Raw genomic sequence first — 1,138,180 nt, forward strand, 5'->3', positions numbered from 1 at the left:
TTTTTTCCCAGGAGGTAAGAGGTTCAGGGTAAACTGAGCAAACCAAGTTTGCGAGTGTGGCGCTCGACCCTGTCAATGCTCAGAGTCCCTACAGCTAAAACCAGAAAGATCTTTTAATGCAAAATCTGTTCAGGGTACATTTTTACGGGACTTTGAGTGTTTTTATTTGTGCCTAAGAGAAAAACCACTGTGAAACAATCAGAGAACAACATTTTATTTCTCTAAATCCCATATTTGCTGGTTCTGTTGTTTGCTGTGGAGGTGGCTGTGCCCCGTGGATCAGAGCCCCCTACAAACAAGGAAGTCCACTTTAGCTGTAAAAATGTGTCCATGTTACACATTTCTATGAGGTTTGGTATGTCTTTGTGTCAGAGCATGACCACTATGAAAAAGTGGAGATTACCATGTCACTGCTTTCTTGTCACAGTCAGAGCAACCTCTCATTCTGCAGCTGTTCATCCACTGCAGCTTGTGGGTGCGCCGTGTCTTTTCAGCAGACTCTCAGTTGTAGACAAACAAAGAAAGTCCTCAGCTCCATTGCCTTAAAATCTGCTAATCAACCACTTTTCTACAGGGTTTTGGGTGTTTTTATTTATACCTTAGAGACATAATCGCTTTCAAACTCAGACAAATGTTTTATTGCTCTGATTTAACTTTTTGTCACAATCTGTAACAACTATTCCTGCAATACAACTTATACAACTTATAGCTTTTATAAGCTATTTTGGATATTAAACATGAGATGAGTGACAGAGGGGTAGAAATAAACTGCTGGGAATATTTGAGCAATCGGAAATGTCCAGTTCTGAAAGCCCTGCCCCAAAGTTTAGTACCACTTCCCTACTAAAATATCTCAAGCAAAATAGTTTTTGTTTCCTGTGTTCAAAATAGAAGGGAAAAGATCGCCCAAAGCCATAGGATAATTAACATTACCTGCACAAATTGCATATTTACGTTCTGCTAATCTATCCTGTAGACTTATTTTAGTCCTACCAATGTAAAAAACTTCTTGCATCATTGACGTTATAGACTATAGACGACAAAAGAAGTTTTGCAAATTATGAAATGATTGAAAGTTAATGTGATTGAAATGCAGATTTACTGACTTCTTGCTGTAGGCTCATGACACATCTTTGAGGAATTAAGATTGGATTTACATTTCAGTGAATAATAAACACCAAAGTGGCTCTCAGAGTTTTGATACTTTTGAACTGATGACATTTTGAGTTTGCTTTTGTCAGATGCAGTTAATTTACAGAACCTTTTAAGTTTAATTTCTTCACTCACAGACTGAACCAAAGAGGTTTTACAAGCTGCAGACTGTTACCAGCTATAGTCTTCATGACAAACTAAGTGAAAGCCCAGTCCCATGAACATTTTGTTTTTTTATCAAAAAAGAGTGTTATCACATACCGATACATCATAAGTTTTCAAATAGAAGGGGCATAGCTGTCTTTAGTTATGCATATGTGTGTTTTTCCCTCTGTTCAGACCGTTTTGACTATTCCTATAAAATCAATGTGGATTCATGGACCTCCCTCCCCCTTTCTTGCGGTGCTATTAATCTCACATCATGACGCCACCAAACGTCTTCCTTGACGTTTTGCCCTCAGAGAGTTTAGCCTCTGTGAGTGGATATATTCAGAAGATGCCTCCTCTCTACAAATTGGAAAACATTTTTGAGAAGTTATGCTTTCTTTTCCAGACGGTGACAGTAGATGTTTAGGTTTCTTATTAAAACAGATTATCTTTAATTCATTCGAGTGTTAACAGACCTAGTCATTACATCACACACAGACATAGTCTGGTCAGCATCCACTGTATGATCGGCAGAGAAGCAGCAGAGGCTGTAAGAGGTATGGCTCCTCCAGAGAGGGATTAGGCGCATCTTTGCTTCATTTACGTGTGAACAGTTTGATTCACAAGTGTTTTATTAGATTATGTTGAGACAATAATTAGGTGGTCTGAGAAGTGTTTAGTCCCTGTGTCTAGATCCATGTGTGTGCATGTGTGCTGTTCATTGACTGAGCTCTAATCCCAGAAGTAGACGACAAGGTAATGGATGATGCTGCTAGGTGCTATCTGAACCTCCCTGACTGTTGGATTTACTGACAGAGCAGGGAGAGGATCAGAGCACAGATAGAGATTTAGCTACATACCATACATCCCAAAGACAGAAAAGGGCATCTTAGAGCTTAGAGACCAGAGCCACCAATTTAATTCGATTGGTCTCCAAAGGGTCCTAAAGACAGCAACTTGTCTGGGAGGGGTTTAGAGTAGGATGAAGGGATGAGAAGCAGAAAGATTGAGGATGGCTGATTGAAATTAAAGCATAAGGAAGATAAAAAAAAGAAATAAGAAAAGGGTCTGTTGAGAGGAAGCTGGGATTTGCTCTTGTAGGTCAAAATGTTTCCTCAGTTGACTGATCTTTCATATATGGATTTCAATCATATTACCCCCACAGAACCAGAGCTATGCAATGAAATATGTTTTTTCATAATACAGAGTGCCAGTTATGTTGAAATCCTGTGTGAGTGCTGTTTGGAACAGAGTCTGGCGGCAGAGCCGTCACCCTGTAAGATGTGGCAGACCACAGAGACAGCCCCATGGTGGCCTTTGTCCAACACTCCACCATCATGCATTCCACAGTAGAGCAAAATGGGGACATTGAGGAGTCACAATCTCTGAGCATCAGTGCTCTTATCCCACTCTCCTGTGAGAAAAACGTCCCATGCAACCCTGTGTAAATCTCTCTTGGCATTCTGTTTTGTCATTGCTCCACCGCCACGTGGAGCCCTGTGCAATCTCAATGCTCAGGTTTCCAGGATTTATAGTCACGCACTATGGCTATGTGTTATGCATCTCCACATCTCACAGGGATGACTTCCCACAATGCCATTCGATTGTCCTTGTTAGCAGACATGCATACCACAGAAGGATTAAAGTATGTCAAGAGTGTTGGAAATAAATCTACAGCCAAAAAAAAACATGCAATGTTGACTAGTTATAAATAAGTTGTAAATCAAAGCTATTCTTTTGGATGTTTTTTTTTTTTAAAGCATGCACTTAATGTCTGAACACCAGCACTGTTGTAATTTTTTTTTTTACCATCAAGGCCAGCTCTTGCAGTCCAGTTCCAGTAGTACAGCCAATGTTGAAGGAAATGAGAGCACCACATTTAGTTTTTGCTGAGCTCAAGATTTTCCTACATTTCTAAAGAAAGAAACAGCATCCCAAGACAAGGGGGAAGTGATGACGGTGAACTTGCTCCAGGGTAAACTTTTTTTTGCTTCAGTTAGCCCTGTAGTATCATTTGAGTGGATTTCTACTTGCGTCAACCATTTAGACTGTCCGCAGTTGACCTGCTTCGCTGTGGTAAATAGGGTTGCAGTAAGGGAGTGGAGAACAACACATTTATCCTCTATCGATCTACCGATTGCTATCATGTAGAGTTAGTCTGTCAACTCTAGCAGAGATGGGCTTCACATGTGGCTGTGAAACTGCTATTTTCTTTTCTCGAGTGAGTTTGTATTGCCAAGGAATTTATAATTCCCACATTTTATGTAAGAGCAACTAGGTACAGTGACACTACAGTGTCCTGTAACTGGCTATTTCAAGAAATCATTTGAAAGTGTGTTGTGATGGAAAATGAGCAAGAGGCTTGTGTTTCTTTCTGTGTTTTTCTGCTGAATGTTTTTGAACCATCATTGCATTTTTTCATGATCTCAAGTCAAGAACAGAGCACCATGAGGCAGCAATTTCCTGGATACATAGTCATGAAAAAATCTGTACACCATACTTTTAGTGTAAAGTTTAATGTACCAAGGCATAATTAAAATCATCTGGTCTTAACATTACATCAAACAATCTCAGATGAACAACAACACATGATACACCATGTGATTATTTAACATTAACTAGGCCCGAATGAAGAAGCAGAGTGTGGAAAAACTAAGTCCACCCCATGATTCAACAGCTTGTAGAACCACCTTTAGCCGCATTATCTTGAAGTAAACGTTTTCTGTGTGATGTTATCAGTCTCTCACATGGTTGTGGAGGAATTCTAGTCCACTCTTTTTTACAATGATGCTTCAGTTCATTGAGGTTTGCAGCATTTATTTATGCACAGCTGTCTTAAGGTCCCACCACAGCATTTCAATAAGATTGAGGTCTGAATTTTAACTGGACCACTGATTCTTCACCTTGATTCTTTTCTTTCTCAGACAGACATTCTGTTGTAGATTTGCTGATGTGTTTGGGATCTTTGTCCTGTTGATGACCCAGTTTCAGTCAAGCTTTAGCCGTCGGACAGATGGCCTCACATTTGACTCTTGAATACTTTGGTATACAGAGGAATTCATGGTGGACTCAGAGACTCAAGTCCAAATCATCAGCCCCCTCCACCACAGTTGTTATTTGGTTTTAGCCCTGTTCATCACAGCCAAATATCTCTGCTTTTGTTTTGTCTGTTCAAAGGACATGGTTCAGAACTCCTGTGGTCTGTTGCTGGGATGTCCACTCCTGGGAAGATTGACAGCTGTCTTAACTGTTTTCCACTTGTAAATATTATTTTTCATTGTAGTATAATGGAGTCCAAATAGTTTGGAAACAGTATTAAAACCCTCCCCAGATTACTGAGCAGCAACAGTTGCTTCTCTAAGATCACTGCTGATATCTCCCCCCTTAGCATTGTGCCAACGCACATCTAGATGCTCCAGACCAGCAAACTGACAAAACTGCTTGTATAGAGGTGCTCACACAAGCTGACGATCATTTATGTACATTTGATTAGCAGCACCTGGCTTTTACTTATTTAATTCCTATGGAAGCAGTACAGATGTACTTAGTTCTTCACACATATATATATATATTTTTTTGTTGAATTAGTAATGACCTGGTGTGTCCAAGAATAGATCCCTGGCTGGTTGTCAAGATGGAAACCACATTTTCAACTATTTTTACTGCCTGCGTAGGCTCTATCTAACAATGACAAAGTTTCATCTCCTAAAGCACCATAAAATAGGCCAATATCAAGGTTCAAACATACTCGTCTCTTCTTTTAACTCTTAACCAAAACAAACGCTGGGATCTTCACAGCAGAAATTAATTTTCCTCTGTCAGTTTGCCATGCTCTCCCAAATGTAATATAACAAAGAAAACTGGAAGCAAAGCTTTATCAATAACCACTATTTTGTTTATTTTTTATACTGTGGCCATTAAAACTTTATATCCATGGGAAACAGAGGGATAGACATTGGTATGTCAACACTTGCCAGGAATATCGTTTCAACTATTTCCTGCAGCTTATTTACACTCAGTCTGGTGTTGAACTAGAACAAAAGTTGGAAGTTTTCAACAGCTGTAATAAAGACCTCCTGAAATTATTTGGAGAGGCTCATGTGTGGTATTATCAATCACCATTCAGCGCAGTGAATTACAAAGAATATGGTCAAATGACAACATGCAACAAGTGTCATTTTCTGCTCAAAAAACTGTTTGTGTAAGAGCGCTTCTTGGATCCATCCTGATATTCATCCTGATATTCATTTGAGGTAGCATAAACTTGAATGTAAGAAAACCCCTCCAAGATTGCTCTCTTTTTAAAGTTGATTTAAAATGCCTTTATTTTCATGACATGAACACCATAACACACCAACGTGTGATTAAACGCGATTGAACATCTGATTACAAGAAATGTATAAATGTATAAATTTGTAAACAAAAAAACAATACCAACAAGTATCAAGAATTTTGTGACCAGGATAAGAGATTTGAGGGAAGATCTGAAGAAATAGCATCAAGTTTTGAGAAACGAGGATACAGAAACAATATTGTTTGGGCAGCCAAACATCTGAACAGACAAACTTCACTAAAAGAAAGAAATACTTCTAAACAGACAAAAGACAGAGTTGTATTTGTGACAATATACAGTATAGAGGCAAAAAAAGATTATGACAGATAATAGCAAGAACTGGCATATTCTTCAGCGTGACACAACATGGAAGCAGATTTTTTTTCAGATCAAACGTTAAAGATGCTCTACTCAAAGAGATAAATTAGTCCATAGACACCAACCGCCAAATAACCAACATACATGGCTTGAAACCAGAACAATCCTACAAAAGTAATCGTTGCACTCACTACATAAATGTAGTGTAAAGCTAAACATTTTTGGTTTTCATACTTTCAATCGTTTCATAAATTGCAAAACTTCTTGGTAAGACTAAAAGAAGATTGGCAGAACATAAATATGCAAGTCATGCAGGTATTCTTCATTATTCTATGGCCAGACACTTCTTGGATCACCATAATAGTGATCCATCTTCATTACAAGTCTTTGGAATTAATCATATTCCCCTTATTAGAAAAGGTGATAGGCAAAGGAAACTCAACCAAAGAGAGACTTTATGGATATTCAAGTTACAGTTCATAAAATATCCAGGCCTGAATGAGGAGTTTGATTTTACTGTCTTTTCGTAAACAGTTATCACATTAGTTTAGTATCATATTGCTATTTTGTTGACAAATTTCTACATTTCTTGTAATCAGATGTTCAGTCTTTTTTTGACATATTTTATGGACCAAATGACGCCATCTTCTGTTGCATTAAAGCATTCGTTTTTTTTAAGTTACCCCTGGGAGGAGTCCTACTGATGGAAAATTCCATCACTGGTGGAGAATTCCTACTGGTTGAATTCCACTAGAAAAGGGGCTTGGATTCCAATCAATCTGTTTGACTCCCTGAAGAAAGCTAGCAAGCTAAAATGTATTGGTGTTTTAGAAGTTGCCATAACTATGTCGTGAAAAAAAGGCATTTAAGTGCCTTTGACACTTTTTTACATCCATGTGTCATTTTACGTCTGCAGTCAGCTATGATCATAGTTTTGAGTTGGTTTTAAAAGTAGCGTGGGGCAAGCTAATGGTCCTTTGTGCAGCACGGTGGTGGCTTTTGCCTGCATGTCTCCTTCCCTTTTTTGTGTGACAGTGAGAGGTGTCCTCTGTGTTTACAGCAACAGAGCGGATAAGAGGCAGCAGAGGTGTCACTACCTGCATTGAGATCAAACACATGCACAAATAAAGTCACAACCCTCTTACAGCTGCAGAAATGTTGCACATAGTTTTAACACAACTCGGCACAGAGTTTATTGGATATTTACAGAATTTAACTCTGGTGGAAACAAAACTTTGGACATTTCTGGTTAACTGACAGGATAAAGTACACAAGTATACACAGGACATATACTCACAAACATTCAGTTTTTGTGGCACATGGGATGAGGCCCTATAAACAAATGCTCAGGTCATGTGAGGATATATAACTACAACACAATGTCAAATTCATATTGATTACAGTCTGTGCAAACACAATCTGGTACCCCATCGGCCAGTCTAATAATACACATCCAGACATCCAGGCCAAGACTTGCTCTCCTGCACACCAGTCATTGTTTGAATTCAGAAAATGACATTAAAACGATTCATTGTTGTCAGGCAAGAACAAATTAAATCAAGGTTCTGTTTGCCAGTGTGTCCACTGCCTTTTCACTTCACACAATATTTACACACAGTCAAGCCAAACTTGCTTGTAACTAAATTAAACCTGAGTTGTACTTTCAGTTTGATGTTAGCTTGCAAATGTTCTCATACTAACATATTAACATTAATAATCGATATATAGGGAACATTGCACCTGCTTAATACTAACATGTCAGCATGTTCACTGTGAGCATATTAGCGTTTAGTTCAAAGCAGCAATATCTAGCTAGCTGCCACTGGGTTTCACACTCTTGAACAGACTAACATGTCAGCACACTAAACTAAGCTGCACATTCACTCTCGCTAATGGTTGTATTTTTAGAGAAATTATGTTTAAAGGAGTCATGGAGTGCCAGTAACTGTTGGTTCATAACACATTTCCTCTTTGGTTTTATTTACACCTAAATTAGTTAAAAAAGATTAAGAGTGCTGACTTTAATTAGCATGCTCATGTATAACTGTCTGTAATAGTCATGGGTAAGATCCTCTGAATAGGTCATTGATGTGCAACCAGGGCGCTTTTTATGTAATCATGTGTTCCATACAAAGCTCCTTTCATCGACAGCTTACATGTCTATTGAGAACACCACAGCATGTATAATAGATTTATCACTTGTGTTAGATGTTTCTGAAATAGACATTTGAAACAAGGGAACAGATAGTGTGTCATTCAGCTCTTAACCCAGCTGACACGTTGATGCGCCTAGCGATGGAAAAGATGATCATAAAGCATTTTACGTAAGAAGGAGATTGAACGGGATTATGACTGCGGCAAATGTACACAGACTTGCACATAAACACAGTGTTAGTGGTTCAGGGCAACAATGCCACAAGGTCACACAAACACTGATGTGATTTGGGTCAACCAGTAGTGGACCATGGTTTTAATTCTGCTAATGACTAAAACCTGTCTGTCTCCGCTGAGGCCTTTTTGAAGGGTGGGTTCTGCCAGAGGTTACAATCTGAGGACACACTGATCAGTTGGCTGCTAGTTTTTGCTTTAGCTTTGGCTCTGATGGAAAAAAAAGAGATGAAAGTGGAGAGGGAAGCAGAGACTGAGTGTCTTGTTCCCTCTCCCCAAGTAGAGGAAATACTGATTGAGCTAGGGTGTGGGAACACCAAAGCCAGCAGCTAAGGGCTCAGCAGGGCACCGACAGGCTCCTTGGCAGGATGCAAGCAAAAGGGATTGTGGGAAATTACACGGGATTAGAGCGGGCGTCTAATGCCCTCATCCAGCGGGACATTTCCATCAAGAAACAGGGGCTATTGGACAGGGACAAAGCGAGAAGGAGAGAAAAACTTCAGATGACCCTTTTCTCCTGCTCCCCAGGACTAGACCTTATAGAAACCTACTTTCTTCTCCTTTGTGGTGCTTCTTTGAGAAACTGTCCCTGCAAAGACTGTGGAGACAATAACAAGGAGATAGACAGCAATAAGCATGCTAGCGGTGAAAGTCCTGCAGTTTGAATTGTGACTGGGTTTGTGAGCCTCAACTACAATACTTTATTTATGTCTCTACACTCCATGGGGTTTATACCATGATAGCTTCTGGTCTCTGCACAGAACCCAGTGCCTAACAAAATCTAATTTATCTTCGGACCAGAACCTGCGGGACATCTGAATGTATGATGAGACCAAGCACACTACTTATATATCAGAACAAAAGCAGCATTATTTGTCAAAGCTTTTCCAGGGTGTTGGCAGCACTTGTTTCAAAATATATCAGAAATACTAGACCTTCAAATAAAATCCTTTGCTCATACACATTGGTACAATTTCTCTGGTGCAGTTAGATTTCATCCTGCTAAAAATTACATTGTTGGGATGGAAAATACCAGAAGAAAATATAGGCTTTTAAATGCCTGAAACTAGGTCCACTGACCTGTATTCACATGAAGTTTGATCTAAATTGTTTGTAGAAAAAAGTCATTCTGAGGTGCTTTAGGTCACTGTGTTCAGATTTTAACTACGTAACCAAAGACTATCTTTAGAGAAAGAAATACCCCAGTAACATTTTTGTCAAAAAACTGTATCTTACCAGGAAAAAGGCTATCCTTTCTGAAAATACATCTGTGTTTCTTCTTCTTTGTGGTTTACTGTGCTTACAGTGGTGAGTGGGTATAGCCTAATGGAAACATTTTTTATTTAAATCTTATAATGCAATAACAGTGCTTGGAGCTAAGATTTTGTGCTTTGTGTGGCCAAAAATGTAAACATACAATTGCTTTAACAATTTAAAAAACAAAACATTCCCATAATTACAATATATGTATACTTTAGAACTTTTTGAATCATCATGACAGCAGCAAATATTCTTCCTCACACATTGTGTGTGTCTCTATAAAGAGGGCAAAATATTCATATGTCCTCATCAGAGAGGAAAACTGTTCTTTGCTTTATATTTTCTTTGAATTGTTTGAAGGTCACTGCAAACAAAAACCTAAAAAAAGTCCCATGGGATACGTGGTAAATGGGGAGAACATTTTTTTTTCTCAGCCATATCTTTGTCAATAGGCTGCAATGGTGCTGGAAACTGAGAGCAGTGGTATGAAATTACTGTGTTTACCCCACAACCCTCTGGATCTCAACTGGTCATTAGCATGCTGTGTCAGATAACATTAGCACACCGAGGATGGCACCCCGCTGGACAAAACAGCCACCTCTCAATTTGAAGAGTTCACGCATTCTTTTAACGACAAATGCATCAAATTTGACGTAATAATGTATAGAGTTAGCAAGTAAATTTTGTCATTTCCACTACTCTACATTGACATTTGCTGTGGTATGAAAGAAGATATTTTTGTCTTTCTTCAGACTAAAAGCTTAATTTAGCCAAAGTAAACCATGTAATTGTGTCTGACATGGCCAACCGTCTGATTATTCACACACGACTTTTAGCATTTTTTGAAAAAATATAGTGATATTCACATTAATATTCACAAAATTCTACACTCTCCATAATAAAGAGCAGGTACATTTCACTATAGAGTTGCAAACTGCAGGTAACTTAATTCATACTGAGGGGTCATTGTTTAGTCGCCAGTTATCAGTCAGCTTAATGGACAGATCAGTAGCTGGCTTCAGTGAGGATATATTACCAACAGGGTAAAGAACTCAGAACTGTGTTTATAAGCTGCCTGTAAAGAGACAGAAGTGGATACAGATGTGAGGCATCAGCAGGATGAAAATGAGAAAGCTGTGATCCTCACACTCAGTGTACCACATGTGGAGCACGAGTTCTTCCATAGTAAGTCAAATATTCCAATCACTTGGAGACTACTTGCAACATTTTTCAAGTTTGTGTGTGCTTTTTAAAGTATGCAACATGTGGTATAGAGGAAGAAGGATAAATCAGAAAACAGCAGTAAGATGAATATATTGTACATGTGCTGTAGCCAACAACAATAGTTTGCTAACCATAAGTATGCAACATATTCTTGTGAAGTTATTAGTTTTAACTGGCGCGCATTCTGTGACACATTTTGTTTTCCCTCTCTGTTATCATGGTTTTAAAGTCTGACATTTTGGTCTGTATCTGACTACCAAATCTAACAATAGAACCTGGTCAGCTGTATCGAGGTTAAACTGTATGCAGGACTGGAACTTTCTCCTAAAACTCTCTTTATAGTTGTTAAAGGTTCTCCATCTTTATTTATATTTGAGGTAATGTTTTAACTCAGTTAATTTTTCACAAGCCCCATCATTTTATGGCAGTTACTTTTAGCTTAAATTTTGCTTGTCTGTAGAGAATTTTTGTGTTAGGGGAACAACCTCGATTCCAGAAAAGTTGGGATGCTGTGTGGCATGGTGAAATGTGTTCATAGACTGTGTTCACCTGAGGGCCCAAAGATCTCAGGCATCCAGAACAGATTTTCACCAGTGTCCCTTGTGGACAAAGTTGTCTCCGTACTCCTTGAAACTTTTGATGATATTATGCACTTACTTTACTTTTAAGACTATTGTTGAAACTCCCAATATTACTGACCTGTTACCAATTATTCTAATTCATTGCAACATTTCCATCCAGTTGTTAATTTTTAGTATCACTTACTTTTTCCAGTCTTTTATTTTCCCTGTTCTAACTTTTTTGAGACTTGTCGCTGCAATCAAGCTCAACCTGAGCTGATATTCATCATTAAAAATGTACTACGTTCTGTTGTGAATAAATTATTGGTTTATAAGATTTGAGAAACATTGCATTCAGTTTTATTTACATTTTACATAGCGCCCCAGCTCTTTTTAGAATTAGGGTTGTAGACAGAGTCGTAATTGCTTGTTGTGTTTAGGATATTTGTCATCTCGTAAGTATTCATTATGAAATCCCCATGAACTGCTGTCAAAATGTGCCACTAGTCAGTGCTTTGCCCTCAGCTGAACTGCTTGGTGCTTGAAGTCCATAAAAGTGACAAAAAGAGCTTGATCCCTGCTGCTTTTAATGACAGGCTGTAAAAGAAGATGCCTTTATGGTCACTTTGCTCATCCTAATGATTCAAGACATTTCAACTTACTGAGGGAAGTAGAAAAACTTTCTCAGCATACACTTTCTATGATTAACAAGATTGGATAAACAGGAAAGTCTTTGTCTTTATAAGGCTAAATAAAACCTTAATAAGCTTTAATATTTGGGTTGCCAGGCGCTGCCTACTCTGGCATGCATTTCCCCTTTGACTTCACTTGGTCTGTTCTCCATGGGCCCCTGTTGAATTCTGTGGGAGAAGCCACTGAGAAGCCATTCTCTAACCTTGTAGTGCTTTACATGCCCATTAAATGAGGCTTAAACAGTGCCTATATAGACATGGATGCTTTATGTAATTAGTCATGGAGGGATAACTGCAAGGTCACCGACTGTTATTGTGTGCAATCTGATTAAAAACCCTTCATTTCTGTCCAGCCACTAACTAATAAGATGTCGGAGATAACGGATCAATAAAGCTTTGCTGATATGTTCAAGAAAACATCAGATTTTAACCCTTAACACAAACCTTAAATACATCCATTTTAATATCATTCATATCCTCTATAATAGAACCAGATTTTTAAAATTCAATTCAAATAAAAAAGTCAGATTTTGTCCTTCATTTCCTATGAATTGCATTTTTGATTAGGACACAGAGACATTGTCTGTGTTCAACTGCAGAGCAAATCTAACTCTGGATGACTTCTAAGGCCTGTTTGTGTTATTACAGTAATGGGGATTTCCTTTTGATGCCTTCATATTTTGCTCCTCTTTTTTCATTCTCTCTTTAGATACAATTTTGAAATTAGAATTTGAGTTATGGAATTGCAATTTTTGCCCATATTCACCCTGTAGGCCCCCAAGTTTCGCTAAGTGGTACAGGAAGCTTCTGTGGGACAACAAACTAACGTCAAACTTGAATGTGAATGCACCTCACTTTTTATGAGCAAATTATTTGGAAGCCATTTACTTTCTCAAGATGAAAATAGCTTTGGATCTGTTGTGAATAGATCTACAACTTAACATGTGCTGAATCACTGGTAGCTGCTAGTGCTTGTGTGTATTCTTATAGAAGATCCTTCAGCTAAATTAAGCCCATCAGCCCCATTAAATGGATACTATAGCTTGTTCTTGCTTTAAGTCTTGAAATACATGGTGAAAACATTTTCAGTTTTTAAACAATTCTTAAGATAAGATTTTGTGACAACTTTACGTTAAAAACATAGATAGATAGATAGATAGATAGATAGATCAGCATTCGTTTCTCTTTGTCTAGATAGACATGCAGCTTGATGTACACGTTCAGCATCCACCTACATTTGTGCTACATGATGACGTTCAACTTCTGTGTCGCTGCACAGTGACATGTTGTTACATGATAGCACACACACATTACATACTGATTTGCTCAGATATAAGGAGGAGGACAAATGGAGGATGTTGTTGGACTGTTGACTTTCATACAAGAGCCCACAAGACAACTTTTCTAATAAATATAAAGAATAATAAATGTAATGAATAGTCTCAGGTCACAGAGTGCTTGGGGGCTGTGATACAGCAGTTCACAACTTTGGTTTCCTTCCCCGCACCACACTGTTTTGCTTTACGGTTGCTTGACATTTTTGTAGGCTGTTGATGATGTCTTTATGGCCTCTTTAATATGACAGTATGGCTGTACATAAGCAGGGCTCAAATGAAGATTTGTTTTTATGACGGCAGTGTTACATCCCACAACTGTCGGGGAAGCCAAAGAGCAAAAATTTGAGGCGTTCTCTAGTGTTACTAGTTTCTCTTTGAATCTGCAATAATAGGATTAAATCTTTGAGAAATATTTAATTTGAAGCTTAAGTATCTCACACCACCAAGCACATGATTTCCATAGTTTTACTATAAAAATCAATATAAGAACAGCTACAAAACAAATCTTGTGCATTACTGGGTGAAATTCTGTTAGACATTCAGTATATGATATTGCAGTACCCTAACATTATTAAATGTTGCCCTCACTGATGTTTGTAATGTTTAGACTGGCCAGTTTAAGACAGAGATCTTATGTTATATAGCAGAGATCACAAGTTCACTGTGATTTCGTAGCACCAGAAATCCACAAAATAATCCTACAGTCACAATACATACTGAACATCATAACTTCCAGATCCTTCACAGAGGTTTTGGCAATCGTTGGTGTTTCTAATAAACTGGCAGGAGATTGTGTATTAAATAGGAATGCAGTTTAATTAATGTTTATTATGATCCACGTCATTTACAAGCACTTTGAGTACAGCACAGCCTGTAAAGTCGTACTTATAACACCACAGATAGTATGCTGCAACTGCCAACCAACACAAACTTGAGGTTGCATGATTCTGGTTTACTAATCCTTCCAAGAATAAAATCTGCAGGCAGTAGGACTTTCCAAAGCTGAGCTCCACTGACACGGAACAACCACAATGAGGGACTTGCAGACAGTCAGTGTTCAAAGACTGGTTCTCCTGTGTATCCTCAGGCTCTCAAAAGTCCAATATGCAGCAGAGTCCCTCTGTTCAAACCCAACTTCCTAGTTCTATAAGTGGCTGCACATCCTCATTGTAGCAATGAATCTCTTGTATTTTACGATGCATAACAAGAGTGATTAGTCAGAGAGGTAATTATTCATTTTGGGAGGAGAGGGCAGAAACCACCTTTGTCGGGAAACTTTTAGATTCATTGTTTCAACTTCCCTTCCAGCAACCCAGAGTAGGCAGAATAAGCAAAATACGTGGTTTCTGTGTGTAGAGTTTAGTATTTACCACAAATAATACATGGTGCTTTTATTTTACACGGGTATTTCCCCTTAGTCTTCCTCTGTCATTGTATCAGTGAGTTGATTTCCCACCTCAAGCCAAACTGGGTGCGAAGCATAAAGCAGTCAGATATAAAGTTTAACTTGAGAGGCACTTTGCCGTGATGGGTTCACGAGCTCAGCAACGAAATATAAACAGTTTTAATCTAAAACATATCTCAGCTCTGACACCTTTACATTGTGCCGCCCTCATAAGGTGAGTTTCACACATTCAGATCAAAACTATGTCATTACACGTTGCTTTGCATCGCTGCTCAGCAAGTGGCTCATGTTTGTGCAACAGCGTCAGGACAGGAAATAGCACACTCAGCTGTGACTTAAAAAAGAATAAGGTTCATTCGTATTTACAGCACTGCTGCTGCAGAAACCAACATAGGGGGATAATACTTCTCCTGGAAATGTTGAATCATGATCTAAAGAAGTAATTGTTATCTAAACTGATAAGAAATAAATATGAATTTCAGCAGAGAAGTGTTTAAAATGTAGCAGTGGTAAGTAACCATAACAAACATTGGCAGGGTTATTTCACACACTGCCACCGGTGAGTAAACTGAATATACAGCTTGTCCAGTGAAGATCAACAGTGTCACAGCTGGCAGCCAGTTTGTGCTGCCCAGACAACAGTTGAGCTCTTTAAACAATGGTGTAGTACAGTTGCTGTCCCACAGCTCACATACAGACACACACATGCACCCCAGCTCTTCACTTGTTTGCATTCCCTGCTGCATGACATCACTAAACAGGGTCAAAACCCTGTGAGCCGATTGGTTGGTTGTGGCAGAATTGCTGATCGGGTCCAAAGATCACAAAGTCGTGCCAAGAGGTGACATCAGCATGTGGAGCTTAACCAATGGCCGAGAGATGCCTGGATGACTCTAAAGCAACATCCTATTTACACATACGCACACACACACACACACACACACGCACACACACACACACACACAGCAAACGCAACCTGCGATGTGGCTCTTTCTTCCATCCAACCAATGTGGTGAAAGGGATGTGAGGCAGCTGAGAGTATGTTGTGTCGTGAAATAAAAAATGTGCTGCTTTCGAGCTTCAGGTCTCTGTTTTTCATAGACTTCACTTCCACTATTATTGATGACTTGACAATTAACGTAATGGTTTGCTTTCACCCCCTACAACATGTGTTTGGCTTGTGTGCATGTACCTTATCCGAGTGTTATCGTGCATTAGTGTTACACCAATGAAAAGCTTAGGATTGTTAGTATTAAAGCAGGAAACTGTACTGTAGAGAAGATGATGAGCTCTTTTTTGTTGTGATAACTCCAAATTTCACAAAAGTTTAGCAAATCTAGTTCTCAGTTTGAGTCAGATCTGGATTAGTATCTGCTGCATGTGTAACTTCGGAGTTAATTTGTTGGAATATTTTGTTAGTATTTATCTGTGTAATCTCTAACATTTACAGAATAAGATACACCAAGGATATATATTTTGTTTACTAATTAACTATAATAGGGTACAATTTCAGAGACATCGCATAATGCTGTAAAAAAATGTACTACCCCTCTGTATTAAAGCTACAGTGATGTAGATGTGTGTTTGTGCATGGATGAGTGTCTTTACAGAATGTGTCTTAGCTGAGGGAATGAAGCCAAAACCACCAAAAAGAACCATTATAAGTGAGTAACCACTTGATGGGCAGCCCTCATTAAAAATAGGCTGTTCACAAATCAGTTCCTGGAAGAAAATCTTTTATCAGCTCAAAGTGTGTCTGTTTTCTATTCACAGCTGTTTGAGTTTTCATTAAAAACAAGGAGGCCTTAGTTTCCCTTTACGATGACACTGATGAATCATTTTACTTTGAAACTGTGGTTAACAAACTTTGACGAACCGGTCTCCTGGAGAACTTCCCACAAAAAAATCCCCGGGAGCACAACAGGAGGCCACGTTTACTGCTTTAGTGATGTGGATAAAAGTTGGTCCCTGTGGGCCCTGTAAGACAAAAAGAGACTTTCTCTAAACTTGACTATTTGGTACAAAGACTCTAAATGCTGTTCAGCCATACACTTTTACTGACTGTTTATGATAGATGATGGCTTCTTTTTCTTCTGTCCACCATGTGAAATTAGACTTAGAATAAAGAGAAAGATGGATCTTTTTCCATGCTGACTTCCAGTTTAAAATCTTGACATTGCTGCCCTAAAAATGATGAAAACCATAAGTCCTTCTGACACAAATGATTTTGCGGTTGACACATGTATTTACAAAGAAGCATTTGGGATTTGGAGATTTCGGTTAAGCCAGTGTGAGCTTTCTGACCCTGTCTGTCCGCTGCTCGGATACAACAAGGAAAGATTAAATTTTTGTTAAACCTCTGAGTTTAGGGACTTTTTACTCATAGTTGTTGCTGAATATTCACCCAAATCCATGTCACAGTGAAGGCTTGGAAAATAGGGAATCCTTTTTTTAGCATCTATTTCAGAAATTCAAAACATCTCCAGAAACATTCATCAGAAATATGCTATATACTTTCCCATTTTCACTTCTCAAATCTTTTTGAATTGTGAGTCAGAGCAAAAGAAACCTTAAAAGAGAAAGAGTGCACATTAGGTGGTGACAGACGTTTTGCCCCACATTTCACAAGACAGCCATTGTTTAGGGAAGCACAATGTGTGGTAAGTCGGTGAAGGTTGAATGACATGCCTTAAGAGCAGACTGTTAGTCATTGTTCCTAACAGTAAACACATCAAACTGTATGAGAAAGAGCATTAAATCTCATCGGAAAGAACAATGATGTCTTAGACACACTCATACATTCAGTAAATGCAAGGGTAACACAGAGCCCTTCACATCCTCATGCTGGTTTTACCTGGTGATAGATAATTTAGTTAGAAGGTACCAGTTGACGAACTTGTGTAGCCAATAGTTTAACTCAGCTCTGTCATTGAACATGGCTGGTGGTGGAAGCATTGGGAATTTTATCTGACAGCTTGAAGGCTGCAGGCCTCAATTAATAAGATGGGGACAGCCCTAAAACAAAGGCAGTGGTTATGTGACGCTTTACTTGAAGTTTGCATTACTTACACTTGCACACAGTTCCTATACTATAAGCACAGCTGAAGCCACAAATTTAGGTTCAGAGGGGATTAGCAGCATTCTCTACATTTTATCTGAGTTTCTTTTGTAAAACTACACTTTTTCTTCACTCACATGGAATTCTGATGCTAAACAATGTTCACAACCTTCTCTTGTGTTGGTTTAACCTAAATCCTAATGCCAGCATGCTAACAATGATAATGCTAACATGCTGATATTTACAGTGCTAGCCATACAAGTGTGGAGTTTAGTTTTCCACAATTGTCCGATAAACTATTAAGACAACTTGGGCTAATGGGAACGCATTTTTGAAGGTATTAAGTAACAATGTAAGAAATATTTTCTTTCACCAGACTTATTTGAAGTCATGTTACATGTAACCATTTTAATGATGACGGAATGATGAATAATGTTTTTCCATCACCAGATAATCATGACAAGGCTGGTTGCCATTAGCCATAAATGGATAAAAGAAGAAGAATACACTATGTAGTGGCAAAGATCCAATAGTGTAGGCATTTCATAAAGCAGTTAATTTTGTTGGCCAGCTTATGAGGTAATGAAACAGAACAAGCCATCAGCAACCATTTTCTCCTCTAATTGTTGAGACTTGTACTGTCAGCAGAGTCTAGTACCCTTCGTACAAACTTCAATTAATTTTAAAGTCACAGAAATTGCTACCAGTAAAGAGTATATGTTGGTTTAGCACTGTAAACAATGAGTTATAAGCCTGGCTGATTATCAGAGCAACAATGATTCAAATGAAATGTCAATCAAATCAATTGACAATACAATTCTCATACATTTTATCACTTCCATTATTAGTTTGGAAACATTTTCATTACTTCTACCGTTGTGGAAACTTTTTTTAATGCTCCATTTTTTTTAAAAACTGCATTCATTTTTACTTTTTCTACTTTGAAAAGAAAGAGTTTGACATGCATCAGTTCAAAGTTTGTTATAAAAATTGTTAAAAGTGAAAGTTAAGTGATTTCGATATGTTACTGACCCAGTTCAATTTCTATAGCAAAATGTTTCATAACGGCACCAGGCTGCTCATTCAAACATAAAACCTATACTTTCACTTTCTGTCCTGTCAGTGGAACCGAGTGCATGACTGAAGGTAGGTGGAGTTAAAGATTTATTACACCAATCCATCAAAGTGTTAGCAAGTTGAGTTAAGAAACACATCTTAACATTTCCTTTTTAAAATTCTGTTAATTTTATATGAATATCTAAATTATCTAAAATGTTTACTTTATTTCTTCATAATCATTTCTGTAGAGGATAGTTACATACTGCTGGATAGATACATACTGCTGGACTGATTAACTAAGTCCACTATAAGTGAGAAAAATCCAGTTTGTCACATTCTTTGGTGACTTAATGCTACAACATTGATTGTGGTTATGATTTTGTCCAGAAATGAACATGTTTCTGCATGTCTTCAGTCTTATGCTTCTTATCGTGTAGCCTTTTCACTGCCAGTAAACCAATACATCTAACAGAGCAGCCATAACTGAAAATGAAAAAGTAGTGTCATTAAGTGTGGTAATTAGCAGCATAGTGAAATCCCGCTGGAATATGATGGATGGCTTCTGTTAATACCGCACTGTGTCTCTGTCTTCTATTTTAATGGATTCTTTGAAACAACATGCCAATCTGCCAAACAAGCCACAGTAAATTTCTGGAACGCTACCTACTTATCTTGATGATTCTTGGTATATCTGTATATTGCTTTTTTTTCTTCCTCTTTTATCAGAACAACAAATTTTTGTCTTTTTTCTGCAGTTATGTTAGAATTACCACAAGCAACTATCTGTTAAAATTGAGATATTATTCTCTTTTGAAACAAGTTTGCACAATGTCCTGAAGTTATATTAAAAACATGAGATGTGCTTTTGTCAAGGGTTTGTCATCATTTGGCTCAAGCACAACAGCTGTCGACTCAGCCCTACTGAAACAACAATAGGGATGGAAGTGGGGAAGTGAACAGCCTCTCACTCCACCTCTTACTCTGCAGCCCTTTTCTTGCTAACCCATTATAAGTGACTCAAGTTCTTATCATATATAGGTTTTACATATATTACATATATAGGTTTTAATATGCTACCTATTTTTAAAACCTGAGGCTGGATGTGCAATTTGTTTCAATAAATGCAAACATAATGATGTTATTCCTTCAGTCACATCAAACATTTTCAAGCCTTCTCTCACTAAATAGATATCCCTATGTTTCTAATCTCATGAGAGAAACCGCTGAGCACACTAAGGTGTCAGTTATCAGTACTAGCAAGCAGTGTTTTATTTTTAACAATGATGGATCAAGCAGATGTACCCAACATAATTCATAATAATGCATGTGCAGAATATATTACTGTGTTTAAACATTATGTACATATATATATATATATATATATATGTGTATTATGGCATGCCGTTCAGGAAATTAATCTTTGAATATATGGAATGAAACTCTGAATATATTGAATGAAACTTTGAATATATTGAATGAAACTCTGAATATATTGAATGAACCTTGAATATATTGAATGAACCTTGAATATATGGAATGAAACTCTGAATATATTGAATGAAACTCTGAATATATTGAATGAACCTTGAATATATTGAATGAAACTCTGAATATATTGAATGAAACTCTGAATATATTGAATGAACCTTGAATATATGGAATGAACCTTGAATATATGGAATGAAACTCTGAATATATTGAATGAAACTTGACTGACGTCAGACTTTACGGAAGTGCCAGCGGCCATCTTGTCTAAAGTGTGGATACTGCAGCGAAAAGCGAATGACAATGAGTCAGTCCGCTCGGAATTTCGTAGGAGGAATATTAAAGTATGAGGACATCATTAACACACTGGCGAATGCATGTACGGGCCAAAATCCTCCCGATAACCCTGCGCGTTCTTCTAACGAAGAAGTCGTGGCAGACTTACGACAACAGGCCAGGCAGCTGTTTATCAGACCAACCTCAGTATGCCTTCAACCTCTCAGGAGTGCCCCAAAACAGTCCCTGTGTGCAATCTCCACCCGTAAACAAGAAAGGACCCAACATACAAGATGTTGGAATAGATAGGCTTTATTTAAAACAACACGAGGGCCCTGATGTAATATAGACAATAACTCACTGCAGCCATAATGAGCCCTGGTAACACGGCTTCTCCTTAAAAAAAAACAAAAGCAGAACTACTAACAGAACAATCTGTTGTGTGTATAGGTCTATATGTAGGTCTGTATAGTTAGCTTGATAAAGTTTTCAGTTGATTTAATAAAGGTGAAACACAGTGAATGGCCGTGCGTAATGACACTGCGCTCTGACGCGGCACTTCTCCGGCACTGGAAATGCTGCTGCGGCTACAGGGATTTCGTGAACTGAAAGAGAAGCTCTTAATATATTGTTTAGATATAATAAGAATCACCCACATTCATAGACCAATGTAGGCTGAATATTTAGTTTAGTATTGAACGTATTTGATGATTCGCGACACAGCTTTGTTCACGTTACTCACAGCAGATTACGGACAGACAAATGCATCGTTCCCAAAGTAGACATTGTGTCACGGATCATCATATACGTTCATTACTTAACTAAATATTCAGCCTGCATTGCCGTTTTGGGGCACTCCTGAGAGGTTGAAGGCATGCTGAGGTTGGCCTGATAAACAGCTGCCTGGCCTGTTGCCGTAAGTCTGCCACGACTTCTTCGTTAGAAGAACGCGCAGGGTTATCGGGAGGATTTTGGCCCGTACATGCATTCGCCAGTGTGTTAATGATGTCCTCATACTTTAATATTCCTCCTACGAAATTCCGAGCGGACTGACTCATTGTCATTCGCTTTTCGCCACAGTATCCACACCTTAGACAAGATGGCCGCAGGCACTTCCGTGAAGTCTGACGTCAGTCAAGTTTCATTCAATATATTCAGAGTTTCATTCAATATATTCAGAGTTTCATTCCATATATTCAAGGTTCATTCCATATATTCAGAGTTTCATTCAATATATTCAGAGTTTCATTCCATATATTCAAGGTTCATTCCATATATTCAGAGTTTCATTCAATATATTCAGAGTTTCATTCAATATATTCAGAGTTTCATTCCATATATTCAAGGTTCATTCCATATATTCAGAGTTTCATTCAATATATTCAGAGTTTCATTCAATATATTCAAGGTTCATTCAATATATTCAGAGTTGCATTCAATATATTCAAGGTTCATTCAATATATTCAGAGTTTCATTCAATATATTCAAGGTTCATTCAATATATTCAGAGTTTCATTCAATATATTCAAGGTTCATTCAATATATTCAGAGTTTCATTCCATATATTCAAGGTTTATTCAATATATTCAGAGTTTCATTCAATATATTCAAAGTTTCATTCCATATATTCAAAGATTAATTTCCTGAACGGCATGCCATAGTGTATATATATATATATATATATATATATATATATATATATACTCATGTTATTACGTAATAGTACTTGGAGACATTTCATGGTGGTCAATGTAGCGAATGAAACTGACCAGAAGACCAGGCTCAGGTAACATCCCACAGCGTTGTTGCAATGATGAGGGCCAGGTAAGCATTTAATTAACAAATTGACTGGGTAACAATTATTTTAATATTTCATAAAGTAACAGTACAAAGTCCCTGGAAGTTTGTACATAAACTTCATTACCCAAGCTGTAAGCATTAGATGGTGCTGAACGGCACAATTTCTTTACAAGTCCAGCATTAAACTGGCCCCAGTTGGTGAAACGGACTGAAGAACGGTGGTTGTTACACACACACACACACACTACTTTTGCTTACTCTTGTAGGAACATTACCCACAAATATGAAGTTTGACCACAGGGGTCATATAGGCTGAGGCTGCAGTTGATGTCGAATGCATGCCGTTCAGTGCAGCTGACAACAGAATATTTCCATGCAAAGCTGGCTTCATCATTCTAGTGGGATGAATGCGAGCAGGCGGGGGTGAGAGGTCAAGGCCAAGCAGGGGAGGCTGAGTGGCCTCAGATGTCAATGAAAACTTGAACAGGTCCCTGAGAGAGATATTTTCAAAGCTTTGGGAAAGCAAAAAACATTTTTTCAGCTCAAATATGTGCTCCTAAGAACAGAAAAAGTGATTTTTCTTTTTCAGAATCTCCCCTTTGAATTATAAACTGGCTGGTGCACCTGATGTTTTTGGCACCATGCACAATAAACTTTTTATCTGTTGATAAAAATCTCTGCCTTAATATGATTTTGCTTGCCAAGATTAACTGCACAGTGGAGCTGCATTGTAAAACATTTACTAGAATACACTGAAATCATTGCTCATCTTAAATGGTCTTTATGTCGACATAGTCAGCGCAAGCTGATTTTTACTGAATAGTGGAGCTCTCTGATAGAAGTGGTTTGGAATTTCTAACCTCTACAATAAGTCAGATCAGTAAATATCCTGCTGACTGACAAGGGAGCTGCCATTACTTTCAGGGATTTCACATAACAAGACAGTAGGTGTGTAACTCTCTAATAGAATACATAGGGTAAGAAACAATTCAAGGATGATATATTTTTATAAAGAACAATTTGGTTTATATATTTAACAAAGGACCTGGGAGCATTTCAATAATTAATAGCATAGGAAGAAATATATTTGATTGTTCTTACTTTACTATACAACTCTGGCATGACAGCTGTGACTGAAATAATGTCTATTTTGTCTCCTTTACCACAGCTCTAATGTTTGTACGGTATCATATCACCAAAGCCATCACTTTTGACCACACTATAAGATCATAAATCTTTAACTGTAACCACCTTTGACCTCAGCGAGTTGTGAAGTTGAAGGTGGAAAAAGTCTTGAATATCCATGTCTTTATGTTGTGTTGTTCTTGCTCAGGATAGCCATTTGTAACATCCGGAAATTGGTGAGTTTTAAGATCTATCACTGCGCTTAATTGATGTTCTACAGACTTTTGTCCGATGCTACTTCCATTCAACAAAATCCCATTTTCAGACTTTATATTTGACGGTGCATTATAAACACCACTTGCCACTTCTTAACTATTTATGTCTCCCTTCGGTCCAAGGCAATAGTTTGGTTTCAGCAGAATTTGGGTATTTTTGTGGTCCTGCACCTGAGAGAGAAAGGAGTGAAAAATCAATGGGTTTTCCATCAGCTCTTATGTGACCCAGCCAGGTTTCCTGTCTGTGTCTGTGGTCTCAAAACCATCTCAGAATCTCAAAGGATTCAGCACATCTCTTTTTTTCCAATGTGAAAGTCTTACGTAGTTGATGTCATAAAGAAGCCTGAGGAAAGTGTTACATAGGTGAGTGACAGGTCCTTGTCTGTGGTGATATTGTGAATATTTTATTCTAACACTAGCTGGCAGAGTCAAAACATAACTGAGTTTCTGGAATTTAGTCTGAGCTGCAATAGCATAAGGCCTGTGCTTTTCAGCTAGCTTTGATACTGAGAAGATAGCACAGTGTTTTGACAGCTTTTGACTGTGATGAAGAAAAAAGAAGGTAAAAGGGGGAGGTAAAAGGAGAGTGATGGGAGAGGAAAGAGGGGCGGGTAAAGGCTGGTGGGTGTGGCAGAGAAGGAATCCTGGGCTGCTCAATGTCACACCAGGGGAGGATTGCGGGGGGAATAAAAAAGAGGATGGGGGAGGTTAGAAAGACAAGCTTATCAGTTTGTTTGTGAAGACAGAGGGGAGCAGGCGACTGCCTGAACCACAACGGGATGGAGAAGTAATCCAAAGGGCAGGAGCTCATGGGGACCCACACATTTAATGTGTGCCGCACCTCCAGCTTGGCTGTCTCTTACACACATTATGTCGAGTAACACTGCAGAAAGGCTCAGGGTGTATGGATATTTAATGAAAAACCCCCATCTTATCCTCCACCAAATCTGCTCACTAGCAAAGGAGAAGGAAGAAGAAAGTAGGGCACGTCTGCAGATTTAATGAGGCAAAAAAGCACTGTATGACAAGCTTATGTTTTCTTTTACACCAGAACTACTTCCCTCAGAAGACAGACTCCATTCTCTTTTGACATACAGCCTCAGAAATGCAACACTATTAAGGCCATCCCATATGATTTTATTGTGTAACATGGTGGATTTTGTGGATACTTAACATTGGGATGAAAGCCAGAGAAATGAGTCCCATACACAGCATGTCAATGCAATCACGTTTGATCGTTTTTAGAATGTAATCCCATTGAGGAGGCTTACACTGCATTAAATCTCAAACCCCCTTCTCATTTCCGATGTGTATTAGGTCAAGTCAGAATGCGGTTTTCAACAACAATTATTCACGCATCATTAATGCAAGAATTTGCTTTATATTTTGAATCCACAGCTCACAAAAAAGCTAAAAGACTGCATTGGGATAGAAGGGGAAGAATCTGAGTGCTGTAATTAAGATGAAGTACAAAAGTGACAACAAAAAATAACTTTTAAAAAAGCGTTGGCCTGAGGGCAAACCAGCCTAAGGAAATATGTTATTCCTTACATGGCTTTTTCCTGATGCATCTACAGAGCTCTGGTATTTCAATAAAGATATGTTCAAGCTGATTTCACCTGAGGGGATTTTAGTTGCATAAACAGGCGCATGTGGTATGGCTTAAAAAAAAAAAATCCATCACATGCAAATGGGCACAAATGTAAATAGTTAACAGCACGTGTGCATACTCAGAAGAAATAGTCTGTCCAGAGTCAAGAAACAAGACAATACCAGCAGCCATGTTTCCAGAAACAGCTGAAACAGCTAATTACATCTCGAGGTAAGCTTGTGTTTGTCCCTCATAAGACCTTGTTTACCATTTGGAGCTGATTTCTGCCTCATTCTTTATGCTGGTTTTTAAACGATCTCCTTGTGTGTCTAATTGAGGACATGATATGTGTTCCACAAGGATACTGTATGAACTGACCCAGTGTGCAGTGAGGGGTAACGTGACTTCCAAAGGTTGGCAATTTGTTTGTCAACATTCTAACAGCTGGGATGGTATGACATTGTGGTTTGTGATCAGGATGACATTGGTTTAAAAAAAAAAAAAGAAGATCTTTAGAAACTGCTTTTAATTATGATTTTTAGAACAGCATTTTCACCATCTGTTTCAGTCCTGCTTTTGGTCAGCATGTCCTGAATTTCATTTCACATCTTGAATTGCCAGCAATTGCTGTTACATGAAATACTAGTGTTTCTTTTTCCATGTGTGTAAAAAAAAAAGAAGACTTTAGTCTAAGTCTGAAAGAATCCAGCTCATCACGCTGACTTTGGAAGTGTCTGTCATTTTCACCCTGGGTGAAATGGAAGAAGAGTGGGGGGTACAGGTAGTGAGAGTGAAAGACGGATGCTGTTCAGAGTGCATTTGATTGCTGTCTGATTACAGCTGTTCCAGGAGGAATGGGCTGAGACCTCAGTGAGTTCATTAGAGGCCTGCTGAAATTAAATAGTTTGCTGTACATCACCATCTGAGTTGGGACGTATTCTCACTCAGAATGAACTCAAACACCCAAAGAGGCACTTTCAAAAAGCAGCTGGAGACAGGCTGACATGGTGGATGAAATGAAAATGGATGAAATGAAATGTATTCAGTTTGTCATGGGACTATACACTCAGAAATGCATTTGACTTTTTCATGCTTAAAGAGTATGAATACTCTACATCATAAAACTTGCTCTTACTTTACAGTGGTTTTATGAAGGGTCTCTGCTTTGCCTCGGGTGAATGAATCAAGCATCTCTCATCAGAAAGAGATGGAGGAAAGATGTGCATCAGACGGAGGCCTGTGCCAAGCAGGCCTTATGGTGTGTGGGTGTGTATTTGGTGGTGGTGGGAGGGGGGGGGGGGGGCAGTAAGTGGAATTTAGGCCCCTTCTATACCACTGTATCCCCCAGGGGTCCCTCTAAAGTTACCCTCTGTCTGTGGCTGCAGCCAACAGGTCTCACATCACTACATGTATTAAAGGCCTGCTGTAACCAGATAGCTTAACATAGACCCACATCACCATCATATTTTGCTCGGCTTGTATGCGGTCACTCAGTCATGCCTATTCACATATACGGTATACAGTATACATTCCTCATTCTTATGTATCCTTTTCAACTCCTCTTTGTTAGCTCTTCTTACATTCCCTAATTGTCTTCCCTATAACACTGTGCAGACCAGTTTATTATGGGTCCAGTGGAATTAATGAGAGATGTGAGAAGCCAGCATAGTGAATCACTTATCACTAGACTGATGTGGTTCTGTGACAAACCTGCAAATGCCAATGTGTGTGCAAGAACAGAAGAAAGATAAAAGGTTAAAGGAAAAAATGGTGAGTTTATTTTCTCTTTGTTGTTAATCAGGCTCGGATGCCTTTTTGCTTCGTGTGGTGTAGAAATACATCAACATTCTGATTAATCATCATTTCAGATTGAAATGGGTGAATATTGTTTCATATGTATGCCCTTGCTTTTATGTCCGTGATTAAAAAGGGCCACACGGCAAGGAAATGAGTACACTTGGTAACACTGTGGATGTATTGATTTTCTGTCTCTGCTTCCCCCTCTTTGTCTTATCCTCTACCTTCACTTCCAAATGAAGGCAGCTTCGACAGATCCTGTGCAAGCCCCTGTAAGTGAGGGGTTATTGGAGGCTGGAGCGTCTCGTCTACTCCAACATACATTAGGGAAACGAGAGCTATTGGTAGAGTCTCCAGATGTACCCGGACGTTTAGTCTACAATGACAGACACACAACAACTCAACGTGGTCTTCCCTGGAAGCAAGCTATAAGATCTAAATGTTAGCTACCACTACCTCCACCTCTGGTTTTAGTGTACCACAGAAGAGGGGCAGCATATGAGTGTGTGCTCTTGTGACGCCTGCATCTGAAGAGCCTCTTCTTATGTAGAAGTTAGTTGTCAGCACTCTGAGCAAACCAGATGACAGACCAGTAAGTACTCAATCAGCATTCCACTGGCTTATCAGAGGCCAGGCGTGGAGCCACAGTCAGGAGCTCTCTTCATGCTGTCACCCTAATTGTATGTCACCATGGCCACAGCTTTACATAGGGCTGTAAGGCCTGTCAGAAAGCATGTATGCATACAAGGTTACCCCCTCATCTGAAAGCATGCTTCTCTCTCCTGACATTGTTGTAGTTATCACTGACCAATGATACTGTCAAGAGTCCATTAATACAGGAAGGAAGTATAGCAACTGAACACTTTAGTGCTTTGTGTTATACAGTTAGCAAACCTTAATGTCACTGGTAGGCCTATAAAGAAACCAAAACATTTACCCAAGTCTTGTGATAGCTAGTTCACTTATACTTGTGTATTACCTTTATATTTTTATATTCTATATATACATCATGCTACTATAGTAACTGTGTAAGTCAGTAGATTACAATGTCCAGTCATGTTATCCACTTTTCTGGGGCTGTAGCTAGTCTTAGTTAAAATCAAAATGCAGTGAAAACATAGCAAGTCTATGTTTTAAATACTGAAGCTGGTTTGTTTTTAAATAATAATGCCAATGTACCACAGTAGGGCTATCAAGCCTACTAAGGAAACCATGCTTGCAATAGTGTTAGCATGCATACCTTTTTTTTTCTGTTTAGCCATGCTCACATGCTAACATGTAACTTGTTTGGAGATTAAGTTTTGTTCGAATGTCTTTTTATTTTTACAGGTATTTACCCATAAACTACAGCATTGGATAAATTAAAAGTTTGACCAAATGATAGCATTAGTTTAAAACTGATTTCATTCACCAAAATTAGCATGTAGCTACTGCTGGTAACACTGGTACGGACGCTAAGAATAGCAGCTTAATCTTTTTAATTTTATTTATTTTCTAGTCATAAAATTCGCACAAATGTTTTTTTACTTACAAACTGATTTACTGACAGAATAAGTGGCTATGAAAATTAGCATGTCTAGCCGTGTGTGTTGTTTTCATAATGACTACATTGGACCTTGAGCCAATAAACACTTAGTGTTACTTTTACGTGCTATAAATTACGAACAAACCCTTTATTACTGGGAACAAAAACCAGATGTTAGTTGTTATTCTTGTGTATTTTGGGTTTTGTTTTTTCTGTCCGAGTGTGAACCTGGGTTAGTTGCTGAAGTATATCTTTTAAAAACACAAATGTCAACCTCAATAAGTCAACCAGGCAATAATTCCTTGAGCTGAAAGCTTAGGCAATAGTGGATACTGCTAAAAACACAGTTTATGGAAAAACGCTTGCCTCTAAAAGTATCCCCTTCATATATCGAAGCTTAAAGGAGATAAGTAAGAAATAAGTATGTTTACAGCCTGGTGCAAAAACAGTTCTGGTATCTATAGCTGATTATCCTGAGAATTTATGTAAAACACCTATTTGAATTGTTTTAAAGGATAAATGTATGCATTTGGAGTTTACTGTTTTGAGTGACAGTTAAGTGCAATAACCATGGATGTGCACAGTTACCTCAAGTTCACAGTCCGATCCATCCCTAAGGTTATCTCTGGCGCCAAAAATCACAAATTGTGATGATAAGATGATACATTTCTGAATAAATTGGTAGTCCACAAACCAATGGGTGATGTCATGCTATATCCATCTTTTATGTACTGTCAATAGCCAACAGTCTGTTCGGAAACCTGGAATACATACATTTGTCCAAAACAAACAGAATTTCCCCAATTCGTGGTTGTAAAATGTAAGATAGCAGCGCATCTCGAGGCTGTTGTTTTCTGTTGGGCATCGTTCATATGATATGACAGGAATATCAAAATGTGTAATCCATCAACCATGCATGTTGTAACATGTAGACCAAACCATGCACTTTTATTCTAACCCTATATACACAGGTGAGAGCATAGAAGAATAGTAAGGCAGTTGTGAGTGGAGGGGAAGTAGAAAAACTTTGAAAAAATTGTGTAAGGTAAGTCTCAAACCAGCAATTTATTGAATGAAAATTTTAAATTAGCCCCCTCTCTGTTTGCTTACACATTTAATTACTTTATTACAGTACTTGCATACCATATTATACGATGACACTGGAAGAGAATCTCTTGGTGCACAGTAAGATAATTTTTTACTTCTAATACTTACAGTACATAGTGCAATTTTGAAGCTGAAAGCAGACACACAAACTGCCAACAAAAAGTCCGCAAACACCAACTAACCAAGCCCTTACACAGCAAATATGAAAATATTCTCTGCCCTTCCAGCTACTCACATCCCGCCCTATATCCCCCCAGAACACAAAGGGCACTGGGGTACATGGATGCAGTGTTAGTCTTCATGCCCATCTCACTGTCAGGATAGCCAGAATTATCGTGATTTTCAACTGTCCTCCTCCCCAAAATGTGTCCATGTGGGGTTTGCTCGTCCAGGCAGATATGGCCAAACTGGCATTTACAAGTGTATTTCAAACCCAACACTGAGGGTTCTCTAAATTTAATCAAGTAATGTTATTGCCTAAACCCAACAAGAAAATAACAGAAGAATTATCGTAAATTGTTGTCATGTTGATGATGGAACGTATTAAGGCACATGATTGAAAGTGTTTAGCCGCTCCATACACTCCCTACCATCTCCCACATTCCTCTTTATGGAGACTTGTGGCTTCTTCAACAGAAGACTTGAGAATGATGTCTGCTCTGATGTGGAAATGCTCATGTGAGTTGCAGGGGTGGTACATTACAGGATGCTGGTATGAGCAATAGAGGGGCATGAACAAACAACTTAAAATGTTTAACTGAAGGCGATAGATATAAAAACAGAAGAGATGAGGTGGTAGCAGATCCACAAATAGAAATTAAACAAGCAAAGTGAACACTTCAGTATTAAGAGGCATTTTAGACTAAGATATAAAAATAATAAAAGCATCAAACATTGGAACCTTTCTAAAGAAGAACGATAAAGAAAGATTTGAAATGGTAAGACATGGTTTTAAACAAAAAGGAGAAAGACTGATTATCGGGGGGGGGGGGGGGGGGGGGTGAAAAAGGAAAGAAGTGGAAAGAGAGAAAAAGCCAAGGGGCTAATGGGCTCGTGGCTAATCAATCCTGACTGATGGCCACTTTAGAGTGGGCCAGGCTGACAGATGGAGACCATCCCTCTCCCCTGACTCCTAACTCACCACACCAGAGCACATCAACGCCCACCCCACCAACCCTCACTCTGAACCCCCAGAGAGACTCGGACATCAGGCATACTCAGAGACACACATGGTCTAGCCAGCGTCTGTCAGACAATCTATTTATTGTGTAAGATGCAGCCATACTGTCATTCCTGACATGCAAGAGTTTGAGTGAGTGCAGCATCAGTCGTAGATTGATTCTCCATGGAATTGATTGGACTAAATGAGTGCTAAGATTGATTGCTGAAGATAAGTGGGCTGTACTGTGAATGAGCTACAACTCGGTCAGCCACATGTACTTTTGTACACTTGTTCTCACTTAGGAGAAAGAGTTGAGTTTGTTCCATTTACACACTGTTACCATTTAAGTCAGTCATGTGCCACCAAAGAGTGACACATTTTCCACATTGCCATGCACAACATGTGAAATGAGGTGGACCAGAGGAAAATTAACGGGGGGAAGTATAATAGATGTTATTCAATGACAACAGAGTTCTGTTTAAATACATAGGGATTGCAGAAATGTAAAAAATACCTCAGATGACTATTTCATAATGTCATGTTACTCGGAATGAAGACCACTGTATTGCCACGTCACCCTGCAAAACCACAGCAGTTCACAACGCAGCTCATAAAGTCATATTTCTATTTTACCCACAGCATCACAAGGATAGTTTCAGCATTAGAGGTTGTTTACAATGTTGTATTGAAACTAAGCCAAATACCAAAACAGAGCCAAACAAGAAAACAGTGTCATAAATTGCTCTCTGCTGGCCCTGTTAAAAAAGATTAAAGGGAAGAAAGTGCAATCCAGTGACAGGCTGCTTGGACAAGGAGTGGATGGAGGAGTGCTATAAGCTCCTGAGAGACAGCAGGAGGGAGGGGAAGAGAAGGAAGACAGCACAGAGGTATTTGCTGAGAGATATTCAGCAGACAGTTGCTTTCTACCCTCACTATCAGCAGGGACACTGCCACTGGGTCATGCTTGCAGGCACACAACCTTCTTATATGCTGCATTGTCAACAGCTGCAAGACTCCAGCTGCTACTGTGTGCACACATACATTTGTCACTCTCATTTATTTCTGCACACTAAATCAACAAGTCTTACAATCCAGTGCATTGTCTGTCCTGTTCTCTACCAACCCTTTTGCAGGGGAATGGCAGATTTCTTCACCCAGCTGTCGCGTCAACAGTCAGTAAGTCAGCCAGTAAGACAGCAATACAATTCTTACCCTAGACCCCACTAGAGCTTAGATCCTTCACTTCCTGAGCCACGGAAAAGGGTCAAAGCACAAAGCACAGATGGCAGAACCCAGGCTGAGCTTTGGAGAAATCCAACTCTGCTGAGAGGTGGAGAGCTATGAGGTTGAAAAGGCAGAGAGAGGGGAAAAAGAAATAGATCTGACTGGAAATGAGGGAGGAAACTGAGCAGAGACAGGCCGTTTGTTTCCACAACCCAGCATGCACACACTGGAATATGTCCATTAGGATTAAGCCAAAGTCTGCATTGCTTTTACAGGTCATGAGCTGTTCTTTCAAAGCATATTCCTTTTCATACCTGTTCACAATTTACAGGCTTATGTTTCAACAGTGTTCACTTTACAATGATATGTGCGAGTAAGATCAGAATTACTCCAATGCTTTGTCTTTCTTAGCTGTGAATAGCACCTAGAGAAGAAGAAAAAAACTCCTATCAGCTGACAAATAAAGCAGTAAAGCCTGGCCTCTTGGTACTGAGAGAAAATCACTTGCTGAGCTTGGTAGCTGTTCTGTTATTATCACCTCAGAGAGGCTGACACACTCATTAAAGAAGTCTTTGGTAATTATGTTAGGTGATTAGAGACCTGATGTATAATTAAATTCACAGAAAATGGTTGTGAGGATAGTCTTGGTTTCACTGTAGACCTTTTTGGTCTTTGAAAAGGTTCACAAACGATTGAAAAGGTCTATCAAGATTAATTTTATGTTAGCAAAATTATTCCTTGCAATGTAAGAATAGATGAAACACAGTTGTAACACCTACTTTATCTTTGACTTACAAAATATTATTGACTGAATAAGGTATTTCTACTATTTGCAACATTGGGCTTTTATGTATTTCTTCAAGGTGCACTTTTTGCTGACGCAGAAACACTGAAGAATTTAATGCCAACTGTTCGGCATGATGATGATGATCTGGGATTTTTTGCTGCAAGTGAAACTGATCAATTGTACAAAGTTGATGGAATTATGGAGCTGGAGAACTACTTTAGGATTAATCCTATACTAAAAACAAAGTCAAGTTATGATTAAATAGAACTTGCTGTTGCAAAAGATCAACAACCGAAGCTTGTTCATGGCTACCAAAAGCATCAAGGTGCTACTAGCCAAGGGACAGTTTACCAGACAATAGGAGGTTTGCTGTGCTGTGCAGGCAGCAATAATGCTATGATATTCTTGAGCATTAAATTTTCAGCAATAACTGAACAGTAACAGTTAAACTCTCAATCTGTGTTGTTTCGTTGTTGATGGATTTATCTGGAAAATTAATTAAAAAGGTTGTAATGTGCTGGTCCAACTAAAACTTGACTTTTGAAATGCATGAAGACCTAACAGTTCAACCAAAATCATACAAAATCAAGTTTCTCCAAACCGGGCTTACATACTCCTATATTGTGGATATGGTTTGGATTACTCCTGCATGTATACACCATGCATAGACCCATTTGAGTCTAGGTGCTCAACACGTGCTCCTAAGTACAATTATTTAGCATCTTTTTGTAAAAATGTTATATTAACAGAGCAGAACAGTCCCTCTGCTCTAATAAAATCCTGATTTTATAACCGCGACAAAATCAAAATTCGAATAACTTGAATATAATGTCCACTCAGTGAATTCAGCCCTACTTTCATGAAAGATGATCTCCCACAGAGACAACCAAAAGCACCAGAATGTGTTTTTTCACAAAGTCCAAAGTGTTGCGGACATACTTCAGTCAATAACTCGATTCCATCCCCTGAATGTAAAAGGTTACAAAGTTATAGTTATATGGCCTGGTCAAGCTGTAAGTGTAGCTCTACTCATCTGTGTTTGTAATCATGCTGACTGAGAGCAACTTTTTGGGGAATTTGGCTGTATTAGGATACAGGTTTTGGAAACACAAAAAGCAGGGATAAACACAAAGATTAAAAGGGCTGACACGAAGCACTATGCAAATGCACTTACTGAAGTAATGAATATGTTAATTAGGATATGACATGTGACGCGATTTTTTTTTAGCATACTTTGCTTATATTCCATTGAAAATTGTTTAGCTACCATGACACTAAACTCCCAAACTGTTAAGATAAAAAAGATGTATAAGAGTTAGTAACTATTTAATTAATTACTTGATCTCAAGTGAGTACAATAAATAAAACAACTATATATTACAACTTATTTCTAAGTAACTGGCTGATGGCGTTAACAGGGAGAGTGAATGATTAATTTCACACTCAGCAGTAGTAGACTTTTTATTTAGGCTAAAACTGTGCCTTTGAGCATTCTAGACCAGAAGTTGCAAAACCAATGAATGATTTTTCAATAGTGTGACATAAAGAAATCATTAAAGACTGAAAAATGAGATTAGTGTAGGACTAATGCTTGACAAACAATTTTTTCATCACAGCCTCCCTGTAGATGCATGGAGCATCCGGTGAAAAATGATTCCACTGGGCAGAAGGCAGCACGCTGAACAGGTGACAACACTACCCCGGCCCTCCCTGAGACGGCCAGCCAGGCTCAGTTTACTGTAGAAAGTCTCACAGCAGATGGTGTCCAAGGAAGTGAATTAGCTCAGGGTGGCCGTGTCCACATGCACCAGATGGGGGTGGAAGAAAGACAAAGAAACAGGGAGAAAAACAATGACATAAAGGCAGAACAGCCATGGTGCAGAGGAGGAGGTTAGGGTTATTGAGGCTTTGTTATGGGCTCATTAGTTTGTTTGCTTGTGTACATTTGTGTCTTTGTTGGGCCCCTGGCTAAGTTCACAAGCTTGTCAGCTGTGATTTAATCCATTCTGTGACTCACTTAAAGTCAAAGTCTCACAAGCTTCTCATTTGTATGACACTGTTACATGTCTTGTGGAAAGCAAAGCCGATCCAACTCAATTGTGCTTTGTTTTCTAGTTGCACAGGTGGAGATATTGCTGGCAAAAACTAAAAAAGGGTGTCTCAACCACTTAAACGAAAGAGAGCAAGAAAATAAAGCCTGTTTTGCCCAAAAAGTAAAAATCCACATGATATATTGCCCTAACCTTTTCTTGTGTTTTTTCTTTTCTTTTCCAGAAATGTTCTTGTCCTGTGAGACTTCTTGGTGACTTAGAGTGAATGTGGAGCCCTGACACACGATACGCACATGTTATATGGGTGACAAATCGCTGTCTCAAAAACAGAAATTACTAATGTAATTTGTGTAGGAGCTGGAAGGAGCCAACCATTTTTTTCTCCAGGTAATCTCAGTAGTGTCAGTAGTGCAGGAATGTTAATAAGAAGGTGAAAAGGGCAACATGACTTAAATGCCACACAGATGTGGCCTATCAGTGATGCAATCTTACAAGGAAATGAGTTGTAGCACTCAACCGCAGTACTTTGTTGGAGGCTGTTGCGCATAGACTGTACACAAAGATGTGAATGAAAATGTCAGAATAAAGTGTTGCTACCCAACTCTGAAAATGCCCAAACTCTATGGTGTTTTTCTCCTCTGTCCACGCCCCTCCACAGCCCATCTGGCTGTGATTATTGGCTAAGGCCTAATCCAGCACCCTGTCCCTTTTTCACACAATGGGAAGGGCCAAGTCTCTGTACACGTACATCCCTCTTCTTCTACCCTTTTTGCCCCCCTCCCCCCCTCCACCTCCCTGTTTGGTATTTTATCCTCATTCTCTGTCTATCTGTCTTTAACTCCCGTTCCTCTTCTCCTTTTCGCCTGACTGCTACTGCATCTGTCACCAGCCGAGCGGCAAGCGTCTGTGTGGCACTCTGCCAAAGCCGACAGCTGGCAGAGAGAAATAGGGAGAAAAATATACGGCAGAGGAGAAAGGGCGAAAAGAAAAGGGAGGGCGAGGAGGGGGAGTCGATAAATATCAGTACAAGTCAAAAATTCCAATATCACCTTTCTGACTGTGCACAAAATTGAAGAAGTTGCAAAGGAAATCAATAATGGTGCGGCAGGTAAAGTATGGCAACAAAAACAACAGACAAAAAAGCTTGCATGAGGAAGCAGGTGGCAGAGCACCTTTTGTCCCTTAACTTTAGCCAGATCACTTCTCTTATTGTTTTTTTTTTTTTTCAGAATATTCACTTCCTTTGCATTTTGGCCACAATGAAAGTAGTTTGAAGAAGTTCTAGGGCCTTCTGACCGTTTCTTCGCTTTCTGTTGGCCGGCAACCATGTTACTTCTAAAGTATTTTATTGACATATTGTTAATTTACAGGAAGAAAGCAATCAGCAGATGGATTCACTGTCCAAATTATCATTTGATTGAACTGGAGGTCTCAACATTGTTTTTACCTGCCCCTCGGAGCAACACATACAAGATCCCTCCTGTGAGCTGCTGCTTTCATGAATTAAATCACAAACGACACAACGATGGACAAACTTCTTTAAAAAAATTCCCTCTTACAATGAAAATGAGCCTACTAAAGGACAACCTTCCTAAGTTAACTTCACTCAGGACTCATAATCTTACTTGTATGGACAGTAGCGATGGCAGCTGGTGTTAACTAATGCTGGAAAACAGATATAGCTGTGTAATGAGGACTGGAATCTGACAGCTGGTTCCAGTTTAGGTCCGGTTCTGGGGATTTCTTATTGAACCTTTCAACTCTTGTTATTTATTATAAGAGCATATCAGATTCTCAATTATAGCTGGCATTAACCATTGGCTGTAGTCTTTATTTGTCTCAAGTAATGAAAATTCTGGCATAAAAATCAGTGCGTTACAGCTGTTATTTCCATGCCGTGGAACAACTGATATTAATCAACATTCCATATCTTTCTCTGCACAGCTCATTTTCCAGTAACAGCAAAGAGATGTGACAAATAATTAGTTTAGCTTCATTAATGTTAATTCATTTAAATGGCTCATCAAAGATCTCAACTGAACTTTTGGGTTGTAATTATTTATACGTTAAGTCACTTGCATATTATAAAGCTAAGCAAATGAGAATTGATAAGGTATTCAAAACAAGAGGATAAAAGGACATCAAACTCCCATATCTATATTGACATTGTTTCATCAGTTCATTTACTTCATCAGATCATTGTTACAGTAATCTGTAGCATGTCACAGTTTTTCTAAAGCAAATAATAAAGCAGGGATTAAAAACATGTCTTTCTGTAATGTAATCACCACCAGCTGCAACTTATAAATGTGACACTGATTTGCTTCTAGGTTTATACAGGAATAAATGCAGTTCTTCTATTGCAGGGCTAAAATCAGCTTGACCCCACACATTTAAAAGGCCAAGTACTTTTCTCTACTTCCTTTTCCACTGCAGACAGTGGGTGCTTTTCAAAGTCAAGGACGCTTCCTTGGTAGAATGAGTTGCATCCTTTTTAGGTTAGGACAGATTCCTTGTATTCAGAAAACAGTCCTAACTAGTTGGCTTGTGGCGCATCCCATTAAACCCTTTTAACTCTGAAGCTGGAGGTGGGAAAGGCATCATTCCCGAGTTGCCAGTTAACGGAGAAGAGAGGGTACTATCTGCATTACTGATTGAAAGAGTCACAAACTGACATAAGTAATAATAAACATTTTTGCTTCTGTCACCACTTTTTATGTTGAATTTTGAACTTGAGGTATTTGAGATTCCTCAAACTTTCCAATTCAGAAATCCGACATTCAGAAGATGTTCCAGTTGATTTTTCCAACTGGAAACTCAGAAATTCCAACTTCCAAGTTTAAATGGAGTGCACCATTAGGTAACTGTGATATTCATACTGTCAGTTACATCCTACACACACAACAGCTGAAAACCTGAGATGACTGTTAAATATCTGGTAGCTGGCTAACTAACAGGCACTTTTATTCCCAATGACTACTTTGCTGTCCTTTGATGGAACATGTTGTGATGCTAACAACTGTAGCATGTCAACAGATATGACAAAACAAACCAAATATTTAGATGCATCTTGCATCATCTTCCATCTGCACCATAACAGTAGGTGCTTTTAAAAGTCAACTGTGCGTAAATGATTGCAGCTGCTTTGAGAACATCAATGACACACAAAAGCATTCTTGAAATTTTGCAGAACGAAGTCCTTCAAAAGATCCCTGACAATAAAACATCCTCTCTGCAAGATTTGTTGACAAGCGATTTTATATATGTAGCCATTAAGGTTATTTCCTTTCAATTTGAGAAACACCTAGTACCTCCTAAACATGGGTATGATCAACTGATTACCATGGCAGCACCATATTAAATCATTGTGACAAAAAGATGGGGCATAGAAAGTTTCTTCGTGTGTGTAGAGCAGTTACTGCATTGTTGTTTCACCTCAAAATATGAAATAAGTGATTATGTACTGTAAAGCTCATCCTAATTTGGCTGAGAAAAAGCGTGCCATGTTTAAAACAAGCTTTATAGATTCTCTGTTGTGGGGAATAGAAAAGAGGTTTGTAGGGTGCCGGAGGGGATTATGTCAGTATATGTTACATGTCACCAAGTTAAGTCCCAGGATGCATTACTTTACTCAACATCCTGTTGAAAGACAGACTGCAGCTGACCATGCTGGGCTCCTAACACTTTAGGGTGGTCTGAACCAAAGTATCAAGTTACAATTTTAAAGGATCAAGGCTTTGAAGATGCAGAGCTGTAACGTGTTTATGTTGGCTAATACTGCAAAGAGAGAGTTGGTATTAAAATTTAACAACCGTGAGATATTAAACTCCACTTCATACAAACTTGTGATGCTGCAAAGCACCGGCCCAGCATGCCAGCGCTTCAAAGGTGTCAGATTAGAGAATCGCCTGCACTCCTGCTGCAGCATCTTTCTTGTGTTAGTATTTAATCTTGCGTGCAACGTCAAAGGAGCCCACTGGATGACCCATCTTACATTTTCTGCATGTTTATTTGGCAATACAACACTCTCTTTTCACTGCAGACGTAAAACAACAGAGGCATGTTTATAATATTTGCATACTGATATATGAGAGCCCCAGTGGAAAAATATTTCTGTATTTTGCACGCTGGAATCTCAGGAATCACAAGGGTCCTTCCTGTGACAACAGAGAAGAGGGGTGAAGAGGGGATTTTGGGGGGAGGGACACAACCCAAATGCCGCATTCCATTGATGAAGACGGCTTGTTGTTGTACTTTTTCAGACTGTGATACAGTGAAAATAAATTTATTGCTGGGAGAGACTAGAAGCAATTTACTGGAAAGATATGCAGCAGGTCGAATGAGGAGAGGAGAACAGGAAAAGTCCACGTTTGATTCTACTGTGGTTCTTCAGTTTACACACCAAGAATGCAAACGGTTGAGAGAAATTAAGCTTTCCCTGTGCCGAAAACAAAATGGTTCACTCACATTTAGGCATGAGCTGGCTGTAGTAAGTCTGATTAAACACTGGGGGAGGTGGGCAGGGAGAGAGAAAGGGAGAAAAGGAGTAAATCTCCATTTTTCCATCTGGTGAATGTATGTCAGTGGGCTGCGCTATCTGCCTGCCCCACATCTCCTTTTCACTTTCTCAGTCTGTTACAGTGCATTGAAGTACAGTATGTCTGTTGCCAGAGCAGCCAATTTATATTCAAAGTGCGTTCCCTGCACTGTTGCACAGCTCACACTGCACACTCCCATTGACTGGCTAATGGATGAATTGAAGAGGTCTATCTGGGCAGCACATACTCACATCATTAAAGTCACAGTTTTTCTTCTAGTGCAGCTTTTTTGCAGACTCAAAAAAGGTAGGGGAGTTTGCATAATGTGTAGCATATGCAAAGTGAATCAAGAATAAAATGTAAAATGTATACAGATTTTACTTCATTTGTGTGTAAGAATGTGCACTGGAATACAAAGGAAAATGTAAATATATGCATATATTCATGCATATAAAAGTATGCACATTTTTATATATACAAATATCTCCAGATTCCAGAAAGTGCAAGTGAAAGGGCAAGAAATTAACTGCAAAAGTCTAAAAGTGTAAAATGTCAGAATCGCTTTCGGTCTGAACCTCCTTTTCAGTAATTTGGTTTTCGCCATGTGACTGAGGCCTCCACCTGACCTCAGGACTTTACACAAACCATTCTTGGAGCATAAAAATTCTCAAATGAGGGAGCACAAAATGGATAAAAAATCAGTCAGGGGGATGCATGTGGGAAAATAGAAAAGATTTTATGAAGTAAATACAGCAACTGGCTTAGAAACGACTTTCACCCTCTTGTGCCCTACCTCATGTAACACAGTGGAAAAGTAGTGCTGCACAAAAGCAGAGAATATAAACTGAGAAACTGTTTTGTGTTGGTAGTTGAAAGCAGATTTGGGGGGCAACAAAACTCCATGACAATCATCAAATTTAGTGCTGACATGAGCCGAAGTCTGGACATTGCAGGACCAATTAAGAAGACGAGGTAAGCATCCAGCAGATCCTTAGATTTCCAAAAGCTTTAATTTGGAGCTCTTATCAAAAACACCAATATAGTTCCACCTGCACATGTCTTCAATATCCTTCAAGAACAAGGACACTGATCACTGACAGTCTAATTTATCCCAAATGCTTTTTAAAAGATGATCAACTGCATTTATTGCATATGTAAGGCATTTTCTATTATAGGTGTTGTCATAATAACCTGCAGGAGAGCTTGTTCGAGAATCCTCATTTGAACAGATTACTGTTAAAGACCTGACTCACCAATATTTTCTTTAATGGCGTGATGTGCATCCCTAGAAAAACCCTACAGTATCACACTTGAGCAAGAGACTCCAAAACAAACTGACCTTTTTAAACTTAAAAAGAAAGGCTTGTGTGCTTGTGACACTGACCACAGACATTGAAAATAAATCTCAAACAAGACTTCCCTGCATAAACAAGTGGTGAAAGGTGAATAAATGCACTCTTAATTGTCATTTTCTATTTTGTCTCTGATGTAAACAGTCACACACAGTAATGTCCACCCTCCATCTGTGAATATATTGAGTGTTTATATAACTGCTACTTCTAAAAATATCTATCCACACTTTTTTCAACCTGTTAACTGAAACACCATCAGTATGGAGCTGTCATGATTAATACAAATTATTAACACTTTAGGCCAACATCAAAGAATGCTAAGCAACTGCCACAACTATATCGCTCACTTTGCCACCTAGACTGTAACTGTCAAGCAGTGAGGGCTCAACTTACTTGGTGTTGGAATGCACATGTAAGTCAGGTGTACGGTGCCCATCAAGTGACTCCCATTCCCAACCATGGCTGCCCATCACATCCCTCCAGGTCGCCAATTCTCCTCCTTTATTCCTCCCTCCTCCACGAGAAGCACAGGGGGTTTAGAGTTGGAGGCCCCCAGTGTTGTGTTTAAAGGTTCAATACTTATTTGACTTGTATTATGAAGACAGCGTTCCAATCACACTCTATCGTAGATATCAGTGAAGCAAATTTCATCTTATAAATTTATTTATAACATTTTTCCCAGACAGGACATCCCAAACTACCTTTTTGTTACAGAAAAGTAGTAGAGTGCTCGTTCAGGCTTAAAATTTACTCAGTTGCCATCGGTTTAATGGAAAGGACTACATTTGTGAAAGTACCTTCAGGTCAAAAGATTTATTCCACTATTATGCGTCCAAAATTTTTTTTATTATAAAATTGTGATGGTGGTTCATGTTTTTGATTATCTCAGCAAGACTCCAGAAAGTAACAAACGTGAGACAATATAACAGTGAGATATGAGAGTTGTATACATTTTTTAAACGAGAAACAAATGAGCAGGTTTCTCAGTTCAACACGTGAGCTATTTGAGAGATTTCAAAAAGGATGTTAATAAAGAAATGTCCTCAACAAGGAGTCACAGTCTATCTGCCTCCATCTAACAGTAGCATGGATTCAGAGATGTGACGCCACTCCTCATTAGCTCAAATGATCCTGCCGTCTGACTGATCAATAAGACCTTGGAAAGCATTTCCTAAACAGCAAATGAAATCCAAAACTTTTTAGATGATCAGCAGCATTTGGAGAAGTATCCCGTGGTCACAAACACAATTATATGCAAAAACTGATTGCCCCAGAACCCCTCCTCCATTCCTCAAACTGAACTGAAACTTTAATGAAGAAGTTGCTCACTTCACTCAGTTGAACCCTGAGCAAGAGCAAAGACACTGCTGGTCCAAACAGTCGCCACAGCCTGTTGCCTCATAACCTGTATATACCAGTTGATTTCTAGTCTCTGCTTGTGCATAAGTTAAACAGACAGAGAGACGTGTTCACACTCTGTTTCCTGTGTTGTGGTTCCAGTGCCAACAGCTGTAGGGGAAGTCAGAGGGTGTTTGTGGGTTCAACACTTGTTTGTGTGTATCTATACGAAATGTGTGTGAGGGTGAACAACATGTTCCTCCGCCTCCCTGCTGGGGTTGTTCTATTTCCTGGTTGCAGGTGCTACAGTGAGATCACTTCCTGCCGGCTCCCCCACTGTGCTTGTGTCCGTGGGCTCCAACCTTTTCCTGTCCACGGGGAAGAGGAAACTATAGGAAACAGGATGAGCATCCCGGGCGGGAGGGGTCACAAAGGGCTGGGAATGGTGGAAGGAGAGGGTGATGACCCTGGAAATGGAGGAGAGGACCATAGATACATGGACCTATTAGCACATGTTTGCCTTGTTGAGAGCTGATTGTGAAGGCTTTTTAAACATTCCGAGACAGTTGTATTGTTTTCTCAGATGGTTGAAGGGAAATCCCAGAATGTTTTGTCTGAAGTTCCACTTTATTTTTCAGCCATAATTTCTAAAGTGATAAAGTGATAAACAGGATGAGCAGAGTAAGGTGCAGTTTGACATGTTGCTAGTCACGCATTTCCTTTCTTTCTTGAGAAAATATTGATTTCACTGTCAAGTCTACACTACAGAAAGTATGAGCCCAACAAACACCATTAAGAGATTTCAAATATAGAACAGGAGAATTGTGCATTTTTTTAAAAAAGTTAACACTAATTGTAATATCACGTACAGGTTACAGCTTCGTATACTAACGGTAGAATCTTTAACGAGATTGGGAGGCAGGCCCCAAATCTTGAATTAGTTATCAAAGGAATAACTTAGATGTCTATGATTTGGTTTTAGAGATTGCTTCAGACTTTGAAAAAGTATTTGCCTTTATCTTATGCCGTGCCTGGAAGACCATGCCCCCTGACCATCTGATGTCAGAAATATAACCATGTGATGTGGGTGTCACAAGTTAGCTGAATAAGTAAAGACACAAGTTATTACCAACAAGATGGGGAGGGAGAGAGTGATGGCTTTGGGGTGGGGCTATCTTGTAACTGACAAACACAGTTTTTAACTGGGTCTCCATTGATGTTTGTGATTCATTTTTCTAGAATGAATAAAAGAAGATGACTAAAAACTGTAAACATTTAAGAATACAACTTCCTCATATGCATGAATACATGTGCTCAATTTAGTTGATTTTTGCCTGTTTCAGAAAAGACATGATACTCATTAGAGGCCATAGAAACTACTTTTTCAATCACATCTGATCTGAAAAGACTAAAAGGACTTGATTTACCAACTGTTTCCACTCTGAGCCAACAAACAATAAACTAACATTACTGGCTGGAGTCTTCCCATGGAAGATAATATCCCAGATTTTCACAGAAATTAAAATATTTCCTCTATATGAGGTCTATCCATTTTCCTCTTGGGATGTGCACTACAGTTGTTGATTTCTTTTCATATGAACTATTATAGGCTACAGTGCTCTCGACCCATACCGCCAACCTCTGCAGACCATATACAGCATGGTTTACTTGCTTCAAACCTGTTGCTGAAACGTGTCTGATTCAAATTTATTTTTTTAATCAGACATGTTTTTGCTGCTTCTCAAGGAATCCTGTTCAGATACATGACTTTTGCCTTTCTCAATCAGATCCAGTCTTTCTAGCAACATCAGCAGTTAAATGTCTTAAGATTTACATAATGGAAGTCATTACATTTGTTTCATGGCTGGAAGTCACTACTTTATTTGTCTAACAGTTCACCTACCATATAACTGCAATCCGTGTAGATCAAACAATGTACAAGCTAGCTCTTCACCCCCATTCCATTGTGCTTTTAAAAGTGAAGAAAGGATTTGATCCTGTAATATAAAATCTCAAAGGACTGTTTCAATGTCAAAAATCCATTGAAATTATTTCTTTGCTCTGTTAATTTTCAGAGATGTTTTTGTGATCTGTTCTCAAACACACACATTCTGTACAAAATGGTGACAGTAGATGGATCAATGCTGGCATGACATGCATTTGAATATAAGTAAGTTTGTTTTCATCTAAAACAGCAATTTGAAAATCTTTGTTACTGTAATATAGTTGGCATCCTAATATGTATGAGGTATAACTGAGACTGTTGCCATGGTTTAAACACGCTTGTTAGGATAGTTTCATTATGTGCTTTGTGACTTAGAAGGAGCCATGCTACCACAGAAGCAAACATCTGTTTTGGCTACTAATTTCTGATTGAAGTTATAGTGGTTGCAGGCCCAACCAGCCAAATTTCCTAACAATCGAGGAATGGTCTTGCTGAATAATGCATAGACTGGGCACCTGGTTTTAACACAGATGAAAAATGCCTGGAAAATAAGCTGACTATGCAATGATAAGGAAATGCATCACTATTGGAATTCACATAAATGAATGGCACACTGCAGCGACCGAGCACAGAGATAACCCAGCCAGGATGGGTTCAGGTCAAAAGTCAGGATGACGACGACACAAACCCTCCTGTTTTTTTCCTGTCTTTAGCTCTGTCATAATTTCTGTAACTGACACGAAATTTCCCATCCTACCTTGCTGTCACAAAGAGAAACCGACAGCACAAGACAGATGTTAGTCATGCATGCTGACATGTAGTCATACATAGTTGGCACTCTGACACATAAGCCCATTCATTACCAAACTGCATAGCCTGTGCGAAGGGCAAGCTCAGGCACATAAGTTTTACCTCTGAAATTTCCGCACCACCTCACGGTGTGGGTATTACTGTTCTCATATTCAGGGGAAAAATCCGGTCCTGTGGTAAACATTTTGTGTTGTTACCTTTCAAAGATGACACAGCAGGGAGGTTATTTCGATCTTTACGGCCCCTTTCAATAAACTGCTGAAGCGTTTCTGAATGTGCAATGACTTTAGAAAGGCTCTTGTGATAGAAATCTTTTTATCAATACGATCACCTGCTTTGTGTTCGCAGTAAATTTAGTTTAATCTTCAGGGTCACCTTGAACATTTACTCCCTCTGTCTGTCTTATGGGGAAAAGAAGAGGAGAATTGACCCTGAAAAGTTGAGCTTTAAAGACATGTGATCTGAATCTTTCCTGGAAATTCCTCTCTATTTTACAGCCTATCTCAACTCAATCTGAAGATGCGGGGCCAAGGAATGATCCAGTTCCTTCTTTTGTTAACCCCAAAAACCACCCACACAAATCCCAAATTAAACCCATCTCTCAACTGACCTCTGACCTTTGTATATCCTGTCAGAATTAGTTTCATCTCAGCAACTGACACTCTGAGCTTTATCTGCTTTCATGTGCTCACAGATTGAGATTTATGAATGAACCAGCGAGCCAAAGCCTGGCAGAGCTTCCTGGCTTGATGGCGTGTGTTTCGATGGAACTTCCTGTGAAAAGATGTGTGATTTCCCGTGCTCGCACAGCTGTGCTGTTAAGTACTGTGGGAAAACACCCTACAGGGATACTTGGAGAAAATGGTTTGAGCTAAACATGCCACTCCAACTGTAACTGAGTTTGCCTACGTGTTTCTATAGAATGGAAAGGAATAAGACCCCACCTTTAACTGTCAGATCCCGGCTTGTTTTTTTTACTTTGAGCTAGTTGACAGCCTAGAGGGCTAGAGCATTCTTACAGCCACGTGTCATCAGTCTACTCAAATATGCCAGGAATGTAAAGAAAGACAGATGGAGAGACGCAAGATAAAGGATGGAGATGGTTTAAACATGTCAGTCTTTGAGCTAGCTAAATCTATAGCCACAAAACATTTTGCTATGCCACTCTTAAACCAAAATCAATTCATCACATATTCAGCTGGATTGCTGCTGCATGGAAAGGTATGTTGTTAGTCAAAACTGTCCACTGACCTTTCACCTTTTACATCAAGGTTTTGTCTTCAGGAAACTTGAGGTTCTCACTGAGAGAACTTCCATAGAATCTTGTGAAATGTATCTAAGCATTTATCTCAGTGGAGCGGTTTGTAGCTCTTGGTGGTAAGATGACTGAAATGATAGTCATCATGAAAGAATGCAGACCAGTCATTTAAAGATCAAAGATAGCTGGGACACTCAGACAAAAAAAATGTGATGAATATCTTTTTGCTTAACAATGGTGGAGTGGTGGTGATGAACAGCCTTCCGTTTGGCACTAAGAATTGATCATTTTGATCTATCGTAAGACACTTCCTTGAAATACTCAGTGGGTTTACATGATGAGATTAACTCGATTATAGCTATAGTTGGGTTATGCTCCTTATCTAAGCAAGGGTAATTATCCTTGGATACATGGCGGTGAATTAATCGAATCACTGGCACAAAGCATGCAATACCACAGTAGATAAGTGGCGCTGTACCCATTTCAACTATCACTAATAGAGCCACTTCCGGTTGACGTCTTCACCACCACCACCAACAACAACATAAGGCATTCAGAAAGATGGCGAACGAAGAGCAAGATGAAACTACGTCCCTCTACGTTTGTGATGAGCTGGTTATGGCACAAACGCGATGCACAACAGCTCATTCTCCATCGCGCTGTTTATTTATTTCTGACGGCGGCGACAACAACAGTAATATCGTCTCCTTCAACTTCGTGGGAAAAAATCTTGAGCATGCGCAGAACGCTCGATCCGATCCACTGTCGTCTCCAGGCACGTTAAGTGGGCAATCGGATCGAGTTATCCCGGGGTCTTAATTCGATCGCAAGTAACCCGATCCGATTCGATTTCTTGTCAGATTAAGCTGTCTACATGAGCTGAATAACTCAATCTCATTGTAATTTAGCCATTAATCCGATCCGATGGCCCACATTTAACCACACTGACTGGCAACCTAAACCTAAATCATCGAATTTATGATGTCCTAATTGGCAGAGGACTGCCTTCAAGAATCAGACAGTGTGGGCCACAGTCATGCGCTCGAGTCCTCTGATCTCTCCTGGGGGGCATGTTAATGGGGCAGGATCAAGCAAACAACTACTTGGTCAGCCAGTTAGCCCCCAGGAGGAGTGTGTCACAGGGCCATTAACGCTTTGGCAAAAATGGGACTTTTATATGAGGTGTCAAACCTGGAGAGACAACATATCTCTGTGCTGTAAAAAAAATAAAAGACAGCTAAACTGAGAAGTTATGTAAGCTCAGTGAAACGGCAAACTCGGGAAATCATGATGACAGGTGATTAATCAGCCATTCAGGTATCAGTGCACATTGTTAGTCTGAGATGTAGCCTCTCTGGTCATGAAAGGATTTCCTGTTTTCTTTGAAAAGCCGCAGCCGGACACACTACATCCAACCTTAACTGCATATCCTCACCTTTCATATGTGCTACTTTATTGACGCCACTTATCTCAGCAGTTTATCTCTTTAGTCACTAATAATAAATGGCAAGTTATCAGTGTTTGCGCTTCACAGTCACAGTCTCATTACTTTGTGACTCAGCTTCAGCGCAGACACTCTTACCCAACATCCTCTGGTCCAGGCTTCTGAAGATGTTGTAAATTCTTTTAAGGTTTATCAGCCTGATACTCTGACCCTTCAAATCTCTCTCTGTCTCCCTCTGACAATCCTTCACACATGTCATCCCCTCACATCTCTGGGGAAAACATGTAAGGGCACTTCCTCTTCCTGTTGGATGCTAGCCAGGCATCCTGCTTACGCTCTGCTGCCCAGCAGGGTACAGTCAGCGGTGGTGGAGGAGGAACCGAAAGTGCTTGAGGATAAAAGTCATGAATGTTTTTCAAACATATTTGAATGGCATTCCAGGTGTTGTGTTCACCTGAATATAAAACTTCTTTATGACTTGATGGTGTGATCATTTTAAAAGCCTCAGAGGCTGAGACTAAAAGGAGTGAGTGCACTCACGTAAATGCAAGTCACTACTATGTTAGTTTTTATTCAGTAATGATTCCAAAGCTTTTGTCCTACTTTTTTTAAGCTATTTTAAAATGGAAAGAGAAGCTTCCAGCTGAAGAAAATTTGCAGGGTGTACCGCAGCAATTGTTGTTAAAAGTTGTCACAATGAAGATGTTAAAATCTAATACAAATCCATTTCAATAACCTCACACAAATGTTTTTAAATACAGGTTTGTGACATTTTCTTACAAATACCCAGTATGCTTTTAGACATGTTAGTGCTTAATAGGATGTTAAGTTCTCTAAAATCACTTCATATTTTTGCTTTTACTATGTTAAATGGCCGGCTTTTATATATCATTAACTTATTTTTTTCTTTGTACACTGACCAGGTTGAGTGACTTGTCCAAGGACGCTTCAAGATGTGGACTGGGAAAGCTTGGGATTGAACCACAAACTCTTGGCTTGGTTGGTAGATGACTTGCTCTTCTTCCTGAGCCAGAGCTAAAAGGTGGCATTGACAGAGTTGCACCACCCTGAAACATCTTGAATGAAGTCTCACCTGTACAGTTCCTTCACCTTGTCCTTCAGCATCAGACTCCAGTTCATGGAACATGGAACACTTTACTCACTTTTTCAGCTCCTAACAATACTTTCCATAAAAATGCAGTAACAGCAAAACCTTTTGAAGTTAATATCATTGATCATCTCATTACAATGACATACTAAAATACCTTTGAGTCCTAGCCTTCTTGGACAGGAATTTTTCTCTGACATTTATCACACATGAAAAACTAAAACCTATTTCACCCCATGGTCATGGTCAGGCTCATGAAGCTGCTGTTGTTCTCCTTTGGTAATTTACACAGAACAAATAAAGGCAGCTCAGGGAAGAACCAAACCCAAACTACCCTGATAACATTTCTTTGAACATCTGGTCAGGCTCACAATCCACGCAATCCAACTAATCCGACCCCAAAATCCTGATACATAATATAAGTAGTACTACAATTCTATTGATACAATGTTTCAGAATCAACTCCCACTGAAGACAGTCTGATTCAGGTTCAGCAAAAGGCAAATAAAAATAACACTGCGTTGTGATTGAGAGATTTTTAACTCATCAGACGACTTCACGTCTTTTACCAGCTCTCTGTTTTCTGTGTAGTTTCATTCACTCACGTGCTATCTACTGCAAATTCCAAACAGAGAAAGAATGCACTTACATTAGCGCAGTATAATTACAACACGGAGTCAACAAGCATCCTCTGCTCTTCAATGTCAAAGAGGAACATTCTGAAGCGAGGAAGTGCCACAAACATCATACTTATTCCAACACAAACATGAAAAGGAATGCAGCCAGGCATGCACATGCCCGCCGTGAAAAGTGGCACCGCAACAAGTGTTGGATTGTTTGCACTATATTGTTATCAGTGTCTGTGTATGTATTTGCATTTTGCAAGCAAGTGTAAACACTGCCTAACTCATGTGTTCATAGCTCAGATGCCTCTGCTTGTCCATGTTTACCAACAACAGAGTCTCTACAGTTTGTACGGCGATGGATTTATACGCTGACCTGAGGTGTCCTGAGTAAAACCAAACATGCAAGATTATGAAAAATAATACAAAACAAAACAATAAAACCAAAGGCTCCCCGCTTACATACACGTGTTAGTTTTCTTTCAGCAGTGGTTCCAAAGCTTGCTGCTCAAAAATTGTTCTAAAAGTATCACAACAAATGTAATAAATGTAATGTTATAAAACATTTCACAAAACACGACGAGCAAGATCAAAAACACAACAAAACCCAACAGCAAACAAGTGAAAAACATGACCAAAAAACAGGGTAGTACACATGACACAATAACTGAACCAACAATAGCACAGTTCACAAACTTTTTACAAAAATGACCAGATTTCACAAAAACTGGAAACACAGTTTGAAACATGCAACTCTAAAAACACCTAAAAAGTTTCCTTGAGGTTGCATTTTCTGTATTATTACTGCGCTTTTTTTCAGAGATGTTTGTTGTGTTTGTGGTTTTGTTGCTGAGTTTTGCAGCTCAGAGCCACTGTGGAACATGCATTTGAAGCCAGTGAGTTACTTTTAAACAAAGACTAAAACTTTTCAGGTCTGGTTGAAGCTTAAATCCCTCCTGAACTGGATTTCTTACTCTTCATCTTCCTTTGAAACAAAGGTCTCTATTCTGCCTTTGTTTGTCCTTCACTTTGTTTTAGCTTTTAAACTGCCTCTTTCTCCATGCACCAGGGATGACTCCAGACTTTGTGCTGGAGCTCATGGGACACTGAAACCGACGCCAAGCACGTTTATCTATACAGTCCAAGATAGACAGGAACCTCAAATGTCGAGAAAAGCACATCCCCTCAGCATCTGATATGCTGACAACAATATTTGAGCTGAATGTGTCACAACACTGATTGACAAAAATCTAGCAATGAGATTTATCAAATCAAGCTTTTTGTTGATTATTTCCCTCTATACATTCAGTCTCTTGCTGGTGTGATCTCCACTACAGGTTTATTACAGTGATAAAAGATACATTGAGAATGCATTCAGGTCTAATTGCTCAGACCACATCCGAAGGCGGTCTGGGACAGTCTAAACGTAAAGTACTGGGCTCCATTGAAGGATCTCCTACTCACCTGACCTGTATCCACACAAGCACTGGAGTTTTTGTTACATTTTCCTAGCTCTTTCAGTGTCTGGAAAAGCTTGCTTTGTGTCGGGTTCAAATAAGCAGAAAACCTTCCACTCGCCCTTTAACGATATTTTCTGCAGTGACGATTAACAAAACCCCTGTAAGTGCAGCGCAAAAGCTCCTCGACCACAAAGTTTAGAGCCAAAACGGACATATTTCTGCACATTTTGTAATGTAGCTGAACATGATGTGTGCAACCAAGAAGTTTCTTTTACTTCAATCTCTTATTGTATCTGCTAAATAACGAAGCCTCCTGAAATGTTTTGGTGCTTTCTGACCACTTTTTTAGATCTTATAAGAATGCAGAAACATTAGTAGACTTATTGGTGATGCCCTGTTTGAAATTGGATGTGTTTGTTTGCATATAGAACAAGGAAGTAGTAAATAGTCACTTGTGACACATGTGGAGATGCATTTTAATATCAACTGCAGGTGGATCTGTTAATTGCACTCTTCTGGCAGTGGATGGACATCTTCAGAACTGAAGAGGCTTTCAGATGAGAGGTGAAACATCTTCAAAGTCCAAGAAGAAGTCCATTTTTGATTGCCCTTATTCAAGCTCTTATGATTACTATGACCTGGATGAGTGAGAATTTTCATTAGCAAATGGACATATATGGTAACTGATTCATAAATAAGTTAGAAGTTTGGTGTTGTTCTATCTGTAACTGGTATGTTGATTATCTAACCATAACCATGCTGTTGTTGCTGTGAAAAAAAGATAGTTCACTAATGGTTGGTGCAGACAACCATCCTTCCTGGTTCTGCTAGATGATTGTTCCTGTTAAAAGAATTATGGCATGCTTTTCTTGTCCACCTTCTGCTTGTGCATGCCCAGAGTGTGGAAATGAATGAAAGGGAAGTTCCAAAGCAATCTGCTGGTTTGATTAGCTAGAAAAAAAAATGTATTTATCGCATTGGCATTACATGAATTGGAGCTATTTGGATTTAAATGAATTTGCTTTAAAGTGATTATAAATGGATTACAAGGAATTGGATTATAATTTGCTTTAATTGGACTGTATCTTTAAAGTGCCTTGAGATGATATTTATTGTGGTTTACTTATATGAATAAAACAGTTCAATCTAATGTAGCTGAATTAATGAGTATCTTTTGCTAATGTCTAAGGCTGTTTGTTCCAGACGTAACTATCTCAGCAACTGCTGGATACATTTTCTGTAATCTTACACCATCTGGACTTCAGAGTTTTAATCTGTGACATACCTCAATATTTGAAGGAAGGATTAATTAAGATTTTGTACAGAATTTCCTAAAACTTGCATGCTGTATTGTACACGTAGCACCTCCTACACATATATGAGGGGTTTTAAGGGGCATTCTTGGAATTTGGTTTATAGACAGATATACCAAATAGATATAGATATAGATAGATATACAGATTTTTGAGCCTTTTAGGTTCCATCTGAGTCATCAAAAATTCTAATCCTGTCGTCAATCATAAAATGTGTTTTAAAGTGCATAATGCAGAAATGTTGGCTTTGTTTACAAGGCTGGATTTGGCCTCCATGTCAAACCCTATGTGTGCTGAGAATCAAGTCTTTTCAAAGACCAAAGGAAGACTAATAGTGATGCCTGAGGGTTGTGGTGTTGGGGCTTATTAACAGGATCATGTTCCCTTCTGAAGACCAGGGGGGCCAGACCACTTCCTGGGGCCATGCAGTAAGCACCAAATCCCATAAAGACAAGACCAAACAGATGGACAGGGCAGTGCTGGGGAATTGAGTATTTCCTCTAAAAGTGAAGCTCTCATCCATTTCAAATCAAGGTTTTACCTCCTGATTCTTATATACATTTCTGTTAAGCTTCATCTCCTTGTTTCATCAGGCTCATTTATTTTATGCACCACTCTCTGTCTTTTCATTCTCCTCTGCCTCAGCAATATTTTCCTTTAAAGCTCACACCTCATTTCCTTTAAGCTTACTCCAAGTTCATCTCATACGTCTGCTTGAACTCAGCATTCCATCACAGCTCTGACAACATATAAGCCTTGCATCGTCTTTGCTGTCTAAGATGAGACAGTTGTGGGACAGAAGTGTCAGATTTCTGACTATGAACATCTGGAGAATGTTAATGTAATCAACACAAATCAAATTCCTCTAACAGTCACTGGCAGGAGTTCAGGGCTTGGGAGGGAGAGATGGGCTCGGGAGAAATGGAGCAAAAAAAAAAAGGTGGAGAGAGCCAGCGAGGCAGTGAAAGAGGAAAAGGTTGCTGGTTTGTGTTGCAGAGATCTTAGCAGGCGTGCTGTTATAGAAGTGATAAATTCTATTTTCTATCATCGACAGCTTTCATGCACAGAGATTAAAGGGGAAACACTTAGAACAGAGTGTAAATGGGGCCCACTTTGTAGCCATAATTGTAATTCCACCCCACAAACTGTATGGTGATTCACTATGGAAGCAGAGAGGGGTTCAGAGTTGCGTATTTGTGTGTGTGTGAGTGTGATTAGTTTGGTTTTTAAATAGTTGAACGTGAGAGTCAGCCATTTGTATTGGTAACCTTTGACCTCTCAGTTCAGGGCTGTCGAAACTACGTTTCCTCTCCCTTGAGTAAATGTGTGTGTTTGTGTGTGTCCACATGTAATGTCGCAGTGGGGGGAATCGGATGTACTTCCTGGTGTAGAGTCTGCCTGAATCCCAGCTTAGTGACTGACTGGGAAAATAATGATAGTGCAGGAGCAATGAGGTTATCCAGTTGAAGGACTGTCTCGTTCTCTCCCAGCCTCTAACTGACCCAGATTGCTGCAACAGCCAAATCAGATTTTGGTCCAACCCCCAACCCCTCCACTCCCATGGACAGAGAACCGGCCCCCGGGCCTGAACACACTTCTCTCCATAGACACACCGACTGGCTTTATCACTGTGAGGCTGTCACACTGAGCCATGAGTAACCATAACCACTAATGACTTCTACACATGCTGCTGCGCAATGCTACATTCACAAAGCCTGTTTTTGCCTTGTACTCCTTCTCGTTTTTGCGTATTTAATTTGTATAATCACGGATATTGACACAAAAACATGCTACGTAATATAAATAAAGCATGTTTGTTATCTTTAGTGCAACCTCTCACATAAAAACAGATCTGAAAGGAAGGAAGGCAGACGAAAGCAGACTCAAGTTGAAGGAAGGATGTGAAGGACAGGATGAGGTAGAAGAAGAAAAGATACACTGAGGGAAGCCTGTAAAAGGTATTTATCCTCTCCTGTTGAGCTGACTAAAAGAGAGCTAAGGAGATGGACTAACAGGCGTACAACCAATATAGAGGCAGATGAACAAAGCCAGGCTGAACCACAATATGCAATCAAAAGTGGAGGATGGAAAATTTAAAGGTCGCATTTTTAGATAGCTTGTGATTTCAAGAAAAGCCAAACATGGTACACTAGATGTTAACAGCACAGGGCAGTGAGGGTTGATACAGTCTGGAGGACAACGTTTATAGTTACACAGAACACTGTTATATTGTGTGGTTGGCATTAATACGTTTCCTGACAGGAATAAGTAGCAACCATGGGTCCACACAGACCAAGAACCTAATGAGACACCTCCCTACTTTCAAACCCTCATCACACATTTCACTAGCTAAGGCAATGGCAGCTACATTTCTTGTGTATTGTTTACTGCTGTTAATCTGCTGTGTCAGATCTTTACAGAAGGACAAGCCCTTCACCATTAAGTGATGCTTTATAGGCCAACTACTGTCTGGAACCCATGATTACTGATTGGAGTTTTGCCTTAGGTTGGTAGTACAACTTAACAAATATATTTTCCTCTAAATGCAGCAAAAGTAGCAAAAATCTTTTCTTCTTGCATTACTTCTTGCATTTACTCATTAGATATTTCCCAATCCTGATGTCTGCAGTTCACATTATGCCCTATTTTTTGTAAAATAAAGTTGTAAAAAGTGGAGCAATTGTTGCTGTAACTGTCAACAATCAAATCACTCTTTTATCATTGGAGGCCTGATGAAACTACATGTAGCTTTCCTTTGGCATCTTTATCATTCATTGTTATCTCAGTTAAATTGATTATAGAAAAGCACGATACATTCTACAGACATTATGTGACATGATACCCAGCCAACTGTAGTTATCTGTATTGGATCTTGTTCATGGATAACTTATTCAGTTTGGCTGCTGCTTGATCAGATAGGGGTATACTCTACATCACTGTGATTGATTGTTGTGCTGTGAGGCAACTGATGATGCTCTAAATGAGGTTCTAGGGATGAAAATAATTGTGAAACAGTGACTAATGTCATATCTCTCTGCTTATGGCAAAGCAATAGTTAGAATTGTCAACTGCAGGTTTGCTGGCTTGAAACTGTGCTGCACTATCAATTTCCTCTCTTATTTAGTTAGAACTGAAGCACTGAATGTCTTTCACAAAAGCCACATCAGAGATGTTGGAAAGACTCAGAGGACCTTACCCACAACCACTGACAACAAAAGCATTAAAATAACCAATCCTTGCTGTGCATCCCTGTGGCTGATCCAGGTAGTATCAATTAAGCAGATTGTAAGACGCAACTCTACCACTCACAACTCTGGCCAGTTAAAAACAGCTTGTATATTATGCTGCTTTTAGATGTTTCACACAGAGTCATGCCTAAATTGAGCTGCAGGGAGTTGCTCAAATGTGACAGGTTATCTTACATTAATCAACTTTTCTGATTGCTTGTTTTACGGAAATCAAACCTATTCATATTTTCATGTGATTATGCACTAATGAAAACACAGTCATGAATGTTGGATTGCATTTCTGCAATTAACCTTAATGTTATGTTATGTACCTATATGAATGCTGTGTTGATGCTGCTGAACAGCTATGGCTTACTCAGAGGTCTTATATGTTACTCTGAGTGGGAGTTATGTTGCATGTCACATATTAAAATAGTGGATTATCATATCCCAGAAAGTAATAGATAACAGATAACAAATATTGGCCAGGCATAAAGATAACCATTGTTGCAAATACTATGGGGGTACGGTATATTATGGCATGAGGGGTCATGTGAGGACAGGATATGTGCCGCTCAGCTTTATTGCTATGCAGACACAACAAAGCTTTACACAACCATTTAAATAATCTTTTCAGAAAATAAACTCAGCAGTAAAAGCCTGTGAAAACACATGTACAGAGGTTTTATAAGCATTTTATGAAGAGTGTTTTTCTGAGAAACTTTTTATTTGATTATGGCAAAGGGCAGTTATACTATGAATGAAGGCCAAATTGAAGAGAATAAGATGCTGTTTCAAATTCATCTCAATTATTGTAGAAGCAGCTTCAGCTATGTGAGAGTGAGGGGGGTCAAACTATCACCTTTCTGCCCTGCGGTTATCCCACAGCTGCCACCTCCATCCCAAACAATTACTGTCAAAAGGCCCTGCTACATATTGCACACCCTCTCTGCCTCTCTCTCTGTCATACACACATAAAACACACACAGAGACAGACAGCCAACCCACAGAGGATTGAAAGATGTTGGCCTTTCTTAGAAATGATTGTGCATTTTTTTACTACTGAGTTTTACGAACTTCTTTCTCCGTAGACTGGGAGAATTTTTCAGAACTTCCACATTCCACCAAGGAGCACTTGTCCAATTAATACAGGCATGTCGAGTTGCACTCCTCGTTGGCATGGGGCACTTAACCTATTTTCATGAAAGCATTAAAACCCAGTCATGACAATAGTGTGAGCCAGAGGCCAAGACAACTTTGGGAGTTTGATTTAATAACTATTCTTGATTAAATTTAGCTCTTACATCTGTATTATATATGGTCAATACTGTTTTTGGAGATATAGATGACAAGGTGTGGTAAGACTTGACGGATGAGCAGAAGGCAGTGGTCACGACCCGTAAACTCCACACAGAAATCAGTAATCAACATAAAAGTTTGCCACAGCTTCTAAGGGTTATATGGTGGTAAAACCACAATGCATTATGAAATAAAGAGCTCAAGGCAGTCCTTAACACAGTAATGTTATTGAGTTATCCCATAACTGGCTCAGCCAAATCCGTCTGCTGCACTTTGCTTAATGTACAACAGCTGGTGGCAGCTGGGGCCTGTGGCAGCCATGATGGGTATGATGTCACGTCACAGTGCCCGCCCATTCTGACCTCCTGTGATTGCTCATCTGCTGCAAGCTCCAGGAGATCAGCGAGTGTGTTGGAATGGATGGTGAATGCTTGTGGTATGTGGATTGTCCACTGTTTTCTTTTCCTGCAAGACCTGTTTCTTTTTCCTCACAGATGATGCACTGCACCCATCGTATGAAGAATCTTCTTGCCGCAATAAATCCTCTCTGCTCCTTTTTACAATTCCCACAGAAGGTTTTCCACATTTTGTTTTGTTTGAAACTCAACAATTTATCTTTTTTTTTCCATCCAACTGAGTTCTGGTCCACAATGCTTCTACTAATTGTCCTTGAGATGCTTCCACAACTTGACTTGAGTCTATGGAAATAATTGGACATGGAAAGTACACACCTGTCAGTATGGGGTTTAGGTCAGAGGAAAACTATTCTATGCGATCGAGATAATAAGTTTGGGACCAACAACAGCTTTTCGAGGATATGGAAGAACCTTATAGAAAGACACCCATTGATGCAGCACTCCACCAACCTGGACTTGTAGCCTGGCCAGACAGAAGCTTTTCTTTACTAAGAGCCACATGAAAGATTGTTACAAGTTTCAAATGGATGATGGCAGCATCCCTATGTGGAGATGTTTTCTGTTGCAGGGGCTGATCAGAGACTGAGGAAAGATGAATGCAGAACAATATAGAGAAGTCCTGAATGAAAATGGAATGCTTGGACACACAAGCTGGGGTGATTGTTCACATTTCAAAAAGACAACAACTTGAGAAAACCAGTTTTTTCCACCAGTGCTGGTTTGGAGCCAGAGCCTTACACATAACCAGTTCTTTCTCTTTTGACCGCCAAAGACCTGGCTCCAGCCCCAAAATACCTTTGGTACAGCAGCACTAATTCTTTGTTGGGCCAAGGCAAAGAACCACTAATGTCAGGGGCTGAGAGCAGGCTTAAGGAGACCAACCAGACCAACTAAAATGTTGTGACCACCATGTTTAAAAATCCAGAGCCAGCATAGCATTTAATCAGCTTAATTCAAGTAAGTAACAAAAAAACCGAGCCTCAAGCACTGGTGATATTAAGACATCAGTCTGCAGTGACAAAAGAGCAGTACTGTTATCTGTGAAAATAAATCGTCTCCGTCTGTGGTCGTTATAAGACAACAACGTGGCTCTGTGGTGGCCATATCTGGCTGTGGAAAATCAAACCAATTCTTATCTGGTTCTTATCTGATCAACTTAGATTTGGCTCTGTCACCAGGACTAGAACCAATTTGGTCAATAAAGGCCACATGAATCCTTTTAACCTGAACCCGGCAGAATATCTCTGTGAGATACTGAGAGAAAATAGCTTTGCAGTGGTGCTCCCTATCCAATGTGGTTGAATTGACAAAAAAAGAAAAAACAGCCAAAAAGAATGGGAGAAACTTCCAAATACAAGATGTGCCAAGCTTGTAGAGTCATTCCCCAGAAGACTCGAGGCTGCCATTGTTGCCAAAAAGCACTTTAACAAAGTGCTCAGTGAAGAGTATTAATGCTTTTAACAGCATATTTCAGTTTGGTCATGCTGGATACCAGAATTTGCCTGTTTATCCACAGCATTAACCAAGTAGTTGCTTCACTCTAACATTAAAGAGGAACTTCACAAATTTCACACATTAAAGTTGAAGTGTACTAGTACATATGTAGAAAAAAGCTGTGTAAAGCTTTGCAGTTTTAGAGTGACACAAATTCCATACTAGATATGCACAGATAATGGAAAAAGCATTGACATGAGAATATATATATACAGACATCTATCCATATACAGAATCCATCCTCGCAAAGCTGCCAGACAAGAGATTCTATGAGAAACTCAGTTCAAACTCCTCCATTCATATGATCCACAAACCAGATGCATTCCATCACTGCTGTCATGGCATTGTCATGGTAACCACTCAGCTGCGTGTCACTGATGCCGCTGCTCAGTCAACAGGGAGAGCAAGTCGGATGGTGAAAATGGGGCCGCAGGAGGTTGAAAGAAGATAATGTAGAGTCACAAATGACTGGGGGAAATTTACCGAAAATGAAAAGATGGGAGTAAATCTTTAATTTGATCTGACCATTAAAACATTTTTTATGATGTTGGGAAGTTCCTACTGACAAAAGCGTTACAGGTTTCACGTGAATCTTTGACTATGACTGTTCCCTCCACTCTCCGTCCTGCAGGGATACTGGAAAAAAAGCTCGGATGCACAGCAGGTACATGGTTAATTAATGGTTATGACTCTATTTTGGGACTCTGTATGAGCAATGTTTGCCTGAGAGGGAAAAAATGCTCAGATCACAGATATGATTTTTAGCTAAGGGCACAAAGGCTCATTTCTCCTTTTCATCTATGTCATGACATAGAAATATACAGTAAATGGGCCAAAAACAATTCAAATTTCACTATCATTTAACCATGTTGAATTTAAACTGTAACTTTTTTAAATATATATCCTCTTTCTCATAGCGTCTGAGAATCAAACACTTTCCTGTTTTTGTTTTTCGTCCCAGCTTTAACTACATACTCACAAATGGCTATGCACACATGTATGCATATTTCACCCTGCCCTGTCACAAACACACCACTCTACCTTCCCTTCAGACAAGAAGCTACAAGAATATTGCATTTGCACAGCACTGGAGGGGAGAAAGGATCGACCAGAAGGACCAAAATAAATAAAGGAAAGGGAAAGTGTGCTGAGAAAGAGTCAGGAATGTTTCACTGTAGGGAGTTTACGATCAAAGACAAACAAATGCACGACAAATGTGCTTCATACAAAATTATTAACCTTAATTTAACAAGATTTTTAAGATATTGACATTTATTTGTGTGTGCAAAGGCATGCAAGTTGACTGTGGATGATATGTGACATGTAATGATGTAAGCTGATGCAAAGTGAAAGGAGACTCAGCAGGGAAACGAGTTTCATGCCTACAGGGAGCACGCCACAGAAGATGAGAGATGTCTTACTCTATATGAGAGTGCTTCTGTGCCTGCAAGAGGAAAGAAGAAAATTGAGGCAAGGTTTACGCTGCCTGATTTCATTTTAAGGACCATAACAGAGATGCTGCCTCACACTCATTGTTTCAAAGAGGACGTAAAGCCACTTTGTCTGGTTTCAAACCTCGGCTCACTATAGACTCCAATGGTTTAGGCATGTAGCCTGTTTGAAACCCGACAACTTCTGGACTGGCTATCATCACTGCTGCCACATTAGAGTCTGTGTAATTGCAGGACAGACCTGGGCTAAATCAAAGGCAGGTATGTTTCCATTATGGTGCTCTCCTCTCATTCGTTATCCTCATCTGAAAGGTGCATCTTGCTATCGATTTTCTCCACCTGCAAAAAGCTTAGTGAACACCTGCTTGGTTAGATGGACACATTACTTATCCTGGACACTTGGCAAATATCAATAATCAACCATTTCCTTCTTCTCTATTTGGAATAACAAGGCCATACATCAGGCCCAACAGTCACTACCTTGCTGCTAAATTGCATCAGGCCCCAAACCCTCTCAGTCCTTATAAGGCGATTTAGTGTCTGTCTGGACAAGGACGGAAGCAGTTGGGTATGTAGGATGGGACATAGAAATTCCTGTTTGCGTCCACCTCTAAATGCCAAGACATTCAGCTCATTAAGCTTTATTTCTGCACATAGCCAAGCCATTATTGCCTGAAACAACCTCTTGTTAGTCTGTGACACAGCAACTTTGGGAACACACGCACATGTGACATGCTCATTGATCAAGCTGAGGACAACCTTGAGTGTGGGATGTGTGAGCAGTGTGCATGCACACAGGTGTGTTGCAAGATTTTGTGTTGACTCAGAGCCATGCCGGACCCTCTGAAGGTTTTAGGGGGTTTAATGATAGCACAGGGGGCCAAGATAAAGTCGGTCAAAGCGCTTTGCTGCTGCTGGTCATTAATTACGCAGATCACACTGACCTTGAGGAGGCCGGGTCACTCAGCCCATTAGGAGGAACAACCTGCCTCCACCCAGACAACTTTCCCATGACACCTCCATAAATCTCCCTGAAAGAATCCTCTGAAAGCTCTGTAGAGAGCCTAAAACAGACGGCAGAGTTTTAATAAGATGCCTTTTTAAGCAGTTTATTGGCTGCTAGTCTACCAAATACAGCTGATGTTTGCATATTCACTAGAGTTAAAAACATACTGTTGTGTTAATCCAAAACAAGACTTTGAAAATGCATGTTGGTCTGACTAAAAGCATATGAAACTTAGAAGTTCCTTGTGCATGTATACTGAAAAAAATGAAAAAAAAATTAGTTAAGCTGTGACTGTAGCTCGATTCAGCTGTGCATGTAACCCTGCTGAGTGTAAACCTGGAATCAAGGGTTCTACGAATTGACAGCACTTTTCTGTTTTCTGACATGTTTCTGAAGTAAAAGTTCTCCCTACTGACCAATCTGTGATCAGTCATCTAAAAATGGCATTGGTGCATGGACTGTGAGATATTTTTTCCTCTGACTCTGAGTAAAAGACAGACTAAGCTGTTTTTTTGTTTTGTTTTTTAACTGACAAGCATTTTTATGAGAGAGATCTCAGCAGAAAGGAATGCTTAAATGAGCTCATATAAAGACTCATTCATCTGATCTGAATTAACTAACATGAATTATTTTTATCTATGAGAATCATCACAAATACATATGAGATTCCCTGACTGTTGTCCTTGCTGTTTTCTGATGTCTCTGCATTTTCTATCCTCATCTATCTTATAAAATGTTTCAGAGACTGATTCTGATTATCGGGCAACCAAAACCCTCTCTACTGAACATTTGTGACTCTGGATGAGAGAAAATTAATTGATTTTCTGTTTGTTCTTTACGTAGTGCAAACAGCATTTAAATCAACTTGATACACCTGTAGAACGTTTATTTGATCAGATACAGATGGTTAATCATTAGATTTACTCATGCTTTAATGATGTGGCAGTGATATTGATCAACTTATTAATTTATGCATTCACACAGTTGGCATTCTTACTCTTTTTTGTCATTTTCCTCCTTAATTTCACTGCAGCAGCTGTGTTGCCTGCTTGATTGTGGTTGGTCATTTGATGTTGGCTCCACCTGTTTGACATGAAAATATCCAGATACAAAGTCATAAAACCTGGGTTAACTTATTGAGTTGATGACATTGTGGCTCCACTTAGCAAGATATCCATAGTTAGGGTTACTTAACCCTAAGAAGTTGTAATTCAGAAATGGTTTCTAAAATATTGTTTGACTGGAATTTTTTTGTTTTTCATTTTTCTTCTGGTCTTTGGCAGCTCAGGGCCACCCTAGGTTACCTTTTCTATTTGAGGACAAAATTGGACACATTAGAATGTTCCAGGAATATGTGCCTTTTGGGCAAATTCTTACACCTTTAAAAGTAGCTACCTGATAACAAGCTGCAGAGACATTCATCAAAGGCTGCAGGGACTAATTCATGACACCAGATCGCCTTGGCTGCTCCAACATTCAAAACTGCTGTCCCCAAAGGCATTCCAGCAGCAGAAACCAGGCCACAATGGACAGTGATCAAATTGCCTCTGTTGTGCGTCAATCTGTTCATCTCCCTGTCACTCTTGTTATGTGCTCATACTGCATATCTATACGCTTAAATCCAACAAGGACATCAATAAAGAGCTGACAATCTCATCAAATGAAGGGCTTCTATCTATATATCTAAACCATTGTTACTAGGTCCAAGCAGATTATGTCCCATACAGACCTGAATGGTGCCTGATCGGCTTACACCCCGGGCATTTGAGGATGTCAAACAGGAGCACCTGATCATATGGTGCAAAACCTTCTAAGAACTGCACCAACCAATGCCCTTGACCCCAATACCTTACCTGCTGTCACATCCGAATGGTAAAAGCATGGTAATGGTAAAAGGAAAAGATCAGGGGTCCCTTAAATACCTGATCTCTAGTTCTAGCTCATCACTGACCCACAATAACCTTGTTAGTAACCCCAAAGGGGAAGACACACAAAGAGCCAGTCTCCCTTTGGGCCTGATAAATGGCTTTTTATTCCCTCTGCTGCTGCTGGAGCAGGTGTCTTTCATATTGTGCCTGTCATTCGGAGATATATTTGTCCCGTTTTGTTTTTAATGTCGCTTTCTGTCACAAGGATATCTCAGGCTTTGACAAGGGGTGAATGTATGAGAGAATAATACGGGCAGTAACAGTAAATCTTTGCCCAACCTGACTGTGCTCGTTTCCCAATGAGACACAAACGTAAATAACTGCCTTTAGTACCTACACTCTTACCTCACTCCACCTCCCTCCCTATCCCCCGTTTCAACCAATCAATGCCTAATCACTCACTTGAGTGTTATGGGCTAACCAGATCCAGGCTTAGCATACTCAACTGATCAGGTCGGTCGAGCTGGTTAGATCGATGGTAGCTATCTCAGCAGGCCAGTGGAGAAGAGGTCAGAGTCAGGCAGTTCTGGATTAATTAAAGCACTGATAAGAGGGAGGGAAGCGTGCTGGCACAATGGAAGGTAATACAAGTTGGTTTGCCAGTGTGATGATAAAGTTGTGAAGGCTGGCTGGAGATCAAAGCCAGCAGGCTGGGTGAGAGTTTGAGGAGTGGTAGCCATTTACAGTAGTCATTAATATGAGCCCTACTGTGGCCCTTAAGGCTGGAGATAAACCTTATTTGCATAACAGACCCAAACCCAAATGAATCTCACGTAGAGCTTTAGCGTCTGTGTAACTTTTACATACATTGAAATGTATCTTGATGGACAGACGGATGGAACTGCGGGTAGGCAAGAATACAAGGGTAATATTTGAAAGTGTCAAATTTTTTAGAAGAGTAAGAAAGATTCAGGAAAGCCAAAAGTACAAAATTAAGCACAAACGCTTCTTGATAGATGCATTCTCTTGTGGTGAGGGCAACTGTATGGGACGTATCAAAATGGTGTCCATTAACATGATTGCATGTGATGGTATTACCTGAACTTAAGAAGGAAGATATGAATTATGGTTGTAATGTGTTACTAGGTGCTTCCAAAGCCAAGGATGTTGCCTTCCCTGGCTAGGGAAAGAGTCCTTCCTTGCATTTGGGAAACATATAATGGAACAGTCTTAACATGTGGGCAAATGTCACAGCAATGGTCCCACTGTCAATGACACCTGACACAAAACAAAACAAATAAAAAATGGCACGACAATTAATAACTTGTAGCCATAAACTGGCTACTTAACAGGTATTTACACCGGCAGTTATACTTTGATTTCCTTTGAAGGACCTGCTTGCACACTCTTCCCTGAAGCTCCTTCTGTTTCTCAAATGTGCCCCTTGTGTAGCGCATGCCAGGTTACAAAAATTGAGTGGTGCACGACCAACCCAAAATGACACTAAAAATGCCAGGAGCGCCAGCCAGACTGACATCAGTTTTGGTGCACAATGTCGTGTTCAAAGGCAACAATGACAAGTATAAAGGAAGAATAAGTCCTTCAAAGGAACCTTGACTTTGGAGCCGCCCTACAGCAAGATTTTAAGATGAGGAATTGAAATACAGCAATAGAGGATCCATCCCTGACTTTCAACACCTACTGTATTGACATGTCACCAAGGTAACCATGAAAGTGCCAGTAGTATTCCAAATAGTTAATTTTGTCCTTAATCATGATCATTATCTAACTCTAACCAAGTAATGTTTTTGCATAAAGCCAACCAGGAAGTGACAAATGGGTTTGGTAAAGTGTTGTTGTGTTCTACACTGAATATAACTGGTTGTCATGACTGGATGTTGAACTCGCGTCTTATGGCTGAATGTGTGGCATATGATTGCACCACACACCCCTTCCTTCCTACTTCAGAGGACTTTGTGGCTTGTTCCAGGAAACATTTAAAAATTGTGTTAACTCTAATGTGGAAACTGATGAGTCATATTTCACTCCTGCTGACTGTGTGGGGGGGTATGAACGTTTGATCATTTTTATTGGCGGACTTGTTGGTATTTTTAGATAAATTTGAGACTTAAAAACCTTAATATCAATCTAATAATTAAAGTATGGCTGTATATTTGTTCTTGATATGACTAATGACATTATGAATTTAATTATATGAGAGCAACATTTTGTTATGCCTAAATTTTACCATATGAGGGCGAACCCTGTTCATCCTATTAATGGACTGACTGATTTAAATTAGAAATTTAGAAAATAGTCTCAGAGCTCAAAGTAAACTCATACATTGTTTCTTGAGTTTAAACCACAATTAACTGGAAAAAAAACAGGAAAAAAATTACTTCATGATTTTAAAATATGGAACTGCGAAGATTATTACATTAATTCTGACTTCAGTAATTGGCAAAAAAAAACAACTTTTTTAGTGTAGGAAAAAAGGCAAACATTAACGTGAGGGTGGAGTCAACAAAAGAGCCACCTTGGCTTTTTTTTTATCTTTTTTTGTATGTCGATTAAGCTCCTTTGTGTACTTCTGAGCTAAAAATATCTTCTCAGACTGAAATTTAGATACCCCACTCGCAACACATAACTTCATCTCCTGAATCATTCAGGGGTTTTTATGCAATATACCATGTTTTGATAAACTGGAGACGACGAGAGAGGGAATTGGGGGCAAGAGATAGAGGGGGTGGGTTATAAATAGGTCACACTGCAATGATGCTCCATGACAACCCAGCTGCAATGGCAGATGGATAAAATGGAAAAGTGGAGCAAAATGACAACCAAATAATAACCCACGCTAAAGCGGTGCAAGCTACACACAAGTCCAGACTGAGGGGAATGAGTAGGTTTTAGAATCGCTTCCACAGGAACACAATGCTGCACATTCTCAGTTATTTTTGTCTGTCTCTATAAGTTAATGGTTTAGAGTCCTATTCATGAAATATCGTGTTTGTGCATTAGAAGCAAAATTCATTGTAATCAGACAATAAAATGGAGTCAACAACAGCTTGATGTCTTTTTTTTTTGGCAAAAAAAGGAAGAACAAAGTCAAGGAATTAAACCCACGCAAGGCTCACTAAAGCACAACGATCGAGTATCAGCTCTAGACAGTAACTTATTTTCACTGCAGGCCTACCTCTGCTCTCCAGAATCACATCTCTGCATTCTGGATTGTTTGTTTGAAGGTGTGAGGTGCAGTATTGAAAGGGAGGGATACCTAGGGTTTAACTTGTTGATGCTTTATTCTGAGAAAATGGAATACACTCTAACAGCTGAGATGAGTGTAGTTTAAAGCTGCAGGCATGACTGTTACACATGCACAATTCACACATCTGCATATGTGTTGATACACATACAGTACTTCTATGTTTGAGTGCAAATGAATGAGATTCCAGTAATTGTGTTCCTGTTACTTGTCAGATTAACATGGACGCATCCTTATGCATTTGTGATCATTTTCCAGTTAGTTTGACATGGTATTACTCTATGACAGAGGGAAAAACTATCTGACCCCAATGACATTAAGCTCATTATGTCTAGACAGAACAAAATGCCATCGAGCATCCTATTTTTGTCTATTCCAGCCCAGGACGAGTTTAATGCTGCATGAGGATTCGAGGGGTGTGTCTGCCATCTTTTATGTCAATATGAGACTGGGATGATGATGATATCTGATGTCTGAGTCATGTAAGCAGAATGGGGGATAATTCTCAAAGCTCTCTCTTTCACTTGAGCACCCCTCCCCCTCCAATCCCTTGTCCACGCCGGACCGCCTGCTGAGGCACAGCGGGGCAGTCAGGTCATACTTAACACCAGCCACAGTCCCTCCACGAACCAACACACTCCCCATCCCCCTGCTCCCATCCCCCACCTCCTGATTCCTAAATATGCATTACAATGAAGATGAAGGAGGAGGTACGAGAGGGTGGAGGATTCAAGGAGCCGGTGAAGAGGGAAAAACTGAGGGAGGCCTAGAGAGAGTGATCTCAAAGATTGACGAAAAACCCATCTAACAGATAACCTGTGCATTTGTTTTGTGCTGTGTTTGTGTCTGTCTGTGTGGAGCTGCTGAAGGGGAGCAAGTGCATTTGCAAGTGGCTGCACGTAAGCGGTTGTTGTCATATATGTGTCTTTGTGCATAGCAAAGGAACAATGGCTTTGCTGCCAGCTATTTCTGCCCAGCGGGATGATGCCTGTGTGGCATCACACACGCCTTTTTGTAATATGCAGGAATGCAAAGCTGTCACTTCCTAAAGCCTATCATGTGTTTTTGTTTAGCCTTTCACTGTGGGGAGTATGCCAGCTTATGATATCATATATCTGATGAACATTAAACTGAACTCACAACATATGAACGGCGAGCCCTTTTTGTTGAAGCTGTTTACACAAACAGTCTTCAGTTACTCAATAATTGTCCAAAAAAAATGAGAAAACTTTTTAGATATTTCTGCAAAGAAAACTTAGGCATTCCCGTTGCATGGCTTAGTAAAATAAATGATAATAAAATAGGCCCGATAGTGTTGTTGTACTGATGTGGCCAATGATAAGCCAGCACCCATAACAGATGACTTTAAGCACTGCTGTAGTGTCTTACCTAGATAGAATGAAGTCACCAAGCCTGCATGTCAGATCACTCCGTAGTCACCTTAAGGGCTTTAATATGTGCGCACTCCAGATCTAGGGGGGGCTGGTTTGACCACAGAGAAATGAACATTGGTTGACTTTTCCGTTCCAATCCAGTGGCCTGCTGGCCTTAGTGTGTTTAGAAAGGCACAGGAGTACCCCTATAAGTCACCAGTACCATCTTCTCACTGGGCAGATCAGTAGCTGGATCCAGTCTCTGTCAGCTTGTCAGTTTCCCTTATTTTGTGCATTTTGATGTGCCAAATTTAGCTACATCAGAAATTATGCTGTAAATGTATTGTCATTTCCTCTTCCTTTTTAAAAAGTTTTTTGCAGGTTCAGCCTTTTCTAATGCACTATTTCAGCATAAGAGATATTCTAAAAAATATTCATAGTTTAGTCAAGGAATGGTTACAGCTGGGCTGGGCCATTCAATTGGGCTGTTCTTGTTCCAGAATACAAGCAGGGGAGGGGAATCGATGATTGGTGGTGCAGCACGACATATTGATAGCGTTAGTCCTTATCTCTTTGGTGTGCCCTGCGCTGTCGGACCCTGTCAATGTATTCTTCAGCTGATTCAACATGCTGAGTCAGCATCATAGATCAGTGTAGTTAATGAGCTACATTAGGTACGTACCTAATTGAGATATTTTGAATACAGAATTCTTTTGAATACAGTGTATGCTTTTCATTACTTACTTCCTGTACTGCTGATGCCACAACATGGTATTTGGTCGTCTAATTTAGAATATTATTTTGTTTATTACCCAGACGTATCTGATGTGTGAAAAAGACAAAGCAGGAAGGCATTCTTGTATATGTCTCTTTAAGAAGCTAAATACGATCTGGCCAGAAAAAGCAGTGCAACAAAGTCAACCAAATGTGGTTCCTCAAGATGTAATAGTCATCTGAAAAGCTTTCCCTTTATTATCCATTAACAAATCATAAACTACAGTTTACAGTGTAAAACCATTACAAAGGATGAATTGTTTGAAGGTTGTCCCCCAGGTTTGAAATGGCTGGATAACATTGACTATTTTGTTGCATCTGTTTAGATTTACCTGCTTTTCTATTTCTAAAGCTTGCTGTGACTGTAACAGTTGTGTGCTTGTAAGGATGAAGACAATATCTACACTAAAATGTGTCAGGGATGAAGAGGGAGAACAGAGGAGGAAGAGCAGGCTGCAATAATGAGTGAGATGATGGCACACTGACCTAGTAACGCTGCAGCGCCATTGCCAGTGGGGATGAGCTGCCCTACTACGACTGTACACCCCTATCTGACACACACATACACATCCATATACACACACATCAACACTAACTCATCCCTCAGCTTGACTCATCAACACTTTCTGTACTCCTTAACCCCTTACCCTCTCCTCTAACGTGTGTCACCATCTGTTTTATCTCTCGCTGCCATCATACCTGGCCTGCATGTTATGACAACAGGCAGGAACGAGGCACCACTATCTGGCTCAAGCTTTCATTTCAGAGCTAAATACAGGGAGATGATGAATACAAAATGCAACTGAGGGAGAAATAATTCATGATGGGGAGGAAAAATTAGAGTCTGATGGGGAGAGTAAAGGTTAAAAGGAAACCGCGCTTCATTTCCCTGTGGTCACAGAGCGGTTGAGGGCTTTGTCGACTCTGTGGGAGTCAGTAATTTCAAATAAACAAACCAGAGATGATAAGACAAACAAAAATGATGCGAAAGTCACATCCTCTTCCATTCTCCTCCTGACTGGGTTCCCACCAACATGCGTCCCCGTGTAACACCAGCGCAAGATGTCAAGAGAAACAGCAGTTGCTATGGTAGCAGGATCTGTGGCATGTCTACATGCTCACAAAAGTGTATGAGTGAGTGTGTGAGTGTGTGTGTGTGTGTGTGTGGGGGGGGGGGGGGGGGTGGAGACATGCCTGCCTCTTTAGCATAGACTAAGATAGAAAAGAGCATGAGTGAAGGAAATCTGCACATATACATATACACCGTTGTTTCCATCCTTTCCCAGAAGGCTCTGTTTCCAAGCTCCCCTGTGATGCGAACGACTGTTTTATCAATGAGGCGAGTCAAACATGCATGCCTGCCTGAGCAGTGGATACTCCTGTTAGCATCCCCTCCTCCTCCTCTTCAGAGAGCTGCTGCCAGAGCCAGACAGAGAGATACATCTACACAAGCTCCCTGGCCAAGATGGCTGCCATGTGCAGCTTTGTGGTTGCCTGCTGGTGAGGGCCTTTTTGCAGTCAATAAGCCAGTTGATCGAATTAATTAGCATTACAAAGGGCTTTCTTTTTAGTCCATGCACCCCTATTCATGGCAGTGAAGAGGGCTCTGCACCTGATTCTGTTTGTAATTGGGTGCTTGGCAATGCAAATGTTGTGTTTAGGCTGAACTAGATCAGACATATAAATCAAATTTACATGTCAGCATACAGACAAAGCTGTTTTTAAGCTGTGTTCCATTTCCATCTGAGATACATTAGTATCTCCCAGTTTTTCACTTATTTATTTATTTTTTTTCATTTTGAAATTGCTCTTTTATAATTGTGCCTCCTGGACAGTGAGCTATCAACAATGCATCAAACTTGAAACCATCAGTCTTTCATAGTACCAGAGGAAGCACACAGGAAACAGACACTATCTCGTTTTAGTGACTTTTTTATGCATGCATGAACTGCTTACAAACTGAATAACCTTGGGATATTACATATTCATTAAGCTGTTGTGCTCAAGTAATCTGTTCAAGGTGACTGTCCTAAAACTAACCTTTCTCTCACATGAAGTAAAATGAACCCAGGAGACCTGTGTCTGATTCCCTTGCTCCAGTCCTCTCTTTTTTTTTCCTTTTCCACTCTCTCTTTCTACTTGTGATGCTCATCAGTTGGCTCCAGAGACTGAGAGACAATGGAGGCTTTTTAGTGAGGATTTGAGAGCTCATCCTGTGCCGGGGCATGAAAAATGGGCAACAGCACAAACAGGGGCATTGAGTGGCTCAGAGGGGGGAAAAAAAGAGTGCGAAGAGGGGAAGAAGCGGCATGTTTAACGTGACAGAAATAAGCAGGCAGTTCGAGACCAGAGGAAGTTCCCCAGCCACTATTTAATTTGTTTCTCATGGAAATCTGGACCTGTCATCTTCACAATGTGTGTATTACAACTGTGTGTGTACTGAATGATAAATAAACAGTATCTCATTGCCAGTGTTCCGTTTATGATCTGCTTTTTCTGCTCTGTTGAAAACACTTACCTGGTGTTGACAAAAATCTCTTTGGGCTGTGTCAGTACCTATGCTGATAATTTCAAATGTTGGGACAGTTTACCTTCCTCTCAGCCAGTGAATACTGAAATAAGCCATAGTGACATTTGTGAGCTCACGGTAATGTGCAAAAGTCTTACATAACTAATTTCTTTTTATAATTCTTGTCTGACATTCAAGCACAGAACTTCTAGAATGATCCATAGGTCAGTGAGCACTTTTACATGACACTATAAAAAAATCAATCATTGTGTTAAAATGTGTGTTAACACTGTAAACACACATGCAAATAATGTGTTCGGGGTTTGAATCACTGCTGCATGTACACATTTAGCTAGACGGAAATGAGCCGAGGTGTTCCACACATGCTCCAAAGTTCTTATTGTAAAAACGATATAGTGTACATTTATATTAATCTAGCCAAATTTTCAACAAAGCTGCTCTCATTCACATATTTTTCTGTCTCTTTCGTCAGACTACTAAAAGCTTTAGAAATTGTTGCAAATCAGCTCAGTAAGATTACATGTCAACGCTCGGACTTTTAAAGTACTCCCAGACAGTCGCTCTGCACTAATAAAACCTTGATTTTATAACCACAGCATCATCTTACAAAACCACTATTCAAGTAGCTTAAAGATGATGTGCATGGATGGCTTGACACTTACATGTACGATGGTCTCTAAACTCCACCGATCAACAACAACAGTGGCATAAAGGAACAGAAAAAAACTATTAAATCAATTTTATAGATTTATGAGCTTCATGATTGAAACAGCCCTTCCTGGGCTAAGATCTCTGAACACCAGGGGCTTAGATGTCTTACTTTGATCAAACCAAGAGCGCCCCTTTGAAATTGGACAACCTTAATGTATAGACCTCATCAGAGCAAGGAGCTGTCTCAAGCATCCCACATCAGAGAGCTACGAAGAATTCCAAACCACGGTTGAGCTATGCATGCAGTAAATAGTGAGACTGGGGCTTTAAAACACATCATGTGCCTCTCTGTCTTGACTCAGTTTGGGAGAATGTATGGAGTGTTGGAGGTTGGTTGGGTGGGGGTGCAGCTTTTAAACCCCTCAGGGTGTATTCCACTCTGGGAGGTTCAGCCTTCTGAATGGCTGGAGATCCTTCTCTGGGTGGCGTATGCATGCCTCACATACCACGGCTGTGACATGCTTTTGTGAGCGTGTGTTTGTGTGGTGGAAGATGTGTGTGAAACCAGATTGGTGGAAACAATGGCATTAATGATTAAAAAGAGGATGTAAAAAGAGACATCTTAGAAGATCGATGAAACTGTGAATTCAATGTATTGAAGTTTTGTGAGGATGGTAAGCAAACAGAGCACCGTTTTGATAACTGAGGTCCATCTGTGGGGTAACAGTTTGGTTAAAGTTAGCAGAATTTTGAGAAATTATTTTAAAGGAAGAACACTCAATACATAAATGTACATATGCAGGTTTTGTTTTCATACAGGTTTCATAAGACCCCTGACCTCATTGTATCACAAGAGGGACCCATCAGATTCGGGCTCCCTACCAAAAAAAATACAGATCTGTCACTGCTGCGATTACGGGCCCCACTGTTCGGGCCAAAGAGAACTCATCACTGTCTGATGGTCTGATTCACTATGTCCCAGTCTGTGTTGGTGACAAAGCAGCCCCAGTTCTATAGCAAAGTCTCAGAGTTTTTGTTATGTAACTTCACTCTTGGAAAACCCACCCCATCACACAAAATCCAGAGAAGGCTATTAAAATTCCTCTGCCGGAAAACAGTGAATCGTCAAGTTTTGAAGAGTGCCGACTGTCTCCCAATTTCACTTAGAGGTCTGAGGAGTTCTTGGTTTTTATCCTCATTTTGAGCTTTTGATCATTTGGGTTTCAGGGATGAAAAGTATTTGAAAGCTTTTTAGTAGTTCCACTGAATTCATAGCAACATTTATGTGTTTTATGAATCTATTTACCATAGTCAGAATATATTGACAAGCATCTGTGAAAAGTGGTAATGCACAAAGTTAAATAATTATGTTGGAGTATGGAAAAAAGTCTTCCAGATATGAGTGGCAGACAATTGCAGTGACAAGGAGGCCCTCCCCTCCCGCTGCAGATTGGACATAGAGCTGCTGCCCCGCCCAGGGGAGGAGACTTTGGTCGATTTTGAGGCGCGGTTGAAATACTCAGTCGCTCCCTGACATCCTTTAATTTGAGCTCAGCCGCGGTGGGGTTCATACTCACAGAGAGGGGGGTCTTCTCGTTTCCAAACCTAGTAAGGGAGAAGGAGATCCGTTCGGATTTTTCACATCTTTTGGGAAAGACCATACCCATCCCAGAGCTGGATTTTTAAATCTCCAAAACTTATCCAAGTTTTTCTTTTTCGATTTTCTTTTTTTGTTCAGAACCCCTGAAGGAAACAAAAAAAAACACACAATGGGAGCCCAGTTGTCCAAGGGTGGAGTAGCTGTTGAGGGGAAAGCCGCTGCCGACCCTGCTGCTGCCAAAGCCAACGGCCAGGTGAGTCCGGGAGGCCTGATGTGCGGAGCATCAGCGGGGAGCCACATGGCACCCAACGCCCACTGGCAGCATGGGTGCCACAGCGGGCTCAGGGCTACTGCTCCGTCTCAGTCAGCAGACTCAAACCTATCTCAGTAGCACACTTATTTTGAAAATAAGTTAAAGTGATTTTAAAGAGGATGAGGAGAATTCAGGGGACCTCTAGAAGAGCAGCCGTGAGCGTCGTCGGTCAGCGCGCACCAGACGCGCCTTTGTTAATTCCGTCTGCTGGTCCCACAGGGGCAATTTACCCACATTTTGTATGTAAAGGTGTAATAGTCAGGTCGAAACGTGCGTTTGGTGCGCGTTCTCTCTCATGAGTTTGCAGTATCGGTGCAGATTGTGGCTTTTGCGTCGAACAAAGGATGCGAGGCGGACGGTGCAAAGGATGCAAATGCGCTCTGCTGAAGGCGCATTTTGCGGAGTTGCAAACAAAGCGCGAGGAGGCGCCACCTCAGACCCCATTTCCTCAAACTTGTAAATATTAAGCGGGGTTTCCACCTGTGGGTGTAAGTTAGATTATAGGAGTTAATAGAAATTTACAGTGTGCTTTGAAATTGTTTCTAATTTGAATTGTAATTTGAGTCAACCAGCAGATCAGATGAGACGTAATTTGTTGCTTTTTCGGACATGTTGATGAACTTATGCCACCCACTTGCGGACCTCTCTTTTCCTGATCATCAAGAGAGCTTTAACTCTAACTCGGCATTAAACAGTATTTTTTGTGTGACTGAAGAAGGCTGACTGCTCTCTGGTCAGACACAGCAGTAGATGTGAGCCGCAGCTCTTGGATGAAACCAGTAACCAGGTTTCACGGGGATTCCTTTGTTCCCCTAGCTTGCTGACCGTGTTGATGTTTTTATAAAGCACTACTGCCCCCTAGTGTCTGTTCAGAGCCATGCAGACAGCTGTTGAATACTGTTGAAACGCTGTCAGAGTAGTCAGACTCTCTTAAGTGGTCTCAGGCCACGTTGCTAATTTGTTTGACATGATTTCATCTGTAGATTTAAAGTGTTTTAATTTACCAGAAACCAGTTCGATTATCTTCATATAGTAATTATGAGTCCTCTTTCCAACAGGAGAATGGCCACGTCAAAACCAATGGCGACGTTTCAGCCAAGCCTGAGGGGGAAGTGGCTGCAGATGGAAATGGAACTGCTGAACCAGCCAAGGAGGGTGAGACCAGTGCTGGAGATGCCATCGAACCTGCTCCAGCAGCCGAGGGCGAGGCCTCCAAAGCGGAGGGTGAGGCTGCCAAGGATGGCAAGAAAAAGAAGAAGTTTTCCCTGAAGAACTCCTTCAAGTTCAAGGGTATCTCATTGAAGAAAAGCAAGAAGGGGAGTGAGGAGGGCAAGGAGGAGGCCACCTCTCCCACGACCGAGGACAAGCCTGAGGAGAATGGCCACGCGGCCAAGGAATCCAAAGAGGAGACGCCGGCCACAGAGGCCAAAGAGGGCGAGGCCGCTGATGCTGCTGCTGCTGCCACCCCAGCACCTGAGGGAGAGACCAAGCCAGCAGAAGAGGCCCCACCGACAGAGGCTGCTCCTGCCGAGCCCGCCGCTGATGCCCCTGCGGAGGACACAACACCTGCAGCCTCCGAGGGCGAGGCCAAGGCAGAGTGACTGCACCCCGCCACGGCACCTGAACTGATTTTCCAAGATTAAGATATATAAATATATATATGAGAGACTCGTGCCACGTTCTCAAAGTTATAAACAAAACTACAAAAGAAGACGACAAAGGATATATCACGTTTGCTGATTCAACCACCAGTTCACTGCCTTTTATTAGTTCTTCGACAGACGGAATCTCACCGGGCCCTCTCATGATGAAAGCATCGGCTTGCGTCGCCCCTCCCCCTCATGGTACACACAGGGACTGGCGTGTGGCGAAGGTAATGGATTGGATGTGGAGCGAATCAGGAATACTGACTTATTTTCCCAATTCATGGAGAAGCATCCTTTTTAACAGTGTGGCAGCCCTATAACATCTTCTATTTCTTTCTCATCTTTTTTGGGATCTAAAGATAGTCACCGTTGCAGAATGGGGCAGACCATCTCCTTCACTCAAAATGACTGTTATATGGACACATAAATCTTTCAAATGATCTTATTAATTTTTAGATTCTACATTCCTTTGTTTTACCCCCAAATTTCAAGTATTTTGTCATGTATAGAAGTGAAAATCGAGGAGGGGAGGTGGGATAAGAGCTATGTCTTTGTTCGTGCATTTTGATTCTTTTTCTGGCTAAAACCACATTCAAGCTTCTTGAGTCTTGCAGCGTTCACATTTCAGAATTTATGACGCAGGGGTTGGGGTTGTGTACAAAATGTGAGCTTTTTATCTGCAAACTGTCTCTGTAAATATGTTTTGGCCAATATTTTTGGTTCTCTTTATTTTGCTATCGTTTGAAGATGTTAATGGTTTTATTGTAACTTTTAATAAGGGTAAATAAATGTTCGATCCCCTCTGTCTGTGTTCTGCCTCGTGATTCATACACTCAACACACACTTATGCTAGCCCCGGGGATTAGGTTTACATGGTTTACAATAGCAAAAAGAAAATTGATAATGGCATATTTCCCTGGATAAAATATTCCTTAAAGTTTTGACATAACTGATCAGTAAAGAAGAACTTGAATAAATCATCTATAATAAACTGGCACTACAAGCTAATGACTTTATACCAACATTACTCATTATCACTGTATAGTATTCGCTGTAATACAATATATTAAATGACTTTTGTTCGTGACAAACTCAGTATGACACATAGCCAAAAACCCTGTGTAGCAGGGTTTAATATTAGCTGAGGGCAACTTCACATAATCTCTTAGACTAATTCCTTGAGATACATGACCGGATTTTTAAATAAAGAAGCCGATACAGTGATATTTTAGACTTTCCCAGACGTTCCCTCTACCAGTAATTTGTTGGTATTTGTCGCCATCTTCTGGACAAAATGTATACTACGTATATCTAGCGTTTGGTTGCCGTCGTTTGTAAAAACCTCATTTAAACGTTGTCACGACTATTAATTAGGTATTACTTGTCATTACCAGGTTTAAAATCACAAAGAACATAAAAAAGTTTGCATGTCGTGTTTATCACTGTAAAAACCAGGACTACGGAGCTTGTGTCGTCATCAGACGAGGTGGCCGTACCCGCCGGTTTTTGGACTGCCTCAGAGGTCCTAACACTTCCGAACACATTCTGTCAGGTCCGAACAAGGTCCGAACACTTTCCTAACGACATCAAAGAGTTCCTAACGAGGTCCGAACAAGGTCCGAACAAGGTCCGAACAAGGTCCGAACACAGGTCCGAACACAGCCAAAAATGGGGCAAAAGGGACACGTGACGTGACGTCGGAGGGGGCGCGGTTAACGCTTTTGAGTGTCGGCCATATTTTTCTTCGCATACACTTGTGACAAGCACGGGAACAAGGTTTGTAAACTTGATTAATACTCATAAAAGTAACGCCATGTATAAGCCGAATGTTAAACCGTGGGACAAACAATATGCAATTTAATCTTCCGTCCTCTCGGCACTTTATCCAAGTTGTATTTCAACTTCCTTGTAACGTAGCCATTTTGCCAATGGAAGTTCTGCCTGTAATAGCGTCGCTGTTCATACCAGCATTGTGTGGCGACGGTGGGGATGTTAGTGACATGACAGAATCAGAAGACAAATAGTAACTTATTTTTTTGTTTATTTGCCTTATAAACTCTGCCGATTCCTCGGGGAAAGCCTTAAGATTTGAACTATCTTTTTTTACATTTATTGTCCGTCAGTGCAATAGTAATTAATCGGCTATCTGTGGCGTTTTCTCCACTCTGGTAACGGAGCCTGGTTATGTGTTTGAGCAGAGCAGACAGATGTGTCCAGATGTATTAACCCTTGTTTTCTGGTCATATTTTTGTTACTCAAGCAATGTTTGTTGGTCTGGTGGACCCGCTGCATTTTTGGGGTTTTTAATTCAACACAATCAAACAATTTTATGTTAAAATACTCATACAGATGTTTACTTCATCCCAATTTCAAGCAATATAAACAACAAGGTTTTTTGGTATAACTATCATGTATTATTCATTTACAACTTTTTTAGAACTTTGAACATTTACAAAACATAAGTAAGATCTCAATCTCAGCTCGGCTGCTGACCACTTGGTCCTGGGGCCTGCTGCTGTCTAGCTGTGGTTCATTCTCATTTAGGAGATAGCTGATGATTAATGTCATCCTCTTCTAAAAGTCACTGTCAGACTCTGAATTTGATCTTCATATTCTGAAACCTCCTCCCCCACATTGTCATCAAATGTGTCTGTCTTGACCAAAATCAATTTCAAGGCCTTGTGTGCGATGAATCTTTTGGTTGTTGCGGAGAATCGGTTGTATTAGTAGTTATCACTGGGAAAGCTATATTTATTGCGCCCCCCCCCAAAAAAAAAGAGGAATATGATAACAGGTGCAAGTGCGTGAATGTCGGTTTGACACACGCACATGTGTATAATTACAACAAACAGTTTGAAAGTAGTGTTTGTTTTACAGATTACCAAGAAGCTGGCTGGCGCTATTGGGGACAGTGCTGCATGGATGACAAACATCGGCAACGAGTTTGGCCAGGTTCTGAACTCTGTTCTGACAACGGGTGAAGGTGCAGGGTTGGAAGAGTTGTGCCATGGCATCGTCACTCGATACAAGAATGCGGGCCAAGCTGAACCTGAGGTCATCTATGTTGACCGGGACTGCTGCAGCCAGTCAGGTGGGTAAAAATGATCTTTATCAAATATACGTTTGAAAAACTGTGTGCCACACACACACACACACACACACACACTGTTACCACTCCACTTGTGGGAGGAGGGGTACTGGCAATTGGGCAGCGGCTGACTTTGTTTTTCACAGGTGTGTCTTCAGTGGTCAAACTCTTCCACCCATGGAGGTCTGCAGTGCGCTTGGACAGCTTCCATTTCATGCGGCGTTTTAACTGCGGCGTTAAGTTTACGTTAAGTGTCTGTCTGTCTGTCTCTCTGTTCGCAGATGATTGCTCGTCTGTTACTGTGTGATTATTGTTACAATGTTAATAAAGTTTGATAATTTTACTTGAACCAAGAACAGCCTTCACATTTTTATTTAATTTCCATTTGCAAAACAGGACGACAGTGAGTGTGAGTGACATCCATTTAATGCAATTGTCAAAAGTGAAGCCAGAATTACTTGGAGAATTATTTTACATTTATTAATAAAACCCAACAATCTTTGTCTCAACCAAAGATTTTTTTAAAATACTTTCTTTGCTCAATTTGGAATTTGTTTCATTCACTTGTGTTGCACAAATAGTGATACAGATAGATAGCTAGTGTTAGCCCGATTTTTTCATTGGAAGCCCAAGAACAAGCTGGAGAAATCGTTTATTAAAAAAGTATTTATCAGTGGTCACATAGTAAAGTATATTGCAGCGCTGGACTCGGAGTGCCAGAGCTCCCGCAGGAAATCCGTCAGGCCAAGCCCCGATATCCGGAAACATGTCATATTTATATTCAGCTTTATCTCACAGAAGTTGTTTTCACACTTGTCAGAGTATAATCGGCCAGTTTTTAGTGGCATGATCAGGCCAGTTGCTGTCCTTGTTGTGTTCTTTGGATGTGATAAACAATGTGTGTGTATGTGTGAGTGCTGTTTTAGACGTGGATCTAATGTACCAGACCTATCTACTCTACTAGAGATGTTTTGTCTGACCCAGTTGTTTATGTCATTCTAAAGTCTTGGACCCTTTTAAGGTCATCGATTGTGCAGTATGAACAGAGTGGAAAAGTACCAGCTAGGAACATTTAGGAAAATACAGAATATGAATTTATAATGTCTAAGATCAAAGCCAATCATAACACTAGTCTCTCAAATAATTGAGTGTACCAAAAAAAGAGGGGAAAAATGATGGGAGACTTATTTACATTTACAGTTATACACATTTTGTGTGCTGCCCCCTACAGTAGGCTTTAGTAACGTCCAAAGCACTGTGGTATGTTGGGGTGTTGCCACAATACAGGTTCGAATCCCACAAGAAACATGAAAATTAAATGGATGATAAACCTTGCAATAAGTGCAGAGGTGTGTGTAAACAATGTTGAGAAGATAAGAGAATAGAGAAAAGTGGATATAGTGTACGTTTTCCTCCTTTTTTCTCCTTTTCTTTTTCTCTCTTTTCCCCCCCTCCTTCCTCTTTTTTTCCTTTTCCCCCCTTTCGGGCAGTCCCTTTTGCCCCATTTTTGGCCGAGTGGTTAAGGCGATGGACTGCTAATCCATTGTGCTCTGCACGCGTGGGTTCGAATCCCATCCTCGTCGATAATTTACGCTTTTGAAAACTGATTTACTCGTAGAATAGAAAAATAAGCAACTGGGTACTTTTTCCTGTCATAAAAAATGTTACGTTTCATTTTAGGGATTATGAAAGTAAACCAATTTTGATTCTGCGTGATTAATTTATTTATTTTTAATGTTTTTTTTTTTTGGTTCGTAAAACTAATTCTGAAACAACATGTCAATTCAACATGTAAGTGCACAAAAGCTATTAAAACATACACGACTTCTTTTAACTCTAAATAACTTTAAATTTGCGAAGCCAATTCATTATTGCGCTTTGGAGGCAGTCGAGTTGTAGTTTCTCAATCTCACCATTTGAGGTCAGTATTATCTCTTCTTCTCACACGAGTTTCTGCACATCATTTACCTTCAAACTCAACTTCAGTACTCAAGATAACATCAACAATGTATGTAGTAAAATGGTGAACTTGGTATACCTCGGAAGTGAGAGGTTTTCGGATATTTTTTTTACTTCAAGATTCAAGAGGCTTTATTTATCCCGAGGGAAATTGCTGTGCAACAGTTATGGAACAAGGGGGAAAGTACTAAATAAAATAAAATAAAATAAAATAGACAAATAAGATAAAATAAATCTAACATAAAATAACATAAGTATTTGAGTACAATATGTGACACAATTAGGTGAAAACCTTTAATCAGTGGGGTCATATTCCAAATAAAAAGATGCATCTTTGAGACATTGGAGATCACATAAATACCAGGGATTTAACATATTACTGGATTTTATAACAGCAGCACATGAAGACAGACTTTTTTAGAATATGAATTTAGGTTAATGTGAAGAATTTGGCGAAAATGTTGACCAGCACCAAAAATAAGATGATCAGAAATTCGTATTTTAGCTTGTACTCGAGGTCAAAACCTAATCTGAAAAATTCACAGGAGTATAAATCATCTGTGCTGTTGTAGCATTGTGTTTCTTTTTGCTCTGGTTGAAGGAAAAATTTAAATAGCAATAATCACATTAATCAAAAAAGAGGACATAACAACACAGGTCATTGTCACTCGTTTCTATCGTTGATTTTATCGTTTCTATATAAAATTTTGCATGTAAAGTAAAGTAAACATATCAGAAATGTGAACTAGTGGAGAATATTGAAACATAACATTGCTCTTGTGTTATAACATGTTAACATTATGTTTTTACAATTTGCCATTAACTAAAAAGAAAAGGGTCAAATAAAGGACACATTTTAAGATGTCTCTTAAATAGAAATACAGACAAATTGCATAGAGATACGAAAGGACTGAGTGGGCGGGGCGCTGTGCTGTGATTGGTTAATGGTGTTGAAGTGAATTTTAGTGATTGGTTGCTAGTGAGTGTCAAGCAGGAAGTGCTGCTGCAGTCAAATTGCATGCAATCCAAACACTTTTCTCCGATCGCACGGACTCACACGCACGAATTGTTTACAAAGGTTTTTAGCCCCATCAAAGGTTGCAGCGTCCATCAGCCTCAATATGGGTATAGAGGCCTGGTACATGGACAGCTCTGACGAGGACCAGAGGAAGCCGCACAGGTTGAACCTAAACCAGCCTGTCTCCCTGGACCAGTTAAAGAAGCTCGGAGTTTTTTACTGGAAGGTAAAGTTTCAGTGTTATATGACTAAGTGTAGGCATTATGTAACCACTTCGGCTGTAAATAACGTAATGACAATCTGCAGGATTACTGTCAGCACACAAACCACCAGTGCAGTACAGAAACAGTAGAAAATCTCTGCTGATAATCAATAGTCCTGTTGCTGAGTGTTTTCCTGTCTATGTAGCTGAACGCAGATATCTATGAAACGGACCCAGAGCTGGAGCAGATTCGAAAAACCCAAGGTTACACCTACATGGACATCATTACAATTCAGAAGGACACACTTCCCAACTATGAGGAGAAGGTAACCTGTGTGCACACAGCTAAAAGATAAGATAAGTGACTTTATTATCATTGCACAGTTGTACAGTGTACACAAGCACAACGAAATTGGAGCACAGTTCTCCCCCCAGTGCAAACATGTCAGATAAATAATAAAATAACTAAAGCATGCACTTTCCAAAAAAAAGAAACACTATGAAGAAGCTATATAAAATTAAGCTTCATACGATAATTTTTCAAAGTGCTAAAGTCTTGAACCAGCCCTCATTTCTTTATATTTTGCATCCAAACAGCCAGACTTTGAGTCATTCAAGCATTAAAGGCAGATAACTCAAGGGATGAACCATTGTTGTGTGTGCACGTAACAGACAACTTTGGCAAAGAACTCATTTTAAATTGTATCTTTATTCCCATTTCCTAATTAGGGTTGGATAAAGACTTTTGAACAATACTGTTTATCCACCTTTGACTTGAACTGGGTGTAAAAACCTTTAACAATACCACTTGTTTGTCTTCTTCAGCTGAAGATGTTCTATGAGGAGCATTTACACCTGGACGACGAGATCCGCTACATTCTGGATGGCCAGGCCTACTTTGACATCAGGGATAAGGAGGACCGATGGATCCGGATAGCCATGAGCAAGGGAGACTTGATCACCCTGCCGGCCGGCATCTACCACCGCTTCACCCTGGATGAGACGGTACAAATGAGGGGTGAACTTTGTGTTAGCTGGATTTAATCTTTTTATAACTGACTGAGGCCCACCTCTCTGTTGTGGTGAGATACGGTGGCCCTTAGGAACCATGGTGTAGTGGTCACATATCCCTTCATCTGTGACATTGGGGCCCATTTAAATCGTTAGATGACCTCTACTCACTGATGCCCAAAAGAGATCACATACTTCGCCCTCAGGAATTGGCAAAAAATATGGAACGATTGGACTGCTAAATCAGTTTTTTACATTTCAGTCCTGCAACACATTCCAAAAAAAAGGTTGGGACAGTAAAGCTTTTACCACTTTGTAATGTTTCCATTCCCTCTCACAATACTTGAGGATCCCAAGTAATGAAGAGTTTCAGGTGTTATTTTGTCCCATTCTCCCGGCAACAGTATGTGGTTGTTGTTTCAAAGTTCTCCAACATTCTCCAATAGGAACAGGCCAGAACAGCAGGCATGCCAGTCCAGTACCCTCTTCTTTCTTGCGAGTCTCTTTTTAATATGTGCAGAATGTGGTTTTACATGGTCTTGTTTAAAAATGCATGCACGTCCCTGGAAAAGATGTTGCTCTTAAATCTCTTTTCTACTTTAATGCTGCCGTCACAGAAGTGGAAATGAGCTTTGCAGAGGGCACTGATTCACCCCCATACCATCACAGAGCCTGGCTGGAGGGACTAGTTTCTGAGAACAGTCTGGATGCTGTTTTTGATTTTTGGTCCATTTCTTCCAACAAAGATCTGGAATACTGTTTGGACTGTACAGTGTGTGATGGTCCATCCCAGAGGCCTCATAGCCCAGAGAAGTTGACAACATTCTTTTTGCACTGTAAAGTGACATTTGTGAATGTAACTGTGCTGCAGTGCTTGACAAAGGTTTGACAGGGATCACGGGTGTCCATCTTAGTCTCGCTGCCACAGATTTTGGAATGGTTCCAGATTTTCTGCATTGTGGAGGGAGAAATATGTAAATCCCTTCTAATCTTTCTTTGAGGAACATTGTTTGTAAATAGTTTTTCACACACACGTCTTGACAATCTGGATGCTTCTTTGAGAGCAAACCATGGATTACAATCACCTGTTTCAACTACGCTGTTTTTGTACCTTAAATGTAGCCCTGGAATGTGATGCGGGTCCAAAACATGAAAGTGGAAGTATAATCACAAAAAAATTAGACAAAACATGAAAAACTCTTGGGATATTATGCATTATTATCATTTTCAGTACCCTCTAAAGATGTGTTCCTTTGGATAATTAGCTGTTCAGTACTGACTGTTCAACATCTGTAGGCTGTAGTGGATCGTGTGGCGCTCCAGCTATTTCAACTGCAGTGATGACTTATGGTCATCGTTTCTTTCCACAGAATTACGCTAAAGCCATGCGGCTGTTTGTGGGTGAACCGGTGTGGAAGGCGTACAACAGGCCGGCTGACGATTTCGAAATGCGTCAGAAGTACGTTGCTTCTCTGCAGGGATCCTGAGAAAATGTCTGACCGCTGCTAATACTAAAGTCCATCGCTCTGATGTTACTCTGCTGAGGAGAATACAGCAGGCTCACAAGTAGATTTATAAAGAAAGTTGTAATTTTATGCACAAAGATGTTTTTAGTGGTGCATGAAATGATGAAGCCTCTGCTTGGACAACCTAAGAGGTGAAATAACACGAAATATTCAAATTTCTGAGCTTCTTACAGGTTAGTGCAACACAATTAATAATGTATTAATATCAAAGAGGCAATGCTACATGAGTATTCTCTTTTCATAAAATCTCACCATACATCTCATTTATGTACAAAAGACATTTTGTAGTTGGTTTGTATGAATGAGGAGGAACATGGAAATAAAGCTGCTGCTAAGTTCAGTCTGTTTTTGTGTTTTTTAATCATCATTCCATTCATTCAGAGTCTGATTTAAAAGAACAGATTTATTTAGGATAAAACATTTCTTTTAATATACATAAATACGATCAACACAACGTGGAAACTGCAGATAGAGGAAAAAGGAAATCTGTAAAAGACAAAAATCAAACATAATGTGCCTGTGTTCTGTACAACTTTGGATTGCAAATATTTTACATTTTCATTTAGTGGACAGAAACTGCTGCAATCTGATGGGCTCGTTTATGTTCACTGCATAAGTGATGAAATCAAGTGGTTTGTAAATCCAGAATTCCAGTAGAGGAAGCTGTTTTTAAAGTTTATTAGTCTAACCACACTGAAGCTCAGGATAATGCCCATGCCAGGTCTCACAATGAGCCAGCAACTCCTGTAGTGTAATGTCTGTTTTTTAACTAAAAATGGAGGGTTTGAGGACTGCTCTGTAGTGGTGTTGGCTAGAATATTTCTGCTAAAATGGAATGAGTTTGATTGTTGACAATTTGGTGAGCTCGCTTATGCTCCTTGTGTCTGCAACCTTAATATGAAGCTAAACTGCAGAAATACTGAAAACAAGCGTTATGGTTCTTGGTGGGACACTTGGAAGACCTCCACATGACTCAATCTGCAGGGAGAAGATCATGTGACAGACAGATTTTAAGTAGACAAGAGCAGCATAAGACTGCACACTGCAGCTAAGGAAAAAAAAACAGATCATGATTAACATCAAAACTTAAATCACAATCAAACTGGTACATTTTTTCCAGGAAATATGTCCTTAACCCTTGGAGGAATCCTACAAACAGACAACATAACCTCCCTGCTGGAGCACTTGACACATCTGACTTTGCAAAAACAAACAAATCTCCCGCCACACACCCACATTCTGCCCCTTACATTAACTTATTAAAGAAACAGCACCTCATTACTGTGACTCACGTGTGATTAATGCAACTTTTTCCAACATTATGAAAGGGCCTGCGAGAGACGCAAGCTAATGTATCAGTGTATATTCCAGACAAGACTTGACGAAATAATCATAGAAACACCTACAGCTGATCAGAACTTTACTTTCAGAGAATTCCCCTCAAATTCTTTGATCCATTGGCAGACGTCTATCAGCTCTCACAATGTCTGGCTATGGAAATGCTAAACATGGAGGAGAAAATGGTGCGATGTGTAAGAAAAACACAGAAAGACCTCCCGAAAAGTGCATCAAACACAAACATGCAGCCAATGTGAGCTCAAACATTCAACAGCAGATTAACACACCAGTGGTGATTAGCTCACAGGCAGCAGCCTCAGCTGATCATGGGACCGTCTTTCATCTCGGCTCAGCGACTTCATTGAGTTTCTGCTTGTTGCTTAGCAACACTCAGTGGTCAGGAGTTCATAACCCCTGTTAAACTGCTTTCTTTTGTTTTTGCACAAATCAAACTACAAGGGGAGATCAGCTGGTGGTTTGTTTTAGTTTTGGACGGAGCAAAGCTAGTAATTTGCCCTGTTTTTTCAGTATTCACGCTGAGCTGGTGTAGCTTTATACTAAGCATAGGCAGAGAGCAAATAAGCACATTTTTCTAATCTATCTTTTCAATCTGTAAAATAGAATAAACACCAAGTCTTGCACATACAAGATGCTTATGTGAGCGGTTTTGCTCTGATAAGTGAATCATTTCTGGGTTGCTCTTCAGATAATAGGAGTACGGTGCATCCTGCAGGTTTAAGAAGGAGAAATCTCAAATCCATCCAGTACTATAAAAACAGTTCTCAAAACACCCCGTTAGAACTTACTTCTGGGAAACTAAGCAGAGGAGGAAACATTCACTGTTCCATCTCACAGATGTAGCTCTTGCTTCCTTCTCTACAGACAGGGTTTTAGTCCCCGTCCCACAGAAGGCGAGTGCTGTAGCGCGTTTGTCCTCTTCCAGTTGTCCCCTTGCCTCTTAGACCAGTTTGAGGCACTGTGTGTTGAAGCTGTCGCCCTCCCTGCAGGCCACGGCCTCCAGCAGCGCCTGTTTCTTCTGCGTGCTGCGTGATGACTCCAGCTCGTACATCGTGGTCAGGTTGAAGAGGACACTCTCATGGAGGTACAGGGTGGGGTCCTGCTGTACCAGGCCCTCCAGCTGGCCCAAGGACTCCTTCAGCCGGCCCAGGTAGAGCAGGCAGACCGCTGCGTTGTTGCTGGCCTGGGAACATAAAGACGAAGAGGAGGAGCCCAACAAATCAAAGCAGTAGAAGTCAAAACCCTGCCACATACATTTTCATTCTGACTTTAGATTAGCTCCTCTCACATGAAGGCATTTCATGACATTTTCAAATCTACATAGATTGCTTTAATTTTACTGTCAAAATTCAAAGACCTGTTCAGAAATTAAAATAACACCCTCTGATACCGCTTACGTTCACAAATTAACGCGTAGTATCTTGTGTGTTTACCACATTCACGAACAGAGATGTAGAAATAAGTCGTTATTTTCTGGTGAACTGCTGTCACCTGATATCCTGCAGAAAGTCTGAACCCTCTGAGACAAGCTTTCTGTCATTTCTTTAAGTAGTCTTCAGGAATAGTCCTCCAGGCTTCTTGAAGGACATCCTTCTTTGGATGTTGGCTGCCTTCTCTGTCAGATGATCCCACACTGCTTCAATGATGTTGAGGTCTGGGCTCTGGGGAGGATTCATCCCTCCATAACACCTGTTGCCACTGATTTTCAGTCCACTTCTTGTGTCATTTGGCATAGCTCAGCCTTTTCTCCCTGATTCCCTTCCTTAAGAATGGCTCCTTGACAGCCACCCTTTCATGGAGGCTATTTCTGATGAGGCTTGGGCCAACAGTAGATGGATCAACTGAAGGTCCGAATGCATCTCTCAGGTTCTGAGTCAGATCTTTGCTGTACATCTTTTTCAGACACTGTTCATCTGCTGTAGACCCACTGCTTCTTCTTTTGTCTTCCACATGTCGAGTTTCCTCAGTTTTTTAAGGACACACTACATGTCATGCTGAGATATGCCAAGTTTTCAACTAATAACTTTGGGAATCACTTTGTTGGTGTAAAAAATCCTATTTTCTGTCTGTCAAACTGTGTTATCTTTGGCATTTTTCATAGATGCAACTAAAGAAATGGGAACAAATGAAGTGTCTTTGTCACAGGCTGCCCAAAGATACAATTTATAATAGGATCTTTGCTAAGTTGTCTGATATGTGTAGACACAACACTTGTTCATCCCTTGAGTAAGATGTCTTTTTTATGATTAAATTATTCATAGGTCAGTGTTAAGTGGCTTAACAAACAAAAAAACACATTCCTCTAAAAATGATCCGGACTGACCGGACTGAAATGACACTCCTGGAGAAAACCTGGAGAACTATTGCTCACGACCACTATAAACGATTATAAGAAAGTCTGGATGCTTGGTAGAAAAAATAAAGAAATCAGGGCTGGATAAACACATTGGTACATTACTCTAAATAACATGGTACTTAGTCCTGTAGATTTTATGGACAAACAGTTGCACCTCAAACTGATGCAATATCTCACAAAAAGTTCCCCAATGCTAAACATTTAAACTCCTTTCCTCTTGCAGATTAAACGACACACGTCTTACTGTGTAACACATGAGATCGTACTTACAACAGGGTTTTTCGGGTCAATTTTCAACACTTCAAGGAAAGATGCATGTGCTTCAGCGTAGTTGTTCTGACTGAGGTAGACAAAGGCCCTGAAAACAACAGACAGACAGATTTATTTTCATTGTGATGATTTAAACCACAAGCAACCTGAACCTCTGAGCATCTCCTGCGAGTGCGTCATACATGTAACAGAATTGAATTTCTGAAATCCTGGTGGGGTCACGTTATACGGCTGATCTGCACTCTTCCAAAATATTTAATATACTAGATATTTGGTTGGAGTCTGTGCCAACAAGCCTCATAGATCAAATCTCTGAAGTGTTCACACATAGTGGGTTAACAGAACTGGGCATTTTGTCAGTAACTTCCAAAATTAGTCTTTGACATGAAAAATGGACTTAAAATCTTAGTAGTGAAAACCTGGTTAATGTGTCTATAACAGCTGTGTGTCATATAGCCTGATGTAGCCTTGAGAAGCCAAGCAGACAGCTAATTCTAAAGCAAATGAGATTAACCAAAGTGTTTCACTGAATAAAATTACAACAATAAACAGGTAGATATACACCAACGTACTTTACCTACTCTGGAAAAACTCAAGGAACATAACTAAAGATGGTAACCTGTCTTCCAAACGTCTCACATCCCTGTCAATCAAGTATTCTCTGAACGTCCCAGAAAGAAACAAATCCTCAACTCTCAACGCACAGAACTCAAAGATCCTCTGCTTACATCCTGGCTGCTTACACCACAGGAAACCCCAAAAGGGCTTGAGTCCACCACCAAAGGTTAGACACAAAGTACGATAGCTAGACATGACATGTCATTTGAATGTTTTGGTTGCCAAACTGCGATAGCACAAGCGGCATGATTTAACTCATAATGATTCAAGCCGATCTGTTGCGTGTCATCCTGTTGTTTCCCATCTGCTATCATTCTCAACTGTTCACTGAAGGAAAACAAACTGCTTGTCTACTGTAGCAGCATCCACTCATTTCTCTCCTCCAGATTTTAGAACCTGCAAGGATTTGCTCCCACTCACGCATAATGGTGTTAATGAGTTCGGACTCTGACTTCACATCATTCCAGAGGGGATGGCTGACAAGAGAGAGCTCCGGGTGAGCAGTTAAGTTCTTCCACAACAAACAGGGATCATCATGAGCTGCTGCGTATGAAGCCATTGTCACACTGAAACAGGAACAGTTTAACTAAACACTTGTCTCAAGCATTGTTAGCTCAAACACTTGAAAGAATGATCAAAACCAAGTATGGCCACATGAAAAGAGTTGATAGGGTATGTGCATATAGTTTTGACAGTATTTTTGATTCAACTGTACGATATCAAGCCCCTGTATATTTATAAAAGACATTAACACACACATTAGCGTTGTCTCATTCTCCTTACAGCCTCATACCAGAGCTGCAGAGACCCAAATTCCTGCTCTGAGGATGAAGCAGAAACCAAAAGCCTCAAAGAAGGCAGTCTGTTTACAGGGCCAAAATTACCCCGAAGCTTAAACGCACAACATGCACGCACCTGTTCATTAGCACACATGTGGTGTGACTGAGGTGGCTCTCTTTCATCTCGCAGGCTTTCTCCACATCCTGGAAGTACCTCTCTGCCGTTTTCACGTCTCCGACCTAGCAGGGAACAGAGCAGGAGCAACATATTAACCCCTGATCTGTATGTGTGTGTTTTGGAAAAACATGCAAACAAAAATAAACTCAGTTATACTTCATACAGAGCAAAAATGCACCCTGCATCGGCCAAAAATCAACACTGACATGATGGATACAGTCAAATCTGGCCTAATTTCAGGGCTAATTTCAGGATTGTCGCTAATAAAGAATCCAAGCCTGTTAGCGTGAGATTAGGTCTAAAGTTTTAATTCAAAATGTAATCTAAAGATTCATACTGAATGTTTGGAATTCTTATTCTTTTTTTTCCCTCTGAAACTGAAAATTTGATCAATCACAATAAGACTAGAGATGGTCCATTCCTAATTCAACAAAAAAGGTTTGTCCAATCCATCTTTTTGCATTTACACTGGAAGGGGACAGTTTGAGTTCTACATTTAAATCAACTCTCATTAAAGGCGTCTAAGTGGGGCGGAGAATACCTGCAGTAAATAAACCTGTTAAGTAACTATTAGATCATGTAAATTCATGACCAAGCAGCTTACATATTCTTTACCTAGCAACAACAATCACTGAGTTATGAAGCCAGCAGGAATAAATCAGTCTTTGTTGCTTCTCTTTTGTAAAAATAAACTCTTCACTAAGTGTCAAACAGTTTTTTACTGAGACATTTTACTCCTGTTTTACACCTACACCTTGCAGGTCAGGTGTGCTGTGAGGTCATCTCTGGGGAATGACCTGGTGAGACACTCCCAGAAACTGAGCTTGGGAGGTCTTTCACAAAAACAAAGGAGGGTTTCTGTGTATGTAATGAGAGATGTTAACTCTTACTGCATTTCAGTAAATAATAAAACTTTCAGTCAGTTTGATTCCAGCAGCAGGAACAAATTCTTCTCAAATCGTCCTCTCAGCTCATGGCTGGTATTTAAAGTCATCCACTATAACATAGCTAATAAAAATACATTTTCTCAGAGAGCGGAAGAGACTCAAACTGATGACCTCATAAACCTTTAGTAATGTGATATTATCTGTGAGTGCTTCTTTATTAGGACAAATGAGGATGTTATTCAAAGAAACTTTGAAATGAGAGCTCAAACTGGAGAAAATGCATCCAGAACACGCACCGAGTGCCTGAGGTCTCTGCAATAGATACAGAAGTATTCAATTAAAGTACGTACTTTACTCCTCATTTCAGCCTGACCAAGGATTTCCTGGATTTATCCATTTTACTTTGATGATTTTTACTATCATACAACTATTATGTGTGTTTTTTAGCAGTTAAAGGAGAAGATCTGTATCAGTCTCAGACCTGTGTGTTCAGTCAGGAGTTGGATGAATTAACATTTGATGTAGAAGGAAACATCTAAGCTTTGAGGCGCTTCAGCATGCGTGTGGGTTCGCAGCGCTATTACGCAACACACGTCTACCTGTTTAGTTTGTTCCTTAGTTTAGCTTTATCCACAAAAAAGATCTGGAAAACATCTGCTTAGTGTGAGACTGAGTTGAAAATAATGAAGACTGTCCGGTGCATCTGTTGTATGTGCTTTTCACCCCGCTCCTTTATTCTTCACTGTTTTTAATCAGCTTTGTCTGTCTGTGCTGAAATCTGTTATCTGTTTTCTCTGCCCAGTTCAAATGAACTTTTGACCAATCAACATCTGACTAAAGTGTAACGCCACCTTTGCATTCTATAAGCTTTTTGGAGGACCACATACAAACTAACCTGGTTTGGTAGAATACCCGTTATGATAAAGACTCTGTGTGGAATGAGAGCAATGCAGTTGGACATGTTCTAGCTCCCGTAAATCCTGCCTTAGAGGCCTTCTTGACACAGGGTGTTGGAGCTGTTTGTTTACGTATTGATTAACATGTCCCACCTAAGTTCTCAGTTAAAAACAATCTTCTGGTTAAACATAAACCTCAGACACTATGTATTTCTTTGACTTTGAAGAAACATGAATTAAGTAGCATTTAGGAGGTCGAACCTGTAACTTTTATTGTAAGTTTGTAACTTTGCTCTCAAGCTTTTCAATATTTTTTCTGAAATTACAATAGCGTGTCTAAATCACTCGATGCTTGAAAGGTGAAAATAAATAAGTAAGACAGAGTTAGTTAATTCATTAACTTTGATGAACTCTCTCCTCATCCTGATGTGAGCAACTTGCTTTTTAGCTTAGTTTGGGTAACTTTTGTGAATCATCTGAGCAGTTTTTATCTGTAGGTAGGGAGAGAGTCTGGAAGACCAATAAAGCTGGTTATTGATCAATTGTTCACTATTAGGACATTAAATTTCATCATGTGGTTGCTTCTGTCATATTGCTAGACTGTCTGACACAGTAGCAAACAGTAGGAACGCTGAACAAAAAGGGTACGAGTATGTAAAGGACATTTTCTTTCCTCCAAACCTTGTATTACACAAAGCTAAGATAGTTAGTTCTATCTGTGGCCAGGGACTGAGTGTCTTTTAGTCAAACCATGCATCCGTTAATGTGCAGACCTGCAGGAAGATGCGTCCTATACCACTGAGCAGCTGCACTCTCTGCTGGGGTTCATACTGGATGATGGAGTGATAGGTCTCCACAGCCAGAATGTAGTCCTGAGGACAAACAGAGAGGGACATACAGGTTTCAGAGAGGAGGTGGTATATATAAAACAGCAAATGAGGAATGGGAGGCAGTGAAAGAGAAGACAAGTTAGAGTCGAGTGAAGCAGAGACAGGTGGAGGGCGACTGGGGTAAAACTGAGCAGAATTTAGGCAGAGAGAGAAAGAGCATTAATCAAACATATGGAGCATTAGCAGGGCGATGTGACCCTCCTCCCACCTCTACATTGAGCTGCTACACATTGCTCACATGGTGACTGAATGCTGAGTGGCGCGACAGAGAGGTCAGAGAGGTGTGTGTCTGTGTGAGTGGAGTCGATGTGGAGGAGGGCACAGGAGGTGTGTACCGAATATGTCGATGCATACCAATGTTGCAGAGTTTCTAAAACTTTTAACAAAACTGACAAACAAACCAGGCAAAAGTTTGGACACACTTATGAGTGGGAAGGCGTGTTCGAAGTGCTGACTGGTACCAGACACGATGCAGTCGAGTCACACAATCATACATACAAAATCACATTTATTGTTGACTCTACAGTACTGACATGGTTCATGTGGTCTGGAGTCTGGCTTTAAACTACTCTAAAGCTTTCATTCAAACAAAAGAACAGAGCTGTGTTTATGGAGGTTCTTCAGTTTACTCATGTGCAGAGCCTCATTGTTTTTATCAATAGCTGATCTCATCGACCAGTATTGGCCTTGGACAGATACATTTGGAAACAATCCAGTCTGTCAATTGGCAACTTTAACATTGATGTTAACATACCCACAGCAGTGACACGGGGCTTGTGCTATATTGGACATTTGTGTCAGATTGGGCACCATTAAGTGAGGTGTAATGATTGAATCCTTGATTTTTTTTAAACAAGTGTTTCATGCTACCATGACAGCTGATGATGGCCTAAAAAACACACCGTATAAGACATACAAGCAATGGATGAGAGCAATTGATAATATCAATTATGACGTGTTTAATGAACACGTAACATGACAGAGGACTCTTATTGGCCTCTCACATGCGATGTTTTTATTTCACCTAAAGCAACAAGTGTAGTTGTTCAAATCTTTTCCTTTTATGGTATTGTGAACTGGATTTTCATTCACTAGTGAAGCACATTTGAAGCGAACTTGAGGAAAGTCATAAAAAGGGAGTGTTGATCAGACTCAGTTCCATTGATGGTTTGAAGTGAATAAACTTGGCTGTGTAGGTGTCACCAGAAGGTGGCGGTAGAGGCTTTGTGGCTCATGGTTGTAATTCAGTGGAAAGCATTTGTCCAAACAGGGAACAAGAGACGGAAAACAACGAGTGGGGTGGAGATCCATATAAGAAAAATAGAGCGCTCTTCTTCAGGAATTACTTTAATTTCTGGGAATATCTGGGATAGTATATAGTATCTGGGAAAACTGTTGGGTTTATTGTTCATCGGCAGCTGAGATTGTTGTTTAAATTTCCCCTGAATGCAGATCAAGTTTTCTTTCAAACTAGCAAAAAACACCTAATTTATGTGTATTATATATTTATCTGTATATCAACCCAGCTAATGTCTCTACCATCACCTCTTTGCTGTCAGATATAGGAAAGGCTGTAGGAAGGCAATAACTATCTGAATGCTAAACATTAAGCGGTGTGTTAAAGGGTGGTCTTGCCTCATGTCATTTCCTTGTATCCTAGCTCCTCACAGCAAGGATGTGAGAAGTGCAAGGATAAACATTCTTTAGGATGGCAGAGGGGAAGGATTTCATGGCCACATGAGGAGAGGATCCAAGGAAGCAACGAAAAGAACCCCACATCGGTTTATATTGGATGAGAACTGGCCAATATGTTGACATTTAGAAAATTCTGACTTGATTAAAACTGTGTCAGTGTTGACCCCAAAAATCCAGAACTGGTTTGGCTCTTGGATAAAACTAATTTTTTGTGTAACCTGATTATATGAGATAACTTAGTCTTTATATCTATGTTTCAGCTTGTTTAGAAATGACTGTGGTAATATTGTCAAATCTTTTTCAAGCAAATAAATCTTAAAACGTACCAACCCAAAAATTAATATTACCCCATCCCCATTATCGACTTAAAAATGTTAAGCCAAAATAGATTTATTTTTGGGTGGCACCTTGTGATTGTGCAAAGAAAGACTTCTACTTAGTGAGAGCCAAAATCCCAAAACTGAGCTTAACAAACTGGAAAATTGTATTTTACCAATTCTCACCAGTAGATGGCACTGTGGCTCTCTGTACAATCTAAGCCCACATCCCCCTCCCCCTTCTTCACTCTCACTGACCAAGAATCCAATTAGTGGTCAGTCTGTGGGGATTTCACTGTGAATCCTCCACCAACCTGGCATCAGAGATCTCTGAGACACACACACACAGGGACATACTCACTCCAATGCACAGCGAAACACAGGCGTGGGCTGACAAACACACACACCTACCTTCATCAGCAGCAGGCAGTTGGCCATGGAGTACATGACCCGACTGAGACGAGACCTCCACAGCTTTAGAGACGCTATAAACAGAAAGAGAAGTAGAAGGAAAAATGAGCTCAGTGACTTCATATTTTCCATTCTACCTGCTTATTTGGATTTCCCTGTATATCCTCCTATTCTACACACCACATCTATACACCTAGTTTATTTTAAGGTGAGATGATGTAGAAGACACTGCAGCACCCTCCACTTTCCCCTTCTTCTCCTTTGGAAGACCCTGTTACTATTCATTGCTGCATTGGTATATGTTTGTGTGTGAGCCAAGGAGAAGAGCTAATCACTCAGTAGGGTCCTGATGTGTGAAGGCAAGGCCCCGCGTTATTGACTCGGCTGTGTGGGTAAAAGGAGGAGAAACAGAGGACATAGCTTTAATGCTGCTTTGTAAGCTCTGAGAAATTGGCTGAACTGAAGCAGCGTCATACATGTGTCACTGCCATTTTTGTAAAGCAAATGCATATTTAGCTCACCATAAATTACATGCCCTTTTAATTTCTAAAACTGAATAAAAGATATTGGAAAAGTTATCGGAAGCAGTAAGACCAACAGATACAAGACTGAACAGAAGAGGAGAGAAACGAGGAACGTATGAAGTCAGGTTGTGCGGAGGCGTGTCCACCTAAACTTCAGACAAAGGTGCCTGCCCATTTCCCTAGCCCAGCAGTGCAGATGTGAGTGGATTGGTAGGATTGATCTGTATTGATCTGCTTGGCGTGAAGAACTGGAGAGAGCATTTAATATTCAGCGAGAGTACCAGAGCGGCGAGGTGCTAAACACTTTTAGAGCACCGCATTGGTGTGTGGTTGAGGCTGAGTGCGTATGTGTGGCTGACGTATGCTGCAGTCCTGCACCAGGTGTGTGTGTTAACCATCGAGGCCCCTGACCTCACTCTCCTCCCACAGTGTGATGCAGTCTGGGACTGCAGCCAGATCTGTAGCCAAATGTCTATGTGCCTGCTTACCTTCCCTGTTCTCCTGTGTTAGGGTGATCATGCTGCCGTCCTCAGCCAAGCCTTTCTCCAAGTTCTCCAGAATCTGCCCAGGCAGGGAGGGGATTTAAATTTCAGTGGACAAGGTTGGCAGCACTGTGTGAGAATCTGCATATTCAACAACTCTAATCCAACATTATTTAGCTGTTTGGAAAGATTGGATTTAAAAAGCAACTTGCAGGTTGACAATATCAGGGACTTAAAGTGTATAAACCTATAGGAAGAACTTGGATTTTAAAAAGTGTCCCTATGTGACTGTGAACATTTGAAGTTAAAAACAGCACAGCTCTGCAGTTACATAGCATAAGGGAGAACAAGTTCAACAATAAGAAAAAAAGACAGCAGTTTCAATACTTAAGAGATCAAATTTAAATGTACATGCACATAAGAGACAACAGCCAAACAATTATAAACCTGATAGGTGACAAAGGGCCAGGAAAAAGCAACAATCAGGAGAAATATTGTCCATCAGGTGTGGTCTGATGATAGTCAGTGGAGGATGAGCTCCACTGGGCAACTGAGCAATGAATTTAGCTGACGACTGCTAACATTTTTTCCAGAGCTATGAAGTTTTTTGACTGGATGCACTTTGTGCAGGTGAATTGACAAGAAGTTGCTGACATTTCTGCAGCATAAAATACAACTGTGTGTGGCACTCATGTTAGACAAGAGGCCTGGAGATTTCCAGACTGGATGCAGAAGTCAGCAGAATCCTTTGAGAGTGATGACATGTAGTAGTTCACGCCATACAGCTGGTTCTACTGCATATCTCCATCAGCATCAGGCTGATTGCACATCAGTGTTTAGGACTGACAGATTACCAGAGATGGAAATTGTGTTGTAGGTCTTCTTTTTCTGACTAAATAGCTAAACTTTTCTTTCTTTCTTGATTTGCTATCCCACTCTTGCTCCAATGTTTCTAGTAGTTCAGTAGCACATTGCGTAATGTAATTACCAGTCTGTCAGCTGATACTTGCATATTAGGTTCTGTTTTGTGTCCTGTTCAAAGCTCCAGCCGTAAACGACCACCTTTATTTTTGTGATGTCAAACTTTACAACACTGTAAAAGCAGCATAATGTCACCAACACCGATGTGCTTCATATACGTCTCTTGATCCTGATCTTTTCCTGCTACTTTGATGCCCCTATGGCTTAAAATAATAAACCTATGGTCTGTTAGGTGCCTGTGTATTTGCATTCTCAATCTCTTAAAGCAGCAAAAGTCCTGTGTGGTTCCATATTTCTTATTGTTAAACTCATTCTAGATCTCCCTTGTGTTACAAAACTACAGAGCTGTATTTATCTAAAGTTTATCTAAAGTTTAAAGTTTATTTACCCAAACTGATACTAAAACATTATCAATTACTGCTTTGCACATATAAAAGAATCTTTTAAAAACGTTGTTCTTTCCAAATGTTTCGACATGTTTTAAGTCACCGTGGTTGCTATTATGCAAGTTGCACTATAAGGATTTCAAAGAGCTAATGTGTGTCATTTACTGTGTGAACACCAGTCATGTGGTGGTTGTGGTTTGGTATTTGTGTGTGTACTAACAGCAAGGCAGACGGTTTTGAGATTGTGCAGGCGGTCCAGAGCCTCCTGAGGCTTGGCCAGGTACTGTGGAAGCTCAGCATGCAGCATCCGCATGGAGAAGGGCACCATTGAGCCTGGAAAAAAACAAAAAACGGAAGGATGGATAGAGGAAAATGTAGAGGAGGGAGCAAAGGAAGAAAACGGGAGATGGAGGGAAAGGCAACAACGGGGTGGGATGAGAACATAGCAGGAAAGTGTGAAAAAAGAGAAGGAAGGCAAAGAGACAGAAAGACACAGAGAGCAGAGATGAGAATTTAAACCCATCCACCCACACACAGACTGTACACAGCCCTGGAGGCAGGAACCTACAGATGGCATTGAGCTACGTATGGCTGCTTATTAAACCCTCTCATCTCGCTCTCTCTGTGTGCTGCACAGCTCCATCACTCATCTCTGCCTCATCCCTCTGTCTCTGCCTGCCATCATTCACTCTTCCTCTCTCACACACACACACACACACACACACACACGCATACACAGACACACACCTATAAGCAAAAGCCAATGTTCAGGTGAGTCCCAAGGCTTTGATCAGGGTCTCTTTGATATTATCATCAGATCTCAAACTCAGCTTGCCAGTCCATCTTTGGTGGCTGCTTCTGTGTATCTATATTCTCTATTTGCTGGTGTTTTCCACCTAAGCCATTCACTGGACATTTTGACTCCCATACTGTCCTGTGCTACATGTTTTCATTACCACAAATATGATAATAGTTATTTGTTGGAATTAAGTGTTTCAGCAGAAGAATAAGAATCAAAACACTGGACAGCCTTCCTTAAACTACATTCAAATGTTCCTTGTGGAGGGTTTTTTTCATTAAAAAAGGATTAAATGGATTTTATAATGGTTTTCTCTTTCCACCAAAAATATGGTACTGTTTGCAGTCAGTAGGGCCAACGTGAAAAATCTTGCCTCAGTTACATTTACATTTGACATAACCCAAATGCTAAACATACCTGCACAGCACAAGTTAAATTGCATTTTTTTTCAAACAAGGTCCATCACTGCCAAAAATCTGATAAAACGCACTGCCTATGACATAAACGACTGAAGAAAAGGGGTGTTGGATTCTGCAGGGGATCTAGATCTCTTTATGAGTTTTAGGAAATTTTTAATGTCAAAACTAAGGCAAAATGTGTTTATTCACAACAAAAATAGTTTAAATGTGCCGTAATGAGAGCAGAGGCAGGGCAGCAGGATCAGTAAACCAGTCCAGCATATGGTTCAATGGTGTTCATCTTGTTTCTTAACAGCATGACTAAGTTTCTCCCAGTAATGTCCAATTTTCTTTTTTTTTTGGCTCATTACTAACGTTTACATACAGGTCATTCCAGGAAGACCTCACAAGATGGTGTTCCCAACACGCAAAGTCGAGTGATGTACCATCAAATTCTCTGCATGACCACAAATAGACAACTGAAGTGTTATTTCAGTGTTAGCTTACATATATGTTTACAGTGAAGAGTCCGTTTAAATGAGATTATACATCTTAATGAATACAAACGAGAACCTAATTCTAACCATAGGGTGCAAGCACATCAGGATGCCGACCCCTTGACTGAAAAAAATGCGGCGTAAGCCGGTCAGTTCCAGTTTAAGAAGATTTAACTGAAGTTTATGATTTCAAAATCAAAATTATAGCTATGGAAGGCTTTTTCCAACCACAGCTTAAATGCAACCCGGAGAGATCAAAGACTGCTGACATGCTACTATCTTAGAGTTGTAGTAACAGACACCTACTGGACTGTATTTCACTGACAAATGAGTGACTGACTTGGTTAAAGTAAAGCAAAAATGTCAAATGTCTTTTTGTGCTATGAAGTATGAAAAATACTGCAACTGTCTGGTCTTTTATGAAATATATCTAGCTGAAGGTATCTAACCAATGTCACAGAATAGAAATACAACAGAAAATAAACATCTATGTTACATGAATGCAAACTGCACTGAGTCAACTTGTTCGGTTTAAAGAGGAATTATCTCTGAATCCAACCTTAATCCATGTATCTAGTTACTTACTGTGTGATAAGGTGAAGATAAAATAAAGATGAAAATAAGATGAATGGTTGCTATACATAAAACACACACACAGTGTAGTTGGGTAAGAAACAAATGTAAATGATCATGTGATTGTTGACAAGAATAGTGTATCTTTATTATTCTATGCATTTTTTTCCCCCTTGGAAGACTGATACATAGGGCAGCTGCCTCTTAAGGTGTTCACAGAGGGTGATAGATAGTCGATGCAAGCGTTAGGCTACAGAAATATTCGACTTCTCATGCCAGGCTACACAACTTCTGCCAGTTTGTCTCTGAGTATCTAGTAGGGCATAAAGCGTTTAATATTGAGCAATGGAAAGTCAATCGGTGCTTTCTTCAGAAGCCTGTGCAGAGTAGCTTCAATGTTGTTGTTTTTTTAAATGTATGAGTGTGTGTGTGCAGCTGTGTCTCTGCTACTGCCTTCACAGTGGTAGCCCGAGGGGCGAGGCAGATCCAAAGTAATGGGAATACATTAGAGAGCAATTCATGCAGTGTAAAAAGAGGAAAAACAAAACCAAAGAACTGCTGGAGACAAGTAGAGTTGTTGGAGCTTCTCGACGATACAGTCTGATACCAAGCTTCTGGCAGAAACTTTCCTTTGAATATTAAATAGGACAGTGATGGTACGCTTGTGCATCCAAAAAGTTGTGGGTGAAATGCTAAATCTTTTCAGAAACATGGTTAATAACATATTGAACACTCAGGAGTTTTAAAGCAGATTTTTTTTACACCGCTATTATTCAGACTTCCAATGAGGGAGTTTACAGAGCAGTTTTAGGACAAATTAAATATGAAAAATGTTGAACATGCTTGTGTGTTTATGAACATATACCTCTCCTCCCAGGGTAAACAGTGGGGTAGTATTCATAGTAGAGATCTGGTTGATCCAGGTTGCCAAAGGGTTCAGACTCCAGCTCAGCATTTTGGAAGAGGCTTAACTTGGTGAGAAGAGCCAGCCTCACAAACCAGAGCTGGAACACACAAACACAAACACACCTCCGTCTGCTTGCAAAATGTCCAAACAATAATCAAAAGAGATACAACATCTGCTCACAGCTGTATTGACTACAAGTGTTGTATGTGTGCGCACCTGTGTGTCTCCCGACTCTCATGTAGGAATGAACAAAATATCCTTTTCCAAATGATAGCATCAGGCTCAGATCCTAGCTGTTGTCTGTTAGTACCTACTTTATAACATCATAAAATGCCCGTGCAATATTTATACCGGTGCATATAATAAAAGAAAAACACAAAACACAAATGGACAGAGGTAAATTACACAATGTACCCCCATCTTCAGTGGGACTGGACAAAAGGCAGGCCAGTTTAGACAGAAACATGTCTAAAGCTGAGGTAAAATGTGCAGAATTTAGTTTGATATTGTGTTGCTGAACAAAGCAAAGCCTTCTCTGAAAATGACGTTGCCTGTGCAGCTAGACAAGTTTGCATATTCGATGTTTCCCTCAGCTGGGAGTCTGCCGTTTCTACTCAGAAACATCCTCAAGAAAGGTGGAAACTGATGCTTTCAAATAAAGATTTTAAAAAACTGAACATTTTCTGTTCATGTCCAGTCCCTCATGAGGACTGTTATGGCAGCAGCGATTACAAAGCTCGAGAGAGTTAATGATACGACAGTTTTATAATATTATATATATAATATAATAATAATATACTATAATATTATTATTATTGCACACTGTTTCAGGAATATCATGTGTGGGAATAAAACGTCATTGTACTTTTGTTTAAACACAAAAAACACTCCTCTTTTGTTGACTGCTCATTTAAATCTACACAAATAGAAAACAATTAACTGATTGTTAGACCGAAACAATCGGTTGAATGCTCTGCCATGCACTGTACTTTGTGTGTACTGAGAGCCCAACCTATCTGCTGAGGTCATTTATCTCAAAGCTTTACAATTAATTGCTTCAAGTGAAAAACAACTGGACAGAACATGTTCAAATACAAGAAGTGTTATGAGCTTTGAAATGTGTTTAACAATGTAAAAGACAATTACTGTAAAGTGAGACGATGCACAGAGAAAACTACAAGAGGGAGTGACCCTCTAAATGACATCGTACTGACATCCATTTTGGGTAAACCCTCAAAAATCTGGCGTGAAATGCTCTCAAAAATACTAAACATGCAAGACGGGACAATATTGCACCAAATCCCAAATCTACGCTGAATGATATCCGAGACAGCATTACAAACACATTAACTATAAGAAAGCACAGTGACCTTTTGCTTGAAACTTAACATGTTAAAAATAGAATGGATAAATAATCTGCATGAGAAAAAAATCTAAGAAAAAAGAACGAACCTCAGATAACTACAATCAAATGATGTGTGAGAGGATTTAACTTTCTTGGGTCTATCTTAAACTGAAGTTCAAGGTATTTCATTTTCTACAGGGGACAAATTCCATTACTGTGTAATACCAGATGAGTCTTGGCTTCAACCATATTCACTCCCACAGAAACACAAAGATCGACGGGTAGAAAGACAAGGGAATAGATGGATAGAGAGAAATGACTGGCGTCCTACCTGCAGTGAGTCGGTGGTGTGGGAGGTTGGCTGACCGGCCTTACCGTATCCCTGACCATGAGCTGTCAACAGCCGGCCTGTCAGATCCACTGCAGCCCGCCAGTTCTTACTGCTCTGCAAAGGAGACGAGACAAAACAAGTCTGAGTCCTGCATCACTGATTGATTGAATTACCACAAACACTTTGTCATGAGCAGGAAAATGCATCTTGACCTACTTGCCATTTTCCATTAGAAGCATTTATGAAGTGTTTTCATACGTCAGACATACAATTGTGGTTTATAACTGGCTCTAGTTTTTATGACTTTAGCCATCATTTCCATCAGTTAGAACAGAGCATAAACCAAAGTCCTTAAGTTCAGAAAATGTTGCAACATCCAGCTGTAACCTGAGCTTCAAGGTTCACTCTTGACTTTGACTCGTCTTAACTCATGATCCTCTTTTGCTTGGTCTGAAACTTTTGGACAAAAAAGACAGACCTAACATATACATACAAATGTAAATGTGTGAACTTTGCATAAAGCTAATCAGCTCTGAGGCTGCCCACAAAAACGCAAAATGTGCAAAAAAATGTGCAAAATATCTTTAAATTCATTCAGTTTTTAAAAACATTTCAACAGTAAAACTGGAAAAACAAAACAAGGTAAATGTAATTATATCAGTAGCATGAGTCAGAAGTAAAGACAGGGTGGGATAAGTGTTGCTCGACTTAAAATCACAAATAATTTGAGGATTTTATCATCGAAGGTACATAATCCAGAATCCAGCAAAAATCTATGCTGAATGAAAGAGACGAGGTTGAAAACCAATACTGAATGGCCATGATCTACAAGGCCTTTTATTCTGTAGTAGAAATCACAGATTGGGTTCAGGGACCCTTTTACAAATCACAGACAGTTAATCTCTGTATTCACATATGAAGCTAAAACTCTTCCAGCCGAAGAAAAAACAGATAGTCAAGATCCAGAATACCACAACCTTCTGTGGGCCTGGGCTCATTTCAGATGGACGGAGATGAAATGAAGATTTTTTTTAAAAATTTATTTTTGGAAACCGTGGATGTTGTGTACTGCAAGTTAAAGAGGAGAGGAACCATTCCGCTTAAGAGCAGCACCGTTTAAAAGCCAGTATCTGTCAGAGGAAGGAGGCGTATTCATGCACCTGTGAAGGCTTCGTCATCACTGATGAGATGACGTAAGCATGCTGATATGATTTATTTTCTTAATGCTGAATATACCCACGCTGCCACTGTATACCTGAGAGTGATGACGCACAGTCACAATGATTCATCAGTGTCTGAAATCTAAATTTACACAGAGACAGATATCATATCCTGGAAGATCTCAGAATACCGAGATGCTTCGTGACATTTGAGAAAAACACCAAAAATTCAAGCAAGGGGACCAGACTACAACCTGAACTGTCAGTGGGGATCTGTAATACTCTTTTGGCACAGCTTCCCACAGTGAAGCAGAATTAAGGTAAGACTGTAGCAACTGCTTGTGCCTTTAGAAATTTCAGGATACAATAAAACTTTTCTTGTTCACCAAAAACACAAGTGTTTTGGAAGAAGGAATGACAACATGATAAAAATTATGAATTATTTAATTTTTACTCTTTTCCACATCATCTCAACTTTCTCTGATTAAGTGTCTGCTTCAATAGGCAGTACCAGTATCGATATCTGTAAAGTCCTAACACTGTCCACCTCTACATCTAAAGCCGCAAAAGAGAAGTCACTGCACATGAAATGAAGCAGGTGCGTAAATGCACACTGATAAGGACAAAGTAGTCGCACTTACAAACATGCAGATATTAGCAGCATCTGCTTCCACAGGAGGTGGTACGATAGGTAAGAGGGGGGAAAGGGGGGGGCCGTAGAGTAACCCCACCCCATCAACACACATGACAAGGTCGGCTCGCCGATTGGATCCTAAGTGCTGGGCCATTCATCACAGCCAGGAAGCTAATTAGATGAGAGAGGGAGCGAGGGGGTAACTTTTTGCAGCTCATTTTTATTGCTCAACTCATCACTGTTTTCTCTGCTGTTCTCTTTTGTAGTTGCCCTCTCCTCCTTCTTCATCTTTTTCCAGCATGCTACCTTTCTCTCCACCTTGTCATCTTTTCTTTACTTTCCCTCTTTCCTCCCCTTCATCTGACTATCAATTTCGCACTCCCTTCTCTTCCTGCCATCATTGTTTCCTCATATTTTGCTCCTTACTCATCACACCCTCCTCTCCTCTCCATCTCTGTGCCAGTAGCTGCGCTGCCTCTGAATCTTCATTAGGAGGGGAAATGAAGCTGAAAACGAGGAGGCAGCCTGGATGGCCGAAAGCAGCTGCAGTCACTCACACACACACATATCCTGCAGTAGTCCACCGCTGCCCTGCCACAGGGCGTAAAAAGAAGACAGGCGTGTGAATAAGTGTCTACGTGTGACTGGGATATGGGATGAGTTGAGTGTTATACAATAGCTGCATTCCTCTACACACAAAGTTAACACAGGGCGCAAAGGTTTTAGCGGAGGATAAGCAGGATACGCATGGACGAAATCAAGTCCACATCAAAGAGTGCAACCGTCAAAGTTGGCCAACGTGGAAGGGGAAAAAAAACGCAGGAACTCTGAGGCAAAAGTCTGGAAGAAGAAATAAAAAGGAGCAGTGGGCTGCAGAGCGGAAAGCAAAAGATGAAAAGAGGGGAGCCGAGGGCCAAGGGAGCCACAGAAAAACCCAGCAAGGAGCCGAAAGTGAACTCCTGCTCAGCCCTGACGTAACATCACTGCTGCACGTAACTTAGTGCCCTGGTATTATCTTCCAGCAGCCCATGATTTAAGGTCTTGAACCAAACCAAACATTAGCGATGCAGAGGGGCTGTGATTTGAGTAGTCAGCAGAGGGCTGTGTTGTTCAAGTGGCAAGGTGACAGGTCAGTATTCAGTTAAAGATGTGATGTGAGCGTCCTCGAGTGAGATAATAACAGACATCTGAGCCTCACTGTGATTTAAAACCGTGACGACTGAGGTCTGACCCCACTGATGAAAAAAGTATAAGAACAATCACAGACAGGCTGACCTAACATGCTAATCTAACATTTACAACATACAGGGTCTTGACTCCAACTGCCAGCATTCATTACTACAGTGGAAATACTATATCTTATTCCATCTTTTCAATATTACACTTATCCACTGTTAACTGTTTCAGGTCAAATTTACCAAGCTGACCTTCTCTATTGTGGTCCTGCATGTTAACAGGAAATCATCCAAGTGTTAACAACTCATCATCTAAGTTCCCATAGCTTGAATTCAACCAAAAGTCCTTTTATTCCGTGGGACAATTTCTAAGGAACTAAAAGGACAGCCAACTGTGGAGTTAAGTGTCCCTCCTGCAAATCAATTACTCTGTAAATTTGGTAAAATATCTTACAGACTCACTGCTGCAGGTTGCCAAAGCACAAAAACAGAAGTGAAGCAACCGCTGCAGTCACAAATCAGCAAAGTGGCACTTACTACGCTGTGCTGAGGTGTGGTCGTTTTCATTTGTGCTTTAGAACGTAACGGTTGTCAAACAATCACCTTTCATTCTTCTGATTCACTGCTTCCTCTCATTACCTAACCTTTGCCTCTCATCCAATCACGAATCGCAGTAATAACTATTTCTGAGGTAGAACTTTAAGTAAACCGCAGCTAAAGTCTAGACCGACCATGAGGTGACCAAATAAGACCACACAAACAGATATTTTGCAAAACAAACTATTTATTCACTGAATTTTTTATTTTTTTTTAAGAACTTAATGCATCCTGCTTTGAATGATGAACACAGGCGTTTAGCCGTCTCAGCCTACTTTCGCCAAAGGAGAATCCGCACACTGGGCATGCTCAGAATGCTCTGTTCTTGTGTTTTGATGTGTTGTCACTGTAGACTTAATTGCCACCTACTAGACAGGCATGATTATTATTTGTGGTAATATCTGCATTCTTGTCAGAAAAGAGAGGGGGAAAATACGCATTTCAAATAAAATATCCAGAGCAGTATAGTTGAAGTCATTTCAGGGACATTTTTTGGGTTAAATATGTCCTCCGTGCTTTAAATCTCTTATCCCTGTGGTGGAGATGGAAGGGTTCAGAGACAAGGAACCACCCAGAAATCCCCAGCTACTAGATCTGGGTGGTATACTGACTTTTAATTCAATTTTCTGTGCACTCGCTTCCACCTACTCCTTAATATCATGTTGCTTTAACAAGAAGAAGAACCAGAAGTTGCAATTTAAAGAAAATAGTTCAGTAACTAAAATAAAATCTTACCTTCCTACAGCACAAAATTTTATATCTTACTGCTGAAATAGTAAAATCTGCCAATACAGAGCTCAATGAAATGCTTCACTTTAGTCCTCCCCTCTTAATACAGACACACAACATTAATTCAAATAAATCAGGAGAAAAATGCTCATTGATTTTTAGTAACCAGCCAGATTTAGTGACTTTTATACTACTTTAGAGCCTTTTAGTATTTTTTTTCAAACCTTTTCAGCCAACATTAATTGTGTAAGAGGAGCAGCACGACAATTGATGTGAATGTGAGTGCAAGAGAGGGAAATTAAGGAATTCTGCTGCTTGTAATGTAAAAATAATGAGTGAATATTTGAGTACAGGCAAAAAGTTAATGGCAAAGTACTGAGTGGGGAGGTTTTAATTTGATTAGTCTTTAAATATTTTAACATAATACTTTCCTTCAAATGAGTTAAAACTCAAAATGTATTCCAATTTGTATGAAATACTGATATATATATATATATATATATATATATACATATATTGCATTTTGCCATTCATTCATATTGCCAAGAAACAAGGAGATATGAATTTTGGTTCATATCGCTCAGCACTGATATCTTGGCAACACAGCCAATGGATAAGAGTTCCCCAAACACTAAAATGTTTACATCACAGTGATGATGAGAGAGGAAATTCTGTTCCACTTATTTCTGCCTGCCAACAAATTCCATCATGTGTACAAGCCATAATGTCAATGCCCAAGTTTGAATGGTTTCAGTTAACACAGAATGGGTGGTGGGGTGAAAAGAATAAAGACAATAGGCTGCTGGTGATTAATAATTCAGCTCAGCTCAAATGACTATGCAATAATGCATAATCAGATTCACCCAAAATTAAATGAGGAGGCATTACCATGGTGATTTATCGCCAGAGATATTAAACAAGGAGTTCAATATAAAGACTTGGTGACAGACGTGTGTGTTGGGATGTCTCTGGTGTGACAGTGCTGAAAGACCATTTTCTTTTGTTAACGGTTTTGTGCTTGTTTTAGAGAATGCTGCACACCTGCAGAACAAAGACGCCACACAAAAGTGGAAGAAAATGAGAGATTAAATATGGGAGATTACAGATGTGAGCTAATAGAGCAATATGGTGGTATTCAAGATGGCTTTTAGAGTAGGCAACGAAATCCAAAGTTTAACAGAATAGGTTAAACTAAACTGCCCACAACAAGCAAAACAGTTGAGGCAGAACTATTTGGGAATTGCTTCCTATAAATGTCTTGCATGTAACCAGAGCACATGCTTTGAATATGTTCAGCTCTACAGAAAAAAAGTTAGTCCTAATTAACAAGTTTGACTGACTACAATGCCTCATTCAAACTCTGACATACTCACCCCCACCCAGATTAATGTGTAATAAAAATGTGCACACACCAGATCCTCTGTCTCTCCCTCAGACGCACAAACACATACACATAATTAGTCTCACCGTGCGTTTAAAAGGGGCGATGCTTCTTAATTGTGTTGAAGAGCGGAAGTTCAGTGTGTCTATCCTTTGGTGAGTTGAAAAAAAAAAAAAAGTCCTGCATCACAAAGCCTGACGAACAAACGAACGCCCACTTGTTCTCTCGCAAGACCCAAAGCCTCCAGGCGAATAAAACTTAAAAGGGCTTCATCGCATCAGCTCTGGTTAACACAGGGAGCTCCAGTGTTACTTCAATTAAGCCCCTGCATTTTGTATTACACAGAGGGTATGGGGAAAACACCGTAATAAGCTAAAAGAGTATGCCAGTCATTGCAGTGGTGGCTAAATTTACTTTGATGTGTCTGTTGTTGGTCTGCAGAAACTTGAACCAGGGGACAGATATTGCCCCCCAGCTGAGGGATGCTATCCATGGCCACTGTGCTGATATGAACTTCACACAGCAGCCATTTTGTCTCCCATTGGCAATTTCTTGGACTCTTTAAACAGTATCACAGACTAGTACACACCAAGTAACATAATATATCATGCGAATGCACTGTTTGCTCATAGCTTGTAAGAGAACTCCCAATAATAGTCCCAAAGATGGCTCAACACAGCTTTGAGTTCTAAGTGACGCTCCTCTGGGTAATATCCACCACTGATTGACTAGTGGGCTACAGGACAGCATTTGATGGTTTGCTTGTCAACAATAACAGCATGTCCTCTTTCCCTATGAGAGTGCTTCTGAGGAAAGCAGTCAAGAGTTCTGTCAGGCCTGATCCACAACCAAAAGCTCCCAAAGTACACAATCCACAGCAAGTTTCCCCCAGTGCTGCAAGAGCAACAACTGATGTGGAATCTAAGCTATCATTTCTGTTGGTTTTATCTAATTTAATGAACACGCCTCTATAGCTCTGCCCATCATCTAAGTAAGTAAAATGTTCATTCTGTTAGATTTTAGTTTCCATCTCACCTCACATGCATCAACTCTTTTGAAAACAGCAAAAAAAAAAATCTAATTGATGAACAAAAAAGACAAATTGAAATCACATAAGTTTGTGGAAATCTGGCTGCTTCCATGTGTATTTTGAAAATGCACCAAAGACAGTTTGGATGGAAACTAACCCTAATAGTTCAAAATGTGAATATGTCCAGCACTCAATTTGAAACATACCTGCAAAGTGATCTCTGCTATAAAGGGAAACATTGTGTTTTGCTCATAAGCCTTACTCCTGCTCTTACTCTGATGGCATTTGTCCATTACATGATAAGGTACAGCACAGCTCTTCAATGCTTTGATTTCCACTGCAGACAGTAGCCCCTCAACATGGGCAGAAGTGTGCGTGAAGCTGAGCGACATCTTTGTTGAAAGTGTTCATTACATTCCACTGATTTGGCAGATCATTTTACTTTAAGCACCTTACAAGTGAGAAGTATAACATGGTTATTAGACTGAATGTGTTTGCAACAGCCTTTTGGTTCAAAAGGGTTTGAATATCTTTTGGGAGTGATCCTAACACCTGGGCACTACAAGTTCAACTCTGAAGAAAGATCAGTCCGTAAATCCATACTTAAACATGTTCTTGTATTTATACACACAACACGCATAACATACATACATGAAATATGCAAACTGTGCGCACAAATGGGATAAACATGCTTTATTTTTTAATTGTGTGCCAGACTTTCACGCACATTCATATAAGACTATATGAGTCTATATGAGTTAAACCGCACACGGGTCAGAGACCACATGAGTGAAGCAGCAAAGCTGCCTCTGTCAGTCAGTACAGGCATAAGAGTTACCACACACAGTACTGTTGTGCCAGAGGAGCATAATGTGAAGCTCTGGTTGTAAGTGCCATAAACCAGCAGAGTGGCAGTGACATACCACTAAGGATGCTCCTAAAACAAGAAAAACATCTCCCCAGTCATTTCTATCAGTGTCGCTCCTGAGATGTAATAAACTGGAATTATCCTCGACTGTATGTTGGCAGACCAGCAGGAGGAACTCCATCTGCACTTTTTCAAGAAGAAGCATTTGGCTGCAGCCAGAATACACAGTGCAAGGTGAGAACAACTTCCACTAAGGTTTAAACATGCCCTTCAGAGCAACAAAAGCTGACGTTGCATTTCGCAGACCTCGGCTTGTGAGTGTAACTGGTGGCGGAAATGACAGCTATGTAGAAAGGTTATGATAATGACAAGTAAAGGTTACAGCACTGATATCAAAGTGCGATGCAGCAGCTGGGTCGTTGGAGTGATTATAGGGGTGTGTCTGTCTGACCCAACCAAGGTGGGTCTCTCACAGCGACACACGTACGTGCACGCTGGCCCTCGGCCCAGACGGCATCACACTGTGGGAGGAAAGGGAGGTTAGATTCTCCGGTGCGTAGCACACAAGGAAGAAAGTGAGAGACAGAGATGAAGGGGAAGGAGGGAAAAAAGGAGAAGAGGAAGAGAGAAGGGGGTGATTGCTAATGAGAGAGACAGATGAGGCCAGCCCAGGGTGGTGCTGAGCTGGAGACGAGCTCACTGCTGAACACACAACAGCCGGGACAAGAGAGGAGATGGAGGTCACTGAGAAGACAAAGGGAGAAGTTGCAGACCAAACTGCACAAATTATCCAACGTTATGAAAAACAACAGTTTGCAAAATGTATACTTCTTCCCATTTCCAAAGAACAAAACAGACAAACTTAAACATAATTTATTTTTAATCAATTATGTTAGTAACTGGTGATAACAACAAAAAAGAGAGTCAGCTGGGACAGTTTTTTGGCTCGAGGACAGGGAAGTGGGCAGAGAGGAGGATCCGTCAGGGGCCACTAGGCCCTCAGTGAGCGCTTAATGTACTGTAAAAAATATCTAGTTGTAATGTTATCTTGCAAATTCCTGAATTAAACTAAGTTCACTCATTTTGTGCAGATATGTGAAGGGGTAATTGAAAGGAGGCAGTTTATAATCATTTTGCTCTTTATTGCTAAGAAGACAGCTGAATGTGTTCAGGTATTGATAGGTGGGCAGAATTAAAGAAGGTACACCATAGTAATGCAATAAGGGATCTTTTTAAAATTACACTTAAATTGATCAATCGTATCTTTTCCTTAAAAAGGTCAACTGTGTAACCACAAAACTTATGACGAGTTCCGCCTGCTGTGGGAAGATGAATAAGAAGCTGCCTGGAGAATTTAAGTTTTAACTGGAGAATGGCTCAAAGACACAGTAACCAGCTCGTCTGCTGCTCATGCCAGCAGCCAACAGTAAGCGTGTTTACATGACATCGCAAAAAAACCCAAACTAATTAGCATAGTTCAACCAAAACTCAACTTCTACATTGCATGTAAACATGTTAGCCTGACCGAAATAGTACGAAATCAAACTTCTCCAATCTGGACAAACGAACCCAGATAATATAGTTGGGGCTTGAATCACTCCTGCATGTATATGCTCACCTAGACTCAAACGGGTTTTGTACAAGCTTCAAAGTTCCATCTTTTTGCATCTTTTGTGAAAACCTAAAGTGTAAGTGTATGTCGATACAGCTGAATTCCCAATAAAGCTGCACTCATTTGTATTTCTTTTGTCGGACTACGTGGCAACTTGTCATCTATTGGAGCATTTCTAGACTGTCTGCTCTAATAAAATCCTGATTTCTTAACCACAGCATCATCAGAAAAAAAAGAATAAATCACCATTCAAGTAACTTAAAGACAATGTTTGTGCAGTGAATTCAGCTACCTGTATGATGATATCCCGCAGAGACAGCTAAAGGCAGCAGAATCCCTTAAATGTTCTCTCACACAGTTCACTGTGCTGGACATACTTTAGTCAATAACTTGATTCCCCTCCATAAATTTATACTGGAACAAAGGCAGTGGTTCAGTTGGCCCGGCCCAGTCGAGCTGTAACAGTAGCTTGTGCATATAACCATGCTGATTGAGGATGTGGCCAATTTATTAGCTGTGCAGCTCTCAAGATTAACATCTGAAGAAAACCCTGACAGAGCTGAATTTGGTGCGGAAAATCAAAGAGACATTCCGACTCCACCAGCTCTGCACGAAACGCCAGGATGACGGGCTCACCTGAAGCACAAGAATGTTGCCACTGCGATTGTTTGCTATTGGGAAATATAGATTTTCCACTAAAACAGTTAATCCAAGTCAGCCCATTGCCACCAGCTTTCAAGTAATGCCATCATAAAACTGTATGTCATTGAAATTTCCACGTGCTGCCATGCCAGATGCTTTTATTCTGATTGCATCCACTACAGTGTAGCTGGTGTTAGAAACAGTCGTTATGCTAAATCAGTGACTGAAATACTGAAGCTCATCTTACACTTTTACCCAAATAAAACATTTTCCAAAACAAAACATGACTCACATTTAATAAGCTGCAGTTCCAATCTATTAGAATTCATCAGACAAATTCTACTGATTTATATGTGATCACTGGTCTCTGATGCTAGGCTTAGCTCTCATAATGTGTACTATTTTAATTTTTCCTTATGATGCACACTCGAAGATTGCTCCAAAACACAAGGTCTTTTGAAAGATCTGCAGTGGAAAACTACAGCAAGGTTTTTTATAGTAAGCAGTGGATTCTTCCTTGTTGAACATCCTTTTAGATTAAGTTGATATTGGACTTGTTTTATCATGTATATATATATATATATTCCCCTCTTCTGTTAGGCATCTTCTCAAGGTCCTTGGGAATCCTTTGCACTTTTCGCACCAAATAAGTCAGTTTTTTCTAAAGGCACATTTATATCTCAAGAGATTAATCTCTGAATTGTACAGCAATGATAAAGTCTGCCTGGTGAAAGCATGTGAATTAATATCAGAGAGCAGCACTAAATGTGCTTCTTTGATCTTAGTGGCAGCTACTACCACTATGAGAAAGACTGATGTCCTAATCCACCAAATGATGGCAAAGAGACAAAAAGAGGGGAAATGCAGACTCCTCTCAAGGTTTTGCGTGTTTTGAGTGTCCGTGTGTGTACGTATGCATGCATGTATGACCAGAGGGTGCATGCGTGGTGGCAGTGGGTGCAGTCACACTCTGGCTCTGCAGTGTGACTCATCTGCCAGCTCATAGCAGGGCTCAGCAACACACATCCACAGAAAGGTGCCACAGCGGAATGCCGCTCTGTGAACTCAGGACTAGAGCCACCCAAGGAAAAGGACATGAACAAAGGGTGTTCAATGCTGAAAACATCTAAACAATAGCATAGTGTGTTTAAAGTATGTAAAGAGATACCAGTACATGTGGTCGATACTCCTGGCATGCATGTAAGCACACAGGAAATACAACCCTCACACAGATATCTGCATGTGCAAGGTAAAGAATCCTCCCATGTCTCCACAGAATGTAACTGATCAGCTCTTGATGGCCACTAACTTTCTGACATCTTCACTTCCCTGTGTGTATGAGTAAGTGTATGTGTGGGTGTCTGTTCTGCTTGCTTGTGCCCATCCTCCCATTTTCTCAATGTTAAACTCTCCATCCAGCTCAGCGAGCTCCATCACCTATGACAGCTTTGATCAATGGGTTTGTTTGATCTTAGAAGTTTAGAAATTTCAGTTTATTGGTAAGTAAATCAGATGAATTCAAGAAAGTATTTGACAGGGAGGTCCGATGGTGTCTGATCCATTCGTCAATGAGAGTGACTCAGTCCTCCATTATTGTATCTGTAAATTAAAAAAAAGCGTCTGGTTGGGGGCAGGGATTTCTGCTTTTAGAGTGTTTGTTCTTTAGCTCAATGCTCTGCCTTGAAGTGCTGGCAATCATCTGCCTTGTTGAGCTGCTTTTGAACAAGATGCTAACACCAAAACACTGCCAAGAGAACTGGTCTGCTGCTTGCTCTGACCTTTGGGTTTCCCAAACAAAGCAGAATTACACAAGTATCGCATGCTAAGTGTAAGTATCTATGTCTCCGTGTTAAGATGCTGTAATTTGCCAGAGGAGGTTTACAGCACACTGCTCTCACTGTGTCCAAGCATTCATGAAAGAAAATCCGAAGTTTTTCTAGAGATTAGTAATTCAGCTTGGGATCAAATGTAAGACCAGTGAAACAAAAGAAAAAAATCTTTGTCTTACGTATCCACATGTCTTGGCTTTGAAGTTTTGCATTTGGCGGTCCAGAGTTCAGCTGTTGCTTTAGTTCCTATCTCTGATATTTGTGGGTACGGATGTTCTTGATGGAATTTAAAATTCTACGGTTGTTGTTTTTTTTTAGTAACCAGTAACAAGTTTATTTCTCTGCCAAGGTAGGAGCTGAAGCATGCAATTGTTGCTGTTTGTTCAGAGCTTTTTTGTATCTCAGCAGTAAGAGACAGAGAGGAAATAGACCTATATGTGATGAAATCTATGCCAAACCAATATATCTGAAATGCAAATGTGATGGAGCAAAAGCAAGTGAAGTGGCATTAGACTGAGATGAATGTCAACTAACACAATACCCTCTGGAGGCGGTTACCTTCTATCACTGACTAATAACTTTTAATAAATTCCTGGACAACTTACTAAAATCATCCATCAGTCCTTTTTCTATACCCGCCTAATCCAACTCAGGGTGACGGGAGGACTGGAGACTATCCCAGCTTGGGCTAAGGCAGGGTACACCCTTGATGGATCACCAGCTCCCCAATTACCTTCAGATGTGTAATTTTGGATGATGGGAGGAAGCCAGAGTATCTTGAGAGAATGGGGAGAACATGCAAACACAGAAGGGCCCCCGCTGAGATTGGAACCAGGAACCTTTTTTGCTGTGAAGCAACAGTGCTAACCACCACACAACTGTAAAGCCTTAACCAAAAACCAACCATTGTTTTTTTTGCCATCCTTAGATTCAAAGGGTACCGACTTTCACATTAGGTTCCTTGAATTAAAATAATACCAACGCACCCATAGGGTCCCACACTCAGCAGACTTCCACATTCTCAGGTGTAGCCTGCTTCTGTTTATGCTCAGGGCCAGGTGAGGCCCTCCTCTGCCTCTGTATCTCACACTTACAACACTGCTGTGTCTCTTTTTCTGTGCTCATCACTCTTTGACATCTCTGCTGTAGGCTTGAGTTACTTTTCTTACTCCCCATCTCTCCCTTTCATTTGCAGAATGCTTCAGGGAGCCACCCACACCAATCAGCGACAGCATATGATCCTCTTACACACACACATACATACACTCACTCACCTACACCATATATTGCAGTTGACTGAAAGCTGAAAGTACCAGCTTGTGTGTGTTTATATATACACCAAGTCCAGAAGGCCCTTGAAATATGCACAGCAGTCCCATGCATAATACATGGGCACAGCAGGAGAAAAGAACTTGTGAGCCGAGTGGATCTCCGCCTCTCCATCTCCTCACTCCACCCCTCCCTTCCTCCTCTCTCCTTTCTACTCACGCTTTCTGTTGCTGTGCATGTGTCTTAAATAACAACTGTCTTTCAGGGTCATTTGTGGGTCAAAAATTGTGATGGAGGGAACGCATGAAGGCCAGGCAGAAAGATAGATTGATGGCAACAGGAAATAGAATAAGGTGAGACCACACAGTCACACAGAAAGACACATTTTTATGCTTGGCGGGAAGATATATAATCCAAAGAGAAAGGAGACAAATGATTCAGTGTTTTCACTCAGCTGAGACCAAAGCAGCTGGCAGTTTCAACAGGATCACTAACTTTACAGGCTGACTGTCAAAAGGTCAGACAATCTGCAGACACCACAGAATGCTGAGGCAACATACCTGTAGGCTTGTCTTTTACCTTCAGAAAGTGAGATGCAGCTCTTAGAAAGCAACTGCACTTGCGTGGTGCTTTTTAGCTGTTATATTTAGATCTGTTGAGTAGCCTTATGCAAGACTTACAAATGCGTGAAACCTCTTTAATAGATAGGTTTAAAATCGATCCCTCGCCGACCATTTCGCATATAGCAACTAAATCTGCAGTTTTCAAAGTCAAATCTGAGTCATGGGTTTGTGTCTTTGACTAATAATTTAAATCACTGATGTGTGGAAGCCTTATTTTTAGTCCATTAACACATTAAGATTTAAGGTGTCCTTTAAAAAAGTACTTTTAAATCTCGGCAACCTCCTAAAAGCTTTGAATTTTCTGGTAAACTTGACAAAATTGCCAGTCAGCACTGTTATAGGAACAGTTGAGTCCAGCTCTCATCTGTACTGTCCCATATAACTGGATCACAGTCCTTGTCCCAGTACACGTGCATGAGAGTGGAATTGAATTATTAATAAAGTATGTTCGCCACCACAACACAACACAGTGGACTGTGTGAAAGAAGATTCAAGATGTTCTTCTGCCTTTAGGTTTCTCTGTGGGAGACCATTGTACATGTAAGCACAGCTGAATTGTCTTTAAGTTACTTCATGCCTAAGCTGTCAAAAAAAGTTTAGATTTAGAGAACAAAGAACAAACTCACCATGACTCCAAACAAAAAAACTCATCTGCAGATGGTTTTCTGGTCAAGAACGACATGAACTGTCAAGCTAACAACTGTTTTAACTAAATGCAAAACTTTCAAAGCTAAAACAAATGAGCAAAAATGTGCAACAAAGCTGAAAGGACAATGCTTCACTTGCAAGATGATACTTGTGTCATGTTTTCATGGCGCTCAGGAGAGAACATTTATAGAGGACTCATGGACAAAAGTGCAGGGAGCGACTTACAATGAGCTGTTTGAGGCCAGTGAAGGACTGCTCCACAGAGTTGGCAGTGAGAACCTGACGCTTCATGGCTGCCTGCTCTCCAAGGAGACGAATCATTAGGTCTTTTACAGCGTCGCCCTGGATCAAAGAACATCCATTAAGAATCATTTAAAAGGCCACAATGGGACCACACCAATAAAAGGCATGAGAGTTGATGCTGGTATTTCTAACAATCAATTTGAGCTTTAACTGCAATTTTCTTAGGTCAACAGATCAGGGTGAAAATAGACATTTGTAGCAACTCTGAATGAGATACACTGGACCAAAAGCAACAAAAATAAAAAGGGAATTAATCAAAAACAATATCCATCTCTACAAGGGAGAACAAAAAACTGCAGAATACAGAAAGTGTTTTCTTAAAGAAACTTTAAAGTAAAACTAATTTGCTTACTTAAAACTGGTTCTTTGGGGAAGATAATGGAAAAATCCTTGATTTTCATTCATTTATTCAAGCAGGCAATCAAACACATTCTGAGGCGATAATGAACACAATTTGAGCCATAAGATTCCCCTGAATAATAAGTAAACTTATGTTTCATCTGTTATAACAGATAAATGAAGCTGGTGAAGGAACACTGAGGATGTTTCTAAAAATATACCTTGATCTGTTGACTGTGGAGTGAGGAAGAGAACAGGTGTGTGGATTTAAAGATGTTTCGAAATTATGGAGAAAAGTGAGAAAAATGTCTTATTGCGAGGAAACAAAAGAAAAAAATTCAAATCTGAGTTATTAAGATGGGGCTCCAAAACGCTACTTATAAAAAAAACAAAAAAAAAAAACATGTTTTAGCACAATAATAAGATACAGAAAATCCACAAAGATGTGTAAAGCATCAAGGCAGCCACCGAGATTAGCAGAACTTTTTCACTGAGCATTTTCGCCAGACCTGCGACCTAAATCACTAATTCACTTAACTAATTTTAGAAAATTGCTCATTAGCATTTTCTGTAATCAATTTAGTGGTTTAATTAAGCAAAATCTGAAAACTTTCTTAGGTTTTAAGCCTCCTATATAGCAGTAGTAACATAATTTTGGTTACCCAAAGCATCAATCTCTTATATGATTTGCAGTTTATTTGATTATACATATGATATGACATATGATGAGTGTTCCTTTTTAAATAGTTCTCTCTTTGACCAAACATGAAAATATAAAGTATAGAACTAAATCACAGGCTAAGCTTCATTAGCCATGATGTGTAAAACAGCTGGAGTGAACCTTTAAATAAAGACACACAGTGATGTACCGCTGACTGTAAACAAATATTGTATACTTCTTCAGGGCTTGTCCTACCTGCAAGTTGTCAAACTTTAGTCCAGGCATGGTGAGTTTGTTTGTCTCCACATAGGCTGGGCTGTACTGCTGAGTGGCAACGGAGATCAACACCTTCCTTGTCTCCTCACATGGCAACCAAGCATCATGACGCCTGTCCACCTCACTCAAGCTCAGTGCTGTTGCAAACGGGTCGTCGCTGCCTGAAAACACAGCCTGGAGCTGAGTGAAGGGCTGTGCTTGGGAGGCTGAGGTTGAGACTGGGGGTTGAGTTGGCGCTGGGACGGTCTGGGCTGGAGGAGGTAGGGGCTTGGTTGATTCAGTAGGAGCAGGGCCAAACACTGAGCTAGGAGTGGGAGCACCAGAGTCCAAAGGCCCTCCTGGGGTGGAGATGGAGGAGGAGGTGGAGGACAGCTGGTGCTCAGGTGTATGAGCGATCGGTGCAGGGCCCGCTCCAGGAGGAACCTCTGCATTAGGGTTGGAAACGGAGATGAAGGAAGATGGGACAGTAAACGAATCAAAGAAGTCAGAGGCTGGATTGGTCTGTCCGTTGTCAGCGAAGAACTTACTGAGGCTTGGGCTAGGCTGACACACTAGCGGGGCAGTCAGCTTGCTGGGTGTCACTGCCTCATCAGGTACCCCACCACTCCCCATGCTAAAGCTGGGGGACTTGATAAGGGTGGGCTGAAAGCCATCGGGCAACAGTGACTTCGGTTGGGTGCCCTGACTGAATATGGTGCACACTGGCACAGGCTCATCTTTTGGGGTAGTCCCTTTGGTTGTCTGAGATTCTGGTTCCTCACTCCCAATAACCGATTCACTCTGAGTGTCACATTGGGGTGAAACACAGACTGTGACTTGCTCTTGTGTGTCCATCTGCTCCTTTGTGTCCTCTTCTGAACATTCTTTTTCCTCTGAAACCTTAATCTCAGTCGTGTTCTGTCCAATTTCCTCTTCGTCCTCTTTGTTTCCTGAGACTGCATCCTCCTCTTCGCCTCCATCCAGAAAAGAGTCAATAGGTGCCACATCATCCTCCTCACTGTTATTAGGCGAGTCAGAAATCATGACGCTCTCCATCATCTGGTCATTGAGTCTGTCCATCAGGCTCTCTGAAGGTGTGGCACTGCTGTTCTCCTGAGGGGTGACAAACTCCCCGCCTAGGTCAATGCTGTCCTGTTGGGGTAAGACGTTGTCTATGGAAGGGGTCTTGCTGGTTGTTGCCTCAGAGGGGTCTGGAGCTGAAGCTTCCTTATTGACATCTTCCACTGTGATGTCTAAAGTGACAGGCCGCTGGGCATGAGCCTCCCCTGTGTCCATCATACTGTTCTTGGCGGTTTAAACACAGCAAAACAATCACTTTAATGTCAATACTAGATTACATTAGTTGTAACACACCTGACTGTAGCTGCCCGAGTCACTTCCTGTCATTACATTCCAGTTATTACTAATGACACACTATCATCATCAGGACTGAATTCCAGCTAAGGTTATCAATCCAGTCTATAGACTTCTCTTCGCGTTTTTAATTCATGATATAGCGAGAGACTGTTTCTGTTTGGTAGCAGTTATTTCGGTAACGTTGCATTAGCCGTTTAGCTATCGTAAGCTAGCCTAACTGAGTAGGTAGCTGCAACTGTCATGCTCTGCTAAATACTGTCCACCTTTTAAAATTAACGGAATATACTGCACATGTTTTACACAGTAAAACGGTTAATATTAAAAGCCGAAACACAAACAGTTACGACGCTGTTTTCTTACCTTACCGCAGACTGACAGATGGAAACGTAGTGCGCATGCTCCAAGAACGAAAGCGCCACGTACAGTACTCCAGATGGGACAAACTTAATTTAAGGGACGTATCAGCTATTCTCGATGATCATATACGTAAAATTAAAAGCCGGCGCAACGTTACACGACAGTCGTTACGTATCTTAGTCGTACGCATTTTCCTTTCTCATCTTTTTAAATCGCGGAAGTCCTGCTACTGTTTTGTTTTAGAGCAATACGTAGCAGAAATACTGTGTTTTTTCAGGATTTTTAGTTTGACAGCAATTTTTGAATAATAAGGAAGCACTGGAAACGAACTTAAGAATGGAAGACGACGCTCCCGTCATTTATGGTCTTGAATTTCAGGTGCACATCGCTTATTCACTGTCACACCATTCATTACTATCCGTACCAATATTCTGTTCGGTTCTATTTCTTTCTGTACTGTTCTGCTCTGTTCTCTGTTCTTTTCTGCCATGTTCTGTTCTTTTTTAATGCAGTTTTGCTTTGTTCTATTCAGCGATGTCCTGTTCAGCTCTTTGTTTAATGTTTTGTTCTGTTTTTGCTCTTATTTGTAAAATTCGGTGCTTTTTGTTGTGTTCTGCTCTATTCTCGTCTGTTTTATTTTGTGCTCTTTAGTTCTGTTCTCCTTTTTTATTTTTAAATTGGTCCCGCTCTCTTTTGTTCTGCTCTATTCCATTCTATGTTATTCTATTAACTTGCCTGTTCTGTTGTACTCTGCAGGCACGTGCACTCACTGCCCAGACAGCTGAGACTGATGCTATTCGTTTCCTCGTGGGCACACAGTCACTTAAATTTGACAACCAGGTGAGAAAAACAGTTCAAAGTCTGACACCACATTGAATGTAGATCATATTTATTCGGACATGGTAGTAACCTGAAATTCTAGGGGTTTAGAAACGGCTTAAAACACCAGAGCAACGTTTAAGTTAAAGAAGAAATATGTAGGATTTCTCACTATTCTTTGTATATTGAGTAATTAATTTCAACAACATTTGTATCACTGAGATTGTTTACTGTACAAAAGATGAGATGTGCAGTAGCTGATTGTAGAAGTCCTTTTTATAAAAAGAATAGGAAGAATTCTTTATCTGCCAGCATGCTTTGAATTTGACAGCTGCATTCAGTTAATTTCTACGTGGTAAACGTGATAGAGCATTGAGAGATGTACGCGCAGAGATTGCACACATGCCCAACTCAAGGGGCAGCGCTGAGGGTTGGATGCCCTCCTCAGAACCGCTTCAGGCATGAATGTTATAGCGGGACAGCACAACCATTCAGTGACTACGACCTGGATTTTTTTCCCCAGCCAGTCAGGAAGCAAACCACAGGATCTGTTTGCCTGGCATTCAAAACATATTTCCAATTATTCCAAAGAATCAATTTGAAGGGGATAAATTCACTTACTGCAAAAAGTCAAAGCACCTTGTGTGAGCAATTTCCTCAGTATGACAGTTTCTTACCTGCAACCAGTAATCCTACCTAGATGTGTTTATGCTAAACCTGCTTTGCAGTTTCTGTGTCTGTGCTCCTGTATGGTGAATCCTAATCAGTTTGCACAAAAAGAGCTCTACATGCGACCCTTTGAATCGGCTGCATCCAAGCTTCCCATGCATGTCCATATAATCAGTCATTGATACTTTGTAGATGAGTGGATAACAGTATATAGATTGTTTTTCCTATCATACTGCTAATTATTTTGATTTAATTTCCCTCTTTAAAGCATGGTGGAACTTTTCATTGAGGTGGCATATAAATATAATAATATATTTTATCATTGTTGTTATTATTAATATTATCATTTGGGGGCTTTGTTGATGTTACAATTTGGTGGCCAATGACCAATTCAGCAAGCTTAACTGGGGCATAAAATATAACCTGTCGTGTTTTTAGCAGCGGTTTCAACATGAGGTGGTTGCTGTAAATGAAAGATCTTAACAGTCAAACAGTCTCTCAAAGTCCATTTTGGACAATTAAAGGAAGCTTTTATGTTTCTTTTTAGCTTATAATTGAACCACAGGATGTAGGCCTGTAGCAGTTTTTTTCATATTTTAGGACTGCTTATGTTAAAAAGAATAAGCAAACCTAAAAAATGGCTTCCATTTAATCTCAGTATATTTTATATCTCACCTCTTCATCACACTGAGTTGTGACATTCATTTTTTTTTTTTTCAAGCATTCATGTGTGTTTGCCTTCCAGCTGTTGTAACACTTGGTCGGTTGTATTCAAATCAGCAAGACAAAAAAATGAGCACCCCATCAGACGATCAATACATTAAGCTTTAATCACTAACAGGTAGAAGAAACAGAAGAAAGCTGTTTGGAATAGCTTCTTTAAACTTCTTCACTTTTCAGGTAGGGACAGAATATCAAACACTTTTTGCTGGTTGAGACATAGCAGCAGTTCAAAGTGGGCATCTTTTTAAAATTGTATTAATTCTTCAACAACCCAAGTAACAAACCAAATCAACAAATATCCACAATAAAGGAGAAATATAAATATGTATATATACAATAATCAGTGACAAAAGAGTTCATTATGTCCTATCATAGCCATCATTTCATGTACACTTCTCCATACATATTCAAAGCATCAACAGATTATTTACTTTGATGTTTTTCATAGAAACCGCTCCACTTGTGCTCACCACGGATTCAGTCATATTGTTTTCTAAAAAACAGCTCAACCTGTAGCAAAACATGAGTTCAGATCTTGCAAAATATGATAAGAATAACTTGACAGTCCATAAAAGTTCAAAAGAGAAGAAAAGTAAAGAATTCTCACGTGGTTGTTTTGTTACAGTTAACTCTTATTTTCATTGCAGATTCATTTACATTCCTTTTTTTCCTTTTTTCTGTTTACTAAAAAATGTTAATCATTATAAAAGGAATAAAATTTTTATTATTCTTGAGCCAGAAGGGACATCTTCAACCGCGCTGGATTTTTTTCTCTGTCTGTGAAAATGATGGACAAAATCGTGAAAATTACACCGCCAAAAATTCTGACATTGTTTTCATGTGAAGGGAGAATTAAACGACATCTTTATGTAACAAACTTGCATATTGGGTGTTTAAAATGTCATTAGTGTCCCAGACCCTGTTCTTACTTTTTACGTTATCGCAGGGCTTCAGATTTTCCCGTCACTGTGTTTAAAAAAAAAAAAAAAAAAAGAAAGAAAGAAAATCTTTCAATGATGTAAAATATTCTGTTAATACAAATTCTTATCTGCCTTTTTCTGTTCGACTGACTTTCAACAACACGTTCTTCACAGTGGTAGATGATAGAGGATGCAAATCTGCACTCTTTAGAGCGAAAACCAGTGGATGTTATGCATGAACGTATGACATTTATCATCCAGAATGACTAGTTGGTGAAACATTTGTGACCATTGACCAACTGACTCAATGTCGAAGTCCTTATTTTGGCTTGAGACAGATCACGATAAACCTATAGCAGTTACTGTTTATGTTGCCAGTAAACAAACTGATTAGTCAATGAAATCATCCACGTCTAAATAGTTCATCTATAAGTGAAGTTGTTCTGATGACCATCATTGATTTCAACCATTCGTTTCAGCATATCTTCATGTGTACAGCTGCATTTAGGCCGGTGCCATCCTAACTGACTGGCAGATATGTAGCATGCACATCCATCGTGTGTATCAAGCTCTGAAAAGCTTTGTGTGTCAGATTGTTGGTGAAGGTTTTCTACTGAGCCTGTTTGTGTGTGTGTGTGTAAAGGAGACGGAACAAGAGTGTGTGCATGCGTACATGCACATCTTGCAGAGGTCATTACAGAGACAGATGACAGAAACAGTTGGCTCTAAACGGGAGGAGAAATAATTAGCTCTCAGAGAAAGAGGGAGAGAGATCTCTGCCTGAAAAAAGGAGCCTATTTTCTGGCCGACTTCAGTGTGAAAACAGTCTGGCACTGAATGCAGACGCGGTTCAGTCCAAGTCTTGTGTAGCGAGGCTGATACAGAGCTTGTTGGGAGTGGTGAGAATGCATCCCAGTCGATCTGTGTGATTTAGTTTTTCTTCATTTTTAGTAGATTTATATATTCCCCCCCAACTCTGTCCTGCACTCTGCCCAGAAACCCAAGAAAATGAAAGAGAAGGCTTCATAACAGTGAAAGATTGTTAGGCTCGGGATAAATGTTGGCGACAGTTGCTCTGAGGGGTAAAGTGGTCATCGTTCAGGTGGAAGATTACTGGTTTAATCCCTGCTTCACCCAGTCTACATGCTGAAGTGTGCTATGATAAAACACTGATCCCCACCCAGGAAAAGGCAGAGGCAGAGTAGTCAGGACTCGTCTTTACAGCCTCTTTTAGGAATTTTATAGACAAACTCCAAGGAAATGCATACAAGGATTCCAGAAAACAATAGGTTCTTGAATTCTTTTAGACCTTTTGAAACCATTTCTGTGTGTGTCCCCAAAAACTCTGCTGTCTTGGCAACTCTGTGTCAGTGAAAAAGGATGTGTGTGCAGTTATTCCATAATTTATTGATCATTTTGTAAACATTTCCTGTCTTTGCCTCACCTGAGATCACCCTGACCAAGGATTCTTGTCACCATAAACCAAAAACTAAACAGAGTATGGTGGTAAGTAAGTCGATTAATGATTGATATAAACCACTTCCGTACATTCTGAATACAGGAGACATTCGCCCACAGTTTGGAGTATATGAGCGAAAGCCCTTCACTTTGTAATGTGCGATCATATTGGCAGCGAAAGCTTCTCTTATGCTCCTGAGCAACCTCTTAACTCCCCAAGGTCACACTTGAAACTGTCAACTTGTGAAAAACGTGAATACTGGAAGATAACCTTACAACAGACTGATGAATTGAGGAAACATGAAAGAATCCTAAGCCACAGATGATACTGACCTCTCCACATAGAGACTCTCAAACTGACAGCAGCAACTGGCGGCCAAAAAAACGACAAGATTGATCCATTTTTACCATCTGTAAGGCATCCTGCAGCTCACTCAGTCCTGCTGTGTGGGGCTGACTTCTGCCATTCAGTTAAAAATAAAAACGAAATATTTCAGAAAGTCATGATCATCAGAAACTGTGGTCCAACACAGGCTGCAGGATATGGTGTAATACCATCTGTTCACGAGTTTGTCCGTTGGGAGGTACTGGTAGTAGCTGGATGTAACTTCTTTAGATCCCTCGGCGCACTAATACTTCTCCTGGCAATGCGAAAGGCTTCAATCAGTTTGTTTTAGCCACTGTATCAGCATTTCAAAACCCAGTTTAAACATCCTAGTTTTGGTCTAAATGGATTTAACTTAGCCATTACCTAATAAAGAACCTCTGGTGTCTTAGCTGGCTGTGTTTGCATTTAGGAGCTTGCATGTTTTCTTTCTACATTGTTGTGCCAGGCATAGCGATGTAAGACACCTTTAAAACTGGTGCAGTTATTGTTGCTCTTAATTTTTTACTTTTTTATGAAATTTTACTCAAATGTTTTGTTTTCTGCCACTAATATCAAAGAGCAATCGGAGCTTTAAAACCTAACTGTAACGATTATTTATCCTTTAGGATCCTTTAGTTCTTTCAGGGGGCTCAGTTGAATGATGGGTTCGGTCTGTGCAGTTTGCTTTATTCTAGAATCTTATTTTCTTTCCCCACTGTGCATACGTTTGCTGGCTAACATTTGGGAGCTCACTTAGCTGAGTTTGAACTCACATGAAAAATGTTTTTTCGATTGGCATTTCAGCCCTGATGGCTTCTGCTGTATCCATAAGCCTGCTGGCCTCTCCACCTCCCATTAAGCATAATGCAGGGTGGAAATGTCTCTCTTAACTCGCTGAGCACCTCTCAAATCCCTCAGAGACCAATAGTCAGAATGACAGATCGGAGGCTGCTTCGGCATGGCATTTAAGGCTGCTAACGAGATAAAGCGCCCAAGCTTGGCACCTCTCACCCTCTTGCTACTCCTCCGTCCCGCTTGCTGTCATCTGTGCGGCTAAAGAGCTTTAGCTGTGAAGCCCATGAAGTGGGGGGCCGTGAGCCAGCTTGGCTTTATCCCACCCTCACCCCCTCCTCTTCCCAGTCTCCCTTCTCTTCTTCTCTCTGCCTTAATTCCTCCCACCACTGGCACATAATTAAAAGCGCTGGGCTCAGTGCCCAAGTGGCTGAAGGCTATGAGTCACTCCCCAGGCTTGGAAGGATGAGGGATAAATCACCTGGGGGAGGAGGGCTGGAACTTCTCTCCTCTTACACCTGGGTTCATTTGGGGGCACCCTATTACCAAGCCCTCCAATTACCCTGTCCCACCAGCCTGAATTTATTTGTGATGCACCCCCACCACCATAAAATTATAACTTTGCGTAATAATTTTTTGCTCGATGCAGTCCAACTCAAGGTTAATGGCTGCCACGCTAACTTTGAGGAAGCTGAAGGATGCTGCTGCTCCAATGCTCTTCTCCTCCCCCTTTACTCCACCTCCTCTCATCCTCTTGTTCAGCTTGTAAAAGTTCCACTGGAGAGGGGAGTGGAAGTGCCTGGCAGGAGTTATTGTCCAGTTCAATCCTATTAACAGCCCCCAAGGTGCTGCAAGTGTCTTTCTTATAGGACAAACCACCATTAATTGTCTGATCAAACCTTGAGACCTCCACTGTTTTACTGCATTGTAGACCCTGAACTGCACTCATTTGAGGCCCTCGCAGAATAGATTTTCATCTAATGAAAAGAGCTCTGTAAGGAGGTGCTTCTGTTAACTGCTTATGAATAAAAGTTAAGTTTGTTTGTTGAACTTGTGCGCTGTAAAATCTTCACCGCTGTACAGCCAAAGCCGGAGGTCAAGAAAACTCTGGGTTGGAGGCAAGATGACTACTAGACCAGGTGTGAGCAGTTTTTAGTGTTTGATTCTTTCACCCCTGATTTTCTTATATAGGGAACTGTTTTTCATGGGCAGTCGCCAGAAGCCTTCAGAAGTGAGTTCAAGAGAAGGTTGATTTAGAAAAGTTGGGCAGCAACAGTTTTACAGGTTCGGGACCTTACTGTGAACAATAAGACTGAGAAGGCAATACAGCATACATATGTGAACATTCATCAACTACAGATTAAACAATAAGACAAACATTCACATGCACTAAAAGATGGAAACAGACTTAAATGAACACAACTGTAAGGAATGAGAGTTATAAAAAAGAAGGATCAAATAGGAAAACAACACAGTAAAATTATGAGTGGGGAAGAGAAAATCTGGATCCTCTGGTGCAGGCAGAGTGGAGCCTTGTTGAGGTCAAGAAGATAAATCAGTTGGATGGAAAAGAGAGTTTTGTGCAGTGTTTTAGGAATCTGTTGCATGATAATTATCCAATAAGAAACTGGGCCTCTCCTCTCAAAGAGGGGTCTGGGGTCAGATGCCCTCAGTGAGTTAGACTTGTCAACACCCCCAATAAACATCTTAAAGTCTTCATCTGAAAGTATGGCTGTAATACTCTGGAATTGTGGGTTCCCAGGCTCCCCAATCAAGAAGACCAAGCTCACGCTCCTCTGTCGACTGGTATGCTATCAGGTCTATATAACAGTGGTCTGTGGTGTTTTTTGATGTCTCAGGGTGTGTTCAAACTTTGGTTTCCCAGTCAAAGCGGAAATCTCGGTTCGCTTTGCTACCCTGGTTTGCCTTGCCATTCACACTGGCATTTTTTACATGAACCCAACAGATACCTCATAAAAAAACCTGTGGATTAAAGTCCAACCCTGATTGGACGGCTCTCACGCACATTATGCTGACAGATCTTAAAAACTTCCAAAGCAATGTGTCACATTTGAGGAGGCTCAATGTTTTTACAAGCAGAGATTTAACAAAGAACTTTTGAAAAGTCAAGCATCGGGAGTTTCAGTGCTGCACACACAAATGAAGATATGCTGCAAGGAAAGTGTGGTTCTGATGCTTGTACTGAACTATAATGAGTCTGGAAGAAGGAGGTAAGATTGAAATCAGTTCTGTACGTTTCTTTCTTTGGCCCGCGCTTTATTCTTATTTAAATCGAACTGCACTAGAGTTAATTTTTGAAGTGGATGAAGATAAAATCCTATAAAGGGGTCTTGGTTTGCACAAAGGTTGGGATGACAGCGTTCACGTTTATTCAAATAATCCCCAGCAACTGAACAAACTCAAACTAAATGCATGAAGTGTGAGCACACGTTTAACCCAGCGTGAGGTTTGTGAGCAAAAGAGGCAACATTTGGGAGCTGGTGTCAATACAGTGGGGAAGTCCAGAGGAAGGACACATTGTCCAGGCTTTGCATGTCTCGTGCTTTAATATCTGGTTTTCACAAAAGTTCAACAACAAAATGTCATCGACAGCCATACAAACAACCAACGCACATGTAACACTGTGTTCCTAAATGCAAACTTACTCTCGAGGCAGACTAAAGTAGACGTATGAGGTGAGGGTGCCATTAAAGCTGAATTACGATTTGCTCGGTAGGTTTGCTTACAAGAAATGTCATAAGAAAGTATACAATTAAACGTCTGTTTCAAAAAAGCTTTCTTGGATAATGGACCTCATCCTCCGCCCCTTTAAAACGTCCATTTGCCTGGAGAAAAAGAAAAAACCCAACTACTAATGAGCTTTTATCAAATTCCTTTTTGTTACACCTTTTCTCCTCACGTCTCCAACATACACATTACTCGCATGAATCCAGTATGACTTCTAAAAGTGTCTTAATAGCTGCCTTTAGGGCCAATCAAGCTGAAAATCTTTAGTCTTGCAAAGTAGACGGGAGAGAAAAAAGGAACAAAGTGACTCCTGCTTTGAAATTACTGTCATATTAAAAGAGGGGACTCTCTTCTTCTCTGGGGAATCAGAGGAGCGAATGGAGCTTTGAACTGCAGTCGGGGGGAGTGGAAGAAGGTGCATTTTGTGTTTCTCAGCTTCATCCTCAACACATCTTTCCTCTCTGTGCTTTTCTTTCAGATCCACATCATTGACTTTGATGATGAGAATAACATCATTAATAAGAATGTCCTTCTGCACCAAGCTGGAGAGATATGGCACATTGGCGCCAGTCCTGCGGATAAGGCTGTGCTTACCACCTGCTACAACAGGAGTGAGCCCTACAGTTTCCCTCTGTTTTTGGCTCCATTCATTGCCTGATCTCTTTTTGTTTCTTTTTAGCACACACTTAATCCTCCTTTTCTTTTTTGCTTGTCTTATATCTAATGACCCTGTGCAATGAACTTAAATGGCTGGTCAGTAAGATGCCATGCAGCCTTTAAATGTTTAATAATGCCAGCTGTGTTAGAAGCCATATTAAGGCACTGATGGAATCAATACTAATGTGTGAACATGATGAGCCATAAGAGGGATAATGGCATTGGCTACAAAGTCATTGTGCAACAGGAAAATCTAAATGGTCACATGCACATGATCGGCATTTTTATCACACCCCAAAGCCAGAATAGCTGTTGAGCTTTAAAGACACCTTTTCCAAAAAAAGTTGAGATCCTGCTTTATTCACATTAGAACATAGAAAACACAGCAAATGTTAAAAGGGAGACATTTCACTGCAACACATCTCAAAAAAGTTGGGACAGGTCCATGTAGCGTCCCCTCTCCTTTTAACAACAGTCAGTAAACGCCTGGAAACTGAGGAGACAAGCTGCTGGACCTTTGGGAAAGGAATGTTGTCCCTTTCTTGTCTGATGTAGGATTCTAGCTGCTCAACAGTTCTGGGTGTTTATTTTGTGTTTCATGATGCTCCAACAGTTTTCAGTTGGTGAAAAGACTGGATAGATAGTTTTATTTTTAATTGTGGCTGCAGGGATGAAGTGTTCCTGAGCCCATCCGCCCATTTCCTATACCCACTTCATCCTGTTAAAGTTGCATGGTGGCGGGGGCCCTGAAGCCACAATATGTCTCCAGTCCATGACAGAGTCCAAAACAGAGAGACTATAAAACACGCTTGCATTGATACATACAGCCAATTTATAATCGTCAGTTCACCTTGCCTTGTCTTTGGACTGTGGGAGGAAGCTGGTGAATCCAGAGACAGGCCAAGCTGGCTCAGGGACAACATTCACATAGCTGAGGCCCCAACCACAAACCTTCGTGCATGCTGTGAGGTCAAACCACTGAGCTGTCCTGTGCCTGAACACAGGCAGAGTTAATTTCCTCTACAGACTCATAGCAGGGTTGGTTTTCAGGCTCATCACTAAAGCATGGAGGTTTCCCCACAGTGGTTACCACTGTCGCCTCATAGCAAGAAAGTTTCTGGTTTGAATCCCTGTTGGGGCCTTTCTGTGTAGAGTTTGCATGTTCTCTGCGTGCATGTGTGGGTTCTCTCCCTGTACACCGGCTTCCTCCCACCATTAACAAACTAACTGGTGTTTCTGAATTAACTCTAGGAGTGAATGTGCATGATTGTCCGTCTCGTTTGTCTCTGTGTTGATGCTGTAATGATCCATCCAGTGTGAACCTGTGATAGTGACTTTGATTAAGCTGGTACAGAAATTGGATGGATGATTCTCTGGGATGTTCTTTTTATACCCAGTCAAGTTGTTGTGAGGCCTGTTGAGAATTAACTTGAATTGTGATGAGATGTTCACCAGAAGTTTTTTTCTTTAAGCATTCCACTTTTCTAGTCTCTTGTTGTCCCTGTCCCATCTCATTTGAAAAACGATGTCTCGTTCACATTTGGATTATTATTAAACCTTTATTTAACCAGATAAGTCAATTGAGAACAAATTCTCATTTAAAAAATGTGGAAACACTGGTGCTAAGTGTTCCCATCTCTGAACAAAAATTCCAGACCAGTATTTTGGAGGTACAATGACTGCCAGGTACAGTCCTTGTGTGTCTGAGACTGCATTACACAAGAGAAGACGGCCACGTCAGGTGGGACACAGGGTAAAAAAAGGTGGGATGGGAAGTAGTTACCTGTGGGACAGGCTACTGTCTCCATGCCGACTCTCTGTCTCCCCCCCCCCGTCCTTCCTTCTCTGTCAACTGAGTTCTGCTTGCATGAGCTCACAGGATGACAGCTACTGTGGACAGCCGACCACGCACCGCTGCACTCACGACCCACGCACACACAAGATGTGTGTAATTATGAACACACATACTTGAGCTTTAATGCATTGTTCCATAATGACTTGTGGCAGTGGCACTGCGACATGTGAGTGAGAAAAGCTTTTTGTTCAATCTGATTGCTTGGCCCTTACTCCAAATGCAGCATTGTGTAGAAGCACTCAAGAGCCTGTCGACTCACTGCACGTTTGTTTTTAACTTCACAAAAACGCCTAATGCCAGGGTTTTGCAGCCCAATGGCTTCGTAAAAGCTGTCAATACTTACACCAAGAGGAAACTTTAGTCAAACTTTAGTCCAGTTACTGTATCAGGTCCACATTTACTTCACTGCTTCCAATTAGCATCTCCAGCTCTGGGGTGGATTTGTCAAAATAACTCATTTATGATGTGGATTAGGAGGAAAGTGTTTCCACATCACCACATTAGCACCAGTCAATCTTTCTGTCACACATTTACATGTTACACTCTTTTCCTGGAAGCTTCCTCTCAACATAAATCATGGGTATCCTAATTTTAACTCTAAATTTGCGCGTGTGTGTTATCCCCCTTTAGCCAGTGACAGCAGGGTGGTGTCCTGTGCCGCAGTATGGCGGATGCCCTCCGACTGGGAGACTGGAAGCCATGAGTCACCTGATGACTCCGCCCACAACCCCCAAACCCTGGAGCTGCTCTGTCACCTCGACGACAGCGCCCACGGAAACGCTGCCTGGTAGGTGTTGCTGGGGAATTAGTGCAGTCACAGTGCAAGTGTTTCAGATGGAGTTTTTCTTTTGATCAACAATAATGTGCAGTGATTCATTTGGCTTCTGTGCTTATTTGTAAGGTGGAGTGTTGACGATAACTTAGCAGACTGCTGGATACTTAAGAACATACCAGTGATCATAGCATTACTATTACCATCAAATCAGTTTAATCTAATCAATTTATTTTTATAGAATGTTGTCAAAGCTTTACCAAGACAGAGATGACATTTTCTCTAACAGAACTTGACATTTAACCAGTAAAATATGAAGTTTGGGATTTTAATAACTATGAAGGCCTGTTGCATTATTGAGTCAAGATATAGTACATGTATTTTTTGGTCTATATTAATATTTAAAGATTATTTACAAAAGTCAAACTTTGAATCTCAGTTCATCATTGAAAAATGAATGAATAAAACATTTAAAGTTTTCATGTGTAATTCTATAGTTATAGTGCATAACCCCTTTATGATCATTTGTACTTGACAGATATCACTGCTTGTTAACACTTGCATGGCAGCTAAAAGTCCTTCAATTCTAATGGGAAATTTTTGCTCTAGTCCTTTGACACTCTTGGACAGTATTGCTGCATATTTATGATGATGTTCAGGTCAGGGGACTTTGTGGGGCCGTCAAAAACATCAGCTTGAACCTCCCGGGGCAGTTAATTATCGTATGCCAGAAGCCATCCTGTTCTCATCTAATGCTGTTTCCGGCTCCCAGAATTTGCTGCCATTTATTTGCATTCTCTACGTTGACTGTAACACAAGCCCAAAATGTGATCAATACACCCATGTGATTAACAATTGTGAAGGTGTACTTTTCATGAAATTGTACATCCTTTCTTCTCCAAATATGCCTTTTCTCACTGTGCCCAAAAAGCTCCATTTTAATGGCATCAGCCCTGTTTCTAAGGTGCATCTGATTTGTTGTTTTTGTTAACAAACTTGTGACGCTGAATTTTGTCGTGAAGATCCAGGAAAGATTTACTTTTGATGAATCTTCCATGCTTTTAGCTAACCTATGAACAGGTCTTGTCGAAGGGTTTTCATGACTATTCAGCCCTCAACCCAGGGCCAGATGCATAAAGGATGCATACTCACAGAAAGCATGAATCCACCTTTTCCCGCATACAACTAACATCTGTATTAGAATGTGTGGTGAAAATGTTCACACATTATGCATTTGTCAGACTGTGTGCACAGGTTTTTAGAGCAATTTAACACTGATTAAGATTAAGAAAGATAAAGGCAACAGCATTAAACATGAAACAGAGCCCATCAAAAAGCATCTGTACATCTGTGACTCCTCTCTGGCCTGTATGTGAGACTGAATCACATTCTGTAAAACTGCTTCTTTTATACTGTTGCTTTTATATCATGTTTACTTAGTTGTGGTGCACACAATGTTTTAATGATAAATTCTGGAAGCATCCACATCCTTTTGGAGCTAGAAATGGGTGAAATCATGTTTTGCGTATAGTTTTGTGATGATTGAGATTTAGAAGAGATTCAAACATGTTGAAAATAATTTGTATGCTTATTTCTTCCTTTGTGCCTACTCAGAGTTATGCATTTGACCACTGTTTGATGTGCTCCTGGTCATTATTTGCATTACATACTGAGCAAACCACATCTTATATCTTTTTTTTTTATGGGCATCAGTTCTTTTCCTTTTAAGCTTTGGTAACCTGCATAGAGGAGACTGTGGCTGCAAATCTTTGGGGCAAGACTTTCTTCTCCGGCTGAGTGTTGAAATAAATATTTTATGTAGAACAATGTCTGTGAGCATCACTCATATCACTCATATCAAAACTGTTTCAGTACAATTGTGAGTGTAAGCAGAGCTTTGAGACGGGTTTGAAAAAGATGTGAACCGTCCCGTTCAGCTTGTTACAGGTTGAAGTTGGTTTATGTGTGATGCTCCCATTCGCACGTCACAGGCCCAGCTGTGTTGTTTAGAGAAGCTTAATTTATTCTGTAGTGCTTTTACAAGCCCCCAGTGAAGATTGTGCATGATATGTCCTATGTCTGGGTGCCATATAAGAGGGAGTATTGAAATAACTGAGCAGACAGATGGACATATTGTAGGCCCTCAGAAACTCAACCAGCCCACGCTCCACATGTTTATATTCTGGAATAAGTCTCCTCTACGGCTTCCCTCTGTTTGTGCTATTATTTTTTTCTAGATTGTGCTATTGACTGGCCTAAATCTCAGATTTTAGTCATGCCTCGATTCTTTTGTCTTACAGTCAGAGCTCCTCGCCATAACTCACTGCCTATGAGAATGAAAATCAATGGTCATTCCCCCTTTTATTCTGCTGTTCATCGTCTGCTCGCTGATTGCTATCATTTTTAGACACGCTAGTCAGTTAGCGTGATGCATACTGTAGCAGGAGCTGCAAGGGAGAGATAAAAATTAGGAGAGAGTGATGGAAAATGGAGAGGAGGATGAACAGAAACCCACAAAGAAGAGGGACAGGGAACAGAATATGTGCAACTTAGTGTGTTTTACAGCACCGTGCAGTAGTCTTCATTCAGACCTTATTTCTTTATACGTTTCCAGGAAAACAGGAAATAGATGCAGTGATTTACTGCCATGTGCTAACATAATTGAAGCATAGTAAATAAACAGTGTTTGTACAATTCAAGCTTGAAAATCGACTTTGGTTCAGAGCTCCTTTATTCTTCACCACAGACTGAACCCTCTTAGACAAAGTTTCTGTCATTTCTTTAAGTAGTCTTCAGGAATAGTTCTCCAGGCTTCTTGAAGGACATCCCAAAGCTCTTCTTTGGATGTTGGCTGCCTTTTATTCCGTTCTCTGTCAGATGATCCCACACTGCTTCAATAATGTTGAGGTCCGGGCTCTGGGGAGGATTCATCCCTCCATAAGACCTGTTGCCACTGATTTTCAGTCCACTTCTTGTGTCATTTGGCATAGCTCAGCCTTTTCTCCCCGTTTCCCTTCCTTAAGAATGGCTTCTTGACAGCCACCCTTCCATGGAGAGCATTTCTGATGAGGCTTGGGCCAACAGTAGATGGATCAACTGAAGGTCCAAATGCATCTCTCCGGTCCTGTGACCTCTTTCTTAAGGACATCACTTTCAGATACTGTAGATAGATTTTTAGACCTGCCACTTCCACTTTTGTCATCCATTTGTTCAGTTTCCTCAGATTTTACACACTGTACACACAGGAGACTCTGCGCACCATGCTGAGATATGCCAGGTTTTCAGCTAATATATCTTTGAGAATCACCTTGTTGCTGCAAAAATACTTTCTATGCAACTAAAAAAATGGGAACAAACCATGTGTCAAACTACCATTTAAAACTGGTTCTTCACTAAGTAGTCTGTTATGTGTAGACACAACACCGATTAAGTGAGGTGTCTTTTTTTTATGTTTGAATGATTCATAGGTGAGTGTTAAGTAGTTCACCAAACAAAAAACACATTTGTCTGATGATCGTCAGGTACAAAGACTGGACTGAAAATGAGTGAAAAAGCAGTCAATGCCCAGTAAGGTGAGGGGTGGATCGGGACTTTTTCACAATACTATTCTTTATATATCTTTTGTCCTTTCATGTTTTCTACAGCATTAAAGCCCTGTATTTGGGTTTTGACCTCTTTTTTTTTTTTTTGTTTGGACAAAAATTGTGTTTTTTGAAGGTTTTGGTGAAGGTAAAAGGTAATGGAGTGTATTATGTCAACGATTGTCCTCACAAAGATAGCCATAAAGACATAGTGTGTGTGCATATGTGTGTGTGAGAGTGTGTCAGAGGACAGGTCACGCAAGGCTGCTGGGTAAAGATTGATGGCTCTAGGCGGCACCATCTTAGCATCCTCAGAGCTGTAACCCTCACAAGGGCACCACACTGTGCACATACTGTACATGTGTGTGTTTGTGTGTGGTAGGACTCTGAATTTGATGCTGTGAAGCCTGTAGCCTATGGTCTGCACTGCTGGCTTCCCTAGATGGATGGCTTTGGTCTGCTGCCCACCTCCTCCATCTCTCCCGACACACACACTTATCCTCACTCGCTCTGATAAAACTTGCAGCTCACACCAATATGTGCATGTTTGTGTTAGTAGAGAAAGAGTTGGTGTTCTTTTGAGGTTGTTTTTTTGTGAATATTTGTTCTCCTGCTCATGTGCGTTTGCATCCACCGTAACGTGTCTGCCCGTGTGCAGCTTGCGTTGTTCACGTGTGTGTTTTCTGATCATTGGTGTCCCTCCACTTCCACTAACAATAGCGCTTTCTCCTTCCTCATTGTTTGGGTGGGCAAACATTTGAGCCTCTGCCCTGTTGTGAAGCGTGCGGTAAATGAAAATATCTGCAAAATACACCCAAAAAAAAGATGACTAAACAAAGCTCAAGAAAAAATCTTTTTCTTTTTTTGGGGGGGGGAGGGGGGGTTGCTTTTTCTGTACTCTGTGGCAGCTCCCCCCCCATCTTATCCCTCCTCTTGCACTTGGTTTCGATTTGGAGACTTGCCAGTTGAGTGAATCGATTCCCGTGGAGCCATTTGAGCCAATCACGACTCTAGGAGGGAATGGTAAAGCGCAAAAGGCAACAAGGTTGATTTTCTAAAGTGGGGTGTGACAGGAGGGGGCAGAATGTGTTTATGGGGGTGATTGTGTGGGTTTGTGAATGCACGCTTGGGTGCAGTCATGTGTATTATTGTTGGATCGTTTTAAGTGAGGGGCTTTGAGCCTGTCTGCACATATGTCGAGCCTCTTTCATCGTGTAGCGGCAAAGCCTCCCTGCTTTTTGTCCCTGTTTGTGGCCGGGCATGCGAACGTGTGTATGACATAGCCAAGATTGATTAATTGTGATCACTAAGCGTTAATTTCAGTGTGAATGTCCCAATACACCCCCCACCATGCAGCCTGTGAGCCCAATGTGTGTACATTAAACACCATGATAGATGCACTGGACTGTAGTTTGCAGGTCTGGTGGTTTTTCTTGCAGGTGCAGGTCAGAAAATAATCTTAGTGCTGCTCAGATAAGTGGCAGGTTCATTACAGGAGAATTCAAGGTTATCCATCATGTTTGTCTGTAATATCATAGTAAGAGCTGAAGTTTTATTGCTTTCCATTGAATGTCAACTCAGTATTGAAGCTTAATAAGTAAAATCTTTAAGAATATGTTACATAATTCGGTTGGGACTTAAGCATTGTAAATGACGAATTAAGACACTCTCAGTCAAATGGACTTTTTTATTTTTGAAAGAGGTTTTTTTTTTACTCGAGATGTTGCTATTTTATTTCTTGAACCCAACGTTTCATGCAGTGCATGTGTTTTTACCGTTCCATACGTAGCTACTTTTCATTGTTTTAAACTCAATTCTACAGTGTGTGTGCGTGTGTGTGTGTGTGTGTGTACCTTCTCTCTTTTACTGCTGAGCTGATATTTAATGCCAAGCCATGAATTATTCCCAAACACTAACCAGGGGCCCTCATGTTTAAAAGACTGTGCTGCTTTCATACTGAAACAGGGCGTAGTCACAAGTATCTGCTCCACTTTCCTTTATAAATCCCAGTGAAGGTGAAACTGATACACATGCACGGGACAGTGTCACCACCTTGGCTCCCCCCAAAAATGACTATGCAAAGCACATTAATACACCCCCTCCTGTGACAGATTGTCCAATTAACAAAGCCTGCAGCAAAGAACAAGAGAAAGTTCATAGTGTGAGATCAAACTGCTGATCAAAGAGGCGGAAGATGATGTGAAGAAAACTGTATTATTTGGTTGTTTATTCTTTGGATCAGTAAGAAAGCTAAAACACTGAAGTCAACTGGCTTCGTTAATAGAATAAAGATGAATATGACAGTAAAAATAGTTTTCTGCTGAATTTGAACTGAAGGTCTCACAGGTGAAAGTGCTTGTTAAAGTTCTACAATACCTCATTTTTATTTGGTAAATATAGCTGCACACGAACCCAAAATCATTCATGCATGTGACCCAAAATGGAGGAGAAGGAAAAGCACAAAATGAGTTCTAAAGTACAGTCATTGCAATTTATTTCCCGGTAATTTCCAATTCCTGATTTAAATTTTCTCTCTTATAAATATAATCAAACAATGTAAAATCATTTTTGTGATTTTTGTTTTAGTTGAATATTCATCTATAAAAAAAGAAGCATTTACCAAACCTGCCCCAGGCTACACGGGGCCTTTACCCTCTGTCACTAGAAATCACCCAGGAAAAAACTGCTCCAAGTTCCTGGATGGAATTCTATTTGTTAAAAAAAATCCAACAAGTGTCTTTTAGGTTTTTGTCAACAAATGTTGGTCCTAGGCTTCCTTGACACCAGCCAAGGTAAAAGCTCTGTTTCCCCCTTGCGGGTGGTACCAATGGCTTACTCACTCAGAAATGCAACATTTTGCTGCAAATGTTGAAGGAACGTGATGTAAATGTCGTCATCACAGGTTGTGCTGAAGTCTCTGTTTGCATATGCAGAATACCTCTTTCTGTAGAGGCCTTTAAACTCTTTTGTCCTTCAAGTGGACTTCAACTGTCGTAAGAATCACTTCAAGTTTGTGGTGCCTGCAGGGTTCTGAATGAGCAACTGCAACCAATTATAATCAGCCTGTACGAGTGCCTCAGCAGTTAAGAGTAAGGCCGGGACTCCTTTGCGAACATTTTTACTCACGTTATGAGCTTAAATGTGGTTAAATTTGGCCTTACACTGCCCCTATCAGTCACCTTCATATCACAGGTTGCAAACCTGTAGCATCAATTTCTGAGGATGTGCACAAATGACACTCCAAACAAATGCAGGATACACAAAGCAGTCATGATAAACACTCATATCCATAAGTAAAGTCAATTATATTCCTGACCTAAGAATTCTGGTCAGTCATGGGATTTTTAAAATATTTTCAGTTCGGCATTAGTTTTGTTTCATCCGCTGTAATAGAAAGTTGCAAAACGATAACTCCAAAATTCCGAACTGTCAACCTTGTGTACTGTTGCACCCCCACTAGATAAAAATAAAGGGACTGTAACCTCACCACAATCAACTGTGGCTCATGGTGTATATGTGGACTTCCTTGGTTTGACCTTCTAATAAAGAGAAGAAGAAAAACATAAATCATCAAACTATCTTGAGAAAGTACTCTCAGCTCTCAGAAGCTGCTTAACTTACTGCAATGTAATAATTGAAAATGATAGCTTAAACAATCGAAAATAAAAGCCACATTGTAATACCACGAACAGGTTGCCACTTTGCAAAAATAACCTCCCTCTAAAGATCGAGGAGGAAGAAAAAACACACGTTTGTGTAATCTGCTGGCTTTGTACAGGATGGGCTAACATGAAACCCATATAGATGCAAAGCACAATCTGAGGAGCGAGAGACATGGAGACACATAGGAGAGAGAAGTGCATCCCTGTCCCTGACTGAGATATATGGGGCTGTAAAACCTCCAGCTCTACCCGACAGTATTTACATACCGCTCCAGAAGCCGGCTTGTTGCAGAGCTCAAGGTCAAATGCACATAACTTATAGTGTTTAATAAGACAGAAAGACGATATGAGATGCAGCGCACCAACTGGCTGCCTGTATCTATACTGCATGGATTAATTGATACTATAGGGAAGCATACGGGATGTAAATCCCAATGTGCGAAGAGTATTTTAATTAGTCCTATGGTGTGCTGATGAATGTGTGAGAGTGAAAGGAGAAGAGCTTGTATCTGACATGCTCCGGTATCCATCTATAGGGTTTATGCACTGGGGTATCCGACCAAGGTTGATTTACATATGGACATATATTATTCACATGCTGAGGACATGTTTTATTACAGCAATGGTTTTTGTTTAATTCAATTCAATTTTATTTATATAGCGCCAGATTGCAACAATTGTCATCTCAAGGCACTTAAATAATATAGTCCAATTCAAGCCAATTGGAATTCAATTCATTGTAATCATAATCCAATTAATTCGTTTAGGAATGAGGTTCATATTTGTCCATTTTTCCTGATTTGCTTTCACAAAGGGCTTGAAGCAATTCCACAGTCCTCTCCCTCGTAAGATTTAGGGAGATTTACTGTACAATCCTCGTCCTGTGCCAAAAAAAATCTACAAAATCGCTTTTTAAAAAAAAAAAAATTTTTTAAGACTTTTTTACCAAGCAGTTTCAGAGGTTTTATTTTCTTCTCTTATTTACGGGTTATTGGGGCAGTTTTCTCATGAAAAAATAGATGGGTGAATTTAGATTTATTTCATAGTGTTAAGCTAATAATTAGCTCAACAAGCTAAAATATCTATTATCAATTTTCCTTTTTCTAGAACTACAATATTTGAATAAATCGTATCAGAATTGTCTCGTTGCTCTCTGTTTAATGCTTGAGTCTGACATTGCCTTCACTCTAATGGCTTTCTGCTGTCAAGGTTGTCCGATTTGTCCAAACCAATAACTAGAAATCACCATACAGATGTAAATTTAATGTAATTTCGAGTCGGCACAGAAGTGTAGCTGCGCCAACATACCAGTTTAGACTGAGTTTTAGGTGAGGAGGAGAGCAGTTAGAAAAAGTTTGTCATTGGTTGTTCAGCTGCAGTGCCTTAAGGTTGCAGAAGAAAAGCAATTTTAAGCCAACAACTTCATTGAGGTTTTAGTCCATTGATTGGCTTCTCCTGTGGCTGCCTTTTGATCTTTCTATGTCATTTGACAAAATCACATTTCAAGTAACTAAAAGACAACGTCTGCAGTGAAATCAGCTGTACGTACATGTGTAATGATCTCCCATTGAGAAAGTTAGAAGCAGCAGAATGTCTTCAAGGTTTGCTCACACAGTCCACGGTGTTAGGTTGGTGGCCATAATTTGATCAAAATCTTGTTTTAGCACCATGTGCATGTAAAGAACGGTAGTCCAGTTAAATGAACCATTCAAGCTATAAGCATAGTTGTCCTGTAAGCTGTCCCTGAAATGAAGTTGTACCACTTACGCTCAGTTGGGAAAAATAACATCCACAAGAGGAAAGATGCTGGTCAGTCACATTTCCATCCCCCCTAAAGCAAATCTTCTTTTAAAAAGGCAAAAACCACATCAAGCAAGCTTAAACTGTCAGTTCACCTTCATTCACATCTTCTGAATATGGATCAAAAACAGCAAAAGAATTTCAGTCAAGATGCGTTTGTCACATTGTCAGAAGTAGACAGCCACAGTTTAAGAAAATGAAAAATGTCGCTTCTTTTTGTCATTTCTATGTTAGACAATAAATGTAACATTAAATTAATGTGTAATGTCACCATTTTTATTTTTGTATTGACGCCTTTTTGTTTTAGTATTTTTTAAGTATTTAGGAAAAATATAGATTCATATTTTCAGGGTCTCCAGGTTAATGAATTTAAGTCGTGTATTGTTTTCCGAATGACAAGATGTTTGCTTACTGTTAGTATTTAGACGTGTGTCTGAGCATGCCGGGTCCATGAGTGTTAGCTCCTCAAGAGGGCAGTAAAAGCTGTCCCTCAGCAGCCATGAATTCACAGCCCTGATAAGCACAGCTCCTCTGCTTCCCTTGATCACTCCCACTCACTGCCCCACGTATTCTAATGACACTATGCATATTAGAAACCTGTATTTAATCCAAAAGCAAACTTAAACTTTGTCTTCCCTCCATTCCTCTGTCATTTTCTTTATCTCTCTCAAACACACTCACCTTCTCTAACACGTCTGCTCTCTTTCTCTCAAACTCCGGCTTTGTTGCTGCTGCTTCAGGTTGACAAATGAGTCCAAGAAAATGGAGTTGTCTCATTTTTTAACTCCTTAAATAAATGGCATTGTTTGGTAAACGTTTAATGACAGCAGCTTTAGCCAGACCACATCTGCACTTCTGTGACATTTCACATCCCTTAACCCAGATTAAACATAGCCTTTTTCTTGAGCTGCAAAGTCTCACTAAATCAAAACCTTAACAAGCATATAACAGCCTTTTGAGGCCAAAGTTATTTTAAGCTTATTGCCAGGTCTATGACTTCACTGACATGTGGCAGGGTTTGGAGTTAAAAGCACTGCTTGGATTGTGCTTCTTCTCTGTCGTTGCTTCTGTCTTTATTTAGCAGCTGAAGCTATTCAAACTAAGATAAACTAACAAAAGCACACAAGTTATCCAGGCAGCATCGAGGGAATAATGAAAAACAATGAGCGCAGCCCTGTGTGCAGAATACCTACTTTAAGCAGAGCACAGTGGAGAATCACAACTCCAAGAGGCGTGCAGTAAAGAATCAATACTCTGCAGACAGTTGTATGCAGGGAGCGATCAAAGTAAAGTATGCAGTAAAAGCTAAATTGTAATAGCAGTGAGGCAACTGTGTGTTCCAGTCTTGTGGAGCGAGATTGACAGAATTGGGCTGCAGCATTTGCCAATAAGCACTCTGTGCTAACCACATAGAGTGCAGTTATGTGTCATCGGCACTCTCATGGACAGTTTATAATTCTGGAGCTTAATTAGTAAAGATTGTAGCAATCAACTAAGATGACTATCTGCGCACACAATTAATCAACAACACAAACCCCCTCAGGAGGATCATGCCTCTGATACGAGCATCTGGATTTAAAAAAAAAAAATCCATAAAATGAATTTGTGATCTTTGGAATTTGATTTGACTTAAAGGAACAGTGTGGACTGGTTACTGACATCTAGTGGTCACGTTGGAGATAACAACCACCTCAACTATTGCCGACCCACCATCTCGCAACTCTATTAGAAGGCTAAACTACCTGTCAGGGAGACACAGACAACTTCAGCATCTCTATGATTACTTCTTTATCAGTGATTTCAGTCTGGGAAAGGCCACACCACTGTTTATTCTTCTTTTCTGCTTTCACCTATCCCGACCTTTTTTTTTTTTTTGCCTCTTTATGTTTTCACTTCCTTGACAAGGTTGATTCATGCGCCGTTGCCGGTTCTTGACCTTTAATTTTTCAAATGTGCACCCTCAAGCTTCACATAAAACTTGATTCACTGCCACTGATTCCTCAACGTTCTTCTTCTTCTTCATCACCCTCGGAACAATACTCTTCTTCTATGTGCGTTTTATGACAATTATATGGCTTTTCTTTGACTTTGAAGGACCCGCACAAATCCATATAACTGGTTCAACTAATAAAAACAGAATTTATGTAGAAAATAAATTGCAGGCTAATTTTATATTTTTATTTAATATATTTGTCTCATAGGTATTTCTTGTTGTTGCACACTTTAACCTTTTATATAACTAAAAATCATAAATATTATTAGGAATACTTAATTCTGAGTAAAGCAGGAAAAAAAATCAGTTCTGAGTATCATTAAACATTTAGCTAAACATCAATCATTTAAAAATCCCAAAGTAAATTAAATTCTGTTTTCAAATTAGCAGTGTCCTCAGCTCTAAGACACCTAATTCACCTAATAAGATCAGTTTAGACAATCCAGACTGAAGGGCAAACAGAGCTGAGCTTGATTTAACCAAAGAAGTCTGCCCAGATGTGAGGTCACTAATGCACACTGCAGATGTCAGATACTTCAGTGGCCTTCGAGCTATGAACTATGTTACCAGCATTGTTGAACTTTATGGCAGCCATGTCGTGCCATGGATTCAGCTGGAATATCGACACAGCGTCAGCATGCTAGCTGGGACAGGGTCTAAATCCTGCCGGCACACGGGTGTGTCCGTTATAATCCCAACCGTCTCTGGTGAAGGTTTGTGAAACTGCCAGAAAAAAACATGTCCACGCCACACAAATATATAGCGAGGAAGAATGCTGTGAGAATGTGCACATCTTACGCATCCTTTAAACCCTTCATGCCAAAAGTTGGGGTCGCCAAATGAAAGTTTGTTTTTATAGAGAGAAAAGCAAATTATTAACTGCCTTATTTTGCACTTACTTTGTTTCATTAAATATAAATTGTGTCAAAGATGGTGCTTAACTGGCAATAAAAATGGTGCTAAATGGTTGTTAATGCACAAATTCTCTTTTTGAGAAACTAAGTCCAGTGTAATTTGAGTCGGGAGGATTTATCAACTTCAAAAAGTGGGTCCCCAGAAAAAAAGTTTGGGAAACACTGCTTTAGACTGTACGCACACACGATTTAATGGATGAATGCAATGTAACCTTGATATGAGGAAATGTTTACCATAAAACCAAATGGACAGTTTCACAGATATTGCTCATTATGATATTGATTTATTCTGATTTTGTTTCTCCTTTTTTAATCTTTTTTCACAGTATATTCATACTTGCAGTAATTATGGGAGCTGTAATAACTGCAGCTGTGTGTTGTGGAAGACACCTCTAATCAGTCTTTAAAAAGAAAAATACTATTTCGAGCTAGCTCTGGCTTTCTGGCACCAGATTGCCTCACAGGCTTCTACACGGCTATTTAGGAAAACATCAAACATTCCATAATCTGTACATGAGTGTCTCCTCCTGGTCATCTGCACAAAGACCGTAAAAAAAACAGAAGTTGCCGTTCCTCTGCTGTTGTGGTGATGTGATGTTTTTGATTGTTTCACCTCTGCTGGCTCGTTTGCGCTAAACTTACAAGCTAATCGCTTGTTACTTTTTAAATTTGTTTGTGATTACATAGACTGAATAAAACTGATTTGAATTTTCTCTGCTTCAGCGTTGAATCTCAGTTCTATATTTAGTAAAACTGTACTTGTTCTGTTAGTCATGGTGCAAATTTAGGGGGGGCGTATCTGCTTCCATTCGTGGCAAAAATGGTTGTAGAAATCAGGTTTATGCATGTGTGTAGAGTTTTTTTGATGATTAAATCTGCCAAAAAGAATATGTATACACATGTCTGTCTTTGGAAGTGCACACAGTTTTCGTCATGAATCTACAGTTTTATGCATTTGGCTCCAGGTAGAAATATGAGGCAGGTGGTATAACCATGGATCTGCACAAAATCAATCCACCGAGTGTCCTCAGAGAGTGGTTGCTCCTGAAACCTCAGTTCTTACATTAAATGCACTGCTGGCTCTTTACGAAATCAATCCACATTCTGTAAGTCCAGTAGGTGCACATACAGCCCTGTAACATCTGTGATACAAGATGGTTATTATAAATAATTCTGATTCTCTGACCTTGTGTGTTGCCAGGGCTGCGGTAATACCATATTTCAGCTTTGCTATTCAGGAAATTAATCCAGTTCTTTCTAATATCATCTCTGCACTTTTAATAAACATCACCAGTTTGGCACATTACTCTGAATTAAAACATTTTACAAACATTGAGGACCATGGTGCCCTAAAGGTTAGATGAGCTTATGACTGGACTGGAAGTCACCGAAGACCAACAGGATGAAATCTGAAATGGAAAGGCAGCAGTTGCTGCTCCTTCTTCAACATCAACCTGTTGTGCTCTTCACCAAGATTGTTAACCTCAACTTTTCCAGTGAGTCTAACTGCTGTACAGTGCTGGGCTTCTCGCAGGTGTCACTGTGTAGAACTGTGTACATGTGATCAAAGTATTTCCAAAAGTGTGGTTATCTCTCAGTGAAACTGCCCTGAATAAACAGGCTGCCAAGAAATCTTGAACAAACCATTAGGCTTTGTTTTGTTGTCCAAAAAGCCTGAATCACATTACTTTAAACGCAGTAATACAACCAGGCCTCACAGCACCTTAAACACCACACGTCCAACTCCGTAGTCCTGGATGTTGTTGCACAGCAGGGCTGATTTTCGTTGCAGACCTTCAAACTTAGTTGTCCACCAACTGGAACGTTGGTGTTTCCTCAGCTTGTCTCATATCTTGGGAAAGATACTGAGCACCACATTGCCTCCTCAGTGTAAAATGCTGAATGTTTATGAATCAGTGAAAATTACCTTGCACTGTAAAGCACTTTGAGATGTCAACAAGACTTGAAAAGCACTGTAATACTGCAGTCCATTTATTATTAATTTCAAAAGGATTTGTTGTTTGTGCACTTTGTAAACTTCCTAAATACTCTAATCTTCATGTGGATACTGTGCATGCAGGAGACATCTGCAGGCAGCCCTACACTGTACCATCAGATGTTTGAAATGGGTCACATTGTGGTTCTGCATATAGTTATCATGTAAGGTCCTACATCAACTGATGTATGTTTTATTTGCAGATTAGCCTGAAATGTCTGCACATTTGATCAACATGTGTGTTCGGACTGTGACTCTGATATTCTGTGTTTGTGTGTGTGCTGCATGTGTGTCTTTGTGCATTTACAGCGTGCTGTGGGAGCCCATGGGGGATGGCAAGCGTGTGATTTCATTGGCTGATAACCATGCGCTGCTCTGGGACCTCCAGGAGAGCTCTACACAGGCCAAAGTAAGACACAAACTGTAAAGCACAGTGCACACTCAGACACACACACACCGCATCGCACAGAAGCTAGCTCATTATTTGATAACCACCATATCGTCTTGGTGTTATCTGTTCCATACACACACATTCACACAGAGTATCTGGATAGATCTAAGTTGAAGCTCCTTTCATGTTATTCTGGTCAAGTCTGTCCCAAAGTGATAGTAATAGTCTTGTGTAATAAGAGAGGTAATTCCATCTCTGTTCACTGATGTGATGCTGCTCGAGTTTGGGTTTCTCTTAAAACATACAGAAACTGAAGACATGAAATGTTACAATCAAATTTAAGAGGTAAAGATCTCAGTCAAAGTTGTGAATCATAGCCGTGTAATTTGTACTTTCCGACTGTGCTGCTATTAGTATGTCTCCAAGAACATTTTTCGTACTCAAGACATAAAGAAGTAATTACAAGGGGACAGTAATTGATATCTGTGTATAAATGGTTAAAACTAGGGCTATTATCAGGGCCAAAAGAATATAGGTATATCAACATAATAATAAAATGAAATGAGTATACTCAAAATACGAGTATAGAGAGCCTGCTTTTAACATGGGAGGTGACACTTGCTTTCAATTCATTTTCAATGAGAAGAGGGTGTACAAGAGGTGCTGGGGGCAGTCACTTCCCATCTGAAAGCTTATCTAATGCACAACAACTGCACAAAAAAATACCTGCTGTTAATTACATGATGATTCTGTCAACTGAGAGAATCATTCTTATGTATTACATCCTTACATCAGAATAAACCTTCATTCTGAATTACCACGAAACCACTTTGAAAATCACATGCCACATTTTGACCAAATACATTCAGTACTTTTTATAACTTCATGGAGTTAATAGATCAGTTTGGCCCTGAGTCTTCTGTCCTTCCATTAGGGAATAAGTTACAGGACAGATCAGGCTAAAGCTAAGTCTGAAGCATAAAAACAACATAGTGCCGCGGCCGCTGTGCTAATGAAGCACAGATACACACATTATTATTAATGTAACACATTTCTATGAAACGTGTTGTTTTGACTTGTTTTTGTTTGTGCCTTAAAACATAACTTCTGTGAAACAATCGGAGATTAACAGTTTATTTCTATGATTTAGTGCTCTGTTGTAGCAATCTGTTCCCCCTCAACATTCCCTCTCAAGCTTCTGGTGCATGCTGTCTCTTCTCAGCTGATTGAGGTCTGACTATTGTGTTTTCACAAACAGCAACAACTATTCCTGTAGTACAGCTTAATGTTAAGATACTCAGAAATGTTCAGCGCTGGAAGCCTAATCCCAAAAGTTCCAATTAGAATTATTATCCCCCTCCAGGGCCCTTTTTGGGAGATTGAATATCTTCATTTGGCACCTGGTTCGTGGGGTGAAATGCATGGGGCAGAAGAAACGAACCTCCAAAAAATCCCTTGTTCCTGGAAAAGGATCTTGTGGTTTCAAAGCAAGTTTTGTTGTTGGCTTCTGTGATAATAATTATGTTTCAATTATTTTTTTTAAGACCTTTTGGGGGCCTTTGTCTCTTCTATGGTGAGCTCTAGTTATTAATTGTTTCAATTACAGTCTGGTACGTACTAACAATGTCACACTTGGACAAGTTTTGGATGTCAAATTTACTGTTTACTGTAAATTTCCCTCCAAAATTGTCCATTGAGGGACTGTAGGAATGTCTTTGTGTGGTGAAACAGTGAAGAAAATATATTTGCCTCAGCTCTTTGCCTAGACCTTAATGAGTTTAGGGAAAGATGAAGAGGAGAATCCATAAGGATATTTAATGTCTTCTAAGACCCATTTACTCTGTCCGTAGATACTTGAATTCTATATTAGTTTTGACCAATTTGATCAAATTGTTAGCCAAACCAAACCAAACAAAAAGGTAATCATGGTAGCAGTCATGATGATTGAAGATCCATACCACATTACATTTATTGAGTAGACCTCACAGGATGGTCCTCCATCCCAGCATGCAACATTACGTGACATAACCACCAAGAAATCAAGATCCAGGAAAGCTCTCAGAAAGGTGCATATGTTTTCTCAGCTGTACTTAAAAGGGTGCAAACACTGAACCTTGAAAATCAGTACATTTTGTACATTTCTGTCTGTATCCTTATGATTCTGCACCCTTAATGACAAAAATCTCCTTACCTGTTTTAGCACAAAATGTACCTTTTTATGAGGCAAAAACCATACCCTCAAAAACACAGACCAAACAATTGTACTTTTATTCATCAAAGTTTATTAAAGTAATGAGCCACATTAGGCAAGGTGCACCCTGGACAGATCATCAGCCCATCACAGGGCTAACACACAGACAAACTACCACGCATGCTCACACCTGCAATCAGATCGGAAGCCAGAGTACCAGAAGAAAATCCATTCAGGCACAAGGACCTGCAAACTTCACAGGCCTCAGCCAAAAAATCTAATGGGAAGTAGCTATGCTGTAAAGTGGAAGCATCTAACTATGTTACGCTGATTGAATTAACAAACTCTACATTGAGTTTGATTTGTAGATTATCTAGAACATCTATGAATAATCTAATAAGAGCCAAGCCTGTGGATATGCCTGAGCCACGTGGGTATTAAAGGTACATTTATGGACCTTCAGTCATCATTGATAAGTTTGTACCAATAGAATAAAATAAATGTCCACCTTGAGAACCATTGTTGTACCTTGCAGGGTACTTTTTGACTTACAACTGTAGCTTTGGGTACAGAAATGATACACTTGTTTCTCTGTGTGCCTTCACATTCTTCATTACAAGTACATGTACATTAGACCTTCTCTATTAAGTGTTGTTAGCGTTCCTTTTGTACTGTTGTGGCCATATATGGCTGAATATATATATATATATATATGTGTGTGTGTGTGGGAATAATTTTGACAATAACTGTTGTGAAAAGTGCTGCTATCTATCATCCAGACACAATCCCTTCTGGCTCCTTATATAGAAAGTCATGAATGAAAACATCGTTAGGTTGAAAAAGGGGAGATAGAAAGCCAAACTTAGGTTGTCAAAATTGTCCCTGGCTGGCAGAAACACTCATTGATGATTTTAATACACCAGAAGTACCATGGAACTAAATTGAGTGTAAATACTTGTGGTCAATTTGCCTGTGGTTGTGTCCTTCATAATGCAAGGTGAAGAGGCTCTTCACTTTAGATTCACTGTCTCCAACCTGCCAGTTTTGCACTTAAAAGCCCCATTATGTATTCACAGCCTGCAAACAGTGGTGTGTGTCAGGTGTGCACGCATGTGGCTCAAGAAGTTATACAGTTGTTTTGTCAGCCAAGGCTTCCGTGGCCGTGAGTGTTCTGTTCCATTAGAACCCAGGCCTGATAAAGAATATACAGTAGATGACTCATTAGTAATTCATACACCCGTAGACACATTCACATTAAGGGCATTAAGGTCCCACATCTAATGGTTTCAGGTATGTGTGTGTGTGTGTGTGTGTATTTAGTGTTCATCTCAGTGAGTTCACAAGGTGAAGTTTGGATAAACACATGCACACGACCACCCTCTTGTTGGCCTCTCACTCTGCCAGTGTGTGCCAGGCTGATTATGTTGAGTTTTGGGTCATTTCTATTCAACTGAAAATGCTGTGATTTTATTTATCCACTATATCCACTTTTTAAAATGTGTTCAGTTCCATTTTTTTGGATTATTAACACATACATTTGTGATTTCTGACGTAATTGGCTAAATAAATCCTAGCTCCAGGCAAAAAAGTAGAAGTGGGGGACAGTGACGTTAAGAAATGGGTGTCGAATTTAAGGTAAACATCACAAACACCGTATGATGCAAATGGCATTTTCCACAAAGTAGGAGCTTTTTAAAAAATTTTATCCCACACTACATTTGTTTGTGATGAGTACTGGGTGTTTACCTTCATCCAGTAAGTTATTTATAATATGCTGTATGTGCAGTTTACATGGAGGAGTATTTTGACAACTGGCCTTATTCTAAATGAGACAATATTCTAATTATGATGTTTATATGGGCTGCTTTAAGAATAATTCTTTCTTATTTTCATTTACGTCACAGAGCATAGTCTGATGAATGATTTAAGCAAAGATTGCCTTCCCCAAAGATGTATTATGCTGAAAGGCAGTTCACGGTTTCAGCGCCTGCTGAGTCATAAGGCCTGTGTGATGTAAATCACGTCATCCCCACCAGTCCAAAATGTTCCACTAGGTCCCTCTGCAGCCAGTCACATGCATCCAAAATAATTGTAGTGTGGACTGAGCGTGCTGACTGTTCATGGGCCTGGATCAGTCTACATTCAGAACTTCCAGACAAAGAGCATGTGGTGCAGACGATCAACATGGACATTGGGGAGATATTCTGCAGGAGATTCAGCTTTATCTGCACCTCTACATTGTACTGTAGTCGGATTAAATGTCCATGCAGGTGAAGCTTCAGCACAGCTGACCCCAAAGGTAGCATATATGCACTCTGTTCCCAATCAAATGTCGACATGGAAGCCATGTACCCACCCTCACAAAGCCAAAGATATACCAAAAGAAAGACAGAGCAATACGGCGTTTTCTCCCGCGTGGCAAAGCTATGTCTTCTTTCTTTTTGTAGTTACCTGTTCTTAACTCAACAGAACCTAGAGCATTCCTCATCAAGCAATTGGCTGCTTCTGTGAGCAAAAAGGACATAAAATTGAGATTAAAGTGTATACATGTCAATATAATGTGGCCAAGGTCAGAAATATACATGCTTTTTATTCACACGCTCACGCAAGCATCTCGCGCCGTCATGGGTGTAATTGTTCACATACTTACCAGTGTACCACGCTTGTTGTTGGAGGATTCCACTAAGGGACACACCAGATTAATCAGGCCGGAAAAAACATGCCATCGGCACTGCCCCCATTGTGTTTTTCCAACATTTTTCTCTGTGCAGGGACATTTCCAAACTGGTACTGATCTCTTGCCAACCATTTTCACAGGCATGTTTGTCACTGTGCAGTGGCAAAGACGCATCTTAACAACACAGGTAATTGCAGACTTTCTCGGCAAGCTTGTCTTCAAAACTACCTACCGTTTTCACCACTGCCAACCCTATAACCTCTTTATCTGGTCAAATTCACCACACACTGTACCTACCAGTCACATATATATAGCAGCTTAGAGTTCATTTTTGAGGACATGCACAAACGATGCTCCAAACAAATGCAGGATATGTTAGGCTGCCATGATAAACATGTGTATCCATAATTAAAAACGAGAAAATTTGTTGCCTAATATTGAACTCTACATACCTAAACCTCATTGTTGCTTACTCCACATATGACCTCAATAAGGTTAAAGTGATCTTGAAATGCAGTTTAAATGGCCATTGGGAGGGTGTCTGTGGTAAGATAAGCCATTATGCTTTCTTAACAGTAAATGAAAGTTCTGGGTTGGAGCAGAGATAAATTAGAGTCACTTGGGTGACTGTCATATACATAACCCCACATCCAAATCTTCATCTCTCACCTTATATGGACTTTTTTCAACTTTTAAAAGGCTTTGTAACTGCTTTCATGACAGTTTCACAAAATATCTTCAGCCTGTATGTAAATGTTCAGTTATCTTCTAACCTGTATACACAGATACTTAGAAAATCATGTCCTGGAACATGAAGCAAAAGATTACATGTGTCACAGTTTCAGTGACTTCTGCCACTAAATTGGACCAAAATACTAAAACGAGTTTAGGATTAACCAACTATAATTAACTAACTCGGTGACACACTCGAGTTAAACACACTTAACTGTTTTAATATGAGTTGTATGTGTTATTTAGCATAAAAAGTGTATGAATGAAAACAAAAACATTTAATCGCTGTCAAAAAGCTTTCAAAGCACAGCAACAGCAAGTTATCCAATGCCACATTCTGGTGGTCCATGCAGATCAGATTCACCTCACTTTGTTTGCAAAAACTTAAATGCCATTTTTTTTATTTATTTTTTTTGCCAGTCATGTTTATTTCTTAGAGCCAGTGTATGCAGGACCTGTTGTCGTCTAACACAACTCGCACTCATGCGTCAGAGCACCAACCCCATCGGATAACTTGTGCGTATCTCTGAGACGCCAGCAGCTTTGCAACAACGCCAGTAATTGATGCCCTGGGAATAAGTAGTGTTAATCTTCAGAGGTGTGCTGTTACTTTGGCTCGCAAAGTGTAATCTTAGTAAATGAACCAAAATCAGCCAAATCTTAATTATTTTATCCATCAGCCCTTGTGTCTCAACTCAGCACATACAACATTTAAGATGTATTTGCTGTTTGTAATGATAATTCTGTGTTTGTTTGTGAGCGTCCGACGTGAGGATGAGTGGACAGCAGAGGTGTGTGTGTGGGGGACAATGCAGTTATTATTCCTGCATTGATGGAAAGAAGGAGCTTGGTTGACGGTAATATCCAGGGAAGGAATATAATGAGAAAGGGATGAAGGAGGGAGGATGGAGAAAGAGTGAATGCTGAAGGGTCCTGCTGATTTGAAAGATGAAGATTAGGAGGGAGGAAGAGCGTGTCTGGATAAGGAAAGAAAGCAGGCTTGATGAGGAGAAGGGGAATGTAAAGGAGGAGAAGGAACTCGACAGGCAAGACAAATTCCTCCAGTGCTGATGAGAATGCTAATCTCCTTACTTCTCTCCCTCCTCCCTTCTTCATCCCACTTTCCTCTCCTGTTCCCTCAGTCTGTCAGAGAATGATGTGTTCATCTCAAGCCATGTCCAGCTGCAGCTTGAACGTCTTTCTCTCAAGGGTCTGGCCTAGATTAGAGCGCGTGAGTTTGATGTGTGTGTGTGTGTGTGTGTGTGTGTGTGTGTGTGTGTGTGTGTGTGTGTGTGTGTGTGTGTGTGTGTGTGTGTGTGTGTGTGTGTGTGTGTGTGTGTGTGTGTGTGTGTGTGTGTGTGTGTGTGTGTGTGTGTGTGTGTGTGTGTGTGTGTGTGTGTGTGTGTGTGTGTGTGTGTGTGTGTTTGGGACTCATCAATTAGACTAGCTGGTGGAATTGAGTGAGAACATCTCTGATGCCTCACAGCACACCCACTCACCTTGTCCTACACATCTACTCACACACACAAACAAATGCAGACGCACTAACACACCAGAGTCTTGAGAAGGCATGAATGCATGCCGATTTGACAGATAGCTCTGCATTACTGATGCTGGTCTCCTAAATGAATGTGTCCCCTTGTGTTGTGTGCACTGCCTTGTTAGGCCGCCTAATTTGGTTAGTGCACTAATAAAGCTGGGAACTTGGGATGCACGAAGCTCAAGCTTTGCTGTTGCCCCATCAGTGCAGCGCGAGTCCTGCTGTACTGATCGTGGAGTTAAAAAAGGACCCAGGAATTACAAATGTGAGTCACTTTGTGGGACGAGAGCAGAGGTTATATTAGGCTGGTTGTTTCATATTTATCTAAAGATTATTTGCAATTTATGGTGCTTATGCAAGGATTTCCCTCATATGAACAACCTAAAAATGCTTCCAAACCCTCTAAATATGAAAGCGATACAGCAGAGATGTTTGTTTTTAACTTTAGAATTGTTTCGAAGGCACAAAAAAAACTTGGTGGGTATAAGAAAAGGCTGGGGTTGGAATGAAAGAACAAGAGCTTTCTTCTTATTGGGACAATTATATATATGTAGCTACAAATATAAAAAGGTGGGGTTTTTTTTCCCCGGTATGGTGTAACTGCTGTGTGAAAACAGAGTGAAGGCTGAAAGTGAAATCTAATTTCAAGTAGCTCAAAGATCTCATTATGAAAAACCAGAGCACTGTGGACTGGTTTTCTGCTGCATTCCACTCGCCTCAGAAGTCGGAACTTGGAGCTGGGAATGATGACACACCCATGTTGACTGTCTTCCAGTTTCAAGCCGAAAAAACAGTATGATTTGCTCTCTGACCAACTGTTATTGTATTGCTGTTGTACGTACATAAACTGAGTGGATTACCCACTTCAGATAGGGAGTGAGTCGCTGCCTGTGGAGGAGTTTAAGTGTCTCGCGGTCTTGTTCCTGAGTGGGTGCAGAATGGAGCGGGAGATTGACAGGTGGATTGGGGCAGGTTATACCGGTCTGTTATGATGAAGACAGAGCTAAGCCCAAAGGCGAAGCTGTCAGTTTAACAGTCGGTCTACGTTCCAGCTCTCACCTACTGTGTAAAGTGACCAAAAGAATGAGACTGCACATACAAGCAGCTGAAATTAGGGTGTCTGGACTCTCTTTTGGGATTGGGTGGGGAGCTTAGGGTGGATTTATTTCTCTTCAGCATCAAAAGAGCCAGTTGAGGTGCTTTGAGCTTCTGGTTAGGATGCCTTGACTTCTCCCAAGGGGGGTGTTTCAGAAATGTCCAACTATGAGGAGGCCTCAGGGCAGACCAAGGACTTGCTGGAGAGATGATATCTCTCGGCTGTCTTGGCAACACCTCGCTGTCCCTCCAGACGGGCTGCAGGAGGAGGCTGGGGCGAGGGAGATTTGGGAATCTCTACTGAGGCTGACTGTTACCCCTGCAACCCCATCCTGGGTAAGAAGAAAATGGATGGATGAATGGAAGATGATAACAGCGCATTACACTGCATTTTGTTCTTATTAACATTGTGGCAATGTGTTCACTGATTTTGGACTGTACTTTGTGTACATCTGATTTAATTGGACACAATTTAACATGCAGTTTGTTACTGCAGATGTCACCATTGTTTATATATAAGACAGCCATGTTGGAAATGCCAGTATCTGAGTTCAGATGAGGTTTTATAACCAAAAACTCTGTTTTTTTTCATTTGAGAAAATGTCAATGTTGCTTTCTCATTATTTTATGGCGGAGATGTACTAACAGCAATATAGAGCAGAAAAACTCAATTTGCAACACTCTCACTGGGAAATAAAATGTGCTATCAGTAAGAACATAATTATATCAGTACATCTTTACATGGCAAATAGATTTGGCTGCTGTTGTAAGCTTTAAAATATCAGATGGGGAACCTTTAAGCACGTAACTATGGCAAATTTTCCGCCGCTTCTGTTCAGTGCTAGTACACAACGACAGTACACTGTTTAGTTTTTATGGTAATGTGACCTGTTAATGTAGCGCATAAAGTCTGGTGTTATACGTCACTTAATGGACTGTCCAATTTCACATAAATGAAAAATTATGGGTGTTGTTGGTATGTCTGAAGAAGTCTTCAGGAACATAAAAGTGAACTATGTCTAAGATTAGTCTGATGATAAAACATAGTAATGAACACTAATGAAATTGTCCTGGAATTTTACTTCAAGGCCAAAGATGAAACTATTCTTCTCCCCCCTTTTACCCCATCTTTATTTTCCACCCCTCTTTTGCCACTTTTCTTTAGCTTCTTTCCTTTCATTCATTCTTTTGCTACTCTTCCTTCCTTTAATCCTCTGTGTTTTTCCCTCTCAGTCCTCCTCCCTCCTGCTCTGTCGGCTTCTCTCTGTCTCCCACCCTCTGTCCTCCCTAGCTGAAATAATGAGAATGTACCAGGGAGCTGCGTGGTGACGGACCGATCGATGATCCTTGCTCCAGCAAGCAGAGACAGGAGAGAAAGAGGGAGGGGAAGAGAAATGGGAGAAGGAGAGAGATGAGGATAAAAACCTGCAGATAGTCGAGAGCAGAGAAAAATGGAGCAGCATGATTCTGCTTTTTAGAATTGCGAGATGCATCACAGTTTGAGGGAGAGATCATTTCCAAAGCCAGCCTGCTGCATTAATTGGATTCCATTTTTAAAGCAGTCTGGTGAAGTGATATGCTTTATAATTCAAAGTCCTTGAAGCATTTAACTTTGATTAATTTCACCTTCATTGTTTACCTGTGGAAAATAAGGTTTGAACAGGTTTGATAAATATCTGATAACAAGCATGTTGTCATGTTTAAAAAGCCTTAAATGCTGCAACTTAACCTGCCTGCCTTCAAACCAAACTTCTCACATCCAGTGTTATTAGACATTTCTTTTGAAACGCCAAAAACATCACACCAAGTTGAAAAGAGTCTCATCCAGTCCGAACAGCTTTGATTCCACTTTCAAAACTAATCAATCTTAAATGCTCTCAGGGCCCATGCTCGACGTGACAGCTGATCCATTAAAACTGAGCGATCTCATGTGTAGATCATCGCCGTTAGACAAAGCTGCAATAATTGATCTTTTTGTGAGCTGGAGGCATCATAACAAGCTGAAAACACATCATCTGACATACAGTAACTTAAGAAGAAAATTCTTCCTGAGGACATTCACTTTTCCACATATTGCTTGTGTTTCCTTGACCACAAAACAAGGCAGATGAAGGTCCTAGACCACAGGCATTAGTGCATTAGTGGTCCTTTCATGTTAGGAGATCGGTGGTTTGAGTTATTGTGCTACTTTCCTCTCACTCATGACTTCTTAGTTTTCCACTGCACATTCACCATCACCAACTTATATGCATGCATTGCAATTCCTGTGACTGCAGGTGAATGCTGCCCAACAGAAAACAACGGACAAAGGATACATTTAATCTCAAAATTAAAAACAATCAGTTGTAACATTACTACTGTGTATGTACTGCATTATCTAATTTTTTGTTAGGCTGAGCTTCACTGTGTTGATTTTATGTATTCATTCATATTTTGTGCAAATAAAAAAAGGAATAAGTGAAACCAGCAAACGAAAGGTATTTTGTGCAGTCACTGGTCTCAAATTTGTTGTTTTTTTTCTCTAGTGCAACTAAAGGGTTTGTGTGAGTGCAACTTTTAAACAAAATAAAGAAGTCTTTCAAGGCAACGATGCCAACATAAAGTTTATTTTGTTTTGGTATAGAGATTATCTTGAGATTTAAAATCTCTATGAATGTTCGGGCCAACATAGGCAGCAGCTCAGGTCAGCAGCAATAAAACGAAGCGCACACTGTTGACAAAATTAGATACAGTATACATGTCGATATGAGGACTGCACAACATATGGAAAATTGATAAGTGTCAGTGGGTGTAAATCTTCAGGTCAAGGTTGCCCAAGTACTCTTACAAAGTCATATTGTAGTCGTGAGTAAGGCTTGCAGAGAAAGCTTCTTTTTAAAAATGCCTCATTATGCTGATTCAATGCACTTGTCACAGGTATTTAGATGAATATGCTCAGACATGTTAATGAAGGTGTTACGGTCCTCTGCAGGTCTCCAGCACTGCCACCCTGGAGGGTAAAGGCCAGCTGAAGTTCACATCTGGCAAATGGAGCCCCCACCACAACTGCAGCCAGCTCGCCACAGCAAATGATACGGCCATTCGAGGCTGGGACCTTCGCACTATGAGGTGAGATCAGTTACATGAGGCTCAATACTCCAATAAATTCTAATACATGCAGGTTTATTATATATTTCAAGGTCCTTTCTGTAAAACCTGATATGGATACTTTAATTGTCTCTTATTTAAGGGACAGACAGATTTTTCTATATTTTTTTTTTAAAATACCTCTCCTTCTGTTTCTGTATTGACCATTTCCCTGGAAACTTGAGGAAGTGCGCTCTGTTTAAGAAACCCACATCTTCACATTAACACTGTGCTACCAGGAAAAAGAACTTAAAAGCAGTGCTTTTTTCGTTTTTTTTTTTTTTTTGCACGCTTTGCCGCTTTATATTATGTGTTTTTTTTACATGGCAAATTTCCACATGCACCTGACTTAAAGCCAGTTGGATGTTTGAACAGACTGCATCATAATCTGACAGAAGTGAGTCATGTGAGAGTCGTGTAAGTCAAACTGTCAGAGATTAACGGTTTCAGTGGGTGTTTACACGTCATTACAAGACATTTCAGTGCAGTGCACAGAAGTATGTGTTTAATTGGACTCATGCTGAGTGAGTTTTGCAACAACATTCCTTCTAATCCTTCTAATTTTTTTCTAGTTTATGAGTTTGCTTATTTAAAAATAAAATATGTTCGATTCTTTCACTGTAAAGCCTTGGAAGAATTAGATTTGTCTTCACCATAATGCAGAAGGGCTTTGTGGTATTTGCTCTTATCACATCTACCTGCTAAACAAATTTTCTGTATTCACATATGATTAGTCACCGTTTGACTGAACAGGCACAAATCCGGAGCCAGACATCCCTATGTTCTCATTACTGGTGTCTTGATAAACTTTCTGCTTGTTCCCAGTGGAAACACGCATGTAAATCTTAGCTGTAATGTATCGGCAGCATATTGAATGATGAGTTTACCACAAGAAATAATAAATCTTGAAAATAAATGGGGAAGAAAAAGGAAATACACACAGAAATAAATTACAAAACATGCTGTAAAAGAATAATGAAAGGCTTTCTCAATTATTTTCAAATTTTTACATGTTTTGTTTAAATTTCACTATTTTTTTGGAGACATTCATTTATTTCAGTCCCTTTATTTTTCCTTATCCTTTCCCTTTTCCCTTCTTTCTATACATCCTTGTTTTTGTTTGTTCCATTTAGTGTTTCCTTTTCCTCCGTGTGAGTTTTCTGCTTTCCTGTATGAGATGTCTAATTAATTTACTCACATCACCTTATCTCATCGTCGTTCCACCATCATGGAACCATAAACGAGAACAGCTTAGACTGAGAGTGCCTTGTGTGTGGGGATGGAAGTACCAGGCGACCTTCCTGAGAGGAACGCAGTGGTCCAGAAGGAGCATAAGCCTGTATGACAGAGTTGACTGTAAATAGCTGGCTGCAGACCCAGAAGTCACTCCGTAGGCAGCATTAGTAAGTTGAATTAGATTCAGACAGCCATGGGTAGCCAGTAGAGGTCAATGAGTAGTGGAGTGACATGTGTCCTTTTTGGTTGATCAGACACCAGACCCACCGCCGTGTTCAGGACCGTCTGCAGGGCTTTCACTGTGCGTGCTGGGAAACCTGCGAGAAAAGCATTGCAGTCGTCAAGATGAAAGACAACTGTGGCCTGTACCTGCCGTTAGTTTGCATACTGATTCGGATATGAACTCACATTTCTTATGTTGTAAGGTGCAAAGTGACACCAACACCTTATTTTGGGATTCATATAGGATTTGGGGTTGTGGCCCATATCCTCAAGATTATACCCATTCCTAATTACCAGCTTCTTCACTGGAAGCAAAATGTACCTTAGGCTCATGATATCTAAGTATTAATTCTAAGAACGAAAGATTTGAACAAACACAACTTGAAGGCTCCCCCTACCTCTCTGCTGTGCTTCAGCTCCGCCTCCAAAGGCCTTCTCACCAGAAGAGGCTGTGCATGTGCACACAAACTATCAAACAAAACTAAGAATGGCTGTGACTAACACCAGAGACTTCTCCTGGCTCTGATTGGTTTTCTCTCAGACAGGATGGAATCTAACAAATCACACCTGAGGGAACCAGAGGAGGCTGCAGTTTTTACGGCAGGTCTCATGTGTTAGTGATACTTTTCTTTTTTTCTTTTTTACAATCAAGTTCTTCTGTCTGGCATAATATTATCTGTGAAAACACCAGGACAGCAGGAGTGTCATTGAAATACTTGAGGCATTTTGCTTCAGTCTGACATTTGTTCGTGACTTGAAGGGAGTGTGTTTTTTCCTATTCAGCACATGATGAAGTAGGAGCAGCAGAACACTAATGTTCCTGCTTGACATGGAGCATGTGTACTACCACACATTAACCTTGTGACTACAGGTTATCAGCAGTCCACCTTACAACCTCTAGCTGTGTGTGTGTGTGTGTGTGCATAGATTACATTTTATGTGTATGTGTTTTGTTTGTGTTTCTGAGCTTCTTGATGAGGGAGGTCAGGATGTGTGTACGTGTGGGCTGTGCTAGAGGAATAATAATCACCCCGCTATTGATCGCCATGATAACTGCAAAGTGCTGAAGAGATTGAGAAGGGTGCTGTGTGAGGCAGAGAGAGGGACAGGGAAAGTGAGAACATATTCACAAGATGTGTATCACAGGGCCAGATAAGATAGTTGAATTATTGATATCACTCTCCGTCAGCTCCATAACAAATTAAAGAGTTCCTGCACGCCCCGTTTTGGCCTTTCTCCTCCCGTTGGGCTATTTTGAAAGATGCAACAGAGGTGATTTAGCCATCGGCACAAAGGAAGGAGAGGGCGGCAGTACAAGGTTTGTACACATATATTTAGTGTACTAAAAACACACAATTATTTTTATTTTAATGAAGGACATCTGTAACCAATAGAATGACGAATGTGTTGAGATTTTTCATCGGTATCTAAATAGTCTCACACACACAGTAAAAATCTGCTTTCTCCACATTTAAATGATTTAAATTTGAAAAAATAATTTTGTTCTTTAAAACCTGTGATGTATTATTATTTTTTTAGCTGGATTATCCAAACTAAAAACTCAATTTTTAAATGGTTTCTCCATCTCATCAAATTTAAGTACTCTTGGCACTTTTCTTATGGTTTATTCTTGTGTTGCCTCCAATCTTTTATACTGTAAAAAAACTATCTGAGGACAAAATAAGTCTAACAGATTGTACTCGATTCCTTTTGTAGATGCAATGAGTAACCCGCTGTTTTGATTCAGTTCTAACTAAATTTAACTGAATAAAAGACACAAAAAGGACAGATGTGGAGTGTAGGCAGGCCAGTCAAGCACACACAAACTCTGTGTCTATGTGTCTACGAAGCCACGCTGATGACAGTCGTGCAGAACGAGGTCTGACATTATCCTGTTAAAATAACCAAAAAAGATGTCACCTTGATGGCAGCTTACGTCTCTCCGTCATGGACACTGATGCAGCCCCATACCATCACAGACGCTGGCTTTTGCACCTTTCTCTGATAACGGGATGGATGGTCTTTCTCATATTTGGCACATAGAATCAGACTTCAGTTTTTCTCAAAAGCAGCTGAAACGTGAACTCATCTGACCACAGTACACGTGTCTGCTGTCTTTCTGAGATGAGGTTGTGTCCTGAGAACTCGGCCGTGTTTCTGCACAGAGTTGATATATAGCTTCCTACAGTTTCAGGTTACATGTCTGGAGGCAGAAGTGGACTGTGTTGAGTGAAAATGGTTTTCTAAGGTACTCCTGAGCCCCTGTGGCTATATTGATTGCGGTGGCATGATGATTACTCATGCAGTGCTGCCTGAGGGCTTGAAGGTCATCCAACAGTGGTTTCCTTGCATGGCCTTTACACACTGAGATTCTGACAATATTCTGCTCTGTCTGTGTTGAACGATCAAAGTTCTTTGTATTCTTGAAGAGAGAAATATTCTATTGGAACTTACTGATAATTGTCTGACTGTATTAGGCAAAAATCAGTTAGTGACAACCCATTCCTACTCGAAAAGACTAAGCCTTTGGTGAATGCTCCTTTTATACCTAATCCTGACACCCACACCTGTCACCAATCTTCCAGAATGCTGTTACTGTAGACTTTATAAACCGTTCTTTTTGAGTTTCTTGCTGCATTATATTCTAGATTTGTTTCTATTTTCTAATTGAAAACAATGACAATTCGGACTTGTCTGTTGAATAAAGATTCAAACAAATTTCCACATTAAATTCTTTATTGCGCCTTTGAAAATTTCCCAACATTTCTGAAAATGGGGTTTGTATGTGGAAGTTGTTGTCTTTAGATTTATTGCATGTTAATACTGAGCACATCGGAATGTCAGTGCGGAAACAATATATGATGCAACCTTTATATTAATTAGTTATTCTTGTTGCCATCCAGCTACAATGCTGTTGAATGAAGTGTTGATAATAAATGGAAACAGAAGTCTCCTAACCTGCATGTTCACAAGTATGATGACAAAGAAAGACAGGAGCAACGGCAACAATCTGCGTTCACACTAATGCTCCAAAAGCTGGTTTAAGGATTTAATTGTCTCTTTTTTTTTTTTTTGCCTGTTTCATTTCAATTTGTGAAATGACAATAACTGATGACTCCTTTTCTAATCTTAAATGTCTGGTCAAATGTAGTTCTAGCCTCTGAAATGCAGTGGTGTGCTACTTTTCCTTTCGTCTCCTCATTTTCATGCTAATACGTTTAAAAGTTAATCAGTTTAAGAATCAATATCATAATCCAAAGTTTACCTTAAAATGGTTTAATCTAGAATGTTGAGAGTAAGTAAATCTTCAAACACTCAAGTAGCTTCAGGTTATATTTGGGTTCTGAATAATACGTCTGTGGTTTCTTGCCATTTGTCCATTGGAGAGATTAACTGATTAAATCTGTGGAGCCCTCTTGACTCCCTCAGTCCAACATTTAAGACGGACAGACAGCAACCTAAAGCAGTGCTCTTTGTATGTTCGGTGAGCGAATGTGTACTTGCATGCACGTTCGTGCGCAAGTGTGAAGTGGTCGCAAGTGGAAAGCTTGCAAGTGTGAATGATCGGTGTTTGTCTGTTTGAGTGAGTGGCTTGTTAGTGACAGCTGTGCATGCCAGTATTTGCTCTTTGTTGTGTGTACCCTTCTGCTTGTGTGTGTCTGGTGTTGTGTGGCCATACATAAATAGTGCCTGCTTGTCCGTTTGTAAGTCTGTATGATTTTTGTGTGTGCCCAGTTGGTGAGGCACCTGTGTGATGGCAGGCTCTCAGCACGCTCCACTGCCTCCTCAGATGACCTTTGAGGTGTCCCCTCACACCTGCAAACAATAAAAAGCATACAGAACACACTCACAAACACACTCCTCTCTCTCCTTGTCACTCCAGCACACAGAGTCGTGTGGCTTGTCAACTCCTCTGCCAGCTAAAACCCTGCTGGCATGCTCTGAAATCAGCACAGACAGCGCAACCCAGCAGCAGTAGACGCCTTTAGTTAGTTATCTAACACCCTGGAGAGAAGGACGGGATTCACAGCAACCCCGTCTTGCAGACACACACACAAGAACAAAGATAACACTCCTTATAAAACATATATGGATCCTGTTCTACTTTGTCCTGATGTAATATGCAGCATTATGTAAATTATAGAATATATCGCTGTAATACCGGGGACAGAGAGTGGTGTTTAATGGAAAATCCTGACACATTTTCACTTTTTCTCAGCCCGTTGGCTTAGTGTACTTTTTCTTTTACGATATTCAGAGACTGATCCCTGTTGTGTAGAGCAGCTGTTGTTGTTTTTTTTTTTGTTAAGGTCTATTTCATTTATGTATTTTTCAAGTCCTTTTTAAATGATCCCACAAGCCATTAGAATGTAGTTGTCATCATTTTAAAAAGTTACCATAGAGCATATGGATATGAGTAAAAATATTTCAAAGAAATGTGTATATTTTCATGTTTTAAAAAAACAAAACGTGGTTATTGTGACAAATCTCTTCTAGTCTTGACTACCATGAGGGGTACCACAAGGCTCTATTCGAGGACAAGTTTTGTTCACACATCATATTAACAATTTAAAGTGGTGAACACTGGAAATTTCTCCTCAGACTCCCAAATATATCCCAAATATATAGCGATATCTTTACATTTTATGTTGCCTTTAACAATCATTGTGAACACGCTATAGTACTCAAAAGCTCATTTAGACCTTGTTTGTGAAGACAGCTCCAATTTCTCAGGGCACTCAAACTTTTTATGATGCTCGTGTTAAAAATAGTGTTTCAGCTCTAATTTAATCTTTTGGAGATTAGCTTCGATCCATTAGCAGTGACAGAAACGTAGGCTTAACTTTTCCATGCCGCTACAATAACAATTCTGAAAGTTATTTCATGATGCCTTTATAGAAAAAAGATGAGTAAATGTGTTTTCTGTTAGTTGGTAAGGAACCAACTGTGTGCCATTCCTGACACACCAGGGTTCTTTGAGTCATTGAATAATGTTAGGCTAGCTAACTGGTAGCATTAGCCATTAGGCACATGGTTCTCTATTTGTGTATGTGTGCCATAGAGATGTATGTCACCGGTGTGTACTTTCTCCATATCTCCCTGAATTCCCTCTTGGACCCACAGTCCACAGTGAGGGGTGAGGCACACACACACACAGACACACACTGAGCCGTGTAATAGCTGTCAGGCCTGCAGCCATACTATGCACTGCAGGATGCATACTGAAAAGCAGCGCAGTGTTGCAGTAAAGCATGGATTCTCTACACCGTTCCTCTCTGTGTGTGAGACACAGAGACAATAAGCTCAATGAGCAGAAAACAGGGCGAGATGATTGATGGTTGTGCTGTTTGTTCCTTTACAGTCCGGGTTAAAAGCCAACTGTCTGTTGGTGGAAAGACGACAACTTGACACCATTAAAAGTCCTCATCCAGTCAGAAAACGCAGAGTACTGATCAGACATTGAGCTGCCTGGGTAAAAACAACCTTTTCATGCTGCAGCCTGCTGTAATGACAGGGTACCCAAGATAAACCATTATACAAAAGCGGTCTCTATCGTATTTTTTTCAGATATTCAAATATAACTCTTTCATTCAAAATGTGTTCCCTGTTAAGAGTATCATATTTTGCATTTAAATGAGGCCATTATGCTAAAGACATCAGGGTTTTGTTGAAATTGTAGACTTCCATATGCTATTGTTGATTTGAAGGAGACCTTTTGAACTCTGCTACTGTCAAATCGATCATCTGTAACCTTTTCATGTGCTATAAGTCCCCTCTCCCCCTCAGGAGGCACAAACCTGACGTTATACTGTAACTCTCACGATCGTGTTGTCAAGACCTTATGCAGAACTTCAAAGAAAGAATGAAAATAAGCAAGAATACTTTCAGATCTGATTCACCTGCTGATGTTTTCATACTTTTGTAGAAGGTATAGAGTGCAAAGTTGCCACTTTTGATGCATGATTAGGATAAAATTGCCTCTAAACGCCAGCTGGTTGTTTTGATTTGTTTTTATCTAGTTTGAAATGATCAATGCTGATAAACATTTTTTATCAGCAGCCCCTTGCTGACTTTGCTCCACATACAGTTGCCTGCTGACTTTTCAGAATTTTTTTTTTCTTCTAAAGGGTCTTAAACATGCACTGGGCAGCTGCATGTATAACATGAATACAAGCTGAATTTGTTACTAAGGCTCAAGTCTTTACTCTCCGGTTGTTGCTCCATGACAGTCCTGCGTGTTTTTTACAGGAGGAGCAACAGTACAGCAGGTGCACCTGCTGTCATTCACAGCATTGAATGCTGCCGTTCTCTGAAATAACATGATACTTTTTCATGCTATGATTGACATCCAGTTTTCATCCTGGTTGTCAATCAGCATTTGTTGTGTCACATTGAAAAAAAAAAATCCCACAAATCAACAACTGCTGTGAAAAGAATAAGTAGTGTAGTAAAGTAAAATGTGTCATTCTTTGTGTGGTTGTATTTTACAATCCTACGATGTACCATTGTCATAAAAACCCACGGCTCACCTGGGATTTTCTCAGGCCATAAACCAGGTGATTTTTCCCTGTTCAGTGACACAAATACTGAGGAAAAAACAAACAAACTGGTAATTGACAGCTCCATATTAAGACGCATGTCGTTAGAAACGCTATCGACCATTGTCAAATGCATTATTACGGCCAGTGGGGTCAACGTGGAATTCTGTTTAAAATGGCTGGCGAAGAGCAAACATAGATACAACAATATTATTATTCATCTCAGCAATAATGATACCATTCATGATCACTATGTAACATTTCTAAAACAATGTCTTCGTCCATCCCAAATCTGACATGTTTAGCTACATTTCATCCTTCAGCCTAAGGTTTGTGCTCTCATGTCGAAATGTATGGACAAATTCAAAGCGAACTTTCAGCAGAACCAGGGTCTTCCTGTGAACCACCACTTCTTCAACTTGTTTGCTTTCTCTTTAAAGTGCACTGATGTCACTTAAACTGACGCTATACAAGTAAACTGAATTCAAAACTGAATTGATTTAACCAATTACTGATCTTATGCTGTCCTTGGAAGTTAAGCAAACAACTGCATGATGGTAAGCTAATTAGCCAAACAAGATTTGCAGATAAGCACAGATAAGCTTGTTGTTTTATCACTTTTTTCAGATATTTGCTTTTTGTTTTTTAAGTTTAACCTTAAGTTAGGCTTAAGTTAACCAACAGTTAAAGGGTTTGTGTGCTTCTCTCATCACAACAATTACAGACATCACTATATGGAAAAATCAAAAGCTTGACAAACCTGCTGTGCTTTGTTAGTGTTGCTAAGCCATGATTTGATATTCTTGTTGTGCCTACAAGTGCTTAAATCAGAAAATGAAGCATAGGGTATGTAGCTTCTTTCTGGAAGTTTACACTTAGTTGAGACGATTTCTTTTCTCTTGTCAAATCTTCTTCATATTAACCATCATGATCTCCCCAGTCATTTATATATGCTGCTTGATGTAATGATCCCTTACTTTCATGCATGGGCAGACTCATCCCCCCTCTTCCTCCTACCCTCTACCTGCCTGCCCACCCTCCTCCCATCTGTCTTTCTCTCCTAGCTCCGTCTCAAAGCCGGGCTTTAATTTTGATCAGCGATGAAATGATTGCTCTCCTCTTTCAATTTTTCTTTTCTCCCCCTCCCCTCCCTGAGCAGTTGTCATAGAAACAGAGGAGTGTGTGCGCAGGACAGGATGTGTGTGTTACTGCGAGCGTTGTGTTCCAGTCGATCCCCTCAGCAGAGAGATTTATCATCCAGACTAAGTTCGGAGGGTGTGAGAGAAATGTGTGCATCCCAGCCAACCTTTGTTGCTTCTTCTTACACTCTTTTATCTTCTTCTGTATTTACACACAGAAATAGTATTTGAGGATGTGCGTTTCCCCAGTTTTATGTTTTTATCTGCGTGCGACCAACAGTGTAATAGGTCCCCTGTCCCCTCATCAGCCCCCCATCACACACACTCTAGCTGGCTGGATGACTTTAGATTGAGTGCGTTTGGTGGCTTAGGCCGACCACAACTCTAATCCTCTGCACTCAAACAAACATAAACACACACTTGCACACATACATGGAGTCCCAGGTCCCTCTACTATTAGCTGAGGCTGAGGGAGTTTATGCATGTCTCTGTGTGTGTGTGCGTGCTTGGAGGGGATTGCTCTGAGACACAAGAGGGGGAAAGAGCGAAACTAACCCAATTTCCTGCTCCATTTCCTTTTCACGCGGAGGTTGCGTCCCATTCCACAGCGGGCCGGGTTGAACGCCAGCCACCCTACAGCCCGGGGTCACGCCTTTTACCTCTGAGTCACACTCAGGAAAGGGAGGGAACACTGTAAATAAATCATGAGGCCAAGCTCAAAATTACACATGAAATTGCTATTTTGAGTGAAATTGAAGTTCACTAAAAGTTTCAGGTCGACTCAGATTAGAAGGTTGGTGTTTGATAAGAGCTTCTTTCAAATATTTACATCCTCTGTATGTATTCTTATCACTGACCCTCTATTTGAAGATTGTGTAAATGCAATGAATGAATACATTTTCCATTAAGAAATTGTGACTTCATAGGAGGAAGCAGCTGAACCAGCCTTATTTTACTCTTTGAGTGGGATGAGGCACTTAAATAACTTGGTTAGGTTCAATAAACGATGGCTGTGTGGGCACCAGAAAATAACATTAATACTTTTAGTTTTAAACTAAAGTAGACGTCAAGTCTCCGAGCTTTCCGCAGAAGTGGTAAATTTATAACCATGGTCATGTGGAGAAGCTTGTTGGTTTCCAGCTCCAAAAACGAGTCAATCCCCAAAGGTCTCCAATGGTAAACTCCCCAACATTACAGCTGAAATAAACATGTTAACAGTCTGGAACAGAAATGGTTTCGGTATCTTTAGGTAATCCGTCCCTTTGAGACGACTGTAGCAGTTAACTGGTATGTAATTCACTAAATTCATGAATATTCAAATTCAAAATGTTGCTTTGAGTGACAGGTTTGTTACCCCATGGATGAGCAGTGTCCTCGGTTTCTCAATTAGATTCTTCAGTGACATTTTGATGTAAACATCCATCATTTGAACACACTCAATGGTTACAGCATGTAATTTTAAAACATTACTCTTCTTTCAACTAGTGAAGATGTCTTGTAGTTTTCCTTAAGACCAGCCGGGAATATTTTAGCCCTTTAGAAAGTATTTAGACCTTTTTAACCAGTGTGTAGTTTTGTAGATATTACATGAATTGTTTTACATTTTTCTAATTCTTCAAAAATCAAAAGTTTAAATGTAATTTATAAAAGTATTCTAAGCTTTAATGCAATATAGGAACCCCCTTGGTAAGGAAATAGATTTAAACTCGGGGAAGGTGGAACTAGCCTTAGCCCTGTCCTTATCAGTGAAAGGCTTGGATGTCCTATTTCTTTTGTTGATTGAGGGTTAGGTTATCTGTCACTACCAGTAGAGTCCGTCGGAAATCTACAGTTTAGAATCTGTTTGCAGCCTGTGATACAGTACATACTATGACCTAATCCACCAGCATTCCCAGGTGTCGCAGATGTTTTATTACATTTCTCCAATTTTCTGCAGACAACTACTAAAGGAGGCCTGTAGCCCACACAACAGAGATCACAACAGTACCTGTTTACATCGTATCTGTTTACTTGAAAGGAATTGTTGACAACTGATGACAATAAGTCCTCTTGGAGGGATGTCCCATTTTTTTGAGTATATTTCACCAATAGTTCCTCGTAATTCAGTTGAAAAGGACAAGAGGAGATTCAAAATGATAGGTTTCAGGTAATATTAAGAAAATGGGATTGGGCCATAATCTGATTTAAGGTTTAACTCAGGGCTTTGGTACTCAAGAACAGTCTGACCTTTCTCTTGAAGCTACTCCAGCCTTGTAATGGCTGTTTCCTTAGGTTCCTTCTCGCTCCCTTAGATAACTATTGCCCCATTCGGAAGTTTCTGCACTCTAGATCGCATCGCATCAAGGAGTGTATAATTAGTTGCATTAATCCATTTCTCAGTTCTGACCAGCCTCTTTGTGCATGCTGCAGAGAAGCATCACACAGCATGATATTTAAACCACCATGTTTCACTGCTGGAATGCTATGAAAAATGTAACAGGCATAGTCAAGTATTCTAGTATACCAAATCTAGACGTTCTGACTTCGACTCATCACGGAATCGTCTTTCCTTGCGCTCTCAGTCCTTTGTATGTCGTTTGGAAGGCTCCAAGCAACCTGTCATATATCTTTTGCTCTGAGTGGCATCTGTCAAGCTGCTCCACCATAAAGGCCTGATTGATGGAGTGCTGCTGACATGGTCATCCTTCCGGCAAACCTCTAGAGGGAGCATTTAAAGCTGTGTCACAGAGACAGTTAGGTTTTTGGCCACCTCCCTTTCCGATGATCTGCTTGCTCAGTTACTGATATTGGACAGAGACCTAACTCAGGGGGCTCTTGGTCATAGTCTTCATTCATTTCACACTTAGTGAGACCACTGTGTTCCTAGGGGAGCACTCAAAGCTTTAAAATAAACTTTATAAAAGGGGTGGGTGGTTGCTTTTGAAGCAAACAAGTGGTCAAGTCGTCACCGTTACAACTAGATGTAATTTTGTACTGCGTTGTCAGAATACGAGAGTATTGTACACTGGTAAACTATTTTGATATTCAGTGAAGAAGCTCTTAATTACATGACCAAACAGTGATAGTATCCTTTATTCACCTAAACTTGATAAGTCAGGGTACTTAATATTATTAATCCTGACATAAAGCCTTACTTATCAGTGATTTCAGCATTCCAAATGGCCTTAGGTAAATAAAGAAAATCAGTGCTAGCAGATGATTTTTTTTGGGCATGATGATGTACTACAGAATCTGAATTCACTACATACATTAATCATTTTTACTTTCTGCTCAGATCCATTTTGGTTTCACTACAACATAAAAGCTATGAATATTGGCTTTAGCTCTAAACTTTATTTTTTTCTGTTGTTCAAACATTTGTTTTAGTTTAAAATGTCAAAACAAAAAAAAAAAAGCTAATTTCTCGATTTATTAATATTCTGAATTAACTGAATACTAATATCTATATGTATACATATGTGTTTATAAATCTATATTAAATGTATAAAGTTTCAGTGCTGCAGACCAAGTCACAGCTTTAGTGAAAGTCAGATTGGATTGTCTTTGCAGCATTGTTGTGTTTTCCTTAGTCCTTAAGAATTTGTCCTACCATCATTCCTTTACTTCCATCAAGGTCACAGAAAAGAGCTCAGGAAAAGACGATAGGAGATCATTTTTGTACTCTTTCATCAGACCCTAACTCCCTAATCGGGCCTGAATGTTTTAGCAGTTTAACCATTTTGAACAATAGACTGTACAACCTTTGAAGCACTCAGTTTGCTGCTTGATTATATAATCATATCTTTTAAAAATAGAGGGAGATGTTTTGATTAGCTGCGTCGCTAATGCATACTTTTATGGCTAGTATCATTTCTATAATGTCTTCTGAGTGAATTTTCTCCCACGTATCTAATTTTTGTAACACTGGGTTGAATAGTTCATGCTGTATTTGTTTGTTTTTTGTGCATCTAAAAGTTTTAGTTACCAAGGTCAGAATTCACACCAGAAGGAGGTTTCCTCTCCCACAGAAGACACTGCTCATGAATGCTTTGTTGTAATCTAGTTTTTTTTCACCTTAACCTAATGACATCACTATTAAATACATTTGCATTATGCTTTTCCAGTGCCTAGTTTGTTGGAGCTTAAACAAAGAATAAGGCAGCTGCCTTACACAATGTATTTTTGGATAAATAAGCTAACCCAGCAGAAGAGACTCTGCAGAGAAGGACCTTAAGGAGACATCAGACAAAATTAAATATTTCAGACAAGAAGTGAAAAGATCTGCTATTGCAATGTACAGGAGAAGAAAAACGACCAATTTTTTTAAGCTTAATGCATTTGACAAGACCACAAAAAGAAGAGATTTTATACCTGACTGAACAGTGTTTGTCAAGTGTGGTTACAATGTCAGCAGGTCAGTCACCACAGCTAAAATATCGTTTATGAAACAGTAGAATGTTTTCCCATCCACCACTAGTACTGATTAATTATTAATGTCATGTGCATTAACATTTAACACAGATATTCTGACTCCTGGAAGCAAGCTTTTTGCAGCTAGAGTCGTTTTAGTAACTCACTTGGTCTTGTGACGTTAGAGATTGATGTTCATAAATGATGGCGCTCATAAATAATCTTCAGAAAAACACCAGTATGATTAATTATGACATTAACATTAATGATCAGCAGCTGATACAGTACACCCCAGTGATGTCGGTCATGTTAGCTGGAAAAAGTAACAAATAGTAAGAGCTAGAAATGTGACATTAGCGTATTTTATTGTAAATGATTAAAAAAAGTATGCAAATACAAAACACGTCTGTATAGAATTTAATCCACAACTGAGAAGAATTTGCAATCAAAAGCCGATATGTTTGTTTGCATGTATGATTGTAGACAGTTATATCATCACAGTCATATCACCCAGGCCCTTACATAGTGAACATGGAAACAAGATGGAAAATAGTTAATATCAATCCTGCTGTAACTGTGGGAGACTTTTTAAAAGATGATCACCTGAACTATTGTACAGAACCCTGAAAAAGTGATTGAAGTCATTAATCTTATTTATTTCCCATCAGGATTCACTACAGCTACACACCAAAGTATACACAGCACTGTGATAGAATCTTAATCCAGCCCTCATTTCTTTATATTTTCTACCAAGCAGCCAGACTTTCTTGTAATCTTTTAAAGTGGTACTGAGTTATAGTTCTCCAGGCTTTCTGAAGGTCTTACAAGGTTTTTCTTTGGACATTGGCTGCTTTTTCACTCAGTTTTAGTCCAGTCTGTGTACCTGACCATTATCTGAGAATTGGGATTTTTGTTTGTTAACCCACTTAACACTGACCTATGAATCATTCAAGTTTAAAAAAGATACGTAACTCAAGGGATGAACGAGTGTTGTGTCTACACACAACTAAGCAAAGATGCCATTTTAAATTGGATCTTTAGGCACTTTGTTATTAGCAGCCTGTCACAAAGATGCAGAAATTGGAACAATTTCTTCAGTTGAATCTATAAAAAGAATGCAAAAAAACTGAGCAAGTGGATGTGTCAGGCCTAAAGAACTATCTAAAGCAGATGAACAGTATCTGAAAGCGATGTCTTTAAGAAAGAGGAAAAATCCAGCAAAGACCTGACACAGGACCTGAGAGATGCATCTGGACCTTCAGTTGATCCATCTACTGTTGGCCCAAGCCTCATCAGAAATGGTATCAAATAGAAGGGTGGCTGTCAAGAAGGAAGGGAAACGGGGAGAAAAGGCTGAGCTATGCCAAATGACACAAGAAGTGGACTGAAAATCAGTGGCAACAGGTCTTATGGAGGGATGAATCCTCCCCAGAGCCCGGACCTCAACATTATTGAAGCAGTGTGGGATCATCTGACAGAGAACGGAACAAAAGCCAGCCAACATCCAAAAAAGAGCTTTAGGATGTCCTTCAAGAAGACTGGAGAACTATTCCTGAAGACTTCTTAAAGAAATGACAGAAAGCTTGTCAAAGAGGGTTCAGGCTGTGTTTGAGAATAAAGGAACTCATATTGTACAAACTCTTTTTTTTATCTTATATACTGTGTTTAGATTTATGTTTGCACATCTTTCACTGCACCTGCTTCCTGGAAACATATAAAGAAATGAGGTGTGGCTCAAGGTGTTTGTACAGTACTTGCAGCGGGGACACATTTCATGTTTGGAAACACATCCAGCTAGTAATTGAGTAAAAGCCTCATAAACCGGATGAGAAGACTTTTTGACAAGGATCAATATTTGTGCAAATCCAAGTTAATCAGTGAAAACCTGACGCCCCTGAGTTTGCATAGAATTAGTGATGCATGTGTTCTCCCTCTACGCTCCACAAATAGTGTGTGCTCTCAGTGGAAGTTCTTACTTGTTATCTGACATTTTCTGTCAAACATATGCAAACAGTAAAACAGCGGTCCAGTGGCAGTGCTAACACACACACACACACAGACAAAGACACACACAGTTGCACAAAGTCCCTGAGTTGTCTTGACCTAATTGAAGCCCAGCGGTCTGCCCCAGGTCATTCTCTTATACCTCCCTTATTTTAATGAGATTTTTAATTAGCATGTTAATTGCCTAACACAATCAGCAGGGTGACTAGCATGCTGGCTAGCTGCTTTTGGCATCCAACTGGGCCATAACACTGAGGCTTTCCACTCTACTGAACAGAACCATGCAGAGCTGAGTTGTGCGAGTCTAGCCTGAAGAGGAAATGGTGTTAAAGAAAACAAGTAGTGATTTTTCTGCAGACTTGTGTTGCATTCATGGTGATGGCAGAGCTCTAGATCTAATTAATTACCAGTTTATTCAAAAAAGGTTTCCATCCTCTGACCACAAGTTATTAGTTGCACTCTTCTGTCGTTTCAGGAATTTAATAACACTACAGTATTTTCATACACGCATGCAAAGACGATTCGTGTAGACACAACCCTTAATCAGAAAAAGTAGGAATGTTTTTTCAAATGCTGGTAAGAGAAAAAAGAATCCTACTGATGCTTACATCTATTACAAGTTTGATTTCATAGACAACATGAACACATGAAAGATAGTTCATGTTTTGTGTCATCGGCGTCATTTGTTGATGTCCAGCAACACATTCCGAAAAAAGTCACTTTGTCATGTTTCTGGATGCTCTGACATTGAGGATCCCAAGTGACGAAGAGTTTCAGGTGTTATTTTGTCCCATTCTTCCTGCAAACTTGTCTTAAGGTGTGCAGGCGTACAGACACGTCGTTGTTTCAAAGTTCTCCAACATCCTCTGTTGGGGACAGGTCAGGACCGCAGGCGGGTCAGTCCAGTACCCTCTTCTTCCTCAGCCATGCCTATGTGCAGAATGTGGTTTTAAATGGTCTTGTTGAAAAATGCATGGAGCTCCCTGGTTAAGATGTGTTCTTGAAGGCAGCAGATGTTGCTATAAAATCTCAGTGAACTTTTCTGTATTAATTCTGCCATCACAGAAGTGCAAAGGAGCTTTGTCAAGGGCACTGATATAACCCGATACCATCACAGAGCCTGGCTTTTGGACTGGTTGCTCATAACGGTCTGGATGCTTTTTTTAAATTTTTGGTCCGGAGCACACGGAGATCTTCCAACGAAGATCTGAAATACTGATTGGTCCGGCTCAATACACTTTTCCACTTCGGGATGGTCCAAAAGGCCTCCGAGCCCAGAGAAGTTGACGCCACCTCTGAAGAAGGTTAACATAGAGCTTCTTTTTTGCATAGTGAAGTTTGAAGTGGCATTTGTGAATGTAACAGTATTGTAGTGCTTGACAAAGGTCTCCCACAGTTATCCCTTGTCCATGTGGCTATATCAGCTTTTTATGAAAGTTTGTTCGTGGTACAGCACCGTCTGAGGGGTCAGGCATCATGGGTGTCCAGCTTTGTCCTCCTTTGATCTTCACACAGAGGAAGAAATGTGACTTTGGAATGTGATTTGATCTAAAGCACAAAACTGTATTTATATCAACAAATTTGATTAAGTTGTGGAGACAAAAATATTTTTGGTTCAAACTGCAATGAAATAAAAGTCAAACTAAATCTAAAAATAACTTATTTAAAAAAAAAAAAAAAAAAACTGCAAAACAACATTTGCCTCCGTTGGAGTTTCTCATAGTTTGTAACATTATTGTCATCAAAAAAATTATTTTTTAAACAATTTTAATGACTTTTTTCCCAGTCTGTACTTCACTTTGTGCATGAAAGTGTCTTTGAGACGCTCCCTGTAACTTGAATATGGTTGTTTTTCTCATTGTAGGTAGTAAATGTATCCGTTTCACTTCAAAACACATCAGTCAGCAGTTCACACAGTCGCACATTTTCCTTGTTCATAAATATTTGTCTTTCAATTCCGTAAAAAGCACAAGCGCTCATCCACAAGACAACCACCTTTCCTGTGTGTAACAACAGTGTTTGAGGCCTTCATCCCCAGACAGGCTTTTCAGTAAATGCATAATCCAGTAAATGTGAATCTATTCAACATGTGCAAATATAAATTTGACTATGAATTCTTAAAAGGATGCACTATACCAATATAATTGTTTGTGATGCCAAATGAAAATCGGAGGATTCCAATGTTTGAATTCCAAAGCTAGATGGATAGCACACACACACACACACACACATACACACACACACACACTCAGTTTTTGACGAGGTTGACTAATCTCAGTTTCACCAATGAATTTACTTTAAATGTTTTCTTTGACTTAATGTCTTCTAAAACAGAGAAACGTGGAATGATGCAATGATTCTTGCAGCTTCAGTTGTAGACACAGTATTATTCATGTTTCACTTCTTGTCATCATTATTGTAAAAGGATATGTATGACCTCAGGCAGTTGAATATTATGTGATTTTCTTTTTTTAAAGCCGATCTCCTGCTAATTACTGTGTAAAAACGACCTCCATCTTCTTTAAATGTTCTGATGAATGTCACCAGACTGAATCATCAACCGGTTTGACGTCACTGGAATAAACTAGTGAAAGTTAGGTTAGTCAACCTTTTATTAAAGTTCGTGATGTTTATATGTGTGCCATTTCTACTTTTGGTCGTATGTATTTTTTTTTACACATTTAAATACTTTAGTGGACAGTACCTTACCTGCAGTAGTCAGCAGTCAGAATGCTCTGTTTGGAGAATCAGGGAGGAATTATCACAGGAAGTTTAGGCAACAGTTACTCAGAACTCAGAGTCCTCAGTAGACCAAATTTTGTCCATCTAGAATAACTCAATCCTGAAATATTTCTCAGCTCTTCGAGCAAAATCTAAAAAAAACTGAATTTATACCACTTTACTTTTGCATCAGACGCTTTGTTTACTGCAAACAAGAAGGAAAAATAATTTGTTAATTGTAGATGCAATGATGCAAAGCAACACGGATATTCTTTGGTTGAGAAAGCAGTAACAAAGTAAACAACCCTGATGCAAAAGTCAAGCGGTGTGAATAAAAAACAAAAGAACATGATCAAATATTTTAAGATTTAAGTTGTTTTTGATTGGGGAAATTGGCTATTGTGTGTGGTTGACTCCCACAGACTCAGTTCTTCATATAACCCCAATTTATATAAAAAAAAAAAAAAAGGAGTTGAAATATTTGTTGTGATGTAGAATTCATTCTGATTTCTTCTTGAATTTTCCACATTCCAACAGTTTTGAACTATACTGCCCACTGAATGTCATTTATATTGAGATATTTCAGCGTCCACATTTATTAAAAATGATTTCAGTCCAATGTCTTGGTCATAACGATGAGAAAAACAAAATGAGACGCACAACACACAAAACAGCCAGCATATTGCAGAGTAACATTTTTAATGTGACTTATTGATATTTTTAAGCCTCTAAGTAAAGTGTAACAACCTGAAAATGTCTGACACATGAAGACTTTATGAGGTGAGAATACATCTTGATGCAACAGCTGCACTAAACAACTTCTCCTCCCCTAAATGACCTGTCTTCTTTAATTGTGTGAACATAAGTGTTTATCATCTCATCCAAAGGATTTTCTCTGTTTTTCTTGTTTTGTTTGTATATCAGAGACGTTAAAGATTTTCATGTCTTTAACTTGTTAGGTGTTTGATTTCTTGACCTGTTGTTGCAGTACAAGAAAGAAAATGAAATGAAAGTAAAAGTTTTTTGTGGTGAAAACAGTTGCCTGATGTGTGTGGAAATGAGCTTCGTGAGAGGAGAGCTTGTGCACAATGAGCTTAAAGATGTGAAATCAAAGAGGGGAGGTGAGCCTCTGTAAAATGTATTTATTTGTGCAGATTTTCATGTTTTTAATGAAGAAGCGAGAGCAAGTTCCCAAAGAAACTGTTATTAGTAGGTCATAAGCATCAAAAATGGCCATTATGGTGACTTTGGATTCTGAAACAAGGCCAATACATGAAAGAATAGCATGGCTGTAAAGTAAAGAAGGGCAATAAATATATTTCTTTAGGGTGGGAAGATGTAAGAAAGAGGAATGTATTGGAGATAAAAGGAGGTGGAGGTGGCCAGACAGATGGAAAGAAACTCATTACAGAGTCTATTCCTCTGTCACGTCACTCTGTTAGCTTCACTGTAGCAGGAACTCAAGGCTGTCAGTTATGAGACTTGCCTTTTTAATTTACCTCTGCCGGCATCGGCTTCTTTATTGAGCCTGGCCTTCGCTGACAGAGACGCAGAAAGGCCTTTGATTTAGCTCAGGAATGTTTAAATCATTGAATCATTTTCTTTCCGTTGTTGTTCTGTCATATTCCCTTCTCTTTTTTAAATTCCTCTTTCCTTGATTTTCTCTTTCCTTCGTGCTTTTCATCTCTTCCCTTCGTTCTAATTGCATTTCTCTTTTATCTATCCCTCTCCAGTCAGATCTACTGTATAGAAAATGCCCATGGCCAGCTGGTGCGTGACCTGGACTTCAATCCCAACCGCCAATACTACCTGGCCAGCTGTGGAGACGACTGCAAGGTCAAGTTCTGGGACGTTCGTAATGTCCAGGAGCCTGTAAAAACCTTGGAGGAGCACTCGCACTGGTGGGTGGATCCGCAGAAGTTAAGGCAGGGGTGGGATGGATGGGGGCATAGTCCTTGAATAGAGATGATTAGTTCCCATGTCGGCAGGCATTTGTCCTGTTGAAGTGGCCCTGAGTGTCAGACTGAATCAGAACCTTCTCATCTTTACATGTTGGGGTGGCACACGGGCACTTTTAATTCATGCTTAATGAAGCCTGATAAAAGTGCTGCTTTCGGGGCAGTTAGTGTTTGATCAGTATGGGCTTTGAAAACTGAGCTATCTGGTAGGAAATAATGCTGATGATTTTAATTAACCCTTTTTTCTTATAGTTTTTCATTCATTTTCTGTCTCACTCTTCTTTACAAAGTTGCTTCAGTTCACTGAGGTTTGCAGCTTTGGTTCATGCACAGCTCTCTTAAGGTTCCACCACAGCATTTCAGTCAGGTTGAGGTCTGGACTATGACTGGACCATTGCAACACCTTGATTCTTTTCTTTTTCAGACATTCTGTTGTAGATTTCCTGCTGTGTTTGGGATCTTAGTCCTTTTGATGAGTCTGTTTCAGCTTTAGCTGTGGGACAGATGGCCTCACATTTGACTCTAGAATACTTTGATATTCAGAGGAGTTCATGGTGGACTCAATGACTGCAAGGTGCCCAGGTCCTGTGGCTGCAGAACAAGCCCAGATCATCAGCCCTCCACCACCGTGCTTGACAGCTGGTATGAGGTGTTTGTGCTGATATGCTGTGTTTGGTTTCCTCCAAACGTGCTGCTGTGCCTTATGACCAAACATCTCCACTTTGGTCTGGTCTGTCCAAAGGACATTGTTCCAGAAGTCTTGTGGTTTGTTCAGATGGATGGACTCCAAATAGATAATAAAGGGTCTTATAACTCTTCCCAAATTGATAAGCAGCAACAACTACTTTTCTTAAATCATTGCCGACCAGCAAAGTGGCAAAACTTATTTTCTAGAGGTGCTCACACTTGTGATCTGATGATCTGTTAATCAAGTGCATTTGATTAGCAGCACCTGGCTGCTACTTACCCTCCTAATTATTATGGAAGCTGTAAGAGTGGAGATTGGCACTCACTGTTTCTGCATTTTGGCTTCATTTTTATTAAATAAATAATAAAACAATCAACAATCATTTTTCACAGGACTATACCCTTTCTCATTGAGGTTAACAAATGGCACTTTCTTCTTACCTTCTAATTCTGATTATTTTAATTTCTATAAAGAATCGCCACAATTTTATTTCACAAGCTCATTTTAATGTTGTGAACGTTGATTCTAAACTTTTCTTGGGGTAAGTATGGTGTTCTGTAATATTTTGAATTAAACTTTTAAATCTCCCTGGACTAGTTGTAAATTTTATTCAAATTGGCTATTTCAGTGTTTGAAAAGTCAATTTTTATATATATCGTAAAATCTGCATAAAGGACAAAAGGCACCTCACGCCTCAGTAGAGGATAATTCAAAACATATTCAGGAAAGCACACTTAGAATGACAATAAACATGATGATAACTCCTTCGCTGCACTGTTGATTGGTTTCTTGTTTCATTAATTGCTTTATCTTCTAACTAATGAAATGCCCCAACTACTCCTGATGTAATAAAATGTAGTAATACGCTCATTATTGATTAAATAGACAGCCACTCGTTTTTGTCATTAAGGGTTGAATCACCGTGGATTGAATGCAGCTCCAGGTTGTCTTCTGTGAGGCTTCAGGCATCGCTAAGAGCGGAACAATCTACTGCAGATGTGTGTGTATTGGTGTGGAGGAAACACACTCTCTGCTGTGTGAGCTGAATGGATGATCAGTGTGTGTCTGTGAGACAAACACCAGATCCTGCTGCAGCACACCAAACCTTACCTGATAACGGCAGACACAGATGCACACACACAATAGAGCATCCGCCAGCGCACGCACACACGTACTTCACACAGGAGCAGACGTTATCTCCAAAAGAGAGACAGGCTTGGCAAACATATCCATAACTGTAGATTACTGCCGATGGGATGTCTTCTGATGGGAGATAGGTGATGTGTGTGTGTGTTCACCATCATCCAATCTGTGTTTTTGCTCGGGCTCTCTTTTTATCTGTGTGGCCACATGCATTTGTGTGCGCTCAAGCATTTCTATAATGCATATTCTCATTTGTATTTGCCTGTTTAAGCGCCTATCTTCAGTGTGATGCATATTTGCGTGGGTGTTTCCCTTCATGTGTGTGTATTTGTTGTGCATGCTCATTTTTCGGAGCGTAGCCAGGATATGGCCTCGGGGCTGTTGGGGGTATTAGGGACTATTTTTTAGCAGGGAAGCGGATTAGCGGAGCGCGGGGAACGGCGTGGCCGTGGCTGATTTTCTGTCAACAGCCTTGGTTATCCCTCAATCCCTCCCTGTGAGGGAACTGGGACCACACTCTGAGCTCTGCCCCAGGCTCACAAAGAGAGACACACAAAGAGCAGGAGGGAAAAGGCGCAAGTCAGGCAGGCAGCATTGATGGCAAGAGAAGTAGAAAGAAGGGAAAATGGAGAGACTAAGGGTGGAGAAGTTTTAATTAAACTGAAAAGGAAGTAAAACTGAGGAAGAAGTTAAACCAGGTATATGGAATTTCTGACAATGATCATCAGCACATGTGAACAAAGCTCAAATCTAGACTCAAACTACCAAATCCCCATTTCTGGAATCTGAATACAAGCCTAAATTGAATTTTTTGAATGCCTGCATTTTCTGCATGACTTGAGTGGGTGGCTGAGCATGTGAAATAGAGACATCTATGTGTTTCAGCATGTGTGGTCTGCCCATACATACACTATAGTCAAATCACAGCTGCAGGGCTGTATACCCACATACAGTACTGTACAAAAGAGTTGATCAACCCCTCATTTCTTTATATTTTCTTCTAAGCAGCCAGACGTCATTGTAATCTTTTAAAGTGGTCTTGAACAATAGTTCTCCAAGCTTTCTGATGGTTTTTCTTTGGACATTGGCTGCTTTTTCACTCTTTTTCAGTCTAGTAGCTGACCATTGGAGGACAAAAAGTGTCAGGCCTAAAAATTCTGTCTACAGCACATGAACAGTGTCTGAAAGTGATGTCCTTAAGAAAGAGGAGAAAATCCAGCAAAGACCTGACACAGGACCTGAAAGATGCATCTGGACCTTCAGTTGTTGGCCCAAGCCTCATCATAAATGGTCTCCATGGAAGGGTGGCTGTCAAGAAGCCATTCTTATGGAAGGGAAACAGGGAGAAAAGGCTGAGCTGAAGAAGTGGACAGAAAATCAGTGACTTATGGAGGGTTGAATCCTCCCCAGAGCCCGGACCTCCACATTATTGAAGCAGTGTGGGATCATCTTGGCAGAGAATGGAACAAAAGGCAGCCAACATCCAAAGAAGAGCTTTGGGATGTCCTTCAAGAAGCCTGGAGAACTATTCCTGAAGACTACTTAAAGAAATGACAGAAAGCTTGTCTCAGAGGGTTCAGACTGTGTTGGAGAATAAAGATGCTCAGACCAAATATTGACTGTCAAGGTGGTTATAATTGTACAAACTGTACAACACTAACTGTAATGATATCACAGTGTGCAGTTATTGCTGCAGGATTATTCAGCCACACAGATCTTTGTTCAGAACAGTGAATTTATATACATCTAATTCATCCATGCATGACTATAAACGGTACTACGCTGCCCCACGTTGCTGTGTTGTCTAATTCTGAATGAATGCCTCATACTGTGTGTCCTCTAGGGTGTGGAGTGTCCGCTACAACCACAGTCATGACCAACTGGTGTTGACAGCCAGCAGCGACAGCCGCCTCATCCTCTCCAACATGGTGTCCATCTCCTCAGAGCCTTTTGGACACTTAGTGGATGACGACGAGCTTAGCGAAGGGGAGGACAACCACCAGGAAGACAAGTAAGAGCAGTTCAGACTAGCTGAAGACAAAAATATTTCCAGTCTAAAGAGCTGGTTAATGGTGGATTTTATTTAAATAAGGTTATCCAGGACTATCAATGTAAATACAGGTTACAGTTTTTGATTCCGTATGGCTGTTAAGAATTTGACTGACATCTACAAATTAATAACATCTGAATCTGTGTACTCCATGACTCATACCAGTTAACCTTTTTAAATGATTCACATTTATTGTCTAACTCCTTGAGACAGCAACATAATACAGAGAAGTCTTTAAACAAGAATAGCCAGCCGTGACATTGTGTGTTAGGATAAACAGTTTCAGCAGTGCTTTGTATGATAAACAGTAAAATATTGAAATGCATGAGCTGTTTTCTGGGAAAGAGGGATAGATGTGTTAAGTTATAGCCCGTAAAACTGAATAACAAGCACTTTGGAGGCAGCATCACGTCAGAAGGAGACATTTACTACTGTGAACAGGGTTCCCCGGAAACAGCCTGTGCTCTGCTGGATTGGGTTCTGCAGTTTTCTCTCTGACACGGTTGCTCACAAGATGGTTAACGTTGGCCGCATGAAACAAAATGATTGAAACCAGCTCTTGCGCAGCCATGCTGTGTTCCAAATAGACAAACCGAATGAGGCTGGAGAGGCTGGTTAACCAAAAAAGGAGAAGCAGTTACTAATACCTGAAACACTGTGATGATGTAGATGATGAAACGTAACACGGACGAAAGAGTCGAGACAAAAGAAAACGGAGAGAAATGGTCAAGATGGCAGCTGCTGGGTCAAGCTAAAGAAAAATCTAGCGACAGCTGATTTTACTGACTGAAAGCTTAGAAAGCTTAGTTGGGGAGGAGAGATGATTCAAATGCAAATTCAAAATAAAGTAATGACTGATTTGGAAATATAATTCAACAATACCAGGCTGAAAAATACTTTTACAAAACCGACATTAATTATTAAACCTGATAAATTTATTTTTGTTAATGTTTGTATATGTATATATTCAACAAAAGAATGATATTACATAATGTTCATGACTGTGCATTAATTAAGACAAATGCTAAATGGACTGTACTTATACAGCACTTTCCTTTTCTAGTTGACCACTCAAAGTCCTCTTACACCACAAGCCCCCTTTATCCATTTACACACACTCTCATAGAGCACGTCTTGATTTATACATTATTACAGAATACAAAGTGCTTTCTTCCTCATTCACACACCGACGGACACATCCGTAGACAACATGGGGTTCCACGGATTAGTCCTTTGTCCAACAGTTATTAAAGAGCAGTTCTTTATTTAACAATTTGATACTTCTTATCTGGCCTTTACGACCACTTATCCTCTGCTTTGATATTTCTGAAGTGGGGAGATGACCTTTGTTCTTGGAACGTCACCACTATCCTCCCAAGAGTAAACAAGGCCCAGAAGCTTATAGGAAGGCAGCGTGATGCGGACAATTAAGAATATGTCGACACAGCTTTTCATTTATCCACGTGGCACTCTGCTACACATGAGAATAAAACAGGTCTTAATATTAAGTATTCATTTAGATACGTCTGTGAGACATTTTGCTGCACAGCAACAGATGTAGCTTTAAGCTGTCTTAAAGAAACTTATTAACATCTATCATTAGGAATGTTGGAGAAACATCAACATAACATGTTGTAAATATTGCAAAGTTATGTTTGAAGATATTTTGCTGAATCTGTTTACTTATAGAAGAAAAATGTCAGTAGTATGTACAGATCCTCACATACCACCCTGCCAAAACCTCTGGCCACCCCATGTAAAATTTCTTCATGTGCTCCTGGATAACACACACACAACTGGGAAAAAAAGACAAAAGCAGCAATATCAGAAGTTTGAACTAAATGAAATAACGAATTCTCATTGTTGGTACTTAGTCTTGATCTCTTATTTTTTTATTTTCTAGACATGAAAGTGTCCTTGCTTTCATTCCCATGTAATTAAGGTATTTTCATTCATTCAAATCCTGAAAATCCGTTCAAAATGTTAATTCAGTTCATGTTGAGAAAGTCAGCTGTCTCCATGACAGTTGGATGCAGGATCAAGTCATCGTTAGAGTTGTCTTCTCATGGGTTTAGATGACAGTAAACAATATTCCAGTATTTAACCCATTACAATCAAAGAGTTTCATGTAATAAGTTTGCTAAGCAACATCTTGTGGCATTTTGGTCGTCGAGCTTCACCAAACATACAAAGATTCATGCTCCGGGGATGATGTGCACTAATTTGAAAAAGTGTCTTCAGACTTTTAATTAGATTTTTCTCTTTACTACACTTCGTATAATGTTAACTGACAGATTAAGGACACATTGTTTTGAATTCTCTTGTCATTGAAGATAATAAGTCTTCATTTTACTGTAAGGTCTCTACATGTTTACAGGGTTATATATCCAGATTTAGTTGTCTTGCAGTCATCAGGTTACAAGGTTCATATTTTGGTGCTGCAACATTGAAAAGTTCATGAACCTATTGGGAAAATTGAGTTGCACAATCGATAAAGATAACTGCCGTGGTTTCAGGTGTTTTCCTTCAAGAAAATCATCAACATTCACAAATTCTGAATACACAGGAGGAAAATAAATTGAGGTTGAATGGTACGTGATCAATTTCACAGCAAGTTATTGATGTTTGTAATATCATCGGTCACTGCCCCTCCTGTGAGACACTAACAAGGATTTCCTTTTTCACTTAACATCCCCTGATCAGGGGTCTTGACAGTCTTTAAAGCTGTCAGACAGCAATGCTCGTTGTTGTATTATAATTCAGATGTGAAATTACAGCACTGTGTAAAGACAAGCAGTCGGTTCTGATTAGATTTCTTCTATTTGCATTTCTTGTGCTTGTACTTCTTCAGTGCTCTGAGTGGCCTAATGACACAAATTGCCAGAGTGTAACGAAATGTGCAGTATGTGTTTTAACCTGTTCATTTGATAATAATCCTCGAAGATTAAATCTGACTGCCTGAACCTTCACTCTCACATTCTTCGACACTGAGAATGATAAAAGTAGAGGTAAAACATGAGAAATGTGTTACTGTCTAAACACTTTGAAGGTTTTTTCTCTGTACCATTTACAGTTGATTTTAAAATTGCAGGAAAATCCTCTTTGTAATGGTTTCTGCTGTCCAAATCTGCCCCTGTCCTCCAGTCATTATGGTCCCATTCCCCCTCTCAGCCTTAACTATCAGCTCTTACGCTCAGCTTCTGACTCTCACCCACAATTATCAACTCCTCTTCCTAATTACCACCACTCGGTTTTACTTTCAACTCTTCCACTGCAGTTTTTGACCCCTCTTGTACATAACCTACATGTCCACTCAACAGCACCTGGACACTATGTGCACAACTCCTCCAGTGGCCAGACCAAACCCAACCCAAGCAGGCTTTAGTTTTTGTAGGAATTACAGGAGAAACTAAAATAATGTGTCATAGCAAGATGTTATTGCAGCACAAGCTTATCCAGTTCTTTGTTGTGGGGGGCCGCAGCTTCAGCTAAGATGCGCGGGGGCAGTGGTGACATTAAGGTATTCTTCATCTGCAGCTCAGAGATATAAAAAGAAAAGACCTCCTGTTTTTTTTCCCTGTGCTCCTTTCCTTAACCTTGTTGGAAAACATCATAAGGTTAAGGGAAGATTGAAGGAAAAATGGACGCTGCAACAAGAATCTGACCTCATGAAGAGCTGTGGTTCATTTTGGGCTGCAGTAGCGGGGGAAAAAAACTGATTTTTAGTTACGTCTGTTGTAATCTATGGACATGAATCACAGTTAGTACAACTGGATAATTTTCTTTGCTTTCATAAACGATGTTTCCTATACTAAATGAGATGATATAGGAAACACTGAAGCTCCTTTCCACAGCATGTAATATAGATAATGAATCACTTCTATCGAACCTAATCCTCTAAGTTTTGCTGAAAACTATCAATCTATCAATTAATCCACACATCCAAAACTGAACATTCTGTGATATATTACAGTTGTATTTAATAAGTTTATCTCACTGTCTTGTCCTTGGATAAACACGGATGTTCACAGACCATAAACATCCTTTATTAGATTCTAATATTTTCTCCAACTTATATGCATTATTTTCTTTTTAAAATCTTGGGTTTACAATTTCAGGAAGATTCTTTTTACTTTAACTGCATAGAAAATAATTTCCTATAAATTGTTGAAATAAATCTTGATTAGAGATTCTTTTTCCCCCTTTGGATGAGCCCAGCCACTAATTTCAGTTCCATCCTTTAAATCAGCGAGTGCTTTTTAGGCCCTGTTCAGGTCTGGTTCTAACAGACGTACTTGGGTGATCCAATAACAAGTAGACTTCACAGAGAACAGGTGTGAAAACACTGATCCAGTCACCAAGACCACATTTAGAGGTCCAGGACACTTTTATCCACATTATTATGATAATCTGAATCCTAAGAGCTTATATAAGGGCAACTGAAGTCCAGTTGCTCTTATTCAAGCTCTCAGGACTACTATGACCTGAATGACTGAGAATCTACACCGACATGATAATCTGAACATAATTCGTCCTGGGGGCTCACTCTGGGAGCACCGACTGACCTGATGAAACTCCACACGAGCAGCTGAGTGTTCACTGGGATGATTTCTTACCCTCCCAGTTTCTAGTAAATTCCATTTTACTGAAAGCAGCAAAAACTCCAAACTCATAGAATGGATCATTCACAGAAAACTTTCTGCTCGTCTTTATTGTTAATTTCTGCTGTGATGGTGTATGAAGCAGCTGTGAATGCTCCAGACCTGTCCCACTTGATGTAGAAACGTTTTTACAGATGTGAAATAACTTTTTTTCATCTGATTTACACATCCAGGATTGTCTGCGTCTGATTACATTGTGAATGACCAACTTTCACTTTAAACTGCTAAACATGTGGCTCCTGCTGTATGATAAATAACAGTCTGTTGGCAGTTAAACTGTTCGGTGACATTATCCCTGAAAACCTTTCAATCCTCAATGTAACTCAGTCTAAGCCCAGTATTAGTCCGGATCAGTCGAGTGCCCCCATATGAGCTCTTTTGTTCTTTTCTTTCCCGCTGAATGTATACAAGTGACACACTTAAGAATGATTTTATTTTAGGCTGCAGTCCAGAGGGAGCAGCTACTGTCAGTGCGAAAAAGTTAATGTGTAAGATAAATCCAAATGTTTATGTCAGTGTTTCCCCTCTGGACTACTTACAGGAGGGAGTTTGGAAGGAATTTGGGATGGCAATGATGCTGGATCATAATTCTAAAATTGTATTTATTGTCAAGTTGTTGCAGCAGTGGGAGAAATATGTCAGAGCCAGGCAGAATGTTTTCTGAGTTTTTAAACAGGGTGTTCACTTTTTGACAAATACTCTTATTTTAACTACCCTGCACCCACCTCTCTAACGTTGTGTGATAGAAATAGTGAACTCCTATTGTGTTAAGCTTCACTTTAAGTTCTTAAAATGATATTTTATGACACATTTATGCAGAAATTTTGAGAATTAGAAAGTGTGCACCTCTGCAGCTCTTCTGCCCACCAACGGTGCTGATGTTGCCTGGTGATCTGATGATGCTTGTTCCTATGGATACCATCGAATACTGTTGATAAGATACCGATTTTTTTCACAATTAAATCTGCATAGTTAAGACATAATGAATTCCTCTCTCCATGTCCCGTAACTCAGTGTTTCTCAGACCTGCTCCTCACGGCCCACCATATTTTAGATGTTTTCCACTCCAACACATCACTCACATTAATGGATCATAAACAGGCCTCTGCAGAACTGATGCGTTGGAGCAGGGGAACACCTAAAACATGCAAGGCACCGTGTCTTGAAGACCAGAACTGGGAAACACTGACATAGCCGACTTCTTGGCATCATGTGTGTGTCTGTGTGTTTATTTAATACAGGAGTAAGGAGCCCCTGAAAGACAGCGTGGTGTCCACCTATGAGGAGCATGAGGACAGCGTGTATGCAGCAGAGTGGTCATCAGCTGACCCCTGGCTGTTTGCCTCACTCAGTTACGACGGACGCTTGGTCATCAACAGGGTCCCCCGAGCCCTCAAATACCGCATCCTGCTGTGAGAGGGGCCAGTGACCAAAATGACTGCGAGAGTGTGTGCGTGTGTTAGTATATATGTTCAACTTATCACTGTAAAAGATCAGATTAAAGTAAAACAATGATCTCTGGATAAGTGCGTGACTTTGTGCTTCACTTGCTTATTTACCATCATGTGTTCTCCTGTGGCTAATGGTGATTACTTTGCTTTTGTTCAACCAGTATTTCTTTCCTCTAATCTAAATTACATTACTGGAGTCTGAAGACACAAAATCAAAAACATGAAAATCACGTAAATAAGGAAGTGTTGTGTTTTTGTTACCTTAGAAAAAGTTATTCAGGTTAATCAGCAGCACAGATCCTCCTGCATGTAGTGGCTTCAAAGAAGGCCTTTTGCATTTTAACAAAAAACCTTCAACGCAGCTGGATTTGAATAAACTTCATGACATCTTGTCATCATTTAAGCTTTGCTTTCGTGTAACTGCAAAAACATTAATAACATGTCACATTGTCATGGTAAGGGTTCAGTTGGAGAATCAGAATGGGCTCGATATGTTTTTATATTTGGTCCCAAATTGCTGACTAGGCTTTTCTACATGGATGAAATTGGATCTACAGTAACAGATTAGAAAATGAGTCTATATAATTGAATTGAAGTAAAATGAATTTCCTTTCCTTTGATTTGTTCTGAGATTAAGTTGATTTCCATACTATTATGGGGAAGTGATAGACCTAAATGCACCTCTTAAGTATCAAGTTAAGTTAGTAGTGAGAGCGATTATTTACTGGTTACAGTAAATAACCTGAGAGTCACGCTGGTCACCGGCGCTCAGGTTCTGCAGGTGGACCATCGACCAATCCTACATTTAGACACAATCTCATTGTCAGTCACATCTTGAGGGGTTAAGTTATCTCAGAACATTATGGTTGATGGCCGGGTATTGACACCACACAGAGCTCCCACCACAATCCTTCAGTCACAAATTGCCTCAATAATTTCTGGACTTCACTTTCACTCCATTCCTCTGTGTTTTGTTTCAGTTTTTAGCGGCTAACATTAAGAACTGTCTTATGTGAGCAAAATTCAACAGATGTTTGTTTTTATTTACAGCTGCTGCTGCTCTAAAGAACGCCATTTAGGACTTGTCAGGATATGAAATAATAGTAGTACTGGTAGAGCATCATTAGCTCATTTATTTCTCCAGTTATGTGAATGTTATAACTAATGAGGAGGACTGATGTTAATAGCAACGCGAGAGCAAAAGACTTTAAACTTCCGAGGCACAGCAAATAAAGGATTTGAGGTTGAAAATATATTGGCATACAGAGGGAGGAGGCTGGATAACCTTGTAAAGAGACGTTAAGTTTGAGGTCTCTGAATGTCACATTTTATGGGCCCAAAACAAAATGTCACAGTTGAGTTTTGAGCTGGTAGTGACTTCAGCATCCAAATATGCTCTGAAACACACCCACAAAGCTATTTCCCATATGTCCCCTTTAATTTACTAATTTGTACAGCTATATCGAGAATTTCTTGATGGCAGTTCTGTTTAGTCTTCATTACAGCAACATTGTTGCCCCCCCCTTTAATGTTTTTTCTTCACACCTCTCCAGTCATGCAACCTGCTTTAGAAATAAGGTGTCTATTGTTAGAACAAGCATCAAATGACGCATGAAACATCCGTCTTTATATAAGCATGCACAGAGCCTGTAGAAAAGAGCCTGGTTAACAAAGAAAGATCAGAACCACCGTCGTTGTACACATTATCTCTGAGTGGAGGATTACGTTTGTCGAGCAGCTAACACAAAGAAAGCCTGGCTGCGATGAAAAAACTTGCATCCGAGCAAGCCAGAGTCAGACTTGACATTCTCACTTCTGCCTAATCAAAACTGCAAATTGGAGAGTAAATAACAGCATTATGACAATGAGTCAGTGACACTGATTTCTGAAAAATTTTCAGAAAATATGTTAATTTTAGTCATCACAACACCAGACGCTGTTTTTAGTGGATGTGTCATGCTTTGGATCCTTTGATGAATTACATTTTGTTGTGTTTCTGTAACCAGTGGAGGAGGCTTCAAGGCACAATAGCTTAAACTTTTACTCTGATATCAAAATTGTGTTGATTTTAGGTCTATTAATTATGAATTAACTGTCCGACGGTTTTATTGATTGGATTGGAACCGCTTCCATCCAATATTGACTTAAAAGCATAAGCAAAGTGAAAAAAAGACACTATGTGTCTGTGATAAACATCACTGAACAGCTGACACAAAAGTCCCTCTTTTTTCGTTAATTCTTTTATGATTTACAGTTCTTCACATTTATCCAAACACTCAATGATAGTTGACCAAATGCAATAACAGATGAACTATCTAGTGTTTATTTTCATCATCTCACTGCTCCTGCATCCCTCACTCTTCACCCGTCTCTCCTCCTGTCATCCACATGCCCTCCTCCTCTGAATATGTACACCGTGTGCGCTGAGGCTGGTCGATAGTGACAGTCCGAGTCTCTGTTATGGCAGACACCATTGACAGGTCTTTTAATTGCAGCTTGACTTCATGGATCACACGTTCACATGCTCTCACACACGCACAATAGGAGGGAGGGGCATGGACACTTCATTAGCTATGCCAGTCGGAGCAGGCAGCGCTGTGGCTGAATACAGAATGAATTTGTCTAATAACAGAACCTGCTCACACACACACACACACACACACATAGAGAACCTCTGTTACCCTGCAGTCAATTACTGCAAGGAGGCATCTGTGAGGAGATACAGGTAATCTCTGAATCTTTCCCATCTGGAAACGTGTAATGCAGACAAACACGCGTGCCACTTATAGTCATATTTGTTCTCTCCTCTACCAGTGTGTAAAGACATCTGCGGGTAAGCAGCATGTGTTCGCACACGTATGAATATTTAAGTCAAAAAAAGCAGAGGTGGATATTTTCCCTTCTCCATACAGAACATCCAGCAGCTGATATGAACACAGCTTTATGACCAATCATCAAACTGTCTGTTGATAAAAGCCAGTATTTGCATAAATCTATGAAGGCGCCTTTTTAGTGTGACAATTTATAGTAACTACTATGCACTGATTGTCATAACAGAGATTTGATAGAAAGAATATCCAGTATGGGGCTCCATGGTGGAGTGGTGGTCAGCGCTGCCACCTCACAGGAAGAAGGTTCCTGGTTCAAATCCTGCCCAAGACCTTTCTATGTGAAGTTTTTCATGTTCTCCCTTTGTATATACTGAGTTGGATAAAGCAAATATTGAAAATAGATGAATGGAATATTCCATATATTCTGCTGCAGTATTTTCCAAAAACATCATGTCGTCAACTGAAAACTAAAACCTGTCATCTGCAGTTGAGCTGTGGAGTCATTTTTACAGTTATCTGTTATTAAATTTATAGTATGCATTTGTGACAAAAGTAGGATTTAAATACACATTTACAAAATACAAAGTAAATAGATACTCCATAAACATATGTAAACACGGCCTAAATATATATACAGCAATTAGCTGTAACACTTAATCTAATATAATAAAGAAATATAATAACACACTATGAAAAATAACACATGGTTTATACAGTGCATCGTTTGTACCAGTGATATCATTTGTATTGGACTAGATGAAATTTTTTTTTTCTTGAGGGATATTGTTATTGATTTTGATGCTTATTGTGGAGGATGGTGACTAAAAAAAGTTTGAGAACCACTTTTTAAGCAACTATTAGCCAGGTTTCCATCAACCAGAAAAAGTGAAACTTGGAAAAACTTCCACTAACGTATAAAAAAGTGGTTTGTTCCTATTTCATTGAAAACTTGAAGCTTACGGGGGGATGGAAACACCTTTGTGAATCTCATCTGTCGTGCAAACAAAATTACTCACCTGTTTCTGGTATCAACCAACAAATGATAAACTAATGTGACTGGCCGGCATCTTTCCAGTTATGACATAGTATCCCACCTATTACCAGAGATTAAAGTAATTCCTGAAAAAGATATCTCTCAGATTCCTTCTTGTGGATGTCCACCACAGGTTTGTTTCCTATTAAGATGACTATTTCTTTTACTGAATTACATCCAGAAGCAGTGGAGCTAGTATTGCCCCCTCTGGTGAAACTAAGCAGCCTAGATTATTCACATTTGACTTACATTTTTTGCAGCTTTTTAAATTATTTTTAAAGATTTCAGATTTGCTTCAAGTCGTGAATGGAAACCTGACCACTGTAGACTATTGTACTCATGTACTTTAATATATTTATTTTAAAAAATACAGGACAGAGTGTGAATTGAGCTGAATAAAGCAAGTGTCCTCCTGGAGTACTTACTCTTGAAAAAAAAGGTGACTGGGCCCAGGTTTCCTCAGGTTCTGATCTTCTTTGCACGTAACAAAAGATGAAGATGTTATAATAGCTGCAGGCAGCTTCAGGTGCATTTGTGCACTCACCTTGGAGAGAACTTTGTTGAGACAGGAAACATGACTGAAATATTTATGTTGCTGGGACCTTTTCTTATATTTCTGGACTGAAGTTATAGGGAGCATTTACATCTCATGTTCAGGCCTAGTATGAGGAAACTGATGGTTCCAGAGGTCTGCTGTATTTTGAATTTACTTCTGCTCATTTTATCTCTGTAAATAGTTCCAATCCACTCTGGGACATACCTTACACACGAAATATGTCGCAATACTAAAACATGAGTGTTTGTGTAACATCTTGAATGGGGATAATTGTACCTGTGGGTCACCTGAGTGTCGTCTTCAAAGGGTGGAGGCGGAATTGGACTCGACTGCTGTGGAAATGAAATCAGAAAAAATTAGATTTCATTTAATTATTTATTCATGTCAGAAAACCAATATGGAGCCACCTGGGGTGTCTACGAGTTTGTGTGCGCGAGCGCGGGTATTCAGGTGATTATTACCTTTGAGAGTTTTACTCATTTACATGGAGCAGAATTTATATGACCCCTTGAAATGAAAATTACTCACAAAGACATTGCTCTCTGCAGGAAGAGAAGACAAAGAGGAGAAAGATTGACTGATAGTAGGAGAAGGCACCCATGGGAGGAGAGGAGCAAGACATGTATGTTAGGATTGTGTGAGCTGAAGAGGTGGGATGAGTGTGTATGGTCCTCACTGGGGTTAATGGTGAGTTTAATGACTTTCAGACTCACGCAGATACAGAATTTATGTGTTCAATCTTTGGTGTGTGGGTTTTGGATTCACAGTGATTCAAATGAATAGAAATATCAAGAGATGAGATTTCAAGGGTAAAAAAAAGCCTGTAGAGAACCAAAAATAAACAAACCATTAGAAACAGGCATACTGTACAAGCAAATAGACCTGGCAGAAAATCTGTTAAATGTTAACCTATATGCACCCGAGCTCTAGCACACTCTTTGTTAGTGCGTTCTCAGGCTCTTAGCTTTGTACCAGCAGAAGCCCCGATGAAACGTGGTCCCATCACTTTTGATGTTAGCTCAGAGTGTGCAAGGATAACTACTTAACACTGATAAGCAGACTGTAGTCGGGGAAAAGCTCCGTTGTGCCGTAAGCTACTTATTTACCATCCTATCGCTTCTGGAGAAGATAAACTGCATGGGAAGGGGTGAGCAGAGACTTTGCAGCGATCACTGAAATTTGAGGAGCAGGAGCCTTTGTCTGTATTTGGATTGTGTTTTCCAGGAAACCTTCACAGTCCAGTATGGTCCCTTTCAAAGCTCTAATTGAGCCACAAGCTGAGCTCTCCAGGCTCGGCTTTGAAGCTCGTTCTTTCAGCCCCCCCCCCCGCTCTTGTTTTCTCCTTGTAACCTTGATATAATTCACCTTTGTCCAGCTTACCAGCCTTCCTTTCTTCCAGGGTGAAAGGAGACAGTGGACGAGGTACCATCACAATGTCCCCAGCTCCTTTTCTCCCTCCTCATTGTTCTTTAATTACCAAACAAGCACACAGAGTAGATCAGCATTATTTATGAATCCTTGATACCACAACACACATATAATTACCTCTCAAAAGCTGTAATTGTACTCATTTCTCATGTCCAGTGCAGACACCCACCCCCATGCCCTCACAGTCTCTCAGTGGAGAGCGAACTGCCTCAGAAAGACATCAGGTTACTGTGGACTGTGTGAAAGTCTTGAGCCATCCCTCATTTCTTTGTATAATTTCATGAAAAGAGGAAATAAGTGCAGTGATTTTTTTCTAAAACATGCAAACATAAATGTAAATACAGTTGATAAGGCAATTGCAGAATTCTAAAGTCAATATCTAATCTCAGCTCCTTTACTCTCCAGCATAGTCTGAACCCTCTTAGACAAGCTTTCTGTCATTTCTTTATGTAGTCTTCAGGAATAGTTATCCAGGCTTCTTGAAGGACATCCCAAAGCTCTTCTTTGGATGTTGGCTGCCTTTTGTTCCATTCTCTGTCAAGATGATCCCACACTGCTTCAATAATGTGGAGGTCCGGGCTCTGGGAGTATTCATCCCTCCATAAGACCTGTTGCCACTGATTTTCAGTCCACTTCTTTTGTCATTTGTCATAGCTCAGCCTTTTCCCTTCCTTAAGAATGGCTTCTTGACAGCCACCCCATCCATGGAGGCTATTTCTGATGAGGCTTGGGCCAACAACTGAAGGTCCAGATGCATCACTTTCAGACACTGTTCATCTTTGACCTTTTGGTATATATATATATATATATATCAATATATCAATATTGTCATGCTGTTCGTGGGATTTCTTTCCTTCTTTTTTTTTATTTGAAGTTAAATGAAAAGCTTGCACATCATCATCGTCCCGCTTCACTTCGTGACTCCTGCTTCTGGATGTGAGTCTGATCGCCCAATGATTGAAGTGACTGCTGAGCCCATCACCAGCATCCTGGCAATACAGACTGACAGTTTGTATGTGTTTGGTCAGTGGTGCGTAGCTCGGGGACAGAGGACAAGCAGGGACTGTGGCAACTCTCAAACCTCTTTGTCAATCAACAGCCCACGAACGGCACTCCATGAAATCCATTAAAACCAATTTAGTCAGAGCTGCACAGCTCAGAGCTCCATGAACGCTCCAACCCATGGTGAATTAACGATGGATTTTCAAAACTTTGGTAGTTTGAGTTGATTGCTGAGTATTATTTCCAGGACCTGGAGTGTCAGTCATTATTATGTAGTGAGAGCAGCTCTCAGTGAGAGATTATACCACATAGATTCTGATATTAAAACTGCATTCTATAAATTTTCTTTCACATCCTTTCTTTCTGTTACTGAAAGTAAGAGGTTTATTTGATATGCTGACTTTTCTGTGATTTTCTTTCTTTCTTTTTTTTTATATTTTACCTAATAACTAAGTTTAAGTTAGAATTATAGAGAAGTGTATATCTGCCCAACAAAAAACAAGAAACATTTGCATAACTTGGAAGTTTAAAAAAAAAAAAAAGCAAGATCAAGTCCTTTTTAATATAAGGATAAATTATGGGTTCGATTTGGTTTAGTAGAATCCTTACAGATAGACAGCAGTATCCCTACAGTTTTCTTAATTTTTCAGGTTATAAATTAAGCATTTAGACAAACAAAACCTGTTCTGAAATCTTCTCCGACAATTAGATGCAAAGACCATCTCACACTGAACTACTGACAGGGGCATCATCTTTAATTTTTTGTGTTTGTTTAAAGTGGGATGACCACGGAATTTTGTAAAAATAAGGACATCTAATGTTTGTCGTTAAAGGTATAATTGGGAGAATAATATCACTGGGGACTTACAAATATCACATTAAAAATAACAAAATGAATGTAAGTGTAGTCACAAAGAGTTGTATTTTTCCCGTCTAAAATTTTTCCATTTATACATTTCTAAATTTTGAACTTGGACAGACAGACTGCTTCATGCAAAATTCTGAAATACTTCCAAATCAATATGTGTTTTAATTGCATCAGTTGAGGTGATTGCTTATTTGTTGCATGACAACATAATTTAACGTAATGTATGTAAAATATTTTTTTATTTCGGCACAAATTTGTGTCATTTGTGGATGTGCAGGACTCAGGGTTGCAGGGTTGGGGCCTAGGACAATGATGAAACTAACCAAGACATTTTGAATAAGCAGCAGGGGAAGATAATGTAAGAATATTTTAAAAATAAAACAGATTCATCAAGAATTGGTGATTGGAGACCAGAGAATGTCAGAATTAAGAAGCTAACATAAAGAACTGGTGCATATATAGGTGACGTTTGGCAGAGGTTTAAAGCTTGTTTTTAGTATGTTAGTTAGGATTTTCCAACATCCAACGAGGAAAAAACTCAGAATTTGGATTACCAAGTGTGTATATGAAACATTAGACGAAGTGCTGAGAGAGCAGAAATTGTTAGATTGGAACGCCTTTAAATACACCCATGTAGCAGTTTCACAATCCAGGCTTGAACTTTGTGAGATGACAACCAGTGAGCATTAAACTGTAACAATGTACAGTTTTCTAACCCTTACGAAGTACTTTTTTAACATATTTGAGAATTTAACTGAAAAACTGCTAACAGCCAATGCTGAAAAGAACATGATCATTAAAAAAAAAACAATTCCTCACGAGGAACACTAGGGGGAATAATCCATATGCTGTCACACTGTTGCTGTCCTCAGAGTAGCTGAACCAAACATGCTGAAAAATGATCAATTTACAAAGTGGGAAGAGAGTCCCGATAAGAGTTAAGCTGGGTCAGCTTATGGCTATTTCTTTACTCTTCTCATTTGTCTGCTTGCAGGAGAACAAAGTAGACGTGATGTGGACTCATTAACGGGGAATCTGAGACTGTTTGCACCCATGTCTAGAGGCTTGAAACGTTGTTATACAGCTTTGTGATGTGTCCTGGTAAAAAACTGTAATCTTCAATGCAACTGTGAACGCAATTTTGCTTTGACCAGAAGCAGCTCACAAACAACATGCCTGAGTGTGTATCCATGGAATGGCTGTGTCTACCCCTGATCCCCCTGTTCCTCTGTCATGCTGCACCCCCTCATTCCTTACCCCTCTCCTCCGTGCTCATTCGCTCACATCAGACATGTCATCCACTGCAGAGCGCTTGGACAAACTCGTGGGAACTGCCTGACCCAGATCAGTCTTCTCCTCTGCCCAGTTGACCACACACACACACACACTCAGGCACAGATGCACTTGACATTTGGGTCACTGACAAGACATCAGGTGAGGACAGAGGAACCCAGGTGACAAGGAGAAGCAGTGAACCTTTGCTGTGATATTGGGCCTGTGAGCCCAAGAGCACAGCGCACACACACACTCGTCTCCACACTGTGTTAGCCTGTCAAGCGAGCAAGCATAGAGGTGCCCGTTTCTCAGCGCTGATGCCAGTCAGGGACTTGGTATTCAGGCGATGGCCTTCCAGGGTTTCATCATAGCAGCTCACTCAAAGGTTTGTGTTTTCCTGCTCAGTATCACATGAAATTGGCAAACCTGCTGGTAAAAATACTGTTTTATATATACAAAAATCCAATCAGCTTAAAAAAAAGCAAAAAAAACATTCTTCTGACTCAGACAATTTCTATGTGCCTTATGTACCCGTTTTACACATTCAAGGTCAGTATTTTCAACCAACAAAGCCTTATTTGGATGAAGGTCATAGATGTACATACAAACGGGCTTTCAGCTGTCAGACCCATCTTTCACTCCAGGAGGAAACTGTTTGAACTTACGTGAATGAAGGAGCACTACCTTTAACTCAAACTCTGAAAGACTGAGCTTTTGGTCATCCCAGCCAATCCTACAGATTATCAAAGTAAACGTCATCTCTTCTGCTGGTCACTTCTTTACCTTGTTATGAAAAATAAACATTAAACATTACTTCTGAATGTGATGCACATCAGAGATTTAGCAGTGTGTATGCCCTATGATGACTGAAAAATAAGTGCCACATAAACACAAGGCAGTCTCAGTCCAGACTACAGAAGCACGCATACATACAGAACCCATTAAAATAATAAAACAGCTAAGTCCTCTGTACTTATCCTGCTTGACTTATCGGCTGCATTTGACACAGTCAAACATGGCATCCTTTTGTCCATACTGTCTAGCATGGGCATCACAGGGAGAGCACACTCCTTGTTTGAATCATATCTTACTGGATGGCCATTCAAAGTATCCCCCCAGGTTCAGTACTGGGACCTCTTGTCTTTGCCATATACACCACCACACTGGGCCAGATCATCCGATCAAATGGCTTTTCATACCACTGCTATGCCGACAATACCCAGCTCTATCTGTCTTTCCCACCTGGCGACCACACGGTCTCAACACAAATCTCAGACTGTCTCTCTGACATATCAACATGGATGAAAGCCCATCACCTCCAACTAAATCTCTCAAAAACTGAACTGCTTGTCTTCCCAGCCAAACCAATCATAAATCACAGCATCTGAATCCAAACTGAATCCTATCTCTTGCTCCGTCAAAGGTAGCTAGAAACTTGGGTGTCATGATTTATGACCAACTGACCTTTGAAGATCATGTTGCCTCCTACACTTGATTGTGCCGCTTCGTATTGTTAAACATAAGAAAGATCAGGTCGTATCTAACCCAACACGCCACTCAGCTCCTGGTGCAGTCTATGGTCTTCTCTCGCCCTGACTACTGCAACGCCCTCCTGACTAGTTTCCCAGCCTGTGCTGTGAAACCTCTGCAGATGGTCCAGAAACTCTTGAAGACCCAGAGTTTCAAGAAACTCTTGAAGACCCAGCTCTTCAGAGAGCATCTCCTACCCTAGCACTAACCCTGTACTTCCCTATTCCCTCTCCTGCACTTTCTCTTTCTGTACTTCCCAAATGCATAAACATGAACATGCATAAACATAAGTAAATACGTCAGTCTTTGTCAATCAGCAGCCCACAAATGTAACCCCATGTAACCCATTAAAACCAATTTAGCTGCACAACTCAGAACTCTATGAATACTCAACTCGTGGGGAATTAAAACTTTGCTGGTTTGAGTTGATTGCAGGGTGTAATTTCCAGGACCTGGTTTGTCATTCATTATTACATGTTCAAAAGCGTTACCGCTGAGTGATTATTCTGCCTAAACTCTATCCAGTCTGATCTTTTTTTCCTAGCCTGTTTAAAATCATTCTGTTGTTGATAGAAGTCAGTCAGGGGATGATTGGACTAATTGATGGAGTGATTTATTTCCAGTGATTTCCCTACTAACATTCTCCTTCTACTTTGGGGTTCCAAGTTACATAACTGTCCAACAAAAGCAAGCGTTTGTTGATCTGATAATACAAATGCACATTCGCTGTCCAGTAGGGCAAACTTTGCATCTTCAAAGGCTTCTCGTGAGCTTGCAGCTGTTTACTCTGTTTAGGAGTAAAGACAGTCATCACTGGCTGGCCATTATTATTGCCATTCGCAACTAGAAAATGTGAATATGATAAAGTTTAATTGAAACTATAAAATTGAAAAAATATGCTAACTTGAGGTTGCTTTTCCCTGTTATGAAGAACACTTGATGCTCATTAGGGTGACTGAAAAGAACTCTGAATCCCATCTGACCAGCAAAGATTTAAAAAAATGTGACTTACCAGCTGTTTCCATTGTGAGTCATCAAACAATTACCGTAAATTCCGGACTATAGAGCGCACCTGAATATAATCGCATTTCTTCGTTTGTTTTCCATGTTGAGGGTGAATATAAATGACCAATTTACAGTAATTTAGTAGTGTAAGTGTGCTCCATTTATCATACAATTTCTCTGTGAACTGTTTGTCAATTTTATTGGTCTAATGTTACAAGGCAAAATGTTTTTGGCGGCATGAAAAAAACATATATTAGCCGCACCGTATCATAAGCTGCGGTGCTCAAAGCCTAGGAAAAAAGTAGCGGCTTGTAGTTCGGAATTTATGGTATGTGACCATCTGACGTCTTCCCAGATCTGAAATAATAGCCCAGATATTCCCAGAAAATGTAAGAGCTCTCACCGTTTTCCCTTTGTAGATGTCTACCACAGTTGTTCTTCTTTCCTTGAGGTTTGCTTTCTGCTAGGAAATCTACTCATTCTGCTTTATTATAACCTGTAGCAGCACAGCCTTTACCACCTTCATTCATAGCCTTCACCGCCCCCTACCCAAAGAAGTTTATTTACTTCAAACCAAGTCTATAGAAATGTATCTAACTCACATTGCTCTTTTGCGGCTTGTTAGAAGACTGGTGATGGACGCTCCATTCAGTCACCTACTAAGTTTTTTCATTTTCCAACAGGATCCAAACAGACTGACTAAATGGTTTAGTGTAACAAACTTACTGGCATGTCAGGTAAATTTAAAAGAAAAGAGATGCCTTCAGCTGAGATGCCTTTGGTAACACTGACATATCCATTGCAATTAGTATCCTCGAGAGACATTTCCATATTAGTTTTTGCGTCTTGCATCACTTTGTTTATTTGCGGCAAATATTTAATCATGCAACACCTAGTGCCTGTCATTTTTGTATACATGTTGAATTTGTGTGTTTCATCTCAAGTTTACAGTAAGCCTACAGGCCCAGCGTATAAACTTGACAGACTGTAACATTACTGTGCAGCCTCACTACCAAACAGCCTCAGCTTTTTACTCTCTTTTTTTAAGGCACTTAAACAATAGATCCTTTTTACACATCAGTATATACTCTACACCCATTTACTCACTCCACTTCACTTACGCTCATTGTCCCGGGAAACTGTGAGTAGAAAACGATGCATGAACAGCAGGTTAAAGGTGAGCCAAGAAGTCAGTCCGTAAATGGTGACGGATGTTTACAACAGCCTTTGTGGAACATTTAACTAGTTGTTTTGGTTCTTGCGTGTGAAACTTTGGAGGTCTGTTTTTTAACCATAGCTGCGGGGACATGCCTGGTTAGAAGTTTGCACACCTCTAATGCTATCTTCTCTATCAATCTAAAGAGCAAATTTCATCATAACTGACGAAATAATGTCTGGAAGAACAAAAAAGAAGACTCCAACTGTCATTAACCTTAATCAACATAACAGTTTAATTATTTTAGCCTCCAGTGTGCTTTTACCCACAACACTTAGCTCCCGTTTCTTTTCTCTTTTGCAGCCACATGATTGTGCATATTTAACCCTGACTGTGTGTTATGAATATTTAATAGAATATATGATCAAACTAAATGTAAATGTGTATCCAATTCATGCATACTCTGTAGGTTTCGCACAGAGGGGGGCTCATGTGATGAAATGGCAGGCATCTGATCAATTCCTTTAGATCTGTGGGTACTGGCCTTCGTGCCCACACACACAAAACGACAAGTCCATCCATCAGCCCCCTCAACAACGAATTAGTATTACATTCAAGCTGCTCAGAGCTTCATTCATAGCTGTGACAATCTATTCTCAGAGGTGTATGCTCTGTTATCCGCTGTGGTCTTTGTGTGTATCTGTATGTTTGTGTGTGTGTGCCTGCTATAATAAGCCTCACTCTCTGTCTCTTTCCCTCCCTCCAGCCTTCTAGTTCCACTTCTCTGAGTGATGCGGGTGGAGGAGGAAGTGACCTATATAGGCTGCATCTCCCTCTCTAGTCTGCTCCAGCTTCCTGCATCTCAGCCATGTGTGTGTCTATATGTGTGTGAGAGAAAGTGTGCGTGTTCAAGACAGAGGAAGGAGCGCATGAATAATTCAGCGGATGCCTCGACACGACCGCCTTCAATAAAACCATCCCCCTTAATGAGTCTTAATGACAGCCACGGCGTTGAGACAATCAAAGGGTGTGTGTGTGTGTATGTGTGTGTGAAGGCAGCGCGTGGGTGGGTGAGAAGAGGGAACATGGATGCTTGAATAACTGTGCGCATGTGTTGCAGAGAGGGTTTGTGCCGCTACAGAGCGGCGCGTTGCCTTTGCCCCAGGCTCTGTCAAGGTTGCCCTGGGTAATACTACCTGAGACTTTGAAAAGAACATGAAAGCAGACTTCTCAGCAGGGGAGGTGAGAGGAGAAGCTCGCTGCCTGGGTGGAGCAGCTGAGGAGAGGAGCATCAGCAGCTTCCTCGCCTCCCATCAGCTTTTCAGGCGTGTTTGTGGGTTTGAACTCCAAAATGACTTCATCCTTCCTCCTCCTCATTGTGTTTATGACATCACATTTCCTTTTTCCTCCCCACACTTTGACCACCTGGTCTTGCTGATCCTCTTTTATTTGTTGTTGACTTTGAGTTTAAAGATGACATCAGCCAAGGTTACCGCTGGTTGTATTCTTTAAAGGAGAGTAAAGTCTTATTTTTTAACTGAAATGAATATATAGTTTGTTTAAGGGTAATATTTCCATTTATGTGAAATTGGTTATGAGATTGTAATGTCTGAATATGGGTTCGCTCTTTTAAAAGATCACTTTAACTTGATGGCAGGATGAAAACATATCTATTGTCTAATATTTTACACTCTTACCTTACTCAAGGTCTGTTCTTATAAAACATACTTATTTTAAAGCATGCACAAGTCTACCGTATTTTCATTAACGGCTTGTACCCATTTGGTTCCTATAGTGACCTCAGTCGACAATCATTTTACTTTTTTTTCAGTAACATTCGGTAGTACATTTCCAGGAACCGCATTAATATCCCCCCTATACAGTCTTATCTATTGATGTAAATTTCTCCTGGCTCCTTTTGTTTTGGACTGCATGTAGTGCAGGATGTATTCATGCATAGGAAAGTCAAGCTACAGTTGTAACTCAGCTGGGCCATTTAATTAGACTACTATCCAGGTCCAATGATGCAAGCATATGAGGGAAATCAATGTACTGTTTTAAGTATGTACAACTCCACTGCTATAGGTGGCACAGTGACAGCCCCTTCATTCAGTACTTTAAGAGCACATTTGGGCATAATAAAAACATAAAACTTTCTTTGCAGACATCCTACAAGCATAGGACACTCATCCCTTTGGAATTCTCTCTTATTCTTCGAGGAAAAAATGTTTACCAGGCTGGATATGCTGCATCAGTGTATAACATTTTTCAGGTCCCTACTGTGTTTAGGTGAAGACCCAGGCTGGGTCCAGACGACGTCCATCCATTATCTTTCTCTTATCCAAGGTCAGGTCACAGAGGATGTGCGAGTTCTCACCGTCTCTCTGAGGCTAAGCCCAGACACTCATTGAAGGAAACAAATGTCAAACGCAATCTCATTCTTTCAGCAACTACCCAAATCTTGTGACTATAGTGGAGGGTTGTAATGTAGATAGACCAGTGAATCAAAAGCTTCCCCTTTCGGCTCAGTTCCCTCTTCACAACAACAGACTGATGCAGTGGTCTCATTGCTGCTGACAAAACCTTAATCCATCTTTCTTTCTTTCGCTCCAACTAGCCATCACTTATGAGCAAGATCCCAAGATATTTAAATTCCACCGCTTGAGGCACTGAGACTCATTCACACTCAGCTGTGCACTGTTCCCATTCCCATTCGCATAGTCATGGCTTGAAGAAACCAACAGAGTGGCATCATCCACAAAAGGCTGAGATGCAACCCTGAGGTTCCCAACCCAGACACCTACCCTTCGCTTACTTCACCCTGAGAGCTTGTCCATGAACCCTACAAACAGGATTTCTGGCTGAGTCCAATATGCACTGTAAACAAGCTTTATTCTGTACCAAGGACGCAGACACTCTTATTTTGTAATTCTTGTTATATAGGGACTTAATACCCATGCCACCGGCTCGAGACTCAGTGTGTCCAAACCTTTGACTTTTGACTCTACAAATTAATTTGTAAGACTTTATAAAATCATGTCTGTGTCTTGTTTCTGTCTGATAAATTCAATTCAGATTACAAAGAAAATGTAAGAAAAACTTGAGGACAGTTCATAGAAGTAGGACACACTAAAGCTAAGGTGACCTAACTAGATGTGTGTAAATGGGATAGTTTTAGTCTCTTGAATAAATTCATAAAACTCTCAAAACACCTGTATGTGTTTTGTCACTGTGGAGAATTGATTTTTCTACTTCATTTGTGGGTATGTGTCCATCATACGTCTCACCGAAGAGTTCAAAGAAAAATACATAAGAAGGAGTCCATTCATAGAGATATCAGAGGACCTGAAAAATGAGAAAGGGACATCACTACTGTGTTGTTGAAAATCTGCACAATGGCAGAAGGGAAAAGGGGACACTGTGAAATTATGTTAGATCTAAAACCTTTCTGCTGTAAAAAGTAATCTCAGATTATAAACCCAGGGGATGCTTTTTTAAAAAAGGTGATTCATTCACTTTTTCTCTATTTAATTGCATATTGTGTGGAAGATATTTAATATTTGGTAATATACATCCAAAAACAAGTTGGGACAGTTAGGCTTTTACCACTTATTAATGTTTCCATTCCTTCTTACAACACATAAAAAATGTTCTGGCATTGAGGATACCAAGGGATGAAGGGTTTCAGGTTTTATTTCGTCCCATTCTTCCCGCAAACATGTCTTAAAGTTTGCTACAGTACAGGGTTGTCATTGTTTCAAAACTCTCCAACATTCTCTGTTGGGGACAGTCTGCAGGCAGGCCAGGCCAGTCCAGTGCCCGTACCCACTTCTCACGCAGTCATGTCTTTGTAATGTGTGCAGAATGTGCTTTTATGTTGTCTTGTTGAAAAATGCATGGATGTGAAGGAATGGATGTTGCTCTACAGTCTCTGTGAACTTTTCTGCATTAATGCTTCCATCACAGAAGTGAAAATGGACTTTGCCAAAAGCACTGATACACCCCCAAACCATCACAGAGCCTGGCTTTTGGACTTGTTGCTGATAACAGCAAGATAACAACAACAACTTCTTTTGATTTTTGAGCACACAGCGTCCATATCTTCCAACAAAGATCTTGAATACTGATTGGTCTGACTACAATACACGTTTCTACAGTATAACTTGTTTTTTTTTTGTTTTTTTTTGTAGGCTCTGTTGTAGGCTTAAAATGCAGGGCTGGATCGATGAAAAAAACATATTTTTACTTTCTATGACTTCAACTTTTTTTCTGCTGTAAGTAGAAGAAGCATAGACAAGGTGGGCACACATTTGAAGAATCTAAAAAAAATTAAATAAATCAAGCACAAGGACCAGTTTACATGTCGTTTTTGGTCAGCCAGCTACTCCATTTTCCTCCAGAGAAGTAGAGCAGGAAGCTGGATATAAAATCAACTTAGATCCTAAACTAATTTCCATCTAAAATATTGCCTCGAACCCCCTGACCCTCTGTTTTGTGCCTCTCAGTCCGTCTGCTGCAGACAGCGCTTGACTGCCTGTTATGTTCCACAAAACCACGGATGACCCTGTCAACATCAACCCTGCAGCAGATGTAGGGGCCACGACTGGTACGCTGGTGTCACTGCCCAAACAGCTGTCCCACCAGAGGTTGGAAGTTTCCCCAGCGATGATGGATGACTCGGACAAGCTTTGCCATCCCCACCGGCCAGTGCAACTGAAAGACCTTTCAGTTTTACAGCGGAACTGCTACAGAGACAGTAAAAACAAAGAATTTAATCATAATTCTTATTCTAGAACATAACTTTCTCTTTTTATATGTATGTGGACTCAAAAATAAGTAAGTCAAACTGTCACAAAGGACTAACTGCCAGTCTTCCCATTTTAAAAGGCCATAAGTCTATATGAGGGGAGATTTTTGTTTGTTCCAAACCATCTATCTGCACATAAGTTAGTTTTTTCAGTTGCTGATTTTGTAGTTTAGCTGGAGCAGACTCCTGCTTTCATGGTGCTTATGGTCTGGTGGTTATGGTCTGTTCTTCTGCTGCCAAAATCAGAATCTTTTGTAGTCCTTTTCTAGCCACTGATTTTCACTTAACTCACTTTTACAGTGTGAACAGCCACAGTTAGCTTATTATTCATGCTTTAACTCTAATAAATCTTAATTTGACCAAGTTCAATTACTGATTTCAGTGTTTTCAACAAGCGGTGAAAGAAACATTTTGAAAACTGGCAAAACACCGTTGTGTCTTTTCTCGTTATCCAAGATCCATAACATTATCTGTACTCTTTGCTCGAGTAGCTTCGTAAACTTGCTTATCCTCCAAGCCTGCACTACCTTCCTTCGTTGATCTTTTCAGTTCCTAAACCTCAGTTCTTTGATGTCACTCTCATCTTTTAAAAATGTGGTAATGGAAACAGTCTGTGATTGTTGTACTTGTTTTTAGCTCTAGCTACTCATGTTACAATCTGACTTGAATTGGCGTGATAATGTATTGTTTGATGTGTACGTACAGTATGTTTTTTGTTGTTTGCTGGTTTTTGTGCTGCCTCTTGCCGAGTCGTCATTGTAAATTAAAATTTGTTCTCTATTGACTTATCTGGTTAGATAAAGATTTAATTACTGTAGATAATTAAAAACATACAGAGATTCAATACTCGATTTTCCTGATATGTAACCGTAATATCTACTCCTGTGCTACACTGAAACTGCATCAACGTGAAATTTATTTCTCTTCTGATGGTATTACTTGGCTGTGAGGGAAGGTTTTTATTTTTGCATCCATATTGTTGCTCATAACTTTCCATCATCAGCCCTGTCAGAAAGATGGGGCCTGATTCTGAATGTGAAATTATTTAGTGCAGAACTTGTATATAGAAAAGGTATTGATCTACGACTCACTCCAAAGCCCTCCTTAAAAATTCTCAGGGCCAACAAATGCTCATAAACCTCACCTGGAAAAGCTTTTGTTAACAACACACAAAAAGTGGCTCATTGGTAATGATTTAGGGAGCCTTAGTTATTTATTACTGCTAGCTTCGCTTATTAAAAGCAAGACTTGAAAGTGTAAGATGGTCATAAATTAGCTATCATACCATGGGCCCTCGTACAGCGGCTCTTGACAAACTATAAACAGCAGTGAAATTTATTGTCATGTCAATTAGTTTGTTCTATAGCCAAGTGAAAAAGAAAGTGCACCTTCTATCAGTTCTAAGGTTTTATGTTTCACAACACAATAAAAAGAATCATCTGGTCCTTACCAGGTCTTAAAATGAGGCGAATACAACCTCAGATGTACAACAATATACCATTTTACACTGTGGCATTATTTGCTAAACAAAAACCATGAGAAAATGCAAATGTGTTGTGTGAAATGTAAGTCCACACATTATTCAGCAGCTTGTAAAACCATCAGCAGCAATAATTTAAATCATCAGCCCTCCACCACCGTACTTGACAGCTGGTATGAGGTGTTTGTGCTGATATGCTGTGTTTGGTTTCCTCCAAACGTGCTGCTGTGCATTATGACCAAACATCTCCACTTTGGTCTGGTCTGTCCAAAGGACATTGTTCCAGAAGTCTGGTTTGTTAAAATGCAGCTTTGCAAACCTAAGCTGTGCTTCCATGTTCTTTTTAGAGAGAAGAGGCTTTCTCTTGGAACCCTTCCAAACAAACCATACATGTTCAGTCTTTTTCTAATTGTGCTGTCATGAACTTCAACATTTAACATGCTAAGTGAGGCCTTGTGGAGTGTGACATGTAGCTCTTGGGTTTTTTGCACTTTCTCTGAGCACGGAGTATATTTGTTTAGCAACACCTGGTCACTACTTACTTGCGCTACTGATTCCAGTGAAAGCAGTCAGGGTGAATTTATGGTATTTTACCATTGAACAGTACTGTATAGTACGGTGCAGTATGACTCAGCATGGCACTTCCATGGCACTTCCATGCTAAATTTCTCACTATATATAGTATACCCTCACTGTGAGCGTAATCAGCTGTTTATCATTGTAGCGTGTGTCGACCTGCAGCTACACAGAGATACTCTTCTCTGAACTGCTGCAGAGAGTTGTCTTTGCCCACAGGTGATGATTCTCTCTGACCAATCAACACTCTGCAGTGTCTGCATGTCACAATATAGTATCAATTCGGCTTGCTTGAAACCCAAGTTGAGGGAAAGCAAAAAAAGGTATCTGATAGTATCAATTACATGGTACTACTGGTGAGCCGTACTAATCTCTACCGTACCATGTAAATTGAAAAATGCCATTAGTTTTTCACACACTATTTCTGCCTTTGGTTATAGTATTTGTTCAATAAATAATGCCACAGTATGATATCTAATGGGCTGTTAATGGGCTGAGGTTGTATCTACCCCATTTTATTTATTTTTTAAAATCTCGTCCCAATATGTAAAACCTTAGAAATGAAAGCGGTTGTACATTCTTTTTCACATGATGGTTAATGGTAAGAAGAAAAAAAAATTCTTCAGATTTGCAATAGTCATTCAACATTTTACACCCTGAGGCATTGTTATCCAACTACAGCTTCAGTTCAGTCAAAGCAAATTTAAATAAAAAAGTGTTTTCTGTTTTGTTTCAAACAGAAGTTTTTAACTTCGCCATCATCGATTCACACAAATATTTGATGAATACAGCAGTGTACACATTCTATTTTATCTCAAGCAAAAATAGTGAGTGTGGACTGCCAGCAGCCTGCAACCCCTGAGCCTCGTCCCAGTAGTAATAACACACACTTAATTCCATATCTGAGTCTCACCTTGCTCACTCCCACACTCCTCTCATTGTTCGTCTCTCCACTTACACATAGTGGGCAGGGGGAGAGTGAGGTGCAGACACAGTTGGAGAGAAAGAAGTGCACATGAATCTGCACTGCAGCAGACAGCAGTACTGCACAACATACAGTCATTGATTAACACAGGATTAACACCTCTGAGAGCACACACGCTCTGAGAATCAACACCGCATCATCACACATGTGCAGTTGCCAGCAGCTTGTACAGCCCTCCTCTGCCACCACTATGTGTTATCTTCTTCCCATATGTGTACCTTAGGGCCCTCCCCAGTTTCTGTAATAGACTGTCTCACTCAGTACCACACTGGAGGGGTTGTTGGAGCAGGGGGCGGTGTGTGTATGTGTGTGCATGTGTGTGCATGTGCATGTGGTGTAGAGAACGCTTTTTCATGCCGTGTCATTCTCCCATAAAACAATTAAATCCAAAATACTACCCCGCCCTGCTGTACTGCAGTGGCCCGCAGTGACTGCGACAGACAAATTCATGTGCTTTTGTGAATATACAGGACCTTGTAGCCAACCTACACCAGCTGTAAGTGTGTGTTTACTTGCACCTGTCGTTAGCTCTCTCCTCGATCAGCCTCATTAGGACTCACAGACATGATCTGAAACTCACTGCATGAGCTTCATTCATATTCTGATAAAAGCTCTGCATAGTCGAGAAGAGTCCAACACCCAGGACCACGCTAACTTGCTGGTGCCTTGTACTGTGCACAAATCTTGATCAATCCCTCATTTCTTAATAATTTTCTTCCAAGCAGCCAGACTTTGCTGTATTCTTTTAAAGAGGTCTTGAGCATGGGTTCTCCAGACTTTCTGAAAGTCTTTTAAAGTTTTTCTTTGGACACTGGCTACTTTTTCGCTCATCTTTAGTCCAGTCCTTCTATGTTTTATTGTTTGTTAAGCCACTTAACACTGATCTATGAATCATTCAAGCATAAAAAAGGCACCTAAATCAAGGGATGAACTAGAGTTGTGTATAGACATTGTAGACAACTTTGCAAATAAAAAATTTGTTGTATCTTTAGGCACTTAATTATTCATTAGCAGCCTGTTTGCGAGGACACATAATTCCCATTTCTTTAATTGCATCTTTGAAAAATGCCAATGATAGCACACTTTGAGTATTTTTTTAAACACTTAGCATATCTCAGCATGGTGTGCCGCCGAATGTCCTTTAAACCTTTGAGGAAACTGGACAAGTGGAAGATGTGGCAGACCTAAAAAACTATCTGCAGCAGATGTATCTGATAATTATGTCTTTAAGAAGTAAGAAAAAATGAGGCAAAGACCATCTGAGCCTGCACTTGGGTCCTCTCCTACACAGAACCATGACACCAAAGCCCACACCCCAAACATTTTCGAAGCAGTGTGGGATCATCTTGACAGAGAACAGGGCAAAAGGCATCCAACATCCAAAGAAGAGCTTTGGGATGTCCTTCAAGAAGACTGGATAACTATTCCTGAAGACTTTAAAGAAATGACAGAAAGCTTGCTTTATATACTGTATTTAATTCTATATTTTCTCTCATTTTAATAAATCACTGCACCTATATCATGTTTCATGGCAATAAGGTGTGGCTTGAGACTTGTGCACTGGACTGTAGACGACAGACTGGGATATCAAAACCAGATAGGTGAAACCATGTATATCACTTAACTGTCACCTGGAAAATTCAGCCCAAAGGTTCAGGATTTCAGAGTCGAAGGTAGATACGAGCTGGAAAAGGAAAGAGAGATTAGAGGTACAGAGTACGAGAAGAGAAGGTTGTGAAAGGAGAGTGGTGGAAGCCAAAATGGGAGACACAGTGATATGTCGTCACAGAGGGGAAAAAAAGGTTAATCCATTCAACGTGCTGCATATGATCTCATAAGCTGCATGGGGATGATAGTATCTCCACAATGTTGCGTATACCCTGTAGGCAACATTGTTCATACTGCACACAATTACCCTCTCTTATACACTGTCAAAGTCGTGGGGGGCCGGAACTGTTTGCTCATAATGAGTCACATTTTGACAGCATGAAAGTCTTTGCTGAGGTCAGCAGGAACAAGACATCAAGAGATTGGAACATCAAGATAATTAGATTAAAAACTCTGTAATGGTTATTGTTTAGGTTAAAATTAGTCTAATGGTTGTTCACAGCGGCACAAATAGCGGCAGCACTGATTAAAAGTAGGTATGTCTGATTTCCCAAGACAAGCCACAGTGATGAGTGTTAATGGTGACCTGCAGTGTGTCCTGATGTGTGTGAGAGAGAGAACAGTTCATGAGTATGAATGTGTGCGCTTGCTAGCCAGGACTCCAATTACAGACAGCAAGAGGAGTAGCAGCGGTATCTATAAGTCGTTACTGTGATACAGACCGTGGCTGGTTCCTATGTGTTTAATGGACATGAGGTGTTTGGACCATTAGGCTGCTTCTTTACAGCCATCTGGTCCTCTGAGGAAACTCCTGTAACATCCGAACATTGCACATCATTATGGCCTTGGCCGGACGGAGCACGACTGTGTGCAGGTATGTGTGAAAGTGTCTGAGGTTAGGACCTGTTCGATGATAGAATCTGCAAATGGACGCCACCTCTTGCAGCAGGACTAGTCATTTTAACAGCCTAATGGAATTTTACAGCACAGAAATACAGTGTCGAAAGAGATATCATCCTGGGCAATGGGAAGAGCTGTGTGCTGTGGTGGATTCTGATATTTCTATTTATTCGCTCATAGTAGAAGATGAAACTTATTTCCAGTTGAAGTTAACATAGATGAGATTGCCAATATCTCAGAAAGAGCTCACTGGAAGACTTTACATCACCTTTCCAGAAGGAAGGAACCCAGCAGATTTCCATGTACAGCCATGTGAAAAAGAAAGTACTCTCTCTTTCAATTCTAAGGTTTTACTATTGAAGACATAACAAATAATCATTGGGTCCTAACCAGGTCTTAAAATCAGGTAAATACAATCTCAAATGAACAAGAACACATTACATATTGCACTTTTTTCTTTATTAATTGGAGAAAAATAAACCAAACCAAACTGCAAAAGGAGTGTTAAAAAACTCCATCCTTACTGCTTCCATAGCAGCATAGGATCCATAGCATCTAGGAGGATAAGTAGCAGACAGGTGCTGCTAATTAAATGTTCTTGATTATTTGATCATCAGCAATCGTGAGCATCTCTTCAAAATCATCAGTTTTGGCAGATTGCTGATCTCTGTTTTAACACAAAGACAAGGAGAAAAGGCATCAGCAATGATCTTAGAGAAACAACTTTTGCTGCCCGTCAACCTGGGAAGGGTTATAAGGCCATTTCCAAACTTTTTGGAGTCCATCATTCTACAGAGTGAAATTTTTTTTCCACAATTGGACAACATTCAAGATAGTTGTCAATCTTTCCAGGAAGGGATGTTCCAGGAAGTTCACTCCGAGGTCAAAAACCCAAGAACTACATCTCAGACTCTACAGGCCTCACTTAGCATGTTTAACGTTAAATATCCTGACAGCACAATTAGAAAAAGACTGAACAAGTATGGCTTGTTTGAAAGGGTTGCAGGAGAAAGCCTCTTCTCTCTAAAAAGAACATGGCAGCACAGCTTCGGTTTGCAAAGTTACATCTGAACAAACCACAAGACTTCTGGAACAATGTCCTTTGGACAGACCAGACCAAAGTGGAGATGTTTGGTCTTAATGCACAGCAGCACGTTTAGAGGGAACCAAACACAGCATATCAGCACAAACACCTCATACCAACTGTCAAGCACGGTGATGGAGGGCTGATGATCTGGGCTTGTTCTGCAGCCACAGGACCTGGGCACCTTGCAGTCATTGAGTCCACTGTGAACTCCTCTGGATACCAAAGTATTCTACAGTCAAATGTGAGGCCATCTGTCTGACAGCTACAGCTGGGCTGAAACTGGGTCATCAACAGGCCAAAGATCCCAAACACAGCAGCAGATCCACCGCTAAATGATTAAAAACCTGACTGAATTCTTTGTTGGGAGAACTCCGTAGGGGAGCTGTGCATAAACAACTGCTGTAAACCTCAGTGAACTGAAGCAACATTGTAAAGAAGAGTGGACCAAAATTCCTCCATTATGTGATCACTGAAAACATCATACAGAAAAGGATTTCTTAAGTTACTGCTACATACGGTGGGTGCACTTAATTTTTCACCCACTGCTTCTATGTGTTGTTATTTATCCGAGGTTCTATTTACCTCATTTTAAGAGCTGGTAAGGACCAGATGATTTATTTTTTGTCCTGATGCTTTAAACCTGGGAACTGAAAAAAGGTGTACCTTCTTTTTCTATTTTCAGCTTCCATGGTACAAAAAAGCTGTTCTCTGATCATTTCGACGCCCTCCTCCACAGCATCTTTTATTACAACCTGTAAAAAGTGCTGAAAGATCAGTAATTCAGCAGACATCAAATAAAAGGTTTGAGCCATAAAGGACACATAAAGTCATGCAACACGTGCACCTCAGTTGATTCTCACATTATATGGCCATAATAAGTCTTAATCAACATTCTCTTAACATCCCCCAGCTCTAATGTATCCAGCCCCACCCAGCATTGCTTGAGGTTGATCAATTACAAAGCCATTACAGTGAATGTCTTCCACAGCTCCCAGCATCATGCAGTGTAGTCCACTTGCTGGTCCCACATCAAATGAACTTAGAGAACAATGTGAGAATCAATCCCATCACTTACCCAATTAGACAATAGGGAGACAGACGCCCATTACCGTAAGAACCAGTCAATAGTCGGAGCCAGGGGTAGAGGCGGGATGTCTGGTCCATCACCAGGGGTTTGTGTGCAACTAATGGAGGGGAAAAAGGGCGGGGCCAAGCAGGCGTTTTGAGGGACAGCTTGGACAGAATTATAGTGATGCTGAAAACTGGGATATTGTAAACATGACAGAGAAGGCGCTGTGGAGTAGGACAGACAGACATTGGGATCAGTTTCAGAGAGTGCAGAAAGTCACCAGTTGATTTTCTTTGGGATACTTTGACAGGTTCCCTTTCACACTTCAGACACTTTAAGTGGTTGATTCAGAAAGGATAGAAAAGTTAGCCAAAAGCCATAGTGTATCAATTATTCTTTTCGTTTCTTTTTCATCATCTTTAATCATTTGGGGGCTTTTGTTTTCTCAGTTTCTGTCATAACACACAATATGACTGTGTATCAGTGCTCCCATTAATAGATAACACTGACTGATGCTGAAACAAGAGGCCCAAAATGTTAGTTAATAAACAGACAGACATTAATTGTTCCATAAAACTGTCGAGTTGTGAGTGAAATGCTTGTAATTACATACATTAATATGACTTCTAATAAAAGTTGTCATATTTTTTTCACCAGTGTTGATGCACATCGTATTTGAATAGCCTCTTATTTTCTTAAAGGTGAAAACAATGTTTGAACACATATCACCTGTTTGGAAATAAAAGGATAGGATGATACTTAATATAATTATAATAATTATATTGATAATAATTCATCCACAATGCTGTATACAAAGTTAAACTCCAAGCAGACAGATGACAGCAGACTCTAATTTTTTGTCTAATTATGTCTTAGATCAATTATGTGTTACAACAAATTCCACCAAATTAGGAGATAAAATCAATCAAAAGAATGCTGCTTAATGAGTTTTATTGCTTATCTTCTTAAGTCATTGCATATTGTTTTTATTACCATTAACCCTAATTATCATAACTGGATTCACGGCCAAAAGTAATTTTGTCATGGCTGGAAAAGAACATTTTCTTACAAAACAATACCTGAAATCCAAATTTGACATATGGACTAATGGAAAAATGTTTTACTTATAATTTGCTAATTATTTAAAATATTATAAATATGAACATATAGTGTACAGACTGTGTGCTGCCAACTAAAGTCATTTATTCAGTTTAGACTAAATGCAAACATTTCTACTTGTTCTTGTCGAGATACGTATAATTAACATGAATTCTGGACACCCTATTATGTGGTGGATGGATTTTCCATGTTCATATTACATGCTGATTTCACATAAACTGACAAACTCCTTCTACACTGACTGAAGCATGTAAAGAAATCAAGATCACATCCATTTGTCTTTCCGACCAACCCTCTCAGTAACCACAGTGACGAGTCCAGGCCCATCGCCGCTGCAATCAGGCCGATGAGATCAGATATGGATTTTTAGTTTATATCAGGCCTCCCAAATAACTGTATTCTCAAAACCTTCACCAAGAATCTATTCAGAAAACTAAGTAAATTTTTCAAACTAAAGCTAACTGTGAAAGTAAAAGACTCTAACTAGTCGAATTAAGTTTAGTCTTACAATGGTGTGTGTCATGTGTATTATGGTAGTCTGTGTAGCTGCATTTTATACTCCTTTGTCTTACACATTACAGTTGGGCAGAGCTGTAATGAGTTTGTTATAAAGAAGTGAATTTTTCACCACCACATTAAGCAGTGATAATGGTGATTTCACACATTTCTGTGAGACCTGGATGGAAAATTTAATCAGCGTCTTTAAAAATCTGCAAAAAGTTTAAAACGTTAATTGTAGCTGGTTCTTAGAATCTTTTTTTAAGTTTACTGTACATGTTCACTAGTGACAGTGAACATTTATATCTTTATCTTTATCTTTATCCTTTATGTGTGTGCGGTCATCATTGTGAATGAATGGTAATTAATAGGTGCTTCTGAATGACACATTATCACATGATCACATTATTTTTTGAATGCGCACTACAGGAATTGTGACTAATTGTATTTCATGAAATTGCTTTTACTTTTTAGTGCCTTCACCAGATCAGGAAGTGATCCAATCAGGAGGGTAACCATCTGCAGTGCAGTTTTTTTGTGGTCCAGACAATGCAAGTAGCCAATGTGATGATTGATTAATTGGAGTAAGACACCGGAACTGCAAAAAAAACAACAACAACAACAACTTGTAAATATTAGGGAAAAAAAATGGGTTGTTTAAAACTGCAGTTCTTAACCTTCACCTCTAAAAACCTAAACAAATAACAGAAGAATGGGACAACAGTGACAGCTAAAGATTTATTGAGATGATACATGATGTGGGAGTTACAATGAGATTTACCCTCCAGCTGACCACTACATCTTTCAGTGTTCTTTTCTGCAGGGCAAATGCTACCTGAGAAAAAGCCCTTGAAGGTAAGTTGTCCTTCAAAGAACACTTCAGTCCCCATAACCTTCAAGGAGCCCCAGATCTGTTTGATCCATATTTAAGCTGCCAGTTTTGTTACTTGGTTCAAGGCACTTGACAATAAATTTGTTGGTTTGGAACCCAGATGCCAGTCGAGTCTGACCAGGGGCCTGTACTATGTGTTAAAAATGTCCAGGACGTCTTCTGGTTATCTGGCTGAACTAACTGAAGCATCTCTTGAAGCGATACTATGCTGGTTATCAACTTGGTAAGTCAGCCCAGGTTTTTTGACTCTTCATGTAGAATAAGTGAAGTTGGCAGCAGATGAACAGTAACAGTCATATATTTCAAGCAGACTGAAAAGCAACACAGCCGAAGCAGCCAAAGCAGGAAGAAAGAATGACAAACATAGAAAAAGAATGCAAACTCTGTGAATATCTAAATCAATGAGATTATCAGTGTCGCTGCCACATCATCAACATGAGTAGATCTAAATATTTATGATTGTTAAACATAAAGGATTTTATTTGCCCTGTTACATTTTCTAATTTGGTTCAGAAACACTTTAAAAGATGTTTGTGGATATAATTACAAAAGACTTCAGACATAATGTGAAGTTTTTCTGTAAGCTCATATACTTCTTGAGAAAAAGGGAAGGAGAGCATTCATAATTCAGCTTAATTTTAATAAATGAAAATGTTAGTTCCAAATCATTAAAAGTCAGCAGGCACAAACTTTAAGGTAATTAGTCTATGTTTAAGTCTGCATAAGCATTTTTTTTGTACTTGAAGATTCTTCTGACTGAAAATCAAACTGAAATCAGTCTTTGAAACTGGTCAGACACTGTTCATACGTCAATATCTTTTTCCAAAGAAGTTATGTTTTCAGTCTAAGTTTCCATGGTGATACGCATTGGTAAAAAATTAACTAGCTTCATAACACTGGAAATCCAGAGCTGAACCTGAGGTTACCTTACTAAGCCACTAATTCTGATTTGCAGGAATCGTGTGGACGTCACAATCAAGTGTGGGCAGGGAGGGTAACAAAACTAACAAGCAGCTCTGAAACAATGCTGTTGCAGTAAGAAGATCTAAACCAAGAACTAAACATTTCAGTTCCTCTGTGTCTGCACAGGAGACGCAGGGATTAAATTACCTCCAAAAGAGACTAACAGTTGTTTCATTATCAGTGATACTGATCAGTTGATCACCAACTGTTGGACATTTGAAAATTCTCTTGAGTACAAATCACATGATGCTAACCAGGAGAAACTCAATCGCTCCACTGAATATTAAAATCATTAAGCCAGAATTATACTAAAATCTGATCCTCTCCTAAACCTGACCCCCTTTTTGGGCTAAAGTACACAAATTATGATATTTCCGAATACATTCAGCTTCAAGCTCATTTTATGGAGTCGTATATTGATAATAAAGATGTGAGTTTAGTTTGAAACTTATTTAGATAACTGGCAGTGGACATATACATTGAACATTTGGTTAAATGGAGTAGAAATGGACTAAGATGATTTTAGAGGCTGATCCCAAAGCAAAAAAAAACATTTTTTCTGAGGTTAGAATTGTAATACACAATAATTGCGTAATACACACAAAATCCAGCCTTACAGCAAGTGGAAATACTTCATGGTGTCTAGATAAACAGTTGCATAATATCAAATTCACATTCACTGTACAAACTTCTATGTCTTAAAAGTCCTACAACAGAAATCTTTCCTGCATATCTGTTCCAGGAATCTGGAAGTGTCAATGTTAAACTTCAGTTTATATCATATCTATCATATGAGTATAGTATTCTATTTATATATATATGTATATAGTATACTATTTTCTTCTATTCTATTCTATATCTGCTGAAAGCTTTTCAGCGTTAATGAATGTGAATTCAGTTGCTCATAAAAAAAGGAAAGTGGCCCAATTTAGAATGTTAGACCTTAAGTTCCAGTTAATTAAATTCATGTTAAAACCAAATTAAAATATATGTCTCTACATTGGCGTATCTTTACTGCCACAGGTCTCACTTGTGCCGTTTTCATGTCAGTTGAAGCAATATTTGAACATGTTTATTTTCACGTCTACTGTAGAACTTTTGGGGTTGCCTAGCAATGTTTCAGTAATTGCACTCTTCTTGTCATTCAGTTTATTGACTTACTCTGGATTTAAAAAAAAAAGCTGTGTCTGTTATGTGTGGGATGTAGTGTTTGTTGGTGTCAGTAGATTTCATCTCTGTTTTATTCCAAGCTTGAAGCAGCAGATATTGTGTTGAATTGCTGAGCTGCTTGTTGATTGTGTGCTTCCACTGGTTCAGCAGTGTTAAGGTCTCACTGTGGCTGTCTCTCTAGCCGCAGGGGAAGATGCCCTCGGGGTGAGATATCCACTTGGGATTACTGTTGACATATTCTCTTTCTCTTTGTTTCCTTCCCTGCCATCACATGACATACATCCCTCCCACTTTAATCCTTTATGCTTGCAGCTTGCAGTCGTCTTGGAGAGATTGGCAGAATACTTTGTGAGTGTGTGAATGTCTCAACTAAATACAAGGTGTCTCTCTATTTAGTCTAAACCATAAAAATTGTGTTGCTGCATGACATGCAATTTTGTACGGGGAGTCATGTGATCTGTAATCAATAGTGACTGTGCTAAGCCCTTCATGCTGATTTTTACCTTCAATTCAGACATCAGAATAGTGGTTGAGGGTGTGATTTTATATGTAGAGCCAATGTGTTTTGAGTATTTAATTAAAGCTTGGAAATAAATATGTTGGTGTTGTCTTGCCAAACACAAATTTAAAGCTATCAGAATGGAATGTGAAGCATCTCTAAGAATTCTCATGGGGCCACAAGCACTAACGGCCATCAAAAGCACACTCTGAAATTATTATTCAAAGTGTGTGTGTTGTAAACATTCTACTGTGACCACTTGTTATTATTTGATGACTCGCCCTGTGCAAAGAAAGAAGGCTGAGAGGCAGAGCTGAACTGAATAATGGCCCAGAGCACTGTGAATCTGGTGCTAAGAGGTATCTGAAATACTGTGTATTGTGACAAAACATCAGACACTGAATCCAAGTATCTAAACAAGAACAAGTGCTGTAGTGTTTTATGTTGGTTTGTTATTCATTTATTCACTTACACATTTTTTATCTACATTGACTGCTAAAGCTCTTAGACGGGCAGTTTATTTACTGATTGCATGAATTTGACCTTATTTGATCTGTCCCATTTTGAATTACAGTTCTGTGCAAATGTCTGATCCACGGCAAATTTTTCTTATTTGATACAGCCGAGGATGCCACGCATCTTACAAACAACTGTTGGCTTCAGCTTGGAGCTGATGTGATCAGACGGTGCCCAACCTTCTCTGGATGTTTCGACCCTTAACCATGACACCCTCCAGTTGACGGGTCAGCAGTGGTGGCCAAATCACCGCCCATCAGCTCCAGGCCTCTAGCCCTCCTCCGCCTTTTTGTGCTGTAGTCTGCAGGGAACTCTATCTGCTGCCTCTCCAATCCTGTATATAGCTGCGTTATGTTTGTTGCATTATATACCAAGTGTAGTGAGCATCGTCCACACAGACTGCACTGGAAACCCTTTACACCCAACCTCAACTGGAAAAAGCCATGATTGTCACCCATGACGAGATCTTGGTATTTTAGGCTGTTGTTAGAGTTGTTAGAGTTGTTTGGGCCTTTGTTAGAGCATTATTTTCATGAGACAGTCAGTTCCACAAGGATGACCTTCGTTATCTGCTCTGACCAGATGACTGTGTCAGGCCTCAAGGTTGTCTGGACAACAGTGGGAAAATTTTGCTTCCTTCCCAGGTCAGCTTTCATCACCCATCCTTGCACTTCCTGAAGGATGTTGGCACTGGTTCTCCTTGCAGAAGATGGCTGTACCCCTGTCCTGAACTGCAATGGTGGTGTTTGTGTGGTTGTAGTCTTTCCTGATCTGCTCCAAGATGTCAAAGATCATAGTGAGCACCTGGTCGTGCTGTCACCTGCACCTCCTCTGGGTCAGTGCTGTGTGACACCCAATCCCTTCCCACAAAGTTTGCAGAGTGAGTCTTCCCTCAGGCCCCACCTCACCAGATTGACTGGAGATGGGAGTGTGTCATAGACAGATCTCAAGAGGAAGCCTCTGGATTTCGGTCCATGAGATCCTCCTTTTTGGAAGGCTTCATTTGGTTCATGTTCCCTGAGCTGCTAGCTCAACGGCCTTCGCCTTTGCATATCTTCCGCTTGCTGTCGCACCTCTGCCTGAACCATATCTCTCCTCTGCTCCATACTTGTTGAAACCGGAGGTTCTTTGTCCCTGCTGCCCAGTCCAGACATTGCCAATGATTTCCCATGATTGGCCTGCCTGACTACAGTGTCTGCTGCCCACCTGCAGCCTATCCTCGTTGTCACCTCAGCATTGTTGAATCGCTGACTCTGGAGTCCCTGCACATCATTGCCGCTCTGCACTTGGTCAACTTAAATTCCTCTATCACAGATATGAGTGGAATCTGTCAGTTCCGATCTGTCAATCCTTCCCAGCCCCTCATCTGCCTGTTTTTCAGTGCAGGAGATGTTGTTCCAGTCATTGAGAAAGTCAAGGACTGCAATGACTTCATTTGTCCTCCACTTGTCCAGCTTTCTAAAAAAATTCAAGTACAATGAGCAAAACGCTGAGATATGATATGAGTTTTCAGCCAATAGCTCTTTGGAAATCACTTTGTTGGTGCAAAATTACTATTTTATGTCTGTCAAATTGATTTATATTTGGCATTTTAAAACTTTTAGCAACTAAAGAAATGGGAACAAATGATGCGTCTTTGTGACAGGCTGCTAGTAACAAAGCGCCTAAAGATACGATTTGCTAAGCTGTCTGTTATGACTAGACACAACACTGGTAGATCCCTTGAGTTAGATGCTTTTTTTATGCATGAAGGATTCATTGGTCAGTGTTAAGTGGCTTTGAAAAAAACAAACAAAAGAACACATTCCTCTGTAATGGTCAGGTACAAGGACAAGGACTGGACTGAAAATGAGTGAAAAAGCAGTCAGTGTCCAAATAAAAACTTTGGAGAACTGTTGCTCAAGAACACTTTAAAAGATTACAAGAAAGTCAGGCTGATTTTACAATCAGTCTGGCTGTCTGTCTGGCTGATTGTAAAATCAGCAAGATATAAAGAAATGAGTAGAGAATCAACACCTTGTCTGTGCCTCAGCCTAAATCGAGAAGTGAAGTCAAATCAAAGATAGAGGGGCACTCAGTGCTGCAGTTGATTACCTTGCCAAAACACTCACTATCAACCATTTTTCCCTGTAAACCAAGATGATGCTCCTCCTTTTACTCACATCAGCTGCAGAGGGGAGGTACAACTGGATGGAGGAAGGTAGGGAAACCGTCTATCAGAGGTGGGCTGAACCAGGGACACGGCCCATAAGGAGCAGCATGAAGCCCCACAAGTTATTACCCCTGCTACCCAGGCCTATTCTGTCTTCATCAATTCTTAAACTCATAAGAGTCCCTGCCTCTATCCTTTTCTAAATTGTACCATCTATCAAGCCTGGTGGTGCCTCTCGCTTCTTCCTCTCAGTTCTTCTTCTCTGTGGTTTTCTCTCTCACACTTCTCACTGCAGAGCGAGGCAGTGTGACTGCAGATTGTCAAATTATCCTCAGGCATGAGCTTTTTATACAGGTGGTAATGACTACAGCACCACTCCACATTCCCCCACATGTTTTCTTTCTTTCTTTGCTCTTCCCATCTCAAACCCTCCAACCCTTCTTATCCCAAGAATCTCTTCTTGCCTTAATCCTCCCCTCCATCTTACTTTATCTTCCTCCCTCCACTCCATCATCATCCCTCCATCTCTCTCTTGCCTGTCTTTCTTTTATCTCTTTCGTCTCGCTGCTGGTTTCTCATTGTGGTGGACCGACTGGTCCTCTTTCTTTCTCCCTCTTCCCATCTCTTTCTCTCTAATTATGTGTGGAGACAAAGGCGTCTGATTCTCCCTCCTCCCACTCAGAGCTGTCAGGCCTGGTGTAGGAGAGAGTTAATTTCACACTTACTGCATGCTTTAATTAAAAAGGGGTGAGGTGGAGAGATGGGAGACTGAAAAAAACAAGAGGGGGATGCATCAGCTCGGTATCACAAAGGGTGGATTCTCTATGAGATGTGAACATGCATCAAGTTTGCAGCGAATGCTTACAGGTATGTGCACTCAGTCCTGAGCCAGGTGTGCATTTTTAATATTTTTAGAGTTTGCATCTTCCTTATTCAGGTGGATGACACCATCTCTCCTCCTTCTACAGCAGCATTAGATAGTATTTTTAGCCAAGAGCTTTAATGAGGAATCAGTTGTAATCTGTATCTCTGCTCTTATTTAGCAGCTGGACTGTTGTTACTCAGACACATAATATATATAACAAAAACAAACATGCTCTACACTCATGCATGCACGGGATAACCCTTGTTAAGCTACTGTGATATGGACAATAGTGGCTACACCCACTATTGTCACATCAGGTACTTTACCATCCTCATCTGCTGCATGTAGCAGCGCGACAGTGATATAAGAATGTGTGCACTTTCTAACGTATCCCTCTCCACTGGCCAGTTGTTGAAATGTTTAGAGACACTAAATTACAAACAGCAATGCCACTCAATTTCTTAGTTTTTCATTTGAGCTTTGCATTGTTTTTCTACACCGAAGAAGTTGATTTATGCTCAACTATACCAGTGCAGTCCCTACTCAAAATTTGGAATTATGTGTAGCCTCTTTTCTTGACTCTGGACATTGGCCCACAAGTGGGCGGCAGCTATGATTATCAATTTATTTATTTTTCATCAAATCACTTTAAAGATGTCTTTGTGCTAAGAATAAATCTAGACAATATGTGAGGATGTTGTCAGCCACATCTCTGCTGTGTTTTGATGCCTGAAAGTTGCAGTGGCTGTTACAAGGCAACCTTCTTCTGACCTAGTCAATAAGCCTTTTTTCTTAAGTAACATGACATAACTAAACATGAAATTGCCAAACTTTTTCCTCGTTTTGTATAACAAAACAAAATTAATTTTTTGCATCAGAGAGGGAGAGGACAATAACTGAAGCAATGCCCAAGAAGTTGAAAGATCAATTTGTTTAGCCAATTAATCTGCACCAAAGGAACACTTATGAATTATTGAAACTGGTGTCACTGGCCTGTGGCTTCAAATATTTGTCATCTTCATCACTCCCACAAGAATACATGTAATGTGTTTGTGTTACTGTTACAAAACTTGTCATAGTTAAGGCTGAAATACACTCTTTCCACAACATGACTGTCACTCTAATAGATTGCCATTTCAATAAGATCTCATTACAGATCATGAAATATGTAAATTAGTCCACTGAAAAATACGTAGCATTTGCACAAGTCTCAAAAAAGGCAAAATAACTCATTTATTCCTTCCTCGTTTCCACTTATGTCACAATATAACAATGTTGATGTCCACAATGTTGTGACGTCAGCAGATGCCCCTCTTGAGTAAGACAAAAATTCCACATAAGGGGGTGTTGATGGTTGGCGTTGATGACAGAATGTGTAATGCCTGCAATGGTTCAGCACAAAAGGGCTGCAGTTGGACAGTAAAAAGTCAGAAACTGATCTCAATATGTGATGGCATTTGTTTGGAACCAGTTGGTTTGATAATTAATTTTCCCTTTTTTACTTCTGAAATTACATAAAATTGACATTGTTAGAAATTAACTTGACAGTTTTAAACTGTTTTCGTACATCATCACACTATCTGTGTTTGAGGACAAATTAATTGATACACGATCGTTAATCATAATCGTTCACTTAAAAAGATCATTTGTAACGTGATTTCAAAATACTGAAGAAAATTTCCTGTTTCATAATTTCTGGTCAAACTCGCCTTACAATCGTTCTCATGATCAGTAGAATTAGCTCATTCTTCTGGTGTGTGCCATGTGAAAGTTAGAGGTATGAATAGTAACACAGTGTGTGGTGAGATGGATAAACAGGTGTCACATAAAGTAGTGTGTTAATTCAACCATAGACACAGGGTTGTTCAAGATGGCCACCCAATCACTTATTAGTATTATTAGCAATCAGTGACTTAGGTGATTTTGGCTTTCATGAATTCCGTAAGAATATGTAGAATAATGAGGCACATTGAGGTCAGATTTACTGCACTGAAGCATGTGGTTAGATTCTCATTGTTATCTTGAATGTGGGCTGTTCCAGCACAGCACATTAATAAATATACAACTGAGAGATGTGCGTCAGACACGGACAACAGCTGCAGCAGCACACCCCCATACCTTACCTATAACCCAAACCCGGCAGCCGGCAGATATTAGAATAAACTCAGGGTGAGGCGTGCTGATTCCAATTAGCAGTCTGTTGTTTCACACTGTGGGCGATGGAGCTTGTTATTCCAAGCATGGAGAGAGTCTGAGGAGCCACTGCTCTATGGCTCCCACCGTGCAATCAGCCTCTATGACTCTTTCATACCCACCAAGCACTGATTGCTACATTCATCTGGTGCTATTCTCACTCTGTGAGGTGCTGCAGAGGTATATTTGTTAAGAACTGCCGTGGACACCCGTGGAACAAGGTACGAAATGGGCTGACATGAAGGTAGATGTCCTGCTGTCGCTGGGAGCTACATGGCCGTAATGATCCTGGCAAAGAAAGGGTTAGAGCCACAGAAATAATCACAGTTTCTCTATGCAATCATAATTCAGGGTATGAGTACTAATGCTATATTATAAGCACTAATTATATGCCTTGATTAAAAACTGGGGAATTACAATAGAGGATTCAATTGCAGGCTGACGATGCCGACTCTTTGTTTTCCACTCCTTCATGCATCGCAGTGATTTGGAGAAGAATCCAGGTGCTGCATCTAAAACAGCTTGATTGTGTGCTTGTCAAATGATTGTGTTTGGCTAGGACTGATATTTCTGACAAAGAATTATCAACACTGAATTTGGCTCCAGGATTACACAGCATTGTTATGGCTGGATTGGTATGTATGTAGACTTTGTCAATTTTTGAGTCACAGTTTAATCTACAACTGAGTATTGTCCAAATGTACAAAATGCAATCAACATCTTCCTCATAAGAAAATATAAAAAGTGTATCAGCACTAATGTATTAATGGAACAAATAATTTATTTAAATCTTTTCTCGAGTCAAACTGATAATAAGGGCTCACTGTAAATCACTCCTATTGAAGGCAAAATGAAGCCAAAATGTTGAACAAGAGCAGTGTGTGGGCTCTTTCCTTTCTTTGAGACATTTTTGATACCCTCCATTTCACCTGCTCCAGATACAACTGGACGTGTGAGAACCACCTAAAAAAACAACTTGTTGTTCTCAAGTTATTTCCTGAAATTATTTCTTTGTGATAAAAAATTTATTCATACATCTGGCTGCGGGTGCTGCATGTCTTCAGTTACCAGGTTTTGACCATCAGCACTCCACATATATTTGAAGATAAACAATGATACGTTCCGTTGATAAATAATAATCTGATATGTTTTTCCATTCATAAAAACATGAAATACCTAATAGAATATTACAGAAATCACTATGTATGCCTCAGTCCTAATTAAAATGGTCTGCCATGAATCAGTAATAAAATTTCCTTTTCATTTAGTTTAATGCTGGCTTGAGATTTTGCTGCACATTCAAAGTGAAGTTTCAACTCAGAGGAAATCTAGTAAGTAAGCAGCTTTCGGGTTGCCAGCAAGAGTAAATTTTATGTGAATTTTATGCAACTGACAAACATTGTGTGTGTTTGTTTGTTTGTGGTTTGTTAAATTAGAGTTAAATCAAAGAAATCAATAAAAAGTTTTTATGTTGAGCTGTTTCTCTAAGCATCTAACCTCTGCATCAAGGTAACACATCCAAGATCAGTCAGAGAAACCAAACTTAACTTCCCATAAGACAGCAAACCTCTTGACTATCTGCAGGTTTAAAATGATCACATACTAGCATTGCCAATTACTAAATTGAAGTTGTTTTCACGGGTATTTTTTTCTGCTGCACAGAGGCTGGTTGTCTGCTTCCCCATGCACCTTCTCTTTATGCAAAGGTAGATTTTCCATGTCTTAAATCCAGGTGATAAACATTCGCATCCCATTTGAGGAAGAAAGAACTTGCATTTAAAATATTGAACTACTCCTTTAATCAATGGACAAATTCCTTCTCAGATGTTTGGGGTGCTTCACACTATTTTAAAAAGTTCTCTGCACCATTGATAAAAAAAAATCTGTACACATATAGATCTCGAGACTCACGTCTGTCTCCTCCATGACAGTAGATATTTTTAAATAGTCAAGGGTGTGTTTTATCATTTTCCACACTAGATAGATATGAGGAAAACAGATAGATTACTTTGGTATTGGTTGGCTATATCTACTGAATAACTAAAAGTCCTGATGTCTACCTAGACAGGAGATGTAAAAAGATAATGTTAACTTTAGAAACTACATCATTGGGATCTGTTAGTGTTAGTGTGTTTACCATGGTGCCATTTTGGAGATGAAATAAGCATACTCTTATAGTAATGTGAACCCTTTCCAGCTGTTTGAGCACAGTAAAGATAAATCATGTCTCATTTGAAACTCAGATTATATTTGCAGTCTTTCTGCCAACTGTTGGAGGGGTCTGAGTGGCATATGGCTGCTGGACAAAAAGAAAGTCGGGGAAAAAGTGACAGGAGGAAAGGATGGGCAGGTAGAATGATGAATAGAAGGAAGGTGGCTTAGATGGATGGTGAGGTTGAACGGTCTGAGGGACACAGGAAAGAAGGGATGAAGTAATGGACAGGGGAGTGTGGAAGTGCTCAAGGCACGGAAGGAGGAATAAATGCACTGACGGATGGAGGAAGACACAGCAATGGATGTGTGACAGGAAAAATGGTAAAATAGGTGGACTTGTTGATGAGATGGACAGGTGGTAGACAGGTTGAGTGAAGTGTTTAAGGCAGAGATGCGCAAATGATTCATAGATAATGGAACAATGGGCTGAAGGATTGAGTTTTACAGTCCATTGACAGTGGGAGGGAGTCATCATTGCTAACAAGAAGATTGGCCAACAGAAATTTAAGGAAAACTTAAGAATAGGGACCTACAATCTAATAATTGTATGTTTGTACAATATTGAACAATAAAAAAGTTTGAATTAACATAAACATTTGTGTCAAAAACTATCTGAAGTGAAATTGAATACAGACATCCATAATCACAGGATTAAGCCTCATGACTTTTTGGGTGGTGATGTGGTAAAAAGCTGGTTGGTCCAAGACATCTATTTAAACTTGAAAGTATTTATTCTGCTTTGAAAGCTATAGTCACTGATTCATCAAAATGTATCAGTGTTTTCCAGTTTGAGCCAAGTGATTTAACCAGATTCTACTCAGTCGGTTATTTCAGTTGTTGCAATCTGGGATTAGATAGCTAATAACAGTCTAAATCTGCAGAGATAATTAACAGCCCATAAAATCAAGCAACCTATAAGTTGCTTATTTTCTCAGCTAAAATTAGGCAACTGCATCAGGAAAAAGTCACCAATACGGGTCCATGAGGGCAGGATCTACGTGTCCCCTGTGAATGTGCCATGTGGCCAAATGATAAGAAGCAGCAGTCGCCCGAGGCAGCGGACAGAGAAATTCCTCCACTTACAGCTTCCCTCTGGGTGATCACTGTACATGTAATAATTTCCAAAATCACTGCAGACATCTTTAACTTAAGAAAATGGTGTTTGTTTCAGATGATGCTATACTTATAAAAGGAAGATTCTAGGGCAGCAGAGCAGCCGTCCTGCAATACTGAACTACTTTGGACACAATTTTAGATTTGTTTCTCCTTCTGACAACAAAAACAGAAACATTTCTGAGTTTATTGGGCATTTAATAAGCAGTGTGTGTGAGCATAAAGAGCACAAAGACGCAAACAGATGTAAAGTGCTGGTTGGTAGAACTGTCTTTTAGGTCTGAAAGCAACTGCGTCAAAGGTTAAATTTAGTTTTGCATGATTTGCATTCAGAACAAATAAAATCTAATTCATCCTTTTGTTGCAGTACATTTTAAACTTTATTTGACCTACCAGATCAAAAGTTCACCAAGTTTATTGTTAAACTGACCGCATTATCATCGGCCTAAAACACAGAGTAAAGAAAAATCACTGGGCACCATATATTTTGATTAAGTAAAATCAGTACTAGCACTTCTTACTTGGTCTTGGAAACAGATATGAGGTTTGGTTGGCATCATATTTATCTAACAAGCCAAACGTTACAAGCAGTAGAGTAAGAGGATGCAGACAGAGAGGTGGAGTACACGGTGGTTTTTATTATTTTTTTTCCAGAAGCTTAATGCACCCTGAATGCTGTAAGGCATTACCGATGTGAGCGGGTTCATCCAAATTGCACCCCTAAGGACCACAGGAGTGTTGCGCCCCCGAAAGACCCCATGGCTCATTGAAAGGGGTCAGAAAGCGAGGTGCTTTGCTCCATTTAGCAGCCTGCTCATGATTCATGATGGATGAATGAAGGGAGGGAGTGTTAGAGAGGAGAAGCGTTGCCCCCTTAGCGCACCGGGAACAGGCAGCCACCAGGGACCCCTTCTTGAAACCGTGAATGGTGGTAATGGGTGGGTAATGGGTGATAATGGGAGCAGACACAGGTGGAGTCAGAGGTGATCGCACTTTTTTTTAGGTCAGCATTCCCTTATGCTTTTTGTCTTAGTGTTGATGTAATACTTGCAGAATGTTGTGCAGGAGGGCACCCCGGATGTTGTTTTGAATCATGGAAAATTTGGTCAGTCATTATTTTACAAGGTGTTTGAGAATAATTCACAAGTAATATTTTGGACAGGATTCAACCCCTTAGCATTCTGTGTGAAATTGTCTGTATAATGCATAATTAAACTAAGAGCGGATTTTGAAGGAAATGCTGCATTTTGTTTTCTTTACATGTTTCTTCCAAAGGTGTAGCTGTGTCTGAGTAGCGGATGTTTAAACACACACACACAAAATATTTCCAAAGTGCTAAAAAACTTTGATTTACTTATTTAAACTCACAAAACTTTGACACACAAACAGCTATTAGCACTGAATTTGTTTTAAGCATTTTACTTTACAAGATTATAGGTGATTAATTTTCAAACAAATTTACGACCTACACTTAAATGCAACAACAAGAATTTACAATTTCATTGGTTCATTATCTGTCAATCATTACGAACATTGTTAGCAAGTGGCTCAGGAAGGGAGGGGCAAGAACTTTATTTTGTCGTACAGACTGGTTTTCTATTGTAACCCGAGGACAAAGCATGGAAGCTGCTATAGGCTCGAATAAGTCGTAGTTTATGTTTTAACGTAATTTCGACACTATCGACCCCTCCGCCGTAGCCTGACGTGAACCTCCAAAAAATTCTAACTACACGTCGCGTAGACGCGGGCCGTAAGGACTGTGATTGGTCCGCTCAGAACGTAATTTCCGGCAGTTGCCTTTTCCGGTCTTAATGTCTGTGTACGGCGAATAAGGTTGACATACGAAATTATCTAAAGTGCATTTGATTATACAGGTTGTAAATTCACACCAGTGTTGTAACACAACCAGTGTTGTAAATTCTCGGCCGGTCATACAGACCACCCCCTGCGAACGTCTTCTCTGTCGCCTGCCTTCAGCATTTGCAATATAAGCATTTGTTCTTCAATATTGATGAGCTCCAACTGCAAATACAGCTGCTCCACCTCGGTTGCCATTGTTTACTGTTGTTAACTGTGACCGGAAGAAAAAGCAAGGATTCGGCTATAATCCCGAAACCACACAAACACACAGCCACACACCCCTACTACATGGATAATTGCAGAGCAACGCCTTCCCTAGACGCAGAACTTCGAATGCTCAATGAAGACGTCACTTCGACGTCGTCGACGTTCTGGAAGAGTATAAATCTAGTTTAAGTGGGATATAAAGAGGTTTATTTGGTGAGTTACCTGAATTTAGCAGATTTCTGTATCTTAAAGGTTGGCATTGATTGCACCTGCTCTGGTAAACACATTGTTTGCAAAGTGGAGCCATCACAAGAATATGTGCTTTTCACCTTTTGCACAGTGTTGGGTACATTGGAAGGGGATTTTAAAAAGACAAACATTTTAGCCCGGTATAACCATCAACAGATCTGCACCTGATTCTCTTAAATTAGTATCATGAAGCTCAACATTACTATATTTCTGTAAATTATGTAACATGAAGAGAACACATATGTGCTCTCAACTTTATACTGACCACAGGAAAGGCAAATGTATAAACTTGGCACTGTCAATGAGACTGTGATGCCACAGATTGCACGAACGTGTGTTTAAAAGATAGAAATATGATCATAAGCCTTCCAACCCCAATTCCAAGAAAGTTTGGACACACACTTACACAAAACCGTTATATTATTGTTATATTTTCTATGTTCTTTTGTGAATAATTGCATTCTTATTTGTGTTTTACACAGAGTCCCAACTTTTAGGATTTAGGGATGTATTTCAGTGTTGCTCACAGCACCCACGCAGTGAAAATGAACATGTTTAGAAAGTGTACTTCTGAATGTATGCTCAAAAACGGTTCTCTTTCCATTACATGTCTTCCCCCCTCCTATTTTTTTTATTTTTTGCTTCAGAAGCATACAAGATGAGACTAACTGTAAGTTATATCTCTTCCATGCTTACTCATTACGTTAATGGTTACATCTTTCTCTCTGTTTCTGTGTATTCACAAATGGTTCTTCTTGTAGCATCTCCATCAACTTGGACACAAGAACATACCACCTAAGACGAGAGTGGAAGGTAATCATAATGAGTGGGACCCCCTGCTGCCTCCTCATCATATACAGAAGGTAGACCTACTCCAAGCCCCCTTTTTTTTAACAATACAGAGCCTCCCAAATTTTCCAACTAAGACAAATGAACACTGTTACTTGTCATGTTTATATATATATAAAAAGTCAAAGAGAAGCTTTACTGTAATGAACTTTAAGGAATAGTTTGCACTTTCTTAAATGCATACAATACAATAATTCAGAGTTGTAGTAAGTCTTACTGTGAGAGTGAACATCTAATAGTATGTATGGAAGATGAGGGTCATATTGGTCTTCTATGCCCTGGGCCCCCCTAGAGTCTAGGACTGCCTCTGCTTGGTGGCAGCAGTCAGTGGCTGCAGTATTTGGTTCAACTGATGGCTTTCCAGGGGAATATTTTGGACCCCTGGCTAAAATAGCATTGCAATAATCCAGCTGAGATGTGACAAATACACAGATCAGTTGTTCAGTGTTACTTCAGGACAGAATGTTCCATTTTTTAATTTGTCTTCACAACACATTTCTCATCGGAGTCTGGATCTGGGCCCGGCTTTAAACAAGTTTTCTACTTAGCTGAATACATGGTGTGGTGGCCTCAGCAATCAAAGCCTCAGATTGAATCAGTAATAGTGGGGTACTTATCTTAACACAGAACAAATGTGGAGCAAAATTAGGAAGTAAAAGTAACTGAAAAATATGCAGGGACCAAATAGTCTTCAGAGTAAATCAGGAAGTGAATAGAAAGCTGACTAAATTGAGAAGCACATCATTTCGAGACAAAGTACATCCAAACTGTGACAAATGGACTAAGATCTTGCCACTTGTGGTCGGGCCAATCTTTTCAGATCAACAGGTAGAGCAGCCTCTGTCACCTTGGTGCACACTCATGGAGGCATCCTGTTAATTATTAAGACACAAGCTCTCCTGTAAACATGATGCAAGAATTTATGGGAGATTTCCAAAATATTGACTCAATGCTGGTGTCAAAGTAAAATGTGGGGACTAAATAACTAAAACATGACATTAAAATAATTAAATGGTGCTAACTTAATAACTAAAATGATCAAACTAATCGCATCATGTACGTTGTAAAACATGACTTCTAGATTTTCTTTTCTTTATCAGTATTTAATATGTAAACTCACTGAGGAATGTTTTTACATACTTTTCAAGATGAATGTTAAAGGTCAGTCAAGTTCAGAGGAAACGCATAGATTAAAGAAATTAAGAAAAATCTTGATTAATCTGGACATGCAGAAAATGAAATGTGCATATTTTCTTGTGAAAGCACCCAGAACTTTCAAAGAAATGTTTTTTTTTGTGTGTGTGTGAGTGTGTCTGCATCACTTTTGTGTGTTTTGCAGATGGTACAGAACTCATAGGCAGGTTAGCCGGCAGGTTAGGCAGCAGATGTTAACCTGATCAGGTGATTTGAGTGCTGAAATGTAACCAACCAAACAGAGTGCAAAGGGAAAAAATTAACAGCGTCTGAAAATAAGAAACATGGATGGCGCCCCTCCCCACCCCCGAGTTTGAGTTCTCCTGGGGCCTGTACTGTGAAACAGGATTACTGGCTTAGCTAGGTAACTTTAGGTTCAGCTGGGGTTTCAGTATCACAAAGCTGGTTCACTTCGTACTGGGATGTGTCATCATAGCAGCTTTTTCTGGAAACCTAACCTGCTCCAGAGCAGATTAAGTTTTTTGATAAGTAATAACCACATATAAAAGCACCAACTACAGACCAATCGGTACTCGTCAAAAACACGAAGGCTGTGGTGTGGACGGTGAGCCTTTTGACTCAGACCGCAGTCAGAGACCGACAACGCTGTTGGATTTTCATTGAGAAGCATCTTCATTTGAGATTAGTCAGCAGGAAGAAAGGTTTAAGCCTACAACAGAGACTGATTATGTTTTAGCTTTAAGAAAACCAGGAAAACACCAGCAGAATATTGATTTAAGAAAATACACAATCGTACATCCTTGATCTCCTTGTACTTTAATGATGTTGCGGTGATGTGGATCAGCTAATGAATGTAGACTTTCACTTATTCAACCTTTCTTTGCTGCTTTGGATGCAGCAGCTGTGTGGACTTACTGAGTAGAGAACGAGCATCGTAATACCACTTAGCAAGCCCGCCATTGTTAGGGTTCATTAAACCAGATCAGCAGTAGAGACCCTGAATATGTTGTTTTTGTCCTCTCATTTGGCCCTCATCATGTGAAGAGCCTGCATTTGGCAAAGTTGTTTTGTTTAATATATATGTATTCTGCTGATAAATGCTAAAATATGTGAATGAAAAACATTCACAGGGAGAGTTTTGCCAGTTTTTTATTTCTTTATAGTTTCTATAAACATTCATCCTTATCTAAGCTAATTAAAAGTTGTTTTTTATCTTGAGCTTTGTGAGAAAGGAGGATAAACAGTTCTAGTCCAGTAAACTCCTAACCACTAAATTAAGCAAAAAAATGCCACAAACACAAAATAAGTCACTGCTGTGAAGGAATAGCTTGGCTCTCAGCCCAGAGTTAGACTATATCCAATTTGTTGCTTCTCAACCAGGTCTTGAGTCTTCTCCAATGTTCCCTAAATATGTAATTTCTTGTTTTTTTTCCTAGTCCAGGGTTTGTGATACAGCAGTATGAGTAATCGGATAAATGGGTACCATCTCGGAGGAGAGCAGACAGTGTGGCTGACTGTGCACCATGACGTTTATCTCTGCTATCCTCGCCACCAGATAGCACACTGCTAATTTGTTGAGCCACTGGCAAAGTCACAAGGTGACTCTTTACTTCTGTCGTATGAGGAAAAACCACTTTGAGATCTCACAGCGGAGAAAATACTGCAAAAATTAGCATGAGATATGTGACTGCGGCATGCAGTTAGTGTGACAATTCAGCATTGTGGGATAATGTTGCTGCTACAGAGCTGACTTTAAGGCCGAGAGGACACAGAGGAGGTGTGTGCTTGGGCCTCTGAGAGCATTTGAGAGGATGTGTGTGTGCTGAATATTGGAATGATGGAGGGATTGAGAGAAGGAAAGAGAAAAAGAGCAGTGTGGGAGGAGGCAGCTCTGCTAGCTCCTATGAGAGACTGGGAGGGCGAAGGGTCATTATTGACTGAATGAATTTTTAAAGAGGGCCCTCGTCAGGGGGTGGGAAGGGCAGCGTGCCTCTGTGTGTGTGACTGTGCGTCCAGTCGTTCTGAATCCTATTCTACAACAGTCCTTCTATTCTCTCCTTCCATCGTGTCAGTGTACACAGCACCCCCTGACAAATTTAAACGTGCTTGTTTCTCCATATAGGCTATAGTTTCCATGCTCGCCAGTAAAGCCTCATTGATTGCTCTTTCACACCTTTAACAATCAATGGTGGACCTGGTTTCAGGAGGAGAGTCTTTGGGAGGAAGGAGGGAGGCGCAAACAGAAGGGAAGGAGTGTAGTTGGTGAGGAAACCATCAGAAGTGAGTCCTTAGTTCTTTCAAGTGTTGAAAAGAACCGCGAGGTGGGTTACTTAAGGCCACAACCTCCAACTCCTCGGATGTTGGGAGTGAGACCAGCCTCCAGCTTTCTTTGCGGCGAGGAAAGATAGTGAGAGATGGGAGGGGGTGGATCTTGGGCTGGGTTTGGAGATACTCTGCATGTTCACTGACCCTGGCAGATAGCAGGCAAAAGGGGGAGGGAGGCATTCAGTCATACTAATGAGTGAGCGATGGAGAGAGATGAATGAAAGAAGAGGCAGTAAGACAGAAAAAAGGGTGGTGGTGGTGGGGAAGTTTGGAAATGCCAGCCAAACACCCTGCTTTTCTCACCCTCCATCACCTCCCCATCCACACAGCATCAATACACACTATCTGTGTTTCTGTACACACACTCCCAAGAGCAGCCACACTCATTAGTGCCAGGCAGACCCACTGTTGGATGGAGCTGAAACACCAGCTCAAAGCCCACCCCCTCCTGCCTGTCTTTACACTCTCTCCATCTTCACTCCATCCCTCTCAGCCAATTTGGTCCTCTGTTGTTTTCCCCTTCCTCTCTTTATTCTTTCCATGTTTGCTTCCCCAGCTTCTGCTCCATCATTTGTCCATTTGACTCCATACTCAGTGCTCAGCTCTCTTCTTTCCCCCACATCTTTCTATTCTGTGTTATTTGTCTGTCCATCCCTGCCTTCTTCCCTCTCTTTTTTTGTTTCCTCTTCTTCGCCACTCATCCGTTTGATTCCCTCCAATCCTTGCTTGTCTCTGCTCCCGTGGTGGAGGGGTGATTTGGAGGATTAGGCCCGTGGCAGGGTTGTTGCTGTGTCAGTCTAACAGGCAGGGATCTGGACCAGAGCTCAGTCCAAATCCCTTCTTCCACGCCTGCCTGCCTGGCCGCCGAATTAGTGGTTTCTTCGCCTTTCCATCTTTCATCCCGGTCATCCTCTTCTTCCATGCATGTCGTCTTCTCCTCCTCCTGTGTGTTCTTCGTCTGTGTATTTCTCTTACACCTCCTGATGTCCCACGCCTTTTTCAATGCTGTCTTTTTCTCATTTATGTATGGCTCTCTTCAATCCTGTACATCTAAAAATGGTGCAGTTTGTGTTTCAATGAACAAATATGACCACATCAGTTTTTTTTTCTGAAATCACTCTCGTCCAATACTGACTGTTTTAAACCTCAAAAAGCCTGAAATGTTTGGAGGTTATGTTTTAGATGTATTTAGAAGTTGTGGTTAAAAAAAAAGGCAGGAACAAAAGCTTCCAGCTTGACTGTAATAAACTTTTTGCATTGAGAGAAAACAAATCTCTGACTGCAGTTCACATCCTGCTCCTCCAAACATTTCAGTTAGAATACTACATTTGATTGCTTTAATCTTTGAAAGCTAAGAAAAACACCTTATTTAAAACAAAAAACCTTAGCTACCTTTTAAAATGTCACTCTTCCTCATAACCCAATCCTTCTTAAAAAATCAGGGGGCCAAATGCTCTTTTTTTTTTTTAAATTGCAGCTCAAGGCAAGTATGCAGTCAATCCTGTTGGATAAGTGAGCTCTTCCTTCAGCAGCCTTGGGGGAGCTAATAGAAGCAGGTTAGCTCTGCTTTAGTGAGGTTTTTTCAGCATCTAAGAGGTCACAGAATGGAAATATATATCAGACACTGTTTGGGCATTTTCTTTTTAAAATGGTTTCTTTAGAATCCAGTTGTCACTGAAAACATGAGCTGTATAAAATAAGCTGTTTTTATGCCGATAATGCGAGCTGATCTACAGAATTTATTTGACTTGTATTACTTTGCCACACGTATTGGATTGAGTTGCTTCAGTTATTATGTAGAAAAGCACAAAGGTGTTCAGTTGCCAGGTTTCCAAATAACTACTATGAGGAAATGTTCAAAGCAGATTGCCACTCTTCCTGGTTCTGGTTCTGCATGCTCAGGATGAGGGATTGAATCAAAAAGAAGATTTGACTGGATCTGTTGGTTTGTTTAGCTTGGCAAATTGCTAGAAGCTGGCTTTGTATGAATTGGACTAATTTGTTTTTTAATTAATTTGATTTATTTGGATTACAGCGAATTGGATTATAATTGTCTTGAATTGGACTATAGCTTTAAAGTGCCTTGAGATGAGCTGGGATTCGGCGATATATAAATGAATTTAAATGAATTGAAGTGCTTCTTCATCCAGATTCTTTAGTTTAGATATTAGATGCTTTCTAAAGAAGAGTTGTTTTTTCTTTCAACCAGATCACATCAGTGACTTTAGGATTAAAAGCTTCTGAGGACTTGCTGATAGGCTCTACACTTTTAAGGATCGTCTTCCTGATTATACTTGCATCAACCCACCTCAACGGATAAAGTAAAATATTTCCATTTGGACTAGTGTAGAACTTTCAAAAAACACATTTAGATTTAAGGTTTCTCTTGCATCCTCACGTCATCTGGTATTCTAACTATGGGGCAAGACTTGTCATCCTAGTAGGAAAAGGAACTGTGTAGCATGCCATTGATGTTGTTGGAGGATCTATTGAGGCAAGCTATCACTAACCAACAAGTTTTTCATTCTTAAATCTAGTCGGGTTAAAAATACAAACCCCACTAGACAGTTAATTTCATCAGTGATTGGAAAGCTGAAGAGAAAAAATAGCCGACCGGCAAATTTGAGCTGTATTTCTTCCATGGCAAAAGTGATAAATAAGTCCTTAATTCCCCAAAGATTTCCCATTATTTTTTCTATTTTTTAAAAAAGTTTTAAAGGCTAACAAAGTCAAGGTCAATCACCCTAGTATAATACACTTCAAATAATTTTGTATAGCGCCAATTCACAACACATCATTTCAAAGCACTTTAAACACATACTAAACAAATTTGATTTAAGTTCAATAATAATCCAACTGATTGTAATCCTATTAAACCCAACTGGCCGTCCGGCGCTTATTGCATCATTAGAGGTCTCCCAGCACTTTAGGCCTATAGCAGCATAATGAAATGATGTTTCAGGGTCAACTGAACCACTTCCAACTATGAGATCTTTAAGATATGATGGAGTTTGGCACTTATTTTATGGGATGTCAATGAAGACAAGAAAAACTGGAAATATGATGTCTCTTTGCTAACTCTCACTGCAACATGTTGAACTGCTGGAGGCTTTTCAGAGAATATTTGGGAACGGTTGATAATAAGGAAGTCTGCTTGTCCAGTCTTCATGGGCCAGTTTTTCAGCATCACTCTGAGACAGGGTGCTCCTAATTTTGGCAATGTTGCATATGTGAAAGAAGACAGTCCTAGTTTTATATGTGAAGCAAAGAACACATACTGGTCAAAAATAACTCCAGTGCACCTTAGTGTTGTACTGGAAGCCAAGGTAATGCCATCCATAGTAGTAAATACCGAGGCAGGGTCTTCCTGATGCACTCAGATCCAAACACTATGACTTTGTTTAGTCTGAACACTGTTAAAGAAGTTCAAAATGGTATTCAAGTTTCTATGCTTTTAGAATCTTTTTTAAAGAATACATGTTTGAATAGTTCTTTCAGTTTGTAAAGGGCATTGAATTTAATTTTGATGGTTCCCATATGTGCCTGTTGTGAGCCTCTCATAGAATTCAGCTATTACAAGTTGAGATAGTTTTGATCTTAACAGTGTGTAATCAATAGTAGATCAATGTGTATGTAAGCCTAATGCTCTCAGCATTCTTTTAAACTTCCTGAGATGCTTTTAGGCCACTTGTCTGTATTAGCAAATGAACTTTAAAAGGTAGGATGTACCACTGTTTATTCACAGCACTGAGTCTTGAATCTCAGTTACCGCTCTGATTGAATCCAAACTGTTGGAGGCGGTGGTGGAGAGGTAAAAGGGAATATTTACTCAAACACTGGAACTATAAGTGCAGTTATGAAGCAGCTGTTTTGCAGCTTTATGTTATAAACTCATGTGCCCCAGTTTTAGCTGCAATTAATTAGTGTTGGTTTATCGTTTGATTAGTTTGTAAACTGCGCTGGAGAATAAGAAACTAATTTCAGAGGTTGTAAACAGTATGTAACACTGTTTAGGTCAGTTTTAGCCACCGTCAGTAAATTTGCTGTGTGTGAGTGTGGCTTACCAGTGGTGATAGTTACTGTCATTTACTGGCGCTCTGCCTTTGTCTCACAGCCTCTGCAGGCTGGGCCCAGGGGAGGGGAGCAGGTTACACTGGTGCTGTCTGAAGGACACCGGGACACTGGAAAACTGTCTGTTTCAGACGACGAGTGAGGCTGAGACGAGCACAGAGCGAGAATAAGGCATGCATCCACATACGTCTGAGCACATGCATGAATTTCTACTAATATAAGTGGGGTGAAATACTGTTAATCGGTGCATGTTAGTATTCTAATACTCAGTCAGAGCTTAGCACACACCACAGAGGGGAAGTGAAGATGAGTGGTGGGATAGAGGACAGGCGGAGTCAAATCAAAAGAAAGCCGATCAAGGTTAGAACCAAAGAAAAACAATTCTAGACAAGGAATATGACAGGTCACATCAAGATATCTGTGTGGAGGGAATTTACATCATTTATGGTTTGTGTGGCAGCACACAACTGAAGAGTGTAGAAAAATGTGATGGAATCCAGCAAACTGGGACAGGCTTCATTCTGATGTTCACAAAGATGAATTCTATAATTGTTTTTTTGCATTTATTGTTTGTTTTTTGGTGATTCCTGAAAAGAGTACTTGCATTCCAAATGTAGGATTAGTTTATACTGAATTCAGATCAGATTTTCATCTTTTTAAATAGAACCTTATTGTTAAAAATCTTGAAGTGTAAAATCCCATAAAACCAGACGAGCAGGAAGACTTTTATGGATAAACTGTTCCTCATCACAGGGATAATGTTGATGTTTTGCTGTGAATTACATGTAGTTTTGCTGTGGTTTAGCATCTGTTCTTAACGCACAAAGCCGTGCCATCATTATGTACACGTCTTTTTGCTGCTTTGTGAATGTGACTGAATGTGAGTCGTCGGCTGATAGCCACATGGCTCTGAATGAGCTGATTAAGTTGATGAGTTAATGAAGCATGACTTGAACAGCTGATGCCAGTCAGCTATGGATTCCTCAGAGCTCAGCCTTTCAAAACAGGACAGTTTGTTACATACAGAAAGGAAAACTTTCACATTGGAACTCAGTGATTGTGTATTTTTGGTAACTTTATTATTAAGTAAAATTTAGATAAAGAAAATAAAATCACTGCCTCATTACAATTGTTTTTTTGAAAATAGAAACAAATGCAAAATGCACTCAGTCAAAGTAGTTACAGTTTCATGTTCCCTCAGCTTCCTTTTAATGACACATTTGATGGTTTGAGAACCGAGGACACTAATTGTTGCAGTTTTTCAGAGGTGAATGTGTCCCTTCTTGCTGAGCATAAGATTTCAGCTGGTCGACGGTCGGTGGTTTTTACCTGAGTCTCCTCTTCATGAGGCTGCATACATTTTCAGTTGGAGACAGATGTGGAGTGTAGTATGAAGCCACGCTGCTGGAAGTCGTGCAGGGTGAGGTCTGGCATTGTCCTGCTGAAATAACCACGGACCTCTCGGGGAAAGGGGTTACCTTGATAGTAGCCTATGTCTCTCCAAAATTCTAATCTCCACCTCTGCATCAAAGGTACCTTTGCACATATTAAGTCCTCCATGCTATGGACACTGATGCAGCACCATACCATCACAGATGCTGGCTTTCACACCTTTCTCTGATAACAGCCTGGATGGTCTTTGTCATGTTTGGCACGTAGGAGCAGACGTCAGTTTTTTCAAAAAAGCAGCTGAAACATGGACTCATCTGACCACAGAACACGTGTCCACTGTCCATCTGTCCATCTGATGTTCACAGAACTTGGCTGAGTTTCTGCACAGAGTTGATACATGTGGAATACATTTTCAGGTTACATTTCAGGATGCAGAGGTGGACTGAAATGATTGTTCTGGTCCTTCTGAGCTCAGATTCCCCCAGACTTCCTGAATCTTTTCACAGTATTCTGCTCTTTGCAGTCTTGCACTGAGAAAATCTTTTTATATTTGTATTTTTCATTGATGATTCTCTGCTGATGTAGTTTGGCACAAAGTGGTGAGCCACAACCTATCCCTTCTTGAAAAGACTTTGGAAAATGCTACTTTAAAACCCAATCCTGACACCTTCACCTGTCACCAGTTGGTCTGCTGATTGTAGAATCTTCAGGAAAGATGTTGAAAGAGTGTTGCATAACAGCAGTATCTTACAATCTTACTTCCTGCTTATTAATATTTTCATTCATCTTTACCCATGCTGTAACAGAATACCTGTTAACTGTTGTGTGAGTGTTCCTACTGTGACTATGTCTTGATCAGGTAAAGCAGTGAGGAAGTGATGCGTGAAAGAGGAGTTTAAGGGCTGTAGCTGCAGCTTTACAGTAGTAAATTTCACTACTCACTATTCCCATCTCACATAGCCACATCTATATAATCAAAAGAATGGACAGACAGATGTATGCGCATATGTTCTTGTGTTGTCTGCTCAAAGGCATGAAAATGATATTTGATATCTTCACAGGTTTCAGGTACACAAAGGTGATATGTGTTGAAAAATCCCTCGTATGTGTCACGGCCCTCAACACTACAGTCCCAACAGGCAGTTAAAGGGCACATGGAGTGAACCTGGCATTTATTCACACGGCCAGCAGTCTTTCTGCTTGAGTTTGTAGATCAGAGGCAGAGAGGGCGCAGGGCAGTGTCAAATAGACTTGAAAGATGATGTTGACTTTTCGCACACAACGCAAACAGAGGCGTGCACGCTGTCATAGCCATGCAAACATATACAGACATGGCATGCATACATTATGAGCAGGGGGAGCAGGCTCACACACATGAGCTTACATGTGTAGATGCCCAAAGGCACAGACTCACTTGCAAACAGGAAACGCACGCAGTCAACAGCATGCATGCAAATGTTCGTTATAGAAGAGTAAGCTGTTAAAAAGGGACAGTCATACACACAAATACACGTGCACACAATATTTTCACCCTGCGTGCCAACAGTTGTTTGATCAGAGCTGTTTCAGTGCTTACCAGAGATGGAATTTGTGCTCTGTGCCTTTGCACTCTTCTAGAAAGCCAAAAAATGAACAGAGGAACACCTCAAAGCCCAAAGGCGGGATGAAAGCGAGTGCTGACAGTGACAGAAAAACCCCAGATGGTAGCCTCGCACTACTATGGGATCAGATGTACAGAATTAGATCTGGAACTTGCTGAAAAAGCACTGGGTATACATATGGTGCATGTGCAATACGAACGGTGCATGTGCACTACATGCACAGCATGTCTCTAAAGCACAGTACCGATTAAGAGTTCTCGAAGGTTTGACAGCTGAGTGCTACTTTTGTTTCATTGATTTATTCAGTTTTAAGCAGTTTTAAAGTGGATGATTGAAATGTGTATTGATCAGTGCAATTCATTTTAGATTCAGTAGATATTGTAAAAGTTTTCCATTGGCCTCTGCACTGCACTTAAAGTCCCAGTCCAGTAGTTACTCAGCCGATAATAAATGATCTATATTCCTCAAAATTGTACATTTCAAACATTTTGTTCCAGAACAAAATTAAAAAAAGCCTTAAAATGGCTGCGTGTGCCCTTTTTTGTTTGTTTGTTTGTTTGTTTTCTCCTTCAGTGAATGGAACTCTATATATTTGTCCCAGAGAGCCATTCTCAAGACGATAAATTATACAAGGTCATATGCAAGCATAATTTATTCATTTTATTATTAGAAATGCAGCAAGCTCCTGGTTTGCTCAGCTAGCTCCTTTGGCTCTTTTATTTATTTTATTTTTTTTAACTGAGCAATGATTTTCTGACAGTTGCCAGAATATTAAGAAAATTTCCCCATTTAATTTACTGATTGTAGAATCTTCCAGAACGCTGTTACTTGTTTATTCTATAATCTTTTCCGTCTGTCTTTGCCTAAAATGTTTGTGGTTTGTTGCATTAATTCTGGCTTTGCTAGTATTTTCTAAACACAGTTATCCTTTTTATTTCTTTAATTTCCCCTGCACTTGTTTCTCTGCCAAATAAATGTTGAAAGGAGTTTCACAATTACACATTTAGATTTTTGTTTTAGAAAAACTTTGACTTTTCTAGAAATGAGATTTGTTGATCATTTTTATTGGAAGTGCAAAGCACAGCTTTGGCAGAGCATGTGCTAACTGAGTGCGCTTGTTTGTCTGTTTGTTAGCAGAATTTCTTCAGGTTATTGATGGATTTGGGCGAAAAGTTGGACTTTTGATGTCGATCCATGGTTGTAGTAACCGTGTATTTTTTATTAAGCCTTGGCAGAGGTCTGATATCTCGACCATCTTAATTTTCATGGGATACGCTTGGATACCTGTTGGAACCCACCAGTAACACAAACTAGAACAACTAAGCCCTGAAAACCAGCAACCGAAAGCAGGACTCAAGTCATATTGTTTGGCTTACTTTTTTAAAATGTCTTTTTCTCTTATCCCTGAACATGATGAGAGCAGTTTTTACATGACAGCATTTCTCTCACCGCTGCTGATTTCAGGAAACTACAAGAAGCTTTGTGAGGCATCGGTGCAGAAATTGTACTTTCTCTCATTCTGCAGTCTATTTTACAAAAAATGAAATTTTTAAAGACTAACATTTAGTTTTACAAACAAGTACAGTTGATACTTTGATGCCGTTTGTTTGACAATACGCTGATGCCTTTTTGATCATGGGTTGTTTCACACTTCTGGCCTGGATTTTTTTTTATCTTTGGGTTGAAGCTAACAGTTATTGCTATCCCTAGTTTACACACTTTTAAGGAATTCATTTCTACAGGACTTGTTCAAATTCTGGCAAGCACACACTCCTTCACATGCACACACCCTCGCTCTGACAGAATATACATGTAAATAGTGATAGCTTTCAGACAGTTGCACATGGAGGAACAGATGTTCACATGGATTTCAGGCACATTCGGAACAGATGTGTCAGCTCCTTAGTCGCTCAGAACAAGCAAAAACAGTTTCTGACCCACGCACATACAGTAAATATATGCATGGACACACGTTTCTAGATGGATGAACATCCACCAACGTGCTTATACAATACAAGGGCCCTGTTTACATGTTGGCGCAAACTGATTCTGTTCATTATACAGGAGGCTTTGGTTGATAACGGAGCTATCGTTCCTGTCCATTGATCTTTAAAAAGCCTGTGCAGTCGGCATACAAATCATCCTGTGCTGGTGGTAAAGGTTGTTAAAGGTTGTTCATGAAAATTGGTGAGGCCTTTTCCAAGTTCCCATCCTTGGTCCTGATTCTTCATTTTTCTGTGGGACTAGTTATTCAACCCAGGAGTCCCGATTTTTTTTTTTCACTGATATCGCCAATCATGTTCACATGACATCAGGAAAAAACAAATGATTGCGTTTAGTTCAGCAAAAATTTCACTTCTAAAATGCATGCGTTGTGCATGTAACCATGCAAACCAAATGATTTGGTCCTGTTGAGGAATGATGGCAGAATGTGTCACCTGCAGCATTATCTAAAGAATCAGTCTGGATAAGAATGGTTATTCGCCAGTCTCTGAAAAATGCCAGCTAATGTTTTTAAAATGTCAGATATGGCCCTGACCACTTGCTGTACCCACACTTCTGTCTCGCCTGCCCGCATGTGCAGTGGGTGTGACTCCAAATAAAATATAGAACACTATTTAGAGTGTTTACACAGTGAGATGGCAATGTAAAGGGTTAACTTAGGTTAATTCTCTATTCAGAAGATGAAGTCATCCAATTTTTCAGTTTTTGTGGTGTAGGGGTAGGTGATTTCAATTGTAATAGTGATGACCTTGCTGTTTTCTGGGGTTTTATTAAAATTTATTTGATAAGTTTTCAATTAAAATTGGCAGTAGGAAGTGCCACCTTCTCCCTGATTCCTCTCCTGATTATGTTTTCTGTCACTGATGAAGTTTCTCAGCTGAGGGGATATGAAATCCATGCAAACCTCTTAACTTAAATGTGTTAAGCTTGTTATGTAGAAAAAACATTAATATAGTTTACTTCTTACACAGCTGATACTGATAGCGAAGCTAATGGAACATAGATTAGAAAATAAATACTTAAATAGAGTTTATAAGAAAGAATGTTTAAGAAATTTGATTTGGCCAAAAAGTGAAGGGATTTCAACATCAAGTTTAAAAGCTGTTTGCTCTGATGTGTAGTACTCACAACAGCAGCCACTGAGTATGCATGTAAAATATTAACTTCTTAACGTCTTAGACTTTTCACAACTATCTTCAATCATTTCTCTCTTGCCTTATTTGCAGCAACATTGTCTTTCATATTATTTTCAACTCTTCAGAAAACCACCCGTTAGTCTTGAGTGATGTTTTCCACGGGTAATCTGGGTCTTGTGTGAGGAAAAAGTATCAAATGATACATCAACCACCTATTTTTATGGAGGTGTTCACAGAGCCTGAAGTTAAAAGTTTAACGGTGAGAGCTGATAACCACTGCTGTGATGCCCCTTATCTCTGACTGGTGCTTTAGGATTTGTCAAGCCAGCCAACACAAAAAAAGCATGACTGTGATAAGCTTGCTCTGGTCTCCTGAAAAACACTGATTTATATATTATTGTGAGCATTAAACAATAAAAAATATTTTCACCTTGGGCTGTATAAGACGCAACAGGTTCAGCATTCTTGATCCAGAATGATTTGAAATCATCCTGTAAGTCTTAGAATTGAGTTCTCTATCAACATCTTCTGTTGCAGCAAACTGCTTCTTCTGTTTTTTGATGCTTAAAAAAACAAGAGGTTTCAATTTAGCATAAATTTAGCATTATGCACATATCGCACAGCAGCAAGTCTCATCCAAGCAGCTTGCTTGATTCTTTTGGAGGAACCGATACCATCTGAAGCATTCTGTTTGATGCTCCGCCCTGCAAGCCTTGCAGCCTGCATGGCTGATCAAAACAGTGGACCCCACAAGACACACAAGACTGGTGCACTTTCTCCTGCTCTGTGTCTGTGGAGCTCTGCTTGTGGTGTTGGAGAGAACAAAAATCAATGTGCTAACATAACACTTCAAACTAACGCAAGAAGAAATGTGGATAAAGACGGAAAGATGAAAGAATCCTCCGTTACTGTTGCTTTGTTTTATTTTCTCTTCTGACAGTTTTGTAATGCTATAGCAAGTAGTCATTCTTATAATTATGTGATGGCACGAGTTGTTTTTTAACTCTCCAACATCAGTACAAGATCTTGGTAAAACTTGTTGTTCTGATCATAAATGTTATGATCTTGTTTAGCTCATCCAAACAATCCCACAAAGAAGTGTAGTCAAAGCTCAAGGTGGTTCAAAACGATTTTAGTCCAACTGTTTTCTTTTTTTTGTCAGGCAGCATCTTTGGTCTGAAACAGTTAGTGACAGTGATGTCTCTGTGGGACAGATGACCATAAGATGCACAGACATGAACACAAAAGATGCACAATATCATACGTTTAGCACACATTATTTACTCATAAATACACATTACTTGTTTACTAACATGAACTCAGACGCTTATGGAAACGCAGAAACTGAACGACACACACTGCAGGCACACATACAGAGCTCTGCAGACCGCAGGCTGCAGAGCTCTGCCAAATGATGGGGGTCCTAAGAGGCAGTGGCTATGACCTTGGCTGCTCGTGTGTGCGCCTAACTCCAGCTGGGCGTCCATTAGAGGGCTCCACAACAGACGCTGGCATCTGCTGAGAGCCAAGGGTTGGTTGCTGTACACACAAAAATTTGCACATACACCACGTGAGCACACACACAGAAAACCAGACACACAAAGTGATACAGAAATAACACCATTTGGGGAAAAAGTATGTATGCATGTGTATGTGAATGCAGACATTCAGTGTTACCATATACATGTGCATATATGATGAGGAGTGACAGCAAGGAAGGATTGAGGGATGGTTTGCCTAACTGATTGTTTGGCTGCTGAGCTGGATTCTTTATTCTTAGCAAATGTATTTTTATTAGTGGATCGACTTCAGTTCATCTGTTGCAGCAAACTGCTTCTTCTGTTTTTGAAGGTACATGTGTTTTGGTGCAGCGATTCTTTTCTCAAAATAGCAAAGTTAGCATGAACCCTTGAGCTACATTGTCACATGAATGGGGAAAAATACGCTAAAACTAACACCTCAGTATTCTGAAACCTGCAGAGACAATCAGTTAACTTCTAAATTCTGTCTTATTGCTAAAATTCAGCAGCTGTGATTCTACATTTTAGGGCCAGGTGTTTGCCAAATGTTTCTTATTCTCTTAATAATGGTGCATCTGTCACATTGGTAGTGTTGGTAACATTAAAAAAAATGGTTAAGCTTGGTATCTGGGAAAATAGAACCTGTCTATGAAGTTTTCCGGTTGGGCAAGTGCAAACAAATCTGATGCCTTTATGTATTTCCTTCTTGAAAACTTGGATATTGTTGTTCGCTGTCTATGAAGCTTTGTGCAAAGTCTGTCTCCCAGTCACAATGACTGTCCTCCAGTGACTATAACCAATGATTGTTTTCATCACTTGTGGATCAGTTGTAGGCTGTTCTTCTCATGCTTTGGCATTTAGGCTCTCAAACACAGCACAATGGAATAATTGGTAGGATTTAACATTTTCCTTCAACCATCTAAGCTAAGTTTCTATGGGGAAAAGGCAAAAGCTGAAAAATTAGCACTGTCACTATGAAGTGAAAAGACAAAGGACATTCCTCCAGAGTTGGTTGGAAAAGTTTCCTTGGGCGTGCTTTGTTCAGGAGAAAGTAATGAGGGGAGCCAGAGGCCTCTCCCACATCATGCTTCTGGGGCTTTCAATTTATATTTATTTGGCGTCTCAGAAATTTTGCGAGCCACAAAAAAGATGGTGATCTTTGCCTGAAGGCTTTTTACAGCACAAGTGGCATCCAGCTGCAATAGTTCTTAACATCTTTTTAAGATTTTCTACTTTGAAAAGTTGTTTTTTTTTCTATAGAAACACAGATTTAAAAAAGAAAAAAAAACAAGCATTTTTATATTCTGGTTGGGTGCTGTGCTGCTGGAATAATTAAGCTGGTAACTGGCACTTTTTCACATCTGTTATGATAAATAACCATGGTAACAGGAAAGTTATTTGCATGTGGGAGTAGCTAATTGAGCTCTCCAAAGCCCAAGTAATGCCTGGAATTGGACCCTAAATCCAGATTCGCGGGAGAGGAGATGTCGACAATGCAGAGCAGGAACAAAAGAGAAAAAGGAGGCAGAGGTTTCAACCATTTCTTCTTTTGATCATCATGAGAAGTGTGAGATCACCAAAATGAGCAAGCTTGGAGCCCTGATGAGGATGCAGCAGGAATATCAGAATATAAAGCACTATTTTTTTCTCAGACTGGTTGCATGAACAAGTCTAAGACCTTTCTTCTCACCTTTAAGACTATAAGTGCTAATAGAGACTGCGGACAGAAAGATAACGGTGAAGAAGGAGGGATTACAGCAAACAACAGATAATGTAATCTTGGACAGGCCACTGAGAAGGAACGTCTCTGCTGCTCAGTTGTAGAACTGATGGCTGTGATTTTCTGTCCATGTTGTCTACTGAGAGTTTTCACCTGTTTTACCCGCTGATGCTGTGGCTGTACTCATCAGCCAAGTTTTTGCCAAGCTACAAAAACAACATCCCAATCCATTCATGGGGATCACTGAGGATTTCAACCACACCCCGTGTTTCTCTTTGTTAGCTGATCTTTGTGAATTTTCTTTCATTATCTACCTAAAATGATAATTTATATGGGATAATAACGTATAATTGAATTTAATGGATTGTTTTCTACTTGTGAATAATCTTTCTCTCTGTAAAATGGTGGACTTCAAATAGTTGGAAATGATCTTATAACCCTTCCCAGATGGATTGGCAGCAACAGTTGCTTCTCTAAGATCATTGCTGATGCTTTTCCTCCTTGGCATTGTATCAACACACACCGGAATGCTGCAGACCAGCGAACTGCTAGAACTTCTGCTTCTCTGGAGGTGCTCACACTTCCCAATGATCAGTTAATCAAGTTCTTTTGCTTAGCAGTATCTGGCTGATACTTATACTCTTACAGTGTTCCATAATTTCCCTGTAATGTCTATGGATAAGGCATGGGTGCACTGTTTCATTGTTAATTAAATAATTAAATGATGCATTATCAAGTATTGTTGTTCTTCCGAGGTTGCATACCAAGATTTAAGTCATTGTAAAGACCAGATGATTTTTTAAAATGACTGTATATCCTGATGCATACATCCTTAAAAATGAAAAAGATGTGCTTTCTTTTTCCCATGAGTGCAGATAGATTTGTTTTTAATTGAACAATGAGTCTCACCCATAGAAAAATATAAAGAGATAATCTAGAAGCTGAGAGCTTCTAGCTATAACAATAGGTTTCAGGCATCTCTTACAGCTGGCTGGGCTTTTCTCTTCTTCCTGACAAAAGGCTAATTTTACCCTGCCTAGTGTCTGTAGTGCAGCACTGAGCCACAACACTGCTATGCTGCAGACGCCACCTCACAGCAAGCTGTCCGTCTCACCTCTCTGTGTCTCTGTAAACCGGTCAACACCAGCACCACAACCATCATTAAAGCGTTCTGGCTGATCACACGCTTTAATTGGACCATATCAGCAGCCTGTGCAAAATGGCGCCTTGTTAGCTCAGCTGCAGAGCACAGTGAATGCACAAACAAACAAGCAAACAAATGAGGGAAAAAAGCAAACCTTATGAAAGAATGCAAAGACAACGCTGAGCTGCAAGCACAGCACCTGATATGCAGATATGTAGGAAAATAGTGTAGAAGGATCATGGGATTTCCAATCTGCTTCAGCTGTTTTGACCATTTTCTAATGGCTAACTGGAGAAACGCTTCTTTCCTACAGCAGTTTACTGTATATTACATCAGCTAATTTGGAAGAGAACACTCTTCTAAATGACACACCAGCCATTTACCTGACAGTTAGAGGAAAATTGGTCAACCGAGTACCAAGTCTTTATTAGTACTATTGGTGGTCCTTTTGGGACTCATAATGTAGCCAATAAATCTGTGTATTTGTCACAAAAGGGACATTTTCTTATTTAGGCTTCAACATGGAGGTAGCTGATATATTTTTGTTGTTGTTGTGTTAGGCTAGTCAGCGTTTCACACACCTTTCCTCAGCTTTCTCAAAATATTCTCCAATTGTTGGCATCCTCTTCCATTCCTCGGTGGTGCGATTGTGTGCATCGTGATATTTTCCATTCAGCACCGAGGGACAATTCAGTAGGTCATTTCACTTTCACGCTTTGCTGAATAAAAAGCAAGGACCATCTTACAATAGTTGCCACAAGTCACCTTGGCAGTGCCTCTCTTAAAGAGGTGGCAGATAATTCAAGGTTGTAAATGCCAAAGTCACTACGAATCACGAGCTTCATGTGCAATGCGACTCTTCTAATCGCTACCGGAAGTATGCCAGCTGTTTCTTGCCTTTTGATGTATTATTATTATTATTATTATTATTATTATTATTATTATTATTATACAAGTGTTTTTTCCTCTTACCACTGACAGCCTATCTTAGAACCATGAAAGGCCAGAGGCCATTAATGATATATTTGATTAATACTTCAGCTAGTTTTCCATCATGTCTTATGATAAGCCGTTATGGCACTCTATGACAATTACATGAACCAAATCAGGGAAGGAAAAAGCAAAACCTCCCTGTGGGATCATGCTTAACAGTGTCAGACAGTTCTTCACTGTGATCTCTGGACATAAGTGACCGGAGCTTCATGTCATACACAGCACTGTACTTTAGAATAGAAACAAAAATCCAACCAGGTCAGTGTTTGGTGTGTTAGTACCAGTTCTCTGGGTTACAGAGTGCACGTTTTTTTTAAGTCCACTTGGCCAGATGGTTGTTCAAAACGTAGTATAAACCTTGCAACAGTTCCTCTATATGGAGGACCGTAGTTGCCAAAATCAAAAATAGATTTAAAGATATATAAATGCCTTAATAAACTAATATGTCAATAAATGCTGCAGTGCAAGTGGCATAAAGATGGATTTCTGCAACAAATAATGTATAAAATGACAAATAACCCTAATACCTCATTTATTTACTTCTATCTGATAATCTTTTAAAATGACCTTACATACGTTTATATTCATGTATTTACTTCTTTGTGTTTTTTTTGTATTCTCCCTTTATTTGCCAAACATTTTTAATTGTTTTTTTTTTATTATTATATTTAGGTATATTTATTACTGTATTTTAATTATAATGTGGTATTGCCTTTTCTCCCCCTTTTTATTTTCCCTAAGCTTATCTATTTCTGAGTCTCCTGTTTACATTTCTGTTTGCATTTTTGCTTCATTATGCAAATGACGGGAGATGTCATGTGTCTCGCCTGATGCTTGATCATTAGGTCATAGAAATGCTGAACATCAAAATTGTGCCAGAAACCTAAAGTAGGGTAGATGTTACTTCTTGTCGTGCAGCTATAATTCAACTTTCTTCATCTTTCTTATTCAACATATTGATATACACTTACACTTTGGAACATGTACACAGAGCACCTGGGTACATATGTGTCTCATGGAGCATATACAGTACATGCAGGAGTCATTTGAGCCCCAAAAGCATTATCTGGGTGTGGGCATGATTCCAGTCGGACTAACTTGTTTACATGCTTGTTAAGCCTGGTTTTGGTCAGGTTTTTTTCAAACACAACACTTTTTTTAAAATTTTAGTTTCATGTTAAAAGGACAACATGCTTAGTGTGTCCCTGCAGAGTAAACCTGCAGACATCCAGATACAATGAGTGAACATAGAAACTGCTAAAAGGCTTTAAGAACTGACTTATTGATTTGAACACTGGTTATGAAGCTCTGACCTGCAGCTCAAATGTATGTAAATTGTGTAAATTGTTTGGAAGTGATGTGTTGAGAGGCCACATTTGATCCTTTCTTGATTTTCAATCGTTTGCTGGATTTAGCGGTTCTTGGCTGTATTTCCCCTCAGGATATCCTCACCCACAGCATTGCTGGTGATCCAAAGCTAAGAAAGCTCTTCTGTGAAGAATATGCTGACATTTTGAAGCTCATCTGTTGTTATGTCTGATATCAGTGTTGAACAAAACACTGTTATTATCTTTTAAGCACACTTTTTCATTGGGGTGTTTGCTTTGGAAATGTTACATACAGAGCCCTATGTGTAGTGCTTTAAGCAGGACAAATTATTTAGGACAAACTCAGTGAAGAGAGGAGCGCTCCCTCCCTCCCTCTGACTCTCTAACCTTCTCAAAATGGGCAGAGCAAGATGGAGCAAGCGCAGGGAGGAGTGGAGCAAGGTAGAGGCCATTTATCTAATCCCTCCCTCCCTCTGCCCACCAACACCATCCAAGTGGGACAGTGAAGCTGAAGGTGAGACGGGCTCAACCCTGCTGTCTATAATTTTCAGGATCAAATCTGCCATTTACACCAGGATCTACACGTTCAAGCATGCAACAGCACTGACATAAAATCAGAATAAGCTTCATATTTAAGTAAATTGAACACAAACACAGCATAGAATTTGCTCATCCATCACAGCCACCTTGGGCTCTGCTGATCTTCCTGCCCTAGCTGGGAGGGGGTGTGTGGAGCAGACATGCACACTGAGCCAGGGCCTCCCAGACGAACTGTCATCACCAATTAGCACAAATACTAACAGCTGACATGCCATAATGTAGATTGTGTGTGCAGTATTGTGGAAAAGCAGACTTTATCTGACCATGTGGAAACATTTTGAGAAAAATATAAGATCAGCTGTTTTAAAAAAATATTCAAGTTACAGCCAAGAAATTTAGCTTCATGATTAACTGATCTGCAGCAGTTTTCACTTTTTCATAGTCATTGTATAATCTATTGGATATTGTTTTCTATTAGTTAATAGGGATGGCTAATGATTTTCTACTTTTTGAATAATTTAAACTATATGGAATTGACTCGTTTATGTGACTACAGTCTTGATCATACTGTTCTGTTTTAAACAGCTAATGCCATTACACTATCACAACGTAGTGGGAATTAATAGCCTAAAAAGGACCTAAAAAGTTAGTGATCAGCCATAACACTGACCAAGTGGACAAAAAACATCTGAGGTTGTTCTGGAGTGTCTGGTAGCAGGATATTAGGAATAGATCAAATGTTTGAGGTTGTTCTGTGAGGTTTTCATGGACTGAACTTCTTTCCACAGATACCATAAGACTGAGAAGAGAAATTTCACATTAAAACAAATGATTCAACTAAAACAAGAACAACATCTTAGGAAACACCCTTTTTCCACAAAAAAACATCTCCATAATCAGAAGTTTCTCAGTAGAAAATCAGTAACGGAAGCCTCCTCATTGCCCTAACACAGGAAGCTTTTACTTTTCATCGACAGCTATTGTGCAAAATGGTTTTAGTTCTCAAGGAAGATATGGCAATTTTGAGCCAAGGATTAAGATGAATATCCCTTCTTCTGCTACCCATTGGATACTTTTTAATCCTTCTGTTATGTGCCAGATTTTCAGATAATTGTATGAAACAATGATCCAGAAGTTGGAGCTGCTGTTCGTGTTGTTGAAATAGAATATGGCCATCATAAGAATAACAAAACCATGAAAGTGGTCACCCTTCTTTAACTATCTCAAGTGATTTCACCAAGCTACAAATACACCTTTACAATGATCACAGTGAGAGGATCAGTTAAATTCTTCTTCTTCAATAAAAAGGGTAACCCCACCTGCCACTGGCTGCAGCCTTATCTGTACCACAGCTTTCAAACTTAATTAGCAAACAGTAAACTGTTATAATCCGCCTCAAGTGTCCCTCACCAGTATCTCATATCTTTCTCATTTTTATGCTTGGTTATGGCCCAAACCTGCTGACATAGAAAATGCTAACAATAACTGGGCCCTGGATGTGAAACCTTCACATGGTGTTGAGCAGGGGGGCTGTGCAAGATGTGTGTGTAGGGTATTGGATGTGTGTGCGAGGGGGGCTTTAGGCCATCGATGCTAGATAAAGCTCCATCAGCATCAGCCAAGTATAAATAGCTTTGCCCTGGTTTGGTTGCTGGCACACGCAAGTCCACGTGCATTCACACACACACACACACACATACACTCGGAGTGTAACCCTGATCTAGTTGCCACCATGATGCCTTTCTGTTTGGTTTGGCTGTCCTTCAACAGCAGTGTGTATGTGAGTTCTAGTGTTTTCCATATTTTCTCATATTTCAGACCTCCTTAGAAATGATTACTTAAATATTTTTTTTGGTCTACTCACAGTTCCCCAAGAAGTCAAAGAAAGAGGTTTTTGAAGTTTTTAAGTTCTTAATAAGTGCTTTTAGTGCTTGGTGAAAGGACTGTTTTTCAATTTCACTTTACTAGAACCCTATTTTCCATTGTATTTTTTGTGAAATATGAAATATTTCCATGGCACTAGAAAAAACGAATTATTGTGTTAGTCTAACCATAACCAAACTTTTAAAATGCCTTTAACCACATTAACCATGCCAACCGAACAAAAAAAAAAGCTTCTCTACACTGGACTAATGGGGCTCGGGGTTGAGTCACTCCTGTATTCATACACTAAGTTAGACTCAAATGGGTCTAGCTGCTCTCTACATGCTCCAAAGTTTTATTTATTTATTTTTTTTTAAACCTTTTTGTAAAATCAGTAAAGTACGAGTGTATACTATCACAGCTGAATTCCCACTAAAGTTGCTATCATTTACATATTCTCCTTTTTCTTTTGTCAGGCAGCTAAACATGTCAGAAACTTGGATTACGGGTCAACTCACACTCACTTCAAGTATTTCCAGATCATCAATATGCTCTAATAAATTCCTAATTCTATAATTGCTACATCATCTGACAAACTCACCATTCAAGTAAGTTAAAGACATTGTCCTGCATTGAATTCAGCTCCACTTACAAGTAAGATGATCACCCACAGAGGCAGTTAGAAGCAGAATGTCTTGAACGTTTTCACTCACAGTCAACAGCTTGGCTGCACTGGACATACTTGAATCACCAGCTTGGTTTAGGTCCTGTGCATGTAGTCTGTTATGAGGATGATGGTACAGTTAAATGGCCTAGTTGATCTGTAACCTTAGTTTGACTCATCTGTGACCAATTATAACCTGTGACGATGCCAAATGATCAGCTCTCTTTGCAACTGGAACCATGCACTTGTAAGCCTGTCAGTTGTACATGAAGGCATTTTTACTTTGGCTTACAAGAAAAATATTTTACATTTTGTGATATTTAAGGCAGAACAGAATCTGATAAAAATGAGGTTAAGTTCACAAGAGAAGATGGAAGAACACGCATTTTAAAAGCCGCCAGATAGAAGTGTTGAACCAGACTCTCTACTTTCTACATGTAAAGGGTGTGAGTACTTATGGAAACAGGGTGTTTTGGGTTTTTGTTTTAGATAAACTAACAAAACACACTAAACACGTATTTAAGCTTTGTCATTGTTGATAATTATATGCTGACTGAGACAAGACATGACCTAGCTCTATTGTGAAATGAGCCTGAAACAAAATCTGGACTTCTTGAAAGGTTTTGAAAACTTTGTCATTGTATGTGTGTGTTTGTGTAGGTCCATGTGAAATAACGTTTTGTATGTTTACACTTGTATTTCTGAAAACATGAGCATTCAGAAACCCTGCAGATGACGCATGCAGGCACTAATGCCCTTCCATAAAACACAAAAATATACCCACAAGTGCCACTTTAAATTTTCCAGATACTTCAAACTTTTCCTCTCGAGGAAAGGAAGGAAAGTGAAATTCTTCAAAATGTCCTCTAATCCCTCACAGGTTTTGTGTTACTCCCTGCGTCACTGCCATATTGTGCTAATCTTAAAGCCCCTAAACGAACTGCTGGAGTCTGCGTTCCCCATGCTGAAAGGCCAGTAAACCGCTGAGCCCTTGATAGGATGTAGTTTGGGAGAGTTGGAGGGGAAATAAAATGAAATGACACATAACTACAGAGTGTTCTGAGACGTGGTCACAGTAACCGTACTGCTGTGAACGGTGCAGACCAGGCCGAGTCATAATCCTGACCTCATAGTGTCTGTCTGACTTCTTGTGATTGTGAGGAGGAGGCAGAATACTGGGGCATATTAATTTGGTTACTTCTAAACAAGTTATTCAGTTACCAGTAAAATAATTGACGCCTTTTTTAAATCTAAAATCTTATATAACATTATTTAAATTCTACTTATTAGATATATATATATTTTTTGTGAGTCAAGTAGCAGTAGGTGTCCATGCAAGTGTTTCCTTTTATGTTTTTTGGTGTTGTCACCTCTTCACCATTTGTTGCGTAGCTTTTCATCTGAAAGGTCTGTAGAATGATAAAACCCAAAGACCACAAAGAAGAGATTTATTCTCTTAGAAAGAAGTTCTGAGCTGCCTGAAATACCTTGTTTGTAGCTTTTCTTCCTTCACTTAATGACATCACCTTGAAAGTTATTTTCATAGTATCTGCTTGGGTGGCAGATTTGGCATACCATGGGTATGGTTGAATTGCCTCCTGTTTTCTTTTTGTAAGTGTTTTTGCCACTAGTGGCCTTTATTTGACAGTGGGTGGGCAGGAAAGGGGGCAGAGATAGTGGGGGAAGACATTCAGCAAAGGCTGGGACTCAAACCTGAGCCAGCTACATCAGTGAACTACAGGCTCTATACATGGGACACCTGCTCAACCAGTTGAGCTATATGGCTCCCCCTGTTTTGTTTTCCTTGTTGGAATAATGATCCTCCTGTCCTCGTATTTATTTACATGAATTCCACTAAGAGTAACTGGATTGAAAAAATCAATTGTGGCTTGTGTGAAAGTTGCGAGTGCTCAGAATTGTCGGTTGGAAATATTACCTTTTGTAAATAAAGTTTATTAAACAGATTTTAGATAGTGGAACGATCACTTATCTTGACTGTCCTGCAGATGCATATGGGTCTTTTTCCTCAGTCTGGAACCTTCCATAGCCAAAAAAACTTTGACTGGATCCTCAAATAAATAATTAGCTATCTTCTGCATCACCACTTGTTACCAGCTGACCTGTCAGAGCAGACCAAGCCTTTTGGAAGAGGGAGAAACGTGCTGAAAAAATTAACATTTTTGACAAAAGATGAGAAGAACTGAGGCAGCAATGTACAGTATTAGAAAACTATATTTCTTTAAACTTTAAACCATCTTAACCTATTTTTAGTGAACACCCAAAATGAAATTATGAACCCATTAACGAGGATAATATACAGTCTTTAAATATCTCGACTTCTGCACGGATTAGCATGAAATTTTGTAATGGCATTCATGGTTCCCAGATGAGGATTCTAAAAGACTTTAGATTCTAAAAGTGCCACCAAGTGGTTTTTAATTTTCAGCTCTTGTCACAGATATTGTGAAGCTTAGAGAATTATTTCAGTTACTTTTATATTCATGGGACCATTACCAGGTCGAAATGTTCTATTCTCAAATTTTACCACTGCTTTGACCATTTGCTCTATTTATATCTCCATCCTCTTGCAACCTTCCTCACCCTCCCTCCTCTAATTCATATTTTCTGTAAATGCAGACAGTATACTCCTGAACCCAGTAAAGTCAGCCAAGTCTGTGTATGTGTGCGCGCATCTACCAGCATGTGTGAGTTTCTGACTCGTCTGTCCCTGCAGCCGTCTGGCACCCCTGCCAATGACCTGACCACTGCTGTTGCCAAGATACTGGCACTCAAGCATGTGTGTGTGGGTGTGTGCATGGATACATACGTCTTTCCCCACAGTGACAGTACAACCTACCTCTGCTGATGCCTGAATGATGAGCCTCCACACACTCACTGTCAATCAAAAATACACACCCACATAGACAATTGATATTCTTAAACGTTGCTGATATGTGTGTGTATATATACATAAGTGTGTGTTTATTGCCATGAATATCTGTATGTGGAATAGTGAGTCATAGTTTGTGGAGGAGGGACACTTCGATGGGGGAGTCCACTTATAGTTTGCCATTCAGACTGATCAGCTGACACAAAATGCAAAAGACCACCTAACCTGTGGGGGAGCAGTTCACTGTGCAGAGAAACTCACTGCATGCACAATATCAGATACATAAAATAGGAATTAAATGCTTTATATAATAACCTTATTATCGAAATTTAATTAAATTAGATAAAATTTCAGATTCTGAAACTAATTTTACATGAGTTAGACCAGGAGAAGGTCGCTCATGTCGGAAATGAGCTCTGTTGTTGGCATAATCGTTCACATACTTATCTGTGTTGTAGTAGTACCAGCAAACTCAGATCATACAGAACTTTGAGATTTACAGGATGAAAAGGATGAACATGAAGACAATGAAGAAAGGAATTTGGTTGATGTTAAAAAATGTGACATCTACAGAAACCTAGATGGTATTTTTGGACGTCGACGTTGGTATGAAACATTAGACAGCCGGAAAATGAGAGGAACACTGAGCTCATGTGCCTCCACTGCTGCTTCAGCTTCACAGCCACGTTTATTCTGTTTTTTTGTTGTTTTTGCCCTTTTGAATTAAGCAGTCTAAACTCAACACTGGCTCTAGATATGAATGCCCTAACCCCTGACATAAGCAGGTCTTTGCTTTGGACAAGCAAAGAATGGGTGCAAAACTGCAATGGCTTGTCACCACCATCACCACAGGCGGATAACTGGCAATAAGCTGCTGTTCCCTGTGCATCAGAAAGTGATGGTAAAGGGGAACCCAGAGTCGAAAATGGATGCAAAAGGCTCCTGACCAAACATCAGAGTTTTATGAGTTGGGAATGTAAATGTGTTGCAATGAGGACTAAAATATCTAAGAATTACTACTGCTGGAAGTAAACATTTCAATCTTGTGACACTATCAGAAAAATGAACTATGACAGAAAGCCGAGAAAGTGTCCTCTTTTTATATAATATATATATATTATATATTTATAATATATAATCAGTTACAGAATATAATCAAATTAGTCCTTGTAACTTTTGCAAAATCTCCCTACTCCTAAGGAGACAATTAAAGTTTCTTTCTTGCAGTCTAAAAGTTAAAAATGAACTTAAACTCCACAAACTGTAAAGAACACTGCTACCACCCACGTGGATGCACACATACACAACTAAGCAATAACTACCAAACACAACTTTTCCAATAAACTGTAATGCCAGAGGTGCCTTCACAAGCACACTTGACATTTAGATACTCTCAAACCCACTACATCTCGCACCACGCATTACAGTTTGCAGCCCCACCCCAAACCTTCATAAATCTAAAAATATTATTCCTGAGGAGAAAAGAGTGTATTTATGCAGATATATTGAACCTCAAACTCAGACTGTTTAAATGGAAAATTCAATAAAGCATGTTACCGAGCGCTTTTGATAAAAGAAGAAAGTCCCTGCATCCTCGTCAGTTAAAATTAGAAAAAAAAAAGATGTATTGTCTTTGTTTCTTTTCTCCTTACTAAGCACCCTTTCATTTAATCCCTTTTCTCTTCTTGGAACTTAGTTAAAAACTTTGAGGACTTCTGGAAGCAGAGTCAATATAAGTGGACTGTAGTTTCTTTGTCCAAATAGCTTGATCAGAAAATAGAGCTGTTTGATGGCCAAGAAACCTTTGACTTCTTGCTGCTGAATGTGAGCCGAATACACAGACTTGTTGCAAATAAAGAACCCAAAAACCTTTCAGACTGCATTCTGTCACCATTTCAGAAAGCACTAGTTTCCTGTACTATGCTGCAGGTCCATCATTAGGTTTCTCTTTTCCCATTGACTCCGTCCATGTAACAGAACCAGAAAAAAGGTTGTTTGGTCATGTTGTTAGACAATCTATCACTGACGCTAAAGCACCGGAGGTGTGCTATTTCTCCTAATCCTTCACTGCTGGATTTTCTTACTGTTGCAGATTTTGTAATTCTTAACTTTGACACTTACTCATGTTACATCACCTAAATATCTGTATCTGGTTTCATGCAGCTCCTTTTATAATCACATTAGACTTGTATAAATATGTTTTTTTCAGATATGGAGTGCTCCTCCCCAAAATCAACTTTGTACTCACAAATGTGATGATTGAAAAGTATGATGTTGTGGCATTTTTTGTCCAGTCTTCTTATAGAGATTACCTGACCAGCTGCTTGGTATTAAGTTCAGAAACTGCAGTCTTCTTCCTAAACACAAGGTGTCGCTACCAAGAAATTGATACCACTAACCACTAGAATCAAACATGGTGCGCTTCTAATCTAGCAAACAATTCAGTAAATGAATAACTTCGCCAATAACTATAGTTTAAATAAATAGATTTTCGTAAAAAAAAAAAAAATACTGGAGTACAGCGAAGAAAGTCTTGACAGCGTAAAAGATTACATTGACGAGTGTTTTGACAGGATCGTCATGCGGAAAACCAACCAAACCCCATCTGACAGTAAAACAACTTCAAGCTCCAAAAGAAGAAGAAAAGCGTTTTTTTGATGATTTTGTAACATTTACAATTATTGTCCCCTTTTGTGCCTTCTCAAAAAGTTAGAGATGTCTTAAGCCCCACACTTAAAGTATCCGGTAACCTCAGATGTCCTACCTTTCTACCAGAGGTTTGAGGAGCGTTAAATGTTTCTCGCTGAACTCTTTATAGCCCCGGGTTTCTGCCTCTGTTTCCTGTATGTAAGATGAGGGGAGAACCTTAAAAATCCTTGTTCCTGGAACAGCTTCCTGCTGTCAAAAAGCAGCTTTAGTTCTTTTTAAAAAAAATCCCAGGACCTTTGGTCAAAATATGACTTTAGAGAAGAAAGCAGGGGCTGCACGGTGGTGTGGTTTTTCACTCTCACCTCATAACAAGAAGATTCCTGGTGTGAATCTGAGCTGAGTTCTCCTTGTGTGGAGTTTGCATGTTTTCCCTCTGCATATGTGTGGGTTCTCCCCAGATACTTCAGCTTCCTCCTATCGTCCAAAGAAATGCATGTTAGGTTGATTGGTGATTCCAAAAGTGACCCGAGGAGTGAGTGTGTGCATGGTTGTTCGTCCCATTTGTCTCTGGGTTGGCCCTATGATGGACTGGTGACCCGTCCAGGGTGTATCCCACCTTTTGCCCAATGCAAGTACAGAAGATAGATGGATGGAAAGCAAAACAAATACTGTTTCAGCAACACTTGTCAAACTTTGGTTGAACTTTGACCTGCCATATAAAGTACACAGCCAGCTTTCAGTAAACTGTAACAGTTCTCAGGGGAATAGAGTACTTCTTAACATCTTTCCTCTTTCTCCTTTTGCTGACTAAAGGTTTGTAACCTTTAAATGTCTTAGAAAAACAGATATAACCGTAGTTTACATTGCATGATAGACTAAACTTGGGTAGTGCTTAGAAAAAAAGAATAAAGCTAAGTCAGTTGTAAGTCAGCAGTGTCTGAGCAAATCAATGATAAAGGTAAACAAGCAGTGAAATATAAATAAAAACGAGCTTCAGTTTGCTGTACAATTCACTAAGGAGCAACCCGCTGCTGAATAATGCTAACTCTGACAGTGATTAATGTTTCCACCATGTGTGTATGAACATGCTTTTTTTGACCAGTTGTCCATATTTGTAGATGTGTTCTTATTCTTGTGCGTGTATTTTGTCAGCCTGTCTATGCGTGTGTCGGAGGAAATGAGGTGACCCTAAGCCCGTGAGCGTGCTCTGACAGCATGCCTCGTCAGATGTCTGGGGACAGTCGGCCCATCAGCTCTCCTGTCTGTCTGCTGGCACAGATACACACAAATGACACACATGTGAACACACACAAAGCAGGAAACACAAGACATAAGGAGGGATACACATTTGAGCTGTGGGCACATGAAACACACAGTGTGATTAATATGCACACACATAGCAATGACTCAGACTCACTAAGCCCACGCACTCTCGCTCTCAATTTGCTGTGTGTGTGTGCCTGTGTGTGCGCGCCTGTGTGTGTGATCATCACATGGCTTCCACTGACAAGGACGGATGTCGGTACAGGTTTTATTAGGTCCTCTTGTATTTGTGTGTCTGAGTGTGTATACTTAAAGTCAAGGCACACTGATTGGAAACACTCTTCACTGTAGTGTCCATATGTTTTTACTGGGTGAGCAACAGCCAATAGGATGGCACCCAAAGATCTCGACAACAAATGGACCTTTAGAATGTTATATTTTCTAAATAGTCTTATTTACAGGATGAGATGCAAACATGTACAAAATTATCTCTAATATGTGCAAAGAAGAATATTTGTTGAATGTCAGCAGATGAGTGAAAACCAAATAAAAAGAAACAAGTGAATGAAGTCAAGGAAGCAAGAATTTGGTGTTTCTAACACTTTGACTTCACTGGATGCAGCTGCTTTGCTTTCTAGCAGCAGTGCGGTCATCTTAGTTGATCATGTCCACTCTGGACATTTCTGGTGTTGATCCCTTGTGCTCTGTTAAAAAAATATGCATCTCACTTCAGTCTGCTCAGAGCTGATGGGTTAAACAGGAAGTCAGACATTGGAACAGTGTCAAGAAAGCAGTGGATTATCAAAATAAAGGCTGTTTTATTCCAAATCAATTTCTTAAACCAAAAAAAAAAACTTTCCTCTGTCTTCTCATGTTGCCAGGATCTAGAGGAAAAAAACAACAACACTTGAACATACTACAAAAACCACGTCTAACGCCGAGCTGAGGCGTATGGTCTACACCTGTAAAAGAGAGCATAACTTTGTGGTGCTAATGGGAACAATAGTTATATTGTATAATATTTATTCTTCAGTAGGGAAATAGGAGGAGCGCATACCGAAAAAAGATGCCAACAAAGCAATGTTTGCAAAAATTCAGGTAATTATTGTTTTAGTTCTTTGATTCCAGAAAAAGGGCGTAAGGAACTGAAAATAACTGAAATAAAGATATGAGACACAGGAGAAAGACATAATGAAACAAATTAAGAGGAGTGGATGTGCAAAAAAAAAAGAGCCAAGAGGTTTGGAAGCAAGGACACAATGAGGTTTGCGGATAAGAAAGCATGAAATTAACAATTTATATGCAAACATCAGAAACACTACAACTAACGAGGAGCCAATGTGGGGAATGAGGTGGTTCTTGTTAAAATGTTCTTGTTAAGACTTTGCAGCATTTCGAGCTAATTGGAGGTTGGATAAAGATGACACCAAAATAGTAAAAATGTATCAAGGCTTTCTAAGTGTCAGAGGCACCGAGTACTGATTTGAGTTTGCAGACACTGTAGAGAAGTGTAAGTTGTTTAACAAGTGATTAACAAGGTAGTCAAAAAAGATTACCCAGTTTTAAGCAAGTGCTTTTATTTCCATATTTCTTCTAGTCTTAGTAACCCCACTGTTGATGGGTTTATGCTTTTTGTGGCCATTTGGACATCTTCCATCCATTATCTACCGCTTTTCCGGAGGTCGGGTCGCGGGGCAGCAGCTTGAGCAGATAAGCCCAGACGTCCCTGTCCCCGGCCACTTCCTCCAGCCCTTCCGGGGGGACCCCGAGGTGTTCCCAGGCCAGCCGAGAGACATAGTCTCTCCAGCGTGTCCTGGGTCTTCCCCGGGGTCTCCTCCCAGTGGGACGTGCCCGGAACACCTCACCAGGGAGGCGTCCAGGAGGCATCCTAACCAGATGCCCGAGCCACCTCATCTTCTGGCTTCTGGCTCCTCTAAATGCGGAGGAGCAGCGGTTCTACTCAGAGCCCCTCCCGGATGACTGAGCTTCTCACCATATCTCTAAGGAAGAGCCCAGACACCCTGCGGAGGAAGCCCATTTCGGCTGCTTGTATTCGCAATCTCGTTCTTTTGGTCACTACCCACAACTCGTGACCATAGGTGAGGATGGGAACGTAGATTTACCAGTAAATCGAGAGCTTCGCCTTCTGGCTCAGCTCCTTCTTCACAACGACGGGTCGGTGCAGAGCCCGCAACACTGCGGACGCCACATCGATCCCCCCGTCAATCTTCTGTTCCATTTGTCCCTCACTCGTGAACAAGACCCTGAGATACTTGAACTTTTTCGGACATTTGGACATCTTCCAGTTCTTATTTGGGGGATTGTCAGTCATTGCTCTTGCAAAAGACTTTCAAAGACTATTGTGATCCACGGTTGTTGTTTACATAAGGACTATTAAGGCCAAGGTTACATCTTCAGCTTACACCTTCTGTGGATTTTGAGGTTTGAAGGTTTTTATGTGTCACAAGGCCGTTTTCCAGTTCTCCGGCTTTTTAAAAAATATTTTTTGTTTGCTGCAAAATAATTAAGTCAATTCTTCCTCCTACTAGTGAAATATTACAAAAAAAGAAGGAAAAGGTATTTTAATTTCCTGAAGACATAAGATATATTTCCCTTGGTTTTCTGATGAGGATTCATCACAGCCAACTTCAAACTAAGCCGAACTAAAAGTCATCAATCTAAAAGTGATGAGAATATCAGAGGTCATCAGAGGTCATCATCAGTCATCGTGGGTCAGACACCAGATTCTTTTAAGCCAAATTGTTAACTTCTTTTGATGAATCCAGCTCCTTCAGATTCGTCTGTTTCTGCGGCTGATTCAAAGCAGAGTGAATGACATACTTAGAACACCCCTTTTCCCAATTCAGTAACTGCTCCTAAGCCTCCTGTGAGACACTGCAGATAGCAGCATAGCAAGAAAAGAAGTTGACTGTAGAAAAAAGTTTGAATGAAGTCTGAGTGTGACTCCTCCTGCTTCAGTGAACTTCAGTCCTGAGAGGCTCAACAGTTGTAAATTGTTGAACCTTTGAACACTTCAAAAGGCTACTTCCTTTTATTCAGCATTAGCAAGAAATTTGTCTTGGAAATGTATCACCAAACACTTATTTTGATTGGTATCATGGTGGAGACTGGAGAGATTCACAACCCTATAAACATACAGTTGGATCTCTAGCCTTTCCCAGAGCACAGACAACATAGCCTGACCCACATGGTAACGTGATAATCTCACGAACAGTCTCAGGTGAATCAAAGTTTGTTTTGAGAGCCCGTACAGTACTGTAGATCTACTGATCTGTCCTGTGAGAAATTCCTGCTGCTAATTCTGTCCGACACCACACAGAGACCTGATGTTTCTAACCTCCACTGCAGCTGCAGAGAGTAACTTGCCCTTCGCTTTCCCCAAACTCTGCAGCAGAAAACACAGCAGCATTCCTCCCTCCTCCTGCCAGCCGTCTGTCTCAGCTCAAAGCACACTGAGAGTGAACAGGAGGCTCCTCCACTCATAAATAGTTGAATACCTCCAGTACAGCTGCAGGCTGTGGATCTCGGATCAAACCTCAGTTATACGGTAGGCTCCTTTCTGCTTACTCCTGCATATGTGGAGTGGCCTTGTGTTTGTAATGTCTGCCTCACCTGGTGCCATCAGCAAAGGACACCTTGCATGGGGTTCCTAAGAAAGTGGCAGCAGCATTTGACGCCCTGAAACAAATTATTTCTCTATCATCGATCAAATTGTATTCATATGCAAGTTTCACATATCTTCAGACTGAAATTCAATTACTCACTCTATCCCTGGCCTCTTCAAAATCATTAACAAAGATTTGGATACAACTATTTAAAAGAACATGCATCTCTCAGTTTCTTAAGGTTTTACATCAGAAAATAAAATGAAAACAAATATATCCTCAGATGAACAACACATAACGAGTTACAGTGTGTAACAGAGACAAAATGCAGAAACAGTGTGTGACCAAGTCCACCCTTACTGTTTCCAAAGGAATGAAGGGATACAGTAGAGACAATCAATTAAAGTTGATTAATTGATTGTCAGCAAGTGTGAGCGATTCCGTAATGCTCGTAAAGATAACAGCAATGATCTTAGAGAAGCAATTGTTGCTACTCGTCAATCTGGGAGGGGATACAAGGCCAACTATTTGGAGTCCATCATTCTACTGTGAGAAAGAATATTTATAAGTGGAAAACATTCAAGACAGCTATCAATCTTCTGTGGAGTGAACGTCCAAGCAAGTTCCCACCAAGGTCAGACCGTGCAATGCTCAAAAAAACCCCACGAGTTACATCTCAGACTCTTCAGACCTCAGTAACCATGTTAAATGTTAAAGTTAATGACAGTACAATAAGAAAAAGATTCAACGGGCTTGTTTGTAAGGGTTGCAGGAGAAAGCCTCTTCTCTCTAAAAAGAACATGGCAGCACAGCTTAGGTTTGCAAAGTTACATCTGAACAAACCACAAGACTTCTGGAACAATGTCCTGTGGACAGACCAGACCAAGTGGAGATATTTGGTCATAATGCACAGCAGCACGTTTAGAGGAAACCAAACACAGCATATCAGCACAAACACCTCATACCAACTGTCAAGCACGGTGGTGGAGGGCTGATGATCTGGGCTTGTTCTGCAGCCACAAGACCTGGACCTGGGCACCTTGCAGTCATTGAGTCCACCATGAACTCCTCTGGATACCAAAGTATTCTAGAGTCAAATGTGAGGCCATCTGTCTGACAGCTAAAGCTTGGCTGAAACAGACTCATCAAAAGGACAAAGATCCCAAACACAGCAGGAAATCTACAACAGAATGTGTGAAAAAGAAAAGAATCAAGGTGTTGCAATGGTCCAGTAAAAGTCCAGACCTCATCCTGACTTAAATGCTGTGGTGGTACCATAAGAGAGCTGTGCATAAACAGATGCCGCAAACCTCAATAAACTGAAGAATGAATGAATGAACATTGTAGCGAGGAGTGGACCAGAATTCTTCCACAGTGATAGACACTGGTAACGTCATACAGAAATGACTACATGTTACATTACATTACAAGTTCTTGCTGCTAAAGGTGGTTCTCCAAGCTGTTGAATCATGAGCTGGACTTATTATTTTTTTGTTTTGGGTTAGTTTTTGTTGAAATAATGACAATATGTAATATCATGTGTTGCTGCTAATCTAGGGTTATATTTACCTAATTTTAAGACCTAGTAAGCACCAGGGGATTTTTTAAATTATGTCCTGATGTGTAAAACCTGGAATTGAGAGAGAGTGTTCTTTTGCACCACCGTATATGCTTTTAATCTTGAGTAGCTATCTAAACTGCACTATACCTATGGTATACCTTATTTAGTGAAGGCGATTGTATTGTAAGTTCTCAAATAATGTCTTATTCAGGTCAGTTAATAAAGCACAAATTAGAAAATGTAACTGTAAAATCGTGAAATTAGGGTACAAGCAGTGGTTTATGTTAAAATATATCTTATAAAAGTATAAAAGTATAACCTTTAAAGCTGTTGTGACAGATGTCACAATGCCTTAACTGGCCCATTACCACTAGCAGAGCAATAACTATATATACCTGCACAACACAAAGGCTGCAGCAGGGCTAAGTCAGGGCTAGTGATGGCTGTAATTATTCCAAGCTGCCATCCTCAGTCTTTGCAAATTTCTGTGCGAAACAGAAAGTAGATGTCTGATAACGAAAGTGTATATCTACATCGATAGCTGCCCGGCAGGTGCCCGTGCAAAAAAGGCTCCCTGCCTGCAGAGGCCTGCTCAGACCCCCTGTGAGTGCGACAGAGACAGAGAGGAAGAACGGAAGAGATGTTGGAGGTCTGCAGGAGATGGAGGGAGGAGCAAGGGAAGAAAGACAAGTGAAGAGCAGATAGGCTATGATTGCCAACCAGCATGTAGCCGGTAATTACAATGTTGTGTTCCTTCTCTCATACTCCATCTTTTCTCTCCCTCTGCCAGCCATTCACACCTTTCTGTCTTACAAGCTAGTGTGCTCAAGGTTAATGGGAAGTTGGAGGCGATTGGCTAAATAAAGACACATATTCACATGACACATACAATCACCAGACTTAGTGAGTACCCTGAAAACAGTCACAAGGATACACAGTTGTGCTTGAAAGCTGAAACGATCTTTAAAGAGTTTGGACTCCACCAGTTCACAGTGAGACAGATGGTGTGAAAATGAAGGAAAGTAAAGATTCTAAGCAACTGCAGGCTTCTCTCATTGGCTGATGTTAATGTTCATGAGGCAAGAATCTGAAGGACACTGACCAACAATCGTGTGCATGCCAGGGCTGCAAAGATAAATCCCTGCTGTCCAAAAACAAACAAATAAATAGATCGTTGCCCTTCTTAAATTTGATTGAGATCACATGGATGAGCCAGAAGGCTGCTGGATGGACGTTTGTTAATAGATAAAGTTTTGGTTTACATTAGTGTTTTTGATTGGAGGCTTTACATTTGTTAAAAAGGAAAACACTGAATTTCAGTATAAAAATCTTATCATGTCTGTGAAACACAGTGGTGGTAGTATCATTGTTTGGGCCTGTTTCTCTTCATCTGGGTCAAAATGATGTTCCATCACTGATGAAACAATGAAGTCTTAGATGTAGACGTGAACACTGAAGAAAAATATCAGTATATCTGCCTGACCTGAATCTAAGCCGTGACTACTTTAAGCACACAAGTGGTTCTACCAACCTATGTGATGCTAGCAGTTTGTAGAAAACTCCACAGACCGGAGGTGGTTATGAACAGAGACATGGGCCAAAATTCCTCCAAGTTGATTGGAGTCATTTACAGTTTGTAGAAATGTTTGTTCCTGCTGCAATAGGAGGTTATAGCCATATTTCTGTTGAAATGCAGATGTAGAAAATCTAAAACCTTTACAACTTTCAAGCTCTGCTGCATGACAGAGAAAATCCCAGATATCTTCTGTCTCTATTACTTTCTCAGCCTTTTCCTCCCTCCTCATTTTCACTGCTTCTCCCCCAGCCTGTTTTTTCTTTCTGTCTCTCATTTTCTCAGCTTCCTCTCTCCTGCTGTCTTGCGTCATTTCTTGCATTTTTTTCCACCTCCATCATCTTTCTTTTCTCTCTCCCACTGTCTTGCTCATTGACTTATCATTCTGCTTTGCTTGATTCATCCAGTGTCCCTCCTTGCCTTCTCTCACATATTCACACACACATTGTAGGATTCACTACATTAGTGTGTCCTCTCCTACTTCCTGCTCTCCTCCCACTCATTCATCCCATTCTCCATCTCTCGCCTGCTCCTCTTTTTTTTTTATTACTGTCACAGGAGGCTTTCTCTTTCCCTGCCTGGCTCTGTCTCTTTGTCTCTGTGTTTATGAGCAGAGCTATATTGAGAGCGTCTGGCTGGTAGACACAGTAGAAAAGAGGGGGCGAGAGTGTATGATGAGGCTAAAGGAGCGAAAGTGAGACAGAGATGGAGAAGCAGATCACATCAGTGACAAAGATGGACATGGGGTTAAATAAAGCAGGAAACCTTAAATAATGCAACCTCAAATCAGAAAACATTGAAACAGTATGAAAGAAATAGTAATTCTTACTATAACTTTTCTTTCATTGCACTCAGAATTAACCTAAGATATTTCTTGTTTTGTCTGGTCGATTAAATTTTTTGTTAATACACGTTAATGTTTCCATTTTAGATCTGCAACACATTCCAAAAAAGTTGTGATGGTTCAATTTAGGTCTATTGAGGTTAAAGATGAAGATAATATAAGATAAGATATCAAAATAAAGATTTTATCCAACATGTGATGACAACAGGTGATTCTACTTGGGCAGCACCCATGAAAGACTGGTAAAGATGAACAAGAAAAATGTGAGAGGAAAAAATATTAAACTGTTTTAAAACAATGTTTCCATAAGAAAGATTAGAAGGGATTTGCATTTTTCTCCATCTACAGGGAAAAAAAAATCATTGAAACTGTTTAAGGATTCTGGAGAAATGTCATTGCCATTCATCAATAGCTGATATAATCACATTGACAAGGGATTACTGTGGGAGACCTTTGTCAAGCACTGTAATACGGTGTTACAGTCACAAATGCCATTTCAAACTTTGCTGTGCAAAAGAAGCTTATGTTAACCTTGTACAGAGTTGGTGTTGACTTCTTAGGGCTCAGAGGCATCTGGGATGGACCATCACACAGTGGAGACCAAAACTCAAAAGAAGCATCCAGACTGTTATGAGCAACAAGTCCCTGCAGCCAGGCTCTTTGATGGTGTGGGGTTGTATCAGTGCCCTTGGCTCATTTCCACTTCTGTGATGGCAGCATTAATGCAGAAAAGTTCACTGAGATTTTAGAGCAACATCTGCTGCCTTCACGACCACATGTTTTCCAGGGACACCCACGCATTTTTCAACAAGACATTGTTAAACCCCATTCTGCGCACAATACAAAGGCATGACTGAGGAAGAAGAGGGTACGGGTTCTGGCCTGCCTTCAGTCCTGACCAGTCCCGATAAGAGGATATTGAAGAATTTTTAAACTTCACTGCACACCTTAAGGCATGTTTGCTGGAAGAATGGGACAAAATAACACCGGAAACTCTTGAACTCATCACTTGATATCCTCAATGTCAAAACTTCTTTCAAGGGTCATGAGAAGGAATGGAAACATCACAAAGTGGTAAAAGATTTACTGTCCCAACCTTTATTGGAATGTGCTGCAGGACTGAAATGCAAAAATGAATGTATATTAACAAACTGAATTAAGCTTATGAGACAAAACATTAAATATCTTGTGTTCATGATGTCTGCAATAAAATCAGTCAGCGTAAATGTAGAAATACTACTACGTTTTTCTTTTTTGTTTGTTTTATCATTTGGGATTGTATGACAGCCGTTGCAGTTATAAACATACATGACTATAAATGAAAATTTGGGTGTGTAGCAATATGGCAGAATTTGAAGAAAAATCCATCACCCTTTTTTTTTTTTTTTAGATGCATCCCCTCATCTGATCTGCACCTAGAACACAAACAGCAGTGACAGAAGGATATACTGAGATATATATAATCATATATAATCTCATAGACTGAGTCTTGTTTATATTTGAAGTCATTGCACCAAGATCTTTAACCGGCTGAGGGGGCACATAACCTTAAGCCCCGATGACTCATTCAGTCTGTTCCCTCCTTCCAAGGGTTTATATTTGGAAGAAGACAACAAAGAAGCCTCTAGCTCTTAGTATCTAAAAGTTGGAGGTGGATGTGTAATGGCAGCAGCTACAGTGAATCATTAGCTGAGAAGTTTGTTGTCTGTGATTACCAAATTTACTGATCCCTGTAGGCAGAATAGACGCCATCACTGTAGGCTACATTACAGAACCTCCTTCATAGTGCAATCACAGCTCTCTTTTGTAAGTTTCTGTTGAGGTCTGTTAAAGGTCTCCTGAACTGAGACTAAAAATTGATGAGAAGCAGCCCAGGTGGATATGCATTAGATTCAGTATTGTTATTACTGGCTCCACAAACTGACGTCTATTGTATATTAGAGTTTCATGGTTTGCCAATATTTTATAGCAGCTCTATATTTTTAAACACAGTATCAAATTACAGTGTAAAAAATAAAAAGTTTAAAAAAAGGGTTAAAGATGGGGTTTATCATGACTTTCCGTGCTGAAAAAATATTCCCTGAATCTGCAGTGTAGCATATAGCTTTAGCTATATGTCGAATTAAAGCAAAAAGAGTGATTTCATCCTTCTGTCTGGTATATTATCATTTATGACATAATTATTTACAGCATCAGTGTCTGAGGCAGATGTTACTGTTGCAGCTGATGTTGGTGGAGGTCATGAGAAAAGGGCAACAAGTGCAATCATTACCAACAACAATGCTGTATTTAGCAATTTTAACAAAATTCTGATCCACCAGATTTCATTCAATTGGACTTTGCAGTAAATGGACATACAGATAAAAAGCATTCATCATACTGTTTCTACTACTCAAGTTCTTCTTGAAGCAGGAAAAAAAATGCACGGTACCTTGAGTGAGTGAGTGTATGAACTTTTCTTTTAACTCATCTGCAGCTTTAAGACAATACAAGCAGACAGAGACTGCAGACAGAGATGTATCTGTGAAGGAGGAGGAATTTCAGTTATCCTGGACATGTCGCTGAGAAGGAGCATCTCTGCACCCCAGATGTTGAACTGTTGGATGTTAATTCTTGTCCATTTTGTCTACAGAGAGATTTCACCTGTGCTACCTGCCAAGTCTGTGTGTGACATCTTGTGGAAAGTTATTGCCAAGCTACAAAAACAACCAAACCCATTGATGGGGACCTCTGAAGATTTCTACCACCCCTTCCTCTCTGCCATCTGTCAACTTTCTACATGTTTGTCAGGCAATTTATATTTTGATTTGTTATCTATCTATAACAAAAGCGTATCTATAAATAATAATTGATGCTGCAGCAGTATAATTTCCCATCTAGGATTGATAAAGGGTTGTTTAATTGAACTGAATTGAACTGACTTTACTATGACCACCCACTGCTACTGGTTGAAATATATATATATTTTTTTAAGTATAGTACTGTTGGTTTACTGAGTTTAATTACATGCCAACTGGCTGTAAATGTACAGCAAATATGGTGGGGTTTTATTGTGTGAAATACCAGGGAGCCAAATAAACATGATCCATGTGTTTAAAGGCTCGTGGGACTCATGAACAGGATCATGCCCATAGTTTTTCTTTTGTCACTATAATCGCATTATGAAGAGCTGAAATTCAGTTTTTATGCAGCACAACCCCTGATCAGATGACATTACAGGAATTGCAGTACACTAAGTAATGTTGCGGCAGAAGATGAGAATCGCAGTGACCATTGCATTACCACCTCCGCCTGGTTCCATTCAAATATATTTTCATGCTGGGCTAAAGATGGACTGAAAGTGGCCTTAGACATCTTATTTTACGTTTCCCAGTGCAGTGACTGAGAAGACTCAGACGCTTTAACACTGTTACAGATGGTGGGAAAATGATGGAACTGACTTTCTGTGGCTTTCTACATGTACAAAAGGATTTGTGAAACTCTGCAGTCTGAATCATTTAATCACTCATCCAGACACCACAAAACTGTATTTTTGAGGTGACATAAGTGCCAAAGTATATGCTGTCTTCTTATACCTGCTGGTTTAATGATCAGAAAAGTGCACACACTCTGTCAGTGGACTCTACTATCAGGAGATCTAAACATATTTATATACAGTCAACAGATTTTCACTTATTTTATCAGTCAATCCCTCTTACAGAGGCTATTCTACAATGTGACAGCCTTAAAAGAAAATAAGCCACCACAACTCCACTGAGATGTAATATATTGTGTGAATGTTTTATGTAAATGCATAAAGAATCAGCTCAGAGAGATCCAGCTACAGCAATCCTAAAGCAAAGGAGTAGGAACGGGTCATTGGTGATGGTGTTAATCATTGTTCTGCTTTTAAACAGTATCGAGAGCACAAAGGCCCAATCAAGTGCAGACGAGGCAACGGAGCAACTGAATGCTGTTTGTCCTTTGAGCAAGTGCTTCCTGAAGCAAGGGGACTGCTTGGATTCACAAACATATATGATAGAGCAACTGGTCAATAAAGAGAGGGTTTTGAAAATGGCTCCCAAAATGAGTTAATGAAGAAGAGAAATTCTGCAAATCTGACTCCCTGAAAAATTTCCTCTCTTTCCTTTATTCAAGCAATGTTAATTCAAATTCCCATTCAGGCTCATACTTGAGCAATAATCACTGTTTTCATCAGGACCAGTGATGCTGGGCCTTGAGATTAAATAATGGGGCAAATAAATCAGCGTTGTAATTAGGCAAACTGTAGTGCAAAAAAGACTGGAGCTCCACTGCTCTCTGCAATGGCTTCAGTGGTTTCTGTGAGTAGATCTTAAAAATTCAAATGTTATTCTTGTAGTACACACTGTCAAGCTTGATGCCAAACCTTTGGTGTGCAGAGACAATAGCAGCACATTAGACTGAATGTAGAAGCCGCAGCTTTGTAAATTACAGTGAAATAGGTGTTGTATTGGTCCTGTCTGTCCTGCTTTTAAGAGTGGTTCTGTGAAACACTCAACTACAATCTGATCTGATCTGATTAAAGGGTAAGAGTTGACCTGACTGACTTATTTCTAGGATTTTTCAATTTTCTTCAAAGTGTAGCCACTAAGTGCCATAATCAGAGCTTGGATCAATTCATAAAGTATTTCACTCATTTACCGCAATAGTAGAATACCAAAAAATCTATATCTTCAAGTTAATTATAAGATCCCAGAATTGAGCAGGAGCTTCAACCCTGGCAACATCCTCTATCTACATTCTGAATAATATGTTTAAACTTTCTGCTAGAGGACAAATTGTGCAACTTTGTAAAGAAACATTCTTTGTAAATAATTAATCATTTATATTGTATTATTGCAACTAATAAACCCCACAAACTTGAAAATGTGTTACCAGATTAAATATTTATGACTAAATGCAAAACAGTGAAAGTCAAAGTTTGGGAAAAGCACGTGACCTGAAGAGATTTGAAGCTAATGTATTTGATTAGTTTGATTGACAGCTGTGCATGAATGACAGCCTCTTCTGCAGTGAAGGGCAGAGCTGAAGCACAGCAGAGAAGGAGGAGAGAGAACCTGCAAGTTTATTCGTCTAGTCTAGTCTTGTTATATTTTGACAAATTTAGTGTAATTGTTCTCAGCAATATAAATAGTTAGTGCCTTACTGGCAGATTGGCAGATTCTGTGAGCTACAGATGAAAGACAGGTGACCCCTTGCTTTGATTTTAGAGTCTAGATGAAGGAATTTAAATTAACAGAAATTTATCATGTTAATACGATTAATTTATCTGCTTAATCTTTTTTTTTTTTTTTAAAAGCATTTTTTCAATAAAGTGAGCGGTGGAACAGTTTATAGAAGTAACACTGATCAGTAAAGGAGATTTTTTTCACATTTTGTGAACTTTAAATAGTCATAATTTTTTAATAAAACATTAGTTACTTAAAAACTCTGAATGAATACTGATTTAATGTGGTATTGGTATGGAGGAAGTGAAAGTTGGCTTGAGACAACTTCAGCAGACCTCCTGCTGAAGTGGCAGCCAAACTTTCCAAGAAACCCCCCCCCCAGTTCTGGTCCCCTGTTCCCGTCGTTTTGGTCTGTCCCGTCATGGGAGGTTTTGACTCACGGTACTGACAACCTTATTATGCGGCACACTTATTATTGATATTACGCCGCAGAGGCGCGGTTGCCATGGTCACCGAGCGAGAGACATTTAATTTTCTCTCCTCCATCATCATTATCTATGAGGCCATCTGTTGTGGAAAATGAATTCAGCCTCATTTGCATGACTGATAAGCACATTCTTTATCTGTCCCACAGAAGGTCATATGCCATGGATTTGGGGACTTGAGAGAGAGAAAGAGAGTGAGAGGGTGAAATGATGCGTGGTTTTACCTCTCTGAATGAGGTAAATGGGGTGTAGGTGTGTGTTTGAGTGTTTATCGGAGCTTGGATGTGTGCATGTGTCTGCATAATGCCTGAACATGTAATGTTTATGTATGCCCTTATGCCATGCCTTTGTTCTAGTGTGGGTTATTTGGAATTTACATAAGAATGTGGCTGTGCGTATTTGTGTAAGTATGCACCATCGTGACTGCGTGTAGTATTTTTGTGTATGTCTGTTGGTGTATTATACTTTCAGAATTTCTTAGAGCTGTAAATCTTTGCTTGCCTTCTGATTTGATTAAGATTACAATCTAAAGATGCATCTCATCTTTAGTTTTTTAATGGGAAGTCTTTGAGATGAAATATATAATCTGCCTTTTTATTTGTTCGCCTTATGTTTATCTTATCTTTCTGTTTATTTATTTTTTTCTTTTCTTAAGTACTAAATTTTCAAATGATATTGCAACATTCTAAGTTTTCTTTGGGAATAATAAACTATTCATTGCAATGTTGCATCTTTCAGTTACTATAAGACTGCACATAGCTACATTCTCATCAGCAAATATAAGCAGTATATGATTAGTCTTAAATTTATTTTTATTTAGGTCTTTCAGAAATTAGGCAGCTGTCTTTAATCAACAGAACTGAGAAATAAAATAAGACGCTGTTTGGCCTTTTAATTCCACTGTCCTGCATTTGGTTCAGCCTGTTCAGAATCAACCAAGTGGCGACCAAACATATACGTTTAGGTTTGAAAAGTAGGTTTTCGTCCTCTGACCGTAGCTGGGAACTAGATGAGAATTCAAACTATGTTTTACACATTTAACTTTGTAAGTGCTAAACATTACAATAGTATAACCGCTTAAATGAAGTAGGATTAAGTCTGGCAAGTATAGAGATGAGTGTAGGCATGATTTTCAGATTTAGAGTTGAAACTCCTTACAAATATAGCTCTGCAAACTCAGTATGTGTGTGTTAGTGTGTTTATCCCCTGAAGCCATGGTTGTGTGCTGCTGCTGTGTGTATATGTGTGTTCAGGTAAGCAGGCTCCCTGTGGGTTTGTGTGTGTTCTGGTCTTTCATGTCTGGCACATTTGTCATCCCATTCCAAAGACCCAAGTGCCTGTCTCTAACACACACACACACACACACATGCGCGCACTGTACATAAGTAGGCTGAGGCTTGTTATTCCTCCTTTTTCTTACTCCCAGTACACCAGCAATACAACCTCTCCTCCCTTATACACCTTTCTCTTTCTCATCCTCCTCTTCCCCATCACCTCACGTGCTCTCCTCCCTCAGTCCCACTGAACAACAAGCCCTCACCTTCTCCAGCGCTATCATCTCAAGTCCCAAAACACACAGATCGCCTTCCTCCTCCTCCTCTGGCTCCCTGGCACTCGCTTGCTTCCACTCTGCAGCACCAACACCTTTAACCTCAACAACATCCTTCTTCAGTGCTGTACTGCAGCTTTCCCTTCATTTCTTCCACTCATTCTTCAGTTGAGACGGGATGTTGCATCTTTTTTTTTAATTTTGGAAAAGCATTTGTATGCCTATGTTAAGTGTATGTGGGTTTTATAAAAAGCAGTTCATACCCCTTAATAATGAGACGCATTGGTTAATTGATGGTTTAAAATTGGTCTGCAAATATTCCAAGCACTTTGAATTTCCAGTGAACAGTTTGACTCAAGAACATTGACATTATTGACATTCAAATCTGAAAATGCTATCTAATCTTAATGTTTTACTCGATTAACAAATTTTCAAGTATAGTTATACTTTTAAGAGCATCAGACAGTTTTACTTTCAGAGCAAAAACTGTGTTACCATATAACATTGTTCAGGATGCTTTGACCAAAACACACATCAGCAGATGAAGTTTGTTGTCAGTGCAGTGGAAGATTTTAAAAGTTTACACATTTCAAAAATAGTTTCCAAGGTCATGAATTAATTGTTGAGTCCATACTGTTAGTTTGCTGAATCAATACTGCACCTGAACTCCAGCAACTTCTACAGTTGGTATGAAAACATCAGCAAGGCTCTAAGTTTTCTCTGAAAAACAAAAAAACTTTATAATTTCCAGAAAATGTATTTTCTGCAATTTCCTAATCACTTAAAATGAACATAAATCATAATATCACTATTTTTTTTTACTGAAAAATGTTTTAAATGAGTTTTTCTGAACAGACAATACTGTCCTTTAAAAATCAGTAATTTTTTTGGGGGGGGGGGGGGGGGGGAGGGTATACTACAATACATTTCCCTTCCTCAGTTCTGCACCATGATACAGTTTCCGTTGTGCTCCAGATGATGTTTCCACTCACACACTTTTGCGACGTGACAATCTAATGATATCGAATGATGCCGCTCTTATCGAGGGAAACAATGCCACATCAGGGGCAAGGAGAGGTTTGTGTTAAATCCCCAACTTCGCTCTCACCTGCTAATGTTACTGTTCGGAGTTTAAAGTACAGATCAGGTTAAAATGTTTAATTGTACATGGTTGGGGTTTGAAAACTATACATTAACACCGACTCATTGGCTATAGGTCCTGTCATGTCATGCTGTTCTGATGTCTTCAGTACCAAGAAGCAGAGTAAAACAGGAGGCTAAAATCAGTTAGGCTTTTGGCAATCGTCTTTAGTGGAGAGAATTCTTTTAATACTGCTCACAGGGTCATACAGCTTGCAACCCAAAGATGTGAGACAAAGAACAGAGGAGCCAGTTCCTTTTTATACCAAGATGTACATGCAGAGCAACACATCCGTCCCCAGGTTCTGCTTTTCAACATATGGTTTCTTTAAAGGTCTCTTAGACTTTCTCTTGCTTGACTGACCATATATCGCAGCGTTATACCATCTCAGTGTGGTATAAAACTGATATTAAACTTTTAGTATTAATCAGGTCTGGTTTCACCAAACATACTCTCACAAAACCCCTGCCGACTAAAACATTGACATCTTTCTAGTTAAAGCAAGAAAACGCGTTGCATGCCGTGTGTAGGCATTTTGTTGAGCATGAGTAAACGATGAATTGCTTGTCCTTACTGAAAGTAAACTCTGATGCATAAGTGAAGCATTGAGGATTAAGGATTAAAGGAGAGCTGCACTTGTGTTTGTGAATGCATGCACATGTCACCTAACATAGTCTTAGAGAAGTTTGCGAGACCTGGGACATGAATTTTTCCTTTCAATTCTGTGGACACAAGAATAATTCTATATAGAAATATAGTCTTGTGGCATTCTATGATACTATTACAAAAGGAGAGTTCACCAGTTTAGAAAAACAGAAAAGAAATATGTTTTTGCATAGAACATACTTTTCATTTTTGGCAAGAGCTTATTACAATGTAAGAAGATGCACAACAGTTCTATCGATGTCCGCTGAGAACGATGCTTGTAAAAGTAAGCTTATTTTTCAACGACTATTTTGACCTCTTTCTAATCTATACTTCAGGCGCTCCCCTTGCCGGATCAGCCACTTTTCACAGCAGCCATTTTGACTTCTCACAGCAGGTAATGTGCAGGCTGAATTCTTCATTATTTCGTTCCTTAAAGTGTCCCAGTAAGTCATGAAAGGGAACCTGCATGCTCAAAAACAAAAAGGCTCTCCCTGATATGCTTACGGACTGTGATAAGTCAAATTTTTGTATTTGATGGAAAAAAGACATAAAGCTTTATCAAATTTAAAAACTCAAGCAAAACACAAGTATATTGAAATTGTACTTGGTTTGTGTTTGTGTTGATAATATTTAAATTTCTGACTTCAGCCAAAATGAGCTTATATTCTTGGAAACTGCAAATTCTCAAAAAATTATCAATAAAAACGCACATCAAACCTGTGAATTGTGCTATCTCCACTGATTAAAAGTGACAATTGTATTTTATCTGGAGATACGTAGAGTATATTGGCCGAACATCAGCATAAGCCTCTCAGGAAATATAATGACATCAACTGCTGGTAGTTGTTGATATTCTTCTGGTGCATCCTGTTCTCTTTGTTTTGCCCTGAACATTTCATTGTTTCCCGACAAAAAACACTGGTACCGCTGTACCAGTGCCATATTTTCAAAATCTACAATGGCTCAGAGTTTCACAATTGGTGCATCCATTCAACTGAGAGATCTCAGTATTGTAACAGTTAGCACTTCACTGCTATACTGTTCTTACTTTTCTGATACCGGAGTTTCATTTTGTAACTGCTTGGACACTTAGCTCCGTCTAGTATTCTCGGTGCATTGCGATTCTTTAAATTATCCACTCTTTCTTCCACTCGTTGTGCACATTTCTCCTGCTTGTTTATTTAAGGACGTGGAGTAAATTAATTGTGTTTGATTGGCATTAACATAGTCAAATAAGAATTTGAATTTGGTAATATTGAACGCCCTAAGGGCATCTGTGTCCCAACCCACAAGAGTACTTATCATGCCTTCCTCAGCCGCCTGGCAGCATTGTTGGAGACAGCAGTGCTTGTTGGTTGAGTAAAATACAGCTGCATGGCATTTGATTTATTTACTGTTTCAAGAGATGTCTTCACAATGTGCCTCATATGCATGTATTCTCGATTTAAGGGGTGCAGCATATGCCCGTGTTTTTGAAGGCACGTCTGAATATGATATATAAAAACTGATTTATTTGAAAATGTTATTGCTTATCTCTGCTTTATGAGGAGTCCTCAGTATGTTCTTGTGCCCGGCGGGGCTGCTGCATTTTCAGCTGATTCCATCCCACACGGGGAAAATGAATGAATTAGCACCTCTTGTCCGGTAAGAAATGGACCTAATTTATAATCTAATTATGATGATGTCTCAGGGATCAAATTAGCATCCTCTGTGTTTGCATATCTGAGTAAATATGGAAATCATCACGTCGTTATTCCCATTTTCATTCACACAAGAATGCACATGAATGTCACCCTCTTTATGGTTTGAGCATGATTATATTGTAAGCGCTGTTCTCCTGTTTGCGAGCTGTGCTCAGCATTGAACACATGGCTACAACTAGCCTGTTTCAATACTCATTCATCTTCTCCACTCTCAGTCCTGGTGCTCAGCCAGCCTCGAAGCCTGGAATGTAGGGAAAAGTGTTAATTAACAAGAAGCCAGCGATCAGCCTGAGACTTCTTTTAAGTTTGCTTCCTGTATCCCTCTCAGCTCTCTGAATGATCCCAGGCCAAATAATGTGCACCGAACCACGAGTGGAGCTCATTTAGCCCTTTTAAAGGCACAAATTTGTACCTTTCCCATTTGAAATGAATGCACTGCACATGTTCCACATGGCTCACTATCCTCTCCATCCCTCCTCTGTTCTCCTTGTCTTTCCTCTCCCTCCCTCCCCTCATCTCAGCCCAGGGCCCGTGGGAAGATCTGACTCTGGGAGCAGACAGTCTGCAGCCTTGAATAAATGTATAAGAGGGAGATGGGGAAGGGAGGGCACATTAGCAGGCAGAGGGAGAGCAGGGGCGGGAGGGAGAACATACTGAGTGTTGGAGGACATACATGCAGAGCCAGATAGAGGAGGGAAGCAGATCAGCTTGTAGGACTAAGAACAGCTTCATTCAACTGTCTCTCCTCCCAGCACAAACACATGCTCATACACACTCCCATCCTTCCTCCCTGACACACACACACACACACACACAGCTGCTTTAGGGTATACCAGTCGACTTTGGCAGTCCTCTCCTCTTTGTTGTTTTTGCTACTGGTTAGTCTCAGCAGCAGCACGGCGTGCTCCTCTATCGCTGTGTGCGTGCGTGTGTGTGTGGAGTCTGCGAGGCGGTGTGTGAAGGATGCCACTGGCAGTACCCGGGTAAGTCAGCTTCCTCTCTCTTTCTGCAAGCCTTTCTTTCTTTCTTTTTGTTCTCTCTGATCTGCAGTCTCTCCATCTCGCCTGGGATTCTCGCCTCTCTCCTCCTCCCGTGCTCATCCCTCTCTCGGTCTGCGTTACGCCGTCTCCTCCTGACTGCGCTCTCGCCATCCCTGCTCCTCTCTCTCTCTCTCTCCAGGCTGCGCCTCATTGGTGTGTCCTGATTCTCTTTTTTTTCCATTAGGCTCCCGGCCCATTGGTCGTCTGCCTTCTAACCATTATCTCTGCTCCTCCACCCCTCTGTCATCCTCTCTGCCTTCGCTCTGCTTCCTTCTCTCAGTCATCTCTCAAGTCGTAAAGATGATTTGTATGCAGGAGGAGAGCAGAACTTTGCAGTGAGCTCAGTAAGGGAATTGGGGAAAAAATTAGACTGAAATACTGAAAATAGGAGAGGAAGTGCATTGTGGACATCAGGAGGGAAAGTTTGAAAAGACGACTGCAGTTGGTAGGTAACTTGTGCCTGTTTATTGCATCCTGTGTCCTTGCTGTTTTGCTGATTGAGACTGATTTACAAAACTTGCTTTTGAATTCTCCACAGTGTTTGTTCTTCTATTGTTAGACATTGGAAAGAATTAGCTGGCTTTGTTTATTTCTCTTTTAATCATGTTGCTCTGGGCGGGCTAATGTCACATTTATGCTGAACTGCTTTTGAAAATAGTTGTTTTCTCTTCTTAGGAATTAGAACTACACTTGTTCTTCTTTAATGAATTTGTACTTTTCTAATAGTACTCATTTAAAAGTTTGTTCTAGAAGTTATGTCCTTCTACATTGTGTAATGCTGCGCTGCAAACTTGAGCTTAAATTTCATCACCCTACTTTTGTAAAGCTACAAAATAATCTACATTGAAGTTCTCAAATGGCTGGGTTTGATTTTAAAATTTTGCCCTTTTTTAAGTACTTTCATTGTTATAATTATACTTTCATTATTGGTCAAATATATTGTTTTTTTGTCCTTCTGTCACTCTTACATTTCGGAGGTAATGTGCCAGAGAAAAACAAGATGCAGTGGAAATAAAAACAGAAGAGACTGTAGGAGAGGAAAGAGAGAATTTAAAGTTGGAGTAGAGTTTCAACTTCAAATACGCTAACTCTCTGGTTGAGTTGCATTCTTACAGTCACTCATGCCCAGCAGTCCCTTCGCTCTTTCCTTCATTCTACAAAAAGCATTTTTCTAGTTTGCATGTAAGAAAAAACAAAGTAGATGTTGTTGTGTGTGTGCCTTTGTGTGCTCCCGTGGGTGGCATTTACTGTGGTATACACACAACAGAAGGCAGATGCACCACAACATGCTTCATTCTGTCAAGAAAAACAAAGCTCAGAGACAAAGTGTACTACTCTCCGTCGCCAAAAATGCGTCAGAATGAATGTTTCTCATGTCAACAAATGATGGAGACATTGTTTGATCACATCTGGGGATACTGTGAGGAACCATAACTGTATTTTCTTAGATCTTAGATTTTTCTTATCAGTTTAAATTAACCTTCTTCAAGTAGGTGCAGTTGAAGTTTTTATTACACAGAGTTGTTGCTTACAGATTTAAACTGTGGTGAAAACAGCCATTCCGTCCCTTTGCATTTCCCATTTTATTGCTTAAGCACAGCTCGTGTCACTCAGTAAGAATGGTTACTCTGTTTTTAAGTTTCCTTGAGTCCCCTGCATCTGTATGTGGAGGTTGTGTCAAAGCGATTGAGACGAGCTGCTTGGCATGAGGTGAAGCCGTGTTCTCCGGGATGTTCCTTAAGCTGCAAGAGGAAGGAGATGTCTTGCTTGTTAGAGGAGACTTGTGTTGATGTTCTGTGTGTGTGGGTGTGTGTGTGTGTGTGCTTGCGTGCATGCGCCACCGCGGTGCTTGATGTGCTTTGCTGAGCGAGCCGAGGACAGGGAGACGGCTGAATGTGATTAAATTATAGAGGGAAAGCACACTACCTGGGTCTTACTGAGACCAATGTTGTGGGAACCCCCGCCTCTTTCTCTTCCTCCTCCCTCACATCGTTCCTCTCATCTCTCTCACCGGGGAACGAGAGCAGAAGGACCCAGCCCCTCTTAATCACAACAGTCTAGTCAGAGCTGGAGGCGAGAGGAAATTGGGTGTTGATGGGATTGCTGAATATGGACTGTTGGGTCATAAGATGCACTGTACATGTGTACTGTAATGTGCGGTAGCTTCCCTCTGCATCCAAGCTCAGATATCTTCTTTGTGTTAAATTGCTATTGTAAATTGTTAAGATTCATCTTCTTTAAATTGAAATACAGTATCATAATGTGACAAAACATATCAAACTGCAGCTATTTCCAAATCATGTTCATTTAGAAATGCAGAGTTTAGAGGATGAATGGGTTTGGATCTTTTCTCCAGCTTCGCCTGGGAGATACTGTATGTCCCTTATTCTTTGGCAGTCTAATGAATGAGGCGCAAAAAGCCTCCTGGGGATCCCCTTCATGATGGGTGGGTCAGGAGGTGAGGGGCAGCCATGTGCTAATATTAGTCTCCGTGTTTAGTGACTGAATCCCACATTGTCACGCTATGTTATTAGCATGATTGGGTACCATTTAGTGGGATTTTGTAATCATGCTACAGAGTCTGTGTTGGTCACCAATCATGAAAATATTCAAACGTGCATTCATTGAGATATTTTTTTTCTTTTACTTAATGTTTAAAAACATGTTTACTGCAAATATGTGTTTCTTTAAATTTGTATTGCTCTTGACATTGTCAAGGCAAAAATAGATGGTGATGTTGTTCTTTACTGAAAAAAAAGGGAGAATTGTAGTTGAATTTCCAGATGAATTCAAGCAAAATAGAGAATCAAGTGGAAAGCCAGTGGGAGATCACAACATCATCCATTTCTCTGGGGTTTAGTGCATCGGCTGAGATGAGCATGATCCTCAAATACCCTCTTTGTCAGGATATTTGTGCTTGCATTTAAAAAGGTAGCAGCAACTGATATCAGAGAGGATACAAGACAAAGAAATGTGGACATTAAGCACTTCATTGCCTTTGTTTAATTTTTGTAATACAAAAACTGTAGACCATTCAGCAGGTGAAGATGATTTAGTCTGGAATAACATCCCTAAACACACTAAGAAACTATGACCAATCTCTCAGAATAAGTGTTGAACTGGATGCGGTTCCCAGTTGTGCTACTTTCTGCTCAACCTCCCCCTGAGTACAAAGCAGATGACCATGAATCCCTGCAGTGAGGGCCAAGAAATGCTTACAGGATAGCCAGTTAACATAGCCTGTACTGGATTTGAGATCATAGATTTAGTTTAAACTGCCACCACAAATATATCTATATATTTTTATTTCCTTTATTAACTTATACAAAGACAAGAAGCACGAGCCTGCAGCTGCATCGTGAATTTGTGTCTTTGTGAATGTTTGCGAAGACACTGAAGGGAATCAATGTGATCTTCCAATCAGTCTCAGTGACATGGTCAGGCCGGGGTGCAGAGGGGAATGATCTATTTGAGCAGACACATTGTCAATACTGACATCTACTCAGTGTAAGATGTAGCTGCTCCCGTGTCCTTCACACAAGCGTTCCTACTGCTCCTACAGCTTCACACTATTAATTATTATTATATCCATCAGTCCAAATTCCTGATTTGTTGCAGCTCCTGAAAAATTTCGATAGTTTTTCACAACTAAGTTTCTTTAGTTCTGACAGAGATGAAAGGAAAATAGTTTTAAAAAAATCATGCATTTTATAACTGCAAATCAAATAATTATAAAAATCTCAGCCACAGAAATTACAGCCACAAATAATATCTCCATCAATTTATGAATAATTTAACTCCTCTCATGCACAACCAAGTAACTGGAGATAAAATAGTTGTTTTGTTTTTTTTAAATCTCAACTCAGCTCTTTTTAGTTTTTATAAACTAAGTCAAAGGGCTTTTTTGGAGCAAAACAAAGGCACAGGTGTTGAATGCAACTATGTCAAGAAAAAAAAGTATAGAAAATAGTACATATTTATAAGATAATAATTAAATCAAAAAGTAAAACAATTAGAAATGGTAGTCTATAAAGTCTATAAAACACAGAATGGGCATTTAAAAACAGCAACACTCAAAATGGTCAGTCGATTAGATACAAGCGCTTTCCAACAAGGTCTTTAACTTTGTTGTCAGCAATTTGCACTCAGAGTGAAAGCTGGTTCCACAAAAAGGAGCCTGAAAGCTTAAAACTCCACCACCCAGTCAACCTGGAAACTGTGGGAACAGCAAGCTGCCTGGATTCTGAGAACAAGATGCTCTTGTGGGTTGATGGGGAAGAATTAGATCTTTGACATAACATGGACTCTCAGGGTCTTTAAATACATACAACATCAATAAGATGGGAATGTGTATGTCAATTTGCATCAATCACTGCTGAGGGTGGGGTTTACATGTTTTCAGGTTTTAAACTCTAATGTGTGGAATTATGTGGTTGTACTATTTCATCATAATAGGCAGCTGTGATGGCATAGTTGAAATTCAATTTAAAAAAAAAAGAAATATGATATTTTTTGTGTAGAAAAGTAAAAATATAGGTGACAGGTTTATTTCCCCCACAGTAAAATAAAAAAAAAATACAGAGTAGATAGACTTTCATTGCAGGTATTCCTTCAGAGACATCACAGGTGCCCCCCACTACGCACACACACACATTCGTGCTTTTCCTCAGGGAAAACGTGATCTATCTCCTGGCGGGCAGGCCAATTAAAAACCAATCAGGCTGCTTGGAGTGCGCTGGTAATGGGAAAGCCAAGGCAGCGGAGGAAGTGAGGCTGATTAATGGACATTTTCACCTTGTGGCATAACAGCCTCCCACAGGCATCCATCACCGCAGGGGACTTCACTGGCTACACACCTATCTTGAACTGTCTGACATATTGTATAAGTTGCAAATGTCTGAGTGTACGATGATGAGCATAAAGTGCCTGACTAGGCTATAGTAGCTTTATATTAACCTGTCTGATCTGTAGGCCACTGAGATTATTTGATGTATGGCAGCTTCCTGATTATTACAAGTCTGCAGCTCTGGATCTTTTCATGGTTTGACATTAGATGGCATCCCAGACAGAGGCTGTGTTGTTCGGTTAAAAACGGGTGTTTCCCCACAGGATGCGGACGCATTTTCAGCAGCACAGTCAGGATGCTTCTATTGAGGAGGACTGAAAACAGAGAGCCATTGTGAGGTAGCACGCATTCAAAAGAAATGTATTAAACGGTGTGAGTGAGGTTCGTTCCATTTCAGTAGCTGCTGTGACCTACTTCACACAGCCTGGCAGCTAGCTGTAAATAAAGATTTTCATAACCTGGTTTGGCCTTTTCCCATTAGCGGCACAACTGTGCCTTGAAGAAAATTACAAAGAGCTCAGGAGGAGCTGCTCAGAGTACTGCTGTGATATCATCAGAGCAGTGAACTTGAGTCTGCTTGTGTTGTTGTCATATGATCACAATTAGTTTTAGTAGTATATTTAATTTGGTTAAAGCTAATGGTATACATTGGGAGGAAATAATTGATAAAATTCAAACTCCAGCTAGCTCAGTGAGACAGCATTCATCATGCTGTATGGCCATTTATACTCGGCCTGTCACAGATGTTGCATATCATATAATCGCTGTTCTCATTTGTGTGTAATAATTCACCCTCATATAATCTGTTTGAATAAATAGAGTTAATGCCATTTCCACATGTCCTCTGATATAAAGATTCCGTGATATGACACCAGAGTGCCACTGTGGATACATTTTGGTCTTTCACCAGTCATTAGACTTGCAGCAAAAGGTGGTGTTTAAATGTGCTTATACCAAATCTAAACAATATAGATATATCCAACTTTCTTCCTCACAGCTCCTTTTAGGCTAATGCAGTCGTAATAATGGCAAAATATAAGGAAAAATAGACAATTGAATTGACAATTTCATGATTAACATGACAATCGTCTGCATTTTTGATATTTTTTTTTTACTCGAGCAGGGAAGTTTCATTACATTTTCAAGTCATGCAGACTTTTTTTTAAACACGTGTCATGAATATTCATGTATAATTCATGAAAATGCTGTGATGGGAACCAGGATATTAACATTAAATGATCACAGTTTGGACTAACGAAAGCATAACTGCAAGTCATCTTTACTTTATGAGGTCGAATACATTTTTTTACTTTTAACTTGGTAAGTTAGCAAAAGTTTCACAATTTCATCGACACCTTCTGACCTTTTGTTTCTCTGAACAATGATAACATGAGTCAGAAAAGTTGCAGTGATAACAACACCCGCCTCCTCCCTAATGATGCTATCATTGCAGCGTCATCACTGAAAGTAAAACGGGAACCTCAATTCTTGGGGTCAAAGATGCAGAGATCAGCCATAGTGTATGATATAATAAAGCAAAGAATGAAAGAGAGATAATTGGAATTAAAAAAGAGGACCAGGCCAGTCTATATGAAAGTGGTGTGATATTGGAAAATGATTACCAAACAGGCATCCATTATTCAACAGGGCAATCAGGGAGGGCACAGTCTCTTTATTTATGCGAGTGCTGTAAATCAGATTTGTCGGTTTTGATCACTCTAAAATCTCCTAGTCGCACGCGGGCAATATTGGCTGAATATTACTCTGTCTAATGGGTAATTGATGACGACATGTGACACCGGTCGAAACGAATGGACAGCCTGAGGAGTTGGGGAGGGGGGGTGGCTAAAGGTGTTCAGACAGGAGTTGATTATTGAATGTAGTGTTGCACAGAGCAGGAATATCACAGGCTCCTCATATGCAGCCGTCAGCTTGGTTCCCCTGTGGGGGCTTTGATTTTAAAAACAGAATGGATATAAATCTATTCCTGAAGAGGGCATCGTGTTACCCTGTATTTGTTTTAATCTGGACCCACTGCTGAAGACAGTGAATGAGCCAGTTTGATGCGATCATACTATTTTCAGTTTTGAGTTTTTTAAATTCGTATTTATGGTTCGTCTGAAAGTAGTGCAGTTAATTGAAAATTTAAATCAATGCGGCTGATTTGTGGAGCTTGAGCAAGCATGCACTTGTGTGTATGCAAATTAATGAATTTGTGATTGTTTTATGCATGGCTGTGTGTGCGAGTGCTGCCACGTCGGGAGGCAGGAAGACATGATGTGCTCTGAGTCGTTGCGTCTCTGTGAGGGTGGCCTGACCTCTGCCTTCAGCTTCGCTTCACAGGAAAGCAGCAAATGAGAGGTGTCATTGCATGACAGCAGCACAGCCCCTCTTTAGGACTGATGGCCCCTCGAATGCACACAGACGCACACATGCAACACCAAGTGTGCAGATGGGGGCAGGCGTATTTGCACACATTCATGCAAATATGCAAGTTGAGGCTTGCAGCAGTTTGAACATGAACAGACATAGATGCATAAATATTGACACATGCAGACTTCCACAGCCCAGATCAATAGCTTTGTTTCGTGAACATACAGCTTTTGTTTGGGCAACAATGATTTAGATTCAATTTTCCCCACTTAGTGCTTATGTCTAGCTTTGACTAGCTTAGAAAATCAAACTCTGAGGCAAACAGGATTGTGTCAAACACGCACTTTTGATTTGGCTCCATTGTGCCGGATGGTAGAACGTTCTTCTTTGAATTGAAAGAGCCATTTTAGTTTTGATAATAAAGTTTGTGTGTATGAATTTCAGTCGAATCAATCACTTTGTTTTGAAGTGCAGCTTTTGGGAGCTTTGTTGTGGGGTCACACAGGCAGTTGTCTGTAAATCCATCACATAAAGCCGAGAAAATGCAATCAGTGTTTGTCATCAGAATAATTTGTTTTCTCTTCCCTCAAGACACAGAGTTCGAGTTGAAGTATTTTAGATATAACAGAAGGTATTCTTTTATGGTACATATTTAACGTAACAATAATGATCTCTTTAACACAGTAAATCTGCTGATTGGTATTAATGACACTTCTTTTATATCATCTTTTACATTAACAGGAAGTAACATTTAACAAAAGATTACTATTGAATAAATGAGTACACTGTAAATCCATTTCCAGTTAGAGCACATGCACATATACAGAGTTTATAAATGCAGACAACATGGAGTTCATGTCCATCTTTTCGTTAATGCTGGTAATTACACTTGAAACTCGACAGACATGTGTTCCATCGTGTAAATGAGCTCAGCGTTTTGTTCATATTGGACAGTGGTGTTACAAGTGCGTTATACTTCGGTGGTTTCTGTGCTGGTTCAGGGCTGGTGCCAGAGCCAGTTCTAAGTTAGATTTAAATCTTCACAGATCGAAGCAAATCGTTGTCTTAATATCACAGCTCTCAGTTATTAAAGTCATTTTAAACAACAGTTGGTGCTTGTTAGTGCTCATTCTCACTGTATTTATGAACAGCTCTGCAATTGGGATTTTAATATGCTGTTTCGATCAGATCTGTAAGCAACCGACACTGTTTGTGAGCAAAGTTTCAAACGCTGTTTACAAATTCACTTAAAAACGGTGACTCTGTGGCGTTTTGAGCAGCGTTCACAAATTAAACAACAGGAAAATAAGAGGAACACCGAGCTCATGTTTCGTTGCTAATGGGTAGTTTGACGTTTGGACTAGGGAAGCTGGGGATTGAATGCTGACTTTCAGACTGATGGATGAACGCTCTTTCCTTAGCCATGGCCACCCCTAGGCCTCTCTACTTCTCGCGGTAGATGCTGATCTACTACTGATCTGTTGTCCTCTATGTAGAAACAATAAAAGCAGCAAGTACACATCCACCTGCTTCATCCAGTTAATGGTCTTTTTAAACTTTTTAGTGGTGGTATATGGAGGACAGGAGTGGGGGTAAAACTTCAAATGAAAACAGCAGTAATGCTGCATTCCATTAGCCTCTGAAGTCAGAGCTGGGAATGATGTCACACCTGAGTTGTTCCAGCTTCGACTTGGAGGAAGAGTAGGATTTTGTTATTGTTGTGCTCACTGACCAGACTCGCTCTTACTAGCCAGCTCCATCTCATGGCAAAATGTGAAATATTCACAAAAACACAAAACACTACTGTGTAACAGTAGGATGAGACTTACTCAGCAATCCAGGCAAAAAACATTTCCATACGTTATTAGAGCCTGCTTTACTGCAAGCCATGATGTTTTCCTAACCATAAACAAGTAGTGAAACTTCAGGGGATCAGCATGGAACTTTAACTCTGCTCTTCAGTTTATACAGCCATGTGTAGGTCCAATATGTGATCCGTACAATGTCTAAATGGAGACTTTATTGCCTGTTAAATGTGATCTAATAGTTGTTTCATGACTATTTCAAGAAATCAGTGACACTGTGTTTCTTTATAGTTATTTTTATTTGTTAAGTTGCACTTAAAAAAAAACTAACAGAGACAATCGTGAATTAATAGATTTAGTTACCATGACTATTTTGCATTTTGCCATGAGACTAAATTGTTTTAGAAATACAAGCTGATAACAAAGTATCACACTTTATTTTGAACATATAAACTCTGTGGATTTGTGTTTTCTAGTACAGGTTTGATACTACATTATGTAACTAATTTGATTTGATACAGGTTGATGGAAAAACAAAGAACTTGTCTATTACTACAGCTATCACAACTTCTCCTGTGCAGGACTGCATGACTAGATCCCCTGTGAACATGTATAACAGTGTTCTAAACAACTACAAAATGTTCATACTTTATCTCTGGTAGGTGTGATTGAACTAAATTGAATAACTTTTTTATTCCCAAAAATGGAAGTCATTTTTTGTTTTGAAAAGATCATTAAAGATAAAAGCCAGCATATACCTCTGTGTGTACATGACTCCTCTACATCAAAATTTGAGGTGTGCCAGATCTCAAACTAGGGCACATCCACCTGGCCCCTGCAGGCCTGCTCGGACGGGGTCCACTGAAAGTGCTGACAACGCACCTCTGGGTCTTCTGACTAACTTCCCCCAACACGCACAGTAACAGTTGATCCGTCTCTCCTCGTGTGCACGCCACGTCCTCTGCTACCTTTGTCATTTCCTTATATCATCATAGGTTGTCTTTCTCTTTTCTGTCCCTGTACACTCACTCCCTCGCCTTTCTGTCTCCCTCTCTGCTCTCCCTGTCTATCCTTTCGCTCTGGCTATAACTGCGGCGCATCTCTGTTTCATTGTTATCCTGCTCTCTGTAACAGGATTTTCTCTGTCCTTGTGGATGATTAGTTCAAATATAACTGTGAAGGACAGTAGGGGGATGTCGATGCAAGTTTTGTCTTCTCTTCTTCATCGCAGTCCAGTGGTTAACGAGGGGGATGGATCGCATATTTAGTGTTAACAAGGAGGATGCCATCGTTTCTCATTCTCTCTCTCCCTCTACAATTGTGCCACACAGTCCCATGCATAATAAATCAGACTCTCCGTGTCGGCATCGCTCTCTGTATACAGACAAGAAAGTCTTAGTCTAGTGTGATCTGCTGCAAAATGCAGGAGAAATTTGTAGCGGTGCACTCAGAGTCGGATCCTCTCCTCCCTTCTATTCCCTCAATGTATTCAGGTCATTGCCAGGTCTCTGTTAAAACGCTTCTTTGCTTTGCTTCTGTGAGCTCCAGCATCTTGTTCGTTTTACTCAAATCTGTGTACCCTCTGCCCTGAATAAATAGTGCTACACGTTTTACTTCTTTAGTCTTAACCCTCACTGGCGCTCGTGCCCCCGAAAGAAGGCACTGCCCTGCCCCATGTATGTGACCTAATTTTCCTGCTCGGCCCAGCGTTTTCCAATGCGAGTTGTTCCAAAATAGCTTGGCTACAGCAGAGCGTGGCAAACTCATTTCCATCTTGCATAACAGAAACCAAACATTCCCCCCCGACTAAGCTCAAAGGCGAGACGGCACATACTCTCACAGGCTGAATCTCGGCTTCCCACCTCATTGTATGCAGAAGATGGTGAAAACATCATTTTCACCTACTCATTTTTGTCCCACAGTTTTAGCGTTTTATCTGTTAAGTCATTCCTCATTTCTGAACATGTCGAATGAATAGAATATGCAGTTTTTGCGTAGTCAAGAGTAAACACCTTGCCACCTTCCAGGAAACATATTTGAGACAGAGCTTGTACCATGACCTGAAGTATATTTCACAAATCAAAATAACTGCTCAAATGCTGTTTGAAGCCTGTTTCAGGGTGAGCCCTTCATGATATCACAGCAAGATGACATTACAGAACACTATAAGAACCAAACATGCAGTTGGCCCATACCTACTCCCCGTCATTGAATTAGCTTTGGCTGGAGATAATGAGGAGTAGGGGGTTGAGAGAGGAATCATTATTTTACCCAGGGCTGCGGTGCTTCTTAACGGGGTCTGTATGTCGCCTTTGCCAAGCTAATGTAGAGAAATGGAAACAGATGGAAGGCATGATTATTTGATCTGCAAAGAGCTCTTGGTGGGCTTTGTAGTAACCGGACTAGACTGCTTAGAGGCAAGAGAGTAGGTTGTATATGTCTGTGGGTGTGTGTGTGTGTGTGCATGTTAGTATTCTGACTGACGTGCATTTAAAGCGCCTGGGTGTGGGTAGCTTTTGTTTGTGTTTGGAAGCGTGCATGTGTGCGTTTTGTCCATCTGTTCATGCGTTTGAATGCATTGCATAAACCTTTGTGTGTTTATGCACTATTGTTGCTCACTCCAAACATATGGACTTCTAATTCAGATGAGCAATAAGTAGTGATACAGGTAGCAACCTCATTCAGACTTTCACAATGTGTGGATAGCGCAGGTCTCCTGGTTGTGTGCCTGGATTTGTATGCACTGCTTTGCTGCAAGCTACCATATCACAGTCCAGACACACCTGCTTTATACGTGCAACAAAGATATATCTATACATGCACAGACTTCAATGTCAGTGCCTCCTCTCAGAGCAAAAATACCATTTCTAATAAGAAAAATACATAAACTGACACCTATGGCTCTGTACTTTACAACCCACACACTGTCGAAAGAGAATTAGTCAGGGTCTGAATTATTCTATTGATCTTACTGGAATGCTTGAGCTGTCTCAATGCCTCTGTGCACTGTATTCACAGCTGCAGTAGCATGTCCATATACTCTGCAAAGATTGGCCTTGACATGCCGTATACATACGGACTATTACACGCATGTACAAAAACACAGACACAAGCATGTATATAGACAGCACAGACACATGCATGCACTTTGACAGAATATACAGCCTCTCACTTTGTCAAACACGCACACACGGTCTCAGAATGGGGTGCATTATCACATGTGGCTTCCTGTCAGGCGAGGGGTTGGAGGACGTGGCTGGCTGGTGTGTGCGTGCGTGACTGGCGGGCCACACCTGTCAACAGTGCTCCATAGGCGCGGTGGTGATGCTATCTGACAGCCTGGCTGCCACGGAGGATGTGTGTGTGTTTGTGTGTTTCGTGACCGTTTGGATGAGTCACTGTTGTGCCTCCGCTGCCATGTTCCCCAGAGGACCCACTAGTGTCTGACTGGTGGTTTCGTTGTGTGTCTGCATATGTGTGTGTGTTTTTCTTTGGCTGTGTGTTCAGAACATATTAACAGCTGGCCTCTTACTCACACAGTAAACAATCACATTGAACCATCAAATTTTTTTTAGCGATCTAGTCTCTAGTAGTGTGTGCACCGTGCCTCTGCAACACTTTCAAATATGCACTGTGCTGAAACACTCACACTCTCCATCTGCTGTGTGCTTGTATCTGTAACACAGCAATCTGCTTTAATTCATGGCATGTATTTACATTAACGAATAACACCTTTGCCTCTCTGATACAACTCTCATTGTATTGAAAATCAAGTTTCTTTGAACTTAATGTATCAGCCCACTTCACAACATTTCCAGCACAGGACTACTTTCTGGATGCGGCTCCAGAAAGACACCATTCTTCAATCATGGCCGCTGCAGACCCAGCATTATGAAGCAGCTGTACCCTCCAGCGCTCTCAGCAGCACATGCATTTGGCTGAAATATTCAGCCCAGCTCCCAGTGTTACCTTGCATGTATAATTACCGGATATGCTGCCTGCTGCTGATAACTCTCCCAAACAATGTTTGAAGGGGGAAGGCGGCGATGAATTCCCAATGAAGTGTGAAAAAGACTGATTAAAATTTCCGTGGTCAAAAGCCAGCGCTCCAGTGTGTTCTGCTCTCATGGACCAGGGGAGATGGGGAGACAGGCTCTGCAGTTGAGATAGTAAGGTTTTTTTTTTTAAAACATAGCGCTTGGAACAGAATTTTTGGTTTCTATTTTCATCTACAGTGGAAAATATATTGGCAAATCTTTTTATGTTGTGGCTGTTCTGTATGAATGCTCCACCCAGTAAACCGTATTGTAGTACATCGTACCATCATATCAAGTTACAAGGTTTACCTGAGGCCGATCATTAATTTGTAAGGATATCAGAAAGATGACATATGAATGTCTATTCTTATTCTTTCCTTCTTTGTTGGATGATATATCCTGCTAGTCTTCCATTCCTGTTACACAGCCCCCTCATCGTGACTATAAATGTGGGCTTCTGACAGCCCGTTCTCAGAGAAATGTATGAAATGACTGCTCTTCATGTGTCTGTCATACCAACCTACTTGGTTATCAAGGTGTACATATATTCATTCATTTAGAGGAGAGTAGAAACTGGCTTTGATTGTTGTTTTTTAGGTAACATCGGTTCATCCAAACCATATATTTTACTAAATTTGACCTAGTAGTTTTTAGCTTAAACCTAATCAAATCTAGATAGAAAAAAAGTTGCTATGTCCTAAAAAACGGTGAAAAATGGTGAAATAAATAAAAAAGTTTTGAATTTAGGATTCTTACATGCAGTCTGCACTCTTTACCCAAACTTGGAATTTATTGGATTTTTAAAACTCAACTGAGGAAAGCACTAGCAACGAAATGTCATGTTCACACCACAACAACTCATTGACTTTCTGCTGGCAGTAAGCTGCAAGAACTGCAGTTCTTACAAAGTGTAATCATCTTCTACTCAGAAATGTTGTTGATCTAGCTTTGAGTAGAAATGTATTATCTTGTGCCTTTTTTAGAATGACCCTTTGACTTCATTTATCAAATATAACTTGCTCTGTCTTTACCATTACTTGAGTTACTGTTAACTTATTTGAACCATTTAAAGTCATCCCTTACTGTTTGACATAGCCCATTTTTCTGACTCTTTAAAATGATTTTTTTTGGTATACCTGCCTGAGCTATGTTTACCTCTCGCTGTTGGTACTGAATGTTAAGCCAACAGTATGTATGTGTTATACCATTACTTAATTCTTATTATTCTTGCCTCAAGGAAATTAATAAATGCAAAGACATTTTTTTAATCGTTTTCATTTTATCTAGGACATAAAAGGGTACAGACAACTTATCAAGTAAATTTCAGTGCACTGGCAGCCAAATTGGCTTGTTATTAATCCACAAACGTGGTTCTATCTAAAAAATGTTGTCTTACATTTATTTGGACAGTGTTATAGAGTGTTTTTGTGGTGCCAACATACTATGCATCAGCACCGCATAAAGCATAGTTAAAGATATTATGCTAATTTCATATATTACCGTGACATCAGAGTGATATCTCAGTGACATGGACAGTTATGAACTTTTTTTATTCCTATTGTGTTTGATCATATATACAGTGATAATGTATTGAATCTATGTGTGTGTGCATTTGTGTGTACCTATGTGTGAATGTGTAGGCGCCTGGGAGCTTATTTGCAGAGGGGAGGGAGGGATGGATGGATGGATGGCGTCTCATTCGAGGCGTGTGGGCGTCAAGCTCAGGGCCCCTAATTACAGCCGTGGCTCCCACAGCCTGCCTGCCTCTCCCTCAGCCCCCATGTTTGGGTGCATCTTCCCTTGCAGAGTCAGATGATACGCTCCCCTCGTCTCCCAAGCTTTGCTCTCAGGAGGGCTCCACCTTAGCACAAAGCACGGCGGTGTCTGATTAGTCGGCTCAAATGAGATCCCTAGCTAGCTGCCTATATTGTCATTCTCTCTGCTGACGGTTATGAGATGAGCTGCCAGACAGCCACTCGACATGTTTAGCTTGTTAGGTTGATCAGGAGGTTTCTATATCACGTCTTGCAAACAGCAGAATTACAAATCTTTAGGGATCTAATTTAGACTATTCTAGATGAGAAACTAGTTTGCAAGCTAGCTAGCTATTTACCTCTAGGCAAACGAGCCTTGACTAACACAGGGAGGTTTTTTTTTTCCACTCTTGTACACTGATGTACAGTTCGATAATTGGTGGTTATTAGTGAGCTTGCTGGAAAAGGAGCTCTGTAGCCAGTTAACCCTTTCCTCCCTTAATGGATAGCAGTTGTCTTTCATCTCATTTCAGAGGGTTTAAAGGCAGAGAGGGATGTCTGTAGTGGGGGTTGGTTATTATTTTTTGTGCCAACAGCAGATGCCAGGCACAGCGGTTTCAACCGGGCACACTTTACAGCACAACACAGCTGCCTTCTCTGCATCTGGGCACCGGATTGAAAGAGGAGGGAGGAGAGGAGCAAAGAAAGATGGGGAATAAGCAAGAGGCAAACCGTGCAAGGAGAAACAGAGGGAACATAAAGAAGAAGAAGAAGAAGGAGGAGAGAGGAAGAAACAAAGGCTGACACAGATAACATCTATCAGCACAGCAGAAACATGGGCTGAGTTTACTATTATAAATAAAGAGGTACCCACATCCCCCTCCCCATCTTGTCCCCAGTTCTCCCTTCCAAAAGCTGGGAACCACTAACTGGGCCAATCCACAACAGGGATTAGCTATCTAGCTGCAGAGGCATTTAAATGTGTTCACAGTGAGCACAGTGCTTTCTGTGGGAGTGACTGTCAACACAAACACCGAGGTGTCACTGAGAAGAAAGGAAAAAAACGTACGGTTTACTTCATTGTTTTTACTTCTCTTATGGGATGTCACATAGAATTTTAATACTTTAGACGAAACGAGTTTCAAAGAGAATTCAATATTGTAGCATTACTTTAAATATACCTATTTAAATTTTAATACAGGGAATTTTCTCCTGAAACACATGGTAACAACATGATACCATGCCAAGGGAATATTAATTGCAGGGAAATGTGAAAAGAATGTAAAAATACACGGCTGGATTTAAAAGTTATTAATACAAAAGATGGATGCAGTGCGTTATGCTTGGAAAGAAAGAGTGCATTGAGTCTAATGAATATACTGCTCTGTACGTGCTCAAAGCCCAGCAGGAAATATCGCGTTTCACTCACTGAAAGCAGCACATTGAGCTGTGTGATACATAAAATAGATTCGGATTGAAAATCCTCTCTGTCCGCACCTGTGGATGATGGTGCAGGGCAAAAGTCAGGGCCACTGAAAGGAGAATTACACACTATTATCATCATCTTACAATGTGTGCAGTTTCAAAGATCCTTGCACCACAGCATGCTTGTTTCTATTCATCTGTCTCTTTCTGTCCTTCTCCCCCTCCCCTTTTCTTTTGTTCTGCCTCTGTTAGAGTCGTCCTTGACTGCCGAGCGAGCGCGCAGTCTTTGCTTGAGAGGAGCCAGTCAAACGTTCTCTGGCTCTCCTATTGACACAAGAATAGGAGAAAACATGGGGGAGTTAGTGGGATATGGACAGAGAATAGTCTTTTACAAAAAGGGAGGAGAGTCTGTGTTTTAATTCAACAAACCTAAAGTCACAAGGAACTGTGAAATAGACAGGAAGAGCATAAGCAGGAAGTTGGCATGATGACTAAGCATCTGAAGACTGGGGAGAGCTTGGGGCTTCTCGTTTGGAAAGATGTTGAATGAAAAGTCATTGTCTGCCAAGAAAGAAACCCTCACAAATTGTGGTACAGCATTCTCTGAGATGGGATGAACAGTGTTGAGCATTGAATTCCAGAAAGCTTGCCCCTCATTACGGAAATGACAAGGTGGGATTCACTGTAACTGTGTCCGTCAGACGTTTGAACGTACCAAGCTATTAAAAATTAATGTTTTGGTGTGTCCAAATTCGGATTGGTAATGTGTATGTATGTACTCGTAGTTACTCACCTTTGAGTAGCCAGATTGTTTTGTTGCATTAAAGAAAAGCTTTGATTCCTCATACTTGATCTTTGAATCCTGCCTTTGACCCAACCTCTACCTTTGAACAGGTACAGGATGGGGCAGAGTGGGTTGTAAGCTTGATTTTTTTTTGCACATACTTGGCACTCATTCAAAAAAAGTGGTATGTATCAATGATTTATTCATATAAAATGGACTGTCAACTATCATTTTTTATCTTTGTCCTTTGAAATTTTAACTTATAACAAATAAAAGAAAAACTGGCAGCAGAAATGCTAATCAGAAGTCCATAGATATGGTCCACAAAAGAAAACTGAAATACAAAATACAAACACATTAAACTTAATAAGTTGGTCAAATAAGTGTCCATCTGTCTGTAGATGGATGTGGACTCAACAGTCTTGGAATCTCCCTGAAGGAAAACATATCTTTAATTTTGCACCACAGACGAGTTAGTAGTTGGTAGACAAGTAAATTCTCTTGAGACTGTTCTCTTTTTTAACTTTCATCTTCACACACATTTTAGTTAAAGGCATTCAAAGCGGTAATGATATTTCAAACAAGGCCCTTCCTCCCCTTGACTGTCGAGTAATGCTGCATTTGATGTACCTGCAAGGTAGGAAGTGAGAACTCAAAATAAAGTCAACCTGAGTTTGAGAGGAACAAAAAAGCTTTTGTTTACTACAAATCCACCTTTTTTGGAAAACCTTACCAACATTACCCATTTGATTTTTTTTAATCACAGATTAGTTCCCAGTTGTCATCAAATTCAGTGTGAGGGAGTAAATCAGTAAATCAGAGAAATAAACAGAATTTACAGATTTATTCCACAGCAATTGTGTTGTAAAACATAAATAAAGTCAGAACTCTACACAGCCCTAATGCAGGATGTTGTGTTGATAACTTGGCAAGGAAAGGATGACTTAAAAAACAGCTTTGGTCCTCTCAATGTTTGATGTGATGAGGCAGAGGTGACACAGGCTCTTTCAGCTGAGAGAGACTGAAATGTTACAAATATAACATGTTTGACCTTAAGTCTGCTCAGTAAACTTTAGACTCAGTGTTTTTTTAAAACTGAAATTAAAGTAAGTCCTGTGTATTATAGAATAGGGTCGGGGGTTTGTGTTTACCTTTCTACATGGCGTCTCAATAGTAAGACAAGCTAATAAACAGAAAAGATACAGATGGACAGGCAGACAGGTGAGCAGGCAGATAGACAGGCAGACAAACAAATAGAGACACAAGCAAATGACGAATAGACAGACAGGCAGTCGGGCAGATTGGCAGAGCGGCTGACAGCCTGGCGGCTTTCCGGTGAAGAGATATTGGCTGGAGTGAGCGGCTGGCAGGGAGACGGGCAGATGGACAGACAGTCAGACACCCATGCACACAGACAGTCGGAAAGGAGGAGAGACAGGCAGCCAGAGAGGACGCCAGACAGACATGCACTGTTGGTAGCGAGCAGGCAGTTGGTGTAGGACAGAGACATGGGGACAGTCACTGCCTCTGGCAGGAAAGGAGAGAGAGATAGAAAGAGACAGAAATGGAGGGAGAGAGAAGAAGAGGGATGAGGTCAGTGCACGGCTGGCTGGCTGACTGTTGATCTGTGGCACTGGGTTGGCAGAAGAGACTCCTCAGGGACAGAACAACTCCACACAGCCTCCATCTACATTCCCCCAGCCCTTCTTCCCTCCATCCCCCACCTGCGGTGGAAAGACAAGCCTTGAAAGGGAGACTCTCAGCACACAGTGGCACAAAGAGGTGAAAGAAGGCAAATTAGGAGTCAAAGTGGCAAAAAGCTGTCCAGGTGTGGCTGGAAAACAGGAGTGAGAGTATCTAACTCTGAATTTTGTGAAGGAATTCAGAAAAATGCTCCTTCCTATTCTCTGAAGGACGAACTTACAAGACAGCAGCATATATGTACCTCAGGCTTTTGGAGAGGAGGGGCACATAGTATAATCCAGATTTTATTGTCCGCTATTATACACAGTATTTTCATATATCTAATAGGGCAAGTTTCTTTTTTTATTTCAGAGATTTGCAGATTGAAATAAACCTAAAAGACAGTGTTGAAAAGGTTTGATTTATTTCTTTAAACAATAGTCAGCAGTTGCTGGTATGTACATAATATTTAACAGTCACATTTCCAGACTCGCCAGTTGAGAATATTTTAATGCTAAAACGAAAAGGTATGTTGCTCAGAAGTCCGTGGAGGTATTTTCAGGACATGGTGGAAATGTTAGACTAATACAAGGATTTTGACTTACCTGTGTTAGGATAGCAGAAGTCCCAGATCAGTGTGTCGATGGGTGATTTGAGGTGCTGACAATTTTTTTATTTTATCTATGGCTTTCACTTGGCTAGAGTTACGCAAGGTTAATGTTACAGCCATGCGTGGGAGTGTGAATGTGTTTGTGCTCGTGTGTGTGCGTGTGTGTGTTGCTTCAGGCTGCAAAGCTGCTCCAAATGTCCATCTGCCGAGTTCACAACCCACCTGAGCCCACTCACATATGCACATGTGTGACCCCCACACTTACACAAACACACTCCACTGCACCCGTACTTGCATCCACGCAGGCACATGCAGAAACAACCACAGATTTCAAACATTCAGCGCATACCTGTATAGGCGGTGTTTTCCTTGTTTCAGCTCTGCTTGAGCTTATCTTCATTCTTACAGGCATTTGCATAAAAACATCCCACCTTTTCTCAAGCTGTCACCTTGATGTAGCTGCAATACAGAGTGTGATATCAACATAACAAGTTTTCCAACAAGAATCCAAAAATGCACATATACATATTTCAGAACAGGCGTTAAGAGAAGTACGAGGGGAAACAAAAGACTGCAGCAGATGAGCACACACACATACACAGAGCCATTCCAACACTGCTCTCTCCATGTACTTTTACATGTACACACAATTTGTGTTTGCAGATGATTGTTTTTTCAGCTTGTATTTCAGCGTGGGCATGTGTGCTTGGCACAAGTGCCAAGCTGATAATTATTGAAATGAGTCCTGGCAGGATCTGAGAATCAAATTCGTTGCCACTTTAAGCATCTATGTCTTTTCTAGGATTTGGTTTTTAGGGACACTAGTCGAAGGTTAATCAGTATATTCTCCAGGGATAAAGAGAAACAAGTGAGCTGGCTGGAACGTCCAGATAAGTGCTGCTTTATAGATGCTGCACTCTCTTTTTCATCGACCGACCACAGACAGCCATCATCAGCTCTGCAGCTACCAAACAGGTCCCAGGCAGATGACACTTAATAGGAAAAGGTTCCGAGATTTTACACCTTTTTTCATCTTGATGTATAACATTTTGTCGTAGAGGAAGGCATCTCCACTGTTGCTGATCTACATATTTATCATAGGACACAGATAATATATTGACTTGTAATTAAGGAAATGGTTTAGAGTAATTTAGAGGCTAGAAGCTATAAACAGGATGCCACATGTGAGATGTAATAGTAGGTTCATTATGTCACTCTTTAGTTGAGACATGCTCACGGCAGTTCATGGAATTGTTTCAAAATGTAATCTTTTGATTATTGTCCTGGGACATGGCAAGTTCTTTTTTTAACATGTTAATGTGAAATAACAGCATATATGACTACACCCTCATCCTGTGTCATGAAACTGTCACATAGGGAGTTTTTAGTTAACTAAACCACTTCTCAAATGTGAGATTTACAACATTAATGGCTTGATCTGTCTGTTTAAGTGATGGCATTTAGTCATGGACTTCACCACACATCATCACATGTTAATGTTCCCCGTAGTTTCAGTTCAATTTAATTTAATGTGCTATTTTTTAATCAAGATGCTTCCATTGATATAAACAAAATACAAGGGGGTCTTGGTTAAGATGAAATGCAGCAGACATGCCTTTAAAAGTGATAGAACGAAGGTTCATGCACAATATTTGCAAATATCAATATATAAGTGAGTGGACAGTAAATGAAGTAAGCGCCATCACTAGTCCTCATATAGTCGTAGTTTTCGAGCAACAGCAAGTCATATTGCCATAAAAATTCATACAAGAGTGCCCTGTGTGTTGTGGCTGCGTAAAACAGCAGTGGGGATGGGAATCAGCTAAATATATCACTTTTTTTTACATGTTTAAGTTTGTTGAACAGTCTGTGTTATACTGTGAGGGTCTGCTACACTACAGTAACAGCATAGTTGTTATCATCTTAATCTGCAAAGACGTCTCCATTCTCATTCTGCTTGGAAAAGAAGCTGCCACATCATGCAAAACTCTCAATAACGTGCTGTTTTGTCATAAAAACTCATATGAAGCTAATAAGCATGCTGCATTTTGTTAAACTGAGAACAGTTGAAAATATTGATATCAGAGAGCAGAAACTGCAGCTCAAACACTATACTTTTGTTCACTTGGCTCAGACATTGAGGAAAATAGAGGTTATGAAACCATGGGGGAGAGTTTGATGCAGTCTTTAAGATTCCTTTGAACACCTGAGCAGAAACTAAATTAACCCATTGCTTCTGTGCATATCTGTTTGCTAAAGTGACGATAGCAGCTCACTTGTTATGTGCTGAAAGTGATGTGTATGTTACAACCTTGTCAGATTACTGCTGCAAAATGTTAAGGAAAAACAACAGGGAGTCAAACAAAGATGAGACCTATACATTCAGTTGTCATCTGATGAAAGCAGTGCAGGTCTGAAAGTAGCTTTAGATACACGACTCTCAGCCAGGAGACACAGATTTATTTCCTATTTTCTTTTTTTTTGTTTTCAGTCACAGTTTACTTTCACTTTTACTGCTCTTTGTTCAGATTGGTTAGGTTTAGGCATTAAAGATTAGTGTCTTTAATGAAAACCTCCAACTGACATTACTCTAAAGTTTTGTTTTATGTCCATCCACAAGAACACGATGATATTTGTTTAGTACCTTTTTAATCTTTTACCATGAGACAGGGTTGCATCATCGTTATCGTCCAAATAAACTCTGTGTTATTAAGCCGTCAATTTAAAAAAATGCAATAACAGAAATGACTAAGATGATACTGAATGATAATTAAAATAACAAAATCAGGGAAGTACTGTAGATCTAATTTAATGGACAGTTGTTGGATAGTCTCAATAACTTTTGAGTTTCCAGCTTAATTCTTGCAGGTAGTGTACCTTTGTGTGTGTGCACATCTGAGAATCATCCCTGGTTCTCCCTGGACTTTTCTGAATGACCACATGATTCATTGAAATCAAAACAAATTCCATTTCATGTTGTCCGGCGTCTTTGACTCCCTCACTTGAAATCCAGACCTTATTTAAGTGAAGAATGAAGGGAGGCTTTCTTTTCTGTTCTATTAGGCTGCTATTTTTGGTGCCACAGGATACTCAGTGACTGTGTGGAGCCTTGTCAGTGACGAATGTGTTTGTGTGAGAAACATTGGTGGGGTGCCTTCCCACAGGAAGATATGTATGTGCGTGTGTGAAATGGATGGAATTGGGGGGATATTCAGTGTTTTTCTATCTTGCCTGCAGGAAAGAGAGAGGTAGATCGAGCATGTGTGTACTGGCTTGCTCCCCTGCGGTGGTTCAGTGTGTGTATGCCCATTAGCTTGCCTGAGAGTGTGTGTGTATTTGCCTTACTGCCATGCTTCGGTGCCCATGCCTGAGATACAGCATGCCATGCTGGGGGTATCTTTGTGCGTATGTGTGTGCGCGCGCCTGCTGTCATCCTGGGGTAGAGCCCCGGGACATATAGGGTCATGTGACAGACAGCCCTATCTATCTATCTGCAGCCTGCATCATTGGTATTCTGGGTAGACACTGGCAGTCAAGCAGGGGGTGGGGGTGGGTTGGCAGGGGAAGGATGGAGACAGGGTAGAGTAGTGTGTGTTGGGGGTAGAAAGAATGAGGGAGGAAAAAAGACAGAGACAGGAGGAGAGAAAATAGAAAAAAGAACAATAGAGCTCATCAGTACATCGAGAACAGGGTGCAATCAGGCGTGCACACACAACTACACACACACTTGGCCATAAAAATCAGGGTGTGTTTGTATACTGTACACACACCTGGGCACCAATAAGCATGCTTGCACATGCACACAGTCCGACATACACACACACACACGCACACACACACACACACACACACATACTGGTGTGCCCTTATCAATTCACGACAAAGATCTGACATGAACAAGAAAGACCACAAGGACTAAAATTCCATCAATAGCAAAAGAAAAAGAGAGGTTCAACTGGCAGATCACACCGCATCACTTCAGCATTGCTTAGGGTTAAACTCCTGTCTTGTGATAAAAGACGGGTAACCTTCAAAGATGCCTCGCCATTCATTTCACTGCATAGATCCTGCATACTGCCTCGTTGGATTGATCCCTCTGTCTGTCTCATGAGGAAGGATCATATAATTCTCTGTAAATAAGCATTCAGTCTTAACAAACAGCCACATGCGGGGGTATCAGTCGCAGGATCTGATATCATTTCTCAGCAAAACACTCAGCTCTCCTTATGTTGAGATGTCTGAGGACAAGTGGAGCAATAAGTGTTGTCTGAGTTCAGTCTGGGTCATTTTATTGTCAATACACTTTTTTTTTCAAAGGGTATGCGTCACCTTTTTAACAATAAACATACAGTACACAAATTGTATTAAGAAATTGCTTATTAAGTTAAAACATAACAATTCAGCTGTTTTGTCATGTCTCTATAACACGCACACTAAAGTGTCATTTGGTATTAATGCCCTGATGCACCGACTGTGGCAATATCAGAGACTGACAGCAAACTCACCATGTCCCTCTGGATTTTCACCTTATGAACACACCAAAAGGTCCTTATAGCAATTTGGAGAGGAAGAGGAGTATGAATGTTACAGGATTTGTGAGGACTGTGAGACCTGAGTTTGGAACTGCTCTGTCTTTTTTCACTCGCGTTTCACACTCTTTCTGTAGGACAGAACAATCTCCTATTTGGTATGAGCACCTTTATTCTTCAAAACAGTCTGATGTCCAAGCTCTGGGGAGGCTTCATCCCTCCATAAGACCTGCTGCCAATGATTTTCAGTCCACTTCTTGTGTCATTTAGCACAGCTCAGCCTTTTCTCCCTGATTCCCTTCCTTAAGAATGGCTTCTTGATATTTCTGATAGATGTATTTTAGTAGATGGATCAACTGAAGGTCCAGATGCATCTCTCTGGTCCTGTGTCAGGTCATTGCTGGATTTTCTCCTCTCTCTTAAGGACATCACTTTCAGATACTGTTCATGTGCTGTAGATAGATTTTAAATCCTGACACTTCTTTTGTCTACCATCTTTCCAGTTTCCTCAATCTTCGTACACCATGCTGAGATATGCCAAATTTTCAGCTAATAGCTCTGTGAATCACATTATTCGTGCAGAAATTCTGTCAAACTATGTTATCTTTGGCATTTTGCATAGATGCAACTATAAAATGGGAACAAATGATCTGTCTTTATGACAGGCTGCTGGTAACAAAGTGCCTGAAGGTACAATTTAAAATCGGTTCTTTGCTAAGTTGACTGTTATGTATCGACACACAATGAACATTCATTTATCCCTTGAGTTAGGTGTTTCTTTATGCTTAAATGGTGGAGAATTGTTTTTCAAGACCACTTTAAAAGATGACAAGAATGTCTGGCTGCTTGTAAGAAAATAGAAAGAAATGAGGGATGGTTAAAGACTTTTGCATTTTGCTGTATTGCTACTTTTACATTATCCACCAATGTTTTGTATCTTACTTTTAAACAGGAAACGTTAATGCTGTAAAATCTTAGCAGCAATAAGCTGCTGATGTTTTCAGAAGAATATAAATCTTAGTTGGTTGTGTTTTCCTCTCTGCTCTCTAATTGTCTTTCACATGCTCAAGAAAAAAAAAAATTCTAACTGTAGATGCCTGACCATCCCTGACGCATATAAGGGGGATCTTGAAGACTATTTCATGACATCACGTGTAGCAATGTGTGTGTGTGAGGTTTTCTATACGCAGAGGTGGCGCTTAGCTTTGTGTCTTCCTGTCTTGGCTGTGTCACTCCTCGACCTTGGTGTTCTATAGCTGCTGGGGATGAGAGATGGTGTTAACACTTCTAAAGGCGTAAATCACCCTTCCCTCCTGCTCTGCCTCCCTCACTGCAATGTTGTTCTCTTCACTTGCTATCAGTGCTGAGAGGTGATTGGAGTCTTCCCAGTCTGATAATGGGCTTCATATACACACTCTTTCTCTCTCTCTCTCTCTCTCTCTCTCTCTCTCTCTCTCACACACACACACACACACACACACACCTACCTTTTTACAGCCACAGAGCAGAGAAAGAAGGCGAGAGAAGGAGACTCATCAAGTAATTAAGGCCCTGGCTCTCCCTTGGAAATTAAAGGAATGGCCCTTTGCTCTCCTCTGTCTCTGTCTCTCTCCTTCTCTTCCTGCTGGGTTGATTGCTGTCTGGCTTCTTTCCACACCTGAGTATTTCACTCTCCCAGGCAGCCAACCCATAGTGCATTGTGCTAGTGATTACCCCACTGTGGGTAATTGCGGCGGCTGTTCGCCCAATGTTATTTCTCCCACTCTGCACTCGCAGAGCAGCCTCCTCCCTCGAGAAAGGGGGGGATGCACTTTTTAGCTTTGTGTGTGTGCCTTATACAGGGGGCAAGCTTATAATGAGAGCGCTGCATGTGCTTTTTCATAAATTTCTTTATAGGCTTCTCCAGACTACTTGTGTGGATGCAGTGTAGCTGTTTGTGTTTGTGAGCACAGTGAAGCTCTGCAGGTCATGTGCGCGGTCAGTTCCATCTCTCATGTCCTTGAAGGGAAAAGTGGGTCAGAAAACTGCTTTTACCTTGGCTCACTTCTCCTCTTTGATAAGAGCGGAAAAGTCACAAAGAGCTGGTCCACTTCACTACCTGACAGTTTCTTTCACCCTTGAACCACAGTCTCTCTGGCATCACGGCTCTGTCTGAAGATATTTTCTGAGAGGGAGTTGAACCGACCAGCAGATTAATTTTTTTCCTACCAGAGATCACTCACCAGTTAGAATGTGATATGCACTGAGTTAATACAGGCGATTGTGGTTAGCTCTGTGTTTGCGTTCCTTCAGTATGTGCCCATCGTAAATTGGCTGCAGCCCAGTGGCCTCAATAAGATTAGTGGATATAGAAGAACAAAGGATGGATGACAGTAGACAGTGTTCACAAATGGAAGGAGGTGTGCCTGCTCCAGTTGTTTCACAACCCCGTGCTGTGATGACTGATGAACTGCAAGAATCAATATTTGGCAATGTGAGTAGTTTTGAATAATTTTGAGAAATTAGAGTATCTAAAGTTTATCATTTGATTTGGTAGTTGGTGTAAATCTCTTTGTGACATCGTAGTCTGATTCAAGACACAATAATCTTTGATCAAGATGAAAGTTCAGTGCTTTAAGTTACACATCTTCCCACCACCAGACAGTGTGCCCTTCGTCGTCACTCAGTATCACCTCTTGCCAGGTTGTGTCCCGGCTGCAGGAAGAGGAGTGTGTTAAGTTTGTGTTTATATATGCACAAGTCTGTCTTTAAGCTGTTTTAAAGCCACACTCGAACAAAATAAAGTATAAATTATAAATGACTGTGTATCACTGAATCACTTTGCAGTTATATGGACAGATAGAAGCGCCATGAGAAAGATTAAATCTGTAAAAGAATATGAATGAAAATAAGGAAATATGCACAGAAAGAAAGAAATGTTGAAACATGAAGACATTATTATTATATTACATTATTATTATTATATAAACTGCACAGATGTTAACGTTCTCAGGACAAACAGAAAGCCAAGAGAAGACATGGTTAATTGAAAGTGATTTAAGGTGTCGCAACTTGCTGCCAAACACTGGAGCTGTGCTAAGTGAGGTTGGAGGTCAAAATGGTACTATGAAAGAAATTACTACTGAAAGAATTTTAACCAAAAGTTAAAAACATGTTTTACTGTCTCTCTACCTGCCAGCAGATTTTTCTTGGAAGTGGAAAGAAAAACCTCCTGTAATATTAAAGTTGTCTTGAAGCAGTGTCATGGGATTTCCTTCGTTGGTTTCTGCTGTATCCCAGTTTTGACAGTGTGGTCAGTGTAATGCCCTGCTGGGATTTGGAGGCTTTTTGTGGTTTAGCTTTGGGATATAGTGGATCAAGTCTTTTTTTTATAGTGAGAACCATCTGAATCACTAACCTCTATGCTGTCTGAGCATGGAGAGTTCCCTCTAAACAGCATTCTTCCTAAAATAACAACAATGAAACTGTTTAATGTGGATATGTGTTGAGGCAGTGGGTCTGCTGCCCTCTTTGCAGCTGGGAAAAGAAAGAGAACTCCCACTATATTATGTGGCAGAAGGATTGGGGATCAAACAGTCCCTTTAAGTTTGAAATGAGGCATTGATTTCTTTGCAGCAGCTTGAAGAGAAAAGGTGCCATCTGGCTTTATAATCAAACTGATGCCATCTCCATCAAGCACATGTTTGCACACAGGCATGCATTAATTTCTGGTCTCATCACCAAGTTAACACCATCACTCCATTTTTCCCACCTTTCCATTTCTTTTCTTCAGAAGTTTTTGCACATATGTATCCGTTTGCTTAACTGTAATCTTCCAGGACATCGTAATGGGAGCAGACGTATACATTCATGTAAAATTAGACGCTGCTCTTACTGCTGTAGCCATTAATATCAGTCCCTTTTTTCTCTTTAGCTGTAGCAGTGTAAGTATGTGGGGTTTCATACATAGCATTCAAAGCTCAGTGAGTTAAGTAGGTGGTTAATATTGCAAGATTCTGGGATAAAGATCTGTATGGGTTCTTCTTTTAGTATTTGAGAGTTTCTTAATTTGTCACCATTAGGTGAAATTAAGTCTACATGAGGATGAAGTGTTATCATATTTTTTAGACTAAGTCTTCTAAATTCACTTGTAAACTGTGGAAAATATGAATCGGAGTGTCATCATTGAAGCGGTCATATACGTTGGATAAATTACAGTTGTAGGTCAACACCAGAGCAAGTCTGAACCCCTTCTACAAATATGTGGAGTTTCTCATAAAATGGCCATGATGTTTGTTGACCATGACGTGTTAAATTTAAACTATTCGAGAATGATTTTAAATTCTGTTCCAAAGTTGACAGAGAATTAATGCTGAGATGCAAGAGATTATTTGAGATTTTATTTACATACACAAAGAGCAAAGGATGGATAAAGGGATCTCTCATATGCAGCTGAGGAAACACAGAATATCGACCCTACTCTCACCTCACTCTGAAATCCATCAAACACATATTTTACTGTACTCTGACTGTTCTGATCAGACTGATCTGCAGCATGAGGACATTCAGGCCAAGAAATCACAGCTGCTTCTTCATATCCACCATGTGTATGTGCCTATATGAATGTGTGTCCAAGAGGCGATGAACACAGAAAAGAACACAGGATATGGAACAGAGAGAAGGAGAGCAGCAGAAAGAGAGATTTCATCTCCTCTCTGCCTGTATACATATCTGCTAGAATGTAGGTCAGGCAGCCCCAGTCACTCTGAAAGCCTGGGAGAATGTGATTGCTGTATGTGTGCACACACACCACATGAATAAAGCATGTGCTTTGCTTATAATATGTGCTTATATGTGTGTGCCCCCTTGTCCTCATATACCAAATATTTAGTTCTGTATACAATCTGTGTGATTTTTTTTGTTGTTTGTTTTTGTTTGTCTATAACAGCACTAATGTGTGTCATGTATTGTTATGGAAAGTGTTACCTTACATACTGCAATGTTGAACAACCGTACAATAGGGTTTAATTGCAATGTGTCTGTTGGAGCTGCTTGGTTATTTAGAGTGAACTCCCTGGCTTTGATAGATAGAGAAGCCCAGGAAAGGCCAGGTCCCTTCTTTTTCTCTGTGGAATACTCAAACACACATACACTTGTAGGATTCTGGGTTGAGAAGAAGTCTCACTGTCCTTTATAACAAAGGTGAAGAATACGCTTGCAAACATGTGTCTATAACTGTTTGTGTAAGTGACTTTGTAAGGCTTATGTATGTGTTTGCCGAGTGTGTGTTCCCATTACAGTTGAAGGCCAATTCCTCCTTTACTGTGTGCTGTCTGTCACTGTCCTTGGTGCTGAAACTTGCAGACTAGAAAGAACCTGAACAGCATGACTAGAATGCCATGAACACACAGGGTACACACTGTGCTGTGAGCTGTTATATCTTTTGTCTAGTTTAATCTCTTGCCATTTGTCCTTTTTTGTTTGCTTTTCTTGTTTTTCTCACCTCCTCCCTTTTTTTGAATGTGGGCTGTGTCCTGATGAAGAGTCAGAGAGCTGTGATTTGTCATCAGCCTCTTCATGAAGACCTTCATCAGAGGACAGACCCATCACTTAATCTCTGATTATAAAGACCAAGGGGCCAGGGGTGTGCATGTATGTGTGTGCGTGTGTGCTTGTATTTTATGGGGTAGAAGGGGATTTAATTATGCCACAAAGTTTCCAGAAATCATTCACAAAGCATTTATTCAGGGTTTGAAAACTAAGGAAAAGTATCAGATTCGCTTTTTAAAAAAATTAATTTTTCAGGTCTGGATTAGTATGAAAGAAATTATGTTTTTTTTTCTGAGAGTTAAAGATCTGAATTAGTAAGGACTGAATTGAAATGTAGCATTATGCTTTTGAGTTAATGTCTAAAGCCATAAACCCACTGACGGTGCACTGCGACAGTATGCCAGCTGTCACCAATGGAACCTACAGTTCCCAATCGTAGTCTATTTTTTTATCTATGAATTGAAAAATGTACTTTACATCAGCAGCTGGCATAGCTGTAACATTTAGTGGGATTTAACACGAACTTTATCTATAAAACACATAATTATCATTACATTACAAAAATTATTTTGATCATTTAAATCATTAATTGTTTTAGCCAAATTCAGACACTTTAAACTTCTATGTGGATACAAATCAATTAAACCTGATTTTCTACCTGAACAGCAGTTATGGGAGGAGCTATAAATGTTCTGTAATGATGGGATTGTGGGTCCCGTAACTACGGATTTTTCTCAACCTCCACTAATCTCTCTTCATCCATTTCACAAATATGTTTGATGTGAGACGGTGGGTTGTAAAAGCAAGGTAGAAAAACCATTTAGAAAAGTGCTATAGCACCAAAGAAGAACTGCTCTTATGGGACAGGAGCTGGGATGTACCTGCGCAGAGCGAATATGATGTCTTTTTTTCGATGCCATTAGTCAAGAGTGGTGATGCTTGAAAATAAGACACTACTGCAAAGTAATGACAGTCATAGTCGTGAGCCACCACTGGTGTGGGGCGATATAATAGAAAATGAAAAGGGCAGCTGTTTTATTGTGTTGTTACGTGCTGGTGGTTCTGGCCTTAATTTGCCCACCCCCATATGACTTTTGGGCACCATGGGTGGCTGTGCCCTAAGTGGAAGAATAAGATCCCCACCAACTGTTTCAGTCCATGGCCTCTCCACATGTTGCAGTGTTTTTGGAAAAAAACGCTGACCCCAAATTGTTCCCGATGACAAAGACTGGCATAGCAGCTGTATGAATGAGAGAATGAGAAACACGTTATGAAACACTTAATAACCCCAGTTAAGGCTGAAAGATTTTATCTAAGTGCAGAGATTTGTCTGTCACAAGTTAACCCAAGCTAAAGCATACCCTGCATTAATATACTTTACTTTAAATTGTGGATTAGTTCAAGAAATGTATATATATTAAATGAGGTGGTTTTGAACCTAGTGATTAGAACCATAGACCTACTACAAAACAAGTGAAAACAGACTGAAATCTCTCTCTCTTTCGTTTGCAACCAGAGGCACCACCCTCTACTGGCTATTGAATAGACTGCAGGTTAAAGACACTTGAGAATTGGCTTTACTTTTCAGATCTGGAGGGTGCATCATCTGTTGTATACAGGCTATGGTTTTTTATAGACCAAAATGGGATACTATGTACACATTCAGCTGAAAGGAGGTAACAAAATAGAGCACTGCTTAGTTTAGTTCCTCACAGAGCAGAGATCACTCGATAATTTGCAGCTTAAATAAAATGAGGTGGACTGGTTTGGTCCAATTTGATTTGTTTGAGGTAGGAGGTAAATATTTGGTAGCATTAAAGCATACTTAGTCAGAATAAAACAAACATGTTTGCCTTTATATTTCAGAACAATTTATTACGCATCTAGACATTTGTATTGGGATGTAAAATAGGACAGAACAAACAACTTAGAAGTCTGGAAATTTGAGTCTGGAAAAGTCTGTAATTTTGAAATGGAAAATTTCCCTGTTCAGAGGATTTTGCTAAATACAGTTTACCTTTTAAGTCACTTCTTCTATCTGTAATCATACATTTTTACATATATAGTGTAGCACCGATCAGTTACAAAATTCACTTTGACTTTGTTTTATGGCTTTTTTTCTTCTTTGTAAAAATGCTTTTGGGGTGCTCCAACAGCTGTAATCAAATACAAACCAGCCTTTGATGCATTTTTCATGAAACAAAAGACAGCAGGGCTGCAGTCGTAAAATGAAAATATAGCTTGAGTGTCCCATTGTTTCACATTAGGGTTTTCTGTTAATAGCTATTTCTAAAGTTGTTTGTGCTATCCCCTTTCAACCCTCTCACACCGTTCCCATGATTATACACACTACAAAGGAAGTTTACAAAAAAGTGGAAAGCAGAGGTGTGTGTGTGATGAAGGGTAGGAAAAGACCCCCTGATGGTTGAAAATGAAGTCCGTGTGTGCATGTAAGCACGACTACTCCTTTTACATAACACACAAGTTGAGCTCAGGCTGTGGTTGTTTGTCCTGAGGGACCAGCTTTTGTTTTGATTTAAGCTGCTATGAGATAGGATGGGAATGACTGGTGTGTGTGCGCCTGTTAAGGGCCGTCTGTTGGGCTCCCGATGGGCGCGCTGCTTCTTTGTGATTCTCCCTATACACCATCAACACCTCATCTGTTCCCTGCCATACATTCTCTCAATTAGCAGCAAAGGATGGAAAGAAACGGGCAGTGTTTGGTCCACATGATTGTTCACACCTCCATCTTTTCTGTTTATCTCTTTTTGAATCTGAGGTTATTTTCATTTTCATATTGACAAAGAGGAACCTCAACCCCCTTCCTCAGTCCTCTCCCACCTCTCTGCACTCTCCCTCCTCTTTGCTCTGCTCCTTAAGCTCAGCGAAGGATGGAGAGCTGAGGAGAGAAATCATGGAGGCAGGCACGGATCATTAGCTATATTTGTCCCCACTTCCTGCAGCAGATGATAGATCTAGCTAATTACCCCATGTTGCCAAGCCTATCGCACACGACACACGGCCATCGTTATGGTGGAAATCAGCATTTGATTTGGTGTGTGCCGCATAGCTGATGCTATATGACTATTCATGAGCCTGAAGTCTTAGAAGAGGAGGGATTCTCAGATCCTGTCATGACTGTCTATAAATGTGATTGTTCTGGAAATGATTTTAATGATGCATGTTCTCCATCTTCTTCCTCCCTCTGTGTAGAAAATGAGTTTGGAGGAGAAGTGGTGAGCCGTTCCTCTCCAGCTGAACATCAGTACGTCACGGTGGAAGAAGAGGTCCAGGCCAAAGAGCTTTCTGAAGGCCAAAACATTTCAGGTAGAGGTTCCTTTTTCTGCAGGAAATCCAGTTTTTGTGATCAGTCAGTCCAAATTAGATGTCCATTAGATGTTCAATTCATACTGTTTCCTCTAAACTAATCATAAAAACATAAACAGAATCACTGCAAACTTTGGCATCAGTGTCACAATTATACTGCACATTGCTTCAACAAATTCAAATTGCAGTTTACAAATCCATGTACAATCAAACAAATGATTGGCAAGAATTGACTAATTCTCTAAAATAAGAATTCTCTTGCACAACATCTACACATTTGTCAGAAAGGAATTTTCAGGTTGAAAACGCCTTAAAAGAGTTTGATTAAGACATTTAAAGCTGAGGCAAAATTTGTGCTGTTAATGGACATGAATACATTGCGAGTTTCACAGGCCATAGATCATTCCAGCTGTCGGCGGTAATGCACCACTGTGTTGTTATTCAATTATAATACATATCAGAAAGAAGAAATCACTCTTTGAACTGATGAGTTTAGCTCTCAGCAGAAAACACTGAGCAGACGATATCAGATACGTGTCAACCACGACACTAACACCAGCAGTGTTAGTCCTGGTGTTATGCGACAGACTACACTCAGCACTGCTCCTGTAAATTAATGGTCGTGTTTAAGATATTTCAGAGGTCTTGACCCCTAACCTGTTACAAGATGTCAAAATTTAAATGCAACTTTTATCAGATAGCTTGTTTTAAAGTATAACCTGCAAAAATGAGAATAGAGACAGAGGGGCAATGTCAAACATTCCATTACAGAGTTTTGATCTCCACCTGTGAGACAACAAACATCATACATGATTTTCAGCTTTTCAGGAAATTATTATCTAAACACGGAATCATATTTGACATTTTGACAAGTGTTTTAATTTACTCTTTATGTATTCTGTCTTGCAGAATATGACACCTACACACCAGTATCTGATCCAACAAAGACAAAAAAAGTAGCTTTGTAAGTTTTAAACATCTTTCAGAGCTTGTACATTCTTGGAAAATGTTTCAAAGTGTTGATGACTCATCCTGCACTCGGGCTCATGAACGCATTTTGCATCCAATTAAACATTTTCTCAAATTGGGAATTTCTGCATTGCTGATACAGAATGGGGATGCCTGATCATACACTGTAGCTGACCAATCAGAGCAGACTGGGCTTTTCTGAGCTGAGAAATCTTACAAGCAGAAAATTTAACCTGATCTTGTGACAGAATATGAAACAGCTATGTTGGTTCACACGCACCACAACAAAGGCTCACAAATTGTACAGTTACCATGTTTTCATGACTTTGTTCCACATACAGATTTACTTTAAGTCTCCATTTGTTTCCATACATGTTCCTACTCTACGTTATGCCATCCACCTTCCACGCCCCATTTGTCTTCATGCGGTCACTTGTACAGAGGAAGGAGGCACTGGTGGAGGACATTCATCCAAAGACCTTCGTGCAACTGATTGACTGACACCCGTCCTGCTCAATGTTTTCCTTTCCCACTCACATTTCCTTCTTTTTCCACTACACTACACTCTCACCTGTGAATGGTTAAGAGTCAAAAGTACACATTTGGGGTTAGAATTAATGTAATTAATGGTTAGGTTTACATGATTAGACAGTTACAAAAATCTACACACCTATGGTTTAAACAGTTTGACGATTCATAGGTTACAAATACCATTGTGATACATCAGCACTGTGTGACAGAAAAAAAAGCGAAAGCCTCGGAAAAACATTATTATCTAACTATTTACAACCACGGATCGTGTTATTATTTCACATTTTCTGGTAAGACAAGGCTGGGAAATTTATCTAAATATAGAAGCAATATAGCCCCTCACTAGCCATTGCATGAGACATTTGATAGTTGTTTATGAGTAATCTCCTTGCCTTTGTCAGCATGAATTTTCCAGCTGCAGCCAGGTTCTACTCTGCTGAGTCCCATTTCCCTAAACAACTACTGTACGTCACAACAAGGTTGCCCACAAGGCCACCTTCTTAAAGGGAAAGGCTGTGCTGGTAACAGTTTATTTAAATGGAGCATATTCGCATCTAAAGTCTTTCATTTGAGTAGAATTTCAATAGATTACACACTGAAATAAATCAGATTTCAAATAAACATTTTAGATTATTTTTAGTAGAGGCCCAAATGAGGAGCTGACAGGTGGAGCCATCTTCTCTCATGAGCCAGTGTGAGGAAGCAACAGACTCTTCCTAACTTTTGTTCAAATTTGTTCTGCTGAATATTCAATTAATGCCTTTTCAAAAATGAAAATGTTATAAAACAAGGCTGAAAATAATCAAGATATTATAAAAGAGAAAACATCAGCTCCACTTTGGCTGTGTCGAAATCACTGAGGTCACACTTCTCTCTTCAAGTCCTTTGCTGTAACAGCTCCTTGTCATCACCTGACCAGCTGATAAATTGACTTATTGTGTTCAAATCCCAGCTTTTTCTCACTCAAACTGTTTTTGAGCTCTGCACAGCTGCTGTCACACACCAGAGCCATTTTCCATACTAGTTAGGAATCACTCCCAGATTTGTGCCTGTCTGCCTCCATCACTCTCACTCTGACTGTGTCTCTCCTCCCGCTCAGCGCCCATTCAGATGCTATCGCCACAGCCCTTCACACTAATTCAGATGCACTTAGCATCAGTTTGGCACACATGTTTGCTGTCACTACATGATGCATGGCGTAAATACCTATTTGCAGTGAAATTTGATAATGCCAGTGCAGTTTTGGTGGCTCCCCACCGCTGCATTGTGCAGAATATCAATGTGAGCGTGGGAGCATGTGTGTGATGTGCGTGTTGCTGAGGGTGGAGTTGGGTGCCATATGCCTGAAATGCATTCTCCCCAAACTTCAAGGTGAAAACAAAGAGAAACCGATAACGATGTGAATTGTTGTGACAGATGTCTGAGCACCCCCACCCAATCACCACCACTGAAATGATAATCACACACACACTTTCACGCAGAATGCTTCTACTGTGTCTCAGTGCATATTGCAATAATCACTGCATTCTTCCTCATGTTTCATTGCCAGTGAAATCCAGATTCTCCTCCATGAAAAAGCAAAAAAACGGTTTCCTTTATGCAGTTTCCATGATTGCATTCCTGCTTCCAGAAGACGGAGAGACACTCATAACAGTCAAAGCCACTTTCATTTCCAAGGCAGGGAATTTACATTTTATTTTGTATTGATGCAGACTCTTTGATCAATACAAACAGAAACACACATGGCATTTGAACAGCTGCTGTTTCTTATATGTGAGCTGAATCAAAAGTTTGGTCTGCTTCTCATTTACAGGACACGTTTCTGAGAGTTTTCTTGTAATGTATGTCAAATCATACAGTTTGGTTTTATATGTTTTATAGGATGCATCCTTCGTTTCCTGCAGCCATTTTATCTAAGACCTGTATTTTTCTGAAAGTAAGTAATCCTCGCAAAGTATAGACTGCATAGTATGGCTGTGTGGATTAGTTTTTCTGGAAGCAAATTACAAAACATTTAAAGCTCTTCTATCATAGAGATTTAGAAGTAATTCAGAATGTGAGCTTCAACGGGGCTTTTATGCCAACAACAATTGGCTTGGGTTGCGGTTTTGAATAACCAAAGAGGAGGTCATGTGTGAAATGAAACAGAGAATAATTCCAATGCAAGTTAAGTATTTCCAGCTTCGGTGAGTGTTATATTGAGACTGTGCAGTCTAAAATCAAGTCAGTTTTTTTGGATGGTCCTTGTTTTTTTATCATTCTTCCTCTTCCTCCTTTTCTCCTAATTATAATTATTTTACGAACCATTTATTTTCTGCCATTGTTTATGTTAACTCTGATTTAATGATGAACTAAAGCAGAAACAAATTAGGCAAACTGTGATTATTTTACATGAGTAGTAGAAAACATATTGGCATTAGGAATCTTTGCATTGTCCAAGTTTTGTGAAAACTAAATGACAAGATATAAAATGTTGAAATTTAATAAATAAACAAACAAAACAAAATAAAAAAGCAGAAAAAGATAAGCTCCAGCATTTTTAGCAAGCATAGTTAGATAATAATATGGGATTTTCTAAATGAGTGATTACTCAACAGATTTGTGGATACAAGTTTTTTTAAATTCACTAGTTTTGTAGAAACATAGAGTTTTCTCTCAGATTTGTACTATTATATAGTTTTTCTTCACTATCCTATTCATGGAGCTGCGATCAACATGACTCTGGTTATTAGTCTGAGCATAATAATGCCATTGATCCGGGGTCTAATTGAGACACAGACGATCGGGTCTACTCCTAATCCTCAATAAGCATGCTAACCTTCATTACAGCCATGACATTTTCCCATGGGGTGCTAAGAGACAGGATAAGCCAGACAGAATACAAGGGCTCTCCAACATATGGCAAGCCGCAGAGACGTGCTCGCTTCCTGGGTCCGACTCGCACAAGGATGCTTGAGGGAGGGAAGCGGAGGCTATAAGACTTTGCTGCTGTTGTTCCCTCCTGCTGCTGGATTCACTCGTTGTTGATATCGTGTTCAGCACTGATGCGGGCCTCGCTTAAAATCACTTTCTTTCAGCTTCAGATAGGTACCATTAGTATGCGTGCGTCCGTGTGTGCACGTCAACAAGCAGCAGATATTTTTTTGTAACAAGGGAAATATTACAGCAAGCTGGCTCAGACTTTTTCTTTTGTTTTCCACATCTCTTTCATTCTTTTTTTTTAATCTGTTCAGACCTGAGGCACCATCTGAACATGGGAACTGGGAAAACCCATCTGTTGCATCAGGTCTTCATGGGTTTAAAAACAACAGCCAACAACTTCAAATCTGGCAACTTACTGAAAACGTTCTTTCCATACATTTGCTATAATGTTGTTATCAAAACAAAAGACAAATACGTCTTATTGAGACACAGACAATTGAAAGTAGATGGGTGTGGTGACCTTGATGTCATCCATTGGTATGTGGACTCTCTTTTAAGGCCTCAACATTTTAACCATTGCTGAGCAGTGAATGTGGACAAGAACTTAAGAAGCTGCACTCTCATTCTCGTTGTTTGGTGACTTGTCAATCACAATGTAACCCCACCCTTATGTACATCCTGCTTTATTGTCTATTTCACTTTGAATTGGAATAAAATGCACTAATGAATGTTGTACTCTATTGAATAATGAATTAAACTAGCTGTCAAAACCTTAATCTCATTAAGTAACTATTTACTGAGGTCATAAATCGAGTGAGAAGTAAAGTAATTTTCACATATAAACCACAGAAGTTGACCATTGTTGGCTCTTAGAGAAAATGCAGGTTTGAAATTTGATTATTAAAATACGATACAATGTCTATGTTGTTTATACAGTATATGGTGTGCAAAAGGAACAGTGATTTCCGTTACCTGTCTAAAAATTCCACGAAAACGGCACCAAATACAAATACAGATGAGTGATTTGTGTATTTTTTTTGTGGGAAAACAACAGGTTGAGATTTTTTTGATAAAAATGTTTTATTTTTTAAAGTTTAAATTCGCAGGTGACTTGAAAATTAATTTTCTGAATGTCTGATATGAGTGATCGTTTGTCTCAGCAGCATCTGCATGAAGGAACAAAGACATGATACACCACTACAGCGCCCTGGCTCTTAGATATGAATAAGCTAAGGCGTTGTAAGAAGATCCACATAAGCAACATGAATTCTCTTCTACTTTGAAGTGGATTACATATGTTTAAGGGATGCTTTCATTTACTGTACAAATTGTTCCAAAGAGGCTTTGATGAAACAGAAGTGTTAAGTCTCCTCAGGTGGAGGGGAGAGCTCCTCTTTTCTCCCATGACTTCAGGAACATTCAGTGTTGCACACATAGTCTCCACAAATGTCTGAAAGAGGAATGAACATTACAAGGCCGATAAGTCATGTATTTCCTTTTATTTTGTTTCCATTCTAAGACATGTCTTTTACATTTCCTTGGAAACCAAAGTTGCCAAACATTTAATGCATTGATGGATATTTTAGTCTTTGCTCCACTTCCCCACACACAAACACACAAGCAGAGAACCTTTCCCATTATTAAAATACTGTAGGGCGCTCCTTCCTTACTACACCAATAAGATTTACAAGGTATCCATGCTTTTCATCATTTTATTTTTCTCCTGTTGAAACATTTATGGGCATTCATAAAGAAACACGCCATTAGGGCTGAGGGGCTCTACAGTAAAGTGAGTATGGTGTTAATAAATCATGTTTAATAAAACGAGACATCCAAACACGGCCCCCGTCATAGTCCAAACGTAGCAATATGAATATTTAGAGGCGTCTGGAAATAATGTTCAGGAGTTTCCAGGCTCCTCAACAATTAATGATGTGTTGTTAAGGAGATACAACTGCTCCCAGAGGGATACATAGGTCTGACATACATGAAAGGCACGTGCAAGGTAGAATAATGCTTACTTTGACATAAAAAGAGCTTGAAAAGGTTGAATAGTGACAAGAAAGCAAGACAGTTTTTTCTTTGGTGGCAAAATCTGCAAAATTACTGGATGGATTATACACATGCATAGATGAGAGTTTAAATTCCTGAATTGATGTACAAGATGAACAGATAAATTAAAAAAACAGACATTTCTGAATGGCAGTCTTTCAAAATGAGTAAACATTTAAGACACTCTTATTCTATCAAAATGGTTCTAACAGTGGAGGTGTTTTTGTCAATTCCCAAATATCTATCAGTATTGATCAGTTTTTCCATCCCAATCAAAATATCAGTCTCTGTGGAATTTTTGTTGGTTTTGAGTAATTTCTTGGAAATCTGATTTCACCTCTGACATTTTAACGATAATCACAGGCTGTATACAAACGATGGGCACCTCTTGTGATGTCACTCATTGGTTTGTGGATCACCATTTTCAAAACCTTGAGTTTTGCATTTCTTTTCCCTGCCATCTTGGAGTTTCTGAAACGAGAAGTTACCATATTTGGAATAGTTATTTTACTGTCAGAAAATCTCAGAAAAACATACTGACATTGGCACACTCTTTAAAAAAATATATGTATATATCAGAATCCTTTCAGGGTCTATTAGTCCAATAAACTTAACTTGGAATGTGATTCTTTCATATCTAGTGAAACTGCGGTGGGATTGTTAAGTCTGCCTATGTCTTGTTACTTTAACAAGTTTTACAGAATATATAATAATGTGTCTGTATAGAAAATAGATGAAAGAGCTGCTGATTATCAAGTGTGAGTTTGAAGTTGCAGTGATATGCAACATTCTGTTAGACTCAACGTGAAATTTCTTTATGATTTTATCACCAACCCCTGGTAGAAAAAAACCTCTAATCAAACAGTTTTGCCATCCTGAGCACCACAAGGCTTTCCTGTGATGTAGAAATGACAGCAGACTCTTAAGAGGAAATGAATAAAGTAGGACTGGAAACCCAACACTTGTCTTTTAGTGTGTTTTTTCAAGGGCAGACCTTTTTAAGGGAACATCTCCAACCTCATTGAGTCTTGACAAGCAGTAAAGGCTAGAGAAATGATAAGGGCAATAGGTTTTATACTGTCCTGAGACATAGCATTGGTTACCATGGTTTCAGACGGTACTTAGAAAAGACGAGACAGCTGGAGCCATAGCTGCTGATATAGTGACTATGAGAGGAGGATGTCAAAGTAAGCAAACAGTCATCTTGACCTAACACACATGACCGAACTGTCCCTAAATGCTCATTTTCCTCAATGTTGCACACACATTGGTTTGGCATTTGTTTGTGGTATCTACAGGGCAGCTGGGCATATTCTTGTCATTTAGATGTTTCTAGCACAAAAGGTGCAAGTGTCTTCGCTTTAAGACTTACGTTGAGAGAAAGAGAATAAATTTTCCCACATTATGATGGGAAAACTGTGGCTCTAAAAGTTCTCTGTGATCATTTCAGTGGGAATTTTTTGCAGATTAATTAATGAAACAAAAGATGTCGTTAGAGGAGTTGAAACGGTTGAAAATGCCCTTCTTCATACTGCCATGGGTCATTAGTTCATGCATGCAATAATGACCTGTGATCACTTTCAAAGAAAATGTGACCAGTGTTGGTTTTAATGTGAGACACTGTGAGTGACAAAAAGTGTTCTTGTAAAGTCTTGTTTTGTAAAGTTAGTTTAGAACATGTTAGAATAGTTAGCAGACAAAATAGGTTTAAGAATGATACATTTTTTTCTCCGAATACAACATGTTAGTGTTTGCAGAAATCGCCCTAACTACTGTAAACCGATATCTTATTTCAGAAACATGAAAGGGTTTCTTACGTGGGGTGTAGTGACATCTAGTGGCACAAGCAGAAAACTGCAACTAACCCGAGATACCCTACAGAAGAAACAGCAGCCATCAAAAACCATTTGATCAACTTTACACAAATGAAATTACAGTAATGTAAATTATGTAACAGTACTGTCTGTATATTGACCTGAATGTTGCACATTGGTGCATTAATGCATCAAATGGGTCGGTCTCTACTCCTACAAACGACGACAGGAAAACTGTTGTGAATCCAAAAATACAAACGCGTTGCTTTTGTTCGCAGATGAAAGAAACTCCTTATTCTTTATGGCTTTATGGTCAGTGAAGCCAGTCACTCCCCAGAACACAGATCTTAGAGATCTACTAAATGATAGATGATGGCCAGCACACTTATCAGAAGGGTTTTAATCTTCCAAATGACATCAGAATCAATTTGGGGACTAATTTATTGATTTTAATTTGAGGAATTGATGCTTTTTGAATCCAGATGTTGGAGCCAGTGGACTTACTGGTAAAGAGATTTTATAGGTCACATTTATTGAGCAACAACCAAAGATTACAGGAGTCAATATTTTCTTTAGTCTCCGAATTACAAATGCTGCCCATCAGTCATCAACAGGATACCCTCTGTCACATCATGTGTGAACTGAAATGTCTGACAACGAGGATAAAGTACTGAGAACCTGAAAGAACATGTTTCCAAATTATAGATAATTTTGCAAGGCTGTCTGTTGGGTGTTTAACAGCTTGTTTGTGCCTTCTCTGCAGATGGAGGTGGATGCAGACGATAAGCGCCATCGCACACGCTCCAAAGGTATCTACACTGATACACACACAAACACACTCCGCCATTCAGGGTGACCTTCACTCCCCCAACACAAACACACACATATTGCTAGCACACACCGCTGTTCAAATCCAGTGCAGTCACACTCGAGTTGCCTTCTCCCTCTGCTATCTGTTTTTATGTGCCTAGCAGGACCGGAACTCCACATTTTAAGACCTTTGTTCAAAATGAAACATCTGCCACACCGACAAGTGACATACACCGCAAATAAAAAAACAAATTGCATAAAAAAATCTAAGAGGAGGTGCCCATCAGAGGATCCTCTTGATTCATATTTTATCACCTCTGTCTAACATCTTTGCCCAAACAAGGACAAAGGTGTAACCGTTGTTTCTGCATCTTGTGGATCGTGCACTTTGTCAGCAATGTGATGAAGATTGCAGTGACTCTGTTTGATGTGGCTACAAGTGTCCTCCGCAGCTGCTTGTCTGCTAAAGAGGAAATCGGAGATTTGTTAGTGGATAACTGTTTACTGAACAATCCCATTCTTTTCCCTTCATATGAGAGACACCGAAGTTAATGTTGCAAAGAGACAACAAATCAACTGATCTAGTTACCATTGTGAGTGTTGTCACAGTGCTGTCTTCTTGTAAATATGAACCAGTTAGTGCCTGCATGCTGATTGAATATTTAGGCCACAGCGTACCTGTTATACCTGCTTTTTCAGTAAGCAAATTTACATGGCACTTGAAAAAGTTTTAGTTTGATCAAAAATCTGATTTCTAAAGATGAATGTAGGTATGTTTGTCCAAGCAGAATTGTACAGAATCAAGGCTCTGATTACTGGACTGGCACACCCAGATAATACAGTTGAGGGTTTTTCACTCCTGCATGTATTTGCTAAACTAGACTCAAACAAGATGTTCGTGCGCCAAAGTTACTTTTTTTTGCATACGTTTGTAAAAACAGTGAAGTATAAGTGTGCAATGATCTAGTGGAATACCCAACAAAGCTGCTCTCATTCACATATTTTTCTGTTTGCTTGTCTTTTTATCCATTAAATCCAAATTCAAACAGATATTTCAGGACCTGTACTGTAGCTCTTTTAAAAAAATTAATAGAAAACCTTTTTCTCTTTATCTATACATTAAACAGAATCATACACAGCAGACTGTTCTGTCTGTTTTGATTTGTTTCCATATAATCTATCTTGTATAGTTAATAAATTAACACAAAAAAAGTTGAAATTCAAATAGGAATACGGTTAAAGTAAAAAACACTTCAAATTTAACATGAACATCCATATGTATCGTTCTTCTGTAGAGATGTTCACAAACTAATTTCCACATTTTGCCAACTTTAAGTGCTTCCCTGGTAATTTATTTCATGGCAAACCTACGCAGATCAGGAGTCACACTGATCAACTATTCAGCAGGTTCCTTTATGTGTTATACAAAGAGCTTGTGGATTCAGCTCAAGTCAGTGGTGTTTCATAATGATTCTCTGTTTGTCTGCTTCTCTCTCAGTGCCTGTGGATCCTGCATTAACAGAGCTTTTCAGGTCAGTGAGATTGAAAAAGTGCACAGCACTCGCAAACACGCACGCACACACACACATCAACGCAATCTCAAAGACAGACTGCCGAAAAATTACCAGAGAGTTACAAATACTATACACACACACCCACACACACAATTTGCCTGTTGCTGTTTCTGTGTAAAGGTAGAGTCACACGGTACCAGTCACCTTATAAATAACTTCAGATATTTCCACTTTTTCTCCTTGGTTTGCCTTCAAATAAACATCCTCTTTCGTTTTTGTTTTTCCAGCCATTATGTCACTCTCTCTCTATTCCTGCTTCATAGTGCGATCTTACCCGTGGTGGCAACAGAGCAAGCACCAAATTCCATTTTCCCCCTTCTTTATACGATTCTTCAATATGAAATATTACACTGGATTTCTCATCCTTTAATGATGCAAATGAATTAAAAATACGTACATTACACAAAAACTGAATTATTTAAATTCAGTTTTTGTGTAATGTACGTATTTTTTACCACAATGGTCAATTATCAGTTTATTACCAAGCAGCACAACTCTGTCTCGCTTTCTTACACCCACGGCCCCAAAGTTCTGGTTGAGTGGGTGGAAGGTATAACACGACTTTATTTCAAATTTGAAGCTTTTCCGTGTCAGTGGAAAAGTTTCTTCACCATATATATTCTTAAGAGCTATTGTCACTTTTTCGAGAAATGAAATGTGAAGAAAAATGCATCTTTAAAGATGGCACTTTAATTACCTTTGTATGAATAAGACAATGTTTGGCACAAGGTTTATTTATGACATATGAGACTTTTGATTTCTCTTGGTTTTCAAGGCAAAGAAAGTCAACTCTGAGAGAAGAAACTTTAGACTGTGGCTATGCTTTTAGCTCACTTATGAAAGATTTTTTTTTTCAGGTTTGTTACATTATGTATGCTCTCAGTTACGGCAGATGTATATTATTCATGGCTGCACACCTGCAAGAAAGCCACCTCACCCTAACAGCCTGCATGTCACGTCTCAGAAAGTTGCAGGTCTCAGCTTTACGAATAAACTAACAGGATGTGTCAGTATTGAGTGAAAGATATATATATTTAATTATGCTGAGACATTTGAAGCCAATCTACCAACTCCTATGCATTTTCCCTCATGAGAAGTAGCAAAAATCGGATTTAACTCTTGAAGATGTCAGTTCTTTTATCATTTGTACACTTAGAATACTTAAACAAAATGAGTGATCCAGTAGCAGCAAGAGTTTTCACAGGCTCGTAAGAGGGCTCTGAATGTGGTACTTGAATGAGTCTGACAAGCTCCCGTGTGGTATGTTATGTATTCTTTGGCTGCAGTTGGGAATGCACAGGAAATGTCAAGTGCACTGAAACGAGTGTATGAAGCCTCGTTTCAACAGCAGCCGAGTCAAGTCAGGTTGAGTTTGTAACAGTGAGCAGTCTCAGCAGCATCCCCTTCTTGCATCCACACTTTGTCACACAACACCTGAGTACATTTGTAACTGTTTAAGGCTCTGCTGCCTCCAAAATATATAAGCTCTGTTGGAGCCCATATCTGTGTTTTTCTTCACTCTTCATCTGTTTATTGTTACTGTCAACTGTTCTTTGCTAGAGGGACTGTGTTGTGCTACCTTTCGTGTTTGAAATACTCTAAATGGGTTCCATTGGATAAAACTTTGTGGACATGATTGGCCACTGTCAAGCTTATACAGAATGGAAGTCAACTTGACACGCAGCATTTTGGCAACACAGGCTCACACCACGCTGTGAGATGGCTACAGTGGCCCACAATGCAACCCATTGCAGTTTAACAATAAAGGCTGAAAATGTCTACATTTCACATGATGTGAAACGGTTGCCAATATCAAATACTGTAAAACTGCAAAAAAAATTTAAGGCTCAAGAATTGGGACATGCTTATGTTTTCCTTTTCAAATTGAAACATACTTTCATTTAGCACTACATGAAACTATTACAATTCTGATATGCAGAACTAATGTTGTACTAAATGTTCAAGGTAAGAGGAAGTGGACAATGTACTACACCGCAGAATATCATGCAAGGGGACCAAGTTAATTCCCCATCTGACCCAAAATGTCCAACAACTTTTCACTTTTCCACTTCACTGTCTGTCATGTTGACTTTGGTTAGACATGAATGGATATGTTTGGGTTTAGATTTGAATAAATAGGCTTGAATATTAAGTCCCAGGCTACAGATTTACATTATGTAGCCTGAAAAATTCCCCACACCAAACAACAGAGAAAGAAAATCGTCACAATCTCACTGCCTCAGAATCTTTGTGGACAACCATACGCGTTAAGTTGTGAAACTAGGCTGATTTTGACATATTGTGGGCAATGACTTTCTGCACTCATGCATCCCCATATCTTCACACTCCCACCTTCCTGCTTCATGGTCAGGATGATGCCTTCTCTGTGCAACCCTAGCATTGTTCACCCCAAAGGATTTACTTTCAATATGCATCACTTTTCTTTTTAAGTTTAATCTGCAGTTCTGTACCAAAGAAAAAGTAAGGGAGTTTTTTTTTTTTTTTCAAATTATCCACAGAGTCTGAGTCTGAGCTTCGACAGAAAGTCAGATTTTTGTGTGATAACCCCTTTGCCAAGTCTGAAGTGCTTGCCCATCTGTTTTTCAGAGCTAGACTATGTAAGTACTGCCCTGTCTGTAGTGTCATTTTAGGAAGATGGTCGTCGCGGCTCTAATTAGTGACTCTTTGTTCCCCTCCTGATTACTGCTGCAAGTCATCACAGACAATCCTGTATTCCTTTTCCTCTTTATGAAGACTTACTAGCACAGTGTGTAGTTTTGTTGCAGTGATTTTCTATTTAGGCTATGCGTTTTGAGTATAGTCTTATTTATTTTTGATTGTTCATATTGTTCTGGAATGATGCACTTATCAAGCGGTGATACAGTTTTGAATGGTTTGATATTTAAGTGATATTGTACAGGGGAATACTCACTTCTATTCTGTTTATAGTGCACAACAATTTTCCTGGCAACAGAGGTGGTGCTTCCAACGTCTAATCTGGTTCAGAAGTAGTTCAGCTTCCTTCATTTGCATTTGAAATTATTTGACTGAAAATAAATAATGCCTGACTCTGAAGACGCCTCATGGTTTCAACCAAAATATCCTTACTTGTCATTCAAATATACCACCCAGTCTTGAGCATGTGTCTGAATGACGTGCTCATGCAGGTGTTGTAACAGCTTATTGACTTGTGTTACACAAGGTGCAACACGGTCTCTTGGGAGGATGAGGAGTGTAGCCTAAAGGATCTAACTGGAGTTCATTAATGCTATCCACTCCTGCTTGTCCACAACTCTGATAGTTAAGTTAGGCATGCTCACGGAGACTGGAATTAATCTCCCAAATATGTTTTACATGCAATGTTTATACTCACATTTTCACTCTTATTTACAAAGTGGTAACCTGTTTGAGAATTCAAGGGTAGGGTTTTCATTGTCCTCTACTCGTCTTTGCAAGTTGTTCCCACCCCAGTAATGTGTGAATTTCATTTTGTCCTTGGCTGTGTGTTAGGGGGGCTTGGTTGTAGCTCAGATAAGCATTCCAGCCTACCTATATATCAATAAATAATATTCCACCTGGAAGATTACTGTGTAGCCTTTAGCTGATATTTTGTAGATAGTACAAAGTGGACTCTCCCTCCTCAGTCTCTCCAAACCTTCATCATGCTATATTTTCACTCTTTTGCCCCCGTCCTCAGTTCTTATCACTCTCTCCTCCCTCTCCCAGTTTTCCTCCCCCCTGTCTTGCTCTTCCCTCCTTACTGTGCTGCTGCCTGCAGATAGTAATTAATCAGGGGATCGATGTGAAGCCTATCTCCAGGCTGGGGCGTCTATAATGTCGATAATGCCGCTCGATGGCTTCTCTCCCCGGAGAGCTGATAGTCTTCAGGGCAAACATGCCTGACTTTGCATGGAGCATCCTAGGCTGGATCTCATTCGCTACTTAATGTGTTTGAATGTGAATTCCTTGCTTTCAAGCATCCATATAAGCATTCATTAACATGCAGCCCAGGAATTCATGTAGAAATATGTTAGTGTGGTGAAAAAGAGTAATTTATAGTGAGCTGCAGGAAAAGAAAGAATGCAAACCATGTAACTTCACTGTTTTTTTATGCTCATACTGTGACTTATGTATCGTAAAATTTATGCCACCTGTTCAGTTAAGCATGAAATGGTTCATGTTAACCCAAATCAATGAACTTTTCCAAAAGCTTAAACCTCCAAAAATATTTAGAAGTAAGGATGATGGGGCCTCATTCTTTCCACTCTTAAACCTAGCTTCAAAAATAAGATTATTATTTGATTTTTTTTTCTAAATCTTTAGCAATCTGACTTTTGATGTATTGGAAGCTGCAGGTAAAGCTTACTGCTTTTGCACTGGCACTGAAATCAGTTCCAGTTTGTTGGATCCTGTCTAATGTAATCCCGCTCATACAAGTCATATTTCCCTCCTGCTTCCTAAAGCAGTGGTGGCTTAGAAGATTTAAGGATATGAACCCTGCTTTGTCATTTTGATTGGAGGACTTGTTGGTCTGTGTCCTGTTGTCCTGTAATTTGGACCTCAGTATAGAAAAACCCTGCTTTGAAGAAATCTTGTACGTCCTTGAAAGAAGTCAAGAAATTATTAAAATTGAAGAAACATTATAATTTAGTCTGATTTAAGAGGGAAAGATTGAAAGAAATTTCTTTAGTGCAATGCTTTTGAGTGTCATTGGAAAGCGTTTACATTTAATGTACTGGATGTCATAAGTATGTCACTTGGGCCCTTGTGCACATTTAATAGACTGATTAAGTTTTTTTTTTCTTTTATTGCAATTTCATATATTTTATGTAAAACATTTGTGTCGGTAATGCATCACTGAGGACTCTTTTGCCTTCATGTCTAGATTCTCAAACACCAAATCACTATTTTTATCACAGGATTGCACACTCTATACTGTATGCAGTTAATTCCTATCGTACAGTGGAATAAGGGAACATGGTCACACAGAACACAGCTCAGATTTAGGAAAATGTTTATTGTCTTGAGTAGAGAAGCAGTTTGTTCTCAGCATGTGGTTGTTGCAGCTGTTTTCATTGCACACAGATGAAGAAAGCAAAGACAGTGAAGGTAAAAGCCCCTTGTTTTCAAAGCCACAATTATGTGGATGAATATATTTTGTGAATTAAACAAAAAAAAGAAACCTTTGACAGAGACCCCACATCAGTAACCCTTATTGTATGGTCCATGGGGTGGAGACTTTGTGCTATACTGAAAGCTCACAGTATAAACATTCCCTCTACATCTCCTCTCTCATTTGCATATTTACAGTCAGCCATGCTAATATGTTTATTGGGGTGTATAAGTACTGTGCATGAGCTGAATAAGGAAAGCTTTGTGCTAAAGATTGTATAGAGGCACTGGGATAAAAAATTGCCCTTGCCCCTTATTTCTGGAAAATAAATGGTTTCTCCTGTGGTAATCCAATTTCAAAAGACAAAAAGAACCATCTTGCATAACTAGGACAGCACAAGCTTTTGCTAATTATGGTGTTAATGCTCAGTGAAGAATTCCCCTGATTTTAAACAAAGGCCAAGATTTGTGCAGATATTTTTGCATTGTTGTTTCCAGTGAGGAGTTCTGCAGCATGACATCCAAAATAGAGCTGAACCTCTCATTAAGCAGGAAAGAAATGTTAGTTAATTTTTGCCTAAGGTTGGTTGACAGAGGTTAACCATTCACTTATGATTTGCGAAGATTTCACCTTGAAGATGTAGATGTCATTGAGCGTTAGTTTTTGTTCAGAACAGTTCAGTATGGTGGATAACGGATAAAACCCCTCATTTTTTCCCTGACAGATTTCTGCTTCCATACATGAGGTTGAAGACTGTTATTGAGAGGTGTCCTTACTTTAATCGTCAATGTCAGAGCTGCACGAACACAAAATAAGCAAAATTATTTAGCACAGTTGCTTAACGTGACAAGTGTGCCTGCTCTGCCTGTTCACACAACATCCCTCCAATAATCTCTTTGTCTCATCCTCATGTGAACTTGCTTAGCCGTTGTACTCGTCCCCAAGAAAAGGACTGAACATGCCATCAGTGTGTTATAATTAGTTGGCCTTTTCTGCTCTTGGTCATTACTCGACGTTTCCCGCCCCACAGGCCTGAGTCCCTGCAGCCGTTTCCGCATGTTGCTGTAGGGTTGACGCACGCTGTCGTATCGATCTGTGAGCTGCAGAGAGCAGGAATGAAAATCCTCTTTTCGTATTCTACATCACCGTCACTCTGTCGAATACTTCACACCTCCTCTCACGAACACACAGGTGCACCGTGCACGTCAGATAATTAAAGACAGCTAAAACAAACATGAAGATATCAGTCTGTTACGCCTGAGATTTCCTCATATCTCACTCTCTGCCTTTGGTCTCCTCTTTCTTCCTTCCTCCTCTTTCTTCTTATTGACATTCCTCTTCGCTTCTCCTTCCTGCCCCCTTTTAGGTTCCCCTTTCTCTCCTAACACTCTGTTCCTTCCTTGTTCCTTTCTCCCTTGTTTCCTCTTCTCTCTTTACCCCTCCCTCCACTTTCAGCTGTCTCTTGCAGAGCTAATTCCCTCTTCAGATGGTGCAGCTCTCATTTGCATACTTATCAAAGTATTTGGACTATCCGACAGAAGCTGTAGGAAGGTGGGGTCATTAATATGTTAATTAGCCCCCCTCCTCTTTATTTTTTAACCATCCATATCCTCAACCTCTCTCTGTGCTTCACACTCAGCCTTGAAAATGCTATTAGACTGTAGACATCCATACATAGGGGTTTGACTACATTCCCAATGCATGTGAGCGTTGAGTCCATACACCACAATCACTTTCATGGTCTTGAATTGGCTACATTTTCATTTACTTTGAAGGTAACTTTATCACCATGATATCTAGTTTCAAAACACTGTATTTTTTCTATACATTTCTTAGTAGTGAATCATGATGAGCCCCTCAAGCTTTGTATTTGTCTATATGCTGAAGCATTGGGAGAGATTGTGCATTTCAATAGTTTTTGCAATGAAAAAAGTATAAGAAAAGGCATTTGTGTTTACATGCTTTAGCTTAATTTATTTGCATTCCAGGCTTACAGCTACATAAGTTCTCAGTTAATAGAAATAAAAAAAAAAACTCCCTCATGACTAGCACACCTGCTGTGTATTATTTCCTCAGCAGCAGATCGTGCTTTCTGTTGTATTTACGAAGGCCTGGTCTAACAAGCATGACCTCTGGTCATGACATTATGTAATTGAGATACATAATCTCAGTACCACAAAAAGCAAACCCTGTAGTACATAAAAAAGTTAGGAAACAAGTAGTTAAGGCACCTAAACTTAACCAAAAAACAACTGAACTAGACTCTCGGATAAAAGCCTGAAACTGATTCTCCTCCATTGTTGTCCACTTCTTCCTAAGTTGGATTGTTTTTTTTATTGTCTTTATTGGTCCTCAACTGAGCAGGGACTTGTGTTTGTCCATCAAGACCTGAAATGATTAATGTATCCTAATCAACATATCCACTAATTGACCTAATGTCGGAATTGTTTCCATGGTAAAGCAGAAAATGCCAATTCATTACATGTTGCCACCATGTTTTGCTTTGTTAGAGATTTCAAACTTATTTCACACCTCTCTGTGAGATCAGGTTGGGAAATTTGCACATCAGCAACCAGAACTTATTTGATATATGCATTGCTTCTGTCTTATAATATTGAGGGTGAATAAATAAGAAGGCATCCAAACAGGCTTGTGCTAGAAGGAAGTCCTCTGAGGAAACATAAAGTAATGCTTTCTAACAAATTTCAGTTCCTGAAACATTTTAGGAACATAATAAACAGGAACAAGTTTTGTTTATGTCATGTGGTTGTTTTGTCAAATGCTTCAGCAGTTTGCGAGTTTTTCTACCATAAAAAGTTTTCCGTTTCATGTCTTGGTTCCCTTAACCTCTCCTATTGTCTATAATCTTAGTTACATTAATGTGCCTTAATCTTTACATTGTGGTCAAACTTTGGAAAACTTTATGACAACATTACAGTTGTGTTCTTTAAATGTTAGGACATTTCACGTTGCCTTCAGTCTGCACATTCAGAGTCCATTTAGCAGTAGCTGTATCTTTACTCCTGAACAGTGAAACTGTTTTAGATAAATTAGCGCTGGTTCAACACTTTAACCTGTCAACCTCTGTACAAAGTTCTCTTATCATTGAATTCAGAAATACCAAATGACATTTTTTCTCTGGTATCATTTGCTTTAGTCAGTAACTTGTGTCAGTCTGGAGTATGTAGCCATCTAAGTCTCTTTTAAAAGATCCCCCAAAAACACACCAAATGAATTGTTTTTCCTTTGTACAACTCCTAATCTACACATCGAATTTTGGTTTATCATTCCATGTCAGTGAAAGTAACACAATTACAATATCTGTCGTGCACGTGAAGGTTTCAGGGTCAGAAGTTAAGTCACTCAGCTGCAGGAGAGACATCTTGTTAATTCTGACGCCTCTGTTCATGAACAAAGGTTAATGGGTCACCCATGCGGTAGCTGTTCTAACAAGGCTCGGTTGGCAGTGTGCTTCAGACAAGTCAACACTGATACAGGTGATTGACTAAGATGCTTACGACAAGCAGCTGTGGCTGACGCTAATTAAAGATGGCATGGGAAGTCATAAGCAAATGTTGGCACAAGGATCTTTGGGAATTCATGTCCTCAGCTCTATTTAAACTTTGTGGTTTGGGTTTACTTTACGGGATTAGCAAAGTCCACACGATTCTTACTCTTGTTTTCTGATATAAACTGGCAAACGGAAGTTGGTGTTTCCTGGCATGAAAGATGATCTTGAAGATGAAGGTGATCATTTACTCAAGTGTTGTTTTTTTTTTTAAATGGGTTTCTCTAATTAGATTTAACCAGGAAAGTGAAGAGGAGTTGTTGCAATGTTCCATGACTGATTTTGGCTGCTCAAGTACTCTAAAGGAGACATGTTATGACCTTTTTTTCACAAGTTGGCACAATCTCCTGAGGCTTTAATTAAATGTTTGGGGCATGCTTTGGTCAAAATACCACCAAGATCAAGTACTACAGCTTCCTTTTCAGCCCTGTCTCTATGTCTCTGTTATTAGCAGCCGGTTTTATGGTGGAGTGAGCTATTTGACTCCTCCCTTCTCTTCAGGGGGATCATTCATGCTACTTTGTGCTTCTGCGCAAACATAAATTTGAACACAAATTATTCTCAATAACCCTTGAAGCTCATTATTACTGCGCAAGAGAAGATAAAGTAGCCTAAGAGCTCACATTTCCACAAACAGCAAAACAGAAAAATTCTCCAACTGGCAGTTTTATTCTCAAAAATGTACATTTCCCTCATTAGTAGTTCAGTCATGGACAGCTGATGCTGATCCCTCTTTTAGACACTATCTGGTCATTAGTCTGGTGTTGAACAGGTTGTTAAAGCAGTGTGAAACAAAACAGCCACAATGTAATTCTTTTGTCACATATCTGCTCTATAAACGCTGTTCCAGTGCTACTGATGCTGCATTAAGTCACAAAAGGAAAATTGGCATTTCCATTTTCTAAATGGGAAAAAAAAATAAAGAAAAGTAAAGAAATTTGGGATTTTCTTGGTGGGATATAAACAATTTGAGTAAGTACTGATAGAGCATTATTACCTCATTTCATTCTTAAGTAACTATTTATAGTTCCCTTTCAAACTTTAGTACAGGCTTATGATCAGAGTAAATTTCGTAAAATAAATCAAATGCAAACCTAAAAAAAATCTTTAGAATATGTATAAATCTGTCTTTCACAAGATCACATAATAGCAGTGCCCCCACAGCTGACATAAAGTCTTATTGAGGGTATGCACCTACATCATTGTTCTATCTATACACTAAAACATTCAGCATGGCAGCCATGGTTGTCTCAGTGGATTACAGCAGTCTACTTGGCTCCCTTCTCTTTATTTTTTAGAAGTTTGCAAAACGACAAATTTGTCTTCTTTCTGAATCTGTTGGGACAGTCGATTGTGCAATAGCTTTAGCATTTTAGCTGTATTTTCTGTGTTTTCCACTGCTGTCACTTAGGGGACATAACCTTAGTGTGGTCACATGTCTGATGATGTCACATGCATTCCCTCTATAATACTAAAGTGTACACCAGCTAATAATGTGCAAATAAACTAGAAGACTACTGCTGAGAACTTGCTTTAACAGCAAAGTAAAGACGTTTTGAAGTAAATGCAGCGTGATGTGAAGCAGTGGGTAGAGACGAAGATGAGAAAGGTGGACAATTCTTCTCTGTGCTGGGACTGTAATGTAACATTACCCTGCAAACCTGAACCGCTCACTGAATGAAAAATATTCAGGCTAGCTGGGTGAAATAAAGTGATAGGTTCGTTTTTGAGTCAGTGGTGACTTTGGACATCCAAATGTATACTCCTAAGCACAGAAAAAGAAATTTGCTATCATAATAAATCTTATTTAAAGTTAGAGTTGGTCAAATCTGGAAAAGACAAAAAATGAAAGCATCCCTGCACCCTTCATCTTTCCACTCTCTGTCCTCATCGCTTTGTTTGAACATATTTACTGTCTGACTCTCTTTATGATTTATCCATCTTCTTTTTTTCTGGAATTGCATTATTTCCTGCAGGAATTTCCACCTTGAACCAGGCTGTGTCACTGCTCAGTCTAACGTTTGCCATAGCACACTAACCCTCCTCCTAGAGTTCCTTTTCCTGACTAAACTCCTTTCCCTCTGGACAGTGAGTCACGTCAAGAAGTGATAACTTCTTCGCTTTTCTATTAAATGACCTGTTATTGACCAAAGTTTCCTGTCCCTGGTAAATTTACTAAAGCCTGAAAACAGCCGAGAGGAGGTGAAGAGACCTTTTTTTAAACAACTTTAAGTACAATACGCTAAAAAGGTTGTTATGGAGTTTTTTGCTCAATGTTGCTGAAAAATCAAAACCTATCCAGGCTTCACAAGTACAAACTTGAAAAGCATCTGCACTTGAACATGCTTTTGTTAAGGTAACTTTCTGTAATTTCCATGCTTTCATGCTTTTTCTTCTGCAAGTCATAGCACTCTGCTGTTACATTGTATTATCAGAGATGTCTACAGTAAATTTGAGACAGGCCATTTTTAAATGCTTCTCCTTTGTCTGTTCTTCCCTGACTTGTAAGTAAGCCAAAGCACAAGAAGGGTAGGGCCAGGTGATTGTGCTTTAACAGAAGAAAGGAGAAATTGATAATGATGAATGAAGAACGACGACAAAGAAATTGAGGATGAGATGAGAAGAGCCCTCACCTTGTTCCTAGCAACAATATGAGCCTAACAAATCCACCTGGCCTTGCCTCTGAAGACATATTTCACTCTGTTTCAAACTAAGAAGGTGTTCGATTCAGCCCACATATGGCAGACTTAATAATTACTCTCACTTTGAACGTAATTTCCTGGCTGTGGGAAATGATTGACAGATTGCATCCCTGGTGTCAGGTGGCCAGCCACGCCCCTCCTGATGAAGGCAGAAATTAGAGAACAGCAGGAGTTAAATTACACCTTAGCAAAGACCTCTGGCAAGAGGACAGGAAGAGAAGCGTGATGAATGAGAAAAAGATCAGAACAGAAAGGTAGAGGGGTGAGTCGCGTGGGAGCATGGAGATGATTGGAGGAATAGCTCGGTAACACATTTCTAGCCCAACACGAGCACATGCACGAAGGCTGGTAGACACACAAAGGCACACGCTGAAGTAATGGGTCTGCAGTACTGTTGGAGTGCAAAGGGAGAGACACTTAAATGCCATTTCTGCAGTTGGGATGCTGTTTACTCCCTCACACACACATCTCTACCCTCTCTTCACTGTGTCATGCTCTGAAAGCACTCAGGCTGATATGAGAGTAGCAAGCAACCAGTAGAGATGCACAATGAGTCTTTTAGGGTATCTAAGAGTTCGGCAGCAGGAAGTGGACAGGAGGAATGACACATCTCCGTAAAGCTAAAGATGTATATCATCCTCTGTGGTCACTCAACAGAAGCTGCTCTCTTATCGATCCTATTTTACTAAAAGTTGAACTGGAAATATGTTGGATTTTCATTACTGTCCACAAATGCAATGAAAGAAAAATAATAATTCTGTTACAAAAGTTGTCAAAACACATTTTTGTTTCCAAAGTCAATCACACAAACATTAACAGTTACTGATAAAAACTGTGGATAAACAAATAACCTATTTAGCTTATCTCTTTTTTGATGCAGTGTCATTTAAAAAAAAAAAAGTACAGTCTGCCATGTTTATGTCAAGTGTCCAATGTTCTGCCATAGTTGGATCTCTAAAACTGACACTTCTTAAAAGCTACAGATGTTGTTTCAGTTTGAAAAACTGTGTCTTAGTCTGATCAGGCAAGAGATGATGCCTTCCTTATTTTAGGTTAACTTTTGCAAAGCAACTACTGCTTACCAATGTTCAGCTTATGTTAGGAATGTCAGGGTTTGGGACAAAGTTAACTTGATTTCTTCCCAGAACTTTTAATTGCATTTCAGTTTCACAATGAAGGCTCAAATTACTGTGTCTTTTTCTCTTTCTAGATAGAGATGCAGCTTTTACGTCGCTGTGTGATGATATTGGCCTTTAACATCATGCCACTTCATGACATAGTCGTTCAGCAGCTTGCTGTGTCCATCACAACAAATATTAGTCCACCAACTCCATGTTCAAGACCCATTCTGCATGTTTTCCCCAGTTCTTTCAGTTTTCTACTTCCCTCTCACTCATGAATGCTTTGTGTTTGAATTGATATTCACGCTGAGGTTTAGATGCTACATTCAGAAAATAAACAATGAATCCTGCAGTGACAACAGCTCTGCTGTAGCTAGCTTAAACCATAGTGTCAAAATGAACAAATTAAGCTGATAGCAAGAATTAAAGCCGTACAAATCCAAAGCTAGGTGAGTCTATCAAAGCATAAGGGTGGAGCACAAGTTAGAGGCTTGTGTGCATCCGTTGATGCGTAACACGTCTTCTTTATTTTCAGTGGCAGTCTGCAAAACGGTTTATAGCTGTATTATCGTTTCACGCTTTCTGGACTTTACTATAATTTTCCTCATGAACATAAGTTCCTGAAAGTAAAAATAATGTTAGGTTTGTTTAACTGTCTGTCTGTGTTTGTGTTTTGTTTTTTTATTGCTGATACTTGCATGTGATTTTGAAAGCCAGCTAAACTTATGTTGCTAATTCTAGCTTTCTGCTAGTACTAGCCAAGAGTGACAGTAGATTTAATTATGGAAATACCAATAATTCTGTTTATAATTCTTGTCACTGCTGCATTTTCTTTTTATAACTAGCAGTTAGATTAATTTGAATTAAATTCAGTTTTTTGATATAGTGCCAAATCACAGCAAATGTCTCAAGACACTTCAAAGATACTGTCCAATTCAAGTAAATTATGATCCAATCCAATCAAAAGGAATTTAATTCCAAATTGGTCTAGTTCATACAATATTTTTCTTAGAAAACAACAGTTGCCTAGCAAAGAAAACAACAGATTGCGTCAAAACATCTCTTAGATTCAGTCCCCCATCCTGAGCATGTACAAAGCGACAGAGGAAAGAAAAGACTCCATTTATCAGGAAGAAATCTCTGGCAGAATCAGATTCAGGAAGGGCAGCCATCTGCCTCGACCTGTTGGGAATTTAGAGGACAGGAAAGAGGGCACAACAAGCACCATACCACCAGGCCAGTGATACCGGCTTAGAAAGAGAGGCACAAGTTAATGATAATATATATATGGTGAGTAAAGAGAGCAGAGTGAAGAAAGATGTTGAGGTCCCCCAGCAGTGTAGGCTTATAGCAGCATAACTAGGGGATGTGTCAGAGTCACCTGAGCCATCCCTAACTATAAGCTTTATCAAAAAGGAAGGTTTTAAGCCTAATCTGAAAGGTAGAGAGGCTGTCTGCTTTCTGAACCCAAACATACAGCTGGTTCCACAAGAAAGGGGCCTGATAACTGAAGGCTCCGCCTCCCATTCTACTTTTGGAAACTCTATTAACCACAAATAAGTCTGCTGTCTGAGAGCAAAGTGCTCCGTTTGGGAAAATACAGAACTAGGAGGTCTTTAAGATATGATGGAGCTTGGTCATTAATAGCTGTGAGGAGAGTAATTTGCAGTACCTTTGAAAGATGATTTTCATTAGAGGGCTGGATTTGGATCGGGTACCACAGTTAAGAAAACAGTCCCATGCAAGGATCTTGAACCAAACAAATGAAAAATTTCAAAATTTTGTATTATTCCTTAATGTATTTTTCCACAACTAAGTAACAAACCCTCTGCTTCCTGTTTACAATTGGATGCGTATGCCCAGTGTAGGTGAATGTTCATCTGATATTCATTTTCAGGTTTGTTACTGTGGAGAAAACCTGTGCTCAAAAATACGTCTGGATTGAAATTCGTTTAGTTTCAACACTCCACTTGGAGGTAAAATTGTTAGTGGTGATATATAATTAGCTAAAGATTATCTGTTTTTGGAGCTTTTATAAATTTCTGCTTTTAAATGAACCAATAAGCGCCACATACAGGATGCAGAAGCCAGACTATGCTGAGACGTGCCCACAGATTCATGGTTTTCATCCTGTTATGGGTATAATTTCCACATAAATATAAAGAACAATGCTACACTTACTATTTAAATGTCAATCCTTAGAAAATACTATCACATGAGACTGTGATAAGAATTCCCTTTCCTTTTCTGATTTTCAGGAATATTACATGTGTTCTTATTGTTAACAGTGAGAGTCTTGTGAATTAAATGGCTTTTCTTGAATTGGACTCTTTTGGCTCGTGGACATTTTCTCCCTTGACCTTGCAGACTTATTGAAAGAAAACTTATTTTTTAGGAGTGAACAGATTTTTAGAGTTTATTTTAATGTGGACATATTTTGTGGCTTAGGTTGCATTACTGCCTGCATGTTTCAAGCCACTTGTGGCTGCATACTGATGGTCCACTGACTCATAGCAGCTATGACATATGGTGAACTGTCAGCTCACCTCTACCTGGTTAAAGTGTCGCCATCCCCACATCAAGGGCCCTCAACTGAAGCAGGTCCCTCAGAACAGTCTCTTCACCTGGAGAAAAGAGAGGCGACAAACACACACACACACAGATACACATGCAGCACATCCACACTTACAAAGGCCCTCATAATGCACGCTGACACAAATGTAGACATGCAAGTAGCACACACACACACACGCACACACATCTACTAAGCTCTCACACACACACAACCTACTTCACATGTAGAGCAGCATTCCCAGCTGAGTGCCTCTCTCCAACCTGGCAATTTCAGCGGAAAAAGAATCCAGCTAAAGTACACATGGCGTCATGCTGATTTCACAACAGGGGGGTTGAATGGCAGAATGGCCTCACTGCAGCCCTCGTTACTGATCTGGCAAGATCCGACTCATCTGTTTCAAAAGCACTCTATCGTCTGCACTCGTGTGCATACAAGTGAAGCTAGATCACAGAACACCCACTTTTTCCACAGTCTTGTTACAGCTGTCTTGGATTGTTGCTTTAAATGCCATTTTTAATGTGGACAGTCCATACAGAGAAACATAATGTACATGCTCATACACAGCAACACCTGGCAGGGTTGTTTTGGGTGACATTTAGTTTCTAGGTTGCACAAGATGCTTCTATAAATGAATCATGAGTAAATCTGTGAGGTGTGAATAATAGATGGGAGGAGAAGTAAAAAACAAAGGAGTGCTGTGATTATTTGTTAATAAGACACTCTGGAGCATCACTAACTAGATCTCATTACCTCAGTACTTGCAGGCATGCATACACATACACCACACACATTCTCCCACCCACATGCACACACACCTTGTGCACACATCCCACATGCCAAACACATACAGAGGTCTCTCATCCTTCATGACTATTTTTACCTGTGAAGCCTGACGTTGCCTAGCACTCTGTAATTACATCCCACACTCCTCCGACGAATGATTAGAAGCATTGATGGATGGGTTAACACTGTCACCTAAAGATGCCTCGGTGCAAAGCTAATTATGCAAGCATGCATGTGTCATATACCTGATACACGCGATAGCCCTCTCAGCCTCCTGCCATAACTGTGGAGTAAGTGCGGTAAAGGTGGACAATGTATCTTCTGTTAATTAACAGATAAGGCATGATGAAGTAACTCCACCACTGATTAATAGATCTTTGTATCTCGGTGGCTCCCACACAGAACGCCAGTATGACAGAGAGAGTTTGCTTCATCAAACATTGAATTTAAATGACTGATTATTGTCTGACTTCTTTAGCAGGGTGTTATACTGTGTAGATGGACTTGAGTATCATGTCAGTCAGTGCACTGATTTCATTGTTATTCTCCATGAAAACACTGGCAAAAAAAGAGTTCCATTTATCACTCTTCACTTTGTGGAATTTTTTTTAATGTACACTGTTTTCTCTCCACCCCCAGAACAGATATGGATTTTCTGTCTTGTATGGCAAGCAAGCTATATTTTATTTCTCTTTGCATACATGATTTTAGGTGCTATTTGAATCTGGAGATAAAGTTTGTGTGCCTGCTTATACATGCAAAGTGTGTGTGTGTGTGTCTCTGTAACGTGTGTGTGCAGACGGGGATGTGAGGGGTTGCGTTTATGATTGCCACGACTGCAGCTGGGGCTGTGGGCTGAGTAATTGCCTGTCTTGGTAGGAAGAGCGTGGTAGCAAGCTAAAAGTCAAGTGCTCTCTTCCTGCTGTAGACCTCATTTGGATTCCACATAGCTAGCTAGCAAGCTAACGCCAGCCTTGAGCCTGTATTATTCATAACTTGACAGATAGCTCTCACTAAAAGCATTGGAAGGGGGCCAGGTTGGTGATGGAGCGACAGGGGGAAGCAGAACCACTGAACCCAACTCTCTGGCTGGAAGGAGAGAAGAGGATACATAAGTAAAGGGTATAGAAATTGAGGATAGAAAGCAGCAGCAGGGAGATGAGCTGCTGTAATAGAAACATGGAAATGCCAAGTGGGATACAGTTAGGTGAAAATGAAAGTACACATCTATCAGTTCTATGGTTTTATATATCAGATCATAATGATAATATAATGGGTACTTACCATGTGATGTATTACACTGTATCATCATTCACTGAACAAAAACTAAGACAAAACACAAATTTAATGACTGAAAAAGTCCACCCTTACTGCTTCCATAGGTATTAAGGGGGTAAATACAAGCTAGGTGCTGCTAATGAAACCAATAAGTAATTGATGAGCATTGATGAGGTGGTCATCAATGTGATAATTAATTGTTGCTTCTCATCAATCTGGGAAGGGTTATAAGGTAATTTCCAAACTATTTGGAGTCCATCATTCTACAGAGAGAAAGATTATTCACAACTGGACAACTTTTAAGACAGCTGTCAATCTTCCCAGTAGTGGACGCCCCAGCAAGTTCACCCCAATATCAGACCGTGCAATGCTCAGAGAAACTGTGAAAAACCCAAGAGCTACATCTCAGACTCTACAGGCCTCAGTTATCATGTTAAATGTTAAAGTTCATGACAGTACAATTATAAAAAGTTAACCCGAGCACATTGCAGTCATTTTTCATCTGACGTTGTATTTACCTCATGTAAAGACCTGGTAAGGTCAAGGTGATTTCTTTTTTTCTATGTCCTGATATGTAAAACCTTTAGTGTGAATGAGGGTATGTGGTTCTTTTTATCATGACTGTAGCTAAAGAGAGTAATATGTAGTAAATATAAAAAAGGGAAAGAGGGTGTACAAAGAAGGGCTGTGTGAAGGTAAAGAACAATGTGAATACAAAACATTGAAGCAAATATTCTGTAGATGCCACAAAATGGAGAAAATGTAAAGAAGACAGAAGCAGGGTGATTTCAAATCGAGGAGGGAAAGGGCTTGAAAAAGAAGAAGAGGCATCCATCCACCCCCACCAAGCTCAGGAAGCCCTCTGCCTCCATGTGCAGCACCAGATAAGGTCGTATTAATCAAAATCTGCCACTTCCCCTTCCAAAAAAACACAGTGTATGCCATCAACCCCCCTCTGTGAAGTATCTGTCACAGAAACAGAAATTTCCATATTTAATGGGAAAGCTTTATATCACCAAAAGAGACAGTGTGGGCTGAGGGTGAAAAGAACAGAGTTGGTTGGATCTGTCTGCTCTGTCATTAGCTTATACACTTCAGAGTGCGTGTGGAGCCTTGGGGTTCATTTCAGTTTGGCTCTGATTCAGCTGTTATCATTACAACAGTATTATAGAGCTGGACAGTGATTGGTCCGTGTCTTGTTCAACTACTATCACTGCTGTAATAATAGTGCATTATAACATTAACGTGTTGTCTACTCTGCATAACTGCATCTCGTTCTTTGTACACTAAGGAGTAATTCTCTCCTGCTGCATATTCTGTGTCTTCTGATGCAGCTTGAAACACACTTTGAAAGCCTTTTAAAACGAGGGCTGCCAAATTTCCGGTGGCATGCACACATTTGTTTATTTTTCCCTTGTCTTGTAATGTCTCCCCCTTATTTATCCTGTTCATTATGACAAGCCTGCAAACTACCTTCCTGACATTATTTGGCGTCAGATAAACAGGTGGTGTTTATGCATTTTATTCATCCTCTTTTTTCTTCTTTTTTATTTTTATAACTGCCTCCCCGAGGAGAGACATCAAAGGGAATAACAGATCATGTGCGGTGAGTGCGGAGCGTGCCAGGGGGACCTTGGCCATGAAAAGAGGAGGTTGGGGGTGTGTGAGAGGGGGCGGGCAGCTGCTCAGGGCCAGCTCCAGGCTCAGGCACATCCTGACCCCTAACCTTTGAACCCCAATGCAACCCCTCCCCAGATTCTCCTTCCCCCTCGCACCCCCGGCCAACCCTCCACTCACACCAGCTGCCAACTAAATTACATCAATGTCAAAGAGTCCTCCTCCTCTGGTTGGAAGACAGGGCTTAGTAAACATGAAACAGAGCGGGAAACACAATCCACAAAGGGCAGACGCTTTATTCTGTGCAAGAATTACAGTAAAATATAAATCTGGTGGCTTTTATCATCGATAAATCCCATGAAAAGAGGAAACCAGCCATGTTTTAGTGTGTTGTCTGATCCCCAGCTGCTCTGCTGCACTCAGCCACAAGTCTGCTGGTTTCTTTTTAAATATTTACTCATGGATACATATTGTTTTATTGCCAAATTAATAATCAGATGAATAAATAAAGGTTTCTTCTGTCATCTTTAGCAGAGCTATGGTCCCATGGCAAGACTTTATTTGTGAAGTTTTATAGCCAAAATAACAAATATTTGGATCAATCTGCATCCTGAAATGACATCTTTTGGTGGGTATTTTTGTCTTTGGGTTTAACAGAAGGTGAAATTAAATGCCACAGGGCTATTTTCCAAGGAGCTAAAATGACTATTTTTGGCCTGATCTTGTTTTACTGAGGTCTAAGGTATAACATTTATTAGGCAAATTAAGTCAGTTGAAGTGTGAAATAAATCTCCTTGCTGTGTGCTCCAGCACTGGTCAGCAGTCTACACAGACAGTTAAACCAGGAAGTGTGCATCAGCTGCATTATTAGTTGTGGGTAGTTTTATTTGTGCTTTAAAAATTAACTGATGTAAAACAGATGATGGTTTTACTGCTCAGGGTAACTGCTTTGTCGTCATGAAGCTTTCCTTCTCATTCAGTCTGGGGGTCCCTCGACCACAGTAGCTAACAGTGGGCACTGTGTTGTGACAGCTGATTTAAGTGGGCATGTATGGAGTGACCTGGTTCTGGCAGTAGAATTGGAGGGTCATCAATAAAAGAAGCATAGAAAAGATGGTGATTTTAGCAAATAGTTAATCACTGACTGGCCCATTTTTATGGACATATGCTTTATTATGCTGGTTTGTTGAAGTTAACTCATCCCAGTGATAGACACATGCTTCATATGCTAACCTTTGGCTACATTATTGACAGTTGATTGTCAAAGCTACGTATTCATTCAGACATAGAATATTAATTATTTTCTTCTATGCAATAAGCAAAAATATCACTGATTTTTGCTTGAAGTCATCATTCCTAGATTTTTATACATTATTCGGGAGCATTTTTTTTTACCTTTTTACTGCCATTCATCAGGCAAAGGTTGATCATTCACTGACAAAATAAGATATAAATGAATGATCTGTTGCTGAAAAAAACACATCTGAATTTCAGCCATAATTGACTTTAAGTAGTCAACCAGCTCATTAGAAAAAGTTTTTATGGGAAAATTTGAAAGCATTTTCTTCTATCTTTAGTTTTTTTTTCCTTTTTTCTATAGACTTGATTTATGTTACCACATTTTGTGAATCAGTTCTGATATAGTTACCATGCGTAATGAATGGTTTCTGCCTTAAAGGGGAACTCTGGTATTTTTAAACCTAGACCTTATTTCTGGCATGAAATATGTTTATCTACTCACCGAGAACAGTTTGGCAAAAGTTAGCGTCCTTCGAAAGCTATTTAGATAACTCGCGATCCATATAACAGAGTGAATGGGGCAAAGACGATGCAGTGGTCCCAGTAGAGGTGTGTGTAGAATTCTCTCCGTTAGCTCTCCTATAGCTGCAAGTAGCCACATAACAGTAGCTATGTGCTAACAGAGCTATAGTACACATTCGTTTATTCATTCGTCTTAGAGTATTGGTGAAACAAAAACAGATAATGCCTTATTTAGAGGCTGCATCGTCTTTTCCTCGTTCACTCTGTTATATGGATGTTATATAGCGGTTCATATAACTTAAGATATGAAGGTCATTCATGGCCAAGACCACTGGTACTGTTGTTAACTTCTTCATACAAATTGTGCTTCCAGTTATCTACCTCTACCCTGTTTATTACTGCCATGTCTAATGTGGCCCATACTGTCATCTGCTGACCTCACTGTTCAGACCAGTTCATTCTGCTCCTAATTAGGTGGTAATATCCCTAACATGTTAAGTGATACTTTAAGAATGTTTTATTTATTTAGTATTTGAGACAATTCCGTCCTCCATTAGCTGATCCAAACAACCAGCTGCTGTGACCACCTCCACTGCGTTTCACAAAGACGAATTAAAAATCCAGGAAAAAAGGATTTCCTCTCCCAAAATGGCTGATGGGCTAGCAGCTAACTTTCTCGCCTCTCTGTGTGCTTCTGTGAGTTGAGGTGATTGATTAAAGTCATTACGCTGGTGGAGAGACTCCTTACCTGGCTAATCCAGGAGTGATTTTAGCTACAGGATGACAGATAGCCACATTACACTTCCAGAATCAGTTGTCCAATGAGCTCTTTGTGTTCAGGACTTCCGACTGCAAATGATGTAAAATAGCTGATATGATATACATAAATATTCTACCAGATCAAAACAACTGCTTGGTTGTGTGGCTCTGTAGAATATATTACATTCATATATGTCTTCTTAATATACAACACATGCTTATTCAGGCACATTTTACGGAATAGGACTTTTTATTTTTCATGACAAACTCATCCGACAGTTTCCTAATCAGCTGTATCCAAAATGTCAGAAAATAGTGATAAATGATCGTGATTACATAAGACAGCGTAAAACCTAATTGGCAGATTTCTGTGACTAACGCAGAAATATTTGATTTATTATGTAATAAAATAAGTAGACAAAAGAGTCTACTTATAGTCTATCTGACTAATCAATCCCTCTCTGCTCCAGGTTTCAAAGTAACTTTGAGCTCTAAATATTCTACCTCCTTTATATCACATATAAGAGACTCTATAGAAGGGTTTGACATCTCATCTGGTGCAACCACAAAAACTGTGTAAGCAGCCCTGACCCATCTCATCCTGTCTTTAATGTTCTCAGTGTGTTCTCCCACCAGATGCAGTCCAGCCCCTTGATAGGGACACTATCAGTAAGCTGCACAAACACCTTGTTTTGCTCACAAGCCTGATGCTTGACATTTGGCAGACAAGACTACAGAAGGAAAATATGAGCAGCCTTCATTTTGGATGGACTCAGGTGGAGGACAAATATTGCAAGATGTTGCTCGACACAAAGAAGAGCATTTTCCACCACTGTGCTGCACAGAAGAATCTTGGCATGGACAGACAAATTAAGACTGAGTGAATCAACAGTATGTGATATGGCAGTAGCAGCTGGGATGGCATCCATTTGCTTATATACTGCCATTTTAAGGCATGAGTTTGGCATTCAGCCATCGCATTGTGGGTCTTTTTGGAGTGTTGACCATATTCAAACAAGAGGATGGGGCTGATGGTGATCTCTGAAACATGATCCAAACCAAGCATTTTTTTTTACCTCTAACCCTAAATAAGTAGTGTTTATGCCTAAACCAGACCAGTAAAAACATGACAACACTTTAATAAAACACATTTGACACGTGTTTTATTAAAGTGTTGTCATGTTTTTCTACTCTATGTTATCATAGCTGGGTGTCAAACTCACATACCATAGTTAAAAGAGATAAGTGTCTGCTTTATATACAGTCTGCGGTAGGAACCAGGTTTATAAACTGCAAGCTACACATTTTGAGCTGAACTAAGGAAACAGTCTTATTGAACCAGTGGATGCATGTTGTGGGCTTAGCTGATTTATAACAGCATTTACCATCAAAAGCGAGTAAAATACATAATTGTACTGTTGAAAAATCTGGTTATGGCAAGTTAATGCTTTGTTTTAAAGCTTTTTTAAAGATTAAATTTAAATGTTCAATCCAAGTAGGCATGTAATTGCAGCACATACATTTTATCTTTCACACAAACATCTTATAAGTTTCACCAAAAGTGCGGATTATTTTAAGATTCTAGCTATTAAGTATTTTTTTATGAGTGTGAATGTGTGAATTGGCCAAAGCAGCTGATATGGAAGCTGGAGCCTGAACCACCAGAGAACACCCCAAATTGCAGCGTCTGCCATGAGCTGAGCCTCCTGCACCAAGACACTGCCTTTTGTTCTCCTCCGCTCACAGGAGAAGCCTGACAGCTCTGAAATGATCCTCTCTCCTCTTTCACACACACAAATAAAAGTGTCCTTTTCTTTTCAACTGCTCTACCTCATATTTCCCACTTTTGTGCACATAAAAAAAGGCCTGTACAAATACAGAAATGTAGAAAAACATACATTCTCCCATCTCATTCCTATAGCCTCTAATTTCCTTCCCCACCTCTCATTTTCTCTCCCTGCCTGCCGTTCTCTCAATTTTTTTTCCTCGCTGGCTGGCTGCGAGGATGGCGAATCCCTCATGGATTTCTGGAGGGTATCACCATGGAGACGGGGCTCTGCCACACGTGTCTATAGATATTCCTGCTGGATGGGGAGCACAGTCAGAGGTGGTGCATTCCCTCCATCTCCAATCTGCTGTGAGGAGACATAAGTATGTGTAGTGTAGGGTATGTGGAGATAAATAAAAAATAAGGGTAATGTGCTCTAAATTGAAGGTGGAGAAGGTGAATTTATGGAGGGAAAAGAAGCCGGTGAGGTTTTGATAGCTACCAAAAAAAAAGGGAAAAATATGGAATGAGCATATTGGATGGCAGGAAGAGGAGGAAAAGGAAGCAGCATCAACAGCCTCATCCCTGTGTCAGGGAGACAAATAGTGTGTGATGCTAATGACCGGCTAAAGCCTTTGCCCCTGCTGCGAACAACCGCTAATATGACTGCTTATAAAGGCACCGTGGAACGCTGTCGCGTTCCTGCAGTCGCTCAGCTGTCAACCAAAATTAGCCAAACAGGAGCTCTCCTTCTTCTGCCACTCCTCTCCCCTGCTTCACTTTAATGCTCCGGGAATGGATCCCTCTCAGCATAGTGCTTCCAGAAGGGTTTATTCTGCATTAAGGGGCCTCTTGTTCACACTGTAATAGAATTTGTTCCATCTTGTAATGCTGAGGATGCCCACTTCATGTAAAATGAAGTGGTCTTTTTGTGATCTGAAGCTCTTTTCTTCTTTGATTGCTACCCCTCATACTGCACACTCCTCTTGGAGAATTTTTGTCATTCTGCTAGGGGATAATGCAAAAGGAACATTTAGAATGGTTCTGTACTTTCTCATCACCTTCCTTTCTCTTCACAATGTCTGCAGAATGTTTCCTCTTTTCAATTTTAATGCCTCTCAATTATTTTAATTTTAATTGCAGAGTACAGTGAGTGGGATGCAGCGCCTGTTATGATGAATGTTGTAGCCAAGGTCACTTAGCAGAAGAGCCAGGGATCGTGGGATTGCCAAATTATGGAGACTTCCTGTGGCTTAGTCATCGTGGGGCAAACACACCTTTCACAGTCACAACTACATGACAGCTTAGAGACGAGAGGATGCCTGAGACCCAAGTTGTTCTACATACAACTCGTTTCTAAATTGAAACTAATTTACAGTACCGTGCAAAAGTCATGTCACCCATCCTTTTTTTGTTTGCCAGAAAAATTAGAAATAGGTGTAATATTTTAATAAGACATGTCTAAACATAAATTTAATTACAGCATGTAAGGCAAAAACAGAGTGTGTTCAATTCTAACAGCTTGAAAGTCAGTATTTGGTCTGAGCACCTTTATTCTTCAACACAACCTGAGCCTTCTTTGACAAGCTTTCTGTTATTTCTTTAAGTAGTCTTCAGGAATAGTTCTCCAGGCTTCTTGAAGGACATCCCAAAGCTCTTCTTTGGATGTTGGCTGCCTTTTGTTCCGTTCTCTGTCAGATGATCCCACACTGCTTCAATAATGTTGAGGTCCGGGCTGTGGGGAGGATTCATCCCTCCATAAGACCTGTTGCCACTGATTTTCAGTCCACTTCTTGTGTCATTTGGCATAGCTCAGCCTTTTCTCCCTGTTTCCCTTCCTTAAGAATGGCTTCTTGACAGCCAGCCTTCCATGGAGACCCTTTCTGATGAGGCTTGGGCCAACAGTAGATGGATCAACTGAAGGTCCAAATGCAACGCAGAACTGTATATACAGTAAGGTGACCATCTCTCAGTGAGCAGCTGCTTTGATTCAAATACCTGCTTGACTGTAGCTGGAACTTTCAGCAGCATCAGGTTATAATGGATGAGCACTGCTCAAAAGTCATCTTTATTTGTACAATCCAGACCAAAATTTATGAAGTGTTCTTGTCTCCTTTTGACAATACAATAAAAAAAAAAAATCACAACCAACATTATTTGCTATCCATTAGCTGATGCTGCAGCAATTGTTCTTTTTTTATTTTTTTGAAGGTGTGATTCAGGTGTAGTTGTATTAATACCTGTCTGGCACAGCTACGCTGCAGCTCAAAGCTTTTCAAAGGAAACGCCACCTTAAGACCACTTTATAGTTTAAATAAAGGAAGAAATTAAAGTCCAGAATACAAAGCAAGAAAGTCCCCCCCCCCCCCGACTCACCTCTCCTTCTTTCCTGCCAGCTCGCCTGCCTTGGCAGCCGGTAACCCACTGGGACCAGCCCCTGATTTATTTGGAGAGGGCCCTGGAACAGAGGGTCTAGGATGAGTGGCATTTTAATGTGCTTTTGAGATGTTTGGTCACAAGCACTATTGATCACCATGCTGCAGCGCAACACCCCCTCCCTCACTGTCCCGCACACCCTCTCACTGCCCTGGGGGAAAGGTTGTCAGGCAGGGAATGAGTTTCCGTGTAGGCTTAGATTAATGAAATGAGGCCCCTGGTTGCGGGTGGTGCAGGGGGTCAGACCATTAAGGAATCCCTGGCTGGGTGAGATTTAACCTGCCAGCTGACTGATGGAAGTGTGTGTGTGTGTGTATGTGTGTGTGTGTGTGAGGATGAATAAGATATTGGACGGTGATGCACAGTGACATGGAAAAACTGTGAAAAAGAAGAAACAAAAATAGGTACCTTAGACCATCAGGAGTTTCTTCCTATAGCTGTTCCACCACAAAAACAGCTCTCAATGACTAACAACTACCATTTTCTTACTCTCACAGACAGCATTACGCCATTCATTCACATCAGGTCCTACTCTAACTAGTGCACAACCAGAAAAGAAATATAGCCTGGGATATTTCATAGCAGAGTGAATGAGCTCAATGCGTGTGTAGTTTACACTCTAGCCTGGATGGTGGGGTTTAGTTGATGGTCAAAATGCGCACAATACTGACCGTGTGGGTGCATTTTTCAATCACACATGCCAGTTAGAAGTGTGGGACTCTCAGTGGTTTGATGAATCAAATGGATTAAGCTCCTGTGATCAATAGCTCGAGCAAATACACAGATTATCAGATTATCAGATTAGGATCCATCCCCCTGGTGCAGAGGGGAGCCAGAGAATACATTAAAACCTGAGGTGCCTTGGTAAGATTCAATTTTCAGGCTGCGAGTCGTCCCTCCTTACAGTCGATTCCAGACGAGCCGTTGTGTTTTGCTCCACTCGGTTCACTTCAGAGCAGGCGCATACCAGTCTGGAAGTGATTTTATTCTGCCAGAAGCACAAATTGATGTAAAATCTTGTGCTTTGTTTCATTCTGAAACAGAGATTTGATCCCTTTGTAACTTCTTTCTGGAAGAAATGGAGCACTTTATCATAACTGCTCAGTAGTTAATGAGTACATCTAATTAAGGTTGGGTCAGGAAAGTCTTTTTTTTCAGCTGAAGAACATCAGAAGTATTACTTTCCTTGCTGAATGTACCTGTGTGAATAGAATTTATTTCAGAATCAGTTTATTAACTGGACAACATTAACACAGATTCCTTTGTAGAGATGAGTGTTAGTATTAATGGGCAGATGCTGCTAGTGGCTAGTAGCTAACGGCTGCCTTCTTATCTCTCCTCTGCAGTGTGTACGGCTGCCCTTTGGCCAAGAAGAGAAAGAGTCTAGACAGACAGACCCTGGAAACCTCCCCTAAGAGAAGCAGCTACCTTGATGACATGGACAACTCCACAATGGAGGAGTGCTACGAGACAGATGGAACCGAGGAGATGGACGACAGAGAGGAAGAAGAGGAGGAGGGAACCGTAGAAGAGGAGGGAGAAGTGGAGGAGGAAGAGGAAGATATGGAAGGCTACATGGACTATAATGTAGAACAAATGGAGCACGGAGACAGGGAGGAGGACGACAGAGGGGATGGAGCAGGGGAAGAAGAGGTAGAGGGGGAAGAGGATGTAGAGGTGGAGCAAGAAGAAGAGGAGGAGGATGGAGAGGAAGTGAGGGTGGAGGAAGCAGAGGAGGAGGAAGAGGAAGCAGTAGAGGAGGTGGACTATGAAGAAGGAGAGGAGGAGGAAGGAGAGCAGAATCAAGGGCAAGGTGAGAGTTGGGTCTCCTCATTGAACTTCAAATCCACCAGAACAACTTTATAATATTTTAAAAGAACAAGTTTACAGTTTATGATGTTCACTTATTTTCTATCTGACATAAAGTTAAAATAAGAAGACCGATACGATTATCATGTTCATCTGTACATCCAACCATCCATTTTCTATACCTGTTTAATCCAATTTAGGTTCGCAGAGGGGCTGGAGTCTATTACAGCAGTCATTGGGCGAGAGGCAGGGTACACCCTGGACAACTCGCCAGTCCATTACAGACATTATCATGTCTTTATTATAAATTTACAACTTTGCAGAGTGCAACACCAACCTGATGATAATCAGAGGGCATGTGCAAAGGAAACAAAACCACCCATCAGCACCTCTATACCTCACAACATACACATTGGATCTTGTTTGCCTAAACCACACATAAGGAAAATATGGCCAGTTAATTTTTTTTACCGCCAGAAAAGTGCCGCCAGTGATTCAACAGAGAGTTAATTGAACAACTTATAACAAGCGCTTGGTGAAATCCCCATTCACTGTTGAAAATTAATATTGCACATGTTCAAGTGTATCTGGGAAGGAAAATTTTGGATCCCCCCTCAAAACTGCCTTAGGCGCCCAGGGGGTTGACATACAGAAATTCATGTTTTCGGTTTCCAGCTCCACACAACACTGATTGCTTGACATTTTTGTGGGCTTTTGGTGGTGTCTTTGTGGCCTCTTCAACATGACAACAAATTCATGTGTATAGTTGCACATGTACATGGCTCAAACAGAGATTTGTTTTCACGACAGTGGTGATACATCCAAAAACTGTTTGAGAAGCAAAAGAGTAAATATTTCCCAATTTCGCTTGTTACGTTTTCATTCATATTTTTTAATTTAGAAGTGCTCAAAGTGGTTGAAAAAAAAGGCAGGGAACCCATTCACTTCTTCTTCATTGAGCAGATAAAAGAATGCCTGTCCTCTCATGGACACTCAGCTAATTTAAAAGAAATTAAAAATATGAAGGACTTTTTGTGATTAATCTCAAATCATCTAAATTATTGGGATGTTTTGCCTTCTCCTTAAAACCTTCATCAAAGCCTAAAATTTTTTTTAAAAATTGGCTGAATTACTTAAAACAACATACCTAAAAGTTTTAAAAGTGAAAAGTAATGCTGCTGACAATCTTTTCTTATCCAACATCAAAAGAATCAAAATAACAGATTTCTTGACAATTTCCAAATCTCAGAAATGTCAGTGCTGCAGGCCGTCAGAATATTAGTTAAAATATGCTTTGCCTGAAGAGATGATTCAAAATACTACCTAGTTTTGGTACTCTGATTTGAGAAACTCCTGCCCCATATGTTCTCTCGTCATCCCCTTGTGATGTGCCCAACACCAGATCTGGCAGGTTTTCTCTCCAGCAGATTCTGCGTTGCACCCCCGCTTCGCGATTGGACCTGACAGTGCCTTCAAGTCCAATTAAGAGTGAAGCTCTGAGAGAAGAGTGTGTTAACCCTGTTTGGCGCACAGCTCTCTATCCACCCAAAGTGTTGATGTGGCATCTCAGCAGCCATGCACTTATTTTCTAGCAGACATGTGAAAACATCTCAGCAGACTGGTGTTCATTAGAGCCCACAGCAAGGTTTTACCCTCAGCGCTGAGACTGTGGACTGTTGCCACTATCTCTTCAACATGTCATAGTCTCTGTTTCTGTGGGTGGCTGCTGATTACGATGTACTTTTTATAAGTGCTATAAATACATCCACATTTTTGGAGCTCTAGAGTCATTATGATGGATACTTATAGTTTTCTACGAAAATTAAATCTTTCCATATGCATCATCGCTACAGTCCCCATTCAACTCTATAGCTGGCAGACAGAATCCAGTCTCCAGGTGAAAATCTGGAGCTTTTCTGTGTTTCTAACTAGCATGCACATCTTTTGTTGCTAATCCGGCACCAGTTCAGGGCAGGATGTACCCTCTGTTCCCTCCTTAATCTGTTTCCTCTTTTGTGTACCTTGATTGCTCTTCAAATTGCTTCCCTGTGCCATGTTTCATACCATCAAAAATTAAACCCCTGGTGCAGGAGGTTGCTGTAAGAAGCCTTCCGCTGTCAAAATATGTGCCTGGTCATTCGTGACTGTTCCCTCGTCCCGCTCCAAAGCCCTCACCCGCCAGGCAGCAGTAGTGTGTTGCTCTCATTAGAAAGGAGTGTGTGTAAATATGTGTGTGCGTGATATGCAAACAAGGAGAAGTCTATGTATACAATCAATAGCACAGAATTATTTACATAAGTCAAATTTATGTTCCTGTCTTTGCTGTAATTACAAATAGGTCTTTTAATGTGGCAGATATAATATCTAATCAACAATCAATATTTTTTTGTCGTGGCATTTTCTTGTTCCAACCATGCGAGGGGGCCTTTGGGCACATTTTCTCCATAGGAATTTAAGTGGCATGTGACGCCAATGTGAGCGTTGTGCTCCTGGCGGGTCAGGGCGGAAATGTGAAAGGAGAGATTGGAGGCTTTCCAGGAGTGCATGCTTGAAATTACTGACAGAAGAGGTTCAGTAACCTTTTGAAGACTGTCAGAGTCAATTAGGTACTGAAAGGAATTCTAAAGATACTGATGATACAAGAAGAACTTTACAAGCAAATGATGAATAGCTGCTGACTGGGGTTCATCGTGTTACAGACAGAATGTTGAATTATTGCTCAGATTTTAGATTCTACAAAACGTTTTCCAAACATCTTGATCTTGCAGTGTTAAGCAGAAAATAAAATCATTTTAAACTATTTATGGAATTATTTAGACCTCTGAATTCTGAAGAAATTAAGAAAATTACTGTAAAAGACTTTTTAATTGTACTGTAGTCCGTTATTTCCTAGATTCTCATTTGAAAGAGCATCTCTCTCACTTTCACAAACCCCTATATTTAACTTCCTGTGGTGATCCACAATTCAGGACACAAGCTACTGTTAAGACTCTCAAAGTAAATTATTCGGGGAAGCAAAGAGTTCCTTATCCAATTTAGATGGACCAACCCCAGAAATCAGATTTACCAATAAAATAGAATGACAGAAATGAAATTACAAGACGTTTGTGCTTTCTTTCCAACAGAGGACGATCAGATGAGCACTGGCGAGGGGGGCGAGGGGAACAGTGGAGGTGGCGGCAGTTGCAGTGCCAAATCTGGTCCAACGTCGGAAAAGGATGACAATAACAACGATGAGTATGAAAACTATGATGAACTGGTTGCCAAGTCCCTCCTCAACCTGGGAAAGATTGCAGAGGATGCCGCCAACCGTGCCATGACGGAATCTGAGATGAACAGCAACTCCTCCAACAGTGCTGAAGAGGAGGGAGAGGAGGAGGAGGAGGAGGAGGAGGAGGAAGAAGAAGAGGAGGAGGATGAAGAAGAGGACGAAGAGGAGGAGGAAGAAGAAGAGGAGGAGGAAGAAGAAGATGAAGAGGGTGAAGGGGATGAAACACAGAGGGGAGATCTGAGTTTGGACGTTGACAGTGATGTAGTACGGGAAACGGTGGATTCCCTTAAACTGCTGGCACAGGGTCATGGTGCAGTTCTGTCTGATAGCTTAGATGGACAGGAGTTTGAGGACAGTATGGCTGGGAACGATGCTGACTGTTCCCACAATGGTGGAAATGCACACAATGGTGGTAATGGACAAATTAAAGTCAACAGTAATGGACAAATAGAAAACAGTGACGAGGAAGTGTGTTTAAGCAGTCTGGAGTGCCTAAGGAACCAGTGCTTCGATTTGGCTCGAAAACTGAGTGAAACAAAGTCCAGTGACAGAAACGGACCATCCCAGCAAAATCATTTCTTATGCGGGGATCCCAATCAGCAACCCCAACATCACAGCTATGGGGACTATCACAATAGCCAAGACGACAGACGGTCACTTGATAGGAACTATTCCGATATGGACAATCTCATGAAGCTCGAGGAGCAGTTGAGCCCACGCTCCAAGACTTTCTCCAGTTGTGCACAGGATGAACGATATCACACCAACCACCGGGACTTTGATGAGGACACGGCTTCCGTGACATCGGACCGATCAGAGGAAGTGTTTGACATGACAAAGGGTAATCTGTCCCTGCTCGAGAAGGCAATTGCACTAGAGTCGGAACGCGCCAAGGCAATGCGGGATAAGATGGCAGCCGAGGCAGCCAGAAGAGACGGGGTGAGGTACACTCATGAGGACCATGGCTCACGTCACAGCTACGGTGTCGAGCGTAAAGCCCGACTTCCTGATGGAATGAAGAAGCCTTTCTTCCATAAAGGTGAGTGGTTCTTTCAAACATGGACACGCTCAGCTGCACCCCAAGATTCCATTGGAAACCATATCCACACACGAGTGTAGACATGTTTACCTTATTTGACAAGCTCAGGTAAAATGTTTGTCTGTCAGTGTTTGGTTCTGCAATTCATCTGCCCTGCGCCGGAGACTAGACAGCCCACATTCTGGAAACTCACTATAACCCCAGGACAAGCTTTTTCAGCCAATTTGGAAATTCGCATCTGGGTAGCAGCGTGAGCGGCAGCAGCAGCTTATGTTGTTAAAATAGGCCAGCATGGAAACATCAGAGGGTAGGCTTGTCAGGCATAAGTAATGGCAATCTGCACGGCCTGTTAGGACCGCAAATCTCATCCCTGTGATGCAGCTTGGGGTAAAGCTGCCTATTTTTAAACCTGCGCAAGCACTTGGGAAAAGAAACTACAGAACAGAGGCCTTCTGCCTTTAGAAAGGACCAATTCTGCTCAGAAGCTTTTCACTGTCCAGATTGATGTTGATATTCCTGAAAGATAAATACACGTCTGCAACTGAGATTGTCATACAGACTCCTGTGTCTGTGTTAATCACAAAAAAATACAATTAGTTTTTACTGCAGTCTGATTGCAACCTCTTTTGTTTAACTTTTAATTGTTCCTCTCATCATTTACTCCAAAAATATACAAGCTTAACTAGGTTGAATAGTTTCCAACCATAAGGAAGATATCAGATGAAAACAACAAATAAGAGCATGCTAATTCACAGCAGGGTGATATGACACCTCAAATGCCACACAACTCGCAGCAGGTTTATATTGCTACTTAAATGCCACACAAATGCTAATTTCAAGAGCCTTCCATGGCCTTTGTGTCTGGATAATGTTAGAATAATGAGAGGATGCAAGACAGTTGCATGGCGATAGCATCTTTCCTCAGGCGAGATAGCAGCAGACACTCGTTGACCAGGGTTCTTGTGTGATTTATAAAATAGAGCATGGCGGGGGGGTTCGCAGAGGAGCCCTGCTTCCAAAGAGAAGCATGAGGTTGAGATGAAAATTGAACAGTATCAGAATGACCGATAACGAACGACAGGCCCACTGACTGCACATTAATTATCCAGAGATGGTATGGTAATGGGGGCCATTTGCTATGCAAAGCGCAGACCGTCCCCAGCCACAATCAATATCCCCTGCTTTCTAATATGCCTTCCACTTGGCTGCCTCCGCTGTCTACAATAGAAGCGTTGCACGCAGAATGCATGGACATCATGTCTGTGTGCATGTGCACTCACGGAAATGGAGAATTATTTCAACATACTTTTGAAACATTAACAGCGAATGTAATGATGTGCCTCAAAAGAAGCCATTATGAAAGAGCCACATTTTACATGCAGACCAAGCTCCCTATCAACATGAAATTTCCCTGCCTTGATTGCACTGGTGCCAGACAGAAGAGCCAGACATGACATAGCAATATTGTACCAAACCCACAAGGCCCTAATGTGACATAGATGGATGACAGCCACAGAGGATAATGAGGTGCTTTTTTCTGATGAATGAGACATGGAATTTCGTTTGGTGACTCATTTGTAAATGTATGATTAGGTGTGCCCTGTGCCACCTCTCCATTTAGTATTTTCTGAACCTTCCCACCCACTTCACTTGATTATTTGCACCTACAACACAACTGAGGGGTTTATTTTGGTTCGCCTTCGTTGGAGCTACTGAGTTTCACAGGCCTTTGAAACTTTAATCAGTGGTCTGTCTTTCTGTGGTGTGAGATAAAAGCCCATTCACTCACAAGGCTCCAGATTAATTCTACTGCCTGAAACACTCTGCACCCCACCTCATTATCAGCTATAACTGATAATAATAGTAATTTCATATTTACAGCAGTAAGAATACTTGACATTGTTTGAAGGTCAAAGTATTTCAAAGGTGTGTGGTTGCATTTCCAGAAACAATGCCTGTTGGCAGAGTTTGGCATCAGTACTTTTTGGTGGTAACCATATCTGATCTGGGTTTGGAAGAAATAGGAGACCTATGTTTTTAGGAAGGAAAGACAATCTCTGTGAGCACACACACACACTTGATGAGTGCATTCCAAGGTGTGTGTGGTTTCGGTAGAAAGCACTGTCAGTGTGAAGCTTGAAGTGGTAAAAATGCAAAAAAGAATGATACAATTTTAACTGAACCTAAATTGGAAGATCAGTTGAAGGCCACTAACGCAAAAATACATTAAAAAAATTGAGTGTCGCATCAGCTTGTTGAAATTACCTCCAAAAAGTTCAAATCAGTTAACAAAAGGCCTGTCACTAAAGCAAATACTGCATGTTTGTCCCTGTCAGTTTTTAAACTTGTTTGTTCAAATAAATACAGGCCTGTACTTATAAAAAAAGCACACTTATCTCCCCATGTGTTTCGTTTTAAAAGTCATGGAAGTTTCTTTGGTTTTAAGTGTGCTGATTCAGAAAGACCCCAAGCGATTATTACTACAATGCTGTAATTTCATACTTTGGACCTAACACGAGAACAAATTATAAGTTAGAGTTAATTTTGGCAATTGGAGCTGATTTTTAGTTTTAGTTGTTTTTTTTATGTAATTTTATTTTCTTTAAAAAGTTTTCTCTTTTGGCGGCTATATTTCAAAAGCTAAAATGGTAGTCTTTCAACTACCAGCTTGCCAATATCCGTGGACTGGATACTAAAACCCATATTGCCCCCCATTGGGGTCCTCACTTCTAAGTGGTTTTGGATGAATGCGTGTCCGAGATTAAACAACATTTTGTTTTTTTATTAATATCTAAGCACTTTATTGCTGTGAGGGCCAGCCTTGTGAATGGTTTCCATGGTCACAAGTTGTTCTCAGCCTCGGCAAAGTAAGTAGAAAAGGCTCAGAGCCCATGTCTGTCTCATTCAAAACTATGTCTAAGGTAGCATTTCCAAACTGGGCTGCCCTGTTGGTGCTCTTCACCTAGCATTCGCATAACGGCAATTAACTTTTCTCTTAAATACAGAGTAGCAACATCTTTCAGAACATGATTCAATAAACATTAGTTTATTTTCTGAAAGTCTGGCTTAGTTTAAGATGACATTCTAAATGTTTGGATAACACTGTAGTATTTATTCAGGGGTATTTATGGTAAGATCAGACAGTAGTATTACATCAATTAATGTTCCTCTCCACTAAAGAGCAGCGACATCATTCAGAATATGATTCACTTAATGTTACTTGTTCGTTGAAATCTTGTTTAAATTCTGCCATAGCTTGAAAAGAGAAACTAAATGTTTGGAAAACATTATTATATTTATCTAAGAATATTTATGTGGTGGGAAAAAAACAGCATCACGGTAATTAGCTTTACGAAAGAGCAACGAGATCTTTTAGAATATCTCCACATCGCTTTTTATTCTTTCATGCATCTAGTTTTAGAGTTTTCTATGGCAGGAGAACTACCAATGGAAAAATTGTCATGAAGTGTGTGCACCTTCATATATCCGTATGTATCTGCTCACAGATGCTTCACGTGCAGACAAGAAGGAAAGCAGGTGTCCGACACCGGGCTGTGATGGCACGGGTCATGTGACGGGCCTGTACCCCCACCATCGCAGCCTGTCCGGCTGTCCACACAAAGACAGGGTGCCACCAGAAAGTGAGTACATCAGTCACGCACCGGCTGAACACTGGTGTTTACCCAAACTGTGTCCTTGATGTTCTTTGGTGTTCAGGACTTGGCATGTTATCTGTGATGTGTGTGCTGTGCACTCGCTGGTGTGAAGCTGCAACAAAGGGTCAGATGGGTTGCAGCTGCACTGCTCTTGTGACCTTTTGCATGAAGCCATGGTTTTGCTTTTTGATTGCCTGCTTATTGTGCCGTGGTGATGAGGTGGGAAATGAGGCCTGGGTAATATATGGGTGGATAGTCCAGCGCTGTTAATTATAGATTTACTTGACTGCATGAAACTGCTTCACCGACTGCAAGTGACTGAGAGAATATGATAATCCCATTTGTGGTTTTGTCATTGTTGGGGTCATACTGTATGGGTTGCATGCCTCTGCCCAATATGTCAATGCATGTATGACTGAATGAAAAGATTAAATATGTTCTCATACGTTCCTAATATTTAATTTTTCAAGAAACTTGTGGAAATGCTCACAGACTTTGATAACACTGAGTGTGCTTCAGTCATCCACGCCATAAACCCTGTTCATTTATTTGTATTTCTTGCTCAATTAAATTCTATTGAATAAAAAGGCAGTCTCACAGATCAAGTGAGGTGGCAATGAACATTAGCCTTGAATGAAAAGGGAATTTTCCCTTCAGAGTATTTAGCCCAGCTATTTAGTCTCATTCACCTCTGCCAACTTCTCACTAAAAGCTCGTTTACATTTTTTATTAACTGCAGCGTGAAAATCAAGTTATGATCTGCCATGACCCAAACTGCAGTCAAAATAAAATCTGTACTTAACAATGGCAAGGAAATTAGTAACCATTAAAGGTGGGCTTGTAAAGACCATCAGTGACACAGATTGCTCTTCTTCTGTGGAGTGCCGCCCACAAAAAAAGGTCCATAACCTGAGATGTACTCGTCTCCCAGGAATGTGAAAATGACTCGGAGCAGTTGACCTTGTCGGGGATCAGGAGCCCTAAAATGGAACTTGGGATGGTGTTGAATTGATTGTCACTGGAGATTTTGGAATATGATGTCTGTGTTCCCCTTGCTGTTCCTCACTTGTGTCAGGCTGACTTTTAGGGGAAGTGATGCTACTAATTCTGGACAAGATACTTGAATCACAAAAAGTGACATAATTTTATCTTCTTTCTCCACAACTACAAAAGGATACTTGTGCGTGAAACACACTTTCTCAACATGATAACTGTCTTTTCTGCGAAGGTAAATAAGAATATTTACCACATATGACTCTAACCTCCCCCTTACCCTTTATTAGCGCATTTGCTCTACTGAATGGACAATGTATTATTAATGTAATGACTTCATGTAATTAGGAAATCAAACACTGTAGCCCGACTCATCCATGTGAAAAATTAAGATTAAATTAGATTTCAAATTAATTTGTTCCACTTCCTGTTTGACCACTGAGGCCCTTTTCTGTAGAAAATAGTTCATGTTTTGTCTTTACACAGAAGTTAAAGACCCAAGCAATGTCATAAAACAATACTATAAACCAGGGATGTGAAACTCCGGTCCTTTAGATCCATTTAATCTGAATCAGGTGTGTTGAAGCAGGGAAGCATCTAAAACCTGTAGGACAGCGGCCCTCGAGGACTGGAGTTTGACATCCCTGCTATAAACTATGTGAGTCTGAATCTGAACATTTATGATAGTTAGTTGCACTCAAGATGTGAAATTTAGATTTTTTTAAACCATAATTGTTCTAAGTTGTACAAAAATACCCTTATTTTGTCAGCTGTGGCAAAATCACAGTAATATCATGTTTGTATAGTTCAATCATCAATAGTTCACTTGATTAGGTTCAAATAATTAATTATTTCGGAGGGACTCGGGTGAATTTGACGCAAAGTACACCTTTGAATAAAATAAACAGAATACAAAAACTTATTTTACTCCAACTCTACGATGTAACTTAAAATGTGAAGGTATGTCCTGCTGGGTTGCATCCTGCAATGGTAGCTCACATTCAAAGTCACTTAAGTCCCCTTTCTTCCCCATGCTGATGCTTGGTTTGAACTTCAGCAAGTTGTCTTGACCACCTCTACATGCCTAAATACATTGCATTTGAGTTAACACGCAGTTGAACAGGTGTACCTAAAAAAGTGGCCGTTGAGTGTATGTTTCCTGCAAAATCCAACCCTCTTTTTTTTTACCCATTTAATGAAATCAACCAGCGATTGCACCTTTAAATATATTCAGCTGCGTGTTCATTTTATGGGTTGTAGTCAGGAGGTTTGTTTGATTCAATTGACTCATGTCTGAAGTCCGCTGTGTTACTTTTTGCAACCAGTCATGCCTTCACAGCATTCCATGCTCATTAAGATGTGCATGTAGATGCTGCATGTCACTCACCACGTATTTTGTAAATGTACTTTGAATAAATGCCCATGTATCGAAGAACGCTAAACTGAGTAAATAATGCTTTGTAAGACATATTTCTCTTGTAACTCAATTGTGGGGAAACGAGAACAGGTTGAGTTAAAGTCTGTATCAAAGAGTAAAAATCATAAAATATGACTTGACTTGTCCTACATAATATTGCATTCTTTGAAATGTGACTATGTGCATGCTCACATTGGGATATCGATCCCCAGCGATATATTGCACAGATGTCTCAGATGCAGATGCCCTGCTGAGATGTCAAATGTGGTTTTGAAAATCTCCTGAGAAGTCTGGAATTTTGTGAGGAAAGGCGTGTAGGACCTCTGCTCATCCATTCGGCTTTTCTTCGTGTCTGTTCTTGTCTGTGCCCCCTGAGCAGAGCTGGTCTTTCTGTCCCTTAGCAGAGGGCAGAACAAAACTGGGATACGCATAATGTATTGGCTTGTGGCATGTTGAGGTTGAGGGCTTTGTCCAATTACCTGCACCAAACACCAATTAGTATGTAGGGGAAGGAGGATGATGAGGGGTTAAAGTTTAAGGGGGTGATAATGATGAAGCTGATGCCGATGGGGTTTGGCCCCGCACGCCACCAGTATCGAGACAACCCTCCCCCTACGCCCTCGCCATAGACATAGATAGGACATCCATAGATCATTAATTTAATTGGCTGGTTGCCGAGGGGATCTGAGACGGTTATGGACTGTTTTAATGGTAAACGGTATTGAGGACTGTACACTCTGCCCTAACAAAGTGCGGATGATAACAAAGCACACTCTATCAAGGAGCTGCTTCCCATCTCTCTGCCTTCACCATTGATTTTAAGGCTTGGTTTTTGCATGATTGTGAGTTGTTTGCATGCCTAAAATTTCCTTCAATCCCTGTCAAACTTAAATGACATCTTTTTATTCATGAATGTTCCTGTTCCATGAATACTAATTTGAAAGAGCTGGATAAGTGGAAGCAATATGGTGGTAAACCCTGCCTGCCCTTTCAAACTAGTGTTCATTAAAATGAAGAAGAGGTCATTTGGGTTCTTTTCTTAATGATGTTTATAATGCCAGGCTCCTCACACACTAATAGTGTTCATGCGTGATTGTAAGGGGTTCCTAACCTTCCCTGTCTTTCACTCCTATCTCCTGTCTGTATGAAGTTGTGGCAATGTATGAGAATGTTCTTAAGTGTCCTACGCCTGGCTGCACAGGACGTGGCCATGTCAATAGCAACAGAAACTCCCACAGAAGGTAAGCGCTCAGCCCTCGTGAAACTTTTTGACCCCTTGTGTTTTCTTTATTTTTTGAATGTGGGATTATTATGGATCATCCTTTTTTGGAACGATTATTTTTCCATCTTCAATTATTTTTGTTTCTTGTTATTTTTCCTTTTCCAACACATTATTTTTTGTGTGGATTTTGGCTTGCAGGAAATAATCAAAGCACTTCAGCTGGTTCACAATGATGATTTAACTGAGGCTGATTAGAATGCTGCAATTCACACCTTCCACAGCATAAATCATTCATCAGCTCATGGCAAAAAAAATGGCATCTATCAGGTGCAGGTTTGGAGGTAGGGACTGAAATAGCTGCTTGTCGCTGCTGTCAGACGGGGCGAGGTGACAGTGAAAAAGGAGTGTCACCCACAGCAGATGCTCAGGGAGTCGGGCATAGCAGCATCCATTAGCACCTTGCTGCCACTCAGCCAGGGTGACGGGAGAGGTGCGGACCTGGAGGACCATAACGGCTCCATGCTGTGCTCAGTGACACGGCTGCAGCGCCAAACAGGCACGCACAGTAAACTTTCACTTCTACGAGAAAGAGCTGATATAAACCTCCTCGTTCGACTTCACACTTTTCCACATTCTTAACCATGCACATACTCGCAATGGCAAGTGTTCAGGGGCACCACTGCCTCCTAAACATTGTCAAAGATTTTTTTTTTACCATTGCCTCACATGCTACAGTTGGGAGACTGGATTGAGAATAATAAGAATTAAGGACAGCAACATGAACCTCTGATGCATTTGGTCAGTTATTTGTCATTAGGAACCTCAATTCTATTGAAACATACAGTACATTGTAACATTCTTGAGCCACCCCACATTTCTTTATGTATTACAAGAAAAAACGGAAACGTGCAAACATAAATGGAAATATACTGTAATATATAAGACAAAAACAGAATTTGTACAATTCCAATGAGCTTGAAAGTTAATATTTGGTCTGAGCACCTTTATTCAACACAATCTGAACCCTCTTTGACAAGCTTTCTGTCATTTCTTTAAGTAGTCTTCAGGAATAGTTCTCCAGGCTTCTTGAAGGACATCCCAAAGCTCTTCTTTGGATGTCGGCTGCCTTTTGTTCCATTCTCTGTCAAGATGCTTCCACACTGCTTCAATAATGTTGAGGTCCGGGCTCTGGGGAGGATTCATCCCTCCATAACACCTGTTGCCACTGATTTTCAGTCCACTTCTTGTGTCATTTGGCATAGCTCGGCCTTTTCTCCCTGTTTCCCTTCCTTAAGAATGGCTTCTTGACAGCCACCCTTCCATGGAGACCATTTCTGATGAGGCTTGGGCCAACAGTAGATGGATCAACTGAAGATCCAGATGCATCTCTCAGGTCCTGTCAGGTCTTTGCTGGATTTTTTCCTCTTGACTTAAGGACATCACTTTCAGATACTGTTCATTTGCTGTAGATAGTTTTTTAGGCCTGACATTTCTTCTTTTGTCCTCCACTTGTCCAGTTTCCTCATGTTTTAAGGACACACTGCACACCATGCTGAGATATGCCAAGTTTTCAATTAATTTCATTTTAGGAATCACCTTGTTAGTACAAAAATACTATTTTATGTCTGTCAAACTGTGTTATCTTTGGCATTTTTAATAAATGCAACTCAAGGCATGGAAATGATGTGACCTTGTGACAGGATGCCAGTACAAAGTTCCTAAAGATACAATTTAAAATTGGTTCTTTGCTAAGTTGTCTATTATGCATAGACACAAGACTGGTTCAACCCTTGAGTTATATCTTTTTTTTATGCTTGAATGATCCATGGGTCAGTGTTAAGTGACTTTACAAACAAAATACACATTCCTCTGAAAATAATCAGGAACAAGGACTGGACTGAAAATGAGAGAAAAAGCAGCCAATGTCCATAGACAAACTTCAAAAGAGCTTCAGAGAGCCTAAAGAACTATTGCTCAAGACCACTTTCAAACATTATGAAAAAGTGAGGGCTGCTTGGATGTAAGATATTAAGAAATAGAGGGAAGCTCAAGACTGGACATTAGATGTAGCTTCCAAATACATGTGAATATGTTTCAGCTCGTGTTTGAAAGAAACAAGCTGCAGAATGCACATAAAAAAATGCACATTTGTCCATATGGGAATACCTATTCTGAGAATTATTTTAAAGCTGTTCAACCAGAAACATGAAAGCTGTTGCAAACTGTGTGTTATCCAAAGTGTTGAAAGTGATGAAAATGAATGAATTTGCATTTTAAGCAGACTTTCTGAACTGTAGAGAGGTGCTTTCAGACTGGTTCCACTGGCTGACAGGCAGATGTGCAGCTGTTGTTTTCAGCCTGGCACATCAACTGACAGGCACTCTAACAAGCCAAACATTTTACAGCACTCAGTGTAACACTTTCACCTATCAAAATGTGTGTTCCACAGCACTATTTAAGTCGCTTTTCTCATTTCAGTCTGTCAGGATGTCCCATTGCTGCAGCCGAGAAGCTGGCCAAAGCCCAGGAGAAGCACCAGAGCTGTGACGGCTCAAAGTCCAACCAGGCCTCTGATCGAGTTTTAAGGTACTCTACACGCTTATTCAGATAAAGAAATTCATGAATGTTGTAAATGTGGAATGTGTTACGACAAGAAACACTGATTTAAATGCAGTGAGATACTCATGTCATATTGGAATTTTTGTTCTTTTTTCCTCGTACATGCTCTAATCGAGACTTGGCATCTCCCCGTTTTGTGTTACGTTTATGTTTCATCGTCCCCATAGAATTTATCCAAGAGGCTGCATGTTCATCTCTCTGCAAACCATTGAAGGAAAATCGCTTTATAAGAATTAAACAACACAAACCCCATTTATCATTGCAAAGCCAGCGTCGTCTGAATGAGTTTCTTTGATAATCGTGGAAAGGCTGTGATGAGAAGTCATCAGTAATTGTGAATTTCATATTCATATCAAACAGAGCATCAGCAGCACTTTCTTGCTGGTCTTAAATTGAGGCAGTAAATGCGTATCAAATAATAACAACATTTCAGAAGTATGCAGGAGTAATAAAAGAAATGCATAAATTCAATTTGGCCTGTTTTTTATTGCATACGCCTGAAAAACAGTTGAAGCTGGGTGAAAAGAGGAGCCGGAGAACGTCCATGCTGTGGCATGAAAAAGGGAAGCCTTGCACCTTCAGTCATCTCTCCATCTTCCAGCATCATGTCTGCTCCTTAACTTTTTCCTCCAACCATTTTTTTTAACCAAACCCCAAGTTTGTTCTCCTCCCCCTGGGCAATGTTCAGTGCCTCGGTCCAACTTCCACCCCCTCGTCATTTATTTTCCAGGCCTATGTGCTTTGTCAAACAACTGGACTATCCACAGTATGGTTACAAGAACAATGTTTCCACCAGCACGCCCCGCTCAAACCTGGCCAAGGAACTGGAGAAGTACTCCAAGACCAGTTTCGACTACAGCGCGTTTGACGGCAGCAACAACCACCAGGTGTATGGGAAGCGGGCCATTGCACCCAAAGTTCACGGGCAAAGGGACAACTCCCCCAAAGGATATGATGGTACTGTTTTAAAGATCTTTATTTCTAGAGATTGAAGCTTGGATGGACTTTGTTTTTTTCAGGAGTGGTGAAACGAGAACAGTGTCAGGAAGTAATGCAGGGCAGTACTGCCAGCTGTCGCCGATATGGGGGTTGTAATAGAAATGAACACGAGTGGGTGCAGCTGTATTCTAGCCTTAAGTCCCTTTGCAAAGAAATTTTTGCTGAATTATTAAATGTAATCATAAATGCATAACACAAACTTGCAGGCAGTGCTTGTGATACTTTTCTAATGACTTTGTTTGCCTCTTGCAGCCAAACGGTATTGCAAGAACTCCAGTTCAGCCAGTAGCACCACCAGCACCTACGCTCCCAGCAGCAGCAACAGCAGCCTGAGCTGTGGGGGTGGCGGAAGGGGTGCCGGGGGAGGGGGCAGCAGCGCCAGCAGCACCTGCAGTAAGAGCAGCTTCGACTACAGTCACGACATGGAGGCTGCCCACATGGCGGCAACCGCCATCCTCAACCTGTCCACGCGCTGCAGGGAGATGCCCCATGGCATGGCGGGGAAGCCCCAAGACCTGTGCTCACAGGTAGGAGGACAGAAACGACAATATTGTCAGATTTCTGTTGTCATTTTAGTAGCCAAAATATAAATTGGATCAGCAGGTATAACAGATGTTTATTTTTTGTGCAGGCAGAAGCATCCCCTGATTTTACATTGTAGCCTCACATGACTCAAAGTCTTACAGTCTCAGAGCCATATGTCATCTTTGAAAGACATTGGCCTTCTTCTGTAGTCACTGAAAAATCCACTTTCACATTATCTCTGCGTTTCTGTCATTATACTAATGCTGGCAGTGAAACCTTACAAAAGATAAGGAGATTTCAGCTGCGGATACCACACATACATATACATTCCGTGAAAGATCTTGGCTGTGTCATACACTCAGGGCTCAGCGGGGCAGTTTCTTTATTTTCCATCTGGGAATCAGATAGGAACAGGACGAAGCGCTGTTTGACACGCCATGAGTCCAGTGTGTCATTTCTAAGGAGATAAGGCGATGGTGCTCCTGTATTATCTGCACCCAGGTGCTAAGCTGGAAAATGGAGGCCAGGGAACGAGTGCACAGCAGAGGGGCAATGTTGGTTTAATACTACTGTTGACAGCAGAGGCTGCAAGCAAATCAGAACGAAGGTGATGGAGTTGAGAATGAAGAAAGAAAAGAGATGGGTTTTGGTTGGCACTTTTCAAATGCCACAATGCAGGAAAGAAGAATAGAAATGTACTAATAAAAATAAAAAAGGAGGAGCAGTTGCAAGAAAAACAGCCAAAAGCAACTTATTTCCAAAGGAAAAATGGGACAGAATAAACTCTGCAGGACACCCTCCTGAAGCAGTGAGGACTTCCTCTGGTTCCATCTCATTTGATTGTCTGTCCTCCTCCTGCTCTGGGACCATACGCGCAGGAAGCTCTCAGGACAGAACAGGAAGATGAGAGACTTCAGAGGATTTTTTTTTCTTCCTCTTCTTTCATCTCAACACCTTGCCTCGTGTCTCACGCTGTTCCTTTTTCTGTGTCTGACTGAAACTTCACTTACACATTTATTCTGACCTTGATTTTTCACCTGTCTCTTAATCAGCTTGTTGAGTTTATTGTTTTTGCTGCTTGATTAAAAACTGAAATGCATCGCATCATGTCCTGCAACCTTTGTGCAGGTCATGGGGGTCAGGCCAACTAAAAACTGCATTTCTTTAAAACCTGAAAATCTTAGTCGGGCCTTTCAGGTTAACATTGTTATCGTATGAAATGCTCAACAATTGAAAAAGGTGTGCTTGAGAAGATTTTTTTTTTTTTGCATCTGTAAGCACAGTTTTGTTCTTACATATGTTTTAATTTTGTAATATGTTCTATAGTTATGACCCTTCAGCTTGAGAACTGCTGAACTATGGACTCACAGTGTACCTCAATTGTGCAAAAAACAAACCTTAAAGGACTATGCTGCGTTTTGCACTTGTCATATTTGTGATAACTTGTAATTAGACTCAACTTTATCTTCACTTTAAGTACCCATAACCCAAAGAGACACTTCACACTATATATGTGAGAAAACAAAACATCAGACAAATCAGAATAAATCTAGCTCAATTTACAGTTTTATTTAAATAAAATAAAATAAGAAATACTTAGATAAACTACAAATATAAGCAGTGAACATTTTTCTTGCAATAACAGTGTGGCACATGACATATTCACTACTACTAAAGCCTGAATTACCTGCAGTATACAAAACCTATACAAATATCCCCTCGTATCTTTGTGTGATCAGAGCAAAATGCAGAAAGAACTCAATCTATTTCATTTACTCGTGTTTTGTATAAATGTGAAAAACATAGGAAAACTTCATGACTATCTTGTGAAGGTTTACGTTGAACTATAAGGTGGCCTGCCATTAACTAATTAGAAGAGCCCATGGGCCAATCAGAGAACAGACTGTTGTTGCAGTCAATTTTTCTACACGTTCTGTACCATAATGCAAATTTGAATGTGTCTGTTCTACCTTCCAGTTAGAACCAATCTGGATTTCACATCATGAAAGTTAAATAGATTTAAATAGTTTAAGAGTGCGCTTGTACGTGTATTGATCTCAAACTGCTGCTGCACATAACGTTCAGTTCCATATTTTTTTCCTTATTTTAGTACATGTATGCCCTGCGAGTCAAACATCTCTTCAGAAGTTGAAAACTTATCACCACTTAGCTTCAGAAAACTTTAATTTGCCAAAGGAATGATATGACACTCTTAGTTACAGAGTATTGTCAAACTGCTTCAAGAGGCAGTTATTCATGATTAAGTCGAAGAACAAAAGGCTGGGAAACAAAGAGAGGGCCACAGAGGAAAAAATTACATGGTGTTGATTTGCGGTTAAGTATTGTGGTGAGAATTAGCAAATGACATCTAACAGGCTGCCCTCTTTACAGTAGGCGTTACCATGGCAACAGAGGTCAAGGGTTACTGGAGGGCTAGATCAGGAAGGAGTGATCTGTAATGACATTTCTTAATTCGATGTGAAGGGGTGGGCCACGTTAATTGGACAGTGACACACAGTAAAACAGCTGACAAGGAGAGGGCGGTCTGCGGAGCATATTTACAAGAACGCCACGAGTCATGACCACGCACGATGAAGCAGGAGCCGCTGGATCTGTTCTGCAGCAGCCTGACCTTTATTCAACAGAGACTGTTGCTTTTTTACTCATTTTCTGCTTGTCCTCTGCATCCTTCGCCCTCTTTTCCAAGCTGAAAACATCATGAAGTGACACCAGCTGTCTGGCTTTGTATGTAGAAGCTTAATTTGTTTTTAGTTGTATCTGTTTGTTTTGTATGACTTTGAACTTTCTAAATCCTTTTTTATTATTCATAAGGTGGATCTAATAGTGGTGTTTTTCTTTATATATATTTTTTTTGCTATTATTATTGAGGCTTGGGTTCAGCAACAGTCACGTGCATTCTCAAATCTATCTCTCTGTGTGTTGGAGCCTCACAGAGGTTTTGGCTTTAGACACCAGGAGAATCCACCCCTAGGGACACTGTCGGCTGGAATCAGCATTAAAATGGGCTTTCCTACTCAAAAAAGGGAGATGAAAACATGTTCATGCCAACCAAAACACAAACCTTAATGCTGTGGCACTCTGTAACAAAAGATAGATCAGAGAAAGCAAAACCCTCTATAAATGTAAGGTAGAAAGATGTACTCGGAGGGTGAAGTGAATACTTTCTTGAAGAGGCTGTTCTGTCGAAGTGTCCCACTTTGTTCCAGAACACTCTACAGTTCTGCCTCTATTTTTGGGTTTGCAGCAGTCTAGTTCGAGCCACTGCTGCTCATCACTGCTCCCAACCCCACCCCTAACCTTCAGCCCCTGCCCCCCCTGTGATGTCTGTTCACATTAGGTTCACACACAGCCAACACTTCGTCTCACACACACACACACACACACGCACTTGGCTGCACTATACAAACCACAGAGGCATGGAAAGAAAGAGAAAGACAGAGAGAGAGAGACAGAAAGGAGGGCTTCGCAGAGGAATGCACTCGTCCTTGAGGACTGATGACCTCTTCTTCTTTTGACCCTCTTATGAGTGTACATTGTTACTTTACACTGCACGTATCTGATGTTTCTTCTGTGACGGACTTGGGCAAAAAATAATAATGGAATGGAATATTGTTTCAGATATTTGAACTGCAGGTGTTCTTGATCCGTCTTTCAAAATACCTAAAAAGTTAAGAATTAGATATTTCAAGCACGTTTCCTGTACTTCTTTAATATGCACCATCTACTCAGTTACTGTTTTCCCCGGTGCTGATCCAACAAGATGAATATTTTTGACTGCTATGTAATCAGAAACTGTCTCTGTCTTTTATCCCCTTCTCTCCATCCCTGCAACCTTATGTTCTGCATATCCCCCTATCCTTCGTCCAATCATCTGACTTAAAACACACAACTTACCCACTCATGCACCTATCTCCTCCACTTTACCCTCATTCACACACACAAACAAAAAAAAATCATATCCACATACACCTTCCAGAGCCCCGGTCTAGATGTTGATGAGAACGGTACGTTGGACCTGAGTATGAGCAAGCGTCTGTGCAGCGGTGCAGGGGACTCGGTGCTCACACCTCTAGAACCCATGTCCCCCCAGAGGCAAGCCGCCCTGCTGGGCTCCCGCTGCTATGGCATGGGGGACGCCACAGACTGCTGGGACCTGCCTGTAGACTACACCAAGATCAAACACATAGACGAGGACGAGAAAGAGGTAAAGAGGGAATAACAAGGACAGTTTTCAAAATTCACTCAACCACTTTTTGTGGCCATATTAAGGAGAAATTATTTTATTGTTGAATTATTTTCTTAGGAGGGAATGTAGTTGGCTACCTTCATTAGTTTAGCAGAATCTCCATGAATCACTTCAAAAAGTTGGATAAATTTGGTCTGTATGAGGCCAAATTTTGGTTCATAAACCAATAAAGCCTCCTCTTTGCCCCCCCCCCCCCCCCCCCCCTTCGAATGTTTGTGAAAGTGCAAGAGTGGTAACAAGTGATGAATAGAAGAATCAAATAAGTTACAAATGACAATCAATCATGGTGTTGATGATAATTATACAGCAGTATAAGTAGCTTTGGTGGCTGATAGACCATACAGTTATACTGTCTGTGTTTCTGCCCAGATTATCCCCCTCCAGCCATTAATTCAACACAGTGTCTCCAAGTCAAACATTTGCATTGTCGTCCATGTTTCCTACCTCTCTGTCTGACTTGCTGTTGCATTAGGAATCATTAGAAAGTCATAGTAGGGATTTTTGAGGGAAACTTAATGAATCTGCATGTTAATTGATGTCGGCACTGCCATGCACAGAGCTATCTGCTCTGTTTGTACTGTGCTCTCTGCATGCTGGCTTTCTGTTTTTACATTTTGCTTTTCTCCAAAATGAATTATGCAAAGTAGCACCTTGGGAGGGAATCGGAATAGCTCATCTCATCAAAGAACTGCTGGAAATCAATGCAGCACTGCTGGGTGCGCCTGTCGACGTGCACAGGCGCGTGCGTGTGCAGTACATGTGCCTCTTTTGCTGTGTGAATATTCATAAGAGTGTGTGTGTGTCTATACCTAAATCTCTTTGGAAGGGTGTCTGCATGTATATGCAAGTACAATCCCTAGCCTACTTTTTGCTCAGCATCCCTGTATGTAGATCGCCTTACTGTCTGCTGCTTAATTGGAGAGGCTCTCTAGCAGCATCACACACTCTGAGACAGCTTTGAGGGCTGGATAATTTGGGCTGTTTCTGGACCTCTCTATTTATGGGCATTACTGTACATACACTGTAAAGCGTGGAAGAAAGAAAAGAGGATTTGCATCAACTGCTGTCGTGCCCTGGCTGCATGCACTGCAGACAAAGCACAGCCCCACGCAGCACAGCCAGCAGCGCTCTGACACCACACCACATTGCCATCTAGTGGTTCACTACCTCATTACAAGTGGCAACTCCCTGAAGAAATCATATTTGCATGCGCAAGCACTGTGAACGCGTTTGTAACCATGAGTGAGCCCGTACAAATAATTCGTTCAGCATTGACTAATTATTTGCTCTTGGGTATTCCATTTTGTGGCTCTGCTAGATGGAAAGACTGACTGGCTCAACAGTCACACTGGTTTGCCATTTTGCATTAATTTTGACAAGAATGTGCTTGTCATGTACAACACTGTGCGAAAGTGTGGAGCTGTCCCTCATTTCTTTAAATATTGCAGAAAGGAATTAAGTGCAGAAATTTCATTGCAGAAATTTTCTGAAATGTGCAAACATAAATAACATATGAAGGCAAAAACAGAGTTTTTTAATTCTATCAAACTTGAAAGTCAATATCTGATCTGAGCACCTTTATTCTTCAACACAACTCTCTTAGACAAGATTTCTTGTCATTTCTTTAAGAAATATTCAGGAATATTTCTCCAGGCTTTTTTAAGGATATCCCAAAGCTCTTCCTTGAATGTTGGCTGCCTTTTGTTCCGCTTCAATAATGGGCTCTGGGTAGGATTTGTCCCTCCATAAGACCCGTTGCCACTGATGACCCCCTGGGTTAGGTGCCATTTTATGTTTGAAAGATTCATAGGTCAGTGTTAAGTGGACTAACAAAGAAATTAAAGCACATTCCTCTGAAAATTGTCAAGTATAAGGACTAGACTGAAAATTAGTAAAAAAGCAGCCAATGTCCAATGAAAAACTTCATGATCATGGAGTGCATGCAAACACAAAGCAGGATTTCTGGATAAACGTAATTAAAAACCTTTTTGTTTCTCCCTTTCCTCCTTCACTTCTTCTTCCTCTCTTCCTGTCTGACTTAAGCCGGATGATTTGGATCCCTTCCACGACCTGCTGGACGACCGCTCCTACACCACAGATGTTAACATGCCAAGCCCCAAGCCCAAGTATGTCCATTGCAAGGAGAGTAAAAAGGACCTGATAACGTAAGAACTCCCACCTGCCTCGGCCCACTCATGCTCTGCTTTTTCCCCTTGGTCACATTTCTTTCTTCATCCATCTCCTCAGTAAACCTCAGTGAACCACATTTCTTTACCTCTCTCGCTCAACCCTGTGCTGCTGGCAGTGGCTTGCTATATGACTTTTATTTAACAGCTTTATCTATGTGCCCACTCTGATCTTAGACCTGTGAGCCTCAAGCTGCCTTCATTAGAGTTTCCCCTCTTTTGATGTTTCATATTTAAACAAAGACATTTCAAGCTGTTAGCACCATTCCACGCCAAGCATAGCTGATCGCAGGAACCAAAATATTATTCACAGACAGTGAAGCTAAACTGGAAACAATGAAAACCAACAATGACAGAAAAAAACCTGAAACAACCCCTTTTATTTCTGCAATTTCACATTTTTCTTTTCCTTCCCTTTGGCCTTATAAATCTGTCTATTTTTCCGGTGGCAGATGTCCCACACCGGGGTGTGATGGAAGTGGTCACTTGACGAGCAATTTCGCCTCACATCGAAGGTGTGACTTCCTTTTCTCCTGGTGGATTCTAAGTCTGTTTCTCTTTATTGTTTTCAGCTTACCTCAACTATGCTGTCAAACATCTGTAGGCAGGATGTCTCTTTTATCTGTTAGCCCTTTGACTATTGGCATGCAGAAGCAGAGGTATCATGGAATGAGAATAAATTAATTGAATATTGGATACAAGCTCATTTCTAAGCTAAACCCTGGGATAAAGTTATTTCTCAATGGGCCGTGTGTAAAGCCTTTTAAGCTGATGTTATTCAGTCCTCCAGGCCCTTCCCTTAGTGCAGTGCAGACTGTGCATTTGCCATTCAGAGCAAACAGATTTGCTGAGTGTTGCAGTGTGAGATGAGTCTGCAAGGATCAAATGATGTGAGACGCGGCTACTTCAGATTTTCCGTGAACAATTTTACAATTCCAACAAAGTTTTTGGAGAAAACATTTTAATTCTTGATTCAGTCCAGTTTGAATCCGGAGCAGATGCAGTAAAAACTCCATTTTCGTACTTTGGGATACTCAGAGGGTTAACATTTTTTAATCAACTCCCTGCACTTGCATCATGGCTTTCTTACATTTCCTGGTTGATATTTTATTTGTGCATGTGTGTGGAGTGCAGGCTGACTGTTTTGTGTTAGAGTGGTTAAAGTGTCTTTGTTAATTATTATTTTGGCGTAACTAATGTTCCGCTGATGTATTTTTCAGTCTCTCAGGTTGTCCTTTAGCTGATAAAAGCATTCGAAGTATGCTGGCCAACAACGCACAAGAGCTCAAGTAAGGCGTGAGATGAGTCACTGATACGTGTGATTTGTGTGTCTTGCTCATTCTTCTAATGTTAACCTTATTTGTGTTAGTGTACATGAAAATGACTCATGTCAAGCTTTGTGTGGCCACAGAGACTTGTACATATATTCTCTCATCAGAAAATCAACCAACAGTGGCCGCGTTTCCCAGATTCTCTAAGAAGCTCTCTAAGAGCTTCTTAGAGAATCTGGGAAACGCGGCCAATGACTGTATCATGTCAACATTTATTGTTATCTCACTGCTTATTTACTTGTAGTCTAAAAACTGATTAAAAAAACCACTGGATTACTTGGTTCTTCAATTCTATGAGTGCATGCACTGTAGTTTATTTTGTCCCTCTTTCACTGACCTGCTGCTCCAAATACTCTCTGTAGCACAAAATGTTTCAAATCCTCAGCTGAAGATAGTTTCCAATATATGCTTTCTTTCCTTTCTTTTGAGATGAATTGATTAAAAGCCCAATAATAATCTAAAGGCCATCTGCTGTAGATTATTTGACCTTTTTACGACCCTTTCTGTTTTACTCTGAGAACTTGTAGTGAGACCGAATTGTGCATCTTTTGTTTTGGTCTTTTGAAGGAGTTTTATGACCTTATCTTGAAGCATTCTATCAACAGCACTAATGTTTGAATGACTCAGAATTAAATGTCTTTAGTCGGGGGCAAGTCTTGATCGTAATTAGAGAGGTCATATTGTTATTTTGCACGTCATTTTCACTCTGTGTGTTGTTCAGCTTTTTGTGCTTTTAAAAGGTATCACAGGATCCCAGGAACAAATGGGAGTTATTTTTACCCCAATGGGAAATACTATGTCTGTACAACTTAGGACGCTTATAAACCAAGCCAACATCAAGAATCAGCAGCAATGGAAAGTCTCCATGCTGCGGTTCCTGACGTCATCAAAATCTAAACAAACAAAATAGTAGTCAAACACACTGCAAAGACCATGTCAATCTGCTAGCTACATCAAGCCATTTAGGTCTGCACAAAAGGACATAATTCTTAACCCCAGAAGGGCCAATAGGAAGCCGGAAGAATGCGAAGATAAAAACTTAAACAAAGCAGCGTTTGAGACATTATCCCACTGTCATTCTCTTATTATTGACATCTCTGTGTAGTTGACAGATATGGTTAGTGAGAACTTTATTGCTTGAGTGGCGTTATTTATGGTTTCTATGGCAGCAGACAACAAGGGGGATCTCTCACTGACTGATTGAAATTACCGAATCAGTTGAATAAAGAATGTTAACAGAGTCCAACAGTGTGTTACAGCCTGAAAAAGAGAAAAAAAAGAGGGGTGTTCACCAATGCTCGATTGATGTATAAAAGCCCTTAAATGCCTTATTTGTAGTTCTGACTTTTCTTCTTTTACTTAATGACATCATCATGAATCATACTTGCCTGAAGGTTAGTTTGACAGCTGAGAATGAGCAGATTTCTGACACTGATGTTTCTGATAAATCACCTGGACCTTAAAAAGACAGGTACACCAACGAAGCATTTCAGACAGAAGGTGACAAGAGGTGCTTCAGAAATGAACTGTATAACAAAAAACTATGCATTCTTTACAACCATAAAGCACCTTGATCGTTTCGAGTACACCTCCAAAATGAAATTCTGAACTTGTAACTGTTAATACAGTGGACTCTTTAAATAGTATTTGTTAATGCTGAAATGACTATTTTCATTAGACAAAAAAAAGACAGTTAGCAGGAGTCTGATGTTTTACTTGCTTGCCCTACTTATTTGAACTGCCATTATATCACTAAAGCAAAAAAAAGCAACAATAGCTCTCAGACTGTGCCATACTGTATGTGAGTCACAGCCTGAAGAAGTTACTGTTTAGGAAGGGCAGACAGTAGACAAACATTACCATAAATATCAGTTTCTGTGGTATATTCTCCATAAGACACTGCACTTTTCTTTAGACCCTGAGCCCTTTTTGTGTTTTCTGCCCCAGGTGCCCGACACCAGGGTGCGATGGTTCGGGACATATCACCGGCAACTACGCCTCACACAGAAGGTTTGACTTAAATCACCTGATACATATTAAACCATCCTTCTATTATCCTCTGTAGTAAAGATCTGTATAAAGATAATGTTACTCTGTCATTTATCTGCAGTCTTTCAGGTTGTCCGCGAGCCAGGAAAAGTGGGATCAAAATCATCCACAGTAAAGAGAATAAGGAGGACCAGGAGCCTATCAGGTACAGTACAGACACTGATCATCAGTCTTCTGTCCTGCTTTAAAACCCTGAGGCTGAAACTGCCTCCCTGCCACCAACACAGCTCACTGTTCACTGCTTACCAGATGACAAATGACATGTGATTTTGCATTTCCTGTTTAAAAATGATTCTGTATGAAACTGATTTCTAATCAGTCCCGCTATATCTTGTGCAGTCGCTGTATGTCCTAATGTTTTATATGTATTCCTGTAAGCAGGAATAATGAACTATTAACTCTGACAAGACAGATGTGCCATGAGTGTAAAGTTTCTAAAGGTGTAGGAGGAACTTCAGAAGTACAAGGTTGTAGCAGTTTAGAGAGGGGAGTTTCTGCAGTCTCTGGCGAACTCCTGCAGACACACAAGTAGGAAAAGACAGATAGGGAGAGATAGAGGCAGAGAGAGATTGATTGACTACCTAAATCCCACAATGGGCTTCTGTGGCCTCAGCCCTGCAGCTGCATTGATTTCTCTGGTGGTGCAGAGCACAAACAACACACTTTGTCCATTCTTAAGATTGTCATTCTGTTGGATTCTGAGGACAGTTTGTCACAGCAAACCCTGTCAGGATCCTCTCTTCATATTAAGATAACACTCTGTAAATCTAATAAGATCAAAAGGGATGCAGCACATGAAAACAAAGGTTTTTTTCTAGAAGAGTGTTTCAGTTCTGCAGGACTAAATGTAAAGGGACGACAATCAGCTCCATCTTTCACTGCACCCTCCTTCAGTAGTAGGTCCTCTTCAGGACCTGATGAGCCTGAAACTCTTTTATTTCTGTCACTGGAAATGTCTGCTCAGAGCCTCAACAGTGAGGGGCTGCAGTAAAGAAGGGAGGCGTAAAGTAATAAAGTAATGAAACTGTTGTGGGTGAGTGTTTAAAGATGCTGTTCCCATATTAACCCTCTTAAATTTCCTTTTCTGTCGTTGAGAAAAGAGTAGTCGGACTCATCTTTGCAGCCTCTTATGGGGAATTTATTGATCAGAACAACACAGAGACTTGTACACCTTGTGACCTTGTGAGATCTTCTTATACCTCTTGATATCATTCTGTGTGTGCGGCCCAAACCCAATCTCTATCCAGCACCTGCTGTCTGAGAACGCTACCACACCTTCGTCATTAGACAGAGTTCACTCTGGTCCTAAACAATGTGTGATTCAAGCAGTGTCAAGGCCCTGCTCTCCCCACATTTCTTGCAAGACTTTGTGAATAATACAGTTGCAGCTGTAAAAAGAGAACCCAACCACATAAGATAATGTGAAATAGCCATGTACAGTAGGTGTACTTACATCATGATGTCCTCTTTCCACATTTCCAAACTCACTGAATGGCGAGACAACTTGTTTAAACTGCTTATTCTCAAATTATTGATTCATTGTTTTGTATTGTCTATAAAACACAAGAAAAACATCTCCCTTGATCATTTCCAGAAATACCATAATAAGTCTTGTTTTGTCTAAATAACAGTTTTGAGAAGATCCACTAATCGATCAATAATGTCAGTGATGTCAAACCGTGCGAAGGCACAAGTGCCTGTATTCATGAGTCAATGCTCTTTGTGTTGAAATGACAAAAGTTCCCTTAATTTTCGTATCAAAAAGAAAAAAAAAGTAAACACAATATTGTTAAAAGCAGTGATCATGAAAGTCTGTGAGCACAGTGTTTTCCTTCAATATGTTTTTTATCAGTCTGATGGATGATGGCACGTTGAACAAAGCACTGCAAAGCATTACATGGAGCTTGACAGACACTGTTCAGTAAAAGTCAGGCAGAAAATGAAGATCAAACACAATGTATGCTGTACGATAGAGGTATTTTAATACTGACTGAAATGTGAGGTCATGATGTTACCAGTCACACAGTGATGCAACATCTCGGAAAGGTATGATGAAAGGTTTAAGCAAACAAAACGAAGAACTTAAGAAAAACTTAAAGATTAAAACTGTGAGCTTGGAGATTTTTATGGTAAATATGGTAAATCGAATAATGAATTTATCAAATTCCTTGACTTTAGACAGATCTAAAACATGAAGAGAGAAAGAATGATACTCGTCAAGGTGAATGAAAAAACCCTTTTTTGCAAACAAAACTGGAGTTTTCAGCACTGATGCTAGCTTTTACCATAATCCATTTTGTGAGCTGTGACATTCGGAATAATTTTCTGCCTCATTGCATCTAACACTGGTATTGATGCACTGCCAGCGTTCTAAAACTGTGATAAGGCAGCCACTGGGACAGCTTTGAAATGGCATTGATCATATCTTCTTTATATCAAACCAAAATAAATTGAGGGAAACAGAAAAAGAAAATTTACTCATGTAGTATTTGGTGTTTTATTCAGAGGCAAGCAAAAAAAGCAAATAAAGCAAAAAAAAAAAAAAAAAATGCTGAAAAGATGAAAAAAGAGCTGAGTTTGTTTCACTCTGTTCTCCCACAGGTGTCCAGTCCCAGGTTGTGATGGTCAGGGACATGTGACAGGGAAGTATGCATCCCACAGAAGTGCATCAGGATGCCCCATAGCAGCCAAGAGACAAAAGGACGGCTACCTAAACGGCATTCAGTTCACATGGAAGTCTGGAAAGACAGAGGGCATGTCCTGCCCGACACCGGGCTGCGACGGCTCGGGGCACGTCAGCGGCAGCTTCCTGACACATCGAAGGTGGGAACGTGGCTGGAATATTAAATATAAAGATGGAGAGAAAGACTGTTAATGAGAATGTCTGCTGCCACTAGCTTGACTTAAACATCCTTCCACTGTCGGTCGCTGTAATGATCAGTACATGCTTTAAAATATTTCTTCGGTAAATTCTAAACTCTGAAAAACTGCGTGTTGGTATTTCATATTTAGACTTTTTCCAATAAAGTTATCTCTTTTTGCCGCTAAACAGCGTACATATAACTCAACATTTTTTCCTTATTTAATATTCTGGGATGTGTAAGTAAATGAACTGTATTACAAGAGTTAGACAAATGTCACAGAAATAACTCCGCAGATTAAACGGTTTCATGACACTTGAAGTTAATCTTTATGCAGAATTTATTTGGCATCTGAAAATGCTTCAAGCAGAAGTTAAGTGTTGTTTTACTGATGATGTTGGTGTATTTATCAAGGGAAATATAAAAGTTGGACCTCAATATTTCCAGCCTCGAGGATGTCAAATGCCTCGGCTGTAATGATGTGCATGTTTATCTTCAAGCTGGCTCAGGGTCAAAGAAATCATTTCAGGAGAACACACTCAAAATGTCTGGGTCGTCTAAGGACACAGTGTTACAAACTGAACTGAACAAACACACAGTCTCCTATTATTCTCCCATTCAGCTCCACATACTTGTCTGAAACAGCCTTCAGAACCTTGTAACAATAGAAACAAAAGCCAATAATCTGACATCTTGGCCAAAGGTATGCAAGCTCAAGGTGGTCAACAGTTTTATTATTTTTTTTTAAAGAATGGCAGATTGTTTTTGGAAAACATCAGTTTTCTTTTCATATAAGTGGGGAGGATTCAAGGAAAAAAATGTGGGAACCACAGCTTTAACTTGAAAAAAACATGTAAACAAGGTTAAACTCTTTAGGTTTTACATGAACAGGTACACATGTTGGGGAATCTACTTACTTTGAGTTGGACTGAGGAATAGATGCAAAGATTTAGCACCTTAATATATATTTGAATATACCGCTGGAGCTGACTGCATAAGAGCTGGAAGACAGCTAGTCTGTCTCTGTCCAGTGGTAATAAAATCTGTAGCATTGTGAAAACTTACAGGTAACATCTGCTTTGACAAACTTCCTGGTATGAAACCTTGTAAAACTCGATGATGGTTGAATGATGTTGTTACCTTAGGACAAAACTTTGCCAGCTGTTCATCCTGTTTCCAGTCTTTATTCAAGCTAACAAGCTGTTTTTCCCCTTGTTCAACACTGAGGGATTATCTCTATTAAATGTCCCTACAAATAAAATGCATTATTCTATAATTGCACTGGCTCATTGTATATTACCGTGGAAAACCACAATATACTGAAACAATGCTTTCTGTTCCTGCCTGCAGCCTATCAGGTTGTCCACGTGCCACCTCCGCCATGAGGAAAGCCAGGCTCTCAGGAGTGGAAATGCTAACAATAAAGCAGCAACGTGCCAGCAACGGTAACTACAACCACCACTCACCCACACAATGTAGCCAATCAGGGACATGGATGTGGGATAATTCATCAAGGAGCGTTCCAGTTTCAGATGATAAACCAATCAGGACAGTATGTGTGTACATGTGTGTGTATGGGGCAGGCAGCATCACAAATACTCTGCCATTCAGGGACGATAATGAGACGAGTGGCTCCAATCTGGATGAACAGGCTGGGTTTAGCTGGCACTAAGCACACATGAAAAATTTGACATTTAACCACAAATTTCAAAACTTTCATAAAGATCTAATAACCTGCTTCTGTTTTGTTGCACTGAAGACCATCACACCCAATGTCCTGCAGGCTTTTGCTCAGATTTATTTATTATTTTTTTCAATAACTGAAGTCATCGCAATAAGGCTGCTAATCTGATTCATGACTGAGGCGTTGCATTGAAGCGTCGGTTTTAATGCTGCTCGTCGTCTGCAGGGCTGGACCACGAGGAGGAGATCAAGCAGCTGGATGAAGAAATCAAAGATTTAAGTGAATCTAATTCACAAGTGGAGGCAGACATGATCAAACTTCGAACACAGGTGAGTCACCTCGTGTCTTCTTCACTGCATTTCGTGTCACACAACTCCACTGAAACACGCTTCCTCTCTGCAGATCACAACCATGGAGTCCAACTTGAAGTCAATTGAGGAGGAAAACAAGGTGATTGAACAGCAAAATGAATCTCTCCTGCATGAGCTGGCCAACCTCAGCCAGTCACTGATTAACAGTTTAGCTAATGTCCAGCTCCCTCATATGGTAAGGGCTACCAGGAACGGAAAGCCAGCAAGTCGCAGAATATAGTTAAATAAAAGTAGCATTTGTGTATTTAACCACAGCTCTTTGTGCATGAGGGGGAGTTGTGAAATGAGGGCACACTTGTAGCTGAAATTCAGCTTAAAGAAAACCAAAAACAACAATATGTCGAGGTTTTGTCAGTGCTGTAGAGAGGAACTAGAAGTTTTGTGTGTATTTGATTTTTATCATTATTTTAATTCAGACTGTGGACATTTCTAAGCAAGGAATTACTGACTTTTTTGTATGCTTCAGATATTTAATTCTCCTCCTTCAGTCTGTCTTTCTTTTGGCTCATTTTGTTGCTAAAGATGTCATCATAGTCACATACAATTCTGTCGGTTTTCATCCTTTGCACTACCATTCTTTAATAATATCCTCTTCCATGATGGACTTTTCACTGACAAAGGGATGAATCAAGCTGCATTGAAGCATCCTTTCCTGTGTGAAAGCCATTTTTAATAAATACAATAATAACCTGCTTTTAAATTTCTGCAGTTGCTCAAATTAGGAAAAAAATGTGACACTGGAACAAGATGAATTCTTACTGGTGATACCTCCTTACATCACCACCGGGCCTCGTCCTGATTTCCTGCCTATACTCATCGATGTCTAGCTTCTATATTTCACTTTTCTTTAGGGTCTACAGTTTGTGGCTGAATGTGAAATACTGCCATCTAGTCTTTGATTGTAAGAATAACAGCTCACGCTCTCAGATGGAGTTTACAGAAATCTGTCCCTTCTTTCCCTCTCCAGAAACCACTGGCACACAAAGAGCCTCCTCTGAGGAGTAACAGCTGCTTACAGCTGCACCAGCAAGTAAGCCACTCGCTCATATCACTTAAACTGCTTTGTTCATCCTCTGCATTGCAGCATTTTATTTCATTTGTTACAAAAAGTTCTACAAAGGAAGCTAAATCTGAATTTGAATCTTAAAAGCAGCATGTTTATGAGTATTAATGAGTAATGATTACACAATATTAGGGTGCGAACAGCAGGCAGAAAGGCCCCACAGTGCTCACCACTACATTTTTCGTACTTTACTTACAGTTTCTTGATTTTCATTTCATGTTTCAGTTAATTTGACTGTATTTAACTCTTTCATTGCTGGACTATCATTTCTCGAGGAGTATTATGAACATTTAATACTCTTATTCTTTGTTTCAACATACATCTGTGTCCATATGTGAGTCATCCACCACCCTGTTCATTTCTGTGTGAATGTCTGTAATCTTCAACAGATGTTCAAAACTCCCCGTTTTTTTTATGCTCCTGAATTGGCCTCATGCATCTAAAAACATTTGCAGTGAATTTGGTAGTCTATGCTGTGTATTGGGAAGAATTGGGGAAAATTTGAAGAAGTCTGACAAAAAACAGTCAGAGTCATCACTACCTGACTATATTTTCAAGTAAATCTCTTATTATCTCTTATCTCCAATCTCTTATTTCTCTTGTGCGTTTGCCACACCTTTTTGTGACAGTAGTTCTCCATGAGCTCACTCAATCAAACTGGGTGGCGGAAAAAGCTGATAAAATCATCATCTATCACATTTCTGCAGTGATGTTTCCATCTAGGAATTCTTTACACTGAACACTGAGGGGGTGTTGTCTGTATATCCAAAGCAAATTCCAAGAACAATCTTAATAAAACAAATTCTAAACTCTGTGAAATCTCTTTTAAACCACATTATTCTCCTTTGACCACAGACACACTGAGACTTTAAATGAAATGATGAACAACTCCTGTGTTCTGAGAGGTTAAAAAACAGGTTTTGTTTAGGGAGAGAGTTAGTGAATGACGTCAAATAATAACTTCAGTCATAGTTTTATGTCATCGATCTATCAGTATCAGTTTAAGTGTTCACAATGTTTAGATTAGTTTCCCCTGAGATTATAGTTCTGGCAACTGACTTCTGAAAGAAAACACAAAACATCCTGAAAACATGCTTGAGTGAGGTCTGAGAATATTTGTCACAGCGTGCGTCACTGTGGCTTAATGCGTGTGCTCAGACTGCACAGCAAGCAGCCAGCCATTGGAAATAATGGATTTCTAAGTACAGCAGGGCTGTTGTTGCATTGTCTGATGGGGCCATCACACAGTACTGAAGCAAACTCAGAGGCTTTAGAAATACGAGCTCCATGGGGAGTTTGCATTCAAGCGATCATGCACCATTCTGCAGCAACAAACACGAACCTTTTTGAGAACCAAAGCAGAAAAACTGCTATGAAGGATGAAATACAAACCTCATTTTCAGAGAAGTTGGGGCGCTTTCTAAAATGCAACAAAAACCAAAATCTGTCATTTGCTAACTCATACGAACCTTTAAACAGACACAAATACAAAGAAACGATTCTTTAGAAAATATGAACATTTTGATACGGCAACCTTTGTGTTCTGTCAGCTTTTAATGGTTTGAAAAGTGAGCGCACTGATTGTTGCAGTGTTTCTGACGACTCTGTGTCCATTCTTGCTGATTATGATATTTCAGCTGCTCAACAGTCTGTAGCTGTTCTCTGAGTCTCCTCTTCATGAGGCTGCATATAGAAAGGTTTTCTATAGCAGACAGGTGTGGACTGCAGGCAGGCCAGTCAAGCGCACACTCTCGTGTCTATCAAGCCACACAGCTGGAAGTCACGCAGTGAGGTCAGGCATTGTCCTGCCACCTAGCATATGTCTCACCAAAATTCTTCTGTCAAAAGTCTTTCTGTCCATCTGAGATTGGGTTGTGTCTGTAGAATTCAGCTGTGTGTCTGCACAGAGTTGACTTGTGGCTTCCTCCTTCTATAACAGTTTTAGGTTGCATTTCTGGATGCAGTAAATTGTGTTGAGTGGAAATGGTTTTCCAAGGTACTCCTGAGCCCATGTGGCTGTATTGCTCATGGTGACATAATGGTGTTTCATACAGTGGTGCCTGAGGGCTCCACGGTCATCCAGCAGTGGTTTCTGGTCTTTACACACTGAATCTATTCACAATATTCTGAGCTGTAGATGTTGAGAGACCAAAGTTCGTTGCAATCTTGCATTGAGAAATATTTTTTTTTAACTTAATAATGTATCTCTGATGTACTTTGGCACAAAGTGGTGAGCCATGACCCATCCTTGCTTGGAAAGACTAACCCTTTGGTGAATGCTCCTTTTATAACCAATCCTGACACCCTCATCTGTCACCAATTAATCTGCTGATTGTAGAATCCTCAATAACTTGTGTAGCCTACAAACATTTCTGTTTTTCTGATCTTTGGGATCTTTGGAAATCAGACATGATTCTGTCATGGAAATCCCTGCATGGGCTCAGGAACACTTCCAGAAATCACTGCCTCTGAACACAGTTCACTGTGCCATCCACAAATGCAGGATCATGCAATATGTGAACATGCTCCAAACATTTTTTTTATATGGGGTTGTACTTGTGCCTGTTGAGTAAAGGTTCAAATGACTTTACAAATCACATTTGTAAGTTTTTGTTGCATTTTAAGAAAACTTCTCAGTTCATCTGGAAATGGAGTTTGTATTCCAATGCAAATGCTAAGCTTTAAGTGTTTGGTTCAACTTAGATACGATGTTGCTTTTAAGATTTGATCTCTTTTGCCTGTATCTGCTTCCATACATTCTCATTTACCTTGCCCCTTTGTCACAAACATCTAACAGCATTCATGAGCCCGGATTGTGCTGGAATACTTACCGTCTGTGTGTCATTTACAGTGTTATTGTGACAGAAAATCACATCTGGAGGTAGATCTCTTTCCAGTACTAACCTACATGTTGTTTGGTCCTCCAGGAGTCTTTAAGCGAGCAGAACTTTGACGCCTACGTCACTACTCTAACGGATATGTACTCAAACCAAGACCAGTACCAGACTGCAGAAAACAAGGCCCTGCTGGAAAACATCAAGCAAGCAGTTCAAGGGATCCAAGTGTAACCATCCAGCAAAGGGAGGCTTTTGTCCTCCCCCTCTCCCCCCTGCAGTAACGGACGCAGGCAGTGACGGTTTGATCTCCGCAGTAACTTATATAGTGTTATATATTTGAAATTCTGTTCTTTAACAAACAAAAAAAAAAAGGAGGTATTATGCTTAGGAAGACCTCGAGGTCATTTCGTTCTCTTTCTGTTTGGGTCTTGCTTTGAGGAAGAACATAAAGGAGTAAACTGCAAAATAGTTTTTGAGGACATTCACATTTTGTACGTTTTCATATGAGCTGACATGGTGTCATGTAATGTTTCTAGCTGCTCATATATGCACATTTTTAGTGTATATTTCTGAACAGTAAGCTTATGAACATGGAGGTTCTTTTTATTGATCGACAACAAAGCATTTTAGATGAAAAAAAGTGGACAGTAAAATGAAAATGAAAAACACTACAAGCAAGGAGGAAGCTACTTATTTTTCTCCTCTGTGGATGATTTTGGACTTGATGATTTTAGATGTTTTTTTTTTCTTTCCCGTTTTCTTCTTCTTCTTCTTCTTCTTCTTATTGCGTGTAGATTGTTCAAGAGCAAGGACTGGTTTGCAAATGGTTTTATTTTCTGAAAATGCTTGAGAAACGTTTGTGCTTTGTTTTGATGAGGAGTAAAGATGTGTTGCTGTAGGTGGGGGCATTTTTAATTGGTGCTGTAAATGAATCCGAGGAGAAAAACTGACCTGATATATGTATGAATGTATGAATGAACAGTTATATTGTAAACATCACTACACGGAAACCCGATGGTGGAAATCCCATTCCTGTATCTAGAAGAGTCAACTCATTCCTAGAGGAACACATCATGCATGTTCACATGCTCATTCCTAATTAGTCTGAGGTAGAGATGTGTAAAGACAATGACCTACAGAGGCCACATTCTAGCCTTTCTAGTATCAAATCAGCTCAATTTTGTGTTGCTAGGATCTCGAAATGTCTCAGCAATATAGTAACAAAATCATTTGTCTATAGGAGGTATGTGCGATGCAATCTGCAAAGGGAAAAAAAGGTTGGGTATATGCAATTTCTTGTTTATAAGCATAGCGGGGTAACATGAGTCTTTTTAATATAGCCTATGTAAAATATTGATTTTTATACAAATCTTTTAATACAAAAAGTCTTTTTAAAAAAGGAGGAGGAAACCTGGAAATTGAGTTTTCGAAGCAAAAGTATATTAGTTCCACTTTTTTTCTGTACGATTTTGCACAGGAACACCTTCGTTTCCATGTTTTGATGTTCTTACAGAAACTAAAAGCAGTACCCGAGAGCCTGACGAGAGGGTTTCCGAGGGTTTTGTAAAGAGTATTTATAGAGTATGACGGCGGGACTTACAGGGTCACTGTCCCCACTTATGTGCCAGTAGACTATTTGCACTTGTCCTTGAAGATATTATCCTTACGTATGGCGGCGTGCAATTTCCCAGGTGACCTCTTTGGCACACGATTGAAGCAACCAACTGCTTGCAGCCTCTGCAAGTGCGGATTTACGACCACTGAGAGGAAGAAAGAAAGAACAGGGACTTTGAAATCAGACAAAAGGATGATTATAACCATAGCAGTTATACTGTAGGCTGTTATCAAGTGTAAAAACATTAACAAAGTTCTTTCATTTTTGCTATGTTTTAGGAAGATGAAGTTATCCCCCAGCAGCACTTTATATCTAATCACTGTACAAAGGATTAAATAGTCAATCAATTCAAGGTTTTAAAAGATAAAAAGAAAAAAAAGCAGAGGAGGCGAAGGCTTGGAGATCTTTGCGGGGTGATACAATCCAGCGTCACATCTGTATGCCTGAGAGTACGCACCCCTCCATCCTGTTACTCTAGTTGTTAGCGATCATGTTCAGAATTTGCCTTTTTGAGAGCTAATGCAAAAGGTGCTTGTGGTTCACCTGACTGAATCTCATCTATTGTACTTTACTGTCCTCTTTCAGGACTCTACTACCCATCATCCATGACTGCATTTGCCTTTTTCCACAGCATCGTGTCTGCAGCTTTTTGCCAATATAGTAATGCTTCAGTAGAGTAATAGCTAGTACCAGTTTTTGAATTAATTCTCATTATCGGTGAAAAACGGAAAAAGGGATTTTAAAGCACAAACCGGCTGCTCATCTGATGTTGGTGCATAAATAACAAATCTGAAAAGAGTTATCTGTGACTATCTATAGGGAACACAAAAGGGTTGTCACATATTTAGAATGCTGAATTTTCATAGAAATTATTGTGAATTCATCAGAGTTTATTATTTTGTTTGAGCCAGTTCATTTTGAGGTTGATTTCAGTGACCATTAACAAAGACAGGATTTTGTATAAACTATTGTGCTCTCTGTGGAACTGAAGTTTGATTTATTTTTGTACTACACAGCATGGATTTGTTGACATTTTAATTTTGCTATAAATGTGTGAGATCACAAGTTGCTGTGATATTTCATTTATAAATTGTGAACTTTGTACAATTTTTGTCATGCTGGATGTTGACACATCTTACTCAGAATAAAGAAAAATGTGTTGCCAGAGGCCTGTAAAATGATCTTGTTCATGTTTTTATTATATACGGTAAATAATTCTAAAGAACCAGTCTCAATGTTGTTGTTTTTTCCCAATGAACCAGCAGATGTCAGTAGACTGACCCTGCAGTTGGAACAAAACATTGCAGGTATGCTGTTCTGGGAAAAAGAATAAAAAATGATTATCAAAGTTTATTTTTGATTCTTTCAGAATGCAGCAGCCAGGGTTCTTACACAAACATGAACATTTGAACACATCACTTCAGTAATAAAGTCCCTCCTCTGGCTTCCAGTTTAATACAGAATCACCTTTAAAAGCCTCTTTCTATAGTCCACTATAGAAACTATAGAATATAACTCATAACTGTACCGTTAGGTCCTCGCTTAATGGCAATAGCTTTCATTTGAAAGACTGAAACAAGTAAACATTTTAAGTGCATTCCACAGGTTTTACATTTCAAGTATTTTACTCCTGTATTGCATGTGATTTCATCACAGCCTGCTCTTAAATAACACTCTTAGCGTAGTTTAACTCTGAGCCGTTGTAACACTACTACTCATTCAGTCATTTCACTGTATTCTCCGGAGACTTCTGACTCTTACTGTATCTCTTAAAAACATTCCATTTACATCATTTCAATGCCATTACTAAGTTTCTGAACCTTTAGCTCATGACTGGAACTTATTTTCAGTCATATAACACATTTTGGAAAATATTTTCCACTTCTTAACCATATGAATTTCCTTTGCCTAAACCAGGTAAGTATAAACAACCAGTTACTACAGCAGATAACTGTCACCACCTCTGCTTTGAGTCATGTCTTGTGTCTGATTGTCTTCCCTGATTCCTAAGTGTTTCCACCTGTTACCCATGTATTCAAATAGTCTGTGTCTCCCTTGTCTTGTGCCAGTGTGTCTTAGAGATGCTAGGGTGAGGTCTGTTTTCCCCTCCAAATAGCTCCTTAGTTTCAATCCTGGGTTCACAGCACAAATAACTTCCACTTCAGGATAGCCTTTCCTTAAACCGCTGTCAATCTGGTGTCCAAACTGCTAAAGCTCAAGGTGTCCTTTGAGGTTGACTCACCGACATGTCCGCTGATTCTGAAATCCTTTTAGAAACCGCTGGAAAACGCACAGCAGCTGTTGCCAATGGAGTCTCTGCCTCGGTGTGGAGTCCCCTTGTCCCGTGCTGTCTCGCGCACTTGTTGCTCCAGAGATGACAGGAGCGGCCCGCCGTCTCCCAACGTCTCGCCATCGTTGTCGACAGCGGCTGAAGAGGAAAATGGTCCTGCGTCGTCGGTTTCCAGTCCGTTCTCTCGCAGACCACCAAGCGTGTCGTTCAGCTCCAAAAGCACCAACATGCCTTCATATTCTCCCTCCAAAAACTCGTCATGTTCACAAAAAGTCACGATGTGCTTAACCAGTGCACGACGGCTTTTATTCTTTATGTCCTCAGAGTCTTTGCCAGTAATTTTACGGGACTCACAAACTCTGTGTGGTTCCTTTACGGTCAGTCCGGACAACTTTACTTCTATTTCCAGAAGAAACTCTTCTCGGTGTTTTGACATCTTGTTACTAACGTTTTACTTTCCAACCCTTGAAAAACAACCAAACGGGACGGCGTCGTACGAGCTAAACTGTTAGCTCTGTAAGCTTACGCGGGTCAGAGCTGCCTTCGTCTTTTCTCCGTCCTCCGCCGTGAAGTTATAAATCTCGGTGGAACCTCCAAATTGTTACACCACTTGTACACATTAACGACATCGGTGGTGTAGAAAACGTAGAGTTTATTACTTCCCGATGGGGCGGGTAAAACATCTTATTCCAGGTGCCGCACATCTCTTACTTGCACAGTCAGTTGTTCCCAGGATTAGTTTACCAATGATGCTCTCAGTTACTCTGGTCCAGATCTCTGGAACAAACCTGCTGATCTGAGGTCCATTACAACTTTAACTACATTCAAAACTAAACTCAAAATAAAGCCCACAGTTTATATCTGAGCGGGATTGTGTGTAGGAGAACCTGGACTGTATTTTCCTGTTATTTTCTGTGTGGTTTTCTCATGACTGTGGTTCTCTCATACTGTGTCTCAAACGTGCTATAAAGATTCCTATTTGTTTAAACTTTCAGTTTAGACTGGATTCAAGACAGTCTGACAAACCGAACAGCATATTGTCTGCATATAACTGTGAAGACTTTTGTTTTTTGTCTTTTATTTTCCTTCAGATTTTCAGTTCTGTCACGTCTCTGGCCTCAGCTCTCATATTTAGTTTTATTTCTCATATTCAGAAAGTGCATTTTCCAGCAGTGTTTTGGATGGCAGCGACATTAATGTGAAAATGTTTTGTTCCCCTTCTTATTTCTTTATATTTGTTTCCAGACTTTCTTGTTACAATTTAAAGTGGTCTTGAGCAATAGTTCTCCAGGCTTTCTGAAGGTCTTTCAAAGTCTCTCATTTCCAGTCCTGTCCTTGCACCTGAACGAAGCACCAACATGGAGGATATACAACATGGTGTTATTTGCTGAAGACATTTAAGTAAACTGGACAATTGGAGGACAAAAGAAGGGACTAAAAATATTATCCTCCGCAGTTTAACAGTATCTGAAAAAGATGTCCTTATAACAAAGGAAAAATCCAACAGCGACTTTACACAGGACCTTCGGTGGATCCATCTACTGTTGGCCAAAGTCTCATCTGAAATGGTCTCCATGGAAGAGGCCATTCTTACGGAAGGGAAACAGGGAGAAAAGGCTGAGCTATGCCAAATGACACAAGAAGTGGACTGAAAATCAGTGGCAACAGGTCTTATGGAGGGATGAATCCTCCCTCAACATTATTAAAGCAGTGTGTTGTGTTTACATTTTCATTGTACCTATTTCCAGGGAAATGTATAAAGAACTGAGGGGTGGATAAAGACTTGCACAGTGCTGAACATTTCACTTAATCTAGTGTCTCTAGTTCCTGCTCTACATTCAGAGCAGCTTTGATACAGCTAGAATAGAGCAGAATGCCCTTTATTGTCCAATTGACTAGCTCTAGGTTAAATGTTGTGTCCAACTCTTCGGAGAGGAGAACAGAAGATTTGTAGCACACAACTTAACTCACTTTATGTGTTCTTTAGCAGAGACTCATGTGTGTGATGTCAGTGGAACATACCACAGAATATCTTGGTTTATTTTGAAGCCATAACCTGCGAACACCAAGCCCTCGTTGATCGGCGCCTGCAGTATGTCAGATTAGGGAAGTGCTAACAATAGCAAATGGGATAGCATTGTTTGTGATGGAAAAACTAACAATGACAGAGCGGCTTGCCAACAACAGCACACACAACTACCCCTGACCCACATAATACAGCAATCAGGAAATGGAATGACACTGAGTTCCAGTTTGAGACAGATCAGTCAAAAGGCTGCGTGGCCACAGTGAGCTGGGAAGAGATCCAGAATGGGTTCCAAAGCTGTTTTAATTACTGCTACAGTTACACTAATGCAAAATATAAACTCCAAACTGTATCACACCTGTAGGTTTACTCTGTTTTGGGGATTTTTTTAATGTCCTGTTATTCACAGGTTTCCCAGCAGATGTCAGCAAACTCAAATGTATTACAGGAATTCTGTGTTTAACAGGAATGTTGGAGATGAACAGCAGCCTTCTCTCCAGAAAGATGCAGAGGATTGACACCACACCACTTACTGTTGCAGGGAAGTAGGTGAATTACATTTTCTTTTTCTTGTCATAAAAACTAAACCTTGAATAGCTGGGATGTATTTTAGATGAACATGACCTGATTTAAAACAGATTACCCACAGATATGAGTGAATTGGTTAATATTAGCATGCTGTTTACTGTATTTTGCATGCTATAGATTCCTTATTTTTCTGCTCTCAGAGAAGGTAAAGTTACTTCATCCTGGGTTACATGTTGGGATGGAAGCTCCATCTTGTGAGGACGGCTCCCCTTTTATATGCTCCTGACACAGTAGTTGTGTGGTTAGCTTTAGTATATAAAAGGTGGTTCAAATGGTTAAATGTGTGGCAGGAGGGCAGATATGGACACAGGAGAGGAGAGAGGAGGTGGACCTTACAGAGAGAAATAAAAATATTGCTGCCAGGGAACTTAGTTCAGAATCTTGATAAAACTAGGTTTTACTCCCCCCCCCCCCCCCCTCATTTTTATTTTTTATTTGGCACTCCTATTTGCCCACAATTACTTTGGTCACTCCTGTTATTTCATTATTTAAGAGCAAAAAAATGTGAAAGTAGCCTACAATGAAGCATTTTCAGTGGCTGGAAAATTCAGTCAGCATCTGATCAGCCACACAAAGTGGTTTTTAACATTTGGTTTCAAATTTTTTTTCTCTTTTCCAGTCTTCTTTTCGCTCCTATCACTCCACATGGAAGCAGGTAAGCGCAGAAGTAGTCGATCATCAAATATTTAAATAGTGGCTGAATTACAGTATCTATTCATTCATCAATTTAAGATGGGGGCGCTATAGAAAGTCCATAATGGACTCAATCTCAAGTCCAAAGTAAACCTTTCTAAGGTCAGGACAGTGTTAAATTGATGAATGGTGTGCATTAAACACGTATCCTGAGGTTTTTACATTCAGCTTAAAGTTGGACTTTGTCAGAAGCGTAACACTGCCCCACTGCTGTGTGTGTGTGTGTGCGCGCGCGCGTGAGTGAGAGCGAGAGAGAGAGAGTTTGCCTCACCCACTGTGTGTGAGTCTGATGTGTGGGGCAGCTGGCGGTCTGTGCTGTGCTCGGCTCACTGCTAGCAATGGCGATGCGGGCTGGCCAGCTCTTTTCTCGGTGTCTCCTCGCGGCGGCTTTGTTACTCTTTGCTAACGGACCGCAGTTTGCACTTTGTTGTCCGAGTCGCTGTTTGTGTTTCCGAACCACCGTGAGATGTATGCATCTAAACCTGGAAACGGTGCCGGCTGTGTCTCCTCAGACCACCATTCTGTAAGTAGCTTTTTCCTCCAGTCTAACGGGAACCAGCAGGCTCACAGCACCGGAATGCAGCGAATCCGTGCGTTTGTTTGAGTCGTGCAAAGCGGTTTCTACTCCGAGCATCAATCAGCTGATCACCCGCAATGCTAAAACAAACTTTCTTTTCTTTTCTTGAGATTTCCAGTTGAAACAAAGGCCCGTGGGAATATCACTGGTGATTGAGAATAGTTTTTTTTAAAATATATATATTAGTAAGTTTCCACAAAGTTCTGCCACCTGCCAGTGGGTTCAGCTGTGGACTGTCGAGGTCAATGAAGAGGATTTTAGGGTCACACAGCTGGTGAAGTCAGCCACGAGCAACGTGGAGGCTCCCCAAAAGAGTTCCTGCAGGAGAGAGACACAACAGCAGTCAGTGTTAACTTAACCTCTTTGCAGATGATGAAACTAGAGATTTGAGCCAAACCACAGACTCACTCTGCTCATTTTTTAAAGTGTTTTTTTTTTATGGCTAATCAACAAGGAAGCTGTAACTTCAAGACTAGACCATAAAATAATAAGAATATCATAAGTAATAATGACTGGAGCATAACTTTCTGAAAAGTTTCAATAAGCTTGGATGAGTTTTAATCGGGTTAAACTCCCATGTTTTTCTCCCTTCTGAGATTAAAAGAAGGAAATTCTTCTCTCTTGACAAGCACTTGTAAATATGTCCGGCTTGTTTCCTTTTTGACGCTGTTGACCACAGGCTATCAGAGCACAAAGCTCCATATAAGTCCAGTGTTCCCAGATATGTGGCACTCTTTGTCTTTAATCAGACACTGAAATCTTGTTCATTTCACTCCATACTGCATGCACCTATAAATAACTTAATTTAGGGGGACAGAGGGGCAACTCAGCCAGCCAATGCAACAGCAGCAGGCTCAGAATAAGTCCTCTACCAGCTGTGGTCAGTCCACAGCAGCCTGCTTGGATACCCTAAATGAAAGATGAAAGTTCACCATTTAGCACAGCTATGAAAGGACTGTTTTTAAGTCATCTGTGTTAGAGCTGATCAGAGCAGGACAGCATGCTGTGGTTTCCCAGGAGCTTTCATGCCGATGAGCTTTGAAGCTGCAGCCACTTCTCTTGGCTGTCATGTCAGGACGTGACTTCCTATCCCGGCTTCCTTCAGTCTGCTGTTTGAAATGTTCAACACAGGACTAGCCATCTGCAGCAGGAGACTGTCTCCCCCCAAACTCTTCAGGTTTTTTGTCGGCAGTCTTTTTGAAAGCCTCAAAATTTATGTTCTGAGAAATGTTCTAATTTTGATAGTTTTGACTTCTTTAAGTGTTTGGCCAGCTATGAAGCGATAATGTAGCAACAGGGATCCTGAGGCTTAAAGGTATTTGCCAAGATAGTGAGAGCTTTCCAGAGTGAGTAGGAGTTTCGTGTTATATTGGGACATTCAAACATTTTAAGGTCCTTAACTTAAAATGAACAACAACACATGATATATTGCACTGTTTGATGCTTATTTAACCAAAACTAAGACACAATGCAGAAGCAGTGTGTAAACAAGTCCATCCTCACTGTTTCCACAGCCAGGCGCTGATGATCAGGTGCACTTGATTAATTGATCATCAGTTCATGTGAGCGCCTCTATAAAAGCAGAAGCTTGGGCACGTAGTCTGGAGCATTCAGGTGTGTTAAGCAATGACCTTAGAGAAATAACTGTTGCTGCCCATCAATCTGGGAAGGTAAATTCTGAACTATTTGGTGTCAATCATTTTGCAGTGAGGAAGATATTTCACAAGAGGAAAACAGTCAAGGCGGTTGTCAATTTTTTCCAGGAGTGGATGTCCCTGCAAGTTCACTCCAAGGTCAGACCGTGCAATGCTCAGAGAAACTGCCAAAAAACCCCAAGAGCTACATCTCAGTCTCTACAGGCCTCAGTTAGCATGTTGAATGTTAAATATCATGACAGCACAATTAGAAAAAGACAGAACAAGTATGGCTTGTTTGTAAGGGTTCCAGGAGAAAGCCTCTTCTCTCTAAAAAGAACATGGCAGCACAGCTTAGGTTTGCAAAGCTGCATCTGAACAAAGCACAAGACTTCTGGAACAATGTCCTTTGGACAGACCAGACCAAAGTGGAGATGTTTGGTCATAATGCACAGCAGCACGTTTGGAGGAAACCAAACACAGCATATCAGCACAAACACCTCATACCAGCTGTCAAGCACGGTGGTGGAGGGTTGATGATCTGGGCTTGTTCTGCAGCCACAGGACCTGGACCTGGGCACCTTGCAGTCATTCAGTCCACCATGAACTCCTCTGGATAACAAAGTATTTTAGAGTCAAATGTGAGGCCATCTGTCCCACAGCTAAAGCTGGGCTGAAACTGGCTCATCAACAGGACAAAGATCCCAAACACAGCAGGAAATCTACAACAGAATGTCTGAAAAAGAAAAGAATCAAGATGTTGCAATGGTCCAGTAAAAGTCCAGACCTCTGCCTGACTGAAATGCTGTGGTGGGACCTTAAGAGAGCTGTGCATGAACCAAAGCTGTGAACCTCAGTGAATTGAAGCAATGTTGTAAAGAAGAGTGAGCCAAAATTTCTCCACAGATATGTGAGAGACTGATAAGATCACATTGAAAACTTTTACTCTTAAGTTATCGCTGCTGTAGGTGGTTCTATAAGCTGTTGAATCATTGGGCTGACTTACATTTTGTCTTAGTTTTACCGCTGAATAAATGATGACATGGCTCACATGAATCAGGACGAATTAGACGGTTTCCTTATTCCACCACAAACAAACATAATTTGTTTGTAAGGGTTTATTGTCAAGTTAGTCCTCAGTTCAGATGTATATCCCTCTTAGATGCATTGAAACTCCTGCAGCATTATGCACAGGGTTTTTTCCTCATCCATCTAACAATTGGTGATTATACAGCATGTGAATTCAGACTTGTTTAGTTAGCTTAACACCAATAAGATCATTTATAAGGGCATTAATGAGTTAAGTAGCCTATATTGTCATAAAAACCTATAATATAACCATAAAAATTTAGTGTTTCATTGGCTGAGGCTCATTGTTGAAGCCTTTTAAGACAAAGGACCTTTAAGGGCTGAGGACTTTGGAAATTCTAACCTCAGCCTTCATAGAATGGCGTCACTCTTACTCTTTCTGGTCTCATATGCTGTATTTTCTAAAGACTCCAACTGCTTTCTTACTCGTAAGGATTTTATTGCACTTGCCGTAACAAGTATATTTAATGTTTTCTCTTTGCTTTTTCTTATTAATTTGGCTCAGGCACTGTGAAATATCACACTGGTGCTTCACCTTATGGTGTTTTGGTAAAAAGTTTTGGGATACTTATTTCTGATATGCGATCCGTCAGGTTCTTCTTCTTCAAAGCAGATGCTGACTTAACCCACTCCTACTGTGTGTGGTTATTTCGTAGTGTGCCTGCATGCTGTTTGGACTTGTTGAATGTAAATGTTGCAAATACCAACCCGATAACAGACTGGATTATACTTAGTTATGGGCACTATAACGAACAACAAGAAGCATCCTTGTTCCCGTTAAACAACTCAAGTTCACAAAAAGTCGGGATGCTGCATAAAATTTCAGATTGGATTGACGGCAGCAACATTTCTGCAAACAAAGTTTAGGTTGGGGACAACAAAAGGCTGGAAAAGTAAGTGGTTCTAATATAGAAACAGCTGAAGAAACATCTTGCAACTAAATAGGTTAATTGGCAGTGGGTCAGTGACCAAATCTTTTCATTCTGTTTTTATTCACATTTTACTGTGATGGTAGACGGTCATCTACTTGTGGAAACCATAACAGCCCTGTAAGTGTTGCCGTCACAACTCTGATTACAATATGACGCTGCTCAGTCATACAAAGCCAACATATTCGATTGTTCTCTGATTAATGGAAAGGGAAGTTTGTCTGAAAGAGTAGGCCGGCTGATTTCTACACGTTGATCGTGTTCTTTCAAATTCAAGATTCAATCAAATCGGACACAAAATTCAGATGTGCATTTCTTTATTGCTTTATTTTTTTATGCGGGGACACAAAAAACATGGAATTTCCCCCGTTATCTTCTATTCTTTCTGACCTACATTTATGTTTCAGCTGTTGTCTCTGAGGACTGTCTGTTTGAGGCCAGCCAGTAAATTATATTCTGTCTCTGTCATGTTGTAGTAACACTGCTGCGTGTTTTCTTGCAGATTGGCTGTAGTTGTAGAAATGGTTGTTCTTCTATAAACTCTAATTAGCAACAATACATATAACTTGGTTGTTTTACTTGTATTAGCTTAGCTTAGTTCAAGTCTTAATCGAATTGTGTTCAGTGCAGTGAGTGGTAGTCCAGATCATGAGTGGAATCAAGTGTTTGTTGAGTCATTTCAGTGGGGATTCGTGTCACAGTTTAATGTGACTCTGAAGGTTCCATCATCACCCTCTCATCAGCCTTCATTCTGTCTCTGAGCCCCAAACAGCCGCCTGTTCTGCCTGAGTGACAGTGGGAGTGAGTCAGGGAGAGTAAGTGGAGTCTGTCCTGTTGGAATTTGCTGCAGTCAGTTTTTTGTGAGGCTCTCAGTCTCTGCAGCTTCATGGAATGCAAAGCCAGAAATCCCCAAAGCTTTGCTCATTTGCAGAGGGAGATAGTTGTTGAAGGGATCTGTACAGCCCCCCTCGGTGCCCTCCGATACTGAACAGCTGGTAAGTTTGGAGGAGCACTTACATGCTAACACAAGTATTTTGATAACCACAGATTTTTCTGTTTGTGCCCATTGTCCACATGGGGTTATGGTCACTGAAACCAAACTTTTTGTATCTTCCAGGGTGAAGATTTTGATTTGCACCATTAGATTGTATGCTGCTACAGTATCTCCTCAATTAAATGTTAGATTATGTGCTAGTCTTTCCTTTGCTTTGCTTATGGCAGTGAGACTAACTCAAGATAGTGATGGTGCTAACGTTGCTAACAGGACTTTTTCACATAAATGTACAGTAACTACATGGAAGACCAGAGGTGTTATGAAGTGCATTGTTACAGAAAACAACACCCCAACAAAAGTCAATAAATGCCTGTTGTTAGAACCAGCTTAAACCTGTCTGGACATTTGCCCCCAGTTTCTGCCCAATAAACTGTTTCTCAGCAGATCTAGATGACAGTCAGTGTTTGAAGGGATTGTTTTGTCTCTTCTGGCTCCTCTCTAACTTACTTTTTTCCCCTCTCGGGCTGACATGCAGCTGATCTCTGAGTTACATTATTACACACATTTTCATATTTCTGTATCAGTTCTATTACCTGTTGAAATCCTTCATTCTGTGCCGAATGTTTTTCAGAGAACCACACGGCCATTTTTAAACGTCCCGATTCATTGCAATTTTCTTGTTTAACTAAGAGTGACTCATGCAGGTCTGAGAAAAGTTGGAAAGCTGATTTGGGCATGATTCACAAAGCTAAATGTGTCCCCTGACCAGAAAAAAGAGAACAAGATATGATGTACACACATGGCACTCGGGTAGCGGAGGAATTGAGCAGCAGCCACACTTGCTCATCCAGACTTGGAAACAAGATTACAGGAACCCCTTTTGAAATGTTCCCCACAGTTATAGAACCACACAGTAAAGCCTCGATTCCAACTTTTGGAAATATGCACACTGGTGGCTGTGTCTGGATTTTTTTCTTTTTTTATGTGGTTGGTGCTATGAGTCTGACTAAGTATACAAATTTTAGAGCAGTTACAAAAATTGCCTTGCAATCAGACACTGCTGTTTGACCCAGAGCTACACTCGGCACAGATTTCTGTATTTATCTGTGACTCAGAAATCTGTTCGCACATTGAATCTGGCACCTTTATTCCCCCTTTTTGATGTAGAGGTTGGCCATGTTGGACTCAATCACACCATTATGTGCTGGATTTGATGGACTCTTTGTTGTTGAAAGTAGGTCTTCCACTTCACCAGTTCACTTTGCTGCAGCACAGTTATCTGATTACGGTGGTGCTGCTGGCTACAGGTTCACTGAGTTCTGCAGGTTTATTCTTTGTCTTTGACTGAACTGTTGCTAGAATGTTAGAAAACAGGGAGTCCAACTCCCCGAATTCTACTGGCCATCGTTGTACTCCTGGTCTACTTTTTTACGAAAGCCATTCTGGACATCTGGATGTTTGGTTCTGGATATCTGCAGGTCCAATCTCTGAGATAGACATAAACACAATGATAGAAGACCTCACTGTGTCATTTATTATCATTCTGTGGAGAAAAAAAAAAAATTTTTTAAAAAAGCCCCTCTACTCAAAGAGATCACACAATATTTAGGGTTATTTCTAGTGTCATGAAGATATGCTTAAAGGTTTCCTCGCATATTGAGTAATTCTGGTCAAATAAATTATTTAATTAATTATTATTTAACTTTTTGCCTGCATTTCAGATGCTTATACTGACCAATAACAAATGTAGGTTTCTTGCAGGGATTCAGAATTTTCTATACCCTCTGTACCCAAAAGACTGTCAGCATGGCCTAGCCTAAATAGTTTGTTCTTGTGTTTATTGTGTCAAAATGCTGCAGTGCAAACAATGTAACTTTATTAGATTATCCTACATGGAATTTCTTAGAAAGTTGAGTACAAAAGGGTCTACAGGAGTGCATCTCTGGGCTGTGCTCTTATCAGCTTGGCATGTTGAATTATGGGCCTACCTTCCTGTGTGGGTAATTGAGGCAGAGAGGCTGTTCATTTTCAGGCCTTTTGTTTAGGCAAAACTAAGAGGAGTCTGTTAGCCCCTCTGCAGGGCTGTTAGCATTGCTGTTTTATAGCTTACTCTGGCTCAGTGCCATCAAAACACATTAATAGCAGTTAACAGAGTTAATAAGTCCCCGAAAAACATGTTACGAAATACTCTGAAACCTTTTGTTACAACATTGCAGCTCTCTCCGGCCACTTGATTAACTATTTGCTGAATGGTTTTAAAGTGTTTCGTTTACTGAATGCCCTCCATAGTTTATCCTGGGTTTCACCCTCTGTGGGTTGACTTTTTCCTCCCCCACCTAGTTTTCTCTGTGCTCCTAAACAACCACAAAGGTTGGGTAGGATTAGAGGCCGCAGTGCTCTTTTTTGACAAAGTGTAGTCATTACTTGCTGTTTAATTGTGTTTGTGTTAGAAAACAGGATTTTTGCTTCTGTCCTTAAAACAATGGAATCTACATCAGCACATATCTTATGAATTAGCATCATAAAACAATGGCATTACTCTTAGTAGAGGGTTAAGTTTTTTTTGCCTTAATGATGGATGGGCGGTTTCAGTTTTTGGCGCACACACAAGGTTTTTATTTGCAGATCCCAATACAAAACAAGCCCTCAAGCAGGAGTCAAAAGTACCAGTGCTGCCATTCCATGATCTAAGGCCAGTTTTCAATCTCACTCTGAGCTGTTGTGGGAAGCAGAGGCGCTGATGTCATTAACTCTGATACTTCCAGGACATTCTAGTCAGCTGAGCCTTTCCTTCCCTTCAGTCGACAGCTGAGCTGATGCTTCAAACGCACCAGACGACTCTCTGCCTGACCTTATTTAGCCTTCTCAACAAAGAGTCAGTCTTGTCAGCCATGAAAATAAGCCAAAATACCAACCTTGAGAAGTGAAGACCAGTCCAGTTAACAACTGTATATGTGTGACAATGTGTTTTCTGTAACTTCCTGGCACTATTTTCCATTGTAAGCACTGTGCAGGGGATTTTTATCAGTAGAAACCTTTGCTCTCATACATGCATTTCATACGGCCCCAGATGGGTGCTGCCTGAACCAGCATGTAGCTCTACTCGCATACACCCCTCCTCCTCCTCATCCCTCAGAGCCAGCAACAGTTTAGAAGTCAGTCCCTCCCTCAGCATGTCTGGACAGTGTGCTCTGCATCCAGAGCCTGCAGGGAGAGGTTTTCCGAAGGGTTTTGTGCTTCCAGGGACGACCCCCTTGCCTACGATCATTCTAAATGTTGTCATTTATTATCTCTGAATACCTAAGCAGTCCTATTTTAACTTTCTGATGGTGAGGTATCATGATTTGTACAAATCTAGTCACCGGTTGTGTTATTGTGATCAGCAACGCTCCAGTTATTTTAAGTAGGCCAACAAGTTAAAGACAGTACTGCATGTGTGATGGCACTTTCTTTTATATGTTAACTTAGGTACCAAAGAGCTGTTGATGAGATTTTGAACAAGTTGTTTTTAACCCACATCAGCTGTTAATCTGTGTCAGAGAGCTTTTAGAACAATTGGAGGAAGCACCTCGAATTGATTTAAGTAGCTTAAATCTGGATCTGCAGAGACTTTCAGATGTTATCTCTTTTATCATGACACCAATGAGCCTCAAGTCTTTAACCTTCTCAACACCTCTGCCTGGTATACGCTAGAATACATACCATGAGCAAAGTGAGCTGACAACTTCATGACTCAACTTTTCCACCTTGGAACTGCAATGTACCAACAACAGTCTTATAGGGATTAATCCAGACATCCAGTGTTTTATGTACATGCAACCCATGGAGCCAGTTCCTTCAGCTGGGTTGAGACTCCTCGCTGGCAGTCTTCAAACAGGTTTTATCTAGTAGAACATACATTCTTTGATAACAAGCCACAGGCTTTTGGATTTGCTTCTGAAAAAGTTTATTTCTGTTCTTTTCTTATAATAATGCAATACTTTTATGTTTTCCCTGATATTCATGAAACATTGTATGAATGTGTATGCTAAGGTAGTGGAAAAATACAGAATTTAGATTCATCTGTAAACTGGGGATGGATTAGATACTAGGAAAAGATGTGTTAGACCTTATTTAGGAAAAAAGAGCTTTCTCTAAAGAAAAAAAAAAAAGACTTGTCAAGACCGCCATCCCCCTGATGTCTTGACAGTTTTGCATAATAAGTGAAGTATGTTATGTCTGTGTGACCCAGCCTGAGATTATTTACTTTTTAAGGTCATTGGCGAGCAAGAATGCAAGGAGGCAGCCTGAGTTCCTGCTGAGCCACTTTTTGGAGGAGTGGTGGATGTAATTCTCCTCAGATGATTTGTACAAACCTACTGTTTGAACCAGCAACACACACACAGAGGTTTAACTGGACAGGCTTGTATGTTACCACATACAAGTTTACCGTTTACCATCTTCTTTTTAATGACTTGTTACTGGTTTTGGAACTGAGGATACAAGTTGTTGCAGTTTTTCAGGGGAATCTGTGTCCATTCTTTTTGAATATAAGATTTCAGCAGCCTCTGGCTTTTGTTTGATTCTCCTCTTCATGATGCTCTGTGCATTTTCGGTAGGAGACAAATGTGGACTGCAGGCAGGCCAGTCAAGTGCACACACTCTGTGTATAAAGCCACACTGTTGGAAGTCATGAAGAATGAAGTCTGGCATTGTATTGCTGTAGTAACAACGGACCTCCCAGGTTGATGATAGCATAAGCATCAATGGTACCTTTACACATATGAAGTCATCCTTGCTATGGACCCCCATACCATCACAGACACTGACTTTTACACCTTTCTCTGATAACAGCCTGGATGCTCTTTCTCATCTTTGGCACGTAGAACCAGACCAAAAAGCAGCTGAAACATGTAACTCATGTGACCACAGAACACGTGTCCGCTGTCTTTCTGTCCACCTGAGACGAGCTTGTGTCCAGAAACTTGGCTGTTTCTGCACAGAGTTGATATGTGGCTTCCTCCTTGTGTGATACAGTTTCAGGTTACATTTCTGGATGCAGCGGTGGACTGTGTTGAGTGAAAATGGTTTTCCAAGCTCCTCCTGAGCCCATGTGGCTGTATTGATCACGGTGACTTAATGGTTTCTCATGCAGTGCTGCCTGAGGGCTCCACGGAGGTCATCCTACAGTGGTTCCTGTCTTTAGCTTTACATACTCCTGACTCCCTGAATATTTTTACATTATTCTGCACTGTATAATAAAAAAAAACTAAATACTTTACAGTCTTCCATTGTGAGATAGTTTTTTGGAATTTATGATGATTCTCTGATAGTATTTGGCACAGAGTGGTGAGCCGCGACCCATCCTTGTTGGGAAAGACTAAATCCTTGATGAATGCTCCTTTTTACCCAATCCTGACACCCTCACCTGTCACTAATTAATCTGCTGATGGTAGAATCTTCCAGGCTGTTCCTTGTATATTCTATACGTTTTTCTGTCTTCCTTTGCCTCTCTTCAACTTTTTTTCTAGATTATTTCTATTTTTTAAATGCAGTGAAGCTCGTCAGGGAAGACGCTGAAAATCGCTTCTTTGTATTTGCTACTTAAATGAAAATGAAAACAAATGAATAAGGGATTTAAGTTTTTGTTGCATTTTAGAAAACTTTTTTTAATTTTCTTTCTTTCTGCATCTTCATCTCTGGTAGGACACGAGGCTTCATCAAAGAACCAGCAAAGATAAAAGATAAAAAATGATCAAGTCTAATGACGATGTTAGGAACAGTCAACTTCTGTTATGTATATATGAACAGCAGGTTTCACTTGTGGAATGTATCTTGTAAAAACACAGATGGCTTAGTTGAAGATCAGATTACTGAAAGCCTACTTTCCTAAAACATAACATCACTGTTCAAACAGGATGTTCGTGTAACATGTTATAATGCAGGCTGTGATGTCACATGGGGTCAAGGATGATTTCACTCTCATAAGGCTGTTTGCATTGTCAGAGTCTGAGCTTGTCAGTTTAATGCCATCTTAAATAATTTGTTGTAAAGCCAACCGTAATCAGTATCACGTTGAGCTCTGTTGTTATTATGAAGCCTCATTAAATTCGAAAGAAATGGGAGACAGATTCTGAAACCAGCTGACTGCTTCAGGCAGCCCTGTGCTTGTTATCTTTGGGGAAAATGTTATTTAAATCTGCCCTCGTGGTTAAACCTCAACAAAGGCATTCTTGTGAGATGAGTACCCAGTCCAATTATCCTCCAGGATTATTATGTGACGGCTCATGCAAGCGTGCGTCACCTGCTTTGCACACGTTAAAAATTCTAATGATTGAGTTTAATATTATTTTCTTAGTGTGAACACAGTCTCTTCTGTTTTCCAGAGACCTGAGATTCAACAAAATCAAGGATTTGCCGCCGGGGTCCTTCAGGCGATTAAACAACCTCAACACACTGTAAGTCTCGCTGCTCAGGCACAGTAATGATGGTCACACCTGATTATTCTCACTCTGTTCTCCTTTGGTTTCACACATGTGGGTCAGCTCATAATCTCAGAGGTACTTATTTTCTCACTTCCATCCTCAGGGCCGTTTCTGATATGCTAAAGTAGCGCAGCATGAGCCAGTTGAGCATCTTTAACTGTGAACTTTTATTTTTCTGATTTATTTGCCTCAGTGAATCAGTCAGACTTTATTTTGTATAGCACCTTTCAAATAAAAATGAAAGTAGTATAAATCACTTGACAGAGTGCAAATTCAGAAATAAAAGCAAGTATTAAAAACAACACTTCTCAGCTGATATGTATACTATTTTTCACCCCAGCTCTAAAGCACGAAAGGACTGTATTCTGGACAACGCTCAGTAAAATTTGAAAGAACCTTTCTGTCTGCATTGAGCGACAAAGTAAAACAGATGTCTTGAGTATTTTGTTGAAACTGAATTCTCCATTTAGATTTGGTCACTCTGCCAGAAAGGTCTGATTGGTGGCATTTCTTTTGTGTTTGATGAATTAACTATAACCCTCCAAACTCCTGTTCCTTTTTCTTTTTGGGGAATTGTGTGTGGCATGAAGTGAAGAAAAAAAATGCCTGACTGCATTTTATGACCAATCTGTTGCATAGAAAATGCTAAATACCTGAAAAGGTCAGAAAACTTCCTGTTAGACCAAGAATATGAGCAAGGCAAGGGGCTTTAGATTTAGTTTTAAAGTGCAGAAAAGTCATTTAATGCAATCGTCCAGCCATCCACATGTCTGTTATTGGATTTTCTGTGGTTCCTGAACAGCTCCTGTTGGTTTCAGGCTGCAGCTGAACAATAACATCCTAAAATCTCAGCTGGTGTCCAGTATCACTTTTGTGCACAGGATTATGTCTTGATTGTGACAGCAACAAACTTTCTGTGTTTCTTTTGTCCTTCTTTTTATTTTACAGCCTCCTTAACAACAATCATGTACGAAGAATCCCCAGAGGAGCGTTTGAAGACCTGGAGAACCTCAAATATCTGTAAGTTGCCTCATGTTGGATTGTTTCCTCTCCAGTTTAAGGCATGTATTTTATCAGGCAGACAGACCACTGGAACATGAGTGTTTTTGTTCAATCAGTCAAGGAGGAGACTTGCTCAAACATGCCTTTCTGAATGCTTATCAGCTGTTGTTGTTGTAATCTGTCTGTGAAATTGTAATCAGTGCAGTTTATGGAAATGGTGTCGATGAAATTCCTCCTTTGTCTGATCCTCCGCTCTTATTCGTCTGGAACTCAAATCCTGAAGGCAGAATTGAGAACATGGGTGGTTTTAAGGCATGTGTAGCCTCAGGGATTTGTGAGAAGGCTCATTGTATTAGTCACTTACCTTATCGTTCTGCTGACCTCAGTTCTGGTGAAAATAGAGTCTGTGCCAACTTATTCCCTGTGTTCCTCAAACATTGGTACAAAACTTCAGATACATTTACATTTAATTCTCAGTGGTTTGTTTTGTTTTTGTTTTGAGAGAAGTTTAGAGAATTTAAAGGACCAAAGATATCGAGTTTAATTGGAGGTACAAAAAAAGATCAACAGGTTATCAGCATAGTCTGATTGCTGATAAAGGAAGATGTACAACACATATCTGTACATTTGTTACCATTTAAAGGTCTTTGTGTCTGGGAGACAGCTAGCATGTTGTAACGTAATTGTCCAGCTAACATCTTGGACAAACAAGATTATGTGTTTTAACATCTTTGAACGAGCAAACATTTGATCCATTTTGAAGAACTATGGACACATAGAGGTTACATACTTCACATGGAAAAGGTAACAACATCTTTACATTTTTCAGAACTTCAAATCAGTTCAATTTGTTGTAGACATTCCAGATGAGGTAACTAGTTGAGGAAAAACAGGTTGAATCTGTCTTAAGCTTTTCAGTAAAAAGTCACAAATGATGCATATAAGGAATGAAATTAGATTGCTCTCCCATCTTTCTTACTCCTCAGGAGCTCCCTGCCGTTATAAGGAGAGATGCGTCGACTCTGACTTTCTTTCTAAGAACTGTCATTTCTAAAGTGAACATTTAGCTGTAAATAATGCTGACCATGAATAACTTTTACATTTTCAAAGCTGCACCTGACGACAGTCTTTCTCTCTGTCACTGGAAATTCAAAGTGTTCCAATATCCTGGATTGAGGTATTTGGTCAAAATCCACAAAAAATAATTACACTGTATCCCATCTTATGCATAAGATTACAGGTTCTAAGACCTTTCTTTTTTACTCCTCTCAAAATATAAAAATGCATAAGAGTCGTGCTGTTTGTATAATTTTAATGTAGTGGTTAATAAAAGCAGAGGAATCCAACAAGATTAGTCTGCATCTTACCGGCAGTAGAAAGCAGTTAGAATTCCCTGAGTTTGAAGAAGGAAACATTTTCCTAAGGGGAAAGCTAAAGCTTAAAGTTGCTCCAAACTTGGACATCTAAAGTTCAGAGCTCAGAAGTGATTCATTGTGATTCGAGACATTGGATGGCTTTGTTTCACATCCACATCCACAATGCCTTCCGAAACACTGAAAATGAGTCCTAAAAGAACTTAATTTAAACCTCTCACATCTCAGATCTGCATTTCTCTTTGCTATTGAGGTGTGTAGCCTCATCATACAAGGACTGGAAACCTTAGAAGAATCAGATTAAGAGCAGATAGTTTGATGAATTACTGATCTCTGTCATTACTATGATTTGATAAGACATTAAGTTAGTAAATCGTTCATGGTCAAATGAATGTGTTTGCAGTCAGAATTAGTTTCAGGTTTGGGGTTATTTCACTACTGCAGGACAGATGGCAGTTAACAGATTTACCTGTGAATTCTGAATAAAGTCAAAGAGTGCATGAAGATGATTTGAATTACCAGTCTGAAACTTGAGGTTAAACCAGATGTTGACCTTCTGACCGGTTGATGGTCCTCGGTACACTATCAAACCCACATTGGAAGAGCTCAAAAGGGGAAGAAAAATGGGGGTGTGGAATGCTCAAGTCGAGGCCTAAATCTAAATTTTGATTAAGTTTTGTGATTATCTGTATTCTTCAGATACAATCAAATGTAATCAAGATAATGTAAAAGACTGGTAGATAATCATGCAAAACAGTCCAAGTGAGTCATTTCTGCTAAAAGGCAGAATGATATCTTCTGGGTAAGAGGATATACTTGCTATTTCCACAGAGGAATGTTATGTCTATGGATATATTTAAACTTAAATTATTAAAAACACTCATTTTCATTATGTTTTTTTTTCAAGGAAAAGTGTCTCACTGTAGTGACCAGCTCACAAGAGAGGGAAGAAAAAGGTGGAGATTGGTGATATACAGGCTTTTTTCTCCTCCGTGAACTCGCATACAAACACAAACATGGACATTCCTGGCATACCCCCCATTTGTAATTAAATCCTGTAGCTGTTTAGTAACTATTTTAATTACAGAGCCCTTCTCACTTAAAAGCACAGCTGATCTTAAGACTGTACCATTTCCCCAGCCTTTGTGATTATGCGAAGGTGTTCCTCCACCCTCCCCCCTTCCTGCTGACTCAGTGTGTTACAGGTGGGGGTTAGATTGTATCCCCCATCTCACCTCCTCACTTCCTTTGGACCTCTCTAAAGTCCATTTCTTGCTCTCTTTAATGTACTTAAAACCTAATGGCTGGGTGGCTGGTGTTGTATAAGAGCCTCCATCCCTCCTACAACTAGCTCCATAAACGAGTTGAACAGAGATCAGCACGCCTCACTGTGGGAATCCTTCACTGTTCATTTATCTTTTTTTGTACTTATGAGAACATAAATGCATATTACCCTGAGTGCATACTGCATTTTGTCGTGAGTATTGATACAGATTCGTCAGCTTCTGCAGTCCAAAATCTGATGAGGGAAGTTATCTTAATTTTTAGATAAACAACTTTATTTTCCTAAAAAAAACAACCACAGATTGAATAGCCCTGAACATACCTCCTTGTAGGACGGCTGGGTTTGAAAAAGCAAACTTGGCTGCCATCCTATCAAAGTGTCCACCTTGTTCGCAATCTCTGGAAGTCTATTTGCAAATCACTCTCCTCCTCTGTTTCAGAAGACATGCCTTCCATTTAACTTTTAGTTGGAGGAAGAAGTCAGAGGGTGCCAAATTTGGCACTTTGGTAACGAACAGCGTTTTCAAAGCGCTTTCAGTCGGCAGATGTTTGGCACGGTTCACATAGACGTGATGCGTTAACGCTGAATCGTAGACATTTGGAACTGTCTTTGCAATCTTTCATGCAATTTAATTGGCTAGCGTCTGCACTTTCCCAACACTCTCCAGTGGGACATGACACATAATTCAGATCTGCAAAGCAGCATTACCTCATTTAAAGTGGACCGACCGGCGAAGCCTGAAAGGTTACAGTAACACTCTTAAATTGACAGTCTGAGCCTGTGGGACATATTTCTGGTTAAAACTTTGGAAACAACGAGCGAGGGTACACCCTTTAGAGTTAGCCAATTAAATCCCTTCCCCTTGCCAGTAGTACGGTGTTTCCCCTCAGTGTCACTGCGTTCCACAGTGTTGGACCACAGTTTCTGGTAATCATGACTAGTTTATTCATTTTGACTGGACCGCTTCAAGCCCAACAAAACAGGACTTAGTCAGCTGCCAGCTGTCTCGCAGTCAGGTAATATCCATGAATCTCTTTCTGTCCACGAGTTGTTCCCATTAGTTTGAGAGCCTCCATTAGACCCATCCCGGCTAATAAACGTGTGTTTCTGTAAAGACAAAGGTGAGCTGTGCTCTTTCTTGTTGGCACGCACACCCAGGTGTTGTGAACCCATCAACATCTCTGTGTGCACGTCAGAGGTCTGTGGTGAATCTCAAACGTACACCTCTGTGAGGGAAGAACAGGACTTCCAGAAAACAACTGTAATTGTGAAAGAAGCAGTCGCAGATATTTATTGTAAACAGTGACTTTAATTGGGCTTTTGCTTTTTATGCTTCCAGTCATCGGTCACAACTCTTTGATCACACCTTGTACACAGTCCATAAACTTTTTCATGACTTTGTTGTTAAGTATACTTTCTAAAGGTACTGTGTGTAGTTTATTACACCATCTTTTCTCCCCGTTAACTTGCATGTATAATCAACAAAAAACATTTGGATGAACTCATAAACTTTCAGATTAGTTAATGATTAATGCGTTCCTTGGATTTTTGGTGAGTTCCATTTACCTCAAATGGTGAATGTCAGAAGTGGGACTGACATTCCACCCGAGCTGCCTGCATTCCAGACAGTAAGTCGGTAAATAGTGGGGATTGATCCCTGACCTGATTAGCTATTGTTAGTGATACCAGTTGATATCAGGGCATATTAAAGCTCTTGGGACTTATTATTGAATGGAATTCCACTACTGGGGCATCAACAGTGAACTGAGTTATCTCACTCTTATCTAGATAGTGATATACTTTTATTTTCATTATTTACTGGCAGAAAGTCATCTGGAACATGTGTGAAAGCCATTTAGTCTCCTCATAAATGACAATTGTCTGAGAATGACAACTCTTTTTTTTTCTTTTCTTTTTTTCCTTTGATAAAATGTCTGATAGCTTGACAGAGACAAGTTACACAATTGAGAAGGAAACACACTGAGAAAAGATGTTCCATACATTTAGCTACTTGTGTTGTGTGGAGATCTGAATCTCTCATCACGGTTCTTTGTGTGCCGTGGTTGAGGGTGAAACATGAGGTGGGAGATGAAAGAGCAGACAGCTGGAAGCCATTGCTTTTTTAGTATCACATCTCTTTGACACGTGTTATGGAAAGAAAACATGCCAACAACAAGGCTGTCTGTCTGTGATGTGTGATCCTGTACGAGCCTCTGATTACTTTAGTCTCTTTGACGTTACAGTGAGAAGTTGAATGAAAAGTGAAGACACATGGAGAAATATTTGGCACACAAGATTTGTGACATCATATTTTTCTGTTTATGATGACTGATCTTTATTTGACGATCCCACCATCCTGATTATCTTTGATTATTCAATGTGACTGTAGTCCATATGTTAAAAGGACTTTCTCTTAACTGCCTGTAATGTACAGGACTCTGTAAAAGTCTCGATCTCGCTCTCATTTGTTTATGTATTTCCAGTGAAACAGGTAATAGGTGCAACGCTTTGTTGAAACGTGTGAAAACATAAATATAAATACAGAATTTAAGACAAAAAAACAAGAGTTTGTACAATTCTAATTACAACAAAACTTTAAAAAATCAGTGTTTGGTCTGAGCACCTTCAACACAGTCTGAACCCTCTTAGACAAGCTTTCTGTCATTTCTTCAAGTAGTCTTCAGGAATAGTTCTCCAGGCTTCTTGAAGGACATCCCAAAGCTCTTCTTTGGATGTTGGCTGCCTTTTGTTCCATTCTCTGTCAGGATGACAGAGAATGTTATCTTCTGGGTAACCAAAGCGACTTACAGTGGTAGGCGGGTAGAGGAAGGGGGTCTTGCCTAAGGACTCCTACTGGAGGTAGTACCTTTCATGCAGGGGATTGAAAGGTACTACCCTTCCATGGAGACCATTTCTGATGAGGCTTGGGCCAACAGTAGATGGATCAACTGAAGGTCCAGATGCATCTCTCAGGGCTTTGCTGGATTTTATCTTGATTTTATTTTATTTTTTTTCATTTTTATTTTTCATATACTTTTCATCTGCTGAAGATAATGCCACTTAGATAATGTCACTTCCACTGATGCCACTGAAGATTATGTCACTTCTTCTTTTGTCTTCCACATGTTCCACTTTGGGATTTTTCATGGATGCAAGTAAAGAAATGACAACAAATGATGCGTCTTTGTGACAGACTGCCAGTAACAAACAGTAACATTTGTTTTGTTGTTGTTGTTGTTGTCTATTATATATAGACACAACACTGGTTCATTCCTTGAGTTTGGTACCTTTTTTTGCTGGAATGATTTATAAGCGGCTTAAGAAGCAAACAAAAAATACATTCCTCTGAAAACGGTCAGGTACAAGAACTGGACTGAAAATCAGTGAAAAAGCAGTCGATGTCCAAAAAAAAAAAAAAACATTGAAAGACCTTCAGAAAGCCTGGGGAACTATTGCTCAAGACCACTTTAAAGGATTACAAGAAAGTCTGGCTGCTTGGAGTGAAATGTAAAGAAATGAGGGCTGGATCGGGACTTTTACATCAAATTGTATTGCATTTTTGTTCAACATTGATCAGCCGCAACATTAAACCACTCTTTCTTTTAATATAACCAGGGAGAATTCAGATGATCCACTGTGAGTGTGTTACTAATTTTTTTACTGATTATCTCTCCTTTCAGCTATTTGTACAAGAATGAAATCCAATCAATTGACAGACAAGCATTTAAGGGGCTTGTCTCTCTTGAACAACTGTAAGTGACCTACTTCCTCATACACCTTTGTCCTTGTTCTTGCAATATTCTTCCTCCTCCTCCCACTTACTTCTCCACATTTGTAAACCGACCCCTCCCACCCCCCACCCCCCTACAAATCATGAAGCCTTGCTAGGTCTTCATGCTTGCAAGTCGTACAGTAAGATGCACCAGTGCAAAGCATGTTCTTGTGACATGACTTCATTGACCTTACATAGATAACTGCCCCCAATCAGCACACGACATTCATTCTTCTCTCCCCTTCTCTCCCGCTGTCATGCATGCCATGTGTGCACCCACCCTTGTGTGCTGTGCTGCGCTGTCCCCCTTTGACCCTTCTGCATGAGTCGCATGGTCAGGACGACAGATGTGCGCCTCCCCTTTGTGAAGCTTGTTGTGCAGGAGTCAGTGCTGCTGCCATAGAGCAGAGCTTGACCTGCATCTGTCCTGCTGCTGCAGAAATCACACATTTGCTCCGATCTGCAGTAATTTGTTGTTTATTTGTGACAGTCCTGCATAATGTGTGTTTAGTCTGTGCAGTACAACTGCTTCCTGTAAGTCATGACACTAAGAAGCACTCTGTCTGTGGTGTCTAATACACATGCATGCTTTACAAGAAAAAGATGTCTGTAAGTGTTAATTGAACTGATAGATGATGACTGCAGAAAAACACCTTTAGTGAATGTCGATATGCCATTGAATTATTCAGACCAACCAATGCAGCTATATAGGCAATATGTAGCATGACGTCAGATTCTAGGCTGAACATCTGCTGAGGATATTTCTACAGTAATGAATCATTTTATGTTTGAGTAACACGTTTTCAGTCACAGTCAATACACTTTAACAGATACCAAAGCCTAAAGTCCTCATGCTTCTGTTGGGGGAATAAAGAGAACATCCCAACACTTCTTATCTGCGTAACTATTACTATGCCGGTGATTCATCAGAAAGCAAGCTTCATGGGAAGATGACTTTCAGAAACGTGAATACAAAGTAGAGTTTCCTTTCGACCTTTCAGTGCAGTGGAGTTAGGGAGACAGCTGTAATCTACAGTTATAACAGCCATACTTGATGAATGGTTTTGAAGCATAACCAATGTGGGATCCTCATCCATCAAAGTGGTGATTAAGTGGCTCTAAAATGAATTTACTGTTGCTTTCCAACCAGTTGGACTGATACAGCAACGAAAGTTAAGATGTTGGAAGTCCATGATTTTCAGTTGTGCCTTTTAATATTTGTGTTTGTGGTACCCATCTGAATCCTTTGTTATGCTACCCACGCAGACATCTTTTAATACTTCTTCCCGAACCATTTATTTGTCAGCATTCGGTGGAAATTATGATTTCTTATGTTTAGAGGGATTTGTGAGGGAATTGTTACAAAGGGCAAGTTTCTCTTTATGATTTTCTTTATTTTGTCATTTCATGCTGATCTTAAATTGATTCAGTTATGTTTTTTTCTGTCACAAGCCTGCACAAGTCTCCACAAAGCCAAATCAGACGCATGTTTTCTGTGTTTTCAATGGTCTAAAATGTGCCATTTACACAAGTAATCAGACCCTTTGTTATGAAATGTTTAACTAAGTTCTTGTGTACACTGTCTTAGTGAGTAGACATGCTTCAACAGCTTGACTGCACTCTGCCTGTTGTTGAGAGAATTGTTCCACCTGCGAAGCAGAATTGTGTTATTGAACAGATGTTGGCAAGAATACAGGAAGGTTTCTGCAGCATTTAAATGCCCAAAAGCACATAAGCCTCCATCATTCTGAAATTAAAGAAATCTGAAACTGCCAAACTGGGTTATCAGTCATAAAGGGCCAAGGTTAGACTGATAACCAGAAAGCCAATGGTCACTTTGAATGAGATCTGGCATTCCATTGGTAGATGGTGGGGCTTTTGAGGAGGATAACCATTAGGGCAGCACTCCAGCAGTCAGGCCTTTATGGCAGAGTGGACAGACAGGTCAGATGATAGTCTGCTGGAGGTTTGCCAAAAGGCACCTGAATAACTTCAAGGCCATCGAATGAAAAGTCTTCTTATCTAATTAGCAAAGTTTTTGTGTATTTGAGCACATTTTAACATTTGACATAAGTAGAGAAAACCAGACACTGAGCGTAACCTGATTAACATCCCTGTAGTCAGACATGGTGGTGGCAGCATCATTCTGTGGGAATGTTGTTCTGCAGCAGGGGCAGAGAGGCAAGTCAGAGTAAACAAAGTAATGATGAAGGAAAGTCACAAGACAATTTTTTGTTTCCCTAATAAAGAACCAAGTGAAGAGTCTGAACACAAGTCTAAAATACATGTTTCAGCCTTTTTAATACATCTGCAAACATTCTAAATACCTGTTTTTGCTTTGTCATTGTGGAGAATGAAATATAAACGATTGCGAAAGAAAATTGATCTGATTTTAAAATGAATGTGAAACATTCCAGGTATGAAAACTTTCTTTTTGGGCACTGCACCATATGTTTGCACTTCAAGAGATTATCGTTAAACTTAATCGTCACCTGTGCCCAATTACCTTTTAAAAAGAGCCCTCAGTCATAAATTTTCAAACCATATATATAATGAATTCCTGGTGTGACAGTTCCTCGAGCCTCTCTGCATTCACACGGAGTAAGATGTTGTCTGCATTAGTTATTTTTGTCATGGCACCAGTTGTGAACAAGGATGACAGAGCATGGCTGAGGGGTTTTACAGACTCTCCTCTTAGGTTTCACAAGGACTATAAAAGTTTTGTAAACAGTTTTTACTCTGCTTTGTCTACTTTTTGCTCTTCTCCAGGTACCTGCACTTCAACAACATCGAGTCTTTGGAACCAGAATCATTCACCCATCTGCCAAAGCTGGAGCGATTGTAAGTGCACTCTGTCTGATCTTTTACCCCAAAATTATGAGGCTCACTGTGTTGTCACAAGATTTGTGTGCCTTTAAAAAGTGACAGCACCCATATGTTGCATCTGACCTGAATAGCTTAATAACGGACAAATTATATAAAATGATAATTTCTTTTAGTTTTTTTGATAATAAGATGAAGATCTGTTGCATGAAAAAGTGCTGCGATTTCTAGATTTATCTTGACTTTAATTCATAAAGTTTGAATCAGCAATTCCAGATGTGGTGCCAGTGGTTATGTTGCGATTACAACATTATGAAGTAGATTGTGAATAAATGATGGATGGCAGCCATTGTTTTGTTAACAGCTGTTTCAGAGCCTGAAGTTTGGCTTTTGTGACCATATTTAGACAAAGAGGGGGTGGAGCTGGAAAGTAACACTTAAAGACTGACTGGAGAAAAATATCTTTAAGGACTAATATCTGAGAAAACGTGACTTTTTTTTTAATAAGACTTGATATTTCTTGAGAGTAGTTGATATTTTTTGAGTTGCAGTTTATTGGAGCCAGCGGCCAGTGATAATTAGGGATGGGAATCGAGAACAGTTCAATCCGTGGAATCGTTAATCTGCCTGCCTAACAATCCCGTTTATAGGTTCTGCTAAGGTCTACACATTTGCGCGATGATGTCATGTGCACGCTTCGTATTTTGGCTCAGAATGTTTCCAACATGGCGTCAAGACAGAAGCACTCCAAAGTTTGGTTATATTTCACTAAAAAGGACAATACTTGGGTCCACTATGTGCAGAGCTTTGATAGCGACATACTGCATGAATAATTTCCATCTGATATTAGCATTTAGTTGACGAGGACTGCAAGAGTGAGGTAGAGTTAGATATATAGACTTATATTGTACTATATTTGTACTATATAACTGAATGAGAATCAATAAGAGAACCGATAAGGAACTGAATCGATAAGCGACATTGTTAATGGAACCGGAATTGCTCAATTCTGAACAATTCCCATCCCTAGTTATAATCAGTGGTATTACACCTGTTGACTTAACAAAGGTGGATGACCTCATCCATCATTTTTTGTACAGTTGATGAAAGTGACCGTTGGAGTCCATCTGATTCAAACCCCTGACATGAAAGACCATCTGTTCTCTATGCTATTGAGGGGTGTGGCCTCATTGTATGAAGATCTAAAGTTCTTTCTCTTAAAAGAAGACCTCCAAATTGTTTTAAAGAAATAATTTCACTTCTACAATTTTAGATACAAATACTGCAGTTTTGATTTCAAATGAGTGACAGTTTTTCCAGCACGAGATGCTCCTGTATATGAAGCATTCAAAAGTAGAACCATTGATACGAGAAGACATCTGCAACCCCAGAAATTTCACCACAGGATCTGCGGTTAATCCTGCAGTTTGTGGTGTTAAAGTGCTGCTGCCACAATCACAGAAACAGTTCAAATTTAACCTTCATGGCAGACCTATCAGAAAAAGCCTTTGCCGTTGAAAAATAAGAGAACAAGAGTTTTTTTAGCTGATGTGTTTGTTTCAGAACAAAGACATCATTTTAGGAGATTATATTCTTACTAATTGTGAAGCACGGTAGTGGAACTGTCATAGTTTGGGGTTGCTTCACTGTCTCAGGGACTGGACTGCTTCTAATCATAGATTCAACTGTAAATTGAGTGTTTGAAGAAAATGCGAGAAACTGGATGATGAATGAACTGGGGGGGAGGAAAGGAATTCCCAGGTGCACAGTATGTTGTTGTTGTTGGGGAATATCTCCATGGACACAGTCAAAGCATGGAAAGAGCGTATCTGTATATCCCCTTCTGGAAAGAGGGATAGAGGATGACTCATATCAGATATTTAACTAATTTAGAGTTAGGGAGAAATCATTTGCACAGTCTCTACAGTCTTCTGAATGATCCATGACAGTATGTCTGGGACGATGATCATAACACTTGTCCCATTTGGGACATTTGCAAAAAAGGATGTCCACATTATCTGTCTAAAAATGCCTACTAAATTAAGCAAACTGAATAAAGAAAGTCACTTTTAAGATTTGTTATGTTATTTGTAAGATATAAAAATTAATCTTTTCTTCTTTCACTCAGGTTTTTGCACAACAATAGAATTTCCCAGCTGGTTCCTGGAACCTTCTCTCATCTTCAGGCCATGAAGCGACTGTAAGTAGAAAAGAAGCACTAAACAACAATCTCTGAATATGTGTGAGAGAATGTATGTGTTTGAATATCTGCAGCTAACTCACAAGTCTCTACTGGGGCCTGCTTATCAGTCAAATGGGCCGCACTGTTCTCACGCTTTGGCTGCAAGCCTCACCGCCCTGTTCTCCCCATAGTTTTGCCTCTGTTTTAAAATCAGATGCAGTGGAGGTTGGAACGGACTGTGCAGGGAGGAATGTGATGGGAAGAGTTTCTGTTGTCCATCTTCCACAAGAGATTCTTAATTTTCCCTGAAATATGAGAATGTGTTCATACATCACACAACCAGCTATTTTAATACAGCATTGAACTCCATTCTCCTCCAGCCAACAGACATTGAAGGACTATCAGCCATTTGGCCTCATCCCATCCCATTTTTCCCCCGCTTTTCTCAGTCATAAATTAACCTCTATTATTTGTTAAATCCCAAACCAGAGTGCTTAAGAAAAGATTCTAAAAGCAGCTCCAGTTAATGAACACTGGCTTCACTCTGCATATTGCTTTTAAAAGCAGAGTCTAACTTAAAATCTGTTGTGTTTTAAACTAGTTTATCAAAGAGAGCTTTTCAAAGTGTGTAACCCATCCTCTGAAAAGTTTTGCATAATGGACACATTGTAGTAGAACTGAAAGCTGGAGCAGTTACCAGAAGACAAGGCCAAGCAGAAAGATGGTTTCCCACAGCAGGAACAGTCTGTGTTCCAGATTGGTCTTGATGGGCCCCAGTGTTTGGACTGAGCTGAACTGGGTTTGGCATTGCCAGACACATTGTATTTCATAAACTGCCAGTGAGGGATTGCACAACACAGTGAGTCAGATCACAGGTGGAAAGCTTCAGGTGGATGTTCAGGCTACATTAGGAGGGGGGGTCTGGGCAAATTGTAACCTCATTATGTCAGAAAACCAGAAGCAAATGTGTTCTGGACCACCCAAACTGATTCTTAATCAGAGTGATTTTTTTCTTAGTTAAACTGACTCCATATTCACTGTGCCAACATTTTGGGTTTTTCATGTTGGTCCAGTGAGAAGTCACCAATTGCTGTTCTTGAATGTTAAAATGTACATCTGATCTTCAAAACTAGTATTTTACTACAACAGAGGGGAACTTAATGTGGAGAGATGTGTTGTTCTTTATTACCTGAAGCATACAGCTGATTTTTCTGAGTTTAAAACACAAGTCTGAACAGAAACTGGTGTATAGTAAAAACTGGACATATCTTTAGCCCCATTTCATGATTTAATGATCCACACGTTCTTTTAGTCTTTTACAGTGGTCTTGAGCAATAGTTCTCCACAGTAAAATGACATTTCAGATATTTTCCTTGGCTGTCCAAATGTAAGCTACTTAACACTGACCTATGATTAATTCAAGCAGAAAAAAGGCACCTAACTCGAGGAATGAACCAGTGCTGTGTCTACACATAACAGACAACTTAGCAAAGAGCCAATTTTAACTTCAGAAAGACACATCATTTGTTCACATTTCTTTAGTTGCATCTATGGAAAATGCCAAAGATAACACAGTTTGACATACTTTAAACACTATTCTGAACCAACAAGGTGATTCCCAAAGAGCTATTAGCTGAAAAGTTGGCATATTGAGATATGGCCAACATCCAAAGAAGAGCTTTGGGTTGTCTTTCAAGAAGGCTGGAGAACTGAAGACTACTTAAAGAAATGACAGAAAGCCTGTCTAAGAGGATTCAGACTGTTGATGAAGGTGCTCAGACCAAATATTGTCAGTTTTCTGGTTTTAGAAGGGCTCAGGTTTTGCATATTACTGTCTCTTTAAAAACATGTCAACATACAGCTGATAATGTGACTCTGAAACTGGCACTTAGAGCTGTCCCCTGCAAAGCCAGCGCTTACTCTTTTTTTTTTATGTGTCTGTGTGTGCAGGAGACTGGATTCCAATGCATTAAACTGTGACTGTGAGCTGCTGTGGCTGGCTGACCTCCTGAAGCAGTACGCAGAGTCAGGCAATGCCCAGGCTGCTGCCACATGCGACTATCCCAGCCGCCTGCAGGGCCGATCTGTGGCCACACTCACTGCTGAGGAGCTCAACTGTGGTACTGACAGCAAAACAATGAGCATTACATTTCTGGATTATAATGGAATGTTGATTTTTACATATATAGAAGGTTCAGGCATATAAAAGATCAGCTTTTTTCTTGAAATAATGTTTTACTTTGAACTATCATGTGGGTCTGTAAAGGTGTTTCCAGTTTTTGTTGTCTTCACACATCTTTTCAACACCAAGCCCAACTGTTGTGAAAATTGTTCCATCACATTATCTATGGAGCTTGCTGCAACATTAACAGTTTAATCTCAAAGGGACAAAGGAGGCATTATTAAGAAAAGACTTGATTTTGGTATCGGACAGAATCTCACTAAAACCCTAACTGGTTTAACATTCAGTCGACTTCTGAAACTGAAGTCATCCATAGCCCAGCTGTATGCGTTTTCCATGTGACAACTTTTCCACTGAACTACTTTAATCCATCAAAGTTAAACTGATGCTCAGCATTGATCTACACAGACAAAACATCCAGCCTCCCCTTCCTGCACACATGTTTAATCATCTTGTCTCATGAATACACCCCCTCACACAGATGTACACACCTGCTTTTCCTTTCTTTGTCAGCTCCTTTTGTTGGTTTGGTGTATAAGAGCGCTGACAATGTACAGTTAGTGGATAAACTTTAGGAATGCCATTGATATTACAAACTGAAAAGCACAGGTCCCAACATAAATCCATGAGGTATGCCAACATAATTATCAACCATGTGAAGTTTTGTGATTTATGCAAACACATCCGTCAAATACGGTCTTATCCATCGTTGTTACATCATTTAAAAAGTGAAACTTCGATGACTTGGAAATTAAGATTTCATGGTTGACTGTATTCTCTTCAAGTCGAGGAAGATACCCCCCACTATATACGCTTTTAAAATGGGGAGAACAAATGGGTTTTACCGGGGGGACTCGGTTAAGGTTGTTGCATAGAAGGTGTCCTCAGTTGAGGAAAACTGTTTTGTCATTTTTTATGTATATTACAAGATTTTAATCCACTAAAATTGATCAATTTCCTTGGAAACTTGTTTATATTTTTGTACTCAAGCGTGGCTTGACCGTTAGTGCTTTTACTGAAATCATCTCACACTTCTGTTTCATCTTCAACAAACATCTTCCTGTGGAGTCTGAGCCGGTCAGTTGCATAAACAAGCACTTTTACTTTGGATAACAGCTGTTTTTTTTTTTAGTTTCCTGTTCATAGTGTTCTTATTCAGCATCTGACTGATTGCAAACATGTTCATCCTTTTAGTCTTTTAGACCAAAAAAAAAGAGAAATAGAAATGTTAGGAAAGTAGTAGTTAGTGAGTCGCTAGGGAAATGAATGTGCACCACTGTGTGTTTTGCAAGCATTAATGAGTGTGATGGAGAGGACCGCAGCCTTTGTCATTAGTGTAGATAATCTGTTTGGATTGGTGTTGAAACTGTCTTTGTCTCTGAACATTCTGGTGAATCGTTTTCTTCTTTCAGAAAACTTTTCAATGGGGTGTCATTTGTCAGCTCTGCAAGCCAGACACAAGCATACCTTAGTACAGAATTAAGAGTGCTCATACTTTTAACAGTGCTGGTGGAAAAGAAAGTCCAAAATTCAGTGTAAATGTGTGTCTGATTTCAGTTAGGTTCCCTAACAGCCAGTTAGTTTTCATAGCAGTAAATCCAGCTGTCTTAATTCTGTTTCCTCCAGCTCTCACTGAATCCTGCAGTATGAGCCAGGCAGCTGACTGTAACTCAACCCCAGTTTAATCTCAGCAGCTAATTTGATGGCCCAACATGCCTGTTCCTGCCTAATGTAACCCCCTCCCGCCACCCCCCACTCCATCTCTGCACAGCAGCTACACCAGGGAGGAATGTCTGCTCGAAAACATGTTGAAAACCTTTCTGCACCTTTATTCCTCCCTCCCTTCTTGTTCAACCTCAGTCCATGTTGGCGGATCAATGCATGGCTCTTTGAGCTGCTGTCAAAACAGTCACCCTCCTGGAGTTGAAGTGTCATCTCTCTGCAACTACACGTCTGATGAAAGCTGGTATTCTCATTGAGCCAGGATTTTCAACCCACAGTGTAAATGCAGAGTAGTTCATTGGTATGAGAAGAGATGGTGGGCCTTGCTTTACCTGTTGGCAGACCCACATTAATCATCCTGTGTGTTGACAGTGTGTGTGCAGCTTGGAGGGAGTTGCTTTTGAAATGTGTCTTTGGCAGCAGCTACAGAAAATGCCGCATGTTGGTCAGCGAGTGTGGGAGCTTGTCTTATAACCCTGTGGGAGATGGTTGCTTGGTGACAGGAATAAATAGTTACCATTAGTCTAGCAGTTTTAGGAAATACTTTTAGAGAAAATTGTCCCTTTGCCTCAGCTGTCTCTGAATACATGTGCAGCTTCTTTATCTTGCCAGCATGCTTGAAGATCCTAGACAGGTTCACTAGAGACTTGAATTAACAGACAGATTTGTGCAGCATATATGCAAGTTGATATTCGCATAATTATCTTTCATTACCGCTATCCAATCTTCTCCTTCCAGAGGTACCGAGGATCACCTCAGAGCCCCAGGATGTTGATGTAACTTCAGGAAACACCGTCTACTTCACATGTAGGGCCGAAGGCAACCCCAAACCGCAGATTATCTGGCTCAGGAACAAGTAAGACACCAACAGCCAGGTTCCCAGACGTGGGTTAGCTGTAGGGCTTATATAAAATGGAGAGTGTTCACTGAATTTTTCTTTAAGTTTTCAGTCGAGGACAAAGCTTAATTCATGAATGGGAAATCGAGACTCATGCTATGTTGAATAACTTAAGGCCCCGCACTCCATGAGCTGTGTTTCAGTGTTTTTTTATGTGCGTTTTGAATAGTTAGCAACAAAAAAAAAAATGGAAGAAAGATTTTACACCCACTGGATGTGGTGATGAACTATACTTTTTATTACAATTCTGCTGTTTATTTTTAAAGAGGACAAATGATTGTTTAAAAACGTTCCCCTCTTCAGTCCACGTAAAAAAGACTTGTTCCTTCCAACCAAAGATACTATTCCTAATCTGTCTTAAAAAGTACATTTGCAGGTCAGCTACATCACCATGCAATGTATTCACATGATGGCTTAATGACCAGAGCTTAAATGGCCTGTTTCAGGCAGAGGATAATGAGGTGCTGCAGCATTGTACAGCATTGGGAAAAAATAGGTGCAATTGTCACATAGAACATGGATTCACCTCATGAATCACTACAAGTTCACTTACCTTCTTGAAAGAGTTTCCAATCTTTGCATTCAGTTGCCTTTTCTTTCCATTGTTTGCACTGACAACTCTGTTGTTTACACCATGTCTCTTATCAGTAAGCCCAGTGCAAGAGCTCGTTCCTATATTTAGTATGTAAAGATTCTGATTTTAATTATGCTGCCATCACTGATGAGATAATATTTATTTGTTTTAAAGAACAGACTGTAACTTCTTCTCTTCTTGCAGCAATGCCTTAAATATGCGTGATGACAGTCGTCTGAACCTGCTGGAAGACGGGACACTGATGATCCAAGACACGAGGGAGACAGACCAGGGAGTGTACCAGTGCATGGCCAAAAACGTGGCCGGAGAGGTCAAGACTTCACAGGTCACTCTGCGATACTTTGGAGCCCCTTGTAAGTGGCTGCTTATAATCCTCGTCTTTGTTCATTACAGTCAAACCACAATCTGCTGAAGCTGAATTTTCCATACAGAAGTCACACAGAGATGAGACCTTATCGGGTCCCTTATAAGACTTATTTTGTGTCATTGTGTTATATATTCTACAGTTTGAATAGCAGTGGTTTGAGGTGATGAGGAAAGATGTAAGCAAGGTGTCAGCACTGTGGGTCTAGCTCTGGAGTTCAGCAGGGCAAATAACTAGGATATCCCACTGAGCTGTGAGCAAAGCCTGCTGGCTTTCATGTAAAAACACATACAAGTGTGTCCGCTGTGTCTTCTTCATCTGTCCACCACAGTAGAAACGTCTGAAGCTGTGGGAGATGCACATAGTTGATTCTGGGTGACACCAGGGTCATCAACGGAACAGATGTTGTGCATTTCCTGTCTCTATGTGACTGTAAACCACAGTTCCCTCACTGTGTACATATTTCCTGATTCCACAGTAATCACTGACCAAATAAGGACAGGATTCGGCAGCATTTTTGATAAACAGATGGGAAACAACTAGGGATTAACCAAAGATGTATTATTGATACAAATATGATCTTTAAGCCTAAACTGAAGTTTCTAATGCCATCATATTTTTAAAAGCTTTTCTTCCTAAAAGGTGCCAGCATTCACTCAGGTCATACAGTAAAGTTTCTCAAACCAGAAAACCTGATGGGAAAACACTGTCATCTAATTAATCTCACGTCATTCCCACATGTTTCCCTTTTTGTCCCCCTGCTCTTCCAGCACGGCCAAGTTTTGTGATCCAACCCCAGAACACTGAGGTCCTGGTGGGAGAGAGTGTGACCCTGGAGTGCAGCGCCACAGGCCAGCCACAGCCAAGAGTGTCCTGGACGAAAGGCGACCGCACACCGCTGCCCAGCGATGCCCGTATCAACATCACTCCCTCTGGAGGCCTGTATATCCAGAACGTGGTGCAGGAAGATGGAGGACAGTATACGTGTTTTGCCTCCAATAATGTGGATACCATACATGCTACAGCTTACATCATTGTACAAGGTAACCAGAGCAACCTTTTGACCACTAGACTTACTGGATTTATTTTTAACAAATACCATTTTAATGTTCTTTGGCATTCCCTGAGTGCACTGTGTTATTGTAAGTTGTCAAGGCATTTTGCTCGTTTAATGTTGCATCTTTTGTTCCTGCAGCATGGTCATGGTTTTACATGAAGACTCAACAAGTTTTGAAGTTTTCTGTCGCTCCCTGTACCGATGGTGTCAGATTTATCTGATTTATCACCTAAGTCTTCATCCTGACACAGTGAAGGCTCCTTTGTAGCAAATTTACCTACATGTGTATGCATTTTCTGTTGTCCCTTCCCTTCCACATGCAGCGATCCCCCAGTTCACTGTCACACCACATGACCAGTCAGTCCTAGAGGGTCACACGGTGGATTTCCCCTGCGAGGCAAGTGGCTATCCTCAGCCGGTGATCGCCTGGACTAGAGGGGGAAGTCCTCTGCCTTTGGACCGTCGACACGTGATTCTGTCGTCCGGTACGCTTCGCATCACTCGGGTGGCAGCGCACGATGAGGGCCAGTATGAGTGCCAGGCTATCAGCCCTGTGGGGACAGTGCGCACTGCTCTGCAGCTCAGCATCGAGCAGAGAGGTGAGGCTGTAGATGAAATATATAATGTTCTATTCCAGATTTACAAGTTTAAACTGTATTGGTGATTTATGATATGACAGAACGCCCTCAATATGCTCCATCTTATTTGGTGGCTCTATGACTGACTGTATCGACACAGATTGAAGAGTAGCTGCTTAAGCACCACTGTCATAGTTACCGAGTCTGCTGTGTGTTTGTGTGGGAGGAGAGCTGGAGTATGTGGTAAATGTTAGGAGGGTGGGAGTGGTGCAAGGGGTCCCTTCATTTGCAGCTAATTTGTTGTTCACCAGCATGCTATTAAACTGTGCATGTACAGTATGCACTGAAAGACATACAGTGCAGATCTGTGTGCAAGTGTGTGTGTGGTCCAGGTATTCCACATGTTACTGGGTCATGAATCTGTTCACACCTTCACATTATGAGGACTTTTCTTCCTCATAAAGACGAAACGCAAACAACCGTAAAACAATTCATGACATTTTCAGCTGAAGGCAGGTTTTAAGGTGATGGAAAGGTGATCGTTGGTTAAAATTAGGGCTAATTTTAGGTTGGTTCTGGTTAAAGTTAGGGTTAATCTCTGTGAAATTAATTTGAAGTCCTCTAAAATCATCGATTGTGTCCCAGATAATATTGTGTGTAATGCATCTTGCGTTTCAATGTATTTTCTTTAGGAGAAAGCATAAAAGTTAAAGTGTAACAGTACGTTTTTGTTCTGCGTGCACATAATTTTATTGTGTGTGTGCAGCTAAAATTACAGGCTTGGTGTCCTACAGGAAAGCTTGGCAGCCTGTAATCCTAAAATGACACCATGTTTTTCCATGTTGTAATGGCTGTTAACATGCCTTAAAGTACGTGTTGTAGAATGGCTCCTCACAGTTAAAATACTGTGCAAGCCCACAACCACGGTGGCAGCGTATAACAGCTGTCCTGGTGTAGGAGCACAGAGCTAAGAGAAAGTGAGACGAAGATTTATGGGACACGACATTGAGGTTTTCCTGTGAGGATGTTTAGCATGCCTCTGTTCCACAGAAATGTTAGTATCCCAGTAATATTAACAGTTTATGTGCAGCTGTGCCCTTTGAATCAACACGTTTTCTGCTGAATAGATGCTGTGTACTATCCATTGCAGTGAATTGTGTTTTTTTATAAAGTTCACTTTTAATTTAAGGACAGTTAAATGGAGTTCAGTCATTACAAATCTATCTGCTGTGTTAAAAAGATATTCCTTCCTGCTTGCTTATAAATCAGAAGAGGTGGAAGGAGGGTTTACATATTATGCTGTGTCATTATTTATTCAACAAAAACAAAAAGCCCCCACTTACTACAACCATTGGAATTAAGAGGTTAAAAAGCAGCCAGATGCTGCTAATAAAATGCATTTTTTTAAATGATCATAAGCAAGTGTGAGCACCTCCAAAACAACTGAGGTTTGCTGGTCTGAAGCATTCATGCCAAGGAGAAAAGACATGAGCAAGGATTCCTATTAATCTGGGAAGGGTTATAAGGACATTTCCAAAATATTTGGAGTCCATCATTCTACAGAGAGAAAGATTATTCACAAGTGGAAAACATTCAGCTGTCAATCTTCCCAGGAGTGGACGTCCAAGCAAATTCACCCCAAGGTCAAAAACCCAAGAGCTACATCTCAGACTCTCCAGGGCTCAATTAACAAGTAAAATGTCAAAGTTCATGACAGTACATGTAGAAAAAGAACAAGTACAGCCTTTTAGGAAGGATTTTAGGAGAAAGCCTCTTCTCTCTAAAAAGAACATGGCAGCACAGCTTAGGTTTGCAAAGCTGCATCTGAACAAACCACAAGACTTCTGGAACAATGTCCTTTGGACAGACCAGACCAAAGTGGAGATGTTTGGTCATAATGCACAGCAGCATGTTTGGAGGAAACCAAACACAGCATATCAGCACAAACACCTCATACCAGCTGTCAAGCACGGTGGTGGAGGGCTGATGATCTGGGCTTGTTCTGCAGCCACAGGACCTGGACACCTTGCAGTCATTCAGTCCACCATGAACTCCTCTGGATACCAAAGTATTCTAAAGTCAAATATGAGCCCATCTGTCTGACAGCTACAGCTGGGCTGAAACTGGGTCATCAACAGGACAAAGATCCCAAACACAGCAGGAGATCTACAACAGAACGTCTGAAAAAGAAAAGAATCAAGATGTTGCAATGATCCAGTCAAAGTTCAGATATCAACCTGATTTAAATGCTATGGTGGGACCTTAAGAGAGCTGTGCATGAACCAAAGCTGCAAACCTCAATGAACTAAAGAAACATTGTGACGAAGAATGACCGAAAAATCCTCCACAAATATGTGAGAGAGCGTTTTTTTATTTTACACCCTTTCTGCATTTTGTCTTTGAAAATAATGACACAATTTAATATGTTGTTGTTCATCTTAGCCAGTAAGAACCAGATGATTTTTAATACATGTCTTGAGACCTAAACCCTTCTTTTTCCTGACTGTATAAATGTATGAATCTCAAAAGCCTTCCTCTCCTTTTAGAGCTTCACACTAACATCTGGGTGATCAATGCTTTGCACCCTGCAACAGAGGAGGAAAAATATCTGCTAAATGTGTGTGTGCGCGTGTGTGTGTCAGTGCGCTTATACTCACAGTTAAATACTAAGCCTGAGTTTCATATATGCTGTGATTGACTGCATAATGCACTGTTCATGTGTAGTACACTGAGCTCTGGTGCATAATCATTAACGTGTGTGTATGTTTTAACTCATTCAGTAACGCCTGTTTTCACAAATGCTCCAAGGGACCTGACTGTGGAGTCTGGCCAGGATGTGCGGATCCTCTGCAGCGCTCAGGGCCAGCCGCCGCCCGTCATCACCTGGAACAAGGTTAGAGCCAAAAGCTCCGGTCCATTCAGCAGGTGTCTGTTACTTTATCCCCTCAGAAGTCACGGGGTTAGACGAGTGCTCGAGTGATGAATAAACTAATGCACTTAATGAAAATGAAGTCGCTGAATGATTAAAATGTTAAGTTGATTTAAGTTGGTCGCCTTCTAGTTGTTGCTCCAGGTCCAAGATCTTTTCTTTCTGTTTCTCTCAGGATGGTGTACAGGTGACAGAAAGTGGCAAGTTCCACATCAGCCAAGAGGGCTTCCTGGAGGTGAAGGATGCAGGCACTGTTGACGCTGGACGCTATGAGTGCATCGCCCGCAACCCCATCGGCTACCAGGTCGCTAGCATGGTGCTCACAGTCACTGGTAAGAAACAGCCACCAGATCGCAACCTTTTGTCCTCAAAAGGAGACAGTTGTTGTAACGGAGGGATAGATTCTCCTAAGTCTATTTGTAAAAATCCATTTTGGGGCTTGGGTACAGCTTGAGTGTGCAACATGTGCTCGTCATCCCCGTTTTAGAAACGTTAACGCTCAGCAGTGTGTCACATCGTCGACAACTCGAGTCTGAGCCAGCCGCCTTACAGTGGAAACTCGTTACAGACAACCCTATTTGTAATTTCCTTGATTTGGAACTTAAAAGTTTTCATTTCCTTAAAAAGGAGTCAACCACATTGTTTTAGTGGGAGTGAAGAAAATAAGACTTTATACTCATACATAGGGGACATTAAATAGCTGACATTTAATCAGCTTTATACAGCTCAGGCAGAAAAGAAGGTGAAAAAGAAACCTTAAAAGCTTGAGAAAGTTAAATTAGCGTTATTTCCTCAGAATCACGACTGGGATGTGATATCTTGTAGACTGAGTGTGAGAAGGCTTCTGTTGATGTTCTTTTTTTGAGTTTGTCAGTAATTCAGTCACACTCTGCTGCAGAGCTCTCAGATTCCTGTCAGCTCTTCTCTGTGTGTGTTGGTGTTTCCTGCTGAGACTTCTGAAGTCAGACTGCAGCACTCTGCTGGCGGACTATAAACTGGATCAATGTGCTCCGTTTTTGTTGGACTCTCTGACTGTTTTCAGTGGCACACTAACCTGGAGTAGCATGCCAGAAATGTGTTCACTCCAGCGTCAGAAGGGAAGCTGAAATGCTAAAGTTCTAAAGTCAAGAAAACTAATTAAACTCTGCTTTATTTACAAACCCTACGTTTTAACGGTCAATTGATACTCTTAAGGGGAAAAATCACCTGAAAGTGGGAAAGAAATGCTCTGTTGTGATGTTTTGAGCTCTTTAGTTTGCCTTTTTTAACCCTGGCTTCTCTCTTTCTGTCTCTGTCAGTGCCGGCAGTCAGCAGAGAGGGGGACACTTTCGTCAGCACATCCATAGAGCAGGCCATCCGTAACGTGGACAGTGCTATCGAGTCCACGAGGAGACGTCTCTTTGATGGGTAGGATATGAAAAAGTCGCACAACAAACACACAAAGAAGCTGTTTTCACACATAACAGTTCAGTCCAGACGTCCTCCCCAGTTTTCAGTATTTCACAGCAAAGAACTCACTGTACAATAGATATTCACACAGACTGACTGACTGATCTTCCAGGCCTTGTGGCTTGGCAGCTAGGAGCAAATGTCGCAGACAGTTTTGTTCTCACATGCAGCGCCTCTAGAATATCTGTGGAAAAGCTGATGGCTGCAGCAGATCTGTGAAAACGTCAATGCATGCACACATGGTGACTCTCAGGTGTTCTCTTTCAGGCTCATCATATGATTGAATCAGAAGGTAAAAACAGTCCATTTACAGATGCAGCCACTTAGAATTGTCGCTGTCAGCCAACAGACGGTCAGCTGTCAGTCAGTGGGAGTGGGTCTGGCAGAGAATCGGCTGGGAAGTGAATGACCCGAGCATGAAGCAGACCTTCATTCTAAAGCCGTGTTCGCATTTGGCATTAACACCCCTCCTACGTGATCCGATCACAGGTGGACAGCTTTAAATTAGGGCTGGGCAATATGACAAAATCATTATTGCAATATTATTTTCTTTATTGATTGATCTTGATTATTATTTATATATATATATATATATATATTTGATTGTCCTGTCATGTGTATGTTTAATGACATTCTATTTTAGCTGTATGTATTTGCAGTTATATTAATATTACACATCATTACATAAGAAATAGAATGCTTCATCCCTGTCCTACATTAATGTTCTTATCAGCTGCCAGGCTGCTGTACTCACTCTACAGACCACAGTTAAGTCTGTTTTACTTGGTAAAATTGGATCCCCAGTTCTTCATATCCATGTCAGAGCGCACCTACCACAGCGCAAACCCCTCCTTCTCTCAGCCTGTGTGTCTGCGATATGAGGGGAAGGACCGATGTAGAGCAAGTGTGTGTGGGCCGCTCATCAAAGGCGGAAAGAAGGACTGAGAAGATGTGGGTTACTGTTTTGGATAGTAAAGAATGACAAAATAATTTCCTCAGCAGTTTGGGAGGATAACAGGAGTTCACTCCCTGCTGTTCAAACAGCTCACTTATGTTACGGATATGGTTGAGAGAAGTGAAGGAGCATAAAACTAATGATTTGAAGAGTTCAGTGTCAGCACCTCTGCTTGTAAAGACACTGAAGTTTTTAACCTCTTAAATATCAACGACTCACTGGCCGGCTGTCAGCTGTTTTTTGCACAGCTTTGCTGTTGAAGTGGATACACATGCAACATATTGCTGGAAAGTTCTTGTTATTTTATTGTTGCAAAGCATTTTAAAACTCATCTGTGAATACTCCACTGATCATTATTTCCTTTTTTTTCATTGACAGGCTCTGGTGAGTCTGCTCAGTTTAACCTTTTGCCACTCAAACAAGTGCTCATTATATTCCTACAGATTGTTGTAACATTTCAAATGAGCCAGCACCTGCCAGCCAAAGTTTGATGTAATTTTTGCATTTAAACTTTACAAAATAATTTTTTTCTGGAAATCAGGAGATCAAGAAAACAGAACAGACCCAGCACCTCTGAATGCATCCTCCATCCGTCCTCAGAGTGTTTACACCTGTATTCATTGCTGTCAGGACACCCATGATGCTTGTTCATACGAGTAGTGAACAGTTCCTTTGTTTACAACAGACTGATTTATTTCAGTGTTACTGCAGTACAAACATGCAAAGATTCCGTTCGTTGTTGATAGATTATTATTATTAGGTGAGAAAAGAAACATTTAGTTTCTTGTACTGCTGAAATTATGCAGCCGTGCACAGACTCTGTGCGGCCAACATGGTCATGTGGCACAAGACAGACGATGGTTTGTCCCATTATTTGGTGCATAATGTGTGCCCACTCAGTGAGAGGGGCAGCAAATGTTGCTGCATGCTTCAGTGATCATGAGCAATATCTTTGGGTTTTAGCCCACAAGTGTGAATACTTTGACTTCTCAGTGGAAACTTTTAATTAGTCTTTTGTGCCATTTGTTTAAACTGGGATTCTTATTTCATCTCTTGTGTACTTTTATCACATTTATGTCTGCCTTATTATACCTGTTGCTTTGTTTCTCAGTTGCTTGGATTTATATATTTAATTGTGAGATAAATGTTGATATAAAAGACACCTAAAGGCTATGTCTGTCACTGTGACAGATGGAGGTGATTTCAGTAAAGTTCTTAGAAGTTTCCATCCTCCTGAATGATGTGGTTAGCAGTTGTGCTTTTCTTGGCATGCACTCACACGCACTCTGCCCACCCACGCATACACGAACACACTCGCACACGGAGTAGTGGTCTCAGTTAAGACAAGGGGATTTCCAGTTCTATTTAATGACAATCACGGAACAAGAAGCAGCCGGATCACTCAGAAACCATGAAGGATTCCTGCAGAAAACAGCAATTTATCAGAAGAAGAGCTGGTATTACTTGTTAGTGTGATTCCCATTGACTGTGTTGTTGCTGCTAATTGTCAGACTGTGGAGTTTGGTGGCTGATGACAGCAGCTGGGTATGACTGGAACAGACTGCATCTGTGCAGCCAGGTTTTTTACATTACCAAAGCTAAATGTAATGTTCTCCCTCAAAAAAAAAAAAGTTCTGTGAATGCACCTTTAATTAAGTCTCGGCAGCAGCTTCTTTAGCTTAAAACCAATGTTGAAGTTGTCAGTTGGAGGAGGAAAGTGTGGTTCATTGGGAGTTCATGTAAAACACTGTTGGTTTGTACCAAACTTAAGCATGTTTAACTGTCCATTTTAAGCCCATTGAGATATAAAAGTGTGGCATGTTTCAGTGGTGGCTTCAATGGCTTCTTTATTTGTGCCTTGCATGGAAAAGTTTGCTAAGGTTTACCACACCCACGAGTTCAGCTGCAGTTGAGTTTTGAAGGCTTTAGCTGGATGTAAGTCTGTAAAAGCAAGCTGAGGTGAAGACAAAGCTCTCCATTGGTCTTTGAGAGGGAGCTGAAGCAGGAACAGCAGAGAGTCATGCACAGGAACAGATTCAGCTCATGAGTGAAATGACTCGCATGTTTTGGCAGGTTTTGGCATCTACTTGTTAAACTGCAGTGGAAAAATATTCTGGAAAGTGTCGGAGGAAGATCTGTCTGCTTTTCCTGCCCAAGAAAAATAATCAGACAAATGTCTTTTTTTTTTTTTGCACTCTTTTACTCTCATTCATTGTCCTGACTCTCCATTGCATAACACTATATTTATTTTCTTCTCTCTTTTATCACTCCTCTTCTCCCCCACCTCTCTGTCCATCATCTCTCCAGTCAGCCTCGTACCCCAGGAGAGTTGCTGGCTCTTTTCCGATATCCTCGCGATCCCTACACCGTGGGGCAGGCGCGTGCTGGCGAGATCTTCGAGCAGACTCTTCTGCTAATCCAGAACCACGTCAACCAGGGTCTCATGGTCGACACCAACGGTACAGGTGAGGCTCATTTTATTGTGTTTAAAAGCTCAGACCAAATTGTTGTAGCTTTGCTTCTTTCTGCCTGACTGTGTCCCAGCGAAGACGGGTGGATGTTCCTGTTTCTGTATGATCTGTCATGCACGATACGTGCTTTTTGCACAGGAAAATGTTTAATCGACTTTCAGTTCTGCTTCAGATGTTTTTATTGGTTTCTGCTCCTCACCTACTGTTTGATCAATTTCACACTCTGAAAGGCAGCCCCGCTCATTTGCATAATAAAGTAGAAATGCATGTAGAAATATAAGTGCATATGGAAATAAGCAGGTGTGAGGAAATGAATCGCAGGGGACGACAGAAAAAAGGTAAATTGTAGATATTTACATCAGTGGATTAAAAGAAGTGCAGCGATTTAATATAGAAAATATATTGTGAAATGACAATAATATACATCGATAAGTTTAGGGAAATAAATTGAGGGAAGATGCAAAAAAAGACACGCAGTTTATGAATAATCAAATTTTTAAAAAGTACATTTATAGGGTTGTTAACATTAAGTCGACTTTCATTCAGTTGGAAATAAATTTTTTTTTTTTACTTTATTTTAGCAACATCTGTTGATGTAGTCATTTATTTTCAGGGTATTTTATAGATTTATGTATTTATTTTAGATTATAGAAGTTTCAGTGCTCCGTGCTAACTGTGGAAAATGTGTCTCTGCCTCTCTGTGGTTTTCAGTTCATGACACTCGTGGTCTTTGAACCTCTTTCACGGCCGGTGCCGTTTTTAACCACAATCAAAGATATCCCCACGATTCTTTGACGTTGGTCATCTCCTACATGGGACAGCTGAAAATCGCAGTGTGTAGTGAGCTTTACGTCTCAGTGAAATATCCATGTGGAACATGTGTGTCAGCAACCTTGATCAAGATGTCATGATTATGGATTCATGCTGAAGTTTTTCAATGTCCATCAAAGGAACAGCATCCTGTGATTGTTCTTAATGGAGACAAGTGCGGCTGCTTGGAGCGCTTCCAGATGAGATTTTCATAATTTCTCCAAAACATCCAAAGACACAAAGTTGTCCCACTAATGTCCCAGAAGCTTCCATTTAGTTTCTTAAGCAAAGTCATGTGAAGCCTATAATCCAATTCTCAGTATGAATTACTGTTACTGTGAGGAACAGATGGCTGTGTCCCTCCATCTGTCTGCCATTTTCTCTCCAGCATGACCTTAGGGACAGAGACGTAATCATAAAGCAGTTGACGAGGGACTTGTAAACAGTTTTATTAGTCCTGTGTCACACTGCTCAACACTTGACCTCCAATCACTACAGAGCACTGGACAAATTTTAGGATGTTGTACAGATTTTATCAATTATGTGTGTGGGGAGCGTGGATTGAACTGGATGTTCGCATGCACAGCGCTGTGTGCTTTCACATGTCCTGGAGGGAAACTGTCTATTTGGACTTTATTGAGTATGAAAGTACTTCACTTATGGAGGGTTAACTTTAAGAGTGCAAAGGTCAAAGGCTACCTATATACAGCATCAGTAAATCTACACGATCTGTCTCATTTGTCGCTTTGTGACAGAGAAAAATCAAGTTCAAGTTAGAGGTAGTGGTGTTGGTTAGAGAGGCAGAGACAGTGTTTTCATTACTTATACCAACAACTAAGTGTTCATTGTTGCATTGGCCTCAAACCAAACCAACAGAGACATTTCTGCCTGTCAGCAGAAACAAATGTGCTGGGTTTTTTTGCATCAGCACCACAGTTTCTCCATTCTTCATGAAGCTCACAACACTGGCATTTATACACAAACAGAAGTGCACACAACACCAGTGAGGTGGGTGGGGGCTGGTCAAAGCGTTTCCACAGGAAGTCTCACCTCATTTTCACTGAGGTTGGCCGCTCACACTTAACACTCATTCAGGAGCATAACCACAACACCACAGAGCTATCGCACCTAGACAAACGCACTGATCTGCTGCACAGCTTTTACAGAGGGGGACTCACATGTCAGTGCACATTTGTTACACATTATGTGGGATGTGCACCCTCAAAACAGGAGGTTCTTTCAACTCTTTCCAGAAGCGGTGAACAATTGCATCAACTGTTAAAAAAATATTTAAAAAAAAAAGGTAGTGATGGCACATTATTCTCTGTGGGCTTTTTCTCATTGTGTTACAACGTTTTGTGCAAATTAAAGTGCAAAACTACAAAACCCACTCCACAAGGAGTTGTTCTCTTTTGTAAAGCACTGCTGCTCATCTGCCTGAAACGCCCTGTGTATAGTTCCTCCTGGAATTTCTGACATCACAGTGAAACACATTGCATAATGTCTGCCCTGTGGCTCGCTTCCTATTCCCTCTAACAGAGAATGTCCAGCTGCCTCAAACATTTTGACCATCAAACTGACTAGTAAGACAGACTGGGTCTATGGTATTGTGGGAGATTAGAAAAACAGCCCCAAGCCAAAAGGGCTTGTGGCACACAAAACTATTTTAGTAGACACAAAAATTAAAATATGAACCTGTACTTTATCAAAGTATTGGCACTTTCAACATGTGTTAATCATACCAACAGACAATAGATTATTTTATAGTCTGCTGCTGTGGTTCTTAACCGCGAGTCCTCAGTAGTACGTTTGCTGAAATATTTCTAAAATAGGTTCATATAAGATAAAATCATGCAAAGCATCCTGCAGATTTAAAACTGAACATAGTCAGTGAATATTATAGTGTATATTAATACAGATGAATTCCCAATGAAGCTGCTCTCATTCACATATTATTCTGTTTCTTTTGTCAGACGGCTAAACAAGTCAGGAATTCTGACTGGAAATCAGCCACTATGTGTCAACTGGATATCACTTAGTTTTCAAACTGTCTTTCTGCTCTAATAAAATCCTAATTTTATAACCACTGCATCGTCCGACAAAATCACCATTAAAGTAGCTTTAAGACGATGACTATGCAGTGAATTCAGCTGTACTTACATGTACAATGTCTCCCACACAGAAAGCTGGAGCAGCAGAATCTCTTAAATGTTTGCTCACAGTCTGCAGCATTGCCCTATTGGATATACTTAGGTCTATAGCTAGACTAATGTATTCTAGCTATGTATTCCTTGCATCTATACTGGGACGAGAACAGTGGTCCTAATTCAATTTTTTTCCCATTTTTATATTTATGAAACCTGCAGCTGTTTGATCTACATTGACATTCCTAAGATCGTACATTTATTTTGTCTTTCCCACAGCATTTCGCTACAATGACCTGGTGTCCCCCCACTTTTTGGATGTTATTGCCAATCTATCCGGCTGCACGGCCCACCGGCGCATCAACAACTGCTCTGACATTTGCTTCCACCAAAAGTACCGTAGCCACGATGGTACCTGCAACAACCTGCAGCACCCTATGTGGGGCGCCTCACTCACTGCTTTTGAACGCCTCCTGAAATCAGTCTACGATAATGGCTTCAACCTCCCGAGAGGCGCCACAGACCGGACACATAACAGATACAAGTTACCACTGCCAAGACTGGTGTCAACTACAATGATTGGAACAGAGACCATCACTCCCGATGACCGCTACACTCACATGTTGATGCAGTGGGGTCAGTTCCTGGACCATGACTTGGATTCAACGGTGGCTGCCCTAAGCCAGTCCCGGTTTTCGGATGGCCAGCTGTGTGCGCAGGTCTGCACAAATGACCCACCATGCTTTCCAATCCAGTTCCCACCCAACGACCAACGGCAGCTGCGAAGTGGCGCCCGCTGCATGTTCTTTGTGCGATCCAGCCCCGTGTGCGGCAGTGGCATGACGTCTCTGCTCATGAATAGCGTGTATCCTAGAGAGCAAATCAATCAACTCACCTCTTACATTGATGCCTCGAATGTCTACGGCAGCTCACGACATGAATCGGAGGAAATCCGGGATTTGGCCAGCCAAAGGGGGTTGCTGCGTCAAGGCATTATACAACGAACAGGAAAGCCACTCCTGCCATTCGCCACCGGACCTCCCACTGAGTGTATGAGGGATGAGAATGAGAGCCCAATCCCATGTTTCTTAGCCGGAGACCACCGAGCCAATGAACAACTTGGCTTGACTGCCATGCACACCGTCTGGTTCAGGGAGCACAACCGCATAGCTACTGAGCTACTGAGACTTAACCCCCACTGGGACGGGGACACCATCTACCACGAAGCCAGGAAGATAGTGGGGGCCCAGATGCAACATATCACCTACAGTCACTGGCTGCCAAAGGTAACACCTCTGAGCTTAAGTCTGTGCACTCCATTCTAATTTCTGATGTGATTTTTATTAGACAGCTTTCTTTTCTTCCAGATTCTAGGTGAGGCAGGTATGAAGATGATGGGGCCATACACCGGTTATGACCCCAACATTAACTCTGCTATCTTCAATGCGTTTGCCACAGCTGCTTTCCGCTTTGGACACACCCTCATCAACCCAATACTCTACAGGTTGAATGAGAACTTCCAGCCTATCCCCCAGGGACACATCTCTCTGCACCGGGCCTTCTTCTCTCCGTTCCGCATTGTAAATGAGGGAGGCATTGATCCACTCCTTCGTGGGCTCTTTGGTGTCGCCGGTAAAATGCGTGTTCCCACACAGCTTCTGAACACGGAGCTGACGGAGAGGTTGTTCTCCATGGCCCATGCTGTGGCTCTGGACCTGGCTGCCATGAATATTCAGAGAGGAAGGGATCACGGCATACCGCCATACAACGACTTCAGGACCTTCTGTAACCTGACCTCGGCTCAGACTTTTGATGACTTGAAGAACGAGATTAAGAACCCAGTAGTTAGAGAGAAACTACAGAGGTAATTTTTATTTCAAGATGACATTTTCAGAATGTAAATTTGAAAATTCTGACCGATCTAATATTTGTTAGATTAGACATCCACACGTGATATAAAAACATACTTGACCCATTTTGCATCATCAAGTGATAGCATGGTTCTCCTCATAATGCAACAAACAACCTACATTTTACTGTGACTGCAACGATATTTAACTGCTGTGAATCTGCATCACGAGTTCTTAATTCAACACCAAGTTCTGGGCCAAAGGGATCATTTTTAGTCCATGTAGCACCGGATAGCTCAACTGCCCGAAGTACTGAGGCTAAGGTTCCTCGATGCAGCGAGTCCAAGTTCAAGTCCTTGTTAGGCCTTTTGCTGCATGTTATCCCATCTCTCTGCCCCGTTTCCTGCCAAGCAACAAGTAAAGGCCAGTGACACCAAATAATGCTTTGAAAATGTTTAAGAAATAACAAAATCAAATATGAATCAAAGATTTAATGGTTCAAATGTTGACAAATCTACGTTGCATGGTGGTGAAGATATGTGGTTAAAATTTTAATATTTGAGCTGAATGTGTTGTGCTTGACTTAAGATGATGATGGAAGTGTTAGTCTCTGTCAGTTATTTGAAAATCCAAAATGTTGTATTGGATATCATGGCAAGAAGAATCAGTGGAAGGATGTAGACCCATCTGTGTGGATGCAACACAATGCTCTCCGCACTTCGTCAACAATACTAAAATGGTCCAGCGGCCGTTTAGTTTGATTAAATGTTTTTCTGTATGACAGGCTCTACGGCTCCCCTCTCAACATTGACCTGTTCCCGGCCTTGATGGCTGAAGACCTGGTCCCTGGCAGTAGATTGGGGCCCACCCTCATGTGTGTGCTCGCCATGCAATTCAAACGCTTGCGGGATGGTGACAGGTACAGGAGGATCACACGCGTCTCATCTCACGGTTCAAACACATTGTCTGCTGACATGAAGAAAGGCCTCCACTTCACCCAAACAGGAACATCCCACATCTAAAGCTGGCGCTTTTTTTCAGTGTTTTTTTTTTTTTTATTGTTCCCGAGCAGAAATGAAAATGATCTTACTTTTAGGAACCATATTGAATTACACCCATCGTGTGAAAACGTGAGCTGCAGAGGAATTCAATTTAATTTTCTCTTCAGGTTCTGGTATGAAAACCCAGGCGTGTTCACTCCTGCCCAGCTGACCCAGCTGAAGCAGGCGTCTCTGACTCGAGTGCTGTGCAACAACGGGGACAACCTCACACGCATCCAGCAGGATGTGTTCATGGTGGCTGAGTTGCCCCACGGCTACGGCAGCTGCGACGAGATCCCTCAGATTGATCTGCGCATGTGGCAGGACTGCTGTGAGGGTAAGGCGAGCGACCATCACCATATACAACCCCCTGATATACAACCCCAATCCAGTAGAAATACAATAGAAAACATATAAAATGTTGATCGTGACACATTTTACTATTTCATGAAAATTATTAGCTCATCTTGACTTGATTTGACAGATCTTTTCAGTTGCCATTTGAACCAAATGCAGCATTCAATCTTTGCCCTCCTCCTCTAGGCTGTGATCAAGCAGCTGTGTTCAGGGAAATGAAAGCAGACTTTGGTCAGTCACAGAACACTGCTCTATGTCAGAGAAATATAATGTTATATACAGAGTGTGTCATGGCACTTTCTCTCTAAAGCACAAATGGAGCATGCCCACACCCACAAAACACCCCGATGGTCGGGTTGCATTACTGGATTTTATTTCACAGATGGAGCCTTTAAATGTGAAGTAGAGGTGAGTGGATGGCAGAGGGAGCAATTTCTTCTGACAGCTACGGTTTTACAGTCCTCACACCAACTGTGCAAATGTTATAGCCCAAATTGGAAAAAAAAGCTAACAGAGAAGCGAGTCTCTGCAGAGAAATACATCAAACGCTGCTAATAAAATAAGACAGGAGTTAGAGGAATTACTTTTCTATGAGCACTTTCTTTAGTTATATTCTGCCAAGTATGCCTTTAAACTCGAGTTGTATCTTTTTTGTTTTCAAACCAGCTCCAGTGTATATCATCATCATCATCAACTTGGTTTTCCAATAAAACATGCAGCCAGAGTCTCTCCACCATTTTCCATGAATTCTTTGGTGAAGTAACACAAGAAGCTTTGAAGGCAAAGTAGCGAACAGATGGCAACTCCACATTCTTTCCATAAATATTACTGATTTCATACACAGTTTATACAGGCAGCCGTGCCAGCAGTGTCAGTAAAAACCCACACATACACGTAACGTTTGGCGTGACTTGCAAATGTAGCAGCACATTATTCTGCATGTTGATCTATGTGAGTGTTTTTATTGTCTGATAAACAAACCTATGTTACATGTACAGACAAACTGCTGCAATTACTGGAAAAGTGTGTTCCTTCACTTTTAATGCAAATTATTTTCTTTCATAACTTTCAGACAGATTTACTGTGTGTGTGTGTGTGTGTGTGTGTGTGTTAGCAGGCATTGCAGCAGTGTATGTGTCCTCATGATCTCCTGCATATCTGCATGTACTTCATTATTAAACTATGTGTACACGTAAAGATTTACCAAATGTGAAACTGAGACACTCATTGAAGTGGAGAAAAGGATATGTTTTATTTGGCCGTCTCAGTTCTTGAATTATGAACCAAACAAAAATTGCTTAATGGAAAAATAAAGGCACAAAAAACAGAAGTGATCTACTCGCTTGTTACGGGAAAAGGACACTACAGAGAACTGTTTTGGTGACACACCAGAGAAAACGCACAACAACTCAGCCTTAGAACTACCAGCAGACACCCAGCAACTCCTGCCTAATCTCCAGAGTTTGAACCTACAACCTGTACAGTGTACAGCCTTATATGGATGTAGATTTTGCCTTTTTTGACAAGATAATGCATCCTGCCACAATCCGTAACTGTTAAGGAAAGATTTCAAGAGTTTAGTGCGTTGACTTCATTAATCATCTGGAGGATGTGCTGTAATTCAGATTCATAGAGGCTTTACCTTGCACCTTTGCATTGGTGTTTTATGCAATATAAGGCAGGAGGGATTAATGTTGCAGCCGATTGTCAGATAATTTCAACCTCAAACACTTCTTGCACTTGTTTTTCCTGTGTTGGTGAACAGCAGTGTGTTGTGTTGTGTTTGGCCCATCAGACTGCAGAACCAAGGGTCAGTTCAACGCCCTGTCATACCACTTCAGGGGACGCAGATCAGCTGAGCACAGCCACCAAGACGAGAAACCTGCCAACAGCCTCCAGGAGAAAAGGTAACACAGCAAAGCAAACAATACGTTTGAAAAAAGTCAGTCAAAAGCTTAATGAATCCTTCCTCTGATCAAGTGGTGAGGAATTAACAGCTTACCCTGTACTGAGCAAAAACTTCAGCTGTTGTTTATAGGACTCCAATTCAGCTATTTAAGTGTTTACGGTAAGTATTTAGGAAATTCATAGAGGTATATGATGCATATAAAACATAATCATGCGTACACTATTTAGATGATAGATCCATTTGTATTTGCAGCTCAGAGGAAGAAGCCAGAGAAAGTCTTGCCAATGTTACTGTAACCTCCAAAAAAAGCACTGAACCCTCGATCAACGACTTCCAGGATTTTGTCTCCGACATGCAGAAGACCATCACAAGCTTACGGAAGCAGGTGTGTTTGTGCACACACAGATGGCGTTTTGCATCTGTGCGTTTAGTAATGTCTTAAAAACGAGCTTCAATCTGTCCGGCTGTTGGCACCAAGAGATGGTTTGATGCCAAGTATCACAACTGACTCCTGCACAACACATGCCGCTGTTGCCTTCCAGCACAGTTGTAGAATCAATGCTAATATGCACTGAAGTTATTATGGTTGCATTCGATGGCCCAACACTTGACTGCCTCATGTTTTAATGTTTTTTCCGTTAATTTATTACCGGTCTAATAGTTCCTATATAGTAATCTTTGAGATGCATTCCTGAAAAATATAAATGATAATACTGATTAAGGTCATTGAATTGAAAACAGGTCTAAAACCATCAATTCTGAGGTGGTAACTGTTTGCCTTCCTACCAGTTTAAAGAAAGCGAGAAAAATGTTGTCAAAATCTAACAACCGCAGCTCTATACTGGGGGGCTGCTGTGGGATTGGAATCCCAATAGATCTGCCCAACTCAAATCTTGCAGGACTGGGTGGTTTTAATGTTGCTGTGGGCAGTAAAAGATCCAGTTCAGTTTCCTGTGTGATACCAATGCCAGTGCTGAACTAGCTTCAACCACAATGATGGAGTCAACAAATGAAGTTGTAAAGAAGATTAAAGCTGTAGGAAAAAGCACAAAGATCAGTTAAACTAACGTGTGAATGTAAGCTGTATCAATTAGCACACATGCTTGACGTCACCAATTCAGCCGTCTTTGCTGGAACGACAATTGAACAAGAAACTGAAAAACATAGAAAACGGTGACGTTTGTTGAGACTTTTTGGATGTTTGTAGCAGATAACTGCACTCCAACCCCATAATGCTAAACTTTTTCCACATTCAAACAGCTTAGAGCTCATTATTGAAAGAACAACAGTTTCAACCTGTAGGAGTGAGACATTTGCATTTGTGGCATGACTGTTTTTATCCTGCAGATTAAAAGACTTGAAGCCCGTCTAAGCAAGACTGACTGCACTGACAATGAGGGCCGCGAGCGAATAGATGGAGAGCGGTGGAAAAAGGACTCCTGCTCCACGTGTGAATGCACAGTATGTTCAAACCAGAATACAGTTAATAAGCCACACCACAGAAACGCGTGCACTGATAATGTTCTGGTGGTCCATCCACATTGTCAAAAAGATCTGATCTTTTGTTCCCTCTGTTCCCCCCTCAGGACGCCCAGGTGACCTGCTTTGTGGAGTCCTGTCCCAAAACTGAGTGCACACAGCCCATCAAGCTAAAAGGCGCCTGCTGTCCGGTGTGCCTCCAGCAGGCAGATGTTAACAAGAGGCAAAAAGCAGCCACCCACCACGAGTAACCCTCAGGATCGCCCGACAATCCCCCTGACCAGCTAGTGTCTGAAAGTCACTCATAATCAGTCCTATCGAGAGGAGACAGGACTCACGAAGCTGTGCCGATCCACAGTTAACCTCGAGATTTCCTCAATAGACATCTTTTGTTTTGATTGTTTATTTCCATTCCAGGGAGGGGTTGCTTTTGTTTGTTGCAAATTTCAGTTTGTTGCAGCCTCCCTGAGCCGGCAGCCCAAGGTTGGTTTGAAACCTTTCAGCTACAAGTCAACAAGAACTCCACAGATTTCCTTCTGTAGCAATGAATGGATTCTAAACAAGATGGACAAACCTCTCCTCCTCGGTCACTGAGGCTTCTGAAGTGTAAAAAAAAAAAACAGCCGTCATTTGCTTTCCTGCATTTGATGAGAAAACGCAGGACTAGTCGCTGTCGACAAGCAGGAAAGGGAAGTTGATGGAAAGGCGGCAGCCGCTTTGTTGTCTCGCAAAATGATCTCAGGTTAGAGATGCCGAAAACTGGTGCTATTTCCCCATTTTATTATGATTTATTCACTAAATACAAACCTTCAAAGTATTATTCTTTGTATGCAAAGCAACCTATATACACTCAGTATGCCTTTAATGATGCATCACAACTGAGAGGATCGTTCTATTCGAACTGAAAGACTTGTCATGTGTAGAGTTACTGCATCTTTTAATCCTGGTGCTTTATATCTTGTTATAATGTACTTTTTACCCTTTTTGTATGAAAATGCTTACATATGAAGATAATGTGAAGCCCTAGAAAATGTAATGCAAAACAAACATGTCTACTGATTACTGCTCCTCTATCCATGGATAACTGGCTTACTGTCTGTTGGCCTGTTCTGGGCTTGAGTGAGGCGGAGACATTTGGTTCTCCGTTGCAGGACACTCAACTTGCACCATCGTTCTCCATTTAAAGTTTCATTTTTCTTGCAGAAAGCAATGACAGAGTATTCATTTGCACCACTGTAATGTTGTGAACTCAGCTTTTAAAGCCAAAAATATGATTTAGCAACTTCTAAAATGGCAAAAATAGCACGTTTATCTATTAAACTATATATGAATGTTGTAATGGTCTGAATTCAGCCTTTGGTACTGCTAACTTTACCACAGCAGTATTCTCTCTCTTTCTTTTTTACTCGCAACTGAAGGGCTGCCTCTGCTTCTCTGCTCTCAGGCATGCATTCCCTCGTTTTCCCACTTTTTCACAGTTTTTGTTCCGATATCCCCCTATGAGGACGGTCTTTAGTGTCGATGTATGTCAGGAATGCTTGCCCTGCTCTTGTTTCTTTGCCATATTGAAGATCTTTGAGTCTGGACTGACGTCATTGAGCAGAGCAGCCCTCTGACCCTCATTCCTCTGTAATGGAAGCCATATGAGAGGGGGAGCGAGGGTGACGTTAGGGGAGGGTGCAGTTGATTGGGATAAAAGTAGAACAAGTCTCACTGTATTGCAGTTGCAAGATCTTCTATATGTACTGTACATAAACAAATACCACTCATTGTACTTCATGCACTGGCTCATGTGTAACATTTGTTTTCCTGTTTTGCCTCGCCCTGATTGTGTAGATGCAGCTTGTTCCTGTCCATTGTTTCCTTTTTGTAGCAACATCCTGATCAAGCATCTGTCTGTAAGTAACATTCTGCAACATTTTCAGTTGAGGATTACAGACGGATTAGTGAGCTGCAGTCACACTGGTATCATATATGTTCAAACATTCTAAACAGTTTTGTGTGTTTACAGTTGGGTATTTTTCTGCAAATGCATTTTCCTAGACTTTTGCCTGCCAAAACAGTCTGAGCTGTCTTCGTCACTAGTATTATATATCTGTTGTACTAACTCATTTTTTTATTTCCATCATGGCTCTGTCTCTTTTCATTTCCCCTTGAAAAAGCGCCAAGTGCCAGTGGAATGCACTGCTCTACAAGACTGAACATGCTTTATCGACACTGTCCCAGTGGTCAGTGTGGATATACTAGTGCCTATCATGACAGTTGTATTGTACTTTTGCCAAAGACTGGTTTGCACTGTAATGTATGCCTCTCAACAGTGATAATAAATAAGCCACATCCGAATTACAGTCATTCATGTTGGTGCCTGTTCTTTTTCAAACGCTGTGCTTTGTGGTGGCTCAAAACTAAACAGATGAGATCATGTCTTTAAAGATAAGACCTGTCATCAGCTCATCAATCCTGTCCCACATCAGGTGTTTTTATCACAAGACACAGTTCTTGCACTGCAGGTCAAATCTGTCTGAAATCTGTGCAGTTTTGTCTGTTATATGCTGGCCATCAAACATTTATTTCATTCTTACTGTGAATAGCCAAGCATGTAATAGATGAGTAAGTATTTCAAACAAATGTACTTTTTATTAAAAAATTTTTTAAAAAGAGGTCCACTACAGAAATTTGGTCTGCTGGATGGCAACCTGCTTTTAGTTTGTATCACAAGTGAAGGACACATTTCCAGGACAAAAGCACAGGGTCTCAGTCATAAATGGCGCACACAGGATGCCAAGTTCTGCAAGAACAGTTTTATTCTAAAATGCATGCACTTATTTCAATAATGATTAAATCAGTCTTCTGGTAGCTGCACAAATTTAACAGAATGACAAACAAGTAGACACGGAGGCTGTGATCTACTCACGACTCACTATACATACATTAAAAAAAAAAAACATGCTCCTTCAATTCAATTAAGTTTAACTCAGTTTTCACTGTATAGCGCTAAATCACATCAAATATAATCTCAAGGGGCTTCAAAGATAAATGCCTTTAAACTGTGGCTTTATTGCAGCACTTTCAGTTTGCACGAGACATTTGCGGCTTGCATACACACACACACTCCACTCGCTCCACCAACCCCCAGAGTAAGCGCTCTCTCATTCTTATAACAGCTGTTTTGCATACACTCGTCTTTCGAGATATAACCAGAGATTTTTCATTTTCGAATTGGTGGTCTGAGAGGCCTAAAACCCTTACCTTAGTTCTTTAAACCAGTGAGTGTTTAATACCCTGCCAACAGCAACACAAGCCCAAAGCACGATGAGACACCTCTGTACCTAACAACAAGAGAGGTGTTTTTTTTGGTTTGCAGATTTTAATGGGGGAAAAACAATCTGCTAAGCTGTGGCAACTTCATCACTCCAAATAGCTTGTATTCATCGTACTTATTAAGAGTTTTCTATCAGAGGGTCCTTTAGTTTCTCACAGCTGACATTCCATGCATTTGAACAAAATTTAAATTTTGTTTGCAACCAAAATTCCTCCCATAAAGAGTCTTCTGGAATGCCTGTCAGATCCCAAAGGTGTGTATGACAATATCAAGGAGTGCTCATGCCAAAGCCACAGGCAGAAAACAAACCATATGGAGAAAACATTACAACTTGCGTGCATGTGTATTACTGCCACAGAGAGGACTGTAATGGGAAACTGTTGTTTCATTCAAAATGGGCCTATTAGTTCTGTGGTTCCCAAACAGAACTGGTGCCAATAGAGAACCAGACTCGAGAATTTACTACTGTCCCATTGTACTGCAATTTTTTTCGCTATAAAGAGAGAATACTTGTACCTTTTTCTGAGCATCAATTTTCATCAGTTTACTTTTCTAGAGTGGATTAAAATTAAAAAAAGTGTCTTCTTTCACTTTTGACTTATGGACATCAGTTAAACTTGACTTACAATAACTCTTCATGGCAACAAATGCTTTGATTCATACTTGTTCACGTCACTGTGAGGAGCCAGTTTAGTACATTGTATTGAATTATTTACTTTTCACAGTTTTTGAAAATGTTTGATTCATAGACCTGATCATATCTCCAGCCCCTGATTTCCCTTCTTTTAGCTATGTTAGTGGGCTTGCCACATGTTCATTCCAACACTTTGGTCCAGATTACAACATTTCAATAACTTTTGGGTACATGCCATGAAAGTTCATTTTCAGTCCCCAGAGGATAACTGCATCTCACTTTGAATTTCTCTTGTTTTTCCATTGAGCCTTAATCAGGTCAAGATGTTCTCTTATGCATGTAAGGGTATGTCTAACTATTGGATGGATCTGATTATCAAATATAATTCTAATCTAAGGTGCAGAATTTAGCTAAAAAACCTCAGTACAGCCTCACAGTCAGTGCTTCCTCTTAGTCATGTCCTATGGTTTACCACCAGGTTTAAATCAAACATAGACAAACATAAAAAACAGCTGTGGGAATGGATGTTTTCAAGGTGGGAATTAGTCAACAGGGAAGCCTAGGGACATAAACAGTGATGTCACACTGGTTTCAGAGCAAATCATCTCCCTCCTCTTGTTGTTCAGATTCAGGACTTCTAGTATTGATCATTACTTGAAACCTTGACACCAGACAAACTCCCTCACCTTTATGTCTGCTTCCACTCGTCCCCATCTACACCCTCCTACTCTCTGTCATCTATCCATGTCTTTCCTTTGGTCTAAGCTTCTCTCCATAGTTGGCTGCGGGGCATGACTGGACACAGCCATTGGAAGGAAAACTAGACCAGGAAATGAGGTTTCCAGCGGCAGCACAGATAAAAGGGCCTCATCTCCTAGGTTAGCAGGAAAAGACATTATCACCCTGACAACAAGGGACCTACCTTAGAGTAAAAGAGATCAAAACATGAACACATGCATTTCCTCAGCTGCAGATAAGGGAGCAGAGTTCCTCTTTCCTCTATCAACAACAGCCAGAGATCTAGGCTGATGTTTGAATAACGTGTGTTTGATTCAGACAGAGACAGAAAAGGGATGTTGGAGAGGAAGTGCTGTAGACGTGAAAACAAATACAAGAACATCAATAACGTGGCAAAATCTGAAAACAGTCTCTCTAAGTGTTTCAGCTCATTGGGCAGATGGGAAAAAGAGCCGAGGATTGTGTTTTTCACGACCCTGGTTACATACAAGCCTCTCTTTTCCCACTCATCACATACTGGAATTTCATTTAGGCAATTGGCTCTTGGTATTGCACCTCTCACTTCCCGAGGTGGGGATTCTTTCCCCCTCACTAATGGAACGTCATTCTCATTTCCAGAGCGAGCTGGATGAAAGAGAGAGAAGTGGAGTCCTGCTGAGGGGAAATAGGTTTTGCATCCCAGGGTTCAAAGGACTGCAGCGATGTCTTGTGAACCTCAGCAGGTGAGAAATGTCATGAGATGGATTCCTGCTAGGGTTTTTGGCTCCGACACACAAAGACACTGACTTTACTGTGCAGGTCTTTGCACAAACAGTAGTAAAAATGCATGAAACAGTTTGAAAGGATGACTTTTCTACCTGCTGGAGATCACAAAATGCAGTATAACGTGGCACTTATTTTGAATTATAGCCCTTTTATTCTATGAAACTGAAAATGACCGAATCACCAGTTGTTTTATCTTGTAAAAGACAAATTATAGCTATGAAACTTTTCATTTAAAAGCTAAAAAATTCTGGCTTCACAGAACGCACATGAAAATGTGAAGTCTCTGTAATTTTTTGGCTGTTTCTAAGTAGGATAAAATCTAATCATGGACAAAAATCAAAGCTACAACTTTGTTGCAGCTGCAGACTTCACTTCACATCTTCACTCATGAAAAACAATATTTAATCAGGTTCCAACTTTCTGACAACAGCTTTCCCATTGTGCTCGTACACAGCTGACTGGAAACAACCAACATCTTTTGCCACACTCTTAGTTGAATTAGCCTCTTGAATGAGTTTTATTATCCTTTCCTTTGTTTCACTGACAGCTCTCTTAGTGGACCATGTTTTCTGTCAATCAGCCAGGTGCAACAGCTCATTAAGGTCTGCAAAAATTCTTAACCTGCAGACTCATTTGCATATTTAGGCTTGTTTGTTTTAGAAATGCAAAATGCTTGACATGAAATGTTAGAAATGAAACAGTGAAGACAAAAAACAAAAGAATATTTTGGAAAACGAAAAGATTTTACCTTGGAATTCTGATTCAAAATGAAACTATATGGTTCTGGTTACTGCAGAGGGTGAAAAATAAAGCTTTATGGACAGTTTTCATGTTTTAAAATATCTTTTATAACAAATTGATACGTAGATAGTCGATTGCTGCATTTAACAGTTTCTGACTTTTAAAATCAAAAGCACAATAATGTCAGAAAATGTATATGATTAAATATCCATATTGCATTTTTATCTTATTTCTATTTCCCCAAAAGGCAAAAAAAAAGTAATTTCACCTTTTATCAAAATAATTGATCAAATCACTTTAGAGAAAAGACTTCAATCTTGCACAAAGAGACAGTTTTTTGGAATTTATTGATGATTCCCCGATGGACATGACCCATCCTTGCTTGGAAAGACTTTCATACCCAGTCCTGACACCCTCACCCCTTTCAAATTCATCATTTAATCAGCTTAAAGTAGAATCTTAAGAATACTACGCTGAATGTTAGTCAGTGAGCTCTAACTGAGTTTGGCTTTTTTGAAAATGAGGATTGTAGCAATGGGATTAGAGAGCTGTGAGTTTTAATGATACTGTGTGGAATTACGTAGCTGTGCTGAAGTTCTTCAGTCACAAATAAGCTTTTTACAGTTTGATACATTGTGTGTTTGTCATCACGTCATGCTTCACTGGTATTTTCAATACGTTACTGACTTATTTATTTCTAAACTGCCTTAATTGATGGCAAACTTGACTCGCAGTCAATGATGATAAGTAACATATGTAGTACGAGACATGAAAATGTTTGCATGCTCAGTGGAAAAATCATGCTCATCAAACCTGGCAGAGAACTTATTGGCCTCATTTGCAGTAAATACCCCGCGGGCTGCCTCTCTGTAATGATACCAAAGTCACTAAAATTTAGATTATTCCTGATTACCCTGCTGCCCTGAATTGTTGTTCATTTCCACCTTGTATTTCCACTTCATTGGGAATACAATGTCGCCTGCATGTGGCAATGCTAGAATGTATTTTCATTCACTGACAAAACATATATTTCATGGATTTCCTCTTTGTGAGAGTAGAGGAGATTATAATCCCATCAGTCAATTGTAAATGCTGATTTTTATGATTTTTATGTTGGCTCACAGCAAATAACTCCATTAAACCAGCACTACTTTAAAACAATGAGCAGTCAGTCTAAAAAAATGTCCACATTGTCATGAGGACAAAAGACACCACTATAGAGGGAGATCAGGGCCCGTAGACATGTTGAAGATTTAGAAGCCAGTGGCGACCAAACCAAGAAGAGAACTGCTTGGACCAAGAACTGGAAATTACTATTTGACCCAACAAAATCTGGAATCTGGACATATAAGGTGAAGTGATTTATCCACAGTATCCACCTGATTGTTATGCAGTGTGAAGCATGAGGGGGGAGCTGTGATGGTGTGGGGGAGTTTTGAGGACTCGTGCAAGCAGCAAAGCATTCTCTGTGTAAACAATTGTGCTTTCAAGTAAATGAATTAAAAGTGAATGAATCACAGCACCTACTTCAGGGTCTTTGTTGTTACATCCACCCCTCAGCTGTCAGTCCACCAATCTATTTTGAATAGATTTATAAATGTAAAGTCTGAAATGGTCATTACTGGTTTTATATTTAGTTGCACCACAGCAAGTAACTTGAAAAATAAGAAAAAGACTGAATCTGAAGCTGTATTTTTTTTTTTGTTTTAAAGCAATAATATTCTGCTCCTCAGACTTCTCGATCTGTAATGTTTAATTTGTATTTCCTGTTCAGATAGGACAGGGTGCTTCTCTTCTTTCAGGGATTAAGGGGTAGTGATCATCTAGCCCTACTCTAGCTGAGTGGATAGATGACCACCACTCCTTAATCCCCAAAGAAAAGGAACATCTTCGCGTACCTGCCAGGTTGTAAACTGAGGAATAAGGCAGAGGTGGGACTCACAACTGAGCCAAGTGTGTGACTGTGTGCATAAGTCTGTGTGAAAGTGTAGTTTGTTGCCTTTGAGTTAATATTTCCTCCCGAGTCCCTGATGTAATTCTCAGATTTTTTTGTTTCCAGCTTCCAACGAATCAGTTATTCTAATTCGATTAACGGCTGTAACTCGGCACCAAATAGAGTTTGATAGTTTGACTGCTTTCTCACTGAGAGGAGTTTCTCTTTCCATTTGAAAATAGCAAACTTATTTCCCATGTCCATTACCTCTGATTGCTGGAGCAGAACATATCCCATTTGGGAAATATCAACAAACCAGTTTAACAGATAAGATAGGGTCAGATAGTCTTCAGTGTAGTCCAGCACGTAGGCCCACAATAATATAAAATGTGAATGTGCCTGTGTGCAAAGTCTCTTGAGAAAAAAGCACAGATATTTTGATAATTACATCATGAGTGTAACTATTCTTCTTGAGGACTGGTTGAGGGTCTCACAGGGAGGTGACTGACTGGCAGATGGGATGACGGACCGACTGACTGGCTGGCTAATATGCTTGCTGGTTAATTTTCCTGCATTCCTTGGTGGACACCAGCAGGGAACAGTCTGACCCAGCTCAATAATCCCATTGCTGCCTGGACCCCTATCAGCTCTGCTGTAGATCTAAAACGGGCAAACAAATGGGGAGAGCCAAGATCATTCACTGAAGGAATGTATGTTCTCAGGTATGAGCACATAAACACCGCAGTGACCCTACTAAACCTTAACATCTTTTTAAATCATCAATCTACTGGTCAAGATAAATTAACTTGGCTTTCCCACTAAAACATTAATAAATCTTATCCTGAAAAAGTCTGAGAAAAGTGTTCTTAAACCACAGAGAGACACAGATGCTTTGGAAAAACAAAAATGTCTTCTTTTTCTTCTTTTTTAAATTATTTTAAAAGGTACTCAATGTAGAAAATGTTTCTAAACATAACACAATCAACTAAAGCTAATAGAGTTGGATAAAGAACTCATGATATAATGAAAGTTATAGAAATTAGAAAGTTCTTGAAATGTCAAAGTAGAAGCCATAGTAATATTAGCTGATATTTTCCCCCTTTTTTAAATTCTGGGTTTAGATTATGGAGAAAAGAGAAAATTGAGTTAATCAACAATGATGAGATCTGTCACTGGCTCCCCATCCAAAATCTCGGGTAAAGCTGCCCTTTAGAAATCTGTAAGCAAAGAACTGAGGAAATTAATTAATGGTGTTGAATAGGAAATTTATCTGAGGAAATATGGTTGCGTGAACTCACAAGAATTTACAACAACACACATTTTTTTACAGTTTCTATAAAGAGCTGCTTCAGTTAATGCTGTTATGTCATGATCAACATTATACATCAAAATATGATATATTGAATCATTATCTTCATTATAATCTCACAGGCCGCTCACTTACTGTCCTTAGTTAGTTGGTATGATAGGCTCAAGTGTTGTGGCCACAAAGAACTATGGTACATCATTATTGCTGCTAAGTGATTACAATCCTGTAGGAGATAACCAAGGAAGCATTGAAGCTCATTTCCTTAGTATTTAGAAAATTTGACCAGCTGTCATCATGACTTCTATTTGGATATTTCTGGGTCATTTCACTGAGTTAGAAACCTTCCTTAAAATAAATAAATAAATACTGTTCAACCAGCATCGTGGCCTTGTTGCTGGATGAGAACATTATCCCTATTGATTTATTGTCCCTATTAGCTTTTTTGTAAAGATTAATTTTTCAGATAATAAATCGTTCTTAAAGGAATAATAGATCAGTCTGATTTGTTAGTCTAAAGCCAATCTTAAATCATCAGAAACAAACTGTGCAAACTCCACATAGAAAGGCTCAACTGAGGCTCACACCTAAAACCTTTGTGTAATTCAAGATCATCTTTACTAACAAGGTTTCGTCAAGTTCCAGCTACGCACTGGAGCTTTCATGTCAACAGAAGATAGGTTTCAGTGGTTTTTCCACTGAGACAGAAGCTGAAATCAAAAGAAAATTTAAAAATCACTCTTTCTCTCACACACACACACACTCTCTCTTTTGCTGCTATAGCATTTTGGAATTTCCCCTTGTGGGATGAATAAAGATCTATCTTATCTCATCTTAAACTGACACTTTTATCCAGACTGTCAGAGCAAACTGTTTTGACGTATAGCTTAAACAAAAGTTTGAAGTGCATGTTTGAAGACTCCATTTGGTTTTTAATTTACATTTTTCACACTGTCAAAACCCTTTTGAAATGTGTTGACCACCACTGAAACTGAAGGCCCTCTTCTGACGATTCAAAATCCTATTGTTTTTACCACATGGAGAGTGCAAATGCATTATATCAGGAGAAATCCCACTCTTGTATACTGTACCATTGTTCACCACCAGCTGGTAAAGACAGAAGCAGAGATGGTGACAATGAAAGCTCAAAGAGAAGTGAATCACAGTGATATCACAGTGATAACCATGCTGTTACAGTAAAACTCTTGGGAGAATGAATCACAAATAATTTTGGAGTGAGAGACCAAAGGGGTGACATCATTATCAAGTACCAGATGTTTGGATGAATATACTGAGGGGTGTAAAAAAAATTGCCCCTATGGAAAGGCACTAAGGATCTGCTTTGAGTTTGTTTATCGTTAAAGGAGGAAACCCTCCTCAATCACCATGGCGCCAAAGATGGCACCCGGTCCTGCCTTATCATAGAATGCATATGAAGTGTAAAACTGAAAAAAGATATGTGGAATGAGCCTGAGGCTAAAGGGAGTCTTTGAATCATCAGTGAAAAAAATCTTTTAAAAGCTTTCACAAAGAAAAAAATGTATGCTCATATATCATCCGATGCCAACATTCCTGACCGGAGGTGACTGGTTCTAATCGGCAGAACAGAGTAATATTCTCACATCCCTTTAAAGATGTAATAATCCATATTCGCCTTAGTGTCTTACTGCAGTGGATTTATTGCCCTCAGCCTTTGCACTTTGTCTTTTGCTTCAGTCTTTCTGCGCTCACCCACACGCATCTCCCAGCTGTAGCAGGCAGCTAATAGATCCACTCTGCACAACCTGCCCAGCACCAAACAGCTCAACAGACAGAATAAAGCTGGTGACCACTGTGAGGCATGGAGCAGCTAAACAGATATTTCTCTCTGGGGACAACAAAGCTTAGCAAAACAAAGAGGGAAGGTTGGAATTTGACTGCCCTATTTGTCTGAAACAACTCCAAATTAATGCTGCTGTTCACCAATGACACGCTGCATAATAAGAAATGATACAATATCTAACAGTTGTGTTTTTAACATATATTACTGCCCCCAAGTGGCCAAAACGTCATCAGTGCAGCTTCAACTTTCATCTTGCAGGCCCCAAAGTATGGATTTTATTCAATGTGCAAAATATTATTCCACTTGTTAAACACTAAATTAGTTGGGCTTAAAACTGATCTCTTATCAAAATTGATGATCTACATTACCCACAATGCACAGTTGATAGATTTTTTTACTAATGGAATACAAGTGATTTGCTCATAGTGGACATGCCAAAACATGCCAATACATCAGTGCTCAAAATACTGTGGAAAAGACATAACAGACCTTTACTGTTTGGACAAGTCAAACAGTCTCATGTAAAACTTTTTTTTCCTTTTATATGCTATATTCTTTATTACAACCATACTGTGGAAAGGTGTCATGTCAAAACACATTCAGTATATGCTGTTAAATGTTAATATGCTGTAAAACTGAAATTCAGAAGAGACAGACCGGTTGACTGATTATGGAAGATGTTAACAGACAGGGAAGAATAACTTGGCGCCTTTAGCTACAGACTTGTGACTAACAGCAGTGGTTACTAATTGTTGATGAAGAGCAGTAAGGTGAACAGGTGACTTGGTCAGGTGGAAACAAGAACTGCAGTAACCAAGCAGGTGACCAGTAATTAAAATTCCAGAGAAAAAAAGAGATTTTAAACTTTTTTCTGCATGTTACCCAGAAAACTGCACGATGAGTCAAACCTAACTGCTTGACAGTGCTAAATGCTTTAAAGAGAGTTTTGGTGAAGCGATGCAAGGATAGAGAAGCCAAAAGTGGAAAAAAAGCTATGTGTGCTACATGTAAAGGCACCAGATTTATCTTCGTGACTCTTAATAGGCTTCTGCATATAGTATTTGGGGGTCATAGGATGAGGGAGGCTATGTGGAAGCACAAGTTAGCGTGATGAAGCACCACCAAAATGCATCACACACGATGTTACATTGAAAGTTGAACACATGCATACAATGTCATGAACACTTAATATTTCATACTTTCATAACAATTTGCTAGAGATAAATCAATACTGCAGAAAGTTTCATCTAAAAGATCAGTAACTTGTCATATTGTGTTGATTTCAGCTGAACAATTAGAACTGCAAAATGAAAAAATTAAATATTTCTCTCCACATGTCTCCTTCTCACATTGGTAAAATACAGAGGAAAAGACATGTGAGGAGGCAAGTAAAGGAAACAAGTATGTACAAACTGAGAAATGACTGGAGGGGGACTGTTGTCAAGTTTGTGTCCAAGGCTCAGGAAGTGAAGCGATGCGGTGAAGATAATCATTTGAACAAAGAGAAACTCAGAGGAGGAAGGGAAGGCAGCACAGGTGTCTGCTAAACAGTTTGGTCTTGTTTCCAGTTGAATAAAATTGACCAAAACATGCAAATTAACACCATTAAATAATTAATTTTGAACAGATCTGTTTTGGTGTCCGGATGTATTCAGACTGAGAAGCTCTGCAGTTCATATCTGGTGTTCACATGCATCTAAAAAGTGAAATACATAAAAAAAATGTATCTTTTGAAGTTCTATACATCCAACCTGTGACAGCTGATTCAAGTGTGAGTCAAACCCAGAAGATAATGTAAAGTATGTCCAAATGTAAACATCATCAGTGTGTGTGACCACATGAAAATACAGAGGTAAGAAATGAATAAAATATTTTTCCAGTTGAAAAAAAATAACTAGAAACTCAAGCTTAAAGTAGACACAGCAGAAATGTACATGAATTAAGATTAATTTTATGTGGACAGCACATTTTAAGCTGCTGGCCACAGGAGATGGGTGTCTTTCTGATGATGTGAAAAAGAGTGGTAGTTCACCAAAAATTTACTGAAGACATCCAGTGGATAAGTATAGCATGTTGCTGTTAGACTGCTTACCTTTGTTAAACACTGTTGGGTTAGTTTTGGATGAGATAAAGTATAGCTCCTGCTATGGTTTACCACACACTTTCACACTTCACTTTCTGTCTGTGTGTGTTAACCTTTTTAAGGAACTATTAGATTATACTCTGCTAAACTCTGATATGAACACAGACAAACTTGTATAGAGAAGCAATCAGCTCCGAAGACCAAAATGCCATTAAAGCGTGGTTATAACTATAAAACTTTCATTTCATGGAAGCATCTTGCTGCAGAGGTTTGGCACAACTGTCAGGCTGATGGATTGGAAGCATGTAACAGTGAACAGTGAAACCCTACATAAACTTGTTTCCAAAAGAAATAGTTTGAGAGACAACTTTGATCAAATAGTTTCATCTTCATGTAAATTACAGAGTGCGTTTGCACTTATATATTAACAATCAAAAAATACTAATTCTAACCAAAGCAGCAGAGGAATAAGAGTGAAGCTTGGCACACCTGTGCTTCATGAGCCTCTCATCAGTTCAGACGCTCTCAGCTTGATTGAGCAAATGTTGCCTGCGTCAGCATTCAACTGGAAAAAGTGTGTAGGGAAGTCAGCCAGAAACTCTGGAACGTATGACTTCATAAAGAGAACTCACCTTCTTAAGAAAGCAAAGTAGACATTTCATGATCACATCCTGTAAGATAAGCTCTGAAGTAAAACTGATTTGGCAAAAGTCATCTATTTTTTCTCAAGTTGGTGGCAGTAATGCACCTTTAAGTTGGCCTGATCATGAAACTCGATTAAAAGTGAAGGTGAAGTTTTTTTTTTTGTGGAATGGACACCTTGAATATCTGCACCTCATAATATGACTTCATAGTGTCATGTTATCTTCAGTCTGCAACTAAATGGAAACCATTTGAGCAAAACACCCAACCACAGAGCTGTGGTTGTTAAGTGCCCATGAGTTTCAGAACACAAAAATGTTGACACCTCATGTTGCATGCTGCATTCAAACTTCACACCGTCGTTTTCCCCTCCTTCTCTTTCTGCACATCTCCACGACAAACTCCTTTCATCAAACGTCATGATCCAAAGACAAAAGCGAGACCAGTTGATTTTATCTGTGTGCAGAACACCTCTGAACACACAGACCTACAGCCCACTTCTGCTTTTTCTGTTACCTTATTTAAACTATCAGAAAGTTCAAAGGATATGTTATTTAGGATGTCACCGAGAGGTTGCTTTGAGTTCATAAGTAGCAGATGGTACATTTCTTCAGAGTCAGCTATTTTGTCTTAGTTTTTAACTTGTCTTCTATGATTTACCTTGCTTACTATCATTACTGTTTTGTATCTTATGTTTTACATGTTTAAAAAGCAGATAAAAACGTTAACTACAAAAGAGTTTTCATTTGAAATATTGTTATTTTAGTGCCAGGTGTTTACTTCAAAAAAGCACATTAAAATGAGGATCATTGTCTAGTTCAGACATTACATTGTAGCTTAAAGTGCCTCATTTTATTGTGTTAACATAACCAGTCAAACTCTCTTTACTCAGCACCTGAAACCATACACTGAATCTGTCTGGGTGACTAGAATAAGACTGAGGTTGATCCGTAAATGTCACTTTTCTGTTCCCCTCTGACAGTAACAGATGCGTGTTTGCTGTGTTTGGATCCAGTGTGATTTCACATGAATATTTTAAGAAGTCAGCTCTGCTCTTTGGTTCAATAAATAACATACAGTGTATACAAGCATACAGTGGTTAATGATTGTAAAGTTAGTGCCATCTGCATCGCTTTCAGAGACACTTGATTCAAAGCGTCAGGCTTTAATTGATAATTAATAATGTTAAAGAAATATCCTTTTTCAAGCACAATGTTTATTCTGACAGCATAAAAAAACAATACAACCATATACAAAATATTAAGAAGTAGAAATAACTTTCTTAACCAATACAACAAGAAACTAATATATGAAAAATAAGATAAAAGTGTCGGTAAAAAACAAAAAACATAGTATCATGTTTAATAATCGAATGTTTTTGTTATAGTCACACGGCTGCAATCATGAAATATGCAAAGCTTTTATAATCATACGTCAACTTAAGATATCATGTTAGCAATGAAATCAGCCATAATAACTTTGTTTTCCACAGACATCCTCTGATGTCCTGTGATTCTTTTCAACAGTTGAATGTTTGAAGAAAAATATGTCTCTCAGTTTTGATGGAGCAGGGTGTAACTCTCTTAAACTTCAGCTGTTCCACACGAGTGAGCAACGAGTAGACAGTTGAACCAAGTTAAAAACGGCTTGCACACAAAAGTTGGTGGTACAAAACAAGAACAAACACAATGGCAGAAGTTTAGCTGCGGGCTCTGTTTCTGATAGATTTCCCTGAAAGTTGCATTAATCCCCCTTTGTTTATGCTGGCGGTGCCTTCCGCAACAAAGCAAAAACATCATGACATTTAAAGTCAAGGGCTTCTTGAAATAAACACTTACATCATGGAGGGATGCAAGCTTTACACCTCATGCATTAATATATCTTTTAGTCTTAAAAAAATATCTTTTTTATGTGTGCAGTGCATGACATGCTGAGAAGATTAAAAGGCTGCATGAACTAAACCCTCTCTTTTGTGATGTTCATCAATACTTAGTGCCTACAGTTACTTTCTGAAAAAATGTTTTAAATTATGCGTCCTTTATGTTGGGGCATATATAAGTGTGTAAATCTTTAATGAAATCCTGATCACATTAATCATTTTACATTTAGCACATTATCTTTTTACCATAAGTCAGGTAATTGTCTCATATCTGCCGTTAAAAGTAAAAAGTCATGTTGAATAGGGTATTTCTTATTCCTTTTACATATGATAGTGATGTTAATCTATAATTTAGATTAAAAAATTTAACATTTAAAATTTAAAAAGTGACTCACATTTTCTGCACGTCTTCTCCATTCTTGACTCTTTCCTTCAGTGTAATATATTTTGTATTTTCCAGGGTTGGTGACCATTGTTTATGCACATCTATTCTCACTATGCATTCAAACCGGGCCACAAAATGGCGCACTCACTACATAGTGAGCAGTAAGTAAGTAGGTTGGACACAGACTTTGATTTTTGGTGAAAAGCACAACTGTAACTCAAAACTTCTACTTTTGCTTGTTTCCAGTTAGGTGCTCTGATTAACAAATGTTTTAATGTCAATGCAACTAGCAGAAGTAATGACAAACCAGTTTCTTTTTTAGTCTATTCGAAGGAGAACTCATTTACACATAAATATTGGTTCAATCAGTCGCATGCAAGAGCTCTGTTCTGTTTGCACAACAGTGGAAAGCCTGTTATACGAACTGGAAGCACTTTGTTTTAAACTACCAGTTCAGCTTCCATAAAAAGATGCTGTGGCTTTATAATGGGAAATGTGAGAATTTACCAAAACTTTTCACAAAACATCAGAATGCTGTGTGTTCCACTTTGACTGTAGGGCACCCCCCTTGGGAAGCATACGTCAGTCCCCCAAAGGTCTGCCCGCCCATCTCTCCGACTACCCATCAATCTGACTTTTCTAGGCCCATTGCTCTGACCAAAGCAATCCCTGTATTTCGACCTAAATCTAAATCCGGCCATCCAGAATTCCGGCTTTGTCAGTTTGGAAAGGCTCGAGGCTAAGGAGCCTCACAGTCACGGTTTATGTGTTTGCCTCTTTCTTTTCTTTTTGTCACCGGCTTTACTGTTTGTGTCATTTTGTGGAGCAGTAATAAATGTCTCTGCTGCTCTGCTCATGCCACTCTCACTCGCTCTGTCTCCGCCACCGAGCAAAACTTCATTTCCCTGCCTGCCACTTCTAATTTTGATATACATTTGCTTTTAGGAGACTTTTATATATCTACATCTATAGATATATTTGTTGTACTGCTAGGGCTGGACAAGTCGGTCTAATACACTGTCGTAATTACTGGGAGTCGTAACACCGGCCATACTTAAATCGGGGAAATTGGAGCTCGGACTAATGGATGAAGAAATATAGAAATGTATGGTCGGAGAAATTACAAGTCGGAGAAATGGGAAGTCGGACAGACTCCATGCCCCCAACACCATGCTATCTTTGGAGTATCCATTTGGGATTCCTATTTTGGAACCAGAAGTCAGAAAAAAATGATCTGTGTGCTGTTCAGTTTTACATTTTACAAATTGCATTCAGTTAGAACATTATAGCCTGGTATAAAAAATATCACAATCTTACAAATTAGAAAAGGTAGCAAATATTTAAGCAAATACACATTTTGCTTTGACCGGCTCTTTTGTACAGCAAAGTAACAGCTTGGGATAGATGAGAGGCTGTTTCATTACTCGCTAAATATCCCCTGTAGAGGGGCTTCTGTCATGCACTGAATGATGATATATTGTTAGAGCCCTCTGAGGTCTTCATCAAGCCTGAGTTGCAAATATCAGATGTCCCACGTGATGAGCGAGCAGAGTAGATGTACTTTTTGCTGAAGCACCAAAGGTCTGATAGTATTTGTAGGAAGTGACTCCTGAACTTCACTCCAATGAATGCATAGAGGATGGGGTTGAGACAGCAGTGGAGGTAGGCTACACTCCTGGAGATGGCCAAAACTTGGAAAATAATCTTTTCTGACAAACAACTTCTCTCCTTGAAAAGAGATATGACGTGGATCAGCAGAGTGACGTTGTAGGGAAGATGGCACATAATGAAAACCACAACAACTGCTAAAACCACCCGGATGGCCTTGTGCCTCTGACTGTTCTGTGCTCGCAGCAAAGTGCACACAATGCACGAGTAGCAGAATACCATCACTAAAAAGGGCAGCAGGAAGCCGATGGCCATTTGGAAGCTGGGCACCATCAGCTTCACTAATTTTGCTGTGTCGTCCTTGTTGAAAGACAGCTGGCACGTAACAGTGAAACTCTCAGATCCTCTGAGATCCTCCTCTTTTAAGAGCTCAGTGTAGATGAGTGTGGGCAGAGTTAAAACCCCTGCAAACACCCAGACAGTTGAGCTGATGAGATGGCTGTACGTGAGGGTTTTGGAGCGAGACCCAAAGGAGCGTCGAGCAAGAACTATTGCGACATAACGATCACCACTGATGCACGCGAGCAGCAGCATGCCACTGTACAGATTGATGCTATAGGCTGATCGAAGCATCTTGCAGGCCACCGAACCCATCAACCAGCTGTTCTGCTCATTGTATATGATCAGTGGCAGAGCAACTACAAAAATAAGGTCTGCCACTGCCACATTGAAGAGATAGACATCTGTCATCGTCTTGGTTCTTTTGTAGAAGATGTAGGTGACTATTACAAGAATGTTGCCGATCAGCCCGAAGGCACAGATGACAGAGTGGATGTAGGCTTGGGTGAGGACCTCTGCAGAGTTAGGGTAGATGTTGCAGGGCCCCTCATCTGGGACATCTGTAGGCCAACTGACATCATAGTCTGTGTTTACAATATCCATGATCTTAATCTGGAGAGGAAAAGACAACTGTTAGCACCAAACACCTTTCACTGAAGAGGAAACATTTCCAAAAGGCAAAAGTAAGGACAGAAGCCAACCAGAAATACATTACTGTGCAAAAATCTTAATCTGTTTTTTTTAGTCAGTTAACACTGAGCTAGGAATCATTCAATTGTTAAAAAAAGGCACCTAGCTGAAGGGAAGAACCAGTGTTGTGTCTACACATAACACACAACAACTTAGCAAAGAATCCATTTTAAATTTTATCTTTAAGCACAGGGCTGCACAGTGGTGTGGTGGTTAGCACCATCACCTCACAGCAAGAAGGTTCCAGGTTCAACTCCCAGCTGGGGCCTTTCTGTGTGGAGTTTGCATGTTCTCCCCATGTATGCATGGGTTCTCTCCAGCTACACCAGCTTCCTTCCACTGTCCAAAAACAGCAACTTAGGTGAATTGGTGACTCTAAATTGTCCTTGTGAGTGTGAGCATGTGTGGTTGTTTGTCCAGTTCATCTCTGTGTAGCCCTGTAATAGACTGGCAACCTATCCACGGTATACCCCACTTCTCACCCAATCAACCCAACTGACAGATTAAGCAGGTATAGAAAATGTTTCAGCAGGAAAAAAATACAAAATTTAAAAAGTATTTTCACACCACCAAGGCGACTAGGTGATGTCCTTAAGAAAGACACCTGAGAGATGCATCTGGACCTTCAGTTGATCCATCTACTGTTGGCCCAGGGAGAAAATGCCAAATGACACTGCTTTGGGATGTCCTTCAAGAAGCCTGGAGACTACTGAAGACTACTTAAAGAAATGACAGAAAGCTTGTCTAAGAGGGTTCAGACATACAGTATTTTACTATTTTACATTTCTATTTTAATAAGTGGTAGACTGATACTAATTCTACTCAAATCAAAGATTTGAATACTTTGTCTTAAATAAAATAAATGCTTTGCAAAGATTTTGAAATATTTAAACTAGTTATGGATAATATTCATAACTTCATTTTAATTTCAGTGAAAGTTCAAATCAAAAGTGAACGGCCTCAATCCAAAAATGCTTTCTTTCAGGCAAAGCCAACTCAAATAAAAATGGGTACACTTGTGTAGTCACTGAACTGACACCTACACCTGCTTATAACTACTTGAGCAAAAAACTGGGTAAAACTGTGCTATGCCTGTTTACACGATAAAAGCCTGCGCTCGACTTCAGCTCTTCCTCTTCATGTCAATGACCTCATTTTAGTGAAAAATGAACATATTTAAACGAGGCAGCAGGTTGCTGCACTTTGTGCCTCATTTGATCTGAGACACTGATATGATCTTTATCTGTCAAGCTCTCAGAGGTATTACAGTAAGTTACAGTAAGTCAGGACAAGTGTAGGTAGATCAACAACGTGTGTTCGTGCAGACCAACAGGTTAAGGGCTTTAAAAAGCTGACTTGCGTAAACAAAGGTGAGCAGGTGTAGAAACTGTTATAGAGTTTGTTGAATGTCAAGGTGTCAAAGTTCATTTTAAATGCAGACTTATTTCATCAATCTTGTAGATTGCATGAAGTGTGTCAAATGTTACCAAATTTCTTTATATATTTGTAAAAAAATGTATGTGTAAAACTATGTTTACGGCATATTAATCAGTATAAAAGTGTTTATAATAATTGAATATGGTGTGTAAAGACAAACAAACCTCCCTCTTACCCGACAAGCACTGAGAAATTAACAATAAGCGATGACCAAGATTTGGTTCAATTGCTCTGAAATCCTCTCAGATACTGAATAACATGGCAATTTCTGCAATTAGAATACATTCCTAATGCTTTTCAAGTGCTTCAGTATCAAATACTAAAACTATGCAATCACCTACAAAAATAGATGAATAAATAGAGCGACAGAAGTCGCAGAAGTAGTTCCAGAAAGATAAATGTTGCATTTATAACTGGTCAAAGGAAACTTTAGTCTGTTTTCAATTAAAGAACTAGAGGACTAAGCCAGCAACGTTTTTTAAAACAACCAGACTGGAGATTCTATGGAACTATTCCAGCACTTTTAATAGATCAAATCAAATTAGACTTACAAAGCAAATCTATTAAAAATGTCTGCAGGTAAACTTTAGGGTATACCTTTGTGACATTGGGACTTCACAATTCTGGTAGTGTTCTATTTTAAAGAACGAACATGAAGAACAGTAATCATGAATGCATTTACAGTAATAGATATGTGATGTCTTACTTTTCTGACTTTTCCAAATAAATGGCATGTGATTTAACTTCCATAAAAACATGTTTAAAGGAACAAACATGATAAAGTGGTTGATATCTCATGTCATCTCGGTAGTCCAATTATAAAAAAGGGTCAAATGTGATATAATATTAGAACTTGACAAAGCGGAAGGTATTCTGTTTTGTCACTTATCTATTGGGGAAGATAGTATAATGAAAAACACACGAGACCTTTATAAAGAAGCAAAAATTTTTAGAACTTCAAGTGAACAAGACTCTGCAATCATGTTTTATAGAAGTTCCAGTTCAGTAAAAGTGTTCTGTCTTTGCTGTTTTACATGCTTTTCATTAGATTCAACACTTTTGACATTTTAAAAGTAATCAACTATTTGAATTATTTTAGAAAACTTTAAATTCATAAGGTTCAAATTGAACAGCTTTATTACCATGTTGTATTTAGCTGCAGTAAAACAAACAATTCACACAGGTCAGGCATATTAAAATCAATTTGTAGGTACCAAACTGAATAATAAATCCAACACAGAATTTGGAAAGTTAGCAGCTTCTGTTTTTTGGACAGAACACACATACCTTGCAGAATGACTCGATATTCACCGTAGTCGTGTAAGATGAAAGTAGAAACGATTGCCTCGAGTACCTCAATCTAACTGATGCAGCAGCTGCTTTGGAAGAAAGTGTTCGGTTAGGTGCCTAATACTGTGTGCAAAAAGAATAAAGAATCTTAAAAGCAGAAGAAGGTGAAGCTAAAACCACATTCTCACACACTCTGTGTGTGTGACTGACGCTTTTCACTGATCTTCCTGCTTTTGATCTCAATCTGTAGTTTCTGCCCATAAATGCATTGCTGTTATCTGATGGTTCTACTTACCTACAAAACTTGACTTTTACCATTCAGCGTACAGGGACACCCCCCCGCTGACCTCTCAGAGCTCATTCAGAGAGGTGTTGACTTGTGGGAAATTCCTATACATACTGTAAAACATGTTTGATAAATTGACAAGCCTCACTAATAATTTGAGGTTTATTTTCATATGAGGAATTTGATTTGAGATGAAGGTTCGCCGTCTTCCATCAATCTCACTTTCCATCTTTGAACATACGTGTGTTTTTTTAAAACACCAAAACAGAGAAACTGTATTCTTCTATCCTGACCTCAAACCTAAATTGTATTTGGCTGAAAATTTGTTTAGTTTATACCGATTAGTTGTGGTGTTTTCAATATGTTTACACACACACACACTCACACACACATACACTCATATACATGATATGTATTTGTGGCTGTATTACTTGCAGTAATACCTCTGTGCATTGGGCTGTTTTCAAGTCAGGAAAAGTAGTAAACTTCCAAAATTCCAGATTATCCTTGTCTTTGCTAACTATGACCAGCAGAGAGAGCTATTATTTCAATGGATACTGAAACATTTGGTGACTCAAAAAAGTGTGCAATTACTAACCAAGTCTTGCTTGACAGGACTGATTTGAAATGCTGCATAGTGGAACTTGTAAAGTGAAAGCGTAGGAGAAAACACATGCACGCAGACATTTCTATGCATAGACACACACACACAAACAATATGATTACAGAAAAACAAAGGAAATGCAGCAAGATGAGACCAAAGGGGAAAACCCGTCTACTTCGGTTAGATTGTTGAAGTCGTCAGTGGAGTAGATGATCGTTCAGATAAAAAGGCATTGGGGTCTTTTATTTCTTCTTATCAGTAAAGTTGTAAGCACATAGGTACTTATAGGGAACAACACCTGATGTACAGAACAGATACTGAGATACTGGCCACCAGTGATTGCAAGAATGTATTTGTGGCTCAGGGCCGTAGCACTTTCCCTGTTTGAAACCAAGTTCCTTTTGTGACTACAGAGAACACTTTACTCCCTCCATAGAAGCACTGATTCCTGTAAGACAGGATTACCTATCTATTTTGGCATATCAAACACATACCTATGTGTTTTGTGTTGAGGGAGTCATACATTTTGATATAGAGAATAAACTTAGTCTAAAAGAAAATACAGCAATTAATTAATCAAGTTATAAAACAATTGTCAGCAAATACAGTTTATTTTTCTACATTTTTATCAGCATTGTGACCAACTCCCCCAACCACTTGTCCTTGGACACTGAACCCCATGCTGCCTCTGATATTTTTGCCAGTGGGTGAGCAGTTCAAGATTAATTTATTGTCATTCAGCAAGATATCAGAGGCGCAAACAGAATTAAATCAAGGGCCTGGCTCCATAAAAACAGAGATTTAAAGCTAAGAGAACAGTGAAATAAAGATGGAGACCTCTGAATAAATAAAGAATTCCTAAAAAATACATTTGAAAATAAGGAAATTGCACAGGTGCTTGTAGGTGTAGGAGTTCTCGTACCAGAGGGAGATGCTGTTGGTCAACACACTCTCTATGGTGGGGATGGATAAGGTTGAAGTTGCCCTGTTCAGCCACTGCAGGAAGTGAAGCAGCTGGTCAGCCTTTTTTTTTCAGAGAGGAGGCGCACAGGGAGCAGGGCAGGTCATCAGCCACATAAACCCGTGGGAACTTTGTACCAATCTCGATGAAGAGTGGGGAATGCAGAGGCTGTTTGTTTCTGAAGTCCATCGCCATCGGCTTTGTTTTTTCAACATTCGGTACAAGGTAGCTGTTCTTGCTCCGGCCAGCAAAAAGCTTCACCTCCTCTTTGTGAGCAATCTCCTGGTTGTTCTGAACTAGGACCACCACTGTTGTGTCATTTGAAGACTTTATGACTTTTCTTTTCACAAGTTTATATGATGATGGGACAAAAGCACCATGTAAACAATAGCACCGTATAGAAGTGATGTATGAATGTGTGTAGTATGCTTGTAGTATAAAAGTGCTTTGGGTGATCAATAAGACTTAAAAAGTAAATTTACTGTTTATTTTGGGGGGCTTACAAGAAGAATTGGCTTCAATCGTATCCAAAAAACCCTGCAAATCATTTGGCAGGCATTGTGCAAAAGTGTAACATGATGACATGATTTCAGTTGAATTTATTGTGCAATTTCCAATCAAAGGCCACTTACAAGACTTTTCAAGCTAAGCAAGCGCAGTGGGGAGACAAAAAAAGGTGCAAGTAATGAAAAAGCCTTGCTGCAGATTTTTTTTTGTTTGTATGTGGTGAGAATAACCTCTTTTGTGTGGCCTCTGAGGTGTAAAACTCTGAGGATCCAAATCCAAGAAAACATAATAGGATACACAAAATAACTGAATTTTGAAAGAAATGATTGATACTTACCATATCACATAGCCTACTCTCCTTTATACACATTTATTTATATATTCAGTTAAGGACTCAGTATTTTTACACTAGAAAAAAGGTTTCCAGTCTTCAGGTAAACAAGAGATACAGAAAATATAGAACTGAAAGGTAGAAATGCTGTGAGGTCCTCAAGATCACGACCTCTGGGGTCACTTTTAAATTAAGCGTTGCTATTATTTTTATTTTGAAGTTTTCAATCGGAAGTTTAATTGTAACTTTGCTGCTCTTTTTACCTGCGAGCGCGACCAGTGTGAGCATGTCAGTTTGCTCGCGGCAACCCGCTCTGCAGGTTATCCGGGTGATCACTCCCCCAGCTGCTTTAAGTGACACCGCGTTCCTCATGCTTTCACCTCAAAGCTCTCACTCTCTGTGCACGGGCTCCTCAGTATCACACCATGAGTAAGTCAAGCTCACTAAAAGTAAAGAACCTATTTAAATCAAAATCCCACGAGAAGGAGAGCAAGCAGCTGAAGCACGCACAGTCTCTCAAAGATGCATCAGCAACCCTTCCCAGACACGATGCTGGTGCTCTGCCGGCGGGTCCCGCTTCTTTCAGCCCCGGAGACGTCGCCACACTGCCCCCTGATGCTTCACTCGTTTCCCCGAAAGAAAAGAAGGTAAAGCGGCTGCTGTCGTTCAGGCTGAAAAGGAAGAAATCCAAGAGCAACAAATACGAAGGAGGAGAGGTGTTCTTCTCGGACACAGATGAACTGGACAGCTTCAACAGCCACCTGTAAGCAAAAAAAAGTTAAAATCCCAACTTCATTTCTCTGATATGGGGCTGTGTATTTAGCCTGCAAGATATGACTAACTTCCATTAACCAAGGCTGTATTATCAGTATGTATTTTAAAACTAATATTTGTTGTTCACTGTTATCAAAGCTATTTTAATAAAGCACCAACACTGGGAAGTTCATCACAACAGGTTTTCCACATGTGAGTGAAGCTCCGAGGACCCCTGGAAACTCCCTCTGAGGGTCCTGGCAGTCTTTACGGACCTATTTGGAACTGAATGTACCATTTTGCACAGGCTGTTAGAAATGAAGAAACCACTAAAGCAAATGTCTCTCTAAGTGACTGTTTCCCCCCTGGCAGTTTCTGAAATGTAAAGGCTCTGGCTTTGAGGTGAGCTAGTTTGATCATGCATCTCTCCTGCAGGTATCAAGTGTGAAAAATGTTGAGAGAGGTGGAGGTCCGGTTTACCCGAGCTCGATCCAGTAATGGCAATACAAGTTCCTCATCTATCTCACATAATGTCATTTTGATTTTTACGTTCCTCTTGGCATGGTTTCTTTTATTGTGTGCGTGTCCAATCAAACTTTATAATGACTTGTTTTATATTGTTATTATATACCAAGCGTCGTGACGCTTGATGTTGTTTGTTTTCCTGTCTCTCAGCTGGAATACTCAGCAAGGTGTGGCGTTGTAATCATAGTCATAGCATTTTCATGGAATTATGCATCAAGCTTTGGTGTAGTTTTTTATAGCCTTTGTGTGCTCTTGTTGGCACACTAACTTCCATATAACACAGATAACAGCACAAATAGCTGAAAACAAGAAACCTGCTGTGCAGGGTAGGACACATTTCGCAGTTCAATTACATGTGACTCATTCAAGGTGATATGGTTTTGATCTGAGTAAATATGACTGATGAAAATGATGACAGATGCATGCATGATACTGCATGCATGTGACAGTGATGTTTGTCACACTTATTATTGACTTGGTTTTCCGTTAAACATTCAGCAACAACTGTTCAGTTGCAAATTATCTGTAGGGCTCAGTACAAGTTTCATCCCAGCCCTGTGGAAAATGATCGGTTGGTGCATAAGGGCCAAACTTATGCAGCAAAATCATAACCAAAAAAAGTAAGAGGCTATAACGACCTGTAGTCTTGTTCAAAGAACCTCTAGTGGTCAAAATGATATCCATTAAAGTGAGGGATGTTGGAAAGAGAATGTATTTTAGCCCTAATAATAACTGATTTCAAACCCTAACCAAGTTATGTTGCTGTTTAAACTCAACCAGAAGCTGACACTTTTTTTCTTTTTTGGTAGAGAGGTATTGACTGACTTGACTAACCCAGAGGTGATTAAAACACTTTACATGAACAGTCCTATTTGGGTCAGGAATTTTCTTCCTGTGGTTAAATGTGCCATCTCTAATCTTGCCATCCATCCCCATCCTTCCTCTTGAAAAGGTTTTTGTGGCGTGTTAAAGGAAACTCTTAAGACTGAGGTTTTCTTTGATGTGGAAATGCTCAAATGAGTTGTATTTCCATCTTTTCGATTGTTTAGATAACTCTCCCTATAGCTAATTTATCAAGGTATAAAGAAACAATGTTTTTTGGGAGTTTTGATAGGAGGACTTAATTTTGTGTTGGTTCTTGGCTTTCACAGACTGAAAATATACATGTGCAATCTTTTCGACAGATTGGCTTATATGTTTGTTTTTTGGTAAATCTCTGTCCTGGAAATGGGTGTGTCATGGTTTTGGAGGGCTTAAGATGCACCAAAGGAAAGGAAAGGAGTGGTGTCGATTTATGAAATGATCCAAAACAAGAGCATCAGCCAGGCTGTCATGATTAGGAGAGCATTATTGCAGTTGTTGATGTAATTGTCTTTCTCTGTTCATTTTTATGCAGATGTTACAGTGAACCATATGCAGAATAAGAGCCATTTGTTGATGAATTCTGGGACATAAATGAAAAAATCTGTATATTTCTATTTGCCTTGGGTGACAATGACAGTCATCTCAAACAACAGCCATTATATGATCGTGTAATAATTGCTGCAGACCCAAGAATCTCCGTTATTCTTAGTGAAAATAAATAGCTGAGTCCTACATCTTGTTTAGAAACAGGTAGCTGATTAGTAACAAAAGAATGTCTTGCAAGAAAATCCGATCATGAACGACTAAAGCATGCTTATTCTGGCTTGTTAAAATAACAAACAGTGTGGTGTGGCAATGCTTTTCAGGGCGCAGTTTAATACAAACTGAAAAAAACTTTCATTTGCTGTGAGAGCAGGGAAACACGCAGCCTGTTTAAACTTACTGATTACACCGAGGCATAGGAACAGCTTTGTTTGTAGATGGTTCGTGTGCTAAGGTGAGGAAACATACGGTACGTGTTGCTCCAACAGTCTCTAAGTCAGCAAAAAGTCACAGATTTCAGGGAGAAATATCACACATTGTTCCAAAGTGACCTAATCTTTTAGACCAGATAAGGCTGTCTTTCTCTTCAGGGAGAATGTAGATTCCTGTCGTCTCAGAGGAAAAACAGGAATTAGAAAATGTGCAAGATGTGAAAGAAAAAGGAGAAGAAAGTACTTCTGACTTGTTTCAGTTGAACATCAATTCTGAATATGGTGACTCATGGCACAATAGTTGATGACTAAGCTTTCTCAAAGATGATGTTCTTAGATTTGTTTTCTTTGATCAAGATTAATGAATTGTCTGAACTATTTTAATTGTCATTGTGCTTTCAGACAGTCTGTGTCCCATAAAATCTAATCCGCTGTAATCCTCCTCATAAATTCTGCTCATGTCCTGTCAAGTTAGTTGAATCTGTAATAACAATCACAAATTTGCTTTCAGGGGATATTCTGTTTGTACAACACACTTTTTCTATTTCTATACATTCTCAATCTGGAACTTATTCTCCAAAAACATTGCTACTGTGGTGATACATCAGGGAACCCTCATTCAGAAGTCACAGACAAGCTGCAGATGTTGTCAAAGGAGAAAACTCCTTCAGACAGCAGAAATCACACATTTTCTTAATATATACTTTCGGTCAAAAACAGTAGACTTTGGGAACAGTGGCTGTGGATTTCTGATCTAGTCTCACCACAAAATGTGAAATAGCCACATCTGATCTACTGATGTTGGGCCATAGGTATAATTTCCTCTGTCTTTTTGTGCCACTACACATGAAAATAACTCGTTAGAGTAACACAATGTCACTGCATTTTATGAAATGGCCATGTGTTGACAGTTGCATTAAATTTAGTAAAAAGTCAGCATTTGGAGTTCGAAGGGGTCAGATTACGGCGCTACACACCCAACTGACAAGTCAAGTCTTGTCTTGACCAGCTAGTGCCTTTAAGTGACTTCGTTCTACTTTGAAATGTTGTTTTTGCGACTTGGTTCTACTTTGAAATGTTGTTTTTGCATCCAGTCACACTGTCACGCTGTTCTTACACGGTCACTCACTGTTTTGTTTCTGTTTCACACATTACAAATGACTTTGTTTAGGTCAGGGTTTAAAAACGAGGTGGTTAAGAAGAGGATTTGTGTTAAAACAGACCCTGTAAAAATGAATTATATCAAAATATCCCTTTCCTGGATGACTGGCTGTCAGTTCCCATCCTCTCAGCTAAATACGCAAAACATGTTTGATACATGAAGTGGAATTCTTCTTGAAATACATTACTTTTACTGAAATTACTGAATGGCACACACAAAAAAACAGATTTAGTCACCCAAAAAGTACTCGTCAATGCACTACTCGTTGACCTCCACTGGCTACTGATTTTTGCCTGTATCTAATTCATGTTCCTAATACTCTCTACAGACTAACATCTGGGTCTGCAGACAGGTTTTTACAGTAATCTCAGTCAAACTGTGTTTCGGTCAGCAACATCATTGGGTACTGCCATCCCTGTCCTCAAAGCAGTTTCAGTCCAGACTCTTCTCATCGGGGTTCCACAATGGTGGGACGAGCAACCTAGAATGCTAACATGACTCACCTCTAACACGTTAACCAGCATGATAAAAACTTACTTGCACTTCTACATTGACTTTGCACTGTACCTGCTCTACTTGTTCTCCGTCATTTAAACAGTTCTAGCGCTTCATCTGTAGAGCATTGAGTATTGTTCTTCACTTTTAAGTCACTATTAAATGATTACATGAACTTGCATTCATAATTTGAAGCAGCTAGTTCGCAGCTATGTGATGACAAAGGTGTTATTGTGTGATAATAATAGAAGTAAAATTCACAGACAAATGATTCAGCGCTGGGCTGTTGGGTGTTGAAAGACCAGATCTGCGAACCTCAGTCACGACAGCAGAATCTTCCAGACAGGAAGATCAGATTTAGAGGCTCAGACCGTCTTTGAATGTGAATGCGTTTGTGTGCATAACATGGACGGAGAGGCTTTTGACTGTTGGACCTGAGCTTTTGTTCAGTGCTGCACATACACACCTGTTTACAAGTGCTTTTTCATATGCAAATAGGGAAGTGACAGGTGTCCATTGTAGTACATCTACAAGACTAACTTTGAGATAGTCTTACAATGGAAAGGTACATTTGCTCTACAAGTTCAAACTCTTTAATTTAGAATGATTCAGGGTGTCAAAACTTCAATATATTTTGGAATGTGTTGCAAACATGAAATTCAAAAGTGGATGTATGATAACTAATGAAAGGAAGTTGATGAGACGAAACATGAAACATGTTAGTTTTCTTTAGTCTCAGTGCTAAAAAAAAAAGAGTTTTAATTTGGTGGGAAGTCTGAAAATGGGGATGGGTGTTAAAAAAAGGTAGATTCACAGCATATCTTAGATGCTGTGAGAGGGTCTGTATTCAGCCAAGTCATGGCTATCTGACCAGATAGTTTTGAATGCTCAATCGAATGATAAGTTAATGTGAAAGTGCACATTGACTGGAAAGCGTAAAAGAAAAAAAAGTATTGCATGTAATTCTTTGCACCTTAGACTCATACATCTTACATTAGTCAGTTAATCATTCATAGATCTTCACGTCTCAACAGATCTAACGTTCTTTTGAATGAGCTCCAGCTCATTCCCAACCTGTTTCAGGCTCTTTCTCGATGCAAGAACTTTTCTAACTTGCGCATTTTAATATATCAGCTTAAAAGTTAAGTGCTCTTACAAAAGTAAACTAACTCATGTTCCTTAAAAAGGTCACAGGGGTTGTTTTTTTTTAAAACTGGTATGCTTAGAGTGATTGTTTTGAAAGTATTGAATATTGCTTGGATGCGTGCTGAGATCTGACAAAGACACACTTTCATGCGAAAGAGTGTGTTATGTGTTAAAAAGGCTTGTGCTGAGGAGAGAGCTGAGTGAAAAACAAATCAATGCATTCATATGTAAAGCTTGTCGCTCCAGGCAGCACGATGTGAAATGTGGTATCTTATGAATCCTTGTTGAGAGGGAATTTTTTCAGAAGCTTGAAACAGGTTTGTAGACCGAGACGTTTCTGCTAGGACTGTCGTATAATTACGTCTAATACTCACACAGTGCTCAGTCTTCTGTAAAGTTCTATAATACATTATTCGTTATGACATATAACTACTTGACAAACCACTAATTGACTAATTGACCAACCGGATGAGCTTTGTTCTCACTTAATAAGCCAGGTGTGTTTGAGGAATTTTGTTCTGCTGTCATCTTTGGTTGTTGTTGATGGATTTGTACAAATTAGATCAAGTACTCTTTAACACTTTCCAGAAATGAGAAGGAGGTACAAAAGCAGTATGTGACTAAAGTGCTGATATAGCGAGATTCAGGACTCCTACTGACTTTGTGAGTTCATTTTTAAAGTATTTTCTACACTTGCAGTGTTGTGACTCTAAGGAAGCCATTGTCAGTGTGTTAGTTAGGCGACCTTTGGCTGAAAAGGATGTATTAGATATTTCACCCAGAACCCCATGATCTCTAGATGACAAATACTAAAGCTACAGTACGAGCCAAAAGTCTTGACCCACCGCTCAGGTCTTGTGTAACAGTTCCCCGGGCTTTCTGAAGGTCTGTCAAAGTTGTTCTCTGGACATTGGCTGCTTTTGCACTCATCATCAGTCCACTCCTTGTACCTGAACATTTTCAGAGGAATGTGTTTTTTTGTTGTTGTTTGATAAGTAGCATCTTTGTGATCAGCACTGCTTGGTGAAATATATCCATCTCCAGCAAGCAAACAGTTGTGTTTCACTTACCTGATCATATGAAGTAATGAACTGCGGGTCCTAACTTTAGTAGGTTGTCCTGGCTCATAGCTGATACCTTTTTACAATTCTGCTTTGACAAGGAGGGACAGGGACACGGCACCATAACTTAGCATCATCCGGGGTTTTTATTTACACATCTGTGACACAAAGCAGCAGATTAAATGTTCCGATAACTATAATTATAGTTATCATGGAACCTGGGCCTATCTGGACAGTTAAAAGCTAAATTTATGGGTATGCATTTCTCAGCTGTGGTCAGCTTCTGCTCTGCTGCATCCCTCCGTTACACTAGATTGGATACTAGATAGCGGTCTTCAGCCATTACTCACTCGCACTCTCTTCCCAAAACAATAGTCAGATCCAGGTGTCCTACCTCTCTGGATTTTTTTCAGTTGTCAAAACACACCTGACATGGACAAGTTTGTTTTCAGAGCATGAATAAACTGAGAGCTTTGGATAATATCTGGACTTCATTCTCTGAACTCATCTGTGAAAGTGGCTGAAGTAAGACATCAGGTTAAAACGTTTGTTAGAGCCTTAAAAAGGAATATCAGCAGTGCATAAAGCTTTTTGGACTCTTCTGCTGCGGTTGTCATTTATCCAAACAAACTAGCCTTCTAAAAGTTGCACAGTTGATTAACTATCTTAAGTCTCATGCAATAAAAAGTTAGACTTAGTCTTAAACTATTGTGCTCAGAAAACATACAGATCTTCAGATATGATTTTCCATCAACAGTAGTTTGAGTGGGCAAGATAGCACAGCAGCAAAAAGACATTTTCAGCAAAGGAATTCCAACAAATAAGCTATAGTGCTTTTCCTTGTAGGTTAGCCAGTGTGATTGCTTTACTCTAAGCACACATTAAACCCACAGCTGAAAACGGCACAACAAATTGCAACCTTTTCCTTCTGGTTAACATCTGTGGTGAAAAGTCTTTTTGGAAAATGTAAGAAATCAACGGTCTCATTCTGAAGTTTGTTGAGTCATCTTGGATGCCACACACTGACAGGAAGAATATGAATCTAAAACTAAGTTTTGCCTTGTGTGAGTCTGTGCTGTATCAGTTTAATGTTTGTACCAGCTGCCTCACTGCTTCTGTTTTACTGCATGAAAACTAGATAATTGCTCACTGTTTGAACAGTGCTTTGATTTTTTTCATTTTGAATTTGAAAATTAAAACAGTTTGGTGCAAGAGGCTGAAATGAAATTGTCTTGAAATGTGGGAGAGATGGAATGCAAAGACAGTTTTCATGTGTGAGTTGTTGAAACAACCAAGAGTCGTTTATTGTACTTTGGCTGGAGGTTCTGATCCCTTATTCCACTGCAGTTAGATTCTGAATCAATACACGTCATGGACTTCCACACGTTTGCAGGAAGGTCATGTACGGCCCGATTTTGTGTGACTCCAGTTGCTTAATTTAATCATCTGAGGCCTCTCTGCTTTGCATGTTTGGGTGTGTATACCTTGATCAGAGAGACTCACAAACACGAAGCTCTTATATAACAATGACAGAGAGCAGAGCAGAGACAGGTGATGGTGCTGTTCGCTGCTTGCTATGTTAAGGTCTTTCTGGCTAGCACCCCATCCAGTCAGTCAATGTATATAAACACAGCAAAGTAAGAAGGAAATAAGAAAATACAGCAGAGCTTAAGATTTAAGGAACTAAAAACACCACCACACCCTTTTAGTGGGTCATTGGAAATGATTGAGAAAATCTGGATCTGAGTAAGTCTATTGATTATGCGATAGCACATATCTGTAATATCTATTGCAAACACATAGATTTATTCACAGTATTGCATAGCCCCTCTTAGAACTATGTGTTTCTTTGTACTTTTCTGTTACACAAGTGCCTGGCTTAAAAAAATTAGGTCATGCATGCACAGAGAAAACATGCAATCTCCACACAGAATATCCCAGAAAAAGCCACCACACCATCATGCAGCCTGCAGAAAATTTGGTTTGAACTTTGTATGCATGGTATCCTTGTATGTTAGGCGATTTAGTTGAGGTTATAGATTGATTTGCACAAAAGCTTTACTAGAGGTGGAACATGGCCCTATTTTGAATTTGTTAACGTTCAATCCCTGTTCCGGTCTTGAAATAGGATTTTTCTTTTATTTAACCCATGTGGAGATGTGCTGTCTTTAGCCTTCTCTTGTTTGATTCATTAGAATAAATCACAGCCTTTAATTATGGGGAATGTTTCCAGCAGAAGTTGAAGTTACTATTCTGTTTGCAGTTGTCTGTTTTCTTTTTGTTAGTATGTTTGTCTTGTGAATTATTTCCTTATGCACATGAGCTTCTGTGATGCACAGGGATCAGCAGTTAAGGGAAGCATAAATGCAACTCTGCTACCCTTTTGTGTTTTAATAGGTTCTCAAACAGCTGTTAAATCAAGGTGAGGGAGCAGCAGTTTTTAATGTTAAAGGAATTTTAGACATGTTGAGGTTTATCGTTATTGCATTGCATTTAGCACAGGAGACTCATTGCTGCCAGTTACTAATTACAGTGCTCAAAGCAGCAAGATTTTATCTTTATTTGAGAAAAATACAAGCCGGTGTAAGAGGGATCGAACAAGGAACAAACCAAAAAAAAAAGGATGATGTCACTGTAGATGGGTTTCCACCTCCACCTCCAAAGTCAACATGTCAACATTATGACTTGCCTTGTCCTTGTGGTATTGTCAGTACTCTCTGTTTTGCCCGGGGTGATTGTAAACATGATATACTGTATGCATTGCATGACTTTCACAGCATTTGACTTTCTACAGGATGGTGAGCAGGAACTTCTGCATGTTTATGTGCAGTAGGAATTATCAGCAGTTGAAACTTGGCTGATAAATGCTTGAAAGCTTTCACAGACATGTTTGCTTGGTTTACACTGCACACCACTCTGTGGTTATTGGTCCAGATGGACCTGTAACGACTGCAGACTACTGGTTGTTGCAGAACCGCCCACTATCTGGCAAACAGTCTGCCCTGCAGCAGTTGTTCCAGGCACTCCCTTATGCACAGCCAGGCGCTCTAACAAACAGCAGTTGTTTTGGATTCATTTAGCAGATCTGTTAAACACTATTCACTTTTGGTTTACTATTTTAGCTTAATCAGTTTTTTTAAAAAAATGAATTATTATGTGCTTTATGTGTTTTGGTGTTGTATGAGCATGAAAATTGAAAACATGAAACCACCACAGAGTGGGAGCCTCCACCTTTGGCTTTACTTCAGTTCAGAGCCAAACTAAATGTTTCTATTGGGAAGCCTGTCTTTGGACTAAGCATTTGCATCAGACAGCAGTTCAGCCTTGCCCAATCTGCCCCTCTCTCATGTGGTTTAGGTTTTTAAGCTTCTTTCTTGGAACATGATAGCTTCGATCAATAGCTCCCAGTGACTCACTCAACCCCTCATAGTCCAAACTGTGGGTGCGTCAGCGGTTGAATCTGTTCCATCCCTTGTTTGAGTTTATTCAGTAGTGGCTGCTGGCTTGTCCAACTAACTGAAATGTCTTAGATTCATTTCTCTACTATTTGTTCCTGAACAATAAAAGATTAGTTTGTGCTTATGACTTTGTCTTGGCATCAGGCTGTTGTGTTAAAGTGGTATTTATCTCAGTGCCCACTGAGAAACGTGCAGTTTGGTGCATGTTTCATTGAACGGTGTAATTGCCTATTTTTGTTGTTGAAAGTTATGACTTTTATACACACACGTATATGACCCATTGATTAAAATATTATCTCTTTCAGAGAAATAAACAAAGTACCTCAGGCTGTGTGTTGCTAGAAAAGGGAAGTTCCAAATGGAAACTATTTAAGGTTAGGTTAGTTTGTTATGTTTGCTGACCTCCCTTTTCTTTTGAGTTGGGTGGAGCATTGAGGGTTTGTCCACAGCTGGACAACATAAAAACTACATGTATGCAATCAGAAAGCTGGATGTGCTTCCACTACACAGCTTTAACTTTGACACAAATTATTTTCAGCCATGTGTTGGCTGTTTAGGAAAGTCAACTTCCTTTGTCTCATCTGGCTTCATTGATGATGTTGGAGCACCAGACTGCAAGTTACTACTAAAGTTAGGTCTCAGAGTTGATATTTGAATTACTATGGAGCATGATTCCCATGCAGGGACGTCACTATCTCTGTATTTTACACACATGCAACATCACCCCTTCTCTTAAAACCCATATGCCCAATTGAAATACAATCATAAACGGGAGGAATGTTTGTTGGGTTATTCTGTTGTCAACGTAAGGCTTCTGTCTCTAGATTTAGTGGTTTTTTTAGAAACTTTTGGCAAATTTATATGAAAGCGCAGCAACCTATTGAACAAACCGTAGCTATATTCTATGGAAGTGTATCACATTCTTTTTTTTTTACAGTTATTCGATGGACTGGTTCTCCTTTGACTATATCTTAAAGATGCACAGGGGACTGCTTTAGAGATGCATATTGCTATTTATCCTTCTGTAGTGGTACCTGATGCACCGGCGGAGGATGGATGGGAGACTGGGATAGTCACCTGACACCCAAGCATTGGACCCGTGTTCGAGAGCAACTTAAACACTGCTGTTTTTCACTTCCTTCTTTTCATTTATTCGGTCTAGATTTTCACTCATCAGAAAAAGCGTTTCCATGTTGCCATGGTGATGCGTCCTGCAACTTCTTTATATAAGCTCCCAATACCAATACTGTGTGCGTTAAAACCGACTCAGTGGGTTCCTGGTATGTGACAAGCTTGGAGCGAGAGCTCATCATCCATATAATACTGCACAGATCAGAAGGAAACGGCTGATAGCCTGAGGGCTTCAGCTTCAACAAGAACTTCCGCTGGCTGTGTCGAGCTCCTGCTGAAGCCTGGGTACACACATAAAGGAAAACCACTACCACAGTCACACTTAGCATCTATAAAACTTGTTTTGTGTTCTGTCCAGCTCCACATTGTGCATCTTCATCTATTGAATGGCAATGATTTCATCAATGAAGTTGTGAAAACATTTCCAAACAGTGATTTTAAACATTGTGGTTACACACACCAATATGCAAGTATTTCCTTCCCTGGAGGCAGAAAAATCCTCACATTATTTATTATTAATGGCAGAATTAGGTAGTCTGCAGACCTTACAAGATCACACCCTGATCAAGATCAAAGGCTGGATTTATAAGTAAATGAAAAACACTGGGGTCTGTTTGTATTTGATACTTATGGCAATATGTGACATACAATAACAAAAGATGATATATATGCATCACAGATATTTCACTGTGTATCTGTGTTGACTTCTTGTAAAGGGTATCGATAAGGTGACAATGAAGTTGATTCTAGAAGCCAGCCAACTCAGAAATTGGACAGTTTATCACAGGTTTGTTTATCTGCACTTTTTCATTAAATCAAATCTTCTGTGAAAGTAATCAGTTGCCATGGTGTATCAAAGACATAACAGCAAACATCTCTCAGTAAATCACCTTGATTGTGGAGTTGAAACAGTAAAGCTTTGTCTGTGGTGGAGGAGTTTCAGGCAAGTTGGAGCCGGTTTGTGTCTGTAAACTGACAGAGTGAGGAAGACAGATTTCAAACAAGTGAATCTGCAACTGAAAAGCATCAGAGGTTATTCTCAGAAGCTTTTTGAGGCTGGCAAGGTCACATTTTTCCCTCACAGTGAGCTCTCTTTTTTTCAGTTGACACTTGGCTTACTGCTACACATAGCTGCAGTTATCAGCTATTTAAAACACAGCCCGGAGGTCTGTGTTGGAGTCAGTGATTTCAGAAACCATCAGCCACTTTTTCACCTATGACCTTTCATTACTTAGTGGTTTTTAAATTGGGACCATGATTGCTTTTATTATTTTGATTTCAGTGTTCAAGACTGTAAGCGATCCCGTTGTAAACAAAGGATTGGAAGGTCTGTCCTGCTAATGAAAGATACATCATTCTTCTTTGAAACTGAGGCTGAATGCAGTTGTTTCAGACTCAGGCCTCTGGGCTGCAAGTTTCAGTATATGAAAGCAGAGTGTGCTCAAACTCCTTTGATTTTACTTATAGCTAAAGGTAACATACATCTGCTTAACAATGCATCAAAATGTGTATTACAGACATAATAAGGGAAGTGTTAGAGAGATAAAGTGCTGTGTGAAAGTCTAAAGCCTCTTCAGATTTTCTTCCAAGCAGCTACGCTTTCTTGTAATATTAAAAGTTGTCTTGAGCAATAGTTCTCCAGGCTTTCTGAATGCATTATAAAGTTATGTTGCTTTATCATTCATTTTCAGTCCAGTCCTTGTACCTGACCATTTTTAGAGAAACTTGTTTTTTTGTTTGTTAAGCCACTTAACTCTGACCTGTGAATCATTCAAGCATAAAAAAGGCACATAACTCAAGTGATGAACCAGTGCTGTGTCTACACATAACAGACAACTTAGCAAAGAACCAATTTTAAATTGGATCTTTAGAAACATTGCTCTAGCAAAGGATAAATCATTTCCATTTATTCCATTGGATTTATTAAAATGCCAAAGATAACACAGTTTTACAGACATAAGAAGATATTTTTCTTCCAACAAGGTGATTCCCAAAGAGCTGTAAGCTGACAACTTTGCATATCTCAGCATGGTGTGTAGTGTGTCCTTAAAATATTTGAGGAAACTGGACAAGTGTCAGGTCTAAAAAACTATCCACAGCAGATTAACAGGATCTGAAAGTGATGTCCTTAAGAAAGAGGAAAAAAATCCGGCAAAGACCTGACACAGGACCTGAGAGATGCATCTGGACCTTCAGTTGCACGAGTAGCAGAATACCATCACTAAAAAGGGCAGCAGGAACCCAAAGGCCATCTGGAGGCTGGGCACCATCGGCTTCACTAATTTTGCTGTATCGTCCTTGTTGAAAGACAGCTGGCACGTAACAGTGAAACTCTCAGGTCCTCTGAGCTCCTCAGAGGACCTGAGAGTTTCTGGGACATCTGTAGGCCAACTGACATCATAGTCTGTGTTTACAATATCCATGATCTTAATCTGGAGAGGAAAAGACAACTGTTAGCACCAAACACCTTTCACTGAAGAGGAAACATTTCCAAAAGGCAAAAGTAAGGACAGAAGCCAACCAGAAATACATTACTGTGCAAAAATCTTAATCTAGCCCTCATCTGTTTTTTTTTAGTCAGTTAACACTGAGCTATGAATCATTCAATCGTTAAAAAAAGGCACCTAGCTGAAGGGAAGAACCAGTGTTGTGTCTACACATAACACACAACAACTTAGCAAAGAATCCATTTTAAATTTTATCTTTAAGCACTGTTTTTACTAGCAGCCTGCTGCAAAGACACAACCAGTTTCAGCAGGAAAAAAATACAAAATAGTTAGACAAATATGAAATAGTATTTTTGCACCAACAAGGCGACTAGGTGATGTCCTTAAGAAAGACACCTGAGAGATGCATCTGGACCTTCAGTTGATCAATCTACTGTTGGCCCAAGCCTCATCAGAAATGGTCTCCATGGAAGGGTGACTGTCAAGAAGCCATTCTTAAGGAAGGGAAACAGGGAGAAAAGGCTTTATTGAGACATTATTGAGACATCAGTCAAGCTGAGTCAAGGCTCGGTTGATATCCTTTTTTTTCACACAACATTTCTGATGTGGCAAAAGCCCTCAAGTAACTACATGATGCAACTGCAGGGCAAATCCATCTACTTCTGCATTGACAGTCAACATATTAAACCCCACATCATGCTATAAATCAGCTCTAATGCTGGAGGCATCGACGACAGGACTGTGACATCAGAGGATGCTGTTGACTGTTACTCCCAATACCTGCAAGTGTCAGCATGATCAGACTGTGGTGCAACTTGATTCCCTCAAGGCTGCATTTGAATGGAAGAAAGTAGCTGATTCTTGATTCCTTGGAAGGTGATGAGTCCTTAAAAAAAGAAGCACACAAATGAACAAATAGGCTAAAGGCTCATTTCTGTAACTTGTGCCTTCTTATTTTGTCTCTGTTCTGTCCTCCTGCCTGTGACCTAGAAACTGATCTCAGCACGTCTTGAAAGTATCTCAGTTCTAGAAATGCAGCAGGAGGGAGGAGGCTGCAGGAGTGTTTGCATGTGACTTCTCTGTCTTTCATGTGACCTGTAAAGGAGGTTTAAACCAATCCCACATTGTAGATTGAATTGTGAATGTTACAAACAACGAAGCAGCATTGTTTAAATACTCCTATATTTTTTAATACTTCGTCTCCTCCCTCCTCATGTGTCGGCCTCACCTCCTCCACTTGCCTCACAGCTGGGAGGGACTAAGCCATGAACAGAGGAATCAAGGAGAGGACTCAAGCTTGCACAGATCAGATAAGGGGAAAAAAGCTGAAACTCAGTGGAAGTAACTTTTTAAAATAAGACAACTGGCCACAAATGATTTATTGTTGTTTGACCAAAAAATTAATGCATATAAAGTTCTCAGATATTAAGTTAGTTTAAAATACTGACAGAAACAATTCAACTTCATGATTGATGAACACTGAACATATGCATGAGATAAGATTATGTAAATAAGATTATCAGGTGGCTATCAAATCGGTCTGTTTTATCAAGAGGAAACTTAAAGCTATGTCCAATGAGATGTGACCTTCACAAAGAATGTAAATATGTTTGCTCTCAGCAACAACTCCATTCAGTCTCAAAGTGCATAAAGATCGGGTAATCCAGGACACTTCACTAAATGTTGTCTGTCATTACACCGAGCAACTACTGTAATAAAGTTGGGTGTTTGTCTACATTATTTTTGTTTTTAGGTTGCTATCTAGCAGATATAAAAGCTTCAAAATATGAAATCAGATCATGTGAAGTCTTTAGAAAACAGTCAAGGTCTGCCACCTGGTGTGAAAACGCAGTATTGCATAGATTCATATCCGCGTGACTGTGCCAACAGCACACTGCACGACATTTTAATGACTCAAGTCTTTGTCAACCATCTTCTTCCTCTTCATATATACCTTCTTTATATTGTAATATTGCTGTAAAAACAAGTGCTCATGTGGGATTTTTTGCTCTTTGGGAAATGAATGACATCATACCTACAACAATTATTACCTACTACAGTTGAAACTCTAATACTACACAGTTTGTACTACAGTATAATATATGCAAAGTGAGCTTCTCTTTTGTTAAATTTAGCTGTTGGGTTTTACAACTGGGTGTGATCCATCAGAAAAACTACTTCTCAAAATAGAAACTCCTCCTAATGCCTCACATGTTTACTAGAATCCTCTGCAGTACTCTAATTGCTCAGCTGTTGGGGAGTGAGTGTTGTCCTTCAAGTGTCATATTTTCTGTCCCCTCTGTGTGTTTTTTCAGCTCGGCGCTAAGGCGTTAGGAAAACATCAATGCTGATAACAATTAGAGCTGTCAGCACCTAACAACAGTGACATGTTGCACACTGAGCTGCATGTTTAAGCTGTTGTTTGTGTTTGCTTTTTGGGATTATTACAGACTGGAGACAGCCCATCATCCTGTATGTAACTTCTTCAACAAAACAAACTCTAGCTTATCTTTAAAATGCTGCAATCCTGCATTCATGGTCACGTTTTCATGCCTGATATATCTGTTTTTGACATTTACTTGACTTACAATCACATATTCAGATTTCAAAACTATCATGAACTGAAATAACTTTTTTATTATTAAACGTAAAAGTGTGAAAACATAAGCTGTACAATGAGAGGAGAAACAAAAGCCAATGACATAACATCCTCCACCCCCTCTCTCCCTCTGTTTGTTTCCTGCCTCTTTCTAACAGGAGCTACGACCAGATGAGTGTTTCCACAGAGTGCAGTTTCCAGAGCGAAGTTGACTGGGAAGCTCCCTCTGAGTTTTCCTCCATGATCAATCTAGACATGACTCAGCCGAGCAGCCCTGTATCACCCTCCAAATTCTTCAAGGTGGGTTTCATGGTTGTTATCAGCTTTTGATTATCTGCATCCAAACTGAAGGAGTCACAGATTTGTGTGTGTTTGTGTGTGCAAAGACAAATTTTGTTGCAACCACGTGACAGCTAATGTATAAAATCAAATGAAAACTTAAAATCTGATTGTTGCTGTTACATGCTGATTATATTTGGCTCACAGCAGTCGCCTCTTATCATTGGCTTCTTGATGCATATGTTTAAACATTATCATCTTCAAACAAGGGTCTTAGTGAGCTTTTAAGGATTGTATCAGTTACTCTGCTACCTGTGATCATTTTGCATTGTCATTATTGTTTCTAGTCACCTTTATTAAAACAGCTGGATTAAACTGACAGTGAATTCATATTCAAATCAGCATTTCTTAATTTTGTCATGATTTGAAATTTGGCTGGTGCTTTTATCCCGATGTGATTTTGTTACACCTCCTTCTTGGAGATTGAATGTGATGCATTAGTGCCACCAAACTGACTGTCTCAAGGTGCCCAACTACTAATATTCAAACAATCGGTTTTCAGTTACCTTTATTGTGTTAGTCCGACCAAAACACACTTTTAAAATGCTTGTGAACATATTAGTCAGACCAGTCAAAGCTCTCAAAACCGCATTAACGCATCCTGATAATGCAGTTGAGTTTTGAATCACTTGTGCATGTATTCGACAACCAGAGTCAAATGGACTTAGCTCATTACATGTTCCAAAGTTCCGTATTATTGCAGCGCTTTGTAAAAACAGTAAAGTTTAAGTGTACAGTCATATTAATAATAGCTGAGTTCCCAATAAAGCTGCTCTGATTCACATATTTTTCAGTTTTGACACTAAGATTGTGACTGAAAAGCAATCCAGTAATACTATGGGTCAAATTAAAGCAACTGTCGCTCTGCTCTAATAAGATCCTGCTTTTATAACTGCAGCGTCATCTGATAAAATCACTATTCAAGTAACTTAAAAACAATGTCTGTGCAGGGATTTCAGCTGCACTTACGTGTTAGAAATTTATAAGCAGAAGAATTTCTCGAATAGTTTCACATACATTCCACAGCGTCCTGGCATCAGACATACTTAGGTCAACAACTCAATCCCACTGCCTTGCATGCATACTGGGACAACGATGGTGGTCTAATTAAATGACCAGGTCAAACCCCTGTTGTAGTTTTACTCAAATGTGCATGTAACCCCACTGAATGTGGTTGGGAATCAAATTTTTCCTGCACATACTGCACAGTTTCATTTCCTAAGTTTGACGCTGAAGTAACAAAAGAAGCCTGTTTACAGAAGAAGAAGAAGAAGCCAGTAACAACTGAGAATAACCACAAGGGATAACAACAATCTCATTTGTATAAAAAAGTAAAGCTGACAGCACAAATTAAATGTGCAAATAAGTAAAGATGTACAACTATTGTTTAGGAACTGGACATAGTTCAGTCAATGAATCTGTTCTGCCACCATGCTGTTATGGTACCATGGTAGATGTACCATATTTACCAATGTCACTGTACGAGGTCTACATATAGAGACAATAAAGGACTTTTTATGAGATGAAACCATAACTTGTTATCTCATAAAGCAATAAACCAGGTTTATCTCATAAACCAATGCTCATTTGAGCATTAAAATGAGGAAACGTGAATGAAACACCATGAATCTGGAAAAACACAGATTCGTGAAACATGGTCTGAAAATGAAGAACCAATAAATTTAAAAGAACTCGTCCAACATTGGATTGGCTCACAGAACACAGGCACGAGAATTGGGAAATTTGACAACATGCGAAAATGGAAGGAACATAATAGCCCAGAATATAAGTTTAGCTGGGTTTGTTCGACTCATCAGAAGCTTGTTCAGCTAAATTAACCTGCAGCCAACGTTCACCTTTAAATATCGCTTTGCCCTTAAGCTTCCAGCAGAACATTTTTGACCAAGTTGCACAGTGATGGTAGGACACAAACACAAGACAGCAATCAGAAGAAAAGGGCTGTTTAGTTGTGTCTTAGAGGATGAACAGAGTATACAACTACAAACAGTAGGACAAACAGTCAGGGTGGCCATAAACCACCATTTTACAGGAGATGACAAAAACTAATTTGAATTCTTAATGATCAAACAGAGTTTTGATATCTATGATAATAAAGGTTATTGTATGTAAGGGGAATAATGAAATCTATTCCAGTGTTTTGCTCCTGTGGAGGAAACTTACACTTTGTTGACCCCACCCTGACCAAGGAGAAGAGTCCCTCTGTTCACAAACATTATCCACCCTTCTATGTAGAGATGGCTTTATGCTGCAGCTTTGAGGAAGCCCTTGAGGACAAAAGAGTTCTGACTGACTCCACAGTCAACTGTCATTAACCCTGCTGATACCTTTATGGGACACTTCAAGACAGAGGAAACCAAACAATCCTTACTCTTTCAGAGATATTCTGTTCATCAGAGATAAAAGATATTATGAAATAGACCTGTGAGAGAGTCAGCATTTAATTCAAAGTCTTTGACTTTTGAAAACCGGGTTATGTAATCCTTTTATAAGGGGATTTTATACACAAATGAGGCAAATAAAGGTGAATTTGAATGAAACTTACTCACTAAACAAAGGCAGGATATCCAAAAAGTTCTAACCAACAATTCTAATAATCAAATGCGTAGTAAAGCAACATATGAATATATGGTACAAATTTCATCTACATGTAACCATCTGTATTTACTCATAAGTCTACCTACCTCTACCATTAAATTATTCAAGACACTTCTAAATCTACTTGGAGTTATCCGCATGATCTTTACCATCCTAAAACTGCGCCCACTTATTCTGTGTTATATCTTAGATTGAATTAAATCATGGACTGGTTGCATGTCTGATCTCATGACTTACCGCTGCTACAACGCCCCAAACATCAGATTTGCCCACTTGTATGAATCCTGCATTACTAGTCTCTAATAAGTATGGTAAAGGCAGACTAAGTGGTTACTGTTGGGAAATACAGCATTCAGACTTGGCCACCAAGTTATTTTCCTTTTTTTTAAACAGCAAAGTAAAAAGAAAGAAGGTAAACACCAACACACGCATGCAGTTCTGCTGATAAATACACCACCACACACTTCTAATAAAACATGAGTAAGAGCGGTTAGTTTGATATGAGTTGATGTGTTGTTTTATAGAAATACATTATAAAGGGTTAAAAATGTGGAAATTATTCATTGTTAAGTAAATATGGTATAAATAGGTAAAATGATTGGAATTATCTCCGTTTCTCTGCTTCTACAGAAGCTTGTTGGATCTTATTATCTGTGGACTTTTTTCCATAGCCTCAAACCTGTCAAACCAGTCATTTGTGTTATTTGTGTTAATAGAAGTACTTGAAAAGATACACTGTTTATGTGTTACAAATTTAGAATGATCAGGAACTAAAGCATGCCAGATTTCGTGTGTACACAGGAAGAAAAAGATGTTTACTTTTCTTAGGTTTACAGCTTTGAAAAATACTATAAATCTGTTTATGTTGGGTTGGTTTTTGGCACTCATCTTGAACACATTATTGACTGTTATGAAGATTCAAATCAAAGCTTCTTTATTTTCATTTTTTGTTATCTGCTGAGATGAAGCACAGCTTTGTCTTGACTGATAAGGAAGTGCAGTGTAATGGACACAGATATGGCACTATATCTCCACCTCCCTGACGTTTGTTACAGCTGTGGGTAAATACAAAGGGAATGTTTGGTGGAGGACTAATACCACAGTAGTAGCTTTTCACAGAGGGACTACAGGTAGTCGTTAGAGACTCAAACATTATCCAGGATACCGGATACTTCATTCACAATCTTTTCTTTTTCAATCACGGTGGATTTGTGAATGATTGGACAACCTGGAGGTACAGTATCACAGCTTTGACCTCATATAAATTAAAAAAACAGTTCTGTTTAATCCAGAATGCACTGTGGCACATTTCACTTTATAGGGGATTTTATACACAAATGAGGCAAATAAAGGTGAATTTGAATGAAACTTACTCACTAAACAAAGGCAGGATATCCAAAAAGTTCTAACCAACAATTCTAATAATCAAATGCGTAGTAAAGCAACATATGAATATATGGTACAAATTTCATCTACATGTAACCATCTGTATTTACTCATAAGTCTACCTACCTCTACCATTAAATTATTCAAGACACTTCTAAATCTACTTGGAGTTATCCGCATGATCTTTACCATCCTAAAACTGCGCCCACTTATTCTGTGTTATATCTTAGATTGAATTAAATCATGGACTGGTTGCATGTCTGATCTCATGACTTACCGCTGCTACAACGCCCCAAACATCAGATTTGCCCACTTGTATGAATCCTGCATTACTAGTCTCTAATAAGTATGGTAAAGGCAGACTAAGTGGTTACTGTTGGGAAATACAGCATTCAGACTTGGCCACCAAGTTATTTTCCTTTTTTTTAAACAGCAAAGTAAAAAGAAAGAAGGTAAACACCAACACACGCATGCAGTTCTGCTGATAAATACACCACCACACACTTCTAATAAAACATGAGTAAGAGCGGTTAGTTTGATATGAGTTGATGTGTTGTTTTATAGAAATACATTATAAAGGGTTAAAAATGTGGAAATTATTCATTGTTAAGTAAATATGGTATAAATAGGTAAAATGATTGGAATTATCTCCGTTTCTCTGCTTCTACAGAAGCTTGTTGGATCTTATTATCTGTGGACTTTTTTCCATAGCCTCAAACCTGTCAAACCAGTCATTTGTGTTATTTGTGTTAATAGAAGTACTTGAAAAGATACACTGTTTATGTGTTACAAATTTAGAATGATCAGGAACTAAAGCATGCCAGATTTCGTGTGTACACAGGAAGAAAAAGATGTTTACTTTTCTTAGGTTTACAGCTTTGAAAAATACTATAAATCTGTTTATGTTGGGTTGGTTTTTGGCACTCATCTTGAACACATTATTGACTGTTATGAAGATTCAAATCAAAGCTTCTTTATTTTCATTTTTTGTTATCTGCTGAGATGAAGCACAGCTTTGTCTTGACTGATAAGGAAGTGCAGTGTAATGGACACAGATATGGCACTATATCTCCACCTCCCTGACGTTTGTTACAGCTGTGGGTAAATACAAAGGGAATGTTTGGTGGAGGACTAATACCACAGTAGTAGCTTTTCACAGAGGGACTACAGGTAGTCGTTAGAGACTCAAACATTATCCAGGATACCGGATACTTCATTCACAATCTTTTCTTTTTCAATCACGGTGGATTTGTGAATGATTGGACAACCTGGAGGTACAGTATCACAGCTTTGACCTCATATAAATTAAAAAAACAGTTCTGTTTAATCCAGAATGCACTGTGGCACATTTCACTTTATAGTTCATATCTAAATTATAAGTTTAATGACTTTCTACTGAGAGAAACTGAATTCTGCTTTAAGTTTACCTAGCAGATAACTGATGATCTACTGATACGCACAGTTTTAGAATGAGGAAGGGTGGACTTATCTTCAACTGGCATGTCCACACCCCGCCCTTTGTACTGGATTGTGAATTTCTTTGTCCTCGTTTGTCATGAGAACGTGAGAACTGTCTTTTAGCTTGTATATTATTTAGTATACGTGTGATGCAGGTGGCCATGTCCTCGAGTCAGTCACTTTGTTCAGAGCTAAAACCCACAACTATACACACTCACAAGGGCATGCAACCAGTCCTGGCAGTTTGCTTCGAAGAGAGGAGTTGACTTATTTTCTGTTGTTCAATAAGTTTACAAATTTTAGACACAGAAGACTGAAACAATTTAACATCTTCGATTCCAGGATGTCAAAATGGTATGAAACTGTTTTTACTTTGTGCTCTCTGTCTGTTCTTCTTCTGTGGTTCAAGCTTCTTGTCCGAACATGCATTCTTTATTTTGTGACATCACTGAACCAGGTTTTGCAATGTCTATTATGGCGAGGGTTTTTTCCACTCTGTGTCAGGTTGTTTTGGCTTAGATGTAGAAATTTTCATACAGTCATGTGGTTTATATTTGAATCTCTCAGTCAGTGCTGTTTTTTTGACTCTGAACTGTACTTCATTGTTTGATATAAACACACACAACAGAGACTGTTCTTCTCTTCGTGAATATGAATCTTTTAGTTAAACTTCATTGTACTGCTGTTGGTGTACAGATAAAAGCAATGGTGAATGATCTTTGAGCTACATGTCAAAGATCTGTCTAGTTAGTCATTAAGCTTGATGTTTTATGAGTGTGTTGTCATTTGCAGCAGGTTCTCTGCATTCACCTCGTCCAGCTTGCTTTATTTATTTCCTATTTTTTTTAGCTGAGCTGCTGAGAGTACGTCACATTTTATGTATATGGCACCTTTCTCAGATAAAACTCACAATAAGCTTCACGGTAAGATACAATAAAACAGAAACAACATCAAAGCACATAAATAAAAGAGATATATAACTGTAATGTTATGAAGAACCTTTGTAAATAAGAGATTTGCTCTATTTTAAAAGAACCTTCAGCTGCTTTTTAAGAGTCAATGCATTTCACAAACAAGTGAAGTTTGATCCACAGTCAAGGTACGACAGCCTGGAAGAGACAGTCCCTTTGGTTTTAAATCAGTTATAGGAAACTATTTGCAATCTGTGAAATGCAACCTTAACAAGTCTCGCGTGAACTGAGGTGCTTGTCCATGCAGAGCCCCAAAGGTTAATAGGAAGAGGTGATAAAACTGGACTTAACTGGATAAATCTTTCCTATTGCTAAGGCTTGTTATTAGCCTTCATGCAGTGTTATGTGACAGTCATTAAAACAAAAAAAATATAAACAGGGATTTTTTTTCCAGTTTTTAACAGCATCAGACTTTATCCTTTAATGGAAGAAACTGTTTTTAAACACTTATTTGTAATTTAAAGACATCAATTGGTCAAAAACAGCATTTCAAATTCTAAAGCTCAGGAGAGGAGTCAGTCAGAGAGTGACCAAAGATTCTGTCTTTACTTAATTTAACTAGAGGTGCAAATCATTTGTCCAACTTTTCACAGACATTGTAGAACAATACCAATATTCTTTCCATTAAGTTTTATCACATGTTGACCTTTTTGGGATTCTTGTAAAAAATGAAGCATTTCTCTTTGAGCTGTGTTCTTTTTTGCTTAAAGTTTAAAATTGATTTTATTTTGTCTGTTGTGCACACAATTCCTTTAACCAAATCCTTGAAATGTGATTTAAATGTACCCTCAGTTAGCAGTTTATTAGGTCCACCTGGTCAGAACTAATTCAGTCTTACACAGAACATTTTCAGTAAATCTTGCACAAAGGCTGTAATGTTTGGTTATTGTTGAGGCTGCTGAGGTCATGTGTATTTTGGAGGATGTAGTGTGTGCTGCTGTTAAACAGTTTTGTATAATACACAGAGGCATTTCTTTCTTTCTCATATCTTTGATTTACAAGGTGTGGAGTACAGTGTGAGAGCACCCACATTACTTTAAGTTTCGCTTATAACTATCAACAACATATTTTCTTACTCTGCGTTTTTATTGTTATTCTTCCAAATTCTACATCCTAATTCAGAGTGTTTGAGATGTATAGTTATAATTTTCTGTGATAACATTTTCACTGAGTTTCTGTAAGATTTAGCACAGTCAAAAATACGTCTAAGTGAGCTTTGTGTTTAACCACTTTTAACATTTTAAAACCACCAATGAAAGATGAGAAGATGAGTGAAATGTGAACAAACAGCACATTTGTATTTCATATGCACATTATCCGCAGATTAGCAGGATTATGCTTGTAGATCTTCCCTTTCTTTCTGCTCATAATGCATTAGCTGAATATTTTGTAACTGGACAGGTTTAAGAACTGCAACAGTGGTTTGACTTGCAGCTGTAACTGACAGAAAGTGAAATTCCATCCATTTTTGAAGCATAGCTTTAGGCCACATGTGTGACACACAGCATAACCTTTTCTTTCTCTTTCCTTTTTTGACAAAAAGACAAAAGCAATGGCAGCTTCCTTTCTCACCTCATTATTTATCTTTATGTTTGCTTCTTGTTTGTTCTCTTTCAGAATTCGGAGGAAAAAAAGGGAGTGTTTGGTCGCCTCAGCAACTTCTTCGCCAGTCGCAAGAAGCGGAGCAGCGAAAGGCATCATTCAGACACTTCTACCATTTCAAGTTCACCTGCATCTCCTTCCTCTCCACATTCGCCCCAGTCTCAACAGGAGGATGGGTTAAAGACTCCTACTCCTTCTCGTAGAGACGGCGAACTAACTTTGCCACATTATGGCGAGTCCCGAGCTAGAGGTGAGCATGGTGACAGCGTCAGCCAAAGCTCCACCCCCAGGGCCTCAAGTGTGGCCTCTCTGATGAACAATGATGCAGAGCTCCCGTTTGCAGACAGTGACAGCAGCGGCAGGAGCAGTGTGAGGGAGGTGCTTGTGTGCAGGGTTAGCACAGCTAGTGGTGAAAGGAATTCTGGAAAAGTGACACCCTCTGCTGTGGAGCTTGCACCTGCCATTCATCCAAATTCAAATTCAAGCTCAGATTTGGGCTTTGCAGAATCAGTGGTGGATGAAGTTAGCAGGAGGCTGCAGGTTAACTTAGAAGAACAGATTCTTATTTCCAATGAAGATAGCATAACTAGCCCAGCCTCCCTGGTGGCACTTAACATCCCACTTTCCTTGACAGCTGAGAACCCAAAGTCTCCGAACTTAACCTCTATAAGCGTAGCATCTAAGAAAACCTTTGTGAAAGTTGGGGAAAAGGGGCACAGCACTGCACTTAGAGGAATAACTTTAGGCTCTCGGTCATCCACATCACAAACCGCCACCACTCAGCAGGAAGAAAACTCACATGTTGAGAGGGTAAGCTCAGAAGTCAGGACTAGAGCTCTGATATCCACCAGCAGCCTCTCTGGGGAAACTACAGCCACTACACAGAGCCCTTTACCGGAGAATGAGCAAGTACCGAGAGGGGATTCACCTGTCCAACTCCACAAAGCTATATGGGTGGAAACACACCTGGGAGAGGAGGAGGAGGTAGGGGAGAGGGAGGGGGAGGGGGAGAAAGGAAAGGATAAAAAAGAGGAGGAGGGCTTGAGAGCGGACTCGCCTCCTGTGCTGGCTATACATGTTACTGTAATACCTGAGGACGACACAGTGACGCAAGACGCAGAAGATAGCCCAACTTTCCCACCAGAGAGTTTACTGTCCGGTGGCAGCTTGCCAGAGGCAGCAATCTCCTTGGCAGCAACTACTGAGGAGTTTCAAACAATCTCACCACAGCCGGACGAGCCTGACACTGACGCAGTCTCAAAACAAGGTTCACTTCAGGAGAAACGCAAATTAAGAGAAAATCGTGTGACACGCAAGACTGTGAATCTGCCTGCGAAGCACAAGGTTTTTGCCCAGAAGGTGTTTATTAGCTCAGAGACAAGCTTGGAAGGGGACGAACCGGTGGGAGAGGAATGCAACGAAGATTCAACTTCAAAGACCTCAAACACTACAGAGGTGAAACTGTGAGTATCAGTCTATTTTGATTTTCTGTGGTTACGTTTTAATAGTCCCTTTCTTCTTTGGTGAAGCAGAAAGCAGGGAAGCTAAAGAGAGTTAAGCCTGTATGCAACCTGAGCTCTGAGTTCCCATATTTCATTGTACTCGGAGAACAATTGGCTTAGCCTGAAGTGAAGCACTGAAATATTCATGTAGAGTACATCTAATCATTGACTATGTTTTCTAAAGTTCTGCAGATTAAGTTTAAGCCTTACCTAAAATTTGATTTTTACTAACTGTGATGAATGTCCAGTTGCATTGAGGAAGTGAGGATTATTAATTATTTTCCCAAGATTAAATTGAAATAAGAGATACCCCCCTGTGTTTGCCTTTGGTGTATATTCACTATGTGAATAAGTTAGGCTTTACTGAACCTCAGAGGCAGAAAGCAACTGTTTCCTGCACCTTTCTGTGTGAATTCACTTAGATGCATGGTTATAGAAAGAAAGGTTTGAGATATATACAGATGCTGCTCTAGTTGCAAAGTAAGCTAAAATCAATAACATAAGCCCACTGAATATTTTTGAGTGGTTGTGTAGTTCAGGTTGCAGACTCATGCCTGAACCAGATGAAAATCCAAAATACAGCTGGGCTAGTTATGGTCACAGGGTTAGACAGTATCTATAATGGGATGTTCAGAGCATATTCAAATACGCTGGCATGCAATCGAAAAATCACACGCACAAGGTTGGCTTTGTTTCAGTCAATAAGGTGACATCATGCACATCATGCCAAGGGACCATTACTTTTTCCAAAACCGATTATTAGTCTGGTAATTTGAGGGCGCTCCTATCTGACCTTTTGCTGTTATCTTAAATAGAAAAACTGTATTAAAGGCTAGAATTAGCAGAACTGTATTTACCTCATATTTGTTGTATAAAAAGTGAAACCATTTAACTGCAACTCCCACCAAAAAGTTGGAAATTTGAGCTGAGACCAGTGTCCTCTAAACAGAGCATCACAGATTATATCCACAAAATATAACAAATGAGGCATTTTCATTATTTGGAAGAAGAAGAAATATGCAATTATGCAATTTTCATTGTGTGGTATGAAAAGGATTTGAGTACTTCTATCAATGTGATTGCTAATATTCAATTAGAAATAGGTTAAAAATAAAGCCAAAATGTACCCAAAATGACTTAATCAATCCTGGCCGGATCGCTCTGAAACTGACTTTCTGAGGGACAGTTCAGATGAGGCTCTGAACTTACAGATGGAATTTGTAAATGCAATTTTATAACAGCTGTGGTGATCGGAAGACTCCATTCATAGCACCAAAGTAGTGAAAAAGAAATAAAATGTTAATTCCTGAACAAACTGAGGCAACTAGTTTTTTCTTTTAAAAAAATCTTGTGACTTTAATGTACTGAACACTAGTTGAAATACGGCTTCAGAGAGCGCTGCCCCCCACTTTTTGCGCAGGCCAAAGAAGAGAAAAAAGAAGAGGCCTGTGTACGAGGAACAGCCAATGGGAAAACGCTTCGTCTTTGCTCGCTGACCAATGATGTCATTTACCTCACTGCCAATGACATTTGCATTGAAGTCCAGCCACGTAGCAGTACTCAAACTTATTCATACCTTAGTTTCAGGACCACTGTAAGGGATTCTATTGCTTATAGCTCTACTTTTTATTTGAAATGAAATATTAGTCATGAGTGGAAATCTTTCTATAAGAATACCTGAAAATCTACTTGGTCTAGACTAACATTGTAGAGAAATACTTACTTTTTTGTTGAGAGTTAGACAAGAAGGCACTGACAAGATTCTTAGACCTCAGTGGTAAAAAATGTTAGCTTAGCTTAGCACAAAGATATACAAATATATTGCAAATGTATTAATTAACTCATAAGCAAGTCAACAGCTCATTTTTGTTTAACCTTTACTAAAACTAAAGCATAAAGATTAACAGTTTTTAGTTGTAATTGGTGCCACACACTCAGCCTTTTGTAAACCACATTTTACAGAATTTACATGATACACAAAACATATACCGTGTGTGTTTTATGTTTCCAGTCTTTGTGCTAAGTTTAGCCAACCATTTACTGTCCTCAACTACATTTAGCATATAGATAAGAGAGTAACAACAATCTTAATCTAACTTTATGGAACGGAGAGCAAAGAAATGTACCGTCTCCAGTGTTAAAGTTGCATGCAGATATGGTGTATTCCCTTGAGAATGTATGATGATATAATTCATCTATTATTCCTGTAAAAACAAACTTTGCTGTCGTTTAGGCAACTGTTAAATAACCCTGTGCCTGCCTCTCTCCCTCTCCTCTCCGACAGACTGCCAATCCTCCAAAACAACAGCGATGTCAAAGTCAAATACGCCAACCTTGAACTATCCTCAACAACAAATGAGAAAACAGAGTTTGACACCAGCACTCCTGAACCCATAGTCAAAGAGAAAACAGACTCTGAGGTCTCTGGATTTGGTGATACCCCTGCAGTTTCAGACATGTATAAAACAAAGTCAAAATCTTTGGAAAAAAGTCAAGGCATTAACCAGGCTTCTCAATCTAAACGAGGGGTTAAAGGAGCAGCAGAAAGTCAACATACCACAGCAAGTGGAACAAAGACCCCATCCTCTACTGCTGGAGCTAAAGGCAAGAATGTGATGACAAAGGCAAAAGGTTCTACAGAGGGGATAAAAACAGAAACGTCCAGTGTTTGTGCTGCACAAAAGGAACACAGCAGCGAGAAATCAGTTTCTATGTTACCAGTGTTAACAGATCAAAGCGCTAGTGGTCCCTCAAGTGTTACAGACTCAAAGTCTAAAATTCCCAAAAAGTCACCATCAGATTCTGGTGTGAAATCACCAGTGACACCTGATAAAACATCAGTATCTGATGCCTCAGGGTCTGCGGTCCCTCCCAAACTGCAAAAACAGCCAAGACCAAAAGAATCTGTGAAATCCCCAACTGCTACAACCAAAGTTGGCAGGAAACCAAGTTTTGAGGAAGCAAAAAGTGTGAAATCTGTGTCAGGGAACATTTCTCCCACAAAATCCACCAACAAGACAGGGACAAAGCTTATTAAGGAAAAGTTAGATGAGGACTTTGAGTCTGAAAACCTTGTGAATGGTACGGTGAAGGAGAATGAGAAGAGAAGTGCGAAGACAGGACACCCTCCTGACACAGAAAGCCCTGAAAATCAGCAGCCGACCCATCTGGAGAATAGTGCTTCATTGTCATCAAAGAGTCGGTTACCTGTTTCATCTCTGACAAGAAAGAGCGACGATATAACTCAGACAAGTGGCCCCAACTATAAAAAAGTTTTGTCCAGTCACATAGACTCAGATAAAGCTAAAACAACCCAGAAGCAGAGTCATGTACGACAGGGAGTAATTCCTGATGAGGAGAGACCTGGAAGTGAGACACCAACCCTGCTCCCTGAAAGTCCCAGGAGAGGTAAGAGCACAGCATGTTGTCTAAGACTGTAATCACTCAGTTACATTACTCATTATTACGGAATTATCTTATAAAACCTTTAAAAGAAAGTGAGAGGATAAAATCTCCGATGATCTAAATTTATTGTCTCAGGTATAATTGTGTTTATTATTTGACAAATATTATTTTTTAAGAAAAAGTCTCGGTGCGATAATCTTATAAATTCCGGAGGACTCATCTTCGTTTATATTTACATCAGATTGATGAAGGAAGACTGGCTGAAACTCACCAACCACCACTGGTACCTCAGTCTGCTTCACAACTGATATTCATAATATTAAAAATACACACAAATCATAACTGCAGTAAAAATTACAACACAACTGACTCAATGACTTCGTGTCTGCCTGCATGAAGCTGCCCACGAACCAAGCAGTCGCTGCCTGCTGTGGCTACACTGTGTTTCTGGTCGAAAGAGAGATGAGACACTATGTTCCCTACTTTAATATTACATAGTATTAATAGGTATGATGATATGAATATGTCAGTTGTATTGGATGATAAAAGGTTTGAAAATCAAATATGGGCCAAAAACTAATACTGACTTACATATAAGGTCAAATCTGGCGTGGTTGTGGCTAATTTCAGGATAGTCGCTGGGAGAAGATGATCCCGGATTGTAAAAGTCTACAAAATATAACAAACATATTTTTACCAAGTATGCTACAGTCAGGGCTACTAAAGAAAGCTCATATTATCTTTACAGAAGCACACATTTACTGGCTGTAATGTCACACATGGAGCATCACTCTTTTTTTTTTCCTTTTTATTTATTTATTGTTCCAAACACAACAGAACCGACAAATCTTCAGTTTTAAAGCTCACCAATTATCGCTTTATATCTTGTTGGTTTAATCTTTACATAAATTGTTCTGAGCAAAGAAATCTTCTTATGTTGTAACAAACTTGCTAAGGTTTTTGAATAAATGTTGAGAAATAACAGTTTAATTAGTTCATTTTTCAGCCTTTCAATCTGTTTCAGCCTGTTTGTTTGTCTTTCAGGCACAGGAAGCATGCAAGCAATGAAATCAGCCAAACACTTTTCTAAAAGAAGCATTAGCCATGAAGACAGTGATGCTCCAACCACGAGTCTTTCTCCACCACCCACCAAACTAGAGAAAACTGTCTCGTCAAGATTAGCAAAGCAAAATGACAACATCAAACAACAACATAAATTGCCTGTAAAGGATTCAGCTGAGACCTCATCGTCTGGGAGCAAGCTTCCCACAAGAGAAGTATTTAAACAAAGAGGTCAGAAAAGCTTCAACAAAGTCAAACTCAGAAATCTTCAACAATCAACAAAATCAGAGGATTCAAATAAACTTACAGAGACAGCTGTCAAAGCAAAAGAGACTTTCACACCAGATCCAACTAAGGATGATGAAACTGCTTACACATTTGAGTTCAAGCCCACAGAGGAGAACATACAAGTCACAGATAAAAAGATCATTGCATGTGACACCAAAATGAAAGAAAAAGAGACAATGGTATTAGAGACAAGCATAACCAATACTGCAGCTGGAGAGATTTCAAGAATCCAGTTATTACAAAACCACGATGCAACCATTACAGATGATTCTCAGAGAAAAGTTGGAATAGTTAGAGACTCAGGAACTGAGGTAAAGCCAAGCAGTGATGTTTACAAAGCAGCTCCATCTCAGTCACACGTTACAGATTTAAATAATGCAGGACAACATGAGACCAAACAAACAGAAACTGAGATTCCACCAGAAAATGCTTCTCTTGTTCAAAGTGACAACATAACACAAAAAGAGGAAACTCTGTCACCATCAAAGAATACCCCCACCGCCAATGACAAAGACGCTTTAGAGAAATTATTAAGTAACACGGATATCAAATTAATCCAAGAGAAGGAAAATAACATTGCAGCTCTGAGCACGGACACAATACCAGCTGATGAAGATGCAAGTGATGTGTCAACTAAACCAGTGCTGAATGACGACATTCACTATAAGAAAATGGTCCATTCTGATCAGGAAGGTATTATGCCTGGAAGTGTTTCCTTTAAAGGAATAGATACAGTCACTTCTACAGCAGAAAACAGAAACAGTCTTCCTGCTGAATTGGCCTCAAAAGACCAAAATCCTGAACCAAAAGTTGTACATTCAGACACTCTCGCCACTGGCTCAGATAGCTCTAACTTGGCCAATTCAGAGGAGCTTTTAAAGGATCAAACCACAGATGAAAATGACAAACTGTCTCACACACTTGGGAAGGATTTGGTTAAGGATTACGTGGTGGAGGAGAAAAGTAAAGAGGAGGTTGGCGGGACACCAACTGAGGCTTTGGACCTTGAAACAGAGACTGTGACTGTCAGTGAATTGCCGAAGAATGTTGAAAACCAGCTGGACAAAGAGGCTCTTTTATTTGTAGGAGAATCTGAAAGAAGGGAGAAAGATTTGAAACCAAATGAAATGCTTAATGACGCAGCAGTAGAAAGGACTGACTCACAGAATGGTTGCAAAGAGGAGCTGAAAGACAGAGCTATTGAGGATAAAGCAGAGAAAGCCACAGAGAAACCAGCACATCTATCATTAGAGGAGAAATGCTTGCAGCCTGAGGCCAGGGAGGAACCACAGACAGTAGTTACAAATGTCCTGGAAGGGAAGAGGACGGACGCAGAGCAAGGAACGAGTGCAGTTCATGAAACTACAACCAGTGGGGCTGATAGAGAACAACAAATCCTTTTAGAAGAAAAGAATACAGAGGAAGAAGAACAGCAGATGAAGGCATCAACAGAGAAAAATGAACAGGAAACCAAACAGCTTCTGAACAAAGACGGGGATGTCAGGGATGAAAACAGAAATCTGGATAACAAACGTGCTGATGATGTAAAGGAAAAACCAGCTCCAGAAAAAACAGTCATTAACACAAAAATGTTGGCCGCTGAATCTGAAGAAGACAACAAAGAGAAAGAGAAGGTGTTCATACCAAGAAACCAAAGTATGGACAATGAAATAACAGAAGCTCATACATCAGCAGAATCCGAATGTCCAAATGTTAACCTAGAAAAGGAACTTGAGAATCTTAAACCCCCAGAGAAGATATCGGAGAAGCATATTTTACAAATGGATACAACTCAAGAGCGAAATACTTTAAGCACTAAAGAGCAGAGTGCCGTAACTCTTGGTGATCAGGATGAGAACATTACAACACCAGAGAATTATACATCAACAGAATCCACACATCCACAATCTGGCTTAAACGAGAGACCAGAGACAGTGAGAACAGAAGCTTCACAGGAGGCAACAGAAAGCCAAGTTCAAGAAGTTAAAAGCACGAGAGGTCAGAGTGCTGATGAAGCTAAAGATGGTACCCAAACAAAGGATTCATCAGAGGAAAGTTTGGGAAGTGAGACAGCAACTGCAAAAACAACTACCGAAGTTCGGCAGGACCAGGTCGGAGGTCAAGACAAGACTCAACAGGCGAACTCTGTAAGAACTCTGACTGAAGGTACAAAAGAAAGGACTGAAGTCAAGGACTCATCACTGGGGAATTTGGTGAATGAGGCAGCAGCTGCAGATTCTGATAATGAAGTTAGAAACCAACAGGTCCAGAAGCCCATAACTGTTAGAGAACAAGATGCAGACCTAATGAAACCAGAGCAGGAATCTGAATGTCCAAACACTGACTTGAAACAGAAAATAAAGACAGTGACAACAGAATTCCAAGCGGAGCCAACAGAAAGCCAAATTCAAGAGCTAAAAGTTACAACCACCATAAGTCAGAGTGCTGAGGAAGTCAAAGAGAATGCTGATATCAAAGACTCATCAGTAGAGACTTTAGTTGATTATATTGTAGCTGGCAAAGCTGAAATTAACCCCCAAAAGGACAAAAGTATTACCACTGCCAAGGATAAGGTTTTGGAAATTAGGACACAAGAAAGAGAGACCTGTTCCACAGCACCTGATGCCAAACAAGAACAGGATCCAAAGACTGTAGCAAGTAAAGTTCAAGAGGAAGGAATAAATGATGCAAAATTAGATTCCACATCTGAAAAGACTGCTATGAAGATAGAAACAAAACAACAACAGCAAAGCCTGATGAAAGATTTTGAAGTTGAAAATACAGCGGCGAAGGACATAGATCAGCAGCTCAAAGAACCAAAGGTTGATGTCAAGCAAGAATTGGAAACCATTTTGGTACAAAATGTATCAAGTTCAACAGGTGGCACAGACCAAAAAGAAACTTTCTCTACTGGTTTAAATGAACTCCCCTTTAGCACTGAAGCTCAGAGGAGTGATAAAGACGGTAAAGAAAAAAACCCAAAAGATGAGTCAGCTGGGTCTTTTGCTGCAGGGGGTAATTTCAAACGGGGACCACAGAGTTCAACAGAAGAAAAACTGCCTCCAAAGCCAACAGTGAATGACAGTTTGTCTCTTTCTGCTCCAATGAAATCATCCACTCCACCCTCAAGTCTCCAGCTAAAGACAGAGTCTACATCTACCTGGTTAGATGTGGAGGATCACCGTAAACCGAGAAAGGAACGCAGAAGAAGAATGAATTCATCAGCTAGCGTGGATGAATTTCTTGAGGCTGGTGACGTTAATGATTTTATTAGAAGCATTAAGGAGGATGGAATCCCCTTTTCACTACCTCTTAAGAGGCACATCCGTAGTAAATACCCATCTCCACCTTTTGCCATGCCAGCTATCAAAGAGGACCATTTTGAGCAAACATTTGATCCTGATGAATTTCAGTTTGGCCTCAGAAAAAATGGCCCTATCTTTACGGATCTTTCACCAGCTAAGCTGATAAAACGAAAAGCGGCCAATAGGAAAGGTCGAAACCTGGAAGAAGGTTCTCAAGACAATAAAATAAAAAGCCTTAATGAGAATGGAGGAGAAGATAGGGTCAAAGGGGAGACCCAAACTGAAGCCGGAAAAGAAAACGGACAAAACAATCAGCCTGGGAAGATGACGTCAAGGCTTGAAAGGATGTCCATCCTCTCCGGCTTGCTGAGCTCTTCTCGGTCTTCCAGGAAGGCCAGAGAGGAAGCTACCTCTGCCTCAGATAGGACACTCCCATCTGACCAACAGCAAAACATGTCTTCACTTGGACAGCTGGAAGTTATTGACTCTCCTCAGCCTGCTGTCCCAACTGATAATGGGAGCGTGAAAGACACAGATCAAAGCCCAGTTATGGGAGGTGGATTGGGCACAGTAAGTGAGTCAGCACTTAGCCCCTCCTCTCCTCCTCTGCCCACATTCTCTGAGATAAAGCTTCCAGATCATTTAGAGAAATACCTGAAGAAGAACAAAAGTGAGCCAGATACCTCTCAGAGCTCTTTGCAACCAACTAAAACCAACCTGAATTCTGGTGTTATGGACCAGGCGTCAGCAGCAGATATACCAACTGTACATGTGGGCCTGAAGGGCCCACCAGGACTGCCTTCATCCACAAACTACAGCCAGCAGACCACTCAAAATGGACTTTCTATTACCAAAACTAAGGTAGGCATTACATCTTAAATTACGAGCTTCTATATTTCACTTAGGCGTTTACTAACAGTTGTAAATGTGCTGTAAGTTTGTAGAGATGTTTCTCAAAGGCTGAATGGGTTTTTCATGCAAACATATATGAAAAGCATTAGTATTTATACGGTTTATCTCCATAGTGACACGTGTCCTGGTTTGTATCCTGTTTGGTTTTATGTCATGCTGTTGCAGCCAAGTCATGAATCATTTGCAAGTAAGAACAAGAAAAATGAACATGTCCTCACGGTGGAATTTTTCACAGGAAGTCTTTTCAAAGTTCAGCTCATGAAAAGCATGTTTTCGACATCCTGATAAGATATTTGCATCAGCAGACAAATAAAAGAATCCTATGCAAACAGACTTTGGTTTATGCAATGCAGTGTGCACTACATTTATGCCTGTAGTACAAGAATGTACAAGAATCTTTCATTTATTTCAGTCAAAGACTAAACAATGAAATGATTGATGCGGTAACTGATCAATGTAAAACACACAGAGGGCAGAACCGTGTGCATGCAATAAGTGTGCATTCAGGTTAATTATTGAAATGTTTATGCTGTCTCACAGATACCTGCAGTACGAGGGTTCCACAGAAGACCTGGGAAGGTATGATTAGACAGACACATTTATGATAACATTTAGAATAGCTTGCACTAACATTTCTGTTTGTTGTTGTAGATTGTCATACATGAACATGCTCAGTTTGGCGGGGAGGCGTTTGAGGTCTACAGGGATGTGGAAGATGCCACCACTATTAAACTTTCCCCTGTCATATCAGTCAAAGTCATCAGAGGATGGTACGGGTCTTCTTACTCGTCATTTCTGCAAACATGCATCCAGTGGATGAAATAGTCGCTACTGTATCCAGTAACTGGCATTATGGAGAAAAAAGTTGACGATGCAGAAAAATTCTGTCCCTTTATTTTTAGCTGGCTCCTCTATGAGAAACCAGGCTTTCAGGGCCGCATCATTGCCCTCGAGGAAGGTCCCACAGAGCAGATTGTGAACGTGTGGGCAGAGGAGGAGGGAAGTCCAGAAACACTAAACCAAACGGATGAATGTGTCCCAACAGCACCCATGGTCATAGGTTCCCTTCGACTGGCAGTACAGGTAAGTTTGTTCTTGCTTTACATTATTGTTGCTTTCTTACTGTTGCTGTCTTCTTCTGTTATGTTTTTTCTTTCCTTATAAGATCTCTGAGGGATTCATAAATAGGTCTTGGAATTAAAGTTATGATCTAATTTTAATCTTAAAGTTTAGCTTTATAGTCCTTAAGTAATTATTATATAAATCATGAGGATTTAAAGCATAAATTAATGCTGATTCCTGTTGTTCATCATTATCAAATTATTAAGTCACTAAATCCCATTTTAGACTGATCTAAAAACCTGCTAACACCCACTAACATCAGGCTCTTGTGTGCACTGGGAAAATGTTCAATCTGCATTCAGTACCACCTCAGTGGGAACACATGACCCAGGTGTACACAGTATTTTCACTGATTATTCTCCAGTCGGGGCTACAGTAATGGCAAACGCAGATAAAAACACCAACAGCAATGTCTCACATGGAGCTCTGAAACTGACAGCATCAATCCCTTCGACTTATCCTCAACACAGCTTGAAGCTTATTCTCTGTGCCGCCATATGGTGCTATTGTATGCCGTCCAGTCAAAGTAGTGACTACCCTGATTATCTATTAACTATCATGACCACCAGAAGCAGAGCCTGCAGTGATTCAGTGTAATGCCATCTCTTATGCCTATAGGGAGTTGGGTCTGTTGTAGCTCACAGAGCACTGGCTATAAACCTGCTACTGCACGCAGTACAAAAGGTTTTAATCTGCTTGTTTTAAGGTGTACCCCTGCATTAAGAAAATGTTTGTACACACAACTTTTGGTGCAAGAATGGTATAATTCATAGCAATGAGATGCACAATTAATGAATGGATTATTCACATATATTTTAATCTTGATAAAGTCTCACTCTGTCTCACTTTGTCACTATGAAAAATGAATCAGCATTACCTGTATTAACATACAGGTAGATCCATGTCAATTCGTGTCTATGTCAGCTGACATTGGCACTTTTAACACAGTGTTGTTTGCCAGCCAGTATCCAAATCAGGATGAGGAAATGACTCTTTCTGTCACTGACTTTAGTTATGTTAGTGCACATTGAGCTTCCAGATTCACATTCCAGCCAAGCACAAAAAAAAACACCGGTCTTGTTCCTGTAAACATGCAACAGACTTCACACGACATGGCTCAGTGAAAAAACAACATGTCTACCTCCAACAAACCGAAGGTATTTTCCCAGGTGCATGATAGTGTAGCGAATGGAAATCTTTCCAGGAACTGCGGCCCCTAAAAGTAGTGTGTCCACTCAAGTCTGCCTTGTGGCTGCTAACTTGCTTTTACTTGCTTTATTTACACTTAAATAAAAGTGACTCTAAACCCAGTAAACAATATTTATATAACAGTTGTTACTGAACTTTAGCCCATCTAGAAACTGATTATGAGAAATCTAATCTCTGTCTGCAACTATCTGTCGTGCTCCTCGTCTCTGATTACACTCAATAAGTCCTTGCAGTCTTTTTAACGGGGAAGCTTCAGATAGTGTATTTGCTTGGAGCATGGCGACATTTAAAAATCGGTGTTATGTTTTACAGGACTACAGCATGCCTCGAATTGACCTGTTTACAGAGATAAATGGTTTGGGGAAGATGTCCTCGTACTGCGATGACACTGTAGAGCTCAGCTCCTATGGGATCCCACAGGCCACTGGCTCTATCAAGGTTCACTCTGGAGTGTAAGTTCAGATGACTGTTTTCGCTCATGAATTCTGAAAAATTTCAGGATAATTTAGTTGTAGACTTCATGATGATGGCGTTTGAGTTGATAATCGGACATATCGACAAAATCGATGAACGAGTGAAATCAGCAAAGAGACAGGCTAAAAGACGCAGCATGCTATCAACATGAATTATCTGATCTTTTAACACATGGACTCATTTGTGGGTTTTACAAATTTGATACCACAGATGTAGCTGGATTAACTTTACAAAAAAGTCCAGTGCAGCTGATGCAAATATTTGCAATATTTCATGCAGTGTCTTTAAAGAATGTCCGGGCTACCGTGCATTTGTGAAAACAGCTTAAAAATAAGGTTTTCACATTATGAAAATGTGTCATTTTCATTTTTGGTAGCAAATATGCCTTCATCGAGCAGTTTAAAAGCTCAGAGATGTAAAGTACCTGTGGTGACTTACTGGAAAAGGGTGTATTAGTCACATCTGTGTTCTGTCTGTGCAGGAATGCAAGCAGCAGGCTAGAGCTCGTTTAAACTGCTGCAGATTATTGATGGTCAGGACCTACATTTTTTTTTAAATAGCTCACGGTGTAGAGAGTGAAAGTTATCTAATTATTCCAGGAGAGTGAAGATCAATTGTAGACAACAGTTACCTTGCTTATTATTCCTTTCCTCTTTTTTTGTCCCCATCTTTGTCATGCTGTGTGTGTGTGTGTGTGTGTGTGTGTGTGTTCAGCTGGCTGGTTCACACTGATCCAGGGTTTGAAGGATTCACCGGAGTTCTGGAGGTGGGGGAGTACCCTTGCCCTGAGAGTTGGGGCTTCCCTGAACCTTTCATTGGCTCTCTTAGACCCCTCCGAATGGTACAATGTACTAAACATTTGCACTATACTCACATTCTGTCTGTCGTCTTTGGTTAGACAATCTTTGTTTTTTTGTTTTTTTTTTGTTCCAGGGAGCAATAAGGGTGGAGCATCCCACTGATATTAAGGTTTGTTCTACATTTAATTGAATCCACTGCATCAATCAGTTCCTGCTTAAACCAGACATATGTGTTAAGTGTCAAACTGTGTTAGATTTGTTGTAACTATGTCATATAGCATCCTGTTTAGAGCTGAAGGTTGTTGCTATTGAGTGGGTAACAGGAATCTACAGCATTCAGCCTCAGCATGTTTGCCTGATGTGATTCATTATGTTGTTGGCTTGGCCCAGATTCAGAGGGTTGGGAAATGTTGCAATTTGTTCATGGATGTTAAGAGAAAGGAGAAATTTGTGAATCCATGTAGAATTTCCTATTAAAAGATCTGAAAACACAAAAGCAGTGATACCCCAAATAAGTTGAGTCATTTTCAACAGTGATTTCTTCTTCTACCTCTTTCTACCTCTTTTTGCACTCCTTTCAACCTGGTAAAATATGACTACAACAATGGTGAGTGGCATAAGAGCCAAAACGGTTGCAAATTGTTCAGGCCAGTTCCAGCTTGTCACTTTCCAGATCCATTGCTTGTTTCTGCATGGATGCTCCTACAGTTTATCACTTACTGTAGTTTTGTCCTCTATACTGTGCCATATGTTTATTTTTTTGTAAAAACAAAACCATTGGAGACCGTGCCCCCTTCTAAAAATCCCAGGGGCCCTGATTTGTTAGCTTCAGTGGCCTGATCAAGCAGCCTACAGCCTACAGCTGTAGGTCTGAAAAGCATTTTATTAAATGCTAAATTTGTCAACTTCACAAAGTGGAAGATGAGTCATCTGTGTTTTTAATAATTTTATAGGAAAATTAAAACTCTAAAATATTTTTTTTAATTTAGAAAAACCAACAAACCCCCTTTTTTGTGGTTGTTGGGCCAAATTAAAGCGTCTTTATCCAATGTGAGACGTAAGAATGCTGAAAGAAAGAATGTGTAACATTTACTGACATCTAGTGGTCAAGTTGGAGTTAGCAACCATTTCAGGGGAAATTATTCCAACTAGAAAAGATATGTCAATGGTTGATCCCTGCTTGTCTCTGTATGCTGACAGCTCTCAGCCTGCCGCTTGTAAACCTTATTTACAGACAGAAGTGAGATAGTATGTCAAAAGTATAGTGTACTTTTCACGTGAATATGTGGAAAGAATGGCATCCTTCATTTGGACAGGAATGGGCCAGAAAAGGCACACATGAGTACTAACTCATACACACTTCACACATTCAACTCAGCATAGATTTAACTGATTCCCCCCTTTCTCTTTTTCAGGCCATCGTGTTTGAGAAGCCCAACTTTGTTGGAGAGTGTATAGAGGTGGACAATGATGTCTACAACTTGTTAGAGCGGGAAGAAGAAGAAGAAACAGACAAACCTGATATGAAAAGGAAGACACTGTGTGCAGTGGGGTCTATAAAGATAATCGGTGGTCTGTAAGTGTTATCAGTATTGTAACAAACCAGTCAGTCATTTTTGATTTTGTAAGGCAATTAAAAAGGTATGGAACTCAAAATTATTAGAGGGTTTAAAATGGTTTCTTGACATGTTTTTTTATTCTTTGACCTGTATAGCTGGGTAGGCTATCAGGAAGCAGACTTTGAGGGCCAGCAGTACATCCTGGAGGAAGGAGAATATCCTCAATACAGTGACTGGGGAGGATCTGAAAGCGGGCTTCTGTCGCTGCGGCCTGTATTCGCAGTAAGTATTGCCCGAAACATTTTTCAGACTTCAAACTTTTTATACTGAGCACTGATTTTCTCTACTGTGCCTGCTCTGTTTTTATACACCACACCAATGTCAAGGACCAGCAGCGTTAAAGCTGGATATCTTCCCATCATCAGTAAACTCTTCCAAACTTGCCTTTTCAAGCTGAGACTGATATGCCTTTGTTGTGCATTGGTGTCATGTGTGAACATAAAGAGGTGGATAAACAGGGGATCGCAGTTGATCCACCACTGATACTCGGAGCCAGCAAGGGAGGTAGTAGCAGAGGAGGAATGGTCCTGCCTCGAGTGTGCTTACATCCATCAAGCTGGCATCGCAGAACTTGCCACTCAAACCAGCGGTGCTGTCGTCACTCAGCTGATTCCACAATGTCAGCTCGATGTATTTAAGGACAGAGCGATGTGGGGCTGAGTCCCTTCAGTTTGGCAAGTGTTAGTTATGAGAGGGAACAGCAGTGGGTTAATGAAGATGTCTTTTTTGTTCTAAGGCACAATGTATATGTAAAAGAAGCTAGTGTGTGGTCAAAAACAGCTGCACCTGAACACACTATACAGAGCCAAATATGTCACATATAGAGAGCCAAAAGTGCCAAAAACGCTCTAGTTTTCTCGTTTTTCTCAACATGTTGTTTACATATTGTTGTTTATTGCAAACCGTTGAAAATCTAACTATGTATTATTACAGTCGGTGTCACACACCATCTGCACTGTTGGACCCATCAAGCTTTTTCAGCCAACTCAGCATGTTGAATCTGTGTCAGGTCTGTCAGCGAGACAGATCATTCTGATTGGCTCTTCATCTCTGCGTCTTCCAATCTATACTGTTCTCACTAACCATAGTCCTCAAACTACATACAAACTTCTATAGTGAGCGAAAAAAAACATTGATGTCATCAAAAGCATACCAATTCTTTGTTTACATTTGATCTATCTACGTGGTGTTCTTTATTGAACACCATAGATAGACTATTGTCCTCTTCAGCGTGATATCCTATTGCACAGATAAAGATGGAACATCTGAGCTGGTAGTTTTTTTCGGCACTGCTGGTTCTTGATGCTCTTGATGTGTATAAGAGCCCTAAGACTAGACTTTCTCTGTTTTTCCTTGACAGTGAGGCACATGCCTTTCTTTTTTATTATTATTATTATTTTGTTGTGTTCTTATTTTCCCTAGGATTTCCAGTCCCCTCACATTAAACTGTTCTGTGATCCTGACTTAAATGAGCGAGGGGTCAGTGTGGACTTGTTGGGTCCTGTTCTCAACATGGAGGACATCGGCCACAGCCCCAAAACCCAGTCAGTCAATGTCACTGGAGGAGTGTAAGTCAAACAGTTGCTGTTAAGAAAATAAGAAATATTTGAACTATTTGTAGGAGGAAAAAAATGTTGCTCTGTGTTGTTCACGCCTCTGTTCTTTTTGGGCGTGTCTCACATTACAGGTATGACTAAGAGTTATGTCACAGTTCACACAAACACACACCCTCACACAAGTGCTCACACATACAGCCTCAGAGGATGAAATATGAATAAGCCAGTGAGACTGATCCATGTGTGTAATTAATATGCCAGGTTTGACAAAAGATGAAAAATCTTTCGTCCCTATTAAAAGAACGCAAATTGAAGACCATTTGATGTTGCTTGTAGATTTTTCAACAAATGGAGGCCATGATTTAGTTTGTGAGGTTATGGAATTATTTAAAAAAGTTTAACAATGGCTAAAATCAGGAATCTGATCTTCCACAGATTCAGTCTTGCACGTTTCTTTTAGGACATTGTGACAGTTTCAGCCTAATTGAATAGAAATACTTCCACTGAACTCACCAGATTGTTCTCTGTTTGCCAGTTGCAAGTTTGAGCTGGATGTATTTGCTTAAATGTTGGCCATCTTTATGTAACATACCATTGTTTACTTAAAATCTGCCTTACCTGTTGTAAAGAGGAATGGACCTCCTCTTTTTATGATGTTAGCTTTCCGTAACTGTCAAAGATTAAATCAGAGAACCAATCAGATCAGCACAGCCGGCATTCTAAAGCTACTCTTTCAAAACTCTCCTTACAGTCTGCATAACCAACATATATCTTGTCCAAACAGTTAATCTCCCCTTAAATTAATCACTGTGAGGGTTCTAGTTCTTCCTCTGCCTTGCATTTGACTGTCACATCACATGGATAGACTTGATGTTTGGAATTGTAGCGTCAATCAGACACAAGAACAGATATGCGATTAGTTAGGCAATTTGATTGGCCGCTGCCTACAATATCGCCTTAAAACTTAGAACCATGCACATTAGCAAAACGAAGCAACAGACCCATACTTAAATTTGGCAATGCAAGACATTGTCCCATTTAAAGTGCAAGGAAAATGAGACTGTTGACGCCTGAAACACATATACGTGTGAACCCTGCCTGGCCGTCTTAAAGTTTGAATTTTAGGATGTTGTCTTTGTGTATGCAGATGGGTGGCGTTTGAACAGCCTGGGTTTAGTGGAGAGCTCTACGTGCTGGAGAAAGGCATTTATGCCAACCCAGAGGACTGGGGAGCACAGAACTCCAATATCTTGTCCATACAGCCTGTCTTCCATGTAAGAATGCTGCTTTTAACTGGTGGGAATTTTTACTAGGGCTATTTTAAAGAAGTTTTCCTAATATCTCCCTCCTGTTTGTTCTTTAGGACATGCTGATGGGTACAACAAAGTTTAAGGTATCTCTTCATTCACAGCTTTATATAGAATAGAAGTAATTTGGAGATGCTGTGTGTTCTGGTTGAGTTGCTGAGGCTGTTTGGATGTGTTACAGGTCCAGCTGTACTCCGAACCAGATTTCCAGGGAAGGCTTGTGGCTCTGGAAGACAGCGCAGCAGCCCTGGATGACAACTTCACACCCCAGTCCTGTAAGGTGCTGGCAGGCAGGTAAGCATCGCTGAACTGCCACTAAACAAGAGAACCAGAGAATTTTTATGTTTTATGCTGCCACAGTAATTTTGGGGTATTCAGTCGGGCTACGAGATGTTACTACATCTAATCCATCAGATCTTTAAATTTTTTAAACTGAAGGTATATTTTTAGCATTATTTGGGGCTTCACAGTTTCCTGTAAAAACTCCATTATAAAGCTTTTTTATTAAATTAAAATGATAAAATTTCCATTTAAGTGTGAGAAGTAAACATTAAGTGGCTATAGTGGAGAGCAATTTGACAACATTAATGTGTGTCCTTGTGTGTCAGCTGGGTGGCGTATGAGGAATGCCAGTTCACAAAGAACATGTATGTCCTGGAGCAGGGAGAGTACCCCAACACAGAGGCCATGGGCCTCCTGTCGTCAGACTCTAACATTCGATCCATGCAGATTACTGGTCATGTGAGTATTTTCTCTGTGAGTGAGTGGAAATCTGTACACATTGTACAAAAAGCGAGTTAGGGTTAAGTTATTTTCACTCATGATGCATTTCAACTAACCTCTTTTTTATGTGCTGCAGGAGTTCTCTCTGCCCTCCATCATCTTGTTCAGTAAAGTGGGCTGCAGAGGTCGCAGGATAGTGTTGACTTGTGGAGCCATAAACCTGCTGCAGGCAGGCATGAATGCACGCATACGCTCCGTGGTGGTGGAAGGAGGAATGTATGTAACCGTCTTATTTACATGTTATTTACATGTAAAAACACAAAAAGCTAATAAAAAAATAAAAACAAGAATATTACATAGTGTTACTTAGCTCTAGTGTTTATTTGTAAAATATTAAAGTAGTAACCTTTAATTGTAGAAAATGTTCAGCTAAGCCACAGAAAAGTTTCATGTTCCTACAGAAGTTCTGACATGGACTCATTTAATTGAGCTTTTAGAACCAGATGAGTCCTCATTAAGAGCAATGTCACTGATGTGAGGATGTAAGAGAAACAATATGTCGAAACAACTCTAATTTCAAACTCAGAATTGTAATATCTTTTTGTGTAATAATCCACAAGATTCTAAAACAATCATACTGATAATTGGAATGAGCTGATGAAAACAGTTGTAGATCGTTTAAATGTGCAAACATGGATAGATTCAGTGTAAATGACCTAAATTTCAGCCACCATGACTTTAGCTATAGTGCAGCCTAAATTGTCTATTTTACTCAAAGTGGGATAATTGTTTTACAAAATAAGCATTATGTTGTATTGAAGAAGACCTAGAACTTATAAACTCATTAGTAAAATGTTTATTAAGATAACAAGTCAAGTGAGAAAGAATGTAATTCTACAATTGGAATTATTTTTGCAAGCAGAGTTTTGCTCCCTGCTGGTCATTAAGAAGAACATGAATTAAAGACACTTCTGCTGGAAGTAATGTCCACCTTTGGCACATCTGCAGATAGCAAAGTCCCACCACTGTGAGGTTGGATGGGGACGGTTCAGAGTGAGCTTGATGTTGCTGCAGAAGCTCAGTTGTGAACAAATAAACAAATGAACAAATGAACAGCTGCACCAAATTCATGGTTATCATTTGCAAAGAAATATGGCTAAACAAGAATTCCACATTATCTGTTCAATATACTCTTCTTCTTCTGGGCAGATTCTTTTCTGTGTTGTTCACTGTTTCGGTATTTCAGCTTGAATAAAATGTTGTGCGTTAATTTGGTGGTAATTAATAGCTATGAGCTGCACGACTCATACTTTGATCTTCTGATAAACATTTGACCACATAAAGATATATGAAGATATTTGTTCAAACTGGTAAAAAGAAAAAATGAACCCTAAATTTATCACAAAATACTAACGCCGTTCTCTGCAGGTGGGTGTTATATGAGGACAGTAACTACAGAGGCCGACAGCTGCTTCTCCAACCAAGTGATGTGGGCAATTTGTTCAAGTTAAGCGGCTGGCAGCGAATAGGATCCCTCCGACCGTTAATGCAGGTGTGTAAGGAGAGCTATGCACCAATCAGAATTTAGCATTATGTAACAGTGACAAATACAGTAATGACAACGTTTTTATGCATGTGGTTAATTTTCTTTTAAAGCTAAAGATGTCGTCCCTCAAGTCAAATAAGTTATTTCAATATTTTAGAATACTTTGTGCCTTTTCAAGGGAAAATTTTCTTTACCAAAAAAAAAAAAGATCGTACTAAATGTTTTTCATGAATCAAATACCAATACATCTGTAACATTTTATGATCCAAGAGGAAGTTTTCTGAATCCCCCACGTGAAATTTGACATTTTGGGGCCATTTTAAATCCCAAATTAAACACTAAAAATTTAAAAAAGAAATAATAATTGTGTAATTGAATAGATGCTATTTTCTTATACATCACTGGATGCGTGCTCATGAGACAAATCTAACCTGTTTTTTTTGGACGTCTTCCTCCAACAGAAACAGATGCACTTTCGTCTGCGGAACAGGGAGAGCGGATGTATGATGTCTCTGACGGGAACGGTAGATGACATCAAGCTGATGAGGATTCAGGCCATGGAGGACACGGGAGGGGTAGAGCAGGTCTGGCTCTATCGGGACGGACAAATAACCTGCAAGGTGCTCAAACACTGTCTCTGGCTTATGTGCTGTATTTACATTTATGTTTGCTCATGTTTCAATAAACAGCTGCACCTATTTCCGGTTTTCCTGGGTGGATCGAGAGTTTTTCACAGTATCATAGAAAAAAATGTCCTCATCTTAATAATGTGATCTGGACAGCTGTAAACAGGAAATAGCATGCACTCTGAATACCAGTTGAACTAGACTGTTCTGGAAACTTATAAAAAGTTTGTTCATAAGCCAAGAAATGAATGCTCGGGATGCTTTTCTTAAGGTACTGCTCTTACTTTTAATAGAAACCCTGCAGCTGTGTTGTAAATCACTTTCTGATGTTCTGCTGTATTCTCCATCTTAATCTATCATGCCCTTTCTGTCCCCAGCTGGTAGAGGACTGTTTCCTGGAGACAACAGGTAAAATGGTGATGGCCGGCAGCCGACTTTGTGTTTCTCCAGAGCGAGGCAAAGATTGCCAGTTGTGGAGCATCACTCCAGATGGTTTAGTGCGCTGTCATCTCAACCCTGGTCTCATCCTGGAAGTCAAAGGTCAGAAAACTCTTTCTTAAATTCAGCCATATATTTGTTGAGTCTTGGGGTACAGTCAATAGCTAATACCTCTTATCTTGAACACTTTACTTGACCGTGATAAAATACGTCATAAGATCAAAAAAAGGAAGGGAACGGAAGGGGAATTTCTTAAGAAGCAGACACTAACAAAGGTGTGAGATTTGGGTCTGCTGTTGTAAAACTACAACTCTTCCAAAGATGGACTACAAAAAGCTCTTTAAATACTTACCAACATGCAAAATGTGTGTCAGTGAATCGTAGGACAGAGCGGGGTCCTCTCCAGTGTTTTCTTTGGTCATAGACATAGAAAAGGAAGCAGAGAAGCTTATTTTCTTAGAGGTTTCCACCAGTTTGTGTCATCGCTGCCACTGAGAAACTTCCAGATTATATCACATAAAGCGACCAGACTCTGGTTTTACCTCGTGCAGTACAGCTCCAGTCAGGGAGTAAGAGTCCATCCTAAACCAACAGCTCCATCTCCTGGTTTATTAAGGATGCGCGGCAGTGAAAATTGGCAGCTGCAGGAAAGCACTCACAAATGTCAGTTTTGTGTCATACAGTGTTAGTTTCCAGTGTTTAGTTCTCAAAAATTGTAATTGTTTTATCGAGGTCTGGAGATGTTTGAAGTCACTGACACAGCTGATGGAGAAAGCCAAACATTTCGATTACTCCAGAATATTTAAAGCCCAAACATTTCTCCAACTTTGTAATATTGTTATAAACAATGTTGCCACAGACTTGGCGGTGTAATATTTTGTCATAATGAGTCAGGTGTGCTGTCATGCTGATTTGAGCACGTACTAAATTTCTTCTTGACCAATCAGATTGCTTGGTCGGAACTACTTGTTGTATAATTCTCTGTAACAACCAACTGCTACTATCAGGAAATACCATCTCCCCACCCCTCCAACTTTCAACATGCAACCCAGAGCAGATCTGAAAGCACCAGATTGTGTTTGTTGATCTGGGCTGCATTTAGAAAAATACGATCATCTGGTGAAAGTCAACTTTAACATGGGACCTGTGTTTGCCTGCCAGGTGGTCTTCAGTATGACAAGAACCAGGTGATCCTCAACACCTTCGATGAAAGCAAACTGAGTCAGAGGTGGACTGTGGAGATCCTATGATCTGACAGGGCTCACAGCCCGACGATGCAGCTCCGCAGGAGACTGAGCCCTGTGATGCAGCTCCACTGTGGAGCTCACGCCACAGAGACGTTCTCTTTCGTGGGTGTTTTTACTTGTTTAATCTGTTTGAGGAGGTCATCTGTTTACTGTTTCATAACCAAAAAACAACCTAGAAACATCATTCTGAGCGTATGATGCAATAATATTTTCATTTTGTGTAACAAATGAGGAACATAATATGTTGCCTTGTTTTAGCCACATCAAACACTCCAAAGACTCCATGTTTTCAGTGCATGTAGAGAAAACTCTGCCCTGTTTCAATGCTGCGTACCTTTCCTTACAGTACTTTATTACAGGTTCTGTTTTCGGATGTTCATGTTAGCAAATACGAATGCACAAAATGTTTTCACTACCACCAAATGAAGTCTGTCATGCCTACACTCCAAAGATGTACTTTTACTATGTTTTCTTTTGTTGCTGAAAATGATCTGTTGTAAAGTTGTGTTATCTTTTTAGGACTTTTAGGGTTTTAACACGAAATGTGATTCACTGCTTTCGGTTGTACATAACCATCAAATGTACAGATTGATTTTAAATTTAAAAACAGAGCTGCAGTAACAATGCTGCCCCACATAGTGTAAATATATAAGAGAACCAATGTACATTCAAATAAAACTGTGATTTTCACTGCTGTCTTCTCATGCTTCTATGCTGGTGAGAGCTGCAACTAGAAGCTTTTGTTTCACAATGCCTTACACAATGTTCCTCTTATTACTCAAGAACAGCTTTGAAGAATTTCTTCATGTGTGATAGAAAAAAAAATGTTACTGATCAGAGTTCAAGCTTGTGCTCACTTCACAAAGCAAGATGACAAAAATGTGTCCAAAAAGATCAATTCACTGTGATATAACAGGAGAAAAAAGCATCTTTGGGCACTTTTGGCTATCTTGAAACTGCACTGATTGTTTAGATCTTCTTTGCTTTTAAATATTAGGATACATCCATGGTTTAAAATTCTTAGCTTCTTTACAGCAACATCTACATTTAAAGCAATATCTTCCGTCACGACTGCAACTTTGTGATTCATCAAAGTCTGGTTATTACGTAGATCAAGAACAAGAGCCAAACGGTTCTGATCATTTCATTTCAAGTTTTCCCACATCTCCTCTGGGGTTTTAATCTTGAAGGTTGGAGGCTTCCACTCCTGTAAATAATTGCTTCGGTAGGTTCCAGATGGAGTTCTGGGCACTAATCTTTCTGGGCCTGTCAAAAATGTTAATATTTCTCAGGTAAGCTTTTTTGAGGCTGAACTTTTTTAGTGTTATCTTCTGTCCAGTGGTGTCCAAATCCAAGCTGTGTTTCCTGGCTGCCTGATGTTTTTCTCTGTAAACTTAATGTTTTCCTTTATGTCTTCCTCTAATCTATTGACAACTACATACCTGTCTCTAACCTCTCTTTTATATATAAGATTATTGAGAAAGTTGTATTTAACCAGCTCAACGACTTTCTGAATGAAAGTGGAAGTCTCGATAACTTTCAATCAGGCTTCCGACGTCATCACAGCACTGAAACAGCTCTGGTCAAAGTGTTAAACGACATTAGATTGAATACTGATTCTGGTTATGCTTCAGTCCTGGTTCTGTTGGATCTCAGTGCTGCATTTGATACTGTAGATCACAGAATCCTGTTGCACAGGCTGGAAAACTGGGTTGGACTTTCTGGAGCGGTCCTTAACTGGTTCAGGTCCTATTTAGAAGGCCGGAGTGATTTTGTTACAATTGGCAGCTATGGATCTGAGTGAGTGGCCATGACTTGTGGAGTACCCCAGGGGTCAATTCTTGGACCTCTTCTGTTTAACTTGTACAAGCTCCCTTTGGATCAGATATTGCAGAACTTTAATATCAATTATCACAATTACGCAGACGATACACAACTTTATGTGTCTCCAGACGAATACAGCCCAGCAGATGTACTGTGTCAGTGTCTGGAGGAAATAAGAGAGAATTTTCTACAATTAAATGAAGACAAAACTGAGATCATTCTGTTTGGTAGCAAAGAGAAGAGGGTCAGCATTGGTTAATATCTTGAGGCTCAGGCCCTTACAATCACTGACCAAGTTTGGAGTGTTGATAGACTCAGACCTAATTTTCAGCAGTCACATCAAAGCTGTCACAAAGGCAGCTTTTTACCAACTGAGAAACATCAACAGAATTAAAGGTTTTCTCTCCCAAAAAGACCAGGAGAAACTCATACATGCATTCATATCCAGTAGACTCGATTACTGTAATGGTCTTTTAACTGGACTTCCCAAAAAGAGCATTAAACATCTGCAGCTCATCCAGAATGCTGCTGCTAGAGTTTTAACCAGGCCAAATGGTTTACAAATCCCAGAACGGTTTAGGCCCAAAATACATCTGTGATATGTTTAGAGAATATAAACCTAGCAGAGCTCTTAGATACAAGGACTCAAGTCAGCTTGTCCAGTCCAGACTAAACATGGAGAAGCAGCATTTATCTGTTATGCTGCAAACAAGTGGAACAAACTGCCAATGGGGATTAAACTGTCACCAAATGTAGACATTTTTAAATCCAGGTTAAAAACATTTATTTTCTATTCATATTCTTTTAAATTTTTTATGCTTTTTCTGCTCCCTGCTGCAATGCTTTTATTTTATGTAAAGCACTTTGATTTTTTTTTTTGTACGTGAAATGTGCTATGCAAATAAATTAGACTTTGATTAATCTGAGGTGTAAGGATGACCATAAAGGTCAGCTTATGGTAACAACCCTTTTAGACAGACCCTCCACTGAACACTACACAAGGAAGGTATCCATGGACACGGACCAAGCAGGACGCCACTTCTCCAAGACTTTGCTAAATGTATCTGGTCGTAAATGCGATGTACAGATAAGAAGAAAATCTAGCTGTTTGGTGCAGCCCATGATCCAAAACAATCCCCAACTTTTTGGGTTTAGGGTAGTTTTTCCACCTAGAGGACCAGGCTGCTTTGTCAAAGTATATAACATCATGGGAAAATAAGAGATTTTTCTTTAAGATTTTGTCAAGCTGACTGAAATATAAAACACAAAGCAAATACAAACCACATAAAAGCAATGAACACAATAAAGACCAAGGTTAATCCAATAAAGAGTCCATTCATTCAGAAGGGATCTGGAATGTGGATTCCTTTGACCATGACACACGTTTCCACTGCGATGGCCCATCTCAGAGCCCAGAGAATGGCAATGGCCATCTCGACAAAGTTAACATAAGGCTTCTTTTCTGCACAGGAAAGTCTGAAGTGGCATTTGTGAATGTAACTCTGTACTGTAGTGCTTGGTCTCCCACAGCAATCCGTTGTCATGTGGTTGTATCAGCCATTGATGAATGATGGGTCTTGATGCAGAGCCATCTGAGAGATCAGAGATCACAGGTGTCCAGCTTAGGCTTGCTCCCTCATCCTTTACACAGTGAAATTCCTCCAAATTCCTTGAACGGTTTGACACAATTCTCCACTGTAGAGGGAGAAAAATGCAAATCCCTTCCAGTCTTTCTGTGAGGAACATTGCTTTTAATCAGTTTAATGATGTCCTCATACATTTGTTGACCTTCTGGAGATACCCTGCCCATCTCAGCTCTTTAAAGACTTTTGCACCAAATCATGATTACATTCACCTGCTAATGAACTATCTAAAATAACTTTAAAATAACTTTTAACTTTAAATTTTTTTTACCTCTTCACTAGCCTTAAAAGGCCTCCATCCTCACATTTTTTAGAATGAGCTGCAGCCCTGAAATGGAAAATAAATTAAAAAGACGAGACTATATAATAAATATCATGGGTTCATACTGCCTACAGTTAAATAGAAATCAAAGTAATGTGAGAATCAAAACATATCTTAAACCATCGTTTTCTGGTTTGGGGCTGTAATTGATACACTGTTGTAAAGCTGCTGAAACCATTGAGAACAAACTGTACCCAGTCAAGCTTGTTCTAAGATGTTGGATATATGACACCAAACAGAGGCTGCAACCACCGGAGGTTATCAAATCTATCGTTAGCTGACATTGTATCAAACGGTGTTACTTCAAAGCTCTATCTCTCACATGTGAGCTGCCTCTGTGCTGGTTCAGTAGTGGGCAGGCGCACGTTTGTAACTGGAGAAAGAGCAGTGAGTGATGTTTGAAATGTGAAACACTTTCTGTAAGTACCGGATGCAGCGTAACACATTACACAACATTCTGTTCAGGTTAAAGTGGCTAAATCATGTTCTAAACAAAAGGTTTGATAAACTGACACTGAGCTTCCTTTTATGAAACCTTTTTTATTTTCATCCAGCTAAATTGCCAAACAACAGAAAGCAAACAATCACATCTGTGTTGCTTACATTGTGTGCTACATTTTCAGCAGCCAAAAAGGAGAAAAGCCACACACTGCAGAAGCAACAGGTGTCATAACCATGTTTAATCTACCGTGCCAGTAGCTTCCCACTCATTTTCAATCAGTTTTTGTAGTTGAGCTCAGTGCCGTAAATTATAGCCCGTCTTGGCTGATCTGGACTACAGTCTTCCCTCGGGCATGACCTTTCTCCACCTTCTCAAAGGCCTGAGGAACCTGTGAAAAGCGGAAGGTCTCCTCCACCACAGCCCGGATCTGATAGGGAGCAGAAAAAAAAAGTTCTGAGCAGAGGCCACGCATGTCTTCTATGAGCAGCAATATCACTTAGGAAGGAAGGCAGCTGATGCAATTTTCTTCAATAAAAGAAACTGTCATATGTCAGTGTCAACTGTCTGCTATGCAAGATATTTCTTGTAGGACAAGAAACCTACTTCCCCACTTTTTTCTTTGAATTTTATTTGATCCTGACCTGAGGTGCCCCATTGACATGGAAACAGAAATAACCATATTTTGTAATAGGTCTTAATGGGTTAAAGAGGTAATATTATGTTTTTGGCTCTTTCTCTAAGTGCATTTTCCCCCAGTTTTTGAAACTGGAAAATATTGACAAAATTATAAAGCCCACAGATGTCGTTGCTCCTGAGCTGCTTGACATGCCTCATTTACCTTCCTTATGTCATCCCCTTGGAACCTATTTGCATAATCCCTGCATATAGCATCTTGTTTTGGACACCCCAAATGTATATGGACAGCTGTCTCACGCTTGGATCAGACAGCTGACCAATCATTTCAGCAAGTGAACCTGAAAGTGACACCAGCTAAAACTGAGCATTTCAGAAACAAGTGTGAAATGCAAAGCACACTGAGGGAAATCAGTGTTTTTTAACATCAAAAGACTTCAAATGTATTTAAGTTTATCCTTAAAATAAATTTATGAACCTTTAATTTGATTGAGATTGGATTAAACTGAATTGGATTGGGATGGATAGATGAATTGAGTGAGACGGACTAGCTTCCTTCTACAGTCCAAAAACATGCATGTTAGGGCAATTCTTAATTGACCGCACAAATGAGCATGAACATGCATAGTTGTTTGTCTCCGTGTAGGCCCTGAGATAAATTGGCAACCTCTCCAGGGTGTACCATGACTCCCACCAGTCCCCCACCATCCTGAATAGGTAGTAGTGGGTATGGAAAATTAATAAATGATTGAATGAATGCAACTTGTACATTGAAAACCCCAGTCAGTGTGGTTTACATTATGTGCACACATTAATAAACATATAAGGAAACATATGCCAGTGTGTCCTCACTCACAGTAGCTGGACAGTTTAGAGAGGATGGATCTAGCGTCATACCTGTCCTGCATCCACCATGTCTCTTACTTCATCCAGCGCAGGACCGCTTGGTGCAAAGAATCCCCAACGGTAGTGAACTCCTTTGATGAGATGCTGCAGAAAAAAAACAGGAAGACAGAAAATGCATGAAGAGTAAAACTGAAGATTTTCCATATAAGTAAAAGGGTGAGGATTCTATATAAACCAATATTTGACTTGTTAGGTCGGTCTAGCACACTTTTTGGCTTGTTACATACAGGCATTTAGAAAAGAGCGCACATTTGGAAAAAATAAAAAAACCGAGCAGGTGATTGGAAGAATCGACCCTCTATTGTAATCACAACCAAACAACTTAACGGATCGATAAAAAACAAGGTAAGACTTTGAAAAAGAGTAGACTGCTCAGAAACTAGATCTCCCTCTGAGAAGTTACTGAACCCCACGTTGCCTCCGATGCGTCCATTGGTGTGTGAACGTGTGATAGGATAAAAAAACCACTGTGTGTCCTGTGACATTGTGTGGCATCTTAATAGTTAAACCCCATCTGTACCATTTCATATCAATAGCATAGCTTCTATTTATCTTATCGTGTAGATGATCTTTGATAAATGCAGCCACTGTTGTCCATCGTCACGCCACACCCGTAAAAGCCATGCAGCATGCTGACTGGTGCAAACTTCCGCGTTTTAGCTGCAAATATGCAGCTGGGAGCAAGATGGATCCCATCTTAAATGTAGTTTCACAAGTAAACTGCTGCAATGTAAAGTAATATAGGTTTGGGTTTTCAGAGAATATGTATATATGTAAAAAGTTTTTTTTTTTTTTTTAGCAGCTTTAAAGCAAATCACTTTTTAGTGATGAAGTCAGTATATTACAGCTTCTCCTTTAAAATGCGTCAGTGATTGTAACCATCTTCTCCTGGCAAAATATCATTTAGTTTGCTTAGGCAAAGAAGTGAGTATAATCATCAAGGCTGCATTAAGCATTTAAAAACAGTATTTCAAATATGTTTGACAGAGTCTACGATTCCTTTGTATATTCATAAAAAACAAACCTTTGTTACATAAACAACAATTCCTAAACCAGTCTATACGCAGAGTCTAATGTGTGTCATGTGACTGTGGAGAAGGCAGCCATTTCCATTTCCATCCTGACAGAAGGAGAAATGAGGCGACTCATTCTTTTGTTCTGTTTGACCTCATGAGTGTGTGCGTGTGTGTGTGTGACACTGTAGGGCTTGTTTTTGGTGTTAAGAAGCAACCAAACACGTTTCCTCCAAGCCTATTTGGAAATGAGGGCACCGTGACAGCCACACCAGAAGTCTGCGCTCCAGTTTTCCTCCTACTGAATATTTTCAGCGTTTGTGTGAGAAGCGGAAATGTAAGGTATCAATTTAGCTTCTTATCTATAATGCCACCCCTTTCTCTCATTAGGGTAATCATTCTGTAATGAATTATCTCTCCATGAACTGCAGTGACCCCAAACAGGAGTGAGAAAACTCCTTAACAACTTCCAGTCTGGACACATGGCCATTTCTTTGGAAACAGACTCTACGTGACAATCCGATATGCAACCCTTTCTTCTTAAATGTAACCGGAGCAGAGAGAAGCAATGTAAACTTTCTTTATAAAGTGGAAAGAAAATGAAGACCCTCAGTGCTTTGTGTATGCAAGTACACACACAGATTCAGCCACAATAAGTCTGCTTTGTGTCATTTAGTCAACCTCAGGGCAAACCCCTCAGTTTAACACATCTCTTCACGTCTTCTTTGGGGCTGTCCCAGGTTAACAGACACATTAATCACACAAAGTTTAGGTTTAGTTCATCAAAAGATGAATGAAAGAAGTTTGCAAGGCAAAATCACAAGTAATTCTAATGAAAAGACCAACGGAACTTTTAGTTGTTTCGGGTCTTTCCCCTGTTTGGTGGGTGCGTGTGATTTATGGGTTATCAATAGAATTAAAACTTTATTGCTTTCAAACAAGTTAGAATCCTGAAAACTAAAACGGTTTGTGGCAGGTTGTGTGTGAAAACACATGATAAAGTTTCTATGACTGAGGTGTTAGCAGGAAGTCATTTATCTTTTTATTTCAGTTAGCTCGATTTTTTGCATTCTTCCTCACAAACATGAAAAAAGTACATCAAAATAGTCCTACTGTGAAGTTTACAGAGTACACCAACATGAACTGTTAGATTACAAACAATGATGAGACGTCATATCCCGAGGAAATGACTATTAAAACTGGTTACAGAGAACAACCTCCCATCAAAAAAAAACAAGCTGTTGACTGTTTCTTTTGCATAAGAATTAGACACGTCTGTCTGCACCAGAGGAGCTGGTGATTTGAGGTTCCACAAAGAACCTAACACAGCCATTATACGTCTCCATCAGAGTTAATTAAGCTCAGATGTAAATGCAATTCCTAAAGAAAATTAAAAAAGCTAAGATTAAAACTGCACAGTACATCATGTGTACTCATCTAGCCAAGTAGCATGTATACAGTCTTGTTGCATAACAGTGATTGGATTTACTCTTGAATATGTCCTTAACACATGGTCCCAGTCATTCAATACTATTCTATGTCACCAATGATTTTTCTTCAGATATTTCTTGCTGCACATATCACCTCAATGCAAAGAGCAGCAACTCATGCTTGCACAAACCTTGCTGTGGATTGTGCGGTGTGATCGAGAAGAGGAGGTGGTAACAGATGCATAGTATGCAAACTCTGCTCCACAAAAGGTTCACCGCAGTCTGAACATTTTTTAGGGCAAACTAAAAAATGAGCATGGGACTTTCTTCAGTGTGTACGTCTGTGGTAAATTGAACTATGTTTTTCCTGATTTGCGTGCACCTGAACCTAAATGAATGACATCACTAGTTCAGGAAAACTGACACTGTTTGCAATACTAACACTGCAGCCTTAGTGACAGGAGAGTTAACAAATCAAATCAAACACAAAGTGCCTCACAGAGGCTAAAAACAACAATGATATAACATACCAACCCCCATAAATACCCAGAGAGACACAGAGACACACACACACACACACACAGACACACACACACACACACACACACAAGCTCAGACCCACTGCACCTATCAGACAGAGACATGGCTGGGCACCCAGACCTAAGGCAAGGAAAAAGCCACCTTGGGGGGCCGACCACACTGAGAGGGCTCCTGGCTCATGACCACAGGGAGCGCCGCCACAGAGACAGTCCCGACCCGGGCAGACAAGAGGCCCCACACCAAGGTGCAGAGTCCTCCAGCCACCCGGGCCAGAGCAGTCCACAGAACAGCACCTCGTCAGTGGACCAAAAGCAGCTCCCAGTGTGGCAGGCCCCCATGAGGAAACACTGGAGCTAAAAACTGAAAGACTAAAACAGGAAAATAAGATAAAAAGGTGTAAAATGAACAAAATAGATAAAAGCTTTTCAGCTCATATAGTTTTGTCTAACTAAAACATGGAGTTAAAACATATAACTACAACATGAAGTTAAAACGTCTAACTAAAACATGGAGTTTAAAACATATAATTAAAATAATATAGAACAAAAATTAAATGATAAAAAGTTTGATTAAAAGGAATAAATAAAATAGAATAGAATAAAAATAAAAAATAAAATAAAAATAAAATAAAAGCCTGATTAAAAAGGTGAATCTTGAGCCTCTTTTTAAAAACCATCAACAGTCTCTACAAACAAGTTATTGGTGCCATTTAGCAACAAACAGCTTCATGACTGAGGGAATCTGATCTTAAAACAGATAGAAGTTCTCTTTTTTTCTTTGCATGTTTCTCAGCCTGGCTTTGACTGTGCAATATTTGCTCCCCTGGAAGTATGCAGCAATCTAGCAGCTCTGGACACATTGCATTGCTGCAACATGACGATGACTTTAACTGTGAACTGTCAGACACCTTTTTGCCTTCATGTCCCAAATCTCAGTTGGTCATATTGTTGTTCAAACTTTCTGGAAAATTTATGTGAATTTCTCTCCTGACGTTTAAAACCACCTGCGGTTCCTTGAATTTAGAACCTTAATAGTTTGTTTTTTTAAAGCCTCTCCTCAAAACAAGCATTTTCAATATGTTGCAGAAGTTGCAGAGAGAAGTAAAAACATCCATGTTGATAAAAAGTAAATGCAAAAGTGTGCAAAGGAAAATAGGTTCAGTCAAAGTTGAGTGAATAAATGATGAAGAACAAAATGCACAAAACTTAGAAATACACACTCAACCAAGAGCCCAAACATGTGATATTAGCTGTTCAAACGGATCAATTTCCATTTTCCACTTTCCTTTCTGTAATCAGGCTTTCCAACATGTTAAATATTCAGTGTTTCTAGTGAAACAAACTTCAAACTGCAACCAACTGAATCACCGAAATGTGGAATCACCACACTTGGAGAATATTCCTTTTGCTTTTTTTGTCAAAATAAATACCTGCACAAGTCTACATGTTCAAATGAATCTGAAGTTAAAAGAGAGTTCTTGGAGAGCTTAACTACCTGTTGCACCTGCTAATTCACAGGAAACATACAGAAAGATGTCAAAAGAGTCAGGAAAGAAAAGAAAATAGAAAATGTACAACAAAATAATGAAAACTATATTAAACCAGCTGAAGGAAACAGGTTTCCCAGCCAAACGTAAACCATCACTGATAGCTAAGAAGACTAGGTTACAGTGGGCCAAAGAGAAGCATCCATGGACAGTGGATGATTGGATGAAACTGATATCCAGTGACAAAATCTGCACTGGACAAGGAGGTGATGCTGGAACTTAAGTCTGGTGCATGTCCAATGAAATATATAAAAGACTGCCTAAAGACAACGAGCACATTTCCACAATCATTGCTGATATGGGGTTGGCATCAGGTGAAGTACCATGGGGGGACAGTCATTACCTCTACAGTAAATGCACAGGTGAACTATGACATTTTGAACAGATCCATTAATATCTCTGCAAACCAGACAATGCAGTCACATCCCGTTGCATTTGAATCAGTTCAGGCTAAAGTGACATAACAACTTTAGTAAAGACCTACATTTCAAAAACGTGTGTAATCAAAGACATTGTGATGGGATTACCTTGAGGGCTTTGGTGGCCACTGTAGCTGCAGTCTGCATCATGCCGTCAGCTACACCCAGCGTGTCAGTGTTCTGCATGAAGGGTGTTACAAGGGTGACGTACTTGGCTCCACACCAAGGCTTAAGCAGGCCCAGCGCCCAACGCTCTGTGTCCCCCCCTACATTATCCAGGATCAAGTCAAACCTTGAGGGTACAACAGATACAAGCAGAGACAGATGAGTGGAGTGAGTGGCTATAAAAGAAAAGAAAATGTGCAGTTAAGTTTGTTAAAGAATCAGAGGTCTCAGCTTTCTCACAGTAACAAGCCTAACGCAGCAACAGTGAGGTCTTTGCTTGTGTGTGGGATCTTCTTACTTCTCCAGCTTGCTGAGTGGTTCTTCAACAGGTCCAGCTGTGTAGTCCACCACGTGGTCAGCTCCAAGTTCCTTTACAAACCGCTCGGCATTCTGGGAGCAGGTGACAGTCACATGACCGTCCCACGCTTTCATCATCTGGACACAAGTTCAATCTTCAGATATGAGCACCTCCATTCTGATAAGGTGTAATTTGGATTAGGTGTCTCCTAACTACACTCACATGTTTGTTACTGTAAGCAGGAAAACACATAAAATGCTAAATGAAATAGATCAAATGTTACAGACTTAATATTTTGCGTTCTTATTGGGTGTTTGGGTAAGCATATTCATCTTTTTTTGTGAGTAAATGCGTCCTTTGTCATTCGAGAGCTGTTCTGGAACTACATGGTGTTTCTGGTCTCTTTAAAGCTAACACACGCAATGATTTTCCCAAACAGTCAGAATTCACCTGATGCTCTATACCATTTTATCTTTCCAACATTACTAATAAACAAATAATTTGGCTGTAAACAGAAAATTTAGAGAAACTTCTCTTTCATTTTAAAGGGAAAATGTAACAGAATAACGTAGTTCTTTAAGAAGCTAAATTACCTTTTAATACGGAGGGATCAGTATAAATTGATCCCTTAATATCAATATTTTCATTGTCTTGAAATTCAAACTAGAGGTTTAGTATTTGTGTAGGGTTAACTTAATGGTGTTAAGATGAAATAAAAATAATGTGTAGAGTTTCATGTTGACATTGGTGGCTGACACGCCACTTCCAGTGACCCAAAAACTCTGGTTGTTTCTTAATTTAGATACTGACTTCCTAACAGCAGAGAAGCTCTGCCTTTACAATGTGTTAGTATGCAATGTTTTTTTTATAGCGATCTCTTCTGCTGACTAATCAGTTGATTCCTGTTTTTAAAAGTTCATGTATGTATTTTATGTGTTAAGCTGTTGTGATTCATTGATTGACTAATGATGAAAATGCATGGTCATGTCAGCAAACCTCACACATCTGAAGGAGATAATGGGCATGCATTAACTAAAGTGGTCACACTTTGAAGCTCTTACACAGTAAAAACAATGTTGAATTAGTTTCATGCTTGGACAGCAGCCTGCTCAGTGTTATGAACATTCACTGTTCTGAGGGGAGGCTCTGTGTCAAATGGAGGAGGCCAAGACAGCACTGTTGGGATCAACACTGCTACAAATGAGTATTCAATTAGGTGATGCACTGCATGTCACTGTCAACATAACAGCATGTCTTCACTAGGTCTTGAATGGTAGATTTACATTTTCTGTCTGTTGTGCCACATTTAACCTAAAAAAAAAAAGCTATGCAGAACACAGTTTACACCACATATCCACGAGCCCCTGTGTCACCTACAAAGAACTCTCTGACGCCATGTTTATTTATGCATGTTTGCATAAATAAATTTCATTTCATTGTCTGTTTCATGTATCAGTGCATACACAGCAGAAGGGGGCCATGCACATGGAAGGTTGGTCCAAAATATGAAGAAAGTTTTACATGCCAATCTGACTTAAAAAGAGAAAATGCGTGAAAGATTAGACACAACTGCTGCTGGCACATGTGAAACGATGCAGCAGGAATATGTGATCATAATAAATTAAATAAACAGCTTGGCGATCATTATTCACCCTTTCATGCATACCTGTATTGCAAATGTTCCCACTCCCCCGGATCCTCCGAGGATCAAAATCCTGCAGAAAGGAAGCAGAGACGTGTCACCAATGTGTTTACTATACTATTTCTGCAATTTTCATAGTTCGGATTCTCGTTCAGAACGCTCTCAGCATTACTGTGTCAGGTTCACTTGTGTCAAGCAGCACAGAGGCTGCGCATCACCCAGAGACTCATTTAAGGACTCAGACGTAGCACACAGTAGAATACCTAATCAGACCAAAGACAGAGAGCTTCTCTGGAATGGATAGGCATTCATTAGCAGTGTGTGTCCATGTTTCCTCACCGTTTGTTGGCACATTTGTCCTTACTGAGTCCACCTGTGTTAACCAGCGCTGACCAGGCAGTGGTTGCCACATAAGGAATGGCTGCTGCCTCTATGTGACTCAGTGACTTTGGTTTGTGGGATATCTGAGCTCAACACACATTAAAAATAACAGCAGTTAGATTAACAGCACACGCTTGCTGTGTCATTAAGAAAAGGAAGCTGAATACCAGATTGAAGACGTTTCAATAATCATTTTTGAAGAAGGTCTGTGTGTTTTGGTGAGAAGCAGTGACACACGGACCTCCTTTTAATCTAAACATACTGACGACTACACAAATCTACTGCGTCATGGAAATAAACCTCAACATAAATAGGGAAATGACAGGCAGACAACTAGATGTGAGACATTCACACACAATTAATGAGCTCTAAACGTGTGTGTAGACATTCATCTGCAGAGCATTACCTCATTGGCACTCAGCACTACAAACTCAGCCAAGCTGCCCTGCTTCCATGGTGGGACTGCTGCCCACACCTTGAAGAGACACAAACCGACACAACAGTCATTTAAAGAAGTCACAAACTTTATGTGCAGAATTTCTGCACAGTTAGTTCACACTGTGGGTGAGAGCTCTAGCGCTGTGTGCATATAGCATGTGGTGTAAAAAAGCAGAATCTGCCTTCATGAAAGGTCAAAACATGTCTAAACATAATAGGCTTTCACACTAATGTGTCAAAGTCACTCGAAGATAAATACTGTTAAAATATGCACAAAAAATGTGATGACAACTTTACAGCTTCTTCAAGAAGACTGAAGAACTATTACTGAAAACCACTTAAAGAAATGACCAGCCAGCTTGTCTACGAGGGTTCAGGCTGTGTCATACTCCATACTGACTTTTCAGCTCATCGGATCTGTAGAAACTCTGTTGTTTTTTTAATTGACATCCCTCTCCCCAGCGACACTCTTCAGCTCCACCTGGGGGATTCCGAAGGGATCCCAGGCCAGAAGGGAAATATAATCCTTCCAGCGAGTCCTGGGTCTCCTCCCCCGGGGCCTCCTCCCAGTAGGACATGCTCAGTCAACCTACATATGGAGGCAACCAGAAGGCATCCTAACCAGGTACCCGAACCATCTCAGCTGACTCCTTTTGATGTGGAGGAGCAGCGGCTTTACTCTGAATTCCCCCCGGATGGCCTAGCTCCTCACCCCATCTCTAAGGCTGAGACCAGCCACCTTCCGAAGGAAACTCATTTCAGCCGCTTGTATCCGCGATTGCGGAATTTCATTCATTGCTGCATATTATCATTAAAAAAGGTAGACTCTGAAGAAATCTTTGTTCACGAGGGACAAGGCTGAAAACCCAAATCAAATAGAGACGATCTGCAATAAAATGCCTGATTTTAATGGTGTGCCCCTCTGGTGTAATCCTCCGGTAACAGGCTGATAACTAAAAATTTGAAAAATGATGCTGAAGTCAGCAAAAGGCTAAAAAACAAGCGTATTTCTGGCCTAAGCCTCAACAGAATCCAACTGGTGGCTGCAAGAGCTCGAACAGCTGCATGGCTCATCTGATCTGAGGTAGAGAGAAGACCATGTCATTTTTCTATTCAGGCTGAGGCGGTGGCACATAATGTCGGTTGAAGGACTGTCACGACAGAGCGCATATACACTGTGGTGTTGTTGTTTGTTACATAGTCAAGGAAACACTCCTGCACAATGACACCATCATCTATTGCACCGTTGACATGGCAACATCACCACAATCAAACACTGGTTATGTCATCATCGTGTAGCACAAGACACCCCAATTCATCAGTGCAGGCTTTGTAATTTCACCACTTAGCAGTGTGTCTGAAAGATTCTTCTGCCTTGTCTTGTTTTCACCTCACGGTTCCTGCAGCTAGATGTTTGTGTTTATAGCACACATGACAACATATTTAACACTCACACATGAATAATTTTCCTTCTATAAATAATCAACCCGCTGCACGGCTTGTTTTCTTTACCTCATCCCTTTCACTGAAGTGCTTCACATCTAGACCACACTCCATGATGACCCCAGACACATCCCTTCCCAGAATGAGAGGGAACTCGCTGCCTGACTGCGTGATGTTCAAAGGGTCTCTCCTCATAGTCAATGTTGCAGCACCATAGCCACCTGATGGGGGAAAAAAGCGCCTGATTACAGCTTTTACAAGAAAAGTAACAGGAAAAAAAAAAAAACAAACAACGAAATTAAAATTCTAAATCAATTTTGAGATCTAAGCATCTAAAGGTGTTGCATATTATATTTTCCATTCTTTGATATATAATCTCTGAGGTTTTTCATACTTTAATGACCTACTAAGCTCTGTTGCAGCTTTAAACTAGCTTTAAACACCTACCTCTCATGCTGACATCAAGTGGGTTCAATCCAGCCGCAAACACCTTAATAATGACCTCGTTGGGATAGTGGATCACAGGAAACCCAGCGTTTCTTGTGAACCGTAGCACGTCGTTGTTTCCGTATCTATCAATAACCCAGGCAGGCATGACAGTCCTGCATCTGTTGGAGGTACTAACCAGTCTTTTCTGGCTGTCAAGTCTAGAAGTGGACGTGTTCACACTGGGACAGTTACGAAGGTGAAGCAGCAACCTTCTGTGCACCAAATATCTTGAAAAACTCATTTTCACTCTCAGGAGCCAAAAAACTAAATTGTTCGACTGTGAATCGGCGAGTGCAGTCAGTTAAACCACTATTTAAAGCTCATTTTAAGACACGACTACCTCCTGGCTGTATGCATTATTTTCTTATATAAACACATCTAAGAACACGTTTTCAACCATTTCAAAACAAGGTCCTTTTCCTCCGTGACATGCCTCTTCCTCGACCGGTGACTTTTCTCCAGCTGAGCGCCTCCACCAATCACATAGTTGTTTCTTCAGACGCTGTCCAATCACAGACGTCGCTGTTAGATGTTGACATTCGGGGAAAGATGGCAGCGTTCTTGTGTAGCACACTGTGCTAAGGTTGTTAATTTGAAAGCTTAATCCTAATAGAGCAAGCATGCTCAGTCTGACATTAAAAGAGGTTAGTACGACTGCTTTTTGTACGACAAATTACCAATTTCAGTTTAACTTTAGATTTTCTCCTATCGATTCACCTTGTATTAAAATACACGTTAAATTGCCCTCATAACAGGTTATAATCGATATATTTCAAGGCAAAAATATAATGATTCCTCAGTTGTATTGCTTTATGTGTTCTTCTTCTATCTATTTTTATCTTCTATCTATTCTTTTAATCTCAAGTAAAAAAAAAAACTAGCATTAGGATTAAAGTGACTCAGAATGACCCATTCAGACAAATTTATGGAATATTTCTCGATATACCGGACAATATTATTATGTGAAACATGTCCTAAAATGCCATATTAATTACACAATCTAAGTGAAAGTACTGTGCTTGTGCCCAAGTACTGTCATTCTGTTATGGCCATAAATGGATAGATACTGACTCAAACCTCTCCCAGTTCTGATAAAGACTTCTTTATCTCCAGGTGTCTGTGGCTTTTAGAGAGGGAAGAATCTCCCCAACGGAGCTTTGTAGGAAGTGCCTGAATCGCATCAAGAAAACCCAGCATCTTAATGCTTACATCACTGTGACAGAGGAGCTGTCGCTGAAGCAAGCTCAGGAGTCAGAAACCAGGCTGCTGGAAGGTGTGGTCACATGAGTTTGTATCTGGATTGGCTCTGTGTGGAGTCACAAGTGTTACTCTTTGAAATTGTCTTCCATCAGGTGTCCCCAAAGGTCCCCTCGATGGAATCCCTTTTGCCGTCAAGGACAACTTCTGCACTGAGAATATCAAAACCACGTGTGCCTCCAGGATGCTTAAAGGTTTGTTTCAAACTGTTATTTTGACCCTTGGCCCCACTTCTTGCTACTACTCCTCTGATTTGCAAAGACAATGTGCTTCTTTTCTTTTAAAGATCATGAAGTAGTTGTCATCTAACCCCTCAGCCATGGTGTTGGAGTGCATTTGGATGGCTTGATGAACAATACTCCTTGATCCCTTACAAGAAAACAAGCAACTTACCCCTACAGGAGAAGGAATTGGGATTAGACCTTTGTATCGTATTTCCATGAACAATAATGTTAACCTAATTCTGCATTTGCCACAGACTACACTCCACCTTTCAATGCCACAGTGGTACAGAAGCTCCTTCACCAAGGGGCTGTTCTGATGGGGAAGACCAACATGGATGAGTTTGCAATGGGGTAAAGCTGATGTTCTAATTATATTTTGGCAACAACTTGTTGCTTGCAAATCACCAGCAGTACATGAGTTTGCTTTATAAAAGAAGAACAACTTTTTAAATATCTAAAAAAATTAATTTGAGTGGATTTTCATGTGTGACTAAAGCAATTTTCACAACAGTTACAAAAAAAGACTTCCTCATTAAGCCGCCGCTGTTCTCCTTTGATAATATCCATCCATTTTCTATACCCGATTAACCCCACTCAGGGTTGCGGGGGGCTGGAGCCTATCCCAGCTGTCATTGGATGAGGTCGCCAGTCTATAACAGGGCCCTCATATGTAATATGCTACACTAAAATGCCTCTATCTAAATATATTCATGCTAATTAATTCCGATGGTGCAGAGCCATATCAGGCGAGCATCACCTTAAATCCCTAACATTCCACCTCTGTACTTACACACAGGATCCTAAGGTTTTTCAAAAACACTTGAATGATAATCAATACTAAAAATTTGTATGTACTGAACTGTGTCTTTACCAACAATACCGTCTTAGCCTCATCCACGTAAGGCATTACTTCACACAGCCCCTTCCCTCAAAATGTATTCATGTCCTTATGCAGCTGAGGACATGGATACATTTTGATGTTCACAACACTCAGCTGGCTGGTGTCACCACCTTAAAACTAACTTAACTGGACAAGTGTTGCGGCTCAGGAGCTTTAATGACTAGCTTCAGTGAAAAAAGTACAGTTTGGAAGTATTTTGTGTACCAGGCAGGCAGCAAGAGAAGGGCTTAGGATGTTCAGTAGATAAGTCTATATGCAAAGAATGCTACAAAGCATTTTTTGTCATGTTTGCATTCTTTGGTATCTAAAATGTTATAGGAAATTTTCCAAGTTTCAGCATAAAGTTTGCAACTCTAGTATCGAGACAGCCCTACAGGACACAGAGACTGATGCGCCTTTGATGAGATCCATTATAAAAGGGCCTTATGTTTGTTTTGCTCTCAGTTCGGGCAGCACTGATGGAGCTTTCGGTCCAGTAAAGAACCCGTGGAGCTATGCTGGTCCCTACAGAACGCAGTCAGGAGCGGCTCCAGACTCTGACTGGGTCATCGCAGGAGGAAGTTCAGGAGGAAGTGCCGCTGCTGTGGCCTCACTCACCAGCTACCTGTGAGGAAGCACAAACTTCTTCAAGAACCTAAGTAAATACTGAGAGAATTTCAAACCGTTTTTTTACACGTGAACATTTACCTTGCAGGGCTTTGGGTTCAGACACAGGTGGCTCCACCCGTAACCCAGGAGCTTTGTGTGGGGTAGTGGCCCTGAAGCCCACTTATGGTCTGCTGTCCAGACATGGTCTCATTCCTTTGGTTAACTCCATGGATGTCCCTGGAATAATGACACGCAGCGTCAATGATGCAGCCATCGTGTTAGGTGAGAAAAATTTGACGACTTGTTGTGAAACCTAACCTAACCTAAACTGTGCAGCATGAATTTTATAGACTTGCACTTGCACTTGCGTAATTTTTGAAAAAAAAAAGTACATTTTCATTCTCACATTCTCTTACATTCTTACAAATCAGAGAATTTCTTTCTTTCTGTAATCAACCTTAAGGATCTATACAATCAATTTTGGTGAGATTTTCTGAACATAAACTCAATTTCTGTGTAATGGCATGAGTTTTTAACACTAAGCAAGTAATCAGAATAGCTGTTACATGTCGCCGTGAGTGTGACATAACTGGCTTCACATAATGCTCGTAATCTGAGACCGTGTTGATATGTCAAACAGGTGTCCTCCAAGGCCTTGATATTAGAGACTCAACCACAGTCCCTGCCCCCTCCTCACTAACAGAGCTTCCTGAAGACTTTGATGTCAGAAATATCTGCATAGGCATCCCTAAGGTGAGTTCATAGATAATCTCAGCATTTACTTTAACAGCACTTTAGGTGTGCCAAAATGACCACCAGGAATTATTTATGCACTAGTATTTAATTGTGATGTCATCAAGTAAAGAAAGGGAGACATTTCAGGCAGGTCAGCCATAATGTATCTATGAGTGAGAATAAATAATAACTCCCTCTTTGAGCTTTTATGTGCACAAAAAATGTATTTCAAAAACATTGAAGCACTGACCAAGAGGGGAAACCCAAACAGTATAATATGACATATTAAGGCTAAAACTAGCATTATGTTTTGGCTATGAATAGGTGCCTTTTTCTGTCTTGACTGTGTTACATATCGAGGCTGCAGCAATGCACAACCTACAGACCATTATCTTCGTTTTCTTCCATCAGAACCAAACAACTGAAACTAAAAATATCTGGCAATAATTCCAGTCCTCAGGACAATCCAAACTCTCCACAATTATCCTGAGTAACTTCTCCAGTGGGGGTCATTTTCCAGCAGTTTGCCCTCTTTGTATAGGAGTGTGTCTCTGAGCAAGATGAATCATCATCACCTCTTCTCCCTTAGTTTGGCTCTGCCTCCAAAGTCTCAGGCCCAATGGGTTTTTCCAGCATTATTTTTATCTTTGTGTATTTTCTAAATGAGTCTATATCCAGTAAAGCTTCATGTGTTCTCATGTTTGGTAAAATACGATATTATGTTGTGATGTTGCAAATTGTTTGAATCAGCATCAAGGTGGTGGTGTTAGTACCACTAATCTGAAGTCATTCAGATCCCTTATTCATAAAGTTCATAAATATATATTAATAAAAGATGATTAACAGAAAAAGACTAATCAATAACTACATATATAAAATAAATGTTCAGGACGGGATAGCTGCAGATGGTACCTGTGTGGTATTTTTTACATGGATTTTCTTTTCCACTTTGGAACAACAGCAAGTTTCTAACATGAAACGCAAAAGAATGAAAGCCTTTTATAGCACTAAAGGATCATTTCTCTGCGGCGCTTTCATCTCTCTCATACATAGAGCTTTGTGTGCATTTGTGATCAAATCTATCTCTAAAGCTAATTGGCCGAAGGGCCCAACTCTTAATTATTTCACTTTTAGAGAGAAGTAAAGAGTTTATTGATTATTGATTATTAGCTTCTTGGCTTCCTGCCTCCCTTCATAATGAATACCATGTCCCTGTGAGAGTGAAAAGTGATGCTTTTCCATGACTATTCTCATGGAAATTATTGAAGGATTAACACTATCAAGCCAAGTTCATTGTGCAGCTTTAGATTTGCACTGTACTGATGTGTAAATGTGAATATCTGAATGATCACATCAGTTTCTAAATCTGCTTGTCTTGCCTCCCTTCATAAGGAATACCATGCACCGGGGCTGTCTGAGGAGACTCTAGCACAGTGGAGCCGAGTTGCAGACTTGTTTGAGCAAGCAGGAGCTCGGGTGGAGCAAGTTTCCCTCCCCCACACCCAGTACTCCATTGTATGTTACCACGTCCTGGGTCATGGTGAAGTGGCATCTAACATGGCTCGCTTCGACGGGCTGGAATACGGTATGATCCAAGCTGTAGAGTGTTAAGTTTATGGTTTGGAACTTTTTACAAAGGCTGCCCTTGCTCACATGGGGTTTATACCCAATTATCTTTATTGTTAGTTTTAAAGGTTATTGCTTTTGTTCACACGTCTATCAGGACACAGGAGCGGGATGGACAGCTCAACAGAGGTCATGTATGCTTCAACGCGACACGAGGGCTTCAACGATGTAGTCAGAGGGAGGATACTGTCTGGGAGCTACTTCCTGCTTAAACAGTAAGACAGCTTCTTAACTAACCGAGACCAGCATGCAGCTTCATCACTTTGATCTTTTCTCTGCTCTCAGTTTCCTGTTGTCATCCTCCTTTACTGAGAGAGTAGCATTGTGAAAGGCCAGTGCAATCCAGCCTAACAGCAAGAACTAACGGCTGACATCCTCACACTTATTCTTACAGGAACTACCAGCACTACTTTGTCAAGGCACAGAAAGTCCGCCGGCTAATCGTGGATGATTTCAAGCAAGTGTTCAGCTCAGGTGTCGATGTGCTGTTGACGCCTGCCACACTGACAGATGCAGCCTGTTACAGCAGCTTCACACAGGAAGACAATCGTACGCGCAGCGCACAGGAAGACGTCTTCACACAGCCTGCAAACTTGGCAGGTACAAAGCCGTTCAGACTGAACCTGTGGCAGCATGAGCAGGAAATGTGGGAGGATTCAAAACCTTCAATATTTTACATTATAGACACCCACACATCTAACTGGAAACCTTTCATCCAAAACAGATGCAGTCAAGCTAATACTTCTTATTTTCCAGCATGTGTTAGAGGCACATTGAATCAGATACATCATGGCGAGATTGAAAAAGAGAAATGACTATTTGTGAGGCGAGCAGAAAGATAAAGTCTATTCACAGTGACTCAATGCTGTGTGTTTCGACTTGCTCATGTGTTTTTCTGACATTTTATCTTTCACCAAACTGACCTCTAACTCACTTTCAGCTTTCTTTCTTTTTTCTTTTCTTTTTTCAGGTCTGCCTGCTGTGGCTGTACCAACTGCATTGTCGAGAAGGGGCCTTCCCATTGGCCTACAGCTCATCGGCCCAGCCCTGGAAGACAAGAAGCTGCTCAGTGTTGCCCAGTGGATAGAGCAGCGGGTTGGGTTTCCCTCCATCGGTGACCGTGACTCCTAGGACAGCAGGAATGACACAGGAATGACCAAAAGGGAGCAGACGTCAGCTGTATGAAGAGTACTGTGGATAAATAGTGTAATAGACCTGTAAGATGCCCTTATCGGACATTTTTGGGGGATAATCTCCATCAGAAACTCTACAGTAGCATTAAGACTCCTTAGTGGAGAGAATCATAATGTACAACAGGCAGAAACCACAATAATGTACAACATGCAATATATTGTATGTGAAAGGACATGGTGCTTCACAACCTGTTGTATTTCTTGTCTTAAAGTTGTTAAATATATGCAAATTGGGATTATTCTTTTATTTCAGTGGGATATTTATTCTCAATTTTACGGAGGTGTCCGTGCAATTAGTTTCTGTATTATTGCAGGCACAGAAACTACCAAAAGATATGCAGGATATGCAATTCTTTACTGGGGAATTAGGATTTGTTGGAATAAGCCTTAGCCACTTCTGATCATGATCCTTTTCTTTCACGACAAATTTGAGTTTTACTGTTGCTTGAAGTCAGTCACAACAAGAACTGGGGGGGGATTTATCAACATGAAAAAAACATGCAAATATTTTAGCTGAACATTCATTTAAATTGAAATGCTAGATATCTTTTTGCAAATTACCTGGCATAGGGCAAAGTGAGGTACCTTAAACCAGGATGTGGTTAGGACAAACTGCACAGAAGAGCAATAATTCAAATTTCTCTGTAACCTCGATGAATGGAATAAGTTCCCAAAAGTTAGATAAGGACGGGACTGTTCATTTGGGCATAAGTACTTTATTTATTTTTTGACTTGTTTGACTAAATTATCTATTAGTTTCATTCTACTTCAATATTAATCTAGTTTTATTAAACAATCTTCCTATTTTTGGGAAGATTACAACATTGGTAAAAATCTATCTGTACGTTTAAGTGAAGTTACATTTAAAAAAAAGAAATATGACTATTTGTAAAACAGAAATGTACTATTGAATAGGTTTTTAAAAGAGACTAATTACCGGTATCTTTCTAATTTCTTTTGGGTTTGATTTAGACCTAACTACATGGTGAGTTTGGTCAGTTTACCCCCACCCTCCTCCCCTCCTTTACCCCTACTCCCTTCCCGCCACATGTCCAGCTCTTTCCAGCCCTTCATCTTGACAGTTATAGAAAAACTGGCCATTTGACTCATTCTTAGCTCTATTTTGGATCACAAGTGTCTGTACATACTGAAGAATATTGCACCTAAAAGAAGAAAGATATTCTGGTTTTGCAAGTAGAATGCCTTCACAGTGCAGTGAACAGTTCCAACAGTTGAAAGCAACTTGCATTTTCATGTTATACATTACAGGAAAGAGAAGAAATAAAACAGGGCTTGTGTTTCTTCCTCAATAAACCCCAGGATTAGATACATAGATGGGTGGTGTCAGGTGAAGATTTCCTGTAGATGTTGGTTCCTCTGAGCTTGTTGCTCCCTCCACAGATTAACATTATCTCACAAAGGCTCGGTATCATTTAAAAGGCTGTTTTGCACCCCCTTTGAGGCCAAACATCAATGTGTGTGTCTGAATGTGTTAGCCATGTGATGCAGTGTTCAGGGGGTACTGTACATTTTGACTTGACAGGAGTTCCATGCAAGAATCAGGGATCTATATCAAATTAGTGTGTAAATAATTAAGTAATTATTTTTAAAAAAGTGTTTGTCTCTATGTGGCCCTGTGATGGACTGGCGACCTGTCCAGGGTGTACCCCGCCTTTCGCCCAATGACTGCTGGGATAGGCTCCAGCCCACCCGCTACCCGATTAACGGATTGACGGTATAGAAAATGGATGGATTTAAAAAAAGGCGAAGCTTTGAAGGAGTGTTGGACTACATATTGATGGTGTATAAGAAAATGGTTAAAACACATTAAGTGCCGCTTCACCACTTGGTCCCCAATTATGTAGCATGTAAAAAAATGATAAGTGAACCAACATATTTGATAGTTGTTATTTTTGCTTGTTTTAGTTTTTTGTTTCCTTTCTCAACACTTAACACTTCCTGCCTCTTCTGTAGCTGCAACATGATGTCATTGCGATGCATATAGATATCATGTCACACTAGCCAAAAGTTTCCATGTCACTTATACGAACAGTGCCAAAATAGATTTTCTCACACCAAACACCAGTTTTGAGGTCCATGATCTGAACGTAATATTTTTGAATATATGCAATTTAAGCTCTATGTAATAATACCTAAAGAATTCTTCAAGTGATATCTGTTTTTGCATTGGTAATATACTCTTATGCCGTTTCTTTGGTTGTCACAGTACGGTTTACAAACGAGATGATTTCCCCGGTGTACTTACTGTCAGTTAGTTATATATTTGCTTTATCAACGGTACGCCATGTCTCTTACATGAGCCTGAAAAAGGATTTTATAGTTGTTCGTCATGCAGAACAACTGCTACAGGAGAGGATGTGGTCACGGGATCTGAAACGTTTCAATAAAAGTCCCCATACATAAAGCAAGACTGGAAAGTTAATTGCGGTGGGGGTGGGGGGCTTCATTGTTCAAGTAGAAAGACAGAAACTGGATAACAGCATAAACTGCCGGTGCTCAAGACTTAGAAGAGAGAGGTATTTTTTCTGGAACTATCCAGATTGGTCCAAAATTATAATTACTATGACGTTTTGAGGAGGGTGTTGACTTCACGGTAGTTGTAATGCTCTCAAACTGTCTCCAGGATGTGGTGATAAAAAACACAGAGTTTCCCTAATGTTTTCTTGGGGGGGGGTTTCTCCTGAGCTGTCACCTTATCGTGGTGGGGGAGTTTGCGTGCCCCAATGAGTCTGGGAGCTATGTTGCCCGGGGCTTTAAGCCCCTGGTAGGGTCACCCAAGGCAAACAGATCCTAGATGAGGGACCAGACAAAGAACAGCTCAAAAGACCCCTTATGATGAACAAAAAATTTGGACCTCGTGATCCCTTGCCCGGATGTGGGACACCGGGGCCTCCCCCCGGAGCCAGGCCCGGGGGTGGGGCCCGGCAGCGGGCGCCTGGTGGCCGGGTCTGTGCCCATGGGGCTCGGTCGGGCATAGCCCGAAATGATGACGTGGGTCCCCCTTCCGACGGGCTCACCACCCGTGGGAGGGGCCAAGGGGGTCGGGTGCGATGTGAGCTGGGTAGCGGCCGAAGGCAGAGGCCTTGGCGGTCTGATCCTCGGCTACTGAAGCTAGCTCTTGGGACGTGGAATGTCACCTCTCTGTTGGGGAAGGAGCCGGAGCTGGTGCGCGAGGCTGAGCGGTTCCGGCTAGATATAGTCGGACTCACCTCGACGCACGGCTTGGGCTCTGGAACCAGTCCTCTTGAGAGGGGTTGGACTCTCTTCCACTCTGGAGTTGCCCGTGGTGAGAGGCGCAGAGCAGGTGTGGGCATACTTATTGCCCCCCAGCTGTGTGCCAGTACATTGGGGTTTACCCCAGTGAACGAGAGGGTAGCCTCCCTCCGCCTTCGGGTGGGGGGACGAGTCCTGACTGTTGTTTGTGCCTATGCGCCAAACAGCAGTTCAGAGTACCCACCCTTTTTGGAGTCTCTGGGGGAGGCACTGGAGAATGCTCCTACCGGAGACTCCCTCGTTCTGCTGGGGGACTTCAATGCTCACGTGGGCAATGACAGTGAGACCTGGAGGGGTGTGATTGGGAGGAACGGCCCCCCCGATCTGAACCAGAGTGGTGTTATGTTGTTGGACTTCTGTGCTGGTCATGGACTGTCCATAACGAACACCATGTTCAGACATAAGGGTGTCCATATGTGCACTTGGCACCAGGACACCCTTGGCCGCAGTTCGATGATCGACTTTGTGGTTGTATCATCGGACTTGCGGCCGTATGTCCTGGACACTCGGGCGAAGAGAGGGGCGGAGCTGTCAACTGATCACCACCTGGTGGTGAGTTGGCTCCGCTGGTGGGGGAGGATGCCGATCAGACCTGGCAGGCCCAAACGTATTGTGAGGGTCTGCTGGGAGCGTTTGTCAGAATCCCCCGTCAGAAGGAGCTTTAACTCCCACCTCCGGCAGAGCTTCAACCATATCCCGGGGGAGGTGGGGGACATTGAGTCCGAATGGGCCATGTTCCGTGACTCCATTGCCGAGGCAGCTGATCGGAGTTGTGGCCGTAAGGTGGTCGGTGCCTGTCGTGGCGGCAACCCTCGAACCTGCTGGTGGACACCAGTGGTGAGGGAAGCCGTCAAGCTGAAGAAGGAGTCCTATCGGGCCTTTTTGGCCAGTGGGACCCTGGAAGCAGCTGATAGGTACCGACAGGCCAGACGGGCTGCGGCTTCGGCGGTTGCTGAGGCAAAAACTCGGGCCTGGGAGGAGTTCGGTGAGACCATGGAGAACGATTTCCGGACGGCCTCGAAGAGATTCTGGTCCACCATCCGGCGTCTCAGGGGGGGGAAGCGGCTCACAGTCAACACTGTTTACAGTGGGGACGGGGCTTTGCTGACCTCAACTAGGGATGTTGTGAGTCGGTGGGGGGAGTACTTCGAGGAACTCCTCAATCCTACCAACACGTGCTCGGAAGAGGCAGAGTCGGAGAGCTCGGAGACGGGGCCTCCCATTTCTGGGGCTGAGGTTGCCGAGGTGGTCAAAAAGCTCCTCGGTGGCAAGGCCCCGGGGGTGGATGAGGTCCGTCCTGAGTTTCTCAAGGCTCTGGATGTTGTAGGGCTGTCTTGGCTGACACGCCTCTGCAGCATCGCGTGGACATCGGGGACAGTGCCTCTGGACTGGCAGATTGGGGTGGTGGTCCCCCTCTTTAAAAAGGGGGACCGGAGGGTGTGTTCCAACTATAGGGGTATCACACTCCTCAGCCTCCCTGGTAAGGTCTATTCGGGGGTATTGGAGAGGAGGATCCGTCGGATAATCGAGCCTCGGATTCAGGAGATGCAGTGTGGCTTTCGTCCTGGCCGTGGAACAGTGGACCAGCTCTATACCCTCGGCAGGATCCTGGAGGGTGCATGGGAGTTCGCCCAACCAGTCTACATGTGTTTTGTGGACTTGGAGAAAGCGTTCGACCGTGTCCCTCGTGGAGTCCTGTGGGGGGTGCTCCGGGAATATGGAGTGCCGGACCCCTTGATAGGGTCCGTTCGGTCTCTGTATGACCGGTGCCAGAGTTTGGTCCGCATTGCCGGCAGTAAGTCGGATACGTTTCCGGTGAGAGTTGGACTCCGTCAGGGCTGCCCTTTGTCACCGATTCTGTTCCTAACTTTTATGGACAGAATTTCTAGGCGCAGCCAGGGCGTTGAGGGTGTCCGATTTGGCGACCTCAGAATCGGGTCTCTGCTTTTTGCAGATGATGTGGTTCTGTTAGCGTCGTCAGGCCGTGACCTTCAGCTCTCACTGGAGCGATTCGCAGCCGAGTGTGAAGCGGCTGGGATGAGAATCAGCACCTCCAAATCCGAGACTATGGTTCTCAGCCGGAAAAGGGTGGAATGCTCTCTCCGGGTCGGGAATGAGATCCTTCCCCAAGTGGAGGAGTTCAAGTATCTCGGGGTCTTGTTCACGAGTGAGGGACGAATGGAGCGGGAGATTGACGGGCGGATCGGTGCGGCGTCTGCAGTGTTGCGGGCTCTGCACCGACCCGTCGTTGTGAAGAGGGAGCTGAGCCAGAAGGCGAAGCTCTCTACTTACTGGTCAATCTACGTTCCCATCCTCACCTATGGTCACGAGTTGTGGGTAGTGACCGAAAGAACAAGATCGCGAATACAAGCGGCCGAAATGGGTTTCCTCCGCAGGGTGTCTGGGCTCTCCCTTAGAGATAGGGTGAGAAGCTCAGTCATCCGGGAGGGGCTCGGAGTAGAACCGCTGCTCCTCCGCATTGAGAGGAGTCAGATGAGGTGGCTCGGGCATCTGGTTAGGATGCCCCCTGGGCGCCTCCCTGGGGAGATGTTCCGGGCACGTCCCACTGGGAGGAGACCCCGGGGAAGACCCAGGACACGCTGGAGAGACTATGTCTCTCGGCTGGCCTGGGAACGCCTCGGGGTCCCCCCGGAAGAGCTGGAAGAAGTGGCCGGGGACAGAGACGTCTGGGTTTCTCTGCTCAAGCTGCTGCCCCCGCGACCCGACCCCCGGATAAGCGGCAGATGATGGATGGATGGATGGGTTGCACACCCATGTGGTTTTAACTGTTTCACTGAATCAACTAGGTGCAGGGATGCTTTTAAAGGCACAGATCATAAAATAATTACAATCACACTTTATTATACACTTACTTACTATCTACTTATGTTCCGTTATTTGTTATACAATTGAATTACAACTGAATACTGTAGATAAATGAATATGTGAATTCAGTGAGGACATCATAGCTAAATAGCTCAACAGGACAGCTGGTGTGCATTGCAGTGCAGCTAACAGGCGAGGAGAATGACACTAGGCTTTTGGTCATGAACCAAAGAGTTTGTCGTAAAGACTTAATCCACCTCGCATTTCTTTATATATTGTAGGAACAGTGAACAGTTCTCTTGGTTTCTTCAAAGACATTCCAAAGCTCTTCTTTGGATGTCGGCTGCCTTTTGTTCTGTTCTCTGTCAAGATGATCCCACCCTGCTTCAACAGAAGATGGATGAAAAGGTCCAGATGCATTTCTCAGGTCTTTGCAGGACTTCTTTTTCTCTTTCTTAATGACATCACTTTCAGATACTGTTCATCTGCTGTAGATAGTTTTTTTAGGCCTGACACTTCTTTCTTCTTTTTTGCTCAACTTGTTACATGATGATCTATTGTACACTCCATGTAAAAGTCAACCACTTTAGGTACAAATAAACACGACTCTGTTTTATTCTACTCTATTTTAATCTGAAGTGCTTTCATTCACGATCATGCTCTTTGGATTACTGACCAACTGCAAAATCAAGAGCTTTGTCTCATGTTTCCTTTTTTCTTCTGCGTAAAATATTCAGAAAGCAAAGAACTTACTCAACATGAGACACACAATCTCTTTTCTTTTACTTCTGATCTTTGTTTCTCCAAAAGAAACAACATTTCAAACAGGCATGACCTCTTTAACAATACATTACATTGGTGAAACCATGGAAACAATGCCAACATTGACTGAGTGAGCAGTTTGTCATGGTGGGCGTGAATTTTCTAAGATCATGCTGGACATGTGACTTTATTTGTCACGCTGAAAACATGCTTTGTCTTGTTAAAATGTGGAAATTCCAAAGAACAGGTCCCAAAAAGTCCACGTCAGGGATACGGAAGACATAAACGGGTGCAATGTTTGCAGACAAGACTTTCACTTGAGGCCCATTCCAATTTTTCCCCTTAGCTGTACCATTTTGGCCGAATCCTTCCATTTTGCACTTATGGTGCAAAATCTTTCTATAAGGATCAAGGTGTGGCAGAATTCAAAGGGACTTGATGCTCAGTGGTGGGTGGGCCTGATGCTCGAAATTGTGGCAACAGTTAGTCACAAAATCAGAAACATGGTTAGTCAAGCCATTTGACTGATTGCCGCCTTTGCTACCGTTTAAAAAAAAAAGTTTAACAGTTCTCAACTTTGCTCATCAGGCTACAGCAAAGTAAAGCATCAGACCAAATTCCACAGTGCAAAGCACTCCATCGAGCCAGCTGCTTGGTTAGTGTAAGGAGGGTTTCCTGGGCAGCCATTCTGTTGTCATCAGGACCAAGAGTCAAAGTAGATGAGGCTGGAATCAATGAGACTGGAAGCAAGAGTCTTAAGTGAGAATATTCTTAAGATAATATTCTTTAATACTGCGTACACAGGGTCATACGATCGCATGCATCAGACGTAAGATCTTGAACAAAGAAACCATCTCCTATCTATACTCTAAAACAACACGTCTGTCTTTAGTTGTTATTAACTTCATATGGTTTCTCTAAGGATAGTCCACACATACTGGTGCCATGTTGACATGTCATATGTTTTCTCTGAACCTACTGGTACCATATATCACAAGGTTGACCCTTCCAAGGTCCTGCAGCCTCAATCAGGCATGACTTCTACCAAAACGTATTATCAGTTAGCTTTAATCACCACAAACACCTGGTTGGAATGAGGCAAATTATCTATGGGTAGCTCAATATTGAACAGTCAATAGTAATATAATTAAACCGTTCTCATCATTTTCAAGTCACAGCACCATAATCAAGTAGTTGTTCATGAACCATCCACCTCCCTTTGAGGGCTCCGTTGTAACCGGTGTTGGTGGCTTGACTCAAATAAAATCTATTCTGAGACAAATTGTGTCACCAGTGCAAGTAATGTAAAACAAACCAACACTGATGTATATGGCTCTCTGTGGTACCACATATATTTTCAACATACCTCCGCGGTGTAATGAAGTTTCCAGAAGTCATGATAATTTTACAAATTATTATGACTCGAGGCTGTGGAAACCATTCCCAATTAACTTCTCAAGGAATCATTGGGATTCATCCTCAAAATTTACGTTCACATTAGCAGACTGAAGCAACTGAGAACCTATTTTTCAAATTGATGTGACTCATATCAGAGCTCTAAGGCTTCAGAAATCCAGTCATCATTTTCAGACAAATCTGAAATGTGTCTATTTCACAGCAATAGTTTGCATGTTTCAGTCTGAGCCAAAGTGATGAAGCAAATGTATTATAGGCATGCAGCCATTTCACTACAACCATGCCAATGACATATCAAATGTTAACATGCAATGTCTCTGCAACACTTCCCTTAAACAGTATGCATTCATATTCATTGCTATCATATCGAGCCAACTTCACTGTATCACATCCTTTAAAAGCTATGGCAAATATGGAACAATGCAGGAACACCTCTAAAAGATACTGAAAGAGTGCATGTGATGTGATATGTGAGTTTTTAAACTTCCCCATCTCCTGTGTTACAGGACAAAACGGGTTCTGAAAGCATGAAGTATTCATGCAAAATTACAAAGATTCAAAGCAACGTCAGCAGCTGGTTTCAAGGGGTTAGAAATGCAGATTACTGTTTAGAGGAGTGGAACAGAGCAAGTGAGGGGACTGCATAGCTCTGTGGTGTCTTTCACCTCCCATTAATGTCCCTCCTTGTGTGTGCCCCCCCCCCCCCCCCCCCCCCCACCTTTCCAAACCAACAAGCTAACCTGAACTCCGTTTTTGCCTTGTGTTCCAGGTGGATGGTGGGAGTTGGTGGAATGGCCAAAGGGGAGGAGGATGAGGTGGTGCCTTAAGTGGTCACACTCTGATGGTCAATCTAAGCACAACTCTTCACTTGATCACCTGAACACTTAAGTTTCATGGCTGCACTGCAGGAATGTGCCTTCTTTTGCTTTGTAGAGACTGCATGGAAGGAGACAGATCGAAAATGAACAACTTTGGTTAAAAAAAAAAAACAAGTAAAAGCTGTGATTCTTGATGAAGTACCGAGGATAGAACGAGTTTGAAAGTTAGGATCACGGAGCAAAGGTCCTGATCTGAATCCAGCAGATAAGTGCTAGACAAAAGCACCTTTGTTGTGTGATCAGAGTGGGGTGCTATTCCCACATAGATCAGGAGTGGGGAGCAAAAACAGGTGAATTCCAGGAGTGGTTCTGAGATAGAGGCCCTTTGATGGCAAAGCCCCCCGCACCAGATGGCAGGGGGAAAGGCCCAATTATTTACTCTGTCAGTCAATTATTAAAGTGGTTCTTTGTACTCACACCTTCCCATTAGGGGAGAAAATAACTACTGGATATTTGGTGGTGGATGTGGTTTAAGAGACCCTACAAAACATTTTGGGTTATAAGATTTTTCCAATACACAATACCCCCCCACCTTCATTAGAGTGGAAAGTAAATTTATTCTAATAGTTCAACATCTGAAGTTCCTGTTTTTCAGATCACATTCAGTTTTTAGTTTCAACATTACATTTGCGTAAACTGTAATGTGCACAGTGACAGGCCTAAAAAAAAAAAGTTTTACATTTGAAGGTGGCAGTAATTAAATTTCCCCACTTCCACAAATGCAAAGCCTGTGACTTGGCCCAAGATTGCCAAGTTCTGCACAAGCCTCCTAATGCTGCATAGAATTTAATCAAGTGTGCTGAAGCAGGGAAATGACTAAAACCTGCAGGACAGCGGCCCTCGGACTGGGTGTGGACATCCCTTCGTTACAGGGCTTGTTCGAGAGTAGAAAGAAAACATACATATACACGTCACGACAAAAACTTGGGTCACAGAGCTTTATTTTTCCAAAATTAACAAGAGTCTAAAAATCACCCAACAACTTTCCAATAGCTTAAAGCCAATTAAATGGTCAAGTGTCACATTAAATCACACTGTACCTTACAAAAACATTAGCCTACACCAGATGATTGCACAAACAGTGATTTCTTTTTTTTGGTTTAGAAAAATATACAGCCAGTGAAATAGAGACCAGAGGTTAGGGCGTCAAACTGGGCGAGTCTGAAACGCCGAGTTTCAGGACGTGTGCGCGCCTGCCGAAATCCTTCATTATTCCTCCTCCCCCCAAAGTTCAAATATGTTATAGGGTAGACCCCCCCCCCAGACCAATGTTGCATCCATACTACAGCTGTGCCGACAGCACCAGTCCAGTTACAGAGACCAGTCGAAGAGGAGAGAGGCTGCAGAAGCCAGGGGGATCAGCAGGGTGAGGGTGGCGGCACTCATGCAGCAGGCGCTGCTGCTTGGCTCCGTTCCGTTAGACTGAACGCCCTCACTGGCCACCTGCCGAAAAAAAAAAAAAAAAAAAAAAACCGTTAGAGTGGCCCACAATTAGGACATATTGGAGAATACCTCTAGCACATGTTTCTTGGGTAAACGTCACTTCAGTTAAGTCAATAAACCTGCACCAGTTAAAGCCACAACCCCCAAAAGTCTATATATTCTAACAGGAATAGAGAGAGTAGAAACTGAAGGAATTTCCCCCAGATATCTGAAAACATTTTGACCAAAAATAATCCACAACTACAAGATCAATGCCTTACTATGAAAAAAAGTTAAACGGATAAAAGTGAATCAAAGGCTAAACACACCTGTGATGTGAACTGGAGAGCCAGAATAAGAAAAACTGCGAGGAACCCGATGCACAGCTTGGTCATCTTGCCGGTCGTGTGTCTGCAGGACTCAGGTGACCTCTTGGAGTGGATGAAGAAGCGAATGTGGTGAAATAATGCAGCTCTGCGTTTTTATACCAGCTCTGACATCATCAGCTAACAGACGACACCTGCTGCCGACCATATGCTGCATTCAGGGCCGTCTGAAAATGACTGATAAAGTGAGAATCCAGCGAGTAATTTAATCTCAGTGTTAAAATCTGTTGAACAAGTCATCCTTAGAGCAGTGTTTCTGATTTTATTGTACATCCTCATCTATGACCACGAGTACTGATACTGAAAAGTTTAGTAATGAGCAAAAATACTGTCTGAGTAAAAATATTGACGTACTGTGATTAACTTAGTTGTGATTAAAATAATGATGATATTTGAGTTTTGCTCTTTAAAGGTCTTTTGTTTTTCTTAGGAATAACATTACTCCATTTGTTTCTCTTTATTTGTTTAGCCCATTCCCCTATTTTGAATGTCCTTATAGGGTGAATTAAGTAATTTTCTATCCTCAGTTCAATTCATGGTCGTGACTTTTCATAATGTTTTAGTCTTACCTCATTTAACCACTAAGAGGTGACAAAAATCACGATACCCTGACTGTATATTTAGTTTTGAAATAATAAAAATAATTGTAATTAGTGTTGTTCTATCAAACCTTCAACCACACCATTTGGGTAACATATTTAACTCTTCTACATATTAACAAAGTGTTTTCTGAAAGGTAGATAAATAGTATCTTCCAACTACGCCTAAAATGGAGCAGGCATGGCCCCACTGGCTTTCCGTAGTTGTCCTCTCTGTAATTTGTTCCGGAAGAAACAGCTTCACAACCAGGAGGGCAGAATATGACAACACAAGACGAGCACGCTGGAACAACGCACAAATAAAGGCACCACTTTCTGTTTTTGTGCTTTGCTTTGTCCACGGAGCTACGTCGCCTCTCCATGCTGCTGTTCCGGGTATCAGCAGTGAGCCCGACGCTGGCGAGATGGGGACAGAGGTCACACCGGGGAGGCGGCCTCCTCGCCCACCGTGCTGTCTCCTTCAGCTCCAGCCGCTGTCGTGGTGTCAGCTCAGGAGAGGGCAGCGCTCAGCCCGCGGAGGCTGGCTCCGCTAAAGCTCTGTACCGAGACACGGTGCTCCTTCCCCGGACCGAGTTTCCCATGAAACTGACCGGACAGAAACTTCTGGACCGAGAACTCCAAATACAGCAGGTGGGTCGATAAATGGAGGCTTCATCAACACTGTCAAGTTTATCCTACTTCGTGTTTTCATGACTGAACACACACTTTGTTGCCCTTAGATTAATATTTCATACATTTTCTAATGAATCAGTCGTTAGTTACCCAACAAAATGTGCGTTTTTGGTACTGACATGGCATATTACAGCATGCCATGTCAGTACCAAAACCTAAGTCAAATACAGAAGTAGCTGTGTGTTAACACAATACCAAGGAGGAAAGACATCAGCAATGATCTTAGAGAAGCAATTGTTGCTGCTGTCAATCTAAGAACGGTTATAAGGTAATTTCCAAACTATTTGGAGTCCATCATTCTACAAAGAGAAATATTTTTCAACAAGTGGAAAACGTTCAAGACAGCTGTCAATCTTCCCAGGAGTGGACGTCCCGGCAAGTTCAACCCAATGCTTGGAGAAACTGCGAAAACCCAAGAGCTACATCTCAGACTCTACAGGCCTCAGTTAGCATGTTAAATGTTAAAGTTCATGACAGTACAATAAGAAAAAGACAGAACATGTATGGCTTGTTTGGAAGGGTTGCTGGAGAAAGCCTCTTCTCTATAAAAATACCAGCTTAGCACAGCTTAGGTTTGCAAAGTTGCACCTAAACAAACCACAAGACTTCTGGAACAATGTCCTGTGGACAGACCAGACCAAAGTGGAGATGTTTGGTCATAATGCACAGCAGCACGTTAGAAGCAACATTGTTAAGAAGAGTGCACACTGACTCTGCATTTTGACTCAGTCGTTGTTAAATAGAAAATGATACAATGTAAGAGGTCGTGTATTTTTATCTGAGTGTGTATTTCCCACGTAAAGGCCGCAGGATTTTTTAAAATAGTTTGTCCAATCTTAGAAAGGAAAGAGGGGTTCGTTTTCTTTCTAGCGTGACTATAACCTCCCTGTTAATGCTGGTTTTCTGTCATCGTGCTCACTGATTCTGCAGGAGAGTGGGTTTGCAGATTTATATTCATGGCAGAGACAGAGGAAGGCCAAAAAAGAGTTTTGCCTTCATGATGGACCCCCATATGCCAATGGAGACCCACATGTTGGACATGCACTCAATAAGGTAATTTATTATTCATTTATTTATTCAGTTTTTAATCGTGCCACACGTTTGAACTTTTAGATGTTATAAAAGCTCAAGGTAACAAAGTAATGATTCATTTCAGATCCTGAAAGATATTCGTAACCGTTTTGAGCTGCTAAGGGGGCGGCAGGTCCACTACATCCCAGGCTGGGACTGCCACGGCCTGCCCATCGAGCTGAAGGCTCTGGGAGAACTGGGCACCACTGGCCTCAGTCCGATGCAGATTAGACAGAAAGGTGAGGATGTACGAATGGTTGCCTGATTAGTGCGTGGATTTGTTGTTGCTATAATGTCTTGTTTTTATCTTAACTAGCGCGGGAGTTTGCAGAAAAGGCAATAGGTCGGCAGAAGGCTGCATTCCAACGCTGGGGGGTGATGGCTGACTGGGAGCAGTGCTACTACACATTTGATGGGACCTTTGAGGCAGCTCAGCTGAAAGTCTTTCAGGAGATGCACAGCAAGGTGGGCAGAGATGTGCTCTTCAAGATTTCTTGATGCTAAATTGGCATTTCAATAAAATCAATAGTAATATTAATAGTTAGTGTAAAACAAGCTGGTGATACTGTAACAACAACAGAGAGGGACTGAAACGAAGATGATTTAAGGTTTCACAATTGTTATCCTTCTGTGTTGCTTTGCAGGGGCTCATTTACCAGGACTACAAGCCTGTCTTCTGGTCACCTTCATCCAGGTACCGCATTGACACGCCGGCCCATCTTTAACGTGTTCTTTTAAAGCTACATCCAGTCTTTGTGCCCTTACAGAACAGCCCTGGCAGAGGCAGAGTTGGAGTACAACCCTGAACATGTGAGCAGAGCCATTTATGCCACGTTCCCTCTAATCAAGCTGCCGCCAAAGATCGCCTCAGAAGAAGGTAATTCAAACGCACACATTCAGGTGGTTAAAAACTTCTTGAAATGATTTAAATCTGTCCCAGTGGTGATTCACCTGACTGCGTGTGGGTGCATGTGTGCCTCAGTAGGTCTGGACAGTGTCTCTGTGTTGGTGTGGACCACCCAACCGTGGACCATTCCTGCTAATCAGGCTGTGTGCTACATGCCAAACGCCCAGTAAGAACCTGAACCACAAACTGATGAAATAAGATCATAGTTAATTTGTTAAGCTCTCTGCTTTCAGACAGCTTAAATTGAACATTTAAAACAAACAGTTACGGTGTAATTTCTCTTGTTATTTACATTCCTTAGCTTTAGTCAGACTAAGGCTGAATATAGTAATATTACAGGACAAGATGCACCTGGACTCATGAATAATGATTAACTTGTGGTACCATTGCAGTATGTGGGGATTTTCCTGACAGTAACTGGCCTGTTTCTGCTTTGCAGGTACTCTCTGGTAAAGAGGGCAGACGATTCTCAGCTGCTGTTGGTAGTGACTGAGCGCACAGCCAGCCTGGCAGCACTGCTGGGCACCGAGCTGCAGAGTGTGGGCTCCTTCACAGGTGACCCTCAGATCATTAGATCTGAATTAACAGATTTAGAGAAACAAAAAGCATCAGAGAGCTTTTAAAAACATGTTTTTCATTGTGGGATCGTCGCCCAGTTAATTAATCTCTGTTTTAAAAGTGCGTGTAGGGCCAGTAATATACTTTTATATGGTTATATAAAATGTATCAAATAACTGATCAATTACTGCACTGCTCAAATACTTCATATCAGGAATGGACACATTTTTCTCTTCTTCTCCAAAGGTTCCCAACTTGAAGGCGGGATCTGTAAACATCCCACAATTCCCGACAAGCAAGTCCCGTTATTGCCGGCCAATCATGTGACCATGGGAAAAGGAACAGGATTGGTCCACACAGCGCCAGCTCATGGCATGGACGATTACAGTGTGGCTTCACAGTTTAAACTGTCAGTGGTATGTTCTGGTCTTTAAAAAGCAAACCTGTCAGGAATCAAGAAAAGCTGCTTTTTTTTAATATGGTGCCTGCAGAGTCGTTTACTGCAGCTTCAACACATACGTTCCTGACGTGTTCAACAGTAAGGAATGCCGGAGCGTTTTTATTTTTTTTTTCATGGTTCAGGATTGGACAGCGCACGAGTGAGGAAGAGTCATCGGTTACCTAATAACAATGACAAGGAAACTCATTTGTACTAATTTAACAGCCAGCTATCACTGCAGCCTGCTGTCTACCCTGGATATCTTAAACAGCTATTACAACACAAAAGAAAATAAAATTTAATATAAACTTACCGATGTGCGTCCTAGCCGTTTAGTAATGCTATGATCCTCTGCACTCAGGGACAGCATAGGTGAATCTGAGGACAGCAACATCCCAGCTACACAAGTTGCAGTGCATCCACTAAAACAAAACACACAAACAAACAGGAAGAATAAAACTGCAGAAAGTTTTCATGAAGCAGGCTTTGCATGACTCCTACTGGTTTGAGATAATTAAAGACTAACTTAACTTCGATTAGATTTCTTTCAGTCAGTTAAGTTTTAATGTTATTTCCATCCATCCATTTTCTATACCCGCTTATTATTAGGGGCTATCTGAGCTGTCATTGGGCGAGAGGCGGGGTACACCCTGGACAGGTGACCAGTCCATCACAGGGCCACACAGAGACAAATGAGACAAACAACCATGCACACTCACTCCTAGGGACAATTTAGAGATGCCAGTTTAACCTAACATGCATGTTTTTAGGTGGTGGGAGGAAGCCGGAGTACCCAGAGAACCCACGCATACACGGGGAGAACATGCAAACTCCACACAGAAACCTCAATTAACAAACCTTAATAAGTAGCTCTTTGTGACTCGTTTGGTTATTTACCTCCCCATATTTTCTGCTCTGAAAGGTGAACATAAATGCATAATGAGGCCATGTGTGCACAGCTTTCAGCCTTTATCCTTCCACTACACCTCAGTAATTAATACAGTGCCTTTTTAAGCCCCAAAGCAGGGTTTGTGACACATGCAAAGCAGACCCACACCAGCAAGCTACTGAATTAGTGGGCCACGAGTGTGGCTTTTGTAAATTTTGCGCTGCAGGCTCATCATCAGTCAGATCGTTGGTTTGCTCTCTCTCTTGTCCCTTTTGCTGCTCCATGTTGGAGTTAGTTTGTTCCAATAGGTGAAACTCTTTTGTGTCATTAAAAATCTTTTAAGGCCATATAATTCAAAAACGCAAAGAACAAGTCAAGATGATGGTATGTGTGTTTTTCTTTGGCTAAAGGAGTGCATGGTGGATGAAGATGGCAAGTTCACGGAGTTGGCCGGACCCGAGCTACAGAACCTGTCTGTGATGACAGAAGGCACTGACAAAGGTAGATTATCAAACATTAACCCTCATGGACCACTGGCTGTGGGTTTGTGCTATATCTGTGTCTGTTTTTATTCTCTCCTTCATGTATATTTTTGTGGATCCCACTTTGCTGCCCATGGCAGTGATTTCCATGCTGAAGGAGTGCGGGGCTCTGGTGCTAGAAGAGCAGTGTGTCCACAGCTACCCATACGACTGGCGAACAAAGAAGCCTGTTGTCATCCGGCCAAGCAAACAGTGGTTCATCAACACGGCATCACTCAAAGACAAAGCCAAGGTAAACCTGACTTGCTGCTGTAGTTTGTCTGTGATGCACAGAAAGGGTGGGTTAAATCTCAGTGATACTTTGTATTCATGGTTCATCTGCAAGGGGCAATGGAGTGTATATACGTGTGTGTGTCTGCAGGAAGCGCTGCAGAAGGTCCGTATTTTGCCTGAATCAGTGCGGGGCAGCCTGCTGGCCATGCTGGACAGACGGACCTACTGGTGCATCTCCAGACAGCGAACCTGGGGGGTCCCGATCCCAGTCTTCTACCACAAAGATACTGGAGAGCCTCTCATCAACAAGTGAGCTGACTCCACGTTTGGACCCAAAGCCACCAATCCACACACGTTCCCTTTTCTTTTTTTTTTTTTTAATCGAGCTGTAACAGACAAACTTTATACAGTGACCGTGTGTCTGTTGTCTGCAGATATACAGTTTCCCACATAGCAAAGCTCTTCAAAGAAAAGGGCAGTGACTGTTGGTGGGAGCTTCCCATTGAGACTTTGCTGCCACCAGAGGTGATTAAGAAGGTGAGTACATTTCGGTTAGTCTGAATTCGAGGCTGTTCAGACCCGGTATTATCATTTGTGCTGGGCTGTCCCACTAGAATTATATCACTGGATACAATGCTCTAACAGAGCCTACAGGGTTTTCCGACTCATTGGTACTGAAAAAATCTCAAGGCAGATATTGCAGCAGAATCTTGTGTTCCCGAACATTTGATGTGTCAGCTGTTTGAACTCTGGGAAGCATAGATGTCAGCTCTATTCGAAGTTTCTGAGGCTGGTTGTTCTGATCATCTCATCTCATCTCATGGGGATATTGAGGACTGCGTGCAAAATAAACTGTGCTTTGTGGAGCAGTTGGTACTACCTAACAAGGCTACAGTAGCATTTGCTGGGTTGTACTTTTTAGCTCTGCTCCGCAAAGGTCAGAGCTTTCAAAACATCTTGTTATGCTCAGCAGTGCGAATATGAGTCAGGCTGAACCTTAGTTCTACTCTTCAATGTCCATGAAATGAAATGCCCAGCCAGCAGCTGCTTAGTGTGGCTTTAAGCAGTTAGGTTAAGAACCGTTCTCATGTGACTTTTTTTTTTATTCCAGAGTAAAGCAGGTCCAGTGAGTGACTATGTTCGTGGAGAGGACGTCCTGGACATCTGGTTTGACAGTGGAACATCATGGGCAGCTGTACTTGAAGGTACGTCTGCAGTTCTGAAATTCCTACAGACAGATGCAACAGCTTGGCGGGTAAATAAACTTACTGTGCCTTGAGCGTCTGTGTGCATCTTATCATGATAAACTGTGGCTCTGGAGACTTCTACTGTAGCAAGAAGTACCTCAGAGGCATTATGTCATATTTCATACAGACACAAAACTATTACAGCTTGTTGAAATCAAAACGGAAGCTCAGTCAGAAGATGTTTGTCTTCTGTTACATGAGAATAAAGCACTCATTCAGTCACAGTAACGTAGTAATGACTGAGTAATTATTGTTAAGGATTTAGGGTGCTTCACATCATAAACCACGTTTCAGCTTTTGAATGACTGGTCATTGCAACATCATGATGGAGTCCAGGGTCAGCGTGTCTACGTGTTATTTTGTAGGAAGCTGCATTTGTGAGATTTTTTTTTGTGCACAAGTGGACACTATATCCTGAGGTCTTAAAAGAATGTCTGTGGCAAGGTTTGGTCAAAATGCCACAGAGAAGGGAGTACAACAGCTCCCTTCTCAACCATGCCTTCACAGCTCTGTTTATAGCAGCTGGTTGTAGGGGGTGCAGTTAGCTACGTAACTCCATAACTGGTGAGAATTTTGTTGTTAATGAAAAACAAAAAGTTCTGACTTCCCAATTTTTCGGTTGATATAAAGAATGAGGCATCGTTCTGAAGTTGTGGAAAGAGATAAAGATGACCAGGCCGGATGACTCCACTCTGAGCTTCTACTGTGATGTAACAGTACCCTGCACAGAGTGTTTTAGGTATTTCTTTTAATTAAGAGTGACAAAAACACCAAATATATGTTCTCAAGCAGAAAAAGATAAGTTTTTATCATAGTATGTGTCTCCTGTTTTGTATGTTCCAGTTTCCATTATTAAAGTCAATACTCTGATATTGTACAGTGGTGTGTTGATGTTGCTCTTTAAGGCTTCGGTGCTCACATCCTCAAGGTTGTTTTCAGAGAAGCTCACAGAATGCAAGCTTTTAAATGTCTTTAATCAAGTCTCCCGTCATTAGATTGATTGTAGAGAAAGCTACTTTGCAATACCTGATGTAGTCCACCACAACAAGCAAGCCGCTTTGTAAGGAGTCATTAGCTAAATCAGCAGTTGGCTGGTTACAGTTCTGGATTAGGAAATGGCAGCCTCAGCATACCTTGGACCCTGGATAAGGTGTTTTCAACACTCCATCAGTGAGGTAGAGCAGTGACCGTAACTGCTAACAACACAGTCTGGCCTGATGAAAGTGAGGGGGGAAATTCCCTCTCAGCAGACACCTTGAGTTTAAAGCTTCTACTTTGTCTTGCAAATGATGACTCTGATGATCTTTGGACTTTTGCATGGAGAATTTTTGACCCTTTGGATAAAGGTTAAAAGCTAGAAAAACATAATAGTTGTGTTATGTCAGCAAGTTTTAGAACACTGCTTCAGAAAGTATCAAAGATGCTCAACAGTTTTTGTAGTTGGACGAGTTTTCTTCGCTTCCAAATTAAGGTTGTAAAGCGCTCACACAATGGATGATTTTACATGCCATTTGATGCTTTGTGCCTAAAACATACTGATCGCCTGATACTTCATTCATAAAAAGAGAAGCTTCTTTGCATGGAGATGTGTGAAGACTTTAAAAAATATTACAGCAAAAAGCAACAAGGTATCTCTAATCAAGATGTGAGGAGTGCTGCAAGAAAGTCTTATTAGTTAATGAATTTAATTGAATTAGAATAATGAATTGAATCAACACTGTATTATGATAAGATTTGATGGTTAAACTGGCAACAAAATCTGGTACAGGAGCCTCAAGGTGACTCAGGTCTGACAGAACCGATCCGGAGCTCACCGGTGCTGCGTTCACTGTCACTGCAGAAACGATAGCGAACAGGTTTTCTGTGAATGATAAACCCTGCACTGTTCTCATGAAGTTACTGAAATGACTGGTATAAGACAGTGTCCCAGATGACTACTGAATGTGTCCTCAATGCTTCCCGAGTGCATTCACATCTGTATTTATTTCTGTCCACTTGTTATCGGATTACCCAGGACAGGTTTTAGGTCGGGTCTGAACTGCCTCCAGCACTCTTTCATGCAACTTCTTTGCATCAGCTTCCTGCTCAAAGGATGTGCAGCTTTATCTGATTGATTGCTCGATTTAGCTCATCCTGTTTCCACTTCATCATTTGACACATTTGTTTTGTAAGCTCTGTAGAAATTCCCATGTCATTTGCTCATGCCACATTTGCTGTTTTATGTTTTGATTTTTAGCTAGAGAAATGGTTTGTGGTATCTGTCATGTAGGCTTTGTTAAAGTTCTAATGTTCATGTTGCATAGTTGTGCTTTTTCTGGAAAAAGATTTTCAAATTTTCCACAATCACAGTTTGACTTGTTTCATCACTGTCTGTGTCTTGATGTGCTGTAACTTCCAGAAGAGATCGAGGGAGACTCTGAGGAGCCTGAGTCACGTCTCAGCTGGCTTCCAACTGCACTACGCAAACCTCTGGTCACAGGTTGTTGGAACATTCACCTGCAGGGGGCGACACTCAGACTGTTAATTCCATTGCTTCCTTCTTTTTGCCTTGAAACACTGTTGCCAAACATTGAAGCAGGACATTAAAAAGTCTCTCCTCGGTGTCCAGCATGAGCCTCTTTGCCTTCTGTTTGCCTCTTTCTCGCCTTTGCATGCAGGATTGACGCAGAGCAGCTCCTTTTGGAAAACACTTTCTTATTATGGATTGGCCCAGACTCTGCTTTTTTCTCTGTCTCTTTTCTCTGTGGATTGATAAAGGCTGGAGATGTGTGACAGTCAGACAGCTGTCTGTGGGGAGTTTCTAACCCTCCTGAATGGCAGTGGTTACAAAGCTTTTCTGTGCTGTCGAGACTCGGTCGTCTTCAGGCGTTGTTTTTCAGACTAACAGTAGCTGGTGTCTCTTGTCTTCTTCCAGGCACATCTTTCTACTGGGACACACACTAACCTTTTGTTCGCCTCCTTTCTCATGTCACTGAATGTTTACTCACCATCTCCTCTACCCCCCCTGCAGAGTCAGACTCCAGAGCAGATGCATATGTGGAAGGAAAGGACCAGCTTGGAGGCTGGTTTCAGTCATCACTACTCACCAGTGTAGCCGTCAGGAACAAGGCACCTTACAAGTGAGTGTCCCATCTACTTCCTGTGGTCTGTGATGATTGACACTGAGCTGATGCTGACCATTCATTAATTTGCTGCACATTAGTTTTGATAATGTTTAGCTCTTCTTCTTTTGTCATTTGACCTTATTTCTCCAGACAAAAGCGTCTGCCAAATCAGTGTAATGTGTTTCAGGTCTCTGGTGGTCCATGGCTTTGCAGTCAGTGAGAAGGGGGAAAAGATGTCCAAGTCTCTGGGAAATGTTGTGGATCCTGATGAAGTGATCAACGGAGGAAAGGTGAGAGCAGAAGAGAGAAGCTGAGAGGAGGCTTTGGAGAAAGTCTGCGGTGATTTTGATAGTTTTACTCCTAAAAGGCACTGAGATGACAAGTTACTGAAATGAAAACTGTAATTTACAGCCAAAGAATAAATACATACAATCCATAGATGGATGAACTGAAGGTCCAGATGCATCTCTCAGGTCTTGTGTCAGATCTTTGCTGGATTCTTTTGATATTTTTGCTACTTTATAGTCACTATAGACACTTCTTCTTTTGTCCTCCCTTTGTGCAGTTTCCTCAATTTTTTTCTAAGGACACTTTAGATGACAATTAAAATGATTATTTTATGTTCCTTTTTATATTCTTATTTCTGAGATTTCTGCCTGCTTGTGGTTCTTCAGTCATTTTATATAACAAATAAAGCTCAAACTTTCTCTCGTGTCTTATCTTTGTCAGGATGCACCAGCGTACGGGGCAGATGTGCTTCGTTGGTGGGTGGCAGAATCAAACATCTTCTCTGAAATCCAAATCGGGTCCAATGCCCTCAACTCAGCCCAAGACAGCATCAACAAGGTACTGAAACCGACTGGACAAAGCTGCCGTGTGTTGGGTACCCAACTGCATGTCATTCCCTGCCTGATCACATGCTTTCCTGTCTTTATCTTCCAGTTGAGGAACACTCTCAGGTTCCTGCTCGGCAACCTGCAGGGCTTCGACCCACGTGTTCAAGCTGTGGACCCCAAACAGATGCACTACATTGATCAGTACATGCTGCACCTGCTCCGCGAGTACAGCATGAAGGTGTGTTGAAGGTGGACTCTCATCACATGTTCAAACCTTTCCTTCTGCTGACTGAAACCAGGGTCTGTGTGCAGGTTACGGACGCCTACAGTGAGTTTGATAGCGGCAGGGCCATCCGTGTCCTCCAGGCCTTCATCAACAGAGACCTCTCCAGTTTTTACTTCAGCATCATCAAGGACAGGTGCAGCTTCTCTGCAGCATGATAACAACATATTTAAAGTTTTGGATTTACCCTGCTTGCCTCCATCTCACACTGACGTGCCCTTCAAACAGGTTGTACTGTGATCCTGAGGACTCGTTGGGTAGAAGATCATGTCAGACTGCTTTAGAAGAGATTCTGGACGGCGTGACCCGATCCATCGCTCCCATGCTGCCACATCTAGCTGAAGAAGTCTACCTCCATGCACCAGGACATGACAGTAGGTGTCTGTTGGTTTGTGTAGCTGCTCCACTTAGCTTTGCAACAACACAATCTGCATGCGTATTACATGGTTGCTTTCTAACAAGAGAATTCCCAAACTGTCTACAGAAGGGGAGACGCTGTTCAAAAGTGGATGGATCAAAAGTAGCTCTGTGTGGCGGCAACCAGGATTGGAGGAGGCTGTGGAAGGGGCTTGTGCAATCAGGGACTCCTTCCTGTCTTCAATTCCAGGCAAAAATGCAGCCCAGTATGACCTCACTGTTGCCATCGAACCTGGCCTTCTGTTTGAGCTCATGGAGGTAAGTTGAATGATTAAATGCAAACGAAGGTGGTGGATGTTTCTTTTTAAAATGACCAAATGTGAACACATATGTATAATAAGTTCCAGAGTTGAATAAGATGATAGAAACGATGAGGAAAATATATAAATGCTTGTAAATGTGTTAAAAATGTCTTCCAAGTTAATATGTTGCTGATGTAATGATCTTCTTCTAAAGTAGTGATACATCACGGTTACACAGTTAACACCCTGGGATTCTATTAAAAAGAATCTCATTTTTATACTTTAGTTAAGAAACCTGCACACAACAAATCATCATCCGGTATTTATAGATTCAGTACGTTAACTTGTAAATATACATTTTGTATATTTCTGTAAATATACTATATTCAGTGTTTCCCAAAACGTTTCCCCATATTATTCTCCTGTCATAATATTAATGAGTGTTTCATAAAGAATTCATTGTCAAGAAAAACATACCAAATTTGACCAGAGCGACACATTTTAGGCACCAGTGAAAACGTTTGAAAATAAACTGACTTTAATGCTCTGCAGGACACTTCGCAGGTATAGAAGCTGTCAGGGTTGTAAGCAAACCCCACAACTCTACAGGGACCAGGGTTAGGGATCCATCAGGTCATGTTAGGTGGCAGCATCGGCAGCAATGGGACTGTCTACCTCTTCTCTTTCAGTCTCTCCAGGAGGAGCCCACCTCCACCACCTCCCAGCTGGCTGAGCTGATGATGGCAGCTCAGGTCAGCCTGGTGAGCGCACTGCCTCGTGACCTGCACCCAGATGCCCTGGTGAACCACGGCAGCTTCCTCATCAACCTGGAAGGTGAGGAAAAGGGAGCCGTTATATCGTTAATACGCCTGTCTTACAGTGGACATCTGCTGTTAGCAAACTGCTGTTTATGCCAGTTTTCAAAGCCTGACAAGTCTCTCTTTTGTTAAGCTTTGTTAAATTCTGCATTAAGTTGTTTAATCCCATACAAGTTCAGCAAAGATGACCATATATTGCACAACAAATCCAGGCTAAACTAAATACATAAATGGTCTGTCGTAAGGTATTTATGAGTTTGTAGAAATCAGTTTGTGTTTGTGTGTGTTAGGTGGTGTTATCCGTGAGGACAGTGGCTACAGTATAGCTGTGGCACCCACCTCTGCTGCCCGTTGCCCACGGTGTCGCCGCTACACTGCGAAATCTGCAGACTGCCTGTGCCCACGCTGTCAGAACGTCGTCTCGCAGGCTCACTGAGAGGCCTGTCACCACGACAACCAGCACGCATCGTCCTCATCAAGAAGTTCCCCTTGATGGCTGAACAGAGACGGTTTTACACTCCCAGTGGAAACTGTCACTCACTAGACTGGCCGTTGCAAGCGTGAATCCACAGCTCCCCACAGGGTTTGCTTCAAAAGAGAATGGCCTGATAACAGATAAAGCATCCATAACTTCAGCTGTTTTATGCACTCACTTTTCCTCAGTGGTAGATGTGAACTGTGGAATCAAAATGTCCAAAGCCACAATCAAATCTAGCACAGGAGAGGTTGTTTACTGTAAATATAGCTGAGAAGGAAGACAGTGATTTCAGTTTTGAGTCAAGAGGGAATGTGGGTCACACAGCTTTTCTTTTTCTTTTTGAATGTGTTTATGGCAGAATAAGTCACAGCGACGTGTCACTATGTGACCCCAGTAGACCATTTCTGAGATGAGGAGGGTTCTCAAACATCTTCTTTGTATAAATTCTGTTCCTTGTAAACTTCCTTAATAAATTAAGAGTTTATGGAGGGTCTGACTCTGGATTATAAATAAATGGAGCTTTATCTCTATGGTCTGAGTGTAAGGAAAGTGAAGCTGCATCAACACAACAAAGCTTTTGAGAAACCTCTTTATTCTGCATTCAGGCCCAGTGGGAGCAGCTGGACTTAGAACTACAGAATAGAAGGTGTACAGTCCTGTCTGCATGTGGAAATAAAAACTAAGCTTCTTATTCATTTAGGATACATGTTTTGTTTGTAAAAAGGAGAAATAACCGATTATAACTGTGACTTGGCAGGACATCTGATTTTTAAGTCAAAACAAGGGTTAAGTGACACCAAAACGAAGCATACTCCACTGCTCCATAACCATCAAATATATCCTGACAGTACTCTTTAATAACAGAAATATTCAATACAATTTAATTTACATGCACAAAAATATGATGGATTAAAAAAAAAAAGGTTAAAAGCCACTATTTAACACTGGCTTCTAATCAAAATTAGCATGATCTGAATGACAGGACCTCCGTGATAATGATGGCAGGAGGGTGAAAAGCCTTTTTATCTTTAGTTTGCAGAGTGTCTCTTTTACACAGAAGGTCTATGAAGACTCCCTTTGCCTGAATCAACCCCCTACACATCAGTCCTCAGTGGTGAGGACCTCCACAGCTTCCAGAAGGTGCAGGGCCAGGCTGTACTGAGCGTGGTTTTCTGGCAGTATTTCAATCAGACGGCTCACCAGCCGGCTGGTCTGAGGCAGAGGGACCAGGGGGCACCTCAGCTCGCTGGGGTCCTGCAGCACACAAAAGAAGCCACATTGCACACTGATGTGTCTTCACATGAGCTTAGTATCACATAGGTAACATCAGTCAGTGCAGTGCTGTGTATCCTACCATAGCCTTCAGCCATGTACAGAGGGTGGGGGGCAGGCGAGCCAGCAGCTCCATGGAAGCCTGTGTCTGGCTCTGGCTGTGGAGCAGTGAGTAACTGAGCCTCTGACCAGTCAGTACCAAGAGCTGGGAGCCCAGCACATCCTTGTCTTCCACCTCCAACATCATCTAGAATGCAGGACAACCAGATGTGATCAAGAAAAAGGTTTATCCCATTTATGCCATATCTGGTGCTGCAATCCACAACAAAATACTTTGACTCTGAAGCGCTGTCCTGTACCTCTTCAGCACGCAGATCAAGGCCTTGGTTGTAGAGCTCACAAACCAGGTGCCGTTGCAGGATGTCTGGGTTGACCTGCAGCAGGGAGCCCAGCTCCAGACACAGGGAAGGCCACCAGTCAGCCTTAGGTCCAGTAGAAGGCAGGGGAGCGGAGCTAGAAGCAGAGGCTGAGCTGGAAAGATCATCTATGGCCTGCACCCAGCCTGTCAGCACCCGGAGGAGGAACTGAGATAGAAGAGGGAAGTAGAAGTGAAGAGACAGATCTGGAGCATTGTCTTCTTCTGCATTTATTCCACCCCTCACCTCTTGTCGCAGTAAGACCAAGCCGGGGTCCATGTCTCCACTGGGCATCAGCTGGATGGTTGTCAGATCTCTAAAGAAAGCATTCTTACCCTATAACACACACACGTAAGTTAGCTGGCCGTATGCTTGCACAACCTCTGTCAAAACATATGGAATCATCATTCTTGGAGGATGTTCATTCAGCTCTTTGTTTGAAAAAAAGTGGAGATTCAGTTTCTTTGTCAGGGGTTGAACAGAAGTCTGTTAGCTCACCTTGCTATCAAAGAGGCTGAGTGGTTTAACTTTGACGCTGAAGTTCATGGCAGCATGCAGAATGGTAGCTAAAAGGCAGTGGTGTTGGACCAGTGGATAGTGGACACCTCTTTGGTCCAGGGCAAGTTCAGCTATGGATGCAGGGCCGTCAGCTCCACTCCACACCTCCTCCACAGACAGCTCCGGAGCAGGAACCTCGTCCATGGCAGAGTCCACCTGCAGTGATAAACGGCCTTTAATAATCATAGTTACAATACTCGGTGGTGATTATTCCAAAGAGATTAGCTATTAGTTTGCAGTATGCATGTGCTAGTACTTTTCAAATCAACACATCAAAGCACAGCAAAAGGCAACTAAACCAACAGACATTCACATGAATTCTCAGAATAAAGCCCAAAATCACATTCAATATGCCTGCTCAGTACCCTAATCCTTTTTATGCCAAGCTCTGGCCATTCTCCATGCTTTGCTCTGCAGTCTTTACTTACATAGAAAGGTATAAAAGACAAAGGGCTCTGATTCTTAACCAATAACCCAGTCACCTCCATGAGGATCTGCAGCAGCTGCACACAGCAGCCCAGGAAAGACGTCATGGCTTTGTCTCCCATCCCGACATCCTGTGCACAAATGCACGATTCCTTACTTGGGCATCTCAACACAAACATTCCATCTTTATAATGCTCTACATTTTAATATAAAATTTAATGAGTCCAACTTACCCGTCGACACAAGCGATCTTTGGGTGCTTTTCCCACCTAAGAATTAAGTGTATAAATTTGACGTCAAGCATCTTACCAAAGACAAAGCTCTGTTGCAGACAAAGATCACAGCATGTGCGTGTTTTACCTTCTCCATAAGGAAGGCAGCTGCTGAGAAACGCTTGACGATGAACGTACTCCACATCATCGTGGAAATACCTGAAAGAATGTCAGGAACTCCAATTAGAAGCTAATAACTGCCACTTCCATAAGCTACTGATTGATAAAGTGAGGATACCGATACGACTGCTAGTATTATAGTACTCTCACACTGATTTACGTGTCATTATTAACAATCATTCATTAGAAGAAATATGGAAAAAAGCTGCAAACCTAGTTGAATATGTGGACTGGAGACCAGCTTCAAATGCTCCACAGCCCAGGACAAGTATCGACCCTCCTGTGAAGAGAAACAGGTGTGACTTCAGATTAGAATATGCTTCTTGGCCTTTTGAAAAATAAGCAGTTTTCCACAGATCATGTGCTGAAAGGATGTTTAGGGTATTCTAACAAAATAATCTTCTCTGCGAAATATCGGGGGGGCAGTTTATCAACATGGATGTAGCAAACATTTCTGAATTACAGTAATGAATTCTGCAGCGAAGTCAGTCTGTACAGGAAGTGGGTTCTGCAGCAATGACTCGGAGCCCAGACGTTTTTTCTAGAATAGTTCAAATAAATACACTGGTCGGCCAAAACATTAAAACCACCTGTCTCAAAGTGCTCAAACAGCTCTGACTGTTGGGACATGGCTGCAAGATTAGGATCTGGCACTTTGCTTTGTTTTTGTTATGTGGAGGGCCATCCTACTCAGAACGGCTGCTCCCATTGGTCAGAAAACATGTACAGGTGATGAGTAATTTCATGTAAATGCCAGGATGTGAGGTTTTCCAGCAGAAAATTGTTATTATTTCAGTCTGTGATCAAATTTTTTAAGGCTGATTGGAGCAAATCTCATTTGGAGTCTCATTTGCTCCATTTGGAAAAAGCTGACATTTTCTATTAAATTATAGCTCAAATACAGGCAATTCTTGCGTGTCTGTGCACCTCTGAGTCTTTGTTCCACTGCACCACATACTCCCAGCAGCAGTGGGCAAAGACCAGGTCAGGTGAGAGCGAGTGTGGGAACCGCTGACATACTGCCACCAACAGCTCTGGGGAGCACAAGGAACAGTGTCATGGACATTACAGCCAAGGAAGGCTATATGATCCAATAACAAGATGGACAGATAAAGCTCTTCAATGTGATAGTTAGAGAGTTATATGATATAAATATGGATACATGATGGTTGCCAGAGCTGTTAATACTTCTTAGTCCTCACCTGTCTGGTCTGTGTTATTTTGGTTCTCCTCCTTCTCCTCACTTCTTCCTCTCAGCTCCTGTTTGCCCTCTGAATCATCATTTTCTTTCTTGTGGAGGATTTCCTTTAGTCGCTCAGGCACCATGTTTTGCCTGAACACCCATTTGGAGACACTGTCCGCAATGCCACCTTCACAGACAAATGTAAAAGGGAAAATAATGCAAACAATCTGTTTGGAGCTATGCCGGCCAGCGTGTGGCTGCTGATAAAGACAAAGTACTGTACGGTTTAGAGACTGCAGGGAGGAAGAAAACATGTGTAGGAAGGAAGGAAGGAAGGAAGGAAAAAATAGAAGAAAAATAAAGTAACAAAGCATCAAATTCTCCAGAATATTCTTCTTTCCACCCCACCTGTTCCTCCCTCCAGAAGTGCTTTTAAGGAGCATTGAGCTGCAGCGCCCCCCGCTGTTCCCTGAGGAGAAGGCACCAACATGAGGGTCTGAAGCACCAATACATCCTCCAGCTGGCGAACGCACACCACCCACTGCTCCAGCTCCAATGACACCGCCTCCCACTCAGACTGAAACTGTCAAACACACACAAAACAAACCAAGCCTGATCGTTTGCCTTCAAAAGCTGAGAACATTGTATTGTTCTCCAGTTACGATATCTACAAATGTGCTACAAAAGTTTCTCTACCTTGCTGTCAGCTCGGCTTGTGATGCTAGCCTTGGTGGCACGGTGAGCAACTAGTGCAGCCAGTAAAGCAGCAGCAGCATTGTGGGACTGGATGCAGGTACAGCGGACTTGCTGCCACCAGGGGGAGATAGACTGTGGGTCCCATGACTCCTCCACTGCACCTGAGAAGATGAAGAGGTCGTCTCATCTTTTCCAATCTGGACCAAAAACTTATGTGCACCCACATCAAACAGACATGCAAGAACAAAAGGTTAACACAAAGTGAAAAACAAGGCACACCTGTCATGTTGCTAAGGGTGACAAGTAGTGTGTGTAAGTGTCTGACAGTTTCAGCTGGTTTCTGGAGAACTTCCTTTTCCCTTTGCAGCCACACACCCAGCAGCAGAGACTGACAGGAAGGTAAGACAGGAACAAGTCAAGTTTCCCATTTATAACTACAACAAATCTATATTTTCACAACATGGGTTTATTTATTATTTCATTTCTTGAACACCTCCAGTGGCAAAACCCCTCATTTCAGCCCATTTCAGTAAGTCTCTTGTTACATCTTACCAGCAGCTGCTGTGGGCTGATGCCAGCCTGTTGTAGTCTGCCACAGACTTTATGGAGTGGGCTTCTGCCACACAGACAACCCCAGAAAATAAAGTTTCCTGCAAAGAACAGACAAGTATAAAGATCTCAGTCTGGAATTTGGCTCTGCAAAAAAAAACAAAAACTTGAATGTAAACTACATGATTCACAGAAAAAAAACGTTTTGATGCCCGATTGATGAGGTTTTGGACTTTTTCTAAAAAGATATCAATGTGCCAAAGGGCAGAAACGCCTTTTAAAAATACAATCTGACTGGGGACACACAATATCGTATTTCTGTAGATATTTTCTAACAAATTTAAATGGATTTCAAATGCGGACTAAAGGTTATAATCATCTCTCCTCTTCCACAGTGGAATCAATCTGCATGTCAGTGATGATTTTTTGCAAAGTTGGCAACTTATTTTATAACGAGCTGAGCTTGATTTATCAGATGCATTTTTCTTTCCATCTGCAAAGACGACACATTTCTACAACAAATGAAAGCCTGCATGTGTTTTGTAGATTAGAAAGAAAAGGAGGTGTAATTGGAGTGAAGCACATGTTGGGCTGGATCTTATGTACATCTCACCAGTCCATCACAGGATCATCACAGAGCCAAGACAAACTCACATCTATGATCAACACTGATGAACTGACAACCTCACCCCAGACTTTTACTATTGTTAAGGTTAATTTGTCTGTTTATATTGAGCATTTTTTAACAGTACGTGTAATGTTTGAGTTCTTTACAACCATGTAATAATGAAAAAAGAAGACTTTTGCAGCTGTGGCAGTTGTAAATATATGTTGCCTTACCAAGTTGGTTCCATTCGGTTTCAGACTTGCGAATCACCTTCACCTCGCCGTCCTCTGTACACTCCATCTGAGAAAGAAAAGCCTGGACAGGCAGAGGTAAGTCGGGTGAGTCCTGGGCAAAACAAACACTGGGTTTTGAGGTGAGCTGTGAGTAGCGTTGCAAGACTGGCCCAACCCGGGACAATTCCTCCTCTAGGCCTTCAAGGGAGTCCTGCAGGGTGGGGATGAAACATGAATTGGAGTTCAAAGGCATCAGTCTCTGGCAGCATTAGTGGATTTTAGGTGATACTCCAAAGAGGTGTCATTACGCACGTTTTCAGAGGAGGCCTCAGTGTCTGCAGCAAACTGCAGCTGCTGCATGTCGGTGTAGAGCTGCAGCAGTTTCAGCTGTGAAGAACAGAGCTGGAGTAATGAAGCATCTACTTCATCAGCAGCTGTGAAGAAGGAAAAAGAACAGGGGAGGAAAACATATTGATAATAAATTGAGCAATGGATAAAGTTTTAATTTGACTCGTTATACCTAATCTAACAAAAAATCAAATCAAGAACACAAAAAAAAGCATACCTTGTTCTTTTAAAGTGTCATTTAAGGCACACATGATGTTAGTAAGACAAGAGACAGGAGTGTTCTTATTTGATAGCAGAGATTCCAAAGCCTAAAAGGAAAGGCAGAAACTGGGGTTAGAATTTGACCTACTGATTCGACTGTACACAACTTTTAACTGGAGTATTAGTACCATAATAGTTTCAAACCTGCTTCTTGATGGCGGGATGTTTGATGTCAAGCAAAGCACTTTTTGCTTCATTCTCTAAAGTATCTGAAAAGAAACAAATGAGTGAAACAGATTAATGAATTCCGCATCACAGAGAGGCATTTTAGCTCTTACTCTGATGTCCCTTACCAGGATCGATGTCTCCGCTCTTTAGTAGAGTTGTGATTCTCTTAACCAGATGCATGTCTTTGGCACGTTCGCTCTTTTTGTCACTGAAATGGAGACACAAGAAGATGTCGTTAGTGTGGATTTCAGGCAGAATTAGTCACCCCCCCAAAATCAACAAGGTATCACTGCACAAATTGTTTTATAATTTCTTTAAAAGTAAATTAATGAGGAGAAATAGATTGATTCATTGTTCCATGTGTGAAAAAGTGTGGAAGGCGTTTGAGCGGATCCAGTGTCTTTTCTTTTTGGCGTTTGAGCACCGACCTGAGTGCGAGGTGGAAGGGGATGTTCACTGTTCTCAGGGCTCCTGTGGTGGGATCCAGCAGACACACCTGCTGCGTGTGCAGCTGCCAGCCCTGGCTGGTCACACTGTTCACTCCCATCAGGCGGTAGCCAGCATAAAGCAACCTGGAAGATCATGCAGACACATCAAATATATGACACACTTTTTATTGTTTACCATCCTTCAGATGGTTTGTTTGCATGTAGCATTTTGTCTTCAAGGCAACTCTACATTAGTAAAACTAACTAAACTTCATTGTGTATACCTGCAGTGTTTGCCCACAGTAAAAGCACCAACTCGAGGGCCCCGCTGCATGGCCCACACCTCCAGGATCCCCCTGCGGGGGGCATAGATGATGAGGAACAGCGCGTGGCGTCTGGGGAGGGAAGCAGATGGCGAGAACTCCCGATCACCACGTTCCTCTTTAACCTGCAGCCAACCCAGCTGGGCATCTCTGTAACCTAAAGTAAAGTTAAATTGATGATACACATACAGAATATATACATATATTTAATGAACACATTTTAGACTAATTGCAGGACTTGGAATTGATATGATTGAACACAAAGGTGGTTGAAGATGGATATGGTTTTTCTCTGGTTTTTCCCTCACCTTTCCACATCCGGATGGTAATGCCCCTGGCCAAGTCCAGCAGTGTTACTCGACCAAAGTCATCCGTCACTCCAGCCAGCGTGTTGCATGGAGACAGACATATAGATTCGCCATGACGCCGAGAATCTGGGAGACCAAATCTTGAAGAAAGAAGTCAAGTTTAAGGAAGAGGGAGGGACAAAAGCAAACTTGACCCTGCTTTTGCGTCGAGGCATCATGACAGTTACCTGATCCCTAAGGGGGTTGAGGGCTCCACTTTGGGCTTCTGTTTCTGAGGAGCTTCCTCTTCGTTCTTGTTCTTGTTCCATCCCAACCACCCACTGCGTGCAAGACAATGAACAAAGAAAAAGATTTAGGCACTTTGTTTGCAGCAGCCTGTCACAAAGAAATCGTTAAAAATGAGAAAAACTTTGAAAGACCTTCAGAAAACCTGCAAAAATTAGCTCAAGACCATTTCAATGACTACAAAAAGTCTGGGTGCCTTGAAGCAAAATATGAAGAAGTGGGATGGCTCGAGTTTGGACTAACCCAATTTTTCTTTCAATCAATGCACTACACAAAAAAGCTGGTGTGTTTAGTTTAGCCTCATTATTTCTTCAAAATGAATCACTTAATCACACACATATGTGAATATCTGCACAACCAAACCTGGCAGCACTGAAGAGGGCTGAAGTGAGTTTGCTGGCCACAGCCAGAGCCACGTGGGACAAGAGAGGCTGGGAGCTTCCCTGAGGATAGGAAAAGAGGAAACAAAAAGATGATCTGTGTGGGTAATGTCAGGGTAAAGGTCAACAACAGATATGTAACCACACTGTTCTTTATTTTGGGAAATGAAGAGTCCTTCTTACTTCTCCATCTCACAGACTCACCTCTACAGCATAGTAAAAGCCTGTGTATGGTCCAGCTCCTACAGTCACATACTGACTCATGGCAGGGGGGCTGCCTTTGACTGAAGCATGAAACCCACCAAGGATAGATGCATTCTTCATTTGGTCGAACACACACAGCGTCATAATGCCTAAAATCAGAGGATGTAAGAATCAGGTCAATCCCCTCTCAGTATGAGCCTGTTGTGCACATTTTCATGGTTACAAACATAATGAGGAATAAGTCTTCACATAAATGTTGCATTTGTTTTTGCCAGAGTGAAAAATGCTGTATTTTGATGTAGCTGTACAATGTAAACACTAAGTTTGAACGTCAATCATTATATCACAGCATGTCTCTTACCCACACTGCTGTGGTCCACGATGGTGTCCATTTCCTGCAGGCCCCACTTCTTGTAGGCCAGAGGAGGAGGCGGGACCACATCACTACCTGCTGCTGCAGCTGCAAGCAAAGAAGACAAATTAATGCTAAGAGATTCAATGACTTTACTAGAACACTCCAATTCAGTTCTTTTGCTGGGATGGCTGACAAACACTGTAATCATAACACCTTTCGTTAAAGGGGACATATTAAAAGACTGCACGTTACCCCACCTAGCGAAGTCAAAAAGAGATAAGTAGCTACCCTAGCTGATGAACACATTTGCCTTCTTACACATCATAATAACCAGCTGCCCAGTCCACTGTGGTAATCTAACTGCTTGAGTTTTAACTCCAACTCTAAAATGCTAAGAGCAAAGCACGCCAAATGTTCTGCTGTTTTGAGTTTTCCTGCACTGCCAGCGTCTGAGAGGGTGACGGTAATGTCTCCACAACATTATAGTAAGCAGAGTGTGTTGCCAGTGTGGTTGAACCTTGCTTCTTTTTCTCTATGCTCCCATATCTCACAGATGAATTTCTAAGAAGGCTGTTGTCAATTAAATATAAAACAAACTGTATGTTGATGACTTCTCTTGTCCATCCAACTGACTGTGATGTTGTCTTGTTTTTTTATACTTGATAGTCCAACTGGAATGTTATTAATACTTTGTTCAATAACTCAATTTTGCTCCTGTGCATGTATACCTGGACAAAGATGTTGGTCCAGTTAAATGGCCACATCCGGCTCCAACTGTAGCTCCACTCAACTGTGCATATAACCAAGCCCAGTAACTGACTTCAGATCACTACCAAATGCTCAAGAAAGCTGCTATAGTCTAGCTAAAAAGGCTCTAAAGGCTTTTAAATGGTGTGCATGCTGTGCAGTACAGTGTGTGTATATCTCACTAGTACCTGAATGTCTTGTAGCAAACACTATCCCATCGAACCAGCAAGTAAAAAAACACAGCTTCTGTTAACACACTGCGACACAGTACTAGATCAGATAACTACAACTATAACGCTCCTCTGCTAATAGGCACACATATCCCGCCGGGGCTTGTCGACACAGACACACACATCAAAGCAGCAGTACCTCTTGCGACCTGGTTCCTGCAGGCACGCAAAGATTGAAAGAGACTGAAGCCATCTATGGTGACCAGAGCGGCAGGGTACAGGATGCTCAGCTCTTCATGCTGCAGAAGAAGAAAAACAATTCAAGAATTTGCTGAGAAACATGGTGGGATCCAGTTGAAAGCTCTGCGTTTAGTACAATGATTATTTTTCATACACACGTGTGCTCCACAGGTCACAAACGGATCACATCATATTTCCCTTTTCCTTTAGTGTGATAAGCTTTTTGTGAACTCCCTGAAACACCTCATTTGAAGTCCAGGTTTCCCCCCTAACTTAATAAAATCTCATTTGTTGGCAACTGAATGTGTCAGTGTTTTGTGTGAATGTCACCCCTAAGGCTTTAAAACAGTGGTCTTCTCAGTAGCTTAACCCACAATAATTAGCAGCAGCACAGAAATGATTTGTTTTAAACTGTGACTCAGAAAGACTAACAGAGTTTTGTGTGATGGTGGAGCTTCTCGTCATACAAATCGTGACAGCAGAGAAAATGTCCACCGGTGAAGCAAAAGTGACATGATGTGAGAAAACTGTGAAGTGAACTATAAAGAACATACATGTTAGTTTATGTGCCGTTTAATCTCACATTGAACAGTAAATATTGCACATGCACTGAGGCTATTTCCATCACTTTCACAGGCATGTCTGAATGAAGGGTAAGTGGCAAATGTCTGAGTGCCATCACTTTAACATATAAGTGCAGACACTAAAGTTATGCATCTCGTGTGTGAAAAGTACTTATGAAATACATTTACATAATGACAGCCAAGAGGATAGTTTAGCAAGCCCCAAACAAAGAATGAGCAGCTAACTTCAATAAGTAAATCGCGAGAGTTTCAGACAAAAAGTAACAAGAGATCTTTTGGCATATGATCGGAGCATGAGGAAAATAAAGCGTTTCTAAACAACAGACAACATCAACCTCTAGAAGTACACTCTAAAAATAAATTATGAATATGGAAATTGCATATTATAGACTCTTTAAATGAGAACACAAAATTCTGACCAGTGTTTCTGAGTTATGAATTACCTGCTCTGTTACTCCAGGATGACGAGGGATCTCGTAAGTGCGACACTTGAGCCTCAACACAGGGTCCTCGTGCAGCAGCTGGGCCAAGAGCAGAACCCCGTTCTGATGAGACACAATCAACAGCTGTGTTTACACAGGACACTTTTAAGCAGATTACAAGATGAATCAGAATAAAAATGCCTCATGAAAACACTTCAGTCAGACCAGGCTCAATCCAAATGATTTTCTATTCAGATCAAGATGGACGTGAATGTTTGGAGATTGTCGAGCATCTGACCAAATATTTCTACGGTTTTCCATTTAATTCAATTCTCTTCCTTTTTATAAACAGCAAGAGAAGTCAGGAAATATGTTTTCTAGTTGAGAATTAGGTTGGGAAAACGAATATTTTTCTGCAGATTAGCAAATACTCAACTTTTCAGCTCTTTTTAGACATTTGTTGCGATTTGGCGCTACTTAAATAAAACTGAATTGAATTAAAATATTTCAATTAGTTGGAAGAATCATTTGCAGATGTAAACATAGCTAATGTTACAGCGAATACTGTCCTGCCTATCTGGAGGCCAAAATGACTGATTGAGAATAGTACAAGGTACCTCTGTGTAGAAGCGGACATAACCAGATGTGAAACCCACAACAACACATGTCCAGTCAGGGCGCCCGGTGGAGCTCCTACACACCAAAAAATAAAACATGGCATCTATACATACACACAGACATTTTGTACTTCCAAAGAAATCTCCTTAACTTAAAACACAAGTACTGCTTACCTCTTTTGGCTTGCCAGAGGGATACAAATTACACTGCTGACACACTCTCTGAAAACAAAAACATGTTTTCTAAATGTGTTCACACTCACAAACCTGATTCCAATCAAAATAAGACAGCATCTGGACTGTTTTTTATGTTTACACTGCTGAAAAGCATTTAAGTTGAATGCACTGAAAACATCACATTCATGTATAGAGGTCATGCACAACTCTGAGCAGCTTATCAGAGCATCTTTTCACCTCATCTAGGTCCTACAAAGGTTCTGAATACGTGCTCGCTTTGAGGTTGGAAGCATGGTTATCTCTCTGTATGTGTTGTGTGTATTTGAATTTGCATGCAAGTAGTTGCAGATTTGTTAACTTATTAACCAACATCCTGTATCTCTGATAACTGTCCATCTCAAGGGAAAAAGCTAATGTCACAAAATACAATTTTACTGATCACTGTATTTGGTATGAAGTAATAAAGTGTCAGCTGTGTTATTTTGGGCATCATCCTCCCTTGTTTTTGGTGGCTTAAACGTTTTCACAGTTCTGTTTATTCTTTAATCATCATCATACACTACTCTATTCTCTTTTCAGCATTTTCATTGGTAATAGTAATTGTCTTACCCCTCTTCAGTGCTCAGGATTCCACTCCAAGACACAGCCAGAGTCATCTCCTCTCTGCCGCCGTCATCTGTGCGCCACTTTGCTGGAAGAGTCAATAAACATTAAAATAAACGCATCACTGCTCAGGGACATAGAGCAATGTGTTTTTGAGTATCTGACCTGAGAGAAAGACAGCTCTCTGGTCACGAGCAACCACTAGCAGGTCGGAGCAGGGAGACAAGGACACAACGCAGTCCTGCAGCCAGGGATTACTCTGCCCACCAGTCTCCTCCTCCACCTGCAGGAGAATCAGCAGGAGAGATTTTTCAGATCTGTAAATTACCAGCAGCTCACGATCACTGCACATTATCTCCCTCAAGTCAATAAAAAATAGCTGCGTTATTTGTGAGTTATTTTTGTGGAACTCATCAGCCATTTTCCCTTTAAATTTAATCTCATTCTTCTGTCTTCAGTTGACCCTGGATTTACAACATTAAAGTCACCTGTTACTGTAAATACAGAATGAAATTCACATTTAGGAAAAAAAGAAAAGAAAACAGACCGATGTGGGAGAAGCAGATTCCTCCTCTTTACTGTCACCATTGTCCCACGCTGACTCCCAGTCGGAGGTGTCCCAAGTCAACTCATTATCTGTCAGGAAAGAAAACAGGATTCTGTAAAATAACTGGTTTAGTTTGTGAGGTCAGGCGAAGATAAATGTGCAGAAGTTTGGATAAAATCTGTCTGAGTTCAAGTCTTGATTTCAAACACATAACAGAATACAAAAGATAATCATTAAGGAAGCTCTGGGTTAAATGTGTTAATATGACAAGCCACATCTGAAAGATTATTCACATTTCTGAAAGGCCAATGCAGATGATTTGGGATATCAAAAGGTGAAGGTGCAGTTTACAACCAACTGAACACCACTCACCTCACACTTACCCTCCAAGTGTGTAAGAGAAACAATGGTGGATAGTAAAAAAGCAAAAGGTTCTCCCAAGATCCAGCAATAGGTTTTTATGTTCTAGGCTTGCATTTCAAACATGGTGTCATAAAAAACCTCACAAATTGTTCCTTTCAGGCTCAAATCAGAAATTCAGCCTTGCAAACCATAAAAGACAAATGACAGAGGACAAGGGAGGAAAGGGAGAAGAAGGTTTTGCATCTGGGAAACAATTCAAGATTACTGAGCGAACCCTGTTTAAATGACAAAGCAGAACCAAATCCTATTTATTATGATAAATTATCTTATCATAGCACAGTTTCTAGGGTTGTGTTACTGTGCTGAAAGATTGAGATCAAACATCATCCATCTGCATTCATGAATGTCGAAATTACATCTAATGCGAGGAGCATGAATGCGTTTATATTTGCTCTTTTTTAGTTCAGCATCTAGTTTTAATGCGTTCAGGTGCTGCTGTGGGATGAGTCATGGCAAAAAGGGCAGGTAAATTATCCTCATGTATCTTCTGTGTCTTAGAGCACAGACGACGCTCTATCCATCATACGCTTTGCAAAAGCTTAGGTGGTAATTGGGTCATGGCAACTATATAAAGGTTAGACGTCAGATGTGTATAGTTCACTGCTGAGCATTTTGATGCGGGCTCACAACACTGCTTTACTTATACTGTAAGCAGAAATATAACTAAGTGTAGCTACTTCCAGATGAGGCTAACTGGACTGCTGTGAGTTGAAATATAAGTTAAACAGAGAGACGTCCATCATCTTCGATTCTAGGACATCGGCAACTTTACCTGGTTTGTTCTTCTCCTCAACCGGCTCGGTTTTTTGGCTCTGGAACAAGAAGTCCCGGACCGTTTTGAGCTCTTGGAGCCTACAAAACTCCACCAAGCTGCAGGACATCACTATCTTGTCCCGTGAGGAACCAAGAAGGCGAGGAACCAGCCAGTTAGCCTTCTTGCTAACAGTCCAGTTGTGATGAAGACCAGCGCAGCTTCAGTCCGTTTTCCCGACCTACGGTTGTGTTAACTTTATGACAGCTTATTCACAAAGACAATACCTTATAACTACGCTGTGCGCACCCTTAAAATAATATGAATAACTCTCTGGTAGAGTTCTTTTACAAAAAATATGCAGCTTCCAGCCTAAACTGTTGATGACACATCGTTAGCATAATAACACTGATGTACTTCCGGGTTAAGGAAGCGGGTAAAAAAAACAACAACCAAAAAAAAAAGAAAAACAGATTTTTTTAACTTATGAAATATTGACCACCATGCTATGAAACTGTGTATAAATTAAACAAGTGAATCTACAGTTTGACTTCCTGGTGTTTGAAAACGCGTAATGGTTTGTTTATTCCACCAGAGGGCAATGAAGCTACGATTTTTAAAAAGCTTAAAATGGATTTTGTGCCTCTTCATCCTCCCAGCGCTCACTTAGTTTTATTCCCTCCTCATTTTCCACCTTTGATTAATAGACCACATGTCACAGCTTTGTGGATTCTTTTTTTCTGTAGTTTCACATAAATTCAAAGGCATATAACGCTTATTAAATTCACTCACTCACTAGTTGTAAACTTATGGAAGCCCAATTGTGTCACTTTGTCACAAAAGAAATGACAAACTATCCACAAAGTCAAATTCTGAACAAATTTTTAGACACTAAGTAAACAAATCTGAGACACTAAGTCAGAATTTTGAGATACGCATTCAATATTTTGATATAACGTTTACATAAGTTTGATTTAGCATCCAATGTTAACTGAGGAAACTCGTTGACATTAACACAGAAATAAAGCTTAAATCTTGATACATGTATCAACTATTATTACTCATTTAAACATCTTTAGATTTATAGGTTCTTTTCATTACTTTTAAAAAAAAAAAACTCACCAAAAAATCAAATAAAGGACATAATTAACATTGCTTTATTTTTTCCTATGTCATTTACTTAAATAAAAGATTAACTGCAACTTGAAACAACATATTTGTATGCTCTGTCATTCTTCACGCCCAAAGCCACATTTTGACTCAAAGCACCATGACCTTTAAGCCCTTCGGACATTTTTTTGTAGAAATTAGAAAACTGTATCAAATGATAGTTGTTTCTCTTTCGATTGTGGTTTAAAATCTTTAAAAAAAAGCCTAGATTGGGAAATGGTTCCTCAGAGCTGTAAGTCTGTGTGAAACTCAGTGAAGCTACAGCAAAAAGGAGGAAGTATGTTATATCTGCTGTTCTGCAAAATGACTGCATCCATACTGCCTTTTACATCACAGTCCACATTTCACCCAATCACACAGACATTCATATGATATTTCTTAGTCTAAACATTACTCCAGGCTTTTTTCCCTCTATGGCACACACTGATAGACTCACCAGAGTCAATGAAGGAGTCAGTGTCGTGCCCAAGGACACTTCAATATGTGGAGCTGGTGATGATCAAACTACAAAACTTCCAACTGGCATGTGACTCCTCTTCTTCTTGAACTACAATGTCAGCTATTGATCAAACTCTTGACCCCTGGTTTACAACACCAGTGCTCTAACTACGAGTGTTCTTTGTCAGTGTTTTAAGCAGCAGTTTCAAAGTTGAGTTTGGACTTTCATAACCTCACAGAGAATCATGTTGATGTAGTCTTGTTAAGTTAAAGGTCACAGTTACTACTTTCCATCCTGAGAACATAATGCTTGTTGTCAACATCACCAGCTGCTTGTGGCATTGTTGAACACTGCTCCGTGTCGGTCTTTCCCATCCTTTCCTACATGCTCTTAAAAAAGCAGTTGGCAATCTGCCAGCTCACTTCTTGTGTTTTCATTTACGATCCCACCTCGCTCTCACATCCAGAAAAAGCGCACACAAAGCAACGGTACAGTGCCTGCATACATGACCGCACAAATATAAACTCACCCCTGGGGGGTGCCAAAAGTTTCCGGCCCGGAAGGCCGGACACAGAAACTCAGGAAACAATTGGGTGTAAGGGAGGTCCTTGGGCTCTTTGCCTTGTCCCGGACTACTGCTTATTGAACTGCTGTTGTGTCTGCTGTTTTACGGGCCACAGAAACAAATCTCCATCTGGTTCCCCCTCTTCCTTTGTTGACAAAAAAGTGAGCTGGCATTACTCTGTCACAGGATGGACGCACCGTTGATAAACAAAGAGAGATGGCATTGATATATTAGAACACACCAAGTTAAAAGACCTTGGTTTTTGTTTAGCAAGATTTTAGAGATAATTGACGTCAAATGGAACCATGTAGACTGATACTGTTGAACTGAAATAAATCGTACTTAAAGGAATAGCATGACACAGACACACTGCATGTATGTGTCTGAGCTACTGAATGTTCTGACTTTCAGTGTTTGCCAACCACTTTTGAACAGCACCTTAATGTAATCTCCTTCCGAGTACACTCTACATGAGGGAACACAAACTTTGAGGGAAGTAGTGCGATGTGAAAGATGGTGACTGCCGGCTGGTTTCAGGACTGATTGCATAATCGGACCATCCGGGGCAACAGTACACTGAAAGTCTCTCCCACAGTGCAAAAACTTACTGTTACTGTTTGTCCAGTATCTGCCCCCGCATCTTATATTATATTTGTCACAAGGAAATTCTATGTTTCATGTAATATGAATTATAAATAATAGAAAAATGTATGAGCATATTTTTACATTTCATTTTTCACAATTCTCACATCACTGTAAGATGATGCGTTAGCTTTGGCTAACTGCTGCTGGCTGAAGTATGTAATTCGACATGACTGTGCAAAATTTCAGCAGCTCATCACACCGAGGGTTAATATTCCACTATGCTTCTAATGTCTTCTTGATACATCTTGTGGATTTATTTTTTCTTTCTGCATGACCTACTTTTTCATTTTCGCCTGACACAGTTGTGTTTATTTTCAAATAATTTCATTTCCATAGCAAGCATTTGAAAGCTTGATATTTTTGCTGTACTGTAACTCTAAAAAATCTTGTGTAATATAGAAAGGTCACACTAAGCCCTTTTATGACAAATAAAATCTGTTCCCTGAAGTCAATGGAAGCATCTACATGTTAAATGACAATAAGTTACCCATCTGCGTCTCTGTAGAATACTGTAAAGTTTACTGTTTATTACAGTTTTGCTGCAACCTTTGTGATCCTATCAGCAGGACAGAGGTCCACAAACTAAGAGAGGGCCTATTATCTCTGCAGTGAAAGCATCTCCAGATCTATGACCCTGATCTAATCTCACTCTTAAGATTCTGCGACCTTAAGAAATCATCATTGCTGACAAGGTAAAATGTGACAAGTATGAATGCTGTGAAACTGATGATATAAGACTCTATGATCCTGCTCTACCTCTGATGTTTGCATAATGAGCACGATGGCCTCCATAGCTTCAAAACAAGCACATTTACTGTTACACCGTTTTTTTAAACTGACTAACTGATAACTTAGGAACTGAATCATCTCTTTGACTTTCATCACAGAGAGTTACTCCAGGACCACATATCACTTTTAACACTCCTCCTTTTAACACAATCTTCTAAATTGCAATTATTTTGAAGATGAAACGGATGTTCAAACGTTCATGTGCTTTTGATAACGAGACTAGTCTAACATGCCACCATTGCATATTTGCTGTGTGAAGTAAGGCACGGACTGCATGTCCAGCAGCTCCTAATACTTTTTAAACAAATTACACAAGCAAAATCTATTCCTCTCATATAAGGAATGACACACTCTGACTACTTCAAAGAAAGTTGTTATGGAGGTTTTTAAAAAAAAATTGATTCAGACTTTCAAATACAGCTATCATACTCAAAAAGTGGCAGCATGTCTTGGTATTGTCCGGTGCCACAATTTAAGGCCTTTGTTATTGCTGTTTGTGCTCTGTCTGGTTTAAGGAGGACAGGGATTTACTGTAAAAGATTCACAAACTTGGGTGGATTGCTATAGCCCAGCTGAGGTGTCTACTGTATAATGATACTATAAGACTGGTGAGAATAGAAAGAGACTTGCTATTTTTCATACATTTGAATATGAAGATGTCAAACAAATGTACAAGTTAAAAATCTTTGTCTCTTTCTTGAAAAACATACATGAAAAAGCACAATTTTCCAGAATCGGATGCAGTTTCATGAAAACATGCTGAAATGGACACTTCTGAGTAACATGTGACCACTGGTCACATGTTAGTATTAGTGGTTACATGCTATGAAATATTTTCTGCAGATGCCATCAAATGGACTTCATACTATTAATTGGAGGAAAACCTAAAACTTTTTGTCACTCAAACAGAGAGATTCATGCATATGCACACACAGCCTTCCTGGATTTTAAAAACACGAAGTTTATAAGTAGAAAATATGACGTTTGTAGAAAGAGAAGCAACAACCAACAAAAAAAGTTAGGAGTGCTTTAATTGTCACAAATAGGTGAGTCGTACCAAAATGATCTGACCTCATAAACAATAAAAACAGTTAATTTACCAGCAAGGTTTTTTTGTTTCTCCTTTGAAAAGTACTTACTTTGCACTTATGAGGCATGTGGCCTACAGTGACAATGTAATTTTCTTTCTTTTTTTCTGATCCATTAAAATTGATGTTAAACAATGGAACTGCACTTGGAATTTGATTGAGTGTGTCGATGCTATGTCTTTCCTTCATAGATAGTCGTGTCTCTCTGCTGTCTGCTAGTGATAAAAGTACAATAAGGATAATAAAAACAATTAGTTGATTTCAGGGTTTTATACAACAGTGGCTCCTATTTCTATTGTAATTTTTCTGTACATACTTGATCATACACCAGAGTGAGGAACTGAAGAACTCAAAGATGGTTGATTGATGTTGCGTCTGGAATCCCACAGTAACAGGAGACATGCTGGTTTCCACCAGACTCAGCACATTTTCATACTGAGCCCTGTCTTTAGTTTGGCTCTGCAACCTTCATCAACAATCGTCATGAGTTCATATTTGTAAGGGTGAAGGCTCTCTACCATCAGCCTGGAAAAGCAGTGCAATATGTTTGCAGTAGAGATCTAAAAATGATAAATCAGCATTTCACATACAAGACATAACATAACTGGATATTTTTCCAACTGAGGGTGTCATTTAGATATTTGACATTGTTTATGAAAAGAATGAAAAAAAACTGTGACCTTTAACACAATGTTGTGTAACACAACATGAGTCCAGCCAGCAATGAACACATCACTCCATATCATAAAGGCAGAGATCTCTTACTGTCATCCTCACTTGCTTAGTCATTATAATAGATATTTATTTTAAAGATATTTAGATATTAATGTGATTTTGATGGACAACAGTAATGGTCTGAATATCTAAATCCTGATTATCGATAGTCCATAAATACTCTCTTGTGGAGGGTTTCTGCTGTCCACAAGCAGTGAGGATAGCTTTGCTGCATTCCCATACAGTCATAATACAGTCATATCCCGGCAGGAGAGATGAGCGAGAGGTCTTCCCACACCCCTGTTTCCTTGGCTTCGCCCCGGGGCGGAGGGACCAGGGGTCATCTGATTCTGGGTCTGGGTTACCTGGGACATCTGGGTTACCAAGGAAACTTTGTGTCGGATGCTGGGGCAGGTGCTGGCTCACTGGGTGTGGCTATCTAGGGTGGTGTGTACAAGCACACCTGCACAAGCAGTCATTCACTCACTGTTACAAAGTCACTTTGGGGCTTTAATAGTAATAATTAACAGTGACTTTCCTTCTCATATACTTGCTGCTGGTGATGTTGTTGCTGTTTTTCTCTGTTTATGTTTCTGCAGGTGCTCCTGACGATCCTGTGCTTGGCTGCAGTTTGCTTTCTTTTCTCTCCACGGATGCAGCAGTTGGTTACCTGTTTTTTTGGCTGTTGGTGTCTATCTTTTCAAGCTCTCCCCTTTCCTTGCTCCTTACTCCCCCTCTTTCTTTAATTTCTCCTTTCAAGAATTATGAAGAAAAAATACAGTGGTGCTGCAAACTATGATGAGAACACTGGCACTGTGGGCTTTGGCTTTGCTGATGCCTGTTTCTCTGATTACAGCCAAGAAAAAAAAAATGAAATGTTTATTTTGCCTTAGAAGAACTGAATTACAGATAATTGCGATGCATATCCTGTATAGCGATAAAATGCTGAAATGGTAAATTAAGCTTTCTGAAGCATTTTCAGATATCACAAACATACAACTCCAATTCCAAAAAAACGTAGCACGCTATGTAAAATACAAATAAAAACAGAATGCAATGCTCTGTAAATCAAAATCAATATTTCAGGCATAATAGAACATAGAAAACACATCAAATGTTGAAAGTGAAACACTTTACTATCTCATGAAAAATATTAGCTTATCTGAGTTTGACGGCAGCAACACTTCCATGTTTACCACTGTGTAGCGTCCCGTCTTCTTTTAACAACAGTCCATAAACTTCCGGGAACTGAGTAGACCGGTTGTTGGACCTTTGGGAGAGGAATGTTGTCCCATTCTTGTGTGATAGAGGATTCTAGCCGCTCAGCAGTCACGAGTCCTTTTTGCTGTAGTTTGTGTTTCATGATGCTCCAAATGTTTTCAGTTGGTGAAACGTCTGGACTGTTCCAGTGATGTGCAAATTCAGGCGGGTCACCAGCACCTGGACTCTTCTACTATGAAGCCATGCTGTTGTAAAAGCTACAGTGTGTGGTTTAGAATAGTCTTGCTGAAATATACAAGGCCTTCTTCATAAAAAGACGTCATCGGGATAGGAGCATATGTTGCTCTAAAACATGTATTGACCTTTCAGTATTGATGGAGCCTTTCTTGATGTGCAAGTTTCTAATTCAATAGACATAATTGGATGAGAATTGCATTCTGCTTTTATTTACACCTGTTTTCTTCATACACCTAAACCTGTTTAGAATTTGGGTTGTAATTTTGACAATCAGATAACCTAAACTAAAATGTCTTCTTTGTTACTGTGAATGTTTTTAATGACCTATCTGACTACTTAAGTCGTTCCAACAGATCATGAGTTCTTTATCTCATTATCTCTGCAGCAGAGAAAATTACTATGCAATCACGAGAACAAAAGCGTTTCCTGTTGTGGTTCTCAGACATGAACAGTATCGTGCCAACACACAGAGATGGCATCCTGACATTTGCAGCAACTTATTTTAGATGACAATGCATGCCAGTCGTGGACGGCCCGATGTGTTCAGCAGTTGCATCTCCTGCCGACTGAAAGAGACAAGTGGAAGTTAGTCCGCCTCTCATCTCTTCCTGTTTGAAGATGTTGCTGTTGTTATATTAATAACACTACTGCAGCAAACAGGACCACATATATATTGCTTGATTTAGAGTTCAGTTGTGGATCATTCCCATGAGTCATGACTCCTCAAAGGTAAAACTACGTGTAAATATATGATCAAATGAACCAAACACCCAAACAGAAAAAGGAAAAAAATATCTTTGTGTTCTCAGGATAACAAGTCACTTTAATCTTAGAAAAAGACAGCTTTCGTATGTACATATATCTTAATGGTACCTGTATATCTAATCAAGGTCTGACACTATAGGCATTTCAGCAGTGAGACTGCTCAGTCCTTCCTTTTGCTGGAGATAATGAAATAGATCCACCTGTTACAGCAAGGAAACAAGCTCTGTTATGAACAGATAACTGAACTATTAACTATGGAAGACAAACCATCTGAAAATAATAATTTCTAAATAGTTAAGAAATTACCTCAATGTTGCATTCTCAATAAAATTTTGCATCTTGCAGTATCATTCAAAATTATGATTAACATCCCAAGGAAAAGGACTTTAAGCAATTTGCTGTTCAGAGGCTGGGTATTTCTACGTGTCTACTCTGTTTGACAGTCGTTTAACTGTTCCATAGCTGACGGCTCTACTTAATGACACATGCATGACTGCACTGTCTGCATCAGCAGTCTGGAGATGGTTTCAGATAGATGCAGGCTTGCATGGCAGAGTTTTTAAATAAAACTAATCTTAAAGCCCAGAAGAAGTGACTGAATCAGTGATCAGCTGGATGAAAGCACAGGTTTTCAGTGGGGCTCCCCACAGCGAAACATGGAAGAGTATCAGCAATAGTTTGGGGGTGTTTGCTGCCCTCCATTTTGCAGAACCACTCTATGCATCCAGGAAGTCTTATCATCAGTTAAGACTTCTGTCATACAGACTGCTGTCATACAGCAAAAGAAAAACCTAAAAGCACACCTCTTATCTGTGCAACAACTATTTAAAGAGGAAATGGCAGGATGACATGGTATGTTAGCCATGTTAGGGCTACTTTGCTAACCCAACCTTAAACTCCACAGAACTCATTTGTAATGAGCTTGAATGAAGAATTTATTTCAGTTCAATTCATTTTCATTAGTAGTGCCATATCACAAATAAAGTAATCTTTAAGCATTTTAAAGGTATGATCCAACACAATCCAACCATCATCTAATTAGTTACAATCCACTTGAATCAATTTGATTAAAATCATAATTCTAATAATTGACAAACAAATGGACAGGTGCTGTTTTCAAACTGCACAGGCAGAAATTGCAGCAAAAATCTTGAAGTCCTCTCTTACCAGATGATAGTCTCCAGAGGAAACAAAGATGAGATGTCTGTGACATTAAATGCTATGTTGACTTGCACTGCTATGATAAGAATTGGTGTTTTTTGCATTACTGGACAGTTTTATCAATAAATTTACCTAAACCATATATGTGTTGCAAAGCTTGAACATATCTGAGTGTTTAATACATTTGGATTTTACTAAAAAAAAATCAAGCATACATTTATAATCCATCTTTGCAAATTACATTGTAACCTGTGGAAGACTGAAACTGCCATGATAATAAATAAATAAAACATATACATAAATGACTCACTAAATAAATGAATGATTATGGCAATGAATGCTTCCAAAATACAAAAACAAGGTTTCATCTTATTTTACTTTGCTAATTGTTAATTTTATTAATTCAGTTCTGTATTTCTTCATGTTTTATCCATGTATTTATTCAATCTAATAATTCATATTTATATTCCATTTTCATTACAGAATGATTATTTTATTTGTCATTTTCTATGAATCATTATTAGTTCTTTCACTTCAAGCTCACTTGTGATTCCTCACATTTTTACTTTGCTCTTAGTTAAAGATGGTTAGGATAAGGAGTTAGAAATACATGGTTAGGGCTTATGGTTTTTAGGTTAGGGTTTTAACTCTGGAAAGCTATCCTGCACAAAACCACAGCCTATAAATGTGTTGCCATCTTACGAGTTCTTACATGGACATGCACATCTATTACACATAAGACTGGGTTAAGATTTGGGATAAGAGAGTAAAAATTCTGATCAGTAGCACTGGGTTATTTCTAGTTTCAGCAGCTCAAATATAATTGAAGGTCATTGATGTAATAAAAACAAAGAACAAATGGCTTTATTATTTGCTATTTCAATGTTTATTTTACAGGAAATATACAGTTTTGCTGGAATTCATATACAAACTTACAAACATGAATAACTTAATCATAGAAAACACAAGTAAAAACTACACAGACACCTATTTTGGAGTTTTCACGCAATGGAGCAACATGAAGAGGAAAACTTCAGACAACCTGTTTAACCTGTTCAGAGTTAATAATTCTCACACATACTTGAAATTCAGTTGACACGAAGTACCTCGGTTGCATAACAATAATGCACTAACATCCTGAAGAAGCAGTGAAAATAAGAGAATTGTCCACAGCCGTGAGAGAGGACCCTGTGATGAGTTGCTGCAAAATACATTCAAATGTTACACTGTATTGTGCTACCTCTGCTTTGCAGTGGATTTAAGGCTATTCACATAACACTCACTTTTAAGGCAGAACTTCAGGTCAGGATGTGCATTTTGTGACAAACAAAAAAAGACCCGGCTGATACTTTATCGTTGGTTGCTCAACTTCACTGAATTGGACTTTAAGGAGCCCTTCATGACACTGTCTCACTGCAATTTTACCATCCAAAGTAACACCATTTCAAATTTGTGTGCAAATTAATGTGTGCAAAAGGCAGTGGATTAGCAATAAATCCCTGAGCACTTTCACAGGTGAAACTGAAAAGCACTGGAAGTTTGAGAATTTGGTTTCATATTTACACGAAACATGAGGGAGGCACTGCACAACAGCTGGGTACACCAATACCAACAATTGGGTCTCATGACTGAATACGTACGTCAAGAGAGTATTGATCTGCCTTCGTTAACCTTGGCTACCTGTCATCAGTGGCATTTCAGTCATTCGTGCTGGTGCAAGCCCCCCCAAAGGCAAACACGAGTCGCAAGACTACGTGTCCTGAGTAGAGCTGTGTTTGTGGCTACTGATGGGCTCTGAGCCAGTATTTACATGGCAAATACAATCAAGTGAAAAAGTGTTAGAGACAGAAAGTGGGCATGTTGTTGCTGTGAAAGCTTCGTCCCCGTCAAGCACTGAAAAAGGAGCTAAATTTGCACATCTGTCAACTGATATGCAGACGGGAGCAAAACAAACAGTTCAAATGTGTTTGAGTGTGTTCTGAGAGGGGTTTCCCGACATCAGAAAAGACGCACAGGTGTGTTTAGAAAACCCCAACTCAGTTAGCAGTGGCTCTGTTAATAATTACTTTAACTCCAAGTGGGTTCGAGGGCTCAGATGTTGAAAAAGGCATCACTGATTATCTCTTCTACAGTCACAGTTCTGTTGCTCAGAATATAAACAGCAATCTCAGACACAACGAGATAAAAGGTTTAACAAAACAAATGAAATACCAATGGAAACAACTGGAGAATTGGACCATAACCCCTTCATTTCTTTAAGACAAAATGTCCGGCTCAGGTTATAGAAGGACAGTCTGCACTGGAGTGGACTTCGATAGGTCCTCATTTGACTGAGTTGTGCAATGGGAGCTATTTAAACCCATGTAGCAATCGAACAAAAGCTACTATGTTCACCGTTTTAATAAATATCATTAAAACACCAATATGGTGAATAGAAATTGAAATGATGGGAAATCAAACTCATTTCCACATAGAATTTTAGCCTATGTGTAGAAAAAAAAAATCACTCGTGGATAATAGTTGTATGTTTGGACATAATAAAATATTTTGCGATTTAGTTTTTCAAACTGTATAAAAAAGAAAGACAAAAGTTAAATACTCATGGGGCTGCTCTGTAGTCCAGAATTTAAGACATTATTTGATCGAGATTTTAGAGGAAACTCAACTCTTAAAATGAGTCGAGGTTTTTCACAGATCATTGATTTGAATTTTATCTTGGCTTTATAGACCCTCAAAGTGCAATGAGACCTTTGATATCCTTTCAAATGGTTCATGTTAGAATAGACATACTTCAATAGCAACCAAGTCAACACCAGAGGACCAGGGAGATGGGCTGACTTTACAGTGATCAGCTCTAACGGCTCAAGATTCTGTATTGTCTTCCTTTGCATATTCCTCTACGAGTTTTTCATAGGAGTGGCTGTGCTCTGAACCGTCACTAGTGAAAACAGACTCTTCAGATTCAGAAGTCTGATCTTCCTTAGAGTTTGTTTCAATGTTTTCATCACATGTAGTAATAGAAAGTTTTGCTTTAGAATCATCATCATCATCATCATCCTCCAAATCCTCTAAGTTATTGCTGAGAAAGTTTTCCTCATCAACAAAAGTAATGTTAGCATTTTGGATTGTAAGAGGATGGTACTCTTTAGAGTCCCATGGCCTCCGACCGCCTGCTCCATGATCTCCGACGCCTCCGTTCTCAAGGTCGACATCCTTGTCAAGTTGGTTCTCATACATTTGGTTCTGGTCCAGGTCCAGCTCGCCCTCTACTTGGTCCTCAGTTAGCAGTAACCCATTGTCTGAACCCAGCAGGTAGTTCTTAGATTTTGAGAAAGCAACCGTGACACGGTCACTGAAGCTATAGCGTCTCTTTTGGCGTGGTGAGCGGTCCAGGCTGAGGATGGTGTGGCCATTAAACATGGGAGCATCATTGCAACTCTTAGATCGACTGATTTCTTTGGATTTTTTGTTGGCGTCGCCATTGCTGCATTTGCCTCTGCTATCTTTTTTGTTGCCGATCTGCTTTATCAAGTCATTGTAGCCCTCCTGCTTCTTGGACAAGAAGCCGAAAATGTTGACATCATTGGGAGTGGGTGGCAAACGAAGGGACGCTTTGTGAGACTCTTTGTAGTGCCGCAGCTCCTCAAGAGAAAGCTTGCGCAGCTTGCGACGTTTCTTTAATGCCTTGTGGGCTTCGATCACCATCCGCACTTTCCAGTTGAAGAACAAAGACAGCCAGGCCAACCCCAAATAGATCCACACTTCCACAAAGTAACGATACAGAGTTGGATACTCTTTATTTGGTTCCACACCTGCAGGAACAGGACATTTTATATACCATATATTCAAGGATATGAAGACTGGCCTTTTATTCACACTTTTAACTACAGGCTTAAGTAAATTAAATGAAAGGGTTCATTTCTTAGCTTACCTGCTACTAAGTCCCCAAAACCAATTGTGGTCAAGGTGACAAACGAGAAGTACAATCCTTCGATATATGACCAACCCTCCTGAGACATAAACACAAAAGGTGGAAGGACTAAATGGACCAGCACTCCCCAGAGGAGAAAGATGGCTGTGCAGGTAAACTGAGCTTTCCTCTGGAAAAGAACAGAGAAAAAAGATGCTACTTCAGGTAAACAGAAGATGCAACCAGAAATGTGGAAAACACAAGACGCATCGACCCACCAGTGAAAATCCTTTTCTCGTTAAAAACTGGCCCAGGTGCTTGGCTCTGCCGCCAAAGAACTTCCCCAGCTCACTGATCCAGGTGAGACATAACGGCACTCCAAATAACCCATAGAAGATGCAAAACACTCTGCCGGATGAGGTTTTTGGGGCAATGTTCCCATATCCTTTAAGAATGAGTAGATTGAATGTAATAATTCAATTAATAAAGTCAAGCATGTGGAACCATACAAAAATTTGTGATCGGTCACTCCAAGCACTTACCGATAGTGGTGATAACTGTGGCAGCAAAGATGACAGCATTGGGCCAGTTCCAGTTGTTGAACGTCTTACTGCCTGTTATAGTGATGCCTTGGCCTGCAGCATCTGACACCACCTGAGTGCAAAGAAAAACTAAGACTGAGAAGCTGCTGGAATTTACCTCAGAGAGAAATAAACATGGAACAACACATGGTTGCTGCCAGAAAGCAATTCTGAACAAAAAAAAGAAAAAGAAAAGAGTCGAAAGAGCTAAAGACAAGGAAGGCAGGAAGTTTGTCGTGTATAAGCTTCATTTCTTTCATCACTTCCTTCCTGTGATATGTCGATGGTATCATCAGAGTTACTGATGAGCTGAAACGACAACCAGGCACTCTGGAGATTTGCCTTCAACCGGGGGGGCTTTATTGTACTGGCCAGTGCTTATTTTGTTAGAGAAACAGGAAGGCAAGTGCTGCATCCCTAAACAGTGATTTTATGATGCATCAAAAAAGACAAGGTGGTTCTGAAGTGCTGGCTCTTCCTCGTGCTTTATGCAGAGTTTCACTCATAATGCCTGTATGTTTCTACACGTTCCAATTGGGCTACAGCTTTAGCTTGACAAGACCATTTAATCATTTAGGGTGATCAATTTATTGACCAAAGTTTATTTGGTTTCACTGCGGTTGTTGGTAATATACCTGCTTTCAGCTTGTAAGGCCAAAACAATTGACCGACAATTTACCGTAGTTGGAGGCAAACTGGTGCCATGTCGAGCTGGGCAGTTTTACAGCTCGGTAAATTGCACACTTTACCTTTTCCACAAAGTACATACAAATTATTCTCTGTTGTTACAAGTTTCCTCTTTTGACCTGTGAAGCATATGCAAAGCTCCAAGGAATGCAGGAGAAATCTGACTTCCAACCACAGTGGGTTAGGCATCAGGTTTACGGGTATATGAAATAAGCATATCATGTTAATACACTTATGATAATATCATAATTTGATCTCAACTGATATAATCAAAGCATAACTGATTGCAAATTGTGAAACTTTTGCCATTTTTTTCCAGTTTCTTCCCTTTAATTTGAAATGTAATTGAAATAGAATTAGATTTCTTTTTCTACCCTTATGTAAATTTACTGACAGAGAGAGTCCTCCTTAGCCACATCGTGCATGACATATCAGCTCCAGTGGTGTTTTAGCATTAAAATTCAAAGGAAAAGAAAGGGCTCAATCAATCATTTCCAACCGCACGTGTCCTTGAGCAGCCACAACAAAAACTGAATTCCCCATCTTGGGAATAAGCAAACACCCGGCCATGTGTGCTGGGACAATGCGCCGCCCCACACTCATTCTCCCAGTGTGCTGGAAGGGGAGGAAATCTGCAGGCATTGGCAAAATTCACATAAGCCCTAAAGTACTGGAAGATGCTTGGTTCTTTAATAATGATAGGTCTGTGACAGTTCTACTCTGTAATTACCAAACGATGGGAGGCCATTCTTTTGTCTTCTAAAAAAAACAAAGTTCCTTAGTTGAACCAATAAGGGCCTTGAGACAACAACAGTGATGACCAAGCTTGTATTCGAACCATGACTGGAAATTAAAGAGGAAAAACTTAAATAGCTTGCTGCTGGCTTATGCACTTTTGCTTGCTTACATCTATAGTTCCGCATAAAAATCTTGATCAAATAGTTCTCAAGGCTTTCTGAAGGTCAAAGCTTTTCTTTGAGCATTAGCTGCTTTTTCCACTAATTTTCAGTTCAATGCTTGTGCCTGATCATTTTGTCTTTTTGTTTGTTAAGCCACATAACACCGATGACTCATTCAAGCAAAAACAGGCACCTAACTCAAGGGATGAACCAGTGTTATGTGCAAACAGAACAGGCAACCTCATAAAGAGCCAATTCTAAATTGTATCTTTAGGCACTTTGTTACTAGCAGCCTGTAACACGTTTCCATTTCTTTAATTAAATCTCTGAAAATGATCAAAGACAACACAGTTTGACAGACAAAGTAGCATTTCTGCTCCAACAAGGTGATTCCCAAAGAGCTGAAAACTCTGCAAGGTGTTCAGTGTGTCCATGAAAAAAAATGAAGGGATGGTTGATGAATCCTCTCAGAGCCTGGATCTCAACATTGTGGAAGCAGTGTGAGATTATTTTGATGGAGAACGGAACAAAAGGCAGCCGACATCCAAAGAAGAGCTTTGGAAGGTCCTTCAAGAAGCCTGGAGAACTCTTCCTGAAAACTATCTAAATAAATTACACGAAAGCTTGTCTGAGAGGGTAATAAAGGTGGTCACATTAAATATTGACTTTCAAGGTTGTTAAAAAGGCAAAAATTCTGTTTTAGACTTAATTACTGAAGACTGAATTGATCTAGGCTCATATTTCAATATATAACTGGACCCGTTACTCATCGTCTTGCTTAACATATGAAGAAATGAGGCTCAAGGATTTTGCACAGTGACATTCACACTAAACTGATTACAGGGAACCTTAACACCAAACAATTCTCCCATTACAATCCGGTAGTGTAGAACAGGTCGAATCTCACACAGGAAACAAGTTTAAACGTTCCATGTCTTCTGATCTCAGAATGTTCCAGTTTTAGTTAACAAACGAAAAAAACTCCCTGAAGCAGGCAGAGCCGATTGTGTCAAACTTAACTTTGGTATTTGGTGTTTATGATAACGCAGCTGTGCAACTTAAAAAAGAGAACGCACATGTTAATGTTAAAAAGTTAAAATGACAAAACAATCAGTGATTTACGGACTGCTCTGCTGGGACCAGTATGAGATTTTACTCCACAAGTTGGAGGTGTCTGAGGTTTGTTTGCTTTGTAGAAAACAGATGTTTTACATTTGTGCGTCATGTCTGTGGTCTGTGTGTGTGTGTGTGTTAAGCTCTGCACCTTATTCTAGCCTAATAACGGGTATTTGATCTAGTTAAGAGTCTGTCTGCCAGATTGAATTTAAAAAAAAAAAAAAAAAAAAGGCTGACAGATGCAAAATGGCTAAAATCCCACGAATACAACGAGGTCATCATCTTAAGGTAGGCCCTTCAAATAGTGGACATGATCAGTTAAAGTGTGTATTTCTTTAAATCTGTAAGTTATTTTAAAATTTCGTTTCAGCTACACAAACCAAACATGTAGTAACATGTGAGAGGCTCAGAGAGGAATGCAAAACACATAAAAAGGTTACAAGGCCACCCACAGGTCAACTCATGGCCACCTGAAAACAAGGCAAAAAGCACAAGCTAAGGAGTCCAAGAGAGACCAAAGCAGCTCAGCAAGAAGGTGCTTAGCTGGTTTATTCAAGTGCCTGACCACAGGACAAGTATATGAAAAAGAGCGCAGCTGCCTAAACATGGATGCTCTCCTGATATTTAAAGGCATTCAAGATGGGTTCATTTCTTAAATGTCTGGAAAGGGTTCCAAACAACAACCTTGGTTATAAGGAGGGGGGGGTTGAATATGTAAAACGCTCTTCACAATCCTGTACACAAGTCTGCCATAACAAACAGATAGTACAAAATGACTTCTATTACTTTAAAATAACAGTATAGGGCCATTAAAATGCAGCATATAACACATGACTAAACGTGATGTGTACCACTGTTTGTGCAAGTTAGGATACTGCAGGTTAAACAGACTGTCTCTGCCATAATCTGATAACTAAAAGAACAGTAAAAACCACAATGACAAACTAACAGTTATCAGGACAGCTGGTGGCTCAACACGCCGCTCCAGTGCCTTGGTATTTTTCCACTTCCAGCATGGCGCAGCAACAGCTGCTTGCAAACAAGATTTACCAAGTTGCAAACAGTCAAGTCACACTTGAGCTCTTCCATGTCATTTTGTATCAATTTCTGACAAAGGTGAATGAGTTGCAAACAATGATGAGATCTGTCTGCAACACTAACAAAGTGTGGGGTTATATTTTCACAAAATAAGAGAACAATTTAGTTCAGCTTTGTCTTCATTTGACAACATAAAGGAGCAAGCAGTAAAAGTGAAAGGATTCTTCTTTCACACATCTGTTAAGCAGTGACTGTTACACTGCTTTAAACGAGGCTGTTAATATTGCATACGGCTGTGAGACTTGTTTTAATGACACCACACATGGTATTCGTCTTTATTCTCAAATTTCTTTTCAAGTTGATTGACATTTACGTTAATCAAACTCAGATGAACTTTGGTTTGAGCCTCTTGAGGGTTCACAGATCTGAGGATTGCTGAATGCTTACAGCTGATCAACTCAAAACTTGTAGTAATTGCTAAATATTCCTAAACTTTAACCACCGATTAAAATGCATTCCTGTCCTTCAAGCTGTCAGTGTCACGTTTTCATTTCACTTTCCAAAAGGGGAAGGAAAACTCAGCTCTTTCAGGTCAGCAGTTCCAAACAGCAGCCAGGTCACATGACAACAAACAAAAAGACCCAAAAAACAAAACAGCCCCACTTCATTCTTTTTACTGCTTATTCCAAAACTACCTAAGGGACATTTTTACACTGAGCATGTGACACCTGTGTGTTGAGCTGTCTTTGCAAAAAAAAAAGAAAAGAAAAAAAAAAAAAAAAAAGAAAACATTCATTTGGACACACACACAAACCTGTTCCTCGAGCTTTGTGGGAAAATAACTTTAGCAGCCACAAAGTTAAATTAAATAATCCACTAAAGCTCGTCTGCAAAATGAGAAAGAAACAGGCTGCAGTTTAATGTGTTCATGACAAGCAACGCTTCATCCTGAAAGCTTTTCAGGAAAAAAAGCCTTTTTTCTTTCCCTCCTCAGGAAAACCAGGTATTTATGATAAATTTGGGCACCAAACACACAAGTGTTTGTCATTTCACTATCATGTTCTGTGTGTGGTGTTATGCAAAAATCAAAGCTTTTTATAAACTTTAGAGAAACATTAAATATTAGGTTGAAAGTGAACAAGTTGGAATGCCTTTTTCTCCTCAGGTAACATGAATATTTTCTACGTAACACATCTGCGCTCGTTTTTCGTGGCTGCAGTGGCACAAAGATAAAAGACCCAATGTGAGGAAGCCCAGTGATGTCTGGTAGTTCCTGCAGAGCTGGTGCAAAACTCGGATGGATCAATGAAAACACACACTCTTCTTATAGGTTATATACACATACAGGCATCCGATCGAGTGTGCAGCGGTTTCCAGAGGTGTGTCGGGCTGTAAACCTCCTATGCGTTGTCCTATGTGCCTCGAGGCGACAGAACTTGTTGATGCTACAACACATCGCTCAAAGTATTGAGGAGATAACGCCCCTACGCAGCCCCGCCCTTATTGAACTTTATAACAGCTTCGCTGGAGTTGGCGCTTATGGGCCATAAAATCCAATCTTTAAACTGTGACCACTTCAAGGTTCCCGTAGTTAATAGTAAACTTCTTGTTAATAAAATAAGTTAATAAAGAGTGCTGACTTTTACAAGAGTGTCGCCTTCGCTTGTTTTAATTGTTAACGAGCTGAGCAAAGTTTCCATAATGGAAATCTAAAAGAATCTCTGCTTCTGACACACATAGAGGCAACTCAACTCTCAGTTTAAGGAAAACAACTCCAACACCTTTGCAGCAGGTGTTTTGGCAAAAAGGCAAGAAAGGACAGCTGCTATGGTTTGTCCAAACAGGACAATACAACCAACTGTGTGGCTGTGGAAAGGGTTAGATTTCTAACATGCAACTTGATATGATCTTTAGAAAGTGCCTTCAAACCACCCAAATGGCTTTGTGCCGTCTTTGTCCTCACATGAGAAGACAGGAGAAGGAAATGTTTCAGTTTCACATGCCTTTTAGAGTAAAAAAAAGTTGCTGGCATATAGACTTAACATCCAAAAGGAAATTTCCAAAATCTCTAAACCAGATTACCCCCCCACAGTCCCCCCACAAAAAAAAAGAAAGAAAAAAAAGCAGATTTGGCTACTGCTGAGGTTTTGCTGTTACAGAGAGGTGCTGTGAATGGGGGAGGTTCATGGACATATCCCTTTCAGTCCCCCAAACACAAAGAGGAGAGGCAGATGGAAGCAGAGGGGGGATGGAGGGGATAATAAATCTCCCCAATACTGAGGCCTAAAAGGGGCACAGGTTGAGACATGTCTCTGATCATGCTTGTAAATGCAGAAATGTGCATTTCAATACCCCCCGATATCCTGCCTCAGCAGATATAAAATCATGATGTGATGTTACAGTGCAGAGATTCATCTTGCATGTAACTCTGCAAACACATTAACAAAGACACCAATCAGCACTCTCTTAACCCACATTAACCCATGAAATCACAGGACTATTGACTTACTATGTGCTCATTCAGTGCTGACAGTAAGCCCACAGAGGTCATTGGCACCAGTTTTATTACTGAAACTGCTATTCTGACAAGACACTGGCACAGAAAAACGCACCTGATGATGCTTTTCAAGGCTGGGGTTACAGACTGGCCCTCCACACCTGCCACAGTGATAAATGTCACAGACAGAGTCTGGGAAATTGCAATAGAAATCTGAAAGCAGCGGGTAATAAAATAATTACCACCATTAGCAACAGAGACTAAGAGATAAGACACACAAGCTTCAACGACTTTTGGAGTTATAAAATTCAGGCCAATCACGCTTTCTGAGAGAATGTGCTGACCCACAAAGATGAACCATGGACTGACAACGTCTCATGCCTCAGGAGTTTCAGTTTAAGGAAAGGTTTACAAACCAGCTGAGGCTCATCATGTGTCACCCCTTTGAAGAAGGGGGAAACTGTTTCAGAACTTTACACAGATTCATCTTTTAATTACCCTCGTGTGGGTTGAGATAAGCCTGCAGCAGTTATGTAACGATACAACTTTAATACCCAAAAGGGAAAGTGCTCAATTTAAGAACATACCTCTAATATTTTGTCCAGATCATCTTTCGAGAGACAAGGATAGTCCGCAAGTATTTTATCCTTCTTCTCTCTGTACTGCTTTGCAGCCTGCTTCCAATTGGGTTCCTCCAGGACTTGAAATATTGCCGCCCCAATTGAGAGGTAAAAGATAATGGCAGAAGTCAGCAAAGGGCCTTTATCTACCATACTTCTGTGCAATGACTTAACTTGGAGAGCGCGGGATAGGGGAAACAGAGGAGGGGGTATAAAACAAAACCCGACGCTCTGCAAGTCTTTAAATTTAGGCTACAAATAGTTTCTCCTGTCGCGCGAGGGCTCAGCAAAAACTGTGGGACGTGCAGCTGCTGACAGCATTGGGCTCGAGACATAACAGTTTGAAAGTAGTGCCGGGATGAGCGCGCGTGCGACGGCATCCACTGTAAAGATCTTTCCACGTGCGCGTCCGGAGAAGAAGTGCGTCTTAATGTAGTGAGTAGCAGAGGGGAGTGGCTGAGAGGAGCCGCGTAGAACCGCCCAGAACTGAGGGAGGGGAATCACCCTCTATGTACTCTTTTGTTTGGCTGCAGGTACACGGACCGACATATTTACTTTAAACACCTCCTCTTTCCTCTAAAGAGTATGGAAATAACATAACCAACATGAAACAACCCTTTCACTTTGTTCAGGTTTGAAAATATGTCATTTAGTCATTTAGAGGAGGTCAGAGTCGCAAGCAAATGTTACATCACGGTATCAGTTCAGGCTAAACTTATCCACCCTGTTTATCTTATCTTTATCTTCATCTCCTCCCAGTTCAGTTTAATTTCGTCCTACTTTTATGCAACTAGTTTTCAACTATTCAGTTTAAGCCAGCTTCACTTGCTGCACCTGAGAAGTGTGAAGCTGAACCTTTTTTTTATTTAGCTTTTTGCTTTGCTGTTGAATTTTCATCAGCAGTTATACCAGTACTTTTAAAAAAATGTTTTATATCCCAACTAGGGGTCCGAAGTGTCTGACTGAATACACATTTCTGTTTTGAAAGGTTCCCTAACTGAGTGAAATGACCTGGACGAAGCTTCAGTGCTTCCTTTATTATCTCCTTTGGTACAGAAAACGCTGGAGTACCCTTTAAGAGAGAAAGGAAATAATGTCATCCCACAATTCCTTGCATCCACAACTTTCATAGGGACATTCATTATGTTCATTAAGTTTGAGTTTGCATGGATACATTTGAGGACAGGAGGGTGAGAATGAACAGCCTGTGACAGTAATATCACCTTTGTGTCTTTTTTCTTTCTTTTTAAACAATCAACCTTAATTATAAAGTCATGTTTTTTTTATCATACCCAAATATACTAATATATATATACATATAATTATACATATGGTACTGTATTTCTATGGTGTTTTGACTGAAGTAATGTCACAGAAATTTCATTAACACCTCACAAAACACCCCAGACTTCCCTGAAATAAAAAAAGAGCATAACATCTATCCTTTAAATCCCATTTGAACTAATTATGAGGCAGCAATGACTTTGCTTGACATGACAATGGTTGATATTAAAATGAAGAAAAGTGAAAAAGAGCCTCTGTAAGAGAATGTTATGAGTAAATAACACAATATTCTGTTTGCGTTTCTTTCTCACAAGTGAGTTTATGATAAAATAAAAAAATCAATAGGCTGTGTTTATATACACATATGATTCCTGATTATGTGTTATACGTGTACACATCTTATCCTGCTTTCAGAAACATGCATTAGGTTTAATCCCGGTTTTTGAGAAACTTAGATGCTACTTGGAGTACTCCAGTAGAGATCAGGGTGTTGTGACATCCACCTCAATCCATGTCTCTCTATATTGTCTGCTGGTAGAAGTCTTTTGGCACAGATTATGAGAAATTAGACACGGCTGTAGACACATGATCAGAAAACCTGTAAACATAGATAACCATACATACAGGGATATGAATAACAAGCATTTCCCATGTTTCATGTTAACACAATATACAGAAAGTTTGTTGTGGAACTTCCATTGAAAACATTTTCCATCTGAATAATTCTACCTGTGGCATTTGGCCTTTGGTTGGGAATTGTGATATTTTTTAAGATTGTTTTTAAGCCTCAACAACTCACCTAGCTAGTTGCAGTCAAATATGATGGAAACATATGAATTCTACACAGTATAAAAAATTGTTGGCAAAAAAGTAAAGATACTAATTTAGTACAACTAAATAGTCTTCTATTTGATGAGGAACTGAGGAACATTATTTTGCAATTGCTCCACAATTTGTAGACACAGTATTTGCAGATTGCCTTGGCCCATCTTTACTTCTGCAGACTCTGCTTCTCAAAGGTGCTCTTTTTTAGTATATTCAATCATGTTACTGACCTGTTGCCAATTAACTTAATAGCTGATCATTTTTTTCTTTCAGCGTTTTGCTGTTCTGTCCCAACATCACTTTTAAGATGAGTTCAAACTTCCTTGAAAAATTAAAATATCTCTCTTTCAGCATTTGAGATGTTTTTGTTTTATTGTTCCAGTTTGGATAAAATATTGCTTTATGAGGTTTATTAATCATTGATACCTGGTATTATCATTAACATTTAACACAGTACCCCAATTGTTTTAGGAATTGAGGTATTATTCATTTGCAATTTGATTGTTGTAAAACATGTAGCAGCTCCTGTTTGGTTTCAGGTTATCTGCAGGGTTACATCGATGTTCAGTACAAGCTTCAGCCCAGTCCAGTAAAAAAGCTACTGGTGAGGATTAGAAAGAATTGCAAAAAGTATTCACTTTAACCAAGAGAGCCTAGCTGAAAAGAAGTTATCATTTCTTTTATATATAAAGTAAGTCCCTCACCTGAACTGCAAAGGTTGCCACGAAATAACCCATCTGATTCTACTGGGTCAGCGTTTAATAGTCACGTGAAGTCCTGGTTTTCGAAGCTGAATTTTTAACATTTCAAAGAATTCCATCGCAGATAAAGACTATTGTAAATTCCATAGCGGTCCCTCAAGAAATTCACTTGAACCTGTTTGACTTGTCTAAAAACATGTGTGGCCTTAAGTCAGCTGTTTGAAAGGTTGCCATGTTTTTATCCATCCACTTTTTATCCATCCACATGCAAAACGGAGCTGAACTCATGATTTGTTGCAAATAGATGTGCAACTAAGCGTTACAACAGGGTTACCTTTACGTGTTTAAATGTTTGCTCAAGTGATGCGTTCTGTTTTCTTTGTGGACACTGTGACAAGCAAAGATCAAACAGGATTATTGATTTGTGTTCAAGAAGGCCAACAGAATCCAAGACAGAGAAGATACGGTTTATCATCGATAAATCAGAGCAGAGTATTTGCTTAATTTTTAACAAGGCGTGAGAAATGGAAAAATCTTTGTTGTAACAAGATCTTCTGAACTGCCAGTGTAAGGGATACAATAGACAATACGACAATTTATTACTGGCATACTTCTGGCACTTGACTTGTTTTGTAGCATGCATGGGCATTTGTTAAATGTTCCAGCAAGTACAAGTGAATTATAAACTGTTCATATGTAGGCACAAAAAGCCGTACCTGTGATGTGTTGCTTTTTTCTGTGTGCAGCTGCAAGATATTAATGCAAAATCGGTGCCATGCTTATGTTTGCAGGAAGTGGTGAAAAACTAAACTGAACTGTCTGCATAGTTAGAGCTCTGTGCAGTTTGTGAAATGCAAGTGTTAACCTGTTCTTTTAACCTTCCAAGAAAATTACACAACCTTCAGGTTTCAGTTTTTTGTGTCGGATATCCCAGAGCAAAAATCTTACCTACACTAACATGACAGCACAATTTTACAAACGTACACACAAGAATGTTCTTTATTGACATATTTAGGTCAGCCTCAACACAGTAAATTTGTGTGCTCAAAATTCTGCAGTCATGTTTCTGAGTTCTGCAGTTCCTTCACAATTCGAGTAAAAATAACACAATTTGAATGCAAACTTCTCTGCAGCCATATATTCAGATAGCTCACATCCACACACCAATTCTTAAAAAAGATTTAAGCTGGCAAAATTCAGTATTAAAATGAGTGAAATATGGCTTTTAACTTTTCACTTGTTAAAGTAGAGTAGTTTATTAGCCTGTGACCTAATTCATTTACCAGCTTCCTGCCATACAGCAGATCTTTCCTCATTTGCGGACAAAGCTACGTTGAAACTAGGTGTCAGGCTTCCAGCTGCATTTAGATGTATCAGGCAAACTTGACTTTAAAAGAAGAGACTTACTTTACAGCGAACATGAAGAGGGGGGACTCTGCTACAGCCACTGCTCCTCCCACTTCACACTTCTGTCCTACATTGTTTATAGCTGAAGATCACCATCCCATTTCATCGATTTCTGTCAACTCTTTCGACACATAAATACATTACTTAAACATAAGAGATATTCAATTCTTTGTTTACTTGTTTCTGATCTGTCAAAGTTTGTTTTAAAAACTTCCCTTCATGAGCCACTGAAGTACTACTGCCATAGTAAATCTGTTCATTAGTGTCCTGAATTTTGGTTTTGGTATCAATAACAAACAAGAAACATGAGTTTAAATCATGGCCCTACACTTTTAATGGCAACTCTTAAGTGCAAGTGCATCTTGCCTCTATTACTATATAGTCACAGTAAAAAAGTAAAATGACTGATAGTGCCACATGATTCTTGGCTTTAGAGTAGTTGCAGAGACATTCATCTCAACCATATCGTCGTTAAGGTCCTGGGTGATGGCCTTCAAGATGTCAAACTGGTATTCATTGTAAGTTCAATGTAATGACTTTTAAATCCACTGATTTCTCGTCCAGTTAGACCAGAATAACTCATGTTTTCATTTGACTGTAGCTGAAACCAGAAGGGTATCTTAACTTATCATAAAGCTGACCTGAAGTTCAACTTTGGGAGATGTTTCGGTTGATATTTTGTTTTCTTCTTGGATCGCAAGATTCTAACTTCAGAATTCAAACAGAACACACCATAATTTTAACCAGGTGTCTATAGTCTAACAGATTTAGATATATATTGAATAATGTGTAAAAATTAAACATTGCTCCGTTAAAGATGATTATTTACTGAATTATTTCATGGACAGCCAGCCGACCAGTGGAAGCATGATAAATGAATGCTGAAATGTAGAGCAGGGCCGCACTGTGGTGTGCTGGATAGCACTGTTGCCTCCCAGAAGAAGAGGAAGGTTCCTGGTTCAAATCCCAGCTGGGGCCTTCCTGTGTGGAGTTTGCATGTTCTCCCTGTGTACACATGGGCTTTCTGCGGGAACTCCGACTTCCTCCTATTGTCTAAAACCAAGTTGATTGGTGATTTTCAATTGACCCTCGGAGTGAAGAGTGAGTGTATGTAGCTGTTTGTTTCATATTTCTCTGTGTTAAGAAATAAGTCTTTTTATCTGACTGTTGGTGATAGAGAAAATAAGGATTTCACATAGCTTGCAACTCTTCTGTACCAGTATGCAGGGTAGCATATTAACTGATAAAAAAAATGCTCATGAAGTCATGCAAAAGCATGCACTTTTTAAAACGGCTGACTCAGCTGTGTGCTGTTTCAGAGGCAGACAGTTCTGCCAGTGACAGAGATCTGAGATGAGATGTGAGACAAGTCAGCATGTTAAACAAGCTCCACAAATTCACACAGTCTTTTGTAACAAGCATTCTTCAAGTATAAACTTGAAAAACCGACCCCCCTCATTCACACCAGATAAGAAAGATGCCCTCGATATGTCACTCTGCCTTTCTGTAAAGTTGCCAAGTCAGTATCTAGGTTAATGTAAAAACTTGCTTAGTGTGCTGTAAAAATGTCTCCTCTGAAAGAACAAGACCTTCCACTGTAAGTCATGTGGTTTTATGGAGTTTTCCATATGACTCAATTTGAACCCATTTCCAAGATACCCATTTGGAGTTTATCTGGGCTACTTTGGGCTCCTATGACTCGGTTATGGCCCTCACAAGTGTTATTAGGGCCAGATATGACCCAAAGATCATGTACTGGACCTAACTTGGTTTATGTTGAGTGTTATGAGGGCCATGCATTGTCCAAAGGTTCAAAGAAAGGGCAGATGTGGGCAATGTCTGGTTAATGCGTGGTTGAGTTTAGACAGCCCCTATCACCCTGAATCAATACTGCCATTCAAGGCAAAGTTGGGACTTAAGGAAACTGCAAATGTGGGGAGTATTAGGGCCAAACAATCTTTGCTTACTGGACTAAGGAGTATGAGTTGTGTAGTTCTACATGCTGCAGTAAAGTGGGGAGAAACAATGCAACCCATTAATTCAACTTGATGAGCCTTTTGTAAATGTTGCCCTATTAATCCCTGTGGGCTGTCAGTGTATGCAGGCCATACATCAGAAGATGTTGCAGAGCTAACATACGGGGTATTACAGGGCTGCTGAGGGCAATCGTGGTGGTCTGCAGTGAAAAGTCCTTTGGGATGAAGGGGGGGCTTCCGTAATTTCTGGCAGTCTAGATAAGACAACGGGAAGAGCCACATCTGATAACACAATACCAGAAGAGAATTCACTAACACATGTTTAATTTAGTGACTAACAGTCTGAAAACAGATGTCTTCGAAGACTGGAACTTTAAATGGTGTTGCTTATATTTCCCAACAAATGTTACATTGGTTCATATAGAAACCAAACTAATTTTCAGTTTGAATTTGCGTTGAACAGTCTTTGTAACATTACTGCTTTTTACGTCTTGCAAGGGAATATGTCATTGTTTTAGTTAACAATTTTAGTCACAATACATTGTAGCAAAAGTTAAACGCTCTTTTAAAGACGAAAAGCAGTAGAATGATAGAGGCTATTCTCTGAATAGCGAACAGGGAAGCAACTGTGAATTTCCAAGCAAAGGTATCAGCTTCATTAGGTGCTAATCTTAGTCTTTTTAAGACACAGGAGTATGTTGTTTACACTGGAAACATAAAAGCATCAGGGATGTTCAGGAATGTTCCACATGCTGGCAGGTCTCACTTAGCTGTCTAAAAGGAAATGCAGGTGAAGTTTAGCTGTTCATACTGAGCTACTGATCTTACCACAACTTGCCGTGCAGTTTTATATTATTGTTCCTATAGTGACAAACAGCCTTTAAGCCAAGAAAACTCTCTTTGATTTGAGTGATGATACATAATATCTAAATCACCAAAATTATTTCTCTCAATCACTGAAAAGCCTCTTTGTAGTACGTTCTTCCTGTTTGTTGAGCAGCACCATGTGCCAACCCTTTGTAAAGAGATATTCTTAGCATTTGTAGGTGTGTACAGTGATTTGACCAGCTCAAAAACTGTTTCCTAGTTCCTTTGTTTTATGTTGGCTCTGTGGGTTTTTCCAAGCTTCTTGCAGGGAAGGAAGCCTGCATAATCAGTCACTTTATTTGCTCAGCATTATGTGTGTCTTTAAGTGTCCGTCTTCGTGTGTTCCCATACAAGCCAGACGACTGAAACACAGCACCTCACGTCTATGCAGACAGATGTATATTTTTTGGCTAACAGAAAATTCAGATAATAATGATCAATTAAATCAGCTGGGATTTATCAAGAATCTCTTTTATAGGCTTTGGGTCTCTCCTTTAGGTAAGTCACTAATGGCCTAAAGCCAAGGGGCTGCATTGATTTGGGGTATTTTGGGAGGAATGGTGTGGAAATTGCAAAACCATTTAATTCACCCTGCACATCCCAAATCTTGAGAACATTCTCCTGCTCAAAGTAAGGCTTAATAAATTAATATTGTTGTAAGTTGTTGTAAGTTATGCTTGCAAACTTCTGCAAACTACGGGAACAGCGAAAGCTTTTAAATATTTGTAGTAATTATTATCCTTTGTCCCTTTTTTTCTGATAGGTTTTGTAGATGCCACTGATAGTTTAGATTCAACAGCAGTTCCTACAGATAGTTAGTAGTTATGCAACTCCCAAGATGACTCAGGCGGCAACCTTAGACACAAGTGAGCATTCCCTACTTGACTGGCTGCAGTTTTTCAACTAAAGGAAGCTTTGTTGTCAGGACCATTGTACATAATTACATTAGACCTGTCTGTGTGAATACATTGTGCATCAATGTAAATGAAGAGTCAAATAGTTACTGATCTATGGGAGGTGGATACCTTTTAACACTAAAGAAAATAGAATTTAATTTATCTGACCTTACCTGTATTTCTACATTAACAAATGGAAGAACCAAGTTAGAGAAAAAGGTAGCACAACATCAGTAAAGACAATAGTAAAAGCAAGGCTAAGGGAAAAGCTGTGCCTCTCAAACCACTACCAAGTGACCCAGGAGAGCTGTGAAAGCTGCGGGCCTCAAGAGCAGCAGGATGGGAGAACCACATGACTCCATGGCCAAATCGGTGGTGAGCCGGGCATTTTTAATGATGTAGAATGTGATAGAAAGTGACAATATTACCATTCTGATACTTTCACTTGGATGTGACCATGTATTATTTGGCTTTCTTTCCTTGAGACGCACAAAACATTGATGGCTGAATTACCAACATTTTAGATGTCAGCAGCTAATGGCGCTCTCCTCTCTTGCATGGACTTGTCTATGCTGTAGTGAGAGTATGAGCCAGCGAGGAAATGCTGTTGGAATAATAAAAGGCCTGCCATTGGCTGGCACTGCAATCTCTAATGATTCATCATTACCCCAATGAGACCAACAAACAAAGATTAGTGTTTCCAGTGTACAAGAGGTGCTAACTTTGAACTCATATCAGAGTTCAAAGTTAATGTCTTTATCAGAAGTCTGAGGATTATCTCCGGGTTCCATCGAGTTTATCACCTAATAGCAATATCACATCATTAGTTTGTAATTAGACAGTAATAAATGATCCTCTGGTTTATACCAGAATGTGAAAAACTAATTACGCCCTTACTGTGTCCATTGGACTTAAGCACGTAAGAAGAAGCTATGTGCTGCAAATCAAATTCGCTCGGTCAACTGATCATCATCAAGTGTGAATACTTCCATAAAAGCAGACGTTTTGTCATTTACCTGGTCTGGAGCATTCAGGTGTGTGTTAACCCAGTGCCAAGAAAGAAAGATGTCAGCAATACTTCCCATCAATCTGGGAAGGATTATAAGGTCATTTCCAAACTATTTGGACTAAGGTTAACTAAGGTTATAAACTAACCTTATAAACTAATTTTAAATTAGTTGATTTATATCCTAAAATGTTGAATCTCTGAATGAAAAGAGGCTTGACTTTCTTTTTCATATATCTGTGGAGTAGGAGTGTAGCGTAGGAGTATAATTGACCACTGATGTGGAAAAATTTGGAAATTTATGACAGATGCCTCTCAGAAAAACACACGACTGTTCATCCAGATAGATCAAGTAGAATATCCTCCTCTTGTATTTAAGAAATGCTCAAAAACCCAACTTTCTATTTCTACAAACACATTTTCCATTCGCTAACATGTTCTTTGTAAAGCGCTGGAAATACATACAAAGCTTTCATTCAACAGTGACCATAACAGTAAGTTGTAAACACATCAAGCTTTTTATTACAGCCTCATATGACAACAGTCACAAGTTTACAAGCCTGAGAACAGTTACTGTAATTCATTGTGTGGACATGTTAACAAATCTTTGCTCTCTACAGCTCTGTAATAGGCATGAACATGTGAGTCAGCTGCCTGAAGAGCACGCCCATTAAATATGTACTCTGTCCTGCTTGTGCAAGGGAAGCTATCAATCGTTTTACGGTATTGAAATACATACAATACTGCATCTTCTGTAAACTATCTAGTTGCTTTTGGATTCACCAACAATTCCAATAAAACAGCTTTAGGGTAAAAAAGATTCTTGTAGCTTTTCGAGCATTCTGCAACTTCCTTTTGAGATTGAGGTTTCACAGCAGACTTTAATCTCTGTGTTTAACTCTGACGACAGCCCCTGAACACAATCACATCTCAGGAAAAACATGCTAAAGCTCCAGAGCTTCACAGCTGTGTTTCTGCCAACAAGAACACACCCACTTGTGAGCTAAAAGGATTAGTCAGAAACATTTCATGACATCACTTGATAAAACAAACACATGTTTAATTAGTTCTTTCAGAAAAAAGTTTGATCAAATTACAGCCAGAAATGTGCTTTTTAATTTTTTTTTTCTCATGTTCATTATTATGTTCTTTTATCACAGAGTTCACACCCTCCCTGCACAAACAACTTCCCTGTAACACATCCAGAATGTCCACCAGCACCTCAGTCATTTACATCAACACAGCCTCGTCACCTCTTCCCACATCATGACCCCCTGAGACCTCCTCTGCCTCCCCCTCCAGCCTGTCTGTCTCTAGCAATCAGGTGAAGAGGCAGCTGGAGAGACTGAACTGGAACAAGGCTGCAGGTCCAGATGAGGTGTGCCCTGAGGTCCTGAAGGCCTGTGCAGAATAATTATGTCGGTTCAGACCAGTTGCATTAGCTATTAATTTCCTACATCATGAATCTCTGGAGAGACTATTATTAGCTCAACCTTTGTAGGCAATGAACACCTTTGAGGGCCCACTACAGTTTGCTTATTGTCCTTGGGTTGGAGTTGAAGATTCCATCATCTACCTGCTTTACTCAGTGCGGATACATGCGGGCAATCGGATCGGATTAATGGCTAAATTACAATAAGACTGAGTTATCCAGCTCATGTAGACAGCTTAATCTGACAGGAAATCGAATCGGATCGGGTTACTTGTGATCGAATTAAGACCCCAAGATAACTCGATCCAAATGTACACTGAAGGTGCATTAAGATGACAGGGGATCGGATCGAGCGTTCCTGCAATCCTCAACCAGAAGTCGAAGGAGACGATATTACTGTTGTTGTTGCCGCCGTCAGAAAGAAAGAAACAACGCGATGGAGAATGCGCCGTTGTGCAGCGTGTTTGTGCCATAACCAGCTCATCACAAATGTAGAGGGACGTAGTTTCATCTTGCTCTTCGTTCACCATCTTTCTGAATGCCTTATGTTGTTGTTGGTGGTGAAGACGTCAATGGGCAGTGGCTCTATTAGTGATAGTTGAAATGGGTACAGCGCTACCTATCGTGCTGTGGTATTGCATGCTTTGTGCCAGTGATTCGATTCATTCACCGCTATGTATCCAAGGATAATTACCCTTGCTCAGATAAGGAGCATAACCCAACTATAGCTATAATCGAGTTGATCTCATCATGTAAACCCACTGTCTTCTGGACAAAGCAGGCAGCACTTTCAGGATCAGGTTCTTTTGATTTCTCAAGAGCTTTTAAGACAATTAGGGCAGTAGTGTTATATAAGAAGCTGCAGAAAATACATGTAGGTGCCTGGATACTTGACTACTTGACAAACAGACCACAGTTTTTTAAACTGAAGGGTTGCGTGACTGAGAATGTGGTCAGCAGCACAGGAGCACCACAGGGGGCTGCATTCTCACCATTTCTTTTACATCTCAGACTTCCAGACAGAAACACTCAGAAAGTCAGACGACTCTACTGTTGAGTGTATCAGTGACTGAGACTGTCTACAAGAACAGACATAACAGATTGTACTTCTTAAAGAAGCTAAGGTCCTTCATTGTCTGCACCAAGATGTTGCATATCTTCTATAAGTCGTGGAGAGTGCAGTCTGTTTGTAGCCATCTGTGGGGGCAGCGGCACCAGAGCCAGTGATTCAAGGAAACTTAAGAAATTACTTCTACATCATAGTTTCACTTTGAGATGAATAGAATATTTCTTAATTATTTTTTATTTGAATTAAATCCATGAGCTTGTAATCTAAGAGACTTATTATCCAACACCTACAGGGGTGATTAGGTCACATTTCTGTGCTTCTCTGGACTTCTCAACTGTGGCTTCACTATGATTGAACTTACGCTTATGAGTGATGTGTAATCTATTCTGCACTCTCCAGTGAGTCAGACACAGACATGCAAACACACCAATAGGTCCTCTGAGACAAATCCAAACTCAGACACCTTAAACCCACAAAGTCATTTCTGTGTCTGTGCTGGAGTAGGTGCAGTAACCTTTGTGGTATTGTGGCTTATCAGGGAGTGTGTAAACTGACCACTGTTTAGCTCAAGAAACTTTTAGAAATTTGTGGCTGTTGCTTCGCAGGTCAAATTGAGGTCAGCTTTGATGTTCTGCTATTTTGAGTCACAAACATGTCCAAGACCAAAAATGGTCTTTTAGTAGATATTCATGATTCATGATATTGTAGTGGTGACTTTATGTATAGTGAGATTTTATATACCCTATAATGTGTACTCAAATTATTCTTCAATGCACAGAGTTTAAAGATTATGATGGCTTAGATTTTCATTTTGAGGCGTAGTCTGAAGGAAGTTCAATTAATCCAAAACAGTGACAAAACAAAAGATTATACCCAACATATTCTGCTTTTTCTGTCATCTCTGTCAAGGAGGTCATATGTTTAGTTTGTTTGTCAGTTTATTATTAGGATTACAGAAAAAATCATAATCCCTGACCCAACTCCTCTTGATTTATGGATCTCTGGTTTATAGAATATCAGTCAAAATAAAAAAACTCACATGAAACTGATAGAAATAAAAACAATCCAAGATTCAGAAGGTGGAATGAGATAATCTTGTTTTTTTGCCACCAAGAAAACAGAATCTGAACCTGAACCCTGCAGAGCATATTTGAATGGATGTGGTTGAGCTTGAATGCTTCTGCTAAGCCTGCAAAGGAAAGGTGTGCTCAGCTTGTTGCAAAATGACTAAAACCTCAAGCTGTCAAACATGTTTTACCTTGCAGACAGGATATTTCTTTTACTTCTACTGAATTAACAACATATCAAAAATATTTTTTTCCTTTCATGTCGAGAATTGTGTGTAGATTGATACGACAAATAATAAAGTATTATTCGATTCAGTTCAATTTAGAAATTCAAATCAATTCGATAATTTTCAGTGGTGCAGAAAGGTTTAATCACAACATGCTTCACCTTTTCTGTTGGGGTTGGTAGCTTTGACCTCACACATACATACAGACAGACATGTTTTGACACAGGTGCTGTTAATGAGTAGTTAGAGTGGAGTGGTGAACTTTTGCAGTGTTATGTGCAGGTCACCTTGGTCTGGGATCATCATCTGTCTGCTCTCTTGGTACAGTTTGTGACTTTGCTGCTTTTGTGTTTGTTAGGCTGGCAAATGATCATTTTCTGATGTCAGATGTCCTGTTCATGATGGAATCGTTTGCATATCTGTGAAGACCATAGTGACAGAGGTGGCAGCCCTCCCCTCCAGCAGATAAACACAGTCATGCTACCGCTGGTCTGAATATTCAGTGACTCAGCACACAATGAGTATCACAGCTGCAAGAAACCCAACAGAGGACTGTGAGACAGTCTCGTTCAAGTCACAAGAAGTCCTCTTTAGCTTCATCTTTGCGGCAGCATAAGCTGTTAACTCAGCACAAGTCTGTCACTCACCTGATTACAGTAATTGTTGGGATTTGTGTGAAGTGCAGTTGGTGCCTGGTAAGGGGAAAGTCTGGTCATTCTGTCAGGTTCAAAAATGCACACAAACAGAGATTACACAGGGAGTGAGGGATGGGGGAGGATGAGAAAGGTTAACACAGAGCAGTATCTGTGTCACAGAAGGACAGATCTGGGTGAAGAGGAGGAGGGGGAGGAGGTAAGAAGAAATATACATGACTTTAGAGGCAGATTGTTCATGTTGTCTTCTCATTGGCTCAGAACACTGAGTTGAGATCCAATGAGTGTGATGGAGAGGGACACGCATAATGCAAACATAACAGTGACTAATACTGGAAGTGCAAGAGACAAAGAGCTACCGTTTTACAGTAATGTGAAAATTGAAGTGCAGCATCTTTCAGTTCTAAGGTTTTACATGTCAAAATGTAAAACAATCATCTGGTGTGAGGTGTGAACCTCTGATGAGCAGTGAAAAAATGCAGAAGCAATGATTGAAAAACTAAGTACACCCAACAGCTTGCAGAACCACCTTTAGCACCATTAACATTAAGTTATTGCTTTCTGTATAACGTTAGCAGTCCCTCACATTGTTGTGGAGTTATTTCTCTATAACCTTGCTTTAATTCATTAAGATTTGTGTAGGTACAACTCTGTTGAGGGCCCACCACAACATTTCAGCCGGCCTGAAGTATGGTCTTTGACTGAACCATTGCAACACCTTGATTCTTTTCTTTTCCAGACATTCTGCTGTAGATCTGCTATTGTGTTTGGGATCATTATCCTGTTGATGAGCCAGTTTCAGCCAAGCTTCAGCTGTCAGACAGATGGCCTCACATTTGATTCATGGTGGACTCAATGACTACAAGGTGCCCAGGTCCTGTGGCTGCAGAACAAGCCTAAATCATCAGCCCTCCACCACCACGCTTGACCACATTGGTTTGAGGTGTTTGTGCATTTTTTGGGTCCTGATACGTAAACCCTTTGGATTTAAAGAGGGTGTACTTTCTTTTTTACATCTGTCCGTGAATCACTTTACTGCCTTCAGGATTCCTTACAGTTTTTTCCACTTGAAATGTAACACTTATCTCCAAAGCATTAGTCATTTACAGCAGTAATATTTTTAATTGCAGTGCTAGTTCAGCTTTATTGTCCACAGTTATCTTGGTCCTGCTGTTTTTATCCACCAGTTTGCACAGAGCAAGGGCATGTTCGGCTTGTCAATGATAACCACAAAAATATGATGAAACTGGGTGCTGCTTACAAGGCTTTCATATGGTCTCAGTCAAAATATTCAAAATTTACTGAGAGCAACCACAAAGTCATAATTCTTCCTTTTTGCTGTGTCATATTCAGCAGTTTGGGGTTGAATATAAAGTATAAAAGTTTAGAAACGCCTGAGACTATGCTCTTTTTTTCTATTAAAAAAATAGCCAGATCTCCACAGTGCTGTGTCAGCTTGTTTCTGCAGAGAGAAACATGCCACTTCTTGCCACTTCTTGCAGGCTACCAGAGCTCCCTATGTTGTAAATGTTGCACAAAACAAGAAATTCTTGGCAGCAGTTTGTAAGATAAGGAACTTTATGGGAGGCAACAAACATGATGAGGTCATGAAGAACAGCATTTGGAATTCAGTACAATGCACAATCACTGCCTGATGTTTTAGCCAATGTTATGACATACTAGATTTCAGGTGAATCCTGATGATTGAGAGGTTTTCATAAGGTTTTCATAAGATTAAACAGTTGCCTGAGGTCTGAATGAAACGTTTGTAAAGTTTTGCTAAAAAATAGGGCTAGAGTACCATTAAAACTCTTTTAAGAGATATCTTTACAACTCTGTTCATAGCAGCTGGTTTTAGGGGTGCGGAATGAGCCACTAAACTCCGACTTCTCTTCTGTGTTTGCTCTTTTGAGATTCATGCACTGCTTTTCACAACCATGCAAATGTAAATTTGAACACCAAATGTTCTAAATAACTCTTGAAGTACAATTTGAGAGAGCACACAGTAAACACTAACACACACTGAAACTCACCATTTCTCAAATACTTACGTTTACCTGCTGCTGCATTACGACCATGGAGAGTTGGTGCTGATCCCTCTTTCAGGCAGCATGTTGTTGCAAGTCATGTGTTGAAGTGGTTGGGAAAATGCTGCACTGCAGATAGGAATACTGATTCAACAGCCAAAAGGCAGGTGTCACCACTCATCCAATGGCTTCATATTGGCTTCATAAATCCTGGGCTTCACTGCCACTTAATTCCGCTGTGCTTAGTTTAAGTTTTTACAGACTAATGTGTGTAAGTTTTCACTGATGCTAATATCATTTTTTTGTAATGGTGGGTTGTGGTGCTGCACGCTGAATCTGCATTCAATGAAAAATTGGAAATCGTAATTTCAAACTTCTGACCATGAACTAATCACAGAAAATGACAAAAAGAAGGCAAGTGTCCTTGCCAGGAATCACAGTAAAGTGTTACCATAGTACTTTATCTGCACCACTGAGAGCAAATAATTAGTTGTTAAAAACACTGGCCTCAACCGAGAAATTTGCTCAGTGTTTTTTTTAGAGTCATTAGCATTTAGTGCTGACTATTGAATTAGCATTGAAAATCAGAGAGTAAACAGGCCGCACAAGAAATGTTTAAAGGAAAACCATATGACGGTGGGCTGTGTGTGTTAGGTAGTGAACATGCCCTGATCTCTCTATGAGTATTATCACGTAGGATGGCTCCATTCAAGGTTTCAAAGGCATCAAAGGTTTTCTTTTATTTCATAACCCTATCTGCTGCAGAGGCTCAGAAATAAAGATTTTAATGAGCATTGACAAGTCAGGTTACATAAGTTTTAGAAAGACATTTACTTTTAGTGCTTCATTTACCAAACATTCCTGACACTGTTTTATAACTTAAGACTCTAAGTTGTTCTGTGAAAGTATCCAGCAACAGTTGTTCATGCAAACAATCTAATAAAAGGCACACCAAATGACACACCTGCATACTTCAAATATTCCAGAAAGTTAATAGTGTGTGTGACTTTTGGCTTGTTATGCCTGTTGAAGACCACATGATGATTAGCTTTCATAACCTGTAGATCCATGCAACATTTTAATATATATATACTAATTAGTAATTACTGACTCTGCTTTTACTACTTCTCACTCTTGACAGTTGGATTTTTAACTCTGATTTTTAACACTGTGTCATTATTCATGGAGCAATAACTGAGACAAAATGCAGAAGGAGTGCATGAAAAAGTACACCCTTTCTGTTTCCATGGGAATTAAGAGGGTAAGTAGTAGTCAGGTGCTGCAAATCACATGCACCTGATTAACTGAGCATCATCAGAGTGAGCACATTATACTGAGATAATGTGAAGGAGAAAATACATCAGCAATGATCTTAGAAAATCAACTGCGGCTGCCCATCAATCTGGGAAGGGTTATAAGGTCATTTTAGCTGGAGTCTGTCATTCTACCCAGAGAAATATTTTTCACAAGTGGAAAACATTCAAGATAGCTGTCAATCTTCCCAGGAGTGGACGTCCCAACAAGTTCACCCCAAGATCAGACCATGCAATGCTCAGAGAAACTGCGAAAAACCCAAGAGCTACATCTCAGTCTCTACAGGCCTCAGTTAGCATGTTGAATGTTAAAGTGTGGCTTGTTTGTAAGGGTTGCAGGAGAAAGCCTCTTCTATCTAAAAAGAACATGGCAGCACAGTTTAGGTTTGCAAAGCTGCATCTGAACAAAGCACAAGACTTCTGGAACAATGTCCTTTAGACAGACCAGACCAAAGTGGAGATGTTTGGTCATAATGCACAGCAGCATGTTAGGAGGAAACCAAACACAGCATATCAGCACAAACACCTCATACCAGCTGTCAAGCACGGTGGTGGAGGGCTGATGATCTGGGCTTGTTCTACAGCCACAGGACCTGGGCACCTTGCAGTCATTGAGTGCACCATGAACTCCTCTGGATCTCAAAGTATTCTAGAGTCAAATGTGAGGCCATCTGTCCCACAGCTAAATCTTGGCTGAAACTGGCTCATCAACAGGACAAAGATCCCAAATGTCACTATATATATACTGCTAAAGCTGGTTCTAAAAGCTGTTGAATCATGGGGTGGACTCAGTTTTTCACACACATTTTAAGACCTGGTAAGGGTTTTTTATTGTGTCCTTATACAAAAACCTTAGAATTGAAAAAGGGTGTACTGTATTTCTCACAAGACGTTATCTGAATACACACTTTAGTTGGTCATTTGCAGTTATCTGTTGATCAGTTGTAAAAGAACGTGCTGTACAGAAACCTTAATTAGTTGTTGATTATGTGAATATGAGCTGCATTCCTGTTTCTCTTTCATACACACCAGTCAGCCACAAGAATAACACCCCATTGTTAAGCAATAACAAAGAGTACCAATTCTGGTTGAGGTTATGTTTGTTTGTTCATGGTCCTCTTCAATGGTTAGGTGAGTGGTGTGTGTCAGAGTGACATCCAGTGCTAGAAGAGACTTTGCTGAACATCTGAGCTTTTAGATGTATCATTTTAATCTATTTCATTGATTTGTTTCCATATGGATTTCACGCATGCAAAAGCAGCTGATTAGACTGAGTCCTCTCTCGCATACTCAGTTTTCATTGAACCATGGTCAAACAGGTATGTGGTATTATGTTGGGCGACAGTCACAATCCTGTCACTCTCACTCTATTTCCCATCCAGTATTTCCACTACCCCCACAGAGAAAAAACATTTCTTTACTGCCTTCTTCTGCTCTCTGGAATTTTGCACTTCCCCTCAAATATTTTCCCCTTTTTTTCCACCAACTGAATTTATATTTCTTGCTGTCCATCTGTCCAACACGTTCTCATTTTTCCATTCCTGCTGCTTATCGTCTGTGTTTGTCATTTACTCCTCCGCAGTGCTGCCTGATTCTGTGATATGTAAGCCTTAAGAGGCGTTTGCACCTCTGATTGTTTCTGAGTGTGTGCAAAAGACCAAACACAGAATGAATCTGCCACTGTGCATTTTTATTTAATGATGTAAGAAATACCAAAACTTGCATCAGACAGAAATGACTTAACTGCTAAAGAATGCATTTAGATGTATTTATATTAGGTATAACTATTGACTGTAGATATGTTACCAATAGGATTAGTTTGAATGATTCAATATGCAAGATGTAATTCCACTCCTGTTGGCACAATAGCACCACCTAGTGGACAGAGATAATTGCAATACAAACAAGATGCACAAAGGAGTAATTATCAATTAAATACTCGACAGGGGTATAAATGACAAAAGTGAAACTAAACAGCTAACTTGCTGGTATATATAATATAAACATAATGGAAAAATTCAAAATTGTAACAGTGTATTCAAAGTTTTTCAATAATATAAAATAAAAAGCAAACAGAGGACTATTTTGCAGCTGTCAAATTGCATGGATTCCTCTGCTTTCTTGTCATCATAATACACAAAGTTTCCAGTGTTAAGTGTTTGAATGATTTAGATATAAGAGTGTTTTCTGAAATAGTTACTTTTTGCTTTTGTTGGGTTTTCTGGCATATTGAAGTATTTTTGAAGGGTGTTTTCTGAAACTTTGCTCAGGTTTCTGAAGAGTTTTTGTTTTCTGAAATTTTGTGTGTGTGTTTTCGTCGTTTTATTTTGCCAACCCAGTCTTCCAACAGAATGCGCAGTTACTACATTTTCCTGATTGGTTTTCCTACACAGATGCAGCGCTCATGGTGCAACCTGATGACTTTATGGTAAATGTGTTGGCACGTGATGATGTTGATGCTTTGTGTGTGATGTAAGAGCACAAAAGTGTTGAGTTAGCCAAATAACGCTTTATAAGGAGGAATGAAGAAATATCCTTCTCACATGGACATTTAAGTGAGAGATTGCTGGTCAATGTGCACAATTTTTTTCACAGCCCGTACACTTTTCTACATCGCTCTCACCAGTGAGTGTTAGGTTGTAAGAATATGCAGTTAGGGTTACAAACATACATATTGGTATGGGTCACCCATTTTAATACTCGCTGGTTGCAGATCTGATCATGTGACATTGACGCTGCGTTAAACAAATTAACTACTAAGATATGAATTTACCATCTTCTAACTTTAAACTGTGGATTGTGACACTACAACATTTTGAAAGTATGATATCTATAACATATTTTTGGTAGGGCTGGGCTGGTTTTGCACATTATGCCCCTGGAGTTGAGAGTACTTCTGACAATTAATATAGTTTAGAATTAAATTTAAATTAAGTATCTAACATAAATACACATCTGTTGTCTTTTCCTAAGATAATTAGTCAATTTACAGTATATTAACTTGCATTTCTTACATGGTTAACTCCATGGTTAACTGTCTTAAGACAATAGATATCTCATTCTAGTGTTTTTAATGTACATTTTTCTAACAAGTCATGGTAAACTAGAAAGTTCAACTTGAAAGCAAATCATTTAACATGTTTCTTTAAATTAATGTGTCTTAGACTGCAGACACTAAACCCCTGCGGGATGAAAACAGACAACTGCAAAATCCCACAGAAAACACCCACTCATGGGTCGTCACTTATTTACCGTTTGGCAAACATCCTTTATAGGATGTAGATGCTGCATGCTGTCAAACAAACAAAACAAAAAGTTAATATTTTGTAGCAGTATTTTAGTTTTTTCATTCACATCTTTAATCAGAGGAGTCGAACACAGTGGCTGCTCTGCTGTGCTGGCTCTGTGTATGCGCTCTTATCTCATGCGCACAAATTAACTATAGCATGCAAACAAATTGTATCCTGTGCGCTGGCTGTAATAAAATGTGGCCTTGAAATAATCATTTATTGATTCACTTCTTTGGCCAATTATGCGCTTCAGAGACTGTATCAAACATGACAAACCTTTGCTCTGCAGCATTTGATTTAACAATTAATGATTTAGACTTTACAGCCTGATAACACACATGTGATTAGAGCCTGCCATGACTTACCATGTTTTCCAAATCCTAATCTTACAGCTACTGATTCTGTAACTTGGTCAACTGGGTGAAAGCTTCACCTTGTTTTGTAGATTACTGAGTTATTGAGGCTTTTTGATCTCATTTTCCTCCTCCACTTGGGTGTTAGGGTTGCTGTCTTCTCTACTGCCTGACTCTTCCTCAGGCTTCTCACCATACCACAGCTGCTTGAAGTGGTTGTTGAGACGCTCAAGGATGTCACTGGAGTGATTGATGAGCAGCGCTAGCCAGGCCAGGCCAAAGAAGATCCACGAAGCCATGAGGACAGTGTACCAGTCAGGATATTTTTTGTCTGGATTACTGTCTGAGAAGCATATCAAAGTGTTAGATTTATACTGATAAAAAAATCAGTTTTAAGTTTAAATAAACGCAAGCATAATGTTTAAGGTGCTTTGCTTCACCTGCCACAAAATCTCCAAAACCAATGGTGCTGAGGGTGATAAAGCAGTAGTAGATGGCTTGGGAGAAGGTCCAGTCCTCATGCTGCTGGAATGCAACCATGGGCACAACGAAGAAGAGAACTGATCCACAGATGTAAGACACCAGGTGGACAAAGAAACGTGTACATTTCTGTAGGGAGTGACAGGAAAAGGTGAAAAACAAACGTTTTTCCCACTGGACTGATGCTCAGATACTGGAGGTTGCTACTGGAGGTCTGAGGTTGTACGCTTACCTTGCGACCGCTCTTTCCTTCAAGAAAGTCAGAGATGCTTCTCTCCAGAGCAAGCATATACTTTCCCACTCTGTTGAGCACCACCACGTTGAGAGGGATACCAAATAGTGCGAAGAACACACAGAAGATCTGGCCAGTTGTAGAACTGGGACTCATGTTCCCATAACCTGCAAAACTATAAACTGTGAACATCTCACTTCTCTTCAGGACTGGATGGACGTGTATAATTTAACACATTTGAAATCATCATCTGTCAAATGCTTTTTTCTGTTCATTTGTTCACTTACCACCTTAAGTGGGCTGCTTCACTTTGACAACTGCAAATCTGTCTACAGGAGCAGACTACTTCACTCACAGGATAAACCATATTCATTCATTATATTACTGCCTGTCATCATGAAGGGATCAGATCTTAAAAAGGTCCTATTGTGCCAAAAAGTGAACTTTACTCAGGGGTTTAATTTTTTTATTCTATTGTTTTTTAACATCATTGACAGTAGTTTAGATAATAGTGAACACTCGATTCTAAAACTATCATCTGAATAGATAATCAGTGTCATTTATTTTATTTATCTATTTGTGTTTTTCATCTAAGGATGTAAATAATGATCTAATTACCATTTCACATCTCATTCATACACATTCTAAACTATAATGTCCCATTACAAACTAAAAAATTGTCTCTTTTTTGTGACACTGCTTGTTGAAGATAAAGATTACGTAAAGCAGCAGATCAGATTCTGTCATCTCAGGGCCAGCAGATTTTTTTCTTTTTTAACATAGAATCAGCATAGTTTTTAGATTATTGTTGTGCTATTAGACTAAAACAGCCCATTGCATTGGGTAGTTTTCTGCTCTGAGAAAATGTAACCTGTTATTTCTTTGGCGGTACAGTGTTATACCTAACAGACATGTGATTATGGGACATGATTAAAAACATCTTTATTTTAATCATCTCAGGCCTCACTTCATGTTCCCAGGTTTATATATGAAATTAGAGATTAAGCAGGTTCAGAGAATCCCGTTTGTAATTTTTCAAACCAAATACTGATGAATCTCAGATTAACTTCAATAAATCATGCCTGCCTTGTTCCCCTCATATAATGCAGTTCAGGTTAGCAATGCACCAAAAGTGAGAAGCTAACTTTCTGCAAGATGATACAGCAGGTTTGTCCAAAGAGTCCAAAGAGCAAAAGGAATACCCAAGCTGAACCCACAAATTTGGCGCATACCATGTCCAACATTTTTTAAAAACATGAAAACATAAGGCTTGTTCTAGTAATGGCGTGCTATGATTTTTGGTTGTGATTCATTGATCTATGTTTACCAATGTAGCTAAAATTTCCCCATAGAGAACAATACGATTTTGCCTAAACAATTGTGAAAAGACAGTCCTCTATGCAGCACTGTAGCTTCATCATCTTTCACTCAGTGTGACTCTTATTGCTGTAAGCCTTATGGTTCTCTCTAAAAACACCCATGAGCACAGAGTGCGCTCACCCAAACTCCAATTCACTCCCATTTTATTTGAGCTTTGAATTTTCTCTGCATGTCTCGCTCAAGAGTCTGCCGCTCACAGGTCCCGAATTTTTCCGATACAACTTATATTGTAGGCTTTGTCGGCTCTGTTTCTAGTCTTCTTCTTCCTGCATTATAGTTCCTTCTTTCTCAGTGAAACATCCCATCATGGGTGCCCCCAATAGGCCATGTATAGTCACAAACATTTTGTTGATATGAGATAATAAAGATCTGTGATGGATTGGCAACATGTCCAGGGTGTACCCCGCCTTTCGCCCGATGACTGCTGGGAAAGGCTCCAGCCCCCCCGCAACCCGATCAACGGACTGGCGGTATAGAAAATGGATGGATGGAGATAATAAAGATGATAAAGTCAGAGGCTTTGTAGAGTTCAGTGTTTTAAAGCCCTGTACCATATAACAGTTAAAACTTGTTCATGATGCTAAAGATTTGAAAACATCATCCAAACTGTTAGAATTTGATGACATCAGCAACAAAATAATCTATTACATAGATTCTGTTTAAAATAGGATTACCTCAATATCAAACTAATGTTTTATAACTACCTGTTTAAAGTATGGTTTTCTGGCTGTCATAAAAACTGATTAAACTGTTTAAGAAATTAGGCTTATGATGTCTAACCTATAGTTGTGACCACAGTAGCAGCGAACACAGCTGAGCTGCTGAATTTCCAGAAGCCGTCGGAGGTGTTGTTGCCTTTCAAACTGAGACCCACCTTTGATGCATCTTGAACAACCTGAAAGAAAACAAAAATTCTAAATGTTCAATAAATTTCCAAAAAGATATATTTTTCTGAAGAACTATTATGTCACATTGACTTATGTAACACCTGTACACAGTGATCCACACCTTTCAGGGTCATTGGAGCACCTTGAAGTTATTTGGGTCAAAATATTACAGCATGACACATGGAAATACCCTCTCAGGACCATTTTCAGAGGTCAGCACCACTGTGAGAAATGACACGCAAGGAATACCATAGATAACAGTCCTGTGGTCTTCTAAGTTAATTAGTAATGTATTGTTTCACAATCACAAACAGGTGATTTTACAAGAAACAAAGCAGGGGAGTGTGTAGAAGGCAGCCACACAACCTCCGGTTGTAAATCAAATGCAAATCAAAGCACTTTTTTCTTACATTACCTTGCAGAACTTTTAACTATTTGATGGTTTATGATAATCGTTTCAGGCTCTGACGTTAGACCACAGCATGATGAGGGTTTTTATTTCAAGGGTGGAATAAAGCTTATCAGTTTCCAAAGAAGAGATACAGATCTTTGTTGTTGTGTGAATCAGGCCACATATAGGCAAAGCAGAGCGTGCAGTTTTGAAAGGTTGGAGAAGCTATTTGCATGGAAGGCACTGAGTCTTAGTCACATCAACACCAGTCAATAATTCAAGTAAGATTCAAAGTTATTATATTATGTCACTGTGTTCTCTTCAGTTATTGCAGGTGCTCCCTTGTTGCTTGGATTAGATATCAGATAGGAGACATCACTGTAGATCATTGAAAGGTGCAGTTCTGCCATCTGTTGAACTTTTGCCCCACAACTTATGTTGTTCATTCAGTTGTTTATGGGAATGAAGATAGAGACACAGATCTGTTGAGTAAATATTACCCATGTAGTTTTTACAAAAAAATGCTTTGAAATTCAAACACAAAATGTTATTGATTCGAGGCTTTTTCCAAAATATATCAGTGATGATATATTTGCACCTATTAACCAGATGACTTTACAGTAACAGCCCAGCTAATAAAGACCTAACTTTGCATGCTGGACCGCAGCTGGGATCTGTGGAAGTACGCTTTGAATATTCTGCACTTTAGTCCGTCTATTTAGAAATATGGTCATGCAAAAGGTTGTGCTAAAGATGATGATGCTGCGGTAAACAAGAGTGGAGAGGAACCCACAGGTTGACCGACACAAAATGATTACACAGATGTAGTCGAGTAGGCATAAGTGCTCCTCACAGGTTTGTGTTAGAATGTCAACAGAAAAGGAGTGTCTCGGCTTACAGCTGTGTTGCCTATATTATATTACTGTTTTAACCCTTCAAATACAGGATGTATGATAATGTTATGTTTGGTTAAGAAATCTGATGCATTCTTACCTTTCGGGCCATTTGCATGATTTATTTATTTTTTTTAATTGTTACCACTATTACTATACGTCTACCAGATACATGAGCAAAATACGGCTCATGGGCCCATTTATCACTTCAATTGGTCAAAGTCATGTTGCACAGATACTAACAATAATTTGGTTAGTGGAAAACCATCAATCATACTCAATAAAAATCTTGAAGAATTTGTATCTCAAGGTTGAAGTTGCTTGTTTTTTTAGTTAAAACCTATTCCTGAAGGAAAATAATGAGTAATAATTGCACTTGTGTGCCTCACCTGAGCCACATCCTCCAGGCCTTCCTGGGTCAGACAGGTGTATGAAGTAAGCAACCTCTTCTTGTTCAGCAGTACTTTACTGATATCCTTCTTCCCAAGATCTCCTTCCAACTTCCAGAAAATAACCCCGCCGATCAGTACATAAGCCACATAAACCATGCCAAGTATGAGGATGGACGGAATTCTGGCCAAATGAAGCATTTTTTTCATTTCCATCTTGGCGTTTTAGTCTGTGGTTTTGGTGTTCAGTCTCTCAGCCTCTGCAGTCGGGCACAGAGATGAGTGGAGGCTTACCTGCTTCTCCTCTGGCATTGCAGGCAAATTAACCTCCTTGTGTGCTACTGTTTCAATCGCTTTCAAGGCCTGACATGCAAATCTAAAGAAGAAAAATAAGATGAGGGTGTGACGGCAGCGCAGTTGGGACTATAGGTGCTGAGTATGGGAAAGGTCAAATGTGTGTATTTCTGACCAAAATGAACATAAAAATCTGGATGTTGTGAAAAAAGTCCAAAAATCCAAGAGCCTACACAGCACACATAAGACTTTATTTACACTTTCAGTTGTATTTGATTTACTTTTCATACAAACTAAAAAAAAAAAAAAAGTGTGACAGATGAGAGAAATCCTTCTTTTTCCAGGTCACATCACCATCTTGATTAATATGTTTGTTTAAGATAGCTCTCCATGCTCAATTTACTGCAGTTTCCATCAGCATACAATCACACATGGACTCATAAACACAAAATTCACAAATGTAACACTATACAAAGGATATAACAACTCTGATCTGATAATTATAACTGGCAATCTGATCATGAAGGTGGGAAATAAAAGAGCATAATCAAAAGCACGCAAAACCCTAAGTCGTAGCAGCCTTTAACTTTTTGCAGAATGAACAAACATGTGATGCAACACCTGATTGGAGACTTTGAGGTAGAAAGTAAAACAAAAAAACAAACTGTTTTCTAGTTAGAAGCATCACAGAACAAATAGACATACATACAAAAACGGTTTTAGCTAACAAGCTAGTAACATAGCTGCTACATTTTTTTACTGTAATACAAGTACAGAAAACCCTCACCCAACATTCAGAGTAGTCTAGCAAGCCAATATCACTGACAGATTATCTGTAGTCCATTGTTAGATCTTAGATACGTCTTCTAGTTTACTGGAGGACACCTCCTCCTCCTCCTCTTCCTGTTTCTTAAAGCCTGGATGTGTCAGGACAACTATATTCTCCATTATTTTGGCTCCCATATTGAGGATAAGAGCAAGCCAAGCAAGTGCAAATATGATCCAAATGCCTGCAAGGCTGCGGTACAGAGAGATATACTCCTTGCCCGGGTCGGTCCCTTTGAAGAAAAAACATGTTAGAACATTTTGAGTGAGCGTGTCTGAACCCATGGTCCACAGACTTGTAAAGTGCAACAAGAAAAAATCATATTAGTTTGACAGGTGTGAACACTGTGGCCTTTCCACTACATTAGTGATTGTTTGCTGTCTCTACTCACCCACAACGTAATCTCCAAAACCAATGGTGCTGAGGGTAATGAAGGCGAAGTAGAAGCCTTCACCGTATGTCCACCCTTCCACGTAACTGAACAGCAGAGGAGGGATGACCAGAAGCAGCACGCTGCCAGTGATGAAGAATAAACTCACGGCCAGCGCTTCAACTGCTCGCTAGGAAAGAGGAACTGGTCAGAGCACAATCCAGGTACTTACAAATATGAACTCTACACTATACAACAAATGGAAATGCATCAATACCTTGTGAGGAACAAATGCTACCATCCCCCTCTCTAGTCGACCCAGGTGGATGGTGAGACACTTGCCCAGCTGTTTTAGAAAAGCCAGGTTCAGCGGAATCCCACATAGTGCGTAAAACACACAAAACACTTGACCAGACACAGTGCTTGGGGAAAGGTTACCATATCCTGTGAATCAGACAGGGTGTAGCTATTATAGCAGCACATGCTACCCAAACTGGAGAGCTGAAATGATTGATGTCGAATCCCAAACGCTCACCTATAGTTGTGACAACTGTGCCTGCAAAAAAGAATGAGCTGCCAAAATCCCAGTTACTGGGGTTTGTCGAGTTTCCTGAGGGGTTCACTCCCTTTTCCCAGGCATATAAAATCACCTGCAGACACACACACACACACATTCACTTGTTAAAATTAGGTCAAACTTAGCTTTAGAAAACCTTAAGCTATTTATGTCACTTCAGTACATGAGTTATTGCTTTGACATGCTTTGAAAAATGACACACATATTGATTTTATCAGGATACCTTTTGTTGCCTTCTACCCAGCTGAATAATGAGGCTTTCAGTTTTCACTAAACATCAATTGATCTGTTGTAGTCTAATAAAACTGGGGCCTATTGAAAATGGTCATGCATTTAAGCATCTGCTACTATTTTTAACAGTAAAAAAAATAGAATAATATAATATTAGAGAACCCTTAAACCTGATGGTTTTACAGTAATGAATAAATTAAAGGAAAACCTTGACAAACTTCTCCAGGGCAGGTCCATCTAGGCAGGTGTAGTTTGCCAAGAAATTCAGCTTCTCCAGTTGGAAGTGATTCCTGTTGTTGCTCTCAGCCTCTCGCTCCAGTATCTGGAAGATGGTCGCCCCTAGCAGTAGGTATGTGAAGTGGGCCAGAACCAAAAGTGCTGTCCAGCTCACTTTAACCTGAACCAACTGAAACCTCGCCATCAACCTCCAGCAGCACCAGAAAGGACACAAAATACTGATGCTCAAATGCAGAAGAGAGATTATAGGCCTTAGAAAGGAAGACGAATGAAAGTCAAATACACGGATCTCATGTGAAGTTCTCCAAAGAATAAGTCTATCAATCCAGAGTGTGACATTCTTCTTCAAAAAGAGATTTGAGAAAAGTCGGACAAGAAGTAAATGAAGGTGAGCTGGTAATAGTTCTCCTAAATACAGTTTCTCATCACAGTGACAGAAGCTGATGAATGAAGGTTGATGTCTGGTCGAGCTGTATTTTGCTCTGGCCGGTAATGCGCTCACTCTGATTGGTCCAAGCACCTTAGATGTTGATTTATGTGTTGTCTGGGTAACAACCAAACTCCTCTCCCCCATTAGTACGACATCTGGACACACACTTTCTACTGTTTCCACTAATAAGGAAGCAGCAGCAGTATCTTCTATCTTGCAGAACAAAAGTTAATGTTTTACCTGCCTGTTGCTGGTTGTTTCGAGCACCCACAGAAGCACAAAGCTGATGCCAGAGTCTTCTTTCGGGTTCTGAAAAGTCGGTCTGCTTTTAATCTTTGAAAGGTAAACCTGTGGAAAATGTTGTACTGCTGTACCACATATGATTGGAATCCTGGACCAGTATGCTGTGCAGTAACTACAGTTAAACTGATGCCACAATTTGAGCCTTGTCAAAGGGCATAATTTTATTTATTTTTTGAACACTTAAGTCTGCTGGAACAATCACCAGATGTTTCCACCACAATCAGTAGCCAAGCCTGTTTATGGTCACACGAGAGGAAGGAGATGACATTTTGGAGAGTTGTACTGAGGGCTACTTAATCATGAGCCATAAACCAAAGAGCTGAAAGAAGCCTCAGGAGAGAACAGTGGAGATCTATGACTTCATGGTTTATAAAGTCAGCATGTTACACATGTCTGAAAGGATATAAGAGAAAATACTGGCTTCTGAAAAAAACTTTCCAAACTATGTAAAAAAAAGTTTTGTTTCATTATGCACCACTTTGGGTGATGGGTCTGTACTGCAGACAGGAATATTTAGACTCACACCCATGCTGTGGTAATACATGCAGAATGCAGTTTGGGTGACTAAATAGGTAAGACTGTCCCTGAAAAAGACATAATGCTCTCAAATCTGTACAGATCAATCTTCATTACTGGTTCCTTTACAGATGTGAAAGAAGAGAAGGTAAGCAGTGAGGACTGTAAAAATCACACACCTCTACAAGAGTTATTGGAATTAACAGATTAGTTGAAATGCTGAAGATACAGATATTTGGCATGGATGAGAAAAATGACCTCACGGACAGAGCAGATAAAAAAATTAATGCTGACACCGCAGCTACACAAGTTATGATGAGTCTATTAAAACAAACAAAGAAAAGCTATAGTAGAGCTGGAACATCACTGAAATTTATTTTATTATCACCTAGAAAAAATCTAGTGGAGGAGCAGCACTTACTTTCTGCCTTTGCTCAGGTGAAGGCTGCAACCAAAGGCAATGTGTTGTCAGGGTGTCTGAACATGTTTTTGTACATCTCATACAACTGTTTAAAAGTACAAGATAGTAAAGTGGTGATATTTCAACACAAAAAAGCAAAGGTCAGCTGTGACATTACCTAAAACACATTCTTGTCCATTATTCTGTACCTCAACTCAAAAGGGAGCTTGAGACCATTACATCATATTTGGTTTGATAATGAATCAGTAACACTAATCAAGGGTGTCTGCAGTAAAACTGCATGTTTAGACTTTCTGTGATGGGTTGAAAGCATATGCATTTCAGAATAAGTTGCATGAGTATTTAAAGCAATATGCATATCTGTGAAATTACTTGTCATAGCAAAAACTGTCATGGCAATAAACAGCTTTATTTGACAAAAGGATGTTAACAGACTTAAGGAATTTGATTTGACTTTTGTTTCTCCCAGTGAGCTTACAGACTAATATGGTGGACATACAGCAGAACAAGAACAAAGAAGCTTAACAGTATCATTAATAATTCAACAACATGTGCCATGCGGACAAAGACACAGCCATACCAAAACAGATACTGGCTCTCAAAGTGTTTCCTCTTTATGCCAGAGGATGTAGCTTTTATAATTTCCAAACATCTTAACAAACTCAGACCCAGAGAAGGCAGTATTAATTCTGTATTCATGTTTTGCATAGTAGAGCTTTAACTTTAATTTGTGTCTGCACTGATGAACTGTTTGCTGACAATAGTTTTCAGACATATTCCTGAACCCAAGCAATGCTTTCCACAGTCTTTCAAAGGATGACAAACCTCTGTGCAGCCTCCCTGGGATGTGTTTATACTGCAACATGTGACTGACCTGTTGGCACTTTAGACTTCCATTGGGTGCTTCTTTTGAAAAGTAATTAATATATCAAGAAATACATATAATAAGATCTTAGTTTAAAGTCTATATATGCACTCTTTGTATTATTCAAATTTGTGATTACAAACAGGGTGTTCAAATGATTTACAAATCATTGCATTCTATTTTCCTTTTACCTACAAAGAATGCAAACTTTTCTGGAAGCAAAGTTGTTCTTGTTGTGATTGGATGTCACAAATATGACTTTAAGGGCTGGGTTGCCTTAGAGAAAGATCCAAGGCAACCATGATCTAGACCTGGATGCAAAGCCTGGAGCAGCTTGTCATCTTTTAAACAAATTAATGCAAAGCCATGCAAACATGTTGACAAGTTGTTTCTGATGGGTAGGTAGCTCTAAGGAGATTATATGGGTATGTTCTGATCACCAAATTATGTATTTCTGACATAGGGATATTGCCCTGTGATGGACTGGCAACCTGTCCAGGGTGTACCCTGCCTTTCACCCAATGGCAGCTGGGATACGCTCTAGCACCCCCACAACCCTGAATTGGATTAAATGCGTAAAGAAAATGGATGTATATAGTGATAATCTGGAAGTCATATTAGTACTGAACAGTTTCAGAGGCACAAGTGTAAAGAAAGCACATCCTTTTTCACTTCAGTTTTCTGTATGACGTTATCAGTCTCTCATATCGCTGTGAAGGAATTTTGGTCCATTCTTATTTCCATTGTTGCTTCAATTCACTGAGGTTTGCAGCATTGGTTTATGCACAGCTCTCTTAAGGTCCCACCACAGCATTTCAGTCAGGTTGAGGTCTAGACTTTGATTGGACCATTGCAACACCTTGATTCTTTTGTCTTTCTGACATTTTGTTGTAGATTTGCCGCTGTGTTTGGGATCATTGTCCTGTTGAGGACACATTTTCATTCAAGCTTTAGTTGTCAGACAGATGGCCTCACATTTGACTCTAAAATACTTTGGCACATAGAGGAGTTCATGGTGGACTCAATGACTGCAAGGTGTCCAGGTCCTGTGGCTGCAGAACAAGCCCAGATCATCAGCCCTCCACCACCGTGCTTGACAGCTGGTATGAGGTGTTTGTGCTGATATGCTGTGTTTGGTTTCCTCCAAACATGCTGCTGTGCATTATGACCAAACATCTCCACTTTGGTCTGGTCTGTCCAAAGGACATTGTTCCAGAAGTCTTGTGGTTTGTTCAGATGCAACTTTGCAAACCTAAGCTGTGCTGCCATGTTCTTTTTAGAGAGAAGAGGCTTCGCTTGCAACCCTCCCAAACAAGCCATACTTGTTCAGTCTTTTTCTAATTATACTGTCATGAACTTTAACATTTAACATGCTAACTGAGGTCTGTAGAGTCTGAGATGTAGCTCCTGCGGTGAACTTGCTGGGACGTCCACTCCTGGGAAGATTGACAACTGTCTTCATTGTTTTTCACTTGTGAATACTTTTTCTCTCTGTAGAATGATGGACTCCAACTAAAATGACTTTATAACCCTTCCCAGATTGATGGGCAGCAAAAATTGCTTCTATATAATTATTGCTGATGTCTTTCCTCCTTGGGATTGTGTTAACACACACCAGAATGATCCAGACCAGGTAAATGACAAATACAAAAACACAAACTTTGTGTTTTTAAGTACTTTAATCAATTAGATCTTTGTGAATGACCTAATCTGTACTAAATGATCAAATAAAATCTTACCATTACTGAGTGTGGGTATCTGTACAGCTTTACCACATTTATTACTCAATAATCTGTGTGCCAAAGACATGTCCAGAACAGTTATTGAAACTCAAATATCATATTTGCTATTACTGGAGGCCTTTTTAGGTGTTTCTCTGCCTTCGGCCAGATGCATGTTGGGACAGGATCCACCTCCCTGAGCAGCAGTATCTGATTAATTTCAAGTACTTGCAAAGACGTGAGAGACACAGCCAACTCCTCGTGATAATGTTTAGAATGTATGTGAGGGTGCATTTCCATTAAAATTGAATAAATTTGACTAACTATGGATTGCATATACACATATTTTTTTTCACTACTGATACAACCAGTACTGGCAGTTGTCCTCACACAGTTTGCGACTGACGTTTTGTATGAATCCCATAAGGGAGGCAAATTTCCTGTGAAATTTTTCAGGTGAGTTCAACAGTAAAATAAGCAGCAGTAAATCCACATCTCATGCACCATTTGCAGGAGTTTAACTGTGAAGAATGAGGTATATGGTCAGATCACAATGACAGATATTTGGTTGCACTCCTCAGTTCTGAATAGCCAAGCTCCCTCTAAGGTCTATGATCACACTGGCGTGATCAGATAGCATGACGTCATTACGGCTCAGACCCCAATAAGTATTGGTCATCGAGCCATCCGAAGGGCCCCAAAGCTTCGGTTGAAGCAATTGTCACAAATGCTTGATCCTTCATAGTAGAGTGGCACCTTACCTAGGCAAAACATAAAGGTAGGGCCAAGGGGGAGGGAATTAGATTAAATAACCACTCGTTCCAACCAAGGAATGCAGAATACCATCTCTGAACGCACAACATGTCGAACATTGAAGAAGACGGGTGGCTATGGCAGCAGAAGACCACACTGGGTGCCACTCCTGTCAGATAACAACAGGAAACTGAGACTACAATTTGCACAGGCTCACCAAAATTGGACAATAGAAAATGGAAAAACATTGCCTGGTCTGACAAGTCTTGATTTCAGCTGCGACATCTAGTTGCAGTCGAATTAGTGGCGTAACAGAATGGAAATTAAATTTTGAGTTCTCAAAATTTACGCAAGTTAACTGAAATTTAACCTTTTAACGCAAAATTGGCTTTTTAGGCAAGATTAACATGCGCACGTTCTATAAATATATCAAATTTAACACGTTAATGGATACAGATATAGATCTATATTATTCCATGTATATTATATTCCATATATATCTATATCCATTAACATTCCATGTATAATTTTGACAGCCCTTGTACATACATACCTATATATATATATATATATATATATATATATATATAAAAACATCCCTTTATGACCACAGCGTACCATCTTCTGATGGCTACTTCCAGCAGGATAATGCACCATGTCATAAAGCTCCTATCTTCTCAAACTGGTTTCTTGAATATGACAGTGAGTTCACTGCACTCCAATGGCCTCCAGTCACCAGATCTCAGTCCAATAGAGCAACTTTGGGATGTGGTGGAATCACATCATAGATGTGCAGGTGAGAAATCTGCAACAACTGCATGATGCCATCATGTCAATATGGACCAAAATCTCTGAGGAATGTTTCCAACTCCTTGTTGAAAGTATGCCACGAAGAATTAAAGCAGTTCTGAAGGCCAAAGGGGGTCCAACCTTTTACTAGCAAGGTGTACCTATCAAAGTGGCCAGTCAGTGTATATTACATAGTTTTACAGTATTTTAGACAAACACATATAAATCCTTTAACCAAAACCAGATAAAAACCTCAATTTTGTGTCTATATGTGGAACCTTCCTGTCACTAATCAAGTTATTATTTTCTAACCCTTAAATACATCCAGGAGTCAACTTGTTCAGGCTCTGGTTTACACTGGTACCCAGGAAAAGATATAGTCTGTGGCATGAGTTTAAGTACACATTTTCTGGATCTCTCTTTCATCTGGCAGACATGGTTGTTGAGGTGACAACATGAGCCATCCTTAGAATTTCATTTCACTGCTGAGGGTGGCCTGAAATACATGAAACACAAAGATTATCAGTCATCCAGAATTATTGATGGAAAAAATGAAGTACTCAAAAAATAAAGTAAAATTAAAGAAGTTCATTTTCAGAAACAAGCCTTGATTGAAACTCTAACCTCAGTAACAAGACATAAAGAGAAAGGATCTGCTCTTCAGCCTGAATATTTGTTTTTCTGGTGTTTTTTTAGCGATCACTCTGTTTCTTCACATGACTTCAGGTGCTCTGAATATCCGGTGGCAAACCACAAGTCAGCTAAGTCCACTGTACCATCTGCCGAAGCAGGTGGCTACACAAAGGTCAAAGAGGGGGGACAGACACAACGACCGTGTCACAGAACCTGCTAAAACAGCAGTTTGCTGTCATGTGAGCCATATTGTGAATTTCATATCTGACCTCTTGGTCTTAATTTGGTTCTGTAAAATTACTTATGATGAATCTAAACTATGAAAAGCTAAACAAAAATTTAAAAAGGGGGAAAAAAAGCTGTAGTGGAACAAATCTCACCACAAGAGGGCAGTGTTGACAGCACATTCCCATTATTTTGTATTTAAGTGTGTGCGTGTGAGTGTGTGTTCAGTTGTTTTTTTTATATTCCTAAGGCTTGAAAACAAGGAGCCCAGTACACTTCTGGAGTCCAATGCTTTATGTGGGGACCAAATATTTTCATAATAATCTCCCCCTGCCACTCGATGGCTGCCCCAGGGTTTGGTGTGGAGATTAAAGGTCTCTCACTCAAGATCAGGTCGAAATGCTGGATATATGGTACCTATTATATAAAATGTATGGTGACAGGGAGACTCAGGGGGCTGTGGGTACACTCCAAGTGAAGCGAAATGTGCTGTGTAAGGTGCTTGATCAGTCTGGCCTTAAACCAGTAGTGACTGTGCATGCATAGACATATTGGTCCTTTGTTCATGTGTATTACGTGGTGCACTTAGTAAGAAGAGGAGATAAGAAGAAAAGGTAAGTAGGTGTGGTTGTGTAAGGTGTAGTTTGCTTTGTTGGTGTCAGGTTAGGGTAAGAGGTGAGGCAATGCATTATGCCAATATCGAATCACCATAAAGATAGAAAAACAAGCTTGTGTGTGTGCCTGTTACCTGTCCTGCTAACGAGGTTTTGCCGTGCCTTGGCAAATGCCAGGATGTCAGCATCAACTTGCTGGTCTCCAGTCAGTGTAATAAAGGAAGATGGGATTGTGGAGGTGGGAAGTGTCCTGAAAGATACTTATGGTTACTTTGATGTGTCAAGACAAGAGATTTTTGATTCACATAGGACTTTGTATTGATCTGACTCACAGCAGAGTGTGCCTGTACTGCGAGAGGCTTTTTAAGAGGAACAAAAGCTTATACATAACACACTGAGTGTTTTACTGCAGCTGGTGAAATGGTCGTCTCAGTTAAAGGGAGACTTTTCAGACATGACATCACAAAGACATAAACATTTATAGTAACATTCATACTGCAAAGGTATAAAATCTGCAGGTCCAGGTTGTATGTTTAGATTGAAGTGCTCTTAAAAAGTGCTATAGGTTTTTAAAAAATGGGTAAATACACACAGATCTTTTGTTCTTTTTTTAAGTTGCTGGTCATTTCCTCAGGTAATAAAAAAAAACAGATGTCACAAACTACAAACCAGGAATAAAAGCTTAGCAAGCTATGTTGAGCTGGCACGCCAAAGCCAGATATTTCAGTGCCATGAAGGTCCCTCCATTTTAACCTGCTGGGTTACCATGGTTACTTCGGCTGAACATTTAACCCGCTTTGAAGCAGCATATAGTTTCAGATGAATTCATCCTTAAAAAGTGCCATTCTCTTACTGATTCTTTTCCTGATGATATCTCAGGAAGCAAAATCAGTCTGAAACAACATCTAAATGTCCTCATGCACAATCCTTGCTGATGTCTGACATTAGAACCCCATTGAGAGCAGTTGATTAAAATAAGTCAGAAAGTCAAATAACTGACAGAAAATCAGTGATTCAACCTTTATCGTAAAAAAGCCAGTCATGGAAATTACTTATTGATCAAGTGTTGGCATTTTTCTTCTTAAACTGAATCATAACACAACATAAGATATGTTTCTATCATTTAATCCATCATATGTGGTGACCTGAACTAAAAATAAACCACTTTAACCCAAACTAAGTGTTCAATCAAAACCTGAGGGACGGTGTTTTATATGAAATCTGTTGAGCTTTGTGTTAAGACAACAAATAGGTTTTGCAGTTACTGTATTTTGCACATCTTACTGAATATTAGATTGCAGTTTTTTGTTGTCTTAATTGTTCCAATTTACTATAATGCTCACATATTTTCTTCACATCTCTCCATTTCAACAATCTGCTTTTCTAATGGATTAAATGTTAGATGGTCTGTGTATTTTAAAATGTGAAGTGATGCATAAATTGCTGCTTTTTATGTCAGTGTCCACAGAGCCTGAGGAGCAAAGCCTGCAACCACAATCAGAAGCATCTATGTAGTTCCTGGAATCTCTGAGCCTGGCTGTGTTTAACTTGTTTATTATCAAACGCTTCTGATCTCATTCCAGCAGATAATACGGACATGACCAAACAGTCTCCCTTTACATGTTGAATGCTGAATACAGAACCATTTTCAGAAAAGTAAAATGTAGTTCCCTGACAATTACCAGGTTGGTGTTCAATTACCTCAACTCAGAGGAGGAACTGAAGTCCTTCCCCTCCAGGGACTTGTTATGCCAAACCGGCATAGCTGCTATTGGAGATTCACTTTGGGGAGCAATGCTTCTGAAATTCACAGAAATGTAATTACTTTCATTATGATATGATAATGATAAGTGGTGGCATGTTTTACAGGAAACATATGAGAAAAAGTCGCCGACCTCAGATGTTGAACAGAAGAACCGAAGCAGCCTGGATGCGTGTCTCGTTCTGCTGGAGACTCTTTTACAGTGCTGCTAAGACCAGGAGCACTGCAAGAGGACAAATCCTTTTATGATGTCTGTGTCGGCATAATCCTAAAGAACTGTGCTTTTATTTGTAGGGTTGAAACAAAAAGTCAGTGTTTTTATCATGCATGCACCTGTGAATACCACAAGAGGGAGCTGCAACATAAAAATGTTCATTTCATGCACAGGGTTTCTGCAGATTTCCAGAGATCAAATTAGGACTTTTAAAGTTTCTTTTAATGTAAAACAATGAATGTAATTAATATCTACAGAATTATTTACCATCATCACATTTTTTTCTGTGCCTCCAACATATAACATCAGAACTATTATCAAGTTAAAGCACATTGATAAATGGCAGGAAATAGATGCACTTCTTATTTAAATCCTTTTTAAGTTTTCATAAAAGCAGACTTTTTTATGAGAAGGTAAACCTTAAAGGTGAACCTTAAAGTTGCTGCACCAAACAGCAGTGACAGTGGAAGCTTTATCATTTTGCTCATTCGTTCATCTTATCTCCTTCAACTGAGGAGGATCCGAGAAGATAGAAGAGCTGAATTGGATAAATGTAGATTCTTGGTTTTTCATTCTAAACCCACATCAAAAAGTGTGTTATACAAGGAGATGCAGTATGTGTACAGAACATCCAGCACTTCTGCCCAGGATACACGTGTTTCTTCTCTCCTTAGTCCTCAATGGACATTTCAGGGGAACAATGTCCATGTTGAAGGAGGAAAGAGGATGTAAGGACTCATATGTTAGCATATAATGACTATTAAATGCAGATGACAGCAACTCTAAAGTATGGATAAGATCAGGCATCTCTTCATCGCTGACATTTTGATCAGAATGCTGCTACTCGCATGTTGACTGGGAGGAGACAATTTGATCACATCACCTCTGTGCTTACTTCCCTTCCCTGGCCATTTCTGTCCATTTTGGGATCCGGTTTAAGAGCTTTAAAATAGTTTTTTTAAAAGCTCTAAGTGGAATGGCTGTGTTGTACCAGTCTGAGCTGCAACAACCCACTGGTCACCACCCCAGCTACTCCTCGGTGTTGCATATTCCAGGTGCAAAACAGGGGTTGACAAAGCCTTTTCAAAGGCTGAACATGAATAATAGAGCAGAAACTAAAACTAATTTATCTGCATTGGCTTTTAAACATAGTTGAGGTTCCTCTTTTTATTCAGTTTTATTGCATTGTTATTAGATGCAATTTATTTTCAGTTAGTTGTGTTTAAACTTGACCTGATTGAAACACAAGCGTGATGATGCTGAATACAATTTCACAGAACAGACTAAACAGCCTCCTGTGGGCACAATCAACTGTCATATCAATATCACTCTTAGTTTACCATATCAGCTAACAAAGGCATTTTCACAACTATCCCACACGACTGTTAACATCAGTCAATATTACAGCAGGGAAGAGAAAATATGGTACTTAGTTAACTGGATGTAAGACTTGTGTTTCCTGCAGTGTGACCAGTATCTAAACACAATGTTGACAAATCCTGAAGCCAGTCCAATATCTATCATAAAAAGCTTTGTCAAGGTAGAGTTGTGACAGATATGAGTTATCAAATACCACCTGTGTCATCACTTTATGGTAGATTGTGCTGTGGACATGTTCTCAGTAATAGCACCACAAATGGAGAAGCAAACAACCACAATGGCTAAATGCTAACATCTATTTGATATATGTTCCATGGAAACAAGAACTGCAGAGCTGCAGGTTGTTGGCCAATCACCAAGCACTGTCTGAGCACAGATGGTGAGAGGGCAAAAATAACATTAATGTATTGAGCAAAAATGACTCAGTGAGAGGATGTGCGTCTCCTTACAGCTTGACTGCAATGTAAGTTTTATAGCATGACCACCGCACATCAGTGCAGTCGTTCACACCTTTCAAAGAGACATATCATGCACCGTTTGTTTTCCGGTCTTAATCGAACGTTTTTAACTGCTTTGGTTGAAATACAACACAGCTGAAGTTTTAAAAACTTTACACATCTCTAGACAGCGACTGGTTTTAGGGGGTATAGTCAGCCACTTCAACCCTCTCTTCTGTAGGATGTGCCTCTTTTGAGATCAGTCGTACAGCGTTGCAACCATGCAAATGTAAAGTTGGACAGAAATTAAACTCAACAATCCTTGCAGTACTATGTGACAGAGCACAAAGTAAATAGCCTTGGAGCGCACACTACCACATGCCAAACTGATTTCCCTCATCTGCAGTTTGGACACAGACAGTTGGCATTGATTTTCCTTTTAGGAAAAAGCTCATTGCGAGGTATGCATTGAACTGGCCCAGGTTAGAAAAACACAGCACCCCAGACAGGAACGCTGAATTAATGCAACGGCCAGCCGGCAGGTACCAGACAAGTGAAAATCATGCCCCCGTTCCTCCATAAACTCTGGGCCTCACTGTAACTCCATTCCTCTGTGTTTCACTAAAATTTTTAGAGGCTTAACTTTTTGAACTGTTGCTTATATGGGAGACATTTTGTAAATGTTTGTTTTCTTTTTGAGTTTGCACATGCCCATTGACTGCATAAAAGTAATGGAAACGCCCAGCCAGCAAAAATGAAAAGAAAACAGAAAGAGGAGGTCAGATTTCCTTTTTGGGAACAATAGATAAAGCACTGATAAAGCTTTATTAGCTCATTTCTTTCTTAAGTTAAGTGAACTATATAGCTGCTAATCAAAGTCTGTTCTTCAAAGCAAAAAGGAAATGTATGGATAAGTATACTCTGAGTTGCTACTATGATGTAGCAGTAACTGCAAATCTGAATGGCTCACAGAGTTCCACATGTTCAGACCTAGGTGGCTCCAGACAAAGTGACAGGTTTGATTTTTTTTTTGTGAGTGTGTGTTGTTCAAAATATGTCCCCTTTAATCTACTACAGGGTTGAACGGATGGAAGGACAGTCAAAGAGCAGCGAGGCAGCTTTTCTATCATACACAGGAAATGTCTCACCCAAATCCCTGGTGTGGAGTGCCTGGTGTGGATGGTTGAAAGGTTCCGTTTGGTGATGCTGTGTGGCATCTGGCTCCTGATATAGATTCCTAATCACGAGTTTGGTGAAATTGTAGAAACATTTCTGAAACAACTCTCAATACAAACATCATAACAGTTAAACACAATGTGGCCATATGTGTCAGACAGAGACAGAGGACCTTGGTTATTTTGGGTATACTAGCTCCATCAGACATCTTTTGCAAAGTTTAAGCGATGACATGTGTGAAATAAATAGTTGAACAAAGCTGTTGGACATAAACTGGCAAAGCATATGATCTGCTTCCTGCACATGTCTGTCAGACTTCCTTTTCTTCCCATTTGTCATTCTGTGATATATTTCCAAACTATGCTCATATGTGAGTGAGATGTTCTTCTCCATTCATTAGAACAAAACCAAAGAGCAGAGGGCAGCAGGGGCTGCTCATCAGATGTTGCTGCTTAATGTCCTCATTGTGGTTGTGCATAACAGCCATTGAGGCAAAAAATGTGAGCTGAGAGGCTTCTCTGTGAGTCAGTGCAACTTGTGAATTTAGAACCAATCTTTCTCTCCTCCAAGCTTTTGCAAACATTATCATTGACCCTGATGGAAAGTGGTATTTAAGCACAAACATTAAACTATAAAATTAGTCTTAAATAGACACTGAGTAATTTCTTATTCCTTCTGTGCTACTGTTAGTATCTTGACTTGTTTCAATCATATGGAAGTAAGAGAAAACATAGATTTCAGTGTATTTGCCTCCTTCACATCCTCCCAAGGATTTAGCAGATGCTCATACAGAGAAGCATACTTTGACACTCTTACACTGCCATTACATCATCCTCATAGGAGATTTATGCTGTGTTTTTAACACAGATAGGTAAAGAGAGTTGAGGTCAGTCACCTGCAGATTTGAGGCTTCCTGGCTCCACCACTTCTGGAAATCACTCTGGATCTTGACCTTCACCCTTTCCAATAACAGCTGCAGATGCTCGATCTCTGTTCTCAACGCTTTCAGGCGGCCAATGGTGCTCTTGTAACTGACAGGAGATATCAGTAGCACGAAATACATCTTTTGTCTACGACACACAGCACCTGTTGAGTTCAATCAATCCAAGCAGCGTCTTGGGAGAACCTAGGAAAATATTTGGTATGATAATTCAGACAACTCACGCCATTTTTTCTTGCTTAATTTGTTTGCACAGGTTTTCTTCCAAAGGGTCGAACTCCTGTTCAACCTGAGCTTGATTCCCCACGACTCCTATTGGCAGAGGGGATGACAAAAGATTTACAGACAGACAGATATTTGGACTCATTATATGTAACACTACCAATAAAGTCAAGATTTTTGTTTTAGTTCAGAAGCTAGTAAGGGTATGCACATATGAGTGCATTTATTTAAAGACATCATTCAAACTTTATGCCCTGGATAACAAAAGCCAGGCTGCTGTGAAGTGTTGTCTGATGCAAGGCTCAAAATAACAAGAAAAGTCTCTGGCGCCTGAATTGGAGGGAGATGTTTGTGTTTTATAACCTCATCAAAGCATTTGTGTCACTGATCAGAACAGTCAGAACAGAGTAAATGAAGGAGTCTCTGTGTTGTGCTGCCCAGTCTTTGGTCTTTAAGCTTGTAGACAGCGAGGACTCCTGTGAAAGCTTTGAAGTGGCCACTGAATCACACACAGTACCAGATCATCTACAATATTCAGTTTTTAAAACCCAGAATTTTAAAAACCAGTTCAGGATCAAAAAGCTCTTAAAACATGTGACAATTTGTTCAAAATGTCTGCAGAATTTCAAATTTGGGCACAAAACTTTTCTGTCAACAGAGCAGTCATGTGGAAATATTTATATGAGGGATTAATTTAATTTTTGTGCAAATAGCTCAGGTTTTGATGTGGATACACTGAGATGGAAATGATGCTGTTTCTACACACACGGTAAAAACTTACCATGAGCTGCCCTCTGTCTCCTCCGCATCTCTAACTGTTTCTTCAACTCAGCTGGGGGAGTGTAATATAAAAAAGATTAAAGCAATATAGATAGATAGACAGATAAGTTAAAGAACATAAATACTTCACTGGTCCTGAAGGAAATTTGTGCTACTGATATACTGATATGATCACATAAAATGTATAAATACAGTATATACTTCCCTTTAAATGGTGTTGATCTCCTGTTTCTCTTATAACATTCTAACTAGTCAGTCTGTTAATGTTTATAAATGATATACAAGGTGTGGTATAATCATTGTAGGTTATTATTAACATGTTCTCATCTGTTTCCATGCATTGAGTATATGACAAAACAGCAGAAAAAATCCAATATCTACTATTTGCTCAAATCATGATACGTACAACAGAGTGAGTCAAAACTGTGTCAAATTTTTAATTTGCTTTAAGCAAATAATCTTGATACAAATGTACATTTTTTTCCTTCAAAAGTTGTAAACGACATATATACTGACACAAAAACTAATGATGACACTTTTTCTAAATGACTTACCCCAAGTTTAGTGTTTCTGTACAGCAGACTCTTGTCAACAAAGAAAATGCTATGCATGATACACATGCAGACAGGTAAGAGCCACCACATGCTGCCAGCACATAGCCAATACACCAAGGCAGCCATAGCCTACTACGAGACTGGAACGATCCCTCACACAACTTTTCAAGGATAGCAGTGCAGAGCCCAGCAGAAAAGTGCCGATTGACAGGCTTATCTAAAACCAAACTTTGACTCTAGTACACAAGAAACACCGTGTTCAGCAACAAGAGACGCTTTAACTCATTCACACCTGATACTTAGTTTAGAAAATTATTCTAAAACATGACCAGCCTGATAAATCCTGAAGATTTTAATACTGTCCACAAAACCCTTTAAAACTTCAGCATTCATTATAGATTATTGGCATTGGCCTATTTGTCAATAGGTTGAAAAGGAAATTACTGTCCGTGTGTCATAAAACTGTCTGAGAGGGTAATGAAATCTCATGGTAATGCATCTTAATGGCATGCCTTTTTGAACACTCTTTTGCGAGTCATTTGTATACATTTCAAGCTTTTGACATATCTTTTTGTGCAGCTGAAATTATGCACCAAATGGTTAGACTAAAAGTACAGACAGAAGTGTCATCCTGTCATGGAACACAGCGCAAAATGAGCCCAAAAACCAGAAATTAGTAATTAGTTGGTGGCGTGTTGGCAAGACTATGCTATTTCATGACAATAAAGTGTAAAGAAGGTAGGTCAAAATATTTCCTTTGTTAATCTCAAGATCAAGATCTAAACACAATGGATCCTGATGCAGCACAAATGTGCTTTTGTTAAGATTCCTCGCTCTGCTAAATGCTGACTTCTTTCAAACCTCACATTTTGCCTTTGGAGCTCTTAGGTTTGCAAGCCCAGGCTGAAATAAATCTCAATGTCACAGTAACTCTTAAAAAATTTGGAAAGCTTCCTCTTGAGGGACAAAACATCTGTAGTAGTAGAGGACTATAACCTGAAATTTGTGTATTCATTAGTGCTATTGCTGTGAAGGTATTCATTGTGAAATGGTCCTCCCAACATTTTTTTGATTAGATATTATTTATGCTTCTTCCGTTGATGAACTTGTCATTGAGAAGGCTCTCTCACACCAGGAAACATCGATCAGTTACACACTTTCAGTGTCCTTAAGATGAACTCTTGTAACTCCACTGAGCCAGGAAGCAACACGAGGGAGGCGTTTGGGCCACTGCCTCTCTTGTGAATGTAATGGTGGCTTGACATATGGGTAAGTAATTTGTGTGTGTTCCACTATTTTCACTGTCTCTCTTCCCCTAATAAACGAAGTTCATTATCCTTCTGAAGACATTGAGTTTGTGCTGCAATGCTTCAATGACAAAGGCTTGTTGTAAAATAAATGGACTAAAACGTATTGTACAAGCAATTGTTAATGGCACTAGATGGTGAAGGAGCATTCAGGGATACATTTTCCACAAGATGTCAAAAGGAGATTAAAAGATAAAAGAGACATTGAATGGCAGCATCTTCTGCAGTGAGTTTCCATTACAATCCCTCAGGTCTCATATACATGTAGGCGGCGCTGTGCCTGAGCTCTGTAAGGTGATCCTATCACCGATCTAAAAGCTGAGGTTGAAGTTCCAAGAACGAGAAATCCAGATGAAGTGCTGTCTTGTAAAAAAAAGAAAGAAAAAGAGCTTTGTGGATCGACCTTTTTCTATAATACCAAACAGGGTGCCCTAAAACAGTTGGATTAGAGTTTGACGCTGGTTGTGTTTTGCATTTATTCGCCCTCTTCAACAGAAAGCTTTAAGACAGTTTGCAAAGTGCCCTTGCAATCAGCTCATCTTTCAAAACTCTTCACAAACACTTTTGTTTAAAGCAGACCACTTTTGGGGTTTCAGCAGACAGTGGAGACGTGAATGGATGAAGTGAAACATTATACGTGACACACAAAGACATATTGTGCCCATGATGAGAGTGTTTTTCCAAATGCCTGCAAAGTTAGATCCAGGGTTTGAGAACCTCTCCTAAAGCCATATGTTTGGGTAGCTGAGCATGTAAATGAACTGAGACGCCCTGTGGCTTCATATTGTGGTAAGGTAAGCAGCTTGACTCTTCTCTAACAGACATAACTCTCTAAAACATGACCTACAACTAATTGATGTAGAGTCTACTTCAAAACAACTTAAAAGAATGAAGAAATATTCAAGCCTTAATGACAGGGTGAAAAACTGCAGGGAGCACATAAAGGCATGATGAGCACAAGGAGCTGCCTGCGTGGTTTACATCAGTCATGGTATTTACTGAAGCTTTTTCCAAACACCCAAAGCCAAACTACAGAGCAGTCATTGAGGAAAATTCTTCGAATGTACTTTTGTGCTCTCGCTCATTCAAACAGAAAAGCTAAGCTGCAGTATAAGAGTGTTATGTAGTTGTGGTCACAAATCTGTTATATCTGACAAATCCTGTGTGGGTGCTTTGTGGAACAGGAAAAAGCAGTTACAGGACAGCTAGACATGGCACCACAGATTTAAGCATGAATGCAGCTGAAGTCCAAGAAATAATCATGTCCACGGCCACAGCTTTATGCAGTACAGCTTAGCATAGCAGCTGCAGCCACGGGAGAGGATTAATGAGAAATAAATGCATATTATAAAGAGTCCCACATTCTTCTCTTTCTGGGAATCCCTAAACTGGCAGTGTGTTAGAACAAGACTGTACCGACACACCACCTGTTCAATCACATCAATCTGAAAGCAACTGTGAAGGAATATCTGAATTCATTACTATTAAAGGCACAGCATCCGATCCTCTCGAAATGCCCTTTAGGTCAGATTTGTTGATGTTTTCTGCATATACCAACAGCGATCAATGAATCTGCATTTAAAAAAAGGTCAGTAAATCAATGCATTCAGGCCAAATGCAATGACTGGTCGGTGAGAACTCTGTTGGTATATTAATTGCACTTCATCTGGTTTTGGAGGAAGCTCTGCGAGGAAGAGGTGGGAGTCTTATGGCTGTGTGGTTTCTAGCTTACTTTTGCTTTGTGAATGCATCGTCCACTGCAGCGTTGATGCATACACAGTCTGAGGGTATACAGATGATGCTATCTACCTCATACAGTTCATCTTCATAATGCAACACAGACATAAGTGATATGATAGAGACAAGTCTTTATTTGGCTTCAAAGAGAAGATAATACTTAATTCTAAAGAAATTCCTTCTAAAAATTTCCTTCTAAAAAAGGATCCCAGCTGCTATTGGCTGAGATGCAGGGTACACAGAGACAGGTCGCCAGAGTATAATCAGCAGCGTTTGAGACTTTTGAGTCATGATCGATTACATATAACTTGAAGAATCTTGATAATTTCATACGTAAGCTCTAACCAACTTTTTTAAGGAATTGTGACTGCATTCGTATCTCAATACAAATTTATATGAATTCTTATTGATGACTTTTGTGGCTTTCGTGACTTTCATTTCCAGTAAATGGTGAAAAAATGTAATATTAACCACATAAGAGATTGTTAATACTAAACTCAGAGTTGTACTAAACTCTTTCTGTTTTTATTGGACAGCTGTGTTTATGACAGTGCTGCCTAAACCAATGACTTTGTATAAACCACTTTCATGTGCAGCTGATAACATTAACAGAGCAAAAAGAAAATCATAACAGCTTTGAAAAGTCTAGTTTACGGCTTCAAAAGATGTGTGATGCAGACACAACACACTCTTTGGAATATTACCAATACAAAACATTGGAATTCTAAATTCTGCTTTTATCATGACAAATATTTCACACTCATACCAGACTTTCTTTGCTACCTAAATATGCTTGGGCTAATAGGTCATACAAGTAAAGGTGAGCAGAGTGTGAAAGTGGGATACCTGAAACAGATACCAGATGCTCCACCCAAGACTAAACTGCATAAAGCCAACAGCATCTGGCAGAGTAATCAAAAGAGACTGTTTGCTTCAAGTTGTCCTGCACCCTTCATACAGTAGAGGATGTGCATCAATGGTCCCTCAGAATAAATATATATCCTTGCACTTTTGGACCTAAGGGCTCAGAACATATAGTCTTCCAGTGGGACTGGATACCAGAGCTGTGTGATGTAGCCAAGAACAATAGTGTAAACCAGGGAAATGTTTAGACACTGATGTTTCCTCGGGCTACCACCTCTCCCTTTCTCCCCGGCTACTGACCCTCATGCTGGGTACATCCATCAGAGAACGCTTTTGTCTATATTATGCTAACTGTTTCCATGTTCTGTATTCGCCATGAGACACAGGTGGTGTACAGTTTCCAAGCAGGGCCTCTAAGATGGCAGGGAAACATATTGAGCTAAATATTATGGTTCTGCTCACAAGCCAGAAGAGGCAACCACCTTCCACTAAAAACACTGTCTCTCATCCAAGAAGAATGCAGCTCCATACACCTAACAAAGTAATAATATTTGACAGCATCAAGATGTTTTGGGGGAATTTTTCCAAATTTGCATTAAATGGGGAATTTGGTCTCGAGGACTCAACCAAAGAAATGCTACAAATGTTTTTCCTCACTTTATCCACACTGTGTGGGCCACATAGTGCTGATGTGTGCAGAACATATTTCAAGAGTTAATATTCTGCGTGCTGTCATAGTTGATTTCTGTGTGACATGAACATATACAGCTGTGTCAGCAACTTGTGGATCAAAGAGGAAGAAAAAATTAAATTCCAACGGTGATAAGTGCATGCTGGCATATATGAGGCGAATGCTACCAAGCCACTGAGCGTGATCTGAGGCAGCATGATGCCAGGCTCTGGTGTACACTTATCCATTTCAATGGCATGTGATGTGAGCCGCAAACACACACAGTCTATGGAAATTCATAAATGTAGCTTGCAACAGAATATGCAAACCAGATAAAAGCCTAATAACTAATTTGAACCAAAATACTGCAATACCATTTGAACTTATTGCCACTGGTGACAAGTCTTAGTGACAGTAATGGATTATGAGACATTATTGAATTTCTTACTAGCCAATGTGAATAATCTTTAATATACTATGATATAAAAAAAGTAGTGAAGAGACTATTGGAATATCCACTGTGTGCAGAGATACACCATATATACGACCTGCAGTTGATATATGGACAAACCACAGCAGAGAAAATGTGGACATGTTTAGTGTTAATCTTAGGTCTCATTTTGGCATCGTAAGAGAGTGAGCATCCAGAAGAACTCAGGGGTGTGCTCAGAGAGTCGTCATAAAACAGCCTGTGACAACCCAGTAAAAAGTACAGGTTGGAAGACTTTCGCAGGTGGATGGAAATCAGAATGCCTTCAAGTCCTGGAAAAAGTTACGAATGTGTTGAGAGATATTCCGACACTCCAGGGACAGAGCACCCTGACAATGATCTGGTAATTAATGTTTTCTTGGTTGATTGCCACTGGGATAATAGTGAGTGAAACACAGAATTACAAATGTGCAGAGCTCCAAACTATTATGTGATCTCTAGAGGGCAACTTCCATCTGTTGAGACAACTTACTGATTCTGTTTCTGGCTTCACTCAGTTGTTCCCCAAGTTCTCGAGCCTCAGCTGATCTGTTTGAAAGAATCCAAGTGTTAACGGACCATAACAGCAAAAAAAAAAAAAGAATAAAGTACATGTTTAACAAACTGAATGTGAAAACAGTATACACCCCATTCCTATTCTATTATTTGCTGATGATTAAAAATCATCAGAGAAAGAGAAATCAATGCTTAAAGCTATTAAACAAAACACATGTCATTTACATACCAGGAGATAACAAAAAATGATATGGTCTTAAAATGATGTCAATGCAACCCATGACAGCACATGCCATACTACATAATGTCATTATTAATTCAACATAAAATAAGTTCACACCAAGAATCAACAGCTTTTAGAACCACATTTAGCAGCAATAACATAAAGTAATCATTTTCCATGTGAAGCTTTCAGTCTCTCACATCACTGTGGAGGAATTTTGGCCCAGTATTCTTCACAGCATTTACAGCATCTGTTCATGCACAGCTCTCTTAAGGTCCCACCACAGCATTTCAGTCAGGTTGTTGTCTGGACTTTTACTGGACCATTGCAACTTCTTGATTATTTTCTTCCTCAGACATTCTGTTGTAGATTTGCCGCTGTGTTTGGGATCATTGTCCTGTTGATGACCCAGTTTCAGCTTTAGCTGTCAGACAGATGGCCTCACATCCAGAGGAGTTCATGGTGGACTGAATGACTGCAAGGTGTCCAGGTCCTGTGGCTGCAGAACAAGCCCAGATCATCAGCCCTCCACCACCGTGCTTGACAGTTGGTATGAGGTGTTTGTGCTGATATGCTGTGTTTGGTTTCCTCCAAACGTGCTGCTGTGCCTTATGACCAAACATCTCCACTTTGGTCTGGTCTGTCCATGTCATGATCCTTGTTGTTTTTGTGTTTTTCTGGATTTGTTTTGTATCTTGGTTTCCTAGTTTCCTAGTCTATTTATTTTCCTATGAGTTTTCATTGTCATTTCCCCCATCTCCCATGTTAAGTCTCCTCTGGTGTCTCATATCACTAATAATTCTCTCCACAGCATTTAGTCTCCTGTTGTCCTCTCAGCATTGTCAGATCCTCGCCGTCACCCCTGTAGTCTAATCCTTAGTTAGTTCTCGAGTTTTTCATGTTTCCAGGTTTCCTCCCGAGTTTTGTAGAGTTTAGTTTTTTTTGCCTAGTTCAGTTTCTAGTTTTTTCCATCTTTGCTGTGATTTTGATTTCTTGCAAAAAACCCTTTAAGTTATTCCTGGCTCCTGTCCGTGTCTGTGTCTGGGTCCTGCTCCCTCGCCTCCATCGAAACCATGACAGTCCAAAGGACATTGTTCCAGAAGTCTTGTGGTTTGTTCAGATGCAGCTTTGCAAACCTAAACTGTGCTGTCATGTTCTTTTTAGAGAGAAGAGGCTTTTTCCTGAGACCCTTCCAAACAAGCCATACTTGTTCAGTCTTTTTCTAATTGTACTGTTGTGAACTTTAAAATTTAACATGTTAACTGAGGCCTGTAGAGTCTGAGATGTAGCTCTTTGGTTTTTTGCAGTTTCTCTGAGCATTGTACGGTCTCACCTTGGAGTGAACTTGCTGTGGCATGCTGGGAAGATTGGCAACTGTTTTACTGTATTGTATTTTGTAAGGCCCTTAAAATTCTTTATTATGTCCTTATACGTAAAAGCTTGGAATAGACAGAAGGTGTACATTCATTTATCATCAGGAAAAAAAACAAAAATAAAATGACCACATTTGTGTAACACGTGGAGAATTTATCAAAGATGCAACAGAATGTTCCCATGCTCACTAACCGCTCTTTGAGAATTTTCTTGTTGTCTTCAATGGTTTGATGCTCCTCATGATCTCTTATGAAGGTCTCGAAGGCTTCCTGTTTTCCCATCGACAGTTGTGGACCTGAGAGAATACAAATCTGCACTGAGACAAGTAGGTTTTTGGATTCTAAAAGTCAGAAGCTTCCGATTTCATGTTCCCTTCATACGTAGTGTGGAATTATTTTGAATTAATATTTTCTCTGGTTAAAGACACTCACCTGAGAACATGTGACAGTGGAGTGGTAGAAAGTACATAGTAATCTAATCTATTAAAAAGCCTTTGTTTGAAAAAAATGACCCTCCTTAAAATGATCATGTTTGTCATACCACTGAAAAAAAAATCTACTAACTATGGGAAATTGTGCCCTGAGTTGTTCATGTTCTCACATCCTCAACTCAATCTGGCAGCCAGATGTGAGTCTATAGCCCTGACCTCCCACCCATTACTAGGCATAAACCAGACGAACTATTAACCTGCTGTTCAATGATTGAAAAGAACATAAACACAAACATAAACAGCAATTCTGCACATGTCAGCATCACATAGCGGATGCCCCCCTGCTTAGCCTTGGCAGCTTGGGAAAGTACAGAATTTTGAACCCAACATCCCTCTGGCTGTTGATAATTCTTGTTTGCTTGTAATATTACTTAATGAGCATTTTTATTAAAGCTCCATACATCTGTTTCAGATACTGTATTTTCACCACAGAACAACATAGCGTGGTACGATCAGCTGGTGCCGTCTCATTTTATGTACTAAAAGAACATGCTTTTAATTCTAAAGTTTGAACAAGATAAGTACAAGAGTGCAAACAGGGTTTTCACAAAACTGCATCACTGTGTTGAAGTATCCAATCTTACACAACAAAACAGCAGAATTTTGCAAGATTATCTTTAGATTTTCTTGGGAAATTCAAAACTTCACAACAGTTCCAATAAATTCCAACCATGTTAAGGTGAACAGTATGGATTAATTTTAGATTAATTGCTGGACAGTAAGGAATTTTGTTTCTTCATCTTTGGAAAGTCCTGACTAAAACCAGCAGACATACTGTATGTTGCAAGAGCCAATCTCAACAAGTCCATGTGTTGGTTTCTTAAGGGAACCATTTGATTTGTGTAAAAAGCAACATTCCAAGAATATTTTATAGTGCTATGACATCATGTTATGTTGTACTAACATGACTTGAGGGGTAATGGAATCTTATGGACCTGAGGTCAACTTTTCTAATTTTTCTTTTCTGTGTTTCAAGCGTTGACAAACCACAGACGCTTTATAGAAGGAATGTGTGGCAGCGATCGTTGCTTTTCAACAAATTGACAAATTTAAATACCAAGAAAGTGAAGTACAGTTGTAACTGTTAGATCAATTTCAACAACGTTAGAAGTTTTGCATTTTATGTTCCTACTTCAGGCCCCTGCAGGGACAGTAGTATCTGACTTACTGAGGTGTCACTCTTTTACTGATGTGTAAAGCCTGCTAAAGTCATCAGTCTCTCAGCAAGCTGGATTTACATTAAGACATAACTATCCCTGTAAGTCTGAAGTCTCCTTTCAGCCCTGCCATGCTTAATACAAGTCATCAAAAAGCCTGAATTACAACAGGAACACCTTGTTCGTCCATTAGTACTATAAAAACAACATTAAGAAGCACATTTAAAAGACAAAAAAATAGTACATAAAACTTGAGAAACTGAGATTCAGAGCACACCTTTTTGCAATTTTCACTACACACTGCAGAAATACAGCTCTATAAAGAAATAAAAATATTGTAATTAGTACAGACTGCTTCTGCAGAAACAGCGGTAAAACACCCTCTAACATCCATGAGCCGCGCACAGATGTACGTATTGTGGAAGAGTGGAGTCAATTAAATCAGCTCAAACGGTTTCCATGGAAAGTCCATCATTATATCTACCGTTAATCTTTTTAAGACAGACATGAGCTTAAATGTAATCAAATAGTCTGTCGGCTAGAGTATCAGAATCCTCCGATTAAACATACATAAAGAATCAGTGACCCGTTGAGCAGGAAAAAAGAGTAAATGCAATGCATTAGTTTTGATTGTTTTGAAGACAAAATTAGATCAATCTAATGTGTGTATGGTTTGGTTATGAGGATTAAAGGTACTTCAGCTATAATAAGATACTTTTACACTATAGAATAAAAACTATAAATTGAGTACTCCTCTGGTTTTTCAGCACATGCTATGTATGTTGCATAAATAAAAAGTTCAAAAATATGCAACAAGACAGTGTTCACCATTGCTTTAACATTTTTAAAAGACAAATCTATATTTTTGCACATTTCTTAAAAAATTGCTGCATCGGTTCCCATTTTCCTGGCAACATACATACAGACATAAGGGGCTGCTCAAGAATCCTTTACAGTGCTGTCTGTACACACGATTTTACAGAGCGAATCACATCTGATATAGCAGAGTGGAAAATAGGGTGAGAAGGAAACAGTCAGTCTTATGTATTAATATGTCCAGTAAATTTGTAATGCAGGGGTTGTATACGTCCATTTATGGCTAAAGATGGGAGTAGAAATCTGGGCACTGCATACAATATTATAGTTTTGGGGATTCATGGAAGAGATTGAGCACACATTGCTTTATAATCCTTGAAAAATGACTGCATGTGCAGATTTCTGCCTTTCTTTTCTGTATACGCAGGTTTAGTTGTGGATCTGGACTGAGTTTTATGTATCTGGGCCATGCTGTGCTCCAGGATTCCCCATACTGAAATTCTGAAGAATAAGAAGTGTCTTCTCTGTTGCCTCTGGAACTGCTCAAAGCGCTCTTAAGAATTTTGCTTCCCAGGGTGCAGAGTCTCTCTGGACAACCTCAAGTTTCCCCTGCCGGTTAAGAGATGATAGAGCTGAAAGTGTGTTCTGTTCAGAGTGTTTGTTGCAAGCAAAACAGAAAAAAACAGAAAATGTACAAAAACTGTGAGAAAACTGGAGCAACATTCCAGAGTGGACACATAACTGTTAGCGAGGGACTGCAGGACCTGGAAACTCTGAGGGGGGGTGGCAACTTTTCCACAATAGAATGGACAACACCAATTTTCTTGGAAAGATTTCCTAATTTAGTCATTGTAAAGTCCGACTTAAAAGTGATCTCATCTCTTAACACCATCTCAGCTCACGACTCCAAAGAAATGCTGAAATCAGCCTTACATTTTTCTGTACAGCATGACCTGGCAACCAGTCGTAATTACTTTGTTACTGTCTAATTTGGGAACCTTTCTATTGCAACACTTCTGCCTTTACAAAGTGCCCAATTGCAGTCAATTTATGGTAACTACAATCCTCCAGTGTCTGCTGTTAATGTGCTTCAGATGGTAAAAGACAGATAAACATTTAAAATGACTGTGATGAATCAGAGCATTCTTGATTGAGTCATTTGCTTTGTGGGTCAGTGAGCCAACAGTGCCTAACAGTCGCAAACCAACGAGCTTTCCAAGACTTGAGTGAGAGAGACGGATTTAGAGAAAGATTCATCATTGCATCAAGGTGAGACAAACCTGAAGTCAAATGTCAGGTTAGGAAATGTAAACTGATACCATTCCCGACGCTAGCAATGCCCTTCGCGCTGATCCCAACTTTCAATGCAGAAAAGGAACGATTTTATTTTAAAATCTTTTCTTTTCTAGAACAATGTGATTCCTGAATCCTACTTCTTTTGGAAGCAACTTCATATCGTGACATTATTGAATAGAGCTACATTTCCGGCCTCTTTCTATATTAATGGGTCAATTCTATCACTGGTAAATGTGAAAATAACACCAGAATGAAGGAGTTAATTGATACACCATTTTCACTGAACCATTCTCAAAATTCCCAGATTCCTCTGATTCCAAAATTCCTCTGATTTGGACCTGTTACAATAAGCTACAATGATAATTCTTCATCATAAATTCATACACAGTGCACCACAGTGACAGTGGAAGAAACTATTCTTTGGAGTGTACATTTTGTACAGTTTGTACATCTGTCCGTGGACCTTGAGATGCCTCTACAGCTCGATTATAGTCCAAGACTGCCTAACTGAATTCACAGGTGATATTTAAGAAAGCACACAGATACCTATATAAAACATCTGGAAATGTCTTGAATAACAGAGTTGTGCTCGGAGAGTGAAAATCATGTCATGATGTTGAGAAAATTGTCTGTTCACCCGTGAGACAGGATTGTGTCCAGACACAAATAAGAATATTTTTCCACTGTTTAAAGTGCCCGAAAGCCCCCATCTTTCTAGAAAGGACGGCGTTTGGAGTCAACATCAGACTTTCAAGATCTGACAGGTGACCAACAGGCCAATGGTCACTACAAATGAGAAAGAAAATACTTTTTAAGAAAGACATCTATCATTAACTTTAACAACCTTAATAACACCATCTCCACAGTCATGCTGATAGCAACACAGGGGCTGGGAGATCGGGCAGGATAGAGGGAAAGATTAATGCAGAACAACACACACCAACCCGAAGTGAAAACCATTTCCAAATTTCTCAGAATCTCAGACTCAGACTAAGGTTTACATTGTAACAAGACAATTAACAGAAGTGTAAAGAAAACACAGGAATGACCTTGGGAAAACCAAGAGAAAGCTCCAGCTAGTATCTAGAACTGAACCCAGACAATAATCTCTGGAGCGACTGTGCACCAACCCTTTACATCCAACATGACCGAGTATGAATGCTTCTGCCAACTCATCAATAGATGTACAATAATGAATGCTGAGAGAAAATGAAGCTGAGAGCATGACAACTCATCATGTGTGGGATATTTTCCCCAACAATAGTTTATTATTTTATTCATTATTTGATTGACACTCATTAAAGAGGAAACAGCAATAGAAATGCCAGTGCAAGGCTGTTATGTTGAAGTTTTGACATGAAGAAATGAAATTACCACAAACAGAGAGAGCACAATGACTTGCGTTGTGAGTCCAACAGAAATTACCTTTAACCTGTTGTTTGATGATGAAAGAGCTGGATTAGCTGGAATATCATCCTGTCGTTCATGTGATTATTACTTTGACACTTTCCACCTATCTAAACACTACCCTACAGTATCAGCCTCCCCAAGCAGGACAGCGGTGGGTGCTGCAAAAAGTGCTCGTAGTCTGGAGGGGCTGACACAGCACAACAACAAGTTTGAGGTTTTTTATCCTGCCTTCAATCTCCTCAGATATCAATCTGAGGGGATCTGATGGCATCTGACTGCTTGCAAGCCCAATCCACAAAGACACCACCCTGCAACCAACAGGGTTGAAAGTATCTATTGCTAACATACTGAATTTAGATACACTTTTGGCAGCATGAGGAGGGCTTAGACAATTACATGGGTGGTAATAATATATCAGCAGTATCAAATGGTCACACATGGTAGGTGAATGGTGTGAGAAAGCATGAAAGAATGAATAGAAGAAAGCAAGCTAGCAAGAAAGAAAATCCTCCTCTGGGATAACCCAGATGATAACGTTAGCCTCATATTAGATCACATACCTTTCTTACTGACTAATGCATATGGCACATAATTTATCAGTGATTCTATAAACCACTGCTTAACAGGCATCCCTCACAGAGCTGTTTTATGTCTCTACCATAGATGAGTGATTTTCTCACTAATCCCGACTGGACAGAGTTCAAATCTGTGTTTGTTTTTTTAATAGGCACTGCTTTCAGAGACCCTGTTTTGCAGACTTTATTGGTGTACTGGGCACCATTACACAAAAATGTCAAAGCGGATGAGGGAGCTGCGGTTAAGACAGACAGGAGGACAGTTTGATGAATTTCTGGCTCACATCTCTGTACCCGATGGCAATGACCAAGCTTGTTAAAGGACTCAGGTTTATCATCACACTTGAGACTTCGCTTATCCAAAGTTAAACAGAAAAAGCCAAATAAATGCTTCCGCTGGCTTGGAGCGTAGATGCTTGACTGATCTGACTGTCAGCAACCTCAGCATTACTGCTACATTTCAACCAAATGCATGCCTAAAAAAGGGGTACTGACAACCAAAGAATAGCTGCCTTCTGAAGTCTGCAACTGAACACTGCTATTTTGGGTCATCATGAGCTTCAGAGGTTTAGATAATAATCTACATTGCCATGCCAAAACTGCAGAGAGATTATCTGATCAACTGCACCTGATGATCCTAAAATCAAGACAAGCATGTAAGACAGACCAGGATGTTACTTAATTAGATCATATTTATATACAGTGTATGCTATTGTATTGGAATCTATGACAGTAAATAAATGAGGTATTAACAGTTCATTTTACTATTAAACTTCTTCACATACTGTGGGTCCAGGTTTGCAAATCCCCATCAGGCCTGAATCGTGCCTCTGGTGTTTACACTCAACATTCTTGGCCCCTGGTCTCTGCTTCATGTTCCAGTAAGCATTACAGGTTTTAAACTCATCAGCCTTTCATCAGCAACAAATTGTAGGTTTAACATACAGCTCTGTCTAATGTTGCATTGCTGACATGACTAGATTGGGCCACTTGAGCAGATCACCAACAGAAAACTTTTGTGCAATCCTACTGATTGTAAAAATAAATGCCATATGATGGCAGATTCTTCACCGCTTAGTAAAATCCAAAAATCAAGAATTTGTGATGGTCCACATTTTGGCATAATTGGCACACTGAAAATCTGCATGACCGCAAAAAGCTGCCCACATTCCAACAGACCCAGATCACCTGTCTGAAGGCTTAGCACCCAATTTATCATGAAATTATCACTTCTTCCAGCTCAGAACTGTGACTGCCCCATTTCACAGGGCCAACATCTGTGAAACTTTAATCAAATTCACACAGTTCTATTAATTCCTATGGCTTGGAACCAACATCCAATGTTTGGTAGCAAACTTTATCTATCTCAATGATAATCTATTAATAAACTCAATAATATCTCAAACTCAACTGAGTCTTAGTCCGTCTCCCAGCACACCAGCAAACTTTAAGCAACTTTTAGCAATTAACGTGTCTTTCAAAAGTGCTTGATAAAAATGAAAAAAATAGAATGTTGAAATACCTCTTTTTAAGTACTGTACGACTCGTCCTCCATGGTTTGTTGGAAAGACGTCCATGTTTCCTTCTCTTAACAGTGGTACTGTGGATACGAGTCCTCCGTGGTTCACTGGAGAGGTGTCCACATTTCCCTCTTTTAACTGTGGTATTATGGATGCTCGTCCTCCACTGCCTGCTGAAAAGATGTCAACATTTCCTTCTCTAAACTGTGGTATTGTGGGCACTCTTACTCTGTGGTCCACTGCAAAGGTGTTCATGGTTCCCTCTCTCAACTGAAGCATTGTAAAAGCTTGTGTTCCATGCTTTGTGGGAAAGGTGCCCACATTTCCTTCTCTCAACTGTGGTATTAGAAATGCTTGTTCGCCATGATCTGCTGGAAAAGTGTTCACATTTCCCTCCCTCACCCGTGACACTGTGGACATACTTGATGCTGTCTGGGAAGACAGACTTTGGGTATTGGAGTGGTTAGCAAACAGAGCAGCAGCATCATCTGCCCTTTTTTTCTCCTTCTTCAATATCTTTACAAGGATACCTGTAGCTCCAAGTTAAAGATTGTAGTCGCTTTTTCTTTGGAAAAGAACTAGATAGAAAAGAGATCTTTCATTAAACAGCAGATTAATATTGAAGAATCTTATTTAAAGTGCTGTAGGTGGTAAGATACTCAGGCAGAAATAGCAGTGTCAATCTAAAAAGCTCTAGAGACTGTTTTTAGTATATAATGATATTCCCAAAAATTAATTTTGGACTTCATTGTCTTCATATAAAGCTTGCAAATCACAATATTTAAAACGAAGGAAGCATTCACAGTGACTTCCCAAATCACTGAGTGCTGACATGAGTGCTGACATGTGTTCAGCATCTGACCTCAGAAGCTTGGGAAGGTGTCATGGTCTGGGATGAATCAGTTAAGAGAAGAGGGGCCAGAAGGGCTGTAGAGATTCTGCCAAGATTCCACAAGATCTTCTCTCTCTTGTGAGCTTGCATGTACAAATGTGCTTGTCTACTTGAGTCCAAGTGTAGATGTGTCAGAAAGCGTGACTGACTAACTGAATGGATACAAGAAGAAGCTGAAATACAGACACTTTCAGTCCAGATCCTGCTCATAATTTTATTGCCATACATGTTTCTCTTCTCCATGTGAAATGTCCCTATGTATTGAGAAAATCTACTGGCCTCGTGTACCGCCTGCAGCTCAACTGAATCATTTTGTGTAAGTTCAGCTTTTGACTCAGACTGTGTTCAGCTGGCCTCAATTATTATCTAATAATAATGGAGCTGAGCACATTTTGTTCAGCACTTTAAAATTTGATTATCAAATCGACACCTGCTTACAGACATGTAGAGGGTTTATTATTGTATAACAGGAGCTTGCTGCTGTTTTTTCATACCAGTGTGAAAGGAGAAGACAGTTCTAGCAGGGATAGATTTTTCCTGCTGACAGAAGGAACTTTGTGTGAACTGGGACTGCATAAAGACCAACATGATGAGCAAGATTGCTTGAAACATGTTAACAGAAATAAATAAATCAATGTACATTAATAAATGGGTAACTGTTTAAATGTATTACTATTTGAGGTACTGCATGTGTGTGAAAAAGTCTTAACGTTTAGTTTTACATGAATAAATCATTAAATCATGTAACCGCTGCTTTGTTGATGTAAATGTGTTTGATCACAGTCTCTGATTTAAAGTCACGCAACACATTAGTCAGTAATGCATGCATTCTGTTTTGGTGGAAACAGTAACATAAAAAAAGACCAGATCGACAAACACAAATTCCAAGTAAACCAACCAACCATTCTGTCTTCTCAAAATTGTCCAAATCTAAACCTAATACAATTCCAAATGACCTACAGAAGCCAAGACTTACAGAAAAATGTGTCTGTTTCATACAAGTCATTCCTTCAAACTGCTGTTCACCAGGTTTTTCCATTATTGAGAGCTCTGGCATCTGATATCTTTCTTTATGGTGTCCACAGAACTCAAGTAGCTGATGAAAATTTCTTCAGAGGTTGCACGTGAGATCCGTGGGCTGCTTCACATGCCATGTGCTCAAAATGCTGTGGTCAGACTCACTTATGATGTGCTCTCCTCATCTGTCTCGTCTTTCTCCATTAGCGTGTCCAATGACATCACAGGAAATAAAGAAAATGTCTTTAAAATTAGCTGCTGGCAACAATGCCACAAATTGCTCTAATTTCAATGTACCACACTATGTAAGTGATGAAAACTCTAACGAAGACTTTCTTTTCTTACTCTTGAGATGCAGGATTCAAATTACAGTTTTCTGGAAAGCAAGTAAAAACATTTGGAGGCAGCACTTTTACTTGGTTTTGTTCCTAGCCAAGACAATGAATCTTTTGCTTAGATCAAGAAGTTCTAACTGACCCCTTTTTGTTTCCTACCAGAAGCTTTGATTTAATCTTGGTTGGGATCATTCCATTAAATAACTGATGATAATCCATAGTTCATGATAATTTGCTCATGCTAACCAAGTGTAAATCAAACCACACCTTAAAGTCCACCTCCAGCATTTATTAATCCCTTTAATATCTTGTTTGGTTCTTAAAATAGTTCATTTGAAAGTTTTTGCCATAAAAGATAAGAAAAAGATAATGAAGAAGAAAAAAGTCTCTTGTAGTCTTAAGACGACCTGGTGCTGGCTCCTTTTTATCCTCATTCAGTGAATTGGGATCTATGGATACGATAATTTGCCCCACCCATATCTCCGCCTGCCAGCAACTGACATTGGTCTTCCTTGTTCACTCTGACTCTGGTAATGTTATGCCAGGAAACTGGGAGCTAATCGAGATCGCAAACAAACCTGAATCTCCAGAGCTGTGGGAGCCACTCTTTCAACTTAGAACTGGGTTTGTCAGCTTGGCTGGTTCACTGCTCTAGTGGTTACTCTCATTCACTTGAGCTACTGTCCAAGCACTCTCGAGAGCTAGCTGGCCTTGAACCTACAATTATGAGGACAAGAGCTAGAAGGAGATATCCTAATTAGCTTTTATTTGACCTGACAGCAAGTGGGGCTGGCTGCTGAGAAACCTAAGCTAACCTAAGTCGGCCAGTTTCTCCACCAGCTCTCCTGGCTGGCTGGAAGTCTTGGCTTCTGACTTGCTCTTGCCAAGTCTTTTCCATCTAGTTTGTGCTAACTTCTCCTTGGAGCCTCTTAGCTTCTTGTTTCATGAATTTCTCGAAGCACATGCAAATTAATTGTACAGCTTGACCCTGCAAGTAGTCAGTATTGCTTCCTGACAAATGCAGATTGTCTGATCTGGCCTTTCTGAGGAAGTAGCTGGTTTCCCAGATGTTCAAATCAGAAATCCTCTGCCATGACATTGATTGGTGATTTTGTTCATGACATGCCTTGTAACAGATTGAAAAAACCCTTAAAGACATGTCACTTTTAGCAGGGGACTTCAACCACAGTGATGTAGGATCCAAAAACTATTTCTTCTGTGATTTCAGGAATTCAAGTGTTCTGTCGTGTTCTGAGGCATCAAATGAAAAAATAAAGATGGTCATTAAATGTAACAAAGATGGTTCCCTGATGATAACTGCTATGAACCAGTGACTTTCAATAAGTTTTAATAGTGATAGTGATATGTGATATGTCATTATAGGCTGGCTGGATCAGAGTCCATTCGTGGTAGCATGTATGCACCAAGTTGGTGCTTCGGTTATGTATCTACCTGTTACAGCATTTGCTGCCACTTGGTGGCAATCTCAAAAATTTGTGGAGCAGTCTGAGATGTAGTACAGTTGCTTGTCTTTTAGCGTTGTTCTGTGGCACAAAGACAAAAATCAGTCAACAGATATCTGCTTTGTGATGAAGTAAAACTCAAGTGAAATAATAAGGGCTTTTTTCATCTTTGTGTTAATATCTGTTGTTATCGTCCCATTCACGGTTTAAGATAACTAAAAAACCAATTAACATTTGACTGTTGCGTAACGACATCTCTGAGAACTATGCACAGCTCTTTGGAGAACTTCCTAAAACCTTCATTCTGTTAGTGGTGAGAGCAATGCAGGCAGATTTGTATGTGTTTGCTATCATGACTGAGCCTTTAATGCAAAAACTGAACTTTGCTGTTGTGTCCTTTGGAGGGGGATTCCTAATTTATGCTATTAAATTTGGCAATATTATATTTCATAAGTGCAGCATTTTTCTTGAGCATAAGCTAAACAAAACTATCTTTTAAAGGACCCAAACCTTCATCATTTAAAAGAGTACATAATCTTTTTTTTAAAGACAAACAGTCAAACTGCAGGCTATAACTTTCAGTTAGAAGAGAAAATAGCTCTTCTTCCAACAGCTCTGGTATTTCATAGGCCAAGGCTGTCAACTTAAACACGTCAGATCATTACAAGTCTATGAAACATGAGCAGTAACCAGCAGTACCTTTGGTCAGTTAGAGCAAATGGCCACACAGAAGTTTAAGCATAACATATATAAAAAAAAAGAGAAGTCATAACTTATGAAGTGAAGGCTGGGTAAATAATGAGAAGTCAACGAGGCCAAAACTTTTACATCGCTACATTCTATATAATTTCCAACAAAAACACCACAATTGTTTAGGATTTGAAACAGATCAGAGATCAGGGTCACACAAGTATTCGTCTGAAAATATGCGGAGGATAGAGATCTGGAAAAAGTGAGACTGGGAGCCAGTTGTAGAATAAACTTGAAAGACATGCCAACGCGTGTCATCTTTTCTGTAAACCCAAAACTCTTTGATGAGAGCATTCACAAGCAAAGCAATCTTTCCTCGTACACAGTATAATGAACATTTTTGATCCGATGATGCTCCAATTTTGGCAATTTCATTCAATCAGCTCTCATTTGTACACATGCAAAAACAGTCTGCAGCTGACAGAAACACCTGATCTTTTGCCTGCATCTGTGTTTCACAGACATGGTTTGCTTTATCTTTTTAATAATCACAAAACCCAATCAGCTACACAGATGACTGACAAAGCAACAATTAATTGTTAGAAACCAGCAAACAATGAAAAACCTCCCAGATCTGATTTGACTGCCAGACATATTTTCATATTCATTAGCACCATAGCAGTGGTCTCTGGTGACCCATCAGTATACAGTTATCAAACAACACATTGAAATGTTAGGAAAGAATAACCTTCTCAGAGGTTAAAACACGACAAAAAGCAAGTATGATTTTCCATGCTATCCTGATTTCTGTATGGCAGTAAATCAGAAAATCTTAATCTGCTGGCAGTGCTGCGTGAAAGCATGCATTATCAAGGGAAAACAAATGTCTTTGACCAATTTTAAGCCAATACATCTGCTGAATCTCCACATAATTCACTGCATAACTAAAATCCGTCTCCCTGGAAAAGAGAGCCAAACCATCTCCAGAGATTTCTTATACATTTTTTTTTCAGGAGACGATCTTTGAGCTGTAAATTTTATGGTTCTTTTAGACAGTGTTGAAACTCAAAGCAATAACTCCTTGATGTAAGATTGAACAATGGCTGCAGTTGTTAGGAGAATCCAGGAAAACTTACGAATGCCATAAAATGTGCAAAGTGATAAATTCTTTAAGTTATCACTAACATTAGCCAAATCCTTTTTGGATACAATCAACACATGTGCACTAAGAGAAAATAAAACTGAATAATATGCCCATTGGGAATACTTCAGTTCATCTTTTCTACCTGAAAATTAAATTTTTCCACTTATATCCCCAGATCATTGCTCTCAGGCAATCTTTTCCCCTCATGTTTCACCTCAGTTGTAAAATTCAGTAGCTTGCTTCTTGTCTTGTGGTACGTACAGACTCTTTAAGTAAACCCTAAATCCTATACACTGCTGCATGAATCAATCTCAAAGTCCTGCTGAGAGTGAATATGAGTAAAACTACAGGGCCTGGTAACGTCTCTGGCTCTATGCAAAAAACACGTAACAGTCAGTTAACTTGTGTTTTTACGGACATTTTTAACACGTCCCTGCAAGTGGAGCGTACACCTGTTGTCTAAATGATTATCAGCCAATGGGCACTCACTCCTTCCTGACAAAATGCTTCAAGAAGCTGGCTCTGCAGTACAGCACAGACTACAACCGGGCCAGCCTGGACCATCTGTGGACATATTCACAGAGGATGCCATCTCCACTGCTTTTCACACTGTTTTTGCACACTTAATAAACTAAACTCTTAGGTTTGAGCATCCAGTGGATGTTGGACTTCCTCACATATGGATCTCAGACAGCTCAAACTGGTAATAATACTTCATCCAATCTGTTGCTCAACACCAGAGAACCCCAGGGTTGTGTACTCAGTCCCCTCCTGAAGACTACTATGAGCTTTGCTGTGAACACAACTATCATTAGATGAAACTATAAGAATTCTTATCAAGTGGATTAGCAATCTTGCAGTTAATCTTGAGCTAACTGTTCATTCTAAACAAAAGGTGTCCCAGATGCAACCCCTTTCTGCAAACAAAGAAGAGCCAACTTCCGAAGAACATCTAAGAAAGCTGAAAAAGTCTTGTAAACTTAAACAGAGAACCAGCATAAAGCATCCTAACTACAAACATCCAAACCTATCATGGGACGTGACGGTTCAAAACAGGAAGCCTCCGCAGTGGGTGACTTAAAACTACTGGATACCCATCTACTGAGCATCATTGAAATCAGTGAGGATAGTTATCTGCACAGAGCCAAAAATATACTAAAAGTCAAAAACCCACTCAGCCGCAGTCTGTTCACTCTGCTGCCATCTGGCATGCGGTACTAAAGTATCCGCAGATTGAGGAGCAGTTTCTTTCCTCAGGCTGTGAAACGTCTGAGTTTATGCTGATAATCTATGCTTCCAGCCTGACTTTATTAATTCTTATATAACCTTTTATTTTTGTGAGTAGCATAATAGCTGAATATCATACTTGTGGCTTTAGACTGAATCAAAGTTTACATCCGGAATTGGAGTTACTTGCTGTTCAAGATACCGAACTGTAAATGCTTCTAGCATCTGACTCTATCATTGCTCCTGTATACTTACTGAGCTGCACACTGATTTACGCACTAACCAGTGTGGGATCATAGGTTAAAATCAACAATAGCAAAATTTCAAAATAGGTAATAAACAAGGCATTGAGCTAGGAAGAGAATCAATCATCTGTCATCTATGAGGAAAGTTAGAGGCTTAACTTTCTGAAGTGAAGTTTCAGTAAACTTTGAAAGAACTGGTTTGAAAGAACTGGTCACACCTAAGCTTTTTGTGGCAAAGGTCTCACATGGAGGGATAAGATGAATCTATCCTTCACTGGCATTGTAGAGACCAACAGAACAACTTTTTATTAGAGTAGCAAAATCTGTGCAAGTCTAAATGCTACCTGGTATTTACTCATGCGTATGCTATGTAAATCCCTTCATGTCTGTTTGTTGCTTTTTCTTTGTTGCTCCATCCTTATGTTATTAGTTGATGCATCATCCCACCAGCAGCAAGCTAAGCGTTACCAGGTGCTATGAGTCCCATGCAGAGTCAGCCATGCTTGGAAACACACTGGGGTACTGTGTTGGGATACACTATTTTGTTTTACAGGCAACTTTCCAGTAATCAACCCTGTGACGACTCGGTGGCAGTGTGGGAACATGCACCAGTGGCTCCCAGTTTCAGCTGAGCTGAGTTGAGGTTGTGGAACACTTAAAAAACAAATGGACAATGCAGTGATGTGCTGGTCGATCTACATGGATTAATATTGTTATGAGGAATGTGGTTGGACATTATGTCAGACCTATAGGTCTAGGTATAATGTTACATACTACAGACAGACCGCCACGGCTGAAGGACTGGCAGTTTAGGCTACTGCAACTATGTATACAGACTTCACAATGAAAGAACATGAAGGCAACATGGTCAGGTCTGTGTGTGTGTGTGCATGCCTAAATGAAATATGTTCCTTTTACACGCACAGTGGTAATTTTGGCAATACATTTGCATGACATGTAATCCAGTGTGAGACAGTTTCGAGAGGGAAAATATACATATGGAGTGAGAAACTCACTTTACATACATTTGATCCAAGAAATACTAGAGTGAAATACTTGTATGATAATATTTTATCTATTATGGAGAGCTGAGGTTTTGCTGGTGAAATAATCAAGCAGATATCTCAATTTTCCAACTAAGTTACTGTGATTTCATGACAAGCCACAGCGAGATGGCCTGAGTGAAGAATAATCCTATAAAGCCATTATGAATATCATATTCAAACACAAATACCATAATTACAATCAGTAGTATTTATCATTAGCAACAGCTATTACATGAAGATAGATCTGTGCGTATATACTGAAATAAGATACCTTGTGTTTTAGTGGTTCTTTGGAGATGAATGTGAGTCTGCTTATATTTCATTATCTGTGTATAAAGACGTGCAGTAATTCAGCCATGCGAAAACACAGCCAAAGTTCCCTTAAAGACCCCTCTACTCATGTAGCTTATTCTAATAACAGTGAGTGTGCTTAAATCACAAGGTAGGATATAAACCAAAAATGTTATCCAAGTTAACCTATGCAATTTATCTTACTAAATTTACCCCCATTACCTCCTGATTTGGACTGTTATTTCTTCATGCATCATTCTCTCTTACTCTGATGTCAGCTGTAGAGGACATTAACACTGTGGTGTTAACACATTTTTTTGTGCTTTTTTGTGTATCCAGATCAAAAGGAACCGCAGATGCAGTCAAACAAGTGCGACTGCTACAATGATGCAAACTCAAATTATCTGTGGTTAACATGAACTTTACAGCATTCATACTTGTGCATCCATCCTAACATGTGAAGTAAATTAAACAACAGACAAAAGCAAAGTTCTTACATGGTTCCAAACACAAGAAAATCAAGTTTTGGACCATTCTGGACCAGTCAGCATCCTATACTGGAAGCTACAGTAGAGTAAACAGAGGTGGCTAGTATTCACTGACTGGTTCAACTTAAGCTGCTTTATTGTTTAATATTGAAGTTAACTCATGACGGTGACCATCATCCAGTCAAGCAGTATTTTCTGAGAGTGCTTTCCTTTTCCCAGAGGCTGTCTACATAGGACTTTTGTGGTGGCTCTGCGTAACAAATCATTTAAACCTAGCCCAAAACAGGTTTAAGATACCAGTGCATTCACTGCAACAGTTAACTTGGTTTCTAAATGTAACATCAGTAACTGAAAAAGTGGCTTTTTCCCTCATTTTCAGTCCTTGTACCTGACTGTTTTCTAAGGAATGTGATTGTTGTTTATCAAGCCACTTAACACTGACCCATGAATCACTTAAGCACAAACAAGGCCCCAAACTCAAAGGATGTATCAGTGCAGTGTGGACACATGACAGACAGCTTAGTAGAGAACTATGTTTTCCAGGCTGTATATAACGAAACAGCTCAAGAAATTTGCACAATATTTTATATTGAAAAAAATACACTTCTGTTAAAACCTGAGAGTCTTCTAGAAAACTTAAAAATCTAAAACCTTTTATTTCTCAGCCCCTGAAGAAATTAGAAACTGTAGTTTTTGATGTAAATGACTGACTTTGTCCATATTTTTTTTTATCAATATCTTAAAAGATTTTGTTTACGAGTCTGATTCAACATGAACATCGCATCAAGTAAATGTTGGTAAAAGCATACATCTGTTGCATTAGATGGGTTACAGTGCAATACTACTGAAGGATTGTCATTGCAAATACATTGCAGTTGGATCAATTGTACCATCACAGACACAACCAAAACAGCATGACAGCCTCAGCTAAAAAGGATTCGCTGCTATGCCACAGGAAAGAGTTTGTTCACCTTTGATTGGGTACTCGGGGTTGTATAACGTTTGAGACCTCTGAAACACATGACAGCTCGGACTGACATCGCTATTATGATTTTCTGGGTCTGCTCCAACACAAGGCAAGAAGCGGTATCACCACAAGAGGTAGATGAACAGTATGGACACTACTTCTACGGAGAAACTTTGAAAGGGAACCACCATTCTTCACACCTCTACAATGTATTGCAGAGTGATTACATGCCCATGTGAGAGAAACTTTAGCACAGCTGACCCAAACAGTCAGTATAAGACTATGTGCATGTGCATAGTTTCAGAGACGTGAACCATGTACCCAGCCTTTGGGTCAGGTAGATGCCTCTGTAAGAGAGTATCTCTCTGGGAAGATTCACAGATATTTCTCTAAAAGGCTTCCTCAGTTCAGAAGAGTTCAAAGAATTTCCCCTCCTGTGGTGTCAGTCACACAAATCTTACCATCATATGGGTTGTTAATGATTTCAGGAAACAAACTAAGGAGCTAAACAAAGCTGGCTGCACCATGTCAAAGGATACTGATCTCATTGTCACGTTGGCTGAGCATGTCCTTCAATTTGGTCACTTCTGCTGCACTGATGTGGTTGATCTGACCGTCCTCTTCTTTCACTGTTACTGTTGGTGACTTTTTTCTGCAACCATTTCTTCCTCCTTGCTTGCTCAAAATCATCATCTTTTGAAAAAGACCATAAAGGAAAGTTAAGTTAATAAAGAGGTTTCTTTTTTGTCCAAAGCAGCTGCTGATAATATAAAATGTTGTTGTAATTGATATGGCAATGTGTGTGGCCTGAGGTATGTCTCAAAGAGAAAACTGGGTGTGTACTGTGTATGTAAACACATTTAAGAATCATTACACTGTGGTTCCCTTGGTTAAAAATTAACTAATGTAACTCAACATTGAGGTTGCGCTGCACATTGACGTTAACAATCCATAAAAAGAGAAAACTGCTCATCTGCATTCTGGTGTTAGAAGATCACCCTGAAACACGACAAGCTGAATGCTGAGCACAGAGGAGAAGCCAAACAAGTCAAATTCAAACCAGACGAATTCCTGCAGGATCACTGAAGTGTGACTGGGGTGATGTTCGTAGGAATGTAAACTGAACAGAAGATAGATTTGAGGATCATAACAAACTAAAGAAGATATAAACAGACATTCAAGTGGGATCTGGAGCTGCATCTGGTGGAAGCTCTAACTTCAACCACACCAGAGCCCAGAAACAGGGTGAGCCCTGCAGTGTTTTCCTTTTGGCCATCAGCAGCATTGGGGCACTCGCTCCTGTTTGACTAATCTGACTCTCTGCAGAAACACAGTTTTTAAGAAATCAAGTTTTCTACCAAAATTATGTCCAGATCCCATTCCATTGAAAATACACTGAAAACATGAAAAAGAAAGAGCAGCTCAGCCTGACAGGTACCTCCATCAGAACATTGGGAAACAGTGCATGCAATGAAAGTGAATTAATTTAATGAGACCCATCAAGTATTTAATACTCGTTTTACCAGGACCGGTACATAAAAATCTAATTCTGTACTACACAATTCGTAATAGTGAACATCAAGACTTCTTTTAACATATGTTCAGCATTGCATTATAACTATTTAACTAGCATTACTTTAAATGAATCATCTCTGGTATTAAAGAGGCATAACTCTCTTATTTTTCATGCAGATTCTTTAGAAGCTCTGCTTTAAACACATGCATGAAGAATGGCTTGTCAACATTACACCCAACATCTAATTAGATGACAGATGACCGCAAGACACCAAGTACATAGAGACAGAAATCAGACTGTGGGGAGAATCTGCACCACTTGGAAACGTTCAACTACCAGTGTTAGTTAAGCCTGAGGATAAGTTCGTATTTATGACAAATTACCACGTCTTTGAGAATAAACGGATAAAATTTCAGAACTTTGTGACAGTATTGAGACACTCACTATTTTTTCTAGATTTTGCTTCCAAGCAGCCAGACTTTGTTATAATCTTTTAAATGGGTTTCAGCAATAGTTCTCCAGGCTTTTGGAAGGTCTTTCAAAGTTTTCCTTTGCCAAAAATAACAGAGTTTGACACTCAAATACGGGGTAACTCAAGGTTTTTGCTCAGGATATATCTATCAATTTAATTAGACAGAAGTCTTCTACAGAAGTTTTAACTATATTTGAGAGAAACTAGTTAATTGAAAACCAAAACACATCTCAGGAAATGACAGTAGGGGGAGCTATTCTAAAGGTGTGCACGGTCAGTTGGTCACTGCTTGGCTGCTGGAAGAAGGAAAAGGAGATCAGTTCTGAGAACTCGGTGATCAAATTGTTTCTGTGTACTTACTCTAATCTATGCCTTTATTAGTGAAGACAAAAACTATTCAGCAGAATTAATCCTTAAGTTTGAATGAAACAACCAGAACTGAAAATATCCTCTGATGTCACTGTAGCATGGTGATAGCATGTGAGTTTTGTTGTGGAGAGGAGAGACAAAAACAAACAGCAGAGAATGATGGATGGATACAGAAATCAGGAACAAATACATGAAAATCATGCAGGCAGATACTGTACACACTGAGGCAGCTTTGAATACTTTACCTTCAGCAGGGAAAAACAGTGCTGAATTTTTCTCATGTCTGGTCCCAGTGACAGTGTCACATCTGGATCAGGGTCATTTAGGAAAGCTTTGAGTAACTCTTCCAACCTAAAAACACAGACATGAAAATACACAAAAACTTAATAACAACCAGAATGAAACCAGTGCTACATTCCATGTTATGACCCACCATCACATCAGCTCACAAGGCACTCAATCAGCTGAGATCTATATTTGAGTGGTTTAAAAGTGTGGGTCTGGTCAAAGACAACTATTTACTTAAATGTGTGTGTCAGCTCCACTGGGCCGGCCAGTTGATAAACTATCTCTTAATGATAGTCCAAACACTGGTTCCTGAGATCTGGAAGTGCCACTGGAAAAGACGAGAGGGCGACCATCCAGATGGATCCCGTGCTGGCACGACAGTGTGTGGGTTTTTGTTTTCTGTTACACGTTCAACACAAAAACACACTAGGTTTACATGACGGAAGACTTAAAACAAACGCAGTGGTCTAGTTTCAGGGGCTCACGAGACATCAATGGTCTTGTGATACAACTCTCTTTGATGCCATGTGGAGTATTTTGCAGGAAAATGAAACACTAGCATCTCATACAAAAGCTGCTCCAAAGTGTGAGGTGATCTGTTATCAAGCAACTCTAGACAACTAACACTGAGTGTGGGAGCGATGCTGAGACCTTTAAAGGCCTGCTTAAAAGTCTTCTTCAAAAATACACACAAAAAAGCATGTTTGTGGATTTCTGCACATTTGGAACAACTAAACCATGATATGTGCAATCAATCAGCACATGGGCTGAGTCAAGGCATAAGATGAAGAAGAAACAGAAACAAAAAAGTCAGCGTGGACATTGAATGTGGTCACAAGAGACATCATAAAAGGTTCCCAGTGTGAGTTGGAACACAAACGGGGGAAATCGGGGATAATCACTCGGGTAGAGCGGAAATAATAAAAAGGCAAACCGAGGGGGCCGAGGCAAAGGGAAACACATCAGCTCTGGAAGGTACTCTGCCAAGTTCTAGATGAAACCTTTGTCCTGAACTCAGACACTTACTCACTGAGTCTCTTTACCATTTGAATAGATCTGGTTTGACCTCAGTAACTTAGGGTTCAACTCAGCAATGATGACGATCGGCATCAGCACAAGTTTTGTTGGCACTTTAGGTCAACCCCAACTGCTTGTAAATGATAAGACCTATTTGCTCAAGTATCTGCGGGTTTGACCAGTACAAAGATAAATCAGTCATTAAAAAAAAGGTTCTGCTCTCCGCTCTACCACAGAGGGCCCAACACAGAACTACACACATCGTGATTCTGTGGCTAAAGGGGGACGCAGTCAATGTCTTACCAGCAGTTAGAGTACTCTCAGTTTGGAAAATCCTGGAGGAATTCTGAAGGTGGAGATAATATAACTGCAGCTTGGATTGGGGGTCACAGAGGAGCAAATTTTCATCATCTGAAATAACTTCAACTTCAAATATTTCATATCAGTTCAAGGGAATGCTATGGTTTCCCTTCATCACTTTGAATCAAACAGTCGAATCAAACTTTTTTCAAACTTTATCGCTAATTTGCCCAGCGTCATGCACTTCATGCATGCATGGTGACCTGGTCCTGTCGCTGACAGCTGAGGAGTCAGTCAGGAGTTGTCCCAAACTTGTTGAATAGCTTACTGCTCGGCATTACTTTACAGAAGATGATTAGTGTGCATTTAATGACACACAGGAACCAAAGCAAAAAAAAATAGAATTTTACATTTAAACAATCTTAATAAACTCAGACTTTCACATTGTTGCCTTCCCAGATCTGTACATCACAAACATCTTTGTCACAGTAAAGTAGTGGTACTTATGACAGACTGACAGGACTGAAAGGATGATAAAGTAAACAAAAAGAGGGAGCATACTTCCACATCTCCTCTGCAGATAGCTTCTCATCTCTCTGCTCTCCTGTCACCATGGCCAGCTCTTCCCTGAGTACCAGGACCTCGTTTTTTAAACGTGCTATCAACTGAAATACAAAAAAAGCAGAGTAAGAGGTCACCTGTGTGTACATAAAAAAAAGTTTCTCACACGTACACACTCCAAGGCCATTTCATTATCTCACTAAGGCTTTACTGAATTGACTGCAGACAGCTGCACACCCAAAGAGATTGTGGTGGGTAAAACATAAACTGTGCTAAAAGATATAATCTCCACGTTTGTTTGAGGCCTTTCACACTAAACAGAGAGGCCCAACAGATGGGTTTCTGTCATTAACCACTGTCCAGGTCTAGTTACACAGTGTCAGGTCTCGTAGACACTTTTAGTTTTGAATCATGTTTTGTCTTCCTGTTTAATTTAGAAATATCAACTTCCCTCTTGTTTCAGGTACCTTGGCTTTCCTTCTGTGTCAAGTGTCTGATTGTCTTCCCTGATTCCCAAAGTGTTTCCACCTGTTCCCCTTGGTTCCTCATGTGTTCAAATTGTCTGCGTCTCCCTCTGTCCCGTGCCAGTGTGTTGAATTAGTCTCCATGAGCGTTCTCACTCTAGCTCTTTCACAGCGATCATAGTCTTGTTTGATATTTGATATTGATAATTTGATATAGCCTTTGTTTTGTCCTCCTGGAGTGGAGAGAGTTTTTGTTTTATAAGTTTTATAGTCACACTCCCCTCTGTATTATTAATAAACACTATTATTGATAAAGATCCTGCTTCGGTGTCTTCACGGATCGTGACACACTATATATCAGGCAAACTATCTAACAAATCCCAAATACAGCTTCTTAATTAAGTACTTGGATTGCTAATTCTAGGGGAAAAAAGGAACTGCAAGAACGGATTCAATGTCAAAAATAGTGATTGGACACATGGCAGAACATGAAAGTTGTTTTTATGATCAGCATAAAATATCATCTTCCTCTGTGTACACCAAGGGCTTAGACCGCTAATCTGACTGAACAAAGCTAATGACAAACTATTTCTGAGGAATAAAGATAATTGATCACAAATAACTGTCATTTTTAGTCTTTGGAGACTCCTTGTTTCTACTTTTCTCTCCTTCCGAAAGTGTCCAAGTCCCGAGAGGTCAGTCAAGGGGCTTCCAGTCAGTCTACAAAAAGCATTATTATTATGATTCTGCGGGTACTAACAGTATGTCATTACTTTACTTAGAGCTATGATTGAATTCAAATGTGGATACACTAATAAAAACATAATGAATAACTGGCCAAATGTGGCTACAAAATTGTTTTAAAAGTGTTAACACATTTAGTTTTGAGCACAGCATGCATTTGCAGCAACATAGTTTAGATAATGTTGTGAAATTAGATTGTAATTTCACAACATTAATTTCCATCCAGAGTTACACTATTTTTTCTCCAGGATCTTGTATTGATGAAGGGAGCCAGTCTGCTTTCTAGTACATCCCAAAGATTGTCAATTTGTTTAAGTGCTGTGTGGCTAATTCATGTGTGAAACTGAAGTCTCAGGCTTTGATCCCTATGAATCCTGCAATTGTCATCTTAGGATATTCCTATATACTCATAACTTTGCTAAACTAGACATGATTAATTATAGCACTTCCAGATCATTTGCTTTCTTAAATCCAGTTGGTGTATATCTGTTTTCATCTTGAACTTTCTAAACAAAAACTACATCACAAGTGGCAGGTATGCCATGTCCACAGCAGAAGACAGGAGCACAAGATTTATGACATTAGTACTAGTTTCACCAAGCTTTTTTTCATACAAGTAAGTAATTATTATGCAAACATTATTACAATTATCGTTGAAAAATCTGCTGTACAGAATTATGTAATGATTTTGGCAGGTCTAACAGAGATGTGTAATCTACTCAGTGCAATAACTCAGTGGATGGTGTGTCAAAAAACAAGGCCAGACCAGTAGTAATAAAAATTCTGCATGAACTCATTCATTAAACACTGCACTAATCCACCTAAAAAGACAAGTAGCAATCATTCTTTTCCTCACATGAACCAACTCTTTCTTTAGTATAAATGCCACTTAAATAGAACCGCTGGATTTGACCACATACTGGAAAAAAGTAGACTCAAAGACTGAAACCCTCAGCATTAACAGAAAATAGCAGTTGTGTACCAGACTGCTTCAGCAACTCTCCTACCTAGCAACAGAAAGATGCTTGGTAGCCAAAGGTCAGTGAGAACTAATACAATGTAGAATGTCAGACTGAAGGATTTTGAGCTAAAAGTTATTCTAATTGGAGAGCAAAAACCAGTCAGACAGTTAGGCACTGTCAACTCAAGTAGCTGCAGAGAAAAAACAGACCTGTTGTGTGGTTTTGTGAGGGTGCCACTTAGCTCAATGAAAATTTTGCCCCTAATCCAACCCATATCGTATGTTTTAACATTGAACATCATGGCTGACCATTCTTCGCCAGAACCGCTCCCTGTATCTCTTTTTTGGAACAACTGGTCTGATGTAATTCTTCCAGCTGCATCCTCAAAATCTGACCACCAGTTGTTGGTCAGCAGAATTGTGTCTATTTCAGAGCACCGAGCCCACACTGGCACCACAGCACCACAGCAGGCTTTCATACTCTCTGGATAAAAACTGACTCAGATCATGTGGCTGATGATGTCTTCAGAACCTGTGAACACTCATGTCATTGCAACAGATCCTTGTGGTAATGACAGAGGATGTAAATGTTCTCTGTTTGCCTGTCACGTGCTGACAAATGCATTGCAATCAACTTTAACATATTAACACAGTCCAGACTAAAATATATCTCCTCTCCTTGTGTAGAAACCACCCACAGTAAATTGTCAGCAGTACTGCAGTATAACCACAGGTTACACTTTAAGTGCATATGTACAATGTTACACAGTATGCCACTCACAAACACGCTGCTATTATGGGTCCTCCTTTTATGAGAAGACAGGAGGCATAGTTTCCCATTACACCTAAACGGGGGTGAGGTCTTTATCCTCCACAACAAAATGATAACACATGGGCTGTGTTCCATGCATTAGAAGGCACAACCACACAATTCAGGTCCGTCCTAACTGATGCTCGCCCCTTTGACGAGACACAGGAGAAAACCAGGAAGAGCAATTACATGCAGGAATTTTCACACCTACTTTCTGAAAATGTCTCTCTGGTTGGTGAGAAGCAGTTTCTATTTGACTGAGAGGTATACGCTCATCATAGTGTATTTTGTCCTTCGTTTGTGTATTTGTGAAGAGAAGCTTGAGGTTGAGGAAAGATATCCAATTATGCATATAAATGTCCCACCCTGATTCTAAGTATTGGATCGGAGTCCCAAAGCATTTATTTTCTTTATTTAGACATATTGGGCTCATTGAGTATACCTCAACTCCAGGGTCTGTTGTTTTATATCAGCAGAATATTAGTTTTTTCTGTCTTTAAAGTTAGAGTATTGTCTAGAAAAAAAGCACTTTATAAAACTGTTAATAGATTTCCGTAAAGATATATACATTTTCATTTTGTTATTTTTACTTAAATGAAAATGCAAAATAAATTACATGGCAATTCGCTGTGTTGATAATAAAAAGTGTGAACAAAGATCATTGCTCTCATTGCACTGCAGAGCCACTGAGGTGTCAAACAGATCCATACCAGTGATTCCAATAAGTTTTACATACTTATTGAGTGTATTTACAACCATGTGCTTTGGGAAAATACAAGCATTGTATTGAGAGTCTTAAATGACTCAGATCAGTATCATGGGCAACAAGTCTTGACCCTTTAAGTTTAACAGAAGGTAATTTAAAAGTATTCCTGCACATAATGCTCAAGTTTCAAATAAGTACACAAAATGAATGCAGCAGTGGGTTGTGGAAGCATGTTGGAAGATCCAATAACTGCAGAAAATCCCTATTGTTGAATGCAGATCAGGATCAGTCTGTTTGAAAAGGAGGATTAAGGTTGACCATTGTTCCCACAGTGGAACCAATAACCTTATATGGTACGGTCACTGTGGTAGACTTCATTTTATCACAGGTCACTTTCAACACCTCATTCTTTCCCTGTCCATGAGTGGCTTGTTAAATGTTTTGTCTGGTCTGGCTGGTTTCCTGCTGTTCAGTCTTTGCAGAGGTCCATCTAGTAGCCTGTAGGCTACAGTATGGCACCACTCAGAAAGTGATGCAAGCACAACTGTGAAAAGTAAAGTCCAGGTTCAAATCACCTATCACAATAAGCAAATCCAACAGTGCACCATCAGTCGGCCAGACCAAAGTATCCCCTCCAAACTTCAATGAATGACATCATAATGTTTTGCAACTGTGGTCTTTTCATTGTTTTCTTCGGAAAGCCAGTGAGAGGAACAGAGTTAGAGAGACAAGAGCAGTGAACAAAATGAGAAACACACTGAAATCCATAAACAGAGACGAGAAATTTGCCCATGGAGTTTGGATTTGCCCGGAGCTGTAACTGTGTTGGACCCAGTTGGGAGCAGCCAGACACTGTCACAATTACTGGGCCAGCCGCAGACTCTCTTAAAAATACCTATGTAGGGTTTGCAAGTAGCCAGCCAAATCTCAGCAGCAGTAATACAGTAGCAGTTGGTTCTCAGGCAGATCTTGGGTAGAGAACGTGGATATAGCTGTGATGACTTGCTATATTTTATCGCCCCCTACAAGGTCTACTTCCAGGCACACTATATCAAGAACATATTCTTTACAGAGCGTGATGTATTGGAATAGAATATACTTCTACAGAATTGAATACACAAAACAGAGAGAGAAATTTAAGCAGGACCTGTGAGCAGTCTAAATATCACAAGATAGATAGACGGTAATGTCTTGAAGGTGGAAAAGTGCTGCTTTTAGAAGGCCTGTCTCACTCTGGAAAAAATAATTTGATATTGGAAACCTAAACAGGGCACTTAGGCACATGGTGGGTTACACTATGTTACTTTTAGACACTGTGTTCTCACTGCACTTCATTTGCTGATCAATTTTGGGTCTGGAAGCTACAAGGAGGGTCTGGCCGTGATAAAACGCATTAAGTCATCCCTCTGTGGTGTGATTGTGTGGCAAAGCTAGGGTATTTGCAGTGACTGGTGAAATGCTGTGAGTGTCTGGCGGTCTCACCAGGGCAGGATCCAGTTCTTCATTTAATATTGCCTCATTCTTGATCAGAGACACACGTTGAGCAAAGCGACACGTGGAGATGGACTCCTGTTGAAAAAACATTTTTAACAGTCGAGCATTGTTTCGTGTAAATTTTACTTACTTTTCAAACTTTTTTAGAAGCAGCTCACTAATTATTCTTCACTCAAGTGAATACATGCTATTGAGCAAATGTGGCATTTCTTAGTACAATTAGTCATTTTCAAGAGGGAATTTAATTAATTTATCTCTTTATGTACATTTTCTTACAAAAGTAATCACCCCGCTTGACATTTTTTTTCTTTGCTTAGTTGCCTTACGATCTGGAATACCAATGCACGTGTTTACTGATTTTATGTAAGGGCCCTGCATAACATCGTCTATAACAGTCAAGTGAATTTAAAATAAATTTATACTTTAAGTTTTTGAAAAAAATTCACAGAAAACTAGTGTAATCAAGCCCTTTTCTTTGACTCCCAAAATTAAGATCTGGTGCTAGCAGTTACCTTCAGGGATCATATGATTAGTTCTGTTAACTCCCCTTATGTGTGATCTAGGTGTCACGAGATCACCGAATATATACACCTGTTGAGAAATACCACAGAACAACCCTGCAACAACCCATAACAAGTGGCGCAAAGAGAACAAAACTGGAGAAATACAGATTAGGGTTGGGTTATGAAATAATACTGAAAGCTCTAAATATCCTTCAGAGCACCCTTAAATGCATTATTAGACAATGAAAAGACACAACACCACAATAAAGCTGCCAAAACTGGTGGAGCATGCAAGGACAATCATTGGACAAGTAACAAAGAGTCCGAAGGTAACCCTGGGAGATCTGCAAATCTCCATAGCAGAGTTTTAAGGATTGTAGGCCATATACTCTGTAAGGATGGGCTTTACAAAACTATAAATAAATAAATAAAGCATCAAGGAGACTCTTTACACATTTGAAAGAAGGTAGTCTGGCACGATGAGACAAAGTTTAACTCTAAACAACACCCTAACAGTGAAGCATTGTAGTGGCAGCATCATGCTGCGGAGATGTTTCTCATCCGTTGGGCCTGGGAAATTGGACAATAGTGAAGTATGGAGCTATAGGCAAATTATTAAGGAAAAGCAGTTTCAGTCCAACAGAGAATTAGTACTGGAACATTGATTCACTTTTCTGCATGACGATGACCTGAAGCAAACAGCTAAAGTGCTCAAGTGCTATAAGGGAACACATTTAACGCTTTTGAAAGACATAGTCAAAGCCTTCCATCTAGCTCAGAATCTGTGGTATGACTCAAAGATGAACACAAGTAGAACCCATGCAGCTCAAAGAAGCTGAAGCAGTTCTGACTTGAGGAATGGGCAAAAGTGTCAGAGGCAGAATGAGCCACACTTCTGGAGAAACTTGAAGGTGAAATTATTTTTTAGTTTCAAATTTGAAGTGTTTTGCACTTTAAAATTGGTAGGCATGTTGCATTGATCAAATTATACAAACCCAGCAAATATCGACTAATCACAGGCAATTTAAAGGGGAAAAAAAGAGATTTGTCCAAGGTGAATGTTTTTGCAAGGCACTGTTCCAACCAAAAAAACCTATCTGTCCTCATATTTTGGCAATCTAACAGAATATTGTGTCTGAACATAGAAGAGAACACCCATCCTTACATCAAGGTTCCTTCTGTCAACTGCCACGGTGGCAATCATGGTGGTCATGCAGTTGCCCCCCAGGCTGTCCCTCAGAACAGATGTTAACACAGAGTTTCTGTATGGGATATGGGAACGATTCTTCTCTGACAAAGCTATGATCACCTGAGGAAGAGAGCAATGAAAAAAGCTGATATGATAAACAAAGATAACAGAAGCCAAAAGTTTGGGTACAAAAAGCCATTGGAAGGTTATGGCAGCAGTTGTGATTTTCATATTATTAAATAAGTGATGGGTCAGACTGTAACTGTCTTTGATCTCAACTAAACACCCATAAAATGTATGACTTTATCCTGCACAGCTGTGATTCTGATTGTTGCGATTGGCTGGCAAAATGTGTCCACAGACGCACAGAGAAACGTATAAACACCTGGCAAAGTTCATACTTTGTCCCCCAGGAGTTCATTTTACCACGATGACACACAAACTCAAAGACATAAGCATTAAATCAACTGTTACGCCATTTTAAAGTATGTATTAGCTGTGTCTACCTGTTCAAGGTAGTGGAGGGAGAGGTTGATATACTTGGCCTCTGTGAGCAGCTGCCCATTCAGACCAGTCTTGCTAACTCTGTCCGACCCGGCCAGGTCAACCAGGTGGAGCTTGGACCGCCGTAGGATGGCTGAGCCAGGTTCACGCCTGCATAAGTGCACAGTGAAAACACAGTGGGAACGGGTGGACGCCTGATTCATGGGAGTCTGAGGATGACAAAAAGCATATGAAGATAGAGATGAAAGAACATTTTGAATATACAGATATATTTTGTGGGGGTATTCTTGAAACACTGGTGCACATGGTGGAATTCTCCATCTGTGGTATTTTCTATATTCCAACAACAAAAAAACATGTTTCCTTTGATTGCTATTCTTTATTGCTCCCACTGGCTCAGATCAAAGCCTCCCCATGTGCAACCGACGAGCAGTAAACACATGTGGCGGCTTTATAAAAGCTGAGGCTGATTTTCAGATGGTCACTGGAGTGGAATAAGTCAGGTTGAGACCACGAGGAGACATAAATAGAGCATGAGTCACTTTGCACAAACAAGCATTATTAACTAGAGAAGGATGGGTTACTCAAGTGGTCCCTCAGTGAAACAAAAAACAGAGGAGATGCACATTCCTTGTCATAGTGATAATTGCGGCCTTCTTTTTGTTTTTGTCACGTACAGCTTGAAAGCTTCAAAAACATGATGATGCATGTAAATAGCAGGGGTAATCTTGATGTCATGAAAGACATATACATTCTTATTCAGATTTGCCTCCACATTTGAGTCCAGGATGAGAAAGAAAATCTCATTTCCTTTTCTTTTTATTGATTTGCCATTGATCTAAGATGGCGGACGTCACACTTTTTTTCCTCTAGAAAACATCACCATGGATCTACAGATAACATTCCAGGTCAATCATTCGAAAAAGGTTCTCTGGCCCTGACTTTTCGCTGGTGTAAATGTGCCATCACCTTCTTGGTAGGGTAATGACAGCTCATGACAGATCATACACTATCTTAACCCTCCGCTGTCATCTCTTTCCTAAGTCCAAATTCCCTTCACTTTGCACATGTCCATCTTTGCTCCATAGGATATCCCTAAAGCAATCTAAGGCAGCCTTTAAATCTGTGGAAGGCATCACATATATGGTACATGATAAGCATGGGTGTACTGTAGGGACAAGGTAAGGGATAGGTTAGGGAGTGTCCAGCCTTCAGCATAGAATTAGCTTAAATTTGTCCAACAATCAAACCAAAAGCCGATACCAGACAGGCACTTCACTGTCATATCATAATAATGTCTGTCTGCCAGCAGTCAAATTTGGATTCAGATCAGCTGTACATTTAATATAGTTCCCAATGTGTAATGCAACTTTGCCTTACAGCAAACAAGACACAACAGGTGGCATGCATAAAGAAATATTCTTAATAGCTTTAACATTGATGGCATTAAGTGTTGTGTTGCATAATATTTTGATGATTTTTCTACCGCAGACTTTCTGAAGCAGTAAAAGTATAGTTTACATAGAAAAGAAAGAGAAATATGTCTATTCTGATGAGGGCTTGTCACTTGAGAAACTGCAGCAATAAACTGTTTGGACAAGTAATGATTGTTAAACTCAGTGGAACATGACCTTGGCTGATGTGACGAATGACACCTGTAGTCACTCTGGTAAGGCATTTCACAGTAACTGACCTTTCACATCTAGTACAAATTACCTTAGAAAGTGGAATGAAAAAAGCCATTGAACTCACAGATTCACAAGACACTAAATTTTCCATCTACTACCTTTCTATGTAGGCCTATGTAAAAAGTTTTAAAAAAATAAGTCAAAGACCAGGAGAAGTACAGGCACATGAAGCAGCAAAGATCACGTCAGAGATCAACAAGAATTGGGTGATACTGTATGTCAGCTAACAGGTGATTAGAAATGGGATAAAATATGGGATTAACTTTTAAAAAGATCAGACTAACACAGTAGTTTCTTTTTTCTACTGTCATGTTTACATGTTCAGTGTGTCTCTCTTGTAGAATTATACAGATCCATCATATAGACATAGAAACTGATAAAAATTATTTAAAACCTGACATGAAAACTGTCTCATCGGTTTCAATAGTGGTTGTGAGGCTCTAATCTGCAGCTGGATTTATTCAAAGTGTATAAATTCTGTGGAAGTGATGTCTTGAGTGGCCACATTTGATCATCTCTTGGCGTACAATCATTGCATACTTACTGAAACAACAGTATAAAAATGTATTAGACAAAGTATTGTAGTGAGAATGTAAATAGACCTGAAAATGGCCATCCCCATGTAGTCTCATGTAAATTGTTTATAACATTGGGAACAATTAAAAAAAAAATAGATGTGGAAAGCTGTTACAGATCAACAAAAGAACACAAAACTATGATTGTCCTCAAACAAGCTCCTATAAAGTACTGAATAAACCATTTCTCAAGTAAGAGATTTAAGTTACTGATTGAAAAAAGACTTTATACACACACGCAATACACACACACCCACCCATATAAATATTCATGTATCAGTCAAATATAAACAGAATCCTACATCCCAGGGCATTAGCAAATCTTCTAAGACAAATCAGGCCAGTGTTACGCATACATCACTTTCACTTTAATACATGAACACTGCACAGTACAATTGACCCAATGAACACAATGGAGATATAAACCAGTGCTCATAGCAGTCAACTCTTCAAACACACTGGCAGCTGCTCACAGATAAAAAGTGACTGTTGGCTCTTATCTCTGCCTGGCATTCTGTCCGTTTTCCAAAGACAATTATCAGCTCTCGTCTTGGTGAGCACTGTGATAACTTCCTTTTAATATCACTCGAGGTGACAGAGTCATGAACTACGTAGAAGTCGCCAGAGGAAATAGTCCACACTGGAGCACTGAAAACAGCCTCAGCTGTGAAAAAAGCTGTGGGACAATACAACCTCACTGGAGTCTAAATTGGCCACATGTTGATCTGTCAGCACCACATACTGACCACACACAGTGCTGCTGTGGATCAGCAGAAAAGGGCAATCTGTTTAAAAAAAATACACAACATTAAGAGATGGCTGATTTAAATTATGAGAGTGAGGGTTAAATCTAGACCACCTGCAATGCACCTTACTCTGACATGTAAGCTCAGGAGGCAGTGGATGTCCTGCAGAGAGAGGGGAGCAGTTCAGATAACACGTACATGCAGAGTGAAGTATATGGAGAAACAGAGAAGACCAGATTAGAGGAAACATTTGCTGATAATTAAAAGAGTGAGGAGTCAAGAAGGTGTATTTTATTTTCTGACCAATAAAACTGTGGAGGGGACTGCCAAGTCTCAAAAGTGAGTGAGCTCATGGTCTACTGAGAGTGCCGTGAACGGATGTGTCATCTTTTATCCACATGGCTGGGATCAGGAAAAGAAAGAAGTCTTTGCTATTAACTTTATTGGAAGTCTATGTGGAGCAGAGACATTTGGACTGATTCTGAAAATGATAAATTAACAATATTGATGTTTCTTTGTTTGCTTCAGACTCAAGAGAAACCTTCTTGTGATGAAGTTCCAGAGAGGACAAGTAAGGCAAAGTCTCTGTGTGGGTGGACTATCCTGCAGTCTCCCTGTTGCACAGTGCAGCAAGAACATGCTCCCACTGAAATGTCCTCATGGTTTTACAGCAACAGTGTGTGTCCTCCAGGTAGATGCAAACACATAAAACACTGTTTAGGTAATGGGTTATGTTCAGAGGCATATGTGTGTTACTTTGTTTTTCATTTCTTTCATACTGTAGTACTTCTTAAAGCAAGCAACTGAACTCATTTGAGATAAAAGAGAAATTTCACCGTGGATTCCACAACTACCATATTTATTGCACTGGTTTTGTTTGATGGAAGGATCCCAGCCACATCAAAAACTCAACATAAAAAAAAAGTATTCTTCAAAAAGTAAAAGCAAGCCATGAATGACACCTTATCATCCGGGTCACTTCTACTGTGTACCATTCCCTTTGAAACTAGCAACAGGAAAAAACTAGGTGAGCCCTTTGCTTCAAAACCTCAGGTTGCAATGCAGTAGCTGACCCACCACATGCCTCATCAGCATGGGGAGTCTAGGCGAGTGTAGAAAAAAACACCACAACATAAACATAAATTACAGAGAGAATGCCTGGTTTTACAGGGGAAAAACTGGTAAAAGGACCACAGGGGACCAAAATAATATTTTAGAGGGGTCCTAAGGTAGCTTTTAGAATGCATAATGCAAAAAAAAAAACAAAAAAAACACTTTATGCCACTTATCCTGGGAGTGGTCAGTGGTAATTTTGCTATTTACAGTCCTTACTAAGAATACAGAATGCATGCATGACATGAGTGTGTATGTGTGTGTTCCCGTCTTTTCTTACCTCTGCAATCATACGATTGGTGTCACCCAGGAAGAGTAGATTCAGAGCCTCCTCTTCGTTTGCTGACTGCTGCAGAGACAGGTTTCTGAGGTGGACGTTCTGCTCTGGATCCTCCATGATTATCACTTTTCTGAAAAAGTCCATTTGTTTGTATAAGTCATAAGTCATGTCTATGACAGATTATAAGTGCATTCATTAGACGTTACAATGCATTTATCATGCTTTACTATTTCAAAATATTCATATACATGAATGGCAACTTATGCACCCATAGTGGATTGTTATCAAACCATTCTATGGGGTTACAACATAATTGCTCTGTTTGTATAGGCCAGTTAGTACCTGCTTTGCAGACTTGTAGGCCCTTGCCATCCATTCATAATGACAGATCACACATAATATGACATCTTTAGTTTAGAGATGTCTCTCCGGAGGCAAATGGGAGCTCCACCCTTTCTTTTGAGTCCCACATCAAATCTAACTTGAAAACTTCTTCAGACTGGCATTCACACACTGACTCTGTGGCAAAATCCTTTGTCTATGCCTTCATTGCTACTTCTAGACTGTTGCAATGGAGTCCTGCTTTGGTTACCCGGCAAAACCACCAGTATATCCAAAACTTTGCCACAAGGGTTATGGCTTCCAATCAAGTTCAGAAAACATTACGAATCCAAAATCCCCAAACCCTTACTCCTCTCAGACCTCCTTCCAATTAAAGCCCATCCTAATACCTCAGGTCTTCTGACTCTGACCTACTCTTCATTCCCCACATTAGACTGTAAACCTTGAGGGTCAAAGCTTTCATTGCTGCAACCCAAACACTCCCTGCTAATTTCAAAGAGCACCATCCCTGGATATCTTTAAAAAACGCCTTAAGCACCATCTTTTCATCAAAGCTTACAATCTAACTTAGCTCAGCATTTCAACATCTGTGTTTCCAGTTTTCTTTCTAATTCAGCAACTGCTTTCACACAAGACAGGGAAGGAAAGGAAAGGAAAGGAAAGGAAAGGAAAGGAAAGGAAAGGAAAAGAAAAGAAAAGAAAAGAAAAGAAAAGAAAAGAAAAGAAAAGAAAAGAAAAGAAAAGAAAAGAAAAGAAAAGAAAAGAAAAGAAAAGAAAAGAAAAGAAAAGAAAGGACAGGAAGGATTCCTTGTTAGGTTTATAATATTTTTTTTCAGAATAAAATACATAATATTTCCCAGATATCTTAACACTACATGATGTAATTTACTTGGTTGCATGGGGGACATACAAACAACAGAAGAAACACTGAAACTGTAGGTGCAGCCTATACAATGTGGCCCATACAACTTATCCAGTATGCAGAGCAGGTACCTATTAGCCCATATCTGTGGGAAGACAACTGGATTTTTGAGAAATTTGACATATTCACTTCAGCTTGGGAGGTATGACGCATGATGAATGCTAAACTTATGAAAGATTATAACATCTGATACCATTTAAACTTTATCATGCATGATTATTAACCCATAAAGCATTAAAGACTTAACAGCTTTACTTGATATTTACTTGAAATACTGTATTAAAGATGGCAAAAAAATTTTAAAAATCCAATGGTAATGAAAATAATACAAAACTGAACCGACATGAAAAACTAATTATGTCAGTTATGTCATGTATTTAGCTTCCATCGCCTTGGCCTCTCTCAGCATTTAATATAAACATAACACACATGCAGGTCAGTGTGGGCTGTGACCCCAACTGACATGTGCTTTATCTATCTGGGGGTTCATAACTTGATAACAGACAGGACTTGGTTTTAAAATGAAGCAGCTGATTGTTTATTGGTGACATCAGTCAACTTGAAGAAGAAAGTGCTTTAACAGATGGGACTGAATGACTCCTGTGATCTTGCCACATTCAAGTATTGCTACTAGACTGACATGTCAAAAAGGGAGGAATGACTGGAGAACACATGGAGATAATTATGTTAACATGTGTAGGTAATTGAGGTGGTCTGATAAAACAGAATTAATCATATTATGATTAAGAGCTCTTTCCTGAGTTATTTTCCTAAACAGCCATTCCAGTCCTAAATATAATTTGATTATTGTACTTTAACAAAAATGATATAAACATGGATTGAATGAAGGTAATTTAGATACTATTAGGCATTCAGAGGATGGAAAACTGAGTGCGTGATGAAAATAGAGCACAGATGGAGAGAAGACATGTAAAACATGAGGAAATAGTGAAAAAATGTCAGAGAGAAGAGGGGGTAATGTGGACAGTAAAGGCGAGACGAAAAGCAGCAGTCAAACAGAAAAATTTGGCAGTGCCAAAGCTTCTCCTTGAATCTCCTTGAAGTGTGGCTACAGCATGGTTAACGACAGGCACTGTTTATTTCCAGAGGACTGCGATCTGTGGGTATCTAAACCTTGACCTGGATCCATTGGGAAAAGAGAGACGCAATTTAAAATGAAGTTGCACGTGAAAATATAGGATAAATATTGGCTGTGGCCTAGAGGGAAGAGAGGGAATCCTTTAATGGAAGATTGGTGGTTTGCTCCCCAGCTCCTCCATGTGTCAAAGTGTTCTGGGGCAAGACACTGAACCCTCATATTGCCCCGGATATGTGCATCGGAAGGTGATTGTAGAAGAAAAGCACTGTGTATTCAAAGTGCAAATATACCATATAAAAAGAAGCACTGTATGAGGGACTGTGTAAATGGGTGAATGGCAAACACATTGGAAAGTGCTTAATACAATCCAGATAAGTAAGAAAGGCGCTACATACAGTCATGTGAAAAAGAAAGTACATTCTCTGAATTCTCTGAAAAAAGATTTTACTTATCAGGACAAATCAACACATGATGGACTACGTTGTGTCATTATTAAATGAACACAAATTAAGACAAAATGCTGAAGCAGAAGTAATTCTTTTTCCATATGACATAATCAGTCTCTCACATCATTTGAGGAATTTTGGTCCACTCTTGTTTACGTTTCTTCAGTTCATTGAGGTTTGTAGCAATGGTTCATGCACAGCTCTCTTAATGTCCCACCACAGCATTTAAATCAGGATGAGGTCTGGACTTTTACTGGACCATTGCAACACCTTGATTCTTTTCTTTTTCACACATTCTGTTATAGATTTCCTGCTGTGTTTGGGATCTTTGTCCTGTTGATGAGCCAGTTTCAGCCAAGCTTTAGCTGTCAGACAGATGGCCTCACATTTGACTCTAGAATACTTTGGTATAAAGAGGAGTTCATGGTGGACTGAATGACTGCAAGGTGTCCAGGTCCTGTGGCTGCAGAACAAGCCCAGATCATCAGCCCTCCACCACCGTGCTTGACAGTTGGTATGAGGTGTTTGTGCTGATATGCTGTGTTTGGTTTTCTCCAAACGTGCTGCTGTGCCTTATGACCAAATATCTCCACTTTGGTCTGGTCTGTCCAAACCTAAGCTGTGCTGCCATGTTTTTTTTAGAGAGAATAGGCTTTCTCCTGCAACCCTTCCAAACAAGCCATACTTGTCATGCATACCCTGTCATAAACTTTAACATTTAACATGCTAACTGAGGCCTGTAGAGTCTGAGATGTAGCTCTTGGTTTTTTGACCTTGAGGTGAACTTGCTGGGACGTCCACTCCTGGGAAGATTGACAGCTGTCTTGAATTCTTTCCACTTATTTTTCTCACTGTAGAATGATGGACTCCAAATAATTTGGAAATTACTATATAACTTTTCCAGATTGATGGCAGCATCAACTGCTTCTCTAAGATCATTGCTGATGTCTTTCCACCTTGGCATTGTGTTAAAGGGGAACTCTCCTATAGCTGCAAATAGCCACATAACAGTAGCTATGTGCTAACAGAACAATAGTACACGTTCGTTCATTCATTCTTCTTAAAGTATTGGTGAATTAAAGACAGATAATGACTTATTTAGAGGCTGCATCGTCCCTGCCCTTTTCACTCCGTTATATAGATATATGCCGATCGCGAGTTTTCTAAATAGCTTCCGAAGGACGCCGACTTTCGCCAAACTGTTCTCGGTGAGTAGATGAACGTATTTCGTGCCAGAAATAAGGTCTAGGTTTAAAAAAAAATGGAGTTCCCCTTTAACACACACCTGAATACTTCAGATCAGCAAACTGGCAAAACATCTGTTTTTATAGAAGTGCTCACACTTGCTGATGATCAATTAATCAAGAGCACAAGATTAGGAGGTAGGTGCTGCTAATCAATGCACTTGATTGCTCTGCTTCTGCACCATGGTTTAGTTTAGTTGTCATGCATTGTGGTTAATCTGAGTTTGTACTTTCTGTCTGACATGAATGCAATTGTGGGCCATTTATCATTTACACCAAAATAAAACAATGTTGCACCAAGAGGACCTACTTCGGTAAAAGTTATTAGCTTGACAAACACCAGACGAAAAAGAAAAAATAAGATCATATGCAATCCTCTAAAAGAGAGACTAAAAGAGGGAGTAAGATGGAAAGAAACCAGTCAGAGCAAGAGGCAGATGGATAAAAAGGAAATTAATCTTAGAGTAGATGCAGCAGCGGGTTATGAACAACTATGTGTCCACATGACCCTCAGGGCAGGAGTTGTCCACCGGTTAGACCACATCCATTGCTGTCCCACAGTCTCATTATGTCAGTCAGCAGTTCATAGTGGCTTGGTAAGTATTATAGTCTCCATATTTCAGCAGATGGTAACTCAGAGCCAGGGTTAGGAATGGCTGTTCAGGAATAAGGCTTGGTTTTAACCACAAGTGTTTTAATGAACTCAAAGGTTATTGGTCAGTGTATTCATCATTTGTCGGTGCATGCCTTCAAGGCAAAATATGCATTACATGAACTCGGCTGTTGAAATATTCAAAAGCACATAAGTATCGAAAGAAGAAAATAGAAATATATAGAAAGAAGGAAATAAAATGTTTGAGAAAAGAGGACTGACGGCAGGTCTTCCAGTCGAGATGCCTCATGTCGGGAATCCAAAAGGTCATACCCCACCTCGTTGTAGATCTCCAGGTAGGAGATGTGTGTAGTGTACACCATGCTGCTGTCCTGTGAAGCAAAATTATATCATCTAAAACTGGACTGGAGACTGTGATATTTAGCATAAACTTTAGGCAATTTGCAGGAGAGGATATTTACATTAGAAGGAATTTATATTAATGTTAATTGACATTTTTACTGTTTACTATATCACTTTGGGTAGTGATGTATGCAACAAAACATGGACTGAAAATCATTAGCGACTGTGCTGACCTGGCTAATACATTCGAACAAGTGGGACAAGGTGCGGGGAATAATGCCACGATCATTGTAGCGCTCTGCACCTCCTGTGATGGTGAAGGTCTTTCCGCTCCCCGTCTGGCCATATGCGAAAATGGTGCCATTATATCCAGCAAGCACACTGCAGAGACACATGAGACAGGCATTGAGAAAGCCTGCAACACTTTATATATAGCACAAATTAGTCAAATGATCTTAACTAGTTCAATTTATGATTTGTTGATATCAATATGATTTAAAATTGTAAGAGGTGTACGATGATAAACCACAAAGATTATGAACAGTATCTACCTAAAAGAGCTAAAGAAGGCTGCTCGATAGTTGGACTGTTGACCCCTAAGTAGAGTCAGAGATGCAGTTCTTGGGTGTTTTGCAATTTTAGCAAGATTAGCAACTGTTTTTAAAATATTAAATGTGTTAATTATCTTTGTCACTGTAAAATGATGGACTCCGAACAGATGGAGAGGAAATAAGGAAATAAATGTGTTTATAACCCTCACCAGTTCACAAATGCGCTCACACTTGCTGATGACCAGTAAATCAAGCACATTTGATCAACAGCTCCTGGCTGCTACTTACCCTCTTCAATGTCATGGAAGCAGTGAGGGTGGACATTTTTCTAACTATGTTTCTATATTTTGGCTTAGTTTATGTTAATAGATAATGAAAGAGTGCATTATGTCATGCTGTTGCATCTACCTAATTTTAAGACCGGTAAGGACCAGAGAATATCTTTATAAGTCCTGATGGATAAAATAGTAAAGTGGGTGTGCTTTCTTTTTAAAATTACAGTACATTTATTTTGTCTTTTTGTCCGTAAATGTCACCAATTTCAGCTGACTTCAATTATGTGCTTCCTATGACGTCACCATTTTAAATTCTAATACTATCCTTAGCAAGCATCAACAGTCTATGTGAATTAAATCTGACACATGAAATCCACAGGAAAGCATGGCAGTAAGGAGAGAGCTGCTATGGCGACAGACATCTGCTGGTGAGGGAGGAATGTCTCCAAGTATGAGTGGCAGAAAAAGCCCAAACCCTCTCAACAAGGCAGAGTCCGGTAAAAATTTTGGTTTGGCACTGAACTGTCCGTCTACACGTGCCCAAAGCCATGTAAACCAGTGGTATTCCAAATGATCGAACACAGATGAGAAATAATATTAAAGTTTTTTTAGTTTTTTTTTTTTAAAGCTACTGTTTTATAGTCCTGGAAATAAACCAGAGATGGGAAAATGACAGAGTGGCCTCTGACACTTGAGCTTGCATCAAAGGTGTGGATAAACTCAGTGGTCTCTGACTTGCCTGCTGTGAGAAAAAGGATATCTTTACTCTTGCACTTTATTTTGCAAGATGAATTATAAACCAGCTTAATCCTCTCACTTCTTGAAATGGAACTGTCGACCCTGTGTTTGAGCAGTTGGTGGGTTTCCTTTCCTGCGTGTTGTACAGTTCCACACCTTGCATGAGAAGGCTAAGGGAAAAAACAGTACGTCAGTTTATATAAAACACTCGTCTACTCAGGAGAATGGTGGTTGGTTAGTCTGACTTGGACAGCCATTGGGCGTCCATTTAGTCTGGCGTGAGTCATGGCGGTGATTGGCAGCGGGGAGAAAAGACGGAGGCTCAGTGTTCAGCTTAATGTCAGTACTAATGATGCGGCCTCGGCCCTGCCACTGAGGCTTGGGCGTTTCCCAGTGCTTGTTCCTGTTTACACCTCAGTTTTTCTGGAGACTGAACAGAAACCCAGTCTACTTTGAACTTCGGCTGCAGGTTTCACTACCCTCTGAAATTGGATTACAATGCAGATAGAGAGTTTGCCTTGCCAGCCCAACATCATTACACTGGCTCTTCCTCTCCAGGAGCTATTAATGCTGGTTTGTTTTTAAACTACTGTGTTGGAGATCAAATGAATGGTTTCAGTTACACCGCAGCAGAGACACAGACTTGTGTGCAAGTAAACGACTCAGAACTTCTGGCTTAAACTGGAATTGTACCAATTATGACAGAGCGCCACCAACCAAAAAAGTAAAAAATAAATATAACCTTACAGCTATTGCTACTTTGGAGAATAGGAGTCCCTTTTCCAAGAAGTTTGGAATTTTTCTAAAATGCAACAAAAACTTTAACCTGTAATGTGCTAAAACACCTACATAGAGCCTTTTCAACCTTGTTTAGGTTCTACACTCACTTCTAGACTTTATATGTGTTTGTCATTTACTCATTCCCACTCATTTTTCACTTAGCTAAAATACAATACACAGCCCTTTTTCTCTAAAATGACTATGTCTTGCCTGAGGACACGTCACGGTGTAGTGATATTAAGGATCAAACCAACAACACAACCACTCTACCAACTGACCAATTGCTGGCCCAGACAAAACTCCAAGGAAATAATTTACTGTGTCCTCACTGACCATCTTTACTGAATCTATAAACTATCCACACATTTAACCTTTGATCATTTTCATAGTTAAAAACATTATTCATTATGAGAGCATTGTCTCCAGCAGCCCAAAACACAGTTGTTATAGAGTCATGTTTACCATTGTGTTCCATCAGCTTCCTTTTAATGTCACATTTTAATGGTTTGAACTGAGGAAAAGACGTCACCTTGATGGTAGCATATGTCTCTCAAAATTCCAACATTCACCATTCATCTGTGGCATTTAGAACCAGATGTCAGTTTTTCCAAAAAGCAACTGAAACGTGGACTCATCTGACCACAGATTTTTCTTTCTGTCCATCTGAGATGAGCTTGTGTCCAGAGAACTCTGCTGTGTTTCTGCGCAGAGCTGGAACACGGCTTCCTCCTAAAGGTTACATTTCAGGATGCAATGGTGTGTTGAGTGAAAATGGTTTCCCAAGGAGCTTCTGAGCCCATATAAATATACTGATCATGTTGGCATGACGGTTTCTTATGCAGTGCTGCCTCAGGGCTTGAAGGACATCGAGCAAAGGTTTATTTCCCTGGCCTTTATATAATAAGATTTCCCCAAACAGAACAAAGTTCTTTGCAAACTTGCATTGAGAAATATTGTTTTGGAGCTTACTGATAATTCTCTGACTGATGATTCTCTGTGGCAAACAAGCCATGACTCATCCTTGCTTGGAAAGACTAAACCTTTCACAGATGCTCATTTTATACCCGATCCTGAATACTGTCACTTCTTTGTCTGTATTTGCCAACTTTTTTCAAGTGTATTACAGCAAAAAAAATTCTTTAAATGTTGTACATCAAATTAAAGTTAAGTTTAAGTTCCAGCTAAAGTGTCTTTATTTATCTTTGTCATTACACTTTGTAATAAGGAAATTTTACTCATTATACGTCTTGTATTACTCCCATGATTGTTTCTGAGGGCAACATTAATTCAAATAGGAAACATAATTTAACAGGCAGAATTATTCAGTCCATTTGATCATGTGTTTTAGCTTCGGAAGAGAGGATCTCAAGGGTTTCAGCTTGGTGAAACTGATGATCTGACACTAGAGTAAGAAATGTCTGATTGTGTAAACAGACTGGTCATGGCTAGACAGAAAGACAAGTGTCCCCAACAGTACAGACATAATACTCATATTAAAGACTAAAAGACGCCGAGCTCAAATTGATATGGAAAGATACAGCTGGGCTGTGGCTGCAACTTTTTAGCATGATGTTTACCATCTGCTACAACAAAGGGGAGCTATTAAAACGCTGGCTCGACAGGGCAACCTAATATCTAAGTCAGTGAACCCGTGTGAGTCAGGTCAGACACATCCAAGTCTTTAGTCAGCCATTCCAGACATCTCACTGTGTTGTTAATATGTCTACTAATAGCAAAGATAATCCAAAGCACTTGTGGGATTCCACAAATAGGTCCTATTGTGAGTAAGAAGACTGAGAGGAATGTCGAGGAGACGGTAGAGCTGAACTGAGTGACAAGGGCAAAGTTTGGTGAGGAGAAGGAGAGGATGAGCCTTGTTTACATAACAACAACAAAACCAATATATGATCACAGGAAATTCCAAGGAAATTCCCTCTCTTGTTGACTGTTCTCTGTTTTGGAATTTAGTTCAAGCAGGGGGCAAAGGCTCACACGGTAAGGTTTTCCGTTTGTGGATATAGAGTAAAAATTGTGTTTGCACATTTCCTAGGCACTTGAATTCAGAAAGAATTCTGAACAGTGGGAGAAAGAAAATTATTCATAATTTGAAATGTTTTTATTTCACAACCTGACAAGATCTACACCCCTCGTATCTATGTGTTTTGAGCTTTTGTTCCCTTCTTTTCTTAAAACCATAATACTTGTATTCATTGATATCCCACTGTCAATTAGTTTCTAATAACAGGCACAAATTTAAATAAGCAGAAGGTTAAAAGTACGTTGAAATTCACTCAATAAGCATGCACTGATTGGCTACATCGGCAAAGCCACTGACAGGTGAAGTGAGAAATATTGATTATCTCTTTGCAGTGGCACAAGGCGAGGAAAGTGGTATGCTAAAGTGCTGGAAGCTGAAGGTAAAAATGTGACATCAAAACAAAAGTTAGAAATATCCAAATTAGCATATCTTGTCACTGCTCCCATTACGTAGCTGTTAGTAGCTACTTAAAGTGTGGTATGGAAGGATTACTGGTGAATCAGGGTCAGTGTTGAGATTGTTCGGCTCAATGACGCGCAGTGGGATTGGGGGCTGGCCTGTGAATTTTACCAGCACAGAAACACGAATATCCCATCAATTCTAGAGAATTCTGGAAATTCTGGCTTGGATGGAACGGTGCCTGAACATGCAGTGCGTTCATAAACCTGCAGGATGCAATGTGAGAAGAGTACAAACGGCATAAGCGGCGTGATCCTCTGGTCACAGTTCTGTTGGACAAACGTGGGCCCTGGCATTCACTTAAGTGTCACTTTGAGATGCACTGCCCTAAACATTGTTTAAGACTATATACAGCCCTTCCAGGGAACAATATTACCTGATGGCAGTGGCTTCTGTCAGATGTGTATGTCTTTTGTGCACTTTGGGAGCAGCGTTGTACATATTGCACATAAATGGGTTTTTATTCCACTGCCCTGCTTTCTTTAAACATCTAAAACTATGATAGCAGAGAAGAAGACAACCAAGATTTATTCCTCGCACAGGTAAATGTTTTGTAAGTCTATGTGTACAATACAGAGTAGAGCTCTGTGTTGTGGTTTGAAAATCCTCTCATTCTCATGATGGCACAGTGTGCCAATTTGCCTGCCAACTCCAACCACTTAGTGGTTTAAGTACATAAAGCATGCCAAACATCACAGACACCCTTCATTTCCATCTTAAAGAAAGTTGAGCTTTACTAACTTCCTGTCAACAAGGCTGGCGGAAGCCTGTGTGGCCTGATTTTAGCGTGGAGACATGAATACTGTAGAGATGATGAACTTTTGAGAAATGCGATTTGTGGGAAGGAAAATCAATTATTGTATCTTATCTAATCTGTTTGTATCAATTATAGTGTGAAATAATGCACACACTGGTTTACATTTCTCAATAAATAATAAATCCATTTACCTTTCCGCAACTGGTTTGGCAATGTTTTCAAATATCTCCTCCTGTTTGGCATCTTGATCAAACACTTTTTTGAATCTGGAGAAAAGTAAGAGGGGCAATTATTAACAGAACAATACAGAGCATCAGTCTCTTTATTAATTCTAAACCTAAAAAGTGCATGTTGTTGTTTTATCGTCATCATCTGCAGGGTAATTGAATAAGTAAATGCAAAAATGGTGAATAAGGAGGGTTTAAGTTTCTGATTTCTAAAACAGCCTCGATCCATCATGTTTTAACCCACAAAAATAAGGGAGACATGTGAGAGGAATCCACCCAGGAAGATCGTTAAATGTGGAAATTTTATTTCTATAAGGGCACAAACAACCTCCACAAGTTATTATAAGACTGTGTGGTTTTCAAAAGCCCTCAATGTCCACTGCTGACTGAGTCCCTAACTGTGAACTCAGGGCTTGGAAGCATGGCATGAACCCTGCCCAGAGGGAATATAAGGCTGCAGCCTTTACTACCATCGTTAAACAGATGTTCTGGCTCTTCACAAACAGGCCTGTTGGATACATTTTTTAATAAAAAAGTTCTAATGCAAAGTGTTGTCTTTATTTATTCAAGCTTTTTACAGTTAAACCGCTCTTTCAGAGTTTAGCATGAGTCAAATAAAGTGCAGAAGAAAATCATCTGCCTTAATTTAGCTTCCTAAACTAATCTTGAGGTGGGCATCCTCTACATTTTTCACTCAACTCAGATTTGCTTCTATTCACAGAAGAACCACAGTTACAGTTATATATCTTTTAGATCCAATTTCAATTACAGTTAAAAAAATGTAGATGTTTTTATAAAACAGAACCAATCAGAGATTAGTCTGCAAACAGACAGTTAAATTTACTCAGAACAAAATTGACTGTTCATTTGGGAAATGAAGCAATGAAAAGCTTTATAGCGACAAACATCTCTCAGACTCTACCTGAACTTGTAGCATTCCCTTTTATTGTTAACAAAGCCATCAGCCAGGTCCCTGGGCACAACAAACTCCAGAGATGCACCTGCCTGTTCCTCATTGTCCACAGAGTACACCTGAGGGAGCCAGAGACAACAGCAGAGTTAGTCCTTTCAGCACAAGGTAAATAGCTGCTAAGTACAGAAAGCCAATTTGCCACAAGATGATATTTGGGGAGTATTTCAGAGCAGCCACATAAGTATTAATGTACTGTTATGAAAGAGTACCCTACACTATATTTGTATGCTGTTATTGTATGTGGTACCATACATGCAGACCAACTTAAACACTGAGTCCATATATCACGTTTGGTTTAAAATATACGTTTGAACACTTGTGGTTTGGGTACTGCAAGCTCCAAAATGAAGAGATGGAGTTTATGGAGCACATATCCTGTGGAAAGCAACAGAACAGAAGATGCAATCAGGTTCAGCGCACAGTGCAGGCAAGCTCTGCAGAGTCAAGCCAAAGCAATGCCTCAGGGGAAACAAGAAAAACTGCACAACATTAAACCAATATCAACTGAGCTCTAGCGCTGGATAACATTTAAAGTGAGGTTGGCTGGGTCAGCCTAAACACCCCCTTTCTCTGTTTCTGAGCTTCAACATGTGTTTTGGCATATGTTTCCAATGGAAACTGATGCAATTACAAGTCCCCAGGGTTTCAGGAATAAAAGATAAGACCTGAATGACTGGACTGTTTTTCACTGTCACCCTGCATGCACGGTTTTTTTTATTTTCCCAGAGATGTGTGCCAAACCTTGAAAAGCCCCTAGGAGGAAGCTATGCTCATTTCGTTTCAGTTGAAATTGTAAGCTAAAGCTAAAGTGCAACAAAAACCCTTAATATGGTTTTGTTTTTTCCCCCCGTCAGCTGCAATACTCAGACTAATAAATGACCTTCAGTTAGCCCAAAATACCTTGTCACAGCTGTTCCTGATAGGAACTGACATCTTTACATGTGTGTCAGATTAATAGGGCCTTCATGGGCCTGATCACAGTTGATTGTGGGGGCATGTGTGTATTTTAAAGGTAGTCCCTCGTAGGTTGGTTAATATGGTTATTTCTTAATATGGCTGTTTCTTTCTGGTGAAATATGATTTTTTAGACTAGCTCCTGCACGGAGATGAAGTTGGTGACAACACATTCTTTTTCATAGTAGAAAATTTTGACAAGTTAAAGCAGGAAAGCACAGGTGTAACCGAAAACATTCATTTAAAATGTTAACGACTGCATTCCTTTCAGGTGTGCCAGTTCCTGTTCCAGAGCCCTGACACTCTATTGTAAATTCTTGTTCATCTGAATGATTTATTGGAACACTTAATGGGGGAGGGGGGCATCATTATCAAAGGCATAGCTAACAAGTAAGAAACACACAAATCTCAATCAGTGAAAGGGTTATGACAGGTGTGGGGAAAAAGCAGCACAAATGTAGACGTACGTTGTAGTGTCTGAATAGTGTTTTCCCCTTTCTGGTTTTTACTATTATTCAATGTTAAAATGGCTTCTGAGAAAAGTCTAGATTCTAGAGGATGATAAGCTCACATGTTCTGGGAGGACTTACTATATAATTACTGCCAAAAACAGCTAGATGATAAACACCCTGTCTATCGTGTTAAACTACTATTTATATTACCCACTCACCGCCACAGTTTTCTTCGTGGGTTTAATGCGACCAAATATCTGTATCGTCTGTTTCACCATTTCCGTCAGAAATAAATAACTTCTCAGGATAGCTCGTTTTAGCTTCCTAGCTAGTGTTAGCACGCAGGTAGTGGTTTGTTGTATGTGGTTGCCAGGTGACGGCCGTCCCCGGACAAAGATCGTCTATTTCTACCATGATATTTCCCCCGAAATGAATAACCCTTTCCTTCAAATGCTTGCTGACGTAACAGAGCCAGTTAAGAAATGTTTAGGGATACAGTGGTGCATTATTCAGTTATTTTTTCCTAAATTAGATGACCTATGCAACGATGTGAAATATTGGCTCATTGAAGGTTTTCTTTTGAATGAAACCAGAAGAATGAAAGAAATTTTACAAGAATAAATTCTGCAATTAATGATGACAGTTAGTCAGAAATAAAAAAAAAAGTGAGCTGACTACCCACTTTGTGAGCAATGTAAAGTCCAAAAAGATTTTAAACTAGTTTAGACTATACCATCCACTGAGTGAAATTTTCATCTTCAAAAACACAAAAACTGTCAAATTCTGATATAAAGTGGAGGATTCTATATTTCCCCCTGGAAACTACTGAAATTACGTGTAAAGTAGCACAAAAGATACTCAAGTGTAGAAGAGGAAAAGTGAATATATGTAAAACCTGGATCAGTAGTTTTTCTTCTTTGCAGCGATGTTTGTTCCTTTCCACAAAGAATATGTTACATGTTCAAAAGAGGTCACCACAGGTTCAGAGGCTTATTCAGAGGACATATTGGCAGAGTAATATTCTGCACTGCTGGCACTCCCCACATTTTAGAGGACATTGCTCATGCCAAATAGCTGCTACCACACCTACCTGATTCAGAGAACAGGATCGATATTTGAAAAAAAAGCTTCTAAAAAAGTTTAAATAAACAAAATCAAAGCTAGAAGTTGCAGATGAACGCATTCAACAAATTTCAATAAAAGTCAACAAACCAAATGCTGTGTTTTAGAAATGAAATAGTAAAGAAACCAGTGTTGAAATGGGAAATGAGAGATGAGACTGCAGCATTTTCTTTTCTGTTACGCGGAGCATGGGAGGTGACAAGGAGTGCAAAGATAATCCCAGTGAAATGCAGAAAAGTTGATGAACTTTAAATTGAGCTCAAGTTCATACACAAGTACTTTATTGCACATGCAGATGAGGCACTTTGCAGGTAAACTTTTATCCCTGTTGTTGAAAAAGACTTGGCCTATTTGTTTCATTGCATTGTATGCTTTTGATGGTCATAAAAAAGTAAATAACCTGAACCTATCAGGGTAAAAGCCCCATATTATCTTTCTTAAAGAAACTTGTCATCAGTTTATTTATAAAGCAACATATATCTTATGTTTGGGAGAGTGAGGGTGCGTTGGAGAGATGGTAGCTTTGACTGTGTCTCCAATTTCAGGTTATGCATATTTTCCTCCAAATATAGCCTCTAACTGCCCACCAGTCAGCCTGCCTGGTTTCATGGTGAGGTCCAGAATATTTGTTACAGTGCATTCATTAGTCCCACATAAAACATTTCTTATTTGAATCTTCTTCGAGAGTTCTGTAATGAGCATGATTATGCATGTTACACAGTACTTTGCGAAAATGTTGACCCACCCCTCATTTCTTCCCATTTTCTTCAAAGGAGTCAAACTTTCTTCTAACCTTTTAACGTGGTCTTGAGCAGTAGTTCTCCAGGCTTCCTTCAAAGTTTTTCTTTTTCTGCTTTTTCACTTTTTTCAGTCCAGTCCTTGTACCTGACCAATCAGGAATGTGTCTTTCTCTTTAATTTGTTTGTTTATGAAGCCACTTAACACTGACCTATGAATCATTCAAGCATAAAAAGGGATCCAACTTGTGGGGTGAACCAGTGTTGTCTACACATTGGAACAAATTAGCATGGCGTGCAGTGTGTCCCGGAAACTGGACAAGTGGAGGACGAAAGAAACAGTAGCAAGCCTATAAAAACTATCTACAATCTGGAAAAATCCAGCAAAGGCCTGATGCAGGACCTGAGAGATGCATCTGGACCTTCAGCTGACCCATCTACTGTTGGCCCAAGCCTCATCAGAAATGGTCTCTATGGAAGGGTGGCTGTCAAGAAGCCATTCTTAAGGAAGGGAAACAGGGAGAAAAGGCTGAGCTATGCCAAATGACACAAAAAGTGGACTGAAAATCAGTGGTAACAGGTCTTATGGAGGGATGAATCCTCCCCAGAGCCCGGACCTCAACATTATTGAAGCAGTGTGGAAGCATCTGACAGAGAACGGATCAAAAGGCAGCCGACATCCAAAGAAGAGCTTTGGGATGTCCTTCAAGAAGCCTGGAGAACTATTCCTGAAGACTTCTTAAAGAAATGACAGAAAGCTTGTCTAAGATGGTTCAGATTATGTTGAAGAATAAAGGTGCTCACACCAAATATTGACTTCCAAGGACGTTAGAATTGCACAAACTCTGTTTGTGTCCTATATACTGGATTTACATTTGTGTTTGCATATGTTTCAATATACATTCACAGTGTTTCAATAGGTCCAAGTATAGCCTTTGAAAAGACTACTACTGACGTGATGCTGTTCATGGGAAACGCTGTACAAAGCATCGTCAGTCATCTGGCAAGAGGTAGCATTAAGCCACGCATGAAAGAGCAAAAACCTTGTTATCAGGTGCTTGCAACCTGTGAGACAGCTTCAAAAGGACTATGACTTATAGGACTGATATTAAGCACAGCCAGACTGGACCTCTGCCAGCACAAGATTCAATTTAGTTTTACTTTGATATGCTTATGCCTTATAAATAAAGACTGACAGAAATTGAAGCTTTCATTTATAACCTGGTTCACAATATGAACCTGTGAGATCAAATGGATTATCGCAGTGTATGGATCATTACAGAATGATGATACAAAAGGAGCTGGGTAGCTTTTCTTTGATTATAATCTTTGTTTTATCAGTGTTGGTATTTGTCATGATGTCTATCACATGACAAAGACCTGCTCTGTGTGGAAATCCTGTCAATCCACGGGTTTTCAGAGAAAAGGAAGCGGAAGTTTTACTTTCCCACGAATTAAATGACTTATCAGCAGAGAGCTTTTCCAAATACACACGATACCTCTGCAAAGAGCTCACCCTTTTCATGGGTCGGGAGAATGCAAAAACCATGTCCTATTTATATGAAACAGAATACAGTGGAGTTAAATCTGTTTACTCAACAGAACACTGAATGCAGTAAACACCAACTAAAGCTGGACTAGGACTTTTAGAGAGCTGTGAACTTGGTTTTTTTAATATCCTGTTTTGGTCCATGTGTTGTCTCTAGCTTAAGCTGACATAGCTGTGGTTTCTCCCCAAAGGAGCAGACACTGCAGGAGTCTGACGCACGGAAATGGACTTCAAATCTGCATTCAAGACTTTTATACAGTCAACAAACAAGGAACACTCTCTCCCTGTCTGAAATGATTTGAAGTTTTGTATGTATGCACACTCAATACCTCAGGTTGGCAAAGTGAAACAGTTAAAAGCTATTTCTCCCACAGTCCTGACAGTGTTCTTCACTTTCATATTTTACATTTCCTGTATTGGGTTCACAGGAAGATCAAATGACAGTGACAAGCGCAAAGGTGTCACAATGTCATTGTTGCCATGGATGATAATTATACATGTGTATGCATGTGAGCACACACACACACAGTCACATAAATACATGCCTCACCTACTCAGAAAGGAGTGAGATACAGTGAAGAGTGTTGTTTTGATACAGAGAAAGGCTGAAACGTCTTTCTTCTACCAAGTACATTTCTAAACTTGTTAAAGCTTAAAGGCAAAAGCATGTGAAGAAGGGAACCAGTTTTTTCAGTCATCCTTGCCAGCATTCAAAACCTTTGTCTTGAAGCGCTGTCCTGGCAGTTAATCAAAAAGGTGTGCTCGATGTCAGACAGCCTTAGTCTGGGAGTTCAAGCAGCATGCTTTAGACAAATTGTTTGGTTGGTGGATGTGAGTTTGTCTGGGTGATTGCAGGATGACCTGGTAAACCAGTGTAATGTGTGCGCTGTCACAACAGAATCCAATGTGGTATGAAGTCACAGCAATGAAAAAAATTAAGAAGGTGAAATGCCTTAAATCTGACTGTTTCCAAGAAAATGTCACCTATGATAACATCACATTACTCCTGCATGAAATCAATTAATTGAAAAATGTTTTCTTCCTTCTCTATTAGCCAGCTTTAGTGCTTGTTATAAAACCCAACCTCATTCATTAGATGCACAGAAGTAAATCAGACATTAGCGGTACTTGCCACTGCTTGCTTACAACAACAACAGTAGCCTGACAACCAAACCCCAGAAGCACACAAGCTGTTTGAGGGAGTAATCATGTTTCACTGTATCTCTTCATGCATGTCTACATTTGCTGAGAAGGAAACACTGCACCTTTAACAACTTCTGGTTAATCATTCTCTGAAGAAGGCATCTCAGTATTTCTTTCAGAGTTGTTTGTATTTTTCTTTGCCATTATTATAGACTAAATGAGAGGATGATGCTCCAGTTAAGTAGCTGCCTCTCAGCGACTTAGTGGTTGAAGTTGGATACATTCCACAGGATGATATGGGACTCTGTGTGCTCGTGTATGTGTGTTGGCCCAGTTTTGTCTGACGTTGGCCACAGAAGCTTAGTGGTAGAATGCCAAGATGCTCCTTTAATCAAAGGACCGATTAGAGGCAAGCATCTGCTGCAAGGGACTGTGCTGTATCTTGCCTGTACTATAAACCACAGAGTGATATCATATGTGCATACATATATATATGAGAGAGAGAGATATGTATATATCTCTATGTATATATCTATGTATCTATGTTAGTACACAGTGGTGGATGGGAAATTGTGCTTTGAAGCTCAGAACATGGTGTAAAAGTATCAGATACATCGACATTGAATGTGGACAGAGGAACATCTGTAGACACCACTTTGCTATATCGAGTCAGCCTGGGAAAGGTTGCTTTTTAACGTCAGTGTACTTTCACAGTAACAGTCAGGGAGGGAATGATGGTAACAGGGTGCATATAATTGCTGTGGTGGTATGGATCAGTGCATGCAATAACCTACACATGTAAGTCTGCATGTAGGGTGTGTGTATCCCATTTTAACTGCGTCACCACTAGTCTTAAAAATGTCAACATGTTGGAAACAATAACTGTGTACCAACACTTTGACAACAACACGCATTCCTGATGAATCATGAGATTTCCGAACCAGCTAAAACATGCTTTCTTATTGATCTTAGTCAGTCACATAGTAATAATTGACTCATGCTCACAATTTAAAATGTAAAATAAAATCTAAAAGAGGTAGAATAATGCTGATTACATTAACTTTATGATAATAAATAATTGACTGTTTTCATATTGGTTAAAAAGTTAAACAAAGAAATAATGCAAAGTTTTTTATTTTTTTATCCTTGTAACATATCTTCCCATATCAGTACTACTCAGCGAGACACTTTTAAATGAATTCTAACTTTACAGCTGCACATACACATGGCTGGAGGCAGCAGAAGAGCAGTTAACACAACATGAGTATATACAGTTTTCTTACAAGCTGATTAGACAAAGTTGCAATAATGCAATAAATGCAATAAAAACTTATCAGTATGTCTATTTCCCTTGGAATTACACACTTACACATTTTTCAGTCTAGATGTGAATATCTGATATCCACATTTGAACCCATATACATGTGCTTGACTCTAAAAAGATAATATACTAATATATATTCATATAATAACAATATTAACTGCAATTTCATATTTTCCCCAGTAAACAGAATAACTTCTAAAAGGCCTGTCCAAGCCTCTGAGAACTAAGGAGAATAATTGTTGAAAGATGTTTGAAAGTGGAACAAGTTCAGCAGGGAAATATGGTTCATATGATAATTTCTACTTCAGAGCAAGCGTCATTCTTTACTCTGATGCAGTGTTCTTTTAAAAAGCAATTGAACGTGCAGCAGTTGATCAGGGCTTTCAACCATGGCACACAAGTTCAACACCTGGATTTTTTTACGTCTGGGTGACATTCAGTCAAAAAAATTACAACATTCTTGTCAATTCCTGGTTGACATCACATGCAAACTAGGGCTAAAAACACCATACTCGGGACTAAAATGCCACTGTCACATAAAGGGGCACTACTTTATACTTTACATTCAGTTGCTCTCACAACTATGAAAAGTTGCATGTTATTTGAACATAATTATTATAGCCTGCAGGAACAAAAAAATCCCACAAGGCTATCTGAATCTTACTGAATTTTAGAATTTAAGCTGCTCAGCAGTTGTTTTCTGTGGATGACTGCAGACAAGCCAGTTTAGACGCAGGACTTTTATTACAGAATCATACGGCTGTAATAGTGTTGTAATGATTACGTTAAGAAATATTATTCCCTCACAGTTAGCCCCTCCTCATCTTTATTTCTGCAACACTGAGCCTCTTTGAGATGCTTTTTATGCTCAGTCCTGTCACAGACCTGTTGTCATTTAAACTAATTTAATCTGTCTGGTATTTCGTTTTCAATTTCTTATTTTTTTCTTCATGCAAAGCTGTTCCAGCAACTTTTATTCAGCTACACTTGACACAGTGTGCCAACATTTTTGGAAAAACTGGTTATATAGTGTGAATGTTTGAATATGTCTTTCAGCATAAAGGCATTGTATTTTTATCCAGTTTCAGTTGTGGCCAGAAACAGCACAAACCAAAGCGCTGAGTGTCTATGTGAGGCAGTCACCAGCAGTGGAGTCCATGCTATTTAAGTCTGGGGTTTCAGTAGCTCTCCTGCCCTCCCTTCCACTGCACCGTCTTCTGGTCAGTAGCTGTTTCCAAGGGAATTCTTTAGGGCTTTGGTTATGTGTTATTCTCTGAGGCTTCTGCCCTCTGTTATGCTTCCTAGGCCCCGGCATATCAGACTTCAGTCTGCATTCCTGAAATACTGTATATGAGCATTCAAGACAAAAGGACCAGCATTATTGTGGGATGGATGTGGGGATGAACAAAAAGTCAGGGACAGGGTGACAGCGTTTCTTGGATCCATCAGCATGTTTGTTTTTCCGTCAGTATGAAGAACAATTAAGGAGATGTGAAGCAGCGAAGCATAAGCTTTTGCATGATTTATTTATAAATGTTTCTAAATTAGTTCTTTTCGACTTCAGGCAAACTATCATGTGCTCTTTCCATGACGCAAGCTGAATGTAAAGTACAGAGTAGAATGAAAACTTCACAGAAAAGCAGTTCTTTCTCATCTTCTGATTATTTAAAGGAAAAGAAAAGCTAAATTGATTCTTTAAAATGCTTAGTTATCTGAAACATAACAACATCCAGAGTTGGCACATTTCAACACATCAGCTCAATCTGCGTCTTTGCTTTGCAGTGACTGCCTCAGCTTATGAGGATTATCTTGGATAACAGTCCCTTCTCTCTGTAAATATTGTGCTCTGAGCTTTCTTTGATGATCTCTAGATAGCAGCTTGATGAAAACTTTTCAAAGTACTTAAACGATTTCCGACAAGTACAACTAATCCATTTGCCTGGAAAATATGATGCATACCTTTTCCTTTTATAGCAGCTCTCGTGCCTGGCATTTTTAGCAAAGGGGGAAATTTTTAGGCCATCATTGCATAATGGACATTATGTCAAGAGTTTTCATTGACTGCAGCCCAGTGAGCCTCTTTTCTCTGACTTTAAACCACCAGAATCCATCATGAGACATCTGTGTAAATAACAGCTAAGCATTTTCTAAAGTTATTCATTTTTCTTTCTCAACTCTTCTGACATTTGTGTACACACAAGTAAAGAAATGAGAAAAAACACATCAGTATGGCTGTTGTTCTGTATTTTTCTAAACGTCCCGTGCATTACATGCTTGTCAAGTGACTCCTTTCTGTCCGTTCCTTCCACCCACTCCATCTATCCACCCCAGCTGCGTGCGGTCAGGAGCTTGGAGAGTGGGCAGACACAGGGCTGGGCGGTCCTGCTGGCCTCGAGGTGCTCGGCAGCGGGGAAAGTGGGTGGATTTAATCCTCCCTTCAAAACCTGGATCTCTGAACTTAGAGCTAACCACTCTAACTACACAGTATAAATAGTACAAACTTGGGTTTGAGAGAACCCACATCTTGACTTCTCAGCTGTCAAGAGCTTGAAGGACAGAGAGCAACAGGCAGAATGAGTGTGTAATGTAAATGTACAGTGACAAGTAAAGGTTTGGGCCAAATTTCTTGTACTGTGGATTGTTACATGAGTGAAAAATGTCTATAGAAAAAAACACTTTTTTCAATCATAACATTTAATGTATCAGGACATATCACATTTTTTTGTCCCTTAACAAGTCTTAACAAGACTTAAACACAACCTCAGATTAACAACAACATATAGCATAAACACTGTAACATTATCTAACAAAAACTAAGCCAGCGTGTGATAGAACTATGTACACCCCGTGATTCAACCGCCTAAAGAACCACCTCTAGCAGCAATTACTTAATGTTCTCATTTTCAGTACGACAACATCAGTTTGGCCCACTTTATGTTACAACATAAAGAAGACTGTATGAATGTTTAGAGAAAAAAAGGGGCGGGGCAGGATCTCATTAAAAGAATGTCTCCCCGGCTGTCAAACACCGGGGTGGATCAATAGTGCTTTGGGCTTCTTATTTAGCTCTAGGTGTCATGTGCAACATTTTAGGAGCACAGTGGATTTATTCAAATAGCAGCAAATTCTGGAAGAAAAGCTAAAGACAAAAACAGGATATTTTTACCACACGATGCACACCTCAAAATCTACAATTAGCAACTTAAAGAGGCACAAGCTGTTTTTTGTTGTGGTCCTCACAGTCCTTCAAACAAAGCATGATCATAAATCTGAGGGCATCTCAAATGAACAGTGTATGCAAGACGGTCTGAGAATCTCACAGGATTAGAGGCTTTTGTTGGAAAAATGTTAGAAAATCACCAGAAAACAGCTGAAAGGGAGGGTGGCCACATTTTTGCTTGTAGCTCATTTTCTTTTTTTCTTATTCTGAATCTGCAAAAAATGGTAATAAAAAAAGAAACATCGCTTACAAAACTTATCTTTAATTTAATGCCCTTTTTAAATCAGGTCATCTGTTATGCACAGTTTTATTCATAAATGTATGATTTGCAGGAGAGAAGGGATAGGGAAGGGAATGGAGAGAATATAAATGGAATGAGAGATGGGGTTAAAAGAGCACTAAAGGAGCATTTGCAGCTGGAATGAGAAATGTTGTCACTAAGGAATTGTAACGTATTGGAAATTGACCACAATAAATCCACCTTTTTTTCAATTTGATGGGCTGGAGCCAGGAATGTTCTGTCCAAATCCACTTCCCAGCTCAAACCAAGTCCAGGTGATGCTTCAGCACACACACACACTCACAGGCATAGTGTTATGTAAGAATTGTGGGGCTGCTCTCTGTAAAACTGTAACGAGCTGAGTGGGAAGAGCCCCTATAGCTCCAGAGAGTCCCTGCTTCCATGGAAGATTCTAGGATCCAAATTCCTCTCCTGGTAGTATTACAATGAAATACCCAGTGCTGAACTCGTCCGGCTTTGAAGTCCCATTCAGGACTGTTACTGTTGCTGCATTCCATTCCTCACACAATAAGCCATGTTATGTCACTGTTGCCCCCCGGCCAACCTCGTGATGCGAGAGCCAATCCATGCTCGCATCGCCGCTTCCAAACGATTTGTGTTATTGAAAAGTGAAGCAAAGTTGGATTGGATTCATAATGAAAACCCTGGTGTTGTATTAAATGCTTTACCATGTAGATATCTATTTTGATAAGCATATTATTGCTTGGGCTTTTGGTTACATAAAACTCTAAAGTCCTACAGACTGTTTTTTTCATAACTTTGAACATCTGTGGAACAAATAGACATGAGGACAGTTCATTGAGGATATTTCCATCACAACATGCAACATTGATCAGCAGCAGTGTGTCACAATCAATCAGACCACAGTGACTAGATACTAGGGCCATCTCTTTACTAGGTGTTGCCAGGAATTGATATATCTGCCTGATTTAGTATCCATGTAATGGTGTTCTGGTGACACTGCTTTTAAAGTCACATAGATACTCATATACAAATGCAATCTGTTTCTCTATAACCTAGGGAAGATAACAGGCCTGCTGGTCGACAGCCAAGATGCAGGAAGAGACAGATGTCTGGAGGCTTTGATGACAGCCAAGAAATGAAAGGGAACTAATCACAGGAGGCAGAAATAGTTGAGAGTAGTATCTTATTGATTCTTAGGTTTTATATAGAAGACATCAAAGTGTATAAAGGGAGGAGAGGCAATATAGGGAAAATGAGAAGTTGAAAGTAAGAAGAGGAAGTAGAATGAGGGAGGACACATACAAATGTCTCTGCATCCATCCAGGGTGGAAATAAATATCCGAGAGTTTGAGTGGAGAGTTCATTGAGCTGCACATTATCGTCCTATCTTTCACCTCCCACCTGAGAGAGGTTACACTGTGGATGAAAATAACACACTTTGTGCTGTGTGTGTGTACTAATCATGTATGTCATGACAAAAAACAGCAGACCGTGCAGTTCACTGAAGGAGAGGGAGTCTGTGTTGTGTTACAAGGAACAACCAAGTCATGTCAGGTGAAGAGAAACAGGAAGGCAAAAGTTGTTCTTCAGCCATTCAGTTTTTCAAATTGTTAACCTCTGTATCCTCTGCAATGACAGAGATTGTGTTTATAACTTTATAGCAGCATGTGTTGAGCTGTTTGTGGTTGTTTGACAACTCTAAATGATCCAGATGCATCAAGTGCATGACACCGCCTGGAAGACGAATGCTTGATGGACGTTTTATTTTGGATTCCATCTTGTTTTGGTATCTTATATTTGGGTGTTTCACTCTAACTAAAAACTGAGCAGAGAGTGAAACAGAAAGTGAACTGGACTGAAAAGTAAATGGAAAACAAGGAGATGGAAAAATTATTGTCCCAAACTGGTGAGTCTGCTTCACCTCCCCGTCAACCTAAGGAAAGTTGTCATTTGTTCATAGAATTGCTGTCAAAGTTACGTCCTCCTTTTTTGCCAAAAAAAACTCATTGCCATTAACACATGTGAATGTATGATAAAAGTTATGATCCACATTTGATTTCAGCCAGTGCTGCAAATATATCATGGATTCTTTTAATCTTTGCAGTACAAATTAGGAAGAAAAAAGCTCATTCTATACTTTTTGAATCAGGGAGTTTCAACCAGAGTACGTACAGCCAATAGCATCACAAGCAAGAGAAGCATGAGACTACCACCAAGGCTGTGACTGGATGTGTCAGGGCTAGTTGCCACTAGTTGAGAGAGTTACTGTGGTAATGTGTGATACAATCGGCTCTACATGGTTAAAATGAAAATGTCAGCTATCCTGCAAATCAGCAGCGGTGTTTCACTTATCTGATCATGTTAGGTATTGTAATAACTCTAGAAACCATGTCTTCTAACTATTGTTTGTCACAGTTGTAACTCAGGAGAGACATTAAGACATGTTCTAACTTTACATCAACCAGGTCGTGATCTCCACTTCTGAAACATTGAACATGGTAAACAATATTTACATCACACTTATTCTTAAACCTGGACCCGTCTGGACATTTAATGGCAGATTATTAGTAATTCTCAGACTTATTCTTGTTTTCATTTTCAGTTGATGTTGACTTTTGTTTTCACTCACAGCTGTTTATATTCTCGGTCACCGGTTAGACTAGACTGGGAACGTTTCAGAGCATTGGTTTGGAGTGTCTTCGGGGGAAGTAGGATTTCTTGACTATAGTCTGCTGCTCTGGTAAAAACACACTGATGTTTTCAAAGTTTAAGATGTCATCTGGGTAAACTCAAACAGACTCTTTTGTCTGGAGTGACTTAAATTGTGTCTTTTGTTTTTCAAAACAGAACAGAACTGCCTCTGGTTTGAATTGAAGCACCATCTGATGAGAATGAAAAAATTACTCATTCCAGAATAGTTATTCAAATAAAATAAGGTTATGACTGGCTTGTTTGTTTGTCGGGAAGTGCAGCATAACATGTGGCATTCAAATGAATTCAGTTTCTTTTTCTAGAGAACTGCTCCACATGTTTGTCTCCATACAATCTTTGAAAACTGACGTAAATGCAACTCTGAAGAAATACTGTAGGTCTGTGAATGCTCAACAAAAAAAAAGCAAACTCATCATCTGGTATGCATGAAGTCACTCTCCTTGAAAAACTTCCTTTTATCGACTATCATATGTGTAATTGAGTGGTGCAATTTGTGGTGCTCAGACTGAACGTTTACATTATTTATTCAGCTGATTTGTTAGTCAGCCAATTTGGTGTCCCACATTCAAGGGCACCAAAGCATTTCATCCTCAAAGGTGGATGTGACAAGAGTGCCTGCATCCTGAGAGTCACCACGTCATGCAGCTGATACCCGCAGTGTGATGCAAATGTTCTGTGAAGACAATATAAAAATCATGTGACTTTAGAACATTCATGATCATTTATGCTCTAATTAATGTCCAAAAATAAGTAAGTGAAGATAGAGGAATTCATTTTGTTGTAATCTAAGCTGCATTTTTTGTTTTATATTGTGTTTCTAGCAACTACAATGTCACCTCTTTGCCTTTTGAACCAGCCTTGGCAGAAATATGATTGTGTTTTCTTTGTACTTGTATAGTTTTGTGGCATTGTGTTTAGAAAAACTTTTCCAGATTCTGAACTGGTATTAAAGTGCTTTACTAGTATTTTGAAATGAAGTTGTGGGATTCAGAAGTGGGGAAAAATAAAAGATGGTCAAATAAAAACAGTAGAGGCAAAGATATTTGGCCACTTGTCTATGATATGGATAAAGTTCCAAAAAAACCCACTAATAAACTTCCCGTAATGATGCTTAATAGGATCTTTATTGGACCCGTCCAATAGCCCACGCCTCTTAAAACCTTGATGACAGACAGGATTTGAGAAATGCTTTTTAGAAGAAAAGTCAAGTAAACTGATCTTAATGAGTTTTGAAATACAAGGTTGGATACATAAACCTTTTTTTCATTATTGCCGCATTTTTACCCACATTTCTTTGGCAATATGCTAAGAGATATGTTAGCTTGTCTAGTACGTGTGTGCGTTGTTAGTGGACATATGTGAATTCAGTTAACAGCACTGTGTTCTCCCAGACACCCCTGAGAAATCGAGGTGTCAACTGGATCTTTCACATCTGCAGCTCTGTCAAATCAAAAGTGTCTCGCAACAACCTGGCTCCTGTCTGACGGACGCTCAGAGAATCCTCCTGTAACTGAATCTGTTAGTCTTGGCTTTCTGCATCAGGCGCGACAGTTTCACATTATTAGAATGGTTTGAGCTGTGCTCGAGTCGTCCCTCTGGACTTTTACTTGCAGGATAGAGGAGCCCAGTGGTTTTTAAGTCTTCTAAACATATGGTTAAAAGTATGTCAAGTGTGCTTTAACAAAGTCTGCGCCTCGATCTGTCCTCCACTGGTCTCTTTGAGGTCAGTGTAAAACCTGGAACAACTACCTCTGAGCTTTGGACACAGAGTCTGACTTATTGGGTTTACTGGAAAAGTACTTAATTTGTGGTGGCGTCACAAAAGACAGCGCTTTCTGTGACATGGTGGGCTGATTATATAACATTACATGTCATATATTTGTGTTCCAAACAATAGGTTAATTAAGTCTGATCTTATTTCTGGCACAATCTGAAGCATAACATGAAGAAAATATATACTTGTGTGTATGAATTCTCTCAATTTGGAGTTTGTGCAAAAAGCCAAAGGCTAAAGTTACTGACTGTCATTATCTGACATGAATCTCACTCCCCTATGATATACTATCCGATCTGGATTATAGATTTGACTCCCCCACCTCCAGTTTTGCAAATTGAGGAGATTAATCGAGGCCTATTTCTTGCTTTTCTCCTCAGGGTTAAATCACTTGCTTCCACTGGATAATGTCATTGCAGCTTTGACAGGCCAAACCGCTGAGCCACTGGACAGCTTCACTCTGTCTTTCTACCCCTGAGAGATGGATGCCCACCTACTGTGGCTAATTTCTTTCACTCTTGAAAGCAAGTGAAACCATGCACAGTTAAGTTATGAACTCACAAGCTTTGTATGAATATTTACAGTTACATTATGGAGGCTATCACCTGTTTCTTGAGTCCAGACAGAATTTAGAGATGCAATGACCTCAACAGCCCTAAACCTTACTAAGACATGTGACAGAGGAGGATAATAAGAACGTTGGCGCTTGTTTTGGCCTAATAGAACAAAGGCATTTGGGGAATTCCAAACAATGCAGCTCTTTTCCTACTTTCATTTTGAAACCTAACATTCACAATGATGGCTATTGGGAGCCTGTCACTTCTTTCAGTTGCTGTCTAAATGATTGGAAAAAAACTTCCACCTGGTAATGGTTATGATTAGGTGTTAAAAGTACATGGGCAGGTTTAGTAAACTGTACATTGTTATGGATATCGCTGGTTAATACTCACTGGTTGCAGTTCCTAACATGTGACGAGACTCTGTCCTTTCCGAAGCATTTGTCAACCAAAACATTGTCATTTCACAATTTGTAACTCTGGATTGGGAAGCTACAACATATTGGACATGTGGTGAAATGGTCCTCTTTTACTTTTTCTTGCAAATCTGGGCTGCAAACCCACGTCCCAATGGCTGAAAGTTCTGCTGGTAAATTCACTATCCACCCACTCTTCTTCTTTCTTAAGAAAACTTTGTGGTTTGTCAAAAGAAACATTTGAGAATGATATTTGCCTCTGTTTGGAAACGCTCATCCATCCATTTTCTATAACTGCTTAATCTAATTCAGGGTCGTGGGGGGGCTGGAGCCTATCCCAGCTGCCATTGGGCAAAAAGCAGGCCCTGGACAGGTCGCCAGTAGAAACACTCACATGAATCGCTTCCCCCTTGTCACCTGTGTGGGCGGTAGTTTAGAGACGGAAAGAATAAGTAGTTATAAATATATATAAGTAGTCACAGATTTAACTTTTGACTATTTTCCTTTTGTTTTCTTTATTATTCTAAATTGTACTGAAGTAATATTTTCATTAGGTGCCCACATTTATATAATCTGTGTGAAACAAGATGGTCCTCTTCAAAAACTATGTCTTTCTTTCACCTCATGATACTTTCACAGAGGAATCATACAAGTTTTTGGGAGACACTCGTCTTTACTGTATCTATATTAATTGTGCCGTTAGTCTTTTTAATCTAAGTGTCTCATTTAAATGTTATATATAACATTTAAATCAATGTAACTGCATTACTTTGCATGTTGAAATACACACAAAAAACAATAGTTAGTGTCAAAGAGACTAAAAAATTATGTCCAGACTGATAATCAGTTGCATGGCTAAGGTATTAAAACTACCTTCATTTCCACATCCTTTTTGTAATTATTACAAGTTTTTGAGCACTTGTGATGCTGTGGTTCTTTGAATCATTCTGTAAAAAGCTTGCTATTACTATCTGGGCTGTTGTTGCATCTTGTGGAATTATACAGGCTTGATGTGTTGACAGAAAACATGGCTCTGATTATGCTTTGGTGACTTGCCAGACACAAAACATGACCTTAACACTTCTTCCTGGCGACCATCACACAGATTTCAGGCTCCAGTTTATCCATCTGTGTGAAAGATCTAAGACTTCACAAAGACAAAAACCTTTCTCTTTCCAGGGGTTTATTTCAGGCCACCTTAATCACTCCTCTCCCTCATGCTCAGACCTGTTTACTGACCTTTCACTTCTTACTGAGAACATATATCACTCTCTCAGCACAAACATTACAGTCTGGTTTGTTTTCATTCTCAAACCTGTAAAATAAGTGTTGATGTCCACTTTTGAGCCAAGGGTCAAAGTGGGTGCCCAGAAATTGCAATTAATTAGGGATTACAGGCTGTGAGGAGATCAAAATGCAGCTAGTCATAGTGTTTCTTCATATTTCAGGGGGATAAATGCTTGGCAGCTAGGAAAGCAGGACCTTTTCTTTATGTTTAGGAAACTGTGATACCCTATTTCAATGCCAAACATGAAAGCTGCAGAACATTTTGCAGTGGAAACAACATTTCTGTTTGCAGTCACATGTAATATGTATGCCTTTGCATCACTAGGTTGCTTCTTTGGTTATTTAGTGGCAGCAAATGATGATTTAGAATTATTCAAAATAAATAATGCCTCCTGTTTTGTAGGTTATGGTTTTGACAGCCATTCAAGAGCGCGGCGGCTTTAAGAATGGAGGCGTGGTGCTGCTGTTTTGACCGACTTGTCAGTCCCTTCACTCGCCACTATCACTCAGCTGAATGAGCAGGCTCGTACGGTTAACACAGGGGATCGGCTCTCTGCTCTCACCCCGAGCTCAGACTCATTTTTGGCCACATTTGCGTGTTGACAGCAACAAGGGATTATTATAATCGAGCAACAACTGTTTCTACGCAAAGACTCTGTTAGGTAAGTTTAAAATTTCTCTGCGTATGGATGCGAGGTGAACGGTGTTCTGGGATGGCTCTCCCCTCAGATCGCCGCGGACGCACACTGCCATCGGGTAGGAAATGTTTGACTCGCAGATATGACAACCCGATCGTTTTGATACGGGTTTTATAAGAAAATTGAAGCATCACTGGCAATGTTGAAGGTGAAAATGAAATAAATGGCTGCTTTGCTACTGAAGATTCCAATTAAGATCCAGCACTAGATTTGGAGCTTTCGAGAACGCTGTATGCATTAAATATTAGATAATGCAAATTATTTATTTCTCACTAACCCACCGTTTCCCATCAGTTAGGCAATAAAACGTTATAGGCCGCCATTAGGGGCATATTGGTTAATTTATAAGCACTTTTGCGCATGACAGTCTTCCTCCACTAAATAAATCCTCAAACAGTAGCCTTTATTTATATATGTATATATATATATCTCAATGGACAGATGTGATAAAATGATTGACAGAAAGGAGCCTTCGCATGCTGCTCAATGCATTTGACCTCGATATTATCCGTTTACGTTCAGGGCTGAGTAGACACACGTTAGTCCCGCTGAGTGTCCATAGAGGGCGCTGCGCTACCTCAGCTGCTGTGTCATCCCAGTGCCGCTTCACCGAAACCGCAAGAAACGTCTTTTCATGACAAGACTTGGTTTGTTGATGTGATTTTCGTTTGTAAGAACTATTTCCTTCTTTTATTTTTTTTTTCTTGAATAGCTTTTATTTCAAAGGTTTTTTTTTTTTTTTATACATTAAGCAAATTGAAAGCTGTATTAAGATTGGTTGCAATTAAAGTAGTTTAGTTATCTTTTTTGTAAGAGATTTTCTCAATCTCAGATCATAAGTAGTTACTTTTTGCAGTGAGCTGCAGTTCCCATTTACATGTCTTCAATTTGGCTGCAGGAGCTTTTCAGGTTCTGTTTTACCCAGCACATCAAAATATTTCTTCCTGATAAAGAAAACGGGTGTCTCCTCCTCATAACATGACTAAATATCACAAATGATTGTGGATGTCTTTTTTGAATTGTAGAACGTACAGTTGTGATTTAAAAACAATAAAAAGTTATTGTTCTTTTTTAAAGCTGGAGTTTTAAGCCAAACACTTGGCCCCTCGAGGGCATCCTCACCCCGTAAAGCTTGTGCTGCTTGTTAGTTTATAGGATGGGAAGGCATCAAGAGCTGTTTAATCTGACTGAACATCTGGCAGTGATGCAGTGCTGGGTCCTCTTGGCCAGTTGTTGAGGCTTTACAAGCACAGCAGCATGCTAAGCACAAAATGATCCCCTCCTCCTCACCCACACTGCTTGGCCTGAGGAGTTCTTAACATTTGCTAGATTCCCCTCTACCAGATCAGGACAGTGCTGCTTCCGGATCGTCAAGTAAATCCACAGTTATCCTCAACTGTTTGGCCATGGCTCAGAGAAAGAAGAAAAATTTTGTAAAAAAAAAAAAGAATCAAAGAGTATTATGGATGAATGGGTTGAAATGGATTATGACATAGAAATGACATTTTAATCATGCTAACCCAAAGGGTAAGTAAGTGGCTTGCAGGATTTGTCCATGCAAGGCTACCAAAGTCATTTTTAACAGTGTGTAATGCACATACTTTGCAGGCATCAATAGGCTGTCCACTGAACTCCAGTGACTTGTGTTAATGGATGCCAGTGATGGATGGATTTATTGAAAAGCCCTGCTCTATAGCCAGCTGTAGAGATGCAATCCACTGAGCTTTTAATACGCTTTAAGCTGTTCTCCAGGTTCAGCTGCGTGTTCAATTTCACATACAAAACTGGAATATTTGTACATTTACTCTCAAGTCAGACAGGACAAACTTCTCCAGCATTTTTCCTGGAGTATTTTTAGGTCCAATGTTTTGACCAAAGCTTACCATTCATATCCAGCTACCTGTGTGTTTTCAGAGGGGAGCGAGGGGAAGAAAAATAATTCTTGCATCCAAGAGTAACAGAGCCTCTGGGCTGAGGTGTTCTGCTTTTGGCTGTGGCCCTGCTGACTGAGCAGAGAGTGTAGGACTTCTGGTTGTGTGTGTTTGTTTCTGTGGGTGGAGGGATGAGTGGGTGCCTTGCTCAGCTGTGTGCAGCCCCTCATGAGCTTGAGTTGTACCTGGTCTGCCACAGGGAATGGTGGCCAGCAGGGGAAAGACCGGACCATTGTTCTCTGTGAGGTTCACTCTTCTCTGACAGCACAAGATGTTTTTGTTAGCAGTTAATTCTGCTTTTTGGGCTGCAAATTGAGAATCTGGTGTAGCAGACAGAATGGGACAGTTGCTGAGCCACCCTGAAGGTATGTAGCTAGACAAAGGATGGGATGATACTCCACTCTTTTAAATCTCTTGTGATGGCTTTTATTGGAGGTGCACATCTGCAGCATATTAACTTATTTGCTGTATGATTCGACAGATTAAGTTTAGATTTAGATGTACAGCACATTGTATATGGTCCAAATATAACTTTTAATGAATCAGCATGAAACAAAAGCCAATCATCACTTCATTTAGAAAGCACTGACAACCCCATGTGAAGCCTCACAGTTCATCAACAAGCAAGTCAGTGGCTCTGGCCTCGTTTCGCCTCATAAAACTTGTCCTAAAAGTTGCCAGCAGCTGGCTGGCCTCTTCTTCTGTTTTACTCCTCACTCATCACATACACACTAACACACACTGCACACATAAGGCTTTGCGCTAGTCTGTTCTCCAGCCCACTCTTTGTGTAGTGGATAGACAGGCAGCACGCCGGCTCTCAGTATCTGGTGCAGACCTAAGAAGTCTGGGAGTAATTAGCTGTGAGGGCATAATCCCGTACCAGACAAAATGCTGCGACTGGGGCACCTCCCTCTTTCTATCCTCCCAGTCCCATCTCTTCACCTATTTTCTTGTGTCTTCATTTGTGAGTAACTGTGAAAAAAGTTATTGCAGAAGGAGTCAGCTGTGAGCACATTTACTCTTAAATACCTATGAAGTTCAGTGGGTTTCAGGATGTACAGATGTTAACATACCTATCAAACAAGATAAAAAGCACAGAAATTCCTAAATATCTGAGGTTTTAAACTTTAAAACAGGCTTCACTTTGGACTGTAGAGCTGTGTGACTAAAATATAAAGTGAGGGACAGAATGGGATACAATTGCATTCGGATTCAGTTTAAACATTTAATTTCAGGATATAATCCTTAATTTATTTCTATGATGTGAAATTTAAGAATAATTGGAAGTTTTTTGTTTTTTTTTTAAATTTCAACTTACCGGTATATCTATCTAATCACAATCTAAGAGGGTCAATGGTGTGGTGATGGGTGGCTGCAACAGGCTCAGGTCAGTTTCTTCCATACAGTAGTCAAGCTATTCTCTGCTGTGAGGAACTCCCGCATAACAGGAATGTTCCTGGTGTGCCAAAGACCTTTTGGCATCAGATCAGCCTTGGATTTACCCAACTGCGAAGTGCTGTGATATGATCTTAATGCACATGTAGTCGTATCTCATATTAGTAATTTACTTTCTCTTTCTGTTCTTTGCAATGTTCTCGTGTCCCAGTCTAACGACGTTGGTTTGTGTATGCGGTTACAAAACTCTGTGTGAATCTTTTTGCTGTAGTTGCTCAGAGAAAAGCAGCTTGGGTCCATGTGTCATATCTCTTTTGTTAAGGAGGAAACCTCCTTGTTTAGAGAGATATATATGAAACAAATCCGTGCAGGACACATTTTTCTGACTTTCATCCTCCTCCTTAGTTTGTCCCTTTACTCCCATTCTCACCACATACACCCACAAGCTTCAAATCTGAAAATGAGATGTTGCACAATAATGTTGTTAATTAAAATCTTTTCCTATGAAATGTAATAATATCTTAAATTATCCTCAAACAAAGAACAAAGTTCTGCTCAGTGTGGCTTTTGTTGTTTTTGGAAACCGTAGATTGCTGCCCTGACTAACCGATTTATATGAACGTATTTCCACCTGGTATGAATATGACTGGTATAAATTAAAGGCAGTTTAAGTGTCGGTTTCTCCATGCATTGTTCTGCTTCTTGGAGGGGAGTTTATGGCCAGAATATAGCTTCATGATTAGTTTTTCAGTCATATCGGGGCTAAATGTGCAGGGAGCAGGTGCTCATGTAAGATTGCCTCTTTAATGTCTTTCACAATTATTTACCCATGAGTGGGAGTCATTTAGCACAGGAGGTGATAGAGGTTGAAATGTCCTAATATTTCTTCGGTTCATGACAGCCTTCTCTCACACTGTGGTCAGTTTCCTTTACCCTTTGCCCTCCTCCATCCTTCAGACATCCAACTCAATACAGTGGTTGTTTCAGTCCACTGTCTCCATGTAGTCACAGGCAATTAGCTCCCGTCAAAATAGGCTGCAGGAAAGTGGGTTGAGACTCGGGCATCCAAACCCCTTACTCTTGCCCCTTGGCTAATATTACCCTGAGCTACTGAGAAAGGGCCAGATAGGTTTTGTAAGTAGAAGGAGAGGGGAGTCCATTTGGGACCTGTACGCGTGCTACATCACTGAGCACAAAGCAGCTCTTTCACTTGGGATCCGGAGCACACATGGAATCGTTTATCAAACCTCCAATGCGTCAGCCCAGCCTTATTCTCTTGGCTGCAGGTTTCTCCTCACCTTTACATCTTAAATTCACTTTGCCTCTGAAATCATGGTGAAAAGTGGCGCCTGGAGATATTGCTCCACTGCTTTCTTTGGTAAAAAAGTGCTTGATGAATGCCCATTTAAATGCCTTTACTGTATTTAAGTTCCTTAGATTTACTGTTTGGATCTTGTGGTCAGTGTATACCTATAGTAGAAGTTCTTTCGTAGCAGTGCCTGTATTCACATGGGACCAGCTGATATCACATTATTGGCATTTATTGCAGTCTTTGCATTGTGGATGTATTTCAGATAAGGTTATATTAATTTAAGGTCTCGGTTTGCTTCCCTTCTCTTGAATTAATTAGTATCAATACAAGATTGTGGAAGCAGTACTCCAGCAGTAACACAATGCCAGTGTGACATCATCTGCAAGGACTGGACTCTAAACTGCACAGCTGGGTGTAGATAACAGAGCAGCTTGGATGTTTATTTTTTCCCTCTCTGCATTCCAATGTCTTATTTATAATGGCCATGATATCCAGCTCTGGGGGCTACTTCTATAAAAGGAAGTTTGAAAACTTTTGCCGACCCACACAAAAGGAGGCCTTCCTTCCACATCTTCTTAAGATGTAACCTTTTAGATTTTTAGTGGAAAGACATCAATCACAAATGAATGGTGAATTTGGCTTTGGTCATAAGTGAAGAGCTATATGATGGATGTTATTACTGAGAATACTGCAGTAGGGTTTTTCTTTGGTGTCTATTCAGTGCATCCACAAAGGATTTAAGACTGTGAACTTTTGAGGTTCTGCTTTTCTGTCCTTATTGAATAAACTTGTAAAAGCTAATTGTAACCATAAGAGATGCAGCTCTTTGAATGGCAGATCAAACCTACGTTTTTGTTGAGGCTTGACTCATCACACATGTTGTAATGGGTGATCTTTGACCTGTAACCTTATCAAACTGTCCGCTTGGCCTTCGAGGAAACAGATTTTGTTCAAAGAGCTTCACATTATAAGCTGGAGATTTAATTATCTTCACATTGGGGGAAGGGTAGTTAATAGCGTTCAGCATCTTACTCTGCAGCTTTGTTTTTCCTGATGACAAAGTTCACACATTTCCTGTTTAACCTATTCTCCATTGCCAAACTGACAATAAGGCATTTGGCTTAATTGTATAGAAAATGTGGAACTTCCTAAGAAAAAAAAGAAAAAATGTTTTCACAGTGCTTTAAGTCTGCATTCTTGCAATTGGTCAGCAGTGGACAACTACACTTTTTGCAATAAAGAACTATGGTTGCACAGAAGCTTATAAGGAACTGGTCTCCATTGCTAGTTTTAAGTGTTCTTTGGTACAGCATGATGTTCATTTGCTAAATTTTGCTCCCATGTTGGACTGTCACTTTTTCTTCAAAGTTCAAACATCTGAAAAATAATTATAGTCTCTAAGTGCTGCTGACAGCAGACTACATGGACAGATGAATCGGGCTATAAGTGGTTTGCCTTGTGATCCAGCACAGGGTTCTCTACTGCCAGCTTGACCTAATTCATGCAGTGATGGCCTCTCAGCAAAATAAGCTTATGTCATGCTTGCAATGTTGTTATGAAAATAGAGGAAACTACTGATCAAAGCCATCCAAAGAGGATGTCATTGGAAGTATTTTGGATTTTGTCTGGTAAATGGTGTAGTAACTAACAAAGATAAGTCAATTTGTGGACCGTACCAAATGGCCATCTTACTCTACAGATCTCAAAAAGCTGCAGGCACTCGCCACCCAAGTAAGGCAACGGCTGCATCACATATAAGCTAGCAGTCAGCTCGAGCAGGACCTTTGCCAGAGGCTTGTAAAAATCCAATCATCAACAAGATCGCAAGATTAGTAGATGTGAAGCTTCAAGATCTCATGATGGAACTGGTGCCACAGTGTCATCATACACAGCATGTGACAATATTAAGATGACTAAAGGATAGGACATCTGCTCTGACCACAGGTGGAGAACCACAGATCTTTATGTGCCAGTTGCAGCTCATTGCATTTTACATTTGAATACATTTCACAAATAGATTCCCGTTTATTTCAAATTCATTCCAACTTTTTTTTTTTTAATTTTTGAAGCCAAAAAGATAATAAATGCTCAGTGTTCTTAGTTGGATCTTCCTTTTGGTCATCATATCTAGTATCAAAATTAAATATGACAACAGCTTAAAAATATCAAACCTGTGATTTGAAACTGTAGTCAACAAACCAGCTGATGATGGTGCCCAAGTTAATTTTTATATTCCTCCTACTGGTCTGAATTCTCAGTCCTTGAGTTTTTATCTTGCATTGTTGATCCCCAGGATCAAATCCTCCCTGAATTAGCCTAAACTCCTCAGCCTTAACAATCCAGATGTCCTCAGTGGCCTGACACCCTATTTAATGCGCAGCAGATGGTAGTTGTAGCACTGGATTTTTCTCAAAACAGATTACCTTAATAAGGTCATTTACTAGTGATCTGTGTGGATTCGGCCAAATCTTCAAGTGGAGGCCCACACAGCCCTCTAGGCTTCTAAAACTGTCTTAAGGTTACTCACTGGTTAAATATTCTCAGAAGAGTGTTGAGTCCTGACTTTTAATGTAGATTAGGGCCTCCTAACAAGAGATATGGCCTGGCATGTTCTTTGTGTTATTGTAACTATCAGATCTTCTCTCCCCCCCCCCCCCCCCCCCCCCCCCCCCCATCTCCTCGGTGGATGAGGGTCCTTTTTTTTGTGCCCTGTGCTGCTCTGTTTGTGTTTGATTGTGGGAAAATTTCTCCACTGTCCGTGAGAGTCCTCCGCTCTCTGGACCGGCTTTTCCCTTGGGGTCCTCTACACTCTGAGACACCGAGCCCCACCACTGCTCTGGGGCCCTCCTTGTCTCAGCAACCCCTTGTGGTAACAAGAATTCATTTGCTGTGCCTTTTGACTCGCAAAACCAATCTAAGATATGTGTATGACCCTTTCCTTCTTCTAATTCACAGGCTCGACAGCACGGTTTATCTTTTAGCTATAGCTTGAGACATTAAGGCTTTTCACCACATTCATAAAGAAGACTGGCAAAAAGAACTCCCCACCAATAAATCACCTCAGATGGGGGACTGAGATTGAGACGTGGGTCTTGATTTGCTACAGTTTTGAGAAGAGGCCAGGCTGTGGCTGGTTGACTTTGGCTGCCTGTGCAGAGTATGCTCTGGCTCCAGAGCTGGATTTTGGCCTTGATATGTAAAGTTGTATCTTAAAAAAAGCAGTTTTGTTAATCAAACTTGTCATTTGGTTGAGGTCTGAATGAAGGAAGTTTGTGTCTTTCTATATTTAGATTGTAAAGTTCAGTTGACTTTAATGCATTTAGTTGCTGTTGGCAATGAGTTAATTCCATTTCCACATTTGGATGCTGGTACTGGTTTTATTTTCAGATCTGTGTGGGATTCCCCTGAAATACAGGTTATGTTTCACCAGTTCCTACTCCACAATCACTTGCTTGTGTTTTGCTTTTGTGACTGTGCCCAACAGATAAATATTCTGTAGTTTACTGAAGATAAAACATGCTGACAGATAGCCAAGCCTCCCTGCTCAATCCTCAATTCAATTTAAGAAACCCTAATTCACTTTACTGGTGTGACCAATGGATTATACTCAAGTGATCTAAGGCTGGAATATTTAAATTTGACAAGAACATGACCTATTGTTTTCTCTCTAATCCACCATAGTATTCTTATCCTACCTGCATATGTAGGGGTTTGAAACTAGCAAAAACAACATAAAATGAATGACCAGTTGAAGAAAAAATAAATAGTTTCATATATGCATTATCAGTTAGAAACCTCCCCAGGGATCTCAGGCTAAAACATTTTAAAAGATCAACACCATAATAATTCACGCTCGAGTTATAAATGACTAAATTTGGCTTCTATATTTTCCCATGCATTTCTTTTCAGTCATGTAATGACTTTGTGATGTACTGCAAAGCCCTTAAGTAAAATGGGAATCTGTGACAGGCACTTTTACTGTGTGCTTCAGGCTTTCTCCCAGGTCCTAATGCATCGTCTGATCTAACTGCCATCGTATTGTGTTTGAGCTTTGAGATGGATGAGCCAAAGCAGTTAAGGATCCAGGAGCGGTTCTATCTTTTTGCAATGGAGTAACTAAGCAGAAAAACAAAGTTTGAACAGTGGACCTGAGCCATATCCTTCATCCCTCCGTAAAGTCTTTTCAAAAGCCCCTTTTTACCAAATGACAAACCGCTTGGTTGGCAGTTAGTAAAGCATTCATGAGTGGAATGAATGAGGTCCTGTCTCTGGAGAAGCTTGTCGAAATGGGGCCTTTTGCTTTTATCCCTCTGGAGAGCAGATTGATATCCGGCAGGTTTGCACTGGCAGTTCACTTCAAATGGACTGTTGAAAGGCAAGGCGTTTATTTGTGCCATATTATAAACTGTGTCCTTTTTCCAGATTTAAGGTCATGTGGGTGTTCTTCATCATCAGCAAGCACTATCAGTCCATCGCTTTTCCCCTCTACTTATGTTATTTGTACAGACACCTGTAATGGTAACCCCCAACTTTCCCTCTTAACCTCTGCTTTGGTGTTTTCCATGTGTGCACCATAGCTGACACAAACATCCTTTTCTCATCTCTACTTCCTGATGAATACTGATGAAAAACACAGGTACTTGTGTAGATTTTGGCTCCTTTTTCCTTTTTATATTTCTGCAGATGGAGAGGAAGCCTTTTATAACAGATGTCTGATATACACTCCACCATTCCCCTGTGGTAGATGTCACATGTGGACATCATGTGATTCCCTTGTACTGTTCTCTTGGTTGCTAAGATACTGCCCCTGTTCCCTCCTCCTTCTCTTCCTCTTTTGCATCATGCAGCAACTTCTCAGAGCAGTGTGCTGTTTCTCCTCTCCAACCACTTGTATAAACCCTCGGCATTCAGGAAGTGTGGGGGTAAACAAATGACAGGAGCCGGTAGGAGAAACTCAAATGACCCCAACATGTCCTGGCAACTGTGGAGAGGAGGTTATTTTGGGTCATGCCCCCATCTCCGTGCCCTTGATTTGTAAGGTTGGTCAACTGAAGGAGCTGGGCTTAGCTTATATTGATTTTAAGCATCATCACTGATTGCCAACCACTATGAAGCAATTTCTTTCCACATCTTCACAGTCGTTTAGAGTGTGTTCTCAGTGCTTTCAGTCCTTTTACCATTGTGTGTGTAAGTCAGTGCTAAATGTTTTTGTACACATTTTGGGTGTATATCTAGAAGATCAGGTGGGGCTCTTGCTTTTTAAAGACAATTTTCATACAAAAGTGTTTATGTGAGAGAAATGTAGACCTGCCAGCTGAAAAGCCAAGCATAATGGCTGTCTGGGTACACGTGTGTTGAAAGATTCATCCTGTGAGCAGTGAAGCGATGGTGAGATAACCCATAAACCAGCGCTCTGTATGCCAGTCTGGCTCATTCATTGGCCTGTATTAAAGCTGTGGGAGGTTGATATCTTTTCCAATACCTTAGCTCGATAGGCCATTTTTACAAAGTATCATAACCTGTATTTTTCTTCAGGTAGTGAGCCATCTATTAAATATCTACTTAATGTCCAGTCTTCCTCCATCATATCAGTTCATACTGCCATTGTCACCCCCACTGAAATGGCATTGTCAAGGAGCTGCAAGGATTATTTGTGACTGAAAGGTATTGTGACCATTGGACTGGAGGTGAGGGATTAAGGTGAGAGGTTAGCGCAGTGTCAGTGTTGCTTCGGGGCTTCCTTTGACCACATCCACTGGCACTGATGGTAGCAGTGGGGGGTGGATTAAAAGTACCAGGCAGACACTTCTTTCAGACATGCTGTAAATGCTGCTGTATCCGTCCATGCGTCCATTCCTGCCCACTCATTAAACAACCCCCACACACCATGCTTTGCTGACAAACAAAATCCTTTAAATGTGCGATTAGTAGCTAGGATGATCAGGGCTATGACAATGGTAAAGAGATTAGAAATATGGATGTGATTTTATTTAATCTCTCTTTTTTTTTTCTTTTTTGGTTGGTTGCGCTGAAAGTTAAGTAGCTATTTAATGCCAAAAGTTTGATAGAAAGAATATAGGTAGAAGTTAAGCATTATATATCACCTTAAACAGGCCTTGATGAAATATTGCTGAAAAAATTACTCAAATGTATTTGACTGATGACAATTAAATGAGTTTTTCCAATATATGAGAGAGGAGGTTGTTTTGCTTTTGGACCTCCTGGTAAGAGAATTTTATCGGTAAGCCACCAATGACTTGCAGCCGTGATTGATGGGAGTCTGTGATGTAGGGAAAGTATGATATTCACCACAACAGCTCCAAATTCAAGGAGAAAAAAATAAATGTATTAATTTGTCATATTATGAAGACAATTTGCTTTAAAAAAAAAACAAAACACATTTTTGGGAATTGTGCCAGGCCTGTCTCTGAATCTACCTCAGCTCCTTCTCCATCTCTCTTTCCTTTCCTTGAATCACTACAGCCCCTGTGTAGCACCCCGGTTTGCTGCCAGGTTGCCTTGGCGACAGGCCGCAGAACATAAACCGGTCGATGTTTGGGGAACGCAGCGCAGCGAGGCAGGAAATCTTACACATTCCTTATCTCTCACCCATTGGATGGTGCTGCTGTTATCCTCAGTAGGGAGCAGGAACCACATTTGCAAGAAATGGCCAAGTTTTTACTATTCACTCTATTTTCCACTTTTTTTTGTCAGATATTATAAAAATCTTTTGGGTCTAGGTAGTAGAAAGTAGTAAGGAATTAAATAAGTTTGAGGGGGTAGACCACTAATGTAACAGAAAGGCTGGAGAATTTCAAGAAATCTGATCAACCAGGGCTTCTTTTTTTAAACTTATGTGCACATGAAGACGCACATTAACACACACCCTATCGTGACTTCTTTTCTCACATTCCATCCAAGGGATGGAAGAGGAAAGGTAGCCCCTGGTCTTAGATCTGGCCTTTGACTGAATGGAGGGAAGAAGCCTTGCTGTGATTGTGCTTGTGTGTTGCGTACGTTTGCACACACAAACTTGCTTAGAACATTGTTGACAAAGTATTAAAACAGACACTGATCGTAAATCTCCCTTGGCTACTGACCAGTTCTGTGCAGTACATTTCCCAGACTTATCCTCTCATCTTTTTTCCTGATAGAAAGCAGAAAAAGCAGAATGATTTCATTGAAGTGTATTTTTAGATGTAGTGTTTGACTTCAGATGAACAGTTGCAGTCACATCTCCTTTTTCAGCTTTAAAGAGTTGACCGAACACCAGAGATGTGTCTCTCAGATTTGGGAGGTGTTGACAAGTGAAGAGCTTGAAGTTACCCTCAAGTCCCTGCATTGCTTCATCATCCACTCTTGACAATCAATGCTCATGATTTTTGATATATTATATCTGTTTGGAATGTGTTAAAAGGTCACAGAGTTCTTGTATCGCATCTCAGTGGCATATTGTGTGCACTGTAGGGACTGTTGTGGTCTCATAGTTCTTGTTCCTGCTGCAGTCTTGCTGTCTTGGGAGGAGAAAAGAAAAGTCAGACTCATTGTTCTATGAAGGAAACTAAGATGCAGGGAGAGGAAGAGTGGCGGGGGGAAAAATGCTGACCCACATTTTTTGTTGCACCGTGCGCTGGGACAACAGTTTGAGGTCTGACATGACCATTTAACTTAAACAGCATGTAATCAGAACAATGTGTGTTGATTGTACGTTGCCAGAGCAGATGTGATTAACTCAGATTTGTACTATTGGGGTCAAGGTTTTCATCCTGTTGAGGTTGCTGAATGAGACAACTGCTCATTGTGTTACTACTTTTCTTTGCTTGTACCCTGCACTCATATTTCTGCAACACTATTCGTTTTTGGAGAATGTGTAAGGAAACATCTGCAGCACATTTAATAAGCACTCTATACAGTGAGTGATGCCTGGAGTTTTGACTTCAGTGCGCTTGGATGCTACACTTGACTGGAGTTAGAATATCCCTAAGGATACACTTCTCACTGAGTTCAGTGGGAGTTACAATATTGATTACAGAGCTAAAACTTTGGTACTTTTTAATGTCAGCATACAATATGTTAGAGCTAGTTGATACCATGTGTGGTTTCTCTCTCTACAGCTAACAGATTTTAGAGATATTCTTACTGCTTCAACTGAAGGTGAGGAGAAAAGTTTCCAACACAGGGAGGCACAGTAGCTTATGCAGTTTTTGTGCAATTTGGTGCAAGTTTCACATTTTGGGAAAGTTGTTCCTTGAAGACATCTGAGGTTTTGCACAAGGATGTCCACACTATAAGTGGTGGAAGGAATTGTGTGAAGAATTAATACACAAGACCTTCCAGCTTTTCAAAAAAAAAAAGGCTGATTGAAAGCATTTTGTGAGATGCTCCAGCAAGTTAGTTAGTATTCAAACCGAAAACAGAACCTGTGCTGAAATGCCCAAGAGGCTGTGATGGAATTTGTTGCCCAATGTACTGTTGAGACATCAGATTAAAAAAAAGAAATCTAAATGGATGAGCAGAGTAAATTTGTTTTATTTTAAGACTTTTCAATTACCCAGACATTACAAAACAGTTTGCAACACTAAAAGACAGCACGGCTTCCACTTGGTTGGCAGTGCAGTTTTTGATTCATTCTTGTTTTAGGGAACATTTAATGATCTGGCATATCTTCAGAAGCTTTTTGTCCTTGCCACTGTTGGCACAATTCAGAAATGTCTTCCTAATATCCAGACATGAGGGCTTGACTTTTGATTCCTCCTCCAAGGTAAGAGCCTCGGTAGAGGCATGATTGTGCTCTGTATCTAGAGTTGGATGCACAAAGTGGCAGACATGCATGGTTGCCAGCTGGGTTTTCCATAATGCTTTGCTATCAACGATAATGCTCATCAACACTTTAGGGGGAAAAAACTGATGAGTTTAATAGTTAAATAGTTTTTTGTTTTGCTAGTGTTTGCTGCTTGAATTGGTACAATTTTGAAGCCTAAAAGGCTGAAAGATCTTACCCAAGCAACTTTATTGGATTTTTTTCTTTTCCTTCCTTTCTAGTGGGAGCTTGAAATATGAGGTCACGTTACCATCAAATTCAGCATTTGCCTGTACCAGCAAAATATTTTTACTTAAGTCTCCTTTAATGATACCTGTTACACTGAAAATCTGCTGCGATAGAAATGAGGGATAGGCCTTCATATCGTACACATTCACCTGAATGTAGACTTAATGAGTTAGTCAAAAGCCTTATCAGTGCAGTAATCCAAACTTGTGTAGGTGTTGTAAGTGTCAAACCAGATTTTTTTTCTCTCACTAGATTTGCTTCAGCAAGCCTAAAGTCCTGAGAATGAGTCGTGGTTGTTAGTTTGATTTGACAAGCATTGTTGGTGTTTGGTTGTGTGTTTCTTGTACACTTTTAGCAGCAGAAAATGAACAAACGTTCAGAAGGTCTACCGGCCTGTCTGTGTGTGCCATTAAGAAGCCAGATGGATTTCAGGGGCACGTGCCGCTGGTCTGCCGCTACAGGAGCCTGCTCTGGCCTCAGCTGGCTTTAATCAACACCATCATTTATCCCTCTTGTTGGGTAATCTTTGCACAAAGGACCCCAGAGCAAAACCCTCCTCCACCTCTTCTCTCCAACAACACTCTACACCGCATCGGGTGGTAGTATATATATTTACATTGCCTCTTCTACACATACAACAGTAAGAAGAGCCATACTGAATGAACACTCCTGCACTCCCAATAGGTCATCCAAGGGCACAAAAACATACTTACACAGCCCTAAGCTTTGAAAAAAAGACTTATTATAATCATTATTGACAAACTGTTGTCTTCTCATTCTTATTACAACTGGACTATGACCAATAAGATAAGTTGACATCTGGTTCTACATGTCAATAATGAGAGAGACCATCCAGGGTGTTATCAGAGAAAGGTGCAAAAGCCAGCATCTGTGATGGTATGGGGTTGCATCCGTGTCTATAGAATGGGTGACGTCATATGTGTGAAGGTACCATCGATGCAAAGGTGTATTTTGAAATTTTGGAAATTTTTGCTACTATTAAGGAGATGTCCGTGGTTATTTCATCAGGACAATGTCAGACCTCATTCTGAACGACTTCTTACAGGATGACCTCATAGACACAGAGTTTCTGCGCTTGACTGGCCTGCCTGTGCACAAAGTATGGTATGCACATTAGTCTCTTATTGAAAATGTACGGATCAGACAACAACAACCACAGACTGTTGAGCAGCTGAAATCCAGTATTCAGCAATAATGGACACATTCACCTCTGGAAAAACTGCAAACATTATTCTCTTCAGTTCTCAAACCATTAAAAGTGTCATTAAAAGGAGGCTGATGGAACACAATGGTTTATATTTTCTAAATACAATGACGTTGTTCAGTGAACACACTAAATAATTTCTTTGGACTCATGTCGGTTAACTAAAGGTTCAAACAAATTAAACATTTTATTGCATTTCAGAAAACTTCACAACGTTTCGGGAAATGAGGTTTTAGTTTTAATTGGCATTGCTCAGTAGCTGTAGGGGGTGTGACCAACTGCTACCAAAAAGTCTTTCCGTGACACAAATGGAAAAGAATGAAGTGACTAATTAATTAGCCTCTTATCAATTTAGCTTGAATGTAATCTCTGCTCACTTGAATTATTTACATATAAGCCCGACGACTTCCTGCAGACATGGTTGGGGGTTGCTTATCAGCTTAAACACTGGGATAGTTCTGTCCAAGCCCTGAAACTTACAATCTGGAGGACCCCTTTTGTATCCTTAAGTCCCTCTCAACTACTGAAGGATGTGTTGACTCAGTTCAATGCAAGTGACAATGCCCTCCAAGATGACTTTAAGGGAGTTCCTACTCAGCTGGGGAGTAGGATGTTGCCACCTCATGGAGTAGAATAGTAAATCAGTGTGACAGCATGTCTGACCCTTTCCAACTATAAGAGGCAGCTGGACAGTCATTGTGTGGCTGGACAAAACATGAGGCACGTGTGTTTGAGTGATACTGTTGAGTCAAAGGTCGACTGGTATTTGGTCGTCTATATGGTTGTAAAGGAAATCCTTTTTTTTTTTTTTTTTTTTTTTTTTTTTAAGTACATTAAAGAGTAATAACTACTGTATTTGTGCTGGAATGAGCAGCAGATCAGAACAAACTGTACTGACTAGCTGTGGAGATAAACAGGACGTGTTTGTTTTTATTCTGTCATCCCTGGAGAGCTCATAAGATTCACTGCAGTAAAGTGCAACACCCGACTCTCACTCACAGTGACACAAGACACAGGAAGGCATTTAGAAAAAAAGGTTTAATTTTGCATTTATTTTCAGCTGAAGTAATCCGTGGCTTTAGTTGGGTTGTTGGACCCATTATGGTCACTCCAGACTAGAGGGTTTGAAAGTAAAATTGGTGGGCTATTTTTAGGCAATCCACTTCCTCTGGTTTGTGATTAAATCTTTTCAGAGAGAGCACAACTTTTTTTTTTGTTTTGTTTTTTCATATTGCCTTCAAAGGTTTGTCCAGTTGTTGTTTTTGCTGTCACAGCAAATGCATAGTTATTGTGTTCTGTTTTTTTTTAAATTATTTCTGTACATTATTGACGATTTTATCACAGTTCCTTGAACGCAGCCTTTTATTATGTAATTAGAAATTGGGCTGCATGTTTTAGTTTATTTGGAGCCCTGACCTGCAATTTCAGCAGCAGTGAACAACAAATACACCCTGATCACTGGCGCCCTGAGTTTAAGGTAATGGGACTTTTGCTGTTCAGGGACTGTTGTCTGTGTTCACTGGTGTAGCCGGGTTCAAAAAGCTCCCCACCAATAACTAGAGCTTAAGGGTCATGAAAAAGGGCCAAAGGCCACGAATGCAGACACGCACCTGTTTAGAGGGGGCCTCTGTTAGCAGACAGATGACTCCCAGATGTTACTGTGACAGTCATGACCGTGTGTGGTGTCACAAAGAATAAGGGGCAAACCCACTGTTTGGAATAGAACTAAACATTTTCAGCACACTTCCCAGACTTTCTCCACCATACATGGACCCATGTTCAGCCTTTGGAGGGATGTAATAGCTTTGATTTATGTTGCTTTGAATGGAGTCTAAGAAGAGTCATTATTGCACCTGGGAAAGCTCAGGTGGACTTGGGTTCAGACTTTGGCCAGCAATAAAGGTCGATTTTGAAAAAAAGATTGCCATTTTTAAAAAAATCTTTTCTTTTTCTTTGAATGCCAGGATAAGAATAGTATGTTAGAATGTCAGTTGTACAGCTAGAGAAGGCTCCCCATTGAGAGAGGTCCCTGTGTTGCCAGTATAATAATAAATTGTATGAAAGCATCTGGAAAAAGAGCATGGGGCTTCAGTTTTACCATCAGTCTTTTTTCCCCCATCACTAATCTGTCAGTCTCTGTACTTTCCTTTATAGCTCAAAAATGAGCCATGAAAAGTGAGTCATTATAACGAAAGTGTGATTTTCATGTGGATGCTTTGTACTTTGCAGGTCTTATTTCTCAATTCTGAAGGTGTCAATTTTAATGGTGAATCTGTGCATCATCTCAATTTAAAGAGCCTATGTTATGTTCATTTATAGGCACATGATTTTATTTGGGAAGTCTTGGCTCCTGTCTCTTTTAGGGGTCACTGTAAATTGGAATAAAATTGCTTTTATAAGTGGCTGTTAAAAAAAACTTCTGTAAACACACACTTCACCTGGCTGGAATGAGTAACTGCTGCTGTAATCCAATTGTGTTCATTTTTCTACAGAGTGATTGGTTCTGTAGTTTCTTACCAGACCAGGCACATGATCTAGAACCAAAGCAGGTCTTTGTTGGTCAAAGTAAGAATCAGACCTGGAACAAGGAGTGTTATCATCCAATGGTCTTTCCATTTCCACAAATAGGCTTATTACCAGTTTCACATGTGCTTTGACAGTGAAAGTTGACAAAACAGCAAGCTAAATTTACTTTATACTTAACTGCAAAAGGTGGAATCGGGCTCTGCCTCCTCAATGGAGGACATGCTTGACAGCTTCCCTCATCGCTGGCGTCCACCAACGGGTCCTCTGGTCACTGCCACCACAGGCGCAAACAACCTTAAGGCCACAACTCTTGGAATGGAGGTCCTGAACATGGTCCACCCAGATTCAATGTCCCCAACCTGGTATGGGAGAAAAATTCTCCCAGAGGTGCGAGTTAAAGACCTCGTGAACAGGGGCCTGCTCCCAGTCACGCCGCTCCAGGTCACTCCACCATTACCTACATGGGCATTGAAGTTCCCCAGGAGAGCAATGGAATCCATGGGTGACACCCCCTCCTGGATGCCACCCAGCAACTCCAAGAAGGCCGGGTAATCTGAGCTGCTGTTTGGTGCATACGTACAAACAACAGTCGGAACCTTCCCTCCTGCAACTTACAGCCGCAGTGAGGCAACCCTCTAGGCAACATATAGGTGCACAGCCACGGGTTTTTGAGCAGTTTGTCTGACTCCTCTCCTGAGACCAATGGGAGACCCTACCAGGGGCTACCGGCCTGACACTACAACTTTCATGATCATGGAGATACCCCTCCACCACATTAAGGTGGCAATTCTACAGAGGGAGCCATCAAAACATTTGGCTCTTACAGCCAAACCAAAACCATTTTGCTTCCTATACTTAAGGTTTAGTAGAAGCAACTCCAGTGTATAAATGAAATGTTACAGTGTGAAGTGGTGGCTCATTTTTTGTTTTTCGGGTGTTTAAAACCTTCGTCTGCCCTCAAGGCGTTGCAGAAAGTTCAGATGCATTCTTTTTATGTGGGAAAGCTCTATATATTATGGAAATGGAAAAACCCCAAAAGCTTAGTATAGCCTTTTTATTAGGGCTGCAATATTAGATGAAACCATTGCACAATTAATCAAAGTCTAACAGTGATGGCCCTCATGCTTTAGGATCAAGGTATTACATCATTGGTTAACATGCATGATGAAGCTGTCATGAGTCAGTCAGTGGAAAGCTGAACCATTGTCCAAACATGACAGTGCTTAGCTGGCACACATCCAGGCAGACACAAGAGGTACTGTGGGAGCAGGCAGTTGAATGACCTTTGACCCTGCCCAGTCTGCCTCCCAGACAAAAGAGCCATTCACATGGTGGTACTTTTTGAAAAACACAGAAAAAGTGCTTTGTACAATTGACAGATAATCCTGGGGTTGAAGTTAAGAGCAGATTGCTTGTCACATATTTGTGATTGGAAGGAAAAAAAGAGTTAAAGCAGAAGTTTATTATTGAAAGAGTAAGTAGTAATTTATACAGGGGGGTGTAAAGAGTTGGAAAGAATGTCACCATGAGGACATGGTGACTATAATTAGATTTACGGTTTACTGTCTTATTGTGATTAGGTTACTTTTATACAGAGGATTTTGAAAAATGGGGTAGTACTGTGCTCCCCACTATCATGATTTATAGCAAGAATATAATTAGACCATGTGTAAAAACGTGCCCTCATATTTATATTTTTGAGAGTTCAGTTTTTGTGAAAGCTGTGTTATTTTTCTCTGTGGCAATTTATCTCTGTGTGGGCGTTAAGGAAATGGTTGTGTGCAAAGTGCTGTCAAGGAATTCCTGCCTTAAACAAAACAAACTTAAATGAGAGCTGTCTGGTTCAAATAATCCCTAAATAATACTTTCAGGAACAACATGTTGTAAAACATGACTGTTTGCCATGTTAGCCCTGGCATCTGCTGGATTGAATGGACAACTGTTGCCACTTCTCCTCAGTGACAACCCTGGAAACACCATCTTTAGATATTTCAGACTTCCTCACAGCTGTATCTTTACATGTTGACAGGTTTGACTGCTCCTGTACATGAGATATCTGAAGAAGAAGTCCTGGTTTATATCCCTTGAGGGGGACCACCTTGGATGACCCACTTTTTCTTGTCCAATATTATGTCGACTTCTTGTCCAACATATCACTAAGAGTGAAGTTCTCCTTTTACTGCCTCTTTGACTAAATTTATGGAATATCAGTAATGCACAGTAAGTCCACATCCACTCTGTGTGCAGGAGGGTTTCGACAGAAGTTTAGCAAGCTTCACACAACTGACTGACAAGTGACTGGCAGGTTATCTACAGCTATGTGTCATTTCATGGCATACAGATTTTCAGAAAAGAAAACGCTCGACCTCTCACACAACAGCTGGTATCAGTTGTAACATTTGCAATTCACTGTAGGAAAACAAAACACCAGCCTCACTTTTGTTTGAAGGAATAACCATGGGGGGACAGTACAAGTTTACCAATGCCAAGCCATGGTCTGCGGTCACCTCCTTGGCACACAAAGTGACAATATGGAGATGCACATGATTGTCTAACCACTTATTTTCTTTTTTTTCTGCAAAATGAATGTTGTACAAGACAAATAAAAACCAACATAATCTTAAAAAATAAAAGAGGAGCAGATGGGCTCATGGGTTGGTTGGGTTCTTATCCCATCCATCCATTATCTGCTGCCTCTCTGGGGGTTGGGTTGCGGGGGCAGCAGCTTCAGCAGAGAAACCCAGACGTCCCTGTCCCCGGCCACTTCCTCCAGCTCTTCCGGGGGGACCCCAAGGTGTTCCCAGGCCAGCCGAGAGACATAGTCTCTCCAACGTGTCCTGGGTCTCCCCCGGGGTCTCCTCCCAGTGGGACGTGCCCGGAACACCTCACCAGGGAGGCGTCCAGGAGTCACCCTCCCGGATGACTAAGCTTCTCACCATATCTCTAAGGGAGAGCCCAGACACCCTGCGGAGGAAGCCCATTTTGGCCACTTGTATTCGCGATCTCGTTCTTTTGGTCACTACCCACAACTCGTGACCATAGGTGAGGATGGGAACGTAGACTGACCAGTAAATCGAGAGCTTCGCCTTCTGGCTCAGCTCCTTCTTCACAACGATGGGTCGGTTCAGAGCCCGCAACACTGCTGACACCGCACCGATCTACCCATTAATCTCCGTTCCATTTGTCCCTCACTCATGAACAAGACCCTGAGATAGTTGAACTCCTCCACTTGGGGAAGGATCTCATTCCCGACCTGGAGAGGGCATTCCACCCTTTTCCGGGCTGAGGACCATGGTCTCGGATTTGGAGGTTCTTATCCCCTCCTATATGTTTATATTTCTTATGATGGATGACACAGGAGTAGCTAAATTGCATTTAGCACAAATGGAGCTTGAATTTTGTCTGTTCTTCGGGAGTTCCTCTGGGTTTCCTCCTGTGTTTCGGTGAGGGAGACGTTACCCTGGAGAGAAAGTAAAAAAGATGGAGAAAAAGGCAAAAAGTGAAGTGGACATCATGGAGATAAGCTGGCTGTGTCTCTGAGCTGGGTTAATGGATGCATCCCCGGGGCTTGCTTAGGAATGCACCCAGGCATTACCGCCAGCAACTTGGTCTCATCTGTCTTCTGTCTCCAGAGAAAGATGACAAATGGTATTATGACTCCTCCTTCCTCCTTTCTTTAGCATATTAATGGCTCTTGTTTGTGTGTGAGTGTAAATGCTGGAAGGACGGTTGTGGGTTCTGATTTATAAGCTTTGTGACAGATTTTTTTTCTTCTTTTTTTTTTTTATTAAATGTGCGCTTGTATTGTTATAGAGCTCTTGTGCAGGATGTGACAAATATAAAATGTGTTGTTGTTGCTTTTAATCTGGTGCTTGCCCTACAGATGTTAACAAACCAGCATCAAAACAGCAAAACAAAAGAGGGAAAAACTCTTAGATGACCTCTGAACTATATATATATATATATATATACACACACATTTGATAAGTGACCTTTTGTTTTCAAAGATCTAGGTTGTACTGTTGATCTGTCCATAATGTATTAAGGTCCTGATTGACTTGTAGATATTCTTTCACATATACACACTGAATAAAGAGAGCAGGGGTCTGTACAACAAGGCAGGTTCAACAAACAAAAATGGTGTGATGATGCTGGTTATCAGACTTAGAAAGTCAATACAGGTTTTTTGACCCTGACCACGAGCTCTTTGATGTAAGAGTGATGGTGTTGGCACCAGATGATCAAACACAAACATAGATCTGGAGCTGCATTTTCACACAACAAGAACAAACTGTGATCTTTAACAAATATGAGAAAAGGAGCACAGTTGGTGCACTAAAGCCCAGGAAGGAGCATTGGAAAAAGTTGGTGAACATGTGCATGCGTAGAGTAAATTGGTTGACTTAATCTCTCTGAACGTTTCCATGTATGGTTAAGTCAAATGACCGTTCATATTTATGACTATTCATTTGATGGTTAGCTTAGCTGGACTAACACCCATAATGTCCCAGTACACGACCATAGGAGTGAACTCGACTTATCAAACAAAGTATGTCCGACTCCACTACGTTAGGTGGCAATATGCCCCTTTTTGAGTGTTTTCCAACATGTCTTCCAACTGAAAAGGTCACATAGGTATTTTCAACACCCCTCAATAAGACCCATAATGGTCTCATGGCCACTTGCATATTCTTTTACTGTAATTATTGTCTGTGAGGGCCTGTATGAATATCACCATGTGGGCATATTTCAGGCAGGGGGACAGTTTGGCTTTTTCTGGTTTACCTGTTACTCAACAGACTAACACCATTGGGGGAAAAAAAACTAGTTAGCTGGCAGAAAATTGGGACCATGATCAGTACATTTCCTACGTGTTGTATGCTTTATTTGTTGTAATTTATGAAATTAATTAAATGAAAAGATACTTGATTCATCTCAAAGGGAAATTCTATAATTATCTGTTACCTCTGGGTCTAAGCTCAGGATGGGAACTGTAGACTGTGTGCAGAGTGGCTCGGCCAGTTTGAGTCTTATTTATTTTTTTATTTTTTAAATAATCTACAGTTCTGTGTTTAATTTCAAGAACATTTTGGCCATATCTTCTCTTATCAGCTGCAGCCCACACGCATGTGTCTTAAGTTCATATTTAATGACATTCACAACTTCACAGGTTTAAATTTTTTAATGGCTCAGTGATTTATTTATTTTTATTTTTTTTGTGTTGAAGAAAATTAACATGTTTGAACATGTGAACCAATTTGGAAAAATCTGCATTCATTCTTTTTTATTATCATTTTAAATCTTTCATTTTCCAAGAGAATCATTGGTTATCATTCAGTGCTTTTTCTCATTTTGATCTCTTATCTCAAATGTAGCCTGATCTTGGTTGACGTTGATCTTTGCCTCCCTATTTATCACTCTACTTCACTGACCTGTCTGTGGCGTGGTCGTCCAGCTGAGCCCCCCAACCCCCCTGCACACAATTCCTCACATAACATTTGGCTGAGCTAATGCTGTGAACTTGACAACAAAGCCAACCTTCTTCTCAATGAACGTTGATTGGATCTCAGGAAAATCCTTTTCCTGTCTGAGTCACAGGGGTAATTACTAATGGATAATGCCCCATTTGGCGTGACCGTGTGAGTATGTGCCTGTGTGGATGTGTGTGCTTTCATGTGTGTTAAAGATGAGACGACACACAGGATTTTGTGATATCCCTCCATCCATGACATTTATTTTCTGTACACTCAGTGAGGGAATAGATTGGGTGGAGTTAGCATTACAGGCGGGGTGGGAAGCACAGGCCACAGAGGTTCACTTCCTTACATCTTGCCCTCTTTCTGTGCCTCACACACCACACACACATGCATTTATATTCACAGAAAATCTATCTCCTTTTAGCTGACATCCACATTGATGCTGGGGCTGGAATCCAGAAAGAGAGGGGAGGGGAGATGAGTGATCAAAAAACAGAGAGGGAGGGGAAGAGGGAGCAGGGACAATGTCAACAGCTCAGCTCCCAGCTCAGTCAGCTGAAATCCAGAGCTCGGCTCAGAAGCTCAGAGGGGAGGCAAACAAAACACAGCAACTTCTCTCAAACTAAGCGAAGACATGGAATCTGGACTTGACACACACACTCCTAAAGGCACAAAGAATTATATGAGACTAGAAGATGCAGGAATCATTTAAATTTCTCTAAGTTTGCTTTGCGGAGTGGCTCTTTTTTTTTTTTCTCTTCTCCATTGTTAGTGACGGGACACGGGACAATTCATCTGTCTGTGCAGCCCCTGTGAAGTGGGTGAGTAGGAGACATTCTCGTAAGCCTTACTGGTCATTGAAAGTAGTAACACTGAAGTGCTGTTCATGCAATGGGAAAGTGCACACACAGGCTACAGATGTTCAACGCTGTTTGTCCGTGCCCTGCATCTTGCTGCTCAATCTCGCCAGGAAACGCAGACTACTGCAGCCGATAAAATAAACAGTAAATCAGATTATTCAGTAGAAAGCAAAAAAAGTAGCTGCAGGGAAACACAGGCTCCTGTTTCCATGTTTTGTGTTGTTATGATTGGATTTGAAATTTTTTTATTTGTTTTAAATACAGTGGCTTTAAAGCTGGGTAGTGAAACGTGTGTGTTCTTTATGTTTGGGCTCTTTATTCAGCCGTGTTGACAGCACTGCTTGCTGTATCCCCAGTGTGCTGGTGCAGAGTTTGAGCAGGGCTTTCATATCTGTGATGGTCTTGAATTATTTTTAGCTGAGATTCCTTGATTTCTGAGTCACGGAGTGTAATTTTCTCTGCAACAGTGAAACAGAAACAGTGCAGGATTTCAAGAATGATTTGGATTCCGGGTAATTACTCTCAGAGGCGGGATGTTCACATTGGTTTCAAACCGAAAAATCTGTCACGTGTTGATGAGGACTTGATGTAAAGTTCAAGGGATATGTTTGGCATTTAAAAAAATTAAAGGAGGATGGAACATGTTGTGAAATGGATGCAGGCCAATTTCGGGACGGATACCAGAGCTGATCACTCATGTTCATCAATCACACCATCAGCTCTGTGCTGTGAGCACTAACCTGGCAGCCACATGTTACATATCTCCTCCCAGCTCAATCTAATTTATCTAATTTTATCAAGAGAAGACAGGACTTGATGGTATCTCAGACCAACATGTTATTTTCTTAATTTAAATAATGTTTGTGTCCTCTTTCACAAGAACGCTTAGAGCTCAGAGATCATCTTGATTGTAAATCCTGTGTGTGTTGAAAACACAGTAATTGAATTACTGCACAACCCATTCAAATAGCCTCCTGTGAAATTGATTAGGAATGCTTACTTAGAGTTCAGCCAGTCAGATGACGTATTGATGGACAACTATCTAAACTAAATATAAGCTTCAGCATTTGTGGACATTTTCCCAGAAGCTGGACTTTTAAAATGATGGTGAAAGAGATAATGGCGATATGAAAAAGCAGAAGCAGATTAATCCTTCAACATTTGAATTGATGGTGTAAAGGTTCATCAAAAACTCTTTAAATTTCAATCCATGAATGTTCTCTTTGTGTTTTTGGATTTTGAACTGTCAATGTAGATAATATCAATTTCCACCACATTAGAGGCTTACTCCTCAGGCTGCTAGAAATCCTCCTACATTCACGTGCACTCAGGGGAAAGCAGAGTGACATCTCTAAAAGATTTAACATGTTAGGAGAACATTAATGATGCACACATATTCTACATGCGCCCTCTGCTGCTGTCAGCTTTTGTGGGGCTTTTTATATTTTATCGACCATTACAGATGCATGAGCTGCTCTGTCAGGATTAAAATGAGTGCGAAGGATGGTTAGTAAGCAACAGCCGGCCTTTTATCACTCCAGCCCTGCTACCAACAGGTCCCTTAATGGCCTGTTCATTAGCACGAAGAGGAGATGTGTACTGTGAAGCTGCTTTAATCTGATCTTTTAGGATCCCCTTCATATTGTGTTTACAGTAGACTACTTACAGTGTCTGCAGGACAAAATTCCTGGAGACTTCAGGAGGAAGGCTGCTGCTCCTCTCCCTCACTGGAAGTCCCCACACTGAGTGTGTGTCAAATGGCGCCATTGTGTTTGTGCCAGTGACACACTTTCTGTGCCTTATGATGTGTAAGCATATCTCTTCCTTACAGTGAATCAATTCAGTGTGGCATTACTGCAGGCTATTTTAAAAAATGCTGGTCACTTCAGAGGGCTGTCCCTATCTGTCTCGCTAAAACTGTCCCTGAGGAGCATTCCAGACATTACCCAGAAGCCCTCTGTCCTAGATGCTGCAGCTGTTGACCTCTCACCCAGGCAAGACACGTTGCTATTCAGTCTGCAGCGCAATGAATGAGAAGTCAGACAGTGGCAAGGTAACAAATGCACATCAATTTAGAACTGCTAAGCAAACAAGCGAGGGCTGTATTCAGTATAAGCACAGAATAAACTGGTAACTGTTGTCTTTTTGTGCTTCGATGGTTCAAAAGTAGCCTCTTAAGCCCACGTGGATAAGTTCACTGTACTGGTGGAAACTGCTTGTTCACTCTTAAAGACAGGACTCTAGGTGCTGGAAGAACACAGAGTCTCTGGGAAGTCCGGCATCGTTTCTCTCCTGAGAGTCATGGTAACCAACTCTGAGGTTGTATTCATGCCAACTTTTCTCCCCACATATAATAACACGTCTTTAGTTAAAGTGAGAGCTCGTGACTCTGGCGCGTTCCTCCTTGATGAAATAAGAAAGCAATTTGACACGGCAGGATAGCGCTTTGGGGTTCGAGGGATACGGATGCCAAGTATTGGATTTCATTCCGAGCCCTGTTAATATGTGGGAATGTCGGGGCCTGTGGAATGTGGCGTGGCTGACTTTCTTCTCATTCCCAATACTAATAACACAGTTATCCAAGTGATCCAGTCTATTTGATGAGCAGAGATGCACCCGTTGCCCAGTGCAGAATTGGGTCAACATCAGGCCTGTGCCTCTATTAGTCTCCCCACCTGATTCAACCTCTGCCCTGAGCCAACATTAACATCTGTATTGCTAGAATCCCACACAGCATTTGGCTGACTGACTTTCCTTGTGCAACATGTGGATTACCTTAAGAAAACATCCACAAGCACTAAGCCTTAAGAATAAAAGATGCTACATGAGATGGAGCCGAAGGACCCTTTTTAAAAGGGCACATCCTAAATATTTGTCTCCAAAGTTGTCATGATCACTCAAATTGTCTTCTTCTGGAGTTTCAACTTTCATTAAACAACGTGCCATGTGTGGTTCGTGGCTTCTATGGAGAGTTTAACATGTTTATAATAATTTGCTTCAAGCTGCAAGTACATGGTTGGGTGGCTTCTGTCTGGAGCTCCTACGTTAGTTTTGGTTAAAGCAACAAACTCAACAGCACCAGTGTAACAACCCCCTGCTACTTCATGTGGTCTGCACGATAATGAATGTTCCTTACATCAGGAAATGGCATTTTTTTTAATGAATCAAACTAAATGAAATGGCTTTTAATGACATCCCTGGAGGATTGGAAAAATCTCCCCCCTTTTATTTTTCCAGTGGTTTTAGTTGAGGCATTTCCGCTTAATGGATGAGGTGGGTTACTGTGCCTCATGGCCTTGTTAAAACCAACTGTGCTTATATGTTTGTTTTCAATGAAGTGGTAGCCAATAAGACCTCTGAGAATTCTCAAAAGTTGATTGTGAAAAAGTTGACAGTCTAAGTGTCCATTATGTAATGCTGAAATGTTACCACATAGAGATGATTGAGATCTAGCTTCATTACAGAGTGATTTTGATTGGTGGAAAATTATAAGCAGAGTCTTTATTGATTGACATTTAAAATGAAAAGCAAGTAATTTCTCTAAATGTAATGTTTTCTGTCTTCCTTAAAACAGATGCATCTAGGAAAAGACCAGGGAATCACAAGTATTTTGTTATTCTTTTGCCCACGGGGGTTAGAAACATTTGATAGTACTTGTTAGATGTTTTTCATCACTTTGATATACAAGTCTGGCACGCATTTGTGGTCAATTTGATATCTCTTACCACAGCTCTAATGCATGTACGGTATGATGTCACCAAAACCATCACTCTCAACACACTGTAAGGTTGTAAATCTTTAGCAATAAATTGGAAAATAGATGCTGTAATTGCCTTTGTTGTTGCTGAGTTGTGGCTAAGTTGTGGTTGGGGGAAAAAGTCCTCAAATATCCGTGTCTTTATCTTGTGTTTTCTTTCTTGTGGCAGATGTATAGCTTGTTTATTGCATGGTTGGATTCTACATGTGTCTCATCAGGTAAATGTTTAGATGTATCATTATTTTACTCATCATTTTACTTTTTGTTGCTTTTTGCTGTCACTTGAGGACTGGAAGAACTAGGAATGTTGTCTGCTCTTGTTTGTATTTTAGCTGTTGTTGGTCATTCTAGCTTTTCCCTAACTCACAGAAAAAAGAAGTTATAGTTCCTCTTCAGTCTTTTTTTTTTTTTTCTTTTTCTTTCTTGTTCTGCTCTTAAATTTTGACCAGACAGCATTGCAGAGCAATGGTCCGCTTTTAAGAAGACTGCATAAAGACTATGTAACCTCTGCAGCCCTTCACTCTGTGTGGAGGGAGAGCTTTGAGGACAGGAATGAATGTTCCGCTATAAATCTGGCTTTAACTTTGCGTTGAGATGACACACTTTGTAACCAGGCAAATGACTGCAATTCAGATCTTGTGTCAAGATGCCCCATCCCCATTTTGAAAGGTTCTGCCATTGTTGTTCATATCTATGATTGGTGAACTCTGCAAACATGGGGTTAGAACATTGTCTTTGCACTGGCTGTCTGACAGCTGTTTGTAAACAAGTGAGAATGAAAAATGCCTCTCTGTTTGAATGTAATTGCACTTGCCTTGGAGCCTGTCTGGAAATATTTAAGCAACACTATTAACCACAAGCTATTAAAGTAATTAATAATAATTGTAGTTGTAGGCAATTTAAGTGGAGGTACTTTGGCTTTTCGTTCCTTATGTTAAGCATGGGGCTGACTGTATACTTTATGAAATCCTTATGGCTCTGACCGAACACTCACTTCCTTAACATTGTTCTGTTGCAGTTGTGGGCTAGTCTAGCTAGTCTTGTGGGGTGGGCTACATGACGAAAAACACGAGCTGCTTATGAGTAGGTCATGTTGTTTCAGAAGGATAAATACATTATGAGATTTCTTAGTGCATGTTTTGCCACTGTCCCATATGATCCTGCCACAGACTGTCCTGGTGGTGACACTGTCTGAAGACACTCACAGTTCAAAAGCTGAATAGGGTCTCGGCTGTCTCACTCTTGCAGCTTCCTCTGACTGATTGCCGGGATGAAAGGAAGTGACCGACCGAGGGAGACCGTAACCAAAAGACTGAGTAAAAAGAAAGTGGAGCATAAAGAGAAGGGTGGGTTTCCGATCGTCTCCTGATTCTTGACTCTTTTCCTGGAGGATGCACGTAGGCATAAGGGCATAGACAATCCTTATCTGTAACCTCTAAACCCTTGGAGAGCATGTGTGGATGGAACTCAAGCAAAGTGCAGATGAATTTCATATAAGCAAACATTTAGCTCAAATTATAGTGCTGCTAGAAAAGATATGGTAAATGATTTATGTTGCCTTCATTTTGTTTGCCAATGAGATGAGGTCTATGCTCTAAATGCAAAGGAGCATACTTCTTGAGGATCAGATGGACATGGACTGCTGTGCTGTTGTCTACCCTGTCAGGCCCCAGCAGAATTGTCCAAACCAAATCATCTGGCCTATTGTCCAGGTCCACATGAGAAAGAGTCTCATTAAAGCGCTGGTCCTCCAACATGAAATCCCTGGCAGAATGTGTGCTTTCAGTGTGAGTGCAGGAATGTAGCGCATGCAAATGCACCATGAAATAATGGCAGTTCCTCAACTGTCAGCTCTGCTCATTTGTCAGTTTAGGCTGTAGCTCACTGCTAACCATAGAGACTTTCATTGGAATAGAGGGGTGATATCATTCCCAAGGAATGCAAGTCAAAATGTATACTGAAGACTTAGTGCTGTGTGTTTCTGGTGCATGTTAGTTTATGTTATTTAGACCAAGAGTGTGTCTTGTTATTAGCCATGCCAATTGTTTCAAATCAATCACATATCGTTGTTTCATACCATTTATCTGGCCACCCATGCTGCTGAAGTCCTTGTAATTGAGGAAGCGATGCATGAATAAGATTACTTTAATCTTTGTTGTTAAAGAGAACAAACAATAATGTGTATTTGTATGTGTGTAATGCTGGGGATGCTTGCCCATATGTTGCTCAAATGTAGCTGATAAGCTGTACAGTGTGGCCTCTGACTTGAACAGGGTAAGATGCATGATGTGTACATTGCCTGCCCCAGGCAGAAAAAGAAGCGTTGGTGGGCCAAACATCCGATGGGATCCATGGGGAAAAAAAAAGTTTTCAGGTCCCAGGTGATCTGGCCTGAAGCCAGTGGTTTTGGAGTGGGGAGTAATGAATTGAGGGTTAGTCCCATTAGTCACTGGTCAGACAGGAAGACTGTTGAAAGGGAGGGAAGGGCAAGTCGGGGGCAACAACAGACAAAAAGTGGCATGACTTCAATATGTTCAAAACGTGCGTGAAGAGCTACTTCATGTCAAATTAATGAGTGTGAGTAGTTCACTGCCACATCAAAGAATGCATTCATTTTTCACATAGCAGTACCAGACCGCGAGTACCCACAAATATGGGATTATGTAGACATGTGCTAGCACAACATCATTTAAAAGCTTTTTGTGTGCGTTTACTTCTCATGTTGGCATGTCAAAATGACTTTGGTCAAACACTTGATGATTTTTACATCAGTGAAGAACCTTATTGATTTTGAAGACGGAATGCCATCTGTTATGGGTTCATGTTCAGTTTTAAGGGTGTGATTTGTCATAAAAGTTCAAATTCTTGCTTTTCTCTTTATGCATTAAAGTCCATACTTGATCCTTCTCATGGCTGAGTTATTTTAAGAGTAACTTTTCTTTGGATGTTCTAACAGAAATTTCTTTTATGCAGTAGTCTGCTTTTCCTTTCACATTGTGTATCTGCACCCTAACTAGAGCATGTGCTCCTGGCATGAGAAGTGGATTCAGCCATGTTTTCTACCTCCCAGTTGGTGATAAATGTAATTTCCAGTGTTACCAACGAAACTACAAAATTAAAGTACTGAAGTCAACAACAAGACCCAAATTCTAAACACCTGTACTAAATCCCACCCTTGCCATTTGCAGCTGCTAAAACAAAGCCAGTTTCTTAATCTGCATTGCATTTTGGCATCATGGTCATGTCTGTGCCAGCGTGGCACTGCTGCTCCATCTCTGGCACTGGGTGCTTACGCAAGTCTGCCTTTTCCTCCTCCTCCTCGTCCTCCATGGCCCAGCACCCTGCAGGAATGGTCCTCATTTGTAGAACCCTGAAACAGTGCAGTGTGTGAGCCACAGGCTCAGCTCTGATCTTTTATTTAGTCCCTCTTCAAAATCCTTTTTTGTATACACCCGTTCTGCTTGTTACCAGTTTTATTGTGGCTGCTTGTTTTTTCCTGCCATTCTTTCACTCACTGTAACTGCTTGACTTCAGATGGGAAAAGGGGTTAGATTAGAATCCACTCATCTGTCTGTTTGCAAATGTGGAAGGAAGAGGTAGGTCGAAAGAAAGCAGTGTGGAAGTGGGAATGATTGTTTAACATAAAATGAGCGGGTGAATGATTCAGCTTTTTTTTTCTTTTTTTTTTTTAAACTTGATCCAAGTTTGTACAAGTATATTGAATAAGAATTTTAAAAAGCAGTGGCTTTAGTTCTGATTTTGTGCTCTGAACTGTCAGTAGTGTGTTGGCAGATGCTGAGCAGAGAATTTAGATTAAGCAGGCACAGATGTTTGACAGATATACACCTCTTCTTCTCTCTCTTCCCTGCACTCTCTGACAATCACACAGCAGCAGCAGCAGCCAGTCCTCTCCTCACTACACCCCCCTTCCTCCTCCTCCACTGACCTACTTCCTGACGCAGGGGATGAGATGATGATTTTAGTGCTCTGAATGAGAAATGGCAGCACTATCTCCCTTTCCCCCCCAGTCTTCCTCGCTCGTCTCTTTCTCATCTCTGTCTCTTCACTCAGCTGCTCTTCAGACCCTCCCAACACAAAGCATGAGCAAGCTTCAGTCTGTCTAAGGGCTCTTGGTGTGCTTGTATTAAAGCACTGCATGTGAATGTATACATGTCTCCATCTGAATCATGAGTGGGTGTGTAGGAATGCATCTAAATTTTGACAAATATGTGCAGTGTTCGCATGACGAAGATGTTTTTGTATGCAAAAAAAATCTTGTATGATATAAAAAGGAGTTGCTTGGTGACAAATTCCTAATTACTTCTGAACCTCCCAAACCAGCACGAGTTGTATTCCATGTCAACCTTTCCATTTCATGCCACAGATTTTCTTGAAAATTTATGTTAACACTTAATTAAAACGTGTTATGGATGATGTTAAGATGGAGCTGTGTAGGTAATAGAGTAAGGAAAACGTAGTAGTTGTCCAATTCTTCATCTCTTATTATACAACTGCAACATTCTGCGCTGCGGACAAACTTGACTATTTAAAGATCTGTCATAAGATCAGGTTGCAAAATCTTTTGAAAAAATAGTTTCGACCAAATTGATTGCAAGGTGCATTGAGGATGATTAACAGCTCTTTTAGAGATATAAAGTACCTCCACAGAAAGACAACAAAGTCTATTCAGCAAAAAAACTAAAAAACTTTAGACGGAAGAAGTAGATGATGAGCAATAGTAAGGAACAGTGACAGATGTTACTGTCGGAGGGGGGTTGTTGGAGGATAATGTCACTCTATTCACCCTGAAATAGGGGAATAATGGAAGATGACAAAGGGGAAGGATAGTGCAAAAATTAAAAGCCTAGAGATGGGGGGGGGGGGGGTCTCTTAGGTCACATATGGCATGGACATGGTTACTTTGGATTAGCATGTCATTCACAGAATGATAAAGGTTACACGTATACTCTGGTCTTATTTTTTCATCTATTCAATAGATACTGTATAACTCTGTGTATATAGTGTATATGTTTTGGATTCCTTTGCTTACTTTCTGTGGGCATCGACTGGAAGCAGGCCAGCAGGACTTGTGATGAGTGAAGACTGACCGCACATGGGGCTCAGTGGGGGAATGAAGATAGAAACAGACACACATAGAGACACTGGACAGCAGGTTTAGGTTGTGTGTTACCCTGATGGGCTTTAAAACCCCTGCAGAGCTGCCTCTTTTCTATTAGCCCTGACCAGCTGTCCACAGCAACATTAACTTGCTTACCACCATAAAAAATTTAACCTTTATTGCAATAAAACCCCTTTTATTGTCCATATATGTACCTTTTTTTTAAGTATAAGAGCCAGAGAAAAATCTTCATGATTTACCTCAAATGTTTTTATTTTTATTTACCTTCATATCACTGTTTTAAAGTGCTGTTCTGTTCTGCTTTTTCCACTGTTCCCGCTGACTCACTTCACTTTAATTTTTATCTGTGATCATATGATACACCTAATTTTAGCCAACATGCCATGCTTGGCTATGTATGGTACAGGGAAATGTGGTGTCTCTACAATGTGCTCTCACTGGACTTTGCACAAAACAGTTCTCTTAAATTATTAACACCATGCCTCTGTTTCTGGTTAATGCAAGGGAATGAGGCAGAGTGAATGTTTACCCTGTGCTGTTTATCTGTTTGGGTTGCACACATTTTTGGTGAGGGTTCCTTTCATTTTCAGTAATTAGCATGAGTTGTTGTCCCTAATTACGGACTCTTTCATGGTGGGCTTTAGACAATAAAGCTGTGTAGACCTCAGATTTTTTTTTATGTTGACTGTCACTTTAGTATTTCAAGTGCATTGATGGTTCAAAGTTTAGTCAACCAGTTAAAAAGCCCTTTTATCGCTAGATGAATTTTTGTGTTGTCCCTTTGCTGTAATGTTAACATTAAAGCATATGCTGTTTCTAAAGTGTGTAAGAAAACGACTGCCCCGGTGCTCTTCATTGTCGGTAAGTGGCAGCAATCAAGGAGGCAAACTAGGATATAATGAAGTGCAGCAATGTAGTTAATTCGGAGTACCACGTTCCTAGAAAAGCATTTTAAAAATTGTTATAGGACTGTCGGGTTTAAATTATGGAAAATCTCTTGCTTTATGCAGTATGACAGCAGCTATCAAGCACTCTGTACAAGCAAGAGAGGAATGTTGTCCAAATGTTGTCAGATTTGTATTTTTAGTGGGGGTTTTTTTTCACAATATTATGCATAACTTTTACTTTATTAATTTATTTTCATCAAGTTTCAGGTTTCCCTCTTCAGCGCCAGCCTCTCATCCAGAAATATCTGCTCTTGTCTAAAAAACAACTTCTCCACTTCCCAGTGGTTACATCCATCTTTTATATACACTCACACTATGTTTAAAACAATGCTCTTGTGTCCTATTTTCAGCCAGATCTAATGTGAGTCTGTGATTAGATTAGATTCAACTTTATTGTCATTGCACATGTCACAGATAAAGGGAACAAAATGCAGATTGCATCTAACCAGAAGTACATAAGCAGTAACTGTAGTATAATGTGATATATACAGAAGTGCAAGTCTATGATATCATGTATAAATATGCCTATTGCTACAGAGGGATATAACTGTAAGTTATAGGTATGACTATACAGTATATACAGTGTATATACTGTAGTGCAGTGGGGGATGATTTATAATATATATAAAATGTACAGTTGTCGAGATATTTGTTTTGTACATTAGTGCAAGTGGAATATATGAAAAATACAGGAAATAGTGTAATGATCACATTAGAGCAATGAATTGATATGAATCATCTTGATCCATTCCTCCATCCACCTGAAAACACTATTTAATAAAAATGTAATCTGGATTCTCCATGGTAACCAAGCAAGACAACAGGATAAATACGCCTCTGTTATGTCAGAGATGAACAGGGGTATAAAGCAGGATTGTCACCTTAGCTGATGTAATATCAGATGTACCGTATACATGCACAAGATGCCATACATGCTATAATTGCTATAATTAATCAGCAGACTGATGCAATAACTGTGAAACATTCCTGTATTTCTGGCTGATTATACAGAATAATTTAAGATGCAGCACAGAAAAAAAGCCCTCTGGTGATTCCATGTGAAGCAAACCAAAGAAAAGTTTTTTATTTAAAACAGCCTCCGGTTCATTTGTAGCCCTGCTTCTTCCATCATGTGGGGAGTGGCACATTCATTGAATCAGAAAAAAGCAAACGACAAAAGAGCGAAATGGAATTGTGCTGTCCCCCCCCCCCCCCCCCCCCCCTTCATGGTCCTGTCGAGGGCCCAGCGCGTTCATAAAGAATTTACCATGCAGCTAATTTTAGATGGCACAGCGAGAACTCCTACACCAAACAAATGTGTAAGAGAGGGCTGGCAGAGAGTGGTGCTCAGGCAAAAAGTAGTAGATTGTGGCTTCTTGTGGAAACTGAAGTCATAAAGTTTCACCGCCACACTAAACAGATGTGTGCAAGGCTCCAGTCATTACTTGCTGCTTGTTAGGTTTTGCACAAATATTAGTCAGAGCATAACATTCAGGGGTATGCATTCTTTAAAATCTGCCCTTCGTGGACATTTTTATTGTATTTTACTCTAAATTGATTTCTTGGTTAAATAAATCTGCTGGATTTGCGTGTCCAAATTATTTGCATAACAGCCGTGAGGTCCATTCATTTACAAATGCGGTAAAATGTTGCATAAAGAAAAACTGGCATCTGTGTGAGCCGCTGTGGCTGTACACTCACATGGTGTGCCTCTGATAGGGCAAAAAAAACATTGTGCAGTGAGTGTATTATTCATACAGGGAGGACCACTCATATCCTTTTTGTGGAGCTGAGGAAATCCTCCAAGGGTGTCTTGCTCCATTCAGTTCTCTACACATGTTGTAGTGTTTGTCATTCACTACTGTCTATGCTTACTTTCGCTCTGTGTCTGTTCTATTGATGGAGTGACAGCACAGTGAGGCCAGTCTGACACATACTTATCTCACAGACAAGAATACTGACATTTTTTAACTTTTGTTTGTTTTGGATTTTGCCTTGTTGCAGTTTATGCAGGTGCCTTTGTTTTTTGTTGGCCTGTGCTGGCTGTTGTTCGTGTATTCATCCCAAACAATATCAGGCTGCTGGAAACATGAATTGCTTCTGCACTGAAAAAATGTTTTTCCAAGCAAACAGACTCAGACGAACATGAAGGTTCATGGACTGAGTTTAAGCTGAACCTTTGTTTGAAGCTGTGTTCGATTGATATAAGAATGAGTTGTTTAGTGAACACAGCATACTTGTTTAGGGCCCAATCCCAATTCCACCCCTTGGCCCTATAATTTAGCCTTTACCCAAAGATAACTCAAAGATACCCAAAGATTACCCTAAGCCTCTTTCTTTTAAGGATCAAGGAGCAGTGGTCTTCTGGCCCCTTTGGGTTGCCATTTGGTTGGCTAGATAAAGAAAAGTGGTACCTTCCCTACCCTCACAAAATGAAGAAAAAGAGAGGCAGGTTGAATTGACCTGAAATGTAACATAACTGAAAGTTATTCTTATGAACACTTATGTGCGACATCTTGGACGGTCAGTAATAAAAAATAATCTCCTTTTTTCTTCTTTCTCTTCCAGATCATGCCCCCTAGATAGCAGCCTCATCCTCCTCTCCACTCCCCCTCCCTGCCCCCTTGGCCCCTTCCTTTACCTCCCTTGTCCAGCACCACCACTGCCTCCTTTGTCACCACGGCCGTCATGCCCCCCAGGAAGAGGACGCGGCCGGGCCTGGGCTTCCTGTGCTGCTTTGGCAGCAGCGAGCCCCCAGAGATCAACCTGAAAGACAGTGTGCCACTGCAGCTGTTGGAGTTCAGCGCCCCCATGCCACCCGCCGAGGAGCTGCATGCACGTTTCTCCGAGCTGGTGGTGAGTAAAGATGGATCGATTTTTAAAGATGATGTGAAATAACTGCTAGTTATCTATTGCTGTGTTAGAACTGTGAGAGTCTGGGTGGAAAAATGTGCAAATCGATTGTTTTTGTAAGATTGGTATTTAAGATTGTTTTAACATATAGAAACAATGGCTGCCTGCTTATCTACCCCTAAATAGGTTTATGAGCTTCTTAATACTAATTGTGGGTCTTGCACTAAGGACCAATTTTCAAAATCAAATGGAAAACTTTAAAATACAGACATGCTGGTCTTTACCAGTTCTTAAAAATTGGTCTCTGCAATCATAAATTAATAACGGATGACTTATTACATTGTGTCATCATTTACTGAACAGAAATTAAGACAAATTGCAGAGGCAGTGTGACAAAAACTAATTACACCCTTTGATTCAATAGTTTGTAGTACCACTTTGAGCAGCAATAACAGTAAGACATCAGTATTGATATTAGAAAGCAGCTAATGTTGCCCATCAATTTTGGAAGGGTTATAAGGTAATTATCAAACTCTTTGGAGTCCCATGATTTCATAGTGGGATAGATTATTCAACAAGTGGAAAACATTACCAACAGTTGCCACTTTTCCCAGGAGTGGACATCCCAGCAAGTTGACCCTAAGGTCAGACCGTACATGCTCAGAGAAACTGCAAAAAAACCCAAGAGCTACATCTCAGACTCTACAGGCCTCAGTTAGCATGTTAAATGTTAAAGTTTATGACAGCACAATTAGAAAAAGACTGAGCAAGTATGGCTTGTTTGGAAGGGTTGCAGGAGAAAGCCTCTTCTCTCCTAAAAAGAACGTGGCAGCACAGCTTAGGTTTGCAAAGTTACATCTGAACAAACCACAAGACTTCTGGAACAATGTCCTTTGGACAGACCAGACCAAAGTGGAGATGTTTGGTCATAATGCACAGCAGCACGTTTGGAGGAAACCAAACACAGCATATCAGCACAAACACCTCATACCAACTGTCAAGCACGGTGGTGGAGGGCTGAGGACCTGGGCTTGTTCTGCAGCCACAGGACCTGGACACCTTGCAGTCATTGAATACACCATGAACTCCTCTTTATACCAAAGTATTCTACAGTCAAATGTGAGGCCATCTGTCTGACAGCTGAAGCTGGGCTGAAACTGGGTCATCAACAGGACAATGATCCCAACAGAATGTCTGAAGAAGAATCAAGGTGTTGCAATGACCAAGTCAAAGTCCAGTCCTAAACCTGATTGAAATGCTGTGGTGGGACTTTAAGAGAGCGGTGCATGAATTCACTGAAGCCATGTTGTAAAGAAGAGTGGGCCAAAACTCCTCCAAAATGATGTGAGAGACTGATAACATCATACAGAAAATGATTACTTGAAGTTATTGTTGCTTAAGGTGGTTCTACAAACCGTTAAAGCAGGGAGTGGACCTAGTTTTTCACACACTGCCTCTGCATTTTAGCGTAGTTTTTGTTTAATCATGAAATATTATAAAATGCTATGTGTTGCCATTTAATCTAAGGTTGTATTTACTTAATATTAAAAGTGAAGACTAAATTACATTTTTAATGTCTTTAACTGTATGAAGTTAAGAAAATGATTTTGCTACAATAGAAATCCTGCTTCGTGTCTATTCTTAATGCTGGGCAGCCCAATTCTTTTCCTTTGCGTGTTGCTCATTATCCTTAACAAATAGGATTAGAGACAGGAATTAGAATGGTTGGCTCTTACAGAAGGCGTCTTGATGGTTGGCTGAGGTCATGTCCCAACCCCCATCATCAATCTCGCAATCCACAGATTCAAAAGCTCATCTTCTCTCATATGTGCAGCCCACCATGTCCTGTTGGTGGAGGCCTCACATCTGTGCCAGTGCCAGATGGGGATAGCTGTGCTGACATGTGCACTCTCTAAGGAGAGGGATCAGGGCACAGATGTCAGAATGAAGAAGTCTGCAGTGGGTTTTAGCTGCCATGCAAACTTGCCCTAGCTTTGCTGTTTATGACTCAGTGTTAAGGTCCTGTTTCATGGTTTGTTTCAGTTCTTCTGTGCCCATATTTGCACCTTTGGTGCTCCCCTCTAGCCATAGATTTCCTGCATCATTCAAATTCTGTCAGTATTACCGGTATGTTTATTAGTGTTGTTGAGTGATGTGGAATGCTAAATGTCCCCGCCTGCAGGATGTATCATTCCACTGTCAAGTTCAACACAGGAGATAAAGGGAAGTTTCATCTGCGATAGGAAATTGTTCACTATTACCAAGGGCAGATGTTTTTTCAGCCTGCTGACAAGACTGACCGCTGTTCAGACTCCCTTGTAATTTCTTATAATGCACAACCCATTAAACTGTAGTGCTTGGAGGATATTCATTGTCCTGACTGAAGAAAATTAACAATAAGATTGCAGTAATTAAGTCACTGATAGACTCAATTGATATCCTCAGTGGAATGACCCAGTGGTGTTGCAGCTGTGTAATATGTACAGATTTCTTCTGAAGGATCAACAGGTTGCTGGTTGACATATTCAATGCCTCATCTGACTGGAAAAAAAAATCATGTTTTCACTTGAAGAAAACTTAACAAAACAATCAGCGACCTGCATTTATTTGTTTCCGTTGGTTTGCGGAAAACAAAAATAAGCCTGTCATATGGAAACATTTAGCCAAATCAGAGCAGTCCTCATGGTTGAGAGGACTGGATGACCCACAGATTCTTCTGGGGTAGATATCGGAACTCAAGATGAAAGTGACACAGATGTTGTGAATATATTATAAAGATGGTTGCTGGATGATTACATTTCATAGTTTAGTTCTTAAGCTCAGATGTCAGATGGGCTCATTCTTTTCCGCAGAACTGAAGCATTGAATGTAAAACTTACAGGTTAGAATCCTCTCTTGCTTTTAAGTTACAAAAAAAAAAAGATGTTCCAGCTGTAAGTTCGATCAGCCTGTGACAGTTTGATTCATGTCTGCTTTGATTGTGACCAACGCACAAACTGATTCTGCCTCACCGAGGTCACCTGGGTCTTTCACATCTGTTTTACTGATCCTGCAGCCGATATGCTGACACAGATTTGACCAGTCGTCCAAAAATTGGTACAAGCAGACCTCTCGGAGACAGTCAGTCAGCCTGGGCTCACTGCTTGTAACTCAAGCATAGAGCGGATGTTGGGAGACGAGGAGCTGTGCTACAGGGAAGGAAATAAAGAAAAATAGTGAATAACATAACATGGTGTGTTTCCGTGGCAACAGGAGACAGGGATTATTGTTATTAAAGCCTTTCCTGACAAGGAGAGAGTATCTGTGGAGACTCTGGAGTGGAAGCGACAGATCTGGGCCAAACGGTGAAGCAAAATACCTCCATGTGTCCCCTCACATTGGGGTAATGGGGTCTTCTACTGTGCCTAGAGACTACACAATGCACACTCAGCATTTGTTTGTGGAAGAAAAGACTTCAGCTGGCCTGTTAGCTGCATTTGCCGTCAGTGTTGAATGGAAAGTCAAAAATGGAATTCATGATATGTTTGTCATTTGTGCTCTTTGTGAATAGAAAATAAAATGGATATTGAACTGTACCTCCAATCACGTGTGCAGTATTCTGGCTGTTGTCACAGTCAAAAGACAGAACTCTGAGTCACCACAACAGGAGCCTGCGCTAGAGAGCTGGATTTGTGTCTCAGAGAGTTGACTTCTGCTTCAGCTCTTGGTTTTCAGTGAGATAAAGCTGGTTAATTTGTATTGAGGTTTAACATCACATAAATTTATGCTGGAAATAGGATCTGCTCAATTCCAATTAATTCACTTAGGAAATCAAGCATTAAAGAGACATCCGTGTTTGGACAGTGACAATCTCTCTTGGGCTCTTAGAGTCAAAGACGTTACTTTTTCTTCAGATATATCAGCAGAAAGGAATGTCTGTGAGGCCTAAAACGGAGACTGATTGTGCTAAAGCTCATTCCTGTTGGAACCGACATTAATTATTTGTATTTATCAAAATCTTTACTGAACTATAAAAGATGTCCTTGCTTTTCTCTCCTCATCAAACTCGACAAACAACATGAAATGATCTCTGCATGTTCCTGTCCACATCCACCTTATATAAGTCATATAAAACTAATCACAATCGGTGGACAAATAAACACCTATTTTGACATTTTTTAGCCTGACAGAAAATGTACTTAAACAGCTTCAGTTAGCCCACCAAACACTTTGAGTCATTTTTATGTTGGGTCTTAGTTTTATGCAAAACAACCCGCATTGCCTCAAAAATACACCAGCAACACATTGATTTGATACAATGTACAGTTCAAAATTTGGAAGATCTACTCGTGCTTTAAGGACTTGTCCGTGATATTGATCGGTTTATTAATTCAGGTATTCATTTGGTTCTTTTTCATCTTTTTGTCAACTTTTCCCGGCTGCTTTGGCTGTGGTAGCTGTGCTGCTTTTCAGCCTGCTGGAAATGTATTATTGAAATTGGTCATCCGATCCAACTCAACTTGTTTTACATATTAGTTTGACTTATTGAGTGGATATCCAGCATTGTAGCACCGCTTAGAGAGATTGTTTTGATGCTCCATTGTTAGCATTAGTTCAGTCTGATAACCAGAGGATACGCTGGCTATGTCCAACCTACTTCTCAGTACAGGCACCTGCTGTCATCATCCTTTCATTTATTTTTTGGGTTTTTGAAAGTATGAAGTAAAATTGACATGACATATTGTCCTCAGTATGTAGTTCACAAAACTAATATTGAGCATGTGTGGGATCTATTCTGGTTACTTTGTGTAAACACTCAACTCTGCTCTGTCAAATGTAAAGTTACTCACTGTGGAGACTGAAGTCTGAAGAATAAACCTGCTTCCTATTCGTTCATAAACCTGCTTCTTATTCGGTCATAAACCCATACGAAATCCTCCTGTGGACCTGGAAGCAATCGCTGCTGATTTTGACACCATAAGCAAAGACCACATCAGAGGAATTGATGCATCACACTAGTTAAACTACACATTTGCATCTGTGTTGCAGTTCTGGGTCTGTTTTTTGGATCACGGTGTAGTTTAAACTGTTTCTTTCCACCAGCGCTTCAATGCTCGCACGCATAGTTGATATATAGGCCATGTGTGAAGTCTGGCAGTGCACCAAGAACATTGACAGCTTTATTTTTGTTTGTCAGGGCCATTCCCTGCTAATAACTTTTTATCATTAAACCAGAAATTGCTCTCATGGTTGGGTATTTGAAAGTGGGTTCTCAATCATTCTGAGACGTGGGTTAATTTCTCATCTGTGGCAGCTCAGTAAACCAAAATTAACTTTTTGTTTCTACAAAGAGAAGCTGAGTATGAGGTTGTTTGGGGACAGCTTGACTGGCATTTACGAGTTTCAGCTGATAACAATGAGCATTTACTATGGAAAGGTCAGCATATGGTCTCAATCTGTCGGCACATTTACATTTAGGGTGCAAACCAAGGTACTACTACTGCCACTGAGTCTCTCTGGGTCAAATGTTAGATTTCAGTTGGAAAGAAAGGGAGCTGCCTAGTTCAGCATCTGTGAGGAATTTAATTTAAAATGTGAAATGATTGCTGTTAGTTATTTAAAAGGAAGAGTATGTGTTTTACTCACCTGTAATGATTTGTTGTGAGACGAGGATGAAACATGCAGTGTATCAAACAAAATTGACACAGCTGAATCGGGTCTGCTAAGTCAACATCTGGACTGTACAATACAGGCAGAGATTAGTGCACATGTTCTCTCTGCCCTCGTTTTCTGTCGGTCTGTTTATGCCTTTCTTTCTTTATCTCGTAATTTGGGACGGTTTAATCTGACCTCTCTTGGCAGTGGTCCAGCTGTGTTCCAGATGCAGAGTTAGATGTTGCATTTGGGTTTCCATTCCACATGAATTCCAGTTACTATGTATGCTAGAATGGAAATTCTGTTCTCAAAGTAGTAATAGTAAAATTGGCATTGCTGATTTGAAAACCCAATATGTGGTTCCAGGAAAATTTAACTCTTTGAGACATAAATCCTCTCCTAATGTTCCGTCCATTGCGACTTTCTAGCCGCACACAAATTGAAATCGTATTGCATAACAGCTGTGAATGGAAATGTGCTCATCCCTCTGGGTTATGGGAGTGAGTTTCCTTCCTTGTGTACGCCCTGGGATGCACCCATCTTTCCTTTCCGTTTCCTGCCCTTCTCCTGAATTTCTCTAACTGCCCTCCCATTTCTAATGTGCTCTTCCTACCTCTGTTGTAAAGCCAGCGCTCACTGTCCTGAGTCAGCCTTATCATGGAAGTGGTCAGTCTTGTTTGAATGAGGAGAGAGGTTGCCGACAAGCAACGACTACTGTCTGACTCATCAAAGAGTGAGGACTATGACTCAGAGTCTAAATGCTTCTTAACTGAGTGACCCCGATCAGTGTGTGTGTACAAAGAAAGATGGCAAAGATAAGCAAAGTGACAATTTCATTCTCACTACACTGTGAGATTAAGAAGTTAATCTTTGACTTTTTCTTGATTGTTGCAGATGACTCAGCTTGGTCTTTGCATTCTGCATAAAACTCTTGCGGTAATGGAGAGGCAGTGCTTGACACACACACAAGGAAACACACTGAATCTTGTTTGGGTCAATAATGGCAGCTACAGCTTCCTGTGGTTCCCCTGGAGGCCTCATATGACTTCCTGCCATCTTGCCTGTCTTTCCTCCGCCTCCCTGTCTCGCCTAGACTGCTGCAAGCTTTATGTAGCTACAGTTTGTGTCCTCTCAGCCAGCGCTGTAAAACCTCACATGAGGTAAAGACATTCATATCCACTTCTGAAATGCCACTTCATAGACACATGCATGAGAGAGGATGTCACATTTCCCAAGTTGGTGGAACCATGAGCCTTTTCAGTACATAAAGACACACCCACACCCACACCCACTCCTATGCCAGTCAATCATCTACACAAACTCACTCACTGATCCCTCATTCCTCGTGGTTTTCATTTAATTTTCTATATTCATACATGTGAAGTCCGCTTTTCTCACCCTTCTCCACCTCTCTGCTTTGGTGTCTCCTCTCCCCTCATTACTGCACTTAATTTTTATATCCATGCACTTTGCTATTAATTTCCTGGAATGGATGTATGATGTAAACATTCGTTGTTAGTTTCCCATAGTGCTGTTACTTCAACCTCAAGGTACAGTACAGCTCATCCTTCAGCCCTCCTTTACACCGCATCCACATGGTCGATAAATATTTACGGCTCTTGACAACGATGTTTTCTCTTTTGACTTGTGTAAATAAAAAATTACTTCATGTTGCCATATATATTGTCAGAGGTCCCTGATGGCTCCCAAACAGTCTCACTTTAATTTCAGATCATCATATTATTCCGACCTTGAAGTTTTGGTGTTTAAAGGTATAGAAATGTATCCTTTTGGGACATATGTTCATTTTATTTTGTTCTGACTAAAAATTAGTTTCATTATTTCACTTCTTTAGTTATCATTTGAGTCTAAACCTGGCTGGCTTTGTGTAATTTTAACATTAAAAACTAGATATATGACTTCTTTTTCAGTTCAAATACAGCAATATTCTGGTTACGATTTGTACGTGAGTTGCACAAAGGAGATTACATTCATATCCTTTAATCTGATTAATGAGACATGTCCACATTATGTTACACTATACAAGTGCGAAGTTTGTACCGATACAAAGCCTTCAATATATCCAGATCTTTCAAAACAAAGCGCATTAGCCTTCTTGAGTTTTCTTCCTTGTTCCTTGAGTTTCCCCAAAAGTGTGCAGTTTCTTGCATCCCTTCAAGTCTGCACCAGAGCCGGTTTTGCGAGATCTTGTGGCAGAGCGAAGGACTTTAAATGTCTACCTAATACAACTAAAATCAGCATATTCCCTAATTTCAATTATTGCTTACTTCTGATATGACAGTATTCAGGTTAAGCTGATCAGAAAATGCTGTTTACAATGCAGTGCCTTATTTGGAGTAAACTATTAATTGTGTCAATGTCTGAATATTGCTCTGCATGTAATAGAAAATTAGAAAGAAACTCCTGCACTTGCAGGAAATTATGGAAAAATATCATATCACAGTTGTTTCAACTAGGGAAATCTGAGTCCTCTTATCTTAAGGCACTTAGATTATTGATCAATCATTTCCAAAGAACAAGCAGCAGACTGGGTAGTGTAGTGGTGACTAGAGTTCTCTGCCAAATGCATAAACATAAAATAAAGTGATGAGGAAGACTTTCCTTTTCAAGATGGACTTGAGGTGGGTGACAGTCTGCATAAATGTTGGCGAGACCAGTAACATCTGTTTAAACTAGACTTGTTGATAATAATAATACTTATAATAGAGATTAAAATCAGAAACATAACGAGATATATGCTCTCAGTCTTATGAAACAACAGTTATTTGGTAAGGACCTCCAAAAAGATTATTTTAAGGTCTCCTTTCCACTCATGTTTATGCTAAAGTATGCTAACACTAACTACATACTATACAGAAAGACAACTGAAAGCAGTTTAGAAATGCTTGGAAAGGGTATAAAATGAATTTGTCTGGTACTGCCATCCCTACACACAAGGCAGATTTGGTCCAGACTGTTCTCATTTGTGGTTCATGGTGGTGGAATGAGCTAATAAACGCTATCAGAGTGGTGATGTCCCTCTCTACCTCCAACAACCTCTTGAAGTCTCATCTTTCCCAAAAATATCTCCTCACCTAACACCCTGAAATGTCTAACTCACACTTCTGTACCTGCTTTGCTTATACTCTGGCATTCAGTGCTAAATCTTTTTAAAATACAAAATTTGGTGTTCCTCACTTGTAAGTCTCTCTGGATAAAACCATCTGCTAAATGTGGAAGTAATTTTTTTCTAATGAAGAACCATTAAGGCCATCTTTATGTGTGCAGGCACAGATCATCCATTGCACTTCACTCAGCTTAATACAACTTTTACTTCGCTGTCTTTGCTTTTTTTGCATCATCTTTTGTGTAAATGTTAAACTGGCACATTAGTTCTTAGAAGATGGAAATTGAGTGCCAGAGCAGTATAGTCTGCAGAGAACATGACAGTCAAATGTGTAACATTATTCGGTTGGCAGTTCTGGAATAAATATGAAAGGATTTGGAAGTGTGAACTTTTCCCTCTAAAGCAGCAGGTGTAACAATATTAGCTTTGGTTTATGTGAATTCCTGACTGTAACATGCTGGTGTATGGAGTGTGGGGTACTTTAAGAGAAGGCTGAGGAAGGTGTTGGTTTTGTTTTAGAAGAATGGGAATGAATATTGTTGTTTTTTTTGTGTGTGTTCTTGAGGGTCCACGTGATCTTGGTGCATGTTCGAAGGGTGGGGGCTTAAGAGGAAGACAACAGAGGGATATTGCATAACTGTAAATTGAAGTGACATGACATGAACATTCCTCCACCCTCCCCATGTCCACAGCCTCATGTTTTTTTTCCTTTTCTCTGTCTCAAATGCAGACCAGCACTTCATGAACCTGACATTAACTAAATTAAACATGCCGCATTTAAAATTCTCAAGAATGCTGCCACTGCTCCCTCCCAGTTTTCCTGTTCATGCTCTCATACTCAACTTTGCCATTATCCCATTCATTCCCTTGAAATCTTATATAATCATTTAACCATAGCTTAATGGAATTCTTTAAAGAATGTCCTGCCCTGGTGCATCTGCTCCCTTAAACTGCACAACAGTCTTTCTGGGAGGCTCTGAAACTGACAATATTATATACCGATCAATATTGATTGATTTTTACCTGACTGCAAGACAACTGGCAGCTCACGTTCAGTCCTGCTCTATTGGGTTGATATCCACAAATTGAATAACGAATAATAAACTCATTTAATTGCCTCAAAGTTGGGCTTATCAGAAACTATTCAAACGAAGTCATCACTTTATGTTGTCTTGGTTACAGGTTTGTCCCGTGGAAGGTAACGGTAGTTACTGCACCAGTATACCATAGCTCTTAGAAGACCGTTCTATTTCCGTTTTTACATAATATCTTATATTTTTTTGGATACAATGTTGTGGAATATCACATAAGCTTAAAGTATCATTTTGCTGACATTTGTGCAGCTCCTTACATTGCTCCTCTCTATGAAACCTTAAACTGATGGGCTTAAGTAGTAGCAGGATGGGCTTGGGAAGAACACAAGCTGCATAGAGATCAGCTGCAGGGCGCTGCTTCCATCTGGTTAACCTCCAAGGCTCTCATTCTCACCCGATTCTCACCAGCTCCCAGAATTAGTTCCTCCAAGAGCAGCAGCCTTGACAGCAGAGCTTTGACCTGTCGACCAGGCGACAGGCCAGTGACAAGCTGGCTTCTATGTCCTTGTTTCTGAGACTGGGGATGTGGAGAGAGGATTATGCTCAGAAGCAAAATCTGTAAAGATTAAAGAACACTGAGTCAGCGGTTGGATATTTAGCTTTGTTCTTATAGTAGATTGTTTTTTTGTTTTTTGAGTCACGAATAGTCATTGAAATCATGCTGTTGAGATGAAAAGTGCTTTGACCAAAGTTTCAAAAGCCTCTTTGAGGTTTCTGTCTTTGTTAGACCCCCTTTAAATTCACACCCATCAGATTTTTTTCCTTTGTTTTTCCCAAAGCCACAGTAATGCTTTTACTGGTTATCCCAGTGAAAAGACTGGGTGAGAGATGATGTCATTCCTCCTAGTGTCAAATTCTTGGAATTTTGGCCGCTTCAGCCCACCCCGTCCAGCAGAGCAGGGTGAAGACAAACCCCAGCTGGCTTAAAGGGGCCCCACCTCTGTCACCAGTGGCCATCTTCATTCTAGGGCCCCCAGGAGGCCCGTCACTTACAGCTGACGTCATGGTAGCCAAACCATTATGAGGAGATTAGTTTGAGCCTGAGCACAAAGCCCCAGCGCTACAACCTCTCATCCTCAATTTTTTTTTTTCTTTTCAAATTTTTTTTAGGCTATCCATCTTCACATCCACACTTTTCTCTTTTTCATTCACCCCCTCTCTCTGTCCGTCCTTCATCTGACTCCCTCCCTTCAAGCCAAATTTATCCACCTCTCTTTCCAAGACTTAACTTTTCTTCCCTGGCACACAGAGTCTCATTTCCTGGGCTCATATGCATTTCAAAAGGTGCAGGGGGCTCCTTGTGCTAAGCTGAAGAATTGAGCGGAGCAGCAGGGTGAATATTAAAACACTCCTCTGTCGTTAGTGGAGACGGTTCTCAGCCAGACAGCGGGAAGGTTGGATAACCAAATGTCACTGTGTGAACAACAAACTCATCCAGTGATATGCAGTCATTTCTCAAATGTTTTGTATTGTCATATGGAAGTCCTGAGGGACAGGATGATTATATTCATGTCAGTCTTTTATTTAAACAGTGCTTGTTTGATTCATATCATAATCATTGTTTTCGATACATTTCTCCCTGACAGTGCTTTAAAAAAAAATTTTAAGAAAAGAAATCTGTGTAGCTAAAGCTTCTCTTGTTGTTGTTTCAGGATGAGCTGGACTTGACGGATAAGAATAGAGAGGCCATGTTTGCTCTGCCCGATGAGAAGAAATGGCAGATCTACTGCAGCAAGAAGAAGGTGAGTTGGCCTCTGTTGTGCTTTATCATACATCAGCTCTGATCTCTGGCTGGCCTTTTCTTGACTGGCTGCCTGAACCCACAGTTTAGATCTAAATGTCAGCCATGAATGTTCCTGAAAGCAGCCTCTTACATTTTCAAATCAGCTCGGCCACAGAGCCAGCCGCCTTTCCAGCTTCTAATTTCTTATTTGACGTAAACAAATGAACGTATTGCGCCATTATGCATTGCACGGTGTGTTATGCAGCCTGTGTGTGATACGTGCAGGGTTGGTACACACTCCCTCACCCCTGTTTTAAAGTGCTCTTCAAACTCTCTCCTCATATTTGAGCGAGCAGTTTCCCCACTCTGCTTAATATTTGTCATCATACCACCGTAGCTCTAGAACTTTCTGGTTAGCCCTTTCTTTCACCCTTTTCCCTCAGCAAAATATCTTTGACACCCCTCAGCATGTCTCTCCACAACTCCAGGCTCACTTTGTGGTCAAACATCCCCAAGGAAAAGGCATTGTTCTTGGAGAAAGTTGGCAATTTTTCCCCCACCCTCCCACTCAAAGCAAATTGAATAGGTAATCGTATTGTAAAGCCTCTCCTGTTTCAATTCGCTAATTTGTTTTTATTTGCCAAAGCGTTTGTTTTAGAAGTGGCGCGAGAATCAGACTGCTCCTTCCACGTTCCAAGGCTCATCTTAGCGTGATGTGATATGGTCTGACAACCTTTTTAGGAGGAGTAAACACACCACTTTTTGTTTTGTGTGTATGCATGCATGTCTGTGCACCTGCATGTGTATAAGTTTTGTTTCCTGGCTTGTATCAAGTTACTAGGAAAAAGAAGAGAAGTGGAACTGTGGCACTTTTAGAAGGATGTCAAGGCCATGATGGAAGCTGGAATATGAGTTGAAATAATACAAGAGGAAGATATGACCTGTCTTTTAATACATTTTGATAACCAGTGTGCGATGTTCCTTTGAATGCACTGCAACGTATCAAAAGGGATTAGATTGTTGGCAGAATGTGCATTTGCACATGTGAACCCACAGAAAAATTCAATAATACTCCAATATCAGTTATTGAATATCTCACAGCAACCACAGACATTTATGAGGACTGTCTGTGCTGTAGTAGAAGGTAGTGGAAACAAAATTTTGGCAACAGCCTCGGCACTTTGGAACTGTGCACGCCTGAGCCGGGTTCAGAGGTAGGATATATTAGTTTGTCATTCCTCCCCCATCTCTCCCAGTCAGAAATCATTTCCTCTGCAAAGCTAAGGTGAAAAAAAAACAGCTGTGTGTCCAGGCCAGGAAACGGAGAGCAAAACCGGGGTAACGGTGTACAGCGGAAAGCGAGAAGAAAATCCAAACAAACCCCTCATTCATGGATGGAGGTGGTATAATGGAGAATAAAAGGAAAGACAACTGGGCTGCAATATCAGATAATAACCTGCATGTGTGTGGGTGTGTGAATATGGAGACAGGAAGACGTGAATACTGCCCTCAAATGCACATACAAATACAAAAACCTGCATAAAGTTGGAAGGAAAAAGCATGCTTGTAGTTTATTCAGACATAACACACAATTGCTCCACACAGTAGTACCCTCTGTTGCTGAGAATTAACACATGACAGTGATTTGAATGGAGAGCAGAGGACAGCAGAATTTTCCCTCAGCAGTTCCTGTCAGAGACAAACACTGCCTCCCTTGTTCACTCCAGCCGAGAGACGGCTCCAGTTGTTGTGGTTAAATAACAATTTGAAGGAGCCACAGAGGGACAAACGAACTTTGTTCACCTGCAAAACAAACCGTACATAATTTCAGCTAATACGATTCACATATTAATAAATCAGCCTTTCAGATGCATTTCTTTGTAGAAGTGCAAAGGTTTCCTCACTGATTATTTGTTTAGTCATGCAATTATCCAATCAGCCAACTATGTGGAAGGAGTTCAGTATTAAATCATGCAATGCAAGTCAGAAGCTTCGGTTCATGTTCAAGCTGAACATCTGAAAAGGGAAAGATGGGAAACTGTTGAAATGTAGTTTCCACCACATGGTCAGAGTCAACTATATAAATCCATGAACCCAACCTGTCCTGTGTCCGTAGCCAGGGCTGATGATGATGCATAAAGCCCTTTTCAGACATCAGATACTTGCAACATTAGATACTTATGCCATTCAGACATTGGTCACTTTTCTGTACAGTGCTTTTCCTGGTTTCATTCAGATGTGGCTGTAGAAGTGACAGGAAGCACTGCCGAGCATGCGTGAAAATGGACAGTAAAAAAAGTGAGATATATCACCATATGATCACAATTTAGTTGTTTAAAAAATGATAATTAGATGGAAGCAGCTAAAAATAAATGTTTTAGCTTACAGAACAGTCACTGTTATATTTTTGAGAGTTTATTGGGTTTATTGTAGATACTAATGACAGCCTAGATTAAATTAACACCTGAAGATATCCCTACATTTTACTCATGTGGATGTTCCCCACAGTCGTTTTTTTTTTTTCCTCGTGGTTTTGCAGCATGATGATACTATGCCTCTTACATTATTTACTTCAAACCAGTTACTGGAACCATACCTGATTCAAGTTTCTACTTTGCGGCTTTTCAAAAAATTACTTCAGATTTTCTTTGCTAATGAATGGATACCTGGCTACAGGTTACAGATATGTTACTAGGTCCAACCTAGTTAGATTATGGCCACCATAGCTAATGCTAGCCAGTCAGGGTGTGAACGCTGTCTGAATGTTTTTGTTGCACTTTACAGCCACAGTTTGACATCTTGGCATCTTTAAGCATAAAGATGCACCACCTCAGAGAGCAGATTTGCCTGAGACTAGTGTTTGGAATGTGAACAATTAACAAATAATCTTAATGTATTCAATCCATAAGCCTGAGAAAAAATTTGTTCGTAAATTGTTCCAAAACTTTGAGCTGAAAAAAGCCAGATAATGTCTGGCACTTGCGTACCACAAATATATAATATTAAATTAGCCAACAACATCTGCACCTCCGATCTAAGTTACAGTCCGAGGTGTTGGATGTCAGTTTGTTTGTGAGCAGAGTAAAGTTATGGTTGTATATTGCCAATACAAATGAAACAGAGATGGCATGAGTAAATCTCTATATCAGGGTACTGCATTTTTGTGTGCGTGTACTTGTTTTTGCATGACTTGTTTGAGCACCCTCCAGGTAGAGAACACGATGTAACATCTAATAGCTCCTGTTAATCGGTCAGAGCTGGAAGCCAAACACGGTCTCCTGACTCCCATTAGTTGCGCTGCACTTGCACACAAACACAAGCTTGTGTTTTCGGGCCATGACCACACAATATGCTCCTCACTTTTTTAAACACTGAAAAAACTACAGCACTGTTTCCAAAAATGTGGGGCTATTTGCTATTTGCTTCATGTTGATATGCTGAATAGCAGACTATTGCATTTAATTTTAGTTTCAAACTGGTCATTAAATATTTCCAACTACATTTATATTTATGAGGTGGCTCTTGAATAACTGCAGGCTCTACAGTGAGCTCTTTTCATGCAGGGTAGAATGATAATAATGCAGCAGCATGTGCAGATTGTCCACGCACTGCACTGCACTGCACTGTAAGGTTTTCTACACCAAGAACAATTACTTTTTAAAAAAATGATAACTATAGCTATATTTATTGTTCCAATCCAAGTCAGTTATGAAGTCCATATCACAGCTGTGATAATGATGAAGGCAAACAATATCATTGGGATGACTTTCAGCATGATTTGATGTGTTGTTGAAAAATTAACAGCCAGAGATCTTCCCCTCTTCTCTGTGGTACTTTGTAGTCTGGCTTGTACGCAACATCCTTTCTTACTGATAGAAGAGTTAGCCCATGTCTGTCTGTACAGTTGGTGAAAATTCTTTAGAGTGAACCACATATCTGAAGCTGTGGTTATGTTTCGTTTGAAATAATCCCTTTAATTATGCTCAATTTTTAAAAGGCCCTCTGCATTGGCATACTTAACTCAGACCATGGGACAGTTCTGCATTCATCTCTCAGTGAGAGACAACAGGAGTAAATATCCCAACAATTCAAGATTACAGCTTCTCATTATGAAATTGCGAAGAATTAGGAGATTTTATCATCTACCGTCATGACAAAATTGGTGTAGAAGTCACTTTAATCCAAGTTTCAATGCTGAAAAGTAAAAAAAACAAACCAGTTCTAGGGATCTCCAGTCTTCTCTGGGTCCACTGGACTGTAATGACATGAAAAATGTCCAGTCAAACCTGAAATTCTCTTGAGAAGTCATAAACGCTACATCCTACGAGTTAAACCATCTGGCTTGTTATCAGCACACAATTTAAAGCAGCATCTGTGATAGTACGGGAGAGCATCGGCACGCTTGACATGGGTAGCAGGTTACAGAAAGACTTTTGGAGAGCACATGCTGCCATCCAGGCTACGTCTTTTTTTAGGGAACAGTTTGCATATTTCAGCAACACAAACCCCATTCTGAACTGAACTGAAATCTTATATCGAGAAGGAATGATGGAGCATTTCACTTTCATATTTCCAAAGTTCAGTCTCTTCAGTTCAAAAACCCTAGTGTAGTTTTTGTTCACATGGCACATTGTGTCACAGCTTCCTTGGGAACACTGCTATACATTTTCTTTATAAGAGGAATTCTTGTATGTACCCAAAGTCATTCAACCACATGCAATCCTACATCTCAGATGCTGTCAGGAATGCCATTGCATAACTGAAGCTGACTGACAATTCAATACACACCTACACACTGCAGCACCTTATGTCTTCAATTATCAGCCACATGTGCTTTCTCCTCATCACTTAATGTGACCTCAGGATCAGATTTCTCCTCCAGTGTGTGCAAAAACTTTTAACATTTAACTACCTGTAAAAAGACGGCAAGTGTTACATAATCTTCCAGAATTCAATATCCTGTGCATTTCCTGCCGTTCAAGGTGAGACCTTATATCCAGGCTTCAGTAGATAAATACTCCCCACAGACACATCGGCTCTTTGGAATGTCAAACAATGCTGATCATTCCGCACATTGGAACATATTGTGGTGACAGCTTGAGCTGAGAATATGAAAATGATATTTACTTAAATTACTGTTAATGTCTCTAGACAGAACAATGTGCCATTGTACTTGCCTGACAGCTCATGAGGTACCTCTACTTTATACAGGAGCAGTTACAATGTGAGGAATTTAGTGCACGCACTTGACATAATTCGGAGTTATATCCTGGTTCCTCTGCAAAAAAATCAACAAGTTGGATGAGCATCGCCTCTATGATGTACATTGCGTCTTGAACCACCCCAAGTGTTTCTATGTTTTGATTCCAGAAATGTATTTCTAATTTATTTGTTTCTTTAGGCACTTTGTTACTGGCTGTCTGTCACAAAGACACAACATTTGTTCCCATTTCTTTAATTGCATCTATAGAAGAACACTTTGACAGATATGAAATTGTATTTTTTTGCAGCAACAAGATGATTCCGAAAGAGCTATTAGCTGAAATCTTTGGATATCTCAGCATGGTGTGCACTGTGTCCTTAAAACATTTGAGGAAACTGGACACGTGGAGGACAAAAGAAGAAGTGTCAGGCCTAAAAAACTATCTACAGCAGATGAACAGTATTCTCACAGTATCTGAAAGTGATGTCCTTAAGAAAGAAAAATCCAGCAAAGACCTGACACAGGACCTGAGAGATGCATCTGGACCTTCAGCTGATCCATCTACTGTTGGCCCAAGCCTCATCAGAAATGGTCTCTATGGAAGGGTGGCTGTCAAGAAGCCATTCTTAAGGAAGGGAAACAGGGAGAAAAAGCAGAGCTATGCCAAATGACACAAGAAGTGGACTGAAAATCAGTGGCAACAGGTCTTATGGAGGGATGAATCCTCCCCAGTGCCCGGACCTCAACATTATTGAAACAGTGTGGAAGCATCTTGACAGAGAACGGAACAAAAGGCAGCCAACATCCAAAGAAGAGCTTTGGGATGTCCTTCAAGAAGCCTGGAGAACTATTCCTGAAGACTACTTAAAGACATGACAGAAACTTTGTCTAAGAGGGTTCAGACTGTGTTGGAGAATAAAGGAGCTCAGACCAGATATTGACTTCCAAGGATGTTAGAATTGAACAAACTCTGTTTGTGTCCTATATACTGGATTTACATTTGTGTTTGCATATGTTTCAATATACATTCAGTGTTTCTGTTTTCCTCACAATATATAAAGAAATGGCGAGTGACTTAAGAGTTTTTGTACACATTTTACTTGGCCAAATTCACAGTTTTGTTTGATCATTGTGTGACGAAAAATGAACTGATTGATTTGATTCTGAACAACAAATTTGCTTCTTCGCTGCAGACATTTTGTTCCAAAATATGCAATTTTTTAAAATAGATGTAGTTTAGTACTTTGTTGGTGTGGATCATGAGGGGCCCCACATTAGAGCCAGGTCCTCCTTAAGCTTCCAGATTGCATCTTTTTCAGGGAAGACCTTTATTATTTCAGCATTACGTAACTAAATTCTGACTGCAGGGCTCCATAATAAGAGCCCGGGTGCTGAGATGGCCTGCCTTCAGACTTTGGCAGTTTACTCTCGTCTTGTCTAATAAAGGGTATTTTGTTCACTCTAGCCTTTCTCTCTGGCAGTGTCATGATTTTGGACTCCTACCGAGGGTCCCCACTTTACAGCAAGGGTTACCCTGGGCCTCTCTTCACTTATGGGAACAGAGTGTGAGGTGCTTAATAATTATTCCAATCACCAGAGAAACTGGAGACCTCATGTAAACATGTTGGTAAATCTCAGTGATAATGTATGGATTCTGCTTCTACCTCAGACCCAAAACAGTTGGACTGCACATGAATAAACGACTACCAAAGCTGAAAGACAGTTGTTAGAAAACGTGAAAATTTGCTCTTATCAGATCTTTATTGTTCTCAGCATGTTAATAGGGATGTTTGCATGTGCGCTGCAGGGTCATGTTGAAGCACATTTTGATGTTATCAAGGAGTCAGCACAGCAGTCTGTAGCATGAAATCATGTCTTTCTACTTTCCTCCCTTACCCTTACTCAATTTAAAATTGAGAGAACAAAACAAAAGGGTAAAAAACAGAAGACTGTTGCCACAACGCTCCAAAGTGCTTCTGTTTGACTGCGACCGGCTGAGTGGTTGGAATTCCACCCCCTGTTGCTCCCGAAGCCTTAACTTGGAAGGTATATGAGCAAACGATTCTTGCAATCTATGAGCCCGATTATGATTGTCAGTAAAACCTCAGAGGGGGTTTGAAATCTTTAAGACGGCTTGTTACATGACAGCAGGGAAGCTGAAATATGTAATTACATTCTCTCTTTCAACAGGTGCCTCTGAAAACACAATTGCTTGCCAAACAGACAGAGAAATATGCCTGAATGCTGGTTTTAGTCAGGTATTTGGGTCTTCTGAGACAAAACATATTCCTCGGCAGGCGGTTGTAATAAGAGTAACACCTTGCAGATATATACCTGATACACTGTTGGGGATTCCTGTCCTTCTTTGCTGCAGCCTGGACTGTAAATCATATTTAATGTCACCAGACATGAAGAATGTGTAGTGAAAGTGTGTAATTGCTGCAACATAATGACGGGCTTGACCTTAAACTGCTGCAGCTGAACACGTGACTGGAATGTTTTCACCCTGTTGAGAACCATAAGCGGATGATAACTTTTTTTTTTTCTTGTAATAAGCACTTTGATACACATAAAAACAAATGCAATCTTTCCATTCATTTCCACAGTCTGCTCTTAGTACTTCTCGTTTGCTTCAAGCACCGCTCAATGAAGTCTGGCTTCTTATCACAAGACTTTTAATACCATTCATCAAATGTGATTAACTACCAGAATGGTTTGATAATGCCAGCAACACACAAGAGCAAACTTAGCATCACTTCATCTCTTAGAAATTCCAGTATAAGGATTTAAATTCAGGAAGTGTATACTCTGATATGACTAGTACTCCTGAAACAAACATTGTGTTGCCATTGTTTTTCATTTATCCCAAAACATGTTGAAAATTACAGTACTTTACTCTGGCTTGTGAAACTGCCAAAATAAATGTTTCATTGGACTCGACATGTTTCTGAAGGCGTGTCGGCGACTGTAATTTGGCTGAAGGGTCATAGAGAGGCAGTTAAGTTGTTAATCTGAGCTCCAGCATCTGTCTGGCATTCCGTCCTGAGCGTGTCGGCAGTAGAGTGGAAATGACGACCGGCTTGAAAACACAGGCTGAGCAGCACAGTGACTTCCATTGTTTTGTTTTACTTTAGCTCTTCAGCTTGCACTGGCATGTTGGCACAGAGTGCAGGGGCTCAGAAACAATGGTCATTAGAGTAACTGAAATCCACTTTGACCAAACTTGTCCTCAGTCCAAGACAACTGAGGCTGTTGTGGTGAATATGGCTCAAAAGAACCAGGGCATCTGCTGATGGCGCAGCTCATTTTTATTCCCACATTTGATTTAATTTTGTTACTGTAGATAATTAGAGGATTTTATGTATGGGCACAGTTGATTCAGGCTGGTCTGAGAATGGAGTTTGTCTGGCTTAATTAACAGAAACAATAATATTCTTTTGGCTTCGTGACTGCAAACGTTGAAGCAGCATTTTAAAATCTGCAGGGATCGGTCGGCATAATATTGATTTTGAAATCACGAAAGAGCTGATGAACTCTTTTTGCAGTCAAAACGCCCTTGAAGTACATAAAGTTGTCAATTTATTTATTTAACAATAACAATCTCACAAATTACATTTTTATAGTAGACTTATTACTCCAAACATGCTGTGTTGGAATGTTTTCTTTCTTTGTTATCGTCATATGCAGAATAACATCAGTGATGGCAGCAGCCACTCAGCCTGTTCCTACGGTTTCATGCAGGCTTTAGTAGCTTTATGTGCAGGCAATCTGAGCCTCTCTAATGTCTTTGAAATAACATTTGCACTCCATAAATGACAAACCATGAAGAAAAGAAAGTATTAGGAACACTCAGGTCAGTCGTTTTCCTGCCTCCCCAACCTATTTACAAAAAACAAGCAGGGGATTTGTGTTATTTGTGTCTTTGTTATGTTGAAATATTATAGCTAAAATGCTGTCTTGTATTAAATTATTAAAATTTGAAATAATGTGACACACTGTAACTCACAGTTTCAAGGGCAGTGATATTACTCCACCAGTGCTCTGAGTCTGAGCTAAACAGAACCAGATGTGACTCAGGAACATGGTCTTTGTTTTCCTTTGTGCTGTGGTGGATCGTAGCATCACACTTCCCCGGATTGGCCGCAGCAAACTGATCTCGGTCTCAGATATGTGAGCACCATTGTTCAGCACACCACCTTCCTTAAGGAAGATCTTGTTTTTCTCTTTAGGAAAGCAGTTAGGACTAGCAAATAGTCTAAAAATATTTTGAATCCTTTATTATGTATTTAACTTAAGTATGGAACTGAAGTACAAAGTGGAAGGATTAAACTTGGGAGCCAGAAGCGATTGTGTAGTTTCAATAAACTACTGTTTATTGAGCACCATTAGTTTTCAAGAACACAAAGTCCTGTTAATCTGGAGACCTTACTAAGAGTGCGGACGTGATGGTACTACCAGTGACTACAGGGTCAATTTAAATATGTGTATTTGCAGCAAATGCACAGTTTTTGCAATTCTAACAAGCTTGAAAGTCAATATTTGTTCTGAGCACCTTTATTCTCCGACGCAGTCTGAACCCTCTTAGACAAAGTTTCTGTAATTTCTTTAAGGAGTCTTCAGGACTAGTTCTCCAGGCTTCTTGAAGGACATCCTAAAGCTCTTCTTTGGCTGTTGGCTGCCTTTTGTTCCGTTCTCTGTCAGATGATCCCACACTGCTTCAATAATGTTGAGGTCCGGGCTCTGGGGAGGATTCATCCCTCCATAAGACCTGTTGCCACTGATTTTCAGTTCACTTCTTGTGTCATTTGGCATAGCTCAGCCTTTTCTCCCCACATTTCCCTTCCTTAAGAATGGCTTCTTGACAGCCCCCCACTGCACACCATGCTGAGATATGCCAAGTTTTCAGATAATAGCTCTTTGGGAATCACCTTGTTGGTGCAAAGATGCTATTTTATGTCTTTCAAGCTGTTTTCATCGATGCAACTAATGAAATGTGATCAAATGAAGTCTTTATAACAGGCTGCAAGCAACAAAGTGCCTAAAAAAATACAATTTATAGTTGGTTTTCTATTATGTTAATCTACAACACTGGTTCATCCCTTGAGTGAGGTGCCTTTTTAATGCTTGAATGGTTCATAGGTCAGTGTTAAGTTGCTAAACTAAGTTTCTTGTATTATTAATTCAAATTTGACATTTGTGTGAAAACTTTGTACTTGAAAATTGGCTGAAAATTTAAAGAATTTTCACTGTAATTATATCTTCTATCTCTAAAGACCTTCAGTGCACGTGCAGGAGACTGTACTTACTGTAGCTACTCACTGTAGAACAGCTACCTCTGAACTTACAGAGAGAAAAGCCTTGATTTGCATCAATAATCAGCACAAATACTTTCAACAACTCCTTGATGGTTCATAAATGATGACATATGAATTTGACATAGTTGTTTGATACAGTTGTTGTAATCACACGATAAGGAATAAAAGAAAAAAACTGTCCCCTTCTAATCACCACTGCAGATGTCAACTGAATGAGGTGTTGGCAGATTTTCACCTGATACTGATTGGTCAGGGCAAAAGAAGCCCAATCCAAATAAAAACGGTTAAAGTGAGTGTATTTCTGGTTTAATAAATTAACTGAAAATAAATGCAGGCTGACTCTGATTACATCCAGTTCTGGACCCTGGGTATCCGAATCCATATTCTTGAAAATCTCACTTGTAGCTGTCAAGATATGTTACTTTAGACCGTTAGGCATACTGGCTGAAATCCAAAACCAGTCGGGGAGCAAGAATACACACAGGCTTAATGTTTGCATCGTAGTGAATGTGATGCAAAGTTCTGATTCTGGTCAGAACTGAGGAAATGATTTGTTTCAACGTGATCTGTTTACTTAACCATAAACCATCACAGCTGCACTTTAACTTTTTTAAAAAATTGTACTGTTTGTGTTTGACTCAGTCTCTTTCTGTTCATGTGCAGGAGCAAGAGGACCCCAACAAGCTGGCCACCAGCTGGCCCGACTACTACATAGACCGCATTAACTCCATGGCGGCTGTAAGTCAAACTCAGTTCTATTCTTTTTGTCTGAGAACCAACTCTCTCCACTTAATTCTGTACAAAAACAGTTTCTAAGATGCATTCATAAATAGCAGCCAGATGCTGCTAAACAAATACACTCGATTAAGTGATCATCATCAAGTGGGAGCACCTTTATGAAAAGCAGATGTTTGCTGCTCTGGAGCATTCAGGTACGATTTAGCAAAATGCCAAGGAGGAAAGACATCAGTAATGACTTTAGAGAAGCAGTGGTTCACCATCAATCTTGGAAGGGTTATAAGGACATTTCCAACTATTTACAGTCCATCATTGTACAGTGAGAAAGATTATTCACAAGTGAAAAACATTCAAGGCAGTTGTCAATCCTCCCAGGAGACACTGCAAAAAACCCAAGAGCTACATCTCAGATTCTACAGGCCTCAGTTAGCATGTTAAATGTTAAAGTTCATGACAGCACAATTAGAAGAAGACTGAACAAGTAAGGCTTATTTGGAAGGGTTGGAGGAGAAAGCCTCTTCTCTCTAAAAAGAACATGACTGTACTCCACTTTACTGAAGCATCTGACTCCTAAGAGGTTACTGTTCTCTCAGTCATTCTATCTCAGACTTCTCTCTTGGCGAACTTTTTATCGTCTCTCTGCTGACTGCTGGTTATACTCACATGGCCACATTCCTTCGCTGTGACCCCAGCATTCACACACACTGTGATGACAAACAGGCCATTTAGACACTCGGCAGTTCTGTATGTGGGAATGACTGCGAGAGACTAAGAGCCCAGCCCAGATGACAGTGTTCATTATTTCTAGCCAGCATGGCTGCCAATAAAAACAGCATGATACCATCACAGATCTCTCCTCTGTTGAGATCTCACCGTCATTTCAGATGTGCCGTTATGTGATTTTTGTATTATTTTAATCAGTCAGCCACTCGAACAGCCATGCTTGTTTGTGTCAATGACCCCTGACCCTGAATCCTTATTTGGACGACTTGTTGGCTCCAAAATGTTTATAGATCATTAAAAGTGACATTTTAAGAGAAGCACTGTGACATGTAAGCCTGAAATTTAGAGACAAGCAGACTCATTTTACAAGTCCAACAGTCTCTGCATTCCACTAAGTTGAACTAAACCAATGAGTCCAACTTTTAAAACAGGCCATGAATCGGATAAATTGTTCAGCTATGATTTACTCAGACCACCATTAACATGGAGTCTAAAAATAGTGGCATTAATATCCGTTTATTGCCATGTTGTTTATTTTTTCTGGCAAACACATTTGTAGTAACAGCCTGTGCTGAAGGCTGTTGGTTTCCGGCTTCTCTCAATGGCAGAGAATGAGCTTCTGAAAATCACACCAGTACTGAGGCTTTGCGTTGATGTCTCGAGAAATAGTCTTTTGCCGACAAGCTAAGACAGCTCACACACTCACACAAACAGTGTAAGTGGAGCACAACATAAGTTCTGATTTGTGAGCTGCCAAAAATTTGAAATCCATCAGGGCTGCAGTCATGCCTCTGTGCTATTAGGTGTCACACATGCTGTCAGAGTTATGCTACAGTCTTTCTTTTATACTATATCTCCTGCTAAACTCAGTCTTTGCAGTCATTCAAGCATCGTCTGTTATCGTCTGTATACTTGTAGTTTTAAAATATTTGCATTTCCTGAAACTTTCCATACATTTTCTATAGGTGCAGAACTCCTTATCCCACACCAGGTAACAACTAAAATGTGATTAACACACCAAAATAACCAAGAAACCCTGTGATGGAGGGACAGCCTTGCAACTCTCTTTTCAATTGTCAGTAAGGGTGTTGTTTTGGGGGGTACAGGAGTTGGCGCCTCTCACTTTTCTTGAACAAAAACACACATTTAATAACTGTAACAGTTCAGGGATGTCTTGAAAGTGAAAATGCGTGGAAACAAAGAGACAAGATTGATTGATTTGTACCCGTCTGGAAGACGGTCAGCAGCTCCTAGTCCTGCTGTTTTGGGGTGACGTCCACGACACATTTAAGAATAATGCTCTGATTGAATTATCTCAGAAAGTTCTGATAATCCTTCACAGCCTGTAGAATAAATAAATGATAAAGTAATACCCTTCATTCCTGCGGCCATAGTTACAGCGTGTCCCCAAGGAGGTAATGGTCGTTACTGTTCCAGTTTTTAATACACTGAAGGCAAAGAGAGTAAACAAGCTACCACAAGCAATGGGACCGTATTTGATTGGCTTATTTCAGTGCAGGCACTTAAAAAATTTTAAACACACCACTTTGGGTGTGAAAATATCATAAGTAAAGATAGTTTGCTCAGTCAGTGAAAATTTCCAATCAATCTTCACCCACGGCACAGAATAAGATACTCAGGTGCACTCCACACTAAAAGATGTTCAAAGGATCTTAGGCATGCCTTCAATTATTGTTACAGCCCACAGTCCAGATTGTAATAGCGCCAATAAAAGTAACTGTGCTAATATCAAAGGATAAAATTTGGACTTGAGAAACAACTTAAGCTATGTGATTGACAGATGTGGCTTTGCTTGCATGAAAAAATTACAATTTAAAAATTCTCCAGTATTTTTTCTCATCATTCTCAAATTTTGCACAAGCAGTCTTTTGTTTGAAGTCCCCCAGTTATTCTCCCTTTTCCAAACTGTTTTTCATCCCCACTACCAGTTCTCCATCTGCTCTACGCTTGTGCTGCAGACAGCATCTTCGTAAGAGATCCATTACTTCATGTCTTGGCTCATAAGAGAGCTCACAGGGGACAGACCTTCTACAGTAGCTGAGTTATTGGATGATGTCACTCTGGCTTTGTTGGCCAGAGAGACTGCCTTACAAAAAAGCATCTTGATGTTCATTCATAAAATTATGTCAGAGCCTGGAGGATATTCGTTGGCCACACAGTGATAATTCAATGTCCCTGTGACTCTGACAAGGGATACTGTAGCTCATATGTGTCTCACCTGTTTTTCTATAAGAATAGAGCTGCAGAGTGAATGTAGGTCTTTATATTGTTACACGAGATGAGATGATTCACTTTGACCTCAGCCATGACATATTTGCTTTATAAGCATGAAACAGGGACTCACAAACAATTTACCCCCCCCCCCCCCCCCCCTAGATTGATTATAAAGATAAGATAGCAACTCGTTGTTAGTTGATGTTTTGTGACTTTAAGATATGAAAAGCCTATTGTGCACAATGTAGTGACATCTAACAGCACAAAAAGTTAATTGCAACTAATTGAGCCCATGAAAACTGTATAAGTACCTCTCTTGAAGTAGTTCTACTAAAAACATAGTTAAGAATATTATATTGCATTTATGTCTCCACACTAAAACTATAAAACCTAATTTTTCCTTTTGAAAAGCCTTATAAAACCTAAACGTTATTTGAAAATAACATTGTAAGTCTTTTAAAACTTGACAGTATTATCATTATTATTTAAAAACCTTTCTTTTTCAGCCCCTCAAATAATTTGGAACATCAAACAAAAACCATTTGAGATGTTACTTTGGCTTTATGTTCATCAGATTACTTTTGCTTAAGCTTTAGTTTTGGTTTTGCTTTGTATTACCTTTTGGCAACACTATTTGTTTTTCCTCATTTGTATTGAAGGCATTCTCTTGAGTTGGTGCATCCGTGATCCATATGGTCCAAATTAAGATTTAGATGAGCCGCACTCATCACTCAGTTAACAATGTTCTGACTAGCTCAAAGGCATAGTTCTGACTCTAGGGGGCACTTCCCTTAATAAGGATTTAGGGAAATACCGTCTGCTGGTTTACCAACAGGCCGTAATGGTATCCTTGTGTGCTTATTGGCCACAGGTATGAATGAGCTTACAAATAGCAGATGTAGGAAGGAGCCTTTTGGCTAGACTCGTTGACATGGGGAACTGGCTCACAGCACGACCAAATCATTCACTCTCCCCAACACTTGTGGTGTCCAACTTCCCATTCACTATGAGCATATTAGAGCAACAGAAGCCAGAGCCTTTACCTTTTGGCTCAGGTTTCCCAAACCATCTGGACTTGAGACTAAGTTGACGCGATGAATGTTTTGACTGTTTCTAGATTAAACATTCTCTCACACTGGACAAAGTGAAGTTGTTAGTCAAACATAAGGTCAGCTTTCAGTTAGCTATATGATATAGCAAAGTGCTGTCCATCCACAAAGTTCTTTAATGCCATGAAATACTGAATTAGCACCCAACATGAACCTGGATGCCCCTCTAGGGATAAAAAAAAAAAAGCAAATTTTTAAGCAAACATTTCTTCTTTTTTTTTTAGGCAAGTGAATTGGCATTGCTATGATAAGCATACTCCACTGCTGAAACGTACACAATTTGAGCATTTGGCAGTGAGCTGCCACGGAAAACGCCTGGAGAGACTAAACAGAAGCCGTGACTAATGGGAGCGCAGCAGCTCTTTGGTGTTATTGACGAAAGCTTTTAAGTGACGCAGAGATGCATTAACACTAACAGTGGTTTAAATGTTTTTTTTGCCCCATTTGTAGTAAGCTTGATTAGAGCTAATTGTCTGGATGACTTATTTTGGCATGTTATTCGGCTTCAAACAGTTCTTTTGAAAGAAGTGACACTGAAAGAGGGAAAATGCACACTATTTGTTTTTTGGTGCCTGAAACACTGGCTTAGTAATGAGATTCTGATTATATGTACTAGATCTAATTGACAAGTGCCCTTACTTGAAATGTAAAGAAGGGCTGCTGCTGTCTGCTACAGATTAACATTCAGCGTTAGTAGACACAACTCTGCCACTAAGTAGCAGTTGCACCCACAGTAAAGCCACAATTAAAATAAAGCCAATCAATTTTTAGCTAACATCTGCATTTCTCATCAGATGCAGACATTGTTCGCCTTTGATGAGGAGGAAATGGAAATGAGGAACAAGGTTGTGGAAGATCTGAAAACAGCGCTTCGAACCCAGCCAATGAGGTGAGTGAATGTCCTTGTCTAATTACTGACTGCTATTTTCCTCTGCTGCAGACAGCACACAGCCCTGCATTACATGGCACACATTCAAGCATTCTTGCAGTTTGACCTATTGAGGTTTTATGACACAAACTAATTACAGCTAATAATGTAACATGCTACTGGAGAGATTTCCTTTCCATAAAATGTTTCTCTTGTAATTAGGAATGATTCATATTTAATTGCCTGAAATGCAACTTATTAAAGATATTTTTAGACCAACAGTTTTGCTTTCTTCTCCTCTGACATTGTCATCAGCTGCTGTTAAACCTCTCTCATCACCACAAAGAAACATTCAAGGACATTGGACATCCCACTTATACAAACCAGCTCCCTCTCACCATCAGTAGTTCTTTTGTAGCAGTCCATTAGCCTGTTCCACTCTAATGATGCATTGGTCTGGACTAAAGTGGGGCTGTTGAGTTTTCTCATGGGGAGCTATAAAGTGATAGACCTAATGTGCAGAGTGACAAAAACTGAGGGCAGCTTTGAAGTCAGGGTCATGTCTGGGTTGTGTGTTTGTAGGCCAAGTGTGTGTATGCATGGCTGCGTTTGTATTTTCGTCATCTCTTATTTCGTCATGTATTATTAGCGTCCGGTTTATCGGGTTGTTTTGATATCCAGTGTCATTCATGAAGCAGAGCTGCAAATATGTAGTATAATGTTATGCAGATATGTTGTTTTGATTTTTACCATGGATTAAAAAAAACAGCAATTCAAATTATGATAAATAACACAAATTGAGCTTATAAAAGAGGTGAGCTGTTCAGCCACTGCAAAAAACTCATCAAAGTTTTGTTTGGCTAATTCTAGGCGCATCAAAGTGTCTGTTGAGCTTCAGTTTGTCCAGTCAACTGAAGAACAAGCCAGTATTTCATCGAAGCAAAACTGTGGAAAACAAAAAATCTAGTGATCCACTAGTGACCTGAGCAAACATGTATGTGCATCTCCAGAGAGCATTAATGTTAACTATCACCAAAAACAATGAATCTCTTAATGTGGTTCTAAGAGACTCATGAAGACTTTTTGTCAACATGCAATCATTGCTCTGTTGCTCTGCTCTCTAAAACTGCACCATTTCCCGACCAAATCACCACACAAAGACAATGTTTGTGCTGTGACTTTGACTGTATTTACATGTACAATAATCAGTCAAAGTTAGAAGTAGAAAGAATGTTTCAAATATTTTCTCATTTTGAAATGTCACTAAATCTGTTCACAAAATCCCAAAATGGAAACACTGCCAGTGCAAAACTTGAAATTTTAGTTACTTGGAGCCAGAGAAGTCTTGAGCCATCATCCAGTGGCTTTCAGTGGTATTGCACCTTCAGGTATTTCCTATTGGTTTGGTCCTATTGGCACAGTGACTTACAGTGATTTTATATTCAGCTGTTGCTTAACTAATTTCCTGACTAAGTGAAAACTGAAATCAATCTGCGTTTGATTACACAATTTAAGAAAATCTTGTTTTGGAACTATTTCCCTTTACTAACAATTAGGTGACATTATTTTTGTATGTTGCTCATTTATAAAAATGCAATTTTACTGCATTGTGGTAATTTAGCAAGAATTGGTAAAGGGGCAATATTTTGATTACTTTCACAATGTAGTGAATTGAGAATGTTTCCTTTTTCAGCAGTAATTGTTGTATTGTACAGCTTGGACAGCATGTGCACAGGGAAAATGGCTTCTTCAGTTTCAGATTCTGCAGGTCACCACTATTTTGATCATTTGAGGTGTCTCCTCTGCTCTGTTAGTCTGTTACTCTTTGTAATTTATTCAGTTAATTTTCCTCATTAAAGATGCCTGTAATGGCTCAATCAACACTCCACAGTGATGCACCTGCACCCGTGTTGTTCTTCGCAGATTGAGTTATGGCTCATTAACACGCAGATGTTCTTCAGTACTGTAACTTTGATGTGGGTAGCAGGTGTGTCCCATTGATTATGGGTGTTAAGGGAAATCCAGGGCAAGGTGTGTTATTATCCTGCCTTTGTCACCTCTGTGACAAATGGGTGTCTGAGGCAAAAAGATGGCTTTAAACCTAGATGTCTGGGAGATATCTGACCATCTTACCAGCTTTATGGGTCATTTATGTCTTCTTCTGTGGGTTTGCATGCTGTTTTTTATGGTTGTGTCATGTGAGACGTGGTGCTGTCTGTCTTTATTCAGCTTTGATTCATAGCTGCCTCCCTCCCGCCTTCCCTCTGGCATTTAACAGAGGCAGCTGGGCCTGGTTTTGAAGAGGGGCCCTTGTTGCCTTCAGCTTGCTCTGCAGACCCAAACACATGGTGGGTATGCAGGGTGCCAGGCAGAGCGCACAAAAAGAACACATTGTCAACAAGCCACCCACGGTTGTCACACAGACACACACACAAACACAGGCACACACACATACAGGCTGATAATTGAAATGACAAGGTGATATGTTTCAGTCATGTTCTTTGGTATGTTACTGTATATAGCATATGATATGAACAGGCTGCAGGGTTATTTAAAGCTGGGCCAGTTCCAAATCTCTCCAACCTCACTGTGTAACTGTTTTGACTTTATCAAACTATAGTGGTAATCTTTAACCTTTACCCATTCGTAATAGAGCAATGCACTTGCTTTACAATAGCTACAGAACGGTATTCGGTTAATAAAGCTAAACTGCAGAGTTCATGGCACCACTTACTTTTTCATCAAAAAGCCTCAGCTTCATATCATAATATTGGACAAATCTGTCACCGATGTCGTGTGTTCAGGTTTACATGTCTGACCCCTGACTACAGTCGTGTATCGAATCCTCTCCATACTGTATCAGAGAAATGGTCATAATCGGTCTGACTTGACAGACGTTGGGTGGAGGGCTGGATGCATTCTGCCAGAGCAAGTCAAACGTTGACAGGCTTTCTACAGTTTCTCATGTAAAAACTCTTTGTTGTACCTTTTATTCAAATGGTCATTTGCATGGCCAGAGGCTTTTTGCAGGATCATAATCGGATATCAGGTGCGTCTACATGTGGCCAAACCAATCAGCGCTCTTTACCAGCACCCCGTGTCTCCTGACTGACCCCCGATGCTGCACTTAATTTTCCATCAACCAAAAATTGTATTTAAAACTTATTATAATTTGAATAATTTAATGGCACATATGTGTTATTTATTCAAAACAGCATAGAGATAAGGAGGCATTTTCACCATTTCCAATTTATCCAATGTATTTTTCCTGTGGTTTTTGTTCCGTTTATGACCTGTCAAATTGAGCTGGGTTTGTGTGTTTACTCACATAAAGCTGAGTCTAAACCAAAACATGCATGTGGGGGGTTGATGAGCAAAAGCAAGCTGCTCCAGCCATGCTGTCAAATGATATATACACAACCTGGTGTTCACTTCAATTTAGCTTCTAAATATTTGAATATGCACACTCACTGAGGTATTTTAGTTATGCAGTAAAATGTACTTACAAAACTGCTGACCTGCCAAATTATCTGCACATCTGCACCAATGTTTATGTTCATCTTGATGAGTTCTGCATGTGCATTCTTCCATGTTGATGTGACATCCTTCAATCGCTGCCATTTCAGTTGTGAAATTACTGCAGGAGGGCAGAAAACAAAGATTTCCTTTCAGGTCACTGAGGCCGTGCTGGCCCACAATGCACTGCAGTCCAAGAGTCATGTCAGTAGAGCAGCGCAATGCTTCCCAAGGCAGCAGTCTGGACATTGTTTCTGCAGCTCTCTTCCAGCAAGAATATTGACTTGAGCCGTCTGTAGCTGTTCCCTATGCTCCTGTTTCAATAACCCGTTGGACGATCCACTACCAACACATGCAGATATTATTCTTCCAAATATTTTGCCGCTAAATCTCTTGCATCTTTCAAAGGTTTCGCTTAACAGAGAGCGAGTTTTCTGTTTTCACATATTACAAAACACATAAGTGGGAGAATGGAGCATCACACCTTTAAAGACTCTTGGATGGACTGATGTGTTTTGTTTCGCTCAGAAGTTATATTTCTACCCCCTTGACATTTAGCATTGAAGGGGGAAATTAAAAGAGCGAGGGCCAGGTGGGCATTACAGAAAGGTTTAAAGAGGGAGGCTAGTATTCAGTTCGTTGCAGTCTGCAACTACGCTGCTAGATCTCTAACACACTGCTTCTTTAAAGATGAAAATACAAAGCATGGTTGAATTAGCCAAATTGGCAAATTGGATGGAAACTGTTTAGGGGATATAGTGATATAGTGAACATTTTAGTTATGATATGACACAGCCAATAGTTGCTGGCAAGTATTCCTCAGGGTCCTCTTTCCACTTAAAGTCTGCACGTCCACCTGAATGGTCTTTTTAACTAAGGATCCTATGATCCAGTTGGAGCCATTTTAAAAGCTGGACAATTTCTTCAGATTTTAAGGAAAGAAACTTCAGGGTTTGCTTTAGTATATTCTTTAGCATTAGATCCACTGTACCATCCTTTATGAAAGTAAATGTGATGCAGATTAGTTTTTTAAAAATACATATATTTTTTTTTTTTTTTTTTATTGTCAGCATCGATAATGATATTTATGATATATCCTCTGTGAAGCGGCATGATAAGAACACGTCAAACAAATTTCTCCTACAATGTTTCCTTAAACTCATGACGTTAACCATGAGATCTCTTTTTTTATTAGTAGTAGTGGTATTACTCGTCAGTACCTTCCTTCTGTTTATTACATTCAAGCATTTGTTTTTTTCTATTTCAGAAAATCAAAACGTAATGAATGAGATTACGCCAGAAATGCCTCAAACTTGCATTATTTCTAATGGCCAACAGGGAGCAACGCCTGAAGTTGCAAAAAGAAGTCAACTTTTACTTTTTGTTTAATTTATTTTGTGGGGAAAAACAAAAATTGTGGTCTCCATTGCTGTTTTTTAATTATATTTAAAACAGTATGATCTTATTTTTTGCAAGATATGCTGCGATCTAGAGTGAAATGGGCAGTTTTAATTCTGTCATTGTTACAGGATTGCAGTGCTATGTGTTGCTGGCTTTATTATAGTTATTATAATAATAGGGCCCACTTGAGACTAACTGACCAACACATATACATTCATGGTCTGCTCCCTGTGGATTTGCCAATAAACTTAGTTCACAAGAGCCATTCTGTCCATGCCATGAAAAACTTTACATATATTTATCACAGATGTGTGCCTTGGCCAGAAGTTTTATTGTATTCTGTATATGTGTCAGTTTTATGTGTGTTGTCCTTTGTTCAGACTTTATTTTACCTCAGTTATATACCAGGCCTCACAAGTAAAATTTATTTGAGTGAGAGCTGTGCTGATATCGAATGACTTCCCCTCCACGTCCTGCAGCCACCTCAATCAGCTAGCTTTAATCGGCACCTCTGAAAACCCTCCAGGGGTCCCACTCACATTTTGGCCCTTTTATAGTAGAACGACACGTGTGTGTGTATATGCATGCGCATGTCCCTGGATGTAGGTGAGTGGGTGTAAGTGTGTACGAATGTGGTGATGATATGAAGAGCCGAAGAGAGGCTCAGGGGAGCACATGATCACTTGAGTTTGTGCGTGTGGAAGTGCAGGACTTGGATAAGTTTGTGTGGTTAAGCTTTGAGGCAGTCTGTCTGCCACACAGGGGTCATCCTCAGTTCAAAAAGAAGAAAGTTTCGCCTGTGCAGTTAAAACCTTAAAAAAAAATCCTTTTAGCTGGGCTCAAGTTTAGAATTTAAATTTGAGCATCTGGATTAGTTTTCCTCTCTGTCCTGCTCATTAGGAATATCGTCTGCCTCTGGTTGTGGGGTTTTCCGCTTTTTAGATTAATGGAAATTGCATGACCCTCAAAGACAGCTAACATTGGCAATCATTTAATTATGCAATAAAAGGAAAACATCCCCTGGCTTTCTTTAAGTTTTGATCTGCTGCTAACCTAACATTACCTTTGACCAAACTTAACCTGGCCTTAAAGTGCTCGTCACTTTTCTTTAGTCTCATCTGATTCCAAATTCTACTGCCTACTTTTTTCTTTTGTCTGAAGATCTTGATGTGTCTGTTTTTGTGTGTATGGTTGGCTTACCTTGAGTATTGTTCAGGAGCTCTGCCTCTGCTCTTTTAGCATGCAGCAGTAGTTGAGCTCTTGCTGTCTGGAACTCCAGTGGGTTTTAAAGTATGCAGCACTGTTGAGAGGAAAAAAAAAAGGAATGACCTGCTTGCCAGTCGGCTGAGCGTGAATGTCAGGATAGGAAAAGACAAGAGGGGACTCTAGAGTCAGAAGAGATTGGATTACTTGATTCAAGTGCTCACTGGAGAGAACATGAAGAGCTGAGGAAGAGGAGTAGAGAATTGTTGGATGTTGGCTCATTAGGTTTAGTTATTGGTGCAGAGGATTGGTCTCAGGTGAATGTTCTTTAAGGAGCCATATATGCATACTTTTGCAAATTTCTGTCCATCCACTTCCCATATATAAACTCAGACATATGAGTCAGGTTATGGTATGTAGTTTGTGCTTGTGTGTATGTGTTTCCTGGCAAGTTGTCGGTGATTCGGCAGAGTGAAGCGAAGCAGGCAGCGTGCAAAGCCTTGAAACACGTCCATCCTTTTGAACCCAGACTCCAAGACCAACATCTCTCACCCTCTGCTTTCCATACATTAATCACAAAGATGTTCGGCTTAATTTCTCTTCCACTATGAAGCCTCTCCCAGAGGTGGGCCCTCACTTCATGAGCAGGCATACGGCTATTGCTGCTTTCTGTGCTGGCCAAGCACTTGTCACTAGTATAAAATGTGTATCTATTACAGTTGGATCAGTTCTTCATTGGTCTAAATCCAATGTCTGTGTTAAATCTAAATCAAGTCATATCTAATACATTGCATTTATTTTTGCCATCTTGGTGCAGAGTGGAGACTGCAGCATCTGTACTCAAACAAGAAGCACATTGTCTGCTGAAAGGATGTGTGTGTGTGTGATTGCTAAGATGTCAATGCATAGCTAAGAATGGTTGATTGTATGCATGCATTCATGTGGATCTTCTTGATCGCGTCCAGGAAATCAGAGGCATGTCTGTGCCAGGTAAAGTTTGTGTGCGTTTATGCAAGCATCTGCTGGAGATCTGGGACTGATTACACTGAGCAATTTAAATGATGTTAGTGAGATGATTTACATTTTTTGCAATCTTACTACTTGTGTTCGTGCTAAGACTGCAGTATGATGGAACTGAACTTGGACTGCACACTTCTAATATCATCAAAACAATGCATTTATGACACTGAGTAGAATTAGATTTCAACTTTCTGCTCCTTTTGTCCCTTTTGCCCTCTCTGTCCCTGTCACTCCATCCCTCTTTTCTCCCCCTCTGTATGTCTTTGCCTCCTCTGTGTTCTTCTCTCCATCTTACAAACCCTTATTTGTTTGAATCAATTCATGAGGCCTGTCTGGAATCTTCCTGAGTAGGAAGGTCATTTACAAGTGAGCACACACTGTGCTCACTGGATGTGACATCCTTCAATGTTTACATGTCCTGCCTGTCGCTTCCCTCCTAAAGAGGTCAATGACTCACTGCTTTCTAATTAGTTAATCTAATGAGCGCTGTGAGCAGGAGCCTCTGTGAACTTGGATTGTCAGGTTTTAAAGTTATATGTGTGAAGCTGGTGTTTGTTAATGTTTGGTGGTCTTTTAATTAAAATGTTGGTGTAAAGAAAATAAATCAAATGAAATATGTGGGTGTGTTGGCATGTTCAGGCAGTAAAGGTCCATTGTGAATCTCCAGCTTTATGGAGGCACAACACAGAAATCCTTTTATTACTAAGTCAGCCAGGACATTTGTAAGATATAGATCTAAAAACTGCTTAAATATGTTTTTATATTGCAGTTGCAGTACTTTTGGCCAGTGGTCCTTTGTGGATGGAAATGTCAGTCCACAGCTTTGTTCCAGACTGAATTAAAAACCACTGGATTGTTAAAAGATTTTGCACCAACACTGATTGTCCACAGAGAATATAGCCCAATAACAAATGACAAAACTATAGAACTATATTTTAATTTACCCTTCATCTCCCTCTATTTTTCTTTATTTCATTTTTTCCTATCATATTTTCCCTGACTTTGGATTTTTATTTGTCCTCTCCACCTTCAGGTTCGTCACACGTTTCATTGAACTTGATGGCCTAACCTGCCTCCTCAACTTCCTGCGCAGCATGGATTATGAGACGTCAGAGAGCCGCGTGCACACCTCCATTATTGGCTGCATCAAGGCCCTGATGAACAACTCGCAGGGCCGTGCCCACGTCCTGGCCCACCCTCAGAGCATCAATACCATTTCACAGAGTCTGCGGACGGAGAACGTCAAGACTAAAGTGGCCGTGCTTGAGATTCTTGGGGCTGTTTGCCTGGTGCCTGATGGGCATAAAAAGGTTCTGCAGGCCATGGCACATTATCAGAAGTATGCTGCTGAGAGGACTCGCTTCCAGGTACAGAATGCTGAAATTATCAAAAATAATTGAGGTTAAGAGTTGCCACATTCGTGTTATTTTGGGTCATGTTGTACAAACACAATTAAGTAGCTTGCAGGAGACATAGCGTAGACACAACTTTTCAGGATAATACTCTGATAAATCAAGCTGTGAAAAGTTGAGTACTTGTATTGCAGTACCTCATACGGTTGGCCTCAGGTTAGGTCAACATACAATCCATATTAGAGACAGGTGAGGACATTGAAACTTATGGAGGTCACAGCATGCAGAGTTCTTTAGTAAGTAGCTGGACTGAGTCAACAAGCCACATCATGCATGTCCCTTGGGGGTATGCGGTAAATCATGCCACCTCAGGATAAGCAAACACTACAGGAGCTGAATGATTAAGAATGTATGAGGCTGTTTAGTGTTGGTTTGAGTTATGATTAAGCTGCTGAAGCATGTTAAGGGATAGTTTACAAGGTAGCAAAGAGTTTGGGAACAGAACAGTGACCCTGTGTTACCTTGTTCTCTTCGCTGTTGTGTTAGAAAAAGTTGTTAAGTAAAGATTTCAGCATCCGTTCACTGGGGTTCTCCTTCTATCTCTTATGTACCATGTGCCTGAAGATTACAGCATTGAAATGCATTTAGTTCAAACATACTCGCTGACTAACTTTCCTATCTGTCCTGACTATCTAGACACTGCTGAATGAGCTGGACCGAAGTACAGGCCGATACAGAGATGAAGTTAACTTAAAGACCGCCATCATGTCCTTCATCAATGCTGTCCTCAATGCAGGAGCTGGAGAGGTGTGCAGACACTGCCACATGCCCTTTAAACCCAGTCTTAACACATCCAGGCATAACTAAATTGAATATAGATTCCCAGTTTGAGAAAAAGATTTAATTTATTTACACTTAAGAGTAATTTAAATAATCTGACAAATAACCTCCTCTAAACTGCAAAATTGTCAACCTACAAGGAATAGATCAATTAAATAAATATATAATGTTTTTTTGAAAACCTGACAGGTTGCATCACATTAATGCCAATTATATATCCATACAGTTGTGATTATGTCTTCTCTTATTGTTTGGCATTTAATTTTCAGGACAACCTGGACTTCCGCCTCCATCTAAGGTACGAGTTCCTAATGTTGGGCATCCAGCCAGTCATCGACAAACTCAGAGAGCATGAAAACGCCACTTTGGACAGGTGTGTGATCATCTTCTCAACTGATTTCTTATTGTTATTGTTATTGTTGTCACTGGCAATACTGTGTCTTATCTTAAAGTTTTTTACAGAATCGTTTTTCTGTACACTTATTCTTTTCCAGTTATAAAACTGCTGAAGCACGTCTAATGTGTATTTTACTTTGTTGTTTAATGCAGTAATAGGTTATTGATATTTATTTTTGAACAAATTCTTAATTCCATTGCCATTCAGAGTGTGTATAAGTAATATAACTCTGTTCTGGGTGGAGAACTTTGACATTGTTCAGTTCTCTCAAAGGTTAAGGTACAGAAACATAATGCCTTCTCCTTTCCTTTAAGGCATTTGGACTTCTTTGAGATGGTGCGGAATGAAGATGACTCGGAGCTGGCCAAAAGGTTTGATATGGTGAGTAGCTTTCTATTTCAAATTAATGCAAGAGGCTGCTCAGCTTACACTGTGTGAATGGAAACAAAAGAAGTCAAACTTAACTCTTATCAAATGTAATGACCATTTAAGGGTGTTTCTTCTCTCTTTTCCTCAACAGACCCATGTAGACACAAAGAGTGCTGGTGCCATGTTTGAGTTGGTCAAGAAGAAATTGAGCCACACAGATTCCTATCCACACCTCCTCTCCATTCTCCAGCACTGCCTTCAGATGCCCTGTGAGTAATATAAAACTATATATGTAGAGGTTTTCTATTGTCATGTGCTGCATCTGAGGTAAACTGATTCATCATAACTGAGCTGCGGTTCACAAAATTGGCAAATGTCTAATGAGTTTAATTTTTTATATCATCTTTTGACCACATTCAGATAAACGTGGAGGTGGCAGTCTGCAGCACTGGCAGCTCTTAGACAGGATCCTCCAGCAGATAGTCCTTCAGGACGACAAAGGAGAGGATCCCGATGCCGCCCCTCTGGACAACTTCAGTGTGAAGAACATTATTCGCATGTAAGTGGAAGAAACACAAAAGTAGATTCACAGATATAGTACTTCAGTGGACACGGGATTTGCTCATAATACTGTTGAGCATTTGTGCTGATGCTTTTTTCTTAAATATATCTGAATTTCAGGAACAATGCTCTATTTTAGTGAGTGTTGATTTATGATTCGCTGTTCTGTACATGATCCAGACGGGTAATGGGATTGCCAGTGCACTGTGGTTCAAGTACTTCTTTTATGCCTTTTCTAAGTTTATCTTCATTCATTGCTATAAACTCCCTCTGATTTCTGGAAAAATCTTGTGTTGAATGGATCCAATCAGCATCAGTCTGAATCAAGATCAAGGCCTGATGTCAACATCAAGAGGTATGACTAGAAGGAAGAGAAGCGCTTAGATAAAACAAGCTGAGCAATAACCTTACCTTTAGGAAACCTACAGTATTCGCAAGTGTAGGACCGGATTCTCTCTGTTTTATTGCTTGTGATGTGAGCAGGGATTGTTGCTGCACAGGAAGAAGAGGTGATATGGAGGAAGCAGCAGGGGGTTGAGGGCTGAATTGAAGGAAGCCTCACTCTGAGCGTAAAGCCAGAGATCAAAAGAAAATGGCTCTAATCGCATTAACAGGGCTGGACGGCCAAGTCAGCCATGTTTGGGTGCGGCGAAGCAGGCACTCTTGTTCATGTGAGAAACGACAGGGAGAAGTAATCGTTTGTAAAGAAACATTTCAAACTGGAAGTAGAAGTTGTGCATGTGTCACTGTGGCTGTTGCTCAGAGAATTTTTTCCAAATGATCATTGGCATTTGCTGGTTTTTGTGGTTGGGGTTTCTCTGGATTTTGAAACTAATATGCTCTTGTGTTTAGAAACCAAAGAGTGGATTTTGTGTGGTGTGTAGGTTGTGTTAAGAGATCACATTTGGAGCTTTAGCGTGTGTTTTTCTCACCATTTCACCTCAGTTTCTCTTTCTGACGGGCTGTCATTCTTTCTTTCACCATATTTCTTCTCCTCCACTTTCCTCAGTTATGTTATGTTTAAACCAAGCTCACGATCAGTGATTAATGTGTTTATTCTCAGCGGTGAAAGCACCATAAAACATGTAGCGTGGTACACCTCGGCCTTTGCCAGCTTCTGCTTTGTTCACTAATTCAGCCACCATTGTTTTTGCAATCAGTACACTTGAGTGCAATTCTGTTGAATAGCGCACAGAGAGCGATGCTGCGCCTGAGCCCGAACATTCATTCCTGCCCCTCACAGATCCATCACATCTCTGCCAAAATCTTATTGTGTTTCCATCAACTCTGTAGGAGTAAATTATGCCTGGAAAAAGAGTGTACGAACTGAGATTTCCTCATTGTGTTGGCTGTATGCCGGAGGCAACTGACGGTTAACGGGTGAAAACCTGTGGCTCGTGCCGTGACGGCTCAAAGGGAGGAGGGGCACGTTAAAACAACTGTTAAAACAACTGGCAGACGAAGTCATTCATCATCTGCGGTCACCATGACGACGGCTCTGACTACTCACACGTGTGCCTGGCCTGAAATTAACGCTTTTGTACAAATCACATTTTTCCACAGCTATGCAAAGGTATTTATTTGATCATTCGATAAAGAAAAGATTGTGTGTCTTTGAATGATTCCAACTGTAATTAAAGCAGTGCTGATTTTTGTAATCATCTTCTGACAGTTCTGTTCGTGAACATGGGCACTTTGAAGACCTGAAACTGATTTATGACCGCTTTGTTTTTGGATTGCCTTGTGTGTAACTTAGTGTGAATGGATTTTAAGCAGTTAAGTGTGGATCATTATCACAGAGAATGATACCTCACCAGAGTGCTTGGGCAGTAGCTCTTTCTCTCATGCTTTTTAGGAATTGTTTGTGTTGTGTGAGTAGTGCTGCTGAAATATGTCTGTTCTCTCAACTCCAGCCACGGCTACCATCGATGCTCAAGGTGTCACTTTCCAATCTTTCACCATCACAAATAACTCCTTAAAACATCCCATTGCTAATATTTTCTTTTTACTTCTGTTTTCCATGAACAGCTGACTGTTAACCTAAATTCTCGCATTATTGACCTCACAGTTGCTTCAGAGCAACAGTTTAACCCTGAACCTCAAGCTGAACCAAGTCCCAGAAATAATATGTTACCAGTTAATAAAAACTTAAACCCAAACGTAACAGAGTTCCGAGCAGGATTTATTTAAGCACTAATTTTGTCCTACAAAGCTTAAAAGAGCAAACTGCATCAACTCAGTCAATGTTTGTGATCAATCTGAGGAAGTCAAGGATTAGTGTCACTGATCAATGGGTTTCCAGTCCAGTGATTAAACTCCCTCAGAATGGCCTGGCTTGACTTGGTTGGAGTGCAGTTGACCCCTATGTGTGAACATTCTTGGTCAGACTCTGTCTGCTTTTGTGTGCTTAACTTTGTCCGTCTGCCCCTCAGGTTGGTCAATGAAAATGAGGTGAAACTGTGGCGAGACCAGGCAGAGAAGTTCAGGAAAGGTAAAAACTATTTTCATCTCCATGAATCCATTTCCCACCGGTCTGAATGCATCGTATTATCACAGTCCTCGTCATAAAAATATTTCTTTGTCTTTTTGTTAACACTCAGATCATGTAGAGCTGCTAGGTAAACTGGAGAGAAAAGAGCGAGAGTGTGAGACCAAGACCCAGGAAAAGGAGGATATGATGAAGACTTTGAACAAGATGAAGGACAAGCTACAACGTGAGGGCGTGGAGCTGCGCTCAGCCAGGGAGCAAGTCTTGGATCTATCGTCACGCATCACTGACATAGCTGTGAGCAGCGCTTCTTTTTGTACTTTGTTTATTTATATGATTTTCTTCTGCTTTTTGTAAAGTTTAACATTAGAGAATAGCACTTATAATACGTGTTTCCTCTTTTATTCAAAATGAGGTAATATTAGCTTTCATTGCATTCAGAGTGGAGTTAGCTGTGCTTACTGTAGAAAGGGGAACTGTCAACGCTGCCTCTAAATAAGCCCAAAAAAACAGATGTGATTGCTTGTTGCACATGTTTATGCTTCTCGCTGCTGATTGAACTGAGATTACATTGGCTAACACCTTGGACTTTTTTGCCAGTCAGCAGCTACTGGTTGCACATTTTGTTTTATATTAGCTGTGCTAAATCCCAGAAAAAAGACATGTTGATTGCTCCCAGCTGAATCCCAGCTGCCTTTCTTTGGAGATGACTGTCCTTTTAGGACTGGGCTGGATTTTTTTTTTTTTTTTTGTCAAGTCTTATTCAGGAAAATAAACTTTTAAAGTAATGGAACAAAATTTCAAAACAGAAACCAGGAAAAACCAAAGTAGTACACTAGTACAAACCGCCATCTATGCAAGTCAATTACTTTGAGGATGCTGAAAAAAGCTATGAAAGCTGGAAGAAAAGTATGTAACTGAGATGATCAAGGCTGGAAAATTTTGTTTGAAGAATACCTATTTCATATCTGAAACAATATTTTATCAAAAGGACACTGCATCCTTGTTACCATGGTAACTAACTTCCACAAGAGAGCAAATCTATTCACCTGCGCTGTATCTTTAGAGGTGACAGCTCTGTCTTACTTGCAATAAGACCGCAAAACAGGTATATTTAATTTAGTATATTTGTTGTTTTATGTCTTTAGCAAATTCTTTGGAAAGTAAACAATATTTAACTCTTTTAGAGTGAAAGAAATTCAGACGCTGAGGAACAACCTTAGAGTCCATCTAAGCTCAAGATGCGTGACCTAATCATTCAACTCTTATGTCTTCCTTTCTTTAATTAAAAAATTTGTTTCATTTCAGTTTTTCAAGACCGTTTTGATCAAATTAAAGTTTTAGCCACTTTGCGCAGAATCTTGAACCTTGACGTAATTATGACATATGATAACACTGTCTCCATCTGTCTTCCAGCAGGGTGGCAGTGTGTCCTTACTGCCTCCCCTTCCCCCTCCTGGTGGCCCCATGGCTCCACCTCCACCACCTATAACAGGTGGATTTCCTCCACCGCCGCCTCCTCTACCATTCAGTTGCCCACCTCCCCCGCCACCACCCCCTCCGCCCGGAGCACCGCCTCCTCCACCTGGAGCCCCTCCCATTTTTGGAGCTCCACCTCCACCCATGCCCTCATCATTCAATTCTAATAGCACCATGCACACAAAATCCATCCCTCAGCCTTCTCATCCCCTCAAATCCTTCAACTGGGCCAAACTTGGAGAGGTGAGAGACTACAGTTCACTCAGGCTTTTCATCTGTTAGAAAATAGATTGATCAATTGATAAAGAATAAAAAACTTACTTGGTGGAAACAACACCTACATTCATGGTTGTTCAAAATCTGAACACTTATCAACATTAACAGCATCCTTTTCTGTTGGCATTGCAAACACAAGAGAGTTCTACTCAGACTATGGAATGCAAAGCTGTTAGGAATTTAATGGGAAACTATATTAAAAGTTTATCCTTTGGTTAACACAGTATAATTAAAGGTGTTAATGGTAAGACTGACTGGGGAATATCGTCCTCAGAACTGGAAAGTTTTAGGTTCGATCCCCAGCATGTCCATGACGCAAGTTGTCTACATTGCCCCATCTGTTCATCGATGTGTTATTGTAGAGAAGAGCGCTGCATATTATATATAGACTGCATACATGAAAAAAGAAGCACTCTATGAGCAATCATGTGAATGGGTGAATATGAAAGGCTTTGTCGAATCAACATAAGGCTGAAGAGGCGGCAGATAAGTGCAAACCATTTATAGACGGCCAGTACTTCTTCTCTTTTCCTTTGATATTTCTACAGTAGTCCAGAGGGGACAAATCTAATATTAGCTTTAGAGAGTTGAGTTGAGCTTAAAGAGGACCTCTCCTGTTTTTTCAGATACCTCTGTAATTTAGCCCACAGGCCTAGAAAGGGAGGGTGGGGCAGAGGGGTAATTGGATGGTTGCAGTCTGCAAGTCAGCTACTAAGGGTCACTAAATCCAACAAAGATATGCTAATCCACCCTACAAGGATGTAAGAGTTTCCAGTGTCACAACAGTCAACAATGGCAGATACTATTCCCTGAGTGGCTCTGCTTGGGGAACTTCAGTGATCTGATTGCTTTAACTTTGATTGCGAGCATGATCGACAGATGTATTATCCAATCACCTGCTGGGTGTTTTTGAAACCTATTTTCCATTTTCCAAACTGGGCCTGCAGAGGATTTCCTAGATGGTTCAGTGTAACATCTGGTAAGTCAGGTTTACACACTGCTCCTATTGGCATAGCCATTTCAGAGCAACAAGACCAGTATCACCAGACCCTCTGATCTATACTCAGATGTAGCCAACCCTTTTTCAGTCTGTTCATTCATCACCCACAGTGTTGCACTTTACTCCAGTTGTACAGTTAAAATGGAGTCCAGAGTCATTTAGTTGATTTTATTGGACTTAAAATGAAAAACACCTGTTCATCTTTCAGCACATAATCCAGAAGCAATGCCTGTGTGTAAATGTTAAACCTTTGTGTCCCTCTGTCCTGTTTCAGAATATGATCAATGGCACCATCTGGAATGACATTGACGACCTAAGAGCTTTCAAGATTCTCGACCTTAAGGACATAGAGAAGATGTTTTCAGCTTATCAGAGACAGCAGGTCTGGATTTATCAGTGGTTTACAATAGTCTGGAATACATATATGACATGCAGTCAAGTGTGTTTGTACTGGAAAGTCTGTGTTTTTGATGGGCAGGGGGATGGGATGTTTTAAGAGGACTTTCTGGAGTGCTACGGGTCCAGCTCAAGGCAAACGTGGGCAGCTGTTCTCTACTGAATGCCTCATTGTAGAGATGCCAGAAAGCTCAAGCTTCTGTTAGTATCTGCAGAGCATTTGTGGGACTGGACTGACTGGGTCTTCGTGGGCTCATGAATCAGGGCGATGCCGAGGAAACTATTAACACTGAAGTCATGAGGAGTCACGATACATGAAAACAGGAAACTTTTCAGTGAGACGAGCCCTAAAATAAAGAGACTATTCAGTAACTCATGTCGAACCAATGACTAACTAATAGGATAATTGCAGGATGTGTGCTCTTGTGGCAGTGCCATACAGTATGTAGCAATTACTCCCCTGTGTGCTACAAGTAAATTGCACACTTGTCGTGTGATAATGTTGGGTGCAATTGCACAAACTGATATATTACACTCCTTTAAATTGGTTTAAGTGAAGCGTTAATGTGCCCTAATCGGTTTTTAGTAATCACAGTTTATATTGAAGGCTTTATGGCTCTATGGAATAGCAATACATTGCCTCTGTTGAGGCATTACCATTGTTGAAGTCCTGTATAATGTATTTTACAGCCTTCTTTGAAAGCAGTCTGACAGCTAAAAGCACAACATCTCTTTGCAAGCTTTTATTAAAGAGTAATGGGTCATTTGAGGTTGTTGCCGACAGTGATTTACTGTGGGTATTTATTTATACAGAGCAGGTTTTTATTGGCACAGGCCAACGCTTAAATGCAGATCTCAATGGATATAGCCACATAAAAACCCCTGGCTTTGACAGCTCACTTCCATTTGGAAAAGGAATCCAGTTCAAAATTAACTGGACAATATTGCAGTGTTTGTACATGACATTATGTATTTTTTTCTTTATAAATGGGCTTTTGTTTACATTTGCCCTCTGTAGAATTAGCTACCACAGTAATTTTTCATGGTTTTATTTTTCCATGTCAAGGCAGATGTAGATGCAATCAAAAGAATACATTAGAGCGCTCAGTCATGACTCTTTAAGAAGACAGAAACCAAACTAGAAAATTGTTTTGGTTCACATATGTATCGGAGAGAGTTTGGCCTCTGACATAGATCTCATGAGCCCCTGATGACCTGGACAGCAGATGATTGTTCTTCTCAGAGAGCTTCCTAGCTTCAGCTTGTAGTGTGCATACAGTAGTTGTACTTCTTTGCTTTAGCCACCACCTTTTCTCCAGCTTGAAGTGCTAATCTTTGCATGTGTTTTTCAATTTTTTTTGTGTCTCTCTGCACTCTCCGACTTGCCTGGGCAGGACCTGCTAACTAACCAATCCTTCAAACAGGTGAGTTAAATACCTTTCAAGCTTGTTCACCATATGGTTTACCTACCTTCATTGCTCCTGTCACCTCCTCTTCTGCAGTGCAGCAGCAAGCCAGCTGGGGCAGTTACTTGTATATCGAATGAGTTATTGTCTCTTCTGATGCATTTTTTTTCTCTGAAGTCTTTGTATTATAATATGAACCTTGATCTGACATAATTGACTTAGTGTTGCAGTGTTTCTATTTGAGATTTATATATTAAAGTTCTCCTTTGATTAAGAAGAAAAGAAAAAAATCCCTCATCTATGCTATAGCCAAGCTATGGCTGGACATTTCTGCTTTAAATCTGTTTTGAAATACAGCAAATTTGTTAGCGCAGTGAGGAACTGATGAAATGAGAAGCTTCGATGAGAAGTTAGCTAAAAATGGGTGGAGAACACAGAAAAAAGGAGGAAAAGCTACCTGGTGTGTTTCAAATATATATCAGACCTTACCTGTTATTCTTATGGCTGTAACAGCACAGAATCAGATGACTTCATGACTTTCATGTCATACACAAAACCATGAAACTACAAACAGAAATGCATTCAGTTTTGCAATTCCTGCACTCAAGAAGCGAATCCCCTTGAACACGGGGTAGCAGTCCGAGTGTGGCAGCTCACCGGCCGTACTGTTACTGAATCCCCCAACATCCCCTGCCTGGCGACGGCTGCCCATAATTTGCTGAAAATGAAGTACAAGCAGGTGGCATATCTGTGTATGAGCTACAACATGCCTCATAGCTGAAAACAGCTTCACATTACCAGCTGATAACATTGTCAAGCTATAGGCTCATATTATTCATTACTGTTACATTTCTAATATTGTTGGAAGTGACAGAAAGGTAATACATTACAGTTGTACTTCTTTCACGTGTATGGGACAGTGTATAATTTAGCTTCTTTGAATTAACCCAATATTAGACCTGCCTATTGGATATGGGAGCAGACATTGTCTTGTGCTGGTGGGCAGAGTTGGAGGCACCAATTAGCATTGTCATAGATCCCATTCACTCAATGAGAAAAAAGGAGTGCAGCCACTAAACTGACTAAACTAAAATGGTTTTCCTCCGTGCTCAAGGACATAATTTTCACCACAATATGAATGTATTGTTGATGCATATGAATATCTAATGCTGCATTATTTCAATCTGTCAGTGCTACACTGAATCAGCTCTGCGGTCTGACCCAAATTGCCACTGCTGCTGGATACGCCTTAATTCTAATGTGACATAAAGATAAAAAGCTTTTTAAAAAAGCTTTCTTAATAGATAATGACATGATTATCATTTATTTGAGTATTAAGTCATCATGACAACGAAAGATGTAAAACTGGGAATTTAAACGCAACTATTTACATGTTTAGTGCAACCCAACTGAATTTCAGTCAATGTCACTTGATGTCTGTTGGAAATGTTGAGGGGTGTAGTTTCCAGATACATGAGGTCGAGTGCACATGATGCACACAAGCTGGCAGAGTTACCTTTTAAGCGTGGGCAGTGAGGGCTTTGGCTGGTTTCGGTGAATGGGAGTTGTCCCCCTAACCCGTTGCCAACCTCAGTCTTCTGCCAAACACCTCAGGTCAACACGGGCATTGAAAAACGACACTTTCTTTACAAGCAGCATCTGTTTTACATATGTCCTACCCAACAATCTAAAAAAATAACGTTTTCTGGTAAGCAGGAAACCAGCCCAGACCATAAATAGAATGTGTTTCACATGTAGCCTCAAGCAGTTTTCAGACATGTATTCTCTCGACTTGTGGATTTTAATACTACATGTATGTGAAGCATACAGACATATCTCACTAGCTCAGATTGGATCAAGTTTTCAGCTGCTCGTCTGAGAAATTTATAGGTCTGCTTACATTGTGTTTTCAGCAGTGACTTATCAAAGATCTGCTTTGTATTTTTTGTGACATTTGTCTTCATTTTCTACAAATACTTTTTGAGAAACCATTCCAAACTGATGTTTAACGAGATATGCACTGTGACCTCAATGAATCAATGCATTTCACTTGACATTTGTAGTCAATCTCTGCAAAAACAGGTCAGGCAACTTGATCTGATGCTTGTATTTGACTTTTTTTTTATTGAATATGTTCTAAATTAACACCTTGTTAAATCTCAGAAGGGGTCATCTCTCAATGAAATAAAGATGTCAAACAGATGTGAGGGAGACATGTTTTGAATTTTATATGGGTACTCATGAAGTAAAATAAGCTGCCAACTTAATTTGTTTTCTGTGGTAATGTTTTTACAGAAAGAGACGGGCTCTATCGATGACATATACGTCAGCACGCGGAAGGTCAAAGAGCTGTCTGTCATCGACGGCAGACGTGCACAGAACTGTGTCATCCTGCTTTCAAAGTAAGAGGTCCCATCTAAAAAGATACTGTGCAAAACTCTTGAGCCAGCTCTCATTTCTGTATATATTGCCAGGGAAGCGGGAAATGTGTGCAGTGATTTATTGAAACATGCAAACACAAAGGTAAATGCAGTATATACTGCTTGAACCAACAGTAGATGGATCAACTGAAGGTCTAGATGCATCTCTCAGGTCATCTGCTGTAGCTATTTTTTTAGGTCTGACACTTGCTTGTACAGTTCCCTCAATTTTCTTGGGGGCAGACTGCACACCATGCTGAGATATGCCAAGTTTTCAGGCTCTTTGGGGATTACCTTGTTGATGCAAAAATGTAGATGCAACACTGGTTCGTCCCTTGAGTTAAGTGCCTTTTTAATGCTTGAATGATTCATAGTTGTGTGTGTGTGTGTGAAGGGACACTAATTCCTGTGAAATTGGGCAGGCACAGACTGGACTGAAAATCGGGGGGGGGGGAGTCAGCCAGTATCCAAAGAAAAACTTTTAAAAGCTTGAAGATACACTTTAAGAGATTACAAGAAAATGAGAAGTGAATCAAGACATTTGTTCTGTACAATATGTCTTAGCGTTAGGAAACAAATGGCTAATTAGCTGTATGTGACATTTAGACAAGACGCTGCAGCCTTTAGGTCAGGAGTTAGGCAAGTGCTCCTTTCATCTAGTACTAGAAAATGGACTTTAAAGGACTCACAAGGACACCTCTCAGTGTAATTGAATTAGCATCTATGCATTTTGTTTTTTGTTTTTTTCAGAGAGTATTGTCCTGGGGAGGATGGATATCAGAAAAAGCATTGTCTCATATTAAAGTACTATAATTGTCCATGTTAAGTCTAAAAGATGTATATAATTGACCCCTCTCCCAAGGGACTCACAAAACATCCGAACCAGAATCAATTGTCATCACTTAAGATGCAGTTGACAATATGGTCAGCATTCATATGTCTCCAAACAGCAATAGTCAAGAGCCCTTCAGAGAATTTGAATCCCAGCCCTCTCTACAGATCAATAAACAGGCTTCCTGAGTCCTTTGTGTGTCTGACAAAACAGCAGCATGCTCCCTGAACTCACTTTCATGTCAATAGCGGATGACCCTGGGGCACAGATGACCCAAATGGGGTCAGCAGATGGTCAATAAGGCTCTGATGCTCAGACTGACAATGCTGTTATTGATCCTAACCCAGCACACGTAACACTGATCAGATGCACTGAAAACAGCTGGCAGTGCTCCCGGGGGTTTCACTGGTTCAGACTGGTATTCAGAGTATTAGTGTCAGCCAACTCATATTTCCTTTTATAGGATATTTAATGTGATTAAAGCATGTTTGCTTCCTCTTCAGGCTAAAAATGACAAATGAAGAAATCAGGAGGGCAATACTGGAGATGGATGAGAGAGAAGAGCTAGCCAAAGATATGTTGGAGCAGGTATGCTTCATGCATTTCATTTGAATGGAAGCAAGATGGTATAGTGTCCTTTAAAGGGATACAGAAAGTTTTTTTCTTCACATGATTTTTCATTTAAGAAGCTAATCATTGAGACAAAACTTGTATTTACTTTGGCAAACAAAAAAGGAAAGTTAAATGGAAGGTTCCAGAGATCTGGATCATCTCAGTTTTCATTGTGCAACTTTTGTATCAGGTTTATATAACAGATGATACAGTTAAAAGTCTTGAGCATTTGTCTTTAGGTTAAACGTTGTCTTTACATCTCTGTAGCTGCTTAAGTTCATCCCAGAGAAAAGTGACATTGATCTGCTGGAGGAGCACAAACACGAGTTGGAGAGGATGGCCCGGGCTGACCGTTTCCTCTATGAAATGAGCAGGTAAACAAGACTACATTATTGTATGCCACTATATCACATGAAAGCGGTAATGTTAGGTTAGGTACCGAGTTCTGTTGCCTGCAACATTTTTCAGTGCAGCTAATGATGCTGCACTGTTTTTGATGCTTAAAACAGAAATTTCTCACGTTTACTGAAACTGTAAGTAATATATGACTGAACAGATTTATTTGTTCACAAAGACTCATCTCGAACAAACATTAAACTCCAGGGTGATTAATTTTTTAGTTTACCAGAAGTTCTGGATACCTTGTGAGGACTATAGTCGCATCTAACAAAGAAAACACACTTTTTTCTCTGCAGCTTATCTTCTCTCAAAATCTGCAGCGTTTGTAAAGGATAATTAAGCGAAATATAACCCTGTCCACTTACTTACCTCTTGACCGCATCTTCTTTTGGTCTGAAGAATACATCTGGGGCTTTTTTTGACATTTAATATCCCCTGTCCCTCTTTGAAACTCTTACTCCCACCTTTGGTGAACTTTTGGGCAAGTTTTACATCCTCATTTGTCAAGTCTCCATTTTGATGAGAGCCTATTTTATGATCGTGAAACTGGGTGACTTCTTACTTTGAAGTTCCACTCCCCTTAAGGCTAATGTAACTTACCTCCCTTTTCTATTTTCTTCTCTTTACTCCTCCTGTTACCTCTTTGTTCTCGTCATCAGAATTGACCACTACCAACAAAGACTGCAGGCTCTGTTCTTTAAGAAGAAGTTTGCAGAGCGTTTAGCTGAAATCAAGCCTAAAGTTGAAGGTAAGGACAAACACCTCAAAGCTGGATTTCTTGTAAAAAAAAGTATACGGTGTCTATCATTGTTTACTAAAGCGATGATAGTCAAGTTCATTGTTGTTCAGTATCAACAACTGATCATAATTACTCATATCATATGCTTAAAGTCATTACTTCTCTTTTGTACAGGAGCTCCATTATTGTCCTGAAATTATTAAAAACACACATTTCATTACCATGAACATAAACTCTGTACCTTGATTTCCCATAAACAAACCTGCTGCTGGATAATGTGTGGCAAACACATGAGTGCTCCACACAGAGATTAGAAAGATTAGCACACACTGATGGCTCAAATCTGCAGATTAGCTTTACAAAGTCTGAACAAAAGTTTCATGCAATCATTCAACTTCGATTTAAAGGCATCTTCTGCATCTGTCACAACACACTGAATGCACATGAAAACAAACAACACTGTTTATATCTCAGATATTCACACGGTCATGGTTCATGTCTGGGCAGATGTTATTTTAAGAATCCTTACATCCCACTTAGAAAACAATTTTACTTTAAATACTTCAGTATGAAGATTAATGTACAGTAGACTTGAGCTATGATGCATTCATTTGTTTTGTGTGATAAGACTGTGTTCAGCCACTAAAATACGATTAACGTACATCATTCAGAATGTTAACAGAATAAACCTTCAAAATCTCGACTGACACATCTAATTTAATCTTGGAATTTGGATCTTGGATTTTTCAAATCTGATCTGTTGAACTAACCGTTCAGACTGTTTTTGTATATAATCAAATCAGATTTGTGATTAATTTCAGTCTTCATGGTTTGATGTGGTAAAGATGGAGATGTAACTACAATGTTCAGGATTTCAACGGCTGGTCCCATCTGGCTTTGCTTTTACATTTGGCTTCCCCCAAAGTGCCAGCAGACAGTTTATTTCACCGTCTGTATCAGCAACCTCTGCTAACCTCTGCTAATTCTAAAAATATCTGTGTTGCTCAGATCCAATTTGGAAGAATCAGATTTTATGTGGGTTATATTTGCATGTTCAGACTTCAGATACAACCTGGATATGCCAGGGAAGCAAATTATCTGAGCTGGACATCTTGACATACAATAGTCTTTGTTATTCCATGGACGTTGTAGATAAAAATGACATTTTTTAGGGTAAAAAGCTAGGATATTTTTTTTGAGTTGGCTCTATATGAATGAATTGGATTATGATTACAATTAATTGAATTCCAATTGGCTTGAATTGAACTATATTATTTAAGTGCCTTGAGATGATAATTGTTGTAATTTGGCGCTATATAAATTAAACTGAATTGAATTGGGGGAAAAAACAGCAGCTTTTTCTACATTATCCAATCAAAACTGCCTTAATCCAGTGTTATTCACAAATTCCACAAATGGAGTAGACTAAATTTTGGAGAAAATGTTTATAGGCGCTACCACAGTCAAATTGCATGCTTACATGCATCAGAGTGTGCATGGTGGTCAAATGTAAATTGGTTCTCCGCAGTTTTTCCCTTCCAACTGGCGTCCAGGTTACCAAGGAGGCTGTTGTGGAAAGCTGGCTCATGTTGAAAGAGAACATCTTTTATAAACCCTGCAGCTCACTTCAAAGATAGAGGGAGAAGCCTACGAGAGCTGCCTATAGACCTGTATGTGTTCATGGTCATAGAGGCTGTTTAAACACGTCTCTGCTGCCCTGATTGCTTTTCTGGCTTTTGATGAACACATCATACTATTTTTCCAGCAGTGTGTGCTGACTGACGGCTCAGCTCTGTGTGTGCTGCAGTATATTTGTCAGATACTCTGTTCAATGTAGTTTGAGGTCAAATTAATATCTTCTGACGTACATTACGCTCAAGGCCAGGAATGGAAAAAAACCTCCACAGTCTCTGTTGTTGGACCCAAAAATCCCCTGACCACACTGCTCATCAATGCCCAGAATAAAAAAAAATAAAAACTCATCTTTTTTTCTAATTCATATTACTTTGTCACATACGCTTGATGAGACTATATTTCCGTGGGCCACCCAGCTTGTTGAGTGGAAGCATTTTAGAAGACAGTGCAGCCAGCAGAACACTGTCAGCAGAGCCAGAGGAATAGTTCCCATGCATTATCACAATAGAAAGAACTGTTAAAATAACAATATGGAATTTGTTAATGATTTTCACAGTCGCACTGAGGTTTCCTCTGTGGAGAGGGGGAACCACCTGCACTTTGCCAGACAAATCTGTTCTCAGGGGGAAGAAACAGACAGCATCAGGTTATGTTTGGAATATTCCCCTCGCATTGCTGTTTTATAGATGGAAGAACCTGATGGGTTTCCCCACCAAGCTGCCCAGTTGTTATGGAGAATACTAATCACTCATCATGAAGGATGTTAAAAATGAAGGAAATTTTGGGCCACATATAGCTGAGGCTTCAGTTTCTGTGTCTCTCAGGGGTTTGAGTGAAGTAACAGAGTGGAAGGTAGTGGTATAAGGCCAGTTTGTTATGTAAGATAGAAGGTTGAATGTTCACACATGCACACTTGCTATATGATCTCTCCAGCTGCTCTTCTCTCCATTTTCCGCCAGCCATCCTGAGTGCGTCCAAGGAGGTGGTACGGAGCAAGCGACTGACTCAGGTCCTGGAGGTGGTGCTTGCCTTTGGGAATTTCATGAACAAAGGCCAGCGGGGTAATGCCTACGGATTCAAGGTCTCCAGCCTAAACAAGATCGTCGACACAAAGTCCAGCATAGACAGGTGGGCCAGAGGGGCCATGGAAATGGATTTAATCTCATGCTTTATCAAAAATCATGTTTGCTGTGTGTGTCTTCATTAGAACATTTAAGAGTTTTTACCTGGTTTTATAAGTCCATTGATTTCTTGCAGATAAGCATCGGCATTCAACATTTGTACTCTTTGTACCCTACTTGGCTTACTTCTTTCCCCTCCTCCCTACTTGCAAATTCTTAACTTAAGTTGGACTCCATCATGAGCTTTTTTTAAGAAATCATCTCATTCGTGCAAAACCAGCCAACTACTTCTTAAATCTCTCATGAAGATGCAGGCATGCATGTAAGAGCGCAGTGTGTGGGAGTTCCCTCCTCTCAGCATCAGATGTAATGAAATGTTGTCAGTACAGTCACGGTTGCCACAGTAACGGGAGTTGCTGGCAGCTACTGCTGCATGATTTCCCATGACTCAAATGTGTCAAAATGTAAACAGTGAGATGTGCTTAGGCAAAGCACACTTACTCCTCTGAAATGACCTAATTCCAGACAACTTTCTTGTTTTCAAGCAGGTTTGGATTATGTTGCATGCAGAATAGATACGTTAGTGGTAGTGGAGTATGCTCTAAATACTCGACAGGTGCACTATCCCTCCATATACAGTACTTTTGTGTGAATGAGAGTACTATTTATCTTTTCAATTGTGCTTCATGTTATCATTATTACTTCCTTGGATGCTTGTTGCTGTTTGGAGGCTTGTTGCTGTGGCAACCCATCAACAACATGTCCCCATAAACTATTATATTTAACCGATTATGACTTAAGACTCTCTTTAACGCGGTCTTGTAAAACCAGAGGGTTCTCTGGAAATTTTAAAGCTGTCTGCTAAAACCTTTTTGTTTGTCAGCGTCTGAAGAAACTAGAAACATGGAGTAAAACCGCTTTGAGAGGTTATATCTTCACTTTTTACTCTAAATGATTGACTTTACTCTTATCTAAAAAATATATAGTTTTTTATAATTATCAAACTATCAAATTATCAAACATCAGGTGACAAGATAGGTTGAGATCAATTTTATTAATGAGTCATTTTTAAGTGTCCGACACTTCTGAATTTTACACACAAAAACGCCTTGTCCTACATGCAAACTGGTGTTTATAAAGGCAGAATGTGAATGGTGATGCATTAGGACTGCAGCTGTGGTGGTGAAAGAAGACTTTACTCATGAGACTTTAATTTTGTGGCTAAAATGAAGACAGAAATTGGGTCCATGTATTTGTGCAGGTTTCACAAAGATTTTAATTTATAAAAGAAACGATATCTGCGCATATCTTAATAAATAAATCTGCTGAAAAGAGTGTGAATGCTCAGCTTTTGTGCTTACAGTTTTCATCTTAAAACTACACAGTTTTAGTTTTATGCATCTGGGCCTTGTTCTTCTTTGCATAGTCCAACACTTCCCCAGGAAATTATAAGCACATTGCCTTCTGGGTTCAGACTAAAACTTCAAACGTTCTACAAAATTATTCTGTTTTATTTTAGTGTTCTAAATTGAAAATTAATTTTGAAGGCACTCTGGATACTCACTCAAGACAATCCAGAGCCACTGCCAGCATAGTTAAAATCAGTTGTGTGTGGTGATGAAACAGCATTTTAAATTTTCTGCAAGAAAAATAGATGGAACATATGGGGAGAATTATTTTAAAGTTAAATTGGCAGCAGCTTTTGAAAGCTTCAACCAATGTTTTGATGCAAGTTTCTCATTAAATGTTAAAATTTGTTGAAATACTTTTGTGCTAATTGCTAAAACAAATTTAAAAATTATATTGTATTTAGACAATGAAAAATGTATATACGAATGTGACCTACTCCTATACACCGTGCCCCATACTGAGCAAAAATGAGAAAAAAATGTAATCTTTGTTTTTCCTCTTGATTTAGACTATTATGCTTTTTTTTCAGTGTTAGTACTACAATACTGCATGAAATGTTTTTGCTGCTTATGCAATAACACTGCAAAAAGATGACCGTGTTGTTCTTCTTTGCTCATTCATACTGACCAACAGACATTGTAGCACCATAACGGTTAGTGTTTTTAAACAGTTATCTGGGATTAGATGAGCGACAGTCATTTACGAGAGCAGCGTGTTCTGCTATGCTGGCTCTGTATACACATTTGAATTATTTTAGAAAACATCCATTGATGCTTGGAGGTGCATCAATTTTGATAATCAGTTTTATAAACAGACAACAAGCAAAGAAGGCCCAACAGTTCCACATTGAGTGGGCAGTTCATGCAGGGATTTAGTCACTGTACAAACATTGCTGTGTCTTCATTGTTCATTCAACTTTTTTTTTTTAAATTGTGTTAAAGGCCTATCATTAACCATCATTATGATTTTTTAATTGACATATGAGGTGTCATAAAAAGTTAATTGCTTATTTAAATTTGTTCGGTTAACATAAAATGTTCTGAATAAAGTGAGAGACGCCAGAGACTTGTGCTGGAAGCCCATAAATAAAGGGAGTAACAACTGAGCAAAATCTTCCAAATTTCTCTATTATTTTTTTGTTCATCAAAACGGTAATAGACCCACGTTGCTTCAGTTAAAGGTTGCATGACTGTATGTTGTTATTTGTGATTCATTAGGAACATCACCATGTTGCACTACTTGATCATGATTTTTGAGAAGAACTACCCAGACACGCTGCACATCCAGGAAGATCTCAGCAGTGTGCCAGAGGCTGCCAAAGTCAAGTGAGTGCACCGCATTTCACTGTGGGGATGTTTTGGGGGGAAACATTTCCGTGCTAACTGCAACTGAAGAGTTGAAGTCATTCATTTAAAAAAAAATAACTGACTTGTAAACTATGTTTTATCACAAAACTTGTTTTTTCTTTTTTTTTTATCCTCTCTTCAGTTTGTCAGAGTTGGAGAAAGAAGTGCACAATATCAAAAGTGGACTGAAGGCTCTAGAGGCGGTGAGTTGTTGTGTGTTTGTGTTCGGCATCCTCCCACTGGTTCTTCTTCTGCCTGTAATTATGTTTTCGAGCAGTGCAAAGATGGACAGCGGGCTGATGTGTTTAAATGCTGGTAATGTTCCACGCTTTATCACATTGTTGTGCCTCACACAGAGCAAGGGTTCACATGCTAACTTTTCACTGAAAACTGATGGCTATGTAAAGAATATGAAGCATGGATCAACTTCATTGATCAGCATTTAGTCTGAAAGTGTTCATTTTCTTGTCTTGCTCTCCAGGAGCTGCTCTACCAGCAGAGCAGGACACGGGAACGTGGGGATAAGTTTGTGGCTGTGATTTGTGACTTCATCACTGTGGCTGGCTTCAGCTTCTCTGAACTGGAGGACCAGCTGGGTGAAGCTAAGGACAAGGTAACTGTTTTAACTATTAATTTCTACAGAAAATAATGTGTGTAAAAACAAGAAGTCCTCATAGTGTTGGTTCATATGTGTGTGGGAAGTCATCCTCACCACCAAGCCTGCATGTCAGAGACTGAACAGAGCGAAGAAAAGGAATAAGAGAATAGCGAAGCCTTTGAACATCCCCATTTGTCCAGTGGGATGACTTTAGCAGGGTTGGGAAACTCAGAATTGGGAGATTTTACTGGAATCCCCCCTGCCACATCTTCTCTTTGTCTTTGTCATCTTCTCAGCATTTTGAACCCTGCTGGCTCAAGTACTGATGTATTGTAGGAAGTATATAAGCTGAATATATCAGTGGGACTGTGGGAATGTCAAAGTAAGTCAGTGTTGAAAAGTTTTATGTGAACATGTTTAATTTGCAGGCCTTCAGTGCTCTTGTTTCATTTAGCGTCTTAAAGCTGACACATCGAAAGATTCTGCAGGTTGCAGGTTGCTACATTTTACCCAGATACTACATTATACTACACCTTCTTATGGGAGTTATTATCTCCCTAAATAACTGACATAGCCCACTGTGTCTTAGTGGCCCACTGTGTCTTAGTTCTCTAAAGGATCATTGTACGATAGATGAACCAAAAGGGAGGAATGGCTTTTGGGTTATATGTAGATCCCCTTTGCTTAATTATTTGCTCAAGGAGGGGTCGGTAAAAAATTGGAGGGAAATAGGTTGGACGTCACGGGAAAAGAACTGGAGAAGTAAGGCACCAGTTACTGCAGTAAAACAAAAGAACCTGTGTTCACTGGCCCAGACTTTAAACACACAACTGTGTGTGTCTGTGTGGTTGGTAAGTGGGGAGTCTCACACATTAACTCAGTGCTTGTCAAGGCCCTTTGACGCTCTGGTGCGTTTCCAATGGAATACAAATATGGAAGTCAGGATGTGTGTTTAAGAAGTCGGAGGATGACTAAACAGAGCAGGCAGCCCGCTGAGGCTAATAAAGCTCCATGGCAACAAATGTGTGTTCGTCTGCAATACAGATGCACACATGTTCACCAGACACTCCTACATACATTACAAAGGATTACAGTCGACCGAGGTCGTGTGGGTTACTGGCACAGATGTTTCCAAAGAGGTTGAATAGGTTTAAACTTAACATCACAGCAACATACTCAGAGAATACAAGATTCGCTCTCTGTCCAAGAACAGAACTCAGTTTTTAAAAGGAAAAAACTACTTGGTTACTACAGGAGACTTGTTTGCCACATGTGATGTTGTATGGGAAATATTTAGGTAAAAACATGAGCAGTAGGTGGCCCTAAAAATCCAAGCTTCTGGCTTGTAAAAGTACTTTATAAGAAGGAGAGTTGGATCATTAAAAATGTTGTTGTGTGTATCATCAATCTTTTTTCATCAGCAGGCGTTTCAAAACACTGATTCATTATTCCCATAACCAAATGTTTGCACAGTAAAGCCTTTTTGTTGCGAACTAAGTAATTTCTTACAATAACTAATCCATTTCAGTCCATGTTATCCATTTGTAAGAGCAGATTGATTATAAGTGTGTGTGGATTTTCCCCTTTAATGGCAAAAACAAGCTAATATTTTACTTAGCATGCTACAGCACTCACAGCTGCATTTGTTTGTTTTTTTGGTGATGTCAGACCAAAATGCTTTTTTAGAATACATTATTAAATTATGTAAATATCATATTGGCATTAGCATGCTAATACTGCTGCACTAAAGCTGATAAGAAGGTCATTTCTTTTTAGTTTTGAAGGACTGAGAGGGAAAGCTATAACATATATTCATGGAAGGTCTCCTGACTGAATCTTCTGGGTACAGCCCCAGGGGCCAAATTGATCAAAGGTGCCTTCAATGAGCCCCTGTTTGGTAGTGCTAACATTTTTAGATGGAACGTCATTTAAACAACCCTAGAATGCTGCAAATCACCATAAAGAGACATAAAGATGGGCACAATGTCACCAGTTTCAGAATGACGACACAGAGACACAAAATGCAAACACCAAATTACCAGATATAAAATGACTACAAAGAGATGCACAGTAATGACACCGAGACAACCACACAGAAAACAATGACCTCAAGGAGATGCAAAATGATCGGAGGAACATAAAAGTATGCAAAATTACCTCTAATAGATGCACAAATTACTCACATACTAAAGCTAGATTACCACATAGAGATGGGGCAGAGCTACACATACAAGTGAACACTACACTATAAATGATTGCAAAGAGAGGCAAAATTACCACAGAGGGACACAAAATGAAAAGAAACAAATGGACTATAAAGAAATGATGCTGGTATTGAATGAGAAATTAAAAGTCACTACAAAGACACGCATAAAAAACGTAACACACGGCACTTCTTTGTTGTTGGCCAGTGGTTCGTTACCTCATTATATGTCTGTACTTGAGTAATTTAACGATGCAATAACACTCTTTGTGGAAGTTCATTCAGTGAAATTGCCAACCTTATTGAGATTCTAGAAAACAAATTGTGGGTATCATCAGTTTTGCTGGGATTCATCCTCAGACAACAATGACCTCCTGCACAGAACATCATGATAATTCATCAGCAATCAAGTAAAAATATAAGTCTTAACTCAACATCATAATTAAAGGCATAATAGCACAGCTTTATTTTATTTAGTTTGTTTGAGATGGGGGAAATTAGTGATACACCAATTTTTTTTATTCTGTTGTGTTTGTGTATGTGAATTTGTTTGCTCATTTAGCACATATCCAAAGTGAAAAGGGGAAACTGTTTTGACCAGACACATAATTACTAGCAGAGGGAGGGATGATGGTAGGGTTGCCATGGAGCCCAGGCCTGTAATGATAGGATGGCTTTGGATCCTGAGAAAAGAGCAAACCCCAACTCTGTTTTATCACAGCACAAGGACCACATACAGAATACAGAACTCATATAAGCAAAAGATACGATGTTCTGTCACTCCACATGCATGTGAAGAAGGAAGAGTTTAGTAGATGCCTCTATTTTCTAACTGAAAGTACTGTAGATTTAAATAGTCTGACGGTAAAAAGTCATCCACAAAAAGCTTTAAAAAAAGTTTTAGTTAGATTGTTCATTATCACCCTTTTTTCTTCTGTACACTTCCTGCCCTGCACCAAATGTGAAGTTGAGAGAAAAATGTTTTTTGTTTTGATAACCATTTAAAACCCTTCTAGATTACTTCTGAAATAAATTAAGTTCAGTTCTCTATAAAAGGGACTAAACTGTACTCTGATTGCAAAGTTTTCAGACATCCTGCTGCTTTATTTCAAGGTAAGTAATCTCTACAGAGTTTAGACAGAACTAACTTCGGAGCCTCTCAGTGATGTACAGTATATTGAATCATTATGTTTGAGGATACTGGCTGGGTATGTATCTGTGTGCTGCAGTACAGTGCTGAGTGAGAGGGAACTTTTGGCTGCAGGCATCGTTCTGGCAGAGAGCACTGAACAGCTTGAGCCGTACAGGGAGGACATACGGTGGTCAAATGCAGTCGCTCAATTGCCTTGCATGTGTGTGTCCCTGCAGTTCTTTTGAATATTAAGTGTATATACCAGTAGAATTTATTTGAAGGACATATGTATGAGCTCATATGTTTCTTTCTTTCACAACATGGACAAACTATGTCAAATTAGTCTATACAGCAAGACTCATAATTTCACTACATGTCAACTTCTAACAACTGGCAAATATTCCATGCAGTTTGCCAAATCTCTGAAGCACTTTGGCGAAGAAGAGAGGAGGATGCAACCTGATGAGTTCTTCGGGATCTTCGACACCTTCTTGCAGTCGTTCAGCGAAGCACGGCAGGACTTGGAGAACATGCAGCGACGCAAGGAGGAGGAGGAGCGGAGGGCACGGATGGAGGCCATGGTGAGACACAGAGAACAAGCCCGGCTAAACTGGCTCTCTGTCTTTTCTTTATAATAATTTTTTCTTTACTCTGTTCCCAGCTGAAAGAGCAGAGGGAGCGGGAGCGGCGAGCCAAGAAAGGCGGAGCCTCAGACGAGGTCAGTGGAGAGTTTGATGACCTGGTCTCTGCGTTACGCTCCGGCGAGGTCTTCGATAAGGACCTAAACAAATTCAAGCGTAACCGCAAGCGCTCCGTCAACCAGCTCGTGGAGGGTGGCGGCCGGGAGAGAGCTGTCACCAAAGTGAACTACTAGGCTGGGAAAAGGAAGTAGTGAAAAAACACTAGACATCTAAATTCTGCCATGGCGTAGAGCTCTTAACACCTTTAGTCCAGGTCCTGGAACAATTGCTGCTGACTTTGGAGCAGGTGTATGTGACAGCTGGACTGGACATCTAGCGACATGTGTGGATCAGATTGGCTGTCTTGAAGGATGCAACACTCTGTGGTTGGTCTTGTAAAACTATTTCCAGCCCGTTTGTCTCGAACATTGTAAGATCTCAAATTTTGGGATGGATGGATGGATGGATGGATGAACAGACCACTGTGACACATTGACTATATCCTTTAAACACTGTGCTCAAGGTTCTCTTACACTCTTTCTCTCCTCACAAACCTTTTCTCTTCCTCTATAAGCTTTGTGGTGCTGAAAAAGCCCCTACAGTTTGGTTATCTGGCTCTAAAACACATGGGACATTGGGATTAGAAAGTTACTTTGTACATTGATTTGCGGCCGAGAGACAGGATTAGAAAGGGGACTATGAAGCATCTACTGGCAGATTTGAAAACCAGAGAAAGTCAAATAAGAGGGAACTAAGCCATAACCTTGACAGTCATGGTTGCTATGATGGTTCCCAGAAAAAAGACTCCACAGCAAGAAAATGGATGGACGTCCATCAACCTTCATTTTTACAAAGAGGGCTATGGAGTTGGCGAATTCCAGGAGGCTTCTGAAACAGTGGTTGAGAGAACACAATGTGGGGTTATCACTTTTAAAGCAGAAGATTCATCCCAGTGGTGTCCGAAGGCACACAGTATTCCCCAGAGGAACATCCCAACTGTCAGTTACACAGGAAGAAGAACATCTCAAGGAAACAACAACTCAGCTTGATCTACCCCACAAAACAATGACTGTGCCACATGGATCAAGCTTTAAAGGGTTTCAACATTGCTCTGGCATTCAGCAGTGCCAAAGCAGAGGCAAAAACTTGTAAATGTATTCATACAAAATATACTGCAATTAGGCATTAATATATATTTATATTTAGATGCAGACAAGCTAATTGCAAAGATGTAGAGGTTTTTTTTATGTTTTGGGATTTTTGTACACGCGATGCATTCTCCGTTGCGAGTTCACATTGACGTTGAAGTGGATTTCTATACATTTTGCGCTTTACGTTAAAGAGATAATTGCTTGTCCTTTTCACATCTTATTGTCTTGTTTGCACTGTAGCTTTTCTGACAAACTTTACATTCAAACTCACACAAGCCAACTAAAGTATGCTCTAATGAAGGAATTCCATAAATAATTTAAACTTAAAGACACAATCTGCAATTAGTTTACAGCGATCTGCCGTCAGTTTCAAAGGTTCATATCTGACTGTATTTTGTTCCATCAGCTTCATCTTGTATCATGCGTAGTATCTATATGAAAGGCTCTTCATACAGCATCTCTTTGGGTTATTTCAGTTGCCATTCTCAAGCCACACCATGTGGTGGGTCTATTTATTATTGCAACATCAGGGTACAACAAGACACTTAAATTTCTCCTTGATTGAAGTCATCACAGTGTAAACTTACAGAAGACTAAGAGTTATCTGAGAAAGGAATCTAAACTACCATCTGTCCTTGCAGGTTTTGTTTATTTTATCAGACCCACATATTGAAACCAGCCTCATTTTCCTTAACTGTTTTTGAAGTATAGCGTCTATTTTTTAAGAAGAAATGTACATATGCCTTTCTAATAACTAAGCAGCAGACTTGATGGAGGCTGCTGCTTATTGTTTGGGGTCAAATCATTAACAAGATTTAGATCAATTTCTTAAAAGACACAGTATCTTGCTGCAGGAGGTGCTCCCACAGAGAGAGCTTTAATCCTGGGGCAAAGGAGGGACTCCGAGGCCTCTTCTCAGGAGAAGAAGAATCTGATTGGGTCACACACCATTTTGAGTAATTTTCCCTTAAATGAACGTAAAATTCTATATAAGCAGGTTGAGATCAATACATTTGTGTATCATAAAATTAACTAATATCATCCAGCTGATACTTAGATAACCCATTTTAGTCACTCCATCAACATAGCCTGACTGGACGGTGTCCAGAATTGCAATAGGACAAAGTTATTTCACACATATACTCATTGAATTTAAACAGACAGGCCAAAGACTTAGCAGAACACACCCTGAGTCACATTTTTAGGAAAATTTAAATGGTTGTTTCCACAGTAATGGTTGAAGTAAACACAGAGTCCTCCTGTTTGCAGTTCTTTCCCACCATTCTTCACGTTAAATGAGAACTATTCCCACCGCACCTGACTCAATGAGTACTTGCTGTACATATACGTTACATTACAACAGAACACATGCACTTGATCTCCTCTACTGTATGTTAGTATTTCTAGAAATGACTGTCCCAACTTCTCCCTCATTCTGACAGCTTGCTAACTGTTAGCAAGCTGCTAACTATCTGTAAATGTTCACCTTTAAGTGCCTCAGATCCTGTTTTCACACAAAACATTCCTCAGACTGTGTTTTAGTGCTTGTGGCTTTCCAGAAAATGGTGTTTGTTGGTGAAATGGCAATTGGGATTGCATTGTTTGGCACCATCTTGTGGTCCAAATTATTGTACTCTACTTTGAGGGCCACATGTTAAAAAAAAAAGTTCTCCAGTGTGAGACCTGACCCCAACTCAACATTATACTCTAAATAACTCCAAAGGTTATACATATTTGTGGGCAGAATTTCATTCTTTTTATAATTTTTTTGGTCAGATGAGCCCCATAGCTTTAATTTAGCCATAGAGTAATGTCATCACTGTGTCATTTCATCTCATCAGGTTTGTTTCCTGGCAAAACAGAAGCAGAGACAGGCTGATGGGGAGGTTTAGGTGATTCAGCTAGGAGTTTTTAGCCCTACATTTAAGAGATTAAACCAGTAAACCAAATTAAAATAGACTTTTTATATTCCCAAATAAGGAAATGACGATCACCTCTCCTTAAACCAGCATCTCATGTATATTTGAGCTAACCTTTGCTCCTTTGTCTTTCTAGTTAATCAGAGTTGGTATATCAGACTTCAGCAGACCTTTTTGAACTCCTAATTCAGAGCTTTAACCCATATTGTAGTGCAGACTATTTACTGAGGGGTATTGCAGCATTGTCAGTATTAATACAAGTTTGTGTTTTTACATGTTTGGATGTTTTTTTGTTTTTTTTTTGGCCATTGACTGGCTGATTTGGAGTGTAAAGATGGAAATCAGAGGAAAGAAATTAGTAGCTTGTTCGATGCACTTTTACGATGGGACATTTCCATTTGCAGCACCAGTTTTGAGGGCTTGGTTCCCTCCTGAAATGAGAAGGGTGCAACGAAAGTGTGGTGCAAAAAAAAACATGGTGTGTAGGGGAACGAGAGGAAAAAGGGCAAGTGAGGTCTGGGACTCCGGCTGGACTGCTGGACACATTAACAGTCAGTCTGTTGAGTGGCAGAGATGGGATTTGTGGGGGCGTGGAAACAAAGAAACAGCATCGCTCCTACAGAGCAGGAGGTTTGAATTCTAAACAAAAAATAATAAGTAAAACAAAGAAAAGACTGGTTGGGGTGGGGGGTATTTTCTGTCACCACCACATTTCTGTCATTACACGCACATGGCGTCATCTGCATGCCAACAGGAGGGTGCACAAAGTGTGATGTGTTGATCCTTTAAAAGGACATTGCTTGCAAAATGGAACACACCTGTTTCACCACAGTTTGTTCTGCCATAGAAAAGTTGCACCCATTCTTCAAGGTTGTATAATTGTGAGGAGTCAGTATTTTTATGGTTGGAAAAAAAAATCCTCCACTGAAAGATGTACAGTTGGAAAAAAAAAGCATTTTGTACACCATTGTTGATGTTTGAGATAAGATTAAAAAAAAAAGATTAAAAACATCGAGGAATGTTCCATTTTCTGTAAATTGTACCTCTATTTATTTGCCTTATTTAGTTTGCTATATTTTGTATGTACACACAGCATTACAACAAAATGTCATATTAAAAATATGAATAATTAAACTGTGGTCCGTGTATGATGGATAGTTCTGAGACTTGTATAAGAATGAAATCTTTCATTTCTATGATTTTATTTTTGTTTTGTAATTTTCTCACCCTGTGTCTTTTGTAGGGTTACAATAAACTTTTTGTCCCTGAACACTGCCTGGCAATCTGTTTCTGTACTATAAGACAAATAAATGTCAAAGGTCGTTGCTTTATACGTACAGAAGGACTTCTAGATGTTCCCCCAGTTTGGTAAAAGAAGTCCAGAGGGCTCCAATAGTGCCTCTAATTTGAATGTTTTTTTCAAATTGAACCCATAGTGACCCATAGTGACGCAGGTCAAAACTAAAATGAATGTACCAAAAATGGGCTGTTCTTTGACACTTCATGGTGGTACCTTTTCAGAAACATGATGTATGTAGTCCATTTGGTCTGTTTTATATTCCCTATAGTTTCTTAAAGGAAAAATGGGTCTGGATTCTTATGGGTTAATACAGTGTTTTTCATTCCACATGTTAAAAACAGCTGTCAGAGTTGAATATGTGTTAACCTAGCATGATGTAACAATGCTCCAAAGAGATTCTTGTTAAGTCATTACTAAGGCCCACTTGTAAGTTTACAGTCATGTAAATCCATGGCAGTCAGCACTCTTTGTTGTTGTGCTAATTATCATGCTGCTGTATGAATCCTCCTCCAAGTAGATGCCACAAACTTCTAGCCAGGATTCATCCATAAACTGGCTCTTTCTTTTTTCCTTTGTTTTCATCATCCTCCCAGAAATTCTGACATGTCTCGGCTCACACCAAGGCCCAATCCCAATTCCTCCACTTGGCTCCATCACTCCATTTTTCAAAGCTTTGTCACCTTTTTCCGATTACATATAGGAGTAGTGGTCATTGAGATATCCATATAGCCTCCAATGCCCCAGTTGAAGGGCAATATAACCACTTCTCTTTGATCTCTAAAATGGGTACCTTGCCTATAAAAAATGAAGGGGTGAGTAACGATTGGGTCCAAGCCTTTACCTTTGTTTAGACTCCTGTGAGGTGGTTCAAAGACAACTCAGACTCTGAAACAATGAAAATTTTGGTAGGACTCCAAATAGTTAGAGCCCTGCATTTACTAAATTCTGCACCTGTGATGAAGCTGCATTTCTTTCTCTCTGTGGACTAAACTTGACAAATCTATCTTCTGAGGGGGGTTTTACTGCTGCTATCCCTGATCCTTCTTTGAATTAATTCAAATTATTTTACTGCTACTGTTTAATAGATCAAATATTTAAGGCTTTTAAGATGTGGTTTGTTAGGAAATCATCTGTATTTGCAAAGTTAACTGCAATTAAAGATCAATTTGCATTGCCAGAAAGCTCAAAAGGAATAAATATATTCTGCTTTGAAGCAGTAATACCTGCATCAACATGGATTATATTTTGATTTACAGAGGAAACCATTTTTTTGCATTTTGTTATATTATGTTCACCTTACATATGCGTTTAGGCATGAATAACGTTGCATTTGTACTAAATAACTGAAATTTATAACCTTCAAGTTATACATTGTGGTGACATCCCAACATAGTTCACACACAGTTCCTGACACTGACCTCTAGAGGACAGTGAAAGCTGACCACAATTGTCTGCAGTTGTCAAGAGGACAAGAACACACGTCACAGCCTGCTACCAACTAATGAAATAAAACATATACATAAAACAGGGAAAGGTTTTTCTAATGTTTTGCTCAACTCTACTAAATATATAACACCTGCATGATTATCAATGTCAGATTATGCATCTGGTGTTTGAATTGTGTTAATCTGTTTTTGGCATCCCCCTTTAAAAAAACAACAAAACCAGTTTAATCATCATATATTTAATCACACAAAAGATAGCTATAGCTAGATAGATTAGTTTTAGAGGAAGCCATCATGTCACTTGAAGTGTTGACAATCATACAATTTGAAAAATTTGAAATTCTGAAGAGATGTGTTTATGATATACACGTGAGAAGTGTCATTTACGTTCACATTGATATGAATTAATACAATCTGTACTGAAACCATCTGAAAAGCAACTAGTTTAAAAAGTGTTGCTAGATTATAATTTTGTGGCACATGTTCATTTTCATACAACCGGCTCCACTTTAGTTCACTGCTGTTCTAAAAGTACCACCAGATGACATCGGCTTAACAAAATCACTCTGTGGTGTTCAACCCCAGAGCCCTGAGAAACACTGTGTGGGCCTCGATAGCAAGCGAGTCAAGGAAAAAGAATCAGGATATTGTAGGTTGTGATAAAGGAAGGGCCATTTCTTTACAGGGATTCCTAATATTTTGATGAATCTGGACCTTTCTGTTGGACATGGCTAAAAGCAGAGCGTGCTTCTTGTGGTCAGGAAGTTCTCTGTCTAAGGTCTCATGTAAGAGAGAGAAATCATACAGGTGGTGACAAAACAGTCCAGCAGGAGACGCCAAAGTCACTTTCATAGAAGTCTGCAAGTTTGCTGTGAGAGCAGCTAAATCATCACAAAGATAACTGAAAACTTTAATACTGAATTTGATTGTAGTATCCAAGTACTACAATCAAATCTATCTTTTTTTTGTGACCCATATTTTGATATCATAATTTGGTCATCTGTGGAATTAAACTCAGCCTGGCTGCAGAGATTGTTTTGGGTAGATTTTGTTTTTTCTATTTGTTATTTCAAATAGAAATAATTCAAAATGCTCACCCATAATGCAGTCTTCTGTCATTTTTGTGAGTCTCTGTTGAATTCCTTCTGACTCCTTTCCTCAGCACGTTCAATTGTTGTCGATCTTTGAGCAGCAATGAGGAACTTCTCTCCTTCTTCTGAATCTCCTCAATGAGTTTCACACAACTTTTTCTGAAGCAAGTGTCTGAGGTGATGATAAAGAAGTCAAACTTCTGAAATCCAACAAACTCTTGGTATGTTTCTACTGGCAACTTGGTGGTCCCAGCATCAGGAAAATCCCAAAACACCTGGGAACTGGGAAATTAATTAATTGTCTCTTTTTAAACCTGCATATATGTTTCATATTCTGTCTTGTGACATCTACTCCCCCATCTCTCCAGCCGTAGCCTTTAGCAGACCATTTAGAACTGTGGTGCCATAAAAAGGCAAAGAATGAAGTGATGATAAAAAATCACATCCACAGACACAGTTTTACACCTTTATTTATTTATTTGTGTTCCTGGACACAAAAAAAACTCTACAGGGGAACACAATCCCATCGCATTTTGTAAAATAATCATAAACTGACTGTTGCATCGCATTTAACAGGTAAAATGTCCACATTTGGAGGATTTGGTTTGTGATGCAGCACATGACTCCAAATGTGAAATATCAAGTTTGAGTCTCATTCAGACCACTTGTAAAGTAACTTTACCTCAGAGTGTAGTTTTTCTTTTGCATTCAGTCACTGTTCCCTGCTGCTTTTCCACACACTGTTTTCTGTTTTATACATAATAACATATCAAACATATCTTTGTATCTTTGTAAAATTTCATAGTGACAGGCATTTTTTCTTTTTTTTGGAGATGCTTTGCCTGACAGAAAACAGCTATGAAAGGTGCTCGTATGAGAGAAGATCATGTCGACATGGTCGCACTGTTTGGTCAAATATTTTTATTCTAATATATTATTTATTGTACAAACGTATGATCACAAAAATACAGATTCTGCAAGGAAAAATCATGGTATTGTCTCATTTCCTCCCCTGATGAAGTTGATCAGCTAAAAAACATTTTGAGCTGTTTAAGTAATTTGAATTTCCCCCACTGGGCATGAATAAAGTATTTTTTTGATTTTATTCTATATCTATGACAGAATATTTTAGCTATGACAGTGCGCAAACTTCATGGACTACACTCTTATAGATAACTCGTGGTATTTCCTTATAGTTTCATTTCCTCCCCTGATAAAGTTAATTAACTAAAATAAACTTTGACCTACTTGACTAATTTGAATTTCCCACACAGGGGGATGAATTAAGTAGTTTTCTATTCTATTCTATACCTATGACAGAATATTTTAGCTATGACAGTGCGCGAACTTCCTGGACCGCACCCATTTGTTCTAATCTTATAGATAAACTTGTGGTATTTCCTTGTCTCATTTCCTCCCCTGATAAAGTAATTAGGAAATGCTTCCCTCTTTTTCTGGCAGGCCTTTAGCCCTGTTTGGATTTGTTGTGCTCTTCATAAACTAAATCTTGTTACTGTGAAGAAGCACATTTTCATTTTTTCCGGGAAAAAGTTTGACGTATTGATATAAACTCTGATCACATGCTCACTTTTGCTCTGCCTGATCATTCTTTGGATTCATCTTATCCAGTTTGCAAAAATTCTCCATGCAGAGCTGCCTCAAAAACCTTTTTTTTAGTTATGACTCAGTGCAAAAAAATCCCCCTGTGCATAACAGTCTAAGTTTCGGCCCAGCAATGCTTGCCTGGAAACTTGAGGTGGATACGTATTTATAAATGATGAACAGTGGCAGTTTAATTTGAAAAGGCCTCTAACGAGTTGATCACATATACCGGAGTGTCATCTGACAGCTGCTTTAATGGATATATGAAGGTGCATCAGCTGATTAAATGAAAAAATCTAAAAGGTATATAACAGCTGGATTATAGTTTTGTGTGATATATTTATTTTGTCACCTGCTCTGGTTTAATTCACTGCATCATCAAATGTATCATCAGCTTAGAAAAATCACACAGTGGTGTTCAACCGCAGACCCCTGATGAACACCCTCTGTGCCTCATCAGCAAGAGTACCAAGGAAAAAATTCAGAGCTTTGTAAGTCACGGTAAAAGAGAGGGCCATTGCTACAGGGATTCCAAACAATGGGATGAATCTGGACCCTTCTTCTGCTGCCATTAAGGCAGATGCGCTTACGCATTGTGTCAACAGCTTTATTAGCAGATCTTTGGTAATGTTGCTCTTAGCTAGTACTGATGTGAGGACAGCTGTCAGATCATTAAATGGCACACCTGTACTGGCAGCAAGTCTTCTCAGTGATGACTCATCAAGACCAAATCCACCTACGTATTGTGAGACAACAACAACCATCAAGCTGAGGTCAACAGCAACAGAAAGCCCTGGAATTGGTACAGCTGCTGCAGCTGCAGATGCAGCAGCATGCCATTTTATATCAGCCTGAAAAGCCTCCTTCTTCTTATTGATGATCTCCTGGTTGATGTTGGGCATGGCTAAAAGCAGAACATGCTTCTTGTGGTCAGGAAGTTCTATGTCTAAGGTCTCATGTAAGAGAGAGAAATCATACAGGTGGAGCTCAAAGTTGGACAACAGGAAGACCCGTGGAGACTGAAATCCTTGTTTCTGAAGACCTGTGTTGGAAATAAAACAATGTGATTCAGAAAATATCTTTACTAATGTGACTGTTAAAAACTGACTTTCTTGAAGTTAACCTGATAACTTATGTTCAGGAGCAGCAGCACACATCCATCCATCCATCCATCATCCATCCATCCATCCATCATCCAGCCATAATCCATCCATCCATCCATCCATCATCCATCCATCCATCCATCATCCAGCCATAATCCATCCATCCATCCAGCCATCCATCCATGCATCCATCATCCATCCATCCATCCATCATCCATCCATCCAGCCATAATCCATCCATCCATCCAGCCATCCATCCATCCATTCATTATCCATCCATCCATCCATCCATCCAGCCATCATCCATACATCCATCCATTCATCATTCATCCATCCATCATCCATCCATCCAGCCATCCATCCATCCATCCATCCATCCATCCAGCCATCCATGAATCCATCATCCATCCATCCAGCCATAATCCATCCATCCATCCATCCATCCATCCATCCAGCCATCCATCCATTCATCCATCCATCATCCATCCATCCAGCCATCCATCCATCCATCCATCCATCCATCCATCCATGAATCCATCATCCATCCATCCAGCCATCCATCCATCCATCCATCCATCCATTCATCATCCATCCATCCATCCATCCATCATCCATCCATTCATCATTCATCCATCCATCCATCCATCATCCATCATCCATCCATCCATCCAGCCATAATCCATCCATCCATCCATCCATCCAGCCATCCAGCCATCCAGCCATCATCCATCCATCCATCCATCCATCCATCCATCCATGCATCCATCATCCATCCAGCCATCCATCCATCCAGCCATCATCTATCCATCCATCCATCCATCCATCCATGCATCCATCATCCATCCATCCATCCATCCATCCATCCAGCCAGCCATCATCCATCCATCCCTCCATCCATCCATCATCCATCCATCCATCCATCCATCCATGCATCCATCATCCACCATCCATCCATCCATCCATCCATCCAGCCAGCCATCATCCATCCATCCATCCATCCATCCATCATCCATCATCCATCCATCATCCATCATCCATCATCCATCCATCCATCCATCCATCCATCCATCCATCCATCCTCTGTCTTTCTCCAGTCATCATTAAATATCAGTAATTCAGTAAAATCAAGGCTTACGTTATTGTGATTTCAATATTAATGGATTTTTTTGCACTCCTCATGCATCCTACTTTGTGAAACATAAAGAATTAACATAAAGACTGGCAATTGGTACAGAATGGTAGCTTTCTGGATATTTTCTTTTTTGGAATACTAAAAGTTCAAAGGAAACATGCATTCTTCAGACTCAAAATAAAAGAGGTAATTTACCTTGAATGCAGTTTTGTCTGATTTTTGACAGAATGCTCTCTGGATCAAAATCCCTCTGACCTCTTTCCTCAGCAAGTAAATCATTGTCAATCTTTGAGCGAACAAAGTAGAACTTCTTCCCCATCTTCTGAATCTCCTTCGCGAGTTTCACATCATTTTCTCTGAAGCGAGTGTCTGAGATGATGATAAAGAAGTCAAACTCTTCAAATACAACAAGCTTCAGGTACTTCTCAGCTGGATGGTTGGTGGTCCCAATACCAGGAAGATCCCATAGAATAACATTGGGATAGTTTGGATGAGGATATGGTTTTATGTCCATGGTGGTTTCTACACAACCAGTTGGGGCAGCTCCTGGAGAGTTTTTGTTTATCCCCCTAAAGGCATTAACAAAGGAGGATTTACCAGAGCCAGATTCTCCAGTGACTCCAATGTTTAGTGGAATATTATTTTTCTTTTCAACATAATTTTTGATTGTTTCAGCTGCAGCTGCAGGGTCAACCTCCAGCAGCTTTTTGAAATTCTGGATTACTTCTGGATCAATAAGTTTATCCATGCTGACCCCTGAATGGGATAAGAAAATAGTGTTGAAATCACTGCTTTATAATCATGGACAACATTTGCAAACATCTGCCTTCCAAAAAGTAACACACTTGTAGATTTCTCCGTGGACCACCTTTAGCTTTCATTATGACATGCATTTGCTGTGGCAGCGTTTGGATAAGCTTATGCAATGTTTCATAGAATTTATTTCCATCCAAAAAGATGTAGTATATTTGGAGAGGCCAAACCTGATCAGTGTTTTGTACCACACTTATATGGTGTAACATCGATATATGTATTTATCTTTGCCAGAAAGTCTGAGTGAACTTAAAAGAAACCATAGGCTGAAAAAGCGTATCAGGAGACAGATGTGTTATTGTATGTGTGTACATCTGGATGTAAAATGGAACTGGCTTTGTTGTACTTTTTCTTACATCATACCGCCTCATTGAGTTTAGCATTAACGGTGAACAATACATAAACATCATGTCAAATTCAAAGAGCCCTTTAAAAATCTCTTAAATTTGCTACTGAATACATTTTCACATGTGTTAGTCTTAATATACAGAGAAAAACGAAGGGCATTAACATTAAGTTGTAAAATAAATGCAGCAATTCTCTTGGATTTCTTCCAGAAACTCAACACTGTAGTCAGGGGTGAACGTAGTTTTAAATTCTTCCCAATACCATTACATTAAATCAAACGCAGTAAAGACATTAAACGTGTGGTACACGTTTCAAAGGCCAGGCGCAGAGGAGACCGAGGGGAGGGGGAGAGAAGCAGGGCAAGAGCCTCGAGGAAGAGAGGGAGATGCCCGGCCAAGGCTCCGTCCAGCTTGGACCAAATTTAAAACACAACTCCGACAGTTCAGAAATTATTCGGAATGAGTTAAAAGGAAGTTTTAAACAGACAACGTAGTTTTCAAGACTGCATATAGCTAGCGGAACCGTGACAAGTTCTTAATTAGGGCTTTATAGCAGGTAGCCGCTCTCCAATCTTCCTGGTACTGCGTACAACTAAAGCGTTGCGCAGTACCGGGCCGTACCGGCTTACTTTCACCACTGACTATAGCAGTAACAACACTTAAACTTTGCACATTAAAATGTAGACCAAAGGATAAAAATATTCTGAATTCAAACCTTTTCACAAAGTAGAGTAAGTAAGCTGCCGCTTCGGAGATATCCAAAGATTCCACTGAAACCTCAGAGGGAGCTGATAATAAACGAGATAGAGAAGGAGGAGGAGGCTTATTCAAATTTTTTCAACATGAGCTCATGGAAATGTTTAAAAGAACAAACCACGTCTCTAACTGTGTTTTATTAAGACAGGCTGCCTTTTTCCTGTTTAACTCTCAGTTTATAGATCACAGCTCTAACTGTCACTAAATCTTATTCATAGTGGTTTACAGGCAGAAATGCTCATGAGTTAAATAAAATAACAATTTAGCAGGGTCCCTCTATAGATGAAAAGGGTGTAAGAAAAATGTTCAGAAATATCCAAATGAGCAAAACAACCCCCTATGAAATATTAAAAAAGCATGTGTGTCTGTGGGTTTGGTGCAGTGATGTCAACAGTTGTTATCATTGTCCAGTTGATTCATTCTTCACTGTCTTTGTTGAAATTCACCTTTTGTCATTTCAGACATATTTCATGTTTTCTCTTTCATTGTATTCCACATGTCAGCACTTTTGTGTTAGAACATTTAGAAATTGTATGATTATGACTTCAAAATGCATACTTTTTGCTACACCACTGTATGTGTTTGTGCTCTCATTTAATGCTAGAACTGTTCATGTCATAACTTAATTAGTCCACTGACAACAGAACATTTTTGATAATGGATTATTGGTTTTATTATTGGCGAGACTCAGTGAATAATTCCCTGTAATCCCTATATAGACCAGTGAGCAGTGCTGACCAACATGTCATTGGGGTCATCAGGTGGAAACCTCCTTTCATCAATGTTTCGTCTAATTGGGCCCACGACACCTCCAGAAGGCCAGACTGTGATCACTGGCGTCCCAGAGTCACTCCCCTAATGCCAGCCATCACTGCTCCTCACACCACAACAACCACCTTTTTTTCCCCCACAAGCAGCATTATTAGCTACCCCAGCCTTGTTCATTTTCAATTTCAATAAATCAATAAAGATTGATAAATAGATCAATAAAGTCTCTATTGATCTATTTATCTATCTAGCCTCTCACCAACTGCACATAAGTCACAGTGGGGTAGGGTTTCAAACCTTGGTTCGGGTAGGGGATAATGAAAGTAAAGACAGTGCCAGAGGTAGAGGCAGAACAAGACACACTAGCAGATTCAGCAGACAAATGCATCTAAACAGTCCTACAGTCACTAAGAATGCCAGCACATACAAGGCCATACAGGCCAACTCACCTAAAATGGCCGCCTGGTTTCAAAAGGCTCACATGTGCCATGTGAAAACCACGTGTGAAACTCAATTTGTAGAGACTATATCCTGGGGAACATCAAGTTTTCCTCCTAAATCTACCTGCATCTCCCAATCACAAGCATCTTCTAAGCTGCCTTGCCTCCTTATTGTCTTATTAACTTTCTCCCCCTCTTGAACAAACTGAATTGTCACTCTCTTCACCTTAGACCCTCCTAAATTGACCTGCCTTCGTTTATCTTCAATACTTGCAACTCAGCTTCTTAATACTTGGTTAGGTCACACATATACCGGCCTTGTGACAGACTAACCTTACAGCCAGACAAAATATGTCTTAGAGTTGCAGTACCTGAACATAACAAACATAGCGGGTCTCCATTTACCCAGAGTTTTAGGTTCTGGGGAGTTGACAATACATCATATGTTGCCCCTATCAAAAATCTAATACTCCTTTCCTCCATACTCCACAGCTTTTTCCAAGTTTTTTCTTCTCTACACCTTCCCAATTCAACCACTGTCCCTGCTTAGCCTGAGCCACTGCCTTTGCACCATTAACATTTCCTCCTGTCTACGAACCTGCTCAACAACTCGCTTTCTCTTCTCCTTGGGACCTGATCTACTCCACACGGGTTTGCCTGGGCCAAGCCCCAAGACAAACTAATAACTGTTGGTTATTCGATGTGTGTTTCTGCTCATTCAAATATGATAGATTGATTATGAAAATAATTCGATATAAAACATTTAGACTGTTATGTACATTTGTACAACTCACAGAATCAAAAAGACACAGTTGTCAACACGTTATCATTCCCTATTAATCGCACATTAACAAACACCTCTGTCAATCTCTCTCCTTTATTTCAGTCCCATATTGTTTCAAGCAGATGGTGAAGTTGAATCTTTATCAGGTTTGGGAATGGTTTGATGATAATTGATTAAATTTTATTTATTTTTATTGATTCCAACACGAGGAATAGGAGGTGGACCTGTGACACACATGTGACCCCAACAGCCCTCAAACTGTGAATGTCCCAACAACAGCTTATACTCCTTAAACTCCCCACTTGTCAGTTAGTTAACAGAGAATCTGACACCAGCACTCGCTACAACTGTTCACAGGTCCCAACAAGATGAAAACACACTCCTGTTAAGACATAAAGAAATTAAAGAATATTTTAAAATATCAGGGATCAGCTCTTATATCCTTCTCACATCTACTTATGTCATCATAGAACATCTGAATTATTTCTAAATGTGGACTAATTAAGTTATGACATGAACAGTTCCAGCATTAAATGAGAGCACAAACAACAAAATCTAACTTTGGAACACAGAAACTTTTCTGCATTTCTGCCTGTACATCACTATAACTGCAAGTAAAACAGGCAAAAAGCAGCCCGTCATAAACAAGAAAGAGAGCCTTGGTGAAAAATGTTTGGGAATCACAGGCCTATTCCTCTCCAGGTTTTCCACATGTCTTACTCACAATCAGCATAAACACTCAGGACCATGACAGTGCACTGACATCCCACAGGTTGCCGGCACTTGATGCATGATTTGATTGTTTTGTTTTTATTGCAGTGTATTTTCACTATAAACTGCCTTCACTTCTCTTGAGGCTTGTCTGCCTCTGTTGGAAGGGGCACAGTCTCGGTAGCCTCTTTCATTTGCATTTGGTCGCTGCATAATTTCTAATACAACTCCAAAAGGAAGCTGCACCAAGCAATTTTTGCTTTTGTTCAGCTCGTGTCAAGAATGCATGCACTGACGCCAGCCAATGCCAGGACAGGATTTGCTGTTGTGACTTTACTAGAAACTGAACCTCTACCGTCTCACTCCCCGGCCAGCACAAGCAGCTGTGTTGGTGACCTTGACTGAAGCTTGCAAACTGGGGAAAGACAAAAAGTTTACGAGAAGGTGCCTTCTCAGCGAATCACACCTTTGCAGCTCAGTGGAGTAACAGCAGGAGGATTAATTCACCTACAAAACCTGTAAGACATAGGGATCATATGCACTGACTGTTAGATGCTGTGTTACTTCCTGCCGCAGAAGCAATCTGTAAGTGTGTTGCCCACACTTTGTTGCTGAAGAGCAACTAATACCAACACAGATCTGATATAGCTGCTAAGAAAGAAGCTGAACAGGAAGCTAAAAAAACCTGCTCAAAAATGGCATCTGAAAGACAGACGGCATGCTGCAGGGTTGAAAAAGCAACACAATGGACTGTGGACTAATGAAAATTGTAAACTTGTTTTACCAAAAACATTCACAAAGGAAAGCTAGCATTTAAAAGTCCAATTGTGGCTTATTTACATTACATTTAGTTACAGATCAGATGCTTTTATCTCAAACTTACAAGTGAGAGAAGAAGTTTCAGCGCAGTAAGAAAACCTGGTGTAAAGATTAAGTGCTCAATCTGTTAAAATGACAAAGCACAACAGGTACAGAAGTGCATGTGAAATGCTGGTTGGTTGGTTGTGTTGGGTTGTTCCGAGAAATGATCATTCTCGAAGGTAAAGATCAACGTCTTTGCTCTAGTAGTATCTGGTGGCTCGTTCCACCATCATGGAGCCACAAATGACAACACTCTGGACTAAAACTGTGCATAGGAATGCCATGCCTCCATCTATAAAAACATCCACACATCCATGGTCGGGGCATGCTATCTGAATGTTGTTTTGTTAGATTTACTAAAACAGGCTTGTCCCACTCCCCATAGAAATGTGTTCAGACATGGGTTTGTTCTGCGATGCTTCCCAGGTTCTACAACTCCTCTGTGGTGGGCTCTTCCAGCCAATCATTCCTCAGGAGTGACCAAAACAGAACAGTGGAACTTGTCTGCCATCACACCATGATTCTGTGGCAGCTCCAGGCTTTTGGTTAGATTTGTTTTATTATTTTTCCTGTATGTAACCCTTACTTGAGTTGGAGTATTTTCCTTTGTATCAGTTTATTCTTTACTTAGAATGGCCCAAAAGGAAAGAACTGCTATGTTGCCTGTACCCCGTTTATGTTAAAGTCAGGTAGTTCAGTTGTAGGTTTGAAAATTGTTTCCTGTTTTGTCGTTAGGTTAACTGTCCTTCCTTTCACTATACACAGGAAGGGCAGGGCTCTGTTTACAGAACAAGACACTTTACTTATTACACTGAACTTAAAAGAATCTTCTACCAATTACATGCCAATTAATGTGGAACAATAATACCTCAACATATCCTGCTGTCTTATAGTTTCACAGCTTTTGTGTACTGAGTGATAATTTCACTAACAAAGCAAATACTGAAACTTAGAAACAGAATTCCATCAAAGCACATCCCAGGCACATTTTTATACTTTGGAGGACCTTAACCAGGTGGAAGCACTTACATCAGAAACATCTCTCACAGGTTTTAATACGACCTAGCTGGTCTGCTAGCACACATTTACATACATTCAGCAATGAGAATGTTCAGTTTATAGTTTGTCTGATAAAGCACATTGGAACATGCTGTATGTTTTAACTGAGAGGAACCAGCTTTCTGAATTTCAGAAGCAGAGGACAAAAATAAGACATCACAGTAAAATCTGTTGAATCTTCTGTAAAGAAAAATATTAATCTTATGCAAGGATCCAGCAACTTCTTGTCTGCATTTACTTCTCCCACAATATGAGCAGTGTTACGATGAGTTGAATATTCAGTGATTACAGCCAACTGTTCACCATCATGCATAATGTCCAGTTCTTCAAAGTGAAACCAGACAGTCACACAACATGAACAGTGTAGCAACACAAAACAAAATGTAAGCAGCATAATGGATCATTTGTTACTAAATGTAAGAGCACAAATATGCAGTAGTCTAAAGAGACAGAAAAACGAAAATAAAATGACTCAAATCACATCGCAATGATCAGAGCGACACCTCTGAGAGGAGCCACATCTTATGCAACTTAATGGAACACCAAAGAAAACTCAGAAAACACCAGAGGAGACTCGTATCATCTCCAAAGCTGATGGAAGTCATTTAAAGACGCACATTTAAGTTAAATGTACAATGATTTAACATGTAAACGGCTTCAGTGGAGTTCACAGTTAGTGAACTTTCATTAAAAGACTTTCAGTGAGGCGGTTAGTATAATACTTGTGTGCCCTGAAACGGCAGGAAATAAGTTTATAGATGATACTGAATTTATTTTGAAAAACATTACAGAATTAAATGAGGCCTGAATGGTGTTTAAACCACATTTCAAGTAACTGATCAAGTTTATCTTCTGATAAAATGTCAGTTGAGCTGAGAGGTTGTTAAAAAAGAATAATACAATGACTCCAATGGAAAGCCGTGTCTTGATGTTGCTCATATTTCATCCACGCTCAGTTTTCCTGGTTTGGATGACGATGGAAGTCCTTCTTCCCGCCTGTCTTGCTGAGCAGTTTTACGTCTGTGATGACGATGTCATGGCTCACAGCCTTGCACATGTCGTAGACAGTGAGCGCTGCCACAGATGCAGCGGTCAGAGCCTCCATCTCCACCCCAGTCCTGCCTGTAGTGCGACAGGTTGCTGTGACGACGACAGCGTTGTGCAGCTCGTTCAGGTGAAAGGTGAGGGAGGCGTGGTCTAAGGGTAGCGGGTGGCACAGCGGGATGAGGGCTGACGTCTGCTTTGAAGCCATGATGCCGGCCAGCTGCGCTACAGTCAGGGCGTCACCTTTAGCCAGCTGGTTGTCCCGAAGAAGGCGGAAGGCGGTGGGGCCCAAGGTGACGGTGGCTGTGGCTGTGGCTGCTCGACATGTTGGAACCTTCCCCCCTACGTCCACCATGGATGCTCGACCCTGGGCGTCTGTGTGTGTCAGCTGGGCTTCAGTGTTGGAGACATTTGTGGCTGATGGAGTCTGAACGCTCACAGACTTTTTGCTGGAGCTTTGATTGTGCAACAGCCTAATACTGTGCTGTGTAAGAGTCATTTTGGCATTCATTAGTAGTGTGTACGCAAAAGGAGTCTCTGCAGTTCTTAGGAGGCTGCTCTTCAGACCATTAGGAGCCCTCGCTTGTGTGTACCTGAGGCTTGTATCATTTGTGTGAGTCTCAAAACTTGCAGTCTTAGTGTGAGAAATGATGAATATAAGACCAAACTCTGAGGAGTGAGGGGAAGCTACACAGCGCAAGCTGTCAGTACAGTTTATGTTGCTGATATGTGTCTTAACATGCAAACTCCCACTCTTTGAGGTTCTAGAGCTGCAACCCACCAACAGAGCTGAAGCAGTGCAGTCTGGAAGGCACAAAACCCCCTGTCTGCTCAGGTCTCTCCTGATGCCTGGCCGACGCATGTGAGGAGCTGCAGACGTAGACAGAAAGGTGTCATTCTTAGTTACTGTATTGCTGCGGCTGAAACATTTGGGATCAAATTAGTCAAGTTCACTGTTAAACTAGAGCAACAGCCGTTCATATACACAAAAGTGAACTGTGACAGCGGGAGGTTTGTACGTACAGCAGAGTCACCCACCAATGAGGATCATAGGTCTGTTCTTCATCTGGGAGATACTGAACATGCCTGAAGAGAAAAAAATGTTAACATTAACTTCTACAGCAATCTATGAGTGTATCTTGATATGATATACTGAAATAAATCATTTATACCCGCATGTTGCTTCTTCTTTCTGCCGACAGCAGCTCCAATAATTTGCAGTAGCTCTTCATCAGACGCTCCAGAGCGTAAAACATCTCTGAGGGAGACTTCAGAGTTACCAAACAGGCACACCTGAGAGAAGACGGACAGACATCAGTATAAATCAAAAACTAAAGACTGCAACCATTTCGACTACATTTTACAAGTAGGAGGACCAGATACCATAAAAAAACTCGTGGGCAGGTTACCCAGGTATATTCAATTCATTAAAGGTTATATTAAAGGTTACCTCTATGTAACTGGCAACCCACTCTCATATCATAATATTTTTTTCATTTTTCCATCCAAAACAGTAAAATCTACAGTGCACAGTCCCTCTACTCTGCACTTTATGCAGCAAGATCTCATGTTGGTGTGTTACTGTAATGATTACAATATGTATGAGAGCTGACTGAATAAATGTGGCGGCTAACTACACATTCAGTAAATAACAGAATGAACAAAGTGGAAATTAAGGCATTCTGTCACTTTTAATTTAACTTAAATAACACAACTGAAATGACAACAATTCCAACCAATGGAAAACTAACCAAGGCAAACAGATTGTGATTATGTGGAAGCACAACATACACAGTATTCATCAAAAAAACGTCAAAAAAAGAACTCATTAAAAGCTCTTCAAGTCCAGTTTTAAACAAGTGAAGCTTTACCTTGAGGTTACCATCTGCTGTGATGCGTAAACGGTTACAGGAGCCACAGAAATGGTCAGACATGGAGGTGATGAAACCCACCTGACCTTTGAAGCCTGGCACTTTAAACGCCTGTTACAAAACAGAGAGGACAGTGAATATTATTCTTTAAAGGGACTTCAGCCGTGACTGATTTCAGTTTTGGCTAATCAGTCAATCAGCTACCATATCCAGAACTACGAATGGGAATCTTTAGAATTCAAAAGCACATCGGTCCTTGACAAATGTCGCAGAGATGAAGACACTGACCTTGGCAGTGTCCGTGTGTCCAGCTTGAAGCATTTCCAGGTTGGGCCACTGCTGCTTGATCCGGTCCAGCATCTCCTGGTAACTCACCATCTTCTTAAAGTTCCACTTGTTGCCTGCAGAGAGGCAACAAAGCAGTGCTGGTCTGTGTATGGTACAGCATTTTATAGCCCAGGATGACAAAAAGGGAAGTGAGCTCTCACCATCAAAGGGCATGTATTCAATGAAGCGCACCTCCAGAGGCTTCTTCTCTGTCAGCGCCACAAAATCTAACAGCTCATCCTCATTCAGGCCTCGCATGACAACACAATTGATCTGCAGAAGGCAGCACACAACAATAACCCACTGATTACTGAGCTGTACAGTCATTCTCCTCACAAGCCCATTGTGTGACTGTAAAGATGTCAAGGCCACAAAGGGGGTGGACATTTTGGCAACCTGCAAGAATCTGCACGAGAGAAATGATTTACTGGAGATGGATGGGCCTATTTAAGGGTGTGACACAGCAACAGCTGGTAGAACACTGTTGAAATGCGCAACAAATTAACCAGGAAATATAGCTTAAAGGGGAAAACTGACTGATTTTAACTTTTTCTAAAAGAAGAATGAAGTCTGTAACTCCTCCGGAGCCATTTTCTGATCATCTTAATCCAAATAAGGTCAAATTCAGAGTATGCAATAGTGAAATCAAGCTATTGGAGAATTTTGATCTGAGTTGTATCAGGTAGTCAGTTCTCACAGCATCTTATAGCACACATTGCTTCTTCGTAACTCATGCCCTAAACTCCAGCAGGGTCAGTACAAAACAGGACGTCTTTGAGTAAAATGAAGCAAAGGTTGTGGGTTGAGAGATGAACCCGGGTTACGGTGTGTGTTTTGATGCTAAAAGCTTTGGATGGGTGTTAGCAGTGCAGCAGCATAATGGGACATGATGTGAGCCGTTGTCCTGCCCACGCTCTGTAACATGAAGAGAAATGTGAATGGAACACTGTACTCACATGAAATCATGTGTTTAATAGTGAAAGTATGAGTGTGCATGCAAACATCGCCCCTGAGAATCCCCTCTGAGGTGAGGGGTGCCATCTCCAGCCGCTTTTCTGTGTCTATGTCACTGAGCATCTAATATGAACCAACATGAAACTCATGTAGAAATCTGACCGACACAGAACTGGATCAGTGTGAGGAACTGACATGTGACTGATCTGAGGGACATGATGCTAACTTAATTCCAAAGATTTGGAAAGTTTTAGCAACATGATCATTTTGTAATTTAATCATCTGTATTTCTGGTATTTATGTTTTGAATGAGACCATTGAAAGACATTTATTGTATAATTAAGAGTAAAATAATGAAGACTGCTGTGGGTGAGATTAAAACTGAAATAGTGATAAACATTCTTTGTAAAAGAACTCACCTTGACTGGACTGTAGCCCATTTCAACTGCCTTATCAATGCCCTCCATTACTCTGTGGAAACCTGGGGAAGAACATCACTATGTTAGACATCACTATTGAGCAACTTTAATAATCCATCTATTTCACTGATTTCTGTACAACCAAAGCACCAGAAGCTGTGCTTTCACAGCCATGTTAACATCTACATCACATTCCTCAGCAGCAGACAGAGCTTTTCTACATTTAACTGTCAAGGTCCGGCTCATTGTTTGTTTTTCATCTGCACAAAACCAGGAAGACTCACAGTCGTAGGAAACCTTCTCTGCATGAGGTGAAGCTCATGTTTCACATTTAAATCTAAAATTCCACTTGAAATCTTGAATGAGCCTGATCAAGACTCAGATTTCCATCAGGCTACACCTTCAACATCACACGTCTTTCACTGAAGCACAAACTGACTGGCTCAGACATCACTGCGTCCACGTGCCAGTCTTTTTCTTCATTTCCTAATCTCAGTCAGTCCATCTGTGCCCGTCTCCTACAAGCCAACCACCCAGAGCTCTGCCCTGCTGTCTCCACCGGCCCACATGCACGTTTGGGGCTTAGAGCTGCTTTCTGTAACCTGCTGGGACTGACCAACAACAATAAAACCAGCCGTCTGCAGCTTGTAATGTAGCTCGGACGCAGAGTGGCAGCAGCAGAACCAAAATAATTAAGTACACCTTTTATAAAGTATCACAGACACCATGGAAAGAACCATAACCATGTCAATTTGGTTTAGACAAACGACCTCATTTAGCATCTGTATTCCTGCCTGAACACTTAAACTAAAGTACTAATGTTTACTGAGATACATCCTCCAAACTTATGGCCACTTTTTCATGTATTTTTACATCACAACTTTAAACCACTTAACCTTCACTTTTGTTCAAATATTATTCGTACCTTTCCGCCTGACAATAAACTCAAATTTGGCAGGAACCAGTGAATCCAGGCTGATGTTGATCAAGTCCAGACCAGCTTCCTTCAGCTTCGGCAAAAGCTTGGCCAAGTTCATGCCGTTGGTTGTTACTGCGATTGTTTTCAGGCCCTCCAACTTCCTCAGTTCAGCTGCAAAGAGAGCAAAGGTGGGGACAGGGAAAAGGGGGACAGGAGGGAGAAAGTGAGAGGCAATGACACAAAATGACCTGGAAGTTCAGCTTGATCCTAAATCCTGAAACACTGACAGCTGAATACGAAATAAAGCCCCTTAAAACTTTTAATTACTATGTTACATTTCATGATGCAAGTGACCTTTCGTAGGCAGGCATGATGACTTTTGAGTGCACTGTTGTAATATTTTAAGACTTAAAGTTGTGCATTGAGGCCAATTTGATTTAGGTGACAGGTGAGAGTCACTGCTAAACAGTATCTCAATAAGTATTTTCACACAGATCCATCCATTCCACCTCACTTCTAGAAGCAAAGGTCCCAAGGTTCAATGTGACACACAAGGTTTCACAAACTGACCGGTGAAGGCACCTTGGCTACCTTCCTCTTTTACATACAGCCTGTGTTAATCACTAATAAAACACGAGCATCAAAGCAGCAGGTTAAGAAGACGGTTAGTTAGAAACTACAGGAAGTTTATACACAACAATTTTAAATCAAATCTCGTGAACGCCACGGCGACATTAGAAAAAAAAAATATTGTTTTAGTCCAACTAAAACTAGACTTTTAAAATGCATTTAAACCCGTTAGTCCGACCAAACCAAAGGTGGGCCTGAGCGTGTTAGTGTTAATGTCTATAAAGACTGCAGATTTCCCAGCAAAGCTGCTCTCATTCACGTTTTTTTATTTCTTTCGTCAGACATTGTGAGCGATGGGTCTAAATATTTCCAGACTATCGCTTTGCTCCAATAAAGTTCCGATGTTACGACCGCAGCCTCATCTGATAAAATCACCGTCCAAGTAACTTAAAGACTGTGCAGTGAATTCTGCTCTGCTTACATGAACAATGACCTGCCACAGAGAAGATTAGAAGCTGCTGAATGTTTTCTCACACAGTCCACAGCGTCCTGGCGTCAGACATACTTCAGGCAATAACTCGATTTCCCACCTGTGTACACATACTGGCACAAGGACGGTGGCCTCCATAAACGGCCGGGTCGAGCTGTAACAGCAGCTCAACTGAGCTGTACATGGAACCGTGCTGAATGACGACTAATAAAGACTACACACAACCCCACTAAAAACAAATACATAATAATATCCACTTAATGCAAATGATTTACTCCAGTAAACTTCATGTGACTTCACAGTAGTGGCCCGTCACAGGACACTGTGGTAATTATTGATCTTTATGCAGCTACAGGCAGCCCGTCGGCCTCTTTTAAAGAAGACGCTCTGCATTACCCTGATCATTCATATCATGTGTGTGTTACTGTTCTCAGGTCTCAAACAATGGTTCATTTACAGATCAGGCTATAAAATGAAAAACAAACATACAGCGGTGGCGTAATAGATCATTTCAACTTCCATGCAAATGTTTAACCAGAGGAACTGAGGGAATGCATAGAAAATCTGTTCTCTACACTTCACTTTAGTTCCGGTCCAGTCAGCAGGGTCTGCACATGAATCTCTCTCTCTGATAGACAAAGAATCGTCCCTCTGAAAAGACTGTGACAACATCCATTTAATCGTGTAGCAAGATACACAAAGCAAGTTCATGCGTGCCGTTAGTTGGTTACAGCGTTCAAACTTCTCAAACTTGTCATATAAAAGAATAAGCACAACTTGAATCCCTGACAGATTAACTCTTTTTTAACCATTTCCTTACTGATAATATCCAGCACATCAGGTCTGATGAGGGGCTCCCCTCCGGTGAGACGGATTTTGTCCACTCCCTCTCGCACGAAGAGGCGAGCCAGGGTCAGCACCTCGGAGGTGGACAGCAGCTGTCCCCGTGGTGTGAGCTTCACGCCCTCCTCTGGCATGCAGTACTGACCTGAAAAAGGGGAGAATCAATGACGTAAGCTGCCACTAAACGAAGAGCCTTCATCCAACACAACGAGGAGTTCCTCATTTACATGTCTCATGATGAAAACCAGGAAAGAAAGTAAACCAGAGAAGTGGACATTCATATCGTCCTCAAACTGGGGGTTTAATTTGTGCAAGATTGAGTTATTTTTAACAGAAAACCGAAACAGCTGAACACAAAAAACTAATCAAAAGAAGATTGTCACATTGTCATTTCAATCCTGTCTTTTTAAATCTCAGAGATTTATCATTGCTTACTCTAGTGTGTGAAAAACTCTGCTTTCCTTCCTATGTACATGCCATCAGCAGGTCTTCCTTTCTTTTCAAGATTATGTTACCATTGATGAAAATGTTCGTTCGACCTGCAATAAAATGAGCCCAACACGAAAGGCTAAACGTTTTGTTCAAATCTACTAAAGCAAATCTGAAAGAAAAGTGCTAAAGTAAGCTTTTTTAAATGTGTTTGTTTTCCCAAGCCCCTTTTCACACAGCCCTTCCAGACACTGAGGGACTGTTTCAACCTTTGCTGCACCTTGACCTTCTATTTGTAAAGTATGGAGGCCAAATTGGATATTGGATGGTCTGACACAGATTATGTAATGCTGAGATTCTTTTTGAAAGCACAAACTGACGGAGTTTCCGTGCAATTTTCAATTTTTGTTTTAAAACAAATATCAGCCTGTTTGATTGAGCCATGTTTATTCTTCCATTCTTTAGGAAGAAACAGGCGATTGCTCACATGATCGGTCATTTTAGCAACGTGTTTCCTATTTTACAACTCATTCATTCTTACATCCATCGACTTGTTTCCAAAACAGGTAAAAACTGCCTCAAGTTAGTGGAAAACTTTTCCATGAAACTGAGGAAAGTTTTAAGAATTTTCCATTTCCATCAGCCTTTAGAAATTGAGTAAAAATGTTGATGAGAACATGACTGCTAATATGGTACAATGCTGCCTTCAATCAGTCATGATGGAAAAGCAAAGGCAGCAGCACGATGAGTGTCTGAGTGTAGCCCCAAGAACTTAAACATAAAGGTAAACAAACTTAAGTAGCCACGAGGCCACAAAGGACAGGAAAATATGACCTTTTTTAAAAAGATTTCCAAGAAACGGCCACTCTATTAAAACAAACAGAACTAGGTGAAAAACTTAATTCCCTGTTCTTATCATGTTTGGAAAAACTCTTCTTCAATCAGATAACAAGGGTGAAAAATTCCTGCAGACAAGTCGGCAAACATCAAACAGCCTTTGGTTTAACCTTGGTTTAATCTCTTCAGCAAACTTAGATCCCAGCAAAGAAAGTGAGGGGGGACATCAGTAAAAGTTGTAGAGATTGTTGATGACATCATTATCCATCTCTATCAATATAAAATGCACTTTATCATGTTATTAACAAAGAGCCAGAGATAACTAACCAAAGCTCACAGGGGACATCTACTCACAGCGAAGGTTGCATTTCTCAGTTAGGGAGATGCGCAGGTAGCTGTGCCTGCGGCCAAAACTGTCGGTCAAGAACGCTGAAAACGGTAGGATCCCGTCATCTCTCAGCCTCTCCTGGAGATAAAGAAAAAACAGGAGAAAGACATGAAAGTTCTTCTGGTAACACAAAAAAAAGGCTTCACACTCAAGCATGAGGCTTTGAAAACGCTGCATGACCTCAGCAGCATTTATGATTTATTAGTTTTCAGCACAAAGGCCACCATGTGACTGTACAGTAGATAAGACACAGCAACATACTGAAACTGTATTCATCCCTGTTTAATTCTGTGTGAAAGATCAATTTCAGGCCTCTTTTGCTCAAATTAGGATCTGCAAAGCCTTAAAAACAACAGTCATTCTATACAAACAGTCATTGTATTAGGAAAAGGTTGTGCAAGTGGAATAATGCTGTCACTGACAACACATGTTCCTGGAAGGCTAATAAACTAAATCAATAGCTGTAATACTGCCCCAGTGGTCATGTTGCTCTCATTATTCTGAGTTAAAATATTAAGCCCCGCTTCCTGACTTGAGGTAGTATCATGCTGTGTTCTGCAAAGAGATTTTGTATTATTTGCTACAGACTTACATAACTTAATAATAAACTAATTAAGTTTGCAGCTCATTATGAGGCCTGTTCCTCTGATTCAGTCTCAGGAACATTCACAAACTTTGAATTCTTTGTAATGTAATGACATAACAACAAACAAAACAGCAATGTCACGGTCATTACCTTGTTGGTTTATAAATAATCCCAAACATGGTTGGCAAACTGAGCCTCCACCAGGCCCTAAACTGGACTGAAGATCCTTTATAAACTTGTAACAACTTCTCATCTCAGCAGCCATCAAAGACCATTAGCTTACGACTCCAGATGTTAGCCCGTTATCAGACCTTGAAACTGCAGAACACCAGATCCAGATTTAACATCCAGGCAGTGTCTTGGCGTCAGTCTTACCTGTCTTGATCTGCTTTTCAGGGATGCGGCGAAGTTTGGAGCAGTGAAAGTGGAGTCTCGGGGTCCAAGCTCATTTTCCTTGTGCGTAGCACTGGAATACATCCGCTGAACGTTCCCGTTCGCGCATGGAGCAAAGAGTTTTCTGAAATTTCTTAAAGTGTTGTGTCTGTTAAACCAGCGGCAGCACATGCTAGTGCGAGCAGCCATGATATAATAATTTCTTACGCCACCGTGCTCCTCTGGGTGCAAGCTGCTCTGTAGCAAACATGACAGTTAACCCAAAGACCGGGTAGAATGGCAGGGGCGGGGATCAAGCAACCAATCAAATTAGCAGATTTACGGCTTGGTGCATGCTGGGTAATGTAGTCTAAAATACTAACTAAGGAGAGTACAGAAGTTTATTTATTTCCCATTAAACATATAAAAGTGTTAACCAGTGATCACGTTTTCACCTCCTTCTTTTTTAAAACATTTATTTCTTCATTTATTTATTTATTAAACACGGAAAATAAGATTTAAAATGTTTTTTTTGGTGAGAGAATCAAGACATGCAGCACATCAGCCAGCACCATTTACATTACAGAACACACTTAACTTACACAGACTTTTCAATGGCATCATATTTCGCCTTTTTGTCAGGACTCATGGCTTCCCAAATCAATGCGTAAGGTAGTCTTTAGAATTGGTTTGCAACATGGACTGTGTAGAGGTGATGAAGAAAGCATCAACTTTTGATCTTCTTCTTTCCAGGGTCTCAGATTTACTGACAAACGTATCAACATTAAATGAACATAAACTAGGCTAAAATGCAGAAGAAGTGTGTGAAAAACTCAGTCCACTCTTACTGCTTCCATAGGAATTAAGATCGTAAATAGTAGCCAGGTGCTGCTCATCAAATGCACTTGAGCAATGTGCAGATATAAACACCTCTATAAAAGCAGAAGTTTTGTCAGTTTGCTGGTCTGGAGCATTCAGGTGTGCTCTAACACAGTGCCAAAGAGGAAATACATCAGCAATGATCTTAGAGAAGTACCAAAGTACATTCTAGATGGTTGTCAGTCTACCCAGAAGTGGATGCCCCCGTAAATTCAGGCAGTACAGGCCTCAGTTACCATGTTAAATGTTCATTACAGCTTACAAACACTTTTATATTCACACTTATATTCACAAAATCATGTAAAAATGTAAAAATGATGATTTTAATAAATTTGGCATGTATATATGTTTGTGTGCTTTATGATAGAGATCTACTCTAACCTGCATTTTGGTAGCTGGAGACTGTTGGCAGATATCACACAGAAATAAATGTTTAAACGCTAACATTTTCACAAATATTATGAGATACAACATTTTCTATTTCAATTATCATATCTATGATGGATGGCCAATTTATTATTTCAATAAGAAGAAGCAATACATGATTTATCCACTAGATGGAGGTAAAATATTGACATGTATTTATTTTCTTTGGAATATGCAGTTTCTTGCTTTCCTCTCAGAAGAATCTCTTAACATAAGAACATATTGTATTATATTATAATCAGCTTTACTCTTACAAAGAGTGACAGAAAATAACAGCCTGTGACTTTGGAATAAACATCAGCTAGAATGGATAACGGAGGATAATTTTTTGTATATTTTATTGTATGAAATGTATGGTTTCTTTTTTATTTTATATTCATTGTTATGCTCTTAACGAACAAATGATTGGTACCTCCCAAAGCAACAATCGAGATAACCAACTGTTGGATCTGCACACTGTTTCTATCTCCTGATGAGGTGTATTGTATTCTAATCAAAACACTTTATTTAGACTCAAAAGCTGTTTGTCTGCAGCAAATGTTTTTCAGCACCCCTGTGGAGATAAACCCTGCCAGTACACTAAGTACTCCATGTTGGTCCAGGAGAGGAAAATGTGATAAATTGAATTTAAAATGTACCTCAAACAGATGGTTAGATCCCCTGTTTATCTAAATCATGGGCAGTGACATAAGATGCAAGTATCTAGCCTTCCTTCTGTTGAACCAGTGGTTTTGAGCTATATTTCAACTGGCATGGTGCCTACGGCAGTCAACCAGGTGTAATGTGGGGCTTTTCAGTGGATGACAGATAGGTCATTCATAGGTCACAGAGCTGAATCTGCCAGATCAGTGCCCAACACTGAACCATGCTTTGATTAACATCTGAATAAATATGTAGTTTTCACAGGCCCATCAAAGAAGACTGCCATTTGGGAGCCCCACAAACAGACAAACATCAGCTAGAATTTAAAGATGTTCTCTGAATTATACTTTAAGGTAATACCCAACAGTATGCTTGCATTCAATTCAGAAAAGATGCTGATTATTAAAAAACGTATCTAACAAAATTCTGAAATCCCGTTTGAAACGTATACCTGTGCTTTATAAATGAGTATAGACAGTGGAAAATGCAACCAAAGCTTAATGTGAAAAACAAATAACCAAGATAAGAGGATGACTGAAAAAGGGAAACTTTTATACTTATCACCTCAGTGCAGAGGAATTAGCACTTGAAATGCATCCAGCCCTGTGGATGGGTTTTGTTTGGGCAGAGGAGAGTGAAATCACAGCCAGATGCTGTGTGCTTCAGTCTGTGTGAATCACACTAAAATTTACCTTTATAATTTCCAAATCTTCTTTTAATGTCTTTCCATCTCTGCTGCAGCCTTTCTAATTGTTTGAGTTGCCTGTGTGAGAGCAGAGATGAGGCAGGCAGTGTTAATGTAAGCTCATGCATAATGTCAGCACCACATTTGAAATGCAGGTTTTGCACACTACATTAATTCATGTGGCAGAGGTTTGCTATAAAACCTTGTCACAAATGTATTAGTGTCTTTATTAGAGACAACATAACTCAAAAGACTGCAGCTGATTAGTATGACTATCTCCAAACCATTATTCATCCAATTTTACAGGATAGTATCTGGCTTCACACAATGTTTCTCCCTTTTCAGGTTCACAGGGGTGTTCTGATCTGAAAGCAATCACATCCAGCCCGGATTTGAACCTCTTAAGAAACATATTGTGTTTTTGTGAGGAGTGCATTAGTCCTAATGAATAAGTGTCAATCAAAGCTAGAATAAAAGACCTCTCTCCATCTTTGAATGTACCACCTGCATGGGCTCTTATGCTGATTTTATTTTACCATCATTTTGCTGTCAACACAACTCCCTGCAGAGCCATGCAAACAGACAAAAAGTGGTGGATGTCTGCAGGCCTGCCGATCCCCTTGAATGGTTGTATAGGGAGTGGTAATTATCCTGTCATGACACAGCAATTAAACAGAGGTATTTAAAGCCAGCACTCATCGTGGAAGAGATTCCTGAAATGATAGGCTTGCTCCCCACTCTTGTCTTGCAGTACTCTCTCCTGTTCTGCGTGGGTGTGATTTACTATTGCAATAGAGGGAACAGAAATTTGCATATGGCCAACGCCAAATGGTGTCACACTGTAGCAGCTAATATCTGGAGTTGTTTATCTGAGAACTGTTTTAGATAAGGATGAACTACTTCCACCTTCAATATGCTTGGGAATGAAGAGAAACAAACTTTAAAACCTGATTTACTGCAGAAATGTACATCTGCTCATATCTAAACAAGCCTGTTTTCAGGTTACAGGTCATATGAGACAAAGTGTGAGGGATTGTGAGACTTCAAATCAAGTATATCAAACCAGTTTTTGCTCAAATTTGCAGCTCAATAACACTGAGGAATAGTTTCATATGAAACAAACCAGAGCAAATTTTCACAACCTCACAGTGGAGCGTGTAAGAACAAATAACATTAGCATCCGGTGAACGTGCAGAGCTCGGTCTTTCTGTTCAACACATCAGACCTGCCGCACAAGAAAATGTGTAACTGATGTGTTTGTCCACATGTTCAATACATAGTGGTGTCACAAAGGAAGGCACAGAAACTGTGTGACCTGACATTTTTCATTGCCTGTTGTTTTGCATGAGGAAATGTTAAAGTGATGTAAAACCTGAAACCACTCACTTAATGTGACAGTATTTAGTGTAAGCACACCTTCCAACCCTCTAACCACCATATGTGGGGTTTTTTTTAAAACTTTTTGGAAACCTTGAAAATTGCAAAATGTATGCATATCATGGTTTTTAAAGACAGAAGTAGTCATATAAAGATTGTATTGCAGAAATAAGAAAAGCAAAGCTGCAGTTGGAGGTTTGTCTTGGAGATCCAGGTTAGCTTGTCATGTCAAGCCCTTATTTCTTCACTTTTTTGTCACCTTCAACAGAACAGTTGCAATAATTTGTTGATGCAATGTGAGACTTTTAAAATATCATGGGTTAAAACCTTCTGATAAACTACAGCATGTTCTTAATGAAGCAACACTGATGTTGTACAGGAGTTCTTTTGGCTCAGATGACATATCTATGGTTTCTACTCTTACTTTGTGATATACAGACATGCAGTGGGAGAAGAGATACTGACTTATCTGCATAATCAAGTATTCAAATACACTACATTTAAAAAATTGGATATTCAGCCTTTAATTAGAGTCTTCTTGTCCGGCCCAAACAACATTGATGGACTTGATGGACTCACCCACGATGAGTTATTGAGGTTGTTTTTCTGGTAGGTTTTTACAGGTCAACCGTCTTTGTAAGTTATTACATTTGACCTGGAAGTTCTGATTTCAGCTTGAGGATGATGAAACTGACCACAAACTGAAGCAAAGGGCTTAGAAACTTGAAATGAAATTTCTGTAGTTTTACTTAATAATTTTAACAAATCAGTTTGTCATTTGATATTATGAGTTATTGATTACAGACTGCTGAGTAATTTGATCCCTTTGAAATAAACACAGTAAAGTGTGCTAAAAGCTTGGGGATCTACATACTTTCTGAAGTAACACCTTCAGTATGATATTTTTATTCCTTTTAGCTCCTGTTTTCTCTCCACTGACTCCAGAGGGAAATGTCTAACTCTTAAGCTTCAAAGCACTGCACTATATTCTCCTCTATAACTGTGTCTGAAAAGGACAGCAATTCCACTGTACCTGCACTGCCCTAAATTGAAAATGAATCCTAGCTTAATAGTTGATTCTTGCTCTTGTTTGGAGAGTAGGGCTTTTGTATGGCTCTTATGCCAGTAACAAAGCCCTTGTACAGCTGAAAATAACCTTACCTGTCTTAATGTGTTACAGAGGCCCCAATCAACTGATGATGTATAAATTATAATTAACATAAAAGAGCCAGTAAGATTATTGCTCAGCAGGAAAAAAAGCTCATGAATAGAAATTATGTTTTTTAAAAACAGTGCACCTCACTTCTTATCTTTAAAGATACAACTTATTTTGTAGTTTTTTGGGGTTTTTATTGCCGTGCCACAGTTTACCAGTTAAAATTATTTCTGCCTTCAAACAGGAATTCAGTGTGTTGTGTTCATCACTCAGCGCCGCTCCTTAAGCAGGTGGTACAAGTATATGAGGCTATTTAGTCATTAGTCATCGCCGTTTGTCGTGTCATTTGGGATGCATGGAGCCTCCACTTTTTCTGCTTATATGGTGGAGGAAGTTGGGCATTCTCCTATTTTGTTCCCTACTGATGAAATCCTGGCAGCTTTACAGAATTTATGCATGCATCACTCTGAATCTTAGCCCAAGATGTGGAGAAAGACTGACTTATTGGATGGCACAAACAGAAAATGATAGTGAATAATGATGATGCCTATTCTCTTCAGCAGCTTTAAAAACATAAAGACTCTGAAAGCAGATTCATTTTTTGCCTTTTAATGGAAGTAAAGAGCTCTTTCACTGAGTCAGGTCGAACCAGCTGGATCCAGCTGCATGTAAGAAGCAGCACAGCAATTAAAGGTGCTTTTAGACTCTTTAGGTAAGCTCGTATTATACTTTCTTATTCAGTTCTATGCAGTTCAAAAGCAAATTGTCTGAAAAAAAACTATACATCTATTTCTTTCTTTGCAATCATCTTTGGGTGAACCTTATCTGAGGGTTTCAAAAAGCTCCACACACAAATTGAGATAATCTCAATCATTTGAATGAGAAACACATTTTCTGGAAGATTGCTTGAAGCCGATTGTTCAAGTGTCAAAGTTTAAGTGTCTTTGACTGTCATCTGCCAAGAACACGGCACAAAAACATGACAAGTCAGCTGTCATAATGGATGATGAATAAGAGACAATCTGATGTTTCTGACAATAGCGCCATGTCACTGTCAACTCAAGACCTATTACAGGCTCAAGTGTCTTGAATTACTGAACAGGTTGTTTTTTAACACTGGACACAAACAGTCAGCAACTAATGAAGGTGAATAAAGTCTAATAAAATCTATAATTTAAAGACTAGGACATCCCCTGTGCTTTACTTGTATTGCCATTATTATTGTTGTCTGAGCAATGAAGCTCCCTCCGGCACAAACCAAGGTCACGCAGATATCCCTGATGGGACCCACCATCAGCATCTACTTAAACATGCACAGAGAGGTGCTACAGCTATAATCATGTGTGTAATTACATGATATGAATTGCTGCAGAATGGCTTGAAGGTGACTTTCATGTTTATGTCTCTTTATCACGATGATGTCTCTGGAATAAGAGCAGCTCTGTAATGGAAGCGTTAAAGGTTGGTGTCTGCACGGCAACAGACTTCTTTGCATTTTCTACACGTTCCTGCTCTTTGTCAACATCTACATACTCTGATTCATTAAACTTGTTCGACTGTACTAGGACCAACAACATTGAAACTTGGTGCTCTTGCATGATGGTTTGATTTGAGCTTTAATTGTGAATCTGGTTTGTTTTGTTCTATGGATCAAAGTAACCTTTCCATATTCTGATGTGAGACTGTGTTGAACAGTAACATCAGCTTCTTATGATATCATGAATGACTTCATCTATCATTCAGAGGCTGCAAAGGTGACCATCAAAGACAGCTTAAATGACTTTTGAGCCGAGGTAATTTGTTCATTTCCTTTTTTTTTCTTTTGTTAGTAAATCTACACACAATGAAGGTACCCTTCTCCAGTGAGGTTTGGGTGTTGATTGCCCAGAATGACAAATGCACTACTCCTAGAAAGAGAGACTGATTGAAATTTCTAAATGTTCAGATTTCTGAAAAAAATTATGAGCTACTTCATAGTCAGCGGAAAGTGTCTGGGGTGGCTTGACTGACAACGAAGACTTTCTGGTTTGGTTAAGTTTGGAGTTTTTCTGTATCAAAGCAAACCACAGTCTTTCCCTAACAGGTTCAGTGCAGATCACCCTTACACAGAGAGTGCAAACATACTCAGGAATTTCCAAATCTGTTAATCATTAACATTACTCGGCTTATTGGCCAGGTTTTATGTTGATGTTTAGGTTGATGTTAACAGAATAAGCCAGTGGGTTTTGATAAATTGTTCTCTCAGTTCAGTATCATAGTTTTCTTTGATCACTGGGACACAAGTTTGGAGAGGTGGTGTTGTAAGACTGGGGGGGGGGGGTCATCTAGCAGACAGATGGAAGGGGACAGAGAGATTATGAGGTTCAGGGTCTCGGACAGCTCTCTCATGACCCCGACCAAAATTATCCAACTGGTGTGAGCCGGAATATAGGGAATTTCTCGTGGTGAGACAGAAACAACAGATGTTGCTGTCTGTGAAGTCCATATGGTATCATTTGAGTGGCGTCAACTCTGACAACAAATTTGTACAAAATAAGATGATTTTTTTATTTTCTTGTTATAAAGAATGTACTGTTGCAAATAGTTTACAAAGAGATGTCTGATTGAGGAATATTCAAGTCTGACATTGAAATATCACATTGTGATCGTCACTTTGTATCTCTAGAAACATCAGACACACAATTTAAACATATGCTTATCATCATTTTTTTATTCCATAACGTCTTCTGGTACGGTTCATCGCAATAAGATTTCTTTTCAACTTTCTGGCACCTGGCTGACGTATATATACCCATAAATATCAAAGATAAAAATCACATATCACAGCATTAGACCATCTCAGTGTGGTACAAAGCATTAATCAGGCATAGCTTTTCTAAACGTATAATCATGCTTCTTGAGACCATTTATGTATGCAATCTGTGCCAGTCAGATCTCACTAATGCACAAGTACATTTGTCTACTTTTCTAACACATAGCATTGCTGCAAACCATGGTTGCATATTTGTTTTGTGTAAGACAGTGTTTATGTGGCATGATGGAAACCATTTAAGCATAACCCTATAGATTTTTGGGATTTTCTAACCATGTATTTTGTAGTATGACTTAATCATGTACATTTAACTGTGAACACCAACCAATCAGAGTGCAGTAGAAAAGAATTGTGTGTAGGAGGGAGGTAGAAAAGTGGAGATTATTGCCTTCTACAATGGTTCATTGTCACCTGCTGGAGAGAGAACTTTCTTTGTAAGTTACTAGATTAGATTTCTGATTTCATCTTGAGGATGATAAATATGACAAACTGCCACACAAAGGAACTCAAAGGGAGTCAAATCTGAAATGAGACTTTTATGTAGTTTTATTCATTTATTTACATGAACAATCAAACACAAGTAAAACGTGGGTTAGGGTTGACATCCCATAGGAAGATGGATCTGGATGTGGAATGCTGATGCGCTGACAAATCTGTTTTTTTTTTCTGTGCCGTTATTCTTAAACTGCAATGTCTTACACTGTGGACCAAGGTAGATATTTCACAATTTGTTGTGAGATCGACTTGCCTGTGTACGTGTATATGAGCCATCAACATGCTCTCATTTGAAGGTGAGTTTGACTCCAGCAAACAGTTGTTGTATCACTTACTTTCAACTTTTGGTTACATTCATTTGACTTTAATCAAGTTGAATGACTAATTACAAAGAGAAATTAGATTAATTAGAGGTTGTTTGGTGTAATTGGAGGTAATTTACAGGTCCCTTGTTCTATCACTTGTTCTATACTATTTAATTTGTGTTCTTACACGACATTTGATTAGGGTTAGAAAGAGATCATGGTTAGGGTTAAAATAAATGAGTTATACAGCACCTGCACCTTGTTGGAAGGCAGCTGGACACTTCACATGCAGTTGCTCTCACAACAACAACAGGCCACATATTCAAATTATAGGTTATTATTTCTTACAGGAAATGACAGTCCCTTCGAAACCCTGCATGCCAATAATGCATCACAATATGAAGAGGACTATGTGATACAGATGTGTATATTCATGTCACTTATTAACTTTATTATAAATCATATTATATATCATAAAAGAGGTTACACTTAAAACATATTTCTTCTGTTTATTTGACTGTAAACAGAATAAACATTTATTGCCTTCTTGCATTTATAAATATCTTATTTTGGACTCAAGAATTACACAAACAAACTACATAATGGTCTTCAGCACAAAACAAACGTCTCCCTGACAAGAATGCTACAGCATCCTGTAATCATTTTGATTTTAAAAACTGCTATTACTGACCTGCAAGAGTAAAAGAAAAAAAGTGTAAAAAAGGCTCTATGTAAAAATGTGACTCAAGATAGTTTGATCCAAATACTCAACTGAATCAGAAAAATATGAAGCAGCTGCTGCCCCTTTATCTCCAGGGGTAGTTCTTTTATCTCAAAAACCAAACATCAGGAGTATATCTCACAATCTGCAGGTGGTTTAAGGCTGTAGGGGGTAGAGACAAGGCTTGTGCATATCTTATTCTGTTGCTGAGCCTGCAGTTCCTCCTACTTGTATTTATGTCAAAGAGCAAAGAGCGTTACATACTGCATTAGACTGATAGTATTAAATGACTAAAATTCCTACTGGGTTAGGCTTTCACCTCTAAATTCCGACATTTCTACATACAAACACGTTTATCGTGTGGTAGACAACAGATATGTCGAGGGAACTTTGACCCCCTCAGCAGGTTTTATGTGTTAGGTTTTGTTAAGTTTATCTTGGTTTTATGCTTTTTTGTTCATGTTCTGTATCACTGTTTTATCTCCACTATCTTCTCCTGTTCGTCCTCCCCACACACCTGGTCTTAGTTACTGATCATCACACCTGCTTCCTGTAATTATCCTCCCACAGTATATTGTATATGCACCAGGTTTTCTGCTGCTCTGTCCTCACTAAAACCCAGTATTTGCTAGATTACTTATTGGCTCAAATTTTCCTAAATTCTGTCACGCTGTCTTCTTGGACATTGGATTTATGTTTTCCAGACTCCCTGCATTCTCAGTTTGGTTAAATTAAAGTTAATATATTCTCCTCACCTGCATCCGGTTAGTGTGTATGCTTGGGTTCTCTCCTCTCCCGTGACTACACCACTCTGTCAGTTTACTCTGAATGTTAACAATAGACACTATCAAAAAGACAGATGAATCAAGATGGTTTTCATTGATTTGCTCTCATCAATTACTTTTTTTCAGCTGCCAATTAAAACAGCTCTGTGTGTCACCATTTTTTTAATACACTGATAGTTTGTCATTGCTCATCCTGACCTTAACAATGTGCATCATCGTGTTTGAAAACAAATCTTTCCTCAGGATTAATTGCATTACTGTGCGCTGCAAGATATTCTTCTGAATACAGTCGATATGGGATAAACTAACAATAATCAATGCACTACAAAGCTGTGTTTCTTTGACACTCTGCCATCTTTAGGCACAACTCATTGTTCTCTGTTGACTCCATGCTTAAGCTGAGGGACACGGGGACTCCCGGCACATGCAGCACTCCTCTGAAGTTAATCCTCAAGCCGTTTATCAATTCTCTACCAGAGTGGGTGTTAACCACAAGAGAACGCTGGAACGTAAAGATGTGCAGAAATGAGAGCAGGATAACTTTGAACATCTAATGATAAGAGTGGTTTGGGTGAAGAGTTTTCCTAATTATGCAGCACTGCAAACGCATATTGATTACATCCATTGATTGTATAATCAAAGTAAATGGTTTCCTAAGAAGTGCAGAGGTTAATGCAATCATGCATATCAGCTTTGCAGGCATTGAACTTTTAAAATGGTTTGCTGAAAAAGTTGCTTCAGCTTTTTTTTACACTTGCAGTTTGATTTGTGTTTTGCTGTGATGATGTTATTTGAGACACAAATTAATTGCAAATTGCATTTCCTGAGCTACTTCCAAAGAAAATGAGTGCAATGGAGCACTCTTCATACCCAAAACCTTTATATGACACATCATTTTGAAACATGACATTTTTATGGCTTTCAGTTGACAGGGCAGACAGGTCCTAATTGTTTCTACTTGCTATGACTGTATGAAATATCAATAAAACAAGAAAAACAACACTGTTTTAGTTGATTTTGAGATTTCCTTGCTTTAGAATAACATACAGCTACCGTACATAGCGAATGCATTTGGGAAGTTGAACTCTTGCTTTATAAGTTGATGGTGCCCATGGTGACATTTCTACTTTAAGCCTCGGCAGTTTGAACGTTCTTCCATCTTCCTGCTTTTTTCACAGGATCTATTATTAACTCCTGCAGAGGTGAAGCACTTTCTACTTCTCTACTTGATGAAAAGGTAGTCAGCATGTGAATAATTTAGGTACATCCTCCTTATTCATTGCTAAACTCAGTTTGGACATGAACCCACTTAACTGCACAGTGCCTTGTCTTCTCAGCTGAAATCTCTTCAGGAATTTGATTCAAATGCTGAGATTTGCTGCACATTGTGGTTTATTATCAATGAATTATGGATTAAGAGAAATACATGATTATATGGGAGGAATTCAAATTTTACATAGATTTTGAATTGCCAAGCCTGCAGTTTAGCTTGTCCTAATAGCTGTTGAAGAAGCCATCATTTGACATTTGCTTGAAAAAAAATTCATTTTGAAACCATCACTTGAAAGAATCTTTAGAACTGCTTAGAATGCAATTATGGAAATATATGTAGCCACTTCAGCTTTTTCTCACGGAAACTGCTGCTGTGTAATTCAACTTTAGAAAGTCTTCATGTAAGTTACCAGCACAGTCATCAGGTTCTTGGGTTTCCCACAGTTACTTATAAAAAGTCTGCTTGCATGCTCACAAGAGGCACTAAAAGTGATAAAAGGGATGCACACTGCAGATCCAGGAGTCATTTTGAAATGCATGCGTGAAAATCTCAATCAAACCATCTGAGATCTGAGCAGATCTGTGTCTATAGAAATAATTCAGCCCAGTTTGTTTGCCCGTGTGTCCAAAACATGATAGTGTGTATGTATATATATATATATATATATATATATATAATTTGCTGTTATATCAATCTTTAAAAAAAATGAAAAGCTCCATCTACCTCATAGCAAAGACCAAGCTCCATCCAAGGCAGTTTTACTTCTGCTTGCCCTGAGGCATTCAGAGTGTTGTACATTCAGCCAAAAGCAAACCACGGTCTGAAACATTCACATCCCTCCCTCAAGGAAAGATCTTCATGCTCACAGCAACTCTGCAGCTGTGACATTTTAAAGAGCAATTTGCTAGAAATGCATGTGAACAAGAAGCCAGCTCAACCATGTGATTGAGTTTCCCTCGTGTCCTCAATGATATTCACAAAAAGTGCACAGCCAAGAACATTTGAGCTATGAACACATTATCCTCAGTTGGCTTTTCTCAAGAAGTTGTGTGTTTGCCATGACTAAGGTAGTACTAACTTTGTATGAGATAACAAACAAATGCACAAAGTGAAAAACAGCTCCCCAGCTTCCAGAGAAGTCACAGACATAGCCAAAACAGGGAAACAAAACAGTAATCATCAGTCAGTTTTGTTGTATGAAATTATTTTTTAAAACGATAAGAACAGATAGCAGAGCTTTTTACTGCAATACTGAAGAAATAGCAATGTGCAGAAGTGTTCAGACCAAAAAGGAAAACCAGAGGAAAGCAGAATTAGACTTGCATTCAAAATATTTTTCTTGTGATGTCCATAAGTCTGGTGTTATTAGCTATATAAACTCTTCTGCTCAGTGTGCTGCTGGTCCTTCTTTGTTTGTTTATCTAAAAACTTTAGGCCTGGAAGGAATGCATTTCTGTCCAATCAGATTTCAAGTACCACTCTACAGTTTCTCACATTTGTCCAAATATGTTGATTTTTTACCAAAAAGACCAAGATGTTGAGAGCTAAGATCACAATTGCTACACCCTTATGTCATATACACTCTGTCAGTACCAGAAGAGACACAAGTTTCATTACTACCTTTCCAACTTCATAAGGTGGACTCAATAAATGTTTCTTTCTGGAAGAAATTAAGGAAGTAAGAAAGAAAACAAAAAAGGGGAAAGACATTCAGTCAGCATGGCTGGAAGTTCTGACCTCAGTCTCATCTGTAGCACTCAGACTCCCATCAGACACTTGAGTAAAGCACAATGCATCTGTATTTGACAGGTGAAAATGGAGATATTCCTTCTCTGACAGCAACACTTTTCATGTCAGCTGCTAATGATTGGTTAATCATTTCGTTTAAAGAGGGGGTGCAACAGTGACAGACATGAGTGCAGCTGCTAGGAGTGTGGTGGAGCCTAGTGTCTAAAAAAACATCCAAGAAGGGTTCAGAAAACATACTGATGCACCAGATCAGCATTCTAAGTGTCACCCTGCACCAATGATAATTTGTTTAAATATTTAAAAATTAAATTGATTGGCTTTTCACATTTTCATTTACATTTTAATGTGACTATGTTTAACACCAAAAAAAGGCTCACAACACAAAGGCAGTGAAGTGCTTTTAAGAGGCGGTCATGGTTCTGCCTCTGGGTTCGTACTGTGTCTGTTTTGTTTGGCTCAGATATACAAACTGTAGGTCCGAACGCATTGACACAACACACCAGACAGGGCAGTTTCTCCAACCCCTGCCAACAGAGGCATTTCAGAGAAAGCATGCATTATTGACCGAGACGTGCTTTATAAAACTGAAAAAGAGAGGAATAAAGAGTCTCCAGGGTCAGCACTTGAAAACCCATTTTGTGAAAGAGTTGAACTCCCCTAAAAAGTAGATGACCCGCTGTGCACGAGTTGAGACCGACTGGCAACACAAAGCAGTCATTGAGTGAGCATGGCTGAGTGCACGCTTTGCTTTACACCACCAGCGTGAAAGAAATGGATGTCTGAAAGGTTACCATCCGGTTGCTTTTACAGATGAATACAAAACATCTCAAATGTAGCTGTAGAATTAATCTGAAGTAAGGGCACTGAAGTGTTCCTTTCTCTCTTGTAGTTAAGTTCCTCCCCATTACACTGAAGTGTTTCTCGACAGCAGCGAAGGTCACCCTGATGAAGTGTCTTTCCTCTTAACACAGACAGAGGAAACTGAGAACGCTGACACTTAACAAGAGCCGTAAGATTCATTATCAGTCAGTCGCAATAAACTATTACAGGAAATGCTGGTAAAGATAATGCAAACACACACAAAGTGAGACCTTTCTGTGAAATTGTGCTTTCTGTCTCTCAGTCCACAGAAAAACACTGACAGCTTCAAAATTGAACATACCTTTTATATTGTTGCTCTTGTAACACATGTACAGTCCTGTGATGTATAAGCTGAAAGGCTCCATAAAAAAGTATAAACTATGGTAAAAAAAAAAAAAGTGTAAAAACACAACTAGGTCAATCAATTTTTGAAAACTTTGAGCTTATTTTGAACATGCATTTGATGTTTGTTTTTAGGTTTGGACAGGAACATGTTTCCACTTCCATGCATCACTGCTGTTATCATTTTGGAGCTGGGGAAATAATTCTAGTGCTGAGAGCAGTGAAGTTACAGTTTTGCTTCATTCAGGGATTCGGCTGCTAAGTTTGAGACCTCCTTTGCTGTATTTTTTGTCTCATAATGCTCCAGATGTTTTCAATGGGTCATAGTTAACCACACTGACTATATGATGGAGCCACGCTGCTGCGATACGTGCAGAACATGGTGCAGCATTGTCCATCCATCCATCCATTTTCTATACCCGCTTAATCCGTCTGTTGGGTCGTGGGGGGGCTGAAGCCTATCCCAGCAGTCATTGGGCAAGAGGCATGGTACACCCTGGACAGGTCGGCGTACCATTGTACCATTGAAATAAGATTCACCACAATGTGGATGGCAAACCTGTCGTCATCCCCAGGGTCTCAACCACTGCTGTTCTGTTAAAGTCTCTGGTGTCAAAGACCCTGACGTACTAACTGCAGCAATTTTGGATACTGAGATCAAATGTTGCAGACTTATTTCTGGACAGGTAACCTACAACCAAGGAAAAGGTCCTTGTGAAGGGGTTGGAGGGTAAATTGAGTTTACCTTTGAACAGCTATTTAAGTTTTTTTTATTTTTGTTTCACTGGTTATTTGGTTAGGTTTAGGCAGTTGTCTAAACCCTCAACCTCGTGTTTTCCTTACCTTTATCAAGTGTTTTTAATCCCTTATCTTAATAAAGTAGTCCATTCTACTTCTGTATGAATTAGTATAGCAGTAGAGCAAATGCAGTCAAGCAATAGTCCCATGCTTGGGAACTGGATGTCTATCCCTCTCTGATCGCCTCAAGTGGTTTGTGTTACTTATTCAGCCACCACTATAGAATGATGCTTTTGATGGGCTCTTGACTAAGTGTCAGTATGAGTTAGGAATGAGAGTGTCTCGACGAATCTCTGTGTTAGGCAGAATCTTGTCATGAGTCCTGCATTGAAATGGTTCTAGAGGTGTGCACAATTTTGCCCAGTAGTCACCTACATCAGAATTACCTATTTGTTGTACCCGTAAGTATGTGAGAATGGCAGTTGATTATCCAATTCTATCTCATCCACTGCTGTCACAATATTCATACAAAAAAATTTTGATGATTAGAAATACTTTTGTTACATATATCTACCACTTTAAATATTTCTATATTCTATATTATTCATTTTATATTAATCCAAACTGCTGGACCCATCTATATCACAGAAGACACCATTCCAGTAAGTCAGCAACACTCTTCAATGTTTCTCAGACACTGTCCCTTCACCATCTCTACTTAAAGTCACATTTCCAAACCTGAGCAACCAAAGACAAAGTGACATGGTTGTATTCTCCATTCAGACACCCAAACACATGCGCCAAAGCATAGAAAAAGTTTTTTTTTCATAATATGCTTCTTTAATGTTGCCCCAACGAGTGTCCCACTTACTTTTGGCATGTATAATAATCCAATTCAAAATAAGCATACTCTGTAATTTCCATGTTTGACATTGAGATGCGTATTATTTTATTCAGTACTGGACAAAGCTTGTGTGTGCTTGGGGTCGTGTCTTTGTGTTGTGCATTTGACAAGTTTAATTTAATCTTAATAACATTCAAAACAAATGGCATCTTTTACCATAAAAATGTGCTGGTGGGGGCAGCACAAGAAATGTAAAAGCTTTCACATCAGTTTGGAAGAAACAGGCAAAATTTCATGGCTCTGAAAACTCCTTTCATATTCAGGTGTTCAGCGCATAATCAAATGTTCATAATGATGTGATTGTAGTCCATTTCCATCATGGTTCCACAGTTTTTAACAATGGTGTTGCTCAGCAGTCATTTACAGTTTAGTCAGGACCACTTTTGTCAAAAAGAATCGTAACTATCTCCAGTTGTATCAGCAGTTTCATTATATTTGGCCCTATGGTTCTGTTCTGGGATCTGCAGCTGCAAAGACCCCCAAGAGTGCAGAACGAAGCAGTGACAGTGACAGATGTGACATAAAGTCAGACATGTTATGGAGATATTCATGATTCCAGTCACTCACACAGGAAGAGTTTCAGATGAGAAACAAATAAGGGAAAACTCTTTAATATAGCACAGATCTGAGGAGTAACGTAGCAACAGGGCAGATTTGGACTGCACATCACTTTTCTAAAGGAAAGCTTCTCTGTGCCATGTTTTTCAACCAAAACAACATTTGTTATTCCCTTAAAAGGCCATAAGTCAGAGTTAGAGGCTGCAGGCTCAGAGTTACAGCCTGTCCAGAGATAAAGTGTACCAGGGTACCTTTTACCTTTTAGTGTGCTGAAGGAGGCACATGCTCTCTTTGTATAGGCCTCTAAAGACATATTGTACAGTTGCTAGAAGCCTTATTTACTACTCTAAGATTGACCTTTAGCCCCAGCTGGATGCCGTACAATGCATGAAAAGATCCTTATCAAGACATGATTTTAAAAGGAGAAGCTAGGGTTGCAAAGTGTCTTGTCCTAACAGGCAGTAAATGTAGGCAGACTGAGGCAGCTCAAGTAGAACACCCCACATGATTTACCAATTGAATGAACTGGAAGGGAATGGCTGATCAATCAGCTGACGTGGGCTGAGCTTGACATAGTGGCCTGACAATGCTCAATGTTATTCTTATCAAAAGCGTATCGGAAGAGCCTGAAAGCAACAGAAACACTTGTGTCCTGATTAATAAGTTGTAGGTAGACATATAGGAAGTAAGAAATTAAATTGATCTTTCATCAAACATCCAAAAACCAGAAAGAAGCAAAGACTCATTCATACAATAGCCATCCATTAACCTATTTTTACCTAATCTCTTTTTCACATTGGTCTTCCTGCTTTGTTAAATGGTTTTTAATGTGAAATTAGATTTAAGGCTCCAGAAGGTCCTACAGTTCTGTGCAACAGAAAAATATGAGATAATGTGCGTAAATGGGAGGCTTCGAATAACAAAAGGCATCCCATATTCTTATTTTCCAGCTTCTAATTCCTCGAGTCTCTTCACATATTCCTCCTACCGAAGATGCAAATGAGGAGGTGCAGTAGGAATAAGAGTCAAGGCATAAGGTATTCAAAATTAGACATTTCCGCTTCAGAGTAGTAATCTTATAGTGTGAGGTGTGACAGAGCTGCATCATCTCCTTATCGTTTTGTTACAGCCTGCTGCTCTGTTTTTTTTTTTATTTATTTCTGTCTGATTATAATTAACATTGTTTGCAAAATTTATATTTTCTTGCATTAAATTCAGTTAACAGTGTGGAATAATGTGTCACAACCCTTTAAAAGAAATACCGTTTATCCTCCTTATAGCTCCTCTTTCAGTCTCCTCTCTAGTCTGGGAGCATTTTAGGAACTAATTCATGCTTGAATATGTTTTTCTGACATCAGTTTCCAGGTCACAGGCAGGACAGGGGAGAGAGGAGACAAAGAGGCACTGAGAAGATAAATGAGAAGTGCATCATGCATCAGTTGTCATGGGCTCATCGGTTTGCCAAATGAGAGAATGAGTTGCACAGATATACAGTACATGTGTGGTAAACTGCACTCCTGACAACTGAGTAGCTGACAACCTGTGACCAGATGTGACCACATCGACTGTTTTAAAACTGATCCTCCTGTCCTTCTTCGGGGCTTTGGAGCTGGTGTTGGGGTTTGAAGTGAAGCACTTTGTGGTGTTATTTGAGTATGATCACATAATTTAGGCTAAAACCTGTAGGATGTGTTTGGATTGTTCAATCACACAACCACTGTTCACTATATAGAAGAGTCAATGATGGATGGGGTATAGCTGCCAGCTGATGCATTTCAGACACCACTTGAATACAGCAGAACTTTATAATTATGTGCCGGAAATGTTGCATAACCCAATGCTGGTAGGATGGGTACAAGCAAAATCTGAGATGATGGACAGCACAGGTTTGCTGTTTGTGGTTGACAACATGTTTTTTCAACATCTCTCTACACAATCCTGACATTAAACTTTATGACACAAATATGCTGTATGTGCACCTGTAATTTCTCTAAACTTGTCCAAGTATATACTGCAGCTGCAACTACATGATAATCTTGAATATAATAATGAATTAATATTACCCAAAAAATGCAATTAAAATATAACAACAAAACTATTGTTTTTAACAATGCTTTTAGAGCCACAGAGTTGTAGCTCATGTATATTTCAAAAGTGAGCTGCATTACAACTTACTGTGAATGTTTTTACTGCTTAGACTGAAAAACTTCAAACTTAAGTATGGTTCTTGTATATATTTTACTAATAATTACCGAAATGCTGCAGCTCGACAGATAAAGAAACTAGCCAATTCATTGTTGATACGTCAGAGTAGGGGCTACACGGTGGTGTAGTCATCTCTGTTTTCTTTGTGGGGTATGCAACCCTAGATATGACTAAGCCGGTTTTGAAAGTGAATGGAATAACATCTGAGGAGTGTTATGGTTAATGACACCACAATAATGAGCTGTGAACGTTCTGTATTAAATGTAAACTACCGAATTTCAAATAATTCCCGACATAGTCACCGTATAGACGGTTTAGGGAACAAGTTGAAAACAGCTTTTGTCTCCTTTGTTCCACCCTGTTTTAAAATTGGTGCCATTATTTTTCTGTACACATGTAAAGGACCCTTTCAGACATGCCACTCTTTATGCAAACAGATGTGTTTATGTGGCTGTATGGCAAAGTAGGACTGTCATGGTCTATTTCTCCCTGTTTGCTCATGTCAAGTTTACACTGTTTTTCACAATTTTTATTGTTTATTTATTAGCTTTTGTTTTCATGGTCTGTATGCTTGTTTAACCCTCGGTCTGTTCCTTTGTGTTTCTAAGTTAGCTGCTTCCTTCTCTCTCCACAAACCTGGATTCAGTTCTCTAATTACCACACCTGCCTTTTGTTAGTCATTAATCTCCTCAGTACTTATATAAAGTTCCTTTTCCGATCCTAGACTTAATTTGTGTGTTTTTTTATGTGTAGCCTTATACATAGCTTTTGTATATGTGTGTGTGTGTGTGTGTTCTGAACCTTTTGTCATTAACGTCCCTAAATAAAAGTCAATTTAATTCCTCACCTGCCTGCCTCCACAGTTGAGTCTGTATTTGGAACCTCACCACAGCTCTTCTAATCTTCCATATTATGTAGAAGCAACAGTGGTTCTCTTACGTGGACTTTGAGTTTTCCTGTAACATCACCACAGCAAAAGTCTAAACTGAATGCAAAATAAATCCAATTTCATCTGTGTCATGGTTGGATCATTAAGCTCTCTAATAGTCCAACGAGACTTTTTAATCATCTAATAAATTAAATGTGTTCATTAAAAGATAAACCTCATCCTTACAGTGTTCATGGAGTGAGCAGCATGTGAGAAAACTGTTAAAAGAAGATTATGGGAAAATGCTCTATCACTTAATATCAACATGAGCAACATTAACATGAAAAGAGCCCTATACCAGTTAACCAAAATCCACCAAAAGTTCATATTCAATGTCTTTTAATGGGTTATATGAAACAGCAGATGTAAATTACCATGCAAAGAAGGGGAGAAAATCACCACCCACCATACAAGATTATAAGATCACTTATCAGCCATGTAGACTACAAAATGTACTGATGAAAATGTGAAAGCAAGCATAAAACCGACAATCAGATGTAATCTATACCCAGTGCAGCGCTGACATCATATGGACCGGATCAGATTTCAAGTTGCGTGACCCCTTTCCTTTTTTCACGGCCAACTCGGCAACACCTCAAAATATCTATAATGACTCACTCTCCTGACGTGAATAAGATAGAAACATAAAAACACCAATGTGGAAGTCCAGACAAAAAGCAAAAGGCTTCATTGAGGCAGAATAATGAGAGCCAAACAGTTATTTAAAGACTGCCAGGTGCCATGACAACAGGAGACCACCGCTGGCAAGGGAAATTAGGTTCTTTTTTTTTTTAAGCAAGAATGGATCAAAATGATAATGCTATGCATGAGAACCAGTAAAGGTTTTGGTTTTGTGTTGAGCACAGAGCTGTGAACTTGATGGGCAGATGTTTCAGGGGAAAAACTGCCTGTGCTGCCTTTTGTTGCGAATCCATTTGTGTCAGCAGGCATTTTGGCAGAGTTATTGTGTTGCATGCTTGGATACTGAAGCAACGATTGGGATCTGCCGTGTTCTGTTCATGTGCTGCTCATTTAGCTCTTTGATTTTACATTTATAAAAATCAGAAAAGGTCTGATTAAAGTGTAGTGATGATTTTGAAAATGCTTGCTTTTTCTTGAATATAAAGATTTGTGATAATTGGTTTTGGACCACATGCTACTGGGACCACATTCTTATAATAGTGCGGATGTCTTCTGAGCCACACTGAAGACTCACCTAACGGGACTAAAGGGAGTTACTGCCAGGATTTTTTCCTACTTTTCTCGTAAACAACCCAATCTCACTAGAAAAATGTTAAACATTTGTCCACCAGTGGTTGTAAACTGTGAGGAGGTGACGTTTTCTGTCAGGGGGAAACGTCTGACATGTATACTATAAACATGAAGCTTTTTATCACCTTCTAACCATGTACATTAATTCTAATCCTTACCATCTATGTTTAACACAGCACCTTAACCATACACGAGAACAAGCAATCTCTTGCACAAAAGGACTGCTGGTTTTCAAAGTTCAATCGATTAGCACCTTCTTCCATCCCGTCCAACCTGCTTATAAGTGTTTGTGGTCACGTAAACACTCGCAAACAAATAGAAAGCGGACGTTATCACAGAGGAACACGTATGAAGACGAAGGATGTCAATATGCTCACAAATGAAAAAGTAAAACTTCAACATCTTGCATCGTGGACCAATGTAGTTACATCACAACCTGTCATGAAAGCAGAATAGGACCAAATGTACAGAATGTGTATACTGTAAATTTACTGTTTACAGTGAGCAGAGCGTTTACGGGTTTCAGACTGGTTCAGTGTGAAAAGTGCAGTCAGTTTAAAAGTCAGTTTGTGTGTGTTTAGTCAGCAGAGATGCACAGAGATCTGCAGAATCACAAGTCTATCATTTCCTGCTCCTCTCACTTCTCTCTGATAGCACGTCTCTGACATGAAACCTGTCGACCTGTTTGTCAGAATAAAGGTGTTGATGTGGCACAGATTATTATGAAACATGTTCATGTCTGAATCTATAATAATGTTCAGTTCACTGAATGGAAGTCAGGATATCGCAGAAATATTTGTAGATTTATCAGCAGCGATGGGTAACACTACTTTTAAATGTTGGTAGATTACAGAATTACCGCTATTGAAAAGTAATTGTCACTGTAATTTCTAAGAAAGGTGACTTATTAGAAGGCTTTTTGAGCACCCCTTTGCAATACCTTTTTCACTTTAGTTAAAATATCACAATACATCCTCACTTTAATGTAATGACTGCACCTCACTATAAAGCCTCATCTGTGGTGTATAATCTGAAGCTCTGCAGGCTAATAACAGGAATGATGGAAACAATATATCCTCAACAGTACTTAATTAATAATTGTGTTTTCAATCAAAAACCAAATTGAGTATGTGGAGTTTATAGCCTAACAAGTTAAATGGATTTTGGAGCAACCCTAAACTACTAAAAAGCTGAGACAATATTCAAAGTCCTTATTGAAACAGAATGAGTGGAACTGTAAATCTCATAAACTCATTTTTAATATACAACGAAACACAGTAAACGTGTTCAAAGAGAGCTATGTGGTGGTTAACACCATCGCCTCACAGCAGGAGGGTTCCAGGTTCAGTTCCCAGCTGGGGCCTTTCTGTGTGGAGTTTGCATGTTCTCCTAGTGTATACGTGGGTTCTCTTTGGATACTCAGGCTCCCTCCCACTGTCCAGAAGCATGCATGTTGGGTTAATTAGCAACCTGTCCAGGGTGTCCCCTCCCTTCTCAAAAAAGTTTGGACAGAGTCAACAAAAGGCTGGAAAAGTGAGTGGAATTAAAAAGAAACAGCTGGAGGAACACTTTGCAATTAATTAGGTTAACTGGCAACTGATTAGTAACAATACTGGGTGTAAAAAGTGCACCTTAGAGATACCTTAGCTTACTTTAGAGGGGTAAAGATGGACAGAGGTTCAACAATCTATCAGTTTTGGAGCAATTGTAGAAAAATGTTCTTGAACATAAAATTGAGAATTATCCATCATCAACAGTACATGATATCATCAAAAGATTCAGAGAATCTGGAGAAATCTCTGCATGCAAAAAACACAGTTAAAAATCAATATTAGAAGTCTGATCTTCAGGCCCTCAGGTAAGCGCTGCATTAAAAACAGGCAGGATTCTCTCATGGTTCAGGAGCACTTCCAGAATTCTTTGTCTGTGAACACAGATGCAGGTTGAAGCTGTATCATGCGAAGAAGAAGCCTAATGTGTTCAAAACTGACACAGCAGGCTCCTGATAAAGTGTCATATGGAATGAGTTGAGAGTGAGAAAAGGTTGTCTTGATTTATTAATGATCACACTGTGTGCTCCTCAGGTTTGCTGGTTGTTGAGGACTGGATCTCCTGCTTTGCTGTTAATTGGGTTGTCTGATGTTAATTCAAATAAATGATTGATTTATTGATCAAAAAACCCCTTTAAGATTGTGTCCTTTAAGTTCAAAAGTCACCATGTAGCCAACCTTAATCTTACTGTTTTTATTAAACCTTTTTGGACTTTTTAAGAGGATTTTTTCTTTTATCACAAGGAAAGACAGGAAGGACTGAATAACTCTTTTTTTCTGATAGATTTTGTAAAAGAAAAATCACATTTGTAAGAAACTAATGAAACTTCTCTTTCCACACGCCTACGCTTAATAATACTATTATCAGTGGAAACCAATTAAAAATGACCATCTGTCATTGTTGAACCAGTCTTTAACCAAAATGATTGACCATCAAATCCCCCTCCAGAGAAAACATGTCTGTACTCTGCAGCTCAGGATAGTGGGAGACCCGTCCTGCAAAGCATCAGTGCACATTAGGATAAGCAAGGTATTGACAAGGAAGTTTTAGTTTCTTTGATGTTTTTGTGTACAGACTGCCATCGATCAGACATTGTATGTTCATGTTTACACAACGGCTGCATATTCAGAGTTGAGACCAGCTCACACTTTTGAAGATCATTACAATATTTGGTCTGCAACTTCTAATTTCCACCTGTGTGTCTCCTTTAGTGGGAGTCAGACGGAGTCATCAGGACTGATGCATTGCATATGAAGTGCTCTATTTGGTTAAAGTCGGTATCAGCTAAATGATAACCAATCCAAACTTCACCAAATGTTTCATCCTTCCTTCCATTTTTAGCTCCAGAGCGCAGAACACATTTTAGACATTTGAAGCTGCAGCTGAAGTTTTCCCTCGCTGTGCACCCTGAAAATACGACAGCACTTATTGGTTACGTATTCCCGCTCAGATCTTTTCTCTCCAGTGAAGAGACAGCCAGTGAAGCTGACAGATCATCATCTGAGACAGAGGATGAGGAGGTGGATGCTGGATGAAGGAGAGAGAAGGAGAGGAACAACGGGTGGTGTGGGGTATTTTTCAGTTTTGAGTGTGTGTGGGTGTACATAACCTTACTTTGAAGTGTTTTCCCGCTGGGGACAGCAGTTTCTCACAGACCACTGCCTTCAGTCGCCTTAGATATAAAGAAAAGCATACAAAGTCGTATGGCAAGGTGGAGAAAGATACAGAAAGATGGAGACATGAGTACACATACACACACACACAAGCATCAGACACAAGATCAACAATGCCATTCATCTAGAAAACGCTGACCCCTGCCTGTACATGACTCACCCACTCTCAGAACGATGAATTCTGTTTTTCAGTCTGACCAATCAAGCTTTAACTTCATCTTTCTTGTGCAAAAAAAAAAACTTGCAGAAGGAAACAATGACTCACTGTGGCACCTTGCAGACACCTTCTGTAGGATTTTGTAGATAAATAAATGTTAGCAAGTGTAACCAGCTCTTTAGAGAATCTTGGTGGATATGAAATATGATTTTTTTTAAAAAACATATTGAAACTCGATGCTATTGTTATCAGGAAATTACAGAATATTAATTTAGCTGCTGTGTTTTCTAGACGTTTGCTTCAAAATCCTTCTTGTCCATGCTTCTACAGAGCCCTCCAATGAGCCTTTCTCTCTGGCACAAACTGGGCAGCTCTTTTACGGATGTAAACAAATATTAATTCCTTTTGTTTGTCAAAAATATGAAGCATGTTTTCCTACACAAGGATGTTTAGGGTAAAACACTCACACACACAGTTATTGTAGACTGATTTGCCTTGATTTCCTGGAGATTAAACAGTTTTTGGCTTAATCAAAAGATGCAGGATGTCAGAACAAAAGATGTGTGGCAGGTACAACAAAATTACGTTTTTGGGAGAAGATCAAGTTCTTTAAAACGACAGTAAAAGAACAGAAAACAAGTTGGAAATATTGTGTTGTCACAATTCAATTTAAGTATCTATTTAAAACCCAGTCAGAATGAAAAGGATTGAGTTTTGCTTTCAAGGTTATGGCAGTAAACAGTTGTAGGACAGAATTTGTCTCATTTCATTTAAAAAAGAGGGATTCGGTGCTAAAGAAGTTTTTTTTTTTTAAATGAAGCATTGAAGCTCCCTTCCTTAGCATTTAGAAAATTTGACCAGCTCTTATCATGGATGCCAATCTGATACTTCCAGCTCATTTCCCTCTGATAGGAACCTTCCCAAGAACTGACCAACTCTCTCCAGATTGCTTTTGCTCTCATTCATCAATTATTCTTTTCAATTCAGTTCATTGTTTTCCTACTTTTGATGTCCAGACGTTTTCCTGTGTGTCTTTTTTATTCTCCCTCTGGAATCAAGCACTTCAGCATCTTTATGTTTTACTTATTGGACTTCACCTCTTGGCTCCGGCATTTTGGAGCTGACTGCTGAAAACTGTTATATGAAATTAGAAATAGAATTTCAGATCTCTTTGTCCCAAAAACCCTCACAAATATACTGCAAATAGGATATTTGTTCACTTCATTGTTGAGACTGTTTAGCGGGAACTTGAGTTTAATTTAGACTTCAAATTAGAGATAAATTAAAGAAAGAAAAGGTGGGAAAAGTGTTGTTTCTCTTAGGCTAAATGGCAAAAACTGCTAACAACTGTAATATTTAAATTAAGATTTCAAAGCATTGAATTACTCAGTGAATAAGAAGTTATTTCAAACAATGTATATCAATGTATATGCTTCATTATCAACACTTTCAAAGATTGCTTGAAATTTTTTTTTTAAATTTTGTTTCAAGGCATTTTGCAGAAATTAGACTTGAAAATTATTGCCATGAAAAAGGGATGTGAACTGAAGCAGAAAACAGTTTATATGAAGTATATGTGGCCTTTTTGTGCAGCTTAAAACTTGATTCTTTTCTCACTGACTTTTTTCTTCCTGTTCCTGTGACATTATAACATCAAACACACAATTATCATGGCCCAGTGGGATCAGTGAATCAACTTTGATAGCTGTCTTCAAACAAAATATTCCTGTGTTATCCACATTACAGACCACATTGCATCTTATGACTCAGTTCTAGTCATACATCGTCTTTGCTCTTCTAATTTTACAATTTGAGATATTTCTTAAAGTGATAGAGGTCTAACCTCTCAATGACTTGGTGTCCTTATTCACAACTTATGCTACCAAAAAGTAAGCAAAATTGCAACTTAATAAAGAATATGAATATTTTTAAAGACTTTTAAAGACTTTCATAGTACAGTGGTCAGATATCTCTGTGCACAGGGGTATTCTTACTCTTCTAAGTATGTTCGGAGGCAGGAATGAATGTGTGAATGATTCTCCAAGTATATGCACAATTTCTCATGCACATGTTTTTATTCTGTAACAACTTTCACACCTACAAAAGCAGCACATCATATGTTGTCCAATGAACGCATCAACAGAGTAAAGGCAACATCTGTGTTATAGCAGTATGTACAGGCGTCCCACTGCATCTACAAGACCTTTTCTTGTTTCATACAGTATTATGTTATTTTTTATTTTGTAGGCAATTTACAGATTCTAAATTGTCTTAACTGTGGTTTCTTCCTCCTACTCCTCACTTTTTCTGCGCACCTGCCTTCCAGACTTCAACTCCATCAGCTCTACTTCATGCTTTGCTGCAGTCTCCAGAACTTTTTGCTTATTGTAAAACACGACAAAGTTATTAATGATAGGGTGGATGGGCAAGGCAATGGCTATCACTCCACAGAGAAAGCTCACGGCTGCGTTGCATTTGCCCAGGGTGGTTTTGGGGTAAATGTCTCCGTAGCCCACCGTGGTCATGGTGATGATGGCCCACCAGAAAGACTGCGGGATGCTCCTGAAAAGCGTCTCCGGATGGCTCTGCTCCATAGTGTAGCCTAGCGCAGAGAAAACAAATATCCCCACACCCATGTACATGAGGAGCAGCCCCAGCTCTTTGAGGCTCCGCTTCAGTGCGTAGGTCAGTGTCTGCAGTCCCGAAGAGTGGCGCGCCAGCTTGAAAATACGCGCAATACGCATGATGCGCAGCGCTTGTACAGCCTGCTGGACGTTCACCAGCTCCATCATGGAGGTACCGAGGTAGGTGAGGGACAGAACCACATAGAAAGGCATGATGGCCATGAAGTCTATGATGTTCATGATGGAGAGCACAAAGCGCAGCTTATTCGGAGAGGAGGCGAGACGCAGCAAGAACTCTGTAGTGAACCACAGCATGCATGCGGTCTCTATCACCTCCAGAGTCGGATGCTCCACCAGTTTTCCCTCCGCATCTGCCACCTGGAGCTCCGGGATGGTGCCTACACACATCACCACGGCTGAGACCAGAATGGAGAGGAAGGATGCAATGGCGATTATGCGCGCAGGCAACGAGGATTCTGGCTTCTCCATCAGCCTCCACAAAAACTTCTGGCACCGCTGTGTGCCCGTGTTGCACTGATCCACATCCAGATCTTCCAAAATTACTTTAACTTTGCTTGCAATCTCCCTCAATTCTTCCTCCTTCTCACTTAGATAACTTTTACAGCATTCATCTAAAACACTTTGGTCTATCTTCCAGAACTCCATCTCCTTGATGAAACAAATGGGGCAAATGCCACGTTTTATGTGGATTTCATCAAAGTAGTAAACATCGATGATACACTTGAAGGCGTCGGGATCTCGGTCAAAGTAAAACTCTTTTCTGCTCGGATCAAAGTCATCACAAAGGGACGCGATAATTTCAGAATTCTGAGTTGAGCAGTCCACCAGCTCCGCCAGTCTGCTCTCCGGATAACGCTTTAAAACGTCCCCGAAAAGCACCACTCTGACTCCGCCAATGTTCACAGCGATCTCCCCCTCGGCGCACACACCAGTTCTGTAATTTGGCTTCGGAATTGTCCACATTTTATTCAATGTTTGAGGGAATAAGAATTTATCCTAAAATGTATAATTAAAGCGGCCTAATCAGAAATTATGTCCATAATCTTGATGCGTAAAATGTTTCTTCTTCTGACTGTTTCGTGCACTGAGTAGCACAGCTTGAGCGGCCAGCTCTCCTAACACCTCCCATCTGTCTCTTTCTCTCTCACACTGACACACATGCATGAACATACATAGACAAGGACTGAACAGACGTGACATCTACTTGCGGAAAGATATTCTGCATATTTGATTACAAAAAAAAACGAAAAGTCAATATTTTCCTGAAATTGTCCAACTGTAACATAATCAAAAAATAAATAAATAGCCACAGCCTTATGCTTAATCTCCCACTCAGATAAATAAGAACGAGTCTTATATTGCTTGATGAGGAGGAACATTTAACTAGTTACCTACTGGAACTGACAGCGCTGCTTAAATCCAAAGAAATCTGTCCAAAATACATTAAATGGAGAAATAAAACTGTGAAACTGGTTGCCTGACAGAGCAGAGAGAGTGCACTCTCTGGTGACTGAGCACTGAATAGCATTCAGTGGTACAAAGTAACTGGATACATTCACTTAATTACAGCATTTAATTGCAATATACTAAACATCTGTTGTCATATGTCTAAAATAGACACTGTACTAAAACTTAACAGTTTAAAAATTTACAGATTAAATGTGTGAGCAGTAGTGGAGCTTTACATTAAGACAGGCTTGTGGTGTCCAAAGTTATGACTAATGGTGGCCAGAAGGTATTTGCAAACATTTCAACCCTAGAAATCATACTTCGAAACATTATCTCTACTCCACTGATATTTACACAGCATCTCAGACACAACCTGTAAGTCTTTGTTTGGCTCAAAGCTTTATTTAGAAATAGCTGTAGCTGCTAAAACAGCAAGCTTTGTATAATGTAGTCTAAAGCATATTCAACCAGTTTAGCATTGCAGTTACATTTTACTATTACCTTACAATAACATACCTCATATACATAATAATCCTTGACTAATTTATGACTCATGATGATTTGATGTGTTAATTATTACAGAATATATCATGAACTCCTGTTTGTCCCCATGAACTGGTGATGTATTCACTGTGGATTCATGTGATTTCTTCACACTTTAATAAATCATCAGTTAATGAATGTAAATTCGCTGTTTCTTCATGCATTGATTGATATGCCACCAAATTAACTGATCTCCACAAATATTCATTTAAATCACTCACTGACTGAAAGAAATAGCTTAAACTGAGGTGCTTCTTCTGATCAGTGGGTGAAACTTACACGTGAAAAGTAGTTTCTGATAACAAGTTATTGATTTATTTTCAAAATGGCTTCAAAGTTTATTATCTAATAACAGATACAGTTCTTCTTATGTGTAACCCTGAATGCATATTTGAGGAGACCAGCTAATTTAATTGTATGTCAATTAATGTGTGAAGTAACATTGAATTTATTAAGTGTGAAGCTGTTACATAAATCCACAGTGAGTTGAGCACCAGTTCATGGTGACAAATAAGAATTCATGATATGTGCTGCATTCATTCACGTATGAAATCAACATAAATCATGCAATGTTGGGTTAATATAGGTTATTCTATGTGTGTTGGCCTTGTGATTGACTGGTGATCTGTGCAGGACATACCCTGCTCCTTGCCCAATGGCAACTGGGATAGACTCCAGTGAAAGCCCCCGTGACCCTAAACTGGATTAAGTGGGTAGAAAATGGATGGATGGATAGATGGATGAGTTTGGAAAATGGATTTATGGATTTTATGCCATTGAAATGACCTGCCAAATGGTCAGGGTTACAGTAAAATAGCAAGAAGGGATCTCATCAAAAACATCAACAAAAGAATGCATAGTTTAACACTCACTCACCCCCCAGACTCACATTATTTCACGAGGCCACACTATTCAGTTATATTCTCACTCAAAATTAAAAATGTTGTGTTTTGGCTCAGATAATCTTGGAAATCATTTTGCTTTTGTAAGGCTGTATATTGGACCATTTGCTTGTCAGAGAATATAAACAAAGATAATGTTGGAGAAAGAGAAAAAAAAAAGGCAAACACAATTTTATGTGGATCTGGATTCCTTTCTTTAAAACTTCAGCTAAGACTTTGATCCTTGTAGTGCAATGTACTGTCTAAAAACAGATACCAGGGTCCTGACAACACTTGTGTTCTTTTACTTCAAGTACTTGTCTTTAGAGTTTCAGAGCTGGTTGATTTGGATTCAACTACTGCAGAAACCTAACAGTGACAGCTACACTGTGTAGTTTATATGAATACACCGAAAAGCATGGAAAGTCCTGGCCAGATATATGATTAAAAATGGGGATTACAGCTTTGGTTTTAATTTACATAACTTGTAAAGAAGTGTTTTTTGTTATCTTGGTATTTATTTCAACTTTCGGATCAAATATTACATAAAATGACATACAGAATAAAAACAATCATGATATCTGTTCCCTGTGTATTATACTTAAGAATTTGCTGACCTTGCTTTGTTGAATAATCCACTTTCTTGAAAGAATGTGTTCACTTAAAATAGTTTAAGTTGTACAATGATATCAACATTTACTGCATACAGTCTTTCAGGATTTATTGCTGCAGATATCTAAATGGTTCTATATTTCCATAAGCAACACATTTCAAAGAGTAGTCCTCGTGCAGCTGGCATTGTTGTGATCTTCAGTCATCTATATAAAGAATATTTTCACCTCCATCCCAAAAATCTGCTCCTCTTGGCTCAAGATAAATGATGAAAATCATGATAACCAGAGAAATACTCTATTGTTGTGACCTGTTTTACGGGTGATGGTCTTTTTCTGGCTCTGACACTCTAAGGTCGCAGCCTGTGTGACAAGGTCCACTGTGCTTTGTTGGTCACGCTGCTGACTGCTAGCTCAGCACGCTGGTGTTGATGTGGAAGCAGATGTAGGAGGAGTACTCCTGCTGACAGAGTCCTGGGATGTCAGAGCTCACCTGATGGAGCAGATAACACAGAAAAAACACACACACACACTCATCAACCAATGAAACTGATCCTTGTCCTGGAGGAGTGCCTGCACCATCCACCAACAATACGCCCTGTTTGCAAGCAGCAAAGTGAAACTCCTTTACTTTGATCTGGCAAATCTATTTGCATAAGAAAATGTCGTTTTTATTAGGGATGGGCAACAGATGGTTGATAGTGATCTTCCTCATTCAAATAGCAACACGAACACCCAGCTGGATTTTTCTGGTCTTTTAACAAAGAAAAATCATCCAAAATGTGCCAAAAAGTGTGCTTTTTATACAAAATGTCATGAGATCTTGTTGTATTTCTTGTAATGCTGTTTAGATTTAGCCAAACTCAGTATTTAGAGAATTTGATCAGTCCTCATACGGCTCCCTTTTAGATATTCACTCATTTCACTCAGAAATCTCCCAAAGCAAAAATGATTGTCCCATCAAATACTGGTTTAACTCCCATCCAGCTCTTTTCTCTGTGCTTGTGTCCTTGGGCGTGGCTATGGGCTTGAGCTGTTGAAATTTGTGTACCTGAAGCTGCATTTCCTCATCAGAGTGTACTGTATGTTCTCCAGTTAACGTGTGGTTTTGTGCCGGTTATCCATATTCACTGCCACCCCATTCTCCGGTTTCATGGACCCTAACCCTACTCTGGAACCACTTCTGTCTGCTTTCCAGTAGATTCCACACTGCTCTCTTATTGACCTAAATCGAGTCTTATGGATTTGGAGGTGTGATGATTGCAGGTAAGCGTCTTGTTGTTTTGTTGTTTGTATAAGCGATCTCCCCTGTTTATAGGCCATTTGATTGAGTATATCAGCTTTTCCAATAGGCATGGCTGCTTGATCATATTGTAGAAACTTTTGAAGTGAAAGATGTATTAAGGGTACAACCATCAAAAGTATTCAGAATCATTAAGAGGCAAATCATCCCCCAGTCGTTAAAGGCTACATAAAACTTATCGAAGTATAACTACTGTGCTTTGAAATGTGAGCAGCGTGTGACAGATGCAATGCTAATAACTGACTCTCAGCAAAAGTTATTTTGCTTGCAGTGTATTAATGTTAGCAAACACTTCTTAATGATGTTTGCTTTGCCAATATGAGCTTGGCCTGCTGGTAGATACAGGTCCAAACATAAGCTCTGTACTCTTGATTCTATATCTTCTATATATCTTGGTGCCCTTATGGCTTTCTCTCTCTCTATTCCTATTTTCCTGCTATACTGTATCTGATGCTGTAACAATGTGAATTCCCCGCTGTTGGACTAATAAAGTCTTGTCTCATCTCATCTCAAAAACTATAAATGGCTTAGAAACAGCATGAAATGCTAAAAAGCTGCTAAATTAATCACATCAGACACTGTTCTGCATTTTGGATTGCATCAGTGTAATGCTGTAATGATTGTAACAGTTAGCTAGGCCACTTACATCTGTCGTACTGGCAGTTGGGTCCAAATACTCGAACAGTGATGAAAGTTCATCTTTCAGTTTTTTCGAGCGCTTCCTGTCAGTCTGCAGCAAAAGAGCCTGATAATTCACAGGTAATCCATACCTGCCAGGACATATCATGCACATAAGTCTCATTAAAATCAGTCATATTTTTACTTAAAGATGAGGGCTGATTACTAACGTTATCACTGACCTGAGAACGGATTCCACAAACACCCTTAATGCTTTCAAGTGAATCCAGGCAATGAACACCTGACTGAAATTAACCTTCAGCCAGCGTACAAAGATTCCCTGTGGAGGGGACAATTAAAGTATTAATACTCTACATCACAGTCTCGCATAAATCTATAGAGAAGGACAAAATATCAGACTCACATATTGCTCCTTTTTGTTAGTGCTGAGCTGCGTGAGCTCATGCTGCTTCTTCTCCTCGTGATCAAAACTGTACTCACGCACAATGAACCTGTGTGGATCAGAGACTACATTATGGTAATTGACACAGATTACAGAACGTAGACTCCACTGGCTGTTTTCTGGCAAGTCCTCGTGCTTACTTGCTCTCCTGAGCTTTGCTTTTGAATTCCCACACAGCTCTTTTGAATAGTGTAACTGAGAACAGTCCCCCCTCTCCGTCCTCAAGCAGCTTCCTGATGGTCAGAAACACACAATTATGACCAAAAAATTCATTGATAGATAAAATAGTCAAAGCAACATAACATGCATCAACAGGTGAGGTTAAAGCTGTGCATTTGCTGGCTGCAGGGTTCGTTCCCCAAAAACCATCAAAACAAGTTCTTTCAGGAGTTTGAGGGACTCAAAAGTTCATGACTTGAATAATCTCACATTATACTTCTCTTTTACTTCTGAATTTACAGCATAGCATGCTTTCCTTGTCTGTGTGTGCAAAATGATTGGGACTGTGCAGGCGTAATAGCGGTTCTAATACTCCTTTTTGGGTCTGTTGTGCTAACGCTTCCCAAACATGTGCATGTAATCTGTCTACACAGTAAAAAAGAAAACAGTAAAAGCAGCTGTGATGCCAGACAGAAAATAACTGTTTCATCAGAATAATTATCCATAATTGAAATATAGTTTTCAACTTTCATTTTACATGAGATCTGGGGTCCTTTTTGACCTTTTAATGCTTGATGAAGGATGTTTCAGCATGCAATAATGATGATTTCACAGATATGATTCAAATCTGGTATGATATAAACAATTAGGCTTATTGAAATAGGAGGCTATAGCTGAACATCACCATATTTAACCTTACATTGTTTCCACATGCCACTGATAGGCACGTACGCTCCACTTCCTCTGAAGTAGAGCTTTAAAAAGGAAAAAACAAATTTCATAAACACATACTACAGTACAATTACTTTAATTTAAATGCATATAGTATGCAGTAAGTTAGAGCGCTGACCTTACACTTATTCACACAAACTGACTAAATATTGCTTCTCAAAGAACCTATGGTCACGGTTGCCAATTGTTTATTAAATTTAATACTGTTCTCAGCCGTTTAAACATACAAAACCACAACAACATTCAAATGCAACATAACTGAGCGACAATAACATCACAAATTAACCTTTCCACGATTCTTTGCACTAACCAGCATGAAACCGACCTCTTTTTCTTTACATGTTAGCTAAAACTCAAGTTTCTTTTAAGGAGACAATTTTATGGTTGTTAATTTAAGACTTAATTCATAGGAACTGTTGGTGCGTGCCAAATATACAGGGATAGTTTTTACAAAGTTTAGAGGCTACGAATGCAAAAGCCTGGTGCTCCAGCCTTGACTTCGAGATAGTTAAAAGCAAACGCACAGCAGAACCTAAGTGGCCTTGAAGGCTTGTATGCATCCAAAAGATCTGAAAAATACAAAGGAGCAAGAGCTAGTGAAAGTACAGTGAGCCAGTGAAAGTACAGATAGCCAGTGAAAGTACAGTGAGCCAGTGAAAGTACAGATAGCCAGTGAAAGTACAGTGAGTCAGTGAAAGTACAGTGAGTCAGTGAAAGTACAGTGAGCCAGTGAAAGTACAGTGAGCCAGTGAAAGTACAGAGAGCCAGTGAAAGTACAGAGAGCCAGTGAAAGTACAGTGAGTCAGTGAAAGTACAGTGAGTCAGTGAAAGTACAGAGAGCCAGTGAAAGTACAGTGAGTCAGTGAAAGTACAGATAGCCAGTGAAAGTACAGTGAGTCAGTGAAAGTACAGATAGCCAGTGAAAGTACAGGGAGTCAGTGAAAGTACAGATAGCCAGTGAAAGTACAGATAGCCAGTGAAAGTACAGTGAGCCAGTGAAAGTACAGTGAGTCAGTGAAAGTACAGTGAGTCAGTGAAAGTACAGAGAGCCAGTGAAAGTACAGGGAGCCAGTGAAAGTACAGTGAGCCAGTGAAAGTACAGAGAGCCAGTGAAAGTACAGAGAGCCAGTGAAAGTACAGGGAGCCAGTGAAAGTACAGTGAGCCAGTGAAAGTACAGTGAGTCAGTGAAAGTACAGTGAGTCAGTGAAAGTACAGGGAGTCAGTGAAAGTACAGAGAGCCAGTGAAAGTACAGGGAGCCAGTGAAAGTACAGTGAGCCAGTGAAAGTACAGAGAGCCAGTGAAAGTACAGTGAGTCAGTGAAAGTACAGTGAGTCAGTGAATTTACAGCGAGCCAGTGAAAGTACAGTGAGCCAGTGAAAGTACAGAGAGCCAGTGAAAGTACAGTGAGTCAGTGAAAGTACAGTGAGTCAGTGAAAGTACAGATAGCCAGTGAAAGTACAGATAGCCAGTGAAAGTACAGTGAGCCAGTGAAAGTACAGAGAGCCAGTGAAAGTACAGGGAGTCAGTGAAAGTACAGTGAGCCAGTGAAAGTACAGTGAGCCAGTGAATTTACAGCGAGCCAGTGAAAGTACAGATAGCCAGTGAAAGTACAGTGAGTCAGTGAAAGTACAGTGAGTCAGTGAAAGTACAGTGAGCCAGTGAAAGTACAGTGAGCCAGTGAAAGTACAGAGAGCCAGTGAAAGTACAGTGAGTCAGTGAAAGTACAGTGAGTCAGTGAAAGTACAGCAAGCCAGTGAAAGTACAGTGAGTCAGTGAAAGTACAGTGAGTCAGTGAAAGTACAGAGAGCCAGTGAAAGTACAGTGAGTCAGTGAAAGTACAGGGAGTCAGTGAAAGTACAGTGAGCCAGTGAAAGTACAGGGAGTCAGTGAAAGTACAGGAAGTCAGTGAAAGGAAGCAAGTCCTGGGGAGAAGTGCCCGTATTTGTGTTTGCGTTGGAATATGAGCTGCAGCATTTTGACCCAACTGCAGTCATGAGGGGGAGTCTGATTAACACCAACTTGACCTTGGATAAGAGTCTGAGTTTCTGTTTCTCTAATTTGAACTCATTATCACATCCAGGTATTTTTACAAATGGTTTCACAGAAAGTTTATACCCCCGAGATCAATATAAGAGACAACGCAGGCAGCATTGCATCCAAAAATCATTACGTCACTTTTATCCTTGTTAAAACTGAGAAAGTGCTGACGACACACAACAGAAAGAGAAATACATCCTCTTTTTTGCGAAAGTTACCCTGATTCTTCCACTGCAGGGCAGGACTCATCTCCTTATGTTTAAGTTAAGTTAAGTTTGTTGGTTGCCAAACTTGATTAAATATGTATTTTTGTTCAACTGGGTTACAAGTTTAAATCCTGAGCCCCACTCTTTTGTTCAAATATGGTCACTTCTGCCCTCAAATAGCTCAAGATGTTGACTGCTTATTCAAAATGCCACATTATAAACCAGTGGGTGACATCTCGATGGCTACGTTCACTTTCTATATTCCTATATATGATCTGTGATTATACACTTTTCTATTTACATTGCTTCTTTGCCAGAGCGTGTCTGTTCTCAGCCTTAAAAGTCCTCATTCTTGTTCAAGACTCTTATTTATTTATGATTTTTATATGTTTATTTTTTACTGTCTCTATAAGATAGGAGCAAATAATGGAGCAACTGTTCTAGGCATAGAAATCCTGCAACAGCTCAGAAGTCAAATAGTATCTGCTCTAATCCATAACAAAATCTGAGCTCTGAAGCGGAACATCTTTGATCTGCTGTTTGAAATTTTGAGGCAAAATCATTCGCTTTTGAAGTCTTTATTTACTTTTAAGTGTGCTCTATCTGTTGGAGGAAAGCCCTGTGTCATTACCTCTAGTTCTTATTCTAATTACAAGTAATTTAAATTCTTCTCGTGCCTTGCATTCTGGCATGATATCATAAAGTACTCAATTATTAAGAGCTTCTACAGGCTCCTGCTCTGAATACAAAATCCTCTTCCCTGCTGCTGATCCAAGCCACACAGACTCTTACTTTCTGCTAGTAATGGGACACGTGTTGTTACATAGTCTGACCTCTTGGAGGCTGGGAACATGTACCTTAGGGCTTTGGTGGTACACTGACACTCAGGCTGAGCAGACTAGCTAATTGCTCAGCTGAGAGAGCATAAACACAGCTCACCTGCTCGACCGGGGAACCACAAATGCTGAAAAGGATTCATAGCTCTTCTCCCACAGCAGGTAACTCCCTCTGGGACGTGCAGAAACACATTTACATCAACAGAATATCACAATAACACACATATACAGACAAGCATGTCATGTGACTGACCTGCTCACCACTACCAGCAAAGTGGTGAGGTACTCTGAAACCACCAGATCTTGTTTCCTTATGATGCCATTCAGACTGCGAGTTTGCAAATTCCCTCTAGAAAGACAGAAAAACCAGCTCAGAAAAAATATATATAGATGAAATAACGATGCGTTTTCACATCATATCTAAAAGATATCACTCACTCTAGCTTGTGCTCAAGACTTTGCAAGTTGGCTTTCACCCTGTTGTATGCTGCAGCTCGGGATTTTAATTCTGTCTCCACCTGCAAAACTTCCTGCAGAATAAAATATTCAGCAACAATGTTTGATGTATGTTTGTGAGGACATTTGTGTGAGCATGCTTACATGCTTAAATAATTGCCATTATGTCAATCGCAAGTGTTCATCTCATTACCTACAAAACTGTGTTGGAGATGTTTTAGAAGCAAAGATAACAACCTCCTAAATGCACTCATCAGGCCACTTATTTTAAATTTTCCTTTTTTAGTACTTTTTCATTTTAATTGCATCATTTTACCAATAAAATCATGCAAATTTACTTTCTTTCATCCATACATTTGCAACACTTAAATCACACCAAGTTACTGTCAGAGACAGTGGGTCTGTTAGTTTAAAGTCATGTATGACTGCTAGCTTAATGGTAGCTAGCAGTGCAAGATGCCAGATTTTGTGGCTGGAAGTTTTTCATTCATTTATTTCAACTGGTTGAAGCTAATCTTTACACAACTAATTTATGTGGTTTGCTTGGCCATTTCCGCGGTAAAGAAGTCCAGTCACTTCAGTGTGAGTCAGTGTCTTTATATGGGATGATCGCTGACACTTTTTTGGCAAAACTGCAATAGTTGTAAAACCACATTCAACTTGATAATAATCTGCTACAACTACCTTTGTATTGCATGTCACTAATCATACTAGTTTGTACCTTGTTGATGAGGTCTGCCAGGCTGGAGAGAGGCAGAGCTGTGGGATACTTGGCTTTGTCCCACTGAAACTTCGTCACGTAGCTCATCAGGTCCACTGAGAAACACACACAGACTCTTGTGTTATAATCTAACTTTTAACTAAAGTTTTGCAATTACTAAAACACAGCAAAAAATACCGCAGTATTGCAAAGATGCACACATTAAAGGCACTCCAGCTCAAAGAGCACACTCCCTACAGGTAAAATACCCCTGAGAGATGAGAGGTAAGCTTTCTGGGGCGACAGGATCGCTCTCTGGTTCACGCTGTGCTCTGGCGGGCGGAGAGTGATCAGGTTAGAATGGTTTGTGTTGATCAGCTGTTTTCTGATACAAACTGAAGGTGATCAGTGTGGGATGAGTTGGAGCTCAGTTGTAGATTTTTGTCTCATTTGCAGTGTGCAGGTGGCCTCTTTACACTGACTGATACTGTAATTACCACCTTCAGCATGAGTGCATGTGTGTTTGTGTGTGTGTGTGACTCACCTCCATTGGCTAAGGCATTTTCCAGCACTTTGTCACTGGATGGCTCCATCACCTCCTTCATACACTGGCATGTTGTTTTTATCACACTGACCAGGCAACAGGAAAAATACCCTCATCATAAAGTTGGTTGCCATCAACAAGCTTCTGTCAGTATTTGAGCACTCTTTGAGTTAAATCTTTTATTTCTGCGAACACTGTGACCAAACTGATTATTTTTTTGTTTTTCTACTACACACTCGCCTGCAATTGGTTAGCGCACTAACCTCTTATTTTCATGTTGTAAATCTTTCTCTCTCAGTAAAATTAACAATATGATCTTCTGCCTAGAACTGTACCAAGGGGCTAATATCACCATTTACAGTGTATCGGCTCAGAAAGATCAGCAATGAATTTAAAATCAGGAGGGAAAACTAACCACAAGCTCCCCCTGACCATGAATTAAACATGACACAGACCGCACACAAGCTCAGAGTTACCAGCCTTAATGCAGGACAAAAGCGGCACATTAGGCTACAAACATGCAATTATCATTTAGACAAATGGGCCTCATGTTTATGAACAGATTAAAAGGGGAATACGTTGTTCAATCACTCTTTGATTGGACATTTTTACCTCTCAGTCAGTGTGTCGAGTTTGGAGAGATCATCTGAAACGCTAAGCAGACTGTCCAGGATTCCCACCTGCAGCCACAACATATACAGCACAGTTAACATGTCTGTTACTGATGTATCATTCTGATATAACAAAAGGCTTGACTTGTTAGACAGTTTCGTATGAGCAGTCACTTTCGAACTTACAGGATTTAAAGATTCAGCCCATAAATCACACTCAGTACCACATTTAAAGGGTTTTCATGTAATAGACTTGAGCTACAGTGGTTTAAAAGTAGTTCCTGGCAGGCAGGTCGGACATTGATCATGTTGAGTGAAATGGGTCAGATGGAAATTTTGCCTCAAACTGTAGAGAGCAACCTGAGCCTTGATCCCTTCACCAGAGAAGGACACCAAACACCATCACCCTCCTCAACCACATTCTACTGTACTGGTATAAACAAAGAACAAACATTCACTTCTTGCAGGGATGCCTTCTTATTTTGTACTCAGTAAAATTTAATTCAGTGCATCTTCAGACTCTTCACTGATATAGTTACACACCCTCACCTTGAGGTCTGGAATGGAGAACCTCCAGCAGGAGGCAAGGTGTGTTTTGGTGATGGTGCGCTTGAGTTTCTCTACAGTGGTTAAACTGGTCTTGTCCAGTGGGACAGAAATCAACCAAAAGTCTGCCATGACTTCCAGTGCTTCACATAGAGAGCTCCACTCAGAAATCCTACACACGACAACAGCCTTTGGCTCAAGAAAGCCTGTGATCCAGAGCAAAACATTGTACCATAATATTATTTCTGTTAATGAAAATATATGAATATATGGGTATACTTTCATTATAAACTAACTTTGTATGAAAGAAAATACAGAATTGACAATAGTTTACTCTTTCCTCCAAGATCACATATTTTTAATGACTTAATTATTGATACATTAAACTACCTAAGTTCAGTTTTAGGACAGACACAAACTAAGCCTATCAAAGCATGAACTCACCTTCAGGTTATTCTTGTGACCATCCTGTAAATATTCCTCAGAGTGTTTTGGTCTGAGCAGCAGCTTCACCTGAGACTGACTGAGCCTGAGCAGCAGCTCCACTTTACACTGACTGACAGCCAGCCTACTGTTTTCTGTCAGTCACAGGAAGCTCTTCTCACTCCAGGAAATTTTAGCAAATGCCCATTAGAAGAAGAGATTATTTGTAATTTGATACATTGCTATTTCTACAAGCTGCTAAATTCAACATGAAGTTTCTCTGTGTTCTTGGACCTGTGTGCATAAATATTTTGTTTGATATTCAAACAGTAACAACTGCAAGATAAACTCGTCATCTGAGTATTTCTGGAGGTGAGCTTTACTGAATGTCTGAAGTGAACATAGTGCAGAGAAACAGTGAGTGAGTACAGTCCCCAGACAATCATTTGGTTATATAAACTGTGGTTTGTTTGTCATGTAGGCAATAATCCAGGTGGTTGTGAAGCATCCATCTGTATTTTCTGGAGCTTCTCACCTAACAGTGCAGACTGAACTGTGTTAACACATATTGACAATGTCCACAGCTGCGAGGCTCATATGCTTTCATTTTACACCTGAGAAAAAAAGGGAAGGGGAAGTTCATTTTTTTTTAATAACAACAACACGGCAGCTCTGAACTAACAGTGCAATAGTACTCGTTCATTCATTAATTCGTCTTAAAGTATTGATGAAATAAATACAGATAATGCCTTATTTAGAGGCTGGATTGTCAATGCCCTGTTCACTCCCGTTATGTGGATATAGGCAGATCTCGAGTGATCTAAATATCTTCCAAAGGACTTCGACTTTCACCAAACTGTTATCGGTGAGTAGAACATATCTCATGCCAGAAATAAGGTCCACGTTTACAAAAAAACGAACTTCCCCTTTAACAAAGCTCTGTTCATAGTCAAATGTGTTTTTTGTCGTTTTTTTTTTTTTTAAACACGATGTTATGCCAGAAGTGCGTGCCTGCCGAGAAATGCATCCCCATTCGCGGGAGCGCGCATAAGACATTTCAGGTATGGATTATTACATTTATCTAGTAAAGTTAAAGTGATAATATTGAGCTGACAATGGTGTTTCATTCGTTCATCTTTTTTCAAATTTCTTCATCTAGATGAATAACACATGTACACTTATGATAATCCAACAATTGTACAGTTTAGAGCATCTCTTTCACCTATTATTATATTATTGTAAAATTAACCTAAAACTAAGAAATTTGATCATTTTAATTTTAGAGACAATTTTGGACTTGTTGAAATTCGCATGAGTTTGCATGTTCTCCCCGTGTATGCGTGGGTTCTCTCCGGGTACTCTGGCTTCCTCCCGCCGCCTTTTTAAAGCATGACCAGTAGTACTTCTCGACATAACACCGGAACGTTTGAGAAGATAGTGATAATTAAGGTTTCCAATCGGAAGAAATTTTGACAAACTCAGCTCGGCTTCCGGTGTTTGGTTAACAACGTGGATGTAGTGCCGCTGTGTATGTAGCGTTCACTAATTACAATGCAGATATCCAGCGTAAACGATGTCAAAATTTATAATTTAAGCCACGGAAAGTCTCTTCCGGAGGTAAGAAGTGCGGTTTGCTCCCCCCTACCGCACACTTAGCTTCGAAGATTTGCTCAGTTGTTGGCTAACTCAGCTAGCCACGAGAATAGTGTTTCTAACAATGTAATATGAAATGTAATAACAATGAAATATCAATGCTGATAAAAAATCAACGTAACTTTCTGAAACGCCAAGCCTGATGGCAGGGTTAACCTATTTTATTTATCTCTAAATTACAGCTTTCGTCCAAAGTTGGAAACCATAAAAATTTAAAATGAGTGAATTCAATTCAATTAAAAAAGAAACTTTATTTGTCCCCGAGGGGCGCTGAGGTCAAGCTCTCTGTGTGTCAGTGGCGACCAACAGTCACTTGACAAAAACCCAGTGACTCTTAGTAGGTTGTGTTCCTTTAGACTTGAAAGCTTGTCAAATGTCGCTGATCATGTCTTTGTTTCTTCTGCAGTGGTTGTCGGATCGGAAGAAAAGGCAGCTCCAAAAGAAAGATGTCGGTGAGTCGACGGCACCACAGACTTTGGTTCTTTTCCTCCAAAATGATTGGCACTGTTCTGACTTCTCTTTCATTTTGTTTTCCCCCAGACATCCAGCGCAGGATTGAGCTCATCCAGGACTTTGAGATGCCTACAGTGTGCACCTCCATCAAAGTATCTCGGGATGGTCAGTTCATCCTGGCAGCGGGTAAGACGAGATCTGCTACGTGTCACCTGTTATATGTCACTTCTGGAAAGTTGAGGTGCTCATTTAATGCTTTTCAGGCACTTACAAACCCAGAATTCGCTGCTACGACACCTATCAGCTGTCCCTGAAATTTGAGCGTTGCTTGGATTCAGATAGTAAGTCTGCAGACACATCCTCTTGTTGCTTTACCTCTACCTTGTGGATGACTCAATTTAATGATTTTCTTTCCTCCCTCTCAAAGTTGTGGCCTTTGACATCCTGTCGGACGACTACTCTAAGGTGAGACACCAAAGGTGTTTTTGTCCCATACCTTCACCCATACTGCTGCTTTTTGGATTCATGCATAATCTCTGACATTATGTGTGCAGATTATGTTGGCGGCATTTGTTTCAGTAGGGTTATGGATTGTGAATGCTGAGTATTTTCACCTTATCTTTATAGTAAAATGAATAACAGCAATGGTCCGCCTTCTCGCAAAGCAACTGTTCCCTGGTAGTCTTATTTATGTGCATAGTTATTAATGTTAAAGTTGGGACGTGCTGTCGCTCACTTGGTTGAGTACAAAGTCCATTTACCAAAGACTGATTCCTCTCTGTGGCTTTACCAGCAGCCCTGGTCCCTCTCTGCATGCCATCCCTGTTTTATCACCCTTTTCTCTCATATGAAGTCACCATCCATAGGCTGAAACTATTTTATTCTCTGATAATTGAGTGTGATGCCCAACACACTTAAATCTTCTGTAATTGTCTTTGTAGTCCTGGCTTTGATTTTTGTTCATTTGTTTTTATGTCACTGTAATTTTGTGCAGCTGGTCTTTCTGCACTGCGACCGCTACATAGAGTTCCACTCCCAACACGGACACTACTACAAGACCCGGATCCCAAAGTTTGGTCGGGACTTTTCCTACCACTATCCCTCTTGTGACCTCTTCTTTGTGGGAATGAGGTGAGAATGCGACTGAGTGTTGAGCTAAAATGTTAGTCTCATCCGGTCTGTGTCACAGGACTCGGATACTATTACAGTTTGTGTATTTTACGTTCAGCTCGGAGGTTTACAGGCTGAACCTGGAACAAGGACGCTTCCTGAATTCACTTCAGACTGATGCTGTGTAAGTACTGCTAGTTGTTTTCCCCTTTCAGCTGACTCTCGGCATATTTGTATGATCTGATGTGACTGACCCATGCTCACGATTGATCTTTTTCTTGACTCGTCACCAGGGAGAACAACGTGTGCGACATCAACCCTGTCCATCATTTGTTTGCAACTGGAACCTCTGAGGTAAGCCTCATCACAGGCTCACAGGTAGAGATAAAAAAAAAATGTCTTTGGTGCACATCTGTTTTCCTACCCGTCTCTGTTTTCCAAGTGAGTGAGCATGACCCGGTGAGAGATGATTCTGATTAGCTGTCCGCTGGAGAATTGAAACAAACGCCACTCGTGAAACAAAGTTCTCACTAACTGTATCCTCGACCTACACTCAAATTTCTTTCATGAGCAAATGAGAATGTTGTGGTGGTAAACAAACACAGCTTTATCTGCATGTGAAATATCTCTGCTCTTCAGATTTCCCTTGTTGAATACTGTAAACTGACTACAGTTGAAATGTTTAAGGTTAAGAGGACATGAGCAGCTTCTGGAGCATCAGTTTGGACCCAGAGCTTTGGTGCTGTTCCCACAGCCGTCTTGTTTACTGCTGCTGCAGAAGTAGATGGAAGACAGTGCTGAATTTTTGTGAACTTTCTTTCTGGAGTCTAGAAAAAAAAGGGGGGTGGGGGGGATCCTAGCTGAAGCCCAGCTGCTTGTGGAGTGCATGTCGGGAAAAAGGTTAATTTCCAAGTCTCCCTCCTGCTGTGTTTTGCTCCTGAAATCTGTCTCAGTTCAAACTGCAGCTTGGGTTTGTCAGACTGTCTGAGATTTCCTCTGCTTGGTCTGCAGGGAAGGGTCGAATGTTGGGACCCTCGTGTCCGGAACCGAGTGGGCCTGCTGGACTGCGCCCTGAGCAGCCTCGCTGAAGGAGCAGAGTAAGTGCTGAGCTGTCACGCTGACATCACAAAATTACAGCTGATCTCACCCTCACGTTGCAAATTTAGCCAGCTTTTCTCCAAGAAAAAAAGCTGACTGCAAGCTGTGTGTCATTATGGCTCTCTGCAGAAATATGCAGCTTTTCTATGAGTTAATTTATTTCTAATCACAGGACATTGTCTTCTTTCCTTGTTTCACCTTTTGTCTCCTAACTTCTGTTGATCTGCTGACAGAGTTCAAAGTTTGCCTGCCATCAGTGCGCTGAAGTTTAACGGCTCCCTCACCATGGCAGTAGGCACCAGCACGGGACAGGTGAGCTACAAGATTTAGTTTTAGCTATGTTGTTTCCTCGTTTAAAGAGGTGTGACAGGCAGTCTCATGCATTTTCACATCTCTCTTTATGAGTCTGTTCAGCCAGAAAAATCAACACTTCTCTCCTTCTGCATTCTGCGCCTGCTTTGTTTATTTACTCACAATGACTAAAGGTTCAGGTGCTTTTGGTTCATCACACAGGCATTTGCAAAGTTGCTCCAGTCAGAAACAGACTTAAAACTGTAAACCTATCCTTGTATTTCTGTTTTTTCCCCCCTCATCGTGTCTCTTGCAGGTGCTGCTGTATGACCTGCGTTCTAGTCAGCCGCTGTTGGTCAAAGACCATTTCTACAACCTGCCAATCAAGTCTCTCAACTTCCACAATCAGCTGGACCTGGTTGTGACTGCTGACTCCAAGATAATAAAGATCTGGAACAAAGACACTGTAAGTAACAGCCGTTTACAGAAGCCAAACTACAGCAGCGATGCAAAGCTTTCGGATTGTTTCAAGTTCTCCAGAGTTGTCTCAACATTAGGTATACTCTACTTTTTTATGCAATTCCCAGCAAGCCTGTAGCTGAGTTTCTATCCACAAGCAAAGTACATCTGTAGGAAATTAATTTGGCTGTGTAGTGTCACCAGAGGACAGTGGAATAGGCTACGTTACCAGTGATTGTAATTCTGTAGAAGAAGTAGTTGTCCTAACAGGAAACAAACCTCAAGAAGGCAAAACAAATTACAACTCTAGTGCACATCCACAAATAGGAAAATAGAGGGAGCTGTGCTTCAGGAATTACTTCAATATCTGCAAATATGAGACGATATGTCATATCTGTAAAGAAACCGGCCGGTCACACAAGTTTGATTGTTTGCCGAGTCAAACATGATGAACAAGTTGTTTCCGTCCCCTCTAAGCGCATCAAGTCTTCTTTGAAACAGGCAAAAACTGCTTCAACCCTGTTGAAAAACATTCTCGTGCATAAGTGGAAGTTTTTGTTTGTTTTTACAGTTTTCTTTCACCTTTCATTATTCACATGTTTTAAAAGCAAATCAAAAACAACAATGAGAATCCTTATGCATGGATGAGATCCAGAGTTACTTTGCATAAAAGCATCAGTCCAGCTCTCTACCAATCAGGCCTCTAAGGTAGAGCGGTCAGTCAGAAGCCATCCCTCACTGATGGGTACAAAACAACCTCTGTTGCCGGCCTCAGTCCCAGCGGTACCCGGACCAGTAGCTGTTTGGGTATCAACTTAAGCACCATGTTTATTCTAGTCCTCTGATGACCGACATAGGCTTGATTCGAGTGTTACAGCAACACTTAATGTCACAAAAAAAGTGATATTTATGATTCATTCAAGAAACTAAGTGATGAAGTAGCTATTTGCATTATGTTTTCTTTAAAAAAAAAGATAAGAAGCGGTCAGTCTTTACTTTTAGAAGGTGCTACTTTTTCACCCTCTGCCCCTGCTGGGAATTTACCAAAAGACCCCCGAAAACCTCAACAAAAAAACTGATCTGGAAAAAAAAGACAAATATTTTGAAATGAGTCAGGATTGAGTCAGGAAAGATGGAGGCGAGAGGGGTTAACACATGAACAAACCAAATACCTGAAACGTCTTCAGGAAATCTCTGTGAAGAGCCTTGGAGTGAGTGTGAATCAGGACCTGAACTCAGCAGAGCATCCCTGAAGAAACAGGAAAATGACCCTGCAGCGACGCTCTCCATCTAACTTAAGCTTAAATGTTAAAACATGAGCTACCCGTCGCAGTATCTTATAAAATGAGAATTTGTCAGAAATCTTGCATAGTATCTTAAGTTAAAGTATATTGCCTTATCTTTGTCTTATCTTCACAACAGGGAAAGTTGTTCTCCTCCATACAACCTCAGAGCAACATCAATGATATTTGCATGTATCCGGATTCAGGTGAGAACAGCTCAAGCAGCAGAACATCTGTAAACATTTACACATCTGTGCTTTAAGACCAATGCAACATCTGTAACAGAGCATAACTGAACATGTAATTATGCAGAGTAGAAGTGTTTGAAGCTTGAATTCTTGTTGGTTTCTTTAAGTTCAATCTGTCTCCTTCTGCTTCTCTTTACCTCTGGGTGGCGCCATCCTGCTCTTGCATTTATCTACTTTTTCACATTGTTAACTCAGTGACTTTAAGGGATTGAAATTAGAAGACTTCTCAGTGTTATTTAGCCCATGAATTCTTACACATGTGGCTTCACTGTCTCTCAGCCATCCAAATCTAGAAGTTTAGTGGGTGTTTACAAGTGTTTTCATGAGTTCCATGCTTCTGTCCTCTCATTGTTTTGTCTCATCTCATTATTAGTCGTGTTTCTTTCACAGGTATGCTCTTCACTGCCAATGAAGACCCAAAGATGAACACATTTTACATCCCAGTGAGTACAAACACGGGTCACAGTCACATCCTGTTCATCAAGTGCCGCGATGAGCTCATAAGTGCGTGATAGAAGCTGATCAAGCAACAAATACCTGGTGTCTCAGGGATTCAAGTGGGTGCTGAAGGAACTGTTTTGTGTCTGACAAGCTCTACGAGCAAATTCACGTGTTATTTCAGAAAGCGTGAGTGTACAGTAAACTCCTCTTTGCTTTGTGTAAATGGGTACATTCCAACCATGACAGACTGGAGGTGGTGACCCAGAAGAAGGTGAACTTCACTGATAACCATCCTTATAACGTGTTCATCCCAGTCCGTTAACATGCTTTTATCATGATGTAGGGAGGGTATATATCAGCATCCACGGTGTAGTCAACAATTTTATGTGTGTATGTTTGTTCAACTTCAAGTTTTAATGAACTTTTCTGAGAAATGCATTTCGTGTGATAGGTGTTAGTTACTAAACGTCCTAAAAGAAACAGGATATGCGTTTAGGCTTGATTAAGGAACCTTCCTTTTATGTTCCTGTAACGTTTCCTGTGATGAAAACCTTCTCTGAGCGCTTGTCTGAGGAAGAAATGTCAAAGAGAAGAATATTTCTGTGGGCCAGGTCCTGCCTGTTCCTGAAAGTCCCTGTGCTTGCCTGTAGAAAAAGCTGTAAAACATTTGGCCTCATGCAAGAACATTTTCATATTTTTATTCTAAATTTCTCTCACTTTTTTCGTAAGGTCTCGTACGAACACGCCACGTCAGATTCAACAAACGTTCTTAACTTCGGAAAGAGTGTGTAAACGACCTGCGTAAATGATGAATGCGATACGATTTTGGTGCACATGCACGAGGATAGTAAATTTGCTTACTCCACGCCCAAAATAATACCATATAAGGCTAAGCTTCCTCTCTCCTGTGCCAGGAAATGTTGCATGTTGAGTCATAAAAATGGCATCAAGGCGCAAAAAGAACAACTTTACGGGCTCTGAGACTGAAGTTCTGCTTTCAGAGATCCTAAAAGAAAAATCGGAATTACAGGACCTGCTAAAGCGAAGAAAGCAATTACGAGTGCTGTTAATTCCGTGTCACCTGTAGTCCGTAATGTCACCGGAATAAAGAGGAAATGGTTTGATATGGAAAAAAAAAACAAAAAAAAAACGTCTCGCCGTGGGCAGGCAATCGATGACTGCAACTAAAGTCGTGCAATCAGTTGTTGACTCATCATAATGGCACTTTGATGGGGCGGTCCATGAGGGGGGTCTCCTGGCACCACACCTTCTGTTCTGCCTGGGCTGGTTCAGGTAGTGGGAGACCCTCGTTCATGGCAATACTGTGCAAAATGCAGCATGCCAGATTATTCTGTCATGCCTTGTATATCGCGTACTGAATTTCACCACTACAAAGAAAATAGTCCAAACCCAAATATGTTCAGTTTGTTAACATAAAACATCATAAGACATTTTGCAAACTCCTACAGAGTGAAGTAGCTGGAATGAGAGTCTGGCTGGCATCTTAAAAGTCACTCAACTGGGATTTAATCAGGAATCGGCCTCATTTTTAATTAGTTTTACATTTCAAACGACTGTTTATTAGAACTGTGCAGGAACACATTCAACTTTGTATATTTACTGATCCTTTTTTTCACCCTGTGAAGAGGCAACACTTGTGCTTCTCTAATGATTTTAATGCATTACATATGTTTTAAGTCAGTGCAGATCCTCAGTGATTCTCAGAAAAAAGGACAAGGCCATTTACTTCTAACAGGAATGGAAAAAATGAGCAGGAATAGCTGTTCTATTTTTGTTTCAACAAATACACGACAGGTTTCATACTCGCCCAACAGTCTAAATCTGAACCCAGCATATATGTGTGTGTGTGTGTTTAGGCTCTGGGCCCTGCACCTCGCTGGTGCTCCTTCCTTGACAATCTAACAGAGGAGCTGGAGGAGAGCCCAGAGAGCACAGTGTATGATGATTACAAGTTTGTTACCCGGAAGGACCTGGAAAATCTAGGTGAGACCTTGCTGCCTTATTTTCACATCACAGACCTGTCAACATGTGGAGTAAAACACTTTAAAGTAGAGCAGGAAACAAATCCCCAAAGCAAGCATGCAATTTGGGCATTGACCTTTTCCACTGGAAAGCAAAGAGATTTCAAGAAATCTCAGAAAAAAATAGTGAACTTTATCCCAGCCTTAGAAGTTTTACCCAAAACTGTGAATCAAAGTGAGTTTCTCCACTGCCATGAGGGCGGTTAGGATGGATAGACTGTCTAAGCAGAGGCCTGGGGAATGGTTGAGAGGTTTTAGGTAAGAAAAGTAGGGGGGGGGGGGGGGGTTGAAGGGGTTGAATGAACACTGGAATGCAGGCTCAGCAGTAAAGAGATCAAATGACAAGAAGCAGGAAGGTGGTTGGCTGACGTGGAATAAAGGAGAGTGGGTGGACATGGGGAGGGGCAGCAGTGTTGATTTACAGGAGCCGCGTAGTGTGGCGCTGTTATGTAACCTCGTAGCTGCTGGGGTCTACTGAGTACAGCGCATTGATAGAAGTTCCCGGGAACAGCAAGTTGCTCACATTCTGTGCCTTCCGATCCACATGCATTTACATGATTGCATTTTTAACTCAACAAATATTTGCTCCAATGGTTACACCACGCTGCCCGCTTCACTGCACCCTCTCACACCTCAGTGATTCTCCCTTTTTGTGTTAGACCCTGCAATTTCTCGTCACACAATTCAGTTTCGCCCTGTTACACAAGTTCATGCAGGGATGATGCAACGATACTGGTATTTCACACTCGTTCACCTTTGCAGACAAGAGGAGGAACATGGGGAAAAAAATCCATATCTGCACTGTTTCAGACAGTCTGGCACCTACAACATAATACAACTCATATATTTTTACATTCCTTGGATTATTTAATAGAAGAGAGCATTCAGATGTTTAACATGTGAGACAGAGGCTGATAGGAGAAATTCTACATTTTTTGGCATTTCTGTCTGAAGTAAAGATATGTCAGCATAAATATATGGTCAAACTCTTCTTGGCACCAGAGGGCAACTATGGTGATAATGAAAGACAGTCGGGTTCATCCTTCTGCAACAGTGAATATGTATTTTGTATTTTTCAGTCGGGAAGTCTAAGCTTGAGGCACGAATGGTTGCATAATGATTCATATAAAGGAAAACTAAGAGGATCTTCGAAGTGTCTTAACTATGCACTGGAACTTTAAGTGTGTGTATATACTGGATCTAATAAAACAGCCCAAGAGATATTTCAGACTAAACGTTATCATTTTTGTTAGGTCATTCAGCGTGTTAGATCTCCAGTTTTACTCTTGTACAGTTGGTCTGGTCCAGCTGTCCATTGTAGAATCTGGGACTGCTTAAGCTGGTGGCAAGGAGACTCGCCTGGCTGCTAACTGCCTGCGTAGGGTGCCTACCCTGCTTCCTCTGATAATGCCTCTAACTGAATCTCCCTACAGCTAGAGGCGGGCATCAGCTCGCTTGTAATGGCAGCTCTCCTCCTATGGATCTGTTCTGAAGGGTTCGCTTGGTTTAAAAATCTTTGGCTAGAACAACCCTTCAGAACCTCCTGTTAACACACAATCCCCAGTTTATATACTAAGAAGAGCAAATCAATTCAGTGTCTACAACTTCTACTTTAATTCCAATAATTATGGATTTATTAACATTCTTTAGACAGGGCACAGCACAATAAAATCGGTAAAAGGTCAACATACTGGTAATACTCATTTTAAATAATTAAGTTCGTTTACCACTGAGCTGAGGCTGGGGATTCGAGTCAAAATGAGGAAGTGATGATGATGATCTCTCGCTTCCTCATTTTGATTGGAGGGAGGCACGATTGATCATATTTATGCACACTTTTAATTTCTGCAGGGTTTTTTTTCTTCACAGATCATTTCTTTCATGTTTTATGACGATTATATTTGACCAACTTCTACTTTAATTAGTTTTCCTTATTTGTTACAGGTTTGTCTCACCTGGTGGGATCATCTCTCCTCAGAGCCTACATGCACGGCTTTTTCATGGATATAAGACTTTATCACAAGGTCTGATGTTTAGGACTGCATCAACTTCTCACTAAACCTCAGATATTTGTTGATCTCTGAGCGGTTCTGTAGCGATCATGGTGTAGCTTGCTGAACATTTGGCTTTTTGTGTTTGGCCACAGGTGAAAACGATGGCAAACCCGTTTGCATATGAGGAATATCGCAAGGATAAGATCCGTCAGAAGATTGAGGAGTCCAGAACCCAGAGGGTGCAGGTTAAGGTGAGAAAAGATGTTTCTTCTCCCTGAAATGGACACAGCTGAAGTGTTTAGATCATGTTGATTTCATCATCAGTTTTATTTTTCATGATTTCCCCTCAAAAGCTAACTTTATTTCCTTCCAGCTGAGCTTTTGTTTAACAGCTGTTGTTCCTTGTTAGTTTTTATGAAAAGTGGAAAAAAAAATCCCAAACTGTAGAAATTGGTAGACTTGGGAAATTTTTTTTAACAGTGTTGGACATAGTGTTTGTGACTTGTATTTTAAGCTAATCATCATCATGCTCAACATCATACTCATCATACCGCCCGCTCCCTTCGAGGATATGTGTCATCAGGTTTATTATTTGTTCTGAGACAGAAACTGCCAAAGGTGAACAAGGAGTTGGCTCTTAAGCTGATGGAGGAGGGCGATGATGCAGAAGAGGCTTTAAGGAAAAAGAAGGGCAAGGTAGGAAAGCATGATTACAGATATCAATATGGTCACACCCTGTCTGTGCTTCGAGATGTTTACCTGTTGAGTCACTAATTAAATTTGTTGAGAGAAAGTCACATCTTTCTTTGAGTCGCTTATTATTTCCATACATTTCAATTCTACCATGTATTACACTTCATTTCAGGGCACCAGAATGTTTGGGTCACAGTAATGGTGGGTACATTAAAGCAGTCACGTTCAGTACTTTGTTGCATATCCCTCACACACAATGACTGCTTGAAGTTGGCGATTGATGACATCACCAGGTGCTGAGTATCTTCTCTGGTGATGCTCTGCCAAGCCCGCCTCTGCTGCAGCCACCTTCAGCTTCTGCTTGTTCTGGGGGCTTTTCCCTGCTCAGGTGGATTTAAATTACATGACTGACTTGGTCATTCAAGAATTTTCCATTGTAAGGCTTTGAGTAACTCTGGTGTTGCCTTAGCGGCCTGTATGGGAGCATCATCCTGTTGCAGGATGAAGCGTCGTCCAATGAGTTTGGAGGCATTTACTGGAACTTAAGCTTGAACTTGAACAAGCCTGGGTATCTTATTCCTGCACTAATGAAGCAATGAAACAGACCTGAGGAATCACAATCACCTGGGAAACCTCCCAAACATCATGGTGCCCTAAAATGAGGTGGACTATATATTAAAACTGGAAAGTTGCACTTTATCTCCTGAAGCTCATGTTTTCCATTACAGTATCTGTAGGCAGTATAATCTATTTAGCCGTCTATCCAAACATTAAACAGTATCTGCTTTTGCACAACTGCAGGCTCTCCCCAGCATCCTGGGAGACGACCGTTTCAAGGTGATGTTTGAAAACCCAGAATACCAGGTGGACGAGCAGAGCGAGGAGTTCCGGCTGCTCAACCCCATTGTCTCAAAGGTGGGACAAAAAAGGAAGAAGAAGCTGCGTCTGCTGGTACAGCAGGCTGTCGCCGCCCACCAGGTAACGCATACCTTTGCTTTGTTACTGTTCTTGAAGGTTTGGTCGTCTCCAAGCTTTTAGAAATGCAAACATGGAGCCCATTAGATTTGCTTTCCTGTTAGAATGGAAAAAATTCCAATGGAGCATAACTAATGGCTTTTAGAATTGAATTGTTTGTTTGGCCTACAATCACAGGTCTGGAAACATAATGAATAACTTTTTCTCTGTCCAGGCGGCTGAAGATGAGGAGGAGCCAGAGGGCCGAGCCAGCTCTGAGGAAGAAAGCTCAGACGATGACAAGAGCTGGGTGGAGGAAGTTAGGGAGCAGAGGAGGTTGCTGCGGCAGGAGGACAGAGACCGGCGGCGGCAGCAGAGGAAGCAAGCAGACCGCAACACTGTCCTGCTGGACAGGGAAGAGAACAAAGGGGAGAAAACCTCAAACACGGCCGAGGGCAAGAAGACGAGTCAGCCGCAGTTTTATCAGATCAAAGCCGGAGAGGAGTTCAGAAGTTTTAACGACATGGCCCACAAACAGAAGCTGCAGAAGTACGTGTTGGCAAATGTTTGAAGTGGAACTGTTAGATGAGTGTTAGCCTGTCTTTGAAACTTATATTCAGATTGCCTCAGGGATGTCAGCTGCTTGAGAGAATCACCTTATCTGCTCTGTTTAAAGAAAGTTTGTGGTTACAAGCATAAAGAAAAAATGACGCATAAACTGAGCATCTGCACCTCACAAACTGTGCACATTGGTCAGATATTCTGTCTGAGGATTGTGTCGGTTTCTTTCAGGGCTTCTCTGGAGGATCGCCTGAAGTTGGAGGAAAACTCTGGAATCAGCAACATGGTCGACACTGCAGTGGGCAGCAAACAGCTGACCTTCACTCTCAAAAAGGTGCAAAACTCATTTAATGTAAAATCCACTATTCTGAAAATGTTTCCCATCATTCTGCTGCAACGCAGTCACACAAATATCAAACACTTATGTACTGTAGATGAGGTGGTGAACGGTGAAAAGAAAGAGCTAATATGGTTTAGATATTCATCCCCACCAGAAGAAATGCCATGTTTTATACAACATAAGTCCGTACGAAGGCCCTAAGCTGCAAAACACAACAGCAATGAAGTAAATGCAGCAAGAAAACCAATATACAAGACAATGAGTCCTGTTGACTGAACAGAAACTACGTCATTTCAGAAAAGTTAACAAAACATTGCAGTGAAACAGAAAACACAACATTTCAGGGAATATTTCAGAGAGCAACAAAACCAAAAGTGAAAGTTTAAAACACATCAGAGCAGACTGTAACAGAAAGCAGGATTTCACTAAACACAATTACAACAAAGTACGGGGTTTGATATGTGAATACAAAGCAAAATGGAAAATAGAACTTTGGGGGAAAAGGGAGCCTCCCTGGAAATGACATTTCATCTTCTACAGCTTAGAATCAGCTCAACCGTCTGAGCAAAGGTCGTCAGACCTCTCGTCCTTTGGAAGAAGCTCATTTTGGCCGCTTGTATTCGCAGTGTCAGTCTTTTGTTCACTACCCACAGCTCATGATTACAGCCCAGCTCTCTCTTCACAACATACTGGTACAGCGTCCACATCACTCCAGACGCTGGAACAATCTCTCGCTCATCCTACCCCACCCCACGTGAGGCAGTGACTCATTCTCTACCCATAGTGGGCAGTCCACCCTTTTCCGTCTGGGGACCATGGCCTCAGAACTGTAAATCTTAATTCTCATCCCAGCTTATTCACACTCGGCTTTAAACTGGCCCAGTGCCTGCTGGAGGTTGATGAAGCTCACAGAACCGCATCACAAGCCAACATGACAATAATCTGTACGAGATGGTGAAAATGAACAAAAAAAAAAAATTCAGCGTCTTACCAAAAAAAAGGATAAAACACACACTTTCCACATTAATGGAAAATACAGCAAGAATAAAGAAACCTGAAATCTCATTAAGACACTAAATGGGTCACGGGTAAAGAATTTCACAAACCAAACCTCAAAGCCTTTAAAAAAAAACTATTAATAAACTGTAAGACAGAGTGGACGCACGGCAGAAGTTTATTTAACACGCTTCTTTCCTCCTGCGCAGTCGGAGCAGCAGAGGAAGCAGCAGCAGCTGGAACACGAGCATCACGAAGAAAGGAAGAAGCTGAGACGCTCCGCCGGACACCTGAGCAGTGGCAGAGGAAGAGGACGAGGCTGGGGTGGCAGAGGAAGAGGAAGAGGCCGCCGCTGAAAAGAGTCGTCCACTAAGTGCTTGGACAGCTGAGGCATCAGAATCCTCACAGTGTTATCAAAGTGGTGTAGTTTTTTCCATGACCAACTCTGTGCTGCTCTCGAGTAAATTGAAAAATGACCTGTTATTACCTGTATGAATTTTCCAGGCTATCTGTGTCATGACTCCAACAATGAGACATAAAGAGTAATGATTCTAACTTTCTGAGGATCCGGTTTCAGACGAAAAACGTTTTTGTACTTATTTTTTTTATTTTGTTTTTATGTTGTTTGATAATATATATTGATAAGCCAACTGTGAAGTATCGAAGCTTGTTTATTGTATTTAGTACAAGATTTACCCATAAGCATTGTTTTGGGCTTTTCAATTTACTTAAAATAGGTATATTCAGTTTTTTGCTGAGTGTTAAATGGTCTTATATCTAAAGCCTGTCTGCTTTGTGGCAGATTACTGCTCACAGTTCTGTTTAAAAGTCTTAATCCCCTATCCTTTAGTTTCATAATGACAGGAAAACTGAAAATAGGTGCTGCAGTTTATTGAAACATCTGCAAACATAAATGTTAATACAGTATATCAGTAAAAAAGAGAGTTTGTACAGTTCTAACAAGCTAGAAAGTCAATATTTGGTCTGAGCACCTTTATTCTCCAACACCAGTGTTGGTAATAACGGCGTTAGAGTATAACGGCATTACCAACAGCATTTTTTTTTTTAGTAACGAGTAATCTAATGAATTACTTTCCCCATCGTTGCAACGCCGTTGCGCATTACTACAATTCGGTTGAATGAAACGCGAAGTGTCAGGTTTTGGCCACGCATCAGCTGCCTGGAGAGAGCAGGAGTGGGGATGATGATTGGCTGGGTGGGCGGATCATGCCCTGCTCACGGCGTCTCACTGCAAAACTCAACAAGACCGTGGCAACAAGCCAGGGAGATTCAACGGTAGAATCCTCAAACTGGAAGTACTACTACTTGCTCATTGAAATTAAAGCGTTTATGTAACATGCATGCTATTCCCAGGGAAAAAGACTTTATCCACGTCTGCCTCAAGCAACTCGCATCAACACACTTGTTGCTGCTGCTGCTGCTAACCCAACCCCAAGCCCGAATGCAACCACTTAAAACAAGCAACGCTCGATTTTTCAGGTCAGCAACAGCTAATTAGCGCATAGAACATGAAAAACATCGTCACAGTTACTTTACTGAGTAACTAATTACTCTTACAATGAGGTAACTGACTTACTAACTCAATTTTGTTTTGGGAGAAGTAATTTGTAACTGTAACTAATTACTTTTTTAAAGTAAGATGACCAACACTGTCCAACAGTCTGAACCCTCTTTGACAAGCTTTCTGTCATTTCTTTAAGAAGTCTTCAGGAATAGTTCTCCAGGCTTCTTGAAGGACATCCCAAAGCTCTTCTTTGGATGTTGGCTGCCTTTTGTTCAGTTCTCTGTCAGATGATCCCACACTGCTTCAATAATGTTGAGGTCCGGGCTGTGGGGGGGATTCATCCCTCCATAAGACCTGTTGCCACTGATTTTCAGTCCACTTTTTGTGTCATTTGGCATAGCTCAGCCTTTTCTCCCTGTTTCCCTTCCTTAAGAATGGCTTCTTGACAGCCACCCTTCCATAGAGACCATTTCTGATGAGGCTTGGGCCAACAGTAGATGGATCAACTGAAGGTCCAGATGCATCTCTGAGCTCGATTTTCCTCTTTCTTAAAGACATCACTTTACTGTAGATGTTTTTTTTTGGCTTTATATGTACCTTGTAGATGGATGCAACTAAAAAAATGGGAACAAATGTTGTGGGGGGAGCAGCCAATATCAACACATAACTGTAAGTCAGAAGCAAGAGGAGGGGCAGAAAAGAATGTGAAGAATCAAGTGTATCTCAGACCCATCCCCCACTGCGCTGATGATATCAACCGTCTTTGCGCTGGCATTGTTCCAGTTCAAATATGAGGGAGGTCTCTGGCCTCCTGGCTCTTTTTAACTCATTTAATGTCCCATTGCTCTTCCACCACTTACATTTTTCTGATGGAATGTAGAGCGGCTCATCTATTAGAATTCCACTAAATTAAACTGGTTTTAGTCGTATTTTACTCTGGACTTTACCTCACTATAAACTTCTAATGTACTTCCACCCTTCAAGGAATATTTAAACTTCTTCAGACATGTACTGATTTCATTTAGAGGGTTTCAAGTCTGCATGGTAAATATGAAGCTTAATAAGGGTATCCTCCTCTTTTTTTCCACAAACATTACTTATTTTTGGTTTGAGGGCACATCCTCTCACTTTCTAAATAGATGGAGGTTAACGAGAAGTATTAAGATTTGTTTATCAGTTTAGTGTCTATCTAAGTCCTGATGACAAAGCTCCAGCCTACTTTCCTCCTTTGTGTTCAGACATCAGTGGCGCTGCTTCTCTGTGCGACACATAAACGGCATTGAATAACATGTCATCTGATGTTCCAGGCAAATCGTCCCCATTTTGTTTTGTTGGTGTCACCATGACAACTCGCAACTGGGACGCAGGAAGTGGGTCAACTAAAACAAAAATGAGGAAACAGAGAGTTTAATCCCAGGTTTTAAACCATCACATAAGTCTGCCTTGTGTTGTAAGATATGAAGATATATGGCATGTGCAGAATTCATTAATGTGTGTTTTCAAGTGTGACGCTCACAAATTCAATCTCTTTGATGCCCTGGAAACACGAAAAAAAACTCTGACAAGCAGAGTGATCATTTCTCCCATTCGATTTACCTGACTTACAATAGGGCTCTCTGCTCAAGTTACGTTATGAACCCCTCCTAAAATTCAGATGGTCCAGAGCTATAAAAGAACCACAAAATCAAATATCTCTCTCACATGTCTGCCATGTGCCTCGAGGCTGGCAGCATGACGGATCATTGGCAGACAGAAAATGTAAATTATTGCACATATGTGCGTCTTTTGACTGTAGCCTTTAATGTTACCAACTTTTAGATCAGCCCGAGTCCTCTCAGTAAACTGTATCTGTTATCTATGGAGTTAATTTTAGGTCCGACAGCACACTTTGCAGTCTTCTGTAGTCGATGTAAAGATAAAAAGAGCAGTTAGCACCCCAGCTTATGTCCCTCTCATCCTAGATTTCATGGAGTCAATGGAAGAACCATGACACCTAAAGTATAAAGCTGTGATATATCTCTTCTCTCTGTGACCTTTTTTTCTGTGGATGGATCAAAGGAGTGAAATGTGCTGATGCAGCCTTTTCACAGAGCTTCAGGCCAACCCAGGAACGCACAAAAGATGTTCCAGTGAAAATATGGTCACTTACTTTTTTTTTTTGGTCCCTGTCTCCACGCCGCTGAGCGAACGAACAAACTCTTGGCAGCTCAACCCTGAAAGAAGAGGAGATGATGAGTCAGCAGAGAGTCAGATTAAACAGTAGGAACAGAGCTGGCAAGTGCGGCAGCTGCAAGGTCAAATTTCACGATTACAATCATTTAAAAAATTTTTAGACAGGAATAAGACTTTTATTAGACATTAAATTAATTTGGTGATCATTTCGACATGTAAAAGATCAAGGAAAATAAATCTGGTTCATGCTGTTTTTATGTTTATCTCTGCTTTTTTATTAAACATTTGCTATCCAAGACGTATAGGAAACTAACAATAGAAGGTTATTAAAAAGCAATATTGTGGTTTTCAGATTAAATACACACATGATAGAGGGTACACTGGAGCTTCATTATCACTGTGACATTTGAATAACAAGCAGCTCGTGTCCTCAACAAACCAAACCAAATATGAATGGAATTGGTTGGTTTGTCACTGAACCAGAATCTAAATTAATTTGCCTCCTTTTGAAAATGCTTTGAGATGGCCTCTGCAGTGAAATGGTGCTACATAAATAAAGCAAAATCCAATTTAGCTGTTCTTTTGAAGTGAGGACGCACTTAACTAAGAACACCTCACTTATACCAGGTAAGGCCTCCATTTGCTCTCTCTCTGAGTGTCATGAACTCTTCAACACTTGAAGCTTTCCTATAAGATCTGGTCCATCTTGACATGACCAAATCTCATTGTTTTAGTAGATTAGATAATAGTTTAGCAGCACAGATGTGAAAACTCCCATTCTTTCAAATGCTTGTTTCAGCATTTGGCAAAGAGCACAAAAGATCAAAAGTCAAGTTAAAATCTTATTTGGAAAACAAAAATGAAGTATGTGACTAAATGAAGTAACGTATTTCCTTCTGAAATGTAGTGGTGCATAACAAATTAAAATACCCTCAATTATTTCTTATTTTAGTTTCCTGTGGCACTTTGATTTGCTTAATTTACTTTTGTTCTCTATTTAGTTCTTAGAACGTATATTTGACAGTTCTTTCTCTCAACATAAGGCACAATCACTCAATTTAATGTTCCTCTCTTTTTTTCTCTGATTCTTTCTTACTTACTACACCACAATATATCATATCACATTTAAGAGGTAAAATTTTGGATTTTTCCTTTCCTTCAGTGTGTTAAATTACTTTTACTGCATGGGGAAGATCTGCAAACTCAACAACAAAAAAGGGTTAAACTCTACTTGAATGAGCAGTGCTGCTGAACTGCCTGGAACAACTTATCTGATGCCCAGCTTTTTCTGCCTTTAATAGGCCACATCATCATCTAAGACATGGACAGTCTGTGTCGTGGTTACGTTAGATAGTCCCAAACAAGAATGAAACACCTGCCTTGACCTTTGACATTTTAGATAATCAGATGGCCACTCAGATCAATGGTGGCCTTAAAGAGACAGGAGTAAAAGCTTAGCTTTTCAAACGAGGAGGTTACTGCACAAGTGCACAATATGAGAAATATAGAATATATTTTTTAACATTAAGGCAGGTACATTTTTTCTTAAAGGCTCCCCACAAAAAAGCTACAAACCTGTATATAAGCATAATACAGGCTCTTTAACATTATCCCATAATGACTACTTGTGGTGACAGGCTCCATAATCAAATTGCCTTCTTTAGAAAAAGAGAAATAAAATCTTGAGTTAAGCCTGAAATCTCTGCACATTTGCTCTATAAAGAGTGAGAACAGTAGATTACACAAATTTTCAAGAAGGTAGCAGTAGGATGATGTCATCCTTGTGAATTAACCAACCATGGATGAGCCCAGTCAGCACCCACAAGAGCAAACCTTTAATTGACTTTTTTTTAAAGGTATTGTGGTAACATGCCTGAAACAACAGCCAAACCTAAATTACAAGCCACTTACTGTCTTTGGATTCAGTGAAAATACAGAGCTTTACCTCTACTCTTTCTGAGGAATGTCTTTGTGACTAAAAAGACTCATTGTTGCATCTCTCGTATATTTCATTCCAGCCTGCAGAGATGCAAGAATAATAGCTTGAGACTTATAAATTGATTTAGATATAAACTTATTGTACAATTTGATACCAAGTGCTTCCTCTCCTTGGGTAACTGGTCATGGTAGAATGGTTTTAACTCAACCCAGCTGTCAGACTGAAGTACCATCTGTTCATATGAACCTAAAGCCATGCAACGATAAGATTTCCAGTCTCATAAGTATCTGTCTGGGTCAGCCAGAAATGTTCAGTGATATTGAGGTCAAGCCTTCATGGATTTTGCCTGTTAACCTCTTATGGTCTTAACACCTGCAATCCTTGACCTATGGAATCACATTTACCAAGTGTTTCAGTGAGTCATTTTAAATGAGGGTATGAATCAGTTTCTGTTGTTAGCAACAGGTTTATACAGTGTTACAAGGAGAAACCAGTCAGTTATGACGTGACCACTGAGCAGATTCTATCGGTAGACTTATTTTTACATGATAATTGATAATAAACAAATCCATTTCAATTTTGCCTCACCAAAACATTGCAGGAAATGGAGCTTATTTGTGACTTCCACAAGTAGAATATGTTAAAACGTCACATTTAGCAAACTAAACCTGAGATGACCTACCTTTACAAGAGGATGCAAGATAAGACCAGTCACAAGTTTTTTTTTTCTTATGTAAAACTGCGTATGTAAGTTACTCATAGTATTCAGATAAAGAAGTGTTGCTCTTAGGCATGCAGAAGGACAATCTTTAGACGGAATGTATTGATGGATGACACATAATCACTTGCTCCCACTGTGCAAAGGTGGAGCTGAAACTAGGACCTTTGTGGTGCAAAGTTGAGTTGGTGCCTTAAGGCCAGATTCTTGTTGGACTTAATTTATGCAAACAGTCAAATTTACAAATATATGTACCACAGACAGAATACTTTTTACTACGGTTAAAAAAAACAACTGTGAATGTCCTATGAGCTATTGTGAAATGCTGACTTATCTTATAGGTCCTGAGTGGGGAAGTCAAATCTTATATTACCTGTTCCCAAAAAACACTGACAATCTTTTCATAGCTGTTTGTGTTGAGGTGCCTTGATAAACACACAATCAGAGATGCAACATTATTACTAAGCCATTCTGTTTTTAGTGCCAGCTGTTAGCCAAAGGAAGAACTTGTTTAATTCTGAAATGGATCTGGATCCCTTTCTTTATTTTAAAAAAAGAAGGCAGGGCATTAATTTTGGCAGAGAATGGTGCTCTCTGCCTTCAAACTGTTTTTGATCATACATCAAAATGTAATAATTAAAAAGATTTCCTCCAGGTTTACTAGCTTTTACTTGAAAAACAATCATCAAATGTTATTTAACATTTTACCGGGTGACGCTTTGTCCCCGGGAGGGGTTGTGAGATTATTTGAGGGTCACCAGATGGTTGTGGACAAAAAATAAGATTACATTAAGGTAACACGTTTTAGACGGGGGAATTGTTTGCAGATTGCATCACTTGTACCAGTGATATGTTTTGTATCAGCATATAGCTTTTATAGTGTTTTTGTGAATGGCAAAGAGTGTGATGACTGGGAACATGGTACATGGGGAGCAATCTGATTAGATTTTTCTGGGGTCACTATTCAAAAGGATTACGAATCACTGAGATATCAGAGGTTTCCACCTGGGGGTTACTGTTGGTTTAAACATATGATGATACAACATTCTCTTTTTTTCATTCAAAAAAGTATTCAATTTGTTTTACCTAACTCAAGCATACGTGCAACAACCCACATTTTATGTTTAATGCTCTAGTTTTCAACATTATCCAGAGGAGGGAAATTTATTTTCATCATCTGCTAAGAAGAAGTTAAATCTTAAACTGGATCTGAGTTGGCATTCTTTCAGGTGATGGTGGTGTAGTAAAAAAAGTGTATTTTAGTCTTAAGAATCATGTTTCTTTCAAACAGTTTTGTGTTCTAACCCAACCAAACTAACATTACAGTTTAAACCCAACCAGGAAGGGTTGGGTTTGGAAGGGTTTTAGTGAAATGTTGTGTTATCAACTGAACATAACCCAGAGAATAAAGAAGCAGTTTGCTACGATGTGGAAACACTCATATGAGTCGTATTACCCTCCTGCTGAGGCCGCCCCTGTGTGTTGCATTTAAGGGTATGAACACACAACTTATTTGGTCGTTATGATTTTCAGAGTTGTGGTGTACTGTAACTTTACTGTCACGGAAACTGCATTGACTGCTGCCCCTTTGGAAGATAAAATATCATTTTCAAATTGTCCCTCTGAAGCACCTTTGCCCACACTGTACAGTAAGTAATGATCATGTATGCAGTTGTTTTAAACATAAATAACCATCCCTACTTTTTATCACAGTTTACTCTTTGACTAGTTTTGTTTTTAAGTCATTTTGATGCATTTTTCAACCTATTCTTTTGCTTCTCAAAAGGAATTGCTTGTTGCAGTGAAAATTATCTTTAATCATCTCGACCAAATTCCACAGAATACACAGGAAATAAGCTGACTGAAGTATTTCATTCTGCAACAATGAATTAACAATGAAATAAAGAGAAATAACACAGCTGGATGCAGCGATGCACTCACTGTCCCCAAGGCCTCTGACATCGCACTGTATCTTGTGGGTGTCCAATAACAATCGTGATCCTTGTCTGTGGTGAGCCATTGGAAATGTGGGAGTTGGATCACAATGGTCCACAGTGGCGATAACAGCCACTGCACTCAGAGTCGGAGCTAGACATTACAAGAGGAAGGGAAGGAGAGGGGTGAAGGAGAGGGTAGAATTGCTTGGGCACGAAAACAGAACTGAAAGGAAATGTCTGGAATGAAGTGGAACAGTTTACTGTAAAAATTATTTTAATGCACTATGTTCTTGTGAATTTAAAGCTGATAAATATCTGTTGAAAGTGAATTTGCCCTCAACTGTGTACCAATTTCCTGCCTGAGGGATTGGTTTGCGTAAGAGGTGAGGCCTTCCAGCCTTCCAGCCTTCCAGCTGCAAATTCAGATTAAAGCAGGACTTTGAGGAAAACTGAAAAGTATGAAAATGACTCCATACTATGTCATCATACAAATTTCCCACTTAACCCCATTTTAATTTTCAACCAATTCAAAAAGAGCTTCTCTTTTTAGATTCTGACAATTAGACAGCTTGGTAAGAATGACTTCATTCACCAACCCTGCGTCAGATTTGAATGGAAACCCTGTTGTGCAAAGAGGAGAATGCCATCTTGATTGTGGCCTCAAGACCTGGAAAAGTTATTAAGCCCACAGATATGTGGTCCTTGAGAAACCCTAAAGCTTCCTCTTGGTGTCTTAGAAGTGATGCCTATGCAACATTTCCACATGTGTTAAGTCACATTAACCAAATTCTCCATTTTCCTCCATTTGGTAATGTCTGCTTGCAAACCAAATGTCTATGAAAGCAACCTTTGGACTGATTAAACTGTGCGGTAAGGGGGAAATGTCTGGGGTCTGGTCAAAAAAAAGCATTTTACTGCTTAGAAGTAGAAGTCTCATTGAGGCCTTCTTTTTAAAGTGCACTCTATTTTCAGTGTCATACAGCAACATGTGCATTTTAAGGGATGTTAAGTTGGGCATGACTATAGCTTTAAAGAATGTGCCACATCCTCAAGAAAAATCCCAGATTAGTGCTTTAATCATATATTTACAACTTTTCTAGACTGTTGTGAGTATGAACTTGTGGCGATGCCTTGCCATGTCAATTATCCTGTGATCTCTTTTAATCTCATCAGGCACGTCAGCAGCTCAGAGTGAGACTGAGCAGGCTGCTGTCAAGCCAAGTCACATCCCCGCAACCCTGTTGCCAGCCAGACTCAACAGATTGTTGCAGTCTGCCAGCATGAGCGGACATCTCTGGGATTAACACAAATGTAGTGCATGTTTCTTGAAAGACAGCTGGCCATGTTGAACCTGCCTGTGCTAATCACCATCACGAAAAAGTCTGCAAGGTGCATGAGACTTAACCAACATGGATTTTTTACTGACTGGGCAGTGACTCATGTGTAATGCCATAATCGTGTTGCTGCCGTTTTTGTTTAATGAAATACAACTATTCAATAATACTGAGAAATGAGATACAAAATCACTGAAATGTACAATTCTAATGAACAATGATTCGTTTCTGCTGGATTATTAACTGCTGCAGTGGGAATCAACTAGATAAATGTTCAAAAGTTTCTTAATCATTCAACAACAGCCACACTGGCTATGTGTACATATGTTACAGCTTCCCAACAATTCACTGAAATAAGTCAATGTTCCAATTATATATTTTACATGAGATGATTATAGGATATTCTATTTTGATTCTTGTTTATATGTTACAGACCATAGTTGGAATGATGAGTCATGGGGCCTCTCCACAGTCTTTGTTATATCCGTGTCTTTTTCAAACATGGAACATTTACTTTCTCCTTTACCCCAAGAGAATGTCTTCTTTTTACCCTCAGTCTTCCTGTTCTGCAGGACTCCGTTCTTCCGACTCTGTTGCTGGGGCCGGTGTTATTGATCTTGTGACAAAAACAAGGAACCCAATCACTTAAAACAAGTCCAAAAGTCTTAAAAAGGAAGCCCAAAATCACATATTATCAATGGGCATGTCAGCAGCGAAGACAAAGGTTTTTGTTGTAAAGTAGCATTGTGTAACTGACAGCCCAAGTATCTTAAAAATAGCAAATAAGCAGTAAATTCAGCTATATACATGTAGGATGATGTCCCACAAAGAAAGTTGGAAGCAGCAGAATGTCTTGAATGTTTGCTCAAAGTCCAATCAATTCAAATTCAGTGAATAACTCGATTCCCCTCCTGTGCATGCAAACATTTCTTAGCACGGTGGTCCTGAAGATTTACTATTCAATACCATATATGACAAAGAAAAATGTGCAATAAAAGACAAAAAAGTTTGTTTGCATCCATCATTCATAATAACTGTCAAATCATTTAAGAGCTTAATGTTCCTCATAAAATTGTTCTCCATCTCTTCAGGGTCTTGCAAGAAATGAGAGGAATGTGACCAGTGACAGTCAGCAGCTGTTGAATATTTCCCACAAAAGAAAATCAAAGTGGCTTTTTACATCTACATTTATTTTTTCAGTAAAAAAACCTAATGAAATTGATTTCACGGTCTCTTGCTAGTGTGTGTGCTAACTACTTCATACTTGGGCATGTCTTATCCATACTGTAACAATTAACTTAAAGGTTGAACAGGCGGCAATGCTTTCAGTAATCTTACGTGTGATGGCTGCAGGCAGAGGTCCCTTTATATCCTACCATGTGGATGAGGTGACAAGCCTGAACCGGTTCCTACGTGGATGGGAGGCCGGTTTCAGCTGGCTGCGTTGCCGTGGTAACGGCCGCCCTATAAATACTCCGGAGCTCTTTTGCCGGCTTCCAGTCAGTCAGCCCCGGCAGAGAAGTCATACCGCCATCAACTACGCACCTCATCGTAAAGGGGAACTCAGTTTTTTAAACCCAGCTTTCTGGTCTCATGGGCAAACTCTTTGTAAATGCTTTTTAAGGTAAGTCGTGGCGTTTTATCGCTGGTAATATTAGATTTTAGCTTACTATTAGTATGTTGACCCGGTTATAACGGCTGCTATAAGAACTTTAAAAATTAATCGTGGTAGTCTAAGTGTTTATTTATACGCTATTGTAACTGAAATCTTAGTTTAATTAAGAGTTGAATGAATATGTGGCGTTACAAAACTATTACGTAGCCGGTATGACAATCGGTTGATTCACTAGCTAGCAATTTTCTTTGTTAACACTATGTAGCGGGTAAGCGGTGTGGGTAAGCCTGTGACGTGACATTTTTGGGTTCTGTAAGCCCAGCTCTGTTGTTGTTTTTATGAACTCAATGGTTTATTAATCATTTGTCAATTTATATTAACCGTGTTAAGTGTGAATGAAATGCTATATCGCCTCATGGCTCGAATGGTTCCAAGCGGAACCGGTATAAAATACGTCAACGTAATGCCAAGTCACTGATTGGATCACGTTTACTCCATCTTGTTAAGACGAAGGCGTGTCTTCTTTGTGATTGGCTGAAATGTATAAATGGGCGTATCTCTGAGACATGTCTCTTTCAATTACCCCCACCCCCCCAGTATTGCGTTATATACGTGTAAGTTGTAAAATGGACAGCTGTTTTGTGGCTTAATGCTTAACAGTTTTAAGTGGAGTTAAATGATGCCCAGTATTCTGAATAAGTAGAATAGGTGTCACGAGAAAAGTCATTTAAAACGTTAAGATGATGTAATTCCCTTCACAGAATCCTCACTCTAGGAAATCGCACTCTGGCTGCTCTACAGGCCCTGGCCTTGAGTCTTATTTAAAGGGATTTAACTTCACTGGTGAGCCCCCTTGGCTTCTCTGCACCTGAGTCACAGCAACTCCAAATTCCATCTCTTTCATATCCAAGTAAGTGACTCACTCTTGTCAATGCTTTGAGAATTACTCCTCTTTTGATGTTTTCAGGCTTTTCTCATGATTGCAGAATAAAATGGGCTTAAGTATTTATGTCCACAAAAGAGGCTGTTGTCAAAGCTGTATGTGACTTGACCGTATCCCCTTTCCCTCCCTCTTCAGTTTAAGAGTGATAAAGCAAAAGGACTCGACACCATGAACACTGCTGCATTCTCTTTCCTTGAGGAGGGTTTCTCTGCTCGGGATATTGTGGAGCAGAAGATCAATGAGTCATCACTGACTGTAAGCAACCTGTGCTGGCATTGTTTGATACACAGATGGTCTCATTTGTTGAAATATATCAAATTATTTAGTGCTGATTTTCACACATTTACAGTTTAATTACTGAACTTATTTTAGTAAAAACGTGGGAATTTTGTTTTTCCGTCTTACAGGATGAACGGGATGCCTTCTATGTCTGTGACTTGGGAGATGTGCTGAAGAAACACCTACGCTGGGTGAGGGCCTTGCCTCGCGTTACTCCCTTCTATGCCGTCAAATGCAATGACAGCCGGGCTGTAGTTATGACTTTGGCATCCCTGGGAACTGGCTTTGACTGTGCGAGCAAGGTGTGTTTTCCATGCATTCTCTCAGTTTCTTTGGGGAAAATTCCACTGGCAGCTTGTGTTTCTAAACTGACACCTTTTTTTTTCACTGACTGTTGGCATTGTCACCCTTTAGACGGAGATTCAGTTGGTTCAGTCTCTGGGAGTGGATCCAAGCAGAATCATCTATGCCAACCCCTGCAAGCAAGTTTCCCAAATAAAGTATGCGTCCGCCCATGGAGTCCAGATGATGACTTTTGATAGTGAAGTGGAACTCATGAAAGTCGCCCGTTGCCATGAGAATGCCAAGTAAGACTTTTAGCCAGAGAGTGATTTGGTTTTTACTCTGTGGTTTTGGCCTTTTTTCAACTCTGTTTGTGTTGTGCCCAGGCTGGTGTTGCGTATTGCCACAGATGACTCTAAGGCAGTTTGTCGTCTGAGTGTGAAGTTCGGGGCCCCACTCAAAGCCTGCCGGGGTCTTCTGGAGAGGGCCAGAGACCTGGGGCTGGATGTGATCGGCGTCAGCTTCCATGTTGGCAGCGGCTGCACTGACGCAGACACCTACACCAAGGCTATAGCAGATGCCCGCTGTGTCTTCGATATGGGGGTGAGTTGTGACTGCATTCAGGTGGCTAGGATTTAGGAGGGTTCTCTCTCAAAAACCAAAACTTAGTGTTAATGTTGTGACCTACAGGAAGAGCTGGGCTTCAACATGGATCTGCTGGACATCGGCGGTGGTTTCCCTGGTTCAGAGGACACTGAACTGAAATTTGAAGAGGTATTTATTTATTCTTTTTTTTGTACACAAAGATGTGGTAACTCAGTTCAACATGTGATATTAAGTCCATATATGCATAATGAAAGTGCTTTAGTTTGATTTTAGTTTTTAAATTCTGTTCTAGATAACTGCAGTAATCAACCCAGCCCTCGACAAGTATTTTCCTGTCGACGCTGGTGTTAAGATCATTGCTGAGCCAGGACGCTTCTATGTGGCCTCCGCCTACACGTTGGTTGTGAACATCATTGCAAAGAAGGTCATCATGGATGACGAGTCTGATGGTAATGTCCTTGATTTTGAATCAATTAAGATTTTAGGAAACTCTTTCCTCTGGACCTGACATTTATTTTAGTCCGTTTTGACATGATTTCCATCACTTTTTCTGCAGAGGAAGACGAAGCGACCAGTGACAGGACTCTGATGTACTACGTCAACGATGGTGTGTACGGATCCTTCAACTGCATACTCTATGACCATGCTCACTGTTTGCCAACACTGCATAAGGTCAGTGAAATTCAAAGACCGACTTGGCCATGTATCATTGCTTATGTAGGTCTGTAAAAGCTTTGACTGATAACGGGTGTTCTGTTCTCTTTCAACTATTTCCAACAGAAGCCAAAGCCCGATGAGGACTTGTACCCCTGCAGTATCTGGGGCCCAACCTGCGATGGCCTTGATCGCATCGTGGAGCAATGTGACCTGCCAGACCTGCAGGTGGGAGACTGGCTGGTGTTTGAGAACATGGGTGCCTACACTGTAGCTGCATCCTCCACCTTCAACGGCTTTCAGAGACCCGACATCCACTATGTCATGTCACGCCTCGCCTGGTGAGTCGCTGTCCCACCAGCTGAAGTAGATTCATCAAGAGGGTTTATCAGTTTAAGGAGAGTCTAACTTGTATGGAATGCCCCCCCCCCCCTCTCTCTCTTCAGGCAATATGTGCAGCAGATCTGTTCTCAGGGCCTTCCAGCTCCTGCAGAGGAGCCTTCCCTGTTCGAAGTTCCAGCATGTTGTGGCCGAGAGACCAGCTTGGACATGCCTACTAAGCCTTGTCCCACCCACATGGTTTAGAAAAGCTGTAGAAAGAAGCTTTGTTACTCAGATCTATGATTCTTTTTTTTCTAATTACCTGGACAAAATTTTCTGTTTGCTCCAAATGTACGTGACATTTCAAGGCCAGTTACTTGAAAGGAGAATGAGAGGGACGCATTGTTGCACACATTTTGTGTTCTGTATGGAAGCTGGGGATCATCCCTCAATGAAATGAGGCTGAATCACACTCTGGCCGTCTCTGTGGGTTCCAGGCACAGAGCTACAGGGCCACTTGGTGCTTGAACTAGAGGCTGCAGGGCTATAGCTCAATATGAGGTGATTTGTTCAGTTGGAATAGTGTAAGGAAATGCAGCTACGCTACTAAATAAATTTAAGAACCACTTTGCTGACAGCTTCACATCCCTGCTTGGCGCACAACTTGGACCAGATTTCAAAGAGGCGAGGGGATAGTTGTTTCTACTGTTGGGCACAACAGTGGCTACTCTCCTGCATCACATAAAAGGATTCAGTTCATCACTGGTATTGTAGGGCCCTGTTGACATCTGAAGTCCCATCTCTAACTCATTAGGTGGTCAGATGTGTGTTTTTAATCCCTCTAATGGCTGCTATGTTAATATTTCTTTTCCATGATCTCCTCTTCAGTACAGAACCTCTCCAGTGTTAATCCTAAAGATATTAAATGTGTTATTTATTGGCATTTATGTAGTTTCAGTATTTATCTAACAATGCAGTCAGTTACTTATTTCTGGTACATCTCACAGAAAAAATGCCTGCATGCATCATATCCCACATGTCCCATGTTTACTCTGGAATCTGTGCTCATGTGGCTTCACACCATGAATGCATGGACTCAGTGGACATGACTGATAAATGGAACTGCAGGAACAAATACAATCTTAAAGATTAACACTTTAAACACAGGGACTCAAGAAGCAGATTGCCCCTCTCCTCTTCTCCTCCTTTTTTTTGTAGTTATTTGTAACTTTGTAGAAGGAGAATTCTGACTATATTAACAAATCTCCAAGTTCACCGAAGCATTTAAAATGGATATGAAAGAGACGGGATTGCACATTCGTACTGCTTTCCTATGGAAACTTTGAAGTTTTGTATTTTTTTATTAAATAAAACATTACGTGCAGAGCCAAATTATTGTTGTGTGATTTGTTCAAGTGCATAAAAGCTACGTACAAGCGTCAAGGAACAAAGTAAGCAACTCGGATGGCTGGAGAGCCGCATCTACTGGTTAGAGATGATGCTGTTTCTTTGTTGGTTATTACTGACATCAGTTTTGACCTTTAATTTTTTACTTTTGCACAACATGGCTGAATGTTATAAAGGTAATCTAAAAGATGATAGGATCAACTGTGGGGAAATATTTTGAGTAAAAGTCCTTGTATGTATGATTAAACATTCAATTGAATCCTTTATCTTGCTTTAACATCAGTGGCTTCAGGTGAAGAGCTCAAGGCATAAATAAAACCCTAAACTCCAGGTTACATTTTCATGTTGAATGCCTTTATTCTCATTGTTTGTAATCTTTAATGATGATTAAACTTTAGCGCAAATCCATCCATAACTTGAGTTCTCCTGCTAACAGACAAGCAGCTGAACCAACCACATGACTAAATCTGTATTTATTTACTGTACAGTGTAAGAGCATCCCACACATTCATTTCTACAGACAAAACATGACTTTTACTTCACCGCAGACACTATGAACTCTAGATATTTTATCTTTAGCTCATAAACTTGATTTAATTTAATATAGATTCATTAATGCATTTCAGGCCTGCATCGTTAAAGGATCAATGTAAAGCTTAAAATATGATTTAAAACAAAACTATTTTAAACAGATGATAGTAATCATGACTTGGTACAAAAACTGTATCTGTGTCCATTTTAATCGTTGTGAAGGTTTAAGCTGTTTTAGATGATGCACATGTGGTCTTCTGTTGTCCCTGTTCTGAGTAGCAGTTAGCTTGCTTCGCCAATCTGCAATCCTCCCTGATTCTTCAAACTGACAACGCTCTGACGCCACCTACTGCAGCACTGACTAACAAGGGACTGACTCCTCATAAGTGCTCATACAACCCAACTTTTAAAGACGTAAATGTACCTTTAATCCCACCACACTCATGCTATAGCTTAGTGTTATATGCAAAGTGGGAAGATCAACTGTAAACTACGGAAACTGAGTGAGACCATGCTTGAAAATTTTTCTTGATACCTAGAGATCAAGAAGAAATCATCCCGTTCAGCAGTGATAACAGATTAATTATGTTATCTCGAGATAACAAGGCTGTCTTCTTGAAATAACAGGTAGCATTTACAAAAATATCCTAAAATAACACAGATTGACATATATAAAATAGTGTTTTTGCACCAACAAGATGATTGTCACTGAGTTATTAGCCAAGACATGCTTGATAATTCATATATATGAATTATATTCATACATATATATATATATATATCATTAATCTTGAACTTATGAGTCAATCATGTAATTACCTCAAATTAAAAATAATTATTTTGTTGTGATAATGAATACATTTATGTAATTATCTCCAGCTAACAACACTTGTTTCCTTGATGGTTGTTGGTTAATACATTTTTCTTGATAGTGACATCACATAAAGAGCTACTGGCTAAAGCAGAGTTGGTTAAACTCTAATCTATGCCCACTGACGCCACAGTCTGTGCTCAAGAGCAGACATTTACTAAACTCAGTGCAGCAAACAACTCCACATGAACAAGAAAACTAGGCGTTAACACAGGAATCACTCATTTCTGAGCCCACAATAAGCACCTTCTGATCTTGAGAAACCAAGGCTCGTTACCTCAAACTAACAAAAATATCAACTTGTGATCTTGAGATAGCGGCATCAAAATAAGAATTTGCAAGCTAGGCCCCTCTCAGTTTTCATAGTTAGGTTATGTGTAAAACCTTTTACTCTAATTTACACTTATTATTGAAGGCAGTAAGATGCTGCTGGAATGAAACCTTAATTCTAAGCACTTCCTTTCAGTGAAGATAACTACCAAGCTGACCTGAACTATTTGACATTATGATTGCACCACAGAGATGCCTTTCAGTTCATAATGCTTCCTGATGTATTCAGTGATGGCTCTATCATTATTAAGCTCTTTTCTGAACAACATGATGTAACACTTGGGGGCCAAGTGACAGCCAAGGATGCTGAAGCTAGAAATGAGAATTGCTGCACTGCTTATGGCAGGTCTGTACTTCCCCTTCAAGGTAAAGTAAAGTGGGAGGAATACAATCCATATGATTAGAAACAGAACCATAGAGACAGTGATTAACTCTGCATTTTTGTATAAATCTGGCAACTTTTTACTTTTGTAAGCGAACAGGAAACAAATAAGACCCAAAAAAGCATTGTAGGTTATCATGGCTACGTAAAACCCTGTTTCTGTACTCTCTGTGCCAATCTGACACTGGTGCAGAACTATATGGGTGTCTGGTTCCTTCATAATAACTGGTGGCTTTACAATCAGCCACGCCACTGACAGAGCCAGTTGGATTCCAGAGACGATGATCACCACAGCTACTGGCTTATTAAGCTTCTTAATCCAGGAGTCAACCCTCAGGTCAAATTTGAAGCCCACCAAGATCTGAAACAGGTTGGCCAAAATGCAGGAAATGCAGAGGGAAAAGGCAATTGCGAAGAGAGGCATGCCAAAACAAGAGGTCCCCTTTTTGGGTTTTCCCAAGAAGGTAAATATAAGGCAGAAGCAGCAAAGCAAGGACAAGAGCTCCAGGAAACACAAATAACCTCCAACGGCCTTCACAACAGGAGTTGTACGATAATGTATGAAAATAATAGCAAACCCAATTGTGACAATTATCGCAAAGACTACCAAACAGCTCAGGATGATGGAGACGGGATCTGTCCACTGGAGAAAGTCCTCAGTTTTGTTTATACACTTATCCCTGAGTTCTTCCAGTGAGTATTGTTCTTCACCACACCGTTTACATGCTGTACCTGCAGAACACAGGTGCAATTTCAATCGCATTAGGAAAGAAATTATCAGGATTATCACTGAATATTTACCCTGTCTTGAAGCTTTATATACAAAATTATTGACATACACTTTGATATTTTTGTTCTCAAAATGGATGCACAGACTTTAAAAAGATCTCACCTCAATGCAGTATTTTGTGCGTTTCATTGCACATTTTTCATTAAATTCTCTATGTAAGAATAAATCTGGACACTGTTATTGACAAGCATCTCACATTATTAAGCTTAGATGCTGTTTATATTTTTATCATTTAATTTTTGTTTCTCTGGTGAAACAAGTGAATGTCTAACAAATAAAAGGACAGATGAGTGTACATCAGTAATGAAACACTAACCGTTTCCAGGGGAAAACTCTCTAGATGCACATGGAACACATTTGGGGCAGCACCTTTTCCCTTGTATTTTCAACATGTTTCCTGGTTTACATGTTTTGGAGCAGTTGAAAACCGACACCTTCAAAGAGTGCAATAGAAAGGGTGCATGAAATTGCAAAAAAAAATACATTATTTTGTAATATAAAGAAATTATTCAATTTTCACCTCAACTTTCATGCTTCTGCGGAGACCCTCTGGGAGTCTGATTGTTCCATTTGGCCAATATTCTCCAATGGATTGTATCTGTGTGTCCTGTTTGGACATGTTCCAGTATACAATGTCATATCCTAAACTGGGGTCTCCATCTTTAAAGTATATACGGGTGCTGTCCACACTGAAGTTGACTTTCTTGATTTCCTCCAGAAGCTGTGGAGACAAATATAAACAGAAGCAGACTGAGATGAATTAATATATTTTGTAATAACGTAACAATTCCAATATTTCAAATACATTTTTGTCTCAAAAATGATAAGTGCTTAATATGTACAGAAAAAGTGGATAAACACTTTTTTTGTGTGGTTAAAGAAAAAACACCTGATATTTGTGCTGCAACTTCTCAGTTAATGTAGTTTAAGCACACCAGAACTACAACGTCTGTGCTAAAAATGACAATTTCGACCTCAATAAATCTCCACGTTGCTTCTGCTGTCTTTTAGTTAGTTTGACTTGAGGTTATAAATGCAGAGATTACATATGTAGAAGTTATTGAACAAATAATACACATGAGGTAAAGTTAACTGTGTTACCTTAAAGTAGTAAAAATTGTTGATGACATTGATGTATTTTCAAGTGAAGCTAATTGATTTAATTAACTACCGCTCAACTAAACCTAATAAAAGGAGCAAAACTTTGTCTAATGCTGTTAAATGTACAGTCTAATTTGGGGAACAAACTAAAATGCAGAAGTCAAGATTAGACATCAAAGTTATAGGTAGTACAATTGTGTTTTTCCCCAGTCAGGATTCTACCCATTTGGTGGGTTAGTTTAATAATTCTCTCTATGAGTTGTTTACCTGCCTGAACAAGCATGTTTTGGTCACAAGATCCAGTGTGATTGGTTGTGTAACTCCCTGGGAGGAGAGTCAAGGTGGATGCAGTCTCAGGTATTACCTTCTGAGCATCTACAATGCAGCCTTGACTCTCCTCCCTGGGCAATGAGAGGTGGAACGTCTTCAAGAATCAAGAGGGGAGTGGCTGATTGACCTTTCCAAGCTCTAATGATGATAGGAACGACACAAGTTAAAGAGGAGAGTTTGAGGACTTTGAGTGAGAACAAATGGATAAAAAGAAGGAGGAAGTTTAAAAGTCACAGTCTATGGGTTTTGTTTTGTTCTTTCTTTGCTTGCTTTTGTTTAGTCTTTGTCAAAGGGAATTGCCATGTTCTGTATTCTAGCTTGCTTCATCACCTACATCTTAATTAACTTCCCTTCCTGGTTAACAGTGGAGAGCTTTCCCTTTGTGTATTCTGTTGAGTCCACTCTCTGTTCATGTTAATACCATTTCCTAGTTTGCTTATCGTCTCACCTACATCATGTTTATCTTCCTTATCTAGTGCCAGGGTCTATTTGCTCAGTGTTAGATCCTCATTGTTGTTATTGTTTGTGTAGTTTCACCTTCTTCATTTTCAGACGGTTCTTGTAAATTGTGCATTTTTAGTTTGTGAGTGAAGTTTAAAATGTTATTATTTCCCTCACCTTTCTGCCTCTTCATCTGTGAGCCTGTATTTCAGTCCTCTCATTCTACTTGTACACACCTTTGTCTGTCTACACTTGGTACTTGCCCTTCAAGGTTGAATGAATTGCACAAATAACTAAGTCTGTCTGATCCTTTTCCCCCTTGTTTTAATAAGATTAGCTTCATAAATAAAGGCTGAATAAATAAGAAGTGGATGGTCATGGAGAACATAGACACTGTAGTAAAATTGTGAATGCCATATTATTATTATTGTTATTTTAGAAAGACATGGCTGCAAGAATGCATTTTGACTCCAACCCCTCAATCATCTCAGACTTCTTAGGCTGATAGAGACTGCCGACCGAGAGGCAGAAGTAAAGTAGCAGGGATTGCAGTGCTTGTTAACAGAAGGTATATGCTCTCATTTGTGGCACTCAACCTCTGCAGATGGACAAACTTTCAATGCAGACATGCAGTCTTCTGAAAAGCTAACAATGTACAGGCTCCAGTGATGACACATTGATTGAATACTGATTGGTTAAAAGTTACCTTGAGCCGGCTAGAGCCGACCAACTAAAAGGTGAAATGCAAAAAACCATGAAATGGAAAGGAGCATATGACCACAGCTGCACCGAACAATCTTCATTATTCAACAATTAGTTTCACTCCTTCCCAAAGCAGATCTTTTCACAGCAAGGCAAAGCTAAAGGGCCAACAACAGCTCTAACACAACTGAGAGACTGCCCACAAGTAGAAGCAAAACACTAATATCTCGGTGTATGTTTGCAAAGCACCAACAGACAGTGTACGGAGAGCTATACTGAAGAGGAGAATATCTGCACCTATACTGAACTGTTTATTTTTTCTTTTCTAATTTATAATTTTTCCTTAATGTATAACTCAATAAAATAATTAATCTTGAGAAAAATACTGATATTCAAAGATTCAGGTTATCATATTTGACTGACTTTTTCATGCTCTTTAAGCTTACATAGTCATTTATGATTTACAGTAGCAACACAGTTTAGCAGGATATATTTACTGTACCTCAGAGGTTGTAAATCTGGTGTTACGTTCACAACGTTGGTTACCACATTTCAGCAAACTTCGGAGACCCTCAGCAATGACCTGAACAGCTAAATAGATGCTGTAGGATTCATCGTGGTCGATGTAAGAGGATAAACAGTGTGGGTCCAAACTCTGCATGGAGCAGTTATGTGCTGTTTTCTCCTCAGACTGGTTTGAGCAAAGTGGATAGCGAGTCAAGTGATGCCTGATAATGGCGTTAGTCGTTCTGTTGAACATTGCACTGACATAGTTTTTAAAACCAGGGACCTCATTTCTCCTAAAGATGAATCCAAAAACCTTTCCAGCCAGCTTAATATCTTGCATTTTAGAGATTCTAGCAGAGGTGGACCATGTGTCACTTGCAATCCAGGTTCTGTTGAGATTGTTTTTGATAGCAGCTTCCATGATGAGTTCAACATTAGTGTCCTTGGTGAACATGATGATGGCCTCAGCCGAAGAGTTGATCAACTGTCCCACTAGGTATTTCAGCTTTTGTCGGGTGTCGGAATTGTTTAGGGTGAAGTCACCAGGCAGAATCTCAACAAATTCAATGCAGACATTCATGTCATTTAAGGTGTCCTCAAGACGATCGCTACCGTACTTCCCATACTCATCATCACTTCCTACAATGGCCACTGTTTTCCAGTTAAACTCGGTCACCAGCTGGGAAATGCCTTTTGTTTGAAATTCATCACTGGAAACAGTTCGTAGAAAAGTGGGAAACTTGAACTTCTTGCTGAGCAACTCACTGGTTGATGCATAACTAATCTGTAGTAAGCAGGAATGAATCATGTTAAGATATATTTAAATCAAAAGACTGCTTAATTTTATTGATATGGGATTTTTAAGAAACCTGTTTAAATGATACATTTCTAATATGTTTCTAACTGTAATAAGATACAGACAAGACAAACCTGGGCAACTGATGATAGAGTAAAAATCCGTGCAACAGCTATAGATACTTCAGAGTATCTTTCACCAATCACCACTTTTGTGAGGGGCTCAGGTAAGGCTGCATGGATCTCTGAAGGTAGAAGACAGCTCTGAGGATCTGACTGGTTCTTCATCAGCTGCAGAGCTGCTCTGATGGCAAGGCTGACATCTCCACAAGTGTCATACAAGTCATATCCAAGGGTGAGGTCCGGTAGCACTCTCGGTGTGCGCTGGTTTATTTCTTGGATGGCGTATATCATCACTTGACTGCGCAGGAACATTTGGATACTGTATCTGCAAAAATTGACAAAAGACATGACATTTCATAAATGATATATTTTTACTCTTGTATGTAAATTAATATTACAGGAACAATACTTACCTACTACAGGAGAATTTCTCTGGCATTGTACTTCTGTTCATTTCTAAATGAATTGGGAAAAGTCCTCCAATGATGATGTCCCCAGAAGAATAAGAATGAAGAGTATCATCAATTGAAAAAGAGTGAGATACACCAATGATGCTCACAAGTAATCTCAAAAGGAACATTGTGCATGCAAGAAATTAACGCAAACGTGTTTCAGCTTTATACTGATCTCTAGACTGAACTGGTTCTCAAATAAACTTCCCCTTTTGAAAATGACAGTGGATCATTTGCATTATTTTGACAGATGCCAGAGGACGTCCTCAAAATCCAAACAGACACGGAAATAGCAAGGTGATTTGAATGCCATACAGGGAAATATTCATATGTGGTTACAAACGTTTCATTGTGATATCTCATCATCATCCATCTTCACAAGAACGCTTCCTGTATCCAACTGTTATGTCTTTTGCTCTCATTTAAAACCTCTGTGGTGCAATTTGAAATAAAGTCCATTGGAGGGCAGTGTTTTTCTTTTATTTAGTCAAATATGCAGTACAGAGAGAAAGTCCCGGGGTATTCTTAGTTGCTTTATATTTTGCTTCCATGCAGCCAGACCTTCTCATGATCTGGTCATAAAGTGATCTTGAGGAATCCTCCTCAGGGCCCAGACCTTTATTGAAGCAGTGTGGGATCATCTTGACAGAGAACGGAACAAAAGGCAGCCAACATCCAAAGAAGAGTTTGTCCATGAGAACTATTCCTGGAGACTACTTAAAGAAATTACAAGAAACTTGTCTGAGAGGGTTCAGGCTGTGTTAAAGAATCTATATTTATCTTTACAAAATTATATCATCTGATTTTAAAGTAACAAAACTGAATAAATAAAGAGGCTTCAAAAGCAAAATATTGATGAATGAAACAACTTCTATTTGAGAAATACAAGTGCATAACAGTGCTTAAGTGTAATGTAAACGTTTCATAAATTGAAAACTGATAACATCAGTATAATCAAATCTTTATATCATCTTACAGCCAACCAGGAAAGAAAACTAATATCGGTTGCTGCTCTGAAACGACCCTCAGTTGGGGGTAAATGTGCCTGGATTGGACCTCTGGTTTCCCACGCCTTCTGTGGCCGTGGACCAGATTATATAAATTCGGCTGTTAGTGGACACCCAGAGAAGGATCACAGCAAAACAATTGTGCGCAGCCGACATGGCTTCTCCAATATGTGAGGTGATCGTCTTCATCGGCATCCTGGCAGCGAGTTCTCGGGGAACTTTAGCTCAGTCTCGGTCACAACAGCGGCAGATTCACTCAGCCGGTCCCCTGCTGTCCCCGCGGGTCGCTCCACGGGCCTACGAGCGCACCGATGATTTCGGCTCTATTGAACAGACCTCTGTGGAAACGCAAAGCGCGGAGAGCTTCCAAGAGGTCCAGCAGGATGATTACAGCTTCGAGCAGCGGCAGGGCGCGCGCGCAGGTGCCAATAATTACCTGACGCACGAGGGACGGAAAGGTTTGAGTGAAGGTTGGTTGGTAGTTGCTGTGTGTCATCATGTTTGATGGCAGTGTCCAGTTGCTGTACAAACTGTGGATGAGTTTAGAAATATCCAGATAACATTTTCCACAAAATTTACAGTTTTTAATCTATTTCCTATTTTGCCCATTTGATTTGCCCATTTAAGCCTACATTTATTTACACACTTATCTTCCAATATACCCAAAGACTTTACTTGTGCTTTGGTTAAACCCCAACAATAAAAGGGGAAATTTGTTCAAATTTGAGTAACCTTTAGGCTTTTGCTCTTTCATTTGCTCACCTTCATCCAAACCAACATCTGCTCTAATGGTGTCCGTCCTTTTGTTGTCTTTGGCACAGCTGATGGCACTGAGTCCAGGTTTAATCGCTATCAGCCCTCTCACCGCCAGCCGCCACAGAGAACCCAGCACTTCTCAGTGCGGCAGCAAGAGGCTGCACCATCTGAATCCTGGAAGCCTGCTCGAGACACAGTTGGTTCTCCAGCGTCCATCAGAACCAGCGCAGGTAACAAAGCTGCGGAGACAAAGATGGTCTTTTCTCTCATCTGCAAGCCAGCATCCTAAAATATTGTTTTCAATATATAATTCTGCAGTGATTTACTCTGCCGATGAAATTCTCTAATGAGTGGCTGAGGAAGAAGTTTTTTTAAACTTGTGAGCCAAGCGATTTCATCACGATTTCCTATTTAAATTAGATCATATAAATGTATATAGTCCATATTACATTCAAGTTTTATAAGCAATCTTTAAGGTGGAACCCCTTGTTTTAGTATAATACAGCAATTAATTTTTTTATGGGGAATATTTAGGCAGTTAGACTCATGGATCACCCCACACCAATTCATTTGACCCACATAACTTCACATAAGCAAATACTTCCTTATGAAAGTTTGGCTTACATAATTACGTTTTTATTAAGTTGTGTTTGTTATTAGGATTACTTATTTCAAAATCTTATCTGGACTGAGATTACCCTTTATGTGTATAATCAACATACACAAAACCCTTAAAATACTTTGCAGGTAAACAATTGTTGCTTTACTGTTTACATTTAACATGGTAAAACAAGTCGGCCATCCTCCATGTATGTCAGTGGTGTGAGCCTCAACAATAAGCATATGTTTCTGAAAGGATTTTAGGGGAAGTTTATATCAGATTTGGCTGATATACCTAACAAATTTACTGGTGAGTGTTGGTGTCACACCACAAACCTCAACATTGTTCAAAGTATTGATATGAAATTATTGAATTTATTATTGCTGCCAGTGAAAGATACAGGTTAGTCATACGATACATTTGAATATCTTCCCGGTGACCTGTCCAGGGTGTACTCTGCCTCTTGTAATAGGCTTTAGCCTTAAAAAAAACCCTGAATTTATTCTATATATTTTACATAAAACATAAAGTAATATATCTTGTAAGAAAACATTTATATTTTTAAGCACCAAAGCTCGCATAAAAGTTTTACATGAGACCAAAAAAGCTTATAGACATTTAAATATGAATCATATTAGTCGAGATTTAGTTGCAAGGAAATCACAAAGCATATCGATTTTAAATGAAATTTTCTTAATTTTAGTTGAAACATTTTTGGTTGTGAGGTGATTGCTGTAAAACATTCAGCAACAACTTAACTGGAAATGGTCATCAGTGTTATGGATGTTTAGTTCAAATTAAAACCTAATCGGTCAAAAGTAACTGTTTAGGAATAGAAAATCTTGGAAAAGTCATATATTTGGAAAAAAAAGTATTTGGTATTTCTCCTCACTCTCCATTATAGCTGTAACACTCATCACAATCACAGCTCCTGGTTTCCCAAAATATAGTCATAATAATTATAAACGTTGGTAAACAGCTGCCCCACATATTAAGTAGGTATTGTGATTAGGCTCAGCACGGTATTTCACCTTTTTCTTTTCTACTAGTAACCGTTAGAATTTAGCATATCCACCCATGTCAATATATTAAAATCATCAATTTTTAATTTTTTTTTACAGCAACAAGATCCAATTGCAGAAATCAGCCAATAGACCTGGTCTTCATCATAGACAGCTCCCGCAGCGTACGCCCTGCCGAGTTCGAAAAAGCCAAGGACTTTCTGCAGGACACGGTGGACAGCTTGGTCATCGGCTCTGATGCCACTCGAGTTGGACTTGTTAATTATGCCAGCACAGTACAGATCGAGTTTCTGCTCAACATGTATTCTGACAAGTCGTCCCTGAAGCAGGCATTGGCTCGTGTTGAGCCCCTCGCTTCAGGCACCATGACGGGCATGGCCATCAAAACCGCCATGGAGAAAGCTTTCACCAAGGAGGCCGGGGCCCGAACTGGCTCCACGAACATCGCTAAGGTGGCTATCATAGTGACAGATGGGAGGCCTCAGGACAAGGTGGAGGAGGTGTCAGCAGCAGCTCGAGCATCTGGGATTGAGATCTACGCAGTGGGAGTAGATAGAGCTGATATGACGTCCCTCAGGCTCATGGCCAGCCACCCTCATGATGACCATGTCTTCTATGTGGAAACCTATGGCGTCATAGAGAAGCTCACATCCAAATTTAGGGAAACCTTGTGTGGTAAGGATGATGATAATGGGAGTGCAGATATTCCAGTAGATGATAACGGACTAGACCTAAATGACAGGAAAGACGGTAATGGAATAGATAATGAACGTGACGATAAAGGAAACAACGGTATGTCAGATCCGTCCTCTTATATTCACCTGTGCTCGTCACATGGCAGCACCATAGAGGGAATCTTCATTCTAAAGTCACTAGTCCTCTTCTTTGGTCTTGAAAACAAGGCCATGTTATCCACTGGTTTACCAACACATGCTGTAATTGGATGCCCCACTAACTGTTGCCATATGAATGGTGATAGTTTAGTGGTATTGATGCATTCAGCATTAAACATGTACAAAAAAATGTCACACTAACCAACTTAAAGAAGGGGGCAAAACTCTGATCACATGCTGACTCAGAGCCAAATTGAATTACTTTAAAATGTTTGAAACTCAATATGGTGCTGTCTGTACTGTTCACAGGATGTGCGATGCTGTTCACCGGTTGCACTGCATTTTGCGCTGCATGCCTTTGTGCCATGCTCCATTAGCTGGAGGTGTGCTAAGCTAGTACCCAGCTCGGGCTTCTGCAACCGCTGATAGCTTAACAGCAACTATAATGCAAAGCAAAAGTTCAACTAGATTGCTCTAAAGGTGACTGAAATGTATTTGAGTGGACATATTTTTACTGACAAAATTTTATTAAGAGTCATCTTTATCCAAATTTTTCTCAGAATGTACCTCGGAATGTATTTTTCTACCCTAAAGTTTATCTCTAACTATGCTAACAAAAATGCAAAAGCTTACAATGAGAAATGGCTTCAATTCATTGTAGCTTTAAAATATAAAAATTGTTCTAAATATTTTTGGAATATAGCATTATTATTAATTTTCCCTAAATTTTGAATTGCAAAGTTGTTTCACACCCTCACACCGTTCGTTTCTGCTCAAGCTAAGCTAAATTAAGCTAACAGAATGTTTGATTCAACTCTTAGTTAGCTTAGCTTAGCACAAAGACTGGAAGTTACTGGTTGGCTCGGTCCAAAAGTAACTTTTAAAACTTCCAACCAGCAGTTCTATGGTGTAGGCAACTGGTGATCTAATTTGCTGAATCCTTACAAAAAAAAAAGAAAAAAATCATGTAAATGAAATTAAAACCCACATAAAATGGAGAACTTGTTATGGAGAAAAATGGCAAAGTGGTTAATTTTGCTGGTTCATATATTTATATTTATGTGTTCTACAAAGGCTGCAATAACTCCTAATCTAACCCATCTGCAAAGTGCTAAGATGAATTCGGGTGATATTAGAAGTGGAAAAGAATAAGGGTGATTTTAAAATTAAAACATGATTTTCATATTTCAAACATTTTTTGTAGAGTCCCCAAAGAGTAACAGTTGGATTTATATCTGAACTATTTTTGCACTCCCTCATGAAGTAGCCTACTTGCAATGTCAGATTGAGGATTGAGGTAAGGCTATACGGGAGTCCTGTAACTAATATATCTGATAATTCCAGTAGTATAGCATTCAAATGCCTAGCTTTTTCCTTTACAATGATTATATTTATAGCTGATAACGTGTCCTGTTCTGCATATTCAGACAACCAGGCTTTGTAACAAACCCTCAAGAAGAAAACACCACTGTCTTGGAGAAAAGAAGCTGGTACTGACTACTTAGCTACTGATCAGGCTAATGATAAGCCGATGCCAGTTACAGTTGGAAATGAGAAGGCAGCCATTGATACGTCTAAATAAGAAGGCAGCCATTGATAAGTCTAACCCAGTGAGCTGTTGCATCAGATTCTGCTTTGGCTGGAAACTAGCTGGCTGGTTAGGACTTCAAAGCAGGCGGATGTTCATTTCTCTATGGTCACCCCAGCTGCTCCTGAGTTTGGTGTGTGCTAATACATGACCCTTCTTTTTCTCTTTTTTTCCAGAGAAACACAGTTTTCACCATGTTAATGACATAAATGTCCATATTTGCAATAAAATATTAAATATTATATTAATATGAAATAATATTAAATAAAGTATTTTTCTATTTCTATATTTGCATGTCACCCTCCAGCTTGTGATAGCACCCAAACTAGCAAGCTTAAGGCTGCATATGTATGTTTGGCAGGAAAGTTTGCTCTTAAATATGTGGTTGAACCAGAGTATTTAACCATACTCTGTTTCACTGAGAATAACTTATGTTTAACAGCAGCTGTGATGACCCACCTGAAGACACAATGGATATGAAAAAGTCTTCAGTAGATTCTGACATTTGAACTGTACTGTCATGAATTTTCTTGGAAAATCCAAATGGTGTTCTAAGTTCAAAAGCCAATTCACCATTACACTATTCCTTATTCCCCACTTTTAAATTACTCTAATTTGAAACAAATAAATTCAGTATAACATCACTGTGGATGAATCACAGAGATCCTGCAATAACCTGCATGTTGTAGATGATCCAACTACTCACATACCCACTAACACAAATGTACAACACTGAATGACTGATTTCACTAGACTTAAGCCAATAAGACAATCAAGTATTTCCTTTCAGGGTCGGATCCATGTGCTCAAGGACACAATTGCCAACATATTTGTGTCAACAGCGGCAACTCGTACAACTGCAAGTGTGGTCCAGGCTACGTCCTGAATCCGGACATGAAAACATGCTCACGTAAGAAGCTTTGTGTTTATGTTTGGACTTTTGCATATAAAAAGCCCACAGCTTTATTCACTCTAAAAACTGTCACAATAAAAAAAGTTAAACATTACATTTTGACTGAATATTGTTAAGATTTGATCTGGAATTAGATGGAAAGAAACAAAAAATGTATTAGTAGAAATTTAAATGGAACCTTGGGATACCAAGTTAGTACATTGGACTGCCAACACTGCATACCATCTCTTGTTGCAAGTGTTTTGGCTTGTCCCAAATAGTCGGGCTAACACTATTCAGCACAAATTATGTAAGCAGAGCATGGTGAAAGCCCAGACTAATGAGCGTCACAAACTCTTAAAAGCAAAAACTTCTCACTGTTATCTCCCGACTAAAAACTCTGTCGGTCTCATGTGGGATTTTTTTCTTTGCAGGTTCAGATGCTTGTGCCCAGGGGCATGACTGCCAGCACGTTTGTATCAACAGTGGTGACTCATACACCTGCAAGTGTCGAATGGGATATGTGTTGAATGCAGACCAGAAAACTTGTTCACGTAAGAACGTTAATTTTCTTTCTGAATAATATTTCCACGCTGTTGTGACACATAGCTGTATCTGTTTTCATAAACATTTCAAGGCAGGTAGTACAAGATTAAATGTCAAGAGTTATGGATGCCAAGAACGATGATACAGAGCATAAATGATGAAAGGAATGAAAAACTGCTTTACAATCATTTTCTGGGTAACATTAGCTAAATGCCATGACTGAATGTGACAGCTTAAACCCTGATATTTAACTTGTTCCACCGGCCCAGGCAGAGTCGACCTTGCCGTCCCTTATACAGACCAAACATAAGCATTACCATTTTATGCTTATAGAAACCACATATAACGTCAACATTTCCTTGGAGTAAGATCACTTTTATCATTATACCATTCAAATACAAAAATGACAGTCTATAAGTACTTAATACCATTTGCTGATTTGCTGCATTGACAGATGTTTTAAAGGTAATTTGTGTTTTTTTTTTGCATTTGCATGTTTGCAAGGCCTGTGTGATGTAAATTTGATGTTCTACACCAGTCTGTGAGAGTCCACTGGCTCCCTCTGTCATGCCAAAAAATGTGTTACCGTGTAGACTGAGCACACCAACACATGAGCCTGGATCAATCTCCATTCAGAAAAAAGACAGATTAAGAAGACGCTAGATTTGAGGAGAGCCTTTGCAAGAGAATCTCCATTATCCACACCTCTACAACATATTGCAAACTGATTCCATGCCGTTGCATAGGAAGACTCGGCACAGTCAACTCAGATGGTAGTATGAATAAAAACGAGCCATGACCAGAGCCAGACCCTTAGAAGTAGTTTGTCTTGAATTAGCAGAGGATGCTTAAGTATTAGCTTGTCTTCATGCGCACTACGTTAACCTGTCAAACCTGTTCAAAATTATTACAAAGAAAAAAAACTGAAAATGAAACAAAGTTACAAGAAGACACAAGACCTCAGTTAAAGCTGATTTAAAGGGATAATATACAACCTCAGGAAACTAGTGTTGTGAAGATTTAATCTGTTATGTATAACCACTTTAAAGCATTGGCTCTCCACCATTTTGAGTCCTCAACCCCCTCAGAATAACCAGGTTGCGGGACATGATCTCCACCTTTCCATGTTCATGTACACTCAGATAATGTTATGTATAATAAGACTCAGTTGTTTTAGAGATGGAAGTGTCTCTTTTCAGGTTCAGTTATATGTGCAGAAGGACATGACTGCCAACAAGTTTGTCTCAACAATGATGACTTTTACATCTGCAAATTTTGAGAGGGACTTGTATTGAATGCAGACCACTAGTTTTGGCACCTTGTTTTGTGTTCAGCATGACTGAAGGTGTATAGGTATCATCTATTAACATACTAAGAGTTGGTTTCTAAAGCACAACATAGCTTTGGTGAACGCAAAAAGCTTTGGCTTGTATCCGATTTTATGTTGTTTATGTGAAAGCTTTTCTTTTCAGGTATGGACACATGTTCCCAAGGACATGATTGCCAACACATTTGTGTCAAAAATGGTGATTCTAATGTCTGCATGTGTCACAGTGGATATCTGTTGAATGCAGACACCAAAACGTGCTCACGTAAGAACATTTTATACCATCTCTTGGTGCATTGTCCCAGGTTTTACAGAGAAGTTTGTAAGTGTATTTAATTGTTCACATTTTCTGGGAAGAATTCTTTGAAGAATTGAGTCATTTCTACAGGTTTGAAAGAGTTATCAATTGTTGGACTGTCATTAATGTCCATGGCTGGGAACATGGCTTAGGTTATTCTAAATGAAGAAAAGCAAGTAAGCAGATATGTTGATTTATGATGCACGGGGTGTACAGTGCTGTTCAAAAGTGTTGATCCACCCCTCATTTCTCATTCCTCATTTCAGACTTTCTTGTAATATTTTTAAGTGGTCTTGAGCAATAGTTCTCCAGGCTGTCTGTGGACAATGGCTGCTTTTTCACTCATTTTCAACGTAGTCCATATACCCAACTATTTTCAGAGGAATATTTTTTTCCTCTTAACACTGACCTCTAAATCCATCCATCTTCCCTACCTGCTTCATCCTATTCAGCACCAGTTGAGTCATTCCAGCATTAAAAACTCAACTAACTCAAGGGATGAACCAGTGTTGTCTACACATAACATCTAACTAAGCAATTTTTACTAGCACAGTACAGTGTCACAAAGAAACATCGTGTGTTCCCTTTTCCTTATTTGCATCTATGAAAAACACCAAAGATAACACAATTTGACAGACAGAAAATAGTATTTTTGCAGCAACAAGATGATTCCCAAAGAGTTATTAACTGAAAACTTGGCATATCTCAGCATGGTGTGCAGTGTGTTCTTAAAACATTTGAGGAAACTGGACAAGTGGAGGACAAAAGTGTCAGGCCTAAAAAAACTAAGGCTGGCGGTCAAGAAGCCATTCTTAAGGAAGGGAAACCAGGAGAAAAGGCAGAGCTATGCCAAATGACACAAGAAGTAGACTGAAAATCAGTGGCAACAGGTCTTATGGAGGGATGAATCCTCCCCAGAGCCCGGACCTCAACATTATTGAAGCAGTGTGGGATCATCTGACAGAGAACGGAACAAAAGGCAGCCAAGGTGCTCATACCAAATAATGACTTTCAAGCTCATCAGAATTGTTCAGTTTCTGTTCCTGATGTATACTGTCTTTCCACTTATGTTTGCACGTTTCAAAAAATCTCTGCACTTATTTCCTGTTTTCCTGGGAGCATATAAAGAAATGAGGGGTGGTTCAAGATTTTTGCACAGTACTGTTTACATCAAATATTACAAGTTTACCATGACTTGCATTTTATTAAAAAAGCAAAAATATCTGTTTTATTGCATAGACTAGAACTAGACAAGACAAAATAGACATTTTGATCGACACAGTTTTTATTCATTTTTTAATATGTAACTTCTTTACTTGTAGAAGTCACACCCCTAACATGCATTGAGAATGCTCTTAAACCTAAACAATGGCAGACAGAGCATCTTACAGGCCAAACTCCATGTGCCTGATGTCCTTAGTTGTCAGATACATGCTGATGTGTCTCTTTTCAGGTTCTGATCCATGTGCCCATGGACACGATTGCCAGCACATTTGTGAAAACAATGATGACTCTTATATCTGCAAATGCCAAGTGGGGTATATGCTAAATGCAGACCAAAAAACATGCTCACGTAAGACCTTCCTATGATCACCATGTCTTGAAAGGTTGTGAGTGCACTGTGCTTGGTTAAAGGAGGGATTAGGCATAAAGTGTGTGATTGTGTCTGGATTTGCTGGTGTAAGTGGTAGCTTTTGAAGCGTTTCTTTCAGGTTCAGATTTGTGTATCCAAGGCATGGCTGTCAGCATATTAGTGTCACAAATGCTGATACTTACCTTTGCAAGTGTGAAGAGGGATATGTGTTGAATGCAGACCAGAAAACATGCTCACGTAAGAAACTGGATTTTTACACATGCGCTTTGTTGTGCCACAGCTTAATGTTTTCTTGCTTAAATACAGTTTATCTGTTGATATCAAACTGAAAACCTTCAATTAATTTCTTGTAGGCTTTTGTGGTTAATGTTTACATTGTAAACTGTACATTTATTTTTATTGTGAAAGAAACTGGATCCTGCAGCTCATGCACCTAGACTAATGGATAACCTGGTAATTTAGCTCAGTGGTGATATATTTAAAGCTCAGTTAAAAATGTGAGTATCGCACTTTAGGTTCATGCATATGTGCTCAGGGACATGAGTGCTGACATATTTACATCAACACTGATGACTCCTACATCTGCAAAGCTCAAGAAGAATTTGTGTTGAGTGCAGACCAGAACACGTGCTCATATAGGGACCAGTTTTCTAATGGTCTCTTTCTAATGTGGTTTACAGCAATCAGGTTATTCTTCATGCATGTTGTATGGAGATAGATGCATAAAGTTAATTAACACTCAAAAAAATTAGCAAAGGCACATACTTTATTTCTAAATAGAAATATTCTTGCAGAACTTTAATGCACTGAGTTTAGGTTTGTTTAATTATTAATTCTGGGTTAGTTGAACTAATCTTACATTAGTTGTTGAGTAAACCAGTACAGATTTTATGGGATTTACTCATATCAGTCTTGTTGTTTCAACATTTTTTTTTTTTCATTCAACAACACTGACATAAGTAACATAGTCAAAATAGTTATAGTACATATATATATATAGTTAATCTATATAGTTAATAGTTAATATATATAGTTAATCTAAAACAAGATTTAGTTTGGTTTCAGTAAAGATTATGTTGACACAAACCATTTCATAAAAGGGACATAAGAGAATTGTTTAATGCTGAAAAAAGCCATATAATTGCATGAAAATTTTTATGATAATTCAAAAAGTCATTTTTTGAGTGTATGTACTTGATATACAGTGAACAAAGCAATGTTTGACAGAGATATTTTAGGTAATACTGTTTGTGTTGAACAGTTTTACAGAAAGAAATGGGATGTACTGTTAATGACTTCTTCATCTTCTTCTTTCGGCCTCTCCCTTTTATCAGGGGTCGCCACCGTGAGTCGATCTTGCATCATCGATTTGGCACATGTTTTCACACCGGATGTTCTTCCTGATGCAACCCTCACTCGTTATCCGGGCTTGGGACCGGCACTAGAAATACACTGGCTTGTGCTCCCAGTGGCTGGGCACTATGTACTGTTGATGACTGATATATTTTAAATGAGAAGCTTGCTTACACCACCAATAGATTGATGTTTAGCTGAAATGTCCATTATGGTATGCTGATTGCCTGCTAGGAAATATACTGTGTTTCTAAATTATTGCCAGCATGTTTATGTTGAAAAAAAAAAGAAAAAAAAAAGATTGCAACCAAGCGGCCAAGAATGAAATGTAAGAATTTTACATTTTTGCAAACCACAGAAAATCAGTACCTTTACATGGCAAATTATTGTGTTAGTCTGACTAAAATTTGACTTATTAGAATACATGTAAACATGTAAATAGAATTTCCAGAAGTTGGACTAACATATCCAGATAATGTGGTTGGGAGTCAAGTTAAATTACTCCTTTATGTAAATGCTTAATTGGACTCAAACTGGCCTGTGTGATCTGAACAGGCCCAACAGTTCCTGGCCAGGGCTTTGATCCAGAAGTAAGAGAAGAAGTCGGTAACAACAGAGAATAAAACCAGGGGATAGTGTGCATATTATCAAGAGTAAAGCCTACAGCATCTAAGAAAGCTGTACTATAAACAAAACAACATGGTGAATTTTTCTGAGCTAAGAGTCTCATCCGAGGGGAAAGGGGGTTTAATGGTGGTTTCATTTTGAGTTTTTATATTGACTACCAAATGGAGGACTAAAGGTTTTAGTTGTTTGATTTACCAACTCTTTCATTTGTTCTTAATAGTCTGAATCAACCTGGCAATGTAGTTTTTAACAAGCAGAAACCTGTGTTGCAGAATTCTGAAACTCCTGTGGATGGTGCGCAGTCTACATGGCTGCAGTTTATTCAAATGTCAAACCTTGACAAGTGCTACTAGTAGTCAGATATGATTCACAGAGCTATTACTGTATTCAAAGGGCTCCAACAGGGAAGCTCTATTTGACTGATGATGTAGAATATCTCATCATGTATGGTCTCTTTTCAGGTTCTGATCCATGTGGATATGAACATGATTGTCAGCACATTTGTGTAAACAGTGATGACTCATACAGCTGCAAATGTCGAGAGGGATATGTGTTGAATCCAGATAAGAAAACATGCTCACGTAAGGCCTTTCTTTTTAGACAAGTCTTAGGTTTGCTTGTTTGAAGTGTTTCACCAAATCAACCAATAACTTGTAGAGCTTTATTGTTTAAGTAAATTTAGCCAGGTAGATGTGAAAGTCTTCCTTTTCAGGCTCAGAAACATGTGCAGATGGACATAACTGCCAGCACATTTGTGTCCGCACTGATGACTCATACACATGCACATGTGAAACAGGATATATGTTGAATGCTGACCGTAAAACGTGCTCACGTAAGAGGCTGGAACTTTCCTTTGTTTTCCAGTATCTTAACATGTCATTTTCCAAACTAAAGAATGATAAGAACAGAGCTCCTTGGATTTCGTCATCAGCTATGGAAGTGTGTCTTTTCAGGATGGGATATATGTGCCCAGGGACATGACTGTCAGCATATTTGTGTCAAAAGTGGTGACTCGTATGTCTGCGAGTGTCGAGTGGGATATGTATTGAATGCAGACCAGAAAACATGCTCAAGTAAGAATTTCGATTCTTCATTACACTTTCCATGTTTGGTGTTTTTGGTGTGAACAGACACGAGCACTACTTGATGAGACATCAGTTTGTGATTGATTTCCATTGCTCTAAATCTGAGTTAGTAGTGAAAACCTCAGGTCAGTGTGAAGAAGTTATGGGATAGGGCATGCTGAAGCTTAAGGTCTCACGGCTGTGGAGTCCCGTTCTTTTAAAGACACCTGAGACCAAAGGCTCACCAAAAAAACAGATGATCATTTTTGTCATAAGTTGGTGATGAATGAGCTTTTCCTCTCAGGATCAGATGCGTGTGCTCAGGGACACGACTGCCAGCACATATGTGTCAACAGCGGGAACTCGTACATTTGCAAGTGTCGAGTGGGATACGTGCTGAACATGGATAAGAAAACATGCTCACGTAAGAAACATTATTTAATTTCTCTTTATACTTTGTGTTATTCCAAAACAGATCCTAAAGCTACTCGGATGCTTCTTACATTCACAGGGTATGTCATGGTTTGGCAGAAGTTTTAGTGAATACGACTGGAATGAAAGTTTCTGCTTATACACCTCTCATCCACCCATGTGCAATTAGTGTTTTGAGTCAGAAAAAATGATTTTGAACGATCTTTTCCAGAGTGAAGATGCCCTGTATTACTTTGTGCCAAGAGCATGCGTGGAAACCACAGCAACAATAGCGTCTATATACCAACTTTTCTACATCTAGTTAACTTTGGCAGGCTAATTGCATGTTTACATCCACGTTTGGAAATACTTCACCTCACAAAAAGAGAATCCACTCACTAAGCATGCTCAGAACATTCTTTCTCAATTTAACATGTCTTCAATGTAGATGTGTCACCATCTCCTTGCCTGGCATTATCATTTCTGCGACTGTGCAATTTTTGGAATTTTCATGTGGTCAGAGATATTTTTTTCAAACAGAGGGAAACATCTGTTTAATAAAACATTTGGAGTAGTGTAGTTTAGGCCTGAGCTACAGTTAGTCAGTTAGCACGAGTGTATCAGCAGGGGTGAGTCTTACAACTGAATGGCCTCTATAAATAAGCCAGTGCAGAAATTTCAAATGTTTTTTTAAATAATTTTACAGCAGTAAAATTAATTTACAGTGCTCTAAGACACAACTAAAAACATCAAAGTCCCTGCAGAAATGTTTTATATTGACAGATTTAGAGTTAATATAGCTGAAGCTTACTGCCTGGTTGGACTGCTTTCTGACCCACATCAGTAGATTTAATAAGGCTAATCTACCTTTGACCAAAAGACATGAGCCTGAAATAATCTTTTTAGCTCTGTTAGCTGAAATAAAAAGCCCCGGGGGGGGGGGGGTTGTTCTGGGTAAGTCCAGTGACAAACAGCACTTCTACTGGTCCAGCACGGTTTATAGATCATAGAAATTTACTGTGCCGGTATAAGAAATGACACCTTGGATCCACTCAGGAACCAAAGCAAAGAACTAAAAAAAAGAATCTGATTCAGTTTGTTTGTAGCTCTATTTTCAAGTGTTAAAGTTGTGTGGATATTTTGATTGAATTAATGTTGATGTGTCTTATTATCCCACTTATAGCTGAGCACAGCTGACCTCCATAAGTAAGCACTCTGGGGTGATGATTGACTGATTTATATAGTTGAAACTGATTTTATGCATAATCATAATCATGATTGTACCTAATAGCAGCTGCAATATGGAAACCAATCTTTTATAGTTTTCATTTTAAATATCACCTAACTTTTATCTGATTTTATCTAACATTGAGTGTTGACTGAAACAGAAACATCAGCTCTGGGTTTTTTCGAAGTGCCCAGAAGGTAAGCACAGTCCTCTCTCGCACTTCTTTGACACTCTTCATCTTATCATCTCATTGTTTCAGAGGAATTGCGGAGTGAAATAACTGAAGATGCTTGCATGTGTGAAGCTCAGATTGTGTTCCAGAAAAAAGTGCAGTCAACCATCCAGGAGCTGAGCAGGAAACATATCCTTTACCTGATACCCACAAACTGAATCTGATTTCAGGATTTCATACTTTTGACTGTTATGTAAGAAAAAGATATTGTGGGCAAATGTGATCATGTTATTGTGTCTAATTAGCACCTTTAATGAAAATATACCAGGGAATTTATTTTCCTTTACTATCTGATCACTTGATGAACTTTCAGACAAAGTGAGTGCATTTGAGGGTGATCTTCGACATTAAGGACTCTGATGCCATCCAAAGACAAATTTCCAGATTTTCAGTGCATCCAGTGTACTCGACCAGACAAAGTCACAATCTGTAATCCACAAACCTTTTAATTTTGGAGTAAGAATGTACACAGTGTTGAATTTTTATGCAATATACTGGTGGTAGATGTGTTGTTTTTATCATAAACCTGCAATCAGAGTTTAGGCTGCTCTTGTCACAGAGACTTAAAGTGTAACAAGTGTAAATGTTTACATCTTACCTATATGATTAAAAAGATTAAAGAATTATTTTTCCACCTAAAAGTTTTAGTAATTGAATTCAGTTTCATACTGAGTCAGATCATTTGGGAATGTAAACAGCAAAGCTATGAAAACTCTTCATTTAACAGACTGAATTTACAATTTCATGATGGTTTTCCTTTCTTTAGAGTGTGCTGCTATTGCAATGCCCTCTTGTTGTGTATTCACTGCCTTGGAAACATTTTAACCGTGCAGTTATGTTGTATAACACAAAGTCTCCATCCATAGCAATATCACCGCAGCTAATCTTTTATACAACAAGAGCATTGTTGTTGATCTCAGATTGCATTATAGTAAGGACTGCACTAAAACCTGATCCAACAAGCATGTTATGTCACACTGAATAAAGTCCTTGTCTTTGACACAAGAAATATCTTTTAAAATCTATTAAGCAACTCTTGGTTATTATTACTGATTTGTTTACTACAAGCAGGTATAATTTTTTTGGCAGGGAGGACAAAACGGTTCAGGGAGTTCAAAAGCGACTTAATGGTGACACTTGGCAAAACTTGGCCTGGTTCTTCTAACTGCAGTCCTGGCCATTACAGATTATTTTTTTAGTTTTAAGAACTGAGAGAATTATTGTCACACAACAAGTTTACACACGTGTACTGTATTTTTCTCTCAGTTATAGCCATGGTCTTTATGTGTAGCAGTATGTGCATGATATATTTTAGTGCTTTTGTATAAGAAGACAACTTGTGTGTATTTTCTATGTGGAAATAACTGCATATGTAAAATAATTAATCATGAAACAATGGACTATATATATCTATTGAATTGTCTGTTTGTGGTATGAATTAGCACACAACTTAATAAAATTATTGAAATGATGGTCCACATAATATCTGAATATTTTCTTAAATGTTTTCATCTGAGAAGACGTCAGTAGACTGACGATAAAGTGTAACTTTCAATTGAAACATTTTTTTACGAATTAGTTTACTAAGGATTTTTTTTAGGCTTCCAAACAGGTTAGTTAACTATACAGGGAGCCTTAGGGTATTTTGAGACAGCTGTCATTTCTTTATATAGTCCCTGAAAGCAGGATGGGTGCAGAGATTTATTGACACGTGAAAGCAACGGTTATATGGTATATAAGATAAAAACTTGATTTGAACAAATCTAACAAGCTTGAAAGTCAGCATTTGGTCTGAGCATCCTTTATTCTTCAACACAACCTGAATCCACTTCGACAAGATTTCTTGTCAAGTATTCTTAAGGAATAGTTCTCCAGGCTGTTCCCTTCTCTGTCAAGATGATCCCACACTGCTTCAATAATATTGAGGTCCGGGCTCTGGGGAGGATTCATCCCTCCATAAGACCTGTTGCCACAGATTTTCAGTCCACTTCTTGTGTCATTTGGCATAGCTCAGCCTTTTCTCCCTGTTTCCCTTCCTTAAGAATGGCTTCTTGACAGCCACCCTTCCATGGAGACCATTTCTGATGAGGCTTGGGCCAACAGTAAATGGATCAACTGAAGGTCTAGATGTATCTCTCAGGTAATTTTTCATAATGACATCACTTTCACATATTGTTCATCTGCTGTTGAAAGTTTTTTAGGTCTTACACTTCTTCTTTTGTCCTCCATCCGTCCAGTCTCCTCAAAAATGAAAAATGAAAGAACAAACAGTGCACCTTGAAAGTCGAGAGCAGCCTTGTCTGCAATTATTTATTTATAAGCCATTATCTTGAGATCACAAACTGATTATTTGTGTGTGCCAACTTTTGTGTATTGAATAAAATATAGTTATAGTAAAATAAAATGTGTGCTCGTTCTTCTCAAAAACAGGAGTCCTGAATAAAAACTTAATTAACAACTCTATTCACAAAAATAATTCCGACTGTTGGAGTTTACAAGAAAAAACTACAACAACCAGGGGAGCTTGCTCTCAACACTTCCGGTATATGGTTACCACGGGAGACGGAGGGAAGCTGCAACCTCTAAGTACTTTAGCCTAACAACTCAAGGAGTGAAACGTTGTATTTAAACAGTTTTGCAATGCTGTAGCTAATATTTTTGAACGGAAGTCAGATATTGAGTATGTGAATCTATGACATTATCAGCGGGTTTGGCTTCGTATCGATAGTTAAAGCCAAAAAAGCTAAGCTAACGGTCCAGGCTAACGTAAACGGCAACATTCATATCCAGGCCTCGTGATGTACGTCGGCAATATTTCCTTGTTTTAACGGCTTAGATTCATAACCAGTGTTTGCGTTTTGTAATCAAGAGTTAATTAGGATAATTACGCGGTAAGCCGTTAATCTTGGACTGACAGATCTGTTATAAGCACCACCATGTTCATTTATCTCAGCAAGAAGGTGAGCAGTATAACCACCGATTAATATGTCAATAAAATCAAAGTGTTGGTTAACAACATGGCTATCATTTTCCGTGTCTTTTAGATTGCTATTCCCAACAATATCAACCTTAAGTGTGTCTCCTGGAACAAAGACCAGGGCTTCATTGCCTGTGGAGGAGATGACGCTCTCCTGAAAGTGCTCAAGCTTGAAACTCAAACAGGTAAGTTGAGCTGGGAGCCACCTCCTGTTTTACCTGCTTTTTGAGGGGCTTTGATGATAAAACCATCAGTTTAAAATACTTATACTTAAAAATGATGGTTGTGTTGATAAATGTCCTATATGTTCAGCTACTGTATATATCAAAGTGTCTTTGTTACAGTTCGTTATATAACATGCATGTTATTTAGATTTTAAGGCTTTTAAAACTATGGCTTTTGCAGTTTGAAGGAAATCTTTTTAATCTGTTTTTTGGCTCAGCTTTGGTTCCTCTAAGTGCAGTCACTGTAAGTCGAAGTGGTACCACTGTATTTGCTGTACAGATTTGTCATTGTTGTGTAATTGCTAAACATTAGTGAATGATGGATGTTGAAAACAAAATTGCTGTTCTTTGTCTACAGATGATGCCAAACTGAAAGGTCTTGCTGCACCCAGTAACCTGTCCATGAACCAGACTCTGGAGGGGCACATTGGTGAGTCTTTGTCAGGCCTCTTGTTGTTGTAGGGTTAAACAACAAATAGAAAGACAGTTCAGACAGTGCACTACAATCAGCCTGCTTTTGCTCTTAATTGTCAGCCTATTGTTGCCTAAAAATAATTGTTGACGCCATGCTGTTTGTTGGTTTAAAAGTCAGACTGTACACCCAACACAGACGGAGCAGCCACAAACTTCAGCTTGGTAGTCCTGGTAACACGATCTCAATTTTTATCATTCAACCATATGCAGGTGCAGTGCAAGTGGTGACATGGAATGAGCAGTATGAGAAGCTGACGACCAGTGATGAAACCGGACTCATCATTGTGTGGATGCTTTACAAAGGTGAGAACTGCAGTCAACCTAAAATACGGGTTGATTTGTAATGAGCTTGTCGTGTTTAGCTGTCTCTCTTTGTCCCCTCCTGAGGTGCGTGGTACGAAGAGATGATCAATAACAGAAACAAGTCAGTGGTGAGGAGCATGAGCTGGAATGCTGATGGTCAAAAGATCTGCATTGTGTACGAGGATGGAGCGGTCATTGTGGGATCTGTAGATGGTATGATTACATAGAAAATCAATACATAGCATCAGATCAGAAAAGCTCCCTTTTCAAGGATTATTTTGAACTCGTGTTTTCTTTAGGAAACCGGATCTGGGGAAAGGAGCTGAAGGGAAGTCAGCTTGCTCATGTGGCATGGTCACCTGACAGTAGGATCCTCCTCTTTGGGATGGCCAATGGGGAAGTACACATCTATGACAATCAAGGAAACTTCATAGTGAGTGTTTAAGCTTAATGCTGTGGCGTGTTGCTGTGTTGTGCTGCATGGCTTCCTGACTCATACTATGCTGTTATCATCCACCCAAGCACATGGTGCAATACACAACAACGTGAGTAAGCTGTGACACTGAAGTTTAGTTGATTTTTTTTTTTTTTATGAACATTCAGGACGCTCGAGACAGTCTCCTTTTTTTTATATATTGGACTCACTACCTGAGTAGGATTAAAATATTACTGGCTTTGTAGATTCACAGCTGATTTATTTCTTCTGAACTCATGCTTTTCAATGTTACCCACCATAGAATAATTTGTGTGACGTTTCAGATGAAAATGACCATCAGCTGTCTCACGACGGCGAATGGAGCCGTCAGTATATCTGGAATCCACTGGTATGCAGGAACCAGGGGTTATGTTGAACCAGACTGTCCGTGTCTTGCCATATGTTACGACAATGGAAGATGCCAGATCATGCGTTATGAGAATGATGAAAGTAAGCATACACACTTACTTTACTCAGCTGTAAGTCAAGGATCTTATTGTGCTTTCATATTTAAGCTGAAATAGGATGTTTGCTGACACTGCAGCTCGATGTTTCTGCCTTTATTTGCAGAACCGGTGTGTATCGACACTTTGATGAACGTGGTCAGCATCCAGTGGAACCACTGTGGCAGTGTGCTGGCGGTGGCTGGTTCCCTCAGAGCCTCAAATAAAGAGAAAGAATTCAATGTGGTTCAATTCTACACACCCTTTGGAGAGGTGACATTTCTTACGTTTGTGTATTGATTTTTTTTCCATAACTCTCAGAGTCCAAGTTAATGTAAAAACTAAAAATATTACCAAATATAATTACCAAAAGTCATCATGACTGAGTGGTTGTGGGCTTGAACTTACTACCTGAGTGATGTCTATCGAGCCTCATACACTTAGTTCCCACAGTAACTCCAGTTTGGCTCTAAGAATGCTAAGGGATGGTAAAAATGTGAAAGTTTACAGCATTATTTACTCTCTGTGTCCACACAGCATCTAAGAACTCTCAAAGTACCGGGGAAGCAGATGTCAGGGGTTGGCTGGGAGGGAGGAGGGCTGCGAATCGGCCTGGCTGTAGACTCCTACATCTACTTTGCCAACATAAGACCAGATTATAAGGTAAATACTGTCATTCACACTGTCCAAGAAACTCTCTATGTCTGCTGAGAAGGTTTCAGGGAAAGAATTTACTTTCATGAACAAATTCTTGTTGCTATAACATGATGTCCAGTGCCAAATGTGCAGCTTTCTTCAGAGCAGTTATCAGCTCCATCTGTTACAGTTACAGTGTTAAAGACAATGCATATATGACTGAGAGCCTTGTGTCACCAGCATTTTCATGTGTCTCAACAGTGGGGCTACTGCTGCAGCACAGTGGTGTACGCCTACACAAAGCCAGAGCGGCAGGAGTACTGCGTTGTGTTCTGGGACACCAAAAACAATGAGAAGTTTGTCAAATATGTCAAGAGCTTGATGTCTATTACTACCTCTGGAGACTTTTGCATCCTGGCCAGCAAGGCAGATGAAACCCAACCTCAGGTACAAAATAAAACAGGATCTGTATGCTTTTGAGACTGATGTCAGAGAAGGATAACAAAAGATAAAGATAAAGATAGGATAACAAATGTGTTATTTTTTGTCTTATTTTTTACTAACTTGTCATCTCAAAGGAGGATGCTGGGCTAGAATCTGGGAGTCCAGCGAAGGTAATGTTGAATTCAAAACCTCACGAACAAACATCAAACAGGGTTACATGTCTTGATATATTGTGCAGACACTGACTTGTGGAATAAAGTTACTCTGTTGTGTGTTTTTCAGTACGTCCTGATTCTGTGCAACTCCATTGGAACTCCACTGGACTCAAAGTACATCAACATTGGTGAGTTTCATATAGAATTGGTGGATGTACAGTTTCTAGTTAAGACATTAATGTGATTGTTCTTGTATCATAGTAAGCCTTCAAGCTTGTGTGCATATAAAAGTGAATGTGAAAATCTTGTGTAGCACTGGAGTTATCAAAGCCTTGATTTGGCACAAGGTTGGTGAAACTCTTCAAGACAGTGTGAGTGATCACACTGTGTACAGAGACATAAGAGTTGGCATCCTGCCTCTTGTCACAGTTACTTCATCAGTTTCCTTTAGCAGAGAGCACTGGGTGTTTTTACGTTTCATAGATACTCAGCACTGAGCTGCTTCCAGGAAAGGTTAAGGTTGGAAGACTCAGGTTTCTGGATGAATTTAGAAGGCTCCACTTGAATAACAGTAAGAAAATGCATTGTTTGGAGAAGTCTACATTTGTGGCCACACAATGAGTCGATGTCAGACTGGGCAAAGTCTGGGAACACACTGCATTTTCCTCTCGGGACATTTACATATGAGTTAGTCCGCTCTGCCCACTCTGAAATGATTGTGTCTAGTTTGAAGTCACAGAACAGATCTGCAAAATTTTAAGAGTGACATACAAATCTTAATAAACTGCAGTCTTAATCTCACCCAGATAATGCAGTTGAGAGTTGAAGCATTCCAGCATGTATACGCTCAACTAGACAGAAGTTGTGTTTGAAAATCAGCCCATTTTAACTCATGAAATTCTGGTTTAAATCATCTGAGAAAATCTATTTTCAAGTAACTGAAAGACAACATCTGTGCATTGAATTTTTCGTGATCTCCCAGAGAGAAAGTTCAAAGTTGAATCTTTTCTAACACAATCCACAGCATTTTGGCGTCTGACATATTTTGGTCAGTAACTCAGTTCCCCTCGCTTGCATGGCCAGATGGAGCTGTCACTACCTAAACTCAAACAAAAACCTTTACACATTTGTCTTAAAGCAGTCCTCTAATATTGAAATTTGAGTCCCACAGCCAATTATACTCTTAATCATCAAAATTATTTTAAGCAGGCACATATCCTTAATCAATTTTTAGTAGCAGACAACTATTTACACTCCATACTGAGTTTTATTTTGTATTAATTTGACACTTTTTTTGCTTAGAGCCACTGTTTGTTACCATGACGAAGACACATGTCATTGCTGCATCCAAGGAAGCTTTTTACATATGGCAGTACAGAGTGGCAAAGAAACTGACGGCTCTGGAGATCAACCAAGTGACCAGAACAAAGAAAGGGGGGAGGGAGAGGTGAGTCTCCTAATATATACATATTGACATTTACAGTTGTCTTGAACTTCATCTAACCTGGATGGCATGAAGACTGCACAAGCAGGTTGTGGATTGGAGGAAGATTATTACAGAAAGTCCACTTCAGGACTTACAGGAAGGCAGGAGCACCACAGTGCGAGATTTTGTGAGTCAGTAGGTGAAACCTCGGCTGTCCTGGCTCACCGTTACAGTGTGAAGTGTTGGTCCTGACATTGCAATGAAAAGGACTCATTCATCTGAGTGAAGTGCCACAGAGGTTCCAGACAGGCTGGGCATGGTCTGATGTTCTGCCAGGACTGTCCTCGCACCTGTACCACAAGTCGTGACAGGGGAGTGGGCAGCTGTTTGTCTGTCTGTCTGCTTTCTAATGTGTTCCCACTTCCTGTCCCTCTAGGGTCTATCACATTGACAGCAGTCCATCTGGAGCCAATGATGGTGGTCAAAATTTTGAGAAAAATCTCCCAGTAAGGAAATTCTTCTTTTATCTCTTGTGCAAAGACTTTTAAACACAAGAAAAACAGACCGAGGAGACACTTCTGAGGCATTTCTAATTCACAAAAGTAAAATAACATTAAATGACACTTAAAATAAAATTTTTAACAAATAAAGCATAGATAACAGGATTGGGGAGAATATTAGTTAACAGTTTATACCAAGGACGACACAAAAACAGAGTTCACCATGAAGCAAATGAATTATAATGGACTTATGTGTGTTTTTTTGTTTTTTTTATATCAGGCAACTCGCGATCCCATCTGTTGTGTTACAGCAACAGATAAAACCCTAGTGGTGGTATGTACCTTCCTGTTTTTAACGAAGAATTTGAAATTAAACAATGAAATAAGATTGTGATAAAAGTGTCCTCACAGGGTCGTGAGTCTGGCACCATCCACAGATACAGCCTTCCAAATGTTGCTCTCATCCAGAAATACACTTTGAACAGCCGAGCCTATTACATGTCTCTGAACTGCAACTCCAGGTATGCATTGTTTGGTCTTTTCAGTGTTACAGATGGAGATAATGGTCAGATATCCTCTGATAGCTCACACACTTGTTGAGTTTTGGAACCTATAAGCTAATTTGCCACGAATCATTATCTTCTTTAGTCGTCTGGCCATAATCGACATCTCTGGTGTGCTGACGTTGTTGAACTTGGAAGTGCGTTCCATAGTAGATGATGGCACGGGTGACCAGGCACCTGCCGGAGATCCGTCCAAGTTTGAGCGCAAAGATGTTTGGGACATGAAGTGGGCGAATGATAACCCTGATCTGTTTGCCATGATGGAAAAGACCAGGATGTACGTCTTTAGGAACCTAGACCCAGAGGTGATTCTACAAGTTGGTTAAAACAAAACCAAAGGATCTAATTTTCAACTCAAACTTCCACTGCTCTGCCATATTATTACTAATTACTCTTTAAAAACAGGAACCGATCCAAACTTCTGGATACATATGCAACTTTGAAGACCTGGAAATCAAATCTGTCTTGCTTGATGAAATCATGAAGGTAATTTTTGAAACAATAGGCTCTTGATTGTCCTGAAACACAAACTTGTGACTAGTTACTGTTGTTAACATTTAACGGCTGATTGCAAATTGCTAGTTTATGGCTTTGCAGTGTAAACAGACAGGAAGATAAGCTCATCCCAAAAAGTAATAAAACGTAATGACATATGAAATGATGTTTCCTTACAGGACCCAGAGAAGCCGAACAAAGACAACCTCATAAACTTTGAAATCCGCTCCCTGAGAGACAGTCGTGCACTGATCGAAAAAGTGGGAATTGAAGATGCTTCACAGTTCATTGAAGACAATCCTCACCCAAGACTCTGGTAAGTGCCACATATTTTGTTGCAATGTTTACAATTTAGTGTCTGCGAGGACAGTTTTTGTTCTTAAAAAGATGAATTTTTCCTCATAACTTCTTTAGATAAAGTTAGTGTCTAAAGTCTTCGTAACTCAGGCTGCACATGCAGATCCCTTTGTTCCTCAGTTGTGTTGCTGTTAGCAGGAATTACTTTTCGGGTGCCACATATAGATACAAATAAATGTTACTGCCTATGTGGAGATCCTGGTATATATCACACTAGGATAAAAAAAATGTGGATTTTTCATAGATTCTGCTAAAAAAGAGATTAAATGCTAAATTTTAAAATGGTATTTTGAACTTATGAGAAACAACTAGCGGAGGCTCTTTCTTTCCATATGAGAATATGAGGGAATATATTGGTGTAGGAGGGTAGTGATCAAGGAATAAAGATTTATTTGATCACTGTTGCATTTGTGTGTTCTCTGGTTTGGTGTCAGTTCTAGCAGGATCACTTCATGCTATGTAACCATTACGACCATTTTTAAACTCTATCTGTCGATGTCTTTCCTTTCTGAACCCTTCAGGCGTTTGCTGGCAGAAGCAGCCCTCCAGAAACTGGATCTGAAGACAGCTGAACAGGCCTTCGTCCGCTGTAAAGACTACCAGGGCATTGAGTTTGTCAAGCGCCTGGGCAACCTGCAGAGTGAGCCCATGAAAGAAGCCGAGGTAGCAGCCTACTTCGGCAGGTTTGACGAGGCAGACCGAATGTACCTGGATATGGATCGCAGGTACATCAAGCTGAATTATGCAGATCACGTATGCTTTTGATTAGTTTTGATCGTGGAAAACTGACATGTCTGTCTGTGTAGGGACCTAGCCATCAACCTCAAGATCAAGCTGGGAGACTGGTTCAAAGTGCTGATACTGCTCAAAAGTGGCTCTGGGGACTGTGATGATGCTCTGCTCGAACAGGCGTACAATGCAAATGGAGATTACTTTGCTGATAGACAGAAGTGGTATTTCATTTTTTTACATATTCTTTCTCTTGTTGTACAGAGTATATTTATGAGTGTAAATGTATTTCCTTATTTTAGATATTTACTTTAAACTTGTTGTACTAAGTATGTCAGTTTTTGGAAAATGTTCCTCCATGTGCTCTTTGCAACATTACAGCACGTGATGTAGTACTTTTTACGATTTGATACTTGAATTTCCTGAATTACTCTTGTGTGTATTTTGAAGGAGGCTTAGGTTTTCATCTGCCCCTCACCTTTCACACCCTTTAAATGTCTTGAAATTGATTTTAATTATTTTTTCTCATCAGTCTTTGAGCAATTCTCCACAACATCAAAGCTAAAAACATGTAACATACACCGACAATACTTCACTTAGTATTCAGGTAAAGCACATCTGGCAGAATCAGCAGCTTCAAGTTTACTTGGGAATAATCTTAGAAGTTTGATATGTTCTCTCTTCAGTGTTTTTAAATCCACTCCTTTGTTTCCTTGGCAACATGCTTAGAAACCTTCGCCCTTCACTGAACAAAAAGCTTTCACTCAGAAGCTGTGACTCCAACACATGCCTTTTTTGTGGTCAGACTGCTCTGTCTTTATTCATCAGAGGATCTCAAGGATAAATTTCTGTTTTCTAGTTGTAATGTGACAACTTCTGCCTGATCACTCTGGACGTGGTCGGTGGACTACCACACTGATGGTTTTCCATATAGGAACTCTGGGTCTCAGTCATACTGAATGCTAGCTTGTTGGTTACCTGTCTGATCAAGGTGTTTTGTCCCAGATTCTTCCGTTTTGCAACCGAATCTAAGCAGTCTTTTGGTGTTTCCAGTCTTCAGAATCATGGAGGCTGCTGTGAATTTTGAACACTTTGATTTCTTGTATCAGCTGTGATACTTTATAAAGACAGAGTTGTAGTTCCTTTTTAAGAAGTTCCAGTGATTCCAATTAGGCAGAAGTGGACTGAAGTTGTAGAAGCATTGTAAGGGTCACTTATGAAATTAAGTCACAGCAGTAGGAGTGTTTATGTAAATAGATATTTCTCTCAGAAAAACCTGTTTTTAATGAATCTTTATGGAGAACATTTTTATAGATTAATCCTCACTGCTGGGATGAGTAAATAACTGTCTCCTTACAGGGAATGTGATTGTTGTACTAGCCACAAAGACGGGTAAAAGAGTTCTTTAAGATCAAACTTTTAAATGTTTCTTCCTTTAAAGGGCCAACGCAGTAAAGTTCTACCTTGAGGGTCGTAACCAGGAGAGACTGGCAGAATGTTACTACATGCTGGAGGACTATGATGGCCTTGAGAGTTTGACCACAGATCTGCCAGAGAATCATAAATTGTTACCGGTGAGCCACACATTCATGTCCCAACAACCTGCGCAGGTTGTTCTGGGCTTTATAGACATTAAGACTATTTGTACCCATAAATTCTGCAGCATCTTATTCACTGACATTCTCTGTGTATGTCGCAGGAAATTGGACAAATGTTTGCCACTGTGGGTATGTGTGAACAAGCTGTGAACGCCTACCTTAAGTGCAACCAGCCCAAAGCTGCCGTCGACACGTGTGTCCATCTGAACCAGGTGAGAGACGGACAGAAAACCTGCGGCGCCTGAGTTTCTGAGTGACACTCAGTGATTCTCGGAGTGCACCAGCCGACCTGGCACCTGCTGTCCTCCCACTCCCACCCTCTGCCTGAGTGATATTTAACTCTCAAGTGTGAATGCTGCTCCCAAACTGATCTTCCAATTTTTTGGGGTCAAATTTAAATGTTTAAATGTTCGAAACGGACTCAAAGAGAGAAAAGCTTTTGTTAGACAACTAAATTGGGCTGCAGTGGTTCTATGTTTAGCCACAGCTGTCTTTAGTTTAGATTATGTTAATCTTTTAGCTGTAATTAATGTCTTTAGCAGCCCCAGTTTCCTTCTCTGAGAACTTTCTCCTGCTGCGTTAATGCTGCAGTTTCTGACAACAAAATAAACAGGTTCTCAACAATTGGCTCTAGATTATTCAAAACTAGAGTGTCTGCTGTTATCCAGCTGTTGTGTGCCAGCTGTGAATCAATGTTTTTTAGTTAGGTTTGTTTTATTTTTAGTTAAAAACAGATTTGCATGGGAGCAAGTAAATGCTGTTTATTGTGACAATCTCTCTGGTTATTATCAGTTTGAAATTAAAGCAAAGGTTTGTTTTTTTCCTCAGTGGAACAAAGCAGTGGAACTGGCAACAACCCTCAACATGAAGGAGATTAAATCTCTTCTTTCCAAATATGCCTCGCATCTTCTCGAGAAGAATAAAACTTTGGAGGCAGTTGAACTGTATAGGAAAGCCCACCACTTTCTTGATGCTGCCAAACTCATGTTTAAGGTAGGTTTCTGTTTTTATTAGTGTTGTCAAAACTTTTTACTGTCTGATTAAAATGTTTATTCCAGAGATATACAACTACAGTGTGAATTGAAGTAAACAATCTGCTCATAACTGGAATATGTTCCCCTATTATATTGTGTTGTTCATTTTATCTGTCCCATAATGTGAATTGTGTAATTACGAGTTTATTATATTTACTGGAGGTAAATTTATCATGTTTTGGAAACTGCAAACAGTTGTTTGCAGTCAAATAAGATCAATGAGCTGCTAGATATGCTCAAACAACGCCCTGTAGCTTTTAGGGTTTTATTTTGGACCTTTAAAAATCAGTAGTTTTGAAATAGCTGTGAAACAACTCCATGTGACAGATGTGAGGAGATCTACAGTAAAGGTGCTTCAATCTGCCAGGAAGAGCAAAATAAAGGGTCCTCATCCATATCCATATCTTTAACTAAGTTATATTAGTTTTTTAATTTTATTTCAATCAGTTTACTTGATATTAATTACTGCTAAAAAATTTTGTAGAGTATTAGAATAGCAGCGACTGGTATAAACAGTGTGGTTGTGGCTGTTGGTTGTAGATCGCTGATGAGGAAGCAAAGAAAAGGAGCCGACCTCTGAGGGTGAAGAAGCTCTATGTGCTGGCAGCACAGCTTGTTGAAAATTACCACGAGCAGGTGAAGACATCCCAGCAGAGCAAAGTCAAAGGAAAGAAGTCTGAGGTAAAGTTCTGGAGTGTGGGGCACACTACAAGCAATTCAGTTTCATTTCTTTGTGGAGTATTTATGAGATATGAGAGTGTTAATTAGTGTGCTGTTCCACTTGTCTATCACTTTGTGTGCTTAGGCAACATTTGCACTTTCTGGCCTGCTCGAAGAAGATGCCGCCTCTTCAGACAATCGCATCGTGGACAACGCCTGGCGAGGAGCGGAGGCATATCACTTCTTCCTGCTCGCTCAAAGGCAGCTGTATGCAGGCTACATGGACAACGCCATGCGCACAGGTACCAAATAACTCTGAACACTTACCCAGATTCATCAATAATATTGATACGTGCTCAGAGCTCAAAACGTGTGTTGAAAACAACAAACGTTTCATATTTGAATCTGTTTCTCAGACTGTGTCGTTTTCAATAAGAACGATTAGCAGGTCATATTTTTTCACCCTGCAGTTTCTTCATGTACTTTAAACCTGTTTGGTCTCTGTTCTCTACCACCATGACTTATATTGGTAAACAACAGCACATCAGTATCACATCTAAATAGAAACTGCTCGATACAACACTCATGAGTCATTAGGGTCACGCTTCCTACCAGATGCCAGATTCCATACCACTGTGGAAACAACAACCCTGAGATTCTTCTGCCATCTAGAGTTGATAAACTGCATAAATGGACAAGTTACTTCATGTCTCATGCTGCTAATTCTCTGTAAACTGGTAGGAGCTGAGTTGAAGCCACTCACGATGTTTGTGATAGTTAGAGAGAAGTTAATCAGCCCAGTATTTTTTATTTTGAGGTCATACTTGGACAGGAATTTCACAAGAGTGGCTGCTGATTATTCCACGAGGCCACGGCCTCTGTGCACATTTTTTAAACTGACTTTCTTTTTAAGACAAGGGCACTGCACAGAGTGCCATATAAATCAAATTAACAAAGACAGGGGTTGCAAAAATTGTTCATTTGAGAAAACCACATCAATTACATCAGCACGATATATAAGCCAGTAGCCAAAATGAATCTGTGCCATGACAGCTTTATTTGTTGTGTTGTTGTGACGCCACGTTTATAACTAACTGTAATGAATCCTCTGTTGCTGATCTTTTAAAATGTACTTCTAAATGTGTGAAAAAACATAAACTCGTACTTTCTGGCGTTGTTAGACAACTTTCTGGTGTTGTTGTGGCTCAGAAATGGCAAAAAGATGATAGCATTAAAGTCGTGCCTGGTCGTTTTTAAAGGTGGTGACACGGAGCTGAGCTGAGCTGAGCTGAGTGGCGTTTTGTTTGCTTATCATGTAAGCTGGGTTTTGACTGGCTTGCAGATGAATAAATATTGAGAAGGTTTTTTCAGGCCTATTATGTAAAACATGAGCAGTGTAGAACTGGATTAGCTTGTACGTGGGGCCTATAGATACTGTAGTTTCGTTACGTCATGCTGTGACATGATCAAGTAGAAGGCAAGTCCAACTTTCTCCTGCTTATTCCATCTTAAAGCTCTTCACCTGCGCGAGTACGAGGACGTCATTCCAGCAGTGGAGATCTACTCTTTGCTCGCTATTTGTTCCGGAGCCAACCGGGCCTTCGGCACATGCTCAAAGGCTTTTATCAAGCTGGAATCCCTGGAGAGTCTGAGCCCTGAGCAACGGCAACTTTATGAGGATCTTGCCCTGGAGATCTTCACCAAGCACGCCCCAAAGGACACTCGCGTGTTGGAGCCGAGCAGCTCTACAGAGGGGTGAGAGTCCAAATCAAACTGACTTCAAATCATTTGTGAAGAACGTGTTTTTAATGTGGATGGTTCATATTGCTGTCATTTTTTCAAAAAGTGACAATAAAATGAAGATATGATGATTTGAAAATGACTCAATAAGTAATAAACTCTCCGCATGGAGCACAAGAACCAGGAGCACTTGTAAATATATGAAATATTCTGTAAACTGCATGTGTGACCATCTGAACCAGTTCAAAGTTCATTGACTTTTCAAACTTCAGCTTTTTCTCTTATTTTCAGGGCGGAGGGAAAATTACCCACATGCATTGTGACGGGTCTGCCGATCCAGGAGTACCAGTTCTGGATGTGCAGTGTGTGTAAACACTGCGCTGTGGAGCAGGAGATCAGTAAATATAACTGCTGCCCGCTGTGCCACAGTCCTGTGATGTGAAGCACTACCCCTCCAGTTTCCCAGGAGGATATCATTTCAGAGACAAAAGGAAGTTTCAAAGCGTTTTACCACATATTCTTCATATATATTCTTTATGTATGAGTTCATTTGTAGAACACGTGAACAGAAAATGATTCACTCGTGGAAGCAGCTGTCTTGTTTCATGCTAAATGTTCTTCAAATGTTGGGTTTTTATATATATAATGTGTTCAAATAGTTTGTCTTTATTAAATAAACATATTGCTTTTACCTTAAATATTGTAAATAAATTTATAACAACTTTGTAACTATTTTTACATTGAAGTCAATGGTTGAATAAAGTGTAACGATTAAGGGCACTGAAATGTCTGCTTATTTTATTGTTTTCGCTGCACTGTCACCTGTTGTATGTGATACTGAAAACTCAACATAATATTCACCCCATTTTTAACGACCGGTTCCTGAAGAAGTCGGTTTGCATGCTCACATTATCAGCAGTGTTTACTGAGAACATCACCTGACAGCAGCCATAACAGGTAGGAAAACGGCCTGCATGAACAGCCAGTGGAAGATAGAGATGCAGCAATCTTTTTTTTCTTCTAGCTCTTTATGTCGTCCTGGATTAAGAAAGTTTGGAAAACAATGAACATCAACCTTAGTCACAGCTAAAAATTTAAACGGCAGTGGTTTCAGAGAATAATGTTGCTAAATTTAATGTCAAACCACTGGGTATCCAAGTGGCTCCTTCACTGTGCGTTGTATCACATTTTCATGTCACATTACAGTCAGCTTCTGCCATCTACTGCTAAGAAATTACATCAATGAACAGGCTCTGTTAGAAGCCTTCGCTCTATGAAGTTTCTTTTGTTGTTTGAGATCTATGAAGCCCGTTTCAGAGATTTTAAATCTGGTATGGACTGATCTTCAGGCTGTATGATTCCTCAGGTGTTCCACGGCAGCTTCTCTGAACACGTGTGTTCACGTGTTAGTTAATGATTATATGAAGCAACCATTATTCTGTCTTTGCTCAGATGTTTTTGTCTTTTAAATTCCCATAAGGGGTTACAGAGTTTCATCAAGATTTGATGAGTCTATCCCACCATCAAGTTGCTGTTGATGCACTTACTGCTCTCATGTATATGCTTAAAAATAGTTCTCCATACCATACAGTCCATGCTCCATATCTAAATGTTTCAACACGCACATCTCCACTCACCAGGACTTTTTAAATATTTCTTCTAGTAGATTAGATTAGATCTTGTACATCCTCCCAGGCTGTGTACTCCCCCACTTCCCCATCACGCTCTGATTAACACATACAGGCTCACGGGTACTTTTTTTCACTTTAATTTTAGCTTCAGATTTTTTAAATTTTTTTACACATTAATCAGTAGCGCCGCTGAACAGCATTATAATCGATCAGAGGCACATCACATCTTTTAACATCCGTGACATAATGTTGTATATAGACAGGTAGACGGAGCTAGAGAAAATGACCCCCCCCCCCAAAAAAGGGGGAAAACTTCAAAAAGTTTAAAAGACCTTTCAGAAAACAACAGAAAATGTTGTTTGTTCTGTTTTTCTTGTTTGTTTGTTTTTTTTTCTTTTACTCCTGACGTGTTTTTTCCTGCGTCTCATACAGTCGTTATTGTTTTCTGTTTCAGGTTTTGCTGAAATGCTTAATTCCAAATTTCTTTTTCTTTTTGTTCCTATATTTTCTGTTTTCTCGTATATTTATCCGTGCTGCTCTTCTCTGTTTGTTCTTCTGTGATTTCTCTTTTGTTTTTGCATTGTCTGCTTTCTGCTAAATTTTTAAATGTGTTAGCTGAAACGTTGCCTTGTTGATTTTGGAGGTCCGTTTTTTTTTCATTGTCTTTTGCATCTGACGACAGCTGTGTTGTAGATAAAGATAGATTTGTGTAAATATGTAAACACAAACGGATCTTTAATGACAACAAACAGCACAAACAAAGCCAATTGTCACTGAAAATGTGAAATGAAATGAAAAACAGCAATCAGTCCCAAAAGAAGAAGATCAAGAGATATATATGTCAAAACATATATACAGTGAGGAACACCTTAGTAAGACTGCAGCATCCTTAACTGATGACACATTATGCATTAAAGTTTAAACATGTTCTAACGGCCTGTTAGAGGGGGATGTGCCTGCCTGTGAGAAACTGCGTCCCGACCTGCGCAGGACTCACAGACGCCTCTCACTCCACCGCATGCTGCACTGTCCTCCACTCTGGACTGAGCAGAGCCGCGCAACACAACAACACATGGCCAGGTAAGCAGCAGCTCCCCTCTTGTTAAGTGTCTGTGACATTCAATGTCAGGAAACATTCTCTGTGGAGGAGTTATTGTTTTACTTTTGATTATAGATCATGTTCAAGCAGAGTGATATCAATCAGAGCACAAGGTATGAACTTAATGAGTCTGCAGCAGTTAATGGTGCAGAAACATGTCCAGTCTGACCTTGTCTTTCACTGGAGTTTAAAATGCTACCAGGTGTAATGCAAAAAGCCAGTGCTGCACGTTAGAGCTACACAGGAGTTAGCATTGACCTGCTCTGCATTCGTTGTTGAAGTGTGGGATAATAAGCCAAAACTAAAATTGTCTGTTATATACCTTCCAATATACCAACACAATGCCTAAAAGATAAGAAACTGTACTGCGAATGTAAGAAAATGTATATTTAATGTCTCCTTTGTCAGTAAAGACTTCTCTGTAAGTAATGCTGACACTGTTCACTGCAAGGTGTCACAGGAACCCAGATGCAACCTGAGACTTCATGGAACTGATGTAAAGCTTCTCGATGTGATCAAATGACATACAGGAAACTGGGGTGAGCAAGATACATGTTGTTTGTGTGCAGGTAGCGAAGCCTCTGAGATTTTCAGCGAGTATAACTGAAAGGTAAACAGCAGCTTCATCATGGTGTATGGCCAGATCCTTCATCAGCCTGATGATTGCTTCATTAATGTCAATGTTGGAGGATACAGGCAACGCATGGATCAAACTGTACTGAAGCGATTCCCACAGACACGTCTCGGTCGTCTAATGTGCTGCAGCTCCAAAGAAGCCATCCTGGAGCTCTGCGACGACTTCAGTGCCTCTGACATGGAGTACTACTTTGACCGCAGCCCTAGTTTTTTTTGTTACGTTCTCAACTTTTACCTGACGGGGAAAATCCATTTGGTGGATGGCTTGTGCGTCGTCTCCTTTTTCCAGGAGATTGAGTACTGGGGCATCAAGGAGCGTCACCTGGACTTGTGCTGCAGCAACAGATTCCTGGAACTGATGGAGCTTGCTGAGGGGCCAGGCTTGGATCAGAGTAGTGATGACCAGCAGCTCAGCAGCTTGGACTCTTCTGTCGAGGAGCTGTCAGCTTTGGAGGACAACTTTGAAATGTTTGAAGGCTCCTGGTGTGCAAATGTCCGCAGAAATATTTGGATTCAGCTTGAGAATCCTGGTTTCTCCACCACAGCCAAAGTGTTGGCTGTGGCATCTATGAGTGTGGTCGTTGTCTCCATCGTAGCCATGTGCTTGAACAGCATGCCAGAATTCAATCAGGTGGATTCTGATGAAAAGCACATTGAGAACCCCATGCTGGCTTTCTTTGAGAACCTCTGTGTCCTCTTCTTCTCTGCAGAGTTTGTTCTCCGTTTAGCAGTTGCACCCTCAGCCAAGAACTTCTTGTACAGTCCTCTTAATATTATTGACTTGTTATCAATAATGCCCTTCTACATCACTTTAATCTGCGACAAAATGAACACAGATGATGATAATGCAGACCTGGAGAATGTCGGCAAAGTGGTTCAGATCTTGCGTTTGATGCGAGTGTTTCGTATTTTGAAGCTGGCTCGCCACTCAGCTGGCCTTCGCTCTCTTGGTGCCACACTGCGACACAGCTCCCGTGAAATGGGGCAGCTGGTGCTCTTCCTCTCTTTGGGCGTGTCCTTGTTTTCTGCTCTCATCTACTTTGTCGAGAAAGAATCTGTAGAGTCAGAGCTGCAGACGATCCCCATCGGCTGGTGGTGGGCCACTATTAGCATGACCACAGTGGGCTATGGGGACACGTTCCCAGTCACTCTAGCTGGGCGACTGATAGGAACTCTGTGCATCATCTGCGGGCTGTTGATTGTGGCCCTGCCCATCACAAACATCTTTAACAAGTTCTTCAAGTTTCACCAGAGGCAAAAACGCTTAGAGCTCAAGCAGAACAATAACTGATCAAACTCTTGCCAAACGCACAAAGTCATAGCGGATGGGTTTAAGATTTAGACTGTAACACACTGGAACAGATACTGTTTACTAGTTAGCTACTTAAACTGTATTATTATTAGCACTTTATGTCATTTTTCTAATGAAAATTAGAATTTGAAAACATGCTTTTATTAATGTTTCATTTCCTCAGACGTACTCATAATAAGCATCCCGCTTTTACTGGTTACTTTAAAAAAAGAAAAGGAATCCTGTACCTTATTTTTGACTGTGTTTTTTTAATGTCAGGTGCTTAGTAGTGATCTTTTTAGAGCTTGTTCTACCACTGCCAATACCAACATTCAGTCACAAAAAAGGAGTTTGATCCCAAATCCCCTTTTCTCCTTTTACTGAGCACCCTAAAACTGAAGATGATGCTCTGACTATTTCAGATGCTCTTAGTTATGTTGAAGGCCAAATGTGTACGATATAGTGACATCCTGTGCCACAAATAGCAAACTACCATCAGCTTAAAACCTAAAAGATACACACAGGACCTTTAATGTAATTTAAACTCTGTTTTTGCTTCCTCTTTGCGCAAGTTGCGACAAAAAGATGTTTCTCCTGGCCAGTAATTATCAGGTGTGTGAATCTTTAGGTATCACAAAACTCAGTTAAAACTGTTGGGTTCACAATTCGATTACGGGTACAAAAAAGTACTAATTTCAAAGTTTGTTCACAGTATGCAAAGAATTTAGAAGTAATCTTGAAAGCAGAGTTGAGTTTTGAAGTGTAAATGAATTAATAGAGGTTTTATATTTAAAACGGTGATATAGCCTTGGTCCAATCCATCTGTTGTACAGGTATAAAATGCCCTGTTACTCCTGGAAATCAAGGAGTAATGATCTTCTATCCCTTAGATTGGGACACAGGTCCATTTGGATGACTAGACGATCACTAATACTTGACCCTCAGAAGAAAAGATGCAGCACCTTATCCCTGCAACAGGGAGGGGTAGAGTCAAATACAGAAGTCAGAGGTTAACTTTGCCAAACACATAAAGCATAAAAATCATATTTCAGTGTTCGGCTGTCGTTCAGGAGGCAGAGTGATCACCTTCAGATTGGAGAATTGCTGGTTCGATAACTTCTCAGTCAACATGTTGAAGTATCCTCAGGCAAGATAATGAACCCTACATTTTATGTCTTCCTAACTTGGCAGTTACTTAAGATAAAAGCTATTTAAAAAGTAGGATAACTATGACCCATGTAATTAACAGTTATTTATTGTTCATAAAGTAGACTTTAATGTACGTAAGTATAGATTTAAAAATGTCTCAATAACACAACACTCTGTATTTGTCAGTGCCTGTCTCCTTTCCCACCGTCCTGCTGCAGCGCTGCTATTGATCTGTGTGTCGTTTTGTGTCTGTTGCGTTTGGTTGTGAAATGCTTTTAATGGCTCAATCTGTGGAGAAGCCCCTTGTTGTTTGCTGGCTCATCAGTGTAATGAGCTTCTAATCAATGAGTCCAAGACCTGAGTTAATAAAAATCCCAAGAAGGTGCTGAATCAGTAATTCACCCATGATGTGTATTAACACTCTGAACAGAAGATCAAATCTGACAATAAATCTACCCTGGAAACATTTGTGTTGTAATCATTAGTTGTTTGTCTGCGAGGAAGGATTTTTCTATGATTTAATGCTGCTTTTCTCTTGCTGCAGTAACCCTAATCAACCATATGTATGTGTTTTCCCTTCCAGAGTTTAGAAAGTGCTGATCAATGAAAAAGGACAAAATGTCCGAGCTGCCCTTCGAACAATGCCAACGCTATGGACAACTGATCCCGATGCAGTTAGGTCGAGAAATAATTGGACAGTCAGCAGTATTTGTTGTTTTAGACGTTTAGCAAATCATATTTAAGTTGCAGTTAGGCAATGAAAATGGACCTGATGTGCTGTTTTAGAACATTCACATCCACATTGAACGAAGGGTTTAGAAATGTGAAAATTTAACTCATTCTTGAAAGTTATCTATTGGGAGTCACAGCCTGAATTCTAAAAGCCATTGATATAATTCAAGCCTTTATAATATTGTCTTCAGCAGTGAAAAGCAGCTCTGACAGGTATAAATCAAGTGATTGATGCTATGATTACCGAATATTCTTTATTTACAGAGGTTTTTTGGTTTCTTTCACAGTTTCCTTTGGGCCATTGTCCAATTTGTCCATTAATGCTGTGATGTGTCATCCAATCAGCTTTGCTTTATTTCACCGACTTTGCACAGACAGTGTATTGCTGTCTGTCTTTTGTCACATCATCAGTAATTTTCCATTGGAATTCGTAGATGGAAGAACCCCAATGTCTGCACCCCATCACCTCTCTATCAAGGCACCCCAAGGCTTGATACTGGGAACCCTTTTTTCTGCAGTACACCAACTTCTTGGGCCAGGTCATCTGCTCACATGGCTGCTGATGTCATTGCTATGTGGATTATACCCAACTGTTCCTGTTGCAGTTTCTGCACCAATCTCAGCACGTCTCTCATAGATATCCACATGGATTAAGAAAACCATCTTCATCTAAATCTTTAAAACTGAGATATTGGTCAACCCAACCAATCACTCCATCCAGCACCATAACAGAATAAAAAACAGAATAAAACAGACTATCTCTCCAACAAAAGTTGAAAGAAACCAGTTGTTCTCTTCTTACCTCACCACAAACTTGAAATGTTTGGTCCTACATTGGACAATGGGAAAGGTTTAAAGACTACTGTTGTAACATTCTTTTGACCAAAGACAGCAAGGGACAAATTTCCTACTGTCAGAAATTCAGTAGGATCATCATCCTTGACTAACCAATCAATAGGAATGTAGTATTGAGGTTGACACTGACATTAGTCAATGCAATGCTGGCGTGAAACAAAAAAACACTCAATATTACTGATGAAAGCAAAATTATAAATAAGTAACTTGTGGAATTTTAACAAAGAAGAAAATCCGGTTAAGCTGTGGCAGCAGGAGCATTGTCAGTATTATGTGTTATGCACATGGTCATACCGTGGCCGTGTGAGCAAGCAATCTGTGTTGCCTTTCACAGTTAAAGCCTGCAGTTCAGCAGGTGTCTACACCATAGTTGCTCCAGATAAAAGCATCTGCAAATGACTAAATGGCATCACACAACCTCAACGTGTTTTACAAGTGATCTTGCATCAAATCATGAGCTGTTCCAATCATTTATTTTACCATCGTTCTGATTCTGATTTGCTTCTTGTTGTGAACTCTTTGAACGCTTCTCTTCAGGTATGAGTTGGATATGGACAAGTCTTCCTCATTGAGAGTGTTCTTTTCTTGGCTGGATGTTGTAAAGGTTTTTTTTTTTCACACAAAAAGGATTCTAACGTCATCCACATCACCACTGCTCTTCTCTGTGGACATCCAAGCTTTTATGTTCTATTTGCTCAAAATTAACTAAACAGTTTGTCCACTATCCACTGATCCTGCCACCTCTGATGTTTTTTTTGTTGCAGTCTGTTGAGAGGGGTGTCCTTCTATCAGGTAATCAGCTAAAATAAAAATATACCTAAATAGAAATCACAGCCTCAAAGATGCTGTCACAGTAAGGATCTGCAGTCAGACCTGTCTCACAGGCAGCTGAGCACATTTATAGCACACCTGACAGCTGTCAAGAATTGTTAAGTAGCTTGTGGCTTCAGTGGCTAAATAAATGTTTAAATGAGCACTTAAAGGCGGAGTCATCTTTTCCTCTCCTGCGTTATCCCTTTACATTTAAAGTCGCACAGTATTGCGCTCAGATTTCATTTCATTGCCTCAGTCTTTGTATTTTAAATCTTTCTCACATGGCAATGCTACAGCTGTTGTCATAGATATGCTTCAGACTGGTCTAATCAGAGCTAATACAGCCAGTGAGTGTCCTTCCATGCACAGTCGGGATAATCTTTTGAGTAATCGCATTTGTCCACTTGTCACTGAAAGCGTCCAAAAAAATTCATCTATCAACCTTATGCAGGTGTGCACATCATTTCTCAGCTACATTGCAGCTGCACAGAGGTTTGTAGCTATCAAACTAGACTTTGCCTAAATATCTCAGCTTTTTTTTATTGTTTTGCTGCTCTCTCTCTGACTAGATAATAATCATTTGACCTTTAATTATCCTTCTGGGTATGTGCTCCTCTGTTAACACAGCAAGTGCACAATCACCAACAATGAAGGACATATTCATGAAGTGCGTCCCTTACAGTGGAGGGGAAACTAACACCCTCTGTGACTGAAACCTGAAAAACAGTGTTGTCTTAGATTCACAGTGAGTTTTAATCACACCTCAGCGTGGAAATCAATTCCACCCAAGGACACAATGATAGTGACAGGAAAGCGAGGCACAGGAGAAATCGTTACTCTCAGATATGAGGCTGCTATGAGTGCATGCATCAGAGGAGTTAGCAGGGTCTTATTCTGCCAGGGTCTTTCTGAGCTTTTGTTCTTGTTCATTCATTTTTGGATTAATAAAAAGGAAAAAGTCACAAAGGAGCACAGTTAATTATACCACATGCTCTCAGCTGTAGTTATCTCTGAATGCCAGATTCCTTTAAAATAATCATATTACACAATGTCTCAGTGCCAGTCACCTGACTCAGCAGGCTGAAAGCTCCCATAATATAAGTGTTGGATTTCATGGAAAGTGCCCGTGCTTGGATTTATTTACAGCTATCTTTTTAAGGGATGTGGTTCACAAATACATAGATCACTCTGCTGACATATTATAATGATAGATCTCCAGTGTGATAGATACTGATCGAAAAATGAGCTATCAGCTATTGTCTATTGTCTCAGAGCACAGAGTCAGCTTTTCTGTACAGTGTCTCTACAAGCTTGTTCTCAGATGGCCTGATCTGGATTACATATATAAAATCTTTGATATACAGGTATGTGAAAAAGAACGTCACTTTTACAGTGTTACACATGAAGCCATCATAAAAAAAGTGTTCTGGTCCTTATCAGCTCTTAGAATAAAGTAAATACAGCTTCAGATGAATGACGGTTCCAGAAGTCTTGTGCTTTGTTCAGATGCAGCTTTGCAAACCTAAGCTGTGCTGCCATGTTCTTTTTAGAGAGAAGAGGCTTTCTATTGCAGCCCTTCCAAACAAGCCATACTTGTTCAGTCTTTTTCTAATTTTCTAACACTTAACATGCTAACTGAGGCCTGTAGAGTCTGAGATGTAGCTCTTGGGTTTTTGACTTTGGAGTGAACTTGCTGGGATGTCCACTGCTGGGAAGATTGACAGCTGTCCTCAATGTTTTCCACTTATGAATAATCTTTCTCTCTGTAGAATGATGGAGTGCAGTGCCATAACTGAGCCAAACATTATTTTATATGTGGGTTGTTTCTAGTTATCATCAAATCCTGTTCATCTAAACTTTATGTTTTGAAATGTCAGGAGATTTTTAAGAATTGAATGATTGCGTCCCCGACTGTGGTTATTTTGTTGTTGACATGTTCTGATAAGGCTGAATTAAAAGCTTTGTGTTCACTGTTTATTATTATGCAACAACATTATGCAAGATGTTGATGATTGGTTTAGAATTGTGCATGTTGTTGTGAAATGCTGAAAGTAATTTAGAAGTGATGCTTTATCTGCTGTATCTGTCATCCTGGAGGACAGGTTTTAATTCGTGCTCCATGTGCCCCCTTTTGACTTTGAGCATCTGCCCCTCCAAAGGTCTCTGCACGGCCCTGCAAATAAGTCATCATAAATCATTCAATTGAAATTCAATGGCAGACACAGTATTTAAGAAAGAGTGTTTGCTCAGGTTGTTGGAGCTGTCAGCTGTTTGAAGATTTGGTGTTGAAACTTGTGACTGAAACATTTTCATGCTTAACTCTCAAAGTAAAGAGTGAAATCCTCTCAGCCCAGATAGTTCAGGATGCGAGAAAGACGCTTGGTGTTGCAGAGTTTTTGGGTTCAAATATTCACAAGGTGCAGATATTTTAGGAAAGGAAAGGCAGAGCCGTTATGACTGAGAGCCCACCTGTATTTTTGTCAAAGCCACCAAGAATGAAAGAAAGAGTGAAATGCTCTAAGAAAGAAGTCTACCTATTTACTTCAACAGCTCAGGCTGTTAGCAGAAGGCTTTAAGTCTGAAAGGGATTTTCTGAAGGCTGAAGTGTTCTCCAGATGCATCTCAGCTGTTGGAAATCAGTTTGGGAAGTTTCAGGGATGGAGATCAAGTCTTACCAGGTTCCATTTTTGAAGGACAAAACAAAAAAAAAAAAAAAGAGACAAAACCTTCAAGAAAGACCATACTACTGTCAGGAAGAACATCTCTGGCTGTTAGATATCAGCTTGGGAAGGCAGAGGGACTGAGTTCAAGCCTTTTCCAGGTTCCTCTCAATTTTTCTGTCTTCAAATTTTGAAACCAACAAGTCAGAGACTTTATTTGGGTACAGAGAATGAGACAGAAAAAGTCCCAACCCAACACCAAGCAGCTGAACAAACCAAAGACAGCTGATGAACAAAGTTGATGAGCAAAGCTGCTTCACAGGAAACATGTTGGAAGACTAAAAGATAGTGTCTGTGGTCGTCAGTCTCTGGTAAAAAGTGCCAAGAAAGCAGCACAAACAAGCAGAGTCGTAACTCAGAGGCTCAATAAACTGCTTTGGCACTCAGATTATTATTTAGTTTTATTTATTATTTTTGGGCCACAGACTTTCAAACACACACTTACAAAAAAAAAAACTTTTGACCTAAAGGCACTTTGGATAGAGAAGGCCAAAGGGGCAGGTGCGACAGCTCGCCTTCTCCAAATACATTTTTTAATCTGACAGTTCAGTTCATGGACAACATCTACGCAATATTTATTTACATTCAGTCACTCGTGAGTAAAACAAGTTTCCGCTATTATCAGATCAAATCGCTTTATATGACGTCTGTTAATATAATTTTATTTTGAAAGGTACCACCGGATGTGTTAGTTATTTATAATATCTTTAACTTTATATTTTCTGTAGATCCCATTTAGAGCCACAAGAGACACAAGAGGGCAGAAACGCCCTGCTCACAGTATAAAGACTAATATGTAGACTGCAGCTGGTTGCCTTCGTCACATTAACAAAATGACTTTGTAACAGATTTCACTCCATTTCAGACACGACGGGACAACAATGCTTTCAGTAAATCATTCAAACTGACAAAGTACAAAAATCTCTACAAGAAGTTTCATCCTGAAAGGTTTTTACCAGTTATTGTGCAGGTTTGAAACTGGTCCTACTTTCCATCTTTTCATTGTAGTAAGCTCTGTTCCCTCTCTGACAGAAAGCCCATGCTCAAATCTATCTATCTATCTATCTGCCTCCACTGAGTAATGATAAGAAATGTAAGCTGTGGTAAAACTCCAGCATTCACAATCTTAACTAAATATGACACTGCTCTCTTCCATCATAAAACCTCATTTTATAAAGATTTCCCACATTTAAATTTTCATAGACTTTGAGGATGTAGTTACAATTTATGGCCACCAGGGGGAGGTATAGAGACAGAGGCGAAGAGGTTGTCAAGCTCAAAGCTACGTAATTAGATATCACTTCCGGTGAGGACATATAAATAAAAGCCTCCGAAATAATTGTAGGCGCTTTTTTTTCTATATTTATGTATATAATAATATACTTTTCTTAAGAAAATTTACCATTTTTTGTGTATAAGATATTCCCAGTTCACATATTTGATGTTGGTTGTTTTGTTTTTACTTGGAGTTATCATTTAGAAGACATCTTGAATCTAGTTTTCCTTTTCCTGCCTCAACTCATGTCCCACACTCCAGATACACTCAGATCCACAATGACAGATCACCTTCCCCGAAGACATTTTTTTAATCTGACAGTTCAGTTCATGGACAACATCTAAGTAGTTACTGTTGAGTCTCTGAGAGAAACGTGATGTTGAGGCGCGCTCAGCCACCCCAGCAGCAGAACATCTGTCTGTCATGAAGGTGACGTCACTAAACTGAAGAGACGGATAACAAGGAAAAGATCAAAAACAGAGAAAAGTTGTTAAAATATGGCCTTGTTTGGGCATAAGATGTGAATAAGCCCAGTAATAGAAGGATGTACATTGTGTACATTCATACAAGATCACCGATTATTGTCCTTCTCAATAATCGGTGATGAACAAACTTGTGAACACAGCTTGGATGTTGCGTCTTCAAAGCAAAACGAACGACAAAGAAGTCCAAGTCAACGTTTTACTGTGTTGCAATGAATGTCAGTGACCACACGGGGGCAGCAAATACTCATGATTTGACAGGAAGCAGACCCTGTGCACCATCCACCAAATCTGCAGACAGAAATATAAACACACCTGAACCCTGTGATGTGGGCCTGCAGCACTGAAACGGCAGCTGTTCAATAGCTATTCTACAAAAAGTGCCTTAGAAACTCCAGCTAATGCATCCTGATAATTATAATGCACAGAGGCTAAATCAAATATTTAAGTATAACAAGATGTAAGCATTTGCTATCAAGGTTTGCATCCAAGACAGGAAAGAAAAAAGCATCAAAAGTGAAAGATACTGTTGTCACAGGAAGGCAATATCAGTAGGTTCTACAGATAAGAGACTCTAACTTGAGATCTTCAGTTCATTGGTGCTATTCACAACCCACTAACCCACATGAGCGTGATGGTGTTACAGCCACCGGAGCTGTGAAAAGCCGTCTCTACCAGCAAACCGTGCTACATTTATGTCTTTAACTGTGTTGTTATCGTGCTGCCTGCACACAACCTGTAGTTGCACATTCATAATTAATGCGACAAATTATACGAGCTGGAAGTTCGTTTTTCTGTTGACCACATTTCATCAGCTATGAGTGAAATATGGGTTTGGATGTAATGTAATTTCTCTTTAAACTGAATATTGAACAGAGTGTTTTCGGTGCAAAACGTTATCAGTCAAGCAGCTGCAGGAGGCGCGACCACTCTGTCATTATTCATTCTTGTGAACAATCACTGAATACATAACTGTGATTTACAAGTCGTAAATCACAGTTATGTATTCAGCTGCCTTATGATGTCCCAGACGCATCTTTCTGTCATCACACTGCTTGTGTAGTTCATTATAAGAGTTCACATGACACATATAGAATGTTTTTTAAAGGTCCTCAGACGTTGATAGACAGGTTGGCGCTCTGTGTAATTTTATAATGATTTACGGACTTCAGTTGTGCATCTTAGATAATTACAGTTGATTTTGTAATATAAAAATCTAGTTATTATAAGAACTCAGCTGCTCGGGCTGAAAGTTGCCTAAATTTAGCCGGAGATATTCGGGTCTAAATCATGGGAGCGTCCACACCTAACATTGAAAACACGTCGAGTGCTTACTGGGAATCTGTCATATAAAATAATATTGTTTTTGTTGTGTAAATTATTCTTGTCATTAGACTAAATGTAAACCTCAATTTCAGTATCTTGATAACAGCATTGCATGTCAAATATAAAAGTTCAAATGAGTTATAAATCATGCTGATTATAACAGTTGAATAAGTTTCTTTAACACCACCACATTTTTTAGATAACAGTAATGCAACACGTATTCACAACGTTGGTGCAACACTCCTACTGAAACCTTTTCAGCCCGACACAGGAAGAGAAAGAACAGTGAGTTACATGACGGGGAGGAAGTGACATCATCAAACTGTGTGCCAACATCATGGGCAGACCAAAGAGGAGTCCGATTTCCTACATTTTTATAAAATATTTCCAGTCTTGTCACTCTAAGCAGTGCAACCCTGTTGCCTTTATTACCAAAATAGTTTATTTCCTTTATCTAAATAAGTGAATCATCCCTAACTTCTACAGTTTATAACACTACACCTTTTCCTGTGAAAATGCTGAATTTGGAACTGAATTGCAACACTATCTTCTTTTCATTCTAATTTGAAATTTAGAACATCATTTACAAGGAAAAGTCATATATCTGTTCACCCGTGTGAATGCCTGTATGATCTGATTTTTTAATGAAAATATTCATAAATGATTTTCTCAGCTCACAAAAGGCAAATATTTGACAAAAAGTGTTACAACATCCCTTAAAATACATGAAAAACTTGTGAATGGTTGGGTAAAGTAGTTTCCAAACGTTGCTTCAGTGATCAGATGTGAAGTCTTACCTGAAACCAAATGAGCATTCAGTATATGTGTGTGGCTATTTTCAGATATTGCTTACCTTTTAATCTCCTATTTCAGGCTCCAAAAAAAGTAAAGGCTGTGCTAGGCGTCAAATAGCAACTAAAATATCTCATAGAAAGTGTAACGTGATGGTCGAGTTGGACCTCTGTTTTATATTAGATATTTTTTTAAATGCAAATCATTGAAATAAAAGCAACATTTAAAGAAAAAAATTGTTGAAGCCTGACACTTGTTTTATTACTTCTAGCTTTGTGAAGCACTTGGGGTTTCACTGTGAAAAGTGCTGTATGAATCAAACTGAAGCAAACACTTAACAAATAAATTGCTTTGAGTGTGTGTCAGAAGTGATGTTGAATTATATCTTGTGTAGAAATAATTAACATGATTGGTGAACCGACTCGAACAGCTTGTTGCATGAGGAAGAAAAAGTGTCGTATGAACAAAATAAGACATTTCCATGTTGAAAATTATTTTATTATTCTTTTAAATTAACGAACACTGCTATACATATTGCTGTTTTTATTCATTTTGAATGATTTTTGACAGTTAAAGCATTTGGAAAAGAAGTAATAGTAGTTGAACAGGCGACAGACAGTAGATGACATGTACAGTAGAGGATCTACAGTTGATGGCTTTACTATGTGTGTCGAGGGGCTCCAGAATATTCCAACATACAGACATAATGATATTTTTGGTTATCATCTCGCCTCTTTATGTTGTCATACACGATTAAAGACCCCCGTGCATCACATGATTCAACACCCAGTCACATTAAATCGAAATATAAACAGCCGACATGATCTTTCCAAACGAGTAGCAGCAGCTTGTGTTCAATTGCAAAATGTAGTTTCAGCATCCAGCGCAACAAATGTCATCCAAGCGCAACTTTAATTCCTCTGATTATTAAATGGGTTTGAGAAAAGATGACGGCCTCCTTTAAACCCACCCGCTGACATTAAATTAATCAGGAATGTCGCTCGTAAACAAAAAAAAGTCTCAGATATCGCTGTTCTGTCCTTCTCAGTGCACGGTAATTAAAACCCTCATCCCTTTGAGATACACACATGTAAAAATAACGACAAATAAGTTCTTGGCAGAACTCAAGAAATCCACTCTTTCATGTCAGGCCAGCTGTAGAGAGAGTCTTCTTCATCCCTTCCTCATCGACAAAAAGTGAACCAGTTCAGCTTCCACTAAGTACCTCCATGTTGCACCCAGAAATCAGCGCATCTGAGTAGAATTTAAACATCTTTTCTTTTTTTTCTTTTTTTTTTTACTAAAGTGACAGATTTACAAACACCGTATAAACAGGGTTGACATCATTGGCAGCTGGCGACAATCTGGACCATTGTGGCTTTTTGAAATTTGAGCAAAATCCCTCCTTTTAGACAAAAATGGACGACTTACAGGATTACACGTCATACAAATCTTTTTGGCTCTTTGAAACCTGACCCGCCCCTGAGAGGCAGCGTTTGGGGTACACTGAAGATGTTTGTTTAGAGGACAAAGAAGTGCAACGGAGGAGGGTTTTGCTCAAACTTTTTGAAATGTCTGAGCGAAAAGACAAATCTCTCTTGGTGCGACATAATGAGGAGATGAAATTTAAAAGTACCACCTCTGCAACAGCCAGCGGTCGTGCTGTCGATGCTCTTCACAACGGGGTTCGACTACACATGAGAGATAATCCCTGACATCAATGTAAATCACATACACTTTGTCAAAAACAGGTTGTAAAGTTCAGGTACAGAATCACTGAGGAAAAGCACACAATACTATAAAGTCAAGCCACTATGGCAAAATAGAAAGTATTGAGGAACTAGTCATTGATTGAAAGTTGGCTCGTATCCTTTGCAACACTGAGGACTGCTCGGGTCACCGTGCGGACGACCGCGTCGCTTTTCTACAGGCAGATTAAAGGAGAGGACAAAGTCTCAACAAAACACTTTGTAAATTTCATTTAGCACAGGCCATAAATACACTTAAGGAGATGGAAATAACATCAGAAAAGTGTACACACTCGTAGAAGCTATCCTGAATCGAAAGGACAAATCTAAATGGAAAAAAGATGAGGAAGTCTTTGCTCATTGTCTCTCCTCAGAAATTCCAGTAGAACGCTGACCTCGCTTAGTGATTTATTTATTGATTCGTCTTGGCAGAGTGCAAGTGTCAGCCACATGGCTTTTTAGACATTTTCAAAAAATATATATTAAGAACTCGTTCTCTTGTAGCCCCACGCGGGCATGTCTTTCTTCAGAACTGTCAGTAAACAAGTTGACACTCTGGAGTTGAAATGGTGATGGGATGATGCTGTTTAGGGTTGCTGCACACACGTTGACAAATAGAAAATTTCACGCTGAAGTCGGACGAGAGGAAACACGGCGTAGCCCTTGTGGGTCTCCCAACAGAGGGGAAACGGCTCACACGGTCAGCTTGGTCTGGACTTTTAAATGTGCTTTAAAGACACCGGAGGGTCGCAGGGTGGAGGGGCAGTTGATCCTCGCATTTGCTTTCAACCACAGTGTTTGTTACCCAGCTGCGCCCCCGACTCAGAGCGCCAGGAGGGTGGGTGAGTTGAGGGAGTCGGAGGACTGGTCGCCGCTGCTGCTGCTGCGCCGGTGGGCCTTGGAACAAGACTCGGAGGAGGGTGAGGGGCTCTCAGGCTCCAGCATGTTTGGATAGGTGAAAATGAGGTTTGGAGCATTTGGTGTGGTGGCTGGGGTGGACGCCACCACCACCGGTGTGTTCAGGCTGTCTCCGTCTGGGCAGTACATCCCACCGCTGATGCCGCTGCCACCCAGGCAAATAGGCTTGATAACAGAACGCTGAGGTTTGCCCACCTGGTCCTCCGCATCCTCAGGCTCCTGCTTCACCACCACATGGTTCATCTGAGCCCGTGAGCCCATGTTGGAGCGCATAGTGAGCGGGAGCGGGGTGCACTGCTGCTGCTGGTGCCCCGATGTCTGGTGGCGCTCCTCAATGGGCAGCTTGCACACAGGATTGTGGGCGACCAGCATGAACTCCAGCTTGTCTTTCTCTTTCTGCAGACTCTCGATCTCTTTCTGCAGGTCTGCCTTCTCGTCCTCCAGCTTCTCAGTCTCCTGTTAGGACAAAAAGGAGAGGCACATAAGCTGAAATAAAGAGTTACACCAGTGTAAATCATCATTTTACGGGGCACCATAGCTTGTTGGTTTTAGTGACAACATTAACTTGAGCTTCATAATGCATGCTATAATGCCAGAATTTCAACTTTCTTTAAGCCAAATTGTATCTGTGATTCTCTAAAGTGCCAAAAGAGGGCACTGTTTGTTTACTTCCCTTCCCAGAGGCACGGTCAGCATGTTTAAAACGAATTTGTTATGAGACGTTTGGACTTAAAATGTCTTCTTAAATCTGTCTGTTTGAATTTGAGCATGGCATAATTGCAGTTTGTTGTTTGTGTCCTGGAGTAGTGAGACCTACATCAACAAAGTAGGTCTTTAAATCTTTAAAGTATCATAAAGATGGAAAAGATGCTTGCAGACCCTAGGCAGAAAAAGATATGTTGATAAGCTGTCTGAGAACTTTGAGTCGTGGGCAAAGGTATGAGAAATTTCATCAAGTAGCCAAGATGGAAGTTGTTTAGTGTGACTCTTAAATGATACCAGTCAAGGTGCAGTACAAATATTGTGACTACATTCTTCTGGACAGCAGCTCTTCCTTGTTTGAGTTTTGATAAAATCAGGTGTGTGGAGAGGCAGAAGAAAGGTTTCTTTTTTTCTCTTCTTGAAAGTCCTGGCTGTGGTGTGGTTGCGTGTGTGCCAGCAGAAATCTCCATGTGGGATTGTGAGACGAGCAATTTTCCCCTTTTACAAAATGTCCTGCATTCATGAAGACAGCTGCCTACAGCAAATTCCATTCCAGGGTTTTTCTTTTTTTTAAGGCCTGACAAGCTCAACCTCACTGTAATTCGGCTAATTAGTCCATTTAGATCCTGTTACTGTCTGCGAGGCATGAGCTGCGAGACAGCCTTACCTCTGTGTGCAGCTGCCCGAGACAAAAAGCTTTTCATCACCTGTCATCTCCTCGCTCAGACCTTGCACTTAAAGGCACTGTAAGAGTCAAACCAGTACAGTGAGGTTGTAAATTAAGGAGTGGAGTTCAGTTGAAAAAAATCTGGGCTCCTAACGCACTTATGAACAAGAGTGATTTTTTTTCCCTCTCTTGTGCAAAGATTTTGTATTTTCAGCAAACCACTGAACATGAAAAAGCAAAAAGGATGGATGTTACAGCTAAATACGAGGACTAAGATAAAAACAAAAGATACTCACCCCTTGCAGCATCTCGGTTAGCTCTCGTCGGCGGTTGCGGCACTTGGCTGCGGCTAACTTATTCCTCTCACGTCTAACCCTCCTTTTCTCCTCTTCTTCTGGGGTGAGCTAAGGACAGGCAAAGAAAGAAGATGGTTAAAAAGAAAATGTTTGAGAGTCAATATGGAGCTCACTACTGGCTGTGAGAATGATGGTTATACTAGCATCATAAAGCAAACCTGAGACAAGCTCTGCTTCTTCTAAATGTATTTACTTTAATGGTTTATGGTGTTATCGATTGATTAGTTTCGTATTCAGGATCCCATTTTGTCCTCACCTGTTCGTCTCTCTTGCGTCGGCCTCTGGCGTCGCCAATGGAGCGGATGACCCCGGGCCGAGCCAGTGGGTTGTGTGCCAGCAGCCCTGGCCCGTTGGTCAAGTGATGGCCGTAGGGGTGGGAGCGTGAGTACGGGTTGGACATGGAGGTGATGACTGTGGGCTGCACCATCCACTGCAGGTCTTGGCTGGTTGTGATTGCATTGATTGTGGGGATGAAGGCACTGTTGGAGCCAGGCATGTCAACCCTGTACTTCTGAAAAAAGAAGGAAGCAGGACAACTTGATGAGAGGGAATGCATGATGGAGGAAAATGTTCTAGAAAAGTGGGGTGGCTGATGTGTTGCCAAAGGGTGCAATTTAATTCCATAAGCATCTTAGCTTCTGAGTTGCTCGCAGCACAATTGCAGCGACGCCTCCGCCACCACCCACCATTATCAAATTCACACATTTTCCACATTTCAAGCTTATAGTAATGATTCAATCCACATGGGCTGTGTATGTAACCCCTGGAGTAGAACAGTGACACATGCTGTGAATCATGTGGGAAAGCCCAAGGTGTCCAGCACATCACATTTTACTGCAATAAGCCTCTACACATCTGGACTGGAGAAGTATGAGTCAGATTTCAAATTTAAATTTTTCAAAATAAATAAACCATAACTGTCTTACAAATGATCTGAGCTGGGGTTAAATTATCTCAGAACCTTTTAAAGCTATTTTACAACAAAAATGTAACTGTGTAGTCATGTAAGCCATCACTGATGAAGAATGACAGATGGCTCCTGACTCTTAATTATTGGTTTCAACCTCACCATTATGTTCATTATACATACATTTGTGTATGGAATATCCCCACAATTAGAACTTATGTTAGACTAGTCTTGCCTCGTGTTTTTGGTGTCAGCAGACAGAATGGCAGTTCGCCTGCTTGTGTGCGTAATTTACGCACGACCTTCCTCCTCCCCATCTCCGTTATTCCCGACTTTCCGTCGGATATCCCGGCAGTCTATTGGAACTTTGTTTATCTGGTGAGTCATTGTGTATGGGATTTGTTAAGCACATGTGAAACTCGCTCAGTTCCAGTAAGAGGGGAAGCCGCCAGCTGTAACAAGCCTTGTTATCCAGAATTATACGAGAGTATATTTTTGCCGGTTTGGTTTCGAAATACCAGCAAAACAGAAGTCCATTAAACAAAAGGATTGAATAGACCGTATGCAGAGGAGTCTGGCAGTCAATGGAGTTATTGAGATGAAACTTAAAACATGATTAAAAAAAAAATCTATTTGTCCAATAAACACACCAATTTATATTCCGTTTGTCTCAGTTACAAAGAGGTCATGTTCCATCCAGCTGTAATGGAAAACAGGCAGTCAGTGAGTGATTACAGGGAACCAGAGCAATGATAAATACGGGCCAAAAGTCGTTTACTGTAATATTGCGTGAGCCTGACGACGCTTTTCCACAGAAGCGCACGACACGCAAGACAGGGTGTGGGGAAAAAGACATGCCTATTTCCGGATTTAGATCCTATTATTTTAGAATATACAGACTCGCTGTCGTCATGGCTTTGCACACCTACAGTTTGTGTATCTCCTTTGGAATGTTCGACCCCTGATGAAATGACAGACCGATTGCAGGGTTTGGTATTGGGCAGTTTCTCTGGGTGAAGCAACACGATAACAGCCATTTCGGTGAAGAAACGCCGTCTTCTGACAGTCCTGTGCTCCCGATCTAAGTGCGCTTCCTGCTGGAGGAAATGTGCCATTTGCAGCCCGAGACCCGTCTGATCGAATTAGACCACACTCTAACTCCATGGCCACGTTTGCAAGCAGTTCACTCACGAACGAAATTGAAAAATTAACATAAACATTTGTCACCTTTTGCTGAACCTTCATCTATTTCTGCAACAACACAAGCCACTGCTGGCCAAAAGAAATCCGACATCTCCCAGCGCCTGTGTTTACATGAACGCATCCAGCAGCACATGCCTGTTGCATTCAGTATAAGCTGGATCTCTTGTCTGTTTATTATCACACAGCTCAGAGTGTAGCTCGGTGTATGGTGTTTGTCTGCTCTGGAGGGATTTATTTATGCGCGTAAAACAAGCCTCCACCGCTGCAATGTACTCGTCTGTTACAGTTTTACGGACGGACAGGACAGATGGCAGTACTCGAAAGACACAATTTCACATCTGGAAATAAGAAGCTCGCATCCATGTCGATGTGTCGCTTTTCACCCACACCGAAAAGCGAGCAAACCCTATAAAATTTTACCTTGAAATAACGACCCATTATATTACCTAAATTATATTTTTGATTTATATGCGTAAAGATTCCAATTATTCAGCATTTACCGTGCGCACTGGCTAGAGCGTAAATGTGCTATTTAATTCAAATATATCATCAATGTATGTGTGCTTGTTTCAAATGGTAAGAAAATGAATACGATGTGCACAAGATTTGCATCTGTGGAGTCACCGCTGTAATAATCAGTGTCACTAGGTCCATCCGTTTCCCCCCAGGTGTATTATCAATCTGTTAAAGGAAGAAAGCACGGTACCATGTTGAAAATAAATCATGAAATTCTGAGAGGTTGTGGATCTGAAAGAGGTGACAGTTTTAGATAACTCCGTTAAATCTTTTCTGCATCAGCTCGTTGTTGTTACCTGGTAGCTTGAGGTAGAGATCGGACTTCCGATCGTGCTGCTGCCGCTTGTGAATGACTCTGGCTGGGCCGGAGAGGTGCTGCTGCCGCGGGACGAGGTGTCGTAGTTCCCGGAGTAGTCCTGGTACATGATCCAGGAAAGAGGAAGATTTCAGTGGACTGTTTGAGCTCTGGAGCCTTTCTCTTTAAATCCCCGCAGTAAAAAGGCACCAACAGGAGAAAAAAATCCTCTGACTCGAGACGTTATTAACTGAGATATCCAAAGACGAGCTGGCAAAAGTGCAACTATGCTTCTGAAAACTAACCTATAACATCTTACAAATATTGCAAGTTAGATTTTTTTCTTTTTTCCTCTTGTTAGTCTTGCTTCTAAAATATTTTTCTTCTTGTGCTTTTTTTGTGCCGCAGGTAGACTACGCTGTCAAAGATCCTCTCAGGTGCGCAAAGTTTAACTTAAAGTCAGCAGCACACCTTCAGCAGTCAAATCCAGCAGAGAAGAGTCGGACTGTAGTTTGTGACTCACGCAGGTTAACGTTCGCTTTAAAGCCTATTGCCTGTTTTCAGTTTTCGGAATATTTTCCGCCGCCTTGCCTACTACTACTCTATGCGGAGCGCTCTGCTGTTCACGGAACAGTTCGAACTTTTTTCTTTTCCTTTTTACCCCACTTCCTAGAGATGACTCACTTCAATGGCACTATGAAGAACTGCAACGGCTTTTCAACTCCAACGAAACAATCTACGTCACACCTGGGCGTTGCAACTTCAGCCAGGGAGGGGCCATCTCTGGATAAGGCAGTGAAAGGGAGAGATCCGCTCTGACCGTCCTTCTCCTGGCGGACACGGGAGACATAATCGAAATCCGGGTTTACAGTTAAAGCAGCTAAAATATATCTCCAGATTTGAATTTGTTTGTTACGGACGTCAGTGCCCGCTCTGGAGTTAACCATTTGTCTGACTTGCTTCGGTCCATTGACGCATGTTTCCTAAAATGGGCAGTTGCGTCAGTCAAAGCTTTTGGGTTTCCTTGGTAAAGGAAGCGTCAGACACTGGAGGGATTCCCTCCCCTTACGCGCTGCACTCTGGACTCGGAGCTGCTTGGTCCAGGTTCGGTCAATCATCAGCGCAAGAGGGCATAAAACATTACATGTATAGATAAAAACACTCTAGTTTGAACAGTCAAGGCAGCTTATTTGTGGATTTTAATGTTTACAATTCCGTATCAGCGTATGTGGGACCTGACAGCGCATGAAACCAAATCACCTATCGCCTGAAGGCACAAGGGCTCAAAATCCACCAGTGTTCATCTGCTCCTGCTCTGTTCGCAGACGCACTCAGAATGATTTGGCATGCAGTGTTTGTGCACAAAGGGGTCTTTGTGTTTGTTTGTCTCCGACGTATTGTGCGTAATTTGGAGAAGTGGCACAAAACAGAGAAGTGCGTGAAGCGCGGATGGTCACATTAATGTGGACCCACTGATTAGGTCAACACAACAGTGAAGCGAAGCTGCTTCAAAGGAATCACTGAGAAATGTGGGCTAATTGTAATTCGGACGCACCTCATAAACAAGGGCACAGCGCCCAGAATCTGACACGTTACACGATATAAAATGGCGAATTAAGTATAATCCAATCTGCTATGGTTCCTATTTTAATATGTATCTCTACAACTGGTGGTGCTGAGCTCTCTTAAAGCTGTTTGCGGCGCATTTATCTGCCAGAAAGAGTCGCTCCCGTCAAAAAGTTTCATTTTCAGCTGGGGGAATTTGTGTAGAGGGAAAATTAGCTGCAGGGGGGGTTTCTGAGGTGACCACTCGCCGGGGAGTGACTGTGCTTGGTCATAACGTGAACACGTCAGTTGTACTGTAGGTTCTCCAGCCCTCCAATATGTCACCCTTTCCAGAATTACTGGGTGTCATGTATACATTAACTTTTGACCTGCGCAGTGATCTGTAGCAGAACTCCTCTGAAACCGCTGCAGCGCTTCGAACCTTCTCTCTAGAACCGGTGACCCAAAGCACACAGATGTTTAATAAATCTTTGGTTGATATTAATTTATGATTGATGTTTATAACCTGCCAGCGGCGCAGCTTTTGAACGGCAACTGTGTTGCTAAGCGACACAGTTTCTGCTAAATTGCTTGGAGAAATCTAATCAGCCACAGACCTATAATTAATGCTCTAATATCTTTTGAAATGCACCCATCGGCGTCAAGCAAGACTTGAAACTGTAACACATTCTGTTCCAATGGGTCCATTTGTTATTTTTGAGAGATTAGGCCAATAATAGATATACAACATACCAGTCAGATTTTACCGCTCTTGTTAAGAAATAAGGGATTCTAAACTTTAAGAGTTGGAAAAACTGTCGTGCAAAAACAGCCTGTCAATTCACGGGTTCGTGGTGAGGTCAGGGCACAGAAAGACTCGTGGATCAGCATGCGCACAGAGGCCAGTTGATGCGCAGGTCGTGCGCCACTGGCGCGTCGCTGTCCCGCCATCACACATCATAGGGAATCAGCTGCACGGAACATCTCATCCCGTAATTATGTCCACTGACAGTCTGCGCCCAAGAGGCTTACCTGGCCGCGGTGTACGCGCTATAAGGGCTCGTGACGCAAGAGAGCTTTAACCTAATGCTGCCTTCAGGTACCGCCTGATGAATCGAATCAGGCCAGTTTAAATAGAGGGCATCTCTCCTTTGGTAAATAAAAATAAATAAGGTTTTAAAATCAGAAATTTATCAAAATAAACACAAAAAATAATACCACTAAGCTCTCATCTCTGTCATGAAGAACACTGAGACAATATTTTTCTTAGTTAAGAAGGTAAATAATTGATTATTTATAATACAATAATATCTTTTAAAGGTGTCATTTTGTATGAAAAACGTTTTTTTGTTTGTTTTTATTTTTCATGAAATTAGTTCAAATGAGGGGGAAAAAACAATTTATACTGTAGGAAAGTTTTAGATCAGTGTTCACCCACTGATTTACGGCAGTACAATGAAAGGTCGGGACAGAAGACAACGGCAGAAAAAAGTCCCATAAGATAGATGCTCTCTCAGAGTCACCAAGTCAAAATGAAAATACACAAATGCACAATTTCCTTATCGCATCCACAAGTGCAATGATGCTCAACTGCTCTGTTTCCATGTTGCAAATTGAATGAGTTCATCAGTTAATTGCTCCCAGTATTGACTCATTCTGAGATTGAGATTAGAATATCAGTATCTGAGAAAATAATGAAATTTCTCAACTTGTTGGCTGTAGTTGCCCCACACTCTGACTCTGGACAGCATGTTGGTTTCATATAAGTCAACTATAGATTCCCTCTACTGCAGTGAACACATTTCCAGTACCACACAGCAAACTTAGTTTATCTGGACACTTTTACATCAGCCATAAAATTTACCACCTGTAGCATGTACCTTACATTGTATATCAGAGAGAGGTATATCCGCACTTTCATACCCAGTGAACTAGGTAATCAGATGTACATTTTTTACATATTGGGAGATGATAAAAACAATCATATAGTCCTTTTCATGTCTTAAAATTAATAAAAATAGAACCTTTGATGGACATCACACAATCTATTACACTGTTTCACTATTTATTGAGCAAAAACTGAACCAAAATTCAGAAATGGTGTATAAAAAAACCACCCTTACTGCTTCGATTGGAATTAAACGGATAAATAGCAGCCAGGTGGTGCTAATCAATGCACTTGATTCATTCATAATCAGTAAGTGTGACACCTCCATAAAAGCAGAAGTTCTGTCAGTTTGCTGGTCTGGAGCATTCAGGTGTGTGTTTAACACAATGCCAAGAGGAAAGACATCAGCAATGATCTTAGAGAAGCAATAGTTGCTGCCCATCAATCTGGGAAAGGTTATAAACTAATTTCCAAACTATTTGGAGTCCATCATTCTACAGAGAGAAAGATTATTCACAAGTGCAAAACATTCAAGACAGCTGTCAATCTTCCCAGGAGTGGACGTCCCAGCAAGTTCACCCCAAGGTCAAAAACCAAGAGCTACATCTCAGACTCTACAGGCCTCAGTTAGCATGTTGAACGTTAAATATCCTGACAGTACAATTAGAAAATTCCTCCACAGTGATTTGAGAGACATCTTACAGAAAAGGTTTAAAAATCTGTATATGATAGAATGCAATACGGGAAAGTTCTCAGGCATTCTGTAGCACTTTTGAATATTTATTCTCCTGTAGATTAACTTTTCTCTTTTTAATGATCCTTGATAGGCCAACAAAAGTTGTTCAAGCTGACTTAAAATCAGGATGCTTTTCTGCTTTCACATTTTGGCACCTCAGATCACATATTGTATATGCTGAATGAACTCCTGTGGTCCTGCCACTATATTACCATCATTACAGTTGTCAGAATAAGACCCGGCAGGATTTCAGACTCTGTCTGTGGTGCTGTTTGCTGTTATTAGCCCCCGTAGATTAAATAGAGGTGTGACTCACATGTGCTGTCTGATTCAGTTTGAGATTGTGAGCCAGTACCTACCTGCTTTTTTTAAGTAAGAAACATTCAAGAGACCCTTAAACACATGCAAAAAGTGGCTTTTCAACCTCTCAGTTTTCTCATTTCTATAAATTTAGAAAGTAAATAGCTGAGTGGGAGTGAGATGAGGAGACTATTTCAGCTAAGATAAGTCAGTGAGTACAGATTGAATTTGTCTTCATTTTGAAATGTATTATCTTATTATTACTTTGTTGCTCTTGCATTCCTTTCTTTTCTTTGTCCTGTAATGTCATTCACATGTCATGTTGTAATACCCTAACCTAGATAATAGCTCAACATGATCAGCGTGGCTAATCTCTCAGCTCAGGTGCAGCCAGTAGGACATACGTAGGCACCAAAGTGCTGACAAGGAGTGGAGAGAGTGGGGTAAAGAGCAAGTCGGTATGACAGACAGCAGGATTTAATATTGTGCTGGTGGCCTGTTGACACAATGCTGTTTTATTAAGCAAAGCAGCAAAGAAATTGCAACATGTAGCTTCTGGGTCTGTTGCAGTGAGCTGATTAAATCCAGCAGTTAGCTGCACCTTTTCTTCTCTCACACATAAGTCAGTGATAATGGCGGGGCAAGCATGCACTCTGTTGTCTTATTATTTTGTGCAAGTTGGACTTAAATAAAAATCTAATCAGCAGTTTCTTGAAGATGCCCACTGTGCAGGAACATGGCTTTAAAAAGAGGCAGGATGCCAAACTGGCAGGCAGCTCCTGTGAATTAAAGTATCTGCCCATCAGTGATTTCATTTACCCGTTGCCTGGGTGACTCATGTGAAGTAGTCTAACACAACAGCACACAGGGATCATTTGAACGTTCTTGACCTCCTGAGAGTGGGATTGTAGAGAAAAGAATATGAATTCATTGGCTGCTTTTCCTCCAGAGGCCGGTTCCAACAAAAAGCCCAGCAAATGTATCTCTGCATCTAAAGACGGTCAAATTAACTCGATGTGGTGTTGCTTCAGCCTGGATGCCAAATCTCTTCATCTAAAACAATCACCACTTAAACTATTATTCAGGTATGGTTGCAGTCGGGAATTGATAAATCCAAATATAAATGGTAGTGGCCTAAAATACAGCACACTAAAAAATCAAAAGAGGTTCAAATGAAAAAGAAATACAGCAAAAAAAGATAATGTACAAACAGAAGTCGGTTTTATATATGGAGATATGTCAATTTAAAAAAAGAAAACCATCTGATATATATCGGGTTTAAAAATGAGGTAAATACAGCCTCTATTAAACAACAACACATTACTCATTATTTTTTAAACACAGACTAAGACAAAATTGTTGCTTCAGTTCATTGAGGTTTGCAGCTTTGGTTCATGCACAGCTCTCTTAAGGTCCCACTGGACTTTGACTGGACCATTGCAACACCTTGATTCTATTCTTTCACACATTCTGTTGTAGATTTGCTGCTGTGTTTGGGATCATTGTCCTGTTGATGAGCCAGTTTCAGCCCAGCTTTAGCTGTGGGACAGATGGCCTCACATTTGACTCTAGAATACTTTGGTATCCAGAGGAGTTCATGGTGGACTCAATGACTGCAAGGTGCCCAGGTCCTGTGGCTGCAGAACAAGCCCAGATCATCAGCCCTCCACCACCGTGCTTGACAGCTGGTATGAGGTGTTTGTGCTGATATGCTGTGTTTGGTTTCCTCCAAACGTGCTGCTGTGCATTATGACCAAACATCTCCACTTTGGTCTGGTCTGTCCAAAGGACATAGTTCCAGAAGTCTTGTGCTTTGTCCAGATGCAGCTTTGCAAACCTAAGCTGTGCTGCCATGTTCTTTTTAGAGAGAAGAGGCTTTCGCTGGCAATCCTTCCAAACAAGCCATACTTGTTTAGTATTTTTCTAATTATACTGTCATGAACTTTAACATTTAACGTGCTAACTGAGGTCTATAGAGCTCTTTATTGCAGTTTGTCCACCCTGGGGTGAACTGGCTGCTCCTATAAGATTATTGCTGATGTCTTTCCTCCTTGGCATTGTGTTAACATACACCTGAATGCTCCAGACCAGCCATATGTTTTTATCTATTTATTTAACATACTATGTCCTGATCCGTGAAACCTTGGAATTAAAAGAGGGTGTATTCTGATTTTCACTTGACAGTAAGAACATATTGACATGAAACTCTCCAATTGAGAGGAAGTTATTTTTGCCAATTATGTTCATTTAAAGAGATTCCACTTCAAATTGCTGCTGCTGGGTGTGGAGATGACTCTATCTTTACGGGAAACAAATGCAATTTGACAATATGATTCTCTCTCTCAGCTTTCATGACAGCCAAGTCCTTGAAGACTGTCTACTTTAAAGAATAAGAGTGGTTAAACTTTCATCAGAGGGGAACAAGAATGTGTCAGCCACTTCTTAAAAGCCGTCATACTCTCTTGCTCGTTTCCTACTGCAGAAAGGAAAAATACCGAATGACATCATCTAACATCTGCTACAATTTGTCTTCATATCATTCTGGTGTTACACTATCTGACACAGGAGACTGCTGTCGAACTAGGAGTCGTTTTTTGTAATTTATCATTCAGCCCTGTTTAATCAGGTGGCTGCAGGCAAAAAGCCAAGTGGAGACACACAATTACCTGTACTGAGCATACAGTGCCTTCCAATCAACACATCCGAGTGCACTCTTGACAGTAACTTCACAAGCGTTAAGGTATCAGTTCCTGATACAATGGAAGGAAGTGCGTCACAGGCACGCAATACCTCGAGACAAAGAAGAATGGAACGCTGCTCAGGCAAAAACAGCAGAAAGAGAAGGGGAAGTGTTGGAGCATGTGGTGGAAGAAGTGAACAAATAACAGTGTCTGAAAGAAGAAAGACCGCAAGTGGTCGGGGGACTTCTGAGCAGGCACTGAGCGGTCAACACAGCCACCTGCAGCTCGCAAACAAACGGGACCCTGATGTTGCTTCCACTTTTACTGGACTGCTTGTTTTCAGTGGAAGAAAACACAACTCGCCCCTCACCTTCCCACTATACTCAACACTGGAAACCGAGGAAAGGAAAATGTTGGCTGCCTGACAAAAGTGGGCTTATTATTTTGTTTTGGTTCTCCTGCGAGTTGTTTTCCTCGCTGTTGTACCAAAACAGTCAAATCAAATGGCATTTCTGACTGCAGCATCAGTTCTCACACAATGGGCAAGTTTATCTCAGTCCATCAACAACACTGTCAGTGTAATTTATGAGTAAGCTGGTCTGAGAGCAGTCTGAGGGCTGTGCAGCTTGGAATGTTAATGGGTTTTGGTCGAGTTGCTGTTGTTTGACCTCAGCTGAAAAACCATCACGCTGTTGTCTAAAGCTGAGGGGCTGAACAGAAACTAACTTCCACCAACTTTAAATCACAGTTCAGCTACAGGGTTGTTATTGTTAAATCTTGGAACATCTTTGTTTCTGATGTTGTTTTGTTGTCAATAAAACACTTCCCAGAAATCTCCCGTTGAACAAAAAACTGTGGGTGGTACGACACCTTCGTTCACTTTGGATTTTCACTTGATGATGTCTGTGTTTAAAAGCTTTTGATCTGTTCTGCTAACTGCCCATGTTTACCTTAAAGCCTGGAAATACTAACAGATCACTTCCCACGCATCTGAACATTTTCCCAGTAAGTGGTAAAGGTGTGCCAGAGTTTGAACAAGTACAGTGTGGTTTTGAGGTGCACATTTGGCTGCAGAGTTGCTCTGGAAACCATTGCTTCTTTCTCTGCTGTAAGGAAAGATGACTGTTGTCTTTAGATGCAGTCTTACAATGTTCCATGTAAACATAAAGAATTCTTGTTTGTGGCTGTAAACATTTAAGCTACGTACTCTGAGGTTCATCTTCACTGCAGAGATTCCACCTTGAAAATCAAACGTTTGTTCACCAAGATGAATGCTATCATCTTTCTATTACTTCTGAACACAAAGCAGACAGTCATCACGTCAAAACCACAAGATAAGTTTGAATGTTTCATTCCCCCCTGTAATGTCAAAGTGTTCCTTGACATGTCTTCTTGATTAATTGAAAATAATCGAGGAGGATTAAAGAGTATACCCACCTGTACATGACAAGACGAATTGGAAAGGGGTCTTAGAGATGTATGAGTTATCATTTCATTCTGTAACAGGGGTAACTGAACTTCCTCACGGAGGTTATGCATTGATTTGTGTGTTATAAGATGAGATTTCCTTTTCTTTTTGTTTACTTGAACACACATATAACTGCACATAGAAATAGAGACTTGCAGCATCTCATGAAACTGCCATAAAAGACTGCACTTTATACATTTAACCTGTGTTTTAATTCAGACCTTCAGCATAAAAAGATACATTTGTGTGGTTTGAGGACATCCCCATAAACCAGAGACAGTTCAGAAAACTCATGACAGAACTGTCACTCACACTGCACACAAACCAACTTTTCCTGTCTTTTAAAGAAAGGAAAAGAAACGTATGTTACGGTCACATAAAGAATGGGTTGAACTTAGCCAGTTTATTTGTAAATGTATGGAAGAAGAACTGAGTCTTTAAACAAAGCATGTCCAACCCATGATGTGGTGGACTGTGTGAGAGTAAGTACAGCTGAATTCACTACTTTAAGTAATGTCTTTAAGTTACTTGAATTGTCAGATGACGCTGCAGTTGTAAAATCAAATCTGTGGGCTGGTTCGGAACTCTGAAGGATGAATTGAGTGCTTAGACCCATTTGAGACTAGCTGAACTTATACGTGCAGGAGTGATATTGACACCAACCACATCATCTGGGTGTATTAGTCCAGCTTTGAGAAGGTTAATTTTGTAAGATTTCAGTCAGGCTACCATGCTTTACATATATTTTAGAAGTCCAGTTTTGGATATTTTGGTGAGGTTTATCCATTGGAAACAACTTGGGTTTTAGGTCAGACCTTAAAGAAGAAACATATATGTCTTTGCATCTTTGTTATAAATCTCTCTGGGTTGCAGGGTGATAAATCCCACCTCATCTTCAACAGAAACAAACACGATACAGGCTTGAAAGAAAGCGTCCCACTCTAAAAAGGTTCTTGGGAGTGTACCAGGCACTTTTGGATTTGGATGTGGCTTATTTTTCACATAGAAACAACAACATAAGTCGTGTAGGTGTTGTTAAGACATACTTATGACCTAGAAGGGTTAGGGTAGGGTGTGGAAAAGTGCTTGTGAAAGAAATCCTTGATGGACTCCTCACTGAGACGAGCTAGTAAATTGAGCTTTTTTAAAAAAAAAGTTTTCTGCAGTAGATGATATGAATAACACTTTTTTTCTAACCATAACAAAGTATTTTCATTGTTTAGACTAAGTCAAGTAAAAGCTAAAATAAACCAAATAAGAAGCTTATAGGACTAAAATGTTTTAAGGGGACTTTTAAGGTAATTGGGACAGGACAGTCCCCTGAAGGATGATGTACCTTCACAGCCTTTGGTACTCCTCATGCTGGGAAAGCTCATACTCTCAAACAGGAGCTTAAAAAAAACCTAATTAACTACAGTCGGCCACAGTTGTGGTGCAATAACTACGAAAAGAATCTTTCTTTGACAGTTATAGAATATGCTCTTGTGGTCCTTAAGTCTCTAAGATGACCAAAAGTCCTGCTGTGGTCTTAGACTTACATCTCCTGCATCAATGTCCTGCACTTGTCATCCAGCTTTCTTTTGTTGAGTTTGAGACTGTTTTTAAAGTGAGTGGAGAGGCTCCTCTGAGTTTCAGAAACCCTGTATGGGGACATCTGACGTTCGGGACAAGTGACCCGTATGGCTGTTTGGTCTGAAGGACTTGGTATTGTTTTTGTGTGTTAGATTCCAACAACGTTCCAAAGAGGCAATTTAAAGCTTGTTGCGATGTGGCAGTTGTTTGGAGCGGAGCTTGGACAGCTTTGGTTGTGGCAGGGGAACTTAAATTGAGCTGAAAATGAACAAGTAGACTGCAGTCAGTGTGACTGAGTGATGGATAATGACACAAGAAAAAACACAGAAACATAAACCTCTGAAAGCATTATTTTCTCTTAATGAGACAACAAAGCAACGTAGTACTTCATGTGAACTTGTAATTTCTGCCATTAATCAAACAGAAATGGGGGAATAGAAATCTGGAATGGAGGGTGTGTTTCAGTCCTTCCTCCTTCGGTGCGTCCATTCCTTCCAGCTCGATGCAAGCTTAATGTGAGTGTTGAAAAGTGGAAAATTTAATTAGGCTGCCAAGGGGGGTTTGTGTCACTTGGCACGAGCCATCCCCCACCCTCCACCAACACCATTAACACTCCCCCCTCCACCTCCTCCAGCCCTCACACCCTTTGCTGTTATCCCATTTGCTGCAACGACCCCCATGTTTGCACTTCTTTTTGTACTTTCACCCAATCCTTCGGGACATGACCCACCAGGCCAAAGAGGCAGATGGAGGTCAACAGTTTACTGCAGCACAGAGCTCGTGAAGTGGGTGTGAACTGATGTGTGGATACACTGAAGCAGTGTGGTGTATGCTGCAGGAGGGCAGACGTGCTGATCGGCCATTTTTATCTTGCTGCTTCTTGTGACATAATTACTACCACGCTGTTATCACCCCATGCTTCCTTTTAGATTGTTGCTCATATCTACCCTTGTAGGGTTTTTTTTATCCTCACAGTGGTAAACCTATATGTGAAACTGAAATAAGTGACAACGCTGTTGAAGAGATGTGGCTAAATAGCAACAACAAGACAAAGACTGGTTTTGTTGCTGTTTATTTGATTTTATACATTTTTAGACCCTCTTTGTTTGTTATGTTAGGCATGGCTGGATTCACCTGTTTGTGTGCCTGTGACAAGAATGTGATGTCAGGCCCTCATTGATCTCTCGCCCTCCATCCATCATATACAGACAGCACAAGAATACTGAGTGGAAATTGTATTTCACAGGTGTAAAAAGTTTGTGCAAAACCCTTCTGTCGATTACTCTTGGTTTGTGTCAAACAGGTTATTTACCTAGTTGTGTTGGAACATTGAAACTTCAGAAATATCTCAGCTTGTAACGATTTAAGTAATGTGCAAATTAGCTGCAAAAGCAACAATTATCTGTCTAAAAAGGATGTCACCTTTTATAGCCATGCTTTTATAAAGGAGGGTTTCTCCTTTCTCAGAGCTTATTTAGTTATACAACAAAGATTACTGCTGACTATGTGGATGACGTGCCACAGTTTAATTTCACCTTTTCATGAAAGTTTTCATTTCACCTGAAAACTGAAGCTGATTTAGTCTGCAGTTACTAGAGGGGTGGAGTTGTAATTTTCAGACAGCGCCTCCTGTGCAACCTTAATTTCTTAATGTCCTTTTCATGTCACATTGCACATATATCGGAATCTGGCCTGTCTCAAATGGACAGTGCTCGTTAAACTATATTTTTCTTGACAAAAAGGATCTAGTAACTAGCTATCTTGCTAGATATCTACAACTCCTATTTATGTTTTTGATCTGTCTCATATCCTGACTGCTAACATGGGAAATGGCCTTGATTGATTACGTTACAACCATCCACTAGGGGGGGGCAATAGAGGTTTTGGCTTCTTGGGAGAAATCGTGTTATTCATCTGTATGCCGTCTTTGGTTACAAATTGTAGTTACTCGTGGAACTTACTTTGCGTTGTGTGAATTTAGTTCAATTTGGATAATCTATATCATAGTTCATAATAAGCCACCTCCAGAAACACTAGAGAATGTTGCAATATCTTTGCTCTTTGGCTCCCCCTACAGTTGTGGGATGTAACACCACCGTCATTAAAACAAACCTCTGTGTGAGCCCTGTACTTGTACAGCTATACACATAAATTGGTTGTCATACTAAAATGACCACAAAGGCGCCATCAAAAGCCCACAAAAATGTGAAGTGATCGTAAAGGAAAACATTCTGGACACTAAAGTCGTGAACTGCGGTATCCCGGATTATTTATTTTTTTTAAGGTTCACAAACTTCTCTGGTGTTGCTTTAAAGATGTAGTCAAAATTAACATTAATCCCGTTATAATCCAGTGTAATCAAATGTATTATAAAAAAATTAGTCCAATGCATATAATACCAATTAGCCCTGCTAAAGAAACCAAAGGATTGTGTAGCTTATTCCTCTAGTCAATCCCCTTTCCTGAGCGTGCACGAGGCAACAGTGGGGAGAAAACGCTCAACAAGCACCATAACCCCTAGCAAAGGATACCTGCTGTGAAAGAAAAAAGAGAAACAAAAGTTAGTGACAACAGCAATACCACTCGTCATACATTTAATTCTTTCTCTAATGTGTACCACAACCACCGACTTTCTTTTTCTTTGTCACTTTCTGATCAACATTTTATTTCTACTTGCCTTTTACAGTGATACTATGCACGTTTCCCTGGTAAAAGGACCTGCTGCACAAGTAGATATTAATCGTTCATTCCAAGGTATTAAAAATGTAGCTTTCAATTTAGCAAAGTAGTTTGATACTAATGGAATTTTAGTTTTCAATAATGTAATAAAATGTATGAAGTTATCTTATGTACTGAAATCCAGTCAAACTAATTAGCATTTGTACCAAACAATGACGGAAAACATTGTTTTTCATTTTCATTTGAAGAATTCCTTAGGAAGTGTTACACCAAATCTGCTGCAGTCGCAGCACCAATGGTGTCTATGGCTCAGGTGGTAAAACTGCACAAATTGCACAATTTATGGTCATGGTGATAGGTCATAGGTAGCACCAATTAGTTAACTTCTTTGGGCTGTTTGAGATGTTAATGCGTTTTGTGCAACTCATAATTTTATTCTTGTAGCTTTGGTGGAAATATATTTATATGAGCTACAGAACATAAACTTCAGACTGCGAACAAATTTTTTTCATATGTGGCCAGAATATAATTGGCACATTCACCAAAGGATTTGTACTCATGTTGTAATTGAAACTCTGCTGAATGTGGCTCCTGTGTTGCAGCTCATGTGCTGCATTTTTACCTTAAATCTGAATGCTGTAGTTTTCGGTAGCATAATTTCTCTTTATTAGCAGATGTTAACAAGATGGATGGAAAACTTTAACTTTAACATTTTGATGCAGATTCTGTGCAGAATCTCTCATTGATATGATGCCAAACTGATGCCTAGATTGTGTTCACATCCTGTCAGCCTCAAAAGAAAACTTTCTCTCAACTAGTCAGGAAACATGCTTATCCCTCGTGCACTCTTCCAACTTATGGATATTTACTTTTTGAAGGATTGAGGGATGGGGGGGTATGGGGAAACTGGAGCGGGTAGCGGCTGTGTTGATGGTGGAGGGAAGAAGGAGTCTTGTCACATTACATGTACCTGTCTGTGTGTATCTTAACTTGTAGCTGTCATCTTACCTGACAGGTCTATCAGTGTCCACGGCTGATCAGAACGCGTCCCTCAGCCTGACAGGCTGAACCGACAGCGCCACAATCCAGACTGACAGCTCCTCAGGTAGCTGGTGGATGATGGGAGGGAGGAAGAGGAAGGAGATGGGGAAGAAGGCCACGAAGCAAGAGGAGTAAATTAGAGTGAGTAAACACCTTGAGCTAATCCAAGCTGCATGACTGATCTTAATGCTAATTTTACAAAATGATCTGATAATAAAGTCATTTTAAGATCATGGATTGTATATGAGTGCCAGGAAATTCCTTTTAAAATTCCATTATAGCCAAGAATCTGCCGAGGAGAGACAGTGCACCAGTTTTAGTTTTTAAGCAAATTGAATCTCATCTTTTATGACAATCATGCGTGTTGAACTGCAGCCAAACAGTGTGCTTAAGGAGAGCTGCATTCCAGAGAAAAAACACCTGCGGGATGTGCTTTAGTAAAGGTTTAAATCAAGTGTCTATGATCACACCCAGAGGGGCGAATGAGGAAGGCCCCTCCCCACTTTTTGCAAAAATCTGTCTTTATCTTGTCAAAAGCCATCGAAAACAAGCTCATCAAGAACACCCTGACAAGACAAAACGGGAAAACCTACAAGCTCCAGAGCGAAGACTCATTTGATCAGCTTAGCTACGCTCTCCTGGCTTCTCATGTACGAGGAGTAATTAGCAATTAACAATCGGGGTTTAACTGGATCCAGTTATTATCTGTAAGCAAGGCTTTTGGAAGGGTGTGTGTGTGTGTGTGTCTGTCTATTTGACACAGGATTGCAGTTGCAAAACTTCTGTGCTCCTCAGGTTTGTTTAAAAAAAAGAAGAATAAGGGACCCAAGCAGTAATTCTCTCGTTTTCACGACATCTCTGGGCCACTTTTTTTTCCTCCAAATTCCCAGATCAAACAGGCTGTAACAAAAGGCCCCAAATCCCCCCTCCGCTCGCCGCCTCCTGCTCTCTCTTTCCAAAATTAGTTAAGCCTCTCAGCTCCATCATCCTCAACATGGCTTGCATCAACAACCCTACGCTGCATCGCAAATGCTGCATAGCCTCTGAAATCTCTCCCTCGCTTTGAATACGCTGAAGATGAGGGGGGAAGAGAAAACCCTCCACATGTCACTCTGAATTTGGACTTGGAGACAAAACACAAAGTACCCCACAGCTACTACAGTTTCTTTTGTCTTTTCTTGGCAAATTTGTGAAGTCGGAAGGCTGGAATGCAAAAAATAAAGGTGAAAAAAAACAGTCAGGCGAGGCTGACAGATTGGACGACTCGGACACAGTGACAGGAAGGTAAACAAACTCCACTAATGTCCGCCTTCACCACTCGCTGAAATTCAGGCCTTTTGGATGCTCCTCGTTCTCCTCCGATTACCTCATCTTTGCAACTGCCCCGACTGTCATCTCTGTTCACAAGGAGGATGATTCAGGATTTTTCAATCACTCCCTACTTTTCTGTTATCACTGTTGCATGTAAACTCCCATTCCCTGCAACTTTGTCTGCCTCTGACATACTTTTCTAGTCTTCAAAAGTTTCCAGTGAGTCGCCTGATTTCTGGGGTGAAGTGGGGAGGGAAGTGCTAACTCTGGGTTGTTGCCCAGGAAGGTGCTCTTTACTGAGCTTTAAATGATCCTGTTTCACACACTTGTCAGTTCTCCAGGCTGGCAGGTCCTCACTGCCTCCGAACTCGCTGCTTACAGGGTTGTCAGCAATGCACTTAATGTTAATCTAATGCTAATATTCATGTTGCCTGCTCCCTTGAGCGAAGGACACCTGTTTCTGAACAGACAGCATGACGATGCTCTACAACAAAGACTCATTTAGCCACCAGGAGGTCTGCAACAGAAACAAAGCTGTAACCTCAAGCCACACACTGCGGTAAGAAAATGCTTAAAAGAAAGTAGAAACAGCCCTTGAGTGCTCGTTCAACCTCTGAGGGGGAAATGACCATTTCATTTTCAGTCCAGCAAAGCGTGGGCTCATCAAAACCAGCCTCATCAATTTTATCATCCCATGTCCAAAGATTTCAAGCTAATTATTCTAGCCTTTAATTATTCCGTCCAACTGCCATTGAGATCTCTCAAAGACAGCTGGATTAGTGGATTTGGAGTATTAGCTGGGAGGGTTGGCAGACCTCTGCACTATGATTCAGGAAGATTTGAAATACTTCTTCAAAAGGTACCTTGAGCTGCACCTTCACAGGATCATTAACACCGGATAAATCCATGTTAAGTTGCTTAAAAGCGTGTAAAGGTGAACCATGTTTAGGTGCAGACACTTTTTGGGGGAGGAGGCTAACGAAATGCGACTCAAGCATTGGGACAGTGACACAGTTTAAGCCACTTTGGAAGGAATTGTTTACAAGTAACTTAAAGGGCTCATGTCAGTTTGGGTCAACATTAGTGAGTGAATAAAACTTCAGGAGTGACAGTTCACTTCACCTTCTGCAGTGTCATGATCTGTATTCGAGGAAGGCCGATGATTCATCCACTCTCTGTGTTTCAACTTATGTAAAGCAACATTTCAGATTTAGCAGTTTTGGGTTGAAGCCGAGCTAAACGCACATCGAGATCCAACGCTATTGAAAATCAATCGGTACCTTTTTGAGCTGAGAGTCGTGATGCCTGGAGCTGACTGTCAAGTTCAACTATTCTTTGCTTATGCTCGTTAAAGATGCTTCCCATCATGATGCTACCCCTCCTCTGAACTCACTCTCCCCCCCCCAGCTCTCCAAAATGAGAGCAGCTCATCCCGCGGCTGACAGCCGAGATGTTTTGAAAGCAGGTCGGGAAAGGTTAGAGCGACAAACATGCAGCGGGGCAGGGAAAAAGACAAAAAGAATCTTGGTTTTTAATTATTTTATTAAGGGGCCTTGATGCTATTAAATGCCCCAGATACATTCACTCTATAGTTCTCAATTAGAGTTGACAGTTGCTGCTTTACCAACAATAAATATAGCAAAAGGCTGGGCCTTAGGCCAGGAAGGACCCCTAACTATGACCCTCATATTTAATGATGAAAACAAGCACACGCTCTTCCTCACTCAGGCACACACACAAGCACGCACAGGCATGTGCACGCACACACACTCATCCTCTCTTTGCTCTAATAGGGCATCGGTGTGTGAGTAAAATGGAGCCACAGCAAACAGCATCTTCGAGGTTTGGAAACGCATCAGACATCGAGGTGTATGCTTTACCGAACACCTCGACACATTTGAGCAGAACATCGTTTTAAACAATTGGCCACAATGGTGAGTAGCAAGTTGTTCATAGTTTATATTTGGCCACAATGCCTGCCGGGGTGCTGTAGGAGTGGACTATTTATTACCTGTAACACTATCTGGCTGAATAATTACAAAAAAATTGATTGTGAAATACTGTTAAGATTAAGATCAGATTTACTGTCATGCATACACTGTTAAGAATACTTACCGTTGATCTCACTCCGGTAGTTACTGACGCATTGAACCGGGCAACCTGCTGCATTAACCAGGTAACCCTAAATACGATCTTAATGGTAAATGAATCCAAATGATGCATCCGTCTGTTATCTTTCGTTTGTCTAAAGTTGGGTCGAGGACGGAAACGGTGAAATAATTCCTGCACCATCTTGCTGACATCTCCTCACTCCATGCAGGGGTTATTTAATGTTTTTTTTTATTTTTAAATTAAATTATTTTAGTCACATTTAAGAAGCAATTTTTAATTAACTGGGGGCACGAACATATTTATAGTGTCTTATGAACCTTCATTTTGTGTAACATATTTACTACTTTATGCTGACAATCTTGTTGTGTTTGAAGTAAACATGATCATATGTTAGTTGTGTGTATTTAATGTGTTTTTAGATACATGGACTATGACAATATTTCAGGGATTATACTTTTTTTTTACCGTCTCTAAACTAACAGAAAATTGTAAAATTCTGACTTTTTTTTTTTCTCCAGGTGTTTTTCTGAACTGAAACAGGTGAAGGTAGGATGGTCTAAACACAGTTGCTGTTTGTTACTCATTATCTGAAACATGGTATTAGTCGTTAATAAGATTATAACTTTTTTTTTTATCAGCTTCATCTGGTGTTTCATGAAGAAGACTGTATATGTGAGTTAAGTATGTTTTTCCTGCTCTCTTTTTTTTAATAGACATTCAGAGGTGACAGTAAATCAAATCAAACATTTGACTTATTCATTAGATGAATCTTCAAAGAGCATGGTGCTTAGTCACCAGACATGAATTTCAGTGAAAAAAAAAGTCTCTTTTATGCTACCCACACACTAGAAGACTTTGAAAAGACTTAGAAAGACTATCAGCTCACATCTAAAGCCTAGTGTTTATAGTTTTTAGTCCCAGACTAGCGTCAGACTAAAGATTTTAAAAAGACTGAATCTTGTAGGGTCACTATTTACAAGACTACAACTAGATTTTTTAGATTGTTTTCCCATCATACTCAGCAGAAGTTTTACAAAAATGGAGGAGAAGCTACTTTTAGCTACAGCTGCTCTTGTCTGTGTAGTGGTTTGTGGTGAAAAACAGTCCATTTTCGCCTGCTTGTTGCTCATTATTCTACAGTCGCCGACATGTTTGTTATTGACTGTCTGCTTTCCTGTTTCTGATTTTGTCAGTGCTCATCTATTGGTTGTTGATTGTGTTACGTCACTGCGACAATATCAAACACGTTTGATATGATCCCAAGCCCAAGACTAGGGAAAGACTGGTATAAAACGTGGTCGCAGACTGCAGATTACCACCTTAAACTTAACGATCGAGATGTCGGGAGCACATCGAGACTCCAGTTAGACTCCTAAAGACTGTCAGTTTTTAGTCTGGGACTGTGAAAATCGTTTGGTAGGTTTCACATGTACCGCTTTCTTTTTGCTCAGATTTTTTAAATTCCCATAAAACCACGAGCAGAGCGCAGTTAATTTCTGCAGATTGACATGCTGCTTCCCTTTTATAAAAAAAAAACTAAACAAACACCCTGCTCTGATTGGTCAGCTCCAGGAGCATCATAAGGCACCGCCCACCATTACACAAACTTTACTGAAATTTGAAAATGAACTGCTCTGGAAGCACATGCTCCCAAGTGCAGGAAAAGTCATTAACATGTTTAGTTTAATTGATTATTCCTTCACTGATACTCCTCTGCTAACAAAAAAACTAAATTACACACTCAAGACTCAGTACTGTATTAGTACTTGAAAACCATGACACACAGTCAGGAGAGACGCATTTTAATGGGAAAAACATATGGGACATATGTCAGTAATTTGCAGTACTGTCAATGTGCATCTACAAGACTTTACAGGAAGTTTAAGAAACAAATAGGCAAGTTAACATCAATGGTAAGTAACAAAAAGCTCTTCTCACATCAGAGAATCTCTGCATGAAGTACTGAGGCGTCATCTGCACAACACAACAATTTATTTATTTTTTTAACTGTGCCGACAACAGTTATAATCAATCTTCACTGCTTCCATCGCAGTGCCTGAACAACAAAGTTTTGGAGAGTCTTTGAGGAAAGCTGCTATCATCATATACAGATGCACAAAGGCGCATACGTACGCCACACACCAGGAAGCGAGAGAAAACTAGAGTTTCCCATTGGCAAAGGCTCCCTCCTGGAACTGAGGGATGAAGCTCTTGAAGTACGCCCTGAGTGAGAAACAAAGAGACATATCAAACTGTGACAATTGTGTTTTAAAGCATCAAACTAATTCACTGAGTCAGTCCTACAATTATTGTGCATCAAAGTGGACAAAAAAAGATTGTGTTTTACTCCAAGTGGCTGCAACAACTGATGGTGTGATTGGGAGGAACGGCCTTCCTGATCTCAACCTGAGCTCCGTTTTATTATTGGACTTCTATGCTTGTCATGGATTGTTCATTACAAATCCCATGTTCGATCATTACGTGGTTCATAAGTGTACCTGGTAGCAGGCCACCTAAGGCTAAAGGTTAATGATCGACTTTGTATTTGTACTGTCAGACATGCAGTCAGTCTTGGACACTTGGGTTCGGGGGGGGGCAGAGCTGTCAGCTGATCACCATCTGGTGGTGTGTTGGATCTGTTGGCAGGGAACACTGCTGTACAGACCTGGTCGTGTCTGGCTGAGGCCTCTGGCTGTGAGCTCTACTCTCACACCTCTGGGAATTTCTTCCACCTATCCAGGGAATTGAATCTAAATGAATTAAGTTCAGGAGCTGTGGCCTGAAGGTTGTCGGTGCGGTAACCACAGGATGAAATTAAATGAAATCTTCTTTGTCATTATACATGAGTACAACAAAATTATAATGAACAAAAATAAATTATGAAAGATCCACTGATGGATGCCTGTAGTGATGGAGGTAGTCAAGCTGAAGATGGAGGCCTTTTGGACTTAGTTGTCCCGATTAGCTAAAAGGCTGCACTGTTGGTGGTTATTGAAGATAAAACTCATGTATGGGAGAAATTTGGTGAGGGCATGAAGAAGGACTATATTGCAAACCATTCGACTTGGATAGGGAAATTTGGGGCCTTCCCAGCTTATGCTTGGCCTGGTTGGAAAACTGTTGACCCAAACTCGCTGAGGTAGTTTAAAAACCTTCTCAGCAGTAAAGCGGTAAAGTGGATGAGATTTACTCTGGATATGGTGGGACTGTCTTGGCTGACAGACCTTTTCAGTGTCACATGAAGGTCTGAGACAACACCTTTGGACTGACAGAATGGAGTGGTGGTTCCCATTTTTAATAAAAGGGCACCACACTACTCAGTCTCCTCGAGAAATGTTACTCCAGGGTGTTGGAGAGGAGCCTCAGATTCAGGAGAAGCAGTGTGGTTTTCACCCTGGTCGTGGAACAGTGGATCTGGTCCACTTGACCATCCGGTCTACATGTGTTTTGTGGACTTGGTATGATGTGGTTCTTTAGGCTTAATCAAATCAATGTTTAAACAAAACATAATTATCAAAATCCATACAATTTTCATCAAGCAAGTTCTACTTACTTTGCCCTCTTGGCCATCTCATTGCCATCCCAGCGCGGGCTGTAGGGATACGACGTCTGCACCTGAGAATAGAGCTGACCACTGCTGGTGAAGTGGTACACAGACTGGAAGGTGAGGGTGGGCTGGTCCCTGGGAAAATACAGTGGGAGATCCACTGCAAGGTGGAGGGGGACAAGAAGATAGGAATGTAGAAAAGCAGGTAACTGAATCTAAAGGAATTTAAAAAAAAAAGAAAAACAAACATCTGTGTTGTGTGTGAAACTCCTACCATGAACTAGGAAGCAGAAGTCTTTCCACATGAGCAGAAGGGTGAGCTTTGTGAACCCCTCAGCATCATACTCCACCACCCCCCTACAACACACACCGATTACACTCATGCCTTATTTTCATGAAAGATGATGAACTCCGTGGAGGATCGTGACGGTTAACTCACATTCCAAAGTGGCTGAGAAAAGCAGCGATGTACTCCCTCCTCTTGTGATAGCCCTGGATGACGTACTGCACCTGGACAGAACAAAGTGGAAGTATTAGTACAGACAACTACAACAGGAAGAGATGGCTGACCTCAATCACTTTCTGGGGAAGAGGATTCATTACTTTTCATCTGGACAGCAGGAACCAGCCCCACACAGCAGGTCAGAAAGTGAGCTGCAAGCTGCTTTTTATTCACAGGTTTGTGCCCCTCTCATTTTCAACATTTCCATGTACGATACTTCAGTCAGCAAACATGTTTATATCATAACTTGTTTTTTTCAGAGTTTGCAGCTTCAAAGCACAGACAATGTGTGTGTTCAACCCATGTGTCACAGAACCACAACTGGAAAACCAAAAAGCATCATTGAACCTCTTTAAAAGCTAAAGAGATGCTGTTTGCATCACTGTTATTGATCAATTAAAATGAAGCTACCATAGGAAACAAACAAACTAAAAAAATCTGCAAACATCTGTCTTTTGAGTGCAATGGTTAAATGTTTCATCAGCATTCACAATCAAATGACTGCAGCACAAATGGCTCCAGCTCGGCATCAGTGGGAGCACATGACGCTAATGGTCCATAGTGAGATCGAAAGTAGTAACGAGCCCGATTATCTTAGAGTACAGCCTGCGGGATACAGTGTAATACCGTCCCTTATGCTGTCATAGTAACACTCCTGTTCTCTGGAAGGTAGAAGTACACTGGACCAGTCAGCCGTACCCCACAGAGCAGTGATAAAAAACCTGCTCAGCTTGTTCCAGTTAGCATATCTGCCTTTAAAGAAATGTTTAAATTAGCTACTTTTTGTACAAAAATGGCATTACTAAGTTTGGGAGCAGTTGTGGAGCTTGTTGAGAGGTGGTGACAATCAACTACTATTTATGTCACTCAGTAGTTTGCACAAATACAAGTAAACTGGTAGATCAACAGATCAACATGAAGCTTTTAACGCTGGTTAGGAAGGCCATCATGATAAACTGGGCCAGGAACTAAGTTCTTTCAAGTCAAATCAGGACATGAAATGAGTGAAATGGGGACAATGAGTAAAAATAAGGTCCATATATACAATAAATATTTACCCCAATCTTAATCCTTAAATGCTGTCCAAACACGATCTAAAGGGCACCTATAAACGCCTGATGCAAATCCCTGGTAAGAGTTCATATTAAGCCTTACCCACGCCACGTTATTTCTCTACATAAAATTAGGACGATTTCACTTTGGCTCTTTTGTCTTGGAGGAAAAGTAAAAGTTATTGGGTCCTCGTGACAGCGATGGTAACAGTAACACTACCTGGAAACACCAAAGGGTAAAATATCATTGCTACCTAAAGATGTAATTTATACAAGCGGACATATATGAACCCTCTTTTCTGCCAAGGTGAGCTTAAGTTGACAGGTGTGATTAACAATTAAGTCCAGAGAGGAGAAGCTCAGGGCTCGCTTTACTGCTGAATGACCTGGGCAGGTGAGAAAGCCTGCAGTGATCCAGCCAGCTGTGAAGGTGACCGTGCAGGTGAAGCTCTGATTACTGGAGTTGTTAATGTGATTTTGACAGTGACCTTAGAGGAAACCTTTGCCACCAAACCTGATAAATACCAGAGGAGAGCGATTCCAGCTGTGCAACTACAACAAATGAACCTCAAGTCCTTATCAGACATCGTGCAAAGTACAGACAAGGCTTCACCTCCCAAACGTCAGCAGGAGCAAAGACACAGGCCAGATGGATTATCGTCTATGTGTCTGTAAGTATGTATATTCAGTAATACAATCTTATCCTAACTCACTGCTGTAGTAAACATGTGTGGATGTATCATGCTTTAGCTGGAGTTAGTTTCGCCTCTGCAAAGTGCACATTTGTGATTACTCATCAACCACGTATGAATGGCAGCATTTTGTGAAAGTAGTGACAGTAGTAATCTCTGAAACACAGTTGTGTGTTTGATGGGTCTCGTCACTTTGAGAACTCTCAAACAGACCCACACTGTGACTCAGCCTCTTGTTCAATTATGTTTACATGGAACGGCAGAGGCGGCAATTTAGATTTCTCAAAAGCTTCAAGGCCACATATTCTAAGAACTGTTTATTTAGTGAGTGTGTGTTTTAAAGGAACTGTGGATCACTGAACATGCACACCCTCAATAAGAATGGATTTCCTGCACCCACTGTCAGTGCAACTCACAGCCAAGCCCTCCTGTTGGCTGCCTGGAGCACTGAGTGATGCAAGACAGGTGATGTTGCTCCGCAGGTATTCAAACCTGCCCGCACACATGATTCCTCGCCCATGCATCCGTTTACTGTGGTTCCGCATGTGTCTGTGTGATGCAACAATGCTGGTAGAGCTTTTTGCTGTGCGATTCACACCACCCCTGCCTCTCATATCATAAAGTGTGACTGATCTGATTTAAAAAAAATGAATGCCGTTTGGTTGTCTGAGCACATCTACTTTCAGCATGCAGTTAAAATCAAACGATTAAGCTAAAAAAAGGCAGAATCCAATCATTACAAAACAAATTCAATTTAGGAATAATTACAATGTAGTTTACATTTGGACGTGCTAATGAAAAAGTAAATTTAGTATAAAAACACATCAGAAATATCATGACTCACTGTTGAGTATGGCGTCTGCTCAGCTTGTGGGACACTCACCCACAAAGCTTGTTGCTCTTTTCTTTGTTTACAGTAAAGAAGTCACTGTACTGATTAATCAGCCTGATGATTCATGTGTTGTGCCGTATCATCCCACCACCGTTACGCTGACAGCAGAGATGAACTTCTCGAAGCGTACGTGTTTGTGTTCAGAATCATCTGAACACAAACCTCTCTGACAAACATTTCTTCAACTGAATGTGAAATCTTTACCTGCTGGTTTACAGTTGTACATCCACACTTTCATGCCTTGTTACTGCTTAAGATACCGTATACTATAATACAAACAAGTCAAAGTGTAATAGAAGCCCATAAATATAGTATATTGCAAATAGAAGACAACTAGACTGAGAAAAAGAAAAAGAAAAAAAAAAATCAGCATCAGTTGATGCCTAAACGTACTAGATTGATTAACAGGTGCATCTGTGGGCAGCACAGTGTTGCTGCCATGGAAACATAACCTACATTTCTTCCACAGGAACCTTTTCAAGGAACAAAGAACATTTTAGGGGGTCCTATCCTTGCCCTTCCCTCCATTTTTACCACAGGAACCGGGGGCTAAAAAGAGGGAGGTATTGCATGTAAGAGCTGAATGTTTGAGATTCAACAGTCACAAAAGCTCATAAAATTTATTTTTCAGAGCTCTTGAATGGATGAGGATACTGAGCTTAGATTGTGGCTAGAAAGCAGAGAAATCAGAGCAAACAATGAATTTGGCCCTACATTTATGGGGGATGTAACACCACTGTCATAAAAACAAATCTCAGTGTGAACCCTGCACATGTACAGCCATACACACGGATTCATTGTAATGTAAAAGAGGCCACATAGACGCTATCAACAGCCCCCCAAAAAAGTCAAGTGACCATAAAGCAGAACAATGTGGTGCGGGGCAGGAAACCAAAGTCATGAACTGCGGTATCTCAGCTTCCAGGCGCACTGGGGAAATTTAATGCTTAGAAATGTGCATAACCTGAGCAAATGCACTTCAAAACAAGCTAGAAGTGCATCGTTTTAAGGTTCAAAAACTTCTCTGGTGGAGCTTTAAAAGAAAGGAGTTGAATAGAAACTGAGTGCAGCGCGAGCGAAGGAGGTCGGGCAAGCTCCAGGAGGCTCCAGAAGATACTTCTGACTGTCACAAGAAAGCAGTGAAATCTGAGCAATAAAATATTCATCTCTGATCTTTCCACAGCGGTTGTGTTGTAAGACACAAATAAAAACACCCCAATCACATAAAAGTGTGTAACATTAACATAATTGGAGTTAACGCAGCTGAAGCAGACTTCCTGGTTTTACTGAAGGCTCAGCGTTTCAGTGCAGAGACTCTGGTGAGGACTTAATTTGCCTAATCTACTCTAAACCTCAGACCCAGGCCTGAATTAATCATTTAGCTCCTGTGAAAACAAAAAAAGAAAAGCTGTTTGGAGGCTGTCTCAGTTCTGGGTGCTGTTGGTTGAAATGAACAAGTGTTCATTTTTAAAATCAGACACTGCTACTTGTGTCAATCAATTAACTGTCGACACCTCATGGAAAAGTGGAAGAGACCGAATAGGCATCTATGTAAATGCCACAACATTTGTGTTTAATTAAACTGTTAGAGTAAACTGTCACAAACAAGAAACACTCAGTCACATTCATGTTGTTGAAGGTCAACATGAGCTTCTGGGACCAGCATGGGAGGAAGTCGCTCTCACCATTACATTATCAACTGCACGTGTACTTAAGCGTGCCTCAAGTTTATGGGTCCAAACCAAAGTCATAGCCTTCATGATTCTGCTGTGTAAGAAGAATAAAGAAAGTAGAGAGTCTGAGAACGTCTCAGATAAAATGCTGCGTTTACGAACAGAAACACCTAGTTCTGCACTACAACTTAAAGTTATTTTTGAGCGATGTTGGAGGAAATGAGACATAGTTACCTCAACCAATCACAAGGTTCCAGGTAACTTGGAAAGTACTGCGTCTCTACCATAGCTGTTTTCAGGGGGGAATTACTCCTGAATATACTGGGTTCCTGTGGTGGAATTGGAGGAGGCCATGGAAAGAATTCTTTAAAAGACGTTTCTGGAAAATGTTGCTACAATCCAAACATAGCTTCATATAATTATTGTAAACTGAACAGTCTCTGATGTCTAAATAAGATCAATGCTGCTGGACTGATGTTTACTTCATTACCAGTTCTTCACTTGAATAACATATCAGCATGGTTCCAGACCTCCCAAATCTGTAGTAATGTTTATTTTGTGTGATTTAAAGTGAAAGTCTGGCAGGAGACTCCAGATTTGCTGTGGTGGTGAAAGCAACAGTTTCACATAAAAAGTGCTTCTATTTATGAGTGCACAGTGTAATAATTACTCAATTATGATATGTTAGTTTTTCCTCAGTGCTGCAAATAAAGTTTGATGCTAGTTGATTATGTTAGGGTAGAAAGACATCTGTACAGAATTTTTAACTCACGAACACAAAAATTGCTCTGAAAGCAGTGCCTTAAATTAGCTCTCAGCCCTGCTGAAACTAATTGGAGCCAGTTCTGTCAGAAGAGGTTTAAAACTGATCATTTTGTGCTTTAACACTAAAACAGAGATGGCGACATGCTGAACAGAACTCTTCATTCCTGAAGTCCCTCCTGCTTTATCTGCTGTTGACATTGCTTTTCAACAAGGCTCTCCACAAACACGCTGGGGCCACTTTCAGGGAACTGGAGGGAGCGACTCTGACACGACAAGACTTGAAAAACCACAGACATGGAGGGAAATAAAGAGTAGGTTTTCTACTGATCAGATTCCAGGTGAACAGGAAGAAACAGAGGATACGTGTATGCTTAAAGTGCACGCCTGTGTGTGAGGGTGCGGGGGAAGGGCATTTGCCCTGAAGGAAATGGCATAACATCATGTCCATGTTGCATATCTACTTGTCAACCTGCAGAGGCCAACGAGTACTCAGACAGGCTATGGAGGCTGGCCAAATCGCCCACACAGGCAGACGACAGACACACGTGCATGAATACACATACAGCATCCTTCAGTGCACATATGCTTTGCTGCACAAAATATGTGATAAATTATTCATGCACCTGTCACACACTGGTACAAAAGCGTATGAAATCTTCTAATTAAGACACAACTGTATTAAAATACATACAAAAGTCTTTATCAAATCATGTGTCTTTGTGACAGGCTGCTACCATCAAAAGATACAATTTAAAAGCTTTTCTTTGCCAAGTTGTCCGTTATGTGTAGAGCAACACTGGTTCATCCTTTGAGTTAGGAGCATTTTTAGTGATTAAATGATAAAAAGCAGCCAATATCCAAATAAAAACTTTCTGCAACACCCTCAGAAAATTTGGAGAGACCATTTTTTGGAGAGAGAGGCTCTCGACCATTTTAAAATGTCAAAGTCTTGCTGCTTGGAAGCGAAATATACAGAAATGCTGGACTCTACTGTGCACACAAAGAACTTGGCAAGCAGTGATTTTTACCTTGTTGGTGAGTAACTGACACACTTGGGGGACATAATCAATTAGGCATCCACCACTGGGAAACGCTGGGATGTGAAGTGCTGAAGAGCCTCCCAGAGCACTGATTGGAGAAAAAGAGAACAGTCAAACAGTCAGCATGGAAATTCTACTTATCATTGCATATTACATATCACATATTTAAATTTGGATCTATTTTAAGACACCTTTATGGCTTCAGGACCAATTCAAGACTGTGCGTGACTCCTCGATTTTATATAAGTTAATGTTAACCACCAGGCAACAAATCACACCGAAAGCACATTAACATTTGCCGCCATGTACCTGAAATTGAGGAATGAAAAAGGAAAGAAAAAAAGAGTGAGTCATGCCCGTGGCATCTTTTTCATTCTTCTTCACTTGTTCAGTTATTATTTTGACATCCTTCTGATTTAATCCTGCAGCACAGCTCCATTAGTGATTAGCGCATGCTTATTTAATCAGGAAATCTGCTGCTGCAGCTCTCCAGTGACTAACCAAGCAGAGCAGTCACACTCCCTCATTTTTTCTGATCTGGGGCAAAAAAACAAAGGGATTACCCTGAGGATGGGTTAAAGGTCTTAAGAAAGTGCTTTAATGCTTTAAATGCTCATTTTAGGACACAGAGGGGTGGGGGTTCCGATGCTTTCTATTTTTATTTCATTCTTCATTAGAGCAGAACAGTCATATGACATTTGGAAATACTGTTGCATTTTTGAAAATCAATGCTGAAGTGGTCGTTTACGAGGTTAAGCATGGATAACGCATGCACATGGCAGACATCATGCAATATCATGTCAAATGTCAAATATATAGCGTATTGTGAGATGCTGTCCTTTGGGCTTGTTCTTTGATACAAAGGTGAAACATATTGGTGAGTTACGGCCTGTAAAACATAAGCCCACCAGTTTCATTACATCATCCATTCACAACCAGCAAATTCTTCCCATGAAACACTTCCCAGATTTTCACCCTGTTATGATCTGAGAGGCTGCACCAAAAGCAATAAGAATTGCACAAGACCAAAAACTCCAATTTCAAAGAAAGGCTGTGGGAGTAGAAGAAGGTGGAGAGCCTCATGATGCATTCCACCTTTCCCTCATGAGCCAAAACCACAAATGTTTCTGTCGAAAACTTCTTAATACAGGTCACGAAAGGTTCAGCAGGGTCACACTGGGCCTAAGAGGTTTAATTAGAATACCGAACAAACACAATCTAATGCTGGAAACGAGCTGTCACATTCACAAACGTTCACTGACTTGAGTCTGAGATCACTAAGATCCTGTAAAGATACCAGCCAGAGCGCTCCACAAAGATTCAAATATATGATATATATATATATATATATATATATATATATATATATATATATATATATATATATAAGAGCTGTTATTAGCTGGTGCTCAGCTGAATATTAATGAGGTCCTATTCACAGGGAAGCAGTGCATTTCATGAAGCCATTTTTATTGTCAAAATCCTTTTCTCAAGCAATCCAAAGCTACCATTTACAGTAGGCTTTGTGCACATAATTAGCATTAGCCTGCGCATTTTGCCATGCACCAACAAATAGTCTATTGAAAATGGCTTACAGCTACGAGAAGAGAAGCCTTTGAAAATGAAAGACTAAGAGATGCCCATCTATCCTCCCACAGATCTAAGAATAGCTCCATATCATTCAGATGGAAATGCGGACAGAGGCACAAAATAGATGGCTGTGTTTTCGTCATTCATTTCTGTCAGTGGCAGGCATCTGAACAAATGTTATGCTTTATGGATTTCAGTGGTTTTGAACTTGAACATACTTGTAAATGGAGGCTGACCAGCCACTAACAGCAACATCAATGAGTTCAGATCTCCAAAACTTTTGTTCTTGGCTATAACAGAGATGTAAATTCTCCCTTCAAGTTCAACACACAGACCAATCTGCGATTGATTAAGGTCATTTTCATCCAGCTATTCATCCTGCTGGGAGTTTCAAATCCACATCTCTTTTACTTTTGTAACAACTTTTTACAAAACTGCTACCCTTCAATTTTATCTAAAACAATAAAGCTGAAGTACAAATGGCGTTCAAAGGTGAATGACCCCTTAATGTGAGAGAGAGCATTTAACGTTTAAAGAACCATAGAAGTTAGAATTATTTAGGCAAACATGGGCTGATTTAACACTAAATGGATCAGATAATCTGAAAAAATAAGAATAAAACATAATTGTAGTTAAAACACAGAACAGGTAAACCATGGCTGCAGTTCTGCTTTTATCTTACAGGCTAATCTGGACAAAACGGTGTGCATCAGGCAGGAGCGTCTCATCTATTTCAGGTGATAAAACTCACCATTTTCTTAGCTGAACAATTCAAAATGTCCAGATGACTCCATCAAAATGTCTGCTTTGTCTAAACAAGCCATTTTTAAACCAGGTGCAATAAAATAAATAATTTCAACTCTACTTCTACACAAGATTTCAAACATTTTGATGGTGAAAATCTTATTTTTAAAAGCAACTAAAGCTGTAAGATACATAAAGTAAGGTAAAGAATATAACATTTCTCCATAAAACAGTGGATTGGAAGGAAGTATAATAGAGCACAGGCACAGAATGATTTAATTTACTTGCAACATGTTGCTTTCAGTCGTTTCTACAAAATTCACAAATAATCTCAATTTAAAGGCGGATTTTAAAGGGGACAATGAGAGACCTCCTCTAGCTTTTTTTCCCTCTCTGTTCACAGTTTCATGCTTCGTACTTTGCTTCAACCACACGCTTGATCAGACGTGTCATCTCAGGTGATTGTCACGTTCACTTCAAACTTCACTAGGTTTGGATTTGACTCGGTTTGAAAGTAAACATAGGAATCTCCACCTTGTGCAGAATATTCATCTAGTTCTGTTGGCTTCTTCATACGTGAGGCTGCACCAAAGCTTTTTCTTTAGCATCCTCTGACAGGTTTTATTAGCACAAAGAGAACAGACCAGGCCAGTCTTTTCTTTCAGTACTTTTTTTTTATTATATTAATCTCCAGAGTGTCAAGTCTGTCAAAGCTACGAATAAATTTGTGGGAATTAGTAGGAACAGGAATTAGTCTCATCCATGGACTCTCAGGGTTTTACAAGTCTGGCTTCAGCACTTGTTGCTGTCCGGAAAGTGGGCCTCATACATGTGAACAAACTGCCATACATGGAGGAATATGCTGGTCACAAGTCCTAAACTGAATCCTCATGAATTTGGCTGTTTCAGGAGACTTTTTTGTGTGTTTATCTTCAATCAGACTCAAAACCAAATGTTTAAGATTAACAATAGCAAATACTTTTAGTTTGGTCTTAGGATTTTATTTGCTTGCTTTGTGTTTAATTTGCACTCATGAAATTGTTTTCTTCTCGTCATTATTGCTTCTTGTAATTCTTCCTGCCGTGTTTTTGTTGCAGATGATGTTGTGTACAGCACTTTGGTCAGTTATGTTGGTTATGAATGTAAATAAACTTAATTGGTTTCATGTCTGTTTAACCACACACAACAGTCATATTGACTAGAAACGAAGTGGGTTGTGTTAAACTGAAATTGTCCTTTAGGATGATTATGTTCAGTAGATTGTTCAGCTAGTGGTGGAGCAGATACTTTTTCTGCTCAGATTCTGCTTCAAGCATCTTAGACTTAGGTAAGACCACTACAATCTTTTAACCTGGAGGGTTCTATATTTTAGACACAGTCATGGATCAGAAACATTTTCCCCAAATAGATTTTTTTAAAGCCATTTTCAGAATAGACTTGCATCGGTGCTGTATACAATACATACAGTATACATACTTTATTTTGCTAAATAGGGAGCACAGTTGGTAAAACAGTCCTGGAAAGACATCTTTGATAATATGAGTGTACTCAGACTCAGTAAGTGCTTTAAACTGATCCTCCTGTGGGTGGACTAAGAATCTAGACATTATGGTGTTTTACTCTTTGAGTGGCACCCTGAAGAGTCCTCGCTTTCTGTCTCCACTGGTGACACCACTCTCAACACTACCCACACATACCAGAGTCACCATGCAGACATGCTGCCCAACACAAACCCTCTGAGCAATGCAACCTACTGTACAACACATTTACAGTAGAGCGTGCACATGTACGCATGTAAACATGCAGACACTCATTCTGTACAGCGACACCGCCTGTGACTTCATCAAATGAAGAGATTATCCTCTGTGACTCAGGTGGATGGTGACCAAGTTCAGTTTGTTTGTTTTTTTTGTGTGTGTGTGGCAGCAGGGCAGTGACGATGTGAGAGCAGATATAGGCTCAAGTGGAAGGCGGGCAGCTGTGATTCATTATCAAAGTGGAAGATGAGGCCAGTAGGAACAGTTTGGAGATTTAAATGTAGTTTCAAAGGCACAGCATTTCCATTTTGAGTGCCTTCATCATTTCCTAAAGCCTGCAGGGCTGCAAAGTCTGATTGTAGACTGTTAGGACCAAATAATAAATATCCTATGCTTCCTCTATGAATGGACAAGGCACCTCTTGCCTACGGCAACTGGAGTAAGTGACCTCTTTCTCACAGTATGAGATGACCGCCTTAGCCCATCGGTGCTGAAATTACGTAGATTCTCTGTATGTCAACCATTTGGATAAAATCAGAATAACAAAAGCTTCAGCCACAACTATTATACGCTCTCATAGGTATGTGATAACCTTGGAAAACAGAGTCGTGTCCCCTATTCACCCTTTCAACCAGCTGTATTTCACAGCAGGGATGGTGCACATAACCATCTGACCTATACTTTCTACCCCCCACAGGTCACAAACAAATGGAGAGCTGCACGCCCTCAACTTAAATTCTCCATAAATACTGCCTACAGTATGAATATTGTTTCTTCTTAATTCTACGAAGCTTTCTATGAGTTTTTTGTTTTGCAGTGATGTGTTAGACTGATGAGACGATGATGTTCCTCTCAATGTTTCTCTACACAGTTAAGCAAAAATGATTCAAACTTAGCCTCCATGTGAGAGGTTACAGTTGGTAAACATGTTTCTGATGATTCTTTGACTGCTGAAAATTAGCATGCGCCGCCAGGTGCTGCATTCTCACTGATGCCGAGTGGAGCCAGAGCCGATAAATGCTACTGTAGACTTACTTGACACAGGAATGAATGCCAATTCAAAACACCCAAATTAACCTGAATCCCTTGCACAATATGTGAGGGGGATTAAAAAGCACAGTGACGGTGAGAAAACCTGCTAGCCCCAAAGACCTGCTAATTGTCACAGAGCAGGAGGGGCATTTTTCAAATAAATCTAAAAAGACGACGGAAACAATTAACATTTCTCTATAGCTTTTGAAATCAATGCCTTACAATCACTTGTACAAGACATTTTCCACCAAAAAACCCATTCATAAAATTAAATAAAATTTCAGCATAAACACATTTTGACTGCACTGCACATTTAATAATCTTAATCAAGTCTATTCTCTTCTATGCGCTCATATATGCAATTTTCTGGTGACTCCTACAGGCTTAATCTAAGGGTAGGTATGTCTGAACCTTTTAAATGTCGTGTAGATGAGTATATTTATTATAAAACAGACACTCAAATGTGAGGCCGCAGTGAGTTTATATTCACTTTCTAGTCTCCTTACAAAACAAACAGAGCTAGTCAGATTTAATTGTCTGACTTCAGTGAAGACTTAGCAAAAAAAGGCAGTGATTGTTGAGGAAACTCTGCTCTGATAAAGCAGCTTCAAGGTGACAGGGAGGAAAAAGAGGCAGCAGCATGCGTGATGTGTCTGCATCGACATCTTAGACTGTCAAACGAGTTTGCCGTGTTGGTGGAGAATTTATTTTATCAGACTGACAATTTCTGAGTGCGACAAGATGTTCACAAAACCTTGAAAAATATCTGATTGAAATGCAGAGATTTTTCAAAGGCCATAAAACACCTCTACAGACCCTGGAGAAGGGACACACACAATAAATATACACCCACACAGAACATGCGCAAACACACACACGGGCACCTAAAGGCAAATGCAGATACACAAACATTAGTGCACTGCAGCCTAAAACTGTCTCTCTGTGTTGATTTTTCTGGGCTCCTAAATCTGGTTTGGGGGCAGAGACGGTGCCCACTCGATTCTTTTATGCAATGCAGCAGGTTTTCTGGGGGAAGGAGAGATGTATCCAACTCATCTCATGGGCACAGTACAATCAGGTAAACGAGCAGTGAGAGCGAAAATGAAAAGAGCAACGAGTCTGGTTATAAAACACTCAGAGAGAGAGGCTGAAATTAAGAAGGAATCAAAGTCTTTGCAGATAAGTGGTTCCTAATGATGACTCCACAGCCCAATTAAACACTGAAATTGTGATGCAAGCTGCAGTGACACAAACTCATTACTTAGTCAAATCTTTCATTATCACAGGTACAGCTTCGATGAGCCATGCTAATGAGCATTTTTATTGCTGCAGGGAACATTCCCTTCTAGCACAATTTTTTACTTTAAGGTTCATGCAAATACAGTCTGATGCCACACATGTTAAAAGTCTTAAAAGTCACCAGGTACTTAAAGCTGCACAAAAACGGGGACAAAGAAAATAGGACAACTTCCTTTCGAGCAAGCACTTGGTCACAGTGGGGAGAAAAAAAACAAGGAAGCAACCAAAAACAGGTATAAGAAGGATGGCAGGAGATGATGTTTGAGAGTTTTGCAAAGTAGATTGCAAATTTAGACATAGCTTGGAGAAATAATAAAAAATGAAGGAAAAACAATGTTGACAAAAGTCATTTATATTATCCCTTCAGGAATGGTTTGATACCGAAAAAAATCCATGGGGATAGATATGCTTGATCTGAAGCTATTAAAGTATTTGACTGCAAGTAAACACACTCCCACCTGACCCACATGATCCCTGTCACAAACTACTGCCCCTTCTCACTACTATTCTGTCTCAGTGGGATCCTTGAATCCTACATTTTAAAAGCTTGATAATACCACGACCTCCACCGCAACACACCTTAATAAAGACACGATTTAACTTGACAACAAATGCACTGCAAAGGCGCCTCCAAAGCTCACATTTTTTAATGCTCTGTAAATGTCTACATTAATTTAACACTTAACAGTTTGTCAAACTGAGTCGGGAGAGAAATGCTGGAGTACAACACCATGTCTTTCACAATGCATTTCCTTCCAGGTGCCCATTATATAACAAACGAACACTGAACTTTAAGCAGGTGCATCCGTAAACCTACAGAATAAGAGTGTTTTAACTTCTCATAATCAATATGTATGCGGAAAAATAAATAAATAAAGTCCCCTCAGAGGGAGGAGCCCCTGAAACTGTCTACTGCATAATATCAGTAAAAATGTGGGTGTCTGTTGGGGTATTACTATTTATTTTCCCCCCTTTGCTGCTCTGCAAAGCTAAAAACATTTGAGTGATGATCTGTTTGAAGACAGAGCAAGAAAAAGAGGAAAAGGGAATAGAAATGGAGTTATAACGCTAGCTCAGGGGGCTTACGAGTCTGTGTTCAGAGCGCTTAGATCCAAGCTCTGCTGAAAGACACAAAAGTGAGATATCAAACAACTCAGGAGTGATGGGAGAGAAGAGTAGAGAGGTGGAGGGAAGAGAAAACGAGACAGGGAAAAGCTCTCCTTTCCTGTGCGTCGTGTTTTTTTTTATTGCGGCGTTTGAGTCGAGCAATGAACGACCTTGCTGGGTAGAGCACAGCGCTTCTTTCTCTTTTAAGTCCCACTCACTCTCTCAGCTCCCTTTGAGGATCAGCCAGAGGGATCAGCATAGGAGCGAAAGTGATAGAAAAGCAGAGAAAGATGGAGGAAGAAGAGACAAGTGGCACTCATGTGAAAAACAGGCGGGGTGGGTGGTGGGTGTAAGAAACATACGACCAATGCGGCTGGAGTTAAAAACCTGAAAAAAGTTAATTAAGTGATGAGTGAACATGTCAGTGAGGTGTGAAGAGTGGAGGACACACAACATAAATGACCAAATTAAACCATAAAGGAAGAGAAACTGCAGGCACAAATTTGGAAAACCTCAGAATAGATGCGGTTGACAGCCTCTGTCAATGAAATTGACACTAAAATCCAGCTGTGCCAAAACCAAAGCTGAAATCTAAATATTAATAGCACAATATTAATAATAATAACAATGTACTTCATACAAGAACTGACTGAAACTCCCAGAGCTGACTGGCTTTTGTTTCTTGTTTTTCTTTTGTTCAAAGTTAGTTTTTATAAAGTATTTGTTTAGTGTTACCTATTTTTGGTAACACTTGTAGCTGAATATAGTTTTTTAGCATCAGCCACTGAATTTATTCATGATTATATCTCTGCTGTAACAGTATCAAGTGACAGTGGTGAAATCCACCTTTTCTATGCTCGTTACAACCTGCCTGACTGAGCTATCCTGCAAAAAGTATGCAGCATGTAATCCAGTGTAATTTCATGTTACTCACATCATCTTTGCTGTCTGTTTTCATCAACTGCCGTGCTTTGCATTAAAAGTACACAATGAAGACAAAAAAAAGCATCTGTCTGTATCTGCACAAGATGCATTTAACAGCAGAATTAATTCAACATGAAATCTCTGCATTGTAAACTTGGAGAAAATAAGACTGAAACCTAAAACCATGTGTCGAGTTGCAGTGATTTGCCTCTCATGTGATTATGACTGATTAAAACACAGTGAACTCAGATGGAAAAATGCACCCCCAAACAGCCAGCGTAAGAGGAAAACATGGTGCTGTGCACATAAAACCGGGCAAAAGTGCAGCTTGCATGTTTTGTTTGCATCTACTCCAACACAGTGTATATAAGAGTTGATGTCAAGGTTTTCTTGTAGCCGTGATAAAGCTGTAGAATAAAACATGCAGAATCCAAAATAGAGTTAGCGTTCATGCCTGGATGCACTCTGTGCAGGTGAAGAAACTAGACTCCACAGATGCAGCTGTACAACAAATGCCACAGCGTGTTGCTCTCATTTTAGACAGGGAGATTATTCTAAATGGGATGTAGAGCCAGAATTCTTTGAGGCTAATAGCAGAAAGCAGTTCAGACATGCAGCTCCCTCACCTGTATGTCTCCATCAGCATCAGGCTGCCTGTTCACGGATGCAAAAACTGAGGGACCAAAGGTGACGGAGCACTTATACACGACCCAACAGAAGCAGGAACTGTGCACTATGATTTCTACTTTTCTCTTTAAGGTTTTTAACTTTTTTAGTTCATCATTGATTTTTTTCTGAAGTTTCTGGCACTAAAAATCAAAGCTTAACTTTTTTTTTTTAACACAATCTGTTATATGAATAATAACCCACCGGCTAATCCCTGGGGGTAAGGTTCTGTTTTTGGTCATGTTTAATGCTCCAGCAGAAATCACCAATTACTTCTCTAAGATCATTGCCGATGTCACTCCTCCCAAGTGTGTTAATACACACCTGAATGCTCCAGACCAGCAACTGCCAAAACTTTTGCTTTTATAAAAGGTGCTCACACTTGATGATCAGGTGATCAGGTGCATTAGATCAGCGGCACCTGGCTGGCCACACTTACCCCCTTAATATCCATGGAAAAAGTAAGGGTGAACTTCTGCATTTTGGTTGAGTTTTTGTTAAATAAATGTGTTCATCTGGGGTGGTATTTTTCCGATTTTAAGATTTTTTTCCCCATCATGTCCTGATACATAATAGTGTATTTTGTTTTTCCACAAAACTGCACTTAAAGGGTTAAGGTGGGAAGAGTTGTTGCTTAAAACTGGTCGGAGTGAGTTAGAGCAAAACTGTATGTACAGGAAATGAGGCAAAAGGGAGAATACACAGATGGATAGGAGATGACAACAGAAAAAAGGAATAAGTGAAATGTAGAACGACAGAAAGATGCTAGACATGAAGAGGCCCTGAACATTTAAACTCTGAGACAATGTAGTCGATATGACACCCTGCACAAACACTGCAATCCAGCTGTGTTAAAACCAAATCTGAGCCGGTCTGTGGATCTGTCATTTGCTACAGTTAAACATTGTCCAAATCTGTTCTGATGTGAATTTTATCTATGAAGGTTTGTGGTAGCTGGATTAATGCAGAGCCTCTTTAATGTCAACCAAATGAAAAACAGATATGTGCAGGCGCAGTGCAACAAATGAGTTTTCCTCTCCACTGGAGCCAAATGCAGAGATAATGGGCATAAACACGAGACCAAAGACTAACAGGGGTCAGTGAGGACATGGAGGAAAACTTAACAGGGTAACACATCTGCATAAACACAAGTACAGCAAAGGCCTGGCTCAAAAACATCTGTATGCTAAATTAAGACGCATTCATCATCAATAAAAACAAATGCAAAAAAAACTCGCAAACACATGCAGTCGCTTGTCTTCAAACAACGGTGAAGAAGACGTACATCTTTGCCCTGGGTCATGAATTAAAACACTCCCACACAGCTGACAAAAAGGTGCACAAAAACATGTAGCGGAGCATATTCACGGATGGCCTTGATTTGCATATGTGCAAATATGGCAAGACAAAGAGGAAACATTAAGCAGAAGAGATCTGGTAAATGAGAGCTTGGATAAGCCTCTGCATTTTGAGATGTTTCTGAAAGGGTTTGTTCCTCTCCTCCTTTATCTAACCCCCCTGCTGCGTCGCAAGCATCCACTCCATAGCTCCCCGCCTTCAGCCTCCCTCTGTCAGTTCTCGTCTTGCAGCTAGCAAAGAAAGGGAGCCTCTCACGCCACGGCCGCAGCTTCAGTCTGGTGTTGGGCAGTGCTAAGGTCAGCCTGTCTCTCAAAAACACATATGCAACAAATGCATAAATCTCCACCCTAAAGCGTTCTGTTATTTCAACACTTCAACCGGATCTTTAACACAGAAAAGCATCCAAGAAAACAGCACGTTTCTCGTTAAAATGAGGCAAAACGAGTAATGTTCTGTCTAATGATTCACATGAGGCATTAATGAAACATCCTGCAAGTTGTGCTTCATCAAGGCAAGCAATGCAACTTCTGTCAGCAAGATAGCTCGCTGTCTCCCACTTTAATGGTGAGATTTGCTCCTGCAGCATGAAATAAATGAGGATTATGTGGGACAGACAGTAGCTACACGTGTACGTGACCTTTTGTGCAATGAAATTAGTTGCTACATGGGGATAAGGTCTTGTTCATTTTATCAGAAAGGAGATGAGGAGTGGTTGTGTGTCTATGTGTTTAGATTTGATTTAAAGAATATTTTTGCTTTTATTGGTCTAAATTATTGACATGCACAAAAAGTTGCAACCAGCAGCTGCTAAACAGCTGTAATAAAGGAAACATGGAGCATGCAGCAAAGTAAAGGTCTTTGTAACCGAGAAGTTCAGCTAAAAAGAGCTCTGCTGAAGTCTCATTGAAATGATGAGGGAGAGGTGTTAAAGAGAAATCCAGTCTGGTGTAAGAAACTGTTGAGACTTCACAAAGCTTTCAATAGACAGAGTTTCCATCAATGTTATCAATTCACATCAAGAAAAGGTGATTGAGAGAAAGTGAATGGAAACAGCAAAAAAATGGTGTACATGAGGTGTTTTTTTTTTACATGTTTTGAAGGAGACTTAATGCATCCCTACGGGGAATTGAAACAACTTTTCAAACTGCATCTGACCTGCAAAGATTGTCATTATGCAAAAGCAGATGTTTCAGATGCGAGTCGACAGGCAAGGTTTCCAGTTAAGAAAATGACTTCTTCTACCGACTTACCACTAACTACATAGCCTATACAGACACCCTCCAATGACACCATGTAACCCAGTTTATTCACTTCAAACCAGTTCATAAAAACTTCTTTTTTGTGGCTTTTCAAAAGATCGCTTCAGATTTGTTTAGTTAATGAACAAAAACACAACTATAGATGACCTTTCAAGGGTTGGGACACGCTAAAGTTGTGGAAGACCATCGTGTTTGGTGTTAACCTTCTGACCAGGATCAATACTGCCAATCAATTAGGAAAATTTTGTTTTTGCATATTGTTTTGTCACTTCTGGTTTTATTTTGTATACTAACTTCCCCTCTCGTTTCAGATAACTTGCCCTTCCCTCGTCTGAGTCTCTCCCTTGATTACCCCAAGTGTTTCCACCAGAATTCCCTGCATCCTCATGTGTATATAGTCTGCGTCTTCCCCGTCTCGTTGCCAGTGTGTTGTACGTTATAGTCTACATTACAAGCCTCCGAAACCCGTATTAGATACTCTGAGTTCTAGTTTCCGACCTTGTGAATTTACCGAGTTTTGAATCTTGTATTCAGTCCTGAAGTCGAGCGTTACTCCTTCAGTGTTTTGCTTTGTTAATGTTTTTCAGTATCTCTAGTAACCCTGGATAAATTTCCATAGCCTGATTTTGGATACCTCCTTTCGGAGAGTTTATTTTGTAATAGTTTTTGTAGTACTTCCATTAAGGGAGAGTTATTTTGATTATAGAATTAAAGTTTATAATTCTAGGTCCTCCTTTCGATGGAGAGTTTTCTTTGTTGCCTCTTTAGAAGAGAGCATAAATTTAAGTATTACATTTTATAAGATTTTTTGTTTTCCTCCCTAAGTGGAGTTGATGTTATTTTTGATAAAGTTTTATACAGACATCTGTCTCTACTTTAACTATAGAGTTCAGTGTCATGGTGTGTTTCATAGTGTTTGTTTCACTGAACGGAGACCTGTTAAGACGTTGATTTATAATAAACTATCTTACTTTGAAACCTATCCTGCAAGTGTATCCTGTGTCCTGCTAGTTTTTGACATTAATTAGATCACTGTCCTTGTCCCAGTGTATAAGCATAGAGGGGATATCGATTTATTGACTGAAGTATGTCCCACTCCAGTACAACAGGTGCTGATATGCCTCCTTTCAGCTTGTTAGTACATCTCTGTACATTTCATAAGTGCCATTCTAGAAGAAAAAAAGCATGCTATCCCTTGTGGTTATTGTCCAACATCACAAGCTTCTTCTTCTTCTTATGTTTAATGGATAGTTCCGTTACTTCTGGGTCAAATCACAGGACAGAACTGGTGAGTATGTGCTTGACCAGTCTGAGCCCCACTGAACGTATACAAGTAAGAGTAGTTTGACTTCCAACTACATTTTCTGGCTAACACATGAACATATGTCATTTAAATGTACTGGAGGAAATGAGTCAGAATTCCAAAAGATTCCAAAGGTTTTTGTGCATTTCAGTCTGTTACATAAAACACAAACACAATTGAGAACATTAAATAGTTTTCTTCAGTTCTTTTGGCTCAAGAACTGTAAAAACTTGCTTTCAATCAAAACCATTGCCAACTGAGTGAGTTTAACCATTCATGTGAATGCTGCGGCTCAGACTTGTGCAATGTTGAAAGCCCAGTCTTGCTTGCCTTTGCTCATTCTGCCATGACACCAACACATTTAGTTGCTGTCAGTTTGAATAATGTCTCTGACAGCAACAGCGAGTACTGTAAAGGTTACAGAGATAATGGAATGAAAAAGACAAAGGAGGTATGGAAGAATTAGAAATGTTTTATAAATTTAAATGAGCCACAGAAATACAGTGTAGAGGAGGGAGTAAAAACAGCATGTTGAGACATAGAAAGAGAAAGAAAGAGCAGTGGTGGTGGGGGGAGAAGAGGTCTCTTAACCTGGTGCGACGGGGCGTGTGCTTGTAAATAAACATCATTCTGAGATTATTCCAGGCACGGAAGCTCAGACCGTGAGGCCCTGAGGTCAGAGTGGGCCCATACCTGGCTTTTTTCCTCACATCTATATGTACACCTACGAGGGCCTTGTGCTGAGAGCGGAGCCAATTCAAATACTGGTACACGCATGCAAACACACGCAAACAGGCACGTACGGACATTTGGAATATAAAAACCCACATTCACACATGCCCGCAAACACATCTGCACATACATACACACACACACACACACACACACCGACAAATGCAAACTGACAAATGTACACAAACACACACAAATTATAACAATACAAAAAGATTTACGGAAACAAAAACAGTGGGCACACTGCTGGAGTACCTACACAGCGCCCTGACTCTGACAAACTGCACACACACACACACTTACCACCCCGGATGTCTGCAGACATCCAGTCAGACCTTGCTCAGACAATATGTGTCATCAATCTCTTTTTTCCGTTCGGCCCATATTGTTTTAAAGAAAGCAACTGATGAGTCCAGACATCAGAATGTGGGATTATTCTTGGTGACTTAATGTGGTGCAAGATGCTCACTCACGAGTTCGCTGACTGTATCCTGCATCCTCAAAAATCAAAAGCGATGAAGATCGAGTCCACGTCAACTTTGGCTGACCCTCCTTGTCATTTTCAAGATAGCCAACCTTTGTGAGGTCAGTTTCAGTAAACAAATGTGGATATTTTTTATCTAGAAGCACCGCATAATGTGAATGTGTCTTTTGATGACAAAATCAACAGGCAGAGGCTATGTTGAAGTAAACCAAAGGACGACAAATCAAGAATGCAGACAAAGAAAACAGCAAAGTAACAACTGACAAGGCTGCATGCAGACAGGAGAGGGAATGATGGAAACGAGGTTATAAGCTTTCTATCATCACAAACAATGCAAGAGCTCGCAGCCTTTGTGACAAAGCAAAAGGACTTCCACAAGAGCACTGCTCTGCGTTTCACTAAGACATGTTTACAAGAAGACTCAGGTTTCAGCTTATATACTGAACTGTCTGTGGTGCGGCATCCATGCTGCTTGCACAAGGACTTTTCACAGCCTGGCTCCATTAACCAGGCAACTGCATGTGAAGGTGTGGGATCATCCACTTTGTTACCATGAGAATCCAGTTTCTTCACCTTGGTGCCTACATTTTTCCCTTTCTGAACAATGTGTTCAAATGCTAAATCAGCCTATTAAAGCTTTAACACCTTTCTGTGCACTGGCAGTGGAAAAACATATTTGATAATCAGAGTGAAATGCAGATAGTTCCAGCTGAGTCATGTTCATTTTCAAGAAGTCTTCTCCAGGCACTGATTAAACCCTGGAAAACTAATCTTTTGATTAAAATAACATGTTAGGCTTCATTTTGATTGTAAATAATCCTCTTTATAATATGCAGTTATCAATTAGGGATGTTGGATCACAACAAATTGTGAGTTACAGCAGGGGTCCGGATCCCCATCTCATTAGACGATTCGATACGTATCTGGATACAGAGGGTATGATATGATTCAAGGAATATGAATATGAATATGGCACGGTCTTGGCTATATGGACGGGGACCACCTGCTGGTCGCTCGTTCTTCTATGTCCGCCGACATGTTTGTTATTGACTGTCTGCTTTCCTGTTTCTGATTTTGTCAGTGCTAATCTATTGGTTGTTGATTGTGTTACGTCACTGCGATAATATCAAACACGTTTGATATGATCCCAAGCCCAAGACTAGGGAAAGACTGGTATGAAACATGGTCGCAGACTGCAGATTACCACCTTAAACTTAACGATCGAGATGTCGGGAGCGCACCGAGACTCCAGTTAGACTCCTAAAGACAGTCAGGTTTTAGTCTGGGACTGTGAAAATCATTTGGTGTAAGCCCAGAATTAGCTGTATCAACATCTGTAGATAAACCATGATGTCTCACCAGGTGAGTGTTTGGATTCGTCATGCTGTAGCTGCACTCTATAGATGCTTACAGACTTCTGTTCAATATTCCTTCCTTATTATAGAATCTAAATAATTTCCTAAAGTTTGATTTAATGGTGCATTGTATGTGACTGCCAGTGTGGACCTGTCTAGTAACACTTTAGTAACTGTGTAGTTAGTTGGTAAACCAACTTTAAAGTACAGAACTGGTCCAGCAAGTGATTCATGTTACATTTTAGAAAACCCAGCAGTCTATATACCTACATGTTTTTACAGCTCTAAGCATTAGATGAGGGCTGTTTCTGACCAGTATTCCTGGAAAGTGATAGGGATTTACCTGTTTCATGCATGAAACTCATAATTTGAAGCCTGTCATTCGCGCACTGCGGTTACATGGTAGAAATGCTCAGCTGTGCTGTTGACCGCTTGTTACAGTCATGTTTTCATTAAAAAGATTTCGAGCTCATTAGAAAAACACCACAGGAGCATTTTAAAAACAGTTACATTTCAACAGGCGATCTTTGAATTAAATGTCTCCGTGAAAACACACGTTTACGTACTCTCTCGACAGACTGACTGAAAAAATGTACTTACTGCTCAATGCTGGGAGAAAGGTACAGTTTAGGGAAGACTTGGCTAGCCTCAGCATCCTCAAAGCTCACTGAGAGAAGGGCCACATCCTCTCCGGGGTCCAGTGCCGTATCCTTAGGAGAGAAGAAGTCGGGTTGGTGATGCTATTTGACAATGATCAGATCATCAAATTCCAAACAAAACTAGATACTGAATACGTGGATAATACAAACAAAAGCTCTGTGAACATCAGCGTGTGTCAGTCAGACACTTTGGTCCCAAAATAAATATCTACAGCTGATAAAGCTTTAAAGTTCTGTACATTCATGCTCACTGAGACTGGATCAAAATGCAACAATTACACCTCTGTGAAAGGAGGTAGACGGGCATTTAGAACTTTAAACATTTGCGGTCAATATCTAAACTAGATCGCCACTGAGGCCTCAAATATACCTCCTGTTAGGCGTCCTCCATCTTTTCTTTACAGGATGCTTCTCATCCAGGATGCTTTTCCTCACGCACCTCAAACTCAACAGATTTCCTTCCATTTCAATCAATACATCCGTCTAAAAAGATTACACAACAGCTCAAGATTTACTCACATGTATGCACATAAATATGACCCAAATCATCCTTTATGCCTCAGGTACACTTCCTTCCTTTCTTAGGTGCTTAACTACAGCAATTGTTTCTTGGCTTCTGAGTGCTGCCAAAATGCAGGTGACCTACGCTCAATGCCGTGCCTGAACACATCGTGCACTGCTGCTATGCTGCCTTTAGTATGTCAGCTGTTCTTTCACCGAATCCGTGTATAAAAACTTCCACAAGATAAACCTTTGCCAGACATGATATGAGGATTGAAAGGTTTCAGATTCAGAGGCAAACACACCCCCGAGGATGATGCTTGTCAAACTCTGTACAAGAAGTGTGCAAATCCCAAAATATTGAATGAGATAGAAAAATAAAGAGCAAAGACACCAGAAGAAACATCTGTTTTATTTCATGCCACATTAGCTTCAACAGCTGCCCCACGAGGCTGAGCCGATGTCTGGGAGCACCAATCAAATCATGTGTGAGATGGAAGCAGAGGCCACCCGGAGCTGCTCGCTATAAACCTCATCTGACTTTCTGAGGTTCTAATTTCTCAATCTGTGATGTTTTTCCTAGAGCATGGCTATTTCCCAGGCGCTGCCATTAGTGCAATTCCGCATCAAGCACCATTCTAGATTCCCTCCTCCGACAGAGGCTCGGCAGCGTTAATCAAATGTCTTACAGATGGTTTGAACTCATCCATTTGTTATAATTGCTGCCCGCCGTGGTGAGAGGAAATCTAACCACCATACATGATGGACAGAGGCACAGTGCAACCAGTTTACTGCAGAGCAGCCTCCAACATGATCAGGCTATTAACTAATCACTCGCTTTGGTGTGCTGAGAACCAAACCAAACTCACCACTGCTTTCAGAGAAACAGGCCTGAGTGGTCATTTCCATCCCAAGTAGAGTGGAAATAATTTCTTAATTTGATTACTTTGAACGCTGTTTAATCAAAGCAAAAAATAATGAATTAATCGAAAAGAAAAGAATCAATAAAAAAAATTGAAAAGACCCCAAGTGTATGATAAATATCAGGGGAAAGGCTAGTTAATGAGCAGTAGATTTTTATTGTAACACATGCAGATATTACACAACTATGGCCGAAGCTGTGCTGTCACGCAGTCTGCCCTGTCGTAGCAGATATATTAGCGGGTAAAGGCATAAGAAGTAGAAGGGAGGGAAAGGAAGACGACAGGGTGTGTGGCATTCAAAAGTGTTGCCTGATGAAATCAGCTCACATCAATATAGTGTGCATCAGTAAACAAGAACTGCTCTCTGCCTCACAGCAGCGCTCGCGGCTTCTGCCGCTGACGGAGGGGGACAGATCGGAACGGGCGTGGGGACGAGGAGCCAGGGTGGGAGCGGGGTTTGGGAAAATATATATATATTTTTTGCTCCAGTTTGTAGCTGTCAAGTCCTGTTCTTATCTTCAGAGGTGATTTAATGGATGCTTCCTATCAACTGGGAGAGGGGTAAAGCGCTGGATGACAACCAACAGGAAGGTGAGGGGACCAGAATGGAAGCATGGGACGGCTCTGCTGGACGGCAGCGGACCAACCCTCGACTCGAAAGGCGCTGCTGAAAGCCTCTTTGTGGAATGATTCACACTCATCTTGTTCAGAAGACAGCAAAAAGCTGTCACAAGTCATACTGCATCAGTGAAACAAACTAAAACTAAAGGGAGACCCTTTAACTTTAGCTAATGCCATTCTAAATTGATGTAATGTGCAAAGATGAACTACACAAAAAATTCTTCTTTACAGGCGTCAAACAACACATCAGACTAATTAGCAGTGTTTATTTACCACTTATGTGTTATTTAATCAGGACTAACAGTCTAAAACATGTCCGATGCTCCGTGAGGCCTAGCGTGGTTTCCAGATGAAAGTTAATATCAGCGTCCTGCTTAACAGTATCGTTTACAAAGTTAGCATTTTCTAATTAGCACAAAACACAAATGGTAGCTGAACCGGAGGACAATGTAATTTTTCTGCAGGTCTTTGGTCATAAATCTGTGCACTGCAATTTCATGAATACTTATTTAGGCAGCATAAACCCAGAATATCGTCATTGTTGTTTAGAATGATTGAAATGGCTTTAATTGCATGAACAAATTGAAAAAAAAAAATTAGCAGACCTCACTATTCATTCAAAAGTAAGTCAACAAAGGCCAAAATTAACCAGAGTTAAGTCAGACTGCAGCTCCTCACCAGTAAAACTTTCATCCACTTTCAAAAATCTTGCAAAAGCAACCGACCTGTTGTGCTGCTGAGAAACACCTCACATTCAATATCTCTGCTATAAATATCTAAACCACGTTCCACATGTGTGGAAACTAAACAGGACTTTAATACAGCAATTTACACACAGCAGTAAAACCTAAATAAACAATGAGTTAAAAAAATACAATAAAAAAGAAGCACATTATAAATGAGTGGTGTAAAAGACAAGCGAGTTGAATATGAGCTCTTTTAAAAAGCTTAGTCCTTAAAGCAGAGAGGCTGTCCGACTGGGAGCTGCTTCCACCAGAGAGAAGCCTGGAAACTGAAGGCTCTGCCTCCCATTCCAGATTAGAAATACCGCTAACTGCAAGTAAACCTGCACTCTGACAGTAAAGACTTATTGTGCAGTGATAAGAGACAATAGGAGCTTGAAGATACGATGGAGCTTGGCCCTTAAGGGATTTATATGTGATGGAGGATTTTAAATTAGGTGCTAAATCATATGCACAGGGAGTCACACGTTTGGAGAAACACGATCTAGTCTGGCTGCAGCGTTTTGTTTGGACAACCACTTGAAAAGGTAGCAGCTCAGCCAAGATGTGATAAATACACGGACCAGGTTCGCTGTGGGAACGTGGGAAAGGATGCTTTTGGCTTTTGGTAATATTATGCAGATGACAGAAGGCCACTTTAGAGTGGTTAGAAATGACAAAAAGGTTCGATCAAATCAAAAGTGAAAGCCAGGGTAATGTCATGCAGAGTATCTATATGGTTAAATGAATCAGGCCTTAATGGCTCCAAGACATGTTTGTAACTTCAGTAACTGATTAATTTCCTAGGATTTAATAAATAAATTGAGCTGCAGGTCATCAGTGTAACAATGGATATGCATGTCATGTTCCTCCAGATGACCAAAGGGAGCACGTAAGCATGCTTATTAATGAACTTACCTTCTAATTACAAAAATGAGAAGAATCAGCATTAGAGACAGAGTCCTAACATACAGTTAACTGGCAACTTCAACCATTTCATGGTTCAGTATCATCCAACACAGCTGTGTTCTTAGACTGCAGTCTTATTTGTGGTTCTTTGAGCATCTACAAGTAAAATAAGAGACCGAGCCGGCAGGAATTCAGCTCTCCACTTATCTTAAAGACTTATTTACATTAGAGTTGAAGTGTGCAGAAAGTCTAGTTCATCTGAGGCAGAGTTTTAAAGGGAATTTATGCACTTTTTGTTGACGTGTGAGCATATCTAAACTGGTTCTAAGCCATTTGTGGCCCTTCCAACTATCTAGTTGTGGCAGGCAGACAATATCCTGCTAATACGGATGTTGCAATAACACTCACTGAAGGAAAGATAAAAGACCTGTTTAATTTTTATTCATATGAACTTAAGCCTCATCTAAAGTTTTAGGTGCTCAGACAAATGGTCCCTGAAGAACAAAAGTACTTAAAAGCAGTAAATCTTTTACAAAATATTGTAGTTTTGTAATAACTACTGAGAGAGAAACAAAGACGTTTGTCTCTGAGCATCAAACTTCATGATACAATTTTGTGGCAAACAGAAATCTTCTTAAATGGCACGTTTAGAGTAAATGAAACTGCAGAGGGGCAATACAAATGATTTACTTGCCAGCTGGTTTTGGTTATGGGATACACAGCGAGCTAACGAGATGCCCTTCCATTGTGGTGGTAATTTAGATGCCTTATAAAACTGATGATTTTCTTCTCTCAAAACTTTGCAAATCTAAACTGAACTCGTATCCCAAAGAGAGCAAACGTTGACCTTTTAGCCCGCTTGCCTTGAAGCCATTTCTTAAACTGGAACAAAACAGCATTTGCCTCTGTAATGAAATAAAAGCCCCAAATGGCCATTAATGTTTCTCCCTTTAAACCAAATACACTGGAGGGCAGCTGCTGCTTGCTTATGTAAAGAGTTAGTGGAGAAGGGACATTAAAAAAAGCCTTTGCTCCACAGGCCACAGGCAGGACCTTAATGAAGAGACTTCATCAGTAAGTAATGAGCACTGAAATGGACTCAGTCGGAGGACTGTGAGACAGGGACTGCATCCTGCAGCAGTAGTGTTCAGATGTTGAGACAGTATTTACTACATGCCCCCAGAGAATGTGACTCAAGTGCTCAAGGAGTGGCTTTAAGAGCGGGTGAAGGGCATGAACGTGTGTGGACATCAAGGTCAGAGGGAGCCTCCGAGTCAACCGCTTTCCACGTGGCCAACATCCCACATCTTCCAGCCTCCTCCATCTTCCAAGCACATGAACACACGCAGACGCTTTTCCCTCATGTCCGTGCTTCCTGATGCCCCGGCCTCTGGCATCTCCTCTGCATCGCATGTGACAGGTTGGAGATGTGACAGCTGTCCTTATGCCGGACCAAGTCTGGCCAAAGTCATAACACACAGAAACACACTCATCTGCGAATGCTACACTGGGCCTGCACTGCAAGGCTGAAACGCAGGAGGTAAGGGCACGTCGTCCGCCGCCTCCTCCCAACTTTAAATGTCATGCCCAGCGTAATGGGGCAACTTGACTGACGGCAAGGTTGCCGTGCGAAGACGTGTCCAGCTTCTAGGCGAGCATGCTGCTGTGCACATGCTGGACAGCTGGTAACAGAGGAGCATTAGAAGCCACCACTAAAATCTGAAAATACAATAAGGTAAACTTGCTTTGCTCACTCTGGTCTTTGTGATGACAGCTGGAAACCTCAAGAAGGACAAAGAGTTTTACTGAGGAACATCCTTCCAGTCAAGAGAAATAGAACAGCTAACCACCGAAGGACAGGAAAACTGGTCAAGCCGGTTTGACGCTGAAAGAAAAAGAACTCAACATTCAAAATTAAAGCCCTCCACCTTTATTTAACTGCAGACAAACAGGCAGTTTAAGGTCTGGACTTCAAATCTGACTTGATTTCTGATGTGAAGAGACCCTGAACGAGTGACAACACACTGATTACTGAATGTCTCGATTAAAAAGGGGGTTTTAAAATACATGTAAACATGTGGTGGACACACATCTGTTAATAAACACTCGAGCAGTGGTCCAATCAAGAAGCTGTTGAGCTCTAACCGTAGCTCAACTGTTCATGTAATCACACTGATTGTTGCTTCTTTTCAGGTGTATGTAAAAAGTCAGTTTTCAAAGAAATTACTCAGAGTTAACAGAAACTGGCAGAATTAAATCCAACAAAATAAAATTGCTGTGTCCTCTTGTAAGAAATGCAAAGAATTATCTGTGTTTAGTGTCAAGAGCTTTCAGAAAAACAGGAAAAAAGTGTTTATCTGTATGAAATAATAACGCTTTGAGTCCTTCAGCGGAATAAAGGGAATGAATGGCTGATGCACTACGTTTTACATTTGTGTCATAGATTTGACGGACACTTACGCCATCCCATCCTTGGGGAAAGAAGTGAGAGGTCGAGGTGGTAGCAGCCAAAGTGGCTCACTGCATGACACGCAACGTCCCGATTGAGAAAGCAAGTTGTTTCCAATGATGTGCTGCTTCTGCTGATACAGCGGCCACAATGAACCCTCCACCTCACTATACAGAGCACACAAGAGCAAGAACATGTGGAACACATCTGAGACGACCAAATGCCTTTTCTGCTCTCTTCTCCAGCAACCACTCAGCTCATAAACTCAGGCTGGTAGATGGTTAACTGGGTCACATAGTTGTACTCAGTGCCCAGGCTTAATTTTGACTTGTGGACAATGGGCAAGAGATTATAGTGTACACACACTCCACCTGGACCCGTGTTGGTACAACAGCACCCAAACACACCTAATTACAGCCCTGTCACCACAGACACAAAAGCTCTGTGCATGGGGCGTGTTTGCAAACAGAGCACAACATGCGTGCGTTTATGTCTCTTTTTCTGGATATTATAATTCCATTAATGCCATGGGTGCGGCCACAAATAAAAATCTGCCCAAATGTCCAAACAAGTTAAGCAGAAAGCTGTTTCTTTAGATTTTAGTTTGAGATTACTCATCACCTGCCGTTTATAATGTATGCTGTCACTGTACATTATATGTTTTTTCATTATCAAAGTCCTTTTCAGTAAAATATAAGTGCCAATCTAAGCAGTTCTGAGATGATCCAGAAGATCCTTAAATAGGTCACAAATTAGAGAAGAAAAGAAATGGTACAAAAGACAACATGATGCTGTTTTTCTCAATGATGTCATCATTTTTCAAGTTTAGCCATGTTAAACAAAGCCTCCGAAAAAGTGTGGGAAAAGCAAACACTTCAGTGCTTCAACAAAAATATGAACAAGAATAAAGTCAGTATGCTACTAATAAGCTCCCCAAAACATTTAGAGTAGATTCTCTGTGACAACCAAAGAAAAAAGCTGACTGCAATCATTTATCTGGATAAAATGTTTTATAATTTGTCTAGAAAAGAAAATGTGCTTTTCACTTTAATGCAGCACAGTTGGCTTTGATGTACCTGAATGTGGGACTAATCCATTTTCTGTCCCTGAATGAAGAACCAATATCATTTTTGTTCTGTAAATAATGATTAAAAGAAAGCCTGGAACACTTAAATCTGAGTAAAGACTGTTCTATGTACATCTGTTACAAACCAGTCATAGTTTCCCTTTCTGTCACGCAATAAAAAGTCGATCGACTTGATTTAACTCCTCTGATTTTTACAGTATAGATGACAGAATCCTATGTGGTGCAGCGCTACATTTGATAACAATGGTTCTTTTCAGATAAAGTCAAACGTAGACACACTGCCTACACATGAGAGTCAGAGCCGTGAGAAAAATGATCTCCAACGACGGCATAAAGTTCTCAGCGAAAGGAGATGCTCGGTATTATATGCACATATGCATCAAGCGTGTCCAATTCACATTCTTCTTTGCCTCCTTTTTAGAGATCGCTTCAGACTTGTTACACAGGAGACGACTAAATGGAAAAAAATGACAAACCCAAATGAAGCTGATGGAGAGAAAGATGTCTAACGAATCTTAGACATTTCAACAAAGAAGAAACCTTGTTTATATTATAGAATACATATATTCAACATGCTGTGTCCTACAGCCGCCACAGAAAAGTCACACACAAACACAACTACTGGCTAAACTCCTCTTTTGACTGATAATGAACTTAACATATTAGATTCCACTGGGTTTTCTTTCAGTGTAAGCCATACCACATGCATTTTTCAGTATATGAACGTTATTCACCGTGACCTTTCAGTACATCCATTTGATTTCATAATGAAAAATTATGAAAGATTTAGGGAAAAAGCAGAAAACAAGTCAAAAGTGCAATGAACTGCAAAAAAATTAGCCAAGGAAGTCTAAAAGCCCTAAAAACTGATGAGCTTCACACCCATTGCTTGGAAATGAGATTGAATGAGACACTTATTAGTGAGTCACAACTTCTCACTTCACTTCAGCTATATTTAAACAAAACCAAACAACAGAAGTCATTTCAAGGCATCTTACAAAGTGAGGTCAAATGTTTCAGCCCATTGTAGCATGGGTCAAACACAGCGCATTAAGATAATGCAACCTGCAGGGTCAAAGCTGGGCCAGCACCATAGCACTATGTAGTCTGTATAGTTTCATAACAAGAGAAAGAAGTCTATTACAGAAAAGGGTCCTCTCATCAGTGTTTTTCATCAAACTGTACTCTACATTCCAAAAATGCTAATGTTAATGCAAACTTGGCAAGTTAAAGTATCTATCGCTGCAGTTATTTGTGCATGTCACATGTCTAAAATGAAGGTGTTTCCTATTAAGAGGTATCATGAAAGAAAGCACTTCTGTGCAGTCTTTAATTTCTAATACGTTTCAGAAACACAAAGCGTGATAAGAGGATCTGACGTACTCTGAGTTTTAGTAATATCATTCATAAGGTCACAGATGTCAACCAGAAAGGCTGGATCTGGGTGTTAAGTACAAAACCATGAAACAGCGTGGCCACTTGGATGTGACACACCTCTGGATGAATAGTGTGTTGTTAGTCTTTAAAGAAATGAAGCCTGCAGACAATGTTACACATTTTTATAACAATTACGTATGATTTTAAAACACTACGAAGAAATGATTATTTTGCAATATGTATCCTCTTAAGATTGCTCAAGACCCCATGACTGGATTAATCTACGCGTTGTTTAGACTCTGTCCAGATTTGTGGGAGGAAAAGTCTGATTTTTAGCAGTCGTGGCATGAAAAGATGCAGGTTTAAGGTGGAAGTAAACCTTGATGTATTTCCAGATCTGTAAATAGTTATGTATGAAAACGCAGCATTATTTTCTGGTGAGGGCCTATAGAGTATGGATAGTAGTCCTCCTGCTCCATCTTTTGCCACTTGTGTGTTGTTGTTGACTCAGTAAAGTCTTAAAGGACGCAACACAATAATAGAGCTGGGGCTGAAATCATTCCTGGAGTAAAGATGTCGAAGTCTCCATGTTTCACATGTATCGCACAACATGCTGAAGTGTCGTGTTACATTCGTAGCACATTAAGATTGATTTGATGGAGGAAACTGGAGATAACAACCAGGAGCAAAATCGAAGGAGAGGATGAAAAATGTTTAAAGTTTCTGCAAACACTTTATGTAAATAAGTACATAAAGTATAACGCCTAAAATAGGGCATTATACTTTTAAGATCCAGTTCTCCTGCCAAATTAGGTTGAGATGGATGTCTTTGGTCAATTCAGTGAGCCGTAACTCCTCACAGCAAAGGAACTATATAAAAAAAATATATAAAAAACTTTGTTGCAAAAGGTAGTCTTAAACATGTTGCTTTACTTTGGCCGCCAGGCAAAACCAACTTTATTTTATGACCAATACATTCATTACCGGGACAATTAGGCAGGCAGGAGTCATATGTGTGACTGTGGTCAAGTGTTAGTGATGGTGTGTCACTGATAACATGTCACTGCAATGATCCGGCCTGAGTTGTACAGCGTGTGATGCTGGGGCTCAAAGCCGCAATGTGACTCAATGTGCCTTTGCATGTGGATTATTAATGAATCTGTGTGTTATGTTTATACTGATGACACAATACAGAGTGACCTGTAAGTCAACTGCTTCTTTATTTAGACCTCACGCTAACAAAATGATGTCAAACATGTTTAAATTCCTAGTTTACAGGAACATTTGTTCTGACAGAAAAAACAAAACAGCCAATTAGCTAATTTCAGACATTTGAACCACTGCTGCTCTTTACCTCATTTGTAACCAACTGGATGTTGAGCTTAAACAACTAATTTCGACTCGGTTCGGCTCAGAAGGAACCACCCAAAGACAAACTAAAGCAGTTAAAACAACTAACCAGACGTGTTTTCTGCATAGTGACAATATTTAGTATTCGTTTCAACATAAGCACTGCTTACAGAACTAAACTTTGGTTTATTTTTAGCTTGAAATGTGGCACGACTTTCTATCAATGTAAGTTAATCGCACTATGATTAAAAGCAGAGCTAATGCTGCTTTTTTTTTTTTACTTGCAGAGCCTGTTAAATGGACCGCATGGACAGCATTTCTGCAGCACTTTCTATTGTAATCATGCACTCAAAGCGCTTTATGCTACAATCCACATACATCCAAGAAGACAGAGGATCAGCATGACGAGCAACTGAAGGCATAAATGAAAAATAACATATAGATAGTGTACAACTTGTTTGAGAGCGAGGGTGGAAAGTAGGCCATATGGAAGTAATTCCATGGAGGCGAGGAGAAGTGAGGAGGGGGGCACGGAGAGGGAAAAGGTGGAGGGTGGGGGGTATATTCTCTTGAGACAGTAATGCTGGAAACCTCTGAAGCTCGGCTTGGGGTACAGGCAGGTGGGTGGGAATCTGTGTGCGGAGATGCAGTGTGGGTGGTTATCGGAGGGGGTTGAGGTAGTAGGTTGAAGAATCGCAGAGGGAGACAGGAGGCGAGTTTGACCTTTTGGTTTCGAGGAGTCACACTGGGGTTAGTGGAGCATTGGGGAGTGGATTTGAGCTCCACGCTCTCTAACCACCCCTCCCGAGGCTGTGATTTCTCTTTAACCGCCTCGCTCCACAGAGAACGTTAAGTTCCTCTGCCTCATCATTTTCCTTCAAAAGGAGCCAGTGGTAGCTTCCAATGTTAGATGTCCTCTAAAAGGCAGAGATGCTTCATAATATCCTGATACAGAAGACGAGGGCTTCATCTTTTTTTATCTGCTCACAGGGATGCAAAGAACATCAATAAGGGGGGTGGGGGTGGGGTTTCCAACAAGTAAAGACTGAACTGCCTCTTAAACCCTGTTCTAAATTAAAGAACAAGAAAAGCTACACTTGCTGCCTGTACTGGGAGTTCTCAGAATAACAATCAGGAAAACATTTAAATAGAAACCCACAAAGACAAACAAAAGCCCTGAAGTGTCATCACCATCAAGGTGAGCCATACTGAGAAAACGTGGCCTGAATGCATGTCTGCCATGGCATCATGATGCAACAGATGACTCAGACAGAGTGAGGAATATGCTGTTTATCATGTGCAAACAATTATCAATTCATCAGCGTCAGAGGCATTCTGTGGCATTAGTCACTACATATGCTCCCACACCTAGCTATGATATGATACAGAAAGACTTCATAGGCCAAATGTGTGTCATCGGTGGAATGAGAGTGTGCCAAGGTGCTTCTGATGAATTCTCACTTTTGAGGAGGAACACCAAGTTCAGCAGTGGAAAGGAAATGTTGTTGAAAAATAGGCAAACACAAATAAGACCGAGCAGCTGTGAGCACCTCATCATGCGGCGAGGCTCTGGTGCCACTAGTCATGTGTCACAACACGATATGGTGGAGAATGCCCAACTCCTCCACCTCAGGGCGCGACCTTTCTGACAGCGTCGTCTGTCAAAGCAGCGGCAGGGCTGATGGGTCAGTGGATAAGCAAACCTTCTGCCCTTGTCACATTTACACTTGTGGCTTTTTTCTTTTTTTCTTTTTTTTTTTACAACTCCAGAATGCAAACAGAGAACTTTATTGCCAAATGAAAAGTCGGTCTGGAGGATCGGCTCAGCCAGTTAATTAGAGGTCTGATTAAGTGGAAGTTTGATCAAGTGATAGTGAGAAATTATGTTTTAGATAAGCAGATTATGTCTTAAGAGGAGTTGGGCCTAAAAAAAGATCTTTCAATCATAAGCAGGGAGTAATACGCTATGGCAATTATTAAAGGGAAACAAAAGAATCTAAATTATACTAATGTTTTGTTTATTGTGTGTTTCGTCTCCTTTTTGGCAAACAAATTACACACGAAAAATGAGTGTAAGAAGGTGAAGAATTATGAAACAATTATGCAAAAAGGATCATGAAAAGGCTAATTATGGTTGCCTGGTTACAAAGCTCATTCCAGCTCAAAGATCAATTCACCAATTTCAGCGCCCTGTTTTTATTCTGACAGTTCTGAAAGGAAGAGGTTCTTTTACAGTTCTTTGTGGATGTGGATCAGAGCACCACCATTTTATGATCATCCATTTTGAAAATGAGTCCCCGGGATGCATGGCATTGGAATATTTGCATTAATTGTACCTCTTTCAGTTTAAAGGGTCATACGTATGCCTGCAGATTTTTTATTTTTTAAACAACACTCACTCCCAAAACGGTGCACAGGTTATAAACGTTGGGCGGTGCGCGTGTCTCCAAAGATGACTTCAAAGCACCCAGCGTGCCAGATGTGCTGTGTCATCAAATACAGGGCGAGCTGCCTTTTGTGAGGTCGAGAACCATAAACTTAGCTTAATTCACTCACAATGAAGTCTGCTTCTCTGTGCAGGAGAGTTGTATGTAAATATTTCAAGGCTAAGGTAGAAGAATATGGAAAGACAAGTAACAAAAGAAACTCAATGTGCAAGTGTTTTACAGAGCAGTGCTACACCTCCAATTTAGATTCTTTTTTACCTCGGAGTTATGGTCACAAGTGCTGATATTTATCAATGCATTGCATCAAAACTAGAAACATGACTCTGATAATCATATTTAAACAAAACAAAAAACTAAATTTGAATCATGTTTTGTATTGAGTTTATGCCAAGAAAGAAAGTCCTCTGACTGACTAACCCACGGCACGTGATGAGTCTAAACCAAACATCAACTTTCGCTCGGCCAAACAGAACAGACATTTTTAAGAATATACTTTTGGTTTTGTGTGCTCTGGTCTGCTACAACAGACTGGGAGACCAAAGGTCTACAAATCACAACAAAAAGCCCCTCTGACATCAGACCAACAGCTGTTTGTCCAAACCACAACACTTTCTTCCCAGCTGTGCCATTTCACTGCTTTGTTTCTCAGTATGTAACAATCGTCTGCAACTCATGAGGAAATGTAAAGTTAGCCTGCCAGACACAATAGTTAAAGCAGCTTATGCAGATAACCCTGCTACATTATTTCAAGTCATGCTTGATTTTCCTGCCCTTCCCAAACGAGTCCTGCCAACCAGAACGGTGAGGGCGATGGGTGTCAAACCACAGCCTCCACACTTCTTGCTGATACAAGATGCATCAAATGGCAACATTTATGTCCAAACTGTATGCTGCCCATTTTTGATGAATACATGTATAAAAAGTGTGGTTAAAACCTAAAGTTTTAAATGGGACCTGCCAAATAACAGTTGGTATTAGTTATCTTCTAGCAAACCTGCATTGAATGGCTTTGCAAACTTGACCTTCGGTACCTCCTTCGTCACACTCAGCAGAGCAGAGAGTGCTACAGCGGTTTAACAGTAATGATTATGTCACAAGTTCAAATATTTACATTTGGCTCTCTGGGTGTTTCAGGGTGTGGGCATCACTTACCACAAATTGATATTTACAAGAACACGTATCAAGTGCTTTCTGGTTTCCATGGTTTTCTTTTTTCAGGATTTAGACGAAGGTTACGGTATATCCAGCTGTCTGTATGCACAGTCATATCTATTCCTGGTGATATGCAGTAATTTGGAATGACCTCACACACCTTTTTACCTAATCCCCTTTACATCAGCATGATGAATTACAATAGCGTGACTTATAGCATACTTTAACACAGTGGCAGTCTATAAATGGAGACTTATCTGAAATTGACTAGAATCCGCTTTCCATTATTACATGCAGGTAACTGGAACGTCTGGAACAAACACTGAACACTTCCAGTAACACCATTTTATCTAAAATGCAGTGTTGGAAAATGGGCAGCAGATTGCCAAATTCCTGGGCCATCGTGTATAAACAACAAAAACAACGTGCTATCTCTGAAAATTAGCCCTAAAGTGTTGAGCACCGTCTCCTCACAGAAGCCGTAAGAATGTCTCCACCCCAGTTACTGTTCTGCGTCTATGAAAAGCCATACTCATGTAAGCAGATACACTATTGGTCTAATAATCTTTAAGGATTTAGTTAAACATTAGAGAGCCAAAAAACAACCTGGGATCATCTTTTCCTCCTGGTCCCAGAGGCAAATAGTTCATCCACTTAATCCATAACCTGTTTTATTGAGCACATTGAAAACCTGATGAATTTAATTTCCCACTGTGGACATGTCTTCTCATGTTGCCACAACCACGATCACCCGTTGGCAGGGAAGCTTTCGAAGATACTTTACCTCTCTGTGTTGGCAAGGACAACAAACAGATCAAACAGCAAATGTTGAAGAAGAGACTTTTGTTTTAATAGATCCATCATCATTCAATGGGCTTCTGTCATCTGAAGTCTCAGGTTTCATCCCAGACTCTGATCCTTCCACCTCTGTCACATAATCTGAACAGTGTTTCACTTAGAACAGACCAAAGCTTCTCTCCAGACTCAGCGTAACACCAAGACCTGTTGTCTTTATATTGTCATATTTCATAGCACTGACAAAAGAACAGACCTCTGACTGTTCCTGTCGATCAGCCCAGCTCTGCTCTGTGATGCTTTCTGTTGATGACACCATGATAGCACATTTTCATAAGAAATTCACTTCCTTATCAAGCTGTCTTTGGTATCAACGGATACATTTTACTGACGTGTTTGGGCGCCCTGAAAAATGACTGGATGCATCCTTTTCTGTTCTGTTTCAGCGGAACTGAGCTTCTTTTCTTTTTCACTTCTTTACCAAAATTTGATTCACGATCTGTTTTTCAGTCAATATAAAGTCCAAAAATGCTATGAAAACACCCAGAAACATATCTAATATTTGAACTTTAACTTGAATTAGTTTGACTATTTGGCACAAGTTAATCTAAGGATAATGTATTATTGTCTAAATAAGACTACATATGCTCAGTTAGGCCAGTATCACAGAAGAAGGTTCTATGACTGCTGGAAAATTGGTCTAAATTGATAGAATTATGATGGTTTTGACACAGACTGCTTCAGCTTCTGCAATCTGACAAGATTCAACTGTGATTTAAAGGAGAAATGAATGCTGGTTACAGCCGTCCAACCAGACTGCCGACTCTCCACAGTCGGCACGCAGCAGGACCCGGCAGAAGCGCACTGTAGAGAAGCTGAGCGTGCTCTGATGGTTCCCGTCTTCTCTTTCCTCTCAGCCTGGTAGGCTCAGATGGACTCACCATGGCCCCCACAGCTACCAAACTCACTAGTTTTCACTTCATAATCTAAGACGATAATTATTACATCGTTTCACTGTATCAAGCCTGCTTACATCAATCAGCCCTCCCTCCATGTCAACCTGTGTCAGCCACACTCTGTACCATCACCCTTTTCTCAACTCCTTTGTTTAATTTCCTCTTTTTTGTTAAAGTTCAGCAGCTGAGCAACTCTCTGAGCCTGCACAATTACCTGTGATGATGACTGCTTCAACAGTTTGTTACTAATCTAAAGGATAAACAGGCTTCTGCCTCTGCGGTGAGCACTTTGAGCTCACTCTGAAGTTCCTCTTGTTCTCTGAATCAGAATTTGCTGTTGTTGACTGGATCTGTAACAGGAGGATGCGTTATGGTACTGACTCATATGTGCGCTCAATTTAACATTTACTGGGAGGAACAACAATGTAATACATTGTGCTGTTGTTCATCTGACCTTGTATTTACCCAATTTCAAGACCTGATAAGGGCAAGATGATGAACAGATTTATACTTGGAGTGTGCATATCACCAATACTGAATGTGGTTGTGTGTGACTAACCAATCAGGGGTCCTGGTTAACTTCACAGGGACATAAACTCACATGCATGCTTCGTTAGCCAGGCTGCAGAGGAAGCAGGCCATTTGCATCCATCTATGAATCCAGGGCTTTTTCACCGTAACAGGTGCTTTTTTCAAAGATGGCTCAGAGATCGCTCACATGCACTAATGATTAAAAACATTATTCTGCCCGTGTTCGGTGGGTTGAAACATTATTTCCTTACACGCTAGTACACAGGTGTCCTTTGATTTCAGTGGTTTGGTAACTGCATTGCTGCCTGTACTTTCATTTTTTTTTCTGACTGCCAGAAACGAGAGTAAGATGAAAGCATGTTATCATTAACAAAGGCAGCCTCATCCAGGCTCCCTTTAACTTTCTCACTGTGCGACATTTTCTCAGAGGGCTGAAGAGAGCCAGATGTTAAACCACCTGGCAGTGATCACAGCTGGGGTTCGGATCCACAGAGATAGAGATCGAGACAAATCAGATGCTAAATTCTTTATGTCCAGCCACGTCAGCTTCACATTTCACTGTGGTAAATAAATCACTGCTGTTTTTTTTCTTATGTACAATAATGAGCTATGATACCCAAACCAAGCAACTTACAGTAGGAACAGGGAATTTTGTGTCCATAACAATAGCATTCAATCAAATTAACAAAAAAATTCTTAAAATAGCAACGATTTTGAAAATGAGATGTCCCTTTTATATACACGTACACTCTTAAAGAGAACATATAGAAAAAAATTAACTTTTTCTATGCTTGAGAGTTTAGATGTCTAACTGAAAAACCCCCAATTATCTGAAAATGTGTCATTCTGTGAGCTGTTTAGACTTGCATGGGAAACATACATCAATCTCCTCCCTCTGCACCGCCTCCTAACTGAAGCTTCAGAGGATGCTGCTGTACTCTCTGTAACTTGAAGTGGGAAGTTGAAACCCTTTATTATAAACCTCAAGTCTCATCATTAGTTACATAGTTTACTTAATAAATAAGATGATAACACTACAACTTTAGTACTTTAATGTTTTATATACCGACATTGAATTCAGACCTTCAATTGTCATTCTTAAACTTCTACCAATCGGAAGTTGGAAATTCCGATTTCCCTTGCATCACTGAATGCATCATCAGTACAGCAACTGAAACAGTTGTTACAAAAACAAACATTGGTAAAATATTGGCTATATAAGCAACAGTTTTTAATGTTAGCTGCTAAAAATAGGGAGTCCAGAGTTTATAAAGCCAATATGCAACCATAATAATGTGTTCTCATTGGTGTTATTAACCGAGTTTTGACAACTTGGACCAGTTCAACACAAGAGACTGGGCCTAAGAGCGGGATCAGTCCATGGTCAAACTGCAGATGAGAATGGAAGGGTTTCCCATCAAATATTTTTCTATCTGTATGGCGTGAGCTCTCAATCCATTTACGCTCGCACCATAATAACGTGATGAGTGTTATGAAGCAGCACAGATCTGAAAAGAGACAGACGTGACAAAGAAACCACTTCTTACCACACCGCTGCCATCACAAACAAACACAGAAGAGAAGGAGCTGTGTTTGAAGAAGTGTGAGATGAGACTGAGGTCTGTCACGGAACAAAGAAGCAAAGCAGAATGTACTTCTTCAGACATAAATGTACACTACGTCTCTTTGATCACACAGACATTTGTCTGAAGTTTGCACACCTACCAAATGCTCAAACCCAAAAAACTTCCAAACAGCAAAGTACGAGGAGACAAGAATAAGTGTCTGTACAAAAATACACCACCATACATGTCTAATGGGTTATAAGATATGACCGAGATGGATTACTTTGGTATGGACGCGGTTTCTGTTGGTAACAGCAGGTGTAGTTTAAGAACTTCTTCTGGCAGCTGTTTCACCAGAAATACGACAAAGGAGCAGCAGCTCAGTTTAGTCAGTGTGAAACTCAATGTGAAATAAACTGTACTTCCTTTAGCACTTACCCACAAACCACACAGAATTCCACACACGCTTTCATTATATAACAGCAGAGAGAAATAAGACATTTTCATCAAATTTATAAAATTGACCATATTCTTGGATAAAATGCTACTGCTTTGGTACAAAATATTAATTAAAATATTGAAATGCATTTTCTATCTTTACAGAGATGTTATTCTAAGTGGAAGCGGCCCCTGGTCTCCTAACTCTGACTAAAGAATGAGGGGTGATGTAACACTGACTTTGAACAATAAACCCATAACCCACCGACCCACGCTAAACTCGTCTTTTGCAACTGCCTTCAGCTTCTTGCAACAGAGGAGTTTCAGTTTGCTGTGTCAGCAAACTCAGGAGAGGAATGTGCATTTCCTGCCATAAGTTTTGACTCAAAGCAGTAACCCATATTTGATGTTGGTTTGATAGATTAACAATTAGAAACAAGCCATCTGAAGACATACTTTCTAATTTCTTATTGCTAAGTTCTTGAAAATAAAATTTAAAAAAAAATCTTTCAACACTTTGTGCCTTCATGTCATTTTTCAGTTTCAGACCTTTAATGCCTGACATTTAAATTCATCTTCAATTGCATACCAAGTTATAATACATTCACCGTTTAAAAGCCACATAATTGTTTATCTGCATGAAAGCATTGGCTGGCCTTTTCAGATTTCACTCGCACACTACATTAGTGAAGCCCAAACTGGCAATTACTTGACAGAGTCTTTTGGGCAACTTGATTTCTGACTAAATGCCATGTTCCAGTGCTGCAGAGATACACAATCACTCAGCAACAGGGGTCTAAAGACAAAAAAAAAATGGTTTACCTTGATTCTACCGGATTCTCCAGTAGTAGTAAAAGCAAAAGATTTAATTTATGAATGAGGTGTTATAAACGGAATGTGCTCATATCAACGAGAGCCCAGTGACGGTACAGTCAGTTACAGTCTCTGCAAAAAAAAAGGGCTTTGTGGTTTCAAACCTCTTCACGATGCAATTTCACATGGAAATCAGCTACGTGAAATCACATGTTTATTGATTTATTATAACGTCTTTAAAGCCGACTGACTTTGATTCTCTTTCTAAGATAGAAAGAAATTTTGTTTTAATTTGAATTCAAATGATAATTGATGAAAAAAGCATAAAAACTCTAAAACTTAAGAGCTTCACATTACTAGGCAGAGGTTTTTGTGCAAATATAACTTGGAGGGAATTACAGCGTACGCCGTAAACGTCTGGTGTAGAACTGATCGAGCCGTGCGGTAGACTGGAAATCAGCCCAGTGTGTACCCTCTTGGCCGATGTTAGCTGGAATAGGCTCCAGCCACAGCTACCCTTAATAGGATTGATTGGGTTTGGAAAACAGATAAAACTGATGGCTGCTTTGGGTCTACCATGGCACAGAAAGTGCAGCATGAAATTATATGAAAAAATGCTGATAATGCAACACTTTTGCATTAAGTCTGCATTAAGATTTTTTACGTTATTACCTGAATATCTGCATGAGGCCAAATGAGACAACTTGCAGCTGCCAGATGCTAATTAGTCCTCGCCGACATGATATTGCTGTTTGTTGCTGTGCTCAAATCTGTGAACATGACTGCTGAAACTTGTTTTCGAAATTGAACTGACATTTTGGGACCTTGATCTTCAACTACGCAAAATGGCAGCTCATCCAGAGCCAGAAATGTAACGTATTTCCTCTCAATGACTTGTAGTCGTTGCCGATGCCAGTGAGAGACAGCAGAGGCCGCTGGCTGTGGGCTCCTGCTGGCTTAAATATTAGCTTAAATAAAACCGTTTGTTAGCTTTGTCACACCAAATTAGTATAATTGAAAGAATAGCCACTTGAGATTTGTCATCTAATTTTCAAGGAGGTCCAAAAACGCAGAGAATAACAAAACACTTACTAACCGCATTACATAACATAAAAACAAACAAAAAGACATTGAGCTCAAACACCCATTCCCACACACTCCAATAACTGAGAAAAAAAACAAAACAGAAGAAGTACAAACACATTAATTTGGTAGATAACAGCGAGTCTATCATTCAAGAATCAAAAGCTATTACAATTAAAAGACAATGAAAAGCTGTAATACAGCTGAAATATTGGGAGAGATTACTCCAATCTGAAATGACCCACATCAAACTTCTTTTTAAATTCCTGGAACAAAGAAAAAGGGCATCACATGTGAAAGAATGTGGAGGACAAGTAAAATTAACTCGGCTGGAAATGACAACTATTGCTGCAAAATATATAAAAATATTATATGATCTTGATATCAACATGTGCAATATCAGTGTTGCAAATAACTTTTTAAAAAAATAAAAAATTTAATTTGACATTTCGACTTGGGATTGCGGAAAAAAAATATCAGTTTGAAGAAGTATGTTAAAAAGCCCAAAAATAGGCCTGCATTCCACCAAGAGGAAGTGTCACTTTTGTGCATGTTCTGCAACTATCCCGCAATACCAAGTGAGATTATCATCTCTTTATGTCGAAAGGGAGAACAATGAATTGATCTATAAAGTGAGCTCAGACAACCAGAACACTTCATAAATTAGCATCGTGGGGCTTAAAAGAAAGTTCAGGGTCAACTTTCTCAAGTGGAGACCCAACATTAAATTTATTACATATTTTCTGGACATGTTCAGCGTGGCCCTGTCATCATCCAGGCTGTGCCCCGCCTCACACCCAATGGCAGCTGGGATCAGATAAAGCACCCCTGCGAGCCTGGACTAGATTAAGAGGGTGCAGAAAATGGATGGATGTTCAGCGCAGTGATGCCATTTTAAATGTCGAATTAAGTTTTTTTTCTTTTTAAACATTTTGTTGCTTCTTTCTCAGTGGTTAAGTTGGTATATTTCTGTGCAGGTGTGCATGTCATCTCTTGAATTAAGGGGTATAATGGTTCACACCTCGATGTTCTAGACACACTATTGTCAGATTTTTAAGCTAGCTTCTAAATAACTTTTTGCACATATTGTGCATCTTTCAAGCTTTTGACACATTGTCTGCGAGTGTGTTAAAATCATGTTATTGGACTCATGGACTTACATCGTCTGTTTGAGTTTGCACCCATGGGTGTCATTTTTAGTTTGGAGAGTTTTTTCCATCAACAGCAAATAGAAAATTTGCACCTATGATGAGTGACTTTTACACAATTTTTTTTTTTTTTTTTTTTTTAAGATAATCACACACTTTTGAATTAATAAATAAATGTTGCAAAGACAAAATCATTTACTTTGCATTGCATCGACAGCCAAACAGGAGCTCAGATTCAGCAGGAAAAGCACTGGTTTTATAGCCGGCTGAACAAAAACCAGAGATGAGACAGCTGAGGCAAAGGAGCAGCACACTCTGAACGCCATGGGAGTAACCTGCAATTATTTTATAGCTTTTAAGATTCCTGAGCTCTTAGTCAGTGTTTACTGTGCAAGGGCAAGGCAAGGCCACAAATTACAACCACTAGCTTTGGCACCAAATGCTCAACAGTCACGCACAGGCCCGGGCTTTCTTTCAAAGTGGCAGACAGACTCAAAATTAAAAGAGTAAAAGGGTAATGGAGGTAAGGTCATGTGATAACCAGAATTTGCATCCCCATACTCTTTAAGCTGTTGTAGTCACCCTTTATGATCTTGCAGCCGTACTCTGTCACATTCACCTGCTCATGGGTAACAGTAATATATGCGAGCGGGTCTTCATGCATGTGCAGCATCTACCAGCCTTGTTTTCCAGGTTTGTGCAGTGAATTGTGAAAGAGGCGTCATGTGACACAGGGGGCCATCTTCAGCCACGACTTCTCCAAAAGCTCAACTGCCATGCAGAGAGGGACAGAAAACCGCAAAGACGACAGCCTCGTGGGAGGTTGAGAAAGTAGCAGCAATTATGTGGCAACTGGAGAGTTGAGGTGACTGTGGCCACTGCAGGCTGATGAGGCTTCATGCTCATGTGTTGGGACGCTATAGTAGCCGCCGAGTCCTCGCAGAAAAGTGATGAGATAAAGTGAGAATTTGGACAAACAAAATAAGCACCGGTGGCATCCTGGCATTCCCATGCGGTGATTCAGCGGTGTAGGCCGTCACATAAGTGGCTCTGTGTCACTCTCCAGCTCACTTAATTTGGATCTCTGAGGAGGAGGTGTCGAGGTGTTCTTTACACACACACACACACAAAAAAAAAAGTGATAAAGCATGACTCCATAAATGCAACTAAAGGATTTAAACAGTTTTCTAATAAGCTCAATTCTACTTGATGGCTTTAACATCTACTTATAGCAACTCCATATTAATATAATAAGAGAAAAATTAGGCATTTTTAGTGCACATTCTCAACTTTCAGATGATGAAAACTTGGGAAGACAACACATCGCATCATTTTTACATATGGAATAAATGCCTCATTTTAAGACAAGTGTGTCTCTTTGTCAATTTCCTAATGATATTCACCACTGCATGTTTCCACTACACCTTAAAGTGTAAATTTAGTCACATTTTGATCTCAGAAACTCCCAGAACAAAAGTTTAAGCTTCTAATGCAGGACTCTTTGCAGCCATGTTGCTTTATGCAGAGCTTTTCTCGTTTGAAATTTAAAGTTGTATAATAATTCAGAATTTGAATGGCTATTTGATGCGGCGGTCCTCCACAAGCTACATGTAGAGCTGGCTCGTGTGTACGCTGCAGCACAGGGCCGTGCGCTTTGATGCAACAAGGAATCATGCTGGCTGCTGCAGCCTGTGGACACAACATGGAAACTCTGCTAATTGGACTAGTAATAGAGAATATAGGAAGGATTAGGCACAGTTTAGCATTTTAAATGATTCATTAGTGGGAATATATGCAAACACACGTTAAGGAAAAACTATTTTCAGTGTGAAAAGTCAGCTAAATAAAAACTAAATTAATGATTTGTCCATTAAAAAAATAAGGATTTAAACTATTGTTATTCGCATTTCAAGCTTTTAAGATATTACCTTTGGCCCACAACTAGCAACACAAAAACAAACATTTGTTTAGTTTCCATCGCTGTATATTTAATGCACATCTTGAAGTTGCTGATGGGGTTTACAGGTCGGTGGAAATAGAAAAGGGACTTCCTCCGTTTTGCTAAAGCTCTTTACTCTCTTTCAGGTGCTTTTGCATTCATTGTATAAGAGCTGATGTGTGTTAGTGGAGTTATTTCTGACATTGCCATGAATAATCACATGAGCAACCAGTAGTTTCTGCTTCCAGAAAATAAACATGACTGATACTCGCTGACATGAAAAAATAATCATAAACAGTTCATGCAGTTTTGTTAACGCCCACCTCTCTGGTGCTGCTGTGTCCTGCTTTGGATATCAATCCTGTTGTAGTCTGAGCACTTCATGACACATTAACCTTAACAACATTTCTCTAATTTAACTAGTTTCAATGGATTAATTCTGACCGATTAATTATGACAATTAAACAACTAAAACCACAGTTAAATCCATGCTTTAAAAAGGTGGAATAAACCTCTTTTTGTTGTTTTTCCTCTCCGCAATCGTTCAGCTTTTTGTAACTTTTTCAAACTGAATGAGAACTGGATGACCAGCAGCCCCCCGGCATCACCGTTACCCTGTGGACGCTTCAGTTTACTGCTCAAATAACTGCTCCAGATTTGCTGATAACAAGGTTGTGACTTTGTAACAACAGCCCTTAATAGATGCAATATCATTTGAAACCTTGATTAGTCCATATATACATCAGAGTGGGCTGGTAAAATCAATCGTTGGAATAAAAAACACCCGTATATAAACCCTCTGAATCGATCAAACACCGACCTGAGGCTATTACAGTTTGATCCTTTTTGTAAACCATTTAACACTAAAATGGTAAGAAAGGCTAAAAGCTACAAGGATCATTTTATTTCCTTCTAACCCTAAATTATGCAGAACAAAGAGGTGGCAGCTTTAAATAGAGGTTGATCATGCAGTCAGTAACATTTTGAACTTGGTATCATTGCAGAATCTCGAGCAGTTACGCAGTTTAAATAACGTGTGAACAACACGTCTGTTTAGCTGAGATTCAGGACTCCCAAACTCAAGACAGGTTTTCTGCTTTATTTTTATTTATTCATTTGAAACCAAACACACTGATGCATCAGAATGCTAAATGCTTATGCTGTTCAGACTTTCTGACTCAAAAGGGCCTCTCTCATTGACCGCTGGAGATGAACTGCCATCACTGTATTTCAAAAGATAGACATTGTCAAATGCAGATAAAGTGAAGCGAAAGCACAAGAGCCTTCAAGTGAAATATCACGAGTTCAAAAAGGGTCAACTTCTCTCATCAAATACAACTCAGCTGCAGAGCTGCGGGGCAATTTCAAAATAATTACACATTTAGATAGATACTGGGCTTATTATGTGTTTTTGTAGGTTTCAATAGTCCCTACATGATCACCTCTGCCTCTAAAAAGAGCAAACTGGCAACGACCAAATTGTGAACTCAAGGACATCAGAGTTTTTCTTAAACTGTTCAGCTGAATCGTGAACATCCCTGAAACCTTTCACTCGAACTCAGCCACATCTTTAAGCTTTTCTAAATGACACACTGAAAAAAAGTCCCAGGTGAGCAGCAATTAATTATTCGACACATGGAAACAATCTGCTTGTTGTCACATCATGACAATGATGAGGACTATTATGCAAAGAGCTCTCTGCAGAGATGGATTACAGCGTGCCACACAGGACCATCAGCTTGTCCTGGGCTCTGCTGTGCCCCTGGGTGGGGGGCAGGGGGAGTTGCTGTGTTCTCACCCTCCTGCTCCTGAGGTGGAAGACATTGTTAAACACAGCCCCAGGAAGCATGTTCAGGGAGGTTCATTAGGAGGGAATTTTCATGGCCTCTCCTAACCCCACTCCTCTCCGTCAAGTGTTTACAGAGGAGATATTAAAATGAAGACCCATATGGTCCACACTTTGATTTAAATAACAGGCAGTTAAAATCAGGACTTAACATCACAAACACTGCCTAATTAAGTGAATTTAGTCTTGATGTTTGGGGATGCAAAATTTGCTCAAGGCTGATTCAAGGGTTAATATTTGAATAACAAAATTAAAAGAAAAAAAAAAAAAGGTTAACGGGAGGGGGAAAAAAAAATCAAGTCAGAGATTTTGGGACAGCAAATGAGAAGACAGAATGACAGCCCGCGGCTCTGCTTCACCCTGAGCCTCCCCTGTCAGCTGCTGCCTGTGGAGCTTCGAAGGTTAAAGGGAGTGCATGTGATGGGGGGGGGGATGCAGGACCAAAAATAATTAGAGTAAAAATAATTAGATGCAAGTGCTCTTACTCAAGCATGCACAGCTTGTACAGACAAAACAAGGATGCAGGGATGCCCAGGGCTTAGTGCTACCATCCCTCAGGTCACCTCTGCAGGAGGCAAAGTGGGGGAGTGGAATGCTTGGGAGTTGGGAGGCTGGGGACAAAACAGGGTCCAAACTGTACAGAGGCAAAGCTGGCTTTAAATTAGAAGCACAATGGGGTTATTTGACTTGATCATACAATCTCTTAAATGTTTATTGCTCATCTGTAGTCAGCCTGAGTTGACTGAAACAGAAAGGCAGGACCCTGGGAGTGCTCAATCAATCAGAAAACCACTATTAAAGTACCAGGTATTCTCAAAAGTTCTACCTCCAAACCAGGACCATGTTTGAATGTAAAATATCCATCCACTACTTCATTTTGTCCCTAGCTGCTTGAATGGATAAGAATGGAGACAGGGTTAGGAAACTCCAAAAGTTCCAAGTCTATGTGGAAAGTTTCCTCCATCTGAGTAAACAAAGTCATTTCTTTAGCTTTCATATTTTAGAGCAGATAATACACACAGCAGCTGCTCGAGGACCCGAATCACATACTTATTTCACATACACTGCAGTCACTTCAGAGCTGACATGGGTCAGCGCTTGTGGGGGAAACAAAGCTCAAGTAAAGCTTAGCAGAGGGGCTCAGTCACGAACATGACATCACTCCACAATCATAAATGTGGAATTCTGGAAATAAGCTGCGGCTGCATTCATACAGTAGGTAGTCTAGGAACAAGGATGGACAAAGCCAAAAAAATTAAAGGAAAAATGTGTTTCTATGCACCGCGACAACCGGCCACGCTACAAAATCTAAGCAATATGCACAAACATGCTATGCACTGTGCAGAGAGAGGTCAAATGGCAGCGCTGACTGAGAGGGTAAAGGAATCTCAAATGGGTGACAAGCAAGAGGTCAAGGTACGATCAACGAATGAGACACTAAAACAGTGCCCAAGAGGACCACATGGCCTTTAAAAGGGGAAGAAAACTGCCAACCTCCATCTGTGTGCATTTCACTTCCCTTCATCTCCGCTCTCAGCATCCTTCCCACTCTTTCACTTCGACTATGACAGTCTGCCCCCTCCCCTGTAAAAATAATTAAATAAATAAACTAGCATTCCTCCCTCCTGCCCGAGGTGGAATAGTCCATGCAGGAAGGTAAACATGTCCACTGTCGTGAGCTCAGACCACGCGGATGCTTTGCTTCAGGTAACAGTCGTCCTCCACAGCTCTGTGCCCACCAGCAACATCTCAGCATTCACTAGCACTGCACACTAGCCTGTGTCTGAACAGATTTCCGCTTCACTGCCAAGCCCTCCCTCCTCAAGCAAGGACATCCGTGGATTTGATGGGAGAGTTGATTTAAATCAGGGTCAACGGTCCGACCTCTACCTACAGCACCTGGCTGATGGCTGATATTCTGTCTGAAAAGCATCTCCATCTTGACTTCTGGAGTTGTGACTTTTTTATAAAGACCATCCGTTAAATAGGTTGGAACTCATCTCGAAGGCTCAGTGGGCGTTCTGTCGAAAACAGAACGCCATTATAAAGGCTTGTGAGGGCAGGTTGGTTCAGGTGGCGGTAAAACAATACAGTTTCTATGCGGGAAGCCCAGATTCAGCAGGAGATTTGCAGCTCCGAATGCTTATTAGACAGCCAAATAATTCAGAGCGGTTAACGATACAAGGAGACAGAGCAAAGTGAAAGGAAACGCCGTTAAAAACATGAAGCATTTTAGAAAATAATTAAGCAATAGTGTGCCAAAAACTGAGCTGCGGTCCTTCATTATTAATTAAAGCCATTTAGCAGTTCAGCCAAACATGGTGGAACATGTACTGAGCACTTGAAAGCAATTACGCATCCACCATAAATTACCTTGGATCTTAAATGCCACGGAAAGCGAGCTCAGAGAAAAAGACAAGCAGCAACGGTTTGCAAAAAGAAGCATTGTTAGTTGTCTGACTGACAAAAATTTAAAATCCATTAAGGTATAGTGTTGAAAAAGGAGGACTTGTGAGAGACATCAGAAAGCACACAGCATTAAATGTGATACTTAACGGATCAGCAGGTGAAACTACAATGGAACTACAGTCAATGGATTACATACAGCATCTACCTGCCTGTCAAAGAATACTTTAACCCAGCAGAAAAAGTATTAAAATGTCTCTAAAGCGCCCCTTCAAGCACAGACTGTATATAAAAGACAAAAACTACCACAGAGAAGAACATTTCTACTGCTCAATGCTCCAGTGTGGATGAACTGAAAGCTTTGCTGGCTGAAACATGAAGAATCTTTTAACAAACTAACCAAAACTGTCTGATGTTTAGTGATGCAGTTCTACAAAATTAAACTTATTTTGGGCTACTTATGGGAATTGTTGACTTACTTTCAAGACTTTTCTGACCAGACAAAGACAAATCTTTAGAAAACTAATTGTCTTTTATGTGTGGCATTTAGTTTTAGAGCGGATTGGGTTTTCAAATACATTTCAGGGCCACTCCACTTCAGATTTTAAACTTCTGGACAGGCAAATAGTAAAAAAAAAAAGAAAGAATACACCTGAATATGTGACCCCGACATGTTCATTGGATGTGTTTATCATTAAAAGAAAAAAAACAGGATGCAGACTTAGAGCAGAGAGCACAAACACTGGATCAGCTCACCAAAAATAAACTAAAAGCCTTCTTTTTTTTGTGGTTTGCAGCCACTGAAGACACCGGGGCGGCTGTAGCTCAGGAGGAAGAGCAGTCGCCCATCAATCGGAAGGTCGGTTCGACTCCGGCTACATGTCAAAGTGTCCTTGGACACTGAACCCCACGTTGCCTACCGATGTATCCATCGGTGTATGAATGTGTATGAATGGTTAGAAAGCACGTAGTTATGTGTAGACGTGCTGTATGAGTGTGTCTGAATGGGTGAATGTGGCATGTAGAAGCACTTTGAGTGGTCAGTTAGACTAGTAAAGCGTTATACAAGTACAGTACATTTATAATTTACTATGTCAAAAAAACCTCCATCAACAAATGACGTATAAGAAGTGTAATCCATGGAGTATGAATGATTTTTCATTTTGAACTTGTAGTCCCAGTGCTTCTTTATATGGGGAATATATCGGGGACATTAATCTGCTCAGTCAGAAACGACCGTAGGATGAATTAATTACACTTCAGCTGCTCTGTAACAGTATGGAATTACTTCCAGAGCAGACATGTGCACTGCATGAGAACAATTGACTTCAGACTGCACACACACACACACACACACACACACACTGACAGAAGCAATTGCATGACAACTGTCAAAGTGAAAATTCAGGTCATTGAGTTTGGTGCAGTCCAGTCCAGCCTATATGCTGCACAGCCATGCTTCTCTGTAATGCGTAGGTGGACAAGGTGTGGGCTGATGATGTTCATTACTTTCCTCTCTGCGAGTCAATACTCTTCCTCACTGTTCAGACACTCCCTTGCTGATACTATGTATACCCTAGCTGCCAAATACAGCACAATCCTGCGTGTGAAGCAGAGAAAATGATGCGGTAAAGGTGCCAGGGGTGATAATCTACATCAAAGATTTGAGCGTTTTAATAAAAAGGACTGCTAAATATTCTGATTCTTTGATAATATTGTTTCACTGGTTGTACAGCCGCCACCACCCACTGGTTAAAGGTCAGTCAGTGTGTGGTTCGTTTCTGCAAGTGACAGCAAGCATGTCAAAAAAAAAAAAAAAAAAGAAAAGAAAAAGTCAACAATAGCGCTTCCTTCAGGGCTCAGTCTAGAACCGTTCCCGGTTCAAGACATACACGGGGAGAAAAAAATATATATATTCCAGCATGAGTGGAAATGTGACTATAACTTGATGAGTCCTTTCACAGAGCTGCAGGTCTGACAGAAAGAGACACAGCTGATGACGGTTGCTGTTTCCCTTATGTTTACTATCAGTTCCTTTCACAAACAGCAACCAGGCTGGAAAAAGATGGAGAGCCAAGGCCTCCAGCTCGCATGCTGCTGATGATCGGGGGAGAATGAGAGGAGATAAAGGACAGAAACAGAAAGCAGAGATAGAGATAGGAATACACATATACAGAGTGTTGAGGCTAAGCTGCCTCCAGACACCACGCGGCTCAGAGCTGATCGACAGTGACGGCTTGCTGATTAGTCAACTCACAGCCGCCACCCCCCACCCCAAAGACTGCGTACATGCACAAATACACACAGCTGCACAGAAGTCAATCTAAATAAATCCCACTATGATCAGCACAAATGTTCAAAACACACAAAGATGCAAACTGATCAACAGTCGCCATCTGATAAGAACTGAGGAAAGTCTGCCAAATGTGAAGAGTGAGTGGGCCGTGATAATGACCGACGTGGGGATGGTGGTTACCTACCTTAAGGAGATAAACAGGGATGTTGCTGAAGTCCACGGGCAGTTTGAGAAGGAAACGGGCTGAAAACTCTCCCGTCTGGAGAAAGGAGAAACAGAGGTGAAGGGCTTTAGAAAGTGCACATAAAATAGTTTAAAATATACTTCATATGACATTTTATCAACATTTTCAAGTGATAAACATAAAGACAAAGTCAGTGATTTACACACAAATTTAACCCCTCAAATGCTTTTTATTTCATGCTTCTAGTTGCTTCAGAAATGATACATTATTGTTGATATTTAAAAGCCTTTTTAAATAGAGTCGCAGGTATAGATGTATTGCCTGGAGGAAAAAAAAGGATCGTAACAAATAAGATTTGTAAAGCAGCGAAGGTCGAATACACCATCCTACCTTCCAAAACACAATTCAGACTTCAGCTTTATCTTGTGCTGCCACGTCTAACGGGAAATGTGATCCACTGTTATAGGTTTTATTACCTAGTTTGTTGTTTTTCAGGCCAAACCACACAACTTTACATCAACTGGGAAGCTCACTGGTAAAATGCAGTCTGTAAACCTTCTCTCACTGTTTCTTTCTTCTTATCATTAGAATTTTGCTGCTTTTTTTTTTCTTTCACCAATTTTCAAGGATAAAAAAATATGACCGAGATGATCATTAAACATCTTATGAGACCACAAACGCAGCCGAGTTTAAGTTAACCACTGCTAAAGAAAAAATGAACACATTTTTCAGATTCTCATGAGTTTGGATCATTGACATCACTAGGAGCACGACTTTCCCTCAGTGTTATGTTGAAATGTTTGCACAGAGCAGCTGCGCACGCTTCGTGGACATATTTACTAAAGAGAAAATATAATTAACTTTTTGGTGTATTCTTAAAACACGGCAGGCATACACTTCATATGAGATATGGTGCTAAATTCAAACAATGAATCAATTCAAGCATTGTGGTTCGATTGTGCTGCAGATGTACTGCTTTTGTTTGTGAAATTTCATTTACATTTCAAAATGCCACGTCTGTTCTGACATTTCCTACAGAAATGTCACCGTTATGTGAATCATTGTATCTGTGATATTACTCTTAGAAACCATTTTTCTTTTCCATGAGCAAAAAAACCCCATCAATACTCAAATTTAAATTAGTGTTCTCACTCTAACAGATACATTTATTAGAAAATGGGAACATTAAACTATTAAAGCCTCCTACAGGTTCACAGTTATTTAACAAACTTAATTAACTGTACTAATACCAACACTGCATATCAAAGATTTATATGTAATATCTACATTTATGCAGCCTGATCGTGTGAAGCATAAAAGATCAAACTCGTCCTTTTGTGCTGTTCATCAGTTACTGTCAGTTAGTTCTTAACTATGCATTTTTACACAGATGCACATCCTGTAGAGCAGTGGTTCTCAAACGTTTTCGGTCATTCCCCACTTTGGACAAGGTGGAATTTTCAAGCCCCACCTGCCCCCATTGCCCCAACACAAAGCTAATGAAATACACCAAGCTTAACATTTTCAAGTAACATCATGTTGAATCTAAATTCTAACTCAATAACATCAAGACAAGATTTGGCAAGACAGGTGAGCAAGCATGCAAGCTTAAAATGTTTCGATTTATTGAAGTAACATCAAGTAACATCATGTTGTATCTAAATTCTAAGTACATCAAATAACTGCTCAAAAGTTCAAAAATAAAAAGGAAAAAAGTGTCATTTTGCAATCTGTTAAAAAAAGACAAGAAGAGCAAACAGGTGAACAAGTGAACATATGATTGTTATCCCTGCATTAGTGGCAGCAATGAGCCTGTTTTGCATTGCACATCTTTTCAAAGAGGGGTTGCAGGCTTGATACCGCCACTCTCAACTCATGCTCAACGTTCAGTTGGGATCTGTATTTTGTTTTCAGTGAAGCAACAGCTGAAGAGCCCATCTCACAGAGATATGATGTGGCAAAGGGAAGCAGAATGCACACAGCACTACAGCATAGAGAAATGTGTGCAAGCATGTTGTGAGTGACCAGCAGTCCAGTTTTAAATAAAAAAACATGTTCAAACAGCAAAGCTTTTGTTCAAAGAACAGGAAGTCTTATCACACGCTGTTTCCTGTGGAAAGTTTTCCACAAAAGAGAGTGGCTCTTACGACAGTAATTTGATTACATCAAATGTTTTATTATATCAATGATATGAATTAATAAATAAGGGATGTAGCCAACATTTTTCAATCAATAAACTACATTGATTTGATTCTGTAAAATCTCAGACACCACAGAACGTCCGTGACAAGGCTCTTACCCAGCTGTTCTTCCGTCCGGCGTAAATCTCCAAGTTGCGGCCATAGCTTGGATCTTCTAGCAGGCTGTCGTACTCAAACAGAAGCCTGGAGCTCTCACGCAGACGCTGGCACTGGTATTGATGGTACTGCTGGATGAGCTCCTTCACCAGCTGAAGTAAACACTCTGGGTTCCCTGCATCCCAGTGGACCAAGTGCTGCAACACACACCAGAGAGCAAGAGGAGTAAGACAAATTAGCAAAATTAGTAGATTACTGTAGAATAAGATAAACTAACTGCTCAGCAACTGCCTTTTTTTGGGCAGATCTAAAAATAAATCCACCAAAATGGCTTTAAGGACTAATCTAAAGGATATTGATGGAGCACAGTTCACTTCCAATGTATCATGCCAAATCTTGCAATTTTAAGGAATAATACTCTAATTCATACCAGTATATGAAGTCTTCTGTCTTTACCTTTCCACCATGTTTAAAAGGTTTTTGTAAACAAACAGCCAAACAGCACTGAAACAAATCTCTCACTTTGTGTATCAGAACAAGCAGAGAGGATAGGGCTGATAAGGAAGGAGTATTCAAATGTAACTGATGACTAACTGTAACTTCTGACCAGCAAACCAACATTTCCAGCATAACAAGAAATACAGTCATCAAACATGCAGCTGGAATCCAGTGGAAAATGGAGTTAGATGAAGAGTGTCTGAAGAGTTTCAAATAGCCCATCTAAACATAATAAATACAAGAAAATGTTGAAAACTAATTGAAAGCATTTGCATCAAAGGCTCAGAATAATAGTAGGATTTAGGAAGAATACTGCAATGGAACAAGTTTGTCAAAGGAAGACAAAAAAAAAGTAAGTCAAAAACCTGATACTGACCAACTAATTTCCATTAAAAGATCAGACGGAAAGGGTAGTGCTGAAGGATGTCCTGTGACCACACAGTGATTTCAACTGATATGGAAAAGTACCAAGTCTGACCTCCGCGATTTGCCACTTCGCTTTTCTAACTCCCAGTGCGACAATGTCTGATATTTATAGATACTTTGGAGAGTGTTTATTCTTTGAGTTCTAAGGTTTTACATATCAGGGAAATGATCTGGTCCATATCAGGTCTAAAACTAACATAAACATTACAGCGAGTCATTATTTATTTTACTAAGTCAAAATGCAGAAGTCTGTTACTGTTGCCACAGGAATTAAGAGGGTAAATAGCAGTCAGGAGCTGCTCATCAAATGCACTTGATTAACTGATCAGCAGTGAGTGTGAGCATCTCTATAAAAGCAGAAATTTAGTCAGCAAAGCTTAGGTTTGCAAAGCTGCATCTGAACTAAGCACAAGACTTCTGGAACAATGTCCTTTGGACAGACCAGAGCAAAGTGGAGATGTTTGGTCATAATGCACAGCAGCACGTTTGGAGGAAACCAAACACAGCATATCAGCACAAACACCTCATACCAGCTGTCAAGCACGGTGGTGGAGGGCTGATGATCTGGGCTTGTTCTGCAGCCACAGGACCTGGACCTGGGCACCTTGCAGTCATTCAGTCCACCATGAACTCCTCTTTATACCAAAGTATTCTAGAGTCAAATGTGAGGCCATCTGTCCCACAGCTAAAGCTGGGCTGAAACAGACTCATCAAAAGGACAATGATCCCAAACACAGCAGCAAATCTACAACAGAATGTCTGAAAAAGAAAAGAATCAAGGTGTTGCAATGGTCCAGTCAAAGTCCAGACCTCTGCCTGACTGAAATGCTGTGGTGGGACCTTAAGAGAGCTGTGCAGAAACCAATGCTGCAAACCTCAATGAGCTGAAGCAGCGTAAAAAGAAGAGTGGGCCAAAATTCCTCCGCAACCATGTGAGAGACTGATAACGTCACCATTACTTCAACTTATCGCTGCTAAAACTGCTTCAACAAGCTGCTTCAACAAGCTGTAGGATCATTAGGTGGACTTAGTTTTTCACACCATTCTGTCTCAGTTTTTGCTCAATAAATAATGACAGGGTGTAATGTATCATGTGTTGTTCCTCTGAGGTTGTTTTCACCTCATTTTAAGACCTGGTAATCTCTTTTCATTATGTCCTAATACATAAAATCTTAGACTTGAAAGAGGGTGTAATTTAATTTTACACGAGTGTACTAATTACAGTACAGCATCTGACCCGTGATTTATTATGTAACTGGAGTTTGGGAAGCTGAGGCACTTTTGTGTATTTTCTTCTGATGATAATCATATCTCTGTCAAGCTTTGCATGCATATATGATCCCCAGTTTAAACTGTCTCACTTTCAGTCATCAAGAACAGCACTTGACTCCTTTCACTGAGGACAAAAGCCACCATGCATTACAGGATTAAACTTAAACCATCTGTCTCATACGCGTGAGCAGAAGCAGCCAAACACGACAAACGGGTCTAGTTTGACCAAACATAAGGTTTTCCTCTCTTAAAGTGAACCAGCTCATTGATGCACAATGAAAATAATGTATATAAAGAATAATATGGTGTAAAAATAAACTGCAAAATTATGTTCTGGTCTAATAAGGACAAATGAATGGTTGAGACCTAATGCTGTGCGTGCTTATAATGCAGATGCACCACATGCAAATAAAGACCAAATCAAAGAAAAATAAAACTGTTTGATGAATTTGCAAACGGGGAAACTTTTTCTACTTTTATGAGAAGTGTGCCATGGGGAGGAGGGGGAGTAGTAACCTTGTAATGGGGGTGGTTCAGGTCTCCCTTAAGTCCTCAAAGTAAAACTGAATCCCCAACTCATTTTGAAAGTGAAATAGTGCTGACAGACCCAACCATGAAACCTGATGACATAACTGATAAAGTACATGTGTAAGTTATCTGCTCTCCTGTGGCAGTCTGGCAGAACCAAGTCTGTCCATTCAAAACTGAACAGACAATTAAAGTGCAGCCAGCATTGGAAAGATTGAGGTGCTGAAATTAAAATCAACACTCTAGATTAATTCATTAATGTGGCAGAAGCAGGGTGTCTTTGACTTGCAATAGCTTGTCTCCATGACTGTCTGTCTGGAAGCCAATATGAGCATAAGGAGAAAGCATCCATTGTTTCAGGAGGGGGTGGGGTGGAAAAGAGGTGGCAGTGGCACAGGAAGGCTAAACAGAGACAGTGACCTCATCGTCCTGATCCACCAGTGGTTACCAGCAATGCCGGGATTCCCGAAATGAGGGGGAGATGCAAACAAGGATGGGCATTGTCCAAAAGAGGCAGTCAGAGCCCTGGGGCATGAGTGAGCTGAAACTGAGGAGCGACTGAGCAAGTGCTGTGTCAGGACTGTGACAGAAAATATCAGTGAAACTCAGCTGAGGAGGACAAGAGCAGGCAAGGGGTGGGCTCAGAGGAGGAAGAAACAACACTGCACAGTTCAGGCAAGCAGGCCAAGTCAATATGAAAACTGGACCAACACCCTGCATGTTTGCTGTCACTGATGGGTAATAAAGAAAGTGCAACTGAACTTCTAAATGAAAATACAACTGCAGAGAGTAGGAGTACATCTTTATTGCTATATGCACGCACTGAAATACGTGTTTTTGAAGAATGAAAGCTGAGAAAAATCAAGGTAATAAGATGTGTGGGTGTGAGGACTGTAATGCAGGATGAACACTCCTCCTGTAATCAGAGCTGAGCTGTCCTCGAAGTCAGTGGTTAAACTCAGCTGCTCCAGTGGAGCAATACAGTGGCCAATGACAGGAGGTTTGAGCTCGAGTTGGGCGGCGCCCAGGTGAAGCCGATTATCTATACATGGAAAAGAAACAAAAGCTCCTAAAACTGTCTTCAGAAGACTGCGGTGCTAATCATTTGGTGCCAATGGAGCAAGAGATATTACGATATTTCACTGTCCTCTGTGAACCTGACGTCATGGCAACAGAAACACCTGAGAATCATCAAAATTGATGTGTTACCATTTTTTCATCAAAGTGGTTTCATGGGTTGTTCCAAGACCAGTTCTTGGTTGTTTCTATAAGCTAGCAAAAGCCAGAGAGCCACGTCATTAAGTCTCTGTTTCTTCCAATACAGTGCAGGGAGACACTTTATCTTCACAAATCACAGCAAAACGATGCTGTCACCAGTCCGGTTCATGAACCTTGAAAACAGGTTTATGCTGGCAAGGGTTTGAGTAAAGGCAGCTGAAATGCACTTCCTCTTTTAACTGCTGTATGTCCTTGTTCTGCTGTCAACCCAGCAGGCTCAATGCAAGCAGAAGGAAAAGAAAATGTTTGGAAAATGCTAAATAGGAAGCAAAATGTTGAGGTGAATCTAACTGAATCATGAGGCCAGCAAAAATTCACATCAAGTGGGAGCCATGGGTGCCTGTTCAAAATGTGGTCAGTACAGAATGAAACATTTCACTGCATATAAGCAAACATTCTGTATTCTAAACCATACAGTGGTTGTCAAGACATCTCTCCGTCTCATTGTTGCACTAGAGGGAAAGTCAAAGCAGCAGCAATAATCTGTTTGACCCACCGTCTGAGGATCCTGAAAGACTAAAATGTTATGGCCTTCCTTAAGAGGTTGAGATATCTTGAACAATGGAGTGACTGACAGTAACAAATTCCATCACTGCTCTAAAATTGAACAGCTAAAATGGCTAAAAAAGTCCCCATTAAGGCCAATAACAGGACACATCACTAGTTTTGCTCATGTTGAACTGAATGTTCTGACTCCGAGTTAACAAGGTAGCGCTTGAACGCTGAAGCGAACATTGGTCGAACATGGAGGCAAAGAGAATGAGAAGCACTGAGCCAAAAAGCTCTGTTCATGTGTTGCAGTGTGTGGCGCGGCTGTGTGCAGACATGTGAGTCTGTACAGACTCTTCACTGAATTGATTTTACACGCTCTGCTGAAGGCTGTGTGTGCCAAAACAAATCTATGTGTTGTTTTTTTGTTTTTTATTTTTTTCACGAGTAGGTTAAGCCCTGTGGAAAATGTACAGATTTGATACATGTAAAAACATAAAAGATGCTATAGTCCCAAACCGAGCAGTTTGAAAGCTGATATTTAACATCTGATGAAATGACGTGAAAAGAAAAAGTCAAACGCATGCCCTCTAGATCAGTCTGTTTGGAAGGAACATCTTTCTTAGGGCTTTAACCACAGGGGGTAAGTATCACAGGCCTCAACAATAGTCCCCGGTTCAATCTAGACCTTATAATCCAATTATTTTGTCACAACACATGGGCTAAACCGGTGTCAGATGATTTAAGCCTTACCTTGGCTGATGATAAAACCTGTCACTCCAACAAATAAACCACTGATACCTTCTATTTTTTGAAAAGAGTGCATATCAGTAAGGGCAATTTATAATCGTATTACCTTAAGATATTAGGATTTGATTCATTATCAATGTTAAAAACTGCATATCAAAAATATAGTGGATTAGCATTAGGATTTAGCATTTTGGGGTATACATTGAGCAGCTGAGTCGGAGTCATGAAAACAGTCACTGTGCCAACACAAGCAGAAATATTATAAAACACCACGCCTTTTAAAAAGAAAATGCTCCTTCTCTCTGCTTATTGATTAAATTGCACCTCTTCAAATTACAAAGACTAATACATTTTAGGTGAAATTAAGAAAAACAGTTTAAAGAAATTTAGAAAGTTTAGAGAAATTAAATAATTAGCAGACTTCATTTTGATAGCGTTCATGTTGCTAAGCAGTTCGATTCACCAAAGATCAGGAAATAAAGCCAAATAAGGCCTAGCTGCAATCACAGGGTTTACGTCTAAGTCGACTTTTACTGCTGTTTTGCACTTCTGGTTGGATGCTAACTGCATTTCGTTGTCTCAGTACCTGTACTTTGTGCAATGACAATAAAGTGAATCTAAATCTAAGTCTAAGTTGAACAAAAACAAACAAAAAAAAGATAGTCCGAAAGTCTAAAAAGAGGCAAGTTAAAGGCAAATGTAGGGAAAATGGTTTACAATGATGGCATAAATCATATAGCAAGTGTTGCTAAGTAGAGCTATGTCGTGGCTGAAGTAGACAAAGTTATAAATAACTGACCAGCATAATCATTTGTTGGTACAAAACACATTGGCATGTTTTGAGTTGGAGGATGGTTCTTTGTAATAAGAGTGTGGAGATCTGCTGCAACAACACAAACTAAATAATTACATGCATTAAATGACACTTGTCCAGTCCAAAGACATGTCAAGATCCAGTGGGGGACCCCCAGCTGCGTCTCCTCAAGTCAAGAAACCACACTGGAAAACGCAGACAGCTTCCAAGTGCCAACTCCGACGTTCAATCTACGCCGGCACAAGAGGACTTAACTTGTATTCTATTGTGTTTAGAATGACAAAATCTGATTTTGAAATCATTCATTTCTTTGTACATCCGGTTAACGGTTAAGATCACTTTGACACATGACAGAATTAATTCAATGTGCCAAACAGTCAGTGAGATTGATCTTTCTCCCCAACAGACCCAACATTCAACATGATGAACTAGCACAAAAAGGCGTTTACTGCGTCTACGAGAGCCGAAAAAGACAGAGAAGACAAGGGAGGCAAAAGGTCCACTGATGCTCGAGACAGTCAGTTTAGACTTAATCTACAAATTTGGTAGCCTTTTTTTTTTTTTTACAAATGAAGCAACTTTTTAAGACTAGCAGACTACAGTGCTATATTGCGACAGAAAGATATTTCTTCCTCGCAGTAGATATCCTTCTCCCTGCCCTTCCACTCTGTGCAATCAGGGAAATCAGCGAGCAGCCGCACCCACAAGGGAGCTAAGAAATGAGTGTTTGGGTAACATGTAAATACAGCCAAAATCCCATCACAGACTTTATCTAATGGGTGCGGAGATTTTTTCAGAGGATGTTACAATCTAATATCTAAAACTTTGAAAATGTTATATCCAAAGTGGAATTAAAAAAAAAAAAGTATTGAGAAGGGAAAACCTGTGATATACTCTTACAGAGAATGGCTGCCAGTAAAGTTACTGATATGAACTGTTCTTTAACCAAACTCAGAGCCATACATTTCAAATTAGTGAGTTACTACTCAAAATGATAGAATATGTCAACATATCTTTGGTTCCTTTAAGCTTCAGTAAGGATATATAATGCATATGCATTAAGGGCAGACCCAAACAAAACCAGCGTTTTCCCTTTAAGAACAAAATGTACACCTAAATTGGGCATCTTCACACTGAATAGACCCAAGTTGACAGAATTATGTCTTCCTGTGCCATCCGTCTGTATCATTTTCGATCCAATATTTATCTTAGTCCAATGAGAGAAAGACTGGCATCTGAAACTGCAAGATAATTATATAGGCCAAGAGAAGATATTTGTTTCTACGTCTTAAATGTGATTTTTATAGATGCTGGCAACCTGATCCAATGAATCGCTGTAGACTTGAAAGTGCGAGGCATTAAAAACTCCCAAGTATTAAATTAATCTCTGTTAGTCTCTAATTCAAGTGTGGGCTCACACCCTGTTTCGCCCCCGGAGAGTGCCAAGTGTAAGATCATGCTAAATTGCTCTTGTCATGTGTTTAAGACACTTGGCATTCTCAGCCCAGTGTTTTTCACTGTGATCTGTGCGGCTCCTGTCCAACACAGAACAACTTGTTGACAGAAATAGCACTTTCATGACTACTTTTCCTGGGGTTCTGACACCTCTTCAGCCCAGAATCAACCCACTGCGATGGGGTGAAAGAATGGGGGCCCATGTCGGCGCTCAATTTCACCCATCCATCAGCTGGTGTTTAGAAATTACCAGACTCCTTTCCATCAGCTATCTCTGGTGGCTAACAATAGTCTTCCCATTAAAAGCATTCCCAGACCTGTCAGTGAGCCCTGCCAATAATAAACTCCAATAAAAGCTGGAACGCATTATTCCCTAAAGCAGGAAGGAAGCAGGAGCAACAGTTGGTACACTATGCTCACATTGACATAATCTTGCTTTATAGGCCATGCGAGGGCCTTTGTTAGAGCAGTAACAGGGGACGAGCTGGAGCTGCAGATAGGAAGCGCTCACCAATGCTTGGCATTCAGGATTACCAGGGGGTAAACGTGAAGCTGGGAACGTTTGCTTTTCCGAGAACCATTAGAGTGGCTTCGCACTACTTGTTCACAGTGGGAGTTGTCCTGATATCTACAATGTCTCAGTGCAAGACTAAAACTTCTCTAATAATGTTGAATTAAGTTTCACACTTTCCCACCGTTTCCTACAAAGTCTATAAAAATGGTAACTTATAAAGATGGTATTTTTGCACAAGTGCAGTTTCTTAATTCATGAAGAATATTATGAATAATAACAATTAATTAAACATTTTGTTTCCAGATGTAATCCACAGAGATATCTCATGATTAAATATTCATTGTCTGCTGATGTGGCTTCTCAATGCATTATCAAAAGTTTTAGCATTTGACTATAGTACTACTGTAATACTATTTTAGAGTGGTGTTGAGCAATAGTTCTCCAGGTTTTCTGAAGGTCTTTTCAAGTTTTTCTTTAGACATTTGCTGCTTTTTAAATGTAAAATCTAAATCTAAAATGAGGCCACAATATGGCTGTGGTATTTGGTTTTGCAACCCAATCCAGGATGCTAATGTCAACAGAGAGCCATCAAAACGCAACTCGAGATAAACAGTTGGTGGTGCAGCTGCAGACGGGGCACAACAAGATGACAGTATTTAAACTGCACCACTCAAACTTCAAACAATGGTAAAAAAAACAACAACATGAAAATACATACGGTATATATTTTAAGCCAATCATGGCTCATTTCTGTATATAAAGGTGAGTGGAAACTAATAAATTCAAGCGGGTTACTGGGGCAAAAGACAGACAGCTGGATCGTCACTCACACCGTTTTAAGCCAAACTTGCATGATTACAAATGAAGGTTACATCCAGTATTGTAATTCTGCAGTCAGTTTGCACTACAAGTTCACCTTTCAACTTCCACAATTAATTTGACACAAATGTAGCAAACTGTGACAACTGAAAGCTGTGTAGTGGAGAGATCAGACCCACACAGCAGTAAACACAAGGCCTTGAATTTGCAGCATGCCTCTCCTCTCTCCAGCAGAGTACTGCAGGCTGGACATGTGAGAACATGTTGAGGTCATGTGCATGAAGACCCATAGAGGTTAAACCTGGTCTCGGGCAGAAGAACATACAGTCTGAACAACATGCAAAATGCTGGGGAACTCCCAAAATGTTAAGTGCTTGCACGCATCACTGGGCAAGTCTAGACCAGAGAAATGATACATTACACACAAAGAGAGGGGACGAAGGGGCAGACAAATGGTAGTATTGCTAGAGTAAAAGGACAGAGGTGCAATTAGAGAGAACTGTCCTTATGTCCTGCACACTTACTCCTATCTCCTGGGGGGGTTAAATAAGGTAAAGGCTGCAGATTGTGTTAATAAAACACTATCTTTTCCACTTCCAATGTCTTCTATGCATCAAATACAGCAGGACAGATGATAACTAGGAAATGATGCACCAGCAGTTACAGATCTTGACAGTGTTGTTATGTCTGGAAACATGAGTGGGACATTCTGTCCCACAGTGGGTTGCCTGGCTTCATCTGATGTCCCTGTCGTCACTGTGAGTGAGCTGGAGCTGGAGAGCTGTTTATATGAATAACTGTCAGTGAGCTGCAATCCACATGATTTAAAGTGACTGGGTAAGAACACAGAAAACCTGCATGGTCCTTTTCTGGCTTCACATGTTGCAATGTTAGCACTGAAACACCTATAACTCATCGCACATGTGGGTGTGTTTGGTAAGCATGTACAACACATTATGGTAGGTTATGGATAGCAGAGATTTCAAGATTACAGAACAGTGCACCATAATCATAAATTGACCACAACATTTTTCAAAGAAGAGCAAAAACAAGCAAAAAGGCATCAGCATTATCACACTGAGACCTGCTGCATCATGTGTACTGTGCAGATATTCTACCTCAAATGCTTACACAATCAGATTCATTCGCTTATTTAAATACATTTCATGCTATCTCTTAGGAATACTACATTAACTGTCGTCACTTACTGCAAGTAGCCATATGATGCAACATCATCTGCGTAATGCATTGGAAGTAGTATTGCTATCCGCCTTCCCTCCCTTCCTGCCTCTGCGTTTGTCATTTCCTCCCCTCAGGTCATTTTTCCCAGCAAGCTGTGGGCAGATTTACTCTTTTGTATTCCTGTCACTAAGTTTGGTGAATACATGTCCTTCCAAAGTAACTCCTCTTCCCCAGGCTATGGTTTACTGGCTGAAGTCGGGTATGTTGTCACTGATAATTGGCAGGCTGGGACAACTTCTAACAAAATTTTGATGAGAAATTGGTGAGGAGTCTTAATTCATCATACATTTTCTTGGTAACAGCATGATGTAAGAAAAAACAAACAAACCAAAAAAACAACAACAACTTACAACCGAACTAGATCAGGCCTGTGTTACAACAAGCATAAAGCGGCGCTCCGTGTGCTAGAGCACATTTACACTCCCAAGTCTCCAACAAAACAAGTTCTGCCGACACATGTGAGCACATCAAAACTTGAAGTTCAGTGGTGGTCATAATCAAAGTGGACAATATATTAGGACTGTTCAGTTCAAAAGCACAACCAGCACCACAAAGCATCAGCAACCTGCAGGTCTGTTTCAATAAGTGGTGAGCATTACAGCCTTCAAAGCAGGAAGCATCAGTCCCAGTGCTTTTTTTTTGTTTGAACACCCAACGTCTTTCCCCCCCACTGGCCACCGGTAGTTTTTTTTTTTTTTTTTTTTAAACTTGTAACACCAGTAACTGATAAACAATTTAACCGTCTGTTCTTTTTTCAGCTAACCAATGCGACCTGCATGCCTTGCTGTTTTAAACTGGCTCTAACCCATCAGGTTTCCACTTCTGAGCAGCATCAATTAACCCATTCAGAACTGATGTTTCTTTTAAAAAGAAAAGAAATAAGCCTAAAATGACGGCACGTTCTTCAGTATTGAGCGTTGTACAGTTTCACTGTATATACGCCATATCTTGATGGCCATAATGTTGGCATGAAGGCTGACATGAGTGACCTGCTCTAAACAAGCTTCACACAATGAGTTATAAAGCATTCTGAGGTGGGGAGCAGCCCTGGAGGCCAATTAGCCACAGTCTGGATCCTGTTTAGCCTTCGTTGGCTGGTTCCACTCAACCACTGCACCCTTGCAACAGTGAACCTTCAATAAATCTGAGACAAACTCTGCTCATATTCCATGGCTCATGGAAATATTCTGCAGTAAAGGGTTTATTTGTGGGACATGTGGCCTCTCATCATCCTGCTGGTGTATTCAGGTCTCCTTTATCCCTCTTTCAGTGTGGTTTGAATGTTGAAAGGACTTCTCGATAATCACAGAGGTTCGAGGAGTTATTTGTTGTTGCTGCCTCAGGACTTTGAGTTACTATACTGCGACAGCGACACAAGTTTTGGGAGGTCCCTTAGTGCTTTTTTTCTTCAAAGTGGGAGAAAAATAATCATGTGGAAACTGCTCACAGTTCGTTATAATTACATCACTGACATATCTACAATTACAGTTTCATTATTCAAGTGTGTTCAGTATTCAAATGATGCTGAAATGAGTCTACACTAATACAGTTTCTACTTCATGGCTAACTGCCGGAAATTCACACCATAAAGCTTTTATCATCCAAACTGAACAGCTCTGAGGTTCCACTTTGCACAGTGAGCAGTATAAGAAATGGAAGAGGAAATGGGACTTTCAGTGAGACTCAAACAGTGAAAGTTCATTGTTTGACTGCTCTTATTATACAACAGTTTGTCTGTTTCTCTATTCAGCTATCAAGCAAGTCTTACCGCATGTTGGTAAATTAGATGATTAGAGTGATCTAGTTGCCCCGTGTGTGGTCAAAAAGTGGCGGTATGGGCCGTTATGAACCAGAAACAAAAAAACTTAAGGCAAAAGTCAAAGAAAATCAAAACCAATGATCAGAAAGATAAAAACAGAGCGAGAGCTTCAGGAATTTGTTTCAGCAATCGTTATTTTTCGTCCAGGTCAACACATATTGAATTAGTTTACTCTCTGGAAGTAGAAACATCCGATAATTTCTGTAATCTGTTATATAAGAAAAAAAGTATCTTAGATCAGAATTTGTTTGCAAAATCTGTCTCCATCGCCCTTTAAGTAGGATAAACTATAATTAACTCTTTTATCTAAAGGACAAAAACCAAGTCAAGGAAGCACTCTCTTTTTTCTTTCCAGACTGCGCACTGCCATCTGTGCGTTGTGACATCACAATATACTCTCTCATCTCTTATGTTTACATGGTATCAGGAGACTTTGCTAACAGCACGTTCTGCAAAGGCCCCCCGACACAAACTGCAACACGGAACCAGCCGCCACTGTCGCCATCTTTTGGACAAGACCCGATCAACCTGCTGCTTCATAGAACAACTCTAAAAATTAAGTGGCCGTTGCTGCCAAATACATGTGAATTTTCTTTGTCGTCTTTGATTGAGCTGCTTCGCCAGCACAAGAGGAGGAGACGACTGTCATGTGATCGTCTGTCAGTGCTGACAAATTGCTGCACATTGAACTATTTAAGCGGATGAGGGAAGATCAAAGGCTTTGGGTTGTCAATACCAGCGCTTCAGAAAAACAGTAAGGCAAGTACATCCCACTTATACACTGTGTACATGGAGTTATCTGTCACTGTGCAACTCGTGTTGCTCTGGTTGTGTTTTCAGATTCCTTTTGAAGGGAGATTTTCTTCTTTTCCTTTTGGAAAATGATGCTGTGTGGATGTGATTGGAAAATCATGGAAAACATAAGACTGTTTAAGGACTTTTACTTCTGTTTTAACAGGGATGCTCATGCTCAAAACCTGGTTTAGCTTGAAGCCTAATTTGTAGAAACAAGCAATTTCAAACCCTGATACCATATTAAACCCAACTGTCCTGACCATCCACTGTGTGTCACGTGCACCGTGTTTCATCTCGTCTTTTTCTTTGTAACAACGATACATTTCTCTGTCTAAACAGAAACATGGATAACAAACCTTGTGAAGGCCTGGTGACAGCAGGGAAAAACACAAGCCTAAACAGAGAAGCTAATGATACCCTTGGCTGCCTGTAAACAAGAGCAATATGTTGCTGAGACATCAAGAATTCCACCAGTCACTGACAGAGGACCTAAAATTAGCCTAATGTTTATCCCCACTGGATAACAAAGGAAAGAAACATACAGTTTGTGAGTTTGACTTCTTCTGAATTAGGGGTCATCCAGAGTCAGTGGCACACTAAAAAGTTTTACTCATCATTAAGTGACAGATTCTTATCATGTCTTCCAAATAATTTAATGTTTTGTTGCACTAGTCTATAATTATTCTTGTGCAGACAAATGGTCGACTTGTTTTGAGACTACTCTAGACTCACAGCCAGTGCTGTTTGTGAAAATTCCCAGGAGATGTGGGAGGAAATTTAAGAAACTGCTTGGAATTCAGGGGTTTTTAATAGTGAGAGGGGGAATGTCCTTCCTGAAAATCTACAGGAAAAAGGAGGGACAAGTGGGAGAGAAGGATCTCAGGCAGAGAGGCAAACAGAGAGATTATGAAAGCACGGAGTGCAAAACACAGCGAGAAAATAAGTGAGAAAATAAACAAGCGATGGGCTGCCGAGCACTGGCTCAGCAGAGGTACTTCCCCTTATGTGCACAGCTGGATTTATGAGACGGTGAGCAATTCTCCCCTCTCTTCTCCCAGACTCTGACACAAGCAGGGGAATTTAGCTTCACCATGCTAGTCTGCTTCAAAAATAGCTCTGGACATCTGGGTAGAGGCTGAACGACGACGGCTACAAAGTACTGAGCAGCCTGCAAATTTCAACCTACATTTATAAACCTAAAATGCTCCCACTAAGAGACGTCGATTTCATTATCAGCACTGACCAAGGTCAACAATTAATGATAGCTCGCTTGTGGTGACGATGCAGTTTCAGGTCACACTCCGACCGGAATGCTTTTTCTTCAGGTGGAAAAACAAAGCACATTTGTGGAAGCCAGTGGAAGATTTTGATTAAAAAGAAGCCGTTTTTTTTTTTTTTTTTTGTACAAAAGGTCACACATACTGCAGTTGCACTGGCTACAGTGGAAGTAATGAGGATTTTCCACTGGTCTTCAATTGCCCGTTTTAGCCATACCACGCGAAAGCGTCTCATTTCCATCAATGTGACGACAACTGCACATGCCTGTGTCCCGTCTGAATGAGCACCCTGTTGTCCTTCTGCTGCGGTGGCAGTTTTAGCAGATCTTACTGGATCCAAAATTGACATTTACATTCTCAGCACAAAACTGAACTGTGACGGTCAAAAACATTCCAACTCCATGACTTTCTTTGTCATGATTTGTGTTATTTTACAAAATCTGAGCCAAACGAACAGGAAAAACTGCTGCAGTTATAACAGCTGATCAGGGAAGGTGAAGATAAAGCTCATAACAACACTCATCACTTTAAGTGCTATAAAAACCTCAAGAGTAAGAAGTCAATAGCTGGGTTTTCATTCATTAGCAACAAAAACAAACCATGTTTGAGGTGAATAAACTACCCTGTCAATAACAGGCTGGTAGCACATACGATGTTGCCAGTGGAAGATGCACAACAAACAAGTTTTTCTTCAGGAATTCCTTTAATTTCTGGGAATATCTGGGATGGTATATTACATCTGGGAAGCTGCTGGTGAGTAAATGGGTTTATCGATTGTTGGCTCAGACCACAAACGGCTGGTGAGTCGTGTCACCCTAATCATTGTCAGATCAAACTGGATTTGTAGTGTTATTTTCATTCCCCCTGTTGCGTCTACTTCGAAGAAGGCAAAAAACACCTCAAGTGAGATAAAAATTTCCTGCACATTTTGCCAGTTTCCAACCACACTTTCATATGAATGTCTTCTCCATGTGATTCAAAACTCACAAGAGCTAATCAGAGCTCTTTGTAACCTCCATTTAATCAATAAATGTATATTAAAGTGATTTTTGCAGCTGCTCTCATCCACCCCAGTGTGCTTGACTAACTTATATGAATTATTATGGCAACACGATGTGTGGACATAAGAAAACTTGAATGAATGGTAACTATCGTGCGCACACTGTGGCACATCATGGGCATATTTGACATATAACAGGTCGATGAAGCCATTCATGTTACATATCTCATGTATGAAAAAGACTAAAATGTGATGACATTGCAGCCTTATTGGCCCTCACTCTGATTCTGTGGTCTCATGTCAACAGTTCTGCCTACTTCTGCATCTCACTGACACCCCCACTGCAGCACCCCAGGCTGTCTGTCGTAAGGCTGCTGCCACTAAAACAAAGGTCCCGTCCATATTTGGTATAAACATGATCTAATCACAGATTAACGACACTACCACAGGGGTATTGAGGACACATTGAGATCAATTGTTCGGGCCATATTTGGAGGTGATCTTGGCACATTTATCTACATTTGTTTAGTCAGGGACCACTCGCACAACTGACCTGCACTGCTAATATGCAAGTATGTATTTGTTCACATTATGGTGAAATCCTTGTATCACGAATGTTCACATTCAGCTTCAGGCTGATGTGAAATTAATCAACAGCAAGCTGTGGAGATATATATTAAGCAAACTAAAGGTTTTACTGAACTGAAAGAAAATGTCAGGATAATATCAAATCAGTGGAAAATCAGGAGTGTTTTACTTCTCTTGTATTGTGTTGTGTTGGTTAAAAAAAACTAAGCTTATTGAAATGCTTTTAAATAATTCAGCTTCAAATGTGACTCAGGAGAATCTGAAATGTGTTAAAGTGTGTATTATGATATTTGTGATATTTGTGTGCAGAGATGGGCGCAATCAGTACGCACATTCCTGATATGAACATGAATTTGAGCTGTACTTTTACTCTTTACCTTGTGATCATCACCATGAAAAAAGGCAGTTATTGCTGCTATGGTAACCCCTCCCAAACTGCCAACATCTTGTATTCATTTCTTAATATTCATCAAAAACAAAGCAGCAAAGCTGTGATACTGCAGAGACGGTAAAGCTTTAAAAAGACATGTTTTGCTCAGTTTGTGCAGTGGAGACATTGTTTTGACATGCTCCTCTGGTTAATGTCGAGAAAAGTAGCCATTTTCTATATGAAATTAAAATACTCAAAACTGGAGATGGTTTCTTGGAAATTGCCTTTAACAGAAAGGTGATAATGTTCATAATAAAATAATAAATTATGACAAAGTGAAGGTCAAACAAATTGTGATGAATTTCAAGTTAAACTTCTTTAACTTCTTTATCCATTAACAGGACCCTCAAACGCAATTAAATTCAATCAAATGTGCAGTTAAGTGCAAATAATAATGATAATTATCTACCGCTTTTCTTACAAGACACATAACTGCCTGTTTTTTGCGTTTTTTCTATTCAGACTAGCTCTCTAGTGAATCCCAGTTTCGCAAAAATGATGGAACTTGCAGATAAAACAGGTCTAAACAAAGTCTAAGGAATAAAAACAAAACAAGCAACACAGAAGTACAGCAACAATGGTGGATACCTGAACACCCACACACCTGCATAGCTGTGCTTTTTGTGTGCATTCCCTGTAAAAGACTTTACCATGTTTTTTGTCTGCATTTTGTCTGCAATACATCAGGATTTCATAATCTTTCTGAATACTCACAGGTAGCTCTGAGGGTTCGGGGAGAAACTCTGCATCTTCACCAAAAATAAAATCTGGAGGCAGTTCTGGGTACTGTGCATTGAAGATAATATCCCCTAAGAAAACAGAAGAATGATCAGTATCTGATGGATGAATGATGCATTTCTGTAAAAGTTTAACAGGTTCAATCGTCTAATAGAAATCTGTTTGACAAATAAAAACCTTTCAGCATATTTCTTGGCATTAGTACACAAACCTGCTTTGAATATAGCACAAACAAGTGGTTGGAACAATCTGACTTCATCTTAACCTCAGAGGGCTGAATCTGATGTGTGCCTACTCGTCAAGGCAGCTGTGTCCTTCAGCACCTGCACTAAATGCACAATGTGCACTTAAGCTCTGGGGGCTATTATTAAAAACATCTTAAGTAATAAGCAAACTTCATATTCAACACTAAACTCTTGGCAAACAGGTTTGTCCTGTAACGATAATTGCTTTGGTTCTGCATTTCTAATATTGTTACATGTTTGAGTCCAGAATTACCAGGATTTCATCAATCATTACTTACAAAATGATCTGATATTCCTCTAAACTCACGTTTACAGCCTGACAAAACTGATAAACACATGGTTGTACTCTTTGTGACTTTATTGAACACACAGGGAGTAATCAGTCACAGTTCAGTTCACTCTGAGCTAACAGAGTAAAGTAACCCAGCTGAGAATATGTGACTGGCGGTGGGAGTTGTAAAAGTGCCGCTCCCTACACAAATAAAAGCCACGCAAAGTCTGTTGACAAAGTGTCAAATCTTCAAAGAAAGACTGGTTGGTGAGAACCACGTCTCTATCTCAACAACTTTGACACAGCATTTGTAGAAGAATTATGGTGAAACACAAAGCTGGAAAATTGTTTCTGAACACCTGAGTGATCAACCATCTACATGTGGAGGGAATCGAAGGCTCCTGCTACTCTCAAAAAGAGAAGATGTCCTGCTAACCCAAAAATCACCTGCAGAAAAAAAAAGCTAAAATGAGCCAAGCGTGATGCCGTTTGGTGACTAAAACGAGTGCATACATGCAGATTTCTTCAATGCAATAAAGCAGCATGGCCACCTTCACTGCACAAGTACCACGCATCGTTCCCAGTGACACCCCAGCGGACTGCTGTGACAGGAAGGAGCAGCATCCGACTACACTAAAGGCCGAGGTGGACCATTATTTCTGATGACAACAGCTTTGAGAAAAATCCTTTATCCTCTTTGATCTGACAGCAGGAATCTGAGTAACAAAGAATGAACTGCCAGCCAATGTGAAGACTGATACAATGGATCAATCGCGCTTCGGTTAATAGGCATTTTCAGCCCACGGGAACCAGAAATAACTAATGAAGGGTAGTTTCCTCTCACTTTTATATCTGCATCGCAGAGAAACCGGAGAATAAGAACGTTGTCCTGTGGGGAGATCCTCAGCCTCAACGACATAAATGCCTGATCAAAATCTGCCTCATCTGCATCAACCTGTGGAAGAGGCACATTCTGACTTGTTTCATGGGTTCAGACCAGACACATTCAGTAAAAAAAACAAAAAAAAACCTCAGCACGTCCACCCACATGTTATGCTTACGTCACTGCTAACTGTAGCTGAAGGAGATGAAAACCTGTATTAATACAGGACTGAATGATAAATACAGCCTTTCCCATTGAAGACAAAACACAGATATTAAAGGATCTTTTGTCCGTCAGACTCAGTCTTAATTAACAATTATTCAGGAGAATAAAGGCACCAAGTCCCAAGACCACAAGCCCTTCTCAACTGTGAATCATTATGAAGGGAGTATTAGGGTTTGGGTCTACCTCAGAACCTTGATGCAACACAGTCATTGAGCAAAAGATTCATCTAAGAATGTTTTTAGGAAAATGAACAGAGGAATTTAACGTGAGAATATGTGATGCAACATATTTAAAACAAAAAAGAAAAATAAATCTCATGTTGTAGAGTTTTTTTTTAATGCAGTTTCATGACATGAGGGCTGTCTGCTCATGACGTCCCAAAAATATTGATGAACAAACAGTTCCGTAGGAGGAATGGGTCCAAAATTCCTCTGTATTGTTGTGCAACTCTCATAAGCAGCTACCGGAAAAATGCAGGGTGTTGCTGCTAAATAAGTCTCTGCTTGCATGTTATACAAGAGTTCACTTCTTTCAAGCTTTAACCGTAAAATATTGCAGAGTTAAAAAAAAAAAAGTGTGTGCCGTCAGACCACACTAGTATCAATCAATTCACAGTTCCTGCATGAATACTATATAGTGCCAAAAAAAAAAAACTTTTTGTTTATTCAACATTAGAGCTGAAGTGCTGATACTATAACACTCAAATGGTGCAGAAATAAGAAAGGAGCAGACCGGGAAGGTTCTCGCTCAGGCGAGGATATGATAACAACATGCTGTTTGGGCTGGTTCACAGTGTTCTGATATTATGTTACACAATTCTATTTGTGTGCTGCAAGACTGTTCTGTTCTGCTTTTTCGTTGTTCCAGCAACAGCCTGCCAAACGTACACATATGGTTGTATTTTTCCAGTGGAGAAACAGTCAAACAAGGAAACGAGAAGATGTGTTGTAAATCTGTTACAAACCACTGGAAGCCAGTCAGAAAAGTCCTGGCATGGCTCCAGAGGGAAATGGAGGTCTTCCAAGTGCAAACTTTACAGGTTGTAACGGAGGCTTTTATACGCTGCTTTGTTCAAACATCCTGAGACGGCCGTGAAGAAGCCTCAGTGAAGAGCGCAGTCTGGTCGCTGCATAACGTGTCTTCTCAAACTCCCCCTTCTTTTTCAACCAGACATTTTATTGAAGTCATGAGGGCATAATGGGCACAACAACAAAGGCCAAAATTGTTGTTTGCAGCCACGGTGCTGAAGGGGAGGGGGGGGCTGCATTAACGGTGCTTGGCTCTGTGCAGAGCGCACCATGCTTTTGCACGCCATCACCAGGCAAGTCCAGAGACCAACCTGCAGCTCTGCTTCCTTCATTTAACAAACCTGTTTCCTCAGGCCAAAGCACAGGAAAACAGCAACTAACACAACAGCTGCAGAGACGGCGTGTGCCACACCAGAATGCCGGTGCTACATTTCTGTTATGTTTTTGTCTGGTTGTTTTTTCCTGCCTCCGTGAATTGAAAATATCTCACTCGCTTATAACAGAAAACCTGAGTGCTTCTCTTAAAAAACGATAGGCAGAAGTCTTGATGCAACCTTCATTTTCATATGCAGTACCAGGAAAAAATTTAATTGATGTAGCAATTTATCAAAACATGCAAACATAAATGTAAATACATCATAGAAAGCAAAAACAGTCGCAAGTAGCCACATAACATGAGGTAACAGAGCTATAGTACGTGTTCGTTCATTCATTCGTCTTAAAGTATTGGTGAAATAAAGGCAGATAATGCCTTATTTAGAGGCTGCATCGCTTTTGCCCCGTTCACTCCGTTATATGGATCCCGAGTTATCTAAATAGCTTCCGAAGGATGCCGACTTTCACCAAACTGTTCTCGGTGAATAGATAAACACATTTCATGCCAGGAATAAGGTCTAGGTTTAAAAATACCGGAGTTCCCCTTTAAGAACGGCTTCTTGACAGCCACCCTTCCATGGAGACCATTTCTGATGAGGCTTGGGCCAACAGTAGATGGATCAGCTGAAGGTCCAGATGCATCTCTCAGGTCCTGTCAGGTCTTTGCTGGATTTTTCTTTCTTAAGGACATCACTGTCAGATACTGTTCATCTGCTGTAGATAGTTTTTTAGGCCTGACACTTCTTCTTTTGTCCTCCACTTGTCCAGTTTCCTCAAATATTTTAAGGACACACTGCACACCATGCTGAGATAAGCCAACTTTTCAGCTAATAGCTCTTTGGGAATCACCTTGTTGGTGATCTTTGATCATTTTTCATAGATGTAACTAAAGAAATGGGAACAAATGATGTGTCATTGTGGCTGCCTAAAGACACAATTACATATTTTTAAGTTGTCTGTTATGCGCAGACACAACATTGGTTCATCCTTTGAAGCAGGCGCCTTTTTGTGCTTGAATGATTCATAGTTCAGTGTTAAGTGGTTTAACCAATACTTTTATAAATTTTTTTTTAAAAAATTAAAAAATTAAATTAAAAAAAATTTCCTCTGAAAATGGTCAAGTACAAGAACTGGACTCAAAATTAATGAAAAAGCAGCCAATGTTTTAAGAAAAGACATTCTGAAAGTCTGGAGAACTATTGCTCAAAAATACTTTAAAAATTACAAGAATGTCTGGCTGTTTGGAAGCAAAATGTCTGAAAAAAATTGAGACATTTGCACAGTAACGTATCCCCCAGTGTGTAATGTGAAAATTCATTCAATACCAGTGCACATGGAGATAACTGCCTCCTTTCAGGAAACACTGAAACTTCTCTACATTATACTATTTTTTTTTCTTTCATTGTACGAAAAGCCAGCACCATAAATGTTGCCATTCCGCTCAGATGGTAATATCCGTTTCTACAGCTTTCTGCCTGCCAGTATGTGTGTGTGTAGCTTCTTCTTAAAAGACATTCAAAACATTTTCTTTTTAAATCCAAGGCAAGGAAAAATAAGGAAATTATTATTTCAAATGATCTTCATTTTCAGTAAATATTTGTGTTGTGAGATCCATCTTCAAGTTGAAATTATGAACAGTCTATTTAAACTAATAACTTTATTGTCTTTGTTGAGCACAGCAAACATCCACAGTGTACAGCAGATAAGAAACAGTACGCACACCTTAAGCTAATGACGTCAACAACAGAGTGATGGCGTCAGGAGTCGAAAGACCTGAAATTAAAAGCCATTTGACTTTGACTGAAATATTCTCGTTTGGCCTTCACAAAATGAAGTGTTGACTTTTGCCCCACTTTGATGATAGACTTTGGGTAAGCTCAGTTCAACTAAGCATATTCCAGTGAACAGCCTCAGACTTAGAGTCAATTCAAATTATTCTGATACAGCTTAATATGATCATCAATTGTTAGCTTGTATGATGCTGAAAAGGATTACAAAGTAATCTTAAGGAGTTTAGGTATGAGTTAGTCCAAAATTAAGTGTCGTCCAATCTCCATAGCAGTGGCCACCCATGTGAGAGATCTCAAAGGCTGTACTGTGACAATTACATAATTCTATAACTGCGATTACTTGAGGTAACTGTGATCATGTCTGCATGATAGATCTCTGCCTACATGGCCATCATAGTCATCTTCATTCATCTTCCTCTGCTGCTTCTGATTCACACACGAGAAGATGTGATGAAAAAAATAAAAAAATAAAAAATAAATAAATAAAAAACATCCATTCATGATCAAAATGGTTTTCTTATGCTCTCATTACTCAGGTTTAATCTTTTTTTAGGACCTGAAGCACATTCAGGGGTACGGAAACAAATCTGAATTGCGTTTTTGCAATCTTTCTGATCTGAGCCAACAAACAACAAATCATTTTATGTCTTTTCAAAAGATCACTTCATATTTGGATGGTGGGAAATTTTTTGTTTGTTGATGCTACCAGTAAAGGTTTAACCAGATATAAATCCAATAGTCGACTTACTTCTAAGAAGCCATAACAATCTTTAAATCTGGTTTTCTGGCGTCTATCTGAGTCTTCACATCACCAGTTAATACAGAAAAGCAGACTGACGTGCGCTCTGTGCCTTTACTGATTTAACGTCCCAGAAAACGTCATGACAGTTGATGGGTTTTTTGTGTGTATATATATATATATATACACTCGTGCAAAATTTCAAAACCAAGTTTTCAGGGGCTTCATACATTCCTCGAGTCTAGCCACAACTTCCTGATATGGGTCACCACCATTTTTTCCCTGGGCCAGATTTTGTGCAAATTCTGCAAAGTAAGCAAAGCCGACTTCCTCTATGTTGCCATAGGGTTCTTCCCAAAGTGAGGCCACATTTCTACCATGGAACACTACGTTTTCTGCTTTGAAGACCTGAAGGCTGAAGATCAATGTTTTGATTTTAAAAGCCCACTTAAGTGTGTAGGCATCTGTTCAAAGAACTTATCGATAGGTTGTCAGCCACAAAAACCCCTGCTTGGCCTGTCTGACTTGTGTCACGTACTGATTCTGTGAAATAAGTGAAGATCAGGTCTGCAGCGTCTGTCGAAAGACTCAGATGAATGGGACTCACTAAATAAATGATCTAATTGATGATTATCATTACACGGTGATATTCTTCTCTTCACATTTAATGGCATGCTCTGAGAGAAAGGTTTCTGATGTGGGGTATTATGAGGTGAGAGACCCTTCCAGGAAAAGTTTAGTGGGACAAGCAACAGGAAGTGTAGTGATATTAGTGGATTTCACAGATTCAGCATCAACACCATAAAAGAAATAGTCATTTTGTTAAACAGATTGCTGTGGGTGCTTTCTGTCTCACTGCTTACTTTGTAACAGCTGCTTCAAAAACATCAAAACGATGCCGTTTATCAAAGTGAGACACAGATAGTTAATGTGCCAATTAATATCAATAATCCTTTTTTTCCTCTCCATTTAGCCTCTGATCCCTGTGTGCGGAATATGTGCTTAGAATAAATCCCTGATTAGATTTCACATATTCACAGGCTGACCTAAAACCACTTTAAACTGGCAAACAGTGACATGAAAATTAATCAAGCTTGAACTGAAACATCTGTAATAAAATCATTTCAGCAATTTTCACACTGCAGACCCATTTCTTTAAACAATAATTTCATTAAACTGCAAATTGAAATCCCACCAAAGCTCCCATTTTAGAGTACAAAGACCTGACAAATGGATGTAAAAGCAGGAATCAAAACACATCATACTGTGCAATCAGCATGATTAGACTTCAAAGTGTTCCACTTTAATTTGTGCCTGCTGCTAATCAATTTAAAAATACATTGCTGCATAAAAATGAACAGAAATTACTAATTTGAACTCTTAAGAGCCTTCTCTGACCCCTCGTACCTTAACTACAGCCATTACCACTTTGTGACTTAATATGGAAAAGAAATGTTTGCAGAGTGTTATCTCCCAAAAACGGCTGAAGTATGTTAAGATTGTTGGACTTATGAACAAACCGGGCTGAGACTCCATTACTTACATTTCAGGGTTTCTCCAGCATACGGGATGTGAAGTTTGAAGCGATCGCAGCAAGGACCCGGTGTCAGAGATGTGCATCTGGACAGAAAATAAAGAGAATCAGCAGCTGTGATCATGAATTACCCAGAATAGTTCATCTGGAATCATTTTTCATTAGAGATATACAAAAACTGCATGAAAGCAGACAATTAGCATGTGAAGGGAAAACCATGTTTGAACAAACACAAATATCTAGAGAGCCTTACGGACTCCAGAATGAAGATTATGTACATTAATGACAGTCATTAGCATTACTTTGCAGACTCTTGCACCAGTTGTGGTTACATAAAAGCTGAGAACACAACCCTTCTACATTAAACTGGCTACCATGTCATCCTTTCCTTTGTCTTCCTCCTTACTGATGTGAACACTCTGCTGGTGAAGAGGAAAATAACTTAATAACTTAACTATTTTAATCATTATCTATTTTTTGTCTTAACTTAATCTACATGGCTATGTGAAATGTGACTGAGTGTCAGGAATTAACTGGTTATCAGACAGTTTAAGGCAGCATAACAATGCCAGATTAAATTTAATATAAATATGTGACCAAAATTAAATGACATCTTAACTATCAAAAATAAAATACATATATTAAGCATTATCAGTTTCTTTATAAATCACCATACATTTTGAACCAACATTACAACACAACTATCCTAAATGTGTACAAAAACTAATTTCTCTTCCATCTTGCCAAAAATATATAAAGAACAGCCACCAAACTTGATCGTTTCTTTCAATAGAGAAAGTAAGAGCATTTCCACATGCAGATTATAAAGAACACTCAATGAATTTGGACCAAACGGATGTGCAGCCTCATCAGTGAAGTTAATAAATAAACAAATTTAAAAAAGCTTAGATTTGCTGGAAGATTAACTCTGTTGCAGAGCGATGGTGCATCAGGGTAAGAAGAGCGGTACAGGAAGTGCTGCACACATCGTGCCAAGTTTCCACTGTACCAGCCTGTGGGGGCAGCTTTATGATCTGTGGTTGTCTCAGTTAAGTCCAGGTTCAGTAACATTATGTGCCCAAAAAAAAAAAAAAGACTTCCTGAATGCACTAAAGGACCAGGTTTTCCGTTTATTACAAGATGATAATGTCGGGATTCAACATCTCAAATTGTGAAAGAGGGGTTCAGGAAGAATGAAACTTCAATAACGGCAACCGAAACCTTTGTCAGAAGCTGTGGCACAACGTGCAATAAAACCCGTCAGAACCCATCAAGGCTTTTTTCAGCCGGGTTGGACAGTGAGGACTGTTCAGCGTGTTGAATTAACTTTCTATTATGTTAATGCAACTTTAGCAGTTTTTTTTTTTTTGTTTTTTTTTTAAATGCAAGCTTAAATCCTTAAAAGCATACATGTACAAAACCCATATAATGTGTTAGTTTAAAGTTTTTTAAATTCTAAACATTAAACGGCCTATAATCGAGCTTGAACAATCCCTTACTGTAAGATAACGACACAAAGCACAACACTGGAGTGTACCCGCTTTACATGAACACTAAATCTAAATATGAATCTACAAACCCTGGTAAAAATTATGGAGTCACTAATGTTTGAAGATGTTAAATTATTTAATTTAGTAAAAACAAAATATATATATATATTTATATATAAAATCAGATATGACAAAACTCTTATTTCACAGCTGAACATTCTAGCTCTCTATAACATACCTTAAAAGAAGAAAAACTACTTGGCAATTTCTTTTTTTTTTTTTAGATCAAGTACAAAAATATGGAATCACCTTAGTTTCTAAAACAAATACCTTCAGAAGTTTAAATGTGCAAATGAGTCTGTAGGGAAAGCTTTAACGAGCCGTTGCACCTGCCTGATCGACAGGAAACATGGCCCCAAGAAGAGAGCCGTCAGTGACAAACTATGGAAATGATTAGAAAACTCTAACTTTACTTTAAGGAGCTAATTCAACTCGGAGTGTGGCAAAATATATCGGTTGTTCCAAGTCAGCTGTGTTCAAAATTTGAAGCAAGTACTAACAAAATGGGAAGGTTGTAAAAGGGAAACATACAGGAAGATGTTAAAAGAGTCAGGAAAGAAAAGTCAAAGCAATGTGTCTGAAAAGAAAAATGTACAACAAAAGATGTATAAAAAAAACAAATGAACAGAAACAGAAGTCAGTGTTTGTAACTGAACTCTATGAAACCGGCAGAAGGAAATTAGATTTCCATCCAGAAAACCAAATATAAACCATCAACAACACCTAACAGAAGGAAAACAATGTCACAGCGGGCTAAAGAGAGGCAGTCGTGGGCTTTGAATGATTCGATGAGAGTGGTATTCAATGATGAACACCCAATTTGAGACCAAGCTGGAACATTTGGTTGTTGCAGGTCAAAAGAAACCTATAAAGATGACTGCCTGAAGAAAACAAGCACAATCATTGATGATATGGGGTTGATGTTGGGTAACGGACCAGGGGAGACAGCAGCCATTACCTTAACAGTAAATGTCCAGGTGAACACTGACATCTTTAACACTTTTCTCAACCCCCAGTCAGAAGGCGGCTTGGTAATGCAGAGGTCATTTTTCAGGATGACGATGCATCTTGCCACAGAGCAAAGACGTGGTCAGCATACAGTCTGCATCTCAAGAATAAACTTATTATACTCTGTCCTGCAGAGCTGACGGCTGCACAAGAAAGTTGGAACCTGATTAATGAGTAACAATGTTTTTCATGAGTGACATCCTCAAAGAATTCAAGTTGTCAGAAAAGACAAAGGGAGGTGCCGTCATCTTTTTTGTTCATGATTCCATTTTTCCCCTCGACTTGATCTTGGAATACATTTTTATTAAACACTTTACAACAATTTCACCTAATTTTTCAAAAGGTATATTTTACAAAGCCTTAATGCTCAGCTGTAAAATGAAAACTTTTTGAGTCATTTCTGTTATTCGTTTACTTTTTACTGTAGAAACAACTTAATTAACACCCTCCAAGTGTGGTAACTAAATAATTTTTCCTGATGATATCCTCGCGACCTCTATCAAATTTATGATTCTGCAGTGTTGAAAATGAGCTCCGAAACCAGCCCCTTCTCCCACCTTCCATCTCCAGACTCTCACATTTCAATGATCACCTTTCAAACTGTGTGCTTATGTCATGCTCACGGGGTTTGTGTCATGTGAAACTCACTAGTGCAGCATTCAGGAAATGTAAAAAGAACTGAGTGGATCTTGTGGTTCAAAACCTGGTCTCACCCGGTTTTGAGGTCTGTCACCCGGAGACAGTTTGTGGAGTCGAGCCCCACTCGGCCATTCCTCACCACGCTGCATAGCAAGGGCCGCAGCTCAGGTGAGATCCGGTGCAGCGCAACCTCAGGTGACATGTTGTTCATTATATCCGCCCCAAGGAATCTGTGAGAACACGTCAGTCAAACAATGTTAAAATTTAGTTAAAACTGGGTTTTACACAGCAAATGCATACACTTTTATTCAAACTGAAGACTGAAAGGACGTGAACTGCTTTCAACTGTCATGGAAATGTTCTTAGACACCTCAGAATCAATATCCTGCTCTTTGATTTTAGGTTTCTGACCAAGATGTTTGGTGAAAACATTTCTTTAAGAAAACAACATCCGGATTAATAAAATGCCCGGTAGTTTAACATCGTAAGAAAACTATAAACAAGCCACCTGTTACATTATAAAATGCACACGAAGGGCTCATTGTGGTGGAAACACAAACTGTAGAAACAAGAAGATGCAGTTTTTAAAGTTGCTGTAATTGTTAACGCTCTCAAACTTTGAATTGTTAGCCGATGTTAGCTTAGCACTGGTTGGTAAAACGTTTGCACAAAATTTGAACACTTAACGCACTAAAGACATACCTTGGTAATTACTGTCCATTCAAATACACAACACGGTGAGGGTTAAATGTACCTGAACGAGCTGGAAAGTCAATTTATGTGAGCGTGAACTCTAATGTTTACTTCATGTTCCTAAAGCTTCCGGTATAAATTGTTTGGGTCCTTGAGATAGCCGTCTTTCATAATGCCTGCTGTCTGGGGATCTTTTTTTTAAACTTCAACGGTTAATGTGTCACGGTATATAATTTATGAAGTCTTTTTTAATTTGACTTAACATACCTAAGCTATATAAAGTAAATCAAAAGTAAAAGCTGAGATTTAGAGATAACAATTGGTCTGGCAGTAGTTACAATGTTTGGCTGCTGTGCTCCTGCACTTTGACCGTAATTTAGCAGTGGCTGTTCAGTTGTCCACTCTGCAAGAGCAAATTTGAGTTTAAGGTAAATTTTGTGACACATTTCGCTTAAACATGTTGTCCCGACGTACTTGATTTATCGTTCGTGTTAATTTTATAAAGCTGAATAATGTTCCCTTTGCATTTTTGGCTGTTCATTGTAAAATGTTAATCTCAGAAAGAATGGAGTTGCTGTACATTTACTTTGTTACTGAGCAGTAACTGTAAGATGTATTGCTCGACTTTAAACGCAACATCGCTTTTTACAAGTCAGTGCAACTTGTTTATATCTACTGCTGGCCTCAGCTGTAATTTTTTATATCAGGGTATGACAAAATAAAAACAGACTTTAAAGAATTTATTAATTTACAGTTTTACACGTCTGTTCTCAGTCATTTGGGCATATGTTAACTTATTAAACTGTAACACAAGCCTGTTGTTTTAACTCCAGGAAGAGTTATTTTCTTTCTGAAGACTTAAGATTAGATTTATTTGAAATTTGAACAAGTAGAGAACAGTACAATTATATTTGTGTTATTGTATGTGCTACCGTTAAAAATATGTGCACAATATGAAAAAATGCACATGATAGATAAGTATACATATATATTCTTGCATCCTGTTACATATATACTCTAACTTCCTGAATAGCACTCATTGAAAAATCTGGGCCACCTCTGGCATTTATGTGTCTGAGCATGCTCACATAACGTGGATAATTTTAGGCGTCATTTGCTGCACAAAACACACCGATCTGTTGACACTTCATTCTAAAGAATTGCAGACTGAAGTAAGAATAAAAGTAATTTTGACAAGAAGCAACAATTTGGCTGCAGGTAAAATAAGAGAGAAATGTTGCACAAAAGTCTTACACAGATAAATTGCTTTAAAAGATTGAAGTGACATTGTTTTATGATCAATATTTTAGATTAATATGGTGACATTTTATTAAGAGTCTAAATGGATAAGCAGCCTGGCCTGAAATTTATTTAAGGCCACAGGTGGGTTACATGGATACTGCAGGTGTGGGTAAAATATACTTGCTAACTGGTTTGATTTTAAAGAGTACATTTAAATAGTCAACATGCATGAACTGTACTGTGCAAAAGTGTTGATTCAGCCCTCATTTCTTGATATTTTATTCCAAGCAGTCACACTTCCTTGTTATGTTTTAAAGTGCTCTTGAGCAATAGTTCTCTAGGCTTTCTGAAGGTTTTTTCTTTGGACACTGGCTGTTGTTTTACTCATTTTCAGTCCATTCCTTGGACCAGTGTTTTTAAAGTGTTTAAAAAGGCTCCTAACTTAAGGGATGAAGCAGGCAGTGTTGTGTCTACATATAACAGAGAACTTAGCAAAGAAGTCACTTTAAATTGTATCTTTAGGTACTTTGTTACGAGCAGCCTGACAAAGAGACATATCATTTGTTCTGATTTCTTTAGTTGTAAATATGAAAAATGATCAAAGGTTACCAACAAGGTGATTCCAAAGGAGGAAAAAATCATCCAGCTGTGACCTGACAGGACCTGATAGATGCATCTGGACCTTCAGCTGATCCATCTACTGTTGGCTCAAGCCTCATCAGAAATGGTCTCTATGGAAGGGTGGCTGTCAAGAAGCCATTCTTAAGGAAGGGAAACAGGGAGAAAAGGCTGAGCTATGCCAAATGACACAAGAAGTGGACTGAAAATCAGTGGCAACAGGTCTTATGGAGGGATGAATCCTCCCCAGAGCCCGGACCTCAACATTATTGAAGCAGTGTGGGATCATCTGACAGAGAACGGAACAAAAGGCAGCCAACATCCAAAGAAGAGCTTTGGGATATCCTTCAAGAAGCCTGGAGAACTATTCCTGAAGACTTGACAGAAAACTTGTCTGAGAGGGTTCAGGCCGTGTTGAAGAATAAAGGAGTTCAGACCAAATATTCACTTTAAAGATTGTTACAACTGTGCAAACTTTGCTCATATCTTAATAAATCCTTGCACCTATTTCTTGCTTTGGACATGCATGGGGTCCCAAGACTTTTCTTTGCATTTTGTTTTGAGTGCTTTTTTATCCAATAAAGGGAAAACATTTCAAGGAATGAACATCTGAAATGTGTTGAGCTTGTACAAAAAATAAAAGGCAAAGCTAACTTTGTGATCCTTATCAAATACGAGTACAAAGATCCGTGAGTACAGCATTATCAGTTGTGCTCTTACATGAGGGCAGTTTGACTGATTCCCGACTGGGAAAGTCCGCCCTTATGGAGGTGACTCAGAATCAATCTGAATGGCGCCAACAAAAGCAACCGCAGTAGAATATGTTCAGCTGGTTATCATCCAAACACTACTGGTGGGATTCCTTTTGGGATATGAGAAGCTTTCCACACTAAGCCACACTTTGTGACCAAAAAAAGAGCATTTCACAAACTGTGCTTTTGTGGCTGAAAGAGTTGATTTTAAGAAGTACCCTAATGATTACAGTCGTTATCTAAACTTCTGAAACACATTTCATACATAAATGGTGATATTACTGTAATAAGAGTCATTATGCCGTTAAGTCTTGACTCCTTGACTAGACGTGGGCAAAATATCTTTCAGGGATTTTAAAATGGGTTCAGAAGCATTTTCTCGTGGATTTCCTCTTCATGGTTTAACCCTCTGTGAGCAACCTTGATTTGCATTTAGATGAAATAGTTTGAATTCATCACTTTGTCATTTTGGAGTGCAGAAATGTCTGTGATAGCATTCATTTGGGACACATAACACCTTTTATACTAAACCGTACACGCAGATGGTTGTAACTGAAGCTGATCAGTCACTGCATGCTAATTCAGCTCAATGTCAACAAGTGCAGGAGAACTGTAGAAGTGTCCCTTGCTCCTTCAAGAGGGCAGGTGTCGAAATATTATTCTGCAGCTAAAGTGAGGAAGGTTCTAGGTTGACTTTGCCTGCCTGCAGAGGAAGGCAATATTCTGCAAAATGTGGGAGAAAGAACTGAGCCGTCCTACAGCCAGCGGCCAAGCTTTCCAAGTCTTCTGCTGCCTAGGAAGAGATTTGAGGAGATTAACATGCTAGCATTAGCTCTGATACAAGCAGAGGATTGAATTAATTAAAGAGTTTGATGGGTTGTTGTGTGTTTCACGTGGTGTCGCATTGAAATGCCCCACATCCTCCCCAATAAGATTGGAATATGTCCAGCTCAGCCTGCGATTTGCTCTATTTTTACCTTCTTCCTTCTTGTTTCAGTCAAGCTCTTGTGAATGTGGGTTATAAATGAAATCAAGTCTTTGTTGTTTGGAGGCTGTTGAGAAACTAGTTTACATCTTTTTCCTGAAATGCCCCTGCTGTGCTTTAGATAATGGCCTCATTTATGAATGTAGCGCACAGTACTGAAAATGTTGAAGCAATCTCCAAAATCATCAACATGTAATTTAAATGACGGCTCTCAAAGATAAGACAGGAAATAACACAAATGTGTGTTTTGATCATCAGATCATGACTGAGGAAGCCTTTGATGTCGTGGTGGTTGGCTCCTGTATGACTGACTTGGTGAGGTGAGTATTTAACTTAACTTTACTACAAAGTCACTGTTAATGATAACTCCGTGCGCTGGCTGTCGTGACTGTAAATCAACCTGATATTTGAGAAGGAGTCTCAGTAGAAATTCTCCTGCTGAATCTGGGCTCAGGAAACTCCTCTGCTTCCTCAGGTGGAACCAACAGGAAGCAGCATGTCGGGCAAATTTTCGCTACCTTATTAGGAAATGTATTCCAAAAATCCAAAGCAGTTTATCAACATTTGGGTCAGAATCATGTATGATGTTCGATATGTGAATGGATCTGATGGGTTTGTTAATGAGGTAAAAAAAAACAGTATATGGGACTGAAATGCTGAACAATCTGTGTATATATCTTGAACCGATTAACTTCCTATTTAACCCAGCGGTTCTGTCACTAAAGTTTGACAAACCAGGAGGTCCAGAGAGGATTTATCAGTCACACATTGTGAAATATGGAAGAGATATTAGTCAATACTAAATATAGTATTGAATGACTTATACCGTTTTTACACCAAAAACAAAGTGTTAAACCAGTTTATTTTTCAGCTGATCATTTCCTTTCACACCGCTAGTAGTAACGTGTTTAGTCTCAATGCTCTTTTCTCTCTTTGTCCGTGAGCTGTTGCTGTTGATTTCAGAGCCTCCATGTGAGACGACTGATAGATGTGTGTTACTGTAAAGAAGAAGTGAACCCTTAGTAGGCATTAACTTTCTGCCCTCTGAGAGTTAAATTACTGTTTGCAGCCACAACAACAACCTCCAATTCCAAAAAATACTGGTGCAAAATGTAAATAAAAACAAAATGCAATGATTTTTAAATGTTCAAGGCCAATTTTCATTCACAATAGAGCGGGAGCAGCACGTCTGAAAAGAGTTGGGACAGGGGCAACAAAAGGCTGGTCAGTAACATGACTGTGTTTAAAATGAGCACCTTAAAGAAGCAGAGTCTCTCAGAAGCAAAGATGGGCAGAGGTTCTGCAATCTGCAGAAAAGTGCATCTACTTTTATGGAGCGAATTTCAGAATAATCTTCCTCAAAGTAAAATGAAAAAGACTTTGATTATTCTCTCATCTACAGCACATAATGTCATTATAAGATTCAGAGATTCTGGACATCTCTGTGAACAAGAAACACAGCTGAAAATCAATATTGGATGTCCATGATCTTCAGGAAGCATTAAAAATAAACATGATTCTGTCCTGGAAAACTCTGCATGGGCTCAGGAACTCTTCCAGAAACCATTGTCAGTGAAAAGTGGAGAACTATTCTGTGGTTAATTAATTAAATCACAGACATCCTGTCCTCTGGACTAAAGATGAGAGGGACCATCCAGTTTGTTATCAGCTCTCAGTTAAAAGCCTTCACCTCTGATGGTATGAGCGTGCATTAGAGTCTATGGAAATGGCAACAAGCACATCTTGAAAGGCTCCAACACGCTGAAAGGTATATACAGGTGTTAGAGCAACATATGCTATCATCCAGACGATGTCTTCTTAAGGGGAAGGCCTTGCACATTCGAGCAAGACAAAGCAAAAACCACAACTTTTTTTTTAGAAGTGTTGCTGCCATCAAATTCAAGATGAGCTAATATTTTTCATGAAATAGTAAAATGTCTCACTTTCAACATTTGATATATTACACAGCTTTGCAGCTTTTTGGACCTGGGATTGTACATATAGAGCATACGGTCCCTGTCAGAAACAATTATCTGAAACTGTGACAGTATTCTTAATAGAAGCATCTAATAAATTAAACTTTGCCTCTAATGCAGGAGCTGATTTATTCCTGATGTTGATTGCAATATTCTCCCAACAGTAAGAAAACTTTGAGCTGATGTAATGAACATCAGTCAAACATCGGACATACAGACCTGTCCTTTTCTTGCTCTTTACTGTGTTTTGGAAAATTTACAAGAAACTGAGTTTGTTCTAATAAAATGCAAACAGGTCTAAACTAGAAAGAAACAGTCTGATCTCACAATTTGCCAGAAAATTTGGTTTTGTTTAAGACAAAATACTTAGACATAGACATAGAAGCCAGCTAGAAATAGCATTTTCAGCCAATGGAACTAATGTGTGCCTTGTTTGCAAGCTACAGGTAGCCACCGCTGATGGAATGTGGAGCCGTAAATCTCCCACCTTTTATCAACACACCGCACAGAAACATAAAGACATCTCAACAGATTAGGTAATTCAGAGGATGCATATCAGCTTAAAATGTATTTTCCTTAGTTATTATTAACCGCCACCACAACAACTGTCCTTCATGGATTATGTTTTGAAATGCCCGCCTGTGGAAAATTCAGCATAAGAGCTGAAGGGAATTTTCCATCAAGGCTCGAAATGGACTGCAGAGTTCTGCCTACTTAAGAATAGAGGAAGTGGTTTAAAGTTAGACAATGCTGCTGCCTGTAAAGTATTTTTCCTCAAAATGCTACAGGGGACTGTGGTGGAAGTGTTTGGTTCAACAATGTCAAGGCCATTAGACAGTAAAAAGTAAGTTGACTCCAGGTTTTAATCATTTAGCTAAATCATGTCATGTTGAAGTTTAAAACAGTAGCACAAATATCTCGGGAGCTGCTCCTCTGAGATACTGCCGGTTGTAAACCAAAGTCCCTGATCTAAGATGATGGGAACATCTCGTGTTATAACCAACTCAGGCTTCAAAGATTCAAAGTGTGCAGATAATCTGGTATAACTGCTGCTTACGAAAATGTCAGTGTTGCATCATCCTCATACGTGGTAAGATTTGTTGAGCCAAGAAGAATCCATTCCCACAAATCATTAGTCATCAACTGCAGCACAATGTGTTAGTTGAAAACAATCTATCACCCTCCTTTGTGAGCAATGACACAATCTCAAAAGACACTTAAAGCAGCTTTAAAGTCAGAACTCCTCATGAGCTCCAGCCAGCTAAATGTGTGTGCAGCAGTTCTGCATCTGCATGTTCACTTGTGTTCCAGCGAATGGAGATCTGAATAAACAACTGTGCTGCTGGGCTGTGGAGGGGTTTCTGTGGCACTCATCAGAAACACATGCCCTCTCCTACTGGGTTTATCAAGAGGAAGCATTTATTTTTCTGCTCATTAGAAATTCAACCAGTGACTTTCTGCTTTGAAGGGCAGGAGTTGTCAATTAAGACCCTAATAAGCTTACCGAAAATGGTCTGTTTTTTAAGGTTGGGGTGGGGGCTTTTTGAGTGGAGGTCAGAATGTGGATAGGGGAATACATTTGCAGCCCTTCAAAGTGACATGCGTGGCTTTGAAGTAAGAAATCCAGTCAGTGTTTTGCTGGCAGTACAATTGACTGTCTGACAGCAGAGGCACACACTCACAGTCTTTCAAGCTTCAAACACCCAAATGTAAAACAGTCTGTAGTGTTTAGTTGTAGTAATCAGTCAGGCTCAAAGGTGCATTGTTAGGTAGGGAGAGGTTATTTCTACCATCTGCAGCCCACAAAGAGGAGGTGAAGAGGTTCAGTCTTTTAACCTGTTGTCAAAGCAATACAGTGCCCCCTACTGCTGCAGCTCTCTGAGTGGAGACGCTTCTCAGTGTCACTGCTCTCTGAAACCAGATTTTGTTATGAAACAAAATACTGCACAAAAAAGGCTGAATCTATCAAAATACGGGGATGTTTTTACTGGAAATGATCTCAAGCAGACTCATAAATGTGGTGTCCAAATGACCTCATACATATTTCTGTAAGATTTGATTTTAAAAGAAAATATGACAGCCATCACAGGATTACTGACACAGTCATGGACCACATGAGGAGAAGGACCCATGACTTGTTTTGTTCACTGTTGGAGGAATGCAGTTTTGAAGCTAAACTTATATCACACATGTTCATGACTAAAACTTCTTAATCGAGGACAGAAGTTTTCCCTGAGATTTGAAATTTGGCTTCGTAGTGTTTCCCTAATCTCACTTACTGACAATAAAAAGTTAAGTAATCAGTGAACATAGTTTAGTTTAAAGTGGGGTTTTTTTGTAGTTTCAGTGGAAAATTTTACCCCTATTAGTAGAGCAAACACTGTCTAGTGCGAGTTTTTCACTAATCACAACTTAAATTGTGCAGTTATACATTGTTTCCAAGTGCAATGAAGCTATGTTTTTATCCTACATATATTTATCCTAAAATATCCTTTAGAATTTAAAAGTAATTAGTAAAAGACTTCAGCCCTTATGTCTTTATTATATTGGCAGCAAAGCAGGAAGTAGGTGCAATGATTTATTGAAACGTGCAAACATAAAGTTAAATACACTATAAAAGGCAAAAACAATGTTTTTGTAATTCTAACGAGTTTTAAAGTGAATATTTGGTCTGAGCACCTTTATTCTCCAACACAGCTTGAACCCTCTTAGACCATCTTTAATGTTGAGGTCCGGGCTCTGGGGAGGATTCATCCCTCCATAAGACCTGTTGCCACTGATTTTCAGTCTACTTCTTGTGTCATTTGGCATAGCTCAGCCTTTTCTCCCTGTTTCCCTTCCTTAAGAATGGCTTCTTGACAGCTACCCTTCCATAGAGACCATTTCTGATGAGGCTTGGGCCAACAGTAGATGGATCAACTGAAGGTCCAGATGCATCTCTCAGGTTCTGTGTCAGGTCTTTGCTGGATTTTTTTCCTCTTTCTTAAGGACATCACTTTCAGATCCTGTTCATCTGCTGTAGATAGTTTTTTAGGCCTGACACTACTTCTTTTGTCCTCTACTTGTCCAGTTTCCTCAAATGTCTTAAGGACACACTGCACACCATGCTGAGATTCGCCACGTTTTCAGCTAATAGCTCTTAAGGAATCTCCTTCTTGGTGCAAAAATACTATATTCTGTCTGTCAAACTGTGTTATCTTTGGTGTTTTTCCATTGATGCAACTAAATAAATGGAAAAATGTGACAGGCTGCTAGTAACAAAGGGCCTAAAGATACAATTTTAAATGGCTTCTTTGCTAAGTTGTCTGTTATGTGCAGACAACGCTGGTTCATCCGTTGAGTTCAGAGCCTTTTTTATTTTATTCATAAGTCGGGTGTTTAGTGGTTTAACAAACAAAGAAACACATTACCCTGAAAGTGGCCAGAAACAAGGACTGGATTCAAAATGAGTGAAAAAGCAGAGAAAGCAAAGAAAAACTATTGCTCATTTTAAAGGCTTATAAGAAAATCTGACTGCTTGGTAGCAAAATATAAAGAAAGTAAGGCTGGCTCAAGACTTCTGCACAGTTCTGTAAATCTTCCGATGTCTTTTCAATAAACTAAAGGTCTTCATGGCAACATTTCATGCAAATCTATAAAAGGATACATGAAATAAACAAAGCACTGATGTTTCCATAAGCATAAACCCATTCAGATATTGAGTAGCTTGATAAGTGGCTTGTTATTACTCATGGTATAGTCCATTTTTAGCCACTAAGTGTATAATAGCAAATCTGACATTGCTCTGACAAATGGTGCAAACACACAAAAATACACAAAAACACCCACTTATGCACCTCTTGCTGACAAAGCAGTTCACCATGTCCATGTAAGTTATTTTCTGCTCTCTCAGTCTTTTCTTTGTAAAGTCCCTTCACCTTGTTCTGATTTCCTGGAATCTCAGCAATAAGAACCTTTGTGGACAAGGGCAATTATACAAGATAGATCTCATCTCAGTGGTCCATGGATTTAGAAAAAAAACTTACTCACAATACAAAGAGAAGGTCATTTCACTTCAACTAAATAATTATTTAATTTTTGCACTACAACCATGCAGTATGCATCCATACCACTCAATAGTTTTACAAAACGTTCACACGTGTACAGGCTTGAAATCAGTTTCTTATCTTTTTAAGTCCACTTTGTAGGTGGAACTAGAAAGACAGGATCTATTTCAGATTGTGGGAAAACATTTCAATTAGTTTTTATACATGTCTACTTCCCCGTGTTGCTCACCAACAACTGAAGCATGGCTTTAACAGCGACGGAGAAGAGGGAAATGAGAGCCAGCCTGAAAACATACACTTCACATCACTGAACACCTGCTCTGACCTTTTGGTTCCGTGGGAGAAAGCGCACTGAGGTTGCACTTTAGCACATAACTGCCCTGTTTGCTTGGTGCACTCACCACAGACAACAATAGCCAAGTGTCTCTCAGGGCTTGACGAGGCATGGGTAGGTTTATCTAAGAATTTGGAAATCTGTTTTTCTTACCTGACAGGGATCTGGCCTCAGGTAGCTGTCAGCCAAAGGTTTAGTCATTATCTTAAAAACTTTGTCATCACAGTGTTGCTTTAAAGTACAACAATAATCATTGCAACAACAGCTAATAAGAGGCCCTCATAACAGCCAATATATCACCATCACATACTAAACTAAAGAGACAAAGATTCTCCCCACACAGAAATTGTTGGTACCGCTGTGAAATAATAGTGTCATCCATAAGAAATACGCATTTTATTTGTCTTTCACGTTTAATACAGATATATCTTCATTTGGGACCATGTGGCCTAATGGAAAAGGCCTTTGGCTTCAAATCAGAAGATTGAGGGTTGAACTATTCAGAGATCAGGTGTTGTCATTATTGCATAGTCTTTGTTCTGCATTAAACAAGACCCAAGTTTAGCTAAGTGTAGTTTTTGTTGTGTACTTATTTGTATGATCACAGTTATTTGAAATTATAACTAGTCTTCACTTGAATTTGTAAAAAAAAAAAAAAAACAGCCACATGGAAGTAATAGGCAGCTGGGATAGGCTCCAGCCCCCTGCAACCCTGAACTCGATTAAGATGAAACTAACAGAAATGACCACAATTTGATAGTTACCCAACTGATAGCTGATGCCCTTTTAATGATGTCTGCTCCGTGGCATGCGAGTGTAGATTTAAAGCCACCAACTTCTTATCTATAAACTGTTCACTTCTCATATTCAGTTGACTGCGTTTCAGCATCTCTGGACACTAACATGATGAGTTTACTTCCAAAGCCAAAATCTACAAATATGCTGCATTTTGATTTCAAGCCAAATGAAGAAGTAGAGCCCAATAACTTAGAGAAGGCAATTTTATTTTCAAATTTACAGCAAAAGATGGTCAAAACTGCTATTACCCCTGATCTGAAAAATTCAGTTAAGTTAATTTATTCATATAGCAGCAATTCACACAAAAGTTACCTCAGGGCACTTTACAGAGAGTCTAAACAAGTTTAATTCAAATCCAAGAAAGTATGATCCTATCCAATCCAATCTATTAACAATCCGTTTCAGTCATAATCAAATTAATTTCATTCCCATTGTAAGCCAGTTCATGACAGTCGATTAAATTGTTGTAATCGTGAAATGCTAAATCATAAGAGGCTGTTGGTATTAATGTTTCACCCTAAAATGTCACATTTTTTACTTTTTTAAGCTTCTAAAAAGCCCATTGCACCTATTGCAACACCCACCCTATATGATAGTCATTACCTTTCTAAAGGTCGACATTGTATGTGTATTATTGAATTATTTTATTATGTTTATAGTTTATTATGTTCACCACAAAAAATGCTAAAAACGCATAATTTTCACATCTGTAACATAAGCATCATCAAAGTGTCATTCATTTTCTGACATAATGAAGGTAGATGTGGTCTAGGAATGACAGTCATCAAATAATAAGATATGTAATTTTCCTGTTGCCAGTAAGTGGTGTCACTGCTGTTATTGAGTATTTGCCTCTGGATCCTTTAGAGCAGTTCAGAGCAAATTGAACTTTGCTCTTTCCGTTTCACGAGAAAACATCAAAATTTACTTGATGCAGCATCGATACATTTTTGAACATGTTTTGATCTAATTTGGATGATCAGGTTTGAAGTTTATGGCTAGCATCCTGTTGGGTTTAAAGTTTGCTCCAAGAGGTTTTTTTTAGGTCTCGAAATATTACTTATAACTTACATGGTATGGAACTAACATAGATTAAATATACTATAAACACCAATTTTAGGCCTGTCAAGCACGTTTAGTCCCTCCTAAATATAATATGTATATGTACAGTAAGCTATAAATTGTTTTTGTTTTTTTATTAAAGAGCAGAGCATTAGGTATAGGGATGTTGATGAACTATTTTTGATAGGCACAGTTAGGCTTAGTCTGCTGATTAAAGTCCCAGTGAATTCAAAGCATTTTTTTATTATCCATCCTGGGCAGTGTAACATGCCGTAACTGGCCCAACAAAGAAAAAAAATTATTTGTATTTCTAATGACATTTTAAAGTTTGGAAAATGCATAAACTACCACTTTACTTGATGTTTCGTAGCAAACAATAAGTTGGGCACAGAGAATCAACAGATTTTATGTTTATGTATTTATGTTTCCAAAAAGCTATTGGCTGGAAAGCATAGGGTATTTTGCATATTTCATTAAAATTGATTTAAACCCTTCTATGAAAAAAAATAAAAGAAAAAACACAAGACAGAAATATTATGAATTACCTTAGTTTAATTACATAGTGTAAATGAATACTTGGACATTTTAGGAAATGTGTTCATCTGCTTTCCCTCCAAGAGTGATTAGCATTGTTAGCGTAGCTTAGCTTAGTATAGCACAAGAACTTTTGCACTTTTTTGTGCAAAATTCAAATCTATCAATAAATGTGTTCATTTGTGATTGTTTAAGGGACTGGTAGGTTGACCCTATCACTTTTGAATGAGCCAGTTTAGCTGTTACACTCAATTTAGTCTCTGTGTTAAAGCTAAGCTAACTGATAGCAGACAGTTGTCATATTTTCCACATAGACACAAAAGCATCTCTTTATTCCTTGAGTGTGGAATGTTTTTATTCTACTAGAGAAGCCATATAGGAATGCATTTTTTAAATATTTTGCCAAATAGTTTGTTTGGTTCTGTATTGTTTTCCTGTAATGCTTTCTGTGTAATATATCAAACATTAAAAAGGTTTGTTCTGACAAAACATATCCTTGTATTGATATACATTTATAAGTTTGATGCAGTGTGCAAAGTATCCAAAAGTCATTAACAAGTCATTAAAGGTTATAAGATAGGTCATGAATGTGTGTAGTGGATGAGTGTGTCTGTGTGTGTTTTTACACGAAGAGCCTTTGTTCTCTTTCCTTTTAGCCACATTTCAGCCTTGCAGACCCAACATCCTGTTATAGCTTTGGGTATTTTAGTGTTTTCACACAGTGGTGCAAAAACAGCAGCATTTTCAACAACAAGCTGCTCAGTTACTGGAAATCCTGGGATTGAGTGAACTTACTGTAAAGCACACCTGTCACAGTCACACTCACACACAAGCATAGAGAAGGGCAACAACAGGGTGAAAAACAAGTTTACGACAACATTTGCCACCCGCAAACCCTCTGGCCTCAGGCCAGTATTGCCCATGGCCAAACCACAGAGTCCTGACATCCAGCATGAGGCTTTCTGTTGTCTCACCCCCATGTTACTCACTGCCCACTTCAGCCTTGCGATTGGTGAATTCAGGGAACAGGCTGCTCCTCCCAAGGATAACCACCTGTAGCATGTCAGCCTTGAGGGAGGGTATGACTTGACCAACCCTGATGAGTCAGGCATTACTGCTGTGGTCATTGTCAAGTTGAGACATCTATGACATTTACTGGTTGCATCATTTGCAAATTTAGAGACGCTTGCATCAGTCTAGCTCATTGAATGGTTTGGTAAAACACTACTTTTTTGAGTGATTTAGTCAGTTTTTGTTGTTTTTTTGTCTGCATTTGTGTCCAAGCAGAAATTAGGGAAAAGTTTCCTTCATTACTCAATTAATTTTAGCAATGTTTACATTCTTTTGACTTCTCTGTGACGGGCCTTCACAAGATCAAAAGATGTAATCATCAGTGGACTCCACAGCAAACTACTCTCTCTGTCCTTCCAAACCATTTTCAGTGATGATTAAAAATACGATAACCATTTGGCCCTGAAAGTTTATCTTCATATTTTGGTTCTCACAGTGCAGAATGAAATATTTATTAAACTTTAATGTAACATTTCTCAGCCTCTCTTTCTGTCAAAATCCAATCAAAACATTCCTCTGAGTGCTTTTATTTTCATTCCTTAACTGAGAACGTTTGTGGAGTGTGAATATGCACTCCTTAAAATTGTGTCCATTGTTTTTTCCTCAGCCAGGCACCCAGGCTACCCAAAGCAGGAGAAACCATCCATGGTCACAAGTTCTTCATCGGCTTTGGAGGAAAAGGGGCCAACCAGTGCATACAAGCTGCTAGACTGGGAGTCAAAACCGCTATGATCTGCAAGGTATGACATGGTCATTAGGTTTATATTCAAACACTGCTGCTGTATAAGTTTGGATTGAAGTTTGGATTCTTGTATTTCTATATCTATTTAAAAAAGAGGTACTTTGACTAATCCAACCTTTGGCTTGTCCATCTCCACTCACTAGAAATAATAGGCTATCATCTACCATAGCGCATCAACGAGTTTACAAACTCCAAGAAACCTTTTAGCTTCGTTCACTTCAGTCATTCTACAACATCAACTCTCCATGCCTCATTTTCTCTTGATCAATACCATAGCGCATGCATACGCCCACCCACGCTTGCGCGCCTTCAAACAAGCCTATTCCCATGCTATGCAACCCCAAGTCTCAAATCAGTAAGCTCAGCGTGGCCTTTCAACCTGAACACTAAAGCACCAAAGCTCCACCTCTGTCAGAACAAAGAGGCCCGATCGATAAAAACCTAGTGCGGGAAGAGCTCTCCGGGCATGGGGAGAACCCAAAAATAGACACCCGGGCTTGTTGAAAACATCCAATGCGAAAGGCCGCTCTTCAAAGAGAATGGGGCCAAGCCGCCCATACCATCCCAACCCACTATCACAGGCAGCTAGAAGTGCCCGCATTTTGGCACGTTTTTTTGGAAAGCGTGGGTTCGAAGTAGACGCCTTGGAGCAAGGTGGGGACCCCTTCCACAACCCAAAGTAGCTACAGATGTGGACATCCCAGAGCGGATTAGGGGAAGAGGGGAAGGAGGGAAACAAAACGATTGCGAGGTGGGTATGAAGAGGCGTGAAGGCGGGGTTATCGTGTCTTCAAGGCTTGGCGCAGCTGGTCGTGTGTTTGCACGTGTGTGCATCTGTTGGCTATGTGTGTTCGTTTTTGCACATTTTCGGCGGCGGCACCATGCCAGTATGCTGGCAGGGCCCACGAAAATCCAACCCAACTGAGATTTGAGTATACCACTTTTCAAAAGTTGCCGCTAACCAAGTCTGACCCCGCTTGACACTCTCTTTGTTGGAATCGTTTTGCCTTCAATCTTTTCTAGGTTGGTAAAGACTTCTTTGGAGACAATTACATCCAGAACTTCAAGGACAATGATGTGCACACAGGTAAGATGTTTGTTTTGTTTGCATGGAAAAAAGGTCACAATCAGTGCAATGCTTTTTATAGGTTGTGTTAGTTATTAAAGGTTTGTGGACATACTGGAAAGTTTGCAAGTCTGTCTTTAAGGCCAATTGTTGTGAAACCATTTGTTGAAAAGCAGTTTTTCAAAAGTTTTGCCAAGTGATTTTACATCCATTTGTAAATCAAATGCACTAGAGGGAATTAGAAGGACTTCTACAGGTGTGTGACGAATGATTTGAGAGGTTAGAATTATATATTTGAGCAGAAAAAACAAATAATAGATGCTTTCAAAACGTCTGAATACCTCTTTTCCTCTCTGTCTCAGGCTTTGTCAGGCAAACCTCTGAGGCAGCCACAGGGGCTGCTTCCATCACTGTCAACGATGCAGGTAAAGGCTTGTGCCACTAACCTATGTTCCCCTGCTGAGATCCAAAAAGCTCTTTGAGTGGTGGAAATGATTTCATGCACAGTCAAGAGTACTGGCGGGCTATCAGCGCACTCTTTTTTACCACACACACAATACCACCATGCATTCACCTTTGAGTAACCACTCTTCAAGAGACTGTAATCATATTCAGATACACATTCACCAAACCATGCAGAACATCCACAGATGGATGCAAGTCTTGAATCTGCAACTTGTTTTCTGCCATTTAATGTTAAATTGAGCTGGAGATAGTTCAGTCAGCATTTACTTTTAGTCATTTAGCTGACACTTTTATCCAAATCAACTTCTGATACTTTTATAACAAAGTGAATACAACAGAGTGTGCAAGTAAGAGCAGGTCAGAGTCTTTTTTTCTGAACTCATAGAGAGGACACACATCAAACCCAGTTTTTGAGTTCCAAACTCACTCAAAAGAAATGTTTCAACTGAAAAGTTGTCTTTAAAAAGAAATGAACTAAAAAAGTTCTCCAAAACAGGAGCATTGTTTGAGAACTGGAGTGTTTTCTGTAAAACATGCAATGCAAACATCACATGTTGCCTGAAACAACAACTTTTGTCCTATAAAGCATTAAAGGTGCAACCCTGGCTGAAAAAGAGTTTTTTAATTTGTTTAAATGCACCGTGATGTGAGACACCACAGCTTCTCACACCGCCTAGCACACATTTATGGTCGTGAAAGTTACAGTTGAGTCTCACACTTGTCATAAAGCTGCCTTTGTGTGCTGAAACATTTCTTTTGATGTTCATGGGCAGGTGAAAATGCCATCGTGATTGTGGCCGGTGCCAATATGCTGCTGGGCAAAGACGAGCTACAGGAAGCACTTCCTGCCATCAGAAAAACAAAAGTATTGGTGTGTCAGCTGGAGATAAACGCACAGACGTCCTTCCACGCTCTACAAATGGCTCGTGACAACAAAGGTCAGTCAGTGTCCATGCACTCTGTGTCCAATATGTGTGAATTTCTAGCAGCACCGATAATAAGTTTAAAAAGAATCATAAAGCCACTGTTTTATGATGCAGAGCATCGTTGAATTTCAACAATTCTTAATTTGGTCTTTAAAGGCCCAGTCAGGTAGATTCTCATAGTTTGTTGCTGTTACTGGTTTTATTGGAAGTCATTTTTCTACACTATTTTACAACATTGTTCACATGTTGAATGGAAAAGTGTTGGTATAAAACAAAGGTTATGGATTCATGGTTGGACAGGACACGTATGCCAAAAAAGTACCAAAAAGGTCCAAAAGAACTTCTAAAACCACTCAAGCAGTATAATCCAGTTCTCTGCTGGCCATCTGTGTTCTCAGTATGTTTCAAAGCCTCACAGTTTTGAGTGTATGCGGCGCTTCGGTGTTAATCCTCATTCACAACCCAGGCAGTCCTCCTCCTCTGGCCACAGGACCATACATGGCTGAGTGGAGGTTTTACATAAGTGTGCGTATTCATTAGATCTGCAAAGAAAGAATGTCTGAAAGACAGACAAAAGCTCCATTTGTGAGATACGTAGACTGTTGCCATGACCTTTTTTGGACACAGAAGTGACCATATTTGGACAAAAGGGTGGAGCTGGAGAGTGATTCTTCAAAACTCACTGGACAAAAGTATGTATCTTTAAAACCTAGTATCTATTTCAATTTGGAATTGTTTACCAAATGAGAAACTCTTGGTAATGACACTATAATGAGTTGTGGGAACAACTTATTGACATAAGACAAGTTGACGTTTATTAAACTGGAGCAGAGGACTGAACTGCAATGGGTTCCTTTGGTTCCCACGAAACCCAACATACACCTCTGTCTTAACATAGCTGAGGCAGCAGTGGGCAGTCAAAAAAATAAAATGTTGGTTCCTGTGTGACACCAGCTCCAGTACCTAGCTAACTTAAAGTACAGTGATGGAATCAACATAAAGCTAAGAGGAAGTGTATAGCAGGACTCTACGGGACAAACATGAAGGTAAGTCAGTCTCACACCTGGAGCGTTTTTTTCTGTCGCAAACATTAAACTGAAGAAGATGGGAGAATGCCCAAAATCCGTTGAAACTATTGAGTTTATTGCCGGACTCTAAATATGAGTCTAAAAGGGAATGCACATTATGTTATCAGACATGTGACTGTACTCTGGTTACGCCCACTTTTAGCTGGCTCAATGGTCACAGACTGTTTGGCTGGCTGGAAACCACAGAAAACTCCCAGAAATATGGTGAAAAGCTGTCGTACAATCAACTGTACCTACAGATTCAGAAATTATTTAGAATTTTTCTTTTTACTAAATTAAATTAATTTCTGCCTTTTACAAAGACATCTGGGATCCTGGCTCGGAAACATAGATTTGCAGTGAACAGTTAACGCTCATCCGCATCCGGTATATTCAGTTTCTGAGTAAAAATGATTATTGTACAATATTATGACAAACCAAAGACACGATAAGCTATTTAGAATCTCCCATTTACAGTCTGTGTAGCTGCATCAACATTTTCGCTGATATTGGTCCGTGTTGTGGATGAGGCGTTAGATGTTAGCTAGACGAGACAACACAAAACACAAAAACAGGTCTATTCTGAAAAGGAAACTTATACAGAAAGTGACTTGATGTTTAGAGTATGCTCCAAATATGTTATACTGCCCATCAAAATATGTAAGTTTTGATGGGCATTTAAATCTAATGTTTTCCCATTGTTATAAGTTGAGAGGATAACTAGAAAAATCTTATTAGAGACCACAGTAACGCGGTAATAAATGTGCCCATAAATCTTTTTTTACTCTGCTCAGATGCAACATGGGTGGATTCTACGCTATAATTTCATCTGTGCTCACAGGTTTCATTGTAAAAATTTGAATAGAATTAAAGATGTTAGTGCAAAGCTCTCTGTATATGACCAGGATGTTGATTTTGGTGTTTCACCACCTTACTGCACTGTTGCTCATAAATCCCTCTTTGAAATACAAACAGGAATCCAGACGTCTGTGAAATTTGATGCTCCAGAAAAAAGACACGTATAAACATTTGGAACCGTCTGATTTCTGGACAGATGTTTTGGCCTGTGGTCCACAGATTCTTTGGCAGAACGCAAAGATCTCAGTCAAGACCAACACTCTTTGATTTAAGATAATAATACTCCCAATCCTACCTCTAGTACCGGAACCAATGCTGTATGTATTGCCAATAAGGAGGCTTCAATTCAAACGCAAACGTGTTTAGATAGATCAGTGACATAGGTGCATACCTTCTGTGGGAGTCTGAGACATTGTGGAATCAGACACATGCACCCTGGCTTTACTTTTGACAGCCACTGACTACGTCCATCTATATATCTATCCATCTACAGGGCAGATAAAGCAAAAAAAAAAAAATCTACATCTCAAGGATACTCTTATCAATATGAGGATTTCAAACCAACTGACCTAAGCGTATCGGGTAATTGCCACACAGCAGGATTTACATAGTATTACTTTAAATGTGGTTTTGTTAAGCTCCCACATGCCACTGACTCGTATGACCTAATCAAGCGAGGCTTAAGAAGTGGACAAAAGTCAGATTCTCACAAGTATTTTCCAAAAACAAGGATTCATGCATTCCTTCACCAAGAGGGGCTCATTTTGGACCACAACCCTCCCTTGGTCCCATCTCTGCCTCCAGCTTAGTTTCATAACCAAGTTACTGAGCTAATCATCCTATTATTAGCAGCCCTTCACGTCATTCGAGACGTCTGGGGAGCCTCTCGCCTCTGTCATCAGGGCCTGTCGTCCATAATCGCCCGCTGCAGGCTGCCAGAACGATGGAGTCGCAGCCATAACCGTGTTGCAGATGGGATACCCAGATGGCCTCTCTGAGCGCCTCCCTCCTTCTTCGAGCCCCCCTCCTCACCATGTCAACCGTACCACGGCATTCAGCTCGGCATGAGGCACCAGAAGAGATGCAAGGCGAGCAGGGACGTTTGGCAAAGATGCCACCTCCACGTTGCCACACCAGAGCATTGCGTAAATGGAGCTCTCTTGAGGGAATGGGTGTTAATGGATTTGTCGGTGGAGATTTAATGACGCGGGGGTGAAGCGACACTCAAATTACGCAAATGTCACCATCGAGCAACACATACTGTGGATGCCAGATCCTAGAAAGCCTTGATAACTTATGCAGAAAAGTTTACCCTTCATGTATGCAGTTATGTGTGGGAAAAACTTTTGTATGCATTATCTATTGCAATCTAACATTTAATATTGAGAAGTTAATGGAACTGAAATAGCTGTGAAAACTGGGGAAATGGCAGGAGATGTGCAGTTTCACTCTTTCTATCCCTTTCCGCTTTTACCCCCTCTTCCTCCTCCTCTTCCTTGTCTAAGCAAGAAGCTGCTATTATATTTCTCACCAGATGCAATTAGAGCCCCTTAAAGCCCTTTCACATACTCATTGATGACTCATTTCTTTTGTGTGTGTGTGTATATGCATGTAAGTGTGTCTTAATGTTTTCACTCTGACTGTGTTTTCCATCCACCTTTCCTCCAAAACCAACCACATCAGCAAACAGCTGTATTTTTGTGCACCTCCAGCTCATGTGCGACCAGACTTTGAACCTCCGGGCATAAAAGCTCAGAGTCATGACACACAAACACACACGTGCTCTGCAGCCAGACGTGACTCAGTATACACACATCCCAGAATTGCCACATCTGTCCCAGCAGCTGTGAGTGTATGTGTCAGTGCTGGTTTGTGTGTTTTCACCAACACCTGGAGAGCAAAACAAAGCAACCTGAGGCAGACACGACGGTTTGAATGACGCGCAGAGTAGCAGCTCGAATCATCAGTGAGGCAGATTCCTTCATGTATTAGTGTATACAGGGATTTCACTCAAGCTGCTCCTGTGGGAATATTGGTGAGATTCCATCCTCAGCTGTCTTCTACTTGCTCATTACATATAAATGTAATATAAATGTAAACTTGCTCATTACATATAAATGTAATATAAATGTAAACTTGCTCATTACATATAAATGTAATATAAATGTAAACTTGCTCATTACATATAAATGTAATGTAAATTTAAACTTGCTCATTACATATAAATGTAATGTAAATGTAATGAGCAACTGACCTGTGTATTTGACATCAGCTGGTCTGTCCATGTCTACAAATAATGATGTGATTGTTATTGCGCAATTCTAATATTTCAAGTATTTTCTCTTAGAAACCATCAAAAACAAATACTTAAAAGGCCACAAGTTAGAAAAACAGCAATAATTAAAGTAAAACTGAATTTGTCTGTAGCAACATAATTGCATAAAAATGTCAGTTTGACCCATGGAGAGTAGAAGTAACTCAGTATTTTATCTATGAATTCTTTCGAAATGTGCCAGTGTCATGGTTCGACATGGAAAAGAATTGCCAGAGGAACAGTGGATTATCACAAAGCTGGAACACGATCCAGGAAAATTGATGATTAACTAAATCTCTGCAATAATCAGGAGGTATTGAAGGAACCATGCTGATAATCAGAGCTGCAGTGGCCACCTTCCTCAGATAATGCCACATAATAGCTGTGAAAAACAGAAGGGCAAGTGCTCCAGACTTGGTACAGGTGTTATCTGTGGATATCTGTGGGGTTTCTGTGACATCAGACCATATGAAGGACTCTGCATAATCTCAACTTCTATAAATCTGACCCCCATTAAAGTGATGTTGGGGGAGTTGGAAGAATGTATTTTATGCAATCACAACTAGGAAGAGACAAAAGTGCTGCCATGATGAGTTTAAGTATAGATTTCAGCCCTAAACGTGACAGTTTTCTATCCCTAACCAATTAATGTTATTGAGTAAACTCAACTATTAGGACAGTTTAGATAACAGGATGCACCATGTTGGTGTTACTAAAGTGTATGAACAAATGATCGATGAGGACGTATCAATGTGAGGACTTCTTGTTTGAAAGCGAGCAGAGACATTTCTCCATGAATTTATAAGACTGGAGTCCTCCACGCTGAAGAGGAATGAGTTTGGCATCAAAAACTAGTATTTAGAAAATATTATATTTGAATCTCAGCACTGGCAGTGCCAGTTACGTTCTTTTACCTTTCATCTAAGTACCGCATCATGCTGAACTGCATAAAAGTCCAATAGAAGAACTGATGTTGAAGAAGTGTTTGAGGTTACCTTTAATTCACCCTAAAGAAAACATGTTCAAGTCAATAGTGGTGCATACGTGACCACCGCAGTCTCAACAGCTGAAAAATTGACATGGCTTTTAAGTAACCAGTAGCTGTAAGCTGGCTAACATCCATTTATTGAGGCATTTTATACTTTTTTTTTTACATTTAATAGAACACATTATGTTGCTACCTCATGCTGACAGCAAGAAACGGGGAAGATAAACTTTAATTCAAATGTATATTGGTCCAGCGTTGATCTAACTTCTATCTGCTTAGTTGGACGTGGGCAAAGGGTCATGAGTGCTTTGGTAACACTGAAGATACACAGGAGCAACCTTTGAATTTCATCTCACAAGTCATTCAAAGGATATATAACATTGTAAAAGTTCTTCCAGAAGATTTAATGACATGACATCTTAGAGGCACATCATTAATAATCCCTCCTTGACTTTGAAACGCATCGTGTATCGCCTCGGAACCCTGTTGGATTTGCTGAAACTGGTGGTTGGTGAAGAGGAGGTCTGGGGATCTCTGCTCAGACTGCTGAACTCAGTTCAAGATATTTGGTTGATTTATGGATGGTTACGGAGAACAAATACCCCAAATACTCCTGTAATGTTTAAATTCACTGCACAAGCTCTTTCGCTGCAAACTCGTTTTAGAAAAAACAGAGTAGGTTGAACAGTAGATTGTATGAATATAAGAATCTAATGTAGTTCAGTGGTGAATCTAGACACATATTTTATTATCAAATTTGGCAAACTAAACAGAGCATGTAATGGATCTTTAATTCTTATAAGAAAAGCATCTTCTGAAAGACAGCTGGCTATGAGAGGCTGACACATTTCAGAGATCTCACACTTGTCTTGGAAAATGAAGTAATGGAAACTGTGGTACAATTCAGTCAACAACAAGAGAGTCGGAAAGAGCCTGGTGTCACTTCCCTGCCCCATGTCCTTCACTCATGGGAATACATAAATACAGCACAAGTTCTGCGTGTGTGCTGAAAAACAGACATTATTTCCACTTTTACTCGCGAGCAGGCCAACATCCACCTCAAAGCGCCAGGTGGTCAAAGCCCTGCGCAAACCCACGCAGCTGCTCTCTTATGTGCCCACGCAAAGACACACACACACACACAGCAACACACTTCAGCACAACAGACTTTGATGTCACCAGCACTGATATGTACATTTCCCTCAGACGCTCACACTCTCACAAGGCTTTATTTTGTACACAGAGATATCAGAATTAATCGCCTCGTCAAGCTGGGCTTATCCTCACACATACACAGAAATCACGGTATTAGATGCATTAATGCTTGCTGCTCATGAATATGCATCAGACAGTGATTTGCAACACATACAGAGGATTACTTCTGACACACACTCTCACTCTCGCGCTCCTTAATGCACAGAGAGGGTCACAACTCATCACACCCACACACTGACACACATATATATGGTTATATGTACACCTTGTGTTGAACCCTCACTCCTCATGCAAACCTGGAACTGCAAAATGCAGCAGGATGTGAGATCTTTTCATCATTTTTCTTTTCTCTGAGAATGCTGATTTCATTGTTTAAAAGGTGTCTTTTTTTATAGTAGCTTATCCACTTGAGCTTTGCTTGCCAGAGCAAACCCCCAGTGATAGCCTGCTAACCTTTGTTCTCATTTGAAGTACAATTTAGGTGTCGCCAGATCTTTGCAGTGTGGCTCAGAAATGAAAAAAATATTCTTCAAAGAATTGTAAAATGTGTCACTGAGGGACATTGTTCAGATTTGCGTCCTTTCAGAGAGAAGCTGACAGCTGTAACTCGGTGCACCAGTGGGAACAATTACATTTTTCAGGCCCTGTTAATGACTGCATGGTATCCTGTTATCTGCAGCTTGTGATGTTTGACGCTGTTGTTTCTTGTTGCAGTCAAGACAATATTCAACCCAGCACCAGCCGTGCCTGACTTGGATTACAATTTCTACAGAGTGTCTGATGTGTTCTGCTGTAATGAGTCTGAGGTGATGATTCACACAAACACACTCACACACTTAAGAGTTCCCAGTATTCATCACAGCAGTATAAATCTGTCCTCATACAATAACTTTGTGTTTCTCAGACTTCCACACTTGAGAAAACAAGAGTAGTAGAGAGTTCAACAAAGGTTGAAGAAAGTGCATGCGGTTTTCAGAGCAGAAAATAGAGCATTTCAAACAAAATTGAAGAAAAGCACACGTGGAATAAAACAGGCAGAGGTATGAAAGGTGAAAAAGGTGATGTTTTACAGATAGCTCTGTGTAGCATCAATGGCTGATTAACTCAGTTCAACTCAACTTTATTTAAATGGCATGGTTCGAACACAAGTGTAACATAAGTGCTTTACATAGCAAAAGCAAACAGCCAAGGATCAAAAAAAGAAAGCAATTCATTTAAATTGCTCATGAACGCTTTTAAAATAGCAATGAAAGCAGTGTAATCCGACTTTAAACAGAAGGGTTGGAGGTATAGAACAGACAAACAATAAAGGTATATTTCCACAAGTACATTACGGGCGAATCAGTGAGTTTGTGACCTTAGTGGTTACATTAAAATAACGATTTTTTACATTACAGGTTTTGCATTGTATAGTCAGTTTTGAAAGAAAATGTCAAAATCATTTTGATTTGTGTTAGCCTGCCATCATTTCGATATCTGTGTTGGCTAAATACAGATATAAAGTTTTGACTAGAGTGTATTCGAGACGTAGTTTGCTACTAGTTTTAACCTGTTTGCTACTTCATTTATCCAAATTTCTGACACACATTGTGGTTTCTTACTCAGCGTAATTTCTGGAGCCGAGTTTCACACGTCAGTTTGAGATATGGGGATTCCTTTTGGAAATAATGGGAAACCAGCTGACTTGCATTCGAACAGACACGTAATGTTTTTGTGCAGAGCCCCAGATTTTATTTTGAAGCACTCGAGTAAGACCTCATCCTCTATTTGAGAAGATACAGCAGGCTAAAAGTAGTCCCTGCTAATTATATCTTATGGCCAGCTGGAAGTGTGCAGTGGTGTATTCTCTGCAACCATCTTGCTTTTTTTCTTATTTCTATTTTTTCATAAGAATTTCAGAAACAGGCAAAAGAGCTTTTATGTGTGCTGCACTTTCTGCCTGGAGCCTTTGCAACTTTCCGAATGATTCAGAAACTTCTCAAACTGGACTTGCAGCTTCATAATCTCAGAAGATTAAATTAGATTTAAGAACATTTTCTGCACAAAATAAAGTAGTTTGAACAAGATTTGTTTAATAACCTGTAACCTCACAAACAGTCAGTTTGTGATCTGTGCCTTGGACTTGAATGTGGTGCTTGCTTACAACTATGGGCTGTAAAATGCTTAGCAGCTAAAACACTACATTCATTCCACTTGTGTTATTGGGCTTTGAAAAGCCAATAGTGCAAAGTTAATGTCCACTCAGCAACATTAGAAGGAAATGATTTGATGTTTGAGATGTTATGAGCTCCCACACCTTCACAGTCCTGGGTCATGAACCCTGTCGGCACATCAGTGCAGCCCTCATCCATCCATGTGAACTCTCTGCTGTGAAGAAGGCAACAAGTATGTCTCCTCCCTTTTACAGTAAAAACCGTGTCAAGGCACCCAGTGTGTTGACTGTCAGGTGATGACGGATGAGTGGCAGGGGGCAGGGATAGATGGGAATAATAGTAAAAACAACATAACATGGCAGATGTGCTCTTTGGCTGAGTCAGTCACCCCCTCAGGGATAAAGTGGATGAGAGTTTGCAAGGGAGTCTTTATTTGATGTGGTGATGCAGGATGCCGAGGTGGCGTCGCCAGGTGTGGGAACATGAAAGGGAGAGTTCACGAAAGCGCTACATGTCTTCTCTGCTTTTTCACGGGTGTCAGGTCATGGAAGCGCTGTCATGGTATTTATTGTGCCGTATGCAGGGGTTGAAAGTGCACAGAATATACCACCCAGCGACAGGAATTAGTACTCTGCTGACACTTTACTCAAGTTGACGTGAAATTCAAAGAATAAACTAAATATCTGCTGAACTTACAGCGTCTGATGTGTGTTTAAAGACAAGGTCCTTTTTGCATTTAATGGTGTGAAGAATGTCACTAGAGGGGGAGGTAATCTTGCACAAAAATCAACAACAGTCTTACAAAAGTAGACAAATATTTTATTGTCAGGGCTATACTATTAAAAACAAGACCAGATTTATCAAATCGACTCATTTTAACTGATAAGTTTAAAGTTTAAATTTATTCAAGAAAAAGTTTAAGTTGTTCTGTTTTGTTTTGAAATTTTGACCTTTTTTAAACCATTTTAAAGTTAAAAAACTGTACCAACAGAGCTTCGACCATGCAGTGTTACACAGCACATAACATATACTTACCATCACTTCTATTGTAAGCAGTGAAGATGCCTACACCACAGGTGAGATTATGTTTATCTGCGTTATGTTTCTATTTTCACAGAAAATCTGTGTTTTTTAAAATGAAGTCAGCATTTTTTCTGTCGCTACCAGCCAGCACTTGCTTAAACCTTTTTCACACGTGAACACCAGAGAATATCTGGAAAATGTGTGGAAAATGAAGTGTGGATTTCCTCTGCAGTTGCTCATTCACATGTGCACTTCACAGCGTGAGATTCTCCATGTGAGACAACCAGAAATAGAGTGCCGACTCTTTGTACACACAGGAGGTCGAGGAGATGGATGGGGCTCCCTGATGACTGTTTCTGAGTTGATAATAACTCCACATTTACTTTAATGTTTCCACCACAGGTAAAGCAACATGCAGGTCAGCAGAGAAGAACAGAAAGCTGCAACTCTTTTCGGCACATTCACACATGGCTCGGCCATGTTCCGGGGCTATTAGCAGGGACGGTTGAATAATCTTCAGAGAAAATGCTGGATTCTGACATACAGCCCCTCCATAACATGTCTGGGAAATGTCAGGGCTGCAGTGTACTCATATGTTTCTTCCCGGCAGCGTGCAAAGGTCTTCAGCCATCCATCATGTATTTGTATTTAGTTTCCAAGCAGTCAGACTTTCTTGTAATCTTTTGAAGTGCTCTTGAGCAATAGTTTTTTACACATTTTCAGTCCAGTCCTTGTTAAACCACGTAACACTGACCTATGAATCATTCAAGCACCTAACTCAAGGGATGAACCAGTGTTTTCTCGACACGTAACAATTTTAAATAGAATTTTTCGGCAGTTTGTTACCAGCAGCCTGTCTCAATGACACATGATTTTTTTCCAGGTTAAAACATATGAGTGTCAACAAGCCATTCTTAAGGAAGGGAAACAGGGAGAAAAGGCTGAGCTATGCCAAATGACACAAGAAGTGGACTGAAAATCAGTGGCAACAGGTCTTATGGAGGGATGAATCATGATGAAACATTATTGAAGCAGTGTGGGATCATCTGACAGAGAATGGAACAAAAGGCAGCCAACATCCAAAGAAGAGCTTTGGGATGTCCTTCAAGAAGCCTGGAGAACTGTTCCTGAAGACTACTGAAAGAAATGACAGAAAGCTTGTCTAAGAGGGTTCAGACTGTGTTGGAGAATAAAGGAGCTCAGACCAGATATTGACTTTCAAGCTCATTATAACTGTACAAACTCTGTTTTGGCCTTATAGCTTGTATTTCCATTTATGTTTGTACTTGTTTCAATAAGTTTCTACACCCATTTCCTGACAGTATATTAAGAAATGAAGGGTGGCTCAGGACTTTTTGACAGAACTATTTATTTAACATGAATTTACTTCTTGATAAAGTCTTGAATATCAGATCTGTGTAAAGCAGAGAAGGAAATAAATATATAATTATAAGAAAAACTGTAACAAGCACTTGTTTATGCATAAACATGGCCTTTATTTGAAATACACCCACATTGTTAGTAATTTTATACTGCATATGTTGAAAAGACATTGGTGCTCTTATAGATGTGTGATAAGCACACACTCACACACTCTCATATAGCACGAAAGTGGTAATTCTACTCATACTCGTGCACACAGAAGGAGGTAGATTGATTCCCTGCCCTGGTGTGAAGCTGATGACTAACAATACGGCTCTTTTTCTCTTTTGGCATCTGACTGCAGCGGGGTGGCTGCGGGCTCTAAAAGCACTGATACGCGCCACGCTTTATTTTTTTAACTTTCCCAGGTCATTGTTCCATTTCACAGATCACAGGAAAGGTTGTTTTTTTTTGACAGCTCATGTCAGCTGCATCTTGACCCTCCCGTGCGATGCTATGCTAGCTGGCACACATTCTGCACAGGTGAATGTTTGTGTGTGTGGTCTCTCAACGTGCGGGGTGGGAGGGGTGAAGGGGAGCTTTAAGGATAACAAAGTGCAGGCGCTCTTTGATCCTCAGCCCACATACGATGCTAAAGTGCCTCACAATGAAGGGAAACATCTTTAAAGTCCACCTGGAGAACACCGGCGCCAAAATGGATCTGCCAAGCACAGATCACACGCTTTAATAAGAGTGTGATAAGGCAGCAAGATGTTTTATTTCATAGATGCGTTAAATGCTGTTGGTACTTAGTGTAAGTACTATGGTGAAGTTATTTTAATCCTGTAAAAAATGTGAGGACAGTCAGCACCAAGATAAATCTCTAATTCACTTTTTAACTCAACTGCTCAAAGATTTTGTTGATAAACTGTAATATTTTCTTTTTAGGAGCTGGAATGAACCATTTTTATCTGGATCCAATCTTGTTTTTAATTGTTGCTCCTCTTTAAAGAATGTTTGAAATCACATTTATTAGAAATAAGAGTCAGGAAAACATAAAAAGAAATAGATATATTTTCCAAATAAAGGCCAGTTGAGTAAATGTAGTTATATTTATCTATTGTTAATATTTCTTTAAAGCTTTGATTTTGAGCCATAAACGTAGAGTCAAACCAAATCTTCATGCACAATGGAGATAACAGGGTACTTTATTAGTTATAAATGTGTAGGTGTGTGTGTCGAACTGTATCTGCCTGTGTGTGCGCGGTTATATTTAAGTGTGGAGACACAACAGACAAAAATAAACCGCAGCGGATGGATGGATGTAAATTAAACAATTTCTAATGTGCATTTTTTTTAAGCAAATTGTATAAAACCTCACACCTATTCTGTAAACTGCATGTTTGCTCAGAATGTGAATCATTGTTGCTTTGTGAAAATAGAAAGAACGCCATGGTTTTGTTACAGTCGTGATAAAAACTGATCAAAGCAGAGATCAGGAGTCGATTTGATTTTTTTTCTCTTTTGTGTCATATTTTTATTTATAGATTTTGAACACAGTGTGTGCCGGATGTGCTTTTGTTAACATTGAATTAGAGATTTGAAATGTCTTCAGAATGTCTTTTTTTATTTTTTTTAATTATATGTATTATATCATAATATTAAATCATTACAGCTATCACAGGCCAAATGGGAGCAGAATGGACAGTAATGATATTTACAACTAAACACATGTTTGCTTCCAATATTTTTTAATTGCTTGTTATAAAATGTGTTATTTGTGGTTCATCTCTGAAGAAGTTTATCTCTGTGGTTTATCTCTTGAATGATTCATAGCTCAGTGTTAAATGATCAGGTGCAAGGAATGGACTGAAAATGGGGGGGGATCCAATGTAAAACTTCATCGGAAAGCCTGGAGAACTATTGCTCAAGACCATTGCTCAGCACAGTCATGCCGTGTTTTGAACGGGCAGCATCTCCGTGTTAAAAATAGGACTGTATCAGGTTAACAGTGAGAGTTTGGCTGACTGAAAACACAGCGCGCTGTAAAAACTCAGCCACAGTAAAGAACAGTAACAGTGAGGCTCCTGCTGTGCAGACAACAATACTGTGGCTAATCTTCGTCAGGGTTCCCATGACTCGGAGGAGAACTGATGTTTGAAGACTCTCAAACATCAGCTGTTGAGCCCTGCTTTGTCACAGTTTAGTCATGCTGCAGCCAGATGAAGTCAGAGGATCTTCTCTTTGAGAATGTGTGGCCTGCAGACCACTGACGGATCCTGCAGAGCCCCCAGACTGAGTGTGCTTTATGAGTCTGTCTGACCGCTGTCAGTGTGTAATTAAGAGCTGACTCATACCAGAACTGTTAACACAAAACAGTTAGCTACAGAAAGGAAAGAATAGACTACAAATTAGAGATCTGTGGGCATAAATGGTTGTGATGTATTTAACTGTGTTCATTAAAGCAACAAAGCATTTTTTTAATAAAAAGGCAGAAGATGCAGCTTTGAGTTACATGCAGGACGTGGTACTCTGGTTTTTGCCTTGGGGACTTTCCATTATGCAGTTTTTATTTATCCCACACCAGTTTGGGTTTTTCTCTGTCTTTAACTGTAATTCCTAACCTCTGATTAAAGTGGCTCCCTGACTTGAAAACACTGATTTATTTATGTGTCCTGCGTACAGGCAGAGCTGCTCACTGGCTGCCCTGTGAATAATGTGGATGAAGCCCATCGCGCTGCTCAGGAGCTGCTGAGGCGAGGCTGCGGCGTGGTCATAATCACTTTGGGACCCCAAGGCTGTGTGGTGCTTAAGGCACAGGAGTCAACCTCAACACACATTCCAGCTACCATGGTCACAGCGGTGGATACGACGGTAAGAATAACACAAACACTCTTTACGTCTTCATATGTCAGTCATTTAATATTTCAGGCTGTCATATATATCTGAGCTCGATGTGATGTTTTCAGCACTCAGGATATATATATATATATATATATATATATATATATTAAAGTTAAATGTTATTCATTCAGGAGATCATTTTCATCTAAGAAAATCAATATATCAATATATATTTTGATGATCCACTTCATTCTTATGGTTTCTCAGTTTTGAGAATATGCTGGTTTTCTTTTGCGTATTACAATATTCCAACATGTGGAAATTTAAGTCTATTCTATAACATGAATTTGTGCTTTAACAAAACATTTTCTTACTTCTATCTCACCTATTTAATCACCATTTAAAAACAATTAATCAAGAACTGATTAAATAAGAGATGGTCATCACACATCTCCACCCTGGTTAAGAAAATAACTTAAAGGGCTAAATTCCAAAACTAAATATCTTATTTGGTAAAGTAAACTTGAAACGCCACAAACTAGAGACATAAAATCAAAGCATTTTTTATTAATTTGATTTTGTTCAGCTAAACCACAGAACAGTGATTGGCAAATTTCAGAAACCAATATTTTATTCATTGTTGAAAGTGAGAAATTTTACCTACCTGCAGTCCAGACCTGAAAACATAATTAAACCACATCATGAAACATCAAAATATAAAATATAAAAAAAGGACTGCTGATCAGCTAGAATCTTCAATCAGACAAGAATGGGACAACATTCCTCTCCTAAAGGTCCAACAGCTGGTCTCCTCAGTTCCAGATGTTTACAGATGTTGTAAAAAGAAGAGGGGATGGTACACAGTGGGAAACATGGACCTGTCTCAACTTTTTTGAGACGTGTTGCTGCCATTAAGCTAAGATAAGCTAATATTTTTAATGAAATAGTAAAATTTCACGCTTGTTCTGCTTTGAATGAAATATTTGTTTATCAGATTTGAGGTTGTGCATCTATTATGAGACAAATATATAAAATTTTGGAGGGCTTAAGAAGAGACTTTCATTGTCTTTGATTTATGTAATATTACTCTATTCTGCGAACAGATTTTTTTAAAGTTGAACTCATTTGAATGTTTCCAAAGGTATTCATGATCTCAGTGAAATTTGTATGCTGACAAAATTGTTACAAAACTTTCCACATTAGTAAAAAGGAACCAAACATTTAATGGAAAATTATAATTGTGCCCACCTGTTGCTGAGATATGTTGCTGAGGAATTCACAGAGGAAATAGTCAGATTCACACTTTTTTTTTCCTACCCATTCATCATAGACGAGTGGAGTCCTGCTACTCTGGTAGAGATCAGTGTGGATGTTGTGACCCCCGCCTGCTTCCCCTAAACGATTCTAATCTTTAAAACAGGGCTAAAAGTGCATTGAGTCATTTCACAACGGCCTCTGTGGCTTGTTTTCGTCACTTAAGCCTGGGCTTGATGTTTGTATTTCCTGCCACAGAGGGTTTTGTGGGTCTGTGTTATACCAGCCAAGCACGTCATCGCACAGTAGTGTTGATCAGGTCTTTACTTCAATCAAACTGGGACATGTTTAATTGTTTGTGGAATGGCTCATGTGCATAAAGCTTTCCTTAGAAACTTTTATTGTGCAATCATTTCTAAGAGCTGGAGTGATGCCATCATACGCATGTGATTTTTGAATATCCAACCCACAACAGAGAGTATGAGAGAGAACATACAGCAGATTGAATTTCTTAAGAAATTTGGATGGGTATCAATGCAGCTACTGCCAGCTAAGATCCATAACTTGATTGACTGTTTCTAAAAATCCTAAAACTGAACTACTTTCAGAGTTCATGTCATTTGAATATCCATTAGCTTTTGTTTTGTCTGTGAAACACATTTTAAATTGTTATTTTAATGTCCTTTAAGGGATGTTCAACTTTCAAAACTGAAATCTACAGATCCTCTCACTAAATTCCCCTGTTTGGTGAGCTCCGATCAGAGATGACACACTCTATTTGCATTTAAGTCAAGCTAAGAGTTCAACTGGTTGTTTAACTGGACCACTGTCATTGTCTCAGTTTACATGCACAGGAGAAGAATCGAGTTATTCGTCGTTCGTGCATCGTAGATGCATGTACAGCTGAATTCACTGCACAGATGTTGTCTTAAGGTTGCATGAATGGGGATTTTTGTTCAGATGAGGCTGCATGTTCTACCCCCAACCACATTATCTGGTTGTGTTAGTTTTGCTTTGTGAGCTCAGATTTCATACAATTTCAGATGTGGTCTTACTAATTCAATCATTTATTAATTTTCTAGAGTCATGCAAACGCTGAATATCTGCTGTTATGCAGGACAAATAGGAGCAGCCACGATTGAATATTTCATGGAGAAAGAAGAACCTGATGCGTCAGTCAGTGGGATTTACATGATGAGATTAACTCGATTATAGCTATAGTTGGGTTATGCTCCTTATCTGAGCAAGGGTAATTATCCTTGGATACATAGCGGTGAATGAATCGAATCACTGGCATAAAGCCTGTCATACCCTGGTACGATAGGTAGCGCTGTACCCATTTAAACTATCGCTAATAGAGCCACTTCCGGTTGACGTCTTCACCACCAACAACAACAAACTCAGGTTTTCGAGAAAGATGGTGAACGAAGAGCAAGATCAAACTAAATCCCTCTACATTCATGATGAGCTGGTTGTGGCACAAACGCGATGCACAACGATGCATTCTCCATCGCGTTGTTTCTTTCTTTCTGATGGCGGCGACAACAACAGTAATATCGTCTCCTTCAACTTCCGGGTGATGATCCCGGGAAAAAATCTCAAGCATGCGCTTCTGCTGTCTACGTTTAGTGTACGTTTGGATCGAGTTATCTCAGGGTCTTCATCCGATCGCGAGCAACCCGATCCAATCCGATTTTTTGTCAGATTAAGGAGTCTACATGAATTTAATAACTCAGTTTTATTGTAATTTAGCCATTACTCCGATCCGATGGCACTCATGTAACCGCACTGACTGGTTGCTATCATTACTGCCTTTATCGGGATGTAGTGGGGAGGGAAGGAAACTGGACAACACAGACTCAAGCATACAAATTAATAAATTCAAAACAGTTTTCATGACCAATTGACGAGACCCTTCTCCTCCAAATTTGAGCAGAAAATTCGCAGTTTAAATATAAAAGAAGTAAAAATGGATTTCTTTTGGGGGTGTTCGACGCTTGCGGGTGATTTTTTTAGAGATAATGGTCAGGCCTACCGCAATCTCAGTAGGTAAAAGAAGTAAAAAAGACTGACATTTTGATTTTTAAATTGTATATGTAGAGGAAAAAAATATGAGTATGATTGTTTAAAAGCAGATTTTCTGAATATTTTACAGCAGGCTACAAACATAATGTGTTTTCTCAAAGTTAGACAGCAAAACTTTTTATCTAACATGGTTTTACACTGGTACTCTCCCTATAAAGCAATAAGCAGAGTATTTTGAGTGTGTGAAACAGAGGAGAGATGGAAGGGTTTTTTGTTGTAGCCGAACTAAACAGCGTCATCTTCTTGTTTTCTCAGGTCCCTTTGCAGAGACAAAATGCTTACTTTTGTTTGGTGTGTGACCTCCTCCCGTCCTTCGATAACCAGACACATAACTACCCTCATTCACCATCTTCACTCTTCCCCCATAACTGCCCCAGGAGTACTCACCCTCTACCCCTATACTCCTCCTGTCATGACTCACCCTTTGGGCTTGCACCAGTCAGCACAAAGTTGTGGTCGGGCCTGCTGCATGTCCCCCCTCCGACACAGATCTTCTGTTCTTTGATAGGCCCATAAATCCTGTTGTTTTTAACTGTTTTGGACATCGTAATCCCTCTTCCAGTAAAGCTCTCTCTGCTTTTTACTGGAGAGGGAATAAAAAAAACAACAGGTTGTTATCATGCACTTCGTCTGAGCTTGTTCTGGTAACTCCGGCCTCTTGGTTGTGATACTTTTGTGTGATAACAGTCGTCTTCTTCCCAGCAGAAATGTTTCTGAAAGGTGGCATGCTCTTGCAGTGATTGCATTAGGATGTAAATTGAAATCTGTGAACATCAACACGCCAACTCACCTGCGATTTCTCACTAATTTAGCTCGCAGGTGGCATGACAAACACAAACCCAGCTTTTACCATTATTCCACTTTGTTCCAACTCATCACAGATGGAATGCGTCTGATTGATCGATGCAGTCTGGTTAATTAGGTGCTAATGTGAGTGCATAAACATTCAGCTTTCTTTTGACAGTAACTATTTCATCATCACCTCCTTCTGCAACTGTCTGAATAACGCTCTTTACACAGCAGGAGTAATTATGGTCTGAGTCAGGGCCATGAATCTGGATGAATAAGAAAACAAATCCTCTACTGTGGGTCTCCCCATCCCTCCGCCTTCATCCATTTGTGTCTTTTTTGTCTTAAATTGAGAGCAGGCTTCCCTCACTGAGATCACAGCCTGGGCTGTTTTGTGTGGACAGTTGGATGAAACTTAAGTGAAAACACACACAAACACACATCCAGTGCCTTTTAGCCCCAACAGAACTTGGGTGGCCTCGGTTTCTACTGCTCTGGGAGGTCCGAAAGGTAGACATTTCTGCCTAAACCAGACATTACAGCGACCCAGTTGGTCTGGACAGGCAAATTATTCCCATTCTTTTCCAATGAGAGGAGACATGTAAGAAGTGATTGCATGATTCCTTCCTGGAAGCCTGAGCAAAGGGAATACCTCCTGAGCTTTGCATTCCTCGACCCTGCGAACTGTAGGTCAGCATGACACAAGGAAAAAACTGCCACATCACCATGTTTCAATGGAGTGCACGTGAGGCTGCTGTTTAGCAACCCAGATCTGTGACCACTTCATAGTCATGTCAATCAGTGTTATACACAAAGCACACCGGACCAATTATACGTGTTTTTGATCTCTTAGTCTTCCTCGCTCATTACTTGAACAGAGTCGTCCTCGGTTTAGTATTACCGGAAGCTCCCTGGCGTGGAAGCCGCTGTGAGTCATCGCTGCCCCTCAGTTGGTCTCTACTCCCCCCAGGGTGCCTTTCATTGTCAGAGGTGTAGGCTGCAGGAGTTAACTGCTCACAGCTCCATCTGTCACCCTAGAATGGGAGTCAGGATCACAGGAGGCGAGTTGTGGAGGCCGGCAAGCTTCAGAGGGTCCAGCAGACTCTTTTAGAGATTTGCATGTTCTATAAGTTTTGGAGGTTTCGGCCCGTCTTTGATGCTTCACTTTACATAGATCTTTTATCAATGAAAGTGTGTGGGCGCTCCTGTTGTCTCTGGATCTTCTGTTGATGGACTTCTGTTTCTGTGTGCTCCTTTGTTTGCAGCTATTTCTGCTTGTTTGAACTATTCAGCTTTTCATCTTTATTCCAAACACACACCATCATGCTTGTGAAAAAGATCATTTCCCTGGAGTTTTTGGCTGCTGCTTTGATTTCATTCAATTGTCAGGAGCATTTTCTGTGAACTTTTGAACTTTTACTTATTAGAAAGTGAGCATCAAGCACTTTTCCATTACCTGGTTTGGAGTGAATAAATTTGTCAGTGAAGTATAATCAGCAGGTGACATATTCTATGGCTCTTATAAACAAAGGGATGGATGCCATCCAGAAATAAAACTTAACACACATAACTGAGTGAAAATATGGCATCAACACCCAAGAATAATGTTCAGAAAACATTTATTGAATTACCGCCTCGTGGTGATGTTCTAAAACTCATCTTCTGACAAGGAATAATATGATCCTAATCAGTAAAAATAAATCTACTTTTCATCCGAACTGTTTTGCACACGCTGTTTCCATCCTTGTTTGTGCTCACCAGCACTTTCAAAAACAGGCAAAAACTTCTAGCAAGCTATTCTGACTTTTCAACTTCAAAAATGGGCAATAAAAAAAGGCTGATGGGAACACAACTTGTGACCACCTTGTGCAGCGAGTATCAGGAGTTCACTGTGAGAGAATAACATCTTATCCTTGACTAACCCTAATCATTTTGTCTTCTCAACAATTTGAAATGGTACATCAGAAGTTTCCTCATGCCTCCTATTCACTAATCAATAATGACAGATCCCACTGCAAAGAAGAGGAACGAGACAAAATAATGGTGGTTTATCCTCTACATCAATAACAAAGGGGAGGTGCAGGAAAACTGGAGCTGGTGGCTTTTCATAAACTGGCCTAGTTCAGCACAGAGTTCCCGAGAATTACTCCCGATAGTCTGAACCAGTTCATAAACCAGTCATCTTCTTAGTTTAGTAAATTAGTGTCATCTCCAAACACACGCTCTCTCCACACTGACATTTGCATCCATCAGCAGCAGAAGAGCAGCCATTGTTTTTTTGGATAAGGCACCATCATATTTACACATCCTTTTATAGGCCACATCTGCCTACACCTTGTCGCCTTAATTACACACGATCCACAGCATCATTTACGCATGATAATTGACTTATTCAGTGTGTCTTCACCCACCAGTGGGAGGATTTTCCTTCCTGGAGAGTTTAATCTGAGCATCACTGTCACCCCAAACAGAGAAAGTTCAGTTTGCTGGGGGACTTTTTACGGGAGGCTTTCTTAGTTTGACGTTTTGTGTATATTGTGCATGAAAATGCATTTGATTTCGGTACTGAGGTGACTAAACTGGAAATGTTGATAGTAGATGGGTTCTGTGCCTTTTCGATGTTATACTCGAACCTCAAATTATCAAACTAGTTGTGCATCTCTTTACATAATTAGAATTTTACAAAGACACAGCACTGTAACCCGACTTCTGTGAAGAGAGAGTGCTTTGTAATTTGATGCTTGGACTGAATCCAGATAAGAATTAACAAGACAGTCTGCACATATTCATGACTGCTCCAGACCATCATTTTTATACTTTACATCCCAAACTGCGTGAAAACGGGTGTACTTACCTTTTTGTATATAATGCCCCTGATGGTTGCATCCATCTTTTAAGTCAAAACTTAAAAGAAGGTAAACAAACCATGAATAAATAAACATGATGGAGATCCTGGTGATAGAAATCACTGTGGACAATGAAACAGATCATTTTGACCAACTAATACGACAGTTATGTGCTCTTAGAGTTCTTGTAACAGTCCTTTGATCATTTACAAGTCAAGTAGTTTCTATAAGTCAACATTGACTTGTTGAAGTGTCTCTGCACAAAGCGACTGTACAGTCAAGAAGTTCAGAGCACACTTTGTTAATCTGGTGAGTTCTCACAGAGGTGACTGCCATCATAATTCCCAACTTCAGTGTGAGCACCAGCAGGGAAGAGGCAGAGGGAAGGCAGCAGAGGTCAAGACGCGACAGACGAGGGCAACCAGCAAGAGCATCACAGCTCATCCACACCAAGCGCTTGTGTCACTTGATTGACAGGCCTCCAGATCTAACCTTCATCAAAGTGTGTCGAGGGCAGCGGCAGCGAGCTGAAGGGGGAAGCGCTTGTCAACCTTGTTGAGCTTCATTCACTTGATCCAGTAGCGGCACATGTCAGTCTCAGTGAAGGAGACGTCGTTATTAAGACAGAGAAAGGTTGGACGGTGGCTCATACAGTCAAGTTAGCAGAAGGCTAGACTGGAACAATGAAGTCCTGTTTTGTAAGTCTGCGAGTGCTTTTCAGTCTGTAAAGACAGCAAGCCTTATTTGGCAAACAGCATGTCTGTTTAACCAGTCGCTTAAACCTGTAATCTGCATTTTATTTGAACATCTGATTGCATATGTGAATATGACAGATATATGTAATGCAGTGTTATTTAAAGTGAAAAAGAGAAATGAATATAAATGTGCAGCGTACAGCTCATAAATCCAGTGCTTTTTCAGTTTATTAGAAATCATTGATCAGCGGACAGAACCAAGCAATGTTTCCATACAAATGTTTGCTGAAAGCTTTAGAGATATTCAGCAGGGAAACATGTATTGAGACGTAGCATTTTGACATCAACGGCCAGGAATATACTCGCTTTTTAGTTCACGTGTTTATGACGTCCACCTCACACATCCTGCATTATGGAGCGTCATTTCAGCTAGTTCTCAGAAATCAACGCTATGTACATAAAATGTAAACGGAAGTGACCAGTGGAGGCGCTGTAGAGATAGTGTGACTGGATATCCAACATCCTTGATTTAGGGGTCTTGAATAGCATCCAAAATACTGCAACTGTCAACATCATTCAAAAACTAGCCTCTTATTTTACATCCTGCAAATCTTGGAATTTCTGAGTTCCCTTGTGTGCCCCCTAGTGGAATATCTAGGTAACAGGCTCATTAATCTGGCAAATAGCATTTAGCATTTAGCACCGTTGACTGATATCACGTCACGGTTTGTCATGAGATCGGGTTCACCCAGAAAACACCAGCTCACTTAATTGTTTCAAATAATTGATTTTGTATTTCAGTCTTCTAGTATTCCACACCATCAAATCAACTTCTGAGACTCCAAAATACGAAACAGAAAGCATCACAGGTCCAGGTTGGGTTAGAAGGTCTGTAGTACTGAAGAGACGTTTAATTTAAACTTTTCATTTTTAATAGTGTATGTCTAATTCTGCTCACTGATCAAAAAACAATCAACCTCAGGGATTTCTACAGCAAGAAATTGTATTTGTGTAAAAATGCAGATTTTAGCTTTGTTTCATTACGACAGAAAGGACACAACTATGTTTAAATGTAAAGAAAACATTCATTTTCACTCAGAAACACTGGATTCTATCATTTTTTGCTAAAATTCATTCAAACCAAAAAACTACCTGGTGCTAAGTTACAAGTTCAAGGTTTTGGAAAAAGTTGAAGATAAATTACTTATAATTGGCTACAGTGCAAACTTTTTATTTACATTTTTAAAGGTTTTTCCACATAATTAAATCATCCAACTGCTGAGCCTGTTGAAATAAAAGGTAAGCCTGTTTGGTCGAACGTTTTCAGGTGGATGAATGAACCTCTTCCACGTGGAGAAGCTGCACATGACGAGGCATAATTTGACAAAAGAAAGAAAGAAAGTAGTTTGCTGATTAACAGAAACCTGTTTCTGCCCCTCCCGGGTGCGGCATGAAATGGGTGGAGGTGGTTGGTTTCGCCAGGACTTGGCAGTAAATTACAGGCATGTCCACAGGTGATTTGGAAGATAATTAACCCGTTACGACTACAAAGACTTAAATCGATCACATCATCTTGTTGTACACACTGTCCTCGACACACCCCCCCTGCAGTGGCATCGTCGTTTCAACTGCGACATGTTCACTGGGAGACGGACCAGAGCCAAACCAGTGGGACCGCTTCACCAAAGCCTGGTTTCCAAACGCTGGCTGTAGCCAGGCCCAGCCCAGCTGCCGAGCAGACATAAACACCCCATGGGTTTAAACATGGAAATCCACCAGGCCTGTGAAATGTTTCATCTCTGATCTCACTTTTTCCAGCATCTCTGCAGTCCATACCAGCGGCGAGCAGAGTGGGGGAAGGGTACCATAATTCCCCTTTAAATGTCAAATCAACACTTCTTTTCATATGCCATGTACAGGAGCTTGTTCGAACCTGCCTATCAGAGGACATGAACCTCTGATAGATTTAAGAGGTTTTATCATCTGTCCCATTTCACTGAATCATCTCCACACGGCCATCACTGTGAGAAAAGGGTTACTTTGAGCTTGGAGGGTAACCGGGGGGGTAGCTTACAAAGGTGCTCAGAGAAGAGAGTGCAATGAACTCTCTTTAGAGCCGAGGTGATGAGTAATGGAGCAGGCTTGTGAGAACCAGTGTCGGGGGGCCGTTTGTGGTTAAACATGAGCGTGTCCCTACATACCACTGTGCCTTTTCCCATCAACGAAACCCCCCCCTCTTCCTCCCAACTAACCCCCTCCAGGGCGTAGACGGCACATTCCATCTTTATCAATAGAGGAGGGGAAAAAAGGAAGATTTATGTGCTTTCAGTGAAGCCAAAACCAGAGCTGCTGGCAGTTATGGTGAAACCATAAAAAACTGCCATGTGTTGCTCAGCTGACCGAAAAACAATTAACAAACCGCCTGTTGTTTGATTTTTTTTTGTCCTTTTAATTTTTCAAGTTTGATTTTAAAAACAAAACATGCCATAATGCTTTCCACCGAACAGTTAAGGTTTTTCTGGGTTGTTTACAAAGAATACTTAAAAAAAAAATCAAAGATCAAAGCCCTTCAATTATATTTTAGTAGATAAGCTAACTGATGACACACTTCCACGTCACAAAATAAGGTTTTTCAAACTACTTCAGGCTCCAAAAACAAGGACAAGACCCAAGAGAGGCAGGCCAATGTCACAGCACCCCCTGCTGAAGCTTACTGATTGTTTTCATGATGTTAAACCTCAGTGAAAAAAAAATCTTAAAAGAAGCAAAAGCTCTGCACCACAGATTTGATTTAATAATGCATTAACGTGCGATTGTTTCTCCTCAGGGAGCTGGAGACAGCTTTATCGGAGCACTGGCATTTTACATGGCTAATAACTCCACAATGCCTCTGGAGGAGATGGCCCGCAGAGCCAATCAGGTGGCGGCAGTGAGCGTGCAGGCCGTCGGCACGCAGACGTCTTTCCCATTCAAACAGGACCTACCGGCCAAACTGTTCTGAGACCAGCTGAGTAACTGGAGCAAGTCTGGACTGACTGACCACTGAAGTGTCTTATGGACTCGGTTAGTTGGATCACTGAACATGTCAGACAGTGTAGGGTGTAATCAATATCATTTATTTAACTGAATTATCCCAAAAAGATCACAACTTACAAATGGTTTGAGCACACTTACACAGTCTGAATATTTCATCATGAGCCATGCAAACACATTATTCCACAACCGACCAGGTTGGAGGCTGTTGTTGCTCAGTCATGCTGAGCTGCAGCTTTTCTTATTGATCCAAGAAGAAATCCTCTGAAGCCGCCAGCCGATCAGAAGCATTGACTGTCCAACGCTTTGTGGAATCCATGACAATAAAGATAGTCTGTTCAACCCTCGCAGGTTGTCCGTATGTGTCGGTGAATCGTTAAATTGATTTGATCTTCCTCTTCTCAAAGAAAAGGACGTGCTTGTTCACTGCGAAGACAGCAGGCAGATGGAAAACAGACATCAAGAGACAATTTACCACCTCTGAGCTGATGTTTTAACATGCATGCACATTAGCACCAGCTGCATTAGTAAGCTCGAGTTTTTTTGGTCTTTCAGCTGGGTTTCAAATGCAGTCATGGTCATTTCTACAGTCTACAAAAAGCTTCTCCCACAGCGTGCTCACACGCAGATGCTCAGTCTGCAACACTGACGAGTGCAAGTTAAAGAAAACAGATAAAATCAGTGTTAATTATTTCTGAGGCTGGAATATTTACTCCCCCCATTAACTGACTTCTGACCCTGATGTTCGCAGTGATTCAAGCATTTACACCAGTGATATTTAAATAATCCTGATAATGAACTTTTATTTATTTAGGATAAATCTATTAGTGGTCAAAACAATTAAAGACAGATTAAACAGCTTGAAATTAATGTGATCTGTACAAACTCTGGTTAATTTTAATGAAATGTCTAAGCTTTATTGAGTATTTGGTGTAACTGTAATGCTTTGCCGTTCATTAGTGTTTGATGAATGGACCTTAATATTTTTCAATTTTTTACACCCCGACCTTATGTCTCTTAGTTTGTACGTCCCGTCTTAGTTCTTCCCACCTGAGCCATGAGAAGCGGAGGTGACAGACAGGCGGCGGAAATATTAAGAAAACATGAGCTATCCCACAGTGTTCAGTATGGCTATATGACTTACCACATATAAACAAGTAATTCAACATATGATACTAATCTCAGCTGTATTAAATGGGGCTGCATTCCACTTCTGCTCCTGCTCCACAGAAATGGCATGCAGCCTTCATTAAAACAGTGCTTGTGCTTTTTTGAGTCAAAATGAATTTGCTGTAATGATTGCTTAAGGTGGAAATGCATACATTAAATAAAGCAACCTTGTTTTGGAGCAGGCATTTTAAATTAGCATTAGTTAAGTGTGATGAGTGGTTTTGTTATAGCCTACTGCTGTATTTTACAATCGGTTTCATGAACGTCAGCTTTGACCATGACGACATAAACCATATGTGCCTGAAATTCAGTTTGCAATGTGGGATCAATGAGTCACAGCTCAAGATAAGACTTCCAAAATAGATATTCATGAGCATCCTCACTTAAAGCTCCTCGTGCTTTGCATTTAAGAACTGAAAGCTTTCAAGATGCTCCAACATCAAGGACACAGGAGAGAGATGGGGAGGTGCAGATTACAGAAACAAACCTCCTGTTTGAGCACTACCAATGCACAGTGGAACAGTCCACCACCACTTTAGTCACGAATGTCTACCTGTAGCTCCTTTGGAGTCTTACATGAGCTTGTTTTAAACCTTTACACTTTCCTATTGATGTCTGAGACAGTCAAAGCGTTGTGATATATATACACGGCGCTGCAATGCAATGTTGGTGACGACTTAGGATTCTTAGCCGTTTTAAGCAGTTCATGGTTGTTGAGTGTTCTCACTGTTCCGGAATTAACATCAGCTCAAAAGTCCTATTGAGTCTGACTTTGATGAATCTCTGTGGGGAGTGATTTAAAGCTTTCATGTGCGTCCCGGCTCTGAGGAGAACACTCAGTCGGTCACAACTTACCGAATGGATCATGTTTGCGCAGCACCAGTTTCTCTCTGAGGCGGTTCCTCTTTGTGTTGAAGAAATAACCTGTTCCTGCAGCACTCATCATCTGCACCAGGATGGTCCTGGAGGAGGACAACACAACTGTGAAATGCTGAGTACACTCAGGATCGTTTGATAGCAAAAAATAAAGTGCTGTGAAAAGGCCTTGAACCACCCCTCATTTATTTATCAGGTCTTTGCTGGATTTTTTCCTCTTTCTTAAGGACATCACTTTCAGATACTGTTCATCTGCTGTGGATAGTTTATCAGGCCTGACACTTCTTCTTTTGTCCTCCACTTGTCCAGTTTCCTCAAAGTTTTAAGGACACACTGCACACCATGCTGAGATATGCCAAGTTTTCAGCTAATAGCTCCTTGGGAATCACCTTGCTGCTGCAAAAGTGCTTTTTTTTCTGACTGTCAAACTGTGTTACCTTTGGCATTTTCACAAATGCAACTAAAGAAATGGGAACAAATGATGCATCTTTGTGACAGGCTGCTAGTAGCAAAGTACCTAAAGAGACTATTTAAAATTGGATCTTTGCCAAGTTGTTTGTACTGTATGGACACAACACTGGCTCATCTCGTAAGTCTTTTTTATGCTATGCTTGAACGATTCATACCTGAAATTATTCAGGACTGTACTGAAAATGATTGAAAAGACAGCCAATGTCCCCCAAAATAAACCAGGATTACTACTGCTCAAGACCATCTTAAGATATTTCAGGAAAGTCTGGCTGCTTCGAAGCTTAATATAAAGAAAAAAGGGCTGGATTTAGAGTTTTTACAATACCGTAGGTCCAGCCATTTCACTTACTTGGATTTTGCTTTGGCCACTGAAAAAAAGAAGAGAGCACAGAAAATGCGTTTGAATTATAGACAAGACTTCTAGAAATGTAACTCTTATAAATGTATATACATTTATACAGCTACATTGAAAGGTAACTGCTGAACTCACAACAAAAATTTTTAAAAGACTTATACAGTAGATATAAGTTTGATGATGACGGTAGGTATACATTCCAGTAGAAATGTTCATGTTTAGCATTAGCATGTTAGCTAAGCCGACGCTATAACTAACTGAATATACAAGGACGACGCGGTGTTAACAGGCGTCCTTCACTGCATTCATTATAGGAATTAGATACTCACAGTTCGCGGTGGTAAGAAACATTATGAGGAGTTTAAATTACAATTAAAAGACACAACTTTATCGAAAGCAGGTCACATTGAACGCTTGTTTTTCCGGTGCATGAAAAAAACACATCCGGGTCGTCTTAAAGGCACAGTACACCCGATCTCACAAAGCTGAACTTAGAAGAAAATGTTAACTAAACTACATGAAAACTTAGACTGGTCAAAACAGGTGTAGGTTATCTTACAGATAGTAAAGGCTCCTTTGAGCATACTTTGACTTTTCTAGTACAAGAATCTATCCAAATTTTGATCAGTCTAAAGGTCCAATCCTAAATTTTTTTGCTTTTGAGGGTTTCTCACTCAGCACAGTTTAACTGAGCCACAGTCCTTGTCCCAGTGGACATTCACAGGAGCAAAATCGAGTTTATGACCAAGGTATGTCCAACGGCGTGCTATTGACTGGGAAAACATTCGGGACATTCTGACACATAACTTCTTTGTAGATCAATATACACATACGTATAGCCAGATGTTGTCTGTACGTTACTGTATTGGTTTTGTTTGGTAATGCAACAGTTATAAAATCTGGATTTTATTAGAGCAGAGTGACAGTCTGAAAATGCCCCAAGCAATTGTGAGTAGACACATAGTCTTCATGGACAGATTTTTAGTAACAATTTCTGATGTGTTTAGTGTACATCAACAACAATAAAAGGTGAATGACAGCAGCTTCATTGGAAATTAATCTCTAATAAATTACACAAAAATATGTACATTGTCCCTTGTGTGTATTTTTTATTTAACCTCATTATGTTTACCAACAAGACAAGTGCTAAGGAAAAGAGAATTGTTTACTTTTGTGGTTATTCCACCTGCATCTGGATAAAACACTTTCTCACACCGTCCACAGTCTGTCAGACTCGGCGCCCACCTCTCCTCCACAATCACATTACATCCTAACATCCTACAGGCCTAACATGGATTACCGCAAGCCTTGTAGGGTCAGCTGTGGATCTGTGGCTGCATCTTGTTCTAGTGCCATCATTCAAGGCCAAATATGGGCCATTACAAACCTCAGATATGGCCTCTGAAAAACCAAGAAATAGTAATTCGGTATAAAAGTGATTTACTCTGAGGTCAGAAATAGACAAAAATCTTAGAAGTAATGATTCACACATTGGAAATTTTAATGATGGAAAAGGTTGGCCAAGAAAGCCACAGTTTCCAATTTCCTGCACTCAGAAGCCCTTCCCACAGAGAGCACTCAACACTTATTTGCACAGTAAATTCAGCCATCCTCACCTCTGACTGAGAAGTTAAAAGCAGAGGGGCTATATAGGCACGCACAGATGTGGCTGAAATTACTGGAACCACAATCTAACATGTTATTTTTTGGTTTAGAGAACAAATGAAAATGTCACGGACAAAAACATGGAAACCTAATATTTCTGTTGCACCACCTCTGTGACAGTCACTGCAGACAAGAACTGTTAGGAGCCCTTAATGACACTTCAGCACGTCACTGTCGGTGTGTTGTTCCACTGTTCGAGCTCATTCTTCAGAGATACAGCAGATCAGGGTTGAAGGCACGGTTGTAAGCCTTCTCCAAATCTATAAAACACATCTAAACTGGATGGTCAAACTGTCCTCACCCCTTAATGACTCCACAAGGGTAAAAACCTGGATGACTTTTCCATGACCTTGAAAACCACACTACTCCTCTTGAGTCTGAGGTTCAACTTTCATTCATACAGTGAAATTTTGGTGGTAAAGCGATAGACAAAATTATTAAGATTTCTTGAAAGATGAATCAGACACCATTTTAGGTCCTTCTTTGTGTCATGTTTTGTTTCAATTGTTGCATTGTACAATCTGGAGTCAGTTTTCCTCTTGCAGCCACAAGGACCTGAGTCAGGGTTCTATGCATCTCAGCTTTTTTTGCCCTGGAGGCTCCTGCACTGGTACAAGTCTGTATCTGTTATTAGCGCACATCTGGTGGTATTTGTCCAAGGTATGTAAGTGTCAGATATTCAATAAAGACACTGTCTTATAGGTTATCGCTTTGAACAAAATAGATATAGTCGTTTCGTGTTGTGCTTTATTCTTGCTACATCAAATTTTGTAGAATTGCAGTTTAGTGTATTTCACAACTTCTCCCAAGTCCACACTGTTCTTTTTTGTATTTATTTGGTTGTTTATTAAGTTATGAAACAAGCATAAGTAAAAAAATTATTTAGTTTGTGCCGAACATAGCACGCCACTCAAAGTAATGTATTACTTTATTCAAAGTATTGAATAATTCCTCAGATATGGCAGGACTTTTACACGTGAGCTTGAAAAGTGAGAATAAATTACAGACTTTGTGTGAAGATCTATCTTAAGGTACCTTGTGATTTTTGTAACCAAGAATTTTTTAGCTTTCAGGTCTCATGAATAAAACATACGATATTTAGCCTTTTCCATGTCACTGCATGCTATGAACTACGAGTGGATGGGATTCTCCCACTTGGTATCAGTAAACAGCATAGTTATATCACTGCAGTTCATGTCAGATCTTGACGACATCATTTTGTTGATGTTTTTGTGTCATTTCTTGCTTTATACAGTGACAGATTGAATCCATTCCCGGTACTTTTACCCTGGTCTTAACCACCCTGACATCACGTTTGGTTCAGATGCCTAAACTTGACCAAAACAAACAAGTATCTTTGTAAAAAAAAAAAAAAAAAAGGAAACAAAAGTGATGTTTAAGACAAATGAACCGTTGAAAGCATCAAGTCAAAGAGAAAAGAATCTCAGAGCTCACTGATGACAAGCAGGAATGAACCATCACACTTTTCTGCTTCCGAATACGGACCTTCTCTGCTTGTTAAGAGCAATAATCATTCCGTTTTGTGAATATCTCGTGTAATGCTGTTAGACTGTGCTGGGATATTGGGCTGTTCGGAGATGAGACCTTGACTATGTTTCGTGATTATTTTAATCTCCTGTTACTATCTGCAACATTGCAAGAAGATGAGTTACAGTTATAGTACAGTTACAATAAAATATCAACACGAGCTGCGCAAGAACAACACAAGGAAAGAGCAACAAAAGGCAGTAAATCACCACACTTTGTATGCCACAACACAACATGCATCTTCAACCTGAACATTTCCAAATGACCAAGTGACACTGGAGGTGTTTCCACTCTCAGCATTTCCACTCTGGGCTCAGACAATAAGCAGATGGAAAACTTGAACTCTTTCACCTGCTGCGGAGAGAATGTGTGGCAGAACCTGGAGGAGAATGACATCAATCCAACAATATCATGCAACACATTTCACAAGCTGATGTATGGTGCACACAACAACACTGAAAAGCTCAAGATTGATTATGAGATTTAAGAAATCTGTACAAGTTACTGAAGGCAATAAGCTGCATGAAACATCAATACACTGCACCTATGTATCACAACTTCTCAGATCTCTCTGGTCATGTCATAGTCTGTGAAATAAAAATAATTCAGCTCTTTCACTAACTAATTTGTTTTACTGCAAGCCAAATAATTGCTGTTATGCATGTAGAAAAACTTAAAATGACCACATTTTAGTGAAAACACTAAAGTGTAAATGTACTAACACCTTTACTCTAAAATGGCACCATTAGAGATCAGATAGACGCATGAGTTAGTGAAAGGATGAGGAGGCATCACATTCAAAAGGATCACAGTGGAGTGCAGTTTGAGATGTCTTGAATCTGAGGCAGAACAGTCATGAAAGTAACTTTAAAGTAACTTTATTATTCCCCAAAGTAAAATAATATTGTTGCTGTATATGCCGCTGAGAAAAGAAAGGAAATCAATCAAAAAATTATAGTAACTACATAAAGCCACTGAGTAGCATAATTTTTATGAAATCAAGAGGAAGATTTTAGATTTTGAAGAATTGGGAAATTAAATGTGAGATGAAAAATGAAATACCCCAAATATTCACTGTTTATCTCCTCATTGTGTCTGGTCTTTGTGAATGACTTTGTGCATTTGCTGGCTGTGCGTGTCATACACTCGAGGGGTCATTAAGGTCGGAACTGTCATGATTTCTTTTCTTCTACCGTTAATTACACCTGCTGAACAGCCTCTCATGTCAGGAGCAGCTCTTTCTTATGCAAACATGGTCTTCCTCTGTTGTATGAGAGGTCTCAGGCCTACTATCTGTCTCATTTTTCTGGTGAATGATATTATTAAGAATAATGAAGTATTATTTGTGAGCGCTTTTCCTAACAATGTAACAAAATGCTTTACAAGAAGGGATTAGGTGAGTTAGAGTAGGATGGATGTTGATGAAAAGCACATAAAAACGTTTGATGAATGCCGGAGACCTTGACAGAAGCTACCTCAAAGAGGAAAGTTTTAAAGAGGGATTTGAAGGTGGCTTTAAGGGGGACACTAATGGAAAACATTTGATCTCACTTCTAACTTATCTAACTGTGATCTAGGAAAAGTTAGAAGGGCACCATCTGCACAATCTCAATGGTCAGGAAGGAACATACCAGATTAATATGTCTGAGATGTATTTGGGGGTCATTTAAGGCTTTGAAGGTGAGCTTCAAGATATACTTTTTTTGGATGGTCTTAAACTGGAAAAACATGACTGAAGAACACAATAAGGTTAGAATTAAATGTTATCCCTGGATTCCTGCAGCCAGAGTGATATTACTTGGAAAACTGCCAATATTAAAACCAACAGGACTGAAAGAATTTGGGGGACAAAACAGAACGATCGCTGAGATTTTGGAATCTGTGGGTTTTATCAACATGTACAGCTGAGTCTCATCAATATAAAAATCTTAATGTGCAATATTGCCTTGAAAAGGCTGACCAAGAGTTAGCAGCTGAGCCATTACGGCGCAAGTTAGGAAATAATTCAAAGTATCCTGAAGGGCTCTATTGGATATGTACGGGCATATGTACATAGAATGGGAGGTAGAGCCTTCAGTTATCAGGCCCCTCTCTTGTGGAATAAGCTGCCAGTAAATGTCCGGGAAGCAGACACCCTTTCCACTTTTAAGATTAGGCTTAAAACTTTCCTTTTCGATAAGGCTTATAGTTAGGGATGGCTCAGGTAATCCTGAAACATCCCATAGTTAAGCTGCTATAGGCTTAGACTGCTGGGGGACCTCATCTGTCACACCTTTCCTCACTTTGCTCTCTTTTTTCCCCCTGTTTAATTTCACAATTGATTTTATGTACATGTGACATTATTGTGGTTATTAACGTATGTTTCCCTGTTCCAACAGATATCCTTTGAATGGCGTTATGGTGTTTTTGCCCCTTCTTTTCCCTCTTTTCTGTCTTCTCAAACCCCAGCTGGTCGAGGCGGATGGCCACCCTTCCTGAGTCTGGTTCTGCCAGAGGTTTCTTCCTGTTAAAAGGGAGTCGTTCCTTTCCACAGTTGCCTCAGGCACGCTCAGGACGGGAGATTGGACTGAAGACAACTTTCGGTGCAATCTGTTGGTTTCCTTAGCTAGGATATTAATGTTTTGAATTGGCTCTATATGAATTAATTGGATTATGATTACAATGAATTGAATTCCAATTGGCTTGAATTGGACTATATTACTTAAGTGCCTTGAGATGACAATTGTTGTAATCTGGCGCTATATAAATAAAATTGAATTGAATTGAATTGAATATGTCAAGCACTGAACTCTTGATTCAAGCCCACCACTCTAAACAATGCAAAAGGACATTGTGATATCAAAAGTGGTACTTCAGTCCGAAAGAACTGACATTGAGCAGTCTCCTCTACCTTCACTAAGTAATAGGTCACTGGTCACATTAACAAGAGCTGTCTCTGTACTATGAGGCGCTCTAAAACCACACTGGAAGCTGTTAAAAATACTGTTATCATTCATGAGTTATATCACCTGTTAGGAGATAACTTTCTTCAGAACTTTAGACTAAAAGGACCGTTGGTAATAGTTACCTTAACATAAGGGGTCTAAGTTAGATTGAAGTTGATGAACAACAGTAGGTTTAAAACAGAGATATACTGAAAATGTTAATGATAGGGGTGATAGTGGGGAATACTTCTGCGAGAATCAGGCTGCATTTGAGTTCTGATATTTTCCACTTTAATCATGAAATGAATTATGTATACTTCAGGCAGATTCTTGAAAACACGAGGGGATCCATTAGTAACAGTATTAATTACCGGAAACAGCATTTAGGACTATAGTTGTTACAGGATAACTGCTCTCTGATAAATTAACATTTGTTTCTTAAGAGCACAGTGTTTTACTTCAGAGCTGTTTGACTTTCACTTGTGTTTAGATTTTCTACAGATTCTTTTGAGAGCTAAAAGGAGTTTTTTTTCTTGGTTTTAAATGGGACAATTTGATCAACTATAGAAAGGCAGAGATCTTTTCAAAAAGCTGATTGTGCCTTTTGAATCACTAGGAAGTGGTTCAATAGGACTTAAGGATGCTGAATTAAAGGCAATCCAAATCTTACATGCAGAGTCTGCGTTGAGAATGTGAGCGTATCTCTTAGTGCATGTGGCAGAAACGGATATATGATGTTGCACTTTATATAATGTATAATTGTATCATGACCAGTGATATTAGGTACTGCAATGAGAGCAACTGATAAGGAAGGTCTGACCAGAATTGACCATTTTCAGTACATTTAATGACATGATGACTTATTCAGTTCAGTTTTTTTTTAATTTAAAGTCATTATGGAAAAAGTCCATGGTGATACTAGCTGCTTGTCACCATGTCTGTGGCCTCGGGCAGCCAGCTCGGGTTCCATGAATAGGCTGTAAGGAAACAGATAAAGGACATTCAGGAATGTCCCAATCGTTCAGTGAAAGACTGTCTGTCAAAGGAAGATAAATTGCTCTGATACTAATAATATCACCATGGAAATCCCCCCAAGTCCTCACAATGTCGTAGCTTAATATATTTTTTTCCTTGTAGCCACAGTAAAACCGAGGTGGAATGAGAATCTAATCAGCTCAAAAGCTGAAGTATTTTTGCGTGACTATACCAAGTTTCACTCTCATGATGCTTTACCTCTCCTTGTGAAACATGTCACACACTTTGATGCTACATAAACAGCAAAAAAACAGTATGTCTTGTTACATGGCTGAAAATAAAAAACATAGAGAAGTGGCATTTATGCCCTTTTTTTAACAAGCTGAAACACTTTCCTGAGGTCTTAATGAAAGGTTTATGACATGCTTTGGACCAAATGCCACAGAGATACAACGCAAAAGCTCCCTTTTCAGACAGGTCTGTACAGCTCTGTTCACAACAGCTGTCTTGTGAACAGTGCACAGTTATATGCTACCAAGCAAACATAAATTAGGACACAGATTACACTCAATAACCATTAAAGCACTTCAACGTATAAGAAAGCAGAACAGTAAAAAGCCTGAGAGCTCACTGGCTTGGGTTATAGCAGAGCTAATTGATCTGACTGAACTGAACACAACTGTAACTCAGAGTGGTCCTTCACATCATAATTCTTAATCTTGAGTCTTAATATTTAAATTGGTCAATCATATAAAAATAATGTCTCCTCATACAGTTGTCATGAATGGATAAATTATCTATAAATACATAAAAACTGCTTTTCCTATTAAACAAAGGAACATGTTTATTTCTTCTTGGCATTTCAAAGTCTCCGTGAGGTCAAATTTTATATTTAAATGGTTGTATATGATCTATCTTGCACAAAAGGACACCTCTACCAGTGTCTGTGTTTAGGTAAGTGAGAAGATGGATGCTGGCCACAATACAAATAACAGGAGGCAGGTGTGACAAACAAATTGAAGAGCAGATTGTTTCCTGAGGATGATTATTTTATTAGGAAAGAGAGAAAAATATACCACTGAGACCTCAATCAGGTCTGAGCAGGATACTTGGCTGAACACAGAACAGATATGTGACAACAATAGTTTATTAATACATTTTCTTGTCATTCTGAGTGGTGCATCTTGGGTCAAGCTGACTATAGCAAGTACAGAGTACCTCCAAATATGGTCAGCTTGCCTGTCATACGTGGAGATAAGATGACACAGAGCCTCTGACTGCATGTGAACAGATGCTAACTCAAAATCAAGCTTTGATTAAAGATTAAAAGAAATGACCAATTGGTATGTCAAAAAAAGAAGAAAAAAAGGACACTGGCAGGTGGCAAACAAGGCTTCCATAACTGAAGTGAAATCACAACAAAGATGTCTGAAACTCAAGTACAAACTAGGACTAACAAAATTCATTTGACTGAAGGAATGTCAGAAGGACACCAGGAATGAGAATAAATTGACTAATAAACCACAGGAGGTGAGAGTACAAGCACAAAGTGAGATCTAATTGGATAACAAGGTGCAGATTAGACAAATTATGGCAATAGGACAAAAAAGCAAACTAATTGAACACAAAACAGGATCTTAACAAATACAGCAAGTTTTAGAAAACCTAGACTGAAAAAAATTAACAAAACAAACACAGACTATTCCTCCAATGACAAAAATGCCTTTATGTAGGTTGTGTTAATGATTCTGTGGAGTTAATACTTCCCATGAATATAGTAACAAAACCAGAGTTTTTGTATTCTAAAAAAATAGAATTTGCATGCTAAAGGAGATGATAAAAGCACAGAAGCTCCATTCTTTAGCATGTAGAGAATGTGTTCAGCTCTCATCTTGTCTGCTGCTCAAATACTTCCAGGTCATTTCACTCAGGAAGGAACTTTCTTCAGCAAAAAAGACTACTCAGCTGGACCCAAGGCTTTTGTTTGCTGACTGCCACACACCTATCCTTCATCACACATTATCTCTCCCTTTCTTCCAGAGTTTCTTTATATTTTGCCAGATCACTTTCTTACTTACAGATTAGTTGCTCCCCAATTTCTCACCGTCATTGGCTGTGTTGGATTATTTTCTTTTGGACTTTTACTCAAATTTGGATTACCTGCTTTGTTGTGTTCTTTGCTCACATCATAAGTGTTTGAAGTTAGGTATTGTTCTTAGTCAAGCTGGTTCTTGTGTGTTTGGAGTCATTTTTGTAATGCTTGTGACGTCCTTAGTCACCAAATCCAGTAAATCACCTTTAAGATGTGGTGTATTCAGCTGACAGATGATGTGGTTACTTGAGATCAAGATGATGATGCTGTTTTCAGAGAAAATGGCTACTACTGGCTGCTACTTGGTGTATTTCCCAGGACTATGACCTTATTTTAATGAATTTCAGTTATTTTGAAACTAAAAGTACATCATTCAGCTCTTCAAATTTCTAATTGACAACTTTCTGGAAAGATGATTATGCCTTTATTTTATTGCTACAGTGCTTTGATATAAAAGAACCATTATGAAAATGGAGGTTAGGATGTCTGAACAATTACAGCGCCCTTCAGCTATACCTTTCAAGCATCCAGGGTTTTCTGCTCTGCCTGCCCTCACTAGGGAAAAACAGACAAAAGGCTTATTGTCTTCATAGCTCATCTTCATTTAAAAAGAAGACCTAATGTGTGCGACAATGCGGTCCCACAGGCTTATAGATTAGACAGAGATCAGAAGTAATAAGTGAACATGTACTAATGAGGCTAAATGCAGCTGTATTGGTAAACCCAGGGGAAAAAGTCACACATTAAAGCGGAAATCAACATGAATGTTATTGGACTGGCCGAGCAGCGCTGTAACCAGGCAGGGAGCAGCTGTCAGGATGTGTGTGGAGGAGCCTGCGTCACTGAGGGATAATTCTGAGAAGGAGGCTGAGACCACAAGCTCCAGCTTCGGCTCTCCTCCTCCACCACCCCACCCACTCAGCACTCTCCACTGCCGCTCCGGACGTTAGCTCCTCTTTCTGTCTCCCACTTCACTACACGGATGTTCATTGCTCCACCTCACATGCTCTCCCTTTTCATTTATGACCTTCTATGTCACAGCTTCCCCTCTTTTGTGTTTTAAATACTTGAGCTGCTATTCTCATTGAGGGTGGCAAACAACAAGGAAACAGGTATGGGTACAGTGTTCTTCAAGTTTGGAGATTTGCATTTTAGATTATTGGTAGTATGGCATTCAGGAAAGACACAACTAAGTTTAATGCTGATGGACAAGAAAGAGAATTCTGAAAACTTAGTTTGAAGTCAGCGTAAACTGCCTCCTTAAACTGTCTCCTTACTGTATAAATGTTTTTTTCATTTGAAATCTAAAGAAAGTGACACCTACAGTGCTATAGGCATATAACTTGGTCAAAAATATGTTGCTCAAACATCATAAAGAACTGACAATCTGCTAAAACACATTTCAATGTGTCTGTCTATATTTGAAGTATTGGTAGTATGGCATTCAGGACAGACACAACTAAGTTTAATGCTGATGGACAAGAAAGAGAATTCTGAAAACTTAGTTTGAAGTCAGCGTAAACTGTCTCCTTAAACTGTCTCCTTACTGTATAAATGTTTTTTTCATTTGAAATCTAAAGAAAGTGACACCTACAGTGCTATAGGCATATAACTTGGTCAAAAATATGTTGCTCAAACATCATAAAGAACTGACAATCTGCTAAAACACATTTCAATGTGTCTGTCTATTGAGACAGCAGGTGAGTCTGGCTTTGGTAAGGTTGGTAAACAAAAACTTTCAGTCACTCTTGGTGCAGTCTGAATCTGTGAGCAACCAAGCAACACTTTGAATTACAAAGTAAAAGAACCAAAAGGACTGTCAGAGTTTGAGAAACTGATTAAACCAACGTCAACTTGTCAGTCTAATCCCTATATGTAAAAAAAACCAAGCCACTACCACACAAATGATCGCGTACGGTGGTGGCAGCATTATTCCGTGGAGCTGTCAACCTTGTGAAGGTTCAGAGAAGGTTGAATGGAATGAAGTCAGGAAATATCCAAAAAGAAAACCTGTTCCAGTGCACTCAGGAGGTTGGACCAGGTTTACAATTTGGCAGGAGAATGACCCTCAGTATACAGCCAAGGCAGTACTGCAAAGGTGAAGGAACCCAATAAGATCCAGGAATATCCTGATTTAACCCTGGCTGATCATCTCTGGGGAGTCTTAAGGTTGGAGAGCGCAAGAACCAAATACAGCACTAAACTGAGAGGTAGACAGGTGGAAAAATAAAAATAAAAGGGAATAATTATAGCTTACAGCTACAGTAAACTGGAAAGTTATCCACACAAGCACAGGGAAGCAGGGTGATAATTAACAGGATACTGCAGTACTGCATCAGGAAAAAGGAAAACAGCATTTCAAACGTACAGACGAGGTTAAGACAAGGACAAATTGACAAGAAACAAGAAACAATGATTATACCACAATATGTGTTACAAAACTGCAAAAACGCACAAATAATAAAACAGTAGGTAAAGGAGAGTTTCTACAATCCCTCAATGATACCTTGTGGAATGGAGGTGGACTTGCACTTTGCCAGCTGTCAGTTAAGCAGTCTTTCAACAGTGAGAGCAGAATCAAACTGCCAACTTTCAGGGTATTGGTTGACCCACTCTCATCACTGAGCTGTTTGGAAGAGGAATTAGTGGAGATGCTGGGGATTGAACCCAGGACCCCATACATGCAAAGCATGTGCTCTACCACTGAGCTACATCCCCTGAAAATGTTACCAACTTTGGCAGACAATGCATTAAACTGGCTTAAACTGGACTGTATCCTTGAGATGAAATGTTTTGCGTTATAGTGCTATATAAATAAAACTGAATTCGAGATGATCCCACACTGCTTCGTTCCTCCATAAGACCTGTTGCCACTGATTTTCAGTCCACTTCTTGTGTCATTTAAAGATAGAATTTAAAATGGGTTCTTTGATAAATTGTCTGTTATGTGTAGACTGTGCTTAAATGATTAATTGAAAACTATGTGAAAACTTATGGATTATGTTGGCTTTAAAATAACTAAAACATTTGAGCATTACCTTTTACTTACCAATGAGAAGGAAACCAGTTTGTGTTATATTTAACAAAGCATTGGTATTATGCAGGTAATGCTGAGTCATTGTTGAGTCAGCATAGAGTATACACATTTAACACTCAGAAGTGTGATACTAGTCAGATTCTCTTTTGTGGATTTCCCGTAATGTTTCTCAAAATCAAGTAATAACAAAAGTACATGCTGATGAGGTGTGTGTTTACTGAAGCCAATTGCTCCTAATAGTGGCTGATAAGTTTTGAATAATTTCAAGTAACACCTACACAACACCATTTACACACCAAACAAGCCCCAACTCACTGTCAAAACAACTGTTTGCTGTTCATTTGACCTACCATCCTGATCCCAGTAGGTGACAATATGACTCACACACATAGAGGCAGAGGCACCAAACACCACACACCGGTTCACAACTCCCTGACTTGCGTCAGAACAATGTCCTGATAACTATTATATAAAAGGAAAGAATGAATAACATGAGGTGATCTCATATATTTTTTTTATCCTTTCACCTCATCACAGCCGAATCTTCACCATCTGTCTTGAAGCAAAAGATCTGTATTTCTAAGAAAATAAATGGTTTGTAGCCAGCAGCAAGAATTGTATTTCTTCCATCCTATTAAGACCAAACAAAGCTTTAACATCAGTGCTGGTCCTATTATGAGTTGTTCTTCCTTCCTTCCTTCCTTCTTTTCTTTTTTTATTTACCAATATTTACAGGTTTTCAAGACTGTTTTTTCAGCAATCATGGCCACCGTCATGTCATAGCTCCCAGATTCTCTAAAGATAGAAGCTCTTTTTGTGCAGCAGCAACACATATCAACCCATTCTCTTGCAGAATTGGTTGGTTTTCAGCCCGCAGGATACCCCTACAACAGAATTTTTGGACATGCAGGGTCCACCCAACAGATTTTGGTACAGTCATGGGACCTGTCGCCAATGGGAAAACTGTTGCAACGCTTTCTGTAATTAAACACCTTTTATTATGTATTTTATCATTTAAGCCATGATGTTTTCTAAAATTAATCAAGCATATTTATTGTGGAAAGAAGCAGCTGTAGAGTCTAGGAAGTTGAAATAAAAGCCAAACCTGAGTCAGGTGACTGTCCCACTTCTCCTCGACCATTTCCTAGGTGGGAAAAATGACAGATTGAATTACCTAAATTTCAACTGGATAAAACTCTGTAGCATCAAATATGCAACTTTGGCAAAAACAATAATATTAGAAGATGATGTCAAGAGTCCAAGACACAACTACGACCACAAGTACTGCTCTGCCAAATGAAGTCATGCTTAAGGTCACTTGAGCCTACCACTGAAAGATGGAGGGTTTGAAAGCTATAAATATATTGAAACAGCACAGGAAGAGCAGTGCACAGCCTGGCAGAGGGAGCTTGTGAACCTTAGCTCAGGGCAAACAAAACAATCATCCACAGATCTTCTACAACAGAAGTACAGCAAAATTTGTGTATAAAAAGACAGCCAATTAGTTGGTATAGGCCTCTTTTATCTGTATTTCCATCTCCCGAGGGAAAAAAGATTTGAAGAATTTATTTCAGTCTATTTAAAAAAACAACACATTTTTGATTCATCAAAAAAGATTATGCCTTTACAGATTCTTGTGGGATGCACAATCACATTTCTCAGTACCAATTTAGATTATTTTGATCATTTCTAAATCTGATTATGCACACTGGGATTGAGACACAGATACACAGCTCTCCACACACATTTGTAAATAATCCTGCCACAGTTATGGCTCCATATGGTAAGGAATTCTTTGTGTCAGCAGATCTAAGAAGGTTAGTAATCTGGACAGCTCTCTCATTCTGGTGGTCTCAAAATCAGCACCATGGACAGCAGTGATGACACACCATAGACCGAAATATTGCAGCTGATTTAACTGTTTCATTCAGCTCGCCTTGTTATGAGTCATAAGCTTGCAGACACATAAAGTCACAATAATTTGAGTCCCTGCTGAGAAATAGAACTGCAGAAGAAAAATGCTGATCCGACTGGGAAAAACAGCTACTTCACTTAAATCATAATGTGGACTTGATGGAGACTTACCACCAGTAGTAAGGTTCTTTGTGACAGCACCTTCTCTTGGACAGGGGCCAATGAAAAGTCTGCAAGGAGGAGGTTGGTGTGAATGAATGTGTGAACAAAACTGGATTGTTTATCCACCTTAACTAAGTGGCTTCTGTTTTTATTTTTTTCTAACCACAATGAGTGTTACTGCATTTCCTATTTCAAACTGAAATCCCACAGTTGTTGTTCTGCAACTATTTTTCAAGCAAACTTAATCAAGCCCTACTTCCAAACACGCTGTGCCACAGAACACAAAAATGATTTTATATGAAGTTTCTGTGCTTTTCATCTACCAACCTTTGGGAGACTAATTCAGGAGGTACTCTTGTGGTTTGTTTTTAAAGGGCAGGGCCTTTCAACATACAACCTCATTTAGGTTGGCTCACAAGTTCGCCACACGTAGCTTACCAAAGACTGTATTTGAACTCATGCTGTCACCATCTATATATTTTTAAAATGGAAATCATAAAACAAAAAAAAATGGATCTGACTGCAGAAAAGAATTGTGACACATTTTATGCTCAAGATCATAAATAGCTCAGCATCTCTCATTATGCTAAGAATCTATACCTCCGACAATTTTCAGGTAGCTTTTTTACTTTTCGAATATTTTATTGCACTTAACACCCACATCTTTAGTTGAATTTCAGTACTGAAACAAAAGCCATTCTTACTTTCCGTAAAACAAGCATACTGTCAGAGTGTCCTCACATTCAGTCTCTAATTCATTATCAGTGAGGCTGTTCCAGATAATGCTACATGATCACATCACACTCTGGTTCCATCTTGGCTCTCTCTGGAGCTTTTGAGGCAACTTGTCTGTTTCTATATATCTTTATCTAGCTGTCTGGTATCATTGGGAAAAACATGGGAACATGGGTGGATGTTTTGCTTTCAGCATGACCCAGATTTTAATGTTCATGTTCAGCCTTGCAGTGAGGCGATCTAATCTCATATTTATATGACAGTACAAATCTAATTTTTGCTTTGTTTTTGTGTAAATCCAGTAAGCACAATTTGCATTCGAACATGCTGTATTAATAGTATCCTGTGTGCCTTTTTTGAATTACAGCATATTTTTATCGTCATCATTCACAGCGGGCATCTGTGGCATCTATTGCCTGTTTGAAGACATAGACAGGAGCTGATAAAGGCAAAAACAAACAGCATAATGGTCTGAATTGTCTCCGCACTTGCGTAAATGGAAGCGATTGAGTCAGTTATGATGTCATGAACTGATGTGCATCAGGTTGCTATGGTAACACCAATCTCAGGATAATGAGGTCCTCAGATTGGATTTTCACATAGGCAACAGGTCTGTGAAGGTGGGTTTATGGTACGAAGACTTGTGTCTGGTTAATGAAACTAACATGGATTTAAGAGGTCAAAAATAGCTGAAATAAGACACGTGCTTGAGGGTTGTTTAAATCTTTTAAAGCACTTCAAATTGACTTGATTTGAACTGCTCAGAATTATGAATAAGATGTTTAAACTTTTCACTAGCGTGGGACAAAATTTCCTTTTCGCTCCAAGGTGTCAGTTCCTGCTCTTCTATATTCAGCTCAGTCCTAAATATAGACCTGCTTGATGAGTCCACAATGGCCTGCTACCTTACAGAGTCGAACTGATGACCACAGTGTTGTCAGGAGTAATGTTATAAAACAGGCAGCCAGTGTGTCCTCCTCCCATCTGTTCTCTCTCTTCTGTCTCTATTTCTCTGTGTTCCATGACGCAAAGCCTGAGTGGGAGTGGACAAACCTTCTGCTCCCTGAGAGGACTGAGTGGGCCGCTGCCATCCGCTGTGTATGCACCAGAAATGGAGGCAGAGATGGAGGTATATGGCAGAGGAAAGGGAGGGGGGAGAAGGGAAGGCTTCTGAAGGAAAGTGAGTCAAAGCCTGAGAGAAAGTGACAGTGATAGATACAGAAAAGTGAATAATAGAGATGAATGGGGAGACAGGAAAGGAGAGTGAGTGATAGCTCAGACTGTAGGATTTTTTTCTTTAAAGAGAGGTGGGAAATCTTAATGAGAGAGGAAATGCAGAGACAAAATCGAAGTCTTATAAAGGGAAGATTATGACAGGAAATAGGCAGAGGAAACAAATAAGAAGAGAAAATAGCTCAAAAAGAATCAGGAATTCATTTAGGGAATAAATAGATCTGAAATAATTTGTTGAAAAAGATCAAATTGGTGATATTTGCTGATTAAATATTATTAAAATATTATTGTATGACCAATTAATTCCACTGCTTTATCAAATAATAAAATTATTATGAAATGAAAATAAAAACACAGAAGTCTGAAACTAAACATGAAAGTCAGCTTTTGTTGGCAGGAGTAGTAGGTGGAAAAGCACCTTTATCCTCTGAGTGGAACTGCTGTTACATTTTCCTGCACTTTGGTGGGTTGTGTTTGAATAGGTTGATAAATAGATAAATACTGATGTTTTGGGTGATCAAACATTACCTGAAAGTACAGGAAAAATCTCTTAACTTTTCATAGTGCAACTTGTCAGTCAAAATGGAAAAAAACCTAATTGCTTCTGTGGTGCCAATAGGTCATTTTAATGCATTACTTGCCTCCACATTGTAATGGATCGTAAAAAAACATGCAGTACATAAAAATACGAAGATGACTTTTACCAAACAGTAAAACTGACTTTAGATAATGCAAAGACCAAAGTGTACGTTGCTCTTAACCCTGTCTCTGTAGGATGATTAAAGATTGATCTCTCTGTACCACAAGGCACAGATTCATATGCACTAATATGCACATGTGTCCTGGCTTCCACAACACAGGAGCAAGAATTACAAACACGGAGAGAGAGTGCCTCCCAGTTCTCATCCCCACTAGATAAATAATCTATTTAAATTTATAATACTAAACATTAGATTTCCAGAAAGTTCCTGATTTTTTTGAGTGGATCATTTTTTTTAAATGCAGGTAAAGAGTTTGTGTTTATGGGTTAAGAGATAGATTCCATGAGTTGATAAATATAGTTTCAAAACCATTATGTGGCTGACAGCAAATGAGCTTTATATTTGCTAATTCAAACAGAGGCAGCAGATCAGAAACATTGTGCACAATTGGACTTAAGCTTCACAAATTAGTGTGAGATGTGGGTTTACGGTCATTTATTCATGTACATTTGAAATATAATTAAATATATATATATAATATGAATATAATGAAATAGCATAACGTATACTGTCATCTTCTTATTACTTATTACTCAACCTATCTGCCCTGATCTCAGGGCAGATAGGTCCTAATAAGTTGTGTTTGCTTCAGAACTATTGAAACATTGTTATCTTTCTGATATACCCCCTTAACGTCATGCTCATGTATGATAAACACATTTGTAATGGATGACGTACACATTTGAAAGATCTTATGGATCTTATTCACAACAAACACTGAGCTCATTGGATTATTCTGCAAGCAGATGGCACCTTTTGTGTGATGCAAAAGTAGTTAAACTGATTTCTTTATAATAAACAAAGAAATAAAGGATGCTAATTATAAAAGTTCAAAGTAATTGTGCCGATTGGTCGAGATTGATACAGCTGTTTTAATGGCCAAAGTTACCTAACATACTGTGAAAAAAAAGAGCACAGTCTTTGTACTTTTACAATAAACTGCTAATCTCCCAGTAAATTATATGAACTGGAATAAAGATGACAAATGAAGAGCTAATATCATGTCAAACAATTTCAACAACAACAAAAAAAAACTACTGTTTTATTTAGTAGACTTTTAAAAAAACAGGGTAATATATTATGAAATGCTTTCTATTTAGAAGTTATAAACCAAAAGTGTCAAGAGTCAATAAAAAACATCCTTTGCATTATCTAAAGCACTGTAATATTAATCTGCTATTGCTGTTAATTTGTTAATCTAACTGTTCCCAATACATGCTCATGAATCAACACTCCTCACAATGACCTTTGCCTCTTTTCTGATCCTTCTCTCCTCCTGCCTTCTGCTGCTTATCTTTAGTAACTAAACCCCTCATGATCCATTGATGGCTATTTTACAATTTGGCTAAATGCAGCTCTGATGTAACAAGTGACACCTTCCGTTTCCATGCTTCCGGTCGCTAGGCAACCTCAGCAATTATGGCACTGCCAAGAGAGGGAAGGGAGGAAGTAGCACTCTGTGGCCCCCTGCCTTTGTTCATCTTGGCTGCGGCCGGTCCAGCTTCATCCGTCATCTAAGCGCAATGCTTCCATACCAAGCCAGTGATGAAGGCCACTGTTGCACGCTGTGCTCCCTACCGCTTTCATTAAATCAGCTCTCTTTCCTGCACTACAGTTGTCTGGTAAGGACATCCACAAGGAGCTCACTGATTGCTGCGAAACTCTCTGCTGCCCTCTTTTGTTCCCTATAGGGCACTTAAATGGATGTCATTTAGTTTGGGTGTAAATTATTGAAGGACTTATAATTACCTCTATTTTCAGAGTTCTTTTAAAACACTGATTACAAAGTGTGTCACACTGTGCTGTAAATTCAAATCAAGCATAAGTAAAACTAATTTCAGCAGTTTGAGTAAAATGTTGGTTAAATCTAATTTTTAAAAATTTTTTTACTCACTCAATACCTGCTAGCTATGTCTTAGGTTTAGTGACTTGAGTTGATTCCCAAAAGGAAATCTTGGTAAATAACAACAAACAAGGGCCTGAGGTAAAAGTTTGAACTCCTTGCATGGTTAGTACTCAGTAATAGTAATTGTTTGGTGGATTTTCATCCAATTTTTCATTCAACAAGCTCCCAGTTAGTTTCCTGGGCCATCCTGTATGCACTGCTCTGTTGAGGCTCAATGACTGTTGTAGGTTGAAGAAACCACAATCTTTTCAGACTGTGTGATGTATGTTTCAAGAATTTGTTGCTATTGAAATTACTTGATTTTTTCCTCTACCATTAAACTATGAAATTGATCACAGCGCCCATTGCTTACCAGTTTAAGAGGTGTTCGTTTCATTTTTATTTTTTCAATATGGCAAACGAAGACAGACTTTCACCTCAAAGGGTCACCTCACATGACAATGGGACAATGTAACATGACTCTCTCTATCGCTGTTGGTTTAAAGAAAAATTAAGAATGAATTACTGACTGCTTTTTCATTAAGTTATTGACTTCATATGTCACTGATCTTCCTGATCATCCTGTGAGTTGCGAGGGTCATTTTCTCCTGTAGGCTGTTTATCTCCTTTGAGATGTTTCTGAACACAAGAATTAGGGAATAAATGGTGGTGAAACTGCCTGGAGAGGGATGTCAAGGCTGCATTACATGAGAGAAGCTGAAGCCATGACCTCTGTTTAGAGTTTTGCCAGTTGAACATAGATTGGTTCTCTCACTCCATAATGTGTACATAACTGTTCCATAAATCCTTTAGTTGCAGGTGGACCTGCACCTGAGTGCCCCTTAGTGTCCTCTGTAAATGTCTGCACTCTACAGCATTACCAGGCTTTTATATTAATATGTGTGTACACTCCAATACAGATTTACAACAGTCAAATATCTGTTGTGCTTTTGGGTCATGACTTCTTGATGGACACACAAGCACACACAGCTATTCTGGTGATACAGTCAGACAGTGATTGCACATTAAGGTGACCTTTGGAGCATATAACAAGCATGACTTCCAAGAAAGAGAAGCTGTATTTTCCAGTGTCAGCCCACTTTGTTCCACATGAATTGACATGACTGGAATAATACTCATATGGAGACATACTGCAGAGGTAAAAGTTTTCCAAAGGTAGGCATGATTATGTTGCCACAGCCTGGAAACGGTGGCACGTGTGCATTTAAATTCTCACCCCTGAAGAGGAAGTGTCATTGCATTGAACTGTTCCATTAGTGTGACAAACAAATTGCCTAAAATTTGTATGAAAATATAACCCTACGTCTTTTCTGAGTAAGAAAAGGGTGTTTTCTTTCTTCCTCAATGATGTCATGTTACGAAGGTCAACACCGTTTAAGGAACAAAACTAACTTGTGGTCAGAGCAGCTATCTTTAGAAACAGAATCTGTATCAGCTGCTTAACCTGCTACTTAGATATTTTTTTCCTCAACAGTCATCAAAAATCAGTCAGTTAGTGTCTAAAATGATTACTTCACATGTTCATTTGATTCCATCATGCATTTTTGTCATCCCTGCATAACACGCTGCTAAAACATATACTGTATTGTTATTGATGAAGCCTCTACTCTCACTATTCTTTTGTACCCTAACAGTGCAAAGCTATGACCCCAGAGCTAACACTGACTGATATTAAAGTATATTTTGTTTGTGTAATCGGCACACATCCAAGAAAAGTTTGTACTTCTTGTTCATGTTATTTCTTCAGGGTATTTCTCCAAATTTTTAAATATCTAATTTGATAAACATCGATTTTAACAATCTGAATTCATGAAAAAGAATAAACAATGCATCCATTTTACTGACAACACGATGTGTCACAATCCATTCCTCTGCTGCTCTGCCAGTAATTTGCAGATAAAAACTATTCTGCCTTTTGTCTCTGACCACGATCTCTGTCTTTTCCCTTACAGGTGTTTGCCTGCTGATGTGGCGTCCTGCTGCTACTCTGCTGGATTGTATCAACTTGCTGGACTCAAGAGCTCAAGAGCCTGTTTTTGGACTGCATACTTATTGCTTGTTTGCTGTAAAGACAATTAAAGAAGACATTAAAGACTCTTTACTAAACAATCTTGTGGTTTGGGTTACTGCAGTTGGGTCCTCACACACCCGTTACATGATGTACAACAGCCCCTTTACAGTTTTGGTACACAACATGGTGTATCTGCATATGCATTCTATCCATATATTATACATATATTATACAGCAAAATATGGACATCTTTTTAACCAATTTTAGGTGGATAAATATTTGAACAGAACAAGCCAGCAACAGGGTTCTATGAATGGTATTGGTCATACTGGTTTGGTGGTAACTTATCTAGTGATCCATATAAGCTACTAGTGCCACAGAAACTGGTCATTTTTACGTTTTATGGAAGTCTCTCAGCAGTTGTAAGACGGTTTGTCATGAAGTTGACATTCGTCATACCCAGATGATGAATCATATTGACTGTATAGCTTTGACCTTTTATCTAATACAACTGACAATGTGGTTTAGAGTCAAAATACTGTCTCAACAACTGTTTGCAGGATTGAATTAGACAATTTAGCATTCATCCTTTTCCTACTTATCAGATTTTTTTCTTAATTTTATGACATTTCTGCCAAGGTCCTCCAGCTATTATAAGAGTGTCGCCTAACAACTAATGGCATGCTGTGCAAAGGAGGGATGATTGAAAGGGTTCGTATGGAGGTGATTGGGTATAGGAATGAAAAACTATTAAGGTAGGTCAGGAAAACATCATGGCTTTCCTTAAACATGAAACATTTATAAGGAGAACTGATGTGTTCGACTTAACATTTGTCAACCTTGACAAGTGCTACTCAAGACTCAAATGTAACTTCCACTATTTTCATACATTAATACATTTCATGACAATTAAGCTTTCAGTTCTTGTATTGCTTTAAAAATAGAACCTCTCTCTACATATACCACATGTATGTTACAAATCTTTTTATGGCTTTTATTGTGGCAAAAGACAGAAATGTGCAGCAAACACAAACTAGACTTTCCATATAGATGCATTACTTTGGAAGTAAGTGTCACAAAAAGTGCTCGATTTGTGACACACATCAGCACAAATACAATGATTTTTATTTCATACTTACTTCATATTTACTGTAAGACCCAGGTATTTTAATGCACACAACATTGCACAACTCATACAAATTAATCTTCACAGTTTGCGAAACAGTCACTAGATTTTATTTATCAATTTGTGTCGACATCCATGAAAAATACAAATAATAATAATGTTTGTTTTTGTACCCATAAAACGAGCCTTTCAAATCCCAACAGTGGAACTTTTATGGACTTTTAAGGCCTCTCTGTGAATTAAAGCATAACATTATAATTTGCAAGGTTGTTATCTTAAACATTACTGTTAAAATAAAACCCTTTTAGATTTCACTATCACATGCTGTGTATTTGTTTGTGATATGTCACCAGGTTAATTCTTCCATTAAACTGTAATTTTACAGATTTGCTTAATCTATACTGAGTGGGGGGGTAGAGACTGGTGTTTGCATTATTTTCACCAACTTATTTATATCAATTAAAAGTGCACAAGGTAACATAAACACCTGAATGTATAATACAGCACAGCTCATCTTCATCACAAACCTCTAAAGTAGTCATCTGAGACAGAATTAAAATGATCTTCATTATTGGATGATTTATTGCAGGATTAGATTAGATTGTTGTGGCCGTAGCTTTGTGTACCAAGTAAACTGCAAAGCTAGTATAGAGAAGAGCTGGAGTTTCACTTTTTTGTAGAAGCTTTATGTGATTACGTATAAATCCTCAATGGAGATACTGCTATTTGAAACCACGTATCCCTTCATTCATCTGTGAGAAAAAGTATCTCATGTCCACACTCGACAGTCATTCTTCCTGTAATGGACTGCTGCCACGGCTCAAGTGCACTGTTGTGTAAAGAAGACCTGCGAAGCAATGAGATGGAACCAGAAACAGAGACAGGTATTGCGTAAGTAAGCCTGTGCTTTGAATTAAAAAAGATACTGTGAAGTGAAAATAGCAGCCTGGAAGACTAAAAGTAGCCACTCCACCACAGATGGCCCCCACGCTTTCCGCCAGTGGGTCAGTGGGTGAGAAAGGAGTGGAGGCGAGAGGAGAGGCTGTGGCCGTATGCCGCTATCCAGGGGAGAGTGTGGGCGAAGCGGGCAGCAGGAAAGAGAAAGACAAGGACTTCTAAGGCCAAGTGGGCCGATGTTTGTGGTGAAGGCTGCTAAAAACAGACACAATGACGTACAGAGGTCAGCCGGCTGATTTGTCACGAGCTATTTCAGCAACGTTAAACAAGTGATGAGGGATAGGGGAAAAATGTTGACATCACCGGTTCATGCTCACACCACTTCTTGCTCCCACATTCTTGTGATTGTGCAATCATTAAGGCAGAGAAATCAGATACCGTTTCCTGGATATTAGACTGTACCATATTAGGTAATCCCTGGGTGAAAGTGGCAGAATACTGGAGTTATTGCATCACCTTTAGACGTCAGACGGTTATGCTGCTGGCCACAGTGTATCACCCAAGCGCTTTCATTCTGACAAAGGTTGTTTCTCAGGACCCATGAATGGGGATCTCTCAGATTTATAAAGAATGTATGCTCTTAAATGACATGATCAATCATTGATTAACTTTTTCCATGACATCTTTGACACAGGGGAATTACTGAGACACAAAATGTACAGTAGAGGAGGCAGATTAAATGATTGCGTCACCATGAAATGCTGTGTTAGGGCTGTGAATGATGTACTTTCGTTTTGTGTCACAGACGAATGAACAAACATCTTCACACCCTCGGTAACTACAAACACTTCTTTGCAGGAGGAACATGCTTGGCCTACACGTCACATTATGCAGTGGTGGGCTGCCAGCAGAGGGCAACAAAGAGCCCCCAGACGCTGTTTGCTGTGGCTGGTTGTGGGTACATGAGGAGAAATTCATGCTTGTGATGGAAGCAAACAGGAGATTATTTTTCATGGTAAATCCTAAAGTCCCTAGTTGTGTGGGTGGCAATTATTATATTCGTTATTACTCTTTTAATCTGACATTTGTTTTGCAATATCCAAACACAATATCGACAGCAATCAAACACAATTATGTGGCTTCTGCCCTAATGTTGGGGCACAGTGTCATGTACTGAAGGGGATCACAATTCATGTTTGCTTATAATCTAAGTTTATTTAAATTGTCAATTTTGTATTATGATGGATAACTGTTAGGGCTCCAGCTAGCTAGAGGCAGGAGAATAACATTTACAAACCAGATGTAAATGCTTTGAAAGAATAATGTTTTATTTGATTTTTTTTTTTAAAGATGAATAGCAAAATATCACATCAATGTGGCCAAATAAGGCAAATAAAAGATCTGAGAACTGAGGGCCAATGGGTGTGACTCAAAACAAACTAATATAGCCAAGATACTCTACTCCAGTGTTATTAAATGCCTTAAAAGCTGATGTATGAGAGAGAGAAATCAACAACCAAAAACCTAATGTAACTAGACTACCCAACAGCAGATGACAGCAGGAGTAGAAACATTAAGGCTGATTGTAATTAATCAGTACATTATATTCTGCATGGAGGTGTTGAAAGGTCACCTAATGCCCAGGTACAGACTGAGTGCACAGGTAAATTTGCAAAGCACACAAATGAGTGCCTCAGCTAGACTTTATCACTAAACAAAACAAAAGTACAACAATAACCCTCATAAATTATGTATTTGGAGTAGACTAAACTTCTAACAAGCAGTGCAGGTAATTGCTGCTGCTCCAATAAAGCTTGCCAGTTGCAGCGGTAGAGACGGAGTAAAATTCAGGAACCAATCCAAAGCAAAGCACATAATGGTTAAAGTCAGAAAAAGAAAGGACAAACACTTGGGGCTGCAGCTGTAACTTTTAATGTTTAAGTTTCCATGAATCAGATATTGTTTTTATTTGACATGTTTCGGGATATATAACAACAATAACGATTTTTAGGTATTCTATTTCCCAGAAACTATTCAAAAAACTTGTCTGTCCACTGTTCATTGTCTCCATACCTAACCTGCCGGTAGCATCCACTATAGGATGCTGAATTTTATCCGATTTACCCGAACATTTGTGTTTCTGCCACAAGCTGATAGCTTGAAGCCTGGCAAGACAGATTCACTTGTGATCATGACCTCCAGAATCTCTCAATCTTTGTATGGTAAGAAAAAAGAAAAAGGTTTGAGAATTTAGAAAAATGCAAAGTGTTAAAGGAGGAGGGCATGTTTGCACTATTTCAAGGTCAGTGTGGAAACTCACATTCCCCTGAGTTGCATTCTTTCACTGAATCAGCCCTCAGATGACACTCTAACTAACACTGTGATGGTGGAAAATGTGGCATCAGAAGAGTGAGAATAATCTTGTTATTCTGAGTTTGAAATAGGCCAGAACATACCAGCATTACAATGCTGATGACCAGGGAAAGAAGGCCTATTGACTGGTGAATCCTTATGAAAGATAAGTGGCAGTTTTCAAAGGGTGTATGTATGGAGGCCGACAGCAGTGACTTGAACCCACAACGAAACAAAGGACTCGCTCGGAAGCAGGACAATGAACACATACATATATCACATGCTGTCAGAGCAGATAATCTTGAGAAGACTTATCTCTTCCAAGAACCCCTGTTCTTAACACCTCTAACACTCTAACAGGCTGAATTCACAATTACTTGTCACTTTTTGACCTGCTCTTCTTGAACTCAGACATTTTGAATAGATTTAGTACTCAATGCTCACACTTAATACTGCTTACTCAATGTTTCTCAGTTGTAAGTACTTTAAAGCAGCTGTTAAATTACTCAGTGTCCATGTTACCTTAAAGCTTTGAAGAACTTTGAAGACCAGTGAGTGCTGTCGTGGACTTTCCTATACAGTGACCCCACATTAACCCCACTGAACATTTATGAGAAAGCCAAACATTCCTGACATAACAGGAAGCTCTTTGGAACGTTGTCAGATCATTCTGGGATAAGGTGAGTTATCTGGTTTGAGTAAACATGCTGCTCAAGTTCAACAGTCTTTAAAGCAGAATGGGTGTGGATAAAGCATGAAAATATTACATAGATAAGTATCTATTCAGTACAGACAAATCTTTACTTGTTTAAGAACTCTTGGACCCCGTGTATGCATTCTTCAGAAAGACTTGATCTGCAGAGGAAAGAAAAAAGCTTAAAAGTGTGTTTTCTACAGAAGATACCTGATATAAAATCATATCAAATCTTACATGTTTAAACAGAAAAACACGCTTGAAATGTTATGGAAAAAAGTAGTTTATTTCAAGTTGATCTTCCCTCAGAGGTCAGAAATCATTTTAGTGACTGCAATGTGCAAAACTCCTGAGCTATCCCTTCTTTCTTTATGTGTTGTCAAGAAAATAGGAATTAGGTGCAGCAGTTTATTTAAATGTCTGCAAACATAGTTGGAAATATAGTATGTAGGCAAAAACAGAGTTTGTATAGTTAAAAAGAGTTTGAAAGTCAGTATTTGGTCTGAGCATGTCATTGTGTTGTTCTGACAGGCCACGTTATTAGTCTGATTTATCCCTTGAGTTAGGTGCCTTTTTTATGGCTGAATGATTCATAGGTCAAGTGTTTAGTAACAAATGTAAAACACATTCCTCTGAACGATCAGATACAAAGTAGGTCTATTTTCATAGACATTAACCAGTTCTTCCCTGATGCTAAAAGAATGTAAATACTGCCCTCTTGTGGACAGAAATGTAAAAGCAAGAATCAAGTAGATACTGAGCTTATCAATTTTTCCTCCTTTATAACACATAACCTTAATTTTGATGTGCTTTTTTCTCTGTGCATCACTTTGGAGACTTTATACTCATCAGAAAAATTAAAACACGGAGTGGTTATGTGAGTTCTTGGGTGTAGTTGACTGGTCGGTTATATTCAGCGGCAAATTGGATTTGCATTGAGCTTGACCTGAAACCAAGCCACATGTTGCTTGGAAAGTTTACCAGGTCAATGACCGGAGGACTTAAGTGAGAAAGCCTCTCTCTCTCCTACACACAAATACACACTTAACTATACACACAAACAAACACACACATAATCGAGTGAGTCAGAGGCCTTTAAAGGCACAGCCTGCTGTTTGTTTATACGGCAGAGTCAGCAGCAGGGAGAGATTCTTTGGAAGATCTGAGGAAAATTTACTCTGAATGAGTAACATCAGAATATAATCAGTAATTTTCCAGCAACAGGGTTCAAAATAAACTGTGGTTTGTGAAAAATAGCACGAAGGATAACATTTCAAGTAGCTGCCATGACAGTTGAATGCAAAGAAAATGTAAGCACCTGCAAAAACAAAAAGCAGCAATGGAAATTAATTTATGTGCTGCAATCCAAAAAAAACAAACAAACTCAGTCATGTTTGCAAAAGGTGCTCTGCAGGGCAAGCATGCCACATTTGCTCTTGTGTGTTGACATCCTAGAGCACAAGCAGGTTGCAAAGGATGACATCACTGAAACTGGATGCCCCACTTACACCAATTACACCTGACATGCTCACCCTCTTCACATCTCTCCATCTCTGTCTCTCCGGCGAAAGGTCTGGTTGCTGGGGATCGTTTCCATGAAACTGCAGCACTTGCAGCTATTTCAAGGATTCAGAGCTTTTACACAACCCAGAATGAAAGAACAATCTCTTACTGTAGGACTTGAACATAGAACAGTATTTAAAAAAGAAAATCACCAAAAAGATCAGAGTGAAGGATTTGATGTTGTAACTCGATATATGTGGTGGACTTACTGGATATAATGGTCACACTCTTGGATTCACACTGGAAAACTGTCTTTAATTATGCTGACATTGTAGTCCAAAAGAAATCTGCCAATCTGGATTCTTGCTGAGGCTACTTTCTGGCAGAGCTGTAATTTACAGCTCCAAAAGATCATCTTGCAGCGTGGAGTTTGGTTAGTGTCACAGAAAGGGAACATAGATCTGAGTTGATTAAATCTGGACAGAAAATGTCAGTCAATTAGCCAACATCAACAGCAAATAGCTTGAACCACATTCTTCAGCGTCACCAGCGAACAGACTCAACTCACTGACTGTAGATCTGTCTCACTGTGATCGCAGGAGCAACACAGATGTAACTGATTAATGCCTCTGATGGTGCCTCTGTTTCCAATGTGTCCCAGTAGGACATGTCAGAGGGTCAGCATGGACTGTGCTGCCTACATGAGACATAGTAAAAGAGACTTTTGTGATTATAACACCTGCATTTTTCACACACTGAGAAGTCAACATGGATGTTGTTAAAAAGGGGTCAAGTTAAGTTATGAAGCATAAAGGGTTTAAACCATCAAGTCCCAAACTGTTTATCGGGGCGATAAACCACTGTGAGGCCAAACTGAGCTGCACAAGGCACTGAAGTTAAGAGACACTTCCAGCGTCAGTTTCTTCCAAAAAAGATCTGGAATACAGATTGTGCGACCACAGCGCACGTTTCCACTGTGTCACGTCTCTTCCCATATGTCTCTGAACCCAGAGAAGTTGACGCTGCCTCTGAACGAGGTTAACATCAGGCTTCACTTTTGGAGAGCAAAGTTTTAACCACTAAAATTCCTCCAGATTCCTCGAATCATTTGATGATAGAGGATCTGGGAGTCCACTGCTCTTTGCCGCCCAGTCTTTCATGTGTACTGCTTTTGTACCAAATGATGATAACAATCACCAGAAATAACATTGTTTATTTATCAATTTATTAACTATGTATTTATCATGATTACCCCGAAATTGCTCTCATCCCAACATCA

At 40.0% G+C, this 1,138,180-nt stretch overlaps 32 protein-coding genes and 2 non-coding genes across 57 annotated transcripts; 16 read left to right on the forward strand and 18 right to left on the reverse strand.

Moving 5' to 3' along the window:
• The first annotated feature begins 73,217 nt into the window (after positions 1-73,217).
• On the forward strand, positions 73,218-76,044 carry marcksl1a (MARCKS-like 1a). Its single transcript, XM_072365152.1, has 2 exons — positions 73,218-73,535; positions 74,654-76,044. The coding sequence occupies exons 1-2, from the start codon at positions 73,452-73,454 to the stop codon at positions 75,194-75,196; spliced, it is 627 nt and encodes a 208-aa protein (XP_072221253.1). The 5' UTR covers positions 73,218-73,451; the 3' UTR covers positions 75,197-76,044.
• Positions 76,045-79,832: 3,788 nt separating this feature from the next.
• On the forward strand, positions 79,833-79,915 carry trnas-gcu (transfer RNA serine (anticodon GCU)). The gene has a single exon. It is a non-coding gene; the product is annotated as a tRNA-Ser (tRNA).
• Positions 79,916-81,316: 1,401 nt separating this feature from the next.
• On the forward strand, positions 81,317-413,283 carry adi1 (acireductone dioxygenase 1). 2 transcript variants are annotated; one of them, XR_011907707.1, is made up of 5 exons: positions 81,322-81,532; positions 81,715-81,834; positions 82,334-82,513; positions 83,890-84,125; positions 413,269-413,283. XR_011907707.1 is itself a non-coding variant. In XM_072365514.1 (4 exons), the coding sequence occupies exons 1-4, from the start codon at positions 81,410-81,412 to the stop codon at positions 84,004-84,006; spliced, it is 540 nt and encodes a 179-aa protein (XP_072221615.1). In that variant the 5' UTR covers positions 81,317-81,409; the 3' UTR covers positions 84,007-84,383. The 2 variants fall into 2 exon arrangements, 1 of the variants encoding a protein (XP_072221615.1); XM_072365514.1 differs by lacking the exon at positions 413,269-413,283 and having other exon boundaries at positions 81,317-81,532; positions 83,890-84,383.
• Positions 84,431-119,471, reverse strand: trappc12 (trafficking protein particle complex subunit 12). The gene is made up of 12 exons (XM_072365513.1): positions 119,414-119,471; positions 117,677-118,981; positions 116,344-116,460; positions 101,922-102,035; positions 100,204-100,342; positions 97,292-97,404; positions 95,711-95,783; positions 94,699-94,772; positions 92,159-92,257; positions 89,561-89,664; positions 88,028-88,115; positions 84,431-86,584 (listed from the first exon to the last, which is right to left on the reverse strand). Exons 2-12 carry the CDS (start codon positions 118,973-118,975, stop codon positions 86,342-86,344), a joined length of 2,463 nt encoding a protein of 820 aa, XP_072221614.1. The 5' UTR covers positions 118,976-118,981; positions 119,414-119,471; the 3' UTR covers positions 84,431-86,341.
• eipr1 (EARP complex and GARP complex interacting protein 1) lies at positions 119,593-187,139 on the forward strand. The gene is made up of 9 exons (XM_072365705.1): positions 119,593-119,788; positions 120,167-120,250; positions 128,385-128,517; positions 131,049-131,205; positions 145,446-145,545; positions 156,734-156,870; positions 176,872-177,039; positions 180,771-180,938; positions 186,880-187,139. Exons 1-9 carry the CDS (start codon positions 119,747-119,749, stop codon positions 187,052-187,054), a joined length of 1,164 nt encoding a protein of 387 aa, XP_072221806.1. The 5' UTR covers positions 119,593-119,746; the 3' UTR covers positions 187,055-187,139.
• On the forward strand, positions 278,895-387,092 carry myt1lb (myelin transcription factor 1-like, b). Of its 7 annotated transcripts, XM_072365643.1 has the most exons (23): positions 279,486-279,706; positions 311,850-311,963; positions 312,873-312,927; positions 321,015-321,060; positions 322,560-322,593; positions 349,463-349,929; positions 353,051-354,235; positions 357,742-357,876; positions 361,452-361,542; positions 364,002-364,109; positions 364,873-365,099; positions 365,394-365,668; positions 369,664-369,891; positions 371,977-372,098; positions 373,340-373,408; positions 375,398-375,460; positions 375,561-375,644; positions 378,101-378,322; positions 379,711-379,805; positions 380,270-380,373; positions 380,447-380,590; positions 381,383-381,445; positions 384,406-387,092. In XM_072365643.1, the coding sequence occupies exons 4-23, from the start codon at positions 321,015-321,017 to the stop codon at positions 384,544-384,546; spliced, it is 3,903 nt and encodes a 1,300-aa protein (XP_072221744.1). In that variant the 5' UTR covers positions 279,486-279,706; positions 311,850-311,963; positions 312,873-312,927; the 3' UTR covers positions 384,547-387,092. The 7 variants fall into 7 exon arrangements, with proteins under 7 accessions (XP_072221743.1, XP_072221744.1, XP_072221742.1 ...); XM_072365642.1 differs by lacking the exons at positions 279,486-279,706; positions 312,873-312,927 and adding an exon at positions 278,895-279,204; XM_072365641.1 differs by lacking the exon at positions 312,873-312,927.
• Positions 391,825-442,792, forward strand: LOC140270373 (peroxidasin). 2 transcript variants are annotated; one of them, XM_072365511.1, is made up of 23 exons: positions 391,825-392,050; positions 403,116-403,187; positions 404,163-404,234; positions 410,555-410,626; positions 413,416-413,487; positions 415,598-415,669; positions 417,602-417,771; positions 420,294-420,411; positions 421,232-421,401; positions 422,183-422,455; positions 422,793-423,068; positions 425,828-425,940; positions 426,152-426,308; positions 427,275-427,383; positions 430,688-430,845; positions 434,085-435,091; positions 435,173-435,669; positions 436,440-436,574; positions 436,824-437,032; positions 438,848-438,959; positions 439,214-439,346; positions 440,309-440,422; positions 440,548-442,792. In XM_072365511.1, exons 1-23 carry the CDS (start codon positions 391,866-391,868, stop codon positions 440,689-440,691), a joined length of 4,440 nt encoding a protein of 1,479 aa, XP_072221612.1. In that variant the 5' UTR covers positions 391,825-391,865; the 3' UTR covers positions 440,692-442,792. The 2 variants fall into 2 exon arrangements, with proteins under 2 accessions (XP_072221612.1, XP_072221613.1); XM_072365512.1 differs by lacking the exon at positions 410,555-410,626.
• A 15,073-nt stretch (positions 442,793-457,865) lies between these two features.
• On the reverse strand, positions 457,866-459,318 carry ccr6b (chemokine (C-C motif) receptor 6b). Its single transcript, XM_072365251.1, has one exon. It carries the CDS (start codon positions 459,238-459,240, stop codon positions 458,146-458,148), a length of 1,095 nt encoding a protein of 364 aa, XP_072221352.1. The 5' UTR covers positions 459,241-459,318; the 3' UTR covers positions 457,866-458,145.
• A 5,727-nt stretch (positions 459,319-465,045) lies between these two features.
• On the forward strand, positions 465,046-513,561 carry crybg1a (crystallin beta-gamma domain containing 1a). Of its 2 annotated transcripts, XM_072365576.1 has the most exons (23): positions 465,046-465,506; positions 481,517-481,658; positions 489,746-491,193; positions 493,517-494,640; positions 495,682-500,153; positions 500,745-500,783; positions 500,856-500,974; positions 501,107-501,287; positions 502,848-502,987; positions 503,724-503,850; positions 503,943-503,978; positions 505,225-505,385; positions 505,524-505,650; positions 506,851-506,996; positions 508,132-508,258; positions 508,348-508,377; positions 508,473-508,585; positions 508,900-509,032; positions 509,151-509,290; positions 510,443-510,566; positions 511,022-511,180; positions 511,564-511,726; positions 512,786-513,561. In XM_072365576.1, exons 1-23 carry the CDS (start codon positions 465,169-465,171, stop codon positions 512,872-512,874), a joined length of 9,678 nt encoding a protein of 3,225 aa, XP_072221677.1. In that variant the 5' UTR covers positions 465,046-465,168; the 3' UTR covers positions 512,875-513,561. The 2 variants fall into 2 exon arrangements, with proteins under 2 accessions (XP_072221677.1, XP_072221679.1); XM_072365578.1 differs by lacking the exons at positions 465,046-465,506; positions 481,517-481,658 and adding an exon at positions 487,390-487,511.
• Positions 513,562-517,177: 3,616 nt separating this feature from the next.
• rtn4ip1 (reticulon 4 interacting protein 1) lies at positions 517,178-528,910 on the reverse strand. Its single transcript, XM_072365358.1, has 9 exons — positions 528,404-528,910; positions 528,026-528,177; positions 526,482-526,550; positions 526,034-526,158; positions 525,719-525,767; positions 524,053-524,189; positions 523,698-523,881; positions 518,633-518,725; positions 517,178-517,529 (listed from the first exon to the last, which is right to left on the reverse strand). Exons 1-9 carry the CDS (start codon positions 528,684-528,686, stop codon positions 517,410-517,412), a joined length of 1,212 nt encoding a protein of 403 aa, XP_072221459.1. The 5' UTR covers positions 528,687-528,910; the 3' UTR covers positions 517,178-517,409.
• A 73-nt stretch (positions 528,911-528,983) lies between these two features.
• On the forward strand, positions 528,984-535,750 carry qrsl1 (glutaminyl-tRNA amidotransferase subunit QRSL1). Its single transcript, XM_072365357.1, has 11 exons — positions 528,984-529,089; positions 529,559-529,718; positions 529,798-529,896; positions 530,181-530,277; positions 531,272-531,433; positions 531,522-531,697; positions 532,056-532,168; positions 533,543-533,735; positions 533,874-533,991; positions 534,171-534,376; positions 534,747-535,750. Exons 1-11 carry the CDS (start codon positions 529,066-529,068, stop codon positions 534,905-534,907), a joined length of 1,509 nt encoding a protein of 502 aa, XP_072221458.1. The 5' UTR covers positions 528,984-529,065; the 3' UTR covers positions 534,908-535,750.
• An 11,006-nt stretch (positions 535,751-546,756) lies between these two features.
• iars2 (isoleucyl-tRNA synthetase 2, mitochondrial) lies at positions 546,757-559,798 on the forward strand. Of its 2 annotated transcripts, XM_072365619.1 has the most exons (24): positions 546,757-547,182; positions 548,155-548,277; positions 548,381-548,534; positions 548,612-548,760; positions 548,940-548,989; positions 549,063-549,172; positions 549,281-549,368; positions 549,642-549,757; positions 550,007-550,176; positions 551,499-551,589; positions 551,711-551,862; positions 551,992-552,152; positions 552,278-552,380; positions 552,955-553,048; positions 555,489-555,569; positions 556,101-556,209; positions 556,382-556,484; positions 556,924-557,040; positions 557,137-557,268; positions 557,343-557,449; positions 557,542-557,687; positions 557,798-557,988; positions 558,662-558,806; positions 559,081-559,798. In XM_072365619.1, exons 1-24 carry the CDS (start codon positions 546,913-546,915, stop codon positions 559,224-559,226), a joined length of 3,108 nt encoding a protein of 1,035 aa, XP_072221720.1. In that variant the 5' UTR covers positions 546,757-546,912; the 3' UTR covers positions 559,227-559,798. The 2 variants fall into 2 exon arrangements, with proteins under 2 accessions (XP_072221720.1, XP_072221721.1); XM_072365620.1 differs by lacking the exon at positions 555,489-555,569 and having other exon boundaries at positions 546,758-547,182.
• Positions 559,799-559,843: 45 nt separating this feature from the next.
• rab3gap2 (RAB3 GTPase activating protein subunit 2 (non-catalytic)) lies at positions 559,844-574,350 on the reverse strand. Of its 2 annotated transcripts, none has more exons than XM_072365618.1 (35): positions 573,963-574,350; positions 572,768-572,856; positions 572,386-572,503; positions 572,227-572,308; positions 571,615-571,662; positions 571,441-571,516; positions 570,845-570,946; positions 569,777-569,876; positions 568,667-568,765; positions 568,306-568,454; positions 568,085-568,164; positions 567,664-567,756; positions 567,437-567,576; positions 567,090-567,285; positions 566,806-566,949; positions 566,503-566,585; positions 566,354-566,418; positions 566,166-566,256; positions 565,913-566,034; positions 565,601-565,811; positions 564,764-564,861; positions 564,491-564,599; positions 564,212-564,372; positions 563,924-564,098; positions 563,535-563,702; positions 563,260-563,366; positions 562,546-562,612; positions 562,301-562,371; positions 562,174-562,209; positions 561,997-562,071; positions 561,455-561,670; positions 561,203-561,292; positions 560,900-561,124; positions 560,623-560,787; positions 559,844-560,522 (listed from the first exon to the last, which is right to left on the reverse strand). In XM_072365618.1, exons 1-35 carry the CDS (start codon positions 574,069-574,071, stop codon positions 560,370-560,372), a joined length of 4,113 nt encoding a protein of 1,370 aa, XP_072221719.1. In that variant the 5' UTR covers positions 574,072-574,350; the 3' UTR covers positions 559,844-560,369. The 2 variants fall into 2 exon arrangements, with proteins under 2 accessions (XP_072221719.1, XP_072221718.1); XM_072365617.1 differs by having other exon boundaries at positions 566,488-566,585.
• A 9,234-nt stretch (positions 574,351-583,584) lies between these two features.
• Positions 583,585-594,516, reverse strand: kcnk5a (potassium channel, subfamily K, member 5a). The gene is made up of 5 exons (XM_072364969.1): positions 594,051-594,516; positions 587,188-587,299; positions 586,924-587,090; positions 586,667-586,835; positions 583,585-586,547 (listed from the first exon to the last, which is right to left on the reverse strand). The coding sequence occupies exons 1-5, from the start codon at positions 594,234-594,236 to the stop codon at positions 585,598-585,600; spliced, it is 1,584 nt and encodes a 527-aa protein (XP_072221070.1). The 5' UTR covers positions 594,237-594,516; the 3' UTR covers positions 583,585-585,597.
• Positions 594,517-613,478: 18,962 nt separating this feature from the next.
• kcnk17 (potassium channel, subfamily K, member 17) lies at positions 613,479-619,441 on the reverse strand. Its single transcript, XM_072365250.1, has 6 exons — positions 619,129-619,441; positions 617,349-617,463; positions 615,189-615,355; positions 614,917-615,085; positions 614,557-614,819; positions 613,479-614,125 (listed from the first exon to the last, which is right to left on the reverse strand). The coding sequence occupies exons 1-5, from the start codon at positions 619,342-619,344 to the stop codon at positions 614,578-614,580; spliced, it is 909 nt and encodes a 302-aa protein (XP_072221351.1). The 5' UTR covers positions 619,345-619,441; the 3' UTR covers positions 613,479-614,125; positions 614,557-614,577.
• An 827-nt stretch (positions 619,442-620,268) lies between these two features.
• Positions 620,269-621,847, reverse strand: LOC140270511 (potassium channel, subfamily K, member 16-like). Its single transcript, XM_072365682.1, has 5 exons — positions 621,635-621,847; positions 621,154-621,268; positions 620,896-621,062; positions 620,640-620,808; positions 620,269-620,480 (listed from the first exon to the last, which is right to left on the reverse strand). The coding sequence occupies exons 1-5, from the start codon at positions 621,845-621,847 to the stop codon at positions 620,269-620,271; spliced, it is 876 nt and encodes a 291-aa protein (XP_072221783.1).
• A 6,088-nt stretch (positions 621,848-627,935) lies between these two features.
• Positions 627,936-690,418, reverse strand: kif6 (kinesin family member 6). Its single transcript, XM_072364814.1, has 24 exons — positions 690,359-690,418; positions 688,684-688,793; positions 687,726-687,800; positions 682,170-682,317; positions 681,856-681,965; positions 676,929-677,058; positions 672,529-672,735; positions 671,999-672,142; positions 670,319-670,405; positions 665,151-665,254; positions 663,230-663,335; positions 661,167-661,320; positions 651,245-651,352; positions 650,825-650,917; positions 643,751-643,853; positions 641,939-641,994; positions 635,846-635,896; positions 635,067-635,154; positions 634,798-634,933; positions 633,875-633,963; positions 630,829-630,918; positions 630,635-630,733; positions 629,061-629,183; positions 627,936-627,957 (listed from the first exon to the last, which is right to left on the reverse strand). Exons 1-24 carry the CDS (start codon positions 690,416-690,418, stop codon positions 627,936-627,938), a joined length of 2,493 nt encoding a protein of 830 aa, XP_072220915.1.
• A 16,339-nt stretch (positions 690,419-706,757) lies between these two features.
• On the forward strand, positions 706,758-808,359 carry daam2 (dishevelled associated activator of morphogenesis 2). 8 transcript variants are annotated; one of them, XM_072366029.1, is made up of 27 exons: positions 706,758-706,908; positions 743,135-743,422; positions 754,927-755,016; positions 766,179-766,253; positions 771,115-771,209; positions 779,362-779,695; positions 780,377-780,487; positions 780,790-780,893; positions 781,232-781,298; positions 781,438-781,555; positions 781,707-781,845; positions 783,761-783,784; positions 784,280-784,338; positions 784,448-784,632; positions 785,752-786,057; positions 787,365-787,472; positions 788,881-788,910; positions 791,188-791,294; positions 792,648-792,732; positions 793,024-793,130; positions 793,815-793,903; positions 796,489-796,657; positions 799,278-799,385; positions 799,549-799,609; positions 799,888-800,019; positions 803,750-803,920; positions 804,001-808,359. In XM_072366029.1, exons 2-27 carry the CDS (start codon positions 743,255-743,257, stop codon positions 804,211-804,213), a joined length of 3,255 nt encoding a protein of 1,084 aa, XP_072222130.1. In that variant the 5' UTR covers positions 706,758-706,908; positions 743,135-743,254; the 3' UTR covers positions 804,214-808,359. The 8 variants fall into 8 exon arrangements, with proteins under 8 accessions (XP_072222130.1, XP_072222132.1, XP_072222135.1 ...); XM_072366031.1 differs by having other exon boundaries at positions 785,755-786,057; XM_072366030.1 differs by lacking the exon at positions 706,758-706,908 and adding an exon at positions 730,392-730,683.
• Positions 808,360-811,382: 3,023 nt separating this feature from the next.
• Positions 811,383-815,877, reverse strand: LOC140270550 (interferon-inducible GTPase 5-like). Its single transcript, XM_072365728.1, has 2 exons — positions 814,958-815,877; positions 811,383-813,569 (listed from the first exon to the last, which is right to left on the reverse strand). The coding sequence occupies exons 1-2, from the start codon at positions 815,508-815,510 to the stop codon at positions 812,932-812,934; spliced, it is 1,191 nt and encodes a 396-aa protein (XP_072221829.1). The 5' UTR covers positions 815,511-815,877; the 3' UTR covers positions 811,383-812,931.
• Positions 815,878-822,048: 6,171 nt separating this feature from the next.
• On the reverse strand, positions 822,049-831,631 carry mocs1 (molybdenum cofactor synthesis 1). 2 transcript variants are annotated; one of them, XM_072365282.1, is made up of 11 exons: positions 831,354-831,631; positions 830,359-830,470; positions 828,716-828,883; positions 826,842-827,006; positions 825,917-825,978; positions 824,705-824,816; positions 824,505-824,617; positions 824,217-824,327; positions 823,518-823,638; positions 823,384-823,431; positions 822,049-823,215 (listed from the first exon to the last, which is right to left on the reverse strand). In XM_072365282.1, the coding sequence occupies exons 1-11, from the start codon at positions 831,558-831,560 to the stop codon at positions 822,254-822,256; spliced, it is 2,181 nt and encodes a 726-aa protein (XP_072221383.1). In that variant the 5' UTR covers positions 831,561-831,631; the 3' UTR covers positions 822,049-822,253. The 2 variants fall into 2 exon arrangements, with proteins under 2 accessions (XP_072221383.1, XP_072221384.1); XM_072365283.1 differs by having other exon boundaries at positions 823,125-823,215; positions 823,369-823,431.
• Positions 831,632-857,909: 26,278 nt separating this feature from the next.
• kcnf1b (potassium voltage-gated channel, subfamily F, member 1b) lies at positions 857,910-859,579 on the reverse strand. The gene has a single exon (XM_072365432.1). The coding sequence runs from the start codon at positions 859,450-859,452 to the stop codon at positions 858,136-858,138; it is 1,317 nt and encodes a 438-aa protein (XP_072221533.1). The 5' UTR covers positions 859,453-859,579; the 3' UTR covers positions 857,910-858,135.
• A 2,803-nt stretch (positions 859,580-862,382) lies between these two features.
• atp6v1c2 (ATPase H+ transporting V1 subunit C2) lies at positions 862,383-871,345 on the reverse strand. The gene is made up of 12 exons (XM_072364815.1): positions 871,190-871,345; positions 870,642-870,709; positions 870,030-870,115; positions 869,507-869,601; positions 868,768-868,859; positions 868,583-868,678; positions 868,433-868,501; positions 864,498-864,590; positions 864,319-864,406; positions 864,137-864,234; positions 863,916-864,046; positions 862,383-862,471 (listed from the first exon to the last, which is right to left on the reverse strand). Exons 1-12 carry the CDS (start codon positions 871,316-871,318, stop codon positions 862,383-862,385), a joined length of 1,134 nt encoding a protein of 377 aa, XP_072220916.1. The 5' UTR covers positions 871,319-871,345.
• nol10 (nucleolar protein 10) lies at positions 863,057-886,814 on the forward strand. 2 transcript variants are annotated; one of them, XM_072365352.1, is made up of 21 exons: positions 863,057-863,239; positions 873,669-873,714; positions 873,803-873,901; positions 873,979-874,056; positions 874,143-874,180; positions 874,710-874,846; positions 874,944-875,009; positions 875,119-875,179; positions 875,837-875,922; positions 876,157-876,235; positions 876,531-876,680; positions 878,096-878,162; positions 878,595-878,647; positions 880,523-880,649; positions 882,632-882,711; positions 882,834-882,932; positions 883,288-883,377; positions 884,176-884,352; positions 884,564-884,877; positions 885,121-885,223; positions 886,435-886,814. In XM_072365352.1, exons 3-21 carry the CDS (start codon positions 873,841-873,843, stop codon positions 886,579-886,581), a joined length of 2,013 nt encoding a protein of 670 aa, XP_072221453.1. In that variant the 5' UTR covers positions 863,057-863,239; positions 873,669-873,714; positions 873,803-873,840; the 3' UTR covers positions 886,582-886,814. The 2 variants fall into 2 exon arrangements, with proteins under 2 accessions (XP_072221453.1, XP_072221452.1); XM_072365351.1 differs by lacking the exon at positions 863,057-863,239 and adding an exon at positions 873,122-873,226.
• Positions 886,815-897,335: 10,521 nt separating this feature from the next.
• odc1 (ornithine decarboxylase 1) lies at positions 897,336-901,942 on the forward strand. The gene is made up of 11 exons (XM_072364930.1): positions 897,336-897,474; positions 898,227-898,375; positions 898,544-898,663; positions 898,816-898,989; positions 899,102-899,274; positions 899,356-899,572; positions 899,660-899,743; positions 899,868-900,024; positions 900,132-900,247; positions 900,356-900,570; positions 900,676-901,942. The coding sequence occupies exons 3-11, from the start codon at positions 898,577-898,579 to the stop codon at positions 900,812-900,814; spliced, it is 1,362 nt and encodes a 453-aa protein (XP_072221031.1). The 5' UTR covers positions 897,336-897,474; positions 898,227-898,375; positions 898,544-898,576; the 3' UTR covers positions 900,815-901,942.
• Positions 901,943-903,415: 1,473 nt separating this feature from the next.
• On the reverse strand, positions 903,416-904,834 carry LOC140269837 (G-protein coupled receptor family C group 6 member A-like). Its single transcript, XM_072364816.1, has one exon. The coding sequence runs from the start codon at positions 904,832-904,834 to the stop codon at positions 903,863-903,865; it is 972 nt and encodes a 323-aa protein (XP_072220917.1). The 3' UTR covers positions 903,416-903,862.
• LOC140270763 (G-protein coupled receptor family C group 6 member A-like) lies at positions 904,717-909,565 on the reverse strand. Its single transcript, XM_072365964.1, has 6 exons — positions 909,274-909,565; positions 908,873-909,185; positions 907,938-908,726; positions 905,382-905,582; positions 905,172-905,295; positions 904,717-904,797 (listed from the first exon to the last, which is right to left on the reverse strand). The coding sequence occupies exons 1-5, from the start codon at positions 909,438-909,440 to the stop codon at positions 905,173-905,175; spliced, it is 1,593 nt and encodes a 530-aa protein (XP_072222065.1). The 5' UTR covers positions 909,441-909,565; the 3' UTR covers positions 904,717-904,797; position 905,172.
• A 908-nt stretch (positions 909,566-910,473) lies between these two features.
• LOC140269838 (uncharacterized) lies at positions 910,474-924,849 on the forward strand. The gene is made up of 10 exons (XM_072364817.1): positions 910,474-910,789; positions 911,141-911,305; positions 912,798-913,490; positions 915,910-916,029; positions 916,446-916,565; positions 919,636-919,755; positions 922,469-922,588; positions 922,710-922,829; positions 923,125-923,244; positions 924,719-924,849. Exons 1-10 carry the CDS (start codon positions 910,474-910,476, stop codon positions 924,847-924,849), a joined length of 2,025 nt encoding a protein of 674 aa, XP_072220918.1.
• Positions 924,850-927,246: 2,397 nt separating this feature from the next.
• wdr35 (WD repeat domain 35) lies at positions 927,247-940,666 on the forward strand. The gene is made up of 28 exons (XM_072365663.1): positions 927,247-927,651; positions 927,736-927,853; positions 928,251-928,322; positions 928,577-928,669; positions 928,754-928,882; positions 928,969-929,102; positions 929,429-929,594; positions 929,715-929,860; positions 930,125-930,250; positions 930,485-930,670; positions 930,802-930,837; positions 930,950-931,010; positions 932,125-932,269; positions 932,685-932,754; positions 933,029-933,082; positions 933,160-933,269; positions 933,397-933,616; positions 933,717-933,797; positions 933,986-934,122; positions 934,685-934,888; positions 934,970-935,116; positions 936,334-936,466; positions 936,592-936,702; positions 937,319-937,483; positions 938,065-938,205; positions 938,330-938,486; positions 939,699-939,939; positions 940,216-940,666. Exons 1-28 carry the CDS (start codon positions 927,628-927,630, stop codon positions 940,364-940,366), a joined length of 3,558 nt encoding a protein of 1,185 aa, XP_072221764.1. The 5' UTR covers positions 927,247-927,627; the 3' UTR covers positions 940,367-940,666.
• Positions 940,667-943,210: 2,544 nt separating this feature from the next.
• On the forward strand, positions 943,211-944,581 carry LOC140270416 (delayed-rectifier potassium channel regulatory subunit KCNS3-like). The gene has a single exon (XM_072365557.1). It carries the CDS (start codon positions 943,283-943,285, stop codon positions 944,579-944,581), a length of 1,299 nt encoding a protein of 432 aa, XP_072221658.1. The 5' UTR covers positions 943,211-943,282.
• An 11,419-nt stretch (positions 944,582-956,000) lies between these two features.
• On the reverse strand, positions 956,001-962,748 carry fosl2 (FOS like 2, AP-1 transcription factor subunit). The gene is made up of 4 exons (XM_072364773.1): positions 962,040-962,748; positions 959,374-959,628; positions 959,058-959,165; positions 956,001-957,848 (listed from the first exon to the last, which is right to left on the reverse strand). Exons 1-4 carry the CDS (start codon positions 962,166-962,168, stop codon positions 957,297-957,299), a joined length of 1,044 nt encoding a protein of 347 aa, XP_072220874.1. The 5' UTR covers positions 962,169-962,748; the 3' UTR covers positions 956,001-957,296.
• Positions 962,749-981,438: 18,690 nt separating this feature from the next.
• babam2 (BRISC and BRCA1 A complex member 2) lies at positions 981,439-1,065,499 on the reverse strand. 2 transcript variants are annotated; one of them, XM_072365710.1, is made up of 12 exons: positions 1,065,413-1,065,499; positions 1,064,733-1,064,888; positions 1,061,471-1,061,547; positions 1,054,348-1,054,442; positions 1,037,642-1,037,836; positions 1,035,343-1,035,417; positions 1,005,746-1,005,855; positions 989,523-989,622; positions 983,358-983,428; positions 983,193-983,275; positions 982,925-983,078; positions 981,439-981,594 (listed from the first exon to the last, which is right to left on the reverse strand). In XM_072365710.1, the coding sequence occupies exons 2-12, from the start codon at positions 1,064,867-1,064,869 to the stop codon at positions 981,531-981,533; spliced, it is 1,161 nt and encodes a 386-aa protein (XP_072221811.1). In that variant the 5' UTR covers positions 1,064,870-1,064,888; positions 1,065,413-1,065,499; the 3' UTR covers positions 981,439-981,530. The 2 variants fall into 2 exon arrangements, with proteins under 2 accessions (XP_072221811.1, XP_072221812.1); XM_072365711.1 differs by having other exon boundaries at positions 1,065,361-1,065,455.
• A 219-nt stretch (positions 1,065,500-1,065,718) lies between these two features.
• rbks (ribokinase) lies at positions 1,065,719-1,106,840 on the forward strand. 2 transcript variants are annotated; one of them, XM_072365965.1, is made up of 9 exons: positions 1,065,719-1,065,779; positions 1,069,207-1,069,268; positions 1,079,377-1,079,509; positions 1,080,535-1,080,598; positions 1,080,940-1,081,002; positions 1,081,816-1,081,980; positions 1,089,125-1,089,216; positions 1,095,634-1,095,822; positions 1,106,289-1,106,840. In XM_072365965.1, the coding sequence occupies exons 2-9, from the start codon at positions 1,069,210-1,069,212 to the stop codon at positions 1,106,460-1,106,462; spliced, it is 939 nt and encodes a 312-aa protein (XP_072222066.1). In that variant the 5' UTR covers positions 1,065,719-1,065,779; positions 1,069,207-1,069,209; the 3' UTR covers positions 1,106,463-1,106,840. The 2 variants fall into 2 exon arrangements, with proteins under 2 accessions (XP_072222066.1, XP_072222068.1); XM_072365967.1 differs by lacking the exon at positions 1,065,719-1,065,779 and having other exon boundaries at positions 1,069,207-1,069,263.
• Positions 1,106,558-1,109,790, reverse strand: mrpl33 (mitochondrial ribosomal protein L33). Of its 2 annotated transcripts, XM_072365968.1 has the most exons (4): positions 1,109,696-1,109,790; positions 1,109,361-1,109,379; positions 1,108,520-1,108,626; positions 1,106,558-1,106,920 (listed from the first exon to the last, which is right to left on the reverse strand). In XM_072365968.1, the coding sequence occupies exons 1-4, from the start codon at positions 1,109,715-1,109,717 to the stop codon at positions 1,106,871-1,106,873; spliced, it is 198 nt and encodes a 65-aa protein (XP_072222069.1). In that variant the 5' UTR covers positions 1,109,718-1,109,790; the 3' UTR covers positions 1,106,558-1,106,870. The 2 variants fall into 2 exon arrangements, with proteins under 2 accessions (XP_072222069.1, XP_072222070.1); XM_072365969.1 differs by lacking the exon at positions 1,109,361-1,109,379 and having other exon boundaries at positions 1,108,520-1,108,645.
• An 11,426-nt stretch (positions 1,109,791-1,121,216) lies between these two features.
• Positions 1,121,217-1,121,288, reverse strand: trnaa-ugc (transfer RNA alanine (anticodon UGC)). The gene has a single exon. It is a non-coding gene; the product is annotated as a tRNA-Ala (tRNA).
• Positions 1,121,289-1,138,180: the final 16,892 nt, after the last annotated feature.

Source organism: Leuresthes tenuis, unplaced genomic scaffold (genome assembly GCF_036924035.1).
Source record: "Leuresthes tenuis unplaced genomic scaffold, fLeuTen1.0.hap1 SCAF_15, whole genome shotgun sequence".
NCBI classification, from domain to species: Eukaryota; Metazoa; Chordata; class Actinopteri; order Atheriniformes; family Atherinopsidae; genus Leuresthes; species Leuresthes tenuis.

Excerpts from the sequence above, each read along its gene's own strand:
- LOC140269838 (XM_072364817.1), top strand. The coding sequence starts at position 910,474 with ATGGCTTCTCCAATATGTGAGGTGATCGTCTTCATCGGCATCCTGGCA. Across the intron at positions 913,491-915,909 it reads TGACGATAAAGGAAACAACG|GGTCGGATCCATGTGCTCAA; the intron begins GTATGTCAGATC and ends ATTTCCTTTCAG. Across the intron at positions 916,566-919,635 it reads AGACCAGAAAACTTGTTCAC|GTTCTGATCCATGTGCCCAT; the intron begins GTAAGAACGTTA and ends GTCTCTTTTCAG.
- fosl2 (XM_072364773.1), bottom strand. The coding sequence starts at position 962,168 with ATGTACCAGGACTACTCCGGGAACTACGACACCTCGTCCCGCGGCAGC. Across the intron at positions 959,166-959,373 it reads GACGCAAGAGAGACGAACAG|CTCACCCCAGAAGAAGAGGA; the intron begins GTGAGGACAAAA and ends GCCTGTCCTTAG. Across the intron at positions 957,849-959,057 it reads TAACCGAGATGCTGCAAGGG|GAGACTGAGAAGCTGGAGGA; the intron begins GTGAGTATCTTT and ends TTGTCCTAACAG.
- ccr6b (XM_072365251.1), bottom strand. The coding sequence starts at position 459,240 with ATGGATATTGTAAACACAGACTATGATGTCAGTTGGCCTACAGATGTC.
- kif6 (XM_072364814.1), bottom strand. The coding sequence starts at position 690,418 with ATGGTGAAACAGACGATACAGATATTTGGTCGCATTAAACCCACGAAG. Across the intron at positions 682,318-687,725 it reads GCCAAACCAGTTGCGGAAAG|TGTGCTTGCTGGATATAATG; the intron begins GTAAATGGATTT and ends GTGTCTCTGCAG. Across the intron at positions 677,059-681,855 it reads TCTCGACTGGAAGACCTGCC|AAAAGTGATAATCATGGAGG; the intron begins GTCAGTCCTCTT and ends GGACTTTTTCAG.
- mocs1 (XM_072365282.1), bottom strand. The coding sequence starts at position 831,560 with ATGGCTGCTCGCACTAGCATGTGCTGCCGCTGGTTTAACAGACACAAC. Across the intron at positions 830,471-831,353 it reads TGAAAAGCAGATCAAGACAG|GAGAGGCTGAGAGATGACGG; the intron begins GTAAGACTGACG and ends CTTTATCTCCAG. Across the intron at positions 825,979-826,841 it reads GTTTATTGTCAGGCGGAAAG|GTTTCCACAGAGTAATGGAG; the intron begins GTACGAATAATA and ends GTTCTTCCCCAG.
- kcnk5a (XM_072364969.1), bottom strand. The coding sequence starts at position 594,236 with ATGGTAGATAAAGGCCCTTTGCTGACTTCTGCCATTATCTTTTACCTC. Across the intron at positions 587,091-587,187 it reads CACAGTTATCACCACTATCG|GATATGGGAACATTGCCCCA; the intron begins GTAAGTGCTTGG and ends TCATTCTTAAAG. Across the intron at positions 586,836-586,923 it reads CGAGAAAAGGATTTTCACTG|AGGAAAGCTCAGTTTACCTG; the intron begins GTGGGTCGATGC and ends GTTCTTTTCCAG.
- rtn4ip1 (XM_072365358.1), bottom strand. The coding sequence starts at position 528,686 with ATGAGTTTTTCAAGATATTTGGTGCACAGAAGGTTGCTGCTTCACCTT. Across the intron at positions 526,159-526,481 it reads TAGTGCTGAGTGCCAATGAG|ATATCCCACAAACCAAAGTC; the intron begins GTAATGCTCTGC and ends TGTTGAGCTCAG. Across the intron at positions 518,726-523,697 it reads TGGCCACCAAAGCCCTCAAG|CATCTCATCAAAGGAGTTCA; the intron begins GTAATCCCATCA and ends TTTTTTCTGCAG.
- kcnk17 (XM_072365250.1), bottom strand. The coding sequence starts at position 619,344 with ATGGAAATGAAAAAAATGCTTCATTTGGCCAGAATTCCGTCCATCCTC. Across the intron at positions 617,464-619,128 it reads GCCTGGAGGATGTGGCTCAG|GTTGTTCAAGATGCATCAAA; the intron begins GTGAGGCACACA and ends GTTTTCTTTCAG. Across the intron at positions 615,086-615,188 it reads AAGGAAAGAGCGGTCGCAAG|AAATGTACACGTTTCTTTGT; the intron begins GTAAGCGTACAA and ends CACTCCCTACAG.
- atp6v1c2 (XM_072364815.1), bottom strand. The coding sequence starts at position 871,318 with ATGGCAGACTTTTGGTTGATTTCTGTCCCACTGGACAAGACCAGTTTA. Across the intron at positions 869,602-870,029 it reads AAATGCCTTAGCCAATGGAG|TGGACCTGATGAGCTACGTG; the intron begins GTGAGTCACACA and ends TGTGTTTCTCAG. Across the intron at positions 862,472-863,915 it reads CAGTACGACAGATGTAAGTG|ATCAGGTGAGCTCTGACATC; the intron begins GCCTAGCTAACT and ends GTTATCTGCTCC.
- myt1lb (XM_072365642.1), top strand. The coding sequence starts at position 321,015 with ATGGAGGTGGATGCAGACGATAAGCGCCATCGCACACGCTCCAAAG. Across the intron at positions 321,061-322,559 it reads CCATCGCACACGCTCCAAAG|TGCCTGTGGATCCTGCATTA; the intron begins GTATCTACACTG and ends CTTCTCTCTCAG. Across the intron at positions 354,236-357,741 it reads GAAGCCTTTCTTCCATAAAG|ATGCTTCACGTGCAGACAAG; the intron begins GTGAGTGGTTCT and ends ATCTGCTCACAG.
- iars2 (XM_072365619.1), top strand. The coding sequence starts at position 546,913 with ATGCTGCTGTTCCGGGTATCAGCAGTGAGCCCGACGCTGGCGAGATGG. Across the intron at positions 549,758-550,006 it reads GAGTGTGGGCTCCTTCACAG|GTTCCCAACTTGAAGGCGGG; the intron begins GTGACCCTCAGA and ends TCTTCTCCAAAG. Across the intron at positions 556,485-556,923 it reads AAGTGATCAACGGAGGAAAG|GATGCACCAGCGTACGGGGC; the intron begins GTGAGAGCAGAA and ends TATCTTTGTCAG.
- wdr35 (XM_072365663.1), top strand. The coding sequence starts at position 927,628 with ATGTTCATTTATCTCAGCAAGAAG. Across the intron at positions 928,670-928,753 it reads TGTGTGGATGCTTTACAAAG|GTGCGTGGTACGAAGAGATG; the intron begins GTGAGAACTGCA and ends TCCCCTCCTGAG. Across the intron at positions 932,270-932,684 it reads AAGAAAGGGGGGAGGGAGAG|GGTCTATCACATTGACAGCA; the intron begins GTGAGTCTCCTA and ends CTGTCCCTCTAG.
- LOC140270763 (XM_072365964.1), bottom strand. The coding sequence starts at position 909,440 with ATGTTCCTTTTGAGATTACTTGTGAGCATCATTGGTGTATCTCACTCT. Across the intron at positions 909,186-909,273 it reads GAGAAATTCTCCTGTAGTAG|ATACAGTATCCAAATGTTCC; the intron begins GTAAGTATTGTT and ends CAATTTTTGCAG. Across the intron at positions 908,727-908,872 it reads CTCTATCATCAGTTGCCCAG|ATTAGTTATGCATCAACCAG; the intron begins GTTTGTCTTGTC and ends TGCTTACTACAG.
- rab3gap2 (XM_072365617.1), bottom strand. The coding sequence starts at position 574,071 with ATGTCCTGCAGCTTGGTGGAGTTTTGTAGGCTCCAAGAGCTCAAAACG. Across the intron at positions 563,367-563,534 it reads AAATAACACAGACCAGACAG|AGCTGTTGGTGGCAGTATGT; the intron begins GTGAGGACTAAG and ends TGTGCTCCCCAG. Across the intron at positions 562,372-562,545 it reads CAGTCCACATATTCAACTAG|GTATTTCCACGATGATGTGG; the intron begins GTTTGCAGCTTT and ends ACATTCTTTCAG.
- LOC140270511 (XM_072365682.1), bottom strand. The coding sequence starts at position 621,847 with ATGGCGAGGTTTCAGTTGGTTCAGGTTAAAGTGAGCTGGACAGCACTT. Across the intron at positions 620,809-620,895 it reads TAGCATTTGTTCCTCACAAG|CGAGCAGTTGAAGCGCTGGC; the intron begins GTATTGATGCAT and ends CCTCTTTCCTAG. Across the intron at positions 620,481-620,639 it reads TTTTGGAGATTACGTTGTGG|GGACCGACCCGGGCAAGGAG; the intron begins GTGAGTAGAGAC and ends TTTTCTTCAAAG.
- babam2 (XM_072365710.1), bottom strand. The coding sequence starts at position 1,064,869 with ATGAACAACATGTCACCTGAGGTTGCGCTGCACCGGATCTCACCTGAG. Across the intron at positions 983,429-989,522 it reads GTCAGTTACTCACCAACAAG|GTGCAGTACGTCATCCAGGG; the intron begins GTAAAAATCACT and ends TGTTCTGTCCAG. Across the intron at positions 983,079-983,192 it reads CTTCTGCTTCCTAGTTCATG|TGGATCTCCCACTGTATTTT; the intron begins GTAGGAGTTTCA and ends TCCACCTTGCAG.
- trappc12 (XM_072365513.1), bottom strand. The coding sequence starts at position 118,975 with ATGATGGACACAGGGGAGGCTCATGCCCAGCGGCCTGTCACTTTAGAC. Across the intron at positions 89,665-92,158 it reads TAGGACGCATCTTCCTGCAG|GTCGGAGACGTGAAAACGGC; the intron begins GTCTGCACATTA and ends GTTCCCTGCTAG. Across the intron at positions 88,116-89,560 it reads ACATGTGTGCTAATGAACAG|GGCCTTTGTCTACCTCAGTC; the intron begins GTGCGTGCATGT and ends TGTTGTTTTCAG.
- adi1 (XM_072365514.1), top strand. The coding sequence starts at position 81,410 with ATGGGTATAGAGGCCTGGTACATGGACAGCTCTGACGAGGACCAGAGG. Across the intron at positions 81,533-81,714 it reads TCGGAGTTTTTTACTGGAAG|CTGAACGCAGATATCTATGA; the intron begins GTAAAGTTTCAG and ends CTGTCTATGTAG. Across the intron at positions 82,514-83,889 it reads GCTTCACCCTGGATGAGACG|AATTACGCTAAAGCCATGCG; the intron begins GTACAAATGAGG and ends TTCTTTCCACAG.
- nol10 (XM_072365351.1), top strand. The coding sequence starts at position 873,161 with ATGCAGATATCCAGCGTAAACGATGTCAAAATTTATAATTTAAGCCAC. Across the intron at positions 873,227-873,668 it reads ACGGAAAGTCTCTTCCGGAG|TGGTTGTCGGATCGGAAGAA; the intron begins GTAAGAAGTGCG and ends TTTCTTCTGCAG. Across the intron at positions 873,902-873,978 it reads TCAGTTCATCCTGGCAGCGG|GCACTTACAAACCCAGAATT; the intron begins GTAAGACGAGAT and ends AATGCTTTTCAG.
- marcksl1a (XM_072365152.1), top strand. The coding sequence starts at position 73,452 with ATGGGAGCCCAGTTGTCCAAGGGTGGAGTAGCTGTTGAGGGGAAAGCC. Across the intron at positions 73,536-74,653 it reads CTGCCAAAGCCAACGGCCAG|GAGAATGGCCACGTCAAAAC; the intron begins GTGAGTCCGGGA and ends TCTTTCCAACAG.
- qrsl1 (XM_072365357.1), top strand. The coding sequence starts at position 529,066 with ATGCTCAGTCTGACATTAAAAGAG. Across the intron at positions 529,897-530,180 it reads TGCCTCCAGGATGCTTAAAG|ACTACACTCCACCTTTCAAT; the intron begins GTTTGTTTCAAA and ends CATTTGCCACAG. Across the intron at positions 532,169-533,542 it reads TCTGCATAGGCATCCCTAAG|GAATACCATGCACCGGGGCT; the intron begins GTGAGTTCATAG and ends TCCCTTCATAAG.
- daam2 (XM_072366029.1), top strand. The coding sequence starts at position 743,255 with ATGCCCCCCAGGAAGAGGACGCGGCCGGGCCTGGGCTTCCTGTGCTGC. Across the intron at positions 781,556-781,706 it reads GCACTGCCTTCAGATGCCCT|ATAAACGTGGAGGTGGCAGT; the intron begins GTGAGTAATATA and ends GACCACATTCAG. Across the intron at positions 796,658-799,277 it reads ACAAAGTCCAGCATAGACAG|GAACATCACCATGTTGCACT; the intron begins GTGGGCCAGAGG and ends GTGATTCATTAG.
- LOC140270373 (XM_072365511.1), top strand. The coding sequence starts at position 391,866 with ATGGCGATGCGGGCTGGCCAGCTCTTTTCTCGGTGTCTCCTCGCGGCG. Across the intron at positions 423,069-425,827 it reads GCTCAGCATCGAGCAGAGAG|TAACGCCTGTTTTCACAAAT; the intron begins GTGAGGCTGTAG and ends TAACTCATTCAG. Across the intron at positions 435,092-435,172 it reads ACAGTCACTGGCTGCCAAAG|ATTCTAGGTGAGGCAGGTAT; the intron begins GTAACACCTCTG and ends CTTTTCTTCCAG.
- crybg1a (XM_072365576.1), top strand. The coding sequence starts at position 465,169 with ATGAGTAAGTCAAGCTCACTAAAAGTAAAGAACCTATTTAAATCAAAA. Across the intron at positions 465,507-481,516 it reads GACAGCTTCAACAGCCACCT|GAGCTACGACCAGATGAGTG; the intron begins GTAAGCAAAAAA and ends TCTTTCTAACAG. Across the intron at positions 505,386-505,523 it reads ATAAAGATAATCGGTGGTCT|CTGGGTAGGCTATCAGGAAG; the intron begins GTAAGTGTTATC and ends TGACCTGTATAG.
- kcnf1b (XM_072365432.1), bottom strand. The coding sequence starts at position 859,452 with ATGTGGACAATTCCGAAGCCAAATTACAGAACTGGTGTGTGCGCCGAG.
- LOC140270550 (XM_072365728.1), bottom strand. The coding sequence starts at position 815,510 with ATGGATAAACTTATTGATCCAGAAGTAATCCAGAATTTCAAAAAGCTG. Across the intron at positions 813,570-814,957 it reads CAGACAAAACTGCATTCAAG|GTCTTCAGAAACAAGGATTT; the intron begins GTAAATTACCTC and ends TTTCCAACACAG.
- rbks (XM_072365965.1), top strand. The coding sequence starts at position 1,069,210 with ATGACTGAGGAAGCCTTTGATGTCGTGGTGGTTGGCTCCTGTATGACT. Across the intron at positions 1,079,510-1,080,534 it reads AAACCGCTATGATCTGCAAG|GTTGGTAAAGACTTCTTTGG; the intron begins GTATGACATGGT and ends AATCTTTTCTAG. Across the intron at positions 1,095,823-1,106,288 it reads TCACAGCGGTGGATACGACG|GGAGCTGGAGACAGCTTTAT; the intron begins GTAAGAATAACA and ends GTTTCTCCTCAG.
- eipr1 (XM_072365705.1), top strand. The coding sequence starts at position 119,747 with ATGGAAGACGACGCTCCCGTCATTTATGGTCTTGAATTTCAG. Across the intron at positions 120,251-128,384 it reads CACTTAAATTTGACAACCAG|ATCCACATCATTGACTTTGA; the intron begins GTGAGAAAAACA and ends CTTTTCTTTCAG. Across the intron at positions 131,206-145,445 it reads GCCCACGGAAACGCTGCCTG|CGTGCTGTGGGAGCCCATGG; the intron begins GTAGGTGTTGCT and ends GTGCATTTACAG.
- LOC140270416 (XM_072365557.1), top strand. The coding sequence starts at position 943,283 with ATGGTGTATGGCCAGATCCTTCATCAGCCTGATGATTGCTTCATTAAT.
- mrpl33 (XM_072365969.1), bottom strand. The coding sequence starts at position 1,109,717 with ATGTTTCTTACCACCGCGAACT. Across the intron at positions 1,108,646-1,109,695 it reads GTTTCTTACCACCGCGAACT|TTGTGTTGTCCTCCTCCAGG; the intron begins GTGAGTATCTAA and ends AGCATTTCACAG. Across the intron at positions 1,106,921-1,108,519 it reads GCGCAAACATGATCCATTCG|TGAACAAGCACGTCCTTTTC; the intron begins GTAAGTTGTGAC and ends CTGTCTTCGCAG.
- LOC140269837 (XM_072364816.1), bottom strand. The coding sequence starts at position 904,834 with ATGCGATTGAAATTGCACCTGTGTTCTGCAGGTACAGCATGTAAACGG.
- odc1 (XM_072364930.1), top strand. The coding sequence starts at position 898,577 with ATGAACACTGCTGCATTCTCTTTCCTTGAGGAGGGTTTCTCTGCTCGG. Across the intron at positions 898,990-899,101 it reads GCTTTGACTGTGCGAGCAAG|ACGGAGATTCAGTTGGTTCA; the intron begins GTGTGTTTTCCA and ends GTCACCCTTTAG. Across the intron at positions 899,744-899,867 it reads CTGAACTGAAATTTGAAGAG|ATAACTGCAGTAATCAACCC; the intron begins GTATTTATTTAT and ends ATTCTGTTCTAG.